Below are 1,153,433 nucleotides of genomic sequence, written 5' to 3' on the forward strand. Positions count from 1 at the left end.
TATTTTTTTGTCATTACATTAATATGTTTTCCATAGTGTGATGTATCTAGTCTCTTCTCAGTCTGATATGAAGATTGCAATAGACAAGAATGCAGTCTATACTTCCACAGATAGTTTTCTGCTACAGTATACTCAAAAGTGGAACATTTGAGTTTTTAACTCCCAAACAACTCACATTCTCTTTCCTGGCAAGCACAGTATTCTCAGAACAAGTCACATCACAGTCTCTTTGGCTGATTGTGGAAAAGCTGAACAGCATTCTAGGCATAGCTTAATTCACAGTTTCTCTGGCTGGTTTTGCAACAGATGAATAGCATTCTGAATCTGAACACAGCTTAACTCACAGTTTCTTTGACCGACTTGCTTAATCTAGGGCAGCTCCCAACAAGGTCTGCCCTTGTTCACCTTCCTCCTGTGGCTGAGTTTCACCTCTTTCCTTTCTCCTGAGTTTTTTTCACTTTTTCATTGGATGCATGTATCAGCAATTAAAACACAGAAGGAAAGAAACTCAAGCACAACCACCCCAGCAAGTCAGTGTTGCATTGCATGTTAGCGTTTGAAAGAACAAGCTGATCTTGATTGCTGTATATTTCCTTAGCTATCCATGCCTTCTTTTCTCATACTGGATCCTCTGTCTCCATAGGTTCCTCTTCTTCTATTGAGGCCATGGTTTCTGATTCTATGACTTTCAGCTGCATCTGTCCTATGCTGTGGGAAGAAGCTCCATTTCTTCCTCCTCTTTCCCTCTTATCCGAGCAGATACCTCAGGACCTGCTCCTGCCCTGTTTCTTGGGATCCCACCCCTAAGGCCCCATTGGATGTTCCACTCCAAGCTTGAGATCCTAAGGGGTGATACCCACTGAACTAGCTCCTTCCTCTTAAAGAGCCCTAACTTCTTGTTCTTGGCTTTCCTAGAAGTTGACAACCTATCATGCTTTCCTCTGCTCCTCATTCCTCTACGTGGGTCTACCTCATCACATAACTCCCCCTTTTTTGTCAACTTCTCTTTCCTTTATTCACCATACTCTCTTGGAAAGAAAGTCTGCAGTTACATATTCTTTCTCAGCACTATGCACTACCTGGAAGTTGTACTCTTGGAGAGCTAAATAACTACTGTGTCATTCTTGTATTACTATTTTTTATGAAATGTAACCAATTTAGGGGCAGATGATCCATTACTCGTAAAATTTCCTACTCCACAAATAGTATTTCAGACTCTCAACTGTCCACTTAATGGCTAAATACTGAATCTCCACAGTAGTATATTTTTGTTCATGTTTCAACAACTGTTGGCTCAAATATTTTATTTACTATTTTTTCCCATCATGAGCTTGACATAAAACAGCTCCCAAACCTATACTGGAAGTATCTGTAATATAAATTTCTTTTGGAAAACCACCACACTCCACTTTAATTGATTAGGTGCTTCTTTCCTTAATAATTCAGGGGGGCACCTCTCTCCGTAAACTGGGGAATTAATTTCTTATAGTACCCTAGTAGGCCTAAGAAAGTGTTTCTTACATGGACTCTTGGGCTGCGACAGGATGGAAGGACCCCACGAAGGAGTCCCCGGCTCTCTGCCATAGCAGGCGGACACTCCAACAAAGGCTGGGTCTAGACACGGGGCCTGACAGCTATTCTCTGAGTGGGCCAAGAGCCAGCAAGAGGTATTCCGAGTACAATCCAATGCGGGGCAGGCGGCAGGCAAGAGGAGTCCTAGGCACATGCCGAGTCAGGGCAGGCAGCAAGCAAGAATAATCCAAGGTACAATCCAATCCAGGGCAGGTGGCAGGAAAGAGGAGTCTGAGGCACAGTCCGAGTCAGGGCAGGCAGCAAGCAAGAATAATCCAGGCACAGTCCGACGAGATAAAAGGCAAACCGCAGGTAAATGCTTCAGACAGGGTACCTGAAGCTGAGGCCCCGAAGGCAAGTCAAGCTGCCCTTTAAATAGGGGCAGCTTGATGATATCCATCACCTGTGCTGCTGAGGTTTCCCGCTGTAAGAAAGGGGCTGCTGCGCGTGCACGTCTATGCTGCGGGATGGTGGTGTTCAGCGGTCGGTTGTGACACAGCGGTCTATGAGTGGTAACAGAAAGCCTACATTTGTTTCCTTGTTGTGGGCAATGGGTACTGTTCTATGGCCTTTATCTTTTCAGAGAAAGATCTGATTACTTCTCATTTGACAATAGGACCTAAATATCATGCTTCTCTTTGAGAAATCACACATTTTTTTGGGGTTAGTGGTTAGATTGCCTTTTCTCAAGGAGGCCAGTACTTTCTACTTTCTCTAAATGTGAAGCCCAATCTTCTGAAAAATATAACTTCGTCCATATATGCTGTCGCATACACTTGATGAGGGCATAACACCTCATCAACCATGCGTTGGAAGCTTGCAGCCACTCTGTGAAAGCTGAAAGGCATTATAGTAAACTAATACAACTCCTTTGAGGTGGAAAAAGTTGTCTTTTCTTTGGATGACTCTTGTAGAGGAATGTGCCAATAGCCCTTAGTCATGTCTAGCGTTGTAATGTATTGTGCCTTTCCTAGCTTCTCTAACAATTAATCTACTTGAGGCATGGAATCAGTGTCACAACAAGAGATAGTGTAAACTCATCAGAAATCAATGTAAAATCATCCACTACCATCTGCTGTGAGGACCAATACTACAGGACTGGACCTAACTTCAACATCTCCTCCATTTGCCTTATTATTTCTGCCATCTTCACCTCGAGAAGCCTGTAGGAATCTATCTCTCCTGGCTTAATTATTTTTTTATGATTTATGACTTTAGTTTTTGACAAGTATGGAAAGAACACATCTTGAGCCTTTAATAACATTTCCTTTACTTATCTTTGTTTTGATTGCAAATCCAGACTTGTTGCATCCGTCGGTCTCAGATGGCTTCGACCTCTTTGCCTCACCTTTCTCTCTGCTCTCCCCGCTAGCCTTCGGAAGATGGTTACTGCCGCGTCTGCTTGCCGCTCTCTCCGGCGTCCCCGGAACAGCTATGGCAAGGCTATCCACCATGTTTCTCCTAAGGGCCTCCTAGGGTGCGTGCATGCCATCCACATCTTTATCCACGTCATGGAGGGAACCTCGGGGGCGTCCCCTCGAGCGACGTCATGCCATCCGGGTATTTAGCCTGCCCTTCGTTTGCTAACAAATCGAGTTAGCAAGGATTGGATTTGCTTCCGGTCTGAGCTACTCTGCCGCTTCCATGCTGCCGCTGGAAGCTCTCTCTGCCCTTCAGGGTATTTCTCCTAACCTGGGTACCCACTCCTCGGGGGCCCTTTGCTTTCTTACAGGTGCCTATCTGGGATACCAGGTACTCGCTCCTCGAGGGCCTGCGCTCCCTGCCTTGGTGCCTGCAATCCAACTACTTCTGTCTGCTGGGATCTACATCTATACAGCTATCAACTTAGTGAGTGATCTAACCTTTACCAGTCTGTCTCATCTACAGCCTGCACTGGGAACTTGCAACCAGAACTCCCTATACTATTGTGTGCTGCTACATCTACCATTGAGAGACGGGTCTCCTCTGCCGAGGGTCCCTGGACTGCTACTACTGGATCACCTCACTACTGCCACCTCTGGTGGTACCATCCAGCTGTATAATAAAAGACAAATCTCTGTGTTTGCGTGTCTAGAGTCTAGCCTAGTACCGTAGTTCCTCACGGGGCTCTTCCCCGTGGGCATGGCCATCATCACAGTACCCAAGAATCCACTCCAACACCTCAAAACCATAACAAGACTATTGTGGACCATAGCTTTTTCTCTCATTTCTGATACCCATGGGCACAAATTCCCTATGTACTATCTGAGCTCTAATATTAATGTTTCTGTCTCCATTCAAGGCTTCAACATATTTATATGAAATGTTTGGAAGTGGCCTCATATTTATTCGATATGTGAAAAACCCCAGCTGCTCCTGTAATTCTACCAGTCTCTTCCCTACTGAACTACAAACATGCAAGCCAGACTGCCCTGGCTTCTAAATGATTGATGTTTCAAAGAGACTTTTCTGCATCCCAGTGCCCTTCACTGTCAGCTCCTGACAATGAGCTCCACAACCATGGAGACTCATATCTGTCATCAGTACTAGCCAGTCCGGTGGTGCTAGGGAAATTCCCTTCCTTAGATGATCCAGCTGTAGCTATCACTGCAGTCAAGAGGAGACCTCCATCAGCAGGTGGAGCCAAATCGAATACTCCAGAGACTGCAGGTTCCACCGAGACAACAGGGAGCGCTGAAGAGTTCTCATATGCACTCTCACCTATGGTACCACTTCCAGGGTTGCCGCCATTAAACCAAGTACCTGCAAATAGGACCATACGGTCAGGCGCAGAGTGTTCATCAATAGACGTAGCTGTGCCATCAAATTCTGAATACAAGCTTCTGGCAGGAAAACCTTGCCCTGCCTCATGTTGAATCGAACCCCAAGATATTCCAATGACTAAGCAGGCTGAAGACTGCTATTGGCCAGGTTCACCATCTAGATGAGCTCCTGCAACAGGGAGATCTCCTTTCGGGTCACCAGGTGGCTCTCTTCCAGTGACTTGGCTCAAATCAGCCAGTCATCCAGATACGGGTGTATTAGGATCCAATCCTTTCTCAATTCCACTGCAACTAGCACCATTATCTTGGAAAAGGTCCTGGGATCGGTGGCTAGACCAAAAGGCAGAGCCAGAAACTGATAATAGTGTCCCAGAACTGTGAACTGTAGAAAGCACTGCTGCTTTAGTCAAATTGGAATGTGAAGATTCGCTTCGGAAAATATGAAAGGCAGTGGTCAGAAATTCCCCCAACTGCACTGCCGTTATCACCAAGCACAAGGTCTCCATGCAAAAATGTGTCACGCGCAGATGACAGTTGACACCTTTGAGATCCAGGATGGGACGAAAAGATCCCTCTTTCTTGGGCACAACAAAATAAATTGAATATTGCCCCGTATTTTCTTGAGATGTGGGCACTGAAATCACAGCCCTCAGACAGAAGAGTCTTGCCAATATATCCTCCACTGCCTGTTTCTTCTGCAGGGAGTGGCAAAGAGAGACCATAAACACATCCTGAGGAATACTGTGAAACTCCAGTGCATATCCTTCTCCTATAACCTCCAGGAACCATTCATCCAACGTGATCTCGACCCACCTCTGATAGAAGAGAGAGAGGCATCCCCCTATCTCCTGTTCCCGGGGGTGGGTCAGCAAACCTTCATTGGGAGGCTCGGAAGGATTCACTTCCCGAGCCCGTGCCCCTTTTGGGCTGTCTGGGACGAAAGGACTGAGACCTACCAAAAGGCCAAGTCTATAGGGTCAAAATGCTTGGATCACCTAGCACAACCTCTCATGCTAAAGGAATGTGGTGTCTGCTTCTTATCCTCCAGTAATCGAGGAATTGGTGATTCACCCCACTTATTGGCCAGTTTCTCCAACTTGTTCCCAAACAAGAGCGAGCCTTTAATGGGCAATTTCGTGAGGTTAGTGTTGGAAGGTACATCAGCCGACAAATTCCTCAGCCATAACTGACGCCTGGCTGCTATTATTGAAGCCATCCTTCTGGTTGAGGTGCAGACCAAATCGCAGCCTGCATCTGCCAGCAGCTGCTGGCTCCATAACTGCCCTGGAATTCACCACTTGAGAGAGAAGTAAACAAAAGTGAGCCACCAGAGAAGAAGCCATTTGCAAAGTCATTGCCACTGCTTCAATTGCCTGCTTGATAGTTTCAATCCTTCTATCGTGTACATCCTTCAAGGCCACTCCTCCTTCTATGGGGATAGTCATCCACTTGGAGACTGCACATACAAGTGCATCCACCTTTGGAAAACATAAAATCTTTCTCACCACTGGATCCAGATGATACAGGCCTTCCAAAACCTGACCTCCTTTGAAATTAGCCTCTGTGACGCCCTTCTCAAGATCAATCAATTCTTGAATGACCTCCATCACAGGGAAAAAACAAGAGGCTTTATGCAGAGAAACCAAAATGGGATTTTTCTTTGACTCAGACATGGAAACTGCCCCAGGTACTCTCAGAATTTTCAAGGTCTGGGAAATCAGGGCCAGCAGTTCATATTTATGAAAGAACCGTATCATAGTCCTACACAGTTCTAATCCTGGAGGAATTTCACCATCCTCAAGAGAGTCAGGATCAACGTCATCATCCATGCCATCCGGATTTCTATCGGGTAGACCAGCTGCTGCTCTAGGAATACTCTGGCGCTTAACAGTAGGTCCCAGTAAGGTTTGCACCTGCGACTCTGCCCTGGGAGCATTGGACAAGGCTGAGGACTATACCTGAAGAAAGGATTGCAATCCTTGGAAAAAGTCTATCCATGAAAATTTAGAAGTATCCAGACCAGGAAGTTCCCATGGCATACTCACTGAGCTGTCTTCCCCTACTGAAGAACCAGTTAGGGGAGTTCCAAAATCAGGCACCACACCTGAAATGTCTTTACCCAGACCTACATCCGGCTGGGAAGAACCAGGCTTAGTGAAAGCAGAGGAAGATAATTCTCCCTGAGCCTCCAGACAGTGCTGGTTGAGATGCCTGAATATGACAGGCAATGCATAGAGAAAGGTGCTTAGGTTTCTTAGATATAATCACCATTAGACCAGCAGCATGCTGATCAGCAACCAGAGGCATGTGTCTAGCTGCTTTTTTTTTTTAAGACATCCAAAAAGTTCTAGGCATCCAAAAGTTCTAGATGTCCAAAACTTAAGTGGCCAACACCTAGGCATCTCACACCTAGGTGTCCTAATGACTAGGCATCTAAGACTTAGGTGTCCCTAGTGATAGGTGCCATAAAAATCTTAAGCGCACAGCAAAGCTCAAAATTGTGTGCACAGGTAAGGGGACGGCCACTTAAGGCACCACTTAACTTGGACACACAGACTACTAGGCCTGCCTAAGTGTCCAAAAACTGGATGCACAACTTGGATGCATAGTTAGACAAACATACCAAACTGACAATCCTACAGAGGGTAGCCTAAAGAAAGTGTGAGAAACACCGTTGAGACCCACCACGAAGCGTGCAGCGAAAAATTGTGTGAGCGGGGACTAGCCAACAGAGGCTGCTCAACCCGCCAGGCTTCCCATGTCCCTCGACCTCCCTCAGAGTGAGACAAATGTCGGAACGACACACTGAGCACGTGGACCAGGGGAAGGAGGAAGCTCTATACCAAAAAACCCTCTTTCTCTGCGTCTGAATTTTTTTTTTCAAAACTTTCCTGAGCTCAGCCTTACCTGGCTGAGTACAGAGGGTCTCCGGCAGGGAGGGAGGACATATGTCGTCACCGCCGCCCTCAACTTCCTGCACCCGCTGCCTTTCAGCTGCTTAACGGGTAAGTCCATGAAGGCTGAAAAACCAGTTACCAGACCAAGGGAATCATCTGAGGGACCACGGAAATCACCTCAGGAATTCTCAACTGGGGGAGGGATATTTGGTATCATCGGAGGAGAGCGAAAATTGTTCTTCATGGGTCCCTCCTGATGCAGCCCCTATGGCGAAACATGGCCGTGTTGGGGAACTGTACTTTTTGATACTCCTTTGAAGTTTATCATATAAAACTGTTGTCCTAAGAAAATCTTTACATTGTTTCTTTGTTCTACTTGGAACAGCATTATTGACTGTGCTTCACACTCTTCTTCCTGCTATGTGCTCGCTTGTGTGATTCATATTTACTCCACACTGACTCTTTGCAATTTGCCTGTTTCTCGAGGAGGTTTTGATGGCATCATCAGCTACAAAAGACGACTTCAGCTACATGGAAGAAGATTACCATGGTGTGCTATCTGAAGCTCCTTTCTTTTCAGACACCTTATCTACTGGTTCCCTACCTTCATGGTTTGATACTATTACAGTAGGCATCCCCCTATTTTACATTTGGCAGGTCTGGGCAATTAACTCTGTTGGTATGCACAGTTTATGGCATCTCTTTTAGTCTTTTATTCTCTTCTTTCTTTTTCCATTTTTCCTCGGCGCATCTTCTTATCTGTGTGACTGTCTTTTTATAGGTTAAACCAGATTCTTTACTTGATTATTTTTATTTATTATTTAGAAGATTTATATACCGATGAACGTTGGGAACATCTCATCGGTTTACATTAAAACAAAATTATAGCTAACCGAGCTTTACATAGAAATTGGAACCAAATGTAAAAAGAAACAGAACAGATAATTCATAACAAGATAACATCACATCAACACTTAACTTATAAACTTGATTCTTTTATGGTAGGCTCTTTACTTTCATGAGGTTTGTTACGTCCCTTGCTTACTTTTTCTCATATATGTTTTTTCTATTATTATTATTTTTTACAGTATGCTTTTGAATTTGCGAATTTATAAGCTATATGCGGTATGTTTAAGGCTTATATTTGTTACCATAGAATTTTTATTATTATGGCCTCTTAGTCTGTTTTTTACTTTGGGGGTTTTTTCACTATAATTTTTTCCACAGGATGCCTCCCAATTTGGAAAACTTGTAAACTAATACCTTTGATTTGGGTATGTGCTTTGTATCCAACATTGCTTATTGCCAACTGTAATATGTGCCGCTGTTCTTGTTTAGATTTTTGTCTTTTGTTTAGATAACAACCTTTGGAAATTGTTCTTCATGGGTTCCTCCCGACGGAGCCCCTAAGGCGAAACACAGCTGCATTGCGGGACTGTACTTTTTGATACTCCTTTGAAGTTTATCATATAAAACTGTTGTCCTGAGAAAATCTTTACATTGTTGTTACTTCATTCTACTTGGAACAGCATTATTGACTGGTTTCACACTCTTCTTCCTGCTATTTTAAACAATTGCACATCCCTAATGGATCCTCTGTCTCTGTAAACTCCTCTTCTTCTATTGAGGCCTTGGTTTTTGGTTTCAGTGCTTTCGGCTCCTCCGGTCCTATTTCTGTGGGGACAAACCCTATTTCTTCCTCCTCCTCTGTCGCTTTTATCTGAGCAGACTCCTCAGGACTGGCCTCTGCCCTCTTTCTTGGGATCCCGCCCCTAGGGCTGCTTTGGATATTCCACTCCGAACCTGAAATCCTATAGGGTGGTACCCATTGATCCTGCTTCTCCCTCTAAAGAGTGCAGACTTCTTGTTCTCGCCCAGACCTTATCCCAGCTCTTTCCTAGGGGTTAACAACCTGCCACTTTTTTCTCTGTCACTCATTCCTCTGTGGGGAGTTGGGTCTACCTCATCACAATCTATGGCATATAAATGCATGTAAAAATTAAAGAGATGCATGTGTGGGTTCATAAAAACTCCCAAAAAAGGTTGGGAAAGAAACCCTGCTGTAAAATGTTAAAGCATTCATCTGCCCCTAAGAGTGCTTTTCTCTCCCATCCTCTCATTTTTAACAGGAAAAGAATTCTGGCCTTAGGAAGTATAATAACAAAAGGACTTTTAAAAATATATATGGTCTTTAATTTTTCAAAATTCCCAGGCTTTGAGTTGTACTCCCATGAGTCCCGTCTACTGTCTCTTTTATATTTGGCTGATGGAAACGGACACTTCTGGTGAAATTGTGCTCACTGCATTATAAGATAATTTTCCCAATATGACAAACCCTTTTTTGTGATCGGAATAGTTAAGCATGGCATATGTTTATTCAACATATGGCCTAATTTGTTTTCTTAAAAAATGGTACATTGACCCTGCTTTGTATTCATTTTCATGGAGGTGGAGCTGGGGCCAGGTCCAGGGCTGCCCATTATAATGTGGGCTACTTGCCTACTTTCACTTGCTCCCCCACCCCTCTGGTGGGTTGGGCAGGGGCTGGGCAGCGGGAGGACGTTTATGGGAGCATGGTTTGTGTGCCATGGGTGGGGACTCTCCGCACTGGTGGTTCTTGCACTGTGGAGCATTGGGCTGGGGAGGCTGGGTCTATTGGATGGTATGAAAGAGGAAGTGCACTTTCATCCCTCCTCCTCTCACCACTGCTTTGTTTCTCCCTTCAACCCACTCCTTCCCTTTGTTTTCATGCCTTAAGTATTACATGCTCGTTTTGCTAGTTGCTTTGCAGGCGTGGGAGCGGGGTACCCGAGCTCTATGGCGCCATTCTGCTCAAGGATCTGTGCACATGGTTAAGATCAGGCATCGCCTCATCTGGGTCAGGGCTCCTTGCTGGGATGCAGTAGGAGCCTCGGATACTTGCGGCATCTCTGCCTTATACTTACAGGTCAGACGGCCTGGGGATGGCTTAACGGCCACGGCAGAGATGGATTGGTTACCGGGGTTAAGCAGATGTGCGGGGGAGTGGCGCAAGGCTGATGTTTCTGGTGTACTTTGAGCTCGGATACATTGTTGTCATAATAAAGCTGCAGCTTTCTTGTTCTCCAAAGAATGTGTCTGTGAGTGCTGTTATGAGCAATGCCAGTTGGGAAAGGTGGCGGGAGGCATGTGAAGGGAGGGCAAATAGTCCAGGACACACATATTGTGTTTTGCATTCTGTAAACATCTTTGCCTTACAAAAATAGCAATATTAGATCCCTTCTACTAAACGATTTTAATAACAAATTGAAAAAATGTTCTCACCCCGCCCCCCCCCCCCCCCCCCCCCCCCAAGATTTCAGTTAACCACTGATTGGGCTGAAAAAAGAGCGACTACAATAACAAACTGAAGAACAGCAGACACTGAATGCAGGAACAAGAGTATGTCTGTGTCACAGAGGGCTGGCATGACTCTATGTCTGGGTATATGAGAAAAATACATTTCTACAACACAAAGGAAAGTCTTTAAGGCCAGAACATGAGGTAATACAGAATTTCCCCACAGGTACACATAAAGGCAAAACCGAGCTATAAATAAAGCAGGAGATATTTGTTGTCGAATGCTCATGGGAAGATAGAAGTAGGAATGTGTGGGGCATGCTGGCCTGAAAAATCCAGAGGTAGTATAAACGTCTTTTCTACTGAAATCTTTTTACGGTAGTTTTAACCTCCCTAAATTCATAGTTAATTCAACTGCAGTTATGTGGAAGTGGAATATTTCCACATGCAAATCTGTCCCGATTAGAGTCATAGTTTATTCTGGATATGTACTAGAAGTTAGTGACCTCTCTGAGGGGTTAAAGACAAAATCAATGGACCTATGCATTATAACGTATGCAAAACATTCTTTTTACGTGCTTGCTAACATGCCACTTAATGTGTGATGCACTAAATCTTTTCAGGCACCCAATAAAAAATCAGAATAGTGCACACACGTTATGGCATTCACTATCACTAACACAAAATTCAAAGCATGCTTGCAAGTCATCCGAGTGCTAAATGGCATGTAGTTGCAACAGAAAATTGTGTGTACATGCTAAACAGAGCATGCTCAGACCTCGTTTTCTCATTGTTCCAACTTCATTCTTAAAAATTTTATAAACCAAAGCTTGGCACTCTTGGTGATTCTTCAGTGCTGCGGGGAGAAGCAAGAGAGCAACTGGACACCAGGAGAGGAACTTTAAGTACAGGCGTGAATTGCAGGAGAAGTAAAAAAAAAAAAAAAGGTATCTGCATGACTTGTGTTGTGTCTTATTCGCTGATATATTTTGCCTTTCATTTGTTTGCCCATTGTTCCAGGTCTGTAGGTGACAGGGTGAGTGAGTAAGTGAATGAGTGCCTGTCAGTCTTTTGTGAGAGAAAAGGTCAGAAAGGATGTGGGCTGGTGAGAGAATGACACACGAGAGATAAAAATGTGGATAAATGTAGAGGAAATGAGAGGGAGAGAAGCAGAAATGTCAGGAGAAGAGCGGAGGTGACAGTACAGAGGTGACAGGACAGAGGTGACAGGACAGAGGCCCAGCTACCTGGGAGGAGGTAGCTGTGTGTCTGGGTCAGAGGCAGAGCTCTCAGGCTAAGGGTGGCAGAGAGACTCCATACATAATTAAAATAAGCTTGTAGGGGCTGCAGCGTATATCTGTTGGTGCATATTGGCTATAGCACATGTGTTCTCAGGTAGATGTTTCCATGCACATCACTTCCCATGCATGTGCACAGCGCAGGAAGCCCAGACATTGACCATCACCCAATCCAGAGGAAGGGTCTGCTTTTGGCCATCTTACTATGAAAGGCAGTGGACAGTTAGCATGGCCAGAGGAAAGTGAAGGCGGCTGCTATTGGCTTATCTGCCAGTGGATAGAGCAAATACTGTAGCTATGGCCTTGCATTGTCCCATACGGGCTGGAGGAGGGATGCAGCAGCAGAGGTAGGAGGCGGCTAGATGGGAGTAGGTATGGGGAGGGAGTTATTTGATTGGGCTGGAGAAGGTGAGGAAAGTGTGCTGGAATTTGGGCTGGGGAGAACGGAGGAGAGTATGCTAGGGCTGGACTGGAAAGGGAGTTAGAACTACTTATAATGACTCCCTATAGACCAATTGATACGCATGATACAAAGTCTTCAATGCAAAATGCTATAAAGTGCAATGCTATATTATATGAAATACAATGCAATATTTCATAAAGTCCAATGTAAATTGTTACAAAGTGCAATATAAAATGTTACAAAGTTCAATCTAAAGTGTTACAATGTTCAATGTAAAACAAGAAGTCTACGTTATTAGACTCCTCTGTTACAATGTAAACCGGTGTGATATGTCCGATGAACATCGGTACAGAAAAACCAACAAATAAATAAATAAATACTGTTGCCAGATTTTCAGGTTGATCCAGTCCTGATTTACTCCACTGCATGCATTGACTTGTAGTCTAGCATTTCTTAGGGAATGCAGTTGGGAAATAAAAACTACAAGTTCCTGCATGCAGTGGGATAAATCCAGGCCTGGATAAAGCTATCCTGAAAATCTGGATCCAATTTTCAATCCTAATATGTATAGTGTGTGTGTGTGTGTGTGTGTGTGTGTGTGTGTGTGTGTGTGTAATCCCTCATCTGGTATTTATCTAGGAAGTCATGTGTTCCACTTGTCCCAGGGCTAAGTCCTTGCACCGTCCCAATAGCCCCAAAGTGTGGATTCTATGAAAGGGGGAAGGATAGACCTCCAGGACACAAAGCACAATGGGTGACTCTTGCTGTGAGTGCTGTATCAGGAGGTATAAGCTGGATAGATAGAGGTACCTGAATAAACAGGCTGGGCACTCTGGATAGGTGTTCCAACTTAAAACGTTACTGCAGAAAATCTTCAGATGAAATTATCTGGCACCATATACATTTATTCCTTCACATCCATATCTGGACTCTGATTTCCAAAACTTCTCTTCATCCATGCAAGAGTCCCTCAGTAATTGGAGTCCCAGGAATATCAAACCTTCCAGGACATTAGAAAAGTAAGAATTCCAAGTGGTCTCCCTAGAGGGCAGAATTCCCTTCTCAAAAATACTAGGAGGTCCATGTGTACTTCTGAAAATTTAACAGGAAAGTAAAAACTTTGGCAAAGTCACAGGGCCAAAATGGATATTTCTCCCTCCTTTTTCCTCCAATAGCAGTTACATAAAAAAGAATGCCTCTTTTCTGTATTGTGACTATTAACAACAGGGATGGGTAATCAGGAGAAGCGAAATAGGAAATGAAATGAAATTTCCAATTTCGTTTCAGGTCATTTTCAAAATAGAACAATTTAAATTCCGATGAAAATCTATTTAAAAAAAATCACTCGTCAGGCCTAGGCCTAAGCCTGAAGTCGGGGCCTCGCATAGGGAATAGGCTGAGACCAAAGCAGAGGCTCCAGCATACACCCAAGCACGATGCGGAGTCTTGGCCTAGGCCCCTGTCTGATTCTGGTGCCTCGGCCAAGAACTGGGCAAAGGTCTAGACCTAAGAACATTCCCAACCCCCACTTACCTTATCTTTGGGAATCTGATGCCATGTCCAGGCTGGGTCCCAATGCCTAGGCAAGAGCCTGGGCCCAAGCCCAATGATGGAACCCATTCTAAAGGCCGAGACTCAATGCCAGGGCCCAAGCCCAGACCTGATGCCATGGCCCGGTCTGGAGGTTGACCAGATGCCAGAGCCTCGCCCTAGGCCAGGGTTGAAGCCCAAGCCAATGACAGGGCCTGGTATGAATGCTAGGTCCTGATGCCTGGGCTAGGCCCAAGCCCAATTTCGTTTCAGGTCATTTTCAAAATAGAACAATTTAAATTCCGATGAAAATCTATTTTAAAAAAATCACTCGTCAGGCCTAGGCCTAAGCCTGAAGTCGGGGCCTCGCATAGGGAATAGGCTGAGACCAAAGCAGAGGCTCCATCATACACCCAAGCACGATGCGGAGTCTTGGCCTAGGCCCCTGTCTGATTCTGGTGCCTCGGCCAAGAACTGGGCAAAGGTCTAGACCTAAGAACATTCCCAACCCCCACTTACCTTATCTTTGGGAATCTGATGCCATGTCCAGGCTGGGTTCCAATGCCTAGGCAAGAGCCTGGGCCCAAGCCCAATGATGGAACCCATTCTAAAGGCCGAGACTCAATGCCAGGGCCCAAGCCCAGACCTGATGCCATGGCCCGGTCTGGAGGTTGACCAGATGCCAGAGCCTCGCCCTAGGCCAGGATTGAAGCCCAAGCCAATGACAGGGCCTGGTATGAATGCTAGGTCCTGATGCCTGGGCTAGGCCCAAGCCCAATGATGGTGCCTAATCTGAAGGCTGGGTCCCAACACATGGGCCTCAGCTCAAGCCCAGGTCTGACACTGGGGCCTGGTCTGGAGGCTGGGTCCCGATGCCTGGGTCTCAGACCAAGCCCAGGCCTGACACCGGGTCCCAGCCCAGATGCCAGGTCCCAACACATGGGCTTTGGCCTAGGCCAGGACCTGGTCCAGAGGCTGGGTCACAATGCCTGGCCTCAGTCCTGGCCCAGACAACACCAGGGCCTAGCCCGGAGGCTGTGTCCTGATGCCTAGACCTCAGTTCAAGCCTAGGCCCATGCCGGGGCTTTGGCCCAGGATCAGGTCCAAGCCTTGAAGGACCTCTTCTTTTTTGTCTTCAAATGGCATCATCATCTGGGGATGCGCCGGAGTAGATTAATTCTGGTGCTTCCTCCTCAACAGAGGGTGCCATTTTGATATACAGCAGTTCAATTAACTTCTGTACACCAAAGTGGCACCCTCCAGTGAGGATGATGCACCGGTGTCGTTTGAAAATAGAAGTAAGAAGATGAAGAGGACCATTGAGCCTAGGCCTGACCCTGGGTTTCCCCAGAGATTCTGAAATAAAGAATGCAAACTGAAGAAGCTTTTTTGGTTAACAAGTAGAATTTCTTTAAGTTGTTTCAGGAACCCTCTTGACAATAGTTTGAGTGACATATTCAACAGGTAAGTATACTTTTTCTTAACTGTTTATTTTTCACTGTTAACTATTTTCTTTTCCTTTTCCAGGTTTTTTTTAAAGAACTTCAAATATTAACTTTTCTATTTCTAATGCCTTGCAGGTGCAAGGATTCACCAACACAAAATACCAGATACTTTTGAGTTCAATAATTAATGCAAACCTCTTACCATGAATGTCCTTACACCAAAACATGGTTCTTTTCTCAAAAATATTCTCACTTTTGTGTCTTGCGGGTTTCCCTTCTTTCTCAGAAATCACCCAAGTAAATATAAATTACTTTTTATTATATTTTTATTAGTATTAAATCATATTACATGAAATAAAACATTGGAAACAATAACAATATAGGAAATGTATCCATACACTAAATGCAATATTCAAAACTGCATTCATTGAAAGAACCCATCAAAGAAGAACAAAAGAGAAAACAAATGGTATAAGAAAACAATAGGATACCATAATCTACTTATGAAATCCACACCTTAGGTCTAACAGCTAGTTAGTATTCCCAATTGTATCCACAATAAACCATTCAAGATGTGTAGGGTGAAGAAAAACAAATTTAGCCCCATTAAAAGGAAACTTCAAATAAAACAAAGCCCCCAACTCAACAACATGTTACCTCAGGTGCAAAAACATCTTTCTAAGTACCTGAGTTGGTCTGGGGAAGTCTGGGAAAACTTGCACTTTTTCTGCACAAAATAATTAATGTTTATGTTTAAAGTCTTGTCTCAAGACCAAATCTTTATCATCTATTTGTACAAAGGAAACCATTCGAGTTGCCTGGGTAGAGATGTTATCATTAGAGGAATACAAAATATTAGACGCATCTGCACTTTCAAATGAAGCTAAGAAATCCAATCTTCCTTTCTCCCCACTAGCAACTCTCTGAGCATCAGGTACATAATAATATTGAGATAACTGAAATACTTTCTCTTTAACAATTTGTAAAACATCATATACATATTTCTTATAATGTTAGACTGATGACAAAAACCTAGTTTTGGGGAACATTTTTGAACAATTAACATTTTCCAATGATTAAGTTTTATTATGTAACATGAGATTATCTTTGACACAAGTCACTTGAACTACCTGAAGAGTTGAAACTTGATCTCAAACAGATGAAATAACTGGCTCTACAACCCCCAGACATTGTTCTACCTCAGATACCTTTATTGAAGTTCCTAGGGAAATCTCACACAGCTGAGAGATTATCTGTATCAGTGTAGTCTTGGTGCGTATTACAATTTGCCAAATGTGTCAAAGGGAAATATTAGAAGTATCATTTAAAGTTTCTCCTACCTTGTCCATATCTCGAAAGACAGGGGTAGGCACTGCCACAGGAACATTACCTACTTCAGATGGTGTTCCATCTGCTAGATGTTGGACTCCCCGATTTGTATCATTGCGGTGAACCTGGCATATCTGGGGTCTGTTGGTCAAGACTTAGGGATATTTCAGAGCTTTCACCGCTCATGTCTCCCAGGGTAGAAGAAACCCGGTGAAATAAATGAGCATCCATTGGTCCTTGTGCAGGGCGCAAAGCAGTTGATGTAATAAAAGGCCCTCCCTTCCTTTTTTATCCATCAAATCCAGTTCAAAAATTGAAAGAGAGGGCGTGCCTCTTTGGTGAGTGGCTTTGATACACACCGGCGGCTGCACGCCACTGCTGCCCTGAAGTTAGAGGGGCCTTTCGACACCTCTTGATGACATAGGTAAGGTACCGGCCAGGAAGGGAATGCAGTAATTACCACTGTCACTCAGTTGGACCAGAATGGGGATTTCTTCTCAGTCTCTGACTGTGCACAGCTGCTATCCTGAAGTTATAGGGGCCTCTTGGCACCTCTTGATGATATAGATAAGACACCGGCCAGGAAGAGAATGCGGTAATTACCACTGTTGCTCAGCTGGACTAGAACGGGGCTTTCTCCTCAGTCTCCTGTAAGTATAAATTCTAATATTGAATACTCAATATGTGAAAACACTATATCCTTGCCAGTCTCCTGTAACTAATTGTGCAAACCAATTTTCAGTTTCCCTGAATATGTGATTCTGTGTTTTGTGCACAGTTTCTACATCATTGGCTTTCTCACCATAACTGAGAGTATGAATCTATCAACTGTTAACTCACCATCTGTACCATTCCCTTCTACTTTTGAATGTCAAGGTATTAGTACACCAATAATCACAAACAGTTAGTGACTTGGGCATTACAGTTGATACAACACTATATATGAAAGCACAGATAAATGCCATAGTACTGTCCTCGTTGTAAAAGTTGCATCTACTGCACCTCCTTAAACCCCGTATTGATACTATTTATTTATTTAATGCTTTTTTATGCCGGCATTCATGATACAGATCATATCATGCCGGTTTACAAGGAACCAAGGTTAAAACAGTAACAATAGCATTAACGTAACAGAGAAAGGCAAAAGTTACAATAAAACGAGGGTAATGGAACTTGGGGAAGAGGAAGCCAGAGCGAAAGAAACTCGTTGATTATAACAATTATTTACAGTGTACTGAATGAGTTCTGCTACGTACAAGCATTAGTTTTAAATGGCATAGATTGCTGCAACTCATTATATATAGGTTTACCAGCCTATTCAATTAAGGCTTTACAAATAGTGCAAAATTCAATGGCAAGGATAATATATGGAGCAAAATTACATGACTACATTACCCTATTTTGCGTTCTCTCCATTGGCTACCAGTATAAAGTAGCAAGTCTCATACATAAGCTCTTCTACAGTGATAACCCAGCAGGTCTCTTCTCAATCCTATGCCTCTATAGGCCATCAAAAGTACTTTGGTCAATGAATAAAATGCTTCTTGAAATACCCTCAGACTGGCCTATTTAACCACCACCAGGGCTAGGGCTTTGTTTGTTGCTGGTCTGTGAGTATTAAATTCTTTATCTAAAACACTACGCTCCATTAGTTGCATAAAAGATTTTAAGTAGCATTACAAATGTATCTGTTTTCTCAAGTTTATGAAGCACCAGCATGACTAGATTTATTAAGCACAGAGATTTATTTCTCAGCTTTCTGATATGATTGTTTGTTTTAATTGTTTGTTTTATTTATTATGTACGTGGTACCCTGTAATCCACTTTGAATGTAATGCAGAAATGTGGAATAGAAATCTTTTAAAATAAATAAATAAAATTTAGCAACAATGCATTGAGCATGCAATGGAGTGCACGCAAACTTTACTGTAAAAAATCTTCCAAAGCCAATCATCTTGCAAGTTTTCATGTAATCTTCAACATAAATTTAGGTGTCATTTTGGTCTCCGTTCTGCTCCTCCACAAGAGTATCCCTCAAGACGGCAGACAATAGGTAACACCTTTCCTTTTAGGTGGTGGAAGCTAGGCTCCTTAGTTGGGTACTGGAGTCTCTTGTTTTTCTCTGCTGTTTGAAGGGTCCTCTTTTATTTATTTTATTTATTTGTTTTTTTATACCGACATTCATTAAGGAATATCATATCGGTTTACATGGTAACTTGTGGGATAATTTGACAACGAGTCAAATATAGCTATTTACAGGTTGGTTAGGAAACTCAACCTGAAGCTGTTTTTCCAACACAAGATAGATCAGGAGGTGGACATGTTAATTGTTAAACCTAGATCGAAGTGGAATCCTCCAGGTCCAATGGACACATATGTTAGAACATTTTTAAATCTTGTGATGAAGGTCATTCAGGAATTGGAACAAAATTTTTTTTATGGGTATCATAATTTGACATCTAATCAAAGGGAGGTGCTAACAGCATTAGGGAAAATGGATCAGCTGATCATAAAAACTGTGGATAAAGGGGGAGCCATCGTGCTACAAGATCGGGTTAAATACAAAATGGCCATGTTAGAACATTTAGCACAGGAGGGCTAATATAGTGCCATAGAGCAACACCCTATGCAAGGTTTACAAGATCAAATTAAATGGTTGGTTGAAATGGCACCCTTCCTGACATCCATAGAAAAGGTTTTTTTGGTTAAAAAATATCCCTGTATACTAGTGATATATTCGGTCCCCAAAATACATAAAAGCCTCCAGGATCCACCGATTAGACCTATTGTTTCATTAAATGGGTCGGTATTAGAACCATTAGCAATTTTTGTTGATCAGTTTTTACAACCTTTGGTAGTACAGAAACCGTCACATTTAAAGGATACTATACATTTTTTGAATAAAATATCGCAGGTTCAGGTAGTGGAGGGGTGTACCATGTTAGTGACCATGGACATTCAATCATTATACACACAAATTCCACAACAAGCAGCGTTGGACATAGTAACCCAGGAAGTAGCCAAGTTGAGTGGTTCACAAAGAGTGCCAAAAGATTTTTTAATAACGTTAACAGAGATGGTTTTGTTTAACAATTATTTCATGTTCAAGGATATTGTTTATCATCAAGATCATGGAATCCCTATGGGATCTTCGTTGGCGCCATCGGTCGTCAACTTATATGTGGCTGACTTTGAACAGAAACTAGTCTATATGTCGGAGTGGATGATACATATTGAACAATGGTATAGGTATATAGATGACATATTCCTCATTTGGAGATGATCAGAGGAAGAGTTACAGCATTTTGTTGAATGGATCAATAGTTTGGACAGATATTTAAAGTTTTCATATCATTGCAGTCATGAACAGGTAGCATATTTAGATGTGCGGGTAACAGTTAATAACAACACTGTCATGACTAGGGTTAATAAAAAAGATGCAGATAGAAATAATTTATTAAAATATGAGAGCCATCACCCCACGGCTTTTAAAAGGGGTTTACTAGTTTCTCAATTTTTTCATATATGGCGAATCTGATCAACTATGACAGAATTTGAAAGACAAGCGGTGGCATTAAGTCAAAGATTTCTCTCCAGGGGATATCCAAAAAAGGCCATTAAACATGCTTATAAGCAAGCTAAATACAGTGATCATAGCTTATTGTTACAGTACAAAACACACAATGAACGGGATCGGGTGGCGTGTTTGTTACCACACAGTACATCCACAAGAGCGATCATTTCTTCAATTAAAAAGCATTGGCATGTGTTGGCTTTACATGGTATATTTCTGGAGGTACCTTTAATAGCCACCAGGAGGCAAAGAGGGTGTACACAGACGTGTGGATTGTGTACTGTTTGTGATTATACAATTGAAAGTACAACTTGGACGGATCCAATGACAGGGTATACAGTGAGGAGGAAGAACAATACCGATTGTTTAACCGATACAGTCATCTATGTCATAATATGCCCATTTCCCAAAGTGTACGTGGGTCGTACCAGAAGGGCAGTAAAACAGAGGATCATTGAACACTGCTCATGATTAAATACGTCAAATTTGACAGCACCAATAGTGGTGCATTGTATTAATTTTAAACATACATTTGGCCAGCTACAATGGACTGTGATAGAGCATATAGTGACAAGAGGATCAGCAAAATTAAATCATCGTGAACAGTTTTGGATTTACAAATTACAATCAGAACAACCTAGTGGCTTGAATGAGGAGCTTGATTGGATGTCTCTAATATGAATTATTAACTGTGATTGGTTCTTCGTGAATGCCCATGTGACTTTAAATTTCAATGGGGAGTGGTTTGGAGTTAGACCGCCATTAAGATGCTGGAAAGGAGACTTGCAGCACCTAAATTACACTGAAGAGGAGTAAATGGCAATATTATATGAACAACGGGTTGCAGTGAGATGGTAACCCCTGAAGAAGGACTTTATTCGAAACTTGTACAACTCAGGTTGAGCGATCCATTTAAGAACAAGTAGAGGAGGATGCCATAAATTTCATTTCTGTGTTTAAAGAACATCAGAACTTTCCTTTCTACCTGTTGTGAAAAGTTTGGCCTGCAGAAGAATGAGCTGTTTGAACCCTTTGATCTATTTGAAGTGCGAGATTTCGGAAAGGTCATCAATGCCTTATCAGTATTATCATGGACCCAGCTGGCATAGAGTAAAGGTATTATTCCATTTCCCACTGAGGAAGGTATCAGTGATGATGAAGTCTACAATGGATTGTCAGATCAAATTGATGAAACGGAAGAGGAAGATGATGACTTGTATGACTGTGTGGAGACTGATGGAAATGAAGGGGATGAGATCTATGAAAACCTGATGAAGACAGAAGTTGCTGTCCTACATCAGAAAATGAGAGAGTTAGACAAGAGGAACTGCTGTCTATAGGAGATCTGGCAAACTGAGCAGAAGTATACAAGTACTCTAGAATCCATCTCTCTGTACTTTATTAAACCACTTCAGCGGTTTTTAAAAATCCAGGATATGGAAAACATTTTTATCAACATTGAGGATATTCTGAATGTCCACCGATACTTCCTTGAAGATCTCAAGAATTTGATTTCTGTGAACAGCTCCCAGAACCTCTATCAGGTTTTCATCAAATACAAGGAGAGGATTAACGAAAATGGAGGTTTGTCAGGATTATTATGGGCTGCCCCCACTACCTGTAGCTTTTGGACCAGCACTACACCTGAATGTGGGAGAGATTGTTGAGCTCACGAAAGCAGAAGCAGAGCAGCACTGGTGGGAGGGCAGAAATACTTCCACAAATGAAGTTGGCTGTTTTCCATGTACCAAAGTAAAACCATACGTTAGTATTCCTTTACCAGATTTATCTCAGTACTCTTGGTATGCTGGACCGCTGGAGAGAAGAGAAGCTGAAGAAACTCTAAACAGTCGTTCTGATGGCACATTTCTAGTCAGGCAGAGGGTGAACAATGCAGAAGAATTATCAGTATGAAGTTTAATTTAGAAAGTAAGCACATCAAGATAACAACACTGGAAGGATTGTACTGCATCACAGAGAAAAAAGCCTTCAAGGGTCTTATCGAGCTGGTGGAATTTTATGAACATATTTCCTTGAAAGATTGCTTCAAATCATTGGCTACAGCACTGCTATTTTCCTTCAAAGAGCCAGAGAAAAGAACGATGTTCAAATCAGCAGAGGGTAGTGTGCGATGTTTTGGTTCAGCAAAAGCACGCTATGATTTCTGTGCACGGGATCAGACTGAACTTTCACTCAAGGAAGGTGATATTATAAAAATCCTGAACAAGAAGGGTCACCAAGGCTGGTGGAAAGAGAGGTGTATGGCAAGATTGGCTGGTTTCCTGCTAATTACGTAGAAGAGGACTATTCAGAATATTGCTGAATTAAGATGTGCTTTATGGGACAGTAGTAATGCCAAAGGAATATCCAATGTGTCCAGGGAAAGCTCTTCAAACAAGAGTAAATAAATCTACAGAAAGTTCACTATGTAAGACATCTGCTGATAAAGCTTTTTGAATGCATTTTCCCTGTAAAGACTCTAAAGGAACTGGAACAATGACATAGTAATACACATCAGTGTCTGAAAAAAAGTGGTGTGCTGAGAATGAAAGACAATGGTAACTTAAATTTTGAAACCAGTTTGGACTATACTGGAGGAGCTAAGTGGCCTGTCCTCTTAGTTTTCTATAGAATAAGTACAAATTTATAAAAAAACAAACGTGTTTTATATATTTAAGATGTATGCATAAACATGAGTTATGCATAAACTGATAGATGGGTTGAGCGATCCATTTAAGAATGAGTAGAGGAGGATGCCATAAACTTCAGTTAAGTAGTCGATCATTGGCGGTTGTTTGAATTTAAGGATGCTGTTGATGGCACAGCATGAGTACACAAATTAATTGAGGTTGCACATTCAAAATATTAAACAACAAATTGTATTGTTTGTGGCACAATTTGGATAACACAAGAGGAGAGGGGTTGGTATGTTTATGATTATACAAAAGGACGGCACAACCTGGATGGTTCCCGCTTAAATATTATATGAAACCACCACCTTTCTCTTCAAAAAATTGTATTCATACATAATTCTTACACAATTTACATAGAAATATATGTGACCACTGTAATGAAATTTGGAAAAATGATTGGTTGGGTTTACAGAGAAAAAAACCCCCAAGGCACCAATTAAAGGTCAAAGCAGCAAAAAGAGTGGCATCAACATTCAAAGCACAATGAGAGGTTTAGAGGCATAAAAGGAAAGTTTAGATGCTACCTTATTTTTTCAATTGTTAAGTTTCCTTAATTCCGCTCAGTTTTCCTTAAATTAAATCTCCTAGTGGATTACAGCTTAAAATTATGTTGATACTAAGTACTTATTTCTTAATGTTATGGAGATTGTTATCTGTATACGATTTATTAATGTATCTTTAATTTGTTTTCTTAATGTTATTGAAATATGGCATAAATAAAAATTTTTTTAAAAAAGCACAATGAGAGGTACAAAGCCATCCCTCAAGACTAGCAAAGTATAGAGTGTGGGGTATGAATGCAAGGAAGTGAGATAGCAAAAATCTCAAGGTACAAAATCTGGGTTTGGCAGCAATGCTGAGTTAAAGAAAGACTCCCATGTTGCAAGATAAGGGGTATAGCAGCAAGGCAAAATGGCATGGGAGATGTCTCTTTTTCTGCTGAAGCACTTGCCACTTGTCAGATTTAGTACAAGAGAATTATCTGTCATCAATATCATTTTTGTGACATAAGCTTTTATTACATACCCTACTTGAAATTGCTCTTGCTGCTGCACAGAATTGTGGGTTTCTTGTGAAATTTGCTCTCTGATTGAAACTTTTGTCACAATCAGACCATGGCAATGGTCTCTCATCATTTCCTGGTAATTTCTGGGGTTTGCTTTATTAAGAAAGCTTTTCCCATATTTTGTAGCTGAACATAGTCTCCTTCCTTTGTTGATTTCCTGGTGTTGCATTAATTCTCTTCCTCCTGAAACCTTTACCACATTCAGAATGTAAAAATATTTCTCCTGTGCATCTTTTCTCTCATACCTGTGTTTCTTCCTTCTGACTATTTTTGGAGCCAACACATCTCAGTATAAGCAAGAAAGAAGAAAGGTGGGAGAAGCAGCTAGGATCTTAGAGATGTACAACAAAACAGAGAGGTAGAGAACCAGATAAGAGATGGGTTGGGAGGAGAAACTTGTATTTTTTTTTATTTTTTTTCCTCAGGACAAAACACTCTAGTATAACCAACAAAGAAACAGGGTGGAAGAGCTAGGCTAGGATTGTAGAGGAGTCTAAAAAAATGTAGAATCAGAAAAGTGGGGTGGGGAAAAAATGTGTATTTTTTTTCTATTTTTCAATTTTTTTCTCTGGATAAAACACCCCAATATAGCCAACAAACAGTTTGGGAGAACTAGGCTGGGAGACAAACAGCAAACAACATGAAGGCACCAAAACCCCCATACCGGTACATGATAGGCATGTGGTAGCAAGACCCCTAAGGTAGTGCATCTGGGGCATGGCAGGTAAGCAGAGTAGTGGTAAGACTCCTAAGCTGGTGGTAAGACTCCTAAGCTGGTATATAAGGGGCATGGAAGATTAGTTGCTCTTATGAAATCTCCTTTTAGTTTTGTTCTTTGCCCTTCTACTTTCCCTAGATTTTTCCATTCAGCTAATGACTCCGTGAGGTACACCCCCATTTTAAGAAAGCTAGTTTTCCAGAAGTCTAGGATTCTCACCTTAGAATGAACCTTCATCTCTTGTGTCCTAATATTAAACCACACCATCTGGTGATCACTGGATCCCAGATGGTGTGGTTTCCCTACAACATCAGAAATACGGTCCTCGTTGTTAAGCACCAGGTCCAGTATTGCCCCTTCCTATGTGGGTTCTGTTACCAGTTGACAGAACAGTTCTCCTTGCAGAGAATCCAGGATCAACCTGCTTGTAGAGACACTAAGCAGAGAAATGTCCTAATCAACATTTGTTGCTAAAAAGTTCTGCTCCTTTGGACTCTAAATTCCTTTTCTATACTTTGACGCCTACAATATACATGAATATCCCTGATCAAAGTTATCTGGCTAACTGTAGCCAGATAACTTTAAATCTAATTGGCCAGATTTTAAATATGTCCGCTTAGGTCTAAATTTATCTGGCCATGTGTGGCCAAATAATGTTCCACTTAACCAGTTATCTTCAAAAGATATCCAGTTAAATGGTGCTCCTATAGTAGTAAAAAAAAAAAGTGGGCCTCCTGGCCCAATTCTCCCCCCTCCCCCTTCAATCATTAATCCTTCAAATCTAGGTTGCCAGAGAACACTCCCTCAAACCCTTCAATACAAAAAGACCCTGAATAATGCTGCTTGCCTTCTCTCCCGTTCCCCCTCTCTCCCTGGAGAATAAAAAAATATAGAATCCTTGGTTCCCCTTACTTGCCCAAGTTACTCACCCCCTGCTCCCCCCAAGTCCTCCACCCCCCCCCCCCTCACAACCAGTACATCAATGAGGGCTCTGTTCGCAGGCCAATTATACAGTAGGATGCGATCCTGGGCGTTTCCAGTGAGGCTCTGAACAGCCGCACTGGAATTGTAAGCTTCCAGCATAACTGATCAGCCACAATGAGTGTGGTGGTGATAGAGAAAAATGGACATAGATGGGGAGGGAAAGCGAGCTAGGGATAGTGGAAGATGGCGAGCACCTCAGATGCGAAGGGCATGTAATCTAGGAAGATGATGAGGAAGGAAGAGGATGAGAAATGGAGAACTATCTAAGAGAAAGAGGAGACAAAAAGAGGCGGAATGAGAAAAAGAGACCAGGCAGGATGAGGAGACAAGGAGGAAGAAAAGAAAGGAGAAGAGCAAGAGAGAGAAAGGAGAAAAAAGTATTAAAATATTTACTCTGAAAGAAACAAAGGAGGGAGAGAGAACTGATACAGAAAAGAAAAAAAGGACTCCAGAGAGAGAGAGAGAGAACAGAGACAATACCAGAGAAAGAGAGACATTGAAAACCAGCCAGAAAATCATGTCAGGCACCAAAGATTGAAAACTTGTCTGGTAGAGAATATTAATAATTCATCAGGGTAAAATATCCTGGGACTCAGTTCAAAGTCTGTGACCTGGATGTTGACTGGTTTTACTTTTTCTGGGGCATAATTAATTCTCCTGTGTGCAGAACATACCTGCCAGCCCTGAGGCTTTTGTACTGAGACTAAAAATACTGAGTGTTAAGAGAACTTAAAGAATATGTATTTAGGTCTATTTTGAGAGTAAATCACTACAATTTTCCATAGAAACAGTCCCACTGGATAAGGTCCCCCACTCCCCTCAAATGAACTGCTCGCTCTCCACTGGTACAACAGGGAATACCCACCAGAAATGGGGTAGCCTTACACCAACCTCACTACACCTGTAAATGGCATTCAGACATTCAAAGATCTTATTGGGAGAAAGAAAGAGGTCCCTGAAGGGCTCCATTTGACTCCACTGGGAGATTCAGGGGAGGTAAAAAAAGGGGGGAGGGGCAGCAAACTAGGACACTCGGCCTTTACCTCTTTCCTTGAATTGAATTGGTCTATGGGAATACCTCAGCAAATTTGATTTTTCTGCACATTCATTTTTGCTGGTTTAAACCTTCGATGCCTGTTAATTTTCCTTATTTTTTTATCCTTAAAATGGGATTGTGTATATTTAATTCAGTGAAATTCAGGCATATGAATGGGAGTAACTTTGTACATGGGTGGGGCACATAAAACAAAAGAGATGCCGATGCTGGTTTTGGAGCCTCATACCAATTTCTGTGGATTCAAATAAATCACAAAAACGAGATCAGGCAGAGGGTATAGTGGACCTGGTCCAGAAGCAAGGGATATATTTACTCATGCTGGACAGGGAAAGATATCAATTCCTCTCTTTCCCCTCTGTGATCATCTGACTGCATGCCTATAGCAAACTTCTTCACTCTTTTCTACCTTTGACTGACAAACTCAAACTTTCGGACCACCACCCTGGAACCAATGGCAGATCAACAATTACTTGGATCTTGTTGCAAGTTTTAATTTTGGCCCTCCACCCCCCCACCCACACACTCACAACCTCCACTCCCCCCTTCCTAATACCCAGTACTCTCACTCCAGACTCCTTTCTCCCGCGCCCAGTGCCATCATCCCACTGCCTCCAGCCAGGGCTCTCAACCCACATTCCCGCTCAGTGCTTTGTCTTCCTGCCCAGTGCTTTCACCACTCTTTCCAGCTGTCCAGAGCTCTCTTGTCTTCACTCCCAAGTGCTTTTACCTTTCTGCCCTCCACCCAGTGCTCTCCTCTCTTTTCCATTCTCCCCCAAGAATTCTCACACTTCTCCATCTATGGTTTTATCCATCTCTCCCTGCTTTCACCCTTCTCTCTGTCAGGCCGATACAGTAAAGCGCGGCCGCGGTTACCCTGTTTCTAACCTGCTTTGGACGCACAAGTTGGACGCATAAGGCGAAACCGCGTAAGGTGAACCTGCGTCTTTAACCTGCATATTTACCGCCTACCCTGACCCTGGCGTTAGTGTGGTGTTCAGTCAGCTTCCCGCTGCCTTGAGCGCATGCCCGGCTGAAGCCCAGCAGCAGTTCTCTAAATCTGAATCCGTTCTGTCGCGCTGCAGTTTATGCCACCACTCATTGGCTCTGGCCGAAGAGGCATGACTACTGGTTGAGTTGCCCGCAGCAAAGAAAAAAAAAGCACCACATGCCAGCAACAAAGAGGACTGCTAGAACTTAGCTGCCCAGTCCCAAACCAACCCAATCCACAGAAAAAAATGCTTCTCGCACAAGGGGGAAAAAAGTAACCCAACCTGGCACCGCCGTGCTTAACTTCAGAGTACTTCGGTTCTGTAGGGTTTAGTTTCTGTACGGAAGGAACGGACACCATTTCCAGGGGCTCCTCTGGCCTTCTCGTGGTTCTGGGCTCCTTGTCGCCGCTGACTTGTAGTGGGCACGAGCTCCTAACGCTGATAAGATGCTGCTGCGCTGGACCCGGCTGGCACGCCGCTTCCCGAGTGCGGCCTGCATTGCAGGTTAGAGGTTAATAACGATCATTCGTGCGGTGGGCCTTCCCGCTGCCTTGAGCGCCCGGCTGGACATCCAAGCCGCGACCTCGGACATCCAGCTTGGATGTCCAGCCAGGCGCTCAAGGCAGCGGGAAGGTCCATGAACGCACGCCGCAACCTGAGCGCCCGGCTGGACGTCCAAGGTCGCAGCATCCATTCATGGACCCTCCCGCTGCCTTGAGCGCCCGGCTGGACATCCAAGCCGTGACCTCGGACAACCGGACCAGCAGCATCAGCATGGGCTACGACCAGCGGCACGTCAGCCCCCCCTCCAGCTACTTGGACTCGCACTACGGGGCCCGGGGCAACCCTGAGGCTGACGGCACCGGCCCACCGCTGGCCAGTCCACGCTCCAGACTGTGCAGCCAGTCGACCACCTTGGGCAACTGCGGCAACCCCTGCGTGCTGGAGGACCCAGTCCCACCCGACTTCGGGGACGTGTGCCGGCAAAAGTCACCGCCCTGGCCGGAGCTGCCACTGCCGCCCGCCGCCCCCATCCTGACCGAGGATTGGCCACGCTGCACAAGTTCCAGCTCCCCTACCAGGTGACTCCGTGCAGGGAAAGTGGACCCAGCCAGGCGGAGAGGAGGTTGGAAGCCTTGACCCTGGAACTGGAGAAGGAACTGAAGCTGCACATGAAGAAAGAGTATTTCGGTGAGTAACTAGTGTGTGGTACTTGGTTCAGTGCGGACCGACGTTCATGGGCCTTCCCCCTGCCTTGAGTGCCCGGCTGGACGTCCAAGCTATGACCTCAGATGTCCAGCTTGGACATCCAGCCGGGCGCTCAAGGCAGTGGGGTCTTAAGGAAAGAACCATCCACTTACCTGGTGGAATGACATTTCAAATGACATTTGAAATGACAGGTACCAGCGCACCCTGGATACTGTATAGGCGCTGTATACCGCTGTATACAGTAAGATGGATTGCGCACGCCTACCGCTTCATTGACGCGGTAGGCGTCAATGAAGCGGTAGGCGTGCGCAATGGATTTGCGTTTGATTTGAATACTGAATCGAGCGGTATGTGAACCAAAATATGCGCGCAGCAAACGAGAGTGCGCCCAGCACGGCCGCACTCTTTCTTACGCATCCTTACTGTATCGGCCCATGTGTTTGCACATCCTGCCTCCCCTTCCTACCAGTTCTGTGCTTCCACCCTTCTCTCTGTGATCTCACACCCCATCCCTCTTCTCTCCCCCTACCAAATGCTCCCACATAGTGCTTTCCCCTTGCTCTTACCTCTTGCATATCTCCACTGGTGAATGGGAAGAATCCCTACCAGGCTCCTTCTTCTCTACCTCCTGCAGCTGATTCACTCATGCTCACAAGAACTAATCAGCTGCAGGAGGCAGGGTTACAGCAGCTAGTCAGATCTTCCTTTCCCTTCCAATTGCCAGCTGAGAAAACCTGAGAGGAGGTGGTGGGGGAGGGAACCTGGTCAGGGCTGAATTTCCTGCCTGCTCCTCTCTCCTACAGGAGGACCTTCATATGAGCCAGATCTGGTAGTGGGCCTCTTTCATTGCATGGACCTGGTGCAGCTGTCCTCCCTGCCCCCTTCCTCAATATCCTCACCCTTGCCTGGCACTAAGTAAGCAGCCTCACTCGAAGGGTATTTTCAAAAACAATAATTCTTATTCTTCTGGGGGTCACCAGCAGTCAATAGCAGAATGATAAAATCCACCAACATAGTTGAATCACAGGAATCGCATAACATAGTAACATAGTAATGACAATTGAAAAAGGCCAAATGGTCCATCCAGTCTGCACAGCAAGTTCCTTATGGTAATAATTGCTGCTCCATACAGGTTATCCTCATGTTTCCTTTAAGGTGCCGATTACCCCCAAGCCTTATATTAAAGGGTAGTAATATTTACAATTAAAATCAAGCAACTGTCAAACCCATAACAAAATTACTGCTAGCAACATATTTTACGGGGTGAGTGGCCTTTTTGATAATTCAGAAAATGCTGCTTGAATGTGCTTTGCTTTTGGACTTGGATGTAGAAACAGTCCTGTTCTTTTTCCCTAATGTCTGCGTATCAGTACCCCGGACCTTAAGAACTGGGTCCCAGAGTTGGCTGTCATCTGAATCCTATTCCCCTCCCCCCACATCCCCACCTCTGTGTGGAGATGTTGCGTCAAAATCATCAAGACTAATTCGTTAAGGGTAGTAATCAACATGCATTCATCAGAGATCAGCAGCACTGCAAAAACAAATATGCTTTTACATTTCTTCTTACTCTAATAGCATTTCTTCAACAGCTTTATCAGTTTCTTATGCAACATACATGGCTCAATCTTCAATCAATACTCATGGCATCTCACAGAATCTTCTCCCCAGCAGTGCAGTTCTCAATTCTTTTACATCCCTACAGGGACATCGTGGCCCATACGTTCCCCTAGATCAGTGATGGTGAACTCCAGTCCTCAGGTTCGCCATCACTGCCCTAGATTGCCACTGGGCACTACCTAGTGGTGGCATGCTGACTTCCATTGTAGTATGACCCTGGAGGTCTCTCCAGGAATCACTGTTCCAGAACTGGAATCAAAGCTCGTAGACTTTCAAAGAGCCCACTCCCACAATGAGCACAACTTAGATTTACTAAGCTGTAATAAAGTGATAATGCATGATAAATAGCATTTAATGCACAATAAATGCTGTTTATTGTGTGATATCACTATATCACAGCAATCTTACATATTTCCTAAACAAAATTCCACTTCTGTGGAAATTAGCTTTTTTGTATGCATTTTCATGCATAAAATTGCCCAATGCATGCAAAACAGCTAATGCATAGGCAATTCAATGCAAATAAAACAGCACGGCTTACTTAGGGAAACGACAGCACTATTATTTTAGCATGTCAGCAGGGTGTAGCAATTTTTTTCCTGGGGATAGCAGGATGCTAATGCACATCTCAATGTCCCAGAGAGGCCTGTTAAAGATACAGGCCTCAAAATATCTAACCCCAAAATACCTAAATACCAAATACCTAAATGTCCCTCTAGGGTCTTGATAGACCCCCACCCATCTCTTGAGGTGACCCCACAATTTAAAAAAATAAATAAATTTGAAAACACATGGCAATTCCCACCCCCAATACCCAAATTCCACCCTTATGGAAAAGATTCCCCCCTGACCCATTAATAAGCCCCCAGCCAGTAGTAATCTCCTATTCCTGTGAGCTGCTCCCCAATCCCCTTGTTCCTCCCCTTACATTAAATCAAATCCCTGGTAAATCTAGGGACCCCCTCCCCTCCTCACCCCAAAAAAGGTGATCTAGGCCTCTTCAAACCCTTTAACTTATAAAGACTAATTGGTGGTCCAGGGTGGCCCGGTGCACTTCCTAGTTTTGGGCCCAGTAAGGGCTATTTTCCATAATGGCACGATTGCCTTTGTCCCTATAATGTGGTGTCAACCGGGCCTGGGGCTAGTGGGAGCTCTGGACTCCACTGCTTCAACAATGATTTTTTTCATGCCATTGGGGGAGTCGGGGGGGGGGGGGGCCCTAGATCACCAGACCCTATTTTCAAAGTAAGGGGTGAGTGGACTCTAGAATTACTCTAGAATTACCTAACCAACAGACTCTACAAAATAAAAATAGACAATTGTGAATCCAAACCTATCCACCTATCCAGAGGCATCCCGCAAGGGTCCTCTCTCTCCTCTACTCTGTTCAATATTTACCTACTTCCCCTCTGCATACTCCTCTCCGACCTTCACCTCACCCACTTCATCTACGCGGATGACGTACAAATACTCTTCCCCATCACCGACTCCCTAGCCACCACCATGAAAAGATGGGAAAATGCCCTCTCATCTATAAACTACCTCCTCACCTCTCTCCACCTTGCCCTTAACACTTCTAAAACGGAGCTCCTCATTATCTCCCCCCACACCTTCACCCAGTGCACCCCTTTAGCAGGCACCTCCTTCGCTCTTCAAGCCCAAGAACTAGGTGTTACGATAGATAATCTCCTCAACCTACAGAAGTTCATTGGCACCACCATGAAGGAGCGTTTCTTTAAACTCAACGCGCTGAAAAAACTCAGACCCCTCCTCTACCTCGGCGACCTTCGTACTGTCCTGCAAGCCACGGTCATATCCAAAATAGACCACTGTAACTCCCTCCTTCTTGGTCTACCGAAAGCCACAATCAAACCCTTACAACTCTTACAAAACACAGCGGCAAGAATTCTCACAAATTCCCGAAAATGTGACCATATCACCCCTATACTCAAAGACCTACACTGGCTCCCCATTCAACAACACATAACTTACAAGTCTCTCACTATAATGCACAAAGCACTCCACAACGAAAACATGCACTGGATGAAAGATACTATCTGCTACCTTACCCCCACCAGACATACGAGATCTTCCCACAAAGTTATCCTCTACACCCTCCCCCCCTCTAAATATATTCACCTCAAATCTACAAAAGAGCGTGCCTTCTCAATTGCCGGCCCCTATGCCTGGAACTCCTTGCCACCGGAACATAGACTAGAGCAATGTGCATATAAGTTTAAATCAAAACTCAAAACATGGCTCTTTAAACAAGCCTACCCTTAAATTAATATGCGACGTCCCCCATTCTAATCCCCGCTGTCAAACTTTTCCCTACCCCACCAGAGTAATCATGGTAAATTTGCCCGTAGATAACATTTGTCCACACCTCGGGGTGACTCTCCAAGTAATTGTATAGCCCTGCTAACCTGTCCACACCTTGTATTAGATATGAGACATTGGCTCTCCTGTCTCTTCATAATGTTGGGAATCTTTATGATGTACATAAGTTTTCTTTGATGTTTCTAGCCTTAAGCTTTCGCTTCCCCGTGCAACTGTCTCTGCACTTCTCAGTTCTCTGTTAACCTGGTTCTTTGTAACTTCTCTCTTCCTGCTTTATTGTTTACCCTTGTTACATGTAAACCGGCATGATATCTCTGATGATGGTCGGTCAAGAAAAAACACAAATAAATAAATAAAATAATGTAAAGGGGAGACCAGGGGGTAAGGACAGCTTATAGGGATGTGTGGGCTTACCTATGGGGGAGACTTGTTTTGGCCAGGGGAGGGGAACTTTTCCAAAGGGGGAAGGATTTAGGTAGGGGGAGTGTTGCCATGCGACTCAAAGGGCTAATCTTTTTAAATTTTAGGGTCCACACTGCCTAGAAAGGTGGCAGAAGGTGGGTGGAGGTCTCACTAGAATACTGGGGGAACTTAGCCACTTTGCCAGGGGGGGGGGTTGAATATTGGCCTTGGGCCCTTTTCTCAAGATTAATGGGATCGGGGTATATCATCCTAGGAGCTGTGCAGGACTGCAAGGCAGGACACTGGACTGAACAAGGGCCTGTCTTCTGCCTAGCTAGACCTCTCCCCCACAGGTTGAGCCCTTGGGTTCTGGGTGCCAATAGGGATTTGCTGCGGCAGTACAACATGGAGAGTCCAGAAAGGCAGGAGCAAGGCAGAGGAGGCAGGATCAAGGCTGGACAAGGCAGGGTTTGGACAGGATGGTCGAGGCAAGACTTGGACTATGGATAGAAACAGGCTGGAGCAGGGCTGGACTAGATAATGAAGTTGGACTCTGAACAAGGACTGGAGCAGAGTGCAGGCAGAGGCAAGGCTACATACTGAGTATGGACTGGGCAAGACACAGCAAGGCAGGATACCCAACAGGGACTGGAACTAGATACAGACTGGGGCAAGACAGGGTATTGACAAGACAGGGAATGAATACCAGGAACAGGACTGGGCTGGGCGCAGCAAGACCAAACAGAGACAGGCATACCTGGGAGTTTATGATTTGTGGTCACCCTGAGATTGCTGTTGATTAGCAAAGGGTGGGGGGTGGGTGGGAAGGAATGGAAAAATATGCATCAGTTTTCTCTCTTCCACTGCCCCTCAACTAATTCACACTTTCTTTTTCTCCCACCCATCACCATCACCTGTCCCCCCCTCCTGAGATGCCCCAACATACTTCCCCTTCATCTCTTCCTGACCCCAGCACTCTTTGCTCCCACCCCCCTATAAGTCTCAGCTCCATGACTTATACATCCTCACTCTACCTTTAGCTGATTCCCAAGTCCTGGAAAGATAGTTACAGACTGAGTTTTGTGAGCATTGCAGCCCCTCTCCAATTTCTCTCCACATGCTGCTTGTAGTGTCTACTCTAGGCTCAACCCACTTCTCCTGTTCTCTGCAGGTTTACTGTGGAAGGGAAGTGACTGACTGGCCCTGAGATTTCTAGTGTTTCCCCTGAGACCCTGCAATTGATACAAATCCCCTGAGTCTCATGGTAAAATCCCGAGTGTTCCATGTATGGAGACAGGACTGGGCAAAACAGACCAAGACAGGACCGGAGAAGGACAAGGCAAGACAATACAGAATAAGGTACACAGAAGTCCGAAGGCAACAAGGCTGGAGGCATGTAGGCCACTAGGCCATAGGCCCGAAGGTCCCTAGGTATGGAAAGGCCTGGATAGGCCACAAAGCAGGATACAAGACAGGAGCAGGCCCAGGTAACATAAGGCCTGAGTAGACCACAGAGAAAAATACAAGGAGCAAGAAGGCCTGGAAGCCACAAGACAAGGTAAGGCCTAGATATACCACAAGGCAAGGAGCAAGGAACAAGAAGGCCCGGAGGCCACAAGGCTTATATGAAGGAAACAAGGGCCAGGTCAGAAAGCCAAGGGTGACTCCATGAAGAGGCCTGTTGGGTTTGGCAAGCAGGGTTAAATGGGTTTGGAGCTTGGGTGTGGTGCAAGCAGTGAGGAGGTTAAGCTCTCTGAGGACTCCTGGTAGAGAGGAGGCTGCACCACTGGCTGAGTCAGGTAGTCAGAGAGAAGATGGCCCACGTAGCTCAGAACAGAAATCAATAGAGGCCTCTGCTGGTGGGAAGGCATCATTGCAGGCAGATGCAAGGCACAGTGAGCCTGTGAAATAGGCGAAATCCTAACACCTTTAAAGCAATGTGGGCCACCGTTGTGTGCTTAGGCCCCATTATGTGGTACTATTTTTTATGGTGGGTTTCTCCTGTTATAAAAAATTTGTGCAGTGATACTGTTGCAGTATTTTGTTGGGGAGGGACAAAATAACATTAAAACACTCCCCCTCACAATATTTTGCACCTCCTGTGATAAAATATCATGGGTTGATAAATCTCCCCATTATATTGCAACAGGCCACCCTCCCTCTAAAGGTCTACTTTCACATATTTACTTTTAAGAAACATTCTGAGAAAAAAACAAACATTAATTCTGTAATAGGAAAATTCACACTTTAAGCAAAGGTAGAGGTTAAGTGACATAATTTGTAAGACTATATAAAGGCAAATAAATACCCAGTGGCTAGAACCAGGTTTTTGGGCCTGGGCCATATGGGAGAATTTATGTTTTCTTTTTGTAAAGAAACTATGGGGATCTCCATTTGTACATATCCCTACTGATAGGACCTATCAGTGAATTAGGAGTGGAACATACCATTTTGCCGCAGCACCCTCATTGAAAGTGTTACGAATCCGGAAGTGGACCCCTGTTCCGAGGTAAGGTTAGCAACACCAAAGAGGGAGTCAACCCTCTCTGGTCCCTACCGTCAGAGGGCAAGGCTTGAAGGTTCGCCCGTCGAGTAAAGACTTCACTCTGGAAGCTCGCGGTTCCCCCAGGAGGAGCCCGTAGGAACCCGGCCGCTGGGACTTAGGAGACTCCCTCAAGACTGAATATTGGTCTGGATGCTGGCGCCTCCAGCAGGTCAAGTCAGTCCAGGAGTAGAAGCCGAAGAGTGGTCGAAAGCCGTTCCGAGGGTCAAAGCCAGGAGAAGGGTCCGCAGCCAGTCCAAGGTCAAGCCAAGCGAAGAACGACAGCCGGTCCAAGGGTCGGAAGCCAAGAATCAGTCCAACAAGGAAGGAGAAGCGGGACAAAGACCAGGAACGGAGATCCGGAACACCAGCATGGAATCCTGAACCAGAAGCCTCAATACCAAGGCAAGGTCTGAGGAGCAGACCTTGCCTTAAATACCTAGAATGAGGGAGGAGTCTCAGGAGGGAGCCACGACCATTTCCTGTCGTAGCCCCAGGTGAGTACCTGGTCCCGGCCGTGGACCGCTGCGGCCGGCGGCCATGATAGTCTATTCTCTGTGGCTGGTTCCCCTAACCTTGCACAGAGTGGATTCCACTCCTGCACTGAGTGAGGTTAGGAATAGAGAAAATCACATTTTTCTGACTCATACTCAGTGGCTGGATTGTAGCATCTCTGTGTTTGGGGACTTTTGGAGTGTTTTGTGAAGGTTTGTTGCGGAAGGAAATTTTCTGCCCAATCTTCCTTCCCATAAGTAGGGAAAGGAAAGGATTTTGCTTTCCCTGCTGCATGAGTTTTGGGGGATTTTTCAGCACGAAAGATCCAGTATAAGTTCTGAGAAGAGGACATGTGGAGAAGAGAAGACAAACTGGAAACACCACACAGGAGTCTCTAGCCCGGGAGAACAGGATAGAGAGAAATGAAGTCAAGCAGTGAACCGCAGGTAGTTTTGGACAGGGAGAACTACCAGAGATAAGAGATTCCATTCCTCCCTAGGCAGCCTATTTTTTCCACCTCCTTTGAAGTAAGGACAAATACCAAGGGGCACATACACATACACAGATTTATTTTGGAATTAGAATCAAAACTACAAGACAGTGTGTTTGATGACATCTGATGACATTACACCAAGTATCACAGTAAATAAACCTTTTATTTCGAAAACATCCAATCCGAGTGTCCAATCTGATTTGTTTCGGGCACTTAAAACATCTCAAGAACTGAAGTACTGAGCTACTACCCACTAGAGAGACATTGTACAATGCCATGAGCCCTGGAGGTATATCCTCCCCTACATTCACAGAATCCGATCTGGGGTTTCAGTGAGACTTTGTCAGGACTCAGCCCCAGCACAGAGTGTGCCCTCGTCCATCCTAGCCAACACTTGAAGAGGGGCTATATTTTTAATCCCCTTTTCTTGCTGATCCCAGAACAAGAAAAGGGATCTCTCTATCATTTTAGCATGAACGTAAGAATATGATCTTAAAAAGCAGATTTGGACTTTTGTCACATCTCAGCCACCCCAACTGGGCTTGAATCAAGCTTTAGAGGGTAATTTTCAAACAGCTCACCTAAATTTGAGAGTAAAAACGCACATAAGTTCCCTTTGAAGATTTCTCAGTGATGTATTCCGTAGGCAGAGTTAGCAATCTGTAATGAAACCGCTATCTGATGGGAGGAGCAATCAGATAGGAGCTAGCAATCTGTTCGGTTCAGAGTTAACAGTCTGCTGAGGAGATAGCAATCTGTAATATTTAGGAGAGTTGTGGGTGGATCCTTGGCCCAGTGGCAGATGACCATGCCCCCGGGGAAGACCCCGAGAGGGACCACCAGTCAGGTTCAGACTATGGAGACAAACACACACTAGTTCTTTTATTAGACAGTATGCTGAACCACCAGAGGTGGCAGTAGTGAGCTGGAATGCCCGGCTGGGCTGCCGTCCCTCAGAAGCTGGAACAGCGATCCCTGGAGGCTGAGTTGTAGAGAAACTGAAATATAGTGAGTAGGCAGGGTAAGCAGAGTACATGTACCGAACCTGATGGTAACACTCACACAATGTCTCAAAGAAGCCCAGGAGCTGGAGAGTATAGGCCCTCGAGGAGTGAGTACCTGGTTCCAGGGAAAGCTCTGAGAGAGCGATGGTAACTCACAGATGTAGTAGGCAGTGCTGACTTCCAGGCAGAAGTGAATTCGAAGAAGTCCGGGAACAAGGGCCCTCGAGGAGCGAGTACCGGTTCCAGACTGCAATCTACAAAGTAAGAGAGAGAGCGAGGCCCCCGAGGAGCGGGTACTCCTGGTTAGTCCGAGGAGGCAGAGTAGCGTAGATAGAACGAATCCATATCCGTTGTCATTCCTTGCTAACTCGATGTGTTAGCAAATTCTAAGACCTTAAATATCCTTCGCGGGTGATGTCATCTTCGGGGGACGCCCCCGAGGTTCGCGCTATCACCGGTACTTCAGTTAGGGCCACGCCACGTACGCGCCCCTAGGCCTCCAGGAAACATGGCGGTTTGCAGCGTGGAGCCAATCCGGGGACGCCGGAGGACCTCGGCGGAGGAACGCCACGGCAGCCAATCTTCCCGCGGGCGAAGATGGAGGTGCCAAAGAGGTGAGGAGGGCAGAGAGAGGGCGTCGGGAACCGACGGACTCAGCATGTGTGTGTAAGTGCAAATCCCTCCACAAACTCTACCTCCAGGAACATCTCCACTCAGTCTGGGTGAATGAACGTGTAAACAGAACATACATATGGAAGTTTACACACGTATCGGGTGAGTAATTTTATAACAAGTCATTTTGGTGGTAAATCACTATTTTACCACCAAATGGTTTTTAAAATTACCCTCTTAATGTTTAAAACCCTGTTAAGCTATTCCATCAAAGGCAAAGATTATAGCAAGACCAGGTCACATTTTCAAGAAGGAATCTTGCCTGGCTTTTGGAGAAATCATGTAGACAGATTTAAAATATAAAAGTGATTACAAATCCTGTTGATATGAAGGGTACCATAGTTTAGTTTCAACTTTGCTCTGACGGAATAACCCTACATTCAATTTATAAACACTTCAGCCAGTGCACTTAAATTTACTGCAATATTTATTTTAACGCACTGGGGCACAGCAAGGAAAAAAAGTGGTTGTTTCTCATTTTCTTATCATGCCCAACTCAGAACTTTTAAAAGATCACTTAATATATCATAGCTGGCACTATTTATTCGAGTAAAGATTACAGTATGCATATATATTGTTCTTTAACACATTAGAGAGAACAAGTCCCAGAGGTTTTGGTCTTAACAAAATGTGAGACGCATTACTGATATATGTAAGTGATTTTACAATGTTAATGATAAGAAAAGAAGCAACAAGAACAAGATAAATTATAAATCTATCTTGAAAGACGGACACAAACACCCAAACTCCCAGATAAACAGCACTCAATTCTGCATTTTGATCTGTAAGAAATTAAAAATGGAGGGTATGTTACATATAGGGGCTGATTCATCAAGGTTTTTTCCCTTAGACACTGAATGAAAGAAAATCCTTAGTTGAACCAGGCACTGAATGCTACTTTACATACTATGGGTAGATTTGTAAATAAAACTTCTATTTCAGTCATAAGAACATAAAATATGCCATGTCGGATCAGACCAAGTTCTGTCAAGCCCAGCATCCTGGGCCAGTCTGGGTTACAAGAGATAAGCAATGGTTTTCCCAGGTCCACCTGGCTATTACTTATGGACTTCTTCCCCAGGAACTTGTCCAAACCTCTTTTAAACCCTGCTATGCTAGCTGCCTTGACCATATCCTCTGGCAACAGATTCCAGTTTGATTGAGCACGGAGTGAAAAAAAAAAACATTTTCTACAATTTTTCAAAATTTGCTGCTTGTTAGTTTAGGGGCAGATTTTCAGAGCCCTGCTCGCGTAAATCCGCCCAAAACCGAGCGGATTTACGCGAGCAGGGCCCTGCGCGCCGGTGAGCCTATTTTACATAGGCTCACCGGTGTGCGCAGAACCCCGGGACTCGCGTAAGTCCCGGGGTTTTCGGAGTGGGCGTGTCGGGGGGCGTGTCGGGGGCGGGGCCGGAGCATGCGGCGTTGCGGGGGCGTGTCGGCAGCGTTTTGGGGGCGGGTACGGGGGCGTGGCTACGGCCCGGGGCGGTCCGGGGGCATAGCCGCGCCCTCCGTACCCGCCCCCAGGTCGCGGCCCGGCGCACAGGAGTCCCGCTCGCGCGCGGGGATTTACGCCTCCCGGAGGGAGGCGTAAATCCCCCGACAAAGGTAGGATGGGGGTTTAGACAGGGCCGGGCGGGTGGGTTAGGTAGGGGAAGGGAGGGGAAGGTGAGGGGAGGGCAAAGGAAAGTTCCCTCCTAGGCCGCTTCGATTTCGGAGCGGCCTAGGAGGGAACGGGGGTAGGCTGCGCGGCTCGGCGCGCGCAGGCTATACGAAATCGATAGCCTTGCGCGCGCCGATCCAGGATTTTAGCCGATACGCGCGACTACGCGCGTATCTACTAAAATCCAGCGTACTTTTGTTTGCGCCTGGAGTGCAAACAAAAGTAGGCTATTCGCGCTCGTCTGAAAATCTACCCCTTAATGTAGTACCCCTTGTTTTAGTATTACTTGAAAGGGTAAATAACTATCCTTTACTTCAGAGGTTCTCAACCCTGTCCTCGGGGTACACATAGCCAGTCAGGTTTTCAGGATATCCACAATGAATATGCATGAGATAGATTTGCATTGTATGCATGTCTTTCTCATGCATATTCACTGTGGATATCCTGAAAACCTGACTGGCTAGATGTGTCCTGAGGACTGGGTTGAGAACTACTAGTTTGCTTACCTATTTCACTTCACTCATGATTTTACAAACCTCTATCGTATCTCCTCTCCATTGTCTGTTCTCTAAGCTGAAGAACCTTAACCTGTTTAACTTTTCCTTATAAATGAGTGTTCCACACCTTTTATTATTTTTGTCGCCCTTCTGTGTATTTTTTCTAGTTCTACTATGTCAGGGATGACCAACTCTGGTCCTTGAGAGCCACAAACAGGCCTGGTTTCCAGGATATCCACGATGAATATGCATGAGATAGGTTTGCACATAATGGAGGTAGTGCTTGCAAATCTATCTTAATGGGTGACCAGAAATGAATGCAATACTCAAGGTGCAATCGTAACATGGATCAATGTAGAGACATTATGATATTCTCTGTTTTATTCTCCATTCCTCTCAACCCCCCCCCCCCCCCCCCCCCCCCCCACACACACACACCTGAGTCCAGCATTTGTCAACTACCACTGAAGTCCATCTACTGGCTACCAACGCACCACCATCCATTTCCCTTATCTCTCTCTTCCCCCTTCCCTCCTGTCTGGAAGTTCTAGGCCTCATTCTTCCTCTTTGGTCTTTGGCCACTAGCGGGATGGATTCCACCAGAGCCTGTCTCCATTCCATTTCAGCTAATGGCAGGATCGGCCTCATCAGCAGCCTCAACCTTCTCTGCTCCACCTCGAACACTGGCGTTATGTGCTCTGACAGTGGCTTAGACTATCTCCCTTTTTCTTCAGCTGCCAACAGATTGAGCTCCACCAGTCATCCAGATAATCTCCCCTTCTCTTCTCAGGGACATTTCCCCACTGTTACAAAATAAAAAATGAAACACTAATGAAATTAAAATAAAATTGTGTTAGTGTTTCTTTCTGTGTCATTTTCAAATGACTCAAAATGAAGCATCTCCTTCCACTGATGTTTTCATGTCATTGGAAAATGAAAACACATCCCTAGCCTACATATGATTCAGAATGGAGGCTTCAGTGAGGTGAATAAAACCCAAATTAAGTGTGTGGATGAGTAATGCCCTTTGGGTGCTTCAGGAGCAGAGCAAAGAGCAGTAATGGAGTAAGTATCTTGTGGCTTTCCTTCCTGCTCATCCCAAAAATCTTTATTCAAGCTGTGATTTATATCTTTTTTGTCACCCCCCTGAATGTCTACTGAATAGACCTTTACAAGAGTTGTTACTTAGGAAACTGAATTTCTGCTGCTATTCACTCAAGAGAGAAGGAAAATTGTAGAGACTGAATCAATGCTTAGAATTTTGCAACATGAACACTGAGGAATCTAGTGATTAGGGCACACTATTGGGAACTGGAATGCTTTTGTTGTGCCTAACCCCAACTCTCTTTCTGACCTTAGAATCACTTTGTTTCTCTGAATCCATTGCCTTTAATGTAATTGGTTCTTAGTAAAATAGCAATGCTGGGTGGGGGTTTGCATATGTTTCCTATATAAGATCACCTGTATTGTGAAAGGTACTGTGAGTGGTAGTCCTCATGCCTACAGGAGGTTGCATGCTAAATATCTGAATAACAGGTACTACAGTATCTACATGCAAATTATTACTTCAAAACATGATTATAAAAAGCAAGGCATACATCTCTGACATTTTGAATAATAATCATGAGATGAGGAGAATTCTTCTAGCTTACAGAATTAGCTTGGGAGATGTTTATTTACAGGATGCTAACATTTTTCCTACCGTAGCACTCTAAAGGTTTTGTAAAAAAATATGATAGGTCCCTAATATGAGGAACATACAAAGTAAATTACAGAACATTGTGTCACCAAGATGATAGAATTCTACTTTCCTTTACGGAGGAAACTCTAAAAAAACACCAAGACATTAAATAAAAGTGGTGCATGTAATTAAAAATTGAGTGGAACTTTGCATTGCATTGCATTCCAATGAAGAATCCATCTTTTTAATATTAGCTGGGTTTTCAACTTTTGTCTTAGCCACTAAATGAGATGGAATTTATGACCTAGTAAAGTCAAGGGACCAGACTTTTTTCATTTATTGTGGGTAAGTTGGGAAGATGGCTTGGAAATCTCCCAGGAAACTCAAATTTAGCGACCAATCTTGTTCCCAAGCTGCACTGACCATGAGCTGCAGAAGAGCCGTATAGCGTGTGTACACAGAGAACAAAGCTTCTGCCCTCTTCCTAGCTGCCTTGCTGCCTGTGTTTAAGCAATGACTTCTGCGGGATCGTTCCAGCAGCACTTTGTCTATCCATTATACACAGGCTTTTGCTTATAGAATGTAATGGGAACATGGCCAAGGGACAGGAACATAATGGAATACTCCACTAAAGTGCCAAGATACTCTGTAATTGACTAGGAATGAAATATCTGCTCTGAGTTCTGTGTAGGTTTGTGTTGTCCTGCTATATATACATATATATATATATATCTCCAGTCTTGATTTTCAAGGCTGTCCCTTTGCGGTATTCTAATGAATCATTGCAAAGTCCATTTAATTCAGTCTCCTGAGGCCTCTGAAACACACCGAGTCCTGTATTTGCTGCTTATGTCATTTATAATGTAGTAAATTCCTTTTGTACGCTGACCGCTGGGACCTTGAAAAAAAAGGTGCATATATCCAAAACCACATGCAAACAGTACTGGCTTTATTAAGAAATGTGCGTATTTAGTTATGTGATACAATTCAGAGACATTTATTTTAGTTTTCATTCAGTAGATCATAAGCAGAGCAACTCAGGGGAGAAATCTGTCTCATAAATTAAAACAGAAGTACTATCTACTGCTGAAAATATGAACTTGCCTGTTTATTGGCTCCACTGTGTCCTCTTTTGATCTTCCTGTCTCCTTTCTTTTTTTTTGTCCTATTGCATTTCTTAAATTTAAATCTTAATAAAATAAAAATGTATATACCCTTTATTACAAAAAAAAATATATATATATATATGAAGCAATTGAAATTAACTGAAGCAAATCTACAAAAATCTCCAGGTTTTGCGATATGAGAACAGGATTGGAGGGGGGTGGGGGTGAGGATTGTGCCTATGACTGGACAGAAGAAGCTTGCATATGATAGGTTTAGAAAAAATTACAGAAAAAGGTCCCTAGTGTTCTGTTTGATGAAGCAAATTTGTGGCAGGGCATTTAAAATGCAGATGGGCATTTTGAACATGTTTTTATCTTTGTGGGAACCTGCTAGACTCAGCAGTAAAACAGTCAATAATATGAGTATGTGGGTGCTTTCATGGCCTACCACTCGTCTCACTTATGGCAATGGAGGACCTCAAATCATAGTGATAGTTCATTAGAAAGTGCCTGAAACCCAGGTGGGTTGGATGTGGGCCTCTACTAGGATGTACTGATGGGGAAACCCAGGCATCAGGGGAGGGGTAGTGCAGAGATTCGTTATTCTTACGGCTTGGGATGACCCAAGCCGTAAGAATAACGAATCTCTGACACAATAAAACTGTGACCTTCTTTACCCAAATGTGTGATTTGGTGTTGTTTATTATGTGACTAGGCAATACTACCAGGCTTTATTAGGGGTGTCAGGTGCATAACTAATTTAAATGTTAAAATCAAAGAAAAGTGAAAAAGATAAATATTGTTACATTTCCTCAACTAATTAACAGAAAGCATACTGAAAGTAAGAGAATCTCTCCAAAAACGACATTGACAGTCTTGGTGCCTGGCAGTGGTACAATTGACTTCTCCCATTGCCCAGCTCTAGAGAGCACTACCTACAGCTGTCCATGGAAGAAACAGCCACTTCGCTTAGTGGAGTAAGAAAGTGTTTAGAAAACAATGGAAAAAAATTGGGGCTGTTCCGGATCCGATTCACATCTTGAATTATTTTTCATGCGGCCCCGATCGGGGTTTTTTTTTATCGGCTGCGCCCGAGCCGATAAACAAAAAAACCACCCCGATCCTTCAAAACATCTCCCTTAGCTCCCCCCCCCCCCCCAAAAAAAATGTTTTAAATTACCTGGTGGTCCAGTGGTGGTCCCGGGAGCAATATGCTTTCTGTTAATGCCAATTAGGGCATGATACTGGCAGTATCACCATCATGGCAAGGCTGATTCACCCAGCAGCTTACCCAGAGTCCTGTGCATAGAGGCAGGACCAGTATGTCTTCTGGCAGCCTTGATGAGGAGAGGGTCGGTGCCTGGAAAGAACATTTTCCTCTGGCTTTCATTACTGCTCTCTCTTCAGAGCATGGGAACCCCCTGCTCCCCAACCTGAGGAAGGCTGGGCAGCCCCCATTTTCATTCTCAGCTGTGCCAAAACCCTCCTTTCCACTACAAAGCAGAGGATGAGCCCCTGTCCAGTACATGCAACCTGCAGCAATGTGAAGTGCCTGTCCCAATTAGAGGGATGGCTATCTGGTTGACCATATCAGTAGGATATGCTTCTGTCAAAGATTAAGCCATGTACATTTTAAGAATACATACAGAGAAATTACAAATGGCTCATTAAATCAGTTATGGTTATGGTTCTGTTACTTGAATAACTGTGGTAAATGTAGAGTTAATACATGCTGGTGAGTACAGGTCCCCAAGACATAGTGCAGGGAATTGCAAACAGCATAAAGGCATTAAGCCCCCCCCCCCAAGGCATAGAATACATGTAATCACAAACAGCATAAAGGCATTAAGCCCCCCCCCCCCCCCCCAAGGCATAGAATACATGTAATCACAAACAGTACAAAGGCATCAAAATCCCCATGATGTAGAGTGCATGTAATTGCAAACAACACAGGCATCAAAACCCCAGGCATAGAATGAATTTAATTGCAAACAGCCCAAAGGCATAACACACCCCCAAGGCCAAGAATGCATATAATCGAAAACAGCACAAATGCATGTAACTCTGCTCCCAAAGTGTAGAATATAGGGAATCACAAACAGCACAAAAGCATCACAACTCTGAAGGCATAAAGTACAGGGGAGTTATAAACAGCCCTGCCCTGCGTCTGCAGCGTTTACGTCGGTGCAGGCCACTGTCCGCGGTCCTGCACAGCTCCTGCTCTCTCCTAGGCGCGTGGCCGCGTCTTCTCTCAACATTTAAAGGGCCAGACACAGGAAGTGTCTTGGCCCCATTTTTGTGACTGTTTCCTGCTTCAGCCCTATAAAGGGCTGCTCCATCAGTTGTTCAGGGCCTTGCATCATGGTGTCTTCACTTTGGAGGCTCCTGCCTGCCAGAGCCTGTGTAAGGTCGTCTAATCTTCGTGGAGCTCCTCATCTCGTTCATTGTATCATGTCAAGTCTTTGTGCCTGAGATCCTCGTCCAGGTGTCCTGGTGTCTTGATCTTCTACGTCCTGGTGTTCCTGCCTTCCTGGATGTTCGTTCCTCTGTCCCATCTTCGCTCTCAAGCCTTCTGGTCCGGTAGGCCGGGGGGTCCCTCGGATGATGTGTGCCTGAGTGGACTAGCCTGCTGGTGGACGGTTGTCCTGTGCTCTTGAGTCGTCATGTCCTGGATCTTTCCTGCGCTGTCCCATTCTCCTCATGGTCCGTGACCAGCCTGCAAGGGCTGTGTAGGGTGCGCAGTGGGACAGGGTGGTCCGCGACTCAGTCCCGCGGGTGGCCTGAGTAGGGCGCCCTGAGAGACAGTGCCAATGTCCGCCTTCCTTGCTTCTCGTCTCGTCTGGATTCCAAGTTACTCGTTGGGTCTGCACTTCAGCGTCATGTTTCTGATGTCGTTGCATCAGACAGATCCTGGTCCGGGATGCATCAGACCACTGGTCCATGATGTCTTCGCATCAGCCTTGGTGTCAAGTCTTGTCTGTGATACCGTTGCATCGATCCTGGTGTCACGTCTTCATAGTCCTGGTGTCATGTCTTCAACCCTAATCTTCGTGCCATGTGATGCCGTCGCATCAACCCAAGTCTTCGTGCCATGTGATGCCGTCTTCAACCCAAGTCTTCGTGCCATGTGATGCCGTTGCATCAATCTTCTTGTCTTCGTGTCAAGGTCTGTCTGCCCTCAACCTCAGGCCAGGCCTGCTGCTCCATGCTGCTCGCAGCAGGTCTGAAAGGGCTCGGAATGGTCGGAGGACCATTCAACTTCCAACATCCTTGGATGTTGGCCTTGGGAGCTTGCCGGCCTGGCGGAGGGTAGACCATCAGCCATGCGGAGCCACTGTCAACCCTTGGCTCGGCCCTGAAGGTCTGGGTCCAGGCTGAGGCCCATGGGCACACTAAACCACCCACACGTAACACCAATCTTGTATATGCCTTAGAATGCATGCTCAATTATATATCTGTAGATTTGGGCATTTAAATCCCCCTTGCTGAGGTGTTCTCATAAATACTTCTATGGAATGGCTTTCATCCATTCGATAGAATGACTCTTATAATCTGATTTATCTATTTGAGCTCTTTTCTCTATAACCAAAGTGGTAACATTTGCAATATATAAAGCCATTTAGGTATTTCCATCATCTACCTATCAGCGATAAAGGTAGATTATGGCAAGATGTAAGAGAGTTTATCATATTTTTTAACAAGGGTCTCACATTAGCCTCATATATTTTCTCAATAGTTAATGGTATTCTTATACCTAAATATTTCATTTCCTTTAACACCCATCTTAAGGGAAAGTGACCTCCCCATTTGTCTTTTAGATTTCCAGTTATATCTAATGCCTCAGATATTGTCATGATTAATTTTAAGTCCCACAAATTCATCAAATTCTATCTGAATTTGCATTACTAGTGGTAATGCTTATCTTCGATTGGTGAGATAAACCAGAATATCATCCACAAATGCTGTGGTTTTAAAATTATGATCTCTCATCATATACCCCTGAATTGCCCCATTATAATCTATTTTCATTATTAATGGGTCCATTGAAAGTATGTATAACAAAGGTGACAGGGGACAACCCTGCCTTACCCTTCATTTTATAAGGATATCTAATTATTTATGCCCATTGGCCAGAATATGTGATACCAGAGAGATATAGAGGATGGAAATATATTTCAGAATGGGACCTTTGAACCTACATTTTTGCAACACTTACAACATATATGACCATATGACTCAATCAAAAGCTTTTTCTGAGTCAAAACCGATGGCCATAGTTGACAGTTTGTTATCTCTAGAAGGTATCATTGCAGTGATCAACTTAATTATATGAGTTCCTGCACACCTACCTTTCACAAACCTTATCTGGTTATTTGATATGATAGATAAAAGCCTCTTGCTCAAACCTATCTGCAATGATCTTAGTAAAAATTTTAAGATCACAATTTAATAAGGGTATTTGTCTGTAAGAATTTGGTAACAGTTGATCCTTTCCAGGTTTTACCAAGACTGTGATATAAGCTTTATTAAACTTTTTGGGAAGGAATCCTTCTGAATTGCATCAGTGAAAAGATTGCCCATTGGACCTACTATTTGATGACATAGCATTTTATAATAATCTGCATTAAACCCATTGGGCAGGATTTAAAACCTACACGCGTGGGGTACATTTGTGCGCAGTACCCGGCGTGCACAAATGTACACCCAATTTTATAACATGCGCACACAGCCACACGCATGTTATAAAATCCGGGGTCGGCATGTGCAATGGGGTGCACACTAGTGCATCTTACGTGCGCCGAGCCCTAGGGGAGCCCCGATGGCTTTCCCCGTTCCCTCCGCCCCCCACCTTCCCCCACCTTCCCCTCCATTTGCCTACCTAACCTGCCCCCCACCCCTATCTAAACCCCCCCTAACCTTTGTGAATAAGTTGCGCCTGCCTCTAGGCAGGCGTAGGTTGAGCTCGCCAGCCGAGTGCCGGCATGCGATCCCCCGGCACGGCCACTGTGCCAGAGGCCTGTGTCCCGCCCCAGCCCAACCACTTTCACAAAGCCCCAAGACATATGCGCGTCCCGGGGCTTATGCAAGATAGGCTCCGAGCACGCAGGAGCAGTTACGCGCGTAAATCCTCAGGATTTACGCGTGTATCCTTTGAATATCTGGCCCATTGAGTCCAGGGGCTTTATGAGCTTTTTCTGCCTTGATTGCATTGATTATTTCATGTGTTTGGATGGGCATATTAAGATAATCTAACTGTTCTTTAGTAATTTGGGGTACTAGCAAATCTTCAAAGAAATTAATCTCCTCCTTTTTCCCATCCTTCCTGTCTTCAGAGTAAAGATCCTCATAAAAGCCTTTTAGTACTTCACAAATGTCTTTGCTCTTGGAGACAGTCTTACCTTGCTTGTTCCATAAATTTTCATAAAAGTCTTCCCTCTCCACACTTTTACTATGGTAGCTAATAATTTCCCAGCTTTATTGACAAACCGAAAAAAAACTATGCTCTGAACACTGCAGCATCTTCTGTGCTCTCTGGTGCAAATGAATATTAAGGCTTTCAAGAGTCATTTTATATTCCTTCTTAATCATCCTATTTGCCTGCATAGCTAATTTTCTTTCTGCTATCTTTAGTTTTTCCTCTAGTTGTAATATGTTTTTCTGTAACTTTTTCCTTCCCGATTAAACCCCACGCATGACCACTTTGCTTGTTTCCCAAAATAATGCATAAGAGTCTTTGAACTGAATATTATTACATTTGAAATTTGCCCATTTTTCCTGATGATATGTTAGAAAATCTAAATCACCTACCAGGTGGCCTGGGAACCTCCAAATACGTTCACTCCTCTTCCTCTGACATGCATATATCTTTCCATATCATGGAGCGGACTGATATTTCAGTGGATTCTATGTCTGCTGTAATGATTTTAGAGAAAAAAACCTTGAGATTCTAAGATATAATCATAATCAGTCCTTGAGATGGAAATATGTGCATGAGATACATGTAAAAAATCCCTTACATCAGGATTAAGTACTTGCCAAACATCCTTCAAGTTTAATAGTTTTCATAAATATACTATTCCTTTATTATTTTCCCCTTATTAAATCTTTAGAACTAGAAGATTTATCTAAAGTGGAATCATGCACACAGTTGTAATCTCCAGCCATTATTAGAAGTCCCTTCATGTTTACCAACAAAATACCCATTAAACAGGTAAAGAAAGGATGACTATGGGCCTCATTTTCTAAAGTATGGCAGGCCTGCGGTACTTTAGAAAAATGCAGTAATGAGGGGAAGGGGGCCGAAACGGGGGGGGCGGTCCTGCGTTAGCCGGCAGCGATCGCACCTCTGTGGTGCGATCGCTGCCGGCATCATGCCCAATAACTACACCATAGAAGGTATAGTTATTGGGCGCAAAATAGGCAGCGAAAAGGCCCTTACCTTTTTGCTGTCTGCGCCGTCCTCGCAGAGTCGGCCCCGGTGACGCCCCGACTCATCCTCTTCCGGGGCCGACTCTGCCCCGATGAAGGTAGCGCAGGCATGAGCTACCTTCGCTAGCTATCGCAGGCTTGCGCTGTTAGCGCAAGCCTGCGATAGCCTTAGAAAATAAGGCCCTATATTTGTTATGACCATACAATTACAGTCAGTTAATTCTTTCCCATCAATTCTCCTAATTAAAATTATATAGCATGTATCAAGGTTGGATATGTATTTCACCATCTAAAAATGTATACACTTATTCATGAGTATAGCCACCCCTGCTTTTTTGCCTTTTGTTGGAGAAAAATAGCATTCCCTTATTAATCTTTTACTTCCAATCTCTGTTAAGTGGGTCTCTTGGATATAAGTAATAGCTGCTTTTTGCTTATGCAGGGCATGTAATATGTTTTTCTTTTAATAGGCGAGCCTAAACCATTCACATTCCAAGATATCACTCTAACTTTATCCATTGTCACTCCTAGTTAGCCTTTCAATTGGAAGATACTTTCTTAATGAGGGGAAAGGCTCCTAGTCTAGCCCTCCATCTTTCCTGGTTTTCCATGATCCAATATCAGAATTCTCATTGCTGCCTGAAAATAGTACCATATGTTTGACATTTATAAGTTTGAGAAGCATCCTTTCCTACCTCCCCGTCCCCTCACTCCCATCAGCTCCCATTCTCTCCTTTTCCTCTCCCTTTCTTCACTTCCCACCTCACACCCTCATTACTCCTCATGCATCTAACCAAACCCTCCCACCTTAGATTTTCCTCCCTCCCCTGTCCTTGTTTGAGAACTCTATTACCCAACTCATTCCTAAACACATAGTCCTCACATTCAAAATCACAAGTTGAGATCACGTCTAGATTGCATTTGGGTGCCATCCCCACAGACCTATCTCTTCCAGTATTTTAATTCCACTTACTTCAAAGCCAAGCTAGAACCTTTAGGTAACATATTTACCAATTTTTATGCATAAACACTAAACAGTACTTCTGGTTCAACTAATGTTCCTTGCATTTTCCTATGAACACTCTTACCAATTGGTGATATCACTACCCTCTATCCTATTATAATACTTCTTTGAAACTTTGGTGAGAATTTGTCAGACTCGAACAGTTTGCTATTATTAAGATTATTGTTCTGCTCTTATTTCACATCAGAAAAGACATCAACTCTCCTTGCTATTTGTTCAACTTAGCTTCCGGTTCTTCAACCAGGGATCCTTTTTCACAAAGTATTGTATGTGGCGGTTTTGTTGCTGAACTCCAGTAACTTCCTGAGAGACTATAAGATACCTCCAATGACTAAGGGAGTTGACAAAACAAAAAACAAACAAACAAACCCAAATGCATGCTTCTTTCCTGGATCTCCCTTAAATACTTGCAATGTTTATGTCCCTTTGCAGCCAGTTCTCCATAGATTCAAAAACTCAAGCTCTTAAGATAACTTGATAAGGATTCAGGATACCACTCTAACGTGTGTAATATGCAGTAATTTTTTCATATATTACTCCATGACAATTATTATTTGACTTATAAAGATACAGAATTCTGTGAAGTGCAACAGTCATCCTAACTGCACATTGCTATGATTGGACTGAATTAGAAAAGTTAATGGATATCAAACTCATTGATCCTCCTCCAGTTTCCAACGATCCACATCTCATTATTGCACTTGTTGTTACGAGCGCGCGCGGGCGCGGTCGTCGTAAGCGGGTGGTGGTGAGCCCTTGGGCCACAGCAGGACTCAAGGAGGAGCCCCAAGCCACACCGTGGGAGGTGAGCTGAGCAGGCATGGTGAGCCAGGCAGGCAGAAACAGAAGCAGGGAGTCCGACCCTCAGCCGGACCTGCATGCCCATGGTAGCCAACACGGGGAAGTTGACTAATGAACGGTCCTCCGACTGTTCCCGGCCCTTTCGGACCTGCCGCAGGGAACGGCAATGGGCAGCAGGCCGGACAGAGGCGAGGGCAGACAGAGTCCTTAAACAGAAGACATCAGATGGGGCAGAAGCAGGCTGAAGCAAGACGGAGACATCAGGACAAGGGCTGAAGCGAGACACAGGGAGGATCCAGGCGAGGAGGAACTCCGATGCTGGGATACTCACATCCGAAGCCCCCTCGGCTGGCAGAAGCTCAAGAGCCCGTGGGACGAATCCCTCCTGTTGGCCACTCCAGGGCCCAACAGGACAGAAGGCTCAGGAACCAGACGAGGACGTAGGTCAAGGCAGAGACAGGAAGACATCCGGGCAAGGGCTGAAGCAGATACTGTAGACAAGGCTGGACGGAAACATTGCACTGTCCATCAGGGCGCCCTACTCAGCCCACCCGTGGGACTGAGTTGCGGACCACCCTGTCCCAGACGCGCCCTACACAGCCCAGGAAGGCTGGTCACGGACCACGCTGAGAAGGAGGGTGCGGGGAAGACCCAGGCGAACAGGAACTCCGATGCTGGGATACTCACATCCGAAGTCCTTACGGCTGGCAGGAACAGGAGCATACATCTAGGCAGGGACACAGGACAGGAACCCATCAAGGCATAGGCGAAACCGGAGGACCTGGATCGGCAAGGTTACAGACGACTGTAGAGCCCGATCCGGAGGCCCTTTGCAAGTGAACACAAAGTCCTTAAATACTGGAGGTAGAAGGCAACTCCCTGGGAGGAGCTTGCCAGGACCGCCCACCGCTGGTCCTATAAGTCAGGTGGAGAGCTGCGGGCCAGCCCCTAGGAGAAGGGCGACGCCAAACAGGAAGTCCAAACGCTGGCAAGCAAGCCACAGGCACAGCTAGGCCTCTCAGGCCCTGGAGCAAGTCCCGGATGGAACACAGGCGAGGCCCAGGCTTCAGAGCGGCCTCCGGAGGAAGGTAAGAGACCTCCTGTAGCGCAGCAACAGGGGGGATCGCAACACTTGTGGAGGTTAGCAAAGCACTTTTGTGTGTTGAGAATCATGTTGGTATAAAATCACGTGTCCATATCAAAACTAATGCAGTAAATTGAAATTAAACAAATTCTTCAAATATGACATCAGGTACCAAGAAAATGTTTACCAAAAGCATTCAAACTTTTTCCCCTTCTTCTTCCCTCTCTCCCTTCCGCCTTCTCCTTCTCTTTTCCTGTTTCATAAAATTTGATATAGATTGCTGATTACTGGATTAGTAAATATCTCTTTAGTCGGTGTCTACAGTTCCATCTGCAACCTTCAACTTAAATAGATAATCTTTTGCTGCTAGCATCAATTCAAATATGTGGGTTTTCCTCTCGTGCCATAACTTTAATTTTGCAGGGTACAACATGGCAAAATGAATATTTCTATTTACCAGTTCCATGCATACAACAGTAAATGTGTGTCTCTGCTCTGACACCTTACTAGAAAAATCTTGAAAATGAGGATCTTGTGCTCTTTATAATGGATATCACTTTGTTTTCTTGAGGCTCCCTAGATCCTTTGCTTATGCATATAATTAAGAAACCGCACCAAAACTACTCAAGGGCTGTCTTTTGTTAAGATTTTAGTGCCTACTCTGTGAACTTTCCACAATTATTTGCCCAGATAGCTTTTGCATGTGTGAAACTTGCAGCAACCAGATTCTCCTCAGGAAAAGAGGCTGGTAAACCTACAAATCTAAGATTGTTTCTGCAGGAGCAATTTTCGAAGTCATTGAGATTCGCTTCTCCCTCTTCAGTAGCTTTTTGCAAATGATCCAGCATGCCCAACATCTTTAATGTGTTTTCTTTCAACACTGAGATTCTCCTTTCTGCTGTATTGATTCTCTTGCTGGCATTATCAGTCAAGATTTTAAGTTCGGTTATATTATTAATTACCTCAAACTTCTGTTCTAGAGCATTGACCACTGCCTGTGGCAGCATCACAAAGGTCACCTCATCCAGTGTAGTTTGACTGAAAAAGTCTCTCCTGGAGGCCAACTTCCCTTCTGCTAGTTTACCTCTGTTCTTATCCTTTTTTGGGATTTTGGAGGTCATTTCCTTGTCTTTTTTTACTACAAATATTTCCATAGACATCTCAAAAGGATACCTGCTTATTTTAAAGTGCATATGTCCAATCAGTCAAAATAAAAACTGATTGTAGGGATGGCTTCTGAAGCTCAGGCCACTGCATCTTCTGGAGCTCACTGTATCATGTGACCCTTTAAAATCTTTTTTTAAACTCTGATACAGTTTCTGAAAAGAAATCTTTCTCTACAAACTTCCAGAAGCAAATAGAGAATTTCTTGCAAATGCTCAGACCTTTCAGTGGGAGGACATCAGCATCACTTGATCCAGATGGCATTAAAAGGCTTCTTAAAAAGATGCTTCACTGTGATTTGTCCTCCATCCAGTCTCCTTGCCAACTTGTCCCACCTTGGATCCAAGGAGGCTATATTGTCATGCAGGCAATAGTAAGTTCCTATAGCTACTAGTTAGATCTTACACCTGTTGTTTGTGCTGAGTACAGTCATAGGCTTAAATGAGAAACAAACTAATGAGATAAATTTGTGTGTACCCTCCATTTATTTTGTGGGTTCGTGAATGAAATGAAAATGGACTCATTTATTGCATTTTACACATTCATTTCAAACAAATGCACATCCTTAATACTAAATTCCACTGCCACTCAGATAAACTTGCTCCAACTGCATCCCTGGTTAGAAGTCAGTTGGGCACACATTCTTCACTGGGGCTAATGGTTTTTCAACATTATACTCCTCTATAAATAGCCGGAGACCTACCGAATTCTCCATAGGAACGGGGAAGAATAACCTCCTGGGCCCTGTGTGTTAAATTACTGTCTCTATAGTAGGTGCCAGTAATCACTCTAGAAATAAGCTGATGCTCCAACACAACTTTACTGATGAATCAAATTAAACATGAAATATGGCATTCTATAAATGTCTCTTTCAGGAAACACCAAATAATCAAAGTCAATTTGGTATATCTATAAGTCTGTGATTTCAGTGATCCATGTCACCTTCCCAGCCAAAACTGTCCCTTCCTTTTCTTGACTGACTATGGGACCCCTCCCAGGAATGATAGATCCAATGGAATTAGCTTTCCCAAATTATAACCCAGTGTAGAAAATACCTTGTATCCAATGTTTGATATCAAATTTTCTGCTGCTCCTTTCCTCTCCTCCTTTCTTGTACCTGAGGGGTACACTTCCCTGATTCTCCTTTGAATACCTGGTTTTGGTTTCTGTAGTAGTGCCACTGATCACCTTTTGCCTGCTTCCTCTCGCCCCTTGGACTCTAGATGAGTATTCTCAGCTCTTTACAGATTTATGCCATATAAACTCTCGAACTGAGAGAACCAATTAAATGAGTTCCAAAAACTCCCATTAACCAAAAGGAAAAGAAGACTTGAAAAGATTTCTTTGCTAAAGCAAAATCCAAAACAGGAAAAGCAGTGTTTTCTTCACTTGGAAAGATGATAAACTAGCTCAGGTCCTGTTTTCACGTTGTTCCCAAAAGTGAAAACAGGACCTAACTAAAAATACTCTTCTCCCTTTTGTTTCCAATTCAAAATCTGCTATTCTTCTAGGTGTCTCTGTTCTTCATAGATATAGAAACAACCATTGCAGCAGTCTCACATGGGGTGCGGTGGCATAGATGATATTTTCTCTGCCCTGATCTAAATGCATAGCTTTTTTACAGGTCACACCTTATTAGAGAACCCAATGCGGCCTTACATATTATTACGTTATGAAAATGTTATCTTATGAAAAGACTTCGCTTACAATCACGTCCCTTCTGAACTTATAAATAGAGAATGCTGTTCTGGAATTTAAGAACAGTGAAATGAGATCTTGGCCTGGTTCACCTACTGCATCTTCAGAAGATACTGTAAATTTTCAGACTAATGAAATAACTGCTGCTGCAAAACCTCTCTTGCATTTATATGAGAGAGAATGCTTCTAATTCCCATAATTATCAATGATTTATTAATGAAAAATACAAAGACAAAACTTTAAAAAAAATTATTTTAAGTTAAAGTGGGGATTTAAATAAAATTAACTATTTAAAAATGTGCATATCGCAGTGTTATTTCAAATAAAAGTCCCTCTTTAGTATTTGTGTGTATTTATTCTTTCTCACCTCATACCATGGTTAAAGCAGCACATATTACAGAATTGGTGTACTACAAACTTTCTCCTTCTCAAATTCTTTCTGGTGACGTTTTTTACATTATTTTCAGTGAACCACAACATCATGGGAATCACTGCCTTAAGTAAACAGAAGTGTATGAGCTTTATTGAACTCAGGAAAAGGAGGCTTTGTTGTGATTGGATCAGATCACATGCAAAAACCAGGTCACATGAAGAAAAAAATATTTTTTTCACTTTTGCTTCAGTAGCAGGGAGCAAAAGAAGCTCAGACAGAGCTCTACAGTCAACAAACTAAAATGTGTCGATGGGTACCTAAGAAACTTTCAATGGTCCTTTGCCATTCTTTTTAGGATATTCACCTTCAGCGGAACTTTATGTACCTCTTCCATTTAGATACATGGCACAGTGGCCATCGAAGACCACAACTTTTTTCCCTCCTTTCACCTAAAGGGATTTCTGATTGTCAAAACAGACATTTCTCATCTCAGACCATACAAAACCCCTGCTGCTCTCTAGCCTAACTGGAAACGGTTATATATTACATTGCTAGATGTAATGTCCTGATGTCAGAAGGCCTGTATACAGAGAGGAACAACAATGAAGCATGACTTATTCATTGAACATAAGAAGTTGCCATACTGGGTCAGACCAAGGGTCCATCAAGTCCAGCATCCTGTTTCCAACAGTGGCCAATCCAAGTTACAAGTATTCAGCAAGTACCCAAACATTAAGTAGATCCCATGCTACTAATGCCAGTAATAGCACTGGCTATTCCCTAAGACAAATTGATTAATAGTAGTTAATGGACTTCTCCTCCAGGAACATATCCAAACCTTTTTTAAACCTAGCTACACAAACAGCCCTAACCACATCCTCTGGCAACAAATTCCAGAGCTTAATTGTGTGTTGAGTGAAAAGAATATTATCTGATTTGTTTTAAATGTGCTACTTGCTAACTTCATGGAGTGCCTCCTAGTCCTTCTATTATCCAAAAGAATAAATAACCAATTCATATTTATCCGTTCTAGTCCTCTCATGATTTTATAGATCTCTATTATATCCCAAATCAATTGTCTCTTCTCCAAGCTGAACAGCCCTAAAATCTTTAGCCTTTCCTCATAGGGGAGCAGTTCCATCCCCTTTATCATTTGGTCGCTCTTCTCTGTACCTTCTCCAGTGCAACTATTTCTTTTTTGAGATGCGGTGACCAGAATTGCACTCAAGGTACGGTCTTACCATTCAGCGATATAGAGGCATTAAGACATTTTCAGTTTTATTCATCATTCCCTTCCTAATAATTCCTAACATTGTTTGCTTTTTTGACCATCACAGCACACTGAGCCAATGATTTCAATATTATACTTCTGAAAATCCAAATACACTACATCTACCGGTTCACCTTTATTCATTTACGGGCGGATTTTAAAAGCCCTGCTCGCGTAAATCCGCCCGGATTTACGCGAGCAGGGCCCTCGCACGCTGGCGCACCTATTTTGCATAGGCCACTGGCGCGTGCAGAGCCCCGGGACGCGCGTAAGTCCCGGGGGATTTTTAAGGGGGCGTGTCGGGGGCGGGACAGAATGATGCGGCGTTTCGGGGGCGGGACGCGGTGTTTCGGGGGCGGAACCGGGGGCGTGGCGCCGGCCCGGGGGCGTGGTCCAGGCCTCCGGACCAGCCCCCGAGTCGGATGACGGCGTGCCAGCAGTCCGCTGGCGCACGTAGATTTACGTCTGCTTCTAGCAGGCGTAAATCGAAGGACAAAGGTAAGAGGGGGGTTTAGATAGGGCCGGGGGAGTGGGTTAGGTAGGGGAAGGGAGGGGAAGGTGAGGGGAGGGTGAAAGAAAGTTCCCTCCGAGGCCGCTCCGATTTCGGAGCGGCCTCGGAGGGAACGGAGGCAGGCTGCGCGGCTCGGCGCGCACAGGCTGCCCAAAATCGGCAGCCTTGCGTGCGCCGATCCAGGATTTTATAAGTTACGCGCGGCTATGCGCATATCTTATAAAATCCAGCTTTTGTTTGCGCTTTTTTAAAAAATCTACACCATGTTTATTAATCCCTTCAAAAAAATGTAGCAGATTTGTGAGGCAAGACTTCCGTTGGGTAAATCCATGCTGGCTGTATTCCATTACATCATGTCTTTCTATATGCTCTGAGATTTTGATCTTTAAAATAGTTTCCACTATTTTTTCAGGCACTGAAGTCAGGCTCACCAGTTTATAGTTTCCTGGATCTCCCCTGGAGCCCTTTTTAAATATTGGGATTACATTGTCCACACTCCAGTCTTCAGGTACAATAGACATTTTAATGATAGGTTACAAATTTTTACTAATAGATCTGAAATTTCATTTTTGAGTTCTTTTAGATTCCTGAAGTCAATCTGGCCTACTACATCTTCCAAGTTTACGGCGATTTAGTTCAGTTCATCTGAAACATCACTCTTGAAAACCATCTCCAGAACCTGTATCTCTCCAACATCCTCATTAGAAACATAGAAGAAAAGAATTCATTTAGCCTTACTGTGATGGCTTTATCTTCCCTAAGAGCCCCTTTAACCAACTCCCTCAAAAGGTTCCTGCTTCAGATATATTTTTAAAAGTTTTTATTATGAGTTTTTGCCTATACGGTCAACTTCAAATTCTTTCTTAGCCTGTCTTATCAATGTTTTACACTTAACTTGACAATGCTTAGGATTTTTCCTATTTTCTTCAGATGGATCCTTCTTCCAACTTTGAAGGATTTTTTTGGCTAAAATAGCCCTTTTCACCTAACCTTTTAACCATGTTGCTAATTATTTGGCCTTCCTTCCATCTTTCTTAATGCGAGGAATACATCTGTACTGCACTTCTAAGATTATATTTTTATACAATGTCCATGCTTATTATACACTTTTAACCTTTGCAAGCAGTGTAAACATTATAACATTGACATGCCTAACAAACATTGGGAGCATAATCCTAATAGAGGAGAGCGAAGAAGTTGTGATCACCTGGGACATTCCTATTCCAGGACATTCCTATTCCAGGAAGATCGATGTGCGAACACCAGATATTATGGTGAAGGAGAACATATCTCTATCAACATTGCTGATAGAGATGTCAGTACCCAGTGACTATTCTGTGGATTGTATGGAGAAAGCAAAGATCCTTAAGTATCAAGAGATACAATCAGAAACCAAGAAAATGTGGCAGAAAGAAACAGAAATAGTCCCAATTATACTGAGTGCCACTGGTCTGATTAAGAAGAATGTTCAAGTGCATCTTGATATGTTTCCTGTTAAGATTACACCCTATGAACTCCAGAAGGAGGCTCTCTTTGGTACAATACAAGTACTAAGAAGGGCATTAACAATAAACTTGTGATACTGAGACCATCCCAACATGCCATAGCCTATGAATAAGGTTCATTCATGTTAAGGTATGTGCAAAACAAGCCCATTTGGAGAAATTGCCCCATGACACTGCCATGTGAAAAACCATCTAAATTTGATAAATGTTTTAGTGCAAGCGGCATCCTATGATGCTATGGAATGATTCATGTGGAACTAAAACCTGACAGTGTAGTGGCTATTGAGAAGTGAACATAAACCTAAAGATGAGAGATTAAAAATTGCAGCATAGAACAGTAGACTACAGACAAACTTAGAAAAATCTGGTAAAATAGACAAATGCTGGCTATGATGTGCTGATGTCAGAAGGCCTGTATACAGAAAGGCATGGCTCATCCACTGTAAATAACATTGCTGAATCAGAAAAACATGAGTCACGAACCTTATAGGAATGAAGAGAATCAAGTTGTGTTATGGCCATGTGCTAGCTTTTAAAATTATATCTCCAACTCCGTTAACATTTTATTCATATATGTGTGAAGGTATTTGATAGGTTCATCATTTCCTACTGATGATCAGCACAGCAACAGTTCCACAATAGTAGGAGTGGCAGTATTGGTGCAGTTTTCGGAAACTCCCAACCTTAAATTCAGGAATAAATTAAGCATTAGGCGGGACAAGGCGGTCACCTAGGATAGTGTCAATGGGTGCTGCTGGAGTATGCAAGGGTGCCATTTTAAAATGTGAAAGGAGGGATGTGTTATTGCTCACCCCGCCAGGAGGGCGGAGTTAGCAATCTATTAGGTTCCAGCTCCTCTGGGAGGAGGAGTTAGCAAACTGTTGTGGCTCAACCTCCAAGGGGAGGAGTTGGCAGTCTGATATGGCTAACCCCGCCAGGAGGGCAGAGTTGGCAACCTGGTATGCGCTGGTTCCTGTAGAATGAAATAGCTAGCTCTCTGTTATAATTCTGCTTTGGAGTTGAGCAATCTGAGATAGATCCGCTAGGGAGTTAGCACTTAATATAATCTCTGTACTGAAGTAGCAATCTGTTATGGATCTGTTCCCTTGAAGAAGGAGTAACAATGATGATACTACATAGGCAGAATTAGTGAACTAATGTGGGTTGGCTCCCACAGAGTGGTAGATGATATAATGCCGCTCTATTAGTGAAAGGAATGAACACTTAGTAGAAATGGTGAATCCCTGGGCCGATGGCAGATGACAGCGCCCTCAAGAGGAGATACTGAGAGGAACCACCGGCTAGGCTGAAGTATTGAGACAAACACAGATAGTTCTTTATTAGACTGGAAGAAGAACCACCAGAGGTGGCAGTAGTGAGCTGATGTGCTCGACAGGGCTGAAGTCCTTCAGATACTGGAATAGCGATCTCTGAGTTGCTGAGCTGTAGAGAGAGACTATAGGTAGTGAGTAGACAGGGTATGTTGGATACATAACCAGTAGTGGATGATACACTCACAATGGTAGATGTCTGTAAGGTCCTCTTATGCAACAGAGAGTCTTCAGTATTCAGGAACAGGAGCCACAGGCGAGTACTGGTTCCGGTAAGCAGTCTGAAATAGTTACTCACAATAACTGTGTATGAGATGGCTTCTGGAATAGAAGAGAGTTGAGGAGAGTTGAGGAACATAGGCCCTCGTGGAGCAAGTACCAGTTCCTATCTGCAATCTGCAATAACTCACGATCTCCGTACCTGCGATAACATCTTAGACAGAAAGGAGTCTTTGGGATTAGGAGCGTAGGCCCTCGTGGAGCAAGTACCGGTTCCTATCTGAATAGAACTCACAGTGTTCACGTCTGCGATCGCTTCCAGGCAATAGGAGTCTTCTGAGTCTTCAGGAACATAGGCCCTCGTGGAGCAAGTACCAGATCCCATCCTGAATCTGAAATCAAGAACAGAGAGAGCGGGGACCCCGAGGAGCGGGTACCCCCTATGTAAGTTTGTAGAGGCAGAGCAGCGGAGAAAGATTCCTCCTTGCTAGCTCGATTCGTAGTTGCAAGCAAAGACCTTTTATGTTGGAAGCAGATGACGTCACTATGGGGGGACGCCCCTGAGGTTCGCACCGTTGCTGGTACAAGTCTGGAGCGCGCGCGCGTGCCCCTATGTCATCAGGAACATGGTGGATCCATAGTGTCAAGCCAGCACGGGGACTCCGGGACTCAGAGGCAGGGAGAACCTTTGTGGCAACTCCCGACCTCTCGGTCGGGAGTTGCCACAAAGGTAAAGAGGATGGAGCGAGGACAAGAATAGGCACGAACACAACAGGATGACAGTAGTTGCAAAACACTAGTTTTGTGCTATGAGAGAGAGAGAGAGAGAACACTGTACGAGGGAGACCATAACTCTATATATCTACCACTGTCAGAGGAGTACATTCAACTCAGGGTGGATTTGGGGGGGTGGGAGGGGGTGTTTTGTTGGTCTGTCTAGGGTGCTACAGACTCTTGTACCAGCCTTGAAACTAAGGACTTTCTCTGATCATATTCATTCTTTATTAGAATATTTATTAGACTTGCTCTGTGGCCTGATAGTCCTGAACAGTAAATTGAAAGTACATGGGGTTAGAAATAAGAATCCTATGCAGTTTAAATATTTTAATCAAAAGTTCCTATATTCAAGTTTCCTCTTGGGAAGTATCTATGCTTTAGAATCCATCACGTTACCTTACACAGCCAGGAAGATGATGCTGAAAAAGAGATAATAAGAGAAGAAGGAAATCGGGTAGGAGAAAGGTGCCCGAGCATCCATGGCAAAACCAGAACAAGGTGGTTGAGCAACCAGGGGGTGCCAGATCTAAGTTATCCAAGCAGTTAAGGAGTGCTAGAACCAAGTTGTCTGAGCAATCAAGGAGCACTGAAAAAAAGGAGCATAGGCAAATCAAAGATCACAAGAATGGATGAGTCTGAGCAGCCAAGGGGCATCAGGGAAAATGTGGCTGAGCAATCAAGGTAAACAAGAGCCAAGATGCACATTGAGAGCAACCAGAAAAGTAATGGGTGAGATAGCAGTGAATGATAAGTGTGCAACACAAAAAGATGAAAGCAGTGGAAGACAGGCTAGGAAGTGGAGTAAGGAGAAAAGTAAGCAGGAGATGGAAGAATTTAAAATTAAACTTTTATGGAAATGGATATTCATGTTGAGATCCAGAAGAGGGAAAGACCACTTTTTTTTTTTAATTTAAATTTTATATTCTGCTTTTCACATTTTTTCAGCACATCAAAGCAGATTACAATCAGGTACTGTAGATATTTCCCTATCCCCAGAGGGCTTACAATCTAAGGGGATTATTTTCCAAGCCGTGTTATGGGCTTTTTGCATGCATTAAGGCATTTTCACATGCGAAAAACACCTTAACGCATTGTGCGATGCTAATTTAGAAAAGGGGGTGGAGTTTGGGGTGGGATTTCTGGTCAAATGGGCTGGCTTTGCAATTTGCGAAGCCATATCACACAGTTTTAATGCGTCAAATAACTATACCTTTTTCATGTTACCCAGGTAGAGTCCATCAAGCTAGGTTGAGAGAACATTGTACAAATCTCATCTTTATGTGAGTTTCCTCACTCCAAAGGACATGAAATCTTCACAAGAGTGCACTGTTCTGTTCATACGTCTCACTCTGAATGTCAAACAGGCCCCTAACCCCTACACTAATACCTAAACCTCACCTCGAATACCTAGGTGGGCAGCCTATAGAGGTATAAATACCTAACTGCTATGAGGGTCTCTCTCTTTCTCTCTCATTGGGGCAAAGTGTGAAAATTTATTGCACTATGCGGTAATACCTATGTTGTGAAGTGCACTTTGCAATAAATAAGCTATTACCATAAAACTCACCCCTCTTCCTATTGCATGCAATAGTTTGATGAATCTAGCCCTAAGTGTTATGGTTAAGTGTGTTTTGGTGGATCCTTGGGTGCTGTGGAGATGACCACGCCCACGGTGAGGAGCCACAGCACTGGGCTCCTCACCCATGCACAAAACACAGTTAGTTCTTTATTAAACAGCTTGAAGGGAGCCACCAGAGGTGGCAGTAGTGAGGCAGTCTAGTAGTTGCAGTCTCAGAGACCTCGGCAGAGGGAGCCCTTCTCTCCATGATGACGTCAGGAGGTTCCGCAGCAGGTCTCCCAGCTAGGAGATACTGTGGATGAGATAGACTGAGAGTTAGAGTACTCACTAGGTGTTTGCTGTTGGTATGCGATTCCACCAGGTATGTTGAAGAAGATACAGGCACCAAGGCAGGGAGAGCAGGCCCTCGAGGAGCGAGTAGCTGTTCCCTGTAAGGTACCTGAAATAAAGCAAAGGGCCCCCGAGGAGCGGGTACCCAGGTTAGCAGTTACCCCGAAGGGCAGAGAGAGAGAGCTTCCAGCGGCAGCACGGAAGCGGCAGAGTAGCATAAACAAGAAGGAATTTGAGTCCTTGCTAACTCAATGAGCTAGCAAACTAGTGAAGGTAATATACCCGGATGGTATATTACCCTCGAGGTTCGCGCCAAGGGTGGTACAAAGACGTGGGTTGTGCGCGCGCGTGCACACGCACCCTGGTAGGTACCTAGGAGGAGCAAAGGCGGGAGGCTGCACTATAGCCATTCCAGGGACCCCGGAGAGGTCGGCTTGTAGACGTTGTGGTAGCCATCTTTCCTAGGTAAGCGGGAGGAGCCGTGAATAAGGTGAGGCAAATGGGGTGAAGCCGTCTAGTACCGACGGACACAACACTAAGGGGCGGATTTTAAAAGGGTTATGCGCGTAAGTTATAGGCGTAACCCTTAAACCCCCCCCCCTGCACACGCCGAGCCTATTTTGCATAGGCTCGGCGGCGCACACAAGCCCCGGGACGCGCGTATATGTCCTGGGGCTTGCAAAAATGGGTGGGACACGGGCGGGGCCGCGGTCCGGGGGCGTGGCGGCGGTCCGGGGCATGGCCAAGTGCCCCAACACAGCAGCCTGTGTCGGGGCCTGCCGCACCAGCAGTCAGGCAGCAGAGGTAGAGGCAGGCGTAACTCAACAAAATAAGATGGGGGGGGGGGGGATTTAGGTAGGGCTGGGGGGTGGGTTAGATAGGGGAAGGGAAGGAAAGGTGGGGGGAACAAAAAAAAAGTTTCTTCCAAGGCCGCTCCCCTAGGGCTTGGCACGCGCAAGGTGCACATGTGTGTTCGGAGCAGCCTTGGAGGGAATGGGGAAAGCCATCGGGCCTCCCCTAGGGCTCGGCACGCGCAAGGTGCACATTTAATGAGAATTAAAAGCATTTCTATAGAGAACTGGGGAAGAAAATCAGTACTGTTAAAACACCACCAACCAAAGATGAAATAGAAACATTTTGGAGTCATATACTGTTTATGAACATCCTGTAGAGAAGCAAAATGGCTACCCAGAATGCAAGAAACATGGAAAAGGTAAACATCAAAACCATGGAATAGCCTGAATTTACAACAATTGAGTTGGCAGCCAGGTTAAACAAGATCCTCAAATTGGGAGTTCCCTGGCTCTGATGGATTGGGTAGGGAGGAAAGAGTAGATAGCAGGGATTCCTAGAATCGGGGGAGGGAAAGTTTATGTCCTAAAAAATGTCTTGGACCTCTCCCCCAGCTATCCAGTGCTCTCTCCTCCCACTTCATGGCTTGACCACTACTTAGAACAGAAGCAGGCCCAGTGCTTCCCTAAGCAGTTGCCTTCCTGCCATTTGGTGCCTCTCTTCTGCCTATGCAGTTCACAGTTGTTTGTACAAAGCAATGCACCTTAGAAATTTATGAAACATCTCATGATTCATAAACAACTGATCTGAGCTGTGAACTGTATGGGCAGGAAAGATGCTGGCAGCAAGAAGACAGTAGGTTAGAGAAACACCGCTGGCTCCGTTTCCTGTTATCAGTTGAGATTGGGCCACCAGGAAAGGAAGAGGAGGAGGGGAGACACAAATGCAAATATCCCCCCCGGGCACTGGAAGTCCTTGATTCACCGCTGGAGGAAGATTCCTTGACCATTGGGGATGTGATGCCTAAGGAAGGAGGGGTGCCTTGCTGTGGCAGATTGCTATATGGGAGGGGTTGTCTTGCTAGGTGAGGAATGTCTTGCCATAGAGGATGCCTTGCCAGATGGTATACCTATGCAGGGGTAGGGGAAATACTTTGTGGGGGGATACTTATTGGGCGTGCTGCTGGTGCTTGGAGGAGGGTTATACTAGAGGGTCACTTTTTTTTTACCGGGCTCGGGGTAGAAGACATACCCCATGCTAACCAGTCCAAAGTGAAAAGAAACTTTATTAGTATAGTAAATTGTACTTGTTGCCAACAGCATACATTAATGTAAACCCTCCCCCCAGAGCCTGGGACCTCAACCACTGCAGAGACCAAGGGATATTGGGTTTCTAAGATGACATAGTATCGTATTATGACAGAGGTCTGCAAAGATATTTCCTGGGAGAATTTAACACTTACCCTCTCCCCTACCAGGTCTAGTAATTAAATGGGTAATCACACCTAGTCAATGTTGCTCCTGGAAGTAGGTAGGGGAAGCAGGATGTGAAATTTAAAAAATAATAATGTAATTGAAAGTAAAATTGTATATATTTTTTAGATGGCATTGCTGGCAAAATGGAATTAATATTAAGATATCTGAACAAGAATATAACCTCTAAAGGTAAGCAATCACATTTTGTTTATTCCCTTAGGGGTAGATTTTAAAAAACTGCGCATTCGCGTACTTTTGTTGGCGCACCAGTCGCAAACAAAAGTACGCTGGATTTTAGCAGATACGCGCGTAGGCGTGCGTATCTGCTAAAATCCAGGATCGGCGCGCGCAAGGCTGCCGATTTTGGGCAGCCAGCGCGCGCCGAGCCGCGCAGCCTGCCTCCGTTCCCTCCGAGGCCGCTCCGAAATTGGAGCGGCCTCGGAGGGAACTCGCTTTCGCCCTCCCCTCACCTTCCCCTCCCTTCCTCTACTTAACCCACCCACCCGGCCCTATCTAACCCCCCCCCCCCTACCTTTCTCCATGGATTTACACCTCCCGGAGGGAGGCGTAAATCCACGCGGGCCGCTGGCGCGCCGAGACGCAACCCCGGGCCCGCCCCCGAAACGCCACGTCCCGCCCCCGAAACGCCACGTCCCGCCCCCAAAACGCCACGTCGATCGGCCCCCGACACGTCTCCGACAAAAAACCCCGGGACTTACGCGAGTCCCGGGGCTCTTACGCGAGCAGTGCTTTTAAAATCCACCCCTCTATTAATCTTTTTCAGATTTCAAGTAAGGTTTGAAATATTAATATTTTTCTTTCCTTAAAAGGTACTTGGAGTTTCATAGGATCACAGTCTAACCAGTCAGTTACCCTATTGGCTCTTCACCCTTTTAATGACTATGTTACCAAAATTAAAGCTCCTTCTTTTCTTTTACAGGTCAACACATCTTTCTTTGAATCATGCCGTATGCATCATTAGGTAAGTCTATATGTTGTTCTCACCTGGATTTCTAGAAATAGTATATGTCTGACTGTATTATTCTGGCTGCAATATGTGTAATTCAGGTTTTGTATATCAACAACTCACAGCTGGTTGCTTGCATTCGTAGGGGACCTAAACATTTCCGGCACCTTCTTTTTTTAGAAGTCTGTCTTCTTTCTTCTTCCTACAATTCCTACTACCGTGGAATTCCAATCCTTTATTTGAATTCCTGGGTCCCACACAAACTAAATAAAAAAGGAATAACTACCTTGCATGACAAATCGTCCGCAAACATCCTGAACCTTGGTGTATTATCATCATCACTAACTAACTAATTAAACAAAATTAAACAGAAGTGTATCCTTAAATGCTGACCTCTCAATGTTCCCTGTTTTCAGGCCCTGTTTCCTTTCTTATTTTTCTTTATTTTAATCACATGTAATGTTCAAGTTTATTTCCAAATAAATAGATATTAATCTTCTCTGAAGAATCTTAAAGCAGGCTGCAACCGTCACTAGCAAGATCTATCAGGCAGGCAATGGCTGAAGATCCTAATCTGTCAGTGCTTGTAAATCAGCCTTTATTCTCACTTAAATTCAAGCACCCAAGTTCTCATTCCCTCCTCTTCTTCTTCTTCAGTGGGTTTTTTTAAACATTCAAGAATTTTTTTTTTTATCTCTTTTGTTTGGCATTACAAGAGAAGGGATCTCCACTGTTTTATTACCTGGAGCAAAAACATGACAGGTTTCATCCCCGAGGGGTTTCTAATTGTATTGGTTAAATAAAACTGTCACTGCTGTCAATTTGCCTTTTAGAAGATCCAGAATTAATTGTAATTTGGAATTAATTGTACTTTTCTATCACTCAAAATTATTTTAAAGCAGAAAGTAACTTCCACGATTCTGCTTACATTTTTTTTTACATTTAATTACCTCTATTTTTTTACTTTCCTGTCTTTTCATCAATAAGGCAAATTCTCTCTTATTTAACTCATTCATTCATACACCATATTCACTCAAACCAATGAAATTCAGTACCAGGGATAGTTCACTACTCATGAGCTTATAATTTTCTTTCACATTTCTTTTAAATTCTGCATTTGCACAATAACTAGTGACACAACTCTCAACTGCTTCCAATTTCTCTGCTTTCCCCCAATGAACTCTATTAACAGCTTTTGACCTGGGCTCTGGTCATTGCCTGTTTGCCAGCTCAAGCCTCTTCACCATGTCTCATGCTCAGAGCCCACATTTTGGTAGGCAAGCTGGATGATTGCCCAGGGAGCGGTGAGCTGGGGAGGATGTCCTGGACACTGCCAGCATCACCCATCTTGCTGCGGCCGAAGAGACTCTCAGCGTGGCTGTGGTAAGATAAAAGCGTCCTGGTGTAACTGCAGCTGATTCCATCCTGCCATGGCCGAAGAGAATTCTGCATGGGCCACGTGAGTGTGAGCAGATTCCACCTTGCCCCGGACCCCCAACTTACCTAAAAGAAGACTCTCTAGTAGTCGCGAGGTGGCCTGTAGTGCACCCTAGCTCCAAGCTGGTAGATACTATTTTCAAAATGGTGTCGACAGGCCCAGAGCTAGGAACCACTCCAGGGAGTCCAGACAATCAGGGAGTCTTCTCTTAAGTAAGGAGGGACTGGGAGGTATAAGGGGGTGTCAGGGGCAGGAAGGGGGCAACTAGACTACCAGGTAATGCTTTGTGTGTGTGAGAGAGTCCTCATGTTGGGAGGGGAGAGCACACCATCAGATGAAAGGGGGAGGTGCTTTTTGGCCAGGGTGCAATAGACAGGTTCATACTGGGGTGTTATTGGGACATACTGGGCTATTTTAGGGAGTTGGATTCCATGGTGGTGAAACCATATCCAAAATGACTCTCAAGGGCTTATGGGTATTCATGTCACAATGGTTGAGGAGGGGTAAAGAACAGAGGAGAAGGAGGAGGAGAAGGAGGAGGAGGAACCCCTAACAGAGAGTATACAAGACTAAGGTACACTTTTTAGATTTCTCATAAGAACATAAGAACATAAGAAATTGCCATGCTGGGTCAGACCAAGGGTCCATCAAGCCCAGCATCCTGTATCCAACAGAGGAAAAACCAGGCCACAAGAACCTGGCAATTACCCAAACACTAAGAAGATCCCATGCTACTGATGCATGGGCTATTCCCTAAGTAAAATTGATTAATAGCCATTAATGGACTTCTCCTCCAAGAACTTATCCAAACCTTTTTTGAACCCAGCTACACTAACTGCACTAACCACATCCTCTGGCAACAAATTCCAGAGCTTTATTGTGCGTTGAGTGAAAAATAATTTTCTCCGATTAGTCTTAAATGTGCTACTTGCTAACTTCATGGAATGCCCCCTAGTCCTTCTATTATTCGAAAGTGTAAATAACCGAGTCACATCTACTCGTTCAAGACCTCTCATGATCTTAAAGACCTCTATCATATCCCCCCTCAGCCGTCTCTTCTCCAAGCTGAAAAGTTCTAACCTCTTTAGATTTTCCTCATAGGGGAGCTGTTCCATTCCCCTTATATTGGTAGCCCTTCTCTGGACCTTCTCCATTGCAATTACATCTTTTTTGAGATGTGGTGACCAGAATTGTACACAGTATTCAAGGTGCGGTCTCACCATGGAGCGATACAGAGGCATTATGACATTTTACATTCTATTAACCAGTCCCTTCCTAATAATTCCTAACATTCTATTTGCTTTTTTGACTGCTGCAGCATACTGAGCCGACGATTTTATCCACTATGATGCCTAGATCTTTTTCCTGGGTGGTAGCTCCTAATATGGAACCTAACATCGTGTAACTACAGCAAGGGTTATTTTTCCCTATATGCAACACCTTGCACTTGTCCACATTAAATTTCATCTGCCATTTGGATGCCCAATCTTCCAGTCTTGCAAGGTCCTCCTGTAATGTACTACAGTTACAGTCTGCTTGTGATTTAACTACTCTGAATAATTTTGTATCATCCGCAAATTTGATACCCTCACTCGTCGTATTCCTTTCCAGATCATTTATATATATATTGAAAAGTACCCTGAGGCACTCCATTGTAGGGATGTGCAGAGCAAAATTTTATGTTCATATTTTTTATGTCCGAAAGGGGGTCCCACTTGCGGCCAATATGGACATAAAAAAAATCCAATGAGTTGGGTATATGTACATATGTGCAAAAAAAAAAATTAAACCCCCTCACCCTCCTTAATCCCCCCCCCAGACTTACCACAACTCCCTGGTGATCGAGCGAGGAGTGAGGACGTCATTTCTGCAATCCTTGGCGAGAAGCATGTGACGTCGGTGGCACGTCGAGTGACGCGGCGTCACGTGATTCCCGGCTCGTTCGCGCCTGACGGCTCTTTTGGCCAGCTTGAGGGGGTCAGGAGGCCCCCCCAAGCTGGCCAAAAGTTCTTTTTGGGCCGAACGAGCCGTCCGGCGCGAACGAGCCGGGAATCACGTGACGCCGGCGTCACTCGACGTGCCGCCGACGTCACATGCTTCTCGCCAAGGATTGCAGAAATGGCGTCCTCACTCCTCGCTCCATCACCAGGGAGTTGTGGTAAGTCGGGGGGGGGGGGGATTAAGGAGGGTGAGGGGGTTTATATTTTTATTTTGGCTCAACAATCGCGATTTCCCACATATCGAACATATCTATGTTCGATATGTGGGAAATCCGATCGTTTATGTCGAATCAATTTTTTAAGTAAAAAAAAAATATGAGTTGCGTTTTACTAATGCGGTCAATCCGAATGCACACCCCTACTCCATTGTTTACCCTTTTCCACTGAGAAAATTGACCATTTAATCATACTCTCTGTTTCCTGTCTTTTAACCAGTTTGTAATCCACGAAAGGACATCGCCTCCTATCCCATGACTTTTTAGTTTTCGTAGAAGCCTCTCATGAGGGACTTTGTCAGACACCTTCTGAAATTCCAAATACACTACATCTACCGGTTCACCTTTATCCACATGTTTATTAACCCCTTCAAAAAAATGAAGCAGATTTGTTAGGCAAGACTTCCCTTGGGTAAATCCATGTTGACTGTGTCCCATTAAATCATGTCTTTCTATATGAATTTACGATTTTGATCTTGAGAATAGTTTCCACTATTTTTCCCGGCACTGAAGTCAGGCTCACTGGTCTATAGTTACCCGGATCACCCCTGGAGCCTTTTTTAAATATTGGAGTTACATTGGCCACCCTCCAGTCTTCAGGTACAATGGATGATTTTAATGATAGGTTACAAATTTTAACTAATAGATCAGAAATTTCATTTTTTAGTTCCTTCAGAACCCTAGGATGCATATCATCCAGTCCAGGTGATTTGCTACTCTTTAGTTTGTCAATCTGGCCTACTACATCTTCCAGGTTCACAGTGATTTCGTTCAGCTGTTCTGACTCATCACCCCTGAAAACCATCTCTGGAACTGGTATCTCCCCAACATCCTCATTAGTAAACACGGAGGCAAAGAATTAATTTAGTCTTTCTGCAATGGCCTTATCTTCCCTAAGAGCCCTTTTAACCCCTCTGTCATCTAATGGTCCAACCGACTCCCTCACAGGTTTCTTGCTTTGGATATAGTTTAAAAAGTTTTTATTATGAGTTTTTGCCTCTATGGCCAACTTCATTTCAAATTCTCTCTTCGCCTGTCTTTACACTTACCTTGACAATGCTTATGTTTTATCCTATTTTCTTCAGATGGATCCTTCTTCCAATTTTTGAAGGATGTTTTTTTGGCTAAAATAGCCTCTTTCACCTCACCTTTTAACCATGACGGTAATTGTTTTGCCTTCCTTCCACCTTTCTTAATGTGTGGAATACATATGGACTGTGCCTCTAGGATTGTATTTTTAAACAATGTCCAAGCCTGTTGAACACTTTTAACCTTTGCAGCTGCACCTTTCAGTTATTTTCTATTTTCCTCATTTTATCAAAGTTTCCCTTTTTAAAATTTAGTGTTAGAGCTGCAGATTTACTTATTCTCCCCCTTCCAGTTATTAGTTTAAATTTGATCATGTTATGATCACTGTTGCCAAGTGGCCCCACCAGCGTTACTTCTCTCACCAAAAGGGCAAGTCATGTGCAGGTTCATATTAAGCAAGGAAACCATACTGTACCTATGCCAGCAGTTAGAGTATGAACTAATCCTTCCACCTACAGAGATCATACCTTGCCTATACATATCAAGGTCAGTACAGTCTTAGCATTTCTGGCCACCAGTATCTTCCAGTCACCTCTAGGGCTCATGGTTGGAATAAGCTAATCTGCTGCCTCCATGTGTACAAGCTAGTCTGCTACCTCTATGTGTACAGATCAGTTCCTGGCCGCCATTCTCAGTTAAACACATCAATATATAATATACTGCATCACTTTCCCTCGGAACAGACAGCAACAGTAAATAATGACTGACTTCTAACAATTTGTATATTTCCCCTCTGTCTTGGAGAGGCTTTTGATTGCACTCATATCCCTATAAGGGCACCAGGGGATGGCAAGGCCATCTACTGCAACTGTTTGGCCTTCCAGTCCCTCAATATGCAAGTGGTCTGTGATGCCAAGGGCATTATCTTGGACATCATGCCCAGATTTATTGGATCCAGTCAAGAGGCCTACATCCTCTTGCAATATGGAATTCATGACATTTCCAGGAAAGACACATCACCGGGGGCTGGCTTCTAGATAGGATACCACTTATCACTGCCATCACACAATTACTAACCTCTTCATTTGGTCTCCCTTATATCTAGCTGGACTTACCACACTGGCTCAGGAGGACTGCTCCAATCTCCCCCCTGCCCAATACTAAAAGATAGATAACTCTGCTCTCTTGGTGTTCGCCCCTACAGGTTCAAGAGGATATCCACTCAAAACCTGACTCATGATCCCACTAGCTAACCCACAGAATTCTGTGGAGGCTCACTACAACAGGGCCCACTGGCAGACCCATTGGCCAATTCAGAATGTGTTTCTACTGCCTGGATAGGTCTGAGGCTGTCTGATCTTTCTAGCCTGCTGCATGCTTCATAACCTGGCCAAACCCAGAGGCCTGCTTCATCTACAGGAACTACAAGATCATCTTGCTGAAGAGGAAGAGGAGGTACACAACCTGAATCAGGAGTTGCAGGAGAAACATTGCCAGGCTCAACAGCAGGCAATACAGGAAAGGAACACTCTGATACAAAGACATTTTTTATGGTGAAGTTGTATTTATTTACAGGATGTGCAAAGATGAATTAGAAGGTAAAAGGGCATTTATTTACATGGAGTGCTTAATGTGATACTAAACAAATTCAAAACTCTCTGGATTCCTTGGCCGGCTTTATCAGGGTGGGAAAAGGCTATAGTCTTGACTTGCCCAAGTCTTTTGCTCATCCACAGTGTAGTTCTATGGCAGCTTATGCTGCCATCAGAGGGCCCCAAACCTGGGAACAGTGTCTCATCAGTATAACTGCTGGAGGAGCCTGGAAGGCTCTGAGGTAACTGTGAGGGTTGGCTAGCAGCTGTGGTGGATTTATCCTGTGCCCTCAGAGAGAAGGGGGCATCTCTCTCTGATTGTGATAGGTGGAGTGGTGGTACTGATGATGATGCTGGCTGCAGATGGTGATGGCAAGAGTGGATGTTCAACTCTCTGGGTGATAGTGGTGGAGGAATACATGGAATGACTCAAGGAACAGGTGGTACTCTGGCCTGGGGAGGCACCATTCAGGGTGGATGTTCTTCCATGGTTGGTGGGGGCTGCATCCATGGAGGCAGCATGTAGTACACAGCTGGTGGGGGCTTTGGTTGGTGGGGGGGCATCCTTTTAAGCATCTCCCTCCACACAACTGTCTGAGCCTCCATCTGTTCTGTCTGTGTGAATGCCCCTTAGCTCCTGCCGCACACCCTGCATCTCTTCTTTTATGATATCCCTCAGGCCCTGCAGATCATGCCTGAGACCACTGATCCCCTTCACCATTCAAGTAAACGGGCCCATTAAGTGCTTCTCCACTGCAATGCCCTATATCTCCTCTTTCCTCATAGAGTTGGGCTGCTGTCCTCTAATCTAGCTGCATGCTGCAAAAGCTCTAGCACATGGGACTGAGTGAGGATATACTGGTTCTCCTCCTCCTCTCCCAGGGGTCTACACTGTTTTGCTGGCTGCTCTTCTTATGTACCCTCCTCTCCTCAATGTCATCTTCCAGGCTAGGAGTCCACTTGAAGGCCACTGAGTCCTAGGGTTTCAGGATCATCATCTGGCTGTTCCCTGAAAAAAGGAAGAGTGTGCATACTGTGAATATGCATGAGATAAATTTGCATGCAATGGAGGCAGTGCATGCAAATCTATCTCATGCATATTCACTATGGATATCCTGAAAACCTGACTGGCTGGGGGTCTTTCAGGACAGGTTTGGGAACCTCTATCCTATAGCATTCTAGGAATTGTAGCTTGTTCACCTTATTGTATTCCCATCTAAAAACAAGATTAATAGTCCCAGCATATTGTGTAGTAAAACTAGGACTGCATCCACTTGTCCAGAAATGATAAAGTCACTTGGCTAGCCAGCTCTTTAGTGCTCACCTTATCTAACTTGTGCACCATTTCCTATTTGTTTCCAATAACATATCTCTATGCAATATGTCCCCTAGTAAAATATCACATCCCCTTATTTACTACCTGTCTGTGGCAGTTTTTGGTCAGTGTACCCTCCATTGGGGTCTTTACTGAGTGCCTACATAAGGGCAGTATCTTCACAGAGGAGGCCCTAAGGAAAGCTGAAGAGAGGAGTTCCAGTAAAGGACTTCTAGGAAACATAGAAGAAAGAAAAAGGTTCTTTTTTTAAATGCATAGATATATTAATGAGCAGGAAACAACAAATGCTTCATGGCAAATATATCCATCTGGTTTTCCCCCTGTGCAGGAACCCTGGGAGGTTATAAGACCTTGGGTGGTCCAATGGCACTCTAGGTGTGACCATATTCCCAGGATCTTCACTGAATGTGGACCATTTATATATATCTATATGCATAGAACTACACATATTTATAGTCATAACCTACATACAAGCAAATTATATGGCATTCCTGTAGAAAATACTTACCTGAAGAGCCAATGGGGTTTTTTTTAATATATATACAAATACTCTATCTTCTGCTTATTAGCTGTCTTACTGACTGTTTAAAAATACAAAGTCTAACTTCTGTTTATTCGCTGCCTTACTGATTATTTAAAGCACAAACACACTAAATAATATTCCCCAATAGTTAACTTCACCCCAAAACTTTTAAAAAAGAAAATTTCCCAAGCAAAACTTACTGATTCCTTTTAGCCACCAGCAAGGTGATCCTCTCCTCTCAGTGCTCCCACTAGATTGTGGCTTACTGAGCTCTTCCCTTGCAATATATATTGTGTTTCTAAGGTAAATTAGTGCAAAACAATCCCTTTGGAGATTTACACTACAATTAGTTGTCCTGAGTGACTCACTGCTGTTCTGATTAACAAATGATGGCACCTAATCAAATCAATCACAGAATCTTAACACTTCAGGAAGTCAGCCAGACTGACTCACTGCTTTCTTGATTAACAAATGTTGATACCTAATCAAACCAAATCACACTACCTTAACACCTTTCCAAAGTGAGTAACATGTATAGAGACCCTTTGGTTCTCCACTAGATGGCCCTAGATCCCTGCCCTTGAGTTAGTCAGTCAAGAGGGAAATACCATCCCTATAGCCCCTACCCCTGAAGATGTCTGAGATGGTATAACCATTGTCCTGAAAGGGGGCTTAGCCTCGGGTAATGTGAGGCAAAATAGGTTTGGTTTTGGAACTGCTACAGTGTGATCTCTAAGTTTAGGCCCCCTGCCTAGATAAGGAAGGGAGAAACACTGCCCTGCCAAGTATTAGAGACTGGAGGGAAGAGAGTCCTAGAGAGATTTTTTTCCCTTTTGCTAAATTTTGTGAGAATTTGTGTTTGAGACCTGGGTCTTCTGCGCAGGGACAGCAGAAGCACTAGGCAAACTAAGCCTTGGCCTAGGGCACCGACCATTTGGGAGTGTGAGTCATTTGGGGACGCGAACAGCAGCAAAGAAGAGTGGAGGAGTGGAGATTGGACGGGCTGCGAACTGCACCCAATCTGCTCACGGCCCAGAAAACCACACACTTAGTTGGAGTCAAGGCCACCACTGAGAGGTGGCAGCGTGACCGAGAGGGAGGTGCCAGCACATTCGGGGAGGAGTAGGGCAACTGTGGGGGATGGGCGCAAGGCAGAAGATGCCTAGGGTGCCTTATCTCCTTGCACCGGTCCTGCTTCTGGGAGATTGAAAATTCCTTTCCAGAAGCACAGGAGGAAGCTGTTTAGCACTTTGTCAAGTTCAGGAGGAGAATGCAGTAATCATCAGAGGGAAGAGAGAATATTTTGGTTTGGTTGACTTGGGATGGAAGATTTTTTTCTGCTCCCTTCCTTACCCCAAACTGAAAATAAGAACTGTTTCCAGCAAAAGACCTTTCTTACAGGAAGGTCTGCCTGCAGATGGAGACAAATCTAAGGGAGAGAAGCGAAGAACATCTGGAGACCCCCAAAGGAGTTTCCACCCAGGGGACACAGGAAACAGATAGGATGAAGATCAGGAGTCCCTTTGGATCTCAGGTACTGTGGGAAAAGGGGGCATTCACCACTAGGAAAACCCCAGCCATCTTGGGACAATTATTTCTCCACCCCATGGAGGATAATCAAGTTCCAAGTCCCTGCCCTGAAGGAAACATTGACAGAGGTAGAGACCTTAAAAATCTATACTCCTGTATGGATAAGAAAACTGGATGTAACTGGTCACTTTATTATTTGTTCCTCTTAATTCTTTTAAAATCACCTGCTCACAGCCATATAAGTGTATATATGCTGCTGAATGTATTTGTTTGAAAGTTATCCTCATAGATGGGAAAAGAGAAATGACTCAGTTTCTGATATTATTCAGTATTGTCTCTAGTTATATTATGTTTCTGGACTTGATTCAAGCCACAACATATTTTACTACTACTATAGCTGCTGCTATATATCCCTAAGGATGATACAGTTTTCCCTGCTCAATTTTTTGTTGGAAGTCTTTTTATTCTGTCATGTTTGAGAAGTTTACATTTCTTGGATCCTTTCTGCTTTGTTTTGCACTGCAAAGGAGGAAAAAAATTCATTTCTGGTTTTCCATTATTATACTGTAAGCAAATTCTAATTTCTTGTGGTGTACCATTTTCATTTTTTGTCTGCAGGCTTTCTGTTTCAAATTTGTGAACACTTATGCCGTATTTTGTGTTGTTCTGTCAGTGTTTTGCATGTGTGACTGAGGTGAGGTATTCTGCTAGACTGTAACTTCTCTATCGTAGAGACATGTAGCAGTTTAGGCTTCCCAAGCCTGTCTAATAACGATCCCACAGCTGATTGGGTTTTCATGATATCCACAACGAACATGCAAGAGATAAATCTGTAGGTGTTGGAGACTGAGAATATGCAAATACATCTCATGCATATTCGTTGTGGATATCTTGAAAACCCAGCTGGCTAAAGGATCCTTAGGAAGTCCTGGTCTAGCTTGCTCTGTTTCCCAGTCTAGACTTTGTATTTGAATGGCTATTTGTATTCTAGGGCCCATTGTTAGATTTGCAATACTGCTTATTCATAGTTATGGCTGCTGGTGTTTGAAGTCTGGGAGTTAGTGCTATTATGGTATGTTAGGTATGCTACGTGGGTGCTGAGTTTGTTTTTTATAGGGTTTTATAATGATACAAAAAATGCCTAGTACTGAAAAAAATTGTTGTTGTAATTAAGGTGACCCCAAAAAATCAGGTGACCCCCAGGCAATTAATATCAGAAAAAAAGAGGTGCGTAACCAAAACCTTTTCATGTCCAAATGATGAATTGTCATAAATCAAATATATGGTATAGTCACACAGGAATCAAAAGGACAAACTACCTCTTCATCACAGTAATGCAAAATATACACAAGAAGAGGACCTATTCAACAAATAAATTCATTTATTCATATATACCAATAACCTATCTAACATTAAAATCTCTCTAACACACTCATCCATCACACATACACCCACATATAAAATCAATATTCATCATTAAACATGAAGTATACTGTATACAATGTATGTAATTTTATAATTGTACAATGTATGTAATATTTAAATCTGATTTTTTAATTTTTTTAATTTTTAAATATTTAATAATTTATATAAAGTGCTAATGCTGATCCTAAAAATCCAATTCATATAAAGAACTGATGTTAGTCCAAAAAGTCCAACAAAGATCTTCGTTTCGCCAGATTTATCTCAAAGGCTTCTTCAGGGATAGACTTAAACATCAAAGGACAACCACAATATATTCCCAAACAGTATTGTATTTCTTCCTAGTAAATCCTTTACATTTCTTCCTGATTTAATCCTTTCCAACAGATGTCTTTAATCGCGTCATCAACTTCATACAAATCTTCAGAAGTCTTCAACGGAATGCTTACGCGATCAATCACAATTATTCATACCAAGTTCCAACAGGGAATTCATCATCTTCAAAAATCTTCAGAAGTCTTCAGCAGAATGCTTACACGATCAATCACGATTATTCATACCAAGTCCCAATAGGGAATTCACCATCTTCAAAAATTCTTTAGCTGAATGATTGTACGATCAATTAATATATTTCATAGCACATCATTTCCCGGAAGGGATTCACCATCCGGAAGTGACATCTACTTCACGTTTGAAAAGAGCGTAATCAAACGTGAAGTAGATGTCACTTCAAACGTGAAGTAGATGTCATAGCCAGAAAAGGACAGCATGAAGTAGCAAAAATCAGCCAGAAAGCATTTTACAATGTTAAAGTGAAGGTTCAAAAGGACCTTAGAGGAAATAGAGCTAAATATACACATTAAATATCTTTGAAGCTTGGTGCCAAAGGTAAGTCAGGTGATAGGAAGGAACCAGTCAAGACAAAGCTGAATGGAGCATTTGCTAAAGTGAAGATACAGTAAAATACATAAAGTACAGTAGCCAATCACATAATAATTATAAGGTTATCAAAATATTTATAAAACTTTCTCTCCCTGATACTACTGTTTTTTTAATCACTTTAGACATCCATGTCCTTTATTCAAATATTCCCCAGGAACAAACCATTAATATTGTTCAATTCACTCTGTTATCATCCAGTCTGCTATGCAGCCTCTCTGCTAGTAGAGTCCACATGGAGCTACATCGACTCTTGTTCCTGGCATAATTTTCATGCATTCATGAGGCCTATTCAGTCCTGCTTCTTGCAACACCTGATGCCTTGTCATCTTGGCTCCCTGTTCGGCCCTGTTTTACCTTATCTTGCTCTTTAACCTCTGGGCCTCCCAGCTCTGCCTTGCCTAATCCTGTGGCCACTGAGCCTTCCTATGTCATGCTTCTTGCCTTGTGGCTTCCAGGCCTGCTATTACCCTAGACCTTGCTCTGTGGCCTATTCAGGCCTTACATTGCTTAGTGACTTTCAGACCTCCCCACCTTGCTGCCTTCGGGTTTCTGTGTTCTCTGTTCTGTGTTGTCCTAGTCTGCTCCTACCCTTGTCTGCCTTGTCTAAGTCCTGCCTTAGACAGCCTTGTTTATTCCTGTCCTTCTCTGGTCTTGTCTTGCCCTGCCCAGTATAGTCCCCAGTATCTTTGTCTCCAGCCCTGTATTGCCCTGGTATTCAGCCCTGTCTCCAGCCTTGTATTGCCTTGGTATCCAGCCCCTGTCTCCAGCCCTGTACTGTCTTGGTATCCAGCCCCCATCTCCAGCCCTGTACTGTCTTGGTATCCAGCCCTTGTCTCCAGTCCAGCACTGCCTCAGAATCCAGTCCTTGTCTCCAGTCCTGCACCACCCCCATGTTCCAGCCTGTGTCTCCAAGTTCCAGCCTGCACCTTGGTCCCAACTTCAGTCTAAATCCTGCCAGCTGCCAGAACCCAAGGGCAGGGCAGGTGACTGGTTCAGGTGGAAGATCTTCTCTGCCCTGCCTTGAAATCCTGTGCTGCCCCTGTGGGGGTTCCCCAGTCCCAGCCGAACCCTGAGTTGTGACACACTCTCTCTGCTCATTACAATTCCTCACGTATTCTGGTCTCCTTTTTGGATGAACTTACAGACCTTTTTGGATGAACTTACAGACCTGGCCTTTTTTAAACAAATTCAAAGGCACAACCATAGGCCTCCTATATTGCGTGCCTATACATATCTCACTTTGAATCTCAGCACCTTTACTCGTGAGTTTTTTGGCTTTATATACTTGTTTGATTTTGGTACACTGATAATGTTTTCATGATTTGAACCAATCCAATAGAAAACCTTTTTCATTTTTTACAATGGCTCAATTTCTGTGATTTCAATCTCCGGTTCTCACACACTATTCACCATTCTTCCATCTCCTTTCTGGATTTCTCTGTGCCCATTCACTACTTCCATACATCGCAAGCATATTGCAAAAAATATGATATTATTATATACAAGTAATCACTCTTGCTTTCTATGTAACAATATCTTGTCAGCCAATTTTTCCGGTTAAGAAGACTTTGATCCTCTTGCTCTGATTTTCTAAAACAAGCACAGAAAATGTCACAACAATTTCAAGATGCAGGCTACCTGCCCCAGGTCATTTGATCTGCATTTAAGTGCATTCTATATGTCAATAGAGACCTCCTTTTTCAACCCTCTAGCTCTCCTCCAGATGATAGAATTACATGTGTTCTTGTGTTTTCACACTTCTTGAAGATGGTCTCTGCCTGTGTTAAATGCTACCGGTATTGTCTTTCTCCTATTGCCATTTTTCAAGAAATTTCTTGCTTTGCTTTCAAATGTGGCCAAAATTTATGAGACAGTTTTGTCTCATCCAAATACAAATCTCCGTCCTTACATACCTCACTCCCCACTGACCACACACCTTGTGGTCATTGCAAAGCATGTGCACTTTCCCTGTCCCTCTCTGTTTTTATTCACCCAGTCACTCATTATAAATACCCCCTTTATTTCTCATCTTCTTGTACTTCTAGTGGTCTCATTTATATGATTGTTCTATGTAGGGAAAACACTGGGCATGCTCAAAACAAGAATATCAGAACTTGTAGTTATATTCGCTATAATCACCTTGAATCTCTCTTAGTGGAACATTGGGTGTCTGCCTTAATTCTATTCAAGACCTTTTTTTCTTTACTATTGAACTGTGTTCACCATCAGCCCGCAGCAGAGACTTCTCTTGGTTTCTCCTATAACGTGAACGATGGATTTATACTCTACAATCTCTTCATCCAGCTGGTCTAAACCAATAAATTGTTTGGGCTGTCTTTTTATAAATGTTCTGATAATCTTGCAACTCTTTATGTGATTGGCTATTGTTATTTATGTATCTTTAGCACATGCTCCATTCAGCTTTGTCCTGATTGGTTCCTTCCTATCACCTGACTTACCTTTAGCGTCAAGCTTCAAAAGTATTTAATGTGTAGATTTAGCTCTGTTTCCTCTTAAGGTCTTTTTGAGCCTTCGTTTTAATATCGCCAGATGCTTAATGGTTGACTTTTGGTAAGATGCTTCTTGCTGACCTTTTCTGTCTATGAATATTTTCAGTTAAAATCCTTGTTTTGTATATTGCTTATAGATGCAGTCCTCCCGGAAGCAGCAGTTGCAAAACACAGATTCCATGTCTGAGGACCAAATGTGTACTTCATTCTGTGATTAGCATTGGTTTTCAACATTAAAAGCTTTTATTTAATTTACGACAATTCATTGTTTGGACACTATAAATTTTTGGTTACACACCTCATTTTTTGCTTGTAAATGCATTTTAAAAAGCACTAAAAATGTGGCTTTTTAAACAAGCCTTCAGAGTATAAAGAGTCCTGGTCTTGAAGGGATTATGAAGGTCGGTTGAAAAACATTTAAATGTTTTGTAAGGCTCACCTTGTTTTAAGATTGTTTGGTTACACATGACTGTGTATGTTTTAGTGTAAGCATCCACGATCTGTGGAATGCGCAGCTAATAAATGATTTTAAATAAATACATGATGCTATTAAATAGCTTTAATAGTTTTCAGCTGGTATCTTGAGCTGTGTTTATAGAAAATGTAAAGAACATAAAAAATGCCATACTGGATCAAACCAAGGGTCCGAGTCCAGCATCATGCCTCTGATGATGATCAATCCAGATCCCTAGAAATTACTTGGCAGATCCCAAAGAGTAGATCCATTTCTTGTTCACCACTACCAGGGACAAATGATGACTTTTCCCAAGTCTATTTGGACTTTTATTCCAGGAACTTGTCCAAAACCCTTTTAAACTCAGCTATGCCAGATAATTTTACCATATCCTCCAGCAACAAATTCCACAGCTTGATTATGTTTTGAATGAAAAAAATTATTTTTCCAATTTGTTTTAAATCTGCTATCTGTTAGTTTCATGGAGTGTCCCATAGTCTTAGTACTATTTGAAAAAGTAAATAACCATTCCTTATTTATCTTTTCCATCCTGCTCATGATTTTATAAACCTCTATTACAGAGGTAATCAACTCTGGCCCTTGAGTGCCACAAACATGTCTGGTTTTCAGGATATCTATAATGAATATCCTGAGATATATGTGCAAGCTTCCATTGTATACAAATATGTTTCTTGCATATTCATTGAGGAAAGTCATCATTTACTAAAGTTGTCTACCCCTGCTCTATCATATCCCCTCTCAGTCATCTCTTCTCCAAGCTGAAGAGCTCTACCTAATCTTCTGTTTAGCCTTTGTTCATGAGAGTTGTTCCATCTCCTTGATCATTTTTGTTATCATTCGCTGAACCTTTTCTAGCTTCTTTATATCTTTCCTTTGGATGTGGTGAATACAACTGCACAAAATACTCAAGATGTAGTCACACCATAGATCTCTGCAGAGGCATTATGATATTCTCATACTTGTTCTCCATTCCTTCCCAAATAACTCCTAATGCTCTATTTGCTTTTTTTAACCACTGCTGCACACTAAGCTGAGGATGCTGGCATATTGTCCACAGTGACACGGCACCAAGATCATTTTCCTGGGTGGCTTTAGTTAATAGAACACTGAATTGTGTATTTGTAGTTAGAATTATTTTACCCTCATGCATCCATTTGAAAGTTGCGTCCGTCAGTCGCAGATGGCTGTGACTGCTCTGCCTCACCTCTTTTCTACCCTTTTTCTCCTCCCTGGGAAGGATGGCTGCCTCCAGTGCTGATTGCCGAAACCCTCGGTGTCTCCGACACAGCATGGGCATCCGCGTCCGCCATGCTTCTTCCTGAGGCCTCCTAGGCGCATGCGTGCACGCCACCTACGCTATTGAATACATTATGACGGGAACCTCGGGGGCGTCCTCACCGCATGATGTCAGTACCTCTGGGTATTTAAACCTACGCTCCGCTATAGCCCAACGAGTTAGCAAGGACTTCGGTTTTGCTACTCTAACTGCTTCTAAGCTGCTTGCTTGGATTCCTCTCTACCCTCTGGGGTAACTCGCTCTAACGGAAGCTCTGGGTACCCAATCTCAGGGGCCTCTCGCTTCTATTTGCCCTTCGAGGTTCAACTACCTAATTGGGGACACCCGCTCCTCAGGGATCCCATCTACTTTTTTCCAGGATCCTTTGGTGCTCCTAGGTACTCACTCCTCGAGGGCCTGTCCTGCTCAGGGTATCCTGCACCTCAGACCTCGGGTCCCTTTCTCCATTTTTCTACCAAGGAAGTTACTAGCACTGTCACTCTGTGAGTATCGCTACGCTTCAGCTCTCCTTATTCCACGCTCAGGTTCGGCTTATCCTGTGCTGCGGAACACTACCCAACCTTGCTATATCCGGGTGAGATCATCATCTATAGAGACTGTCTGAGCTTACTGTGATATTGCTGGCCTACAGTACTATCCCTTCCTTGAAGCAAGATTCAACTTACATCAGCAGTACAATAAAGCTTTCTTCCCTCAGTGTCTGCTTACTAGAGTCTAGCTTATCGCTGTGGTTCCCCACAGGGCCCCTCCCCATGGGAGGAGTCATTGCCACTTCGACCAAGAGTCCACAATATGCCACAAACCCAACATTGCACTTGTCTACATTATAGTTTATCTGCCATTTAGATGCCCAGCTCCCTAGTAGGGAGGGTCCTTCTGCGGTTCCTCACAGTCTGCTTGTATTTTAACTACTTTGAATATTTTTGTGTCATCTGCAAATTTGATTATCTCATTAGTTGCTCCCTTTTCCAGATTATTAATGAAGAAGTTAAGCAACACAGGTCCCAGGACAGATCCTTGAGGAACTTAACTACTTCTTTCCACTGGGAAAACTAACCATTTACTCTTATTCTTGTTTCCTATCCTTTAACCAGCTTCAGTCCACAATAGGACATTGTTTTTTATCCCATGACTTTTTAGTGTCCTGTGGAGTTCCTCATGTGGGGCTTATCAAACAACTTCTGAAAATCCAAATACACTATGTCAACTGGTTCACCTTAGTATAATGGGGTAGTGCAGGCGTTAATTTCTGAGCAGCCCAAAAAAAGCATACACGAAAAGCAGAAAATGATCCAAGGCCCCATGACCTGCATAGAGGGGAAAAGATCAGTCTCATCAAGGCCTTTAGGGTTTTCCTTGTGCACATGGGGGCTCTTCCAGCTCAACAGTACAGACAAACCAAGATAACCACATTGAACTCCCAGGCTATTGTTTAAAAACAAAATCTTTTAGTATAACTGATGGCAGGACCAACAAAATCCAAACATAGCACAATGCAGTGCACCAGTTCCACAACTCAGATCCAAAAGTGTCCAACAGATTAAACACACTCTCTTCCGCACTTCTCCACACTCCTTCCTGAATACAGATCAGATCCTTGGGACTGGTATCCCTTTCACCATGGGCCCCTTCCCAGTAGCTGAAATCTTTTTCTTTAAGGACTTCTTGTCTCTTCCTCCCTCTCTTGAGTCTCTGGCTGATTTTAATAAAATCAGGCTTTGACTCTGGTGGACTTTCCCAGCAAGATGCAACCAAAACAAAATTAGATTGATGTCAGGAAATACTTTAATTAAAGGTAAAATCCAGTGCCCGACTCGGGCTGAGTTTTGCCCATACAATGTGGGCTGCTTCAGGGCTATATATATAAGAGCAACGTGAGAAAGAAGATGACCATTCAAATAATGTTAATTCGTTCACTGTAGCTAGTAGTGCAGCCAGCTCCAGTCATTAGTTTAGGCAAAATAGCTCAGGCACAGTCTGTAAACCGATTAACATCTCAGCAAAAAGGAAGTATACTGTATATGTCCACCGCAGGAATCTTGTTTAAATTTACAGTACAAAACAGCACAAATGCACAAGTCGGCGTCTCAGCATACCGGAAGTGTATAAAGCTGTTTTTTACTGAAGCTGGACTACTAGTCAAGCACTGGTTTTTACCTTTAATTAAAGAATTTCCTGACACCAATCTAATTTTGTTTTGGTTGCATTGCTGCTACGTTGGATCGGCTTCCATGTTGCTTTCTGAGATTTTTCCAGCAAGATGCCTCTCCTCTGGCATCCCCCAGTACACTCATCCCCACCTTCCAGAGAATCCCTTCCTTCTCAGAGCTCTTCAGGATCTCATGTTCTTCAGGACCCTTTTCTCTTTCGCTCCTTTTAGACCCTCAGGGTCTTCATTTCTTCAATCCTTTTTTGTCAGTCTCTTCTAAACTTTCTCTGTGAAGAGATAAGCCCACATGGTGCCACTCTGTGAATAGGTAGCTCCACACGCATGTACTCAAGAGTCCAGATCTTGGGATCTTTAACGCCTTAGTACTCCCTCTTTCAATACTGGGTGCATGGGTTTATATTCTCTCCTAGAACCACTCCCAATGAGGAGTGGTGCTCCTCCTTATCAAACTGACACTATGCTGACATCACATGAAGGCAAGGTCTAGTGAAACCTCTGTTATTTTGAGGGCACTCAGACAAACTGAAGCCTCTGTTGCTATGCTATGCACTCCTTCTATGCTTTCTTGTACCAACATCTCTTTGTAGTATTTTCAGATTTTTTGGTATCCTTGTCTTTCACTCTTGAGGTAGGTCACAGGGGGATTATATATTATACATAATTCTATTTACAATAATAATATAGAATGGCTAAATGAATTGTTGCATCTATAACCCCAAGCAGAAACTTAAGTTCAGCAAATACAGGTCTTTTATAGGTCCCATCTATACAAGGTGTACGGTTGAGTGCAGTTAGAGATAGAGCTATTTCAGTGGCCGGTGCTAAGTTCTGGAACACCATGCCAATGAAACTAAGATTAGAATCAGACACCAAGGGGCAGATTTTCAAAGGGGTACGCATGTAAGATACACGCGTACCCCCGAAAACCTGCCCCAAGCTCCTCCTGCGCGCTGCGCCTATGTTGAATAGGCTCGGCGGCGCGCGGAGGCCCTGGGATGCGTGTAAGTCCCGGGGCTTTCCTGGGGGGCATGTTGGAGGCGTGTTGGGGGCGTGTCGTGGCGGCGCGTCATCTGCGGTCGGGGCCGCGGGCATGGTTCCAGCCCAGGGGCTTGGTCAAGGCCTCCGAAACTGCTCACAGGCCGGGAATCACGCGCCGGTGGCCGTCCCGGTGCGTGCAAGTTACGCCTGCCTCAGGCAGGCGTAACTTTACCAACAATGGTAGGGGGGGTTAGATAGGGCTGGAGGGGTGGGTTAGGGAGGGGAAGGGAGGGGAAGGTGCGGGGGAGTGGAAGGAAAGTTCCCTCCAAGGCCGCTCCGATTTCGGAGCGGCCTTGGAGGGAATGGAGGCAGGCTGTGCGGCTTGGCACGCGTAGGCTGCCAATTTTGCGCAGCCTTCCGCGCGCCAACCCCAGATTTTAAAAGATACGCGCGGCTATGCACATATCTATTAAAATCTGGCGTACTTTTGTTTGCGCCGGTCACGTAAACAAAAGTACGCGTGGGCGCAGTTTTTTAAAATCTACCCCCAAGAGTTTTAAAAAAGATCTAAAAACAAGGTTATTTGGAATTGCATTTCAGCTCCCACACAGGAAAATAGTCAAAGATCGATGGAACACAGTTTATGAACTCTTGGTTAATTTATTATGGGTTTTTTTTAGGTAGACTTGTAGTTTAGTTTTAATCTATGATTTAATTATTTGTTATGTATTTTGTTTTTTAACTTTATTGTAAACCGCCAAGTTTGTATCCCAGATTGACGGTATTTAAATAAATATTTTTTTATTATTATTATTATTATTATATGCCAATATTTAATTGCTTTCAAATTGTTTTTCTGTTATTACACATTTACATGTTGGGATTCTCGATTATCACTTTCTATATGTTGACTAGCACAATTCTGAGCTTGAACTTCCTGTGAATCTCTGAATATGCATCTAATTTGTTTTTAGACCATATGGTAGTTACTTCCTAAGCATTTCTTTATGACAATAAGTATTCTTTGTGTAAGGGTTGCTTCGATCCCTTACCAATAGCTTTGCCCTTGACCAGAGGGTTTTGCATTTTCTAAGACCATCTCTACTTTTTTTGCTCGGCCTGGGGTGCTGAAATTGGTCAAGCTCCTTCTATATAAGCTGACTTAAGCATGTTTAAGGTACAGGCTTTTTGGGAAGGAGAGGAGTAATTTTGATGGTTCCCCAATTTCAGGCCCTACAAGCCTGAACCAAAGGGATAGCACTTTGCCCTACTGTTTAGTTGTCTTCACAGACCTAGAGGAGGCACTGTCAAGTGGAGAAGAGGAGAGGATTTTTGTCTTTTAAGGAAATTGGATGTTTTGATCCACTCCCTGCCTGAGGGGGTTGGGCACAACATTTGCCCTGCTTCCAGTTAACAGTAGGGCCTGAGGTTATCCAAAGGTGGAAATTGTGCATTTGAGAGGATTTTTCTTTACCTGTTGGAAGGAGGGAATTGTTTTTCTGCCACCGTTTCCCTGTTTTGAAGAAGAGATTTTTTTCTACTCTCTCATCATTGGGAAGGGACAGTGTCTCAGAGGGATAAGATTTCAAAACGTTTGTGGGCCCTTGGAGATTTCAATATGCTTCATATCAAGGCAAATTTTGCTATTTTGAATTGGATCTTATTTTTTAAACTTCTACATTGGCTGAGTGAGGTTTGTAGGTCTTAAGATTCCTTTCTACCCAACACCAATAGCCCTGGTGGCTTGTCCTCCTCCCTGCCAGTAGAAGCCCAGCATCCAGCAGTCAATAGTCTGGTAAAGGAAAGAAAGCTTAGAGGTCCGGAAAGTTAAAGATTGGCCCTGGGACTTTGCGTGGCCACTGCGATCTGGTACAGCCGAAAAGGGCATTTCATTAGCAATATGTCATAACATTTCTGAAAACTGCCATCTTAATGCACTGTGTCCAGGAGCTTATTGTACAAATTTCAGCCAATATTTCATCAGCTCTTTATTTTTCTATTCTTTGGTTACAGAAATATTTACTTTTCCTAGGCCACCTTTATTACTGCTAAAAAGAACCTGTCTAAAAAGCAGCATGTCCTACGCATCTTTGAATAAACTGTTGTATATGGTAAAACACTCATCTGCCCACTGACTCTTGTGCCAAGCAAATATACATGCAGAGTGTGGCTCAAGAATTTAATGTTATTTTTGTTCCTAGTGGAACAAAAAAACATGCTGCTGGTACTCTTTTGGATATATTGCACTATAGCGCAATTCAAAGACATAAATTAGAGAGAATATATTTCTTGTAAAACCTTTGAAATGTTCTGAAGGAGCCTCAGCTGAAGGCAAAAGGACCTTTATCTTAGCTTTGAACTGAACATTCATTCCAGTCCTCAGCATGATTAAGATCTCACAGGCAACGTTTGTTTTTTGTGCTTTGGTTTATTGATATGATGGCATGCAGACAAGTTCATACATGAAGAAGATCCAAGAAATGATTTATCAAAGCTGGTTGCTAAAAATATACACTGAAATAGAAATCTAAATTAAGCTTCAAGGCTACGAAAAATATAGGTTTGATTTGTTGAACAACTTAAATATTGAGGGCACTAAATCCCCAACAAAAAAAAGGAAGTGGCAGATGTTTTCCAGTCAAAAACCTCAGAAAATCATTCCACTGGCTGCTGTACAGCATTTAACTAATTTACCATTAAAATGAATATAATTGTGAGCTTTAGCACAACTAAACAAACCTTGAATTTAGGGCCACATTTTTTGACTCTCTCCCATGACTAGATACAGAAATAATAATTGCCTTCTATCTAAAGCCTATTTTTATTTAGAGGGCAAAGGAGCTTCTGGTTCAGTCAGAATGTTTCTGATGTCCCTAATGCATCATAAAACCATCAGCACCTCCCCAGGACCTCCATAGCATTCCCAGGCCTGACAGCCTAAGAAGCAAAAGCCAGGCTTGGAAAGTGAACTCAAGACTCTGGCATGGCAAGGCACAGCTCTACCACCGATCCACTGGGCAAGCCCACAGAAAGCCTACTCGTAGTTTTTATCCTAACAGCATCCATCAAAAAGGATTTCCTTGTGAATCTGTATTCCACTTGCAACAATCTAAAATTTCATTTGCATGGCCAAATATCTAAATATTCCAGTCTAAAAAAATATCTTTGGAAAGTAGACAAATAGCTTTTCATTATCTGAGAGAAGTCTGTTTTAAACTTTTCATGAAAGTGTCAGTGTGTGGCCTCAGTGAGGAATCAAATTCAAAAGCAAGAGACTTTATTGGCATGACAATTTGTAGGTAGCACATAAAGAGGCCGATTTACTAAAATATAGTGGTGATTTTTGGCCAGGTTATTGACCTGAAACTTTTTGTTGTCCACCTGGAACTTTTTTGGAGTTGCTTCTTTTTCCTTGTTAGGGTAAACGTGGAAGGTGGAGGCTGCCAGTAGACTTGACTTGGTACCTTTTATTTCAGAAAATTACCCCTGCTAATGTGCATTACTTTTGCACAGTTACTACGGTTAACCACACAAAAATAACTTATGTGTTAAAACAGGTCATTTCACCTGATTCACGAAGCTTGTGATACGCAAAATGATTCCCCCCCCCCCCCCCCCCCCCTTCTAACTGGACTGATCAGCAGAAGTGAAAAAAAAAATTCCAGCTAGCAAGCAATGTGTTCAAGGGTGAGGGCTGCAGACCCTCTTCCCTCCCCTCTGCCACATCTCCACAAGTGTTCCACACACTGACGATACCCCTGACGCACCAGCAGAAATCCCTGCCTCCACCAGCTGCTACTGCTGACCCTCTCCCAGGCACATCACCACAAGCCAGGCATGCCCCAATGACCCATGCAACAACATCCCACAGTCCTCCATCTCGACCAGCAAGAGGATACCCATTTAGCTGCTGCCCACTCAGCCACTGCATTCCAGTTGGTGATGTTCAGGCTAATTCAACAATGTCAAAATGTTTCAGAAAGCAAAAAGGAAAAAGCCGAACGCCACCAAGGTGTGGGAACAATCAATATAAATTCGTTTATAAGAAGAACTTGGTATCAAGTAAATGAACGTGCTCAATATTGTAATCCACAGTCTCTTGCCCGCTATGGGCTGCAAGCTGTATCATGCGGAAGAACTTATTCATATCACTTATCAGTTCCGCCCTACCACCCCTTGACTCTATTAAAAGGTAAACCAAAAACTTGCATTACTAACAATCTTCAATAGCAAATCCTCAACAAGATTTTTAGAGGAAATATATCAAAATCACAAAAGAAAGGTAACCCCTACTAGGGGGTTTTAAGTTCCAAGGGCACACAAACTTATTTATTTTTTGGGGCATGAATCCGGCTAGCCATTCTCCCTTAACTTTGCTCTCTGTCTCAAGGGAGGAATCCTTTTTGTGGGGGGAAGCTCATGCTTCCTGGTGCGTCAGGGGTATCGTATGTGAATACTTGCTCTCTGAAAAATCTCTCAGTGACTGTTGCTTCACTATCGTTGGTGCTTACTCCATCGAGGATGTAGATTAAGACTCAGAGGCCTTTAGCCTTTGTCCTTTGTGCCGGGGGGGGGCAGCCTTCTCCGAAGGGTGCAAGGTTTCAGCAGGAGTCCCTTCTGAAAAAAGTCAGGATACATCTTGGCCATCAAAAATCTCACACAGAAGGATCTGTCACTGGTGCTTCCCTCACCTAGGGTACAGAGTGGGCTCACAGGTTTTCAGGCCTCTGGGTTGAAAGCCCTTTTGCCCCAAAGGGAATCTGGCAAAATTCAATCTCACTGCACCTAAATTCAGGACAACCTTCTGGCAGAGTTTGCACAGAGAGAAACCTCTTCAAAACTAAAGTTTAAGATAAGGCTGGGAGGCCTCATCATGGAATGGAAAAACTCCATCCTCTCTGCTCTGATGCTAACTCAAAATGACTCCACAGATTACTAAAATGGCTGCACTAAATGGAATGAGGCGTTCAATCCAAACCCTCCAGGTTGGGAGAGGCAGAAAGCGATGGAAGGTTCATAGATGTAAAGGTTCTAAGCAGGAACCTGGGGCTAACTCAAGGGCACACCACAGACGTTTTTTGAAAAAAATATATGTAACTTGCGATGGATTTGTTGACTATTTTAAGCACAAACTATGTCGCCATAAAAATCACCACGATTCTCCCGCTGTATTAGTTACCCAACATTAGCAATGTTTCTGCACTCTAGAAATCTTGTAGAGGATTTACTATTAAAAGAGGTCATTTACTAAAGGTTTTCTCCCATTCTATGTCTATGGGAACAAAGCTTAGTAAATGAGGCCCAAAGATTGTTAGTAATAAGTTATTGGTTTACCATTTAATAAAGAGTCATAGGGTGGTAGGGCAGAACTTGTAAATGATGTGAATAAGTGCTCTGCATGATACAGTCTGCAGCCCATAGTGGGCAAGCAACTGTGGATTACATTGTTGAGCATGTTCATTTACTCATACCAAGTTCTTCTTATAAATGATTTTACATTGATTGTTTCTATACCTTGGCGTCATTTAGCTGCTTTTTCTTTTTTGGTTTACTCCGATTGTTTTATTAGTAAGAAAATATTTAATAAAAGATTGCAAAATCAATCGATATAATAATATACAGACCTCATTATTTACAGAAAATTGATAGTACCCAATCATTAATTGAATGCCATATTTTCATTTAACCATTACTATTCATGCAATCCTAATTTTTGTATTTTCATAGATATAACCTAAAAGAAAAGCACAGGATACAAAACAATATTTTATTGCAATTCATTCCCAGATGAGAAGACACATGCTTACAGGCACATTATCATCCTCATCTCATTTTATGCTCCCCTGACAAGGAAAATCCTCAGATAAAACATATTTCAAGTTATCTAGTGGAAATTACACGAATATATCTTTGTCTTTGCTAGGAACTTACATTTTTTGGATCATGAATCATTTTCTGGAAAGCATACTTCTACCTCAATCTCTTTTCTTTTTATTTTAAAAAAAATCTGTGTAAAAAGGAAACTTGTATGACATACTGCAGAATATTTATATATAAAATGTATATCCCACTCATGTCCAAGTGCTCCAGGTGGGTTACAATATAAAACATATATAAAAGCATTTAGGATAATATATTCTCAGAAAAATGGAGAGAAAGATATTAAATAACCCATGGGGATGAAACCATCCAAATTCACAAGTTTTGCTCTTGCCACAAATAAAATTGTACATCTACATTTAGGATTATCAAAATATCACTGAACTGAGAGGCAAAATTAAGCAGTGCTTGCTAGACCAGAGCTCAGTTGATGTTGCGCTGGAGGTGGACCCTTGGCCTGGGATCGGACCCAGAGAGCGCCTGCCACCAGGAGGCAGAGCACACGAGGAGACAGAGGCTAGCTGGAGCTTCGCCAATAACAGTCCGGGGTTTTCGCAGGTTGAGCCCTTGGGTACCTGGACCGCCTGGACTTAGGTAGGCCTCAGATGGTCTCCCGGAGAGGTAGCGGAGGGGTATGCCCCCCATGAGCATGGGTGCGCGGCTGATGCAGAAAGGATGGACTAGACCCGAACTGGAAGCTCCGGAGACCTCAGGGAGGTAACAGTTCAGGAAGGTTCTCTGGGCGAGACAGGCAGCGCCTGCGATCTAGTCAGGTGGAAGCCATGGGTAGATTCCAAGCAGGTTGGTCTGTAGTCACAGTAGGCCAGAAGAGAGTGTCTGAGTGAAGCACAAGGGTCAGAGGCAGAGTATCAGTCCAGGAGTGGTCAGCCAAAGCAGGAGTCAATAGCAAAGTCAGTCCAAGCATAGTTAAGGCAAGCGAGGGTCAGTTCCAGGCGGCAGATGAAGAATGGTCAGGCAGGCAGAGGTCAGTTCCAGGCAGCAGTTGATATCTAAACTGTCAAAATGAACTTTTGTCAAAATGAACTTTTCTGCTTAGGGGTGTGCATTCATTTGTAACATATTGGCAATCCGCAACGTATAGGGCCATATTTGTTGTATTCGTTGCATTACGAACGTATCACGATTTCCCATGAATACAACAAATTTTCACCGAATTATTTGGCCGTCTAAAGGAGCAAATTTAAACAAAACCCCCACCCTCCTGACCCTCTCCCCAAGACTTGCCAAAACTCCCTGGTGGTCCAGCGGGGGTCCGGGAGCTATCTACTGAACTCACGCCGTCAGCTGCCGGTATTCAAAATGGCGCCGATAGCCTTTGCCCTTACTATGTCACAGGGGCTACCGGTGCCATTGGTCGGCCCCTGTCACATGGTAGGAGCAATGGACAGCCTGCACCATCTTGTGCTCCTACCATGTGACAGGGGCCGATCAATAGCACCGGTAGCCCCTGTGACATAGTAAGGGCAAAGGCTATTGGTGCCATTTTGATTACTGGCAGCCAATGGCCCGAGTGCAGGAGATCGCTCCCAGACCCCCACTGGACCACCAGGGTCTTTTGGAAAGTCTTGGGGGGGGGGTCATGAGGGTGGGGGGTTGTAGTTAATTAAATTTAAAGGGTTGGGATGGGGTTTTTTTTCCCCAACTTTAATAGAAAATGAATACTGAATGCAACTAATGGACGAATGGGGTTTTCCCCTATGAAAACGGATGCAACAGATTTGGGTCCCGGCGCAACGAATACCTAATAGCAATGTATCTTTAACCTCTGCACATCCCTAATGGCAGGTTGGTATGTGCCAGCAAGATCCCCATGGTGGTATAAGGGGTATGGCAGGTAGGTATGGGCCAGCAAGTCCTGGTACCATGTATACAATAAAAGAAAACCTATATCCTTGAGAAAAACAAAATTACAAAAATGTGAACATATTTCTCACTTGTATTGGACTATGGAAAACTTAATGAATTATTTTTCCAGCAACCTTCATATAGCACAGGGTCCTAGATATTAACCTGGTAACCCTTAAGAGCTAAAAGTTTCTTTGTGCTGTGAGTGTAATCATCGGTTGCTTTGGAAATGTCAACATAAAGTCTCATATAAGCTAGTAAAATACTTAGCTTGATGTTGACAGAGATGACTCTTCTCTGTAATGAAGGCCGCTTGTATGTGAAAGGCTGTTGTATTGATGCTGAATGTGAAGGACCCTTTAAGGTAATCCTTGTGCTTGCTATTGAATCGCCCGTGGAAGGCTGTTGAATTGATGCCATGTTAAAAGGTCCCTTTCAGGTATTCCTGATGCTTGTGTTGAATCGCCTGACTCTGCAGGGTTTCAGAGAGATCTCCATCTTCAGGGGTCCAGCCAGCTTATTTGTAAGAACAATTTATAAGTATGCCATATCAATATTTATGCAGCATTACGATGTGAAGCTTATTCCGTATAATGAATACATTTGAGAGTTAAAAAACAAACAAAAACAAAATCCATAGTCCTGTTTTGATGGGCACAAACGTGTTGGAAATAGATATTATAAGTTGACAACAAGTCTGGAAGGCTTACCGGGTCTTCATGCATGATCAGCACTGTTTCAAATTTGCTTCCTGACAGTGTAGGAGCTTGGATAGCGTCTGATGCGGTGCATGTACTCCTTCCGATGTGTCCAGTGTCCACTCTGTTGCAGATCTTAATGACATCCACAAACAGACAAACTTTACCTTCTATTTCGTCCGCTATGTCGCTCACATAGATATTGAACAAGACCAGTCCCAACACCGATACTTGCGGCACTCCGCTTAACACAGCTCTCTCTTCAGAGTAAGTTCCAGTTTGCAATCCAGGCCACCACCTTGGCACTCACTCCTAAGCTTCTCATTTTATTCACCAGCCTCCTGTGCGAGACCCTATCAAAAGCTTTGCTGAAATCCAAGTAGATGACATCGAGCGTTCTTCCTCGATCCAATTCCCTCGTCACCCAGTCAAAAAAGTTAATCAGATTTGTCTGACAGGATCTTCCCCTGGTGAATCCATGCTGCCTCTGGGCAAGCAATTCTCCCGACTGTAGGTAGTTCACTATTCTTTCTTTCAGCAGTGACTCCATTACTTTTCCTATCACTGAGGTGAGGCTAACCGGCCTGTAGTTTCCAGCCTCCTCTCTGCTCCCACTCTTGTGAAGCGGGACCACCACCACTCTTCTCCAATCACTTGGCCCCACTCCCGTTTCTAGGGATCTATTGAACAGGTCACACAGAGGACCCGCCAGCACATCTCTGAGCTCCCTCAGTATCCTGGGATGAACCTCATCAGGTCCCATGGCTTTGTCCACTTTCAGTTTCCCCAGCTCTTCCCACACATTCTCCACTGTAAACAGAGTTACATCTACTCCACTCCCCTCCAGTTTCTTGTTAACTAGCGACGGTCCTTCTCCTGGGTGCTCTTTAGTGAATACCGAACTGAAGTAGTCGTTTAATATTTCTGCCATTTCTTTGTCTCTATCTACACATCGATCCTTTTCACTTTTCAATTTCACATACCACTTGGAACTTCTCTCCTTTCTCTGATGTATCTGAAAAATGTTTTGTCACCTCTCTTTATGTCTTTGGCAATCCTTTCTTCTGCTTGACTTTTTGCTATCTTGATTACTTTCTTTTAGGGATGTAAATCGTTTTTGAACGATTAAAATTATCGTGAGATAATTTTAAAATCGTCCGAAATCGTTAGAGTGCACGATACAATACAAATGTCCCCTATTTATCATCAGGGGCATTTGTATTGTATCGTTAAATAGGGCATGGGAATTATTTGGGGGAGGGCGGGAAAACCGGAACACCAAAACAACCCCTAAACCCACCCCGACCCTTTAAAACCAATTCCTTACCCTCCCCCACCCTCTCGAACCCCCCCCCAAAATGTTAAATTACCTTGTGGTCCAGTGGGGGGGGGGGTCCCGGCGCGATCTCCCGCTCTCGGGCCATCGGCGCCATTTTGGCTGCCACTAATTAAAATGGCGCCGATGGCCCGATAAAAAAAAAAAACACCTGACCCTTTAAATCGACCCCCCCACCCTCCCGACCCTTTTTTTTTTAGGGAGGCACGCGCCGCTAAAAAAAAACAACCCACCCGACCCTTTAAATCGACTCCACCCTCCCAACCCCCCCAAAACCTTTTAAAATTACCTGGTGGTCTTGGGGGGCCTCGGGGGGAGATCCAGGGGGACCTCGGGGAGAGATTTTCCGTTCCCAGGCATCAGCTGTTCTAAAAAAAAATGGCGCCGATGCCCCTTTGCCCTTACCATGTGACAGGGTATCCGTGCCATTGGCCGGCCCCTATCACATGGTAGGAGCACTGGATGGCCGGCGCCATCTTTACTCATCAGCCCCTATTATACTATATTCTATAATAGGGGCTGATGAGTAAAGATGGCCGGCGCCATCTTTAAAGATGGCGCCGGCCATCCAGTGCTCCTACCATGTGACAGGGGCCGGCCAATGGCACGGATATCCTGTCACATGGTAAGGGCAAAGGGGCATCGCTGCCATTTTTTTTTTAGAACAGCTGATGCCTGGGAACGGGAAATCTCTCCCTGAGGCCCCCCTGGATCTCTCCTGTCCCCGAAGCCCCCTGAGGCCCCCCTGGACCACCAGGTAATTTTAAAAGGTTTTGGGGGGGTCGGGAGGGTGGGGTCGATTTAAAGGATCGGGTGGGTTGTTTTTTTTAGCGGCGCGGGCCTCCCTAAAAAAAAAAATTAGCGATGTGAATTTGAATCGGAAACAATTCCAATTCACATATCTTAATGATCAGATTCCCCCCCCCCCCCCCCCCCAGCCGAATCTGATCGTTAAGACGATCTGGCACACGATTCACATCTCTACTTTCTTTGTCTCCCTTAGTTCTACCAGCTATTTTTCTATGTGCTTCTCCCTTTGGGATCTTTTATATTTCTTGAATGCTGTTCTTTTAGCCTTTATTTTGTCAGCCACCTCCTTTGAGAACCAGATATGTTTCATTTTTCTTTTGCTTTTCTTTACTTTTCTAACATATAGATTAGTTGCCTTGATAATTGCTCCTTTTAGTTTGGTCCACTGTTGTTCCACATTTCTCTTGTTCTCCCAGCCTTCTAGTTCTACCTCCAGGTACTTCCCCATTTCATCAAAGTCCGTGTTTTTGAACTGCAAAACTTGGGTCTTTGTGTTTCTTTTCCATATCCTTTGTGTGATATGAAACCATACCGTTTGATGATCACTGGTGCTGAGGTGGGCACCCACCTGGACATCAGAGACATTATCTCCATTAGTGAGCACTAAGTCGAGTATTGCTCCTTCTCTTGTGGGTTCCATTACCATTTGTTTGAACAAAGCCCCTTGCAGGGCATCCACTATTTCTCTATTATTGTTAGATTCAGCAGAAGGGATTCTCCAGTCTACATCCGGCAGATTAAAGTCTCCAACGATCACCACTTCTCCCTTCTTTCCCATCTTTTGGATGTCTTCAACCAGATCTCTGTCATGCTCTTCCTTTTGATTTGGAGGCCTGTAAACCACTCCAATATAAATGGATGCCCATCATCTTTTTTTAGGTCAGCCCATAGTGCTTCTTCATTGCCCCATCTTCCTTGCAGCTCAGATGCTTGGATATTGTTTCTGACATAAAGAGCCACTCCTCTTTGTCTATATTAAACTTTACTTCCTGATTACTGTTTTTAAATGTTTCTGTTTATTTATGTGCAGATATCTTAAAGTTTCACTAATGCAGTTGTTTGGGGGAGGGGGGTGGATTGTGAATGCTGTTAGAGTGTGACTATTAGATGTACTCCAGAGGATGAGAAGTGATTGAGACTGAAGCTTAATATCAATGCTTGTGAGTGGAGACAGGAACTCAATTCTTGACCACGTCATCTTACTGGACTCTAGGCAGGCTCCACCTGTGGTGATTAGTAAAGCTTTCTTTGAGCTTTTCAGCTTATCAGAAACAGGGCAGAGGTGGTTGACTGCACAAAGTAGAAAATTAGACATTACTAGAATATATTTAGAATTTATGGTATCCTGTAGCTGTAATGGAAAATTTTGCTTAAGGTGGTGTTATCAGACATGCGGCTTTGCAATTAGTGCAAAAAAGGGAACTAGGTTAAAGGTGAAAGGAGGAGGATGTTTTAACTATGCTTTTCTGTGCAGATGGTAAAATATGCCAAAGTTGAAAGAAATGATTATGCTTGGAATAAAAATAGGTATTCTGATGTATGAGATATGTTGCTAAAATAAAAAAGTAGAAATGAAATTGCTACTGATTAAGCTGATCTAAAACTGCTGAGACAAGAAAATAATGATAGTGTTGAAATGTTATAAGAATCATGTTTTATGTTGCTTAGAATCAGAACTATGACAAGACCTGTCACTGTCATTGCTTCTCTGATGTGCATTCAGCAATAAAGGTAATTACTTACTACAGAAAACCTGGGTGTAACATTTAATCCATCCAAGTAAGGAGAAGGACCAAAGGCCTATTAACATTTGGAGATTTCCATACACCCACTATCCTGATTTTAATATATCAAAAATAAAAAACTGCCTTCTTCAACCCTAAGATATTCCACTAACTACCATGTTGCCCTCAGTGTATGTCTCATCAATTTATGTACCGAAACTACTAGCTTAATAAATCAAAGAATAATTAAGATTACCTTCTTCTAAATGCACTGAAAGAACTGTCATGTGTAGCAAATGAGACTTGTGACAAATGAAATGTGATATCTCCAACACTGATATTGTATTCACCATGCATTCACATAGTCAGTCAGTTTATTTAGGTCTCTTGGTTTATCATCAATTTATAAAACCACTGATCTTATTGTTCTTTAACTGCCTTTATTTAAGACAGTGTCACTGCACTTTGGATACTTTTAAATTGTTTACTATTTGTATCAGCCAACTTTTAATTTTCTCCTTTCTTCTTTTCTGAAATTTAGGAATTTATCTTGAGATCGCACTTAGCCCAAAGTTAGGACAAGTGTTACCACTTAATCAGTTCACTGTCACCATATCTAGTTTTATTATGACCAAACTGTTTCTCTAGATTATTATTATGATTATTATTATTATTATGGAATTCTTTCCTTGATGAGAAATCAGAAGTCTCTCTATGGGACAATAAACCAATTCTATAAGAAAGCATCTTAATCAAGCTTATACTTTATAAAGACTTGCTTCTATATTAGGAATTAGGATTTCTAAATTGTTGAAATCACATATCTTTCTATTTAAATTATCTTCCTTTTACTCAGTTCTTTCATCAGCTATTTAAGCTGATTATAATTTGCAGATCAACTGTCCTTTAACTTTCACTGACTAATTCACTTTTCTTACCTTATCAGGTTTTTATTAACAATAAACACTTTCAAATTCACATACTCAATCATAAATATGTGTTCTCTCACTGTTTTTATGTGTATGTGATTTTAAACCAGACCTCAGAGAAAGACAAGGGTGTAACACTCCTTCTCTGACCAGTTTCCAGTGCAGCTTCCCTCAATTCTAAACTGTTACTGACACTTTCTTCTACCAGAAATATTCTTAATTTAGTGATCTCATTAAAAAATAGTTCTTACCCTGGCCAAATTCCCTACTTAACACCCATTGACATACTTTTAGACTCTTTGTTACAAGTTATTCTAATGTGAAGAGATTTTTTAATAGCTTTAAAATGTTCCTCCAAAAAAGTTAATTAATTAATAATTATTGTACTATGACCTAAAGATGTATAATTACACTAGCCATCTAACATACTGTCTTTTGTAAACCTTCCATTTCCATGGTATCTCCCTAGCAATAGCTTCGAAATGTTGAGTATTTTGACTTTTCTGAGTTGACATACCTTTTTCAAGGTTCAGCACAGAAAACCCCAAAATAGATTCAACAATTGACTGGAATAGATCAAAAAATCACCCAAAAATTCCAGTCCTAAGATTGAAAACCACTCCAAATACACTCTTCCTCAATCAGAGACCACCAAAACATGTCCAATGTCATTCCAAATGGAGAAGGTACAGAGAAGGACTACCAAAATGACAAGGGGAATGGAACAGCTCCCCTATGAGGAAAGACTAAAGAGGTTAGGACTTTTCAGCTTGGAGAAGAGACGGCTGAGGCGGGATATGATAGATGTGTTTAAAATCATGAGAGGTCTAGAATGGGTAGATGTAAATCAGTTATTTACTCTTTCGGATAATAGAAAGACTAGGGGGCACTCCATGAAGTTAGCATGTGGCACATTTAAAACTAATCGGAGAAAGTTCTTTTTTACTCAACACACAATTAAACTCTAGAATTTGTTGCCAGAGGATGTGGTTAGTGCAGTTAGTATAGCTATGTTTAAAAAAGGATTGAATAAGTTCTTGGAGGAGAAGTCCATTACCTGCTATTAATTAAGTTGACTTAGAAAATAGCCACTGCTATTACTAGCAATGGTAACATGGAATAGACTTAGTTTTTGGGTACTTGCCAGGTTCTTATGGCCTGGATTGGCCACTGTTGGAAACAGGATGCTGGGCTTGATGGGCCCTTGGTCTGACCCAGTATGGCATGTTCTTATGTTCTTATGTTCTCAAGCACCTATAAAACCTACCTAAAATACCCCAAAACACAAATACCTATAATTTAACATTATACTACTTTAACCCCAAATTAAAGGTGAATAGGAGTTTTTAATAGCTTCTTAGATGTTCTGAAGTATTTAATGTACTTTTTGCCTCAAAAATCACTCGGTAAAAAAATGGGTCATTTTTCAGCCTTAAAATTTATATTTAACCCCAAATAATGGTTTGACTGTGGTCCTTAACTCCCTTTCACCTGTCCCCAGCCATCAATTTATTTACGTTTAATGAATTTTAAGCTTTTTTAACATTAGTACTGGGTCCAACAAAGAGCTTCCCAGGTGCTTACTCTTGGTAGGCAGCCTTTCCTAGGGCTTCCCACCAGAATCGGCATTTAAACATTTTATTTTTGTTGTTTTTTTTTGTCCTTTCTCTTTTAAAATTGGCCTTGGGACTGGAATTGTGGGCACTCACTGACATCCACAGGATTAGGCCTGCTCTTTTGTAAAGTGCCCGGGGCTTTCCCAAGGCCCCCAACACCTTGGCTGGCTTCCAATCTGCAGCAGCAGCTTCTCCAAGCTGTTCACGCCAGCCCCTTCCCCCTTGCTGCCATTCTTCCATTGCTGCAGAAAGTTCCTCAGGCTCCTGTGGCTCTCACAATCACACATAGCACAAACTGCTTCAGCAACACCATGATTCATCGGAGCACCATGGGAGAATGCTGCAACTTCCCCACAGTGACTCTATTACACAGTCAGGCTCTTTTTCTGGGCTTCCAAATCCCACAAATCAGGTAGCCACCTCAGCAGGTCCTGCAACACTAGGCCCCATGGCTCCACCATAGGCCTCCAGCCAGGATGCTCCTAGGAAATTTTATTAAATACTTTTTTTTACCCTATTCACATAGGGCTAGATTTAAAAAATGTATGCGCGTAAAAACCCGGGGTTTACATGCTTGGCCGGGCCTTATGCACACTGGGCCAATTTTCAAAGGGCCCGGCCATACACATGTTGTGACCGTAGGTTTGCGACGGCTTTGCCCCGCCTACCTTACTCTTCTTGCGGCTCCTCCCACTCACCTCGGACTACTGGCTGCCATGGCGTCTGTCTGTTGACCTCTCCAGCATCCCGGGACTGGCTTTGGTGCTGCTTCCCACCATGCTCCTCCAAGGTACCATAGGGTGTGCGCGTGTTCCCTGAGTCACTGCCTGCATCTACAACCCTTTCTACTTGGAAGACCTCACTAACAGTTTCCATCTGTGAGTATAACTACCATCTATTCCACAGTACTGCTTCCCTGGAACCAGGTACTCGCTCCTCGAGGGCCTGCCCTCTGTTCCAGTGCCAGACCTCTCGTCTAGTGGAACCGCTGTGTGAGTACATTACCACTGAGTCTTTCTACTCTAAGGGATCAGGTACTCACTCCTTGAGGGCCTGCTCTCCCTGTCTTGAAGCTTCTCCTGTTCTACCTAGCAATCTGTATGTTTCTCACTCTCAGTCTCTTTCCACTACAGCACCACTGTGGGATACTCGCCCTGCCAGGCTCAACATCTACTACTCACTACTGCCACCTCTGGTGGTTTCCAAAACTGTTTAAATAAAGATTCAATCTGTGTTTGTGTGTCCAGAGTCTAGCCTGACACCATGGTCCCTCACAGCTCTGCCCACCTCCCCCCCCCATGGGCATGGTCAGCTGCCACATTGTTCAAGAATCCACCCAAACATCAATAACCATAGCAGCGCGTAAACCTCTGGGTCATGTGTAAGTCCTGGTGCTAGCTAAAGGGGCAGTCCGGGGGGCAGGGCAGGGCTAGAGGCACCCAGCAAGGCAGCCATTTGCTGCTGTGCCAGGGGATCGTGTGCCAGCAGGGTGCCGGTGTGCACAATTTGCTCCTGTTCGGAAGCAGGAGCAAAAGGTAAGATAACAAATTTGGGGGGATTTAGAATAGGGATAGGGGGAGGGAAGTATAGGGGAAGGGGAAGGGAGGTTAGGCTAGGGAGTTGGAAAGTTTCTTCCCAGTCCGTTCCTTAATTCCCGAAATTTTATAACGGGGTCGATTTTCAAAAGGTACGCGCGCGCACATGGATGCGCAATTTTATAACATGCATGTGCTGGTGCACGCATGTTATAAAATTTTGGGTCAGCGTGCACAAGAGGGGGTAGACTATTGCAATTACATGCGGCGACGCATCGGGGCCTTCCCCAGTTCCCTCCCAGTCCACTCCAATTAAGGAGCCGACTGGGAGGGAACTTCCCAACCCCCTAGCCTAACCTCAAATGGCCGCTGTGCCAGGCACCTCTAGCCCTGCACCGCCATGCCCCCTGGACCTCCGCTTTGGCTAGCCCCGGGACTTACACACATCCCAGGGGTTTACGTGTGTGGCTGGCCTTTTTGAAAATTGGCCCAGTGCACATAAGGCCCGGCCACATGCATAAACCCCGGGTTTTTACCCGCGTACATTTTAAAAATCTGGCCCAACATGTGCGCACCAGCGCGCGCATGTTATACAATTGTGCCTCCATGTTTGCGCCCCGGGTAAGGCACACACATGGACGCGCGCACGTACCTTTTGAAAATCTACCCCACAGTCTTTAGATTTTTTCTTAATCTAGACCTGAACTAGAAATGGAGTGCCCTTTACTGCCTAAGATGCAATCTGAGAACCCCTATGTATACTATAGAAGACAGGAGAAAGAAGGGGGATATAATAGACACATTCTGACACCTTAAAGGTATCAATAATGTACAAGCAGAAAAAATCGTCATTATAAAAGAAATTCTAGGATAAGAGTTCATGATCTGAAGGTGTAAGCTCAGGAGTAAATTTAAGAAATATGTCTTTTCAAAAAGAATGGTGGTTGCATTCACAACTTCCCATTTATAGTGGTAGAAGCAAAAAAAAAGTAACAGAATTTAAGAAAGTATGGGATGAGCTCAGAAGATCATGCATTGTGAAGAAGTTTAGAGAAAGTCATAGATCATATGGGATCTGTAGCATTGCAAAAGGAAGTAATTTGGACAGACGAGATGGGTCTTACTATTCTAATGTACTGACAGATTCTCTGTTTTTATATTTGTATATATTCTAGTCCAAAACATATTGTTCTATTTAAAAGCCCTTACTGTAGAGAAACCTAAAGCATTCATCATCATTAAGAATCACATTATCTAGAACTTTGCAAAGTATGTATTAGAAATTATATGTAATATATTTGTAAATGATTCAAGTTATTCTGTGCATGTTTTCTGACAAAGTCACCAGCCAGATCCTTCTTTCCACATTCCTACTCTTTATTCCCACATTTTAATGCCTTGTGTTTCATATTAGTGAAGCATCAAGTTCATAAATACAGTGCAACATTTAGCATTTAATAGGAATACAGAGTTCACATACTGGGCAGCGTATGCCAAAATAATCAACCCTCTAAAGAACTTTGGCTGTCCTGGATGTCTGAACCACAGTATAGGTATTTCTTTACCATGTTTATTTGGCTGGCAGACAAGAAAGATGGCAGCAATCCAAATGCTCAAGCAATAAATGAGCTTTAAACCACTACACGCATGCTTATTGGTAAAGTGATCACCTAAATAAACCCAGACAGAAGAAAAAGTAGAAGACAAAGTAGTGTACAGCGATCGTTCTCTCTCAGCCCCTGGCTCAAAACCTGCAATAAAGGGGGCCTGTGCACCAAAGCTTTGTGTGCACGCTAAACTGGCCCCAGAAAAAATTAGCACAGATGCACATGGAAATAAAGAAACATCAGATGCTAACTAGGTTTTAGTGGTCATGCAGAAATATCATGGTATACTGTCCTTCACTTACTATTTAGCATGTGCTCTCTAAGGCCCAGACTTTAATACCTGCCTTGAACCCGGTGCTAATTTTTTTAGCTCATATGCTCCTTTCCAAGGTTCAGCTAACAGGATGCATTTTGGGATAATGATGGAGGAAATGGGGCTTTTAAAGGAAGGGATATTGTGGTAGACGTGGGAAAAGAGGAAGGGAAAGATGGAGGAAAGGGAGAGCATGAGAGAGGAGGAGGGAAGATCGGAGCATTTCCAAAGATGTTCTACATTTATTTAGACAAGAAAATGCATTGTCTAACCAAAGGGTCACTGATGACAACTGTTTTTCAAGAGTTCTATGTCCTGCAGGCATTGCTGCCAGCAGTGAGTGGTAAGATGGGACATTTCCCCCACCCCCACTGGAAGTTAATAACTGTTTTTGCAACTATTTCTATAACTTGGTTTAAGTACATCCATATTTCTTCCACCTCCCCCAGCCGCCTGTAATAATTTTCTGTGGGTGTTCATTCATTCCTGCATGGTCTCAGACAGTATGAACATGAACACACTGCAAGAGAGGTGTTGCAGTACTAGAAGACTGGAGGGTGTACAATGTAATGACAGTTTTTAAAAAGGGCTCCAGAGGTAATCTGGGAAACTATAGACTAGTGAGCCTGACATTGGTGTTGGGCAAAATAGTAGAAACTATTCTTAAAAACAAAATGACTGGCCATGTGGATAGAAGTGGCCTTATGAGGAACAGCCAACAGAGTTTTAACAAAGGGAAATCTTGCCTTACCAATCTGGTAAGAATTAGCTGGTCAATATAATGCATCTGGATTTTCAGAAGGCATTTGACAAAGTCCCTAATGAGAGACTCCTCAGGATGTCCTATTGTAGATTAGTAGCTGGTTAAAAGACAGGAAATAGAGAATAGGACTAAAGTTCAGGTTTTACAGTGGAGAAAAATCATGGAGTGCCCCAGGAACCTGTATTGGGACTGATGCTGGAAAAGGGAGTAATAGGGAGGTGATCAAATTTGCAGAGGACACAAAGTTATTCAAAGTTGTTAAAACATGAGTGGATGTGAAGAACTTCGGAATGGCATTTGCGAGACTAGAAAAGTGGGCATCTACATGGCAGATGAAATTTAATGTGAACAACTGAAAAGCGATGCATGTAGGATAAAAAATACTAAATGTCAGTCATCATGCTTGTGTTTCCTGCTATCTAGGCAAGTGTGGTGGAGAAGAGATGACTCCCTCTGTCTCTACTTGGAAAAAACCCAATGAATCAAACCTACAGAGTCAGGTCAAAGTATAGGAAACCCAGGTTAGGGGAAAACCACATTTACCAAGCTTCTTCAGACAAGCATAGATTGGTGATAAGCAGAGAGGAGTGAAGTCTGAGGAGTCTGGGTCCCAAGGAAACCACCTGATAGTTTGGGTATTGACCTAGATTGGGATGGAGCACCTCTGAGAGGAGCCGGTGCCGATGGAAGTGGAAGAGTTGATAGAAGTAGAAAAGACTCCGAATGTGGCAGGTATACCAGGGGAAGCAGCAGGAGATAGAATAGGAGTTCTCCCCATAGATTCTAGGGCTGCAAGTGTAAGTGCAAAACCCTGAGCTGCAACATTGCTAATAGTTCTTTTTAAATGGCTGCCTTGAGATTGAAATTCTGCAGAAGCAATGCTGCTTTCCTAGATTAAGTGCACTACATATGAGGATACAGAAATCTGAACTGCTATATTATTAGTAGTTTTATTTAAGCACTGCAGAAGCTGCACTTGCCTAGAATAAGTTTATTGACAGTGTGGATACAAAAACCTTGGTCTGCAACATTTTAACAGTTTTCTTTAATTGCTGCCCTGAGATTGAAAGTCTGCAGAAGTAGCTCTTGCCTAAATTAAGTGCATTGCCAGTGTGGATACAAAACCCTGAAGTGCAACACATTATTTTTAAATTGCTGCTGTGGGGATTTAAACTCTGCTGAAGCAGCCCTTGCTTACATGAAATGTATTGCAAGTGTACATAGAAAAACCCTGATCTCATCCTAACCCTCTGGGACTTTTGCTTCTGGTAGTACATGAGGGACCTATGTTTTAAAAGGGCCACCAGTTTGGACCCTCATGGATTGCTTGTGATCCAGGGAGCTTTCTTGACACAGAGACTGTTGCTGAATCTGTCCATGTACCATTTGCTGTAGGAAGACCTGATTTCAACAAAAAGTGACCACTGGACTGAATTTAAAATGACTGGAAAATCTCTTCCTTACAGCCAGAAGACCATGGAAGGTGAGACTTGGATGCATCCTATAATACATTAAGATGTACATCAGTTTAAAAACAAATGGTAATCTGAACCTGTCATGGGGTGCCAGGCTGGAGTCAGGATATACCTCCACAGGAGCGGTATAGGATTGCAAGGCTGGACAAGTGCTGGTCTTCTGCCTTGCCAACTCCCTCTTCCACAGGTTAAGTCCTTGGATTCTAGGGGCTAGTAGGGCTTGTTTCCTGGTGAACATCATGACCGGTCATGGCTGGGAGCTGGGCTAGTGCTGGGGCTTGGCAGGAGCTAGATAAAACAAGGCTGGAGGCTGAGCTGATACTGAGGACATGACTGAAACAGGTGACAAAGAAGGTTGAAAACTGGCTCTGCTGAGCCAGTAACAAGGGCAAGAACAGGTAAACAGACAAGGACCTGAACAGGGCAGCACAAGACAGAACAAAGACTGAACAAGGACATGACAGAACAGGACTGGACTGGACTAGATAAAGACATGACTGGACTAGATAGAACATGTAACAATGAACAGAGAAGCCCAACAGTGCACAAGGGTGGGTATGAGAACCTAGCAGGCTCAGAGGCCATAATGTAAGGCAGAGAGGCCCAGGGGGCCACAGAGTGAGGCAAGGAGGCCTGGGAGATCACTGAGCATGGCAAGGAAGGAAGCCAAGAGAGGCTATAAGGTAAGGTATGAGGCCTGGATAGGCTGAAAGGTGAGACAGGAGGCCAGGGTAGGCTGCAAGGCGAGACAGGAGGTTGGGATAGGCCACAAGACAAGACAAGGTACTGAGAAGTTGAAGAGGTCAAGAAGCTGAGGTGACTTGATGAAGAGGCATTGATGGGCTGGGCAAGCTGGCTTATGTAATGCAGGAACTGCTGAGTCAGGTGGTCAGTGAGGAGGTGGCTTGGATATCAGGGATCAGAGCTCTCTGGAGGCCTCTGCTGGTGAGGAGGCATCATAACAGGTAGAACCAGGGTATGGTGAGTACCCCTCCTTCAAGACTCTCTCTTGGGTCCCATTTACCATGGGGGCTGTGACTAGGAGTTTGGTTTGCAGGTACTGGTTTGCAGGTACTGGGTCAAGGTCTTTTTGAAACTGAGGTACAGTGGCCAAATCTCTTGGAGACTGGATTACTGGATCTGGGTTTCTTTGCAGCAATGGCCTTGCAATGAAAATTTAATGGCATGAAAGCATTGAAACCACTGTTTTTGTGGCTCACTGAAGTGCTGGAAAAATATGTCTTGAATGCTGAGGTAAGGGGCCAGGACCCACTGCTGCTGGATAATGTTGTTAGCATCTCTCTGGCATTAAAGGGTCTTGTGTCCTCCAGGGTGCAGAGATGCAGAATCAGGTTCTTTGGAGCATAGAAGTGCTGAATCAAGAGTTCTCTGGCCTTGAAGCATGGGACTAGATGCTCATAGGCATGGATGCAGTGAATTAATGTCCTTGGACAGCCAAAGGACTGGACCAGAATTTCTATGGTGCTGGGTGGTTGTGCTGGCATCTCTCTATGACTGGATGGTGAGTTCAGAGCTTCTCTGGAGCTGGAATGCTAACTCAGAGTCCTTCTGGATTGGGTTGGCTCATGGTTCCTTGAGATCTGGGTGGCTGAGCCCACATCTCTTGGGTGTTGGGCTACTGGCACAGAATCCCTCTGTGACTGGACCACTGGCTTAGGGCCCCCTCTGTGGTGGGATAGGGAGTCTCAGTTGCTGAGCTGCTAGCTCAGGATGTCTTGGTGACTAGGTAGTTGGAATAGCTTTTTCCTGGCACTGGATGTTGTTATTTAGACACTGGATGGCTGGGCCAGCATTATTCTGGCTAATTCGGTATTTCTTTGAGACTGGGTATCTGGAACAGCGCCTCCCTGGTGCTCACTGTCTGGATCAGTGCCTCCCTGGTGCTGGGTTAGAGGATTGGAGTCCCTTAGAGATAATGCTGGAGAGGTAGATTCCATCTGAAGCAAAGCGGTGCCCTCAGGCTCCTCTTAAAATGGATCAGCAGGCCTGTATCCCTTCTGAAGTGGAGTAGATGGAAAGAGCTTCTCCTGAGACCAAGGCACAGCTGAGACCAGTAGCACTTGAACTGGGGTAACTTTCCCCTCAGCCTGAAAAGGAAGAATATCATAAACAGACAGCTTTAAAAGTGTTCTTGCATCCGCTATAGGCTGAATAGAGGCACTGGACTTCTCTGGAGACAAGGCAGCAGATGTGGTTGGAACAGTAGGTTGGGATGGATTCAGTGCTCCTGGGTTATATTTGGTCTTTGAAAGCTGTTCACACAAGATAGATCCAGATTAAAGCAGACTTGAAAAAGGTACATATTACTGTCCTAGAGCTCAGCACTGCTCTCATTAAAGGTTGGCTGTTTGCATCTGGTGGCAGGTGAGTTCCACAAGTTGGCTTAATTAGCTCTTTCTGACCCAGAATTTCTGTAGACAGAGAGAGAGCAGAACCATTCAGTGCATTTCTTAGTTCCTGGTTAATCTAGGCCGGATTCAGTATGAAATTTTGCCTTTCCAGATAAGGGGCTTAACTTAATTGAACAAGTTGTTTCAGTATTCATTGTGCAGTTTGGTAAGAGCATTTTCTACAAGATAAAGTGACTTTGAGGGGGCAAGATGGCAGCATGATCTCACTATGGACTGGCTGTCTGTTTCTGTTGTCCATTTTGGAGATTTCCTTCTAAAATATGCCACCAAAAAGGAAGGGCAAAGTGAGATCTTATCCCTTGGAATCTTCCTTGAACCTCGGGTAGCATTTTATCTCTGAGTTCGTGGTGCTTGCGACAATGGAGGGGTACATCCCTGCTGCTGGAACTGATGGAGGAGAGTCAGTTTCAGCTGGGGAAGAGGTTTCCCTCAGCCCCTTCAATATCCATTCACCACCGGCCCAGTGCGAAGAGTGGGGCTGTAGCATTACTGACTGATGATGACATCAAATGCACTGCACTGAGAGGAGCTCCAGGGTTTGATGAGGCAAACACAGATTTTTCATCTGTGGGGGACACTGCAGAGATTTCTTCTTTGGAGCTTCCTGGGCCATCTGAGATAGCTGGTTGTGAGTCCCAGTCTCTTTTTCAAAATTTTATGGAAAGTTTGATCCCCCTAAACACACAGTGGGTTATGCTGGACTCACTATGGTCTTGCTTGAGTCAATTGTATGGTTAAACTTGATTATTTATCTATTTATTTATTTATTTATTTGAAGGTTTTTCTATACCGATGTTTGTTTAGTAACATCACACCGGTTTACATATAACTTGAGAATTAGCAACAGTGCTGTACAATTGTAAAAACATGATCAGTATAATTAACAGAAAAAAGGGGTAGGCGAACAAGAGTAGAAACAGCATAACAATGGAGAATATGTAAAACAAAGGCATATAATCAAGATAGGTAAAACAGGAAGGAACAAGTAGGGGAGAGTAATAACCAGTAAAATTAGAATAAGTAAATTATAAATTCAAGGTTATGATTATCAAATTTTGCAGACTTAAAGTGAGCGGTTACGACAAGTAAGGGGGTATAAAACTGGAAAAGGGCTGAATCCTGTGCAATGCAGGTAGCTTATTATTGGGCGATGTTTCAGTCGTTTGGAAACCCATATATCTGACTATGATACAAAGCAAAATCAGTTTCAAGAGGTTTCCTTGTTGGAGCAAGATATTTCTTCTATCAATTCAGTGCGAGCTATGGTTTTTAAGGAGTGAGGTATCCTTCAGAGGAGGGTGGAATTTGTTGAAAATAGACTATGCTACCTTGACTTAAGATTTCTTAATATCTCTAGGGTGGTTGGTGAACTTCCCAGAGTTACCTTAAGGAGATACTTTCTAGAGGTATTAAAGATCCCTCCACAAACTGTTCCCACTTTGAAAAAAAAGTTTATTTCTTGCTTTCAGGGAACTGGAAGAAGCAAGAAGAGACTTTAGATCTTTCAGATTTTCTAGAATCCTCTAATTATGAAGTATCTGAAAGAGCTATTTTATTGATAGCTTTCTTCTTGTAATCTGATCTTAGTTTTGTTATGAAGAGTTTCTTTATAAATGTCTTGTTAATGGGTTGTGTTAGGATTTTGCTTGACCTCTCTTGAGCCACTCAAAGAGGAAAGGTCTTCATGGCATTACCTGGCTTTAGGAGCAATCTTTAAACTAAGATATCCATGCGAATGCTAAGTTAAACTACATTACAAAAGATTCTTTTTTTTTCTTTGTTCTAGAACAATTGCAAGTGTTTGTTAATTCTAGGAAAATCTGTCATGGCTTCAAGTCCCGTAGCACCTTCAGCTAATTAGGCATCTAGTTTGTCTGTAGGATATCATGTTATAGTGGTTTCTTTCTTTTCTTTGTTATTTCTCTGTTTTCTCCATTCTTTGCTGCTCCAAAATATATTTTTGTGGACTAACAAGTTAACAATTTGTTTTCCTATGTGCTCTTATCCTGATTGTTTATTTCTCTCTCAGGTTTCTGTACAAAGTTTATTCTTTGTAAAACTTGAAAAATTAATAAATATAAAGTAAAAAACAAAGAATTAATTTGGCAAACTGTGGTTTTCAGAAGATCTGTGATTTTCAAAACCCCTGTGCTGGGAACTTCACTAGCAGCTTGCCTACATGCAGAGACCAATGTGATTGGCTTCAGAGAGGTATTCAGTATCCCACAATTACTGCAAGTCTCTGAAAAGTGGGAGGCAGTATTTAGACATTTTTTGCACCTCCATTTGGCTGGATTAAGGAGGTGGCAATATGCACATTCAGGTTTGGTTGGATGGTTCTGGAACTGACAGCCAGGGCAAACATGGTATAAGTCTGTGTAAGAAATGGCTTTCAGTGCAGCATCTGGAGCTAAATTTGCCTTCACAGAGGCAGAGTTTAAATTAATGTGGCAATTTGTGATTGCACTTTTCAAGGAGAAGGTGCTGATTGTTTGAAAGGCAGCTGGTTTGGGGGCCACATAGAGAAAAATGGGTCTCTGCAGAGCAGTTGTTTTCCAACTGACAATGGCTACATGCCCAGAAGGGAGGGGTTTCTGGGTTCAGTAGCTTACACAATCTACACATTGGTTCCAAAAATGGCCTCATATACTGGCAGATTTCCCATTTGCAATAAAACAAAACAGTTGCCTGACTGGAGCCCCACATAACTGGTCTGGATTCTGTAGCTAAATTCTCTCTAGCTGGTACAGCTTTTAAAGTCCTTTGGTTCAATTTGGCTATAGCAGGAAAACAGTCATGAGTAGAAAATTTTGTATGAGACTCACCAGGCCAGCCAGAGGTCCTGCACCCACTCCTGTGGGAAATGGCTGGCTTCTTTATTCTGTCATGAATTGCCAGGCTGAAGTCAGAATATACCCCCACAGGAGCAGTACAGGACTGCAGGGTAGAGTATAGGTCTTCTGCCTAGCCAACCCCCTTCCCCACAGGTTGAGCCCTTGGGTTTTGGGGCCAGTAGGACTTGTCTCCTGGTTAACTTCATGGCTAGTCACAGCTAGAAGCTGGGCTAGTGCTGGGGCTTGGCAGGAACTGGAAACAAATAAGACTGGAGGCTGAGCTGATACTGAGGGCATGGCAGGAGTTGGAGTCAGACAAAATTAGATACTGGCTCTGATTGGGGACTGGATACAGGCTCAGCCTGAGGATTAAATACATGCTCAGAGCAGTGCCAGGGCCAAGGACAAGGAGAGGGAAACAGACAAGAAACATGACAGGGTGGTGCAAGACAGAACACAGACTAGACAAAGACAAAGACAAGACAGGACTGGAACAAGGAGAGGATTACACTAGACAAGGACAGGACTGGAATAGACAGAACAAGTAACAATGGAAAGGGAAGCCCAACAGGGCACAAGGCTGGGTATGAGAACATAGCAGGCCTGAAGGCATTAAGGTAAGGCAGAGAGTCCCAGGGGGCCACAGAGTGGGGAAAGGAGGCCTGTGAGGTCACCGAACAAGGCAAGAGACCAAGAAATGTCACAATACAAGGCAAGAGGCAAAGAGAGACCACAAAGCAAGGCAAGAGGCCTTGGTAGGCTTGCAAGGCAAGACAGGAAGCCAGGGTAGGCTGCAAGGGAGACAGAGGCTGGGATAAGTCTCAAGGCAAGATAGGGTAGTAAGAAAGTGGCCAGGTTAAGGAGCAGATGTGACTTGATGAATAGATATCAATAGACTGGACAGGCTGATTTAAGTAATGTAGGAATTGCTGAGTCAGGTAGTCAGTGAGGAAGTGGCTCGGATTGGGAGCATAGCTTGCTGGAGACCTTTGCTGGTAGGAAGGCATCATAGCAAGTAGAACCATGGCATAGTGAGGCTGCACAGCAGGCAAAACCGTGACATAACCAAAGTGAGCATTTTTATTTTATTTCATTTTATCATGAAAACAATGCCTAATCCTGATGAAAAATGTGGAAATTATTGTATACTTTGTTTTTTAGAAACATCACACACTATTTTCAAATAATCTGGGAGATGGATTAAGCTGTGATAGGGCTCTAATGAGCATTAAACAGCATATACCGCACAATATCCATTATTTATCACATGATTTGTGAGATATTTTGCATGGCCCTGCATAGATTCCCTCCCCTATTACGTTGTAGAGCTCATTGATAGGAAAGTTCATGTTACTAATTTATCACAGCAGAAACTGGCCCGACATGGTAAATTAACCACACCTCCTTGGGAATCATTAAATCTAATATTTATTTATTTATTTTTTATTTTTATATACCGGAATTCCTGTATACAATACAAATCAATCCGGTTTACATGAAACAATAAGTTACCCTGGTCTGTGCGGACCGACCGGGGTTATTCCAAGGAACATTGAACATTGAACATTGAATATTGCAGCCTCAGGACCCTAATGTCTGCCCTGAGGGTCTCATGTTAGATTTAAAGGACTAATGCAAATTTTTTTTAAAAATGCCTGAAAAAAGAGAAAGCTGAGTGGGGATCAAGGTTGATCCCTAGCTCACCTCAGGGCCACCACTTGAAGAGAACCCCGACACCCAAAGGTTAAAAATAAAAATAAAGTAGCTCATACGGCGACAAACCCCACCCCTACTGCCCAACCCAGTCTTCAATGCATAAAGACTCTCAGGTAGGTCCAATCCCCGTACCTTGCTCCTATCATGTGATTGGGGAAAGTTCAGTTCAGTGCCATTTTGAAAAATGGTGCCAACTGGGCCTGGGGCTAGAGGACATCCTGGGCACTTTGCAGAATCCTGTTCAACTTTTTAAGGTTTCAGGGTGTGAGAGTGATCTCTGCTACACTTTTTCTATTTTCAGCCACAATTTTTTTAAGCAGTTGGCCCTTTATAGCTATGGCGGTCCCTTGAGGTTGGGGGCTGCCATCGTGCCTAAAGGGCTGCTAGCCACGTTGTTTTGTCTCGTGGTGTTTTGCTGCAAGACAAAACAATGTTTTTTTTGGGGGGAGGGACCCATTACTGCAGAGATAACCCCCCTGCAATAATGGAAGCCCTCGCACTAAAAAATATCATGGCTTAGCACATCTAGGCCAATGTGTGGTCATTCTTGAAAAACCCAACATTTGAATTAATAAATGGCCACAAAATGAAAAAATTAATAAAAAAAAAAGAAAACCCAAAATGAAAACAAACTGAAAAAAATTCTGGACACATCCCTATAGCTCATTATTGAGTGGTGTGTACAAAACTCACGTACGGTGCTTACAACATATGAGTAATTTTTTATTTTTATTCTTGCTACAGTAACACCAGAAGGATTGAATGAAGAAGTGGAATAGCATAGTGTATATTAATGGACACATGGTCTGCTATTGATTGAGGGGGTCAGAGTTCTTAACCTATCCTTAACCCTATGAATATTTCAATTTTATTGGTTCGTCATTAAGGAATTCATAAAATTACCCCTTTTCAATGTGCAAGCAATACCAGACAGAAGCACATTAATACCACCGAGAGGACTCATTCAAAACATGGAGCTATGTTGGGCATTACATAAGGCTTATTTGGATAAGTATTATGTGTCAGAACATTGATGCATCTGAGACTTTTAGATGCATTATGAAAAATATTGGGAAACCTCTAGATCAGCTATTCCTTCCTCTCACAACATGGTTTTTTTGGTTTTTTTTATGATGGTTGCACTACCTTAAGTATTGCAAGCATTATACAGAACATAAAAAACAAGACTGTTCGTAGCAAATACAACTTTACATATAGAAGGGTCACCAATTCCACTTCAAGATATACTGCAGTGTATATGCACATGGCACTGGTATAAAACAGGCTGGATGACTGGATCCTTTTCTGAAGCAACCTAAAAAAAACAGACATTAAACAAGAAGAGGAACGAAAAGTAATGGAAAAAGCTAGAAACAGTAAAACATATAAATAAATATTGAAATAGCAAAGGTTGAACAACAGAAGACTGAAGATAGCTGATGTAACACGAGACAGGACAGCTTCTATTAATTTGGCAAGACATTCTGCATACTCAAAAAAGTGCTTTTTCTTGCATAATACATGCAAACTACACTGTTTATGAAATTAAACTGATACACGTAAACTCTGTCCCACCCCCACCCAAAAAAAAAGAGTACCTGCCATAAAAGCATGCAAGACAGACACTAATAGCATATGAAAGCAATAGTTCAACAATCTATGTATATCCCTCACTCATTAAAAAAAGCCTCATATAATGGTATGTGATTGACCATCATACTAGGCATCATCAGAATGGCTTTTACCTTAAATCACCATTTGCCTTATATTTAATCTCAGGTCAAATGTTCTAATGTCCAGTTGCACAATGTGCAACACATTTTAAAAATATTTTTTGTTATGCAAATAAAATAAAATCTCATTGATGACACTTGTCTTTATATTGTCTTTCAAAATTAGTTCACCTTATCATCTGAAAACACTCATATAAACATTGGATGTCCTCATGCATGTAGACCTGGACTAGCCACTGTTAGAAACAATATACTAGGCTTGATGGTCCCTCGGTCTGACTCAGTTTCGCAAGTTCTTATATTCTTATGACATCTGTATGCAATGGCATAGCTGAAGGACTTGCATTCCCTAAGATCACTCTTTAGAATTGATTGTGGAGGTATGATCCATACTATTCTAATACTGTAGAAGAGATGCCTATTGCTTTTAATTAAACAATCAGAATGGATGCTGAAGTAATATCAAACAGTAGTAGAAAGGTGGACCCTGAATCAAATCTATGATGGAACATATCAGAACTGGTGGATAATAGTAATGTCTCATACTGTGAACAGCACAAAAACCAAATTGTAGGTCATCTAAAAGGTTATTGTTCTTAATGCAATCATGTAACTTTTTAAGTAGTTTTCTCTATTACTTTAGCCAGGAAAGGTAGGGATGAAATTGGGCAATAACTGCACAAGTTATGAGAGTTCAAATTAGCATTTTCTAAAGTAGGATGAATAGAAGCAGATAACCCTCAGTCAAGGAAGCATTAATTAGTTTGGCAATAAGGCCACATAAATCATCACACAAGGCCTTAAACAGTACACTAGAGCATGATTCAAAGGACAATGATTGTCCTTTAAATTAATAATAACTTGTGAAACTGTGGTTGTCAACTGAAACTTTTCTCAGTGGGGACCCTCATCTAGATGTTCAATATGTCAAATTTCAGTCATTAATAAAATTTGCAGCAAGCTGCTTGATTTTATCCTGGAAATAATGGGCAAATTCCTCACACCTGACAATTGAGCACTATAGTCTGTCATGATTAATGTTGAGGTATCAGAGAGAGATTTAACAATACGAAACAGCTCACATGGCTGCAAAGATGCCTACTGAATACAAGAAGAGAAATTGTTTTAACATTATCAACATCTATTTATAATTATGTTTATAAATATTGAGGTCAATAGCTGATTTAGATTTTTGCCAGTGGCATTTGGTGTGCCTATACTCATGAGGCAACATTGGTGAGTGTTAACACCTCATCAAACTTCAAAGATTTTCCCTGGTTAGGCTTTTCTTGAGGGCGTAATATTAAGAATATTGTGGTTCATTTGCAGCTACCAGAAGAGGAGCTAGTTGAACAAAGACCCATGTTGGGCCATCAAGCATGTAGTCATTGCTCCATGTGCAGTTCTGCTATGACAGGCACGGCATGAACACATCCGACCACAGGATGAATTATACCTTTGAGAAGTTCTACTGATTATTCATCTTCTGGTCTTTTCTATTTACTTCAGTGTTCCTGTGATTTAGTTTATTTAGGACGTACTAAAAGATCCATTCAAACAAGATTGATTGATATTCACAGAAGTTGTCTGCAAACTTCCAGATTGATGGTTCCTATAGTTTCACATTGTGTACAGGAACACCATTCGTTTCAAGATCTAATGTGGGTAGTGCTTGAACAAGTCCCTCCTAACAAGAAGGGAGATGATGTTCAGAAGATGTTGAATAAATGGGAGCAGTTCTGAATTTTTATCTTTGAAAACTGTGGCACCTAATGGGTTAAATGAATAGTTGCAATATGCAGATAGGAGATTTTAGTGGCAGATCTATATTCCACATTGTTTTAACCTGTTTATATTATAAATTGGTTTTCTGGATTAGATTTAAATTTTGTTTTGTGTGAGTCACTTCCTTTTCCTCTTAAGAACAGCATCTCTCCTCCATTTGCAGAAATTTCTAAAAAGAAAATCTGAGGATCATTACTTGTGAGCCTAAGCAGAAATAGAAGACCTCCTGATGCAGACCTTGATAAAGCATGGGTCTGTGTTAGGGGTGACCTTGATGGATTATTAGTATTGACCAGGATATGATAATCTGCCAAGATTTGTATTATTCTGTTCTTATGTAGTGTCTAATTAAACTTTTCTGCATATATTATTAAAAGCCTAGAACTGGTGATAGGTGGGATATACATTTTTTAAATAAATAATATACCAGGGTTCATCAAGATGAAAACCCCTCACAAGAGAAAGAAGTTTGAGCATGCTACCATTTAAGTGAAATCTAGCAGAAAATAAAAAGAGAAGATAATGCAGCTATGTAACTTGAGCCAAAAGCCCAGGAAATTGAAAAGATTACCAGAACCCTAAATGATCATTGAATAGATTAGTCAGAGATTCAGGTAGGGGATTTGCATGTCACAGCCCCTTAGACTACTGCTGGTAATTTTGCAGTGAAATATCACTAAACATCAAAGGTTTCAAATTCCTAAATTACAGAACTATGACTGGGAAAGGGATTTATGAGAGAAATGTACTAGAAAACAGTACTAGGAAGCAAACAGATTCTCACCCTGACTAACAAGGGTATTCAGACACTTAGGTACCCAGTTCCCAGACAGCAGAAGGGGATAGTCAGGCAGGATGGAGGGGCATGCAAATGGTCTCTTTCTGTGGCCCTGCCTGGGTCTTGGCCTTTTAACTGAAAGAAGGTGACCCATACAGGGTCAGACAACAGATAAAGCAAAAGCCAGGATGAGAGAAGGTAACTTATCCAGGCTGGTCATGAGCTTAGCGGAGCTAAAGTCACTGAAAACTGAGACTGTGGAGGGCCTGAACCACTGAATGCTAAACAGCCATGAACCTAGTAGAGCTGTAAAACCCAAACCAGGGAAAACCCTCCTACCCAGGGAGGAGAACTGAAGAACAGCAGGAGATCAAGCAGTCCCCTTTCAGTAAGGGGACCCCCAAGGGCAGATCTGGAGATGGAAGCCCCCCTTGAGCAAATGGACCACAGTGAAAGATCCAGAGCTGGAGTGGTTCCCCTTGTGCAAGATGGATCACAGCGGTAGACCCAGAGGTGAAGTGTAGTCCCCTAGGAGGGTGTGGACCAGAGTGGCAATCCAGGAGGCAGAGTTGGGTTCCCCAGAAGGGTGAGGATGCCAGCAGCAGTCCATGAGGAGGAGACAGGTCCCCCAGAAGGGCATGGACACCAGTGGCATTCTAGAAGGAGGATTTGATTCTCCCAGGAAGGTGTGGATCCCAGCTTCACTCCAGGAGGAGAAGTCAGATACCCCAGGAGGGCATGGACCCCAGTGGCAGTCCAGGACATGAAGTTGGGTCCCCCAGGAGGGTGTGGACCCCAGTGACAGTCCAGGAGGTAGACTCAGGCCCCCAGGAGGGTTTGAACCCTAGCAGGAGTCCAGGAGGAAGAATCATGTCCCACAGGATGACGTGAACCCCAGCAACAGTACAGGATGCAGAGTCGGGTTCACAGTAGCATGTGGACCCCAGTGACAGATGGCGAGGAGGTCTCTCAGAAGGAGACGATTTAGATCTTACAGACCACCCCAGGCCAACACTGCCCATCAGCCGCATCTTTTTACATGGGTGAGACTTGGGATAAAAGGGGGAAGATAATAATTGAGTAAGCAAGAATGCAAGAGGGCCCTTCTATTCTATTTGGTGGTATACTGTGGGGGCCAACAACCCCAAATTGCAAATATTAAATGTTCTTGCTATCTTGTAGAAATGTATATAGTTGTTAAGACTGAGACTATTAACCAAGAGTAGATAAGTATGTTGTTTAACATCCTATTAGCAATGTACATAGTCATGTAGAAATATATATACTTGTATAGTCTAATAAACCTGTATATATTTGTACATATTGCCAGCCTTGTTCACAGTCCCATGTGTTTTCCTGGGGTGAAGAGAGGCAATTCCCACCCAGTAACACTTTCTTCCCTAGATGGAGGCATCAGGCACCAAGAACATGAAGACCAACTGAGTCTGCCCTTAGAGGGTTCCTGCCAGGTCGGTCCCGGACCCAGGAACACCCCGCGAGATAAACAGTCAAGGGGGAGTTACAAAGGCATAGAAGCATGATGGCAGAAAAAGACCATATGGCCATCTCTCAATCCTTACTACTCTTTCAGAGATCCCCTATGCTTGTCCCATGCTTTCTTGATTTCAGATACTGTCCTCACCTCCACCACCTCCACCAGGAGGCTGTTTTACCCTTTTCTGTAAATAAATATTTCTCTAGGTTACTCGTCAGTCTACACCCTTTCACCCTTCTCTTATGATCCACTCATTCCAGAGCCTCTTTTCTTTTGGCAATGACCCACTTCCTGTGCATTGATACATCTGAGGTATATAAAAGTCTCTATCATATCACAGCAGTGTACAATTAAATCAATACAAATACAATGGGGTCCATATTCAAATACTACTTAGCCAGATACGTTGGACATACCTAGCTACATGGTGGCCGCATACATAGCCGGCTATATTTAAATATTGGCCCCAGTATAAATACAATCAGTACAATATAAACGCAATCAATACAATAAAAGTATTGTAACTCCCTACTTTGATGTTCAGGGCCAAATTGAGTGCAGGGGACACACTCAGAACCAGGGCTAAATCCCCATTCACAAACATCCATTCTTTCACCCTGGGGTGTGGATTCTTAAGTACGGGAGAGGCTAAAACACCAAGCCCCAAGGCATAGTCATTCTCTTTCTCTCTCTCTCACTCTTTTGAATGTACTCACTGTTTGCTGACCTTTGCTGAAGGGATCCCCTCCAACCCCTGATTACACTGGACACTTGAGTGGGTTGTTCCAAAATCAACCTTTACTGTAACAGAACTCTTCGATGTTAATTGGTTGGAAAGGTGACAAAAATGAAAAGAAGAGAACCTTCTCTATAACAGAGACTGTTTCTCTTCTCATGTAGAAAGGAAATTGGTGCCCTGAATGGATAGGAGTACAGATCCTCTTTTTTTCATGCCTCCTTCAGGCAGGGATGGATTTAGGATTTTGCCACCCCTAGGGACTTTTGGTGCTTACACCCCTCCACCTCCTGTAAGCATCTGTTACAGGGTTGCAGAGCACTGTTCTCTGCTGAATGAGATTTGGCAGTGCTGGAAGGCAGCAAATCCTAGCCAGCCTGCTGCCCCTAAAGATTTATTTCCCTAAGCATAGGCATAAAGGATGCGTATTGAGAAATCAAGCGCTGCCTCCTGGCAAGGGGAAAATCCTCACCAAAAGCAGGAATGGGAATCCATAAAAACACTTAAAAATAAAAGCCCAAAACTGCTCCAAACCTTGCCAGACTGGTTGGGTACTGAACCAGGGATCTGCCTCTGCGCCTCTCCTTGGTATCAGGCTCTGGGCTTGAAATTGGGAGTCACTCCACAGATTTTCCTTCTGCTCCAAACTCAACCAAAAAAATGCCATGCTGTCCTTAGCACCCTCCTGCAGTTCAGCAGGTGAGAGACACTGTCCTCAGCATCCTCAATGGAGGTGTTGATTTTAAATGTTATTCTCCCTTCCTTGCTCCTTATCCAAAGTCTGAGCTAGGGACATCTAGTGGAGACCTATGGGGGATTCTACAGTATAAACATGTCATACTACATTATCTTCACAATATAACACAAGTAGTAGGTACCCTATAATTGACCTTCCCATTACAAATGCAAGTGTGCAGTAGTTTTCTGTGTGAGACTGACTTTATTTTTCTTGCTGCCGGATTTTATTTTCGGTACTGGAGGGAGCACTAGTCCTTAGTGTGCGGCTGTAGATTTTGCTTCCTGCAATTAGTGACCAGTAAAGAACTTTATTTTTGGACAACATCTACTGTGTGGCTTGTGGTGTTTTGGTACTTTGCTGGGCTGGTTGCAGAAGAGCTTCAGGAGAGGGGAAAAAAAACCCTCTAGGAGTCTTGAAAGATTGACTCTTTCCCCTCTATGTGGGAAGAACCCTTGGGAGGCATGGGTACTGCTTCCTATTGAGCTCTGTAGCCCAGACAGAAATCAAGGCAAAAGTTACATTGTTGTTATTATTATTATTATTACTATTATTATTAAAACTTGATTACTCACCTACCATTGGAAACATTTATGTGAGGTACAATCTGAAAACGCATAACAGATTGAAACTAGTCATAAATGGATTAAGTTAGCCCAGGGGACTCCAAACTATAACCCACGGTCTGGATCTAGCCCACAGATCATATTTGTATGGCCCACAAAACTTTCATTGCCCACAGCATAAAGCAAAGTTTATTCTTTTTTTAATTTTTGGCCTACATGCAGAGGAGCCTGTGGCACAGTAAATGCTACAGTGCTGGTGGGGTTCCCATCCCCCACCAGCGGATAAAGAAGACCCACAGGGTAATGCTGGAAGTAGCTGCAGTGGTGGCGGAAAGTCCCCAACCCCCATCAGCTGGTGAGGATGGCCTGTGCGGCCTTGCTGGAAGTGATTATAGTGACGATGCAGTTCATATCCCCGCCAGCAGATGAAGAGGTCCTGCACAGAAGCACGGGAAGTTTCTGCAAAGCCAGTGGGGCTCCTAATCTCAACCAGCAGACAAGATGGACCCACGATGCAGTGCTGGAAGTGGATACAGTGCCAGCAGGAAATGTGAAAGGTGAGGGGAGGAGAGCAGCATGAGAGGTTGTGAAAGGGCTGTGAGGTGAAGGGAGGAGAGGGAAGTGGGTTGAGAGGAAAGAAGGGGAAAAAGGAGAGAAGGTGGGGGAAAATAGTGAGAAGAGGGAGGGGAAAATGGAGCAAAATTGCATGGGGAGGTGAGACTGGTAGAGTATGTGCCATAAACTCCTATCACCCTGATATTCACCCACTCCCCCAGGGGGAAGATGATGAGGAGGGGGAGACAGGTGGAAGAGTTTCCATGGATGTAGTAGGATTGCCACCTTCCTAGAAATATTACTGGTACATTAACATTATTTGCCATACTTTTGGGAACCCTGAAAACTTAAACTAAAACACACACTGATCTTAAAGGCTCTAGAACTGTCAGACTTCTTATAAACAGTAATGTTTTAAAGAGACAATGATTAAAACATACCTATTCATTGGGAATTCAATTCCAGAAACCCTTGAAACCCTCTTCCCTGGAGGAAGGAAAGAGTGTGCATGCTATCACTGGGACAAACTGCAGCAGGAAGAGACAATGTGACATAAGCCAACAGCCACCAGAAAAAGACTGAAAAGGTTATCAGAACCCTACCTTGAAGGTGATTAAATAACTATTGAAGAGATGAGTCAGAGTTTCAGGTTAGGGGATTTGCATGTGACAACTCCCTGACAACTATGGCTAACTTACAGTGAAATATCCTGTGATACCATGTGGGTCAGAATGGCCAGAGAACAGATGCAGACAAGGCTGTGATTGAATATTCAGGAACTTTATTAAGTCACAACAGAAAAACACTGTGCATATCTGCTCAGCTTACAAGGCAAGAAGCAATATAACAACTTATAGTCTCTTGCTCTGGGCTTTTCCTGTTTCCCAGGGGGCCTCCTATTCCCTCCTGGGCCTGGCTAGATATTTACCTTCCCAGAGTCATCCTCCCAATCCAGGATTCCCTGTTGTCTGGGGCTTAAGCTGGACTGGGCCAGATTTCTGGATCTGGTTCCTTAAGATATTTGGGGGGTTTCTTCTGTATACCCTTCCACATATCATTTCACAAACAAATGATGGCAAAGTCCTAAACTGTGGAACTTTGACTAAAAGAGAGATTTGGGTTAGAAATGTACTGAAAGACAGTCTTGTCAAACAAACAGATCCTCACCCTGAATGACAAGGGCATCAGAACTCTTGGGTACCTGGTCTGCAAAGCAAAAAAATCAAAAAAAGCCAGGCCGGGTTATGGAAAGAGAACAAGTACAAAAACGTCCATCCTGCCTTGGTCTCGGCCTTATGGCTGAGAAGCGGTAGTCCTTCCAAACTGGGTGAAAGTGAATAGCTGGGCATGGGCTTAGTTGAGTTTGAATCACTAAAAACTATAATCACTGGGAAATGGGCAAGCCATGAGCTTGAATGAGTTGTAAACCCAAGCAAAAGGAACCCCATCCACAGAGGAAGAAAGCCTCAGGACACTGACTGTGGGGAGGCAAGGTTGGGTCCCCTAGGAGGACATGGGCCCTGGCAGCTTATCAGGAGACAATATCAGGTCCCCCAGGGACAATGTGGACCTCAGTGGCAGATTGGGAGGTGGAGTTGGGTGCCCCAGGAGGGTATGAAACCCATTGCTGATCAGGACGTAACAGATCAAGAGGTAGAGCAGAATGGTAGCAGTAGTCTGGACACTGCAAACCTTCTCCTCCCCCCCTTTGACCAGCAGGACCCACTGGCCCAGTTGGATTTCTTCACATGGGTGAGATTTGGGATACAGTGGGAAGGAAAAAAAGGGGAAGGATAACTGTATTGGATCAAAGGGAATGCAAAGAGATTTGTTTCTTTTGTGTATCGTGGTATTTTGTGGGGATCAATGCCCCCAAATAGCTAAATGTGCCAGATGATATAGGTGTATAGCCTAAGACTATTACCCACAAGTAATTAAATGTGCTGTTTGATATCCTATAAAAATGTACAAAGTCATGTAGAAACATAAATAATAATATAGTCTAATAAAACTTGTTCATATTTGTAAATATTGCCAGCCCTGTGTTTAGTCTCATCTGTTTTTCAGATATTTCTGGGGTGAAGGGAGAGAAATCCTATCATCTAGTGCAATATTTCCCAGGTGGAGGCACCAGGTTCCACGCACACAAGATCGGTCCTGGACCCAGGAACACCTCCACAAGGTAATTGGGCACAGGGATGTTACATCCTGGTATACATTACAGGAAAGAGAGAAAAATAAGGGATTCCAGAATGAAATATATTTTAGAATATTAGAGGATGATATTCAAATGCCATTTAGATGGATAACTTAATAATTATCCATCTAAATGGCATATCTGGCTATATGCAACCCTTATCTGGCTAAATTCTAGCCATGTAACTAGTTATCCAGCTAGAATATAGCCAGGTAAATTGAGGGCATTCTGGGGGTGGGCAGGAGGCATTTCGGGGAGAAGTGGAGTTAGCCACATATGTTAACCAGCTAACTACGATATTTGGCATACTGCATGTTGGCCCTTTAATAATAACAATGAGGATTGTTTAGGGCCTGGCAGCATTCTTTACACCATATTTTATCTTGAGTGTTGCTGGCTAGCCTACATCTAACACAAAAGAAGGTTCTCAAATTTACATCTTTACATTGAGCATGGAGAAACATATGAGTCAATATTCGAAAGGTTTGTGCAGTTAAAATCAACTTTTAACCTTGTAAAATCAACTTTTAACCTTGTAAATCTAACCAGTAAAAATTAATTCCCCCTCCCAGCTAAAATCTGTGCACACAAAATTGCTGTACTTACAGATTTAGATGGTCAATAAAAGGCCCAGGTCGTAGTATATACAGGATGTTGTTTTTTTTAATTGAACTGATTAGCATGATATTCAGCACTAGCTGTGCCCGGCCACGCGTTGCAGTGGCAGAGTCAGGTTCTTTCCCCCCCCTCCCCCTTCCCCTTGCTCATTTACCTCAGTCACACATCGTCCTACCCCTTGGTCACTTTCCTCCCCTGTCCCCACTCCAGCTCTCTCCCCTCACACTCACCCCTCCCCCTTCGGTCACTAACCCCCCCTTCACTCCCCTGTCCCCACTCCAACTCTCACCCCTCACACTCACCTCTCCCCTCTGTGTCTCTCCACTGACACTCACTGCCCCCTTCATTCACCCTCCCCTCACTGTCACCTCTCCCCACCTACTCCCTACCCTTTTGTCAGTGACACCACACCCTCTCTCAATCTCCTTCCCTGATTCTGATCCCCTCCGGCTCGCAATGCCCTCCCAGCTGACCCCCCATCCCTCTCCCTCTTGTGTGGTTCTGCGTGGCCCGCTCCCGAAGGCGCGAGGTCAGCGAGGATCCCTCCCTGTCGTGCACGTGAGCCGTACCAGATCGCCGCCGCAGCTCCTCCCAGGTGTCGAATTTCAGCCGGCCGACACCACCACACCCAATATTGCCGCCGGTCCGCCGCTGCTGCTCCTCCCAGCGCCATGTTGGTCACGCTGTGCCCGACGTGCGCTCCCACCCGTGCATGCGCAGTACAGCAGCTTCATTTGCCCCACACACATGTAAAAACATGTTTTTTTCTGTAACCATGTGACATCTATGTAATCTAGATAGAGAAGAACCTTGCCGAAAGTGAAAGCAAGGTTGTGTCCAAATTTGAAAGCAATTGGTGCAGTAGCTGAGCCTGGTTAAGTTGAAAAAACAGAACAGAGCAGTAAAGGTTACAGTTTGAGGTTTTTTGTTTTGTTTTTTTTACCCCAATGAACAGCACCAGCAAAGAATAGTTTAAATATGCAAGCACACCTTCCTGGCGCCCCCCCCCCCCCTCCAACCTGGCGAAATAGAGCAACCCACGCTACAGCCCCCCTCTCGGGAGATGAGGAGAATGAGTGCCCCCCCTGTAAAAAACGCGCGGCAGAAAATAAGAACGGTCCCCCATCGTGCTCCTCCCCGGCTACCTGTGTAAACTGCCAGCCGGTGGCGAGGGTGTGTGCTAGGGTTTGTTCCGCCGGCTGACCTAGTAAGGGCAAATGTCCGCTAAGGATATGGCGCCGACGGGCTCTTGCCTTTACTATGTCACATGGTGTACCGACGTCATTGTTGTCTCCGTATAGCATAGTAAGGGCAAGGTCTGCCGGCGCCATTTATGTTGCTGGCATCCGACGGCCCTACTGAATGCGATGTGTCCTGGTCCGTTCCTGTGGTGCCAGTGGAGAAGCACGGACTTGTTTCAGATGTAGTGTGTGATCGGAGTGCAGTGCGTGGGTGGGTGGAAGAGGGTACTTTAATTTAAAATCGGAGGGTGTGTGAAATGCGTGACTTCCCAATGTAGAAGCCAGGAATTCGTGTTTTGGTGTGTTTTGGGAGGGTGGGTGAAGTAAGTGACATTGGTAGGCGTGTGGGTGGGGGGGTGTGGTGTGATGAGTGTGGATTTCTGTGTGTTATGAGGGAGTGTGAATGAAAGACAATAGCCCTGTGTGGGGGTGGGGGGTGGTGTGTGAGTGTGTGTGAAAGGTGTAAGAGGTTGCGCTTGTTTTGTGTAAGCAATTTTTAAACTTGTATTACCTGTCATAGGTGTGACCTATATGAAATGTAAGTGTATAAGATCCTTCCCGTATGGGAAGTGAATGTTGTGTGCAAATTTGAATGCATTCGGTTAAGCGGTTGGTGAGATTAGCGACGACGTACAAACTATTTAACATTTTTATTTATATAGATTAACTTTCATAACTTGGTCTGGCTAAGTACATTCACCCAAGTAGCTGGATTAAATCTGTTGTGTGGTAAGATTTATCCAGATATTCAGCCATACATTTAGCCAGTTATGTGTTTCTCCATATCCTAATAAAAATTTATGTATTTATTTATTTATTTATTTATTTAAGTGTTTTTATATACCGGGATACGTTGGGAACATCATCTCGGTTCACAGAAAACTAAAACTGCAACAGGCTTTACAGAGAACAAATAACAAAGTGAAAGTAAATAAGTAAACCGTGATAAGTTTGAACAAATAACACAACATGCTATATAGCTAACTGGTTATACAGAGAACGATAATTCAAAATAAGCATGAATATTTGGAGAAGATGGCAGGGAGAGCTTTTACAGGGATTATGTTGGGGCGGTTAAATTAAATGAGGGTAGCAAGGCATAATAGTAACAAATGTAATAGGAAATCAGACTTAAAAATAATGGAATATAGTTATCCAGGTATCTTTGGCTGTTTTGTAGCAGTTCAATGTTAGCCCACATAAAGGACATAAAATAAGCTGGAATTAGCTATAGAAATGGACTATGTTTTTGTTTTCATTATTTGTTTTATTGCTATGTTTTATTGTGTTTTTAACTTTTATAATTGTGAAATTTTTATCTGCATTGAACAGTTTAGATTCTGTGGAATAGAAAATGTTTTGAACAAATAAATAGATGCTGCCCTGACTGTAAAACCTCACTGCAGAATAAGTAAAGAGACTGTGCACGGGTGGAGGGTATGCTAGTCTGCTGCCAAAGTGGTTTAGAACTGCTTCTAAGTAGTAAAGTATTAAAAGATTGGCAGGTCTACTCATGTATTATAGGAGGTCAAAGCTTCTATAAACTTGCCATTGTGAAACAGAGAGCCCACAAAGCACAGGAAACATCTAATTGTATTCATTTGCAGCTTCTAGAAATGTACATCTGCCCAAATTCTGGGTGGATATTCTGTGGTTTCTATTTTCTGCAACTAACATTATGCTCACTGGATATGAAATTCCATTGCTATGCTGGAGAAAACAAAGGAAACTTGATACTTTTAAGAATATCCAAATCCTTTAGAGCAGGGGTGGCCGACTCCAGTCCTCAAGAGCCACAAACAGGCCTGGCTTTGAGGATATCCACAATGAATATGCATGAGATGGACTTGCATACCCTGAAAACAGTGCATGCAGATCTCTCTCATACATATTCATTGTGGATATCCTGAAAACCAGGCCTGTTTCTAGCTCATGAGGACTGGAGTTGGCCACCCCCTGCTTTAGAGGTTTATTGACTTTGAGAGATAATGTGATTCCTATCCTTTTCTTTTACCCCCATTGTATTTGAACTCTACCTGAAGAAAAAGCATGCATTGTCTACAGGCACACGGGCAATAGCACAGCCTGTCTTGTGGAGAGAAGAGGCAGTATGAAGCAGAAGGGAAACAAGCTGTTTGAGGAAGAAGAGAAGAAATTATATTGACTGAGTAGAGATAAGGGTGTCTTGCAGGAAAGGGAAGGTCTTTGGAAAAGTGGAAAAAAAATGTAGATGAAGATAGGTTGAAGAAGAAGAATCTATTTTGGGGAGGTGAAGGTTGTTGGTGGGTAGGGGGAGGGAAGGAGAGAATTAGAGGCTGCCATGAGAGAAAAAGGCAGTCTTGGGGCACAGAGGTAATGGGATTGTGTCTGGCACCAGAGACAATAAGTGAGTCTAAGAAGACGGGCCATGAATGATTATGTGAAATGCAGCAAGAGGATGTGAGGCAGCAATGCATGCTCAGGGGCAAAGGACATTGAGTATCTGGGGAAGAAGAACTGTGAGTGAATATTTTGGGGAAAGTGAGAGGGCCATATTCAAAAGGCTTTGTCTGGCTAAGTTCGCGACATAGCCAGACAATTCAATATCTCCTCTTGCTGACCAAATAAATTGTAGCTGGGTAAGTCATTACCCACTTAATACTTATCCAAATAAAAAAAGGCAGTGCAGAGGCACTGGGAGTGGGGAGTGGGGAGTGGGGAGTGGGGCATAGTCTGTGTTCCTGCATTCCTGCTTGTGGTTTGAGATCAGAAGGTACTGCCCATCTGTATATACCCTCTCTGAAATATCATAAATTGGTTTACACTAGGGCTCTTGGGCAGCCCCATTTTTTTGAAACTCCCTTCCTCTGAGCTCCGCCTTGAGAAAAATATGTTTCATAAAGCTTTGAAAGCTTAGTTCCTTCCTCATGCTTTTTTGTGATGATTTTTTTTTGCACTGTTTTGCCTTTTTCTGGTGTTCTAAAAAGAAAAGATTGTTAGCTTTTACTTAGTACTGAATCTTTAGCTGGGTAGATGTTTTATTTGTAAATTTTGATTGTTGTACATCGCCTAGAGTTTTTTGTTAGGTGAAATATTAAGTATGAATAATTAGACAAACTTAGCCAGGCCTTTTATTTAAATATATGGAGGCAGGGGAATCTAGGGCCTAGCTTTGTTAAATTATTTTGGGAGATTAGGGCCCTGCTTACCTGCAAGTGAATTTTTACTTAACCGGCTATGGGCCTTATTTTCTAAGGCTATCACACACTTGTGCTACCAGCGCAAGCGTGTGATAGCTGGAAAGCTTAGCACAGGCCTGCGCTAGCTGCAGGGCGGAGTCGGCCCCGGAAGAGGAGGAGTCAGGGCGTCACCGGGGCCGACTCCGTGAAGACGGCGCCGACAGTGAAAAGGTAAGGAGCCTTTTCGCTGCCTATTTCGCACCGAATAACTACACCTTTTATGGTGTCGTTATGCGGCGCGACACCGGCAGCGATTGCACCGCGGCGGTGTGATTGCTGCCGGCAAGCGCAGGACCGTCCCCCGCTTTGCCCTCCCCCCCGTTAGTGCCGGGATTCACTAAGCCTTGCGGCATTAGTGAATCCAGGCCTATGTGTTGAATATAGCCACTTAGGTTTAAAGGTTTTCTGATATATTCAGCAGCATGCATACACTTATTTAAATAACTTTGTCGCTCACTGGCCTATTGAATATGGACCTTTGAGTGTCTGGGGAGAAGAAGCAATAATTTCCTGGGGTAAAGGTAACATGTCTAGGGAGCAATGAGTGAATAGGAATGAGTAGGCCCATAAGTAAGCATTTGTACAGCATAACTTTTCTTTTATTAAACACTTAGCATTCAGTTCCCTCAGATATTATTCCTTCCTATGTATTATTCCATCTACATGCAGGCCTGGTAATACCAGATGTGTAAACCATGAAAGTGCATGGTGGGGTAGGAGGGGGGCAGACAGCAGAAGAGAGGGAGAGGTCCAGTGGGGCCCTATCCTGCCTATGGCAAAAGGTTAAAGAGGACACCAGTGCAGCCCATCCAACTGGTAGCTGAAGTCTGGTAGAAGCCCTGGGGATACTGGCAGAATTCATCCCAGTGGCAGCCAAAGACTTGAAGAAGCCTAGGGACCATCAGTGGCTGAAGAGAAGAAAGAGGCCTCCATAACCGGTAGAGTTCATCCTGCCATCAGTCAAAGAAAAAAGGGAGAGGCTCTGCATGTGTGACAATGAGTGTGTGAGAGAGAGGGTGTGTGTGTGTGTGTGTGTGTATGTGTATGTGTGTGAGAGAGAGAGAGAGAGAGAGAAAGAGAAAGAGAGCATATGTGAGTAATAGAGATTGCCTGTGTAAATCAGACAGAGAAAGGAAGACAGAGTTTGTGAGGGAGAGTGAGGAAAAGAGCATATGTGAGTCAGAGAGAGTATATGTGCTTGAGATAGAGGGAGTATACAGTACGTATGTAGAGAGAAAAGAAAAGAGTATGTGTAAGAGTGTGCATGTATGTGAGTGAGAAAGCGAGCAAGTTTGAGTGAGAGCATATGTGAGCAAGAGAGAGCATATGTGAGTGAGAGAAGAGGGGGAGAGTGTATGAATGAGAGAGTGAGTGTATGTGTGTGAGAATGTATGAGTGAGAAAGAGAGAGTGTGTGAGTAAACGTGTGTATTAGAGAGTGTGTGTATATGATAAGAGAACATTTGTGCCCCCCCCCCCTCAACTAATCCACAACAATTTCAGAGTGACTGGAAATCAAACGTCTAGGCAGGTGCATTCAGACAAAATCCAAAAGTGAGCAGAAGTCAGAATGAGCAGCAGTCAACAACAAAGTGCAGTTGTTGCTGAGGTGCTGGCTGTGGATGCAGAGAGTTTCCTTATATATCCAGGCAGTGATGATATCATCAGACAGTGACACAGGAAGTCTTGGATCCAAGGCCTATATAAAGACTCAGGAATTGCAACGTTGCTCCACTGGAAGCAGTGCAGTGCTGGGATCTATGTCAGAGGACCCTATGGTCCTAGAATATTGTTGAAGTGCTGGAAAGGTAGGGAGTATAACAATAACTCTCTAATGCTTGTCACAGATCTATTAAGTTAGTCCAATAAAAAGGGATCACCTGCAATTTGTTTGTTGACTCTTAATTCCACATATCCATGGCAATCACAATTCTTTATTCATTGATGCTTCAGAAATTTTAAAACAACAAACAAAGAGCCACTACACAATACTGTGTGCAATTACGCCAAAACCACAAAAGGTATCATCCAATGCTTCTATGCTCTTCACCAACTCTTCACCAACTTTATAAATAAATAGATGATTTTTTTATATTTTTATATATGTTTATATATTTTATCAGAACTGCATCAGGTCCCCCTGATGCTGTCATCAGCACCTTCCATCAGAGAGTATTGCAAGATTTGTGACAAGACTTCTCTATTTCACGTTCATTTTCTAATTTGACCAAGCAAGAAGCTTTAGCTTTTAAAGTGCTTCGACAGAATGAAGACCTTGTTATCAAGCCTGTGGATAAAGGGGGCAAGATAGTTGTGCTAGATCGTACACAATATACTATGGAATTTCAGTGACAACTTCAAAATCAACAATTTTACCGAGCACTCCCAAATAATCCCACAGAAATAATACATTTTGGAGAAATTGAAACAATAGTTAAAGAAGGCCTAGAGATAGGTTTCCTCACTCCCCATGAGGCTACTTTTTTACTACAGAAAACATTGGTAGTATTCTAAATATAATTTAAGGGAGCTTGATAGCCATATAATTTAGTATTTTTATTTTTATTTTTAAATATAGTATGTTTATTTTATTATACCATTTTTTGAGATTTATTGGGATCAATCTTTGCCACATGATCAGTATTACTCTCTAGTAAAAATTATCTGAATGTCTAAAAGTAAATGTATCTTAAATAATGATTTGTATTTTTTTCTAGTTATTTTATGTATTGCTGACATACCACAATTGTTTACTGGATGAAACTACATTATTGAGTTTCACTCATGACTTTGAAGTGTTCAAGGTAAATTATTCTTTGGTTTCTTAGAAGGATAAAGAAATGTTACCAGGCAATAGATTTTTTAAGTTGTAATGGAATATTAGTTTTTCATAAGGATTTAACAATTTTTATTTTTGGTATGTCATTTATTGATTTTATCTTGATCATTCATTTTTGTCACCATTTGAATATTAATAGCATTATTTTAGTTTTATTCAATATCTGAGATCTTTGAGATATCTAAAAAAGGTTTTTATTTATTTTTTGTAAAAACCTTTTAATATTTATAAGATCTTAATGATGTTGTTATTTGCTGTGTTTGTTGTTTTTAAGAAAGACAGACACTGATGATAAACTTGTATGATTGATTTTTGTCTGGTTCACTTGTAGCCCCTGAGGCAGCGGCTGTTGAGCTGCGAAACTCGGCCTGAGTCGGGCAGTGTAAGAACACGTCTCTGTTTTAATAAAATTGAAAAAGATTAAGGCATCTATTTTTGTGTTTTCCTGACGGCTATTATAGATCGCCTACCTCTTTGTTTTTTTGGACCATCCCTTCTTCCTTGTGGTGCAGGAATGCCACCAGCATGGACACCTGACCTTTGGCAGCAACCTTAGGCATGCACGTGCACCTCACCAAGGCTCTTAAAGGGGCCACAGTAGGAGAAATTCCCATGGTCCCCATCTTGACATCATCAATCAGGGAATATTTAAGCTTAGTCCCTGCTCTTCAGCCTTGCCTCTGCAACAGGTCATCTCCTCGGAGAAGCTGGTTGTCTGCCTTGCGATCCTGATCTTGTGTTCCTGCCTTTTGTTCCTGATCTGGTGTTTCCCAACCATGTGTTCCGCTTCCTTGCTTCAATTCCTCTGTTTGCTCCCCGTCATCCTCGTCCTGTCTCCCTTGGACTGATTTCTGGTCTTGACCCTTGTTCTCTGGATTCTGCTGCCTGCTGCCTGTCTCAACCCTTGGACTGTCCACTGGACTCGGCTGTCTGCTGCCTATCTCAACCCCTGGCTGGCTCACCAGACTCTGCTGTTTTCCCCTGCCTAGGGCCCAAATCAACACAGCTCCGTGATCCACCTTCCAACGACGAGGACCTGTGGGGTCTTTCTCTTCAGGTAGTGTCAACCTTGTCTCAGCTCAAGGGGTTCACCGACACTACAAAGGAGGATCCAAAACTCACCATGATCCCAAAGGAAGTTCAGGGTCACAAAGGCTAGGCGACTAAACACTACAGGACAGCCAGTTGAAGAAGGAAAGTCCTGGACTGAGTCTGAAGAGGGTACCACCATAGTTATCTCCACCTCAGCTGAAACTGGAACAATCGAAAATGTCAAACAAACTCCAATGACTCTCCCTGACCAGTTCCAGGCTTCAAGGCTGAACCCTATCAAATCGGGTCAAAATCCCACTGGTCCCATCCGAGATAGTTGTGCTGTTAGCATCATCATCAGGCGCGGCTACACCGGTAGAAGAAGAGAGCCGCTGCACCAGTAGAAGCCACAGATCCAGCGGACTTAAAGATGCCTCCACTGTGGACATCCACCGTGCTCCCTCACTGTGGGCAGCATCAGAGTCCTCAGCTCCTTCGAATAAAGTTGACCGGGTAGTAAAGCAGGTAATTGGCTTCTGGCTCAAAGGGAAGGACACACACACACACCTCTCTTCTGGCTCTTCTGGCTCAAAGGGAAGGACACATACACACACCTCTTCTGGCTCAAAGGGAAGGACACACACACACACCTCTCCCCAGGACCAGGGAAGTAGCAGAAAGAAAATGATGCATGACTTAGCAAATAGACCCCATAGAATGAAACCGCAAATGGTGCTTCTCAGTTTTCAAAAAAGCAAAGTGTGGCTAATGATGTTTTGTGTAACTGTAGTTGTGTTTCAGCAGCTGTGCGACTTATTCACTCCGGAAAATGGCACATGCTGCTACAATTGATACTCTGATGTTGAACCAGCAGGGTTCATATCAGCATTTATTTAAGAGACAATCAATTCTGTTTGATTTTGCTGATTTTACTGGCTAAGGTCTGATACTTCTGGAGTTATGGAGATGATGCTTTCATCTCAACAGCATGTGCTATAGTGCCAGGATCAGCAGACTCTTATCGGTGATGGAGAAAAGCTAGCTCTCCTCTGACCAGAAAATGCAAGCTACCTTCTGTCTAGGTCACAGTGGCAGGAGACATATGAGAAGACTTAGGGGAAAACAGCAGTAAGTAATTGTCTAGGCCATGTAAACAACTGCATACATCCTCACATTGGAAGTAATTGGAATAATAAGACTATTTTAGATCTTACTCGGAAGAAGTAAGTCAACAGTAGGAGGATGAAGCTGAAAGGAGAGCCTGAAGACTGGAAAAATGAAACAGAAAACCATAGCTTATGTATCCTTGATAATCTGATTTTCTTAATTCTTAATTCACCCTCACATCCTTTTGGCCATATCATTAATCTTCATAGACTTGAATGGCATCAACCTCTTAAGCAACAAAATATCTCCAGTACAGCTTTACAAAGTCACACAAATCTCACTCATTAATGATGCAGCAGCATGGTTTTCAAAATCTGCTTTATAATTATCAAGAACAGTTAAAAAAAAATCATTCCAGCATTGCCTTTTGTGTGAGAGAGATGCTGCTGCACCTTGAAAAAAAAATAAGAAAGGCCTTTCACCTTGGGGAACTAAGATTTCAGCTGTTTCAGAGATTAAAGGTGGCATCAGATGCTGTTCCAGTGCTCCACTAGAACAAAGTTCTCTTCAGGTAATGAAGGGCACTCCTGTTGTCTGCTTAAATTGCTAATCGTCTTAGGTTGAAGGCATTTTTCACAGTGGGAAACCACCGGTTACTGTAATGTAAACCACGTGAACAGCATCATTACAGAGGGTACCCTGGGGGATAGTTGCTTACCAACAGAGGAACTATTCCATGAGAGAGCTTGGTTGCTCTAGAAACAGCCATTGACAGGCACCCTATGTGCCAAGAAGCAGGGCTTGCACACTGTGCCGGGCTGCGCGCTCTTGGACTGAGGCCTGTGAGTTTGCTGTTCAAACAGATTACTTCATTTTGATAATAATGCTCTTTCTGAGAACCTGCCAGAAAATGCATGAAACAAAAGAAAAAAATCTCCTCCCAATTGTCACAGAAGTGTCAAAAATATAAAGAAGCTCTAGAAAGTAGTTAAGATGGATGGAAAAACAGGATCCAAAAAAAAACAGTTTGTCATCAGAAACTCAATTTAGTGCCTGTCTATGTGAAACAAAAGAAACACTTTACAATTATGGTCACCATGGTGGTAATTTTCCAAGGGCCTTCTATGTTTAAAACACTGTTGTACACTCAAAAGTGTCCTTCTTTAAAACTGTCTACTTGATATGCAGGTAAACCTATGTGCGTACGCCTTGTTCATTTGTAAGTTAACTGAGATTGAACGGAGATGTTACTAGGGGTGGAGTTGGGGAGGGGTCTGGATTTACATGAATACTTGCTAAAATTTGACAGTATGCATTTAAATGTTCAGGGAAACTTTGTGTGCCTCAACTAGCAGGTGTAACTTGTGCAGTGTAGATTTGGCAGGATAATTTTCAAAGCAAAATTATGTGCAAAGGTCTGCTTTGAAAACTGGTCTAACTTATGGGCTTATTTCCAACATAAAATTTCCTTCCCCATGAGATAACCGATCAGCTTCCTCTCTCACAAATGTCATTTGCTGCTCCTGAGAGTTGTACAAGGAGTGTTTTGAAAGCTTGCCTGTGATGTGCAAGATGTTTTGCACTGTTTTCTCTTATTAACCATTCTTCCTTCTGGTCTAGTTTAATTTGCTTGCATTATAATTATCCTGCAGTGTCTTGCAATTATGTATGCAATAAACCTCACATTAATTTAGCCTGGTGCCACATGAAATTCATCCATGGACATTCTTATTCCCTGACTTTGTTTCACTTCTAGTAGAATCATACACCTGGGTACTATGATTACAGTGACTGCTATTGATGTCAGAATTTATTTCTCCTTTCTCGAAGATATGTTTCCTGGTGGTGGTAAATTGGAAATAAAAACAATTCTTAATAATAGTACATATTGTTATCTTTAAATTACATGCAATAATACATGGAAGTCATGCAGCATAAAAAGTCCATTATCTAGGGGGAGGGAGCTAAGGTACAGTTCAGTGATTGAGAGTAAGGACTGAATAAGTATGCGGATTTATGTAGCAATGATTCCTATCATAAATCCCACCCCCATTTCCTTCAAGGAAGGTCACCTTCAGAGACTGCTGAGCCCTAAACCACGCATTACAGCATCTGGAACAAGTGTGGATTCATGCTGTGGGGAGCAGTTTTCACCTGTGGATTATGAAAAGAACATGTAATCTTCAGGCCAGGTAGTCCCAGATAGGGACCTGGGGCCACATTTCCATTCAGATATTCACTGCTCAGTTCTCAAAAAGGTGTCAAATTACTCTGAGTATCCAGAATTCCCTGAGCCAGGGGAAGATTAACCTCTAGGTCCTGATGCGTCACACTAATGATATCACAAAAGAATACTGCAGCAATAACTATCCTGGAAGCTGGTCTGGTTTCCATCTCAATTTTATTGATGGAATTGAAGAAAAGTTCTTTGTTTACAGTGCAATGGATCTACTTCTAACTCTTAAATAAATTTGTGACCTCAAACTTCCAGCAAATGTCTTAGTTATAACAGCCAGTTTCTTTAATATTTGAGCTCCTTGCCTCCTTCCCCTTTCCATTTGTAAAGCTATTTATAGGTTCTTCCCATTGTGAAATGATTAGTCATGTAGTCCCAGTTACTTAAATGAACAGCAAGTCCCCAATTCTTATATCTCTCCTGTAATCTTCCCTGTTCTCCTTCCTTCCCTGTGTAGTACTTGGATGGTACTATCCCACTTTTCTCCTCCTGTGAAGATTTTATTTAAGATGATGGTAGATGCATCTAGCTGGTGCCTCTGATCGTCTCCTCTCTCTTCCTAGCACTCCTTCTCCCAGGTAATAAATGTGAACCCATTGATGACTCTGATAATCTTACAGTTCTTTCTAGAACCTAGGGCACTCAGCAAACAGAAAATACTTAAACAAAAAGGAAAACCTAACAAGAGACAAGAAGGGTAGAAAAAAGCTTCCTTCTCTTATAACAAAAGATTTCCAAACCCATGGCTAAATAAGGGATAAATGCAGATTCTGTACAACAGAACTGGAAATGGTTACACGTCTTGTCACTGGGTGTCATGTGCAGATGTCAGAAAACCTGTATACAGAAAGGCATATGTAATCCACCTGGGTAAGGGACTACTTTTTTGCACAGTCACATTGATGTTCGAGGGTTTCGGGCTATTGGGTTTCCACTTAATTGGTTTTAGAAGAGAATAGTTCCCCAGATGTTACATTTAAACCCAGATCAATTCAGAATGAATACATTTTTTTTAATTTAAATGTTTTTATTGATTAAACACAACTAGACATATGTAATATAGAACAGGATGCTTTGGAGCCTGTTCTATATTACATATGCCTAGTTGTGCTTAAACAATCAATAGAATGAATATATTTTTTAAATGCAAAAGGACACTTCAAATAGAGAACAAAATGTATTTATGGGGTTACTGGGCTGGTAAAAAGATGAACTGAGCAGAGATACTAAGAGTCAATCTCCTCCAGAACATATATGGCAACAGTGTTTCGTATGTTTCTTAAACAATGCAATATATTTAATATTATTCAATTATGCCCTTCACCGGCTAAAACACATGGTAAAACTAAGTACTTTTCAGATACATTCTGAAACCGGTTTCCTTGTAAAAAAAAACCAAACAAAACAAAACAAAAAAACACTATCAGATAAGTATCTTTCCTAACATTTCTCTGTATTATTCTAATCTTGCTTCTATATCGTATCTTTAATTTTAAGAACTGATCCTTTGTGTTGTTTTATGTTCCAAGTGAATGCTTCTGAGAGAAGTAGAATTTAATCAAAAGGTAAACGAATTTTAAAAGCCCGATGTGAAGTCAAAACCAGGACATACGTGAATATGTTGGGCCAGCATGTGCCAAGCAGATTTTAAAAGCCATCCAAGTTCGTGTATTTCTCCCACCAGACGCACAAATGAAAAGTTCCAAAAAAGGGGCAGGGCATGGGCGTTCCTGGATTTCAACTTCAAATTAGCGTATAAATATTTACATGCACAAGGCACATATAAGTAATAAAATAAAGATTAATAGATTGGCAGGGTTTTAAGGGCTGGGGCTAACTTGGGAGAAAGGAGGCTATTAAACTATGCAGGATTTGAAAGTTCTATCCCTTATCTAGGCGAACTGAGAAAACTGGTAATGTCAGTGCACGTGCCTGTTAAAATCCTCCTACTTTTTATTTATTTATTTATTTAAAGTTTTTGTATACCGACATTCGTTAAGAAAACATCACATCGGTTTCCATGGAACAAAAAATTAGCCAACAGGGCTAATGAAACTGATAATAGAACTAGGAGGTGGGTAGGTGGTAGAAGCTTAAAATTGCACACACATGTGCGCACATGCTGGCTATTTTATAACATGCATGCATATATGCACATATGTTAAAAAATGGCTGCATCCATGGGCACAAGCCAATGAACACATGTGCGCCTGCATGTCTGTTTAAATGCTACCATCCCTGTATTCTTATATGAATTTTTGTATGCTTATGTTTCAATTTTTCTTATATGTGTATTTTCCTTTTTCTTTTCTATCCAATCTCTTTTTATGTTTGTCTCAAATATTTATCTGTGTACATCAGCTAAGTTAACTCTTTACTCCCCAGATGCTGTAGCTTGTGTGGGCAGCTTGATAATACTATTAGAAATCAATGGTTTTATAATACCCTGAAAACAAGAAGCTTTAGTAGATTGAGACTGTAGCTAGCTAGCATGGCTTGAAATTATAGACAAGAACCAATAACTCTTGACCATGTCATCTTATGAAGTCTCCTCCTAACCTAACTTTAATAAAATAGATACCCCCTCCCTCACACTGAGTTATCTTCCACCACCTAGAATGTAGCCCTCAGTGTGTCCTGCAGACTTAGGGGTCGATCGATTTTAAGACCCGCACATGTGCCTATATGTGTGTGTGTGTGTGTGTGGCTCCCGGCGCATGCACATGGATGCGCTGATTTTATAATGTCTGCGCGCCGGTATGCACGTTATAAAATCTGATGGCTGCGCACTAAAATCCATGGGGCACATGTGTGGGTGGTCCACAACTCATGCACACAGGGGGGGAATTTTATAACCTACGCTTGGCAATGCAATCAGGAGCCATTCGATGGATCAGTCTTTGATGAGATTAGTGCTGGAGAAACTGCTGGTTGGTGACTGAAGTTTAACGTATGAAGCAAGATGGTGAAGATTCTGTGGTTCGGCATTTGCCGGATGTAATATCTGTTTTCCTGCTTTGAGGTTGTGAGTATAGAATATTCTGAAACATTGGATTATTGTGATATAGGGAGTATATTAAGTATAATGATTGGTTTGCATTTTAGGAAAATAATTGTTTAAAATATCACGGTAGTCGGGGTTGGAGTGGAGCTCGCCGAAGTAGCTTTATGAGGTGTGTAGCTCACCTACTGGTGATATATCTGTGATTGATGATGGTATGAGATAATAGAGAATTGCTGTATTTTTTACAAATTCAGTGGAAGTGTCAATATGTTGTGTATGTGTTTTTAGTTGGCAATGGGAAATTGATTTAATGGGAGTTTTCGGACATACACTGGATCTTTTTTAATTTAGTAAGTATCCCTATGCTAAGTGTATATTTTGCCAGGGGTTTGTTTAAGTGATAGGTAGGGATTTATCAAAGGGTGTGTTAATCACATATATATATGTTTTAGGTGCTCGGCTGTGAATGGGAACATCCCATTCAAAAGACAGAGTTGGTTAAAGATTTCCCTTGAAGAAGCCCTAGTAGGGTGAAACAAGGCACCTTGTTGGGGTGAACATCATTGGAGTAAAGGAATGGAAACATCGAAGTAGATGGGATGGAGTCATTACATTAAATGTTTAATAGAGAGCGAGCAGTGATTATACAATCTTGTATTTCATGGGGATAGGTTTTATGAGGTATGAATGATGTGTGAATGTGTGATACATGGTATTATTGAGGTGAAGGGTTAGGATATGTCCATATGATATTATACATGTGAGTCATATAATGGATTGATTATATTGACATGTCCACTTCTTGTTTGATTGAAGATATTTTGTACCTTTTTGATAAAGTTGTGTACAATAGAAATGTATTATGTAGATAGGGAATAAGTGCAATATAATAATTAAAAAATTAAAAAATAAATGTATGCAAAACAGATTTTTGATTGTATGTATATGAAGTTCATACATATTGTACTGTATACAATGAATGCTATAGTTTAGAACCAGCTGGTTTTTATGGTTGTTGATTCCCATTACTGATGTGTTAGTTTAACAATTGGGGGATCTGAGATATTCTCTCATATATTCAAACATAGCCCTTTAGGTTTCTATGTTATCTGGCTACATGTTTATTCAGTAGGACATTTATATGGGACAAGATAGCTGGCTAAGTGTTGTCGGATAATTTGCCCACTAAACTGCCTAATGGATATTGGCTTCTCCGTTTATATGACATCTCCCTAGGATAGATTCAGAATGTTGTTTTTCTGCTCTATGAGCTGATGGACCTCTTCTTTTTTTTTTTTTTTTTTTTTTAGCAGTCTCAGCACCAAAATTTCAGAACAAACACAAATATATATCCACTGAAATAGAGTCCAAACCCATAACAAAAATCCCAGTCCAAAAACCCCAAACTGGTCCAAATCCACTCCATCTCCATCAAACATCACCACGTCCAGTGCGACTCAACTCCACAAATCCAGTCAGAAACACCTCAAAAACATTCATGCTCTTAATTAAAAAATTATAATATTTTAACTCAAAATGGAATTTCAAGAGCTCTTCAGATACTCACAACCATTTTCTAATTTTTCCTAAAGTGTTCTACCTCTTTTTGAGTCCTAAATGAGTTCCGTGAAAATCAGGTCAAATTACAGGTTTTAAAATCACTTTTGAGCCCAAATAGTGGTTTCATTCAGGTCATCACACTGCTCTCTCATGACCCCTACTATAAATTTATTTTAAATTTGTAGTTTTAAGTTGTTTTTCTACTCGATGGACTTGGGTTTGCCAACGTGCTTCCCAAATGTTAAAATTTTGTAGGGATCCTCTCCTAGGGCTCCACATCCGGATTGGGGCTTTTTGATTTTTTTTACTGTTTTAACTTTAACTTTTTTAATTTACCTCAGGCCAGAACCCGGGTGCCTGCTAACCTCATCAGGGATGTCAGCGGGACCTGGTCTGTACTTACTCATCACATCAGGATCTTTTCCAAGGCCCTCGATGCCTCAAAATGCATCCCATCCACAGTGGCAGCTTCCCCAAGGCTGCTGCCACTCCAACTGGCCTTTCCTCCTGTGGTACTACAGACTTTTTCACAGCCACAGCTCTACAGCTGACACAAGGCAGCAAAAACATCCATTCAGTCCAACCACACCTCCGTTACCGCCTCTCCTCTCTTGCCAGGGGGAGCTCTCCACACTCCTGCGGCTTCACTGATATATAGCCAGCAACTGCAAACAGCAGCTGCTTCCTCCAACTCTCCCCACATAGGGGTATATTTTAAAAGAGCTGCTCGAATTAAAAGGCCTTTATACGCAAGTATCTGGCTTGAGCGTGAGCAACTCATATTTTAAAACAGCCCAAATATGCGCTTGTATGCACATGCGCAAGCAAACCGATGCTTGGGAAAAAGGGGCGGAGTTAGGGCGTGTCGGGGTATTCCATGGCTAGGCCAACATTTATGCATGTAAATATGGATTTATATCCTACACCTGCAGTGCACATCAGACTGTTACCTGTGTTTATTTACTTTTGCTCTTGATTTATTTATTTATTTTTAAGGCTTTTATATACCGGAGTTCATGTACTAGTACATACCACTTCGGTTTACACAGAACCAATATTGGAAAATTACATCAAACAAGTGGGTATAAAACAACAAGGCTAACTTTGTAGGAACTTAGAACTTGAGGTAAAGGAGAGAACAGGACCAAGTGGTAACAGATCAATGTAAATAGCTAAATAATAAATACAAATTCTTACAATAAATACAAATGCTTACAGATTACAGATGTAAGTCTGAAGAAAACTCTTTTTAGGCCTAAAACCACTGAATGAAGGCTTTGGGTAAACTAGAGAGAATGCAGGATGAAGAATCAGAGGGGTCTGGTTGACCTAGAGATAGACTGGGCAAACTGGTGAACTAATTGGGCAAACTGGCTATTTCATGCACACGTTTTAAAATCTGCTTAGCTGCCTGCATTAAAGTAAAAAAAATTCCTATGGAAGATGCATGAATAAAGTTTGCTCATGTAATCACTTAGACACCAGGGGGTAGATTTTAAAAATTTGCGCGATCACGTACTTTTGTTCGCGCACCAGGCGCGAACAAAAGTACGCTGGATTTTATAAAATCCGGGGTCGGCACGCACAAGGGGGTGCACATTTGTGCAACCTGCGCACGCCGAGCCCAGCGGGCGCTGCCAGTTCCCTCCGAGGCCGCTCCGATTTCGGAGCGGCCTCGGAGGGAACTTTCCTTCGCCCTCCCCCCACCTTCCCCTCCCTTCCCCTACCTAACCCCCCCCCCCCCCCCCGACCATATCTAAACCCCCCCCACACACCTTTGTCGGCAAAGTTACGCCTGCTGAAAGCAGGCGTAACTTTGCGCTTGCCGGCTGGCAGCCCCGCTCCGTGTTCCGGTCCCGGGGGCTGGTCCAGAGGCCGCGGCCATGCCCCCGGAACACCCCCGGGCCAAAACCACGCCCGCGTCACCGCCCCCGAAACGCTGCGTCACGCGCGTTACCGCCCCCAAAACACCACACCCCCAACACGCCCCTTTTAGAAAGCCCCATGACTTACACGCGTCCCGGGGCTTTACACGCGCTGGCGGCCTATGCAAAATAGGTGCGCCGGCGCGCGAGTGCCCTGCGCGCGTAAATCCAGAAGGATTTACACGCGCAGGGCTTTTAAAATTCGCCCCCAGGTGCGCACACATATGTGCACCTGGTGTATTTTAAATAGTACGCACACGCTTGCGCAGACGATTTAAAATTCCTGCATATATGGGCACCCGCATGCTTGTTTTAAAGTTACTGTCATATTTTTTTATAAAACCGTGGCCATGCCTCCCGAGCTCCCAGGCTAACCACAGGTCTATCCACCAGCATCAGGCCTATAGCATGCCAGAAACTCCAAAAACCACACAACAGAGCACTGCACCTCCACTAGGCCAAGTAATTCATTTAATAATTTTTGTAACATATCTACTCATAATAAGGTGGCACAACTCATCCACTAGAAACTCTGTAAACATTATAACATCTCAGTACCAGAAAAGCACTGGGATCAAGACCCAGAAAAAATTGTAAAGAATGAAGAAGTTGTAATCTGGGACACTCCTATTCCAACTTATAAAAAACTCAATGCCAGAAAACTGGACATTGTATTGTAGAAAGTCTAAAGATTCTCTACCAGGAATATTTGGTGCTACCCATTTTAAGTGTGTGTGTGTGTGGGGGGGGGGGGGGACAGGAAAGAAGAGATGGATAGCTCTTCCAATGAAGGAGCCTGATAATGTGGTGCTTTTATTCTAAACTATCACCATCTTTTTTGTGTTGTTGAATGAGTTGACCCTACCAGGGGCAGTGTGAATCTTGCTGTTACCTGCTTTGTTTATTTTGGTTGAGAGAGGACTCTGAGGTTTTCTGAGGTTGAGACTGTGGGTTTGAAATGGAGACAGAGTACCTTTTCTCATTTGAGTATCATGTTCTTGGAGATCTTTTCTGTGCCTGAGGGGGAAGTTTCCAACTCTTCGCACCTTAGATCTTTGATTTCTTTAATTGAGTATGGCATATTCCCTTTTGATTTTTACCAAGTACACCAGGATCCAGGGACTCAGACATTTTTCCTTTTTTGTTTTCCATCAAGAGGAAGGGTGCCTTTCATGGAGAGAGGATCATAGGATCACCAGTATCTTCCAGGAAGGATAACACAGGAATTATCCATGGGAGGAGAAGAATAGGAGAGAAGGAGATTGTGTGGGCCCTTTCTGATGTTCACTATCATCTAATGGAGATAACAGGAGAAGAAGAGTAAATCTGGTATCTCTCAGGTACCACCAGCAGGAGGGATTAGAGGAAAGAAGAACTATAGGAGAAGTAGGCAAGTTGGAACTTTGTCATGGAACTAAATTACGGTGATTAAAGAGATTTTCCTTAACAATTGGGAGGGAGATAACCTCACCATCTGATTGGACAGGATAATCAATAAATTTGGATAATTGGCCCTTAATGAACAACAGAAGAAATTGAAGTGACCACAAGGGTTGCAAATTTATTAGAAAATTAACATTGAAATTTGTACATAAAGTTCTGAGAATTAACAAAGCTGTAAAGAATTTTTCCATGAACTACAAAATCCAATAGTATTTATGTATTTATTTAGACATTTTATATACCATCATTCCATGAATAAACCACAACTGTTTATATAGTGACATTCATAGTTATAACTCAACAAACAAACAAAGATTAGGGATGTGAATCTTTTTTGACGATTTAAAATATCGTCCGATATATTTTAAATCATCAAAAATCGTTAGGGCCACGATACAATACAAATTCCCCCGATTTATCGTCAAAAAATCGTAAATCGGGGGAAGGGGGAGGGCAGGAAAACCGGCACACTTAAACACCCTAAAACCCACCCCCGACCCTTTAAATTAAATCCCCCACCCTCCCGAACCCCCCCCCCCCAAATGCCTTAAATTACCTGGGGATCCAGCGGCAGTCCAGAACGGCCTCCTGCAATTGAATCGTGTTGTCTTCAGCCGGCGCCATTTTGCGCCGCCATTTTGCAAAATGGCGGCGCAAAATGGCAGCAGCCATAGACCAACACGATTTGACTGCAGGAGGTCGTTCCAGACCCCCGCTGGACTTTTGGCAAGTCTTGTGGGGGTCAGGAGGCCCCCCCAAGCTGGCCAAAAGTCCCTGGGGGTCCAGCGGGGGTCCGGGAGCGATCTCCTGCCGCGAATCGTTTTCCATACGGAAAATGGCGCCGGCAGGAGATCGACTGCAGGAGGTCATTCAGCGGCGGTCCGGAACCCCCGGACCGCCGCTGAACGCCGCTGAACGTATTAAGTAGGCGTATTAAGTTAGCATTAGTAGTAAATTTGAGAGACTGAAATTGTGCTCATCGTACTCTGGCTTATGAGTAAGGTTCATTTTTATCAAGGTGTGTGCAAAACAAACCCATTTGAAGACACTACTCCATTTGGACAGTCTGTAGCAACTTGGCAGTCTAATCCACATGGCCAGCGTGTCATGCATGGCTCAAACAGTACCACCCATATTACCATTCTCAGCAGCATCTCTGGCTGTCTTGCATTAGATTGATGACTGGATTCTAATTATACTGTCCTTGTTTAAAACCAACCTTATCCAAAGATAGTTGTGATTTAATGACTTTACCAATGCCCATTAACATCAGTCTCTCTATAGGCTTGTATGTTGCGGTCTGTGCCACTTCCCCTCTTTTTCTGGTGAATAGCGCCTACCTTCAGCTCAACAAACGCCGTGGGTTCCACCTTCCAGCCTCTGGGGCCGCGCATAGGCCCACGTGGCCTCCGCCATTTCCACGCTCTGATTCCTGCGGCCTCGCACGCCCGCGAGTGCGGACGTCTTGTGCGCCCAGACCCCGGAAGTCCGGCTCCGCCCGCACTGATGACGTCACCCGCCATCCTAATATAACCGGCGCTCAGAGTGTTCCTCTTCGTCTTGCAACGAGGTTCACTACAGTCTTGTAGCTCTGAGTTGCATTCCTTGCTTGCCTGCTTCCTGCCTGACTCCGGTTTGCCTGACTACGCCTTGCCTGATTCCTGCCTTGACCTCGGATTGCCTGACCATGCTTTGCCTGCCGCCTGCCTTGACCTCGGACTGCCAGACCACGCTTGCCTGCCGCCTGCCTTGACCTCGGACTACCAGACCCCGCTTCCTTGGCTACCTGCCTTGACTCCGATCCTCTGGAGCGTGCCCAGCCTGCTTCTGGTCCTGCGTCCAGGTTGGCCTACCCGAGTGCCTGCTTCGCCTTGCCTTGCCATTACTCCGGACCCTTCGCCAGGTATCCTGTACCCCTTCTGAGAGATAGAGTGTTCGCTGTTCTCCTAAGTCCCAAGGCATCGGAACCCTACGGGCTCCTCCTGGGGGGTTCCAGGCGTCCGGGTGAAGCTCTTGGTTTACACTCTAGTCTCCTGAACTATCTAGTCTCGGACTGCTGGCTTTCCTCTCTAGCACCCAAGTCCCAAGGCGCCAGAACCCTACGGGCTCCTCCTGGGGGGTTGCTAGGTGTCCGGGTGAAGAGCTTGTGCTAGTACTCCCAGGGGTACCTGCCTCATTGTTACTGGACTCTTGCTTCTCTGGGGCCCAAGTCCCAAGGTACCAGAACCCTACGGGCTCCTCCTGGGGGGTCTCGGGTGCCCGGGTGAAGAGCTTGTGCCTGTCCCTGTCGTCTGTGGATTATCTAGTTCTCTGTTGCTGGACTCTCTCACTGGGGCCCAAGTCCCAAGGTGCCAGAACCCTACGGGCTCCACCTGGGGGGTTCTGTGTACCCGGGTGAAGACCTTATTCAGACTCCTGCCGCTACGCCTCGCCCTCTGAGTCTTGGCTCCGCCTCCCAATCTGCTCCGCCCCTCGGGGTGGGTTGGCCCAAGGGTCCACTATTCAGCCGCAGAACCCAGCCGCAACATTGTATGAGATACGAAGGAAAGAAATGGGTTGGTAGCTTTTGCAGTCTTCTGTTAGTTTCCATGATTTGAGAATAGCTTGTGGCCTTTGCTTTTTACCAGATTTTTGGAATATCCATAACCTTTAATTTAAAATAATTTATAAACTGCTTTGCTGGCTAAAATAAGTTGTTGGAGTCAGCAGTTGAAATACTAAAGAAATCATCTCTTTGCTAATCACCGAAGGTGTGACATATTTTCTATGTGGATAATAATGTCCAAACCCGGAGCTGTTCCTGTTTACATATGCTTTTTTTTATTAACTGTTCCAACTCTTTATTTTAAAACAGAGACAATTGTGTCCATACTAAAAGTCTTACACTGCTCTAGTATCTCAGTCTTGATGGCACCGTTGAAAGTCATTTTATGATCTGCCAGGCTGTCCAACCAGAGGGAGGAAAGTCCCTCTTTATAACGGTCTCATTCCAATGGTGACACATAGCTTGGTCCAGAAGTTAGATAAGCTCTTTGCTGTTAGTGCCAGCCACCTGCTTATTGCTAGCAGATTTAAATTCCTCATAGAGCTTATTCGCCTTTGGTGATTATCCAGATACATATAGTTGGCATTGCAATATCCCTTAGCAATCATTTTTTCACAACTGCCTGGAGAAACTCAGAAAGGCTTTGATAGAAATTGTTTATGTTGGCTGGATGTATCAAATTCAGTTCCACCAAGCTTGTTTATAGATGTTGCTAATCCAGCCTGGAACATTTCCTTCCGATATGCTTTACTGGGATTTCCATTGACTGTTATTAGCATCCCAGGCCAGTGGGAAAAGGTGAGAAAAGATGGACAATGATGAGAGCTTTGGAATGTTTCTAGTATTCTTCATCCTGTTAGCATTGCAAGCAAATGAGCAAAAAAATAAGATGCTGAAAAATGTCTTGTACATCTGGTATTGTAAAACTTTGCACTTGCTCTGGGTCATAAATGTGTTTTGAATTAATAATTGTCAGGATAACTCTAATCAGGAATTGAAGAACAATAAAATCAATTACCTGGAAAGATAGGCAAGAAGAAGACCACTTTACCAAACACGGCTTATAAACATTAATCAGGACAGGCTAATTTACCATTATAGCTCGCTTTGCATCATTTGGACCAGATGTTGATATAATGACAACCAAAGTTTCCTCTCTAATGTACAATGGTATTCCATTCTGCTTGTGATAGAGATGAAATAGAGCAGTATAACCTGAGATTAAAAGTGTGCCATTAGGGAAATGCATCTCTTAGAAATAGAACTATAAATGCTTCAAGATCTGAGGCTCGATGAAAGAGACTATCCCCTTTCGCTGCTGATATACTTTTGTTATTGAAATATAACAGATTGAGAGCTGGCCCCAGTAGCAGAGAATGAGACAGTGGCCCTACAAATGTCCCTTTCTATGAATAGCTGGTTGTAGTCAGTTGGGAAAATCTGAGCTCTACTTTATTCTGTTGTAAGCTAGTCATTTATTTATTTTATTTATTTGAAATTTTTGTATACCGACATTCGTTAGGCAAACATCACATCGGTTTCCATGTAACATAAAACTGGCCAACAGGGCTTTACAATGAAACTGATAATGGAACTGGGTGGTGGTAAGAGAGGGGAAACAAAAAGGGAATTACTGTATAAAAAAAAATATAAGCGTAAAACATGATAATATATATATATAAGCAATAAAATTATATAAATTTTATAATAATATTATATAATAAAATTATATAATAAAATTATAAAATAAAATTATAGTCATAAAGGATGCCATAAGAAGGCCCACATAGGCTTAGAAATATGGAGGCCAATATTTAGTAGACCATTTAGAGGACAAGTTATCCGGCTACAGTTAGCCAGATAACTTGTCCAGTATATTCAGCGGGATAAATGTCCCACTGAATATACCTGTTTAAAGTTATCCAGTAAAATATAGCCTGATAACTTTAATCCTAATTGGCCAGTGATAGAATTTAGCTGGTTAGGCTAAATTTCTCCTGCACTCCCCGCTCCACGGGCAGTGCCTCTCTATTTCTTAATAAAGACTCTAATCTATAGCTATGTCTGACATCAACTGAGACCTCGCCTCCCGACGGTGAAGCTCACAGGGCTCCACCTTGTGGGCCATACCATCTCTCACCTCGGCACAGGGCCTACATACCTACAAATCCTAACACCTTCCTTTCCCCCTGTTAGCACCAACCCTTAAAACCCAACTGACTAGCCTAGAAATATTTATTTTACTACTTACACGCCATCCACAGCGGTAGTAAAGTTAAGTAGCAGGAAGCCTCGGCACATGCATGAATGTGTAAGTATTTATGTGAACCAACAATATATAGAATAGTGCAGAATAAAGTGAGAGTCCAATGATAGTTTTAGTATATTATTATAAAAGTTTTACTTGATATGGCAACTCCGCTATTTTTTAAATACACATCATAGTGTTACAGCGTCCCCCGACACGGATCCCGTGTTTTGCCTCAAGGCTGCGTCAGGAGGGACAGACAAAAGATTATCAAATCTGAAAATACAAACAAAGCTAAATAATGGTGTGGAACCACATACTGATGGGAAACCTATTTCACTGGTATAACAAAACATACACATACCTGAATAAATTTCAACGCTAGATGGCTGGGAGTGCACAGATACAATGTCAACGAAGTCCTTTAAATGCTGTAAAAATGGCGCAAAAACCCGCCAACCAATCAAGAGAGATCAGAAGCACGAAAGCTAAGACGTGAAAGAAAACTGAAAAAGACTACGTGAAAAAGGACCACTCAATCTGTTTGTTAAGGCCGTGTGGAGTTTGGAGACAGACACACACTAGTTCTTTTATTAAACTGTATAGTGAACCACCAGAGGTGGCAGTAGTGAGCTAGAAGAGCCCGGCTGGGCTGTAGTCCCTCAGGCACTGGAACAGCGATCCTAGGATGGCTGAGCTGTAGAGAAACTGAATATAGTGAGTAGACAGGATATGCAGAGTTCAGGAACAGAACCTGGATGGTAACACTCACATAATAGTCTCTTGAAGCAGCCCAGGAGCTGGAATGAAGTAGGTCCTCGAGGAGCGAGTACCTGGTTCCAGGGAAAGCTCTGAGAGAGAGATGGTAACTCACTGGTGTTGTAGGCAGCGGTGACTTCCTGGCAGAAGTAGTATTCGGTAGCAGGTCTGGGTACGTGGGCCCTCGAGGAGCGAGTACCAGTTCCAGACTGCGACCTGAAAAGCAAGAGAGAGAGCGAGGCCCCAAGGAGCGGGTACCCCTGGTAAAGTCTGAGGAGGCAGAGTAGCAAGGTATGCGGAGAGCAAATCCCATCCGCAGCGATACCTGGAGGAAGCTAGGTAAACGTAATGAAACCAAACCTTTGCTAACTTGATTAGCTAGCAAAACGAGAGACCTTAAGTATCCGGTGAAGATGACGTCATCTCAGGGGGACGCCCCTGAGGTTCGCGCCACAGCTGGTACTTGAGACGGGGCCGCGCCGCGCGTGCGCCCTTAGGGTTCAGGAGAACATGGCGGAAAGCAGCGTCCAGCCGGTCCAGGGACACCGGAGGAGAACGGCAGGATGACACCACGGCAGCCAACCTTCCATCAACCAAAGAGAGAGTCGCAAAAGAGGTAAGGTGAGCAGAGTGGAGATGTCGGGCAGCGACGGTCACAACAAGAAGATAAATGTTGAAGAGTGTCGCAGATAGAGCGGAGCCTTGGGGAACTCTGGTGTCAAGATTTATTTTCTTTGAGAAATATCGTGTGGACTCTCACTTTATTCTGCACTATTCTATATATTGTTGGTTTAACAAGTGCAGAACTCGATCTCCATTCTTTGTTTGGTAAGTATTTATGTGCACATATCTTGGCATTCCCCCAACATGCCCACGCCTGCTCCTTTTTCAGAATTTTTGATTTGCACACATAGCCGGAGATACATGCGTACTCAGGCGGCTTATAAAATCTGCTCAGCGTGCGCTGGCCCAACTTGTGTGCATATCTTCCAGCTTTGGCGTGCATAGGGCTTTTAAAATTCACCTTAATATGCGCAAAAAACATACATATGTTGTAAAATTGATGCTTCTTTAGATGCGAGCAGGCAAATGTGTGCACACGTGTGCTCGTGTGGCTGTTTAAAAGTTACCGTCTTACAGGTTCATTCAACAAACCACGTTAGGGCTTCAATGTGCGATAAAAGGGCTCTAACACGTAATAAACCTGTGAAATTTATCACTTCATGCATTAGTATGCAAATATGATAATGAGTATGCAAAAGCTAGAAAATTATGCCAATTAGGAGTTCCTACCACATTTTGCAGTGAAATCATGCACAATAATGTGGGTTTTAATGTGGGAAATAACACCTTTTTTTGTGGTAGAGGACCATAACATTTCTATCATGCAACAGCGGCTGTTATCATGGTTCACAGCTATTATCACAGCTATTATCGTTCACAATAAAATGAGGCCTTCTATCAGACATACCTACTAAGGCATCCTGAACCAATAAAAACACCTTTTCTTACCTGGCCTGTCTTCCTAAAGCTATTATGTTAGGGAGAAATTTACTTGTAGCAGGATACTGGCTGCTTCAGGCTGCTCAGCAGTGATAACAAGAACAAAAAGAACCACAACAACAGGCAAGGGAAGTTTCAAAGCCTTCCTAGGAAAGTCCCTGCACTGGAGCCAGAACCACTGGCCCTGCCTATAGAGCGTCTTGGCCTATGGCAGCGCTGGCTATGCAGGAGGGCACGGCGGCGATACAGAGAGCGTATCTTTCATCCATGAACCACATTTCTGGGCATGACAGAGGAACATGTGGTTAGCAGGCACCACCTCAGCTCTCAGGCTATCATGAAATTACATGAAGAACTCAGAGAGGATCTGGATCTGATAACAGAAAGGTCCCAGGCTATACTGGGCCTCACCAAACTTTTGTGCACCCTGCATTTCATGGCACCTGGCTCCTTCCAAATGATATTCAGGGTCATCGGGAGAATGTCCTCAAACCTTTTTTCCACTGTCTGCGCCAGTTTATAACAGCTGTTCGTGGCCGCATTACTTGGTACATAGCATTCCCTCATGAAATGCAGGACCTGATGGAATTGAAGAAAGGGTTTTATGCCATTGCCAGCTTTCCAAATGTTCTGAGAGCTATCGACTGCACTCCCACCTCATAAGGAGGAGATCTACCACAACAGAAAGTTCTTCCACTCCATCAACATGCAAGTGGTCTGAGGCACTCCAATGTGCATTCTCGACGTAGTCACCAGGTACCTGGGAGCTGTGCTTGATTCCTTTATACTTAGGCAATCGACCCTGTTTGAATTTTTTGAAGATGGCCTCTTTGGTGATGGTTGGCTTGTAGGTAAGAGAGATGCTTCTTTCTCTAGTTTCTCCCCAGCTAAGTGTTTCCAGCAAATGGCATTGACACATGAGGCTTTTGAGGATGTGTCAGCATAGGTGATCTAGCTGGCTTGTACAGTAAGGTTGACATGCCATCGAGGCAGGGCCTGGCTTTCTCTCTCCATGCTGGAAAGGCCTGCTAATGTTGTGTGCCCAAACAATACACTTGCTGCAAAGCTTTGTGTGTGACCAGGAACTAAACACTTTCTACTGGTTTACCTCAGGCAAGTGGCTTATCAAATCCTCCCATTTGGAGGTGTTGAAATGTTACTTGTACATGAAAACCTATTGGTGTCCACAGTGTAGGTACTTCCACGTCAGGTGTGCCCTGTTAATGATCTGTCAGTCAGGATCTCAGCAACAGTTTGTCTTGACCATCACACAGGTTAAAGAGAAGCTGGGGGCTGTGCATTTAGGCCCTATCAGGGTCACAGTGTCATATCAGACAAATGTGTATCTCTGGAGGACATGCTGCAGAACAGCCAGGGACATGCACAATCATACCACAAGATTGCAATCTTTTTACTATGACATTTGTGGCAGCTGTGTTGTACAGTTTCAGTGTTAGAGGAGTGCTAGAAATGGATACCGAGAGCTTGGTTGTGAATGACATGGACACATTGTGTGAACCCCAGAAGCATTTTCCCATTCAGGAAGATCTAACGCAACATAAGCAAGCATTAGAGCATTTATATTGTATCACAATAAAATATGGCATGGAATTAGGGCTTGCCAATAGTCTTTTAAGGTTCATATTAGGCTAGAGCCTAGCTTCTATTGACTGATAGCATGATGTGTTTGACAGCGAGATCACAAAATCAGGGTGGTGTAAATGATGCAGCCATTCTCTCTTTACAGCAGGAGATTTGGGATGCAGTTGCAGGGAGTGTCTTCTCACACCAGTCACTATTCCCAACATGCCGGTGGAGATGAGGTACAACGAGGCCTTATGTTCCAACCGTTGTGTCATAAAACCCACCATCAGAGTTCTCAAAAGTAGATTTTGCTGTTTGGACAAAAAGGAGGGAGCTTTAATATACTCCTCACTCAGAGTTGCTGAGATAGTGCTGCTCTGCTGTGTATTCCATAATCTGGCTCTATGGCATGATATAACAGTAGTCATTCCCAATCTATTCCAGGTTCCCCATGTCCCCCTGCAGAAGCCAGGGAGACCACACGCACTGACAGCCAGCTTCAGCAAAGCATCATACAACCCTACTTTGCCTATTAGTCATCATTTATTCCTTCCCCTTCCATGGAAGAGAACCCAGCAGAATGTTTTGAGATGGTCTCATCTCTATCTTTCTTTTTCTCACAGGTCCTCTGAGTGGATCAGTGTGTCACAGAAACCACTTAGGTCTAGGTAGGTCACCTAGTCATAATGGAGCACTAGGTGCAAGAGAGTGTAGTAGACAAAGTACACACTAAATAAGCCTAACAGCAATGAAATGTGGCTGGCCTAATCTTTTCATTGTGATTACCAGTCCAAAAGAGTAATGTCTCACCATAGCCTTTGTAAAGGACTGGCTACACAGTCTACAGAGCTTTCGGAAAGCACATGTTAAAGATAGTGTTATGCATGCCATCCACGGCAGACCCACGGCGCTGCCCCCTCACCTTCTTACACAGACTCCAGCTCCTGGTTCCTCCTCGCTAGCGGCAGTGGGCTGCTGGATCCGACTTCGGGCCGCCCCCAGTTCCTCCAGCTCTGCCATGGTCCCCAGTGTTACAGGTCAAGATGCCATTGCTCATCGGGCCTCTCCGCGTGTTCCGCGGAGAGACACCACTACCCACACTGTGCCCCTCCCTAGGTGCGCGCACATCGCTGATCCTTATGAAGACCCACCGCAGGAACCTGGCCGCAGCCCCGGATGATGACGTCAAACTCTTCAGTGTATTTAAGTTCATGCCTCGCTCCATAGTGTTGCCTTTGCAACAGGTCTCCTCGCTACTCGAGTACTCATTGCTGCTAGAGAATCCTCTCTACTCTTCGTTCCTGACCTTCGTTGTTCCCGGTTCCTGTTCTTCTTCATTCCTGCCCTATGTTTTGCACTGACTCTGCGGATATCGACTTTGCTTCACTTGACTACGCTTCAGCCGATCTCCAAACTCGGACCTCTGCTACGCCTGACTATGCTTCAGCCAATGTCCAGACCCGGACCTCTGCTAAACCTGACCACACTACTGTCTATCCCCAGACCCAGACCTCTGCTACGCCTGACTATGCTATTGACTTCTCTGTGATCAGACCATTGCCTTGATTGACTAAAGCTATTGACTTCTCCGTGATCAGAACTCAGCATTGCTTGCCATGACCTCCACTTTGCCACTGGCCCTGATCCAAACCTGTCATTGATGCCTTTCCTAGCCTAGTCCCTGGACGTGGACTTATTAGGTTTCGGCCTATCTTTGCTCAAGCACCCCCAGCTACTCTCCAATCCATTGGCGCCTGAGTTCCAGTACTGTACCCCGTCCAGGGTAGGACTACGTCACCTATCGTCTGCTGTCTCTGGGCTGAACCAACCTCTCTTGCTAACCAACCTCAAGGCCCACCTAAGTCCTGCTGGCCCCGGCACCCAAAGGCTCAACCCGAGGGGAACGAGGGCTGGTATAGGTGAAGCTCCAGTGGCTTCTGCCTTCAGCCCACTCCACCTGCCAATGGTGGGGTCCTGTAGGTCCTAACCTACGGGTTGCGTCAACTCCACCTTGGCCCAAGGGTCCACTTCCGACGCAACAGATAGTGGCAATCCCAAACCTTGCACAGGTGATTGAAAGCTAGCATATCTCACGACCATACATAGCTGGGCCCTGCTACACCTAGCTAAACAGTCAACTCTCATGTACAGATGTTGAGGCCTTGGCCCTTGACTGTCATGTTGGTTATGTTAGCTGCTCGGGGAGGTTGGACAAGGATGTAGGTATGACTCTCTGATGGCTGGATTGGGATGTTGTCATGCCTTCATACTTCAGAAAACACCTAGCCTATTACAAACAAACAATTTTTTATGCAAAAAACATTACTACAGCTCAAAAATTGAAAAATTTGCAAATAACCCAAGGACATTATTCACCATAGTTAAAGATCTCACCAATGATAAAACAGAGTCTCGCCTAATTTACCTGAAAATAAGTGCAACAAAATAGCACAGTTTTTTGAATGACAAAGTAACAAGTCTAAGAACCAAACTCCCAAATTCAATCAAACAAGAAATTAATATGCAAAAAAGAGACACCACTCCATGGTCCAGTTTTGATGAGGCAACAGAACTAGAAGTAGAATCCTTGCTGAAAAAGATAAATCCTGCCCCACATATAATTGACATCCTGCCCACTACTGACATTATTAACAAACATAGTTACCCCTACACTAACAAAGATCATAAACCTATCCCTAGAAGAAGGATACATGCTTGACACACTAAAAGGGGCAATCATCAAACCAATTCTGAAGAAAAAAAACAGTAACCCCCTTACTCTGAGCAACTACAGATCAGTATCAAACTTACCACTCATTGCAAAATTAATAGAAAAATCTGTACAAAAACAACTGGCTGAGCATTTAGATAACAATAATATACTATACCCCTCACAGCATGGATTTCTCAAACACTACAGCACCGAGACCCTGCTGCTCTCACAAATGATAACATTCTGAGAGGATTTGATAGTGGAAAACACTACATTCTGATGATGCTAGACCTTTCAGCAGCATTTGACACAGTAAATCATGACATACTTTTAAAAAGACTGGAACAAATAGACCTACAGGAAAAAAACTTTAGCCTGGTTCAAATCATACCTAAGTAACATAAATAACGTATTATCAGAAAAAGTAACATAAGTAACATAAATAACCTAAGTAACATAAATAACCTAAGTAACATAAATAACGTATTATCAGAAAAAGTAAATCTAAAAACAGGAGTACCACGGGGATCAGCTCTATCTGCAATCCTGTTTAATATTTATCTGCTGCCGCTATGCCACCTCCTGGCGGGCCTGGGAATCATACACTACATTTATGCAGATGACATTCAACTACTACTTCCCATTCAAGACTCAATAGAAAAAACACTAAAACTAGCAAACATGTACCTAGACATCACCAAACAGTTACTAAACCAAATGGAACTAGTCATCAACATAGAGAAAACTGAATTTTTACATTTAGAACGTAAAAACTTAACGATCATCCAAACCCCAATACTGCTGAATAATCAGAAGATAGAAGTAGCCAAAAAAGTACGGAACCTCGGTGTAATAATAGATACAGAACTCAGTCTCAAACCCCACATATCCTTAAAAGTCAAAGAAGGATACGCGAAACTTATGGTACTCAGGAAATTAAAACCTTTACTAACAATAACAAACTTCAGAATAGTCTTACAAACACTAATATTTGCTAGCACCAACTATTGTAATGCCCTTTTCCTAGGACTACCATACACAACAATAAGACCACTACAAATACTGCAAAACTCTGCCGCAAGGGTACTAACTGGTAAAAGAAAAAATGATCACATTACGGATACCTTATATAGCAGCAATGAAGACACATCAGGCAGGTTTCATGGCAGGCAGGAAAAAAGGGCTGAACACTCCCGTGGCTCCCCTTTTTATTGTACATCCATTCAAAAGCATACTATGTGTCATCACATCATTGGCTCCTCTCCATATAGCAACAGACGTATCACTACACTATTGGCTTGGCTCAGGGGGTGTGTACGGATCATTTCATTGGCTGCTGAATCCTATACCTCCTGTCTTTGTCCTGCCTCTGACTAGGGGCAACTAGCCCTTCTTTCAGGCAATCAGGGTTAATTATAAACCAGAGAAATACATGACAGTCAGGTATCCTCTCCTAGGCAGAGAGGCTTAAGCACAAGTGATGCTTTATTCAGTGCAAAGGCCAGGGAGAAGGGAAGTTAGTGTTAAACCCTGACATGGTCAGCCGGCAAAGCTCATAATTCCCACATCTCACCCTTTCTGTTTTTAATTAGGCAGCTCAATAAAGCTTTAGACCCTTACTGAAATCTGTTATGTCTTGGTATGGGCTGGAAATAGGGGAAGGGGGATATGGAGAGAAAAAGCTGAGTCGGCGTGTGTGCCAGCCGCCGCAGAGCTCCTGAATCTCCACATCACCCAGAGCTGGTGCAGCGTGGTGTGCCAACCGCTGCAGGGCTCAGGATTCCCTATTAAGCATCATACAAGACATCTTTGTATCTGGGCTGAGAGCAAGGTTTCAATATGGATATGAGGTTGGGTATGCACTGAATACAGCAGCACAGGCAAATAATTAAGACAATTATGGTCATTATAATAGAAAGCACCCTTTTGAGACCAGAAATATCAGGGAGCCAGGACCATAGCCAGTCCCATGGAGAAGTTGGTATTCCGCCTGAAAGTGGTGCATCAGCAACCATGGTTTCTATCTGCTCTATGGTAAGTGTGAGGTTTGCTTTATAAACTGATATGTACACACAGCAATGAGATTCAATTAATGCACAAACACCACCCTTTGAAACTAAAATGGTGTCTAAGGTATAGCGGTTCTGTAATGCTACCTCTCTAATCTGAGAAACTTCTGTTGTGAGTAGTTTTAATGCATGGACTGTCTGATTGAATAGGGCAGTCGTCCAGTTAGCTAGGATGTGTAAGTCCCTATAATTCATAGCTGTTCCCATTGGGGGAAACAGGCTTCTAGCTATCTGAGTTTCTGTATACTTTTCTATGGGATTATTGATCGCCTCTCTTTTGTTACGGAGTCTTGCTTTGGGTAAATTGGTGACTGCATAGTATGAGGGGAGGATGTAGCCTAGAGTGCATCTGTCTGTCCAATTGGGGGGAATTCACATATATGCTCTACGCCCACATAGCATCCAAATGTTCCCTAACAGATTAGTGGACATGTCATTGGTATTTTTAATTTGTGTTATCATTTGGGCTATATAACTACAAAGGGTAAATCCCTAGTCCCCTCTATACTCTCTGCACCTGCTTGGGTCTCCCACTGCCCATCCTGAAATCTGCCAATTGCACATATATGTGGTATAATTATGTAAGTGTTCAGTGATTAATACAAAGGTTCGGTTACAATATGGATATTTCCCACCTGAAGCCCCTTCCCATCCCCTGGATCATAGTCCCAACAAAGAGTGGCAGTCTCTTGAATACGGCTGCCGATGGGTATTATGGTATTACCAACTGGAGAAGTAATGAAAACACCTCTCTGTAAAGGATAATTAGTCCATACTGTAAGGTTAAATGGTACAGCATGCATCAGTCGATTCAACAGGTGTGAAAAGTTCTGTGCATCGAGGATGTACATGTTGTCCTGTCAGAGTCCTTGTTCTGAAATCGCCATAGCTGGAGAAATAAGGCAAAGGAGGAGGGTGCAGAACACAATTGTTAATGAGTTGGCATTCAGGCAAGAAAAGACGGCTAATAAGTTCTCTGGAGTTTTCTCAAGGCCTTGCTGTTCCAAGAGTTGTGCAGGTTGGTCGGATAGGGCCTTGATCTGTCCCCAGGTCATGTGGTGCTGCTTTTTGCGAGGAGTCCGGTCTCTGTCCTTCTGAGGGCTGTGGAGGCTCAGGGAGAAGTTGGGGATCGGGTCCTGTAGACCTGGACACCTTTCCATCTTTCCACGGCTTGATATAATGGCTTGGAACCCAAAGTGGACCTGTGGGAGCAATCAGAGAAGCATATCCTCGTTCCTATGTTAAGGGAACGGGACCGTACCAGACAGGGTTAAATATTCTATACAAAACTGATGGCTGTGGGTGACTAACCCTAGTCCCATAATGATTACCCATGGCTGTGGTCTTATTTGAATTTGATATGTTTAGATGATTTAATGTGAACAATACTTTGTTCAGCCAGTCCTTCTTAGTGGGAAGTCTTACACTGGCTTCCAATTGAATACAGAGTTCAATACAAAACACTTTGCACAATTCACAAATTGATTCATGATGAAAAAGCAGAATGGCTGAACACAGCCCTATGTGTTCATGTCCCACATAGAAACCTGAGATCTGCCAACAAAGCACTCCTAACCATTCCGTCCATTAAAACAGCCAGACTGACCCAAGTGAGAGATAGGGCTTTATCATTAGCTGGAGCAATACTATGGAAGTAGACTTCAGAGAGATTTCAAACTTTTCAAAAAGAGTTTAAAAACCTGGCTTTTCAAACAAACCTTTTATATTTGAAAATCAACATATTCCCATTAAATTTCATGCAAAAAACTTAGGAATGATTATAGATTCAAGATTATCTCTAACCAAGAACATTTCAGAAATAGCAAAAAAATAATTTTTCAAAATTCATATGTTGAAGAAACTTAAGCCATTATTACTTCCAAATGACTTTCGTCTCGTGACCCAAGCACTGATTCTTATTCTGTTAGATTATTGTAATTCTTTATACCTTGGCCTACCTCTATCTTCGATTCAACCGCTGCACCTTGTGCAGAATGCAACCGCTCGAATGTTATACAACGCACCACGCAGAGATCATATCACACCAATTCTGTACCATTTACACTGGCTTCCAATACCCTATCGAATATCATATAAAATTCTATCAATGATTCATAACTTATTACATAATCCTAATTCACTCTGGTTATGTTCTTTACTGAGAATCTATAAACCTAAGACAGCTTCGATCTATGGACAAATGCATTTTGGAAATCCCATCAATAAAATCTGCAAGCCTGACACTGACAAGAAAACGAGCTTTTTGAGTTGCAGGTCCTATATTATGGAACTCGATTCCGGAATATATTCGTCTAACAGTAAATCGTAATGAATTAAAAAAAGCATTGAAAACATATTTATTTAAACCCGCCTGTTACTAACTACCCGTTATTAAGACACTGTAATTATTTGTATTTTAAATGATGTAAGTGAACGATATTGTGTATGTTTTATTATGTAAATCGACAAGACGGATAGACTACTACCCCATGGTGCGGTATATAAAAACTTTTAAATAAATAAAAATAAATAAATAATGGAATATGAAATCTGGCAGCAGACCATCAGCACGCAGCACCCTGTATTGTGCATTATGTGTGTCTTTTAAAACAAAATATACATTATGATAGAGTTGTACACGTATCTAAGACTGATAAATGTAGAAAAGGACAAGATTTATATCACTATACAAATAGTATTTTTATGAAACTTTGTTACCGAAATTTAATGGCACTCCCTAGTGACAGTACTAATTTACACAAGTAACCAAAGATATATTTATGTGCCTCACTGTAAACCGTTGTGATGGAATACAACTGAAAGACGGTATAGAAAAATGTTTAAATAAATAAATAAATAAATAGAATAGTTGAAAGTCACCTCAGAAAATTAAAGTTCTGAGTATATTCAGTGATAACTACACTAGCACCCACATGTCACCTAACAAAAGGTTCACAGGCAAAGCTGTGTTAGAAGCTATTAGCAAGTAGATACAAGCTTGGCACAGACATCATTGATGGTTGATGATGAACAGTCTAGGAACATCCCTAAGTGCTGGACAGAACACATATGTGGGTCTGTGTGTGTCTGGGTGAGTGAAGTGCTGTGTTAGCCTCTGTCTATATCTGTGTCTGGTGGTGATGTAGGTCTAGTTTTCCCTTCCTTACCACAACAATGCATACACCAGAGCATTCACTGTGGGGCAGATTTTAAAAACTTGCGTGAGCTGAAAGCAGGCGTAACTTTGCGCGCGTCGGCCGGCTGCCCCGCTCCGTGGTCCGGTCCCGGGGGCTGTTCCAGAGGCCGCGGCCACGCCCCCGGGCCAAAACCACGCCCGCGTCGCCGCCCCCGAAACGCCGCACCCCGCCCCCTAAACGCCGCGTCATCCCGACACGCCCCCGACAGGAAGCCCCGGGACTTACGCGTGTCCCGGGGCTTTATGCACGCCAGTGGCCTATGCAAAATAGGCGCGCCGGCCCGTGCGGGCCTTTGAAAATCCGCCCCTGTGTGTACACACATTTAGCACACATTTGCTTTTCATACAAGCAAGCTTATGCTCCCACTCTTAACGAAGGATGCCTTAGATCTGTGAATGTGTAGGATGGTGAGGAAATGCCCTCATGCTTTGATACCTAATATTCCACCTTGGCCAGATACTGTTTATTCATTGAGTTGAGGGTGGTGTTGAAAATTGGCAGCATCTGAACTCATATATGCTTGGGTACTTTGCAAGATGAGTACATATCTGCCCTTAGTAGACAACCCCCCCCCCCCCACCCTTGATACCTGAGTATCTCCCACCCAGTACCTGGAGTGGGCCTATTTCTACTGGTATTTAGGGGGTTTTCCTGTTTGTAAGAGTTTCAGCTTCCAGAGAGGTTGTACTTTTTTGGGGGAGGGGGTTTTAATGATGTCCACTGAATTTGCAGATGCTGGGATGGAAGGAAGGGGGAGGAACCATGACGCCCTCATGGCAACTACTATCTGGTCCTACTGATAAATGGGTTAGGGGAGGGCTCTGTGCCACCATGTTGATGATAGCTGGGGCCAGGGGGAGTGCCTGGAGGCCTTGCAACACCACAATTAGAGGTTCTCCTTTTTGAGACAGATGACTACTTAAATACTTAACTGTAGAACCTATCCTGGTAACTAGACCTAGAGCCTGCCCCCAAGGCCCCTCACTTGAGGCTATCTTTGCCATATGTACACGCTGGCAGATGAGGCCTACAAAAATATCCACCCTATATAGCAGCATAAGTTATAGGTTATAGAATAGGTGGCAGTTTTCTCCAGCTAATTTTAAGGGACAGGTACTGCTACTAACTGGAGCCATATCACTTGCCCATTACACAACCTCATGATTATGCACTTCTGTATTCTTGCAGCCCACTCTAACACTATGTTAGCTGCTGTGTGACAACTGAGAAGTCTCTAAGATCATCCTTAGCTAACAGAGATCATCCTTAGCTAACAGAAATATCAGATCCACATCCAGGCCATGATAGGGGTGGCAGCAAGTCTGTTGAAGTCTGCCTTATCACAAGTAACATATAATAAAAAACTATACAATATTGTGCAATAACATTTATTATTGAACCAACAACTGTAAACATATACATCATTAAAATATTAAAACACTCATTCAAACATTCACAATCCTTAAGAACCAAACACCAATGACACAGTATATTTCTTACAATAAAGTGCAAATTCAATGTTTCATAGTTTTTGATAGAGAAACACTCTTCTTCATAAAGTTTCCAGTTATAATTAATTATAATTGTTTGTTGTATATTTTATGTTCTCCAACGGGTTGCAATCCGTGTGGTGCCAATTTCATGCACTCACACAATGCTGTTCACAACAATCCACTACTTCTAAATTTCTACCGGGGAAATTAGCCCTCTACTCCTCCATTCACATGTAATCTAGTCCAATAACGGATCCTTGTTTCGCCCTCAGCTGGGCTTCATCAGGGACAACTTTATAATCAATGCAGGATCACCTACATCTGTTTTAGTATGTAACCTCAAACGGTATATATCAAACCATATCTTTATATCGGTTATAATTACGGCATCTCCAAAGTAGCTTAACGCTCTCCCACATGTCCGTGGGAGAGCGTTAAGCTACTTTGGAGTGCCGTAATTATAACCGATATAAAGATATGGTTTGATATATACCGTTCTATCCTATATAACTCCCTAATTCTTCCTCAGTTGTCACACAGCAGCTGACATGGTGTTACAGCAGTCTGCAAGTAGATGATAAAAAATATTTTTTGAGACCTAAAAAGGCTTTGCTTTGGATTGCCTTTTAAGTGGAGTGAGGACACAAGTAAGTGGCCTAAGGTCATGTATTGTGGGGTGATTAGTGTCACTTTACCTTAACACCACACAAAATTTACATGTACACTATATAATTCTGGCTCTGAAACCTGCAGCTGTACATTTTTGCTCCCTAGAGATGAACTAGACCTAGGGCTTTATGCAATTGTCAAATGCTCTGACTGAATACTTATGTTGGGAATGTTGGGAATTATTAGAAAAGGAATGATGAATAAAACGGAAAATGTCATAATGCCTCTGTATCGCTCCATGGTGAGACCGCACCTTGAATACTGTGTACAATTCTGGTCACCGCATCTCAAAAAAGATATAATTGCGATGGAGAAGGTACAGAGAAGGGCTACCAAAATGATAAAGGGAATGGAACAACTCCCCTATGAGGAAAGACTAAAGAGGTTAGGACTTTTCAGCTTGGAGAAGAGACAACTGAGGGGGGATATGATAGAGGTGTTTAAAATCATGAGAGGTCTAGAATGGGTAGATGTGAATCGGTTATTTACCCTTTCGGATAGTAGAAAGACTAGGGGGCACTCCATGATGTTAGCATGGGGCACATTTAAAACTAATCAGAGAAAGTTCTTTTTTACTCAACGCACAATTAAACTCTGGAATTTGTTGCCAGAGAATGTGGTTCGTGCAGTTAGTATAGCTGTGTTTAAAAAAGGATTGGATAAGTTCTTGGAGGAGAAGTTCATTACCTGCTATTAAGTTCACTTAGAGAATAGCCACTGCCATTAGCAATGGTTACATGGAATAGACTTAGTTTTTGGGTACTTGCCAGGTTCTTGTGGCCTGGATTGACCACTGTTGGAAACAGGATGCTGGGCTTGATGGACCCTTGGTCTGACCCAGTATGGCATTTTCTTATGTTCTTATGTGATGAGAGCTTTTGGTGCTAGACCCAGAGAAAAGGCCCATTGTTTGCTTAGAAATGATAGATCTTTACAATAGAAGAGGCCAATGGTTTGTTAGAGCTGCACTATGATATTTGCATAGCTATACAACCAACAGAGTGATGACATAGCTACAGTGCCTCTAGCCAAGCATTTCTACACTTATTCCACCAGACAAGGTATGGAGGTGAACATTAGCTAGATAGTGCCCATCTCACATGCATGCCTATTTACCCAAGACTTAGCTAAGAGTATGCTCTCAGGAAAAGGCAACAGGAGCCAATTGTGAAGCTCCACAGTAAGGAGTTTGCTGTCTTCTTTGGGAGCATACTATGAGCTTTCTGTATACTGGTTAGGCCATATGGTCTTGCATGTGAGACATGTGCCTAGTTGGAATTACCAATGGCACAATAACATGCTCAGTCATGGCTCCCAAACCTTTTACCTACTGAACCTTTAAGACAAAAACCACACAATGAAATGACACAACCAGAAAGTTAAGTTTCAAACCATGTGACCACTTTATTAAACAATAGTAGTCAACAGAATCAAAGCATCTCAGCATCTTTGGTAATCACATTCTGCAAGGACAAGAGATCAAGTAGCACATGACATTGTAATTGAAATGACCAGCACATTTACAGGCAGATTTTAAATGCCCAGCGCTCGTAAATTCCGGTCTTTATGCACGTGGCCAGGCCTTTTGCATTCCGGGTGAATTTTCCAAGAGGCCCGGCCACTCACATAAATGCCAGAACATGGTCAAGTGCCGGGCCGATTGGAAGGGGTGGGCTGGGGGTGTATTCTGGGTGGGGAGGGGTGGGGGTAGGCCGGAACAGCAGCATTGATCGCTGTCCCAGCTGCTGGCATGTGCAACTTACTTCAGGTTGTGCCCTGAAGTAAGAGGAAGGGGAAGGGAAGTTAGGGTAGGGGGTATGGGGTAGGGAAGTTCCCTCCCAGTCCATTCCTTAATTGTAGCGGATCAGGAGGAAACTGGGGGAAGGCCGGGAAATTTGCTTAAGTCTATCCCCCTTTATGCATGCAGATTACAAAATCCAGCATGCATGTGTGCACAGCCCGCCGATTTTATAACATATGCGTGCCGGTGTGCGCATAGTATAAAATTGGCATGTCCATGTGCGCGCACTGGGTAGCATGTGCACATGGACGCGTGTGTGCTTCTTTAAAAATCTACCCCTTAGTATAGAACTGTATATGTCATGTTGTCTTTTGTATCTATGTATATAAAGTATTAGTATCTTATCCTTTTTCAAAATCCTGATTACAGCAAAGACCATAGAAAGTGGAAGTGGCAACCCAATAGCTACAGTATAGCTCTAAAGTTATAGCTGATACCAGCACAATTATGTAATGGCAAGTGAAGGCCCAGACAATCTATGTTAAAAAGTACACTCAAAGGGGGGACAGCTTAAGGACAACAGCAGCAGAGTTCAAGAAGAAGGCCCAGACAATCCATGTTGAAAGAATGCACTCAAAGTGGAGGACAATCTAAGAGCCACAGCTGCAAAGTTCGAGAACAAGGCCCAGACAGTCCATGTTGAAAGAGTGCACTCAAAGGGGGACAGCTAAGGGCTACAGCAGCAAAGTTCACGAAGAAGGCAGCAGGACCAGGACTGGAGAGCATAGCATGGAGGCAGCAGGACCAGGACTAGAGAGTGCAGCATGGAGGCAGCATGGAACTAGCAGCAGGATGAGAAGAGACACCAACATGGAGGCAATAACAGGGTGAGATGAGATGAGATCCAGCAGTAGAACCAGGAGATGAGATATGATAAGAAGAGACACCAGCAGGACCATGACTGGAGACCGCATCAAGGAGGCTGGCCTATGGCAGAGCATAGAGGAAGGCATAAGAAGTAGGCAGTAGGATAACAAATGATGACAATAGACCATCTTCATCAGCAAGCCAGCACAGCAACTCTGTAGTGAGTATTGGCCTGGCTTGTTTGGACAAGTCATCTTTGAGTGAAATTGGTTACCCTTTAAAAGGGTTACTAGTTAGGTAGGAGGATCCTCACACCCCTTTTCCTCACCTGGTAGTTTGGCTGGTTGGGGTTGGCATTTATTTGGAGGCCTACCCCTAGGCTATCCCAATAGCTGGGGACTACTGCATAGAGTTGATGCCTGGGAGGATGGGGATGGCACTGGTGCAGGCTCTGGCAATCTTTCAAATAGTTGTTTCACAGCAGATGTCAGGTTGTTGACAAAGGTGGCAATGGTGATAAGGCTCTTTGTTAGGGCAACTGTGTTCGCCTGCAAGGCACTGGTGGTCTTGTTGTGCACCTCCTCAAACGCATTAGCTCTGCCCGTATATGGTACAGTTGGAGGCCATGTCTCCTCTCGATGTGATCAAAGGTATCATGGACCTGCTGTTCCTCTGTTGATGCTGTTGATGCTGATGGCGCTGCAGGTGGAGGCTGAGGCACTGTTTGCGAGACAAAAACTGGCATGCCCGGGCTGGTGGCCTGATCAGTCTGTTTGTCAGATCTGGCTGGGAAATGGGTGTGCTAGAACAAGGTGGGGACTGGCCAGCTTGGACCCATGGAAAAAGGCTGGAGAAAGCAAGGTTCATGTCCAGTTGGAGGGGTGAGCCAAGGGATGCAAATAGCTGGTGTTCTTCTGTAGGCTGCTGTTAAAGCTGCTCTTCCTTTTCTTCTTCACTCCACTGTGTCTGAGTGTCCAATTAGAGAGTTGTAGTACAAGATGCTGCTGCTGCATTGCTGGTCTTGGGGGTCTCATGGCTTGGACCGGCAGTTTTCTGGCTGAGAGCTGAGGAAACAAAGAAGAAGACATAAGTTTAAATGCTAAGAAGTACACATGTAATGTTTAGCATAAGATATGTACTTTGCATCAGTCTAACAACGTGAGCATCTTATGCTAAAATAAGTATACATCTGAACAGAGTTGACATTTACAGGTGAGGTGAATTTACCGGCCCCAGCTCGCGTGGTGTCCAGGCCCATCCTCTCAAAGATGTCCTGTCCCAGCCATTTTATAAGGTGCTGCTCCATGGGGGTCAGGATGATCAGGCAAGGGGGCTCCTCCTCCCATCTGTCGCTGATACTTATTCCTGCTCTCCACCTTGGTCATGAGCTAGGCCTTTATATCGAGGTAGCGGTGGGCCACTTGCTCTCCAGTCCTCCTTATTCCACTGCGGCAGCATATGGCCTGGATAATAGTGTGCCGTGTCTGTCCCTTGGCTGCCCTGGATGTCTTTACGGCATGGTTCCTGAAGAGCATGCTGTAGATATTGAGGATCCTGACAATCAACATCTCGTTGTCCTCGATGCTGAACTTTAAGACCCTTAGATGAGTCCACCCTGTTGCCTGGCTACTGGATGCTTGGGTTACCACTTCCACTTCCGGAGAGATGTTGCTATCCTCACTTTCACTCCCACTCCCTGCTCCCCTCCCTTCCTCCACCCTCCTGCACCTGTCCTGTCAACTCCACTCCCCTCTGCCCTCTCTGTCTAACCCTAGCCTACCATCCTCCTCCTGCCACACTCGCCTGCCTATCATGTACCCCCTCCTGCCTCCTATCCCTTCCCTCATAGATGCAGGAAGCCTATATATATAAACAAAAGAATTAACACGCAAACAGTACCTGAGGTCCAGAGGGTCTCCAGCTGTTACACAATCCAGCTTCTGTCTTATGCCCAGTGCAAAGACTTCAGTTGGGGGTTTCCAGATGTCTTCCCAAACTCCTCACTCCTTTTCTCCTCTACAATCTGCTATTAGACCTTTCTGGATGAAAAGTCCCAGGCTGAGAAAATAGTTCTTCATGTTCTCCAACCTTTTGGCAAGGAAGGGTGGCTCTAAAACATTTTGTCTCAACTCAGGAATGTCATGAGGGCTGGGGTAAGGAAATACCTTCTCAGGTGCAAGGCAGGTCCCACAGGGCAGGAGCTAGATCTGTCTTCGACCTGGTCAGCCCCTTCCCCCGCAGGTTGAGCACTTGGGTTCTGGTGGCCAGTACGACTTGGGTATGCTAGCTGAATATCAAGGTTGAAAGCTGGGCAGGTCTGCTGCCTAGCCAGCCTCCTTCCTCGCAGGTTGAGACATTGGGTTCTGGGGCCAGCAGAGCTTAGCTGGACAGGCTGGATAAGCTGGTCAAGGCAAGGCAGACACAGGCTGGAGGTTGTGGACAGAGACAGACTGGAACAGACAATGAGTTAAGGACTGGGTATTGAAACAGGCGATAAACTGTGGACAGGATACTGGAATAGATAGGGAGCTGTGGACAAGATACTGGAACAGACAGGTTGCTGTGGACTGGATACTGAGGACTGAACAGGGCAGGGTATGATAAGACCAGACAGGGACAGAAATAAAAAGGCAGACTAGGGCAGGACTTAGACAAGGCAGACAAGGATAGGCCTAGACAAGAAAGCCCAAAGGCAGCAAGGATGAAGGCCCGAAGGGCATTAGGAAAGGTAAGGCCTGAGCAGGCCACAGAGCAGGACCTAGGATAATAGCAGGCCCAGAGGCCACAAGATAAGGTAAGGTCTAGATAGGCAACAAGACAAGGAGGAAGGAGCAAGAAGGCCTGGGCGCCACAAGGCAAGAGCAAGTTAAGAAAAGCCAGAACAGAGAGCCAAAGGTGACTCCATGAAACAGTGTCTAGGTTCTGATAAGGCAGAGACAAGGTGGAGCAGGCAGCAAGGAAGAGCCTGGCAAGGCTGGAGATAAAGCTAGCTGAGGAACCCTAGTGGAGAGGAGGCTGTACCATAGGTTGAGTCAGGTGGCCAGTGAGTAGATGGCTCCGGTAACTAGGAACAGAGCTCACTGGAGGCCTCTGCTGGTGGGGAGGTGTCACAACAGGTTAGATCAGGGCACGGTGAGGCTACATGGAAAGCAAAACTGTGAAAAAGAAAAATACCAAAAATAGAATTACTTACAAAGCCAGAAAAATGGTATAAATCTCTGTCAGCTTCTAATGGACCTGTCACCTCTGTCTCTCCTCTGACCAGGACTATGGGATACCCAGAGAGGAAAAATCAACTTCCAAAATAAACCTTCAGACCTTTTCAAAATCCATGATCTAGGCAGAATTTTCTAGGTATGGGGTTGCCTGGAGGGCCCAACCAAAACAACAGAGGACCACTAACAATGTGTTACTCTCTAACTCTAACAAAAAAATGCCACACCATTCCTTCTATTCCCCTTCCCTTACTCACACAGGAGCTCACCACTCCAGCAGTCCTCAAAGGGCTGCTGTTTAGAATGGTACTAACACCAAAATAGGACTAGGACCATCTAGTGGAGACCTAGATGGTCTCTACATTAGTTTTAAGCACAATTAAGTGTATAATAATTTAGTACCTAGGGAGCTCTATTTTTCACATGCTAAACCCTTTTACCATGTGATGAAGGCAATAGCACTCTAAGTATACATACTTCTGTTTGGTTTGCCAAAATATTGTCCTTCTGAGCTGTAAGCACTAAGCAGAGTAGTATTAGAGTGAGCTAAAATCCATTCAGGAAAATAGTTTAACTGCAGCGCCTAAAAATATATTTTAAAAAGTGGATAGGTTAAAAGTATCAATAAAAGTTATACTGCTTTGTCAAAAATATAATCTATGCTTCTTTGCTTCTCAATAGACATAGAAATACACACTGATCTTACTGGATTTAGCAAAGACAATTTACTAAATGAAAAGGATACGCTTAGAGAAAGTAGCATAATTTGAACACATTCATCAAGAGCTATCCATCTCAGAAGATAGATTGTGCCATCTGTCTCAACCTTCTGGCATTACAGTACTTAAAATGTAGAGGAGATATGTTTACTGTAATTAAGATATTAAAAAATTCAGAGTTCCTTTATCTTTCATTCTCAATAGAATATTAGATGCTAGAGTGCATAGGGAGAGTTATAACTACTCCTGGGGGAATCCTGTACACAAAAACTTAAAATTCTGAAAAATTCTGCCTACTTTATATTGGTCAAAATAACACAATATACATGACAGTCTTTAAGTAATTTAAAATGTAATACAGAAAAAAAGTTATTACTTAAAGATGCAGAGTTTTAAATATTTTGAGCAGAATTTCCCTAGAAGTTCACTGTAAGAGTGTCCCTTCCACCCTCTCTCCCTACTCTCCTGGCCAGTCTCCTTTCACTTTGCCCTCTCAGGCCCCAACTCCTCCACCTGCCACTATCTCTCCTCTCCCCCTCTAGGATCAATCCCTTCCACACTATCTCCACTCCCAGAATTTGGCCCCTTTCTCAGTAGTGCCCCTCACACAGGATCCCTCTGTCCCTCTCTCTCTCACACACACACAGGCTCCCTCTAGTGCACATACATACCCCCTCATACAGGCTCCCTCTCTCTCACACGCACACACACACAAACACCATCAAACAAACTCCCCCCTCTCTCACACACACATATATACACATACACACACACACACATACACACACACACACACATACACACAGCCTCATATAGACTCCCTCTCTCGCTCTCTCTCTCACACACATACATATACACACATAGGCTTCCTTTTTCTCTCACGCATACACCCTCATACAAGCTATGTCTTTTTCTCACATACCCCTGCACACTGGCTCCCTTTCTCACTCACACAAATACACATCCCTTTACACAGGCTCTTTCTGATACATACACACATCCCTTCACACAGGCTCTCTTTCTTACACATACACACACCCTCACGCAGGCTCCCTCTCTCACAAACAAGCATGCTCACATACACACAAGCCCTTTTCACATATACCAGCTACCCATCTCTCTCACGCATACACATTCCTTTACAATTTCCTCACATAGGCTCCCTCTCGCTGGAACCCACACCCACGTCTCTCTCACTTCCCAGGCTCGTGGTCTTATACACACACACACACACACACACACACACTCACTCTAACCGGGGTTTGCTCCTTCTTAACCATGAATGGCTTCCATTCGCAGTATGCCTGGGCATTCTTCATCTTCACTTTGAGCGGGATGGCTTCAGCTCGCAGTACACCGGGGGCCTGCTCCTTCTTCGCCGTGAGTGGGACGTCCTTCACTGATGGCACACCGGGGCATGCTCCTTCTTCGCCAAGAGCAGGACGGCCTTTGCTTGTGGCCCGCCAGGGCCTGCTTCATCTTTGCCGCGAGCAGGATGGGATCCCAAATTTCTGCAAAGCTGCACAGGAGGAGAATTCTATGCAAATGCTGTGCTTTGCAGTAGTGCAGAATTCCCCCAGGAGTAGGTATAACCAGTAGAAAGCAGGAAGTGATAATGCCTCCGTGCAGAACATTGCTGAAACCTCACCTAGAATATTGTATCTGGTTCTGGAGGTCATACTGCCAAAAGGATACAGATAGACTAAGAAAATACTGCAGGGTATACACCCAAAATCTAAAGAGATGAGATTTAGGGACCTAAGTACATATACCCCAGACAGAGGAGAGGAGAGACAGGGGATATCAGGGAGCCATTCACATACTTCAAAAGTGTTAATAATGCACAAGAAGCAAATCTTTCTTCAGATGAAAGAATGCTCTAAAACAGGAGGTAATGGTATGGGGCTTTAAGGAGGTAGACTCAAGCAACATCAGAAAATATTTCTTTACTGAAAGAGTAGAGGATGCATAGAATGGGCTCCCACAGAAGACTCTGGGGACAAAAAGAATAATGGAATTCAGTAAAGCCGGGGATAAGCACTGAGGAAATCTAGTTCAAATAAATGAGGGGAACGACAGAGATCCACTGAGGCCTATGGCAAGAATGAAATTGTACAGCTTAGATAGTCCTTATCTGCCATCACATTCTAGGAGATTGATTTTAAAAGCATAACTCACGCAAAAATACTCACATTCACACTTACGTGGGCCACATGAGACAACATTGATTTAAAAGCAGCGATTTGTATGCACATACCAAAAATAAGGAGGGAGGAAAGGGGTGTGGCATGGATGTTCTGGGGTGGGGCCAAACGTTACATGCAAAACTCAGTATTTTAAAACCAGAGTCTGCAGTTCACATTGGCTTGTTAGTCATGTAACTTTACTGCTGCTCTTGATGAAGAGCAAATCCATAGATCTTGCATTTTAGGACTTACAGGACAGAGTGAGGGGTCCAGGTCAACTGGGGGGCATGCAGGATGAAGAACCAGAGGGGTCTATTTGACCTCAAGATTGACTGGCAAACTGGTGGACTAATTGGAAAAACTGGGAATATGTCTCATAAGAACATAAGAAATTGCTATCCTGGATCAGACCAAGGGTCCATCAAGCCCAGCATCCTGTTTCCAACAGTGGCCAATCCAGGCCACAAGTACCTGGCAAGTACCCAAAAGCTAAATATTTCCCACACTACTGATGCTAGTAATAGCAGTGGCTATTTTCTAAGTCAACATGATTAATAGCAGATAATGGACTTATCCAAACCTTTTTTAAACCCAGCTACACTAACTGCACTAACCACATCCTCTGGCAACAAATTCCAGTTTAATTGTGCATTGAGTGAAAAAGAACTTTCTCCTATTAGGTTTAAATGTGCTACATTCTAGCTTCATGGAGTGTCCGGCCACACGCGTAAGATTTTGAAAATTTACCCCTAAGAATAGTAAAACAAATCAAAGAAAATTCTTTTTCACTTAACGCACAATTAAGCTCTGGAATTTATTGCCAGAGGATGCGGTTAAGGTTTTAAATACGTGTTATAGATATAGTGCATCCTCTGTTTAGGTTCTATGCCTTGTTTGCACTCACTTTTTTGGCTGGCCTCTGAAACATGGCCAGAAAAAGGCTTGGTCTTGGGCAATGACCTGCATATACAAGCGCACAAGCCAGTTGATATGACACCGATCGTGTCCTCAACCACAACCCTCCCCCCTCCCCCCTCCCCCATTTGGGTGCCATTAGCCACATACCCATAGGCAGAGATGGAATTGAGAAAGAAAAGTGTGTCTTACCTACGAGCCAAGTGTCACTGTACAGGCTGGCCTCAAAATTGTCAAAGAGGGACGATTACCTGAGTATAAAGGAATCGTGTCCTGCTCCCTGGTATCTGGCCACCATGTCCAGGATAAGAACGTAAGAATATGCCATACTGGATCAGACCAAGGGTCCATCAAGCCCAGCATCCCATCTCCAACAGTGGCCAATACCCAAAAACAAAGTATATCCCATGCTATTGATGCTAGTAATAGCAGCGGCTATTTTCCAAGTCAACTTGATTAATAGCAGGTAATGGACTTCTCCAAGAACTTATCAAAACCTTTTTTAAACCCAGCTACACTAACTGCACTAACCACATCCCCTGGCAATAAATTCCAGAGTTTAATTGTGCATTGAGTGAAAAAGAATTTTCTTCGATTAGTTTTAAATGTGCTACATGCTAACTTCATGGAGTGCCCCTAGTCCTTCTATTGTCCGAAAGAGTAAATAATCGATTTACATTTACCCATTCTAGATCTCTCATGATTTTAAACACCTCTATCATTTGCCCCCTCAGCCGTCTCTTCTCCAAGATGAACAGCCCTAACCTCTTTAGTCTTTCCTCATAGGGAAGCAGTTCCATCCCCTTTATAATTTTGGTTGCCATTCTGTGTACCATCTCCATCGCAAATATATCTTTCTTGAGAAGCAGCGACCAGAACTATACACAGTACTTAAGGTGCGGTCTCACCATGGAACAATACAGAGGCATTATGACATCCTCTGTTTTATTCACCATTCCCTTCCTAATAATTCCTAACATTCTGTTTGCTTTTTTGACTGCCACAGAACACTAAGCAGATGATTTCCAAGTATTATCCACTATGACGCCTAGATCTCTTTCCTGGGCAGTAGCTCCTAATATGGAACCTAACATCGTGTAACTACAGCATGGGTTATTTTTACGTATATGCATCATCTTGCACTTATCCACATTAAATTTCATCTGCCATTTGGATGCCCAATTTTCTAGTTTCACAAGGTTCTCCTGCAATTTATAACAATCATCTTGTGATTTAACTACTCTGAATAATTTTGTATCTGCAAATTTGCTTACCTCAGTCATTGTATTCCTTTCCAGATCATTTATAAATATATTGAAAAACACGGGTCCCAGTACAGATCCTTGAGGCACTCCACTGTATACCCTTTCTTGCGTCCGTCGGTCTCAGATGCTTCAACCTCTGTGCTTCACCTTTCTTCCTTCTCTCTCCTCAAGCCTTGGGAAGATGGCTGCTGCCGCGTCTTCATGCCGCTCTCTCCAGCGTCCCCAGAACGGCAACGGCGACGATGTTCACCATGTTTCTCCTGAGGGCCTCCTAGGTTGCGCGCGTGCTCACGCCACCCACGTCTTTAGCCACATCATGGCGGGAACCTCAGGGACGTCCCCTTCAAGTGACATCACGTCATCCTGGTATTTAGCCTGCCCTTCGTTTGCTAACAAGCTGAGTTAGCAAGGATCGTGAATGGATTGGAATGCCTCCGGTCTAAGCTACTCTGGCACTTCCTTGTTGCTGCTGGAAGCTCTCTCTGCTCTTCGAGGTAATTCATCACTAACCTGGGTTCCCGCTCCTCGGGGGCCCTTATGCTTTCTTTCAGGTACCTATCTGGGATATCGGGTACTCGCTCCTCGAGGGCCTGCTCTCCCTACCTTGGTGCCTACAATTCATCTACTTCTGCCTACCAGGATCTTCATCAATACAGCTATCTACTTCAGTGAGTAACTAACCTTGTCAGTCTGTCTCACCTTCAGCTTCAGCGCTGGGAGTCTGCATCGGGACTTCCTTTACTACCCTGCGCTGCCTACCATCTACTCGAACGTGGAACTGGTCTCCTCTGCTGAGGACCCCTGGACTACTTCTACTGGGTTATCTCACTGCTGCTGCTCCCTGGGCAGTACCACCAAGCTGTATAATAAATACAATTTCTCTGTGTCTGCGTGTATAGAGTCTAGCCTAGTACTGCAGTTCCTCATGGGGCTCCTCCCCGTGGGAGTGGCCATCACCGCAGTACCCAAGAATCCACTCCAACACCTCAAAACCATAACACCCTCTTCCACTGAGAAAATTGTCCATTTAATCCTACTCTCTGGTTCCTGTCGCGCAAGCATGTTTTAAAATCCACTTACCTGCACGCGTTAAAGCTGGAAAACTCTATGGAAGTTACAAGAAGTAGGTTTGCTTGCATAACCTCTTAAAATTAGGAGCATAGTTATGCACGATAGGTGTATTTCAAATTAGACGCACGCAAGTGCGCGCATGATTTAAAATTCTAGCATATCTCCACTCGCACACGGATACGCGTGTTATGTATGGGTGCACACACACACACCTGTTTTAAAATTGGCCTGTGTATTTCTAATAAAGAAGATATGGTATGTGCCTTCCTAAATGGAAATAAAGCTGTGAATGATGTTGTGACATCTGAGTACAAATTTTTAATCACTAGAATTGTTTTCATTGCACCTTGTTCTGTTCACCCTATGGGGTTGATACACCTTAAGTGGTTTGACCTTCCAGAAAGCAAACAGCAACCAAATATCAGGTTTTTCCAAATATCTATAGTTTGTAAATGGAAAATATTCGGCAGCAGCTCAATGTGTTTTGAAAAAAGTTACTTGGACAGGTCTGTAGAGAGATAATCGAAATTGTGCTGCACTCCTGCTCCCAAATGGCTTTTACATACCCAGGTAACTAACTTTTATGGACCTCTCTGTGGTCCAAATAGAAAAATTCCTGCTCAGAGCAGGAGTAAACCTTGGTGATCTCCGGTTTTCCCGCATGGCTCATGTTATTTTCTATGGGCGAATATTTTTTTTCTCAATTTTTCTTTTTCCTGCCACAGAAAATCAGGGGAGCAGTCCGTGCCTCCCTCTTTCCCTTTACTTTTTTCAATTTTGTTTGAAGAGAACTGGAGGGGGGGGGGGGAAGTGTCAGGAAAGAGTAAGCTCCCTTTATAAAAAGACAAAACAGCACTTTGCTGAATGCTAGTCTGAGAGGGACCAGGTAGAGGAGAGGGGTGGGCCCCTCGGCACAGCTGAAACACATCCTCTCCTCACGATTAACAGCAGCCTGTATAAAAGGAGGTGGTTCTTTCCTTTCCACCTCATCTAACTAATAAGGATAGACATTTGAGGCGAAGCTCAGTGGCTTTAAGGGTCTGATTCACTAAAGCTTTTTTCCATTCTGTTTCTTGCGGGGGGCGCAGGAGGCAAATGTACTGAACTGGGCCCTTAGGGTGCAGCTATTCTCTTATGCGCATTGCAGGAGACTCCGACTCCTCTGTGGCAGACCTTTTCACTCCAGCTCGGATTGAGAAGAGTTGACTGAGACTGGCTAAGTAGATGCAGGCTGTCCAGAGCTCTCGTTTTCCAGCTGGACAAGAAGTTGCCTGGACATATGGCCTCTTGCATAGGCCACCCTTACAGTTTCTCTGTGACGGTGATGATTGCTCTGTGTTGTTTGGCTCCTGGCTTCTTCCATGTGGTATCAGGAGACACAACAGAGAGTCAGTCCTCTTTTCCCCTGATGTGTCATCTGATTTCTGGAGGTCATATTTACTCACATGCCTGATTATATCCAGAAGGCTTGTGGTGAGTGGAATTAGAGGAAGGCAGAAAGAGGCTTCTGTTGCATTGCTCACTTCCTAATGTCATAAAGCTATCAAATGCACTCATGGGGGGTTGGTTCCATTAGCACTACCACCATCTGAAAAGCCAGACATGTTGTGACCATCTCCTATTGGTGACAGATATGGTGTCCAAGTTCCCTGGTTCTTGGTACAATGCCCATATATTAAGGTAGAACACCCTCTATGACTACATATGTGCTCGGGATCCAGGAAACAAAGTTCTACTGGGAAAGTGTTGAAAACATTAAAGATATCTGTGGTTCTAGTGATGTCATCATAGTTTCTAGCATTTATTATGTGGAAGTTTGTAGGTGATAATGGTTACCCACCTATTGCCCTGGATGCTAAATCTGTTTATCACTCTTCTGCCTCTGTAAAGCAGTACAACTATGCCAATAGGCATCACTTCTGTGGGTGTTTTGGGTGCTTGAGCACTTCCAATATTATCTTCTGTACTCTTGTAAATTGGGAGCTGAGAACCTTTTCAAATCTGTTTTCTCAGATTTGTCTGACTCTTAATTTAACAAGTTTTCCCGTATAGCATTATCTTTCACCCTTATTTTCTCTTTGTCAACTGCTTGCCCTGTTTTATTCAATCGGTATTGTTTTAAGTTTTGTTTACTATTATTTTATTTTATTTTTATTATTTGATTACTATTTGTGTCTGTTATTATTTGGATTATTTAATTGTTTATTTTTAATGATATGGTTTATTAATAGTTTTATGTATGTTCTTTTGTAAACTGTTCCGAACCTTGGAGACTGCAGTATATAAGCACTTTTTAAATAAAAACAAATAAATGCTGCAGGGCTGTCCGGGAGGGCAGTATAGAAGTGCTTCTGTTTTCTATACTGCTCCGGCTTTCCCCTGCAGCTTATTGATTAACTGTGTAATGTCTGACCATTGGGCTTTAGGGGAGGGTAGGCAAGAAGTGTCTGTGTCTACTATGATGCTACTTCCACCTTCCCATACAACCTATTGGCTGGCAGTGGATTGTCTGACCAATAGCAGAGAGCAGCAGTGTAGGACAGACAGGCTTCCTGAAGTGCACAGGAAATGGGAAAAGCAGTGCTGATAGAGAATCTTGTGGGCCGATACAGTAAAGTCCGCAGGAGAGCGGACGAACGCACGCTCTCCCGGTGCGTGCACTGGCCCCTCGCCGGTGCACACGATTCACTATGCAAATTAGGCGGCGCGGTAGAAACGGGGAAAAGGAGGCGCTAGGGACACTATTGCGTCCCTAGCGCCTCCTTTTTGACAGGAGCGGCGGCTGTCAGCGGGTTTGACCGCCAACGCTCAATTTTGCCGGTGTCGGTTCTCGAGCCCGCTGACAGCTACGGGCTCGGAAACCGGACGCCAGCAAAATTGAGCGTCCGGTTTTTGGCCCAACAACCGCGGGCCAAATTCAAAAATTTTTTTTTTTTTTTACTTTTTTTACTCTTTGGGACCTCCGACTTAATATCGCCATGATATTAAGTCAGAGGGTACACAGAAAAGCAGTTTTTACTGCTTTTCTGTGCACTTTCCTGGTGCTGGAAAAAATTAGCGCCGACCTTTGGGTCGGCGCTAATTTCTGAAAGTAAAGGGGTAGATTTTCAAAGGGGTACGCGCATAGGGGCGGATTTTCAGAGCCCTGCTCGCGTAAATCCGCCCAAAACCGGGCGGATTTACGCGAGCAGGGCCCTGCGCGCCGGTGAACCTATTTTATATAGGCTCACCGGCGCGCGCAGAACCCCGGGACTCGCGTAAGTCCCGGGATTTTCGGAGTGGGCGTGTCGGGAGGCGTGTCGGGGGCAGGGCCGGAGCGCGCGGCGTTGCGGGGGCGTGTCGGCAGCGTTTTGGGGGCGGGTACGGGGGCGTGGCTACAGCCCGGGGCGTGGCCGCACCCTCCGTACCCACCCCCAGGTCGCGGCCCGGCGCGCAGGAGGCCCGCTGGCGCGCGGACAAAGGTAGGATGGGGGTTTAGACAGGGCCGGGCGGGTGGGTTAGGTAGGGGAAGGGAGGGGAAGGTGAGGGGAGGGCAAAGGAAAGTTCCCTCCTAGGCCGCTCCGATTTCGGAGCGGCCTAGGAGGGAACGGGGGTAGGCTGCGCGGCTCGGCGCACGCAGGCTATACGAAATCGATAGCCTTGCGCGCGCCGATCCAGGAATTTAGCCGATACGCGCGACTACGCGCGTATCTACTAAAATCCAGCGTACTTTTGTTTGCGCCTGGAGCGCAAACAAAAGTAGGCTGTTCGCGCTCGTCTGAAAATCTACCCCATAGGATACGCGCGTACCCCCCAAAAACCTACCCCAACCCCCCCTCCGGCAGCCGTAAATCCGGTGATAAAGGTAGGGGGGGTTTAGATAGGGCCGGGGGGGGTGGGTTAGGTAGGAGAAGGGAGGGGAAGGTGAGGGGAGGGCGAAAGAAAGTTCCCTCCGAGACCGCTCCGAAATCGGAGCGGTCTCGGAGGGAACGGAGGCAGGCTGCGCGGCTCGGCGCGTGCAGGCTGCCCAAAATCGGCAGCCTTGCACGCGCCAATCCCGCGTACTCTTGTTCGCGCCTGGTGCGCGAACAAAAGTACGCGCTCGCACAAAATTATAAAATCTACCCCAAAATGTGCGGCTTGGCTGCACATTTTACTTTCTGTATCCCGCGCGCATATCTAACAGGGCCCTCAACATGCATTTGCATTTGCATTTGCATGTTGAGGGCGCTATTAGGTGCCGTGTGTTGAACACGCGTTTTCCTCCCCTTACTGAATAAGGGGTAAGGGAAAACGCGCATCCAATAGCAGGCTAACAGTGCGCTCCGTTGGAGCGCACTGTACTGTATCGGCCTGTTGGAGAGTGAAAGAGGGGATGAGAAGAGTGAGGAGGAGAGGGAATGCAGACTGAGAGATGGGAAGCTTGGTTATAAAAAGGAATACTGGCTGAGAGAGAGAATACCGCTGTGAGAGTCTGGGAGAGGAGCCTGGGAAAGGGAGAGTAGTCTCAGGCTGTGAGATTGAGAAGGGCTGGAAGCATGGTAGAGAGTGCTAAGAGAAGGGATATGACTGTGAGAAAGGGAAAATAGCCAAGAGAAGGGAAAAGGGGTACAAGCTAGAGAAAGGGCGTGGGCTGTAATAAGGAGCTGGGATGAGGTGAAGAGAATTTAAGAGGAAGAAAGAGATGGACTGGGAAAGGAGCTGTGTGGACAGGGGGAGGGGGGAGCTGATAGGGGAGGTATACCAAGAGAAGGGTTGTAGAAGAGAGGGCTATCATGGTGAAGGGAAGAGGCAAGAAGAGGTGAGATGGAAGTAGCAAGGGGTGGGGGGGGGGGGGGTGAGACCAGGAAGAGGTGGGAGAAGATAATGAATGGTGGAGAGACAGCTGGAGGATAGGAAGAGATATGCACATGGAGGAAAAATAACAAATGCTAAAGATATGAGAGGAAGACAAAAAAAATAAGCTTAAAAACAAAGGAATGAGGAGGCTATGTGCAAGCAGAAATAGAGGATAGATTCAAACTACAGATACATCAAAGATTGCTTTGAAACATGCGCATGTCCATATACGCAAAATTTTACTTTAGTATTTTATAACATGCACATTTCACATAAGTGCGTATTATAAATTATACATATGTTTGCTATGCAACATACCCAAGTGTGCAGGCCTAAGCGCGACTACATATGATGCATTGCAACCATTTGAATGCATTGAACATGTGCACTTTACCCACCTATTTTAAAAATATACGTGCATATAGGGGCGGATTTTAAAATGAGCGCGAATAGCCTACTTTTGTTTGCGCTCCAGCCGAGCCGCGCAGCCTACCCCCGTTCCCTCCGAGGCCGCTCCGTAATCGGAGCGGCCTCGGAGGGAACTTTCCTTTGCCCTCCCCTCACCTTCCCCTCCCTTCCCCTACCTAACCCACCCGCCCGGCCCTGTCTAAACCCCCCCCTTACCTTTGTCGGGGGATTTACGCCTCCCGGAGGGAGGCGTAAATCCCCGCGCGTCAGCGGGCCTCCTGCGCGCCGGGACGCGACCTGGGGGCGGGTCCGGAGGGTGCGGCCACGCCCCCGGGCCGCCCCGGGCCGTAGCCACGCCCCCGGGCCTGCCCCCGGAACGCTCCCGACACGCCCCGAAAACGCTGCGCGGTTCGGGCCCGCCCCCGACACGCCCCCCCCCACACGCCCCCTCCGAAAACCCAGGGACTTACGCGAGTCCCGGGGCTCTGCGCGCGCCGGTAGGCCTATGTAAAATAGGCTTCCCGGCGCGCAGGGCCCTGCTCGCGTAAATCCGCCCGGTTTTGGGCGGATTTACGCGAGCAGGGCTCTGAAAATCCGCCCCATAATGTATGTGCAAAAGTAAATGAGGACTTCCTCGCATAAGTCCTGATTTGCACTTGTAGCTCGGCCATAACATGTGCTTGTCAAGGAAATTACCAGTTTTACCAATTAATCCACCAGTTTGCCCAGCCCTTCTCCTGGCTATTGAGACCCTCCTGGTTTTTCAGCCTGAACTCCCCATAGTTTGCCAAGACCTGTTCCCCAATCAGTACTACACAAAAAACATGTTTATTATTAGTTTCGCTAGATAATTAGCAAGTGAAAAAATTCGTAAGTTGGAAAAGGTATGTGCATACATCTCTTTTAAAATAGCAAATTATGCATGTACATGTCTGCCATGCAGCTTTTTTTTCATGTGAAAGTGAATATACATGTGACCTACCCTTCGGTTTGCCACTAGATGGCCTTAGGTCCTTTATCATCAGGACTAGTACCAGTATTGGGATTTTCCATTCTTTTTCGATCTCTCCATTGAGCTGACTGTGATTGGTTAACCCAGAAGCATAAGGCAGACCTAGAGGTAGAGAGTGGTCATTTTGAGTTAGGATTTGAGTAGAAAGGAGCTAATTTTCGCCCCCCCCCCCTCCTTGCAGAGTTAGGCCCTCAAACCAACTTGGTGTTTTTCTTGTGTTTGAAAGAGTTTCCTCGTCAGAATACCCCCTGTCTGAGAGGGTCTTCCTCCCCTTTTGAAGAAAGAGAGGTTTTTGTAGATAGTGGTCAGCTTTTGGATAAGTTTTTCTTATTCTGGGGAACACCCTGTGTTTTGGAAAACAGCAACCCTCGCCCCGCCCCCCCAATCCTAAGAGCAAGGGCTGAAGACCTGTAAACAACCCCTCTACTCCTAGAGGAAGCAAGATCAGTGACAGCACTACCCAGCATGAGATCTTATGGATAGAGACATTTGGATGTTTTCCCCTTTTTATTAGTGAGGTTTTTTTTCCCCAACCTTCTGTACACTTGTGGAAGGAGATAGAGGTCAACTGAGGTTGTAACATCAAGCTTTGGGCCATTCCCAACCAGATCTCCACCCCAAATGGATCAGGACACAGGCTGTGGGCTTCAGACTGAACTTTGGACTCAGGTAGGATCTTTTCATGGCATGGGGCTCCCCCCTAGGGTTCCTCAATCTACTGAGCTGTTTGCACAGATGAGAAAGCAGTGGAAAGATCCCTCCCAGGAGCTGGAGAGAAGAATACATAGCAGAGAGACAATGTCAATGGTTCAGATGTACAGATCCATATGTGGAATGTTTGTGGGACAGTGATTGGCATTTTGCTAATAATCAGTAAACTATTTGAACACCCAGTCCGAGTCCAACCTGCGTGTCCCTGAAGATAATACATCATCAGAGAGATATCCACACATCAGCAGAGAGACTCCATCACCCAGGCCACAAAGGATTTCCTTTTCCCGCCCACAGAAAGAGCTCGGGAGGTGCAGAAAGAAGGGGAAAGATGGTGAGAGCAGCCCCGACTAACAAATATTTATTTATTTAAAAGCATTTGTTACCTGCCCTTCCTATATTCAGGGTGGGGGACAATAAAACACATATAGTACATGTAATAATTTTATGGCCCTAGGGGAAACAGCAACACCCCCCCCCCCCCGGTCAAAGGGTTATATACACATGTGCTTTTATAAAATATGGAATACATACATAATGGCTACCTTCCCACATATATGCTAATTTTTCTGCATGTAACGCTTTTAAAATTCACCTTAAAGGTTGGAAAATAGTTTAATCAAAGTTTGGTGAAGATTTCTGTGTTTCCTGGGCAGGGTTAAGGATGAGTGAGGCAGGTGTTCTGCCTTTTTCTTCTAGTCCTGCAGTCACCAGAGCAAATAAGATATTTTACTGGAAGGATGTGGAAGTGGGAGACTGTTGTGGTAGCATGCGATATCATAGACTCAAAATCTCTCTCTTAAAATTCAGCAGCTCCAGTACTGAGAGGGGCTGCAGTAAGAGCTTGAATTGCAGGGAAATTGAGGCGAACATTGTTCCTCTAGTTTGCAAAAGTAAATAAAACATTCCCGTGCTATGTACCACAGGAGGGCGCAGTTATCTCTGGGGCGTCCAAATTGAGAGGAGGAAATATCACCTGAGGTTGTGACCTTAGAGATGGGGGAGATACTGACTGCTGAAATGCTAGAGCTCATGAAATGCAGGTGATGGAGTGTCTTGTTTGGACTCTGCAGGAATGGGAGTGGCTCTGGCCTGGAATCTGTGAGTGCTGAAAGAAATCCTTCACAGGGTGGGGAGACAGGAGCAGTTTTAGAAATAAAAGTGCTTTGGCTTAGGAAATGGAGAGCAGGGAAGTGATCCAAGCCTATGGACATACCTGGGAACGCTCAGGATTTCACCAAGACTCTGGGAATTTGCATCAGTTGCAGGGTCTCAGGGGAAACACTAGAAATCTCAGGGCCTCTCTCTATACAGCTCAGCCACACCCCTTCCACAGTAAGCCTGCAGAGAACAGGAGAAGTGGGATGAGTCTGGAGCAGACCCTGCAAGCAGCGTGTGGGGAGAAACTGGAGAGGGGCTGCAACACACAAAACGCAGTCTGCAGCTGTGATTCCAGGACTTAGGACTCACTTAGTTAAGGGTAGATGGAGGGTGCCTGATTCATGGAGATGAGAGTTCTAGGAGGTGGGAGCAAAGAGAGTATTGGGGTCAGGGAGAGAGGAAGGCGAAGTATGCTGGAGTCAATCACTGGAGGTGGGAGGGGCAGGTGATAGAGTGGGTTGGGGAAAGAGAAAGTGTTGATTGATTAGGGGTGGGGTAGAAGAGAGAAAACTGATACATATTATTCCACTCCTTCCTCTGCCCCTGCACTCTGCTTATCGAAGGCAATCGAAGGATGACCACAACCGAAAAGTTCCCAGGTATGCCTATGGAGGAGAAGGAATCACAAATGGAAAGAGGTGCTGAACCTGCCAATGAAGAGAATCCTAATATGTTGATGAGGAGTGGGAATCAGTGAAGGGTTGGGTGAACCAAGCCTGTAGAGGAGGGCAGCTTGCTAAGGAGGGGTGAGGAGGAACCTGCTGGGTTGTGGAGTGAAGGGAAGAGGAACTAGGAGGGGAATAGAGAAGGACGGGTCAGTGGGAAATGGACAGCAGAGCAGGCTAAGGGGCTGTAGAGAATGAAACAGGAAGGGCAAATTAAACCCCCTTCCCCAAATGTAAATTCAAAAGGGGAAAAATTAAGAGTGCAGATGGTTTAAGGAGAGGAGGAAGAAAAAAGAAGAGTAGAAGAGAAAGAGGAGATTAGGATAATGAGAGAAAAAAGGAAGTTCAGAAAGAGTGGTTGTGATAGGTGAGGGTATTAGAAGTGGATGGGCTCTAGGGGGCGAATGGAGCAGGAGTGAAGTGACTGATGGGGCTGAGCTTGGGTTGAGAAGAAGAATGAGTGGTGGGACTTTGAGTCTTCCCTAGATTTTGTTTTGCAAGATGAGTCTTCCCCATGTGCACATTATCTGCTCCTCTACACATTTACAAAAAGCTGGTCAGTCACATTCATGACCCACTGTGTTCTGTTTTGTTTTTTTTTATTTTGCTGGGGGCACTGTAATTTGTGTTGACTTTAGCATCCTTATTTTAAAAGTTGGCTCCTATGCCCATGCCCATCGTAACATTAGGTCCCTGATCAAGCGCACCTTTGAGCTGCTGTAGAGCAAATTTCACTCTGTAGATCACACACTGGATGCTTCCTAACTCTTGCAAACAGTGAAAGTCAACAAGGTGATCATTGTGTGCTGCATGTTATACAACATATGCGCTTGGTCAGAGGAGGTAACTGTAGTGGCAGAAGAGATGGACACAGAGGAAGAAGCTGAAGATGGTGAAAGCACTGCTGCAGGTGCAGTTTGCCAGAGAGCTTGCATTAACCTCCAGAGCTTCGGCTAAGAGCTCTCTGGAAGGTGTATGTGTATATAAGTGTTGCTATGCCTTAGCTGATTGTTACACCTTTTATGATCAGGATAACTCTTTATCAAATATTACAGGGCTTCCCGAACCTGTTCTGGAGACCCCCACAGCTGGTCAGGTTTTCAGGATATCCAGGATATATTCAGGAGATAAATTTGCATACATTGGACCTCCAATGTATATTCATTGTAGCTATCCTGAAACCGGACCAGGTGTATGTTGTGTTTCAACTTAGATGACTCCTTATGGTCTACCTCTTGCCTTTAACCATACCTGTATATATGTTCCAACCTCATGTTTAGTGACTTTGATTCAATCATTTGTAATTTGGATTCTAATTTTAATTGTAATTTTGATTGAAATCTGCTTTCAGATGAATTTAGGGAAAGATGGAACATCAAATGTTTGTAAACTAATAAATAACGTACACATACTGTATATTGCTCGGAATTTTCTATCACACCAAACACAAAACATCCTCACTTAGAATTAATCACTCATAACATTGCTGTCATATGCAGCTCATTATAAAACATATCATGCAGAAACTTAGACCTCTTTCACAAAGAAAATGAAACTTTAATTTATAGGAAAAAAAGAGGAAAGAAAAAAATGTTAATCCTCAGTTGCTTCTTGCAAGGATGAGGGAATGGTGATGAGGGTGGGGTGGACTTTGGTTTCTCTGCCTTTTTCCCTTTGATTGCTGTGGGAAGGGTGGAAAGTGCTGGATGTTCCCTGCTTGGCTGCTTCTTCCTCCCCAACAGAATGTAATATGAAATGTAAATTTAGTACTTTCAGACAAAGGTCCTATAGTGCCTTTTGCAGATGTTTTGGTTTGCACATTTTTTTTCCTGCAGATTTTTCCCTGCCTAAAATTGCAGGAAATGAATGCCTTGGACAAAAGATGTACAATTTGAAAATTGGACAAACTGGCTAACAGGCTATTTGTACCTTTTTATGTCCAAAACAAATCTTGCCCTTGGCCTTTATAACAGTTAGCTATACTGTCTTGGAGATGGAGAATCATCAGAATACTCAGGACCTGCAGTTTATTTTTGTCAGGGGTATCCTTGCAGATTTTGGAGGTAGAAAGTAAAAAAGTCAAGGGTGAATTTTCAAAGGAATTACAGGCATAAAATTAGCATATATTAGCATAAGTAGCTTGCACTTGTGTACATGCTATTTTATAAACATCAAAAAATACACACATATTTTCGCTTTTGCATGCACATTTACTAGTACAAAAAAAAAGGGGGAGGTCAGTGCATTCCAGGATACAAATATGAGATGTATGTGTTTCTATTTTGTAAGAGACTTTCTCAGGTCATGTGGTAATTTGCACAATTTTCAATTTTACACTTGCACAATTGATATCAGATTGGTCTGTGGTCCAGCATTGGTTGGGTAGGAGGTCTGAGTGAACTGGGGGTTCAAGCTAAAAACCTAAGAGGGTCTCAATGACTTGGAGAAAGACTGGGTGAACTGGTGGAGGAATTGAAAAACTGTGATTTCAATTATGCACTCATGTTTTAAAATATATGGTCTTACACACAAAAATCGGGATTTTATTTTTGTGTGTATTTTTACATACAAGCTGTATTTTTGTCACATGCAAAATGTACACCCATATGTTTATAAAATAGGTAGGAAAAGTATGCACTTTCAATGCATCAAAATCTGTGCTTTCAATGTATTGCAGGTAATTGTGCATAACCATATGTATGCACATATGCTAGGGGCTAGACACGCATATTTTATAATCTGCACATACCTGATATGCTCAGGTTATAAAATACTGTAGTATATTTCTGTGCGACCATATGCACACATATATGGGCCATGCTGAGTTGTTTGAAATATATTTTCTCTTTGCTTCACTTCAGATGGCAATCCAAGGGATGTTTCCTAGGGTAGACCAGAAGCTCAATTTTCAGATATTCAGTTAGTCAAGAATGTCACAAGCTTTCTTTTAAATTATATGTTGAGCAAAAAAAAATGTACAGGAAATTAATCTGCTGTAATGAATAATTTGCTGGAAGTTTATGAACTCAGGGAGGCCCAATTGCGTCGCCGTGCGTAATCTTACAAAATCGGGTCCCCCTGCGCATGCCACCTGTACATGCATACGTGGATTATAAAATCTGGTGCGCATATGAGCGCAGCCATGCGATTTTATAACATGCATGTGCCAGCACGCACATGTTATAAAACTGGCACATCCATGTGTGTGTGCCGAGAAACAAGCATACATGGACACACATGCACACCTTTTAAAATCTACCCCTCAGTGATGAGTGTAGTGTGAAGTGCTTTGTATAGCAGATCCTGACAGGAAGGGAGCCTACAGATACTGGTCTTGTGTAGTAGATGTCACTAGGGGAGATGCCTGGGGGATACTGGCCTTGTGTTTCTCCACATCCACTGAAATAACCTGTAACAAATTTGGCACTGTGAGCAGGATGTCTGGATCCCAGGATTTCAGTGTTGTTAATGTTATGAGTGATTCCAGATTTTCCTCTTAGCCATCTGACCTTTTCCCCAGTGTCTCTTGTCTCTTGTTTCTTTTCCTTTAGCTGAGCTCTCCTTTTTCTTGAAAGTAACTATTTTTTTTTATGCTGATAAGGATTCTCTCTCTCTGTCTCAATGATACAGTATGAAAGTAATTTGTAAGTTCTGGCCAAAAGGGTTTTTTGCTCCTGGAGGTGAAGATGGGAAGTAATATTCATTGTCTTTTTTGTGTCAGTGTTTTGTTTTGTATTGCTTTGACAAACTGAGCTAAGCAGACCTTCAGGCTCAGTAACTCCCACTGGTAATGAGAAAATTATTGCTGGCTTTAGGCCATATTACTGTTTTTATTCATGTTTCTTTTTATTTCTACTTCTTCACAATGTTCATAAATTTTGTCTCATTAAGCTTTCTGAATAATCTGCAAATTTAAGACATACAACTACCACAAGGACACACTGACATTCTTGGTATTAAGTGGAGTACCACAGGCATTGGTTTTGGGTCCAGTTCTCTTCACTATCTTTGTGAGTGACATTGTGGAAGAGATAGAAGGTAAACTTTGCTATTAGCGGATAATAATACGTTTTTCAATAGGGTAGACATGCCTGAAGGTGCACAGAGAATGAAAAGTGACTTAAGAAAGCTTGAAGAGTGGTCAAAAATTTGGCAGCTAGAATTCAATGCCAAAAAGTGCAGAGTCATGCATCTGGGGTGTGGGAATCCAAAAGAAATGTATGTGATGGGGGTGAATGGCTAATGTGCACGGACTGGGAAGGGGACCTGGGGTAATAATGTCTGGTGATCTGAAGGCAGCAAAGCAATGTGACAAGTCAATAGCTAAAGCCAGAAGAATGCTGGACTGCATAGAGAGAGGAATAACTAGAAGGAAAAAGGAGGTGATAATCTCCCTTATACAGGTCCTTGTGTTCATTTCTGAGGCCCATATCTTAAAAAGAATAAGGAAAAGATGGAGGCGGTTCAGAGAAGGGTAACCAAAATGGTGTGGGGTCTGTATCAGAAGACTTATGAGGAGAGGCCGAAGGATCTAAATATGTATACCCTGGACAAGAGGAGGTGCAAGGGAGACATCATACAGACATTCAGATACCTGAAAGGTTTTAATGATGCACAATCTTTGAACATTTTCCATTGGAAAGGAAACTGTAGAACTAGGGGTCATGCCAAGGGGGACAACTCAGAACCAACATCATGAAATACTTCTTCACGGAAAGGGTGGTGGATGCCTGGAAAGCCCTCCCAGAAGAGGTGGTGAGGATGAAACAGTAAATCAATTCATAAGGGTATGGGATAAACACTGCTGAACCCTAAGGATGGTTGGAAATGAAGAAAAGGGTGCATGGGGGTAACCTGCACAGAGTGACAGTTACTACCTTTTACAGAAGCCATGGGAATTACTACCCTTAACCAGTCAGCCTTGATGCTTGTAACGCAACTGCAACATTGTTGTGTGCTTCAACAGTAGGGGAGAAAGGGTAATTGGATTCAGACAACAGAAACACTGGGCTTGACTTTTACGATCTGGGCAACTGAAATGCAGACATTAAGGATAAAACACAGAACTGTTTCTATGGCCAAGTCCAAAAGCAAAGCACATTCAAGCAGCATTGTCTGAATTATCATGAAGGCTCCTTACCCTGTATAAACGTTGCTAACAATAATTTTGTAATTGGTTTGACAGTTGTTTGGTTTGGATGGTAATTATTGCTACCCTTAGCATAAGGTTTGGGGGCAACCTGCATGGAGCGGCAGTTACTACCATGGGAAGCTTGCTGGGCAGACTGGATGGACCGTTTGGTCTTTTTCTGCTATCATTACTATGTTACTATGTTTCTATTACACTATGTTACTATGAGATTGCTTTTTTTGTTGTCATTCAAATGATGTGTATATGGGAAAGTATAGACTCGAGTTCTAGTTTGTCTTTCTGTCAGTTCTGTTTGATTTAGGGTTATAAAGATAAGAACTGTGTGTACTATTTCAACACTTGTCCAAATATACTTGTTAGCTTCACTTCTCAGTAATTTCTGTTGCAATAAAATGGGAAGAAGACTGCTCTTTCTCGATTCTGTCGGGGTGTGAGTGCCATCAAACAGAAGGTTCGCAATGTGGGGGAGGGGGAGAACTGGCTGAAGGTCATGTAAGACTGTCGTGTAACACTAATAGGTCAGCCCAGTAATTCTGGTGGACCACGGTGAGTAGGTCAACCCAGTAATTCCGGTGAATCCAATAAATCACAAACAGGCTGATTTAATATAAAGTGCGGGAGAGCTGGCGCTCCGTGTTGAGCACCCGCTCTCTCAACACGCGCCCAGGCACCTTTCCTGGGTGCGCGATTCTCTATTTAAATGAGGCCGGGCACTAATAAGGAGGCACTAGGGATAATAGCGCATACATAGCGCCTCCTTATTAGTGGAAGCGGCAATTGTCAGTGGGTCCGACAACCGATGCTTAATTTTACCAGCGTCGGTTTTCGAACCCGCTGATGGCCATGGGTTCAGAAAATGGACGCCGGCAAAACTGAGCGTCCATTTTCGAACCTGCAGACCAGCGGACAGATTTAAAAAAAAAAAAATTTTTTAATGTTTTGTTTTTTTGGGGGGGGGCCTCCGACTTAATAATGCTATGATATTAAGTTGGAGGGTGTACAGAAAAGCAGTTTTTTCTGCTTTTCTGTAACCTTCCTGGTGCTGTCTATGATTAACGCCTGCCTTTGGGCAGGCATTAATTTCTGAGAGTAAAATATGCAGATTGGCCACACATTTTACTTTCAGTACCCCGGGCAACAAACTAATAGGTTCATCAACATTTTCAAGGCACTGTTACCCCTTACAGTATACCCCAATGTGGGGGAGGGGTATACTGGGTAATAGACATGCGTCAAAAACGCGCGGTCAAACGGGTGCTAAACGGTCACTCGGTCGAGCTGACTGTACTAAATCGGCCTGAAAGTGTAAGTAAGGTGCATTCACACAAATACCAACAGGTGGGGTATACTTCCTCCTTCTGTGCAGAAGGACACCGATCGAACAGTAAAGCAAACCAACATGAGCTTGTTTGCTTTGGAAATGTACAAGCTAGGGAGAACAGCACCTTACACTGTGCTGTCAGTGAAAATTGGAAACAGCACCTTATACCGTCTTGAAGCAACTAAGCAGGAACAAAGCTAGAGATGCAAACCCCTTATGTTAAATGATAAGCAGCAAACGGTTGTTCATAAGATAAGTACCTATTGCTGGTCAATATGTGAATATATGTTTATTTGGCTTTGTTTCTTTTTAAGTATAATTCATAGTGGGGTAGATTTTAAAAAAGGGCGCCCTCGCGTACTTTTGTAGGCGCATCAGGCGCAAACAAAAGTACGCTGGATTTTAGTAGATACGCGCGGAGCCGCGCGTATCTGCTAAAATCCTGGATCGGCGCGCGCAAGGCTACCAATTTTGTGTAGCCGGCGCGCGCTGAGCCGCACAGCCTACCTCCGTTCCCTCCGAGGCCGCTCCGAAATCGGAGCGGCCTCGGAAGGAATTCGCTATCGCCCTCCCCTCACCTTCCCCTCCCTTCCTCTACCTAACCCACCCCCCCGGCCCTGTCTAAACCCCCCCCTACCTTTGTTGGGGGATTTACGCCTCCCGGAGGGAGAAGTAAATCCCCGCGCGCCAGCAGGGTGCTGGCGCGCCTAGACGAGACCCGGGGGCGGTTCCGGAGGGTGCGGCCACGCCCCTGGACCGCCCCTGGCCGAAACCACGCCCCCGGGCCCGCCCCAAAAATGCCGTGTCCCGCCCCGAAAATGCCGCGCCGATCGGCCCCGCCCCCGACACGCCCCCCTCGGAAAACCCCAGGACTTACGCGAGTCCCGGGGCTCTGCGCGCGCCGGCAGGCCTATGTAAAATAGGCGCACCGGCGCGCAAGGCCCTGCTCACGTAAATCCGGGCGGATTTACGCGAGCAGGGCTCTTAAAATCCGCCCCAGTCCATGCATAACTGCTAATTTTTACCTGGCAGATCAACTAATACTGACAGGCTAATTTTAAAAGGCGCGTGCATGCGCCCATAAATGGGTGTTTCATTGTGCAAGCGGAGATATGCTGCAATTTTATATCATGCGTGCACATACGCGCGTATTGTTTTAAATCGCCCTGCCGTGCGTATATGTGTGCGTAATCTCAAGAGGCAGCTGGAATAAATGTCTCGCCCATATTTCCGCTAGGTCTTTAGCAGCTTTTATCCGCTTATGCAGGCAGATTTTAAAACATGCTCGCGCAAGGGAAAAAACAGTTTTTCCAATTAGTCCACCATTTTGTCTAATTGATATTGAGGTCTTCAAAACCTCTCTGGTTCTTCATCTATAAGCCCACCCCCCACCCCCCTTGACCCCGAACCCTCATGCTGTGCTAAAACCCCTAAAACTTGAGGAATGTCAGGATGTCATGTCCGAGTGCATCCCCACAGAAGCGGTGCAGGACCACAGGACTAGACCGATGCCAGTCTTCTGCCTAATCAACCCCCTCCCCTGCAGGTTGAGCCCTTGGGCTCAACCTGCAGGGGAGGACTTATCTCTTGCTGAACATCATGATACTGATTGGAGTTATGGACCCAGTGAGGATTAGAGGCATGCTGGGACTGGAAGAGATACAGGGCAAGCTGGACTGGAATTGGTGCAGGACAGGGTAGATTGAAACTGGTGCTGGACAGACTAGACTGCAACTAGTGCAGGACAGGCTGGACTGGAACTAGTGCAAGACTGGTTGGATTGGAACTGGTGCGAGACAGGATGGGTTGGAACTGGTGCGAGACAGGATGGGTTGGAACTGGTGCAAGACAGGCTGGACTGGAGGCAGGGGCATGGCAGAAAAACAGGCAAGGAGTGAAATGGACTAGGCAAGGACATAACAGGGACAGAGCAAGACAAGCGTTGGACACTGCAGGACAAAAGGACGTGGCGAGCGGCCCTTTGACATGGATGATGGCCCCCAATTGCATGGGACTACCATTGCCTTAAAGGGCCGCTGGCCCAGAAAAAAAAATGCTCGGTCAACCGGGGAGCTTAAGTGGGGGTCAGTGCTGACCCCCATTTCAACCCGGAGCCACTGGTTGAGGTGGCCCAGAATTCCTCAAAATTGAAAAATATGTTTAAATTATGCATTCCCCACCCCGACCCCAAAGTCATACACTACCCGCCCCCAACTCCCCGATATCATGTACCCAGCCCCCAAAAAAGATTCAGCACCCATCCTCACTCCGCCTCCTCCAGAACCTCCCTACCTTAAAATGGGTCCTGCGTCGAGGCTGGATGCACCCTTGCACCCAGCCCAGTTGGCGCCATTTTCCAAAATGGTGCTGACTTAACCTTGCCCCAGCGTTGTATGATGTCAGGGGGGCCAGAGGGTGGGGGTGGTAAGGGTATGACTTCCGCCTGAAGTTCCCCCATTTCACCCAGTCATGTTTTCACTTTTAAGATGTTTACAATCACGCTAGGTATTGAGCGGGAGTAAATATACATGAGTACGGTGCCACATTTCCATACAAAAATTGCTTACAAAATAGCAACCTACTAGTGTAAATGTTGGCCCCTCCCTAGAACTTCCCAGGCCCTCCTCTTTTTTATGTATGCAAATGTATTCATGGACCCTGATTAACATATGGTATGTGGAGGTTTCTAAAATAGCATATACTCTTGTATTAAACTATTTTACACACATACGCACTATTTTTTATGCACACAACTTTGAAAATTCACCTTTGTGTGTGGTGAGAACATTCCAATGATGTAAAATAATATTTTGAACATCAAATATTTTGGCATGTATGGAAGCATACACCCTGCAAGTTATAGTGTTTTCTGTTGCATATGTAAGAGCAAATCCCAATTGGCATGCAGGGTTCTTTCACAAGTATGTTTTATTACCCTCCACAGGTAAACCCTCTGTATAAATCATTCTCTTATCTAAACAGCATGGTCTTGATATTCTGTTGTAGTGATACAAAGGTGGTGCAGTCTTAAAAACTGACCTATAATGATATTTTCCCTTAATCTACTCAGATGAAAACTAGTGAAATGAAATGGAGTATTACGATCTGTAGGATAATTGTAAAAGTGCCCTGTTCTTTTTGCAGCATAACATCCAAAAATGGTATAGTTTGCAAGTGACTTTGAATTGTGAACTGTAAATTCTTATCTAATGTGTTCAACCATGTTGTAAATCTATGAAACTGAGAATGAGAAACCGTCCATATGAAAAATATATCATCAATAAAATGTACCCACAGTCTTATGGTGTAAAAATTCAGACTCATAAACGAAGTGTTCTTCAAACCTACACACACACACACTTTCTCTGGGTTTTTCTTGATGAAGTTAAGTTAGCAAGACAATTATCTGACTAACTCCAATATTCAGCATTAGCTGGCTAACTTAAAGTTAGTTGGATAAAGTTACTTGGCTATCTTTATGATAGTCAAGTATATTCAATGGTGTGGCTGCACCACTGAATGTCTGATCAAAGTTAGCCGAATAAGTTTATCCGGTATATATATATATATATATACTCACACATGTATAGACACACACACATTCAACCTCACTCACTCACTCCACCTCACACATACCCATGCTCCACATACCCCTCAAACACCTATCCAACACACCTTATATTTACAGCTCAAATCCACAATCCTCAACACACTCCACATCTACACAAACATATAACCCCAAACACCACATATTTGCTCACTTCCACATGCTCACACAGTCACACAGCCCACATACTCCATGCACACACTTCCCCACATATCCAACGCAACCTCCCACATAACCTCATTCACCTGCCATCACCCACACCCGTACACACCCCACACAACACCACCATGTACCGCAACCCACTTGCCCCTTTATCCCCACACTCACACCCCCACAGCAACTCCATCCCTCCTAAACACAGACACATACACAAACACACACACATACACACACACACACACACACACACACAGGCTAAACACAGACACATACACAAACACACACAGACACATACACAGACACAGGCTAAACACAGACACATACACAAACACACACACATACACACACACACACACACAGGCTAATAGTGCCATAGTCTCAGAAGAGGATGCTGCTAATTGAAATGGAAATCAAAGGAAGCAGAAAAAAAAGTGGATTAAAAGAAGCATTTAAAGTCACTGTACTTTTAAAATAATATTAATATTTTCCTCTTAAAGTACATCTAGATAAACAACCTATTTGGCAAGCTTCGGCATGACACATAGTAAAATAGAGGTGATGTAAACTTTTGAAAACTGGAGCTAATGAGGAAAACACTAAATTGCTTTTCCAGTAACTATTAACAAGTTTAACTAATAGCCATTATTTACAGTTTTATGCTCATAAGAATGTATTCCATTAGCTGAGGTATTAGACCAGAAACAATGAATAGGCTATTGCTTTCTGAGGCCTTCTATAAACAATTCTAATAGCTAATATATCCCTACCCATTGTTCTTTTTAAAGTTTTAGCTCATGACTAATGTATAGCATAACTTACGTAGGAGGGAGTGGGCAAGTGTGTGTTCATATATTTTTATTGAATTCACAAGAATTTTTTTTAAATACAATTTCCATTTAGTGAACAAAAACATTAACTCCTCTGGGAGGAGATTACTTGTGCAACACGTTTTAGCTAATGATAAAGGATTACGATAACAGCATCTGGGATACATAACAATCTGTAGGTTTCCAGATTTCCTTAAATTTTCAATTATATTTTTCATCTGCAACAGCTTCATATTTGTCCAGATATAAGAACATAAGACTTGCTATACTGGGTCAGACCAAGGGTCCATCAAGCCCAGTATCCTGTTTCCAACAGTGGCCAATCAAAATAACATGTACCTGACAAGTAACCAAACATTAAATAGATCCCATGCTACTAATGCAGACAACAAGCAGTGGTTATTCCCTATTGATTAATAGCAGTTTATAGACTTATCCTCCAGGAACTTATCCAAACCTATTTTAAACCCAGCTACACTAATTCCCTTAACCACATCCTCTGGCAATGAATTCCAGAGCTTAATTGGGCGTTAAATGAAAAAGAATTTTCTTTGATTTGTTTTAAATGTGCTACTTACTATTCTTAGGGGTAAATTTTCAAAATGTTACGAGTGTGGCCGGGCACTCCATGAAGTTAGAAGGAAGCTCATTTAAAACTAATAGGAGAAAGTTCTTTTTCACTCAACGCACAATTAAACGCCGGAATTTGTTGCCAGGGGATGTGGTTAGTGGACCTGTCATGCAATATTTCCAATAGTAACATCAGATGCTGGGTTTAAAAAAGGTTTGGATAAGTTCTTGGAGGAGAAGTCCATTACCTGCTATTAATCAAGTTGACTTAGAAAATAGCCACTGCTATTACTAGCATCAGTAGCATGGGATATGATTTGTTTTTGGGTACTTATCAGGTACTTGTAGCGTGGACTGTCCACTGTTGGAGATGGGATGCTGGGCTTCATGAACCCTTGGTCTGACTCAGTATGGCATGTTCTTATGTTTTTACGTTCTTATCCTGGGCATGGTGGCCATATACCAGGGAGCAGGACACGATTCCTTTATACTCAGGTAATCAGCCCTCTATGACAATTTTGAGGCCAGCCTCTACAGTGACACTTGGCTCGTAGGTAAGACACACTTTTCTTTTTCAATTCCATCTCTGCCTATGGGTATGTGGCTAATGGCACCCAAATGGTAGTGGTGGGGGATGGGAGGGTTGTGGTGGAGAACACGATCGGTGTCATATCAACTGGCTTGTGCACTTGTATATGCAGATCATTGCCCAAGACCAGGCCTTTTTCTGGCCATGTTTCAGAGGCCAGCCAAAAAAGTGAGTGCAAACAAGGCATAGAACCTAAACAGAGGATGCACTATGGGGTAGATTTTATAAATTTACGCGCGCACGTACTTTTTTTGCGCACCAGGCACAAACAAAAGTACGCTGGATTTTACAAGATACGCGCGTAGCCGCACGTATCTTATAAAATCCGGGGTCGGCGCGCGCAAAGGGGTGCACATTTGGGCAACTTGCGCGCGCTGAGCCCTGCGCGCACTGCCCGTTCCCTCTGAGGCCGCTCCGTGCGCGCAGATTTACGCCTGCTTTCGGCAGGCGTAAATCTGGCAACAAAGGTAGGGGGGTGGGTTAGGTAGGGGAAGGGAGGGGAAGGGAGGGGAAGGTGCGGAGGGGTGGAAAGAAAGTTCCCTCCGAGGCCGCTCCGATTTCGGTGCGGCCTCGGAGGGAACAGGCAGCGCGCGCCGGGCTTGGCGCCCTCAAGTTGCACAAATGTGCACCCCCTTGCGCGCGCCGACCCCAGATTTTATAAGATACGCGCGGCTACGCGCGTATCTTATAAAATCCAGCGTACTTTTGTTCCCGCCTGGTGCGCGAACAAAAGTAAGTGCTCGCGCAAATTTATAAAATCTACCCCTTTGCCTGATAGGCCTCGCGTACCAATTCTCCTTCCAGGGGAGGTCAGCCCGAAGCATGCCGTCTGCTCCTCTACTCCTTATCCCTTTACTTTCTATAACTCCTTGGCTGAGTACGTCACCATGTAGCATACAAACACATATGGCTGCTAAGGATTTGTCTTGCCAATGGATCATAACAGTGTACTTGAAATAAAGTTTTCACTGTCAACATTACATGCTAGACATGTGGCCACCACCTGTTACTGACAGAAAATGAGGCATGTGTGGTATGACAGTCGGTGGCCTACCTAGCATGGTGTGGCCTGAGAGCCATCGCCAGCGCACCTCAGTCTCACCCTCACATGTGGATGCCACAGTGTCATAAGTGTACTGGTGGGCCACATGCTCCTGGATCCTGGAGAGTGACAGCTGTAGTAATGCAGTAAATGTTACATTACAGTGAAGGTGCAATGTGCATGGCAAAGTAAGAAGGGCACACTTAAATGTAGTACTGGCAGATAGCTATTGTTATACCCTCATTTGGAAATGCTTAAAGGTGTGCAGGTAAAGTAATACCTCTGTAATGGGTGTGCTTTATTTCACAAGGTCGTTCCCAGATCAATCTGACCACCAGTGCTTGAACAGTTAAACAGTGAGGTTACACTAGGGTTTAGAACTGCATACCACTTTGCAGCTTATGTATATCTAGCCATCGTCTAACTCCTATGCCCACGGGTATAAAGAGTCTTGATGTTGTTTCCATTACCTTTAGGGAGATGTCATGAAATGGCAGCATGTACATACTTCAAATTCAGGACAGGAGGCCACAATACTGCACATATCACACAGCTTTGGGATCATACCTTCCATTGCAGCCTGCCTGAAAGGGACTGTGCTACCAGTTACAGATTTTAGTATATGCACAACCACCTTCTAAGCTAGCATTTTGCTTTCTTAATGCATGGACCACTACATGCATGCACCCTAGTACTGCAAGCTGGGAAATGAATCAGAACACATGTGCAAAAGGTGAGGGTCTTGGCTGTCGTGGTATGTATGTAGGTGGCATTGGCTTCTTGGGAAACCTACGGGAGGCTGCATTTGCAGGTGAGTGAGGGCAGGAGAGTGCATCAGCTACTATCCAGCCTTCACTTGTACATTCCTGTGATCTCTGACATGTCACAGTGACAGTATACTTTAGAAGCACTGTTACTGCAGCCACATCTTTCCTCATCAAACGCTGACATTATACAGCCCAAAGGTTTACTTGCCTTTAACTGGCCCATCACCCTCCACTGTTTACCCTTTTCCACTAAGAAAATTGACCATTTAATCCTACTCTCTGTTTCCTGACTTTTAACCAGTTTGTAATCCACGAAAGGACATTGCCTCCTATCCCAAGACTTTTTCTTAGAAGCCTCTCATGAGGGACTTTGTCAAACGTCTTCTGAAAATCCAAATATACTACATCTACTGGTTCACCTTTATCCACATGTTTATTAACCCCTTCAAAAAAATGAAGCAGATTTGTTAGGCAAGACTGTGTTCCATTAGACCATGTCTTTCTATGTGCTCTACAATTTTGATCTTTAGAATATTTTCCACTATTTTTTCCAGCACAGAAGTCAGGCTCACTGATCTATAGTTTCCCAGATCGCCCCTGGAGCCCTTTTTAAATATTGGGGTTACATTGGCCACCCTCCAGTCTTCAGGTGCAATGGATGATTTTAATGATAGGTTACAAATTTTAACTAATAGATCAGAAATTTCATTTTTTAGTTCCTTCAGTACCCTAGGATGCATACCATCTGGTCCAGGTGATTTGCTACTCTTTAGTTTGTCAATCTGGCCTACTACATCTTCCAGGTTCACAGTGATTTCATTCAGTTCATCTGACTCATCACTCTTGAAAACTATCTCCGGAACTGGTATCTCTCCAACATCCTCATTAGTAAACACGGAAGCAAAGAATTAATTTAGGCTTTCTGCAATAGCCTTATCTTCTCTAAGAGCCCCTTTAACCCCTCAGTCATCTTGCTTCAGATATATTTAAAAATTATATTTATTATGAGTTTTCACCTCTATGTCCACCTTCATTTCAAATTCTCTCTTGAAATGTTAAAGTTCCTTGTATAACTTTTCTTTTTGTTAGTTTAATATGTATAAATTTATACTGAAGCATAGGGGGCTGACACCTAAACATATCCATAGGTGTTTCTGGCTCTCATTGTAGAGAACATGTTTTTTAAGGAAATCTATGTAATGGGAAAAAGAGAATAATCCATGAATATAATTGTTTCATATTTTATTTATTTATTTATATTCTTTTATATACCGAAGTATAGCTTAGTGCCTTCACCCCGGTTTACAGCGAAACAACAACAACATATGTCTCTTATTGTTTGTTTGGCTATATTGGTGTCTTTGAGGGGTGGTTTGAAAGGGAAATATAATGATCACAGAACTAAGAGCAAGTGTTATTTGTGTGTATAATTTGATAATATATGGGATGTCCTGAATGCAAGTTTCAAAATGTGTGGGGAGTCTGCTGCTCTTTCTGGGATAGCGCAGTTTCTCCCTGATATGTTAACTTTTATTCTTTCCAGCAAATCTGCCCTTTGATACTGATAAGTGACGTGGAACATTGCAGGTATGGGATCGCCAATTAAAAGAGAAAAAATGATATCCCATTAAATAGATTGAAAGGCAACTTCATTTTTTTTTTATAGGAATTGCATATGTTACCATCTAAGCATGCAAAATTAAGGAGACGGGGTATATCTCAAGTTTTTTCTGCTTGAGGTTCCACAAAACGCTGTGGTGTGGCTGTACTTATACTTAAGAATGTATCATTTTGTATGGAAAGCAGCCACTCGGATCTGGCAGGTCGCTATGTTTTGATCCAAGGTAAATTATTTGGCCAAATGGTTATACTGGCTTTGATAAGCGCTCCAAATCAATATAATCATCAATTTTTTGTTCAGTTGGTAATGGATGTATTGGCTATGGGCAATGTTCCTATCATTATGGGAGGTGTTTTAAATGGTATAGCTGATCCTAAATTAGATAAAAATGGGAAAGTGGTAATGGCATGTACCCATAATACAAAGGGAATGGGTTTTCTATGTAATACTACCATAGATAGTTGGTGGACTCTGAACCCAGGATCTAGAGAATTCACACATCATGCTAGAACTTATGACTCTTGGTCTCGAATTGATTATGTTGTGGTCTCTGAATCCTTATTCCCTAAGGTGGTGGATGCATCAATTGGCCATTTAATTATTTCTGAGCATAGTCCTGTTATCTGGTCATTATTCCCAACAAAATCACTTAAAGATTCCCTATCATGGAAAATGCCTCACTGGTTACTCACTGATATTGAGTTTAAATCTTTTTTGGAAAAGAAATGGCAGCTATTTGCTGAATCTAATGTGCAACATCTCTCAAACCCAATTTTATATTGGGAGACAGGAAAGGCAGTCATGAGGGGTGAAATTATTAGTTTTGTGGTGCATATAAAGAAAAAGATCAATAAGGGAATACTGGATTTGGAGAGGCAGTTGGCTTCTACTGGGGTAGTGGTGGATGATGATGGTTCTTGGTCTTCAGAAGTGAAATTGAAATATCAAGCTACACAAAAATTATGAAATGATTTGCTCCATAAGAGAGTTACTACCTCTCTTTTTGCCCTACAACATAAATTTTTTAGATTTGGTAAGTGTCCAGGACGTATGCTAGCAAATTTAATCAGGGCACAAGGGAGTTTCCGATTTGTTAATGGTTTACTGTTAATGTACTGGGCCGCATGAAATTGTGAACATATTTAGGAAGTTTTTCAAGGAACTTTACTCAGCAGAACAGGAAGATGATGTTGCGTGTAAACGATTTATGTCAACTGTACGATTGTCCACTTTGTCTGCCCAACAGCTGGAAAAGTTAAATTTACCTTTTTCAAAATCAGAAGTTATAACTGTGATTGCCCAATTTTAAATCTCCTGGGCCAGACAGGCTCAATGCCACATTTTATAAAACACTACAATCTCCTTTCAGTGATACACTCACAACTATCTTCTAGCATATGGTGAAAGGGAGTCAGATGCCCTCACACGATAAGGAAAGCTAGTGTTATAGTGTTACCAAAATCGGGACAAGATCCTTTATATCCCTCCTCATAGTGTCCAATTTCTTTGTTAAATTTGGATGTGAAGATTTATGCAAAATTGATATCCAACAGATTAAAATATATCATGCCCGATTTAATTTCTCTAGAACAATCTGGTTTTGTCTTTGGGAGGACTCCAAATATGAATATTCGTCAACTGTTATAAGCAATGGAGTCTAGTCTCCATTCTAAACTCATAGACCCATTAGTGGTCAGCTTTGATGCTGAAAAAGCATTCAACAGAGTGTCTTGGACATTTTTGCGTTAAATCCTGACCAAATGGGGCTTTGCGGGGCCTATCTTTGAGGTGATAAATATTTTATAATCTAGTCCAAAGGCATTTATAAATGTTAATGGTATAAACTCGCTTTCTTTTCCCCTGTCACGAGGTACAAGACAGGGTTGCCGCCTGTCCCCTGTTTATTTATACTGATCCTAGAGCCGCTTGTATGGAAACTAAAAGCAGATACTAGAGTGCAGGGGATGAATATAGATACAGAACCCTTGAAAATGTTATTATTCGCAGATGATATGCTGATGGCTCTGACTAAGGAACAAAGCTCCCTACCAATTGCACTACATATGATTTGGAAGCTTTTCGGGGCTATGATTAAATCTTGATAAATAAGAGGTACTGGATATTAGTGGTCACTTGCAACCACAATGGCCAAAGTTTCCTTTAACATGGGCTAATGCGTCCCTTCGCTACCTAGGTATTATTATTCATTCCAACCCTAGACAATGATACGCATGTAATGTTTATTTATTTATTTTTATTTATTTATTTAAAGGCTTTTATATACCGATGTTCATGTACTAGTACATATCGCGTCGGTTTACATAGAACCAAAGTTGGAAATTACATCGAACAAGTGGGTACAAATAACAAGGCTAACTTCGAATGAAATTATAGATAAAGCAAAAGAACAAGACTTCCAACTATTACAAATAACAGTCAACAAACTTAGATTTACATCAGACTTAGTAAGCATGAGTGCAGCATAACTTACATCTAACAAGGTGAAATCATGAGAATAAATTATAACATTAAATGGTTACGGCATCAGACATCTAGCGTATTGGAGTATGAAATGCGTGAATCTAGCCCTGTATCAAGGGTCGGGGGAGAGACCTTTAAGTGAAGGCTTTTGTGAAAAGCCAAGTTTTGAGCTTCTTTTTGAAAGTTCGACTACAAGTTTCTAGACGAAGGTCCATGGGGAGGGCATTCCAGTGAAAGGGACTGGCAGTCGAGAATGCACGTTTCTTGAGCAATGACTTGGCTGGAGGTGCATATAGGGTGCCTAAGTAGCTGGTTCTGATTGGTCTGGATGATGCGTGAAGATGAAGTGGGCAGTTTAGATCTAGCGAAGTTTGGGAATGAATGGTCTTGTGGGTTATGGTTAGAACTTTGAATATGATTCTAGATTTGATAGGGAGCCAGTGTAGGTTTTTTAGTATAGGTATGATGTGTTCTCCTCTACTAGAGTTGGTTAAAATCCTGGCAGCCGAGTTCTGTAACATTTGTAGTGGTTTGGTGGTAATAGCTGGAAGGCCAATTAGCAGAGAGTTGCAGTATTATGTATGTTATGCCTGTAATCAACGAATTTTGGCATAAGTTAGACTCGTGGTTGAACTTTCCTATATCGCTCATAGGGTGGATGGCTCTGATAAAAATGATATTGGTGCCAATTTCATATGGCCCCCAATACTTATGCGCCAGAAGGACCTATGCTTGATCCTTCAATTATTTACCAAATTCTTATGGAAAAACCATAAACCTAGAATTTCCTTATCTAAACTAATGGCCCAAAAGATGAAGGGGGATTAGGATATTCAAATTTGAAGTACAATAACATTGCCTGTAATTTGATATCTATGGGGGAATGGCTGGGGGGAACCAAGATCTTTTTGCTTGAATTTTGAGAAAAGCTTTGTTAAACCTCTTGATACTGGTTATATCTTACATGCAAGAAGGGCAGAATTACCGAATCACATAGTACATTCTCTGTTACTACAAACAAATAGAACTTCTTGCTGATCTCCTGAGGCAGCGATTCCAGCCCATTTAACCCAGTTTGTCCATTCTGCCCTTGCTTCTTCATTGAGTCATCTCAGCTCCTTGACTTGGCCATCCTTGCCTTGTGGCCTTCCTTGACCTCCTGCCTTGCCTTATGGCTTACCTTGGCCACCTATCTTGTGGCCTTCCAGGCCTTCCTGCCTTGCTCTGTGGCCTCTTGGGCCTTCTTGTCCTACCTTGTGGCCGTCAGGCCATCTAGGTTCATCTAGCCAGCCCTGTGCCTTGTTTGGGCCTTCCTGTTTAGTGTGGCTTGTCCTAGTTCAGTCCCTGTACAGTTCTTGTCTAGTTCTGTCTTGTCCTGCCTGTCCAGTCCAGCCCTTGTCATGTCTTGCCATGTTTCTCCAGCCCTCAGGCGGTGTCTTGTTCCAGCCTCCAGCTGGTGCATTATTGCACCTCCTAGCTGGTACCTTGTTCCAGTTCCAGCTAAGTCCTGCTGGCCACCAGAACCAAAGGGCTCAACTAGCGGGGGAGTCAGTAATGTGCAAAAACCTTTACAGAAGCATAAGCATCCACAGGACAGAGCAAAATATCTCCTGAGCCAGCCCAAATATTCTTTTGGCAGCACAAAGAAAAAAAAATATCTCAGGTTGAATCACCATACATTTGGTCATTTGAACAAGTCAGTAATTTTACAGAATAGAGGTTCAATAATCTGTGTTAAAAATTGTCCCTCTGTAATGTGAATTATCACCTAGTTTAATGCAGCTTACATTATAGTGAATGGAGCCTGTTCCCTAAAGTGCATTAATATGCATTATCATGTGTTAACGGAGACAACTTTTTAAAAATCATTGGAGGTGCTAAAATTAGTATAAATTCTTCTTCCTTGGATGGGGTTTACTCAATATTAGAGGTGCTCAGACAGCTGAGGAGGGATATGAAGCAAGTCTATAAAATCATGAGAGTACTAGAATGGGTTAATGTAAATCAGTTGTTTCCTCTTTCAGATAATACAATGCATGCCATGAAGTTAGCAAGTAGCATATTTAAAACAAATCAAAGAAAATGCTTTTTCACGCAACACATAATTAATCTCTGGAATTCGTTGCCAGAGGATGTGGTCAAGGCAGTTAGCTTGTCTAGGTTTTAAAAAGGTTTGGTCAAGTTTCTGGAGGATAAGTCCATAAACTACTATTAGTCAAGATGACTTAAGAAAAAGCCACTGCTTAGTACCGGCATTAGTAGTATGGGCTCTATTTAATGTTTGGGTACTTGCCAGGTACTTGTATCCTGAATTGGCCATTGTTGGAAACAGGGTGCTGGGTTTGATGGACTCTCGATCTGGGCTTGATGGGCTATGTTCTTGTGTTCAAGCACTTGTTATACCCACAGAGTTGGCACCTATGAATATGTGGTAAAACAGTAGCACATTTTAGTGAATAGCCTTATTGTGTTTAATTTAAAAGATTTCTAGTAATGTTATGGGAGTCTCAGTTTAGTGGATCCTTGGGCCGACCTGCTGGAGACTGGGAATAGATGGTCAATGTCTCTAATGAATAGCAGGCCAGGAGGCAGATGTTCAGGCAGGACATAGATGCTCTTCACCCTGGAAGCTGGTACTCCCCCGGGAGGAGCCTGTAGGAGCCCAACCGCTGGGACTTAGGTGGCTTCACCCTTGGAAGCCGAAGCTCCCCCGGGAGGAGCCCGTAAGGGCCCGGCCGCTGGGACTTAGGCGGATCGTAGATCAGGACAGGTAACTGGAACCAGACTAGGACAGTAGCAATACTGTAACTGGGTTTGGGTTCTGGAACCAGGCAGGAACTGTAGCAAGACTCGGGTACTGGAACCAGGCAGGAACTGTAGCAGGACTCGGGTATTGGAACCAGGCAGGCACTGTAGCAGGCAGGCAAGAACCAAGCAGGTACTGTAGCAGGAATGGAGCGACGATGCCAAGCGAGTCACTCCGGGGCACAGTGCAACAGGAAACCAGGAAGCTAACCCCTTGCAAGGCAAGGACTGGATGGCCGCAGCCGGCTTATCAAGGCCGCGGCGTCTGACGTCAGGAACTGGGCGGAGTCACCACTGGCAAGAAACGGGCTAGAAAGGCGCCCAAGTGGCGCGCGCGCACGCCTAGGAGCAGGGCGTCCTTGGGCACCTTCGCGGCGGTGCAGCCCCAGCAGGGATGCCACCAAACAGGCCGCAAGCCAGGGCTCCAGAGGCGGGAGCAGGTCCAGGAACAAGGAGGTAAGGGCCTGGTTGCAGTGCTCGTGGCCAGGACCGCAACAAGTAAACTGATAATTACATTTAAACTGTAAAGTCTAATTCTCTTTACCAATGTCCCCCTTGTATGAAGGTCTATCATCTCCATGTGCCTCAATCTACTCAGGTATAATTGGCCAGTAATCATAGATTTTTCTTTAACTTGAGAACCTAAATGCATATTTAAGGGAAAATGTTCCACAGTAAGGAAGTTTTCTATGTTACAGGGCCAAAACAGCATCAAGGAATCTTGTGAATCTTGCATTAATATCACAGTATTCTTTCTCAACAAATAGCTACAGTTATCTGTGTCCAAAACTTTCGATTTCCATTCATGTTATTTTTCAATTTACACACACAAATTTCCATTACAAAGAAAATTATCCATGTATGCTCCACAGCTATCGACAATATTGAATGCAACAATATGACATCCATTCTCACATCCAAGTTTATGTACTTGCGTATTTTTCTTGTGCTGCGTAACTTACATATGTAAATTGACCAGCATCGCAAAGTTATGAACATAAGTTGAAAAAGCACATAGATGGAAATTGGTAAGAGTATAAGCACCACAAGCATTTACAAATCAAAATAATTACCTTTTATTTAGTTGTCAAAGACAAAAGAGATATCAAAAAATTATCTCAAAGCCTTCAATGGGAAATAAGATTTGTATGTCATATATATATCCTTAATGAAAAGCAAAATAAAAAAATATATATATTATCCACCACTTGTAAACAGAAAAACCTCACCATGGATCCCAAAAGTTATAAAAATTGGAATTCAGAATAATGATAATAATCTCTTAAGGATATCAATGTCTTTTCTTGAGAAATCTCAGATTTTTAATTATAGCCTAAAAAAAGAGTATCCATTATGTTCCTTTTTAAACTTGCGTCCTATTTCTTCATAATATCAAGTGCAAATGTGAATTCAAACCAAACACTTATATTTTTCATAAGTTTGCAACTCATGCATTCAGATTCCATTGCAACTTAGCGTCCAGCAACATTCACAAACCCAACACAGATGTATTTCAGTGATCCTGTTGCCTGCTTCAAGGGTTTTGCATTAACACTGCTCTGTTGCTTTCCTATTTAATAAGAAATACATAGATTAGATCATGGGATACAATTGTTAGCTCAATTAGAAGGAATTTTGGAAAGTCAGGCTATACAACTCTCATAACGCACAATAAAGCTCTGGAATTTGTTGCCAGAGGATGTGGTTAGTGCAGTTAGTGTAGCTGGGTTCAAAAAAGGTTTGGATAAGTTCTTGGAGGAGAAGTCCATTAATGGCTATTAATCAATTTTACTTAGGGAATAGCCACTGTTATTAATTGCATCAGTAGCATGGGATCTTCTTAGTGTTTGGGTAATTGCCAGGTTCTTGTGGCCTGGTTTTGGCCTCTGTTGGAAACAGGATGCTGGGCTTGATGGACCCTTGGTCTGACCCAGCATGGCAATTTCTTATGTTCTTATGTTCTTATAAAATTTAAATAAGGTTCCAGGATTAGTTTATCAATTCCTGGCTAATGCTATGGGATCTCTACTATTACAGAGAATACAGGAACTTGGTTTAATGTATGCTAAGAACATAAGAAATTGCCATGCTGGGTCAGTCCAAGGGTCCATCAGGCCCAGCATCCTGTTTTCAAAAGATGCCAAACCAGGCCACAAGAACCTGGCAATTATCCAAACACTAAGAAGATCCCATTCTACTGATGCAATTAATAGCAGTGGCTATTTTCTAAGTCAACTTGATTAATAGTAGTTAATGGACTTCTCCTCCAAGAACTTATCCAAACCTTGTTTGAACCCAGCTACACTAATTGCACTAACCACATGCTCTGGCAACAAATTCCAGAGCTTAATTGTGCGTTGAGTGAAAAAGAATTTTCTCCGATTAGTCTTAAACGTGCTACTTGCTAACTTCATGGAATGCCCTCTAGTCCTTCTATTTTTTGAAAGTGTAAATAACCGATTCATATCTACTCGTTCAAGACCTCTCCTGATCTTAAAGACCTCTATCATATCCCCCCTCAGCCGTCTCTTCTCCAAGCTGAACAGCCCTAGCCTCTTCAGTTTTTCCTCATAGGGGAGCTGTCCATCCCCTTTATCATTTTGGTTGCCCTTCTCTGTACCTTCTCCATCGCAACTATATCTTTTTTGAGATGCAGCAACCAGAACTGTACACAGTATTCAAGGGGTGGTCTCACCATGGAGCGATACAGAGGCATTATGATATTTTCTGATTTATTAACCATTCCCATCCTAATAATTCCTAACATTCTGTTTGCTTTTTTGACTGCTGCAGCACCTTGCACTGTCCACATTAAATTTCATCTGCCATTTGGATGCCCAATATTCCAGTCTTGCAAGGTCATCCTGTAATGTATCACAATCCGCTTGTGATTTAACTACTCTGAATAATTTTGTATCATCCGCAAATTTGATAACCTCACTCATCTTATTCCTTTCCAGATCATTTTTATATATATATATATATATATATATATATATATATATATATATTGAAAAGCACCGGTCCAAGTACAGATCCATGAGGCACTCCATTGTTTACCCTTTTCCACTGAGAAAATTTGCCATTTAATCCTACTGTCTGTTTCCTGTCTTTTAACCAGTTTGTAATCCACCAAAGGACATCGCCTCCTATCCCATGACTTTTTAGTTTTCTTAGAAGCCTCTCATGAGGGACTTTGTCAAACGCCTTCTGAAAATCCAAATACACTACATCTACTGGTTCACCTTTATCCACATGTTTATTAACCCTTTCAAAAAAATTAAGCAGATTTGTTAGGCAAGACTTCCCTTGGGTAAATCCATGTTGGCTGTGTTCCATTAAACCATGTCTTTCTATATTCTTTACGATTTTGATCTTGAGAATAGTTTCCATTATTTTTCCTGGCACTGAAGTCAGGCTCACTGGTCTATAGTTACCTGGTCACCCCTGGAACCCTTTTTAAATATTGGGGTTTCATTGGCCACCCTCCAGTCTTCAGGTTCAATGGATGATTTTAATGATAGGTTACAAATTTTAACTAATAGATCAGAAATTTAATTTTTTAGTTCCTTCAGTACCCTAGGATGCATACCATCCGGTCCAGGTGATTTGCTACATCTTCCAGGTTCACAGTGATTTCGTTCAGTTCATCTGACTCATTACCCCTGAAAACCATCTCCAGAACTGGTATTTCCCCAACATCCTCATTAGTAAACTTGGAAGCAAAGAATTCATTTAGTCTTTCTGCAATGGCCTTATCTTCCCTAAGAGCCCCTTTACCCCTCGGTCATCTATGGTCCAACCGGCTCCCTCACAGGTTTCTTGCTTCAGATAGTGCCATGTCATGAAGGACACTAAGCCAATCCTGGTTTTACTCCATCTATAAATTTGAAGTCCTACTTTACTCAAAAAATTGGAATTAAAACCAGGATTGGCTCAGCCTCTCTCTCTCGATACAAAACTAATTGGTAACCTGGGTTTCATATTTTATGTAAAAGAGGTACTATCCACAACAATGTGTTTGCCAAAATTCCCCTATCCCCTACAGGCAAATAAACGCACACTCAATTTTATTTTTACTCTTGAAAAATGCCACATTATGACGGACTGTAACGCTTACAAAAGAGAATGTCAAAGTGTCTATCTAAATTACTTGAATAAGCCCTAAACATTTATCTTTTTATTTATATTCCACTTTTTGCACTTTTTTCAGTGCTTCAAAGTGGATTATATTCTGGAACTGTAGGTATTTCCCTATCCCCAGAGGGCTTACAATCTAAGGGCGTCATTTTCTAACTCTATCACACATGATAGCTAAATCAGGGTGGCGTCATTTTCTAACTCTATCACACATGATAGCTAAATCAGGGTGGCGTCATTTTCTAACTCTATCACACATGATAGCTAAATCGGGGTGGTGTCGGCACCGGAAGAGGAGGAGTCGGGGTGGCACTGGGGCGGTCACGGCGGAAACATTGCTGGCGGCGAAAAGGTAAGAACCCTTATCGCTGCCAGTAGCGTGCCCAATAGCACCACCTTTTACGATGGTGCTATTGGGTGCAAAAGCCAGCCCGCCCCCCACGATTCAAAGAGCTCTGCACCGTAGGAAAATCCAGGCCTAAGTTTGTACCTGAGGCAATGGAGGGAAAAGTGACTTGCCCAAGATCACAAGGAGTGACAGCAGGACTCAAACACTGGTCTCCTGGTTCGTAGCCCACTGCTCTAACCACTAGGATACTCCCTCCGCTCACCATTCACTAAACCTTCTCCATAATGCAGCTATTCATGAAAATCAATAATGACCAAGCATTTAATTTACACTGAAACAAAGTGCAGATGCATCCATGGTAGATTTGGGTAGAGGTGAGGAAAGTGTTAACCCCTGTGTTGCCATTTTTTCTCTCCAATCACTTATTTTATGACTTGATACTCTTTTCTGGTTTCCAAAAACCCTGTTAACTGTCTACAACTGCTGAATAAAGAGTAGTTACAGAAAGACATGAAAGCTACTAAAGATCATGCAGCAAGTATTAAAAGAATAAGGATGGCTTGGTAATACCACTAACCACTTAATGTCCCATTTAGGACATCTGGAAGCCAAATGTTGAGATGTTTGTGGCTATTCTCTCTCCACACCAAAGACCATTACTAACCTGTGAAGGGTTTAATAAGTGGTCATTGAAAGGAAGTGCCGGAGATTCCAAAGAATTTAATCAACATCAGCAGCACTCGAGATTTCAGTTCAAATTTGCCTGATGTTATAAATGAACCAAATAATTAGGCTAAGCCTCAGTGCAACAATTAAGTGTTATGACATTATAAGGAGCGTGAATAATGCACGCTATTTAAATTAAATGTGTGATTAGAAAGGAAGAGACAAAGTCAAGTGATAGTGACACAGGGCTATAAATAGTGCAATCATCTATTCCATTTGAAGTACTGTAATGCTATTGTGTATGCCTTGGGCTTAGGAGGCAAATGAAGTAGAGTACTTTAACACTGGCTGCTAATAAATGCAGTGCTATACATGTGTATTAATGGCTGATGTTAATGAGATGCAAATGAGACATGCATCACTATAGACAATAAAATAAGCATGTGAAAATATGCAAGTTAATCAAGAAAATATCCTAAAAACTTAACTCTCTCTGAAATGTAAAGTTTATGCCATTAATGCATCTGCATTACATTTTGTTCATTTTAATGTGCTTACTAATTCACTGCACTCACAGTTAATGAGCTTTTTTGTATGCTTTAGTATTTCAGTGCCTCATTAGCATAGAAGTTGCATTAACATTATCACAATATTTTTTACTGATTTAACAAATAACAGGCATAACTTTGGTCGCTATACTATTGCCAGCTCAATGTAGGCAAATTTTCAACCGCAACCTAGTTAGCAGATTGCAGATGAAAATGTGTTTAAATCAAGTCAGCCATACTGTATCCAGTAATCTCACTGCTGAGTCACATACTGAAAATTCAGCCCATGATGCATTCTGTAATCATACACCCAGCATAAACTGTGTTCAAATTAACAAAACTTGAACCCCATGAACAAATGTCTTTAAAAAAAATCTTCTCTCCAAAATGAATATGCATAAAAAATAACCCCATAAAAGGACCTCAACAAAGACCATATTTTGGCAGCTTTTTAGTAAACTTATATTAAAATTATTACCACTTTTCCAAATTACCAGAAGTCCCTAAAAGCAAATAGGAAAATGCTATTTCTTTAAGACTGACTCACCAGGTGACTACTGATACTCTTTGAGAGTGGATGTATAGCAGCACCCTAACAGAGACTGGGACGTGATCAAGAGAGAATGCTTCAAGTAACAGTAGTCAGCTGCCAATGTAGACCTCATGGGAAGGTAGGAAGAGGCGGGGGGTGGGGGGCAGTGCAGCCCAGAAGGAGCCAAGAAAAAAGATAGACTGAACAGGAAGAGAAAATGAGAATAGGGTTTCTAATCCAAAATGTTTTGTTTATGCATGAGCGAAAACAAAAAACAAAATGTGTGATCATGGTATGTTTGAAGGCAGTGAGGACAGTTTTAGGAAAAGATGATTAAAGGGGAAAGAGAACTAAGGAGTTATGTGGGAATGGGGTCAAAAGAACACATAGTGAGTTTGGAGAAGGAGAGAGATGATGGGCAGTTCCATCCTCTGTAGTTTCAGAAAAGGAAGAGAGGCTAGCAGGAGCCAGAGGAAGGGGAGAGGAACGATGTGGGGGAAAATGTGTGTGTGTGTGTGGGGTGGGGTGGCGTGGTTGAAATAGTCATAATTTGGGAAAAGAGTTAAGGGTAGAAGAGGAAGCATAGGCAATTTGAAGAGGGAATTGGGTGTGGCAAAGAAATAGTCAGAGTTGGAGGCAAGACCGTTTGTCAGAAGGACATGGTAGACTTGCTTGACAATTGAGATAGCAGACTGGAAGGGGGTCAACATAAATTTAAGAAGTATGAAATCAATGTGGGCATGGGGATTTTAGCCAGATTTGCTCTGAAGAGTGAACACAGGAATATAAGAAGTGAATTCTGGGGGTGAGTCCAGGCTTAGGTTTGGTGCACCTTACAGGACCGCCAAGGGGAGGGGCAAGAGTGTCTAAAGCAGAGGAGAATATAGTGTTTTAAGAAGCAATTGCCTCATCAATCTACTCAGACAATGTAGCAGAGCAGAAGAAGAGAGATGAGACAGTAATGGATAAGAAACAAGGACAGTAGTCTGGAGATTCCTGAAGCTGTAAGTGGTGACTGCAATAGACTGTGGGGGAAGATGATTAAATATAAAAGTTATTAAATGATGATATCAGAAGAGAAAAACTGAGATGAAGTCTGAAAAACATCAGTTAGAAGAAAAGATTTTGAATATTGGCAATACGGCCCGCGTGCAGGAGGTCGCTCCCGGACCCCCGCTGGACTTTTGGCAAGTCTTGTGGGGGTCAGGAGGCCCCCCCAAGCTGGCCAAAAGTCCCTGGGGGTCCAGAGGGGGTTCGGGAGCGATCTCCTGCACGCGTGACGTCGGGAGCCAGGAATCAAAATTCCAGCATCCAATTCCGGCATCCAATTTACATCTCTACATTTTACTGTATTCCAGCATATCATTACACTTCAAGTAGGTTTATGGGCAGCAAAGGTTTATGCAAGAAAGTTGAAACATTCCTGAATATATCATTTTGTCTAGTTTTAGAACATGTAATTTGTAACTGGATGCCTTATTGTTTGGGAAAATTATGAGTGGGCACTATGTTTATGCAGAAAAATCTGTCATAATGAATATTTTCTAAAATTGAACAATAATCATGCAGAGATAAACATTGTAGAAATTAATATCAGCCAGGGACCCAAAATCTAAGCTCAATAATAGTGTAAATACACGATATAATCTTATGTATAGCAGAACTCATACAAGGCATACATATTTCATGCTAATTAGCATAAGTATACCGCAGTATAATCATTGGTCATATAGTGTCCAGAATTTTTCAAGAATTTTCTTCTGCATACGTGAACATTAAAGCTCATTGGCATATTATGAGGTAAGTGACATTGCAAATTTTGCATAGCATTTCAAGTAAAGCACTTAGCTTTGTAGTTCCGAGGAGTAAGCAGAGACATGGAGGTGAGGACGTGCACGGAGGCAAGCCCGACACGGACCGTGTTTCGGCTTCAAAAGCCTTCTTCAAGGGCCAATAGTATCAACGTGTAGAGAGAATGACAACATCTTAAGCAGTAATATTTTTTCTCCTCGGAACTACAAAGCTAAGTGCTTTACTTGAAATGCTATGCAAAATTTGCAATGTCACTTACCTCATAATATGCCAATGAGCTTTAATGTTCACGTATGCAGAAGAAAATTCTTGAAAAATTCTGGACACTATATGACCAATGATTATACTGCGGTATACTTATGCTAATTAGCATGAAATATGTATGCCTTGTATGAGGTCTGCTATACATAAGATTATATCGTGTATTTACACTATTATTGAGCTTAGATTTTGGGTCCCTGGCTGATATTAATTTCTGCACTGCTGGGCAGCCACTCCCCCCCTTTAATTGGGTGCTATAGGACTGTTGTGATCATAAGAGATAAACATTGTGACATAAGGCCAGATGCACTAGAGCTTTTTGGGTTTTTTTTCCATTTTATGTCCATGAGAAAAATGATTAGTAAACTTGGGTCCAAAATGTTTATACTCATCTTTCTTGAACTGAAATCTGTGTGTAGTTTACTATATTCCATGATGATGATTCAGATCAAAGAAGATCACAGCTAACAAAACTTTGCATAAGAAAGCTGTGTCAGTCTCCTGTATGTCTTTGAAGATCCTTCAGAAATCATTGCTTTTTACAATAAATTCAGCTGACATATTTTAAAAAGGTCAGCTCTGAGAGTCTGTGACAGCTATTCTGATTTCCATGTCATTATGTAATAAGTCCTATGTATAACCCCTCCCACCCCTTTTCAAGGGGTTCACACTTCCAAGCACTGCTGAGCACTCACCAACTTGTTGCAATGTTAGGGACAAGGCTTCTGTGATGGGGGACATGCTTAATCTGAAGGACTTTCAATGGATCACTCTAAAAAATAAACAGTCTACACTCCAAGTGTTGACTGCAAGCATTTCAGAGAGCTACTGACAGAAAATGGAGGGACCTCACACACAGAAGCAAATCTCCTAGAGCAGGGGTGGGCAATTAATTTTCCCATGGGGCCGCATGAGAAATTGGAATGGTTTTAGAGGGCCGGACTAATATAATTAACTCAGTTCTCAATAGCCCTATTTATGAAAAGACAGCAGTTTACCACCAATGCATGTCCTCTAAGAAAACACAACAAATAAGACCGATACAAACGCTTACATGCTAGCAAAATATCTCATCTCGGTAACAGACACAGAACCAACCTAACATACTCCCAGGATCTGTAGTAATGCACATAAACTAATCTGCACACAGTTACACCTGTATTATGGAATACACTCAAACAGGAGCAACCCTAAAAGGCAACACTACAAATATTAAATCAGGTCCTAAAAACCAATACACCTCTTATTAGGAAAACAGGACTAGCAAGCACTATAGATCCCCACACAGAAATAATTGTAAAACTATACTAATAAGCAGAATAAATGTTTCAAAACAGCTATGAACAGAATAACATCCAACAATTAAAAACTCATAAAAACTATTAAACATTCTCCAAACACCAATAAAATATTTCAAAAAAGCAGACATCACACAATTAAAATGGCAGTCAAGAAAAATAAACTTAAAGCCACCTTTACTTACCCCCTCCAGCAGCTCTCCTACTCCCCTTCCCTGCAGGCCATGGCACACACCAGAAGCAGCAGTAGAAGCTAAGCTCTATACTTATGGTCCTCTTCCTTAGTGCCCATGTCTCTCACACACACACCATACCAGTCATGCCCCCATGACTAGTTTCTGTCTCTCACACACCAATCATCTCCCAAACAGTCTTTGGCACACACACACACTAGTCACCTTCCTGAACAGTTTCTCTCATGCCATACACACACACACACACACAGGCTTCCCACTCCCGTGTTCTACTTACATATATGGGCTTCTCACTCTCATAATCACTTTCTCTGTCTCTCTCTCTCTCTCTCACACACACACACACTCACTCACCAGTCTCTCACTCCCATGCTTGTTCTCTCCACATGCACAGGCTTCTCATTCCCATAATCACTTTCTTTCTCTCTCTCTCACACACACACACACACTCACCAGTCTCTCACTCCCATGTTCTCTTTCAGATATACAGGCTTCTCCCTCCCATGATGTGTCTCACACACACCCAGGTTTCTCACTCCCATGCTCACTCTTCACATGCACAGGCTTCTCATTCCCATAATCACTTTATTTCTCTCTCTCTCTCTCACACACACACACACACACACCAGTCACCTGATCTCACTCATGCATACACACACACACACAGGCTTCCCACTCCCAAGTTCTCTTTCAGATATACAGGCTTCTCCCTCCCATGCTGTCTCACACACACCCAGGTTTCTCACTCTCATGCTCACTCTCTTCACATGCACAGGCTTCTCATTCCCATAATCACTTTCTCTCTGTTACACATAGCGGTCTCTCTCATTTCCATGCTCACTCTCCACGTGCACAGGCTTCTCATTCCCTGAATCACATTCTCTCACATTCACACACACCAGTCTTTTTCTCTCACACACACCGTCACCTTACCAAGCAGTCTCTCTCTCTCATGCATGCACACTCACCCAGGTTTCTCACTCCCACAACACCAGGCTTCTTACGCTCATGCTTTCCCACATACCCAGACTTCTCACTTCCATGCTTTTTCTCTCACACACACACACATCAGTCACCTCCCTGACTAATGTCTCACACTCTCACATACACATCAGTCATCTCCCTGAGCAATCACTTTCATTGTCTCTCACATACACACACACATCAGCTCTCTGACCAGTCAATCACACACAGGCTGGCTGGCTGCTTCCCTCTCTTTCTCTTACTCACTTCCTCTCCCTCCCCCCCCCCCCCCCCCCCGCGAGCACAAATGGGAGCTGCAGCAGCCCCCGCAGGCCAAGAAAGAAGAATCCCATCGGCCGCGGGAGGCTCATGCTGCTGACTCCTTTCTCGATTACCGGCTGCTTCAATTGCTCGGGGACCGACGCTGCAGCCGACGCGGCACCGCTCCGTGTATCACTTCCTGTTCCGGGTCACAGGAGGGGGGGTGCAGGCGCGGGAAGAAGAAAAGGCCAGCCGCGGGTACCACAGAAAACACCGCTGCTGTTCCCATTGGGCTTGAACGTGCTGACAGCCCAGCGGCAACGGCAGCGGGAGAGACCGGGAGCGCGCGCCGCGGACTGGCAAAAAACTCCCGCGGACCGGTGGTTGGGGACCCCTGAAAAAGACCACGAAAGGCGGAACTGTGACATATGTAGGAAAGAAACTCGAGCAAAGGCACGCTGCCCGATTGGCCGGTGCTGGGCAAGGCTTGCCCAGCACCGGCCAATCGGACAGCGTGCCTTCGCTCGAGTCACTCCCTCCCCCCCACCTGACGCTGTAAAAAAACAGTTCATTCTCCGCTCCCTCGCTCCCCGATTGGCCGGCCAATCGGGGAGCGAGGGAGCGGAGAATGAACTGCTGCCTTCCCTCTGCAAGGGAAGGCAGCATGCCTCATTCTCCGTCTGCTCTCAGCAGTGGGCGGGCCGGTCACAGACCGTAGGCGGGCCGGATTCAGCCCGCGGGCCGCCCCTTGCCCAGGTCTGTCCTAGAGCATGCTTCGGCTTGCCCAATCAGAGCACACTTTTTTTTTTCTTTTTCCTAATACAACAAATGTTGATGTTTGTTTTACTCTACCACTACTGAGTGGCAGCATATCACATAAACATAACATAGAGAAGGATTTTAAGAAGGCTTTTGAGAAAGTGCCCCATGCAAGACTCATGAGAAAATTAAAAAGTCACAAAATAGTAGGCAATGTCCTACTATGGATTACAAACTGGTTAAAAGACAGAAAACAGAGAGTAGGACCAAATGCTCAGTTTCCTGAGAAAACTCAGTGCCTCAAGGATCTGAAATGGGTCCAGGGATTTTTAATATATTTATAAATGACCTGGAAAGGGGAACAATGAGTGAGGTGATCAAATTTGGAGCTGACACAAAACTATTTCAAGTTGTTAAATCATACGTGGATTGTGTAAAACTGCAGGAGGATCTTGTGAGATTGGAGGACTGAGCATTCAAATGGCAGATGAAATTTAATGTGGACAAGTGCAAAATGATGCACATGGAGAAAAGTAATCCACACTGCAGTTGCACGGTTAGGTTCCATATTAGGAGTTTCCACCCAAGAAAAGGATCTGGGCATCATAATGAACAATAGTTTGAAATCCTCATTTCAGTGCGTGGTGGTGGTCAAAAATAGAAAACAAAATGTTAGGAATCATTAGGAAAAGAATGGAGAATAAATCGGCAAATGCTTCTGTATCGCTTCCTGGTGAGGCCACATCTGGAGTAATCTGTGCAGTTCTGGTCGCTGCATATCAAAAAAGATATAGGTGCATTGGAAAAGGTACAGAGAAGGCTGACCAAAATGATAAAGAAGATGGAACAACTCCACTCTAAGGAAAGGCTAAAGAGACTGGAGCTGTTCAGCTTGAGAAGAAACAGCTGAGGGGGATATGATAGAGGTAGAGTGGAATGGGTAAATGTAGATTAGTTAATTACTCTTTCAAAAATACATATGAAGTTAGTAAGTTGTACATTCAAAACAAAACAGAGAAAATTATTTTTCATTCAATGCACAATTAAGCTCTGGAACTCATTACTGGAGGATGTGGTTAAGGAAGTTAACGAAGCTAGATTTAAAAAAGGTTTGAACAATTCCTGAAGGAGAAATCCTTAAATGTTTATTAACCAAGTAGACATAAAGGTTAATCTTTAAAGAAGTTACACATGCAAATGTAACATACTATTGTAGTAAGCCAATTTTAAAAAGCCATTTATGTTCGTAAAGTGCACTTACATGTGAATATCCTTTGGACAATTCAATGGCATATATTGTAGCAAATATCAAAAGCCTACTTACATGGGTAAAGTGCATTTACACGTGTAAAATCCAATTTTAAGCATATAAATGCTTTTTAAATTTACCCTCTTAGGCTCTAATTTTAAAAAGTATTTACTTCCTTAACATTTGTTTTTTGGGGAATAGCCATTACTTATCACTGCACAATAGCAGCATGGAATCTATTTACTGTTTGGGATCTTGCCAGGTGGTTGTGACCTGGATTGGCCAATGATGGAAACAGGGTACTGGACTTGATGGACCCTCAGTCTGATCCAGAATGGCAATTCATATGCTCTTATATACTGAACGCTGGTTCAGTATATGCAGCACACTGTAAATACAACATAATTATACAGCACATTGTAAATACAACATAATTACTGTGTTGCAGCACAGTATCCATAATTTTTAAATGGATTTGTTAGGAAGTTTAGCAGTAGACTTATAGAGCCCGATATTCAAAGTGGCTCAGCGCTATTTAGCCAAATAAGCAGGACTTACGCGGTTAAGTGGCAGCTGCTGAATATGCGCCAACATTCGGTGGCTGCTGCTTAGCTGTATAAGTCCCTTATACAGCTAAAAGATACATGCCCAGAAAGTAGACATGTACTGGGCAGATCGGGGCATAGCCGTTTAACTTATACGACTAACTACCGATATTCGGAGTTAGCCATATAAGTTTACATCTAAGTTTAGAAGCCCCACAGAGTGGTCTAAACTTAGCCGGGGAGACTTGTCCAGCGAAGTATGCACATTTACATGTATATTCAGCAGCTTTGCCATGCCACTGAATATAATTCGTAACTTAGCTAGATTTGTTCTAACCTGCTAAGTTACTTACACGGCCAGCTTTGAATATCTACCCCATAATAAACATGCAGCAAGAGAATTCTGATTGCAGTGGGAGGAAGATTCAGCTCATTTTGACATGCAAAATCAAGGCCCAAATCACTTTGAAGGAAGATTTAAAAATTCCTATTTCCCTTGTGCTTTATTATGAAAAGCCTCTTTGCTTGAACTTTATTATTAAATTCATTAGGCTAATCCAGAGAAATGATTTGATCCTGTCTGCCCCTTCTAGGCTGTCTTATTCCAGTAGGGAGTGTATTAGGATCCCAAAGAGTTTTCGGGGACTTCTACCAAAGGGCTGAGACTGCCAGTAGGAGAAGCAATACCTGAGGAATGGGAGGGTGTTCAGAGAGCTTGACCCAGGCCACTGCAAGGAGTGGGCAGGAAGAGTGACCACCCAGGGTGCAAAGCTGGGGGCACTACACCACTCTGTTGAGTCAATATGTGAGTCTGAGAGCACACAAGAGAAGGGGGACTGTTTTTATGCAGCAATCACCTTGCCTCCTCTTTATCTTTTCAACTGGACCCTCAAATAAGAACTGTACCTAGGAGGCACCTGGGCATTGTCATACCTGAGGTGCTAGTGTACCTGCTCCTGTGCGATAAAAGAGGTAGCCCCAGAGTTTTGGAATGGTGACCAGATAGTAGCACACAACTGGATGTCTCCAAGTGGGCTGAGTATAGAGGAGCCTTTTCTTATGCCGAGCAAAAGGTTCAATTCAGAACTCTCAGTAACAGGCCAGCGACTTAGCTCTGAATTCCTGGGAGAGAGGAGATGTCTATCCAGCAAATGCAGACCATATGATGCAGATGCAGATAGAGAGGTTAGAGGTGAAACTTGAAAACCACAAGGTGGATAAGGCCTATGTGGATGTGTGAGAAAATGTTCATATGTTTTTGCAGAAAGCTAAGAGGAAATTTCATTTTGAAATGGGATATTTCATTTTGAAATGGGATAGTTCCTCCTTTCTCAAGTTTATTGTAAACCGGCGTGATGTGCTCGCACGAACACCGGTATATTAAAAGCTGTTAAATAAATAAATAAAAATAAATAAAATAAATACATATTAGGAGATTGGTAATGGTAAAGATCATTTGAATAGTTTGTTGCAGCTGTCGGTCTCAGACGGCTTCAACCCTTGTGCCTCACCTTTTTCTCTGCTCTCCCTGCTAGCCTTGGGGAAGATGGCTACCGCCGCGTCTGCAAGCCGCATTCTCCAGCGTCCCCGGAATGGCTATGACAAAGCCTCACACCATGTTTATCCTAAGAGTCTCCTAGGATGCGCATGCGCGCGCGCACGCCACTCACGTCTTTATCCACGTCATGGCAGGAACCTTGGGGGCGTCCCCCTCGAGTGACATCACGCCATCCGGGTATTTAGCCTACGCTTGTTTGCTAGCTCATCGAATTAGCAAGGATTGGACTTGTCCGGTCTAAGCTACTCTGCCGCTTCCGTGCTGCTGCTGGAAGCTCTCTCTGCCCTTCGGGGTATTCATCTAACCTGGGTACCCGCTCCTCGGGGGCCCTTTGCTTTCTTTCAGGTGCCTTACGGGGATCAGGTACTCGCTCCTCGAGGGCCTGCTCTCCCTGCATCGGTGCCTGTTACCATCTACTTCTGCCTGGTGGAATCGTCAACATTACAGCTACCATCTAGTGAGTAATCTAACTCCCAGTCTACTCATCTACAGCTCTGCCGTGCTGGGAAACCTATACCTGGATATCCATCCCTATACCATCTTGGTGAGACGGGTCCCCTCGACCGAGGGTCCCTGGACTGCTATCTCTGGATCACCTCACTACTGCCACCTCTGGTGGTATACATCAGATATACAATAAAAGACAAAATTCTGTGTTTGTGCGTCCTGAGTCTAGCCCAGTACTGTGGCTCCCCACGGGGCTCCTCCCCGTGGGTGTGGTCATCTGCCACAGTACCCAAGAATCCACTCAACCACCTCAAAACCATAACATAGTTTCATTGGTTCTGTACTGCTTGAGCAAGGGCTGGGAGGGAAGGAGAGACTGACAGGAGGGATATGGCATACATGTGAGTCTGTGAGTCTGTATGAATGTTGGGTGGAAAGAGGAGAGTGGTAAAAAGAAAAGGAGGAGCAATAGTGATCATAATATGATCAAATTTGAATTAATGACTGAAAGGGGAAGAGTATTCAAATCCACGGCTCTAGTGCTAAACTTTCCAAAGGGAAACTATGATAAAATGAGAAAAATTGTTAGAAAAAAAACTGAAAGGAGCAGCTACAAAGGTAAAAAGTGTGCAAGAGGCATGGACATTGTTAAAAAATACCATCCTAGAAGCACAGTCCAGATGTATTCCACACATTAAGAAAGGTGGAAGGAAGGCAAAACGATTACCGGCATAGTTAAAAGGTGAGGTGAAAGAGGCTATTTTAGCCAAAAGATCTTCATTCAAAAACTGAAAGAAGGATCCAACAGAAGAAAATAGAATAAAGCATAAGTGTTGACAATTTAAATGTAAGACATTGATAAGACAGGCTAAGAGAGAATTTGAAAAGAAGTTGGCCGTTGTTATTGTTTGTAAGGTTTTCGATGGACCCTTGGACACTGTGGCTGCTGACCACGCCCACAGGGGGAGGTCCCGTGAGGGGCCACAGGTCAGGCTCAGCTTAGGACACACAACACAGATAGATCTTTTATTAATAGTATTGAGGAGCCACCAGAGGTGGCAGTAGTGAGCAGAGATGAAGCCCAGCTGGGCTTGTAGTCCCTCAGGGCTCTGGAACAGTGATCCCACAATGGCTGTGACAGCGGTTTCTCTCGGTAAGAATCATAGGAGCTGGACTAGAGGCAGGCCCTCAAAGAGTGAGTACCTGGTTCCAGGGAACAGCTCTGAGAGAGAAGTAGATAGTAACTCACTGATGGTGTAGGCAGAAGTGAAGTCCAGGCACCGAGTCTGGGAACATGGGCCCTCGAGGAGCAAGTACCGGTTCCAGACAGCAACCTGAAAGAGAAGAGAGAGGCCCCCGAGGAGCGGTTACCCCAAATAGAGTAAGTCCATTAATGGAGAGGCAGAGTAGCTAGATACAGAGAGAGAATCCCATCCATAAGGAGTTCACCAGTATGAATACCTGTTGCTAAATCGATTAGCTAGCAGTAGTGTAGGCCTTTTGTATCTGGGATGTGTGACGTCATCACAGGGGGACGCCCCTGAGGTTCGTGCCAAAGAAAGTATTTGAAGCAGGGCCACGCGGCGCACACGCCCTAAGGCAGCTGGACTGCATGGCGGGAGGCAGCGCCCAAGCCAGACCGGGGACGCCGGAAAGGACGGCAGGCAGACGCCGCGGCAGCCAAACGTCCGTCAACTGCGGGAGGAGTCACCAGAGAGGTAAGGAGGGCAGAGTGGAGACGTCGGGCAGCAACAGTCGTAACAGTACCCCCCTTCAAAGGGCGGTCTCCTATGTGGGTACCAGATTTAGGTTTTGAAGGATGGGCGAGATGAAATTGACGGAGCATCTCTTTATCAAGGATGTTAGCCTGAGGCTCCCAAGAGTTTTCTTCGGGGCCGAAACCCTCCCAAGAAAGGAGGCATTCAAGTGTTTTGCCTCATCTTAGGACATCAAGAATCTCTTCAACCTTGAATTCTAGGTCATCTTCTGCGTTGATGGCAGGTGGTTCCTGAGTTTTGGAAGAGAATTCACTGAGTATGAGAGGTTTCAAGAGTGAAACGTGAAAAGCGTTGTGGATGTTTAGTCCGGGTGGTAACTTCAAACTGTAGGTGATGTTGCCAAGACGTCAGAGGATTGGAAATGGTCCAATGAGGCAAGGAGCGAACCGAGTGGAGGGTAATTTCAGTCTGAGATGTTTGGTAGATTACCAGACTTTGTCACCGGGTTTGAAGACAGGCGCTTGAGAATGGTGAGCATGATAGAACTTCTTAGAGCGGTCACTCGCTTTAACTAGCATGTCTTTCGTCTGAGTCCACAGGTTATGGATTTCATCAGCAGTAGATTGAGCTGCTGGGGATGTCACTGAGAGCTTCAGTGGAAGTGGCGAGGTTGGAGAGCGTCAAAGGGTGTTGATCCAGTTGATGTTGCTGGATGAGAGTTGATGGTGAATTCAGCCCAAGGTAACAGTTTGGCCCAGTTATTCTGATGGCAACTCACATAGGCTCGAATGAACTGCTTTAAGGTTCTATTCATCCGTTCTGTTTGGCCGTTTGATTGCAGATGATAGGCTGAAGTGTAGTCTAGAGTGATGTCGAATAATTTGCACAAGGCCCTCCAGAATCTTGCCATGAATTGAGATCCTCGGTCTGAGACAATGTGTCTTGGTAGGCCGTGAAGGCGAAAAATGTGCGATATGAAGAGCTTCGCAAGCTCCAAGGCTGAAAGTAAGCCAGGCAGCACCACGAAATGGGCCATCTTGCTGAAGCGATCGACTGTTACCCAGATGGTATTCATTCCTCCAGAAGGGGGTAAATCGACTACAAAATCAGTAGCGATGTGTGACCAGGGCTGTTCCGGAACTGGCAGTGGTTGCAGTAATCCCCACGGTTGGCCAGAAGCAGGTTTGTGTTTGGCACAGTTGGTATAGGATGCCACATAGGATAGGGTATTCTTCTTGATAGTAGGCCACCAATAAAACTTCTGGATCTTGAGCAGGGTACGGTGTTGACCAGGATGGCCAGCCAGCTTGGAATCGTGTGCCCAAAAGATCACTTTCTTCCTGAGGTGTTTAGGCACGATGGTCTTACCAGCGGGCACAGAATGTGTAGTCACCAAGATAACTTTCTTCAGGTCAATTGTGTGCTGAGGTTCTTCAGGCAAATCCTCCAAGAGAAAGGAACGTGACAAGGCATCAGCTCTCGTATTTCTGTCTCCGGGGCGATATTTAAGTACAAAGTCGAAACAATTGAAAAATAAGGACCATCTAGCTTGCCTGTGGTTAAGACGTTGCGCATGGTGGAGATACTCTAGATTTTTGTGGTCCGTGAATACAGTTATTTGATGTTGAGCGTCTTCGAGCCAAGGCCGCCATTCCTTGAATGCAAGCTTTATTGCCAAGAGCTCTTTATTGCCGATCCCATAGTTCTTTGCCGGGGAGAAACATCGTGAGAAGAAAGAGCAGGGACGTAAGGCTTTAGAGTCTCCGGTCTGGCTCAATACAGCCCCCATGCCGACATCTGAAGTGTCAACTTCTACGATAAAGGGCTTGTTGGGGTCAGGATGATGCAAGCATGGTTCCATAGAAAAGGCAGTCTTTAGTTTCTCAAATGCGGAAATGGCCTCCGCAGACCATTTTGAAGCATTGGCACCCTTGCGGGTCATTGCGGTCAAGGGTACTGTTAAAGAAGAGTAGTTATTTATAAAGCTTCTTTAATAGTTGGTAAACCCCAGGGCCTTCAGGCTGGTAGGTTGGGACCAATTTTTGATACTCTTGAGTTTTTGAGGGTCCATCTGGAAGCCATCTTTAGACACGATATAGCCAAGAAAAGGCACTGAGTCTTTATGAAATTCGCACTTGGAGAGTTTGGCATAGAGCCGGTATTCACAGAGTCGGCATAGTACTTGCTTGACATCCTCTAGATGAATGGGAAAATCCTGGGAAAATATCAGGATATCATATAGGTACACCACAACACTCTTGTACGCAGGTCACGCAGGATGTCGTTCATCATGTTCTGAAATATAGCGGGTGCGTTGCACAGGCCAAAGGGCATAAATAATTACTCAAAATGGCCGTCTCGAGTGTTGAAGGCTGTTTTCCATTCATCACCTGTTGCTAACTAGATTAGCTAGCAGTAGTGTAGGCCTTTTGTATCCGGGATGCGTGACGTCATCACAGGGAGAAGCCCCTGAGGTTCGCGTCAAAGAAAGTATTTGAAGCAGGGCCGTGCGGCGCGCATGCCCTAAGGCAGCTGGACAGCATGGCGAGAGCCAGTGTCCAAGCCGAACTGGGGACGCCGGAAAGGACGGCAGGCAGACGCTGCGGCAGCCAAACATCCGTCAACCATGGGAGGAGTCGCCAGAGAGGTAAGGAGGGCGGAGTGGAGACGTCGGGCAGCGACTGTCGTAACAGCCGTAGAGCAAAATCTCACAGTAAAACCTTTTAAAAATATATCCAAAGCAGAAAGCCTGCAAGGGAATCAGTTGGCCTGCAAGGGAGTCATTTGTCCGTTAGATGATCAAGGGGTTAAAGGGGCACTTAGAGAAGATAAGGCCATCGTGGAAAGATTAAACAATTTCTTTGCTTCGGTGTTTACTGAAGAGGATGTTGGGGAGATACCCATTCCAGGGAAGGTTTTCATGGGTAATGATTCAGATGGACTGAACCAAATCAAGGTAAATCTAGAAGATGTGGTACCGTAGGCCTGATTGACAAACTGAAGAATAGTAAATCACCTGGACTGGATGGTATACACCCCAGGGTTCTGAAGGAACTAAAAAATGAAATTTCAGATCTATTAGTAAAACTTTGTAACCTATCATTAAAATCATCATTGTACCTGAAGATTGGAGGGTAGCTAATGTAACCCCAATATTTAAAAAGGGCTCCAGGGGTGATCCGGGAAACTACAGACCAGTTAGCTTGACTTCAGTCCCAGGAAAAATAGTGAAATGTGTTCTAAAGATCAAAATCACAGAACATATAGAAAGACATGGTTTAATGGAAAAAAAGTCAGCATAGCTTTACCCAAGCCAAGTCTTGCCTCACAAATCTGCTTCATTTTTTGAAGGGGTTAATAAACATGTAGATAAAGGTGAACCAGTAGATGTAGTGTATTTGAATTTTCAGATGGCATTTGACAAAGCTCCTCATGAGAGGCTTCTAGGAAAAGTAAAAAGTCATGGGATAGGTGGCAATGTTCTTTCGTGGATTGCAAACTGGTTAAAGGGCAGGAAACAGAGAGTAGGATTAAATGGATAAGTTTCTCAGTGGAGAGGCCAGGGCAGTAGAGTGTCTCAGGAATCTGTACTGTGACCCGTGCTTCTCAATATATTTATAAATGAACTGGAAAGAAATATGACGAGTGAGGTAATCAAATTTGCAGATGATACAAAATTATTCAGAGTAGTTAAATCACAAGCAGACTGTGATAAATTGCAGGAGGACCTTGTGAGACTGGAAAATTGGGCATCCAAATGGCAGGTGAAATTTAAGGTAGATAAGTGCAAGGTGATGCATATAGGGGAAAAAACCCATGCTGTAGTTACACGATGTTAGGTTACATATTAGGAGCTACCACACAGGAAAGAGATCTAGGCATCATAGTGGATAATACATTGAAATCGTCAGCTCAGTGTGCTGTGGCAGTCAAAAAAGCAAACAAAATGTTAGGAATTTCTAGGAAGGGAATGGTGAATAGAACGGAAAATGTCATAATGCCTCTGTATCGCTCCATGGGGAGACCGCACCTTGAATACTGTGTACTATTCTGGTCACCGCATCTCAAGAAAGATATAGTTGCGATGGAGAAGGTACACAGAAGAGCAACCAAAATCATAAATGGGATGGACTAGCTCCCCTATGAGAAAGGACTAAAGAGGTTAAGACTGTTCAGCTTGGAGAAGAAACGGCTGGGGGGGGGGGATATGATAGATGTCTTTAAAATCATGAGAGGTCTAGAACAGGTACCGTAAATGTGAATCAGTTATTTACTCATTTGGATAATAGAAGGACTAGGGGGCACTCCATGAAGTTAGCATGTAGCACATTTAAAACTAATTGGAGAAAGTTCTTTTTCACTCAATGCACAATTAAACTCTGGAATTTGTTGCCAGAGGATGTGGTTAGTGCAGTTAGTGTAGCTGGGTTTAAAAAAGGTTTGGATAAGTTCTTGGAGGAGAAGTCCATTACCTGCTATTAATCAAGTTGACTTAGAAAATAGCCACTACTATTACTAGTATCAGTAGCATGGATTGGTCACTGTTGGAAACAGGATGCTGGGCTTGATGGACCCTTGGTGTGACCCAGTATGGCATGTTCTTATGCACTAATGCCTGGACTGTTTTGTACATTGGACCTGTTTGGATTGCAACCTGTACATTTTGTTTGATAATGTGCATTTGTACTATCTTTTTCTTGCTATGTCTTTTGTTTCTTTTTTCATATGTACTGTTATTATGACTACTATGAAAATGTAGAATTTACATAGACTGCATTTTTCTTTCTGTATTAAATACCTGCAACTATTCTATTTATTTATTTATTTATTTATAACTTTTTTTATACCGAAGTTCAGGTAACAGAATTACTTATCACTCCGGTTTACATTATAACAAGTAGAAAACAATGACAACATATGTCAATAATTAATACAAACCATTGCTTTTCTAAGGCAATTTTATGTCCTCTGCAATTCTGTGTACAGGGTCCCTTTTAACATCTACAAGATACCTTAAATGGAACTCGCATACCCCTAGCCTGCCCAGCCCTGTAACTATTACAGGAAGAGGCTAAATTAACAATAATTTGGGCTGACTTGCTGCTGTAGAGTGCCATGTGGAAGACCTAGGTTCAGGTTTTGGCCCAGTACTTTGCTCCCCAAGCTGATCAGGGGATATTACAGAGGCAGCATTCTTAGCCCCTGGGGCAGGAATTCTTAGCCATTGCTCAGAAGCAACACCTAGTGGGCAGATGTAGGATCCACATCCAAAGGGCTCCGTGCTTTATGTATCCCTTGGCCAAGGGCTGTTGCTGCAGTGGCCAGGCTTATTTGGGAGGAGGATACCAAAATAGGATGGGAAAACTCCCGAATAGCTGCAAATAAAGGCTCATGGTGCCATATCCCAACAGAGACTGGTTTTGACTGAACTAGAAGCCCAAAGGAGCAGGAGCAAACTGCCAGACCTAAAAAAAAGATAGTAATGTGTTTCCATACAGCATTTTTCATCCAAAGTGCCATGCTTTGGGAAACTAGATGAAGCCAAGTCTGTGCTGAATGGTTGGCAACAGATCTAGTTCTGAGATTCATCACCAGCTTTAGAATGGCAGGGAGAACAAACAATATTATTTTCATGGCCTTACCAATTACAATTGTAAACAAGAGCAGAGGTTGTTGAAATGGCTTTCCTAAATGCAGAGCTGGGACTGGAACCAAGGGAGTCACAAATCTCAGTCATAAGTTCCAAATGCAATACTAACATGAAAAAACATGCAAAAATAGAGCAGTATAGATTGCCCATGAGTTATCAGCAGTTTAACTTGATGAATTAAATCACATGAATGCTTTATGAGCATTTATGCAAAGCACTAGTTTTGGTGAAGCCGAGGAAGCGGCAGAGTGCTTTGAGACCAGTGGGTTGAGTCCAGTCCTGAATACTTTTGGTCTTTTGTGGATCCATCTGGAATCCTCTGCTGGACACCACGTAGCCCAAACAGGGAACAGACTTCTGGTGGAAAGCACATTTTTCGAGCTTAGCATAAAGACGGTTATCACATAGTCTTTGCAGGACTCTGGCAACATAAGAACATAAGAAACATAAGAATATAAGAAATTGCCATGCTGGGTCAGACCAAGGGTCCATCAAGCCCAACATCCTGTTTCCAACAGAGGCCAAAACCAGGCCACAAGAACCTGGCAATTACCCAAACACTAAGAAGATCCCATGCTACTGATGCAATTAATAGCAGTGGCTATTCCCTAAGTAAAATTGATTAATAGCCATTAATGGACTTCTCCTCCAAGAACTTATCCAAACCTTTTTTGAACCCAGCTACACTACTGTACTAACCACATCCTCTGGCAACAAATTCCAGAGCTTTATTGTGCGTTGAGTGAAAAAGAATTTTCTCCGATTAGTCTTAAATGAGCTACTTGCTAACTTCATGGAATGCCCCCTAGTCCTTCTATTATTCGAAAGTGAAAATAACCGAGTCACATCTACTCGTTCAAGACCTCTCATGATCTTAAAGAACTCTATCATATCCCCCCTCAGCCGTCTCTTCTCCAAGCTGAACAGCCCTAACCTCTTCAGCCTTTCCTCATAGGGAAGCTGTTCCATCCCCTTTATCATTTTGGTTGCCCTTCTCTGTACCTTCTCCATCGCAACTATATCTTTTTTGAGATGCGGCGACCAGAATTGTACACAGTATTCAAGGTGTGGTCTCACCATGTAGCGATATAGAGGCATTATGACATTTTCCGTTCTATTAACCATTCCCTTCCTAATAATTCCTAACATTCTATTTGCTTTTTTGACTGCTGCAGCACACTGAGCTGACGATTTTAAAGTATTATCCACTATGACGCCTAGATCTTTTTCCTGGGTGGTAGCTCCTAATATGGAACCTAACATCGCCAGTGTATTTAAACCATCCAGCCTATGCTTCCTACAAGTTAGCAAGGACTTTCTTCCTGCTTATTCCAATCCTCGTGGAGATGCTTATTTCGCTACTCTGAACTCGCTCTTGTACTCCAGGACTTAGAGCGCCTTAGGTACCCGCTCCTCAGCGGCTTTGTCATGTTCTGGATATCCGCTCCTCGAAGGGCCTTCCTTCCTGGAGATTCCATCTCACCTTGTTTGGGATCCTGTCTGGTTCAGCCTTGTGAGTACTCCACTCATTTCTACCATCTTGAAGAAGGAACCGCTGGTGTACCCCATGCCTCGGGCCACTACCATGCATCTCAGCTACATTCATCTACACTTCGGAGTGAGTACCATCATCTACTTTGCTCTGCTGACCTCCTGCACCTCTCTGAACTACTACTTGCTGATTCTCGGAGCACCCTGTGCTGCGGGCCACTACCAGATCTACCCTGAGAGGTATGTCATCAGGAGATGACATACCTGGCGTACCCTGCTCTGCGGGCCACTACCAGGGATATTATCATTGAGCAACCCTACTACTCTGGACTGTGTCTTAACTTCACTTGGTGGGTATTACCCACGTTCCAGTCTAATAAAGTCTCTTACTTCTGTGTCTGTCTCAGCTGAGGCCACGCCTATTGTAGTGAGTCCCCACAAGGCTTCTCCCTGTGGGTGGAGTCAGCTCTCACTATGATCCAGGGTCCACAACTATAACGGATAATAACACAGTGAATGGTGAGACACACAAAATTGGCATCTCAGAGACCTGGTGGAAGGAGGATAACCATTGGGATAGTGCCTTATCAGTGTACAAATTATATTGCAATGATAGAGAGGATCAACTTGGTGGGAGTATGGCACTTTATATTCGGGAGGTTATAGAGTCCAACAGGATAAAAATCATACAAGAGACTAAATGCACAGTAGAATCTATATGGGTAACCCCTGTTTTTTAAGCACATGGCTCTTTGAAAATTTACTTCTACATGATCAAATTTGATCTAATGACTGGAAGGGGGACAATATGTAAATCTACAGCTCTAACACTAAATTTTCATGGATGACTTGTTTCTTTTTCTCCTTTTTACCTTTGTATGTACTCTGGATGTTGCTTTTCCTGTAGCATGCAATACTATGCTTAATATTTTCTTACTACATAGTGGGGTAGATTTTAAAAGGTGCGCACGCTAACCAATGCGCACACATGTACACCCGATTTTATGACTTGCGTGTGCAGGCACGCGCAAGTTATAAAATCGAGGGTCGGTGCGTGCAAGGGGCTATACAATTGTGCACCTTCCGCGTGCCGAGCCCGCACCAAGCCACACTGCCTTCTCCCATTCCCTACCCTCCCACCCCACCTTCCCTTCCCTTCCCCTACCTCCCCCGCCCTTTCCCCCTACCTTTTTCTTTTTTTTTTCTTGTTTTAAAACTTACTTCAGCCGACTGCTGGCGCGCGATCCCCCTCACAGCGGCAAATGGACATTATGCTGGCAGCCTTCAACCCCGCCCCTGCCCCGCCCCTACCCGCCCCACCCACGCCACGCCCGTTCCCGCCCCTTTAGTAAAGTCCCGGAACTTACACGCGTCCCGGGGCTTTACGCGCATCATCGAGCCTTTTGAAAATAGGCCTGGCACACATAAGCCCAATTACGCAAGTAACCCTTTGAAAATACAGCCCAGTATGTGTCTTTCACAGCAATTCTGAGGTGATGAAAGCTTAAGCATACAAAAAGCAGCTTGCTTTTCCTCTTAAATTTCAAAGAGGTTATCTAATCAACTGCTTTATACAAACGAAGTCTTTGTTCCACATCTCTGCACCACCAATGGTTAAAAACGTTTATCCTAAGAGTCTACTAAATGAATAATTTTGTGATTTGAAATATCCAGAAAGCACTGCCCCTCTGATCTCAGATTTTTAATTGGTCGATGGATCTTTAAAAGAATATTTTTACAAATAGGAGCGTCATGGCTAAGAGCATTATATATTAAGTTTAAAACTTTATTTTGAATTCTAGATTCAATCGGAAGCCAATGTAAGGATTTTAATACTGGAGAGATGTGTTCAAATTTTGAACACAAGAACATAAGAAATTGCCATGCTGGGTCAGACCAAGGGTCTATCAAGCCCAGCATCCTGTTTCCAACAAAGGCCAAATCAGGCCACAAGAACCTGGCAATTACCCAAACACTAAGAAGATCCCATGCTACCGATGCCATTAATATCAGTGGCTATTCCCTAAGTAAACGTGATTAATAGCCATTAATGGACTTCTCCTCCAAGAACTTATCCAAACCTTTTTTGAACCCAGCTACACTAACTGCAATAACCACATCCTCAGGCAACAAACTCCAGAGCTTCATTGTGCGTTGAGTGAAAAAGAATTTTCTCTGACTAGTCTTAAATGTGCTACTTGCTAACTTCATGGAATGCCCCCTAGTCCTTCTATTATTTGAAAGTGTAAATAACTGATTCACATCTACTCATTCAAGACCTCTCATGATCTTAAAGACCTCTATCATATCCCCCCTCAGCTGTCTCTTCTCCAAGCTAAACAGCCCTAACCTCTTCAGCCTTTCCTCATAGGGGAGCTGTTCCATCCCCTTTATCATTTTGGTTGCCCTTCTCTGTACCTTCTCCATCGCAACTATATCTTTTTTGAGATGCGGTGACCAGAATTGTACACAGAATTCAAGGTGCAGTCTCACCATGGAGCGATATAGAGGCATTATAACATTTTCTGTTTTATTAACCAGTCCCTTCTTAATAATTCTAATATTCTGTTTGCTTTTTTGACTGCTGCAGCACATTGAGCTGATGATTTTAAAGTATTATCCACTATGATACCTAGATCTTCTTCCTGGGTGGTAGCTCCTAATATGGAACCTAACATAGTGTAACTACAGCAAGGGTTATTTTTCCCTATATGCAACACCTTGCACTTGTCCTCATTAAATTTCATCTGCCATTTGGATGCCCAATCTTCCAGTCTTGCAATGTCCTCCTATAATGTATCACAATCCGCTTGTGATTTAACTACTCTGAATAATTTTGTATCATCTGCAGATTTGATAACCTCACTCGTCATAAACCCATTAGGTTTCTTGCAGCAGAATTCTGTATCATCTGCAAGGATCGCAGTATGTATTTATGCCACCCTAGGAATAAAGGTTACAATAATCCAAATTTGAAAAAATTAAAACTTGTAAAACCAGACGATAATTAGGAAAATCTGAACATGGTTTTAAATGTCTTAACATCCTAAGTTTCCAGAAAGAGGTCTTAACCAATGACTTGATATGTGGCATGAATAAAAGATTTGAATCAAATAGTACTCCAATGTTTCTATACCTTGAAAGCTAATAGAGTCATTTTTCAAATCGTATTAGGGCCTTATCACGGGCGTTAAATTGCACATCGTGAAATGGGAGGAGTAAATTAAACTGAGGGGGGCTTAGAGTAACACGTTATTGCGGGTTTTTACACTGCAAATAACTATACCTTTTTTCCTGGCATTATGCCCGAAGCAGGATTTGCGATGAGAGAGAGAGTGTCTTTAGGGAGGCAAACATATTAGTCAACTTTTTATACCACTGTAAGAAGGCAGCTAGTTACCTGGGGTGAGGTTTTGGTGGTAACCTAGGTTTTGGGGGGCAGTTTTACTTGCACAATCAGTGATACGAACACCACAGTAGACATCAGTGAAGATTTGATGTGATTTGGAGTGATGACAGGTACACAAAGATGAGATTTATACATTGTACTCTCGACCTAGCTTGATAGCAACTAGGTAGAGAGAGCATCAAACTAGGTCAAAAGTACATTGTACAAATCTCTTTTATTTATTGGGTTGTTTTTTTTTACTGCTGTCACACACTGGGCCATGGATTTCAAAGTATAGTCCACAATGATTCCACAATAATTCCTAATTCAGAACCCAGTATCATGTACCCATATTTTGGATTATTCTTTTTTCTTTGCATGTGTCCACATTAAATCTCATCTGCCATCTAGATGCTCAATCCTCCAGTCTCACAAGTTCCTTTTGCAATTCCTCACAACTGGTTGGTGATCTAACAAATCATCTGCAGATTTGATCATTTCGCTCATCACTCCCCTTTCCAGATCATTTATAAATATTTTAAAAACCACAGGTCCCAGTACAGATCCCTTGGGCACTCCACTATTTACCTTTCTCCACTGAGAGAAATGATCATTCTGTCCTATTTTCTGTTCCTATCCTTTAGCCAGTTTTAAAATATGTTTTAAAACCATACCCTGATCCTCTCAGAAAAGACCAAATTGTTCCATATACTGATAACATCTTTGCTGCTCAAAGCTTATTAAAACCACTGCCAAAAAATATACTGCAATATCTTCAGCTATGCTACAGCTTGTTCCATGATAATAGCATGATAGTTCAGCTTTAGCAAGCTGAAGACCATGCAATACACAGATTACCTTACTGACTGGAGTCACCTCATCAAAAGAGGGAGATATTGCTTGGCGCCAACGTTTCCTATTTGTAAGTTTCTGTAGGAAATAATGGAGACCATTAATTTCTACAGACTGTGTAAACCCCCTAGACATTCATAGTGCCAAGACTCACACTGAGGAATTGCTGCCAAGCAAGGGTAATCATCTACAATGCATGGACAGAGAAAGCACAGTATTTTTCCTTGGCTCTTCATACTAGTGGAAAAAAAATGTGGTTTATTTTCTCCTGCAATGTACGGTATCCCAGCAGTTTCTATTGGTAAGATCTTTGATAAAATTCTTCTAAAGCATCTGCTAGATTTCTGTTGCCATGGATGTTGAAAGCATGCTATGAAATTCAAAAAAATAATGTTTCTTTAATTCATTTTATATTCTACTATCCAGATATTCTGAGACCAATGGTCAGAATATCTGGCTTCCTACCTTAAGGACTTAGGTGCTTAGATCTAGCAAATTCAAAATGTTCTCTACCTGAACACTGAAATTTAGGCTCCCAAAAAGTGGGCGAGTCCAGGGGAGGGGTCTTGTCTGGGGAATGAAGTTAGGTACTTAGTCCTAGGCATCTAACTTAAGCATCTAAAGTTAGGTAAATGAATAACAGGCTTAAATATTGGAGCCTCAGGGGCAGATTTTAAAAGCCCTACACGCGCGCTGGGCCTATTTTCAAAAGGCTCGGCGGTGCACATAAAGCCCTGGGATGTGTGTAAGTCCCGGAGCTTGACAAAATGGGCGGGGCAGGGGCGGGGCGATCTGGGGGTGGGGCCAGAGGCCTCTGCAAGGCCACTGGGCCGGGGGATCGCGCGCCGGCAGTTATAAAATCGGGCGTACATTTGTGCGCGCTGGGTAGCATGCACAAATGTAGGCCGCGTGCGTAATCTGCCCCTCAGTTTTATAAGCCTAAAGTTAGGTACCAATATTCACAGAATTTAGGACCCTGAATTTTGAAAGGGACCAATTTTCAAAGGGTTTAGGCTCCTAACATCTGGAGATAGTCTACTAAATTAGCCTTTTTATAAGTACTAGTGCTGAGTTCCCAAATTCATGATCCTAGTTTTCCTACGATCCTAAATTTATAATCCTAAAAAGTGAGTAGCTAAGGGGCAGAGTTAGGATAGGAGAACAAAGTTAGGCACTTAGAGGTCAATTTTAAAAGCCCTACACGTGCCATAGTTGGGAGATATGCGCGTCTTTCGGGCCGGTGCAAGCCACGTGGATTGAAAAAGCAACTGAGTATGCGCATATCTCCCATTAGGAGCACAAATCAAAAAGTTCAAAAAAGAAGCTAGGCATGGGTGTGGTCTGGGCAGGCGTGGATGTGTTGGGGGAAGACCAAGGGATGTGTGTGTGTAAATACTTATGTGCACCAGCGCACGCCAGGGAGACCTACCACAAAACTTTACTTCTACTATGACTGGCATGTAAGTAAAAAATAAAAAATAAAAAAATCTCGGGGGGTTAATGGTCTAAGGCACGCAACCGGAGGGGGAGGAATTAGAAATAAACATGCAGCGACGCAACATGGCCTTCCCCAGTTCCCTCTCAGTCCCTACCCCTACCCCTAACCTTCCTCCCTTTTCCCCTCTCCTCCCCAACCCCTAAACAAATTCTACCTAGCCCCAATTTTTTTTATTTTTATACTTACTGTTCCTGGGGAGCAGAAGTAAACCCTGCACACTGCCATCCGGCCGGCACACGCTTCCCCGGGATAGCGTCTAATGGCACTGTCCTCGCCACCCAGCCCAGCCCCCGCTCCGCCCCTTTCTTTATGCCCAGCACTTCTGCGCGTAACAGGGGTTACATGCATAGCCAGGCCCTTTCCAAAATGTGTCCGATGCATGCAGGGCCTGGCCATACACGTAACCCCCAAAATGTACGACCACCAGCTTATGAAAATTAGGCCATTAAGGGTAGATTTTAAAACATGACATAAATGAACATATGATGCAGCGCGTCACAAGGGGCACGTATTTTGCAATGAGCTATGCAAAATATGCACATGTTTTGTAGGGATGTGAATCGTTTTTTGACGATTTAAAATATCGTCCGATATATTTTAAATCGTCAAAAATCATTAGAGGCGATATATAATAGGAATTCCCCCGATTTATCATCAAAAATCGTAAATCGGGGGAAGGGGGAGGGAGGGAAAACCGGCACACTAAAACAACCCTAAAACCCACCCCGACCCTTTAAAATAAATCCCCCACCCTCCCGAACCCCCCCAAAATGTCTTAAATTACCTGGGGTCCAGTGGGGGGTCCCGGTGTAATCTTCCACTCTCGGGCCACGGGTGCGTTGATAGAAATGGCGCTGGCGCTACCTTTGCCCTGTCATATGACAGGGCAAAGGTAGCGCCGGCACCATTTTGGTTCCTGTCCCCCAATGTCACGAGCGTAGGAGATCGCTCCCGGACCCCCGCTGGACCCCCAGGGACTTTTGGCCAGCTTGGGGGGGCCTCCTGACCCCCACAAGACTTGTGGGGGTCAGGAGGCCCCCACAAGTCTTGCCAAAAGTCCAGCGGGGGTCCGGGAATGACCTCCTGCACTCGAATCGTTTTGCCGTACGGCCGGCGTCATTTTGCAAAATGGCGCCGGCCATATGGACATATTGCCGTATTGCAAAATGGCGCCGGCCGTACGGCAACACGATTCGAGTGCAGGAGGTCGTTCCCGGACCCCCGCTGGACTTTTGGCAAGTCTTGTGGGGGTCAGGTGGCCCCCCAAGCTGGCCAAAAGTCCCTGGGGGTCCAGCGGGGGTCCGGGAACGACTTCCTGCACTCGAATCGTGTTGCCGTATGGCCGGCGCCATTTTGCAAAATGGTGCCGGCCATATGGCAATATGGCCATATGGCAGGTGCCATTTTGCAAAATGGCGCCGGCCGTACGGCAACACGATTCGAGTGCAGGCGGCAGGCAACAGTGTCAGAGTCCAGGCTTGGTCAAGGCAGGCGGCAGGCAACAGTGTCAGAGTCCAGGCTGGGTCAGAGCAGGAGGCAGGCAACAGTGTCAGAGTCCAGGCTGGGTCAGGGCAGGTGGCAGGCAACAGTGTCAGAGTTCAGGCTGGGTCAAGGTACCTAGTAGTAAGGCAGAGAGCCCGAAGGCCACACACACACACAGAAGGACAGCGAACCCGAATGCCTCACTCACACGGCAGAGCAAAGGGCCCGAAGGCCTCACTCACATGGCAGGGCAGAGGGCCCGAAGGCCACACACTCAGGGCAGGGCAGAGGGCCGGAAGGCCACACACATACGGCAGCCTGGGAGCCCGAAGGCCACACACTCACAGCAGGGCAGAGGGCCTGAAGGCCACACACACACACACGGCAAGGCAGAGAGCCTGAAGGCCCCACACAGCGTAAGACAAGGCAAAGCAGGTTAGAAGGCCCGAAGGCCACACACAGCGCAAGGCAAGGCGAAGCAGGGTAGAAGGCCCGAAGGCCACACACAGCGCAAGGCAAGGCGAAGCAGGGTAGAAGGCCCGAAGGCACACACAGCGCAAGGCAAGGCGAAGCAGGGTAGAAGGCCCGAAGGCCACACACAGCGCAAGGCAAGGCGAAGCAGGGTAGAAGGCCCGAAGGCCACACACAGCGCAAGGCAAGGCGAAGCAGGGTAGAAGGCCCGAAGGCCACACACAGCGCAAGGCAAGGCGAAGCAGGGGAGAAGGCCCGAAGGCCACACACAGCGCAAGGCAAGGCGAAGCAGGGTAGAAGGCCCGAAGGCCACACACAGCGCAAGGCAAGGTGAAGCAGGGTAGAAGGCCCGAAGGCCACACACAGCGCAAGGCAAGGCAAGGAAGGCTAGAGCAGGGAGCCCAGGCGAGCTTGATGCCGAAGCACCGAGGGAACTGCCAGGCAGGGATATAAAGGGAAGTCCAGAACATAGAGTGAACAAGGGAGATGGACTGGGCCCGTCAGGAGAGCCAGCTCTAGAAGGACCCCTGGTGGTGAGGCGGTTGCACAGCAGCCATAGCCGTAATACCTGAATCCAATAGAAAAATTACAAATTATCTTACTCCCTGCTTCTGATAAATTACTCAGAGAAAACTGCAGGATTTAAAATCATGCTGATTCTCCCCAGCTTTCCCAAATAATTGATCTTCTTCTTACTCAGTTTCTATGGAATGCCCTCTGCTCACTCCCACAGGGCACAAGTCAGTGAAACCCTTCAGTTTCAATATCATCAAGTTCTCCTTCTGTACTCTAGATCTTAGGTTTTGTTTCATTGGGGTGGGAACACTCTACAATCGGGATTCGTAATCCTTCTGAAAGCTACACCTTAACCAGGAGCTGGGCATTTGTTCTCTCTCCTGGACCTCCTGCAAACACTGTCTCATCAGCTCATGTAGCGTGTTCATCGACCATCGTTTCAGTTTTTATTTTTCCTAAGAATTTGATTGTTACAACAAGCACAAAAATGGGAGAAATCAGTGGAAAGACATGACATTTTTCGAGGTAAATATAATTTCTGTTTTTGTAGTAATAAACACTCATACATTTCCAGAAAAAATAAATAAGAGCTGAAAACAAAGGTCCCTAAGCATATTGTTTCTCAGCATACTCACACACACCAAGACTTCTCTCTCTCTCTCTCTCTCTCTCTCTCTCTCTACAGGTAAACTCAGTACTCCTTGCCTTCCTCACTAAAGACCTGATTCACTAAGGGGTAGCTCTTAAAAGCCCTGTGCGCGTAAATCCTCACGGATTTACGCGAGCAGGGCACTCACGCGCCGGTGCACCTATTTTGCATAGGCCGCCGGCGTGCGCAAAGCCCCGGGACGCGCATAAGTCCCAGGGCTTCGTAAAAGGGGCAGGAGGGGGCGTGTCCGGGGGCGTGTCGGCTGGCCGGGGGTGTGTCTGGGGGAGGTGTCCAGGGTCAGAGGGCGGTCCGAGGCGGGTCCAGGGACGTGGCGACGGTTCGGGGGCGGGCCGGGAGCAAAGATAGGGGGGGGGGTTTAGGTAGGGCTGGGGGGTGGGTTAGATAGGGGAAGGTGGGGGGATGCGGAAGGAAAGGGAATGGAGGCAGGCTGCGTGGCTACGTGCATATCTTATAAAATCCGGCGTACTTTTTAAAAAGGGGTTTTCCCCATAGACACAAAATGGGAGAAAAGTCTTAATGAATATGGCCCTAAAACTGTTTTCTGCCACCTACTGACAGAACCCACTGAGCACACCTTCCTCTCCACCCAGAGCATTCTCTGTAAAACAGAAAGTATCTTGAGCCCTTTTCTAAGTCATAGTACTCCATATTAGGGACAGAGAGTTTATCTAATACTTTATAACTAGTAAAATTGTATTTCATGGATGTTTTAAAGGTATAGATGTTATAGATGTTTTTTTTAGGTACAGACAGCACATCTGATCTTTATACATTTTTTTAATTTACTGACATTTTTAGTTGCAGATATACCAGACATTCAGACAATAGTTTTTAGCCATTTTGAAACAGGAAGGTAGTAAGACTATAACATTTCAGAATTTCTTTCTCTCTACATTTTATATTCTAGTGCTGAAAGTTGAATATTCCCTTTTAGGTAGGTAACTGTCTTTAAAAAACCAATTCCTTCATGTGTTTATATTTCTTAACAATCTTATCCATGCTGTTAATCTTCAAGTAGAACTGGGTCTTCACTCAAATAAAACTTTGTAGCAAAAGTGTCATAAAGGATTTAGCATCACATAAAAAATAGCACTGTTTATTTATTAAAGCTTAGTTAAGTTATAAACCCAAGACAAAGACACCAGCCTATAACCCCAAGTCTTAAACAAAAATCCACTTGAAATAAAGTAAAACAAAGGAATGTAGCATGGCAATAATATTTAAAATATCTCTTGAATGTTAAATAAGCAATGACTATATTTAGCAGTCTGTCAATCCATGGAAAATAGCAAAGTAATTTTCCAGTCTGCAGGTGCTAGGAAAAAACAGAGATGAGAGTATCTTTATGATAGGGCTGTGAACATATTTTAAAGACATGGGGTGGAATTTACTCAGTTTGAATTCATGACAAATAGCTATTCAGGAAGGCTGGGTGAGTAAAATAAAATACTGCTCAGTGGTTGAGCAGAGGTTGTGTTGGCTAAATGGAAGCAAACTGGGTTTTTATAATGACTGTATGATGAGGCTCTAAGCCATGGAATGAAGTATCCCTTCTCTGACATGCAAACTCACATGGGAAATACTGATAGAAAAAGGTAGGGAACAAATATTAAGAACATAAGAATATAAGAACATGCCATACTGGGTCAGACCAAGGGTCCATCAAGCCCAGCATCCTGTTTCCAACAGTGGCCAGTCCAGGCCATAAGAACCTGGCAAGTACCCAAAAACTAAGTCTATCCCATGCTACTGATGCTAGTAATAGCGGTGGTTATTATCTAAGTCAACTTAGTTAATAGCAGGTAATGGACTTCTCCTCCAAGAACCTATCCAATCCTTTTTTAAACACAGCTACACTAACTGCACTAACCATATCCTCTGGCAACAAATTCCAGAGTTTAATTGTGCGTTGATCCTGCATAGCCTATTATATCAGTGTAAAGCAAGAGTAAGAAGTAAAACGTGACTACCCACACCTCAGACATAAGCCTGCCTCATTTAGACCCCACCTGGTAGAAGGCCACACCTCAGTGATGTTGCTGGGGTGCCTTCCTTCCAACCAGATGGCATCATATTGGTGTATAGCCATATATTTTAACAACTGTACATCAATATGGTGCCGTCTAGTTGGGAGAAAGGCACCCCAGTGACATCACTGTTCCACCGGAGGCATCATTTTTCATCAACAGAAGAAAGAAGACCTGCGGAAGGCCTGGTCCTGGGTCTCCGGGCCCAGGCCTCAGGCAATGGGACCAGTCTCTACTGGAACCCGGCAACAGAACTTGGCTTCAGCTTGGCTCTGACATTAGGCCCAGGACTAGACCTCAGGTGTCATTTACAAGCATAATAGAAATGGCGCCGGTGCTACCTTTGCCCTGTAGCGCCGGCCGTATGGCCGTATTGCCGTATTGCAAAATGGCGCCGGCCATACGCCATACGGCCGGCTATTAACGCAGCCGTGGCCCGAGAGTGGAAGATCACACCAGGACCCCCCCACTGGACCCCAGGTAATTTAAAACATTTTGGGGGGGTTCGGGAGGGTGGGGGATTTATTTTAAAGGGTCGGGGTGGGTTTTAGGGTTGTTTTAGTGTGCCGGTTTTCCCGCCCTCCCCCGATTTACGATTTAAAAGATTTAAAAAAAAACAAAACCGCGACGATCAGATTCCCTCCCCCCCCAGCCAAAATCGATCGTTAAGACGATCGATCACACGATTCACATCTCTAGTGTACAATGGTGTGTCTTCAGAGCTGATCAGGTGTGCCACAGAAAAATCATTCCTGCCTGATGTTCAGGTCTAGACCATCACCTGAGCTCTGCTCTCAGCACCTGGCAGCAACAAGAGACAACAGCGGTGGCTTTCAAAATTGCAGGAGCTCCATTCTGAAAGCCTCTTCTTCTTCCTAGCTACAACATGAGCCCACGAATTTGGAAATTAATGAGCAGTATGCAGGGCATGAATAGCTGGGCCTGGGACCCACTTTGTGCCATGCACATGGCACCTCCTCCTCTTTCCCCTCCTGAGATCCCTCTGAGTCCCTGCAGCCTATCTTATCCGCAGGCTGAGTGAGGTAGGGAGAGCATGAGCTGAGCACTGGATGTGATTCATTTTGAAAGTTGGGAGCAGCAGCAGCAGTGGAAGAGGCCAGGCAGCCACAAGTGGCAACCAAGGTAACTAACTGTGCTGGCCTGCCCGTTTCACAGAAACGTCTCCTGCACTTGTATATAGAGGAAACTGGTCCATGAATATGGGTTCACATGTTTCTCCACCCCTTTTCTCCCTTTGTTTAAAAATTTGAAAGTTTAGCTGGCTGAGTCCACGGATAGTAGGCATAAATCTAGCCAGCTCTCCGTGTGCCACCAGATCCATCGATAATACTCCCTGCCCTCTGCAACTTGATCCATCTTTGATATCCTCCAGCTCCAGAACCACTGAAATCCTACATAGCTGATTATTTGTTCTCTCATGCACTCACCTCTAGGTATAGTATTTTATCTGAATTGTAAATTCTACAATAATACAGTGTATTACATTTCCATTTGTTTTGATTTTTTTTCTGAAAAAAAAAATTCTCTTGCAAATCAGCAAGTAGATTGATAATGAGAGCTAAGCAGGTTGTCCTGAGAATCTGGCTGTGCACTCTGTTGTGCTTCATCTGCTAGTGACTATTGATTTTGATTGCTGCTGTAACGTAGTGATTTTTACGCATTTTGTGGCACAAAAACTCTTCAGCAACTCTCCTATGCAAACTGCTCCCAAGGGCATTCTCAATCAAGAGAGCCCTCTGATGTCTACCCCTGATATTTAAATGTACAGGCATTTGTAGTCAGTTTTAGTGTGAGATTTGCATTTATGAGTGAGCATAAAATGGAATAGATAAATAAAGAGGTCTCAGAATTGCTGCTGAAGATGACTCCAAACCAGATCTAAATTGACAGCTTAAAATAACTGCTCTCCTCAAAACTCAAATGCTGAACATGCTATTTTTTTTTTTTTTGCATGCATTTCTTTTTCCAGCATACCCTGCCCTTGCAAGACTGATATAGTGAGCATATGGCAGTGATGGTGAACTCCAGTTCTCGAGGGCCACAAACAGGCCAGGTTTTCAGAATATCCACAATGAATATGCATGAGATAAATCTGCATACAATGGAGGCAGTGCATGCTAATCTTTCTAATGCATGTTCATTGTAGATATCCCGAAAACCTGGCCTGTTTTTGGCACACGAGGACTGGAGGTCGCCACCACTGGCATATGATATTATGTACAGGTAACCTCTGCAACATGACTATACATCACCTTATGAACTGGCCTTGGCTAAAGCTAGGTTCCTGAGTGCAGTTTTTAGATACTGGCACTGACTTATATACCGTTTGATCGTAAAAGAAAACCAGGTTTAAAAGTTCTAGGGGGCTGATATTCAAAGAAAGTTGAATGTCTGACATAGGCACCTAAAATTAGGTTAATTTTCAGCCAAACTAAGGTGCTTAAGTTTTGGGCTGAAAATGTGTCTAATTTTAGATGCATAAATTTTGACCTGCTATTTTCCACCTACATTTAGGCATCTAAATTAGGTGACTACTGCTGAAAATCAGTGCTAAGAGCCTACCTTAATTGATCAGACTTGACCCCTGCTTCTAGAGCCACCCACTTTTCAGGCATTGAATGAAAATAGCAAAATTTAGGTGCTCAGTAGGGGCAGATGTTAATTTGGGCAGGTCTAGGTGTCTAGATCTTTTGAATATGAGTCCCTATTTCTCTGGTATAAAATTGATCTACTAAGTGGTAACCTATACGCTAGCCATAGTATACCGGTACTAGTGAAAGTCAAGTGAACTTGGTTATATTGATTTCACTTTAGATGAGATGAAATATTGTAATTTGGAGTTGCAGGATAAAGGCACTATCTGCAAACTAAGTTTCAACAGACTGATACAATCAAGGATACCTTTCCCTATTTTTTTTTTTCAGATGACTTCTCTTTGGAAAAGAATCAAAAACTAGAAAAATCATCCTCATCCATACCCTGCGTAATACTCAGGTTACGGACGAAGTGGGGGGGTGGGTTTTTATCCTCCTCCTGAATATGATGTGAGAACTGGGATGTAAAATACCAGTTCTTAAATTCCCGGCTGCACCAGTACAGAATAATAAATCTCAGATGGTAAAGGTGGAAGGCGTGCTCATATTCCAAGCAAGGAAGCTTCATTTAGCTTCACACAAAGAGCTCCAGGGAGACAGGAGGGAGAGAATTCAAGAGCTGCAAACATGTGCTTTCATGGTTTGGCTAACACCTGTTATTTTGAAAACTGAGTAAATATGTCAGCAACATTTCCGAAAAGAATACTGACAGGAGACAACATCTGGACTCCACTCCTTTCACATACACATAACAAAGGGGAGCCTTTTTCTTAATTAAAAGGCTGTCTACCTTTGAACTAGGATGTTTTGGGGGTTTGTTTTGTTTTTTGGAAACCTTGAAGCAGAAAGTCATCGGGCTAATGAGTGGGAAAGCTATCCAGATAACTTTACCCAGATATCCAGCGGAACATACCTGATAAGCATTCTACTGAACATTCCTGGCCTAAATTTCCCAGATACAATACATTTAAAACTGTTCATTTTTCATCCATTCACTGGAATTGATAGCTTTGAATATCAACACTCACCAGCTAAAAGTTAGCCCCAGGAAGTCCCCCATTGCACCTCTTTTTATCTGGCTCAGTGTTGTGCAGGTAATGATTTCCCCCGAGACAAGGTTAAGCTGAGGAGCAGGGGGTGAAATTTCCACATCTCAGGTTTTAAAAATAGTTACCTGGGCAAACCCTTTGAAGATTGGGTTTTATGGGTGTAAGTGGCTTTGAGAATTACCCCCTAAATGCATGTCCCTAGCATTGAAACGTGCATCCCGCTTTCTGATTGGTAGGATGGATCAGAGGCAGGAACCAGAGTGTTAAGTGTGATTTTTGTCTCTCTCTGGGGAAAAAACTGCTTTTACACAGACATGGGAGCTCAGAAAGGCACGCAGCCCAGTGTCATCTGCCTGTCTCAGCATGCCTTCTGAAGGCATTATTGTTTACCCGGCAATTGAGCAAACCTATAAAGAAGGACGCATAACAATTGTAAGAGCTCAGTTGCATTGCACCATCCAATCACTTGAATATTTTCCAGTTCTTGCTACTTGTTCATAAATGTTCTGGAAGTATGAAGTGAGCCTGCTTTCATTAATCAAGTTGAATTAGGGCTTAGCTCTCTGTATCGCTGCACAGAGTGATATGCACAGGCCGATGATGCAGAAAGCTGAAATTCAGCACACAGTTCCCTAACGCACAAACTACTTTATTTTTTAATTCCCGATGAAGTGAGCTAATGTTGTGCTAATGCATCAGGAATTAAAATGTGCAAATATCCAGGGGAGGAGGAACATGCCTTAGGCTGGGGGATTCTCTATTTGCTTTTATGTTTGTGAGGGAAGGAGCCAGGAGTGTGGCAATGATGGAAAAGAAGTGCCTGAGCAGAGCAGCGGCAACAGGCACATGAAGCAGTCGCTGCTGTTACTGCCGCCATCACTGCCGTGCCGGTAAAAAAAAAAAAAATAGACAACAGAGTGAGAGCAGAGTGAGAGCAGAGTCTCCGACGAGGCTCCTGCTCTGTGCTAAAAGATAGTGCGGGGCCTGGTGTTGGTTGTAACGACTCCATTGGCACGGGGCTGCCACAACCAACACAAATCCCATGATCCTCCCGCCTGGCTTTACCGCGAGGCCGCTCTTTCTTTCTTGTTTCCCGCAGGGACCGAGGACCCTGTGGGCTTGTCGGCAGAGCTGCGCATCGATGAGCCTGTTGGCAGGGTGAAGCGGCCATGGATAGAGAGTTTTGAATGACAATTTGAACGACACAGCTGCATTCGACACAGTTGACCACAAAAAGCTAATAGCTAGTCTAACAAACATAGGGATCTCAGGCAAAACTCTTGACTGGTTCACTTCTTTTCTAAAAGACAGATACTTCAAAGTCTCCATAAACAACAACACATCAGATGCCATCCCCCTTGAAACAGGAGTACCACAAGGGTCCGCTCTTTCGGCCACACTCTTTAACATTTACCTACTTCCCCTATGCCAACTACTATCAAGCCTAGGAGTAATTTACTACATGTATGCTGATGACATACAACTCCTCATTCCAATTACATCAACCACCGAAGATGCACTGAGTCTAGCTGCCTCTCATCTCGTTTCAATCAAAAATATGCTAAATCACCTAAAACTATGTCTTAACATGAGCAAAACTGAATGCATACTAATAGAAAGAAAATACTCAGGATCCAAAACCAACCCATCCTTCATAATAGACAACATCCACATACAACTTAAAGACAACGTAAAAAACCTCGGTATTTGGATTGACAACGAGCTATCCTACAAAAAACACATCTCAACAAAAACTAAGGAAGGTTTCCACAAACTCAGAATACTTAAACACCTAAAACCGATGCTCCACTACCAAGATTTCAGAACAGTCCTTCAATCTCTTATCTTCACCAGCCTCGATTATTGCAATTCTCTCCTGATAGGTTTACTGAAGGTGACTTTAAAGCCACTCCAATTACTTCAGAACGCCGCAGCGAGAGTCCTTACCGGCAAAAAGAAATCTGAACACATCACACCCGTACTAAACAGTCTACACTGGCTTCCAGTTGAAAAAAGAATTGAGTTTAAAATGCTAACAGTCCTACACAATGCTATCCACAAAACAGATAACACTGCCTTTGACAATGTCATTCACATACATAGATCGCAACGTACAACTAGAACAACATGCAAAATACAACTAGAAATACCACCACTCACTTTAGCCAAGCTATCCACCACAAGGAACAGAGCCATATCCATCGCCGGCCCGAAATTATGGATCTCACTACCAGAGTACTTGAGCTCACAAAGCAATATTAAGTCATTTAAAAAAGAGCTCAAAACATGGATATTCGCCCAAACATTCAAAGATGGTATCGGTTAATCCTACACAACATAACATTACAGACCCAATGCATAACCTTGATCGGAAATGCAATGGAACTACTGAGACCAGGACTCTGAACACGTTGAAGCTATAAATTATTTGGTTGATCACAGTTACACCCTGTTATAATTGTTTGAAGTTCTTTTGCTTATTAATTGTGCTGAATTTTCACCTGTTTTAATTTCACTGTTAAATGTAATATGTTGTTGTACTTGTAAACCGGAGTGAAGGTCACCAACTATACTTCGGTATATAAAAAACTTTTAAATAAATAAATAAATACATAAATTTTTGCTGCTTCAAAATTTTGCCGCCTGAAGCGGCTGCCTCATTATGCAACCACCCCTGCTAAAGGTATGCCCTAAGGCACAGGTGGGTAAATTACAGCCTGCAGCCAGAACTGGCCCATCTACTCTTTGTTTGCGGCCTGCCCCCCTTGCATGTGTTTTATATTTTATCTCACCCACTACTGCTGCCGTCCTCTAGCAGCCAACCCGACATCATCAGTGATGGTCTGACAGAGGGCGCTTGTCATCGCATCCTTACTTGTCTTTGTTGATGACGTCAGGTAGGCTGCCAGAGGGCGGCAGCAGGGTATTGGCAGCATGGGGGGGGGGGGGGGGGGGAGTGGAAGGCATCAGTATCCTTAGCTTTCCTCTGTGCTTCTTCTTACCTTTAGACAGGGGCCACAATCTGCACTTGGGGTGGAAAACCACGGAGATAAGTGCAGTCAAGCTCTTCTACCATCATTGTTATCTCTCTTGGGCTCAGATTAGTAAGGTGGAATGCGTTTTTAGATTTAGTATGAAACTGATGGTTTTTTTGCTTTTCAAGAGGAGTGAGGTCTGGTGGCAGAGAGCCTGGAGAGCCCCTGCAACTTGTGGCATCCCTCTCAGCTGGCCCTCTGGTTTTAGGTCAACAGCTGCTAGCAATGTAGTAACAGGAGCACCTCTTTCCCTCTTCTTTTAAATTGGCATCTCAGTGGTGGGTGCATGCATTCCCCATGCTCTCTGTGTAATGTGCATTAGGAGCAGATTCCGTGTAAGTGCACACCAGAGGTTATATTGTTGGATGTGTTTCTATAAACTTGACATTTTCATTTTGTAAAGTCTGGCTCCACTCTTTGTGCCGCTTTGGTCCCGCATCTGTGCCTTGGGATATTTTTGCCACTGGTGGTGCTACTACCTTGTGGAACACCCCCCCCCCCCCCAACACACACACACACACACACACACACTCCCCTGGCTTGTGAAGCTCCAAGCACGATGCCCTCCACCAGTCTCTGGTACAGAGAAGAGCCAGTAATGGTGCCCCAGTTAAAAAAAGTTTGCCCATCCCTGTCCTAAGGGAAGTATAGAGAAGGCTGAGAACTACAGGCCGGTTAGTTTGGCCCCTGTGGAGTCCATTAATGGAATCACTGCTAAAACAGAGGATAGTGCAGTTTCTGTAATAATAATGGATTTCAAGATCCGATGCAGCATGGTTTTACCAGAGGTGTTTCTTGTCAGACAAACCTGATCAATTTCTTTGACTGGGAGACTAAAGAGTTGGATCAGGGAAGAATGCTAGATGTATTTTACTTGGATTTCAGTAAGGCCTTTGACATAGTTCTGCATAGGCATGTCATACACACATACATTTGCCCACATGATAGGCATGCAACTTTGAAAGAGGCCATTTCTGCATGTAAAACATTTTTTCCTGAAGAAGACCCTTTAAAAATTACCTTCTTAGTGCTGAATGTGAAGGTATCATTTATTTATTTATCTTGATGAATTGTTGTTTTGCTTTTTTTTTCCAATTATTGTTTATTTAATAATACAATGTATGTTATGATTATACTATGCCTGTACACTACTTTGGGCTTTTTTTGAATTAGTGATTTATAAATAAAACTAGATTGGTCAAACATAACTCTAATCAGCTATGAGGAATCATATATTTCTGCTGAGAAACAGAACACACTGCAAAGAGGAAAAGAGAAGGGAAACAGAAAGTGACATCACCCTAGTTAGAAGCATGCTCAATAATGTAAAGGGGACAGGATCTATGAAGACCAATGAGGCCATTTAAAGTGTGGTTTGAGAAAGAAGAAAAGGTCCTTGGGAAAACTGGAAAGGGGCAGTCGATGATCAAGATGTAGGTGAAGATGTAGTACGCCAGATTGACAAACTAAAGAGTAGCAAATCACCTGGACCGGATGGTATACATCCTAGGGTACTGAAGGAACTAAAACATGAAATTTCTGATCTATTAGTTAAAATTTGTAACCTATCATAAAATCATCCATTGTACCTGAAGACTGGAGGGTGGCCAATGTAACCCCAATATTTAAAAAAGGCTCCAGGGGCGATCCGGGTATAGACCAGTGAGCCTAACTTCAGTGCCGGGAAAAATAGTGGAAATTATTCTCAAGATCAAAATCGTAGAGCATATAGAAAGACATGATTTAATGGAACAAAGTCAACACGGATTTACCCAAGGGAAGTCTTGCCTAACAAATCTGCTTCATTTTTTTGAAGGGGTTAATAAACATGTGGATAAAGGTGAACCGGTATAGTGTATTTGGATTTTCAGAAGACATTTGACAAAGTCCCTCATGAGAGGGATAGGAGGCGAGGTCCTTTCGTGGATTACAAACTGGTTAAAAGACAGGAAACAGAGAGTAGGATTAAATGGTCAATTTTCTCAGTGGAAAAGGGTAAACAGTGGAGTGCCTCAGGGATCTGTACTTGGACCGGTGCTTTTCAATATATATATAAATGATCTGGAAAGGAATACGACGAGTGAGGTTATCAAATTTGCGGATGATACAAAATTATTCAGAGTAGTTAAATCACAAGCAGACTGTGATACATTACAGGAGGACCTTGCAAGACTGGAAGATTGGGCATCCAAATGGCAGATGAAATTTAATGTGGACAAGTGCAAGGTGTTGCATATAAGGAAAAATAACCCTTGCTGTAGTTACACGATGTTAGGTTCTATATTAGGAGCTACCACCCAGGAAAAAGATCTAGGCATCATAGTGGATAATACTTTAAAATCGTCAGATCAGTGTGCTGCAGCAGTCAAAAAAGCAAACAGAATGTTAGGAATTATTAGGAAGAGAATGGTTAATAAAACGGAAAATGTCATAATGCCTCTATATCGCTCCATGGTGAGACCACACCTTGAATTCTGTGTACAATTCTGGTCGCTACATCTCAAAAAAGATATAGTTGTGATGGAGAAGGTACAGAGAAGGGCAACCAAAATGATAAAGGGGATGGAACAGCTTCGCTATGAGGAAAGGCTGAAGAGGTTAGGGCTGTTCAGCTTGGAAAAGAGACGGCTGAGGGGGGATATGATAGAGGTCTTTAAGATCATGAGAGGTCTTGAATGAGTAGATGTGACTCGGTTATTTACACTTTCGAATAATAGAAGGACTAGGGGGCATTCCATGAAGTTAGCAAGTAGCACATTTAAGACTAATCGGAGAAAATTCTTTTTCACTCAACGCACAATAAAGCTCTGGAATTTGTTGCCAGAGGATGTGGTTAGTGCAGTTAGTGTAGCTGGGTTCAAAAAAGGTTTGGATAAGTTCTTGGAGGAGAAGTCCATTAACGGCTATTAATCAAGTTTACTTAGGGAATAGCCACTGCTATTAATTGCATCAGTAGCATGGGATCTTCTTAGTGTTTGGGTAATTGCCAGGTTCTTGTGGCCTGGTTTGGCCTCTGTTGGAAACAGGATGCTGAGCTTGATGGAACCTTGGTCTGACCCAGCATGGCAATTTCTTATGTTCTTAAAGAACTGCCAGATAGGGTCTGCCATTGAGACAAACAGCCAGAGAAAGAAAGACCGGTCGGAGGAAAGCCATGATAAGCTTAGAGCTACTGTTGTATCTGTGGACCCTTAGGCTGAGGCAGGTTCCCACCATCAGCAGGCAGACCGAGCAAAGCAGAGACCAGTCGAGACTTTCACCTACATCAGCCCACATTCCCCTAGAGTTGAGCCTTTGGATGTCGGGCCTGGCAGGCCTTAGGTGGGGCCTCTGCTGATGGCAGAAGAGAAGGTCCATAGTAGTTAGGATCATGGACAGGCAGCTGTCAGTCATAGCCGAAGTCCAGGCAATGGTCAGAGATAGGCAGAAATCAGTAGCATCCAGGATCCAGGCAGAGACCAAAACCAAGTATCCATCCAAGAGAAGAGAAGAGGGACAAATAAACAGGGCAGGCAGGTAAGGAAAAGAACACACGGGCAATGTGGATGAAAGAGTGTGGAAGAAGACAGGAATGCAGGAAGCAACACGCACCACTAGGAAGTGGTTGGACCTGTTGTTGAGGCAAGTTTCTTCCATGAGCTGCCCTTATATAGGGCTATGCCGATGATGTCATGTCTATGGGCTGCGGAGAATTTCCTGCCGCGGTCCCTTTAAATACCAGGAAGTGGTGCGCACGCGCGCCTAGGGGGAGGCGTGGCATGTGCTGGTGGCGGCATCCTGCTGACAGCATCCTGCTGCAACAGAAAGTGGGATCCCGCTGCGTGACTTGAACGACAGCATTCACCGTGTTGAGGAGAGACAAAGCTGGCTCAACCGAATGCAGCGCTTCACGGGAGTAGCCTGAGGACTGCCGAACACAACACGTACCACGTCAGGTGGTCACAATTTGCAAGAAGTCTGGGAATCCTACAGTTTGAGGTCTGGCTTAGTGGGAGGCAGGATATAATCTTAAAAAGAGGTATAATCTGTTACATGGTGTTCTTTATCTGCCTATATAAGAATGCCTGCTCTATATGTAGCGACCACTACAGTTTTAAAGAAGGAACTGTGTTATCCGTGAAGCAATAGACAAAGACATTGCTTCTGCCAATTTGCCTGGCTGCTTGTTTGTTTGGGCTATCTGGCAGCAGTCCAGGGCAGGGGATGCGTGATGTCCAATCACATAGGCTTCATTCAAAAGTCTGCCCTTGAAATGCCTCTGACCCAGCTCCTTTTTTACCTGTCTATGTCTGTGCAAGTTCAAATTTTAACCGTATAAAGGGGACACATTTTTAAATGGGTAGCCAAGAAAATCATTTGAATGGTAACCTCCCTTAATGAATTGTGCATTCATTTGCATACATGTAAATGCATGTTTAAGCATATATGAATGCCCATGTTGTTTAGTCAATTGGCCCCTTAGTAAAATCTGCCATTTTCAGAAGAACATAAAAAAGTGTAGATGTACATGAAATCTTAGACAGAAACAAATTCACAATCTATAGGCAGTTATTTATTATCATTATGAGAAGGCATAGCAAAGGTTTAAGAAGTGTCATGCTGAGTCAGAGCTGCGGTCCATTGAGCCCAGCTACTTCCTATAGTAGCCAGTCTGTGTCACAACTACCAGCAGATCCCCAAAGAGTAGAGCCTGTTCCTTGTTGCTCGCTCTCAGGCATAACCTGTGACATTCCCCAAATCCACCTGGCTAATAATTGCATATGGACTTTCTCCCAGGAATTTGTCCAAAATTCCTTTAAAGCCCATTACGCTAGATGCCTTGATAATGTCCTCCAGCAACAAAATCCACAGCTTGATTGTGCATTCACTGAAAATACTTCCTCCAGTTTGTTTTAAATTTTCTAACTGCTAGTTTTATGTCGTGTCTCCTAGTCCTAGAACGATTGAAAGGATCAATAAGTGTTCCCTATATATCATCCACCCCACTCGCGATTTTATAAACCTCTATCATATCCCCTCTCAGCTGTCTCTTCTCCAAACTGAAGAGCCATAAAATGTTCAGCATCACTTCAAAGGGAGTACTACCCATGTCATCGTTTTTGTTGTCTTCTCTGTACTTTTTCTAGTTCTTCTGTATCTTTCTTGAGATGTGTGACCAGAACTGCACACAGTACTCAAGGTATGGTCACACCATAGAGCTATACAGAGGCATTAAGATATTTTCTGTTTTATTCTCCATTTCCTTCTGAATAATTTCAACTATGCTGTTTGTTCTGTCTTCTGCAGCACACTGATCTGAGGTTTTCAGCACACACTGTAGATCTGATATAATGCGAGTCAATATAATGTGAGAGACTGATGAGCACGGACCGGGACAGAGACCTTGAGATGGTAGTGTCAGATGATCTGAAAGCGGCAAAGCAATATGATAAGGTGGTGGCTAAGGCCAGACGAATATTGGACCGCACTGAAAGAGGCATATCCAGCAGGAAAAAAAAGAAGTAAGTCTGAATTCATTTTTATTCAATGGTCATTCTCCAAATCCCGCCCCACTGCATTCTCTTTAAATAATACCACCTTTTCTTTTCAAACACAGTTAAAAAGTCTAGAAGTTTGGTTAGACTCTGATTCTTCCTTTCATTACCATATTAGTAGTACTGTGATTAGAACTGGGTTCTTCAAATTGTGTGGATATTTTATGTTCTAAAACATCTCCTAGACTATTTTACCTTCTACCTAATGGTTCCCTAATGTTTCCCTCCCTGGATTATTGCAGTGCAATCTATTTGGACCTGTCTACTTCCTTTCTCAGTCCTCTCTAGCATCTTCAAAATTCCATGACCAGGCTCACTGAAGGTAAAAAAACAAAGTGAGCACATCATCCTAGTGATATGCAAGCTTCAATGGTTGCCATTCCATTTTAAAATACATTTTGGAGTCCTAATAGCATAAAACCTGTTAAAAGCAGCATCATTTTCCTGTTCTAATGCATTACTGTGAATTTATCAACCCTCAAGATCTTTAAGATCTTCACAGTTAGGCTTCCTTGATGTTCCTTCTATTAAGCAAGCTCGCCTGACCAAGACCAGGGACTGTGCATTCTCCGTGGCAGCTCCCAGCCCTGGAACACTCTGCCTTTAATTATAAGGTAGGCTGACTGCACCAGAACTTTCAAAAGCTTGCTTAAGGCTTTTTTGTTAAAACAGGCATTTGTTTGAAAATTCAGGCAGAAACGTCCTACTTATTGCCTCAGTCATATTATCAGGAATATCTTTTGTTATTGCTTCTGTTTTGACTTTTAATTTTTTTTATTATGTGTGTATCATTTGTAAATCACCTAGTGTCTCGGCTTTGGTGATTAATGCATTTTCATTAAACTAAAATTAAAATAAACTAAGAGGCATTGCCTCTGTGCAGGTGGTTGGTGACACCTCACCTGGAGTACTGTGTTCAGTTCAGGAGATAGTATCATAAAAAACGATAGCAACAGGATTGAAGAGGTCCAAAGAAAAACAACCAAAATGGTGTGGGGTCTTCATCAAAAGCCATATGAGATGATACTGAAGGACCTAAATATGTATATCCTAGAGGAGAGAAGGGGCAAGGGAGGGATATGATACAAACATTCAAATAATTGAAAGGTATAATGGTGCATGGGAATTGAGCCTTTTCCAATGGAAAGAATGATATAGAAATAGGGGGTCATAATATGAAGCTCCAAGGGAGTAGACTCAGGAACAACAACAGGAAATATTTATTCATGGAAAGGGTGATGGATGCTTTGTAATGCCCTCCTGGTAGAGGTAGTTAAGATGAGAACTGTAATGGAATTCAAAACACAGAGGATCCCTAGTGACTAAAGAATGGAAATTAAGATAAGCATGGGGCAGCAGATACTACACTTAGAATAAAAATAAATAAGTTAAAAGAATAAAATACATAAATTAAGCTTGCTGGGCAGACTGGATGGCCCACTTGGGTCTTTTTCTGTTGTCATTTACTATGTGATCCCTTATAACGTGGTCAATGATTGGCTCCCAATTTGAAATCTGATAGATCATCACTTACCTGGATAAATCCCTACTTATCTGGCCAACTGGTGGTGAATATAAAATCAATATAACACGGGCTCATTTATAGTGTGGACCAAATATTTTGAAAACCATTGCCCACTTTATCAGGCCTACAGTGCATTGCTGACAAAGACTGCAAGATCCTTTCCCCGGGTAGGAACCCAGCATAGTGTACCTATAGTTTGGATTATTTTCCCTATGTGCTTTGTTCAACATGGGTAAAAACCAGCTCAAAATCTGTCAAGGAAGAAAAACAACATCAAAATCTGTCAAGGAAGAAATCTGTCAAGGAATCTGTCAACATCAAAAAATCTGTCAAGGAATCTGTCAACATCAAAATCTGTCAAGGAATCTGTCAACATCAAAATCTGTCAAGGAAGAAAAACAACATCAAAAGCCTTCCCGAACTCCACCTAACATGCACCACCAATAATTTCTCTGCTCAGAAGCTGTATATATTGGACTCCATATTTACATTGTATATTTGTATATAATTAACCCTCTCTATCTCTCTTTATTTCTTACAATCCCAGTTCATTAGCCCTTGTTAATTGTAACTGCTTCTTTTCATCACGTTTTATTATGTTTTTTGGTTGTATTCTTCGCACCCCTGTTTTCTGTAAACCGACATGATTTGAACGAGTTCATGAATGCCGGTATAAAAAAACCTTAAATAAATAAATAAATAAATAAATAAATAAATAAATCAGTGATTATTACTGGAAAAAAAAATTAAAGAGATTCAGTCCACGAAGGTGCTTAGGCCTTCCACTTTGGTAAATGTACGAATGGACAGGTGGACTGCTAGGTTTAAAAAAACAAATGTATCCTCCCTAGCATGGTTATACAATCTTAATGTTTCCATGGCAAAGCAATTCCAAACTCTGTTTAGTTATTCATTCATAATGGGGCCTCAAGCCATTTTCCACTTGGCAGCTATTGATATAAAAGCTGCCACCAGTGAGTGAGTGATCAGGTTTTCTTTCAGAAGCAAATGCCATCTACCAGCCAACTAAGTACGAAGACTTCTACAGAGAAAAGACTTCTTTAGGTGTACTCCTCTTAATTCTAACCCAGATTTTATTCCAGAAATGCTAAATTATGGAGTACAACCACCGCATACGTTACTATGTTCTTTCCATGCCACAATTCTTCCAACACATTTTCTCTTTACTAATTTTCATTTTAGTTAATCTCACTGAAGTTAGATGCCATCTCATAATAATTGTATGTGATTTCTAATAAAACAATGAAAATTGCTGCTTTTGTGGCCTTTTTCAAATCAAATTTGCTTTGTTGTTGCAACCTAAATCTTTCTCCTGTTTGGAGCAATAGTTAAGTCTAATCTCTTCTAGCAACTCCATACACTGATATATAAAGTGATATATAAAGTCCTTACTGGACTTTCTGTTGATCAGAATGCTTTCAAAAAACCTACTCTCTTCCATTTCATTTTCACTATATTTTATTTGTAATAAAGTGATACATCTGCAAGGAAGGGTAAAAATCTTTATCACTCAGTCGAAATTTCTCCTATAGCTCAGGAAACAAATTTGCTTGTTTCCCCTAAATAGTTGTCCCATGATTGCAAGTTCTCATTTCTCAGTTCTCCTGGAAGCAGTCCTGGGGAAAAAAGGAGATTTCTCCACAGTTGTGCTAGTGGGGAAACATTTTTAATGAAACTGTTTTTTTGACATAGACATTCCAGATTCTCAGTGGATGATTATCCCTACCTGTAGATTTGTCTGAATATCTGCAGACCAAACTTATCCAAAAATAACTCAGTGAACCTCTCACTTGCTCAGTCTTTACCCAAGATTTGATCTCTGCTTTTTGGGTACCAATCATAGCTGAGAAATGCCCCTGTTAAGCAACTAGTGCTCTCCAATCTACATCCAATAGATCAGCGCTTCCCAAAGCTGTCCTGGGGACCCCACAGCCAGTTGGATTTTCAAGATATCCACAATGAATATGCATGAGATAAATTTGCATATGATATTCATTGTGGATATCCTAAAAACCTGATTGGCTGTGTGATCCCCAGAACAGCTTTGGGAAGCCCTGCAATAGATTGAAATCTCCTGCTAACACCTATCCTGAACATCAGGGGTAGGCAACTCCAGTACTTGAGCACCACAAGCCTGACAGGTTTTCAGGATATCCACTTTGAATATGCATCAGATGCATTTGTATGCAATGGAGGCAGTACATGGAAATGTATCCGATGAATATTCAATGTGGATAACTTGAAAACCTGACTATCTTTTTGCTGATGATACCAAAATCTGTAACAGGGTGGACAACCAGGAAGGTGTGGAAAACATGAGGAGGGATCTAACAAAGCTCAAGGAATGATCTAAGGTCTGGCAGGTAAGATTTAATGCTAAAAAATGCAGAGTAATGCATTTAGGATACAAAAACCCAAGGGAAAGGTACAGTATTGGAGGTGAAATTCTTCTAAGCACAAAGGAAGAGCAGGATCTAGGGATAATTGTATCTGATGATCTTAAGGTGGCCAAACAGGTGAATAAAGCAAAGGTAAAAGTCTGAAAGATGCTTGGCTGCATAGGGATAGAAATGATCAGCAGAAAAGGGGAGGTGATATTGCCCCTGTATAGGTCCCTGGTGAGACCTCAACTGGAATACTATATATAATTCTGGAGACCACCTCTTCAAAAGAATATAAGCAGGATGGAATCGGTCCAGAGAGCAGCTACTAAAGTGGCCAGTGGTCTTCATTCTAAAGCATATGGGACTAGACTTAAAGATCTAAACATGTACACCCTGGAGAAAAGGTAAGATAGGGGAGATATGATAGAGACATTTAAAAATCTCAAAGGTTTCCATTCACAGGAGGTGAGCCTCTTTCAATGGAAAGGAGACTCTAGAACGAGAGGTCATGTGTTGAAGTTGAAAGGGGGTAGACTCAGGAGTATTCTTAGGAAATGTTTCTTTATAGAAAGGGTGGTGGATGCGTGGAACAGCCTCCCAGTAGAGGTGATGGAGACAAAAACAATGTCTGAATTCAAGAAAGCATGGGATAAATACAGGGAATCTCTAAGGAAGTGATGGGAATTATAATGCTAAATTTATTGGATGCATGGGCAGACTGAATGGGCCATATAGACTTTTTTTGTCATCATGTTTATATGTATCTATGTCTTTCAGCACTTGAGGACCAGAATTGCCTACCCTCTGCTCTAGGTTATACCTACATAGTGTTGCATCCATCAGTCGCAGACGGCTGCGACCGCTCTGCCTCACCTCTCTTCTACCCTTTTCCTCTTCCCTGGGAAGGACAGCTGCCTCCGGTTCTGATTGCCAAAACCCTCAGCGTCTCTGACACAGCATGAGCATCCCGGTCTGCCATGCTTCTTCGTGAGGCCTCATAGGTGCGCGCGCCCACGCCACTTACACTTTTGAATACGTCATGGCAGGAACCACGGGGGCGTCCCCACCACATGACATCAGTACCTCCGGGTATTTAAATCTCCGCTCTGCTATAGCCCAACGAGTTAGCAAGGACTTTGGTTTGCTACTCTGACCGCTTCTAAGCTGCTCGCTTGGATTCCTCTCTACCCTCCGGGGTAACTCGCTCATATGGAAGCTTCGGGGTTCAACTACCTAACCTAAGGACACCTGCTCCTCAGGGGTCCTATCTACTTTCTTCCAGGATCCCTTGGTGCTCCTAGATACTTGCTCCTTGAGGGCCTATCCTGCTCAGGGTATCCTGCACCTCAGACCTCGGGTCCCTCTCTCCATTCTTCTACCAAGGAAGTTACCAGCACTGCCACTGTGTGAGTATTTCTACGCTCCAGCTCTCCTTATTCCACCCTTCAGGTTCGGCTTATCCCATGCTGCAGAACACTACCCAACCTTGCTACATCCGGGTGAGGCCATCATCTATAGAGACTGTCTGAGATTTACTATGATATCGCTGGCCTACAGTACTATCCCTTCCTTGAAGCAAGATTCAACTTACATCAGCAGTACAATAAAGCTTTCTTTCCTCACTGTCTGCTTACTAGAGTCCAGCCTATCATTGTGGTTCCCCACGGGGCCCCTCCCCGTGGGAGGAATCATCGCCACTTCGACCAAGAGTCCACAATGTGTCACTAACCCAACACATAGATACTAACCACCATATGTTTTTTTTTAAGACCATCTACTGCTCCAAGCTCACTTTGTACATAATGAGGTTCATTTTGTACCTAATATGAAGCCTGATTTACTAAGCTTTTTCCCTATCATGACACAATGAGAAAAAAGCCTTAGTAAATCAGGCCCATACAGAGCTATTCCTTCCCCTTTTTTTAACATCTCCTGTCTTTTCTGAAAAGAGTATCTCCTAGTATGGCCATCTTTTAGACCTTTCTATCTGCTGAAATGCAGGTTTAATGAGCCACAGTTTTTAAACACTGGATCTTTATTCATCAGTGTTTTTTTTATTTATTATTTGGGAAATATATTTTAACATTTTTTTAAAGCCCAGAGCTCAGATGCCTTGCACCCATTGCTTATGTAAAAGTTCCATGTTCCAGACCAACAATCAGATTTGAAAGTCTACAAAATACAAATGGCACAAGAGCTACCTCCAGGTATTTCAGTCAGCATAAGTATATTAGAGAGTAGGGATGTGAATCGTTTTTGAACGATTAAAATTATCGTCCGATAATTTTAAAATCGTTCTAAACCGTTAGAGTACACGATACAATACAAATGCCCACGATTTATCGTCAGGAGCATTTACCTATCATCAGGAGCATTTACCTTGTCACAGGGAGCGACGGTCGCTCCCTGTGACAAGGTAAGGGCAAAGGTGATCGGCACCATACTGGCAGTCTATCGCCTTTGCCCTTACCTTGTCACAGGGAGCGACGGTCGCTCCCTGTGACAAGGTAAGGGCAAAGGCGATCGGCGCCATTTTGAAACCTCCAGCACCGGCACCGGCACGATTGAAGGGATGGCTCCTGGACCCCCCGCCAGACCACCAGGTACATCTAAAAGGTTTTTGGGGGGGTCGGGAGGGTGGGAGAAGCAAAGGGGTAATTTGAAAAGTGTCGGGGTGGGGGTTTTTTTTCGGGCCATCGGCGCCTTTTTATCAGTGGTAGCCAAAATGGCGCCGATGGCCCGAGAGCGGGAGATTGCGCCGGGGACACCCCCCCCCCCCCCCCCCACTGGACCACCAGGTAATTTAACATTTTTTTTGGGGGGGGGGGGCGGTCGGTGGGGTTTTGTTTATCTGCTCAGGCCTCACTACAAATTTAACAATGTGAATTGTAATCGGAATGATTCCAATTCACAATTTCTAACGATCCGATTTTTCCCTCCCACCATCCGAACCTGATCGTTAAGACGATCGGGCACACGATTCACATCTCTATTAGAGAGTGAGATCTAATGCTTTCTGCTCAGCTAATGGAGTAATGCTGTGTACCCCACTGTGCCTTTTTGCTTTCATTTCAATAAGGTGCTACTAATGTAAGATGATTCTGTACTATTTATACAACCCCTTATACTGTATTATACTTCAAATACTAACACTTTTTTTAACCTTCATGCATTGATTACCATATTTACTCTACTCAATAAACTCAAGAATCAACAATACAGCATACTTAAGAAACATTTTTTTCAGTTAAATTACCCAAACTATATACCAAAATATCTAGATTTACAATATTAGGATATATTACAAATAAATAATATATATCAAAATTGTCCCATGGTATAGCTGATTTATTTATTTACTTATTACAAGGATTTATTACTGGCTTTCCCTCCTTAGTATTCAGAGTGAGGTACAGGATTTCCAAATGGTTGCATCCAAATGATAGTAGCAATACAAGAAAGTATCATAGTTGGACAAGAGAAGAAGAGTCACAAGTTGAAGGGTGACAAGGGATAAGGAAATATATAATCACATAGCACAATATTATGGGGAAGAGACAGAGAATAGCTTATATCGTAATGGAGGTAATGCAGTGCATAATGTGCATATAATAGAATGCAATATATATATAATAAATTAGATTTATTGGCACAAGAATCTGAGACCTTACTTTTTCAGGACACACATTAAGGATTATGGGAAATGAGATTTAGAAAGTAGTTAGCTTAGGACTAGAAAATATTTGTCTCTTGTTTTATAGAACACATGCAATATACCAAAAAGGAAGCTTGTTTTTAGGCTTAAATGTTTTAGCCTAGAGGCTCCCATAAAGATAAAAGCATGCCCCTAAGAGAAAGCCACAATATTCTTCTTTCTTTCATCTCACACTTGCTGTACATGCTGGAATTATGGTTTACAGCACAGAGCAAAGTTATGGGAAATCTCACAGGAAAAGTAAAACAGCAAAATATAGTTTGCAGTGCAGATAGAGGCCAGGCAAAAACATACTGTATTGGAGGGGGAAAAGAAGGCTTTTTTCTTGATATTTTTGGAGAATATAACCATAAGGTGGACACAGGCAAAACAAATAGAGGAACTATTGAACCATGAAGCCAGATCAAGCAAAGCAGAGCGTTCTGTAGTTTGGTTTGGCAATCAGAAAAGGAATGCTCTGTAACCAAGTAGTTAGTTATGCAGCTTATCCGCCTTAAACATGTAACAATATTATATATGCTTAATGGCTGAAGTATCACAGCACAGAAAAAAAATGTAAGTGACTGTACAATATTATTCAACAGTAGATGAGAACTGGTTGTTGTAATTCCTACTGTATTTCTGTCTACATAAAATTGGAATCCTGCATTCTTGGGGGATCCATGAGAGCGAATCTTAGAACATTAGGGTGATCTTCCTAGCCTGCTCCTGATTTGGCATTGGAGGGCAAATAATGTGAATGGTTTATTGCAAAACAAGTGCATGGCCCTATGTACAGGATTAACCCTGTATTGGGTCACATAAAGCACAATAAAAGGTTTCCCAGCTGGAGTAACACAAAATATTGTATGTTAATATTTAAATATGGTAATGCACATGTAAAAGGGCAACAACGAGCTGCTTAACCGATCCTGTGGTATTTACTAACCTGCAATAAATAAAGTGATAAATATTGCAGATTCTGGTTTGCCCTCCCGTCCCCAAGACGTGGTGTTATTTCAGAAGGCCCAGCACAGTCACGGAGTACATCTCACTTTTCTCAATTAAGTGGAGGCAGCTAACAGTCTGGGTCTGCTGTTCTTAAAAGAGGAGAAAACTAGGCAAGAAGTAGAAACAGCCTAAGATGGAAATGGCCTAAGATGGAAATCTGTCTCCTGCTCTGGGCAGGCAAGATCAGAGGGAGGAAGAGGGATCTAGGACATGGAAGGAGACTCAGTCAACACAAATGAAGGCTTTTAAGAAAGAGGTTGTAAGAAGATATGAAGATGTGACAGTGTGTTTTGTTGTTGTTTTTTAAGTGGAGTTATGATCCACTGATGCCCTTCTTCCTTTTCCTCCCAGGTCATCCTCACCCTCATGAAGGGTTAGAGTGTGTAAGAGCACCTTGAACTGGGCAGGAAGTAAATGCAAGTCTTGACTTTCTTGATGTGTTTAGCTAGAAATGACTGGGCAAAATCACTTGCAGGTATTTAGTAAAGAAAGGGACACAGGTGAAGATTGTACAAAAATATTTTAAATTAAAGATGCAAAACGTTCATGTGCAGAGTTTATACAAATTGCTGCTTACTCCTATGAAGTATGAATTGCATATAATTGATAATTATTGTAAAAAGCTTTCACAGAAAGAAAACAGAGAAAGAGAAAATAGAAAAAGTCATTAACTGTTACACTGTATGAAAAATGAATACAGACATATACATTTACATTCAAGTGCTAGAAGAAGAGCTTTGAGGATAAAAAATCCAGAGAGATAAAGGACAAAAAGCATAATTTACTTAAAACATGAGGTAAAAGGTACACAGGGGAAAGAGGTAAATACTAGTGTCCCTCAGTAGGAAAGAGTTCAGCTTGTACAGGCACAGTGAAAAAACAAAAATGGGAAACATATTAACCAGTGCCCGCTGGGCCGGGTTCTCTTGCTGCTCAAATGGACTGCCTTCCCCTTGGCTCACCTCGTCCACCCCTGGTTCAGTGCCCTCACCTTCAAAGGGCACCTCTTGCGGATTGTGAATACAGTAAAAGGTGCTGGCTGTGATTTAGAGCTTTCATGCCCTATTATTTAGTGGTTGCCCTGCTCCTGTACCATGGTTTTAAATGATGCCAGACGATGCAATGATGCTGTCTTCAATTTAAGTTAATGATTAACCATGGTGCTCTGAAGCAGTTTTATGTCCCTTCTTAGCTGTCCTGCAATCCTATTCAAGACTTCGAAATTTCTCTGCAGGGTGACCTTCAGTCACTTCTGGCCTTCAGTGAAAGTCCTTTCAAAGATGGTGCACGATGGGGAGGAAATGGTAGATCATGTACTCAGTGAAGGTCCATCTAGGGAAAGGGTTTTAGGTACTGGAAAGATAGCTGAGGTTCTGGGGATCTGTGTGGAGCTCTATGAAGGATGGATTTTGGACTCCTCAGCTGAAATCTCCTGGAGCGGCTGCTGCTTCAGCTGCTCTGACTGGTCTTCCTCCTCCTCCAGATCAGATAGTGAGATGTGTGACTCACACTCCCTGTCTTTCCTCTACAATGGCAGTTCTACATCCATGGCATTCTGAGGAGCTTCCTCTTCCTTTTCAAGGCTCAGCACCACTTCCTCCTCTTAGTCTCCTCTAGCTCCAGAATATACTCAACTGGGACAAAGTGAGCTGCAGGTCCCTATGGCAGGCATGGCCAACTCTGGTCCTCAAAAAGCCACAAACAGATCTAGTTTTCATTAATTAATTTAAATTCAATTAATTAAAAAAAATTAAATAGTAAAAGATATGCAACCCTGTAGTGGTGTCATACTGTAGCTGGAAGTCATTGTATTGCTAGCCCGGGAAAGACCAAGGTTAGGGACGTTAACTTTCAAACCGACGCACAGGTGCACTTTGGCACATGTATGCCGGTACATGCCCAGATATGTGGCCATTGCACACATATGCACACACGTTATAAAATAGACAGGCCACACACATGTGTGCACAATTTTAAGTTTGTGCACATCCAGGCAGATAAATCGGGTTTCTGCTGCATAAGTCAGGATGTTTTAAAACTGGCGTGCATCCATGCCATAACCAGTTTTGCCAATTCATCCACCAGTTTGCCCAGTGTTGAGCTAGATCCTCAAAATTCCCATGGTTTAACGGCCTGCACTCCCCCCAGTTACCCCAGACCCTTTAAACCCCTCTGAAATCGATGGATTTTTTTTTTTTACAGTTACACCTCCTCCATAACAGTATAAGTCTTAATGCTGAGAATCTTCCAGCAGTGGATGGTTCACTAAGAGTTCAGAGGTGTTCTAGAGTGTTTTCTATGTGCTACTATTGGAGCCTTCTAGCAACGGAGATTCAAAGGGAGTTCAAGGTGTATATGTAATTTAATGGAGTAACAGAGTGGTTCTTCCCCCAAAAGGGATGGAAGAAAAAGTGAGAAGTATAAAACTGCCTCCCATGAGGAAAAGACTAGAGTTTTTGTGGAATTTTTGGAGTTGGTCTTAAGCTTTGGAGTTGGTCTGAAGATTTTGTGGAGCACTTGGATTGGAGTTGGTCTGAAGATTTGGTTTGTTAAAGGCCTGTGTAGTGTTGAACAGTGAAGAACTGGGAGGAAGGTAGGCCAACAAGGAAATGTTGTCATTACCGGTTCTTGGATAATCTTTAGAAGGAAAAGAAACCTTCTATGGATTGTCTGGAACCTGGCCCTGGGAATTCTGCTACTAGGAGAAAATGGAAGGATTTTATTGGATCCATCTACTGAAGTGTGAGCATAGTGTTCAAGATCAAGAGAGAGACTCTGTAACTTTTCACTAAGATTGTAGAGGATCTGGGGAAGAAAGTTCAGAGGGCTAACCTTGGGAGTGACTTACAGTGCTTGAGATCTGAATTCTGAAGATGTAACTCGGAGGAGTGCTGAATTTCTGTCTTTATTTATCTGGACTGTTTACTATTTTTTACAGTGGACTTTACTTTGTACTGACTGAAACCTGGTTAACTTCTTTCTGTATAGAGCACAATACTGGTGTGAACATTGCTTTATGGTTTATTTGTTTTTTAGATAACCTCGGCCAGTTTGGCCTTGCAGCTCTTGTCCCCATTCCATGGGACACAGAAAAACTTTTCTCCCACCCTGGTTGAGCAAAGCCAGTGTTCTCCACTGCCAAGAGAAGGGAGGGTGATATTTTCATGCCCTTCTATATAGCATCCTTGAAATTGGTAGAGTTGTAGGTGGCCTTTTTCACAAATTGGACTTTGCATTGAGCCATGAGCTTGCCCATCAGCACCCTATTTTCATTATGGGAGAGCTTCATGTTTGTAATCCCTGAATATAAGAACATTAGAAGTTGCCATACTGGATCAGACCAAGGGGCCATTATGCCCCAGCATCCTGTTTCCAACTGTGGCCAATCCAGGATACAAATTCCAGGGTACAAATAGATCCCATGTTACTAATGCCAGTAATAGCAGTGGCTATTCCCTAAATCAACTTGATTAATAGCAGTTTATGGACGTCTCCTCTAGGAACTTATCCAAACCTGATTTTTTACCTATGGTGACCAAGGCCTACCAACTTCAGGATCAAGATAATCTCTCCCTAACTGGTTTTTTCTTCTTCATTCCCCTCCTCCTTTTACTCCTGTTCTTTCTTCTGCTTCCTCAGTAACTTGTCCATGCTCACTCCCATTCTTTTGTCCTCCATGCTCCATCCTTGCCACTTGCTCAGCAGCACAGACCTGTAATACAGAAACAACCATGCTTACTTTCACAAGAAATAAGCCAATGGAATGGCAACTGAGAAGGAAAAGGACATACCACAAAATAGGCAAAATGGAGTAGAATATCTCATGTCTGAAATTCCTTTATCCAAAAAAATCCTATTATCTGAAAAAAAAATCATGGGCTTCAACTTCTATTATCTGCAAACTAATTGGCTTCATATGTTCCATTATCTGAAAACATTCCTAGAATGTAAAATTAATTTACCAAAAAACTCCCATTATCTGGAAAAATCCTTTGTTCAGAACAACTTTGGACCAACCATTTTGGACCACAAGTGCTCTACTGTATATTTACCAAATATTAGACTGTGAATGGGCTATATAGGAGAAAACCCCTGAACACCTTAAAGGACCGCTGCCAGAGATCTGGCCCGGTTTACCTTAAACCTGATTCAGCAAGGAATTCTGATCCTGGACAGAGGCCTCTGGGAAAGCAGTATAACTAGCCAGACTCAGGAGGGGAACAGGAGCCCCAGGACAGATAAGGAAGCCTAAGGAAAAAAAAATACAGCTTAACCGTAAGTTGTATGACTGCAATTGTTTTGATGAACCGCAAAAAATAACAGCACTGTTTTGTTTTTTCTGGTCCCTAAATAAAGAAGTTTATGAGAGATTAGCCAGAGTCCAGCCTGAAGCCTGTTCTCTAGCTACCCCAAAACCGATTACGGTGCCACATAGCCAAATCCTTCCATGCTTAGGTGAAGAGCTCCTCACAGCACTGATAAATTCTGCTTTGAAGAGGCCAAACTTTTATGCTTCTCTGTAGGATAGAGAGAATGGATTGATGCTGAGATTTTTTCACATTGAGCATGCTTGGATGAGACCTTGATATGCACATAAATTCTGCACTTGCAATAAATACCATGTCTTTTTTCAACCATGTGATATTTACCACATCTTATTTAATTTACTGTACCACTTTGTGCAACAATTGCCAAAATATTAGTATGATTTATTTTTTCCCTGCACTAACCTAGTACATACCACATCAACACTATGATTTCAGGACATGAGGCTGGCCAAATTTGTACATTATTTTTCTGCAATTAATACATCTAATCCTAGATGTGATTTCCACTATTTAAAATGACTCATCATTTTTCAAATAAGTACTGCAAAATGTCTTGTTTTTGGACTGTTTTGAACTCTTGAGCTGAAATATGTACCTACCATGTCAGAAAATTGGGAAGCGCAATTGCTCATAAAACACGATTGAGAAGCACATTTGTGGGAACATGAAAGGGATTTTTCCTGTGATAGCAGTATAAAACTCTTTAATACTGGTATATTAAGTTGGTCCTCTTTGAGTTGTCTGAGGTTTTTCCCTTTTATTCATTTACAAGTACATTTTCAATCACCGGCACGCATAAAAACTGCGATATATGCACGTGGCCGGGCCGCATGCACGCCGTGGGCATTTTAGAACACCCACGGCCATGCACGTATCTCTCGGTACACGTGGAAGAGCCAGCTGTGCAAAAAGGGGGAGGGCCAGGGCAGGGGCTGGCCGGGACAGGCCATTAGGCACTGTCCCAGTGAAGCACGTGCCAACAGGCAGCCGGTGCGCGCTACTTTTTATACTTACTTACTCAGGGGTGCAAGTAAGTATAATAACAAAAAAAAAGCTAGTTAGAAGGGTTTAGGGGTCGGCCTGGAGAGGGGAAAAGGGAGGCAAGGTAGGGTGGGGAGTTAAGGAAGTTCCCTCCCACTCCGCTTCTTTATTGGATATAAAATCAGGCGCACATGTGCTAGCGGGTCGCAGACATGTGCATGTTATAAACTCGGCTGGAGACCGCAGGCATGTGGGCGCTCGTGCGCATGTTTAAAAATCTACCTCTTATTTACTTTATGTAGTACCATTTGGATTGTGCGCTGTTTCTTAAATGAGTGGATCATTAACATTTTTTTTAAAGTTTACCCATGGTTTTGATTTTTTGTTGCTACTTTAACTTTGGGGAATCATTTTTGTTGGTGATGGTTTATTACATTTCAAAACAAAATGGACAAGGATGATGTGAATGGAATGATCCATCAAAAATGTCACAAGCAAAACCACAGCACTCCTTGGCAGAGTCAATATTGTAAATGTCATGCTTTTAGACGGGCGACTCCATGACCCAGTCAGATGGCTCAGGGGTATGACGGCAAACCTACATACAAGAGATCTGGGTTCAGTCTTTGGGCCAGTAAGGGATACTGGAGAGGCAGCAAATCACAGCCCCCAAGGGAGAGGGAATTCCTCTACTGGAGATGAACAGTCATACTCATTGGACGGATAGGGGTATGTGCAGAATGGGTTCCAAAAGGCTCTGTTTTTCTGTGGCCAAAGAGTAAGAACTGTCACTCCATTGACTGGGCTAGAAAGGAAGGGATCTAAAAAGGGGAAGAGAAACCCTGAATAGTTACAACTGAATGCCTAGTGTATCACACCTTCAGCAGAAACTGCTTCAGAGTGAGCAGAGTGGAATGGGTAAATGCAAATTGGTTTACTCTTTTAAGAATTATAAAGATTAGGGGACATTCAATGAAGTTACTTGGTAATACTCCCAATCAAGTTCAGAATCACTTACAAAATCCTTACCATCATTCACAAATCAATTCATAAGCTCATCCCACTGGAACTCAACATCCCTCTTCGACTACATATTCCCGATAGACCGGTGAGAACAGCTTACAGGAATACCCTACTTGCCCCAGCCATCAAATCCTCTCTAAACAAACGAACTCTATCCAAAGCAGGCCCCGAGCAATTGAAAAAAACGAACCTTTCTCCAGATGACCCTTCCAGCTATCGCCCGATCGCTAATCTCCCCTTCATTTCCAAAATTTTAGAAAAAATAGTTAATAAGCAACTTTCAGAGTACTTGGAAGACAACAACATATTATCATCCTATCAGTTCGGCTTCCGAAAAGCTCGTAGCACAGAATCTCTCCTAATCTCCTTAACAGACACTATTCTGCTAAATCTTGAAAAAAAACAACCCGGTCTACTCATTCTCCTCGATCTCTCAGCCGCATTTGATACCGTCAACCACCTAACGCTCCTAGATAGGCTATCTGACATTGGAATCAAAGGCACTGCTCTGAACTGGTTCAAGTCATTTCTAATCAACAGATTTTACAAGGTCAAAGTCAACAATAACGAATCATACCCCGTCCACTCTTCCTTGGGAGTCCCGCAAGGCTCATCCTTATCCCCAACCCTCTTCAACATTTATCTTTTACCTCTCTGCCAGCTCCTTTCCAAACTAAAACTAACCCACTATATCTACGCAGACGATGTACAAATATTTATCCCGGTGACCGAATCCTTGCAAAAATCACTAGATTTCTGGAACAGCTGCCTCCAAGCCATTAACAACCTGCTCACGAGCCTTAATTTGATCCTCAATTCCAGTAAAACCAAAATACTCCTCATCACCCAAGATGGCAGCCAGACAATAACTAACACACTCACTACAAGACAACCATCCTTCTCAAGTCAGAAACCTCGGAGTCATAATGGACAATCAACTCAACCTCAAAAGATTTATTAATAATACCACTAAAGAAGGCTTCTTTAAATTGCAAGTCCTAAAAAGGCTCAGACCGCTCCTACACTTCCAAGACTATTGTTCAGTTCTACAGACAATTACTTTCTCAAAAATCGACTACTACAATTCCCTTCTACTCGGACTCCCAGCTAACACCATAAAACCCCTACAAATGCTCCAAAACGCCACAGCCAGGATTCTTACCAAAACCAACAAAAGAGACCATATCACCCCCATATTGAGAAAACTACACTGGCTCCCAATCAAGTTCAGAATCACTTACAAAATCCTTACCATCATTCACAAATCAATTCATAAGCTCATCCCACTGGAACTCAACATCCCTCTTCGACTACATATTCCCGATAGACCGGTGAGAACAGCTTACAGGAATACCCTACTTGCCCCAGCCATCAAATCCTCTCTAAACAAACGAACTCTATCCAAAGCAGGCCCCGAGCAATGGAACTCGTTACCCCCTGAACTCCGACAGGAACAATGCCTGATCACCTTCAAAAAGAGACTCAAAACTTGGTTGTTCGAGCAAGCTTTTAATCTACGCCAATAATCTCCCACTATTCACGTCCTTCCATCTTTACAAAGGCTCTTTTCGGCTCCTTTCAGATTAAACCAATATTGTCATTCCAGATAGCATTCCTACTTGCAGCTTATCAATCCGCAGTTTGTCTTGTCTGAATCATGTTTAGCTTTTGTTTAGCTTGTTACATGTCTAGCTATTGTTTAGCCTGTCACACAAAAAATATCACACTATTTATTGTTTATGGTTTATGGTGATACCATTCTCCCAGTATTAGTTGTTCCCAAGTTAATATTCCTTGTTCAATGTAATAGCATTCTTACATGCCTGTTAAAGTTAAAATGTAAACCGAATTGATTTGTAACTTTGCTACATGAATTTCGGTATATAAAAATGCTAAATAAATAAATAATACTGTAAACACCCCTGGGCACAAAACTACAGTACTTCAAGCACTGTTGGTAGCCAGGAGGTCAGGCTATAGGGGTTTCCACTTTTAAAAATGTTATGGAACTAGTTTGAACACCCAGAGTATTTTCACTGTCAAAAAGTTAAAATAGAAAAAATTAACTTAAAGACAGCTCTATAATCAAATTAATAAAAATCGATGTGATGTTTTTTACTAAACGAATGTCGGAATAGAAAAATCTGCAAATAAATAAAATAAATAAATAATAGTTTTATTTTGCTGGCAAATGGATAACTTTTTTCAGGTTCTTCACTTCTGGAAACAAGTTGTTTCAACTGTCGCTACCCGACGTCTCCACTCCGCCCTCCTTACCTCTTTGGCGACTCCTCCCGCGGTTGATGGACATCTGGCTGCCACGGCGTCTGCCTGCCGTCCTCTCTGACGTCCCCAGTCCGGCTTGGGCGCTGCATCCCGCCATGTTGTTCAGCTGCCATAAGGTGTGCGCACCTTGCAGCCCTGCTTCTTATTTCTTCTTTGGCGTGAACCTCAGGGGCATCCCCCTGTGATGATGTCACGCATCCCGGATACAAAAGCCTACTCTGTTTGCTAGCTATTCGAGTTAGCAAGGGACTCCTTACGCACGGGATTCGCTCTCCGTACCTGGCTACTTTGCCTCTCCTTAATTGGACTTACTCTATCGGGGTACCTGCTCCTTGGGGCCTCTCTCTTTTCTTTCAGGTCGCTGTCTGGAACCGGTACTCACTCCTCGAGAGCCCATGTTCCCGGACTTGCTACCTGTGCTCACTTCTGCTTGGAAGAAACTGCTGCAAAACTTATGGTCCTCAGAAGATTGAAACCATTACTCACACCTGCCCACTTCAGAACAGTATTGCAAACACTCATCTTTTCTAGCACTGACTACTAGGGATGTGAATCGTTTTCCATATCGTCTTAACGATAGAAATCGTGTGGCAGGGCAAGAAAATCGTCTTAGGCACGATTTTTTAGTTAAAAAATCGTTAAAAATCGTTTTTTCCGATTAGTGCGCACTAACTCGAGTTAGTGCGCACTAACGGGAGTTAGTGCGCACTAACTGGGAGTTAGTGCGCACTAACTGAAAATGATACAATTTGACACTTTTCAGGTCAGTTAAGGTCAGTTTAGGAATGAATATGTATTCCTATTGGCTGCCCTCTTATTTATTCATGTTACCAAGTTTCCTACTGACAGTATATGGGGGATGGGAAATGGAAACAGTTGGTAGCTTGACAAAACAAGTAATGTGATCAGTCAATGTGACTAGAACTTGTGCCCTAACCCTGATACCAGGGGTATTGTGATCTTCCTGCACACAGTGCCCTATCCCTATTAATACCAGGAGTGTTGTGATCTTCCTGCACACAGTGCCCTATCCCTAATACCAGGGGTGTTGTGATCTTCTTGCACACATCCCGGTATCAGGGATAGGGCACTGCATGCAGGAAGATCACAACACTCCTGGTATTAATAGGGATAGGGCACTGCATGCAGGAAGATCACAACACTCCTGGTATTAATAGGGATAGGGCACTGCATGCAGGAAGATCACAACACTCCTGGTATTAATAGGGATAGGGCACTGCATGCAGGAAGATCACAACACCCCTGGTATCAGGGAATCAGGGATAGGGCACTGTGTGCAGGAAGATCACAATACCCCGGAGGAGTGAGGGTCAGGCAGCTCCCCCCTGTCTGTGAAGCCAGCCTCTCACTAGTAATGCAGGGAGGGAGCTGTCTCAGACTTCACCATCCTCCCCCCCCCCCTTACCCACACACCATTCACTAGCTGGGACATGGGGGAAGTCAGGAGTGAGGGTCAGGCAGCTCCCCCCTGTCTGTGAAGCCAGCCTCTCACTAGTAATGCAGGGAGGGAGCTGTCTCAGACTTCACCATCCACCCCCCCCCCTCACCCACACACCATTCACTAGCTGGGACATGGGGGAAGTCAGGAGTGAGGGACAGGCAGCTCCCCCCTGTCTGTGAAGCCAGCCTCTCACTAGTAATGCAGGGAGGGAGCTGTCTCAGACTTCACCATCCTCCCCCCCCCCTCACCCACACACCATTCACTAGCTGGGACATGGGGGAAGTCAGGAGTGAGGGTCAGGCAGCTCCCCCCTGTCTGTGAAGCCAGCCTCTCACTAGTAATGCAGGGAGGGAGCTGTCTCAGACTTCACCATCCTCCCCCCCCCCCTCACCCACACACCATTCACTAGCTGGGACATGGGGGAAGTCAGGAGTGAGGGTCAGGCAGCTCCCCCCTGTCTGCGAAGCCAGCCTCTCACTAGTAATGCAGGGAGGGAGCTGTCTCAGACTGGTATCAGGGTTAGGGCACTGTGTGTAGGAAGATCACAACACTCCTGGTATTAATAGGGATAGGGCACTGTAAGAGATGACTGTAGTAGATTGAATAAAGATCTGATGTTTCTGCTCTCCTCACACCAAACAAAAACAACACACAAGCAGAGAAGCCCTTCTTACAAAGCTGAGCTAGTGAGTTAAGTAGGAGGAAAAGTAAACATACTGGTGCCAGTGTGGCTACTTAAAAAATACACTTACCAACAATCAATTACATATATTTGAACTGTGTACAGTTCCAGCCAGGACCACCTTTCTAAAATGCACAGTGATTGGCAAATTCAACATGCACTAGCATTTCAGGTGCCTGCTAACAAAAATAATAAACAAACAAGTTCTAGTCACGTGAGTGCTGATCATTACATTACTTTTTTTGTCAAGCTTCCAACTGTTTCCATTTCACATCCCCCCAACCATATTGGTAACATCAATAGATAAGAGCACAGCCAGCCAATAGGAATACATACATACATATTCATTCCTAAGTGACCTTTACTGACCTGGGAAGTGTGAACACTTTGTTTCATTTTCTGTTGGTGTTCGTTAGTTTCCAGTTCCATTTCCCATCCCCCCAACCATCACCTCAGTGGTAACCTTGGTAACATCAATAGATAAGAAGGCAGCCAGCCAATAGGAACACATATTCATTCCTAACTGACCTTCAGTGACCTGGAAAGTGTTTATTTGTATCATTTTCAGTTAGTGCGCACTAAATCGAGTTAGTGCGCACTAACGGGGAGTTAGTGCGCACTAACTCGAGTTAGTGCGCACTAACACGATTTAACGATTTTTAACGATAAATCGTTAGAATTTCTATTGTATCGTGTTCTATAACGATTTAAGACGATATAAACATTATCGGACGATAATTTTAATCATTGAAAAACGATTCACATCCCTACTGACTACTGCAACGCACTCTTACTAGGACTCCCAAGCACATCGATAAGACCACTCCAGATACTTCAAAATACTGCAGCCAGAATATTAACGGGAAAAAAGAGGAGGGACCATATAACCGAAACTCTAGCAGACTTACATTGGTTACCCATCGAATTCAGGATAAAATACAAAGCCTTATGCACCATACACAAACTAATATATGATAAAGAAGCAGACTGGCTAAACACAGCCTTACGAGTACACGTTCCACAAAGAAACCTCCGCTCAGCAAGCAAAGCACTACTAACAATCCCTTCAGTAAAGTCAGCAAAATTAACCCAAGTGAGAGAAAGGGCTTTATCATTGGCTGGGCCCATACTATGGAACACGATGCCCCCCGAACTCAGATTACAGAATAATCTCAAAACTTTTAAGAAAAATCTAAAAACATGGCTCTTTAAAAAAGCCTTCACTATAGAGTGTGAGGGTAGAGAATGAAAGTACAGGGTAATGCAGATGAGAATGAATTTACTCAATCCTACATTTAAGAAGTAATATTTCAAAGCGATAGTAACTCAATAATATACCTGGACTTGACCAACATTACTCAAATAATGATTTTATTTATGAAATTGTAACCGAACTTTATTGGCACCTGTTAGAATGTACGATATCTACCTTAGTCTATGTGCCTATTTGTAAACCGTTGTGATGGTATATAACTTAGCAACGGTATAGAAAAGTTTTTAAATAAATAAATAAATAAATAAATAAATCAGTAAGTTACCATCTATATTCTCTCAGAGCTGTTCCCTGGAACCAGGTACTCGCTCCTTGAGGCCTGCCTCTATTCCAGCTTCTGTGTTACCCTCGGGGAGAAACTGCTGTGTGACTAATCTACCAACGAGACTCTATACCAGAACCCTGTGTATGCTCCACTGTACTCACTATCTCAGTTTCTCTCCACTACAGCACAGCTATTGAGGGATCGCTGTTCCAGTGTCCTGAGGGACTACAAGCCCAGCCGGGCTTCATCTCTACTCACTACAGCCACCTCTGGTGGCTTCTCAACTCTTTTTAATAAAAGATAATTCTGTGTTGTGTGTCCTAAAACTGAGCCTGACCTGTGGCCCCTCACGGGTCTTCCCCCCACCCCCCATGGGCGTGGTCATCTGCCACAGTGTCCAAGGGTCCACCCAAAGCCTTATAAACAATAACAGATTGCTAACTCCATGGATCCGGCCCAGCTCAATGCCCTGCAGGCCATTCCAGGCCTGGCCCTGTGCATTTCAGAACAGCAAGACGCATTGGAGAAACTCACTTCAGCGTTTCATCAGCTGTACACACACAAGACCCAAGGTGCTACTTCCAGTAATGAAGGTCAGTTACCTGAAGTAACTTTAAAGACTGCTGTACCGCTGGCTGCTCCGGTTCGTTTCTCGGGAGAGATTCAGAAGACCAGGGGCTTTCTAAACCAGTACTGCATGCACTTTGCATTGCAGCCTTCTCACTTCCCCACAGCTCTTGCCAAGACTATTTACATTCTATCTTATCTTGATGGAAGGGCCTTGTCTTGGGCCTCTACACTGTGGGAATGCAAGGATCCTATTTTGCAGGATATAGATGGATTTTTGGACTTATTCAAATCCGTTTTCGATGATCCTGTCCGAGTGACCGTTGCTGGTTCTGCTCTGGTAGACCTGAAGCAAGGCAACCCACCACTGGCTGATTTTGCGATAGAGTTTAAGACTCTTGCTACAGAACTCTGCTGGGACCCCAAATGCCTGAAAACTCTCTTCTTCAGAGGCCTGGATTCTCGCTTGAAAGACGAGCTGGCCGCTCGTGAAACACCTGACTCGCTGGATGAACTAGTGGCTTTGGCTACCAGGATCGACCATTGGCTTCATGATAAGGTGAAAGAACTCCGGCCTAATAGAGGACCAGGTCAGAAGTAGGCTAGTGCTAAACCTGCACCTCGGATGGTTCCAGTAATTCCTGCTGCCAGTGGAGATGAACTGATGCAACTTGGTCGCAGTCATTTGACTCAAAGAGAGAAGAATTCGGAAGAGGCATGGTTGGTGTATGTACTGTGGGCAGGCTGGTCACGATGTCCCAACATGCCCAATTCGTCTGGGAAATGGATGGGCCTAAGTCTTGCAGGAGGACTGTTCTTAGGCCTTACTACACCCTCTCCTCCGCTCTCTCTCCCAGTCTCCTTGAACTGCGGACCATCTGAGTTTCAAACTCTTGCCCTGGTGGATTCAGGGGCAGGAGGCAACTTTATTCTTCGACGCCTAGTGGAACATTTGAGGATTCCCCTCATCACTTTGAAGGTTCCACTTCTCCTATCTTCCATCCATGGGGAGCCCTTACAGAGTGATGTGACTTGCCAAACTGTACCGGTAACTATTCACACCGGAGCTCTCCATACCAAGTCAATTCCATTCTTTGTGTTAGAGAAGGCCATGCACCCCATCGTCCTGGAGTTACCCTGGTTGCAGTCACACCAACCCCAGTTTGACTGGGCATCCTTGGAACTCTCCCGTTGGGGCCCAGATTGTCATGGAAAGTGCCTTAAGGAGATTGCTCCTGTCATCTGCATGCTTACAACTCTAGTGATGTGGGGACTACCGCCCCAATACCCATCTTTCAGTGATGTGTTTTCCAAAGAAGCTGCTGACATTCTTCCTCCGCATAGGTCCTATGACTGTGCCATAAGACTGAAACCCAATACTGAACCTCCTAAAGGACATGTCTATCCGCTCTCAGTGATTGAGACCAAGGCGATGTCTGAATACATTGAGGAGAATTTACAGAAGGGGTTTATTAGACCATCGAAGTCTCCAGCCGGTGCAGGCTTCTTCTTTGTGGGGAAGAAGGACGGTACCTTACGTCCTTGTATCGATTACAGAGGTCTGAATGAGATCACGATTAAAGACAGCTACCTCCTGCCTTTAATCTCAGAGCTGTTTGACCGGCTTCAGGGGGCCAAAATATTCTCAAAACATGACCTGAAGGGGGCCTACAACTTAGTTCACATTCGCAGTGGCGACAAATGGAAAACAGCCTTCAACACTCGAGATGGCCATTTTGAGTACTTAGTAATGCCCTTCGCACCCGCTATATTTCAGAACATGATGAACGACATCTTGCAGGACCTGTTGTACAAGAGTGTCGTGGTATACCTGGATGATATCCTGATATTTTCTCAGGATCTGCCCACTCATCTAGAGGATGTCAAGCAAGTACTATGCTGACTCCGTGACCACCGGCTCTACTCCAAACTAACCAAGTGCGAATTTCATAAAGACGCCGTGCCTTTTCTTGGCTATATCGTGTCTAAAGATGGCTTCCAGATGGACCCTCAAAAGCTAGAGAGTATCAAAAATTGGTCCCAACCTACCAGCCTGAAGGCCCTGAGACGATTTTGGGGGTAAACAGTGGAGTGCCTCAGGGATCTGTATTTGGACCGCTGCTTTTTAAAATATATATATATATATATATATATATATATATATATAAATGATCTGGAAAGGAATACGACGAGTGAGGTTATCAAATTTGCGGATGATACAAAATTATTCAGAGTTGTTGCGGTTCTGGCCGCGAGCACCATGGCCAGGCCCTTACCTCTGGGATCCTGGACCTGCTCCCGCTTCCAGAGGCTTGGTTTGCGGCCTGGTTGGCGGCATCCCCGCTGGGGCTGCGCCGCTGTGAGCCCTCCCATGGATGCCCGGCTCCTAGGCGCGCGCACGTGTCACTTGGGCGCTTTTCTAGGCAGTTTCCCGCCAGTGGTGACTCCGCCCAACTCCTGACATCAGACACCGCGGCCTTGATAAGCCGGCCGCGGCCATCCAGTCTTTGCCTTGCAACGGGTTAGCCTCCTGGTTTCCTGTTGCGCTGTGCCCTGGAGTGACTCGCTTTGCTTCGTCGCTTCTTTCCTGCTACAGTACCTGCCTGGTTCCTGCCTGCTTGCTACAGTACCTGCTGGTTCCTGCCTGCCTGCTACAGTACCCGGAGCCTGCTACTGTTCCTGCCTGGTTCCAGTACCCGGTTCCAGTACCCGAATCCTGCTATAGTTCCTGCCTGGTTTCAGTACCCGAATCCTGCTACAGTTCCTGCCTGGTTCCAGTACCAGAACCCTGCTACAGTTCCTGCCTGGATCCAGTACCCGAATCCTGCTACAGTTCCTGCCTGGTTCCAGTACCCGAGTCTCACTACAGTTCCTGCTTGGTTCCAGAACCTGAACCCAGTTACAGTATTGCTACTGTCCTAGTTTGGTTCCAGTTACCTGTCCTGATCCACAACCCATCTAAGTCCCAGTGGCCAGGCCCCTACGGGCTCCTCCCGGGGGGGCTTCAGCTTCCAAGGGTGAAGTCACCTAAGTCCCAGCGGTTGGGCTCCTATGGGCTCCTCCCAGGGGAGCACCAGCTTCCAGGGTGAAGAGCATCTACATCCTGCCTGAACATCTGCCTCCCGGCCTGCTATTCACTAGAGACATTGACCACCTTTCCCAGTCTCCAGCAGGTCAGCCCAAGGGTCCACTAAACAGAGACTCCCATAACAAGAGTAGTTAAATCACAAGCAGACTGTGATACATTACAGGAGGACCTTGCAAGACTGGAAGATTGGGCATCCAAATGGCAGATGAAATTTAATGTGGACAAGTGCAAGGTTTTGCATGTAGGGAAAAATAACCCTTGCTGTAGTTGCATGATGTTAGGTTCCATATTGGATAATACTTTAAAATCGTCGGCTCAGTGTGCTGCAGCAGTCAAAAAAACAAATAGGAATTATTAGGAAGGGAATGGTTAATAGAACGGAAAATGTCATAATGCCTCTATTTCGCTCCTTGGTGAGACCGCACCTTGAATACTGTGTACAATTCTGGTCGCCGCATCTCAAAAAAGATATAGTTGCAATGGAGAAGGTACAGAGAAGGGCAACCAAAATGATAAAGGGGATGGAACAGCTCCCCTATGAGGAAAGGCTGAAGAGGTTAGGGCTGTTCAGCTTGGAGAAGAGACGGCTGAGGGGGGATATGATAGAGGTCTTTAAGATTATGAGAGGTCTTGAACGAGTAGATGTGACTCGGTTAATTACACTTTCGAATAATAGAAGGACTAGGGGGCATTCCATGAAGTTAGCAAGTAGCACATTTAAGACTAATTGGAGAAAATTCTTTTTCACTCAACGCACAATAAAGCTCTAGAATTTGTTGCCAGAGGATGTGGTTAGTGCAGTTAGTGTAGCTGAGTTCAAAAAAGGTTTGGATAAGTTCTTGGAGGAGAAGTCCAGAAACACTGAGATGGTCTAGCATTTCTATGGCCTTTCCTAAGGGTGGCTTAAGGAGGGGTTTTTTTGTTCTCTGAGAGCTAAACCAATCTTATTCTTAACCACCCTTAACATTGCCCATAAAAATGAATAGGGAAACCTAATTAAATAAGACCAGTAAAAACTCCACTCACACAGTTTCAAACCACATTAAATTCTCAGTTTAGCTTCCAACTAAATTCTACAGGTGTCCTGTGTATTTTCATGACCATATTATTTTTTTTTTTACTTTTTATTCATTTTCATCTAAATCAATTTAAACAAAAAATACAGATAGCAATTACAAAAAAACAATTAACCAAACATCTTGTAACATAATATTTTATCTATGCTTTTACTAAACCCATAATTGTGGGAGAGAAAACATAAATATCCATATTATGTAAAGATTCAATGAGAGAGATTTTACCTACTTTATTGGACATCAGTACTTATTCCTTCATTACTCTTATCTTGTAAGAACTTCTCCAAATGTAAGGGATCATTACAACTAAACTTGTTCCCTCGATACATTATAAGACAAAGGCACGGATATTTTAAAAAGAAACTTGCACCTATAGCAAGTAATCTGGTCTTTAAAAAAGGAAATGTCTTCTCTTCACAAGCGTGACTCGAGAGACATCATGAAACATTATTTTAAGCTGTGTTAAAGCCAATTATATTTATATTCTGCAAATTAAACATTTTTTTCCAAACCAAATGTCAAAACTATGTTTTTATAATCCCATCTAGCAACCACCACCACCAAACTCCACTTTCTGAAGTGTTTTTATCACTTTTTAATCTCAGAGACCCTCCGGGGAAAATGGGTGAAACAACTCTTAAAATTCACTTTTGACCCCTAATTCTAATTGTGGTCAGATTACTGTAACCCCTAAATAAGACTAACGTTGGCAAAGAAATTAACTTTTTTAAATTAAAGAAGTTTATTAAACTTATTGGTGCCAGGTTCGTCAGGGTGCTTCCTGAGTGCTGAAATTAAGGGGGGAGCCTCTCTCCATGTTGTGCAACAAAAACACGGCGTTTTTAAACCTTTTATTTATTTATTTATTTATTTATTTATTATTTAAAACAGTTTTACATACCTTTGCATGGACAAATCCATCTCAGCGGTTTACAATTAATCACAATGATAAAATAGGTGGAGAAATGGAAAAAAATACAATTATTATATTATAAATATAGATCTAAATATCTAAAATTATTAAAAACTATAAAATTACCAAAGTAAAGATAAACAGTAAAAGCAGTATTAGAAAAAGTTAAGTCACATTAGAATGTCTGGGCTCCTATGCTAATTTCTCGTCTGCATATGTTTGCTGAAACAGCCATGTTTTTAGTCCTTTCCGAAATTGTCTCTTTTCTGGCTGTAATCTCAGTTCTGGTGGCAATTTGTTCCAACATTTCGGACCTGCAATTGATATGGCACGCTCTCTTACTTCATATAAGTGGGCTGATCTGATATTCGGAATTGTGAGTAGACCCTTATTAGATAATCTTAGATCACGTTGCAGTACATGTAGTCTTATTGTGGTATTCAACCAATCTGTCATAGCTCCGTATAGAATTTTATGGATGATACATAATATTTTAAAGATTATTCTCTGTTCTGTTGGTAACCAGTGTAAACTCTTCAAGACTGGTGTTATATGGTCTCTCTTTCTTGTGCCTGTCAGTATACGTGCCGCAGTATTCTGCAAAATCTGCATGGCGTGGAGTGTAATTTTTGGTAGGCCAAGTAGCATCGAATTACAATAGTCTATTCCCATAAATATCATTGATTGTATTACCATTCTAAAATTGTCCTGCGATAGCAATGGTTTAAGAAGTCTGAACATCATTAATTTACCGAATCCTTCCTTAACTTTCTTAGAAATATGAGCTTAACAGTTAAATTCTGTATCTATATGTTATGGCTAATGGTGATTGGGTGGATCCTTGGACACTGTGGCAGCTGATCATGCCCACGGGGGGCAGTCCCATGAGGGACCATGGTGTCAGGCTAGACTCCGGACTGACAAACACAGATTTGAATCTTTTATTAGACAATTTAGGTGACCACCAGAGGTGGGAGTAGTGAGTAGTAGCTGTAGAGCCCGGCTGGGCGCATCTCACACAGAACGCTGGAACAGTGGATCCTCTGCAGGACAGTGCTGTAGTGGAAAGATACTGAGCGTTATGAGCACATAATAAGATTAACATTCAGAGTCCCAATGTAGAAATAGGAGAAGCTCTGAGACAGGGAGAGCAGGCCCTCGAGGAGCAAGTACCTGGTCCCTTAGAGCAGAGAGACTCGGTAGCATTGTACTCACTTAGCAGTAACAGAGATTCCACTAGACGAGGGGTCTGGCACCGGAGCAGAGAGCAGGCCCTCGAGGAGCGAGTACCTGATTCCAGTGAAGCAGTACTGTGGAGAGAGATGGTATCTGTACTCACTGATGGTAACTGTAAATTAGTTCTTCCAAGTAGAAGGGTAGAGGTTGCAGGCAGCGACACAGGGAACATGGGCCCTCGAGGAGCGAGTACTGGTTTTGGTTTGTGTGGATGCATCTGATGAAACTGAAGAAGCATCTCCTTATCCAGGATATTTGCCATCTGCTCCCAAGAATTTTCCTCGGGGCCGTAACCTTCCCAAGATAGAAGGTATTCCCAAGTTTTGCCATGTCTTCTTACATCCAGAATAGCTTCAACCTTATATTCAAGGTCTTCTTCTATGGAAATAGAAGTTGGTTCTAGAGAATTGGATGAGAACTCATTGAGAATGAGTGGCTTCAAAAGTGAAACGTGGAATGCGTTGTGGATTTTCAATCCAGGTGGTAGCTTCAGATTGTACGTAATGATGCCAAGACATTGGAGGATTGGAAACGGTCCAACTTAGCGTGGAGCAAATCGAGTAGAAGGTAACTTTAGTCTCAAGTGCTTAGTTGACAGCCAGACTTTGTCACCAGGTTGAAATACAGGCACTTGAGAATGATGAGCGTCGTATGATTTCTTTGCTCGTTTACCCGCTTTAGTCTGAGTCCATAATTGATGGATATCATCAGCAGTGGATTGAGCTGCTGGGGACGACACTGAGAGAGTCAGTGGAAGTGGCAGTGAAGGTAGTCGTCCATAAACCACTTCGAATGGTGTTGATCCAGTGGATGACGCTGGATGTGAGTTAATGGCGAATTCTGCCCATGGCAACAGTTCGGCCCAATTATTCTGATGGCAACTCACATAGGCACGAATGAACTGTTTTAGGGTCCTATTCATCCTCTCAGTTTGACCATTAGATTGAGGATGGTAGGCAGATATATAATCCAGTAAGATGTCAATTGGCTTGCACAAAGCCTTCCAGAATTTTGCCGTGAATTGAGATCCTCTATCTGAGACAATGTGCTTCGGTAGGCCATGTAGGCGAAAGATGTGTACGATGAAGAGCTTAGCAAGCTTCAAGGCTGAGGGTAAACCAGGCAGCACCATGAAATGGGCCATCTTACTGAAACGGTCAACCGTCACCCAGACAGTATTCATACCTCCAGAAAGAGGCAGATCAACTACAAAGTCTGTAGCAATATGAGTCCACAGCTCCTCTGGAACTGGCAGCAGTCGCAGCAATCCCCAGGGCTAGTCAGAAGTAGGCTTATGTTTAGCACAGTTGGAGCATAACTCTAAATAGGAGTACGTGTCCTCCTTGATTGTAGGCCACCAATAGTACTTCTGCAATTTCAGCAGGGTATGACATTGACCAGGATGTCCAGCCAGCTTGGAATCATGAGCCCAGTGTAGTAATTTCTTTCTGAGGTTCTTCGGTACAATCATTTTACCGGCAGGCACAGAATGGGTAGCCACCAAGATGACTTTCTTCGGGTCGATGATATGCTGAGGTTCTTCAGGAGCATCCTCAGAGAGGAAAGAGCGAGACAGGGTATCTGCTCTGGTATTCTTTTCTCTGGGACAGTATTTGAGCACGAAGTCAAAGCGATTGAAAAACAAGGACCATCTGGCTTGTCTGTGGTTAAGATGTTGCACATGACGGAGACACTCTAGATTCTTGTGGTCTGAGAATACGGTAATTTGATGTTGGGTGCCTTTGAGCCAAGGCCGCCATTTCTCGAAGGCCATCTTAATAGCCAGGAGCTCTTTATCTCCGATCCCATAGTTGTTCTCTGCAGGAGAAAAGCGCCGTGAGAAAAAGGAGCAGGGATGTGAGGCTTTCGAATCTCCAGTTTGGCTCAACATGGCCCCTACTCCAACATCTGAAGCGTCAACATCCACGATGAAGAGTCTGTTGGGGTCCGGGTGATGCAGACATGGCTCAGTGGAAAAGGCAGTCTTTAATTTCTCGAACACGGAAATGGCCTCCTCAGACCACTTTGAAGCGTTAGCCCCTTTCCGTGTCATAGCAGTTAAGGGCACTGTCAAAGAAGTCTCACTAATACTTGTTTGACATCTGCTAGATGAGTAGACATATATTGTGAAAAGATCAAGATGTCATCTAGGTAGAGAACGACACATTTGTACAGAAGTCCCACAGAATGTCGTTCATCATGTTCTGAAACACTGCAGGGGTGTTGCACAGGCCGAAGGGCATCACCAAATATTCAAAATGGCCATCTCGAGGGTTGAAAGCTGTTTTCCACTTGTCGCCTTCGCGAATGCGAACCAAGTTATAGGCTCCCTTCAGGTCAAGTTTTGAGAATATCTTGGCTCCTTGAAGTTGATCAAAAAGCTCCAAGATCAAAGGTAAGGGGTATCGGTCTTTAATCGTGATCTCGTTCAGACCTCGATAGTCAACACAAGGATGCAGTGTGCCGTCCTTCTTCCCCACGAAGAAGAAGCCTGCACCCGCAGGAGACTTAGATGGTCTAATGAAACCCCTTTTGCAAATTTTCCTCAATGTACTCAGACATGGCTTTGTTCTCCACCACCGACAGTGGGTAGACACATCCTTTAGGAGGTTCAGCATTAGGTTTCAGTCTTATGGCGCAGTCATAAGTTCTATATGGAGGAAGCATGTCAGCAGCTTCTTTGGAGAAAACATGAAATGATGCATACTGAGGTGGCAGTCCTGGCATCACTGGAGTTGTAGGCATACAGAGAATAGGAGTGACCTCCTTTAGGCATTTGCCATGGCATTCTGGGCCCCAGTGGGAGAGTTCCAATGTGACTCAAGTAATTGCGGCATATGCAGCTGCAACCAGGGTAACCTCAGAACGATAGGGTACATGGCCTTATCCAAAACAAAGAAGGAAATTAATTCCATAAGGACCGCTCCGGTGCGGAGGGATAGCGGTTCGGTACAACAGGTAACAGCATCCGGTAACGGCTCCCTGTGTATAGATGATAAGAGTAGTGATGTCTTCATAGCGGTGAGGGGAATCCTCAAATGTTCCACTAGACGTTGAAGAATAAAATTACCTCCTGCCCCTGAGTCCACCAGGGCAAGGGTCTGAAATTCCAGAGGTCCGCAGATCAGGGAGAGAGAGCGGAGGAGAGGGCGTAGTGATACCTAAGAAGAGTCCTCCCGCAGGACTTAGGCCCGTCCGTTTCCTGAGGGTGTGACTGGTGTGTGTGTGTGAGAGTCAGAAGAGACTGGTTTTGGTCCCTAAGGAAGAGGACCGTGAGGACAGCTTCAGCAGCTACTTCTGCTTCAGGTGTGGCCTGCAAAGGAAAGGAGTAGGAAAACTGTTGGAGAGGGTAAGTAAAGGTGTCTTTTTAAGTTCATTTTTCTTGATTAACTACCATTTTAATTATTGGTTAGTATGTGATGTGTCTGCTGTTTGAAATATTTTATTGGTGTTTGGTAAAGCTTTCAAAATTTGCATGAGTCTTTAATTATTGGATATTCTGTTCATCAGCTGTTTTGAAATTATTTTATTAGTATGATTTTACTATTATGATTAATGATTTATATATCTTGATTTTATTGATTGTTTCATGAGGAATGGTGACATTTTTGTTTTTCCATTGTTGCACTGTATAGAGTCTGGCATGATGCGTTTTACAGTTCAGTTTTGTCTGCACATTTCTATTTATACTTTATGTGGCTTTATTCTGTATTTGGTGAGGGTTTGTGTTCTGCATGCAAAAACTGAGATGAAGCATTCTTTTAATATGTGGTTTCCCTGTAGGGATATGTAGTAGCTTTAGCTTGGCCTGTTCTGTTTTCCTGATAGGAGGTGTATTGATATTTTAGATTCTGGTGTAATATTTGTGGTATTCTTTTTCATAGGTAGGGTTGTTATTCTTTGAGTGTTGGCAGATAGTACTGTGTTGATACGGGAGGACCATGCTGAAATATATCACGATAGGTATGATGGCATATGAATTCCAAGATGCAAAGTTTTCTTGTTGGCATCACAACAGTGCATGAAATTATCACAATAACTTATATATTAATTTTACCTCAGAATGTCACTTTTCATGTAAAATATGTGTTAAATGCATAATTTAAAATTGTGTATGGGGAGGTGGGGGTAGGGTGCCAGGCTGTAAGGTAAATTGCCTAGGGTGCCTAATACCCTTGCACCAGCCCTGTGCAAAGCAGCAATGCTCCACCCCACCCGGCATAGTTCATCATGTTTCAGGTCCTAGCACGCGTGTTAGACTCCTTGGTCCGTGTTTCAAGGCGGGTCAGGTGGACAGTACACCCCGATTGACAGTCGCGCCACATGCTGAGCCTCGTCTTGTCTTGCTTCCTTGTCTTTCACCTATCAAAACCAGAGCGACCTGACTACCTCCGCTCTGCCATCCTGTCTTGCACCTATCAACTTTCTGCCACTCTGCCTTGCTGTCATACTGTTGCTTCTGTCACTGCTCAACGCCCTCACTCCGCCATCTTTACCTCTGTGAACATTACCTTTATTTTTCCCTTATAATAAAGTCTCTACTTCTAGCTGCGTCCCACGCCACTGAGACTACGCCTGCTGATGGTGAGGCTCACGGCCTCCTCCCTGTGGGCAGAGACACCTCTCATTTCAGTCCAGGGTTCACATTCATAGTTTACTCCCCTAGCCCAGACCCATCTCCCAACACATCCACATTCAGAAATGCAAATTATAGCCATTTTATGAAAATATGGCAGCTATATATAACTTTTCTGCGTGGGGAAATTTTCAAATCCTTTGGTCTAGTCTGCTGACTCCTTAGTCAGCTGGACCATTCTGAAAATTGCAGTTTTCTCTCCCAACAGATTTATGCACCCCCCTCCCCGCATTCATTACAAAACCCTGACCATAGTACACACATCCATTCACGCCCATAACTCCGATTGACTTGACCTTCCCTTTAATGCCCCTCAGTCCACTCGTCCTATCAGATCCACCAACAAAGGCACTCTACTCCTACCCTCACTGAAAACAGCCCACCTCTCCTCCACCCGCGACCATGCCATCTCCATTGCCGGTCCGGCCCTCTGGAACTCCCTGCCCACTCACATGCGCCTTGAACCATGTGTGATCAAATTCAAAAAGAAACTAAAAACACAGCTGTTCAAACAAGCTTATCCAGAATAGAGCATCCTCAGTCGTATCTCCCATGCACTACCCCATGGTGATCACACTTTCCTTATATTAAGGAACTAACTAATTATGTTGGTTAACTATACTTGTTTTGTTTAATCTACTTGTTAACCTATGCTTGTTCCGTTCAATCTTATTTTCCACGCTACCCTTGGTTAACCCCTCTCCTAGTTCCATTTCCCTGTTAACATGTACTTTCCAGCCTTTTGTTCGAATGTAAACCAGTATGATGTCCCCACTAATACCGGTATATAAAAAGTTTCAAAATAAATAAATAAATAAATGTGCCTTTTGACTACAATTAAAAAGTATGTGCATTGTGAAAATAAGCACATATTTTTAGGTGGTTGAAAACACACTGGGGCAGATTCAGCCATTCTACCCGGGTAACCTCTATTTTTACCTGCATAAATGCTGAATAAGCCGTTGAAAATTTTACAGATTTTCGATAGCCCATGTTGTTTCCAATGTAACAAGCAGACTTATAGCACACATACATTGTAGGGCCACTGTCAAAGGGAAGCTGCTTCCCTTTGAAAATTATCAGGCAGAAAGTATATGCAGTAAAAGCAACCACATACTTTCCACCTGCTGTTGGTGCAGGCAGCCGATGAAGGCTGAAAAGACCATGCATGCACTGGAAAATGCCATGTACACATGCTGTGTTTTATCTCTGCCCTCAAGATGGCCACAGGAATGCCACGACATGTCTTATTTCTCTAGTTTTAAAAGGTCTGGTTTTCTCAAAGCTAGCAGTATCTCTTGACTCCAGAAGTTCAAACTTGTCTGGGGAAGGGCTGGGGAGCGGGAACGCTGCTGCATTCTCTGAATTTATCATGCAACGTAGGTTTGTTAGCCTTTGTTGTTTGACTGGATGATGATTGATGCTACCACAGAAACAGCTGGTGATATAAATAAACAGCTGGTAGCAGTATGAATCTGTGAATGCTGTGCCAAAAGCATTCTCACCACACATTAACAAAAACAGAAAAGTGGGGGGAGGGGGGAGGGGAAGAGTCTGAAATCCCATAAGGAAATGCTTTAACATTTTTAGCACTTTGCAGGACTTGTTTGCAATACTGTTGTTCATAGCAACCACAGACAGTAACTGTCTGCTGATTCAGTGCGGTTTAATTACAGAATATCCACTCATGTCTTCTTTGACAGTTGTGTGTCTTTTTTCCAGAATGTCTATATATTTCCATCTCTGGTCCCCAGGTCTGTCTTTTTCTTTTTCTAGCGCATTCTGAATCTTTGAAGCCCCTAGAAGAGGTTTCCTGCCAGGTTATTTTGTTCTCTCGCCATGTTATTAACGTGTTTTACAGTTCCACAGGTAATCTAAATTTTACACTCTGCTAGGTGACTAAAGTAAAATGCTGCATATTATTACATCTCATAAATTCTCAAAGAGAGGGTGGTTTAGGAGTGCCTTTAATACACACTAACCTTATATAAGAAAAAAAAAAAAGAAGAAGCATAAGGGGCCACACCCCTGAAAATATACAAAAATACATGGTTTTCCCCCACACACACACAATGATGATTATAAAAATCAAGAGAAATACTGTGAGGCATCACAAAAGAAGGCATACAATTGGTATAGAATGTTCAGGACTAACCTTTAATCATTAACCCCTTAACATTCACTGATATTTTGTGTTTGTGACCCCAATGTTGAGACACATAAAATAAAAAAAGGTTCCGATGCTTGTTTCGGAGCTGAGCACCAGCTTCTGTAGGTTAGCATCAAGAATGGTCAAGCAGATGGTGATGTGGAACTGGCCCTGAGGCAAGAGCAGTGTTTCTCATGTTGGACAGGGAAAGCAACACTAATACACTTCTTTCCTGTCTGTGACCCATCTGAATGCACCTCATTAAATACAAGTCCTTCAGGTGTCCATGGTTCCCCCTACATGGCCAGATGGCACTACCCAGGAGTCTACTTAGGCAATTCTGGAGACATAGCTTTGCAAGACATTGGCCAATTGGGTGTATTGGAGAGATGGAGAAAGCATGCAAGGAAATGATTGTGTGAAAGTGAATCAGAGATGATCAGGATGGCATGAAAGGGGATTACTAGGAGTGAAGGAAACAGGCTGGAGAGGATGGAAAAACATGAGATGGGGGAAGTGAAATGAAATGATTGGAGGGGGTGAAAGTAAGAGGGCATGATTGGGAAGATAGAGTGTGTAGGGATGAAAGAGAATGGGGAGTGGGAAGAGAGAGCCACATAAGAGCTGGTGGTTGGGGGAGAATAAAACTAGCTAGCATGAGACTGATGAGTGGAGCAACCCAGTGAGAGGGTGATGGAAGACTGAGAGGAGTAATGGAGGGGAGGTGAAGTATTGGGACAAGGTGAAAAAGGGTGAAAGAGAGGAACAAGAAGTAAAAAGAAGGGATTATTATTTTTGTAACTCACCATGAACATTTGATTGTTTGACAAGTAATAAATATGACAAAGTAAATAAATAAATCTAGTTATCGGTAAATAGAGAAGAGAGAAATGGGGAAAAAACAAAAAGATGAAAAGGGAAAGATCAATGTCAGAGACAGATGTAAGGAAGGAAGTGAAAAAGGCAGGAGGAGGGGCCGGATTAGGGAGAGCTTCCCTGCTCTAGTGTGCTCCAGTCTCACCCCTCCCTTTCTGATTTTTGCAATCTGCTGCTTGGGATGGAAGGGGCTGGACAGAGCAGAAAGAGTTGCTGTTCTCTGCAGGGTACTGGCCAATAGAGTAAGGGCACTAGTAGCCCTATATGGCATGACCAGGGCCAAACAGCACCAAAACTTGGTAATTGTCCATACTATGAAACATTCTGTGCCCTGTCATTTTAATTAGTTATTAGCACTATTATGAATTTATTCTTTTTTTCTCCTTTTGAGCACTTTTATCTATAATACCTTGGCAATATCTGTACAAATTTTGTTATGACAACAAAGTTTCCTGAATCTAAATCTGAGCAAAGTAGGGAAGCGTGAGGAGAGACAGAGAGAAAGAAAAGCATGCCTCTCTCTTTTAACCTCCTTCCCACACCAGCATTTTTCCCCTGCCATGAAGGTGACAGAGGCGGCACCAGCAGATAAAAGTGCTGCTGTCTTACGCCTCCTGTCAGCAGTAGGGAAGATGGGAAGGAGGGAGGATTCTGCTGCGACCCAACCCTGCAATTTTCCCAAACTCTAACCCCCCATACATGGCCTGTGTCTGAGTGCTAGCCCCCTTCTCGCTGGGAAAACAAAAAAAGCACTGGTTTTCAGCAGCCAATGTGGGAACACATTTTCATACCATATTTATGGACTATGCACACTCTTTTAAGTTTCCTCTTCTCAGCTCATCTTAACCAATCAATCACAGCTTACAGCATTCAAAATTTTAAAAATCTTGTCTTTCATCAGTCAATTAAAATGCTGTATGAGGAAGCAAGCATATTCCTCAAGTAAAGCAGTATCTTAGTTAATTTGCTTGCTATTCCAGACCAACATGGATGAATCAGTTTCTGTCTCAAGAAGAATACTCTTCCAATAGGCCCTCATTCTACATCTAATGTTTCGTTCCCGGTCGCACGGCTTGCGACCGGGTCCTTACCTTCAGCTCCAGGCCGGCAGCGCTGGGGGAGTCGCCTCTCGGGAGGCCCGCGACGAGGCACGCACCTTGCTGGGCCTGCTCAGGCCTTCTCGCAGCGGCGTCTCCACGAGGGAGACGCCGCCAAGTCCCTGAACATGACCCCTCCCCTTCGGGGCACGCGTGTGCGCGCGGGGAAGCCCAATTTAAAGGGTTTTCCTGCCAGACCGCGGCCCACCCCCAAAATGACGTCAAACGCCGGCTTGTATTTAAGCCGGCGTCTGCTTACAGGAAATTGCCTTGCAACAAGTTCCTCTTGCTGCAGAGCCTGGATCTCTGCTTCCAGTTCGGATCCCTGTCTCCTGTTCGGATCTCTGACTCCTGCTTGGACCCTTGTCTACAGCTTGGATCCTCTGCTCCCGTCTGGATCTCCAGTTCTGGATCTGGATTCTCGTGTCTGGACCTTCGGCCTGTTTCTTCGGTTCCTGACCTCTGCTTGCTCCTGACCTCGGTTCCTGCCGCCTGACTCGACCTCGGACCTTCCTGTCTCGTCTCGTCTTCAGTGATCTCCTAAGTCCCAGTGGCCCGGGACCCTACGAGCTCCTCTCGGGGGGCCCACGGGTCTCCAGGGTGAAGTTGTCGTCTTCTCATCAGTGATCACCTAAGTCCCAGCGGCCTGGGACCTCACGCGCTCCTCTCAGAGGGTCCGCAGGCTTCTAGGGCGAAGACTCATTTCCAAGCTCAGCTTGACACCGCCCACCGGCCTATTGGCTCGCAACGGAGAGCCCTCATCTACCATCCTTTCACTCTCCTAGGCCGGCCCAAGGGTCCACCACCTGACCGCAACATCTAATGCAGAGCCCCACTCAGCTGAAATGAGCTGAACATGAAAATTCAGTCACAGAACATCTTTGAGGCCTTGCGATTTTAGCATTTGGTAAGTGTAGAAATAACGTTTAACAAAGAAAAAAAATAAAGATAAAGTGATACCTTTGTATTGGACTAAATACTTTTCCTCAAGTCCCATGGAATGAGCAAAAGGGGACAGTGGCAGAAATACATGTGAATCATAAAATACATTGCAAAGGAGAAGAGAGAAGGGGAGTGGGTTAGATGTGTTAGAGTGATAAGAAGGTAACAGAGAGACAATGCAATTATTTCTGGTAGCCAGTTAAAAAAAAAAAAAACAAGTCTGTTAATTCCTTTTATGTTAATTCCAAAGTGCTTAATCATTGTAATCTAAAATATCTTATGTTTCTGGAGTGCTCTGACTTTTCTTTTCAGTATCCGGATCAGAAGGTTATTGATGCAGTGGTCTGGGCTCGAGAAATGCTCTGCTACAGAGGCGTTACCTTGCTCTTTTTTTGGTGATTTGTAATTTGTGTCTGTGTAAGTTTTTATTTTTGTCTCTAACATCTGTCTTATTTCACCAATGTAGCATCCCCATTCACATATTCTGCACTGAATAATATACAGTTTACTACATTACAGGAGGAGCATGAATAGAATCCCCTTATATTGAATGCCTTTCCCATGTAGGTAACTCAACATAAGAGGATCCTATTTTTTTGGTTTGTTTGCCTTTATTCTCATGCATTCAAATGGACTACCATGGCAACCACATGTAACCCCCATCTTCAGGGGGCTACTAATCACTGATAGAGCAATAAAATAATTGTACTTTGGGGCTAGAACCACTCTTGGCTAGCTGTTACCCCCTTCTCTTACCCCCAGGGCCTGGATCCTTTATTGGTAAGGGGAAAGATAGTTATTTCAGGGCTTGGAGTGCTAAGGCTGGCTCATGAATCTTTTATCCCTGGGAGAGGCATAACTTTTAGTGTTCAAACAAAAGTCTTTACTGATGGGTAATCAGGAGAAAATTGGCACAATTAAACTCAGTCCTCAGCACCCACAGAATATTCATTGATTTCAGTCTTTACTCCCTCTGTGCATGAGTCTCAGTTACCAGGGCCAGAGAAACATCTACCTTTCAGGACTTGGCTAAGTAGTGTCTCGCAAGTGGGCAGGGTACCCTTGGATGCGCATGATAACCCCTTCCAAAAACTGGAAAAAAGGTATAAATGCTGTCTCTATACAGAGAGGTCAAATACTCTCTCTCTCCCCGGGGTTGAAGACTCCAGAATGGGTGTCCTCAATAGTCTCAAATGGCTTTTCCTCACAGTTAGTTGTTAGTTCTTTTTCTTTTTCCTTACTGTATCAAATCCAGGATGGGAGGGATCCTTCTAGGAACAAGCAGCTCCAGATCTTCCTTAGTATGATAGGAAGAGAGTCAGCCAAAACTTCATCCCAGATCTTTTCAATAACATTCCTCTTCTCCAACTGAAGCAAACCATCAGAAGATCCTGGCATTGGGTCATCACCAGTTCTCTGTCCTCACTGAGGTGGAAAAAGGGTAGATTGTCCCTAGCCTGGGGCTCCCTAAAACAGGGATCCCCATGCCCTCCCTCCAGGCAGAGTGTTACGATCCTGCTTGCGGAGCCCATCCCGTGAGCAGGCCCTCACTCACCCTGCATGCCGCCTGTCCCCTGTTGATGCAGCCTATGCTGCCCTGGAATGCTGCTGCTGCTTCGCAGCCCGACGCCGCTGTCATGACAGGAGGGGCTGCCACGGTTCCCCTTTGCGGCTGGGAAGCCGCTGCTGCTCCTTTACCTTCGCAGCCCTAGTGCTGCTGACGGGATGCCTCATCTTCACAGCAGCAAGCTGCCACCGATTGCTCTGCTTCATGCAGCTGGTGCCACCGCCGATACCTTCACCTTCGTAGCAGGGTCACCGCCGATGCTGGCTTCCTCCTTCACTCCCTGGGCCCTGCATAGGCGCGCACACGCGCCTCACTTCTATATTTAAAGGGCCAGCAATAGGAAAAGCCCATGGCCCCACCAAATGACATCATCAGCCTGCTCCTTAGTCCAGCCCTATAAAAGGGCTCTCTTCCACTTCCTCGGGGCCTTCGTCTGGATTTCACAGTTGCCTGTACTCTTCTTCCAGTCAAGGTCCTCCGTGGTCTTCTCATGTCTTGATGGCTTCTTGTTTGATGTTCATGGTCTACTTCATCCTGATGTTCCTGGTCCTGTTCCTCGTTGGAGCTCCTTCTTTATCTCCTCTGTGTCCTGATGTTCCTTGTCCTGAGGTTCTGATCTTCTATGTCCAGAAGTTCCGATGTTCCATGTCCAGATGTTCCTGATGTTCCATGTTCCGGTCCTGATCCTGATGTCCTCGCCTCCGGTGCTTTGATCTGCTTCCAGGTTTCCTGCTTGTCCACCCTTCCTGACGTGCCACCATCGTGGTCCATGACCAGCTCATGGGGGGCTGTGTAGGGCACTTCATGGCACAAGGCCTGTCTTCACATCTGCAGCACAAGTCTCTGGAAGGCCCTGTTTTTAAAGCCAAGATCTGTTCCTGAATCCGAGTTTTGAGTTTTGAATCTTGAATCTTGAATCCTGTTCCCGGTCTTCGGAGTACCTTGTACCCACTTCTGTCCATGCCCAAGACTCAAGCCAGAACCTGCTCCGCTCCAGCGTGGTCTGTGTGTAGGGTGGTTATGTAGGGTGCGCTGTGTAGGGTGGCTGTGTAAGGTGCGCCTCAGTGCAGGTCTTTCCTGAATCTTCAACATGTTCCTGGTTCCAAGTCTTCACTTTCTCGCCTGGAGTCTGCTTCACTTTCGGCATTGTCCGCAACCAGCCATGGGCGGCTGTGTAGGGCACGCTGCGGTGCAGTACTCACCCTGTACTAGTGCCTGAACCTTGAATCCTCGCTTGAGTCTTCCAAGTATCCTGGATCCTAGTCCAAGTCTTTCAAGTATCCTGAAACTATGTCTGAGTCTTCCAAGTATCCTGAAACCTTGTCTGCATCTTCCAAGTTCCACGTATCCTTATCTGAGTCTTCCAAGTATTCTGAAACCTTGTCTCAGTCTTCCAAGTTTCACGTATCCTGGTCTGAGTCTTCCAAGCTCCACGAGTCTTCGTCTGAGTTTCCTAGTTTCTGAGTTTCATGTCTCATCTTGTTTCTGCCCTCAGCCTCCGTCTGGCCTCACACGCTCGTCGTTCCCAAGCGGCGGGTCCTGTTATGGCCGCCGGCCGCGGCGGGCCGCAACTGGGACCAGGTGTCATGGCCGCCGGTTGCGGCGGTCTGCGACCAGGGCCAAGAATTCACCCGAGGCGTCGGACCACCTCCGGGGATCCCACCGATGCAGGCAGGCCTCCGCTCTGATGCTTCGCGGCCGCTGCCGCTGCTGGGCCCAGCCACTTGTGTTCCCTCTTGGCCGGGCTGACTCCTCCCCCTCTGAGCTCCCTAGAGCCACGCGCGCTGCAGAGACCATTTATTTAAAGGGGCCACGACAGGAAATTTAAGTGGCTCCCCCTGTGAACTCTACCTTAAATAGCAGACCTGTTTAATGTTGGTACATTTAACACCTAAATGCCAAAGTGTGACCATAGAACAGGAGAGTTTGAAAGCCAGAGGGCATAGCCTTAGCAAAACATGTACATCATGGATTTTGAGGCCCACAGGTATTGCTGCTGCTTGTGTAAGCAAAATAGAACTCAGGAACAGTATCTTTTGTCAAGAGCACCTTTTAAAAAGGTCTCACCATCCCCAAGCCACGACAAGAAAGAGGAGGTAGCTTGCTTGTGACTGCTACAATCATTTTGCCTTGGCTTCTTGGCTTGTAGTTGGTGGTTCTGGTGCTCCATGATCCTGGCTTCTTGTTCCTGGTTCTGCTTCGCTCCCAGTTGGTTGGATTTCTTCAGGCTTTGACCCGTGGACTGGCTTCCGACCATTCTTCAGGCTTTGACCCGTGGACCGGCTTCCAACCATTCTTCAGGCTTTGACCCTTGGATCGGCTGCTGACCATTCTTCAGGCTTTGACCTTGGACCGGCTTCCGACCACTCTTCGAGCTTCAGCTCTTGGACTGACTTTTCGACCTGCTGGAGGCACCAGCTATCTGGATTATACGAACTGCAGGAGGCGCCTGCATCCAGAAATCCTCTCAGTTGCCAAGGGTTCACCTGAGTCCAGCCTCACCTTCCGATGGTAGGGACCCAAGAAGGGCTACCCTCTGGGATAGTGTCAACTCTACCTCGGACCAAGGGTCCACCCTCAGAATCACAACAGTAAGCCAAGGCCATGGACCTGGCAGAGGCTTCAGCCCTACCAGCCATTCCCGACTTGGCCCAGAAGATAATGGAACAACAGAGGATGTTGGAATCCATGGCAGCATCTATGAACTGACTCAACGCCCATCTGGATGTGGTGGTTGCAACCCACGCAAGTCCTCCACCAGCGCAAACACCACCGGCAATACTTGGCTACCCTCGGCTGGTAATTCCACTACCAGCTCCCCCACGTTATGCCAGGAACCTCGTCTAGCCTGGGATTTCTTGACCAATGCAGCATGCATTTACGTCTTCAAGCGACCCTCTTTCCAGATGACATAACTAAGATGACATATATATTGTCTTTACTGGAGGGCAAGGCTCTGGCTTGGGCTTCCCCGCTGTGGCAGCGTTTGGATCCGGTATTACAAAATTTCCCACAATTCTTGGAACTATTTCAGACAGTGTTTGAGGAACCCGGAAAACAAGCAGCTGCTGGTTCCGACCTTCTTCATCTCCGTCAAGGAGGACGCTCACTCTCGGATTACACTATCGAATTCAGAACTCTAGCCACTGAACTCCATTGGGAGGAAAGTGTTTTCTGGACTATATACCTGGAAGGACTGTCAGCTAGGATTAAGGATGAACTGGCAGCTCGGGAACTTCCATCCTCCTTAAATTCTCTCATTGAACTAGCCACCAGAACTGACCGCCGTCTACAGGAAAGGGTTTGTGAAGGCCTGGGTTCAAGAAGATGCATGGCAGTTCCTGTTACTTCACATTCATCCTTTTCGTCTTCTCGAGATCCTTCTACCACTGAGGGGATCACCGAGGAACCCATGCAGTTGGGTAGAGGCCCTCTCTCACCGGAAGAATGTCAAAGACGCCGGAAGGCTGGCCTTTGTCTATATTGTGGCGGGTCGGGTCATCACATTGTGGGCTGTCCTATACATCCGGGAAACTACAAAGCCTAGGCTCCACGTGGAGAGTAACCCTAGGTATCACTTCACCAGCTCCCCCATTCACCTTGCCTGTTACCCTTGTCGTCGGAGGACATAAATTTACCACACTGGCTTTAGTAGCTTCTGGGGCCGGTGGAGACTTTATCTTGCAAGAAGTGGTGGAACAACTCCATATTCCCACACATCCTTGCCTGAGGCCGTTGATTATCTCCTCTATCCACGGAGAGCCCTTGCCTGGAAGAATAACACACCACATGATACCTCTGGACTGTCACATTCCACCTAACCATACAGAACAAATCACTTTCTATATCCTCCAGAAAGCTATTCATCCAATGGTTCTTGGTATTCCTTGGCTGCAACGCCACAATCCGCAGTTTGATTGGACATCCTTAAAACTGGCTCATTGGAGCCCAGCATGCCATGAAACCTGCCTAAAAGGAATTACTCCCTCTAGTTGTTTCATCTGTACCTCTCTCCTGGAGAATTTGCCCTTTCAGTACAAACAATTTGCGGATGTTTTCTCCAAAAAGGCCGCAGATACCTTGCCTCCGCATCGAGATTTTGACTGTGCTATTAACTTGCTTCCTGGATCCACACCACCTCGGGATAGAGTCTATCCTTTGTCCACTTCTGAGACTCGTGCCATGTCCGAATATATCCAGGACAATCTTCAGAAGGGGTTTATCCGAAGATCCACATCCCCTGCCGAGGCTGGGATTTTTTTTGTCGGGAAAAAAGATGGAACTTTACGTCCTTGTATCGACTAACAAGGACTGAATGCTATTACTGTTAAGGATCGCTATCCATTGCCTCTTATTGCTGAACTATTTGATCGCCTACAGGGAGCCCAGGTATTCTCCAAATTGGATCTTTGAGGAGCATATAAACTGGTCAGGATTTGTGAGGGGGATGAGTGGAAGACGGCTTTTAACACCAGAAGGCCACTATGAATATCTTGTCATGCTGTTCGGACTAACCAATGCTCCTGCTGTTTTTCAGCACTTTGTTAATGAAATATTTAGAAACTTGCTCTATGTCTGTGTGGTAGTTTACCTAGACGATATTTTGATTTTTTTCCCGCGATTTACAGACACATCGTCAACATGTTTTTCAAGTTTTGCAATGTCTGAGAGAGCATCGACTCTATGCCAAACTAGAGAAATATATTTTTGAAAAAGAATCATTACCTTTTTTGGGATATATCATCTCTAAACAAGGATTTCAAATAGATTCCACTAAATTGAAATGCATCCAAGAATGGCCTCAGCCTAGTGGTCTACGTGCCCTCCAGTGATTCCTTGGATTCGCAAACTATTATCGTAGTTTTATCCAGAACTTTTCCAAGCTGGCTGCACCCCTTACTGCACTCACTCGTAAGGGGGCAAACATAAAGGTTGATGCCTCCACTGAAAGGGCAGGAGCTGTCCTGAGCCAGATTGATGTATCAGGGACGTCTCACCCATGCTCCTACTTCTCTAGAAAATTCTCTTCAGCTGAACGCAACTATTCCATTGGCGACAAGGAACTTCTAGCTATCAAGCTCGCATTCGAGGAGTGGCGACAGTGGTTGGAAAGAGCACAACACTGTATCACTGTTTTCACGGACCATAAGGACTTGGTTAACCTCCAACAAGCTCAACACTTGAATCCACGTCAGGCTCGCTGGGTGCTTTTTTTCACACATTTTGATTTCGAACTGTGATATCGACCAGCTAACAAGAACATCAAGGCTGATGCATTGTCTTGTTCTGTCTCCAATCAGGTCATTGAGGAGCCAATTCAAAACATTATTGACCCAGCTTGCATCATCCTCTCTGCAACCTTCACAGTCCCGCCTGGCAAAACTGTGGTGCCCAAGAGGCTTCATAATAAAATACTGAAATGGGGACACGATTCCCAATTGGCTGGACATCCAGGATGTATACGGATGCAAGCCCTTATCCAACAACATTATTGGTGGCCCAAGATGCGCAAGGACATTCGCACTTACATAGACTCGTGTCCGATCTGTGCTCAGCACAAGAGTCCTACAGGAAAAGCTTGGGGGCAATTACAACCGCTTCCAACTCCTACGAGACCATGGACTCACATCTTCACAGATTTTATTGTGGATCTTCCATCCTCTGAAGGACATACTGTGATATGGGTAGTAGTGGATTGATTTTTGAAAATGGCTCACTTCATCCCGCTACTCTCCCTCCCGTCTGCTCCCCGTCTGGCCCAGCTATTCATGTTGCACATCTTCCGCCTTCACGGAATATTTCAGCACATCATATCTGACCGTGGTCCACAATTCACGACTCGATATTGGCGGAGCCTCTGCACCAAGTTTCATATTGATCTGGACTTCACCACAGCATTTCACCCTCAGGCAAATGGTCAGGCGGAACTTACTAATCATATGTTGAAACAATTTTTACGCATGTATGTTAATACTCGTCAGTACGACTGGGCCGCACTGCTTTCCTGGGCAAAGTTCTCCCACAATTTTCATGCGGGGACCTCGACTGGGGCTTCATTTTTTCAAATTGTCTTCGGGCGACAACCCAGGCCACCTTTGCCTCTACCTCTGCTGGTTTCGTCCCCGGCGGCCTGGACCTCTGGAGGGACTCCCCGGCCAACGCGGCCTGGTCGGGCTCCTGCCGCTACATCCTCCCCGCGAGGGATACGCCGTCATCCTCTCATCACTGGCCATGCCCCTTAGGCATGCGCGCACGCAGGGGGCTCCGGATTTAAAGGGGCCAGCGCGGGAGAATAGGCCAAACCCCCTGGATGACATCAGACGCTGCAGGGTTATTTAAACCCTGCAGCTGGCCTAGAACCTAGCCTTGCAACGAGGTTTCTCAGTCTTCTGAGTCTCAAGTTGCTGCTGTAGTCCCCAGATTGCCTTCTCTGTCTTCTGGATTCGGACCCGGCTTGTCTCCTGACTTCTCTTCCGCTTTCGCCCTTGGCTTTGTTTTGGATCTCTGACTCCTGGCTTCAGACCCAACTTCGCTCTTGGACTCCGACTTTGGCTTCTTCATCATCTCAGATATCTGGTACTGGCTGCCTAGAGGATTCTCCTAAGTCCCAGTGGCTCGGGCTTTCACGGGCTCCTCCCGGGGGAGCCACGGGCTTCCGAGGGTGAAGACTCTTCAGCCACCTGGGCCCAGCTGTCCTTCATCCATCTCATCGGCTGCAGCCCGGATCCTTGGTCGCATAGGATCCCACCTAAGTCCAAGAGGTCCGGGTCTCTATGGGCTCCTCCTGGGGGGACCTCGGACTTCCAGTGGTGAAGCCTCATCCGAGTCTCTTCCGTGCCGCCTCCTGGCTGTGATGCTCGCTGTGGTCCTCCGCAGCATACCATCCACTGTTTCAGCCGGCCAAGGGTCCACGATCGTAACAGTTTGCAAGGCCATGGACCCGGCAGACCTTGCAGGCTTGAAAGCCATCCCAGGTATTGTCCAGAGGCTGCAACAGCAGCAGACCTGCCTCGACACCCTGATGGCGACAGTGCAGGGACTGGCCGATCGGGTTGGTGGAGCCACTGCTGCCAGTCCCTCGGTACCTGGAGCTGGGATGAACTCCAGGCCTACAGCACCCATACAGATGCCAGAACCTTCGTGGTTTTCAGGAGACGCAAAGCTTTGCCGAGGAATCCTGAACCAGTGTTATATTCAATTCAACCTCCTTCCACTTTGGTTTCCAACAGACCGGGTCAAGACAAGCTTCATTATCTCCCTACTGGATGGGAGACCCTTGGCGTGGGCCTTCAACCTCTGGGAGCGTCAGGACTCCCGTCTGGACAATCTGGTACAATTCGTCACTGCCTTTAGGCGAGTCTTCGATGAGTCCTCCCACAGATCTACGGCCACATCTGAACTGCTCCAGTTGCGTCAGAGTAACCGGCCTCTGGCCAAACACGCCGTAGACTTCCAGACTCTTTCCGCTGAATTGAACTGGGGGAGTGATAGCCTGCATGGTATCTTCTTGGAAAACCTCTCCCCAAAACTTCAGGACGAAGTGGCGGCCAGAGATCTCCCAGATGACTTAAACGACCTCATTGATCTGGCAGGCCGCGTGGACCGTCATATCCAACGCCGGTTCCGGGAGAGGAGGTCTGTTCACAGACCTGGGAGCTCCGGAACCACACCTTCCCAAAGCAGCCACTTCCCTTCTACCTCTTCGGGGGCGCAAGATCCCGAACCCATGCAGGTGGGCCGGGAGCCTATCTCTCCAGAAGAAAGGAGGAGACGTGGCTCCCTGGGCCTGTGCCTGTATTGCAGGGGCAAGGGCCATTTCCTTGCCCGATGTAGTGAGCATCCGAGAAATGCTCTGACCTAGGGACAGTCGGGGAGCTAACCCTAGGTCACACCACGTCTGCCTCCCCATTCCGGTGACCTTACTCCTTCCTGAAGGAGAGTTCGAGTCGCTGGCCTTGATTGATTCAGGAGCCGTGGGAAACTTTATTCTCAAAGACTTGGCCCAGCAACTCCAGATTGCAGTTCAACCCCAACAACCTCCACTCCGTGTGTCCTCTATTCAAGGGAGACTTTTTCTAGGGACCATCGATACTCGTACTAGGGCCTCTCATGCTACGCACTGGTATCTTGCATGTAGAGGAGATTACATTCCTCATCCTGGAGAAGTCTATGCACCCGATCATCCTGGGACTACCTTGGCTGCGGAAGCACTCTCCCATAATCTGTTGGGAAGCCCTCCAGGTGGCATCCTGGGGGCCTTCATGCTTCGGCTCTTGCTTGACAGCTGTTCCACAACCACAGATACCTCTCCTGACGACGTCATTGGCATTGCCGCCCCACTATCAGGACTACAGTGATGTCTTATCCAAGGAGAGAGAGCTGAGCTCCTCCCGGAGCACCACCCTTTTGACTGTGCCATCAACTTGCTCCCAGGTACCACGCCGCCACGAGGACAGGTCTACCCATTGTCCCTTCCTGAGACGCAAGCCATTTCTGCATATATCCGGAAGAACCTGGATCGAGGGTTCATTCGACCATCTAAGTCCCCGGGTGGAGCAGGCTTCTTCTTTGTGGCAAAGAAGGACGAGTCCCTCCGACCCTGCATAGACTACCGTGGCTTGAACAGCATTACCCGGCGGGATCAGTACCTGTTGCCCTTGATCCCAGAACTTCTGGACAGGCTACAAGGGGCCAAGGTGTTCACAAAACTGGATCTCTGAGGGTCGTACAACCTAGTAAGGATTCGTCCGGGCAACGAATGGAAAACCGCATTCAACACAAGGGATGGCCATTATGAATACCTAGTCATGCCCTTCGGTCTCTGCCACTGTCTTTGACGGTATCGTCCCCTGCAGTTCAATGTACGGCACGACAGTTGCGCCATCTATGGCGAACCACCCAGGAGAAACTTCTCCTGGCGACAGTCAAGGCAAAGAAACATGCAGACAAGTTAGCGTGGTTACCCAAAACAGGCTATAAAGAAAGCCTATAAACATGCTAAAAAAGAGAGGGAATCTTTATTGTCTTACAGACCAAAAAAAGATACTCCTGAATTAGTATGTGTTTTAAAACATACCACTGCCACATCCTTCATCTCAAAAACCATACGCCAACACTGGCATTTGATACAGTTACATGAGATATTTCAAAATCCACCGCTGATTGTCACATCCAGGGGTAGTAATCTGTGAGATAAATTGGTACATGCACATTCCATCAATAGAAAACTGATCGAGCAATCTGGACATCACAAATGCGGTCAGTGTGCCCATTGCAGTAACACCATAGAGGGACAAGGGTGGGAACATCCTACAACTAACTATAAGGTATATCGAAGGTGGTTTACTAACTGTGAATCCTCCCATGTTGTCTATGCCATTACCTGCCCGTGTCCCCTAGTATATATTGGTAGAACTACACGTTGTATGAAAATAAGGTTAAATGGACATAAATCTCGCATAAATACAGAATCTATTAAAGCTCCTATAGTAGCTCATTGTTTACAATTTCATCACACATTTGGTAACCTAAAATGGACAATAATAGATCTGCTACAAGAGGCACCAAGGGGTGGTGATCGAGTTTCTTTGTTAAATCGACGGGAGGCGTTCTGGATATTTACTTTGAAGACTCAGGTTCAACAGGGACTTAATGAAGAACTAGACTGGAATTCATTAATGTGAATCATGTCATCACGGTATAGCACATCCAGCAAATGATTGGTTATTTTGAACATAGGGGAGAGTCATTTAAATCCCCCCGCTAAGTTTGTAATAGCAGTGAGTGTTTGGAGAGCGGAAGACACACACCGGTAAAGATGATGGAATCATGTGAAGCATAATTGCTCAGATATTTAAAAAAAAAAATTTTGACTTGCAATTTAGAGTGTTGGGGAGGAATATCTTTAAGGAAGTTAACATCGGTCCAGAAAGACGCCAGCAGTAGCTTTATACAATGCTGCATTCTTGGGAAACCACAGTCTGATGACGGTTCAAAAAGACGCCACAGGAGAAAACTTCAACTCAAGATAAGTAATTCCGACTATTTATTAATACAGTGGACATCCCCTGAGGAAAGACCTGTCACGGTCAGAAACAAGGTCTTGTCGGGTGGATTATAAATTGTACAGGTTATAAGTCGGTATTGCGTTGGTGATATGGACATTAAACAGAAGAGTATTTTTGAATACAAATAAGATCATCTCACACTCTAACAAATTATCATATATGATCTTAAAATTCACAGCGCACATTTCATTCACATAAAAAAGATTCGTAAGGTCGGAGGCAGAAAGTTCATGATTAAAAAGTAATCATAGCATTACAAGCCAGTAATGCATTGAGAGTTTTATGAAATATTCCACTTCCCCCTTCAAAACTTTACTTAGTAAATTCCTTGTATCAAATGTATATCATTAATTAGAGGCTATTTTGCCCTTTAAAAATATCAAAAATAATATTTTAGAGGAATTCATTGGACAGTCTTCTATGTGCTGAAACATTCAACACACTCTGTCATCCTGGGGCTGCCCTGGCTCCAGGTCCATGGACCTCAGTTCGATTGGCATTCCCTACAGTTGTTAGAATGGGGTCCCAAATGCCAGAAGACCTGTCCTCGACAAGTATCCCCAGTGGTAACCATCATGACGTCTACCACCCGTACTGGGTTGTCTACCCAGTACGCCGAGTTTGAAGATGTCTTCTCGAAGCAGAAGGCAGACACGTTACCTCCACTGCGCAAACTGAATTGCCCTATAGAACTTCTGCCGGGCACGATGCCTCCCAACAGCAAAACCTACCCATTGTCTTGCCCAGAGACCCTCGCCATGTCCGAGTACATTAAAGAGAACCTAGAAAAAGGGTTCATCAGACCCTCCGACTCTCCCGCTAGAGCAGGCTTTTTCTTCATCAAGAAAAAAGACAGAGGACTACGTCCCTGTATTGATTATAGAAGGCTTAATGCCATCACCCAAAAAGACAGATACCCGTTACCCCTCATCAGCGAGATGTTTGATCACCTCCAAGGGGCTCGAATCTTTACCAAATTGGATCTGAGGGGTGCGTACAATTTGGTATGTATCCAACCAGAAAATATCTGGAAAACATCATTTAATACTAGGGATGGTCACTACGAGTACATTGTGATGCCCTTCGGCCTATTTAATGCCCCTGCTGTCTTTCAGCGTCTCATGAATTAAATCCTCTGAGATCTATATTCCTTTGTAGTCGTATACCTGGACGACATCCTGATCTTTTTGAAAGATCTAGAATCACATCGTGATCATATCAAGACCGTATTTCAATGCCTAAGAGAGAACCAACTCTATGCCAAGTTGGAAAAATGCATCTTCGAGTAGAACCGTCTGCCTTTCTTAGGGTATATCATCTCCGACAAAGGATTCTCCATGGATCTATAAAACTTCAAGATATCCGAGACTGGCCCCAGCCTGTTGGCCTCCGTGCTTTGCAACACTTCCTTGGCTTTACGAACTATTATAGAAGCTTTATTGTTTATTACTCTACCCTAGCCGCTCCGCTCACCGCCATGACAAAGAAAGGGGCTAACATCCGTTTGTGGACTCCCAAGGCACAAGCCGCCTTTCATACGCTAAAAGAAGCATGCTGCTTCTAGGGATGTGAATCGTTTTTTGACGATTTAAAATATCGTCCGATATATTTTAAATCGTCAAAAATCGTTAGGGCCACGATACAATACCAATTCCCCCGATTTATCGTTAAAAAATCGTAAATCAGGGGAAGGGGGAGGGCAGGAAAACTGGCACACTAAAACCCCCTAAAACCCACCCCCCCCCAAATGCTTTAAATTACCTGGGGATCCAGCGGTGGTCCAGAACGGTGGCGGTCCGGAACGGCCCCCTCAATTGAATCCTGTTGTCTTCAGCCGGCGCCATTTTGCAAAATGGCCACCGCAAAATGGCGGCGGCCATAGACCAAAACGATTCGACACAGGAGGTCGTTCCGGACCCCCGCTGGACTTTTGGCAAGTCTTGTGGGGGTCAGGAGGCCCCCCCAAGCTGGCCAAAAGTTCCTGGGAGTCCAGCGGGGTTCCGGGAGCGATTTCTTGCCGTGAATCGTTTTCCGTATGGAAAATGGCGCCGGCAGGAGATCGACTGCAGGAGGTCATTCAGCGGGGGTTCCGGACCGCCGCTGAACGACCTCCTGCATTCGATCTCCTGCCGGCGCCATTTTCCATACGGAAAACGATTCACGGCAAGAAATCGCTCCCGGAACCCCGCTGGACTCCCAGGAACTTTTGGCCAGCTTGGGGGGGCCTCCTGACCCCCACAAGACTTGCCAAAAGTCCAGCGGTGGTCCGGAACGACCTCCTGCATCGAATCGTTTTGGTCTATGGCCGCCGCCATTTTGCGGTGGCCATTTTGCAAAATGGCGCGGGCTGAAGACAACAGGATTCAATTGAGGGGGCCGTTCCGGACCGCCACCGTTCTGGACCACCGCTGGATCCCCAGGTAATTTAAAGCATTTGGGGGGGGGGTTCGGGAGGGTGGGGGATTTAATTTAAAGGGTCGGGGGTGGGTTTTAGGGGGTTTTAGTGTGCCGGCTCACGATTTTAACGATTTTCACGATAGTTTACACACCCAAACGGCAACAATACGATTCCCTCCCCCTCCCAGCCGAAATCGATCATTAAGACGATCGAGGACACGATTCACATCTCTATCTGCTTCAGACCTTGCCTACAACATCCGGACCCTAGACGCCCATTCATAGTAGAAGTTGATGCATCTGCTATTGGAGTGGGGGCGGTGTTAAGTCAGTTTTCTCCCAAGGGGCCATTGATCCCATGTTCATTCTACTCGCACAAGTTCTCGTCTACTGAACAGAACTATACAGTCGGAGATCGGGAACTCCTAGCGGTCAAATTGGCCCTCCAAGAGTGGCGCCCCTGGTTGGAAGGGGCGCAACACAAATTCACCATTTTCACCGATCATAAGAATCTTGAACACCTAAAAGAAGCACAACTCCTGAATCCAAGGCAAGCCCGATGGGCACTGTTCTTCAAGAGATTTAATTTTGAATTGCACTGTCGACCGGCCTCGAAAAACCTCTGCACAGATGTGCTCTCCAGATCCTTTGAACCCGAAGATATTCCCGATGTCCCAAGACATATCATTGATCCTACCTGTGTATCCCTCACAGTGACCAACACAGTCCCTGCTGGAAAGACCGTCATTTCATGTAGATTACGTGAATGAGTTCTCAAATGGGCCCATGACTCTAAGCTGGCTGGACATCTGGGCCGTACCAGAACCCTTGAGATGTTGCGGAGATTCTACTGGTGGTCCAGTATGATGCAAGACTCCCTCAACTACGTAGATTCATGCCCCATCTGTGCCCAACAGAAACCCCCATGGGGTCTCCTCCAACCACTTCCAACTCCCACTGAACCTTGGTCAAGTATATCCACGGATTTTATCACAGACCTTCCACCGTCACAGAACAATACCGTGATCTGGGTTATCATTGACCGTTTCTCTAAAATGGGTCACTTCATCCCCCTGTGAAGCCTTCCGTCGACCCCAGAGTTGGCTAAATTGTTTCTAAAACAATTCTTCCACCTCCATGGTCTCCAAAAAGAGATTATCTTAGACCAAGGACTACAGTTCGCTGCAATGTACTGGCACTCTTTATGTAAAAAGTTCAGCATCATCTTGAATTTTACGTTGGCCTATCACCCCCAGGCCAATGGCCAAGCAGAAAGAACCAGCCGGACCCTGAAGACATTCTTCCACTCATATGTGAACAACCAACAGGACAACTGGGCCGATCTGCTGCCTTGGGCAGAATTCTTGCATAATACCCACATTTCTGCTGGCACCGATGTATCGTCATTTTCCGTGGTGTTTGGTTGACAACCACGCTTACCGCTGCCAGTACCTCTCCCTGTTCCCTCTCCAGTCACTCAGTTTATGGCCCACACCATTCGTCAGGTGTGGAACCAAGTCAAGGAAGGCCTCATCCAGGCCGCCAAACGTTCCAAACGGACTTCAGATGCCCACAGACATCCCGCTCCACTCTTCCGTCCTGGCCAGAAAGTGTGGCTAAGCACTCATCATATAAGACTGCGACTCCCTTCACACTGCCTGGCACCGAAGTTCATCAGTCCATTCCCAGTCCTATGGAGAGTGGGAGAAGTGTCCTATCAATTACAACTGCCACATGCCATGGACATTCGTAACACCTTTCATGTTTCCCTACTGAAGTCTCTAGTCTTATCCTGGCCTTCTCGAAGAGATCCATCACCACCCCGGATCTCCACTGAACCTGATGCGATTCTTCAGGTAAGAGAAGTCCTCGATGTCCATTGGCGTCGAGGCAGATGGGAATACCTCTTATCCTGGGAGGATTATGGAGCCGATGAGAACTCATGGGAACCTTCCCACAATATCCTTGACAAGGACCTCCTTAGAACCTTCAACAGGGCTCCCCTGAAAACCTCGCCCGCTTAGAGGGAGGCCTAGAAGGGGGGGTACTGTTGCGCGCCCCATTCACGCTCGGCCCGCGCACAGGCCTGCTCACTTTTCCAACTCCACTGCAGGTCCCAGGTCGGCCTCTCCGGCAGCTGCTGCAAGCTCCTCCAAGCCTTGGTGTCCGCAACAGCGGTCGTCAGGCCTTCCTCAGCACACCAAGCCTCAAGGAGGGGCTTGGCATCCTCCGTGGCACTGGCCCTGCCCCTAGGTGTGCACGGATCGCCCGGTCCCTTATAGGGCCAGGGGCGGGTCCCAGCTCCATGGTGCGTCCTGATTGAACGTACTACTAAAGGAAGTGCCTGCCTGCACTTCCTTGCCTTGGCAATCGGGTCGACACCGTGTGTGTACTGAGTTTGCCTCCGTGTCTCATGGCCTGTTCCAATCTTGTTCCAGCCTTGTTCCAGCCTTGTTCCAACATCCTCGTGTTCCAGCCTTGTTCCAACATCCTCGTGTTCAGGCCTTGTTCCAGCATCCTTGTGTTCCAGCGTCCTCGTATTCCAGCATCTGTCTGTTCCTGCATTCCCCCAGGTAGTACCTCTTGGACTGACTCTCTGGTACTGACCTTTGCCTGTCTCCTTGACCACACTGATCACTGCCCGGATTCTGACCTTTGCCTGCCTCTTTGACCACACTGATCGCTGCCCGGATTCTGACCTTTGCCTATCTCCTTGACCATGTCTGACCTCTGGAACCTGATCCCTGCTTTGGCTGATTACTCTCGGACTGATCTTTGGAACTTGACCCCTGCTTTGGCTGACCTCTTTCGGACTGATCCTTGGAACTCGACCTCGGCTATCCTTGACCACGCCTCCTTGATTCTAGCCCTGCTCCTAGCCTTGTCATCGCAGACAGAGATTTGCACCTGCTTTCTCTGTGGGTACTTCTTCCATAGATAATAGCACAAGTAGAATCTTTTTTTCTTCCTCTAACCTAAACATGCCCCTGGGAATGCCTACTTTTTGCCTATCTAAAAGAACATGTATTGTTGATCCTCATGCAGAAGGGCTGGGTAATTTTCAGACAGCCAATTTAGCAGGGTAATTATTTGTTTACTCAGATAAGTGGTTTTACAGAATTGTCTTCCCTATATTCATGGGTTTTTTCCCAAAATCATTTGAACTTTATAGACTACAGTAACACCTCCAAACAGAGCAAAAGAGAAATTTGCTTTAAATATAATTTACTATGGCAAATCTGTTGTCAACACACATAGATGCTCTTGAAGACCAATTTAATTAAGATAAGTAGCAAAGGGAAGAGGCTAAAGAATTACTTCAACATTTCTATAAGAAGAAACGTCCTTGAAATGGTAACTGTTCACATGCTGAAGGTCGTTTGCAAAGTTACGCAAAGCTGTTCAGAACATTACCATGAACATGATGAAAGAAAGCAAGGCCAGAGCCCCAGAACAAGTCTGGAGGCAGGAAAGCTGACATGTGAACACAACACACCAGCACATTTCAATAAACATAAATCTTTATTTAAATCTGGCAAGAGACCAGTACTTTGATACAAGACAGTGCTCAGAAGAAGTTGTATGGTTTAAGGTCTAATCTATCAACAAATTTCAATGGAAGGATCATCTGGGTTTTCTCCTACAAGAGTTTCTCAGAGGGAGGGAGCATGCCCTCAGATGTAAAAAAGAAGCACTGCTCACTTAAAGAAACTTTCACCATAAGCACAGTTTAGTTTTTGAAGCAGCTTTCCGGAGCATCAGTACTTCTTTCAGAACAGAGAGAACCAAATCTCTGCAGTTCCTTCTGCAGTAGCACTGGAAACCTTTCCCAGATCATCCTGCTGTCAGGGTCCCTCTACTCTGTCTTTTGCTGCTAAAGGAAACAGTGAGCATATCATGGTTGTATTTTTTAGATGGTTCTTTTTCCATCACTGTTAACACACTGTGCCAGTATTTAAATTTTATAGAGTACTTTCTAGTTTGCAGTCCATTGCATATCTAAATATTTTAAAAGAGTTTCTGGCACATAAACCCTCCAGTCCCCTGAGGAGATTGTACTTTGATTATCATTAGAATCCTTTGAGTTTTAGTAGTTGTGTTGTATATGCATAAAAGTGGGGGAACATTTGCAGTATCTTTATTATTGTTTTCTGGCAAACATTTCTGGCAGTTTGATACTGACTCGTTGACATCAAATGCATTCTTTTTAATCATCATATTCTCAGGTCAGCATTGTTGGTTATCCAAAATCCAAAATATAATATCACAAATGTAACTGCCACAGTCGCAGAAAGAAAAATACCCCCAAAATCTGTCTCCTGAAGAAGTAAAAAAAACACTAAGTAATCATCAAGCCTTTCCTCCAGCTCTAACTGGAATGTTTCTTGGACTTGTGAAATTTTTTTCCTGAATTAAGAAAAACAAAGACTGCTTTTTCAGTTAAATACATGGGTGTCCTGTTTTCATCAGTATGTTTCACTCTTGCCAGTATTTTTGTGTACCTCTTATTTTACTGCACATGATGGCTCCAAACCAAAATATTTATATTGGTTTTTATCAGCGCATTATCTGATGAAAATGTCTTTATAGGCCCATCAGATTGAAATGTGGCCGCGCGTATCTTATAAAATCCGGGGTCGGCGCACGCAAGGGGGTGCACATTTGTGCAACCTGCACACGCCGAGCCCAGCGCGCGCTGCCTGTTCCCTCCGAGGCCGCTCCGATTTCGGAGCGGCCTTGGAGGGAACTTTCCTTCGCCCTCCCCCCACCTTCCCTTCCCTTCCCCTACCTAACCCACCCCCCGGCCCTATCTAACCCCACCGCTGGGGTTGGTCCGGAGGCCTCGACCACGCCCCCAGGCCGGTGCCATGCCCCTGGGCCCGCCCCCGCAACGCTGCGTCATTTAGACGTGCCCCCGACACGCCCCTTTTAGAAAGCCCCGGGACTTAAGCGCATCCCGGGGCTCTGCGTGTGCCGGCGGCCTATGCAAAATAGGCGCGCCGGTGCGCAAAGGCCCTGCGCGCGTAAATCCGGCCGGATTTACGCGCGCAGGGCATTTAAAATCCGCCCCATAGTATTCGCCACTATGCGCAGTTGATTGAAAGTTATCCTCCGTGGCCTCAATATTCAAAGCTGAACGACTATGTAAATTAGCCAGATATAAGTTATCCGGCTAGCCTGCTGAATATCTCTGTAGAAATTGCCAGTTAACTGGATAACTCAAATCCAGCTAAGTTTAAACCTGCTATTAAGCAAGTCTTATTTATCCATCTACAGTAGGTGGATAAGTCTGAATATCACCATTATCTGGCTAGGACAAACAATAAGTAACTCCTCCCCAATCCACTCATTATATATCCGGCTACCAACTCAAATATTTTAAATAAATAAACAAACATATAGCTGGCTAAGTGGCAAACATAGAATGTAGTCTAATATTCAGTGGCCACCATTTAGCCAGATAAGTTGCTGAATTTTGTCCTCCCTATGTCTAAACCAAGTGTGCATCTGGAATTTTTTCCAAGTAGCAATGACCCAGCTAATTATTTCCAAAGTTAGGTGTTAAACCTTCAGTTGCATTTTGATGGTGGTATTAAAAAATCTGGAATGATTTTAGCAGCTGAGACTAATGTATTTGAGAGCTGGTCAATATTTAGCAATGTCTCCCTTAGGCCTAGATTCATCATTCTGCTATAAATAAAGCAGAATGATGAGCCGCAGCCAGAAAAGGGGCAGGGGGTGGGGGCAATAGTGTGCAGCCAGCCGCACACTATCGTCCCCAGAGCGCCACAGGAAAAGGTGATATTATTTCCCACGGTGCTGCCAGCGTTAATGTGTAAAACATTATCACCCACAGCGCTACCAGGTCCTAACACTGCCCAAACCCCGGCCACACTCCTCCCTTCCCCTAATTAGCATTTTACCACCACAATGCAGCCAGTATTGCGTGTGGTAGGGCGTTATCGCGTGTGATAACGGCCTAACACATGTGATAATGGCCCATTGCACAATAAAGAATGACCCTGTTAGTGAGATCTGTTATTGGTAAATTACATGGAATCTATTCATTATTGTGCAACCCAGGCACCTTTCTGGGTTACCAGAAAGAACTGGGTGAGCCCTTAGTTCAGCTAGAGAAGTGCAGGCTTGTGTGAGTGGTCTGGAATGTCCGTCCCCCTGAGAGTCTTTTTTATCACAAGATTTATTTTGATCTGTATTACAGGCCATGTTATTTGGTCAGTTGGATTATTGTAATGCCCTGTATGTGAGCTTACTCAAAGTGCATATAAGGCATTGCAACTAGTTTAAAATTCTGCTGCAAGAATGCTTTTGGGAATTAGAACTTTTGAACATCTAACCTCCATTTTATCTGGCTTGCATTGACTGCCTGTAGAATGGTGTATGAAATTTAAATACTAATAATTATCCACAAACTATTGTATGAGGGTAGTTCATGAAATCTACTGTAGGTAGTATGATTAGATTATATATTCCTACCAAATTATTATGTTCACAGGGACACAGTTGCTCGCCACTCCCTCGTTGTGTGGGTATAAATTGAAAATCAAGCTTGCATGAGCTTTCTCTCTTATGCTGGTTCAACTTTATAGAACTCTCTTCCAATTGAGCTATAAGAGCAGGAAATAAAAACTTTTAGGAAGAAACTTAAAGCTTTTTATTTTAAGGAAACATGATTTTATAACTATTTTAATTTAGTTTTATGTTTTACATTTGTGTTTTAATGTGTTCCATTTTAATGTGTTTAGTATTGTTGTTTAAATATTTATCTTAAACTATTTATTATGAATGTCCTTTGTGATCCACCATGAACTAATATTAGGGAATGAGCAGATTATACATTTTTATAAATAAGTAAATAAATAGATAAATAATCTCCTTTAGGAGATTACTCCACATTATAGATGCAAAACAGTGAAAGGTCCTTTTCCTAGGTGATGTAGTTCAAATAGTATGCCATGATGGGAGAGCCAACAATTGTTCATCCTGCAGTCTCAATGAGTAAGCTAGAAAATACAACTAAAGCTGATCCCTAGAGCTTCATCCCATCAGGACTTGAGCTGCTATATTCTGAACCAACTGTAACCATCTAAAGATCTTATTGAGCATCCCACAAACTTGAAGTTACAGTAGTCCAGACATGATGTCATGTGGGCAGAGGTTAAGGTAGCCAAATTCGAAGCCTTAAGACTTCAGCTTGTTAATCAACCAAAGTTACCAAAAAGCAGTCATAAAGATCCTTGGAATATGAGATTGCAAATCAGACTACTCTCCAAGTCAATGTTTCCCAATCCTCTCCCAGAGGTATACCTAACCAGTCTGGGGTTTAGACTGCCCATAATGAATATGCATGAGATAGATTTGCATACATTGGAGACCCAGGGTGTACAAATCTACCTCAAACATATTCATTATGGCAATCCTGAAAACCCAACAGGTTAGGTGTTCCTCCAGAAGAAGGTTGGGAAACATTGCTCCAAGTAAATATCCAGATTCCTAACTTCCTTCTTTGACCTGGAAACATGGGAGTTGTAACATCACTGATAAGCAGAACTTCCAACTTACCTGAATTCAACTATAGGTGGTTCTCTACTGCCCATGGCCAGTGTTTCTAATAAGCAAACCAAGGGTGGCAAAATCCTGCCAGTGTGAGGTCTACAAGGATGCTTTACCAGAGTCAAAACTGACAAAGAAGGGAGCACAATCCTGGAGCCACTGCTGTGGGAAGGAGGGAGCGCTGTATTAGAGCACCTGCCAATGGATAAATTGGAGGGTGTATGAATAACTGAAGGTTTGCCTAAGGCACCAAATAGGCTTGCATCGGCCCTGCTACTGCCCCAATGCCAAATAGCTCCCAGGCCTGCATTAATATTCTCAAGGGCTGTCTTGGCATCTTCCCCCAGTGAAAAATAGAGTTGAACATCTTTGGCAGATTTATGAAAACCAATACCAAATTTCCTAATCTTACCCAGGAACTTGAAAAAAATGTTAAATAGCAACCACCTGTTGAACTCAGTCAGTTAAAAATGATGCAAACCATTTATGGACTGTGCTTGCCATGCCAAACTCTGCCAGTCTGTCCAAAATAATCTGATAATCAATCAAATCTAAGGCTGAAGAAAAGTCCAGCAGAGTCGTTATGACCTTCTTGGTCTCTTGCACAGATCAACTCTTTCATAAATTATAGCAACATGGTTTCAGTTCCATGGTGAGCCCTTAAGCCTGATCAGCATAGGTTCTGCAAGTTCAAATCACCTAGGTATTTCTGAAGTTGAGTCAACACTGCTATTTCAATAACTTTAGATTTAAAAAAAAAAAAAAAAAAAGCGCATTGGAAACAGGCTGGAAATTTCCCAGCACCTTTGAATTCAATGACAACTTTTAAAATAATGGATGGACTGCTGCATGATTCAAAAACCAGGGCAATAAGCCCTCAGAAGGAGAAGGATTAATCATCTGGGTTAACCATGGAGACAAACCATCTTTTGTCACTTTAATTAAGGAAAAAGAACTTGGATCAAAAACAGAAGACATGGGGTTAATTCTTGACATAATTTGAGAAACCTCAAAGCTAGTAGTAACTAACCGAAAAATGGTCCCTTGTAGGCAGCTCTAAAACTATCATGGAAGTAGGTTGTGAAAGCTCACTGTCAGCATGATGCACATCACATACTGCAACCGGCCCCTGCTTCTGGAGAGAAAGCTTCCAGAGAAATTGTTTTAGACCAGATCTGAAAAATTTTATTGTGAAGAAACAATGCAAGCTTATTACTCCAGATGAGGATCACTTCAGGAGACTGGCATAATCAACAGATTCTTCAATCTACATAAGTGGGCTGAAGTGGAATGGAAAACATAATAATATCTAAAATATGACTCTGTTCATAAATAGGCTTTTGCACCAACTGAGAAAGTCTAGAGGGTATATACAATCCATAAAGTAACAGGCATTGATTGCTAAAGGGTCTTCCACATGCAAACTGAAATCAGCCAATGCTAAAAGAAAATCAGCAGCCAATGTGGCCGAAGATAACACATCCTTAAGACTAGAAAGGGAAAAATGGGAACCCTGTAACGCAAACAGAAGGTCACCTTTGGTGGACCTGAATAATGGAGCAAAAGGCACTCACAACCCTCTGGCTGAGACAAGGATAGCTTACAATGGAATAGGGAGACCCAAAATACCAGTACCAACCCATCCCCGTGTTTCTTACTCCTATCCTGTTGTGAGACAGGGAGCCCAGGAGGGGTAAGGAGTTGAGGTAAAAGAATCATTCTTTTAAGCCAAGATTTAGTAATATATAATGTAGTCCTCTTCTCTTCCACACTGCTCACGGGTCCTGCTCACACACCAGCAGATGCAGCTTCTGCTAACAGCACTCTGTGAAAATCTACCAGTCTGCAGGTGGCTCAGAGGTCCTAATGATGGAATTAACTGCTTCCTACCAGCAAGTGTCAGTAGTTTCGCTGGCCAGCTTGTTTGCTCTTACCAGCTCTATGTTTCCCACTGCCGCCTGGGGCCATCATGTTTTCCTTGTTATATTGAGGACTTTGCCTGATTTCTTTACCAGAGTTTGGTACTTACTATACCACCTACGGTGATCCTGCTCCACCTTGGATCTAGCACCCTCATTGGATTTCCGTTGTTCCTGGTTCTAGCTCTGGTAATGATCTGCTTTCTCTGTCTCCAAATTGGACCTTCTCTATGAGTATTTGTTCAGATGGATTTTCCTCGTGGCTACATTTGGCTGTCTTAGGCCTGAATTTATTAAAATGTGATAGGTATCGCATGTGATAGCAAAAGGGGTGTATTTTATGCTAATAGATGTGCCAGACCTGTTGTATATTTTGCATACAACTACTGGGGGACCATTTTTAATAGTCTGGGGGAGAGAGAGAGAGAGAGTCCATCAAGCTAGGTGGAGAGAACATTGCACCAATCTCATCTTTGGGTGAGTTTCCTCTCTCTGAAGTTCATTAAATCTTCACAAGAGACCACTGTTCTGTTCGTACGTCTCACGCTGAATTTCAAAGTGGCCCCTAACCCCTTACACTAATACCTAAACCTCACCTCGAGTTATTGGTGGGCCTCCCATAGGGATATAAATACCTATCTAGGGAGCAGGCATTATGGCTAGGTTTTCTCTCTCTCTCTCTCCTTCCAATGTACTAAAATCACACAATAGGTCCATGCAATAGGAAGTCACAAACTGGTAAGCCCACTCCCACCCCTAAAAATGCCTTAGTGCATTTTGATAAATGACCTCATCACCACTCTGGTATTGTTCCTATGAGGCCAAAATCCTGATGGCTGTCAGCACCTGAAGGCTTGAGCCAAGGGAAAGGCAGCTGCTCCAGGCATAAGAGCACACCTTTCTTGCTCTAGTCATTGCCAGAACCATTTTTTTTCTGTACCTAGGGCAAATATTCAGAATTCCACCCCCGACTCACTAGTGGCTACTTCAGCACAGCACTGACTCCTTTGACAGCAAAGACACAGTTGCCCCTCTGGTGGTGGCATTTCAGGCAAAGCACCCCCTCTATCTCCCATCCTAGCCAGCATCCCAGCTTCCCATTCTCTGTGCCTTCATCCCTCTCTCTCTCACACTCTACTCCATTCCCTACATCCCCCTCCCACTCCCTGTCCTGCATCCCCTCTTTTTCTGCACCTCCCTCCCCACTTGGCCTGGGTACCCCTTTTTCTCTCCCCCCACTATTTATCCTGCATCTCCATTTCACCCCCACCCATGCCTTGCCCTGCATCCTGGTCTCCTCCATTGCTTGTCCACCCGCATCCCTTCTCTTTCTCTCCCACCCAGTCCTTTGCCAGTAGCTTTTCCTTCTGTATCACCTATCTCTTGCACAGCAGCATCAACCCCTCTTCTCTTCACACCCCCCCCCCCCCACGCAGAAGTAGCCAATTATCTCCCAACACTTGCCCAGCAGCCACCTGTCCCAACCATTTACTCAGCTACAGAAGCCCACTCTCCCCCCAATGCCCTTCCCAGCAGCAGGCCCCCTCTCTCTCTTTCTGCCCCCAAACTCCTTCCCAGCTGCAGACCCTACTATGACTCTCCTTTTACCACTACCCAGTGGCAGCCCCTTCCCCTCTGTCTCTTCCCTCCTAAGCTCCTCAGGCCGTAACTCTGGCTTGGCAGCAGCAATAGCTGCAGAAACATGAAATCAGCACAGGGCCTCAAGCCTTATTCATAGCAGTATCCTGAAACCATGAGTGGCTAATGGTCCCTAAGGACAGGTTTGGGAACCACTTCCCTTGGTCCTTCAGCCTTGTGCCTGCTCCCCAATACATTTTCAGTTCCACAGACCCCCACCTAAGATTTTGATAACTCAACAATCATTATGTCCCCACCATAACTATTCTCATAACAAGCCTGTAAAATCCCATAATTGGACATCTTAATTTTTAAATATTAAAAACTGTTTTGTTTAATAAAAATGTTTCAGAAATCATGTCAGTATCTGATGAATGCATCATCTGTGATTTTTGGAGATTGCAAAAAATGTATCAATTAAAAGAAATTTATCAATTCAATTTATCAATTAAAAGAAATTCATACTATATTGCTTGAAGGTAATCTCTGAAATGGCTTACTGGACCTAACTGGAATATTTTCCTCTTACTACTCACTATAGGAAAAATATTAAAATTATGTTCTCACTTCAATAAAAGTGTTACAAAGTCCCTCCATTACCAGGCACTTTGTGAAATAACGCAAACCTGCCATACCAAAACAGCATAAACTCCCAGAACTCAAACAGTGACAACCACTTATGAAAAGGTGACATTGCAAATATTTCACCTGACCCTAAAACACCATGACAGCTTCTAGTAGCAGAAAAACAGAAAAAGCTGGACTCCTTCAGCCTTAGTGAATCAGGCAGTAAGAGCTTTATATTTGGTAGTAGATTTAAAACAAATTGGAGAAAGTCTTTTTTCCATCAACGTACAGTTAAGCTGTGAAATTTGTAATTGAAGAATGTGGTCAATGCATCTAGCATAGCTGGATTTAAAAGAGATTTGGACAAGTTCATGGAAGAAAAGACCATAAATGTATATTAAGCCAGGTAGATTTGGGGGAAAGCCACTGCTTATCTCTGGGAGTCATCAATAAGGAATGGATCTACTCTTTGGGAAATGCTAGGTTCTTCGTAATGACCCAGATTGGCCACTGTTGAAGACAGTATCCAGGGATTGATGGACCTCTGGTCTAACCCATTAGACCCCTTTTTGAACCTTTGCATTGTACAACACGGTGGAGTTTGCCATCTTAAAATAATAATTCTTCTGATTTCAAATTATGTGTGGACATTGAATTTTTCTGCACATTCGTTTGTTTGATCTAACCCATTATAGCACATCTTAAGGTCTGAGATGGTATGAAATAGGGATGTGAATCGTTTTTTGACTGCTAGTCACACACATATATTGGTGGATAGCACTGCCTGTTAGGCAGTTGATTTGGATACTTACGGGACAAGTTCACACAACGGTGCGGAGAGGTTGTCATGAATTTGGCACGATAAGTAAAAAAAATTTTAAAACGATTAAAAAGTTAAAAATTGGTATATAAAATAAAAAGAGTACATTAGTGAAATTGGTAAATGAAGCTACTATTCTAGTGCCATTGCCATCATGAAAGAGGTTGTAGCCCTGTATAGGGCAAGAGCCTAAGCGATTGAGCACGCAGTCTGATACCAATTTCTGAGGGTGAAAAACAAACGGATGAAATGTTAAGACATAAGTAATCCTCACATATTGTGTATGTTTGATTGTATCGAGTGAGGATAGAAGCCCTTCAATTTTGTTATTTGGGTTTTCTTGCTTCAGTCCCAGCCTGGTTCCAGCTTCCGTACCTTGCCTCACTTCCAGCCTAGATACCTGCTTGACCCTGGTTCACCTTCTCAGTGTCCTTACTCGCCTAAGTCCCAGCGGCCGGACTCCTACGGGCTCATCCCGGGGGAGTCTCGGCTTCCAGGGTGAAGACACCTCTTCAGTTCTCCTAGCCCTAATCCCTCGACTCCCACAGGCTCCTCCTGGGGAGTACGGGCTCCCGGTGTGAAGGCCTCCCCCTTCACCCGGCCTGGTGTCTGCCTCCCGGCCTGCTCCCCCTCCTTCGGAGACAATAGTCCACCTTACCTTAGTCTCTGACAGGCCAGCCCAAGGGTCCACTAAACAGTTAAATCACAACAGTGCCAACATAGAACGGTAACAAATTTTAATAAGAGAAACTATGGGGTAGATTTTTAAAAAGTGCGCCTTCGCGTACTTTTGTTGGCGCACCAGGCGCCAACAAAAGTACGCTGGATTTTAGTAGATACGCTCGTAGGCGCGCGTATCTGCTAAAATCCAGGATCGGCGCACACAAGGCTGCCGATTTTGTGCAGCTGGCACGCGCCGAGCCGCGCAGCCTGCTTCCGTTCCCTCCAAGGCCGCTCCGAAATCGGAGCGGCCTCGGAGGGAACTCGCTTTCGCCCTCCCCTCACCTTCCCCTCCCTTCCTCTATCTAACCCAGCCCCCCGGCCCTATCTAAACCCCCCCTACCTTTGTCGGGGGATTTACGCCTCCTGGAGGGAGAAGTAAATTCCCGTGCGCCAGCGGGCCGCTGGCGCGCCGAGATGCGACCTGGGAGCGGTTCCGGAGGGCGCGACCATGCCCCCGGACCGCCCCGGGCCGAAACCACGCCCCCGGGCCCGCCCCCGAAACGCCACGTCCCGGCCCCAAAACACCACGCCGATCGGCCCCGCCCCCGACACGCCCCTGACACGCCCCCTCAAAAAACCCCGGGACTTACGCGAGTCCCGGGAGGCTCTGCGCGCGCCGGCAGGCCTATGGAAAATAGGCGCGCCGGCACGCAAGGCCCTGCTCGCGTAAATCCGGGCGGATTTACGCGAGCAGGGCTTTTAAAATCTGCTCCATTGTGTTAATTAGAGCTTATATGTCAGTTGTGAAACTGTTAAGTGATTCAAGTCTACTTTTAATATGCATTTGGAGATATAAATGAAAAAAAATTGACTGCTTGGTGCGTCCTTATCTATCGATTGTTTTCCTCATTCTCTTTGTCTTTGTAAAAGGCTTGTTTAAAAAGCCATGTTTTCAGATTAGTTTTAAATTGTTTCAGATTTCTCTATAGCCTTATTTTGAGTGGCATGGAGTTCCATAGAACAGGTCCAGCCAGTGACAGTGCTCTCTCCCTTACTTGAGTGAGACGTGCTGATTTAACAGAAGGAACAGTTAGTAGAGCTTTATTAGCGGATCTCAGGTTTCTGTGTGGTACATGTACGTGCAGTGCTGTGTTAAGCCAGTCGGCCTTCTTGTCATGAATTAGTTTATGAATTATACACAGTGCCTTATATTGAATTCTTTGTTCGATTGGGAGCCAGTGTAGTTCAGCAAGTGTTGTAATGTGGTCTCTTTTCTTTTTGCCTGTCAGAATTCTAGCAGTGAAATTTTGCAATATTTGTAGTGGCCTAATGGTAACTTGAGGAAGCCCTAATAGCAGAGAGTTACAGTAGTCTGTGCTTGCAAAAATCATTGCCTGTAGAACTGTATGAAAATTTTTTAGCGTTAGCAGAGATTTCAATCATCTAAGAACCATTAATTTGGCATAACCTTTTAATTTCTGTGAAATGTGTTGGGTCATATTTAGCTCAGGGTCGAATATTACCCCTATATTCCGTACTTTTATTGCTAACTCCATGGTTTGATTATTTTTTATTGCAATTGTAGGTTGTATAGGGTGTATATTTCTTTCATTCTAGATGTAAGAATTCAGTTTTGTCAATGTTTATTACCAGTTCCATTTGGTTTAGGAGCTGATCTTCATTATCCTCTGTGGCACTGGTTATCTGTTCTTTATGAAATGGAAAGAATATATTAAAAAAAATGTTCTTTTCTGCATGAATTTCCTGCATATAAATTGATTTGTCTTTTTCCTAGCATGTAATATCTCTGTATAGAAGGGGATGAGCTTGGCCAGAAATGGTTTAAATTTGCTGCTCAGTGAATTAAACCCAAGAAATATGAACTTGTGGTACATTTATATCCTATTACATATGTTTTATGATATTTATATTAAAAAATAGCAGGGTCTGCACATATACAGTGACTGTATCTTTACAATTAATTTTTGAGTTACTGTTGTACATACTATTCGGTAGTATAAACAGTTCTGGGGGTTCCAGCTATTCATCAGAAGGATATTCTTTAAAATAGTGCAGATTAAAGATTCCCTGTAAAACAGGTCTACAGATGTCAAGTATGTTCTGCGATAGACCACCCATAACAACATAGGTTTTACAGTAACAAAGAAATCTGCTATGAGAAGTGATACAATCACAGATTCTTGTATTTGTGTCTGGATTCTCTGCAGGGCAGCAGAATGCCTTTTTGGTTGAGGAGGCCAAGCAAACCAAATTTTACTCTCTTTCTCTATCCCACTCCCTCCCTCTCTTATTTCTCCTGCCCCATCCCCTCTCGCTGTCTTCCTCTACCTCTCCTTTCTCATCCCATCCCTCTCTTGTCCTGCCCCACCTTCCTTCCCGTCATCCATCTGGGGACCAATGACCTCAATAGAAATGGTATCCATGAAGTACAGAAAAATTTCCAAATCTAGGAAAGAAGATAAGACACATAGCAAAAACTATTGCATTTTCAGAAGTATTACCTGTTCATGGAAAGGGAAATGAGAAGCTATGCTATATAGATAATTTCAATTCCTGGCTCAAAACCTGGTGCAAGGAAAGTGGTTTTGGATACATTGGAGACTGGGGTCGAGTATGGAGCAATAAATGGCTATATGGTAAGAATTGTAGGGTGATATCTCCTGTTTTCCAATGATGCACCCAATTATGAATTATAATAGCCATGTACAGGCCAAATTCTGACAGGCCCCAGACACTGTTACAGCAAGAGAAGGAATTTTACCTGGGTGAACTTTAAACTGCATTGCATCAGTGGAAACATGAGGCCTTGTCCTAATAGAGTGAAGGATGCCTTATCAGATGTGCCTGTTTGTCAGTTCGTGTGCAAATAAAGAAACCAGACAGAAAAGACAATATGACTTAAGATCCTAAGCAAGTGTCAGGATCAAGCAAGCAAGCAGAGTGCAGAAGGTTATGAAGACCCCCACCTTTGTAAGGAAGAAGGGGGGCAGCCTGAGACAATGTTAACACTCTGACACACCGCTTGGCATATAGACATGGCAGTTCTCCTCCTGAAGGAATGGGAGAGGGGAAAAAGGACCTGCAATGCAGCAAGAGACCCTCCACGAGGTTAAGCATGAGCTTATCCATATTTATCAGCTGGGAAGCATAAGACGGGGGCAAGAAAGAAAAAAAGGGGGAAGGAAAGAAAGAAAAGAACGGACCCCCTTGTGAGAGAGACCCTGAAACCAAAAGGGAGCAGGGAGGCAAGCCACAGACCCCTGGAGGAAGAGAAGGCACAAACCCTGAACACAAACCCTGGGAGAAAACCCAGAGCACAAGAACCTGTGCCGAGGTGTCCCTGAAATCCAAAGGGGGGCCAGAGACAGACCAGCTCACCCTGCTATCAAGAAGGAGAAAGCCAGGTGTGGCCAGGTGATCGGAGAGAGGAGACCCTGGCTCAGGTGCGGGGAGTGGCATAGGGTCATAGATGAGGAAGGGTGAGAGCCAGCCCAGACAGCTGGCAAGCACCAGAGCCAGAAGCTAAGCCTCCTTCCTGCACAGCCTGCCCAGTCTGCCAGCACCAAGCCAGGAAACAAGCCTTTCCCCTGCACACCTTCCCCAGTTCGCCAGCCAGAACATGCTTCAGAGGTGAACAGAGGTATCGCCTGAAGTTGGAATCAGGGGTAAGTAAGTTAGCCACAAGTATTAATATCATAAGCAGGCTAAAGTTTATGGCATGTTTTATTACCACCCATGATGCAGAATTTTCTTTAGGGAAAACTGGTGCTTAGTGGCCAGGATGTTAGGGATAGAAATTGTTGTTATTTTCTAAATGAAAATAAAAGAAATAAAAGTCTATTTCTGAGGAGAATACATGTCTTTTCCCTGACTTAGGATCGCAAGTAAGGTGGAAAGGCAGCTGGCAGTGTCTTGTAACAGACAGAATCCTGTACCCTTAAACCTGTCTACAGAATGGCCTGCATTTGTCTGTAGTAGAAAGGAGGATGCTCAGTGAGAAATTCACATCACATATTATCAGAAATTTAAACTAAAGAATGGCGGTGGCAGGAAATGGCCAATCAAACTGGCATGTCATCCCCAAGCAATACAGGAAGTGGGAGGAGAAATTAACAAAATCAATCAGCTCAAAAAAGGAGAAAAGGTGACTAGGAAGTGCAACAAATCAAGGGAGAAAAATTAGAAAGCTATGACCACAAATGCTCATAGTTTGACCTACAGGCCCTAATTTTGGAGGCAGACTTGGACATTGCTGCTGCTATGGAGGTATGATTCATGGATTCTCAAGATTGGGATAGGGCCATACTGAGCTATAACTTATTATGGAAGGACAGAGAGACAGGAAAGGGGGAGAAGTAGCTCTTTATGTCAAAAACAATATCCAAGCAACTGAACTGCAAGGAATGTGGGGTAGAGAAGAAGCATTAGGGGCCGTCAAAAAAAAAAAAGATGATGGTGCATCCATTGTCACTGGAGTGGCTTACAGGCCTCCCACTCAAATGGAAGAACTTAGATAGAGATATGGTCAAAGACATCCAAAGAAGGGAAAAGTGTTGATGGTTGGAGATTTTAATCTGCTGGACGTAGACTAGAGAATCCCTTCTGCGCCATCTACCAGAAGTGGAAAGATAGTGGATGCCCTGCAAGGCGCTCTCTTCAAACAAATGATAATGGAACCCATAGGGAGGGAGCTATACTAGACCTAGTTCTCATTAATGGGGATAATGTCTCTAATGTCCAGGTGGGTGTCCACCTGAGCACCAGTGAACATCAAATGGTATGGTTTGATATCGCAAATAGGATACAGAGAAGTCACATGAAGACCCGAGTTTTGAATTTCAAAAATATAGACTTTGTCAAAATGGGGATGTACCTGGAGGTAAAATGAAAAGACTGGGAGAAAATGAGAGAGGTGGAACAACAGTGGGCCAAACTAAAAGGAGCAATTACAAAGATGACAAATCTATATGTTAGAAAAGTAAACAAAAGTAAAAGAAATAAGAAACTGATTTGGTTCTCAAAGGAGATAGCTAAAAATATAAAGGCAAAAAGAACAGCATTCAAGAAATATAAAGGATCCCAAAAAGAGGAACACAGGGAAGAATATCTGGTGAAACTGAGGAAGAAAGGATTGCCAAAGAAGTAAAGCGAGGTGACAAAACATTTTCATGTATATCAGAGAAAAGAGAACAGTTCAAAGTGGTATAATGAAATTGAATGGTGACAAAGATCAATGTTTGGAGAGAGGCAAAAAAATGGCTGAAATATTAAACAAATACTTCAGTTCGAGGTTCACTAAAGAAGAATCTGGAGAAGGACCATCACTAGTTGACAAGACTGTGGATGGGAGTGGAGTAGACACAAAACTATTTTTACAGAAGAGAATGTATGGGAAAAGCTAGGAAAACTGAAAGTGGACAAGGCCATGGGAGCCAGATGAGATACATCCCAGGATACTGAGGGAGCACAGAAATGTTCTGTCAGGTCCGTTGAAAGACCTGTTCAATAGATCCCTGGAAATGGGAATGGTGCCATGAGATTGGAGAACAGTAGTGGTTCCGCTTCACAAGAGTGGTAGCAGAGAGGAGGCTGGAAACTACAGGCCAGTTAGCCTCACCACAGTGGTGGGAAAATTAGTGGAGACTCTGCTGAAGGAAAGAATAGTGAACTATCTAGAAGTTGGTGGGTTGCTTGACCTGAGGCAGCATGGATTCACCAAGGGACGGTCCTGTCAGACAAATCTGATTGATTTTTTTGATTGGATGACTAGAGAACTGGATCAGGGGAAAGCGTTCAATGTGATTTACTTGGATTTTTGTAAAGCTTTTGATAACAGTCTCACATAGGATACTCGTGAACTAAATGAGAAGCTTGGGAGTGGGTGCCAAGGTAGTAGCATAGATTGCAAACTGGTTGACTGACAGGAGACAGCGTGTAATGATAAATGAAACTTTCTCTGAAGAAGTGGAGTGCCACAGGAATTGGTTTTGGCACCGGTTCTGTTCAATATTTTTGTGATTAACATTGCAGAAGGGATAGAATGTAAAGTTTGTCTATTTGCGAATGATACTAAGATCTGCAACAGAGTGGACACTGAAGGAGTAGAGAAAATGAAAAAAGATTTAAGAAAGCTTAAAGACTGGTCAAGGATTTGGCAGATGCCAAGAAGTGCAGAGTCATGCATCTGAGGTGCAGCACTCCAAAAGAACTATATGAGATGGGCAGTGAAAGACTAGTGCGCACAGACTGGGAAAGGGACCTTGGTGTGATAGTGTCTGGTGAACTGAAGGTAGCAAAGCAATGTGACAAGGCAATAGCTAAAGCCAGAAGAATGCTGGGCTGCATAGAGAGAGGAATAACCAGTAAGAAAAAAGAGATGCTAATGCCCTTGTACAGGTCCTTGGTGAGGCCTCACCTGGAGTACTGCATTCAATCAGTACTGATGCCCATATCACAAAAAGAATAAAGACAGGAAAGAGGCGGTCCAAAAAAGAGCGACCAAAATGGTGTGGGATCAGCATCGGAAGACTTATGCGGAGAGACTAAAGGACATGAATATGTATACCCTGGAAGAGAGGAGGTGCAGGGGAGATGTGATACAGATCTTCAGATATCTGAAAGCTTTTAATGATGCAGAATTGTCAAACCTTTTCCATTGGAAAGAAATCAGTACAACTAGGGGTCATGAAATGAAACTCCAGGGAGGACGACTCAGAACCAATGTCAGGAAATATGTCTTCACGGAAGTGAATGCTTGGAACGCCCTTCCGGAGGAAGTGGTGAAGATGAAAACAGGGAGGGAATTCAAAGGGGCATGGGATAAACTTTGTGGATCCCTAAAGGCTAGAGGATGGAATTAAAGAAAAGAATGCATGGGGGTAACTGGGGGTAACTTGCTGGTGTGGCAGTTGCTACCCTTAACAAATAAGCCTTGATACTGAATGCAACTCCATCATTGCTCTCTGCTTCAACAGCAGTGAGAAAAGGGGAATTGGATTCAGACAGTTTGGGAAACAAATAAACATGGGTTAACTTGCTGATGCGGCTTTTACTACCCTTAATCAATAAGCCTGATACTTTTGATGCAATTCCAACTCTCTGCTTCCACAGCAAGGGTTAAGGGAAATTGGATTCAAACAGCATCCAATTAGGGCCCTGACTTTTAATGATAGGCATGGGTGTAACCTGCACAGCGCATAAGAACATAAGAAATTGCCATACTGGGTCAGACCAAGGGTCCATCAAGCCCAGCATCCTGTTTCCAACAGAGGCCAAACCAGGCCACAAGAACCTGTCAATTACCCAAACACTAAGAAGATCCCATGCTACTGATGCAATTAATAGCAGTGGCTATTTGCTAAGTAAATTTGATTAATAGCTGTTAATGGACTTCTCCTCCAATAACTTATCCAAATCTTTTTTGAACCCAGCTACACTAACTGCACTAACCACATCCTCTGGCAACAAATTACAGAGCTTTATTGTGCGTTGTGTGAAAAAGAATTTTCTCCGATTCGTCTTAAATGTGCTACTTGCTAACTTCATGGAATGCCCCCTAGTCCTTCTATTATTCGAAAGTGTAAATAACCGATTCACATCTACTTGTTCAAGACCTCTCATAATCTTAAAGACTTCTATCATATCCCCCCCTCAGCCGTCTCTTCTCCAAACTGAACAGTCCTAACCTCTTCAGCCTTTCCTCATAGGGGAGCTGTTTCATCCCTTTATCATTTTGGTTGCCCTTCTCTGTACCTTCTCCATCACAACTATATCTTTTTTGAGATGCGGCAACTAGAATTGTACACAGTATTCAAGGTGTGGTCTCACCATGGAGCGATACAGAGGCATTATGACATTTTCCATTTTATTAACCATTCCCTTCCTAATAATTCCTAACATTCTGTTTGCTTTTTTGACTGCTGCAGCACACTGAGCAGACGATTTTAAAGTATTATCCACTATGATGCCTAGATCTTTTTCCTCCTAATATGGAACTTAACATCGTGTAACTACAGCAAGGGTTATTTTTCCCTATAAGCAACACCTTGCATATAGGGAAGCATAAGCTTTCTCAGCAGACTGGGAGGATCATTTGGTCCTTTTCTGCCATCATTTTTTTCTTTCTATGTTTCTAACTTTCTCTACCCATCTAGGATCTCCCTTCTCCACTGATCAGCGCCAAGAAGAGGAACATGGTGTGCTTGGTGGTGTTCCTCCTCTGCCGCCTGGCCTGACTACTGCTTTGAACCTTGCAGCTGCACAGAGTCCCATGCAGTTCAAAGCACTCAGGCCTAGAGCTGCAGAGGTAACTCATCACAACTCTTCTTTTCCTGCAGCTGAATAGTTGTTGCCTGTTGACCCAGCTTCAGATCTCCTGCAGCAATTTTGCAGGAAGGGCCAAATTTTGGTGGGGCCATGGACCCTGAAGTCACCCTCTTCCAACACCTATTATTCTCTGCATCACATATACGCCTGCATTTTAAATGCCCCCGCGCACATAAAATCTGGGCTTTACATGCGTGGCCGGGCCTTGCGCAGGCCAAGCAAATTTTCAAAGGGGCCTGGCCATACGCGTAAAGCCTGGTATGCGCACAAGTGCCGGGTTTCTTTGAAGTGGTGGGCTGGGGGGGGGTGGGGGCGAGGAGGGGAGGGCTGGGACACTTCCATTGTTCGCTGTCCCGAAGACTCGCACACCGGGAGCTGAAGTAAGTTACAAAACAAAGAAAATTACAAAAAAAAGGTAGGGTTTAGGGGATGGGGAGGAGAGGGGAAGAGGGAGTGAGTATGGGTAGGGGGGTAGGGAAGTTCCCTCCCACTCCGCTCCTTAATTGGAGTGGACTGGGAAAGAACTGGGGAAGGTCGGAATGCGTCGCTTCGCGGCAATAGCTAAAGTTCCACCCTCCCCCTTGCATGTGCCATCCGCACATACGTGCGGCCCATGCAGGTTATAAAATCTACCCCATAATGCTTTATTCTTTAATACTATTTTTACTACATCTTCAATCATTTCAATTGCATTACTCAGTAAATAAAAATGACTTATTTACAACCACTGAATTTATAATCAGGTAATCTCTTAACCATATAATTAGATTATTCAAAAATTGTGAGATGGACAGATTTCTAATCTTTAGGCCTCACTTCAAGAGAAGAGAAGGCAGGTTTTTGAAAGATGAACACTGTGTATTAGGCACAACATGTTTGACTCAATGATGTCTGCATTTTTACTAGCTTGGAGAAATATAAGGTTTGATCCACTTTGCTTTTAGAATAAACATAATCAGACAATGGAATAAACATACTGTCTTTTATTCTCAGGGGCTCCAGTGAGTTGTGGTCTGGGGCTTCTGAGTCACTCGGGTCTTTATGTTTCCCTATGCCTCAGCTTGTTCCTATAAAGTTGAATAATGGTCATACTTTGCTACTGCCTCTTTCTCCTCTATTAAAACTGTCCCTCGGATCAGATGCCATGATAGGAAGGCAGATTTTTCATTGCCAAGGTGAGGATAATGTTTCCTAAGTAATGTCATACTATTGCATGATTGTCTACTCTAAATGGTCAAGTTTTAAAGGACCCACAAAAGCCTCCAGTACCTGTATCTGGAAAGGTCCCTGTTTTTCCGAACTATCATTTCTCCTCATGTCTACAGAGACACTTATCAAATAATAACTGATAGAACTAATTCGTTGTCATCTTAAGGAGGCATCTTCCAAGTTACAAAAGCTCGCTTCTGCTGCTGATCAGGACTTTCCATTCCACTAGGACTGCTTTGTCTGGCTTACAATACACTAGAATACTGTGTTTTTCATATTTGTTTGAAAATGTGTTGGAGGGTTTTATAACTGTTGTCAGTTATGAGGTGACAGCCAATATGGAAAAATATAAGACGTCAGCTCTCAAACAGCCACGCGGGCGCGCATGTTCAAGCATATGCCGGCTTGCGCCCAGAGACGAGCCCATTTTATAAAAAATGCGCGTATGTGCGCATATGATATAAAATTGGCTGTACACACGTACATGTGTACACACTTTTATATGGATATGTGCATGTGCGCGCAAATGCTGGCTCTACTGTGTAAGTGGGGAAGATTTTATTTGATATGTGTGCTGACACAATCGCCCTTTTTCCCAGTTCGCTTCCAGTTCGCCCAGTTAACGGATGGGATTTCCTGACCTCCCCTGTTTTATGTAGCCTTCCTTTTACCCTTTTAACCCCGACTCTTAAAACCCCGCTGACTCGCCTAGTTTTTTTAATTTTAATACTTACATTCCATCCATGGACGAAGTAAAGTTATGCAATAGGGGAACCCGGTGCACTTGTGCGGGTAAGTACTCGCGCGCTTTTTTAAAATCTGCATGGTGCGTGCTGGCCCGAGACACGCGCATAACTCCCGGCTTTGGCACTCATAGGGCTTTTAAAATCGACCTTTAAGTGTTTACAAACATTTGACACTTTTGAAGTGGACTCCAGATGTTTTCTTAAAAAAACCTGTGGACTTCTAAGATGGGCTTTTCAATAACAGGCTTAGAGCTCTTCATCAGGGTGGACTTTTACTGAGCCGCTACTGGGCCACAGGGAAATTTTCCTGTTTCTCCTCCACTGTTTTGATCTAATGTTTCACCTGCAATAAAAAATTCTTAAATTTGCAATTACAGTATCAAAAGTCAAGACATATCTGCTTTAGGAAAAGCAGAGCAAGGAACTGCTAGGGATGGCCAGTGACTTTAGAGGCTGATTTTTCAGTCATTTTCACATAAGTGGCTGTTATAAAGCTGCCTGGGGTCCAGTGCAAATAAAATACACTCATGATCCGATTTCACTCGTATTTTTATGTGCTTTGCAGATAGACATTACCGGGGGTGGAGGGGGGAGGAGGTCTGCAGAGTTGGGATTTATGGATATACGTTTTTGTTTCAAAAGTAAGTGTTTAAGCTATCCCCTTGTGAAGAGTAGGTGTAACTTTGTGCAGATTATTTTGTGTGCAGTGAAGGGCAATTACCCTTGGTCATTTATCCTTCTCTCTTCCATTGCCTCAGCTGTAAATTTAGGGGTCTCATTTACTAAGAGCTTTCCCTATAGACACAGAAAGGGAGAAAAACCTTCGCAAATCAGGCTTAGACTGTAAGCCCTCTGGGGAAATACCTACCTGAATATAATTTATCTTGAAATGCAAATGAGCAGGCATGAGCTAAATAAAGCTAAATAAAGAAACAAGCATTTTCAAAGTGACATTTGTATGCATAAGGTCGCTTTGAAAATACCGGGTAAAGTCTGTGTGCAAAAGTTACTCAGACCTTACCCCAAACTGCAAAGTTATAAAAATTACCCTCCCTATGTCTTGCATGTCTCCCTGCCAGAGGAGGCAGACAAGCTGCAGAGCCACACCATGCAGATTAAACAGTGGTGCTGCCAAGCCTGCTGAAGAACAGAAACGCTAACTGAAAAACCTGAATTATAATACAACAGGAAATCTGAATGCCCATAAATCAGTACTTTGAATGTGTGTTTATAGGGGTATGTTGTTACCTAGCGTAAATTAATCTTGTAAACTCCGACCGACCTGCACACATTGCTACTGTATCTTGTTTCCAAAACTGAAAACCAGGGAAAGTTGCAAAGTACCACAGAGAATGTTGCTACGATGCTTGGGGCATGAAGGGTGTGTCAGCTTCTCACTGACTCACTCTATCCAAAACCTGGAGAGAAACGCGCCTGGGCTTCAGGGACAGCTTCAGCTGAGGATTTTAGCAACAGTGTTACAAAGAGCTTAAAAAAAAAAAAAAAAAAAGGGAATCAATGCAAATTAAACATGATGAGGCTACTGATCAAACCGCTTGTGGAGGTTGCAATCCTGTGGAAACTTTGTCTCTCAGGACTGCAAGCTCATTTTCAATGGGAAACTTCTCTTTAGAGTTCCCCTTTGAAATTTTAGCTGTCATGCGGAACAGGATTACAAATCACCCTCCAGCACACTTTTGAATCTGCACTGAAGCAGGAGGAAAAGCACGCACCGAAATTGATTATATAATCTCCCTGTACAATTGCCTTCCTGACCCCACCCACTTTCCCCCATAGATAAAAGATGCAAACATTGTCGCAGTGCTTATACTTTTTATATGCACCTAAGAAAGGCAGGAGCAATAATCAGCCCTTGATTTTGCACAGGATGTAAATTGCTCTGTGTGGGTCTGTGTGAGCCAGAACAGTTGCTTGGCCAAGTGGGGGGTCAGACCTTTAGCATCATTTCCAGGTCTGTTGCATAATTACCTGGCCCCCACCACAGGGTGGACTGCTGTTACAGGGGCAAGCCAAGGAGGGTTTACTCTTTGAGCCCTAAGGAAGCCGACCTTTCTTTTTCTGTCCTTTGGTTGTATTGCTAAAATGTGCATGATATAATGTACGGGGTGAGGATGCGAGGAGTATGCTAACATGCCATCAGCGTGATATGGAGAAGTGGGAGATATGAAGTTGGAAAAATCTACACTATCATATAATTAGATCAACTGCCCTGAAATAAGCTCATTAGTTTTATGTCCAATTAATTAGGCAGTCCTGAATATGAACAGTGGGCCAGGTTATGATGTGGATTCTTCTGCAGCATCAAGCACCCAGGGATTCAGCTGAGTCCCTGACTGACTTGTTAGCAGTTATCTCAGAGGTGGCACTGCTAGAGGTAGGTAGTCTAGGAAATTTTAATATTTAATTGAATACTTCCAACTCACTATCCTGGATTTCATGCTGGCTTTTACGCCAGTCATCAAGTGCTGGCCTACTTATCTGGTCCTACCCTCAATTTTATCTACTCAGTAAGGAATGGAAACAAGTTTGGCCCTGAGAAAATGCAGGTAACCTCTTTGTCTTGGTATGACTATTTTATGAAAAACAGGCCATATATATCCTTTTAACCCAGCTCACTAATTAACACAAAGTGATGAAGACATCTTTCTAATGCAAATCTTGATTGTTTATTTATTTAATAAATGTTCTACACACATGGATTTTCTTTCTCATTAGATATATATAAAAATGTTGTACTATTTCTCATTCATTCACATCCCATTCACACACCACACCCCGTTCACTACTCCAGTCCCAATCACATGCTTCCCATAAAACACTAGTATAAATACATTCTATAACAATATTCTTTTTCAAATATATTGTGCCTTTCAAATAAATTGCATTCAAAACTGTAATGAGTTTCACATTTGTTCTTAAACTCGAGCAATTCCTCCGATGTATTCTCCACTGGAAGTTGATGTAATAATGTTACATGATCCGATATCTACTGCTCAAAATTCCATGTATCTTTTCACTCTGCTTGGGTCAAATTAGTGCATCACAGCAAAAGATACATTTCATGCTTCTCCAAGTTATGTAATTTATAAATGGCTCAAGTTCCAAACATGTGAAAACCGCATTTGTAGACACATCCTACAGTTCTCAATCACGGGTATACTTTACTATATGCCCACCAATGAATTCTCCACCGGAAGTTGATATAAAGATGTCACATAATCCGGCAAATGCTGCTCAAAATTCCGTGTATCCTTTCACCCTGCTTGGGTAAAATTTGTGAATCACAACGAAAGACACACTTCATGATTCTCCAAGTTCCAAAAACATGAAAGCCGCATCAATGATCACATATTACAGTTCTCAATCACGGGTATAATTTACTATATGCCCGACGCCATGGTGTTTCGGTGGCCGTCCCGCCGCCTGCATCAGGGGATTCTTTTAACTTGAATATTGAACCCGGAACACAGCTTTTGGATTAACACCGGCTTGCTGATACTTGCAGATTTTTATAGGTGTCTTCCGACTGCCAATGTTGAAACAAAAGGACATTCGTTCAACATCTTGAACTATAACATTTCTACACACAGCATATCAAATTTTCATATTGTAATATTACTGCATTATACAAAGCAATACTATTATACATTTAAAAGACAAACACCCACCACACAAACTACCCAACTTACCCACAACCTCCATGCAATGCACGTCCTTTTGCAGCTGTGAGCTTTACCGCAAAAACTCCCAAGTTTAAAACCCCTCAAACCAGACTTCAAGACAAGAGATAGGTGATGCAGACATCATGTATTGAAGAGAGTTTAGATATGTATCTCATAATAGGTAACTGTTAGTGCTAAGAAAGACCACTCCCTGTTAAGATCTCTTCCGCTAAAAAGTCTACTAAATAGTGGTTTCATGTTGTGAAGAGTTTATTATAGCTGCCTGTTTGATGTTTAATTTTATGTATTTGGAAAGTATTTGTGTATTTGGAAAGTAGTTTATAGAGATGTGAATCGTGTCCTCGATCGTCTTAACGATCGATTTCGGCTGGGAGGGGGAGGGAATCGTATTGTTGCTGTTTGGGTGTTTAAAGTATCGTGAAAATCGTGAAAATCGTGAGCCGGCACACTAAAACCCCCTAAAACCCACCCCCGACCCTTTAAATTAAATCCCCCACCCTCCCGAACCCCCCCCCCAAATGCCTTAAATTACCTGGGGGTCCAGCGGCGGTCCGGAACGGCAGCAGTCCGGAAGGCCTCCTGCAATTGAATAGTGTTGTCTTCAGCCGGCGCCATTTTTCAAAATGGCGGCGCAAAATGGCGGCAGCCATAGACCAACATGATTCGACTGCAGGAGGTCATTCCGGACCCCCGCTCGACTTTTGGCAAGTCTTGTGGGGGTCAGGAGGCCCCCCCAAGCTGGCCAAAAGTCCCTGGGGGTCCAGCGGGGGTCCGGAAAACGATCTCCTGCCGTGAATCGTTTTCCGTACGGCGCCGGCAGGAGATCGACTGCAGGAGGTCGTTCAGTTTTAGTGTGCCGGTTTTCCTGCCCTCCCCCTTCCCCCGATTTACGATTTTTTGACGATAAATCGGGGGAATTGGTATTGTATCGTGGCCCTAACGATTTTTGACGATTTAAAATATATCGGACGATATTTTAAATCGTCAAAAAACGATTCACATCCCTAGTAGTTTATGAGTTTGAATTCATTTAGAAGGACCTTGCAAGACTTGGAGGTAGATATTCAGCCACTATCTAGCTGAGGTAGTTAGCTGGATAAATATATCCGACTAACTTGGCTGGGATATTCAGTGGTGCTGCCTTACCGCTGAATATACTCAGCTACCTAAAAGTCAGTCGGATAAATTTATTTGGTTAACTTCAGAGATGCTCAGCTTTGATGATCTTGCAATGCATGAGATCAGCATAACAAGCCTGCAAGCTTTGAAACTGGTCGCTCACAGTGCCAGCATAGTCTGAGTGAGAGGAATAGTGGGCGGCATTAGGATTTGCTGTGGGGGCCCAAGATGCCCAGCTTGGTGGTTCGGTTTAGGAACCTCCAGGAAGATGGAGATGAAAATTGCAGAACTGCAGAATATTGGGATAAGCCCTATGTGATATTATCCAAGGAAGATCTGGTGCTCTCTTACCCTATGGATTCCATAGTGTTAACCCAGTTGCAAATTTAATCGTTTTGCAAGTTGCAACAGGTATCAGAGAATGATTTAGAATACATTTCACACCGTTTTATTTACTGGGTGCTATGAAAATCTTTTTCCTTCACTTACTTACCATACTTCACCTTACCATAACTTCACTTACTTACCATACTTCACCTTACCATAACTGTGGTTCTCTTGGGAGATGAGAGATTTTTAGGTTGCTATTGATGTTCAGATACACTGTAATTTGGTTTATATGATGTGAAAAATAGTAGCAAACACATTTTTAAAAAATTAAATTACCTTTCTTAGGTGGTTCATTGGTTCCCCTAGTTTTATTTTAAAGGAAACGGGAATCCATATCAATATTAATGATGTACTAACTTCACCACTGGATCTGTAAATAAAAAAGAAAGGCCTTGTTTTCACAGAGCTATAAAAGGAGACATCTGTATGAAAACTGGATCTAAAAGACTGAAAAACTGCAATAAAAACAGTGTCAAATTGGCTTTTATCGTTTTAATTGCAAACTGACCAAAATGTAGCTTCATTGCATTCAGCTTTTCTGATTCATCAATGTTATTTAAGGGCAGAGGGGCCTCTAGAACCCCCAGAGACTCCCTTCTCATGGACTGAGGATGCTGCCACCCGTGCAGCATCCCCAGCTCTGGCCCACAGAAACCATGATTGGGCCCTGAGCCCACATCACATCTCTCTCCCACATGGCACTGTGCAGCAATGCCTCTGAGCCACCAGGCTAGGCTTAACGCCACACTAGTTAATAGCCAACCATATATGTCCCTCTGCTATAAGCTTACTCTAATGGGACATTTTGAATACTATTTACAATTATTTTTTCATTTTTAGGGATTTTATTGAATATGATTCAGTTGTTCTGTGAGGGGGTTGATATTTAAGCCAGGCAGCTAGCTAGGACCCAGATTCATCAAATCGCTGTAAATATAACAAAAATAGCATCCACAGAAAAAAGGGTGTGGTTAGGCTAATTAGCAGCCTGCTGCTGCATCACATAGGTAAATACCGCACGTGGTGTTGTGTCAGCGTGTTGCTATGCATCAGCATGTGGTGCATTGGGTCAGCATGTGGCACATCATTTTATCGGCTAATAAATTAGTGTGGTGTGTTATTTTTTCAGTTTATATATCCCGCCTTCCTGAAACTGCCTCTTTGAGGGGGTGTCAGAAGTTTGGAGAGAGGAGGTAGATAGGTGTTGTTGGTGGCTAGTTGGAGTTTTTTTTATAGTGATTACTGAGTGAGTTGTCTTGTTTTCTGTTGTCATAAGAACATAAGAAAATGCCATACTGGGTCAGACCAAGGGTCCATCAAGCCCAGCATCCTGTTTCCAACAGTGGCCAATCCAGGCCATAAGAACCTGGCAAGAACCCAAAAACTAAGTCTATTCCATGTTACCATAGCTAATGGCAGTGGCTATTCTCTAAGTGAACTTAATAGCAGGTAATGGACTTCTCCTCCAAGAACTTATCCAATCCTTTTTTAAACACAGCTATACTAACTGTTTCCCTTTGCCTTGGTCTTTTCTCTCCTTTGTTGGAATGAAAGGTTTTGTTTGTTAGTCCAGTTTGTCTGTCTTTTGGTGTGGAGGAGTGGTGGTAGAGGAGTGGATGAGTGAGGAGGAGTGGTGGTGGAGGAGTGAGGAAGAGTAGTGGTGGAGAAGTGAGGAGGAGTGGTGGTAGAGTGTGGAGAAGTGAGGAGTGAAGGAGTGTGTGTGGAGGAGTGAGGAGTGCAGGAGTATGTGTGGAGGAGGAGTGGAGGAGTGTTGGTGGTCAAGTGGTGTTTGGTGAGGATTGAGGAGGATGGAGCATGAGAGGCCTGGGGAGAGAGGAGAGGAGGGGGAAGAGGGAGGATATGATGTTGGAGGACAAGGGAAGGAGTGCTAGGGGAAGGAGGAGTAGGAGTAGGGACAGGGACAGGAGTAGTGACAGTCAGGAAAGAAGAGATAGGAGGAGGTGGGAGAGGGAAGGGGATAAGCAGACAGGATGCAGGGTGGAGGCAGGCAGGCTTGGGATAGACAGAAAGCAGAGGAGAAGGGAGTTGTCAGGGCAGGGGCAGGAAGGGGGGAGGAAGGGAGGGGAGAGGGGAGCGGGATGAAGAGTGAGGAAAGGGAGCACAACTTTCCGGAAGCGGAAGTGGCACCCCCTTCTGGTAGCCAAGCAGCAGGACATCCTTGTTTCATGGCAATCATGTTCAGTGTCCAGGATAATGAGATGGGCACTGCAGGGGTCCTGGAGCATTATGCCATGCTGTTCGGTAACCGTGCAGCCAAGACCTTGAAGGCAGCCAAGAGCTAGATCTGGTGCAACATAGCCGTGGGCATCTCCAGGCGCAGCGGAGTCCAATGAGGCAGGGAGCAGGTGGCCCACAGGTACCAGAATATCAAGGCGCAGCTGAAAGCCAAGGTGGTGGCCAGAAATAAATATAAATGGCAGACCGGAGGAGGAGCCCCTTGTCCCATTGTCCTCACCCCCATGGAGGAGCGCTTCGTGCAAAGGCTGGGACCGGATATCTTAGAGGGTATGGCTGAGCAGCTGGATACCACACGAGCCGCAGCCGGTAATTTCACCTCACCTGTAAATGGACAGACAGAAATGGGTGTACACATCATTTGGCATAAGATGCTCACAATGCTAAGAAGCAAAGTGCACTGATACCAAATGGAAAAGGATACTTGCTGCCATTGGTACTTATGTCTTAAGTTTTGTTTCCGCAGCTCTCACCCACGAAGCAGCCAGTCCCAGCCAGCAAACACCAGGGACCAGCAATGCAGCAGTCCTTTTCCACAGGCCTTCCTGATGGATGCCCAGACCCAGGTGAGAGAGGAGGAGGAGGAAGTGGAGCAGCAGCAGCCACAGGGTCAGGAGCCATTCCAGATGCTGCAACCCCTGGGTTTCACCCAGCCCACTCAATATGTCCCTCCACCTCTCTGGCTTCATGAAGGAAAAAAGCCTTGAGAGGGAGCCTATAGAATCATCACAACCTCAAGCCAGCACACCACAGCACCAGCCTGAAGCAACATGCTCTCGACAGGAGCAGCCCAGAAGCTCCATCATGCCACAATTGGAGGCCCAAAGCCTGCACTCCACACCACCATCACAGCACTGCCACCAGCACTGGCACCATCCCTGCCACCAACAGAGGAGTCCATGCACGAGCAGCTGGATCAGCTGGAAAGGAGTCATGGGGTACACCTCCGAAACATATGGGCAGTGCTAGTGCGCCGCAAGAGTGCTGTCAACAGGCAGAACCAGATCCTGAGAGATCAGACAGCCACAAACATGCAGAATATTATGACACTGGCCGCAGCAGTCAATAGCATGATGAACGTGCTGACGCAGATCCTGCAGAGGATGTCCGAGAAGCCATCCGAGTCTTCCCCATCATCATTGGAGTCCACACCCTGCAGCAGTCCCCAGGCTGACAGATGCCTGAGGGGTGGGCCCCCAAAAGAGATGCCCCCCCCCCCAAGTGGCAAGCCATGATGTGGCAAGGGGCCATAAAGGATCAAAGGTTGTGGCATTGAATGGCAAATTAGAAGAGTTGTACCAACATTCCTGGGTGGGCCCCTCTACAGACTTCCTGTGTCAGGAAGTCTGTAGAGGGGCCCACCCAGGACCTGAGGGTTCCTTGGAAAGGTGAGACTACCGGTGCACCCATCCAGTAGGGCATGCTCAACTTTCTAGATACAGTACTTTGAAATCGGATTTTGTATATGGTCTATGATCTGACCACATCTACTAGGTAAAAATCATGAGTCACCATTCAAACCTTTATTTATAGCTTAAATTTTTTAAACTTGAATTTTTCATTTTACAAGTAAAAATCACTTAACTTACAAAAGTCTTGGTTCTTCCAATAATAAATTGACTCATGATGATTGCAGACGTGGACAGATCAAAGACCATATACAATCTTTGAGTGAGTGTTAAGAGCATTCGTCTAGCAAGTCGGAGTTGTGGGTGTATATGGCTTTGGGTATAATATTAAGGGTTTTGTATAGGATACTAGAGGGGATAGGGAGCCAATGTAAATGGGATCTTCTTAGTGTTTGGATAATTGCCAGGTTCTTGTGGCCTGGTTTGGCCTCTGTTGGAAACAGGATGCTGGGCTTGATGGACCCTTGGTCTGACCCAGCATGGCAATTTCTTATGTTCTTATGTTCTTAAGTTAGATGGAAAAAGCCTGCTGGACCCATCTTCACTACTGAGTTCCTGTGCCGGCTAGATGGAAGAAGCCTGCTGGGCCCATCCTTACTACAGAGTTCCTGTGCCAGCACGCAAAAGGAATGGCCTACTGTCAGCCATTGTGGTCTAGCAGCCTAACTCTAAAGCCCTCCTTGATCCTCTGCCCATATTCTATCCTCCTTGATATAGCCTCCTCATGGTCCAGCTGCTGCATCTTCTCATCATGTCTCATCTCCTGCTCCTGATGCTGGTGTCTCATGTCATCTCAGCTCATGCTGCTGCTGCCTCCATGCTGCTGTGTCATCTCTTGGGCCTCCTGTCTCCATGCTGCTGTGTCTTCTCCTGGGCCTCCTGCATCCATGCTGCTGAGTTATATTCTGGTCACCCTGCCTCCATGCTGCTGTGTCTTCTCCTCGGCCTACTGCCTTCAAGCTGCTGTGTCATCTCCTGGGCCTCCTGCCTCCATGATGTGCTCTTTGGTCCTGGTCTTGCTGTCATCACTTGAACTCTACTGCCTTGGACCTTAGGCTATCCTCTTGAGTACACTCTTTCAATATGGACTGTCTGGGACCTTCACTTGAATTCTGCTGCCTTGCCCCTTAGACTGCCCCCTTGAGTGCACTCTTTCAACATGGAGTGTCTGGCCATCACATAGCAGGGCTGCTATCAGCTCCAAAATTAGAGCTGTACTGTAGCTATTGGGGGTGCCACTTCCGTTTCCATGGTCTTTGTTGTAATCATGATTGTGCCAAAAGGATAAGTGCTAAGAGGTAGATTTTCAAATAGCGCGAATTGGCCTACTTTTGCTGGCGCATCAGGCGCAAGCAAAAGTAAGCTGGATTTTAGTAGATACGCGCGGAGCCGCGCGTATCTGCTAAAAACCTGGATCGGCGCGCGCAAGGCTATTGATTTTGTGTAGCCGGCGTGCGCCGAGCCGCGCAGCCTACCCCCGTTCCCTCCGAGGCCGCTCCGAAATCGGAGCGGCCTCGGAGGGAACTTCCTTTTGCCCTCCCCTCACCTTCCCCTCCCTTCCCCTACCTAACCCACCCACCCAGCCCTGTCTAAGCCCCCCCCTTACCTTTGTCGGGGGATTTACGCCTCCCTCCGGGAGGCGTAAATCCCAGCGCGCCAGCGGGCCTCTTGCGCGCCGGGACGCGACCTGGGGGCGGGTACAGAGGGCACGGCCACGCCCCCGGACCGCCCCGGGCTGTAGCCACGCCCCCCGTACCCGCCCCCAAAATGCTGCCGACACGCCCCCTAAACGCCGCGACGACCGGGGCCACCCCCGACACGCCCCCCTCAGAGAACCCCGGGACTTACGCGAGTCCCGGGGCTCTGCGCGCGCCGGTAGGCCTATGTAAAATAGGCTCACCGGCGCGCAGGGCCCTGCTCGCCTAAATCCGCCCGGATTTGGGCGGATTTAGGCGAGCAGGGCTCTGAAAATCCGCCCCTAAGCCTATATATGTAATGATGCCATTTCAAACAATGTATGTATAGGTCTACACAGAATATGCTGTGCATATAATCTACAATGTTTTGTGCTATTTGCTATCGTAGCCTTGCAGAATGTGATTACCTAAGAGTTTGACTTAATTTAAAACAGTGGCCTACATGTCTTCTCTAATAAAGTGTTCACTGGTTTGAAAAATATACTTTCTGTTGGCTCCTTTCATTGTGTGGCTTTTTGTGTAAAGGGTTCACTAGGTACAAGGTTTGCCCTCTACATATCCTTCCATGCTACAATGTCACTTATCTAGCAGGCAAGACCATATGGACTAGGCCATACAACTGAATGCTCAGTGTATGCTCCTAAGGAAGACAGCAAGAGATAAAGTATACATTTATTACTGGGGACCTTCAGTATTGCCTCCTGTTGTCTTCTTCACACTGCATACTCTAAGCTAACTCCTGCTTACATGGGCCTGTTTGTGAGATGGACAGTAGCCTCCCTAGTTGTCACACAGCAGCTGATACTCTGTTCCAACTATCAGCAAGTAGAGGTCATATTTGTTTTTTTGTGAAAGGTACAAATGGTTAGGTACAGATAGCATGTGAGTCATGACACAAGTGAGGGGATCGAAGATCAAGTCTTGTATGCTGATGATTCTAACTTCTCCTTAATACCACACAAGCTCTACATGTACACAATATACTGTATTGGACAGCTAGCTACTGTCCATCTTACATACAGGCCCATGTAAGCAAGAGTTAGCTAAGAATATGCAGTGTGAAGAAGGCAACTTAGTTGGATAAGTAGCTCCTCCCCATTACACCCCCATCCTGTCCATCACTTAGCCAGAGAAGTAGTTATCCAGCTACGTGGTGAATGCTGAATAAGGCCGGATATTCAGATGTCACCACTTTGCTGGGTAATTAATTATCTGGCTAAGTGGTGCTGAATCTTAAACTTTATTACTGTCAGATAACTGTAAATTGTTTACACATATTATATGTACAGTATATTCTTCAAGTGTAAGAAAAACTGCCTTCACCAAAATTTTCCACTCAGTTTTCTTTCTGGTATAATGGGTAGAGAAACAGTGACACCAGGTGGCTTGTAAGATTAATCACAGCAGTGATAGGAATATTCCTTACAGATTCACTAGTTATTTCTAATTAATAATAAGCAAAATATTGTGGGAGCCGTGTTAGTCCACTTGAATCTTCGGAAATGAGGATCAACAAATAAAGTGAGACCTTTTTACTGTTCTAACTCAGTACTTCTGCAACGAGCTTTCATCAGAGCAGTAAGTGAAAATCAAAATTTAAAAGACCAGGTCTTCAAAAATTATTTTTGGTTCTAGATCTGGATTTAAATATCAAGTCTTCAAGCCTAATTATTATTTCTGAGGTAAAAAGCTAGAAACAAAAATAGGCTCTCTCTATACTTCCCAATATCTGAAATTTATTAAAGGGAAGAATTATATTTTAATAAATACATTGAAGAATATCACTATATGGAGTCTCAAAGCAACAATAATAGCATTTATATTTTACCAATTGTATTTACCTATTCATTAAGTGCTATACACTCTAACTCTCCCATCTTATTTTTAAAGCTTCTAGCCTTTTGTATAGTGACATTTCAAAGCATGTTTTTTGTTCGTATTAACAATCAGTTGAGAGAGGTATTTTGGAATCTTTCGACTCTGCTCATTACTTAACAACACCTGGGCCACATCTGCATTTATTGCAACCTCTCTATCAGGATACCCTAACTTCCCTGTTGTAATAGTATCCAGGGCAGGCGGAAGCACTAGGCGCCCTAGGCCCTGGGCCTAGGGCGCCAACCATTAGGGGGTGCGAGCGGCGGCAGCGAAGAGGAGTGGAGATTTAAATCTCCACTCCTCTTTGCCATTGCCGTTCACGAGAGGTAGGAGTCAGGGCTGCAATCAGGGGGTGAGGGGAGGGTGTTGGCGTGACAGGAGGGGGCAGTGCAAGGCAGAAGATGCCTAGGGCACCTAATCCCCTTGCACCAGCCCTGTTAGTATTCTTCAAAGATACCTCATTCTGAACAATTTACTCCTTAATTGGCTTTCCCCCATTAGTTAGTTTAAAAGTTGTTCTATTTCCTTTTTAAAGGTTAGTGCTAGCAGCCTAGTTCCACCCTAGTTAAGGTGGAGCCCATCCGTTCTGAAAAGGTTCCCTCCCACCTTCCTCAAAATGTTGCCCAGTTCCTAATAATTCTAAAGCCCTACGCATGAGTCTCTGGAGCTCTGCCTGCCTATGGGGCCTGCGCATGGAATGGGGAGCATTTCTGAGAATGCTACTCTGGAGGTTCCGGATTTCAATTTTCTACCTAAAATCCTATATCTGGCTTCCAGAACCTTCCTATTTCATTGGTGCCCACTTGTACCAAAAGAGCTGGCTCCTCCCCAGCACTATGTAAAATCCTATCTATTTGATAAGTGAGGTCCACAACCTTTGCACCAGGCAGGCAAGTTGGCAAGTGATCCTCATGTCCACCAGCCATCCAGCTATCTATATTTCTAATGATCAAATCACAAACTACAACAGTCTAGGGATGTGAATCGGGCTTCAGACGATATTTTCAAAATCGTCAGAAATCGGGGGCTCCCCCAAAACGATAGGAAAACCCCACCAAATTGTTCGTGGGGGTTCTCTTATCGTTTTGGGGGAAGGCAGAAAAACAGCACACAAAAATAACCCCTAAACCCACCCCGACCCATTAAAACTAATCCCTTAGCTTCCCCCACCCTCCCGACCCCCCCAAAAAAACTTTTTACAGGTACCTGGTGGTCCAGTGGGGGTCCTGGGAGCGATCTCCCGCTCCCGGGCTGCCAGCTGCCACTAATCAAAATGGCGCCGATGGCCCTTTGCCCTTACCATGTGACAGGGTATCCGGGCCATTGGCCGGCCCCTGTCACATGGAGGGAGCACTGGATGGCCAGCGCCATCTTTAAAAATGGCGCGGGCCATCCAGTGCTCCTACCACAAATGTGCACCCCCTTGCGCGCGCCGACCCCGGATTTTATAAGATATGCGCGTATCTTATAAAATCCAGCGTACTTTTGTTCACGCCTGGTGCATGAACAAAAGTACGCGCACGCGTAAATTTATAAAATCTACCCCAAAGATTGTAGAACTATTCTAAAATCATTAAAATGTAACAGTTTTAAGCCACTTTAAAATTTGCAACTTAAAATATCCATCTCTGTTTTTCTTTTAATGTCAACATTCAATCTAAAATCAGAGTCGATTAAAATACCAAGGTCCCTTACATTGCTCGAAGACTCAATCTGCATAAAATTGGTGTTAAAATGGAAGATTTTATTAAAAATGGATTTTCTACTTAACAGAATTAATTCTGTTTTTTGATTATTTAGGATCAGTTTCATGTGAGATAAGATTTGCCTAATGGCGTTTAAATAGATTTTGAGTTCCTTTAACGTGTCCTCGAGAGAATTGTTTATAGGGATTAAAAGTTGAACATCGTCTGCATAGATGTAATAGATAATACCAAGTTCAGATAATAATTTACAAAGCGGTAAAAGATAAATATTAAAAAGGGTAGCTCATAACGCAGACCCTTGAGGAACACAAGAATCAATATCTATTTTGTTAGAAAAGTAGTTTTGAAAAAGAACTTAGTAAGTTCTCTCAGAGAGGAACGATTCAAACCATTTATATACACTTCCAGTTATATCAATTTCACACAGTCTGTGCAGTAAAATTTGAAAGTCAACAGTATCAAAAGCAGCTTTTAAATCTAAAAACACAAGAATAAAAGAATCACCATTATCAAAACCTTGTAAAACCGTATCAGATAACGCTAAAAGCAATGATTCCGTGTTTAAATACTTTCTAAAACTAAATTGTGTTGGGTATAAAATGTTATGATTTTCTAAATGATCAGCTAATTGCTTTTGAACAACTTTTTCAAGTATTTTTGCCAGGAAAGGGAGGTTAGAAATGGGTCTAAGATTATTAAAGTCAGAAGTGTCTGTGCTATTCTGCTTTAAATATATTTATAAATGATCTAGAAAGGAATATGACGAGTGAGGTAATCAAATTTATTGAAAAGCACTCAGCAGTGCATGGTTCGGAGAAATGTATCCTTGAAGGATTCTAATGAAACAGGAGAGTTAGGGCATCCCAACAGAGAGGTTCCATTAAAAGCAAACATAGACCGTGTGCCTATATGTAAAAAATCACCAAAGCTAATGATTTCCGAATTATCCCAAACAACTGGAAAGCAGGTTGTTTAAACAAGCAAAAACCACACTTTGAAATGTCTGTATACCAATGCCAGACGTTTAAGAAGTAAGATGAGAGAGTTAGAGTGTAATTCAGGATTATGGATGCCAACCTTCATAATACGCAGACCACATCCAAATCACCATCAGGCCGATTCAGTAAAGTCCACGGGAGAGCAGTATTTAAATTAGGTCCGGCAGTAGAAACAGGCTAAAGGAGGTGCTAGGGACACTAGTGTGTCCCTAGCGCCTCCTTTTGGCCCGGAGTGGCGGCTGTCAGCGAGTTTGACAGCCGACGCTCAATTTTGCTGTCATCGGTTCTCGAGCCCGCTGACAGCTACGGGCTTGGAAACTGGACGCCGGCAAAATTGAGGGTCCGGTTTTCGACCCGACAGCCGCTGGTCGACTTCAATTTTTTTTTCTTTTTTTTAACTTTTTTTACCCTTCGGGACCTCCGACTTAATATCGCCATGATATTAAGTCAGAGGGTGCACAGAAAAGCAGTTTTTACTGCTTTTCTGTGCACTTTCCCGGTGCCCGAAGAAATTAGCGCCTACCTTTGGATAGGCGCTAATTTCTGATAGTAAAATGTGCGGCTTGGCTGCTCATTTTACTTACTGAGTTGCGCGGGCATACCTAATAGGGCCATCAACATGCATTTGCATGTTGAGGGCGCTATTAGGTTCGGCGGGTTGGACGCGCGTTTTCCGCCCCTTACTGAATAAGGGGTAAGGGGAAACGCGCGTCCATTGACAGGTTAACATCGGCCTGCATGTTTGTAAAAACTCATTCTAATTTTGATCATACAGTTCTTGTCTGGACTGTGTTGCTTCTTGGCTATCTGACCATCATCTACAAGTAAATCCTGCAAAGTCTGAAGCACTCTAGTTCTGCTCAGATCTCCTCTTCCTTTATTGACCCCTGTTATGGTAGAACTATTATTCCTCTGGGAGTAATTCTTGATCCACAACTCACTATGGTTCACCAAATCTCTTCTATAGTGCAGAATGCCTTCTTTTATCTTAGATATATCTGCCGTTTATGACCTCTTCTGGAGTTTCATGACTTGAAGACTCTAGTTCATGTGTTTATAACATCAAGAATTCTTCTTGCTGATTGCTGTGCATTCCTCTGCATGCATGTCTGCATCATCAGTTTCTTGCTCAGTGGCCCCTTCTTGCTCTCTTACCAGATGGAGCCACATGCTGCTGGTGAATCTTGCTTTTGATATTTCAGATCCAAGGCCTAGTTCATCCTATTTCTTTCATCAAAATATGCCACACTGCATATTTTAACTTTTTTTGTTTTGAGATCCAGGATTCAATAACCTTTAGTTCCTACAGCATATCCTAAAATGATTCAAAACTCACTCCTGCAATGCTTTTTCTTTGGGAATATATACATAAGCTTTGCAACCAAACACTCTCAGATGAGACAAATTAGGCTTGCACCCATTCCACAGCGCATAAGAGCTTTTATCTGCGTCCTTAGTTGGTAGGCGATTCTGTAAATAGGTGGCAATCTTTGTCGCTACACCCCGGAAATCTTCAGATAATCGAACAGTAGAAATCTAGTCATGTTTAGCAAGTTTTGGTTCTTTCTTTCTTTCTCCCTGTCTAATTTGTTCAGAACTGTAATTTATGTTTTTTTTCATGTTTTATGCCTTTTTCTCTTAGAAATTCCTCCATTGCTGCAGAATTCCTCTCCATTGTCAGTTCTAAATCTCATTTTTCTTGAAATTTATTTTCACCATAGGCACAGTAATTTTTAAACTTTACAAAAAACTCACTTTTATTTGATAACAGATAGGTAAGTGTACTTTGAATAGCTATCCACAAATGAAAATATCTCTTGCCACCCTTTGTTTTCACCACTAGAGGGCTACAAATGTCTGCATCAAGCAGATCCAACATTTGTTTGCTTCTCCATACCGCACAGGGAAGGATATCTATTTTGCCTTTCCTATTAAGCAACGCTCACAGAGCGTACTTTATGGGCCTGATTTTCAAAAGCATTTTCACGTTTAAAAATGGGTTTTACATGTGTAAATGCACTTTACCCATGTAAGTGGACTTTAAAAAATCGCTACGCCACCGAATTGGTCACAGGATTTACCTGCGTATATGCACTTTTCGCAAGTAAATGGCTTCTGAAAATTGCTACAATAGTAGTTACATTTGCACGGGTAACTCCTTTTGAAAATTACCCCCTATCATTTTTGCAGTTGCAGAAGTCAAGTCTATTTGCAATTCCCTCTCTTTTGATCCTGTTTAGGTATTCATAATTAAGATGCTCATGTCTCGGCCATAAATTGATCCCTCTGTTTCCATGTAAACAAGCCTGCACTTCTCAGCAGGCTGCAACATTTCATGTAAGTTTACACTCATCTTTCTTGCTATTATCAATATCTCCCCATCTCTCTCTACAATATGTTCATTGTTCCTGAGGTAGGTCTCATAGCCTCTGTCCATCACGAGGCTAAATAATTCACATCTAGTTCAGGGGGTCCAATAAGCATCCATAAACTTAACAGTTCTAAATTCTCCTTCATTAATCAAGCATATTACTTGGATCTGTTCCATTTTCCAGCCTGCAGGATGTCCCATAGGCAGTCCTACTCACCCCCAATGCCACAGATACCCCATCGGAGCTCACGCATGAGACCACTGCCACTGCTGCTCCTCCATAGGCATGCATGCTCACAACCTAGCTCCATTTAAAGGACTCACGGCAGGAAAAGGCACCCTTAGATGACATAACCAGCCGCTGTCCTACTTAAGGGCCCCCGGGAAGCTCCTTCCTTGCCCAGCAACAGGTCGCCTGCATCCAATGTTTAGTTTGAGTTGCTGCTTTGTAATTCTTGTATTCCTCATCCCTTGCCTGCCTCATCTCTCCAGCTTTGCCTGCCTCATCTCTCCAGCTTTGCCTGCCTCATCTTGTCCAGCCTTGCCTCCCTGCTGTGTCAGTCCTTTTCTTTGTCTCTAGCCTGCCCCTTGGACTGACTTCTGGATCTAATCCTAGCCTAAACTTTGACCATGCTTGTTCACTGCTTGCCCTTGACCCTTGGCTGGATACTAACCACTAGGGATGTGAATCATTTTTTGACGATTTAAAATATCGTCCGATATATTTTAAATCGTCAAAAATCGTTAGAACCACGATACAATAACAATTCCCCCGATTTATCGTCAAAAAATCGTAAATCGGGGGAAGGGGGAGGGCGGGAAAACCGGCACACTAAAACAACCCTAAAACCCACCCCGACCCTTTAAAATAAATCCCCCACCCTCCCGAACCCCCCAAAATGCCTTAAATTACCTGGGGTCCAGAGGGAGGGTCCCGGTGTGATCTTTTACTCTCGGGCCTCCGGTGCGTTGTAGAAATGGCACCGGCACTACCTTTGCCTTGTCATATGACAGGTCAAAGGTAGCGCCGGCGCCATTTTGTATTTTGTCCCCCGACGTCAGGAGCGTAGGAGATCGCTCCCGGACCCCCGCTGGACCCCCAGGGACTTTTGGCCAGCTTGGGGGGGCCTCCTGACCCCCACAAGACTTGCCAAAAGTCCAGCGGGGTTCCGGGAACGACTTCCTGCACACGAATCGTTTTTCCGTATGGAAAATGGCGCCGGCGTTATGGCATTAACGCACGAGATAACATGTTAACTCTATAATGCATGCAAAAAAACCTGTAATGCATAGTGCAAATGCAAATTTTTGGGAGGGGTAGGATCGGGGAGGTGTTTGGGTGGGATTTAGTTAAATGAGGGGCAATATTGCACCGTGCAATAGCATAACACATGCTATCGAACAGTTTTAACACCGGAAATAATTATACCTTTTTTCCTGATACATTTTTGGAATTGCATTTTGGCCATTTCTGGGCTTGGGGAGGGAGAAGGAAGTGGAGAAGGAAGTGGAGTAGAGTGGAGTAGAGAGAGAGAGCCTCTGGGGAGGTCTCACTGTGTGCACCTATTTATAGCTCTATAGGAGGGACACCTAATAGGGCGAGGTGAGGTGCTAGTGATGGTGGTTTAGGGTTTAGAGGCCAATTTCGCATGTAGAATGAGACGTACGAACAGCACTGTACACCTTGGTGAAGATTTGATGTCATTTGGAGTGAGGAAAGTTTCAAAAAGATGAAATTTTGTACTATGTTATCTCACTCTAGCTTGATGGTACCCTGTTAGAGTCCTATAACAGGGTACATGTGAAACTGGCCCCTAAACCCTAAACAATCACTAATACCGCACCTAGACCTATTAGATGGCCTTCCTATAGAGATATAAATATTTCCCTACTATGAGGGCCTTGTAGTCTCTCTCTCTCCCCCCCCCCCCCCCCAGTACAGGATGCGAAAATAGGGATTAGCGAACTGTGTGCTAAGTTTACTGCACCATGCAGTAATACTGATGTGAACCGGTAAGTTACCATGTGGTGCGGTAATTCAAAAGTTTCCATAAACACACCCCTTTTTGTTATCACGGGCATTATCAATGCATTAGTAACACTTTTTGCTGAATCTAGCTATAAGTTTGTACTTGAGGCAATGGAGGTTAAAGTGACTTGCCCCAAGTGACAAGAAGTGACAGTGGGAACCCTGGTCTCCTGGTTCATAGCCTGCTGCTCTAACCACTAGGCTACTTCTCCACTCCAATCCTAAACTGGCCCTGGACTTTACCCATGCCACTACCATAAAGACTCTCGCCTAAGATCTGCCAGCCACTGGAACCCAAGAGCTCAACCCAAGGTTAAAGGGGTTGGTATAGGTGAAGCTCCTGACCCATCTTTTGCTTGCATAGCTCCATCAGCTGTCAGTGAGGGCCTACGGGGCCTTCCCCATGGACTGAGTCAACCTCACCATAGCAACAAGCATCCACGAATCTTACAAACCTTTCCCTTTCTATGGGCTTCAACAGTTCTACCATCTGCTAAGCAATCCTCTGCTCTGAAGAATTTGTCTAAACAAGTAAAAGCACTTTCATTGCATGCATATTGATATTGAGTATTCTATGACATCAGCTCAAACTCCTTGTCTAATTACAAGCAATCTTAAGGAAAAGAAGAAAAGAAAACTTTTTACATTACCTTATTCTACATAACTGTAAATTAGTTTAAACAAAAATAAGAACCCTCCCTCCTTTTTTAAACTCTCAAGAGTTGATGTTCCCAACAGCACCACAGCTTCCTGCCCTGATCTGGGCCTCCATGGTGCCTAGCAGTCATTAGGGTTAAGTAAGGCGTCATCAGTGGACCAAGCTGCACCTTCCATGATGTCGGTCAACCTCCCTGTGTAACAACTCTGAACACTGTCATCTGCACCAGGATAGTCTCAGTAGGGGGCACCAAAGGAAATGCTCAAACCTTGTTCTGCATTTCACCATGATGGCAACAACAAAGAGTATAGCAATAAGAATCTGGGCAAGAGAATAACAAGGAGTTCCCAAATTTGCTTTCAACACAACACAGTCATCATGGAATCCAGTGTTTTATTCTTGTGAGTACTGAGTTCAAGATTTGTAGTTGTTTCATGGCTCAGTTTTTTTTCATGTTTTTATGCTTGCTTAGGTGGTAAAGATTGTTGCTGTTCATGGCATTTATTTTATTTTATGGATTGATATGCCTCATCTTGGACATTCTGATGGAAAGATGTATCAAAAATTGCTCCCATTATTGTTTAACTTATCAGGCTCATTATCAACAGTGTAGTTGTCAGGGTTAGCAGGCAACTGCGGCCTATGTTACAGTGCATCCCTTTGACAGGTTTTTAGGCAGTCAGTAACTGGAATTTGCCTTCACAGCCTGCTTTGGCACTGTTCATTTTCTGCAGGTCAATGCTGTCCAGTTGCCATCCGCTTAACCTGACTTTGTGCAGCCCCTTCAGCATGAATATTACATGGCTGAATTCTAGAACAAGGCCTGGGATAGAGCTGAAGGTCGTGATCACTGCTAAGGTCTAGGACAGTTAGTTCCTTCATGCCCATCAGTGCTTCAGTGAAGAAGAGCCAGCCATCGCTGGTCACATGGTTCCCCGCCAGGTCCAGCTGCTGCAGGCCTTTCAGGTGCTCCTTAAAAAATGTGGCTGGGAAATGAAAAGAAGGGAGTCGGGAATCAAAGGCAAGCAGTGAATGTTCTCTTATGTTCTACACCCAAACCCTGAATAAGAGTTATTCATATCAAAACAGTGTTAGACAAATTTTTCCTTTTGAAAGCAGTTTTTAGTTTTCCAATGGGGCCTACAATACTTTATTCCCATGGGACTTTGTATGAATGCTAGCTCGTTTTCAAAGGGAAACCCCCTCGCAGCATTTCCCTTTGCCGGCGTTTCCCTTTGCCAGTGTGCACAGCACAGGAATGTATGTACCAATGTACTTTGCAGCTGCATGGAAGCAGGTACAAAATACGCACATGAAAGTGTAAACAGAGATTTGAACATGAAATCTCCACAGGAAAACTTCACTCCCATGCCCCTAACTCTGCCCCTTTTTCACCCACATAGAGGAGGGAGAGCAATTTTCAAAATATATTTGTACATGTGTAAACACGTTTGCTCTTATAAAAAAAAACCCTTTGATTATTGCCTCCTTTTTTAATAACATGAATTTTGAGTCATCATATGTATATAACCCATAGTGCGTGCAACACATTCTTGATCCTCTTCTTTAAAGTCCTCCTTACTCTTTCTCTTCTGGCTCTCATGATTGAACGATCACCCACTGCTGCACCCTTTCTAATAGCACAGCCCCCCACAGCACCAGCAGTTTGCTGCAGTTTCCAGCATTTTTATGCCCATGTTTGTGTTTGACTGACTCCAGCATTCCCAGCCGCTGATAATCTGTTTAATTCACCTGCATCCCCAGCAAAATTAGCAGATCTCCAGCAAACTTCCTGCAACATCTACAGCCTGGCACTGGAAGCCCTTGAAAGGTATGTAATAGCATGCAGTGACAGCCATTGCTTGGGACAGAAAGAAAATTCTTGCTCCTTGCAATACAGCTTTCAATATGCCCACAGATTTCCTACAGAGCCCATGAATTGCAGTGACCTCTTGTAGCCAAGACAGTAGGGTAAAACTCTCCCCAGAGCTACCTCCTGCATTGTTCTTTTGCCCAACGGCCACATATGATCATAAGAGCAGTACTTTGACCCAGCTTTTCCCTCCAGAGCTATGAGTTCTACTTCAGCTGTGCACCCAGTCAGCAATATTATATACGTTCTACAAAATGAAAGTTTATTAAAACAATAACTGAATTCATTTTCTGCTCTTAGTTTGTTGCCCCACAGAGGTCCTAATGGATTTGACCCTGTCAAATGTCAGCAAGCAGTTGAGAACATAGCAGGAGTATAAAGACAGACACTATATTACTTTTTTAGGGTTTGCCAATGGAAATACATACACTAAACCTCTGTGCATACAGACTGGCAGAGATCCTGTTAACTGAAAACAAATATTTTTACTTGTAATTATGCATGAAATTGTTCAAAATGTTTTAATACTGGTTGCATACTTAGCAGCACTAAATAGGGGTAGTAACTCAAATTCATCAATTCATCAATTTGGTATAGCACTAAAAGAGATTGTAGTCCAATTTGCAGAAGAATGCTTACTTTGCTCAGGGGGCAATTTTCAAAACTGTGTGTGTGTCCCTGGGTACCTTTACCTATGGGTTTTGCACCAGTTCTCAAAGAGACAGAATGAGCACACCTTCTGTTTGAATATTGCCCAAGGAAAAAGAAGCCACAGGTTTGCACATGATTTAATTTTTATTTTATTTTTTTGCGGGTCCTTTTTCTGGCCAAAACAAGGCACGTTATTTTAAAAATGCAAAACCACGCACGTTGTTACCTCCCCTGGTCTAACTCCACCTTAGGAATGCCTCAGTGAAAATGCATGTGCTGTAAAACAACTTTTACCCACATACAAGGTGGCATTTTTCATAAAGCCCTTTTAGTAAGGAGCAATTCACAGGGGGAAATGGCTTTCTAAAATTGAAGAGTGGCGTGGGACACTGCCATTTAGGTGCAGAGCTGCCTGATTTGTAACAGATAAATCAAAAAAGGAAAACAGAAATTCTCCTGCCCTGTGAATAAAACAAAACCATTCTTTAAAGTGTAATGCTGGTGGACTTACAGATTTCTTCAATCTCAGTATCTGTCAGGTGCCAGTTCTTCAGCCCCAGTTTCACCAGCTGAGGCATCTTTGTTAGGTGATGGAGTAAGCTGCCTAGGCACAACCTCACTTCGTGTCCCCAAGGTAGCATCAGTACTGTCAAGTCTGTAAAGTTGTTCAGTCTGTCAACTAAAAAAGAGTCAACATGATTAACATGTGGCATCTCTAACTGAGAGTCTTTAAACTGAGAAATCCTCTTTCTTACCTAGCATTTGAACTGAATCTTTTCCTGACTCCTCCAAATTATTTTCAGAGGAATCAAGCACCCTCAGCTTTGGTATGTTTTTCACATTCTGTGCTGTGAAAATAAAATAAGAGCATTATCAGGATATGGATACAAAGTTGAGAGGCTGACAAACTTCAAAAAATTTGTGATCTCCATAAGTGAAAATGTGTGCACCTGTGTGGTAGTGTTGCAAATTCTTGAAGGTCTGTCTGACACTTGAATATTCTTTGTATCCTGAAAACCATTCACACTGACCACATGCTAAAGAATGTGGTTCTTGGGCAAAAGGGTTAGGACAAAGATCCAACTGTTGATTGGAGATGGCAAGGAATAGAAGAGCCTGGAGACCTGATTTTTAGATTAAGAGGGAGTGGGAAAGCCCTGTTTGTTTTGTGGAGGTACGGCAAGGTCTTCCCATGCTGAAAGGCCTTTTCACTTTGAGTTGATTTCTGAGGAAAAAGTTAATATACAGAGCATGGCAGCATTATCAAGGACCATGCTATTTTTAATGTGGCCATGGCAACACTACTACATTCTGCATATCATTAACTTAGTACTAGGGTGTTAGATCCAGATGTATCCTCTGTGTGTTATATTTACAAGGAGGGTGCATTGCACAACTGTTAGATACTGTTCTATTTTGTATGTTCCTGCAAAACTTTAATAAATATAATATTTAAAAAAAAAATTACCATAGATCATGCTATTTTTAATGTGGCATGGCAACACTACTACATTCTGCATATCATTAGCTTGGTACTAGGGTGATAGATCCAGATGTATCACAAATGTTAAAATTGTCAGCTAACTTATCAGGCTTGCCTTTAACACTGGTTAATATATAGAACATTTAATTTGATTAAGATTTTGTTAGAGCAATCAGGATTTAGAATCTGTTGCCTACTAATATCAGATGTGCATCATTATTGGTCATTTTGTTCCTGTCCTTCTTGGTCTCTGATCCTGCCACAAAGTTTAATCTAAAAATCAGATATATACCCACCTCCATCCTCAGAAATCTGCTTCCAAACTAAATCATTGGTCAGAGAGCATTTGTACCAGGAGAAAGTATATATACACAACCCAAATCCATACATTACATTTTTGGCTTAAAAAGGAACAGCTATGAACAACAACATTAATTGGTAAAACTGATGCTTGTACTTACCAAGTGTTCTCATAGCCTTCCCAGACAGGCAACAATCAACTAGTTTTAGTTCTCGAAGGTCTCTGGGTACAGCAGATATTGCTTCTATGATCTCATCCATTCCATTCCCGATATTGGTCAGATGAGACAAGTGTAGTACAATCAACTTCTTTAAATCCCTCAGGCCCTCAGCTGCAAATGGTTTGGAAAAAGCCTCAGGTTAATATTAACAATGTACAAAGTGGAAATGTTCCTTTTTCCCAAAGGCATAGCCAATGCTATTCAAAATGTGCCAGTTTATGAAAATCAAGATCTAGAATTTGTTGCTAGAGGATGTAGTGAGGGCAGTTAGTATAGCTGTGTTTAAAAAAGGTTTGGATAAGTTCTTGGAGGAGAAGTCCATTAACTGCTATTAATCAAGTTGACTTAGGGAATAGCCACTGCTATTACTGGCATCAGAAGCATGGGATCTATTTAATGTTTTGGGTATTTGCCAGGTGATTATAGCCTGGATTGGCCACTGTTGGAAACAGGATGCTGGGCTTGATGGACCTTTGGTCTGACCCAGTATGGCAATTTCTTTTGTTCTTATGTTCTTAAAATATTCACCATAGACGTGAACAAGAGAAATTCTGCCTGGAAGGCAGTAAATGCTGAGATTCACCATTTCTGCAGCCTTTTGCCATTGCTTTTAAAAAAGGCTGGTTTGTGAAGGTAGCAAAAAGATCAAGTTTTGTCATTTTCCATCTCTTGTACTAAAAGGTTTACTATTAAGTTCTGTGGGGTAAAAAAAAAAGAGTGCCATTTTTGTCACATTTTTCCACAAAGGTAGAAAGCCTAGTTTTTACCATTTCACCAATCATACGGACATTTTCACACATCTCTAAAAGAATATGCCTTTTACACCTCAATTCTGTCTTCATTTACCAAAAAAATACACACTGAAGCATTTATTACAATCTGATAATGATGAGAGTAGAAGCTGGTTTTGAAAAGATCTGGGGACCTATTTGGGTTACTTTCTCCACCATACAGGCAAGCTGCACAGGATCCCTACACCACACTCTTGTTCCTAGGGCTGCTGTATCCAGGGTTTTATTCTGTAGGTGGAAAGGGCCTATGGGTGACAGGGGACATGAACTATAATGAAAAAAAGGGGGAAATGCTGGAGACTGCTTATGACAGCTCCTCAATGAAAATAGAATGAAAAGAGTAAGAAGAGAAGACCCAGGAGAGATGTCATGAAGAAAGGAAGTTTAAGTTCTCTTTTTTTTTTAACCAGCCTCTTAGTGTACCCTTCTCTTTTACATTATTTCAAAGCTATTGACACTCTTTCCTACATTTGTCCTAAAATGCTTGCATTGAAAGGGCTTCCCTGGCAGTGCAATCAGAATTAGTCCCATTGTAGTTCTAGAACTTTCTTCTGTCAGTCCTCAGTGTGACTCTTTTACACCCCAGACATTTTTTTTAAAAAGCATCAAATAAAACTGAATCTGATTCTTAAATTACAGATCTACTCCTGATCCCCAGGCTATGCTATTTGGTATGAGGGTTATGACAGGCTGCCTCAGCTTTTGCGCTACTCCCTATAATGTCATTCTGGAATCTTTAGCTAAGATGGGCAGAGTTAGTTTACTAGAATTGTTTGAAGGTCTCTGAATTTGTTGAGTGTGCCAGCCACTGCAGGCCCGCGGCCAGGCCCTCTTACCCTCTTCTGCCTGATCCAGCATCTGGCTCCACTTCCCTTGCAGCTGTGGGCCACGTCTCCGTCCTCGGGCCATCCCCGGCTCTCCTGTCTCCATGGCTGACTCCTGTGCTCCGTGGCGGGCCTCTTCGAGTACTCCGCTGAGAGATACTGCCATCCCGCGCTTTGCCCCTCCCTGGGTACGCACATGCGCATCTCGGTTCTTTATAAAGGGACCACAGTGGGAATCCAACCCGCGGCCCCGGATGATGACGACACTGAGCTCCGGTATATATGACCGGGCTCAGCTCCTGTTAGTTGCCTTTGCTGGATGTGTACTTTGCTGGACGTGTACTTTGCTGGACGTGTATTTTGTTGCCTCCTTGGTGATTTCCTCGTGTTCCTGGTTGCTGTTCCTTCCTTGTTCCTGTTCCTGGTTTTGCCTTCTCCTGTTCCTGTGCTTTGTGCTACTCAGCTACTTTTACGAACTGATCTTCTCCTGAACCCGACCACTGCTTTGCCTGATTATGCCATTGATCTCCTGGACCCGACCACTGCTTTGCCTGACTACTTCATTGATCTTCTCCTAGTCCAGACCTCTGCTTTGCCTGACCATGCTACTGTTCATCTCCTGGATTCGACTTCTGCCTTGCCTTGCCACTGCTCCTTGATTACCGCCTGCCCTGACTTCAGCTTGTTCTATGACGCCTCTACAGTCTTAGTCCTGGACTTGGCCTTTCAGGCTTCGGCCTGCTCTTGCTCAGGCGCCCCCTATCTGACTCTTATTCCTATTGGCGCCCAGGTCTCCGGGACTCCGCCTCGTCCAGTACAGACTCTTTAGTTCTGCTGTTGCTGTCTCCTGGCTGACCTCATCATCATCTCATCAAAGACCCCGGATGGAGGCCCACCTAACTCCAGCCGGCCCCGGCACCCAAAAGCTCAACCAGCGGGGAACGAGGGCTGATATTGGCGAAGCTCTAGCCAGCCTCCATCAGTCAGCCAGCTTCGCCTGCCGACAGTGGGGACCCGTAGGGCCTCCCCTATAGGTAGCATCAACCCCACCTCAGCCCAAGGATCCACCTCCTGTGCAACAGTATTGGTACCAAGTTATCTTTAGAGTTAATTACTCAGATGTTTGAGATAGGTATCATTTCTAGAAATGTATTTAAGGAATAAGGATATGTATTATTCTGCACTGTGACTTTAATGAGGTATAGTATATGCCCCAATAATAAGAGTTTAGTATTATTAACATGATGTATTTATACTGTGTAGAGAACTTAAGAATTGTTTTGGTGTTTAGAACACATTATGTGAAGATGATTTTTAGCTTTCCCATTGGCTCTGCTGTTTCAATGACCAGAGCACACTAAGGGTAGAACGTATAAAAAGCAGAGGAAAACTGCCAGCGAAGGCAGAATTGGAGATATCTGAGGGATCAGCAGAGATACTAAATTTTTGAAGAACAGTGATGTATCTACCCCAAATGGGTACAAGTCATAGAAAGTGTAGGGTAGGGCTTCCAAACCTCCAGCTGGGGTCAAAAGTGCCTCAAAGGGCAATGCTCTTCAGATACCGCCAGCAGCAGTAGTAGTGGAAGTCAGCATAGGGCCTGTGAGCCATCACGCACTGACAGGTCCTGCAGTGGTCCCGCCCATGCATGAGTTTCCATAGTAACAGGAAGCCCTTCACGAGGAAGGACTGAGGTCTCTGCAGAGCCTGTGAGCTTGTACTGGCTCACAGATCCTGTGTTGACTTTCATACTAATGCTGCTGCCACTTGTAGATCATCATCAAGCTTGAGGTAAGCCATAAGGGAATGGTGGGCTGAGTGTGCAGAGGACAGTAGAGATTGATATTGCTCCTCTTTTCTCACCCACCACTGAACCTACCCAAGGGAACATGTTGCCATTGTCATCAGCCTGCCCTTTCTTTCCAGTTGTCATCCACTTTTGGCTTGGGGCTTAAGGAAAATGTTGCCACTGACCCTGGCCAAGGTGATGTTTGGAGGCAGGGTTGTTTGAAGGGATCAGATGCAGGAAGTGTTTGAGGGTTGGATCAGTGGGAGAGGGACTGGCTGTGGAAGGTAGGGGGGGGATGACAGAAAATCCTGGTGTATGCAAAAGAGGAGCTGGGGTTGAGAGGGTATCAACTGAGAATGTGAGAGAAGAGTTGGAGGCGAGGTTAAGAGGTGAGAGGGGATGAAAAATGAGATTAGAGGGAGGGGATGACAGAGGATTAATTAGGGGGTTATAAAAATGGCTTGGAGGTGAGGATGCTCAGCTGAGAAGATGCAAAAAAGGCTGGAGGAGGTGAGATAGAGGATGGGCTGGGAAGGCAAGAGTTGTTGGGGGTTATAAAATGGGAACAGCTGGAGGGATGGGGTTTGAGAGAAAGGATGATTGGGGAGGGTGGGGATTGAGCGAGGAGATCAATTAAAGTGCAGGGAGATGAGAATTGTGTGATTGTTGGAGATAAACCACACCCCTGCTAATATAGTTTGGTTGTCCTCTGGGGTCATGTACATTTTCAAGTGCTAAAATGGGGTCACATTAGCTATAAGTTTAGGAAGCCCTGGTATAGAGTGTACTTGACCCTAATGAAGTCAGGCTAACCTTGCTGGTGCTAGAATAGTTAGGATAGGATCTTTTTGACATTTTCAGCTTTGTGAGTAGAAATAAAGGTCAACAAATAAGCTGTAGGAGGGGAGTAGTAGCCTAGTGGCTAGAGCAGAGGGTGGAGAACCAGAGAAACCATGGTTGAGATCCCAATGCTGCTCCTTGGGCAAGACACATCAGTCTCCATTACCTTAGGTACAAACTTACCCCTAGATTCATCAAAATGCGATAATTTAACATGGATAATGCCCATGATAAGAAAAAGGGGTGTGTTTATGATAATTTTAGAATTACCGTACCATGTTAGCGCTTCACATAGGTAGTGTATCACGGGGTGCATTCAAGTTTTCACACCCCTCAATACTCTGCAGCTCCCAACTCATCAGAAGAACTCATGCAACTAGGGGGATCCCATCTCATTGAGGAGGAGAAACAAAGGTGGAGGAGGCTCAAATTCTGCCTTTACTGCACAGGTCAGGGGCATTTTGCCAGCCACTGCCGCAAAACATTGGGAAATTTCCAAGCCTAGGGTCGAACAGGCAACCCTAGGTTGACCTTCCTCCTCTCCACAGCTGGTAATGCCCTTTTGTTTCATCTCTGGAAATACCGTGGTTCAAACTGAGGAGTTCTTGGATTCTGGAGCTGGTGGAAATTTCATTGAGGAGTCTCTGGTCCACCAATATAATCTTCCCATGACCACCTTAGCCAAAACACTCAACATATCCTTAGTGTATGGTAAACTCTTACCCAGTTGCTTGACCATGGCCACCTCACTTCTTACAAGGCAGACAGGCTTCTTACACCAAGAAAGTATTTCATTTTATGTGTTACCCAGGGCTATTAACCCTGTCATCCTTGGACTGCCTTGACTCATGTGCTACAACCCCCCTATAAACTGGGGAACTTTATAAATTGACTGCTGGGGTCACTCCTGCTAAGAGCATTGCCTCTCTCAGGTCCTTCCACCAGTCACCATGGCTCAGACAACTTCTCCAGACCTACCAGGTCTCCCTCTCATTACACAACCTTTACTGATATATTCAGCAAACAGGCCAAGCCCCTACCACCACATCAGCCATAAAATTGTCCAATTGATTTGCTCCCAGGCAAAATGCCCCACAGAGGCCATGTCTACCCACTATCAGTCTCTGAGTCCGAAGCCATGACTTCCTACATCAGGAGAACTTAGAACGGGGTTTCATTTTCCTGTCCTTCTCACCAGCTGGAGCAGGATTCTTTTTTGTGGGGAAAAAGGATGGCTCGCCATGGCCATGTATTGACTACTGGGGTTTCAACACCATCATTCAGAAGAACTGCTACACCTTGTCTCTCATCACAGAGTTATTCAGCCATCTGCAGGGGGCATAAATCTTCAAGAAACTGGATCTCAGAAGGGCCTATAACCTAATTCGCATCCAGGAGGGCAATGAGTGGAATATGGCCTTTAAAATCCTAGTTGGCCAGTATGATTATTTGGTCATGCCCTTTGGCCTTTGAAACACCCCTGCTGTCTTCCAGCATTAGGTAAATGAGATCATCCAGGACCTCCTGTGTTCCCATGTAGTGGTATACTTGGACAACATTCTTATCTTTTCACATTCCCTGACAGCAGGTGCTACAAAGAATTTGGGAACACCACCTATATGCAAAACTTGAAAAGAGTTTATTCGAGCAAGAGAAGCTGCCATTCCTGGGTTATATAGTCTCCCAACACAAGCCACAAATGGAACTGGAGAAGATTAAGGCCATTCAGGATTTGCCGCAGCCTGTGGGAGTTAAGATTTTGCAATGCTTCCTTGGCTTTGCAAATTATTACTGCCAGTTTGTACACGGGTACTCCTTCTTGGCGGCTCCCCTTACTGCCCTTACCAGAAAAGGCGTAAACACCAGACAGACACTGGACAGATGAAGTCAGTCAAGCCTTCAATAGTTTCAAAAAGAAGTTTTTTCCGAGACCCTTGTTGCTGCCATCCAAACCCATTAAACCCTTCTTCAAGGAGGTAGATGCCTCTGCCCTTGGGGTAGGGGTTGTCCTCTCTCAACACAATGATCAAGGGACCCTGATGCCATGTTTTTTCTTTTCTAAAAAATTTACCCCGGCAGAAAAGAATTATACCATTGGGGACCGGGAGTACCTGGCCGTGAAGTTAGCATTGGAAGAATGGTGCCATTTATTGGAAGAAGATAGACACCCTATCATGTTCTACATGGACCAAAACAATTTGGACTACCTACCATAGGCCAGTGTTTGTCCTCTCAGCAGGCTAGATAATCATTGTTCTTCAATAGTTTCAAGCTCCAATATCGTCTGACAGAGAAGAATCAATAGGCCAATGCCCTATCTAGGTCTTTCAAGACAGAGGACTTCGTGGAGCCCCTTTGCCACATCATCGTCCCAATGAAGATTGTGATCGCAGCTACTTTGCTTGTCTCTCCAGAGAAAAGGTGGTCCCCAAATGATTGTCAGAAAGGGTGCTTAAATGGTCTCATGACTCCCGACTGGCTGGCCATCCTGCAGTCATCAGAACACTGGAATTACTGCTTCAACATTATTGGTGGCCATAAGTGAAGCAGGATGTGCAGCACTACATAGTCTTGTCCCACTTGCGCTATCCAGAAAAGCTCCCATGTTTGACCTTGCAGGCTGTTACAGCCATTACCAGCCCCCGAGAAACCCTGGACCTACCTAGCCACTGGCTTCGTCACTGACCTTCTTCTCTAATTTTAGTCTTCTCCAAGATGGTTCATTTCACAGCTCTTTCTGGACTTCCATCTGCACCAGAACTAGCCTGACTTTTTGTCCAACATATCTTCTGCCTGCATGGATTTCCCACTTATATTTTGTCTAATCCTAGGGTCCAGTTCATTGCCTGCTTCTGGATCATGTTTGGGATCATGTTAGACTTTACTTCTGCCTACCATCTGCAGAGCAATGGCCAGCAGAAAGGATCAACCAGGTCCATAAATGAACATCTGGATAACTGGGCCTCTCTTCTTCCCTAGGCAGAGTTATGCCACAACAACCATGTGGGAAGCTCTGCAGGATCATCACTATTGAGGTCATATTCAGCAGACACTCATGGATACCACTGCCTATCTCAGTGTCAATTCTATGTCCAGCCACTAATACCTTGGGCCAAAACCCTAAACACATGTGGTAGAAGACTTTATCAAGGTGACCCAGTAATTTAAAAAGAAAGACAAAAAGCATAGGCCAGCACTTCAACTCAAGCCAGGAGAGTTGGTTTGGCTCAGCACCTGCAACTTTCAGCTCAAGAACCCCTCCACTAAGTTTTCACTCTGCTTCATTGAGCCATTTCCCATCATTCGGCAGATTGGGACGGTAGCCTACCGGTGAAAGACTCCCACCATGATGTATTCCATGTCTCCCTTCTCAAACCTCGGCTTATGTCTTGGCCATCCATTCATCCTTCCAGACCAATAGAAGCAATATCCAAAAAAGATACTGAATTTGAGGTTCAAGAAATTCTTGACTCTAGGAGATGCCAAAATCATCTCCAGTACATCATTTCCTGGAAGGACTTTGGTCCAGAAGAAAACATGTAGGACCTGATTCCAATATCCAATCCCCCAGATTCATCAAGGAATTCCATCTATGCTTTCCCCAGAAGCCGAAGCCAATAGGTCTGGGGAGGGGCTTAGAGGGGGGGTAACTGTAACATTTGGCCAGTGATGGGATGGCCCCATGACTGACTGCACTCACCTCAGACCTGCATCTACTCCTCTTCGATGCCGCACCACTGTTTTGGACTTCCAACTGCATTGCGCCTATGGTGTCTGCGCACCAGCTCCCATCACCCTTGGACTAAAGCATGGTCTTCATGCCGCCAGCCCTGACCACTATCTCTACCGACTCTCTCTGTCTGCTGTTCGAGGGACTTTCAGCTACACGATGTTGGGTTCCATATTAGGTGCTACAACCCAAGAAAGAGATCTAGGTGTCATAGTGGATAACACATAGAAATCGTCGGTTCAGTGTGCTGCGGCAGTCAAAAAAGCAAACAGAATGTTGGGAATTATTAGAAAAGGAATGATGAATAAAACGGAAAATGTCATAATGCCTCTGTATCGCTCCATGGTGAGACCGCACCTTGAATACTGTGTACAATTCTGGTCGCCGCATCTCAAAAAAGATATAATTGCGATGGAGAAGGTACAGAGAAGGGCTACCAAAATGATAAGGGGAATGGAACAACTCCCCTATGAGGAAAGACTAAAGAGGTTAGGACTTTTCAGCTTGGAGAAGAGACGACTGAGGGGGGATATGATAGAGGTGTTTAAAATCATGAGAGGTCTAGAACGGGTAGATGTGAATCGGTTATTTACTCTTTCGGATAGTAGAAGGACCAGGGGACACTCCATGAAGTTAGCATGGGGCACATTTAAAACTAATCAGAGAAAGTTCTTTTTTACTCAACGCACAATTAAACTCTGGAATTTGTTGCCAGAGAATGTGGTTCGTGCAGTTAGTATAGCTGTGTTTAAAAAAGGATTGGATAAGTTCTTGGAGGAGAAGTCCATTACCTGCTATTAAGTTCACTTAGAGAATAGCCACTGCCATTAGCAATGGTTACATGGAATAGACTTAGTTTTTGGGTACTTGCCAGGTTCTTATGGCCTGGATTGGCCACTGTTGGAAACAGGATGCTGGGCTTGATGGACCCTTGGTCTGACCCAGCATGGCATTTTCTTATGTTCTTATGTTCTTATGTCCTGCTGGCTCCTGGAACCCAAAGGCTCAATCCGAGGGGAATGGAGCTGGAACAGGTGAAGCTCCAGATCCTGTCCCAGCAAGGGTGTGTCTGACAGCTGTCAGAGTGGGCCTAGTGGGTTTTCCTACTAGGCTGCATCAACCATACCACAGCCTAAGGGTTCATTGACCGTGACATAACTCCATAAGTTTTGACTTATCCAGCTAAATGGCAACACATATCCGGCTGATTAGTGCTGTGGCAACTTCAACAGCTCTAGTTAGATGGATAAGACTTATCTGGCTATATAAGATAACTAGATAAGTAAAAGAAAAGCACTACACAGGTAGATAAGTAAGATAGAGAATACCTAGCATTTGAAGACTTGTCCAGCTATCTTACTTATCAGCTATGTAGTGCTTTTTAAGACTTATTCAGATAAGTAGCTTTGCTGCCACATAGCCACATAAATGAAAACTAATCCAGATAAGTAGCAGACATCTGCTATATGCACATATTTATGCTCCTAATTTTAATCATTTACATGAGGAAATGTAACGCATGGGTTTTCCTTATCATGTGTTGGCTTTTACTTGTAAATTATTAAATTTTATAATATGCATGCGTGAAGAAAATTACCAGTTAAACCAATTAATCCACCAGTTTGCCTAGTCTATTTCTAGGTCATCAAGATATCCCTGGTTTTTCAGCCTGCACTCCCCCCAGTTTATCCAGTAAGTATTTGCCTATAAAGAATTAGATTTTGACTTATACCTGATAATGTAAATATGTGCAGGTAACATGTTCGCTTTTGCAGGTTTTAAAATAGCAGCTTATACATATAAATGTTGGCCCCATCCTGGTAGTACCTCCCCTGTGCCGAGATTGTGTTGCAATCTGTGGACCTTTAGGCCGAAGTGAGGTTAGCGCAACTCACAGGGAGCCATGCAGGTCCTCACTGTCAGCAGGCGAAGCTGGTCGGTGCAGAGGCCCAACTGCAATTTCACCCTACCAGTCCACATTCCCCGAATGTTGAGCCCTTAGGTGCCGGGGGCCGGCTGGACTTAGGTGCAGGCCTCTGGGTGGTGAACAATCTGACGTAGAGGAGGGAGACCAGCCAGGAGAAGATAATCTGTACAGACATGGGTCGAGCTGCCAGCAGACAGAAGAATCGAAGAGGAGGTTTGAGGTCGAGGCAGGTGGCAATCAGCAGAAATGAAGAGGAGGTCCGAAGTCAGGGCAGGGGGCAATCAGCAAGCCAAGAATCCACACAAAGATGTAGTCAAGAGGCAAGCCAACGTTCAGTGCCAGAGGAGTCAATCCCAAGGGAGGAAGGCTGGAAGAACAACTGAAGAAGGAAGACAAGGAACAAAGGCGAAACACAGGAACACCAAGGAAGCAGGACCAGGTACAACACAAGCAGATCAGACAATCCACACACCGTGGCAAACTGAAGCCCAAGAGCAGGACCTATTGCCGAGGCATCAGTAGAGAGGGAAGCAGGCCTTAAATAGAACCAGGCCTGTGATATCATTACAGGGTGCCGCGGGCAATTTCCCACCATGGGCTCTTTAAGAGAAGCCCGGTCACGCGCATCTAGGGACATTCAGCAGAGCGATGGCCCTGACATGACACATCTCCCTTCACGGCGGCCGGCTACATTCTTCTTTGCCAGCATCCCGCCATGACCTGGGAGGCGAGGTAAGAACGGCCAGCCACGGGACGGGACCATGGCTGGCCAAATACAACAGAGTGGACAATGTAGCTATTTTTTTCTTCTTCAGTCAGCCAGCCTATGTGCCCCCCTTCAAAATCATTCATGCCCCATCATTTGTGCACTCCTGCCTTATTACATTGGCCTCTAAAGTTGCATAATAACTTTCCGTTAGAAATGTTTTAAAGTCCCAAACTGAGGGTGAATCATTCCTACAATAATTAAGCCTTTGATTATTTTCATCGTCCTTTAGTTTTGTTCCAGATTTAATGTATCTAAACAGATGCATTCAGCAATCTATTATTTAAACTCTGAGCAGATATAGTTTGTGAGATATTGCACAAACAATACAAGCATTACCTAATTTTTTGGCATCCTCTTCATTCATCTTTATATTGTCAAACATCAGCTTTTCAATATTGACCAGGCTGCATATTCCATCAATAAGACCACCTGCAAATAAAATAAAACTCTGATTAAATTGTGATTAACCTTTCTCCACTGGCTTCTATATATGTGTAAACCCAGTCTTTTTCTCCGGCTGGTTTATAGTCCTCGTCTGCTTCTCCCTTTGGACTGCTTGGTACCTGGGTGAAAGTGAGTGACTGGCTGGTATTAAAGATTCTAGGAAGAAGACCGGTATCACATTGGTTCAACTCCCTGCAATTCCTGCTTTTAGCCATCTACCACACTCAGAAGGGAGTATTTCTCCTGAGCAGAAATCATCTAACCCTGCTTCTGATGAGGAGCATGCTGAATGATTTCACTTGAGGCTGACGGGGGAAATAAATCTAGACACACAACTATTGATATGCAAGAGTCATTCCCTTCTGTAGGTAACTGAAAGGGTCCATCCAATTTAAAAGAAGAATCACGACACTTTCCTGATTTATTTTTTGGGGTATGAATGTGACCAAAAGATTTTCAAATATTTTTAATTAATTTATTTAAACTAGAAAAAAAGAGACCATTCTTAGATTCACTAGGAGTCTCATTTATATGCTGTAAATGACCCAGTGAATCATTCCGGGAGTATGTCTCTTTCTATATTGATAACAGGTATGTTACTCTGTGCCTCTTTTCCAAAGACATCCCTTTTGGATAGCTTTTTTTGTTGCTCTCTGTGAAGACCAGCTCCTAGGTTTAACCCATGCACTTAGCAAGGGGGCAAGTGCAATAACATGTGAGTTAAATATTTTTTAACTCCCTATTATTTATTTATTCTCCCTATTATTTTTTTAAAAACCCTATTACAGATCTGTAAGTTAGCTTGAGTGCTCTGTAGCTTTTAAGTGCTTTATTTACAATGCAATCAAAATACACCAACATTCTTCAATTACATCATCACCCAGAAGTAGGACAGTTATCTTGAAGGAACTACCTTTCCCTTATACTCATGGTAGGAGAGCTTATGTTACAGGAGCTGTCTTCTCCTGGAGTCCCTGGGGCCTGTCTGTTCCCACTTGTGCTCAAACTCTTATCCTAGCTCTTAGAGTATTTCCCCTGAGGGCTGGCTTCCTTTTTGGACTCTCTTAAGGTGGACCAGGCTGAATGCCTGGTCCTCGCTCTGTTAAAGAGGGCTATTCTGCACTCCTTCACAAGTTCCCAGTGTTGAAATTTCCCTTAGACTGACATTAGCACCAGAAATTTTACTCCATCTCTGACCAGGAGTAAAATTTCCAGCACCAAGAAAATCTGAGTTAAGCCAGGGCACCCGTTTATATTGGGGGTAATAGTGAATGCCTTCATTTTCATGGGATTTCCATTGAAGAGCGCTAAGCAGGACATATAGTCTTACATGCACATTTTGTGTGCGCAAAACTCCTTGCTGCATCAGGAGCAACATTTGTGCCCATAAAATGTGCACACAACTGTGAGTAAAACAGTGCTCTGCTACACGCACCTTATTTCATCAACCCCTCTAGGATTAAAGCTGTCAAAGGTGAACATGCTTGCAACATGATGTTCATTGTGCCAATGCCTTTCTAAGAACTATGATTTCATCTGTTCTACTGCTTCACAATAAATTCACTCACTAGACTTGCCAAGGCTCCCCGCCCTGGATGGGACCCTCCTGCTTCAGCTGTTGTTGCTTGCACTCCTACCAGCAGGCAACAAATTCCTGCTGGTTAGGGAGCTGGTGCTGCATGACCACAGGGGATGTCAGGCAGACAATGCTTGTCTTCTATTTTACTGCTCCCACCTCCCCCTTGTAGCTTATTGACTAGCAAAGGAATGGGCTGTAGAGGAAGGAGGGAGCAGCAGCAGTGCAGGAGTGACACATTCCTGCCTTTTTTCTGCTCTATGGCACCAGTGATAGAACTCAAAGGGACTTAGAGTGCGGATGAGAAAGAGAAATGGGAACAAAGGCTTGGAGAGAGCTATGAAGTTAGATGAGAGTGGGCCAAGAGAGGTGCTGAAAGAGGAGAAGAGAAACTGGGAGAGGAGTTGATTGAAATACCAGAGGAATGAAACAGGACTGTGAATAAAAATACTGGCTGGAAGAGACAGGGACAGGGAGAAGAACTGGAAGAGGATACAAACTGGGGAGAGTCTATTTGCTGACTGAAAGCAGGAGAGGAACTGTGAAAGGGAAATGAGATGGAATAGAGGGAGAGGGGCTGAGAGAATACACAGTGTTACGTTTGCTGGTCGCAGCAGATCACCATGACCAGCTACACTCAACCCGACACCACTGCAGGCCCAGGAGATTCGCAGCAGAACCCACCATCATTGCACATTCCAGACACTGCTGACGCTCCTAGGCCATCACCTTCCCTTAGGGGCACATGCGTGCATTATCTAGGCCCCACAGCGAGGAAACACTGAGTGGCACCCTCCAATGATGTCAGGCCGACCGGCCTATTTAAGCAAGGGCCTTACAGCAGTACCTCTCATCAGCAACGGGACTCCTGCATCTACAGAACATGTTGCTCCTGTGTCTTGGTTTCTGATTCCTGTCTATGTTCCTGCTTCCTGTCTTGCCATATCCTGCCTTGCCTTACCCAGCCTTGCTTATTCCAGCTTTCCTTGTCCTGTCCATCTCATCCAGTGTCTTCTGTGTGTCTTCGTACAACCTTGGACTGATTTCAGGATTCTAACCTCTTATTTGGACCTGACCTTGAATGCTTACTGCCTGGATCTGACCACGATTGTCTGCTGCCTGGACCTGACCTCTTGCTTGCATCTGACCATGTCTGTCTGCTGCCTGCTCCAACCTTGGCCTACCTTTGACTCCTCAAGTCTGCTGCCTGCCCTGACCTCAGCATGCCTTCAGATTCTTGATTACCTGACCCAAGGGCTCAACCTGCAGGGGAGGCTGCTAGTATAGGTAAAGCTCCAATCTGTCCTCCTTCAGGGTGCATTCACCAGTTGTTGGCATAGGCCTTGTAGGTTCGTCTACAAGGTTGCGTCAACTATGCCACAGTAACAAGGGCTCACACCCATGCCACCCATCACACACAGGCTGTAAGCACTAGAGTTGATGCGAGAGGGGGAAAGGAGCTGAGGAAGAACAAGGGGACAGGGGCTGAGAGAGATGAAGAGAAACAGAGAAGCTGGAAGAAATGCACAGGCTGTGAGGTAAAAAAGGAGCTGAAAGGGAGAGTCTGGTTAGGAGAGATGCTGAGTGTCAAGGTTGTGAGCCATTGTGCTGTGGTGTGGTTGATGCTGCCTCACAGGTGAACCTGCTAGGTCCAAGCTGATAGCTGGTGGACACACCCTACTGGGACAGAAGATGGAGTTTCACCTGTACCAGCCCTGTTCCCTGCAGCTTGAGCTTTTGGGTTCCAGGGGCCAGCAGAACTTAAATGAGTGTCCCCTAAGGCAGTAGTGGGCAAACTATGGGCTCGGGCCAAATCCAACCTTATTAAGAATTTTCAGCTGACGCGTCTGTCCCATGCAAAGCCCCATTATTTGTGGCTCGCTGATGCTCTGACCTGCCTGCCCAAGTGGCTAATGTCATCATCAAAGGCCAAGTTTTGATGACCCACTTAAGCAGGCAGATCAGAGCATCGGCACCATTTAATATTACGCTGTTGGGGTTCCTACCCCTCGCCAGAGAAGAGAGCTCCCATTCAATGGCACGTTGGCAGTATTCCCACCCCCTGCCAGCAAGGAGAGTCTCCATTCAATGGTGCGCTGGTGGGCTTCCCTGCCTGCGAGGAGAGCTCCACACTGCTGTAGGTCCAGTGGAGGGGTGAGTAATATGGAGTCTAACTAAAAAAGGAAGGGATATGAGTAAGGGAATGAAAGAAGTGGTGAGAGTGAAGCATGGGAATGAAGGGGAAAATGGTGAAAGTGGGAGTGACATAGAGAAGGGACTTTAATGAGTGGGAGGGATAGGGTGAGTGACTGAAGGGGGAGGGAACTGAATGAGTGGGAGGGGAGGGTGAATGAGTGGGAAGGGGTGAGAATGAGAAACAGAAGAGGGTGAGTGACAGAGGGGAGAGAAGGGAACAAAAGGGAGTAAGTTAGTGACTGAGAGGAGAAGAAATATGAAGAGTGAATAGGAGGGAGGGAGTGATTGAGGGGAAGGGGTGAGTGACTGAGAAGGAAGGAGTGAGAATGAGGCAAGGTACAAGGGTGAGTGGAAGTGAGGGGGTGAGTGACAGAGGGAAGGTAAGGGGAATGCATGACAAAGGTGAGGGAAAGGGTGAATTACGGAGGGAAGAAAAGAGGGTTAGGGGTTGAGTGACAGAATGAAGGAGTTGAGTGTCTGAGAGGGAAAAAGATTGAATGATAGAGAGGGGTGAGTGAGAGGGAAGGAGATGAATGACTGAAAGGTGGGTAAGAGGAAAGGAGGAGAGAGGAAAGAAGAGGGGAGTACAAAGAAGAGAGGGTAGAAGGGTACATGAGTATGTGTGTTTTTGAATGAATGTGTATGTAAAAGAGAGAGAAAAGAGGATGTTCATGTGTTCTCTCTTCTCCTTCACCCTATTAATCCACTATAATATCAAAATGATTAGAAATAAATAGTTTCCAGGTATGGAAAGAGGGGAATTTTTTTTTATCCTTATTAGTTTTAATTATTGGGTGTTTGTTATGTCTGCTGTTTTTAAATATTTGATTGATTTTTGGGAAATGTTTAAATCTTTTTTATCCTTATTCTTAATTATTAGGTATTGTTCTGTTTGTCATCTATTTTGAAATATGCTTATTATTAGTATGGTTTCCTCACTGTTATGTGTTACGGTTCTGGCCGCAAGCACCGTGGCCAGTCCCTTACCTCCGAGCTCTTGGACCTGTTCCCGCTTCTGGAGGGCTGGTTTGCGGCCTGTTCGATGGCATCCCCGTGGGGGCCGCGCCGCCGGGAAGCCTCCCATGGACGTCCTGCTCCTAGGCGCACGAGCGTGCCACTCGGATGCTTTTCTAGGCCATTTCCCGCCAAGGATGACTCCGCCCAGTTCCTGACATCAGACGCTGCGGCCTTGATAAGCCGGCCTCGGACCATCAGTCTTTGCCTTGCAACGGGTTTACCTCCTGGTTCCCTGTTGTGTTGTGCCCCGGAGTGACCTGCCTTGCTACTCGCTCCGTTCCTGCTTGCCTGCTACAGTTCCTGCCTGGTTCCAGTACCCGAGTCTTGCTACAGTTCCTGCCTGGTTACAGTTCCCAAGTCCCGTTACAGTACTTACTACTGTCCTAGTCTGGTTCCAGTTCCCGGTCTTGATCCACTACCCGCCTAAGTCCCAGAGGCCGGGCCCCTACGGGCTCCTCCCGGGGAGGCTTCGGCTTCCAAGGGTGAAGCCGCCTAAGTCTCAGCAGCTGGGCTCCCACGGGCTCCTCCCAGGGGAGTACCAGCTTCCAGGGTGAAGAGCATGTCTACGTCCTGCCTGATCATCTGCCTCCCGGCCTGCCGTATACTAGAGACTTTGACCATCTTTCCCAGTCTCCTGCAGGTCGGCCCAACGGTCCACTAAACTGAGACTCCATAACAGTTATGATTGATTTATATTTCTTGATTTTGTTTTATGAGGAATGGTAATATTTCTGTTTTTGCATTATTGCACTGTATATAGTCTGATTTTTAGTGGTTTCCAGTCCAGTATTTTGTCTGCACCTTGCTATTTATACTTTATGGTCTGCATTGGTGACTGAGGTTAGGTGGTCTACTAGCTGGAAAAATGCATTGTTCCTGTTGGGTTGAAAGTTTTTCTAATTTTGGTAGAGGCTGAGGATCCATGATTGAAGGGGCTCCTTGGGTGCTAAAGATGATGGTGCTTAAGCCTGCTGGATACTGAAATGCCTGCTGCAAGTGGTGGGGATTTGATATCTGTGTTGTGGAGCTCCAAGGGGACCCCACCCTGCCCTGTCCCACCTTGCCCCCCTCTGGCCCTTGTTGAGTCGATATCTTGTACTGTGGCCCCCAGCACAAAAATGTTTGCCCACTTCTGCCCTAAGGAGTGGTCAGAGAGAGTCCAAGTATGGGCAATGGTCAGAGTAGGTAGCGAGGAAACGTTATCTGGGTCCAGGCTAAGCATCAGGGCAGGCGGCACTTCAGGAGCAAAGTCGGAATCCTAAGCAGAGGTCAGAACCAAAGAAGGCAAACAAGACAGGCAGAGACAAGATACCAGGGGACTAGGCAGAGCAGGACCGGCAAGGCAAGACAAAGGAAACAACACAAGGGCATGGGCAAGGTAAGGCAAAGCAACACAGCAAGAGTATGGAACAGCAAGACAAGGCACAAGGAATAGCAACACATACTGCTATTCCAGGGTTGCTGCAGGATTTAAATGACCCAGATAACCTGACGTCGAGGTGGTTTCTCACTGTGGGGCCCTTAAACCTGGTGAAGGCGCATGTGTGTGTGTGCACTTATATGCACACAGAGAAGCGGCAGTTTTTGTTCCATGAAGCATGGCGTCAAAGCGGGCCAGCAGCGTCCTGAGGTAAGTGCAGCCGGTTGCAGAGCTTCCCTGCAACCAGCCAAACATTAGACTGAGCAAGGCTGCATGTACTGTGAAGAGGAGCTAGAAGTTGGAGTGGGCTGTTGAAAGAGATGAACATGAACTGGGAGAGGAGCTGTGAGAGGGGGGACTTGAGTGGGATAAGAGTGAGAGAGCAGCTAGGAAAGAGAAGGTGGGAGGAAGAGGTTGAGTGAAGTGAAGAGAGCTGAGAGAAAAACAGTAGGAGAGGATCATTGAGGGAAGAGGCATGAAGGGGGAAGAGAGGGAAGGGGGCACATGGCAAGAGGGTGTGAGACAAGGAGGAGGTGAAAGAAGGTAACAAGCTATGGAGAGGGAAGAGACAGTCTGCAGACAGAAAGAGTACACATATGGAGGAAACTGAACGGAAATGCTAAAGAAATGAGAGGAAGACAAAAAAATGAAGAGACAGAAGAAACTAATGGAAGACCAAGAGAAAGCAGAGACAGCTGAGGGAAATCAAACTACAGGCAAAAAGGTTAAAAAATTGTTAAGTTTGGTGAAGATTTCCATGCTAGCTGAGTTGAGGGTTAGGGAGAGAAAAAGCAGCCAATATCTGTCCTTCTCCTCCAGTCCTTTGGTTACTGGAGTAAATACGAATTTTTTTTTCCCTTGGCAGCTTTGAGCCACTTTTTGAAATACCCTTTTTGCGTTCAGCCTAGATTACAAGGGATATGACACCAATGAAATTAATCTACTTAGATATTCTTTACAATAGCACCTATTCCATCACTTCACCTGCAGTCCAGTCCTGCATCTCCATAATCTTGGCAAAGATCTGGAATCTCCAGTGCTGTCCGGTCCTCCCAAAGAGAACCTGCTTTGCTGACCCACTGTCTGAGGAGTTTGGAAGATGCTGTTTTTCAGGAAAGTGGCAGCTTTTTGTCAGGACCTTGAATATAATTTTCACTATTAGTTGGGGAAAGATATTTACCCTTGCTTATTTTGCTGATATATAACCTGTTCTGTTTGTCTCTGACACAGATATTCTTGTAAGAATCTGTTTATGTATATATTATACAGAAAATATAAGTTTTCCTATTTCCAGTAAGCCAAAATCAGGTGTCATTATTTTCTTAGTGTGTTTGTGTGATCCAAACTATAAGGCAAAACCCTCAATCCTTCCATCCACTACAGCACCTTAAAGACTAACCAATTGATTGAGGCATGAGCTTTTGAGGACAGAGTCCACTTTGTCAGTTGCATGCGTCCTTAAGGTGGAGTTCTTTTTTCCCACTGATGGAGCTCAACATTGTTTTCATTTTGCTTTGTTTTTTCCTTTCCGTTTTGTTTCTTCATTTTTTTAATTTTGTTTGTTTCATGTTTTGTTTTAAATAAACATAAAGAAACAAAACAACAAACAAACATAAGAAATATCTGTGCACACCCTTAGGAGTAAATTTTCAAACCAATTATGTACAGAAAGATAGCATATCATTTTCAAAAGTCCATTTATGCATGTAAACTCTTTTTGAAAATTCAGCCCTATGGAGTGAATTTTCAAAGGACTTATGCATGTAAAAGTAGCGATTTTCAAAAGCCCAGTTTTATTTCCGTAAATCCTTTTGAAAATTACCTCCTTAGAGCCTGATTTTAAAAGCATTTACTCGAGTAAAATTGGGTTTTACTTGAGTAAATGAATTTTACTTATATAAGTGGGCTTTTGAAAATTGCTACAATATATGCTATTGAATTGTCCGTAGGATTCACTCATATAAGTGCACTTTACTTGAGTAAATGGCTTTTGAAAATTGCTACAATCGTAGTTACATTTAAACATGTAACTCCTTTTGAAAATTATCCCCTTAATATGTATTGATGGCACTGGTGACCTTCACAAGAATGAGAATACTCAGGATTTAAATTTCTGGAGTAAATGTGTTTTAAAAAAACATATTAACCCACACTTGAACTATCAGCAGAACCTGGTTCTGGATCAGAAATTCCAATTCACCCCCCATGATTACTCAGCCCTGGATATTTAAGACACTGAAGATATAAGTTATAAGTTACAACGATTTATTCTCTAAATGGTTTTGCAAAATGTTATTACTCCATTACCGACCAAGTTTTTACTCCCTGTTCGATGTATTTCTCCTGTGTTTGATGTAAACCGATGTGATATGACAGGACATGAACGTCGGTATAGAAAAAAAAGAATAAATATACAGTACCTTGGGGCCGCTCAGTTTGCAGATCCCTGATAGCTAAGGTTTTCAGCACTGTCATTGCTACAATCCTTAGTTCATCTTCTGAGCTCAGAGGCGTGCCTTCAACCTTCAGGTCTTGCATGTTCTTGCAGGACTCAAGAATTCCTGCCAGAGTCCCAGTGACACCTTCACTCCTTTTGAGGTGTAGCCTGAGCCTTTTAGCAGAGCAGCATATTTTACCAAGATATTTTATGTCTCTTTTGTCCAGTTTGGCAAAGTCTTGGAGCCTAACTTCTAAGGTCTGGAGAGTTTGGTTCCAGTCAAAAAATAAGGATACTGCTTTTTTAGGGATGTATGTCTTGACTTTGCTAGGGTCTGCATCCATACTGCTTTCTTTCCTGTCCTTACCTAAAGGAGTAAAAGGGTTTCCAAAGAAATCTAATTTAATAAGATTTAGTGCTGATAAACAATTAGGTAAATGCTGAAAAAATTCAAATAGTGGGGTGGATATCGCCTGGGTATTTATGTGCATGCTTTTACAAGAAAAGAACTGTTCAAATTCATCACTCAGTATAGATTTGGAAGCACTTTCATAAAAGAGTCCTATGCCGCACTCCACAAAAGAGTCCATGTTAGCTGCTCGAAAAATATTCTGAAGATCAGTGGTTCCTTCGTTCAAAGCGGAACCACTTAGATAAGGAGCTGGACCGCAGAGAGAGTCATTACCATGAACTTTGGTCAGGTACTTCACAACTATTCTTGTGGCATCTACAGAGGATCCACAAGTATACAAGAGCAGATTACAGTACTTGGTTGTAATCTCAGGAATGGAATCCATCCTTTTCAAGTAATCCATTCCTCTGGACTTCTCTTCTTTTTTACTAGATATCAGCAATTCAGAAAGTCTTCTGCCTGCTGTGTACTCCTGAAATGCTGTGTGAAAAAAACTGTAATCAGGCCTAAACCTTTGTGCAGTGTTTTTCTGTAATAGGCCTGCAGCCAGTAGGACCTCTTCGTTCATGCCAGAAAAGTCTTCCTCCCAAAACTTGAACCTGTGTTCAAAAACTCCATTAAGGGCTACGTCTCCACACTGTCTCATGCTCTGAGCAATGCAAGCATTTTCTATGGCTTCGGTTCTGTGCCTGTTTTTTCTCACCATCAAGTCATACAGTGCATGAAATAGCGCAGTCTGTGTGTTCAGAAAGATAGCACTGTCGCCCATCCGAATGGCGCAAGCGATCACCACAAACAATGGGGTCTTCATAATATTCTTCATGAATCTAGATTCCTCTAACTGAGATAGTAAATCTGTAGCCTTCTCTTGCAAGACATTTTTAATGAGCAGCTCAGCACTGTCTTCAGTTAAATCGGCTGTTTCGGCAATTAGTTGGCCAAACCGTCGTACATTTCCAATAGTTTCTGTTCTGGTACTTAAAATAATCATATTCCTGAACTTATGGTTTTCCTTAATCAAAGCTTCTATTTCAGTACAATTCTGGGGTTCAAATTCATCGTACCCATCCAAGAGGAAGAGTACTTTATGTCTTAACTTACGTATCTCTTGCATGAACTCTCTTTTGCTCCAGTTATATGAGTCCCCCATTAGTTGGTCAATCAGAGTTTCATATAGCCCATCTCTTGCACTGCCCAGGCTGATAAAAAAGACAAATTTGAACTTGGCTAAAGCAAAGCAATCTGTAGAGGCCCAAAGGGTGGCTATTCTCTTGAGAATAGTTGTTTTCCCTTTGCCAGCATCTCCTTCAATGATGCATGGGTTTTCTAATTCATTCAACAAAGCATCCAAAGTGAACAACCCTCTCCTGCGGTTGTGTGTATCCTTTTTCCAAAGCAATGGATCTGTAAAAGTGGTTTCTAAGTCAAAAAGTATGTCGATGCCAACTTTTTCACCCAATGGATAAAATTTCTGAAAGAATGGTGATCGGTATAGCTCTTTCAAGTCATCAACCAACATATCTAATTCTTCTTGTTTCACTTGCCCAATACCACCTATATGGAAAACAAAAGACAACATTATATGAAGATTAATAACACATATGCAGAAGAAATGTTTTTGGTTAGTCTTTATTTAAACTTGCTCTAGAAACATTTAAAATTGCTGCTTTCAGATTTAATAGTTAAATAAGGTGGAGAAATCTGCTTGGCAGAAATGGAAAACCTGAACTATGTCTGGGTAATTTTTGGTCTGCTTTTTTATTTCTTTATGAAACATCCTTTCTGGTATTGCATAACAGGTTTAACTAGTTGCAGGCAGTCTTATTGTCAAAGGTTGGAAATATCCATGCGTCTACAACCTGAAAGAGGCATTTATCAGTTCTGACCATGGATTTTGCAAGTTATCCAACTAAATCCATGTCCTATTTATTTATTATTAATTCAGTTCATACTTCTTCCAGCTATCTGTGACCCCCATTAATCTGTAGGTAGGAAAGGTTGTAGCTTGGATAGTGTTCACTGACAGTGTGAAAGATGTAGGATATTAGGTGAGAATGAATAGAATCTGGGTTTTATGCATTTAATTTATTGTATTTTGTACTGATGCTTCTTGTATCACTGAATGTGTATGATGGGCTGCACACTTCTTTGATTGATCTTGGTCAGAAGTGGTATAAAAATGTTTTAAATGAATAAATAATAATAATAATAATAATCATTCATTAACATGAATTGGAGAAGACAAATAAGCCAGAAAGAATAATCAACAATAAACTGTAGCTAGCCTTCTCCAAGCTCATTTTAGTAAACTAATAGAGCCAACATAATGTAAAAATGATTATGTTGATTCAGTTGTGTTTATTTTCTTTTTTTTTTTTTGTGGGGGGGAGGGCAATTTTCAATCTGTCTATATCAGGACAAAGACTATATGTACTTTTTAACAGTGGGCTTTGCATTGATTCTCAAAACAAAATTGCATGCATACATTTTCTTTTAAACTTGCTCTGGTACAAAGTATGCACGGTCATGTGCTCCTACTTTTTCTGCAGATAGAATTTTGCCAAAACAGTTCACATGCAACATACACATGTACATTCCCTCCTTGATCTAAACACACTCCTGGAATGCCTCCTCTCAATGCTGCTAAAATTACACATGTTGTAGAGCAATATGGAAACTTTTAGCTGCATTGAAGAAAGGTCAAACCTTCTCATCCACTGCAGCATTCACAGCAAGAACTTTTAGCGTTACCTTCTATTAGAAACATTCGTCTTGAGAGCTCTAAAGAATGTTTCTTTCTTATTTAACCCCATGCCTTTGGAACTCTTTATCACTTAATATTCGCCTTGAGAAAGAGTTCTTGAAATTGAGGAAGGCCCTTAAATCTCACCTGTTCTTACAAGCCTTCCTTCTTCATTCTAGTTTCACTTTTTTTAATGAAATTTTTCTCTATTTTATTGCACTATGTTGTTTTACCTATTTTGTTTTGTATTTCATTTAAATTTGTCTTGGTGCTATTATTTTATTCATTTAAACTGTGATTATGATTTTGTTACATTTTTGTTTTTTAATTTGATATGTTTTATGTCATATTTTTGCTAGTTGTTTCCTTACTAGTTTGTTTGAATTTTATTTGTAATGGCTTTGTTTTATCAATGTAATTAATTGTGATTAATCAAGTAATAATGAGCATAAACATAAAGGATTGCAACACACCCAATTAACGTATTACAAATTTAGATAATACTGAGAAAGGCTTATGAAGAATGACCTTAGTTTGCTTTCACATTAGGAGACACAGGAGAAAGATTTGTGGATTAAAAGTGGGAAAAAATATTTTAAGGCTATTATAGGAAAGCATATTTAGAAATTAAGCATCTGAACATTATTGAGTGAACTGATTTGTACCACAAAGTAATGTCAACCAAAGTCTTCCTCCTAAAGAACTGAACTCCATAAAAACATGAGATGGGCATCCTGCTGATAATGCCCTTAGCTTGGTTACATGCACCAGACAAATGTAACCAAGGTAATTACTTTGCCAGTAATAATTATATCTCCTCTGCAAAATGCTAAGTGGTTATTACATTTATGAAATATAATTGTTTTTAAATCCTATATGTTTAATCAGGTTTCAAATTTTTCATTATCATATACCAGCAAATTCATGACCATGAAATCTTAGTATTGATTGGTTGGTGATGTTCAGTCTCAATAGCTATTCTTTTTACTATTAAAACAGGTTCTTAAAAAAAATACTACATTGACTATGAAAAATATTATAAAAAATATTTGTTCATATTTGTTCAGCACTAACAATCCCTCCCTCCATACCATTGTAATAATTTAATATTTGTACTTTACATACTAGCTACTTACTAATGTCCTGAAAAAGAAAACGGTCATATTTCTCCAGGCAATTCACAAAAAGAGTGCAGGATTCTGAGCCTTTATTCAAAATCATATGAATAAGTTTTCTTGAAGCAGCTTGGCTTATGTTTTCATAAATGATTACATTCAATTCTTCACTTGATAGGACATTTTTTCCAAACAAGTCATCAACAATTTGGTTTACTGTAGGCTTCCCCATTCTTTTAACCAGCTCCACATAGGCATCTTTGATGAAATCCACTGAGGAAAAAAGAAAGCCCAGTTTACATTTATTGTAACCACACGTAAAGAGAATACATTTTTTAATATGGAGGAAAAATGATTAAAAACAGTAAATGGCACTATATAAAAAATTAGGATCCTAAAAGGGACTGCCAACTGCAGGAAGTACATATTGATTCATTGTACTGCTGGAAATCATTTCATGTTTTCCCCCATTTTCCATATAATCACTATTAATAAATGCCTCATCTGTGATTTACTTCTTATATTTTGTGCTATGTATTTTATTTTCCATTACAATACTGACAGTCTTCCTAGTACATTAATTTATCATAGGAGTATTCAAATTCCTAGTGCATAAGTACACATAAAATGTCTGAATTTCTAGCATCTTGATTGTTAGTGCATCATACGTATATGAAAGGGGCCCTAAAATAGGTCCATGTTGCTAGAAATTTGCCAGAGGTAAATGTTCAGGGATGTCGCTTAACATCACAATTGAGTTATTGTGATGAATCATTGTGACAGAGGTTTATTAAGGGGATTTGGTATATTCACTTAAGTGAGTGTTATGAGGAACAAACATAAGAGGGAGTTCCTTGGGGGTCAATATTAGATGATATTAAAAGCACAAATTGTTCTTCTTGCTGCAGATTTCTAAAAGATTTGGAGAAGGGAGCTCCACAAGGTACTAAGAGGGCAGCTGATCAGCTGGGTCCAGCAAAAGTCATAGGAGTTCAGTGAATCCTTACTGGGCTCATGGGTGGTGCCCATAGGCAGCCCAGGAGAGTTATGGCCCACAACAGCCTTGTGAAAATGTGATGGGAATTGAGAGAACAGTACTGATGGGACTTTGACTGAGATGAATTCTGTGAGTAGATGTGAATACTAGCACTCAGCTGATGTGAGGAAGAATGGGAGCTAATTTTTGTGCTATGATTCTCCAGTGGAGATGAGAATGAAGAATGTTTTGCTGTTGTTGTTGATGTTGCTGCTAATCAGTTTGATGATGACTTTGCAACCCTCACTAAATACTGTATCCCTGCCTCCCTTTTGAACATAAGAACATGCCATATTGGGTCAGACCAAGGGTCCATCAAGCCCAGCATCCTGTTTCCAACAGTGCCCAATCCAGGCCATAAGAACCTGGCAAGTTCCCAAAAACTAAGTCTATTCCATGTTACCATTGCTAGTAATAGTAGTGGCTATTCTCTAAGTGAACTTAATTAATAGCAGGTAATGGACTTCTCCTCCAATAACTTATCCAATCCTTTTTTAGCTACACTAACTGCACTAACCACATCCTCTGGCAACAAATTCCAGAGTTTAATTGTGCTTTGAGTGAAAAAGAACTTTCTCCAATTAGTTTTAAAACTGCCCCGTACTAACTTCATGGAGTGCCCCCTAGTCTTTCTATTATCTGAAAGAGTAAATAACTGATTCACATCTACCCATTCTAGACCTCTCATGATTTTAAACACCTCTATCATATCCCCCCTCAGTCGTCTCTTCTCCAAGCTGAAAAGTCCTAACTTCTTTAGTCTTTCCTCATAGGGGAGCTGTTCCATTCCCTTTTATGGGCCATTCCTCTCTTTAGGATGGGTCCTCTCTCTTTATATAAAGTTTGCCTGAGCATGCTCAGGTGGGGAATCATCTTAGATCCTCCAGGGTTGTAGGTTGAGAGGAAGGATATTGAGATGATGTTTGATAGGCCTCCCGGCTGACCACGGTAGTCTTTTGAGAGATTTTGAGAGCCTGGTATTTTTGAACAGTTCCTATAGAAGGGCTGTTTCCCTCTTCTCTGGAGTGCCAGTAAATCTGTCCTGTGACCAGTATACAATGATTTTAGATATACCTGGATTTTTTAAGATTAGCGGTGAACAGTTTAGAGCAGAGGGGTGTTTATTTTCTCCCTCTATCACTTACTAGTAAAAGAAGATAACTATTCAACGCTCTATAGGGAAGGAGTTTTGGACACCGATTCAGTGAAAGAAAACAGGGCTGGAAGAGTTCGCATGATGAACAAAGAGACTGTAACTTTTGTAATTATTACTTTTCTTTTGCTATTTTTGATTTTTGCAATATTGGCCTGGATCTTATTTTTTAAGCTAAAGTACATTCTTTTAATTGAACACCATCATTGCCTCCTCGTATTTTGGGTGCCTGCTCTACCAAGTGAACCCTGCTATAGTGAATATTTTGATCAGTGACTAAGAAGAAGTGGATGTACTGACTGTTTTGAAAAGTTCCACCACCACACTAAGGGCCAGATTTTCAAAGGGGTACGCGTGTAAGATACGCGCGTGCCCCCCAAAAACCTGGCCCAAACTCCCCCTGCATGCGCTGAGCCTATGTTGAGTAGGCTTGGCGGCGCGCACAAGCCCCGGGATGCGCGTAAGTCCCGGGGCTTTCCTGGGGGGCGTTTCGGGGCGTGTCGTGGGGGCGTGTTGCGGCGGCGCATCATCGGGGGGGTTCCGGGGGCTTGGCTGTGGCCTCCGGACCAGCCCCTGGACTGGACCATGACGCGCCTTGGGCAGGCATAACTTGTGCAACAAAGGTAGAGGGGGGGTTTACATAGGGCCGGGGGGGTGGGTTAGGGAGGGGAAGGTGCGGGGGGCTGGAAGGATCGTTCCCTCTGAGACCGCTCCGATTTCGGAGCGGTCTCAGAGGGAACAGAGGCAGGCTGCGCGGCTCGGCACATGCAGGCTGCCGATTTTGGGCAGCTTTGCGCTCGCAAACCCCGGATTTTAATGTATACACGTGGCTACGCGCATATCTATTGAAATCCCGCATACTTTTGTTCACGCCTGGCGGTGGATTTTAAAAGCCCTGCTCGCGTAAATCCGCCCGGATTTACACGAGCAGGGCCTTGCGCGCTGGCGCGCCTATATTCCATAGGCCTGCCGGCACGCGCAGAGCCCCGGGACTCGCGTAAGTCCCGGGGTTTTTTGTCGGGGACGTGTCGGGGGCGGGGCCGATCGACGCAGCGTTTTGGGGGCGGGACGCAGCGTTTCAGGGGCGGGCCCGGGGGCGTGGTTTCGGCCCGGGGCGGTCCAGGGGCGTGGCCGCGCCCTCCGGAACCGCCCCTGGGTTGCGTCTCGGCGCGCCAGCAGCCTGCTGGCGCGCGTGGATTTACGTCTCCCTCCGGGAGGCGTAAATCCGTGGACAAAGGTAGGGGGGGGTTTAGATAGGGCCGGGGGGGGTGGGTTAGGTAGAGGAAGGGAGGGGAAGGTGAGGGGAGGGCGAAAGAGAGTTCCCTCCGAGGCCGCTCCGATTTCGGAGCGGCCTCGGAGGGAACGGAGGCAGGCTGCGCGGCTCGGCGTGCACCGGCTGCCCAAAATTGGCAGCCTTGCGCGCGCCGATCCTGGATTTTAGAAGATACGCGCGGCTACGCGCGTATCTACTAAAATCCAGTGTACTTTTGTTTGCGACTGGTGCGCCAACAAAAGTACGCGAACACGCATTTTTTTAAAATCTACCCCCTGGTGCGTGAACAAAAATACGCGTGTGCGCAAGTTTATAAAATCTACTCCTAAGGGCCTAGACCTCCTCCCCACTGGTGAATCCTGGTATCCCAGGAGCTACTGGAGCAGTTTAATGGCAGAGAGAATCAGAGGTCCAGGGCATTGATAACCTCCTGGGAACTATGTGGCCCTCTCAAACTAGTCTACCAAATTGGGGGGTGCTACACAATACTGTTAGAGCCTGTGAACCCTGATTTAATCAGTGAATTTTACTGTTATTCATCACTGACTGCTGGAAACCCCATAAATAAAAGTTTTGTTTTGTTGAAAATTTCTTTATCCCAAGCTGTGGATTTAAGTGAGGCATCTCTCTGTTCATGGAAGGAGTAGGGGTGAAGTCAGAGGGGGTCACAGAGGGAAAAGAAGTGTGTTGTGGTGCTTTCCCTGTGCAGCTTGAGAAATACTGCCCTTTCCTTAGTGCCAGATCCACTACACCATCTACTTGACCAATTTTTTTTTTTGTGAACTTGGTGCTTAACTCATAAATGGTGTAACTACCTTCTCCCCAAGATCATAGGATCTTTAATGGGACACTGGCCCTGAGTGAAGGCTCCTCTCCCGTCCAGTACAAGTCATCCCCTCTCCCCAAAAATTATAAACTCCCTCTGGCAACTTAACCCCCTACTTAAACTCCCCCCTCCTCAGAAATCCTCTCTCCTTCCCTAAGAGATGCAGTGGCAATAGACCCGTCCCCTACTGATAACGCCACCCTCACCCCTAGCACAAATAAGTCCCCTTAATAATACATCCCCCAAACAATTCCTCTTCCAACCCAAGCCCCACACTTGTTCATAACCCTGCACGGGAGATTTGGGGGAGGGCTGCGGGTGGTGCTTAGACAGCTAAACATTAACATTGTTGATCTACGACGCTGTTATACTGCACAGTTCTACCTGTGAGACTGTTTCTATTGATGGGTATTCTGCTTTCAGTCCATGAAATTCAGGGCAAATACATGAACGTTAAAGATACATTTTTAAATGACTTACTTGTTCAAAGTGTTAAGGCTTCTAACGTCCAAACGGAATATCTGAAATGAGATTAAAATGGAGTAGTAATTCTACACTGTTTACTATAAGTTTTTTAAATAAATAAATACTGTGTTTAAATAAATAAATAAATAAATACTGTAGCTAATAAGCTACTTAAGGAAAAAGTGACAGATTTAGACAAAGAACTACTTTAAAAATAAATAATGGAGTAAGATCACCTTAAGGACCTCTTTTTATTACAGCTGAAGAAGGGCCAATCCAAAATCTAAGATCAGGAAAGCATGAGCCTAGGGATTTCTGATGCATTTAAACATAAGAACATAAGAAATTGCCATGTTGGGTCAGACCCAAGGGTCCATCAAGTCCAGCATCCTGTTTCCAACAGAGGCCAAACCAGGCCACAAGAACCTGGCAATTACCCAAACACTAAGAACCTGGCAATTACCCAAACACTAAGAAGATCCCATGCTACTGATGCAATTAATAGCAGTGGCTATTCCCTAACTAAACTTGATTAATAGCAGTTAATGGGCTTCTCCTCCAAGAACTTATCCAAACCTTTTTAGAACCCAGCTACACTAAATGCACTAACCACATCCTCTGGCAACAAATTCCAGAGCTTTATTGTGCATTGAGTGAAAAAGAATTTTCTCCGATTAGTCTTAAATGTGCTACTTGCTAACTTCATGGAATGCCCCTTAGTCCTTCTATTATTCACATCTACTCGTTCAAGACCTCTCATGATCTTAAAGACCTCTATCACATCCCCCATCAGCAGTCTCTTCTCCAAGCTGAACAGCCCTAACCTCTTCAGCCTTTCCTCATAGGGGAGCTGTTCCATCCCCTTTATTATTTTGGTTGCCCTTCTGTGTACCTTCTCCATTGCAACTGTATCTTTTTTGAGATGCGGTGACCAGAATTATACACAGAATTCAATGTGCGGTCTCACCATGGAGCGATATAGAGGCATTATGATATTTTCTGTTTTATTAACCATTCCCTTCCTAATAATTCCTAACATTCTGTTTGCTTTTTTGACTGCTGCAGCACACTGAGCCAACGATTTTAAAGTATTATCCACTGTGATGCCTAAATCTTTTTCCTGGGTGGTAGCTCCTAATATGGAACCTAACATCGTGTAACTTCAGCAAGGGTTATTTTTCCCTATATGCAACACCTTGCACTTGTCCACACTAAATTTCATCTGCCATTTGGATGCCCAATCTTCCAGTCTTGCAAGGTCCTTCTGTAATGTAACACAATCCACTTGTGATTTAACTACTCTGAATAATTGGGTATCATCCACAAATTTGATAACATCACTTGTCGTATTCCTTTCCAGATCATTTATATATATATATTGAAAAGCACCGGTCCAAGTACAGATCCCTGAGGCACTCCACTGTTTACCCTTTTCCACTGAGAAAATTGGTCATTTAATCCTACTTTGTTTCCTGTCTTTTAACCAATTTGTAATCCACGAAAGGACATCACCTCCTATCCCATGACTTTTTAGTTTTCTTAGAAGCCTCTCATGAGGGACTTTGTCAAACGCCTTCTGAAAATCCAAATACACTACATCTACTGGTTCACATTTATCCACATGTTTATTAACCCCTTCAAAAAAATGAAGCAGATTTGTTAGGCAAGACTTCCCTTGGGTAAATCCATGTTGACTGTGTTCCATTAAATCATGTCTTTCTATATGCTCTATGATTTTGATCTTGAGAATAGTTTCCACTCTTTTTCCCAGCACTGAAGTCAGGCTCAGTGGTCTATAGTTACCCGGATCGCCCCTGGAGCCTTTTTTAAATATTGGGGTTACATTGGCCCCCCTCCAGTCTTTAGGTAAAATGGATGATTTTAATGATAGGTAACAAATTTTAACTAATAGATCAGAAATTTCATTTTTTAGTTCCTTCAGTACCCTAGGATGCATACCATCTGGTCCAGGTGATTTGCCACTCTTTAGTTTGTCAATCTGGCCTACTACATCTTCCAGGTTCACAGTGATTTCGTTCAATTCATCTGACTCATCACCCCTGAAAACCATCTCCGGAACTGGTATCTCCCCAACATCCTCATTAGTAAACACGGAAGCAAAGAATTCATTTAGTCTTTCTGCAATGGCCTTATCTTCCCTAAGAGCCCCGTTAACCCCTCGGTCATCTAATGGTCCAACTGACTCCCTCCCAGGTTTCTTGCTTCGGATATATTTAAAAAAGCTTCTGATGCAGATTTCAGTTTGAGATTCATGTAATGAATGTGAATATTTTGGTGGCTGTATTTGCAGGTCTAATTCTTATTTAGAGGGTAATTTTTTAAAGGTGTTTCCCTAGGTAAAACAGCATGACTGAGAGCCAATTCCCTCAAATGCAGCTGAAAGGACATGCGGACTCCACAGCAAGGGGCATTTTTAGCTGCATTACAAAAAAAATAGATTTCCTGTAGTCATGTCTAGATCGGGGGAGGAAAATGTGCACTCACTATTTTGCCTCCCTCCCCCTACCTGCATGAATTAGACCACTTTAATGCTCACATGTGCATTTGATAATTTATTTATTTTTATTTATTTTATTTTATTTAACACTTTTATATACCGATATTCATGTAGAAAAATTACATATCACTTCGGTTTACAGTATAACAGTAACAAGCATGTAAGAATGCTTTACATTAAATAAGGGATAAAATAACTTGGAGCAATGGAACTGGGATCAGAGAAACGAATAAATAATAATCTCTGGCTCCACGAAAGAGCCTAACTGGCTAAAGATCTAAGTGCATAATGGATTAACTTAGGGCATCTCTGCAGCTGTTAGGTCGCTTCCCTCCCACCTGCCCTGCTTCTGTTATTCTATTGCAGTGTTATAAGGAATTTTCAATGAGAAACAATACAGACAGTTTCTCTTTGGAAATGTGTGTAAAATGCATGTGTTCAAAACATCCTTCCTCATTTAAACCTCCCCCTCCCCCCTGAGCTGTTTGAAAATTGTCCCTTTAAAGATAAAAGTCAATCAAAACCCAAGCATTCTGGACTTGATTAAAACTAATGTATTTGGAGGACTTACACACGCTGTTTGCCTCACTTTCAGTGCACCTACTCTACACTCATTTTCAAAGGGCAAAATTCCTCTTTGGTAAATAAAATAAGCACGCTTAAAGCACCCACAAATTGTACAGTCATGTGGGCAAATTCTCATGGTTTCTATATAAATCCAATACATCCACAATGTGATGATCTGAATGCACATACAGTTTCATCTGAGAAAAGAATTACTATCCCTGTGGGCTGATCTGAAGTCCCAGTTAGGGCAACCAACCAAGTTTCAAATGCTAACTTGAGGGACATTTTGAGACGTCTTAAAAACCCCACAGAAAAGGATCATAATAAATTAATTTGTCTGTAGCGGATGGATGTTTGGTAGGGGTACCTGAAAGCATGAAGAAATTGTTCTTATTTTTTTTTTCTTAATGTGTAACTGTCCCTATAAAGGGAGGACAGTTACCTTCCCTAGTTCAAGTGGTAGCCATGTAAAGGCCCCAATTCTAATTGCAAAACCTTTCCTATTCTCTGGGCTAGTGTACACTGGGAGGTAGATTTTAAAAGTGTTGTGCGTGGCAAAACTAGGAGATACACGCATGACTCAGACGTGCGGATTTTAAAAGGCCCGCAGCCATGTGCATATCTCCTGATATGCGTATAAAACATTTTTGGGGAAAAAAGGGCAGGGTGTGGACGTGGTCCGGCAGGACATGAGCATTCCTGATTTTCCCAATGACACCAGTGCGTAACTTTTAGGTGCACAAGCGCATGCCGGGGTCCCCACCACATAACTTTACATCTGCTATGGATGGCGTGTAAGTCATGTAACAAAAACAAAACGCTAGTTAGGGCGGTTTTAAGGGTCGGGGGTAATAGGGTGAAAGGGAGCAAGTTAGCAAAGGGGTTTAGGAAGTCCTCTCCTTTACTGGGGCGAACTGGGAGCAAACGGAAAAAGGCAAATTGCATTGCCGAAATACTTTCTAAAATTCCCCCTGCTCGTGCGCTCGTCAATATAAAATTGCGTGCACATGTACGCGTGTGTAGCTGATTTTATAACATGTGCGCATAAACGTGCGCATGTTATAAAATCGGCACGTCCATGTGCGCACACCGGCAAACATGGGCACGTGTGCACGCATGACACTTTGAAAGTTACAGTCTGGGATTGCAACAGATGCAGCACTCATAGACTTTTAGAGGGAGGGAACTTCCTGGCATGTTTAAACATTGGGAGGTCGACTGGGCCTTGTGCCCAGTCGACTAGTAATATGGTGCCAGGTTCCACTTGGGGAGCAGGTCCAGCGCGGATTGCTGGAAGGGGGTAATGGGGGGGGGTGGCCGATGCAAGCCGACAGTCTCCTGTTGGCTGGCCAGCCATTAGTTTAGAAATATGTGCTGGCCGTGTGCCATTGGTGGGTTAGGCGATGACGCATGGGTTGGGGCGTGGGTTTTAGCTGAGAGATGCCAGTTGGAGCAGTCGGCCGGCATCTCTGCAGCTGTTAGGTCGCTTCCCTCCCACCTGCCCTGCTTCTGTTATTATTCTATTGCAGTGTTATAAGGGATTTGTTCTGTCGCAGCTGAGGGAGGACTTTGTTATCAAGGCGGATGGCCCAAGTCACTTGGGTTCTAAGTTATTTAATTCATTGTTAAGCTTTGTTCCTGTTACAACTCAACTCTGGAAGACAACTGGGTGCAGTCGTTGATTATGGGCTCCTTGCTGGGAGGTGGCGGAGGTCACAAGTTTGTGGAAGACTTTGGAAAACCTAGCCGGGCAGTTAGTGCTGGCCATCTTGCTGGGTGGTGACGGATGGTTACTGGATATTAATTAATGCGATGTAAATGGCTTGGGCTCCTCCAGTGTTTTGTAATAAAAGTTGCGGCCCTGTTATTTCCAACTTGCTGTCAGTGTGTTAGTTGTAAAAGGGGGTGGATGCGAGCCAGTGAATGTCCTGGCTGCCTATATTACATGGTCAGCTTGCGTTCTTTTTGATTGGATTGTTTTTGTATTGTTTACATATGTTTTTATTGTAACCCGCCTAGTTTTACAGATAGGCAGGTTAAAAATATTTTTAATAAATTAAATACTGGTGACAATCTCAGCAATATCTTCTTGTGATGCAAAAATAATACAAAATCTCACCAACAGTAATAATTTAGACCTCCTAAGATAAGACAAAGACACTTTGTAATGAAAGAAAAGAACCGGGCTTGTGATGCTGCAAACTCAGTAGACAACCCTGATTAAAGCAATGACTTCTTGTGTCAAGCTCAAGCAGAAACATTGGTCTATGTACCTCAGCTGTAAAATTGCCACATTAATATCTGAGCTGTAGAAAGGTAGGGGAGATACCTGGCAAGTCCTGAATAAAGGTTCCCCTCTCCCCCCTACTACAGAAATATATGTATGCAGTAGGCAGGGCCAGATCTCCCATTAAGCACAGTAGACACATGTCTAGAGGCTAGAGGTGGTGTTCACCTGCAAATATGTGGGCATTCTCAGATCCTTTCTGCTGCAAACATAGAGTGCCGACTCCATCTGATGGCCCCGCTGTCTGACAGGAGGACTCTGCTGCTGAACTGATGGTGCAGCTGAGCATTGTATCAAATAGAGGATCACTTTGATGAAGCAGGCAACTTTAAATCGTAGCGGAAAAGAGTTGAGAGAGACCGCCTTTTTAGAGGACACCATTTCAAATCACACATGGGGGAACCACTTGGTCCTGGACCAGCCCTGACTAGAAGTTCATGAGATGTAAATCTGGCTTTGTAGTAAATATATCACATGCTATAAAAGCATGCAGTGTATGTGCTATATGCATACGTATATGTAATCTAAAAACACACGGTGTGTATGTGCTGCAGTAAAATCATACAGTATCGGGCGGATTTTAAAAGCCCTGCTCGCGTAAATCTGCCCGGATTTACGCGAGCAGGGCCTTGCGCGCCGGCGGCCTATTTTCCATAGGCCGCCGGCGCGCACAGAACCCCGGGACGCGCATATGTCCCGGGGTTTTTGGAAGGGGGCGTGTCGGGGGTGTCGGGGGGCGGGACCCGATGACGCGGCGTTTCGGGGGCGGGGCGCGGCGTTTTGGGGGCGGGACCGGGGCCGTGGTTTCGGCCCGGGGCGTTTCGGGGGCGTGGCCGCGCCCTCCGGAACCGCCCCCGGGTCGAGTCTCGGCGCGCCAGCAGCCCGCTGGCGTGCGTGGATTTACGTCTCCCTCCGGGAGGCGTAAATCCGTGGATAAAGGTAGGGGGGGTTTAGATAGGGCCGGGGGGGTGGGTTAGGTAGGGGAAGGGAGGGGAAGGTGAGGGGAGGGCGAAAGAAAGTTCCCTCCGAGGCCCCTCCAATTTCGGAGGGGCCTCGGAGGGAACGGAGACAGGCTGCGCGGCTCGGCGCGCGCCGGCTGCCCAAAATCGGCAGCCTTGCGTGCGCCGATCCAGGATTTTAGAAGATACGCGTGGCTACGCGCGTATCTTATAAAATCCAGCATACTTTTGTTTGCGCCTGGTGCGCAAACAAAAGTACGCGAACACGGTTTTTTTAAAAATCTACCCCTATATGTGTATCCTGCATGTGTAATCACTTGCAGTAAAAGCATGCACTGTGGGGTAGATTTTCCACATGGAAGCACCGATTTTCTACCATGCGCCCGTATGGTGGAAAATCTGTGGACTGTGCGCACATGCACATGGCGCACACGAGGCAGGGGATTTTCGCAATTTCCATGCAGCAATGCTCTCCAGTTCCCTCCCAGTCCGCCCCAATTAAGGAGTGGACTGGGAGGGAACTTCCTTACCCCCGTACCTAAACTCCCTTTCCCTTCCTCTCTCCTTCACACCCCCTAAACCCTACCCTCTTTTCTTTTTTTCTTCTTCTTTTGCAACATACTTCAGCTCCCAAGCTGAAGATAAGATATGCCATACTGGGTCAGGCCAAGGGTTCATCAAGCCCAGCATCCTCTTTCCAACACTGGCCAATCCAAGTCACAAGTTCCTGGCAAGTGCCCAAACATTAAATCAATCTCAAGTTACGATTCCTTATTGATTAATAGCAATTTATGGATTTTTCCTCTAGGAACTTATCTAAACCTTTTTTTAAATCCAGTTAAACTAACTGCTATAACCACATCCTCTGGCAATGAATTCCAGAGCTCGACTATGTGCTGACTGAAAAAGAATTTTCTTTGATTTGTTTTAAATGAGCTATGTGCTAACTTCATGGAGTGCACACTAGACCTATTATCTGAGAGAGTAAATAACCAAATTACATTAACTGTTCAAGTCCTTTCATGATTTTGTGGACCTCTATCATATCCCCCCCTTAGTTGTCTCTTCTCAGAACTGAACATCCCTAACCTCTTTAGCCTTTCCTCGTAGGGGAGCCGTTCCATGACCCTTATCATTTTGGTCGCCCTTCTCCAGAGCAATTATATCTTTTTTGAGATATGGGGCCCAGAATTGCACAGTATTCAAGGTGTGGTCTCACCATGGAGCGATACAGAGGCATTATGACATTTTCCATTTATTCACCACTCCCTTCCTAATAATCACTAACCTTCTGTTTGCTTTTTTGACCACCACAGCACACTGAGCCAACGATTTCAATGTATTATCCACTATGAAACCTAGATCTCTTCCCTGGGTGGTAACTCCTAAGATAGAACTTAGCATTGTGTAACTACAGAAAGGGTTATTTTTCCCTATATGCATCACCTTGCACTTGTCCACATTAAATTTCATATGCCATTTAGAATCCCAATCTTCCAGTCTCACAAGGTCTCCTGCAATTTTTCAAAATCCGGTTGAGATTTAACTACTCTGCATAATTTTGTGTCATCTGCAAATCTGATTATCTCTCTCATTGTACCCTTTTCCAGATCATTTATAAATATATTAAAAAGCACCAGTCCAAGTACAGATCCCTGAGGTACTTTACTGTACCTTTTCCACTGTGAAAACAAACCATTTAATCCTACTCTCTATTTCCTATCTTTTAACCAGTTTGCAATCCACAAAAGGACATCACCTCCTATCCCATGACTATTTAGTTTTCTTAGAAGCATCGCATGAGGGACTTTGTCGAATGCCTTCTGAAAATCCAAATACACCACATCTACCGGTTCATCTTTGTCCACATGTTTATTTACCCCTTCAAAAACATGTAGGAGATTTGTGAGGCAAGACTTCCCTTAGATAAATCCATGCTGGCTGTATCCCATTAAACCATGTCTATCTAAATGTTTTGTGATTTTATTCTTTATAACAGTTTTCACAATTTTTCATAGCACTGAAGTCAGGCTCACTGGTCTCTAGATTCTTGGTTCACCCTTGGAGCCCTTTTTAAATATTGGGGTTAAAATGGCTATCTTCCAATCTTCAGGTACAATTGATGATTTTAATGATAGGTTACAAATTGTAATAGGGCTGAAATTTCATTTTTTAGTTCTTTCAGAAACCTGGGGTGTATACCATCTGAAACAGGTGATTTACTACTCTTCAATTTTTCAATCTGGCCTACCACATCTTCCACATTCACCGTGATTTGGTTCAATTCATCTGAATCGGCACCCTTGAAAACAGTTTCTGGAATGGGTATCTCCAACATCCTCTTCAGTAAACACCAAAGCAAAGAATTTGTTTAGTCTTTCCATTATGGCTGTATTTTTCCTAAGAGCCCCTTTAACCTCTCAATCATCTAATGGTCCAACTGACTCCCTCGCAGGCTTTCTGCTTCGGATATATTTTTAAAAGTTTTTATTATGAGTTTTTGTCTGTGTGACCAAATTCTTTTCAAATTCTCTCTTAGCCTATCTTATCAATGTCTTACATTTAACTTGCCAATGCTTATGCTTTTTCCTATTTTCTTCTGATGGATCCTTCTTCCAAGTTTTGAATGAAGATCTTTTGGCTAAAACTGCCTCTTTCACTTCAGTTTTTAGCCATGCCGGGAATTGTTAGACCTTCCTTCCACCTTTTTTAATGCATGGAAAACATCTGGACTGTGCTTCTAAGATAGTATTTTTTAACAATGCCCACGCCTGTTGCGCACTCTTAACCTATGTAGCTGCACCTTTCAGTTTTTTTTTAACTATTATTCTTATTTTATCAAAGTTTCCCTTTTGAAGGTTTAATGCTAGAGCCATGGATTTACTTACTGCTCCCCCTTCCAGTCATTTGTTACGTCCACCGGTTGCGGCCACCCGCGGCCTGTGCAACTCACCTCATGTCATGTTTGGCCCTTTGTTCCGGGTGTTCTCGCGGCCACAACCAGCCACTGCCGCCACTTTCTGCCTAGCTTCCAGTACTCCATAAGGCGGCTGGAATGCCGTCGACCAACGTTCCAACCCTGGGCCTCCCTAAGCACGCACGCCATCAGTCCTCCTTTTAAAGGCCCTACGGCGGGAACTTCAGGCTCGTCCCCTACTGATGACATCAGTGGCCCGGGATAATTAAGGACTGCCTCTCTCCACGACTAACTGACTTGGCAACAAGTTCCTTGGTCCCTGCTCTAGTGCTTGCTCCAGTACTCCGGACCTGTTGTTCCTGCTCTATGGATTCCTGTTCTTCTCTTCGGGATCCTGCTTCTGCGCTCCGGCTCCTCAGGACCTGACTCAGCGCTTCTCCTGCACAGGACTCTGTCTCTGCGCTCCCACTCCTCGGGGCCTGGCTCAGCGCTTCTACATCTCAGGACCCTGTCTCTGAGCTCCCGCTCCTCAGGGCTTGGCTCAGCGCTTCTACATCTCGGGACACTGTCTCTACGTTCCCGCTCCTCGGGACCTGACTCAGCGCTTCTACATCACGAGACCCTGTAATTGCGCTTCCACCCCTCGGGGCCTGACTCAGTGCTTCTACATCGCGAGATCCTGTCTCTAAGCTCTTGCTCCTCAGGACCTGTCTTAGCGCTTCTACATCAAGGGACTCTGTCTCTGGACACCCGCTCCTCGGAGTATCCCTCAGCGCTTCGACATCACAGGATACTGCTACTGCGCTGTCACTCCTTGGACTTTGCCTCAGCGCTTCTACTCCACAAGAACCTGTTACTGCGGATTTGCTACACAGGGTCTGCTTCAACACTCTATCCTACAGGCTCCTGCTCCCACACTTCCTCTCACGGGCTCTGCCCCACGTGGTCCAGCTCTACTACCTCCAGAACTGCTGTAGCATCTCACCCCTCGGAGCCTTCTCTCTCTCTCTCCCCTCGAGGAACAATCTTCTGACAAGATGGTTGAGACGCCTGGTCCCGCTTGAATGGAAATCGACTCTTGCTAAAACATTTTTGATGTGCCCCTGATGAAGCTGAGTTAGCGAAACACCAGCCTGTGTAGGGCGATAAGAATGTTTGATTGCTAAGAGTCTGAGTCATCTTGATATCCGTGGATGGAGGACTATTTTAACTAAAATCTAAAAAAACAAAAACATTTTTTTGAAGTATTAAAGGATGATGAAGGTGGATGATTGAGAAGACCGGTTAGTGTCTATGATAAGGACATATAACGTCAGGCTTACTGACACCTTCTTAGGCTACAATTAAAAATACCTTGGTTTCCACATTTTTGCTATTAGGTAATTGAAATCTCCCATTATTACTGCACTATCAATTTGGTTAGCTTCCCTAATTTCTCTTAGCATTTCACTGTCTGTCTCATCATTTTGGGCAGGTAGATGGTAGTATATTCCTATCACTATACTCTTATTTATTTATTTATTTATTTATTTATTGGTTTTTATATACCGACAACCATTTGCACATCGTGTCGGTTTACAGATAACTTAAAACTTTTTGGCAGTGTCATTACATAGAACTTTTTGGCAGTGCCATTACATAGAACAGTAAACGATGCAAACAAGAGAAAAAACATGAACAAATGGAAACTGGATAACAACAGGAGCACATTGTAAAGATAATACAAGAAGCACATTGTGAGGATAATACATCGAGAAAAGTGTAAATAGCTCATGAGGTCATCAGGGAGAAAGTTATTGTGAGAAAAAGTCAACAGGGGCACATTGTAAAGAGTGATACAGGGAATGCATTATACACAGCTTAGAGGGTCATCAGGAAGATGGTTGTTGAGGGAAGGGTAGGCCTGTAGGAATAGCCAGGTTATTCCTGGCTATTCCTACAGGCCTACCCACACAAGGGATTTCTACCCATAAAAATTAGATTGTGCATTTAGTCTCTTGCAGGATCTTTATCCTGTTGGACTCTATGCCATGACGGTCATAAAGCGCCACCCTGCCACAACGTTGCTCCTATTACTGCAATATAATTTGTACCTTGGTGTAGCATTATCCCATTGATTATCCTCTTTACACCATTTCTCCGAGATGCCAATTAAGTCTATGTCATCATTCACTGCTATATGCTCTAACTCTCCCATTTTACTTCTTAGATTTCTGGCATTAGCATACAAACATTTCAAAGTGGTTTTTGTTTGTATTATCATTCTGCTTTTCACTTGTCAGGGATAAATTGGAATTTTTTAACTCAGGTGAGTTTTTAATTATAGGCACTTGAACAACTGTTGTTATTAGTGGAACCTCTCTGTTGCAATCCCCTAACTCTAATGCTTCATTAATGTCGAAGATACATCCCTCTGAACCATGCGCTGCTGAGTGACTGTCAGCTTTCCCCTATGATTTAGTTTAAAATCTGCTTTATCTCCTTTTTAAAAGTTAGTGCCTGCAGCCTGATTCCACCCTGGTTAAGGTGGTGCCCTTCCCTTCGGAAAGACTCCCCCTTCCCCAAAGGTTCCCCAGTTCCTTGCAAAACTGAATCCCTCTTCCTTGCACCATCGTCTGATCCACGCATTGAGACTCCGGAGCTCTGCTTGCCTCTGGCAATCTGCACATGGAACAGGGAGCATTTCAGAGAATGCTACCCTGAATGTTCTGGATTTCAGCCTTCTACCTAAGAGCCTAAATTTGGCATCCCGAACCTCACTCCCACATTTTCCTATGTTGTTGGTGCCCACATGAACAACAGCTGACTCCTACCTAGGTGACACATGAGGCCCACCACCTTCGCACCAGGTAGGCATGTTAACAGGTGAGCCTTATGCCCACCAGCCACCCAGCTGTCTACATTCCCAATAACTGAATCACCAACTATGACAGCCAACCTAACCCTTCCTTCCTGGGCAGTAGCCCTAGGAGACACATCGTCGGTGCGAGAACAGGTCTTTGCTACAGAATCATTTCCTGCTGCACCAGGTTGATGGTCTCTGACCAGAATACTTTCCTCCTCCAAGGCAGCACCAAGGCTGCCAGACTGAAGTTGGGACTTGGCTACTGTCTCCCTGAAAGTCTTGCCTATATACCTCTCTGTCCACCTCAGCTCCTCCAGGTCTGCCACTCTAACCTCCAGAGAGCGGACTCATTCTCTGAGAGACAGGAGCTCTTTGCACTGGGTGCACACATATAACCTCTCACCAGTGGGTAAAAAATCATACATGTGACACTCAATGCAAAAGACCAGAAGGCCCTCCTCTTGCTGTTGGACATCTTAATTTTGTTCAATTCCTAGTTAAGTTTAGGTAGCTATGGGAGTAGAAATGCGTACAATTAGGGTTCTTTAAATGTATTAGTGTATTCACTATTTATCTGGTAGTGACCTACAAGGGGATGATTAAACTCTTGATAAGGTGTGGGGAATTTCTGAATTTAAGTTAAAAGGCTGATTTTTTTTTTTTTTTTTGTGAAAGTGTCACGTGCCTATAAATTAAAGGATGAGCTAGGGATGAGTGGGAGGGAGGGAAAGACAAACACACAAACTCCTGATTTTTGCCTGCCCTCTGACTAGCTATTTAATACAAACACACTAACACACTAAAGAATATACCCCAATAGTTTATTTCTCCCCAAAACCTTTAAGCTCTAAAATGTCCCCAAGCAGTACTTACTGATTCTCCTCAGCCACTAACCAGCAAGGAGATCCTCTCCTCTCAGTGCTCCCACCAGTTATTAAGTCAAATTTGATAATGTTGTGATTACAATTACCAAGTGGTTCCAACACTGTTACCTCTCACACCAAATCCAGTTCCACTAAGGACTAGGTCTAAAATAGTTTCCCCTCTGGTTGTTCTTGTATCAACTGCTCCATGAAGCAGTCATTTATTTCATCTAAGAACTTTACTTCTATAGAATGTCCTGATGTAACATTTACCCAGTCAATACTGGGGTAATTGAAATCACCCATTATTATAATGCTGCTGATTTTGCTAGCTTCCCTAATTTCTTTTAGAATTTCATATTCTGTTAGTTCATTCTGGCCAGGTGGACAGTAATATACCCCATTAATATTTTATTCCCTTTTTCACCTGGAATTTCTATCCATAGAGATTCAACATGACATTTTGTTTCCTGCAGAACTTGTATCCTGTTTGAATCAATGCCCTCTTTAACATATATTGCCACCCCTCCACCAATTTGATTTATCCTATCATTTCGATATAATTTGTATCCTGGTATAACAGTGTCCCATTGGTTATCCTCTTCTCTCCAGGTCTCTGAGATGCCAATTATATCTACCGCTTCATCCAGTGCTATACACTGTTACTCTCCCATCTTATTTTTTGAGACTTCTAGCATTTGTATATAGATATTTCAAAGTATGCTAGAATTTGCCATGTAGGTGTTAATGCACTTATCTCCAGGCAAAGTGTGCTAGCACTTGCATAATGATTTCTGGTACTGTTGCATGTAACAAAACATTGAGTGAATTCCATCTTTCTTCAGTGCTAATTTCACTAGCCAAAAGTATTCACATATGCTCACATCCAACTTAATTTCCGCATTCAATTCACTTTATTTTTTTAAGAACAAGATAATTTACTTTTAAATTAAACAGTCAGACTGAGTCCTACCTGTCAATGAATAAACGGCAGCCAAAGTTCATATCCTTCTTTAAACTTCAGTGCAGGTTGCCTAGATGTGTTGCCCTGCCCTTAGGCAGGGGTTTATTTTGGGATCTTTAGGCTAGTACAATCCTTTAAAACAGCAGCAGTGTCAGAAGTGGAGGTATTCATTCTTTCCTGATAAACTGTCAGACAATGTTTCCTTTCAGCTTGGACACATTTTCACTTCCAGTTTAACTTGGTTTTAAAGTTTCCTGTACACACATACAATTAAACTTCCTGTTCCTGTTACAGCTGCATTTCAATATCTCCTCCCATCAGACCGTTTCAAGCTGTCAGCCTTTTCCTCAGCCTGTTTCTGAAATCTTACTGCTGTGGGCAGGGCAATGGTAATGGATATGGATAACCCACTGTACACATACTTTGTCTTATGTAATAACATTCATACATACATATATATCCAGGTGGTTTTTTTTTTAACTTTTTAAAACTTCTTTTGAATCCTAAGTACTTCTCTAAAATACACTGCTTACAGATTCTTTTTTTTTCATGTGCTTGTCTTGACTAGTTTGTAAGCTTCATGGAGCATGGACTGTCTGTTATGGATGTCTGTATAGTGCTGTGTATGTCTAGTAACACTTTAATTGTTTGAGCTTCTTTTGTCTCACAAATGTATAGACAATATTTTATACTGTTTGTACTGTTCAGAGTGTCAAAATTTAATAAAAATATATTACCAGAAAAAAAGATAAATAGTAGTAGTATTATATTTATTATATTTATATATTTACTTTCTTCCATTTTATACCACTTTTCCAGTAATAGCTCAAAGCGATTTACAGCAGTAAAATCATGAACAATCATAGGGCCTGATTTACTAAGGCTCTCCTCCCATTCTGTGTCTATGGGAAAAAATGCTTAGTAAATGAGGGCCATAGTAAGAAACATTTTAAAGGTGCACCCATAAAAATAACACCTCCAGTTTCTTCAGGGCAAGGCTGAAAGATCGGTAACTGGAGGCAAGATAAGAGATGGAGAGGCTACACTGACTACAGGTTCAGTGGCAGATTCGATTTAAGATGTTGTCTATTGTATTTAAATGCTTCAACCATTCCGGTCCCAAATAAATTATGAATTTGACACCTTATCTTTCCACTAGATCATTATGTTCATCACAGGAGGCATTGTTCCTCTACTTTCAATGGCCAAATTAGAGCCTGCTCATCAAACTGCCTTCGTTTGGTTTGCCCCAGCTTCTTGGAACTGACACCCCTGCTCTAGACAGATGTCAAGTAGAATAAACATAAGACCCTTGGGCCATTGAGGGGCCCACAAGGTTCTTTCATCTAGCCCACAGAAAACTGCTGAAAACTGGTACAGACAGTCTCAATGAAGTGAGGGATGAGTAGGGTACAGGTAATGTGCCAGCTGAAGGCTCTCCCATAGGAAGGCTGCAGCTGGAGTGCAGGAATATCTTGCTGGACCTCCCCCCTCTTCCATAAGAACAAGCCATACTGGATCAGACCAAGGGTCCATCAAGCCCAGTATCCTGTTTCCAACAGTGGCCAATCCAGGCCATAAGAACCTGGCAAGTACCCAAAAACTAAGTCTATTCCATGTTACTGTTGCTAGCAATAGCAGTGACTATTTTCTTAGTCAACTTAAATAATAACAGGTAATGGACTTCTCCTCCAAGAACTTATCCAATCCTTTTTTAAACACAGCTACACTAACTGCACTAACCACATCCTCTGGCAACAAATTCCAGAGTTTAATTGTGCGTTGAGTGAAAAAGAACTTTCTTCAATTAGTTTTAAATGTGCCACATGCTAACTTCATGGAGTGCCCCCCTAGTCTTTCTATTATCTGAAAGAGTAAATAACCAATTCACATCTATCTGTTCTAGACCTCTCATGATTTTAAACACCTCTATCATATCCCCCCTCAGCCATCTCTTCTCCAAACTGAAAAGTCCTAACCTCTTTAGTCTTTCCTCATAGGGGAGCTGTTCTATTCCCCTTATCATTTTTGGTAGCCCTTCTCCATCGCAACTATATCTTTTTTGAGATGTGGCGACCAGAATTGTACACAGTATTCAAGGTGCGGTCTCACTATGGAGCGATACAGAGGCGTTATGACATTTTCCGTTTTATTCACCATTCCCTTTCTAATAATTCCCAACATTCTGTTTGCTTTTTTTATTACTGCAGCATACTGAACCGACGATTTCAATGTGTTATCCACTATGTCGCCTAGGTCTCTTTCTTGGGTGGTAGCATCTATTATGGAACCTAACATTGTGTAACTATAGCATGGGTTATTTTTCCCTATATGCATCACCTTTGTTGTGTCCGTCGCTGTCCAACGTCTCTACTCCGCTCACTTACCTCATTGGCAACTCCCTTCGGGGGTTGATGGAAGGCTAGCTGCTGTGGCATCTCCTGGCCATCCTCCTCCGGCGTTCCCAGACCGGCTCAATGCTGCAAGATGCCATGTTGACCAGATGCCTAATGGCGCGTGCGCGCAGCCCGACTGATATACCAGCATTGGCGCGAACCTCAGGGGCGTCCCCCTGAGATGACGTCACCAGCTCCAGATACTTAAGTTCTCAGTTTTTGCTAACAAGACGAGTTAGCAAGGGATTGGTTTACCTAGCTTCCTTCTGGTCGCTGCGGATGGGATTCGCTCTCCGCAACCCTAGCTACTCTGCCTCCTCGAATTTCACTAGAGGTACCCGCTCCTTGGGGGCCTCGCTTTCTCTTTCTCTTTTCAGGTCGCAGTCCGGAACCGGTACTCGCTCCTCGAAGGCCCACGTCCCGGACTTGCTCCTGAATACCACTTCTGCTAAGAAGTCATCGCTACTTACAACAACAGTGAGTTTCCATCTATCTCTCAGAGCCTTCCCTGGGTCCAGGTACTCGCTCCTTGAGGGCCTAAGGTATACCATCTCCTGGGCTGCCTCAAGAGACTATTGTGTGAGTGTTACCATCAAGGACTTGTTCCAGAACAAAGGCCGAGTCTTCAGGTTTATTTAACCGAATAGAAGTGCTTGAGGATCAGTTGCGCCATAAGACTTCAGAAAATGAGGTACTGGCAAAATCTCATGGACAAGCCACACAAGGCCTACTAACCATACTGGCTTATAAAGAACAGGAGATCCAACAGTTACACGCTCTTTTACAACAGAAGAATGCTCAGAAGGATTCCGTGGTATCTTTTCCCGGTATCCAGGACTCTGTAGACTCCACATCAGGATTATTGGAGAAAACTTCCTCCTGGGGTATCACAGGAACATACAACTTGGATTCCTACGTCAGCGAACAGGATTGGATTACGGAGGATGAAGCGGATTGGATGACAGGTGACAACAACCCATCAGAGGGGGCCCTTGAAGAGGGGGTACTGTTACGCTGCTCAACCTCGGGTCCAGAGGTTGAGCATACTTACCCACTTCCGCGGGGAGCCGTCAGCTTCCAGGACACTGAGGACACCGGGCTTGTTGGCTCCAAGGCCTACCGAGAGGCTGAGGGGTCCTCATTTGCGGTAGGAACACCAACGCTGCCGAGGCCCCGCCCCCTGATGTCACTTGGATGCGCGCAGCGAGGACGTCCCTTCTTTTAAAGGGACCAGCGTGGAAATACCCGGGCCAGCCCCGGAGGTTACACACCCCTGCGAGGGTACTTAAACAACAGACTTTCTCTCAATCGGAGAGTTAGCAAAGATTGGTTTTCTGGTCTACGCTACTCTGCTGCTTCTTGTTCCCCTTGAAGCTTTCTCTCTCTCTTTCTGCCCTTCGGGGTAACTGTTAACCTGGGTACCCGCTCCTCAGGGGCCCTCTGATTTTTTTCAGGTGCCTTACAGGGAACAGGTACTTGCTCCTCGAGGGCCTGCTCTTCCTGCCTCGGTGCTCGTACCTTCTTCCTCCTCCCTGGTAGAGTTGCATGCCAACAGTGAACACCTAGTGAGTACTCTAACGTTCAGTCTATCTCATCCACAGTGTATCCTTGCTGGGAGATCTACTGCGGAACCTCCTTTCACCAACAAGGAGAGAAGGGCTCACTAGACCGAGATCCCTGAGACTGCAACTACAAGACTGTCTCACTACCACCATCTCTGGTGGTTCTCTTCAAGCTGTTTAATAAATCATTCTGTGTTTTGTGCATTACGAGCCCAGCCCAGTGCTGTGGCTCCTCACGGGGCTTCTCCCCATGAGCGTTATCACCCCCACAGCACCCTAGGATCCACCAAAACACCCTGAACCATAACAGAAATGCCTCTGGTCTAAGCTGCTCTGCCGCTTCCAGCTGCCACTGGATGTCCTCTCTGCCCTTCGGGGTATTCTCTCTTATAGGGTACCCGCTCCTCGGGGGCCCTTCTTCTATATTTCAGGTACCTATCCTGGGACATCGAATACTCGCTCCTCGAGGGCCTGCTCTCCCTAATCTGGTGCCTGCCACGGAACAACTTCTGCCTGACTGGAACTCTATCACAGCTTCAGCTGCAGTGAGTACTAACCCTCTCAGTCTGTCTTCTACTTCAGCGCTTTACTCTATATCCGGGACCTGTTCCTGATATGCCGTGCTGACTACCATCTACTGTGTGAGAGACTGCCCTCCTCTGCTGAGGAGATCTGGACTGCCTTCCTGGGCTACCTCCACAGCTGCCCGCTCCCTGGGCAGTGCCTTCAGCTGTATAATAAAGTCAACTTCTCTGTGTTATCGTGTCCCGAGTCTAGCCTAGTACTGCAGTTCCTCACGGGGCTCCTCCCTGTGGGCGTGGCCATCTCCGCAGTACCCAAGAATCCATTCCAACACCTCAAAACCATAACACTCTACATACTTTCACATCCCATTACTGCTTAGACCAGCAAACATCTCAAGATGCCAAGCTGGGACGAGCGGTCTTAGATACTTTATCTTCATAACTTTCAAATCAGCTGTCCACATTGGGTAAGTCATGCAAAAAAAAAAGGAGACTTAGCGTGACTGGGAGCTGGGAATTCCATGACAGCATAGCTAATTCAGCCCTGCTATCGACGGGAGAAAGCAAGTTTGCCTACCGTAGATAGCAGAATGAGTTAGCCGTGATGACCCGCCCACCTCCCTGGACAGCCTTCTTTACTGCTATAATACAGACTGAGGAGATTCTGCCTTCCTGTGCGGCAACACATACGCAACCGCACAGAGCTAAGCTCTGTATTAGCTTTGGAAAGCTCCGCCTCCGATACCTGACTGACAGTCCCATGACAGCATGGCTAATTCATCCTGCAATCTACAGAAACATCATTTACAGTAAACAAACTTGCTTTCTTCACTTCTTCTTTTGAATTAAGTACCCAAGTCTTGGTGAAAGACTAAGCTTTGCTGTGTGCTGGAACAAAAACATTATTCCTTTCTGAAATAACTGTGAGCAGTATGGAATTCTCTCTCTTCATTTAGCTGCTATTTGCACTGAAAAGTCTTGGAATAAACAGAATGCTCTCACCTTCTTATTCCAACTATTGCTCAATCTATAGGCTTGAAAAACTTTTTATTTTATCAGCATAATTTAAGATGCGCGCTAACACCAGTCTGAGTCTATTCACGGTTTCATTGTAAACTTCCAGCCTATATATATGCATTCAAATTTTCCCCCAGCTTGTCAGGTATGATTTGCTCACAGGGATGGTAACTTTGATACCGGCATGTGGGTACACATGTACACATATGCCAGCTTATGCCATAGGATGCGGTCATTATATAACATATGCGCGTATATGTATGTATGGTATTAAACAGGCTGAACATGCGCACAATTTTATATGGATGTGCATAAGTCTACACCTCTACAGCGTACATGTGGGAATTTTATAAGGGACGTGCGTCGATACCATTACTGGTTTTCCCAGTTAAGAGATAGGACTTCAACACTCCCTAGATTATTAGCCTCCCTTTCCCTCTGTTAGCCCCAACCCTTAAAATCCCAGTGACTAGCCTAGCTTTATGTTTTATTACTTACACACTATCCATAGCAGTCGTAAAGTTACACGGCATAGGACCCTGGCACATGCTTATGCGTGTAAATACTTAAGTGCATATTTCATGGTAAGTCATGGAATGCCCATATCCCGCCCATGCCCTGCCCCTTTTTTTGGGCTTTCTCACTTGTTTGCGTACCAGGAGAAACATGCTTACACGGGCAGCTTTTAAAATTTGTTCGGCACGCATTGGCCAGACATACTCACATTTATTTAACACTCAATAAATAAACATGCCAATAAAATGAAGATTATTTCTGCAGATTCTATATCCTTGATCATCAGTTTTGTTTTCTAGTATTTATTTCCTTCTTCAAAGCTCTTATCTATCTTTGTAAACTTTCAGCAGTTTCATCATGCTCAGCTTTTTTCCATTTATTTACAGATATTTTGTTATTGTATGATATTAGTGTTTCTCGAATCTCATTCACAGTCAAATGAAATTTCACCAACTTGTCCTCTCACACTGCTGCTATACATTTTGTCAAGTGTTTGGCAACTTCCTCTGACATTATTAGCAGAAGTTGTTCTGCCTCAGCTGCATTTTTGTTATCATTTCTATGTTTTTCTTCACTACAAAATTGTCCATAGACAGCTGGTCAATTTCATCCCCTTGCATCAATATTCAGGGTAAACTGGATCCCCGAAGTCCACTATTTCATATTGTTAGTACAGAGGATCAGGGAGCTCACACTGCACACTGATCCCCTCAGCCAGTCATCTCTAGATCCCACTAGAATCCTCCCTTGATCCCACATGTCAATTATTCTTTTTTCTGTCAGGTCAGAGAATATGCCTGCTGCAAGATAAGGCTGTGTGCCACTGTTTGCTGACTAATCTCATCAGATTACCAAAGAATCTGGCTTTGCCTCATTGTCCAGCCTGCACATTCTCCTCTACTGCCAATTCCTGACTCTGTGCTTTCCGCCTGGCTGTGCCCTGTGCTTGGAATAGTTTTCCGGAACTGGTGCGTCTTGCTCCCTTTCTTGCCATGTTTAAATCCCATCTAAAGACCCATCTTTCTAAAACCACTTTTAAATCTTATGCCTGATTGTCTGTGTTTAGTCTTAACTTTCTTTTCTTTTTAACCATTGTCTTGCTTTATGAAATACCCTAATGGGCTAATTTTCAGAAGCCCGTCCATGTAAAAATGGGTTACGTGCGTGACCAGGCCTTGCGCACAGCACGTGCTTTTTTAGAAGGACCCGGCCATGCGCATAACCTCCATTAAGCGCCAAAGTGCCGGGCCTCTCAAAGGGGCGGGCTGGAGGGGCAGGGTCTAGGCGGGGAGGGGTGGAACAGGGGGGGGGGGGCAGGCTGGGACAGTGCCATTTGACGAGGAAGCACGCCCTGGCAGCCGCTCGGCATGAGGAGATTACTTCTGCTCCCAAGGAGCAGTAAGTAATCTAACAAAAAAAAAGTAAGTAGTTAAGAAGGGGTTAGGGATCGGGGAGAAGAAGGGAAAGAGTAGGAAGGTTAGGTAGGGATATTGGGAACTGGGGAAGCCCTACGCCCATGGCCTTTTAAAATTCCCCCCCCCCCCCACCGCATGCGGAGGGGGCCATCCGCCCGCACATGCGCGATCGGATGTTAAAATCCGCCACACGTATGCGTACGGATATCGTATTTTATAACACGTGCACGCCGACGCACGTGTGTTATAAAATAGCTGCGTTCATGTGCGCACGCCGGGAACCATGTGCACATGAACGCGCGTGCATGTTTTAAAATCTAACCCTAAGTCTCTTGTCCTATATGTTTGTCTTATTAGATTGTAAACTCTATTAAGCAGGGACTGTCTTTTTCTATGTTTGTACAGCACTGTGTATGTTGTGTAGTGCTATAGAAATGCTAAACAGTAGTAATGGTAGATTGTTTGCATAGCTATGGAAATCAGTTCTTGATTTGTTCTTGGGATGATGAGATCATATTGACCTGATGCTGTAGTTCATCAGCATATGCAAACAATTTGCAACACCTGGCTAGTTGACCTACTAGACAGACCCTGCTGACCCCTAATTTTTAGATTACTACTGGCTCACTGCAGCCTCCAAAACAGAATCAGCAGAGCCCCTAACTTTACTCCTGGGGGAATTCTTCACTACCTTGGAGCTCAAAATTTGCGCATAATTCCCCTCCTGCACAGAATTTGGACCAGACCCTGGCATGCCATTAGCAGATCCATTCTGCTCACAGCGAAGATAGTGCAGGTCCCAGTGGCCCATCCTGCTCACAGCGAAGATGGAGCAGGTCCCAACGGCCACAAGCGAACCCATTCCACTTGCAGAAAAGATGTTATAGGCCCCAGTGTACCACAAGTGCAGCTCATGGGTGTGTATGCCAGACAGAGAGAGCCTATCTGAGGAGATTGTGAAGAAGTGTATATGTGTGAGACTGGGAGCCGGTGTGTGTGTAAAAGGGATTTTGCGTATGTGAGGGTGCTTGTTTGTTTGTGAGCCTGTGAAAAGTGTGTGTGTGTGTGTGTAAGAAAGAGATCCTGTGTGAAGGGATGTGTGTGAGAGAAAGAGGGAGCCTGTGAGTAGGGGGGTATGTGTGAGAGAGATGGATAACCTGTGTGAGGGTGTATGCTTGTGAGAGAATAGGAGCCTGTGTCTGTATGTGTGAGCAAGAGAGAGCGAGCCTATATGAGGGGGAGTGTGTGTGCAAGAGAGAGAGGGAGCTTGTATGTGTGAGAGAAACAGAGAGGGACAGAGGAAGCCTGTGTGAGGGACAGTATTGAAGAGAGAGGGGTCAAACTCTAGGGCCGATGCAATTATGTGTGCTGAAAGCGGACATTGACTTTTCAGCACCCGCTTTTTTAACGCACGCATGGCGCCTGCAAGGGAGGCGCCATGCAATATGGAAATTAGGGGGTCACGCTAGGAAGGAGGCGCTAGGGTCGATGCCTGTCTGCCAGTAATAAAAACGGCCGCCGACAGACAGGCAGGTTATGAAAACCGAGGCTGAGTTTACCGGCATTGGTCTTCATAACTCGGCAGCACTATCTCATTCACTCCATGTCGGACGTGCGTTAAATAGGCGTTAATCTCCCTATTGCATTAGGGAGTGGATTAGCGCCTATTTATCCCACATCTGACTGCAGGTTATACAGTGCGCTCAGCTGAGCACAATGTATTGCATCAGCCCCTCTGGGATTAGAGATGGAACGGAAGGGATTGAGCCCAGAGCGGGAGGGGAAAGATAGTTGAAGGCGGAGGAATCGGAGCCTGAGAAGGACAACGTGACAGAGGACTGGCCAGGGGAATAGGGAGAGAGGGTGGAAGGTACAGTCTTACAGTATTTCTACAGAAATTTTGCTCAAAATATTTAAAACTCCGCATTTTTAAGTAATAACTTTTTTCTGTTTTACATTTTAAATTACTTAAAGACTCTCATGTATATTGTGTTATTTTGACCAGTATAACTTATGAAAAATTTTGCAGAATTTTATATTTTTGGGTGCAGATTTCTCCCAGGAATATAACTTGTAGATTCTTACTATTTCTCTGCAGCCTACTGGACAAAACCAGTTGGCTTCCTCTGGCTACCTCTTGTTTTTTACCATGCTAGACCAGCAGAACTACAGCCCTTTTTCATTTCATCCTTACTCTTAAGTTGTAGCCTGTGGTACCAACCCCGCTACCTCCATGCTCTGCAGAGTCACTAGGTTGTGCTTCTGCTATCTGATTCACTTTTTTCCAACTAAGAATCCTCTATGGTTATCCCATGCCTCCTTGAAGACTGTTACTATTTTAGCACCCATCACCTGTTGTGGAAGGGCATTCCACGTATCCACTATCTTTACCATGAAAAATTATTTTCCCGTCGATAGCAGGGCTGAATTAGCTATGCTATTTGGGAGCGTGCACGCGACTGGGAGTAGGCAGAGTTTTCCTCAGTGAGTCACAGAGCTTTGACTCTATGCGACTGTGCGGTCATCTTCATGCGCGGTTCTCTACTTCTCCTTGGTCTCTTTTTTTCCGTGAACCGTTTCACACGTGGGGTTTTTCCTCTCACTACTTTTTAAACTTTTTTGTGAATTCTTGCAAGAATTTGCTACCGCGATGGCTCCAAAGCCATCTGGATTTAAATACTGCCAATGTGGGAAGGTTATGCCCATCACTGAAGGACATAACTATTGCTACATTTGTTTGGGGTCGGATCACGACCAAGCCTCATGCCGAGACTGTGGTCGAATGTCCCCCCCAGGCCCAGCATCAGCGCCCTGAAAAAATGGCGCGACTGAGGACGGGCTCGTACGCACCAACAACATCGACACACTCCTCGCTGGGACCGGCGAAGAAAGAAAAAAAAGTGTCGTCGAAGAGGGCCTCCTTCCTCGGCCCAAGAGACCCTCTCTGCGCCGATCCAGGCACCAGGCCCAGGTTTGACAAACCTACTGTGCCTCAAAAAAGAGCAGGGGTGCAGGCTCCGGTACCTCATCAGAACAAAGGAGCCCCACATGAGTCGATCAGGCCACAGTTACCTGTTCCCGATCGACCCTGCTCCTCGGTGTCGAAAGCATCAACACACGACATAACCGGACTACCCGAAGCCACCGACACACTCGACGCACGGCGCACCTTCGACACAACCGACTCCTTCGATGCATCCGACGCACGCTGCACAAAAACACTCGGCACATTCGACACACTTCATGCACTTGGCGCACACCTCAACGCATGTAACGCGTCGGTGCACACCTCGACGTGGATGACGTAACCAGGCCAGGAAGATCATCCACCACTTCCCAAAGAATCAGACAAGGCCAAACATACCCACAGAGCCCCATCTACTCACTCTGGTCGCTCCACCACACCTAAACATCCATGCAAAAGTTCTGATGTAGATGTGGAGCTCCTGTCTGACCCTGATTCTCTGCCTTCGAGGGATGCATCAGGTAGTGGAGGCTCCTTCTCGGATTTGTCTTCAGTATCTCGCAGCAAAAGATTATCTCCTCAGCTTTTGCTGAATAAGTGGAGATTTGTCTTCAGTATTTCGCAGCAAAAGATTATCTCCTCAGCTTTTGCTGAATAAGTGGAGATGGTCTGTGTCACCTCAGATCGATGGGTGCTCGACATAATCAAGGAAGGTTATCACCTGAACTTCTTGACTCTTCCATCCCTCCCCCATGTACCTCCCCTTCGAAGTACATCGACCCAATTATCATCCCTCAGGACAGAAATTACAAACCTACAGCTTCAGAGATCTGTTCAAACAGTCCCTCTTCAACAATAGAATCAGGGATTCTATTCCCAATATTTTCTCACTCCAAAGAGATTGGGGGGGGCTCCACCCCATCCTAGATTTACAAAACCTCAACCAACACATCCAGAAGGAAAAGTTCAAGATGACCTCTCTCAAGAACATCTTACCTCTCTTGCAGCCCAACGACTGGCTATGCTCTATCGACCTGAATGATGCGTACTCCCATATACCCATGCACCCCTCTTCGTGGCACTATCTTTGTTTTCGAATTCAGAACACGCACTATCAATACAAGGTTCTTCCCTTTTGCCTGTCTTCAGTCCCGAGCGTATTCATGAAATTTTTAGCGGTGGTGGTGGCTCATCTCAGGCAGCTATCGATCCAAATATTTCCTTATCTGGATGACTGGCTGCTAGTAGCATTGGATCAGATTATGCTACGAGCACATATGGTGCGCACAATCGTCTTCAAACACTAGGATTCCTAATAAATTACGAGAAATCACACCTACAACCTACGCAGATACTGCATTTCATAGGAGATCTCATAAATACAGTAGAGGAGAGAGTCTACCTTCCCCAGAATAGGATGCAAACGCTTTCCTGCCTAGCGCAGAAATTATGCAGCCAATCTCATGCATCAGTTCGCCAAGTACTTCAGCTACTGGGTCATATGGCGGCAGCAATCCATGTAGTTCCCCACATGAGATTACACATGCACCGATTACAATGGCGGTCTCAAAACTCAATATTCACAGTTCCTGCAGCCCCTCGCCTCCAGAATACATCTCACCAAACCAATGATAACAGACATTCAATGGTGGCTCTCTCCCACCAACCTATCCTCAGGAGCTCCCTTCCGGATGCCTCCTCATCAACTAACACTCATGACAGATGCCTCCAGAAAGGGTTGGAGAGTCCATCTCGCCGATCTCAAAATTCAGGGATTTTGGTCTCCCCAAGAATCCACATTCCAGATCAACCTACTGGAATTGCGTGCAATCTGGAGAGCAATTCAGACCTTCTCTTCTCAGGGCCGAGGAAAACAGTTCATGGTGTACACCGACAACCAAGTCGCCATGTTTTACATAAACAAAGAAGGAGGGTCCAGTCAATGGACACTCTGTCGAGAAGCACTTCAGATACTCCATTGGCGAGTGCAGCCAGGGTATCCTTCCAAGCTACTTATCTACCGGGTCTGGACAACATAATGGCAGATCGCCTGAGCAGGGTTTTTCACCCGCACGAATGGACTCTAAATCGAGATGTGGCCCTCACCATATTCCAACAGTGGGGCTTCCCAACAATTGACCTCTTTCCCATGGAAAGCAATCGGCAAACACAGGTCTTTTGCTCCATCTATCCCAGCAACCTTCGATATGCCCCAGATGCCTTCCTCATTCCTTGGACAGGGGGCTTACTAAACGCCTACCCTCTCATTCCACTAATTTCAAGGAAAATTCAGAAATGTATTCAAGATATAGTGGACATGATCCTCATAGCTCCAGCATGGCTGAGGCAACCATGGTAAGCATATCTCATGCAACTTTCCATATGCCTGCCGATTCCACTGGGAAACCATCCACAACTACTAACACAAGAAGGGGGCTCCCTCCTCCATCCTAAGATTCAATCCCTCCATCTGACGGCATGGAGATTGAAAGGCAAATATTGAAACACCTCGGCCTACCTTTCCAGGTAGAAGATATCCTTATCGCATCCAGGAAACCTTCTGTTACGATCTGCTCCTCCAGAGGGGAGGAGCTAGCAATCTGTTAGGATCTGCTATGCTGATGAGAGGAGCAAGCAGATGAGAGTTAACAGTCTGTTGTGCTCAGCTCCTGAAGTGGGAGGAGTGAGCACTCTAATGTAAATAGGTGAATCCTTGGACCGATGGCAGATGACAATGCCCCCAGGAGGATATCCTGAGAGGAACCACCGGCTAGGCTTGGGTATGGAGACAGACACAGATAGTTCTTTTATTAGACAGGTTAGTAGAACCACCAGAGGTGGCAGTGGTGAGCTGATGTGCCCGGCAGGGCTGAAGTCCCTCAGATACTGGAACTGCAATCCCAGGGTTGCTGAGCTGTAGAGAGACTATAGTGAGTAGACAGGTTATGCTGTATACATAGCCAGTAGTAGATGACACACTCACATAGATTCTTAAAGAGGCTCAGTAGCTGGAAGGAGTTAGGCCCTTGAGGAGTGAGTACCTGGTTCCAGGGAAAGCTCTGAGAGAGCGATGGTAACTCACAATTGTCTGTATCTGTAATGGCTTCCAGGCAGTAGAGAATCTTCAGTGTATTCAGGAACATGAGCCCTCAAGGCGAGTACTGGTTCCTATATGCAATCTGAAATAGTAACTCACAAATGTCTGTACCTGCGATAGCTTCTAGACAGTAGAGAATCTTCAGAGTGTTTAGGAACATGGGCCCTCGAGGAGTGAGTACCGGTTCCTATCTGTAATCTGAAATAGTAACTCACAATGTCTGTATCTGCGATCGCTTCCAGGCAATAGAGAGTCTTCTGAGTGTTCAGGAACATAGGCCCTCGAGGAGCAAATACCGGTTCCTGTCTGCAATCTGAAATCAAGAAAAGAGAGCGAGGTCCCCGAGGAGCGGGTACCCCTGGTAAATCTGAGGAGGCAGAGTAGCCTAGAGAGAAGTGGGTCCAAATGAATCCCCGCAATCAATCCTTGCTAACTCAAATTGTAAACACAACTGAAGACCTTTTATGTTGGAAGCGGATGACGTCAATACAGGGGGATGCCCCTGAGGTTCGCACCCTTGCTGGTACATACTTCGGAGTGCGCGTGCACGCCCTATGTCATCAGGAACATGGTGGATCTGCAATGTCTAGCCGGTCCGGGAACGCTGGGGAGAAGTGGCATGGAGATGCCACGGCAGCAAGCCGTCCATCCGACCCGGAGGGAGTCGCCACAGAGGTAGAGAGGGTGGAACGAGGGCGAAGAGCAGCCACGAGCACAACACCTTCAACCAGATGCAACTATGCTGGCAAATGGCATCGCTACGCAATGTGGTGCAAGCCAGGGAACCTAGATCCATTCTCCTCTACCACCATACAACTGCTGGAATACCTCCATACTCTTTACCAAGCTGGTCTGGCTACCACATCAGTTCGGGTACATATCAGTGCAATTGCAGCTTTCCATCATTCTCATAATGGCCTTCCCATTTCTAACCATCCATTGATCTCCAGATTCATGAGAGGCATGCTCCACCTCCGACCGCCAATGACAAAGCCACCTGTACCATAGGATCTGAAAATTATCCTGGAGCAGCTAATGAAGCCTCCCTTTGAACCTTTAGACACAAGTCACGTAAAATACCTGACCTGGAAGACATTATTCCTGGTGGCCATCATGACAGCTAGGAGAGTAAGTGATTTACAAGCCTTAGTTCACTACCCTACTTACTTGGAATTTTACCACGACAAGGTTACTCTTCATCCTCATCCCACCTTCCTTCCCAAGGTGGTCTCCTCTTTTCATCTCAATCAAACCATCACTCTACCCATCTTCATGCCAAAGCTTCATCACAATGAACGGGAAAGACTCCTCCACTCGCTGGACTGTAAACGAGCTCTAGCTTACTATAAACAAAGAGCTCAATCTCCTTCCAGGCCTTCTCAGCTCTTTCTTTCCTTTAATCCAAATGACCCTGGTCAACCAGTCTCTAAGAGAACCATCGCCAGTTGGTTATCACAATGCATTCAGTTCTGTTATAACAAACGATCAATCAAACTTGACAAGAGGCCTCAGGTGCACCAGATACGCGCCACCCCAGCATTAGTTGCCCACTTGAACATAGTTCCATTACTGGACATATGCAAAGCAGCAACTTGGTCTTCCATCCATACCTTCAATTCACACTATTGTCTACAACAGCAAGTGACCTCTGATTCAGCACTGGGCACAGCAGTCTTGTCAACCCTTCCAAACCGATGAGACTGTCTACTATTCTTAAGGGTTGGTGTCCTGATCTTCAAAGACATACCACATGGACACAACCCAGAAGCTTGGGACTCCCAGACAGCATGGCTAATTCAGCCCTGCTATCGACGGGAAAAAGCAAGTTTGCTTACCATAAACGGTGTTTTTGTAGATAGCAGGATGAATTAGCCATGCGATCCCTCCCTCCTCCCTAGACAGTCACACAACAGATACTTCCTTATTATCTCTCGCTTGGCTACAGAGGGATTAAGGAGAAGTAGAGAACCGCGCGGGGGGAAGATGACTGCGCAGCCGCATAGAGTCAAAGCTCTGTGACTCACTGAGGAAAACTCCGCCTACTCCCGGTCACGTGCTCACTCCCAGACAGCATGGCTAATTCATCCTGCTATCTACGGAAACACCTGTTTATGGTAAACAAACTTGCTTTTCCTGAAATGCTCCTTCACATTGTAGCCTATTGTTTTAGAATTTTCTTTCTATTGAAAAATATTGACATCTTGTTCATTATTTATACCTTACAGGTATTTGGATTTCTTTATCATATCTTCCTTGTCTCTCCTCTTCTCTAGGGTATACATATTTAGAACCTTTAGTCTCATTTCATTTGGTTGTTTCTGAAGGCCATTTTAATAGCTCTTCTCTGGACTGCCTCCACCCTGTCTATATCCTTCCAGAGGTAAGGCCCCCAAAAGTGGACACAGTTCTCCAGGCGAGATCTTACCAATGACATGTACAACAGTTGTATAAGTTGTACCTTTCCATATACATCCTAGCATCTCTGCCTTCTCACACTGTTTCACTACCTTGAAATCACTGGATATATTCATCTGAGGTCTCTTCTCTGCTTGTTAGGCATCAATCAGTATCTCACCATCTATCATGTACCACTCCCTCTGATTTCTGCACCACCACTAAATAATTCTGTATTTTAGTACTGAAACTCACAAATTTGACATGACTTTTAGAAAGTTTTGAAGACCAAAACATATAACCAAAAAAGTAAGAGAGAGCCACCATAGGGTGGTTTCATCTAAATAATTTGTTCAATAATAGTTAACATGTTAGACCAAAATGGAAAGAGTTTAACATAATGCATAAATGAATGTAATAAAGAACCATGATCAATCTGGCACTTAATGCAATCCAGAGATTCTGTTATACCCATTCTATAAGTTTGTACATTATCAATATAGCAGTGATATAATAACTTATATTGAAGCTCCTGATATTTGGAATCTAATGTAGATTAAAAAGCAACATCAAAGAAGGTCACCATATGTTTCAATGAAATGGGGAACCCAAGTGTACCAAGTGTGCTATTGAGGAACAAGCATCAGAAGGCAAAAAAATAAACATTGCAAAGTTATACCAATATGACAAAGAGTTTTTTCGCCTCCTGGGCATCCAGAAAATCTCCACCATAGAATCTGGAGAGAAAAGAGATGGGTAGCTAGATAGTAGTTCAATAATATAATGTCTAGCTTGCAAGTAGGCAAAAAAATGATTAGATGAAAGGGGATATTTTGTTTTTAATTGTTCAAAAGAGAAAAGAAAACTGAGATATATTTAGTAGACCTTTTGTTTGTGATTCCTTAAAAGCCTATATTGTAAACCCAGAGTAAAATTTGTATTACCTATTACAGATAAAAGTTCTGTATAATGCCATGATTTACCCCACCATTTGCAGAAATATCACTATGACAATGCAGGTGAAAATAATAGATGGTATTTCACTACTGGGGCAATAAAAGCATCTTTAGAATATAATAATCTAATAGGTGAATACAGACATACCGTAGACTCTATATACTTTGGAATATCAAATTTATACTTGCCAGTATGCCATTTCCAACAGAATCTCAGTTGGCAGGTATGTTATATAATTGAAAATCTGGCAAATTTAGTCCACCAAATATAGGTGGTCTGCTCAAAAGGGCATTTCAAATCCTAGCTTCTTTGCCTCTCCAAATAAATTGCCTTACTGCAGAATGGAGCTGAGATACATATTTTCTTAATAACCAACATGGCAGCATTTGGAATTTATAGAGAAGTTTAGGTAAAAGGGTCATCTTAAACAGTGCACAGCGATCAAAGAGAGATAATTGCTCCATATGGTCTTGAATATCCATTATTACCTTTTCATTATTTAGCTGATAAAGTTTTCTTTTCTGTAGGGAACTAAAATCCCCCCAATACTTTATATTGTTATCTCTCCATTGGAAAGGGAAGTGTCCATCCCCAAAACTTTTTATTGGCATAGCTTCTAAGATTTTTAAATTAATTTTTAGGCTCACAAACAATCCAAATTCTCAGAAATGTTCTAAGATAAGGGAGTGCAGTAATGTGATTATGAATAAATAACAGCATATCATCTGCAAATAGACATACTTTTATAACATTCTGTCTCATTTGGAACCCCTGTCTATCAATAGACCGATTCAATTTTAAAACTAAAGGTTCAACAGTGAAGATGTATAACAATGGAGATAAGGAACAACCTTGTCTAATATCACCCTATATTGTGAATCCTTCAGATATTTGCTCATGAATGTTTAATCTGGCTATTGGATTAGTAATATAATAATCTGATCCAGTTAATATAGGAGTCTTTAAAGCCATATTGGCGTAGAAGCCAAAACAAATAATTTCACTTTGCTCGGATGAATGTTTTTTCAATGACCAAACTAATAATCATACCAGGATTATTACATGGATTCTCAGACCACAAAGCCTCTAGTAATTTCCTGACATTGGCCATCTCATATTTCCCTCTCACAAACCTTGTTTGGGTCGGAGACAGCAAATATGCTACCGTATCACAAGATTTAAACAATTTGCTAAAATAGAGACCAAACTTTTTATGTCTACATTAAGTAATGAAATACAGTGATATGATCCTAAGAACATAAGAACATGCCATACTGGGTCAGACCAAGGGTCCATCAAGCCCAGCATCCTGTTTCCAACAGAGGCCAAACCAGGCCACAAGAACCTGGCAAATCAAGCCATAAGTTTGTATCTGAGGCAACAGAGGGTGAAGTGACTTGCCCAAGTTCACACAAAGCATTAATAGGATGTGAATCCTTGACATGATTTTTCAAATGTACTTGTCTATGTATTAATAATAAATGTATTTTAAATGAATGATTTATTGTGTGTATACAGTTAAAAATCCCCCCAGATGTGATGGGCTTACAACTGAAAGATCCAGGAACACAATCAACAGGGTTTTCATTGATAGACTTTACTGTGAAGGAGATTAAAGGATATCTGAATATAATTGAATATTTAAGACTCATGACAGTTACTTGCTATTAGTAACTTGAAGGATATTGTTTCATAGAAGAGATGTGATTGGACAACTAGAGGTCATGTGTTTTTCAGAAGCCTCATTTTAGAAGTGCCTGTTCCCATTATCATTTTTTTATAGATACAGGAGCATCATCCACAAAGACAAAGAGCATTCCAGCTATTGATTAATGGTTTTTAACCATTGTTTTTATTAGTTTGTTTTATTGTATTTTTATGTATGTTTTTAATTGTGAGCTATTGTAGGCAGCATATAAATCTCATAAATAAATCCACTATGAAAGAAGAAAAGTCTTGTCCTCTGAGACAGATGGAATAAATACCAAAACACAGCTGTGTTGGGGAAATAGGAGGAGAAAAACTGAAAAATGGAAAAATAGGAAGTAACAAGATTGCCATCTAGAAAACTCTACAGATATGTTGCAAGTGAGTATTTTTATTTCTTTATTTCTATACAAATGTTTTCATAATATCTTCAGAACTGAAGATCTGTGGCCCTTGACTTCCTGTGGTAACTCATGAGTAGATTTTGTTGCACATCTGCACATATTTGAATACAATTGTGCATGCTCACTTGTACCTTAAAAAATATATAATGGTTTAAAAATGTCCTTTTTAAAATAAAAAGAATTCCCCTGATGCTGTCTGAGTCATTTCTCTTTTCTAATTTATTTATTTTTCACTTTTTGTTCTTTAATTTCTTCCCCTTCCTTGCCTTTTACCCCATTCTATTAACAATTTCTTTCCTCCTAAAAAGTTTTTCCCTCAGCTATTTCTTCTCCCAGCCTCCCTTACATTTTTCACCATTTTTGTCATTCCTCCCCCTCCTTTTCCTCTTGCCTGTGACCCCTCCCCTCCATCATCCCATCCTTCCTAGTTTTTTCTCCTCGTCTTTCATTCCACTGCCCCTTCCATCATCTCATTCCTTTTCATCCCTCCCCCACCTCTATCCCTCATTTTCCTTTACACCATTCTTCTCCATCTCTAATCCCTTCTTCCCTTTCCTCTTCCACACTCTTACTATATCACATTTCCTGTACCACTGCATCTCTCCTTCCCTGTACAAAAGGTGCCTTTCACACTTCCACTGCTGCAGCTCCTGCAACCCCAAAATGCTGACAAGAACAATCTGCTGGCACCACTCAATGGCTGCTGGCAAGGCAGGAGTAGCAACCGGCAAATAGGATGCAACGGTCAGAGGTCCAGAGACAGCAGGCACCCAACAGCGTTTGGAGCATGATGGTGGCACATGCATAGAATGCAGCAGCCCGACAGGGCTAGGAGAAATAGAAACGCATGCCGACAGAGAGGCAGGGGATGCTAGATGCTGATGGCACTGGTACTAGCTGGAGGCAGAGCAGGATAGCTGCTTCATGTTACACTGTGGAGATCGGAAAATTCTTCAGCAGTTGCCATGGCCACAGGTTCATGGGAAAGCAGGGGTCCGTTGAGAGAGATGTTTCTTATACACAAGCAAGTTATAGGTTTCTGTGCCCAATAATAATCTTTTGCTCTTATTACAAAATCATTTTTTACAAATACAAAAATACATGACACCATTGAGGGATTAAAATTGTTTTTATTGTAATGAAATCTCTTCCTCCTGAAAATAATTTTCTTTGGTAATAAAAGCTAGTCAGTGAAGATATACAAAATCTCCCAAATGCCCCAAGTGAAATGGTAAGATTTAGATAACAAAGAAACCAATGTGACCCTTGGCATGCATCTTTAAATGTATATTATGAAATTCAGCACAATTTTCCCCCAAATTATTGAAATATGCTACTTTGTGAGTTGTAAAAATATAATATGCTTGGAGTAAAAATGATCTATTTTTGTCCGCCTGTGTGGATCTTTCCCCTTCAATGCATTTTGAATGAGTTCCTTTTTTGTTTCAAATAACAAATTCACTGTAATACTTTATGGATATTGTTAGCTGAAGCTAAATACCAACAGCATAGAAACCTACCATCCTAGTGTGGCACACTCAGTAATACACTCTAGTTACTTTAAATTGCTAATAATTTTACACTGACATTTACCTACGAATCTTGATACTCATTTTAAAAATCTGCTTTTGTCAAAGGGTTTGAAGAAGCAAACTCTGAATCAAATTTGTCTCACTGTGCAGAATGGGATTGACCCACTTACAGGTCACTCTCTCCATAAAGTGCCAAGGAAAAGGAGCAGTAATCCAGCGCACCGGGGACACCACCACGGCCGGTATAAGGAGGCATTCTTGAGATGCAATACTGGGCCTGCTCTGGCGGCAACTCTCGGCGTAGTTCCTCTGCAAGAATATAAGGCTGGAAAAGACAAAATGAACAAGGTTAATAGTGATTTTAAAGACGTCTTGGAACTGGCTGAATCAATAGTGCCACTCATTAAGGAGAAGATCAGCATTGGGATCCCTGATCTTCCCTTTCCCTGTGTCAAGCCAGGCTGAGAGCACTGGAATGGAAAAACTCACCAACCCACATAAGATGAGAATTTATAAGAGTTCTTCCACAGCTAACAATTGCTGTCTCCCTTCAGGCAACGGGAGTAAAATCTTTCCTAAACAGAGATGAGCCAACAAACCTGCAGCAACAGCGGAAACTGGCAAATTTTAGTCTTTTTGCCATCATGGAAAAAATTGCCAGACAAAAAAAAATCTATTTTGGTAGTTTTTCAGCAATATGATTTAATGCTAAAATTGTTGATATAGGAAGAAAATAAAAATTTGCCACAAAAATGGTCATGTAATGCTGTGGGTCATTGGTAAATCACTGCAGGTCTGCAAACTTCAACATTTTTCATGTGCCACGTGGTCCGCTCATCCATTAAATCTTATACGAGCAGATTTTAAATCGCCCGCGCGAGTAAAGTACGAGGGTTACGTGCGCAGCTGGGCCTTGCGCACGCCGCACACATTTTAGAAGGGGCCCAGCTGCGCACATAGCTCCTGATATGCGCAGAAGTGCCAGGCCGAAGAAAAGGGGAGGGGCAGGGCTTGAGGTGCCAGTACAGCGGCCATTTGCCGCTGTGCTGGGGAAGCGCACACTGGCACTCTGCCGGCGTGCGCAACCTGCTACTGCTCCTGTTGAGGAGAAAAAGGTAAAATTTTAAAAAACGGGTAGCTAGAATTGGGTTAGGGGGTGGGGAAGAAAGGGGAAGGAAAGTTAGGCTAGAGGGTAGGGAAGTTCCTTCCCAGTCCGCTCCTTAATTGAAGTGGACTGGGAGGTAACTGGGGAAGGCCGTGATGCGTCGCCATGCCAAAATTGCATTATTCCACCCCCTTGCACGCGCCGCCCTGGATTTTATAACATGCAGCGCGCCGGCATGCGCATGTTATAAAATTGCACATCCATGTGCGCGTGCATATGTTTAAAAATCTACTCCATAGTGAAAAGATTTGTGAATTTTGCAGACCATTCATGTTCTTACAGGCAAAGTGAAAATGGCATGTATCTTTGTTCCTAAGAGAGAGGGGGCAAACCTAGTGCAAACGTGAGGCAGGTAACCACTTAAATCGGGGAATCTTAGTTCATGGTTTATGGGCAAGAAGGATTTTTGGATTAATAGGACCAAAATTTAATGGGAAGCTGACTTCAGGGAAAGTGGTCACGGGTTTCATCAAAGTCTAGCTTCTTCTGTGTTATTTACAAGAAAAGGGATTGGTACGCTATTGAGGGGGGGGGGGGTGTAGAAACTCCTAACCATAAGATGCATCTTTGGCCTTTACTGTTTGGCACCTTTTTAAAGTGTCAATATTTTCTCCTCTTCAGATTTTTACTTTGTGTTTAAAAGCCATATAGCAGATTTGCTGCAGAGTGCCTCGCTGTGCATCCTTCTCTCAGATCATCCCTATCTAGCCCACCTAAGAAAGAAGGAAAGAGCACACAATTCCACTGATTTAAAAACAGATTCAGGTTCCTTATCTGTGTGCTTCCTAGAAAGTGATATGGAATTCCTTTTATGTTTATAGGAGGATTTAATAATAATTTTGAGTCCTTTATCTTGATGGGTTTTTGCTAGTTATTTCTGTATAAAGCAAATACTTTTCTCCCTTTACCTTAACTTCAGCTTGGTGACAGAGCTGCAAGTAAGCTTTAGTTTCTCTTTCTTCCCTTGAAATCTCACACTGATATTATTTACCAAAATAAAAACTATACAATAACCAGCACTGTATTTTTAGAGAAGAAGGGTTTCTACGATGTCTCGGCCTAAGCTTGCTGTTTAGGATGTAGTTACTCTGAGCAGAACTGGGTGACATCAGTGAGAAAGGATGAAAACATGCCAAACCCGTTGCCCCACGGGTTAAAGGTGAATTGCCACTCTGCAGTGGACACTGACCTTATCCACAGCTAAGATTCGGAAGGAGGCTATGACTTGTTCAGTGGTGTCAGTGTCGGCGGTCTCTCTGGTCATGAAGTCAATGAAGGATTGAAAGGAGACTGTTCCTGAGCCATTGGGATCCACCAGTGACATTATCCGAGCAAACTCCACCTCACCCTGGGGGAGTGTTTCAGGAAAAAAAAAGAGAGCGCAATCACAAAGTTATCCAAACATAAAACAGATGAACTAAAGGGTGCCTGCTACATCCCGCTGTTAATTCACAATTATTTGAAGTAAGGTTCCTTTTCCTTAAACTTTGGAATCTGATAAATCGGTGCGCTCAGTCCTGAGGAGGGAGGGAATATGGTTACTGCTACTATAGCAAGCCCTTAGCCAGTTGAAGGAGCAGAACTGAGTAAGACTTTCAGCCCTTCTATCTGGAGAGGTTGCTTGAGTCAACCAGGCATACCATATGGGTCAGGGGAATATTTTTTTTTTTTTTGTAATGTAAAGTTTTTATTCAGGGAATATTTTTAAAAAGAAAAGAGAGCTAAAAAGAAAATTTAAAACCTTACAGATAACTATGCAAATGTATTCCCTTTGTTTCTGTAAAAAAAAAAACTTAACTCCAATTCTTCTTCCATGCTAATATCTACACTGACTAATTGTATAATGACTGCAGTCATATTACAGGGTTGTTATGCAATGCAGTTTTGGGAGTTAGATTTTAGACTAATCCTGGGTTTTGAACTTCTATCCCAAAGCACTGTAGCCTTGCACCTTCTAATTGTAATCAGGATTACAGATGCCACAGTGCAACAAGAAGAAAATGTCAAGAGGTCCAAGATAAGAAACATAAGAATAATACCATCAGAGAGAAGGGCGAGGTCAAGAAATCAATAAGCTGGGCCAGCCTGGTACCTTACTGGAAGCACTGTACACTGTTATATAAGTAACCTGTCAGTTCCTGGACCCAGCTTCTTCTCCATGGACCAACTGGGGCCATGGATAATGTAGAGGTGGCATTCACGGCCCATGAAGGGGTGGGAGTTATGGTCAGATTTAAGGAATATGCATAGTGTGTGGACCTTGTCCAAGGACTGCTGCTGAGAAGACTCAGCTAGATGGGAGGAGAGAAATGGTTAATAATAGTGGCATAACCCCAGGAAGTTGCTAGGGAATGTTGTGCTATAGCCCACTATTAGGCAGCTCCAAATGAGCTGGAAACCCAAAGAAGAAGGCAAAATCTCTCAAGCTAAAACAAAAATAACAAAATTCAGATAAGTTGATATTTTGAGAGCCACAGGCCCACTGCTTCTTTGAAGTTTCCAGTGTGTACATTATTAAAACTGATAAATACAAATATATCTACTAAGAAATTATTTAAAAATGACTTCTTGCATATAAATGACTTATCCGGCTAAGTTACAAGGGATATTCTGTGGCATGGCTATGCCGCTGAATATCCATGGTCAAGGTGCTACTTAGCCGGATAAGTTAAATCCAGATAAATTAGACCAGCTCAATGGCTGGTCTGACTTATCCGAATAACTTAACTAAATAAGAGTGAATATCACTATTTATTCGGTTAAGTTAACAGGATAAGTAGCACCGCCCAGATCCAGTGGACCACTAGATAGCCAGATAAGTTCTATTTATCCAGCTATGGAGCGCTAAACGCACTTTCAGTATTAGGCCTATGGTGTTTTATTAACTTTAGCAGTGATAAGTTTAAAATTTCTACCCTAGCAATATACAAAGTCAATCTCATTAAGACTGCAATTTTCATACCAGATCATAACCCATTGATATGAGGCAAGCTCTGAAATCATCATGGTCCATCAGCCCATTTTTCTTCTATTGGCCCAAGAAATTACAAGGAAAGCAGAAAGGAGGTTTGAGGTGTCTAAGCCAGAGCGGTGAAAGGATATCGCCATTTCCATGAAGAGCCATCATAGAATTGTTTCCACACAATGGAGAGAATGCCCATTGGAGGTTATGGTGAAGAAGGTGGCCCATTGGAGCATCATTGGTTTCAAAAGGAAAGAAGCAGCAGCTGGCCCAGAGCGAATAAGACAAATAACAGAAAAGGAGTGGGTCAAGAACGAAAATTGACATACAGAAAGAGCACAAGAAACAGGAAAAAAAAAGCAAGGAGAAAAATTTAGTTATCTTTCCAGCAGTAATGAAAGGCTGCTGTGTTCTGATGCAACACATCTCTATACATTGCAGTGTTTCAAGTTTAATTAACTATAAATAAGCATGTTCCAAGTAACAGCATTAAAAAGCTTTTGCACTATTTGGCAGCTAAAACCTTACTAAATTCAACCATCTTGAAACCTTGATTCCACCTTAAAATGGATCTTAAAATGCCTTAAGAGTAGTGGTTCTCCATCCTTTGCTGGAGGTACACCTCACCGCTATGAAGGAGACAGATTTGCATATAATGGGTCATTAGTGTAGGCAGATTTATCTCATGCATATTCAATATGAATATCCTGAAAGCCAGATGGGATGAGGAGTGTCTTAAAGACAGAGTTCAGAATCAGTACCTTAGAGCACCACAAGCGTGAGTTACCATAAGCGAGAGGAGCAGTATGCTGAAAGTTACTAGCAATGACATGAAAGAGGCAGGAACAGGAAAGGTACAATTGTAAAACATGAAAATATGGTTCTTTTGGAATGATGGGATAGAAAAATTCTGAAAACAAATTCAGCTCTGCCTAATCTTGTAAATCAATGAAGGTCTCATGCCCAGAAGGAATGAGATGGTGGAAAATTCAGTAAAGTCCACAATTTAACATTTTGATATATTTTTACATCAGCTTTGAGAAGAAACAAACTGAATTTTACTTCTGTAAAACAGAACATCTCTTCTCATGAGAGCTGAATTGGCTAAACAACTGTGCAAGAGAATTCTATTGTAACAGAAGAAGCCATTTTGTATCCACTACCTGTAGGTCATTCCCAACCTGTCCAAGACTGATGAGGCAGGCTTTAAACTCCTCAGGCCGCAGCACTCCAGACTCATTCTAGTATTGCATCACGGATCATGCATGCAGAACGTGCAAGGAAAAACATGGTTAGAAACAGAACAACTCTGCAGAGTTACACAGCAAGCTGTGCATCATGCATCTCAAAATCACATCTACTAGGCGCCTAGTGCAGTGAAAAGAGACGTTTTCTTTTACAGGGATCCTTAGCTCGAGTTAATGAGGTTAAAAACACAGTTTAAGTAGCACTAGGAAAATGCACATTGGGGTGAGACTGTTTTTTGCCCAGCTCAGTTCTTTTCCTCAGATTTTAATCTTTCTATTTTTTTTTATTTGAATCTTTCTTTCTGTTCTTGCATCCTGATGTGCATGGTGCAGTCCTAATTTGGCTTTAGGCTTTGACCACAGCTCCTTTGATATGGTAGCGACCTGCTCATTTGTTTCTGGGAGAGCAGAGATGATGGCCCTCTACATGAAAGTAATGCAAACAGCTGCCTTGTGATCTCTCAGCCACAGGTGCTTCTGCCTTCTTATAACAGAACCAATTGTGTCTTCTCAGAGCAAATGTGACAATGAGGGCTTCTCGCTGCACCAATGGATATGAAAAATATTTTCAGCTGTGAAAGTTTGCAATAAGAAGCTGGAGTTGTAAAGCCCATAGATTAGGGATAGCAAGCTTCGGTCCTCAAGTACCTGAAACACAGGTCTAGTTTTCAGGTTTGCTGAAGTATACAAATTTGTCTAGCTCTCAAATCAAAATGTATGAAAATCCCATCTCCTGAATATTCATTGGGAAAATCCTGAAAGACAAGATCCTGTTTGTGGCACTCAAAAGGCCAGAGTGTGCCATCGCCACTGTAGGCACAATGCGGCAAAGCCGGGACTGGCTCAGCATGTCAGTGTTTCACTGGGCCAGATATTAACATTAAATGAGGTAGAAAATTAAAAAAGGGGGGGAGCACAGGGAACAAACCTTCTGCAGGTCATTTCATCACCTACCAAGCCCTAGAGGTTTGTGCATGGGCAACACTTTTATTTATTTATTTATTTATTTATTTATTTATGAACTTTTAATATACTGATGTTCGTGGAGCACATCACACCGGTTTACAGATAACTCGGAAAGGAGGAATTACAATGAACGAGGAGAGGGGAAAGGGGCAGATAAGAAAAAAGAGGGAAGAGGGGGTGGGCATAAGAAAAGAGGTATAAGAGAAAGGGCAGAAGGCGAGAAGAGAGAAGCAACCATGGTAACTTAGGTAACTTACAAAAATTATTAAACAAAGGTAACTTGAAACTTATAAAATAATAATTTTACATCACATCAGTTTAAAGACATCTTAGTGCAAGCAGAAAATGAGCAGGGGTGAAGGGGAATGCTGGGGGGATGGAGGCAAAAGGTCTAGGTTTGATTGGCATCAGGGTAGGCCTGTCTGAAAAGCCATGTCTTGATTCCTTTTTTGAAGGCGTGCAGGGAAGGTTCAAGACGTAGGTGGGTGGGGAGTGAATTCCAGAGGTTAGGTCCCGCAATAGTGAAGGCTCTTTCCCTGGTCGTGGTAAGGCGAGCAGTTTTGAGGGGTGGGGTATGTAGGGTGCCTGCAAGTACAGATCTCACAGGGCGCTTGGAGGAATGGAAGTGTGGCATAGTCTTGAGCCAGGCGGACTTGTTTTTGTGAAGCGCGTTGTGAAGGATGGTGAGGGTTTTATATTGGCAGCGGAACGGGATGGGTAGCCAGTGCAGATCCTTTAGTATAGGGGTGATGTGTTCTCTCTTACGAGTATTGGTGATGATTCGTGCCATAGCATTCTGAAGGGTTTGTAGGGGTTTGATGGTAGAGTATGGGAGGCCTATGAGCAGCGAGTTGCAGTAGTCTAATTTCGAAAGGATGGTTGTCTGCAAGACTAGGCGGAAGTCTTGGGCATGGAGAAGGGGCTTGAGCTTTTGGAGGATATGAAGTTTGTAGAAGCCTCCCTTTAGTAGAGCTTTAATGTGGGGTTTAAAGTTAAGGTGTTGGTCTAGAGTGATTCCCAGGTCTCTTACAAAGGGTGGTGGAGGGAGGGTTGTGGTAAGAGGGGATGAGGAATCTTGTTGATTGGTGAAGGTGAGGATTTCCGTTTTTGCTGCGTTAAGGGCTAGGTGGAGATTAGATAATAATGAGTTAATGGAGACAAGACAAGAATCCCAAAATTGAAGGGATTCTTTGAGGGTGTTTTGGATAGGGATGAAAATCTGCACGTCATCGGCGAATAGGAAGAAGTTAAGGCCTAGGTCAGAGAGGAGCTGGCAAAGAGGCAGGATTTATTATTCTTTTTTTTCTTTTCTATATTTTAGTGTGTGCTAAAATGCAAAATAAACAAAACATGGGGGTTGGGTTTTGTGGCATTTCGGACTGGAAATAGAAAATGAAAGCAATGTCTTTGGTATTTTCAAATGACTGCACATCCTTCACCATGCCCCCCCATCTTTCCATTTTAAGGGCAGAGTGTAGAGCTGGCAAGGTACTGACTTGGCCCCGGCCCTAAACATCCAATCCCATGAAAATGATCTCATGGGCATGGTTCAGATTATTTGCAGGCTCTCTGGAAGGACACTACGAGGAGCCGACTAAAGCTGCAATAAGTGCAAATCAGGAAGTAGGACACTGCATAGAATTTTTTTTTTCTTTTTCTTATTTTATATATAGATATAGATATAGATATAATTAAGTGCATAATATTACACAGGAATAGTGAGCCCGATAGTCAGAGAGCTCAACACCTGATTTAAGGTGCCTGATTTAAGACTATTAAAACTGCTGAATACAGGTCCCTAAATTAGGCTCCTATTTTAAATAGCTGAATGTGTCTAAATGGAATTTTAAGATATCTAAATTTTAGGCTCCTAAACTTAGGTGAGGTATTGACTCACTTTATTTAGGCACCCAGTGCTAGAAATCAGTATTGGGTTCCTGAATTTGTGCCCCCCACCCTGGCTCCACACCTGACCACCCCTTTTATGAACTGAGCCTGGGAACATTTTTTAATTTAAAAGTCTAGACACTTCACTATTAAAGTGAGATGCCTAGGACTATTGAATATCAGGCTCAGGATGACTTCATTCAAGCTACAGTCTTAGTTACTACTGTTTGCATTTCTACTTGTGATAGTGGAACGTCATCCTGCTGTGCTCACGAGCACTGGAAAACTGGCACCCCCTTCCCGGCCGTCACAGCCAAATGCACCAAAAATGATGTGCGAATGGCTGGGACTGCTTACGTGAGCCAGGAAAGCATTCAGAATACTTCTTGTATACCCAGCAGTGGTACTGTGGCACGTGCTAATACAACCCAATATACAATATTTGTATTTTTTTCTGTGATGTGTTCATTTCAGTTTTATAATTCAACAAAATGCTTTGGCATTTTCCAAAAGCAAACTGTGCATTTTTCAATTTGAAATGACAAATTTAATCAGATTAGCAGCCAGGAGTCAGCAAGTGACTGTGGTAGTTTCAACGTACACCGTCCACCTATGACATTATTTGGAATCATGCAGAAAAAATTGTTGGAAACAATGCCAGATTAGAATCAGCAGCTGGAGGGACATTTAACTGACTGCATCTCAAACAGTTTGGTCATGAGACAAATGTAGTACACAACTCAGTTCTGTTTTAAGAAAATGCATGTTTTTGGAAAGAAAAATATTGCTCTAGGCTGCCATGTTTTAAGAAGACGGTCTTTATTTTACTCCTTTGCTTACCCTATGCTGTGGCTAATCTGAATCTCTATCTACTTTCCTGGTTTACACTATATTTTGCTTTTCTGATTTGACCATTTCTCCATATCAAGTACCGCTTTTGTTACCTCCCGAAACAATGACAGTTCTTGGCCGCTTTTGACGATAAGCAAAAGCCATTCTTCCTGCCGCCAGCAATATAATATCAAAGGTATTTCACAGCAGGGAATTATAAACAGCCAAGATTTCAGCATTTCCTCTATTAATCACTGCAATAAGCAGAGTGTGCACCTGTACATGCAAGTTTTCATCAAATGCACAGTTTTATTAGTTCACATCTCGTCTGAATTTAGAAGTTATACGCGTATCTAAAATGCAAGCATAAAAATGGTCAAGGTCAGTGCACAATTTGGCCAATTGCTAGAGTCTCCATTTTGCTTGCTTGTGAACGCAGAGCCTATCCTGCCTGCAGTGCTGTCTCCTCATAAGTCTGCCATTTAGAAACGCCTCTTCCAGTTTAGGGCAGAATCACAGTAACGCACCATGGCGAAGAGGATAGAAAGCAGCCCCACCTCTTTCCACTTTAAATGAATTAAAAAAAAATAATAACAAGGCATCAGAAGAGGATTAAAATTCCTAAAGGACCTAAAATAGATGGTCACAACTTTTAATTTTATATTTTGAGTTTGTGACACCTCCTCTTAAAGAACACTCAACTCCATTATCACTATCTGTCTAACTTGGTTAACAGCAACACCAGTTGTATGTGGAGCTTTACAAGGTTAAATTTCAAAGCGATTTTCCTGGATAAATGGGCCTGATTGAAAACTGCTCTTTTGAGCCCAGCTAAGAGTGCACTTGCTATATACACATATAGACAACGTGGGGACCACGCTCATCCTGTCCGCTGGTCAGCCACGTCAAAGCAGATTACACTCAGGTACAGTAGGTTTTTCCCTGTTCTCAGAGGGCTTCCAATCTAAACAGCATTTACCGCATGTTAAATGTCTTAACACGCAGGATAATGCACAGTACTTCAAATGCCATGCGTTATCTTCCCCCTGAGAAACCCGATGCAACGTGGGTATTAAAATGAGCTGATCTGCAGGCACAGGCATGCAAACGTCTGCAAATCAGCTCATAAATCGGGAACTCCAATGCAAAGCAAATGGCGTGGCTTGCCTCAAAATTCGCAAGCTGCTTTTATTTGATGGAAAGTTAGCTACGTTTCAAGAGGTGCAGCCAACTTTCCCCGGGAGCACTGGGATGCTCACACATGTCCCGATACTCCTGGGCTCAGGCCATAGAGGGGAGGGTGGGGCCCTGGTTCTTCACCTCCCCCTCCTCGGAGTTGTAAAATTGATGGGGGTCTATTGAGACCCCCCCCCCCCCTTTTCCCACCCCATTGCTGCCCCTGAGGCAACCAAATGTTCCTGTGAAAGGGGCAAAGGAGCGCTTGACGCTGGCCAGGCAGGGTGTATGTGTGGGGTGGGGTGGGGGGCCTGAAGTATTTATTTTACAAAGGAGAGGGGTTTTGCATGGGGGCAGGGCTAACTTCCAGAAACTTTTTCAAAACATTTGGAACATTTGGCTATCTCAGGTATGAGAGCAGGGTTTCCATAGACCGCCCCCCCCCCCCCCACTGATTTTTACACCCTACTGCACAGCACCCAGAGCTGCACAGCTCCTTTAAAAGATGGTAGCCCTAGGATGTGGGGCTGCCATCATACAATGCTAGCTGGGGGTTACTTGGCTGTGGTATTTTACCACCAGGTTCACTAAGGTGGGATACTAAGTAGTGCTAGGACAGTGAATCCCGTGGTATTTTAGGTCCTTAAGTTTGTACCGGAAGCAATAGAGGGTAAAGTGATTTGCCCAAGATCATGAGGAATGCCAGCAGGATTTGAACGCTGGCTTCCCTGGTTCGTAACCCACTGCTCTAGCCATGAGGCTACTCCTCAACTCCGCACGCTTTGCATGAGCTTTGAAAGAGAAAGTACACGCATACTTTTCCTTTGAACCTTGCCATGGGACTTTTCCCTACTGTTTGTGCAGGTAAAGTTTGTAAGGGAAATACTGCATGTAACTGGAAATGCAATCTGCGTGTGCTATTTTCTGAACCAGCCCAAATCCTGCCTCCCCTAAAGACAGATAAAAGTATGTGTGATATGGAATACAGCATGTAATGTTAGCTGGACTGAGGGAGAGCAATTTTCTCTGTGCAAAATGGCGCCGGCGCTACCTTTGCCCTCACTATGTCATACGGGCGACGTCGGCCTGTATGACATAGTGAGGGCAAAGGTAGCGCCGGCGCCATTTTGAATATTGGCAATACGGCCCGCGTGCAGGAGGTCGCTCCCGGACCCCCGCTGGACTTTTGGCAAGTCTTGTGGGGGTCAGGAGGCCCCCCAAGCTGGCCAAAAGTCCCTGGGGGTCCAGCGGGGGTCCGAGAGCGATCTCCTGCACTCGTGACATCGGGAGCCAGGAACCAAAATGGCGCCGGCGCTACCTTTGCCCTGTCATATGATAAGGGCAAAGGGCCACCGGCGCCATTTCTATTAACGCAGCCGTGGCCAGAGAGCGGGAGATCGCGCCGGGACCTCCCCACTGGACCCCAGGTAATTTAAAACATTTTGGGGGGGTTCGGGAGGGTGGAGGATTTATTTTAAAGGGTCGGGGTGGGTTTTAGGGTTGTTTTGGTGTGCCGGTTTTCCCGCCCTCCCCCCTCCCCCGATAAAATGATTTTTTAACCAAAAAAACTAAGATGATCAGATTTCCCCCCCCCCAGCCAAAATCGATCGTTAAGACAATCGATCACATGATTCACATCCCTAATAATGAACATGCATTTAAGATAAAGAGCGAGTACTGTACCCTGTCAAAGTGATTAAATGATGCTCTGAACTCTTTTATTTGTTCCTGGGTGATACCCTTGGCATCTCTCGTGAGGATCTGAGTCTCAATCTCATTGATGGTTCTAGCAATGGTGGTCAGCATCAGTTCCCATCCAACACGGATGTGCTGTAGAAAGAAAAAGTAAGTAAATATCGAGTCTGTAGTCTAGTAGTGACAACATGAACTGTAACATTTGTTGGAGAATAGAACCACCATGTGGATTGTTTGGCTGAAAGAATAACAGATATTTAATAGATTTTGTTTTATACAAAAAATACCTTCCATAATTATTCTCTGGTTCTGACTGGAAGTGATGGGAACTAATAGCTACAACAGACCCTCACTGTGAAACTCTCCTTAGGGTCTTTGGAATTTAATATTAATATTTTCTAGTTAAACTAGAAATGTAATTATGCACACAAGTCAATTGAGCACTATCTCACACAAGGAGCATCTTATAGTAGAAGTGTTACATCATGTAGACCAATGTTTCTCAACCGGTGTGTCACGACACACCAGTGTATGTCGCCAAGCACACGCAGGTGTACCGCCACACTGCCCAGTCCCTCGCTGACCCAGCTGCTCCCCCTGCCCCAGCGAAATAGGAACTCTTCCTCCACCCGGGCTTAAAATGCTGATTGCATGGGTGGATCGCGGCAGGAGAGCTGGATACAGCGGCACCAGCATGGCCTCTTCTTCCTGCCCGCCCCCACCATGGCCCGGAAGAGTAAGTGGATGAGAGTCTGTATGTGTAGGTATGTGACTGTTTGTGGGAAAGAGGGTATGTATGTGTGTGATTGAGAGCCTATGTGTGATTGAGATCCTTCGTGTATGAGAGAGATAGCATGAATGTAAGTGTATGACTGAGAACCTGTATGTGTGAGAGAGATCATGTGTATGTATATTTAAGAGCCTGTGTGTATAAGTAAGAGAGAGAGCATGTGTCCGTGTGTGATTGAGAGCCAGTGTAGATGAGAGAGCATGTGAGTATGTGACCGAGAACCTGTTTGTAAGTGAGAGAGAGAGAAAGCACATGTTTTTAAGTGTGTGAACGAGAGTCTGTGTATGAGAGAAAGAGACAGCTTGTATTTAAGTGTGTGATTGAAAGCCTGTGTGTGTGTAAGTGTGGAAAGACAAGACAGCATGTGTGTAAATGTGTGATTAAGAAACTATATAAGTGAGAGAAAAAAAGCAGGTGTATATGTGTGTGATTGAAAGCCAATGTGAGAGAGAGAGAGAGCTTGTGAATGACAGAGAGAGGAGAAATTTGCAAGCAAACCATTCCTCCTCCTACAAATTCAAAACAATCTCGGGGCACCTGGGTATCAAACGTTCCCAGGTATGCAGAGCAAAGCCCTTTTTTATCCTTATTTTTATTATTGGGTCTTTGTATCTGCTATTTTGAAATATTTTACTGGTATCTAGACATTTTTATATGAATTTTTAATTATCAGATATTCCATTCATCAGCTATTTTGAAATCTGTTCTTTTTGTTAGTATGGTTTTACTGCTATTGATTTTATATTTCTTGATTTGTTTTGAGGACTGGTGAAATTTCTTTTTCCTTTGTTACACTGCAGACAGTCTCTCTGGCTTCTTGCCATTTCCAGTTCAGTTTTTGTCTGCATGTTTCTGTTTATGCTTTATGGTCTCTTTATTCTTTGTTAGGTGAAGGTCACCACATGTGATTCAGGTGAGGGTTTCTGCTGGCATGTAGTTTCTGTGTAGGACTCTATAGCAGCCTGGCTTGGTCTGTTTTCCTAATAGGAGGTGTATTGGTGTCTTAAGGTCTGGTGTAATATTTTCAGTATTGCCTTTTCTTAGGTAAGGTGGTTACTGTTTGAGTGCAGGAAATTGGTGCTGTTTTGGTATGGGATGTTTACTATTTATGCAATTTCTGTTCAAAAAGAGTACTTACCGTATCTTTCTCTTGTGTCATTCTTAACAATAAAAATAATACTGGATCTTTATTTTTTATTTTTGCCGTGAATTATAATGAGCAGCGTGTCACACATGTGAGGGTGGTCTGTCAGGTGTGTCACAATAGGAAAAAGGTTGAGAACCACTGATGAAGACTGTGATACTTTTTAAAGGATTAATAAAAAAAAAGACTCAAGGCTTTCTATATGCCCACAAATAAATGCACCAATTAAAACCATTGTTGGGAGGACAAGAATTTTGCACCATGCTTCACAGGCCTTGATTATTGTAACTCCCTTTACCTTGGAGTTACAATGTCTACTTTGCAGGCCTTACAAATGGCACAGAATGCTGCCACTCATTTGTTAACAGGTTAGAGCATCAGACAGACAACATATCACAGTAATACTGTACAATCTCCATTGGCTGCCATTCTCATGGTGAATTAAATATAAAACAGCTATGTTAATACAGAAACTGCTGGAAAATACTGATTCACTCTGGATTGGTGCCTTGCTTCAAATCTATAATCCTCCTCATGCACTGTGCTCATCACAGTTAAGGTTATTTGCAGTCCATTCCTTAAAGGCTGCACACTTGGATGAAACCTGGGAAAGAGCATTTTCCATCGCAGGCCCGGTCTATTAGAATAGCTTAACATCATGTACCAAGAATTTCAGGAAATTGTTAAAAACCCCAGGTATTCCAGTTGGTGTTTAAATCCGAGGGCCAACAACAGTTGTGAAATTTAGTGTGCACTAAAATAAAAATGAAATGAAAAATAATAAAACAACAACAGAATTTTTTTTTTTTCCGGCTACACATCCTTAATGCAGGACTAATTAGGTGTCTATATTTGATTGTATTTACACTTGCAGTGTAATGGAATGTATTTGATATTGATGCATGTAAAATGACATCAAGTTCTATCTTTGAAGACCTGGTGGAAGGGCGTATTTATCTTTGTATTATTTTGATTTTGTTCTGCCTTCGCAGTTATGTTTACATGTATATGTATTTATGCTTTCTTAACATGCTGCCACCTGGTGTCATTTGTAATGTTATTCAGCTCAAATTTTCTGCATGTTCCCCTTTTTTATTGGATATAGTTTAACCCATTATTTACCAGTGTCCTATTTAGAGGATAGCTTCTTAAAAAATTTAGGACATCATGGGTTACATGTTGCAAAGCTTCTGATTGGATCTGTTCCTGTTCTCTTGCTTCTTCCTATTGGTTTGTTGCCTCTTGGAGACTTTGGGAAACCCTACTTCCTGCTAAAGTTCAGTTTGGAACTGGCTCTTGACTTGCTTGCAAGCTCTCCAGAATTCTTCTACAGATGCTAGGAGATGCTATTTTCACCTTACTTCCTTGCCTTTCTTTGCATCTACTGCTCCACCACTGCTGTCTTCTGATGGTCTCAGCTTCCTCTATGGCTGCAGCCATCTGCTTTTTTGACTGAGCTATCAGAGTTTCTCATCACAGCTGTATAAGTTCCGCTGTCTGAGAAGTTATCTTCAATACCATGCCATCTGCAGTGAGTATCAAATTGTTTATCATTCAAAAAAAGGCGAATTTTCAAAGCTCTACACATGCCAAAGCCTGGAGATACGCACCGAAGTCGGGCCGGCTTTCGTCACGCGGATTTTAAAAAACGCGTATCTCCTGGTATGTGCACAAAGGGGCGGATTTTCAGCGCCCTGCTCGCCTAAATCCGCCCAAAACCGGGCGGATTTAGGCGAGCAGGGCCCTGCGCGCCGGTAAGCCTATTTTACATAGGCCTACCGGCGCGCGCAGACCCCGGGACTCGCGTACGTCCCGGGGTGTTCGGAGGGGGGCATGTCGGGGGCGTGTCGGGGGGCGGGCCCGGTCGACGCGGCGTTTCGGGGGCGTGTCGGCCGCGTTTTGGGGGCGGGTACGGGGCGTGGCTACGGCCCGGGGGCATGGCCGCGCCCTCCGTACCCGCCCCCAGGTCGCGGCCCGGCGCACAGCAGGCCCGCTGGCGCGCGGGGATTTACGTCTCCCTCCGGGAGGCGTAAATCCCCCGACAACGGTAAGGGGGGGGTGTAGACAGGGCCGGGTGGGTGGGTTAGGTAGGGGAAGGGAGGGTAAGGTGAGGGGAGGGCAAAGGAAAGTTCCCTCCGAGGCCGCTCCGATTTCGGAGCGGCCTTGGAGGGAACGGGGGGAGGCAGCGCGGCTCGGCGCGCGCAGGCTATACAAAATCGATAGCCTTGCGCGCGCCGATCCAGGATTTTAGTGGATACGCGCGGCTCCGCGCGTATCTACTAAAATCCAGCGTACTTTTGCTTGAGTCTGATGCGCAAGCAAAAGTAGGCTGTTCGCGCGCCTCTTAAAATCTACCCCAAAGTCTGGGTGGGGCATGGGTGTTCCTAGATTTCTCAATGAAATCTGCGTGTAAGTATTTAAGCGCATGCCGCAATTCCCTACCTCGTAATTTACTTCTGCTATGGATGGCGTGTAAGTCCTGAAATAAAAAAAACCTAGGCTCCTCAGCGGGGTTTTAAGAGTTGAGGCTAACAGGATAAAAGGTAGGCTATTTAACTCAGGGTGGTCAGGAAGTCTGATCCTTTACCTGAGCGAACTGGGAACAAACTGGGGAAACTGGTATTTGTGTCGCCGTGCGTATCTAATAAAATCCCCCCACTTACACTGTACAGGCGGCATTTGTGCCTGTGTGCGTACAGACCATTTTATATCATGTGCGCATATACACGTATATGTTTTTTAAATGGCCATGTCCATTGGCGCAAACTGGCATATACGTGTACATGTGCGCCCATGCAGCTGTATAAAAGTTACCATCCCCAAGTTTTGGTATTAAGATCTGAGTTTACTATGGCTTTGGAAGCTTAAAGCAAGGAAGAGGTTTAACTCTCTGTATAGTATCCCAAACTAGGACAATCGGGAGCTGAAGACAGAATGGTTTTAAGAATTTTTATGTTTGTTACTTTTGTTAACTGCTTTGAATTTGGTCTAAGCAGCATATACCATATTTTTCGCTCCATAAGACGCACTTTTTTTCCCCAAAAGACTTGCCAAAAGACCCTGGTGGTCCAGGGGGGGTCCCAGGAGCGATCTGCTCTTGGGCCGGTAGCTGCTAGTAATCAAAATGGCGCCAGCAGCCCTTTGCCCTTACTATGTGACAGGGGCTACCGGTGCCATTGGATGGCGCCAGCCGTCCATTGCTCCTACCATGTGACAGGGGTTTCCCAATGGCACCGGTAGCCCCTGTCACATAGTAAGGGCAAAGGGCTGCCGGTGCCATTTTGATTACTGGGAGCCGACGGCCCAAGAGCAGGAGATCGCTCCCGGGAGCCCCCTGGACCACCAGGGACTTTTGGCAAGTCTTGGGGGGGCCAAGAGGGTGGGGGGTTGTAGTTAAGTACATTTGAAGGGTTGAGGTGAGTTTTTTTTTCCACGAAAGAACGATAAAAGTTTTCTGATCCGGGGAGTGGACCGAAATGGCCCTCCCCAGACCCAAAAATGAAACGGGGACAAAAAAATTGTATGCATACCCCTAATTTCAGTTATGGGAGAAGTGCAGAATAGAGTAAAAGTCTACACAAGGATTTCAATATGATATTCTTTAAATCATTTTGAATATCATATTGAAATCTTTATGTGGACCTTTACTCTATTCTGCACTTCTCCCATAACTGTGTATTGTTTAAGTGCAGGATTTGCTCCCCTTTTCTGTTTTTGGATTACCCATAATTTGCTCCATAAGACGCACAGACCCCCGGGAACAAAGCCGGTTTAGCACACCATTTTATTTTATTTTTTTTTAATTTTCCCCCTCTGAAACCTAGGTGCGTCTTATGGTCAGGTGCATCATATGGAGCGAAAAATACGGTACATTTTTAAATAAATACATGTCATGTTACATGAGCTTTTAATTCAATCAGTGGTGATCCAAGAGGAAAACAGAAGCAGGAAATAAAACTCTGTAATTTCTAAAATCACAATTCATAAATAAAATGGGTTTGTTTCTATACTGTACCTCCATAGTATAATTTGTATGCTTGTTATCGAAAATGAGGGATTCTTGTATGAGTTGATGGTCTCCCTCCAGTTTATCTATATTGGGCTTATAATTAATTATGTCATGCTCTTGCTGCTTCAGTTGGTTCATCTGATCTTCTAGTGTCGCCATCAATCCAATTGAGCTACGGCCAATTTCCTGTAAAAAAAAAAAAAGTAGCAGAATTGGTAAACGATTTTATTCACAAATATGCCTGTAATTTTTTACTTTTAATTTGTCTTTACATGTCACTCTTTTCTCTTCTTGCAGTTGGTTGTCCATCCCTTTACACCCTATGTTTCAGGAGGTAAAAAACTATATAGTTGTAGCAGACCCTACGGTCACGCTGCCAGTAAGTCTTGCGTGTTAAGTGTCAGCTAGTTAGTGTAGGATGGTTTAGTGGGGAGGATCCATTCACATACAAACCCTCCTCCTGCGGTCTGGAATGGCCGTCCCCCTAGTGATGCTATATAGCAGCTCCCTTGCTTCAGCTTGAGAGGCAGTCCCAATTTGTTTGCACAAGTATAGGAGGTATATAGGAGTTTAGCATTTGTTATTTTACAGGCCCAGTCAGAGGAGTCAAGCAAAACCCTGCTTGGTGGTCCTGACCATGGTTGGGAGGGGTTTTTCCTTTCCAGTCCACTCCCTGGCTGGTCTGGATTTTTCCCTCTGGATACATTTTTTGGATTTTTACCTTTCAAGTGATAGGAACCTTACCGGAGCCTGTACATCTCTTGGGTCCATGGAATGGGCAACCCTGGGTCTAGGGCTGTGCAGGTTAGGGAAGACCTGCCCTCCATGAGGAAGGGGGTGCCAGTGACCTGCTGTAAGGATACACTCCGGTGTTATTCTCAGTTTTTGGAAGATTTGATTTTAAGATCCAGGAGGAAGTTCTAACTGCCCTTCCTTCCTGACTGAAGCACAGAGAGTCCTGCTTCAGGGGACCCTTCCCATCAAGGATCACAACAGCAAAGAACAAGGACTGCATCAGAAGCAAAGAAATATTGAAATCAACAAATTGTAAGTAAAAGGCCAAGCCAAAGATCTTTGAGGTCACCCATCTGGTGCTTTCAACCCCTGGGGAGAGAGGGAGAGAAAGTATCTCTCTGTGCAGGGGCAGAACCATTGTATCATTGTGAGCTGGAGGGGTGTCCTGCCCATGTAAAGGATGCCCTACCCACCTGGGGACTCTATTTTTCAAAAGCCTTGGAGGGCAGAAGTTCCCCTGGCCCTGGCAACTGATATTCCTGCACAGATTGAGGAAGGGGACTGTAAAGAACATATTATGTGGTGCTGTGCGTCAGTGTTGTGCCATTTTCATTCGTTTGCAACAGTAAAGATTTGTTTGGACACTAACACAGTGGCTCCGTTGACTTTGTTACCTCCAGTACCCAAAGGGACATACCCCTCCCCCTCCCCAGGGAAAATCATCATAAAGGTCATGAGGGGCTACACATAGTACTCGGTGCCTTGGGAATAATCTCCCCCCACCCCACCCCACCACCACCACCACCACCACCACCCTACTAAGAATCCAGGCCCTGAAAAGAAGAGTCATTGTTCAAGCTAGCCTGGGAAATTACCAACCCTGAAGAATAAAAACAAAAACTTTTATGCCCCACCCATGCAGGACAGGTACACCAGTGTGGGGTTAGATAAGTAGCCTCCATTTGTGAAAAGATCCTTGGAACCAGAAAAAAAAATGTTCTACTAAACAGAATGTTACTGCAATCATAGCTACTTTCTTGTGAAATGAACATGTTAAGTTTTTGGGAAGTCTTTTACCCCAGCAGAGTACTCTGATATCTGGGGGCAGATATTCAAATAAACCTGACCCCCTAAATTTAGACTCTAAATTAGGTTCTTCAGTTTTCAGCTGAAAATTTGCATACATTTTGGAGCCTAAAAGTCAGGTTCCTAAATGTAGGCCTGCTGTTTATTTACCTAGATTTACACTCCTAAATTAAGTGCCTAGTTCTGAAATCTGTGCTAAGCTCCTAACTTTGTTTCCCTGCCTTAACTCCACCCCCACAGCCACCCATCGTTTTAGGCTCCTAAATTTAAGAGCATAATGAAACTAGAATGGAGAAATTACTTACCTGATAATTTTGTTTTCCTTAGTGTAGACAGATGGACTCAGGACCAATGGGTAATGCTCCCCTGCCAGCAGATGGAGACGGAGTCAGATTTCAAAGCTGACATCATCCTATACATATACCCCTGCAGTGATCTCAGCTCTCCAGTATTCTCTTCAAAGGCCACTGTGGACGTACTAGTGAAAAGATTTGATTTAAAAATAGATAATCATAACTGTTCTCAACCAATCATAAACACTGAACCTCAGTAAGAATATAGGTGCCCTGATCTAGGAACTGGATGAAGGCTTATCCATAATCTCTTGGATTCGATATTCACTCCACAAGCGGATCCTTGGCACCATTCTTGGGCAGCCAAGGATGGGATACTGAGTCCATCTGTCTACAATAAAGAAAATGAAATTATCAGGTAAGTAATTTCTCCATTTCCTAGTATGTAGACAGATGGACTCAGGACCAATGGGATGTACAAAAGCTACTCCCGATCATGGCGGGAGGCTGCCCTTAGTACGGTTAATTCCGCCTTTGCAACAGCTGCGTCTTCTCGGGCCTGTATATCCAGGCGATAGAACCTGGAGAAGGTGTGCAAGGAGGACCAAGTCGCCACTTGGCAAATATCGACGGGGGACAGCAGTCTAAATTCTGCCCATGAGACTTCCTGAGCCCTAGTGAAATAAGCTTTAACCTGAGAAAGTAATGGCTTTCTTGCCTCCACATAGGCTCCCGTGACCACCTCCTTAATCCAGTGAGCTATGGTAGCCCGCGAAGCTGGTTTGCACCACTTCCTTCCACCATGAAGGACAAACAGGCGGTCCATCTTTCAGACCGATTCTGAAACTTCCAAATACCACACTAAAAGTCTACTCTCCTCCAAAGGACGGAGGAGGCGATATTCCTCCGTGTCCTTGAGTTATATAGGAATGGCAACGAAACGGACTGATTCAAATGAAACTCCGAAACTACCTTGGGCAAGATGGATGGAACGGTACAAAGCCGTAACACTCCTGGAGTCATCCGGAGGAACGGTTCCTGCCATGACAATGCCTGCAATTCAGAGATGCGAATCGCCGAGCAAATAGCCACCAGGAACACCATTTTCAAGGTTAATAAACACAAGTAAAGATTGCTCAGCAGTTGAAACGGGGCCCTGCCAATAATACCAATACTAGATTAAGATTCCACAAGGGAACTGGCAACTGTAGGGGAGCCCAAAGATGCTTCATTCCCTTCAGAAAACAGACCACATCCGGATGAGCCGACAGGGAGGCTCTGCTCACCTCACCCCTGGAACAGGAAAGAGCCTCCACTTTACCTTCAAGGAGTTAAGGGCCAAACCTTTATTCAAGCCTTCCTGTAAAAATTCCAAAAGCTCCTTGCACCATGCTTCAAATACTCTCCAGACTTGCACTTATGCTAGGGACATGGAGAACTTCTGAGTATGAAGTAAAGTGACGATTACCGACGCTGAATATCCTCACTTCATCAGGCAAGCCTTCTCAAGGGCCAGACTGTAAGATAGAAATGATTCAGATCCACACGAAGGACTACTCCCTGCTGTAGCAGGTCCCTGTGCACTGGAAAGCACAGGGGGGTCTCCACTAGGAGTCTCCAATGTCCTGGGTGAATCTGGAGCTACTAGTAGGACTAAACCCCTGTGGTGTCTGATTCTATGAATGACCCTGCCCAGCAGGGAGGGAAGGCGTAAAATAACTCTTCTTCCAGCCAGAGCTGAATGAGGGCGTCAATTCCTAGGAACCACGGATCTCTTCTGTGGCTGAAGAATCGGGGAACCTTCGTGTTATGAGATGCGGCCAGCAGGTCGATGGACGGGAGGCCCTAGCAATCTACCATCAGTTGAAAGGCTTTTTCCTACAACACTCACTCTCCTAGATCTAGACTCTCCCTGCTTAGAAAGTCTGCTCTGACGTTGTCTTTTCTTGCAATTGGGAGGCCAATATCATCTGTAGATGTATTTCCGCCCATTCTATAAGGAGGTCTATTTCCTGAGATGCTTTCTGGCTCTTTGTTCCTCCCTGGCAGTTGATGCAGGCTACCATCGTTGCATTGTCTGACATTACGCGGACTGCTTGACCCTGGAGTCTGTGACTGAATCATAAGCATGCCAGTCTTATTGCCCAGGCTTCCAGGCCATTGATGTTCCAGAGGGCTTCCTCCTCCGTCCAATGTCCCTGGGCTGTAAGTTCCTGACAATGAGCTCCCCAGCCCCGGAGACTCATGTCTGTTGTGAGAAAGAAGCAGGAGAGGACAGGGACACACCTCTCCTGCAACCACCAGTAGAGACGAGAGCAGACTCCCATCAGTAAGTGGAGCCAAATCAAATAGTCTTGAGACTGTGGGTTCCAACATAATAGTAGCGAAGTGAGCACATGTGTGCTCTCACCCATGGCACTACTTCCAAGGTTGCCACCATCAAACCGAGAACTTGGAGATAGCTCCATATCATTGGGTGTATTGTATTCATCAACTGACACATCAACTTCCATATCCAAGTGGTCGGAAGACCTTACCCTGCCTGGTATTGAACCAGACTCCCAGATACTCCAAGGACTGGGAAGGCTTGAGACTGCTCTTGTCCAGGTTTAGTACCCAATTGAGTTTCTGAAGAAAGGAAGTCATCCTGATAGTCACCCGAAGGCTCTCTTCCACAAACTAGGCTTGGATCAACCAGTCGTCCCAGTATGGGTATATCAGGATTACTTCTCTTCTAACGCTGCCGCCACAACCACCATAATCTTGGAGAATGTGATGGCTAGGCCAAAGGGCATTGCCGGAACTGATAATGGCACCCCAGTACCGCAAAGCATAGGAAGCGGTGTTCTTGACAGATTGGAATACATAGGTAGGCCTCCGGTAGATCCAGGGACGTTAGGTCCATGCGCTTTTCAGCTTTTCCTGTATGTGCTTTCAGAGTTGTGTGCAAAAGTACGCATTGATATTACACACACATCACGTGTGCAGAGCCATACCAACGCCATATGTAGGACTGTACTGCACTCACAGAAACGCACGCAAGATGGCACCAATGAGGCCGACCACACAGTGTGCCTAAAGCGGGGCCTATCTCACTGGGGGCTGCTCAACCAGCTCGGAGGCCCAATACCCTTTGCCCCCATGGGAGTGGGAACGACGTTGGCACGGAGCACCGAGCACGAGGTCAGAGGAAACCTACCAGAAATCCCTCCAATCATCTCTGGATCAGTAAATCTTCTCCCTTTTTTTTTTTTAAACATCTGGGCTCAGCGCTTATCGGCTGATTACAGAGACGGTCTCCGGCTGCAGGGGGAGAGGGCTTTGGCTGTCACCGCTGTGTTCAGCTTCCTGCACCAGCTGCCTTTCAGCTGCTTGAGCAGCAAAGTCCACGCCGGGAACTGGCTACCGGACCAAGGCACACCTCTAAGGGATCTCGGAAATCGCCTCAGGAATTCTCAACTGGGAGTAGGTCCTTTAGGTATCACGGCAGGTGAGCAGGGCTTAAATTTTCTTCAGTTTAGAATGTAGAATTTCTCCTTCCAAAAAGTACAGCAATCCCCGTAGGGAGAGGTACGTCCACCATCTACCGGAGATAGAAAAATACTAGAGGGCTGAGGTCACTGCAGGGGTATGTAAAGGGTAACATTAGCTTTGAAATCTGACTCCATCTGCATCTACTGGCAGGGCAGCATAACCCATTGGCCCTGAGTCCATCTGGCTACACGCTAGGAAAGCCTAAATTTAGGCACTCAGTCCTAGTCAATTTTCAAAAGGGCTAATTTAGGATCCTAAGTTCTTTGAAAATTGGCCCCCTAGAATTCCATTGAGTGTGTTCCACAGTATACATTTTAATTTGAGTCTTCCTTTTGAGGAGGGGCAGTTCTCGTTCTTCTACAATAAAAGCTCAGTCATGCTTCTGGAAAATTCTGAAAATAAATACTCCTCTGCTAACAGAATCAATACTGGGCATTCTATTTTGTAATTTCTTGCATTGTGAGAGTCATAAGCTGCAAATAATCTTTGTCCGATACCGTGATACTGTTCTGGAATATTCTATTATATTTCTCATGGCTCAATTGAACAATTACAATTTACCTCCATCTTAGTCTGGATCCAGGGCCCAATAACATTGGCCTGAGCAGCAAACTGGCGGCGCAGGCGCTCATTAGCATGTTGGCGAGCAAGCTCCTCTTGCAAGGACTGGTCTCTTGTAGGCACAAGCTTCTTCACCTGTCAGTAGAGAAAAGAAGCAATGGTTGAATATGAGATCAACAGCAGAAATTATTGTCTTGATGTATGCATTATACCAGTGACAGTGAAATGTACTGAGCTTGAGTATCATAAGGTTCCTAGAATGATCAGGCTGGTTGGTGCCAGTAGTGACATGGTTCCATTTTTAATTGGGATTGAAGTCTCCTGACTGTCCATAGAACTAGGAGAAGTGTCAAGAGTGCCCCACTAGGCATCGTGTGCTAAAAAAGTATCATCACTGAGCTATAATAGCTTAAACAAAACTCCAGCTATTGGAATTAAATAATAGTGAGAGTTTTGTTTAGACCATTATAGCTCACTGATGATACCCCTTTAGCATGGGTGCCCAATGCGGCAATTCTGACTTGGGGGAGAGAAGGGGAATTGGAGTCAGATGTCAGCCAATGCTGGGTCCTGACTTTTACTGTCCGGGATAGTGATACACCGACATTAAGGAAAACGTGCAGGACTGCTTCTCTTGCCAAGTCCAAAAGCAAAGCACGTTCAAACAACATTGTCTGGATTATCAATAAGGCTGCTAGCTCTGTAAAAATGTTGCTAGCAATAATTTTGTTATGGGTTTGACACTTGCTTGGTTTTGATTGTTAATATTACTACCCTGAACATACGGCTTGGGGATAACCTGCATGGAGCGACAGTTACCACCGTAAGAAACTTGCTGGGCAGACTAGATGGACCAGATGGTCTTTTTCATTGCTATGTTACTATGTTACCTCCTTCTCCAGTCTTGAATCCCAGTTATCTAGAAAATGATATAAGATGTTTGCTTATCCATGAAGTGATGAGCATGCAAAGGATTACTGAGTTATAAAGGACAATACACAGCTGGGTGGAAAACACTAATTTATACCAGATATTTAGTGGAATGGGTGCACCACTGAATATGCCCAGCTATCAGGAAGTTAGTCAGACAAGTTTATCCGGCTACCTTTAGGTGTGTTTACAGGCAATCCTAAAGTTACCCATAAACCAAACAATGTAACTCTGCCTTCAGGTTACCTGTCTAAGTTTTATCTGGCTAGCTACTTAGTCGGGTAACCCGGAGGCATTTAGCATGTGGAAAATGTGAAATCCCACCATTTATCTAAGTCGTGAACTTAGCTGGACAAATACTGAATATTGACCCCAGAGTTGCTGGGACATCCATAACTCTAATTTTTCTGATGTTTATATATCTATATTACAACCAGAACATTTAATTATTTTTTATAGAATATTTATATGCATTGCTTTTTCTTATGTCCTAATATATCCTTTTGTATATTTTCACACATTTTTAGAATAAAACCTGTGCCTATTTGATTATGGGCACACCCCGTTTTTAGCTATTTTCTTTCCCATACCTGTGCTACAGATGTTCGTGCTGCAGTTAGGCTTGACATATGGGTATGATACATGCATGGGGGGGGGGAGGGGTAATGAAAAGCAGCACAGCAGCACTCCAGATTACTTAGATTCAAGATAGTAGAAAGGATTTGCTTTCAGAAAATGTCAAATATTATATTTTCTCAAGAATGGACTAAAATAAACAGAAGGAAAGTCTTAACTGTTAAGTTTAACTAAAACAATTTTGTAATACTGTTCCTTGAAAAATGCTCATGGGGATATTACTGGGTAGCTAGGTGCTGCCCAGTAATAAAAATACCTTGCAGAATTTTTAAATCCCTGCAAGTTAGCTCATCGAAAATTATTCTTTAGCCGAAATGATTTGTTATTAGGCAGCTGGGAACATGAAAAGGATGCTCAAACATTGTACCTTTCCAAACGGGCACATCAACATACTATTTTTCATTTTCTTTATAGTGTACTTTCAGCACTTGCTTCTGCCATTCACAAATGAAAATATTCTTCATTAATGGAATCTGATTGTTCATTTACCTTATCCCATGTGTTCCGGATGTCATCCACGGTAAGCATGCTGTAAGGATTCTTTGCAATGATTCGGATGCTATAACTCTGAATAACCTTCTCAACCTCAGTATGTATTGCCAGGATGGCCTGTCTTTCACTGTCCGCCTGGGGCAAAGTGGCTTTAAATTGTTCATGGGCAGTGATTAAACTCTGGAGACACAAATGCAGTGATAAAGAGCATTAAAAATGTAAAAGGTGCTGTAAAAAAAAAGTGCTGTAAGGCGTGATCTTCCTCTTTTATTCTGAAAAATAACCAGCTGAATTACTTTGCCCTTTTACTCAACTCCCTATTTATCTGCTTTTAGCAACATAATACCAGTGCATTCAACTTAGAGTAACCCAAACATCCAAATGCATAATTCTTAAAGCCTAACATAGTCCTTCCTAGATGATTAGTAGGAGTGGAATCTACTGTATGAAAATGTTGCTCTGTCCTGCATTTATGAAAAAGGCAACCAGGGCTAAACCTGAAGCATCCTCTGCAAACAATATCTATTTTATGTCTTTACTTCAATCAAGCCTTTAGGACATGAACTGCGTGCCATTCCACAATGGCCTACGTTCTGCAAGTTGTACAGGTGTGCAAAAAAAACATTGTATACGGCAGTAAATCTCCACTAGACTTAAGTTCTCTTTTTTGGGTTTTTTTTCCCAGCTTGAGATACTCTGACATTTACTGAGAGAACAGAGGGTTCAGTGAGAGCAGTACAATTTAATACAGCCTCCTGCATCAACTCTGTATTACAGTTCTCACTGTAAACTAGCACATTGCATCAATGAACAACAACTACTGCAGCAATTGAAAATTTTTTATTTGCTGAAGACAAAATCCACTTCGGCAACCAGTTTTATACAAAATGACTGCTCTTGCTCTTCATTTCACATGCGTCCCAAGAGAGCTGAAAGCCCAACGCCCTCTACACCAGCGTTCTTCTAAGTCACTTCCATGGAAATACCATCTGCATCACTTACCTGGATTTCTTCTATGCTATGTACAATAAACATATCCTGTAAGTCCTCTATGGCGCTTTCCATCCAGTTGTTAAAAGGAGCAGCTCGCTTGGCAAATTCCAGATGGAGCTGGTCAATCGTCTCCAGCAACTTCTCCATTCTCTGCATGGGCGAACAACAAAAAAATGTGTTTTGTTTACAATATTTATGAGCTATTTTTCTGAGCGCATCCAATATGGCTTGTATGCTACATAGTAACAATCATTACAACAAAAAAAACAAAATACAAACTGTACAATATCAGTTATCCTGGTCCTGACAATAAATCTGAAAATAATTAAACAATAATCAAAGAATCAAAACCTATAATAACCCCATTTCCAACTGCGGATTACTGTATTAACCTAAAGTTCCATCGTAATCTTACTATCCATTTTGGCACTTAGGTTCGTGTACTGGATAAAAGATGAAATTAATGGCTATGTAATTATAACTCTGGGAAACATCCCAGCAAAAAATATATTACAACAGAGCTGGCCTGGTGGCTTAGTTGATAAGTGCTGTGCACAGCCATAGAGAAAGCCCCCAGCTCCATCCTGAATCAGCTGGGGCTCAGGACCCAACCCCAGGATGGGGGAAGGAAGGAGTCATAGTCATCACTCAATGGTGACACCTAGTGGCCAGATACAGAAAACTTCATGGTTCCTAGCATGGAATCATTACTCAATGACCAGACATGGAAGGGGGAGGAAGTGGGGGGAAATAATTTCACCTCTAATTTCAATTGACCTGGAAGTGCAAAGGAGCAGGAGGAAACTTCCAGGTCAAGAAATCAATATTAGAAATCACTTGAAGACACTACATATAAATGTAAAATATTATATATTAGCTGCAGCTACTCTTTCCAGTGCCATAGATAATGGCAGATTGTGTGTGTGTGTGGGGGGGGGGGGATTATGGGCAAAGCTAAACAATGATATAAATTCCACCCAAGCAGTATCCTTAGTGCAGGAGAGAGCGGTGCCAAAAAATAAGGGAGCCCACTCATACCCATTGCCCCATAACAAGAACATAAGAAATGCCATGTTGGGTCAGACCAAGGTCCATCAAACCCAGCATCCTGTTTCCAACAGTGGCCAGTCCAGGTGATAAATACCTGGCAGATCCCAGAAAGTAGATCTATTTCTTATTATTCACTCTCCTACTCTAATTCCCTAGTCTATCTGACTAATACTGTGTTATGGACTTTTCTTCCAGTTATTTGTCCAAACCTCTTTTAAACTCCACTATGCTAGTCACCTTGATCATATCCTCTGGCAACAGATTATCACACACAGTGTGGTGGGTGAAAAAATACTTTCTATGATTTGTTTTGAATTTGTTAGTTGTTAGTTTCATGGAGTGTCCCCTTGTTTTAGCATTATTTGAAAGCGTAAAAACCATCCTTTATTTACCCATTCTACCCCACTCCTGATTTTATGAACTTCTGTCATCTCCCCTCTCAGCCTGTTTTTCAGCTCCTGCTACATCTTCAATAAAAGATCTGTTTACTACCCCCTTCGATTCAGAGTCCCTCTCTGAAACCTTTGTTTGGGGACTTAGAATTTTAAACTTATGCCACTAGTGACGGAGCTACTTCACTAATTATTCATATATATAGTACAGTGTAGGGCTCAAGGCTCCGTTCATTCATCTCTGGCTTTCCTTTCACTTCTTTATAACTAAGAATCCTCTATACTTATACCTATGCTTTGTTGAATTCCAGTATTGTTTTTACTTCTACTACTTCCCCAAGTTGGCTATTCTATTCATGCTCCAACTTTACTGCGACAAATTTTTTCTAATGTTACCCCTGAGCCTCAATTCATAAATTCTTCTAGAACTTCCTTTCCACTGAAAAAGGTTTCTTTCATATGCCTTTTGAGGTATCTGAATGTCTGTATCATATGTCCTCTCTCTCTCTCTCTCCTCTTGTCTAAGGTATTCATATTTAGGTTCTAAGATCATTTTACAGGCTTACATAGCAATGACAGCAGAAAAGGACCAAATGGTCCATCCAGTCTGCCCAGCAAGCTTCTTATTGTAGTATCTGCCGCACCATGCAGGTTACCCTCATGCTTTTCAGTTCCCCCGACCATAAAAGTCAGGGCCCTCGTTACTTGTTGTCTGTACTCCAGGTAAGGCCTCATCAAGGACCTGTACATGGGCCTTAGCACCTCCTTTTTCTTACTGATTATTCCTCTCTCTATGCAGCCCAGCATTCTTCTGGCTTTAGCTATTGCCTTGTCATATTGCTTTGCCGCCTTCAGATTACCAGATTGTACCAAGATCCTTCTCTTAGTACGTGCACAACAGTCTTTTATCCCCACCCCCACCCCCATCCCTGTACTCCCATCACATACAGCTCTTTTGGATTACTGCACCCCAGATGTATGACTCTGCACTTCTTGGCATTGAATCCCAGCTGCCAAATCTTCAACCACTCTTTAAGCTTTCATTCTCTCTACATCTTCAGGCATGTCCAATCTGTGGCAGATCTTAGTATCATCCACAAATAAACAAACTTTAGATTCTATCCCTTCCACAATGTCATTCACAAAGATATTGAACGGAACCAGTCCCAATACCAATGCTTGTGGCACTCCACAAACACAGTTTTCTTTTCAGAGTAGATTCCATTTACTATTACCCGCTTTCTCCTGTCAGTCAACCAATTTGTAATCCACTCCACCACCTTGGCACCCACTCCCAAGCTTCTCATTTTATTCACAAGCCTCCTATGTGGGATCGTATCAAAATCTTTCCTGAAATCCAAGTAAATCACATCAAGCGCTCTTCCTCAATCCATTCTCTAGTCACCCAATCAAAAAAATTTCAAATTTGTCTGACAGGAATTCCCCTTGGTGAATCCATGCTGCCTTGGATCCAGCAACTTACTGGATTGTAGATAGTTCAGTCTCCTTTCTTTTAGCAGCATTTCCATTAATTTTCCCACCACCGAGGTGAGGCTAACCAGCCTGTAGTTTGCAGCCTTCTCTCTGCTACCTCTCTTGTGAAGAGGGACCACAATCGTGTTTCTCCAATCTCGCAGCACCACTCCTGAGAGGGACCACTGGCTAGGCTTGAGTATGGAGATAGACACAGATAGTTCTTTTATTAGACAGGTAGTAGAACTACCAGAGATGGCAGTAGTGAGCTGATATGCCCGGCAGGGCTGAAGTCCCTCAGAGGCTGGAACTGCGATCCCAGGGTTGCTGAGCTGTAAAGAGACTATAGATAGTGAATAGACAGGGTATGCTGTTTTATATATATATATATATATATATATAATAACTCACATAAGGTCTTGAGAAAGCTCAGTAGCTGGAAAGGGTTAGGCCCTCGAGGAGCGAGTACCTGGTTCCAGGGAAAGCTCTGAGAGAGCGTTGGTAACTCACAATAGTCTGTATCTGTAACAGTTTCTAGACAGAAGAGAATCTTCAGAGTGTGCAGGAACAAGGGCCCTTGAGGAGCGAGTACCGGTTCCTATCTGTAATCTGAAATAGTAACTCACATTGTCCGTATCTGCGATTGCTTCCAGGCAATAGAGAATCTTCAGAGTGTTTAGGAACATAGGCTCTCGAGGAGTGAGTTCCGGTTCCTATATGCCATCTGAAAATAATAACTCACAAATGTCTGTACCTGCGATAGCTTCTAGGCAGTGGAGAATCTTCAGAGTGTTCAGGAATATGGGCCCTCGAGGAGTGAGTACCGGTTCCTATCTGTAATCTGAAATAGTAACTCACAATGTCCGTATCTGCAATCGCTTCCAGACAATAGAGACTCTTCAAAGGGTTTAGGAACATGGGCGCTCGAGGAGTGAGTACCGGTTCCTATCAGTAATCTGAAATAGAGAAAAGAGAGCGAGGCCCCCGAGGAGCGGGTACCCCTGGTAAGTCCGAGGAGGCAGAGTTGCGTAGAGGGAAGCAGGTCCAAGGAATCCCCGCAATCAATCCTTCGGTTGCAGAGTTGCTTGGACAGCCGAAGCGAGTCCTTTCTAACTCAATCTGTTAGCAAAAGTAAAGACCTTTTATGTTGGAAGCGGATGATGTCAATACAGGGGGACGCCCCTGAAGTTCGCGCCCTTGCTGTTACATACTTCGGAGTGTGCGCGCGCCCTACGTCATCAGGAACATGGCGGATCTGCAGCATCGAGCCGGCCCGGGAATGCCGGGGAGAAGCGGCATGGAGACGCCGCAGCAGCAAGCCGTCCATCATGCCCGGAGGGAGTCGCCACACAGATAGAGAGGGTGGAGCGAGGGCGAAAGCAGCCGCGAACGCAACACCATCAAGCCCAGTATCCTGTTTCCAACAGTGGCCAATCTAGGCCATAAGAACCTAGCAACTACCCAAATACTAAGTCTATTCCATGTTACTGTTGCTAGTAATAGCAGTGGCTATTTTCTAAGTCAATTTAATCAATAGCAGGTAATGGACTTCTCCTCCAAGAACTTATCCAATCCTTTTTTAAACACAGCTATACTAACTGCACTAACCACATCCTCTGGCAACAAATTCCAGAGTTTAATTGTGCGTTGAGTGAAAAAGAACTTTCTCCGATTAGTTCTAAATGTGCCACATGCTAACTTCATGGAGTGCCCCCTAGTCTTTCTATTATCTGAAAGACTAAATAACCGATTCACATCTACCTGTTCTAGACCTCTCATGATTTTAAAGACCTCTATCATATCCCCCCTCAGCCATCTCTTCTCCAAGCTGAAAAGTCCTAACCTCTTTAGGCTTTCCTCATAGGGAAGCTGTTCCATTCCCCTTATCATTTTGGTCGCCCTTCTCTGTACCTTCTCCATCGTAAATATATCTTTTTTGAGATGCGGCGATCAGAATTGTACACAGTATTCAAGGTGCGGTCTCACCATGGAGAGATACAGAGGCATTATGACATTTTCCATTTTATTCACCATTCCCTTTCTAATAATTCCCAACATTCTGTTTGCTTTTTTGACTGCCGCAGCACACTGAACCGACGATTTCAAAGTGTTATCCACTATGACGCCTAGATCTCTTTCTTGGGTGGTAGCACCTAATATGGAACCTAACATTGTGTAACTATAGCATGGGTTATTTTTCCCTATATGCATCACCTTGCACTTATCCACATTAAATTTCATCTGCCATTTCGATGCCCAGTTTTCCAGACTTACAAGGTCTTCCTTCAATTTATCACAATCTGGTTGTATTTAACTACTCTGAACAATTTTGTATCATCTGCAAATTTGATTACCTCACTCATCATATTTTTTCCAGATCATTTATAAATATATTGAAAAGTAAGGGTCCCAATACAGATCCCTGAGGTACTCCACTGCCCACTCCCTTCCACTGAGAAAATTGTCCATTTAATCCTACTCTCTGTTTCCTGTCTTTTAGCCAGTTTGAATTCCACGAAAGGAGATCGCCACCTATCCAATGACTTTTTACTTTTCCTAGAACCCTCTCATGAGGAACTTTGTCAAACACCTTCTGAAAATCCAAGTACACTACATCTACCAGTTTACCTTTATCCACATGTTTATTAACTCCTTCAAAAAAGTGAAGCAGATTTGTGAGGCAAGACTTGCCTTGGGTAAAGCCATGCTGACTTTGTTCCGATGTCTTTCTATATGTTCTGTGATTTTGATATTTAGGACACTTTCCACTATTTTTCCTGGCACTAAAGTTAGGCTAACCGGTCAGTAGTTTCCCGGATCGCCCCTGGAGCCCTTTTTAAATATTGAGGTTACATTAGCTATCCTCCAGTCTTCGGGTACAATGGATGATTTTAATAATAGGTGGATCAGTGACTGGTATCAGACCGGTGGAGACCATCATGGACCCCCAACACCAATGGAAGACTGGTGCTCCTCGCCACGGGGTCACTTCGGGGGCATCACAGCATGAGCTGGTACATCCCCATGAATGGCACTGTGCATAGATGGGGATTGGTGCTAATGCTTCTTCAGCTTTCCTTGATGCTTGGACGGTCCTTCCCCGGTGCTGAGGAACCAGACATTCTCGGCCTGGAGGAGATCTATGGTGGTCGGTCTCCAGTGTCCCTATCCACTGATGGCACTGACGGAACCGGTGTCCATCGACGTGGCTCTGAGGTCCATCAATGTCAATGCCTCCAATGCCAAAGCCAGTGCCAATGGCTTAATCTTCCTCAGCCCAAAGAGCTGTTCTATCTTGTCGAGCCGAAGACGACATCCCTTTGGGGTCATTTATGTGCATAAGCAGCAACTCCGGATGTCATGCGATGCCCAGGCAGAAGACACATGTCTCATGGGGGTCCTTAATGGACATGGTCCTCAGGCACCGAAGGCATCAGCAAAAACAAGATGTCGCCATTATGTGATGAAAGAAAAATGTCTCAAAATCGATGGCAGCAGGCATCAATGGCCATCGGGCACCAAGGCACTGCCACTGTGGGGGAATCGACCGTGAAAGGAAACTTACCAGAAGCATTGAGAGCCCTGACTAGGAACATACAGGGAAGCACTAAGAAGGACCCGGCATCAAACACCACAAAGAAAACCCACAAAAAACGCAAGAAAGAGAAAAAAAGACACTTTTTTCATAAAGGCCAAAAAATCCAAAGTGAGCTCACTCAGACTGCAATGCTTGCAGCTGTGCAGAAAAAGAGATACTGGAGAGGGATCCTGCATGGATGAGAGGTATAGGGCATGCTGGGCATACTAAGTGTGCCCTGTCAAAGTTCTAGAAACTTTGACATAAGTTTTCTGTGTCGGGGCTCCATCTGATGATGTCACCCATGTGTGAGAACTACCATTCCTGCTTGTCCTCGGAGAATCTGAATGATTCTCAGTTGAGGAGACTGGGTGTCTCTAGATCACAGATTTTGTTCTACCAGAGCCCACTGTAATCCTTTTACTTCTGAATATTTGAGTCCTCTGTGGAAGTTGGTGATGATATTCTAGATGCTGTGAAGAGGATTTATTAAACCTAGATAATGCCTCTTTCAGGCTCTGCATCATTTTGATAGCCACTCTCTGAACTGCTTTACCTTTCTATATCAGTGGTATTCACTCCCAGCCTTTGAGGGCTGCCAACAGGTCAGGTTTTCAGGATATCCCTAATGAATAAGCATGACATAGATTTTCATGCCCTTGCCTCTATTGTATTAAAATGTATCTCATATATATTGAATAGGGATATCCTGAAAATCTGACTCATTGGTGGTTTTCGAAGGCTGGGAGTGAATACCATTGTTCTATATTCTTTCTGAGGTATGGCCTCCAAAACTGGACATAACATTCCAGATTAGGTCTCACCAATAATGTGTACAAAAGCATTATCCCTTCCTATATTCTACTGGTCATGCCCATCTCTCTGTATCCCCTAGAATTTATCTGAGTTTGGCCACTGCCTATTCACACTGTTTTGCTACCTTGAAATCATCAGTTATGATCACCCCAAGGTCAGACTCTTGATTGTTCCACCCCTCATCACAAATTGATCCCTTGGATTTGGACTCCAAATGCAAGACCCTTAACTTTTTTGCACTGAAGATTAGCTGCAAGTGCTTGACCACTCTTCAGGTTTTCTTAGATCACTCCTCATTTTTTCTACTCCATCAGAAATGTCCAGTCTGTGGAAAATCTTGGTGCTGTCTACAAAGACAATCCTCTCCTACCAACCCCTCTCCTATATCATGTCCAAAATATGGAACAAAATTGGCCCTAGAACCAATCCCTAAGGCATTCCACCAATAATCCTCTGAGCAAACGCCGTTTACCACTACACTCTGTTTCCTATTACTCGTCAACTACCTTGCAGCCCACCACTAGATTGTTCAGGTTACTTATAGACCCTCTTATGTGAAACAGTGTTACTATCTTTGCTAAAATCCAAGTATACCATATCCAGGGCACCAATCAAAAAAAAACAACTGATGAGGTCTGTATCATAAACTCCATTTGGCAAAAGAAACATGCTGCCTTGGATCCTGCAGCCTGCTGGATTCCAGATACGTTACTATCCTTTCCTTTAGCAGAGACCCCAGTAACTTACCCCCCTCACTGAGATCAGACTAACTGGCCTGCGGTTCCAACCTTCTCCCTATTGCCACTTTTATGAAGAAGGTTGACATCTGCCCTTCCCCCAGTCCTCCAGAATCAAAATACTGAGTTGAATAGAACTCATCTGGGGAGTTGCCAGAACCTTCTCTGAGCTTCCCTAATATCTTAGGGTGTTTTCCAGGGTTATAATTACATGGCCATTCATTTCTTTTTTTTTATCCAACAAACAAATAGAAAATATATCCCAAACAGATATCAGTAGCAGACAGCCAGTTAGAGTAGTCTTATTTTTAAAAAAAAAAATTAGAATATCCATCCCTAGGACTACAGGTCGAGTACAACTGAGGTAACTGGCAGTAATTTTTCACGGGAAACTTAATTTTATTCCACCTACCCACTCACCAGTTTTGCACTCAAACACATAAGCAGGTGCAGAGGTTTTAGTCACAGGGCCTTTTTAAACTGACTTTTACCTTTAAAAAATCCAAAGTTTTTAAATAAACACTATTATTCAGTTTTTATTGGTTTTCACCCTAAGTCTGCAATGTCCAATGTGCAGCATTTTATTTTTGCTCACAGAATTCGTGACTGGCCCAGGTTCCACTTCACCCCCAGTACCGAGTCATCCACTCAAACATCCCAGTGTGATCCTCGGTTCTTGTTTATCAGCACAGGAAGAAAGGCCGAGAGGCACGTCATGGCCACCAAAATAAACCCTGATATTTGCTCAGAAAAGTTATGTCATTTCCTGCACTGATTTTCTCCCTTTTTTATTGTTGCAATAAATAATTATAAATTCTAAAATAAAATAAACCCGAAATTGATTAGCTCTGTCTATTCATAGAGTTATATGGAGTAAAACTGCTAATTCATCGGGTTTCCATCATGCTGTTCTACAGTGTCCACCAGCTTTGAAGACAAAGCAGAGTAAATTGCTAGAACCAACTGGACCAGATTTGTAAGTTGCACTATAGCAGATTTACACCCACAGCAAATAGACTGCAGCTATGCAAAACGCTATCAGTTTCAGCAACCGCAGATCCTCAGTAAAGTCAGTAATAAAATATTTAAGATCCATTCGTACAGTGACAAACATATTTCTGAGCTGTTTGTTGATCTGTTTTACCTCCAGCACTTCTCTCCTTTTCTGAGTAAGCGTTCCCAGTCTGTCCCACTGATCACATATCTTCTGGCATCTGTCATTCACTCCAGCAGAATCAAAATAGTCCAGTTCACTGAGGAGCAGAAGGAAATGAAAGAAGAATCTAAGTCTAAGCACCAAGAGAGCCATGGAGGGACTTGTTTTCCATAATCTGGCCATAAAGCAAGGATCTGGTGATAAGGAGAGCCCTTTTTATTTGATGGAAGAAATTATATTGCTATAGGTGTTTGTCTACAGTTCACTAGTGGGAACAAGTAGCAAACACGTTCTCGCTGCCCCTGGATGGATTCTGCCCTAGAGATTGCACACCTGTCAAACTGGGTTTGATAGAGACTTTACTAATACATAAAAACTTAAAGAACAGCACTTACAAGGCACTTCTTGGGGTCCCCTTTCCCTCCCTTGCATGAGATCCATGCCACATGAATGGAAGAAATATTTTGGAAAATAAGTTTTTATTGATTTATATATATATGTATACACACACACACACAGTATATAGTGTATATATATTCATATTCATTTTTTCTAGTTCCACTGCAACTCAAAACATAGAAAAAGATATTTAACTTGTATTACCTTATTGTTCTTTTCAAGTTTGGAAGAATTAAAGTTACATAGAAAGTACAACCTAACCCTGTTGAATATTTAAGATGGCTCTCTGAACTCACACATGAAGATGATCCACAACGTTTCTAAGAAACCAGAAATTATACTGAAATCCAAGAGCCCCTGAGCATATGCACTAAAACTTGGACTAAAAAATATTTTGCATAAGTAAGCTAATGAATCAATGAGTACAGCTGAACAACATTTAATGGTCCATCGACTAAATTTTGGCTTGCACCTTAAAAAAAAACACCATTAGTCTTCAGAGAAGAGCAGGGACACTTTCTTCTGTGTTTCTGTACATCGCTGTGTGTATCTGGTAGTGCTATATGAATAAGATATCAAAAAGCAGTGGTAGAATCACTCACACACAGTGTGCATGATAGCCCAAAAAGCTTAGAGGCAGATTTTCAAAGGGTTACGCGTAATAATTGAAACAAGGTATGGGGGGGATTTAGGTAGGGCTGGGGGGTGGGTTAGATAGGGGAAGGTGGGGGGGAGAGAAGGGAACGGGGAAAGCCATCAGGGCTCCCCTAGGGCTCTGCACGCGCAAGGTGAACAAGTGTGCACCCCCTTGCGTGCGCCAACCCCGGATTTTATAACATGCTCGCGGCAGCGCGCACATGTTATAAAATCAGGTGTACTTTTGTGCACGCCGGGTAGTGCGCACAAATGTACCCCGCGCGCGCAGATTTTAAAATCTGCCCCTTAGCATGCATGTGATGGATTGTGACTTCCCCCATGCAAACCAGCCTGGAGTAAGAGGGATGTTTAGTATAGGGGATCCCATTCTTCCCCCTTAAGCTAAAAAGGGCTCAGGGGCCCCAATATTGCGCCCGACCCAATGCCTTGACCACCTCACATAGCCATTATGACAGGGACTTGGTAGTCCACCCTGATCCATCGCCTTAAGCACTTCCCATGAAGCCAGGACCTCCCTTAAGGTCTCCAGAATCCCCCACTTGAAGGCATCCTCCCCCCCACCTACCCCCTCTGACCACAGGCAAGCTTCTCAAAAAAGAGGATCCCATCAGAAAAACTCTCTTGTTTAATTTGTATATGAGAACATATACATATATGTATTACATTTTCTATTTTTTCTTCCATCATAATATCAGTATAGGGCATCACTCTCTCTTATGCATTAATACCACACAAAAATATTTTCTCATCACATAAATTATTAATACTCTCATGTCTACGACAAAAACACAAAAGAAAACAAAATAAAAGTCTTACTTTCAGTTCACGGAAACATACTAAGGGCAGTTTTGAAAGACATTTTACCCGGGCAAAATTCTCTGGATGAAAACTTCTTCTCAAATGCAGCTAAAAGTGTATGTGGGTTTCATAGCATGCACATTTTTAGCCGCAGGTGTGTTTGGGTCGGAGAGGAAAACAGCACACATGCTTTCGATATCCATAAGAATGTGCACTGTTTTGCCCCACATACAAATAGTAGGTGCAAATTACACACATATTTTTAGCATGCTCATTTTAAACATAAGACATAAGACTTGCCATACTATGTCAGATCAAAGGTTCATCAAGCCCAGGATCCTGTGGGCTATGATGGTCCCAGGGATAAGCAGTGAATTTCCCCAACCAATCTTAATAATTGTTTATGGACTTTTCCTCCAGGAACTTGTCCATACTTTTTTAAAGACAGCTACACTAATAGCTTTCACCATATCCGCTGGCAATGAATTCCGAAGCTTAATTATGCGTTGAGTAAGATACATTTTTCTCTTATTAGTTTTAAATGTATCACCTAATAACTTCATTGTATGTCCCCTAGTCTTTGTACACTTTGAAAGAGGAAACAACTGATTAACATTTATTTGTTCCATTCCACTCATTATTTTATAAACCTCTGTCATTTCTCACCTCAGCCGTCTCTTCTCCAAGCTGAAGAGTCCTAATCTCTTTAGCCTTTCTTCATAGGGGAATCGTTCCATCCTGAGGTTTAATTTCCCAAATAACTTCACAAGACAAAAATCTTTATTGCTACTAAGTAATCCAATGAAGTCCCTGAAAAATATTTTTTGTAACCAAGAGCCATTCTTTGGTTACCAGGAATCCCAGGGAAATAATACTAATGCAGTTAGTGAAGGAAATAATTAGGGGAGGATCCATTCATGTGCAGCCCCTCCCCACTGGACTTGAGTCCATCTGGCTACATGCTAGGAAATGGAGAAATTACTTACATGATAATTTTGTTTTCCTTAATGTAGACAGATGGACTCAGCATTCCTTCCTCGGCTGCCCAAGAACGGTGCCAATGATTCTCCTGTGGAGTGGATATCGATTCCAAGAGATTACAGGTAAGCCGTTATCCAGTCCCTAGATCAGGGCATCTATATTCTTACTGGAGTTCAGTGTTTATGATTGATTGAGTACAGTTACGGCTATCCATTTTTAATCGTATTTTAAATCAAGCTTTTTCAACAGTCTGTCCGCAGTGGCTTTTGAAGAGAATACTGAAGGCCTGAGGTCAGTGCAGGGGTGTATCTAGGGTGACATCAGCTTTGAAATCTGACTCCATCTCCATCTGCTGGCATGGGAGCATAACCCATTGGTCCTGAGTCCATCTGTCTACACTAAGAAAAACGAAATTATCAGGTAAGTAATTTCTTCAATATTTTTGTGTGGTGAACAGCCCCTGAAGCAGCTCCTTGTAAGTGGGTGAAACTCAGGCCAGAGTCAGGCAAGTACTGGACAATTTGTCTTCATAATAAAAACATTTTTTAAGGTCTTTTTGATCTATCTCTTTTTTGCTACCCTCACGGCTTTGATAGACCACCTTCCTTGTTGCTTTTTGGGTCCACGGTATAAAACTGTAACACTCCTGGAGTCAGCCGGAGGAATGGTTCCCAATGTGACAATGCCTGTAATCGCAGATGGTAACACCGGCTGTAGGGGAAAGAGAGATAATGGGTAGGGATGTGAATCGTGTGATCGATCATCTTAATGATCGATTTTGGCTGGGGGGGGGGAAAATCTGATCGTCATGGTTTTTTTTGTTAAAAAATCGTAAATCGGGGGAGGGGGGAAAACCGGCACACCAAAACAACCCTAAAACCCACCCCGACCCTTTAAAACAAATCCCCCACCCTCTCGAACCCCCCCAAAATGTTTTAAATTACCTGGGGTCCAGTGGGGGGGTCCCGGCGCGATCTCCCACTCTTGGGCCACGGCTGCGTTAATAGAAATGGCGCCGGTGGCCTTTTGCCGTTACCATATGACAGGGCAAAGGTAGCGCCGGCGCCATTTTGAATATTGGCAATACGGCCCGAGTGCAGGAGGTCGCTCCCGGACCCCCACTGGACTTTTGGCAAGTCTTGTGGGGGTCAGGAGGCCACCCCAAGTTGGCCAAAAGTCCCTGGGGGTCCAGCGGGGGTCCGGGAGCGATCTCCTGCACTCGTGACGTCGGGTGACAGGAACCAAAATGGCGCCGGCGCTACCTTTGCCCTGTCATATGGTAAGGGCAAAGGGCTACCGGCGCCATTTCTATTAACGCAGCCATGGCCCGAGAGTGGGAGATCGCGCCAAGACCCCCCCCCCCCCCCACTGGACCCCCAGGTAATTTAAAACATTTTGGGGGGGTTCGGGAGGGTGGGGGATTTGTTTTAAAGGGTCGGGGTGGGTTTTAGGGTTGTTTTGGTGTGCCGGTTTTCCCGCCCTCCCCCGATTTACGATTTTTGACGATAAATCGGGGGAATTGCTATTGTATCGCGACTCTAACGATTTTTGACGATTTAAAATATATCTGACGATTGTTTTAAATCGTCAAAAAACGATTCACATCCCTAGTAATGGGAAGCCTTATTAAAAACCCCATTGAGATAAAGAAACCAGCTGTAATTACAATGGAGTCCCTGTGGGATTTGATTGTGGGGATGACCAAGGCCTTTAATGAACAACCCCAGAAAACAGAAGAAATCTCCTTAAAAATGGACTCTATTGAGAATCAATGTAAACTGAGGGATGAGGAACAAACACGAGTCTTGTCGCAGGTTAAAAATGATTTGAAACAAGTATCTGATGCAAACATCCTTTTGTGTGAGAGATCAGGCAATTTCAATGCGCAGGCTGGAGTCGGTGGAGAACTACCTAAGACAACTTAAATCTGAGGGTTTTGAATTTCCCTAAGGTAGTTGGTGAAATACCACTAATAACTTTTAAAAGGTATTTGAAAGAAATACTAAAGATCCCAGAAGATCAGATACCAGCTGTTAAAAAGATCTTGTACCTACAACAAAGACAGAGCCAGATACAGATATCCCCAGTAGGGGATATAGGAGATTTTGATAATTTGTCTGAATATCTGGAGAGTTCTGGCCTTGAAGTCATGGAAAGAACTGTCCTTTTTGTTTCTTTATTTTCTGAATATGACAGAGCTCTAATTATGAAGTTTTATTTCAAAGCTATGAATGTTACTTATTTAGGAGGATTAATCTGTATATTTCCTGATTGGTCTAGGTTAACGCAATTGCGTAGGAAAGCTTTCTTACTTATGCGCCCAGAAGCTGTAGCAATGGGAGCAAATTTCCTATTACACTACCCTGCAAGGTGCGTAATAAAGTACTCTGGAAATACATTTGTATTTTATAATCCTGAGTAATTAAGGGAGTTCTTAAATGCTAGAAGGGTTGTCCCTGCAACCTAAAAAAGACCTGGACTGCGTAGTTAAAGTAAGATATGGGTATTTTCAGAAGAGCTTTGTTTAAAGTTTGATTTCTTAATTATACTCCTCTTTCTTTCCTTTTTCCTCCCCCCCCCCCCCAAATTATTTCTGGAAAGAATGAGAGTATAAATACTGCTTATAAGTATATAATGTAATTATTAATAGATTTCTTTTTTTGTAACTCTCTATTATTTCAAAGCAAAGGAATCTTTGTTTGTATAATAAAAACTGATAAAAAAAAAAAAATAGATGGAATAACGCCCTGTATTTTCCTGGGACGCAGGTACTGGTATTATCGCCTTCATCCTGAGGAGCCTTAAAAGAGTAGCCTCCACTGCCTGCTTCTTGTGCTGGCAGTGGCAAGGAGAAGTCATGAATATGTCCCGAAGAGTGCTGTGAAATTCCAGCACATATCTTTTTCGTAAGACCTCAAGTACCTATTTGTCTGAAGTGATCTCGACCACCTCTGGTAGAAAAAGGACAGTCGACCCCCTATCTCCTCGTTCGAAGGGGGGTTGGCAAAATTTCATTGGGGGGATTTGGGACAAACCTGAACCTGCCCCTCTCTTTGACTGTAGACTACGAAAGGACTGAGACCTCCTAAAGGAATGAGATCTATGAAATGTCAAGTTTCTGTAGGGGTGAAAGTGTTGGGAGCCCCTGGATCAAGCCCACATAGGCGAGGGGTGCTGTAACTGCTTTCTCTTATCTTCTGGTAGCCAGGGAACTGGAGATTTGCCCGATTTACTGGCCAACTTTTCCAATTTGCTTCCAAAAAGGAGTAATCCTTTAAATGGCACCTTTGTAAGATTTGCCTTGAAGGTGGCATCTGCTGACCAAATCCGCAGCCATAGCTGTCTTCTGGCTGCCACCACTGAGGCCATTCCTCTGGCCAAAGTACGAACTAGATCAGAGCCCATGTCAGCTAAACAGGTGGCAGCGGGTTCCATAACAGCTCTGAAATTCACCCCCAGGTCATCCACATCCTGAGAGAGGAGTAGGCACGAATGAGCTACCAGGGCACAATGAGAAGCAATCTGTAAGGTCATTGTTACTGTGTCAAAGGCTTGTTTAAGGATGGACTTCCTTTAAGGCCGCTCCTCCCTCCACTGGGATAGTTGTTCACTTAGAGATGGCAAAGACCAGCGCATCCACTTTAGGAAAACACAAGTGTTCCCTCACTGCCAGATCCAGTGGGTATAGAGCTTCTAACGCTCATCCCCCTCTAAAACTTGCTTCTGGGGCATTCCATTCCAGATCAATCAACTCCTGGAAGCCTTCTAGTACTGAAAAGTAGCAAGAGGCTTTCTGTAGGGAAATCAGAATGAGATTCTTGTTTGGTTCCATCACAGAGTCTGCCCCAGGAACTCCCAGCATCTTCAGGGTCAGGAAAACCAGGGCCGGAATTTTGTCTCTGGAAAAACTGTAACATGGTCTGATACGGTTCTAAATCAGGGGGAATTTCCCCATCTTCCAAGGAATCGGTATCCTCCTCTTCATCCATGCCATCTGGGTCCCTGTCAAAGATATCCTTGGTGAGGCGAGGCGTGCCTTGAGGTCTGCCAATAGGACTGGGAGAGGGAGGGCTTACCAGCTGAGGTTCCATCCAGAAAGTGGCAAGTGAGGTAGCAGACTGCACCTGTACTGAGGCTTGAAGGCCCTGGAAAATGGGTGGCAGCCTGGTCCATGCCTAGCCCAGACGGGTCCATGCCTAGCCCAGTGCCTCTGAATTTCCCTCTCCCATGGGGTAGGTGCCTCTGAATTTCCCTCTCCCATGGAAGACCCAGTCCCGGGGCTACTCAAATCCGGGGTACTTCCAGTTAAGGCTGTGGCTAACCCATCCTCTGAATGGGAGGAGTCGGGCTTAGCAAAGTCCGGGGAGGCCAGTGCTCCCTGGGCTTCCTGACAGTGCTGACATAAGTTGGAATCCAGGTCAGACTATGAAGCCCTAATACAACAAGCAGTGCACAGAGAAAGGCGTTTATGTTTTCTGGCTGCTGGAGCCATTGGCTGCGATAACTGTATGTTCTGTTGGCTCTCGCTTAAAATGTTTATGCACACAGATTTTGGGGGCCTAGGTGGGATGCGATGAGGCACACGCACAGCCCATGTACCCAGCTTTACCTATATTCTGCTCTTAGTAGGTTGTGTGTGTATGTACGTGCACGACGTTATGCACACAGCGCATGCAACTGCGTGTACTGACGTTCTATGGAGGACAATATGGCACACACAAAGATGTGCGCAAGATGGCACCGCCGCAGCCTACCACATAGTGTGCCAATGGGGGGCTGCTCAACCCTCTTGGAAGCTCACTTTCCCTTACCCCAACAGGATTGGGAACAATGTCGGTACAGCAAGCCAAGCAAGGAGACCGGAGGAAGTCTTACCGAAACCCTTCCAAATGTCTCTGAATCTGGAGTTAAATCTTCTCTCTTTTTTTTTTTTTACTTACCTAGGCTCAGCGCTTACCGGCTAAGTACAAAGACAGTCTCCGGCTGCAGGGGGAGAAGGCTTTGGCAGACATCTTCATGCTCAGCTTCTTGCACTCGCTGCTTTTCAGCTGCTTACGCAATAAAGTCCACGCTGGAAACCGGCTATTTGACCAAGACACACCTCTGAGGGATCTCGGAAATCACCTCAGGAATTCTCAACTGGGGGAGGGACCTTTAGGTATCACCACAGGAGAGCGGGGCTCAATGTGTTTCTCCAATTTAAATGTAGAATTTCATTTCTCCTTCCAGAAAGTACAGCAATCCCCATAGGGAGAGGTACGTCCACTATCTGCTGGAGATGGAGAAATACTGAAGGGCTGAGGTCACTGCAGGGGTGTATCTAGGGTGACATCATCTTTGAAATCTGACTCAGTCTTATTCTGCGGGCAGGGGAGCATAACCCATTGGTCCTAAGTCCATCTGGCTATACACTAAGAAAATAGTGTGTTTTCCTCTAAACCAAGAGATTATTCACTGCACAAAGCTTCAGGTCATTGCAGCTGAATTTATGGCTCTAAGAGTAGCATGCCCTTTATTACTGCACAAGCTTCTAGCAGCTCTGTTTTGAAGACCAGGGCAGCTGCTGGACAAAACAGCACTCTGGAACTGCGATTTTCACCCCCCTCCTTGCCTTTTGAACTAGTGTGCTCACATCCTGACTCAAAAGGGTGGAATGGAGCCTCCATCCCAATCCCCAAGGCAATTATCCTTCTTGGCCACGCTTGCAATGGCCTTGGTAATGACCTTACTGTGTCTTTATCCACAGTAACAAATTACATGTTGATTCCAGCCTGTTTCTAAGAGGAAAAACACAAATTGGTTTCAATTTATGTGAACCCCCACCCCCCTCCAAAGGCAACAGTCTGATAGTCTCTGTAGAATACTATATTATTCTAAAGTCCATTTGCAAAAATGAGGCCTTTAAGTTGCTGCAGTATGACTTTCGGGTCTTAACTGCCTCGTTTAGTGCTTAAAAATCACATTTGCCTCTTTCAGAGCTAAAGTTTCAATAATGTGCCTAACTTTAAAATTCCGTGCATGCTCTAAAGGCCGCACAAACCAAGTAAATTTTCAAATACAAGATACCCACTTAAACTGAAAGTCAGACTGCGCATCCACATGTACGGGCGTGCACATTTACACAATATGAACCTGGGATGTAAAACTGGACACATTACACGTTCAGCTCTGGAAAATGCAAGGTACGTAGATCTGTTACATGTCACTAGAACATCTCTCTTTTTTTAATGCAGCCAAATTTATGACGCATTAATGAAAGTATGCAAGTGTTTTCAGGCAACTTAAAATTCACTGAGCGGCATAGCGCTGATTTGCACTGGTTAACTCTTATTTTTAAATGATATATACAAAGAGACCACAAGTGAACATACAAATATGTCACTACAAACTTTCACATCCGCATTTTTAAACCTTGCTCAAATGTTAGCAAACAAGAAATATTTTAAAGGATCTTCATAACAGAATGCACAGGGTATAATCATTCCCTAAGATATCTTTGTCACTCAAAGTACATGACTATAATCAGAGGTCCCCAAAACCCTTTTTTATGTTACTTTTAACATTTAAAATCAAGGAAATAAATAAATACTTCTCTTTAGATTGCCCCAAACAGCACCATGTTTGGGGAATGAATTTCTTCATCAGAGGAATTTTTCAGCCACTGCCTTTGCTTCTTTCTTCTTTTGGACTGTTCTCATTCACTGGTGAAAATTATCAGTAGCCAATACGATTTTGTAGAGTAATAACGTGAACATCAGTGATTGGTCAAGCATTGATGATGGCTCCCTAAAATGTGTGTGTTTCCTTTAGTTTATAAGAACATGAAATTAATGTTATTTTTGTGTGGTTTTTTTTTTTTTTTACTTTGTTTTCTGGAGTGCGTTACCAACTAGTGTACAATTATGGATTTTGTTTTCTTGCCACCGGTTTTCAATAAAGACTATTATTTTTAAACAACAGTTTTAAAATGGCATGTGACTTTTTCTTGTGTGATTGAACAGGTGTAGAGAAGAGCCCCAGTGCAAAGAAATGACTGTCTTTACCATCCCCCTGTGCAGGAACCCCCAGAGGTCATGGTGCCTTGCGTGGTCCGAGGCCCCCTCCCTATGTGTCTCCATTATCAAGAGGTGATCAGGACACCGGCTACATCTAAAAAACACAATATCCAAGCCTCTTTAGTTGCTAATGCTCCCACATGGTTTATTTAACTTGGATTTAAAGTTCTATAAATTATGAAAAAAATTGCCGGACGGGAATTCCTTGGGTTTCTAAATGGTCTCAAACACAAGCTAAGAATACCGCACCACTAGTGGGAGTGCTCGTGCTACAGGGCCTGTCACAAAGGTAAGATCAAAACATGACACGCTTCAGCACACTCGTTCCTTTATCCAGATGCCATCAATCATTTGGCTTTTAACACCTCATAGCCTTTATGCTCTGGCTGGACTCAGCTGTCACGGCCAAAAAAAAGCAAAGCTGACATTAGAGTGCGAGCTGTACCAATGAAGGTCACACCAGGCAATTGTTATCCTCTAAAATAGCAACATTAGGAAGCCAGATGGAGTTCTGACTCTTAATGGGCCATGATGTCAGCCTCTCCAAGTTCTTGTTTCTCATTAAAGCATTTTAAAACTATCATTGCAATTGCAGCAGAATATACCCAAGCTTGTTATCAACTGAGGCCGACGCTGGCTCAGAGTAGCGGTATATTTCTTTTACTCACCAAGTTATAAATCATTAAACAAAATCTGTAACAGGGTAGATAGCCAATAAGGAGAGGAAAACATGAGGAGGGATCTAGTGAAGCTCGAGGAATGGTCTAAGGTTTGGCAGCTAAAATGTAATGCTAAAAAATGCAGAGTAATGCATTTAGGATACAAAAACCCAAGGGAAAGGTACAGTATTGGAGGTGAAATTCTTCTAAGCACAAAGGAAGACTGGGATCTGGGGGTAATTGTATCTGATGATCTTAAGGTGGCCAAACAGGTGGATAAAGCAACGGTAAAAGCCAGAAAGATGCTTGGCTGCATAGGGAAATGAATGGTCAGCAGAAAAAGGGAGGTAAGAACATTAGAAATTGCCATGCTGGGTCAGACCAAGGGTCCATCAAGCCCCTTATAGATCCCTGATGAGACCTCGCTTGGAATACTTTGTACAATTCTGGAGACTGCACCTTCAAAAGGATATAAACAGGATGGAGTCAGTCTAGAGGATGGTTAGTGGTCTTCATTCTAAAGCATATGGGGAATAGACTTAAAGATCTAAACATCTATACCCTAGAGGAAAGGCGAGATAGGGGAGATATGATAGAGGCATTCAAATATCTCAAAGGTTTCCATGCACAGGAGGTGAGCCTTTTCAATGGAAAAGAGGGTCTAGAACGAGGGTTCATGAGATGAGTTAAAAGAGGATAGACTCAGGAGTAATCTTAGGAAATATTTCTTTACAGAGAGGATGGTGGATGTGTGCAACAGCCTCCCTGTGGAAGTGGTGGAGACAAAAACATTATCTGAATTCAAGAAAGCATGGAGTAAAAGTAGGGGATCTCCAAGGGAGTGATGAGACTTATAATGCTAAATTGATTAGACAGATGGGGAGACTGGATGGGCCATACAGACTTTTTCTGCCATCATGTTTCTATGTTTCTAACAAACATTAGCTAACGTCTCCATTTGGGAGTCAATTTCAAAGGAGTTAGGAAACTAACTTGGGAAGTTGAATGCCTAAATCAGCCCCTTGAAAATATTTCCTGCGGCCAGGCACCTAGATTTAGTCAAATAATTACACATGGCATCTAAATATAGGGGGCTGAGACATGGACTCCCATGGGGATGGGTTAGGATAGGGCAGGGAATTTAGATGCCCAGTGCTGATTTCAGCACTAGCTGCCTAACTTAGAATGAAAATCTAACTTAGACTGAAAATCTAACTTAGACTGAAAATCTAGGCTGTTATCCCTCTTCACCATGATCCCTGCTCTCCTCCTCCCAGCATCCAATGTCTAGAAATAACTTGTTCTCGCCCCCTCCCCACAGTCCTAATCCTCCCTCCCTGGCTCCCACCTGGCAGCCGCATTCTCCATAAACTCTCTGCCACTTCTTCTCCAAATCCCCAGCAACTTACAATACTGTATCCATCCCATACAAGAGGAGGCATGCCCTTATTTCCTCCCTGCTTCAGTGATGAGTTGCTAATGATGCTGATGGGCTCTTTTTCTGTATGTTAAATTATCCTTACCCACTAATAATGACAATTACAAAAGAGAAACTGCCTGCTGGTTTGCAGCTGGTAAACAAGGGTATAAGTATGATTGTGATGGTGCGGACAATCTAATGCTGTGTCACAGAAATACAAAACAGAATGGGACATAAAGATGGTAAGGCCTATCTGGTCTGCCCTTTGTCCCTTCTTTTGGAATACTGCAGACCACTTGAATTCAAGCTTTACCCCACTACTTTGCAACTAAGAATCCTCTGTGCCCGTCCCATTCTCTTTTAAATTCTGACCCTATTTTAGCCTCCCACCTTTATTTGAAGGCTGTTCCACGCATCCACCACCCTTTCTGCAAACAAATATTCTTTATGTTACCCTACTTTACTCCACTTTCAATCTCATACTATAATGACTTGTTTGGGAATGCCCTGCCTTGAAAATCTGATCCAGGCCCAGAGTGTTCATCCCAAAATACTTTGGTCCATACACTTGTCATAGAAAGGCAGCCATACCAGGATCACACTGAACTGGGAGAGGAATCAAAAATGAGAACTGGCCCAGAATCGCGCAATGGCAAGGAGGAAGGCTTGCAAAACAGGTGTCATACACGTACAATTCTTCTGTCAATGGGTGATAAGGAGCAAAACTGATGATTCAGCCATCTACAGAGAATAAACTCCTTCCATGCAGTGCAGGGAACACATGCAGGCTGAAAACGTTAGCATGGATCCACTTCTAAAATTTTGAATTTCAGTTTTTTATTTTTGAGTGGGAGGGGGGAGAACTGTAATTGGCATCTTCCAAGTTTAACTTCGGTGTTGGTCAGCTCCTTATGATTTGCATCTATATCCCATCCCATTACTGTGTTTAGGTCAAAGCTAGGTAATATTGAAGATAAATGCCTAATTTGGTTCCTGTGAACTAAGTTTGCTGTTCACAAGCCACTTGCCTTCTTTTTTTTTTTTGCAGCTGATCCCTTCAACAGCCACCAGTGCACACCAGCAAGCTATAATAATAATAAAAAATATCTGCTGCACCATAAGCCAAAACAAATGAGCACCAGTAGCCCATTACTGCAACAGGTGTACAAGCCACACAGCTATGTTGCTCTCAAGCTTTGCAGTTCATTCCAGTATCGCAGAGGCTCTTGCAGCTTGCTGCTCAACTTCCAGATTCAAGAGACAATTCAATATCACACAAGTAGTGGGTGTAAAAGTGATGCAGCCTTATCAGCACAAAGACAACGTAACTAATATATCACTTCAAAATCACAACACCCTTCTCCACTCCCCCCACCCACCACCACCTCCACCGTTTTCCATTCCCTTCTTGTACATCACTTACTCAGTTTCTTCCTTTGAGGCTAACACCCTGCTTTTATAGCCCCTGGCCAAACTGGGCCATCCTGAACAGTCGGGGATGTCTGTTCAAGAGAGGATGTTATACCCCCGAGGTCCACTGTTTAGATGAACTGGCCCATGGCAAATGCACAGCTGTGTCCATTTTGGCTGGCACTTTCTAACCTACAGCAACGCAAGCCCAGTGACTACCCCATGGCCCATCCGAGACCCTGGCCATGGTGAAGATGCTCATGGGGCTCCCTTCATGAATCAGTTCAGGCCTTATTGTTATTACTAGACAGCTCACTCCTTTCTCAGAGCCCAGGGTAGGATAGGGCGAAATACCCGCCATAAGTGAGGACAGTGACCCTTTATTTGTCCTTGTTCACTTTCCATTGCTGCGACCAGAAGACATTATTCCTGCTTCTAAGATGTTATGGAATTAATTTAAAACTATGTTGTTTCCAATGTGATAGTGGACATCATGTGGCCAGTACAATCCTGCATGTTTCTGGCTAGTGAGACTAGACCATCACTGGGAGATGAGCTGGAAATTTCTCAAGTCACATGCCTCCAGAACTTGTTGATCACCTTGAAGGTGTCCATTCCTTGCTATATATGATGTGGAATTATCTTGGTCAAATGATCCTTGTCTCAGGGAATATTTCCCAGATCTGTACTATGTCCCACTTCATCTGAGTGACCAGGTCCTAGTTATGAACTGAGCAAACCTTATTGTGCTTGGCAGGACTTATGCTCACTTCACAGTGAGCAGGGTCGGTATTGGCTGGTTCCATTGTGCCCCCTCCTTCTTAGTCAAACAATCTTCACACCCACTGCAGCAAGGCAGAGATGCCCCATCCCCCTCTAGCTGCTAGTTAGAGACCTCTTCATGGCTCAGAAGATAAAGTAATGCCCACTCAGCCAAACCAGCCTTAGGGGGCCAAGCAAATAAAAGGAAAAGAGAGGAGAGTGAGGCAGCCAAAAAACAAGACTTCCTAATCTATCTGTTCTGTTTCTGGGTTAGGCAAAGCTAAATCCTGTTAAATGTACCCATTGTACTTGTCTGATTGTTTAGCAACATGAGGGTTAAAAGGTTGCTGTGCCCATATAAAAAAGTGCAAACTGAACTAATGTGGGGCCAAATCGATGCCACACTTTTTTTTTTTTTTTTAGGACTCCACAAATTGAAATGAGGACAGCAGGATGGTATTATAGTGAATGAGACAGAACAATCCATTTTGGGATGTTATCTGCAGAAATCTCACACACTGGCTACTAGGGATGTGAATCGTGTGCCCGATCATTTTAACGATCGGGTTCGGCTGGGGGGAGAAAAAAATCTGATCGGCATGATTTTTTTGGTAAAAAAATTGTTTTTCTGAATAGTGTGCACTAACGCGAGTTAGTGCGCACTATCAAAAATTGTTACTTAATGGTTTAAAAGTAACATTTGAGGAAATGTTCATTAGCTAGAGGTGCGGACTAAGCCGCGCATGCTTGGTGCTGTCCCCCGTGGCCATTTTGCTACCAGATATAGCACACACTAGCCAGAAAGAGAAAAAAGTGCCAGCGGGTTGCAGCAGTGACAGTGCCAGCAGTAGCCACTAGCCAGTAGCCAGTCTAGCCTCAGCCTGCTCTTTAAATTTAACCACTGTAAATATAATAAATTAATATAAAGTTTTTTGTTTAGTTTTTCTATAGTATGTTAATGTTTTGAAGCTCAGGTTGTAAGTTTCTTTATTAAAAGTTTTGTTTCACTAAAGTAGAATATAGAGTAGTACTTAATTTCATTTTATGTAAAGTTTCTTTAGTTTAATACACAAAGTACTTCATTTATTTTATTCTACTCTAGTGAAAAAAAAGTTTAGTTTAACACAGGAACTGCAAACGAGCACAGTGAATGGGGGGGGGGGGAAGAGGGATGTGAAGGGGGAGACAGCCCCTGCATTCACCAGCTCTGATTTTCTGAAGAGATCTGTCCTTCAGAGACCAGGGAGTGGGACTGCTTGGCCCTTCACCTCCCCCTTTCCCTTCCCTGTGTCAAGCTACCAACTGTTTCCATTTCCCATCCCCCATATATTAAACCATCACCTCAGTGGGAACCTTGGTAACATCAATAAATAAGAGGGCAGCCAATAGGAATACATATTCATTCCTCACTGACCTGAAAAGTGTCAAATTGTATCATTTTCTGTTAGTGTGCACTAACAATGGGTAGTGCGCACTAACTTCCTGTTAGCGTGCACTAACTCCTGTTAGTGCGCACTAAGACGATTAACGATTTTTTAACGATAAATTGGGGAAATTTCTATTGTTTCGCACTCTTTAATGATTAATGACGATATTAAAAATATCGGATGATAATTTAAATCGTTAAAAAACGATTCACATCCCTATTGGCTACTGGACACACTAACAACCTGGGGGCCCAGAACAAATAAACTGATAAGTCCTGTGGGTGGAGGACAGGTTATAGAGAAGGGCTAAATTTTTATTACAAAATGTGAACCACAAAGAGGGGAACTTTCAAACCTTTTCGTGTTACTGGATTTGCGCACATAAATGGATGTGTGGAGATTTATTGTAGAATTTTATAAACTGTGAACCCACGAGGCCTACGCTGGCAGCTGGCGAACATGCCCTGTGGCAGGACAGTCTGGAATGTCACCTTTAACCAGCTGCCTCCCCCGCAGGTTGAGCCCTTGGGTTTTGGTGGCTGGAAGGTCCCTCGGGCAGTGAAGATAACTAGAGTCCAGCAGCATACCAGGATGGGAGACCAGGTCAGGGCATGCAGCAGACACAGGCCAAGGTCAGGGCAGACAGATAGCAAGAGTGGTCAGGTTCAGGCAAGGGGGTCAGGCCCAGGTGGCAGGCAATTGAGGTCAGGTCCAAGAAAGAGGTCAATCTCCAGAGAGTCATGCCAGAGGTAGATGAAGACACACTGAAAACACTGAACAAGATGAATAGGACAAAGCAAGACTGGACAAGTCAAGGCTGAAGGGAAAAACTGGACAAGACAAGGCTGGAAAGCAATGCACAGGAACCAGGAACACAGACAGGAATCAGGAATCAACACGCAGGTGTAACATGCACTACTGCAAGAGTAGGAGACCCATTGCAGGGACCAAGACAGGGAGTGAGAGCGGGGTTTAAGTAGAGCAATCCTTGCTGATGTCATCGCTGGGCGCTGCAGGGCCATTTAAATATAACCTAGTAGCACTGTGCATGCCTATGGGTCAGCAGGTATGAGCAGGATGGTGATGGTGTGCGGGCAACATTGGAGCCGCATCGGAGAATGGGGCTTGAGTGCTGCCTTGGTGTTTCTTGCCACATATGGAGGGCTTTGCTGGAGTAGGAATGATGTTGGTTGTGGTGGGTCCCATGACCAGCGAACATAAATTTACAGTGCTGCCTTTTCATAGGTAGGGTTCTTAATGTTTGAGTGCTGTTCTGGTATGGGAGGGTTACTATATTGTAATAGTACTTTTGGCTTTCTGAGGGCCAAGCACACAACTAACGCAAATTATAATAGGCCTAATACCATATGGATTTCAAGTGTCTTCTTTTTACAGGATTTTTGGTTGGCACCAAAGCAGTGCATGTAAAAATAATAGAAATGTTGTGACATTTTTACATCAGAAGACTATGAAGATTCTTTTTTATGTAAAATCTGTTTTTATAAATACACAGGGGCGGATTTTAAGAGCCCTGCTCGCGTAAATCCGCCCGGATTTATGCGAGCAGGGCCCTGCGCGCCGGTGCGCCTATGTTCAATAGGCCTACCGGCGCACGCAGAGCCCCGGGACTCGCGTAATTCCCGGGGTTTTCCGAGGGGGGCGGGGCGGGGCCGATCGGCGCGGCGTTTTCGGGGCGGGACGCGGCATTTTGGGGGCGGGCCCAGGGGCGTGGTTTCGGCCAGGGGCAGTTCGGGGGCATGGCCTCGCCCTCCGGAACCGCCCCTGGGTTGCGTCTAGGTGCGCCAGCGGCCCGCTGGCGCGCGGGGATTTACTTCTCCCTCCGGGAGGCGTAAATCCCCCAACAAAGGTAGGGGGGGTTTAGACAGGGCCGGGGGGGTGGGTTAGGTAGAGGAAGGGAGGGGAAGGTGAGGGGAGGGCGATAGCGAATTCCCCCCGAGGCCGCTCCAATTTCGGAGTGGCCTCGGAGGGAATGGAGGTAGGCTGCGCAGCTTGGCGCGCGCCGGCTACACGAAATCGGTAGCCTTGCGCGCGCCGATCCAGGATTTTAGCGGATACGCGCGGCTACGCGCGTATCTACTAAAATCCCACGTACTTTTGTTGGCGCCTGGAGCGCCAACAAAAGTACGCCAACGCGCCGTTTTTGAAAATCTACCCCCTGCTTATCCTGGCAGAATTATCAAAATAATAATGGGAATTCCATTTAAACCCCAACACATGGAATAATCGTGGCATATTGGAAGGAGGTGAAAGGTAGATTTGGTATCAGCTTTTACCATCAGGGCTCTGTCTGAGAGAAGCATCACAATTGCCTTCATATTGCACCATGCAGAATATCTCTTCCCCTTTTGTTATCCCCCATTCTTCTCCTCCTCCTCAAATTCCCTTGCAAATAATGAAAATATGTCTATACATATTTTCATTATTTCAAAAAAATTGAAATAATTGTCCTTTCAAAAAAAAAAAATTTGGTCAGCTTGCTGGAAATATGCAATTTGTCAGGCAATTAAGTCAATCATCCATCATGTCACTCCTTGACATAATCCATTTACACAGTCAAGTAAACATCCCGCATGGGACTCAATGATAGAGCACACAACATTTTAATATACATATCTACAAGTTTCTTTTGAAAAATAAATATGCGGCATGGCATTTCTTCTCTTCACTCAGATTGCGAGTGTGAGAGAGTGAAATCCCAGCTCCTGGGGTCAAACATCTGACACCATCAATCAACTGCTAGTAGCAGTGCTGTAATCTCACTGGTAGCCACTAACAATGATAATACAAAGGCACGTGGCAAAGTCACATCATGTACATCCCCTAAGCAGACACCCACGAACTGCGTTCTTAAACTGTTCTTGCTTCAGCATGGAAGGCGGGAACAGAATGTTCAGCAAGGATCTTTCATGCTGCTGACAGGGAAGCATCTCAATGAAGGGCATGGTAGAGTAAGCACCTCACTACATTTCCAGGTTGTTTCTGAGACTGACAGATAGACAGCCTCTAGCTCAGAAGTTACTGCTTCGACCTTGATGAATCCTCCGAAAGCAGTCACTGCTTCTTGTACTAAAACCCTGGGTTCCCACAATCTTGATGCAGTAGGATTGGGGCAGTGGGTGGGAATGGGTATTACTGAAAAACCTTGTGCTGGAATCTGAAAGTCAGCCTGTTTACACACACAAGGTCACATCACCGAGCTTGGTAAGTGAATGGAAGGACAACTTTCCAAAGGATTTAATCAGGTAAATACTTAATTACCTGTCTAGATTTCCTGGTTGAAAACTGCTCCCCTCCATGCAGGTAAAGAACAATGTGATGTCCCAATGAGCATTAAAATGGGGCATGGATAGGATGGAGGGGGAAGCAAGCAGCACCCGATTTCATTTTCAAATCCACACATACTATTTTGCCTTGACCACAGAAAGGGTAGTTTCTTTTAGAAAATGAGCTGTAAGGCCTGTGGAACCATGCATTTCCGCGGGCTATAGGAAATTGGCCGTTTTATACCCTGAATCACTGGGAGCTGGCAGGAAGTCCCTAACAATGAGAAAGAAGTACTAGGCAAGATTACGTTACTAGAAGGCCATGACTTTTGCTTATGTTTCCCATGGAAGTCACAACTTTCCCCTGGGACAAGACTTCCTTCTATGCAACAAGAAAGCCTGGATGAAAGGTTACCTAGTGCTCAAGTCATCTTCGGCGAACTAAGCCATTCCTAGTTCTGCTCCTTGATGTGTAGGGACTTACGGATCTTCCTGCGCAAAACAGAACTAGAAGTTCATGGAGTCGAAGTTTAAAACCAGGATGGGGCTCCCCATACGAAAACCCAACCTAGACTATGTATTATCTGATATAGGACATGCTTGTTCCCTGAATATCGTTTACAGTTTATTATAAATACAATAAATAACTTTTTGTGCCATTACTGATTTCTAGAAGTACTTTCAATACAATCAAGGGATCAAGAATGGCAAATACATAATCCAATTTAAAAAAATGTATGCTAACCCTTAATCACTTAAACAGCATCTATTCTGCATACACTATAATAGAAATTAGAGGCCAACATTTGTCCAGTATGTTTTCTATGTAAAAAATGCAGCCTACCACTAACTAATATGGACAAAAATACAGGCTGTCACACCATGGATTCCTCCATGTTGGTTAGCGGCAGGGTGTATTTATTTTTTTACATAGTATTCTATTGTCACTCTGCAGTGGAGTTTTTCTATTTAGGTGTATTTTCAAGCCAGCTCTCATATTCTGTCCTGCAGATAACTTGGAAAGGTGAACAGAAACAAAAGATGGAGGGGAGAGGGGCGGTTTATTATTGAAAAGCCGTCCCTCAAAATGGGTATACTTGCAGGATCTAAACTTAGCTCTGAAAAGAAAAAGGCCTCAACAAGCAGGCACAGATAAAATACTTATGAAACTATCTATGGAATTCCTGTGTGGCACCTATGACACTATCAAATGCATGGGAAAGAGTTTATCGGTTAAATGTCAGCAGCTGTGTGCCTGTAAATGGAACATACTTCAGCTCCTGGGCGATGGCAGCGATCTGTTCTACCCTCTCCTGGTGGGCCGCCAAATCACTCTCGAATGCTTCATGTTTCCTCAGCATGGCACGCAGCTCAGTCAAAGAGGCAGACTCATAGTCCTTCTGCTGCAAAATCTGCTCTTTGCCTAGAAAAAAAAAATAGAAACCCCCATGTCTGAGAATCATGAATGAAAATTATGAATGAAAATTAAATTGGCAAGGTTACAATGTTTTAATTTAACCACAACAAACTTGGTTTGTTGGACATTTGATGTCCCTGGTTACATACATACCACCACCCAGGGCCTGGGATTTGTTCTAGCTATGGTTTAAGGCAGGGGTCAGGAACCTATGGCTCGGGAGCCAGATATGGCTCTTTTGATGGCTGCATCTGGCTCGCAGACAAATCTTTAATAAAAAAGTAAAAATCTAACAAAATCCCCCACCCTCCTGACCCCCCCCAAGACCTGCCAAAATTCCCTGGTGGTCCAGCGGGGGTCCGGGAGCGATCTCCTGGACTTGGGCTGTCGGCTGCCAGTAGTCAAAATGGCGCCGACGGCCCTTTGCTACTGCTGCCATTGGTCGACCCCAGTGACATAGTGAGGGCAAAGGGCCGTCGGCGCCATTTTGACTACTGGCAGCCGACAGCCCAAGTCCAGGAGATCGCTCCCGGACCCCCGCTGGACCACCAGGGACTTTTGGCAGGTCTTGGGGGGGGGGGGTTGTAGTAAATTAATTTTGGAGGTCTTTGGGGGGGGTGTCAGGAGGGTGGGGGGTTTTGTTAGATTTTTACTTTTTTATTAAAGATTTGTCTGAGCCCTGGACCCCCGCTGGATCACCAGGGACTTTTGGCAGGTCTTGGGGGGGGGGGGGTCAGGAGGGTGGGGGTTGTAGTAAATTAATTTGGTAGGTCTTGGGGGAGTCAGGAGGGTGGGGGGTTGTAGTTAGTATGGCTCTCACGGAATTACATTTTAAAATATGTGGCGTTCATGGCTCTCTCAGCCAAAAAGGTTCCCGACCCCTGGTTTAAGGTGATCTCCCCTGGCTCCTGGTTCACATCCCACTTCTACCACTGATGCTTCTTTTGACCTTGGGCAAGTCATATCATCCTCCATTGTTTCAAGTAAAGATAGGTTTTAAATCCTCGGGCAGTGAAATACCTACTGTATCTGAAAAACAACTTGCTTTCAACTTCAGTTTGGAAAGGTAAGTAAATCCAAAATTCAAATACAAAGAACTTCTGGTAGTGGCTTTCCATTTAAATCAAATGTGCACAGAAAATAATATGAGTGCCAGTTAACAGACAGGTCCATATTCAGAGGCACTTAGCCAATTATGGATGTTTACTAATCTCTTAACCCGTCATATATTATTTATATGTTGTTAATTCCGCTCTGCCTACTTCTGGCTACTATAGCCCCCAAGTTCAATGCCCTTGTTATATGTAACTTTGCTTGTTTCGGCCTTCTTGTTTGGTTACAATTGTTAATCCCCTAAGTTCCATGTAAACCGGCCTGATGTGAATTCTATTCATGAAGTCCGGTATAGAAATATATATTAAATAAATAAATAAATATAACTCATAAGATATCTAGCTAAATGCAGACTTTTGAATATTTTGGGCACTTATCTGGTTAAACTTTAGCTGGATCTCGTTATCTGGTTAACATTTAGCTAGATAATGTAGGAATGTTGCTGGGAGGTTAGTCAGATATATGGCTGATATGCAGAGTAGTCCTAAAGTTAACCAGATAAACCTGGCCGGCTCGCTTTGCAATCCAGTCCGCGAATTAATATTAACCTTTAAATGTTTAAAATAAAAATAGTAAAGATATTTATTTGAGTAATAGGGAGAGCCATATCCTCAATTTACTGTAACATTTCTGTTAATGAAGGGATACTGCTACCCTGGCTGTTCAAGGCGCCAGTTAGGGGCTAACACAAACTATTTGCAAACAGGCCCTTTGCATGAACCTCATTATTCCTTTTTGGACACACAAAGTTGCTCAGCTGACTTTGGTTTCTTATAAAAAAAAGACAGGGAAACATGATGTCAGCATAATTTAAGGGAAAGAATTCAAAAATGCTTGCCCAAACATCTAGCTCCATACTATCTCAAATGTATACTGCCTGAAAACCCAATTTACTGAGCTATTTTTCCATGGACACAGAATGGGAAAAAAGCCTTAATAAATCAGAACTCTGGGGTGAATACCATAAAGTCCTGGTGATTTGTTGCTTTTTAGACTATCAATTTGCTCTAATATCTCTTCCAACTTAACAGTGATTTGTTTCTGTTCATTTGACTCATCACCTTCAAAGAATGGTTTCCTGTGTGGGCATTTCCCCAACATCCTCTTTAGCGAAGACTGTAGCATGAATTCATTTAATTTTTTTGCAATGGCTTTGTCTTCTCTGAGCACCCCTTTTATCACCTGGTCATCTAGTGGCCTAAATGACTCCCTCACAAACGTCTTGCTTTTGATGTGTTTGTAAAAGTTTTTATTATTCATTTTTTGTGTCCCTCACTGCTGTGCTTGTGCATGTGTGCATGTAATATTCACTTTCTGTGCTTTGGGCATTGACATCTGTTTCATACAATGGCAGGACACGTGCTATTTGTGTTGTCTGTCATGTTGCTTGACTTTGTTTTTCTTAGTTATATTGTATATCTTTTTCTCTTCTGTGCATTCTATCTTTGTATTTTTTCCTTCATGTTTTTTAGTGTTAATTATAAGCCTCTTTTATCTCCGCTTCTTCCCACTTTGTTTCTTTTCCCCCGTTATTCAGAGCATGCAGTAGTCTCTCTAAAAGACCAGTATCCTGAAAACCAGGCATGCCACCAGTGGATGTATGCATGCATTCCCTGTGATTTATTCTGGAGGTGATATGTAGTTGTATATATTGCCTTCTTTAATTCTTTGCAACTATTTTCAGTGAGGCACCCTTAATGACTGTCCTGCTTTTTGTCTTTCAGCCTCACCCAATCATACTGATGCTCTGTCTCTGGGAGTAGCAGAAAATATCACCTGGAGGTAGAGGCAAGACCCTCACTCTCTCCCCACCTAGATGTTTTGGAAACCCAGTGCCCTCATTCCTGCCCATCCCCCAGGAAGGGAGAAAAATAATAATACTTTTTTGTAATAATCAATTTTCTTTTTAGTTGATATTTGGTGTCCTTTGAAGTTTTTCCTAGGCTGAGTGCTATCTACACATGAGTGATGAATCTGAGTGCAGACGTGAGGGTGCATGTGTACAATGTAGATCCCAATGAATACTTGTGAAAGCAATTGTGAAAAAAAATATGCATGGGGAAGTGGGCTGATGGAGTCATATGTGAACAGCGTGCAGAAATAGCATGTAGGGACAAGCAATGCCACTTTTCAGTGGATGAGTGCTGTGAGTTGCTGTGCTGGTCACAATACTGTTGCTTTTAAAAACGATAAAGAGTTCCAAGCAGAATGAACATTTTCCTTCAGATTATTTTTCCCAAATTCCATTCCGCTAGAATCGGACAGACTAAAAGGAAATAGTGTGGTATGGGCCTGATTCCTGTGGTTTTCTACAGAGGAAAAGAAAATGCAAAGGAGAACTTTTTTATCTGTTAATTTTCTTTCCATAAGTCCTGCTACATCAGCCAACCACAGAACAAGTGGGTTATGTTTCCCTACCAGCAGATAGAGGCAGAGCACACTGATTTCTTCTTTGACATCATCACCACTGTGTATAGGTGGTGCAACAAGAACAACCCAGTATTCTTATGACAGAGCACTGAAACACTACATCATTCAATTTAAGAGTTAAAATAATAAACTTCCAACATATGATAGGGAAAATCCTCATATCTCCAGCCGTCCTATCTAAGAAAAATCAACAGATAAAAAATAAGGAATGAAAGCACAGGACGAGTAACTACACAGAGAAAAGGAAGACCTGAACTCTTGAAATATATGGAAGCTAGATATCTGATCTGCACACACAGCACAACCCAAAGAGGCCTAACTTCCTGGAAGGGTCCAAGACTGGTGTAGCAGGGCTCATGAAAAGAAAATTAACAGGTACAAATTTCTCCTTCTATTTCATCCTGCTACACCAGTCCAGTCCAAACAGCTCCACTACTCAGGTAAGGAGGAAGTAGAGACCGGTTTGAGAACTCCAGCTCCATAAGCTATGCCTCTCTAGCAAAAAAGTCCAATCTGTGGTGCTTAACAAAAGAATGTAAGGATGACCATATAGTCGCCTTGCAAATATCCTCTGAAGTAACTGCAATCATTTATGCTCAGGAGGAAGGCTACATTCTCATAGAATGAGCTTGAATAATCTCAGGGGCTCTCTAGCAGTGGATCAAATACACTGAAGAGATTGTGTCCCTGATCCACCTAGATAAAGTAACTTTAGAGGCCACTTCCCCTTAGCACAGACCCCCAAAACAGCATGAACAACCTGTCCATCCCACAAAAGGAATTAGACTTGTGACTTGGATTGGCCACTGTTGGAAACACAATGCTACGCTTGATGGACCCTTGGCCTAACCCAGTATGTCATATCTTATGTTCTTATGTTCTAATTGCTTCAAGTTTGAACTTTGCTACTGTCCTGCAGAAGAAAACCAGTGATTGGATGCTCTTTCAAACTCCTTCCAGGCAGAGAATATTCCAAAGCCCTCTTACCACATAATAGATCCACCCAGGATAATTGCTGTAACAGCCATACCAGTTCCACCTGAGAAAAAGGTAGTGTCCAAGCACCTCTGTGAAAAGGTACTCCAATGGGCCCACAACTCACAGGTGACAGAACACCCCAGGATCACCCAAACTCAAGAACTTCTTTGCCACTACTGGTGGCCTCAGGTGAAGTCCGACATGAGGCATTTTGTAGAGTCCTGTGCCACCTGTGCCCAGCACAAGAGTTCACGGACCCAATCTTGTGGGCTATTACAGCCATTGTCAGCCCTGAGAAACCCTAGCCTCACCTGTCCACTGATTTTATCACAGATCTCCTTCTCTTCAATGACCACATCATAATATGGGTTGTGGTGGTTTGATTTTTAAAGATGGTTCATTTCATGTCACTCCCAGACTTGCCCTCCACCCAAGAGCAGGCTCATCTCATCATTCAGTGCATCTTCTGCCTTCATGGATGCCCTTCTCACATCCTTTCAGACCAAGGCACCCAATTCAAGGCTGATTCTAGAGGGGCCTCTGTAAGAAGTTTGGAATTACACTAGACTTTACTGCAGCCTACCATGCTCAGGGAATAGGCAAACTAAGAGAATTAATCAAGTCCTCAAGAACTTCCTAAGATCTTACGTCAATGAGAGACAAGATGACAGGGTTAATCTTCTTCCACGGGCAGAATTCTGCCACAGCAATCACATTGGCAGTTCTACGGGCTCTATGCCCTTTCAGATTGTGTATGGCAAACACCCACTGGTACCTTTCCTCATGCTACTTTCAGTGCCTTATCCAGTATTCAATCCAACAAATCAAGACCTGCTGAACCAATGGCAAAGGACCAACCTTCTGCTCACTCACGTAGCCAGTCATTTTAAAACACAGGCAGACAAAAAACAAAGAACAACCCCCCTCCCCGCCCAATTTACACCGAGGGATCTCATGTGGCTAAACACTCAGAACCTTTGAATCTTTGGAACACTCTACCTGAAGACCTGAGAACTCAACACAACATAAAAATCTTCAAAAAAGACATAAAAACTTTATTGTTTCGTAAATTCTTCATGGACCCCCAATCATCTGCACATACCAACTCTCAAATGAACTCACAACTATAATCTACAATCTAACATACTTCCCTCCTCATCCAACCTTATATTACTTCCTAGACTTGTTATGTTATGTTTATTCCTGTAATTGTTCACTCTGTTATGATATCTCAAAACTTCCATGAAAAATTGTTCACTATGTAAACCGTTATGATGGCTTTACCAAATAGCGGTATATAAAACTTATCAAATAAATAAATAAATAAATATTAGATTTGTGACCCAATTCATTGGGCCATTCCCCATCCTGTGACAGCTGGGACCTGTTACATACCAGATGAAGTTACCTCCCACACTTAAAATACACAATGTGTTCCACATCTTACTGCTAAAACCATTGATCCTCTCTTGGCCATCACGAAAACCACCTAAACCCACAGAAACAGTCCCAGAGTCTGACACCAACTATAAAGTACAAGAAGTTTTAAACTCCTGGAAACAGCAGATCAAACTGGAGTATTTAATATCCTAGAAGAATTATGGACCTGAAGATGACAAATGATCCAGCTTTGCATATAAACCTCAGCCACGCTCCCAAACGGTGCCTCAGCAATGGGTCTCCTGCATAGACTGCACTACTTGTTGCCTCAGCATCTCTCCAGCCTGTCTTGCATTATTGTACCCAGTCTGCCTTGCCTTGTCTTTCCAGCCTGCCCAGCCTTGCCCAGCTCCTTTCTCCTTGCTCCAGCTTTACCTCATACTGACCATTGGATCTGACCCTAGCCTAGATACTGACCATTTCTGCCTGCTGCCTGCCATTGACCTTAATCTGCCCCCCGACCATTTTTGTTTGCTTCCTGCCACTGATCCTAGCCTGGACACTGACCATTCTTGCCTGTTGCCTACTCCTGACTCTTGCCTTGACTTTGATTACTCTCCTTTGCTGCTTGCCCTGATCTAGCCCAATCCCAGACTCTCCATCTGCCAGACCCAGAGGGACTCTCACCAAAGTCCTGCCAGCACCCAGAAACCAAGGGCTCAAACTGTGGGGAAAGGGGCTGGTGTAGGTGAAGCTCCAGACCAGTCCCATCCCTGGGTTCATCTACCAGCAGTCAGTGTGGACCTAGGGGGCTCGCTCTCTAGGTTGTGCCAACCACCATACCATAGGGGTCTGTTTCCCTAACAGGAGCACCCTGAACTGCAAGTTCCTGAAGGATTCAAAAACATAGATAACTTCTTATCTTCCAGTTTGATGTGAATATGAAAATAGGTCTCCAAAAGATCTAGAGAAGATAGATACTCGCCTTGCCAAGGGGCCCCTAGCACCGAACAAAGTCTCCATCCTGAAATGAAAGATTCAAAGATTGGGGTTACTCCTTTAAAATCAAGGATGGGTCAGTAGATCCCATCCTTCTTGGGAACTACAAAGGAGACTTGAATACCAACCATGACCCATTTCCAAGAACAAAACTTGTTCCACAGCCTGTAACAGCTGGAGTCTCATAGTATTGTGAACTGCTTTTTAGTTGGTGACAGAAGAACAAGGCGATTCCATAAAGGACATGGGAACAGGAGTGATGAGCTCTAAGGAATAACTGAGACGGATAGCCTCCAGTATCCATTGAGGTTATTTGGGTTCACTCCTGGTAAAACTGCTGTAAGTGACCACTTACTGGAAGTAGCAAAGAGTGAACCCACTGCACTTCATTGGAAAGACTGATCAGTCCCAGAATCAGAATCAAGCCTTGGCTTTGGAAAACTTGTAAAGGACTAATCCTTACCCCTAGAACCATATGATCCATGAAAGGAATAAGTAGATAAAGGTTTTCCTGGCCTATACCACTGGAATCCAGAAACTGACTGCGACCTCTACCAGACTGATAGGAAGACTGAGGTTTATCCTCAGGGAGCCTCTGTGGCTTTAGATCCCCATGATTCTTCACTAGCTGCTCCAAATCTTCCCCAAACAGGAGCTTACCATTGAAGAAAAGCTTTACCAACTGAGACTTCAACCAGGAATCTGCTGACAGTGACGAAGCCAAAGAAGTCTCCTAGCCATGACAGCTGAAGCCACTGACTTAGAAGTATAGAGAAGATCAAACAGAGCATCCACTAAGAAGGCTGCAGCTGATTCCATCCTAATCACTTCCTCACTCTCCATGAGTTGTTGAATCCAGCATAAGAGCACTCTAACCACGAAACTGCAACAAATCGAAATCTGGACTGCCAAAGCTGTGAAAGTAAACAATTTTCCTATCTTGAGGATCTTTGAAGAAAATGCTACCCTCTATCAGGATACATCTGGTGACCTCTGTAACAAGGGCATCTAGCCATGGTGTCTGAATCAAGCATCTAAAGAAAGAGTATAGAATTTAAGAAGATTTTTCATCCCTTTGAGGCTACTTTCTGGGATCTCCCATTCCATGCACACCATGTTCTCCACTTCAGAGTGCAGGCAAAACACTCTAGTAAATTTGTGGACCTCCTTAACCATGGGATCCCAAATTGAAGCCACTTCAGCATTGAGATCTGCTATTCTGAAACAGGAAACTACTTGATCAAACAAAGCTACTATCTCTTTTCTTTGAAACATATGAATAACTGTATCATCTTCTCTCTCCAAGCTATAGATGTATAGCTGGCAAAATCCAGGTGATCCTCTTGTGTCTCCTCCAAGTTCAGAGATGAAGGGTCTGCTGCCTTTCTTTGGGTACTGCCTTGAACTTTCTTCCAGGCTGCTGTATGGCACAGAAAGCCTGATGTAGGAAGCAGAAAAATCCCCATAATTCTGTATCTGGCCCAAATGGGCCTGATTTAAGAGGTCCTCTGTAGGGCCCAGAATTGGGAAGGGGGGATTGCCATACTCCATGGTAGAGTCTATCCACATCTGCTGAAACACTGAGACACTCACAGGAGCCTGGCCCAAAATGCCAAGTGCTCCTGCCAGAACAGCTGCACCTGAAGTATTCTCTAATGTGAGCTTCAGCAGCAGATCATCGGAGAAAGATCTTCCCACAGTAGGAAGAGCAGTGGCTGGCATTCAAGAGACTGAAAAGCACTCCCCTGGAATCTCCCCCGAACACTCTCCTATAGCTGCAAGAGTCACCATGGTAACCCAATATTTCTATAGGCCACAGAGAAGCCCAGACCCAACACAGCTCCAAAAGACACAGTACCCTAGCCTCCTTCCTAGTGGACACTAACCCTGAAGGAAGAAAGGTGCACAAGCCAAATCATTCCCTGCCCAAATCTTTCCCTGCCTCCTCCAAGTCTCTTTTCTTTTAGTTTTTTGAGAAAAGACTGCCAGGCAGAGCAGGGGAGGAGGTTAGGGGGAAGAATGAGTGGGAGGATTTTCCCAGCCGTGCTTCATCGAACAAACATAGGTTCTCCTTTTTCCTTATTAGGAGATTCCTCCCATTCCTGGGTTCTACCAAGTCTAGTCTGGGACTCAGAACATTTCCAAGTCAGCTCACTCTCCTAGACGCAGCATAGGTCTGGTCCAATGCGGCATCAGTGCCTTCCATGAAATTGTGCTGCCCCGCCAGCCTTACCATTTGCTGGAGGCAGAGTATGCTGGGTTGATCCTGTGCTGCATCACCTATACATAGTGGTGATGAGATCATGGAAGAAACTGGTGTGTTCTGCCTTTACCTGCTGGAAGAGGGGGACATAACCCATCTGTTCGGACTGGACTGGTATAACAGGATAAAATGGAATGACATTTTCTCTCTCACAGGAAATACTAGGAGCTATACAGGCTAAAGGAACGCCAGTTGGACTCATGCCTACTCTGAGCTAGAGGGAAATAAAAATTATGTTTTGAAGTGGATGGAATAGCTATTTGGGAAAAGGAGTACAGGTGGAGTGGAGTCTAATAACAGCGAAAACAATTTTCAAAAGCCACTTAGACTAGTATGAGGCTGGCTGATCAAGTAGTTTCCTGTTTCAGAATAGCAGATCCCAAGACTGAAGAGGCTTCAGTTTGGAATCCCATTGTCAAGGAGGTCTGCAAATCTACCAGAGCTTTTTGCCTGATAGATATGCAGACCTCCCCCCCCATCTCCACTTCCCCCAGCTGTAAGTTTGCCCACTGGCTTATAATACATTGCGCTGGAAGATTAAATGGCGTGTAGTTTACGCTTCCAGTGCTACTACTCACAGTAGCAGTGTCAGCCTTACTTTAAATATAGTGAACTTGTCCACTAACTGGCTTACTCAGTGTTGGTCTCTCAATGTCTTAAGTTTATTACGGTACACATGAGCTAAATTTTACAAGTGCCTTCCCGCAGTGCAAAATTTGCACTGAAAAAATAGAAATTCCATTCATGGTTGCATGTTTTTGGTAATTTTGTAGCCTGAATGAAATATGCCACCCAAAGACTTATGAAAAGGTTTTAATGACATTCATTTGCCTATGCATTTGCCTGGCCAGCTGACACCTGACAAGATCTTGTCAGCATTTTTGCTGCATGAGTTTAATCCTCGCCTTTTCACTTACTTGACTGTTCCTTCCGTTGTTGGGGCATATGCATGTGACATATGCTAGAATAACACACAACATAGGGGAATAAAAGCACCATGATATAAGATATGTGGAACCAGTGATGTGAACAGGTCACACACGCTAGAACTATATTGTAGTGACAGGCACAGCATTTGAAACTTGGGATTGGATGGACTCTCCACTGTGAACCACAGATGAGTCTGCTGCTAAGTTATAAGCACCCACTGCCCTAAATAGACTGACAACAAAGAACTGTGAAAATGGGGTACTCTTGCATTGATAGCCTGTTCCAGTGAAAGTCTGGAGACACAAAATGGAACATTAATTGATTCAAGCCAGGTTCAGGTTTATATGGAAATGCCTCCAGATACAACATAGATACAATCTTTTCTAATGCAAATGGGTGCCAATTCCAACATCTCAGTGGGCCTATAAAACTCTGGACAGTTCTGCCCCATTTTGTTTCTGTTGAGTAATGAGATTACTATTAAGTCTTACCATGTGACCACGTTTCATGAGAGGACGCCTTCTGCCTAAATTTCTCAGCCAAGTGGTCCACTCGCTCAAGCCTTCTGATCTCATTCAGTAACCATTCCTCAAAACCTTTCTCAGACTGATCCAGTCTCTGCCAGGCACTTGCAATGTCCTACGAGGAAAAAGAAAGGCCCATGGAGGAGGATTAGACCTTTGCCAGTTATCCTTCAGGACACTCAATCTGAATTTGAAAATTGAAATATACTGTCCCTTATCAGGAATGAAATTGTAGCTGTATATTCCACAAGCACTGCTCCCTCTTAAGCTGTGTGTATGTGCACATAAATCGTGAATCCTATGCACACATGAAAACACAGGGCCGGATTTTAAAAGGGTTACGCGCATAACCCTTTTAAAAAAAACCCTGCGCACGCAAGCCCCGGGATGCGCGTAAGTCCCAGGGCTTACCTGAGGGGGGTGTCGTGAGTGACGCAGCGTTTCGGGGCGTGTTTCCAGCCCGGGGGCGTTTCGGGGACATGGCCGAGGCCTCCGAAACGGCTCCCGGGCCGGGGAATTGAGCACCAGCAGCCTGCCTCTGGCAGGCGTAACTTTTAAGATAAAGGTAGGGGGGGGTTTAGATAGGGCCGGGGGGGGGGGTTAGGTAGGGGAAGGGAGGGGAAGGTGCGGGGGGGGGTGAATGGAAAGTTCCCTCCGAGGCCGCTCCGATTTCGGAGCGGCCTCGGAGGGAACGGGCAGTGCGCGCAGGGCTCGGCACAGGGCTCAGCGCAGGGCTCAGCGCAGGGCTCGGCGCGCGCAAGTTGCACAAACATGCACCCCGTTGCGCGCGCCGACCCCGGATTTTATAAGATACGCGCGGCTATGCGCGTATCTTATAAAATCCAGCGTACTTTTGTTCGCGCCTGATGCGCGAACAAAAGTACACGCACGCGCTGTCTTTTAAAATATGCCCCTCAGTGCGCACAAGAAATCCTGATATTATTTGCATTATATTGGCTTATAGCGCAGGAATATGAACCCATCTTATAAAAATTTGCCCAAAGATCCTTTTTGTACACGTAGCCTTTCAAAAATTAGAAGGAACATTGTCCACAAGTAATTTAGAATCTGATGTTATTGTCCACGAGTAATTTAGAACCTGATATTGTACTCTATAGGTAGAAAACAATGTTAGCAATTAATTCTATGCATGTTTATTCTCATTCAGATTTTTTATGTTAAAAATGTGTGCTTATTAAACCAAAGGTAGTCAACGTAATTCCAAATAATCTATACAAACAAGCACCAGACTAGGAATGTAAAAATATATGTTGTAAAAATACTTCCCAATAGTGAATAAGTGAAGAGAGGTGGATGTCGAATAACACATTAAGGCCCAAATGCTTCAAGCTGTCGTGATGTTGGGACTATATCAAACATGTAACCTCTGTCTCTCTCTCTCTCTGTGTAAATCGAGCTGTTTTGCCTAAAAACAGTTCAACCATGTTCTCTATTAATCTCAATTTTTTTACACTGGTATATTAAGTGGAATATCATTAGAGATGATTTTATTGTGGATTTTTTTCTAGCAATTTTGTTGATAGGATAGTGTATTATTTTGGAAATGATATATATATATATATATATATATATATATATATATATATATATATATATATATATATAGCTTTTTGATCTGCTATTTGGTGGAATGTCTTTGGAGGTGTGATATTTTATGGAGCAGGATGTTTGTTATGTGATGTTGGTTTTACTATTTTATGTTATGCATTTTTGTGTTTTTGTAAACCACCTCAGTCTTCTTATTGGCTCAGGAAGGAGGTAAAGAAATTTTCATAAATAAATAGTACTAGGTATGGTAGATGGTGCTTTAGTTAGATTGATCGACATCACAAAATAAGATATTTCAAAATACAATAGAAAAATTCTCTGCTTTCACTTACCGAAACCATTTTGCCCTCCGATGGCATGAAGGCTGGCCTGTTGCTGATTCTGAGTTTTGTCTGCAGGGTGTTGAAGTTGATCTCCAGCTGACACTTCTCCTGGACTTTGGGAGGCTTGTGTTTGCGACGGTAGTCACGGAACTCCTCTAACTTTTTTTGCATAGCTTTCATGGTCTTCTCCGGAGTCCGGTTTTCCAGCCAAGGGATCGTTCGCCGAATCCATTCTAGAAGCTAATCCAAAGGCAGAATGAAAGCAGCGGAAGTAAACGACCAAGGAAAGCCAAGTCTGACTTCTTAGATGGCAATGACTGCTAATTCATGGCTGTTCTCTATAGCAGCATCAACACTTCTGCTATATGGGAGAGGACCCATATTGAAATAAGAAGATTGACTGATACAAGGTAAGGCTTATCTACAGCCTGAATAAGCACTGCTCTCTGTGTCCCACGCTTATAAAACTTGCACATTGGTCCTACCTAGAAATTCCCTTTGGCTGAGAAGAATCAATTGTTTAGCCTGTCACTAGGGTTCCCTAGAAAAGTCTGGTGCCAGTCTAGTGAGAAAAGGCTTGAAAAAAGGTGTAGCAACAGTGGCTGCACAGGGGAGAGGTCCACAAGGTTCTTTCTCCTGTGAGATTATACTCTTTATTTACTGGCACCAGAAGATTCCTAGTGAAGCTGGAACGGGAATGCTGTGAGTGGGAACTGCCTCCAATGGTTCTCATTTGTCCTGGCAGCTGTCCCAGATAAGCAACCTCATGGAATGGAATGCAACTTTCAGTAACTCTTTCCACAGCAATCCAGATTTCAGAATCTGAATTATCCACCTTCCCCAGCTCCCTGGCAGCAACTGAAGCTGCTGAACAGCAATTAGTCTTGGGCTGCTCGAGAGAGTTTACGACATTAGCTGGGAGCACAGAGTCAGTTGCAGTGAAGCCCTTCCAATTTATGGCTACAACAGGTAATCCATCTGCAAATTGGTAAGGCCATGGACTGATTATCTGGATTAATTCTAAGTAAATAAGTGATAAAGATTCGATTTTTATTTATTTATAACTTAACATAACCATACAAGAAAATAAACTGCTTTTCAGAAATAAATCGCAGACTCATCGCAGAATAATTACACAAGAAAACATAATAAACCAACAAGCTGCTAAACATGAATAATCCTGCATCATTTAGTCCACCATTACTGGAAGATAGTCTGTTCTATGGAGAAGAAAAAGGAAGAGAAACAGGACATAATCAGAAGGAAAACACATGGCACAAGCCATGACAGCTATGGCTCCCATTTCATGTGGGTTTCATGCAGGATATTGGACAGACCCCTCCAAGGTAGGAATGGGAATGAAAGAGGAGATTTTAATAAATATAAAGGCCGAGAGACCAGAGATGGACCAAGAGCATGAGAGGATTAGAACAGGTAAATGTGAATTGGTTGTTAACTCTTTCAGACAATACAAGGACTAGTTGCTCTCGCTCTCTCTCTCTCCTTCTCTCCTTATCACACTCACATAGGTATTATTGCAATAAACTGCCTATTACCATAAAAACCACCCCTTTTCCTATCACATGTGATATTTAGTGCATTTTGATAAATCCAGGCCTTAATTTGATATTAGGGATCCTATGCTTTCTTTTCTGTCTCCACCATCTCCACTGGGAGGCTGTTCTATGCCATCCACCACACTTCCCATGAAGAAATATTTTCTGATATTGCTCCTGAGTCTATCTCCTTAGATCCTCGTAATGTGACCTCTTATTATAGACATTTTTTTCCTTTCAAAAAAGGTTTGCTTCTTGTGCATTATTTATAACTGTAGCACTCCCCCTCAGGCTATAGATGTACCTGGCTGCCAAGGGAGCCCCCACCCACCCACACACACACACACACACACACACACACACACACACTTAGTCTTGTGAACATGAACAGAGAGGGTGGGGGTGGGGCTTTGCGGGTTACCATGTAGCTTCTGGAAGAAGATAAGTCCTGCACCTTCCACATACACTGAACACTACACAGCCCCTATTCTGTGATGTAGACCACTACTGGCAAGAATTACCACACACAGGAAAACAGTGAATTATTATTTACTAATGAACAAATAGCAGAATAAGAAACATTAGATGTGAGAATATAATATGGTAAAACCATATAACATAACACATGCATGACATCCAAAAACGCACATATATTGTAATTTTCTATATAGCAAGCATATGACAGTATTCTATACTGGAAATCTATGTCAATCAATACTCTAGAATGCAACTATATGGTAAAAGTTAATACAAATATCACTGCAACCACCTCGTACTGTATTTGTAGCAACCCATGAAACCAGTCCTCCCCTGCGTGCTCAGGAATCAATATCCCAAATCACAGTTCCAAGGTATGCATACCACTCTTTGGTTTACTTAGCGTGAGCCCTGTAGCCCTGTAGCCTAGTACAGATTACTCCAGCCAGTCCCGGGTGCTGGGGATTTGCTGTGTACATCTTCCCTCTCAGGATGCAGTCTCTCTCCTGCTGTAGAGTGTAATAGAGTACCCCATTTTCCCCCTGCTTGCATGTGCAGGACCAGGCTCATCTTAAATCTCACAGAGGGAGAGAGCTCTGTGGGCGGGACTTTACTGGGGCAGGAAAAGCCCTGAGGGTGGGACCAGCTGGAGAGCATAAGAGTGGAAGCCCAGCTGGGTTCAGGAGGCCCCCATGTCTCCAGGAGAGGCAGCTCCTGTAAATCTATCCTAACCAAACCAGAGGGAGTGAGTGTACACTGTCCAGAGGGAAGGCAGTCTACAAACCCTGTGTGTAAGTGAATACTGCTGAGGTAAGGCAGTCTGCATTCTGATAAAGTGCTGTGTAAGAAAAAAGTTACAATTATTTTGAAAAGGATGGAGTCCATGTGGCTTTGTGCCTCCAGTGGGAAACACTGCTTGGCTTTCCACCTAGGGAAAAAAACATTCACAGCTGCTGAGCTCTGGACAGCCTTGTTCCGAGCTCAGCAGCTCTGGACAAGGCTGCAACTCTTTGTCTCCAGTTGCAGCTAAGTACTGTCTTCTTTTCCTCCACAGTTCTGGCCTCTTTCACCTCCCTTCAGCTCTCTCATATTTCTCTCCAAGTCTGCCAACTCCATTCTGCTCAGCCAGATCAGTCTCTCAAAGGTTCACAATGTTCCAGGAGGGGGGAAAACACAACACACCTTTTTTTTCCTGGCTGTACATTGGCTGAACTATAAAAAGTCTTACTTCCTGAATCAGTAAGGGCTCTAAGTCACTGTAACCAGTCATGTGACCTCTAGTGTCAGCTTCACTTCCTCAGCATGAATGAGAAAAGAGGAGGGAATCTCTTTCTCTCTCTGTCTCTTGAAGTTTAACCCTGTAATTCCTGGTTCTAAAGAGATACCAGCTGTTGCAGTAACAAGTCTTTATCTTCACTTAAACAGTTCCCTTGAGTTTACTGTCTTTTTTTTTTTACAGCAAGGGACTGTCAGCAGATTGTGAGTGCATTCCTTTATTAAACCAATGAGGCTCAGTGTAGCAGTCCAGTAGTACTCATTGTCCAATGCCTGCTTAGTCCCCTCACCAATATAAGCCTATCAGGACAGGAACCTGAATTTTAGTACCCTGCCACATATTTTTCAAGTATTTGAATATCTCTAACATATCTCGCATCTTTCCTCTATGATATACATTTTGAGGCCCTTAAGTTGCATCTCATATGGATTTGATGTAGACCCTGTACCATTTTGGTACCCCCTTTCTGGACCATCTCCAGCCTGTCTATATCCTTTCAGAGGTACAGCCTCCAGAAATGGACACAATATTCTAGAGAAGATCTAACCAATGACCTGTATAGAGATATTATCACCTTTTCTTGGGACTTTGCCATCCTGACTGCCTTCAGCTTTACCAGCTATTCTTCCCTGTGCTCCTCTTTCTTAGATCCCTTGTACATTTTAAAGGCCATTTTTCCCCCTATTTTTCCAGCTACCTCTTTGGACAAATCAGATCGGTCTCTTTTTTTCTCTTACCTTTACTTACTTTCCTAACAAAGATTAGTTTGTTCTTACTATAATTCTTTTTAGTTTAGCCCATTGTAATTCACAATTTCCTACCCTGACAGCATTTCCATAAAGGTACCCTCACATTTTTAACAAAGTTTGTACTCCTGAAGTGTAGGACTTTGACCTTTTTATGACTTCCCCCTATCCCGCTTTGGCTCTTATATTAAACCATACCATTTGAGAATCACTGAAGTTCAGGTACCTACCTTTCTCAACATTAGAAACACTTTCTCTATTTGTGAGTACCAGGTTCAGTATTGTCCCTTCCCTCATAGGTTCTGCTACCACATGACTAAGCAGAGTTCTTGATGGAAGAATGATGGCACTACCTCTAACTGATTCTGTAGATGGCATGTTCCTATTCACATTGAGCAGATTCAAATCTCAAACCAGCAACACCACCAACCACTTTTCACTGCATTCGTAAGTATTTGACTAGATTGTTCTCCAATTCTCCTGTCCGTGCCAGAGGGCTATAGATCATTCCAGTGGAGTCGGACGTGCTCTCACTCCTTTGCAAGATGACCCGCAGCACCTTCTCCTTTCTCCATACCCACTGTATAACTGTTGCTTTAATGTTATTTTTAAAGTGTTACCAACTAGAAGTTTGCAGTGCTATAACAAGTTATATGTGGCAGGTATTGGCCCAGATACTGCTAGATAAATCCTGTGCTAAGTACCATTGATGGGTACTAACATAAAAACAAAGAAATTCCACTAGCAAGCTAAAGAAATATGTGCTATAGTACATGTACTGGACCGGACTGGTTGGGCCTTGCAATCGTAGAACTGTGATCTGTTTCAAATCAAATGTATCTGTAACACATGCATCTCATGGGAGGGAGGATAACTTTCTATCAATGAGATATACAATGAGAATTAATACAACAGATAATACTGATTGCTAAAATAGGGAAAGCAAAGTAGAAAACCTTTACTTCAAGAGCATTCACAAGGTCAAGGAGCCTAACTTAAGGAATTAGGCACCGCAGCAACCAATCTTCCCGCGGGTGAAGAGGGAGTTGCCAAAGAGATAAGGAGGGAGGAGAGAGGGCGTCTGGAACTGACGGACACAACACAGCATCCCCCGGGAGAGGAGTCCAGAGGTCACAGCAAGCGATCCAGGGATTGAACTCCACAGCCCCAGATTCTAGAGGCCTTGCACCCTTTGCAGTAGAAGAGGACCAGCCTTTCAATCCTTTAAGTGAAGATCAACTTAATGGTGGTTGAAGAGAATTAGTAAGTATTGCTTTGGGAAATCTTAGGACTTAAAAAAATTTGCAGATGTGAAATATTGGGATATATTCTTTAGAGTTTGTGCGTGTCTGACAAAATAAACAAGCCAGAGGTAGTTATTTCGATTATCTGTCTTTCCCTCCCACCCATCCCTAGTTCAACCCTTAATTTTTAGGCAAGAAACACTCATTAAAAATCAATCAGGCTCTTATCTAAATCATACTATTGCACCAGCCCTTATTGAGAGCTTAATCATCCCCCTGTAGGACTCTAGCAAAATAATTAGTGAATACACCTATAAATTAAAAGTACTCTAATTCCAATTCACTTAGGGGGTCATTCTTTAACGCTATTGCATGTGTGATAGCTAGTTCGGGGTGGAGACGGGGTGGAGTCAGCCCCGGAAGAGGAGGAGGAGGGGAATGGAACAGCTCCCCTGTGAGGAAAGACTAAAGAGGTTAGGACTTTTCAGTTTGGAGAAGAGACAGCTGAGGGGAGATATGATAGAGGTGTTTAAAATCATGAGAGGTCTAGAACGGGTAGATGTGAATCGGTGATTTACTCTTTCAGATAATAGAAAGACTAGGGGGCACTCCATGAAGTTAGCATGGGGCACATTTAAAACTAATCGGAGAAAGTTCTTTTTTACTCAATGCACAATTAAACTCTGGAATTTGTTGCCAGAGGATGCGGTTAGTGCAGTTAGTATAGCTGTGTTTAAAAAAGGATTGGATAAGTTCTTGGAGGAAAAGTCCATTACCTGCAATTAAGTTCACTTAGAAAATAGCCACTGCCATTAGCAACGGTAACGTGGAATAGACTTAGTTTTTGGGTACTTGCCAGGTTCTTATGGCCTGGATTGGCCACTGTTTGAATCAGGATGCTGGGCTTGATGGACCCTTGGTCTGACCCAGTATTGCATGTTCTTATGTTCTTAACTGCATAAATGAAAAACTTTGTTTATATTTAGGTACCTAAAATTTGGGCAGAGTCAAGGTCAGGTCAGAGGAATGAAATGAGGCTCTCAGCACCAGTGGCCAGAAGCGTCAGTAGTCAAAAGGAAGGTGAATAAATAGCAGGCCTGCATGTAGGCAGTTTGGTTTTAGACACGTTTGGCTTCACTGTCTTGTCCTGAAGTGACTGGGCTGGGAACAGCCTTTGGACAGAAAGCTTGGAAAGACTGACAAATCCCACAGCTCACATTCTAAACTTAATGCCTGACCTAACTACTAAATATGGGAACTGATAACAGGTCTCAGTGTGATCACCAAATCTGTCCAACATAGGGGTCCTAAGTGGTGATCTGTGCCTTAGTTTGAGGCTGGTGAGAGAAGGCTTTTGGCCCATGTGTAGTAAATGATGCATACGAGGATGTCGGTCACAAGTGACAAGACACCCCAGACTATGGGTCACTTCTAAGCAGATCATTACTTGGGGGAGGGGGGATAAGGAGTACCTCTTCAGGCTTAGAGATAAGTGAAAAATGCAGAATGGGAAATTTGAAAATTATTCAAAAAACAAAAGTTTACCTTTTTCTTATATTCACAGAAACATTTTTTCAAAATAGCTTGCTGCTAATAGTTTAGTTTTGCAAAATTCACAAGATGTTGCCACTGACTCTGCAATAATTGTGAAAGATCTGGTCATTTTTTGCTGGAACTTAAGAAAAGAAGGATATTTACCTTTTTGCACGTACTTAATGACCTTCTTCTCTGAAACCGGAGCTGCTGATGGGTGGGCAGGAAAGCAGGCTGCCAGCTTCTCAGCCGGCTGGTGTTAGTTTCACATAGGAAGATACCCCTTCCCTTCCCCTCCCTTCATCCTCTATTAGGCTGCTTATCCAGGACACTTATCACACCTGCAGGCAATGCTTTGGAAAACAAAGAGAGAGGCCTGGCTTTCCAGCTAAACAGAATCAGATGAGAGATAACTGCAAGATCCACCCATTTCCCCCCTTTTGTTTCAATACTGCAAACCCCAGGAAAGCTGGGTGCTTATATCAGGCTTTCCTGAATTCTGTTACTGATTTTGTCTCTGCCTACCTCCACTGGGAGACTGTTCTATGCACCCACCATCCTTTCTGTGGAGAAATATCTTTAGATTTTATATTCTGCTTTTCACACTTTTTTAGTGGTTCAAAGTGGATTACATTCAAGTACTGTAGGTATTTCCCTATCCCCCAGAGGGCTTACAATCTAACAGGCTCGCCTGATTTCTAAGAATGACCAGGACCATAGCAAGGGGGAATGCGGATGGGGCAGTGGCCAGGGCTTATTCTTTGAAAGTGACATAGTCAGAGTTGGCACAGACGGCATGCAGCAGGGGACCTGGCAAAAATGGGTAAGGAGCGCTGACTGCCGTGTCGGCACAGGGTGCGCCTAACCTAGCCAGGGCGCACAGAATGACACAAGTTCCTGCCATCTGTCACGTATTGATAAAATTCCAGTAAAGACAAGCTTCCTTTACCTCACTTGCCAGCCTTTCATATTCTTCCATCAGCTTCTCATTCTCTTGATTCACAGCAAGAACTTTACAAATTCGGTTAGCTGCTGTCTCTGCCTGTAAAACAAAGCGAATAATCGAAACACATTTTTTTCATAAGTATTTATGGTAAAAAAATAAAAATAGTAACATGGTAACGATGGCAGTAAAAGACCAAATGGTCCATCCAGTCTGCTCAGTAAGTTTAAAAAAAAGAAAAAGAAAAACACATCCATTCCAGAAAGATATGATTTATTGCTAAATTTCTTTATTTTAACATTTTTTTTTGGATGTAACATTTAGAGATAAAGGTCAAAAAGCTTAGTCAGGACTTGCATCCCTGCCTTTAAGACTCAAGGACCTAAACCTGAAAATTAAGGGACCAATTTTCAAAAAAGCTCAATGCCTAAATTAGGTATCACTACCTATATTTTAGGCACCTATATTTAGGGAGATTTTCAGATGAACCTAGGAGCCTACATTTTCAGCTGAAAATTCACTTAAATGTAGGTGCCTAAAACTCTGAGGCTTTAATTTAGACCTCTATTTCATTCCCCTAAATTAGGTACCTTGCCCTACTCCACCCTGCAGCCACCCACTAATTAGGCATCTAAGTGTAGGAGCTCTACCCCTGTCACTTTTCAAGGGGGATGATTTTGGTGCCCAACTCCCAAAAGTTAGGCACCTAAACTCTTTGAAACTTGAACCCTAAGGAGCCTAGCTAAGTAGGTGTGTCAGAGGCATTGTTTTCAATGAGGGTGCACAGATGTAAGTTTCAAAATGTAAGACACCTAAATGTAGTGTCATTTATGCATCCATTTCTGTACCATGTTGTAAACTGTGTAAGTAGGAAGGCATTTTGTCTGGGAAAATATATTTTTTTACATTTCTAGCATTACTTTGCACCCACGTTGCATAAAAATTGTATTATCTCATTGCACAGGCTTCCTAAGTATCCTATTAAATCCCACACAGCCTCTGATGTGCCTTTTGGATATTATGGGAAGGCCGATGATGAAAGCCATTTTGGCAGGTAAAACACCATGGCGGCTTTGATTATTTACTATCCTCAATGTGGGTAAAAATTACACACACATACAGGGTAATTTTCAAAGGAAAACGTGAATGTAACATACTATCATAGCAATTTTCAAAAGCCCAATTACCCGCATTAAAAGGTGAATATTAAAAGGCAGACGCATGCTGAAATCGGGAGATGGGCACGCATCTAGTACTAGCGCATGTCCACCCGATTTTATAAAGCAGGCAGATGTGTGCACAAGTGCTGATCTGCGAATATCTCGCATCGGAGAAAAAAGGAGCATGGTGTGGTCAGGGCATGAGCCTTCTGAGGTGGGGGCCAAGAGATGTGCACGCAAGTACTTATGTACCTGGATGCGCTCCCAGGGTTTAGTGCCACGTAACTTTACTTCTGCTATGGAGGAGGTGTAATTTAAAAAAAAAAAAAATCTTTACAACCATCTATGAAGCGTTTGAGGGGTCTGGGATAATAGTGGGGAGTGCAAGCTAAAGAACCGGGGGGTTTGGAGGACCTAGCTGAACACTGGGCGAACTGGTGGATGAACTGGTGAAAATGGTCCTCGGCTGGATGTGCACCTGTTTTAAAATTCAGACAGTTGTGCATCTGTAAGCCGACTTATGCTGTTGAGTGTGTGCACACAAGCTTAAAATTAGACGTGCAGATACACGCACCCAGGCTATTTTATAACATGCGCACATTATAAAATTGCATCCCTGGGGGCGTGCTAACACAAGTGTATGTGTGCGCCCATGTACCCATCTGAAAGTTACCATCCCTGGGCACTTGACATGGGTAAAACCTAAACTGACAATTCAATAACATATAATGTAGCAATTTTCAAAAGCCTTTGAAAAGTGAGTCCTTACAATGTATTTCATAGAAGAATCATTCACTTTATTAACTGATGCAGAACTTCAAAATCTTGGATAAAACAATCAGCTTATAGTAGGTAAATGTCCCCCGACACGGCGACCATGTTTGAGATGCTGCCAAAAGTTGTTTGAATGACATTTTATTGTCCCTCCCAATGCAGCCTTCACGGCGAAACATGGTCGCCGTATCAGGGGACATTTACCTACTATAAGCCAATTGTTTTATCCAAGACTTTGGAGTTCTGCATCAATTAATAAAATGAATGATTCTTCTATGAAAAACATTGTAAGGACTCACTTATAGTGTTCATGCTCTCCCTTTCGTGCTGTTACCCATGTTAAGTGCACTTAATGCAGGTAAATGGGCTTTTGAAAATTACTACAATACTATGTTACATTTACATTTCCTTTGAAAGTTACCCTGATTGCTCTATAATACAGGAAATTTGTCCTGCATTATTAACAGGCATTTTCAGAGGCAGAAGCAAGGGTAGGAAATGGTCTAACATAGGCAGTTTCCAACAGAAAAATGGCCCACAGAAAAAGCAGGCATAATTGTTTACAGGCAATTTTCAGAGGGGCTACAATGGAAACAAAAGTACCTATGGACCTTTACTTCCTTTACTGCAGAAAACTGTGAGTTAAAATTCCCCACAGGATTTGCAAGATTGCAAGTGGTTTATTTACTCCAAAATGTTTTATATTTTGTGTTTTGTTTACATTTGTATAATCATATATTTCTTGTGTATTTGTTTGCCCTTTCTGTACAATGAATAGTTTTGCTTTTATATTTTCAACCATATTAGGGTTAGTAAGAAATGCACCATTATTTTTTATAATGGTGATTTGTTGCTGTATTTATATGTTAAAATGGACTCATGATGAATAAAGTTTTCTTTTTTATATATACTAATTTCAGACTTCAGCTAATCTATTTATGCTTGAATTACTGATGAAGTGTGTTTGAGGTTTCTTTTAAAAAAATTAAACCAAGACACTTGAATGTTTTCAAATTCATCTTCACATACGCAGAACACATTTGAACACAGCAACCAAAGACACAGACAGCTGGTACCTGCTCTGCTCCAGCAAAAGCATGGTAGAAGCAGGAAACATAGGTCATGATAGCTCTCTCATCGGGTTTGGGAGAGTTCACAATATCTACAAGGGAGGAGAGAGAAAGGAGGGGTGGGGGGGGGACAGAAAAAACAGGATGATGAATAGTCAAAGGCATGAAAGAAGGACTGAGTGACTTCAGATTCTAAGTTTGTTTAGGAAGGTCCCAGCACCCCTGCTATAAATAATATCGAGCAGGAAGACAGGCACTGCAGAATATTTATCCCTTCGCTTGTTTAGAATGCAGTTCGGGGTGGTTAAGGACAGCCCTGTTAACTCAGCTGGTTTGGGGTAGACACAGACAGGTTCATGCCCATTCCCTGGTTGTTTTGTGGTTTGGTTTGTTGCCTTCTTGACTAGATATTACAAACATGGGTGCAGAGCGGTACACTAAAGCATGAAGGTATTCCTCGCAGGAGCAAGACACTGTGGTAACACCTGGTGGCTAAAAGAAAGAAAAGAGCTTTTAGGCACAGGCAAGAAATGCATGAAGCAATGCACTATTCCTTATCGAGAATGGCCCCTTTTGCCAGAAATAGTACAGAAAAAAGTCTGATAAAAGGAAAGAGAAAGGGAAAAATAAAAGTCAATCCGCCTTTTGCTTAGCCTCACCTTCTGAGCACCAGCAAATGCATGGTAGTAACAGGAAACATAAGTCATAATGGTTCGTTCGTCAGGTCTGTCTGTGTTTACTAAATCTGGGTAAAAAGAAGAAGGTTAACCGGCGACCGCTCAGGGATTCTAAGGACAACCTGCTTCAAGTCTGATTACACTATCTCAGTGCAGAAAAAGAATACTATAGCCAGCCAGAGTAGATTTTTTGTATCCTTTGTGCAAGTTTAAAGATGGTCATTGGGAAGAAAAGCCCATCCTAATGCACCAGAGGGCATCCAACAAATCAGAATGCTCTTCTGTCACTACATTCCATGCTCTCTTATGCAGTGCAGAGTGTTCTCTCATGCACACTGGGATGATGGTGGTCTCTCCCATCAAGGAATTTTGGCTTTCCTCTGAAGTAAAGGAAAATGCAGGAGATGCAGGTGAGAAACTTGATGGTGGCATGCGCTTACTGAAGAATTGCAACTGGTGTTTTCTATGGTATAATAAGCATCTTTTCACACAGCTGATGACAGGCAGACCCACTCTGCTTCCCTTGGCAGAAACCCAGTCAATATTGCACAACATTTCTCTCCATCCGTCACACACACACACACAAATGCTGAGAAGCTCCTAAGAGGCAGACCCGAAAGCTACAGGAAAATGTGTTCATTCCCCCACTGAAATGGAGAAAGAGAAAATATAGGAAGGGGAAAGTGGAAAGATGTCAGTACATTCAGTCACCAAAAGGAAGAAAATTCCTCCCAGATACAGGTGCCCTGCAAGTCTACTCACAACACATGCCAAGCCAGAAAGCTTGAAACATCTACCTAAACATTGGAAAGCAGGAAATAAATATTACATGTAAAAAAAACACACCAAAATTGATCTGATAGTACATGCATCATCATAAGGCACTAATACATTACTTGTTCCTTCTCTGGGATGTTAAGCATGAAAAAATATTACTGCAAAAGAACATAAAAACAACCACTGTGCACTATGACTTAACTTCTGTCAAATGTGGAGGTACGCAAAACAACTTATGTAAAGGAATAAACAGCCCGGAGACAGTGCTGAATATCTCAAGCCAGTGCACAAATACTTTTTGCAGTGAGACAAACTGCAGCAGACCAAATGCTTTCAGCTATGCTGCCATTTACACAACTCTGGAATTTTCCAAAACTGAGGCCTAGAATAAAGCCTTTAATATTCATTAAAAAAAAAAAGTCTTAAATTTATCAGGTAAAATGCAACCTTTGCAATGATATAAATAGTATAAAACATACAAAAGTCAGAGGGACGGTAAAGTTCTGTACCCGAGTGCCTTTATCCTAATAGCGTGCCTCCTCTACCAGAGTAAGAACGTTCTGCAAGTGTTATTCATGAAAGTTTGCTGCTTTATAAAGCGAGTTCATCAAAGCACACGTGTCACCGTCAGACAATATCATCAGGAAAAAAAAATAGATGAAGGACAATACAATATAATAAGACAAAACAGGGACATATGGAGAATCTGGAGGCAAAGACCTAGAGAGCAGATGGCTATTAAGAAAGTTCTTGAAGGAGAGAACAGTTTAAGGATAAGTAGACATCAGGTGGGGGACAATCTCAGAAGACAGCAGGAGTTAAAGCAGGCATCCCCAAACGTTTCAATAGAGGGGCTACACATGACATTTCAAATCACCAAGGGGGCCATAGAGATCCAACTTGGAGTTTCTTCCCCTCCCACCACATCTCCCCTTCCTTCTTCCTCTCCCACATTGCCCCTTCCTTCTTCCCCTTCCACTACCACATCACCAATACTGCCCTTCTCTCTTCCCCTCCCATAACCACCACCACCACCACTACTCTCCTTCCTTCTTAGCCTCCCTCCACATTTCCCCTTCTTTTTTTACCACCACCACTACCATCACCAGTACTAAATCTCCCCTTCTCTTTCTCTCTCTCTCCTTCTTCACTGTTCTTTTCTACTCCCCTCCCGCTTTACCTGTTTCTCTTGCCTTCCTTTCACCTTTCCTTCCCCTCCTTTTTCTCTTCCCCTGAGCATCCCCTTCATCATAGCATAGTGGGCTCAAGCTCAGGCTTCCTTTCACCTGCTGCTGGTCATGCTTGTGCCCGGCTCTCTCGCCCCGTCTCTTGGTCATTGCTCAAGCCCAGGCTCCTCTTCAGTGTTGCTGCCAATGCTCAGGCCCAGGCCTCTCCCCCACCTCTCCTCTGTCACTTGGACCCCAGCCTCTGTTCACATGTGGAGGCCGATTCCCAGGCCAGGATGTTTCCCACCACTTCTCCTCTATTGCTTGTGCCCAGACCTCTCTCCCCCCCACCTCTCTGCTGATGCTCAAGCCCATGACTGGCAACCCCTGTTGGCCTGGGGGATGGGGGAGCAGATAAAGCAGTCCCAGTTTCCCTCTCTCCCTTCAAGCGTCTTCCACCTCTTCTGTTGGTGGACTTGGGGAAAGCCTGCCAGCCTTTCTATCTTTGCCTCTGCCTGCGCATGGGTGAAAAAAAACACACATTTCATTTGTGGGCTAGATCAGACCGGGGGAAGGAAAAATACAGGGGGATGGAGAACGAGCTCTGCGGGCCGGGTCTGGCCCACAGGCTGTAGGTTGGGGACCCCTGAGTTAAGCAGACAGTGCAGCAGCAAGGAATAGGACTCTTCACCGTAATGAGCTAAATAGACAAGGAAGAATGGAGAAAGCAGAAAGGTATCTAACTTGAAATCAAGGTTTGTAGAGAACAGAGTAAGAAATGATGAAGCACAAAGAAAGCAGAAGCAAGAGCTGTTTAAAATAATCTATCAAACATACATTCAAGAAAGGTATACAGCATTGGTACAGCCATAGAACTGAACTTTAATGCAGTATCTGAAAGGAAGAACAGAGTAACAAAAAGCGAACAGAGAAATGTTCACCTGCAACATGTTAAAATTATCCAAACGTTCACTTACTGTCCAACTTTTGTACATTTTTCCCCATAATTATTTCACAGGGAAGCTTCACAGAATTGTTGGTGTTAAGTGGCCACTTCTCAATCCAAAGTTAGAATTTTTCTGTGGCTTTTCTTTCAGAATGTGTGTGTGAGAGAGAGAGAGAGCGAGAGAGAGAGAGAGTATGTGTGTGTGTATGTGTGTGTGTGAGAGTGAGAGAGAGAGAGTATGTGTGTGTGTATGTGTGTGTGTGAGAGTGAGAGAGAGAGAGAGTGTGTGTGTGAGTCACCAATTGTGAGACTCCCAGCAAGTTAGTCTCAGGCTTCTTACCTCTTTCGCTTTCTCAGCTTAATAATGGAAGTTTCTGCTCAGTTCATAGAATTTCCTTCTCAGTAAGGTGGATTATTTAAATGTTTAAATTCTTGTTATAAGACCAGTACAAAAACTATCCAAAACATGACCTTCTGAAGGAGGGGACCTATGTGGTCAGGAAAGCTGGTTATAATATCATCTCTAAATAATTCTTATTTTACTACAATAAAAGCCATCACAAATTGCAAAAAATCCAGCCTTCTCTGGAGTTAAAACTACAAGAGCTGCATTGCTTAACAAATATCATAAACTATTTCAATAACTTCAACTCCCTAAAAATGTCAACAGTAAAAAAATTAGTTCTAGATAACAGACTGTTTTTAAATATTCTTCTAATTTAGTTGGGGGGAAGGGGGTTCAAATTAATATTGCTTGTATTTCTTCATCCATAAAATGACCAAACACAGACAGAAAAAAATGAGGGTACAAACAAGGCAAATATGTCAATTGGATTAGTCAATAAAACTTTATATTCAAAAAAAAAAATGAGGGTACAAAATGAAATTCATTTTTTTTCAGAGAACGTTTCAGATTACGAAGGTTCAGGGACTGACGGTAAATTTAAAGAGGTGTCAAAGATCAAGAAATTGCTCAGAGCAGGTCTTCTGGTATGTAGAGCATAGGAATTGTCATACATTCTGTCCCAGTTTTGAAGATTTCGGATTTTAGCCTTCCGGGGACTGAGCAGAAACCACCCAGCTCATTGATGCCAGGTTTCTCATTGGTCACATCCCTACACCTGCTGTAGGTGAAAGTCATGGAGGGGGAGGGGTTACGGGATGTTAGTGCACTATGCAATGAAGGCTTCACCACAGAGCAGAGATCTCACCTTCTGCATCCAACATTTTTGGAATATCCAGGTGCTTTTCTGCAATCTCCATGGCAAGGTTTAAGTTTCCAACAGCATCATCCTGTACAAGTCAAAACAAAAATGTCACTACCTTATTGGAAAGCAAAACTAATAAGCTAACTACTGTATGATAGATTGTAATTTTTTGGTGGGAAGAGAGACTTTTGATCTTAAGAGATGGTTGTTTTATAATAATATATTGCTATGTTACAGAAGGGGAGACAGCTTTTGATAAATCGGGTATTAGACATCCCTTTTTTGCACCATACACTTCAGTCTAGTTAAACTTTACAGCCAGGACACTGATGCTCTATGGAAGGACAGGCTGAACACCAGTTGCCAGTGGTTTGACAATGAATTGCCCAGCCCAGAGGCTTGTGTGTTCGAAATGAAATGGTCAAGTGCCTCACCAGTAGATTTTGAAGGGGTAATTTTGTAACATTGCACATAAGTGACACTAATTTTCAAAGTGGATTCACGTTCATTTGAAAATTATCCCACCGAATCTGCCTGCACACAGTTCCACCTGTTGTTCACATTTTAAGTGAATACTTTTTCAAATCCAAAAGTATGCTCCCCGGGAACACCTCCCAACTGTGCTCCCAGGAACACCTCCGCTCAGTCTGGGTCAACTTACACATAAATAGGACGCTCACATGAGAAAAACAATTTTAAAAAACCAAAACATTTCTGAGGGCAAAACACTCTTATACCCATGGAAATGCTTCTGAAATTTACATTTAAAGGGGTCATTTTTAAAAAGGATGAACATGCATAAATCCTGTTTTTATAGGTGGAAATGCCCCCGAGGGGGGAGGAGAAGAGAGTTGAACATACTTTTATGCAAACTACAAAGAGGCGGTATGAGGGGTAGAGTTGGGGTGGGGACAGAACTAACACACGGGCTTTTGATTTTCCTGAGCAGGTGAAACATTGTTTTGCTCTGTTACACTGGAGTGCGCACCCGCAAATTTTCAAAGCGGAAATATGCGCAGAAATATACTTTGAAAATTCATCCTAGAAGTCTGTGGTAAAAAAGTACTGACAGACTGTAGCCTGTGTGGGCTATTTGGAAAGTCTCTCTAAAAGCAGAATCGTATATAAGATGTACAACCATGACATTTCAACTTTCTGTCTGCAAACTTTCAACAGTCCTTCTCACACACATCAGATTTGTTATCCTAATGAGAAGACTTTATCATTTTTCCAGAGAAACCCATACATTTATAGCCATTGTGCTTCTGATGACATTTTCTAATTTTCTTTCAGGGAAAGGTGGAAATTGGGTTACAATATTATTGAACAAGATGTCATTTTTCAGTCAGAAAATGTGTGCAGCTCTGGTCAACCCATCTCAAAAAAGATATAGCAGAATTAGAAAAGGTAGAGAGATGAGCAACAATAATGATAAAGGGGGATGGGACAAGCTCCCTTATGAAGAAAATCTTAATAGGTTAGAGCTCTTCGGCTTGGAAAAGAGGTGACTGAGAGGAGACATGATTGAGGTTTATAAAATCATGAGTGGAGTAGAACGGGTAGACCAGGAATGGTTGTTTACCCTTTCAGATAGTACTAGGACTAGGGAACACTGACACTCCATACAACTAGCAGTTAGCAGATTTAAAACAAATTGAAAAAAAGTGTTTTTTTTCACCCAGTGCAAAATTAAGCTGCAAAATTTGTTGCCAAATGGCAAATAGCATAACTGAGCTTTAAACGGGTTTGGACAAATTCCTGGAGGAAAAGTTAATAAAAAATCATTAGCCAGATAGACTTAGGGAAAGCCATAACTTATTCCTGGAACTGAGCAACAAGGAGTCAACCGCTAGGGATCTGTCAGGCACTTCCTAGTGATCTGGATTGGCCACTGTAGGAGGCAAGACGTTGGGCTCGATGGACCCTTCGTTTGACCCAGCCTGGCATATCTTATGTTCTTATCTGATAAATGTTATAGCTGTAACATAATCATAGCTTCATGTTGTGAACTGTCCAAGCACAGCTCAGTGTCAACAGACTGGCATCAGTGACCGTTTCTGTAAAGTTTAATGGTCTAAACTGTACATATGCTTCACTTTATAGCATGCGTTTCATACCATAACAGATACTTTGCAATATGCAGCATATGCCATTCTGAATTTTTTTCAACCACATTTCAGAAAAATCAGATCCTTGATTTTTAAGACAGAGCAAAAAATGCACTTTAAAATATTCATCTTAAACATTTTTAAGAACACTCTTTTGAACTCATCTACCTAAAAATGGTCTTGAAGGTTAAAACTAAAAAAGTTTTCGCATCATGGTAACATACCCTCAATACCTTAGATTTGCAAGTTCCTGTGAAATTTTAGGTGTAAAAGTTTTCTGCTCATTTGAAGTAAAAAAAAAACCCCAAAATAAAACGCTAAATACCTGTACCATTCTAGCACCTCAACGGGGTACCTCCATAGAGATTAATACTTTGCCATGTTCTGGTAGGCTGTCATTGCTACCAGCAATATAGAAATTCTATGGACACAGGCAGTTCTCCTCACTGCATATACTTGAAGAGTGGCAGTATCACCATGCACATGAATATCAATAGAAATGCTGATCTGAGGCATGGAAGACCGGTGAGTCTTGGTGTCCTGGTCTATAGTGATGCAAGGGTTTCCTAAAATTCTGGCTTTCGATGGTAAGGTGGGTGGATGCAGATAGTCCTAGGCATAGTCTCACTAAGGAAGCAGACACTTAATTTTCACTACTAGAATTCATAAATGATACATTATCACCATTATTATGTGGATACAATTGGCAACCAAGGTAGATTTTCACAGTGATATATTATTAGCAAGACCAACTGTTATCTTTAGAACAGATATTCCTATTAATGTTGTGTTGATAGGAAAATGAACAAGGATAATAAACACAACTAAAAATTGAGTGAAATTCAATACAAAAAATCTTCATTAGAGGGATTTTAGAGTTCTACTGTCAAAGGCAAGAAAATCTGAGTTATCGACACTCCAACAATTCTGCACCCTTTTTCACTGTCTATAGATTACAAGTTATTTTCTATGATATCCCAGAGACACAAAATGGGAAAACCCGTCAGCGCATCAGGTCGTTTCCAAATTAGGCAATACAACAGGAGCATCTTCAACTTGTGAATAGCACACTCACTTGCAAGCAAGATTTGGTTTACATTAATAAAAGCCTTTTTATAAAACTGCATCCAACACGGAGGTTGCGAGAACTTTTTCAGTCTTCAAGTAAAACCACAAGCTAAAAACAAGATACAAAACAAATCATGGGGTCCTATTTCCCCCAAATTTCCCCTTGGCATAGAAAGGGAACTTTTCTGCTGAATATAAGCAAACTCAGGACCAGAGAAGGACAAAGTCCATCGGTTCTAATTGTGCATTTTTTTAGCAGGTGCAATTTGTTTTCTAATTGTGTAAGCCCAGTACCAGATTCAGTCTGAAGAAACTTTATTGGCACGACTGTATATGCATTGTCAAATTTATGCTTGAGATAAGGGGTGGCCAACTCCAGTCCTCAAGAGCCACAAACAGGTCTGTTTTTTAGAGATATCCACAATGAATATGCATGGGATAAATCTGCATACTATGGAAGTAGTGGGGCAGATTTTAATACCTACGCGCAGGCGTAGATGTGCACGCAACCCGGCGCGCACAAATCTACGCCTGATTTTATAACATGCGCGCAGTTGCGTGCATGTTATAAAATCCAGGGTCGGCGCGCGCAAGGGGGTGCACACTTGTTCACCTTGCGTGCTGAGCCCTAGGGGAGCCCCGATGGCTTTCCCTGTTCCCTCCGAGGCCGCTCCAAAATCAGAGCGGCCTTGGAGGAACTTTCCTTCTCCCCCCACATTCCCCTCCCTTCCCCTACCTAACCCGCCCCCCCAGCCCTACCTAAACCCCCCCCCCAACCTTTATTATGCAAATTGAGCCTGCCTCCAGGCAGGCGTAGGTTGTACGCAGCGGCTGAGTGCCAGTGCGATCCCCCAGCCTATCGGCCCTTCGGAAGCCTCTGGCCACGCCCCTGCCCGCCCACTCCCCGCCCCTTTTTTCAAACCCCGGGACACATGCGCGTCCTGGGGCTTGCGCGTGTCGCCGGGCCTATGCAAAATAGGCTCGGCGCATGTAGGGCTTTTAAAATCTGCCCCAGTGTGTGCAGATCTCTCTCATGCATATTCATTGTGCACATCCTGAAAGCCAGGCCAGTTTGTGGCTCTCGAGGACTGGAGTTGGCCACCCCTGTTTAAACCAAATTTGTACTCTGAAAAAGGCTGTGCAGGAAAATGATCTGTGGCACTTCTACACATTTTTAATGTAATTTTCCTTTACAGTATGTGCTAAAACTTGCAGGTTAGTTTTTTTGGTGCAATCTTTAAACATGTCAAAGGCAAAATAACATATATGCACAAAGTGCTTAGAATTTTGCGAGTCCTGCAATTTTATTTTGCCCAATCCCTAAATCTGGCCTTTAGCTTATTTACATGCCAGGGTACTACCTTTTTAACATGTTATAATTAAGCAGATCTGGTCTATGCCTACAGATAAAAGCTAGTCTGAACACAAGTCAAACAGGTGACAAAAAGCACATGCAGGAGGAAAAACAGATTTCATGCCAAAAGCAAGAGCTATGGAGAGTTAATAACACACCACATCAAGAAAGCCAGCCAAGAATACCAAAGCAGAGCAGCATCTTTGTAAGATGTGTTTAGGACCACTAAAGATAACACACACCCTTCTAATTTATTTTTCCATTATCATTCGCAAAGCTTGAAAATAAAGCACAATTTTAGAAGTTACAAGAATGAAAGTAGTGTGTTAATGCATTTAGGTAACAGTGGGGAACATCCAGTCCTCGAGGGCCATAATCCTGTCAGATATCCCTAACAAGTATGCATGAGAGAGACTTGTATATGATAGAAACAGCCTGAAAATCTTTCATGCATATTTATTAGAGATAGCCTGGAAACCCGTATTGGTTTGCAGACCTCGAAACCTGAAGGTCTCCCAACCCTTATCTAGATCCTATTGGTTCTGGGAAACAATAACATGCATGTCAATGTTAGCTGAACTTACATTTTTGAAAACAGAATTTTCCTTCTGTGAGTGATTGTTTAAAAAAATAAGCAATTCCGAGTTTGAATAAAAATGGTCCCATTAATGTTCACACCGTCAGTCAATTTCTTACGCTGCTATGTGCAAGTTTGTCATTTATGTTATATGTAAGCACTGCTCAAATCTGTGGAGCCTTCTAAAGATTCCCCCCGAGGAAGGAAGATTCTGAAACAATGCACATGCTGGGAACAGTTCCAACAAGATAAGTGACTTTTGATTAATTTTGTTGTTCCTCAGCAAGGTTTCAACTAAGGATATTTTTGAGCATTCTAAGGTTTCACTTGCTTGGCACACCTAAGTCTTCTGCATTTGAGTCTCACACAGCATGTGGGTTTTTATAATTATATATTCAAAAGAATATATATCAAAAGAAAAAAACAGGAATGTTTTACATTGCGGGACCACTGATTAAATTTGATGGCTAGCAACTATAGGGCAAATTTTAAAAGCCCTAAGTGCGTACATTCCGGCATTTACAAGCATGGCTGGGCCTTGCATGCGCCGGGTGAATTTTCGAAGAGGCCCAGCCACAGGCATAAATGCCAGTATGGGCACACCTGCCGGGCCTCTTCAAAGGGGTGGGCTGGGGGGCGGGGTCTGGGCGGGAGCGGGCCGGGACAGCGCTGTCCCCAAAACTCGCGCGCCGCAACTTAGTACAGCTCCCGAGCTGAACTAAGTCATGCAACAAAAAAAATTTTAAAAGTTAGAGTTTAGGGGGTGGGGAGGAGAGGAGAGGAAAGGGGAAGGGGAAGGAAGATTATGTAGGGGGTAGAGAAGTTCCCTCCCAGTCTGCTCCTTAATTGGAGCGGACTGGGAGGAAACTGGGCAAGGCCTGGATGTGTCGCTGCGAAGAAATTGCAAAGGTCCCCGCCCTTGCGCAAGCCGCCTACACATACGTGCTCAGATTATAAAATCTGGCGTGCGTATGCGCAGGGCCCACGGATTTTCTAACATGTGCATGCCGGCGCACGCATGTTAGAAAATAGGAGTGTCCACGTGTGTGCGCACCGGGAAGTGCGCACATGTCCGAAAATCTACACCTATGTATTAGATTCAGAGCTTGTAGCAATGCAATTAGCCCATTCCTTTGACGGTCCCATATCTAATTTCCAAGTTTGACCATGGTGTGTGACTGAGAATTTTACAAGTTATTATATATATTGTAGACACTACATATTGTGGATATTAAATTTGTGGCATAATAACGCAAGAGAGGAGGCATTTTTTGTTTTCCCATTAATTTTCTGGCTTTTTCTATTTCAAACATATTTTTTTTTACTTTATTTAAACAATTGGTTCAACATTAGTCAAAATCATTTATAGAGAACAATATTCATGAGACTTAATGGACAGATTACATAATTACATCTAAAACCAAATTGGTTATTAGACCTTCTTGGGATCTTCCGTTTTGCAAGGGCTATTTTCATTTTTAAATATATACATTTTATGTGGCTTTGGGTATACTTACTATGTATATTTTAATTTTTGTGTACATTATATTGCATCTTTAAAGGAAGCATGCATTAATTTAATTCTTTCAGCATGTCTATATTACTTACAGGAATTCAATAAATTATAAACATGTAAAGGAGAAATTACTTACCTGATAATTTCATTTTCCTTAGTGTAGACAGATGGACTCAGGACTAATCCCTGCCAGCAGATGGAGACAGAATGAAATTTCAAAGCTGACGTCACCCTAGAAATACCCCTGCAGTGACCTCTGCCCTTCAGTATTCTCTTCAAAAGCCACTGTGGACATACTATTGAAACAAATTTGATTTAAAATATAATTAAAAATGAATAAGTGTAACTGTACTCAACCAATCATAAACACTGAACCCCAGTAAGAATATACATACCCTGATCTAGTGATTGGATGATGGCTTACCCATAATCCCTTGGAAGCGATATCCACTCCATGGGCGAATCATTGGCACCATTCTTGGGCAGCCATGGGCGGGATGCTGAGTCCATCTGTCTACACTAAGGAAAATGAAATTATCAGGTAAATAACTTCTCCATTTCCTAGCGTGTAGCCAGATGGACTCAGGACCAGTGGGATGAACAAAATCTACTTCCGATCAGGACGGGAGGCTGCCCACAGTCTGGTTAACACCATTCTTGCAAAGGCTGAATCTTCTCGGGCCTGTACATCCAGGCAATAGAACTTGGAGAAGGTGTGCAAGGAGGACTACGTCGCCGCTTGGCAGATATCAATGGGAGACAGCAGTCTAACTTCTGCCCATGAGACTACCTGAGCCCTGGTGGAATGAGCTTTAACCTGAGAAGGTAATGGCTTTCCTGCCTCCACATAGGTTCCCATGACCACCTCCTTAATCCAGTGAGCTATGGTAGCCCGAGAAGCTGGTTCGCCTTGCTTCCTTCCACCGTGAAGGACAAACAGGCGGTCCGTCTTTTGGACCGGTTCTGAAACTTCCAGATACCACTCAGAAAGTCTACTGACATTCAAATGATAGAGGAGGTGGTATTCTTCCGCATCCTTGTGTTTATCTAGGGATGTCAATAAAATGAACTGATTCAAATGAAACTCCGAAACTATCTTGGCAAGAAGGATAGAATGGTACCAAGCTGTAATACTCCTGGAGTCATCCAGAGGAATGGTTCCTGACACGACAATGCCTGTAGTTTAGAGATGTGATGTGTCAAGCATATAGCCACCAGGAACACTGTCCGGATGAGATGAAAGGCAGGTTCCGTTCACCTCGCCCCTGAAACAGAAGAGAGCTGCTACCTGGACCTTCAAGGAGTTAAGGGTCTAACCTTTATTCAAGCCATCCTGCAAAAATTCCAGAATTAGTGGAATTTTGACCTCCGAGGAGGGACACCGCGTTCCTCGCAATAGGCCTCACATACTCTCCAAACCCGCACATATGCTAGGGATGTAAAGAACTTCCATGCGCAGAGTAAGGTGGCAAATATTGCTGCAGATTATCCTCACTTCATCAGGTGAGCCCTATCAAGGGCCAGACCTTGAGACAGAATCAAATCAGATCCTCGTGATGGACCAGTTCCTGCTGTAGCAGGTCCCTATGCAGTGGTAGGCATAGGGAGGTCTCCACCAGGAGTCTCCGCATGTCTGCATACTATGGATACCTAGGCCAATCTGGAGCTACTAGTAGGACTAATCAAACAGTTACCAACAAGGGCCCTGAACTTGGTGGTCAGTGAAACAGATAAGTATGGGAAAATAAGTGTGGGAGCTTGCTGGGAAGACTGGATGGGCCGTTTGGTCTTTTTCTGCCATCATTTCTATGTTTCTTTGTATATTTCTATGTTAATCCGCTGTGGTGCTCGATTCTGCGAATGACCCTGCCTAGTAGGGGCCACAGAGGGAAGGCATATAGCAAATCTTCTTCTGGCCAGGTCTGAACAAGAGCGTTGAACCCCAGGGACCACTGATCTCTTCAGTGACTGATGATTCAGGGAACCTTCATATTGTGAGATGCGGCTAGCAGGTCGATGGACGGGAGACCCCAGCGATCTACTATCAGCTGAAAGGCTTTGGCCATCAACGCCCACTCTCCTGGATCCAGACTCTCCCTGCTTAGAAAGTCTGCTCTGACATTTCTTTTCCTGTAATGTGGGAGGTTGAGATCATCTATAGATGTATTTCTGCCCATTCCATAAGGAGATTTATCTCCTGTTACACTTGCTGGCTCTTGGTTCCACACTGGTGGTTGATGTAGGCTACCGTCATCGCGTTGTCCGACATTACATGGACTGCTGGACCCTGGAGTTTATGGCTGAATTGTAGACATGCCAATCTGGCTGCCCAGGCTTCCAGGAGGTTGATGTTCCAGAGGGCCTCTTCTTTGGTCCAACGTCCCTGGGCCGTCAGTTCCTAACACTGAGCTCCCCAGTCCTGGAGGCTCACGTCTGTTGTGAGGACCAGCCAGTTCAGAGAGGACAGGGGTACACCCCTGCTCAGATGAGCTTTCTGTAGCCACCACTGGAGCCGAGAGCATACTCCCATTGGAAAGTGGAGATGAATCAAATAATCTTGAGAAAGCAGGTTCCAACATGACAGCAGTAAGTGTTGAAGTGGTCACATGTGTGCCCTCGCCCACGGCACTACCTTCAGAGTTGTCGCCATCAAATCGAGAACTTGAAGGTAGCTCCACACCATTGGTTGCATCATGCTCATTAACTGACACACTTGGGACATCAACTTCCTTAACTGCATGGTAGTAAGGAAGACCTTGACCTGCTTGGTATCGAACCAGACTCCCAAATATTCCAAGGACTGGGAGGGCTTGAGACTGCTTTTGTCCAGGTTTACAACCCAACCGAGTTCCTGAAGCAAGCAAGTCACCCGGAAACTCTCTTCCACAGACTTGGCCCAGATCAACCAGTTGTCCAAGTACAGGTGCACCAGGATTCCCTCTTTTCTCAATGGTGCCGCTACGACCACCATAATCTTGGAAATTGTTCTGGGGGCGGTGGCTAGGCCAAAGAGCCGTGCCCAGAACTGAAAATGATGAACCGGTACCTCAAAACATAGGAAACATTGGTATTCCTCATGGATTGGAATATGTAGGTAGGCCTTGGATAGGTCCAGGGAGGTTCAGAACTCTTCCAATTGTATGGCCATTATCATGGAGTGTAGGGTTTCCAAGTGGAAACGATTCACTCGTAGATATCAGTTGACGCTCTTGAGGTCCAGGATGGGGCAAAAGGAACCTGCCTTCTTGGGTATGATGAAATAGATGGAATAATGCCCCATATTTTCCTGGAAACCGTAAGGTGTACTACACTGAGGGTAAATTTATACTATGGTTCTCTTATACCAAGTAGTTATGTCAACAAAAGAGAACTCACGAACTCACAAAATACAATCTCAAATGTATAATTTATTAATGAAATATATAAAATAGATCCTGTCTAGACAATAATTACTATCTAACCCAATCATTCATCCATACCTCAATCATATCACATTTACAACCATACCACACCTATAAAAACATCATGTTCATAATGTAAAAATCCCAACACCAATGTGTAACACTTATTTTTAAAGCACAATATCAAATATCTATTACAGTATCATCTGTTATAATTCTAATAACGTTTCACAATGTATAACAATGGCGATGTGATATATCTCTGTGTATGTTAGAACCTGGTATTCTCAAGTTCCAGCATTACCCACTATACTTTTCTGATTATTACAACCAAAAACGGTGACATCGTCCGTTGGACCTGCCCGACAAGGACTCCTTGTTTCGCCCGATTCATCTGGGCTTCATCAGGGATATTTTCGTCACTGTCGTCTCAAATGTAACCTATATTAAATACATCCATCAATATAGATAATAACCCACCATTGTGGGTTATTAAGGGTAACAATGGTGGGTTATTATCTATATTGATGGATGTATTTAATATAGGTTACATTTGAGACGACAGTGACGAAAATATCCCTGATGAAGCCCAGATGAATCGGGCGAAACAAGGAGTCCTTGTCGGGCAGGTCCAACTGACGATGTCACCGTTTTTGGTTGTAATAATCAGAAAAGTATAGTGGGTAATGCTGGAACTTGAGAATACCAGGTTCTAACATACACAGAGATATATCACATCGCCATTGTTATACATTGTGAAACGTTATTAGAATTATAACAGATGATACTGTAATAGATATTTGATATTGTGCTTTAAAAATAAGTGTTACACATTGGTGTTGGGATTTTTACATTATGAACATGATGTTTTTATAGGTGTGGTATGGTTGTAAATGTGATATGATTGAGATATGGATGAATGATTGGGTTAGATAGTAATTATTGTCTAGACAGGATCTATTTTATATATTTCATTAATAAATTATACATTTGAGATTGTATTTTGTGAGTTCGTGAGTTCTCTTTTGTTGACATAACCATATTTTCCTGGGGCACAGGTACTGGGATTATAGCCCTCATCCTGAGGAGCCTTAAAAGAGTAGGCTCTACTGCCTGCTTCTTTTGCTGGGAGTGGCAAGGAGACATCAATAATATGTCCCGATGAGTGCTGTAAAATTCCAGCGCATATCCTTCTCATATGACCTCCAGTACCCATTTGTCTGAAGCGATCTTGACCCACCTCTACTAGAAGAAAGTCGACCCCCCTTTCTCCTCGTACTGAGGGTCGATTGGTAAATTTTCATTGGGGGGTTCAGGACAAACCTGAACTTGAGCCTGCCTCTCTCTTGGGATGTCGACTATGAAAAGACTGAGACCTCCAAAAGGGCCAAGACCTCTGAAATGTCTAGTTTCTGTAGGGGAGAAAGCATTGGGAGCCCTTGGATTGACCCCTCATAGGTGATGGGTGCTGTATTTACTTTCTCTTATCTTCTGGTAGCCGGGGAACTGGAGACTCACCCCATTTACTGGCCAGCTTTTCCAATTCGCTTCCAAAAAGAAGTGATCCTTTAAAGGGTATCTTTGTAAGATTTGCCTTGCAGGTTACGTCTGCTGACCAATTCCACAGCCAAAGCTGTCTTCTGTCCGCCACTACTAAGGCCACTCCTCTGGCCGAAGTACAAAATAGATCCAAGCCCACGTCAGTTTAAAAGGCAGTGGTAGGTTCCATTACCGCTCTGGAATTCACCCTCCAAGTCATCCACCTCCTGAGAGAGGAAAGCGAGCTACCATGGCACAACAAGAAGCAATCTTTAAGGTCATCACTACTGCATCAAAGGCCTATTTAAGGATGGACTCTATCCGTCTATCATGTGCATCCTTTAAGGCTGCTCTTCCCTCCACTGGGATAGTTGTTCGCTTAGAGACAACACAGACCAGCACATCCTCTTTAGGGACACGCAAATGCTCTCTCTCTGCCAGACCCAATGGATATAGAGCTTCTAACCCTCATCCCCCTTTAAAATTTGCTTCTGGGGCATCCCATTCCTGTAGGGGCATCCCATTCCAGGAGGTATTGGGGTAGGTGCCGCTGAATTTCCCTCTCCTATGGATGACCCAGTCCCGGGGATATTCAAATCCAGGGTACTTCCAGTTAAGGCTGTGGCTAACCCATTCTCTGAATGGGAGGAGCCGGGCTTAGCAAAGTCCAGGGAGGCCAACTCTCTCTGAGCTTTCTCACAGTGCTGACATAAGTTGGAATCCAGGTCAGACTGTAAAGCCCTAATATGACAAGCAGCATAGAAAGAAAGGTGCTTATGTTTCTTGGCTGCCAGGGCCATTGGCGGCGATAACTGTGTGCTCTGTCGGCTCGCACTTAAAATTTTATGTGCACAGATTTCGGGAGCCAAGGCGGGGCACAGCAAAGTGCACACAGTCCGTGCACCTGGCTTTTCTTGTATTCTGCGCTTAGTAGGTTGTGCGCATATGTATACTCGCAATGTTAAGCGCACAGCCAACACACTGCGCATACCAACATTCTATGGAAGGTAATACGGCATGCAAGATAGCGCCAACACAGCCTAACACATGGTGTGCCGACCAAGTCTAAAGTGGGGCCTAGCCCACCAGGGGGCCACTCAACCTGCTTGGAAGCCCACTTCTCCTTACCCCAACCGGATCTGGAACGACGTCGGTATGGCACACCGAGCAAGGAGACTGGAGGAAGTCTTACCGAAACCCCTCCAAATGTCTCTGAATCGGGAGGTAAATCTTCTCTCTTTTTTTTTTTTTACTTAACTGGGCTCAGCCGGCTGAGTACAGAGACGGTCTCCGGTTGCAGGGGGAGAGGGCTTTGGCCATCACTGCCATGCTCGACTTCCTACACCTGCTGTGTTTCAGCTGCTTTAGCAGCAAAGTCCACGCCGGGAACCAACTACCAGACCAAGGCACACCTCTGAGGGATCTCGGAAATCGCCTCAGGAATTTCTCAACTGGGGGACAGACCTTTAGATATCACCGCAGGAGAATGGGGCTCTATTTTTTCTCCAATTTAAATGTAGAATTTCTCCTTCCAAAAAGTACGGCAATCCCCATAGGGAGAGGTATGTCCACCATCTGTGGAGACAGAGAAATACTAAAGGGCTGAGGTCACTGCAGGGGTGTATCTAGGGTGATATCAGCTTTGAAATCTGAGTTCGTCTCTATCTGCTGGCAGGGGAGCATAACCCATTGGTACTGAGTCCATCTGGCTACATGCTAGGAAACTGAAAATTGTATAGCTGAAGGGGTTTGTCCATTTTTTGCCATTAGGACAATGTCCCTGTCCCCTTACAACATGCAGAATGTGCCTTCAGCTGATCAGAGTGCCCTCATCATATAAAGGCCTCTCCAGATCTTGTCTGTGCAGATGTCAAGGAAGTGTCAGTGTGTTAGGGAGGGAGGAGTATCACTCCCCATTGAAAGGGGTGAAGTAGTGGCATAATAACCCCATGTGAAGTGGAAGGGTTAGGATATTTGAGAAATGGGATTCCAAGCTCTATGTTTAGAGCCAGTTCCGTTGGGTCTGTCTTTGTCCAAGAGGGTCCAGAGAAGTTGGGTGTAGGAGAATTCCAGGGTGGAGGTGCATGGAGTGCAGAAGAGAAAGAGAATTTTGAAGAGTTTGATGATCCAATAAGGTGGAGGTGCCAGGGTAAGGGCAACCTGCCTGGGAAAGTTCAGCAGAGTCAGAGTCTGATTCAGTTAAAATCAGCCTGAGATTCACAATAAAGTGGGAGGAACAGAAAAGGACATTGGAGAAAGATTACACCTTGCCCAACAGGAAGAATCCTCAGGGGAAGGGGGGTCCCAGTCCCAAAGAGCTGACCTGTTTGAGGGAGACTTGAAAACAGACTGTGATATTTTTTTGTACTGAAGATTCTGTTTTAGTGCTGTATATATATATATATATACGCATACACACACAGTACATTATAAACTTACTCTTGGCTAGTTTAGAAAGCTTTAGCTAGTGTCCCAGCTCTGATCATATTGAATGCGTGCTTCTATCTGTTAAAAATACGCAAACCACCAAGTGCCTCCACTTCTACTCCACAAATAAGTATATTTGACAAAATTAATTCACATAATCATGTACTGGCAATATTAGCATTACATATATTGTTAGTAGGGTCCTGCTTTTAAATCTTAGACCTTACTTCCCCCTACTTTCTACATTTTAACTATTTTTTGTATAGTAAAAGTTGCTGAAATGTTTTGTCCCATCTGTGTTATGACTACATTGTAAGCTCCATGGAGCAGGGACTATCTCATATATGTCTGTTCAGTGCCGCGCACATCTTGTAGATCTATAGAAATGATGAATAGTTACTATATAACTCCTTTCTAACAGGCTAAATGCTAACATGTTTGATAAAAAGAGTGCTCTGAATTATATTACTATATAAAAATTATTAGATTAACTTGGAGCTTGGTGAGATCTGAATTTGCTACAAGTGAAATTTGTTTGAAAGAAGAAGGATTATTACAGAGAGGCCCATCAGGTTGAGCACATTGAAAAAGGTTTTGCTCTGGTTTTTGCCAATGGAGGTTGGGGGGGGGGGGGACTTTTACATTATAAATCGTGTACTATATTCTTAAGGCAATAGAATGAAGCCATAGGCTTTGCCACCTCTCACTTTGATCTGAAGCTGGAATGTGCAAAGTTAGTAAAGAACGCTCATCCAGCATCACCCGCTAAAAATCATGCAAATGAAAAGGAGCACACCACCGCAGTGCAGCATGCAGGCAATCTCAAGGATGACCTTGTTTAACTTGGAGTAGTCAATAAGCTCGGGCCGATGTCTGTGGATAAGTGCACAAAGCCCAAGACCGTCTTTCCAGCTTCACAATAAACAAAGAAAAAAAAAACATGTTAAACACACTGCATTGTACAATTCTGACCAAAGGCTTTGCTTTGAGTCACTCCTGATGTTTGTCAGTGTGTGCGCAGCCTCTTGACAGTGACATCCGAAGACACATGCCCTTCCGAGTAAAACCCTTCTAGTTCCAACTACTAAATAAGGGAGCAGCTTGTAACATTGCACATGTAAGTGAACCAGCAAATATGCACATAGGTTACACCAATTTTCAAAGCTCTGGAAATTATCCTGGCAAAACTACACATGCACACACACACAATTAGATTAGACCAGCTATTTGGTGCATCTAATTTTGCTAAATTACGTGCTCTGCCCAGACTCCACCCACTGAAATGCCTCCCCCCATGTGCATAAAAATACATGTGCACAGTGTGATGAAAAGGAATTGATTTGTACAATGCAGCTAGCAGACACTGCACAGTACAAATCAACTCCTCATCACGTATAAGGTCAAAAATTCTTTAATGAGGTCAGTTTTACAATGGATACCTCTGAATGTGTCTGTAACAACTCCCCCATAGCCCCTGCCCACCAGCCAAAAACTCACCCTCAAAACAAGTGCCCCCTAACAATAGTCCATATATTGAATGTCAGGCTGAGCCTTATAAAGAGTCTCTCTCTCTCTGTCTCTCAATATGTGTGCAGGCATATACTTTTTAAAATGGTGCACATGCAGCCCTTTTAAAATCTACCCAAATGTGCCTGCACACATATGGTAGGAAGAAAGGACACATTAAAAGCATACTGCACCAACACAAAGCCACAGCATTAAATATTAAACCATCTCCTTTATGTTTTAATGGTATGTATACTAGCATGGGTGTGAGAGGAATTCTACACGTCACATCCAGAGGTCAGTCAACACATTTATTTATTTTACATTTAATAATTTATTGTTCATTTATATTTATTTGATTTATATTATATTTATTAATAGCATCTACACAATGCTCCAGGCAATGTCCAATCTTAAAACTATGAAAAACATCATACAATTTTAACAGATATCTAAATGAATAAACTTAATAAAAGTTATACATTTCAGCCCTTTCCATAAATCACATATAAATAACAAAATGTATAATAACAGTCCAAATTATAGCACCATCCCACACCGTGCAACTGATAACCTAAATCTCTTTCATCAATAATTGACCACACCCTACATTAAGATATATGGCATGCCACACAAAATGGTCAGGCTTTGTTCTCTTTAAGAAAACAGAGGTAGTCTTTTGGAGACAAATCTCCCTTGGGAAATCAGCTCAGTGGTTCTTAATCACCAGTCCATGGATTTGCAGCGGCCCCTGGCAGCATTGCTGCCTGTCCGTGGCTGCTGCATACACTGCACTGCACCCTGCACCGTAGCCAGAAAAGTCTACAACCTGCACCATAGCCCTAACCTCCATCCCCTGCCCTACAGACCTTTTTATTCCAGTTGGGGCTGATTCTGAGGCCCACTCTTTGGAAGGGGAGCAGCTGCAGCTGAATGTTTTATGCTATTACTAGCAACGGTAACATGGAATAGACTTGGTTTTTGGCTCCTTGCCAGGTTCTTATGGCCTGGATTGGCCACTGTTGGAGACAGGTTGCTGGGCTTGATGGACCCTTGGTCTGACCCAGTATGGCATGTTCTTATGAGCCAGCATGAGCTGAGTCAGCATCTGATCTCCTGTCATGCCCTGCTTCCCATACAGAAGCCAGCAGAGGACAGGGCCAACACAGCACCTGAGAATGGAGAAGATGCTAACTGAGTCTCATACCAGCTCATCAGCTCATGACCAGCTCCAACTGGAAACAAGTCTATAGGACATCCTAATGATGAGCTGGTGGCTGGTGATGGGCTGGGAGGGAGAGAGAGAAATATTTTTATTTTCTGAGGACAATACTGTTGGCTGACAGGGAAAGGGAAGACGGGGAGAGAGGGATTTTTTCTAAAAACAAATTTTCTTATATTGGCTAATAAACTTCTTAAAATGATACAGCATAGCTGCAGGATTGATCCATAAGATTAAAGAACAGGTGGAAGAGGCAGTTTATCTTCACCTGCTTTTTAGTTTTCTAGGGCCCCTTCCCCCTGTTCATCAACACTGCAACTGGTAATTTAAGAAAAAGCCAGTCTCTGGCATAGAGAAAACTGAGAAATACTGCTCTAGCTCTTGTCCTCGGTAAACAGACCTCCCTCGTTGAAGGGTTACACCAAAACTCATCTTGTGAAGAGCACAACCTAATATCAGTATGTAAGCAAACGAGCCATCTTACAAATAAATCAGGACCAAGACCATTCAGAGACACTATAATTATTTTTAACTTGACCCCACTACAGTACATTCCTCTTCATCCTGTGGCACACGTATGTAAAATATCACCCATCTGAATACATCCCCGTGGCAGAGGCATGCAACAATCTAGCAGAAACTTCAAGGAAGGCATCAGGCTGCCAGAAGCCTTCACCACATCCCATGTACAAAACAACCCACTTATTTCCAAAGCAGAGAACAATATGAAAATAGAAAAGATTTATTTTCTGGCAGGATGATAGGGAGGAAGCAATGAAAAGAAAAGTGTGAGGTCATCTCACCTGAGGTGGAAGTTCTGAATGTTAACGTTTCTGTAAGGAGCAGTCTTCCTCTGACACCAGAGCAGCAGTCCTTCTTTGGCAGAAGTCTCTGTTGAGGAAGAAAAAAAACAGAAGAGCAGAAAAAGTTTATGTTAATCTAACAATTTACACATGTGCAGAAAGAGAACGGAGGAGTATCCTCCCTCCTCTTATACCTCTGACCTTGGGCCTTATACCTCTCAAATGCTAGGCCTCAGCATGGAGATCATGTGTTTGGATTTCAGAGAGGAAGACGGCAGCACTGCGAGCTGATCAATTTTATGCAATTACACCAAAGCCGGCTGCAGCGCATCCCAACACGAGGGCGATGAGCACATGATTCAATGTCATTTGAAATGCCTGAATGGCTGTGTGTGGGTATTTGGTTGCACATATACCTTTTACATGCTGCTTGCTTGTTGCACATGATCATTTGAAAGGATGGCTGCTGAGCATGTTTCCTGTGTGCAAATCTTATCAACTATATTCTCACTACCCACCAATTGTCCAGTTTTTCCCATCCATGTTTTCCATGTCTTATTAGTAAAGGGGAAGGAGGCATATCCTGAATGGTAAGGCTCGCTTTCTTTTTCCTCTTTGTTACATAGTTGGATACAATGGGCTACAACTATGCTACTCTGTCATCTGTTCCAGCATCTATCTCGCTTTCTCATTTCAAATATTGCTGTTTTCTCCATTCATTTCTCAACTTTTTCACATTTTCTAAGGATGTGGTAGTTAGGATGTCCTTTGTTATCGTCAAAAAAACTTAAAAGTACCTAGCTCTTTATATTTCTCTTTTTTTTGGCAGCCTCCTACAAAATATTGTTTCTACAGCTAGAGAAGAGTTAAGATTGGGCCTACCCAGAATCAATAGCCACAGGATCTAGAATAAACCCAGACACATCCCATTTTATAACTGGAGTTCAGCAAGAAGGGTGTCACATTTTTTGTTTTAAATGTTCTTTCCTGTAAAGAGTCTGTTTATATTTTCTCTTCTATTATGTCAGATATCCTTTAATAGTATGCATACCAAACATAATATGAGTGCTAAACTGTCAGTTGTGGTGTTGTGTGTGCAATATATGCATACATAAACATGTGTGCTAAAGAAAGGTCTATATGTGGCAGTGCTATGAGGTATCATTGTAGATGAGTCATGCTTGCTAATGTTGCTCGGCACTTGTGATATTCTACAGTCTTGGAGATTCACAGTTCCATGGATGTCTGCTATGCGTGCTTCAGTTAACATTTTGATGTGTGAAAAAAATGTGCATGTATATAGAAAGTATGCAGAATAAAACCAAGTATAAGTGAATTGGCCAGCCCAGTGGCCTAGTTGTAGTGCTGGGCATTGCCTTGTGGAGGGACCTGGGTTTCATTCCCAGATTAGGTTTCAGCTCTAGTCAGCCTAAGCTAAGTATGTTGTGGAAGCAATGCTCAGAGCTGAGGAAGGGTGTGCCAGTCATTGGGGAATGGTGACACCATTTATATATTGAAATATGCAGTGAGTACAGATTCACCCATAGAAAGATACTTTTTTTTTTTGTTAGAACATTGACATTTCCAGGGAAAATAAAATAAAAACTGAAAACAAAAAGTCCCTAATCAAGGCAGTCATTGAGCCATCTTTTCTCTCATTATCTTAACAGCAAGCATGAAACAAAACAATTTCTGGCAGTCTGGTGAGGAATCATAAAGCCACAAAAGAAAGAAGTCAGGGTGTACAAATCCTGCCTCAAGAATCACAAACAGACCTGGTTTTCAGGATATCCACAATGAATGTGCTTGAGGTAGATCTGCATACAATCTACCTCAAGTATATTCATTGTGGATATCCTGAAAATCAGGCCTGTTTGTGACTCTTGAGGACCAGAGTTAGCCACCCCTGAAATAAGTGGAGAGACTTGTAAATGTATCAATGCAATGATGTTTACACAGGGTTCTGCTTTTTCATCTTAGAGTTGCTGCTTTTTCAACACTATCATTTAATTAAATGTTTTTATAAGACCTTCTTTATAGAAAAAAAAAACATTTAGCATCTATATGTTAGGTGAATAACTCAAAATGCAAAACATCTAAAGAGAAAATGGAATACTTGTTTTTGTTTAGACTCTCTCTTAATCCTGGATATTCCGCCTCAAAAGGACTCTATGCCTAGACAAAGCAGGAATTAATAGCACAGACAGCATGTCAAATGCCAGATGTCAACCCAATAGGTGAGAAAACAATAAAGGATAAAAAATTATCTTCTCTCACATACATGTAGTGTTACAATAGAGAGAATGCCTACACGTACAAATTTGTAATCAATTTTAAATTTGTATGCTATATATTTTGTTCATTTTTGTTAAGTGTAAGCATTCTCTCTATTGTAAATGCTAGAAGCCACCATTTCCTCACCTCCCACTGTCTCTTTATCTGGAAACATCAAGCCAGAGCTGCAATGTCACACCTATTTGCAGGCCGATGCCAGTGTCCTGTGTGCGCAATTCAGTAAACTAAAATATTTAAATTAGGGATGGTGGTAAAAAGAGGTGCTAGGGACACTAGCGCCTCTTTTCAGACAGGAGCAGCGGCTGTCAGCAGGTTTGACAGGCGACGTTCAATTTTGCCGGCGTTGGTTCTCGAGCCCGCTGACAGCCACGGGTTCAGAAACCGGACGCTGGCAAAAATGAGCATCCGGTTTTCAACCCGCGAGCCACGGGCCGATTTCACCTTTTTTTTTTTTTTACTTTTTTTAACTTTCGGGACCTCCGACTTAATATCGCCATGATATTAGGTCGGAGGGTGCACAGAAAAGCAGTTTTTACTGCTTTTCTGTGCACTTTCCCGGTGCCCGGAGAAATTAACGCCTACCTTTGGGTAGGCGCTAATTTCTGAAAGTAAAATGTGCGGCTTGGCTGCACATTTTGCTTTCTGAATCGCGCGGGAATACCTAATAGGGCCATCAACATGCATCTGCATGTTGCAGGCGCTATTAGGTTCGGGGGGGGGGGTTGGACGCGCGTTTTCGACACGCTATTACACCTTACTGAATAAGGGGTAAAGCTAGCGCGTCGAAACGCGCATCCAATCGCGGGTTAACAGTGCACTCCACCGGAGCGCACTGTACTGTATCGGCCTGATAGATAGGTCAGTTTGCCCAGGCTTTTTTCCCAAGGAGAAAACATGGTTAAAACCATGTAATTTATTTAGTTAAAATATTTATATTCTGCTTATAGTGACTCTGACATACCAATCGGATTCCAATTAAAACAAATAACAATATCATATAAACAAACACACAAAATGTGTGTTGGAACATCAATAATTTGGGACAGATTAAGAGCAGAAAGACTGTCAGTAAAAAATGTTGCAGCTGTCCTACAGGTTTACAGTCAACATGGGCATTATAATCACCAAGAATCAACAAATGCTCACATTACAAATGAAGTGTAATCAAATCAGCCAGAGCTAACATATTAGCACTCCCATGGCTAGGAGGGCGATATATCAGAGATAAGGCCAAGATCCAGTCTTTACCACAAGACTTTCACATCCTTGCACAATTTCATACTGTTGTGGGAGTGGACCCTTAGACCTAGGTGGAGGCTCTGAGTGGCTTGGTGCCATTGTGACCTCAGGGTCCATTGGGCTCTGCGCATGTGTAAGCATGCCAAGGGAGTGATATGGACGGTTGTGGCTATGTGGCCCAACAGCCTCAACATGTGACAAGCTGACACCTGCTGGCTCTGTTGAACCTCTGCTGCAATGGTCGCCAAGGCAATGGACCTCTGGTGAAGCAGAAAGGCCTTGGCCTGAGCCATGTCTAGCAGAGCTCCTGTGAAGTCCAATCAAAGTGATGGGCTGAGATGGGACTTTGGGCAGTTAAGGACAAACCCTAGTGACTCCAACACCTGAATAGTCAAGCCCTTGCCCTGATGGACCCTGCCCGAGACATGCTCTTGACCTGCAAATAGTCCAGACTCGAGAAGACATGCACTCCCAGTCTGCAAAGGAGTGCCGCCACCATGACCAGGCATTTTGTGAAGACCCGTGGGGTGAATGCAAGCCTGAACGGCAACACCCATAATGGTAATGTGTTTTCCTACCACGAACTGGAGAAACACCTACATCGAAATCTTCCCTGGTCACAGGAAGTATGTGTCCTTTAGGGTCGAGGGGGATCAAGATGCCCAGGGTAATCATCCTGAACTTTTCTTTTTTTTAGAAACTTGTTCAAGGCCTTCAGGTCTAGGATGGGACGGAGTCCTCCTTTTCTTTTTGGAATCAAGAAGTACCTGGAGAAGAATCCCTGTCCTCTTTGCCCTGGTGGTATGGACTCGACCACTCTAGCCATTAAGAAGGAGGAGAGGTCCATTGAAAGTACCTCCTGCTGGGTAAGGGCGACTGAATTATGCTCCCTGTGGCCCAGTAAAACCCCATTCACAGATTTGACTGAGTAGCCACCTAGAGCTTGGGAGCTCTTTGCTGCTTGGGACGGCCATGGGTGCTCTGATGGAGTTGACAGAAACAAGAAGGCAGAGGATAGTACTTCCTTTGGCAAAAGAAAGACTTCCTAGGCCCCTGTCTCAATGGCCTCCTGGAAAAGAAGGAAGGGTCCGAAGTACTGGCAGAGAGTTGCTGGAGTGAATCATGATGGTCCCGGAGTTGGGCCACAGCATCCCTCACCCTATCTCTGTAGATATTCTCTCCCATACATGGCATACCAGCGAGTCTTTCCTGTACCTCAAGTCAGAGGTCTGAGGCCCAAAGCCATGCCATTCTGTGGGCGCCGATTCTCACTGCATAGACTCTTGATGCCTTCTCGAAAACATTGTAGGTCGCACAGACCTCATGTTTCCTGCACTCCAGACCCTTGTGCACCAGAGACATGAGGACATCTTGCTGCTGTTGAGGCAGCTGCTCATCCATCTCCTGCACCTGCTTCCAGATGTCCCACAAATACTGGCTCATGTAGAGCTGATAGGCAGTGATGCAGGCAATAAGCATGGTGCCTTGGAACATCTTCCTTACAAGAGCGACCATTATTCTGTGGTCCTTCCCTGGGGGTGCTGAGGAATGGGTCCGAGAGCACTTGAATCTCTTGAGGGCAGATTCGACCACCACTGACTGGTGAGGCAGTCGACTCTTTTCGAATCTGGCAGCATTCTGGACGAGGTAAACTCCATTTGCCTTCTTATTAACGGGAGGCACTGTGAGGGAGCGTTCCCAAATCCTCATCAGCAACTCCTTAAGAATCTTATGTACCGGGACTGCCACAATCTCCTTAGGAGGCTCCATAAACTGAAGGATCTCAAGCATTTTGTGCCTGGCATCCTCCTCTGTCAAAAGCTGGAATGGAATGGCCTCTGCTATCACCCTCACAAACCCTGTGAAGATGAAGTCCTCAGGCAGAGACTTCCTTCACTCATCTGGAGGAGAAGGGTATAATTGGAGACCATCTGAGTCATCCCCCTAGGGCTCATAGGGACCCTCATCCTTACTATATGCCACAGGGGACGGGCCTATGTCTAGAGGTGCAAGCACTGGTGGAACTGGTTGGGGGACTACAGGCCTCCATGCCTTCACTGGCCCCAGTGGCGCTTCCTCCTCGGAGGAATCTACGATGACCACCATACTAGTAGGGGGAGGCCTCTGTGCCCCTCCAGGCACCAGTGCCATCCCAGGAACTGATGCCAGCTGGGTTGGTAATGCACTGATGAGCACATTTGAGCTCCTCCCCCTAAGTGGAACAAGGATACTCGGTGCCACAGGACCAAAGCTCTGCAGCGTCCACTCCACCACCAGCTGGACTCAGAACTTCAGCTCCTCCTCGAATGCTGCCAATGCCAACACCAACTGGGAGGAAGAAGGGGTGGACAAATCTTCCTTGGATCCGCGAAGGGGATCAGTGACTGGCATCAGGACCTGTGGAGACCATCACATATCCCAGCATCAAAGGATGATGGGCTTTCCTCACCACGGGGCTGCTTTGGGGGCACTGCAGCAAAATCCAGTGCATCCCCATGCCCAGAACCATGTAATGATGGGGACAAGTGCCAATGCTTCTAAGGCTTCCCTCGATGCTAGCTCAGTCCTTTCCCAGTGTCGAGATCGAAGATGAACCTGGCATCCTCAGCCCAGAGGAGATCAACAGCGGTCTGTCTCCAGCAGCTCTATCCATCTGTGACCCTTGTCAGAACCGACGGTCCCGCTGATGTCAATGGTGTGGTGCCTATTGCTGCGGCTCCAAGGTCTTTGATGCTGATACCGATGCCAATGGCTCGGACTTCCTTGACTGGAAGAGCTGATCCATCTTGTCAAGTCGAAGCTGACGTCCCTTCAGGTTAATCTGGGCGCACAAATGGCAATCACAGATGTTATGCGATGCCTCAGGCAGAAGATGCATACCTCATAAGGATCAGTGATAGACATGGTCCTCAGGAACTGATGGCATTGGCAAAAACCATACATGGCCATGATGAGGCGAAACAAAAGTGCTGAAAGTCAAATGATGGCGGCAGGCGTCAATGGTCGGCAGCCACCGAGGCACTGCTACCACAAGGGGAAATGACCGCAAAAGGAAACTTATCGAAACGCCAAAAATCCTGACTGGGGACACTATAGGAAGGCACCGAGAGGGATCTGGCGATGGGTCGAAATGAAAAAAATTGCAAAAAAACAAGATTTCCACAAGGCAAAAAGCCAAGTTTTGAGCTCAATTAAATCGCAAGGCTTACAACTCCACGGAAAAAGAGACTGAAGAGGAACCCTGCATGGATGCAAGGTATAGGGCATGCTGGGCATGCTCAGTGAACCTAATCAAAGTTATAGAAACTTTGACGTAAGTTTTCTGCATTGGGGGTGCCATCTGATGATGTCACCCATGTATGAGGACTACCATCCTGCTTGTCTTCGGAGAAACCTTGTTTGGGGACCCATTTAAAAGGACCCTTAATCGATACCTCATTAACCTTTAAGTAAGAAAGATAAACTAACACTGGGCAGGGCTGGGGAGGGGATAGCTTTAAAATAAGGCTTTATTAGGTAAATAGCATATTGATCATATCCTTGAAGAACAGGACTATTAAATTTCTCACCCACCCCCCATGAAATAAAAAAAAATCATAAAGCTCACCAACCAAATAACTAAAATTTGTGTGTCATAAACATCGCCCCTTGACCATTGTGCACTGGGTCCCAAGAAGAGACACACAAAGGGACAGGCCTTTTGGTGATAGCCCGCCAAGTGGTGGCCTGCCTGTATACTACTCTTAAATGTAAGTCCAGCTAATCAGGAAGGGACCCAGCAGCTCAGCAGCAGATTGGGACTGAAGATGCTGATGGCAGGACAGGCAAAGGGCGACATTAATATAAAAAAGTACTGTGCAAATAGCCTCCAAGCAGGCAGTGGATGCCTGCTTGGATGCAGGTCCATTACTGCTTTTGCTGTGCCAGGTAACAGGTTAAATTCATGTAACCTGCGGGCTACCCCTAAATGAAAGTCCAGGGATGACATCTAATGATGTCATGTAATCAGGGCGGGGCCCAGTAGCTCAGCAGTGGATCAGGACAATTCACAACAAAATTGGACCCTCACACATCAAAACTAGCTACTGCATAATATATATATCTCTGTCTCAATCCCAGTCATATAAATGTAATTAATCTTGAACAAAGATCAGATATTTTACAAGCATGCTGTACATATCTGAACAATCCCTTCATATATGTATGTGTTCACATCTGTGTTTGGTACTAAAGAGTCTCATGAACTGTAAAATCTATAAGTAAAAATCTTTACTCTCTGGTTTATGTCCCTCAGGTATGTTAATTTTGGAAAGCATCGTTTTAGAAAAAACACACAACGCAACATTTAAATGCCAATGAAATCGAAACTGAAGGATAGTTAATTTAATTTCTTAAAACTCTCATAATGGAGAAATTACTTACCTTATAATTTCGTTTTCCTTAGTGTAGACAGATGGACTCAGGACCAATGGGTATAGTGTAATCCTGATAGCAGTTGGAGACGGATCAGATTTCAATCTGACGTCAGCCCCAGTACATATACCCCTGCAGGAAGTGCAGCTCTTCAGTATTCTCCTTGAAAATCAATTGTGGATATATGTATGATTGACTAACTTGATTAACTTTATAACTTGTATAACTTGATTAACTTTTATAACTTGGTTAACTTAATTAACTTGAACTGGTTGAATTGGTTATAGCTGGAGACCGCCAGTGCCCTCAACCGAGAAACGTCGACACCCTGAAGGATGGGTGTTCTAGTTGGAGGAAAGCATGGCTTACCCGTGAATCTCTTGCTGTTGGTGATGTCCCTCGAGAATTCCATGAATAACGGCAGCCATGGGTGGGATGCCGAGTCCATTTGTCTACACTAAGGAAAACGAAATTATCAGGTAAGTAATTTCTCCATTTCCTAGCATGTAGCAGATGGACTCAGGATCAATGGGATGTATAAAAGCTACTCTCGAACCGTGTGGGAGGCTGCCCGTGACCCACTTAGTACTGCCCTTGCAAATGCTGTGTCCTCTCGATCCTGAACATCCAAGCGGTAAAACCTGGAGAAGGTGTGGATGGAGGACCATGTTGCCGCCCAACAGATCTCGGCGGGTGACAGCATCTTGGTTTCTGCCCAGGACACAGCCTGAGCTCTAGTAGAATGGGCCTTGACTTGTAAGGGTGGTGGCTTGCCTGCTTCTACGTAGGCTGCCTTGATGACTTTTTGATCCAGCGAGCTATGGTTGCTTGCGAGGCCGCTTTCCCTTGCTTCTTCCTGCTGTGAAGGACGAATAGATGTTCTGTCTTTTGTACAGATTCCGACCTTTCCAGGTATTGGACTAGGAGTCTGCCGATGTTGAGATGGTGTACACTGCAAGACTCTTCCGAATTCTTATGCTCATCTGGTGATGGTAGCGAGATGGTTTGTTGAAATGGAAGTGAGACACCACTTGGGGAGGAACGACGGAACTGTGCATAACTGGATGTTCCCGGGGTGAGTCTGAGGAATGGCTCCCGGCAGGACAGTACTTGTAGCTCGGAGATACAGCAGGCCGAACAGACTGCTACCAGGAAGGCTGTCTTCAATGTTAATAGTCAGAGAGACAGGCCGCCAAGAGGTCTGAAAGAGGCTCCTGCTAAGAAATCCAGGACCAGGTTGAGGTTCCAAAGAGGCACCAGCCACTTTAGGGGTGGTCGGATCTGCTTGACTCCTTTCCGAAAGCGGGAGACATCCGGGTGAGAGGCTATGCTCACTTTTGGTTCCGTAGCATGACAATGCGGCCACCTGTACCTTGATGGAGTTGAAAGACAATCCCTTCTGTAGCCCGTTCTGCAGGAATTCCAAAACTGCCGGAATTTTAACTGAGCATGGAACGATGTTGCGGTCCTCGCACCAGGCTTCGAATACTCTCCAAATCCTTATGTATGTTAAGGATGTGGAGAGCTTGCGTGCTCAGAGTAGGGTGTCAACTACTGCCCCCGAGTATCCGCTCTTCCTCAGGCAAGTCATCTCAATGGCCAGACCGTAAGAGAGAATCGAGCTGGATCCTTGTAGAGGATCGGTCCTTGTTGGAGCAGGTCTCTGTGTGGAGGTAGAGGGAACATAAGAACATAAGAAAATGCCATACTGGGTCAGACCAAGGGTCCATCAAGCCCAGCATCCTGTTTCCAACAGTGGCCAATCCAGGCCATAAGAACCTGGCAAGTACCCAAAAACTAAGTCTATTCCATGTAACCATTGCTAATGGCAGTGGCTATTCTCTAAGTGAACTTAATAGCAGGTAATGACAGGGAGGGGCTCCCTGTCAGCAGTCTTCGCATGTCTGCATACCATGGTCTTCTTGGCCAGTCTGGGGCCACTAGACGTACTGGTCCCCTGTGGTGTTCTATCTTGTGGATGATTGTGCCCAATAGGGGCCACGGCGGGAAAGCATATAACAGAGTCTCCTGTGGCCAGGTCTGTACCAGGGTATCGATTCCCTGGGACTGGGGTTCCCACCTGCAGCTGAAGAAGCTGTGCACTTGGGCGTTGGACTGGCTTGCCAGGAGGTCCATGGTTGGTATTCCCCAATGGTTTACTATCAATTGGAATGCTGTGGTTGACAGCCTCCATTCTCCTGGGTCTAGACTTTCTCTACTGAGGTAATCTGCAGCGACGTTGTCTTTCCCGACGATGTGGACGGTAGAGATCTCTTGAAGGTTCGCTTCCGCCCATGACATTAGGTGGTCTATTTCCAGAGACACCTGTTGGCTTCTGGTTCCTCTCTGGTGGTTGATGTAGGCCACTGTTGTGGCATTGTCTGACATTACTCTGACTGACTTGTCTCTGAGTCTGTGACTGAACTGTAGGCAGGCTAGTCTGACTGCCCGGGCCTCTAGGCAATTGATGTTCCACTGGCCTTGAGCGGTCAGCTCCTGGCAGTGTGTTCCCCATCCTCGTAGGCTGGTGTCCGTGGTGAGCAGGATCCAGAATGGTGAGGAAAGTCTCGCTCCCTGGCTCAGATGGTCTTCTTGTAGCCATCATCGTAGTTGGGTCCGGACTTTGTCCGGGAGCGGAAGGCATATGGTGTAGTTCTGGGACAGTGGATTCCATTGTGATAGTAGTGAGCGCTGTAGGGGTCTCATATGAGCTCTTGCCCATGGCACTACTTCCAGTGTGGATGCCATGAGGCCGAGGACCTGTAGGTAGTCCCATGCTGTGGGGCAAAGCTTACTCAACAGGGTTTGCAACTGGGTCATCAATTTCGATCTCCTTGTCGGTGTCAGGGTGACCTTGTCTTGTTTGGTGTCGAACTACACTCCCAAGTATTCTAAAGATTGGGAGGGCTGCAGACAGCTCTTGTTTGTGTTGACCACCCATCCAAGGCTCTCCAGTAGAGTTTTGACGCTGTTGGTTGCCTGGTGGCTGTCCTCTGGGGATTTTGCCCTGATCAGCCAATCGTCTAGATAAGGGTGTACGCAGATTCCTTCCTTCCTCAGTGTTGCTGCCACCACCACAATGATCTTGGTGAACGTCCGGAGTGCTATGGCTAACCCGAATGGTAGTGCCCGGAACTGGTAGTGATGGTCCAGGATCGTGAAGCGTAGAAAACGCTGATGCTCTTGATGGATCGGAATGTGTAGATAGGCTTCCGACAAATCCAGGGATGTAAGGAACGCTCCCGGTTTTATCGCCCTTATTACCGAGCTTAGGGTTTCCATGCAAAAGCGAGGAATCTTCAGGTGACAGTTGACTGACTTGAGGTCCAGGATGGGCCTGAACGTTCCTTCTTTCTTGGGAACGATAAAATAGATGGAATAATGTCCAGTATTTACTTGTTGTGGAGGCACCGGTGTTATAGCCTCTAAGGCTAGTAATCTGGTCAGTGTAGCTTCCACTGCCATCCTCTTGGAAGGGTCATGGCAGGGGGATTCCACAAACCTGTCCGGAGGGAGGTGGTGGAAATCCAGGTAATATCCCTCTCGAATGATGGCTAGGACCCACTTGTCCTTAGTTATCTCGACCCATCTTTGGTAGAATAGGGCAAGCCTGCCCCCTATGGCTTCCTCCTTTGAATGGGTTGGCTGATTTTCATTGTGGGGTGCGGCTGGGGCCTGGGCCTGAACTGGCTCCCCTTTTGTTGTGCTTGTTCCAAAAGGACTGGCTCTGGCCCGCAGAGCGGGCCACTTGATATGTGCTTCTATATGGGTTGAAGCACTGTGATCCTCTGCCCCTGGAAGTTCGGGGGAAGGGGCGCTGGTTTCTTTTATTCCTGTCCTCCAGTAGCCACAGCAGTGGGGACTTGCCCCATTTGTTGGCTAGTTTCTCTAGTTCGCTTACGAACAGGAGGGTTCCCTTGAAGGGCATCCTTGTGAGTCTCGTTTTGGAAGATGCGTCGGCCAACCAGTTTCAGAGCCAGAGTTGTCTTCTGGCTGCCATGGCGGATGACACTCCTCTAGCTGCTGTTCGCACCAGATCAGAAGTGGCATCCACGAGGAATGATACTGCTGGTTCCAGGGTTTCCCCAGGAGTGTTGTTCCTGGTCTGTGATAAGCAGGCGCGTGTCATCACGGCACAGCAGGCTGCGATCTGTAGAGACATAGCGGAGATGTCAAAGGACTGTTTGAGGATAGATTCCACATGTCTGTCTTGAGCATCCTTGAGTGCTGCTCCTCCCTCCACTGGAATAGTAGTGTGCTTCGAGACCGCCCAGACCATGGCATCCACTTTCGGACATGCCAGGAGATCTTTAGCGGCTGGGTCCAGAGGGTACATGGTTGCCAGAGCACACCCCCCTTTGAACATAATTTCCGGGGCATCCCATTCCAGGTCAATTAGTTGCTGGACGGCTTGTAATAGTGGGAAATGACGGGAGGTCGGACGGAGTGCCTCTAGTAGGGGGTTCGTCTTAGGTTTCCCTAAGGCACTTGTGCCCGGGATAGCAAGCTCTTTTAAGCTTTGTGGACCAGGTCTGGAAGCTTGTCCTTGGTGAAGAAGCGTCTCATGGTTCGTGGGGCTCTGTCCCCAGAGGAAGTTCCCCTTCCTCCAGGGGTTCTGAATCCTCATCCGAATTGTTTGTGTCCCCGAAGGTGGGGCTTCTGGGCAGTGGGATCACTTCCCTGGGCATAGAGGGTCCCGGAATGTTGAGGTCCTCTGGTGGAGCTTGTGGCCATATAGGAGGCCCCGGTTGCATGTGGACGAAGGTATGCAGACCTTTGAAGAATTCCACCCAGGAGATGCTGGGCCTAGACTAAGGGGCGCCGTGTCCCTGGGGAGCCCCGTTTGAGCGGGGGTCCCGCTGTGCAATGCTAGGTCCGGCATACTGTTCGAGAGGCTGGAACCTGGAGAGCCATGAGTTGGATCCCCTAGGGCCTCTTCGCACTGTATACACAGGGCAGTGGCCTCCTCATGCTGTGCAGCTCTAATGTGGCATGCCGGGCAAAGGCCCTGAGCCTTGAGTTTCTTTTACGGTGGTGCCATGGTTTGTGCGCATAAAATACAGTTCTGCACTCCGGTGTGTCGAAGTTGTGCGCGTAGGTTTGGTGCGCGCTCAGGGAGATGTGCGTGCTGTTGTGTTCACAGATCAAGTTGTGCGCCCGGCACAGTAAGCGTGTGGCTACAGGCGTCTGTGCACACGGTACTTGTACGCGCGACGTTGTGCACACAAGGTATTTGTGCGCACGGCTCGCTTATGTGCGCATGGATCGTGGCGGCAAACAGGGCGGCGAACAGATCAAAATGGTGATGGCGACCACGCGGACAATATGGCGACCACCTCGGAGGGTCTCCACGTGGAAGGACCCTCAGATATAACCAGGGTCTAGCCCTGCTAGGGCAGATCAACCCGGTGGCACTGGTCCCGGATGGTGACCTGTGCGACTCCTCGAGCTTCGGGGACCGGAGACTTTTAATTAGATTTCTACCTTACCTTGTCTTGACACTTCCCGGTCTCGTTCCGGGCGGTCTCCGGCTGTGGGGGCAGAGGGAAAATACCTTCACAGCCACGCTGGAGGTCGCACCCGCTGCCTCTCAGTCTCACCCGATGTCAAGGGCTAGGTCCCCGCCAAGGGTCGGCCGCCGGCCGAGGCTTACCTCCGAGGGATCGCGGAAATCACCTCGCGAATTCTCAACTGAGGGAGGGACCCAATGGGTATCACTGCAGGAGAGCAGGGCTCGTCTGTAGAGGTAAGATTTCTTCTTATTCTTTTGGTTTTCTTTGGTGAAATTACTCTAATGCTGTGCGAGCGTGCATAGAGTCCCTAACTGCTATGGAGACGGAAAATACTGAAGAGCTGCACTTCCTGCAGGGGTATATGTACTAGGGCTGACGTCAGATTGAAATCTGATCCGTCTCCAACTGCTGTCAGGAGTACACTATACTCATTGGCCCTGAGTCCATCTGCTACATGCTAGGAAATGATGTTTTTTTGCACTGAACTAGAGGAGGCAAATGGATGTCATACACGGGAAGAAAATGCACCGAAAACACTAACTGGTTTGGTACAGTAACTGATACATAATGTGTGAAATCTTGGAAATAGAGAACTGTAGGAACCTGCTAGGAAAGGAAAGAGTTTGGACATTTGAAATCTTAGCAGGTTATGATACCTTGACGAGAGAACAACAAAGATGGTGAAGAGTAAGTTTGTAAAATATAAAATTTTTTAAAAAGTTATCACAGCCTAGAGAGAATCCCATATTCTCCAGGACCAGTGTGGTTACTAGAAATTGGGCCAGTTGGGAAATACTGTGACAATGCACAAGATTCCTCTACAATGTTGCTGGTGACAGGGTTGACTGCTTCTGCCTGGCTTCATTTACTAGTCTGAAACTATGAAAACTCCTTGTGCACAATGTGCTGGATGATGAAAAGCAATCAAACAGATTGAATTAAAGCCACAAAATGATGAGAATGGCAGGAAAGGAACAGATCTTAGTTGTTACACATGGGGGAGCACAGTTTTCAAACCTGTGCAAGTTATGTACTTCTACCCGCAGATATTGCACCAGTTCTCCAAGTAGGAATATGCTCTGCCTTGACAAAGTGCCCTGGAAAAAAAAAGCACGTGCAGAGATTTGCTCCCACTTTTTCTTCAGGTAGTATTTTTGGCTCAAACAATGTGCATGGTTTTGCAAATGCATGCATGTAGTTGTCACTCCCAACCTAAGCCTACCTTGGGAGCACCTCCACAAAAAATGTGGCTAAAAAGGAGGCATACCATGGAAGAATGCACTTACTTATACCACCTCCAGGAAGGGCCATTTTCAAATAACCCTTTTTCTGGGGCAATTTTCAAAGCCATGGCCTTTAAAAAAAATTATCTGGGCAGAAAGGGGGGGCAGGGGAGTGCATGTAAAAGTACGAGCCAAAGTGATTTTGCACATGCCTTTTATGTGCACTATAAAGAGGAGTTCCAGGAGGCGGGGTTGAAGGCAGCAACACGACTTCATGCACCTTGTCAAATTTCAAAAGTCCGCACTTAAGCATGCATGCACAAAGTCAGACCTGCTCGAGAACAGCTGTAACCTGGCCCATATATCTTGGCACTGGTTCTGCACACACCCATGAATTTTCAAAGTGGATTTATTTGCAGAAATCCAATGAAAATTTAGGATAAAGCACCTGCAGATTTTAGCCGATGCGGACTGTTTGAAAAATTACCCTCCTGATATGCAAATTAAGGATATAAAAAATGTCATTGTTGAGTACTGCTCACTGGTTAAAAGTGAGGGCCAAACACAGGGCATGTAACCTAGTAGTATCCCAGAGCGATGACGCACATGAAGCGCATTTTTAGACAAGATCTTACCTTCCACTGAAATGTCTTGGATAGCAAAGCGAAGAATGATAGTCCAGATCATTCCCAAGGTCATTTTCACATTGCCATCAACAATTTCTAATATAAAAATGAGACAAAGTAAGCATGGGGCCTAGCCAATATATTCTTTCATATGCACCACTGTGTGTGTGTGCTGCATGGGACTTTACAACAGAAGCGGGGGCAAAGCACATTTACAGTGCTAATATAATCACCACTCAATATAAATAATCTTACAGCTGCAGATTCTGGGAAGGGTGGGGACTACTTGTGACCTTTGCTACCACCTTGCAGTACAACCAAATGTGCACTAGAGCACAAACACAAATTATAAAAAGTCACAATTGTGGTTCTGATTTTTACTCAGTTTCTAAAAAGATAAGAAATGTAAGTTTTGGAAAGTGTTGGGTGGTTAGTGAGTATGCACCAGCTTCTGATGCCATCACAACCAAAACTGGCTGCCTAGAGGGAAAAGGGGACTTGTCTAATTATCTGCATCAAGTCCAAGCAAAAAAATCAGAAGAAAAGAAATACAGTACCAAAGGCAGCCCCACACATCACACACACACACACACACACACACACACACACACACACACACACACACACACACATGAACTGTCTGGAAATCCAGACAGTTCATAATTCAGTATACAAGGGCTTCTGTTTTGACTGTCCTACAACTTCTATAGGCACACAAGTCCCTGAACAGGCAAGAGCTTAATTTCACCTCTGCAGTCTTGACTTCTAACACCTTTCATCTGACCCTAGGTTCCCTGGAAGCTAACCTATCATCAGATTACAAGCTTTTAGTCTGCATTAGCCTCCCTGGCAGCCAACTTCCTAATACCTCCCACACTGACAGCACCTTCCACTTGCCTGAAGCAAGGGGGACCTGTTTGTAATCTAAGCCTTCTTCAACTCTCCCCCCCCCCCCCCCCCCCCAATATATTAAATACTAGCCAGTCAGGGAGCAAGCAGAATAAGGGATCCCCAGTTTTCCACCTGTTTCAAAAAGGAAGAAATAATTTATTTTGGATGACTATTCTCTGTCTCTGAATGTTCTTATGCTGCTTTGTGTGTAGGGTGTGTGGAATGCATGTGGGTGGGTGTTAAACAGACGAGAAGCTTGGAGGTCAGATATATTACAAGATATGAACACTGGGCTGGAGACCGTACCTGAGAAAGCACAATCCCTTTGTGTCTATCCCTCATACATAACTGAATTCTACCAGTTTTAGATCTTACAGCCTCCAGTGGAACTTTGATCCTGGTGTCTCCCACCCTCTTGGTGAAAAAGATTTTGCTCAATTCCTTTATACGCTTCCCTCCCTTCAGCTTCATTTGATGATGCCTTGTCCTTGAGCTTTTCAAATGCATAGAAAATAAATGTACTCTCTCTCATACAACCGTGCACCAGAGCACAATATAAATTGGCAGGAGCCATGAATAGGCTCCCAGTCACGCAGATGTATAATCACCGTGCTCTGCAGTGCAAAGTCAAGTGACATTGTGCCATTATCAGACGTCCGTTAGAACAGTCAGTTCCTTTCAACACACAGAATACAAACCTTAGCAAAGAGATTGCACCCATACCTTCTGCACCAATAGATACGAGTTTCACGCCTTTGCTAGCAATAAAATCCAGGGCTTTGTTGACATTGGCAATCTTATGGAAACGCATCTTTCCTCGGTCTGGCTTTGGTAGTCTTTCGCCTGTGGGACAAAGAACTGGAATCATCAACTGTTACAAGTGTTGACAAGTTTCAGAGTATCTGTATGTTGACCGTTTTCTAAAAATGACACCATTGCTTTACTCGCGAGTGACAGGGGATGCCTAGAATGTTAATTTATAGAACTTAACAGCTGTCTGCATCGTACTCATAAGGTTATAAAGAAGTTGGATCTATGACCCACTGGTTTGGGATAAGAACCCCATCCTCACAAAATATTCTGCTTATCGATATACCAGTTAGAAATAAAGGTCAAACAAGTTCTAGGGCAGTGTTTCCCATACAGCATACCACTGCACACTGATGTGCCTTCAGACTTGATCAGATGTGCCACAGAGCAGTCACCATTACCCGATTCTCAGATCCAAGGCAGCACCTCTCAGCATCAAGAAACACTAGTGGTGGCTCTTAAATATATATAAGCTCCTTTCTGGGAACATGTGTAATCATGCATGCCTCTTTTTCCTAGCTACTATAGCATGAGATCCGGACTGTGATAATTAATGGGCAGCATGCAGGGCATACCTATCCTTACAGCCCCTCACTTATCACCAGGCTGTCTGAGATGGGGACAGAGTGCAAATCTAGCACTGAGATATGAACTCACTCCAAGTACTGGGGGAGCAGCAACAGTAAAGGAGCTCAGGCAGACATGCAGCAGCCAAGGTAACTACCGTAGTTTTGCTAACTGCCCACAACCACACTAACATCTCCCTGATCCTGCACTTGTATATAAAAGGGAGCTGATCCACTGTGTCAGGTTCATGTGTGTCTCCGCCCCTTCTCTGCCTTTGCTTTAACATTTGGAAGAGAGACTGATGGGAATTTCAGGGCTTCCCTAAGCTCTTCTTTTGACCATATGAGTCCCCTCTCTGCTTCTTGGAGGCTGGTAGGCCACACAACAATTTTGTTAATGTAGATATGCCTCAGGTTTGAAAAAGGTTGGGAAAGAAACACTGTTCTCAGTAATAATTTTTTATTGAACTAACTCAAATAAATTTGTGTCTGATTGGAGAGTTGGGCTGCCTTCATCAGGGCAATGCAGAATGAACTCAAGATTATAGTAATGAAACTGAAATCAGTCAGTCATTCTTGGATGAAACCTGCACTCATCTGATTTTATTCATGAAACTTTTCAATATTTTTAGTGACTTCTAATATGCACAAAAGTGTAGTTCTCTGCTTTTTACCATTTTTGAGACCATCTAACTCTCCATTAGATGGCCCTATTTCAATCCAGAAGTTAGTGAGACGGGAAAAGGGGTGTACCATTCTGAGCAGCACCTCCTATGAGGCTTGCTGGAGTAATGGAAGCTGGGGCTGTGGAATTCAATCCTTGGATCGCTCGCAGTGACCTCTGGACTCCTCTCCCAGGGGATGCTGGGAGCAGTATGCAGATGAGCCTTCCAGCCCAGCTTCTCAAGGCACTTCGTTCTATGTGGGATCCCGTGTCTTCGTCTTCTCCTGGTCTCTCGTCTCGTCAGCATCTGTGATCCAGATGTTCCTGATGTTCGTCCTTCAGATGTCTTCTCGTCTAGATGTCTCTTTTCTTCAGATGACTTTCCTTCTTCATGGCAATGCAAGTCTCCAAGAGGTTCCAGCTTTTATCTTCCTTATCCTGACTTTGTTGCCGAGGCATTCCCTCGAATATTCAACCCTGTCTGGATCCTCAGAGTCTTCAACTTGCCTCTACTCCATGAATGAACTCTATTCTCCATTCCGTTCCGGCATGGTGCTTGTTTGGCCTTGATTGGCTGTGCAGGGTGCGCTCAGTTCAGGCTTCGTCAGAGTCTTCACTTCATCTTCCTTTCATCCTGTGTGGGGAACCACCAGCATGGTCCGTGACCTGTCTTCAATGGCTGAGTAGGGAGTGTGATGTGTAGTACTGACTCAGCATTCTGCAAGCAACTCGAGTGGGGAACCACTAGCGTGGTCTGCGATCAGCCTAGCTGGCTGTGTAGGACACACTGCCTGCTTGGTCCGGGACCAGTCTGACTAGGTTGTGTAGGGCGCGTGATGTGCAGTACCGACTCAGTACTCTTCAAGCAACTCATGGCCTTCCTGAGTTTCTTTCTCTACATGACCAGAGTCTCATTTTACTCCACGTATCCAGAATCTCCTTTCTCTCGTCTTACTCCATGTATCCAGAATGTCGTTCCACTCCTCGTATCCAGAGTCTTGTCTCACTTCAAGTCTTCGTCTTCATTGATGTTTTCGTCCTTCAACCACTGTCTGTCCTGTCGCAGTCACTGCTCCGGTGCGGCAGATCTGAAAGAGCTTTCAAGTAGTCAGAGGACCACTCTCGAGACCAACACTGCGTTGTTTGGGTCTCTTTGCTGCGTACAGGTTCGACTGTGGCCAAGGTTCCAGCAACATCAGGCTACACTTGGACACTCTTCACCTGCCTCGGCGCTTGCCGGAGCTCCTCTGTGGCTGCATCGTGGCCCAAGGGTACACGAAATCACCAGAGATAGGTCCACTACCCGCGTTCCCACAACAATGAGGCTGGGTTTAAAAAAGGTTTGGCTAAGTTCTTGGAGGAGAAGTTCATTATTTTATTTATTTTATTTAAACATTTTTATATACCGGCATTAGTTGTGGACATCATGCCGGTTTACAGCAAAACTGGTTAAACTTGGAAATTACATTTTAACAGGGGAATCAAACTGGGAGGAGGGTAACAAGAAGTAGAAGAGAAGAGAAATAACGGTAACATTAACATTAACATGGTTCCTCAGTGTGAAGAGGAGAGAGGATAACAAAAATATGGTTCCTCAATATGAGGAAGAGAGAATAGACGCAAGGAGGTCTATTTTTGGAGACGGTGTAGGCTTTTTATTCTGGGTAGGCTTGTTTGAACAACCATGTTTTCAATTTCTTTTTGAAGTTGTTCATACACGGTTCGAGGCGAACTGCTATTAAGTTGTCTTAGAGAATAGCCACTGCTATTATTGGTATTGGTAGTATGGGATCTACTTAGTGATTGGGTACTTGCCAGGTACTTGTAGCCTGGATTGGCCACTGTTGGAAACAGGATGGCCACTGTTGGAAACAGGATGCTGGGCTTGATGGACCCTTGGTCTGACCTAGTATGGCAATTTCTTATGATCTTATGGGCCATGAGATCCTGACAGTGAGCTTCCCAGCCCCTCAGACTCGCATCTGTTGTGAGAACCAGCCAGTTCGGGGAGGACAGGGATATACCCCTGCTCAGATGAGCCTTCTGCAACTGCCACTGGAGGCGAGAGCAGACTCCCATTGGTAAGTGGAGGCGATTCAAATAGTCTTGAGACTGCAGGTTCCAATGTGACAGCAGCAAGCATTGAAGTGGGCGCCTGTGTGCTCTCACCCATGGCACTAATTCCAAGGTTGCTGCCATTAAACCGAGAACTTGGAGATAACTCCACATAGTTGTGTTCATCAACTGATGCACCTGGGACATCAACTTCCATATCCGTGTGGTCGGAAGGAAGACTTTGCCCTGCCTGGTGTCGAATCAGACTCCCAGATACTCTAAGGACTGGGAAGGCTTGAGACTGCTCTTGTGCAGATTTATTACCCAAATGAGTTCTTGAAGCAAGGAAGTCACTCTGATGGTCACCTGGAAGCTCTCTTCCACGAACTTGGCCTGGATCAACCAGTCGTCCAAGTACCGGTGTACCAGGATTCCTTCTCTTCTCACGACCACCATGATCTTGGAGAATGTTTCGGGGGCAGTGGCTAGCCCAAAGGGTATGCCTGGAACTGATAATGGCTCCCCAGTACCACAAAGCATAGGAAGCATTGGTGCTCTTCATGGACTGGAAAATGTAGGTAGGTCTTCGATAGATCCAGGGAGGTTAGGAACTCTCCCAGTTGTATGGCCATTATTACAGAGCGTAAGGTTTCCATGCAGAAATGACTCACTTGTAGGTGGCGGTTGACACTCTTGAGGTCCAGGATGGGGTGAAAAGAACCTTCCTTCTTGGGTATGATGAAATAGAATAACACCCCGTATTTTCCTGGGTATAGGTACTGGGATTACATCCCTCATCCTGAGGAGCCTTAAAAGAGTAGTCTCCATTGCCTGCATTTTGTTCTGGGAGTGGCAAGGAGACATCATGAATATGTCCCGAGGACTGCTCCGAAATTCCAGTGCATATCCTTCTCATATGACCTCCAGTACCCATTTGTCTGAAGTGATCTCGACCCACCGTTGGTAAAAGAGAGACAATCGACCCCCTATCTCCTCTTTCCGAAAATTAATCAGCCAAATTTCATTGGAAACATAAGAACATAAGAACATGCCATACTGGGTCAGACCAAGGGTCCATCAAGCCCAGCATCCTGTTTCCAACAGTGGCCAATCCAGGCCATAAGAACCTGGCAAGTACCCAAAAACGAAGTCTATTCCATGTTACCGTTGCTAGTAATAGCAGTGGCTATTTTCTAAGTCAACTTAATTAATAGCAGGTAATGAACTTCTCCTCCAAAACCTTATCCAATCTTTTTTTAAACACAGCTATACTAACTGCATTAACCACATCATCTGGCAACAAATTCCAGAGTTTAATTGTGCGTTGAGTAAAAAAGAACTTTCTCCGATTAGTTTTAAATGTGCCACATGCTAACTTCATGGAGTGCCCCCTAGTCTTTCTATTATCCGAAAGAGTAAAAAAACGATTCACATCTACCCGTTCTAGATCTCTCATGATTTTAAATACCTCTATCATATCCCCCCCCCCCCAGCCGTCTCTTCTCCAAGATGAAAAGTCCTAACCTCTTTAGTCTTTCCTCATAAGGGAGCTGTTCCATTCCCCTTATCATTTTGGTCGCCCTTCTCTGTACCTTCTCCATTGCAATTATATCTTTTTTGAGATGTGGCGACCAGAATTGTACACAGTATTCAAGGTGCGGTCTCACCATGGAGCGATACAGAGGCATTATGACATTTTCCATTTTATTCACCATTCCCTTTCTAATAATTCCCAACATTCTGTTTGCTTTTTAGACTGCCGCAGCACACTGAACCGACGATTTCAATGTGTTATCCACTATGACACCTAGATCTCTTTCTTGGGTTGTAGCACCTAATATGGAACCTAACATTGTGTAACTATAGCATGGGTTATTTTTCCCTATATGTATCACCTTGCACTTATCCACATTAAATTTTATCTGCCATTTTGATGCCCAATTTTCCAGTCTCACAAGGTCTTCCTGCAATTTATCACAATCTGCTTGTGATTTAACTACTCTGAACAATTTTGTATCATCTGCAAATGTGATTATCTCACTCGTCGTATTTCTTTCCAGATCATTTATAAATATATTGAAAAGTAAGGGTCCCAATACAGATCTCTGAGGCACTCCACTGCCCACTCCCTTCCACTGAGAAAATTGTCCATTTAATCCTACTCTCTGTTTCCTGTCTTTTAGCCAGTTTGCAATCCACGAAAGGACATCGCCACCTATCCCATGACTTTTTATTTTTCCTAGAAACCTCTCATGAAGTTTTCCTAGAAGCCTCTCATGAAGTTTGGGATGATCCTGTACCCGAACCTGTCCCTCTCTGGGGCTGCTGACTATGAATGGAACTGAGATCTCCCAAAGGGTCGAGACCTCTGAAATGTCAAGTTTCTGTAGGGGGCGGAAACGTTGGGAGCCCCTGGACCGGTCCCTCATAGACAATGGGCACTGCAGCTGCTTCCTCTTATCTTCCTGTAGCCAGGGGACAGGGGATTTGCGCCATTTACTGGCCAGTTTTTCCAATTTGTCCTTTAAAGGGCAACTTTGTAAGGTTAGCCTTGGAGGTTGCGTCGGCTGACCAATTCCACAACCATAGCTGTCTTCTGGCTGCTACCACTGAGGCCACTCCTCTGGTTGAAGTACAGACTAAATCGGAGCCCGTGTCTGCTAAAAAGGCAGCGGCGGGTTCCATAACCACTCTGGGATTCACCCCAGCAACATCCACCTCCTGTGAGAGAAGTAGGCATGAACAAGCTGCCAGGACACAATAAGAAGCAATCTGTAATGTCATTGCTACTGCATCAAAGGCTTGTTTAAGGATGGACTCCATCCTTCTATTGTATGAATCCTTTTAAGGCCGTTCCTCCCTCCACTGGGATAATTGTGTGCTTAGAGATGGCGCAGACTAGTGCATCCACTTTAGGGAAATGCAAACTCTCTCTCACTGCTGGGATCCAACAAGTATAGAGTCTCTACCATTCGGGCCCCCTTTAAAACTTGCTTCTGGGGCATCCCATTTCAGGTCAATCAGCTCCTGGATGGCTTCCAGTACTGGAAAGTAGCAAAAGGTTTTCCACAGGGAAATCAGAATGGGATTCTTCTTTGTTATCATCATAAAGTCCGCCCCAGGAACTCCCAGCATCTTCAGGGCCTGGGAAACCAGGGCCAGCAATTTGTCTTTATGAAAGAACCATAACATGGTTCGATACAGTTGCAACCCGGGGGAATTTCCCCTTCATCCAAGGGATCTGGATTCTCCTCTTCGTCTGTGCCATCAGGGTCCCTACTAGGGATTCCCTTGGTCAGGCGAGGCATGCCTCAAAGTCTGCCGATAGAAAGAGGAGAGGGAGAGGTTACCAGCTAGGGTTCCATTCGAACTGGAGCAAGTGAGGTAGTAGAATGCACCTGTTCAAAGGTTTGTAGCCCCTGGAAAAATTCCACCCAAGAATTCCACCGGGTCCATACATAGTCCAGGGGGAACTTGGGTGGATCCAGCTGGGTTTCCCTCTCCCACAGACGACCCAGACAAGGGGGTACTCAGGTCCGGAGTACTTCCAGTTAAGGCCATGACTAACCCATCATCTGAATGGGAGGAGCCAGGTTTAGCAAAGTCTGAGGAAGCCAAGTCTCCTTGGGCTTCCTCGCAGTGCTGATATAAGATGGAATTCAGGTCAGGCTGTGAAGCCCTAATATGAAAAGCAGTGCAGACAGCAAGCCGCTTAGGTTTCTTGGTTGCCGGCACCAATGGCAGTGGTAACTGTGAGTTTCAAGCGGTGAGGCGCACGCTCGGTCCATGCGCTCAGCTTTTCCTGTATACACTTACAACATTGTACGTATAAATACATGCTGATGTTACACACACAGCGCATGCACAGAGCCGACGCACTGCACGTACCAATGTCCTACATAGGGCCGAACTGCACTCACAGAAACGAGCGCAAGATGGCGCTGATGAGGCCGACCATGCGGTGTTCCTAAAGCGTGCCCTATCCCACTGGAGGCTGCTCAACCCGCTCGGATGCCCAATTCCCCTTTCCCCCACAGTAGCGGGAATGACGCTGGTACAGTGCGCTGAGCACAGAGACCGGAAGAAACCTACCGAAACTTCCTCCCTCCAATCATCTCTGGATCAGTAAATTTATTTATTTATTTATTTTTAACTTACCTGGACTCAGCACTTGCCAGCTGAGTACAGAGACGGTCTCCAGCTGCAGGGGGAGAGGGCTTTGGCCGTCACTGCCGCACTCGGCTTCCTGCACCTGCTGCCTTTCAGCTGCTTGAGCAGCAAAGTCCATGCCGGGATCCAGCTACCGGACCAAGGCACACCTCTGAAGGATCTCAGAAATCGCCTCAGGGATTCTCAACTGGGAGAGGGACCTTTAGGTATCACCGCAGAAGAGCAGGGCTTAATTTTTCTTCAATTTAGAATGTAGAATTTCTTATATTCCAAGAAGTCCAGCAATCCCCAGAGTTTACTACAGGAGTATGTATAGGATGACATCAGCTTTGAAATCTGACTCTGAGTCCATCTGGCTACACGCTAGAAAAAAATATCTTAAAAGCACCAGTCCCAGTAGAGATTCCTGGGGCTACCACTATTTACATTTTCAATGGAGAAAACTGTTTTCTATCTTTTAACCAGTTTGCAATCCACAATAGGACATTGCCTCCTATCCCATGACTTTTTAATTTTCTCAAGAGTCTCTCATGACTATGTATGTTACTATGTAATCCACACTGAGCAATTATATTAGATGATTAAGAAATTTAAGAATGTACAAATAAATAAAGAGCAACTTTGTCAAATATCTTATATATTTATTTAGCCATTTTATATACCGTTGTTCCAAATAAAGATCACAATGGTTTACAAAATGGCGTACATAATATACATTGACAATTACATTGACTTAATCAGGTCAATCATACACATTAAGACTGACATGTACTTGGAATAAGGTATTTAGATCAGAGGATAGGTTCTTAATGACATTGTCCTTGAGGGTGCATGCTCTGTGTTCAGGTGATTTTGAATTAGGTTATAGGCATTTTGAAATAAACATGTTTTTTGGTCATGTTTGAATTTCTTTGTTTCTGGGGTCAGTCTTAGATTCTCGGGTAGAGATTTCCATAGCATTGGGCCAGCTATTGAGAACATGCAGTCTCTTATTTTTGTTAGGTGAGTATTCTGTAATGATGGCACAGCTAGTAATCCTTTGTTTTGAGATCTCAATGATCTCTGTGGCCTGTATGATTGCAGAGCTACATCAACCAAACCAGAGTTGTTAGAATGGATGGTAGAGTCTATTACTGTTAAGACTTTGAGGTTGATGCAGGCTTGTACAGGTAGCCAATGAAGAGCTATCAGTGAATGTGATATGTGATCGAATTTCCTTGAATTGGTTAAGAGTCTAACTGTGGCATTTTGTAATAGCTGTAGTTTTTTTAGAAGACAATTGGGAACTCTGAGTAGAAGTGAGTTACAGTAGACTAAGTTTAAAAAGATGAGGATCTGTAGGACTGTGCGAAAGTCTGCATGAGTCAGCAATGATTTCAGTCTATGTAGTAAGCACAGTTTTGAATATCCTGATTTTGTTGCGCTAGAGGTGAACCCTTAGCCTGGTGCAGGATTGGTAGGCTCCCTGGTCGGACCCAGAGAGCGCCAGGAGGTGGAGCACAAGAGGAGACAGAGGCTAGTGGGAGCTTCACCAATAGCAACCCGGGGTTCCTTCAGGTTGAGCCCTTGGTTACCTGGGCCGCCTGATCTTAGGTGGGCCTCGCAGGATCCCTGAGAGATAAAGTTCAGGGGTATGCCCACCATGAACAAGGGTGTGCGGTCGATGTTCAGGTCAGGGAGTCCAGGAGTGTAGAGCGAGGATCAAGGCCAGAGTCAAGGATAGCATAGTCAGCCAAAGCAGGGGTCAGTACCATTGGTCAGTCTGTGGATAGTCAAACAGGCAGAGGTCAGGTTCCAGGCGGCGGTCAGGCGTGGTCGGTAAACAGGCAAAGGTCGGGTTCAGGCAGCGGTCAGGCATGGTCGAAGAATAGGCAGAGGTCGAGTTCAGGCAGCGGTCAGGCGTGGTCGAAAAACAGGCAGAGGTCGAGTTCAGGCAGTGGTCAGGCTAGGAAGTAGCCACTAGAATCTGGAAACAGTTTGAAGGGAGCCAAGGCAACTAAGGAGGGAACCAGTTGCAAAGGCAAGCTCTGGCTGTCAGAGCTTGCCTTAAATAGGGCTGTGAGGATGACGTCATCTGGGGAAGCCCGGCAGCCCTAGCACGCCGCGGCCCCTTTAAATCTCGGGGAGAGGTGCACGCTAGGGAAGTCCCCGATGAGAAGGGAACTTGGCGGCGTTGAATGGGGCACAAGATAGGGCCTGGAAGTGGGTGGTGACGGCGTCCCCACCGTGCCGCGCGGCCGAGGGAAGTCAACAGGGCCGTGGAGAGGAGGTAAGGGGAACCGGCCACGGAACCCATGGCCGGTCGCCATAACAGATTTGATTAATTTATTTACGTGCTTTTTCATTGTTAGGTTCTCATCAATCTGTATACCTAACTTCCATACTTGGTCAGAGGATGTAATGCTGAAGTTACCCATGTCAAGTGTTTGAGAAGTCACTGTAGATAGATTTCTTCTCAATAAAATGATTTCAGTTTTATTAGTGTTTAGAGTTAGTTTAAGTTTGGATAGTTCATGTTGTACAGCCTTTATTTGTATCGCTAGAGGTAATTTGCATTTTCAAAAGATTTAGTGCATGGTATATATTTATTTATTTATTTATTTTATATATAAAATATATACTATATTTTATATAGTATTGCATATTGTCAACGTATAGGTAGAAGGCGATTCCTAGATTGGTTAGACATTTACATAGAGGAACCATATAGTCGTTGAATAGAGGTGCTGAGAGAGCTGAACCCTGGGGACACCTGCATCAATTGGGATGATGTCGGACAAGTGGTTGCCAAGTTTGACTTGGAATGACCTTTTTGATAAGAATGAGGAGAACCACTTCATTACATTGCAGTCAATTCCAATTTTTCTCAACTGCTGGCATAGCAGGGTATGGTCAATGGTATCAAAGGCTGCTGTTAGGTCAAGTAGTACCAGGAAATATGGGGTCCGTTAAGGATACAAGCAAAGTCTCGGTTGAGCGATTTTTCCTGAATCCAAATTGGTTTGGATGTAGAATGTGTTGGTCATCTAGATAGTCTTCTAGTTGTGATATTACTGATTTCTCGAGAATGTTTGAAAGGGCAGGTTGGAAATTTGGTCTATAATTTTCCCAACTCATAGAACAGTTAAAACCTTTTCTAAAAAATAAGACTATCACTGCTTGTTTTGCCATTTCAGAGATTAAGCCTTTCGAGAGTGATTGATTGATTAAGGATGTGATTGTTGGGGTGATTGTGCTATTTATTAGTTTAAAGGAGCTAGCTGGAATGGGGTCAAGTGGGTGATTTGCAGGTTCTATTTTAGTGATGATTTGAGTGATTTGTAATTTAGATACTCTGTCGAAAGCAATCCATTTGGCTGGTTTGTATTTTTCTTCTTCTATGGTTGTGTGCAGGTAGAGAATTGAGATTTTAGTCTATATATTTTTTCTACCAAATGAGCGGCATATTTGTTGCAGGCATTCTTTGATGAGTGGTTGTTGCTGATGGGTCCTTGGTTAGGTTTTTAACGACACTGAAATGTAATTTAGAGTTAAACATCACCCCATGAATATGTTTGGCATGGTATTCTTTTTTTGCTTTTTTGATTAGCACCTGGAATTGAGAGAGGAGTGATCTGTATTTTCCAAGTGATTCTGAAGTCGGGTTTTTCCGCCAATGTTTTTCGGATTTTGTCAGTGATTGTTTAGAGCATCTTAATTCCTCGTTGTACCATGGTTTCTTTTGCTTAGAAGTATAGTGATCAAGTTGGATTGTTTTTGTTTGTATTGGGCTTAGTTCATCAGCTATATCTTTAACCATGATATCACATGCTTCAAATGAAGCGGAGGCGTTGGTGTGATTAAAATAAATAAGCTTATTTTTTAATGACTCTGCAAGTAGATCTGGCTCTATCTTTTTCCTGAAGGTGAATGTCTGGTTATTGTTTGTGTTTTGTTTAGTTTGGTTGAGGAAGGTTCTGTCTGCTTTTAGTAGTTAGTGATCAGACCAAGGCAGTAGAGTATGAGAGGTATTTATCATACAGTTGTTGCAATTGGCAAATATGAGACCTAGAATGTGACCTGCTTTATGTGTGGGTTTGGTTATGAATGGTGACCATCCCATTGCTTCCATCATTTCTAAGAAGATTTCACAGGCAGTTGATTTGGTTGATCTATCAACATGTAGATTAAAGTCACCTACTATGAGTGTGATCTCAAGTGAAGGAACCACTTTAGTGAATATTTCAATGAGTAGTGAGCAGCCTTTTTGAAGTGTTCCGGGGGGTGGGGGCAATAAACCATTCCAATATTTATTTATGGAGATTTATGTATTGCCACTTCATAGGGAGGTTAATTTCTGTTTTGTATGGAATAAATTTGAGCTCCTTTTTACTAATAATATCTTCTGAAAATGCAGATACACTATATCCATCGGATCACCAATATCCACATTTATTAGCTCCTTCAAAAAAAACATAGGAGATTGGTGTGGCAAGACTTCCCTTGGGTATATCCATCTTTGGTTGTCTTCTATTAAACCATGTCTATATATTCAGTAATTTTGTTCTTTAGAATAGTTTCTACCATTTTCCTCAGCACTGATGTTAGGCTCATGAGTTTATAGCTCCTGGATCACCCTTGGAGCCCTTTTTAAAGATTACATTGGACAACCTCCAATCTTCAGGTACAATAGATGATTTTAATGATAGGTTACAAATTACAAGTAATAGGTCTGCAATTTCATTTTTTAGTTCTTTTAGAATTCTGGGGTGTATACCATCTAGGCCAGGTGATTTGCTATTCTTTAGATTGTCAATTTGCCCTATTACATCTTCCGGGTTCACCACGATTCATTTCAGCTCCTCTGAATCATCACCATTAAATACCATTTCTGGCATGGGTATCTCCCCAACATCTTCCTCAGTAAACATCAAATTAAAGAATGCATTTAGTTTTTTCATGTAGTCTTGCATGAAAGTATATGTTCCTAACTGGAGGATATGATCCTTGGGACCATGGTAGTCGACCACTAGAAGGGCAAATTTGTGACTCAATAGGATTACTGAGTCATTCTCCCTATTCAAACAGGCCAGTTATAAGGATGGACCAGGAATGGGAAGTGACAGAATGATACCAGCAGGAAGAAAACTCACAAAAAGCCTGCAAGGTAATGCTCAGAAATAGTAATAGAATTTAAAACAAATTATGTTGTTTCTTAGGATAATTTAAATTGTGCTAAGTTTTGTTAGAGCTAAGAATCCTAGCTTGGCTCCTTGCTAAAATGTACATAGTTAACCCTCAGGCAGCACCACATTTTTTTGTTTATGATTTTATTTGCTGTATGTATTTTCTTCACAGTTTCTCCTGTTTTCTTAGAATAAGCCCACTTAAAGATATCTAAGGACTCCACAAGTTGGCCTGATATAAGTATATGTGTGTGTGTGCGTGTGTGTGTATAAACATATATATATATATAAACCGGTATGATCTGTATACTTTACAGGAATATCGGTATATAAGAATAAATAAATAAATATAGATAGATAGATACACACATACATTCAAACAGACAGATATACACAAATTTTGTTTATATGTATTTTCAATAAACAGAAAAAACTGAGACATAAAAACTCCAAAGTATACAAAGTCTTATGTTTTGAACATAGTGAAAAGAGACAATCACTTCTAAATTATCTAGGGGGAAAAAACATTTAGTTGGCCCTGGGTTGCCAGTCTACTGTGGAAGTCACTAATTCCACAGCCTTTAATGTAATGGAACTAGTGTACCAGAAAACCATACACAGATGGAGAATAGGTTGCTTTCGGTGTCACAGAAATGATCCCTGTAGCAAACAAGCAGCAACGCAGTGAGACTTTGCTCTAGGTACGCAGGCATGTCAATACACTTCCCAAATAGCAATCACTAGATCAGCCTAGCATTTAGATACCTTAGGATGCAGGACTGGCCTTAGGCTCAGCGGCAATCTGAGTGGCTGGGCCGCAGGCAGGAGGCTCCATGCTACCAAAAGATTAAATGAGAGGGAAGAGGAGTCCTCCACCTATCTCCAAACCCAGAGTGCTATGCTACCAACCTTTTAAAGCAGCAGAGACACTCCTATAACAGCAGTGCCCCTGTGTGACTGCATTGCTTGCACAGCCCTAAAAATGACCCTAAATGTATGTGCTATACTATAGGCCCTATGTTCATGCATGATCAGACAAGAGGAAACCTTTGATTTCAGAATTAAAACTATGCTGGAAGAGTAACATTAAAAAGATAGGTCTGTCCGGGCCAACCCTAATACCAAAATATACAGGAAATTTAGAAAAATTAAATTTTAATGTTACATATTAAACAAAGCTATTCTTATGTTAAAGTAATTTAAATTTTGTCCCCAATGAAACAGCATTCTTGAGACTCCAAATCAAACTGTTCAGCGCAATGTAGCACTGAAGAGTCAAGAGCCCTATCAAAGGCTAAAATTCAAAAGTGCAACATTGACTTGGGTCACCTGGCAACCTCTTGAAAGATAAGCTTTCACATACTTCAAATCTATAAGACAAACTAGTATAGTCTGGAAAAACCATTTATGATAATGGCATCAAATCACTCCAGAAGCTTCTTTTGCACACCAATAAACATGTCTGCAAGCCATCCAGTTTTACATCATACTGAATAATCCGCCCTTAACCTCTGGCTCAGTAAGGGACTTCTGTACAAATAACCGTAAAACACAGGAAATTTCTTAACAAACCTGAAATGACTTCCAGAAGAAGCATAAGTTTAAGGCCATTTCGGAAATCATCTTCAATGTTCTCAATCTGTGTGCCTGCCTTCCTGAGATGGGAGTTGCACCAGGCCGTAAATGTCTGTAAGAGCAAATAGGAGGGTTTTTAATTAGACAAATAAATTTGAGAAAGCTAGAATATGTTAACAAGAGGAAGCTGAGAGGAAGAGTGGGAGGATAAAGCAACTGAATGGGCAAGGAGGAGAAGCTGCCTAAGTTTTGACATCTGAATTGTGATAATTTAATTGCCTGAGACAGCCAATGCTGCAGATGCAGTATAAGCTAATATATATCTGACATGTCTAGGAAAAATTGCACCTTGCAACTGGCTGATTGGTTAGTTTCTCTAGAGGTTATTTGCATACCTGTAGAGGCACTAACTAATGGCAAGACATTAAATATATCTTATAAAACCCCAAACAGCTTATCAGTCACACACACAATATGTGTGTGTGACTGATAAGAAATTCTTCTGAAGGCCCAAAAGAAATAATATAATATATGAACTGTCAAGACTTGTGTGGTCTCAAAAGCACATCTGGTCCATCTCAAATCTGTATACATTAGAGACTAATATATGCTAATTCTCTCATGCATATTCATGTGGATATATCCTGAACATCCGATTGGCTGAGGGGTCACTAGGACAGGTTTGGGAAGCCCTCTGCTACAAAATATTTTCCTTTGCTCCTTTACAAGATATCTCAACCTACGGTTTCTCTGGTCGATATTCAAAAGTCATTTAGACAAATAACTTAAAAGTTATCTGTCTAAATGGTAAAACCGGCATATTCAGCTAATTATCTGGCCAAATTCATCCGGCTCGAATTTAGCCAGATAAGTGGGGGGCGTTCCAGGGGCAGGCAGGAAGCTTTCGAGGAAATTATCTGGCTAACGCTGAAGATAGGCGTTAATTCTGGTCGGGCCACAGACCTGTCCTAAAGATAGCCAGATATGTTTATCCAGTTATCTTTAAATTAGCCACGTATATTCAGCAGCTCAACGCACTGCTAAATATACCCTGCTAGTCAGCTAGATAAAATTATACGGCTAACAAATCTGAAAATCGACCCCACGGTGACTAATAGAAGGGCCTTGCGCCTTGCCAAATACATATGCGATGTGTAATGACTATTTATGTTCGATTTAGCTTGCGCTTTTTCATTGGTAGCTCAAAGCGAGTTACATTTAGGTACAATAGTTATTCCCTGTCCCCAGAGGGCTTACAATCTAAAGGCCTGATTTACTAAGGCTTTTTCCCATTCTGTATCTATAGGGAAAAATGCTTATTAAATGAATTCCTAAGTCTGTACCTGAGGCAATAGAGAGTGAAGTGACTTGGCCAAGGTCATAAGGAGCATCAGCATGCCATGTGTTATTGCTTATATACTACATACACAGAATAAATATATTCTGGCGACAGTGCAGTTTCAGTGTGACAGTTCTTATACCCTATTTCACAGGCCAGGATCATTACACCATCCTGCCAGCATCACAGTTAATCTACCAATGTGGTTCTAGACTTCCTCAAACCCATCCAATCTGAGTATTAAAAAAAAAAAAAAAAAACCCTTGCATAAAGGACAGCTGACATGTCTGAGTGCATTACAAAGTGAGCATTGGAATTCTACGTTTGACACCCCACTGCACGGTCAGCCTGGTTCTAAACACAAGGTCACCTCTGACGTTTATATCCACAGATAGATACAGATCTACTTATTCATAAACTAGACAGGAGCTGGAGACATGCTGAAAGTTAGTCTCAATCAGATCCGTACCATGAGAAACTGAAACTGCTTCAGATTTTATGGTCCAGCAAGGCACATCACACAGCAATATAAATACAAGGTGCCTAGCAGCGTCCTAACAGGATTTACTGTACCTTAATATTCAGTTACACAGTTTCAGGCATCTACTAATCTGTGGGCCATGATACCCTGCTGCCGGGCAGCTGAGCAGCCAGCAAACACCTTCTGTAGTCAGTCAGTACTCTCCTTTTAGGTTCCGCATATAATCCTGAAAATCTCAGGGGCATCCGTGACACCATGGATGGAGTCCATACAAAATCTCTGGTTACCACGTATTCATGTAGATTGCATTCAGGTTGTGATTCTTGCAAAAAGCAGGCATTGCTGTGATTTGGGGGATTTGTTGGTTTCCTGGTTTCTGACATTTGACAAGTATTGGCACCCCTGGACGCCAGTCCACAGATGTACTTGCATGTATCAGTCTGAACTACCTCGTAGAATTTAAGGTCTAACCCTGGCCATATTGATCTGCAAGAGGGGAGAGAGAGGTGACACTCAGTGAAGCACCTTACTCTGAAACTGGAGAACCAGGACAGAAGATCATATCCTGCACTTTCACTGGCTTTCACAATGACTGTCTACATGTCACTTTTGCTCGCGTGCCTCAGTTTACTCCATTATTAACTAGGGCATCCTCTTCCTTTGGAAGTCTTTCTGCAGTCCAGATTCCAGAAATGTGATGATACATGATCGCCCAGGAGGCAAACACAACGTTTAATCTCTGACATATTCGATTGCAGAGCCATTTGGGCTCCTTTTAGAATAGTGAAAACTAGACAGATTCACATGATTACCACCACTGGATGGCTTTATGAGCACGCTAGTCTCTGAAACACGCTGACCCATGGAAGGGGATCCACGACATAGAGTTAAAGCAGGTCCCATGGATATATTTAGGTGTAAAGTGCATAAAGCCGTTTAAAGGATGACAGCATGATTCAAGAATTAAAGCCAGACCTTTTTAATTATACACAATTGATGCTTGAGCATTTAACCTAAGGGGCTTTTGTATATTTTTTATACCGGAAAATTGGTTGACAATTAAGCATAAGAGATTTATTTATTTTAATATTCTTCTCTCTCCCTTCCCCCCCCCCCAAAAAAAAAAAAATTCTCAACTGTGAGGAGTAAGGGCAAACAAGTACAGACTCGAATCCTTTGCATTTTTTCATTATAATATGCATGAGCCTCATTTGCATATCCAAAAATAAAGGATAAGTTGCACTGCTGACATCAGAGGGCAGAGGAAGCCCACACAGCATGATCAAGCTGTGATTTCAATGTGAATTAAAAGCACTCAGCCACAATTTACCCACCATACTGCCTTATTTAAATATGCTCTAACACACCTCTGCACCACTTCTCCACAGGAAACAAAGCAAGATGTAGGAAAATTACAAGTGGACGACCAAAGAAGACTATGTAGATCTGGAAATCAAAACTAACAGTAATAATGAACTTTAAATATCTTATAAAAATTCATTTAGCAAATGACATGTGTTGTGTTTGGTGGTCTGCGGGCTCCTTCCACGAACTGCCACAGTTACCTTTCAGTTTGGTCCTCCCTGTCACTCCCCAAAGCCACCAAACTGCTCTTCCTTCCAGCGTGGCAGGAAGCTGCGCCTCAACAAGACAGGATGCCACTGACAGTGCTGGACTCCACTCCTTCTAGGGTGCACATACTTTGGTCCTTGTCTACATCTCCATCTCCAATTCTTATGGTCCCTCTTACTGTTCTCCAGTCCCAGCATTAGTGTCTGCAGGTCTTTGTTTCCTTTTCATGTCCTCGCCTGTTTGCCTGTCTTGATCCTTGCCTTCCTGTTCTGCCTTTCCGTCCTGCCTTGCCCTTCCGACGGATACCCAGTATTGATCATTGCCTCCTGATTCTTAGTCCCTCCTGAATGCCACCTGCCACTTACCATTGCCTGCTTCTTGGACCTTCCTGAATGCCTTTGACCTCAGCCTGCTTCGACTTTGCCTATACCACATCTGCTCTAGTCCAGCAACCTCAATGGACCTTTCAATCATCAGCAGAGGCCTCCACCTAAGACCTGCCAGCACTGGCACCCAACGGCTCAATCTAAGGGGAACGTGGGCTGGTAAAGGCGAAGCTCCAGTTGAGCCTCTGCCTCATCTGCCAACAGTGGGGACCTATAGGGCTCCTCTCTGCAGGTTGCCCCAACTCCATCTCGGTCCAAGGGTCCACGAGCCCTACAAAATGCTTATCTTCACATTACTTTGTCCTCACTACCACCATCTACCCATCAACTCATGGAGAGTAGGCACCATTTTTACAAACCAGACATGCCTATCATGCTCTTTGTCAATGATCTGTAGGGCACCACTCTTTCACTAGCATGCAGCCACTGCTTCATACATACTGTTTCAAAGAAGGTAAGGGAGAAGGACAGAAAAGGGTATATAGGAAAGGTAGCAAGATAAGAATGAGATAATACAACAAATGGAAAAACTCAATTACACAGATGTGTCTTTTTCATTCACACCATATAGCTCGTGCGATGGTTGCTGGAGGAAGAGCTGGAAGTCAAAGGAAGAGACATACTTTAGTTGTCCAACAAACAGACCAACAAGACCCAGATACAACCCCGACAAGACTAGCTGTAAAATGAATGCATTTCAATTTTTCATTTGTATTTCTTTTTGATCAGACTTAATAATGATTACCTTAGTTTACTCATGTCTGTTATTTCATGCATGAGCTCTGCTGTGCAATGCTGTGTATACTAGGGACCTTTGCTTTGTTTTTAATTTATTCTTCCACCGATTTCTTCAATTTTTGTTCCTGTTGTAATAAACACTGAGAAATTCACAGGAAGAATAAAATAAAAACTGAAAATGAAAGTTCCTATATATAGCAGATTGGATTAGAGAGCCAAGTTGTTACTGCAGAGGGGTGGGTGTGTGTGGGTGGGTGTGAGTGTGTGTGTGTGTGTGTGTTACTCCAGGGTGGTTTCTCAGTTTTCTCAGGAGATACATTTTGAGGGGAAAAAAAGAGAGCATCAAAATTGCTGCCACTGACAATAATGGGAGCTCCTCCACTGCAGCAGTGTTCCAGCCTGCAGATATTCCAACATCAAGCAGCAGTAAATAAATATAGGCCCAAGAGCTCCTGGAGAGAAATAAAGTGTGTGTGTGCGTGAGTGCATGTGCATGTGCAGACAGGCCCATAGGCAGAGAAGAGGGCGTTAATGGAGCATTTACAGTGGTTGCACCTGCACACTCCAAATGCATTTTTTTTTCAGCCTAGCACTCTCAAAAGTCTCCTTCATATCCCTTTTTATGACGGCTGCTATTCTGAAAGAGTTGAATACTGCTAGTCACTTTCTCAGCAACCAAAAGGCCAGGGTGTGAGTCAAGCCCTGTATGAAAGAAAATCATTAATTCCCATCCTGTTGTTTACCAGAACATGCATCGTCTCTCCTCTTTCACAGAAAAAGAAGTTGGAAAGCAACCATTTTTTTGTCCGATTCTAAGTATGGAATGAAATTCTAGACTACACTTCCCCAACATTTTATATGCCAGAGACCGCTACTGACCTTCCTTAAAGTACATGGACCAGTTGAAGCGCTGTTGAGTAGTGATGGAGGGGTCCCCCACAAAATTAAAGAGCGAGATGCCAGGATATGCTCCCTCCCCCACCAGGTCTTTCATCTCATGGATCTGCCCTGCAGCTGATCTGTGTCTTTTTTTTCATTATTATTTTAAAGTTGATCTTATTAAAAAAAAAAAAAAAACCCTCTCTCCCTATCTCCTCTCCCAGTAAGTCAACAGTATTGTCCTCAGAAAAAAACCCAAACCCTACCTCCTTCTCCCTCCCAGCCAGCCACCAGCTGATCACTGAAAAAAAAAAAGATAAGAACATAAGAACATGCCATACTGGGTCAGATCAAGGGTCCATCAAGTCCAGTATCCTGTTTCCAACAGTGGCCAATCCAGGCTACAGGTACCTGTTTAAGTACCCAAAAACTAAGTCTATCCCATGTTGCTGTTGCTAGTAATAGCAGTGGCTATTTTCTAAGTCAACTTAATTAATAGCAGGTAATGGACTTCTCCTCCAAGAACTTATCCAATCCTTTTTTAAACCCAGCCTCACTAACTGCACTAACCACATCCTCTGGCAACAAATTCCAGAGTTTAATTGTGAATTGAGTGAAAAAGAACTTTCTCAGATTAGTTTTAAATGTGCCACATGCTAACTTCATGGAGTGCCCCCTAATCCTTCTATTATCCGAAAGAGTAAATAACCGAGTCACATCTACCCGTTCTAGACCTCTCATGATTTTAAACACCTCTATCATATCCCCCCTCAGCCCTCTCTTTCCTTCCCCTATCAGGTCAGCAGCCAGCGCCTCATTAAAAAAAAAAAGAAGACATTCTTCCCTTTCTCTCCATTCCCCTTATCAGCCAGCAGTATTACTATAATTAATACCACTGCCCCCTGGATGTTTTTTTCCAGTTGAGGGCCAGTCTCCAAGTTTGTTCTTTGTAAGGGGAACAACTGCAGCTGAATGTTAATGAGCCTGCATGAGACTGGTCGGACTTATTCCGCTCTCAGTCCCTGTGATGGCTCTTTCCGCTCCTGGCTTCTGTACAGGAGGTGAGACCTGAGAGCAGAGCAGAGCAGATGCTGATGCGGGTTCCGAGATGGGCCTCAGGGCTGAGCCAACTGGGGAAAAAAAAAAGGTCTGCAGGGTGGGGCTGGCGAAGGGCAGGATAGGAGAAATCTCTGCTGGCTGTAGTGCAGGGTGCAGTGCAGTATGTGCAACATCAGGATAGGTCTTGCTCCCTCCTCATCCTTCCGCAATCACCGTCACTCCCTGGACAGGCAGAAACACTGAGCTAGAGGCTGTGAATGCATTACCTTTTATTTCTAGCTATCATCATCATCATCATCATCATCAACATTGAATGCGGTCTGCGATACAAAATGTGCACATTGTCTCTGTGTGCAGCTACCTCCTCATCTGCTCCATGTTTCTAGATTGTGACCAATTTTTTTAATGTCTAAACCCAGGCTGCTGACACTTATGTGGTGCTCAAAACAATGATGTAGGAGGGACATTATTTGCTGATCTTACCTGGTTCTCTGTTATCTGGTTTGCTATTAATTAAGTTGACTTAGAAAACAGCCACTGCTATTACTAGCAGCAGTAGCATAGGATAGACTGTGGGGCGGATTTTAAAAGAGTTACGCGTAACCCTTAAACCCCCCCCCCCCCCCCCCCGCGTGCGCAAGCCCCGGGACACGCATATGTCCCAGGGCTCGCAAAAATGGGCGGGGCCGTGGGCAGGACCGCGTGTCCGGGGGTGTGGCCGAGTGCCCCGACACAGCAGCCTGTGTTGGGGCCTGCCGCGCCGGCAGACATCCAGCGCACACAAGTTAAGGCAGGCGTAACTCAACAAAATAAGGTAGGGGGGATTTAGGTAGGGCTGGGGGATGGGTCAGATAGGGGAAGGGAGGGAAAGGTGGGGGGGGACAAAAAAAAAGTTTCCTCCAAGGCCGCTCCGATTTCCGAGCGGCCTTGGAGGGAACGGGGAAAGCTATCGGGCCTCCCCTAGGGCTTGGCGCGCGCAAGGTGCACATGTGTGCACCCCCTTGCCCTCGCCGACCCCGGATTTTATAACATGTGCGCGCGGCAGCGCACACATGTTATAAAATCGGGTGTACATTTGTGCGTGCCGGGTAGCTTTGTCCTTTGGCATGAGCTGGCATACGTGTGTATATGTACGCCCTTGCGGATGGTTTCAAAGTTACCGTCCCCGTGTGTACCTTAAGTCAACGGAGGGTAAAATGACTTGCCAAAGGTCACAAGTAGCAGCAGTGGGATTTGAAACCTGGTACGCAGCATTCTGCTCTAACCACTAAACAACTCCTTCACTCCTTCTCCCTTGCCTCCCACTTTTGTCCCCTGGGGATGTGGGAGGCCGGTGGATGGAGGGAGTCTGTGTGGGGAGCGCACTCTCTTAGGGCTGGTGCCCTAGATGAGCCTTATAGTCTTTCGTTCCCCCTTTCCTCCCCTCGCCACACAAAAACTATAATTTTTTTTCCATTTTTAAATTTATTAACCACTTCCCCAACCTAAAAAGTGAGATTTTATATGAAAACGGGACATTCAAAGTACAATCTGAACATGTATATTATATTTACTTGTACTGCAATAAAGACTCTTAATAATAGTAGTTTAACAGGCTTAATAAACAGCCTTTTTCATAGTAATTTCACATGGTATTAGGCCTATATTTTACTGTCTGTTTGATTTTACTTTGTTTGTACACTGCTTTGGAGTTTTGAATTTAAATTAGGAAGGTGGTTTATACATTCTATTAAATAAAATAAAATATATAAATGGTAAAGTGCACTGGCTGTGGACTTGGACCACAGAAAGCCAGGAATAAACTGATATAGTAAGCCTTCCATATCATAATTGCCAGCACTCAAACAGTAACAACTCTACCTATGAAAAAGCAATGCTGCCAATATTACACCAGGTCCTAAACACCAATACACCTCCTTTAGGAAAAGAGAACAAGCCAGGCTGTTGTAAATCCCTAAACATATAAACTACAGACTAACAGAATACCTCACCTCAGTCACACATGCAAACCCTCACCAAATACAGAATAAAGAACCCATAAAATATAAATAGAAAGGTGCAGGCAATAGCTGAACTGGAAATCACAAGAAGCCAAACTCTGTATGCAATGCAAACATTGAATATAAACAAGAAATATAAAACATTAACTATACCAATAAAAAGAATGTCTAATCAGCTGATGAATAGATCATCCAATAATTAAATATATATTGCAAAAATGTTTAAAAAATTACCAAACACCAATACATTATTTCAAAACAGCAGACACATCACATCCAATGATTAAAAGTGCTCTGAAGAGCCTGAAAAAGTAGAATACAAAGAAAATAAAGTATAAATAAATAAATAAAACCCAGTAAGAATACAAAAAATCTCCCACTCTCCATACCTGGGAACTTTAGATTTACAGTTACCCTGAGATTCTTGAAGATTGGAGGACAGTGCAAAATCTTTAACCTCTCACACACACCAACAGGCACTCTCACTCACATGCACACACAGGCATTCTCTCTCACACACACACCAACAGGCACTCACACACACCAACAGGCACTCTCACTGACACACAGGCACTCTCTGACACTCACAGGGACTCTCTGACACAGTCTCTCTGAAAGTCTCTCACTTTCATACACCCACTCACTCTCACATAGCCAGTCTCTCTCTCTCTCACACACACTGGATCTCCTCATCCAATTATAATTCATCTCCCTACAGCAACATCTGAATTCTCAAATTGCTTTGTTTGTAAGTAAAGCGTTACAGACACTTTACTTACAAAGTACAATATTCATCATACTAAAAACAGTACTGCAGTTTAAGTGAGCACAGCTGTAATAATGCTTAACTGCTCAGTCAAGGACTTCTGCGCTACTGTGTAATATTTTTCAATTCTACTTTCTAAAGAATAGCTGAGAGTCAGCACATTCTTCACCTCCTGACATAACAGGAGTGAGGCCAAGTGGAATGTTAGCTCATGCCATTTGTTAGCATGTATCAATATTTAAATGTACAATGTCCACTGTTTACTATATGTAATAAAAAATATTAAACAACTGAAATTTCAAAATGGTAAATGAAGCTGTGGGTAGGATGAATCTGATTTAAAGATTTATCAGCAATAGGATCAGGGTCAATAATGTAGTTATTTACTAAAACGTAATTCCCCGCTTCACATTACAAAACTTCAAATGGTTACATTTAGTAAAGATGTGAATTGGAACCGGAATCGGTTCGGTTCCGATTCAAATCTTATAATTTTTATCGTCCGGCCCGATTGTTTTTTTGTTTATCGGCTGCGCCCGATCCGATAAACAAAAAACCCACCCTGACTCTTTAAAACTGACCCCTTAGCCTCCCCCACCCTCCCGACCCTCCCAAAAATGTTTTAAAATTACCTGGTGGTCCAGTGGGGGTGCGGGGAGCAATCTCCCGCTCTCAGGCCGTTGGCTGCGCTAATAAAAATGGCGCCGATGGCCCTTTGCCCTTACCATGTAACAGGGTATCCGTGCTATTGGCCGGCCCCTGTCACATGGTAGGAGCACTGGATGGCCGGTGCCATCTTTAAAAATGGCACGGTCCCGGGGCTTCCACTGGACCACCAGGTGATTTTAAAACGTTTTGGGGGGGGGGGGGTTTGAGAGAGTGGGGGAAGATAAGGGATTAGTTTTAAAGGGTCGGGGTGGGTTTAGGGATGTTTTGGTGTGCCGGTTTTCCCGCCCTCCCCCCAAATAACTCCCGTTAGTGGACACAAACCCGATTAATGATTTTTCACGATAAATCGGGGGGATTTCTATTGTATCGCACTCTTTAACGATTTTTGATGATTTAAAAAATATCGGACAATATTTTAAATCGTCAAAAATGATTCACATCCCTAACATTTAGAACAGCAAAATGGTAACTAAAACGAGCGCGCGGGCGCCCATATACATGAGCACATAGGCACGTGGCCACATATGCTGACATCTCATATCCTGCGCACAAGTATGTGCATGTCATTAAACAGGCCTCGCGCATGAATATGTGCTCCTAATTTTAAGAATGAATACGCTGGGAACAGTCAGCATTTACACACACAAGTGAGGAAACTTTAAAACATGCACACATGAAGGAGATGGCCAGTTTGACCAGTTCATCCACCAGTTTGCCCAGTCTATATCTAGGTCATCAAGACCCCCCCCTGGTTCTTTGGCCTGCACTCCCCCCAGTTTACCCAGATCCTCAAGCACTTCATACGTGGTAAAAATAGTTTTACCCAGACTTCCATCTGATCAATAGCAGAAGTAAATTTGTGCAGAAATGAACTGGAAACGTGGAATATACTACACGTGCGCATATCTCTTGGCCCTGCACCAGATTTTGTACTGGGTTCTTTTGATGGATCGGCTGGGAGGGCTGATCAATCATTCATCATGTAGAAAAAAGGTGTGGCTAGTATAGTCGCACCTGTATGGGCGCATTGCTGAGATGTGGTGGGCACCTCACATGGTAGCAGTTGTGGTGCTGTTGGATGCCTGCAGGCTGGGTGGCCTGGGGGGGTGGGCATCTTGCAGGGGACACTGCAGATGCTCACCAGGCACTGAGTTAAAGTTTTTGATATTGTTACATATTGTGTAATAAACATGGCTCGGAACTCTCAGGATTTCACCCTGAGACTTGGGGATTTTGCATCAGTTGCAGGGTCTCAGGGGAAACACTAGAAATCTCAGTGCCTCTCTGTATACAGTTCAGCCACTCCCCTTCATCAGTAAGCTTGCAGAGAACAGAAGTGGAGTGAGTCTGCAGCAGACACTGCAAGCAACATGTGGGGAGAAAATGGAGAGAGGCTGCAACACACAAAACTCAGTCTGCAGCTGCACTTAGTTAAGGGTAGAATGTGGATGCATAAGTTATGGAGCTGTGACTTATAAGGGGTGGAAGTAAAGAGTGTGCTGGGGCAGGGAGAGAGGAAGGGAAAGTTTTTTTAGGATCACCTCTGGAGGGGGGACAGGTGATGATGGTGGATAGAAGAAAGAGAGAGAAAACTGTGGGGGTGGGGGTGGAAGAAAGAAAGCTGGGGGGGGGGAGAGTGGAAGAGAGAAAGTGATACACATTAGTCCATGCCTACCCCCTCCCCCACCACCACTGCCATCTGCTAATCAATGGCAATCTCAGGGTAACCACAACTCAAAGTTCGCAGGTATGGTAATAAAGCCTCGGCCTTTTGATTCCAACAGTTCTCTTATTGATTTGTTGATTGTGTGGAGTTCATTCAGTGTGAAAGGAGAAGGTGAGAGTGGTCCGGTAATACTGGACACCCATATTCTCGACCTATTTCAAATTTGAGTTCTATATCCAAGCTTATTGCTGCTGCAATTAAGAGTATTTGGAGACTTGTAACCTGTAGAATAAGGAGCAGTATGAATTTAGAAAGAGTCACAGAACTGTGAAACTTTGTTGTAATCCTTATTAAATGAGATTTACTGAATTTTGGAATGTAAGAAAACTGGCATCTTTGTCCAGCTTGATATATCATCAGCCTTTGACACTATTTCTGATTGAAATCAACCATTATTACTGCGTTGCTAATTTTGTCACCGTCCCTAATTTCTGGTCAATAAAACGGAAAATGTCATAATGCCTCTATATCGCTCTATGGTGAGACCGCACCCGGAAAACTGTGTACAATTCTGGAAGCCACATCTCAAAAAAGATATAGTTGCGATGGAGAAGGTACAGAGAAGGGCAACCAAAATGATAAGGGGAATGGAACAACTCCCCTATGAGGAAAGGCTGAAGAGGTTAGGGCTGTTCAGCTTGGAGAAGAGACGGCTGAGGGGGGATATGATAGAGGTCTTTAAGATCATGAGAGGTCTTGAACGAGTAGATGTGAATTGGTTATTTACACTTTCGAATAATAGAAGGACTAGGGGGCATTCCATGAAGTTAGCAAGTAAAACATTTAAGTCTAATCGGAGAAAATTCTTTTTCACTCAACGCACAATAAAGCTCTGGAATTTGTTGCCAGAGGATTTGGTTAATGCAGTTAGTGTAGCTGGGTTCAAAAAAGGTTTGGATAAATTCTTGGAGGAGAAGTCCATTAACGGCTATTAATCAAATTTACTTAGGGAATAGCCACTGCTATTAATTGCATCAGAAGCATGCGATCTTCTTAAAGTTTGGGTAATTGTCAGGTTCTTGTGACCTGGTTTGGCCTCTGTTGGAAACAGGATGCTGGGCTTGATGGACCCTTGATATGACCCAGCATGGCAATTTCTTATGTTCTTATTGTCTGTCTGTTCATTCTGGCCAGGTGGACGATGTACACCCCTATTGTTATTCTATTCCCCTTCTCACTTGGAATTTCTATCCATAAAGATCCTATAGCTCATTTTGTTTCCTACAGAACTATTATCCTGTTTGACTCTATTGTCTCTTTAGCATACAGCTCCACCCGTCCACCAATTTGATTCATCCTATAATTGTGATATACTTTGTACCCTGGTATGGCAGTGTCCCAGTGTTTATCCTCCTTCCACTTATGACAGTAATATATTGTCCCTGTTTGCATTCTTAGCTGCCAAACAAGGAAAGCTTCTAGCTATTTTTATCACAACTGCCTGGTGGCTCTTCAAAAGCCCCACTGCATTCCAGATGGCAAGTGGACAACATGTGATAATGCAATCTAACCAGCTCTAAACTTTGGCTGGTCTTTCTGGAACTAAAGACAGATAAGTATTTTTTATTTTCATTTCACTTCAGGGATGACCCTGAAATAAATAAAGCATTTTTTTGCCTGACTCAAAAATCAGATGTGTGAAAAAGCATCAAGAACCCTAACTTCCAGACATCAAAGGATGACATCATTCCAGCAAGCAGAATCCTTGCTATTTCACACTCGCCATTCACATTCCATTTCTACAGACTTCTGACTCATATTTCTTTGCTTAACAGTTCCACAAATATACATCAGGCAATGCTTCAGAGCATGACTGGGTCTTTGAGATTAAGATAATATCGTCCAACAGCACAATATCCAGCCAAATCTCTAATCTTAAGGGATTAAAATAGATCTGGCCGAAATCCAAAAGAATTTCTTTGCACTGCTGCTGAAGCACAGTAGAATATATGAGTGTCATTCTTTACACTAACACTATATCCCAAGGTTTCAAACAAAAGAGAAAAAAGTTATATAATTATTAACCAGTAGCTTTACTATAATAAGTACATAAGAATCTGCCATACTGGGTCAGACCGAGGGTCCATCATCCCAGCAAGTATCCTGTTTCCAACAGTGGCCAATTCAGGCTACAGGTACCTGGCAAGTACCCAAACAGTAAAAACATCCCTGCGCTATTGTGCAGTCATAAATAGCAGCTATTACTTAAGCCTATTTGGTTAATAACAGTTTATGGATTTAGCCTCCAGGACCTTCTCCAAACCTTTTTTAAACCCAGCTATGCTAATTGTATTAACCACATCCTCCAACAACGAATTTCAAAGCTTAATTGGGCATCAAGTGAAAAATAATTTTCTCCCATTTGTTTTGAATGTGCTACTAACTTCATGGAGTGTCCTCTAGTCTTTGTATTTTTTGAAAGAGTAAATGACTGATTTATATTTACCAGTTCTATTCTACCGTACTCATGATTTTTTAGACCTCTATCATATCCCCCTCAGACTAATTTTCTCCAAGCTAAACAGCCCTAACCTTTTTAGCCTCGCTTCATAGGGAAGCCACTCCATTCCCTTTATTATTTTCATCGCACTTCTCTGTACCTTTTCCAATGCAACTATATCTTTCTTGATATGTGGCAACCAGAACTGCACACAATACTCCAGGTGCAGCCTCTCTATGAAGCAATATAGAGGTATCATGACATTAGCTGTTTCATTTTCCATTCCTTTCCTAATAATTCCTAACATTCTGTTTGCTTTTTTTGACCATTGTTGCAACCTGAACTAAAGATTTCATAATATTGTCCACTATGTCACCCAGGTCCTTTTCCTAGAAGGTAACTCCTAATATGGAACCTAACATCATGTAGCTAAAATGTGGATTACTTTTCCCCATGTGCATCACTTTGCACTTGTCCAAATTAAATGTCATCTGCCATTTATACCCACCCAGACTTCCAGTCTTACAAGGTCCTCCTGCAATTTTTCAGAATCTGCTTCCTTTTTTAAAAACTCTGAATAATTGTGTCCTTTGCAGATTTGATCATCTCACTCATTGTTCCCTTTTCCAGACCATTTATAAATATATTAAAAAGCACAGGACCCACTACACATCCCCGAGGCACTCCATTGTTTACCCTTCTCCACTGAGAAAACTGACCATTATTCTCTCATTCCTCTTTTTTTTTTTGAGCACATAGGGAAAATAACCCTTGCTGTAGTAACACAATGTTAGGTTCCATATTAGGAACTACCACCCAGGAAAAAGATCTAGGCATCATAGTGGATAATACTTTAAAATCGTCAGCTCAGTGTGCTGCAGCAGTCAAAAAAGCAAACAAAATGTTAGGAATTATTAGGAAGGGAATGGTTAATAAAACAGAAAATGTCATAAAGCCTCTGTATCGCTCCATGGTGAGACCACACCTTGAATACTGTGTACAATTCTGGTCGCCGCTGCTCAAAAAAGATATAATTGCGATGGAGAAGGTACAGAGAAGGGCAACCAAAATGATAAAGGGGATGGAACAGCTCCCCTGTGAGGAAAGGCTGAAGAGGTTAGGGCTGATCAGCTTGGAGAAGAGACAGCTGAGGGGGGATATGATAGAGGTCTTTAAGATCATGAGAGGTCTTGAACGAGTAGATGTGAATCGGTTATTTACACTTTCGGATAATAGAAGGACTAGGGGGCATTCCATGAAGTTAGCAAGTAGTACATTTAAGACTAATTGGAGAAAATTCTTCTTCACTCAACACACAATTAAGCTCTGGAATTTGTTGCCAGAGAATGTGGTTAGTGCAGTTAGTGTAGCTGGGTTCAAAAAAGGTTTGAATAAGTTCTTGGAGGAGAAGTCCATTAACTGCTATTAATCACTTAGGGGTAGATTTTAAAAGAAGCGCGATCAGCCTACTTTTGCTTGCGCATCAGACTCAAGCAAAAGTACGCTGGATTTTAGTAGATACGCGCGGAGCCGCGCGTATCCACTAAAATCCCTGGATCGGCGCGCGCAAGGCTATTGATTTTGTATAGCCGGCGCGCGCCGAGCCGCGCTGCCTAACCCGTTCCCTCCAAGGCCGCTCCAAAATCGGAGCGGCCTCGGAGGGAACTTTCCTTTGCCCTCCCCTCACCTTCCCCTCCCTTCCCCTACCTAACCCACCCGCCCGGCCCTGTCTAAACCATCCCCTTACCTTTGTCGGGGGATTTACGCCTCCCGGAGGGAGACGTAAATCCCCGCGCGCCAGCGGGCCTCCTGCGCGCCGGGCCGCGACCTGGGGGCGGGTACGGAGGGCACGGCCATGCCCCCGGACCGCCCCGGGCCGTAGCCACGCCCCCGTACCCGCCCCCAAAACGCTCCCGACACGCCCCCGAAACGCCGCGACGACCGGGCCCGCCCCCCCGACACGCCCCCCTCCGAAAACCCCGGGACGTACGCGAGTCCCGGGGTCTGCGCGCGCCGGTAGGCCTATGTAAAATAGGCTTACCGGCGCGCAGGGCCCTGCTCGCGTAAATCCGGGCGGATTTACGCGAGCAGGGCTCTTAAAATCCGCCCCTGAGGGAATAGCCACTGCTATTAATTGCATCAGTCACGAGCAGCTCCGTGCCCATGAGATATTATTGAGGCGATGTCCCGATAAGTATGCAATAAAACATTAGTGGGACGGAAAAGCAGCAGGGGAGAAGGGATTTTAAGAAAAATTGAAAAATTATAAAAAGTAAAAGATGTTGGTGAATTAAATAAAAATTAAAAAAAGACTAATAGACGGAGGCACATAAGAGGATTACCATTAATTGGTTACCCTCATAGACTTACCTCCGTACAAGATCACCTAGCAATTAATCCCCTATACATTAATTGCATCAGTGGCATGGGATCTTCTTGGTGTTTGGGTACTTGCCAGGTTCTTGTGGCCTGGTTTGGCCTCTGTTGGAAACAGGATGCTGGGCTTGATGGACCCTTGGTCTGACCCAGCATGGCAATTTCTTATGTTCCTGAACCAATTGCTCCATGAAGCAGGCATTTATTCCATATAGGAACTTTATTTATAAACCGTAAGATACATGTGTAAATCAGGAACCGTGAGCACATTTGTGCATGTAAAATGGGCGGGCCAGGGGCATTCCTGGGAGGGGTCAACATTTATGCAAGTATATCACTTTTTTCCAGCCTGCCAAAGTGGCACACGTAAGTCTTTTACTTGCATATATTTACTCCTGCTCAATAGCTGGTGTAAGTGGTCGTAAATATTTTAAAAATGAAAAAATTACTAGGTAGGGGGTCTGGGTGAAATGGGGGGGTGGGGGACTTCAAGCTTAAGAGTCAGAGGGGCTTCATGAGCTACAAATGGACTGGGTGAACTGGTAGATTAATAGGTAAAACTGGTTATTTCATTGCCGCATGCACGTTAGAAAAATCCCCTTACTTACGCATTAGAAAGCCGATTTATGGGAATTAAATACATCTAAATAATGCGAGTAAACTGTATCCACATATCCCTTTAAACTTTGAGGTATAAATAGTAGTTATATCATTTACACTCACTTATTCGATTAAAGTCCAACTTATCCGGCTAAGTATCGCCTTTCTCCTTAGGTGTAAGGATTCCTTTATTCAATAATCAATCCAAGGGTGACAAAGTTAAAATATGCCCATAAATTATGCCCAACTCAGGCCAAGTTTCGCCCTATAGCGGGGCTGCGTCAGGGGCTTCCAATTAAAATATAATTCACAAAATAATAGTTCCACCCGATGCCTACATTTATTTGCGAATTACTTTTTGAAAAGGAGCAGCGCCAATCAGTGGCGGCCAAGAAAGAAAAAAAGAGAGGCCGCTGCCAGAGCCCAGGCTGGTGGTGGCCAAAGAAAGAGAGAGAAGGCTGCTCGAGGCAGGCGTAACTTTGAGCGCGCCGGGCCAGCTGCCACACTCCATGGTCCGGTCCGGGGGCTGGTCCAGAGGCCATGGCCACGCCCCTGGAACGCCCCCGGGCCGAAACCACGCCCGCAGCTCCACCCCGGATGACGCGCTGGCCGCATCACGCCCCCGACACGCCCCCCGATGACGTGCGGATCGAGACACGCCCCGACACGCCCCCCCAGGAAAGCCCCGGGACATACGCGCCGAGCCTATGCAAAATAGGCTCGGCGCGCGCAGGGGGGTTTTTTAAGGGTTACGCGCATAACTTATGAGCGTAAACCTTTTAAAATCCGGTCCTTAGGGTATAGTTTCTGTGTAGGGATATATATAACATCTTGGCTTGTTGTTTTCCTTTTAAGAGGTGTAGTGATGTTTTAAGGGCTTGGTGTAATATTTGCCTTTTCATGCGTAGGGTTGTTTCTGTTTGAGTGTTAGCAGTTAGTGCTGTTTTAGTATGTAAGGTTTACTATGTTGTAACTGTAATTTAATTTACTTATGGCTTTCTGAGGGCCAAGCCCACACCCAGCACATTACAATATCCCTAATACCATATGAGTTCCAATCTTTGTTACTTTTTTGCAGGGTTTTCTGGTTGGCACCATAGCAGTGCATGTAAAGATAGTATACCTGTTGTGATATATTTACTTCATAAGACTGTACTTTAAATGCCCTTTTTCATGCAATTCATAATTTGTAATTTTCTTTTTCTTAAACCCTGGAGGAAGCAAGCAGTGGGGATCTCTTCTGGTCACCCATCCCCAGAGTAAGTAGGCAGATCAGAGCCTAGGGAGCCATAAAAGCTGGTAAACTGTGTAGCACACAGTCAGTGAGCATGTGCTGGAGTGGGGGAGGCCCTGAAAAGTGGAGGCAAGCTACTTGCATCAAAAGGGAAGGGGTGAGGCTTCTATCTGAGGTGGCTGGCTGAGCTCTGAGAGGGACATATTGAGCACCCGTTTTCCTAAGGTGTGACCATCTGCATTCCCTGTGCACCCGAAGCAATATTTAAATGAGAGAGAAAGTGGAGCAGAGTGCAAAGAGCACACTAAGGAGAAATGCACATTTCTGACGCTTAAGTTTATTGCATCTGGCATACAGACGTCTAAATTGTGCATTCCTAGCAAAAGTGCATCGCTTACATGAAATGACAGCAATCTGCAATACGTGTTGTTTACCACAAGGAAAGCAATCGCCCAGTTTTTTAAGGTATCCTTTAAGCTATTCAGCATGCTCTGCACCATTACTCCCTATATATACATTTCAACCCTACCCTACAAGGGGCACATTTATCGCAACACAGATGACCAAATTTTATATATTTCTTATGAGTCCCTGATTGAGAGTAAACTTTATTCCACCTCCAGAGCTGGAGTTAATTTTCCGCCCAGTCTTTGAGTGCACTTTCCTGCATCAGGCAGTAATAGCTAATGTCTTCATTTACATGGAATTTAAATGCCATGGGTGCTATCCGATACACTTTGGTTAGGGCATGCGTTTTAGACTCATTAATCTCCTTGTTGCATTGGATGCTATTATTGCACCCTCAAAACGTGGGCTCAACAGCGAGTAAACCCGTGTGCTAGGCTGGGGGCACCTTACTGCATTGGCCTGTCAATTTGTTCTGAAAAATGTTGGAGATCGTTGTTCTCAATTCTGCCAGGCTCCAGGACACATGATGTACTTTTCAATGATTATCTCTGTGTGCTTTTGGGAGCTGTTAGAAAGTACGTGCCGCACAGAGCACAAATGAGTCAGATATCCCATGGGCCGGTTTTGAAAAAAAAAATCCCCCGAGCTGATATTTTCCTGCAGCCCTCCCTGGGAGCAGATAATGCAGACATGGAAGAAGAGCGAGGGGAAGCTCTGAAAAAGCCCCATCAGTCCTCCACCGTTGCTGCTCCCTGCATTCAGCAAGTCACATCCAGTGCTAGGCTCACGCTTTCCCTGTCTCACTCAACCTGGGGACTCAAAGGAGAAGGCTCAAGCAGGGGAAGATACGGCAGGGCAGGGTGCACTGTGTGTGCAGCACAGCGTGGGCCCCACTATTCAGGCCTTACGTGCTGCCTATTAATTACCATACTCTGGACTCAGGCTATAGTTAGGAAGGTGAGATATGATTATTACACATGAACTGAGAAAGGAGCTCCTTCAAATTTAACAGCCATGTAAAAAGCTGCAATTAATCAAGAAATAAACTAAGCTAAACTTTTGTTGCTGTGAGATGGTGAGAGCAGAGCCCAGATGGTGACTTTTCCGTCACACACCTGATCAGGTTTGAAGGCACACTGGTTGGGAAACCCTGATTTTAATAAGCACGGGGATGGTAACTTTTAAACAGCCGCGCGGGCACACACGCGCGCACGTTTTCCGGCTCGCGTCCAGAGGTGCGTCCGTTTTATAACACACGTGCGTATAGGCGCACGTTATAAAATAGCCTAGACAGGCGTACAATTTTAAAGGTTCGTGTGCATGTGCGCTTAAATGCCGCTTCTACCGTGGAAGTGGGGGGATTTTGTAAGGGATGCGTGCCAACACCATTCACCGTTTTCCAAGTTCATTCCCACTTCACCCACTTAAGGGGTAGGACTTCCAAACCACCCTAATTTAATAGCCACCCTTCTCCCCCGTTAGCCCTGACCCTTAGAGCCCTGCTGACTAGCCTAGATTTTTTTGTTTTAATACTTCTACGCCATCCATGACAGAAGTAAATTTACGTGGCAGGGGACCCCAGCAGGCGCAAGGACACGTATTTATGCGCACATTTCTTGGCCGGGCCATGACCTGCCCCCACCCCTTTTTCAAAACTTTTCATTTGTGCGCATAGCAGGAGATACGCGCGTACACAGGTGGCTTTTAAAATCCACTCACACTCCGGCCCGACTTGTGTGCATTTCTCTTGGCTTTGGTGCACGCAGGGCTTTTAAAATTCACCTTTTAGTGTTGCAGCTGATGTAATTCTCCTCGCCCCATAATCTCTTTCCTTTCACGTCTCCCCCCCACACACACTTCTCCATCTCCTTCCATCTCTCCCTTGTCACTCACCTCTGCCTCCTCTGCCTCCTCCGCCCCTTATCCCTCTTCATTGTCATCCTCACTCTGCTCCCTCCCCTCCCCAGCCTGACCCAAAAATCTCTCTGCTTCTTCCTGCCTCTCCTCAACCCTCCTCTCCCCTCTCTGCTTCTTCCTGCCTCTCCCTTCCCCAGCCCAATCCTAGCACTCCTCCCCCACCATAGGTGGGCCACTGCACTCTTTCCCCCTTCCTATCTCTCAGGGTGCTGTTAAGTCCGGCTCATAGCAAGCTTCACCCACCCCAGTAGCCTCCTCTATCCTCCAGTCCATGCAGGCCTGCAAGAATGTGTCCTGCTGGCCCAGAGGGCCAAGTTGCTGGGTCTCTGTCTGCTGCCTGTGGGCACAAAAGTGCCGAGCTGCTGTAACAACCTCATGTGTTCCAATGCTGTGCATGCACTATGGAGCCAAACAAACGTACACCAATATATATATATATATATATATATATATATATATATATATAGGAGATACCATACAGGAGCAATTGGGAGTCATCGATAAAGCTGCTTTTGGTTGCAAGCAATTTCTGCTTGGGCCAAAATCATGAATAAACTTTATGATACTACGGGACAGGAAGGAGCTGCAACAGGGCTTCCCAAACCTGTCCTGGTTACCCCATCGCCAGGCAGGTTTTCAAGATATCCAAAATGAATATGCACAACATAAGCTTGCATGCACTGAGTCTTCCATGCATGCAAATTTATCTCATGCATATTCAAGGTAGATAGCCTGTAAACCCAACTGGGTGCAGGGGTCACCAGGACAGGCGTGAGAAGCTTCGATATACGCAGTGAGGGGGGGGGGGGGGTAAAACCAGAACTGGATCAACCTGTCCTGAGAGGGCAAAAAAATAATAAAGTCAAACGGAGCCAGTTGGCAGCCCCTAGCTCCAAAAGCAAACTGATAGCACAAGATGAACTTTGTGAGCAGCAGCAGCTGGGAATTCAATGGGTCCAAAAACACAGCAGCTGACCTATAACAGCATATTTTGTAACCAGGAATAAAAGAAACTCGGGTGATGGATGGCTTTAGCCTTGCCATTTGGCAATGTGGCCTACAGTGTATTTTTTAAATTCATTTTTTATTTTACTGGGGAGTAAATATGCAGGAGACAGATGCTAGATGCTCAGCAGGTAGTCTTTATTGTTCAGGTTTTTAATAATTGAACAATTTGCCAGCAGTGATGTCTGGCTTGAAAATTAATTCTGCTTTTTGATATTAGCTGCTTCATCTGGTGGGGGGAGGGGGGAGGTTTGTTTACTATGCAGAGACACGGTTGCCTTGACGTGTCACAATATTTAATTTTACACTCTGGTATATAAACCCTTCCATGGACAGGATATACCGGTGTAGTGTGATGGTTTATAATGCAGGAAAAGTTTCTAACAGCAATCTTTAACTGTTGAGATTTAAAAATCTCAAGTTATTTTTGGCGCTTTTTAACCAGGGCTGAGAGCGCCAGAATGGTGATTCAATCTGTCTCATCTGTCTGGGGTCAGGATAACTTCCGTCAAGATGAATGAGCAGGTCCAAACTTGGAAAGAAGAAGGAGCCATAAGCCTGGCACCTAGTCTACTGCAATTGACCTGGATCCTGTAAGGATGAGATCATTTTCAACAGGGTCAAAGTTGAAAAGCACTAAAAACAAAAAAGATTCCAAGCATAAGCACAGTTTTGACTTCCTTCCGTGTTTGTTTTTTTGAGCCCAGCAGTTTCCCTCTGAAGTTAGCAAGCAGCACATTTAAGACTAATCGGAGAAAATTCTTTTTCACTAAACGTACAATAAAGCTCTGGAATTTGTTGCCAGAGGATGTGGTTAGTGCAGTTAGTGTATTTGGGTTCAAGAAAGGTTTGGAGAAGTTCTTGGAGAAGTCCATTAACGGCTATTAATCAAGTTTACTTAGGGAATAGCCACTGCTATTAATTGCATCAGTAGCATGGGATCTTCTTAGTGTTTGGATAATTGCCAGGTTCTTGTGGCCTGGTTTGGCCTCTTTTGGAAACAGGATGCTGGGCTTGATGGACACTTGGTCTGACCCAGCATGGCAATTTCTTATGTTCTTATATGTTTTTCCTAGGCACAAGAGGGGAACTCGCCATTTTCAAGGATGTAATGGCCGAAGACCCCATTCTGCAGAAGCGCTGCCTCCTCCACGGGACAGGCCTCCCTTGCTGTCAAGCGCCGCTCAGCCTGAGCAGCTGTGTCCCATTGGCCAGTAGCAGTTCGTCAGTGCTCCAAATGTTGCAGGCCCACTCCTGAGCCTTTGAGGGGACCAATAGTACACACAGGTCGCATGGGGTTTAGAAGAAAGTGCCACTGGGATAGAGGAGCCGTTCCTTTCAGCACAGCGCCCCTAGCCAGCTGCATACACTGCCAGGCCTGGAAGTCGGTTTTCAAAGGAATTAGCCAGCTAATCCTCTGCTGTAAGAAATTGTTCCCAATGGGCTGCTAAATTTAGCTACTTAAATTCAGAAAGTGGCTAAATTGAGCTTCTCAAAACATGGGTGGCTGCAGAGATGTTACCAGGGTAGGCTCAGGACTTTAGTCAGCAAGTGCTGGTGCTCAGTATTAGACAACTCAGTTTTAAGGGGCCAGTCCCAACCAATCATATGGCAGGACTTAAAACTAGACAGTCAAATTTGGCTGGTCAGATTTAGGAGAATTTTCAGCCACAAACTGTTGCAGCTGTTGACATGCTTTAGATCACCAGCTATGGTTGAGCTAGTGATTTTAGGCACTTAAGGGCCCACTGAAAATCAGCCCCTCAATCTCATAAAAAAAACAGTGGTAAACAATAAACCACTTTTTATATTACAAAACATTTTTGGGCTTTCCTTAATCTTTCCATCCCCAACCCCTGCTATGCGGCTTATCCATCCCAGCGGTGGTTGCACCACCTTCTGTCACCATGCTTCCAATGCCGTGCAGGTTTTCTAAGGATCTTTGCTGGTTTTCATTTCTTTCAACTTCCCTTTGGTTCAATTAAATGACTAGAGCGTTGCCAGTTTTTCTTAATCCACGGTCTATCTGCTGGGACTCTGCAATTTCTTATTGGGTATTGTAGCCACATCTGAATTACACCTGCAGCTTCTCAACTCACTTCTGTTTCTATGGAGCGGTGCAGGACAACCCAAGACAGCCTCCCAGCCACATGTGATGCTCATCGCAATCTCTGGTTCTCTCCTCCTCTTGCTAACTCGCTCACTGCTGCAGCCGACAGGGAGCAGAGCACACACGGGACAACTGCTCTATGCTATATTTCCTGCTACTGGCTCCTGCTCCCACTGACAGATGCTGCCAGCGCAAAGCCTAATCTTCATCCAGCCCCCATATCTGGGCTTTATCTGACCCCAGTCCACAGATCAACCAAAGCCCACCATCTTCACCCAGACATGCAACAGTTTTGCAAAACGTGATTACCCACAGGGATGCAGGTCTCATCTAACCTCTCAAGTTGTGCCACTGCCTTTTTGGGCTGCAATTGCTGCTCCATGTAGGGTTATCCCAGTGCTTCATTACCATCCTCTTGCCACTAGGGATTCTCTGTGTTTATCCCATGCCTTTTGAATTCTGTTACCGTTTTGTCTCCGCCACCTCTTACAGTTCAAGCAGAAGATAAAGGAAGTCTCTTTTCCTCTCCTCTCTCCAGAGGTAAGAGGAAATGGCAGGCCTTGGTGCTCCCATGTCTTTTTTAAAGAGGGCCACATTTCTGGCACTTATCGGAGCCAAGGGCCAGAGTCCCTCTTAGAACTCTGAGAGCGGGGGGGCGGTGGTAGTTACACTGGCAATTATACTCCACAATCAAGAGGACCAAGGCAGCAACCATAAAAAGAATAATTCAGCACAATTAACAAACAGAATAACATCAAATGAGATTGTCATGGATTAGCAGGCAGAGAGGAAAGGGGAGTTTGTTGCACCATAGGTGCTCTCTTTCTCTCAACCACACATACACACATGCTCTCTCTCACACAATGTGCTCTCACTCACTATCACACATTGCTCCTTCACCCACCCACATACAACCACACATGCACTCACTCTGGCTCCCTCACACACACACACACACACACACTCACTCTCACCGGCTCCCTCACACACACACCCCAGGCAAGTTCCCATTCTTTCTCATGCACATAGAGACCTCCAGGCAGGCTCCCATTCATTCTCACACACACACACAGACCCCCCAGGCAGACTTCTATTCATACTCTCTCTCTCTCTCTCTCTCACACACACACACACATACACAAATGGCAGCTTCTGAACCTGTCTTGCTCCTCCACTGCTGCTGTCACAGTCATCACCTGCCGGGGAGGAGCCAATCCATCATCCAGGCCACACAGTATTGAAATTTTGCAGGTGTAGTACTTCCTCCATATTGACCTCATGTACCCCAAGATCAGCACAGAGAGTGCTGCCCTCACGAGCTTTTAATATCACGAGGCCTGCACAAACTACGAGATGGGCTCAGTTCACTCGGTGATGCAGGTGCATAGTTTCTGCACCACTGGGCAAACTGAAGATATGGGCCTTGTCCTTTCTTCACCACCATTGGTATGGAGTTCAATGGCAACGCACAGGCCTCCCTATGGCTGGGAAATGCTCCTCCTCTTCCTGCCCTGCTGCTCCTCCACTTCCTGCTCCGCTGCTCCCTTTGAGGAGGGATGTCATCTCTGGCCACCAACATCCAGGTCAAAGTATTCAACAAAAGCTTGTGATGTCAGGCTATTATTGATGCTTTTGGTTTCATTGTTAAAAATTGGTATCGCTGAGATTGAGTATTGTTGTAAGCTATTTGATAGATATTTGTATGATAGCGGGTTGGAGATGATTACAAGAGGGGTAAGATGTGGGGGTAGTTATGAGTCTGTTACTCATTGAGATGGATATATAAAGGGAGAGTAATATAGTAGGTTAGGTGATGTGTAGGAGATGGCTAGAGTGGACGTCATTTCTGGAAGAACGTGAGTAACATGAACATGGCAGAGTTCTATGATGTATGTGTTTTGAGTAAAGCTTATGTTTAAATCTGTTTATAATGTGCTTTTTTGGTTTTTAGATAATTGATGGGTTCAGAAATTAATGAGATGAAGTATATTTGAGATCGGATATATTTGAGATATGGCGTTGTTATTAGAACATATGTATCGGGAGATGGAGTTATGAATAGCAGTTAATAAATAGAATAGATATACTGATTTTGAAGTATTCATAGTGAATGTGTTGGTAAGAGATAGTGATTGGGTATTTTATGTTTTAATAATTATAGGATGAGTTTTGAAAAGTGTTGCTGTAGTGGAGAATTTTCTACAAAATATCAGCCATTAGTCCCTGAAGAAGCCCTAGTAGGAGAGGGTGAAACAGAGATTTCTTTGTTGGACAACATAAGAGGGGAGGATGACGCTGATCTTTTTGAAATAACAATGAATTGATTTTGGGACATGATAAATTAGAAGTTTGTGTTATTTATAGTTATATGCTTGGGAAATTGAGGAGAGGACGACGCTGATCTTTTTGAGGAAATATTAATTCTAGGATATGATAATGAATACATTTTTGGCTACATATATTTATATGTTTAGGTAATGAAGTATATAAATTGTTAGATAAGAATACAAATGTATAATTGATTGTAATTTTTTAATTAGTGTGGTTGGATGAAAGAGTATGAATGTGATAGATTTTATCTGATTAGATAGGGATTTGTGTATTACATGAATAAATAATATTACATTTAAAATTGTATTTTCTCTGTGAGTAGTGTCACTCTATAAAGCTATTATTGATGGCATTGAAGGTGCCGGCAGGCCAGATCTAATGGGGAAAATTGAGGAAGAGGAGGGCCAGAAAAAATCTTTCATCAGGCCATGTTTGGCCTGCGGGCTGTAGTTTGCCCACTCCTGTTTAAGAACATAGCAGCATCAGAAGGGGGAAAAACTTGCTTCAGGGGAGCAAAGATATTCAGTTCAGCAGCTAAACCATTTACCATCTTTTGCTAAACTAAGTCATATTTCTTTAGCCAATGACTATGCTTGCCCTACAAATCCACCCATTTTATACCTTGAATAAACAATGCCCCAAGCTCTTGCAGAAACCAATAAATATTTTTGTATGATGCCTCTTTTGTTTGCGAGCCTCATCAGCACAGAGAGTGCAGAAGGTGCAAATAAAGAAGTGATGATGCCTCAATCCCCATCTGTCTTTAAAGTCAGCGATATTGAGGTATAATTTGTTAACGAGAAACACTCTTTGCAAATTAAACATTAAATGATGGAGTACATAACAGGAACGGAACCTGTTTTGGCTGGCGGGGGTTGGGGGAGGGAGAAAGTTTCAACAGTAGGTGTAAATAGTATGAAAAGAACTGATAAGCAGATAATGTTCTCCATGGGCAGAGGATAGCTCATGGCTACCTGCAACAAAACAAGTGATTATCAGAATAATTTGCTACAAATCTTATTAAATGGTAAACCTATTAGAATGAATACACCTATGCAGCTTGTTCTTCCTTCATCATATCCGGCACGCCTTTATGGCACACCCTAAGGAAAGCGATCCTATTTAGATGTGTTCACAGATGAGCAGGGGGGGCACACAGAACAAAAGAATCGACTGTAGATCCTATTCAAAATTCTACCTCCACAACTCTGGGATCTGTTGATATATAAGTTGCTATCTTACAGAGAACATGACATTTTGAAAGACATGAAGCCACTGCAGCTCTTCACCTCTACACCTGCCAAATCTCTTCCCACCTGGAAAAGCAGGAACCAGTAGAGGCAGCAGCAGCAGTGTAGGCGTCTTTGCCCAATCGACAACTAAGGCATCACCTGCTTTTCCCATCTTGTTCCACATTCCATTCCTTATCTATCTTATTTTAGCAAGCTTCCTCTGGATGGAGAGGGACACATTAATAAAACCAGTGAGGCAGAATTTCTGCTTTACCGTTCTGCTCTTTGGACTCTTTTTATGCCTGTCTTTAAAAACAAAACGAAGGCTGAATTTAACGTGAATGGCTGAGAAAGAGAACCCTATCAGGGCACTCTGAGATTCTGCTCATGGCTGAAGGACTTCATTGAGTGACACAGGTCAGAGCCGCTAAAGCAGAAAGAGTTTTCCATGTCTGGGGTTGGGGGGTCGTAGGTTCCTGGTGATCACTCCTGACCAATGTTGAAAGGAAAGCGTACAGGTGAGTGATAATTTCAGAAATTGGAAATGTATGCCTAAAGGGAAACAAAAAAAAATGCATTTTCAAAGGAATCCCTCAAAAATTACTCTTTTCTAACATGCAAATAGGTCCAGTCGGTTGCTTCCACCAGCTTTCCTTCTTCTTAGTGCGTTTCAGCTGGTTAACTATTGGTTTGTGAAATGAGAATCATAAAACTTGATGGCCACTTAACCAAAGTATTTTAGCGGCACTAAAATTATTTCCATGCTGGTTTTGAACATTTGCTTTCAAGCTGATGTGCAGTTAATTGGCATGTTCACCTTATTCTATAAAAAAAAAAAAAGCCAAATACAGAGTTCTATACTAACACTGTCAAGCTATTGCTTATTCCATCTCCTTTCCATCATATGAGTTATTAATGATGAAGAGCAAGTATTGTCTTTGGAGGGACATTAGCAACTCAAGATACTTCTGAGGGTTTTCTCTCAAAGTGGACAACAGCGAAAAAGTTGTTAGTTTATTTTTTTTTTCATTAATGTTTTGCACCCAATAAGTTCTCTTTCAGCTTTCTGATCCCATAATCCAAATTCATTATTTAAAAAATACATATCCTTAGTGTTGCCTGATATTAAATTGCACAAATCCATGAGCAGCTAACTTCTAACCTACTTTTCTGGATGTACAGTATGCTGTCAGTGACACCTGCGATGGATCCATAAGACTCTTGGCACCCAGAATGTCAACATGGATATTCTCTGTATCAAAACACGTGTCTGGTGATGGCCACTAACAAATCACCAGTAAGGCAGAGATGGCACTGTTCTATGTAGAAAAAGTAATGCACAGGGGTCGGCCCAGTTGTGTGCACTGCCATGTGGAAGGTCCCCAGTTCGATCCCCGAGTCTAGTCGGCCAGAGTGAGAAATTCAAATGCTACAGAGGCAGATATCTCAGCTCCCAGGGGAGAAGAGAGTCATAGTCATTGTTCATAGGTGACACCAGGTGGCCAGATTCAATGTCCATGACTACAGGGATCCAAAAAGAGCCTTGGTGCATGTACCCTGGCCCAGGATCATCACTGCAATGACAAGGCAAGGTGTGTTAGGGTTTGGGGGAATATAAAATATGTGGAAAGTCCCCTTGTTGTTGCGAATGACAGATCATGGTGCCAAATCACAGCCCTAGTTCCAAAGGAGCAGGAGGAAACTACCCAGTCAAAATAAAAGCAAAGCATTAAAGCCAGATATGAAGTCTTTAAGCTTTGCAGCAGTTTGTTCCATTAACATCATGTCAGGGCTCCCTTTAATTTAATTACACTTTATTTTTGTCACAACCTAGAAATTTATGCATAATAGGGGGGAGGAGTCAACATGACAGCTTGTGTGTAGTGTTTTTCAGCTCGTCCCGGATGATTTCCTCTTCTAGTTTGAATCTGCCATACTATGCCTCCTAAATGCAAGGGGAGTGCGGGTATTTCTCTCCGTACCCCCCTCCCCTCTGGGCAGTGCACGATCCCCGAATTCACTATTTACCCGATGTTGGAGGTTGCGGTCCCCCCGCTGATGGGTTCGGAAAAGGAGTTTTCTTTGTGATCTCCTGAGCTAAGAACTCCACAAGCGTTATCTTCATGCCTTCCTCCGGAACTGGCACTAATGGACCCGAGACTGGATACTATTGTGGTTATGTATGTTTGGTGGATCCTTGGGTGCTGTGGGGATGACCACGCCCATGGGGAGGAGCCCCATGAGGAACCACAGCACTGGGCTAGACTCGGACTACACACACACAAGCAAGTTCTTTTATTATACAGCTTTGTAGAAAGCCACCAGCGGTGGCAGTAGTGAAGCAGTTGGTAGTTGCAGACTCAGGGACCTCGGCAGAGGGAGCCCTTCTCTCCTGGATGATGCCAGGAGGTTCCGCAGCAGGTATTCCCCAAGGAGTTACTGTGGAAGAGAAAGACTGATGATTAAGGTACTCACTGGATGTTAGCTGTAGGTTAGAGATTCCACCAGGTATTGTAGGAGGTACAGGCACCGAAGCAGGGAGAGCATGCCCTCGAGGAGCGAGTACCTGTTCCCTGTAAGGCACCTGAAAGAAAACAGAGGGCCCCCAAGGAGCGGGTGCCCAAGTTAATAATACCCCCTGAAGGGCAGAGAGGAAGAGCTTCCTGCAGGTAGCACGGAAGCTGTAGAGTAGCGTAGACAGGAACGGATTCGAGTCCTTGCTAATTCGGAGAGCTAGCAAATTGATGAAGGTAAAATACCCGGATGGCGTGACGTCAGCATGAGGGAACGCCCTCAAGGTTCGCGCTAAGGGTGGTACAAAGACGTGGGTTGCGTGCACGCACGCGCACCCTAGTAGGTCCTGGGTGGAACAATGGCAGAAGTCAGCACCATAGCCGTTCTGGGGACGCCAGAGAGGTCGGCAGGGAGACGCAGTGGTAGCCATCTTTCCCAGGTGATCGGGAGGAGCCATAAACAAGGTGAGGCAAACGGGCGAAGCCGTCGAAGACCGATGAACGCAACAGTACCCCCCTTCAAAGGGCGTCCACACTGTTTCCTACAAGGTCTTAGTTTGTGAGGATGCAAGTGATGAAATTCCTGTAGCATCTCTTTATTGTTAGGTGTGTGTGTTTGTGGATCCTTGGGTGTTGCGGAGGTGATCACACCCACAGGGAGGAGCCCCTCGAAGAGCCACAACACTGGGCTAGACTCAGTAGACATACGAATGCAAGTTCTTTTATTAAACAGCTGAATGAGCCACCGGAGGTGGCAGTAGTGAGGTAGTAGATGGTTGCAGTCTCAGGATCCTCGGTAGGGGGAGCTCTACTCCGTTGGATGACGTCAGGAGGTCCCGCAGCAGGATTTCCCCGGAGAGCACTGCAGAGATAGAATAGGTTAGAATACTCACTACTAGCTTAGTTGTATTTAGCGATTGCACAGGTAGATGGTGAGGGTACTGAGATAGGGAGAGCAGGCCTTTGAGGCGCGAGTACCTGATCCCTGTAGGCACATGGATAGAACTGAGGGCCCCCGAAGAGCGGGTACCCTCGTAGCATACCCCGAAGGGTAAGGTGAGAGAACTTCCTGCAACAGCATGGAAGCAGCAGAGTAGCAAAGACAGGAACAGAATGGAAGTCAGGAATGTCCGCAGAGAGAGACGTCCTTCTCAGTCGAATCACTCCAGTCGAATCACTTCTCAGTCGAATCACTCCTATCCCATAGGAGTCCCTTGCTAACTCGATGAGCTAGCAAATACAAGAGCTAGATATACCGGAGTGGCGTGATGTCATCATGAGGGAATGCCCTCGAGGTTCGCGCCAAAGGTGGTATAAAGCTGCGGGTTGCGCACGTGCGTGCACCCTAGTAGGAGCCTGGGAGGAACAATGGTGGTAAGCTGCATCATAGCCGTTCTGGGGACGCCAGAGTGGGCGGCTGAGAGATGCCGCAGTAGCCATCTTTCCCAGGTAAGCGGGAGGAGCTGTGAATGAGGTGAGGCAAATGGGGCGAAGGCGTCGAAGACCGATGGACGCAATAGTACGCCCCTTCAAAGGGCATCCACGCTGTTTCCTACCATGTCTTGGCTTGTGAGGATGTAGGCGATGATAATCCTGTAGCATCTCTTTATCAAGCATATTGGTGATGGACGTCCAAGAATTTTCTTCAGGACCATATCCCTCCCATGACAGGAGGTATTCCCATGTTCTGCCTCGTTTTCTGACATCGAGAATGGAGTCTACTTTGTATTCGATGTCCTCTTCTGCATCTACAGGTGTGGTTTCTGGTACCTTATTGGAGAACTCACTAAGGATCAATGGCTTCAGTAGTGAGACGTGGAATGCGTTGTGAATCTTTAGAGTAGATGGTAGCTTCAGACTGTAAGTGAGATTGCCCAGACTTCGGAGGATGGGAAATGGTCCAATGAATCGTGGAGGAAAGCTAGCAGAGGGGAGTTTAAGTCTTAAGTGCTTGGTAGAAAGCCAGACTTTATCACCCGGCTTGAAGTCTGGAGCCTTGCGGTGATGGGCGTCGTATCCATTTTTAGCTCAAAGTCCTGCTTTAATAAGCATCTCTCTAGTCTGAATTCAAAGTTGTTGGATGTCTTTGGCAGTTGATTGTGCTGCCAGGGACGACACTGATAAAGGAAGTGGCAGTGGTGGTAGAGGTAGTTGTCCATAGACCACTTTGAATGGTGTTGCACCCGCCCATGGTTCTTCTGGCACTGGTAAGGGTTGGAGTAGACCCCATGGATGGCCTGGAGGTGTCTTTTGCTTAGCGCAATTAGCGCAGGAGGCGACGTAGGCAAAGGTATCCTCTTTCATGGTAGGCCACCAATAAAAGGTCTGGAGCTTGGATAATGTCCTATGTTGACCAGGGTGTCCTGAGAGCTTGGAGTCATGGGCCCAAGCCAGAAGCTTTTTCCGGAGGTTTTTGGGTACAATGATCTTTCCTGCTGGCACGGTTTGTATAGTTGCCAGGATGACCTTCGCAGGGTCAATAATGTGCTGTGGCTCTTCCGGTATGTCCTCGGAGAGAAAGGAACGTGAAAGAGCATCAGCCCTAATATTTCTGTCTCCAGGGCGATACTTGAGCACGAAGTTGAATCTGTTGAAAAACAGCGACCACCTTGCTTGTCTATGATTGAGGCACTGTGAATGGCGAAGGTACTCCAGGTTTTTATGGTCTGTGAAGACCGTTATTTGATGCTGTGCTCCCTCGAGCCAGGGGCGCCATTCTTTGAATGCTAACTTTATAGCCAGCAGCTCCTTATCTCCTATTGTGTAATTTTTCTCCGTGGGAGAGAAGCGGCGGGAGAAGAATGAGGTTGGTTGAGGAACTTTAGAGTCGCCGGCCTGGCTTAACACTGCCCCTACTCCCACGTCAGAGGCATCGACCTCTACGATAAAAGGCTTGGAGGGGTCAGGATGTCAAAGACACGGCTTGGTGGAAAAGGCATCCTTGAGCTTCTGAAAGGCAGCAATAGCTTCTGGAGATCAATTGGAGGCATTAGCCCCTCTTTTTTAGTCATAGCAGTAAGCAGCACTGTGAGTGAAGAGTAATTTTTAATAAAGGTCCTATAATAATTCGTGAAGTCTAGGAAGCATCTGAGGGCCTTAAACCCCGTGGGTTGTTCCCAATTCTTGATACTCTCCAGAATATACTCAGACATGGCTTGTTCTCAGCCACTGACAGGGGGTACACTCTGCCCCTGGGAGGTTCCATGTTGGGCTTCAGGTTGATAGCACAGTCATAAGGCCTGTGAGGTGGTAGTATATCGGCAGCTTCCTTCGAAAAGACATCTTGAAAAGATGCATATTGGGGCAGCAACCCCGACATCACTGGTGTTGTAGGCACACAGGTCACTGGAGTTATCTCTTTCAGGCATTTGCCATGGCAGTCCTGACCCCATTTTGACAGTTCCAGTGTAGCCCAATTAAATTGAGGCATGTGCTGCTGTAGCCAAGGTACCCCAGCACAATGGGGTGCATAGCCTTCTCTAGTACGTAGAAGGAGATGATCTCCAAATGGAGAGTGCCGGTACGGAGATGCACTGGTTCTGTGCATTGCGTTACTTCACCCGGTAAGGATTCTCCATAAATGGATGAAAGGAGTAGCGGAGGCTTCATAGTGGAAGTAGGAATCCGTAAATGCTCCACTAGATGCTGTAAAATGAAATTGCCCCAGCCCCTGAATCCACAAGAGCGAGTGTCTGATACTCCAAAGGTCCGCAGACCAGAGATACGGGTAGAGAGAGCGGAGGAGAAGGAGTGGTAAGACCTAAGAAGAGTCCTCCAGCAGGACTTATGTCTGCCAGTTTCCCGGACATAGGGCAGGCTTGGACAGCATGGCCAGCTTGTCCACAACAGAGATATCTAATATCAATTTGTGTACACCTAGTATAAGTGCTGCAAAAAGCTTTTATGCAATTTGAGAAACCGCATCAGCAAGCCTGACAACGGCCGTGAAAACACTTGCCGTTCGGACCTCTCGTCATTTGCGGTGTTGGTAATCCATGCGAGATGTGTTATTCAGAAAATTTTTGTATAAACATTATCTGTTCCCCTATAGAAAGTTCATGAGCCCGACAGCGGCCGGTGTTTCGCGATCGGTATCGCTTCTTCAGGAGTCAATTGCAATATCATGGAACAGATGCTATGTAAAAACAGAAATATAGCATGAAGGGAATGAAATTTTAAGAAGTACTTAACTGAGGTGTCACAGCACGCTAACCTTTATCCCGGACGATTCCGTCTCTCAAATCGGTAAATTCCAGCGGGACAGAGTAACGCTGAAAAGACCCACCCTTTAAAAAGCCCGCGATTTTGAGCACATAGTGACGTCAAAGCGTCATTAAAGAGTCGTTGCCGTAGCAACAAAAACGAGGGTATCCTTCACGTTGTATTAAGCGCGCATACACACGAGCAAAATTCACCCACAGGGACTGGTTATTTTTACCAAAACAGTCTGAGGAGACAGAAGTGCTCACTTGTGTTTTACCATTCTCATCAATGACTTCTGTCATGAAACGCATTATATTTCAAAATTGGCACCTACTACAGCTTCACGATGAATTTCAAGATATTCCACGGTTTGCCTTCACGAGAAATTCTAGTTTTAAAGACTTACTAGTTCATTCAGACACAAAGATCCCTCCACCCAGGGTTCAGATAGGGGCACACACTTCTTGTGGAGCATGCACAATATGCCATGTGATGATAGATACATCTTCCCTGTACTTTTCTAAAATCGACTTCACTTGGGTTTTAAGGCAGTTCACAACTTGCCGTTCCACAGGACTGATTTATTTAATACAATGCCCATGTAATCTTTGGTACATTGGAAAAAACTCAACGAGCCCTTAAAACCAGGCTTATAGAGCATCGATCCTGTATCTCCACAGGGAAATTGACTGCCCCATTAACATCTCACTGTCTTCAACATCATCATAATTTTGATGAATTAAAATCCGTGGTATTGGAGCAATTGACCCCTAGCTGGCGTGGAGGAGATTTCAATATGCAGTTATTACGCGCTGAACAATGCTGGATACACCGTTTGAACACAGTTGAGCCTCACGGCCTAAATTCAGCAATAGAATATCAAGTCTTCCTATAAACAAACAACATTGACCCAATTTAAACACATCTCCTGTCTTAACGAAACATCTTTGAATTTGCCGCGTCAATCCTGAATGACGTCATCATGTTTGATTTCTGTTTTCAGCTCCATCTCACAGCTGTTTTTGTTGCTACGGCAACGACTCTTTAATGACGCTTTGACGTCACTACGTGCTCAAAATCGCGGGCTTTTTAAAGGGTGGGTCTTTTCAGCGTTACTCTGTCCCGCTGGAATTTACCGATTTGAGAGACGGAATCGTCCGGGATAAAGGTTAGCGTGCTGTGACACCTCAGTTAAGTACTTCTTAAAATTTCATTCCCTTCATGCTATATTTCTGTTTTTACATAGCATCTGTTCCATGATATTGCAATTGACTCCTGAAGAAGCGATACCGATCGCGAAACACCGGCCGCTGTCGGGCTCATGAACTTTCTATAGGGGAACAGATAATGTTTATACAAAAATTTTCTGAATAACACATCTCGCATGGATTACCAACACCGCAAATGACGAGAGGTCCGAACGGCAAGTGTTTTCACGGCCGTTGTCAGGCTTGCTGATGCGGTTTCACAAATTGCATAAAAGCTTTTTGCAGCACTTATACTAGGTGTACACAAATTGATATTAGATATCTCAGTCTTTTTTTGTTGATGTTTACGGTGACAAGACTGTTGCTGGTTCGTTTGTTTGTCAGCTTGTCCACAATACATACACAGCCCTAGCTTCTTCTGCTTTCTTCTTTCTTTAGACGTCAGATGACTGCGGCCTAACTGCATCGGTTCTTCTTCGCTGGCTGCTGGGACCGGAGGAACAGACCGACGGTTGCAACATTTATCCAGGATATTAGACATTGGTGTCCAAGAGTTTTCTTCTGGGCTGTACCCCTCCCATGACAGGAGGTACTCTCATACTCTGCCTCATCTTCTTACATCGAGAACGGTGTCTACTTTGTATTCGATGTCTTCTTCTGCATTTACAGGTGTAGCCTCGGGTACTTGTTGGAGAAGCGAGCTGAAGGAAGTTTGAGTCTTAGGTGCTTGGTGGAAAGCCAGACTTTATCACCAGGTTTGAAGTCTGGAGCCTTACAGTGATGAGCATCATATCCTCTCTTGCTCGAAGTCCTGCTTTAGTAAGCATCTCTTTTGTCTGAGTCCAAAGTTGATGGATGTTCTTGGCAGTAGATTGAGCTGCCAGGGATGACACTGATAACGGAAGTGGCAATGATGATGGTGGTGGTAGTCATCCGTAGACCACTTCGAAAGGTGTTACTCCAGTGGATGTTGCTGGATGAGAATTTATGGCAAATTCTGCCCAGGGTAACAGTTCACTCCAATCTTTCTGGCGAGTGTTTACATAAGCACGAATGAACTGCTTTAAAGTCCAATTCATCCTTTCAGTTTGTCTGTTGGATTGCGGATGGTATGCGGATGTAAAATCAAGAGAAATATCGAACTTCTTACATAGTGCCTTCCAGAAGTTAGCTGTGAATTGGGCTCCACGATCGGAGACTATGTGCTTAGGAAGGCCATCTTCGAGAACCGGTCTACGGTTTCCCAAATGGTGTTGTTCCCTCTGGAGGATGGTAAATCTACCACAAAGTCTGTGGCAATATGTGTCCATGGTTCTTCTGGTACTGGCAAGGGTTGGAGTAGACCCCATGGACGACCCAGCGGTGTCTTCTGTTTAGCGCAGTTTGCGCAAGAAGCGACGTAGGCGAATTTATCTTCCTTCATGGTGGGCCACCAGTAATAGGGTTGAAGTTTAGACAGGGTTCTATGTTGACCAGGATGTCCGGAAAGTTTGGAGTCGTGGGTCCAAGCCAATAACTTTTTCCTGAGATTCTTGGGTACGATAGTCTTTCCTGCGGGCACAGATAGGGTAGCTGCCAATATGACCTTCTCAGGGTCAGTGATGTGTTGCTGTTCTTCAGGTATGTCCTCGGAGAGGAAAGAACGAGAGAGCGTCACTCTGATATTTTTATCTCTAGGGCGATACTTGAGCACAAAGTTGAATCTGTTGAAAAACAGTGACCATCTCGCTTGTCTATGATTCAGGCACTGTGCGTGGCGGAGGTACTCCAGGTTCTTTTGGTCTGTGAAGACCGTTATTTGATGTTGCGCTCCCTTGAGCCAAGGACGCCATTCCTTGAATGCCAATTTTATAGCTAGGAGTTCCTTATCTCCTATTCCGTAATTTTTCTCTGCAGGCGAGAAATGGTGGGAGAAAAATGAGCATGCTTGTAGAACTTTTGAATCACCAGCCTGGCTCAATTCGGCCCCTACGCCAACGTCTGAGGCATCGACCTCCACGATGAAAGGCTTGGAGGGGTCTGGATGTCGAAGGCACGGCTTACTAGAAAAGGCATCCTTTAATTTGTGGAATGCAGCTATCGCCTCTGGAGACCAATTAGCAGCACTGGCACTTTTCTTTGTCATAGCTGTAAGTGGTACTGTAAGTGAGGAATAGTTCTTAATAAAGGTCCTGTAGTAGTTGGTAAAACCTAAGAAGCATCTGAGAGCTTTCAATCCAGTGGGTTGTGCCCAGTTCTTGATACTCTCCAGCTTCTGAGGGTCCATTTGGAAGCCTTGTTTTGAGACGATGTAGCCTAGGAAAGGCACTGACTCTTTGTGAAACTCACATTTAGATAGCTTGGCGTAAAGGTGGTTCTCTCGGAGTCTCTGAAGTACTCTCTTGACATCCTCTTGATGAGTGGTCATGTCTTGCGAAAATATCAATACGTCGTCCAAGCAAATAATGACACATTTGTAGAGGAGATCCCTGAAAAGGTCATTCATGAGATTTTGAAAGTCAGCCGGGGCATTGCACAGTCCGAATGGCATCACTAGATATTCAAAGTGACCGTCCAGAGTGTTGAAGGCTGTCTTCCACTCACAACCAGCTCGACTGTGGAGTAAGTTGTAGGCTCCCTTCAGGTCCAGTTTGGTAAAGATTTGAGCTCCTTGTAACCTGTCAAATAGTTCTGCAATCAAAGGCAGTGGGTATCAATCTTTTATTATTTCGTTGAGGCCCCTGTAATCTATACATGGGTGTAAGGTACCGCCCTTTTTGCCCATGAAGAAAAAGCCTGCGCCAGCAGGGGACTTAAATGGTCATATGAAGCCCTTTTGGAGATTCTCCTGAATATATTCAGACATGGCCTTGTTTTCTGCCACAGACAGGGAGTACACTCTACCCTTGGGTAGCTCCGTATTAGGCTTCAGATTAATAGCGCAGTCATAAGGTCTGTGAGGCAGAAGTATATCCACAGCTTCTTTGGAGAAGACATCTTGAAAAGATGCATATTGAGGTGGCAACCCCGGCACCACTAGGGTAGTAGGCATACAGGGTAACGGAGCTACCTCCTCAGGCATTTATCATGGCAGTCTGGACCCCATCTTGACAGTTCCAATGTAGCCCAGTTGAATTGAGGCATATGCTGCTGCAGCCAAGGCAATCCCAGCACTATGGGGTGCATGGCCTTCTCTAAAACAAAGAAGGAGATAGTTTCAGAATGGATTGCGCCGGACTGCAGACACACTGGTTCGGTGCATAGCGTTACTTCACCCGGTAAGGGCTCTCCATGAATAGATGAAAGAAGTAGTGGAGTCTTCAAAGTAGAAGTAGGAATCCATAAATGCTCAACTAGTCGATGTAGAATAAAATTACCTCCTGCCCCGGAGTCCACAAGGGCAAGAGTCTGGTATTCTAAAGGTCCGCAGATCAAGGATACTGGAAGGGAGAGTGGAGGAGAAGGAGTGGTAAGACCTAAGAATAGTCCTCCCGCAAGACTTAGGTCTGCCAGTTTCCCGGACATATAGGGCAAACTTGGACAGCATGACCGGTTTGTCCACAGTACATACACAGCCCTAATTTTCTCCGCTTTCTTCTCTCTTTTGAGGTCAGATGGCTGCGGCCTAGCTGCATAGGTTCTTCTTCGCTGGCTGCTGGGACCGGAGGCACAGGCCTGGGAGTAGACTTGACTCGAACTTCACTCAGAAAGGGTCTCCTGGGAGTCTTGGTCTCCTGCACCTTATCGCGAAGTCAGCGATCAATCCTTGTTGCCAATTTCACTAGTTCAGCCAAGGTCTCAGGCATCTCGCAGGCAGCAAGTTCGTCTTTCAGATGAGAGTTCAGTCATTCACAGGTTATGACTAGGTCAATGTTATCATCTTTAATGCCTTTAAAAACAGATGTCCCTCAAGGGTCTTCCCTGTTTAATATATTTATTTGTCACCTCTCTGCAAGGTTTTAGCTAATTTGGATGTTGGTTATCATCTATATGCAGACAATATCCAATGTTTTTGTACCAGTTCCATTTTCCATATATTTTCATCTGCTCAGAGTTAGTATATGCCTCTGCTGTCAATAAACATCTAAAAGCATTTTTATTTAAGCCGCCCCAAAAACAATACTTTTAGATCAGTGATAGCTTGGAATGTCCTCATTGTACTGTTTGATGTTTTATTTTTATAGATGTTTCTTGTTTTATGAGTGTTTTACTTTGAACACTTCGTTATATTTGTTTTTGTATGTGTATTGTATATTTGGTTGCTCTCTGTTTTTATATTTTTTAAATGTTTTAGTATGTACACCGCTTAGAATGATGGATACAGCATTTTATAAATGTAAACATAAATAAAGAAACTGCAGCCCCCAAAATTGTAGTCAACTGCTAGTGCACTACCAGAGTCAGCACACTAGCAGCTAAACAGGGTAGAGTGGGGGGAGCACTATCCTATGCCTAGTGACTCCTCATCACCACATGAAGAACCCCACCCCAACAGTTCCTGCTCCCATGGGAGACCAACTGTGAACCACAGAACTGCCTACCTTTGTCCTGTCATATCACTGATCCACTTCAAAATGGTAGTCTCTTCACCTTGCACTTTGAACTGCATGGCAATATGTAGTTCAAAGTGGGAGGAGTCAAGACCGCCATTCTGAAGCAGATTGATGATGTAACAAGGCTGCTCTCCTCCCGCTGCCTCGTGAATCCTGAGTGGGGAGGGTGGGCCTGTGAGGAGAGAAGCGGGGCAGGGCTAGTCAGGGCAGGGCAATATGCACTAATGATGAACAGTAAGCATGCATGTTCAAAAGACTGTGCTCTCTTTAACGCAGCCCTCCAAGCACACATGCGCTCTGCACTTCTTTAGTTTTATATGCACATGCAGGCTAAATATGGGGATAGGGAGTGTGACAAAAAAAAGCACAACTAAAACCAGCATGGAGAATTTTAATGTGCTTTTCAATTCAGAGGCCCCTAAATTACTTAACAGGGGCAGTAGAAAATGATGCACAGGTTATGTTTTTTGCTGTAGCTGATGTCATAATAGAAGATGGTATTTATTTTCTAATGATGTCAGATAATGGATAGCATTAGCTAAGCTATAATGAGATCATCTCTTGAACTCTGCAAAAATGGAATGTGGAAAACAATATAGACAACTGAAGATAAATATCACAAAACAGTTACAAATAGGTAAATGAAAAGTACAAGTTATCTTTATCATATTTTCTATTGCGACTTTTAGTATCAGTGGGTTAGTGTCAATGATAATGCACCAAAATCCCACATCTAACAAATCTCTTATCCCTCTATCCTAAACTATGTCTCCTGTAGTTGTACTGTCCTGTGCTATATGAGCCAGCAGGCCTCCAAAAAGTAATTACAATCTTTTGCTTGTATTCAGAATGGCCAACTTCTACAAGATGTATGCTGCATATACTATATATTTTTTTTAAATCCCTGCAACAAAGACTTCAGCCGGGATTATTGCAGACAATAATACCCTATGAACTGGTGTTATAATTAGGCCCCGCATCCATTGTAATCCTACAGACGTCATCATCTCCTAGTAGCATCTGTTGACAGCTCTCATACCCTGCATATCACTGAAATGGCAGCAGTCTAGTGAGAACAGCCCACAAATAGAAACAATGCTGTTTTACTTCCAGCCTCTTCCAAGGCTGCCTCATAGAGCATTAATGCAGAGCGGTGCCAGGACTGTGCTGAGATCACCGCGATCAGAATAATATTACTAAGAGAAAAACCCAACTGCAGTCTTGCCCAACCCTCCCCCCCCCCAGTAAATACAGCAACTGGGAATGTACTTTCTGGAAATAATTCCAGCCCTCTAGAAAAAGAAAATATTTCAGTGTCCTCTGATCACTTCACTGCTGTTTGGCCATGTTTCCCCAGGATTAACGACAGCAGCCCGTTACTAGCCAAGGTATGGGAAACACTCTCCCTAGATGTTATTTTTGACTGCTTGTATCACTTTAACATTTTAAAACAATGCTCAGGCCGCACAGAGCGAATGGCAGCAAAGCCGAAGGGTATTTATTTTCCCAGGGCACAACTGCAATTCGAGGACTTTAGGACAGCGCTCAAAGTTATGAAAAGTGCGCTTATTCCAACGCAAATATTTTTTGCTCTCTCTGCCATAGTTCTCTAATAATAGTTTCCAAAATTAGAAATGTGATTTCTTTAAAAAAAAAAAATGGACACAATTAAAATATACCTTCTTATACTTTACTGATGAACTTTTTGGGGTTTTTTGGTTTTTTTTGCTTCTAATTAATCCTTCACACTGCTCAGTCAGATTATTGCAGAGGGGAAACAGAGTAGACATTTCCAATGGCAGAGCAAACTGGAGCTTCTGTGTGACTGTGGCATCCAGGGGTTGTGCTCCTAACTGGCCAAAATCAAGCATCTCCAGGGATGCAATATTCCTTAGCCTACGACTGATCAAAATAAGTAAAAGGTATAAAAGGAAAAAGCTATTCTATTTTGGATAACACTTCTAAGGATGTGGGTTCCGCCCCCTTGCTATCTGCCTGATGACCTACACTGGCAGACCCAAGGGCAACGGCTTCACTTCTACCCATTAGCTGTTTGCTGGATTCAGAGTCCATTACCAAGGGAGCTTCCATTCTGAAACAACACAAAAAGGGTAAAGAAAAAAAAAAGGAAATCTCCAGTTCTGCTGCCAATTTGAGCTCTCAGATACTCTTGGCACTTAATTCTGATGAACTAATTTAGACTGCTCAAAGGTGTGATACGCTGTTAGCAAATCAAGGAAACAAAACACAATCACTACCACTGGAAACACAAATCTTCAGGGGCCAGATGCACTAATGGGGTTTTCCCCATTTATGTCTGGGGGGGGGGGGACTGCTTAGTACACAGACCCCTTTTAAAGGCTGGAAACATCAAAGTAGGAGACGATGTAGTATGCCAACCTAGCTGACGTGAACATTTGAATATATTCTGTGGGACCAGCCCAGTGGCAATGCTACACACTACCATGCAGGAAAGTGAGGTTCAACTCCTAGTCCTGACATCTGTCTTCGTTCCAACAGGAAATGGGGACACTGAACAGATCGCACCACACCTATGGGAGGGATCTAGAGCTTACTCACACATTTAAGATTCTGAAGGGAAGCACATCTCAACCACAAGTACTGTCACTGCAATGACTGGATTATGGAGGGAGGAAAGATGGATAAAAAATAAAAAAACAAAAACAAAATAGCTGTGATGAACGCTCTTGGCACCATGGTTGTAGCTGGAGCAGATCCATCATGCAGAATCTTTGCCACCTAAGCCTTCCCTTAAACAAAACGTAATAAATAAAAGCATCCCATATGCTGCCCATATAGATCGCTTAAGGTCTGGGAAACTTAGTTAAACAATCAAAACATTCAGTTTACATACTGAGGTATCAATTTAACCACAGAGCACCTTTAGTGTTTCATGCTAATACTCCAAATCTAAAAACATTGCTTTGAAGTTCATATTTTTTGGCATAAATTTCAGTCATCTGTATTTATATCATAATGCGTGCATTTAACTGAAAGAGTGAATGCATTCACAGCTAGTTTTATTTACCTTATCTGCTTAACGCATTATAGTTATAAATAGCATACTTTACGCATTCAAAAACATCTGGTTGACATCTGCTATCTAGTAAATGTGCGGCAGTGAAGTATTAACGAGGATGAATTTAAAAGGACTCTCACTAGATGTGCAACGTACAGTAAGAGCAATCTGTAAACAAAATGTGCATTACCTGAGAAGCATCTCTGGATGCAGGCTGTACAATATAAAGGGAGAGGGATCTATGGGTTTGTACACACAGAGCGACTCCTAACTGACCTTCCTTTGCTGTTTCTCCCAGGCAGGGTCCAGCAGCAGGTCCCTGTCCCACTCGTCCTCTTGGATCATGTACTCATTCTCATCATAGGTGTAGTTGTACTGCACGTGGGTCTCCACTTGCTGCATGGCGGCGAGAAGGGGATGGGGTGGGGAGGTGTATAGCCAGTGATGCCCTTGTGGGAACGGTGGGTGAGCGCCTGTGCCCTCGCTCTCCGGAGAAGCTCCGAGCCCGGCGTGCGGCTGCTTATTATCCCTCCCCGGGCCTGCCTGACCACGCCTCCCTCTGGCTGGCAGGGAGGTCGGGGGGGGGGGGGGGGGGGTTCTCGTCGTGTCACTGACACTGCCTTAACTTGCACAAGTAAAGAAGCCTCCATAGGGGGCATGGGCCATGTAACCGAGGCTGCAGTCTGGGAATTTAGGCATGACCAGAGATGAGCTGGGAGGGCAGGAAGCTGGGGCAGCGCTAGCAGGTATCCTGGCCATTGTGGCAGTTTGAACTGGCTAATCCTCTGATGAGCGACAACAGGGGGTCCTTGGAGACCCAGACACAGCCAGGAAGGGGGAGGAGGCAGCACCTTTAGGGAGTGGGATAGCTTACAGAAGTAAGACAGGGAGGCAACAGAGGTTTTTACACTTGCCAGAGGGGATCCCTGGTTGTTTGATTTGGAACAAGGGCAACCCAGGCATTGCTTTTAAGCAACAAGGCATGCGGTTTTCTCTGTACGGTACCATCCAAGGGATCCGAAGGACAGTGTGCCAACCTGATCCTGAAAAAGGGAAACAGGAGAGGAAACTGGTCCACAGCGCAGCAGATGCATAGCAGCTGGATATCAGGTACATGGGGTGGCCTATAAAGTAATCCTCATTAAGAACTTTCTAACAGGACCTGTAAGAAAGTGAATTGTTATATATATATATGGAACTAGAGCAGCGCTGTATAGACCGGTGTGTTTACAGTTACCACATAAACTTACAATTTTAGCACATGGCAATAAAGCCAGTGGCGTGGTAAAGTCTGCGAGGTAATAAAGAAGCTGATAAAGTCAGAGCCTCAAGACAGCGAGGGAGAGAGAGCGATCAGAAGGCATGGCACAGGTCGGCGAGGGACCAGATAGAGATGCAGACAGATGAGAAGCTGCAGGGGACCTGAGAGAGATGCGGACAGAAGTTGGTGTGGATCGAGAGGACAGATGTTGAATGGTGTGGATCCAGAGATGCTGACATGACTCAGATCAGTGGGGATCGGAGAAGGCTGCGAGGAGGCAGGAACAGAGAATGTGAGCAAGGTATGTGCGTGCACACACACATGGGCTGGGAGGAGGGGATAAGAGAGGGATACTTCTAAAATGATTGTCATCTTATGAAAGAAAATGCTGCAAAGCCATGTTAACAGCCAAGTTTTATATATAATTTATATCAATTTGTTTAAGGTATGAGCAAAGATGTGTAGGTATTAGTAGTGAACTGTAGCTTGGAATGGACACTTGCAACTAATCAGAAGCAGTAAAGCAGATAATATCAATATATATCTAATATTGGGGCCGATGCAATACAGTGTGCTCACACGAGCGCAGTAGTTTAACCCGCTGTCGGACACAGGTTAAATAGGTGCTAATCCACCCCCTAATGCAATAGGGGGATTAGCGCCTATTTAACCCGTCCTATGCGAAGTGAATGAGAGTGCTCATCACATGCAAATGCATGAGAATGAGGCTATTGCTCATTCACTCTGTATTCAAAACAATAAATGTGCGTCTCAGGTGGAGCAGGTGTAAATAGCTGAGCGCACATAGAAGTACAGAAAAGCAGAAAAAACTGCTTTTCGGTATTTCTTCAATTAAAAAAAAAAGACAAAAAATACCTCGGCAGACTGCCGAGTTATGAAGATCGATGCTGGTAAACTTGGCGTCCGTTTTCATAACCGGCCATCTGCCAGTAATGAAAACGGACGCCGAGTTTACCGGCTTCGGTCTTCATAACCGGCAGCCGTCGCGGGGGTCGCAATTACGTTTTGCTAAACTTGCAGAGAAAGATGCTTTGATGTTAGATTATTATTTAAAAGGGAATGTAAGAAAACAAATATAGTTTTAAAGTTTCTGGAGGAGATTGATTTAATATATCCATAATCTTTCCATGAGTTAGCTTAATTTACGGCTGGTTTCCTGAAAAAAAAAATTGCATCTCTAAGGATCATAGATTAGGAGCAGGGTATTTTATTTACAGATGGGCTGATTCAGTAAAATTCACGGGAGAGCCGGCGCTCCAAGGCGAGCACCCACTCTCCTGAAATGCGCCCAGGCCACTCTCCTGGGCATGTGATTCTGTATTTAAATGAGGGCCTGCGGTAATGAGGCAGCAGCTGTCAGTGAGTTTGACAGCCGACGCTTAATTTTACTAGCATCGGTTGTCAAACCCGCTGACAGCCACGGGTTCGGAAAATGGACACCGGCAAAATTGAGTGTCTATCTTCCAACCTGCGGGCCGCGCCAGATTTTTAATTTTTTTTGTTTAGAATTTTAATTTTTTTTTATTTTTGGGGACTCCAACTTAATATCGCTATGATATTAAGTCAGAGGGTGTACAGAAAAGCAGTTTTTTCTGCTTTTCTGTATACTTTCCCGGTGCCGGCCGAAATTAACTCCTGCCTTTGGGCAGGCATTAATTTCTGAAAGTAAAATGTGCGACTTGGCTGCACATTTTACTTTCTGTATCGCGTGGGACTAACTTATAAGCTCATCAACATGCATTTGCATGTTGCGGGCGCTATTTGTTTTTGGGGGGTTGGACACATGTTTTCCTCTCACTATTACCCCTTACTGTATAAAGGGGTAAGATTAGCGCATGGAAAACGCGCATCTAGACGGGGCTAATGGTGCACTCAGCCTGACCATTATTTTGATCCCTCTGCACCTCTGTTCACGACAAATCATACTCAGACGTACCAGACGATCATGTTTTTCAGTTACAAAAGATGTGGAAAAAAGATTTCATGACAAAAACGAATTACGAGAAAAAATGGGACCAGCTGAACAGAGGCAGAGGAAGAGGTTGAGGGAGAGGCAGAGGGTTTTTTCACCCGTACTGAAGTCCAGTGACAACAGTAATCTCAATAGGGTGATTAATATTTCCAACAGAATTTTAAATGAAGACGAGATTTCTGTCTTAAACAAAGGCTTGTCATTTGTCCCAACCCCTGCATATAATGTTTTCAACACACGGATAGCTCTGTTTAAATTCATGAGGAAGTTAAAGATTATGGATATTTTTTCAAAGAATACATGTAATACACAAGATTTTTCAATAATTAAACCAAGTAGTAAGTGGATGCCTAATGGACCAACTAATCCTGTTATACATACTTTAAGCACTGGTGCTTAAAGATATAGAGGAAAAGGAAAATAAAATTAGGTTTAAGAACAATCTGTCTGCAAATGAAAAAATTGCTATAAAATCACTCAGCAGTGATAAAAATATAATCATCAAATCTGCAGATAAAGGAGGGGCAGTAGTGGTTCTTGACAAACAGAAGCATATTAAGGAGATTGAAAGACAACTTTCTGATGACAAATTTTAGAGCAAGTCAGCCATAGATCCGACATCGAAAGTTAAGAAGTCAATTGATAATTTACTTTCAATAGCAAGTGCCTCTGGCTATTTGACTAAAAAGGAGATAAGTTATCTCACGATGGATCATCCAGTGATGCCCACCATCTATGTTCTATCTAAGATACATAAGTCCTTAACAGGAACCTCTCTCTAAATTCATTGACCTCTTCCTTAAATCAATGGTCCCACTTATACCATCATATGTGCGGGACTCCTCGCACATAATTACTATGTTACAAGAATTACCTAAGCTTAGTAATAATATTATTTTAGTCACATTAGATGATGATGCATTATACACCAACATTCCACTAGAAGGAGCAATACAAATTATAGAAGAACAACTGCTTAACAGGAAGTTACATAAAAGAATACCTACGCAATTTATCATTGTTATTGCCACAATTGCTTTATGTAATAACTTTTTTGCCTTTAATAAGCAGTATTATATTCAGATGAAAGGTGTTGCCATGGGCTCCTTTACGGCACCTTCAATTGCCAATTTGTACATGGCCAAATTTGAGGAAGTACATCTGAACAACCATAAGTTTCAACAACAAATTGTGATTTGGAAGAAATACATAGATGATGTATTTATGATATGGTCAGGAGATGAAGAACAATTGCTTCTATTCAAAGATTGGCTCAATGATCTAGATAAAAATCTTAAATTCAACATGGTCTATGATTCAAGTAAAATTCCATTGTTAGATATATTGATCACACGTACTGAAGAAGGTTTTTTAACAGACATCTACAGGACGCCCACAGATACGAATAAGCTATTAAGGTATGACAGTTGCCACAGTAGACCGTTGGTTAAGAATCTACCTTATACACAATTCTTAAGACTTAAGAGACTCTGTACAGAAGATAAAACTTTCCGAGAAAGATCTGTAGAAATGAAAAAGAGGTTCATTGCACGTGGCTATCCTGAAACTTGTATTGATGGTGACTATAATCGGGCGGCTAATTGTAAACAATCTACGCTTTTAATTCCAAGAGCATAACCTAAAAATACAAAAATAGTCTGTCCCATTACATTCACAGATCTGACTAATGACATTAGTAAAATTCTAAAGAAGCACTGGCATATCTTACAGATTTTACCAGTATTTAAAGATAAAGGGGTGATGATTGCAAATAAGTGGGACAAAAAACTTAAGGATATTTTGTCACCATCTTCGTTACCAGTACAAAGACCTAGGGATATAAGACCAGCGGGCCACAGACCTTGCGGAAGATGTAGTGGGGTAGATTTTCAGAGGGTTACGCGTGTACGTTATGCGCGTAACCCCCGAAACCTACCCGAAACCTCCCCTGTACGCGCTGAGCCTATCTTGCATAGGCTTCTGGCGCGCGCAAAGCCCCGGCCAGCGCGTCATCTGGGGCGGGGCTGCGGGCATGGTTCCGGCCCAGGGGCATTCAGGGGGCATGGCCGCGGCCTCCGGACCAGCCCCCAGACCGGAACATGGCGCGCTGCAGCCGGCCCGACGTGCGCAAAGTTACGCCTGCCTCGAGCAGGCATAACTTGTTCAACAAAGGTAGAGGAGGTTAGATAGGGCTGGGGGGTGAGTTAGGTAGGGGAAGGGAGGGGAAGGTGGGGGGAGGCAGAAGGAAAGTTCCCTCCGAGGCCGCTCCGATTTCAGAGCGGCCTTGGAGGGAACGGAGGCAGGCTGCGCGGCTCGGCACGCACAGGCTGCCCATTTTGGGCAGCCTTGCGCGCGCCGAACCCGGATTTTAATGGATACATGCGTATCTATTGAAATCCTGCGTACTCTTGTTCCTGCCTGGTGTGATGTAGGTATGCACTGTCTTTCTGATACCTATTTGTGCTGTATTCCTGTATACCAGTGTTAGAAAAAGAATGCAGAGGACTCTGACTATGTGCTGGAATGCAGCCAGCCAACACCCCAGACCCATTAGCTGATTGGTCTAATACAGGGGTCAGGAACCTATGGCTCGGGAGCCAGATATGGCTCTTTTGATGGCTGCATCTGGCTCGCAGACAAATCTTTAATAAAAAAGTAAAAATCTAACAAAATCCCCCACCCTCCTGACGCCCCCCAAGACCTCCAAAATTAATTTACTACAACCCCCACCCTCCTGACCCCCCCAAGACCTGCCAAAAGTCCCTGGTGCTCCTCTCTCAAATACTTACAAACAAGTGTCTTACTACAGCCTGAGTCTACCAGGGCTTGGGTGGGAACTTCATCCACAAATTCCTTAAGTTCCTGATGCTGAATATCTACCAAATTACAGTTTTGAAGTTTTACAAAAGTGTTTTCCCACTCCTCTTCCAGCTTTTCATTTTCATTCTGGAGCCCAGCCAACAGCACCTGCTCCTTCTTGCGCTGTTCTGCTAGCTGGCGCTCCTACCCCATGTCCTCGGGCCATAGGCACGCTTAGTCCATATTGTCCTCTGCCTTACAGTAGGAACATGCTCTTAAGGGCTGGTTCCCTTTTTACTTTTATAACAAAAAAGCATTCTCTACTCATGTACATTACATTTCTTCAAAAATCCATATCACCACATCAGAGAAAAACTATTTATAATTATTACAGGACTATTCATAACACCCATGTATCATTTTAATTGAATCAGGCTTTATAATACTATTGTAATCATGAGTCCTCATATTTGTTTGAAAAGTTTTTTGAAACTGCAGATGAAAGTTCATAAAAATGAAATGCATTTCCCGTTATATAGGTTTAACACAATATTACATTTCATTTTCTTGACCCTCTATTTTGAATAATTTCTCTTTTTACTTTACCAGTTCCTCTCAAGTGCTCGTCCTAGTCTGCTTTTCCATATGGATCATGATCGTCCACAACCACATGTCCATTTCCCACACAAAGGGCACAGAAGGAGAAAGTATCTGTACCCTAATTATTGGGTTGTATGAGTTCCCCTGAGACGAGATGACTTCTCCATATGGATTTTAGTGTCTAGTGTCAGCTGTGTGACCATATTGCCATCCATCGCTGCGATTTAATCATATCACGAGTCCCTGGCCAAATGACCTCTCCTTCCACAGTTGAAGCAAGTGGGAAAGGCTGTGTTTTATGAGCTGGGTCCATACCCTGAGCTGTCTAGTCCTAAGGCCCATTGCTGCAGTCCTCCACTCGCATGTACGTGCAGATAAGCTACCTCTGTACATATATGCTAATTTTATGCACGTAACTCTTTTGAAAATTAACTCAATAGTCTATAAAAGGCAGCCGAGAACATTTACAGAGTGCCAGCACAACTGATTAGCACAAACACATAGCAAATACATTAAATATGAACTTACATATATGAAAAGGCCTCACTGTTGAATTATTTGCATTTATAGTGACTCAAGGCTGTGAATAAAGACATTTTGTCTTACTAGAAACTGCAGTGTAGTTTCCAAGCCTCTGTGTTTCTCTTTCCTTGTCACATGCACGAAGGTGCAGCAGGTACAGATCAGAGAGACATATACCATAGATATCTTCTCCTGGAATTCATTTAGGCAAGAAGAATCCAAGCAGTCGTGGACTCTGTTCAGTAAGTTTAAAAAAGTGGGGGTTTTTTCCATGCACCATGTTTCTGTGATAGATGTCCTTTTTTCCCTCCAAAATGTGACATGTGAGGTTAAGAAATACAAATCTACATGTGTTAAGGGAGATATTTGGGGTTAAATCACACCAATTACTAACTTAGGGCCTCATTTACTAAGCATTTTTCCTAAAGACCCAGAATGGAATAAAAGCTTTAACAAACCAAGCTCTTAGTAACAATATGACCTAACTGACAGGCCGATACAGTACAGTGTATATTGGTCAACCCCGCAATGTGTGACGCTGCCAACATTTCCAGATGGTGCTCTGCCCAGAACATCAATAGATCTACTTCGAGGGCTACGGGCCGACTTCCAGTTCCTCCCTACCGGTTGATATAGGCCATTGTCATTGCATTGTCTGACAGAACTTGGATCGCTCAATTGTGCAGAAGGGGGAGGAAACTCTCCAGAGCCAAGCAAACGGCATGTATCTCGAGACGATTGATCAACCAGGATGCCTCCTCCCCAGCTGGAGAGGCTGGCATCGGTCATCACCACCATCCACCGGGGTATTTCCAGATCCACACCGCATTCTAAGTGCTCCTGCACCAGCCACCATGAAAGACTGGACCAGGCAATGTCTGTAAGTGGCAACGGGAGATAGAACTCCTCCGAAAGCGGGTTCCAACGGGACAATAAAGCCGCTTGCAGAGGTCTCATATGCACAAAGGCCCACGGAACCAACTCCAAGGTCAATGCCATGGAACCAAGGACCTGCAAGTAATCCCAGACTCTGGGCACTGAGACTCGCAGCAGGGACTGCACTTGACCACGCAATTTAATGATTCTGTCCCCGGAAAGGAAGACTGTGCCCACTTGAGTGTCAAAACGGGCTCCCAAAACCTCCAGGACCTGGGAGGGGACAAGATTACTCTTGGTGAGATTGACCATCCAACCCAGGGACCACAGGCAATATAAAACCATCTCCACTGCTTACGAGCATAGGTCCGCCGACTTCGCCCGAATGAGCCAATCAACCAGACAGGGATGCACCAACACTCCCTCCTTCCTCAAGGATGCTGCCACCACCACCATCACCTTGTGAAAGTCTACGGAGCTGTGGCAAGGCCAAACGGCAGGGCACAAAACTGGAAATGTTGCCCGAGGATCATAAATCTGAGGAACCTCTGGTGGTTCTGCCGAATGCCAATGTGTAGATAGGCTTCTGTCAGGTCCAGGGATGCCAAGTATTCGCCCTTCCGCATGGCTGCAATGATCGACCAGAGCGTCTCCATGCAGAAATGAGGCACCTTGAGGGCTACATTGACTTTCAAATCCAGGATGGGTCGAAAAGTTCCTTCTTTCTTCGGGGACGACAAAGTAAATGGAATAACGTCCCTTTCCCCACTCTGCTTGAGGAATTGGTAAATAGCCCCCAGACTTTGGAGGCAACCCAGGGACTGGTAAATGACCAACTCTTTTGCTGGGGACCCGCAGGGGAGACACCAGAAAAAGGCTTCGGAGCGGGTGAGCAATTTCTAATGCACAGCCGTGTTCTATCACACTGAGACCCCACCGGTCTGACGTGATGTTGACCCACTCCTGGAGAAAGAGAGACAGCCGCCCCCCTATCACATGATCCATGAAGTGGGTCAGCCTTGATTCATTGAGCGGACTTGACCACAGTGGTGCCCTGTCTGGCCCCGTCAGGGGTCGTGCAATGTCCTTGGTAGGCTGGGGACCAAGACTGGAACCTCGCCGAGGCTTGTCTGTGACCTGTGTTCTGAGCTCTGCTCTGACGAAAACGCTGCTGCCCCCGAAATCGAGATTGGGTGGAGACGAAGGTTTTCTGCCCTTTCGGCCTGTTCTCTGGCAGCTTGTGGACCTTATTATCGCCCAAATTCTTGATCAGCTGCTCCAGGTCTTCCCCAAACAGGAGCATGCCCTTAAAAGGAAGAGCCCCCAACTGAGCTTTAGAAGAAACATCAGCTGACCAATTCCGCAGCCATAGAAGCCTTTGGGCTGACACTGCCAACACCATAGTGCACGATGAGATGCGAAGCAGGTCATAAAGCGCATCCGCGTCATATACCACTGTGGCCTCCAACCGCTCAGCTTGCTTGCTTTGCCTCCGAAGGAGCTAGGTCTTTGGCACTCTGAAACTGCTGCACCCAGTGCAGGCTCACCCTGAGCATATAACTGCTGCAAACTGCAGCACGAATCCCCAGGGCAGACACTTCAAAAATCCTCTTAAGGTAACCTTCCAATTTGCGATCCTGCAAATCCTTCAAAGCCACTGCCCTCGCTACAGGGATGATCGTCCGCTTGGTAACCGCGGAGACTGACGCGTCCACCTTAGGAATCCTAAGCAGCTCCAACACATCCTCAGGCAACGAATACAACTTGTCCATAGCCCTGCTGACCTTGAGGCCTGTCTCCGGGGAATCCCACTCCTGGAGCATCATCTGCTTCAGAATAACATGCAGGTGAAAAATTCTAGCAGAACCTCGCAAGCCCGCAAGGACAGGATCCACCATGGTGAGCATAGTTCAGAAGGGGAGTCCGCGATGCCCAGCTCCACGAGGACATGGGGAATCAAAGGTGCCAGCTCATCCCTCTGGAATAAGCGGACCACCTTAGGGTCGTCCCCCTCCACCGGAGGAATGTAGTCAGGCGCGGCGCCAATACTCGTTACATCCAGGGGTGAAGTGGGGTCCTCTGGCCCCTCCCCCTGGTCTGAATCCTCGGAAGAGGTCTCCCAGGTGGACTTCCGTACCAAAGGGGGCCAGGAAAGCCTGGTCCATCAGCAATACAAACTGTGGAGAAAATAGGGCAGGCCCCGTGGAAGTGCCCCACAAAAGTGTCAGGGTCCACATCAGGAGACTCCCCCAAGGCCCCCCGAGCTGCTACAGGGCTGGAATCGGCCAGGGAGAGGGCCAGAGGGAGATCCCCTCCCCCCAACATTCTTTCTTCCTTGGCATGAAAAGCGCCCAAAATGGCTGCTGTTCCCGCACTAAGCGGGAACTGGTCAGTCGGGGTCTCCAGCTCAGCGAGCAGCCTCCCGGCACTGCGCTGCTGTGAATCTGCCGCCGTGGACATGCCGGAAAAATCTTCCCCCCTGGGGAGGCATTGGCTACAAACACCTGACGAGGCCCAGCTGGAGAGTCAATCGCCGCAGCGCAAGCACCAACTCGTGCACGGCATGAATCAAGGGAACACTCGCGGGACAGTCGCCAGCAGCCATGGGAGGAGGGGGAGGGAGTCAGAAAAAAAGGATCCCCGCGTGAGCTCCCGAGTTCGAGTCTGCTCCTGCACTGCCTGCCGTGTGCCAAAAGAGAACAAAAATTCTTCCACACAGGCTTTTCCTTTTTTTTTTTTTACTTCAAAAACTGCAAATAAACTTTATCCAAAGCCCCAGAGAAGAGAAAGAATACTTCCCTGAAGATGCTGGCAGAGGCTGTAGAAAAGGAGTGTAGAAGTAGGGAGGGAGCTGGACCATCAGCTGTCACACCGTCGGCAGACTCAGGGACAAAGTTCGGGGTTCCCAAATGCCTACGACCAGGGAGGATGGTCCCACCAGGACCTCACTACCCCCTGGGAGACTCCAAAAAACCTGAAAATCTCTTTTTTTTTTTTGGCTTGGATCAGAACCTCAGGTTTGCACCACCTCCATCTGCTGGAGACATACTGAGGAGCAGCAGGTGGCACGCCAAGTTAAGGGGCGGTGCCTGAGAAACTTTCTCTGTCTCCATCTGCTGGAAGGGAGGCAAAACCCAGCAGTCTGGACTGATCCAGGTACGTACAGGGAAATAGTGGGTACTTTTTCCAGTGAAATTTCACACGCACACACATAACTATGCACAGAAGTGCTAATGCCTCCCCTACTCCACCCCCATACATGCCTGCACTTTCTGCCAGAAAAGTACCCCCATACTGGCGATACATTCACACTTTTACATGCAGCGACAGGAGGCAATTTTCAAAGTCCCCATTTCTGCGCATGGAACACTGTTTTACTGGCAGTAATGCCTTGGAAAGTTGCTCTCAGAATGGCCATAAATACTAATGAGACTGGTAGTCAAATTGTTTTTTTCCAGGAATTAGTATAGCACTACTAAAGGAAATATGAAGGTATGCTCCCGACTCCACAGCTTTTCTTTTCTTTCTCTTGTCACAAATATAAAGCCCTGTGAAGGAGAGAGCTCTGCCCATTGCAGGTTTCACAGCTTGACTCTTCCCTGTTTGAACTTGCTCAAATTCATTCCTGTTTGGGCAATAATTTGGAATGGGCCAGAAAGAAAGTAAACCAATCCAACCCTGAAAAAATGGAGAAATTACTTACCTGATAATTTCGTTTTCCTTAGTGTAGACAGATGGACTCAGGACCAATGGGTATAGTGTACTCCTGATAGCAGTTGGAGATGGATCAGATTTCAATCTGACGTCAGCCCTAGTACATATACCCCTGCAGGAAGTGCAGCTCTTCAGTATTCTCCTCGAAAAGCAATTGTGGATATATGTGTGGCTGAATAACTTGTATAACTTGATTAACTTTATAACTTGGTTAACTTGATTAACTTGAACTGGCTGAATTGGTTATAGCTGGAGACCGCCAGTGCCCTCAACCAAGAAACGTCGACACCCGGTAGAATGGGTGTCCTAATTGGAGGGAAAGCTTGGCTTACCCGTGAATAACTCGCTCTCAGGGATGTCGCCCGAGAATTCCATGAATGACGGCAGCCGTGGGTGGGATGCTGAGTCCATCTGTCTACACTAAGGAAAACAAAATTATCAGGTAAGTAATTTCTCCATTTCCTAGCGTGTAGCAGATGGACTCAGGACCAATGGGATGTATAAAAGCTACTCCCGAACCGGGTGGGAGGCTGCCCGTGACCCACTTAGTATTGCTCTTGCAAATGCCGTGTCCTCCCGAGCCTGAACATCCAGGCGGTAGAACCTGGAGAAGGTGTGGATGGAGGACCAAGTCGCTGCCCGACAGATCTCGGCGGGTGACAGCATCTTGGTTTCCGCCCAGGACACTCCCTGGGCTCTAGTGGAATGGGCTTTGACTTGCAAAGGCAGCGGCTTGCCTGCTTCTACGTAGGCCGCCTTGATAACTTCTTTGATCCAGCGGGCTATGGTTGCTCGCGAGGCCACTTCCCCTTGCTTCTTTCCGCTGTGAAGGACGAATAGATGGTCCGTCTTTCGTACAGATTCCGACCTTTCCAGGTATCGGACTAGGAGACTGCTGATGTTGAGGTGGCGCAGGCGGCGAGATTCTTCCGAATCCTTATGCTCATCTGGCGATGGTAGTGAGATGGTTTGGTTGAGATGGAAGTGAGAAACCACTTTGGGGAGGGAGGACGGGACCATGCGTAAATGGATGGTTCCCGGAGTGAGTCTGAGGAACGGCTCCCGGCAGGACAGTGCTTGTAGCTCGGAGATACGACGGGCCGAACAGACTGCCACCAGGAAGGTTGTTTTCAACGTTAATAGTCGGAAGGACAGGCCGCGGAGAGGTCTGAAGGAGGCTCCTGCTAAGAAGTCTAGAACCAGGTTGAGGTTCCATAGAGTAACCGGGCACTTTAGGGGTGGTCGGATCTGCTTGACTCCCTTCAGGAAGCAGGAGAGATCCAGGTGAGAGGCTAGGCTACCATCCACATGCTTGGTTCCGTAGCATGACAATGCAATCACCTGTACCTTGAGGGAGTCAAGAGACAATCCCTTCTGTTGACCGTTCTGTAGGAATTCCAAAATCGCAGGAATTTTGAGTAAGCATGGGATGATGTCGCGGTCCTCACACCAGGCTTCGAATACTCTCCAAATCCTTGTGTATGTTAGGGATGTGGAGAACTTGCGTGCTTGGAACAGGGTGTCAATTACTGCCCCCGAGTATCCGCTCTTCCTCAGGCGAGTCCTTTCAATGGCCAGGCCGTAAGAGAGAATCGAGCTGAGTCCTTGTGGAGGATCGGCCCTTGTGGAACAGATAATTTTGTGGCGGTAGCGGGAGAGGGCTCCCTGTCAGTAGCCTTTGCATGTCTGCATACAACTGCCTTCTTGGCCAGTCCGGGGCCACCAGAAGTTCTGGTCCCTTGTGGTGTTCTATCTTTTGGATGATTGGACCCAATAGGGGCCACAGTGGGAAAGTGTATAATAGAGTTTCCTGTGGCCAGGTCTGTACCAGGGCATGATTCCCTGGGACTGAGGTTCCCATCTGCGGCTGAAGAAGCTGGGCACTTGGGCGTTGGACCGGTTTGCCAAGAGGTCCATGGTTGGTGTTCCCCAATGGCTTACTATCAACTGGAATGCTGTGGTCGACAGTCTCCATTCTCCTGGGTCTAGACTTTCTCTGCTGAGGTAATCCGCAGTGACGTTGTCTTTCCCCGCGATGTGGACGGCCGAGATCTCTCGAAGGTTCGCTTCCGACCATGTCATTAGGGGGTCTATTTCCAGAGACACCTGTTGGCTTCTGGTTCCTCCCTGATGGCTGATGTAGGCCATTGTTGTGGCGTTGTCCGACATGACTCTGACTGATTTGTCTTGGAGTCTGTGACTGAAACGTAGGCAGGCTAGTCTGACTGCCCATGCTTCTAGGCGATTGATGTTCCATCACGACTCTTCTTTGTTCCATTGCCCCTGGGCGGTTAGCTCCTGGCAGTGTGCTCCCCATCCCCATAGGCTGGTGTCCGTGGTGAGCAGGGTCCAGGTCGGTGAGGACAGCCTCACTCCCTGGCTCAGATGGCCTTCTTGTAGCCACCATCGTAGTTGGGTATGAACTTTGTCCGGGAGCTGGAGATGAACGGTGTAGTTCTGGGACAGCGGGCTCCATCGTGACAGTAGAGAGCGCTGTAGGGGTCTCATGTGAGCTCTTGCCCATGGTACTACTTCCAAAGTGGATGCCATGAGGCTGAGGACTTGGAGGTAGTCCCATGCTGTGGGACAAAGCTCGCTCAACAGGGTTCGCAACTGGGTCAGCAGTTTTGATCTCCTTGTCGGTGTCAGGATGACCTTGTCTTGTTTGGTGTCGAACCGAACTCCCAGGTATTCTATGGATTGGGAGGGCTGCAAACAGCTCTTGTTTGTGTTGACCACCCACCCGAGGCTCTCCAGTAGAGTTTTGACTCTGTTGGTTGCCTGTTGACTTTCCTCTGGGGATTTTGCCCTGATCAGCCAATCATCCAGATACGGGTGTACGAGGATTCCTTCCTTCCTCAGTGTTGCTGCCACTACCACCATGATTTTGGTGAACGTCCGGGGTGCTGTGGCTAACCCGAATGGTAGTGCCCGGAACTGGTAGTGATGGTCCAGGATCATGAAGCGTAGAAAACGCTGATGCTCTTGATGGACCGGAATGTGCAGGTAGGCTTCCGACAGATCCAGGGATGTAAGGAATTGTCCCGGTTATATCGCCCTTATGACTGAGCGTAGGGTTTCCATGCAGAAGCAAGGAATCTTCAGGTGGCGGTTGACCGACTTGAGGTCCAGGATGGGCCAGAATGTTCCTTCTTTCTTGGGAACGATAAAATAGATGAAATAGTGTCCAGTATTTATTTGTTGTGAGGGCACCGGTGTTATAGCCTCTAAGGCGAGTAATATGGTCAGTGTAGCTTCCACTGCCATCCTCTTGGAGGGGTCGTGGCTGGGGGATTCCACAAACTTGTCCGGAGGGATGTGGTGGAAATCCAGATAATATTCCTCTCGAATGATGGCTAGGACCCACTTGTCTGAGGTTATCTCGACCCATCTTTGGTAGAATAGGGCAAGTCTTCCCCTATGGCTTCTTCCCTTGGACGGGTCGGCTGATTTTCATTGTGGGGTATGGCTGGGACCTGGCCCCGAGCCGGCTTCCCTTTTATTGCGCTTGTTTCGAAAGGACTGGCTCCTGCCTGCGGGGCAGCCACTTGATATGTACTTCTATATGGGTTGAAGCGCTGGATCCTCTGCCCCTAGGAGTTCGGGGGAAGGGTCACTGGTTTCTCTTATTCCTGTCCTCCGGTAGCCGCAGCAGTGGGGATTCACCCCATTTGTTGACTAGCTTCTGTTGTTTGCTTCCGAACAGGAGGGTTCCCTTGAATGGCATCCTTGTGAGTCTCGTTTTGGACGATGCGTCGGCCGACCAGCTTTGGAGCCAGAGTTGTCTTCTGGCTGCCATGGCGGATGACACGCCTCTAGCTGCAGTGCGCACTACATCAGAAGCAGCATCCGTGAGGAATGATACTGCTGGTTCCAGGGCTTCCCCGGGAGGGTTGTTCCTGGTCTGTGATAAGCAGGCATGTGTCACCATGGCACAGCAGGCCGTGATCTATAGAGACATAGTGGAGACGTCAAAAGACTGAGGATGGATTCCAGACGTCTGTCTTGGGCATCCTTTAGTGCTGCTCTTCCCTTGACTGGAATAGTAGTGCGCTTCGAGACCGCGCAGATCATGGCATCCACTTTCGGACATGCCAGGAGATCTTTGGCAGCGGGGTCCAGAGGGTACATGGCTGCCAGGATCCGCCCCCCTTTGAACATGATCTCCGGGGCTTCCCATTCCAAGTCAATTAGCTGCTGGACAGCTTATAACAGTGGGAAATGATGGGAGGTCTGATGGAGTCCCTCTAGGAGGGGGTTCGTCTTAGGTTCCAAGGTACTTGTGCCCGGGATAGCGAGCTCTTTCAGGCTGTGTGTGACTAGGTCTGGAAGCTCGTCTTTGGTGAAGAAATGCCTCATGGTTCGGTGGGGTTCGGTCCCTGGGGGGAGTTCCCCTTCCACTAGGAGTTCTGAATCGCCATCTGAGTTGTCCGTGTCCCCGAGGGTGGGGCTTCTGGGCGGTGGAGGCACTTCTCTGGGCATAGAGGGTCCCGGGATGTTGAGATCCTCTGGCGGAGGCTGTGGCCGTGTTATCAGAGGCCCCGGCTGCATGTGGATGAAGGTTTGCAGGCCTTTGAAGAATTCCACCCAGGAGATAGTTGCTGGGGCTAAATTAAGAGGCGCTGTGTCCCTGGGGAGCCCCTCTGGGGAACACAAGGTCCAGCGTACTGTTCAAGAAGCTGGATCCCGGCACCAGCTGGGAAGGACCTTGGGCTGAATACCCCAGGGCCTCCTCACACTGTATACACAGGGCTGTGGCCTCCTCATGCTGCGCAGCTCTGATGTGGCATGCTGGGCAAAGGCCCTGAGCCTTGAACTTCTTCTCTGGTGGTGCCATGGCTTGTGCGTGTAAAAAATACAGGGACGGGGCGGCCTAGTTATGCGCTTCAGTGCGTCGAGGTTGTGCGCGTAAGTTGCGTGCACGCTCAATAAGATGCGCGTGCCGCTGTGCGCACGGGCCAAACTTATGCGCCCGGCACAGTAGGTGTGTGGTTGTGCGCGTCGCTATGCGCACAGCATTTATGCGCGTGCCGATGTGCGCACAAGAGATTTGTGCGCACCGCTCGCCTCTGTGCACACGGGTCAGGACGGCGGACAGGGCGGCGAATAGGTCAAAATGGCGACGGCGACCACGCGGCCAGTATGACGACCACCTCGGAGGGTCTCCACCTGGGAGGACCCCCAAATCTGACTGGGGCCTAGCCCTGCTAGGGCTGATCAACCCGGTGGCACTGGCGCCGGCTGGCGACCTGTGCAACTCTTCGAACTTCGGAGACCGGAGACTTTAAAGACGTTTTCTACCTTACCTTGTCTCGGCGTTTCCCGGTCTCATACCGGGCTGTCTCCGGCTGCGGGGGGGGAGAGGGAAATACTTTCACCGCCACATTCGAAGTTGCACCCGCTGCCTCTCAGCCTCACCTGTTGCCAGTGGCTAAGTCCACACCGAGGGTCGGCTGCCGGACCGAGACCAACCTCCGAGGGATCGCGGAAATCACCTCGGGAATTCTCAACTGGGAGAGGGACCCAAGGGGTTTCTTTGGTAAATTACTCTAATGCTGTGCGAGCGTGCATAGAGTCCCGAACTGCTATGGAGACGGAAAATACTGAAGAGCTGCACTTCCTGCAGGGGTATATGTACTAGGGCTGACGTCAGATTGAAATCTGATCCGTCTCCAACTGCTATCAGTACACTATACCTATTGGTCCTGAGTCCATCTGCTACACGCTAGGAAAACATCCTAACTAGCTGTTATATAAGGCTGAAGGGGCTCTGTGAGGTGACATGTATATGGGAAATCACAGGCTATGTTGCCTACTATCAGAATAGTCATTGAGCAGATCTCTGTCAAACCAGGCATTCACCCACAGTACTTGAAAAAGAGGCATTGTGTGGCATCCAGTGGCAAAGGGTACAGTTTGGTGAAGCCTTGACAGCCATGAAGACTCACAGGGAATTCTCACTCTGTCAGGAAAATATCCTCTACTTCCAAATGAAAAGCTTTAGATGATGTAGACTCTTTTCAGACATCCTCAACTTAACAATCAGATGTACAAAAACATGATCAGCTGAGATATGAGAAATATACTTTTTTTTTTCAATAAAATAGGCAGATGCCAGCATCATTCTTACCCGCTGATGCCACCTCTCCTTCCTCTAAGGATTGACAAGTCTATATCAACGTTTTCTTCCAGGTCATAAAAAAACAGAGGCTACTCTCACCAGAGAGTCTCCTGTGGTAAACATCCCTATGGATAATTAGGCTCTTTTGCTACCGAATATCCAGAGGCTGAAGTGCCCAAGCAGAGCTCTGAGCTGTGGTGTCTGTAGCCCTCCCCCTTCATCAAGCCTGTGTAAAACACAGAAGGCCTGGCATAAAAATGAAAGAAAAAGCATTCTGGGGAGAAACCCCTAAGAGAGAAAGGGCAGGGGCCTGGCATAGTTTCTGGCCAGATTTCCCTCCTAGGGGAGAACATCAGAGCCCCCCCTCCCCAGGCTGCAAGGCCTCAGCTTGGGAGCAGAAAAGGGTGAGAATGACCCACAGGTCATTTCCAACGAAAATGGCTGCCTCCGAGGAAGAAATAAAACCAGACTCCAGCACTGGACTCAACTGCCACTGCACCTGGATCAGAGGACCTGATTGCAAACACTGCTGTATCTGTACTGCCAGGCTCGGGGGGCTTCGCAAGCTCCTCCAAAGAATTGCTGCTTCCAACGCAAACCAGTAGGAACCAGCAACATAACAGAAGCTCCAGCTCACAGACCCCCAATGCCAACCAATCTTCCACTACAAGGTGGTCAGAAGCTGCAGAGGAAGCCCTGAAGACAAAAAGGAAAATGACTTTGGTAGGCCCTGCTCCTACACCATGTTCCCACCAGCCATGGGAGACTCACTCTCTTCCGGTGTCTTCTCATCTTTCTCGCTTTTGTTTTTTTAAAGCTTTAATAAGTCAATGAGGGAGAAAGAAAAGGGGAGGGGGAGACAACTTCAAACAGAAGATCCTCCTGCCCCAAAAATAAGCTCCCACCTTCTAAGCTCTATCAAACCCTCTCTGGGGCTAACAGCCTTCCACAGCGCTCGCTTAACTGGAAGCACCAGAAGCCTAGCCCACAGTTCACTGCCACTAAAGTTGACAAATACAGCACTGCCCAAAACTTTTCCACCAGAATGGGCAAGGGCAGAAGTCTGTGAGTCAAGATCCTGCTGCACCAGACCAGTATGTCCTACCATCTGCTGGAGACAGATAATACTGGCTTTTTGCTGGAGCTGTACCTCAGTAACTATCAGCAATGATGTCACAGAAAAGGGTGTGTCCACTGTCTCCATCCACTATAAGAGGGAGAAAACCCACAGGTATAAAATCTCAGTTAGCAGAGGGAAAGACAACAGAGGAGACGGAGGAACTCCATAAAGAAACATAAGATGTGCCATGCTGGGTCAGACTATGGTCCATTGAAGCAAGCATCCTGTCTTGGACAATGGCCAGTCTGGGTCACAAGTACAATAGCTCAAAGCTATTATAAAGTATAATAAGTTCTTAGGTAGTCCTCAAGGAAGGGTTGGTATCTTTCTTGTCTAGATTCATTCACCCTCTATTGTTGAACAGGCCTGGATTTAAGTTTTCTATTGTGGGAGGCTTTGGTGCATGCATTGTTTGTAAATTTCATATTGAAACATGCTATGACCATTTATAGATTGCAATGCTTTGGTTTGTTGGTACATTTTATGTTTTTGAATGTTGGATTTATTGTACTTCTGTCTTTGGAAGTTTTTATATTGTACAACACTGAGAGCAATTTGGTGTTTAAGCATGTAGCAAATAAAATAAATAAAACTCTCCCCCTCTGACTCTTCCCTCCCAGAATCGTGTAGCTCGCTACTGAATTTCCAAATTTCTAGTCTAAAAACAAGCATTTTATCTTTAAAACAATCCACATTTCACCCAGTAGCTCTTTCACTGCCTTTAGTCCTATGTTTGTGAGCTGGCTGTGGGTAGGGAATTGGATGCTGAGAACGGGTGAGTGAATGGATAGTTGTGGGCGTTGAAGTTTGCTCATAGGTTTCCACACTTGTGCTATTCCAGCTATCTTTCTGAGCCAGGGATAAAATTAGCTTGTGCAGTGGTGATATGTTCTGCTTCTGACAGATTGTGATGACAGGTAACCAATTGTCCTTCAAGGCATTCTGACCACAAAGTTGGTTGTAGACAGGCAGTAGAAGCATTTCGTACCAGAATTTATCCCAGAGCACATTTCTGCTATACAGAGGTCTGAATGTTGAGAAAAGGAGATGCCTATAACTTTTATTGATCTCTTTTTCCTAGTGAAAGATGTAATGAATGGAAAGGTAGAAGAGCAGGAGCCAAGGAAGGAGGAGACAAGAATGAAGAGGAAAAAGCCAGAAGATTACTGGGAAATACAGCAAGTGGTAAATGAGGGAAAACTGAGAATTATTCACAATCAAACAGATATGTTATGGCAATGAGCTATTCATCTGGAAGCTGTTCAGTATTGTATGTTGTATTCCCAAACTCGCAGAAAGTGCTAAGGGGCCTGATAATGAGGCTCACCAGCAGGGAGGCGACCATATTCCTTTAACGAGAAGCTTCAGGACTATATAGAAACAGAACTTTTACAAATTACTGAAAACAGGATCTAAAGTCACAGCTTTTTGGATCCAGCTAAAATCTTCCATGCTAACAATCTTACTATAATGCTTCCATCCAAAAACAGTGTCCTTCCTGACCCAGGCTATGAGAGATGCCAAACTTTTCAGGATTGTTCTCAATATTTCTGTAAATATGCCTATAAGCAAACCACACTTACAAGGATAATTATACAAAACAAAAACCTTATCTTCTGTGTGCCAAAGGTGCAGACTAATCACCTTTTTGTTGCCTGAATAATGTTTGCATTTTTGGTGAGCTCTTGCTTTTGCAGATGGCAAAGGATGCCTTATGGCTGCAGTATTTATAATATTATGTTTGTTTTATTCAGTGGCTTTATTGATTTGCACTATCATACATGTTTTATTGTTCCCTGCCCTGATATTTTGGGAGAGAGTGAGATACAAATTCATTTAAATAAAGGGTTTTTCCCATTTTGAGTCTATGGAAAAGATGCTGAGTACATATGGTCCCAAGTCGCTGCATTTAAGAGGTAAAATCAGACCACAGACAGCCAGGGATTTCCTTCATGCCCTTGTCTGCTTATCTGACCTTCATAATAGCTTATTCCTGGTGCTACAGTTCGCTGTAGCTTCGGGTCACATTACTGGCATGGAGCCTTCTCCCGCTAGATTTGTAGAAAGTATTCTCCGACCAGAGACCTGCCTGAGGGGGAATATCAACTGCCTGAAAAGGAAATTCATGAGTAGGTGGACTTACCCTGCATATGCACTCCAGCTAGGAATGGTGGAATTCCTTTCTATGAGAAAGCACTGTAAAAATATAATGCTGTTTGATGCGTTTTAGAACCAAATTTTCACTGACCTGATGAAGATATCATAGCTCTGAAAACTAGTCACAAATATAGGAAAATTGGTTCTTACCTGCTAATTTTCATTCCGGTAGTACTATAGATCAGTCCAGACCAGTGGGTTATGCACTCTCACCAGCAGATGGAGGCAGAGAACAAAACTTCAAGGCACAGCTATATAACCCTAGTGCCAGTCAGTTTTTGTCTGAGCACAAGCAGTCTCCAAGAATGTTTTTCTCTCAAACTTTAATTCATTGATATTTTAAGAGAAAACTAACAGGAAAACGGAGAAGAGGGACAGAAACAAGGGAAAATTAGAATACATGTATACTAAGGAAAACTCTTCCCAAAAGACAAAATATCACTGCTATTTAAATAAACAGATATCATTCCTGCGTACTCCCCCCAACTACATCATTGACAGGATCTGGGAGATTTCCTCTATCTGAAAGCATAGAATTAATAATGAAACTAAGCCGAGAGGGGTCAAAGAAAAGAAAATTATTCCTCACCTGCTAATTTTCGTTCCTGTAGTACCAAGGATCAGTCCAGATGGAGTCAGAACAAAAGCTCGAGGGGAGGTCCTATATGACCTCACTCCTGGTGCTACAATCCTCAGTAACAAGACTTTCAAAGCCAAGAAGAGACGGAGGGATCAAGAAATACAACTGTGCAAAAAGTATAATTAACAATTGAACTGTACTAAACCACTGACAAAAGTGGAACTTGCAAACCAAACCGTAAACCCCGATCATCCCTTGGGACACCAGGGAATGTCAGAGGCAGAGACAGAAAAAGAGTAGAGCTGACGAGCAGAGGCGTTTCCCAAACAAAAATCCCCCCAAATAGTAGGGAGGGTGTCTGGACTGATCCTTGGTACTACAGGAACGAAAATTAGCAGGTGAGGAATAATTTTCTTTTCCCTGTACGTACCAGGATCAGTCCAGACGGTGGGATGTACAAAAGCTTCCCTACTACGGGTGGGCCGTGGAAAGCCCTGCTCGAATGACACTATCTCCGAAGGACCCGAACACGGGAGCACGGACGTCCAGACGATAGTGCTTGGAAAAGGTATGCAGTGACTTCCAGGTAGCCGCCCTACAGATCTCCTGCGCAGATACCGATATACTCTCCGCCCATGAGGCCGCTTGAGCCCTTACAGAATGAGCCTTAACCGTTAGCGGAGGTTGTCTACCGGCCGTCAGGTACGCTGAAACAATTGCACCCTTCAGCCAGCGGGCGATGGTGGCCTTGGAAGCCATACAACTCTTCCTAGGCCCTGACCAAAGAACAAACAAGTGGTCCGAGAGTCGAAAATCATTTGTAGATGCCAAGTATTGCATTAGGCATCTCTTGACATCCAAGGATCATAGTTGCCTAGAGTCCTCCGACGAGTAGGAAGGCAATTCAACCGACTGGTTGAGATGAAAAGACGAGACTACCTTTGGTAGAAACGAAGGCACCGTGCGTAAAGACACTCCGCAGTCCGTGAAACGCAGATAAGGCTCCCTACAGGATAGCGCCTGGAGTTCTGAAATGCGGCGCGCTGAAGTAATAGCCACCAGAAAAACAGACTTAAGCGTAAGATCCTTGATGGTGGCCATCCGCAAAGGCTCGAATGGCGGGTTCCCAAGTACCTTGAGTACCAGGTTAAGACTCCAAGAAGGACAGGGTGGTCTGGTCGGAGGCTTCAACTGCCGTACCCCCCTGAGGAAGCGGACAACATCCGGATGCGCCGAGAGCAGCGAGTCCTTACCATTGTGGAGAAGCGCTCCCAAGGCAGCCACCTGCACCCTCATGGAGTTGTACGCGAGGCCCATCTCCAGTCCCGACTGTAAGAAGTCGAGAATCTGCGCGACCCAAGCGCTACCCGGTCTAAGGGAGCGCGAGACGCACCACTCCTCAAAAACCTTCCACACCCTAACGTACGTAACCGAGGTGGACGTCTTTCGAGCCCGTAAGAGAGTGGAAATCACAGCCTCTGGGTATCCCCGACGCCTGAATCTACGCCTCTCAAAAGCCAGGCCGCAAGACAGAAGCGATCCGCCTGCTCTAAAAATATGGGCCCCTGCCTGAGAAGCCGCAGGAGGTGACCGAGGTGAATCGGCCCTTCGCGAGCGAGGTGTAGGAGATCCCCGAACCATGGACGACGAGGCCATTCCGGTGCCACCAGGATAACCGGACCTGGATGGGTCTCTATCCGCCGAAGCACCTTCCCCACCAAAGGCCACGGCGGGAAGACATACAGAAGAACCCGCTGCGGCCAAGGCAGGACCAGCGCATCGACCCCTTCTGCGCCGCGTTCCCTTCTGCGACTGAAGAAGCATGGTGCCTTTGCATTTGCTGCTGTGGCCATGAGGTCCATACGGGGCTTTCCCCAACGGTGTTCTATCAGGGTCATCGCGGCCCTGGAGAGCTCCCACTCCCCGGGATCCAGCCTCTGGCGGCTGAGAAAGTCCGCCTGCACATTGTCGACGCCTGCTATGTGAGAGGCCGATAAGCGGAGCAAGTTTAGCTCTGCCCAACGCATCAACTTCTCCGCCTCCCACGCCACGAGGCGACTCCTCGTGCCTCCCTGGTGACTGATGTAAGACACCGTTGTTGCATTGTCCGATAGGACCCGGACCGCCCTTTGACGAACCATTGGGAAGAAACCCTGCAGGGCTAGTCGGACTGCTCTGGTCTCCAGTCGATTGATGGACCACTTCCTTTGTTCCTCCGTCCATGTGCCTTGGATGGAGCTCAAGTGGCAGACCGCCCCCCATCCTGTGAGGCTGGTGTCCGTGGTGACCACTACCCAGTCCGGCGTTTCCAGGGACACTCCCCGTGCCAAATGCCGAGGATCTAACCACCAATGGAAACTGAGACGAGCCGCCGCCGGGATCGGCAGTACCGTTCAGTAATCCCCTGAAGCCGGCTTCCACCGGGACAGCAAGGCCCACTGGAGGGGCCGAAGATGAGCGAAGGCCCACGGAACCAGGTCGATTGTGGAAGTCATAGTCCCTAGCACCTGAAGATAGTCCCAGGCTGTGGGTTCCGGTAGGGATGAGAATCGCCGAATCCGCGCGCGCAACGCCTGCGCCCGCTCCGGCCGCAGAAATACCTTGCCCATCTTCGTGTTGAAGTGAGCCCCCAGAAAATTCAGCGTCTGCGAGGGTGTGAGATGACTCTTGTCGTAATTGATAATCCAGCCTAGCGACCGTAGGAGAAAAACCACCCGGTTCACGGCCTGCACCCCTGCTGTTGAGACTTCGCCCGAATAAGCCAGTCGTCCAGATATGGGTGAACTAAGATCCCTTCCCTGCGGAGAGCCGCCGCGACTACCACCATCACCTTCGTGAAGACGCGTGGTGCCGTGGCGAGGCCGAAGGGTAACGCCCGGAACTGGAAGTGTTGACCCAGAATCTTGAAGCATAGAAATTTCTGGTAATCCGGATGAATCGGGATATGAAGATATGCCTCCGTCAGGTCCAGTGATGCAAGGAACTCCCCCTGGTGAACCGCAGCCAGAACCGAGCGTAGGGTTTCCATGCGAAAACGTGGGACCCGTAGTGCTCTGTTGATGATCCTGTGGTCCAGAATGGGACGGAAACTGCCCTCCTTCTTTGGCACTACGAAATAGATTGAGTAATGACTTCGTCCCAGATCGGAGGCGGCCACCGGCCTTATTGCCCCTAAGGCTAGCAGCTGATCGAGGGTCTGACGAACAGCTCCTTGTTTGCGGGGAGACCCACATGGTGAAAAGAGGAACCTGTCCCTAGGAGCGTGGACAAAATCCAATGCGTAACCGCTCTTTAGGATGTCCAGGATCCACTGATCCGATGTGATGCGGACCGACCCCCCACCCTCGGGATCGGCTCGTGGGTCCGTCTGGCATCATTGCGATGGTTTAGTGGAAGAGTGAGGTCCAGCCGGCTCCTTGCCAGACCTACGCCCACGAAAGGACCGGTTCCAAGTCTGAGAGCGAGAGGAAGGATACCGAGGCGCTTGCTGCTGTCTGGTAGTCCGTGCCCGACGCTGGTTCCGAGTCCGGTTTCTAGAAAAGCTGAATGACCTGGTAGAGCGGGGCCTATCCTCCGGGAGTTTATGCACCGCATTCTCGTTGAGAGACTTTATAATTTGGTCCAAATCCTCCCCAAAGAGGAACTTGCCCTTGAAAGGCAGGGATCCTAGTCGCACCTTGGAAGAAGAATCCGCCGACCAGTTGCGGAGCCACAGAAGACGACGGGCCGCCACCGCCGCCACCATGGAGCGAGACAAGACTCGGAGAAGATCATATAGGGCATCCGCCCCATAAGCCAGTACTGACTCTAACCTGTCCGCCTGCTGAGCCTCGGTATCTGGGAGATCCTGCGAGGTGAGTAGTTGTTTGCTTTATGGAGCAATTGGTTCAGGAACTGACGAGAGAGGGAGCAATTTTAGATCTAATTCTCAGTTGAGCACAGGACTTGGTGAGAGAGGTAACGGTGGTGGGGCCGCTTGGCAATAGTGATCATAATATGATCAAATTTGATTTAATGACTGGAAAAGGAACAGTGTGCAAATCCAAGGCTCTCGTGCTAAACTTTCAAAAGGGAAACTTTGATAAAATGAGAAAAATTGTTAGAAAAAAACTGAAAGGAGCAGCTACAAAAGTAAAAAATGTCCAAGAGGCGTGGTCATTGTTAAAAAATACCATTCTAGAAGCACAGTCCAGATGTATTCCACACATTAAGAAAGGTGGAAAGAAGGCAAAACAATTACCGGCATGGTTAAAAGGGGAGGTGAAAGAAGCTATTTTAGCCAAAAGATCTTCATTCAAAAATTGGAAGAAGGATCCAACAGAAGAAAATAGGATAAAGCATAAACATTGGCAAGTTAAATGTAAGACATTGATAAGACAGGCTAAGAGAGAATTTGAAAAGAAGTTGGCTGTAGAGGCAAAAACTCACAGTGAAAACTTTTTTAAATATATCCGAAGCAGAAAGCCTGTGAGGGAGTCAGTTGGACCGTTAGATGATCGAGGGGTTAAAGGGGCACTTAGAGAAGATAAGGCCATCGCGGAAAGATTAAATGATTTCTTTGCTTCGGTGTTTACTGAAGAGGATGTTGGGGAGGTACCCGTAATGGAGAAGGTTTTCATGGGTAATGATTCAGATGGACTGAATCAAATCACGGTGAACCTAGAAGATGTGGTAGGCCTGATTGACAAACTGAAGAGTAGTAAATCACCTGGACCGGATGGTATACACCCCAGAGTTCTGAAGGAACTAAAAAATGAAATTTCAGACCTATTAGTAAAAATTTGTAACTTATCATTAAAATCATCCATTGTACCTGAAGACTGGAGGATAGCAAATGTAACCCCAATATTTAAAAAGGGCTCCAGGGGCGATCCGGGAAACTACAGACCGGTTAGCCTGACTTCAGTGCCAGGAAAAATAGTGGAAAGTGTTCTAAACATCAAAATCACAGAACATATAGAAAGACATGGTTTAATGGAACAAAGTCAGCATGGCTTTACCCAGGGCAAATCTTGCCTCACAAATCTGCTTCACTTTTTTGAAGGAGTTAATAAACATGTGGATAAAGGTGAACCGGTAGATATAGTATACTTGGATTTTCAGAAGGCGTTTGACAAAGTTCCTCATGAGAGGCTTCTAGGAAAAGTAAAAAGTCATGGGATAGGTGGCGATGTGCTTTCGTGGATTGCAAACTGGCTAAAAGACAGGAAACAGAGAGTAGGATTAAATGGGCAATTTTCTCAGTGGAAGGGAGTGGACAGTGGAGTGCCCCAGGGATCTGTATTGGGACCCTTACTGTTCAATATATTTATAAATGATCTGGAAAGAAATACGACGAGTGAGATAATCAACTTTGCAGATGACACAAAATTGTTCAGAGTAGTTAAATCACAAGCAGATTGTGATAAATTGCAGGAAGACCTTGTGAGACTGGAAAATTGGGCATCCAAATGGCAGATGAAATTTAATGTGGATAAGTGCAAGGTGATGCATATAGGGAAAAATAACCCATGCTATAATTACACGATGTTGGGTTCCATATTAGGTGCTACAACCCAAGAAAGAGATCTAGGTGTCATAGTGGATAACACATTGAAATCGTCGATTCAGTGTGCTGCGGCAGTCAAAAAAGCAAACAGAATGTTGGGAATTATTAGAAAAGGAATGATGAATAAAACGGAAAATGTCATAATGCCTCTGTATCGCTCCATGGTGAGACCGCCCCTTGAATACTGTGTACAATTCTGGTCGCCGCATCTCAAAAAAGATATAATTGCGATGGAGAAGGTACAGAGAAGGGCTACCAAAATGATAAGGGGAATGGAACAACTCCCCTATGAGGAAAGACTAAAGAGGTTAGGACTTTTCAGCTTGGAGAAGAGACGACTGAGGGGGGATATGATAAAGGTGTTTAAAATCATGAGAGGTCTAGAACGGGTATTATTATTATTATTATTTATTTCTTTTATATACCGACATTCAATCGAGATATCACATCGGTTTCCAGATAACCAAGGGAATAGGGCGTAGTCCGCCCTATTTTACAAAAAACAATTATAACATATTATAACAGTGGTACATGGAACAAAAGGTTATAGGATATAACAAAAGGTTATAGAAAATAACATATGTACATGAATGTGTTGTTGATAAAATAAAATTGGGATAAGGGACTTGTTGGGTAGGTAATTTAGGAATAGAGGTGGGGGGGATGAGGGAAGGGAGGGGGGAAGGTGGGGTGGGAGGAAGTAGCGGAGTGAGGGATTCAGGGGGGTGAGAAGACTTGAGTATGGGATGAGGTGGGTTGCGTTCGGGCAGGTTAAGGGTCGGGTGGGAAGGCTTTTAAAAACAGCCATGTTTTTAGGTGTTTTTTGAAGGTTTGCAGTGATGGTTCATTTCTGAGACAGGTGGGGAGGGTGTTCCATAGGGTGGGTCCCGCTATTGTTATGGCTCGTTTGCGGGTTGCGTTGAGGTGTGCAGATTTGAGATTGGGGATGGCTAGGAGGCCAGTGTTGGTGGATCTGAGGGTTCTTTGTGTGGGGTGTGGATGAATTGCATTGTTTAGCCAGTTCATTTTGTTGTTGTGTATTTTTTTGTGCATGAGGGTGAGTGTTTTGTAATGGATTCTTTGTGTGATGGGTAGCCAGTGGAGTTCTTTGAGGGTAGGTGTGATGTGGGAGGATTTTTTGTTGTTGGTGATGATTCTGGCGGCGGCATTTTGTAGAACTTGGAGGGGTCTGATGTGGATTTCTGGTAGGCCGATGAGAAGGGAGTTGCAGTAGTCGAGTTTTGAGAGGATAATTGATTGAAGGACTGTTCGGAAGTCGTGCGCTTGGAGAAGGGGTTTAAGTTTTTTCAGGGTTTGGAGTTTGAAGAATCCATCCTTAATTGTATTGGAGATGTGTCGTTGAAAGTTGAGTTGGCTGTCAATTGTTACTCCTAGGTTTCTTGTGGATGGAGTGAGTGAGATTTGTGAGATCTGTGGCACTCCCGTGTTGATTGAGGTTCCTGGGTGGTTGGAGGGGGTGCACTTGAGGGGATAAGAGGGACGGTCATCGTGGATGTGAAGGATTTCTGTTTTGGCTTGGTTGAGGCATAGTGATAGTTGGGATAGTAATTGGGACAGATTTGAGCTGAGGTTGTTCCATTTTTCCATGGTGAGTTGGATGGACTTGTTTATGGGGAGAAGTATTTGTATGTCGTCTGCATAGACGAAGTAGGTGAGGTTTGCATCTGAAAGGTATTTGCATAGTGGGAGGAGGTAAATGTTAAAGAGGGTTGAGGAAAGGGAAGAACCCTGTGGGACCCCATGTGTGAGGGGCACTTGAGAGGATTCGGATGAGTTTGTCTTGACGATGTAGGATCTGTTTGAGAGGTAGGATTTGAACCATTTGATTGTGGTGTCTTGAAGACCAATTTCTTTAAGTCTGGCGAGGAGTGTTCTGTGATTGATGGTGTCAAAGGCGGCTGATATGTCGAGGAGTATCAGGAGGAACGATTTGCCTTTGTCACGGCCTCTGAGGATGGTATCAGTAAGGGAGAGGAGGAGGGTTTCAGTGCTGAGGAATTTTCTGAAACCGTGCTGTGCTGGCTGAAGAACATTATGGGTTTCAAGGTGGTCTGTGAGTTGGTTGTTGACTGTTTTTTCTATGATTTTTGCTAGGAATGGGAGGTTAGAGACTGGTCTGTAGTTTGCTGGGTCTGATTTGTCGAGTTGAGTTTTTTTGATGATTGGTTTGATGATGGCATTTTTGAGTTTTTCTGGGAAGATTCCTTGTTCGAGGGATAAGTTGATGATGTAGGTTATTGGTTTGACAATGATCTCTCTGATGAGTTTTAGGGTTTTGACGGGGATGGGGTCTAATGGGTGGGATGCAGGGTTGGTTTTTTTGATGATGGGTTCGATTTCTGTAGAAGCAACAGGTGCGAATTGTGACCTATGTGGATGGGGGGGTGGATGGCAGTGGGGTCGTTGTGGGTTTGTGGAATCTTGGCAATAATGTTGTCGACTTTGTCCTTGAAGAATTGAGCTAGTTTTTCGCTGGAGATGTTGCTGGAGTTAGGCGTTGTGTCATTTTGGATGGGGTTGGTTAAATCTTTGACATAGGCGAAGAGGGTCCTTGGGTTAAATTGGTAATCATGAATTCTTGACGTGTAGAAATTGCGCTTTGCTGTGTTGAGATCTGTTGTATAGTTGTGTAGTAGCGTTCTGTATTTGTCTTTCAGGTTTGAGGTGGGGGTTCGTCTCCATTGTTTTTCAGTTTGTCTCAGTGTTCGCTTTGAGGTTTTCAGTTCTTGGGTGTACCATGGGGCTTTTTGCTTTGTAGATTGTTTGATTTCCTTTTTTATCGTGGGACATAATGTGTTGGCTATGTCTGCGTTGATGGATATCCAGGAGTTTGTGGCGGTGTTGGCGTCATTTAGGTTGATTGTTTTTAGTGCCTCCGGTAACAGTTCGGCGATATCTTCACTGGAGCATGGTTTGGTGAATTCGATGATTCGGTTGTCTGTTTTTTGTGGGTTTGATTGGAGTTGAAGCTTGGCTTGTATGAGGCTGTGGTCGGACCATGGGATGGGGGTTGTGGATGTGAATCGGTTATTTACTCTTTCGGATAGTAGAAAGACTAGGGGACACTCCATGAAGTTAGCATGGGGCACATTTAAAACTAATCGGAGAAAGTTCTTTTTTACTCAACGCACAATTAAACTCTGGAATTTGTTGCCAGAGAATGTGGTTCGTGCAGTTAGTATAGCTGTGTTTAAAAAAGGATTGGATAAGTTCTTGGAGGAGAAGTCCATTACCTGCTATTAAGTTCACTTAGAGAATAGCCACTGCCATTAGCAATGGTTACATGGAATAGACTTAGTGTTTGGGTACTTGCCAGGTTCTTATGGCCTGGATTGGCCACTGTTGGAAACAGGATGCTGGGCTTGATGGACCCTTGGTCTGACCCAGTATGGCATTTTCTTATGTTCTTATGTTGTACCCAACGCAGCCCTGCTCTCTGAGCTAGAGCAGTGCAAATCGCCGCTCGGACTCCAAGCACGGAAACCTCGAAGATCCTCTTTAGATAGACCTCCAGCTTCCTGTCCTGAAGGTCTTTCAAAGCAGTACCGCCCGTAACTGGGATGGTGGTACTCTTTGTTACTGCCGAGACAGTCGAATCCACCGTCGGGACCTTAAGTAATTCGAGGAAATCCATAGGGAGAGGATAGAGCTTGTCCATAGCCCTGCTGACCTTGAGAGAAGCCTCCGGAGCATCCCATTCTCTGGAAATCAACTGCAAGAAACTGGGATGGGTGGGAAAAGCCTTGGCCAGAGGCCGAAGCCCTGCCAGGAGGGGATCCCCCTTTCTCACCTTGGGATCCGAAGCAGACGGCTCCGGGGGAGGATCAATGTCCATCTCTTGAAGAATATATGGGATGAGCCCCTCCAACTTCTCCGCTTGAAATATCCGAAGGACCCGAGGGTCGTCGCCCTCCATCTGGGCCGACACGCTGGGATCCTCCCCGGTTGAATCCTGAGAGGGGTCCGCCTCAGAACTTATGTGGGCACCCCGTGACGGTCCCGCGGGAGCCCTGGAGGGTGTATGTGCTGCCCCTGACGGCTGTCCCAGTCCCAGCGCCGAAGGTCCCCCCAAAGAGACATCCAGTCGTGGCAGTTTAGCTGGTGTAGGGCCCAAGGGAGGTCCCAGGGGCTGACTGCTTTGCAGGAAGGCCCGGTGCATCAGCACCACAAACTCCGGCGAAAAAGCGGGGAGTCCCGGAGCAAAACCTCCCGGGACATTTCCAGTCGACTGTCTGCCCTCCTGCTCGGATCGGGGAGCCAACACGGGAGGAAGCGGCAACCGCGAGTCCCCTGCTTCACTCTCTGAATCGCTGGCCTCCTCGTCCGAAAACAAAATGGCCGCCGTTCCCGCGCTCAGCGGGAACGGGGCCTGACGCTGTTTAAAAGCGCTCTCCTCGCCGCAGCTTCCTGTGCCGTCCCCCACCTGCGCCGTGTCCTCCTCCGCCGGGAGACAGGAGGAACAGAGCCCCCTCCGACGAAAGTCGAGTCGCCTGCCGGGCGCATGATGCACAGACTGCTGCGCGCGGCATGCTGTCAGGGGAGGCAGGAACGAGCGCCGCGTCAGCGAACCAACCGACCCCCCTCTCCGGCGCTTCGCGCCCGCAGTACACACCGCCTCCCTGCGATTCGAAGCAGCCGCCGGGGAATGAGCCTCCCGGCAGCCAGCAACCCCGGGGAATGAGCTTCGCGGGGCCGCAGATCGCCGATGCCAAACGGGAGTGGCGGGGGGGGGGGAACGTAATCAGTGCCACTGATGGTCACCCCTTACAAGAAAACGTAGCCCTCCAGTGCCAGTCGCAATGGCAAGAGGGGAGAAGGTCCTGAAATGTAAGTGAGGAGACAAAAAGAACAACACTTACCCCCAAAACGGACCTCCAAAAGGAAGAGAACAGAGAAGGAGAGAGAAGCCTGATCGCAAGTCCCTCTCCTTATAGCCCAGCCACCCAAGGTAGCTGTCTCTTGACCTTGCCAGAGAAAAATTCTCGACCTATTCTTTTTCTTTTATTATTCTTTTTTTTTTCTTGATCCCTCAGAGACAGGAAAGGCCTAAAACCTAATAACCTGTGCTGGGGACTAGCCAGTCCCCTGCTCACATCTGCTGGAGTCAGAAGATACTGAGGATTGTAGCACCAGGAGTGAGGTCATATAGGACCTCCCCTCGAGCTTTTGTTCTGACTCCATCTGCTGGACGGGGGACATAACCCACCGTCTGGACTGATCCTGGTACGTACAGGGAAAACAAATATTTCAGAAGAAAAAAAATGTTTGCAAGGAAATCTCAACATAAATTGTGCTCCTAACTAAAGAACTTCATTTCGTATATTAAGAAATTTCTGTCTCTGCCTATTAGCCCTGGAAAGATCAGGGTAGATCCACACTTTAAACCCCATAAAATGAATTAGAGTACAATAAAAATACAGTCTAAACACAAAATCATGATCTTGTAATGTAGCAAAAGTAAAAAGAAATGTAACCTCTCACACTTTAAACTTTTTCAATACTTTATTTCAGCTTTTGTTCTTGATACTTGCAACAGAACTTTTCAGTGCTTAAAAAAAAAAAATTGAGAAAAAACTTGTCCTCCTCAACATGCTGGAAAAAAGAAAATGACTGCAAGTGACTTAATAAACTGTGTTTATGGTAAGGTTATGTCCCTCAAAAACAGGCATATGCTGTGCTATCGATACCTTGGCCCAGACCATGACCAGGCAAACTGCTATGCCTGCGCATAGATGTTCCTGCATTCTCAGTGCTCCAGGGCAAACAGGATTGAGGAACTGCATACATCTCTTCAGTCACAGTAGATTTTATTACCACAGTGCAGTCTCACTGAGAAGAGCTGAGCAGGAACTCCTCCAAAACTTTCCCATTATGAAATGTTTTAGCTGGCTGCGGTACAGCCTCGCGTCCGGCTGCACTTATCCAAGCACCACAGCCCAGGATGCCACCGATATGGTTGGGACTCTGCCATGTCGCTCCTCTCCTAGGTTTTCCTAGGTGTACGCACAATGTGCCACCTCATAAAGGTCTCGTTCTGGGAACCTCCATTGCCGGCACCCAGTGATGATGTCACACAGCTGGGGATTTTTTTTTTCAATTTTTTATTTATGAATTTTCAGTTTATACAGTCATAATTACCAAGACAGTAATAGCAGAACAAGAAAGAAACGTTTAAATAAGAAATATACATAATATAATTTTGAAATGCAATAAAAATAATTCTTGTTCCTCCTAACTACAGGAAAAATTATCCTCTGTGAAACATATTATGAGCAAAAATCAAATTGAAATCTTAACCTAACCAGAAAATGTTATGGGATTTCCATCAATCCATATTAACCGGCTGTTTTCCCCCCTAGAAAATTTCTAAGATGTTCTGGTTCTAGGAATGAGTAATTTTTCCCCTCGCTCTTGATGATACATCTACAGGGGTATTTTAATAAAAAGAATCCTCCTTTATCCACTACCTCTTTTCTAAGTAGTAGAAAACTCTATCTACGGAGCTGAGTAGCCCTTACCAAATCCGGGAAGATCCATATTTTTTGTCCATAAAAATTTTTTGATCTATTGCAAAAAAAAGATTTAAGTATAACATCCTTATCAGTAATAAAGGCAAACTGTAACAACAATGTGCCTCTATGTTTTATTTCCATCTTTCCTTGCGATGTTTGCAACAGATCAGAAATATTCATGGTTTCCTGATGTTCTTCAAAATTTTGTATTTGATCTAATTTTGTTGGAACTTTTTTCCTTATGCCTATGTAAAAAGCCCTTACTATAACTGGATGGTTAACCTCTGGAATATTTAGAATTTGCGTAATGTATTCTTTAAACAGTTCCCTTGGTCCCAATTGATATATAATGGGGAAAATTTATTACCCTTAGATTTAAGGCCCTTATATTGTTCTCCAAAAACTCAAATTTCCTTTGGAATTCTTCTTCCGTTTTAATTTGATGTTGTTGAATTTTCTCTATCTGCACACATCTCTTATCTAAATCTTTAATTTCTTTTTGTTGTTCCTCTACTTTCTCCAAATTGATATTTAAGGAATTCTTTATTTCCTTAACTTCTTCCATAATTTTTCCTATTGAACCGTCTAACTTTGGTATAAAATTCCATAGATTTTCTAAAGTAATGGTAGGAGGCTTTAATATCACTGATCTAACAGTATCCCGTTCTCTAGTTCCAACTAATTTCCCAATAGGAGTACTTTCCTTTTTGGGAGATAATAAAGAGATATCAATATCGGATTCTTCCAATGATTCGGCTAGGGCTGGTGCCATTTGTACTTCAGTCTCTGGGGATTTTACATCTTTCAATTCCTCATTTCCTTCCGGTGCAACCGAAGGGGAGCTCCCTTCGCTACCGGGTGGGGGCGGTGTCTCCGGTGCCCCCGGACTCAATGATGTTTCTAAGACCATGGAATTAGGGATTCACTCCACTCCCTCCTCCAATGCGGTCAGTCCATCAGGGTTTACAATTGGAGATCCTAGCCATTCTGATACACTTCGTTGCCCAGGATCAATATTTGGTAAATTTGAGGAAAGCATTAGTTTGGCCTTCCTTTTAGTGTGAGGCATACTTGAAAAGCAATTTCTCCATGCTTTTTAGTTTCTCAAAGTGGACCATAACAATTCAAACATTCAGAGAGATATCCTTAAGGAGAACAGGTAGGTGCAAGAAACACAATTATATCCTACCAGCTGAATAATGAGGAATAACGGAAACAGCTGAAAAGTCCATGCAAAGTCCGGGCTAAGCTAATCATCCACGCGCCCCTTAGGCGTGTGTGGCTTTGGCGGGGTGCCAGCGTCAGCTGCGCGCCGTAGTCATGCCCGTTCTTATTGGGCATGAGCCCCAGTTTTAACCTTGGCCCTCGACTATGCTTCTGGATCACCACCTGTCCTGCCCTCAGGCACAGACCTCAAAGCTGTTTGCTTCCTGCCTAACCTTGGCCTGCCACCCAACCTCACTTGACTGCTCCTTACAGGACCCTCACTTAAGTTCTACAGTTGCCTGGAACCCAAAGGCTCAACCTGCAGGGAATGAGGCTGATATAGGTGAAGTCCTAGACCTAGTCTTAGTAAAAGCATGGGCCTAGTGGGTCCGCCTGATAGGCTGCATCAACCACGGCAATCAATGGGCTCAAAATCCATGACAGACTGCTGAAGCTGTAAGCTCGGTGGACCCGCTCCAACCTCCCCCTGCAGCTCAGGTCATACTTGGTTTGCCTCGCTGAGCCAAGCAGCAACAGGAACAATTCAACCAAATAGCAGGGCTACTCAAGGGACTGGCTGTACTTATGGACACCATTCAAATTCATCTCCTGGCCACAGCGCCCATTGCACCTCTTCCACCTCCGGGACCTAGGCCACACCTGCAGCCTCCTCCCAGAGATTTAGTTAAACAGTGTTTAATGCACTTTGAGCTACAGGCTGTCAACTTCCCTTCTGATCGGACCAAGGTGACCTATATCCTCTCCCTCCTAGCTGGGTCACCCCTGGCATAGGCATCACCCTTATGGAAAAGAAATGACCCCTTCATAGGGAAACCATATGACTTTCTCAGGCAGTTCCAAAAAAATCTTTGACAAGCCAGATCGATTCTCTTTGGCAGCTATCAAATTGCTCAGGAATAAGCAAGGCACCAGAACAACTGGGAATTTCCTAGCATGTAGCCAGATGGACTCAGGACCAATGGGTAATGTGCTCTCCTGATAGCAGATGGGAGACGGAGTCAGATTTCAAAGTTGACGTCTGCCTACATATACCAGTGCAGCATGCTTAGCTCTTCAGTATTTCTGAAGAGCTAAGCATGAAAATTTACCTGTTAAGAAGAGAGCCCTGCTTCTCCTGCGGTGAAACCTAACGGTCCCTCCCACAGTCCAGACTTTCCTGAGATGACTCAGATATCCCTCAGAGGTAAGCCTTGGTCTGACTGCCGATTCCCGGCGTGGGCTTAGCCCCCAGACTGGCTGAAAGGCAGTGGGTGCAGATTCGAGCGAGGCGGTGAAGGTATTCCCCTCTCCCTTGCAGCTGGAGGCCACCCGGCACGCGACTGGTAAGCACCGAGACAAGGTAAGGTAGAAACCTTTACTTCTAAGTCTCCGGTCTCCAAGGCTCGAATAGCCGTACTGATCGTCCTCCGACGAGGTTTAAAATCGGGTTGAGCAGCCCTCCTTGGGCTAGGCCCCGATTTGGTGCGAGGGTCCACACACATGGAGACCATCCGGGGGGGTCGTCATCTTGCCGTCGGGGTCGTCGGTGCCATTTTCCCCCCTCAACCGACGGTACGCGCGGTGCAGGCCGGAGGCCCAAAGCGCCTAACTTGAGCGCGCCCATAAGGATACACTCTTAACTGCGGGTTGGGCGCACATAACTGTGCCGCACGCACAAAGCCCATTGCCCGCGCGCATAACTTCTGCGCATCCAATGCGTACAACTAAGCGCACCTGCGAGTATATCTTCACGCACGGACACGTTTTTAAACTCCACACGCGCACAAACAATGGCACTGCCATCCAAGAAAACCAAGGGACCCAGTACCCCGATTACCTGAAGACAGGAACAAAAGAACATATCAGCACTCCTCCCCTAGAAGAACCAAGGGTAGAGGATCGCAGCCTTTTAAACCTTACAAGAACACACAGTCTCAAGCACCTCGCCCTTCAGGAAGGTCTCATTCCTTTCGGAACAGGCACATTAAGAGAGGAGCAGGCTCAGGGGCAGGCTCCAGCCGTACCCCACAATGAGAAGATGCAGACCCATCCACAGGAAGAAGACATAGGGCAGACTTGCCCTCTTCTACCAAAGATGGGTCAAGACAACATTGGACAAGTGGGTCCTAACTATTCCATCTATTTTATTGTTCCCAAGAAAGAAGGAACGTTCCGGCCCATCCTGGACCTCAAGGCCGTCAACCATTACCTGAAGGTACCACACTTCCGCATGGAAACCCTATACTCCGTTATAATGGCGGTACAACCAGGAGAGTTCTTAACCTTCCTGGACCTATCCGAAGCTTACCTTCACATCCCGGTCCATCAGGACCATCAGCGCTTCCTGTGTTTTGCGATACTGGGCCATCATTATCAATTCCGAGCGCTACCCTTCGGACTAGCTACCGCCCCAGAACCTTCACCAAAATTATAGTGGTAGTGGCGGCAGCACTGAGGAAAGAAGGAGTCCTGGTACATTCTTATTTGGACGATTGGCTGATCAGGGCAAAGTCTCCGGAGAAGAGTCATCACGCGACCACCAGAGTCAAGAACCTACTACAAGAACTCGGGTGGGTCGTGTAACACAGACAAGAGCTGTCTTCAGTTCTCCCAGTCACTAGAATACCTGGGAGTCCGGTTCGATACCAAACAGAACAAGGTCTACCTTCCCCCTCCGAGGAGAAGGAAGCTGTTGGGCCAATTATAAAAACTGTTGACCTCGGTCCGCCCCAAGGTATGGGACTACCTTCAAGCAGAGGCGTAGCCATGGGTGGGCCTGGGTGGGCAGGTGCCCACCCAATTTAGACCCAGGCCCACCCAACTGACACCAGAACTGCAAGGCTGTCGCGGGATCCCATCCCCGCGACAGTGAAGAGGAGAACCCATGCTTGGCACGCCATTACGGCACACGTGGGGAAGCGGTCCTACAACCATATGGCCGACCGATCTTCCTGTTTGCGGGGGGAGCGGAAGCGCCGTGCACAGCTTCCACTTCCTCCCCCCATGCAGGAAGATCAGCTGGCCTCTCCTGCTATCTTCGGGCCGTATGGCCGACCGATCTTCCTGTTTTGGGGGGGGGGGGAGGAGAGCGGAAGCGCCGCGCACAGTTTCCGCTTCCTCTCCCCAGAGCAGGAAGATCAGCTGGCCTCTCCTGCTGCCACTGGCCTCCTGCGTACAGCCGACCGATCTTCCTGTTGGGGGGGGGGGGGGAGAAGAGCGGAAGCGCCGCGCACAGCTTCCGCTCCCCCCCCCACCCCCAGCAGGAAGATCGGTCGGCCGTATGGCTTGAAGATAGCAGGAGGCCAGTGGCAGCAGGAGAGGCCAGCTGATCTTCCTGCTCTGGGCGGAGGAAGCGGAAACTGTGTGCGGCGCTTCCGCTCTCCTCCCCCCCCCCAAACAGGAAGATCGGTCGGCCATACGGCCCGAAGATAGCAGGAGGCTAGTGGCAGCAGGAGAGGCCAGCTGATCTTCCTGCTTTGGGGGGAGGAAGCGGAAACTGTGCACAGGCTTGAATGTGTATGTGAGGATGAAAATGGGAGCCTTGTTGTGTGTGTGTGTGGGTGAAAATCGGACCCTGGGTGTGTATGGGAGTGAGAATGGAGTCTTGAATATGTGTGGGTGATAATGGAAGCTTGAATATGTGGGTGATAATGGAAGCTTGAATACGTGGGTGAGGTTGGAAGCTTGAATATGTGGGTGAGGTTGGAAGCTTGAATGTGTGGGTGAGGATGGAAGCTTGAATGTGTACATATATGGGTGAGAATGGGAGCCTGGGTTTGTGTGTGTGGGTGAGAATGGAAGCTTGAATATGTGGGTAAGAATGGGTGCTTGAAAGTGTGTATGTGTGGGTGAGAATGGGACCTTAAATGTGTGAGGATGGGACCTTATATGGGTGAGGATGGAAGCTTGAATGTGTGTATATATGGGTGAGAATGGGAGCCTGGGTTTGTGTGTGTGGGTGAGAATGGAAGCTTGAATATGTGGGTGAGGATGGAAGCTTGAATATGTGGGTGAGGATGGAAGCTTGAATGTGTATATATATGGGTGAGAATGGGAGCCTGGGTTTGTGTGTGTGGGTGAGAATGGAAGCTTGAATATGTGGGTAAGAATGGGTGCTTGAAAGTGTGTATGTGTGGGTGAGAATGGGACCTTAAATGTGTGTATGTGTGGGTGAGAATGGGAGAATGGGTTTGTGTGTGTGGATGAGAATGGGTGCCGGGACCAGACGTCTCAACCATCTTGTAAGAGAGACGTCTGGTCCCGTCTAAGAAGATATATGGCTCTCGCTAAATTTACTTCTACGTGCCCCTGAGGAAGCTTATCCAGCGAAACACCGGCCTGTGTAGGGCAATGCTAATGTTCAATTGCTAAAGAGTCATCTCTGTTAATATGGATGGAGGACTATTTTAATGTATTAGAAAAAGAAAAAAGAAAAAAGAAAAAATAGTATGCTGCATTAAAAAATGATGAAGGTGGATGATTGAAAAGACCGGTTAGTGTCTACTTAAAGTGACATATAACGTCAAGGCTTGCTGACACCTTCGTAGGCTATTATTTGACTATTAATTTGGGTTCCACATTTTTGGTTATTAGACTTCAATTACCCCAATATTGACTGGGTAAATGTATCATCGGGACACGCTAAAGAGATAACGTTCCTGGATGGAATAAATGATAGCTTTATGGAGCAATTGGTTCAGGAACCGACAAGAGAGGGAGCAATTTTAGATCTAATTCTCAGTGGAGCACAGGACTTGGTGAGAGAGGTAACGGTGGTGGGGCCGCTTGGCAATAGTGATCATAATATGATCAAATTTGATTTAATGACTGGAAGAGGAACAGTGTGCAAATCCACGGCTCTTGTGCTAAACTTTCAAAAGGGAAACTTTGATAAAATGAGAAAAATTGTTAGAAAAAACTGAAAGGAGCATACAAAAGTAAAAAATGTCCAAGAGGCGTGGTCATTGTTAAAAAATACCATTCTAGAAGCACAGTCCAGATGTATTCCACACATTAAGAAAGGTGGAAAGAAGGCAAAACGATTACCGGCATGGTTAAAAGGGGAGGTGAAAGAAGCTATTTTAGCCAAAAGATCTTCATTCAAAAATTGGAAGAAAGATCCAACAGAAGAAAATAGGATAAAGCATAAACGTTGGCAAGTTAAATGTAAGACATTGATAAGACAGGCTAAGAGAGAATTTGAAAAGAAGTTGGCCGTAGAGGCAAAAACTCACAGTAAAAACTTTTAAAAATATATCCGAAGCAGAAAGCCTGTGAGGGAGTCAGTTAGACCGTTAGATGATCGAGGGGTTAAAGGGGCACTTAGAGAAGATAAGGCCATCGCGGCAAGATTAAATGATTTCTTTGCTTCGGTGTTTACTGAAGAGGATGTTGGGGAGGTACCCATGATGGAGAAGGTTTTCATGGGTAATGATTCAGATGGACTGAATCAAATCACGGTGAACCTAGAAGATGTGGTAGACCTGATTGACAAACTGAAGAGTAGTAAATCACCTGGACCGGATGGTATACACCCCAGAGTTCTGAAGGAACTAAAAAATGAAATTTCAGACCTATTAGTAAAAATTTGTAACCTATCATTAAAATCAACCATTGTACCAGAAGACTGGAGGATAGCAAATGTAACCCCAATATTTAAAAAGGGCTCCAGGGGCGATCCGGGAAACTACAGACCGGTTAGCCTGACTTCAGTGCCAGGAAAAATAATGGAAAATGTTCTAAACATCAAAATCACAGAACATATAGAAAGACATGGTTTAATGGAAAAAAGTCAGCATGGCTTTACCCAAGGCAAGTCTTGCCTCACAAATCTGCTTCATTTTTTTGAAGGAGTTATTAAACATGTGGATAAAGGTGAACCGGTAGATGTAGTATACTTGGATTTTCAGAAGGCGTTTGACAAAGTTCCTCATGCGAGGCTTCTAGGAAAAGTAAAAAGTCATGGGATAGGTGGCGATGTCCTTTCGTGGATTGCAAACTGGCTAAAAGACAGGAAACAGAGAGTAGGATTAAATGGACAATTTTCTCAGTGGAAGGGAGTGGTCAGTGGAGTGCCTCAGGGATCTGTATTGGGACCCTTACTTTTTAATATATTTATAAATGATCTGGAAAGAAATACGACGAGTGAGATAATCAAATTTGCAGATGACACAAAATTGTTCAGAATAGTTAAATCACAAGCAGATTGTGATAAATTGCAGGAAGACCTTGTGAGACTGGAAAATTGGGCATCCAAATGGCAGATGAAATTTAATGTGGATACGTGCAAGGTGATGCATATAGGGAAAAATAACCCATGCTATAATTACACAATGTTGGGTTCCATATTAGGTGCTACAACCCAAGAAAGAGATCTAGGCGTCATAGTGGATAACACATTGAAATCGTCGGTTCAATGTGCTGCGGCAGTCAAAAACGCAAACAGAATGTTGGGAATTATTAGAAAGGGAATGGTGAACAAAACGGAAAATGTCATAATGCCTCTGTATTGCTCCATGGTGAGACCGCAACTTGAATACTGTGTACAATTCTGGTTGCCGCATCTCAAAAAAGATATAATTGCGATGGAGAAGGTACAGAGAAGGGCTACCAAAATGATAAGGGGAATGGAACAGCTCCCCTATGAGGAAAGACTAAAGAGGTTAGGACTTTTCAGCTTGGAGAAGAGACGGCTGAGGGGGGATATGATAGAGGTGTTTAAAATCATGAGAGGTCTAGAACGGGTAGATGTGAATAGGTTATTTACTCTTTCGGATAATAGAAAGACTAGGGGGCACTCCATGAAGTTAGCATGGGGCACATTTAAAACTAATCGGAGAAAGTTCTTTTTTACTCAACGCACAATTAAACTCTGGAATTTGTTGCCAGAGGATGTGGTTAGTGCAGTTAGTATAGCTGTGTTTAAAAAAAGATTGGATAAGTTCTTGGAGGAGAAGTCCATTACCTGCTATTAAGTTCACCTAGAGAATAGCCACTGCCATTAGCAACGGTAACATGGAATAGACTTAGTTTTTGGGTACTTGCCAGGTTCTTATGGCCTGGATTGGCCACTGTTGGAAACAGGATGCTGGGCTTGATGGACCCTTGGTCTGACCCAGTATGGCATATTCTTATGTTCTTATGTTCAATGGTGGCTACAGGAGGAACACCTAGGCAGAGGCGTAAACCCATCCCCACCGAACTGGATCTTGCTCACCACAGATGCGAGCTTGCGAGGGTGGGGACCCCACTGTCAGGAACTGATGGCCCAGGGACGATGGAACAAGGAAGAGGTGGGATGGAATATAAACCGCCTGGAAGCACGAGCGATCAGACTAGCCTGCCTACGATTCAGCCACAGACTCTGCAGCGAGTCTGTCAGAGTCATGTCAGACAACGCAACTACTGTTGCCTACATCAACTGCCAGGGAGGAACCAAGAGCCAGCAGGTGTCTCTGGAAATGGACCCCCGCAAGCAGTGGGCAGAAACAAATCTGCAAAGGTTTTCGCCTCCCACATCGCTGGAAAAGACAACATCTCAGTGGACTACCTCAGCAGAGAGAGACTAGATCCTGGGGAATGGTCACTGGCAGACACAGCCTTCCAACTGATAGTGAATCGATGGGGCCCCTCAGCCATGGACCTACTAGCAACGCATCACAATGCCTAAGACCCCAGATTTTTCAGCCGTAGACGAGAACCACAATCTCAGGGAATCAACGCTCTCGTCCAGAACTGGCTAGAGGAAGGCCTCCTGTACGCCTTCCCACTCTGGCCACTACTGGGCAGGTTCATCCACAGGATAGAGCACCACAGGGGACTAGTCCTACTAGTCGCCCCGGATTGGCCAAGACCATGGTATGCGGACATGCAAAGACTACTGGCAGGGAATCCTCTGCGTTTACCACCATACAGGAATCTTAGAAGAAGAAAGAAAATGCCATACTGGGTCAGACCAAGGGTCCATCAAGCCCAGCATCCTGTTTCCAACAGTGGCCAATCCAGGCCATAAGAACCTGGCAAGTACCCCAAAACTAAGTCTATTCCATGTAACCATTGCTAATGGCAGTGGCTATTCTCTAAGTGAACTTAATAGCAGGTAATGGACTTCTCCTCCAAGAACTTATCCAATCCTTTTTTAAACACAGCTATACTAACTGCACGAACCACATTCTCTGGCAACAAATTCCAGAGTTTAATTCTTCAACAGGGACCGATCTCCCATGAAGACCCGGCTCAATTCTCTCTTACGGTGTGGCCCTTGAGAGGACTAACCTAAAGAAGCGCGGCTACTCAAAAACCATGATTGACACCCTGCTCCAGGCACACAAGTTCTCCACATCTCTGTCTTACATACGAATCTGGAGAATATTCGAAGCCTGGTGTGAAGACCGCGGTCTCCTCCCGAGGACCGCCAAGATTCCCACGATCCTAGAATTCCTGCAGGACGGCATGAAGAAGGGGTTGTCTCTCAACTCCCTCAAGGTCCAAGTCGCAGCAATGGCCTGTTTCAGGTCTGAAGTGGATGGCATCACACTATCAACTCATCCTGATGTGTCCCGCTTCCTGAAAGGAGTTAAACAACTCCGACCACCACTAAAATGGCCAGTGCCTCTATGGAACCTCAACCTAGTACTAGACTTCCTAGCAGGAGAGTCCTTCAGACCAACAAGCGGCCTGTCTCTACGTCTCGACCTTAAAGACAGCTTTTTTGATCGCAATATGCTCAGCTAGGCACATCTCTGAACTTCAAGCACTATCCTGTCGGGAACGTTCCTCAGGTTCACCCCGGGCACCATACAGCTGCATATGGTACCATTCTTTCTACTGAAAGTGATTTCCCAGTTCCATATGAACCAAACCATATCCTTACCATCGCCAGATAAACACAGGGATTCGGAAGACTCACACCTTCTTCGCCACCTGAATGTTGGCAGAATCTTAGTCCGATACCTGAAAAGATCGGAACCCTTGCACAAAATGGATCACCTGTTCGTTCTTCACAGCGGGAAGAAACAAGGGGAAGCAGCATCTCGGGCGACCAAAGCCCGCTGGATCACAGAAATGATTAATGCAGCCTACACAGAGGCAAGAAAACCATTACCTCTACAGGACAAGGCACATTTTACAAGCGCCCAGGCAGTCTTCTGGGCTGAAACCAAGCTGCTGTCGCCAGCCGAGATCTGTCGGGAGGCGACATGGTCCTCCTTACACACCTTCTCCAGGTTTTACCGCCTGGATGAACCAGTTCAAAATTAATCAAGTATTAAGCAACATATATCCACACTGGCTTTTCGAAGAGAATACTGAAGAGCTAAGCATGCTGCATGGGTATATGCAGGCTGACGTCAGCTTTGAAATCTGACTCCGTCTCCCATCTGCTATCAGGAGAGCACAATACCCATTGGTCCTGAGTCCATCTGTCTACACTAAGGAAAAAGAAATTATCAGGCAAGTAATTTCTCCATTATACCATACATTTCTGGAATTCCAGTAGAACGAAGAAAGTTTGGTCACCATTTTCTGGCAGGGCCTTGCAGAGCAGATCAAGAAAGAACTTGAGGACCTCATCACGCTCGATATCCGTGTCAATATCCACTTTCAAGAGTGGGCCTGTGAAAAAGAGGCTTTGCAGGGACATTTCAAGCTGGCTCCCAAATTCCAGCATCCCTTAACCCCTACCAAGGGCATCATACCTTGCCTATGCAAGTCGGCAGGAATCGGTTCACTAAACAGGAGAAGCAGCACAAACAGCAAAATACAAAGAAACAAGCATAACTGGCAGTTCCAATTACAATACAGCACAACATTTCAAATGACAAAACTTTTTAGAAAGAGTATCTCTCCCACACTCATACCATTCACACACTATCCACGCAACACAACCCTACTAATAGCTGTTACATAACGGGCTTGGAAGGCCTTGTATTCTGTTACATAACGGCCTCGAAAGGCCTTGCATTCTGTTGAGAACGGGAGATGTTTAGTGTGCCCTTAGGCCTCAGCCCGACCCCAGACAAATCCAGGACCGAACCGAGGGTTGACGGTGTGTTCCAGCATGGCGGGACTACGGTCTTACCCTCTGCCAGGCCTGCAAGCTCCCAGCGCCAACAACATGATGATGTTGGTAAGGGAATGGTCCTCTGACCTTTCCAAGCCCTTTCGGACCTGCCGCATGGATCGGCATGGAGCAGCAGGCCGGCCTGAGGATAAGGGCAGACGGAGGCCTTGACACGAAGACATGACACCAAGGATGATGCAACGGCATCACAGACGAGGATTAGGCGAAGACATGACACCAGGACTGTTGAAGACATGACACCAGGGCTGATGCGAAGACATCACGGACAGGGGTCGATGCAACGGCATCACGGACCAATGGTCGATGTGACGACATCAGGAACAAGACGTTGAAGCGAAGACATGACACCAAGACTGATGCAACGGCATCAGGGACGAGACGAGGAACTTGACGAAGTCCAGACGAGACGAGAAGCTGGGAGGGCGAACATTGGCACTGTCTCTCAGAGCGCCCTACTCAGCCTACCTTCACAGGCAGACCCAATGGGCTGGTCGTGGACCACCCTGTCCCACTGCGCGCCCTACACAGCCTGAGGAGGCTGATCACGGACCAAGCGGAGAGCGGGACAAGCGCAGGGAAGAATCCAGTCAAGGTGGGACTCCGATGACAAAGCCGATGTCATCCGAAGCTCCACAAAGGCTGGCAGGACAAGACGGCTCGGGAGCACAGGACACCAGTCCTCCTGCAAGCCACTCCAACTTGGGAAAGACGTCATCCGAGGGACCAGGGCCGACAGGACCAGAAGGCTCAGGAGCGCTGAAGACACAGGAACAAGCAACCAAGGAACCTGGGACATCGGGAAGTGGAAGATCAAGACAAGACACCAGGACACCTGGACGGGGACCTCAGGCAATCGAGACGTGACATGACAATAAGACAAAACGAAGAGGAGCTCCACGAAGAAGACCTGACGGAGCTCTGGCAGGCAGGAGCCTCCAGAGTGAAGTAACTCTGATGCAAGGCGAAGACTGAAGTGATGGAGCAGCCCTTTTATAGGGCTGGAGCAGGAAGTCCAATCAAAGGTGGGGCTAGCCACACTTCCTGTGGCTGGCCCTTTAAATTCAATAGAGAGGCGCGGCCGCGCACCTAGAGGCAGGAAGCAGGGCTGTGCAGGACGTGGACAGCAGCCTGCACAGATTTTCAGACGCAGATGCAGGGCTGGGCCTGTGAAGCAGGCCCCAATGATGGCAGCGGCTCCAGCCGCTGCAGGAAGCCCCGAGGGCAGCTCCAGCCGCTAACTGAGCCCGGGGATGCGGCCTCCTGCCGCGAAGATGTAGAAAGTGTCGGCTTCCAGCCGCGAAGGGAGGCAAAGGTCCGCGGCTCACTGCGGAGACCCGAAGGGCGGCCTCCAGGCCGCGTGAGCAAAGCGAGACCGCGGCTCCAGCCGTGTTGAAGCCCTGACTCCGGCGGCACTGGCCCCGTCGGGCAGCAGAGAGGTGAGCAGTTCCTGCTCGCGGGGGGACCCGCAGGCAGGGTTCCCAACAATAGCAAAAAGAAAATAAAAAATATAAAAATGAAATCATTCATCTACCAAGACCAATCAAAAAGAATTCCCCATTTTAAGTACTAAAAGTATTCCCTCTGGGTGCACGTGTGTTGCACGAAATTTCATACCTTCTCAACAGTTCCAACACACGGGCCGATACAGTAAAAATCGCGGGAGCGCACCCGCTCTCCTGTGCGCGCGATTCAGTAAATTAATTTATTTAAATTAGGGCCCATGGTAAAAAGAGGCGCTAGGGACACTAGTGCGTCCCTAGCACCTCTTTTTGGACAGGAGCGGCTCTCAGCGGATTTGACAGCTGATGCTCATTTTTGCCAGCGTCGGTTCTGGAGCCCGCTGACAGCCACGGGTTCGGAAACTGGACGACGGCAAAATTGAGCGTCTGGTTTTCAACCCGTGAGCCGCGGGCTGATTTTAAATTTTATTTTTTTTACTTTTTTTCACTGTTTTAACTTTAAATTTTATTTTTTTTACTTTTTTTAACTTTTGGGACCTCCGATTTAATATCACCATGATATTAAGTGGAGGGTGCACAGAAAAGCTGCTTTTCTGTGCACTTCCCCGGCGCCGGCAGAAATTAACGCCTACCTTTGCCAACGGTCAATTTTGCCGGAGTCGGTTCTCAAACCTGCTGACAGCCATGGGTTCGGAAACCGGACGCCAGCAAAATTGAGCGTCCGGTTTTAACCCGCGAGCCGATTTCAAATTTTTTTTTTTAACTTTTGGGACCTCTGATTTAATATTGCCATGATATTACGTCGGAGGGTGCACAGAACAGCAGTTTTTACTGCTTTTCTGTGCACTTTCCCAGTGCCAAGAGAAATTAACGCCTACCTTTGGGTTGGCGCTAATTTCTGAAAGTAAAATGTGCGGCTTGGCTGCACATTTTACCTTCTGAATCGCACGGGCATAACTAATAGGGCCATCAACATGCATTTGCATGTTGCGGGCGCTATTAGTTTTGGGGGGGTTGGACGCGCGTTTTCGGGTAAAGCTAGCACATTTGGACGAGCGTTTTAGGCACGCTATTACCCCTTACTGACAGCTCAATACTGTAAAGTGCGGCTGCGGTTACCCTGCTCCTAACCTGCTTTCTACTCACTTTCCGGCCACGTTAGCCCTTCCTGCGATACACTATCCCCTTTAACCCATCCTTACCGCCTCTTTAAATCCCCAGGTAACCCCTTCCGCACGCGGCATGTATATCAGATGTAAACGAGCGAATTAGCTATTCCCTCCCATACAGTAACGCGCGCCCCGACTATCGCTATTTTACCCTGCCATTTTACCCCGCGTTTAACCTACTAAATTACCGCCTACCCCTACCCCTGCATAAGAGGCAAGGGTTAAGGGTAGACGGCAAACTTTCCCACAAAAGAAAACCTAAAAATGGGTATAAATACCTTGGATGTCACTTTCCAAATCCCCCATCTCCACGCGGGCGGGCAGGTGTGTGGTCATCGAGGCGGGAGCCGGCGGGCGGGCGTGCTGTCATCGAGGCAAGAGCCGGTGGGCGGGCGTGCTGTCATCGAGCCTGCGGGCGCGCGTTCATCCGGCGGGCTGTCATCGAGGCGGGAGCCGGCGGGCGGGCGTGCTGTCATTGAGGCGGGAGCCAACGGGCGGGTGGGCGCGCGTTCAACCAGGCGGCGGTGGGAGCCGGCGGGCGCGCGTTTGTCCAGGCGGCGGCGGTGGGAGCCGGCGGGCGCGCGTTTATCGAGGCAGCGGCGGTGGGAGCTGGCGGGCGCGCGTTCATCCAGGCGGCGGCGGCGGGAGCCGGCGGGCGGGCGTTCATCCAGGCTGCGGCGGTGGGAGCCGGCGGGCGGGCGTGCGTTCATCCAGGCGGAGGTAGCCGGCGGCGAAAGTGGCCTCCAGCAACCCCCGCCGGCAGTGAATGAATGTACGTCCGTGCAATTTCGGCGCTCAAGGCAGGGCATTAGAGGACGCCGATGTCACGTGCCGTGACGTCAAACGTCGTGATGTCATGCAGTGACATTCATTCACTGCCGGCGGGGGTTGCTGGAGGCCGCTTTCACCGCCGGCTCCTTCCGCCTGGATGAACGTGCGCCCGCCCGCCGGCTCCCGCCGCCGCCTGGATGAACGCGCTCCCGCCGCGCCTGGATGAACGCTCGCCCACCCGCCCGCCGGCTCCCACCTCGATGACAGCCCGCCGGCTACCGCTTCAATAAACTCGCTCCCGCCTCGAACGCGCGCCCCCCGGCTCCCGCCAGTAAGTTTACTTTTTTCACACTTTTGTTTTAATTTTCGCCTGCGCCTTGCTTCGGGAGGGGGGGGGAACCATCCACTTCCTGGTACCTGTCATTTCAAATGTCAGTTGAAATGACATTTGCAATGACAGGTACCAGCGCACCCAGGATACTGTATAGCCGCTGTATTAAGCGCCTATACAGTAAAATGGGTTGCGCAGGCCTAACCCTTCGCCTAACGCTTCGCAGACGCGGCTTGCATTTGCAAGCAATTTACAGGTCGATCCAGTAAAGTGTGCTCCGTCGGAGCGCACTGTCACCCTGCTCTGGACGCGTGTTTTCCCTTACCCCTTATTCAGTAAGGGGAGGAAAACACGCGGCCCACCCGCGGCACCTAATAGCGCCCTCAACATGCAAATGCATGTTGATGGCCCTATTAGGTATTCCCGAGCGATCCAGTAAGTAAAATGTGCAGCCAAGCCGCACATTTTACTCTAAGAAATTAGCGCCGCCCAAAGGTCGGCGCTAATTTCTTCCGGCGCCAGGGAAGTGCACAGAAAAGCAGTAAAAACTGCTTTTCTGTGCACCCTCCGACTTAATATCATAGCGATATTAAGTCGGAGGTCCCCAAAAGTAAAAAAAAAAAAAAAAAAAATTTTTGAATTCGGCCCGCGGCTGTCGGGCCGAAAACCGGACGCTCAATTTTGCCGGCGTCCGGTTTCCGAGCCCGTGGCTGTCAGCGGGCTCGAGAACCGACGCCGGCAAAATTGAGCGTCGGCTGTCAAACCCGCTGACAGCCGCCGCTCCAGGCCAAAAGGAGGCGCTAGGGACGCGCTAGTGTCCCTAGCGCCTCCTTTTCCTCGTTTGCACCGCGTTGCCTAATTTAAATACTGGATCGCACGCACCGGCAAGGGGCCGGTGCGCGCGCCGGGAGAGCGGGCGTTAGTCCGCTCTCCCACGGACTTTACTGGATCGGGCTGTTAAATACGAGTATCGAGCGGTATGTGAGCAGGACTGTGCGTGCGGGAACGAGGGTGCGCCCGGCACTGCCGCACTCTTTTTAACGCGGCCTTACAGTATGGACCTGTGAATAAGGGGTAAAGCTAGCGTGTCGAAAATTAGGATGGAGCGCATTGTACTGTATCGGCCTGACAGTAAGCTATTTCATTTCCATTTCTCAGTATCGAAAAATAGGCAAGTCCCTCCCCTTTGAATATAAGAGAATAACTTTTTTTAGCCATAAGCAAAGCAATAACAAAGGATTTGCAAGACTCCATCATTGGGAAACAAATTCAAATCAAGGAACCAGTCTTTAAGTAGAACGGACTACACACTCGAGCAGGTTGGTGGATCACCTGAGCGCCGTTGGCTGATTTGTAATGCTTTGCTTCCTGAGCTGCGCATGCGCCCCTGTTCAGCCTCACTTCCTATTCCAGCACGGAGCGGAAGTCAGAGGCCAAAGGAAAGGGGAGGAGACTAGCGTAGCAACTAGGCAAAAGGAAATGACGTTGTACCGGCAGCGCCAGGAGCCGGAAGGAGAAAACAAGGAGGAAATAAGCCTCGAGCACAGCACTGCAAGCGAACTAACTTCAGCAATGGTAGTATTCTAGGAGGGGGGAAGATCCGATCCAACCTGATCAGCCCAGCTATCGGCACAATTTTATTTACTGGCTTACTTCCCTGCAGTGCAGTGCATGGTTTGGCTTTCCACTAGCACGGCATCCAAAAAAAGGATTATTCATTGTTTCTGCTTTTCTTAAAGGGAAAGTTAACCTGCAGCTGCTGTAACCGTAAGTAATTTAGTTAAAAATAAAGTTTGACTTATAGAGCCAGTGCTTATACTTGTGGCGTGAGTGAGTTTAATCAAGGGATGCGCCAATTGAGAGGTGGGGAAGAATCAGCTGGGTGGGTGTTTGAGAGGAGACCAACTGAGGAGTTAATGCTGAGGCAGACAATGGGTGGTGGTATGCTTAAAATACTGAGGCAGTGGATGATCGTGGTATGCGTAAAATCTAAGAATCGGCAACATGAAAGATGTTGCGTGGGGAGGGTTTGAGGAGGATGATGGTGGGAAGGGGGAATGGGCTGTTATCCTCCCGCATTCTAAACATACCCACAGAAGCACTTTCTGTTAATGCAGCTAGAAGTACATGTGCTGTGGAACCCGGGTTTACTTCAAGTTGCATTTGGTGAAGGCAATTTTCAGTCACGTGGAGAGATTTTGGCATAGTTTGCCTTCCTTTTCACAGTCCTGAAATGATGCTTCTCTAGTTGTTTTCTTTCATGGAAAATTATGTAGCAGTGAGACAGTTCCATCTTTCTGTTGAGGTTATGTAGGGGCACCAATTTAGTTAGTCTCCTCCCTGATTATACCCTCCTCCTGTGTACAGAAACACATAAAGGCTGTTAATTTAAAGCCTGAATGAATGAACTCAAACATGTCCGGGGATCTGCAGTATACTACAATTTTGAAGTTCCCATTTGATAATTTTTTAGTGTTTGATCTGGCAACATTGGGTTGTAGCAGTGCCCATGGCATTTTTTAGATTACAATATCTTCCAAAAATTTTTCTGGTGCTATACTATCTAAGGAGAATGGCATTGCTAAAAATCTTGATCTGTCAGTTATTGAGACAGTTTGCTGAGATAAAAGTTTGTAAAGTCAAGTTTTAAGTTTGTTTGGTCTAAGTAAACATTTCTTATTTTTTGGCTATAATAAGAGTACTAAAACACTTATTATGCATTATTTATTAGAAATAAGTGATGTGTGAGAGGAAGGGGATGGGCACTATCAACAATTTTCACCCAGAGTGTCATTTGCCCTGAAAACAGCCACACAAATGGGAAAGTTTGTTTAAGCTAGGTATTAGACTGAGGGGGGCTCGCATGGCAGTGTTGGTGTGGGAGATATCACACAAGTTCAGGAAACATCTAGTTAAAATCTGAGTTAGGAGAGAACTACACAACTGGGTGATGTTCGACCTGCTATCCACGGAAACCACATGTTATAGATAAGCAACTTTGCTGATGAAGCTGCCCACTTACGTGATTGAATTAATTTATTTGTCCATGGAGAAAGGAGAGAGAGGCCGAGGGCCAGCTGCTCCAGTGCATCTCCTCGCCTGGTAGTAGGAGGTGATGCTCACTGATGCCATATGCCTCTGGCTATGCAACTGCTGTTTTCAGCTCTGTGCTTTTGGCATGGATGTTTGTGCATATGCCCATGTCACGCTGTGGCTGGATGGTATCATTTTGTGCCAGGATTTGATGTGAGAAAAAGGCCAGTGGTGCTGCAGGGAGATACTGCTTCATGCTGTGTGACTGGTGGGGGAGGACAAGAGAGGTGCAGGCATGTGGCCATCTTGTATTCTCTTCGATAATGGTTGAGGGATTTTCTTAGTGTGCACATGGTTTCAGGGGCTTCCTCAGACCAGCATTGCAGATTTGCCAGCTCTCAGCCCTGATTTCAGCTTCCTCCGTACAGTGCTGGTTAAGATTTTTGGAGTGAGAATGTGCAAAAACAATGATAGAAATAGTTACAAAAAAATTAGTAATTGAAATCTGGAGATGGACAATAATGATCCCTCCTGTCCTGCAGATGTGGTCCTGGATACTGTCCACCCTCTGCTCTTATTCTGCTTGGATGCACTCACTGGTGTATAAGCTAACAAAGCACTTCCAAGTTAATATAGAAACATAGACTATGATGGCAGTGCAATGCTATAGACCCTCATCTGATCTCTGGTTTTCACTTCCTGGTGCAGTGCCAAACACCCCAGCCAATCTTTGGCTTTTCCTTCACTTTTTTGCAATTAGGGCACTTCTGTGCAATTGTGTTAGTTTCCAGTAACAAAAGAATCACAATCTAGCTTAATTTGACAGACTATGATTGGTTATATTGACTGATATATATGACATATTTAACATGAACAATATTCTGCTCTTTTGGGAGTATTTGTCAGTGCTCCAGGTATATTCCAGGAATTCAGGGTTGCTGGTAAAATAATTTATAGCGACTACTATTAAACACTTTTTATATACAAGAAGTATGCAGCACTGAACAGATTCACATAAGAGTTTTTGCTATGTGGCACTTATAATCTAGTTCTAGTGAAGACAGACAAGACAAATCAGTGTTTGGAAAAAGACAGGGGTACAAATTTACAATCTCAAATGCAGGTTAATAGGTGGAGTTAAATTTAAGTTAGAGATCACATTACCTAATTAAGTAAATCTGAAAGAAGTTGAATATGTGCCCTAAAAGCAATCTGAGGGTCATTCATCAAAATGCGATACGGCGTTAATGCACGCGATATCATGTTAATGCCATAAAGCATGCAATAACATGATTTTCACGTGGCACGAATGCAAATTTTTTGAAGGTGTGGGATTAAGTAAAATGAGGGGCCATATCCCACCGTGTAATAACATAACGCATACTATTGCACGGTTTTAACACTGGAAATAACTTTACCTTTTTCCCTGGCGATAAACTGCAATGTGTCCGAACGGCCTTAACGCAAATTGCATTTCAGCCATTTCTGGGCTGGGAGAGGAGTGGAGCGGAGAGAAATAGAGCCTCTGGGGAGGCCTTTACAGTATTCAGCTACTTATAGGTCTATAGAAGGGCCAGTTAATAGCTCGAGGTGAGGTGTTGCTTGTGGTTTAGGGTTTAGGGGCCAGTTTTGCATGCAGAGTGAGAGTTTATAGAGTCCATCAAGCTAGAGTGAGAGAACTTTCTAGAAATCTCATCTTTGTGAGACTTTCCTCGCTCCAAATGATGTCAAATCTTCACCGAAGTGTCTAGCTGGCCCTCATAGAGAATTATAAATAGTTGAATACTAAGAAGACCTTATAAATAGTGTCTCGCTCTCTCTTTTGCATTTTTTAAATACTCAGCAGTACCTGGGGTTATAACTGTTCTTAAGTATGTGATGATCTGCCTTTTTATCAGCAAGATATGACTGGAGCTTACGAACTGAGGATGATGGTGAGATAGGAATAAATCGAATTAACTGCCAAAACCTTGGTATAATTTGTCTGACATCATTACAGTGCCTTGGAAGAGGAAAAATGAATAGTCACAGAATGGGATGGACAGTGTAAATAATTCTAGTTACCATGTTTGAGTTTCCTGAAGAGTTTTCTGTTTGGTGCAATCTTATTGATATGTTTATAGTGTGTTTTTTACATATATTAATGGGGTTTTTTTTGTTTCTTTTTACTAAAAGAATTACTTTGGTTACAAAAATGACTTCATTAGCACATCAGCTGAAGCGTCTCGCCCTCCCTCAGAATGACCCCAGTCTTTTGGTTCGAAGAGAAACCGCATCTCTGCTCTTTGATTGTAAAGAAGCGGCAAACATTGACAGAGACACTTTCTTTGCCATAGGTGAGCATGGCCTTGTCTGAGTGATGTTGCTTTATTACTATTTGCTGTTTTATTGACTTGCTACTCTAGTTCTTGAGGTCACCCTTTTTTTTTCAGGCAGTATTGTGGTGGGCTGATCTAGTGACAGCTCCTGTTGGCCTATAATAACGGAATGCTTAATATTAATTTGACACTACTTATAGAACCACTAAATAAAGTGAAACAATCACACTGATGTTAATCAAATCTCTTGAACACTTATACAGCTCAATTTAGGTATACTCAAGCAATAATTAATATGTCAAGGGAGGACATCATTCTTGGTGCCTGCCCTGAATTTTATGAGCTGGTGGCACCCTAGTAATCGTTTGTCTCCTACCTACTAAAACTGTCTGTATAGCTTTTTTGAAGTGAATTTTGAGAAGCCAGCTGGCTAAGTAACTTAAGGCTTCATTTACTAAGCATTGCTCCCATAGACACAAAGAGAGAAAAGTATTAGTAAATCAGGCACTTAGCTGGATAATACTTATCTGGCTAAGGCCTAGACCAGTGATGGCTAACCTATGACACGCCGAGATGTTTTTTCTGACACGCACAGCTTTTTGTGGACTATCGAGAAATTTATTTATTTTTTATCGGCTGCGCCGACCCTTTAAAATTAGTTTTTTAGTATCCCCCAATGCCCCCGGGCGCAGGGAGGCTCATGCAGCGCAGCGACAGGCAGATAGGCAGGGCCGTGGTGAGGCTCACGTCACCAAGGCCCAAAGAAAAAGATCGCGTTTAAACGTGCTGATGCTCCTCCTCCTTCCTGCCTGTGCAGACCCGGAAGTAAACATTGCCGGAGCCACGTGGGCAGGAAGGAGGAGAAGCATCAGTGCGTGCAGAAGAGGAGCAGCGCTTACGGGCTGCCACGAATCCCAAGTCGCAGCGGCCCGAGAAGAGGAAGAGGCCCGGTAGCAGGGCCGCCGAGCCTGAGAAGATCAGGGCCGCTGCAGAGCCCATCCTGCGGCGACCCGTGAAGAGGAGGCCCAGAGGTGAGAGAGAGGCTGGGGGACTGTAGAGGGTGTGTGTGCGCGTGTATGAGATGAGTTGAGAGATTGTGTGTGTGAGAGTGAGGACCTGAATGTTTGCAGAGACAGCATGTGAGAGCCTGTGTGTGTGAGAGACAGCATGTGACAGTGAGAGACTGTTTGTATGAATGATTGTATGAGAGAGCATGTGCCAGTGAGAGCCTGTGTATGAATGATTGTATGAGAGGGAGCATGTGCCAGTGAGAGCCTGTGTGTGTGAGAGAGAGAAATGCATGTGAGAATGAGAACCTGACTGTGTGTTTGAGGGAAGAAGATGGAGAGAAAAGAAACAGAAAAAAAGACAATATAAAAGGAATTGGCAAAAAGAAAGGGAAGGTGGAAAAAAAAAAGCCTGTGACCAACCAATTAGAAAACTAAGATCAGCCAGCAAAGATAAAAAAAAATATATAAATTACTTTTTAGTGATTGGCACATGTAATCTTTGGGAATGTGCAAGAGTAGCACTTTCTCTATGCGGATCTCACAATGTACGAGATCAGCATGGAGAACGTGGAAGCCCACGGGGCCTGCACAGAGGAGGCAGCAGAATGGGCTTCAGTGTCAGTAGCAGCAATCAGCACCTCCCCAATAGCCATGCGGCAGCAGTGACAGTGGCAGCAGAGGAATGAGAGAGGTTCTGAGGTTGCTGGCAAAAGAAAGAGAGAGGGGTCTGCCTTTAGTGTGTGCATGTGAATGAATGGGACTCTGCATGGGGGTGTATGGGTGTGAAATCATGGGTGCCTGCGTGAGAATGAATTGGTGCCTGCCTGGAGGATGGAGCGGGAGTGGTGTGAAAATGAATGGGAGCCTGCCTGGGGTTCAGTGTGTGTGTGTGTGTGTGTGTGTGAGAGAATGACTGGGAGCCTGCCTAGATGTGTGTGTTTGTGTGTATGTGAGGGAGCCAGTGAGTGTGAGAGCATGAGTGTGTATGAGAAAATCCAAGGAAGTAAGAGTTTGTGTGGGGGGGGGGGGGGTGTGTGTGTGAGGTGGGGGGGGGGGTGTTTTAATTGAAGATTTAGCCAATGAAATTCAGCAACAAAAAAGTCACTAAGCAGGTAAGGTAAAGAATTATTTGTTTTTGCTTTATTAATAAATACAGTACATATATTAAAATTATAACTCTTTGTTATTAATTAGAACTACAAATATCACCAAATTATGGAGTTTTCTAGAAGTGACACACCACCCGAGTTATGCTCGGTTTTTTTATGAATTTTGACACACTGAGCTCAAAAGGTTGGCCATCACTGGCCTAGACTTATGAAACTGCACTAAATATTGCATGCCATAGGAAAAGGGGCGTGTTTTATGGTAATAGCGAACATTGCGATAAATAGGTTATCTTAACTTTTCGCACTTAGCAGTAATACATATATAATTGCATTTCTCTATCTCTCTCCTTGTCCATCTACAAGGCCCTTGTAGTAGTTAGCTATTTATGCTACTATAGGAGGTCTACCTAGTAACTCAAGGTGAGGTTTAGGTAGTAGTGTAGGGCTTAGGGGCCACTTTTACATGCAGAGTGAGACATACGAACAGAACAGTGCACTCTTGTGAAGATTTGATGTCCTTCAGAGTGAGGAAACTCACACAAAGATGAAATTTGTACAATGTTCTCTCAGCCTACCATGATGGACTCTCTCTACCTGGGTAACATCGTGTATAAATTTGTCTCTTCAAATGTGGTCACATATGATCGGCCATACTCTGGGATCAAGGTGACCCCAGCGCAATTCCTTGTTTTTGAAGGTAGTTTTTATGATTAAATTGTTTTGACATACCACCTTTGCTAATTTAATATTGAAACCTGTAGATATTTTTCAAAAGAAGAGGCTTTATCAGTCATCATAACAACCAGCTGCATGTTTCTAAAGAATTTTATTTGCAAGACAAATGAAAAGCTTTATGGACAGTTATAGTAAGGAGGAGATAAATGATTAAAAAGGTAGCAATAGCACAAAAAATTCACTGCAGGAGCCAAAGATGATGATGATGATTTTCCCTTATGTATTATTGCCAGAGCATACTTAAAATGACCTGTGCATCTGCTAAAGTGATTTGATTAATACTAACCTGAGCCACTTTATAAATCATAAAGGGAATAATTTTGTTTAATGACTTGTTTGGAGTTTTTTTGCATTAGGCATGTTTGTAAGCATAAGAATACCTTATGCAAAATCTGACATAGGAATCGAAAACAGAAATACTTTTGGCATTTGTGGACTATATGCATAGCAAACAGTTGCAATGCAAATTTTCTTTCTCTTAGAACTTGTTTGCCTTCCAGTAGATGTCACAGGAGGAGAAAATCTGCATGCCCCACCCCAAACTCACTTCTCTTCTCTCTGGTGTAATTAGAGTCCGCTCCTGGCTCTCACTGCACAACTTTACCCTTTCTCACAGCTGGCCCCCCCCATCAATCTCTTCAGTTCCTGCTACCAGGCTGAAAGAGAAGAAATTACTCTGAATGCCTCTCCCGACTTTACCAGAAGAGGTGTTAAGGCCCTGCGAGTGCCCCTTTGGAAGCTCGTGTGTCGGTGAGCAGGTGCTCAGAGCACTTTCTGCTGCACAGCCTGGTGGGGTACAGAACCCAGCAGTAGGAGGATGAGGCAGGGCCACTGCAGGTAATGCAGTGCGACTGGCAGTTCTGCCTTGGTGCCGATCTGGGGAGGAGGCATGGGGACATGCAAGCCAGGTTTTCTTGGAATTAACATTCTTTCTGGAGCCCTTAATACAGCAGCTACTCAAGTCTTCATCGTTGCCTCAACCATTTTAGCACTGAGAAGTCTCCAAGAACTATGGTCCCATGTTGTTATGTTTTTGTTGTTTTTTTTGGGTTTTTTTTTTAACATTTAAAGTAGCTTTTCAAAATATATGCTTGGCAAAGGAGCCACACTGAAAGATCTGAAGAGAGTGACATACATGAGTATATAATCTCACCATGTCCTATTCACAGCAATTTAATAACTAAACTAAACCCGGGAATATCCAACAGGTTTCTGTTAACGGAGACAGTAACTTGTGGTGATGTAAACTTTCCCATAGGTGGAATGTTGTGCCTGCTTCCATCTTCTGTGATTGACTGACTGGAACACAGGGTTTATTTCCTGGTAAGGTCCTGCCTCACATTCCATTCTGTACTGATTTCTCTCTTAATCAGGATCTTTCTTTTGCCCTCTGCCCAAACCCTCTTGACATTCCTTCCTCATTTTGGTAATTTTTACATGAAAAAGGTAACTTGCCGTATTTATTTTAGTTTGACTGCTGCTCCTCTCTTGGTTGCCTTGAGAAATCCTCCCCTATCTGCCAGTGATTATCGCTGCTTAGCTCATACAGCGGCATTTCAAAAGCCAGCTGACCACCTTCGCAGATGGACTCTCCCAAGGCACAGAATGCCCATGACGCTATCTTTAACCAGTGACCTTTTAGAAGCATTGCATTATGGTCCAGGTTTCTTATTTCTTTTTCTCCATTTTCTTGCTATCACCAAAACACTCAGTTGACTGAGGGCTGGAAAGGACACCATTTCTGTGGCTTCAGCCTTCCTTTCCCTCTAACAGCAGGGTTCACCTTGACAGTGGGAAGCCTCCTGTGCTCAAGGGTTTTGGTTTCACAGCTTACTTATCTCTGGGTACCCAAAAAATGCTCATGCTCTCCAGTCTTGAGTCTATACTGGCTCCCTGTCTGTTGGCGCATTGAGTTCAAGATCCTTACACTACTCTTTTAAATCTGTTCATGGCTTACTGCCAGACTGTTTCCCAGAGTTGCCAAGGTATTGTTCCTCCCTGCTCCTTTTGATCCTCCTCTAGATATCTCCTTTAAATGGTACTTGGGAATAGATGTTTTGGGTTGTTGTGCTTACCCTATGGAATGAGCTTCCAGAGTCACTAAAGGCAGAGAAGGACTATTTACATTTTTTAGGACATTTCTGAAGGCTCATCTAGTCTCCAAGATATTCAACTTGTCACTTGAGGTGATAAGTTGACTTATCACTGGCTTTTGGAGAATGATTTTTAGATGGCTTATTCATGTCCCCAGTACTATTGATGCTCATTTTACTATTATATGTATGGTTGTTTGATTTATTTATAATTTGTGCTGTCTTGTTTTGAATTACTGTGAACATTTGTTTTTACTGTAAGCCACTGTATAGCCCGCTGTAGCTCATCAGCGGGCTATAAACTTTAAAAATAAATAAATGCTATAGGCTCAGACCTGGTTCTCCAGTGACAAGCTGCTGCAATGCATACATGGGTCTTAGCTAGAGCTGAAGCATTAGAGCTAACTTTTTTCTGTATCTGGGGAGATTGGACATGTGCATCATCATCGGAGGATTCTTTTGTTGGTCCACTGAAAGATCTGAAAAGAATTTAGGTTTCTCCAGGGCTAATACCGCTGTAAGAACTCTGCACTCCACTGGTAGCAAAAGAAAATCTTACAGTAAACGGGAGATGTGCTTTTCTCCCAGAACTAGCATGTTGTGGTTTAGACCAGTGTTTCTCCAACCAGTCCTGGAATTCCCCTTTGTCAGTCAGGTTTTCAGGATATCCACAATGAATGTGCTAGAGAGAGATTTGTGTATGCTGTCTGTATTACATTTGCAAATATCTCTCATGCACATTCATTAATAATATCCTGAAAACCAGACTAGCTGTTTTAGATGTTCATTTTTATTGTGTGAGTGTTGCTTTTGTCCTGGGAATGAGGAATTATTTTTCCTGCTCCTCTCTCCCGTGCTCTCTTCAGGATGCACCGGCCTGGAGGAACTGATGGGCATCGACCCCTCCTTCGAAACCTTTCAAGGCACACTCTTCAGCCATGCATCCAAAAGCCTGGAGCGCAGCGTGCAGACCAAAGCAGCAAACCAGCAACTGGATGAGAATATCGCCCTCTTCCTCACACGCCTCTCCCCTTACTTCATGTTGAAGCCAGCACAGAAATGCCTTGAATGGCTGATTCATAGGTAGGCCAGTAAATGGTATGCATAGTTGGGGTATTAAAACAAAGCATAGTTTTAATATTAGTGGGATGAAAGATGATGAATAAAATATTCCCTGTAAGTACCAGGATCAGTCCAGACTGTGGGTTATGCCTCCCTTTCAGCAGATGGAGACAGAGGAAAAACTTGAAGGGCACCCTCTCTTAACCTGGTGTGCCGCCTGCATCCCCTCAGTATTTCTCTGTCTCCAGCAGATGGAGGTGCAAATCCTGCAGTCTTGCCCTGTTCATGGGTTTAAGGCAATTCCCCCTTTAAAAAAAAAAAAAAGGCATCTCATCCTCCCAGCGGGGTAGGTAGGTCTTACGGGGCCATCCCCCCCCCTGGTAGCAGGTGAAGGAGCTGGGGTTGGTTACCTCGCGGGGCTCCAGGCAGGTAAGGCGCCGGAGTTAGACACCGGTGGTACGGTCCCTCTTCTCCCGCTGCTCAGCCCGATGGGAAAAAAAAAATGTAGATTTTGCCGAAAGCAGCCTGTCGCTTTTCTTTCTTCACCGACTGCTTGCTGCTTCGCTCCGGGTGCAGTTCAGGCGTGTTTAAGAGTTTTGAGGCTCCCTGCCGTTTCCCTCGCTGCCGCACGGTATTTTCTCTCCTCTCATGTTTGCAAACATGCTGCGGCCATCTTCCTGCACTGCCTGCGGGGGAGTCTTTGTCTAGACCAGGGATGGGCAATTCTAGTCCTCGAGGGCCTCAAACCGGTCGGGTTTTCAGGATATCACTAATGAATATGCACGAGAGAGATTTGCATGCACTTTGCCTCAGTTGCATGTAAATCGTTTTCATGCATATTCATTAGGGATATCCTGAACACCCGACCGGTTTGCAGCCCTCGAGGACCGGAATTGCCCACCCCTGGTCTAGACTCTCCTGGACAGGCCTTTGCTTGCGGTGCCTTTCAGGTGGGGAGGGCAGTTCTCTATTGCAGCTGGGAAGCATTCCTAAGCCCCGAGGTGCAGCTAAAAGTCCAGCACCTTGGGAGGCTCGGGCCGATCCGTTTCCCCTCAGTGTGGGAACGGTGGCCATTTTGAATACTCTGGCAGAGGCTCAAGCCAGAGCCATGGGAACAGGAGAGCTCCTGCCCGATCTTTCCCCGGTTTCTGCCAGTCCTGGGGATCAATCAGATCCAGACCAGGACGATTTTGATGATGTGCCCGATCCCCCGGCTTCTTGGGCTGAATGTCAGCTAGTTTTGCCACAGGAAATCTGTAGGGCAGCTACATGGAAAACACTTCATACATTTGCGTGCCACTACCGCTTAGATGTTCAGGCTCTAGATGTCTCTAATTTTGGCAGTGGAGTTCTTCGCGCGGGACTCTCAGCGTCCCACCCTGTCTAGGGAAGTTTTGGTACATCCCACAGTCTGGACTGATCTGGGTACTTACAGGGAAAAGAAAATTGGTTCTTGCCTGCTACTTTTCGTTCCTGTAGTACCACGGATCAGTCCAGACGCCCGCCCGGGATACGAGTTCTTTGAAGAGTCCGCGCTCATATTCCAGTTCTATTTCAGACAGCTAAAGAAGAAAGTTACAGGTTGCTTTCCTTTATAAGTTCTGCTGTTCTTAAATGTTAACTTTTGCTTGATTCATTAATTTGTGGTGTTTATTGCTTGGATAATCTTAATACTGAGGGGATGCAGGCAGCAAACCAGGTTAAGAGAGGGTGCCCTTCAAGTTTTTCTCTGTTTCCAACTGCTGGAAGGGAGGCATAACTCAGTCTAGACTGATCCGTGGTACTACAGGAACGAAAATTAGCAGGTAAGAACCAATTTTCTTATCATTCTTTTACTCTTCATCCTCCTCCTTTAACATATTCATAAATGGAGACCGGCAGTAACAAAGATAGGGACAAATTTTAAAACATACGCGTGGGTGTACATTTGTGTGCGCAACCCGGCGTGCACAAATGTATGCCCGATTTTATAACATGCGCGCGCAGCCGCGTGCATGTTATAAAATCAGGGGTCGGTACGCGCGAAAGGGGGTGCACACTAGTGCAAATTGCGCGCGCCAAGCCCTCTGAGAGCCCCGCTGGCTTTCCCCATTCCCTCTTCCCCCCTCCCCCCTCCACCGTACCTTTGTTTTAGAAGTTACGCCTGCCAGCCAAGTGGAAAATGGCTGCTGTGCCGGAGTCCTCGGCCACACCTCCCGTCCCGCCCCCTGCCTGCCCATTCAGAAAAGCCCCAGGACATGCGCGCATCCCAGGGCTTTACATGCGTCGCCAGGCATTTTGAAAATAGGCTCGGTGTGTGTAACTCCCCTACGCGTGTAAATCCTTGAAAATCTGCCCCAGATTGTATACCTCTTTCAAGGACCTAGTTATCTTCTCATAAACCATATCCTGGGCTTTTGCTATCCTTTCTAACTTCCAGGCATTGTTTTAACTCTCTATATGGAGGAATTTCTCATACCCTCATAGGTTTGTAAACAATTTATAAATTCTAGAGTGAAGACTCTTATAATAGATTCTAAAAGCAGGTCTCCAGTTGTAAGGCCTTAGAATGTTCCAGAATTTCTCAGCTCTCTTCCCAAAAGTACCTAAAATGGGAGACATATCTTGCTTTTTTCTCATTTGCAACATCTTCCTAATCCCTTTAACAAAATATTCTTTTTATTGTCTGAATTTCTAAAAAAGTTAAGTGTAGATGGAACATGAAATTTTGTTACATAGCTGCACAGTCATCCAAGGCATAGAAAGTGAAAATGAATATATAGTGAAAGGTAATTATGTCTATATACAACAGCTGGCCCACGTAATCCTCTGCACCTGTGAACTTTTTTTAATTGCGTTCTATTCCTTTTTTTCTTTTTTTTGGCAGGTTTCACATCCACTTGTACAATCAGGACAGTTTGGTTGGATGCGTCCTGCCATACCATGAGACTAGAGTTTTTGTAAGAGTTATCCAGCTTCTGAAAATTAATGACCCCACTCACAAGTGGAATTGGTTGGAGCCTATTCAGGTACTTCAGAGATATTTTAAACAATACAAAAGAATGAGGGAGTGTTTCTGGTTGTTTTCTGTGTGTGTATATCTGTCTCTCTCCACTGTATTTCAATCACTGTATATATATGAGTGTATATGTTTTTGTACATAAACACATTTTATACTTGATGACAACTTGGGGAAGAGCTGCTAGGCTGCCATGATATGGAGCTGACCACTACCGTTGAGGTGCATAGAGAGCGGGGTGAAAAAATTGAGCAAGAGTGCCTGGAAGAAGGGGAATTAGATTAAGTGGGGGAGAGGGAGAATGCTTGGAAGGAGAGAACAATGAAAACTGAAAACTAAAGACTAAATACATATATACACCAAAAGAAGAGAGCTAACAAATGTCTCTGGCTCTTTAAAATTTTTGGCTGGTGCTAGTTTTTGTTTTTTATATTTTTCTAGCCCTGCACATTCATATTATTCTTTGTGTGCACATGTGCATCACTTCCACCTTCTGGCTAGACCTTATTTGCTTCCATTTCTCTCGCCTTTCTTTAATACACCTAATAATATTTTGAATTCCCATCCTACTTTCATCTTTATCCTGTTCCTTTCTCTGTAATAAAGTCTGTTTTTTTTTTTTACCCTTTATATTTAAGAAGAGAATGTATCCTTGTCATCCGGTCAGACCAGTGGGGTATGTGTGCCAATCAGCAGATGGAGACAGAGATCAACAGGCTCACTGATATCACTCCTCATATAACTCCATGTTGACAACAACCTGCCAGTATTCTCTGTCTCCAGTAGATGGTGGGCAAGCATCCTATGCTGTTCATTACAGCCTGGTAGGTGGGTCAGGAAAAATTGACAGTGAGCTCCTGAGGTGAAAGACTGGTCTTCCCTCCTTCAGTTGAGCAGGGTCCTTGTCTAACAAAAAAGGACAGACACTTTGGCTCTGAGATAAGAGCCTTGTGATCCCTCCCCGACTGGTACTTGTCTTCAGTGCATCAAATGCGGGAACATCAATCCTCAATGCTTTTGACATAAGCCATCAGTATCATCAACACAGTGTGCCACAGACCTCCCTACACAGTTGAATGTGCAGCCAGGATTGTTGATGCGATACCCCTGCCATCGCCAATTACCAAAGAACGCTCACCATCTAAATTTATTGAAACAAAAACTACATCTCGAAACACAAGATCCTATTTTCTCTCTTGTTCCCCCTCATCTCTGATAGCCCTCCGACCCAGATATTGCAGAGTCTGAAGGATGTGCAAGATTCATTTCTAGTATTGGAAGATGATGTTACATCACCCACGCCTGGTCAGAAGGCCTGTCAGCCTCTCAACCAAGCAGAGAATTAGTGAAAGATTTCTTTATCTCTTTGGTATCAAAAGATAAGGAGGGTACATATCAATCTCTCCTTTCTAGGATATCTACTTTAATCCCACAACAAGGAGTTCCCAGTATTCCCAGTTCATATGGATACTCCATCAGAACCCTCAAGAGCTGGATCTATCTTACACCATTCATTTGCTGTGGATTCCAGCCAATCAAAAGTATACCTCTCCGTGGCAACCAAGGAACCCTCCTCAGTCATCTTATTAGGGTTCTGGATTAGTGTTCTCTCATCTCTAGGCTCTGAAGAAGGATTGACAGGAATCTCCTTGAATACCCCCCTCCAGAGCCTCTGGGACCACTGGAAGACCTTTCTTATCCTAGGTTTCTAGACAAGTTGGAGAAAAGCACTCAGAGCTTTTAAACTAGAACAAGGGGGAAAGCCGACAGTCACTCAGCAGTGCATGATTCGGAGAAATGTATCCTTGAAGGATACTAATGAAACAGGAGAGTTAGGGCAGCCCAACAGAGGTTCAATAAAAGCAAATGTAGTCCATGTGCCTATATGTAAAAAATCACCAAAGCTAATGATTTCCGAATTATCCCTAACAACTGAAAAGCAGGTTGTTAATACAAACAAAAAACACACTTTGAAATGTCTGTATGCCAATGCCAGAAGTCTAAGATGGGAGTTAGTGTATAGCGGCAAATGATGAGATTGATATAATTGGCATCACAGAGACTTGGTGGAAGGAGGATAACCAATGAGACAGTGCTATATCGGGGTACAAATTATATCGCAATGATAGGGTGGATCAACTTGGTGGGATGTGGCACTTTATGTCCAGGAGGGTATAGAGTCCAACAGGATAAAGATCATACAAGAGACTAAATCCTCAGTAGAATCTATATGGGTAGAAATCCCATGTGTGTTGGGTAAGAGTATAGTGATAAGAATATACTACTGTCCATCTGGACAAAATGGTCAGACAGATGATGAAATGCTAAGAGAAGTCAAGGAAGCTAACCCATTTGGCAGTGCAATAATAATGGGAGATTTCAATTACCCCAATATTGACTGGATAAATGTAACATCAGGACTTGCTAGAGACAAGTTCCTGGATGTAATAAATGACTGCTTCATGAAGCAATTGGTTAAGGAACCAACAAGAGGGAGCTATTTTAGATTTAATTCTTAGTGGAATGCAGGATTTGGTGAGAGAGGTAACTGTGGTGGGGCCACTTGGCAACAGTGATCATAACATGATCAAATTTAAACTAATAACTGGAAGGGGGACCATAAGTAAATCTGCAGCGCTAACACTAAACTTTCAAAAGGGAAACTTTTGATAAAATGTGGAAAATAGTTAGAAAAAAACTGAAAGCTGCAGCTGCAAAGGTTAAAAGTGTTCAACAGGCTTGGACACTGTTTAAAAATACAATCCAAGAGGCGCAGACCATATGTATTCCACACATTAAGCAAGGTGGAAGGAAGGAAAAACGATTACCATCATGGTTAAAAGGTGAGGTGAAAGAGGCTATTTTAGCCAAAATAAAGCTCTGGAATTTGTTGCCAGAGGATGTGGTTAGTGCAGTTAGTGTAGCTGGTTTCAAAAAAGGTTTGGATAAGTTCTTGGAGGAGAAATCCATTAACTGCTATTACGGTAAGTTTACTTAGGGAATAGCCACTGCTATTAATTGCATCAGTACTATGGGATCTTCTTAGTGTTTGGGTAATTGGCAGGTTCTTGTGGCCTGGCTTGGCCTCTGTTGGAACCAGGATGCTGGGCTTGATGGACTCTTGGTCTGACCTAGCATGGCAATTTCCTATGTTCTTATGTTAAATGTATGTAAGGACAAAGATCCTTGTGCAAACTTCCTGGTTCTCATCTAAATTCTGGAAACACCAGCAGGAAACTTCTATTTCCTGTGCCCCAGTGGCAAGGAAATTTTGATCTTAAGCATAGAGTACAGAAATCCCCAGGGTTTGGATTAGGGCAATTTCCCCATCAATCATTTGATGTAATTGGCTCTTTAAAACAGCAGAGAAAACAAGGATATATTCCCATACTCTACCGGGAAGAATCCCAGGCTGTTGAACTATTTTTTGTCAAAAAGGTGCTTAATGCATGTATTTCTGCTCTCCAGTTTTACATGGTTCAATTACTTGCATGATTGTATGTAAAAACTGAAACCTTTTTCTTCCGGTCAATGAAGACAGAATTGAATACTCAGCCACTATTAGATGCTGAAGAATGCATATGCCATCTTAATTGTTCCATCTACGAAGCATTTGATACAACTGCATATTCCTTGTCAAACTCCATTAGAACTGTTCGTATAGCTTGGTTGAGAGCCAGTAAACTATTCAAGCATGTCCATGAAAAGTTGGTGGACTTACCCTGCCTGGGTGATCATCTTTTCGGCTATAAATTCAGAAAACAGTAGTACTAATTAAGGAACAGCAGGTGGCAGTACAATCCCTCTCCATGGGACCAGAACAACAGTCTTCTGCAAGGCATACCTACTACACTTTTAAAAAAGACCATATTTCCAGAGAAGCCCCTTCTAACAATTCTAGCGATACCAGAAGCCAGCTCTACTTCCATAACAGCAACAACTTCTGCCTTGCACTCAACAGTGGGAATGTTGACCATCAAAACCAACACAGCAAGTCCAGCCCAAGCCTGGACCAAGTTTTTGACCACTTTTCAGACCTAGCAATTCTACTCTCTCCGATAGGGAAAATCCAAAACTCCTATCTGGAGAAGTGATGCAAGATCACCAAAGATCGCTGGGTTCATAGGATTGTGCAGTCTGGATACTGCTTGCATTTCTTCTAGCTACCCATGCTTCCTAATCGTTCAGCCTTCAATTTTGATCTGTCTCATGTGATACAACTTTGTCTGGAAATGAAGCTGCTCAAACAGCGAGCAATAGAACCGGTTCCTGCACATCACCATGACTGAGGGTTCTACTCCTTGTTACTTCCCTATTCCCAAGAAATCTGGAGGACTGAGACCCATGTTGTATTTAAGAAGCCTGAATTCTCTCCCTGCAATTCATCCCTTTATCCAGAAGAGGCAAAGTATATCCACTCTGAAGCTAAAGGATATTTATGTTCATATTCCCATCCATCCCTCCCACTGGTACTAATTACACTTTACAGTAAATTGTTCCCACTATCAGTACAAAGTGCCCCCTTTGGCCTACTAGCACAGAGGATCCACCAAATGCCTAGTTGTAGTAGCAGCTCATCTACATCATCTGGGCATCGGAGTCTTCCCTTTTCTGGACACTGGCTTTTGATATCCCCAGAAGGTGTATTAACCTAACTGCAAAAATCAATGACTTCTACAGTTGTTAGGTTTCCTGAGAATTTCAAGGAATCATCTCTAATTTCCTTTCAGAAAATAGAATTAATTTATCAGTGGATAGGTTCTCTACTGAAGAGAGCTTTTTTTTCCATCAGATTGAGTGTACATACTCAGTTCTCTAGTCCTACAGATTGCCGAACACAAATCAGTCCCCAGCAGGGCTGGCATTTAGGTAAGGCAAGCCAGTTGACCACCTTGGCACCATGATCTTAAGGAGGGTGCCCTGGGCAGCAGTGTGGCCACCTTGGATCCCATTCAGCCATAGCTAAAGAGAGTCTGTGTGGCCATAGATCCTATTCCACCACGGCCAAAGAGGGGCCTGCATGGCCACAACAGACAGCATCCTGGCATGGCCATGGCGGATCCCATCCTGCCATTTTGAAGAGGGCTGGAGGGGGGCACTCTTCACCCAGGGTGCCATTTGCTCAAGAGCCAGCTCTAGTCCCAAGCCAGGGAGGTGCTGGTTGTTCTCAACCACATGGCGGCTGCAATTCATGTAGTTATTACCCGCCTTCATATACAACTCCTGCAGTGAAGCCTTCATTTCTAATGGGACCAAACAACCAAGGTGGAAATCTCAACAGAAGTAAAGCAGGAGCTACGTTAATGGCTAGACCCCTTCATCCTTCAGGAAGGAGCATGACTATGTCTATCTCCTCACCAAATAATGTTGCAACAGATGCCTTCAAAGGAGGGTCCACGTGGGCTCTTTTCAATCTCAAAGAACATAGACATTCTGAATGAAAATTTCAGAACAATTTCCTTGAGTTGCAAGTGATCATGTACACTCTATCGACTTTCTTTCACCTCCTGAGAGAGAGCATTCTCATTAAAACAGACAACTAAATCTAACTGAACAAACAAGGGAGCACAGTCATGGGCTCTTTGCCAAGAAGCAATAAAGATATGGGAATGGGCGTGCAAACATAAAGTTGTCTTGCAAGCAACCTACTTTTGAGGAATCTCCCACACATTGGCAGATTGCTCATGTGGTGGAAAAGCTCTGCTTAGGCAATCTGTTCAGCAGTCGACAGCCAACAAACTATTGTCTATGGGGGTTTCCAGCAGTCAACATTTTTGCCTTGGAAAATTAGAAAATTTTGCTCCATTCTTCTCACCAAACTCAAATCAGATGCTATTCTGCTAGACTAGAATGCAGATCTTATGCATGCTTTTCTACAGAGTCTGCTCATAGCCAGAACAGTGCAAGAAGTATTTAAAGACCAGGCCTGTTAGATCCTCATAGCTCCAGCATGGCCCAGTCAAGCCTGGTTGGTGTATCTAGTTCAGCTCTCCATCCATTCTCCGATGACTCTTAAGTCAGACCCATCAAGAGGAGGGATACCTTTTTCATCTGAACATTCCCTTCCTCAATTTGATGGTTTGGAACAAATTGTCCTTACCCAAAGAAAATTGAGGACATAATAGTATCTGCCAGAAAACCATCAATTATAATTTTAAATGGAAAAGGTTCTCCACACGGTGACAACACAACAGCTTGGATCTGTTCACTTGCAAAACCAAAAAGTTATTGATTTGTTTGAATTCTTTCGATTCAGGTCTTGCCACCTCCAACAATAAGAGTATCATAGTGATTATTTCACAATACTGAAGTGGTCCATACCCATCCGAAATTTCTACCAAAGATTGTGCCCACTTTCCATATTTATCAAGCTATTGGGCTACCTACATTCTTCTCAAGGTCACATGCACATAAAGGCAAGAAAGTCCTTCATACTTTAGACTGTAAACAGGCCTAGGCTTATTACAAGAGAAGAACATAGCCTCATTGTTAGGCTTTGCAGTTATCCTAACAGACTAGGCATAACAGTAGCTAAACAAACATTGTCCAACTGGCTTGTGGTCTGCATTGTTCACCATTATAGGCTAGCAGACCTTTCAGATTACAGACGCCATCAAGCCTCATTGAGGTAGAGCCATGGCTGCATCAGTGGCTCATTTGCGAGCCTTACAACTTGAAGAATCTGCAAACTGCAACATGGTCATCGGTATATACTTTTGCATCCCATTTCCATCTGGACAATCTCTCGAAAAGTGACAGTAAATTTGGATGAGCAATTTTTGTGTAGCTTATTCACCCAGTAGTCTACTCTCCACAGTGAGAGCTGGGTTGCTTGTTTAGTAAATGCTCTGCTGCCACCCTCAGCTTGGGACTACCCACATGTAATGGCTAAATTAGCCCTTCTTATCGACTAAAAAGGAAGTTTGCCTGCTATAAATGTTTTTTCTGTAGATAGCAGGATTAGCAACACTAAATGCCCACCCGCCTCCCTGGAGAGTCGAGTACCTAGCTAAAATCAGCTCTCAAATTGACTGAGGAGCCTCACAAGGCAATCCCTGTGTGAGAATTCCTGCACATGCTCAGAACAAAAACTCCTCTAGCGAGGAAAGGTCTGGTGCCGCCAGATGATGCCACCCACATGTATTTGGCTAATTCATCACGCTATCTGTGGAAAATATAGTTTATGATAAGCAAATTTGCTTTTTCTCTTCATCCAGCCAAACCAGTTCAGATGCATAGGTTATGCTGGCTGGACTCAAGAAAAGGAAATTATCAGGTAAGAACAAATTTCTCCACTTAGGGAAGTCAAGCAAAAGGTTAAAACAATTTCCACTTGGCTTAGATTTACAAATAATTGAACCTTTGACAGTGAGACTTCCTGGAAGGATTTGATATCTTCAGATTTCTCACTTCAACCTCATCCATCTCAGATGAACCCAAAGAATGTGTAGCTAAATTCCCTCTCAAGGCATCAATTTTATCTATAAAATAATCAAAGAACATAAAGCCATTAGTATTGGGCCTCCCCCTGCTGTTACAGGCAGCTTAGACCCAGATTTTAATATATCCACAATAATAAAAAGAACTCTAGAGGAATTTCTTAGAGATGTTATCAACAAGTGAGTGACAATAATGCTGCACAGGTTTCCTGCCTTTCCGCTTAAGAGACTGGAGTTTAGCGGAAAACTAAGGTAAAAAAGTTTGAAAGAAATTTTTATTTTTTGAGGGGCAGCTTAAAGCTTTACTGGCCACAGAATACTAATGATCCGCTAAATATTGAGAATCTTGATGCTGATGAATAAATGATCCAGGTTTGCTATGAAATTTGAAGGGTGCAGATTAACTGTTTTGGGTTTTTTTTTTAACTTTGTATGAATTTAAAATTTCAATAAATAAAAAGAAAAGCCTTTGCACAGTAACATCGAGAGAGATAAATACAAATCAAAATAACACCAATCCACAAGTTAACTAAGAGAACCTTCTCTCTCTCAGAAATGATCAATTAGCAGAGAGGGGGCGAGGGAATCATAAAATGAGAAGAAATAAACAAGTACTATATTTAATACAGCAAAAATCATAATAAACATAGTACTATATTTAATACACCCCAAAATTATAATTCAGATACAACCCTAAGTAAACTTTGTGTTTGATACAGAATCTGCTGCTCTAGTACTCAAAAATTCCTGCAGTTGATCAGGAGCAAAGAAGATAAACGTATTAGTACCCACTTTAATGACACATTTAGAAGGATATCTTATAAGAAATGTTGCACCAAGAGCTAAAACTTCCAGACGCAATACTAAGAAACCTTTGCGTCGATCCTGTATTAGCTTGGCTAAGTCTAGATAAATCCTAACTAAGCCCCCCAAAAAGGAATCCTTTAAATTAAAAAAATTAGGTCTTCATTACAAAAGAAACATCTTGCTCATGAAAGAGAGAAACTAATAACGTAGATCGTTCAGTCACTTCAACATTAGAATTGTCCAAGAACATCAATAGATTCATAAGATCAACATTAGATTGAGGATGAACATCCAGATTAGGAAGTGGCTTAAAAGGAAGAAACAAGACTTTATTAATAGTGGGAATCTTCTCCACTGGAATCTTGAGAGCTTCAAGAAAATGTCTAAGCATTAAACAAGCATTTCGCCCATTACTTTGGGGAAATTTAAAAATCTCAAATTCAATCGCCTAGCTTGATTTTCCAAATATTCCGTCGTCCTAGAAAGATAATTCTCATGAATTATTGTAGCATTTACAGCGTTGATATCCTTAACATCTCTCCCCAAAGACTGCAAAGTCTGAGTGTTCCTGCAAGATTTTTTGATAATCTAACGCCACCATGTTCAGCTTCTGGGAGACAGCCTCAACTCATAAAGAATAAGCAGTGAAGGACCAAGACAGATTCACGATCAAATACCAGAAAAAATCTAGGGTAACCACTGCTTGTTTAATCAGTGGGGGAGCCCAAGGAACAGACTGCTCACCTTCCAGAACAGGATCAACCTCCAGCAAATTTGGATCCAGCAAAATCTCCATGGTAAAAACTACACACATGGTGACACTGGCCCCTTCTGTAGAGAACTGAGAATGCCATAATGGTGAAGAGCTCAACCCCGCTTCAGCAGAAATACTGGCAACACCCTCCGAGCAGGAAGCCATGATGATATCATCAGAACGCGCTCCTGCTGTATTGGTGTTCCTCTGGGCAAATGCAAGTAGTAGAAGCCGCAGGTCCAGCGGGCTGAGAGAGACATCCCCAGGCAAAAACAGAGCTCCTCTCTCTGTCTCACCAATGAGGCTCAAAGCCCACTAATCCAAGGTAGGAACGGTGTATTCTATGATGGATCCTCTGATCTATGGGGAGCGAGGGTTCAGAAGGGAAAAACCCTCACTTTCCCCTTCATATTGTGTGGCCTACTCTGAAGCAAAAAGGAAACAAGAAAGTAAGTGGAGAGCTTCAGAATACATGACTGCTCACGCCACCATTAGATTCCCCCAAGAAATTCAGATTACCTTTTGATATGTAATCTTTCTGTAAAGAACAGGTTGTGTGTGTGATCCCTTTGTGCTGTGGTGCAGAAGACGCTGCTTCGCAGGCGGGCCAACAAGGCCTATGCCGACAGCTGGAAAATGTGCTTTGATACAGGCCAGGTTATGGCATCACCTGAACCAGCCATCTCCCCCGCAGGTTGGGCCTTTGGGTTCCGGAGACCGGCAGGACTTAAGAGATTCAGGGAGCTAGGCAGGCTCCAGAGGCAATCCAATAGTCTGCCGGTGGAAGACGGGCAGTCCAAGTTTGAAGCTAGAGTCAGGTCCAGGCAGCAGGCATGGAGTATGTCTGAGTCCAAGGCTGTGGTCAAAACCGGAGATTCTGGCCAAGATAGACAAGACACAGGGGAAACAGACAGGACAACAGGACAAGGTCAAAGGGGGAAAGACTCTGAAGACAAGGATAAGACGAACGGACAGGACAAGGAGACAGACAGGGCAAGGCTGGAAGGCAAACTTCCCAGAAGTGGTCTTCTCGTTGTTCCCACAAGGGAGAAGCCCAGTTGAGAGCAGGACCATCCAACAAGGAAAGTATATTTTATCTTGATGCAGTCTGAAGAAAAATGAGCCACCTGTATCTTGAAGTGCATTTTATAGACATTGAGGAAACCTGTGCATCTTTTGGAGTTGCCCCTGTACTTAGGAGGTGGTGGAAGCTGCATCATGGATTCCATGATCCAAATGAGCACGGGTGAAAGGCTCACCGGAGCTGGGGCTGGAACTGAAGGCAGGTGTCCAACCATTGGTAAACCAGTCACATGATCAGGTTGCTGTTGGGTTTGTTGGATAAACCCATGCAGTAGACCAGCCAAAGAATTCACCTTGTCCTTTTGCTCCTGCACTTGGGCAGCCAATCCAGCAATGGCTAAAGTGGAAATGCGTTCGCCGAGCTCATGGTCCCTTAATGCGGCAGCACTAAGGGACCATGAGCTCGGCTTCATGTTTCTTGAAAATGGTATCATCTCCCTAGCTCCACCCTCATTTAATTTTTTATGATAATGCAAAAATCTTCTTATTTTTCTCAAGTCTTCATTATCTCTGTTCCCACATTGTTCATATCTGCTTTTTCTTTCCATTTCATGTTTATAATAGAAGCCAGATTTGTTCTTTTATATTCTTTGATCCCCATGCTCTTTTTTTTTTTTTTTCCAACTGCTGTAATTATACTGGATTATGCTGCTTACCTGCTTCAGTTGCTCAAAACTTCTGCCCACCACTCTCTCTTCTACTACCCTAACTGCAGCCATGTAAGCCCCATGTCATACAACTCTGTACTTGTTCCTAGTCAAGCAGTAGGCAACTGTTTTTAAATGTGGATGTATTGATGTCCTTATGTCTATAAAAGTATCCATGTCCTTCCTTCTCTGCCTTTCTGGTCTCATTACTGACCCTTTGGTTGGTGGCACCTTCTCATTATCCTGCTTTTGGTCTTCCTGCCCCTACTCACTTGAACAGAGAGAGTCCTCATGTTCCCTCTCCGCCACCCATTCTGAACACTCCGGCTCTTCATTTCTTCCAAAATTGCCCGTCCCAATCCTTAGTTTCTTCAGTTTTTTTTTTTTGCCTCATTTCTTGATTAACCTAAGCCTTTAGTACTGTTGCTATTATATCTATCTACAAGCATAGATAGACATACTTTCATTTTTTGTGAGGCATCCTGATTAAAGGCACCATGTAACTGCTGAAGATTGTGTATTGCTTATATATAAAAGTGTATGTACACAGATATGTATTGAATGTGTTTATGAATACATTCATTCATATATATATATTGCTTATCCTTCCATACCAGTTCAGACATGTGGGTTATGCCCTCCTGCCAGCAGATGGTAACAGAGCTACAAGTTTTCCATGACATCACTCACAGTACATGAACTTGTACAGCAAGTTGTCAGTATTTCTCTATTTCCAGCAGGTGCAGTGTTTTGAGGGATCATGGTTGACTATCCTTTGGAGGCCCTGTAGAACCCAAGGGGTGAGGAAGTAGACTCAGGTAGATCTAGGGTTTCTGAGACTGTGAAAGGCTTGAACCCTTTTGGCGATTGAAATTCTCCTCCTGGGATCTCAGCCTGGTGTTCAGGGCTCTAATTGGAGCTCCATTTGCACCTATCATATAGGTAATTCTCCAAGGATTTTCTTTGGAAACTATATTTCTGGTGGAAGTCCTTTCAGCAAGATATATCTTGGAGTTACAGGCCCTGTCTTGCATACATTGGAGCCCTAGTTTATGCAAATAGCTCATGCATATTCAATATGGTTATCCCAAAAACCCATCTGGCTGTGGGGTCCCCAGGACAGGTTGCTGGTCAGGAAGTCTTGATTTTAATTGCAATTTTCTACAAACAGTTCATTTTTTATACAACTGCATGTTTCATAACTAAGAAGCTTGTTGGTTTCAGAAGAAAAAGTAATGATCTCTCCTGTGCCCTTCTTCTTACCTAAGGAGGTCTTAAGCTTTCACCTTAACCAGTCAATTTCCTTACTGTTTTAGATTGAAAGAGTATAAGAATAGAAGTCTACATAAATTGGTTGTACATAGAACCATTTTGAGAGACATTTAAGTGGCTAATTCCTTTCCGAAGTCGGACAGACTCTTTGTTCTTGTTTAGTGGGCCTTGTAAGGGTGAGGTGGCTTCTAAGTCCTGTATTGCCAGATGAATTAATGAAGCTGTTGGCACAGCAGATATTGGCCAGGGGCTATCTGTTCCAGATGGGCTGAGGGAATATTCAGTGAGAATACAGGCAGCTTTGGGAGCTAAATCTAGTGTGGTCTCTCCAGAAGATATTGCAAGGTGGCGGCTTAGTCGAGCTTGCATTCCTTTACTAAGCATTGCCATTTGGGCTTTGGGGCGAGGATCTTGAGAGCATCCTGGACCTCTTCCTCCCACCCAATATGAGGGTAGTTTGGGTAAGTCCCACTTGTGTTGACTGGGTATGGCAGGATGATGAGAAATTTTATCTTACCTGATAATTTCCTTTCCTTGAGTCAGTCCAGAAGACTTGCAAGGCCGGTCTAGGCTGGCAAAAGTACAGCAATTACAGTAGTTTTGAGAAGAAAAGATCAGGTCCTGTTATATCATTCTTCAAACCTCTTCCCAAGAAGGAGGTAGTTAAGAGAAAATACCTTCTGAGTAACTTTTTTTTTTTTTTTTTTTTAAGAAATAAAATTATAAAAGTTTATTAGTCATTAGCTATTTTGTTGATTGCTCAGTTGATTAACTTTGGCAAAAGTATATGGACAAGATTTACTGCTGCACAAGCTCATGTGCTATAAGTAATGTCACGGAAAACTTATAGTTTTCTGCCTGCTGGTAGGGAGGTATAACTTATTTGTCTGGATGGATATAGCAGGAGTCAAGGAAAGGAAATTATCAGATAAGATAACATTTCGCCCTTGTGTACAAATATGAGAGTTGATTTAATAAGTCATTACTTTTGAATCTGCAGTGACTTCGCTAGGAAATAAGATTTTACATTTTGAGTGTGTTTACTTCACAATAGGCTTAAGTCTGCCTTTTGCCAACTTGACTGTTTGATTGTTGCCTTGCACAGAAGCCTGGTGTTCCCTTGGCACGGGGCACTTTGATTACACACTGCTACAAAGACCTGGGGTTCATGGACTTCATCTGCAATCTAGTGACTAAGGCTGTGAAGGTTAGTAACAGATTATTCTGGCACAGGGCTTCTCCAACCTATTCTGGTGAAACCACGGCCAGTAGAGTTTTCAGGATATCCACAATAAGTATGCCTGAGTTAAATTTGCATATATTGGAACCCCAGTTTATGATAATATCTCTTGCATATTCAATATGGATATCCTGAAAACCCGACTGGCTTGTGGGATCCCTAGTACATGTTGCTGGTCAGGAAGCCTTGATTTAAATTGTAGTATTCTACAAATGGTTCATTTTTTTTTGTGTAACTGTTTTCTTTATAACTAAGGTGTTATCTTTAGAAGATGCATGTCATTTTAAAGGTGTCATATATTTTGATGATTTTTTCAGCCGCATCAGAAAATGAAGTTATTTGGTTATTTTATTTATCAAACTGTTATTTATCATAACTGTCGCCAGTGCTGGATTCACACATCCTGTGTGACATACATAGGGACCTTTTATTTTTCAATTTTTATTTTATTTTGCATGGGAATGTCAGTATTAGAGCAAAAGATGTCAGTGGAAAAATGATTGTTCTCCTGTGTGTTATAATCAGTGGAATAGTAATTTTTGCACTGATTTATTTTTTGTTCTAACATTGAAATTTCCAAGCAAAATAAAAACAGAAAATGAGGGTCCCTAGACATACAGTATTTTCACATCTCCAGCTTACTTCAAGTGCCAAGGTATTATGACTAGTGCTATTATAGACGTGATGGTTAGCGGTATAGGAGTATTTGTGGAATATTTTTTACCACACTGTATTGGGAGGATGATGACCAACACCACGCAAAAGGCATTGCTTTTTATTTTCAATAAAGCATTGTGTATTGAATACTTTTCTTCAAAATACTTTTACTGTTTGAATCTGTGCACAGAAATCCACAGCATCTCTGGTGGTGAAGCACCAGAGATGCTTAACAGGAACCTCTAGAAAGACTGAGCTCTGGGTCCAGTGACTAAATTTGCTTTGTAGTCTTTACTGATCTACAGGGGACTCCCTGAGAATGTCATAAGATTGTACCCTGAACATAGCCCATGGCCAATAAAGCTTTTCTAGAAAGGTTATATGACTGATCAGAACAAGTATATAATTATTATTAGCATTATTACTGTTAATTTATACCACACTCTTCTCATAGAGACTCCAAATGGCTTTATAAGAACAGTTACATCACAGAATAAAGTTAAAAATTACACAAGCAAAATAAAATTACAAAGAAGTTAAACCCTACTGCAAAATGCAGTAATATTCTCCTATTAAGACATGACCAGAACAAAATCAACCCTAATTTCCCTTCCTTCTGTTTCCTACCCCCCTCCTTCCCTCAGAGGGGTTAGGATAAAACACTTCTACGTCCTCTTTCCTCCCTTGCCCCCACAGAGGGGATGGGACAGAACCTAAAGAAAATACAGCCCAGCCCAGGATTTCACTTATCAAGGTGCTAGAGCTGGGTGTGAGTTGTTTTCTTTTTTTTTTTGGTGGGCCTAGGACAGAGAATGAATGAACGGCGGGGTGGGAGGGGGAGGGGGCAGCATAGTAACGTTTTGCACAGAGCAGCAAAAAAGCTAAGCACCGGCCCTGTTTATAAGCCCCCTCTTTTTTTTTTTTTTTTTTTTTTTATTATGGTGCTTTTGATCTTTAACATATCTTGAATTAAATTTATCAATATGTAACTTTATTTTGTTAAAAACATTATCTTGGTCAAGCCTGGTGGCTCAGGGGCAGTATTATAGAAGGTCCCTAGTTTGATCCCCAAGTTGGTCTTTCACTCTCTGGATCGGCTAAAGATGCTGCGGAGGCATTGTTCACTGCACTCAAGGCAGGGAGTTGTGGTCATTGCTTAAGGGTGACACCTCACAGCCTGATTCAGGGCCTATGATTGCTGGGTTTTGGAGGGATTCCTATATTGTGCTGTGTCTAGTGTAGGTGTATCGTCATGCACGAAGACCTTTAGAAGAGCCTTAGATGTAATATAAAGACTGAAGCCAAGCAGAGTAGTATGATCTGGACATCTGTTCCATTTTGCCACTTTTTTTTTTGCTAACTCCTCTCAAGTTTTGCAGTTTTTGCTTATGTATTTTCTCTCTCTCTCTTAGGCTTTTGCAGAGAACTCTGGCAGTGTGCCACAGCTCAGGGTCCTTTTTTCTTTCTATGCCTCCACTGTTGTGGCTACCATGGATGCAGCAGAGAAGATCTTGGACCCTGTGGTTGCCAAATTGCTCCCCTATATCCAGAAGGTATTTAATGAATCACTTAACAAGCTCTAGGTAAAGTACAGAATAATCAGACAAAATATATAAAAATCACAAAATCTGTCATAGCTACCCAAAAACAATGCAGATAAAATACATAAAACTAATAAATGATAAATTAAAAAATAAGCACACAACCAACAAAATTAATCAAATAAATGTATACAAGAGACTAAATAAAAGCCTGAACAAAGAAATAAGCCTTTGTTAATGTGACCTGAGGCAGAAGAAGTTTTATGTTGCTATTAACAGTCAATGATCTTTTTCCTGCCCTCGCATTACTCATACCATCTTGGCCAACTTAGGAAAGTTCTCAAGCATATTAGCTGATACCTCGTTATGTGCAGAGAGCTTAATGTACCGTAAGCATCTCCAGGGCATTATATTAAAGGAGCTGCTAATAAGAGCAGCCAAAGTTGTGAGCGTATTTTCTCTGAGAAAGTCCAAACTCTTCGCATGCTGCTTTCTGTGGAAGTTCAGGAATTCCTGCCATCGCATTATCTGGCTTAAGAGAGCTACTGCCTCAACTGCAAGGTCACTCTGAGCACGAGATTGAGCTGTAGAGTAGCAGAATGCATTATCATGACAGACTTTTAAACAGTGAAGAGGTAAATACAGGACTTTGCATGTGGTTAGTGGTGTTAAATTACTTTAAAAAAAAAAAAATCATTCTGAAAAAGAAAAGCATTTCTTGCTGAAAGCTGGCCATTTCCTAGCGTGTAGCAGATGGACTCGGAATCAATGGGGTATAGTGTACCATGGAGACGGATCAGATTTCAATCTGACGTCAGCCCCTAGTACATATACCCCTGCAGGAAGTGCAGATCCTCAGTATTTTTCCGTCTCCATAGCAGTTAGGAGCTATCTGCACGCTCTCCGAGCGTTGGAACCAAATTTAAAGAAGAAAATTCTATTGAAGACGAGCCCCGCTCTCCTGCAGTGATACCCTCGGGTCCCTCCCCCAGTCGAGATTCCCGAGGTGATTTCCGCGATCCCTCTGAGGTGAGCCTCGGTCCAGCGGCCGAATCGCGGCGGGACCCAGCCCCCAAAGGATCGGGTGCGGCATAGAGGCAGCCTCGGTCCAGCGGCCGAATCGCGGTGGGACCCAGCCACCAAAGGATCGGGTGCGGCATAGAGGCAGCCTCGGTCCGGCGGCTGAATCGCAGCGAGGACTTACAGCCCCCGAGCGAGAGGAGTTCGGGCGCGGCTGAGAGGCAGCGGGTGCACCCTCAAAAGCGGCGGTGAAGGTAGTTGCCCTCTCCCCCCGCAGCCGGAGACCGCCTGGGTCGAGACCGGGAAGCGCCTAAGGTAAGGTAGAAATCTTTACTTGTGCCGGTCTCCGAGGATTGAGGACGAGCGCAGGCCATTGGCCAAAGCCAGTGCCACCGGGTTGATTTGCCCTAGCAGGGCCAGACCCCGGCATTTCCAAGGGCCTTCCCACGTGGAGACCCTCCGAGGTAGTCGCCATCTTGCCCGCATGGTCGCCGTCGCCATCTTGGCCTTATTCTCGACGTTCACATCGCTGCCCGGCCGAGCGCACAAAATTTACCTGTGCGCACAAACCTACTTCTGCGCGTAAGTTATACGCACAAGAACCCTTGGACGCATAAGTGGCGCGCACAAGTCCCGGTCGCACGGACTACACGCACTCGACTACCCGCGCGCGCATCCCGGGTTAAGGGCTCAGATACACGCACAAACCCCGGCTAAGCGCACAGATACGCGTGCACGCGGCCAGGTTCTCCGGAGCGAAACATGTACGCGCAGGCGACCTCGACACCTCCAATAACGGAAGTAAAATCCCTAGGCCTCTGCTCAGAATGCCACCTCAGGGCCGCCCAGAGCCAGGAAGCCGATGCCTTATGCGCCCAATGCGAGGAGGCCCTGGGAGATCCACCACAGGCTCAGGCTCGCCCAGGGCCGGGGACTAGCTCTTCAGGGGGCTCCCTGGAGCTAGCAACCCCCAGCGGGACTCCCTCTCAGCCGGAGGCTCCCAGGGAAGCAGCGCCACTCAATGTGGACCCCTCGTCTATTTCTTGGGTGGAACTCTTCAAGGGGATTCACGCCTTTGTCCGAATGCAAACGGATTCCCGGGTGGACCAACCACATACGTCGCAGGAGGACCCCTATGCTCCAGGCCCCTCAAGACCTAGGCATAGGCTTTTACCGCCAAGTAGTCCCACCTGCGGGGGTACGGACATCTCAGAAGAAGAAGTCGAACCCCTAGAAGAAGGAGAACTCCCCCCGGGGACAGAACCCCACCGAACCATGAGACGGTTCTTCACAAGGTAGGAGCTCCCGGATCTGGTCTTCCAATGCCTGGCGGAACTGGCGATTCCGGATTCAGAAACCCAGGGGGGATCCCGAGGAGAACCCATTTCTGGAAGGCCTTCGACAGACCTCCCGTCATTTCCCGCTCTTGCGAGCCGCTCAACAGCTAATTGACCTGGAATGGAACATACCAGAATCTGCCTTTAAAGGGGGGCGGGCCTTAGCCAGCTTGTACCCCCTGGATCCAGCAACCAAAGACATGCTCGCTTGCCCTAGAGTAGATGCCATGGTCTGCGCAGTCACCAAGCGCACCACCATTCCGGTAGAGGGAGGAGCAGCACTCAAGGACACGCATGAACAGTGGCTAGAAGCCATGCTTAAACAGTCATTTGACGTGGCCGCTATGTCTCTTCAGATTGCGGCCTGCTGCACCGTGGTGACACGTGCCTGCTTATCCCAGGCCAGGAACGGCACCCCGGGAGATATCCTGGACCCAGCGCTATCCTTTCTAACGGACGCGGCCTCAGACCTCGTACGCACAGCGGCCAGAGGAGTATCGGTGGTGGCGGCCAGGAGACAGCTCTGGCTCAGAAGCTGGTCGGCTGACCCATCTTCCAAAACACGCCTCACAAGGATGCCCTTCAAAGGAACACTTCTGTTCGGCAGCGATTTAGAAAAGATGGCGGGCAAATGGGGCGAATCCCCAGTACCGCGCCTTCTGGAAGATAAGTCAAGGAGAGCCCAGTGACAGCCTTCCAGGGCCTCCAGGGACAGAAGCTCGCAGCGCTTCAACCCATACAGGAGCAGCTAACAGGCGCCCCGCCCTCCGAGGAGAAACCAGTCCTTTCGGAACAAGCACAACAAGAGGGGAAACAGCTCGGGCTCAGGACCTGGCCACGCTCCGCAATGAGAATCAGCCGACCCATCCAAGGGAAGCCATAGGGGGCAGACTGGCCCTATTCTACCAAAGATGGGTCGAGAGAACTTCGGACAAGTGGGTCCTAGCCATCATCCAGGAAGGGTACTACCTGGACTTCATACGCACCCCCCCCCCCCCCCCCCCCCCGGACAAGTTTGTGGAGTCCCCCTGCCACGACCCCACCAAAAAGGCGGCAGTGGAAGTTGCACTGGCCAGGCTACTGAACCTCGAGGCCATAACTCCGGTACCTCCTCAGGAGATAAACTCTGGTCATTATTCCATATATTTTCTAGTTCCCAAGAAAGAGGGAATGTTCCGACCAATACTGGACCTCAAATCCGTAAACCGATACCTGAAGGTCCCCCGCTTCCGCATGGAAACCCTGAGATCCGTAATAAAGGCAATACAGCCGGGAGAGTTCCTCACCTCCCTGGACCTGTCAGAGGTGTACCTGCACATCCCAATTCATCAGGAACACCAGCGTTACCTACGTTTCAAGATCCTGGGCCATCACTACCAGTTCCGGGCCCTACCCTTCGGGCTAGCCACAGCACCACGGACATTCACCAAGGTGATAGTGGTAGTGGCGGCAATACTGCGGAAGGAAGGAGTCCTCGTACATCCTTACTTGGGCGACTGGCTGATCAGGGCAAAGTCACCAGAGGAAAGCATCCAATCAACCAACAGAGTCAAGTTGGTTTGACCAACAGAGTTGTCAAACCAACTTGACTCTGTTGGTCAAACCAACAAGTTGGTTTGAATTGGGAATGTTGATTACTAAGTTACTCTCTGCCTTACACATATTGTTAATTGTAAACTGGGTTGATGTGATTCCAGTCATGAAATTCAGTATAATAAAAATAATAAATAAATAAATAAAGTCTCTACTGGAGAGCCTCGGATGGGTGGTCAACACGAACAAAAGTTCCCTGCAGCCCTCACAATCGTTGGAGTACCTTGGACACCAAGGAAGACAAAGTCAGCCTGACTTCCACAAGGAGATCAAAACTGTGGAACTGGTTGCAATCCTTGATGAGCGACCCTCGCCCCACGGCATGGGATTACCTGCAGGCCCTAGGGCTGATGGCATCCACACTGGAAGTGGTCCCCTGGGCGAGGGCCCACATGAGGCCTCTACAACACTCACTGCTGTCCCGTTGGAACCCATGGTCGCACAACTACACCGTACGCCTAGCCCTCCCGGGCACAGTTCGGACCAAACTACACTGGTGGCTGCAGCCCAGCCACATGAACAGAGGCTCAAGACTATCATCCCCAACCTGGGCTCTGCTAACTACAGATGCCAGCCTACGGGGATGGGGAGCACACTGCGAGGAATTAACCGCCCAAGAGCAGTGGAACACAGAAGAGGCAGGATGGAACATCAATCGCCTAGAAGCGCGGGCAGTCAGACTCGCCTGCCTGCGGTTCGCCCAAAGACTCCGAGGCAAAGCGGTCAGGGTGATGTCCGACAACGCCACAACGGTTTCCTACATCAACAGACAAGGGGGAACCAGAAGCCAACAGGTGTCACTGGAGATAAACCCACTGATGGCATGGGCGGAAGCAAATCTACAGGAGATCTCCGCCGCCCACATCGCCAGGAAGGACAACATCGCGGCGGACTTCCTCAGCAGAGAAAGTCTAGACCCAGGAGAATGGAAGCTATCTCCCGCAGCATTCCGGATGATAGTAAACCGGTGGAGAACACTGGAAATGGACCTTCTGGCGAACAGAACCAACGCCCAAGTACCTAGATATTTCAGCCGCAAGCGGGATCCACAATCCCAAGGGATCAATGCCCTGGTGCAGGCCTGGCCACGGGGGACCCTACTATACGCCTTCCCGCCGTGGTCCCTCTTGGGCGCAATCATTCACAAGATACAGCTACACAAGGGGCTAGTTCTTCTGGTGGCCCCGCATTCGCCAAGAAGACCGTGGTACGCAGACATGAGAAGACTGCTGGCAGGGAACCCTCTACCCCTGCCCCCCCTCAGGGACCTGCTACAACAGGGTCCGATCTTCCACGAGGACCCAGCTCAATTCTCTCTTATGGTCTGGCCATTGAGAGGGCTCGCCTGAAGAAGAGCGGATACTCGGGGGCGGTAATAGACACCCTCCTCCGAGCACGCAAGTTCTCCACATCGTTAACATACATAAGGATCTGGAGAATATTTGAAGCCTGGTGTGAAGATCACGACATCAAGACATGTTCACTTAAAGTTCCCGTAATGCTGGAGTCCTTTCTGGAGTTCCTCCAGAAAGGACTGTCCCTCAACTCCATCAAGGTACAGGTGGCAGCACTGGCATGCTTCGGCACCAGGGGCGAGAGCGATAGCCTAGCCTCTCACCCGGATGTGTCACGTTTCCTGAAAGGAGTCAAACACATTCGTCCACCTCTGAAGTGGCCAGTACCTCTGTGGAATCTCAACCTCGTCTTGGACTTCCTATCGGGAACCACCTTCAGACCTCTTCGAGGGCTATCACTCCATCAGCTGACCCTGAAGATTGTCTTCCTACTGGCAGTTTGTTCAGCGCGATGCATATCTGAACTACAAGCGCTGTCTTGCCGTGAACCCTTTCTTAGGTTCACTCCGGGATCCATCCAGCTGTGCACGGTACCGTCATTCCTTCCCAAAGTGGTCTTCCACTTCCATCTGAACCAGACCATCTCGCTCCCGTCGGCGGGAGCCCTGAAGAATTCGGAAGAAGCCTGTAGTCTGCGTCACCTCAATGTTGGCAGAATCCTTTCCAGATACCTGGAAATGTCAGAACCTGTACGGAAGACGGACCACCTTTATGTCCTTCACAGCGGGAAAAGACTAGGGGAAGCAGCCTCGCAGGCAACCATAGCCCGATGGATCAAGGAAGTCATCAAGGCGGCCTACATAGAAGTAGGGAAACCTCCGCCTCTACAGATCAAGGCCCATTCGACCAGAGCCCAGGCAGCATCCTGGGCAGAAACAAGAATGATGTCACCCGCCGAGATTTGCAGGGCGGCAACATGGTCCTCCATCCATGCCTTCTCCAGATTCTACCGTCTGGATGTTCAGGCCCGGGAGGACACGGCATTTGCAAGGGCAATACTGAGTGGGTCACAGGCAGCCTCCCACCCATTTCGGAAGTAGCTTTTATACATCCCATTGGTTCTGAGTCCATCTGCTACACGCTAGGAAATGGAGAAATTACTTACCTGATAATTTCGTTTTCCTTAGTGTAGACAGATGGACTCAGCAGCCTGCCCTTGGCTGCCGTCACGCATGGTATTGCAAATGATTCAAGGGTAAGCCTCCTTTTCGTTTACCTAGGTCTCCACCCGGCTGGGTGTCGACGCTTTCTGTTTGAGCTCCCTGGAGGTCTCCAGCTATACTCAATCGACCAGTTCAAATTAATCCAGTTAATCAAGTTATAATGTTTATATAGTTACGAAGTTATACAAGTTAATCAAATTAACCAATCGGTCAGTCAAACATATATCCACAATGCTTTGCAAGGAAGAATACTGAGGATCTGCACTTCCTGCAGGGGTATATGTATTAGGGGCTGACGTCAGATTGAAATCTGATCCGTCTCCAACTGCTAGCACGAGTACACTATACCCATTGGTTCTGAGTCCATCTGTCTACACTAAGGAAAACGAAATTATCAGGTAAGTAATTTCTCCATTTTAGCTTATTACATAGAATTCAGGCATGCTGAGGTCAGTACGGGAGCCTATATGGGATACATAGAAACATAGAAATGAAGGCAGAAGAAGACCAAATGGCCCATCCAGTCTGCCCAGCAAGCTTTCACACTTTAAAAAATTTTTTTTCTCTCATACTTGTCTGTTACTCTTGGCCTTTAGTAACCTTTTGGTTCTATTTCCCTTCCACCCCCACCATTAATGTAACCTTTGGTTCTATTTCCCTTCCATCCCCGCCATTAATGTAACCTTTGGTTCTATTTCCCTTCCACCTCCGCCATTAATGTAGAGCAGTTCTGGAACTGCTTCTAAGTGAAGTATCTAACTTAATTGGTTAGGCGTGGTAACAGCCGCAATAAACAAGTTACTCCCACGCATATTTGTTTACCCTGCCTGTGCAATTCAGTCCTTGTTGGTTGTTATCTGAATATAAATCCACTTTTCTTCGTTCCCCCCTGCCGTTGAAGCAGAGAGCTACAATGGATATGCATTGAAAGTGAAGTATCAGGCTTGTTTGATTTGGGGTAGTAACTGCCGTAACAAGCAAGCTACTCCCCGCTTTTTTGTGAATGCAAATCCTTTTTTCCACATTTCCTCTTGCTGTTGACGCATAGAGCACTGTCGGAGTCGCATTAACCGTGTGTATGTCTATTGAATAAGGGTATTATCTCTAGCTGTCTTTCCCGCAAGCCACCCTCTCTTCCAACCAGCAAACCTGCTGGTTGGAAGGCATAACCCATGCATCTGGACTGTTCTAGCTGGACTCAAGGAAAGGAAATTCCCTGTACGTACCGGATCAGTCCAGACTCCTGGGTTATGCCTCCGCACCAGCAGATGGAGACAGAGCAAAACTTGTCAGGCTCTGCCATAAATACCAGGGTGCCACCCACAGCCTGCCAGTATTACTCTGTCTCCAGCAGATGGTTCAGATGCATCTCCCACAGCCTGGGTCGATTTATAAAATACAATTGAATTAGGAGTGAAGGGCTATTTAGTTAGCAGGTTTCATTGTTCATTTGATTAATTTTGGGGGGGGGGGAAAGGAGAAAATTCTTCATTTCAGGAGACGCCGTTGATTTGACTGGTCCTTTGCTCCCAGGGGGTTGTCAGGTCCTGAGGGGACCATCCCCCCTGGTCGAGCAGTTGCTGGGCCCAAGGGTCGAGGACCCTGCGGTGGTGTTGGCCCAGCCGGGGGTGATACCAGGGAGCCCGGCTCACTCACCCCAGCCGGACCGCTTCAGGACCCGACGAGGGACAGCTCCAGGTACAAAAAAAAAAATAGACGGAGCTCTTTTTCTTTTCAGTCGGGCGGTGGCTTTTCTCTTCTCAGCGGCGATCGTTCTTAGGTGCGAGTGTTTTTTTTTCTTGGGGCCGAGCATGCCACGCGGTGTGGCCTGCTTGGCTTGCGGCGTAGGTGGTGAGCGTCTCTCCCGGGACGCGCTTTGCTCGACCTGCATCCCGGGAGGCGAGGGGCTTCAGCTTCGGTTTGGGGGGGTGGTCGTGAGGTGACAGGCGTTTGCGATCGCCGGCTCCCCCCCCCCCAAGCAGTTTAAAAAAAAAAATCGCAGGAAACTCGGCCATTTTGTCCGCGGCTCCTATCGCGGCCCGCTCCCATCTGATCCCAGGGATTTCCACCCTCGCTCGCGGCCGTCCCCACGCTCTCTCTTGCCAGCGGGGGCATCAGGGGGAGGGCAGGAAGGGGGCACGGACACGGAGTCGGGATAAGTTACTTCCGTTTACTCTGGCTTTACACTGCTCATGCACGGGGCCTTTAAGGCCCACAATGCCCTCAAAAGACACTCATTCCCATCGGGGGGGGGGGGGTCCTGAGGGGACACTCCCCGCGGACATGTTCGCCCTCGGGGAGCTCAGAGGGCCGGTCCAAGGCAAATCGCCTGTTGAGAGTTCTCCTGCCCAGAGCGGACGCACAGCCCCCCCCCCCCCCCCCCCGACTCCTCGGATCAGAAAAGTCCTGAGGAGCCCTCTCTGCCCCCCGAGGGGGGCCGAGGGAGATGGCACGGTGCCGCAGGGAGCGGCAATGATCCGAGTGCAATTTGTCTTGTAGACGGAATGAACTGGCTCCGCTAATCCCAGCCATCCTGGAGGAGTTGGGGATCGCTACACCGCCTGAGGACCTCCCACCACATTTCTGGTTCGTTTCTTGGCAACAGACCTGCTCTTTCAGAATTGGGATACTCCTGATCTGGGGCTGTAGGTCACGAAGGCGATGGATAAGCCGTATCCCTTGCCAGAGGATGCTCTGGAGGTCCTGCAGGTACCAAAGGGGAATGCCGCCATCTCAGTGGTCACAAAGCGGACCACCAATACCGGTCACGGGAACCACGGATTTGAAGGACCTGCAGGATCACAGGTTGGCGATTCGGCTGAAGAAGATCTGCGAGGTCTCCGCTCTGAGGGCGTGGGCGGCCATTGGCAGTAATTTTGTGTTACGGGCTGGTCTTCGTTGGGTGCAACAACTGCTCGCCAACGAGGGGCTGTCCGAGGAAAAAGCCAGGCGGGCAGGTCACCTCGAGGGGGTCGTGGCTTATAGGGTGGATGCCCTGGATGACCTTCTCAGGACTTCGGCTCGCTCCATCAGCCAGGCGACTCTTGTGATTATGGAACTGGGCTATGGATGGAGCCTCCAAGTCACGTCTAGATTCCTTGCCCTTTAAGGGGAAGCTGCTCGTCTGGGAGGAATTGGACGACATGATACAATTGCTGGGCGAAAGGAAAGGGTACCGTCTCCCGGGGGACAGGCCACACTCCAAGGGGGCCTTATCCTCCAGATCCAGGTTTCGAGGAAACCGTAAGACTCGTGTCCTTTGCCTGGGCACCTCCTTTTTTTCCCCTTTCGTTCCGGAGGGGGCAGGCAGCTGTCCCAGTCCTTTTGAGGTGTCAACGCCGGAAGACGAGGGGTCAAAGTCGGCCCAATGATGTCCTGTCGGTCCCTCTCTCAGTACTGAAAGTAGGGGGCCGGCAGGCTCGCCTTACGAGGTATGGATCACAATTATGCCAGACCAGTGGATAAAACACGGCTACGCTTTAGATTTGCTCGCCTTCTCAGTCTGAGATCTTTCCTTCCCAGTGCGGTCACGCAGAAAAGTGACAGACGGTTCAGCAGACGTTGCTTCGTTTGTCGCATCCGGGGGCAATTTTTCCACTTCCCACCTCGGAGCAACGAAGAGGACACAGCTCCGTTTACTTCGTCGTTCCAAAGGAAGATGGGTCCTTCCGGCCCATACTAGATCTCAAGGAGGTCAACAACTGTCTCCGGTTCCCGTGCTTTCGCATGGAAACTTTGCCGCCGTGAGACCGGGGGAGTTCCTTGCTTAGCTGGATCTCACGGAAGCGTACTTGCACATCGGACTCCGAGAGGACCATCAGAGGTGCCCCAGGTTTCTATGTGATGGGACAGCACTATCAGTTTCAAGTGTTATTATGTGGTCTCGCGACGGCCCCAGAACATTCGCCAAGATCATGGTGGTAGTTGCAGCACAGTTATGCCGGGGGTGACTGTTAGTCCATCCGTATCTGGACGACTGGTTGATACGGGCGAAGTCCGAAGCCATTTGTCGTTTGGCGATACAGAGGATCCTGCAGCTGTTACGTTCCCTTGGCTGGGTAGTCAATACAGTCAAGGGTCACCTCGAGCCGCCTCAGTCTCTGGAGTTTTTGGGAGCTTTATTCGACACTCCAGGTGTTTCTCTCCGTCAAGCGCAGTCAAGTTGCAATGACAGGTCTGGTTTTCCGGCAGAATCGGTTTCTCATGGTTTGGGACTATTTAAATTTGATAGGTTCCATGGCTTCAACACTGGAATTGGTACCGTGGGCATTCGCACATATGCGGCCGTTATAATCGGCGTTGCTTTCCCGTTGGAGCCCGGTTGCCAAGTAGTTCCACCTACCGTTATCCCTACCAGAGGTGGCCCGCTCCAATCTGGATTGGGGGTGGCGCTCGGACACTCTCCTCTGAGGGGTCTTCCTTCCCGGCTGGGGAGCGGTCTGTCAGCAGAAATCCGTTTAGGGCCTCTGGTCTCCTCTCAAACCCGTTGGTCAATCCATCGTTTAGAGACCAGGGCGGTACGTTGGCTCTTCGAGCGTTTCTGCCCCTGGTCCAGGGAAAATCGGTCGGAGTCTTGTCCCACAATGCGGCAACAGTAGCCTATATCAATCATCAGGGAGGGACTCTGAGTCGCCCGCTGGCGTCGGAGGCTCGACTGGGGATCCAGTGGGCGGAATGTCACCCTCCCAGCATTGCCGCGTCTCACATAGCAGGGGTAGACAACGTTCAAGCAGATTTGTTTGAGGCTGCATCACCTCAATCCCGGAGAATGGCAACTAGCGGTCAGGGCGTTCCAACTCATATGCGACAGGTGAGGACAACCGGTCATGGATTTAATGGCGACTTCTCAGAATGCTAGGGCTCCACGCTTCTCCTCCCGCCACAGGATGGAGGGAGTGGACGCCTTAGCCTTACCCTGACCAACGTTGATTCTTCTGTAGGTTTTGACCAAGGATCAGTCCAGAGTCCCGCCCACTTCTGTTTTAGTTGGAGAGTCCGCTGTTCCTATCTTTTGCTCAAGTTTTTCCTTTTGGGCCTGGAAGTTTATTATACCAGTCTGTTTTCTGTCTTAGGGTCAGGTTCCTTGTTGGAGGTAGTGACCAGAGGGTCTCCCGGTTGAACTTCATGTATATAGTTAGTTTGCACCTGGGGATTATTCTGCTTTGACATTACGTAATACTGGCAGGCTGTGGGTGGCACCCTGGTATTTATGGCAGAGCCTGACAAGTTTTGTTCTGTCTCCATCTGCTGGTGCGGAGGCATAACCCAGGAGTCTGGACCTATCCTTGGTACTACAGGAACGAAAATTATCAGAGGTAAGACCTAATTTTTCTTTATCTTTTAAGAACTAATTTCTCCATATTCCCCTAATGGTCTGTACTTCAAATGAGGGGTGTGTTATGCTTTTTATAGAACACAAAAACTTGTTAATTTTTCATATATATAATATATGCATGTTTAATATTAATGGTTTAAAATGTGCCTTCATGTTGGCAAAATGGCTGTCGTAATTCTAGGAAGAAGGTGTTTTTGTGACCAGTAGCATCTGTGATCTTGTTTTTCTGGTATTTTTTTTTTTCCCCACAGGGTTTGAAGTCTTCATTGGTGGATTACAAGGCAGCTACATACATGATAATCTGCCAGTTGGCTGTGAAAGTGGTGATGGAGGCCTCTCTGGTGCAGTCCTTGACCTCCCAGATCAGCAGGACATTGACCAGAACACCCTCTCTGCTCCGTGAGGGACTGGGCTGCCTTGTTGTTCTCCTGCAGAGCCAGAAAACTGAAGGCCTGGGCAAAAAGTAGGTACCAGTAGGTTAAGAATCCTATCCTCAACAGGGAATGTGAATACCTACTGATTCTAGCATTTGCAGGACTCTCAGAAACTAATTATTTCTGTGTCAAGGGTAGCCTTCAAAAATTATTAGTGGTGTAGAGGTTACCAAATAGGATTGTGGTTCAGGAAAGGTCCTGGGCCATTTCAACTACTCTCTGCCACTACCTATGTCAGGAGCAGCAAAATGCCTTTTTGGTAGGGGTGGGGGGCAAGCAAATCAACCAAACTCCACCCTCAATTTTCACTGCCAATTTCTTACTTTACATTTTCAGTTCCCTGTACCGTACCAGGATCAGTCCAGGACACCTGGGTTGAGACTCCGCACCAGTAGATGGAGACAGAGCAAGATCTGTCGGACTTGGCTACATATAGCCACGTGCCTCACACAGCCCCTCAGTCTTACTCTGTCTCCAGTAGATGGTGCAGGTGCAGTCACAGCCTCTGGCTAGGCCTAGTAGTTAGGCTTAGGTTTCTTTAGTTTTTTTCTTGTAAGTTTGGAAAAAAAAAAAAAAAAAAAAGGAAGATAGTTTTGGCTGTTGGGGAACAGCAGCAGGAAGATCCTCCGGCTGTCCTGCCTCCCAGGGGGGTTTGAAGGTTCTGAGGGTACCATCCCCCCCTGGTAGAGGCCGCTGCTAGGGTCGAGGACCTGGCTTGCTAGTAGCAGCGTTGGGGGTGACACCGGGGAGCCCGGTTCACTCACCCCCGCAGGAGCTCAGGACCGAGGACAGCACCAAGTCAGTAGAAAAAAAAAAAGTTTCCTTTATTTTGTTGCGCCGGCTCTCCGTTCCTTTGCGGGCTCTCTTCGCAGGGGGGGGAGGGGCTGTTTCGGCGCGGGTGTTTATATTTAATTTAGTTAATTTTCTTTTTCTATTGACTCGCGGTCCCGCCGGATGCCGCGAGGGTCGGCCTGCCGCGCGCGTCGGGGTTTGTTCGGCGTGTGTGGCTGGCTGTGAGGGACCGTCCGGGGCCGGTAGGGAGGGCCGGTCCCGGGTGGCTCGTTCGCCGCCGCTTGCAGCGAAGGCTGCAGATGGGCCTGCAGATCTCTTCCCTGTCAGCGTGGGAGTGGCGGCCATTTTAGGGTCAGCCCGGGAAATTTTGCGGGAGGCCGTGGCAGATGGCGGCTTGCCTCCAATGCTTTCCCCGCAACGGGCACCCGCGGGGGGGGGGGGCCCTCCGGTGGGGGGCTGGCTCGCCGTGGAGGCCAGCGGAAGTGAGTTCTCGGAGTCGGACTCCTCGTTTTCCTCGGACTTTGCGCTTTTATTGCGCAAAGTCCTAAAGTACAAGAGCCACAAGTGTGGGAAGGAAAAATCTCGCGCCAAGGGATCAGGAGGAGGCTCCGGATCCCGGAAGAGAAAATCCGGAGCAGTTTCCAGAAGAACCCTCACACCCCCTAGGGAAAAGCGTCCCTTGAGAGGCGTGCCGCAGGACACGGATTCGGATTCCTCGTCGCAGGATGAGGGAGATTTGGCCGAAGAGCCCCCGGGGGGGGGGGGGTCGATGGTGCTACGGGGGACGGTTCCTCGCAGCCCGGTACTGGTAAAGGCGTGCAGGCCGTCGACGGCGATGACCCTAAGGTGGTCCGTCTATTTCGGAAGGACGAACTGGGCCCTCTTATACCGGCTATCCTCCAGGAGCTGGGGGTGGAAGCGCCTCCGGTGGTATATCGGCCTGACGCAAACATGGATCCGGTGCTCCTGGGTCTCACCGGACCAGCCGTGGCTTTCCCGTACCACTTTGCGGCGTCCGATATCTTGTTCCATGAGTGGGATACGCCAGAGCTGGGTCTGAAGGTCAGCAAGGCCATGGATAAGCTTTACCCACTGCCAGAGGATGCCCTGGAGCTTCTCCGGTTGCCGAGGGTGGATGCGGCAGTGTCAGCGGTGACGAAGAGGTCGACGATTAAGGTCACAGGGGCCACGGCCCTCAGGGACATACAAGACAGGAAGCTTGAGCTGCAGCTGAAGATGATTTTCGAGGTGTCGGCCTTGGGGGTCCAAGCGGCCATCTGTAGTAACTTCGCCATGAAGGGCGAGCCTGCGCTGGGCCCAGGTTCTCCAGGCCAATGCTGACCTCTCGCAGGGAGAAGCCACGCAAGCCGGCCGTCTGGAGGCAGCGATAGCTTGTAGCGCTGATGCCCTATATGACCTCCTTCGCACTTCAGCCAGATCCATGGTTTCGGCGGTTTCAGCGCGGCGTCTCCTCTGGCTCCGCAACTGGGCAGCGGATGGGTCGTCCAAGGCTCACCTCGGGGCGCTACTGTTCAAGGGCAAGTTGTTGTTCGGCAAGGAGTTGGATGATCTGATGTTGTCCCTCGGGGAAAACAGGGCCTTTAAGCTACCTGAAGATAGGTTTCGAACTCATTCTTCCTTCTCTAGTTAGGTCTAGGTTCCGGGGGAACAGGAAATCTCGGCCCCAGAGGTCCTCCGGTCCCTCCTACCGTGCGGGTTCCTCCCGATCCTCTTCCTGGTCGCAGTCCTTTCGGGGGAAACGGTTCGGTAGGCAAGGGGGGGCCCCGGGGGGGGTTCGGGGTCCAAGCCCTTCCACTGAAAGGCGGCCGGTCCATACCTCGCATCAGCTCCAGTCGCTCGTCCCAAACGTAGGAGCTCGGCTGGAATTGTTTTACGAGGAATGGGCCAAAATAACATCGGATTAGTGGGTCCTCAGCATGCTGGAGACAATACCCTTATTCAATAAACATATACATGCTTATTGTGACTCCAACATCGCTCTAAAGCTTCAACAGCAAGAGGAAACGTGGAAAAAAGGATTTGCACTCACAAAGAGGGGAGTAGCTGGCTTGTTACGGCGGTTACTACCCCAAACCAAATGTGCCTGATACTTCACTTTCGATGCATATCCAGCATGGCTCTGCTTCAATGGCAGGGGAGAAAAAAAAAAACCTGATACTTCACGCATATCCAGCATAGCTCCCTGCTACAACGGCAGGGGAGAAGAAAAACAACCAATAAGGGCTGTATAACATAGTCTGGGTAAAACAAGCATGGGTGTAGCTTGCTTATTGTGGTGGTTACTACCCCTACTACCCCTAACTAATCAAGCTAGATATTTCACTTGGATGCAGCTCCATCACTGCTCTCTACGTTAATGGTGGGGGTGGAAGGGAAATAGAACCAAGAGCTAAGAGAAACAGATAAGTATGAGAGAAAAAATGTGTGAAGCTTGCTGGGCAGACTGGATGGGCCGTTTGGTCTTCTTCTGCCGTCATTTCTATGTTTCTATATGTTTCTATAAGAAGAGGCTACGCGTTAGATTTTGCAAGGACGCCCACAGACAAGTTCCTGGTGTCCCCCTGCAAGTGTCCACGGAAGTGCGAAGCCGTGGAGGGTACTCTGCGGCGCCTGGAATGCTTGGGGGCAGTACTTCCCGTACCTCCCGACCAACGAGGCAAGGGCCGTTACTCCACTTATTTCATTGTACCAAAGAAGGACGGCACAGCACGGCCAATCTTGGATCTAAAAGGGGTAAACAGATGTCTTCGCATTCCCCGTTTCAAAATGGAGACGATTCGGTCCGTAATAGCCTCGGTCCGCCCGGGCGAGTTTCTAGCGTCCCTGGACCTCACGGAAGCGTACCTCCATATCTGCATTCAACCGTTTTATCAACGGTTCCTCAGGTTTTGCATTCTGGGCAGGCACTATCAATTCAGGGCCCTTCCCTTCGGTCTCGCCACGGCTCCCCGCACATTCACGAAGGTAATGGTAGTGGTAGCGGCTCAGCTCCGACGAGAGGGGTTTCTGGTGCACCCCTACTTAGACGATTGGCTGATTCGGGCCAAGTCCGAGAGTCGATGTCGGCAAACGATAGACAGGGTCCTCCATCTGTTGCGCTCCCTGGGCTGGGTGGTCAATCTCAACAAGAGTCATCTGGTCCCCACCCAGTCTTTGGAGTACCTGGGTGCCCATTTCGACACCAAGCAGGGCAAGGTGTTTCTTTCCAGGGAGCGGGTTTGCAAGCTGCAGAGTCAAGAGCACCGCTTGTCGCTTCAGCTCCCACTGGTTTGCGATTATCTGATGGTTTTGGGCTCTATGGCCTTATCGCTTGCTTTGGTGCCCTGGGCTTTCTCCCATCTGCATCCGTTGCAATCAGCATTGCTTTCCCGTTGGAAGCCAGTGTCGGAGGAGTTCCATCTACCACTGCCGCTCACGGCTCCAGCGAGAGTCAGTCTGCAGTGGTGGCTGGAAGTGGACCACTTAACGTGTGGAGTGTCTCTGCTCGTGCCCGACTGGACGGTGATCCCTACGGATGCCAGTCTCTACGGATGGGGAGCGGTTTGCCTGGGCAGGTCAGTGCAGGGCCGGTGGTCCTTGGCTCAATCTCAGTGGAATATCAATCGCCTGGAAACCAGGGTGGTAAGCCTGGCGCTGCGCTCCTTTCTTCCCCTGATTCGGGGACGGGCGGTCCGAGTGTTATCGGACAATGCTACCACCGTCGCCTACATCAATCGCTAGGGCGGGACAAGAAGTCCACAGGTGGCGGAGGAGGCGCAGCATTTGATGAGCTGGGCGGAGCGCCACCTCAGCAGCATCGCTGCGTCTCACATCGCCGGCGTCGGCAATGTTCAGGTGGACTTCCTAAGTCGTCATTACTTGGATCCCGGCGAATGGGAACTGGCGCAGGATGCCTTTCGTGTTATCAGCGAAAGGTGGGGGACGCCCCACATGGACCTGATGGCCACGTTCCAGAACATGAAGGCCCCACGATTTTACAGCCGAAGGTGGGAACGAGGGGCCGAGGGCGTCGATGCGTTGGTTCTTCCTTGGCCGATGGACGTGTTGCTGTATGTGTTCCCTCCGTGGCCGCTCATAGGCAAGGTGCTTCAGCGCATAGAGCTGCACTCGTCCACTGTGATTATGGTGGCGCCGGAGTGGCCGCAACGCCCATGGTTCGCGGATCTCGTCCAACTTTCGGTGAATGCTCCCCTTCGTCTTCAAGGGTTTCCGGGGCTCCTCCGTCAAGGCCCCGTTTGTTTGGAGGATGTGGATCACTTTTGTCTCGCGGCATGGCTTTTGAGAGGCAGCGTCTGAAGAGAAAAGGGTATTCGGATGCGGTGGTTTCCACGTTGCTGCGGGCCAGGAAGCAGTCCACCTCCTTGGCTTATGTCCGGGTCTGGGCGGTCTTTGACGACTGGTGTGTAGAGCGTAGCCTGGATCCTATCTCGGCTTCCGTTCCCGATATCCTAGCGTTTCTTCAGTCTGGCCTTGCTAAGGGTCTCTCGTGTAGTACGTTATGGGTTCAGGTGGCGGCACTGGGATGCCTGAGGGGCAAGGTACATGGGGTGTCTCTGGCGCTACACCCGGATATAGTGCGTTTTCTTAGAGGGGCTAAGCATTTGCGTCCCCCGTTGCGCCATCCTTGTCCATCCTGGAATCTCAACTGGGTACTTTCTGTCTTGTGCTCGTCGCCTTTTGAGCCCATCAAGCGGTCGACACTCAAGGATCTCATGTTGAAGACAGTGTTCCTCGTCGCGATCGCCTCGGCGAGGCGAGTATCGGAGTTACAGGCGTTGTCCTGTAGGGAACCGTTCCTGAGGATCTCTGATTCAGGGGTTTCCTTGCGGACGGTTCCTTCCTTTTTGCCAAAAGTTGTGTCGGCGTTTCATTTAAATCAATCGATTGATCTGCCTGCCTTCCCGGTTACAGACTTGTCTGATCTGAAATCCAGGGAACTGCGGAAGCTCGATGTGTGGAGGGTCCTCCTTCGCTACCTGGAAGTCACTAATCCTTTCAGGATTTCCGATCACCTCTTTGTTCTATTTTCAGGCCCGAAAAGAGGTGGGGCGGCTTCCCGGACTACAATCGCACGTTGGCTCAAGGAGGCCATTGGTTCGGCATATGTGGTACGGGGTAAGCCGGTGCCCGTGGGTCTTAGGGCTCACTCTACACGCTCGCACGCGACTTCGTGGGCGGAGTCCTCGCAGGTCTCGCCTCAAGAGATTTGCAGGGCGGCTACCTGGAAGTCGCTGCACACTTTCACCAGGCATTATTGGTTAGATGTTCAGGCCATGGATTCTGGGGGTTTTGGAGAGAGAGTTCTCCGAGCGGGACTCTCTGGTTCCCACCCTCGGTAATTTGGCTCTGGTACATCCCAGGTGTCCTGGACTGATCCTGGTACATACAGGGAAAGGAAAATTAGTTTCTTACCTGATAATTTTCGTTCCTGTAGTACCAAGGATCAGTCCAGGATCCCACCCGTGTTCTGAAGTAACGGAGAGTCCGCTCGCTATTTGATTGTTCACCTAATCTGATATGTAATTTCTGGTTTTCCTTGGTTTGCTTCTCCAGTTGAGGAGCCTGGTTCCCATTGGGGTTTTTGAATTGGGACCCTTTGGGGTTAGTTATTTAGCTTGTTCTACTTTGACATTACGTAAGACTGAGGGGCTGTGTGAGGCACGTGGCTATATGTAGCCAAGTCCGACAGATCTTGCTCTGTCTCCATCTACTGATGCGGAGTCACAACCCAGGTGTCCTGGACTGATCCTTGGTACTACAGGAACGAAAATTATCAGGTAAGAAACTAATTTTCCTTTAGTCATTCTATCTTGCATACATTGATTTATAAATCAGAGTATAATTATTCATTCTCAGACATTGTTTTCCTCTTTTCATCCCAGCTCCATCCACTCCCTTCCTTCTCTCTTATCAGACATTCTTTCCTTCTTCTAACCTCTTTTCCCTTCCTATTCTAATTCTCTTCCACTTCTGTCCCTTCTCCCCATCCCTCCAGGCAATCTCTCATCCCTTATGGCATTCTATCCTCTCCCTCCTTTGTCCAGGCATTCTTGTAGAAAGGGGAATGTGCCTCCGATGAAGATGGTGGTTCGTCCATGATAAGGCAGTTTCACAAAGATGTCTTCCCTGATTTCCCCACGAGTATTGAATCTTTATGAGGATAAGTTGGAGTAAGGTTCAGAATTCACAGATGATCCTATTATGACCAGTATAGAGAGGTTCGCAAATGCTTGCAGAGGTCAGTACAGGATCTAATAGGATTCCTCAGAAGCCAATTTCAAGGGGGATGCTCTTTAGCAAAGTTATATCCCCATATCTCTCAAGAGATGGAAAAACTTATTCTGCAGGAGAGGCAGGGGAATCCCCCTCCTCAACTATCACCGGCAGTTTCCTGTCCTGCAGAGAGGCACTTGCACTGAGGAGGAGTCTCTGTTCTGATAGAGGTCTTCTGCCGGTTTTAATTTGCTTATGCGCAAAACATGTTTAACGAGATGCTGGCTCTTGGCCCCAGTCTCCATGGATTCTTGGCCAGTCAAGATGCCTGAGAAGCTCTTCAGGCTGATGATTTTCAGTGCCGGATGTTAAATGGATCCAGGCCTAAATGTGCTGAAAGTGCAGGCAGGCTTAATTAGCCATGTGGTAGGCCACTGCAACAATTCTTTTTTCGCATACATAGGCATTTGCGCATTCTCACCACGTGGCGGGTGTATGTGCTGGGACCTGGGCGCATAAGGCTGCGGCCTAGATTTGAGCGTTTACATCTGTGACCTAGACTTGAGTGCATATTTGCACAGGTACTCGTGTGCATAAGACTGCAACCTGAACTTGACCGCGTATTTGTGCGGTCCTTGCTCAGCACGTCGTACCAGCTTCATTCCCGTTCCCAATGGGGTAAGGGGAAGTGGGCTGTTGAGCGGCCACTAGTGGACTAGGCCCCGCTTTAGGCTTGGTAGGCACACCGCGTGATAGGCTGCAGTGTGGTGCCATCTTGCGTGTGTTTTTGTGCGTCTTCTGTTGCCCATAATAGTGTTGGTATGGGTGGTGCATGCCAGTTCTGCGCACACGCTGTGTGCATAAAGCCGCACACAACTCTAGGCACAGAATTTAGGTAAAGCCAGGTGCATGGGCTGTGTTCACCTCGCCACAACCTGCGCAGACGCCCAAAATCTGTGCACACAAAATTTTTAAGCGCGAGCTGGCTGAACACGCAGCTACCGTCCCTAATGGCTCCGGCAGCAAAGAAACAAGTGCCATTCTGTCTGCGCTGCTTGTTCTGTTAGGGCTACACAGTCTGACCTAGATTCTTATCAATGTCAGCATTGTAAGGAGACCCAAGGAGAGTTGGCCTCCCTAGACTTTACTAAGCCTTGCTCCAACCGATCAGAGGATGGGTCAGCCACAACCTTAACCAGAAGTACTCCGGATCTAAGTAATCCCAGGTCTGTGTCTTCCATGGGAGAGGGAAATCTAGCAGCACCTTCCCCTATGAGGAAAGACTAAAGAGGTTAGGACTTTTCAGCTTGGAGAAGAGACGACTGAGGGGGGGGATATGATAGAGGTGTTTAAAATCATGAGAGGTCTAGAACGGGTAGATGTGAATCGGTTATTTACTCTTTCGGATAGTAGAAGGACTAGGGGACACTCCATGAAGTTAGCATGGGGCACATTTAAAACTAATCGGAGAAAGTTCTTTTTTACTCAACGCACAATTAAACTCTGGAATTTGTTGCCAGAGAATGTGGTTCGTGCAGTTAGTATAGCTGTGTTTAAAAAAGGATTGGATAAGTTCTTGGAGGAGAAGTCCATTACCTGCTATTAAGTTCACTTAGAGAATAGCCACTGCCATTAGCAATGGTTACATGGAATAGACTTAGTTTTTGGGTACTTGCCAGGTTCTTATGGCCTGGATTGGCCACTGTTGGAAACAGGATGCTGGGCTTGATGGACCCTTGGTCTGACCCAGTATGGCATTTTCTTATGTTCTTATGTTCTTAGTACTTCCTGGGCTAGGCATGAACCTGACTGTCTTCTCTTGGGTGGAATTTTGTCAAGGCTTTCAAGCCTTCATACAGGCGCAGTCTGCTTCACTTGCCCCTGTCTGGACAGAACCCAAGCCGGTAAGGCCTTTCTCTCCCAGCCCTATTGACAGGCCTTGAGACATACCTCGCCTCAGCAAGGGTATCTCTATCAGGGACCCACACAGCACGGACGAAGAAGGGGATCCAGATTCCTTGGAAGATGGGGAAATCCCACCGGGTTTAGAACCATATCAGACCATGTTATGTTTTTTCTATAGAGATGAATTGCTGGCCCTGGTTTCCCAGACCCTGAAGATGCTGGGAGTTCCTGGGGCGGACTCTGTGACGGAACCAAAGAAGAATCCCATTCTGCTTTCTCTACAGAAAGCCTCTTGCTATTTTCCAGTACTGGAAGCCATCCAGGAGTTAATTGACCTGGAATGGGACGTCCCTGAAGCGAGTTTTAAAGGTTGACGTGCATTAGAAGCTCTATACCCACTGGATCCGGTGGTGAGAGAACGTCTACATTTCCCTAAAGTGGATGCACTTCAGTGCACCGTTTCAAAGCGAACTACTATCCCGGTGGAGGGTGGAGCGACCTTGAAGGATGTGCATGGTAGACGAATGGAGTCAATCCTTAAACAAGCTTTGACACAATAACAATGACCTTACAGATTGCTTCTTGTTGTGCTCTGGTAGCTCGTTCATGCCTGCTCCTCTCTCAGGAGATGAATGACTCGGGCGAATTCCCGAGAGGTTATGGAACCCGCTGTGTCTTTTTAGTTGACGCGGGCTCTGACCTAGTCTGTACCTCAGCCAGAGGAGTGGCCTCAGTGGTAGTGGCCAGAAGACAGCTATGGCTGTGAAATTGATCAGCAGATGCACCCTCTAAGGCAAACCTCATAAAGATGCCCTTTAAGGATCACTCCTCTTCGGAAGCAACTTGGAAAAGCTGGCCAGTAAATGGAGTGAATCTCCAGTGCCCGGCAACCAGAAGATAAGAGAAAGCAATTACAGCGCCCCTTGCCCATGAGGGGACGATACAGAGGCTCTGAACACTTTCGGCCCTACAGAAACTCAACATTTCAGAGGTCTTGGCCCTTTGGTAGATCTCAGTCCTTTCAAAGTCGACAGCCCAAGAGAGGGATAGGTTCGGGTTCAGGCTTGTCCCGAACCCTCCAATAAAGGTTTGCCGACCCACTCTCAGAACAAGGAGATAGGGGGTTGACTGTCCCTCTTCAACCAGCGGTGGGTTGAGATCACTTCAGACAAATGGGTACTGGATGTCATACGAGAAGGATACATGCTGGAATTTCGCAGCACTTGGGACATGTTCATGGTGTCTCCTTGCCACTCCCAGCACAACAGCAGGCAATGGAGTCCACCTTAGTAAGGCTCCTCAGGTTGAAGGCTATAATTTCAGGACCAGTGCCCCAGGAAAATATGGGGCGTTATTCCACGTATTTCATTGTACCCAAGAAGGAACCCATCCTGGACCTCAAGAATGTCAACAGACATCTACGAGTAATTCATGGAAACTCTGCACTCCGTGATAATGGCCGTACTAGGAGAGTTCTTAACCACCTGGATCTTTCCGAGGTCTACCTTCATATTCCAATTATGGTGGTTGTAGCGGATGCACTGAGAAAAGAGGGAATCCTTGTGCACCTGTACTAAGGTGACTGGTTGATCTGGGCAAAGTCCATGGAAGAGAGTCTCTGGGAGACCAGCAGGGTGACTTTCCTGCTTTAGTAACTCGGTTGGGTCGTACACATGGACAAAAGCAGTCTCAAACCCTCCGAGTCCTTGGAATATCTGGGAGTGCAGTTTGACACCAAGCAGGGCAAGGTCTTCCTCCCGTCCATGAGGATAAGGAAGTTGATGTCCCAAGAATGTTGGTTGACGAAAATGATACGCCTGACTGTGTGGAGCTATCATCAGGTCCTCTGTTTGGCGTCAACCCTGGAGGTAGTACCATGGGTGAGGGCACACATGTGACTACTTCAATGCTCGTTGCTGTCTCAAGACTACTCTATTCGCCTCCACCTACCAATTGAAGTATGTTCTGTGCTCCAATGGTGGCTGTAGGATGCTCACCTGGGCAAGGGTGTAACCCTGTTCCCGCCAAGCTGGCTGATCCTCATGACAGACGTGAGCCCTCCGGGGCTGGGGAGCTCACTGTCAGGAACTGACGGCCCAGGGGCATTGGACCAAGGAAGAGGCACTCTGGAACATAAACCGCCTGGAAGCCCGAGCAGTGAGATTGGTGTGTCTACAATTCAGCCACATACGCCAGGGTCAAGCGGTCCACGTAATGTCGGACAACCCAACAACTGTAGCCTACATCAACTGCCGGGGGGAACCAAGGGTCACAGGAGATAGATCTCCTTATGGAATGGGTGGAAACACATCTACAGATGATCTCAGCCTCCTACTTCGCAGGAAAAGACAACATCAGAGCAGACGTTCTAAGCAGGGAGAGTCTGGATCCGGGAGAATGGGTGTTATTGGCCAAAGCCTTTCAGTTGGTGGTAGATCGATGGGGCCTCCTGTCCATCAACCTGCTGGCCGCATCTCACAATGCGATGGTTCCCTGATTCTTCAGTCGCAGAAGAGATCAGTGGTCCCTGCGGTTCAATGCCCTCATTCAGACCTGAACGGAAGAGGACGTGATATATGCCTTATTTCCATGGCCTCTGCTGGGACAGGGTCATTCGCAGAATTGAGCGCCACAGGGCATTAGTCCCACTAATAGCTCCAGATTAGCTCAAGCATCCGTGGTATGCTGACATGCGAAGACTCCTGGTGGAGGCCCCCCCCCCCTCCCTTTTTGTCCTTGCACTACACAGGGACCTGCTTCAGCAGGGACCAGTCCTTCTTGAGGATCCGACTCTATTCTGTCTTACGGTTTGGCCCTTGAGAGGACTTGCCTGATGAAGACTAGATATTCGGTGGCAGGAATTGCAATCTTACTCCACGCATGGGAGTTCTCTACATCCTTTGCTTATGTGCAGGTCTGGAGAGTATTTGAGGCCTGGTGCAAGGTACGCGGTGTTTCCCCTCGGATAGTCAAAATCCCACTAAATCTGGAATTTTTACAGGACGGCTTGAATAAAAGTTTGACCTTTAACTCCTTGAAGGTCCAGGTAGCGGCTTTTTCCTGTTTCAGAGGTGAGGTGAACGGAACCTGCCTGTCGGCTCATCCAGACATAGCCCATTTTCTGAGAGCGATAAAGTACCTCCGGCCACTCCTACGATGGCTGGTTCCCTTGTGGAATCTTAATCTAGTATTGGAGTTTTTGGTAGGGCCCTCCTTTTGGCGACTGCAAGGTCTTTTCTTGCGCTTATTAACCCTGAAAATGGTGTTCCTGATGGCTATATGCTCGGCTCGTCACATTTCTGAACTACAGGCATTGTTGTGTTGGGAGCCATTCTTCTGGATGACTCCAGGAGCAGGACAGCTTCGTACCGTTCCATCCTTCTTGCCCAAGGAGATCTCAGAATTTCATTTGAATCAGTCCATTTCGTTGCCATCCCTAGATAGACACATGGACACGGAAGAATGTCGCCTCCTCTGCCATTTAAACATCAGTAGGTTTTTGGTGCAGTATCTGGAAGTTTCAGAACCACTCTGCAAGACGGACTGCTTGTTTGTTCTTCACGGTGGAAGGAGGCAGGGTAAACCAGCTTCGTGGGCTACCATAGCTCGCTGGATCAGGGAGGTGGTCACGGGAGCCTGTGTAGAGGTAGGAAAGCCATTACCCTTTCAGGTTAAAGCTTATTTCACTACGGCTCAGGCAGTCTCCTGGGCAGAAGCTAGACTGCTGTCTCCTGTCGACATCTGCCGAGTGGCGACATGGTCCTCCTTACACACCTTCTCCAGGTTCTAGCGCTGGACATTCAGGCCCAAGAGGATGCAGCCTTTGCAAGGGCGCTGCTAACCGGACCGTGGGCAGCCCCCCATCCCGATCGGGAGTAGCTTTTGTACATCCCATTGGTCCTGAGTCCATCTGTCTTCATGCTAGGAAATGGAGAAATTACTTACCTAATAATTTTATTTTCCTTAGTGTAGACAGACTCAGTATCCCACCACAGCTGCTCAAGAACAGTGCCAAGGAATTGCCCATGAAATGAATATCAATTCCAAGAGATTGCAGGTAAGCAGTCGCCCAGTCCCTAGATCAGGGCATCTATAAACTTTCTGGGATTCAGCGTTTGTTTGATTACAGTTTGGTTATCCATTTTTAGTCAAGTTGGTTTTAATCACGTTTTTCAATAGTATGTTCACAATGACTTTTTGAAGAGAATACTGAAGGGCTGAGGTCACTGCAGGGGTGTATCTTGGGTGAAGTCAGCTTTGAAACCTGAGTCCATCTCCATCTGCTAGCAGGGGAGCATAACCCATTGGTCCTACGTTCATCTGTCTACACTAAGGAAAACGAAATTATCAGGTAAGTAATTTCTCCAATATTGGTGTTTTAGGGTGGGTATAATATTTGCAGTGTTGCTATTCGGATGCTGACAGTTAGTGCTGTTTTGGTATGGGAGATTATATTGTAATTGTAATTCAGTTTACTATTGGCTTTTGAAGGCTTCTGTTTGAAGTGACTGGTCTGAGCTATGAGAGGAGCTTCTGGCGGTGGAACTAGTGAGTTTCCTGGAAAATGGGGGTGTCGAAGGGGTAGGAATGGGATATGAAGGAGACTGCTGCAAGCTGCAGAAGGGCTGGCAGTAAGAAATAATTTTACATAATATGGCAGTGCTGCGTAGGGGGGGACTTGCTGAGTGAGCAAATGAGCAGCAGCACAACAGCAGAATGTCTGCGTGTGCATTTGGGGGAGAGTAAGTTGGCCTTTTCTTTCTGGGGTAGGAGGGGATTGACCCCCTACACACACTGCTCGTGAAAGGTATTGCTAATCCGTGAATTCTGGTTTTGTTGCTCTTGATTTGTGAAGGATTGACTACTTCTATATATAGGGTGACATCAGGAAGCCTATTGTTCTTTGTCTCCACCTGCTGGTTAAGGGGCATAACCCATGCATCTGGACTAGTCTGACTGGACTGAAGAAGAGGAAATTCAAGTAAAGACAAATTTCTCCTTTGTCTTTATAGGTTTCTGAGTAAACATATCAGAAAATCTTAATTGTATAGTCTTGCTGTTTCAGAAAGTAATGTTCCTCCATTTTATGCTACAAATATGGGCCCACTAAAATGTTGCCTGATCTCTGTATTAAATCATAGCCTCAGGCTCATGAGAGATTATTTTGGGGGAAGGGCGAGAGGAAGCATAAGTCTGGAAATGTGAATTCTCCCGGCTGTCTTTCTCCTGGTATCAGAGTGACATGGCTGAGCATAGTGAAACCCACTGAAGCATTTTCTGTGTTTTGTTGCCCTTTACAGGCCATTCCACCACCTATGTGACCTTCCAGACCTGGTCCCTCTACTGCAAGGAATGGCGGTGGCATATGACATCACAGCTCTCTTGCGGTACCTTCTGCCTGACCTCGCCCGAGCTGTCATTTACCATCCTGCTGGTATGTATCCAGGCATCCGCTGCCCAACACTTCATTAAAATTCAAATTTACTCTTCCTGGCTGGGCCTCTGCACTTCTTTTAAAAACAGGGAGGGGAGGCGAAAAGAGAGCCGAACCTGAAAACCAACATCTTCTGCATATCTTTGAACAGGGCTTTTAAAGTTTGTTAATGTTTACCCAGGAGGAACTGCACTGATGTGTAATACCCAGGTCCTGACACAAATTGTTCCAGAGTTGAAGCATTTGGGTACTAAGAGTGTTCTCTGCCAGTCAATGTCTGTACAGGTCTTCTGCGCAATAAATGAAGCCATTGACAGGCAATCATGCAGCACCTGATTTCCCCAGTCAATTTGCAAAGCTGAATAGTATTTGAAACTCTTTAACTATGTAGATTTTTGCACAGTTTTGAAGTTTTGTTTTTTTTTGTTTTTTGCTACAGTGACTAGGATTTTATAATTTCTAGAGTCCTCAATGAGACCACCTTTAACTTTTACTAATCAAAGACAGACAAAGGAGGCTTAGACATAGTCCATAAAAGGACAATTAAAAAAAAAAATATTTTATGCATTTCTGCACCTACAGAATAGCTTATATATCGGAATAAGCTCATCAGCACTTGATTCTGTTTTTACGGTAACTCCTATGTAAAGACAGTGTGGATCCCATTCCAGTTTCTGTGTGTTTGCAGACAAACTGCTGTCTCTTACATCTTGGGAGCGAGAACTGCTAAAAGCTTTTTGTTTTAATTCAAATCTTTATTGAATTTTTCACCATTAATAATACAGGTGTTCTGTCTGATACAGTCAAAGCATTTGTATGACGTAACCTCAACAGAGAAATCCTTGCGCTTAGAAACATGCAAGGAGCACTTATTGATAGACAATATCAGATGTAAGAGACAGGAGAAATCCTCCTTTCTACCTCCTTAATCATTTCTCTCAAATATGAAATAGATATATAGCAGTGCAAAGACCATAGTTCCAAAATAGTAGCACTAAAAGTGTTGTTTATTCACTCAGGATATACAGACACAGGGCCAATAATATGCTTCAGAATGTTCTCCAATCTAACAAACATTTTTTTTTGTTTTAAATGTACCTTTCTCTTCCTTTCTCCCTCCCTCCCTCCTATCCTACTTGCTCCATTTGAGAGGAGGGAGACTTTTATGTATTGTATGTGCCTGGGATAGTCTCTTTCCATGGACAAGCAGTAACAACATAGCCACAAAGTGGAGTAAAGTCATCTGATGGCGCAGAGTCAGAGCTTGCTTTCTCAGACTTAAGAATAAAACAAAATGGTCTTTCTGAACATGTGCTGGAGTTCCTGCCTTGCCACTTCACACAACTCAGTCTTTTATTTGTCTGTCTAGTGAATAGTCAGTGTTTTGCATTCTCAGCTTTTGCTGCGTATTTTTCGGTATTTTCAAAATTTTTTTACTTTTTTTTTTCTTCCTTTATTTCTTGTCTTGGGTAAAAATAAATAAAATAAAAATTTGGTTTCTCCAGTTTGTCAGAAAATCTTCCCAAGTGGGTAAAAGCCATGTAAACTCTCTATTAGATGCTACCTTATGATGGTCAGTTGGCACCTGCATGACCTTTGCTTGTCATGGGCCCTGACAATGATATGTCAGACTGCAGCCCCTGTGGTAGGATGTTACCGCAAGCCCCTTCATTAGAGAAATAAAATTAAAATTTGATATTTCTTCTCCTTCTCAGAGAGGAAGATTTATCCTAAATCACTATCCAGAAAGAACAGCAGTGAGCATTCACTCACTCATATTGAGAAGAGGCGCTGGAGAACTTCTCTGGCATAAATAGTGCCAAGGAAACACTGCGCCAAGGAAGCTTCTGTGCAAAGCATAGTGCAGTCGCAACCCACAGCACCATCATCTTTGGCGTGTCGGACATATGTCACTCAGTGCAGAAGTACATTATAACTAATTATATTTTATGGGCATAAGAGCTTTTTAATGGGCATAAGGTAAATTTTAAATCATGCAGCATTTACATTGGCTCTCAGTCAGTGAACTACAAGTATTGATAGATTATTCTCCTTACTCCCAGATCTTCAAGAATAGAAGGTATTAAAAACACATACAAACTTTTTGTCTAAAATTGATTCAAATGGAATTAAGATATTATCATGCTTCTAGTTTTTTTTTCTCAAACCTCATTCTTCACCAGCTGAACAGTCTCTACATACTCTAGACTGTAGAAAAGCTCTTCTGTTTCACTTAGAGCGAAAAAATCTTACACAAAATTATATCCATTATTTTTTTCATATGCCATCAAAAAAGGCTACCAGTCATTAAATAGATTCTGTCCAGATAGCTGTCTATGTATCTCTCAATACTTCATAATTGCTAGACGTCAGCTTCCACAAAATATAAAATCTCACCACATTAGAGCAGCTGCAACTTTAATGGCACATCTTAACTCTGCTTCCATATAGAAGATCTGCATGTAGCCAGATGGACTCAGTTCCAATGGGTTATGCTCCCCTGCCAGCAGATTTTATTTATTTATTTAAAGGCTTTTATATACCGGAGTTCATGCACTTGTGCATACTACTTCGGTTTACACAGAACAAGGAACAGAAAATTACATCAAACAGATTGAACAATTAAACAAATATACAATTACATCCAACAATTGGGTATAAATAACATGGCTAACTTAGTAGGAACTTAGAGTTTGAGGTAAAGGAGAGAAATAGTACCAAGTGGTAACAGAACAATGTTAATGGCTAAAAAATAAATATAAATAGTAAATACAAATTCTTATAATAAATACAGGTGTTTACAGATTACAGTCTTCATGAAAAGTTTACGTCTACTGAATAGGGTTAAGTAAATAAGAACTGGCAGTTATTTCTATAGGAGTGAAGACTTCAAAAACTGAGGTTACATCTGGATTAAGAGGTATTGGTGTAGCATGCTCAAATATTTAATGATTTGGAATTGTGAGACCAAGGATAAAATTAGGAGTTGTTTGATATGATTATAAAAGCGAGAATGATTCAAGTTCTGGGATGTGGTTCTGAGCTAGACCTTTAAGTGTAGGCTTTTGTAAAGAGCCAGGTCTTGAGTTTCTTTTTGAATGTTCGAGTACACGTTTCGAGGCGAATGTCCGTGGGGAGGGCATTCCAATGAAGGGGGCTGGCAGTCGAGAATGCACGTTTCTTGAGTGAGGACTTGGCTGAAGGTACGTGTAAGGTGTCTAAGTATCTGTTTCTGATTGGTCTTGAAGACTCGTGTAGGCGAAGTGGAAGGCTTAGATCTAGCGACGTTTGTGAATGGATGTTCTTGTGTGTTATAGTTAGCACTTTGAAAATGATTCTGGATCTGATGGGGAGCCAGTGTAAGTGTTTTAGTATGGGTGTTATGTGTTCACTTCTGCTGGTGTTAGTGAGAATCCTTGCGGCGGAGTTCTGCAACATTTGTAGAGGTTTTGTGGTTATGGTTGGAAGGTCTATAAGCAGAGAGTTGCAGTAATCGATCTTGGAAAATAGTATTGTTTGGAGGACTGTTCTGAAGTCCTGAAAATGCAGGAGAGGTTTCAGCTTTTTCAGAATATGTAGTTTATAATAGCATTCTTTCGTTGTGTTCTTGACAAATTCTTTGAGGTTCAGCCTTTTGTCTAAGGTGACCCCCAGGTCTCTTACTTGAGTGGAATTGATCATTGGTGGTGAGGTTAGGTTGTTGGTAGGCTGAAGGTTCTCATCTGGAGTGATAAGCAAAAGTTCTGTTTTTGACGTATTAAGTACTAGGTTAAGGCTAGATAGGAGTGAGTTTATGGACTGTAGACAATTGTTCCAGAAGTTGATGGTGCTGGAGATGGAGTCAGTGATTGGCAGCAGAATCTGAACATCGTCTGCGTATATGAAGTGTGTGACCTTAAGACTTGAGAGTAGATGACATAGGGGGAGAAGATAGATGTTAAAGAGGGTGGGGGAGAGAGAGGATCCTTGGGGAACTCCGAAAGAGGATTTGACCGGGAGGGAATCCTTGTTGCTGATTCTGACCTTGAAAGTCCTATTGTGTAGGAACGATCTGAACCATTCCAGGGCTGATCCTGAGATGCCTATGTCTGAGAGCCGGTCGATCAGGATAGAGTGTTTTACGATATCAAACGCAGCTGATAGGTCGAGGAGAATCAGGAGGTATGGGGTCTTTTTCTCCAGACCTACGAGGACTCTGTCAGTTAGAGAGGTTAGGAGGGATTCCGTACTAAGGGATTTGCGGAATCCGAATTGGGCTGTTGTGAGTATTTTATGCTCTTCTAGGTATTCAGATAACTGTTTGTTGACTATCCTCTCCATAAGTTTGGCTACAAATGGAAGGTTAGCTATGGGGCGAAAATTAGCTGGGTCTGTAGGATCTGTAGATGTAGACGGAGTCAGGTTGTAGACGGAGTCAGGTTTCAAAGCTGACGTCACCTAAGATACACCCCTGCAGTGACCTCGGTGCTTCAGTATCTCTCTGTCTCTTAGCAGATATGGTCGTGCTTTCTCTACCGGGATCGCTGTACCTTTTAGAAGAAGAAATTCTACCTTTAAATTGAAGAAAGATTGAGCCCTGCTCTCCTGCAGCGATACCTAAAGGTCCCTCCCCCAGTTGAGAATTCCTGAGGCGATTTCCAAGATCCCTCAGAGGTATGCATTGGTCCGGTAGTCGGTTCCTGGCGTGGACTTTGCTGCTGAAGCAGCTGAAAGGCAGCGGGTGCAGGAAACCAAGCATGGCAGTGACGGCCAGAGACCTTCTCTGTGTTCAGCCAGTAAGCGCTGAGCCCAGGTAAGTTTATATATAAAAAAAAAAAAAAAAAATTTCCCATGGGTGAATCTCCAGTGCCCCAGCTATCGGAGGATAAGAGAAAGCAGTCACAGCGCCCCTCACCTATGAGGGCTCGCTCCCGGGGCGTCCAGTGCTTTCAGTCCTACAGTAACTTGGCATTTCAGAAGCCTCAGTCCTTGGGGAGGTCTCAGTCCTTTCGGAGCCAACAGCCCAAGTGAGGGGCAGGTTCAGGTTTGGCCCAAATTCCCCAATGAAGTTTTGCCGACCCATCCACAGAACGAGGAGATAGGGGGTCAACTATCCCTCTTCTACCAGTAGTGGGTCGAGATCATATCGGACAATGAGTACTGGATGTCATACGAGAAGGATACACACTGGAATTTCGCCAGCACTCCTCGGGACATGTTCATGATGTCTCCTTGCCACTCCCAGCACAAGAAGCAGGCAGTGGAGTCTACCTTGGTAAAGCTCCTCAAACTGAGGGCTATAATTCCAGTACCTGTGCCCCATGAAAATACAGGGCGTTATTCCATCTATTTCATCGTACCAAAGAAGGGAGGGCTCCTTTTGCCCCATCCTGGACCTCAAGAATGTCAACCGACTCCTATGGGATTGGGTAATTGATTTCCGCATGGAAATTCTGCACTCCGTGATAATGGTCATACAACCGGGAGAGTTTTTAACCTCCCTGGACCTCTGAGGCCTACCTTCCTATTCAAATCCAGCAAGATGATCAGCATTTCCTATGCTCTGTAGTACTGGGCCACCATTATCAGTTCCATGCACTGCCTTTTTGCCTGGCCACTGCCCCCAGAACATTTTTCGATTATGGAGGTCATAGCGGCAGCACTGAGGAAAGAGGGAATCCTGGTGTACCCATATTTGGACGACTGGTTGATCCGGGTGAAGTCATGGAAAGAGAGTCTACGGGTGACCAGCAGGGTGATGTCCCTGCTTCAGGAGCTTTGTTGGGTCGTAAATATGGACAAAAGCAGCCTCAAGCCATCCTAGTCCTTGGAATATCTGAGAGTCCAGTTCGAGACCAAGCAAGGCAAGGTCTTCCTCTTGCCTTCGCGGATAAGGATGTTTATATCCCAAGTGCGTCGGTTGACGAACACAATACGCCCCAATGTGTGGAGCTATCTTCAGGTCCTCTGTTTGATGGCATCAACCGTGGAGGTAGTACCGTGGGCGAAGATACACATACGACTACTTCAACGCTCCCTGCTGACATGTTGGAACCCACTGGCTCAAGACTATTCGATTCACCTCCACCTATCGATGGAAGTATATTCTCTGCTCCAGTGGTGGCTGCAGGAAGCTCACCTGGGCAAAGGTGTAAACCTGTCCCCACCAAACTGGCTAGTCCTCACGACAGACATGAGTCTCCGGGGTTGGGGAGCTCACTGTCAGGAACTGACGGCCCAGGGGCGTTGGACCAAGGAAGAAGCACTCTGGAACATAAACTGCCTGTAAGCCCAGGCAGTCAGATTGCATGTCTACAGTTCAGCCACTTATTCCAGGTTCAGGCGGTTCACGTGATGTTGGACAACACAACAACGGTAGCCTACCTCAACTGCCAGGGAGGAACCAAGAACCAGCAAGTGTCTCTGGAGATAGATCTCCTTATGGATGGGCGGAATTGAATCTACAGATGACCTCTGCCTCCCACATCACAGAAAAGATAACGTCAAAGCAGACTTTCTAAGCAGGGAGAGTCTGGATCCAGGAGAATGGGCGTTGTCGGCCAGAGCTTTTCAGCTGCTGGTAGATCGCTGGGGCCTCCCATCCATCGACCTGCTGGCCGCATTTCACAATGCAAAGGTTTCCCGATTTTGCAGTTGCAGAAGAGATCAGCAGGCCCTGGGGATTGACGGCCTTGTTCAGAGCTGGCAGAAGAGGACTTACTATACGTCTTCCCTTTGTGGCCCCTGCTGGCCAGGGTCGTTCCCAGGATTGAATGCCACAGGGGACTTGTCCTTCTAATGGCTCTGGATTGGCCCAGCACCCATGGTATAAAGACATGAGGAGACTTCTGGTGGAGACCCCCCTGTACCTCCCACTGCACAGAGACCTGCTCCAGCAAAGTCCGGTCCTTCTTGAGGATCCAACTTGATTTTGTCTTATGGTTTGGCCCTTGAGAGGGCTCACCTCATGAAGCATGGATATTCAGTGGCAGTAATTACCACCTTACTCCACGTGTGGAAGTTCTCTACGTCCTTAACATGTGTGTGGGTCTGGAGAATATTTGAGGCCTGATGCAAGGAACACGGTGTTGCCCCTCGGACAGTCAAAATCCCTCTGGTTCTGGAATTTTTACAGGACGGCTTGAATAAAGGGTGGTTCCTTAACTCCTTGAAGGGCCAGGTAGTGGCTTTCTCCTGTTTCATAGGTGAGATGAATGGAATCTGCCTGTTGGCGCATCCAGACATGGCTCGTTTTCTAAAATGGGGAAAAGCACCTCCTGGCACCCCTACGGTGGCAGGTTCCCTTGTGGAATCTTAATCTAGTATTGGAGCTTTTGGCAGGGCCCTCCTTTCGGCTATTGCGCAGTCTGGCCTTATGCCTGTTAACACTGAAAAAAGTGTTCCTTGTGGAGATATGCTCGGCTCGTTGCATCTCTGAACTACAGGCATTGTTGTATCGGGAACCATTCCTCCAGATGACCCCAGGAGCGTTACAACTTCGTACCGTTCCATCCTTCTTGCCCAAGGTAGTCTTGGAGTTTCATGTGAATCGGTCCATTTCTTTGCCGTCCCTAGATAGGCACTAGGACACGGAAGAATACCGTGCGGTATCTGGAACTTTCAGAACCAGTGCACAAGATGGACCGTTTATTTGTTCTTCATGGGAGAAGGAGACAAGGCGAACCAGCTTTGCGGGCTACCATAGCTCGCTGGATCAAGGAGGTGGTCACGGGTGCTTATGTAGAGGCAGGAAAGCCATTACCCTTTCAGGTTAAAGTTCATTCCACTAGGGTTCAGGCCGTATCCTGAGCAGCTAAACTGCTGTCTCCCATTGACATCTGCCGAACAGCTATGTGGTCCTCCATGTACACCTTCTCCAGGTTCTGTCGCCTGGTTGTTCAGCCCCGAGAGAACGCAGCCTCCCGCCCCAATCGGGAGTAGCTTTTGTACATCCCGTTGGTCCTGAGTCGATCCAGCCACACGCTAGGAAATGGAGAAATTACTTTCCTGATAATTTCATTTTCCTTAGTGTAGTCAGATGGACTCAGCATCCTGCCCACGGCTGCCCAGGAATGGTGCAAAAGAATCATATGTGAAATGAATATCAATTCCAAGAGGTTATGGGTAAGTCGTCGCCCAATCTCTAGATCAGGGCATCTATAATCTTGCTGGGATTCAGCATTTGTTTGGTTGAGTACAGTTACGGTATCCGTTTTTAATCAAGTTTTAATCAAGTTTTTTCAATAGTATGTTCACAACGGCTTTTGAAGAGGATACTGAAGGCTGAGTCACTTTGGGGTGTATCTAATGTGACGTCAGCTTTGAAACCTGACTCCGTCTTCATCCGCTAGCAGGGGAGCATATAACCCATTGGTCCTGAGTCCATTTGTCTGCACTAAGAAAAATGAAATTATCAGGTAAGTAATTTCTCCATTAGATAGCAACTTCAACTTCCTGCTTTCTTCTGCTTTTGGTTTGCCAGATGACCAACTACAAAGATAATCTATTTCCTTGCAACTGTTAGGGAGTCCCCACTTATGTGTCTGTATTGTTATTGCTTGTTCTGTAACAGATGTCCTCCATGGACAGCAGAGCAAAGAGCCACACATTACCTCCCGTTTCCCGGTTCAGTTGAAGCCAGCTTGGAAAGGGACAATGAGATGCGCATGGTGATGGCAGCAGCGTGGGAACTCCTGAGTATGCCCAAACACAATTTATTTGTTTTTCTGAGCTTTGAGAGAGCATGCTCTGCCTCTGTGCCTTCAGATAACATCACTGCTACTTGTGTGGCTGTGTGTTCTGTCCATGATAAAAACATGTTACAGGTAAGAAAAATTTGCTTTGTTTTACCTCCTATCTCTGTGCAGGGGAGGCGACCTCAGAGGAGGTGGATAGTGATGTCTTCACGAGACAGCTGGAGGCCATTCTTACCTGCCTACCCCTGGAAAAAGACTTAGCCCGATTATTAGCCAGGTGATTGAATTTTTTTTCCTCTAGGCTTTTTTTTTTTTCTGGGATTTTGAGTAATTCCAGATGAATGAGCTCTAGAAGTGTACTGCTACCAACTGGCCTCAGAACAGATGAATTAAATAACACATGTAGGAAATGTTGTTTCTTTTTGACTTGCCTCTGCTGCTTTCAGACTGATCAGCATTTATTTATTTTATTTATTTATTTATTTATTTATTTAAAGCTTTTTTTATACCGGCATTCATGATAAAATCACATCATGCTGGTTTACAGGAAACAGGGGAGTGATAACATTGAACGAAAAACTGGTGTTTATAGGTAGATATAAAAAGTTACAATAAAACAAGGGAAAATTGAACTTGGGTGAGAAGAAGAGTAGCTGGAATAATTTAGGCAATAAGAATGAACAGAATAAATTAACTTATTTACAAAGTGTTACAATTAATTACATAGTGTTGATGGGAAATTTACAAGTGGTTGTGGTATGTCTGGAGAGAGTTATAAGAGTCCGTTGTGATCGTCAGATGTGATCAGGAAAGGCCTGCCTAAACAACCATGTCTTTAGTCTTTTTCTGAATGTTGGTAAGCAAGGTTCCTGTCTGAGGTCAGGGGGTATGGTATTCCATAATGATGGTCCAGCGGTGGAAAAGGCCCGTTCTCTGAATGTTTGATGGTGTGTAACTTTTGTTTGTGGAACGTGTAGGGATCCTTTGTATGCTTCTCTGATTGGTCTTGACGAGGAGTGTAGTCTGAGCGGGATTTGAAGATTGAGTGTGGCTTGTGAGTAGATAATTTTGTGGATGATGGTGATGGTCTTGTGGAAGATTCTAAAGTGAATTGGGAGCCAGTGTAATTTTTTGAGAATGGGGGAGATGTGATCTCTTCTTTTGGCGTTTGTTAAAATCCTGGCAGTAGCGTTTTGCAGCATCTGGAGTGGTTTTAAGGAAGAGGAAGGGAGACCAAGCAAGATAGAGTTACAGTAGTCTATCTTGGAGAAAATTATGGCTTGTAGGACTGTTCTGAAATCTTGAAAGTGAAGAAGTGGTTTTATTCTTTTCAATACTTGTAGTTTGTAGAAGCCGTCCTTGGTGGTACGGTTGATGAATGTTTTTAAATTTAAATGGTTATCAATTAAGACTCCTAGGTCCCTAACTTGGGAGACAAAGATGTTTGGTGGTGTGTTTAGTGTGGTGATGCTATTTTCCGGGGAAATGATGAGGAGTTCGGTTTTTGCAGAGTTTAAAATCAGGTTTAAACTGGAGAGGAGGAGGTTGATTTCTTGTCGACAGGATTCCCAGTATTTGAGGGTTTTTGTAATTGATTCTTTAATGGGGATCAATATTTGCACGTCGTCTGCATAAAGAAAGTGATTTAGTTGAAGGTTAGTTAGCAGTTGGCAAAGAGGAAGTAAGTAAATGTTGAAAAGGGTAGGGGAGAGGGAGGAGCCTTGAGGAACTCCTAGTGAAGAATTGCATCGAGTGGATTCTTTATTATTTATTTTGACTTTGTATCCTCTATTTGAAAGGAAGGTTTTGAACCAGGAGAGAGCTATTCCTGTTATTCCGATGTCCGCCAGTCGGTTAAGGAGGATAGAGTGATTGACGGTGTCAAACGCCGCAGACAAGTCTAGGAGGATTAGTAAAAAGGATTGTCCTTTATCCAGGCCCATGATGATATGGTCTGATAATGAAATGAGGAGAGATTCAGTACTTAATGCCTTGCGGAAACCGTATTGTGTAGGGGGCAGTATTTTATGATCTTCCAGGTAATCTGAGAGTTGTGAATTGACTAATTTTTCTATTATCTTGGCAATAAAAGGAAGATTGGAAATAGGGCGGAAGTTGTTGTTGTCGTTAGGGTCCAAATTTGGTTTCTTTAGAAGGGGTTTGATAGATGCAAGTTTTAGGGCTTCTGGGTAAATTCCTTGAACTAGCGAACAGTTTATAATATCGGCCAGGGTATTGGATATGGTGTCTGGTACTAGCAGGAGAAGTTTTGAAGGGATTTGGTCAGATGGATGGGAGGAAGGTTTCAATTTCTTTAAGAGAGAGTGGATCTCTGAAGCAGTAGTGGGTTCAAATGCTTCAAGAAATATGTTTTTGTTTGTTTGACAAGAAAGGTTGATCGAAGGAGGTGGGCCTGGAGGCAGCTGAGTTAAGAGGTTGGATATTTTATTTTGGAAGAAAAGCGCCAGATCATCTGCTTTGGATTGTGCTTGATCGCTGGGGATTGTTGGGGCGTTGGTTTGTGTTAGTTCGGATACGTATGAAAATAAAGCTTTAGGGTCGAATATAATGTTGTGTATCCTGTGGGCGTAGAAATCCCTTTTTGCTCTTAAGGTGGAGTTCCTGTAGTGGTGGAGCGCAAATTTGTATATGGATAGAGTGCTTGGACAAGGTGTTTTGCGCCATTCACTTTCTTTCTTTCTGAGGGATTGTTTAAGTTTTCGGAGGTCTTTGGTGAACCACGGTTGTCTTTTTAGGGCGTTGGGATTAAGTGTTTTTGATGAGATAGGACATAATTTATTTGCCACTGATTCTGTAATGTTGCTCCATGACAGTAAGGCAGTGTTGGGGTCTGTCAGGTTGATGTGTGGGAGTTCTTTAGACAATTGGCTGCTGAGGTCTTCCGAAGAGCAGGCTTTTCTGAAGAGAAAGGAGGATTGAGTAGGATGGGTTTTGCGGTTTTCAATCAGTTTGAAGGAGGTTGAAATTAATGAGTGATCCGACCAAGGGACCTGAGTGCATACAGTAGGGGATGAGTGTGTTATGCCAGCGTTTATGAACATAAGGTCTAGAGTATGACCTGCTTTGTGGGTAGGCTTATTGATGATCTGTTTGAAGCCCATAGATGACATTGAAGTGAGAAGAGCCTCACAGCTGGATGTAAGAATGGTATTGTTGACGTGGAGGTTGAAATCTCCTAGGATCATAGCAGGTGCGTCTAGATTCAAATATTTTGCGATGATTTCTACGATGGAGGAGGGATCTGATTCGAGAAGTCCTGGAGGGGCATAGACGAGGAGGATTTGGAATTGGTCTGTTTTGAAGAGGCCTATTTCTAGTTTAGAGTTGGATATTACTGGTAGCTGGGAGAATCTGAGCTCTTTTTTGGTTGCTAGAAGGAGGCCCCCGCCTCTTTTCTTTTGCCGTGGAAGGGAAAAGACGTCGTAGAGCTGGATGGGGAGTTGATTTATTAGCACTGAATCTGTAGGTTTAAACCACGTTTCTGTTATGGCACAGATGTCCGGTTTTGCGTCTAGGAGATAGTCATTGAGAATCAGTGTTTTCTTGGTGAGGGATTGCGCATTGAATAGTGTGAGAGAGAATAGAGCGAGGCCTAGGAGTTGCGTGATAGGTGAAATCATGATTGGGATAAGGGTCTTAGTGGTGCGAGGTTGGAGTATCGTTGTTTTTCTGGTGATGAGACTGTGATGAAGAATAGGGATTGGGATGCCAATAGACATTATGTTGTGCTGTGACCTTGTGATGTTGGGGAGGCTGGGTTGAATTCTTAGAGGCTAGATGGATGATTATAGGAGGCTAGGAGTGATGACTGCTGGAGACTGGATGACTGCTGGATGCTGATTGTGATGACTGCTGGATGCTGATTGTGATGACTGCTGGATGCTGAGAGTGATGACTGCTGGATGCTGATTGTGATGACTGCTGGATGCTGAGAGTGATGACTGCTGGATGCTGATTGTGATGACTGCTGGATGCTGAGAGTGATGACTGCTGGATGCTGATTGTGATGACTGCTGGATGCTGAGAGTGATGACTGCTGGATGCTGAGAGTGATGACTGCTGGAAGAATGGATGTGAAGAACAGTAGGGAGTCTAGGAGGGCTGGAGGTTTTTTTTGTGGGCAGCTGAAGTATTTACATGGCGTATGTTATTAGAACATATGAGTAGTGCTGGAGAACGTCTGCTGGCAGACTGAGATGGCCCTGGTGAACCCGCCTGGCCCTGGGGCACTCCAAGGGGCGCGCTAAGGGGCAGGCCCCTTAGTCGCGCTCCTTTGTGCGCGCGACGCCCGGCGCGCGACGCCGCTGGGAAGCGCGAAAGTTTAAAGGGCTCTAGCCGCGTGCTGATAGGCCGGCTGCCCTGGGGGCGCGGTTTCCGACTCACCGCTTAGTTTCTCTGCTTCGTCGTGGTTTTTTTCTATTTTTGCTTCCCTTCTGCCTTAAATTAATTGAAGTGGCGCTGCTTTCTTCTCTGCTCGGCTCACGCGGGGTGAGCGGGCTCTTGCCCCGAATGGGCCACGCCGATCGCGCGAGCCCCGACAGAGGTGAGGTGGTGGCTGAAGGCGGGTGGGCGCCGAAAAGGGAAGGCCGCTGGGAAGCGCGAAAGTTTAAAGGGCTCTAGCCGCGTGCTGATAGGCCGGCTGCCCTGGGGGCGCGGTTTCCGACTCACCGCTTAGTTTCTCTGCTTCGTCGTGGTTTTTTTCTATTTTTGCTTCCCTTCTGCCTTAAATTAATTGAAGTGGCGCTGCTTTCTTCTCTGCTCGGCTCACGCGGGGTGAGCGGGCTCTTGCCCCGAATGGGCCACCCTATCTCTCTGCTGTTGACAGAGGCTGAGATGCTGTAGGTCTTTGTGGAGGATGGATCATTTTCTAGTATAAGTGCCTCCTGCCCAGCACAGCCATTGTAATGACAATATACGGGCCTGTAGGAGAAGTGTGCCCTGGAGCCTGCCAGTAGATATCACAGTTGAGCCTCCTGCCGGTGGCTATGATCTGTCCACTGCTACATCCCAGCACCCTGCCTGCCATAGGAGTGGGAACCACATACACTAAGCTGTCAAATTAGCCCAACAAAGTCCTTGTTGAATTTATCTTTTTCAGTCTCCTTGACCCCATTTTTGGTAAAAGATCTTTGCACAATGTATGGTTTGAGATAATGTGTTTCCATGTTCAAAAGTATGTAGGACGGGCATGCTGTACAGGATGAACAGACTGTGGGACACAGTGAGAGGTGCTCCCTGTGGTGGCTGCTGATCCTGCTCAGGGCCCTGTGAGGCTGCGTTGCACCCTGCTGTGTAACAGCCTATGTTTCCTACTCCACTGAACTGCTGTTTCATTTCTTTTTGTCCCATTTGGTTAGTACATTCCTGGAGGAGTTCATCACCTATGGTACAGAGAATAGTGCCAGTTCTGAAGAAATGTCTGAACTGAAGAAAAGACTCCTTTCTCTCATCAGGCTTCTTGAGAGAAAGTAAGTTTTCCTCTGCTATGTGACCCTGCCACTGGGTGATCGGGTTTGACCAACTGCCCTATGGTTACAATATACTTAGAACAAGGAAGAGAATTCTAGAACAGTATTTTCACTCTTGTTATGGTGATTTTGAATACATGTCCTAATCCATGCATCAGTCATCTGTGCGTTTAGACCAAGGGGTGGGCAATCCCATTCCCTGAGTCATGAATTAATCTAGTTTCCATGATGCCTGCAGTGAATATTCATGAGATGTATTTACATACATTTGATTCAAGAACCTGGTACCTTGGCATATTTTGGCTACTCTGAAAAACAGACTTGTTTATAGTCCTAGAAGACCAGAATTGCCTACCTGTGCATTAGGGAGCTTCTTCCCAGACCTTGTGCAAGGTTAATACCGGCTATGAAGAAAAATTGGTTCTTACCTACTAATTTTCATTCCTGTAGTACCATAGATCAGTCCAGACTCCTGGGTTTTGTACATCCACCATCTGCTGGAGACAGAGAAATACTGAGGGACTGCAGGTGGCACACTGGGATATGTACAGTGCCAATTAAACTTTCTCTGTCTCCATCTGCTGGAAGGGAAACAAAACACAGGAGTCTGAACTGATCTGAGTATGTACAGGGAATGCGCAATAGGCTCCCTCAGCACATCAAGTCCCAGATCACGTAGAAAATAATGTAGCGGCTATTTTCTCTGTTCAGTCACAGTACATATAAACATTTTCAAGAAGATTTTTGGCTTGCTTGACTTCTCAAAAGGAAGATATCTCTAGCACTTGTGCTATTGTATGCTATAGCCATTATTAATCCCATACAGGTAGGCAATTCAAGACATGATCTGAAGAGACACATGTTTTTAGCTGTTTCATCTTTTTATTGGGCCTAATAAGGCACATCTGGCTGGAGATTTCAGTTTGTGCCTTTAAGGATGGAGCTGAGACCCTGTTTATGTTGGTTATTTAAGCTCATAGTAAAAACTGGAAGGCTTCAAACATTGTATACATCATTAGTCTGCAGGTATTCCCTGCCTGCCTTCGGTTTGTTTATAAGGTGCCAGAAGGAAAGAGGTTGGGCTATGATTTGCTCCTTTGGGCTTTTTTCCAAGGAGAAAGTAAACATGTAGAAAACAGCCATGTAATTAAAACAGTGGCCACAAGATGGTGCCACAGTATCAAATGTAAAGTTTCTTTGCGACAATATTTTCTAAGAGATCCATAATTAAAAACATTTAGCCGTCTAGCTCAGAAGTTAGCCAGCTAAATGAATATTTGGGCACTTATCAGGCTAAGTTCTAGCCAGCTAGTAAGATTGTCGATTAGAATTTACCTGACTCAGAAGTTGGCTCAGAAGGTTTATTGTTACCAGATGCCACTGAGTGTGGTGTGAGTCAACATTCCATTCCTGTACTGGTTCCATTGGTTTCTCCTTCTGAAGTTGGAATGGATATGATTAGTTCTACACCAATAGAGGAAGAAGAATTAGCATCTGTGTCTATATCAGACCCTGAAAGGGTTAAGTCTACCTACGGATGAAATTAATAGAGGGGAAAATGAAGAGCTGTTTGAACCAGCTGAAATTAAAGGACATTTGGAGAGTAGTTGTTAGAATGGAAGTTAATTTGAGTAAATCAATTGCTCAACTATCTGTTGTCTCAGAAGGAGCCACATTGAAATTAAAAGACCCAAATAAGCGTTTCAAATATCGAGAAACAAAATGTCATATTTTCAGAATTTGTCTACTATTGAGGTGACTTTGTCAACTAATATGAGAGACTGCTTGTATAAACATTCTCGAATGGAGTACTTTGAGAATACTACTAGGGCTAAAAATCATTTATTAAATTTTTCCAAAAACTAGATTGGTATCCCCCCTGGAATTGTTCAGAAAGTATATTAAGGAGATTTTGCAATAGGATATTACCTTGTCTAGATGCTTTTATGTTCTGGAAGCAAAGAAACAAGACAGTGGAGAGGACGGTTTAGGTATAATTACATCATTTAATAGTACTAATGTATCAGGTTATTTAAATGATTCTCAAGATGCAATCAGAACTAGAGCTACTTTAATCGTTACCTTCTTGGCTGAGTTAGAGAACTTATAATTCAGCAAAATTTTAAATTTAAAATGGAGAAGTTTTGTGGTGCAGTGATCCAAATATTTCCTGATATTTCACATGAAACACAGTTGCATAGAAAGATTAAGAAGGTTCAGTCCTTGGGGGGGGGGGGGGCGGGAACGGACAATTTTCTTGAAATTTCCCTGTAAATGTTTGATTACTTTACAGGGAAACAGATATCGTTGTTGATCCTTCTCATTTGGAAATTGTTATTAGAGACAAATCCATGGAGACTTCTGGTGTAAGCTAGGAAGTATTGATTATGAGGTTATATTAGTTTTGTTTAGCTGCAGGTCTTCATACTATTAAAATTTCCTTTTGTGGTTCTATTTCCTTAGACTCCTATAATGTGGACTTAGAAGGTTATGAGCTTATGATGATTTTGCTTTGTGTTGCACTGGAGGTGGACCCTTGGCCCGAGGTGGGGTTGATGCTACCCGCAGGGCAAGTCCTATGGGTCCCCACAGTCAGAAGGCGCAGCTGGCTGAACGACGGAGGCCAGCAGGAGCTTCGCCAATACCAGCCCTCATTCCCTGCAGGTTGAGCCCTTGGGTGCCGGGGCCGGCTGGTCTTAGGTGGGCTTCCGTCCGATGACGGATTCAGCTAGGGAGCAGCAGTGGTAGCAGGAAGACGAAGACAAGTCCAGACGAGGCAGAGATCCAGAGACCCAGGTGCCAATGGAATACGGGAGACAGGACAGGTGGCACCCAAGTAGTAGAAGGCCGAAGCCTGAGAGGCCAAGTCCAAGGTAGTACAGTAGGAGGCGTAGGAGAGCAGGCTGTGGTCGGGACAGGTGGCAAGACAAGGACAGGTGGTCAAACGAGCAAGGGTCAAACCAGAAGGCAGTCCGAACGTGGAAGGCAAGGATCAGGTACAAGAGCAGGAGCCAGAAACGTAGACAGGATCAGGAACAAGCAACAAGCACACAAAAAACGAAGAAACCTGTTGCCAAGGCAAGGAACCACTGGCTGGGCCTGGCCTTATGTACCGGAACCCAGTGATGATATCATCCGGGGCCGCGGGGTGGATTCCCGCCTCGGCCCCTTTAAAAACCAAGAAGGTGCATGTGCGTGTCTAGAGGGCGGCGTGGCGCTGAACGGCGGTATCTCCCTGTGAACCATGCGGGGAGGCCATGCCTGGGAACCAAGGAGTCCGCAGAGGAGCCAGGGATGGCAGAGGGGGCTGAGGTGTCCTCCATATCAGTGGAGAACGCCTAGGACTCCTGGGTTTATGGAGGATGGGCCTCCATGCCACGGGATTGCTTTGGTGGCGTCGGGGGTAAGTGGGCCTGGACATGGGCCTGCCGCGGGCAACACACGCAGCACTTTGAATTATTTTCCTTATTTGTAATGTTTTTTCCTGCTCATTATCCTTGACCTGGATGGTTGAATGCAATGTTTGTTGTTTGAAAACCAATAAAGAATAAATTGAAAAAAAAAAATAATTTAGCTGGCTAAGTTAGGGATGTTCCAGGGGTGTAACTGGGAGGAGTTGTTAGGCAGCCTACTCCAATATTCAGAGTTAGCAGGATAACTTAGCCGCTTGGTACACTCCCCCTCGCCATACCCCTGGCATCTTCTAAAGACGGAGGGGACAGTGACCGGTTCTCAATGGTCTTGCCGATTTTCAGGACATTGAGATCCTCCGCCTCCTCGATGCCGGGGAAAGACCAGGCCAAGCACCATTGGAGATCCCGCAAACAGACACTGGTTGCCATCTGGTTCCAGTGAGGGTACCGACAGCTGCCGTGCTGCCACCAAAGCAATCCCGTGGCATGGAGGCCCATCCTCCAATAAACCCAGGAGTCCTAGGCGTTCTCCACTGATATGGAGGACACCTCAGCCCCCTCCCTCAGTCCTGTCCTCACCAGACTGTCAGGAAGAGTTGTACCACAGTGTGCAGAGAGTGGTGCTCCGAGCTCTGTGGTGCTTTGAGCCACCCCTGCCACTGACCCCCATACCGGTGCTGGAGCCCTGCCCAAGGTTTGTTTTGTTTGTTTGTTTGTTTGTTTATTTATTGGCTTTTCTATACCAATGAACGTTGGGCACATCTCATCGGTTCACAGTGAACAAAAAGTATAGCTAAACAAGCTTTTCATAGAACAATGAACAGTGCGCATAAGGTAGAACAATAGAGGGGAGAGCAAATAAGATAATGGGGGGCAAAAACAATAGGGTCGAAATGAACATTGAACTGAACATGTTACCATAAATTAAAGTGGAAAAATAGTGATTAAATACATTTAGTTAAATAGTGGGATAAAATCACATCAGTTAGAGCAGCAGAGTTCCGGGGGAGAAGTAGGTAATCAAGAGTAGGCTTGTCTAAACAGGGAAGTTTTAAGGTTCTGCTTGACTTTTTATGGGCAGGGTTCTTGAACTGACTGACTTTCACATCAATCAGTCCATTGTCTTGCCTCCTTCTTTCCGAGGCCTCATTGCCATCCAGGGGAACGTGCTATTCATATGTTGGATTGAAAGAGGACTCTATTTGGAATGCACAGCAGTTTACAGGCAATTCACTCAGCTCTTTGTGTCTTTCGATAACAACAGGCTGGAGTTGCGATGGGTAAGCAGACTCTATCTAATTGGCTGGCGGATTGCATTTCCTTCTGCTATGCACAAGCGGGCCTTCGGCTTGGAGGCTGAATCAAAGCTCGCTCTGTGAGGGCCATGGTGGCATCGTAGTCCACCTGCAGGCAGTCCCCATTGCTGACATTGCCAGGCAGTGACATGGCGTTCCCTGCACACGTTTGTTGCCCTCTACTGTTTGGACAAGGATGGTGAGAAGACAGTGCCTTTGGCCAATCTATCCTCCACAGTCTCTTCTAGGTTTAAGAACATAAGAAATTGCCATGCTGGGTCAGACCAAGGGTCCGTCAAGCCCAGGATCCTGTCCAGCAGAGGCCAAACCAGGCCACAAGAACCTCTTCCTACCTTAGGCCCGTGATTGGGAACATAGCTGTCCCCCTGCTGACCAACAGCACCACAGTTGTTGTTGTGGCTGTTAGCATCTTGTTCTGTAACTGTTGGTCTTAGTTGTGCCAGGAACAGCCTGCAGCTTGGTATTCACCCATCTGTGAAGACTACCAACTTGCTTGTCCTAGGAGAAAGCGCAGTTGCTTACATGTAACAGGTGTTCTCATAGGACAGCAGGATGTTAGTCCTCAGGAAACCTGCCCACCATCCCGTGGAGTTGGGTCATCCTACGTTTTGTTGTTTTATTTTTTCGCTCGTATGTTTGCTATGTTTTGAGACTGAAGGGGGACCTCATGTGGACACGTGGATGGTGGCATGCTGGTCATGCTCAGTGTGCCAGTCAAAGCTTCTAGAAACTTTGACAACAGTTTTCCGTGCCGGGCTCCAACTGATGATGTCGCCCATCTGGAGGACTAACATCCTGCTGGCCTAGAACACCTGTTACAGGTAAGCAACTGCACTTTACAGCAGGAGTGAGCAAATGTTTAGAGCTGCAGGATGCCCCTCTCCCTTTTTCCATCCATGCAATTGGTTGGACTCCCTTAAGTTGTTACCTCTAGAAGTGGGAGAAACTGCATATGATTGAGAGCCACTTCGGACTCTACTCAGATGTTTTCTTTTTTCACAGAGATGTCTTGCTGAGTTTGTTGGCTCAGATCCTAAATACACTTAGGGGTAGATTTTCAAACCGCGCGATTTGGCCTACTTTTGCTGGCGCATCAGGCGCAAGCAAAAGTACGCTGGATTTTAGTAGATACGCGCGGAGCCGCGCGTATCCGCTAAAATCCGGGATCGGCGCGCGCAAGGCTATGGATTCTGTATAGCCGGCACGCGCCGAGCCGCGCAGCCTACCTCCGTTCCCTCCGAGGCCGCTCCGAAATCAGAGCGGCCTCGGAGGGAACTTTCTTCTGCCCTCCCCTTTCTTTTGCCCTCCCCTCACCTTCCCCTCCCTTCCCCTACCTAACCCACCCGCCCGGCCCTGTCTAAACCCCATCCTTACCTTTGTCGGGGGATTTACGCCTCCCAGAGGGAGGCGTAAATCCCCGCGCGCCAGCGAGCCGCTAGCGAGCCGGGACGCGACCTGGGGGCGGGTACGGAGGGCGCGGCCATGCCCCCAGACCGCCCTGGGCCGTAACCACGCCCCCGGACCCGCCCCCAAAACGCTGCCGACACGCCCTCTAAACGCCGCGACAACCGGGCCCGCCCCCGACACGCCCCCCTCGGAGAACCCCGGGACTTACGCGAGTCCCGGGGTCTGCGCGCGCCGGTGAGCCTATGTAAATAGGCTCACCGGCGCGCAGGGCCCTGCTCGCCTAAATCCGCCCGGATTTGGGCGGATTTAGGCGAGCAGGGCTCTTAAAATCCGCCCCTTAGTGTGGCCGGAGGTCAATTTTAAGCGTCCTGTTTCTTTCAGTCCCTATATCTAATTCAAGAGATATTGGATTTAAAGAAGATAAATGTGACTCTCAAGATTCCTCATTTCTGCATGGAAACTCCGAGGTCCAACTCTGAGGTCCATTATAGCTGTGGTACGCAAGAGAGAGTTCTTGGCATCTCTCGCCTTTTACAGAGGCATATCTGCACATAGCGATCAGGCCGGAGCACCAGAGATTCCTAAGGTTCGTGGTCCTAAGGGAACATTTTCGCTTTCGAGCCCTTCTCTTCGGATGGCGACGATTCCACATCCCTTCACCAAGGTGATGGTGGTGATGGGAGCTGCATTGCAAAAGGAGGGTGTGTTGATGCATTTGTATCTAGCCAACTGGCTTATTTGTGCAAAATCAGAGGACCTCTGTCAACAATCAGTACAAAAAGTGCCAATGTGCTTGAAATCTGTAGGATGTGTGGTGAACCTAGCAATGAGCCATTTAGTCCTCTTTCAAACTCTGGAGTATCTGAGCACTCAGTTCAACACGCTGGCAGAGAGAGTGTTTCTCACGGAGAGAGATTGCTGCAATTCCATAATCAGATTAGGCTTCTTTTAGAGCTTTCAGTTTCCAAGGACTGGGAATATTTACAGGTCCTAGGTTTTATGGCATTGACATTGGAATTAATGTATTGGACATTCATGCATAAGCAGCTTCTGCAGGGGGTCTCTTCTGTCCTGCTGGAATCCATTATTGGAAGAGTTTCATTTCCCTCTTCCATTAGAGGGGGAAGCCAGGGACAAATTTTGTGGTGGCTTACTCGCACCAGTCTCGAGCATGGTGTGGAACTGGAGGTTCTGAATTGGGTAAACGTCACCACCGATGGCAAGCCTTTGCAGATGGAGAGCAGTGTGGCAAGATCAGTGGGCTTCTGGCCAGTGGTCCAAACAGGAGGCCTCATGGTCTGTCAATTGGTTAGAGATGAAAGCAGGTTAGTAACTTACTCCACACCCAGGCAGCCTCAGCGCCGACAGCGCAACAAAAATCAAAGAGAAAAAAAAGTTTAAAAACGCTGCCAGAATTCAAAAACCGCGCCGAGAACCGAAGCCCCGCCCGGCGACCCAAGCCTCCAATCGGAGCCAGCCCAGAGGGGCTTTAAATCCTCTTCAGACCGGCGCCATCTCCTTTTCAGCGCTGCTGCCACCGTCGGGGAAAACTTGCGCGATCGGCGCCGAGCCCCGCCGGGGGAAGGTTAGTAACTTACTCCACACCCAGGTAGCCTCAGCGCCGACAGCGCAACAAAAATCAAAGAGAAAAAAAAGTTTAAAAACGCTGCCAGAATTCAAAAACCGCGCCGAGAACCGAAGCCCCGCCCGGCGACCCAAGCCTCCAATCGGAGCCAGCCCAGAGGGGCTTTAAATCCTCTTCAGACCGGCGCCGCGCGCCGAGCGTCGCGCATCGAAGAAGCACGACAAAGGGGCCTGCCCCTTTGTCTCGCCCCTTCGTCTCAGCCCCGAGGGAGCCCCTAGTCTACACCGCGATCTTCAGTTCCGGTTCCTACAACTCTATGCATCTTCAACAGCCTGCATAGTCAGCTCCTTCTTCATAACAGCGTCTCCAACTATAGTTTGAGTACAAACGTCTCAAAACAGCGGCATTATTCATCAAACCCTACCTACCCGCAAAGAACTCACCAAGCCATCCCCCAGACAGCTGCACCCAAGACTCCAACTACAGACCTGCGCAACCCCAGACCTCCAGCGCAAATCACTCCAGATTCACACTGAGAGCCAGAGTTGCCAGCAGATGCTACAGATGAACTCATATATCTTATAAAAAAGGGGACACTCTTCGAAATACAACTGCCCAGCATTTGCCCTGCATTCGTCTGACTTCATTCGCCCTGCATTCGTCTGACTTCATTCGTCTGACTTCATTCGCCCTGCATTCGTCTGTCTGCATTCCCACCAGCATTCGTCTGACTGCATTCCCACCAGCATTCGTCTGACTGCATTCCCACCAGCATTCGTCTGACTGCATTCCCACCAACATTCGTCTGACTGCATTGTGCAGACACTAAGGAAGCCCCAGAATAGAGCCCTTCAAACCTCCAGTCTTGACCATCGTTTTCATCTTTAATCAAAAATGACTCAACACAATACCAATTATATATAAAAGCAGGAGATTCACACCAAACAAACAAGCCGCCCCTTATGAACCACAAACTCGTCAAAAAAGGCTCTTACCAATCATGATTTCCCCGCTAAACCAACTCCTAGGCCTCACACTTTTCTCTGTTACCCTTTTGAATGCTCAATCTCTCTCAAAAAAAACTCACCTACTAAGTGACTATCTAGAGGAGGAAAAACCAGATCTATGTGCCATCACTGAATCATGGCTAAAACTAGAGGATGCAGCCCTGATCAATCAACTTCCTCTCCAAACATACGACATCTTTTCCATCCCTAGACCTAAGAAAAGAGGAGGTGGTTTGTTATTAGCATCAAAAAAATTTATAGGATTATCTCTTCTCACATCTATTGCCTCTCCTAAGCTTGAATTCGCCGTCTTCAAATCATCTCACTTACAACTAGGCCTCGTCTACGCTCCTCCAGGCCGTCTTGACTCCGACCCTTCCCCTTTAATAGAATATATAGCTCGTCACATCAACACGGACTCTCCAGCCATACTGCTTGGAGATTTCAACCTTCACGTAGATGCTAACCCTCGTTCCTCTAATTGTGAAACTTTTATCAACACTCTCAACTCCATGGGATTTTTTCAACTAATAAACGAATCAACTCATAAAGCTGGCCATACCCTAGACCTAATCTTTATAAATAAAGGTCTCTCCCTATCGGCTCCAGTAGTTTGCTTGCCAATCCCATGGTCTGATCACAAGCTAATCCGCTCATCCTTAGCAACCCACCTCCCAAGCACTACTACCTCATTAAAAACCTCGATTCAATTCAGAAAACTATGCAATCAGGAAACCCTTATCACACATCTATTGGAAGAACTAAAACACATAAACATCTCGGACGCTGACTCAGCCATCTCATCCTGGTCCTCTATAACCAAAAAAGTTGCAGATCAGACATGTCCTCTTATCTCCAAAACCATCAACTCTAACAAAGAAAAGAAAAAGCCATGGTATCCCCCGACCTTAGACATTTAAAGCGGGAACTTAGAAACAAAGAACTCATCTGGAGAAAAAACCCGACTTTAGAAAACAACTCAGCCTTCAAAACCATCATGCACCAATACAGGATCTCCATCCTACAGAAAAAAAAAGATTTCCACTCTCGAAAAATCCACCACTTCATCTATGATCCAAAAGCCCTTTTCTCCCTGGTCTCATCCCTCACTAAACCACCCACATTCATCATCCCAGATGAAAATCTGCAAGCAAAGCCGAAGAACTTGCTATCTTCTTCAAGGAGAAAATATCCAACCTACTTAAACCACTCCTTGATCAGAAAAAAACTTCCCCCCAACCTCCTCTCTCAACTTCCAATCCTCTTCAGACTTCAAGCCTTGAAGCCTTCGAGCCAGCATCCACTATAGAGATTGAAAATATTCTAAAAAAACTTAAACCTGCTTCCCACCCGCTTGATTCGATCCCTGCTAATATGCTCATTGCTGGCGCAAAAGCTATTGCTAAGCCCATTGCTCAAATCATTAATACCTCCCTTACACAGGGCTCAGTGCCAACCCCACTCAAACTCGCTATACTAAAACCCCTTCTAAAAAAGCCTAACCTCTCTCCGGAAAATCCAGCCAACTTTCGGCCAATAGCCAATCTCTCATTTATAGCTAAAATCCTAGAAAGATTAGTCAACCATCAACTTTGCGAATTCCTGGACGATAACAACATTCTCGCCACAACACAATTTGGATTCCGCAAATCCCGAAGCACTGAATCCCTTCTCATTTCTCTAACCGACAATATTCTCTTAAACCAAGAAAAAAAACACCCCTGCCTATTGATCCTCCTTGATCTCTCAGCAGCGTTTGACACTGTAAACCACAAGATCCTCTTAGACCGACTAGCAGAGATTGGTATTAAAAATTCAGTACTCAACTGGTTTAAATCCTTCCTACAAGACAGGTTCTATAAAGTTAAGATAAACAACTATGAATCTCAACCGATCAGTTCTATTCTTGGCGTCCCTCAAGGATCCTCTTTATCCCCGACCTTATTCAACATTTACCTGCTCCCACTCTGTAACCTACTCTTTAAGCTAAATCTAACCTACTACCTGTATGCGGACGACGTCCAAATACTTATTCCTATCACCAAATCCTTGCAAGAAACTCTTCACTTTTGGAATTCATGCTTCCTCTCCATATCAATCTCCTTGCTGATCTCTGTCTAGTTCTGAATACCAACAAAACGGAATACCTCCTAATCACCCAAGAAGGCAACTACCAACTCTCCAACACTCATCCTCCGGCACCACCTCCTCTATCTACCCAGGTCAGAAACCTTGGAGTCACTATGGATAACCTACTGAATTTCAAAAGTTTTATCAATAACACAGTGAAAGAATGCTTCTTCAAACTCCAGGTTCTAAAAAGACTCAGACCTTTATTGCACCCACAGGATTTCAGATCAGTTCTGCAAGCAATCATATTTTCTAAAATTGATTACTGCAACTCCCTTTTACTTGGACTCCCAGATATCTCCCTAAAACCGCTACAAATGCTCCAAAATGCCACTGCCAGGATCTTAACTAAAGCAAAAAAAAGAGACCACATAACACCAATATTAAAAAATCTCCATTGGCTCCCTATAAAATACAGAATCACCTACAAAACCCTTTCATCCATTCATAAATCCATTTACAAAGCCTCATACTTAGACCTCAGGATCCCATTCCAGCTACATACTTCCTCCCGTCCACTGAGATCTGCGCAAAAAGGCTCTCTGAAAACCCCTCCACTCAAAATTTCATCAAACAAAAGAGCCTTCTCCACTGCAGGTCCGACCCACTGGAACTCTCTACCATCAGATCTCAGGCTTAAACAATGCCCCCTCACTTTTAAAAAAAGACTTAAAACTTGGCTTTTCTCTCAAGCCTACGATTGAGTACTATTCACAAAGCCCTCCTCCAGATCTATGCAATATAATACCTCTTAGATCAACAACTAAAGAATTAATCTTCCAATCCCTCTTGTCCATTTTGCAGATACCTAATTCATAATTGATTTATTTTAATTCGCCTGTATATAACTTTTCTATTACTACTGTTGTTGTTTTATTGTTCATTGTTATTAGTATTTATTCAATTTTCTCCAAGTTCATTTTCCCGTTCCATGTAAGACACACTTGTTAAGTCACTCCAATGTTATATGTAAACCGAAGTGATTAGCAACATTGTTGCTAGAACTTCGGTATATAAAAAAAAAAGTTAAATAAATAAATAAATAAATTTCACATTTTTTGACTGTCTGCCAAGGTTACACAGCCATCCAGTACAGATCCTATCAGGCAATGTTATGATGGTGGCTTATATCAATAGTCAAGTCGGAACCAAGAATCAGGAAGTGGCTCAAGAGGCCTGGGTGTTGATTCTCTGGGCAGAACAGCACTTGAAGCGGCTGGCAGCATCTCACATCGCCGGAGTGAACAATGTTCACGTGTATTTTCTCAGTCTGAGAAAGATAGACCCTGGGGAATGGAGGCAGCGATGTCTCATTCATGGAAGGATGGGGCATATCCTGACCAAAGAGAAATCCAAGACGTTGTAGTTTTACAGCCACTGAACAGAGCATGGTTCGGAAGGAATCTGATCTCTGGTATTTCCATGGACTTGAGGGATTCTTCTTTACCTTCCCTCCTTGGCCTAACTGGCGAGGCAGGGATTTCAATGCACTTCTACTAAAGGCTGAACAGCGCTGGATTCATTGTTTAGATACTGTTCATCCTGCCGGATTAAACGCTGCACTCGAATTTAACATATTTTTATGATCGTTCTCCTATACTATCCGCCCGTCATTATAATTTTCCTGGTTTCCAAGGTAATACGACGCCCAGACGCCGTATGAGGTCGTCACGTTGCTAAAAGAGTGGGCTATTTAATTCAGGAGACTGGCCTGATGTGGTCTCTGTCCCGGAACTTTGAAAACTGAGACTCTGCGTCCTCAAGAAGAGGTTTGCTACACCAACAAAGCAAAGTGCTGCTATTATCTTTATTTTTGTTGCAATATGTCTGACAGCCTTATTTGTTTGTTTACAGAATCCTACTACAAATACATTATAACAATACTCTTGGGCACAATGTCCTGTTTTTTTGCCACATTGACTCCTGATGAAGCAACCTTGTCGTTGCGAAACACCGGCCACTGTCGAGTCAATTGTAAGATATTCATTCACGGGTACAGATGGACACGTTATATAAAATTATATATATAATTTAATATATAAAATTATATTATATATATAATTATATAATTATATATATTATATTATAATTATATTATAATTATATTATAATTATATTATAATTATATTATAATTATATTATAATTATAATTATATAATTATATAATATTATATATATAATTTAATATATAAAATTATATATATAAAATTATAGAGAACTCCTTATTTACATTGTACACTTGTATATAATTATCCTCCTCTATCTCTTTTATTTCTTATAATCCCAGTTCATGATCCCTTGTTAATTGTAACTGCTTCTCTTCTCCACGTTTAATTATGTTTTTGGTTATATTTCTGCACCCCTGTTTTCTGTAAACCGACATGATGAGAACGAGTTCTTGAATGCCGGTATAAAAAAACCTTAAATAAATAAATAAATAAATAAAATCACGTAATAAAACAAATATAAATATATTCTTTTATGAATCCTCTTTTTAAAAATGCACACTATATCACAACTACAATAAAACAGCAATAATCATAAGAACTTAAGATTTGCAATGGGTGCAGAGCAGAACTAGGATTGTTCATATTATAACCCGTAAACAAAAACAAAGCCAACAAACGATCCTGCATGCAAGATGCCAATAGTACAAAAGGAGTCTGCCAATCCGATGTACAAAATGCTCACCAACTCAAAAAATTATTTTAATGTGTGTATAAAAACTGCATCAGCAAGCCTGGCGACGTGCTTTGTATGATTCAAAGCCATCCAGTCATTTCAATCATTTGCAGTTATAGAGACTGTGAAGAATCAACAAAAAGTGCTTCCAACAATTTTTAGAGATTTTTTTTGAATAAATTGTTATTGGATCTGATGTTTCTGTGAAGTATTCTTTGTTTACCTTTTAATATGATATTGTTTATTTCTAAACTGCAGTACATATAAAATCTGGAACACAATGCCCCCAGAGATCAGACTACAAAGTGATCTCAAGGCATTCAAGAAAAGTTTAAAAACATTGCTTTTTAAACAAGCATTTTACAAAGAGACAGGAGAATAGAGAGAAATTACTCAGGAAAAGACAGAAAGGCACCGACACAGTACTTAGGACTTTACAGTAGATTAGTATAATGAACTCTACACAATAAGCATAACTATAATACTATGTGTGATAAAACTACCCGTGTATGTACCTTGGTACAATTGGTCATGAACTACTTCACTAAATGACTATGTCTAATGATTTATTGTAACTGAACCTTTGACGGCACCTGTTAGAATGTACTATAGTACACTTTTACCTACATTAAATATGCCGTTGCGATGGTATTTAACTTAGCAACGGTATAGAAAAGTTTATAAATAAAATAAATTAATACAGATCAATAAGCTATTTTTAATGTTGGTAAGTGCTTGAAACAAAATATTTTAGTGTCACTGATGATGCATGATGGCTGTTGCAGACTTCAAAGAAATTGTCAGGTGCATTCTAAGGTATTGGTAAGAGTACAACTAGTATGGCTCAAACCTATATGCCTACTGTCCACCCATGTTGACCTTGCCCCTCCCCAAAAAAAAAACAAACCAAAAAACTCAGTTCTGACTATGCAACTGTTGGAATCATTAATGTTCCTGACACCCCCCCACCCCAAATCCCTCCTCTCCTCTCCCCTTCCACTAAGAGGAAGCTGTAATGCACTGGCAGTCCCTCCTTTGAAGCAACTTTTCTCAGAACCTCTGGTGAGCCGCGGTTCAGTGCAGCAGCTTTTGTTTGTTTAGATGATGATTGACTTGCAATAGCCAGCATCCTCTTGGAGGCTTGATTATGCCCCTGTGTTTGCACACCTCTGTGTTATAGCATTGTTTATATACTAGTAAAACTGCTGGCTCGAAGGAAGCACTTTATCTGCAGATATCTCATGCATAATCACTGTGGCTATCCTGAAAATTCAACTGACTTGGGGGGGGCACACCATGAGGTTGGCATGTGGCACATTTTGAAGCTAGTCTGAGAGTTCTTTTTCACTCAACGCACAAACTCTGGAATTTGTTGCAGTTAGTGCAGTTAGTGTAGCTGGGTTTAAAAAAGGATTGGATAAGTTCTTGGAAGCGAAGTCCATTACCAGCTATTAATCAAGTTGACTTAGAAAATAGCCACTGCTATTATTAGCCTCAGTAGCATGGGATAGACTTAGTTTTTGGGTATTTGCCAGGTACTTATGGCCTGGATAGGCCACTGTAGGAAACAAGATGCTAAGCTTGATGGGCCCTTGGTCTGAGCCAGTATGGCATGTTCTTATGTTACAAATAATCCAAAAAAATAGTGCAGAATAAACTAAATGTCCACACAAGACTCGGTGATATTCATAAGTATTTACCCGGTTCGGCAACTCCACAGTTTCTGAATGATACAGTATTATGTTCAAGCGGGTCCCCCCGACACGGACCCTTGTTTCACCGTGAGGCTGCGTCGGGAGGGACAGAGATAACTTTATCAAATCTGTACTATTTTTTCGGATTATTTGTCTATTGCGTGCAGTTTTACTCCTTTTTTATTTTTTTGGATGTTCCTATGTTACTACAGGACCAACTAAAGCACAGCCATAGAGTAATGTCCCCTTAGTTCCTTCTCTGGGTTTGCTGTGTATTTTTATTTTGTAAAGAAAAGGGTTTCTTGTTCAGAGTGTACTTTGTTGCTGGTTTGCAGGTACCCAACAGCTCTGGATTTGGTTCTGGAGGAAGGTCTGAAGGCTGTCTCAGGTGGACCAGGGCACGAGCTCTTCCACCAGTTCCTCAGCCTTTCCACAAGCGGGGGAAAGTATCAGGTAGGCAAAGGTTGGGCAGTCGGTAACATAAACTGGCACAAGACAATGCTGCGCTCTCCTCTGGATCTCCTGGTGCTAGTTGAATACTTGCCACTGAGAGTCTTTATGCTGTGGTTGGTCCCAGTACTTATGTCATTGCTACCCCAGCCATACCAAGCAGGGCAGCATTCACACATAACCATGATGCTCACACCTGCCATGGCCAGTGCTAGCTGAGTGTCATATGGAAAAATAGCATTCATGTAGAGAATTTTATTTTATTTATTTATTTAACACTTTTTTATACCGACCTTCATAGTAATAACCATATCGGATCGGTTTACATTTAACAAGGGTATAACTGTAGCATAACTGAAGAAAATTAAACAAAAGGAGATGAATAAGGCAAGTTACATTCAACAAGGGTAAGGAACTTGGAAGCTTATATAGCTGGAAGGAAGTAAAGGTGGAAATAATTAAGAAATACAATGGAGGATACGGGTTAAAGCTTAAGAGTGCTTTAACCTAGAGGTGCCCTAGAATAAATGTGACATGACATAAAAGATGAAATGCAAGGTATAAACCAGACAACCGTCACAATTGTATTTCATTACTTGCAAAACGATTTGGTAGAGCATCATTTTTTATGTAGCACCAGTGGGGTATACAGCACTGTACAAGAGGTTTTGCATGATTGCACTGTCCCTTTCGTAAGAAATTTTGTAGTCTTTAAGTGTGATCACCTTAAGGCCAACTTTATATATTGATAGATATATATATTTAGATGCCAAATTGCAAGACAACCACTGCCCACAGTTTTCAGACTCAGATTCAGTCTTAACAGATCCAACCACCTGAGCTCAGACACCTCTGTAAAATCCAGCAGCAGTCACTTGACCCCCTCATGCTCACCTTTTTAAGGCACTTTAGGGAAGGAATACTGCAACCACAGAAAACATTTATACTGTGTATCCCAACAATGCTATGGAAACAGACTGAGTTGGCAGACAGCTCCCGATTCATATGGCTCCTAATCTTTCTTAGCCTCATGGTAGCATGGACCAGCTCCTGGCACTGCATGTGAATGGCTATAGTTGCCTGTGTTCCTGGTGCCCACATGATGGTGATGCAGCAAGTCAGAGCTAGTCTCGGGGAGGGCCGATGTGGGTACAGTTCCTTGGGGGTGGTGGCTGGGAGGATGCAGGAGGCAGAGGTGGGAGCAGAGGGCTATCCTGAGGGGAGGCAAACGGGGGCAACCACCATGGGCCCTGCACCACCATGGTAGCCACATCCCCAACATTATAAATTCAGCATTCCAGTGCTTTGCTTCAGCTAATTTTGTGCTGGGTCCCATACCCTCCAAAAGTCAGCCCTGGGTGAGAGGTTAGATTGCTGACTAAAATTAAAACAAATATTGTAGTAAAGCTACCAAAGTGCTACATCTGGTTGTGAATATTTTTGTTTTGTGGGTTTTTTCATAACTTTATTTGGTATAGAGGTAGCTGCTGACTCCCAGGAGTTGAACTGTGTCAGAGCATAAACAAGAGGGATTTAATTGGGTGGCAGTGATCAGATTTAGGCAAAACTGGTTTTCTGGGCATTCCTGCATGTGAGCCCTGCTCTGAATCTGGTGGGGGTTCGGCTTTCTCATCCATTGCTCAGTCGGTCGTTGTCAACATTCGTTCATTGCCTGACTCTGAGTATGTCTTTCAGTTCCTGGCTGAATCGGACACCTCCCTCCTCCTGAGCCTGAACCATCCTCGCCCTGCGATCAGGCGCTCGGCTGTCTGGCACCTGACAGAAATCATGCGGGCAGGCAAGGTAAGCATTCAGAGGTGGCTGCGTGCTAATCCCATTAGAACTTGGTCAGGGCAGCTGTATAAACACAGCCTATAATGGCAGATAAAGGCTATTGAATCTGCCCTTCCTGTTCATACCCAGATCAATCCAGACATGTGGGTTTATGCATCCCTACCAGCAGAATGGAGGCAGAGAACAAAAACTTTGATGCACTGCTACATAACCGAGAGTGCCACCTGCAGTCCCTCAGTATTTTTCTGTCTCCAGTAGATGATAGTGGTACAAACCTGTTGTCTTGTTAGTTTAAAAAAAAAAAAAAAAAGTAAAGTTAGTTTAGAGTAGGGAAAAGAGGATCCGGAACTCCCAGATGTGTTAGGACCCTTTGTGGGCCATCCTTCTGGTTGAGCAGGGGGTTAGATATCCCCGGCCAGTTTCAACCCTTGATTCCAGGGGGAGGAAAAGCCAGCGGTCCTGGTTCCCTCACTGCCCCTGAGGGCCTCTCACCAAAACCGGTCTGTAAAAGGGGGGGGGGAGGCACACAGAGACAGCAGCCATTGTAGCTCCATGTGGCAGGAGCCCTGCCTTGGATGTGGAGAGCAGGGATTCCCCTCCCCCACTTTCTCCTGTGGTTCAGGGATCGGATGGGGGTGGAGATGTGCCAGCAAATTCAGGAAAGGATTCAGTGACTGCAGAGCAGGTGACCTGTGGTGGCTTTTCTATGGATTTCGTTTTGCTGATGCATAAGGCTTATCTCACCAGGTTGGAGCTGGCGAATAAGCGGCCAGCCTCTCAGCCAGTCCGGGTTGGCCTTAAGAGGCCTCAGGTTGAGGTACCTCCGTGGAAGGGGGGAATTTTGCACCTGCTGGGTCTCGAGCATTCACTTGGTAATGATACCACCTCCGAGGATTCTGAGGGCGCTGATCCGATGGGCGAAAATCCGCAGGAGCCACAAGAGGACCAGGGCGCTGGTCAGGGCATGGATCCGGGGGCTGGGTCACTGGGGGACCCGGATACGGGCAAGGTCCCTTTGATGGAAGTGGATGATCCTAGGATTGTTAGGTTATTTTGCAAGGATGAATTGCAACCGCTTATCCCTCAGGTTCTGAGGGAACTGGGGATTAAGGTGACGCAGGAGGACTCTGACATGGAGGGGGTAAACCTGGTGTTGCAGGGTCTGCGTGGACCACAAAGGACATTCCCCTTGCCGAAGCAGGTGAAGTTGATTGACCAGGAGTGGGATTCCCCAGAAGCTGGATTGAAGGTAGCCAGGGCTATAGCCAGGTTGTACCCCCTGCCCGAGAGCATCTTGAAGATGTGGAAGCTGCCGAAGGTGGATGCAGCGGTATCGCCGGTGACAAAGAAGACTACCTTTCCGGTGGCAGGGTCGGTGGCTTTGAAGGATGTCCAGGATAGGAAGCTGTAAATCCTGTTGAAGAGGCTGTTTGAGGTCTCGACTCTGAGCCTGAGGACTACAGTCTAAGCCAGCCTTGTGCAAAGAGCTTGTTTGTGCTGGGTGCAGAAGGAGTCCGCCGGAGGTACCCCTGGGCTTCTGGCCAGGATGCTTGCCTGGAAGTGGGTGTGGCTTATGTGGCAGATGCCCTATATGATTTGCTTCACACTTCGGCTAGGAACATGGTGTCTGTGGTGGCCGCGCGTAGGCTTCTGTGGCTACACAATTGGTTGGCAGATATTTGATCGAAGGTACATCTTGCTAATCTCCCTTTTGAGGGGCAGTTATTGTTCAGTGAGGACTTGGAGAAGCTGATGATGCATCTGGCAGCCTTTAAGAGGAATAGGTTGCCCGAGGATAAGACGGGCACTAAAAAGACCTTTCCGTCTCGCTCACACTTCTGTGAGATGATGAGACTTCATGCCAGCAGATATTCGTCCAGTTTTTCACAGAAATAGGGTTCAGGACAGCAGCTATCCTTTTGGGGTACCCATAGACTGGCCGGAGAGGGTCCCAGACAGGGGACTGGAAGTGCCAAGCCCACCCAATGAAGGCAGGTTGGTCTACTCCTCCCTAGTGGCTGTCTGAGGAAGGTTGTTCCATTTTTATGAGGAATGGACCAGAATTACCTTGGATCAGTGGGTGCTGGAAGTAATAAGAGATGGCTACATATTAGAATTTTTCGACCCCCTCAAGGAGGCCTTCGTGGTGTCCCGTTGTGAAGCAGCGGTGCGGGATACTCTGCTACGCCTGCAGCGATTGGAAGTCATCCTCCCAGTGCCACTTGAGGAGCATAGTCAGGGAAGGTATTCTGTATACTTTGTGGTTTCCAAGAAGGAGAGCTCATTTCGGCCCATTCTGGATCTGCAAAGGGTCAATGCGAAATTGTGGGTCCCACGTTTTCAGATGGAAACATTGCAAACAGTCATTGCGGTGGCGCGCAAAGAGGAGTTCCTGTCATCTCTCGATCTGATGGAGGCATATCTCCATATTCCCATCAGAGCAGATCATCAGAGATTTCTGCGATTCACTGTGCTAGGAGAGCATTTTCAGTTTCAAGCCCTGCACTTTGGATTGGCTTCGGCACCAAGAATGTTCACAAAGGTGATGGTAGTAGTGGCGGCAGCCCTCAGAAGAGAGGGGATACTGGTTCATCCTTTTCTCGACAATTGGCTTATTAGGGCAAAGTCAGAAGCGGAGTGCTTTGTCTCCATTCGGCGAGTGATGGAGCGCCTGGAGTTCCTAGGCTGGGTGATAAACCGGACAAAGAGTCAGTTGGTCCTGTCTCAGTCCTTGGACTATCTGGATGCGAGATTGAACACCCTGGTGGACAAAGTGTTCCTTACCCCAGAAAGGATTTTCAAGTTGCAGTCACAAGTGGTTCATCTGAGGGACCTGCTGGATCACAAGGTCTGGGATTATTTGCAGGTACTAGGGCCAATGCTTCGCATAACAGCTTCTACACTAGATCTGGTGCTATGGGCTTTTGCGCACATTTTATTTATTTTATTTATTTTTATTTATTTATTTATTTCAAATTTTTATATACCGGCATTCGAGACAGCAGTCACATCATGCTGGTTCACATAAAACAGGGGTGCAAAGTAAACATAACTATAACAATGGTGCTGAAAAGGCAGTTACATATAACAGGGTGATAAGAACTTGGCTGAGAAGGAAGAGAAAGGACAGGATTAATTCACACAGGTAAACGATAGAAGATATGGTTAATCAAGATATGGTTAATCAAGGTGTAGTTGGAGATTAGTTGACCATGTTGGTGTCCGGGAAAGCTTGTAAGATGCGTCTGGCAGGACCTTAACCTGGTGAATCCGTGCTGTCTTGGATCAGCAACCCATCAGTCCATGTGCCTTCCACATCCATGCTTTCTTCATGTGCCCCTGGAAAGAATAACCAGTTCTAATTTCTTCTTGATCAGTACCATTTACATAGTCTTGGCTTACAAGTGAAGCAAAGCAAGCCTCGAAAGATGCCTCCAGTTCATCCACTAGCGTGCCGTTGGAGAGTTTGGACCCCGGTGGCGTGGTGAGAAGCCCGGAAGCTGTGTCACTTACATAAAGCTCTCCTATCCCGTTGGAATCCAATGTTGGAGGAGTTTCAAGTGCCATTGCCACTCCAGGAAGAGGCCAGGTCCAGTCTCTCGTGGTGGCTTTGTCAGTCCAGTTTGAAGAAGGGAGTGGATCTGGAGGTTCCAGACTGGGTGGTAGAGACCACGGATGCCAGTCTTAGCGGTTGGGGAGCAGAGTGTCAAGGATTGGTGGCCCAAGGACAGTGATCCCCAGTGAAAGTGTCCTGGTATATCAACCATCTGGAAACGAGGGCGGTGCAGAGGGCGCTGTTCTTTCTTCCTCAGATTTAGGGCCGGGCAGTATGTGTGTTCTTAGACAATGCAACGATGGTGGCCTATGTCAATCGGCAGGGCAGAAGGAAGAGTCGCTTGGTGGCTCAGGAGGTTCACGAGCTCTTTGCCTGGGCAGAGCTTCATCTAGTGACTCTAGCAGTGTCTCATGTAGCAGGCGTAGACCATGTGCAGGCGGATTATCTCAGCAGGCAACAACTAGACCCAGGAGAATGGGAGTTGTCGGCAGAAGCCTTTGTGCTTCGTTGGTGCAGGTGGGGCAAACCCCAGTTCGTTCTCATGACAACAAGGAAGCATGCCAAGGCAACCAAGTTTTTCAGCTGCCGAGGGGAATTCTACTCCACAGAGATAGATGCCATGATTCAGCCTTGGCTAGAGAGGCTGCTACTGTATGTCTTTCCTCTGTGGCCGCTTGTAGGAGGGGTGCTATGTCGCATCGAGCAGCATCAGGGTAGCATCGAAGTGGCTGTGATATCCATGGTTTGTGGATCTGGTGCAGCTGGTGGTGGACGAGCCTGTTTGCTTAAGCCATTTGAAGGGTCTGCTGCATCAGGGACCCATCTTATTGGAACTGGCAGATCACTTCTGTCTAGTGGCTTGGCTTTTGAAAGTTGACATTTTCGTTGAAGGGGTATTCCGAGCTGGTGATTACTACTCTGCTTCAGGCTAGGAGATCATCCACTTCTTTGGCATATAGCAGAGTTTGGAGAGTGTTTGAGGCATGGTGTGGGGCCCTTGACACTGATCGCTTGCAGGCAAATGTGGCCCAGATTTTGGCCTTTTTTGCAGGAGGGGCTGTCGAAAGGTTTGGCCTATAATTCTCTTAGAGTCTAGGTGGCAGCCTTAGGTTGTTTTAGATGAAGGCTCCAGGGACGACTGTTAGCGTCGCATCTGGATGTAGTGCGTTTTTTTTGAAAGGAACAAAGCATTTGCGCCTTCTAGTTTGAAGACTTTGTCCATCCTGGAATCTCAATTTGGTTTTGCGAATTTTGTTTGGCCCTCCTTTCAAGCCTTTACGCAGGGCTTCTTTGGAGGATCTTACGCTGAAGGCGTTGTTTCTGGTGGTGATTTGCTCAGTGAGACAGATTTCAGAGCTCCAAGCCTTATCGTGCAGGGAGCCCTTTTTGAGGATTTCCAATGATGGGATCTCGTTGCAGGTGGTTCCTTCCTTTTTGCCCAAGGTGGTGTCGGCCTTTTATCTTAGCCAGACTGTGGAGTTGCCAGGGTTTTTGTGTTTGACGCCCGATTTTCCTCATATGAGAGAACTTCATCTTTTGGATATGCATCGGGTTCTCCTAAAATATATCTCAAGGTGACTAATGAATTTAGGACCTTGGGCCACCTTTTTGTTTTAATTCAATGGATCAAGGAAGGGTGATAAGGAGACTAAGAGTACGATTTCTCGTTGGTTGAAGGAGGTGATTGTAGAGGCCAGCTGATCTCTGAGGGTTTGTAGGTGCACTCCACTAGGGCTCAGGCAGCCTCCTGGGCAGAGTGTCAGTTGGTGTCGTCTTAGATTTGTCAGGCAGCATTGTAGTCCTCTTTGCACAATTTCACTAAACATTACTGTTTGGATGTTAGGGCCCCAGAGGAGGGTGCCTTTGGGCAAAGTGTGCTGCGTGCAGGTCTTTCGAGATTCCATCTACTGTAAAGGGGCTTGGGTACATCCCACTTGTCTGGTCTGATCTGGTTAAGAACAGGAAAGGAAACTTTGGTTCTTACCTGCTAATTTTCATTCCTGGAATACCACAGATCAGTCCAGACTCCCAGCCCATTCTGATTATGATTATTTTTCGAAAGACCTCTCCTGATTCTGGATGCAACTGGTGATGCAGAGTTTAATTTTGTTCTGCAAAAGATAATTGTATATCGTTCTCGCAGCTTGGAGTTTAAAAAAAAGAAATGTTCTTTTTTGACCATAGTGCAGGAGTCATTTTGGTTGGGAGTTCCAACTTGTTCTCCCCAGCTCTTTTAGAGGAAGTTTGGCGTTACATGTCTTGGCTTGGGTACAGATCAATACTGAGGGACTGCAGGTGGCACTCTCAGTTATGTAGCAGTGGCTCAAAGTTTTTGTTCTCTGCTTCCATCTGCTGGTAGGGATGCATAAACCCCCCTGTCTGGACTGATCTGTGGTATTCCAGGAACGAAAATTAGCAGTTAAGAACAAATTTTCCTATATAGGCTTCCAGCTGCAGTACCACAGAAGTCACTCAACTTTGTTCTCTTCCTGGCAAATAAGGACCCTTTCTACTTTTCTCATCTTTTCTCAACTTTGGATACTGTTTATGTGCTCACCACCACTCTTGGGAAAGCTTTTACTCATATTCAGAACCCTTTCTTTGAAGAAATATTTCTTTGTTATTCCTCTGTCCACCCCCTTGCTTTAGAAGATCCTTTAAAATGAAAAATTCTTGCTGCTTGTGTAATATTTATATATTTCTTTTGGGGAGGTGGTAGAGGGGGCAGGGATTTCCTCCCACTTCTTCAGGCTTCCAGCTCATTTGGAGCCAGACTCTGTTGGGCTGCGGTGCCACAAGTCTTCGTTTCAAACTACCTGAGGATTTTTTTTCCCCCTGCTTTTAAATGTCCCTTCCCGACTTGCTTAGCCCAGCCATTGCAGCAAACGTCCTGGGCAGGATGGGAAGGGGGCCATGCATCGGGGCTTTCTCTGTAACCCTGCAATCACGGACCTCGTGTCTTGCCCCATCACGTGACAGTCTCTGTCACGTGATGCCAGAGACTGGCTCCCCACCACCACCACCATGGGTCGTGAATGTTGCCTCCGCATCATTCCTAGCTAATTCCAAGCTGAGGGAATGGATTCCTGGGCCTCTGCAGCATTTTCTACTGAGCCACCGGGCCTAGCTTACTATTTCTATCTTTGAGGTATTTGAATATCTCTGTTGTACCTCATTGCTCTTTCTCCTTTCCTGTAGTGTGTACATATTTAGGGCCTTAACTCTCTTTCCATAGGACTTGAGAGCCCAGGCCTGCATCGTTTTGGTAATCCTTTTCCGTCATGTGGTTTTAGAAAGCTCATGTTATATTGTGTTTTTCGTTGGAACAGGAGGGTTTTGATGAGTCCTTTGTTCGAGAAGCTCTTCTAACTCGTCTCCTGGATGAGGACATCGATGTTGTTCTGTCTGCACTCGGTGCCTTGGAGGTAAGCTGGAATCTGTGGGGAGCACTCGGCTAGATGTGAGCGAGCCTTATTAAAAAAAATAAATAAAATCTCTGAAAGAGCAGTGCTCAATTGGCTTTCTCCAGTGTGGCCCCTTCTGTCTTTCCAAAGTGAGAGTCTTATTTTATGCTGGAACAAATGGAGACATGGTAATGTCAGCTATATCTTCCCATCCCAGAAATCCTTGCTCTGCTGAAGAAACCTTTCTTGACGCATGCAAGGATTTACTGCATGCTGAGGTGGGAAATGTCTTCTCAGTGACACTTCTGAGATATCAGTAGAGGATAAGTAGTTCATCTTCAATTTCTACCCCCTACTCCCCAAAAGGAGCTGCTTGTTTGTAATCATGAAGATAGCCGGAGTTAGTAGGAATTGAGTTATGAATTGCATACTGAATGTAAATAACCACCTCTCTCTCCTTTTGAAGGTTTTTCATGAACAGATTAGCCCAGAAGACAGGGTTACGAGTCTGCTGAGCCTCTTTGAGAAAGTGGATCTCTCTGCTGATGGGAGATGGTATGTTCTGCACTGGAAGTATCCCATCCCTGCTGATTTCTCATGCTGGTCATGGAATCGTGGCCTGGAGACTGGCCTAAGGCCACCGTTGACATTTCTTGATGCACATCTTGCAAGGATGCAGCAATGGCTATTTGTGCTGGCATGTTCCACAAGCTCTCTTACATAGTGCTGTAATGTGACCAGCCAAACCAAACAAAAAAAAAAACAAACCCTCCTTGATTTTTAATATGGCATGCACCAGAAACTTTTTTCTTGATTCCTTGAGGTATTTTTTTCTGTGAGGCTTTAGTCTGTGTTTCTTTTTCGGCTCTGTAGATTTATAGATTAAAGGTCATGGGTCATCATGACCTATGCTGGCCTTGTACTCTGGGGTGCCATCAAACCACTCTCGATGCACAGCTGGGGCTTTTCACCCTGCAGAAACATCGATTTAGAGACCGGGCTTTTGCAAAGCCTTTGGGTGAGTCACACACCAGGATCAGCCTTTTATTGGAAACTATTACCTCAAGTAGTTGACATGTAGTTGACTATTACATCAAGTGGTGACATGATTCATGTAATCTTCCTTAACTGCATTTTATTCTGAGTAGAAGATTTTAAAAATATATACATACATATTTCACTACCTGATGCATACAAGAAGCTGCCAATATCCTTGTTAAAGATAAGTAAAAAAAAGAAAAACATCCCAACTCTTCCATACCTAGTTTTTCTCTCTGTGTATTGAAACATTACCGGGAAGTGACACAAACATCTGAGCATGTTTGTTCATACCACTAGATGTTAGTACATGCTTGTGTGACAAATGGAGGTGGGTCGTGCTGGTTCCATCTGTAGGAGAAGGAAGTCTGTTCCTAGACACAGCCAGCAGTACAGGTCAGTGCTAACTGACAATTTCGGTAGTGCAAGGAGCAAATTTTCCATTTTGATAGTCTCTACTTAATTCTTCAGACTTTGCCTAATGTGCCGCAAGGTTGTGATGTGTCAGCATTGCTAGTTTGATACTGTGACAAGCATTTTTTGCTTCCTCTAAAATAATAATTGCTTTCAAAGAATTTTAGAGTTTTGAACAAGATACATTTTGTGTCACACCTAGTCCCTTTGATTCTTGATGATTAACTGTGCGACTACACCATTCTGTGTGCTGGGTGCTACCTACATTTTTGTGTTTAATCTTTAAGGTACCATGTTCTGGAAAAAGTGACAGACATTCTGATGAAAGAGCAGGCCCTGGCAGAGGATGAGCAGCTGGCTAATCAAGCAGTGAGAAAGCTCTTGCCATTCTTGACCATCATCAATAATGATCTGAAATCTGCAGAGCAGAAAATGGCGATCTATCTGGCCAAGTCTGGATTTTGCTCCCTACATCCACTGCTGAAAGGCTGGCCAGAAGGTGAGGATTGGAGACCAAGGACACCTCTTTCTTAAAGAATAAGAAAGTGGTAGACATACAAATGTGACTCTTAATGTCTTTTCCCCTGCCCTTAGGATATACCATGAGAATCCCAAGCAGGTAGGAAGCTCTAAGCTATACCTTTTTATGAAGGATAAAAAATGTGTATATGTGTGCGTGTGTATGTATACATATGCTTTCATATATGCTCATTTAAGAAGATCATTAAAACTGCTACAGAATATTCTTTGAGTAACTGAGAGGCAACAGGACCTATACACCAGTTTCTTTCAGGGTATGAGAGGAGCTGGAAGCTGCTGAAAGGGAACGTGCATTCAGATGCTAGGAGGAGCATTTGATGGGTCTCGTTTTACTTCATCAGAAACCAGAAGGGAATTTTTGAAACAAGAATAAATGTCCTGGATAAATGTGCTTTTGACATAATTACTCTAGCTTAGTTATTTTAGAACTAAATTGCATTTGTATTTATTCATTAATTTATCTATTTATTTATCTGCCTCACAAATTTGCTTCATTTTTTTTGAAGGGATTAATAAACATGTAGATAAAGGTGACCCGGTAGATATGGTGTATTTGGATTTTCAGAAGGCGTTTGACAAAGTCTCTCATGAGAGGTTTCTAAGAAAAGTAAAAAGTCATGGGATAGGCGGCGATGTCTTTTTGTGGATTACAAACTGGTTAAAAGAAAGAAAATAGAGAGTAGGATTAAATGGTCAATTTTCACAGAGGGAAAAGGTGGACAGAGGAGTGCCTCAGGGATCTGTACTTGGAACGGTGCTTTTCATATATTTATAAATGTTCTGGAAAGGAATACGAGTGAGGTAATCAAATTTGCAGTTGATACAAAATTATTCAGAGCAGTTAAATTACAAGCAGATTGTGATACATTGCAGGAAGACCTTGCAAGACTGGAAGATTGGGCATCCAAATAGCAGGTGAAATTTAATGTGGACAGTGCAAGGTGATGCATATAAGGAAAAATAACTCTTGCTGTATTTACACAATATTAAGTTCTATCTTAGGAGGTGCCACCCAGGAAAGAGATCTAGGTGTTATAGTGGATAATGCATTGAAATCGTCAGCTCAGTGTGCTGCAGCAGTCAAGAAAAGCAAACAGAATGTTAGGAATTATTAGGAAGGGAAGGTGATTTCCTAGTGTGTAGCCAGATGGACCCAGGACCAATGGGTTTATGTTCCCGTGCCAGCAGATGGAGACTGAGTCAGGTTTCAAAGCTGACTTCACCCTAGATAACCCCTGTAGTGAACTCAGCCCTTCAGTATTTCTTTGTCTCCAGCAAATTCAGACATGCTTTCCCTATGGGAATTGTTGTACCTTTTCGAAGAAGAAATTCTACTTTTAAATTGGAGAAAAGATTGAGCCCCACTTTTCTGCAGTGCTACCTAAAGGTCCCTCCCCCAAATGAGAATTCCTGAGGTGATTTTACAAGATCCCTCAGAGGTGTGCCTTGGTCAGGTAGTCAGTTCCCAGCATGGAATTTGCTGCTCAAGCAGCTGAAAGGCAGCAGGTGCAGGAAGCCTGATGGTGTGGCGCTAACTCCAAGTTCTCTGTTCGATGGTGACAACCCTGGAGAAGTAGTGCCGTGGATGAAGGCACACATGACCACTTCAACGTTCACTACAGTCACGTTAGAACACACAGTCTCAAGATTATTTGATTCGCTTCACCTTACCGATGGGAGTATGCTGTTGGCTACAGGAAGCTCAACTGAGCAGGGGTGTACCCCTGACCTCTCCGAACTGGCTGGTCCTCACAACAGATGCAAGCCTTCAGGGCTGGGGAGTCACTGACAGGAACTGACGGCCCAGGGATATTGGACCGAGGAAGAGGCCCTCCTAGAACGGTGGTTCTCAACCTTTTTTTTCTATTGGGACACACTTGACAGAAAATGCTTACAGGCATGACACACTGAACACTTGAGTCAATGCAAACGTTTACTCTGCATCCAGAGGACCCCGACCCCGCTCTCCACTCCCCCCCCCCCCCCCTTTCCCCCCCCCCCCCTGTCACCAAACAATGGATACAGAGCTGAACTAGGATATTTCAAATACAACTCGCTATATAAAAAAGATATTCTGATTCTGGTGTTATCTCAATAACAAACACAAACTCCCTTACTACTAGGCACATTGTAAAATACAAAACCTGAAAAAAAAAAAAAACCTCTTAGCACATGCGTAGCAAACCTTCCATACCATTGCAACACTAATTAAAAACTTCCTATGAAAAGGCAGCAGTGCAGCACCAGTGCATGTCCTATTGATAATGAGAAAACACAAGAAAGAAGATTGATACAAATCCCTACCTACTAGTAAAATACCTCAGCTCAGTCACACATACAGATCCAACCTTCCCTAAATACAGAATAAAAGACCACAAATTACAAATGTGGAGACAAAAACTGGAATGGAAACCTCAAAATGCCACTCTGCATGCAGTGCAAAACCAGATAGCTAGAAACAGAAATACAGATAGAAAAAATGCACATTTCCAAAACTGACATATTATGGCTCTTGCCCCTGTCACTTCCCTTTCATGCCTCCATCATCCTTCACTTTTCCTAATTACTTCCTTTCAATCATCCACTCACACTCATATCCCTGCCCAGCATTCCTGACCTCCCACATCCTCTTCCCTGTGCTCCCTCTCTCCCCTGCTTGACTCTCCTTACCCCTTTCATCCATCTCCCTCCCTGCCCAGCTACCTCGACCCCTGTTTCCCACCCCTTCCTGCTCAGCAGCCCCCACACTCCCTCTCCATTCCACCGTCATCTTCCCCGCATCCCCAACCTCCTTTCCCCCACCTTCCAAGGGTGGGGGAAAGGAGGTTGGGGATGCGGACTCAGACTCAGCCGGGGAAGATAAAGTTTAAGAACATAAGAAAATGCCATACTGGGTCAGATCAAGGGTCCATCAAGCCCAGCATCCTGTTTCCAACAGTGGCCAATCCAGGCCATAAGAACTTGGCAAGTTTGTGTCCCATCAGGCCCAGAACAGCAGGAGCTGGCAATGTCTCACTCTGATCTGGGTGAAGGAGGAATCGGCCTCCCACTGGGCCAGAAAGAAAAAAAAAAAAAGGAAGTAAGAGTAGCCTCTCATCAGGCCCAATATAAGAGAAGTCAACCATCTCCCACCTGGGCTGATAAGGAGGCAGTCATCTGCTGGCCCTGCAACACACCTCCTAATACCTCACGACACACCTGTTGAGAACCACTGCTGTAGAACATCAACTGCCTGGAAGCCAAAATTGGTGTGTCTGCAGTTCAGCCACAGACTCCAGGGTCAAGTGGTCCGGGTAATGTCAGACAACGCAACGACTGTAGCATACATCAACCACCAGGGTGGAACCAAGAGCCAGCAAATGTCACAGGAGATAGATCTCCTTATGAAATGTGCGGAAATACATCTACAGATGATCTCAGCCTCCCACATAGCAGGAAAAGACAACATCAGAGCAGACCTTCTAAACAGGGAGAGTCTGGATCCAGGAGAGCGGTCATTGTCGGCCAAAGCCTTTCAGCTGATAGTAGATTGATGGGGTCTCCCATCCATTGACCTGCTGGCTGCATCTCACAATGCAAAGGTTCCCCGATTCTTCAGTCGCAGAAGAGATCAGTGGTCCCTGGGGATCGATGCTTTCGTTCAGACCTGTCCAGAAGAGTTGCTATATGCCTGCCCTCCGTGGCCCCTGCTGGGCAGAATTGAGCGCCACAGGGGATTAGTCCTACTAGTAGCTCCAGATTAGCCCAAGCGTCCATGGTATGTGGACATGTGGAGACTCCTGGTGGAGACCCCCCTCTGCCTCCCACTGCATAGGGACCTGCTAATGCAGGGACTGGTCATTCACAAGGATCTGACTCTCTTCTGTCTTATGGTCTGGCCCTTGAGAGGGCTCGCCTGATGAAGCGAGAATATTAGGCAGCAATAATTGCCACCTTACTCTTCGCATGGAAGAGGGGAGCATAAATCCATTGGTCCTGAGTCCATCTGTCTACACTAAGGAAAATGAAATTATCAGGTAAGTAATTTCTCCAATAAAACTGAAAATATCTTAATGCCTCTGTATCGCTCATGGTGAAACCACATCTTTAATACTTTGTACGATTCTGGTCATCTCACTGAAAAAAAGATATAGTTGCACTAGAGAAGATTCAGAGAAGGGCGACCAAAATGATAAAGGGGATGGAATGGCTTCTCTATGAGGAAAGGCTAAAGTGGTTAGGGCTGTTTAGCTTGGAGAAGAACTGTCTGAGGGGAAATATGATAGAGCTCTATAAAATCATGAGAGGTCAAGAAGGGGTAAATGTGAATTGGTTATTTACTCTTTCGGATAACAGAAGGACTAATGGGCACTCCATGAACTTAGCAAGTAGCACATTTAAAACTAATTGGAGAAAATTCTTTTTCACTCAACGCACAATTAAGCTCTGGAATGTGTTGCCAGAGGATGTGGTTAGAACAGTTAGTGTAGCTGGGTTTAAAAAAGGTTTGGATAAGTTCTTGGAGGTAAAGTTCATTAACTGCTATTAATCAGCATCGGTAGCATGGGATCTACTTAGTGTTTGGGTACTTGCCAGGTACTTATAGTTTGTATTGGCCACTGTTGGAAACAGGATGCTGGGCTTGATGGACCCTTGGTCTGACCCAGTATGGCAACTTCTTATGTTGTTTATTTAAAAATGTATATTCTCCCAGGACAAACAGGATGGTAGTCCTCACATGTGTGTGACATCATCAGGATGGAGCCCAATCATGGAAAACTTCTGTCAAAGTTTCTAGAACTTTGATTGGCACATTAAGCATGCCCAGCATGCCACCAACCCTGCATCCAGCAGGGGTCCCCCTTCAGTCTCTTTTTTTTCCATGCAGCAGTAGCCTCACGGATTCTGGAGCTCTGAGTTTACCTCACAACCTTTCCTCACGGAACTTAAACTTAAAAGTTCTGTAAAATTCCCCCATCTTGGGGTCCCCCTTCGACTACCGTTCCCTGTACGTACCTGGATCAGTCCAGACAGTGGGTTATGTCCCCAATCCAGCAGATGGAGTCAGCACAAGCTTTGAGGGGGCGTATCCATATATACTACTACCCCCTCTGCAGGAGTTCAGTATCTTCTGACTCCAGCAGATGCGAGTAGGGGAATCAGGCTTCCCCTCCTTTTCCTTTTTCTTCACTTTCTTGCTTGATTATGGCTTGTTGTTGTCTTTTTCTGTGGATCAAGTTTGTATCAAGTTTGTATTAAGTTAAAAAAAAAAAAAAAAAAAAAGGCAGAGTTCTTTCAACTTCTGGGGAGTGGCTTCTCTTCCTTGTCTCTTCTCTGCGGCCTTGCTGTTTATTTCTCATTGCAACCAGGGGTAAGTTTGTTTTTCCTTTGTAGTTTTTTCCTTCACAGCTCAGCCCCCGGTGCCCGCGAAAGCCGGTGGAGCCGGCCTCTTCGCTCTTTACTCCCTCACCCGCGGCCATTTTACAGCTCCTCATGGGCTGCTGAGCCATTTAGGGAAAGATGTCTGGGGCGGGTCGTGTGGCCGGGAAGGCCCCCCCCGCGGCACCCTCCTCTATTTTCGGACAGCGGACAGTGCGGGCCGACCGGGCCCCCCCGCAGCGGCGCTTTTGTGCGCGTGGCCCCCCCCCCCCCCCCCCGTGGCTTTTTCGTTTCTCCTACAGCGATCCCGATGCCGCGGCCGTCCCACTGTGCGGCCTGCGGAGACCCGGGGTCCCGGATTTCCCGGGAGGGCATCTGTGCACGATGCCTTCCCGGGGGGGAAGGTACCTCACAGTCCCTGACTGATTTCTCTTTTTTGCCCGGGCGGCGCGGGCCGGCCACTCCGCCATTTTTGGCGGGAACGGCGGCCATTTTACATTCTGAGCGCCCTGAGGCGCAGGCCACGAGGGAGAACGGATCCCTGGAGGACTCTACCAGCGGGGGTGTTCCCCCAATTTTGGTGCAGGAACCAAGCACCCAGAGCCAGGGAGCAGGAACCACGCCGCCCCCGAAGCACACCCGAGCAGGCCGGGGTTCTCTCCGGAGTTTATCCTGCTCATGCATACCGCTTATCTGCAGGGGCTTGGAAGCACCTGTGGGACCCCCCCCCCCCTCCTAAGATCCCTCGGATGTCGCCCTCGACGCCGGCCCCCCCCCCCGACCCTCCGGGAGTGGGGGCCTCCCGCCTTCCTACCTGGGTCTGGTCCGATCCACGCCCACGGCAGTGGGGGCGGTGCCAGACCCAGCGGGACATGGACTTGACCTCCCGGACGGGGGACAAGGGGACGGCACGCAGGAGGGGGATGATCCGCGTACCCTACGCCTCTTCCAGAGGGAAGAGCTGGACGACCTCATCCCACAGATCATCCAAGAATTAGATTTGGACCCGCCACCAGACCCGCCTGCCCCAGTAGCTCCCGCTGTCGTCACTTCTTCAAGGAAGGGAGATCCTGTCCTGGCGGCACTCCGGCCGAGGGCTCGGGCTTTTCCCATTCATGACTCGTTTTTACAACTTCTCACCAGGGAATGGGACACCCCGGAGGCCTCCCTGAAGAGCAGCCGGGCTATGGAAAAGCCGTACCCGCTCCCCGAAGATTTTCTGGACCTCATCAAGGTCCCAAAGGTGGACTCCGCAGTGTCGGCGGTCACGAAGAGGACGACTATCCCAGTGACGGGAGGTGCGGCGTTGCGGACACACAGGATCGTAAGTTGGAAGTTTTCCTTAAGCGGGTTTTCGAGGTCTCCGCTCTGGGTATGCGGGCGGTGATGTGCAGTTCGCTTGCCCAGCGGGCTAGTCTCCTTTGGGTGCAACAACTCCTCACGTCTCAGAACCTGCCGTCCGATGAGGCTGCCCAGGCAGATCGGCTAGAAGCCGCAGTGACGTATGGGGCGGACGCCTCGTACGACCTTTTTCGGGTCCTCGTAAGATCCATGGTTTCGGTAGTGGCAGCACGACGACTACTGTGGCTACGCAATTGGGCGGCTGATACGTCCTCTAAGACTAGTCTGGGCTCTCTTCCTTTCAGGGGCAAGTTCCTCTTCGGGGAGGATTTGGACCAGATCATCAAGTCCCTGGGGGAGAACGCTGTTCATCGGCTGCCGGAGGATAGGTTTCGACCATCCAGAGCATTTTCTTTTTCTCGGACCAGAGCCAGAGCGCAACGGCGCTACAGGGGATACAGACAGGCGGGCTCCCGGTCATCCGCCCCCAGGTCTCAGCCCTGGTCGCGCTCCTTTCGCGGGCGTCGGCCCGCACGCACTACTCCCGGAACCGGGAACCCCTATACCAAGTCTTCACAATGATGCCAGTCTCGCCCACTCCCCTGTCCCCAAGATTGGGGACCGACTAACGTATTTCTACGCGGAGTGGGCACGGATCACCTCGGACCAGTGGGTCCTGGATACCATAAAACACGGCTACGCATTGGAATTTGTCCGCCCCCCGCAGGGAAGGTTCATCTTTTCCCCCTGTGGCTTGGACCTCAAGAGAGGAGCGGTGCAGCTGACTCTGGACAGACTCCGGGAGATAGGCGCTATTGCGCCCGTGCCCTTCGGAGAGGTGGGCTCGGGCCACTATTCCATCTATTTCGTCGTACCAAAGAAGGACGGTTCCTTCCGGCCTATCCTAGACCTCAAGGAAGTCAACAAATCCCTTCGAGTCGTTCGGTTCCGCATGGAAATGCTCCGGTCAGTGATTGCGGCGGTGCATCGGGGGGAGTTCCTCGCCTCCCTGGACTTAACAGAGGCCTACCTGCACATTCCCATCCGCCCGGACCACCACCGTTTCCTTCATTTCAAAATTCTGGACCAGCATTTTCAGTTCACGGCTCTCCCGTTCGGATTGGCGACGGTGCCGCGCACCTTCACCAAGATCATGGTAGTCGTGGCGGCAGCTCTCCGGAAGGAGGGCATCCTGGTTCATCCTTATCTGGACGATTGGCTCCTCCGGGCTAAGTCATTCGATCATGGACGCTCAGCGGTGACTCGAGTAGTACGGTTTCTACATTCCCTGGGATGGGTAGTGAACTTCTCCAAGAGCTCCCTCATGCCCTCGCAACGCTTGGGTTTTTTTTTTTGGGGGCGACCTTCGACACCCTACTGGGCAAAGTTTTTCTGCGCCAGGACAAAATTCAATCCTTGCGGGATCACACACGACGGTTCTCTGCGTTACCAGAGCCCACCTCCTGGGACTACCTGCAACTCCTGGGAGTGATGGGGTCCACCATCGACCTTGTACCTTGGGCTTTCGCGCACCTCAGGACCTTACAGTGGGCGCTCCTCTCCCGTTGGAAACCAGTATCGCAGGACTACCAGATTATTCTCCCGCTCCCGCAGAATGCCAGGGACAGTCTGGGCTGGTGGTTGGATCCGCCGAACCTGGCCCGTGGCGTGTCCCTCGATCTGCCAAATTGGGTGGTGGTGACCACCGATGCCAGTCTAGCAGGCTGGGGTGCAGTCTGCGATCGAAGCGCCACGCAGGGGACGTGGTCCACGGTGGAGGCGAAATGGTCAATCAACCGTCTGGAAACCAGAGCGGTCCGGCTAGCTCTGCGACATTTCCTCCCGCTTCTTCGGAACCGGGAAGTCAGAATCCTATCTGACAACGCTACCACCGTGGCCTACATCAACCGACAAGGAGGCACGCGCAGCCCGCAGGTCGCGCTCGAGGCGGCGCTGCTGATGCAATGGGCGGAGTGTCATCTCGTCCGGCTAGCGGCCTCGCACATCGCCGGTGTGGACAACGTCCAGGCGGACTTCCTCAGTCGTCAACTGCTGGACCCCGGAGAGTGGTCTCTCTCCGACAAAGCGATGCAACTTCTCGTCCATCGGTGGGGGGCCCCCCCACTTGGATCTGATGGCGTCCGCTCTCAACGCCAAGGCTCCACGCTTCTTCAGTCGCCGGAGAGAGCGCGGCGCGGAGGGAGTGGATGCCCTGGTCCTCCCGTGGCCGCCACATCTTCTGCTCTACGCTTTTCCACCATGGCCCCTGGTGGGCAGGATGCTCCGCAGAATAGAAAGCCATCAGGGGACCGTGGTTTTCGTTGCCCCAGAATGGCCCAGGCTACCCTGGTTTGCGGACCTGCTACAGCTGGTGATCAGGCCAATCAGGCTGGGGCACCTCCCCCAGCTCCTACATCCGGGCCCGGTATTTTTCGAGCAGGCAGAACTCTTCTGTCTTGCGGCCTGGCTTTTGAGAGGCGCCGCCTCCGGCGTCGAGGCTACCCGGAGGCGGTAGTATCCACGCTATTGAGGGCACGAAAGACATCGACATCGGCAGCCTATGTTCGAGTCTGGAAGGTGTTCGAGCTGTGGTGTACCAGCCAGGCCACGAGACCCGCTAAGGCTTCTGTACCTCAGATCCTTCAGTTTCTACAGGCGGGGGTGGAAAAAGGGCTCGCCTATAATTCACTACGGGTTCAGGTGGTCGCCCTTGGTTCGCTGTTGAGCGATGGGGGCTCTCTTCTACAGTATCCTGACATTGCTCGTTTTCTCAAGGGTGTCAAGCATATGCGTCCTCCGTTACGGGACCCTTGTCCCTCCTGGAGTCTTAACCTTGTGCTTCGCTCCCTGTCGGGACCACCGTTCGAGCCGCTGCGCAGCGCAACGATAAAGGATCTCACTCTCCAGACTGTATTTCTTGTGACCATCTGTTCTGCTCGACGCATCTCGGAGCTGCAGGCTCTGTCGTGTAGAGAGCCCTATCTCCGTTTCTCCGACTCTGGAGTTTCGCTTCGCGCCGTTCCCTCCTTCCTTCCGAAGGTGGTTTCTGCATTCCAGGTGAACCAGACGGTGGAGTTGCCGTCCTTCTCTTCCTCAGAGCCGAAGTCTCTCCGTCTCTTGAATGTCAAGCGCACTCTGCGCCTCTATCTAGAGGCTACAAATGAGTTCTGGACCTCTGACCACCTCTTCGTACTCTGGGCCGGTCCTAAGAAGGGGTCTCAGGCCTCGAAGGCTACCATTGCCAGATGGCTGAAGGCCGGCATTGCTGCTTCCTACATTGGGGCGGGTCGGACTCCCCCACCCGGAATCGTAGCGCATTCTACACGTTCTCAGGCGGCTTCCTGGGCGGAGGTTCGCTCGGTATCCTCGCAGGAAATTTGTAGGGCAGCCACCTGGAAATCGTTACACACGTTCTCGAGGCACTATCGTCTGCACCTCGCCTCTTCGGTCTCTGGACACTTTGGCGAGCAGGTTCTCTGAGCAGGCCTCGCAGGACCCCACCCGATTTAGGGAAGCTTGGGTACATCCCACTGTCTGGACTGATCCAGGTACGTACAGGGAAAAGAAAATTATTACTTACCTGCTAATTTTCGTTCCTGTAGTACCATGGATCAGTCCAGACTCCCACCGCGTTTGGGTTCTTGATCCTGCTCAGCTCTGCGCTACTTCTTGCTCGCAGTGTTCTGTGTCTTCACAGTCGTTTCTTTTCGCTGTTTTTTTCACAGCTCCCTACAAGTTGGTAGGATGTTTGCAGTTACTTGTTGCGGTTACAATTGTTTTCATTATCTGTTTTCACAAACTTGATCCTTCGGGGGGTCTCTACTCTGGCTTTGATATACTCGATACTGAACTCCTGCAGAAGGGGGTAGTAGTATATATGGATACGCCCCCTCAAAGCTTGTGCTGACTCCATCTGCTGGATTGGGGACATAACCCACTGTCTGGACTGATCCATGGTACTACAGGAACGAAAATTAGCAGGTAAGTAATAATTTTCTTACATCCGTCGACGCCGGTAAGTTACCCCTCTTTTCTGGTTGGTTCCTGGCGGCATTTTTACATCGAGGCCCGACGGCCATCAACCGTGCGCCACCCAAAATTTTTGTCTAACACCATGGCCGCCGGGTTCCGCAAGTGCCCCGAGTGCCCGAGAACGATGTCCAATACGGACCCACACGATGTGTGCGTTCTCTGTTTGGGCCCTGTTCACAACGTCCAACAGTGCACTTCCTGTGCCCAAATGACACCAAAAGGCCGCAGGGCTCGGTTGGAGAAGATGGAACCTCCTCTTCAAAGTTTCTCCATCTGTCTCGGCCAAAGCTGTATTGAGTTGGAAGCCTTCCGCTTCATCGAATCTGTCGCCGCCTAAATCGCAGCGCCAGAAAGTCAACCATGATCTCCTGTCACCACCTTCTTCCTGCTCCAAGGCATCAACGACATCCTCATAGGTGCCAGAGAAGCAACGGACGGAACATCGTGAAAAGCGTAGTTATCGCCATCGGAGCACTTCCACCGATGCCGTTGCCGGTAGGCCATCGACATTGGCATAGATTGAACCGCCGGCCAAAAAGTCTTGGGGAGAAGTGGCCCCATCCCCTTCTGGACCCAGGACACCAAGGCGTTCCCAACCGATACCGGTGCTGGGAGCCGAGACTCCACTAATACATGTGGACCCTCTGGCAACGCCCTCTGATCCTCCTCCCCCGATAGCTGTGCCACCGATGCCAGCTTCTCAGGCGGAATTGGACAGGATAGTCCAAGAGGCAGTTCTCCAAGCTCTTCGTGGATTCCAGTCTCCACCGGCATCAGATCAGGCTGATGCCTGATCTGATGCCTACCATACTTGATCCACTTTTGGACCAACTGGATACATTAATCGGTGCACTGCCATCGACACCGCTTCCTACCGGGCCATTGGCACATGCTAAACCACCGACACTGATTCCATTGTCCTTGGATGAGGAATCAATTTTGCCGATGCCGGAGCCAACTCCAGGACCATCAGGCTTGTTACTGCCCCAGCGTCCTTCGAAAACACAAATCCCATCGATGCCATCACCGTCCTCGGTACCTGCATCGGTGCCACCAACAGATCCGGCTGGATTTGGACCTGTACCTCGTTCTGAAGATCCTCGAGGTACTGGTGATGCACCTTATGATCCCTGGTGGGATGATTCTTCAGAATCTGAGGACTCAAAAGAACTCCTCTCAGAACCTTCACCCGCAGAGGAATGCCGTTGCTCCCCCGCCTGAAGACCTGACATTTGCAAATTTCATTAAAGAAATGTCTATTCCCTTTAATTTGCAAACAGAAGAGGATGCCAGACACAAGATGCTGGAAGTATTGCAGTTTGATGCCTCTAAAGAAGTCATGGCAGTGCCAGTTCATGAGGTACTTCTAGATTTACTGCAACGCAACTGGGATCATCCTGGAACAGTTCCACCAGTAAATAGGAAAGCTGATGCCATTTATCTAGTCCAGTCAGCTCCTGGGTTTCAAAAAACACAACTGCCCCACCAATCTGTGGTCATGGAATCTGCTCAAAAGAAGTCCAAGCGATCCCGACATCATTCTTCAGCACCTCCAGGTAAAGAGCAAAAATCTTTAGACGCCTTTGGACGAAGAGTCTTCCACGGCTATATGCTCATAGCACGCATAGCAGCGTACCAACTCTATATTTATTTATTTACGATTTTTATATACCGATGTTCATTTCAAAAAGAGATATCACATCGGTTTACAATAAGGTACAATAGGTAATTCACTATCCCCTAAAAGGGCTTACAATCTAAAATTTTTGTACCATATATGACGCAATATTCCAGAAACCTCTGGAAAAAAGTCCAGGAGTACTCTTGAGTCTCCACCAGACGAATATCAAGAAGGATTCAATAAGATCCTTCTAAAATGATTTGATGCTAGTAAGCATGAAGTGAGAGCGGTATATGATATCTTCAATACTGCCTACAGGGTATCTGCAACTGGCATAAGTGCCAGACGCTGGGCATGGCTCAAGTCCTCTGACTTACGGCAAGAGGTACAAGAGAGGTTACGGGCCTTCCATGTGCAGAGGACAACTTTATTTGAAGCTGAGATCCAAGAAACAGTTGCACAATTAAAAGACCACCATGACACCTTGTGTCAGCTGTCTGCTGTCCCTAAGGATTTCCCATCCACCACCAAGAAATCTTTTAGACAGGATCCTAGACAGTTTTCCTACAAACCATGAAGGTATTATCCACCTCAATCCCGTACTCGTCAGACTAGACCTCCGCAAAGAGGTCAGTCTCGTTAAGCCAGAGCCCCAAAAACCCAACCAGCCCCACAGACTGGTCCAGCTTCCGGTTTTTGACTCTCTTCTAGGGAGCAGCAGTCAATTTTTTCCTGTCCTTACCATTCCGGTGGGAGGTCGTTTATGCCATTTTGCCAGCCTATGGCGCACTATCACAACATACCAATGGTACTAACTGTGGTCAGCCAGGGATACCGCCTGAACTTCCTCACTATACCACCGAACGTTTTACCACATCCGGTATCAAATCTAAACAGTCACTCCCCGCTTCTCGAGGCATAGCTCTCGTCCCTTCTGCATTCGAACGCTGTGGAACCAGTACCTCGACGGCAGTGGGGTCAAGGGTTCTACTCTCGGTATTTCCTAATCGCAAAAAACTCAGGCAGCATTCATCCTCTCTAGATCTTCAGGAGGCTTATGCCCACATTGCAATATACCCTCCTCATTGCAAATACCTCAGATTCACAGTAGGTCGCAATCATTTCCAATACCGAGCGCTACCATTCGGCCTCGCGTCAACTCTGCGGGTCTTTACAAAATGCCTGGCAGTAGTAGCAGCCTATTTGCGACAAAACAAAATCTCTACCCTTATTTAGACTATTGGCTCATCAGAGCTCGGTCACAAAAGGTAGCACTTCAATCGCTCCGTTTCACTGTCGACCTACTGCAATCCCTGGGGTTTCTAATAAACTATCCCAAGTTGAATCTGACTCCATCACACACAATATTGTTCATAGGAGCAGATCTAAACACCATCCAGGCAAAAGCGTTTCTTCCAAGGGACAGAGCACGTAAGTTATCGCACTTAGCCAAGTCAATGTACTCTCGCCGAACCACTACAGCTCGTCACCTGTTAACATTGCTGGGTCACATGGTGTCCACAATTCATGTAACTCCCATGGCCCACCTGGCCATGAGAGTGGCACAATGGACTTAAGTCCCAGTGGTCCCAAGCAAATCAAAACATGTCCCACATTGTCCACGTCACCAACCAGCTTTGCCTCTCTGTCTTGGTGGATACAGGAATCCAATCTACTGATAGGACTACCCTTTCAACATCCATAACCTCAGAGCCCATGTCAACAACCTCCAAACCCAGGGAACCTGGTCCATAGTGGAAGCAAAGCACCAGATAAACTTTCTGGAGCTACGAGCAATTCGCTATGCCCTCTTTGCGTTTCGGGATTGCCTTTCCAACAAAGTAATCCTGATCCAAACAGACAATCAGATAGCAATGTGGTACCTAAACAAACAAGGGGGCACGGGTTCTTACCTGCTATGCCAGGAGGCAGCGCAGATCTGGGCCTGGGCTCTATCCCATTCCATGCTATTGAGAGTGACCTATCTGGCAGGCGTGGACAATGTGATGGCAGACAACCTCAGCCAGACCTTTCACCCCCTAATTCCCACAGTAACCAAATATTTCACCAGTGGGGTCACCCGCACATAGACCTCTTTTTGTCAATACACAACCGCAGAGCGAGCAATTTCTACTCCCTGCATCGCAGCCAAAACACACCACCACAAGATGCCTTCACCCACTCATGGAGAACGGGTCTCCTCTACGCCTACCCTCCATTTCCACTCATCAGCAAGACTCTCGTAAAGTTACATCAGGACAGGGGCACAATAATTCTCATAGCCCCTCACTGGCCGTGCCAGCTTTGGTTCCCAATCCTGCGTGACCTGTCAGTCCAGCAGCCAATTCGCCTGGGCACAGAAACAACTCTGATAACACAGAACAACGGTCTGTTACGCCATCCCAACCTCCAGTCGCTATCTCTGACAGTCTGGATGTTGAAAGGCTGATTCTACAATCTTTCAACCTTTCTGACGTGTCCCAAGTCCTCGTGGCTTCACGAAAGCCTTCTACTAGATCTTATTGTTCCAAATGGAAGAGATTCTCATTGTGGTGCACTCCAAAACAAATAGATCCCTTTTCCTTTCCCACATCAAGGTTCGTAGACTATCTCTGGCATCTCTCGGAGTCTGGCTTACAAACCTCCTCCATCTGAGTACATATTAGCGCAATAGCCGCTTACCACAAAGGTGTAGGAAATGCCCAATTTCGGCACAACCACTTGTAGCTTACTTCATGAGAGGCTTGCTACAACTCAAACCTCCACTGTGTCCTCCAGTTCCAGTATGGGATCTTAATGTTGTCCTAGCACGACTCATAAAACCTCTTTTCGAGCCATTACATTCCTGTGAGCTTCGGCATCTCACTTGGAAGGTGATCTTTCTAGTGGCCATAACTTCAGCTCGCAGAGTCAGTGAGCTGCATGCACTGGTAACATACCCACCGTGTACCAGATTTCTTCACGACCATGTGGTACTCCGCACTCCCCCTAAATTCCTTCCAAAAGTGGTGTCTGAGTTCCACTTAAATCAGTCCATAACACTTCCTACCTTTTTTCCAAGACCTCACAACCAGGTGAACGAGCTCTCCATTCCTTGGACTGTAAGCGCGCTCTTGCCTTTTATTTAGATCTCACTGCAGTCCATAGGAAGTCCACCCAATTATTTGTCTCTTTCGATAAAACCAGATTGTATACTCTGGTAGGCAAACAAACTCTATCCACCTGGCTGGCAGATTGCATTTCTTTTTGCTATCATCAATCAGGACTTCCTCTACAGGAACGCGTAAAAGCACATTCGGTAAGGGCAATGGCAACGTCAGTGGCACATCTCCGCTCCGGACCTCTTGCTGACATATGCAGAGCTGCCACATGGAGTTCTCTCCATACATTTGCAACTCATTATTGTCTCGACAAAGCTGGCAGACAGGATTCTATCTTCGGCCAGTCGGTCCTGCGTAATTTGTTTCCAATCTAAATAACCCAACTCCTTCCTGCAATCCAGGGAGATAAGGCTGCCCTGCTAGCCAAAACTACCACAGTTGTTGTGCCTGTTGCACATAGGTGTTTTGGCATCATTATATTCGGGCATCCTGTAGCTTGCTAATCCACCCACATATGAGGACTACCATCCTGCTTGTCCTGGGAGAAAGCAGAGTTCCCTGTACGTACCGGATCAGTCCAGACACCTGGGTTGTGACTCCGCACCAGCAGGTGGAGACAGAGTAAAACTTGTCGGGCTCCCTACATATAGTAAGGTGCCACCCACAGCCCCTCAGTCTTTCTCTGTCTCCAGCAGATGGGGCAGGTCCACCCACAGTCTCTGGGATCCCTGGGGTTGGAGTTAGCCAGTCAGGGATAGATAGAAAAAAAAAAAAAAAAAGAGGATAGCGGATTCCCTTTTTTATTTTATTTCATAGTAAAAAAAAAAAAAAAAAAAGAAAATTGATTAGAAAGTTTGGCCAGGAAGCTCCCGGTGGAAGTGTCTCCCAGGGGGGTTGTCAGATCCTGAGGGGATCATCCTCCCCTGGTAGAGGCCGCTGCTGGGGTCGTGGACCCGGCCCCTCTGGCAGCAGCGTTGGGGGTGACACCGGGGAGCCCGGTTCACTCACCCCCAGTGGAGCCCGGAGGTTTTCAGCACCCTGGTCAGCGATCGAAGTTAAAAAAAAAAAAAAAAAAAAGTTTCTTTTATTTTTGCGCCGGCTCTCTCTCTCGCTCTCCCGCGCGACGGTTTCGTTCGGGGGGGGGGGGGGGGGCGTTTTTTTCCTTAGGGCGGCGGCGTTTTCGTTGGCTTAGTTCTCGGCCGGAATGCCCGTCGGGGCCGCCTGCCGCGCGTGCGGTTCCGCGCGCACGCGAGTCTCGAGGGACGGCATGTGCTCTAGTTGCCTCGCCGGAGGCGAGGGACCGTCCGGGGGCGATCGGGGGGGTCGGACCCGGGCGTCTCGTTTGCCGCCGCGCGTTGTTTCAGTTCAGGAGGGGGGGCCGGATCCGTTCCCGCTTAGCGCAGGAGCGGTGGCCATTTTGTCGTCCGTCCACGAGGCGACTAGGAGAGCCATGGAACATGACTCCCAGCCCCCTCTGCTCTCTCCCCAGCCTCGGGCCGCGTCGGGGGCGCCTCGGGGTGCCTCCGATGCGGCTGACTGGGGTTCGGGGGAGGGGCACTCGGACTCGGAGGAGTCCTTTTCGGAGGATTTTAATTTTTTATTAAAAAAGTTGGCGAAGTATCAGAGGGAGCGGCGCAGGCACGGGAAGGTGCCAGGAGATGCAGATGGACGGTCTCGCTCCCGGAAGAGGTCGGCCCGCCCTAGAGACATGTCGGTGCCCCCGAAGGACAAGCGGCTGGCGCGTGGCGCGCCCCAGGACGCGGATTCAGAATCCACTTCCTCGGAGGAGGAACGGTCGATCTCGGGGGCGCCTGGAGGGCCTGAGGGGCCCGATGAGCAAGGTCCAGCGCAGTCAGGCGCAGGCAAGGGCGCGCAGACGGGGGATGGTGACGACCCCAAGGTCGTCCGCCTGTTTAAGAGGGAGGAGCTTTCCCCTCTCATTCCAGCGATCCTCGATGAAATTGGAGTGGAGGCCCCGCCGGTGGAAACCCGTCAAGGGCCTAAGATGGATCCGGTACTCCTGGGACTCGCGGGTCCTACGGTGGCGTTCCCGTTCCATTTTTCTGCGTCCGACATTCTTTTCCGAGAATGGGACACCCCGGAGCTGGGCCTCAAGGTAAGTAAGGCCATGGATAAGCTATATCCTCTGCTGGAGGATGCTTTGGAGCTCCTGCGGCTCCCTCGCGTGGATGCCGCTGTGTCGGCGGTCACCAAAAGGTCGACCATTCCCGTCACAGGCGCTACGGCGCTGCGGGATGTCCAGGATCGGAAGCTGGAGGTGCAGCTCAAGAAGGTTTTCGAGGTGTCAGCCCTGGGAGCCAGGGCAGCTATTTGCAGCAATTTTGCGTTGCGGGCGGGGCTCCGCTGGGCCCAGACCTTACAAGCGAATGCGGGTCTCTCAGAAGGGGAGGCTGCTCAGGCGGACCTTCTGGAGGCAGTAATCGCTTACAGCGCTGATGCCATGCACGATTTGCTGCGCACCTCGGCCCGGGCCATGGTGTCTGCGGTTTCAGCGCGCCGTCTTCTCTGGCTCCGAAACTGGGCGGCAGACGGTACGTCTAAGGCTCATCTCGGCGCCTTGCCGTTTAAGGGGAAGTTGCTGTTTGGGAAGCAGCTGGATGATATCATGCAGTTCCTGAGTGAGAACAAGGCTTTTAAGCTACCGGAGGACAGACCACGTCCTAGACCCAATTTCTCTGCACGGAACCGTTTCCGAAACAACCGTCGCCAGAGGCCGCAGAGGTCAGCGGGGGCGGGCCAATCCTTCCGAGGAGGCGCTGCCAGGGCCTTGACCTGGCCTCAGTCCTTTCGGGGGAAGAGATTCAACAGGTCAGGGGGATCCTCGGCGGGATCCGGGGCCAAGTCGGCCCAATGATACGCGATTGGTTCGTTTCTCGGCGAGGGCTCAAGAGGCCGTTCCACTGGTGGGAGCGCGCCTCGAGCGTTTTTACGAGGAATGGACCAAAATCACTTCGGACCAGTGGGTGTTAGACGTGATAAGACACGGTTACGCGTTAGAATTTGCACGTCTACCCTGGGACAAGTTTCTCGTCTCCCCCTGCAAGGCCGTAGCCAAGAGAGCCGCCGTACGGGCAACCCTCCAGCGTCTGGAGGCTCTAGGCGCCATCACTACCGTTCCGCTGACGCAACGGGGCATGGGCAGGTACTCCATTTATTTCGTGGTTCCAAAGAAGGACGGAGCGTATCGTCCGATCCTCGATCTAAAGGGAGTAAACCGGTGCCTCCGTGTTCCCCGGTTCAAGATGGAAACCATTCGCTCGGTAGTGGCTGTGGTTCGCCCAGGCGAGTTCCTAGCGTCCCTGGATCTGACGGAGGCGTATCTCCACATAGGGATCCAGCCAGCCTACCATAAGTATTTGCGATTTTGCATCCTGGGCAAGCATTTCCAGTTCAGGGCTCTTCCCTTCGGTCTAGCCACGGCTCCACGCACATTCACCAAGGTTATGGTGGTGGTGGCTGCTCAGCTCCGACGGGAAGGGCTCTTCGTTCACCCTTACCTGGACGATTGGCTCATTCGGGCCAAATCCGAAATGGAGTGCCGACAAGCGGTGGCCAGGGTTCTGCAGCTCCTGCGGTCGCTTGGTTGGGTGGTCAATCTAGCCAAGAGTCACCTTCAGCCCACCCAGAGGTTGGATTATCTGGGGGCCTTGTTCGACACCAAGGAGGCCACGGTATCCCTGACTCAGGACAGGGTCCTCAAGCTTCAGGGACAGGTGAGGCGTTTGCTAGCCCTACGATGCCCTTTGGTCCGCGATTACCTGATGGTCTTGGGTTCCATGGCGTCGACACTCGCCTTGGTGCCCTGGGCTTTTGCTCATCTGCGACCGTTACAATCAGCGTTACTTTCCCGCTGGAGGCCGGTCTCGGAGGAGTTCCTGCGCCCGCTGCCTCTCACGGACTGCGCCAGGGCCAGCCTGCAGTGGTGGCTCTGCCCCAACCACCTGACGTGCGGCGTTTCTCTGATCCTGCCCAACTGGACGGTGGTCACGACGGATGCCAGTCTCTCGGGTTGGGGAGCGGTCTGTGGGGGGCGCTCGGTGCAGGGTCTCTGGTCAGCCCAGCAATCGCAGTGGCCCATCAATCGGTTGGAGACCAGGGCGGTGGCGCTGGCGTTGCAAGCTTTTCTGCCATGGATACGGGGCCGGGCGGTACGAGTCCTGTCGGACAACGCCACCACAGTAGCCTATATCAACCGTCAAGGCGGGACAAGGAGTCAGCAAGTGGCGGAGGAAGCGTCTCAGTTGATGTGCTGGGCGGAACGGCACCTCAGCAGCATTGCGGCGTCACACATCGCCGGCGTCGACAACGTACAAGCGGACTTCCTCAGCCGGCACCGGCTAGATCCAGGGGAGTGGGAGCTCCCGGAGGTAGCATATCGTCTCATCTGTGCCAGGTGGGGTCAGCCACGTCTGGATCTGATGGCCACCGCGCAAAACGCATAAGCTCCGAGGTTCTTCAGCCGTCGGAGGGAGCGGGGCGCGGAAGGGGTCGATGCACTCGTGCTTCCTTGGCCCACGGACGTGCTGCTCTACGTGTTTCCCCCGTGGCCTCTGATAGGCAAGGTGCTCCGACGGATCGAGCTACATCCGGCGGAGGTGATCTTGGTGGCGCCGGAGTGGCCACGGCGTCCGTGGTTCGCGGATCTACTGCGGTTGGCGGTGGAATCTCCGCTCCGTTTGCGGGGCGACGCAACCATTCTGCGGCAGGGACCCGTTTGTTTGGAGGACGCGGATCACTTTTGTCTCGCGGTTTGGCTTTTGAGAGGGCGCGTCTGAGGTCCAAGGGGTACTCCGAGGCAGTGATCACCACGTTGTTGAGGGCTAGAAAACAGTCCACGTCTTTGACCTATATGAGGGTCTGGACGGTCTTTGAGGACTGGTGTAGTGCTCACGAGGTGAACCCCATTCGGCCGGACGTGCCGGAGATTCTCTCTTTCCTTCAAGAGGGCCTCTCGAAGGGACTGTCCTGGAGTACCCTGAAAGTTCAAGTGGCAGCCCTTGGCTGCCTTCGAGGTAAGGTCCGGGGAGTGTCCTTGGCGGGCCATCCAGATGTGACACGGTTTCTGCGGGGGGCAAAGCATCTCCGTATGCCGGTCCGGAATCCGTGTCCCTCCTGGAACTTAAACTGCGTGCTTTCGGCTCTTTGTGGGTTGCCTTTTGAACCGGTCAAGCGTGCGACGTTGAAGGATTTAACATTGAAAACAGTGTTTCTGGTCGCTATTACGTCCGCGCGTCTGGTCTCGGAGTTACAAGCTCTTTCTTGTAGAGAACCGTTTTTGCGTTTTACAGAGACAGGTGTCTCTCTGCGGACTGTCCCCTCCTTTTTACCTAAGGTGGTGTCGTCTTTTCACTTAAATCAGTCAGTTGATCTTCCCGGTTTTTCGGCCATGGATCCTCAGGCCAGGGGATCGAGGGAACTGAGGAAACTTGATGTCCGTAGGATTCTACTTCGTTATCTGGAAGTTACGAATCCTTTCCGGGTTTCCGATCACTTGTTTGTTCTCTGGTCGGGGGTTCGTAGAGGATCGGCGGCTTCACGGGCCACGATTGCGCGTTGGCTCAAGGAGGCGATTGGTTCGGCGTATCTTCTGCAGGGCAAGTTGGCACCCAGGGAGCTTCGTGCCCATTCGACGCGGGCGCAGGCCACGTCTTGGGCCGAGGTTTCTAGTGTGTCCACACAGGAGATCTGGAGGGCGGCAACGTGGAAATCGTTGCACACTTTCACGAGACATTACAGGCTTGATGTCCAGGCGGCTGAGGCTCAGGGTTTTGGAGCGAGTGTTCTCCGAGCGGGACTCTCTGCTTCCCACCCTGGGTAAATTAGCTCTGGTACATCCCAGGTGTCTGGACTGATCCGGTACGTACAGGGAAAGGAAAATTAGTTCTTACCTGATAATTTTCGTTCCTGTAGTACACGGATCAGTCCAGACTCCCGCCCGTCTGTGTCTTGTAGTTTATGTCAGAAGAAAGAGAGAGAGTCTGCTCGGTTGCTTATTTGGCCATTGTAGTTTTGCAGTTTTGCACGTTGTGTTCATGGTTCTGAAGGTTTTCGGCTCCAGCTCAGGGGCTGTTGTGAATTGGCCTCATGTTTGGGGTTTTTTTCTAGTTAGCTAGTTTTGGCTTTATCTGGCTTTGACATTACGTGCGACTGAGGGGCTGTGGGTGGCACCTTACTATATGTAGGGAGCCCGACAAGTTTTACTCTGTCTCCACCTGCTGGTGCGGAGTCACAACCCAGGTGTCTGGACTGATCCGTGTACTACAGGAACGAAAATTATCAGGTAAGAACTAATTTTCCTTTGCTTACCTGTAACAAGTGTTCTCCCAGGACAGCAGGATGTTGGTCCTCACAAAACCCGCCCGCCACCCCACGGAGTTGGGTTCGCTTACACTTTCTTATTTTATTTTTCACTCGTACTTTTTACTACAAACGAGACTGAAGAGGGACCCCTGCTGGATACAGGATTGGTGGCATGCTGGGCATGTTCAGTATGCCAGTCAAAGTTCTAGAAACTTTGACAAGATTTCCGTGACTGGGCTCCATCCTGATGTCACCTACATGTGAGGACTAACATCCTGCTGTCCTGGGAGAACACCTGTTACAGGTAAGCTACTCTGCTTTCTGCCAAATCACCAGATAGCCATTCTTGGTGGATTATGATAAACATAAATAATAAAATAAACATACAATCAAGCAACACACACAGTAAAGTACCATCAAGAAATGTCTTTTCAATGGAAGTGCTGCTGATACAGTGTTCAGCCTTAGAAGCCTTCTCTGTGCCTTGTGTCTGATGTCCACATATTCTGTGTTTGGAGACAGCTCTTGAGAAGGTGCTGAAGAGCAGTAAGTCGGGGCTGCTGGATGTGATGAATGGGAGACTGATCCAGGTGCTGGCTGAAAACCTGACCTCGGCAGATCCCTCAGCCATTTCTCACATGGTACGTACCCTCATGCTGGGCTGGAATGCAGGGAATACTGTGAAATGGAGAGACTGCAATCGCTGGCCACCTGCCTTTGTGGGGTTAGTGTGTATGTGTGTGAGTGTGTTTCCTCAGCTTAGCGTGTCAGGTGTTTGGAGGAGTTGATGGCTACTAACTTGGCCCTTATTAAGCAGTTGTATGGAAAATTTCATGTTTGGCTAAGCCTATTTCTACAAAATCAGATGTGTTCTTGTACTGCCAAGGAAACACTGTCACTGCAGGGGATAGGAAACAGAAGCATCTGGTGGTGGGGTGGGGGGGGGGGAGGGTGGCTAGTAGGCAGGGGACAGGGAAAGACAGGCATATGTTGGCAAGGAGGATTGAATGGGGGAATGCCTTATGGTGGGGCTGACGTGCACAGCACATCTGTTGAGGACCCAGAGTGAATGTTTGACATGTGAGTGTTTTTACTCTGTCTTGAGGTGACTGATTTGCTGCATGTGGTCGAAGATGAGCAGACCAGCATGAGGCAGAAGGTGACCTTCCTCGTGGCCAGCAATGCACTTGTCCAAGGGTTTAGCAGTTCTCGACTTGGGGAGAACCATATGAAGGTCGCTCTGAGAATCTTCAGCCTTTTGAAGAGAAAACTGAGGAGCCTTATGGCCCATGGATCTGCAGAGGTAAGGATGATTCCTTAGGATGACCAAGATTTGTTAACAGAGCGGGAGAAGAAGGATGGGTTCAAGGGATACAGCAGACACATTAGGTAAAGAGAAAATAGGGTTGCCAGTTTTTCTGCCAAGTCCAGATTAATTTATTTCCCTGTAGTTCGTTTCATCTCTTCCCCCTCCCCCATATCCCCCAAATACATTTTGGTACCAATATACCGGAAGAGTGCCTGGTGCTGACAGTCAAAGCCGAGACCTGAAGCAGACAGTTGGTACAGATATTGATGTGGCCCTGGTTTTGCTGAGAAGCAGCCCTGGAAGGAACAAGATGTTGCTTTTGCAGGAATAGTGCACTCAGCAGCAGCTTTGCTTTCATTCATACATAGCAGACAGGCGCATGGCCATGGTGACCATAGTGAGTCTTTTCCCATTGCTCACAGCCGTATTGTCATTAAAATGTTTTATAAAAGCTGCATTTGGAGGTAGACGTTCAGTTAAGTTTTACATTCTGAAAAACTTTAAAAAACAAGTTGTCAAATAAGGTAAAGGATTCTAAATTTTTCAGTCCAAATAATAAAAACATTCTAATTCTTAGAAAAACAATATTGGATTAGTTTTCAATAGTGTGTTTTTACCCCTCTTCTTTTGAAGGTTGTGATTATATTTTTTGGTGCAGAGCAGGATCCACTGCAGGTTTATGCATGGGGTCTTCTCTTATCTCTGCTGCTCAGTATCCTGGGGTTATTGTATGTAGTACTTGCTGAAAACATTTATTCTTCTTCGTCCAGTAAAACCAGTCCAGACGAATGGGTTATGCTCACTGATCAACAGAGGGAGACAGAGATCAGCAGGTTCGCTAATGTTGCCTTTTACGTGCAGCCGTGCTGACCTCATCCTGCCAATATTCTGTCTCCAGCAGAGTGAACATCTCATCTTGTAGACTAAAGCCTGATTAGGCTGAATAGGAGAAAGTTTTGGGAGGCATCTTCTGAGGTTAAAGATCAACTCATGCTCCCTCTGTTGAGCAGTGCCCTAAGATAGAAAGAAAACATTTTTGAGCAGCTTCTGAGGTGAAAGCCTTGAGCTCCCTCCCTCAGTTGAGCAATACCTGTGCCAGGGAATTTCCAGTAGTATCCTGGTTGGGTACTAGATTGCCACCTATTCCCCCTTGCCACCACCCCTCCTCTTCCCCCCCCCCCCCCTTTTTTATGTGGGCTCTTCTTTAAGGATTTGGCTCTGAGCATAAAGTAAAAAAAAAAAAAAAGCCAAGAAACGGGGGCAGACTGGGAGACTTTACAATCAAAGGAGATTGGGCTGGGGTTCTACTTCCTGGCTGTGCTGGTGTCCTTATTTAATCCGGGGCACAGTGCCAGGGAATAACGGCGGAGGCTGCAGAGAATGGGAAGAAAACCATGCTCTGCAGCGGATGCGGAGTAAGGAAGTTGCAAGTGTGGGAGCGGCTAAACCAGTGATGGCCAATCTTTTGAGCTCAGTGTGTCAAAATTCATTAAAAAAAACCGAGCATAACTCGGGTGGTGTGTCACTTCTAGAAAAATCCATAATTTTGTGATATTTGTAGCTCTAATTAATAACAGTTATAATTTTAATATGTACTGTATTTATTAATAAAGCAAAAACAAATAATTCTTTACCTTACCTGCTTAGTGACTTTTTGTTGCTGAATTTCATTGGCTAAATCTTCAATTGAAGGTTGGTATTTCGTACACTTCAAGCCCAAGCAAGCGTTACAAACTTCATCTGTCAGTCGGTTTCTTTTATTGGCTCCCATTCATTTTCACACCACTCCCTCCCCATCCCCCAGGCATGCACACATTCATTCTCACACACACAGACCCCCAGGCGGGCACCCATGCATTCACACACATACACCCCCAGGCAGACTCCCATGCATACACATGCACACACTAAAGGCAGACCCCCTCTCTTTTGCCAGCAACCTCGGAACCTCTCTCATTCCTCTGCTGCCACTGTCACTGCTGCCGCATGGCTATTGGGGAGGTGCCGATTGCTGCTACTGACACTGAAGCCCATTCTGCTGCCTCCTCTGTGCAAGCCCCGTGGGCTTCCACTTTCTCCATGCTGATCTCGTACATTGTGAGATCCGTAGAGAAAGTGCTATTCTTGCACGTTCCCAAAGATTACATGTGCCAATCACTAAAAAGTAATTTTTTTTTTTTTTTTTGCCTTTGCTGTCTGATCTTAGTTTTCTAATTTGTTGGTCACAGGCTTTTTTTTTCCACCTTCCCTTTCTTATTTTTTTTTTGCCAATTCCTTTTATATTGTCTTTTTTTCTGTTTCTTTTCTCTCCATCAAACACAGTCAGGTTCTCATTCTCACATGCATCTCTCTTTCTCACACACACACAGGCTCTCACTGTCACATGCTCTTTCTCATACAGTCATTCATACACACAGTCTCTCACTGGCACATGCTGTCTGACTCTCACACACACAGGCTCTCTCTCACTCCCACATGCTATCTTGCTCAAGCACATGCTGTCTCTGCAAACATTCAGGTCCTCACTCTCAAACACAGTCTCTCAACTCATCTCATACATGCATACACACACACCCTCTACAGACCCCTCAGCCTCTCTCTCACCTCTGGGCCTCCTCTTCGCGGGTCGCCGCAGGATGGGCTCTGCAGTGGCCCTGATCTTCTTGGGCCGCAGCGGCCCTGCTATCGGGCCTCTTCCTCTTCTCGGGCCGCTGCGACTTTTAATTCACGGCGGCCCGTAAGCACAAGTGCTGCTCCTCTTCTGCACGCACTGATGCTTCTCCTCCTTCCTGCCCACGCGGCTCCGGCAACGTTTACTTCCTGGGCCGCACAGGCAGGAAGGAGGAGGAGCATCAGCGCGTTTAAATGCGATCTTTTTCTTCGGGCCATGGTGATGTGAGCCTCACCACGGCCCTGCCTATCACTGTGCCGCATGAGCCTCCCTGCGCATGGGGGGGTGGGGCTGGAGGGGTCCGGAGGGTGGGGGGATACTAAAAAAAAAAATTTTAAAGGGTCGGCGCAGCTGAAAAAAAAAAAGGCTCTGCACAGCCAATTTAAAAAAAAAAATAAAAATTCCTGATAGTCCATGAAACACTGCACGTGTCAGCAAAAGCATCTCGGCGTGTCACTTCTGACACGCGTGTCATAGGCTAGCCATCACTGGGCTAAACTGTGCCGTGACTGTTTGAAGGAGAGGTGAGAACAGCAGGGCAATGATATGGAGTCCCCAGGGAGAGTTCATTAGCAGAGCTAGTCAGGTAGCCTCTTCCCATCTCTGCACAGCTGTCAGAGGCAGGAATGGTGGCCATGTTTGCTCCACAGGGGAGTAAAGTGTGGGCCTCCTTCACTCCGTCTTGAAGGACAGGGGTTTGTGGATCTGTTTTGCCTGCAGCCCTTAAAGGGGCAATTTCTTCCTCAGCTATAGAGGCTTCTTCCTTAGCCTGGGCCTCAGCTTCAAAAGATTTTTTTTTTTTTATTGTTTACAGTAAGCTTTTTATATGGGACAGAGTTCAGGCCCAGGATCTGCTCCAGTTCTTTCAACTCCTTCAGGGTTAGCAGGAGGCTTGAGCAAAAAAAGGCCCAGATGAAAGGAAGAAGGGAAATTGTATGAAGAGAATTTTTCAGTTTTGGAAGATTCTCTCTGACTTTAAGAGACTACCACATGCTGGTAGAGAGAACTTCCTCTGGAGCAAGAAGATGATACAAATATGGTGCATCTCTTACGTTTTCATTTGTTATACAGTCTCTCCATGCTAAGATTTAGCCTGCTACACAGTCTTCCCTCCAAGGGTCCTCAGCAAGCCTCACCTATAGCCTTGTCAAGTATCTCCTTGCTGATTACACTACATCCAAGCTACTGCCCTATTTAATCCTGCCTTGTGAGTACCTCAGTATCTTTTCATGGAGGCACCCTTGGCTTTCTGACCTGGCCACTCTTAACCATAGTACCTTGTTCCTTGCTCTGTGGCCTCTGGGCCAGCTCTTGCCTTGCATCTTGTCTTGTGGCCTACTCAGGCCTTTCTTTGCTCCTTGGCCCCTGAGCCTGCTCTTACCTTGTGCATTACATTGTGGCCTACTCAGGCCTGTCCTCGCCTTATGGCGTACAGGCCTCCTGCCTCACTTAGTTTCCTCTGGGCCTTAAGCATAGCAACATACGGGTCTTCTGTCTTGCAGCCTTCAGCCTCTCTGTGTTCTCTGTTCTGTGATGTCCTTGCCTACTCCTTGTCTGATCCTGTTTGTCTGCCTTGTCCTCAGTATCCTGCCCCAGTCTGTGTTTGTATCCAGCCCTAGTCCTTGCTTATTATCCGGTCCCAGTCTGTGCTTGTATCCAACCTGAGGCTTCACTCAATTTCCTACTACTAGCCTGCTCCAGTATCCAGTCCTCTGCTTCCGACCTGTGTTTGCCTCCGTGTCTCCCTAGTCCTCCCCTTGGCATCAGCTCTGCCCAGTCTATATCCATTCCAGCCCGACCAATACCTGATCTGGTGCATCCTGCCTAGCATCTGTTCCAGCTCTGCCTGCCCTGTACCAGCTCCAATCCAGCCCTGCCCTACACTGGTATTCAGTTTCCATCCTCTGCCTGTCCTCCGTGTCCAGCCGGTCCTGCCTCGTCCAGCCTGCCTTACCTTGTAACGATGACATTGAGTTGGAGATGAGCCCTACCAGCCCCCAGAATCCAATGGCTTAACCTGCAGAAGATGGGGCTGGCTCGGCAGAAGACAAACCTAAGCCAGCCCAGCAGTCCTGCACTGCTTCTGAGGTGGTTCTCCCTGAGTCCAGCCTACACCTACATGACAGCATCTCTTCCATAAAGAGGAGCTGGCATCTTTAATCTCTCAGACTTGCACATGTTGCATATTAAATAGGATAAAAATTGAAGAGGCTTCCAGTTCAGCAGAGGAACCCATTATGGTCAATATTACTGCATAAAGCAGAAAAGGATGTGATTGACCTGGCGTTAGTGTCTTCAGAATCAAATTTTAAGGAAGTCGTTCACTGGCCAAGCTATATCCCTTGGTTCCTCAGGGGAGAGAGAGGTTTAGATTTCTGAAGGTGGATGCACTGGTTTGCTTAGTAGCTAAGAACATCAGAGTCCCAGTGGAAGGAGGTGCTATTCTTAAGGATGTGCAGGACAGAAAGATAAAATTGGCGTTAAAGCAAGTCTTCAAAGCTTCCAGCATTGTGCTGCAGAGAGTGGCTTGTAGTTGTATAGTGTTCCCTGTACGTACTCGGATCAGTCCAGACTCCTGGGTTTATTCATCCCTGCCACAGCAGATGGAGACAGAAAAAAAGCCTCGCTGACACTGCTTGATAAGCCCTGGTGCCACCTGCAGTAGATCAGTATTTCTCTGTCTCCAGCAGATGGCTGGTGCATAAACCTGCAAGTCTTTTGTTTAGCCTTTTTTAGTTTTTTTTTCTTTTTCGGGTGAGCCTTCCTCCCAGGGGGTTGGTTCCCTTTGAAAACCATTCTCTGTTCGGTTGAGGTGGAACAGCTGAGGTCCAAATTGTTCCGTTGTGTGTAAATCTGGTGGTCCAGATTCCTCCCCTTACGAGGCCGGTCTTGCAGCTTTCAGCCCCTTTTTACTTCTTCAGGGGTTTCTCTCCTTATTGTTTGGTGGCTGATCTGAGCTGGAAAGCTCCTTTCAGCTCTAGGAGAGGAACTTCCCTGCTATTTTTTAGTAAAGTTTAGACAAAAAAAAAAAAACCAACTTAAAAGAAAAAAGACAGAAGAATAGGACGGCTGAGTGGTAAGGCTCTGGGGGTGACTCCCCCCACCCCGATCGTGCAGGTTTTCTGTTTTGATTTTTTTTAACTTTCTTTTTGATCGGTGACTATGGTTCGTGGCTCGGTTTGCCGCACGTGTGGGCTGTCTCGGTTGGGCCGGCCTCTGCTCTGGCTGCATTTCGGGGGGGAAGGGGAGGAAGGGCCCTCCCTCCTACCAGGAGTCTCAAAATGGCACTTTGATAACTGCGCGGCTGCCACAGTCGGGCCGGTTTTGCATGCCCCTGCTGGCTTCAGGTCTGCCGGCTCCCTCGTGGCGAAGCGGCGGCCATTTTGGCGCCGATTCACACTCGCTGCCTTGTTTGGAGGGGAAGGGGATCTCCCTCCTTGGCTCTCCACAGTCCATCTGAGCCCCCTAGAGGAGCAGGGGCACTCAGGGCCCTGGGGGAGACCAGATTCCGATTTTAGCTCTGGGTTCCCGCCCCTTCTTCCCTGATTTTATTCTCCTGCTTCATCAAGCTTATCTTGTGTAGCAGGAAGGTCTAGGGTGCCCACAGTTGGCCCTGGCACCTCGGGGTCCGTGCCTTTAGCTTCCCAGGGCCGCATCAGGGTCTATGCGGTTGTGTGACTTGGGGGTCCCACGTTTGCCCAGCCCAGGGGGGGGGGCGGAGGGCTCAGAGGTCCCGGTCCCTCTGGCAGGGGCAGAGCGAGCGTCGGCAGCACAAGATCTGGGGTCCCCGGACTTCGATCAGGGAGATGACATCTGGACACCTTTGGTAGCGGAGGGTGATGACCCCAAGATTCTCCGTTTGTTCCGGAGGGAGGAGTTGGAGCCTCTGCTTCCTCAAGTTCTTGAGGAGCTGGGTTTGAAAGCTCCTCAGAAGGTTCCGGAGATGGATGTGGCAGACCCTGTCCTAGATAGCCTTAGGGCTTCTCATTCCATGTTTACTTATCATAGGTCTGTGCGGCAGTTGGTAGAACGTGAGTGGGATTCCCCAGACTCAGGCTTGAGGGTGGGTAGAGCGATGCCGGAGCAAACCTTGGAGCTTTTTGCGCTTCCGCAGGTTGATACGGCAGTTTCCGCGGTCACTAAGAAGACTACTATTCTGTTTGCAAGAGCCGCAGCTCTTAAGGATGTTCAGGATTGGAAGTTGGAGCTTCATCTCAAGAGGGTTTTTGAGGGGGTGGCCTTGGGGCTGTGGGCCGCCATTTGTTTGCGCTGGGTCCAGAGTTTGACAGCCCTGTGCCGCAAAAAGGAGGTTGGCGGTTGTCTCCCCCCGCCGCAGGAGGTGGTGCAGGTCCAGCGGCGGAAGCCGCAAAAGCAGCTGGGACCTGGCACGCGTGGCGGGGATGTCTCTCTGCGGCCACGTGGGTCCCGGTGGAGTTCCCGGCGTCGGTGAAAGAAGTGAGGGGGACCGGCTGGCACATGTAACACAGTTAAAGGTTAGGAAGTCTTCTAATTCCTTAGCATATGTAAGAATTTAGAGTTTCTGAACGGTGGTGTGCCAAAGGTGCTTCATCCATAGGAAGGCATTGGTGCCAGTTCTGAAATTTTTGCAAGAAGATCTTGCTAAGGGCTCGGTGCTTAATTCTTTGAAGGTGCAGGTTGCAGCTATTGCTTATATTGGGTAGGCGCTTGTCCTGTCATCCAGAAGTGTCACATTTTCTGAAAGGAGTCACGCATATTAGACTTCCAGTATGGATTCCCATTCCATCTTGGAATCTGAATTTGGTGTTGAATTTTTTTTTTTTTTAATCAGGTCTGCAGTTTGAACCTATTAGAAGAATTTCTTTGCAGTTGATTAATTTGAAGGCCGTATTTCTAATGGCTTTTGATCGGCCAGAAAGATAACTGAGTTGCAGAGAACCTTTTTTAATGTTCATGAGTGATGTGGTCAAGATTCGTATGTTGCCACTTTTTTCTTCCGAAAGTAGTTACGGCTTTCCACATCTACTTTCAGTCAGATTGCAGAAAGAAGTTTATTCTGCGATATTCGACAAAGCAGGTGAGTTCTTTAGAGAGCTGTAAATAATACTTCTGCTTTTCTAAATGTTTTTATTTCTAATTTAGTTATCGGAAGCCCTCTGGTTAAAAAAAAGAAAAAGGTTAAAATCAAATTAAGATGCAGAAATTACAGTTTTCTAAAGTTAGCTTGTTACAGGTAACATTGGCAGGCTGAGGACAGCACAGATGCATATAAAGGGTGATGTCAGCAAACCTGTTGATCTGTCTCCATCTACTGGTCGGTGATTATAACCCATTTGTCTGTTCTGACTGGACCCAAGCCCCAGGGACTGGAAAGTCTCATTCCGACCCTTGTTTAAATCCCCCTCCAGTACTGTCTCATCTTCCCCCCGTGGGCACCCTTCCTTCCTCTACATAAGCTCTAATGTATTTAGTTAGATTTCTATTCTTTATTCCGATCTCTACCTGGAGCGTTATGTGACCCCCGCACATACAGTTTTTTACTTGTTAAACTTATAATTATTTGAACATCTGCTGTCATCTTATCTCAGTTTTTCCCAACTTAACATAATTCCTTGTTTATTGCAATTTCTCTCTTCTCGTTACCGTTATTGCTATAATACCCCAGTTCCCTGTAAACCGATGTGATATGATACTTTTCATGAATGTTGGTATATAAAAGAGTTAAATAAGGTAAGAACTAATTTCTCAAATATATAGCCAGACTGTCAGAAAAACATCAGAAATGCCAAACTGCTTCACAACAAAGTCTGTCTGGCTTGCCTCTTTTCTCTAGTATCAGGTGCTTAGAGGATAAGAAATATGGCATGTGCATCCGCTCTCAGTCCCATCCACTTTCTCTGTCTTGGTTTAAGTATGTCTTGACCGTAGATTTGATAGCTTCTTGACATATCCTTTATAAACTTGACGAGTCTGTCTTTGAGTCCATTTATGTCATACGTTTCTACAATATATTTGGTTTTGTTATAAGCCCCCATTTATTATAGGGGCAGGTTGTGCTGTGAGGGGGATGTTGTAAGGTTAGTGCTGTATAACACTCCCATTCATTGCAGGAGACACCCACGGATTGGCTTATTAATGCAGTTCCTGAGGATCCACTGCCCAAGGAGCTCCTGACTGAATACGTCCTGCGGCTGACTGTCGGCCAGGGTGCGGAGACAGCGGAGGCAGCGTTGGTAGCCATTCTGCTGAGGGACTTTGTTGGTGCACTGACACCACCGGATTCTTTTACAAAGGGTGAGATCTTGTAAATGTCGCCATCACCACATTTCCTTTTCAGGGTAAAATTTCTCTGCCATCAGTGGGGGGAGACTGAGGGGAGGGATCAGAAACAAATGCATCTTCCCCTCCCAGCTAGATTTATAATATAACCCAAATCCTGAGAAGCATTAATGCTTGAATTCAGTTGTCATATTATTACCAAGAATGAAATGGAATAAAATACCAGCATCAGTCACCAGCCTGGTTTACAAGGTTTGAGGTAAAATTATTCACACAGGGATTTCACCATGCATTTATACGAAATATGTTTTTTCTAGTTAAAGCCATGATCTGAAGGCGATCTACCCTCAATGGGTGATAAATCTCTGTGACTCTGCCTTGCTTGTTATTTCTGTACATAATGGCTTCTGTCTTGCCGCCTTTTTATGATTGTGAAGACTGAAGAGAGTGGTGCTAGCTAGCCCCATATCAGCTTGTATATTTCTTCACTCTCTCTTCCAGTTTAATTTTTATTCTTAGGTCTCGTTTTTTGAAATAATTTATTTAATCGTACGCTTAAAGATGTTTCAGTGAACTACACTGCAAAGGGCAAGAGTTTGCTGAAGTAGAGAGAGAGAAAGCTATGGAGAATGCTGTGCTATATTTGGCAAAGCTTCAACGGAAAAATGTTTTTGTTTTGATTCTGGATTCAAATCAAGGAAGAGAAAGTTTCTCAGGTCTCCTAAATTGTAATCTTGGCTCTAGGACGTTCAGCTGAAGAAATCGGAGTGTCAATGAATTGAGTTTCAGCTTTGCTATTGCTGTGTATATTTTTGGCTTCTCTCATTTCTTTTCAGTGATCTTTCATGTCTATTGGAATGTGGATTTCTGTTTTCAGATTTGAGGAGTTTGTGTTGTGGGTATGTGCGGACTTGAAAGCACTGGGGAAAGAATGTGTAACAGATTTATAGGTAACTCAAGATAAATTTATCATGTTTATGTTCACTATGCAATCATATAATATATCTGCTAAGCTAGCACCATTTTTCACTGTCGTTTGCACAGGGTTAGCTTGCTTTACGAGGGAACACGTGCAGAGGGTAGGAGCGGGGTGTGTTATGGCACTGCTGATTTTCCAAACAGATAGGACTCCCTGATGGCATGTTACTTTTTATATTACACCAAGAGCAAACAATTGTCAATGTGAGATTTTATTTGACTGAAGCACGAGACAAACTTGTTTTTTGATTGATTGCGATGACTTTATAAAGACTTTGAATGGGTTTACACATTATGTTTTAGATTTTGTCCAGAGTAGCTTGCTTGATGATGATATTGAATCTTTTCCACCATATGATATGGTGTTATTTTTGGATATATAGTGTGTGCAGAAGAATTTGACATTAAATAGGTCTCTTAATTGGCTAGGGTTGCTTGAGTTTTCTCTGTTAGGTTTTGTTTGAGCGCATAACCCTCTAGCTTTGGAGGATTCCCCACCTGAGTTACCTTTTGTGTGCAGTATTGAAAGTAGTCTGTAGGGGTGATGCCAAAATCTCTTTAATTTGTTTAATTTCAGAGGTGACAGTGGTTGCATATAATAGGTGTGGTCTCCTGGTTACAGAGGTGGAGGTTTTTGTTTGGTTGGTGAAGTTATGGATTTGTTTGTGTATGACAAATAAGGAGGGGAAGAAATTTAAAAAAAAAATAAAATTAGTTTTATTTTGTGGATTGCATGCATCTCATGGGTGATGCAACCAGTTTCACAGAACAAATATGTCATAGTTTAGTCATATACTCTCTAGAAAGAATCCGTGCTTGTATAATAGCTGATGAAAAGGCTGCAGCTTAATATGGTTTTGCTTATTGTTAAAGGAGTTTCTTCCCCAGTCAAGAGGAAGTACCTATCCACAGGCTTCTTGGTCCAGGATGTGGCAGATACCCTTATCTAACCCTTCCAGTTTCAAAGAGATTGGACCTCAAATACAGGGTTCAACTCTCTCCAGATCATATCAAGATGCAATTACAGTATCAGTCTGAAGCAGAAGTCAGCTTTGAAGAAAGCAAAATGGTCCAAGACCCCTTGTAAAACTCCTTCTGGAAAAGATGCCAGAACACTGGACAGTATAGCAAAGAAAGATTTTCAGGGATCTATGCTATGTTCCAGAATAGCTGCTTATCAATTGTACATGGTTTAGTATATGAAACTACACTCGTCAACGATATCTTCTTCAGCACCCTGAACCAGTTTGCACTTCTAGTTCAAGATGCCGGAGTGTGTGGCAAATACTGTGTGTAGATTAATATTCTCCTGATTTTTGCCAGGATTTAGATTTATTAGAATATTGGAAAGAAGGTTGTGTGTCATATTTTTAAACAGTAGTCAATTTATGGTTTTATATACTATGTTAGTTTGTATTGTTCGGGAATTATGTATGCATTATGTAAACCGCTGGGATTGGTACATACTTGTGGTATATCAAATACAATAAGCCTAAACCTCTTAAGGTCCATTTATGATATCGGTGACACTTCAAGAATCTCGGCAGTATCTATCTGTGGTTGGATCATGGACATCCAAAGAAAATAATTCCACATCAGCCACCTGTTGCTGGGACAATCTTCAGTGTATAAATATATTCAACCAATGGCTCAAGAACAAAAATGTCTTGATACTATAAAGTTGCCATGTTCTCTATCAACAAACAAGGGGGAACAGGCTCATAGATATTGTCAAGAAGCATCCAAAAATCTCAAAAGCAATTTTTTTTTCTAGCTCTCTACCTTTCAGGAAGCTACTTGGTCCCTGCACAGCCAAGTAGCAAAGAACCTGTTTCACCATTGGATCCACTCCTCAAATAGATATATTTGCGTCTGCTCTGAACAACATAATGCCCATGTTTTACTTCAGGATGCAGGTTATTAGTGGATGCTTTCTTTCTTTTTTTATCCCAAATATATTTTATTGAACATTTTGTATAAACAAATTAACATAAAAACAACTAGGGACATAAAGATCCTACTATAGGGCAAAAACTCTACCACAGTAAGAAACTTAGATAATCAGTAACTAGCATGAAAAAGTAAACAAGATCAGATACAACCCAAATTTAAATCCTTCCCCCGAAAAATATAACAGAAACTTAAATAAAAGGAAAAAAAAAAAAAAGAAAAGATACACCTCTTTCACCATAGGAAATCCAAAACCACCCCCATTACCAACACCAAGAATCGCTCCAAAAAACAATGTCCAGAAGGAAAAAAAAAAAAAAAGAGCAGAAGGAATACATAAACACACAGCAAAGAGAGAACAAATTATCAAGAGAAACAATTAACTCCTGTGGTTTGGAGGAGGAATTCCAGTGCAGGCTATGAGATGCCATGCTGCCACTAACATGTGGGTTAGCAATGTAGGACATATATTAGAGTCAAGATAATGAGCCCTCGAGCGCTAAGAAGAGCAATGGCAGTATCCAAAGGTAGTTTCCTAGTGTGTAGTCAGAAGGACTCGGGACCCATGGGTTATGTGCTCCCCTGCCAGCAGATGGAGACGGAGTCAGGTTTCAAAGCTGACGTCACCCTAGATACACCCCTACAGTGACCTCCGCCAACCAGTATCTCTCAGTCTCCTAGCAGATGTGGATTGTGTCTCCTATCAGGAACACTATTCTTTAGATGAGGAAAATTTACCTTCAAATTTCTGCGGTGATACCTAAGGGGGTCCCTTCCCCAGTTGAGAAATCCTGAGGCGATTTCCAAGATCTCCCAGAGGTGTGCCTTGGTCCGGTAGCTGGTTCCCGGCATGGACTTTGCAGCTGAAAGGCAGCGGGTGCAGGAAGCCAAGTGCAGCAGTGACTGCCTAAGCCCTCTCCCCTCTGCAGCTGGAGACCATCTCTGTACTCAGCTGGTAAGTGCTAAGCCCAGGTAAGTAGAGAAGAACCCCTCTTATCCAAAGATGTGGAAGGGCTTTGGTAAGTCTCTTCTCCAGTCTCCTTTGCTTGACGCACCGTACCGACATCGTTCCCGACCCCGATAAGGCGAAGGAAGGGGGTTTCCAAGCAGGTTGAGCGGCCCCCCCAATGGGCTAGGCTCAGTGGGCACTCCATGTGACGGGCCGCGGCAGTGCCATCTTGCGCACGGTTTTGTTGCAGCGCCATTTTTCCCCCATTGTCCGTCGGCACGCGCAGTGCAGTCGAGCCCTTGTGCGCCTAACACGCGTACTCCTGCGCTCGTATCTACACGCACAACCGGCTGCTCAGATTTACACGTGCTGAGGCGGGCCTGTGCGAGCTCGAGAGGCACTATCCAGCTGAATGCACAAGCTGCAGAGTATTATGGCCCCGGCAGCAAAAAAGCTCAAACGATACTCTCTTTGTTTTGCCTGCCATATTAGGGCTGCGCAGCCTGACCTGGAATCCTTCCTGTGGCAGCATTGTGAGGAAGCCCAGGGAGGGCGGCACCGATCGTAGGTGTGCTACTGAAGTTGCCATGGCCCTCACAGAGAGTGTGCTTTAACACGGTCTTGGAATGGAGTGCCTGCTTGCTGATAGCAAAAGGATATGCAGTCTGCCAACCAGGAGGAGAGAGTCTGCTTACCAAAGGCTTCCCTAACTTGTTAGGGTGGAAAGAGACTAACAACTGAGTGTTTTCCTTGTGGGCAGCTGTACGGTCTAGGTAAGACGCTAGAGCCCGTTTACAGTCAAGGGTATGCAGAGCCTGTTCTCCTGGGTTGGCATTGGACCTGGGAAAAAAGGTAGGTAGTATCATGGATTGATTAAGATGAAAATCTGAAACTACCTTAGGTAAGAATTTAGGGTGAGTGTGGAGTACCGCCCGGTCCTGCAGACGTTTAGTGGAAGGCGGATAGGTAACTGGAGCCTGCAATTCACTAACTCTGCGAGCTGAAGTGATAGCCAAAAGGAAAATCACTTTCCATTAAAGATATTGAAGGTCACAGGAGTGAAGAGGCTCGAACGGTGGTTTCATGAGCCGACCCAAAACCAGATTAAGGTCCCAAGAAGGGACCGGAGAACGTAGTGGAGGCTTGATATGGAGCAAGCCCTTCAAAAAGCGTGTTACAAGGGCTTGTACTGATATAGGGGCATCCCTGCCACCTTTATGGAAGGCAGCTACCGCACTGACATGCATTCTGATGGAAGAAGTCTTTAGACCTGACTCAGATGCCAGAGATAGTCCAGAAACTTTGGGATTGGACAGGAAAAGGGGTCAAGGGACTGAGAAGAGCACCATGACGTGAACGGTTGGGATATCTGATTGTTTTGATCTGATATCTTATAGGTACTATTATGCCTATTAATGCTTAATTCTGTAATAGCCTCAATCGTTATGTTGACATCAACGTTAATATTTTGCTGCTATTGTCTTCATTGTTGTTATGTTTCAATATTTTGTTGAATAAAACTTTAAATAATAAAAAAAAAAGAGAGAGAGATGGGTGGAGTTGGAAAGTGGGATGAAGATGGAGAGTACAGGGGGGAGAGGGGCAGAGCTCAGTTTGCATCCTGGCGATTCAGGTGCAGGACAACTTTCTTCTTTATTATAGTTATTCCAGGAGCATTATCCAACCACCTTGAAAATATGCCTGTATTTTGAGATGGAAGACTTTAAACTCAGTATTGCATGATAGTTTAATTGTTAATACAAATAACTTAAACAAGATGAGGGTCAAAAAACACAGCTCTTTGCCTGGAAAAATAAATAGAGTATAATCTTTGCTTAAGTAGAATTGTTCTAAAACACTCCAATGCAAAAATTTTATGTCTACAGTAATAAATCTAATAGAGTGAGACAGATTTGGGATACTTATATAGTATCTGGTATTATCAAATTATTTATGGCACATTTTCAGTCATTATATATGGCTAATGATCATTGTTCTGTGGAAGAATAACTTTTTATGCACAATCGTAGATAGTTGTTATAAGAAGAGTAGTCCTCTGCCTTAAAAGTTTCTATTAATTTTTTTGTAACTTCAAAGGGCAGTTGCTTGCTTACCTTCAGGAAAATGTCCAGGCCCAGATGGATGATATGAAATTTATATTAAAAAAAAAAAAAAAAGTATGTCATAGACTTCTCCATCCTTCAGTTGTTTAAATATTTGTATCTGCCTCACTTTGGCTGGACATTTAACACATGCTACTATTAGACTACTGCACACACAATATTTCATTCATAAAGAATCAAAATGCTTGCAAAAATTTTGCAAATGAGATTAGATAACATATTGGAAGCATATTCCTTAAATAATACGTTGGAAGAACCAAATGCACCAGATGGATAAACATAATGTTTGAAGCAAGTATTGAACATGGTTCAGTGTAATGAATAGATACTAGTTAATTTATTCTACCTGCCATGAGAAGATTTTATATATTGCTGTTTTTTTCTATAAAACTGCAAACTATATTTATTTTAGGATTTTGTATTGGTTAAAATGCATTGCTTTAGGGAATTTTTCTTTTTATCTGTAATACCTTTGTGTCTACTGTAATAAATAGTTTCATATAAAAGGCAAAAAAACTAAAAAAAAAAAGGTAGAAAAAACAGTTGTCCCCTCTCCCCTGACTCAGAAAAATTTGACTACCCACAATTTCTAAATTTTTTTTCTACCTCTGATTATATTTTTGTAAAAAAAAATATATATATTAGCACCTGCTGCAGTGATCCAGTGATGGGTGTATTATTCTATATGAGGAAGCCATAGCCTGGTTTGCCCCCCCCCCCCCCCCCCTTGCTGTGCAACACTGGATGTAGATGGGAGGTGGTGATTGCCTGGGTTTGACCCCTTCTCTGCTGCACTTGCAGTGGATAAGAGGTGGTGTTTTCTTGGTTTGATCCCTTGCTCTGATGCTCTTGGTGTAGGTAAGAGGAACTGGAACCCTGAGATTCTGGATGAGGCAAGCAGGGATTACCTACTTCTGCTTGTGGACCTTTTTGAAGTCATAGTTTCTGGAGCTGATGAGGGGAACAATGTGGCTAACTTCAGGCAGTTGATGAGCATTTTGCTGAAGGTAATATTCTCTTCCACGCTTTTATTAACTCTGATGGATAGATGCTAGTGCTAAAATATTTCACCAATGCACACTTTCCTTCAGTACAGTAATTATTTAGTTTGGGGTAAAGGGGAGGTAGAAGTGGATGAAGCGGCAGTGGGAAAATAATGGAAACGAGGAAAAACAATAAACAGGGGAGTTGAGGGATGAATGGGACATACAAGTCATGTTCACTTCTAATTCAGGGTAGGCTATAATTTTCCATCTGCCTTTTTTTTTTTTAAGGTGCATCTAGAAGACCCTGCAGATCTGCTTGGCTTCCTCTCCATCCTATGGACATATAACTACAGCCTGTCAGATCCACTAGGCTGCACGGTGCCTGCCATCCTGCAGACTCGGGCGCTGTACATTGGCCAAGTAGTGCTGGCATCCCAGGCTCCAGCAAAGCGAAAGCAGCTGGCATCAGTCTCTTCGCCAGGTACTGGGACTTGGTGGTCAGGGCCACACATCTGTGTATCCTTTCATCAGAGAAATCTCCTGGGCATGCTTAGTGTAACATGGATTACATAAAATACTCCTGTTGGATCAACAGAACACACCTAATACTTACAATCCCACTCACACAAATAGCATCTGCTGCCATTTGGGACAAATTCCAGTTTGATTTTAGAAACTCAAAAGGAGCAAAATAAAACTGCTGGGGCAGAAAAGTTATTAATATAGATGCTGGAAGTTTTTTCCATTTTTAGAAGAAAAATGTGGAACAATTTTTTTTTAACATACTAAGTAGCTGCTGTTGGTAGTTTTTGGTATGTTTAATGCATTAAAACCCAACAGTGATGCTGCTTTTTGATTGTTTAATGTCGACAATCACAGAGGTCTGGTAAACATGGTTGTTCCAAACAGGTCACTACTTCTTGACTGAGAATGACCCTTATTATCAAACTCCAGTTCCTTACTCTCTCACCACTGATCGATTCCTATTTTTTGGATGCAGTGGTGATCTCTGTGCTGGCTAACCTGCAGAGTCCTGTACGGGAGGTGCGACGTGCTGCCATGGGCTGCCTGCAGTCTCTCAACCTGGTGAAGGAGTCTCCTTTCCACCCTGTCGTACAGAGTCTGCTGCAGACGACTGAGGAGATCATAGCAGATTCTGCCTACATCAGCCAGGTACTCTTGCTTTCATACATGCCACAGGATATGACTTTTAATAGCTTGTTCTATGATGGTTTACAGAGCATCAGGCACTCATGGAGGAGGTCTTGGGTACAGCAGCGACCTCAAGAATCTTTACTTCCTGAGTCTGACGCAGAGTAAGTTTGTCTAAAACACATTGCTCATAATTCCTGGGAGAGGTAAGAATATGATCACTCTATATTCCATTGATCTACCTCTCCCTTACACAGGGAAACTGCCATTTATTCTCCTTCCTGTTCCTGCAGAGGATCTTCCCCCATAGTACTTGACTAAGAATGAAGCTTCTCACTCTATACTTGTTTTTGATGATAGGCTTGGTTTCTTCATTAACCCTTCAGGTAATGTTGCACCCTTTGTTTTCTATATCAGGCATTGGGCAGTTTATTTGAGGACCTGCAAATATCAAGCAACCAGAAATCCAGCCAGAAATTATCAGAGGCTCTGCGGCAGCTGTTGGATTGTACGCAGGCTCCCAGATGTCCCTCCTATGTGGCAAGGGTCTTAATGAAAGCTCTCCAGGAGGTTAAGAGTGAGGTGTGTATGTAATAGAGCTTTCTGAGAAACTTGGGCAAACTTGAGAATTGTAGACGGGCTCTGAGGACCCAGCTACAGTCATGAGAAACGTCCTGCATTGGACTTGCAGTGATCTGGTAGAAGAACATTTATTTTATTATTTATGTTCTTTTTTGGCACTTCAAAGCGGATTGCATTCAGATACTGCAGGTATTTCATGCATTAAAATGCAGGTATGCTCATACCCATCCTTTCAGCAGGTCCACAAATGTCACTCCTACTTGAAATGCTCATCTCTCTGCTGGAGTAATGAAGAGGGCAGCATTGATAGCTGGCATGGACCAATTGCGTCCATGTAAGAACATAAGAAAATGCCATACTGGGTTAGACTAAGGGTCCATCAAGCCCAGCATCCTGCTTCCAACAGTGGCCAATCCAGGCCATAAGAACCTGGCAAGTACCCAAAAACTAAGTCTATTCCATGTATCATTATTAGTACACGTAAGTCCATGTCCATTTCTGTTGTGGTGCAGTATATCCATAAGAAAACTAGATTGATGTATACAGTACCAAGCATGCATTTCATTCTGTGGAGAAATTTGTGAGTTAGACTCTGATTAAACAGCAAGTCTGGAGTGGCTGGGCAGACCCAGATTTAAATACCTGAGCAGATTCTGTCCCAGTTCTATATTATGACCAGGGTTCGAGTCCCGCTGTCGCTCCTTGTGACCTTGGGCAAGTCACTTTACCCTCCATTGCCTCAGGTACAAAACTTAGATTGTAAGCCCTCTGGGGATAGGGAAATACCTACAATACCTGAATGTAAACCGATGTGATATCTCAGATCGAATGTCAGCATATAAAAATCATAAATAAATAAAGAGCCAGTGCTGGGCTGTAGGAAAGAAATAGACTTAACACTAAAATTATGAAGGAACCCAATCCATTTATTTTTATACATATTTGCCAAAAATGTCACTGTGCTTCCTGAAGTCCCCATTTGTAAGTCTCCTGGAAAGATGTGTAACCAAATGCAAGCTTTTTGAGAAGAGAGGAAGACATGTCCTAATCAGGGTTCATGGACAAGATTCAGATGCCTTTGCAGATTTTTTGAATTTTATAATAATAGCCTGTGCTCTGCCAGGGTACACACAGGTATGCGATGTAGTTAATATTGCATGGCTAGTTGCAACCCCGAGAAAACGATTTCACCACCTGCTTTCATCATTTGGAGGCCACATTGACAGGAGTCTGCCCCCTTGCATTCATGTAGTTATTACATGTTATAAGAAGCCCATTATAGCATGAACGTGACGTCTTATAATTTATTTAACTTTTTTTTTTTATACCGATATTCTTGTAATAGGTTACACATCACTTCGGTTTACATTGAAACGAAAACCAGAGCATAAGGTGTATGCATTACATTAAACAAGGAAGGACAAACTTGGAAATAAAACTGAAATTAACCAGGGAGAAATTCGAGAGCAATTAACCGGAGAGCTGGAAAAGATAAAGGTTTTAAAACAGGGTGCTTAAAACGAAAAGCATAGGGGCCAGGGAGTGGAGAGATAATTTAAGCTCGATTGCAAAAGGCGGGAGATGAAGACTAGCCAATGAAATAAATATAAGGGTTATGAGATTGGTATGGGTTGGGGGAAGTTTCTGCTATAGAAGTACTACAGGGTGAATATGAGGTTCTCCTAGGACAAGTAGGATGGTAGGTCCTCACAGGTGGGTGACATTATCAGATGGAGCCTGGCACAGAAAACTTTTGTGAAAGTTTCTAGAAACTTTGACTGGCACACTGAGCATGCCCAGCATGCCCCATGCGGAGTCCCTCTTCACTCTTTTTTTTTTTTTCCACGAAGTAGTTGCCTCGCGGTCCTGGAGCTCTGCTCTTCAGTTTTCCTTCAAAGTGTTCCTGGTCGTGTTTTGACTTTTTCTGCACTGGGTCCCTCTTCTCTGGTCGGTGCCCATCCAGCGGCATGGTAGGTGTCTGTTTTTTTTCCCCCTTCATTTATTTATTTAGATTTTTATATTCTGCTTTTCACACTTTTTTAAGCACTTCAGGTGCTGAAGGTATTTCCCTATCCCCAGAGGGCTCACAATCTAAGTTTGTACCTGAGGCAATGGAGGGTAAAGTGACTTGCCCAAGGTCACATGGAGCAACAGTGGGACTTGAACCCTGGTCACCTGGTTCATAACCCGCTGCACTAACCCCTAGGCTACTCCTCCACTCATTGTGTTCGATTCCTGGCGTGTTGCTCCTCTGTGGCCGCTGGCCATCGACTGCTCGCCGGCTATTTTTCATGGCGTTGTCCAGTTTTCGACAGTGCTTCCAGTGCCCGCAGACCATGTCTATTACTGATCCGCATGAGGTCTGTATCCTCTGCCTGGGGGTGTCGCACAACGTCCGCGGGTGGCATCTGTGCAATCAGGTGACCTCAAAGGCCATTGTGCCTGGCTTGATAAGATGGAAAAGATTTTTTGGCCCAAAAAGTCTGATCCATCTACTCTGGCGTAGGAGGCGTCGACACCTAGAGGCCGAGGGGAGCCGTTATATACGCCATCCCTTTCCACTCCCCTAATGGGCCCGTCCTGAGAGAGAGGAGCCGGAGTTAGGCCAACTCCGGTGTCGTCGCACTCCAAGATGTCGGGATCTTCAGCCTCCTCGGCACCAGGGAAAGACTGGGCCGAGCACCGCCGCAAACAGTTACCGGTCGCCGTTGACGCATGGCCCTGGGACTGGTGCGGCATCGGCGGCTGCCATGCTACCACCAAAGCGATCCTGTAGGGAAGAGGCATTGTTTTCTTATCAGACCTGGGAGTCCCAGGCGTTCCCCACCAATAATAGTGCTGTGCACTGAGCCTCCTTGGGGCTACCGAAGAAGCCCTGGTGTTGCCTTTTCCTCCTCCTCCTCCTTCCATCCTAACTTCACCGGGCTTTCAGGAGGAGTTGGACCACAGGGTTCAGATGGTGGTGCTCCAAGCCCTGCAGGGTATCAAACTGGCACCAGTCCCCATGCCAGTGCCGGAGCCTGCGCCGTCTCTCTTGGTGCCCCTGCTAGAGCATCTGGACATCCTTTTAGGCATCCTTCTGACGCAACCGGTGCCAAGAGGACCTTGGTTCCTCACCGGCCTCCAATTACCCCCCTCTGGAGCAATAGCCATTATTGAGTCCTTCGAGGAGGAAGACTTGCTGCGCCATCAGCACCTTCAGGGCTGCTAGGCCCGCAGCTAGAGTTTCCTGATCCCGTTCCTGGGCAGTCAGGGATCTAGGTGCCCTTAATTCCCTCGGGGCTGTCGATGCTCCCACTGCTCTCGATGCCCTCTGTGCCCAAACTGAGAGGCCTGGACAGGGACCATCCATGCCGGCCCCCAGGGGACCTTAGTGAGGAAAAGGCCCCATACGATTCCTGGGGAGACGATAGCTTGGAATCCTCTTCGGAAGACTCCGGAGATCTTCTTTCGGAGCATTCTCTGCTAGATGAGAGACATAGTTCTCCCCCGAGGGATCTTTCCTTTGCAGGCTTTGTCTGGGCTATGGTTGAAGCCATCCCTTTTCAGCTCTTCATGGAAGAGGACATCCGACACAAAATGCTGGAGGTCCTCCAGTTCATGGATGCTCCAAAGTAAATAGCAGGTGTCCCAGACCATGATATTTTTAAGGAACTTCTCAGGATCTGAGAACACCTTGTGTTTGTCCCTCCAGTTTTTCAGAAGGCAGATGCCATCTACCTGGTCCAAAAGGCATTGGGTTTTGAGAGGCACCATCTTCCACACCAATCTGTTGTGGTGGAGTCTGCCCTTAAAAAAGCCAAGCGCTCTCGCACCCTCACCTCTGCCCCTCCATGGAGAGAGCACAGGGCATTGGATGCTCTGAGTAGGAAGGCAAACGATACGGGCGAATCGCCTCCTACCAACTATATATGACCCAGTACATCCGGAACCTGTGGAAACAGATCCAGGAACTGTCCGAGCGCCTGACTCAACAGTAACAGGAAGTGTTCTCAATGATAGTCCAGCAGGGTCTGGAGGCAGGAAAACATGAGGTGAGGTCCACTTACAATGTTTTCGAAACAGCAGCAAGAGTGGCTGCAGCGGATATCTGTGTCCGCAGGATGGCCTGGCTCCATGCCTCAGACCTTCGGCCAGAGATCCAAGAAAAGCTGGCAGATCTACCCTGTATGGGTGAGAATCTCTTCGGGGATAAGGTCAAGGATGCGGTGGCCCAATTGAAGGACCACCATGAGATCCTTCAACATTTGTTGGCTAGTTCTTCCGACTCGTCAGCCTCAGTCAGAAAAATGTTCACAACAGAGCTCAAGGAAATCATTCTATCGCTAAAGGAAATACTATCCTCCTGCCTCACGGGCCCGCATAACCTGCGCTGATTCCAGAGACCATTCCCATCAGCAGCGCACCCCCAGGTCTCAGCCAGCCCCCCAGTAATGCCCCACCACAGAGTTTTGCCTGGGAGCGAGGGAGCATGAGTCAGATTGCTGTACCCCTCGACATCCTGCACTCCAGTTGGAGGCAGGCTGCATCATTTCGCATACTGCTGGCCCCATGTTATGTCAGACCAGTGGGTCCTGACCATCGTTTGCCGAGGGTATCGGCTGAACTTCATGGATGTCTCTGTGGACTCTCCCCCACGTCTATCGTGGGCTTTGTCTGCTTCTCAGGAAATACTTTTGACAGAGCTCTCTGCCCTTCTGATACCAAAGAGAACTGGGGGCCTACTCCCTATTCTCAGCCTGAGAGCTTTGAACAAATTCCTTCAAAGAGAAAGGTTCAAGATGGTTTCTTTGGGCACCCTGATCCTGCTCTTAAGAGGAGACTAGCTCTGCTCCCTTGACCTGAAAGATACTTACTAGGTCACAGGAAGTATCTTCGCTTAGTGGCGGGAAATTATCACTTCCAGTATCGAGTATTGCCATTCGGCCGTGTCAGCCCCTGGGGTCTTCATCAAGTACCTGATAGTGGTGGGGGAACACCTCCGACGTCACGGGGTGCACATCTTCCCCTACTTAGACGACTGGCTGGTCAAAAGTGCCACTCAGCAGGGGATGCTTCACTCCTTACGGCTGACCATCCAGGTGCTACAATCTCTGGAGTTTGTCATCAGTTACCCCAAGTCCTACCTTAGCCCATCGCCACACCTGGGCTTCATCAGGGCCAGACTGGTTATGGTTCAGGCCAAGGTGTTCCTGCCCTGCGATCTGGCGCTCGCCCTGTCATTGACATGCCTGGTCCGCAGCCATCAACAAGTTTTTGCTCATCTGCTGCTTTGTCTTTTGGGTCACATGGCTGCATCTGTCCATGTCACTTCTTTGGCCTGCCTGTGCATATGCAGGGTGCATTGGTCTCAGTGGCAGCAGGCATTTCAGGCTCTCGAGGCACTTGTCTGTGTCACACTGCATCTCCGGGTCTCCCTGTCCTGGTGGGAGGATCTATCCAACCTCGAGCAGGGGGTCCCTTTTCAGGCTTCCCTGCCTCAGGTGGTGCTTACCATGATGCCACTCCCCTCCTCTTCCACTGGTCATGAAGACTCTCTTGAAGCTCCAGCAGGACCAGAGGACCATGATTCTAGTGGCCCCTTATTGGCCCAGAGAGGTCTGGTTCCCATTCCTTCGGGACCTGTCAGTCAGAGAACCCATCCATCTGGGGACCTCTCCTGATCTGATCACACAGAGTCGGGGCAGACTGTGCCATCCAAACCTCCAAGTATTAGCCTTGACAGCCTGGATGTTAAGTGTCTAGTCCTGCAGCCCCTGAACCTCTCTGACATATTTCAGGTGTTGGTAGCTTCCAGTAAGCCTTCCACCAGGAAGTCTTATCTATTGAAGTGAAGGAGGTTCTCTATCTGGTGCGAGGGTCATGGCTTGAATCCCTTCACCTGCCCCACTCCAAAGTTGCTTGACTATCTGTGGCACCTCTCGGAGGCTGGGTTGAAAACCAACTCCGTCAGAGTACACCTGAGTGCCATCAGCACTTACCATCAGGGTGTGGATGGTATGACCATCTCTGTGCAACCTATTGTGGGGCGGTTTCTGTGGGGCCTCCTGTTGTCCTGGGACCTCAACATAGTATTGGCACGGTTTATGCATGACCGTTTGAGCTTTGAGCTCCTGCAATGTTAAGTTCATGACCTGGAAGGTTCTCTTCCTGGTGGCGATCACTTCGGCACGCATTGGTTACTATACACCCTACACGAAATTCTTTCATGATAGGGTGGTCCAGTGAACGCACCCTAAATTCCTGCCTAAGGTGATACTGATTTTCATCTTAATCAGTCCATCATTCTGCCACTTTTTTTCCGAGGCCTCATTCTCACCAGGGAGAACGGGCTCTGCACAGTTTGGACTGCAAGAGGGCTTTAGCTTTCTATCTCGAACGCACAGCAGGCCACAGACAGTCCTCGCAGCTCTTTATATCCTTTGACAGGAATAGGCTGGGCTTTGCAGTGGACAAGCAAACTGTCCAACTGGCTGCTGGATTTATCTCTTTCTGCTATGCGCAGGCGGGCCTTCAGCTTGAAGGCCACGTAAAGGCTCACTCTGTGAAAGCCATGGCGGCATCAGTTGCCCACTTGCGAGTGGTTCCCATTGCCGAAATCTGCAAAGCTGCAACATGGAGTTCCCTACACATGTTCGCTGCCCACTACTGCTTGGGCAAGGATGATCGACATGATAGTAATTTCGGCCAATCTGTCCTTCGCAACCTCTTCCAAGCTTAAACCCAACTCTCCCTGCCGAGAGCCCGTTGTTCGGGTTCAGGCTGTCTCCCTATGTTACCAACAGCACCTCAGTTATTTATGTGCCCGTTGGCACCCGGTTCGGTGCCTGTTGGTCATGTTTGTTTCTGGGAGCAACCTGTAGCTTGGTATTCACCCATCTGCGAAGACTACCATCCTGCTTGTCCTGTAATAGGTACCTGTAATAGGTATTCTCCTAGGACAGCAAGATATTAGTCCTCAGGAAACCCGCCCACCACCCTGCGGAGTTGGGTTCTCCTGCGTTTTGTTGTTTTATTTTTTCGCTCATGAATTCTATGTTATGAGACTGAAGAGGGAGCCTGCGGATAGTGGCATGCTGGGCATGCTCGGTGTGCCAGTCAAAGTTTATAGAAACTTTGACAAAAGTTTTCTTTGCCAGGCTCCATCTGATGATGTCTCTCATCTCTGAGGACTAAGAATGTGTTGTCCTAAGAGAACACCTGTTACAGGTAAGCAACTCTTTTTTCCCCTGTACATACCCAGATTAGTCCAGACTCCTGAGTTTTGCCTCCCTTCCAGCTGATGGAGACAGATAATGTTTCGCAGAAGCTGCCTCGTAACCTGGTGTTCCACCTGTAGTTCCTCAGTATTCTCTCTGTCTCTAGCAGATTGAGGTGGTGCAAAACCTGCCATTCTGTAATTGAATTTTTGAAGAAAAAAAATGAAAAGGATTTTTGGACAGTTTGAAAATTTCCTCCCAAGAGATTGGCAGATTCTGGTGGGGCCATCCCTCCTAGTAGTAGGATAAGATGAGCAGGAGTTGGAGACCCTAAATTGCTCTCTCTATCACTCCGAGGGTAAAAGCTGGTGGTTAAGTTCTCTCCCCTTCAGAAGGATCGATGGAAGCCTCTGCCACCCTTCTTTCAGGGAAGTGAGCTTTTTGTTCTTGTAGTAAAGTTTACAAAAAAAAGAAAGAGGAGAAGAAATGGTGCTGCTTTTTCTTTTGGCTCTCTCTGTTGCTGGTGGCAGACGGAGGTAAGCCTGTCAAGGGAAATCTGTCTTGTGACTCTCCCAATCCTGTCTCTGTCACAGTGTGTGCCGTGCGGTTGGGATCATACCAAGCCATGCCACGTGGGAGCCGCTGCTCTATGTGGAGAACACTGCTCGCGGCTCTCTAAGGCTGGCCAATGCTCCTGATGCCTCTCTGGTGGGGTGGGTACATCGTGGGGAACTACGGCAGCATTGTTAAAGCAGCGCGGGCCTGGCAGGTCGCCAGCTGCAATAGAGGAAGCGGCCAACCTGTTTCCACTAAGAGCGAGAACAGTGGCCATTTTGAAAACATTTGCAGCTTCTGATGAGAGAGCAGCAGGGGATGGGGATCTCCCGTCAGAGCTGTTGCCAGCAGATTCTAGCTTCGATGAGGCCCTGGAGGGGCAGTCAGGGAGAGATCCTGATCCCTTGGAGGGGGATTTTTATGGTCCCTCTCCCTTTTCTCCAGAGTTTGTCCTTTCAATGCACGAATCATATCTGTCCTGAAGGGCCAAGGGGTGCTGCTCCCCCAAGCACAGGCCTTCTGAGGGCCCGTCCTGAAAGAAGCCCAAGTTTTCGGAGGCTTCAGGGGGCCACAAGGATCCGAAAGGTTATAGGTCCAGCGGTGCAGAGGGCCATGGATGACTTTTCCTCCAAGGAGTCCGACCACATCTCCTCACAATGGTCCTCATAATGTTATCCCGCCCAAGAGTGGTCAGGATCCAGAGGGAAGAACCTGGGAAGGTTCCTTCCACGGAAGGGGACGATCCCAAGGTGGTTCGCCAGTTTCAAAGGGAGGAACTGGGTCCTATGATCCTGCATGTCCTGGTAGGGTTAGGGATAACTGTTCTACAGGAGCAGTCAGACCAGGACACAGTGAACCCGATCATGGCTGGCTTATGGGGCCCAGCCAGGACTTTCCCTTTTCATAGGATGGTCATGCAATTGGTGGTCAGGGAGTGGGACATTCCGGTGACTGGCCTTAAAGTTAGTAGAGCCATGGATAAGCTTTATCCCATGCCCAAAGATAGCTGGAGCTCTTGAGGGTGCCGAAGGTGGATGCTTCCATGTCGGCGGTTACAAAGAGGACCACCCTTCCAGTAGCTGACAAGGCCGCTCTGAAGGACTTGCAGGCCAGGAAGCTCAAGGTGCACCTCAAGAAGATTTTTGATGTTTCTGCTCTTGGTATCCGCCCTGCAGTGTGCAGCATTTTTATGCTTTGGGCTAGCTTGCAATGGGTGCAGCAGTTAGTTACAAGGTGCCCAGGATCTGTCACCCCAGGAATCTGAGTAGGCGGAATGCTTGGAGGCAGCGGTCACTTATGGGGCCGATGCTTTATATGATCTTATTCGCACTTCTTCCAGGGCAATGATGTCCCCTGCCTCGGCTAGGAGGCTCCCATGGTTACAAAACTGGTCAGCAGACATTTCGTCAAAGGCTCAGCTTGGGGTGCTGCCTTTTAAGGGCAAGTTTCTTTTTGGATAAGACTTAGAGCAGCTGATAAAGCATCTGGAAGATAAGGTGCACAAGCTACCAGAGGATAAGCCCAAAAGGCCCAAAGGATTTCTTTCAGTTCTATATGTTTTCTTAAGATGTATTGCTTTATCTGTATACAATTATAATATTTGTTATTTTGAAATGCATACATAAAAAATTAAAAAAAAAAAAGACTGGGCCATCTGACACATCTACTACATCAGGGCCCCATATTTTCAGATCAAGCAGATCGCTTTTGTCTAGCAGCTTGACTTTTGAGAGGAGACAATAAAGGAAGAAAGGATATTCTGAGGATGTGATTTCTACTCTTTTTCAGGCTCGAAAGACTTCTACTTCCTTGGCTTATGTCCAGGTTTGGAGGGTCTTTGAGTCTTGGTGTATGGAGCAAGGCTTTAATCCTCAGCAAGTGTCGGTGGGCGGATTCTAGCCTTCTTGCAGAGGGGCCTGACCAAAATCTTGTCCTTTAGTTCCCTGAGAGTACAGGTGTCGGCGCTGGGCTGTTTACGAGGCAAGATCCATGGGTCTACCCTTGCATTGCATCTGGATATGGTACATTTCTTCTGAGGGGGCGAAGCATTTGAGCCCCCCTGTTCATAAAGTGGCCCTTCTTGGAGCCTTAACTTGGTCCTCAAGGGCATGTCTGCAGCACCGTTTGAGTCTCTCAAAAGGGCCACCATAAAGGATCTCATTTTGAAGGTGGTTTTCTTGGTGGCGATTTGTTCAGCTAGACAGGTGTCAGAACTTCAAGCCTTGTCACTTAGAGAACTTTTTCTGAGAATTTCGGATTCTGGAGTGTCTTTGCGGATGGTTCCATCCTTTTGCCACGTATGGCCGGCGCCATTTTGTACGGCAAAACGATTCGAGTGCAGGAGGTCGTTCCCAGACCCCCGCTGGACTTTTGGCAAGTCTTGTGAGGGTCAGGAGACCCCCCAAGCTGGCCAAAAGTCCCTGGGGGTCCAGCGGGGGTCCGGGAGCGATCTCCTATGCTCCTGACGTCGGGGGACAAAAAACAAAATGGCGCTGGTGCTACCTTTGCCCTGTCATATGACAGGGCAAAGGTAGCGCCGGTGCCATTTCTACAACGCACCGGAGGCCCGAGAGTAAAAGATCACACCGGGACCCCCCCCCACTGGACCCCAGGTAATTTAAGGCATTTTGGGGGGGTTCGGGAGGGTGGGGGATTTATTTTAAAGGGTCGGGGTGGGTTTTAGGGTTGTTTTAGTGTGCCGGTTTTCCCGCCCTCCCCCTTCCCCCGATTTACGATTTTTGACGATAAATCGGGGGAATTCCTATTAAATATCGCCTCTAACGATTTTTGACGATTTAAAATATATCGGACGATATTTTAAATCGTCAAAAAACGATTCACATCCCTACTAACAGGATCTGATGTTAGTGTGCGTAGACTTGCTGTTAACCTCCTCTTGTGGGTTCCCATGATCCACCTCTTTCACCATTCGGAGTACAAATCCTACTGAGGTGGTATTGTGCGCACCCCCTAAATAGAGGAATATTATTTTGCTTCCTTGTTTCCTGCAGGCGGTGCTGTTGCAGTTACTACCTACAATAGGTGGGCTGCTGGAGAGGGTTGGGAAGGAGCCTGAAGCGATATTGAAGGATGAAGCTCTGCTACTGCATCTTCTACTGCGGAATTTCCACCCATGCTCAGCAGGGCTCCTGTGCAGGGAACCACATAGCCTACAGCTGTTCATCACAGCATTGCAGACAACAAAGGTGCTCCACCAGGGACTGCCAGCTATCCAGATCACAGCACTCAACCAAGTAAGTGCCACAGGAAAGAGTTGCCCAATGTTGCCAATGAAAGAAAATAAACAAATGCAAATGTTTACTTGTCAGAGGCATGGGTTCTAGTTACTCTTCCTTCAGACAAGTGACTTAAACAAGCTATGATGGGTAAGGGAGAGCCAGACTCCGTTTTTCCTCTCAAAATAGAAGGAAGGAAACATGCAGGAGACAGGGAAGCTGGGGGGCAGTGGCAGGAATGGTGTGATCAGTAATGGCAGGAAAGACTGAGTTTCCTAGACACTGATGTATTTCAGAATGTATGTGTGTATATACTGGTTTCAGTCTATCAGCACTCATGAATACCTCATGTGTGGAAAAACCCTGTGACACGGGCTGCGATGCAGTAACAGGTGGGTCAACAATATAGTTTCTCATGTAGTTTTATCATTTCAAATTAGTAGACTTTGAAAGGTAAGGTTTCCCGCTTATGATCTTGTGAGCTTTTGACCTCTCCTCACATTTCTGCTATCCTACAAAAGAATGAAGAACACCGAATTTACATAACAAGAATATAAGAATTGCCATACTGGGTCAGACACAGGGTTCATCAAGCCCAGTATCCTGTTTCCAACAATAGCCAATCCAGGTCACAAGTATCTAGCAAGATCCCAAACAGTAATTCCCTGTACGTACCCGGATCAGTACAGACAGTGGGTTGAGCCTCCTGTCCAGCAGATGGGGTCAGAGAAAAACTGAAAGGGCATACCATATAAGGACAGAACTCACCCTGCACCCCTCAGTATTTCTCTGGTTCCAGCAAATGCAGACGGATGAACCTGCGGTTCCCTTTTCTTAGTGATATTTCTTTATTTCTTCTTGCGAAGTCTTCTGTTTTCTCTCCGTTGGGTCAAGCAAGTATTTCTAAAACAAAAAATATATATATATTCAGGAACAATGAATTTTTTTTTCTGTGGACACAGTTCTGTCTCCAGGCTGTTGTAGAGATCTAGGGGGTTTTTTTCCCCTTGAGTAATTCAGCCAAGGCCTCTTTCCCGGTATACTAATTCCCTGCCTAGGGGTGATACTGGTGGTTCAGTCACTCCCCCTCTTTTGCATTGGTGACCCTGAGATGTGATTGTTCCTCGGGCCCTTTGCAGAGATGTTTTAATTCCTCTGCTGTGGCACAAACCCTTCAGCCTGTTTAGCTGTTTCTCAAAAAAAAAAAGAAGAAAAGGAGAGAGACAGCAGAATTTTTTACTTTCAGTGTAAATGTTGGAATAAGGCTGTTCTTCACGGCTCCGGGCCGTCTGGCAGGGAAAGCAGCAACTCGAGGCCGTTCAATCGGCTTCCCTGTTTCACAGCAATCAGGCTCAGCTGTTTCACACACAGCTGACTTCCCGATGCTGAGGTCAGCGTTTTGTCTTGCCTGTGGGGAGCCTGCCTCACGGTTCTCCCACAACAGGCTCTGCTTGCCCGGAGGGGAGGGACCCTCCGTGGCTCCTTTGAAGTCGACGACCCGAGGTCGGGTCGGCTTGCGTGTGTCCGGGCCTTCCTCTACACAAAAAACCACGGGAGCGGTGGCCATTTTGCGCCTGGACCTCTCAGCAGACTCGGCTCCTCAGGGGGGAGGGGAGCCGGATTTTTGTCGTTTACCGCCTGATTTTAAGCCCTATGGGATCTCCTGATGCTGATTCTGACCCTCCCCGATGGGGGCCCCCCCCCCCCCCCAGGGGTCCGGCAGAGCACATACTCCTTTTTCACCAGAATTTGTGCTTCTTTTACATAAGTCTTTTTTAGCAAGCTTGGAGGTGCAGGAGGATCCCACTCCGGGCCCTCCACGGCAAAAATCTTCAGTCGTGGAAGGAGTGGATGCCCTTGTACTTCCGTGGCCCCGTGACATTCTACTCTACATGTTTTCTCCCTGACCCCTAGTGGGCAAGGTCGTGCGAAGAATAGAGCCCCATTAAGGCTCTGTCATCCTTGTGGCTCCAGAGTGGCCTCGGAGGCCATGGTTCGCAGACCTGGTCAACTTGGTGGTGGACGGTCCGCTTCGTCTCAGTCACCTTCCAAATCTTCTGAGTCAAGGTCCTGTATTTTTCGACCAGGCGGCTCGCTTTTATCTAACGGCCTGATTTATGAAAGGAGGCAATTGAAAAAGAAGAGGTATCCGGACGCGGTCATTTCTATCCTTTTGAGGGTGTGTAAGACCTCTACGTCACTTACATATGTTAGGGTCTGGAAGGTTTCGATTCAATGTGTACTGGTTTGGGCATTACCCCGCGCCGTGCCTTTCTTGTTCATATACTCGCTTTCTTGCAGGAGGGGTTGAAGAAAGGTCTGGGGTACAGTTTTCTCAGGGTGCAGGTGGAAGCCCTGGGCTGTTTGCAGGGGAAAATTGATGGAATGTCCCTTGCTCATCCGGACGAGTCGCGTTTTCTGCGGGGTGCTAAGCACTTGATGCCCCCCAGTACGACCGGTGTGTCCTTCTTGGAGTCTGAATTTAATTCTTCGTGGGTTGTGCTGGCTTTCTTTTCAGCCCCTCAAACGGGCCACTTTGAAGGATCTAACGCTCAAATCAGTTTTCCTAGTGGCTATCTGCTCGGTGCATATCGGAGCTTCAAGCGCTGTCTTGTAGGGAACATTTTCTTAGGTTTACGGCTTCGGGGGTGTCTCTCAGAACGGTTCCGTCCTTTCTCCCGAAAGTAGTGTCTGCCTTCCACTTGAAACAGTCTGTGGAGTTGCCGGCTTTCCAGGATTTGGATTCTGGGTCTCCTTAGGATCGAGACTTGAGGTAGTTGGATGTCCGGGTTCTCCTTCGCTATTTGGAGGCTACTAATCACTTCAGGTTGTCGGATCATCTCTTTGTCCTTTGGAGCGGTCCTAAGAAAGAGCATAATGCATCCAAGGCTACCATTGTCTGTTGGTTGAAGGAAGCGATCACTTCAACGTATGTCTGTCATGGCCAGGCAGTACCAGATGGTTTAAAAGCTCATTCGGTCCGCTCTTAAGCTGCATCTTGGGCAGAGAATCAACTGGTCTCACTGCAGGAGATATGTAGAGTGGCGACTTGGAAGTCTTTGCACAGTTTTGCTAGGCATTATCGGTTAGACGTCCAGGCTCTGGATGCCAACTGTTTTGGCAGTAGTGTGCCTTGCACGGGACTCTCCAGGTCCCACCCCATGTAGGGCAGCTTGGGTACATCCCAGCAGTCTGGACTGATCCGGGTACGTACAGGGAAAGGAAAATTGGTTCTTACCTGCTAATTTTCGTTAACATAAGAAAATGCCATACTGGGTCAGACCAAGGGTCCATCAAGCCCAGCATCCTGCTTCCAACAGTGGCCAATCCAGGCCATAAGAACCTGGCAAGTACCCAAAAACTAAATCTATTCCATGTTACCATTGCTAATGGTAACATCCCGCCCAGAGATGAAGATTCGATAGAAAGGGAGAGTCCACTTGATGGTATTTGTTCTATCTGCAGATATTCGAATGTGAAGCAAACTATTCAAATACACGCAATTTGAGGAATTCAATTTCAGAGTGCTCATTTTATGTATAAAGTTCTTTGGTCACATTCCTTTTCCACAGTTTTTTGGTCTAACCATTGGATTAGGATGTGAGGTTGTTGGTTACACAGTTTGTTTTTTTTTAATCTGCTTTGATACTGTTTATACTGAAGGGATTGACACCCTCGTTCAGCCTTGCCCGACGAGACTTCTACTGTACATCTTTCCCCTGTGGCCTCTTGTAAGTCGAGTGTTATGATGTATCTAACAACATCCGGGAAGAGTGATTCTTGTGGCGCTGGAGTGGCCACGCTGTCCATGATTTGCGCATCTAGCAGGGCTAGCGGTACCTCACATGGCCGGAATGGACAATGTGCAAACAATTATCTCAGTAGGCAGCAGTTGGATCTGGGGGAATGGGAGTTGTTAGCAAAGGCCTTTGCTCTCATTCTGGACAGGTGAGGCAAGCCTCAATTGTATCTGATGGTATCTCGAGGAAATGCCAAGGCGGACAGGTATTTCAGTCACAGGAGGAAGTTTGACTCCAAAGGTATTGACTCCCTCATTCAGCCTTGCGTGACGAGACTTCTACTGTATGTGTTTCCCCCATGGCCTTTTGTAAGTCCAGTGTTATATTGTATCTAACAACATCCAGGAAGAATGATTCTCGTGGCGCTGGAGTGCTCGCACTGTCCATGGTTTGCGCATCTGGTTTAATTGGCAATACATGGTCCCATCTGATTAGGTCACCTGAAGGGGTTGCTGCATCAGAGGGCCAATCTTTTCAGAGTGGGTGGATCGCATTTGTCTAGCGGCTTGGCTTTTGAGAGCTGGTGTTTTTGCTTAAAAGACTATTCGGAGCCAGTGATTGCTACTTTGCTTCAGGCATGTAGGCCATCCACTTCTCTGGTGTATATCCAAGTGTAGAGAGTGTATGAGTCATGGTACTTGGAGAGAGACCTTGAGCCATTGCAGGTGAACGTTTATCAGGTCTTGACATTTTTGCAAGACGGCTTAGCAAAGGGATTGGCCTATAATTTGCTCCGAGTACAGGTAGCTGCCTTGGGCTGTTTTTGAGGGAAACTTCAGGGGAGGCTGTTGGCATCTCATCCGGACATCATGCATTTTCTTAAGAGAGTGAAGCACTTGTGCCTGCTGGTTTGTAGGATGTTTCCATTGAGGAACCTTAATCTAGTTCTTCAGGTGCTCTGTGGGTCTCCCTATCAACTGCTGAGAGAGGCATCTTTGAAGGATCTCATCTTGAAGGCAGTTATCTTGGTGGTGATTTGTTGGCTAGGCAGATTTCGGAGCTTCAGGTTCTGTTGTGCAGAGATCCTTTTCTACAGATTTCGGATGACTGGTATCGCTGCGTATGGCTCCTTCCTTTTTGTTAAAGGTCGTATCCTCGTTTCATCTCAGCCAGGCGGTAGAATTGCCGGCTTTTCCACACCTGACGTCAGATACGCCACATGCGAGAGAGTTTCACTTGGATGTTTGTTGGGCATTGTTGCGATATCTTAGATCTCCAATGACTTTGGAGGTCGGATCATCTTTTTGTTTTGTTCAGTGGAGCAAAGAGAGGATGTAAAGCTTCTAAGAGCACGATTGTGCATTGGTTGAAGGAAGCAATTTTTTCGGCCTATCTCAATCGGTTCCAGAGGGGTTGTAGGAACATTCTACTAGGGCGCAGATAACCTCCTGGGCAAAGTGTCAGCTGGTTTCTCTGCAGGAGATTTGTCGGGTGGCAACATGGTATTCCAGGAATGAAAATTAACAGGTAAGAACCAATTTTCCTTTAAAGCCTTCAGAGGCGTGAAATAGGACCATATAGAAGACCTGACTTAGACTTTGGAGCATCTATGAGCTTAGTTGACAGAGGAGATGGTATTTCCCTTGAGGAATCCATGCCTTCATTCTTCCACTAGAGGAGATTGGGTTGAAGGCATAACCCTTTTCTCGCAGAGGACAGCGATTGGCTCTGAATTGCTACAAGGGACACAGATATGAAAGTTCTCTTGCTGCTTTCTCAGATGAGATACTTTTCTTCCAGGGAGTTAAGCACACGTCCTCCGCTGTGGGAGGTCTTCTCAATTCGAACCTGAACTTAGTATTGAAGAGCTTTGGCCTCCCTTCCTCTCAAGCTTTGTAGGGAAGCATCTTTGTCTTGTTGAAGTCAGTGTCCTTTGGTAATTTTAAAGGAAAGGATATATCTGCCCCAGATAGTCTCCTTCTTCTGAAGATAGTGTTTCACTTCTGTTGGAATCAAGCTTTTCTCACTTATAATGGTGAGAAAGTCGTGTGATGTAGCCAGGTTATGAAAGGCCATTCTCAAGGCTGTTGTAGGTTACCTTTGAGATGTTTGCTGGTGACCAGTTCCTTTTGAATTTCAGATAGGTTTTGGTCTGTTGGTGTGTCCTGTTAAAACTTAGCAGTTTCTTGGCATCAATTTTAGGAGGAGTCAAGGAGATTAGCATCTACCACCAGCTCCCTCCAGCAAGAGTTTGCAGGTCACAGAGGGGGCAGCGAATGCACTCATTGAAGTCCCTGGAGTCCTCATAGGCAGTCAGAATCTGTCTTTCCAGCACTTTTTCCTCCATTGCATCCCTTCTCTAAGCACCTCCTCATGGGTTTGCAGGCTGGGAGAGGCTACAGCTTGGAATCAGGAATCCTAAGAGCTATTGGGGCTTCCTCTCACCAGGTCTGAGTGGAGATTGGGTACATCCCATTTGTATGGACTAGTCTGGCATGGACAATAAGAAAGGTGAAATTTATACTTAACCTGTTAATTTCCTTTCCTTTAGTCTTTACTTTTCTTTACTTTACTTTACTTTTCTTTACTTGATCTCTTGATTAACTGCAAAATCTTAAAGAAAATCATCAATGCAGTGTACATAAAAAGAAGCACAACATAAATATAATAAAAAAATATTTTAAATACATAATAAAATCTGACACACAATATGAATTCTGTAGAATACACCAAGCAAAGTAAAGCATAAAGAATATTCAGGATATAATTAAACAGTTATTAATAATAGCAATCTAGCTAATAAAAATAAAATAATAAAATCAATAAAATAGCATGCAATATTGAGGGCAGTGTAAGACCATTAACACCCTAAATAACAGGTCTACAATGTATAAACAGAAAAACTTTTAAGTATCAAAGCTTTAGTCCTGCCAGACCAGTCCAGAACCCACCCAGGGAAGCTATGGCAATCAAGGGTACTCAATCTGACAAATTCAGAAAACTAATAGCGAATACATTGTTGCCAGCTCTGAAGATAGTTGGTTTAATCGTGCCCTTGGCATAGGGGTTATCATCTTCCCAGATTATTGACCATGCGGTGAAGATTTTTTGGCTTCACCAGGTTGTTGGCTTGGAAACCAAACCAAAACAATTGCCTTTGATGATCTGAACTTTGACATAGGATACTGAAGAGCTGAAGGCTGCATCAGACACCGTCCCCCCCCTTGTAATTGGAGAGAAGTAAGCTTTGAGCTTTTGTTTTTCCTATCTCCATGTGTCTGGTCTGGTTTGGCAGGTGTAAAGGAAAGGAAATTAACAGGTAAATGTAAATTTCACCATTGTGCACCTCAAAAGCCATCTCTAACCACTGTTTCTCCCTTTATTCTAGAGAAGTCTTTTACTGATTATAGATAGTTTTCCCACCTCCCGTCTCCCCTCTGAATGCTGGTTTTTGTCTCTTGCAGATTACCAAACAGTTCTTCGCTGCCGTGACAGATGGAAGAGTTCAGCAGAAGCTGCTGGGAGTGCTGTTTGATTTACTGTTAAACTGCAAGAATCCCCTTTGTGCACAGACTGTGAGCAGTGTCTTTAAAGGGGTAAGCTGTAAGAGACACACACTCACTCACACTCACTCACACACACACTCACACACACTCTCTCACACTCTGAAAGTGATGCTGTCACATTCTTAGGGAAGATGAACCTGATCATCCCTGTGAAGCAGCGCACTCTGTATTGATGCTCCTCATTTAAGATACTCTTAAGCAGGTAACAACAATGAGAGCGATGTTTAGCTCTACTTAGCCAGATAAGTAGCGACTTATCTAGATAAGTGGTGGCCTCTGAATTTCCGGCTATGTTCAGTGTTCACACTTTACCAGATAAGTACTTATCCAACTAATTAGATAACCAGATATCTAATGGACAGAACATGGTGGAGCTACTTATCTATCTGTCATGACTAGGTAAGTGCCAACATTCAGACTTATCTGCCTACAGTAGAAGGATATTAGACCTGCTCAATAGCAGGTCTAAACTTAGCCAGATATGAGATATCCAGCTAAGTGATGATTTCTACAGGGATATTCAACAGCATAGCTGTGCTGTTAAATATCCCTTGTAAGTTAGCTAGATAAATTTTATCTGGCTAATTCACATAGTTGTCCAGCTTTGAATATTGAAGCCAATATTTTCTTGCAATACATAGTAATGAGTAGAAAACATTAAACTAGCTAACTACAAGAGCCAGAACTGACTGTGCCAGTTTGTCCAGTCATGCTCAAGCTTATTCAGTCATGAATTCAATGAAGGGCATTTTATTTTTGTATAAAATCTATTAGTAAAAACTTGATTTTTCTTTTCCTCCTTGTTAACCTAAATATATTTTCAGTATATGCTCTGTACTTCTAGATTTCAGTCAATGCTGAACAGATGAGCTTAGAGCTGGAGCCCCCAGAGAAGGCCAAAAGTCTTTCGACTGTCAGACAAACCAGAAGGCAAAGTCAGCAGCACAGGTGAGGTGCCTCCCTTTATGGTGACCATGGATTGTGTTCACATAGAAAATGTGTGCGCAATGTGTGTTTTTTAAGATGGCATGGTATTCAGCTGCATCACAAACCAGGCTCAGGCTGTGGCCTTGTTTTTGTTATCTCGCTAGAAAAGGTGGCCATTTGCATTCTTAGGGTTACTGGTTTCCTCCATATCCACTGTGAATAAATTATTTTATAAGTGTGTCTTAACAAATCCAGCATTTATGTTTCTTATAAAAGAACTTGTATGTATGGACTTTTAGGTCCCATTCCTCTAAGGCAAGCAAGGGACTACAAGTCCATAGATGCCATGGGGCAAAACCAGGCCTGGCTCAGTCTGTGTCGGATGATCTGGAACCATTTTGTAGCCCTACTCTTGTGGCCTGGTTTTATCAAATGTTTGCCTTTTTTTTTTTTTTTTCAATCCCGGTAGTATGTGGAATCCTTTGATAAATGAGAGCCTACTTCTCTGAAGAGAGAAATCTTTATGGAATAGAAAGAGGGAATTCTGTGAAATCTCAAGCATAGACAGGTCCAGTTGATGAAGACATTCGATGTGTGGGCTGCCTTGTGCTCAGCTAGTGCCAGGTCTGATTTTCCAGGTTTTCCAAAGGTCTTCTAAATTTTGTCTTTTGATATTTTATGGTGATTACTGTATTTTCTTGTCATTTCCTCCTAACGTTAGAAAGTATAGCTACATTATAACACAGTGCAGGGAGCTGGTTAATGTTTAGCATAGTTGTCCTCTACTTGTGTACATTCTCCAAAGTCATATTTTTTTCCATTGTTGAATACACTTCAGTACTTGTGAGCAGGCTTCAGCAAGATATAACATAGTAGATGATAGCAGAAAAGGGCCATTTAGTCCATCAAGTCTACCTAGTATCTGGTTCACATTGACATAGAGAGATCCCATCTGCAAGTCACAAAAGTTTGACTGCTTATAAGATATTCTTATTCAGGTCAGCTTTTGTTTTCTTCCTCTTTGGTTTTCCATTTTGAGCAGTTGAATATATGTTTGCACACCTAATCAAACACCCTTCATCCCCTCCCCCATCTCGCCCCTAAGCCCTGCAACAATCCAAGCCACCACTCATACCAGTTAGGCTGCCACCCAAGCATCCAGCTGCCTATATCCCCTTTGGACTTTCTGGACAATATCCAGCCCTCAAACTTCTGGCACAGACTTTGTTTTTGGGAATTGTGGCTTGCTGATACCAAACCAGCTCCTCCATAGTCTCCTGTGTCGTCAGGTTTATACAGCCTCTCAAGCCTTCCATATCTGATGCAATCATGTTAGCTTTCCTTCATTGCTTACAATCGTATAGCCTCTTAAAACTACAGAGGGACAGTTTGTTCGGTGACAAGGTAAAGGAAATGGTGGCTTTGATTAAGGTCATCAATCAAAAATTCACCAGTACTGCAAATATATGGGACAGACGCTTAAGGTAAATAATGACCTGTCATAATAGGCTTCATCTCATGTGCAACTTTGCAGGATGGTTAGCCTTATATTTAATCATCGGTCATGTATTAATTTTTTATTTTCATTTGCTTAGTGCGATTCGTGTAACTTAACTTAGTGTAGTCGCTGAAGCCATCAGTACGCCCGACATGGTTCCATGTTTCGAACGCTCCTCGTTCTTTGTCAAGGGCTAGTGTTCAGCGTCTGAGAGATAAAATCAATGTTCTCAGTAGCAATATCAAGAATACATAACAATCCATAAAGTATCCACAGGGCTATCCTTAAGTCTTAAGAAGCCGTAGGCAAGCACTTACTGTATTTGTAGTCCTTTAGGAATCAAAGATTCAAAGTTTCAATGATGGCGAATCTGTTTCATTTCCTGTACGGGCACCGGAACTGTGTCTTAATATATGCAGAGGTATCGTCATGATCACTCAATGACGTCATTCACATTAGGTTAATGTGTACCATTCGATAGCGAGGTTCAATCCGTTAGGATGCACTGAATTTAACTTGAAAATCCAAAATTGTTCTCTGTAATTGAGGTGGGATTTGCCACCTCTAGGATTCATATATACCATCTCTATTACTCGCCATTGGATATCTTGAAATGCATGGTGATGTTTAATACAGTGGGCCACAATAGGAGCTTCCCTTACTGGTAACAGGACCAACTTAGATTTGAGTTATAAAGTCCCTGAAAACAACTATTCTACATCCACTTTTTGGGCTTCCTGACCTGTTTCCCCAAGTCCAACTTGATTCCATCTCAAAGAACTCAGTTCATAGAGCCTAGGTGTACTTGCTTTAGGAGAAGATGTTTATTCCCATTGACAGAGCTGAATTGCTGATGGGCCTTGTAAAATCTTTTCTAAATCAAAACTGAGCATCAGCAAGGTTGGTCCTGGTTCCTCCTAAAGATGTCTTCACCAATGTTAGCTCATTTGGTCGTGTGTTGTCACTCGTGGGGCTGATTCTATGGAATTCCTCCCTAAACAGCTTCAGCTAACTTCTGATTTTTCAGTTTTAGAAGAGCTCTAAAGACATTTGTATTTAGACAGGCATTTGATTCTGTGACAGTCTTCTTTGTGCTTTCATTGTTGTAATCCTTCCTCTCCAGTGTCTTTATTTTGTCTCTCTTACTTTTATCAATTTGTAGTGTTGCACGTCTTTTGCTTTTATATTTTTACTCTGTGCGTGTTCAATTGTACCTCGCCTCAAACTGTGATAGAGAGCAACTTCCTAAAATAAATAAATAAACTCTGTGTAATCCCAGAGATGAGTATCCCTTCAAAGATGGATGAAACCGGAAGTTCTAAAGGTGGGTCGCTTGCTATGTTTCCCATCACATCTTGTGATCTTGTTTACTGATGCCCACCAAGAAGTGTGGAGCACACACCGTGACTGGGAGGACCCATATCTTATTGTCCCCAGCAGAAAGTCGTCTGTTAATCTTCTGGAACTACAAGCCAGTCATCCATTATGCTCTAAAGTATTTCTCTCACCTTTCAGGCAAGATAATATCGATCCACATGATCAAATAGGTGGCCATATTCTGTGTAAATAAGTATGGAAGCATGGGTTGGCCAAGCGTTTTCCACGCACTATTGCCCCTTACTGTATAAGGGGTAAAAATAGCGCATCAAAAAACGTGCAGCCAAACAGGGACGCACCATACTGAATCGGCCCGTTAGGAAAATTACAGCAAGAAGACTAAATTACCTTAAAGAAGATCGAACCCCGCTTTCCTGCGGTGATACCTAAGAGTCCCTTCCCCAGTTGAGAATTCCTGAGGTGACTTCTGATATCCCTCTGAGGTGTGCCTTGGTCGGATAGCCGGTTGCTGGCGTGGACTTAGCCCCCAGAGTGTCTGAAAGGCATCGGGTGCATAGCTGAACGCGGCGGTGAAGGTAAAACCCTCTCTCCCCCCCCCCCCCCCCCCCCCCCCCCCACACACACAGCTGGAGACGGTCCGGCACATGATCAGTAAGCGCCGAGACCAGGTAAGCAGAAAACTTTAAATTCAGGTCTCCAGAGCTCGGATTTCTGTACCGATTCCTCCTTTCTTCCGGTGAGGGAAAAAGGGAGCACCAATCGGGTTAAGCAGCCTTGGCTGGGCTAGGCCCCGATCCGGTGCAAGGGTCCACACAAGTGGAGACCCTCGGAAAGAGCCATCTTACGCACGGGGGCCATCAGCGCCATCTTCCCTTCTCAACCGGCAGTACGCGTGGGGCAGGCTGGACGGCCGATGCGCCTAACTTGTTTGTGTCCAATACAGACGCGCACAGCCATGCTTACAACTACACGCACGCATTGAAGCTCATTACCTGTGCGCCTAGGCATAGAGGCAATGGCACTGGCGTCCAAGAAGGCCAGAAGGCACTCTCTTTGAACAGCCTGCCACATAAAAGCCACGCAGCCTGAACTGGAGTCCTGCCTGTGTCAGCATTGTGAAGAAGCCCAGGGGGGACCAAAGCCTGGTCCCTCACTGTCTGAGGATGAGTCCGGAACTACTACATTCGATGGCTCCCCGGATCTATGCAACTCCGAGATGGCTTCTCCACAAGAGGGCACCTCAGGAGCCCCTACTCTGACTCCCCCTGGGATTAACATGGACCCAGGGACCTTCTCCTGGTTAGAATTTTTCCAAGTGCTGCAAGCCTTCGTTCGGGCGCAATCAGCCCCGGCTGCGTCCAGGGCTCAACCCCTGCTGGAAGCACAAGATCCTCCCAGCCCTACTTGGATGCCTCGAGACATGCCTTGCCTAACCAAGAATTTACCTGACAGGGACCCAGACACCACAGATGATGATAGCGGCTCCCTGGAAGAAGGAGAAATCCCTCCAGGCCTGGAACCATACCGAACCATGCTTCGCTTCTTCCACAGGGATGAATTACCAGCCCTTGTTTCCCAGACTCTGAAGGCTCTGGGTATTCCAGGCACAGACCTTTTGGTGGAACCAATGAAGAACCCCATCTTGGTGTCTCTTCGTAAAGCCTCATGCTACTTCCCAATGATGGAAGCCATCCAGGAACTGATTGCCCTGGAGTGGGATGCCCCGGAGACCAGCTTTAAAGGAGGTCAGGCCTTGGAAGCATTATACCCTGTGGAACCAGCGATCAAAGAACTCTTGCATTTTCCGAAAGTGGACACCATGGTCTGTGTCGTCTCAAAGCGAACAACCCTTCCCGTTGAGGGAGGGGCTGCATTGAAGGGTACACAGGATAGACAATTAGAATCCATTCTTAAGCAGTCCTTTGACGCAACAGCAATGATACTGCAGATTGCTTCCTGCTGCGCACTGGTGGCACATTCCTGCTTGCTCCTCTCTCGAGAGGCAAATAACTCCAGAACGTATGCTGATGAGACGATGGAACCTGCAGCAGCCTTCCTGACGGACGAAAGCTCAGATCTGGTGCGTACCTCAGCCAGAGGAGTAGCCTCGGTAGTGGCAGCCAGAAGACAACTATGGTTGCGGAATTGGTATGCTAACGCGACCTCTAAAGCGAATCTCACAAGAATGCCCTTTAAAGGATCTCTCTTATTCGGAAGCAAATTGGAGAAGTTAGCCAGCAAGTGGGGCAAATCTCAGTGCCTCGGCTTCCGGAAGACAGGGGTAAAAAATTCCAGCGCCCCTCCCCCAGAAGAACCAGGGGCAGAGGCTCGCAACGCTTTAGACCCTACAGGAACTCACAGTTCCAGGCACCCAGTCCCTCCAGAAGGTCCCAGCCCTTTCGGAACTGACAGACCAAGAGAGGATCAAGCCCGGGGGCAGGCTCCAGCCATGCTCCCTGATGAGGATGTGCCGACCCATCCATAGGAAGAGGAAATAGGGGGGGTCGACTTTCCCTCTTCCACCAAAGATGGGTCGAGATCACATCGGACAAATGGGTACTTAAACATCATTCGAGAAGGTTACTGTCTGGAGTTCCGCAGCATCCCTCAGGACAAATTTATGATGTCACGCTGCCACTCTCACACCAAGAGACTGGCAGTGGAAACCACTCTGACAAGATTAATCTGAAGGCAATAACTCCGGTTCCTACGCCCCAACAAAATATGGGATGCTATTCCATCTATTTTATTGCTCCCAAGAAGGAAGGATCATTCCGACCCATCTTGGATCTCAAGAATGTCAACCGTCATCTGCGGATACTACACTTCCGCATGGAGATTCTTTGCTCCATAATAATGGCAGAACAACCAGGAGAATTCCTAACCTCTCTGGACCTCTCCAAAGCCTATCTTCACATTTCAGTCCATCGAGATCAACAGCGTTTTCTACGCTTTGCAATACTGGGTCACCATTACCAGTTCCGAGGCCTACCCTTTGGCCTAGCAACTGCCCCAGAACATTCTCCAAAATTATGGTGGTCGTGGCGGCAACACTGAGAAAGGAAGGGATCTTGGTACACCCTTACCTGGATGACTGGCTGATCAGGGCAAAGTCTTCGAAAGAGAGCTGGCAGGTGACCAGCAGAGTCAAGAACCTACTGCAGGAGCTTGGTTGGGTCGTGAACACGGGCAAGAGCAGTCTGCAGCCCTCTCAGTCTCTAGAGTACCTGGGGGCCTGTTTTGACACTAAATAAAACAGTCTTTCTCCCTCCCCCGAGGAGAAGGAAGCTCTTGGAACAATTACAACGAATGATGACCAATGCATGCCCCAAGATATGGGACTTTCTTCAAGTCTTTGGCCTCATAGCATCAACCCTGGAGGTCGTCCCATGGGCAAGGGCCCAGATGCGACTGCTCCAGCGCTTCTTACTGTCACACTGGAACCCACTGTCCCAGGACTACTCAGTTTGCTTCCAACTACCAGCAGAGATACGTTCTCAGCTTCAGTGGTGGCTACAGGAAGACCATCTAAGCAGAGGAGTAAGCCTGTCCCCACCGAACTGGATCCTGCTCACCACAGATGTGAGCCTGCGAGGGTGGGGAAGCCCACTGTCAGCTTCTTCCTTGCTCCAGGGATAATGGAGCAAGGAAGAAGCAGGGTGGAACATAAACCGCCTGGAAGCTCCAGCTGTCAGACTAGCATGCCTGCGATTCAGCCACAGACTCCGGGGCAAAGCAATTTGAGTAATGTCTGATAATGCTACAACAGTTGCCTACATCAACCGCCAGGGAGGAACCAGGAGCCAGCAGGTATCTCTGGAGATAAATCCTCTCATGGCATGGGCGGAGATAAACCTACAAGGGATCTCTGCTTCCCACATCGCAGGAAAAGACAATGTCTCAGCAGACTTCCTCAGCAGAGAGATCCTGGGCCCCCGGGGAATGGACGCTGGGCCTCCCAGCCATGGACCTACTGGCCACCTATCTCAGTGCCCAAGTCCCCAGGTTCTTCAGCCGCAGATGAGAGCCACACTCCCAAGGGACCGATGCTCTAATCCAGACCTGGCCAGAGGAAGACTTACTGTATGCCTTCCCACCCCCCCCCCCCCCCCCCCATGGCCACTACTGGGCAAGGTCATCCGCAAGATAGAACACCACAGGGGACTAGTTCTACTAGTGACTCCGGATTGGCCACCCATGGTATGCAGACATGCAAAGACTCCTTGTGGGGAGCCCTCTGTGCCTACCTCCACACAGGGACCTTCACCAGCAGGGCCTGATTCTTCCCGAAGATCCATCTCAATTCTCTCTTATGGTCTGACCCTTGAGAGGACTCACCAGTTACTTGAAGCCCGTGATTGACACCCTGCTCCGAGCGCGCAAGTTCTCAACATCCCTGGATCTGGAGAATATTCGAAGCCTGTTGCAAGGACCACGAGATACTCCCACAGACGGCCAAGATCCCCATGATTCTGGAGTTTCTACAGGACGGTATGAAGAAGGGGTTGTCACTTAACTCCCTCGAGGTTCAAGTAGCCGCCCTCTCCTGCTTCAGAGCTGAAGTGAACGGTATCAGTCTATCAGCTCATCCAGATTTGACCCGTTTCCTAAAAGGGGTTAAGCAACTTCAGCCACCCCTAAAGTGGCCGGTGCCTATGGAACCTCAATCTGGTATTAGATTTCCTAGCGGGGGCTTCCTTCAGACCCCAACGCGCGGTCTGTCACTGCACCTCTTAACATTGAAGACTGTATTCCTGGTGGCAATATGTTCAGCTCGTTGCATCTCCGAACTATAGGCTGTATCCTGTCAGGAACCATTCCTTAGGTTCATCCCTGGAACCATTCAGCTGTGCACGTCCCCTCCTTCCTACTGAAAGTGTTTTCCTAGTTTCATTTGAACCAAGCCATCTCCCTACCATCTCCAGAGGAACATAAGGACTCGGAAGACTACCGCCTCCTTTGCCATCTAAATGTCAGCAGACTTTTGATGCGATACCTGGAACAATCGCAACAGGTACGCAAAACAGATCGCCTGTTTGTACTCCACAATGGGAAGAATCAAGGCGAAGCTGCTTCACGAGCGACCATAGCTCACTGGATTAAGGAAGTAATCAAGGCAGACTACATAGAGGCAGGAAAGCCCTTACCCTTACAGGTTAAGGCTCATTCTACTAGGGCCCAGGCAGGGCAGAAGCCAAACTGCTGTCACCTGCTGAGATCTGTCGAGCAGCGACGTGGTCCTCCCTACACACCTTCTCCAGATTCTACCGCCTATATGTCCAGGCTAGAGAAGACGCAGCCTTCGCAAGGGCAATATTAGCTGGACCACGGGCAGCCTCCCGCCCTATCTGGGAGTAGCTCTAGAAGGGGGAAAAGACCTGCAATGCGGCTTTTGTACATGCCACTGGTCCTGAGTCCATCTGGCTACACGCTACGAAATGGAGAAATTACTTACCTGATAATGCCGTTTTCCTTAGTGTAGCCAGATGGACTCAGCATCCCGCCCACGGCTGCCTCAGAAAAGGAGGACCCTGGAGAGCGGATGACGTCACCGCGCCGGACGGACAGCTGAATTCTGGCTGCTCACCTCCCGCTCCGTACATCGGCCAACATCGGCGTCCTTAAGCCCCGGTTCCCTCCCCAAAACGAGGAACGGCAACTGTAAGTGCTGCTATGGCAGCTAATAAGAAAAAACCGGACTTAAAACGCTTCTCTTTCGCCGCGGTAGCGGCTGAAATAGACCCGGAACGCGCGGATAAAATGGCGGACGGGGCGGACATGGCCACAGAAATGGAGGAGGAGGTGCTCCCGGGGCCCATAGAGAAGGGAGATGGTGATGCACCCTCCCGGGCTGAATTCTCCGCGTGGTTTGGGGCTCTCCGTGCGGACATGGCCCAGTACAAAAAAGATATGGAAGCAATCATGTCCGGCCTTAAATCAGAGGTCTCTGAGCTTGGCCACCGCGTGGAAACCGTGGAGGAGGGATTAGAGGAACAACAGACGCACAGTCTGTCCCTCAGTGAAGAACAGCAGAAACTCAGGGATACACAAGACGCTCTAGCAAGGCAAGTGGAGGATATGGAAAACAGGCTGAGAAGATCTAATTTACGATTTAGAGGTATTCCAGAGATTCCTGAAAATAATGATTGTATAAAGGTAGTCCAAGATATCTGCCTGACTTTACTCAGTGAGGAGCAAGCTACAGCGGAGGAGTCCTCTATTACTTTGGATAGAGCACATAGATCCTTGGGGACGCCCAGGAATAATCAGGCCAGGGATATCATCGCCTGTTTTCATAATTTTACTGTGAAGGAGAAGGTGATGAGTGCTGCCAGGAAACAGGGCTCCCTGCAGTGGCATGGGCACAAGATTGAAATTTTCCAGGACTTGGCATTCTCCACAATTCAAAAACGGAGAGAGTTCCGGGAAGTAGTGCAAGTACTGCGCGATCAGAATTTTCGCTATAGATGGCTGTTTCCTTTTGGACTGAGTTTTTCTATTAACGGCATCACCTCTAAAGTACAGAAGGTGTCGGAGGCAGAGGACATATTGCGAGCGGCAGGCTTCCTGACGGAAACACGGAGACCAACAAAAGCCGGTGCGCCAGAGGCACCCCACCTGAGAGAACCTCCAAAGTGGCAAAGAGTGCCTAAGGGCGGGAAAAGGCTGCGTAGGAACTCTGAGGACTCCAACGCGTCCAAAGGCCCAGGCTGAGGTGAAGGGACTCTGAGGTAGCAGTTCTTCACTCTGGACTTAAGTCATGCAAGGGGCCTAGGACACACTATGGTCACAAATCGGAGGAGCCCCGGACAGGTTTAGCTCCTTCATTATTACAGGTTGACAAGGACATCGCTGTTTTGCATGTGATTTCTGTGGGATAGGGCGGGAGGTGGGATAGGGCTTGCTCGGTGATGTCATCACTCTCCAAGGTTGAGGCCCACGCAGATAGTGGGTGCATTGGGGACCGGGGAGGGAAGGGAGGGGTATGGGAGGTGGGACCAGCTCGAAATTATGATTTCTGGACCCTTGATGGGTCTATAGTCGGATGGGGTGTTCTGAGGATTCTAAGTCGGGTCACTGATGGGAGGTGTGTCACAGTTTTTTTTTCAGTAAGGCTGGTGGAAGATTTGCTCTTACCCTATAACGCAGGTAGATAGATTGTTTAAAATTAATTTCTGTGAATACTAAAGGGTTAAATTCACCAATGAAAAGGAAAACGTTTTTTCAGGATATGAAACGCCTACATGCTGACATTGTATTTTGCCAGGAAACACACCTGCTCAAACGGTATGAGAAACTGCTGGTTTCCAGGGATTTCCCCCTCTTTTATCACGCAGCAGCATCTAAAAGTAGTAAATATTGCGGGGCGGGCGTTTTGTTCTCTCAGCGTATTACACCTGAGGTGGGCACCATCTTACGGGACGTGGAGGGGCGATACATAATGCTGAAAGTGAAGGTACATCACACTCAATACACGCTGGTTAATGTCTACGCACCCACAAATGATCAGGCAGACTTTTACGGGAAGCTTTCCAAGTTATTGGCCGAATGGTCGGAGGGCCATTTAATTGTCGGCGGGGATTTTAATATCACTAGAAACCCCTATCTGGACAATACAGGTCCCAGTCAAGGAGGGAGGCGACAAGGGAGGCAAGCCTTGAAGCATTTGATCGAGGACAGGGGTCTCACTGATATCTGGAGATTATTGAACCCCACGGCCAGGAACTATACTTTCTTTTCCAACCCACATCATTCTTATTCCAGGATTGACTACTTTCTAATTGATAAATCACTGGTGAGCCAGGTTCTAAACACAGATGTTGGCAATATCACCTGGTCTGACCATGCTCCGATATGGGTTACACTTCGCCAATCCGGGGGGGAGCAGGGGACTAGGTTCTGGCGTCTTAATGATCATTTACTTGATGATAAGGACTTTGTTGAAACTATCAATGAGGCCATCAGGGACTTCCTGGTTACGAATGATGATGGGGAGTTGGCCCCAGGTACACTTTGGGAGAGCCTAAAAGTGGTCCTGCGAGGTTTATTTATCTCACGGGCAGTGTTTGTTAAAAGGGATAGTGCAAAGAAGCGTTTACAGCTTTTGGAATCCATTGCTCATTTAGAATTACGCCATAAACAGGCTATGGAGCCCCAAGTTGCACAACAGTTAAAAGAGGCACGTAGAGCACTTCATGATTTGGAGGTGGGGAGGGTAGCTCACCAATTAGACCTACTCCGGCAGCAGCATTTTGAATACGGTAATAAGGCCAGTAAGCAATTGGCACGGAAACTAAAAGAAAAGGAGGCAGTCACACAAATTACGAAAATCCGAACCAAAGAGGGACAATACCTCCATTCCCAAGGGGAGATAGGACAGAGATTTAATGCCTTTTATCAAGAACTCTATGACTCCGACCAGGCAATAATGGCCTCAGAGATATCTAAGTATTTGGAAGGTGTCACCCTACCGGTATTGGCGGAGGCAGATAGACAGCGGCTCGACAGGGAGGTGACACAAATAGAAGTTTTACAGGTTATTAAGGAGCTTAAACTGGGAAAATCCCCTGGACTGGATGGGTATACTGGGAAGTTCTACAAAGTGTTCGGCCCCCTTTTGGTGACACCACTCATAAATATGTTTAACGATCTCAGGGACGCAGGGCGAATCTCCCAACAGGCTAATACTGCGGGCATTACTGTTCTGGCCAAACCTGGGAGAGATCACACTTTGTGTGGCTCCTACAGGCCGATATCGCTTATCAATGTCGACCTCAAGATATTGGCAAAAATCCTTGCCAGGAGACTGGGGCATGTTGCCCATATCCTGGTGGCTCCGGACCAGTCAGGGTTTATCCCTGGGAGGCTTGCTTCGGATAATGTGCGTCGAGTTGTTGAACTAATTGAACATGTCCAAACTCATGATATCCCAGCCACTCTCCTTTCAATAGATGCAGAGAAGGCGTTCGATAGGGTACACTGGCCCTTTTTATTCCAAGTATTGACTAAAATGGGGTTGGGAACGAATTTTCAGACCTGGGTATCTAAACTCTATGATCACCCACAGGCCCGCATCAAGATCAATGGCGCGTATTCCTCGCCATTCGAGGTCAAGAGGGGTACTAGACAGGGATGTCCCCTCTCGCCCCTTCTATTTGCCTTGACACTGGAACCCCTAGCAGAGACTATTAGAAGCTCGGCAAACATTACAGGCCTGTCAGTGGGAGGGTCTGAGTATAAGGTATCCCTCTTCGCTGACGATCTCCTTTTCACTGTCACTAACCCTGCCTCTTCCTTATTTGATTTAGCGCAAGAAATTAGAACTTTCGGGAGGGTGTCCGGGTTCAAGATGAACGAGGACAAATCTGAGTTACTCAATATCTCTATGTCTGAGACAGCCTATGTGCAGCTGGCGGCTCAATTACCTTTTCGGAAGGCTAAACAGTGGATAAAGTACCTAGGGGTTAAGATCAGCTCTGATTTACGACAACTATTTGATTTAAACTATACGCCTCTGCTCAACTCCCTACAACATAGTTTTGACCGATGGGATAGACTGAATTTATCCTGGTTGGGGCGCATTGCGGCTGTAAAAATGACGATTCTTCCCAAATTTTGCTATCTGTTCCAGACTCTGCCAGCCAAAGTTCCCCTCAAAGCCCTGACTCTTTGGCAGCGGAAGCTATTTAGATTTGTTTGGAAAAGGAGGCCCCCACGGGTGGCTAGATCAGTGTTATATAAAGATAAATTGCATGGGGGACTTAATTTTCCTAACCTGCGATGGTACTATGTGGCTCACCTATTGGCGGTGATAGTCAATTGGCATTGTCAGAATCAGTCCAAACCCTGGATTTTCATAGAGCAGGCGATAGCTCGGGCACCTCCTCTGCTCACTAGGGTCTGGGCCTCTCATACAACAAAGGGGGGTGGACTAACAACCTTTTCCAAGGTGGTGCTGCACACCTGGCGGTACTGGAAACGGCAGCTTGTGGGCGACCTTGTAGCGTACCCATATACCTCCTTTCTGCACAACCCAATGTTTCCCCCTGGGATGGACGAAGCGTTCATTAGACACTGGCAGAATAAGGGTCTCACAACTCTGGGACAATTATGGAAAGGAGGTAAACTTATACCTTTCAATGATTTGCAGGCTCAATACCACTTGGACCAGTCAGACCACTACACCTACCTGCAACTTTCCCATTTCTTCTCCACTTATAGACTAACAAGGTTGTTCGCTCGAGAACAACCGTTATTTATGACACTTTGTGGGAATGCTGATCGGGTCCGGAGACATGTCTCTAGGATTTATGCTCTGCTGAATGAGGGAACCCGTGGTAAATCCCTTCATCAAGTACACTGGGACTCTGATCTAGGCGGAGCCATGACGGGGAAGGCCTGGCAAATGTGCTACCTACGTATATCTAGATGCTCAGTCTCAGCGACCCTAAAAGAAAACGGCTATAAACTTCTTTATAGATGGTACTTAACACCGGACCGCTTGCATCGTATGTCCCTACGTCCCAGTGCCCATTGCTGGAGGTTGTGTGGTCAGGTGGGTACCTTCTTTCATATGTGGTGGGACTGTCCTTCAGTGGTACAGACATGGGCGAGCGTCCAGGATTTTATCCATAATACCTTAAAATTCCAGATCAGCCTTACTCCCCAGCTCTGCTTATTACAGGCTGACCAGGAGGAGGGACGCTCCTGGGAACGAGCATTGACAACGCAGGTAGTCCTTGCAACCAGATGTGAAATTGCGCTCTGGTGGAAGAAAGTTGAAACCCCATCTTTACGGGAGGTTTTGCATAGATTGGATAAGGTGTACCTTATGAGTCATCTCACAGCGCTTATACACGATCAGCTTCCTAAATTTCAGAAAGTTTGGGCACCATATGTGAAAGGGACACTCAAGGAATGATAACCTGGTAGCAATGTCAATGTGGTTGCGGTGGTTTCACCCCAAGGAACTACCTAATGCTGTACACTCAGTCCTTCTAGCTATGGCATCTTAGTTCACACCCCTCTTAAAAATTAGGCTTTTATGTATACTTCGAGGACAGGATTCGACCAGAATATATAGGACGAGCTGGATGGGGGGAGGGGGCGGGTGGGATGGGTAAGGGAGGGATGGGTTACCAATGCGGAAATGATTGTGAAGACGACATCAAAGTTCCAAGTTTTTTTTTTTTTAGTTTTTATTTATCAGTTAGTCAATGCCACCATGTTGTTGACAGATACTATGATGCTCCTGGTACATGACTATACCCCGCCATATAGTGACATAGCTGCACTCGCGATGCCAACATTGGGCCACTTAGTCATAGGCGGCTGAACGAATATCTGCAAGCGCTGAGCATCATTTAGGTATCGCATGCTTTTCTACAGGTTCTGTGACCTTCACTTTGCATTCTCTGGAGTGTATACTGTATGTCATTCTGTACATTATTATCTTCTGAATCATGGAGTGGTATTTTCACTTTGTCTGTTACTTGGTTTCTAATAAAATACAAATTTCAAAAAAAAAAAGAAAAGGAGGACCCCAGAAAACGAACCTCGAGACTAAACAAATACAGGTAAACCGTTGCCTACCCCTAGTTCAAGACATCCGCAGTTAGTGTGGTGTCGGCGTTTACTTAGTTGAGTGCACTGGCGGTCTCCAGTTTTTTTAAACTAGTTTAAGTTTAAGAAGTTTAATCAAGTTGTTTATGCAAAGATATATATCCACAATGGCTTTTCGAGGAGAATACTGAAGAGCTGAGGTCACTGCAGGGGTATATCTAGGGTGACGTCAGCTTTGAAATCTGACCTAGTCTCCCATCTGTTAGCAGAAGAGCACATAACCCTCTGGTCCTGAGTCCATCTGTCTACATTAAAGAAAACGAAATTATCAGGTAATTAATTATCCAATCTATAGTTTCAAGTGGAAGAGGTTCTCAACTTTGGTATAGGACCATTCAGCTGGATCCCTTTTCCTGTGTCCCAAGAGTCTTACTTCAATATCTGTTCATCCTCTTGTCCTCAGGCCTTAACACCTCTTCAGTTAAAAGACCATCATAGTGCCATGTGGCGTATCACCAGCAGGTGAACAGGGCTCCCATTTCCCTCCACCTGTTAGTATTGAAATTCATGAAAGGTTTGTGCATTCCAAGCCTCTGCTCAGTAAACCTCCTTTGGGTCCTCAAAATAGTCCCTGCTCAAATCACGAAACCTCCCTTTGAAACTCTTGAGTTGGTGGACTTGAAGTTTCTCACCTGAAAAATACTGTTTCCTGTTCCCATCACTTCAGCACAAAGAGTAAGAGAATTGCAGGCTCTGGTTTCATATTCATCATACCTGCAGTTCTTTCACAACAGGGTGCTTCTACTTGCCCTAAGTTCCTTCCATAGATGGTATCTGCATTCCTCATTAACCAAACTGTTGTACTGGCTACTTTCTTTCTCAGAGCCCTGGCCTACTAATTGAGAAAAACTCAGCCTCACTGAGCTCCTCAGCTGTTCGTGTCCTTTGATCCCCAGTTGCCAAAAAGCTCTAGTTGGCTAGTGGACAGTATCATTTACTACTGTCTGAGTTACAGATTACTGGCTCTGTCAAGGCTCATCAAGTGGGAGGCATGAAAACTTCAGTGGCTTATCTGAGGGCCCCTTCCATTGAAGATATATGCAAAGCTGCTATTTAGTCATTAGTTTATACTTTTTGCTCTACTCTTCTCTGGATGTCATGTCCCAAAGAGACAGTAACTTTGGACAAGAAGTTTTGAGCAGCTTGTTCACCCTGCCCACTTTCCACTTTCCACTGGTGGGGTCTGTATTGCTTGTTTTTAATAGTTGCTCCACAACACAGATCTCAGCTTGGGACTCTCCATACGTAATGGTTGATTCATGCTGGCTTGTCAATGGAGAAAGCAAGTTTGCTTACTTGTAGACAAGTTGTAGACAAGAGAAAAGTTGTAGACGAGAGAAAGCAAGTTTGCTTACTTGTAGACAAGGTTCTCTGTAGACCGGATAAATCGGCCATACTTAATATCCTCCCTTCCTCCTTGGAAAATTGACTACTTCATTAAAGTTTAAGCACTGGAAGAGACTGAGGGTCTCACAAGGCGCAGTGCTTGTGGGGACTCCTATGCATGCTCAGTAAAGCCTTTATGGAGCTCTGTTGATACCATCAGATAACATCATCCATGTGTAATGGCTGATTTTCATCCTGCTGTCTATATGTAAATAAGTTTAGGGGTGCAGGGACCTGTCTGCTGCAGGATACTCCCAGTTCACCTCCCACTTCACGATCCTAAGCTCAGGAAAAAGACAATGTGTTCTCCTCAGAAACAGACTTCTATTTATTAGATTTGGCAGGACTTAGCATTTAGAAGACAACAGCAATTCCTGTCTCTAACATCCTGGCCACTAAGCACCAGTTTTCCCTAAATACAGTTCTGTACCATGGGTGGTTACCAACATGCCATAAACCTTAGCCTGCTTAATATATTAATACTTATGGCTAACTTACTTACCCCTGGTCCCAAATTCAGGCTATTATCCCTCTGTTCACCTCTGAAGCAGATGCTGTTTGGAGGTCTGGGGAATGTGGGCAGGAGAGAAGGCTTGCTTCCTGGGTTTGGTACTGGCAGAGCTGGTGGCGGTCTGGGAAGGAGACTTGCTTTTGGCTCTGATACTTGCCAGGCTGTCTGGGCTTGCTCTCACCCCTCACTGTCTCAAACTCTGTGTCACTCTCAGCAACTGAACAGGACGTCTCCAGTCTCCTGGCCACTCCTAGTCTTCTCCCTCCTCGATAGCAGGGGGTGCTGGACTGCCTAGGGCTCCCCTTTCGCTCTTCTGGTTCCTTTACTTTCAGGGGTCCCTTCTCTGGATTCAGGGTTGCCTTCAGTGTTCACTCTTTCCGGTTCTCTCTCCCTCCTCTTTATTTGCCGCCCCCCCCACCCCCCCCGTCTTATACTTTTCATCTGATAAATATGCATTAGCTCATAATTAATCAAGTGGTGGGTGGAGGGTCTTTGCCGCATTGCAGGTCTTTTCCCCCTTCTAATTTTTTCGTCTGAAGTACTGCCACATCTGTATGCCAAGCTGTATGCCAGAGTGTTTTTCTCTGTCTCAGACTGCTCCCCCTTCTTCCAAGGGTGGGGGTCCTGGACTTGCTTGGCCGGTCCATGACTCCTGCTTTAGGGGCTTAGCTGCTGCATTGTCCCTCTGCCTTGATCCTATTTACACAGGCACTTACAAACAGCCAGATCTAGATAAAATATCCTTCAGTGTAAAGTTTTAAAGTTCATCTGGCCAAATTCTTTTTCACTCAACGCACAATTAAGCTCTGGAATTTGTTGCCAGAGGATGTGGTTAGTGCAGTTTAGTGTAGCTGGGTTCAAAAAAGGTTTGGATAAGTTCTTGGAGGAGAAGTACATTAATGGCTATAAATCAAGTTGACTTAGGGAATAGCCACTGCTATTAATTGCATCAGTAGCATGGGATCTTCTTGGTGTTTGGGTACTTGCCAGGTTCTTGTGGCCTGGTTTGGCCTCTGTTGGAAACAGGATGCTGGGCTTGATGGACCCTTGGTCTGACCCAGCATGGCAATTTCTTATGTTCTTGAGCTATGACAGTGCTTTTGGGGCCTGTCAGTGTTTGACTGCATACTTCTTTGGCTATTATGATTCATATTTGGTGCTTTCAGTGGTAAAACATGGGATATCTCCCTACAAATGGAGAACCCTCTTTACAGGTAAGCAAACTTGCTTTCTCCAATTTGTATAAATGGTATACGAAGAGTTAAAGTAAACGCTGGAGAGGAGGTTTTTAAGAATAGGTGATGTGGCTCTAATAACATGTATACAACTTATATTCTTCAACCTCATTTAAACAGAAGTAATAAAATAAACCAAAAAATGAGATTTTAGCAATAAGACCAAAAGGTGTAGAAGCAGTGCCAAGGAACCAGGAAGATTGATATTTTAAGGAATCTAGACTATGCTGCTGCTTTAAATAGCTAATGGTACAGTCTATTAGATTTTTTTCCTTTATGCCACAAAAAAAATCTGTTTACAGTTACTGCAGATCACTCATCCTTTGCTGAAGCGTGCCCATGATTGTGGGCCCTTTGGCCTTGCTCTTTGAATGATTGGTTGCAGTGATGAGCAATATGATGACTGCGCTTCTTCAGAGGGGTAAGAAGGGGGCAGTAATGTAACATTGATCCCAGTGATGATCTGTGCTCCTGATCCTAGTTGCTGATTCACACTAATTTCCACTTTACTGCAGGTTGATCTTCTTTACTAAATAAAAACAGAAACTCAAAATTTTCTCTTCTCATCCTGTAACCCAGAAAGCTGCAGGATCAGGAGGGTACTGCAGAGGGAGGCAGCGGTGTGAACTGGCAGCGCGTGACCCTTATTTTGGAACTACTACAACACAAGAAGAAGCTTCTGCACCCAGAGCTGCTTGTGCCCACCCTCTTCAACCTGCTGTCCAGGTAAATCACTCTTAGGAAGGAACATACAAGTACTTCATAGGGCAGACCCTGCCTGACCTTTTCCCCCTGCTAGCACTCACACTAGTACTGTCTGTTCACCTACATGCTAAATAGTGTCTCAATCCCCAGATTTTGGGGTATAGCTGCCCTGGAGGCCCTGTTGGGACTTCCTGATTGGTTGTTGTAGAAGTTTATTATTTATCAAATTAATATTCTACTTTTTCCATGGTTTATAAAACAAACACCAATTAAAATACAATATAAATAAACATAAAAGAGGGACCTGTTAAAAACACATCAGACTAAAAACAAAACACCAAAAATATCACACAGTATAGCCCTGAAACTTAATGGCAATCTGCTGCCAAAATAATGGGGACCTCCTCTATTCATTTCCTGTCAAAATTGTGCCTTCTGGCAGCCTAGTGTCTAATCACTGTGTTTCAGCATTACTCTGTATCATCTTAGTCAGCCCTCCCCAAATGTATTCAGAAAATCAAAAGTTTTTAGTGCTTCCCTAAATTGCTTGATTTTTGTTAGCAAGCTCTGGCAGTGCATTCCAGAAAGTTGGTCCTGCCACAGAGAAAGCACATTCACGTGCCTCAATTAAGTGAACAGTCCTTAAAGATGGTATCCCTTGGAGATATTTATTCCCTGATCACAATACATGTGACAGAACATAAGTTCAAATAGCACTTGGCTCATCCCTCCCACTAGGTGTCCAAGGGGCAGAAGCCAGGATTACCAGTTAGCTCCAGTTCTGCCAGATTGCTTGTCTTGGGATTTTTTCCTACCACATTGTATGAATGGACTTCTAGCTCTGATTTCCTTAAAAAAAAAAAAAAAAAAAAAAAAAAAATTCCATTTCATCCTGCTACACCAATCCAGATGAGTGGATTATGCCCCTATCAGCAGATGGAGGCAGAGAACACAGCTTTCTCATGTGACATTGCCACTACTTAGGTTTGGTACAGCCCAGAGCGAACCTGTTTTCTCTGCCTTCAGCAGATGGTAGGATGTTCTCATCTGATGCAGCAGTGATCTGTGGCACCCAGCTTTGGTTTGTCCACCTTGGTAGAGGTTTTTGGTGCAGGTTTGATTCAACCTGCAGCACAGGCTACTGGTCTCTACCAATTTTAGTAAGCCTGTTCTTAGACACACCTGGTCCCAGAGCAAGATTAGAGTGGGATTTTAGGCAGCGGGGTATGGCTTGTGCTGTGGTTCAAGCTGCTGGTCCTCGCCAGTTCAGCAAGCCCACTGATTGAAACTCTTGATGGAGTAGAGGGAGAGCCTTTAGGCTGTTCTCTCAAGATCCTTGTTTCTTCCACCTCGTACTCTTCCTTATGCTTCCTTCTTAGCAAAGAGTATTAAAAAAAAAAAAGAGTAAAAGAAACAGAATAAAGAGACACCGCAAAGCAGGAAGTTTGAGACAGCCTCTTCTGGGGGATTCAAGGCAGTACTCAACTGATTGCTTGTGCTGCTATCATGGCACAGAGCAGTCGGCCTAGAATGTAATTCAATACTTTTTCTTCTCCCCATCCCAGCCTTTTTTTTTTTTTTTTGCAGTTTGATTATTATTTTTATGTTTTGTTGCTGGTGTTGCGCTGGCGAGAGAAGGGGAGGTAAGAGCCAGGCCAAAGGGGGGGGGGGGGAGACGGACAGTGGCACCGTACTCCTACCGCCCCTGGCAAAGTGTGGCCAGCCAGCATCGATCTTCAGCTCCGTGTCCGGGCAGCTGATGGACGGCTTTCCCCAACAGCCGCGCAGCAGGAAATCCCGGCGGCCACATTCTCAGCTGACTGCTCTGTGCCACGATGATCGCAGCACAGGCAAACTGCTGAGTGTAGAGGGGCCCGGGAGAGCCTTGGGATGCAACTTCTGCAGCAGCATGCATGCATGGCCTTTTCTTCTTCCCGCGTGCTGGTAAACATCATGTCATCTTCCGGGCCACAGGAGCGGGAAGAAGAAAATGTCATGTTCCTGTTGCTGGCTTCCACAAACACTGATGTTGTTCCCCTTGGGGCTTGAATGTACTGATAGCCTGGGCAGGAACGGCAGCAGTGCTTGTCTCACTGAGGTGAAAGGGGGGAAGAGCAGCTCCATGGTGAGACCACAACTTGAATACTGTGTACAATTCTGGTCGCCGTATCTCAAAAAAGATATAATTGCGATGGAGAAGGTACAGAGAAGGGCTACTAAAATAAGGGGACTGGAACAGCTCCCCTATGAGGAAAGACTAAAGAGGTTAGGACTTTTCAGCTTGGAGAAGAGACGACTGAGGGGGGATATGATAGAGGTGTTTAAAATCATGAGAGGTCTAGAACGTGTAGATGTGAATAGGATATTTACTCTTTCGGATAATAGAAAGACTAGGGGGCACTCCATGAAGTTAGCATGGGGCACATTTAAAACTAATCGGAGAAAGTTCTTTTTTACTCAACGCACAAACTCTGGAATTTGTTGCCAGAAGATGTGGTTAGTGCAGTTAGTATAGCTGTGTTTAAAAAAAGGATTGGATAAGTTCTTGGAGGAGAAGTCCATTACCTGCTATTAAGTTCACCTAGAGATTAGCCACTGCCATTAGCAATGGTAACATGGAATAGACTTTAGTTTTGGGGCACTTGCCAGGTTCTTATGGCCTGGATTGGCCACTGTTGGAAACAGGATGCTGGGCTTGATGGACCTTTGGTCTGACCCAGTATGGGATATTCTTATGTTCTTATGCGCGACACACCGGTTGAGAACCGCTGCTCTAAAGAATCCTCAGGATAGACAGATTGAGCTTCCCTTGAAACATCTGTTTACTTCTGCAGCTTTAGTTTGGTTTTGTGGTTCTAGTGCTTCTGCACTGGATTCAGCAGTTTTTGGAAGGGGAAGAAGTGGCCAGGATGGAATAGGCAGCAGCCTTTCTGACTGATGCTTTGTATGGTCTGCTCTGGACTTCCTCCATTATCTGAGGGAGAAGGGGATTCTCCTCCGCAGCTATCCCCCGTCCATCCCGGGCCCCCCGATGTGCAGGGGCTTGCTGGGGGAGCAGGATCTTCAGGTCCCTTACCTCAGGGACCGGAGGGAGACCAGATCCCCAATTTGCCTCCGAATGCGCGTCCTTTTCCCCCAGATTTCATTCTCCTGTTGCACCAGGCTTACCTGGCGCCGCAGAAGGGGTAGGGGGGGATCTCCTGGAGGTTTTGCCCCTCAGAAGCAGGGTCTGCAGCTTCCCAATTCCGGGACGGGATCTGCGCAGCCGCGGGACTCAGGCATTCCCATCGGGCCTGGCTCCAGGGGGCTCGCAGGTCCCGGGGGCCCCGGCAGGTACGGTGTTGGGTTTTTCGGCACCGGATCCGGATCAGGGAGATGACACAGGAATGCCGTCGGTGCTTTAGCAAGCCGAGGTTTGACCCAGCTACTTCCTTGGGAGCCAGTCGTGTGTCTCAATGAAGCAAGTTGAGTCCACTCTTTATTTCATCTGGTAGATCACTTATAGTAGTTTTATTAGGATCATACCCGAATAACCTCAGATCAGTGGGTATTAGAGGTGATCCATCTTTGCCCAAAACTTTCATGGCATCTCCCTGTTCTTCAGTAGCCAAGCAAAGAGTGGTTCAGGGCATGCTGTTAAGACTTCATCTATTACAAAAGGTGGCCAGTTCCCCAAGCAGAAAGAAATCTCGGTTAGTATTCGATCTACTTTATCATTCCCAAGAAGGAAGATTCCTTCTGTCCCATTGACAAAGGGGATAAACAGCAATCTCAAAGTTTCTCATTTCAGTATGGAGAGTCTTCTCTCGGTCCCCGTGGCAGTTCGACCAGGAGAATTTCTGACGACATGAGCAGAGAAGCGCAGCATTTGATCTGTTAGATTTTGTTTTTTTATTTTAGAAGATGGTAGTGAGTCTTGGCACAGCTTTGAAAAGTCCCTCTGAAGCAGAAATAGTTTTTGAAACATGGTCCAATGTCGGGGCTCATACAAAAGGTTATGAAAACAAGATAAGATTAATGGTTATTTTTGTACAAATGTTTGAAACATGAAATAGTTATCAACTTTTTTGGATATGATAGTTCTCTCGGTTTCAAAATATTTTGACGTAGATTGACTTCAGCTAGTACATTATTTGGTGTCCTTTCTTTTTTTTTTTTTTGGACTGTTAATAACCTTATCTTATAACCATATTCCCTTCTCCTTAAAACCTTTTTTGGAGTCCATCCTTCTGCTGTTTGTGTTGTATTTACACACACTCATATGTTGCCCACATAAAGTACATCATTGCCTCGAGTGGTGAAAGCAGATAAGTAGGGTAAACTTTCCAAAACAAATACACACCCATATCTTTAGGACTAAAATTTTTAAAATGTATATTAGAACAAAGAAGGGGTCTCGGAATGGTTTTCTTTGCTGCTGACTGACCTGTCTGGAAACTATTTAGTCTTGCAGCTTTAGTGAAGCATTGACTGATTTTTCCTCCCCTTCCTTTCTCTGACTTTGTTCAGGTGCCTGGAGTCTGTGCCAGCAGAGCAGGGGAGTCTGGAGTACACCAAGCAGCTGATTCTCAGCTGTCTTCTCAACATCTGTCAGAAATTATCCCCCGACGGAAGCAAGATCCCGGCAGGTAAGAGCTGCCCTGAACAGCCACTGCAGGGGATGTGCAGTAATAGACTGTATTTTAGGCACATGTCTCAATTTTCTTCCTTTGGCAAAGAAATAGAAGAGGGTTACATAACACAGCTTTGTGGCTACCCAACGTGTTCTGCTATTTTTAGTGTTCCTAAACAGCATCAATTAGGAACCTAGTCACAGGAGACGTGGATGTCTGAGGCTGTGTTGTACAGAAAGCCCCAGAGGCCAGATGGGCTCAGACTGTCAGATGCAACCTGTAGAAGGAAGGAAGCCTTCAGATTTTGAGGCATGTCATACATAAGAACATAATAGATAATGGCGGAGAACTAGTCAACCCACCCAGTCTATCCAGTTGTCTTTCTCTGTTTCTCCACCACTTTGGCAACTAACCAGCACCCTTTCCCACCTGCCTTTCCCCACTCCCATCCCCATCTTTTACCCGGTCCCTCAACCATGTTCCTTCCACTGCCCTCTGGATCTGTTCCAGACATGTTTAAAATTCTGTTACAGTGCTGTCCTCCACCGTCTCTCCTGGTAGGCTATTCCAGGTCTTTTCATCTTCCTCTTTGGTTCTTATAAGTCCCATACCTTACCTGATATAAAGATACCTGCCATGTCTTCCCTCCAAACTTTGTGATAAACCTAATAGCTACCAAAAGCTAGTGAGGCTACTGTCCAAAACATTCTGCTGCCACGTGTTCGCTCAGTGATGTTAAGGTGCTGACCATGGCCACTCCATGCAGGTTGCCCCAGCCTTTTTGGAAACAACAGTGAAACCCGTACAGCTAACGTTATGGTTGTAACCATGGCTGCGCATATGGTCCAGACTCTTTGAAAGCCAGTGCAGCCATACTGTTGAAATTAGAAGTGTCACCATCTTGAAAGCCCGATACAGCTGTACTGCCACTCTGCTGAATGGCTTGTATTTCCCCCCTCTAAAGTTCTGTATTACTGAGCAAGCGCTCGGGTCCCCTCCCTCATTTCTTCTGATGTTACCACTCCCCTTTTCTTTCCACTGTGCTTTGTGTTTTTCCCAGTTATGTTTAAATTCTGTCCTCTCTTTGGTTGCTAATCCCTCTGGATAGTAAGGTATTCTAGGCATCTGCTACCCTCTCAGTAAAGAAGTCCTCTGACTCTTCCTCCCTGTGACTTCATATCATGATCCTTTGACCTTGAATTTCCTTTTTTGTGGAAAATTTCACCTTCCCAGACTTTATATTTTTTAACTTTTTATTTAACAAACAGCATGCAGTATGAAGTCAAATATATTTAAAACAGAGTATAATAATAATAAAGAGAAATCAGTCTGAAGGTACAAGTACCACACAGCAATAGCAGAAGTGAAAGCAAAGGTAAATGTCGACATTTAACTGACTTTTGCAAAACATCCTCATATAAAATCATATTTACATCTCTCCCCCAGCCAGCCCATACCTAACTTTCTCAATATCAGCAATGACCTTGGCACAATTATGCCAGTGCCCTAAACAAGGATTATATTTCCAGGTTTTAGCAATTGTAAACCAAGCTGCTAAGAATAATTGTGATACCAAAGCTCTGTATTTCAGCTGACTCCCCAAACCGTGCCACCTGCCCAAAAGCCCAAGAGCTTGTGCAAGGTGAAAGGGACAATCAATCATACCAGAAATCTTTTGAGTCACATTTTTCCAGAATTTATTAACCCCCGGGCAGTCCCATCACATTTGTAGGTAACAGCCAAGTTCACCACACCACTCCAGCAACCCGGATCAGCCCCAGCATATATATTTGCAAAATAAGAGTACAGTAGGTTTGTGCAGCAACTTAACCATTAACTCTACCCATCTAGCCCATATAGAGATCTTGTGGGTGGCAACTCAAAGTCTTACAATAAGACTTAAGTGTTAAGGAAACACAATGGAAGCCAATCCAATATGGCAGTGTAGCAACCAGAAGTAGAAAGATCGGTCCAATTTCTACATACTGTGATAATAAAGAATCTTTGCCTTTTACCGATCTGTTGTTTAAGCACATTTCTGTACCCAACCCAAACGTTGCTGAGAGAATACAATGATATAAGATAGAAATACTACGAGGCCCAAAGTCTGTGTCAGCAAATAGAGATTCTGTGCCATCTCAGCTTCTGTATAAGACCAGAGATATATCTGTAAGTTTCTTCAGCCCTTTCCGTAATTGAAAGTAAAGAATGATGATCCAGCCTCCAAATCAAAATCTTCTTTCAAAGCTTCACAAGATTTGAGTCCACTCTCATTGCACAGCTGAGTGATGAACACTAGACCCTTTCTGGCCCAGGTCTGGAAACCAGGAGTAAACTTACAACTCAAGACTGTGGGGTTCTGAAAGATTGGAGACAAGGGCAAAAACGTTTCACTCGATATATTAAGAAATCTAGTAACAAAGCGCCAGACCCCCAACTGTATGTACCAGTATTGGATTAATTCTGCCATCAGCCCAAATGTGTAGAGCAGAGAAAAGAGTGAAACAGTATAGAGTGTAATCCAGATTCCCTAGCCTGATTCCTCTCAATAAAGATTCAAGAAGAATCAAACCAAGATTTGAGACAGATCAGCCTAGCTGCCCGATAATCTCGCAGATTCGGGAGAGCCATGCTACCCCGGTTTTTGGGTTGCCATAAGGTACGTAATTTAATTTGATTGTTTATTTTGTCATATAAATTTTGCCATAATTCTATATAATTCTGTAAATACAGAAGCGGAATATTAATGGTACATGCTGAAATAGATATAATAAATGGGGCAAAATGTTAATTTTGAGCGAACTTATCCTACCAGGAGATTGTTAAATCACCCCCAATTCGATAGGTCAGATTTGATCTTACCTACTATAGAACTGTAATTACATAAGAACATGCCATACTGGGTTAGACCAAGGGTCCATCAAGCCCAGCATCCTGTCTCCAACAGTGGCCAATCCAGGCCACAAGAACCTGGCAAGTATCCAAAAACTAAGTCTATTCCATGTTACCGTTGCTAGTAATAGTAGTGGCTATTTTCTAAGTCAACTTAATTAATAGCAGGTAATGGACTTCTCCTCCAAGAACTTATCCAATCCTTTTTTAAACACAGCTATACTAACTGCACTAACCACATCTTCTGGCAACAAATTCCAGAGTTTAATTGTGCGTTGAGTAAAAAAGAACTTTCTCAGATTAGTTTTAAATGTGCCACATACTAACTTCATGGAGTGCCCCCTAGTCTTTCTATTATCCGAAAGAGTAAAAAACCGATTCACATCTACCCGTTCTAGACCTCTCATGATTATAAAGATTTTTATGTGTGGTATTAATCCAGATTCCAAAATATGTAAACTCATCACAAGCAACTCATGTTGGGAATTATTAGAAAGGGAATGGTGAATAAAATGGAAAATGTCATAATGCCTCTGTATCGCTCCATGGTGAGACTGCACCTTGAATACTGTGTACAATTCTGGTCGCCGCATCTCAAAAAAGATATAAGTGCGATGGAGAAGGTACAGAGAAGGGCTACCAAAATGATAAGGGGAATGGAACAACTCCCCTATGAGGAAAGACTAAAGAGGTTAGGACTTTTCAGCTTGGAGAAGAGACGGCTGAGGGGGGATATGATAGAGGTGTTTAAAATCATGAGAGGGACTAGCTCTGCTAGTGGCCCTGAATTGGCCAAGACACCCATGGTATGCAGACATGCAAAGACTCCTTGCAGGGAACCCTCTATGCCTACCTCCACACAAGGACCTTCTCCAGCAGGGCCCGTTTCTTCATGAAGATCCGTCTCGATTCTCTCTTACGGTCTGGCCCATGAGAGGACTCGCCTGAAAAAGTGCGGGTACTCGAAGGCCGTGATTGACACCCTGCTCCGCACGCGGAAGTTTTCAACGTCTCTGACATACATACGGATCTGGAGAATATTCGAAGCCTGGTGTGAGGACTGCAGGGGTTCCCTGCGGACGGCCAAGATTTCCCATGATTCTGGAATTTCTACAGGACAGTATGAAGAAAGAGTTGTGTCTCAACTCCCTCAAGGTTCAAGTAGCAGCCCTCTCCTGCTTCAGAGCTGAAGTGAGCGGAATCCATCTATCAGCGCATCCGGACTTGGTCTGTTTCCTAAAGTAGTGAAGCAACTTCAACCACCCCTAAAGTGACCGGTGCCCAATTTGGTCTTAGACTTCCTAGCGAAAACTTCCTTCAGACCAATGTGCAGTCTATCCCTACGCCTCTTAACATGAAGACTGTATTCCTGATGGCAATATGTTCTGCCCGTTGCATCTCTGAGATGCAGGCACTAGCCTGTCGGAAACCGTTCCTTAGGTTCACTCCTGGAATGATACAGCTTCACACCATTCCCTCCTTTCTACCAAAAGTGGTCTCCGAGTTTCATTTGAACCAAGCCATCTCCCTACCATCTCCGGAAGAACATAAGGACTCTGAAGACTACCCTCTCCTTTGAAATCTAAATGTCGACAGACTCTTGATGCGATACCTGGAACAATCACAACAGGTGCGCAAAATGGATCGCCTGTTTTTACTCCACAGCGGGAAGAATCAAGGCGAAGCTGCTTCACGAGCGACCACAGCTCACTGGATTAAGGAAGTAATCAAGGCAGCTTACATAGAGGTAGGAAAGCCCTTACCCTTACAGGTTAAGGCTCATTCTACTAGGGCCCAGGCAGTAACCTGGGCAGAAGCCAAACTGCTGTCACCCGCCGAGATCTGTCGAGCAGCGATGTGGTCCTCCCTACACACCTTCTCCAGATTCTACTGCCTGGATGTCCAGGCTAGAGAAGATGCAGCCTTCGCAAGGGTAGTATTAGCTGCACCACGGGCAGCCTCCCGCCCTGTCCGGGAGTAGCTTTGTACATCCCACTGGTCCTGAGTCCATCTGGCTACACGCTAGGAAATGGAGAAATTACTTACCTGATAATTTCATTTTCCTTAGTGTAGACAGATGGACTCAGCATCCCGCCCATGGCTGCCTACAGAAAAAAAAATAGGAGGACCTTGGAAAGAGAACCTCGAGATTGAACAGTTACGGGTAAGCCGTGGCCTACCTCTAGTTCAGGACACCCGCAGTTAGTCTGGTGTTGGCGTTAACTTGGTTGAGTGCACTGGCGGTCTCCAGTTTTTTTTTAATCAGTTTAATCAAGTTTGATCAGTTTTAATCAAGTTGTTACGCAAGATATATATCCACAATGACTTTTTGATGAGGATACTGAGGAGCTGAAGTCACTGCAGGGGTATATCTAGGGTGACGTCAGCTTTGAAATCTGACTCCATCCCATCTGCTAGCAGAAGAGCACATAACCCACTGGTCCTGAGTCCATCTGTCTACACTAAGGAAAACGAAATTATCAGGTAAGTAATTTCTCCATTCTGCGCATTTGTTACATTTGTATTATTTGTATTATTACATGCTATTTCTCTTACTGTAACTATATAAAGTTTTGTGCTTTGTTCAATTTATATAACTTCATGAAAATAAAGTTTAAAAAAAAAAATCAGTGGAGCCAAAGACCCATACCTTTGAAGATGTCTGTGAGCACGGGACCAGACATTGAAGGCTCCATCAAATACAAAAGGATGTCGTCAGGATAAAGGGAGATTTTATGTTCTACTCTACTTGCATACAAACCTGAGGATTGACAATAGTTGCAGCAAGCAGTTCAATGACAAGATCACGCAATAAGGGTGATAATGGACATCCCTGCAAAATACCTCGTAGTTTGTCAAAAAAAGGAGAGAGTGAGCCATTGATGAGCAAATATGCTCTCGGCTAAGCATATAACAGTTGATTCATGCAGTAAGCCTCCCAAGGAACCCAAATTGAACCAGTGTTTCAAATAAAAAAGTCAGTAAGTCTGTCAAAGACTTTGTCCACATCCAGAGAGGCAATCAACTCAGGGAGACCCCGTTTATTAACTATTTATAAAACATTAAATAGCCATCTAGTGTTAGTTGTAGATACCCTTTCTTTTAGAAAACCAATTTAGTCATTCTTGATTAATTCAGGCATACTACCTTCCAACTGAAGTTGAAGCACTTTTGCTAAAATTTTTATGTCCAAATTAATCAGAGATAGGACAATCTAAACTGTCTTTGCCCTTCTTATAAGTAAGGGATATAGTTGCGTCCATCTGGTTGAAAACTCCCTACCAAAAGAATTGAACAAGACCAAAAACAAGGGGGGGCAGTTTTCATCAGAAAAGTCCTATAGACGTCCACATAGAACCAATCAGGTCCTAGGCATTTACCCTGAGGAAGAGTAGCTACAGTAGTCTGGTTTGCAGAAAGAGTTATAGGAACAGAAATCTTTTCTATGAAAACTGAAGAGGCTTACTGAGGCAAGAAAAGATCTAATCTCCTCCAAACTAACATGCCCAGGTTCTGCATACAGAGCAGCAAAGTGATCAACAAAGGATTTTTCTATATCTGAAAAATTACAGGCTACTTGGCCCATCTTATTCCTAACTACCCTGGCCAAAAAGGCACTGGTCTTATTACCATGCTCATAGAATTTTAACCTGGTAAACTTAAGAGCCATCTCAATTGTTGACTACCTCTAAGGACTTTAATTCATTGTATACCTCCTCAAGGGCATGTAACGTGTTGACCAAGCAGTCAACCTTATGTTGCCTTTCCAAATCTTTGATTTTGGCCCCAAAAACTAACTGGCCCTTTTTTGTATGTAAATTGCTAGCATAGGCTATTATTTGACCCTAAGGTAAGCCTTAAAGGATTCCCAGTGCAACATAGGATCATAGTCAGATTTGGGATTGTTCCTATACATTCAGAAATGGCCCCTAATACCAACTCCTGAATGCCCCAGGAAAGAATTGTTCAGGCACCAAGTCCACACCCATGGCCAAACACCAGCAAAATCCAGAGATAGCCACATAGGATGATGGCCATCACTTTTACTAACCATAGAGATAAGGTCAAGGGAACAAAGAAAGAAGTCTATTCTACTATAGGGTTTGTCTGTGTGAATAGTAAATATAGTACCACCCCTGAGGGTAGCAATCCCTCCAGATATCTGTCAACTTGAACTTGTCCATTAAGTCCTTTAATCCATAGATTTGAGGAGCCATCTCCTTGGTAATGGAGGACCTGTCAGTTCGTGGATCTGGACACATTCCAATCACCCAATAAGCAAGGAGACAGGATTAATTGTTAATATTTTATCTCTAAGAGCAGGATAAAATTCACGGTGATTAGAACTGAGACCGTAAACATTAACTAAAAAGACTGAATTGAAAGTACAATTAAGAACCACAAATCTATCTGCAGGATCGAGAAAAGAGTGATTCATAATTATGAGAAAATTCTTATCAGTCAGCATACACACTCCCCTACTAAGGGATGAATTTTAAAAGCATTGCTCGCATTAAAAGACCTATATAGGGGAGTAACTCATATTTTAAAAGCCACAAGTTATGTGCGGACTTGCATGTGTATGAGCTAAGAAAAAAGGGGCGGAGTTGGGGCATCTCAAGGCATTCCAGGGCAGGACCAAGAGTTATGCGTTTAAATCCATATTTTAAATCTGGCAACCTTAGCACGTGGTGGGCTGTTAGCCGCGCATGTTTACTTTCGTTCTTGATGAGGTGTAAGTCTTCATAAATCTCTATTTAGGCCTAAATCAACTGGGTGAGGAGTCTGGATCAACTGGGGGGAGTGCAGGCTGAAGAACCAGAATTGTACGAAGCACAATAAATTTGCTCAGTCCAACCATAGTGTAACTTGTCATGTTCAGCTTTAGTGTGGTGGGTCCAGTGGCGTAGCCACGGGTGGGCCTGGGTGGGCAGGTGCCCACCCAACTTAGACCCAGGCCCACCCAACTGGCACCGGAACTGCAAGGCTGTCGCGGGATCCCATCCCCGCGACAGCGAACAAGAGAACCCACGCCTTGCGCGCCATCACGGCACACATGGGGAAGCGCTGCTGCGGCCGTATGGCCAACCGGTCTTTCTGTTTGGGGGGGGGGGGCGAGTGGAAGCGCCGCGCGCAGCTTCCGCTTCCTCCCCCCAATGCAGGAAGATCAGCTGGCCTCTCCTGCTGCCACCCGTTCTCCTGCTATCTTCGGGCCAAACGGCCCGCCGAACTTCCTGTTTGGGGGTGGGGGAGCGGAAGCGCCGCGCACAGCTTCCGCTTTCTCCCCCAAAGCAGGAAGATCAGCTGCCTCTCCTGCTGCCACCGGCCTCCTGCTATCTTCGGGCATCGGGCCGATCTTCCTGCTTGGGGGGGGGGAGGGAGGAAGCGGACGTTGTGCGCTGCGCTTCCACTCCCCCCCCCCCCCCCCCCCCGACAGGAAGTTCGGCGGGCTGTACGGCCCGACGCCCGAAGATAGCAGAAGTGGCAGCTGATCTTCCTGCTCTGGGGGAGAAAGCGGAAGCTGTGCACGTGCTTGAATGTGTATGTGTGGATGAGAATGGGAGTGTGTGTGGGTGAAAACTGGAGCCTGGGTGTGTATGTGGGTGAGAATGGAAGCTTGAATATGTGGGTGAATGGGAGCTCAAATGTGTGTATGTGTGGTTGAGAATGGGAGCCTGGGTTTGTGGGTGGGTGAGAATGGGAGCTTGAATGTGTGTATATATGGGTGAGAATGAGAGCCTGGGTTTGTGTGGGTGGGTGAGAATGGAAGCTTGAATATGTGGATAAGAATGGGTGCTTGTATGTGTGTATGTGTGGGTGAGAATAGGACCTTAAATGTGTATATGTATGGATGAGAATGGGAGCTTGAATATGTGTGGGTGAGACTGGGAGCATGGGTTTGTGGGTGAGAATGGGAGTCTGGGTTTATGTGTGTGGGTGAGAATGGGTGCCTGGATATGCGTCTGTGTGTGCATAAGAATATAAGCCTGGGGAGGGGTGAGAAAGTGAGAACTTGTATGTGTGTCTGCAGAGAATGTGAGCTTGTGGGGGGGGGGGGGAGAGCATATGAGAGTGACAGCTTGAGTGTGTTAGAGGGAGTCTGTGAGAGAAAGCGTGTATGTGTGTGTGTGTGTGTGTGTGTGTGTGTGTGTGTGTGGAAGGGAAGAAGACAGTAATAGAAGAAAGACACTGAAAAGGAATTAGGAAATGAGCTATAAGGGAAAAAATGGGAAAAAGAGACCAGGACCAACTGATTAGAAAAATACAAAGATCAGACAACAAAGGTAAAAATATATATCTATATTTTGAGATGTTAGCAATTTAAATATAAGCAACACAACCGCTCTCTCAAAATTTATGGACAGGTAGGAGCCGTGTATAAAATCGTAATAATAAGAAGGCTAAAGTACCACAAATCACCGTGAATTATGTTTGTATCATTAAGTAAACCTCATACTTAGGCGTAGATGTGAATGCTATGCTGCATAATTTGGCATTATTTATCAGTAAAAAAAACAACTAGTGGACCTGCATGCCTACAGCCCACCCATGTTAACCTTGTGCCCACCCAAAAAATCAATTCTGGCTACGCCACTGGGTGGGCCTCTTGAAGCAAAACTATTTGCGCTTTACTTCTGCAAGCAAATCTGAGAATACACTTTTGCTTAATGTGGGATGATATACTTTTCACATTAAGGGTTAAAGTATTAATTGGGTAGCCCATTAAAGTAACTCAAAACCCAAGGCAATCACATATCAAAAAGATATGAAACCCCTTCGAATTGCTGAGCAATAATAAATCAAAAGGAAAAGCAAAAAGCAATCCTCTAAATCTGACTGACTCTCCATAGTGGTCTTATAATAGCTAAACTTAGTATGCTTTTTATGTAACACCACAACCCTTCAAACAAACTTAACAGGAAACAATTTGGCAATAGCCCTAGTGATTTTGCATCCCTCCCACCTGAAAACTTGCTAGGAACATCCAGTGTAGCTTTGAAACAGTCAAGTGGGAAAACATTTGAGACCTAGAGGGATGGATGGTAAATTGTGGTATATTGACCCCTTAGTACTACCTCCCCCTGCAACCCCTCCCCCTCCCCCAGTAATAGCCAGATCAAAATAGAATAAATAAAATGCAAAATAACATAAGGGCAAAAAAAGTATAAGCAGCAAAACTGAACAAAAAATACCACTGCAGTGTACAGCCATAATATATGATAAGGTGAACATACAAGAAGCTATTGAAAAAAAAATACTTAACAGGGCAATTTCATAAAACGAACCAACAAATGTAAAGTCTGTGATAGATGTCTTTCAGCAGAGCAACGAATAATAACAGCAAGCTGCTGCACTCAAAAATAAAAGAAAGCCACTGTTTGAAGACCAAAATAAGAAAATAGCACACTGGCAGCTGTAGGCCAGCGAAATACATAAAACCAAAACCATGATAACAGCTTCTTTGAGAATAACCTAGATACTGATGAGAGCATTACAGCTTAGTTCAGAATCGCGTCAGACAGGAGATCCAATTGAATTAGTACTCTGACAGCAAAAGCACAATATACTGAAGCAACTGTCCATGGAATAATCATAGCAATAAAAAAAAGTTTAAAAAAAATCTTTAATGTCCAAAAAACTGAGGCACAACCATGAAACAATCTGCAAACTTTTGTTGCCTGAAAACTCAAGTCAGCCATTCCCACCATGAAGAATAAGCCACAGTAACACTAAACATGTGAAAATCAGACACTGCTGAGATGGAATCATTTTTCTTAATATTCTCCAACAGTTTTTCAACTGCTTTAACGTCTGAGCATAAGGTAGAAGTTCCATTAATAAATGACCTGAAACTTTGCCGGCAGATCAACGCATGCCGTATCCCCAAGCTTTGCAACTCTTTCTTAACCTTTCTGTATTCTTGTCTTCTCAGCTGAAGTCGATCAAAAAAATCCTGAAATATCATGATTTTGTTACCTTGATAGGTTAAATCATCTGCAATACGAGTCAGCGCTGAGTATCCTCTGCTTGTCAGAAAAGTTGGGCATTCTTATAATCACTGCACGCAGCCTGCCCCTAAACAGCTGGGGCAGGGGCCAGCGTACGATGTGCTCGATCATTTTTAATGATGCCATTCTTGCACTGCATTTCGAGCAGAGCTGGCACCCAAATTGTGAAGATGCAACAGGGTTCTTCCCTTCAACTTTCTCAGGAACCCTGAGAATTCCGATGATATTTCACTCAAACGATTTTAGAGGTCATCAATCTTATCAACAGTACTTTTATGAATTTTGACTAGTTTGTCTATTTTAGTTCTGGCAGCATTTAGAGAGTCCTCCAGAACAGATACCCTCAGCTCCATCTCATCCAGCCTGGAGGAATTATTGTGGACAGCTTCAACTAACTGAGCCACCTATTCAGTGTGAATCCAGGTTTTCTGTGAACTTTAGTGATGAAGTTTTCCAACAACCTTCAGATGTAATCGATACTTCCGTTGGTTTGGTTGCATCAAGCTCCTGCTCAGAAGCTTGGTCCTTGTCTACCGAGATTTTCTCAGAGATACTTTTGATAGCAGTTTTTTTGGCTTTAGAATTCTGATATGCCTACATTGCTGGGATTGATCACTTAGACATGTTCTTAGATAGTGACATTACATTATACTGTGGCAGAATAATTAGCCCAGAGAGCAAAAATAAATAAAGGCCTGGCGGGAGCATAGCTGCATGTCACCTCCTCAGCTCAGAGCATAACTGAAAGCCTACCTTCCCAAATTTTTATCGAAGCCCATCAGATATTTAGTTTTTTTGTTTAATTATAATTATTGGACTTTATTACCCACCATTTTGAATAGAAAATTCACCCAAGGGAGGAAATGACATTACAGATCGATATGGCCTCTTAATCGGGCTGTACCACATCAACTGGAAATACGTTTTAAAGTATGGGATTTCATTGTGCATACCTCTTTAGGCTTTAAAGATATTAGTGTCAGATATTAGTGGCCATGGCTATGCACAGAAAGGCGGCCAATATCAAAAGCTACTTTTCCTAGCGTGTAGCCAGATGGACTCAGTACCAATGGGTTATGGTCCCCTGCCAGCAGATGGAGACAGAGTCAGATTTCAAAGCTGACGTCACACTAGATACACCCCTGCAGTGATCTCAGCCCTTCAGTATTTCTCCGTCTCCAGCAGATGGTGGACGTACCTTCCCTACGAGGATTGCTATACTTTTTGAAAGGAGAAATTCTATATTTAAAGTGGAGAAAAATTTGAGCCCCGCTCTCCTGTGGTGATACCTAAAGGTCCCTCCTCCAGTTGAGAATTCCTGAGGCGATTTCAGAAATCCCTCAGAGGTGTACCTTGGTCCGGTAGCTGGTTCCTGGCGTAGACTTTGCTCCTGTTCCCGAGGCACCTGAAAAGCAAATTACTTTTCTCTCCCCATGGTTATTTCCCAGCTCCATACCCCTCACATACAGATTCCCTTAGTAGAATGTGTTGGGTTTTTTTTATTTGGATGATTCTGCTCTTTTGTGAAGCCCTGACTACAGCAGACTCCCTCAGCAACTGTTTTAGTAGTCCCAGAGTACACAGCTGCAGTACTCCACAGCGAGACATTATCATCATCCCCCAGCCGGAGAATCCAAGAGGAGGATTGGAGAAATAGTAGCTGTTTGCAAATGATGTTGTCTGGCCTCTTAGTCTTTTGAGCTTTCTTGTGATAGTAACTGCAGCCTGGGCTGGAGATTTGGCATAAAACACTATCTACAAAGATAAATTATATTTAAAATTATTTTTTCTCTTCAAAGCCAATTACTCAGAACATGGCCTTAATTTTGATAGAGCTCATTTTTTTTCTCTCCCTGGTAAGAGTGTGTATATACATATGTGCTTTAAAATCTGCAGTAATGAGGTTCTGTATTGCAAGAGTGCATTAGAGAGATGCTGTGAGACCTCTTTTTTTTTTTTTTTTTCCTTGACATAGATGTGCTGGATGAGGAGCGCTTCAGCGTGGAGCTTGTGGTGCAGTGCGTGCGAGGCTCAGACATGCCTCAGACCCATCACCATGCCCTGATGCTGCTCGGGTCCGCAGCCACCATCTTTCCTGTAAGCCTGGCATTTCACTTTTGACCGAGAAAGATTTGTGTTTCATTCGTCACCAGAACTTTTCTCAGAAGAAAGGAGTTTTGGGAGAAATAGGGAAGGAAGGTTGAACTTTGAGGGTCTATAGTGTATTGTCTATTAGTGTCCTTTCTATTAGTAGGTACCTGCCAGGTTGTTGTTTTTTTGTTTTTTTTTTGTTAGCTCACAATAACACCTTCAAATTTCCCCTTCCCTTCTTCTTGCCTAATAACTGTCCTGGCAACAATGGGAATGTATATATTTTTATTAAATTAAAATGTAATTTAAGAAATACTATTTATTTATTTAAAGATTTATATACCGACATTAGTGGGGAACATCATGCCGGTTTACATAATAACTGAGAGCAGATGAGAAAATTACAATAAATGGGGGGGGAAGGGGAGAGAATAGATAGAGGGCCAAAGGGGCCGAAAAAATGTGCAAACAATGCATAAAGGGTAAATAATACATGATACTAAATTATGTAGCAAATACGGGAACAAGATAAACAAGATAACAGTAATGTTCTGTACAGTAAACAAAGCAAATTTTTATACACGCTCGGTGGAAGAGGGAGGGAAGACTAAGTGGGGAATGAGCAAACATTGTTTTTTAAATAAATACATTTAGTGAAAAAATGTAATAAGTAGTTATTTAGAGGTTGATATTCAAAATCCAGAGGTGTTTCCAGGCGGAGCAGAGTTAGCCGCATATGTTAGGTGATGTTTGGAGTTAGCCATTTAACTTATGCAGCTGATTCTGGTTGTGCCAGAGGGCCATGTTAAAGTTGGCCGGATATACTTATCTGGCTAACTTTAAGATAACTGGGGATATTCAGTGGCGTAGCTGTGCTGAATATCGGACCCTTAATGCTTTTTTATAGAGGGCTTTTAGATTTTGTGTGCATAGGGGAAGGAGTTCCTTCCAATTCCTCAGCTCACAGCATAACTGAAAGTCTACCTTTTCCACATTTTTATCGAAGCCCATCAGATATTTAGTTCCAAGGGGGAGCAGCATTCAGACAGGGGAGTAAAAGTCATTGTTATAAACTGTCCAGAAAAATTGTATCTGATTTAGAAAAGACAAAAATTACATAGAAAACATAAGAATTACTTTCCAGCTCATTATTTATTTATGTATTTATTTATTGAGCCTTGTGTCTGATACAGTAATGACTTAGATGGCCTTGCGCTGATACTTTGCCAAGCTACCACTACTTGTCACCTTCAAAGAAGGGAGAGCTTGGAAGTGTTCAGCGACTCGAGGATTCTGGTCAGGTGGATTGAAATTCACGGCTGGTAATATTAGTAAGTGATCCTGCCAGCTTTCCTATATTGCAAATTCTCTGGGCCTTAATCCACCAGACATTAAGCAGCCATGGTAGGAAGCCATCTTGCCAAAGATGGGCACTGTCTGAGCATCAGAGAGCTCAGTGTGTGTATATGTGTGTTAGAGATGCTTGTATCCCTCAGAAATGCGTACTGCAGGCTCTTAAACGCTGAAAGCTAGTTTAGAAAAAAAAATGCTATTGGATCTCCTGCCTGGAATAGCCTGTGCCCTTGCATTACTCCCAATTTTCTTTGCTGTAATACTTGACCTGTTTCATAGGCAATCAGGGATTGTTGCTATGCTGTATCAATTTTCCTCCTAAACCCTGGGGGCTGGGTGAAACTTCTTCCAGTAATGGATGGCTGGGATCCGGAAGCTGGAACTGCACAGCCTTTATTGTCCTGTTTTTTCTTGGGGGGGGGGTTTCTCAAAGGACAAGGTCCTCCACAACATCATGCCCATCTTCACGTTCATGGGGGCGAACATCATGCGCCTGGACGACACGTACAGCTTCCGTGTCATCAGCAGGACTGTGCAGACTGTCATTCCTGCCCTTATTCAGGTAAGATTGAATCCCACAGAGGGAAGATCACAGATCGCTAGGAGCAGATAGATACCTTTAGAAGGGTTCCCCAGTGGTTGTGCTTTGTATTGGTCATGTGACATCCAGCTTTTGTTTTCCTTAAGTGGAGCACGGACAGGTGAAGTGATTGCTCGCTTCAAGCTAGGTCCTTTCACGTCTTGCCTGGGAAAATGTGTCTTAGGTTTATCTGCATCTCAAGAGAGAGAGAGGCCCAGCTGCAACAATGCATTTTTGTTCCATCCAAAAACCATTCAGCTAAAATAAGAACTCTGCTTCTGAAAGTGAACCTGACCAACTCCAGGGGAGGTGGGAAGTAGGAGTGCCCTGGTTTGCTCTGCTGCATGTGTACAAGTGTGGCTGTGCCATGTGCAGAAAATGAATCCCGTGGTAGGGAGTTAAAGGCATGAGGCTCCCTGACAGCCTGCCACTTGCACTCCAGTCCTGCAAGTCATCTTCACATCCTATTCTTTTATCATGTAGCAATCTGTAGATCAGCAAGCAAACATTTCTCAGATGAAGGGTTTTCTCCCCAAAGCAACCCCATTCGTCAGCACAGCTCAGCTTCCTTCTGGGATTTAGATAACTGATTGTAGCAAAAGCCTGTCTGTGAAATAATTCCCTCACTTATACCTGATCCAGTAAAGTAGTTGGCATAGTGAAATCAAGCAAAAAATACAAGTTTGACAGAGATGTGCAAAATCTCTGCTTCCTATCCTTTCCCGTCTAGGTAATGCCTATTCTAACTCTTTCCCCATCTAATTCTCCACAGGCAGACAATGGGATCTCTGCAGGCAACACCAACTACGTGGATGGAGTGGTTGGCAAGATCATCCACGTGTTTGTGGATGCCCTACCCCATGTCCCTGAGCACCGGCGTGTGCCCATCCTTGCACAGCTGGTGGGCACTGTGGGAGGGGAGCGCTTCCTCTGGGCCCTGCTAGTGCTACTCTTCGAACAGCATGTGACCCGGACGGTGACAGCAGTGAGCAATGGGGAAAAGGTCAGAGCAATGCAGAGAATGGGTCATCTCTATAGCTTTCCCCTTTACAAATTGTACTCAAAAGAAAGCATGGAGTAAAGAATGGCTTTTGGTCAGGGAGTAAATTCATTTTTAACGCATGCGTAGTATTAGGAGGTGGATGTCGAGAATAAATCCATTTGGCCTACTGGTTATCTTGTCATGTGCAAGAGCTTATTTTTCTCTTGCATTTTAAGAAAGGGAACTTTGTTGTCTCAAGAGCTCACATATATCATCCTCTTTGGCTGCTAATTCTTGTATTGGTTCAATAACAAAGACTCTAGCTATCTTGTACCTTAATATGTGTTCCTGTTTGTACTCCGGATCAGTCCAAATAAGTGGGTTTATGTATCCCTACCAGCAGATGGAGGCAGAGAACAAAACTTTGAGGCACTGCTACATAACAGAGAGTGCCACCTGCAGTCCCTTAGTATTTCTCTGTCTCCAGCAGATGGTAGAGGTGCAAGCCTGTAGTCTGGAGTTTAAAAAAAAAAAAAGGAATAATTAGGAAGAAGATTCCACTCCCCGAGGTGTTAGGTTCCTTTGTGGGCCATCCCTTGGGTGGAGCAGGGCAAGTAGGGGGTTGGTAACCCCTGTCTTGACTCAGCCCTCCTTGGCGGGGGTGGGGGGGTGATAGCCAGGGGTCCTGGTTCCTTCATACCCTCTGGGCCCTTCACTCCCTCGGGCTCTTCAGCATGTGGCCTCCAGAAGCAGGGAAGTAGTTCTGTTCCCTTTTCCTTTCTGCCCTTGCTAGAACAGGCATGTTTCTTTTAAGGAAAAAAAAAAAAAGGAGCAAGAGAAAGGGAAGTAGAGAGGCTGTGACAGGGCTGAAGCAGTGGGTAAGTTTCTTTTTTACTTCTGGGAGGCAGGCAGGAGGGAGCGGGTTGAAGTGCCTTCTTTCCTCATGGCCGGGTGCTGAGTAGTTCAGCACTGGACAGTGTCAGGGAGCGCTCACATCGGCAGTTCCTATTTTTAGGCCCAACAGCGGTGCACAAAGGTGAGTTTATGGAGTCGTTGGATTGTCAGAAGCTTATCTTCATATCTCCATTCAGACAGAACGCCAAAAGTTTCTGAGGTTCATGGTTCTGGGAGAACGTTTCCAGTTTCGAGCTCTTCCCTTTGGGTTGGCAATGGTACCATGCACGTTCACAAAGGTATTGGTGGTAGAGGCAGCAGCACTCAGGACAATTGGCTGATACGGGCAAAGTCAGAGGTGGAGTGTGGTCACTCAGTCCAACAGGTACTGCAACTTCTGGAGTTGTTGGGCTGAGTGACGAACCTCACATAGAGTCAGTTGAGGCCAGCCCAGGTGTTGGAGTATCTGGGAGCACGTTTCGATACCCGGCTGGGCAAGGTGTTTCTGACTAAGGAGAGAGTCCTCAAGTTACAGAGTCAGGTTCTTCGGCTACTGCACCTGTCGGTCCTCAGGGTCTGGGATTACTTTGCAGGCCTTTGGTTCCATGGCGCCTACGCTGGAATTAGTTCCATGGGCCTTTGTTCACATGCGTCCTCTGCAATGGGCTCTGTTATCCCTTTGGAGTCCGCTGTCGGAAGAATTTCAGCTTGCTTTACCATTACCAGAGGATGCCAGGTCCAGTCTTTCGTGGTGGCTGTCTCAGCGCAATCTGAAGAAAGGAGTGGATCTTTAAGTGCCCGACTGGGTACAGATGCCAGCTTCTCTGGCTGGGGGGTGATTTGCCAAGGGAAATCAGCCCAGGGTCAGTGGTCGCCGGAGAGGCGACTTGGTCTCTCAATCGGCTGGAAACCAGGGCAATGCGCAAAGCCTTGTTGGCATTTCTTTCACTCGTTTGGGACAAGTTAGTGTGAGTATTCGCAGACAATGTGACGACAGCGTACATCAATCGTCAGGGAGGTATGAAGAGTCGTCTAGTGGTGTTGGAGGCACAAGAGCTGTTCGTATGAGTGGAGAAATATCTGGTGAGATTATCTGCTTCTCATGTGCTGGGGCAGACAATGTGCAGGCAGACTTCCTCAGCAGACAGCATCTGGACCCAAGGGAGTGGGAGTTGTCAGTGGAAGCCTTTGCCTTGCTGCAGGCAAGGTGGGGCAGACCCATGGTAGACCTCATGGCAACTCCAACAAATGCAAAAACGGGTCGGTTTTTCAGTCGCAGGAGGGAGGTCGAATGTGTTTCCACTATGGCCTTTTGTAGGTTGAGTGCTGCGGTGCATCGAGCTACATCCGGGCAGGGTGATTCTGGTGGCATCCAAGTGGCCGCGTCGGCCGTGGTTTGTTGATCTTCTGCATAGCTCATCTCTCAGGGTTGCTACGGCAGGGACCCATACTTTCAGACCAGGAGGATCACTTCTGGCTTTGCTTGGCTTTTGAGAGACGGCGACTCTTAAAGGTTATTCGGAGCCTGTGATTGTGACTTTGCTTCAGGCGAGAAGACATTCCACTTCAATGGCTTATGTCCAGGTGTGGAGGGTTTTTGAATCTTGGTGTTTGCAGAACAAGGTGCGGCCTTTAAAGTAGATATTCTGCAGATCCTGGCCTTTTTCTAGAGCTGTTTGGCTAAGGTGTTGGCCTATAATTCCCTTTGGGTCCAGTTAGCAGCCTTGGTTTCTCTTTCATGGTAGAATTCAGGGAAGACCACTGGCGTCTCATCTGGATGTGATTCATTTATAAAAGGGGCAAAATATCTGCGTCTTCTGGTGCGGAAGATCTGTCTGGCATGGAATCTAAATTTGGTTCTTTGGGTACTGTGTGACCCTCCCTTTGAACCGATGCGGAGGGCGTCATCGAAGGATTTAACCCTGAAGACTGTTTTCCTGGTGGCCATCTATTCGGCTAGTTGAATTTCTGAGCTGCAAGCGTTGTCGTGTAGGGACCCTTTCCTGCGCTTTTCGGAGGATGGGGTTTCTTTACGTAAGGTTCCTTCCTTTTTGCCTAAGGTGGTGTCCTTTCATGATCTTCTTAGTCTTTGGGTAATTGCCAGGTTCTTGTGGCCTGGTTTGGCCTCTGTTGGAAACAGGATGCTGGGCTTGATGGACCCTTGGTCTGACCCAGCATGGCAATTTCTTATGTTCACCTTAATCAGGTTGTCAAGTTTCCGGTCTTTCCAAATTTGACAGCCTATATTCCGAAGGCTAGGAAGCTTCACTTATTGGATGTGCATCAAATTCTTTTGCGCTATCTCAAGGTGACAGATGCCTTTCGGAGATCTGATCATCTGCTTGTCCTGTTCAGTGAAGCAAAGAAAGGGAAATAAGGCTGCCAAGGGCAGTATTGCACAATGGTTAAAAGAAACAATAGCTTCGGCTTACATCTGTAAGAGCTGGTCGGTGCTGGAGGGGTTGAGATCACATTCTACTGGGTTGAGATCACATTCTACTAGGGCGCAGGTGACTTCGTGGGCAGAGTGTCAACTGCTTTCTCCACAGGAGATTTCTCTTGCGGCAACATGGTCTTCTCTTCACAATTTTACCAAACATTACCGCTTAAATGTGTGGGTCCCAGAAGAGGCAACGTTTGGGAAGAGTGTTGCTTGCGGGCCTTTCGAGTTCCCGCCAGAATAGAGGGGCTTAGGTACATCCCATTTGTCTAGGCTGATCCGGGGTATGAACAGGAAAGGAACATTAGTTCTTACCTGCTAATTTTCGTTCCTGAAGTACCACGGATCAGTCCAGAGACCCGTCCCCATCTTTCGAACGACTTCCTCACTTCTGAATGTTGCTGAGCTAATATGTGATATATTCAGAGTAATGAAAAGTATACTTGGTTTCAGATGTGCGTTCTGTCAGGTTAAGGGGGCCTAGTTTTTTCAGGGGGCTCCAACCATTAAGTATCTGTTCTCTCCAAGTTTACTGGGGTTTATTAAGGTAGACAGCTTGGCTTGAGTGCAGGTCAATGCTGAGGGACTGCAGGTAGCACACTCGATTATGTAGCAGTGCCTCAATGTTTTGTTCTCTGCCTCCATCTGCTGGTAGGGATGCATAAACCCACTTGTCTGGACTGATCTGTGGTATTTCAGGAATGAAAATTAGCAGGTAAGAACCAATTTTCTTTTCTGTGGCAGGTTTGGTGTACAAACTTTTGACATTAGCAAGAAAAGCGCCTGCTCTTTCTATTTAACTTTCTCCATTGAAAAAAATAAATCCAACCAAAAGCTTGGATAGCTTAGTCCATTTTTCTTATTCAAGTTATAGGCACCTTTTAAAGATATACCCCCATGCTTGTGATTTGTCTCTCTCCTCCCTCTTGCCAGGATGCCTTGTTGGAAAGGGACACAGAATTCTGGATCTCAGTCTGCTGTGAGTTTGGCATCGGGGATCAGCTCCAGAGCACCATTAAGATCCTGAAATATTTGACAAAGCTGCCACAGAATAAAGATGAAGGTAACCTGAAGTAAACCAGGTTAACAAAAAAAAAGGTCTCCCCTTTTTTATCCTGTAGTAATTGGAATGACTTTGTCTTCTCTCAGGCACAGACTTTTCACAGCAGTTAGTGGGATTCATTTTTGCTGCTCAGCCACTATAAGTATTTTTCTTTAATGTATGGTAAGAAAAGAAAACTTAATGTGCTTTTGGATTTTGTATTGATGGGTTTTGTATATATGGAGTAATAGTCTAATGGCTAGAGCAGCAGGCTGTGAACCTGGGAAACGAGTTAAGATCCCACCTACATCCCGCCATTGTCTTGGGTACAAACTTAGACTGTAAGCCATGTGGAGTTAAGGAAATACCTATAGTACCTAAAGACATAATATACATTTTTTTTAAATTGTGCATTTATAGTCCATGGTGAACAGAAGAAGTCGAGAGCACAGAAGGCAAAGCATGAAGACCTGGATGAGCACCTTTTTAATGTGGCATCGCACTCGGACAAACAGCTGCGCCACTTCAAGTTCCTGGCTGTCTCCTTCCTGGCCCAACTCCTCGCTTCTCGCAGTTTCGTGGGAAAGGTAAGGGAAGAACAACCAATTGAAATACGCAAGAGAGATTTCTTCTTCTTGCTTTTGATAGTTTTAGTGGAAGATGCTGGAACCAACGTATCCACAATACAGATGGCAATGCAAGCTTCCCCATACTGCTCTCCCTGCCAATATGCTTCGGTCTTGCTCTGGAAGGAGCATCTCTAAGGATGAGAGGATAAGTCAGTATGAGAAGTCTGCGTATTGCTTGTGGAAAATCTGACTATCCAACCCATGTCTTGCAACATCTGAACCTCCCTGTTAGTGATCAACATGCTTTCTTGTTCCAACTTTACCCTTATCAATTAATCGTCCAAGGGTGAACTAAAATTCCCTCTCTTCGCAGCGCCACTGCCACAACAACCATTACCTTGGAAAAGGTCTGAGGCACCATGGCCAATCCAAAAGGAAGGGCCTGAAATTGGAAGTGCTCCCCCAGCACCACGAAACAAAGGAATTGCTAATGTTCCTTATTGATCAGGATATGAAGATAAGTCTTCATAATGTCCAATGAGGTCTGAAATTCTCATTGCCAGAATGACTGAACTCGCAGTTTCCATCTTGAAGTAAAACACTCTAAGGAACTTGATGAGCTGCTTCAAATCCAAGGTGGGATGGAAGGCGTCCCTCTTCTTGGCGACCACAAAGTAAATCGAGTAATGACCCAGTACCCTATGCCACTTCAGCACTGGCACCAAAGCGCATTCCAGAGTCTATCTTACCACTTCCAGCTTTGCTGGTGAGTGACAAGGAGAAACCATAAAAGCATCTGAAACTAAGCTAAAGAATTTGAGAATGTAACTATACCAAATAACCTCCAGGACTCACTGATCCATTGTAATCTGGGCTCATCTCTGATGAAACCTTGACAGGCAACCACCTATCTCTTGCACCAGGGAATAGACCCCAAAATTTTCACTGGGAGGATCTAGAGGAGCCTGCCTCAGAGGACCCATCCTTACCTCCTCCCTTAAGGGCTAAAAGGACTGAAACCTACCAAACAATTGGGACTTCTGAGTGTTCAAGGAGTGACTCTACCTGCAACTTCTAGAGTCCCAAAAACTATTGTGAGTTTGAGAAGACTGAGAGGAACTTTTAGGCCTATCCTCTGGTAGCCTAGGCACCAAAGGATAGACCTAGTGCTCCCCTACCCTCAGAATGCCGCCGAACATAATAATTTCCATACTGGGTCAGACTGAGGATCCATCAGGCCCAGCATCCTGTTTCCAATAGTGGCCAATCCAGGTCACAAGTATCTTGCAAGTTCACAAACAACAATAATTCCTAACATTCTATTTGCTTTATTGACAGCTGCTGCATACTGAGCTAAGGATTTCAAAGTATTGTCCACTATGACACCCAGGTCGTTTTCCTGGGTGATAATTCCTAATAAGGAACCTAACATACTGTAACTACAGTATGGGTTACTTTTCCCTATTTGCATCACTTTGCCCTTGTTCACATTAAATTTTCTCTGCCATTTGGATGCTCATAAGGTCTCCTGCAATTTTTCACAATCCGCTTGTGATTTAACAAATTAGATTAATTTTGTGTCATCTGCAAATTTGATCACCTCGGTCATTGTTCCCCTTTCCATATCATTTATAAATACTTTAGAAAGCCCTAGTCCCAGTATAGATCCCTGAGAAACTTCACTATTTATCCTTCTCCACTGAGAAAACTGACCATTTAATCCTACTCTCTGTTTCCTATCTTTTAACCAGTTTGTAATCCACAATAGGACATTGCCTCTTCTCCCGTTACTTTCTAATTTTCTCAGGAGTCTCTAATGGGGCACTTTGTCAGACTCCTGGAAATCCAAATACACCATATCCACCAGCTCACCATTATCCACATGTTTAGTAACCCCGTCAAAAAAATGTAGCAGATTGGTGAGGCAAGATTTTCCTTGTATTAAATCCATGCTGGCTATGTCCTCTGTCTTTCTATATGTCTGTGATTTTGTTCTTTAGAATAGTTTCCATTATTTTACCTGGCACTGATGTCTGACATCAATTTATAGTTTTCTGGATCACCTCTTTTTAAAGATCGTAGTTACATTGGCCACCCTCCAGTCTTCGGCATTATTAATGATAGGTTACAAATTACTAGTGAAAGATCTGCAATTTCATGTTTCCTAGCGTGTAGCCAGATGGACTCAGGACCAATGGGTTATATGTTCCCCTGCTAGTAGATGAAGATGGAGTCAGGTTTCAAAGCTGACGTCACCTTAGATCAGGGGTCGGGAACCTTTTTTGCTGAGAGAGCCATGAACGCCACATATTTTAAAATGTAATTCCGTGAGAGCCATACTAACTACAACTCCCCACCCTCCTGACTCCCCCAAGACCTACCAAATTAATTTACTACAACCCCCTACTCTCCTGAAGCCCCCAAGACCTGCCAAATTAATTTACTACAATCCCCCATCCTCCTAAAACCCCCCCCCCCAAGACCTGCCAAAAGTCCCTGGTGGTCCAGCGGGGGTCCGGGAGCAATCTCCTGGACTTGGGCTGTCGGTAGTCCAAATGGCGCCGACGGCCCTTTGCCCTCACTATGTCACTGGGGTCGACCAATGGCGGTGGTAGCCCCTGTGACATAGTAAGGGCAAAGGGCCATCGATGCCATTTTGATTACTGGCAGCCGACTGCCCTTTGCCATTACTATGTCACAGGGGCTACCGCCGCCATTGGTCGACCCCAATGACATAGTGAGGGCAAAGGGCTTTCGGCGCCATTTTGACTATTGGCAGCCGACAGCCCAAGTCCAGGAGATCGCTCCCGGACCGCTCCTGGACCCCTGCTGGACCACCAGGGACTTTTGGCAGGTCTTGGGGGCGTCAGGAGGGTGGGGGTTGTAGTAAATTAATTTTGGAGGTCTTGGGGGGGCGTCAGGAGGGTGGGGGATTTTGTTAGATTTTTACTTTTTTATTAAAGATTTGTCTGCGAGCCAGATGCAGCCATCAAAAGAGCCATAGGTTCCTGACCCCTGCCTTAGATATACCCCTGCAGTGACCTTAGCCCTTCAGTATCTCTCTGTCTCCTAGCAGATGTGGATGTGCCTTCCCTATCGGAATTGCAGTACTCTTTAAAAGAGGAAATTTTACCCTTGAATTGGAGAAAAATTGAGCCCTGCTCTCCTGCGGTGATACTTAAAGGTCCCTCCCCCAGTTGAGAATTCCTGAGTCGATTTCCGAGATCCCTCATAGGTGTGCCTTGGTCTGGTAGCCCGTTCCCAGCGTGGACTTTCTGCTGAAGCAGCTGAAAAGCAGTAGGTGCCGGAAGCCGAGCGCAGTGGTGATGGCCAAAGCCCTCTCTCCCTGCAGCCGGAGACCGTCTCTGTACTCAGCCGGTAAGCACTGAGCCCAGATAAGTAAAAAAAAAAAAAAAAAAGAGAGAGGATTCCTTCCAATTTAGAGACATTGGAGGGGTTTCAGTAAAACTTCCTCCAGTCTCCTTGCTCAGTGCGCCATACTGACATCACGCCCATTCCGTTGCTGTAAATGGAAGTGGGCATCTGAGCCGGTTGAGCAGCCCCCCCACCCCAGTGGGCTAGGCCCCGCTTCAAGCTTAGTCAGCACATGGCATGGTAGGCTGCGTCGGCACCATCTTGCATGCGGTTTTGTGAGCTTTGCATTGCCCTCCATACAGCCTCAGTACACGCAGTGCGTGCCGGCTTTGTGCACACGCTGTGTGTGCGCATACGTACGCGGACGACTTCGTGTGCAATCTTCTTAGGCACAGAATTTCCGGGCGCTCTGGCTGTGTGCGCGCCTCACCGCAGCCCGCTTAGGTATGGACAAAATCTTCAAGTATACTTACTGTCCACCTGGTCAAGATGATGAGACGGACAGTGAAATGCTAAGAGAAATTAGGGAAGCTAACCAAATTGGTAGTGTGATAATAATAGGAGATTTCAATTACCCCAATATTGACTAGGTAAATGTATCATCGGGACATGCTAGAGAGGTTCCTGGATGGAATAAATGACAGTTTTATGGAGCAATTGGTTCAGAACCGACAAGAGAGGGAGTAAATTTAGATCTAATTCTCAGTGGAGAACAGGATTTGGTGAGAGGTAACAGTGGTGGGGCCGCTTGGCAATACTGGTCATAATAAGATCAAATATGAATTAATGACTGGAAGGGGGACAGTAAGCAAATCCACGGCTCTCGTGCTAAACTTTCAAAAGGGAAACTTTGATAAAATGAGAAAATAGAAAAAATCTGAAAGGAGCAGCTACAAAGGTAAAAAAGCGTGCAAGAGGCATGGTCATTGTAAAAAAAAAATACCATCCTAGAAGCACAGTCCAGATATATTGCACACATTAAGAAAAGTGGAAAGAAGGCAAAACGATTACTGGCATAGTTAAAAGGTGATATGAAAGAAGCTATTTTAACCAAAAGATCTTCATTCAGAAATTGGAAGAAGGATCCAACAGAAGAAAATAGGATAATGCATAAGCGTTGGCAAGTTAATTGTAAGACATTGATAAGACAGGCTAAGAGAGAATTTGAAAAGAAGTTGGCCATAAAGGCAGAAACTCACAGTAAAACCTTTTTAAAATATATCCGAAGCAGAAAGCCTGTGAGGGAGTCAGTTGGACCGTTAGATGATTGAGGGGTTAAAGGGGCACTTAGAGAAGATAAGGCCATCGCGGAAAGATTAAATGATTTCTTTGCTTCGGTGTTTGCTGAAGAGGATGTTGGGGGAGATTCCCATACCAGAGAAGGTTTTCATGGGTAATAATTCAGATGGACTGAACCAATCACGGTGAACCTAGAAGATGTGGTGGGCCTGATTGACAAACTGAAGAGTAGTAAATCACCTGGCCCGGATGGTATACACCCCAGGGTTCTGAAGGAACTAAAAAATTAAATTTTAGACCTATTGGTAAAAATTTGTAACCTATCATTAAAATCATACATTGTACCTGAAGTCTGGAGTGGGCTAATATAACCCCAGTATTTAAAAAGGGCTCCAGGGGCGATCCGGGAAATTACAGAACAGTTAGCCTGACTTCAGTGCCAGAATAAATAGTGGAAAGTGTTCTAAATATCAAAATCACAGAACATATAGAAATATATGGTTTAATGGATTCCGTCTCCATCTGCTAGCAGGAGAGCATATAACCCATTGGTCCTGAGTCCATCTGTTTACACTAAGGAAAACGAAATGATCAGGTAAGTAATTTCTCCATTTGCATTCTTTCAGATCTCTGGAATGTGTACCGTCTGGGCAATTTGCTACTCTAATTTGTCAGTCTGCAATTTGCTACTCTAGTTTATCAGTCTGCTCAATTACATCTTCCAGTTTCACTGTTGTTTGTTTTCGGCCAGCTTCTTTTCAAATTCTCTTTTGGCCCACCTTATCAATATTTTATATCTAACTTGCCAGTGCTTATGCTTTTTTCTATTTTCTTCAGATGGAAATGTTTTCCAATTTTTGAAAGAAGTTCTTTTGGCTAAAATAACCTTTCCCTGTACGTACCCGGATCAGTCCAGACACCTGGGTTGTGACTCCGCACCAGCAGATGGAGACAGAGCAAAACTCGACGGGCTCCCTACATATAGTAAGGTGCCACCCACAGCCCCTCAGTCTTTCTCTGTCTCCAGCAGATGGGGCAGGTCCACCCACAGTCTCTGGGATCCCTGAGAGTTTTTTTGTCCTGGAATAGTCAGTCAGGGATAGTTTAAAAAACAAAAAAACAAAAAACCAAAGCCTAGTTAAGATTATTAGTGGGAATTTTGGTTAATAATAAAAAAAAAAAAAAAAAAAAAAAAAAAGATAACAGAATCCTGAAGGAAGGGAAGTCTCCCGTCGGTGGAGCCTCCCAGGAGGGTTGGGAAGGTCCTGAGGGGACCATCCCCTCCTGGTCGAGGCCGCTGCTGAGGGTCGAGGACCCGGCCGGGCCTGGCAGCAGCGTCGGGGGTGACACCGGGGAACCCGGTTCACTCACCCCCGCTGGAGCAGAAGACTTCAGGACCTGGGCCAGCGGCTAAGTAAAAAAAAAAAAAAAAAGAAGTAGTTTTCGCGACTTTGTTTTTTTCGCCGCGCCGGCTCTCTCTCTCTTCCTCGCTTGGTCGGGGCGCTTCGCCGGGCGGGGGGGGGGGGACTTGAATCGTGAAGTTTTTTCTCTGCTCTGCTCGTTGTTGCGCCGGCTGGGAATGCCGAGGGGGGCGGCTTGCCGCGTGTGCGGGTATCCCGAGACGAGGTATGTGCGAACTGTGTCTTGGGGGGCGAGGGGTCGTCGGAGGTCGCTCAGGGGGCTCGATCTTGAGGAGCCCGTTCGCCGCCGCGCGCCGGAACGGCAGAGGCTGGAAGTTTTGATCCGTTCCCGCTCAGCGCGGGAACGGAAGCCATTTTAAATTCTGTGAGGGAGGCCACGAGGAAGGCGATTCAAGATGGCGGCCAGCCACCCTCGCTTTCGCCGCAGAATCGGACCTCGGGGGGTGAAGCCCCGAGGCCCCGTGGCTCAGAAAACCTTAGTGCAGATGAGTGCTCTTCGGGATCGGAGGAGTCTTTTTCTGCGGATTTTACTTTGTTGCTCAAGAAATTAGCTAAATACAAAAGATCCAAACAAAAGTCTGGAAAGACTTCAGGGGGCAGGGAGGGTCGCTCCTAGCCCCGGAAGAGGACCGCTCGGACCCGGGATACACCGGGTCCTCCTCGGGAGAAAAGGCCGTCGCGTGGTGATTCACAGGACTCGGACACTGCTTCCACCTCCTCCTCCGGGGAGGAGACGGCTTCAGGAGCCCCAGGAGGTCCTGAGGGGCCCGAGGACGAGGGGCCAGCCCAGCCGGGAGCCGGCAAAGGGCCGCAGGCGTCGGAAAGAGATGATCCCAACGTCGTCCGCCTGTTTCGAAGGGAAGAGCTATCTCCCCTTATCCCGGCTATCCTCGACGAGCTTGGGGTGGAAGCCCCACCGGTGGAGTCCCGCCAAGGGGCCAAAATGGATCCGTTGTTATTGGGCCTGGCTGGTCCTCCAGTGGCTTTTCCTTTTCACTTTTCGGCTTCCGATATCTTGTTTCGGGAATGGGATACCCCGGAATTGGGCCTGAAGATGAGTAAGGCCATGGACAAGCTGTATCCTCTACCAGAGGAAGTCTTGGAGCTGCTGCACCTCCCGCGGGTGGACGCGGCGGTGTCTGCAGTGACAAAGAGGTCCCACCATTCCAGTCACGGGTGCAACCGCGCTCAGGGATATCCAGGATAGGAAGCTGGGGGTACAATTAAAGAAGGTCTTCGAGGTGTCCGCTCTGGGAGTTAGAGCGGCCATATGTAGTAATTTTGCACTGCGAGCGGGGCTCCGTTGGGCCCAAACTCTCCAAGCGAATGCAGGCCTTTCCGCGGGGGAGGCATCGCAGGCGGATAATTTGGAAGCGGTGATAGCTTACAGCGCAGATGCGATGTACGATTTGCTGAGGACTTTGGCCAGGGCGATGGTGTCGGCGGTCTCGGCTCGCCGTCTCCTCTGGCTCCGTAACTGGGCTGCGGATGGGACGTCCAAGGCCCACTTGGGCTCTTTGCCTTTTAAGGGGAAGCTACTGTTTGGCAAACAGTTGGACGATCTGATGCAGTTCCTGAGCGAGAACAAGGCTTTTAAGTTACTGGAGGATAGGCCCAGACCTCGGTCATCCTTTTCCTCTTGAAGCCGTTTTCGGACCAACCGGCGCCAGAGGCCGCAGAGATCGACGGGGTCGGGCCAAGCCTACCGATCGGGCTCTGCTAGATCCTCCTCTTGGTCTCAGTCCTTTCGAGGGAAGAAGTTCAACAGAACAGGTGGACCCTTGTCGGGATCGGGGGCCAAGTCGGCCCAATGAAATGAGAAGGGTTCATTCCTCGTTACAGCCTCCAGAACTCGTACCAAACGTGGGGGCGAGGCTCACATTGTATTACGAGGAGTGGACCAAGATAACTTCAGACCAGTGGGTCCTCGGCGTGATAAGATGCAGTTACGCATTAGATTTTGTTCGGCTACCGGTGGACAAGTTCCTCGTATCTCCCTGCAAGGCCATCGTCAAGCGCGCCGCTGTAAGGACAACCCTCCGGCGCCTGGAAGACCTGGGCGCCATTACTCCCGTTCCGTCAAGACAACGGGGCACGGGAAGGTACTCCATTTACTTCGTGGTCCCAAAGAAAGACGGCGCGTTCCGGCCCATTCTCGACCTAAAAGGCGTCAACAGGTGCCTGCCCATTCCGCGTTTCATCCGGGCCAAATCCGAGGCAGAGTGTCAACAAGCGATTGCCAGGGTCCTGCAGCTCTTACGATCTCTCGGCTGGGTGGTCAACCTCTCCAAGAGTCACCTACAGCCTACTCAGAGGTTAGAGTACCTCGGAGCCCTGTTCGACACCGAGAGGGCCAGGGTGTCTCTGACTCAGGAGAGAGTGGACAAGCTCCAGCGACAGGTGCGACACCTTTTGTCCATGCGGTGCCCGTTGGTCTGCGATTACCTGATGGTCTTGGGTTCCATGGCGTCAAGGCTCGCCTTGGTCCCCTGGGTATTCGCTCATCTGCGACCGTTACAATCAGCATTACTTTCCCGCTGGAAGCCGGTATCAGAAGAGTTTCATCGGCCGCTGCCCCTCACAGTCCGTGCCAGGGCCAGCCTGCACTAGTGGCTCTCCACCGACCATCTAACGTGCGGTGTTTCTCTGCTCATGCCCACTTGGAGGGTGGTGACGACGGACACCAGTCTCTCTGGTTGGGGGGCAGTCTGTGGGGGCCGCTCGGTGCAAGGTCAGTGGTCGAGCCAGCAGTCGCTGTGGTCCATCAACCGGTTAGAAACCAGGGCGGTATCGTTGGCGTTACGAGCATTTCTCCCGTGGATACGGGGCCGGGCGGTCCGGATTCTGTCGGACAATGCGACCACAGTGGCCTATATCAATCGCCAGGGAGGAACAAGGAGCCAGCAAGTGGCGGAGGAGGCAAATCAGTTGATGTGCTGGGCGGAGCAGCACCTCAGCAGCATCGCGGCTTCCCATATCGCCGGAGTAGACAACATCCAAGCGGACTTCCTCAGCCGTCATCGGCTGGATCCGGGAGAATGGGAGTTACCGGAGGTAGCGTATCGTCTCATTTGTGCCAGGTGGGGACAGCCACACCTGGATCTAATGGCCACCGCTCAAAACTCAAAGTCTCCACGATTCTTCAGCCGTCGGAGGGAGCGGGGCGCAGAAGGAGTCGATGCACTGGTGCTTCCCTGGCCCACGGACGTGTTGCTGTATGTCTTCCCTCCGTGGCCCCTGATCGGCAAGATTTTACGGCGAATCGAGTTACATCCGGCGGAGGTGATCTTGGTGGCGCCGGAATGGCCAAGGCGCCCGTGGTTCGCGGACCTCATTCAGCTGGCGGCGGAGCCTCCGCTTCGGTTTCACGGAGACGCGACCATCCTTCGTCAAGGACCCGTCTGTTTGGAGGATGCGGATCACTTTTGTCTCGCGGCTTGGCTTTTGAAAGGGCGCGCTTGAGGGCTAAGGGGTACTCCGAGGCAGTGATCGCTACGTTGTTGAGAGCTAGAAAGCAGTCTACGTCCTTAACCTATATGCGGGTTTGGACAGTTTTCGAGGACTGGTGTAGTACTCACGAAGTAGACCCTATACGGCCAGCTGTGCCGTCGGTCCTCGCTTTCCTCCAAGAGGGCCTCTCGAAGGGGCTGTCCTGGAGTACCCTAAAGGTCCAAATAGCTGCGCTTGGTTGCCTTAGAGGTAAGGTCCAAGGAGTGTCCTTGTCTTGCCATCCGGATGTGAGGCGTTTTCTTCGTGGGGCTAAACATTTACGCCCACCGATACGAAATCCTTGTCCATCCTGGAATTTAAATTGCGTACTATCAGCTCTGTGTGGAGTCCCGTTTGAACCAATCAAGCGGGCGACACTGAAGGATCTTACCTTGAAGACGGTGTTTCTGGTCGCAATTACGTCCGCTCGTCGGGTCTCGGAACTACAGGCTCTGTCTTGTAGAGAACCATTTTTGCGGTTTTCGGAGGCCGGTGTTTCCCTGCGGACTGTTCCGTCCTTTTTGCCCAAGGTGGTGTCCTCTTTTCACTTGAATCAGTCTGTGGATCTCCCAGGGTTTACGGCCATGGATCAGATGGACAAGGGGTCGAAAGAGTTAAGGAAACTCGATGTTCGCAGGGTTCTAATTCGTTATCTGGAGGTTACGAATCCTTTCCGGGTTTCCGACCACCTGTTTGTTCTCTGCTCCGGGGCTCGCAGGGGGTCTGCGGCTTCGCGTGCCACAATTGCGCGTTGGCTCAAGGAGGCAATTGGTTCGGCGTATCTTCTGCAGGGCAAGGTGGCGCCTAGGGGACTTCGAGCTCATTCGACTCAGGCGCAAGCCACGTCTTGGGCTGAGGTTTCTCAGGTGTCCACGCAGAAAATCTGTAGAGCGGCAACGTGGAAGTCGTTGCATACTTTTACTAGGCATTACAGGCTTGATGTCCAGGCAGCTGAGTCTCAAGGGTTTGGAGCGAGTGTTCTCCGAGCGGGACTCTCTGCTTCCCACCCTCGGTAATTAGCTCTGGTACATCCCAGGTGTCCTGGACTGATCCGGGTACGTACAGGGAAAGGAAAATTAGTTCTTACCTGATAATTTTCGTTCCTGTAGTACCACGGATCAGTCCAGGCTCCCGCCCGTCTGTTCTGATTTGCGCTGAAGAGAGGGAGAGTCCGCTCGTTTTTATATTAGAATATCGTTTATTCCGGTTGCGAATACTGCATTTTTCGAATTTGGAACAAGGCCATTTTGCCTCTGGTTCTGATTATTCTGTTTTCAGCCAGGGGTGTGTTATGAATTGGCTTACGTTAAAGGAGTTCATAGTTAGTTAGTCGGGCATTTATTGCTTTGACATTACGTTCGACTGAGGGGCTGTGGGTGGCACCTTACTATATGTAGGGAGCCCGTCGAGTTTTGCTCTGTCTCCATCTGCTGGTGCGGAGTCACAACCCAGGTGTCTGGACTGATCCATGGTACTACAGGAACGAAAATTATCAGGTAAGAACTAATTTTCCTTTTCACCTCACCTTTTAACCATACCAGTATTCATTTGGCCTTCCTTCCACTTTTTTAATGTGTGGAATATGATTGTGACTTCAGTTGCACAAGTTAATTATCTGATGTTAAAGCATAGGGATAAATTTGATGATGCATGTACGTATACTACTTATAAAAATACTAACTTGTGCACATGCTTCTGAACCCTTGGAATGCTCCTAAAGAGCCCCTCCCCCCCCTTTTTTAAAATCTATTAATATTTATGTACGACATTGCTTGTATACTCTTGATATTTATAAAATGAGATATATGTGCTTTCATGCTAATTTTACACATGCAGTATCACGTAATTCTTTGAAATTTACCTTCTGATAAACATGCAGTGATCAAAATGTGTGTTTTGTGTCAGGTGGTGGAATGTGAGAACGCAGAAGAGCTGCAGGACATTGAGCAAAGGTAAACAGTTCACTTTTTGGCAGTCATGGTCTGCTTTAGAAAGTAGCCCATTTGCAGGTGAATCTGTTTTTCCCAGCGAACACTGCATGTCTACCTTCTACGAAAATTCTGTGAACTGATTTTAATTCATTGGAAAATGTAGAGTCCAGTTCTTGTGCTTTGGATGAAGGAACTCTGGATAGCAGCTTGAAGATTTATGCTTATGTCTTAGTGTCTCCAAGAAATTGCTGAATGGAGACAGCAAGGGAATCGCCATCGGTACCAGGGCTGTGCATGTTTTCACTATTCTGTTGTGGTTTCCTATACTTAAGGACTCCGCAGCTAAACTACACTTTTTCAACTGCTTTGACAAAATTGGGTCAGTTGTCCCACAGTACAGCAGACTGGCATAATCCTATTGCGTGATGTGCATAATAATTTGGAACCAGTCTGTTCTGTATCCCACATGGGATAATTCTGGTAGTGCCCTGTGTAGTTGGTTTTCTTAGAAGTTGCATTGTAAACTGAAAACCAGTTTTCTGCTCTAGATTGCTAGAAGAAGTACTTTGCTACCTAAAGACAGTTGCTGGCTCTGTAGAAAACAATGCTGATAAACCAACAGTGAAATTCTGGAAGGCTCTTCTCAACAAATCCTATGAACTGTTAGATAAGGTTAGTTTCTCTTTCTTTTCTGTGTTTTTTATACATTTAGCACTTATGAAAGATGTTGGATTAAGAGCACTGGAAACTGAAATTTTCCATTTATTCCCACAAATCAAGTGTAGCACAGTCAACGGCCCATACAGGCTTCCCCACATTGCCCTGCCAATATGGATCAACCCTGCTCCAGAGGAGGCCAGCCCAGTGGCAGATGATGTACATTGCCACGCTGAGGACCACTTGAGTTTGATTTCTGGACCAGCACTCTGCTTCCCGGGGACTTGAAGATGCTGCATTCACAGCCCCTAGGGTGGAGAGAATTTGAGTCATTATAAAACAGCAACACCAAGTGGCCAGACTTAGTTAGGATCCATATTAGCCATGTTCCAGAAATATCTGCAGTCTGGCCAAAGACTGTTGCTACAAGGACTGGGCTGGTTGGGTGGAAGATATAAAAACAGGAGGGTAAAAAATCCCTGGGGAGTTGCAAGTGAAGGCTCATGGCATCTTAGCCCAGTAGAGGTTGGATTCAATTGAGCTGGAAGGCTAACTGAGCAAGAGGATATTGGCCAAACGCAATAAATCCTGCTCTGGAGGGCTCACCTCTGAAGGTGAGAGTGATATAGTCTCCATGCCTGTACGGTCTGTAGCAGCCTCTGCCGAGATTATCACTAATTGGCACCACTGGTGGCAGTCTTGGCAAGTTGTGATGGTGGGTTTTATATAATGTGGGTACCTGTCCATTGCAAACATAGCTGAGATAGCCAACTCCAGTTGCTCATGACTTATGATCACTAATCTCAGCCATATTTGATTTTGTGACCTAGAGATGAAAGGCTTGTTACTTTTGTCAGTCCCCTGATCCCCTTCCAGTCCCTCAACATTAATTTTATTAACATGTTAGTGGAGGGGAGGGGGATTTTCATCTTAGTGTCTTCTAGCTGATTAGGTTTCACTATCATCGTACCCTCTGGCTGGCTGTCTATTGCTGCTCTCTACCAGTCTGCAGATAGGACTACACTATGGTGCTTGGAGCCCTCTTTAGGAGAGGGAAGGAAATGCTGAGTTCAGTATGGAAGGGCAAGTCTTCCACCTGATAGTGAGTCCTTATAGGAAGAAGAGAAAATGGAAAATTCCTGAACATACCCAGATCAGTCCAGACAAGTGGGTTTTGCCTCCCTACCAGCAGATGGAGTCAGAGAAACAAAACTTTGAGACACTGCTACATAACAGAGAGTGCCACCTGCAGTCCCCTCAGTATTTCTCTAACTCCAGCAGATGGTAGAGGTGCAACCCTGCAGAAAGAGAAATTGAAGAAGGAGAATTTTGGAGGAAGCTCCCTGAGGTGTTAGGCTCCTTGGTGGACCATCCCTCAAGTTGAGTCGGGCGTCTGGTTGTTGGGAACCCCTGCCTTGTGCTTACCCGACTCGTGCCGGTGGCCCTGAAAATTTGGGACTGGCTCCCTCAGGGCTTCAAGACCTCTGTCTGCAAGGCCACGGAATCAGGGAAGTATACATGTGTGTGTTTTTTGCCTTTTTGTCTTTGATTTTAAAGTTAAAAATGAAAAAGAAAGAAAGGAGCAGAAAGGCAAACAGCTGGTTGCTGGGGAGTGGAAGGTATGGCCATGAAGCAGCGAGGGCTGCAGCTCGGCAGACAGAAGGTAACTACTGGGCCAGTCCATGTGTCCCCCTGGGAGAGCAGCATTCGCAGCCAGGCTTGTAGCGGAGGAGTCACGACAGCGGTTGGTGCAGCTGTGTTTGCTTTCCTGCGCGTCTCTGGGAGCTGTGCTGAACCCAGAGAACAGCGGTCTTTTCCGTTGGTGCCCAGCTGATTTTTCTATATTGCGGGAAGTGGCGCAGCTTGGTTAAGGGAAAAAAAAATCGCCACTCGGGCGCACACCTTTTTAAGGCCGACGGTGTTTGCAGGCCGCAAGGCAGCCATCGGTGCGGGAGTACGTGGTATGGCGCCCAAACTGCGCAGAGAAGTATGGGCTGGAGTCTACATGCTTGAATTCTCGCTCCCTCTGTCCTGGTTGTACTTCGGAAGAGGATGGTTCCTCAGTGGGGGCGCACTGGGGAAAGCTGATTTCTCGCCCTCTGGGGGGTACATCGGTGTCAGTGGCCGAGGGGTCCGGGGGACCCTTTGAGACAGCTGGATCCACAGAGGACCACAGACAGGAGTCCTTTTTAACTAGGGAACCCAGAGATTCCTCTCCCCCACTTTCTCCTGTGGTTCAGGGGGGACTCTGAACAGGGGGGGAACTCCGATAACAGCCTGAAGCGGATGGCCCTTAGAGGTTTTCACTGAAATTTATCCTCTTGATGCATAAAGCCTTCCTGGTAAGGCACCGCACCGAAGAAGCCTAAGAAGGGTCACAGGTGGGTCCGTGGACCTACTGCATCGTCTGGGACTGCGTCGAGCGGAGTCGGAGGTGGACCCCAGGGATGGTAGGGATGCCATGGATGATCTGCAAGATGTCCCTTTGGACCACCAGGGGGTGATATTAGATGCTGACAAGCTGTGGCACCAAGTGTGGACCCGGATGTAGCTAAGCAGATGAAATATCGGAGGGGGCTGATCCTCGAGTTGTCAGTTTATTTAATAAGGTGGAACTATGCCCTCTTATTCCCCAGGTCTTGGAAGAGTTGGAGATTAAAGTGACTCAGGAGGAGTCGGATAGAGAAAGGGGTTAGTCCATTCCTGGATGGGCTGAGGGCCACCCCCCCCCCCCCCCCCGAGTCCGTTTCCCTTACCTAAGAAGATCAGGAAGTTGGGAAGTTATATCCCCTGATGAAGGAGACTTTGGAGCTACTGCGGGTACAGAAGGTGGATGCTGCGGTGTCGGCTGTCACTTAAAAGATGACCATCCCGGTGTGGGGTCTGCCATTTTGAAGGATGTTCAGGACCACAAGTTGGAGATTCACCTAAAGTGGATGTTTGAGGTCCCCATGCTGAGTCTTTGAGCTGCCATTTGTGCCAGCTTGATGCAGAGGACCTGTCTGTGTGGGGTGCAGAAAGCACAGGATCCTACTTCGATAGGAGAATGGTGCCCTGCAGTCAGCTCATTTAGAGGCTGGGGGGGGCTTATGTAGCCGATGCATTTTACGATTTGGTTTGCAAGTCAGCCAGAAGTATGGTCTCGGCAGTGGCGGCCTGCAGGCTTTTGTGGCTGCGCAATTGGTCAGCGGACATGTGGTCGAAAGTTCAGCTGTGCAATCTCCCTTTCAAAGGGAAGCTTCTCTTTGGGGAGGATTTGGATCAGCTGATGAAGATGTTGGGGGAATCTAAAGGGAACAGGCTGCCTGAGGATAAGCACGCTAGTAAGAAGGTGTTCCCTTCTCGAACCCGGTTCAGGGATTTTAGGAGATTTTGATCTGGTAGGACCACCTCCAATGCATCTGTGAAGCTGACAGGTAACTGCCGGCAATCCTTTTGTGGAGGCCATAGAGGCTCCAGGCATAGTGCCGGTCAAGGGGCCAGTGGTGGAAAGTCAACGCAAGGGAGCCAGGGTGTCCCGCTCCTGCATAGAAGCCATAGGGGGCAGCTTGTCCAGCTTTTTTGTGGAGTGGACCAGAATTACATCACACCATTGGGTGCTAGAGGTCATAAGAGATGGCTACGTTCTCAAATTTTTGTGCCCGGTTAGGAAGGCCTTTCTCGAGTTTCACGTGATCTCTTGCAGCAAGCGGGAGGCTGTGTGATGGACGTGTCAAAGGTTACTGGATCTACGTGCCATAGTGCCCATGCTGCGGGAGGTACAAGGGCAGAGCAGATACTCCATTTACTTCGTGGTTCCTAAGAAGGAAGGGTACCCTTTGTCCCATTTTCACCTACAGAAGTTGAACAGGGCCCTTTGGGTGCCATGTTTTTATATGGGAACACTGTGCACGGTTGTAGTGGAAGTCCGCAAAGGAGAGTTCCTGGCATCCCTGGACTTGACGGAGATGTATCTTCATATTCCGATTAGGATGGACCATCAGAAGTTTCTTCATTTCATAGTGCTGGGTCTGCATTTCCATTTTTTGGCCCTTTCTTTCGGACTGGCGACAATGCCACGAACCTTCACTAAAATGGTGGTGGTGGCTATTGCCCTATGCAAGGAAGGAGTTCTGGTTCATCCGTACCTGTATAATTGGCTCATTCGAGCATAGTTGGAGGAGGAGTGCAAGAGGTAGCTTCAGCAGTGATGAACATCTCGCAATCACTAGGTTGGGTCATAAATATGTCAAAGAGCCATCTGGTTCCAACCCAATCCTTGGAGTATCTGGAAGGGCTCTATTTGATACTAGGAAGAGCAGAGTGTTCTTGTCGGAAGACTGAGTGAGGAGGTTGAAGGCACAGGAGACACACCTGCTTCGTCTTATGTTGCCAACAGCTTGGGATTACTTTCAAGTGCTCTGTTCCATGGCATCCACGTTAGATTTGATTCCATGGTTGTTTGCACACATGAGACTTCTGCAGCTCGCTCTGTTGTCCAGGTAGGAGCCGTTGTCAGGATAGTATCATCTGCCGTTGCCCTGCTGCGAGAATCTAGGACTACTCTCTATTGGTGGCTGTCTCAGTGCAGTCTGATGAAAGGAATGGACCTGAAATCCCTGGCCTCAGTGGTGGTCACCACAGATAGTTAGTGTGTTTTCGGACAATGCGACAGTGGTGGCGTACATCAACTGTCTAGGTGGGACGAATAGTTGGGTGGTAGCTCTGGAGGCACAGTGTTCGTTTGTGTGGGAAGAGCACTATCTCAAGGGCATAGTGGCCTTGCATGTCGCAGGGGCGGAAAACGTACAGGCAGACCTCCTCAGCAGGCAGCAACTGGACCCAGGGTAATGGGAATTGTCCCATGAGGCTTGGAACCGCATTTGTGCCTGGTGGGGTGTTCCCCAGCTGGGCCTCATGGCGACACGGTTCAACACAAAGACAGAGAGGTTTCTCAATCACAGAAGAGAGGTCAATTCGGTGGGCCTGGATTGCTCTAGTGTGCCCTTGGGCATTGGCGATCCTGCTGTACGTGTTTCCTCCTTGGTCTCTGGTCAGTCGAATTCTGTGGCAAATAGAGGTGCATCCTGGTTCCGTGATATTGTTAGCATCCGAGTGGCCGCAGTGTCTGTGGTTTGCAGATCTGGTGCATCTGGCGGTGGTCAGATCCCTTTGGCTGGCTCATCTACCAAAGTTGCTGCATCAGGAACCCATATTTTCGGATCAAGATGATCACTTTTGTCTCATGGCTTGGATTTTGAGAGGTGGTGGCTGCACCTGGAAGGTTATTCGGAGCAGGTTATTTCCACGTTTCTCCAGGCTCATCGATCTCCCATTTTGGCGTATATTCAGGCAGGAGGGCATTTGGGTCTTGGTGACTTTAGAGACAGGTGCATCCCCTGTCAGCGGAGGTTCCTCTCATCTTGGAATTTGTGCAACAGTGCTTGTCTAAGGGTCTCGCCTATAGTTCCATTCGCATTCAGGTATCAGCTTTGGGCTCTCTTAGGGGCAAAAGGCGAGGGAGGTTCTTGGCCTCACGTCCGGACGTGGTTCAGTTTTTAAAAGAGGTCAAGCATTTGCAACTTATGGTCTGGAAGATATGCCCAATTTGGAGCCTTAATTTGGTCTTGCGAATTTTGTGTGGGGCTATGTTTGAGCCTTTGAAGAGAGCGACGCTGAAGGCTTCAACTTGGAAGGCAGTGTTCCTGCAGGCCTTCTGTTCAGCCATACAGGTTTTGGAGTTACAGGCTCTGTCTTGCAAGAATCCCTTTCTGCAGATTTCCCATGATGGGGTTTTCTTGCAGACAATCCCCTTTTTTTGCTTTCATGTTAATCAATTGGTAGACCTTCCAGCTTTTCCGTTGTGGTCTAAGGATTCCCCTAGGGGCAGGGAGCTGCATCTCTTGGATGTGAGGAGAGCTCTGTTGCGTTATCTGGAGCTGTTGAATAGTTCTAGCACTCTGATCACATTTTTGTCATGTGTGGGGCAGGAAGAAGGGAGAGAAGAAGGCCGTGCAAATAGCCACTTTCCTTTGGTTGAAAGTGGCTATTTGCACGGCCTATGTTTGTAAGAACCGTCAAGTTCCAGCGGGGCTGAAGGCGTACTCTACAAGATCGCTAGCCACTTCCTGGGCAGAATGTCAGTTGCTGTCGCCTCAGGAGATTTGTAGGGCTGCGGTGTGGTCCTCGTTGCATATGTTCACCAGACATTACCACATGGATGTGAGAGCACAGGAAGAAGCGTTCTTTGGTATGAGAGTGTTCTGCATGCGGGTCTTTCGGGTTCCCGCCCAGTCTAGGGGTGCTGTGGTACATCCCACTTGTCTGGACTGATCTGGGTATGTTCAGGAAAGGAAAATTGGTTCTTACCTGCTCATTTTCATTCCTGTAATACCACAGATAAGTCCAGAGATCCATCCCATCACTGCCAAAAGACTATGTTTTTTGTCAACTGGTGGTTCAAGTTGGTTGCCTTTCATGGTATTTGGGCAGTTGTTGATCATGGCTTGAGTTTTTCAGATTTAGTTTTTGGGAGTGTTTTGGGCCCCAGGTTTTGGGGGTTTCCAACCCTATAGTTTTCCCTGTTAGCCCAAGAAAGGGGTTTTGGGGTTACATCTTGACTTGGGTACAGGTCAATACTGAGGGGACTTGAGCAGTGCCTCAAAGTTTTGTTTCTCAGACTCCATCTGCTGGTAGGGAGGCAAAACCCACTTTTCTGGACTGATCTGTGGTATTACAGGATTGAAAATTAGCAGGTAAAAACCAATTGTCCTTTTGTTGTGGCCCAGCACTTTCTGCCAATAAAAATAAATGAAGGAGCATCCAAAAATTATAAGTGGTTTGTTTGTTTTTTTGAAAGGAGAATGAGTGACCACATATCCTAGTAATTGTTAAAACCAGATATTCATATTGCTTAGGAGCTACTGTCTTTGACAGTTTGCATTTTTTTTTGTCTGAGGGGCTTCTTTCTAGTATTGGTTAGATAGAAATCTGAATGGGTAAAAGCTTAGCAGAAATCCTGCGGCAGGAGTTGTGTCCCGTCCTTGGCAAGTTTTGCAGTAGTTTTTCCCTGGGTAAATCTCTCCATGATTGGGGGTGTCCTCTCCGCTGTAAGATGATGCCAGTAGAAGTCAGCAGTACCTTTCTTTCTTTTTTTTTTTTTTTTAATTGACCTCATCTTGCTATCAAATATTCATCTTTTTGCTTATTATGTTTCCAGGTGAATGCCTTGCTGCCTACGGAAAGATTTATCCCCGTGATTCGAGGGCTGATGGCCAGCCAGCTGCCCTTGGTGCGACGGAAAGCAATGGAGCTCCTGAACAATAAGCTGCAGCAGCACATGAAATGGCAGGAGGCACAAGTAAGTCGGGACACTGACATCCCCCTCCCCCTTCCCGTGCAGCAGGAGGGGGAATCCCCTCTCCCCCTCTGACTGCCTTCACCACGGTCATTTCTACTGGCAGCATTCCGATTTGTGCTAATTTAGCTATTTTTCTATGTCCTTCCGCCTCAGCTTGTATTTCTGAAGCGAGTGTTGTGTTACGTTTTTGCGCTTGGAGAGAGGAAACGGAGACTCATGAGGATTTTAGAAGAGGGTGGTATTTGAGACAGTTTCTGTCAGTATGTCTTTGCACAGCATTACTTCATATTTCATTAGCTATGTTTTAGTTTAGTTTGCCCTTAACCGGTGCCCTGGGAGTTGTCATTGAAACTGATTGTTGTGCTCAAATCCTCCTTCAGGACGCTGGCTGTTCCCACACTACAGTGCTCCACTGAACTATGCAAGAATTTCCCAATCCTCATATTCTTTGCCATAGCTTAATACTGACCAATAAAAAAATACTCCTTGAAAGATCTGTATGAAGTGCCAGCTTGGTTTTATAATGTGCTTCCTCACTGGTTAATTCATGTAAGCTATTTGGATAACTTTGAAAAATCACCAGCAATGGTGTTAGAATGCTGACCTTCAGCAATACAGATATAAGAACAGAGGCTGAACCATCAAGGCAATAGATACGAGCCCATATCTCAAAGTTTGCTTTCTGCATTCCATTTTGAAATTCTGTTCTTCCCTCCTTTTCAGATTCGGCTGCTGTTGGGACTAGTTGGGGAACTCTTGTCTATCGTGAGCCGTAAGGCAGACACGGAAGAGGAGGAGCAGGCCATCAACAGACAGACGGCACTCTTCAGCCTGAAACTGCTGTGCCGGTGCTTTGGTGCGGCAGAGCAGGAGGCGTTTGTGCCAGTGCTGAGCGTGGCTGTGGAGCTGATCTGTGCGGAAGGGCACGAGGACAGGAATGTGATGGGTAGCGCACTGCTCTGTGTAGCAGAGGTCACCAGTGTGCTGAAAGCGTTGGCAATTCCACAGCTTCCAAGGTAGCATGCCGCAGTCCCACTGCTCTCACGGAACTAGTTATCTTTTGTACCACCTTCCTCTACAGTGATCCCTATTCAAAAGGTGTGCTAAGGGCTGACAAATTAGTTTATTGTGAAGAGGGTTTGTTGTACAAGATGTACATTTGGGTAGGAGGGCATGGTGGGGCCTGATAACGTTACAAGCAACGTAGAGGGAGCACTCTGCATGACTTTTTCTGTATTTCCCATATAGATGACGATCAGGTGCAGTGATACAATACTAATGTTCTTTTCAAAACTGTCAGGAGAAAGACCACGTTAATGGCCTTGACGAAAGCTGCCCAGTAACACACATGCAGAGTGTGTTGCTCCTTCTGTCCCTGTATCTGATATTGTCAGACAAAGAATCCTGATGAAGTCCAGACGTTGAAATAATGACTGTTGGCTCATTTTTACAGAATATCTCAACTAAACTTGATCCAGAAATTTTCCAAAATTAAGTCTGCGTATCTACATTGCATGTGATATTATCTGAGACATTGGCTTTATTTCCACTGGCACCAAAATTTGTCCTACCCTCTGCTTCTTGGAGCCTCAATCCCTGAACATCGCGTTTTGAAAATTGACTTTACGAACCTGGGCTTCTTTCCTCCAAGACTGTCCCAAAGGATTAAATCGCTCTCTTCCCCCCCCCCCCCCCCCCCATTCCTCCCCATTTCTTATAATAACTTCTCTGCACAGAAATCAGGGTAAACAAATAAAAGCAACAATATATAATGTATATATGAGGTGATACCTTTTAATTGGACTCTCTTAATGCATTTCTTGACTAGCTTTCAAGAGCCTGATACTTTTTCTCAAGTCAGAATAGAATGACATTACCAGGAAACGGAATCATACGAGGTATTCCAATGATAAGGGGAAATGTGGGAAGAATGAGAGGTGGTTTTGATGGGTGAATATAAGATGACAGGTAGTAAAATTTTAATACTGATAATGTGATAAGAAACCCCTCGGTCTTTGAGTCCTTTTTTTTATCAGTTCAGAAGTGTCTGAGCATTTTAACTTCAAAAGTCTTGTGTTCTTGGATTATTTTAGATTTTCCTTTAATTTCCTGTTCCCTGTACGTACCAGGATCAGTCCAGGTCACCTGGGTTGTGACTCCGCACCAGTAGATGGAGACAGACTAAAACTTGTGGGCGGAGCCATATATGCCCCTGTGCCAGTCACAGCCCCTCAGTCTTACTCTGTCTCCAGTAGATGGTGCAGGTGAGGTCACAGCTCCTGCCTGCCCTGGTTCTGGTACTCCGTCAGGGTTGGTTCTTTTACTTGGTTTTAGGCCAGTTTAGGCTATAGTTGTTTTCTTTTGGGAATTTTGCATTGTAAATTGTCACTGACGTCCCGCCCGCCCTGCCTCCCAGGGGGTTTGAGAGGTCCTGAGGGGACTACCCTCCCCCGGTTGAGGCCGCTGCTAGGGTTGAGGACCCGGCTACGCGAGTAGCAGCGTCTGGGGTGACACCGGGGAGCCCGGTTCACTCACCCCTGCTGGATTAGGGCTCCAGGACGGTGGATAGTGACAGGTTTTTTTTTTGTAAAAAAAAAAAAAAAGAAAGTTGTTGATTTTGTTTCCGGCTCTGTTCCTTCGCGTCGCCGCTCCGTGTTGGCTCCGGGGGGGCGCTGATGGCGGGGGGAGGTCGGTCGCCTTAATCCTACCTGTTTATTCGCGTGGCTCTCCGTTTCGTCGCGTTTCGCCGGCATGCCTCGGGGCTGGGTCGTTTGCTCCCAGGAGGTTCCTAGGTCCTGAAGGGACCATTCCTCCTGGTAGGGCACTGGCTGGGCTACGGGTCGCGGATCCGGGGTTCGCTTACAGCCCAGCCGGGGGATACCGGGGAGCCCGGTTCTCTCGCCCCGGCCGGACCGCCGTACCGCTGCGAGGGACAGCTCAGTTTAAAAAAAAAAACAAAACAAAAAAAAAACGGTGCAGTTTTCTTTTCAGCGCGCCGGGTTCTCTGCTGCAGCGGTCGTTTCGGCGTTTCCCTCTTTCTCCCTTCTCTCTTTTTAATTTTGCGTTTTCGGCACGCTTCCGAGCAGGCCGCTTGGGTCGGCCTGCTCGACTTGCAACTCCAGCGCCGTGCGCCTCTAGCGAGCGCGGTTTCCTCAGGCGGCAAAAAGGGGGGGCACAGGATCGTCGGCCTGTCTTCAGGGGGTGCTTGTTCGGCGGCAGCCTCTCGCGTTTGCGGTCGGGGACCATCCGGCGGCCTTCCCCAAGCTGTTCCTGTCTGCCGCGGGAAAAGATTAAAAAAAAAAAAAAAACGCCGACCTCTCGCGCGAAATTGGCGGGAACGTCGGCCATCTTGGTGCCAGCGTCGAGCGCGACACCAAGCGGCAGGTCCCAGGATTTTCCCTTGTTCCGTTCCCCCCCTCCCCCCTCCCCCCCCAGCGGCCGACTCCGCGGTCTATTTACCATCGGAGGCGGTGGGGGGGGAGGGCTGGGGGAGAAACGCTCTTTGCCCCTGGTTTGCTTTTGGCCTGGCATGGGGCCTTTTCTGTCCCTGGTTTTCTTTTGGCCTGGCTTAGGGCCTTTACGGCCCGCAGAGCCCTCAAGCGACCTTCTGGCCAGGTGGGGGGGCCTGAGAGGCCCATCAGTTTGGACTGGACGCATATTCGGCCGCGGATCGCGGCAGCGCGATTCATAGCCAGATCGCCCGTTGGGGACCCTACCGCCTAGCTTGGGCACGGACCCTGCCTCTGACTCGTCGGATCCGGTATTTCCTAGGTGCCCTCCCCTCCTCCGAGGGGGGCTGGGGGAGAGGTCTACATCTGATTCGTCGGGTCCGGAGATTTCCAAGGCGTCCTCCCCCGCCTCCGAGGGGGGCTGAGGGGGATGGCGCGCCGCCGCAGGGGGGCGGCGAGGCAGACACAGGCTTCGGAAGGGGATCACTTGAGCTTGATCCGCCTCTTCATCAGGAAGTAGATGGCCCCTGATTCCCGCCATCCTGGAGGGGTTGGGCATCGCCACCCCGCTGGGGGTAGGCTCGGCTGGGCTTCCTTCCTTTTCACCTCTCTGGGTCAGCCCTGCCCTCTCGAGAACAGGATACTCCGGCGTTGCACCTTTAGGTCACGAACGCTTTGGGTAAGCTCTCTCCCTTGCCGGAGATCGAAGGATTTCCCTAGGGGAAATCGGGGTTTTTCCAACGGCCCGAGGATAAATTCAGGGCGCGGGATTCGTTTTCGGCCAGGTCCCGCTTTCGTGATCCCAGGACGTCACGTCCTCAAAGTCTCCTGGTCAGGCGTATAGGACTTCTTCCTCCCGGACCCCGCCATGGCGGCAGCAGTCCTTCGGGGGAAACGAGGGAGCCCCGGCGTGCGCAGGGGTCCTAAGCTTCGCAATGAAAGGGGGTCGGCCTCTCGCTCTCTCACCGCAGCCACAGCACGCCGTTCCCAACGTCGGGGCGCGGTGGATTTCAGTTGTCAAGAGATGGGCCGGTGTAACGTCAGACCAGTGGGTCCTCCACGTGATCAGACTCGGCTGCCTCCTCCGTTCCGGTCAACCACACGGCAGGGGCCGTTACTCCATTTACTTCGTCGCCCCAAGAAAGGCGGCACGGCCAGATCTATTCTGGATCTCGGTGGAGTGCACAGATGCCTTTGCGTTTCTCACTTCAACATGGAGTCGATTCGGTCGGTAATTGCTGCGGGGCAGCCCGGCGAGTTTTCTGACCTCCCTAGCTCTCGCGGAGGCGTATCTTCGCATAGGCATTCAGCTGTCGTTCCTGCACTTCGTCAGGTTCTGCGTTCTAGGACGGCATTGCCAGTTTCAAGCACTCCCGGTTGGTCTCGCGACGGCCCCCGTACGTTCACGAAGGTGATGGTCGCGGTGGCGGCGCGGCTGCGCCAGTAAGGTCTCCTGGTACATCCTTACCTGGACGATTGGTGGATTCGGGCGAAGCCCGAGGATCAATGTCGGTTGTCAGTTGGCCAGGGGCCTACACCTTGGCAGTCCCTAGGATGGGTGGTCAACTTCAACAAGAGTCATCGGACACCCTCGCAGACCTTGGAATATCTGGGAGCCGTTGTCGACACGTCGCAGGGCTAGGTGTTCCTGTCACACGAACGGAGATACGAGCTGCCAGCTCAAGTAAGGCGCTTCTTGTCTCTCAGCCGGCCGCGGGTCTGCGACTGCCTTACGGTCCTGGGCTCTATGGCTTCCACACTCGCGCTGGTTCCCTGGGCGTTCGCTCATCTGCGACCATTACAGTCGTCCTTACTATCTCGCTGGGCGCCGGTTTCCAAGGAGTTCCGCTTACCGCTTCCACTAGGGGGACACGCAAGGTCCAGCCTGCTCTGGTGGCTGGATTCCAGTCATCTGTCCTCTGGAGTGTCTCTTCTGGTGCCCAATTGGACGGTGGTGACCCCGGATGCCAGCCTCTCCGGTTGGGGTGCGGTCTGCCTAGGGAGCTCGGTCCAAGGCCTATGGTCAGTGTCGCAAGCCCAGTGGTCTATCAACAGACTAGAGACCAGAGCGGTCCGTCTGGCTCTGCAAGCCTCCCTACCGGTAGTGCGGGGAAAAGCGGTCCGAGTGTTGTCGGACAACGCGACCACCATGGCCTACATCAACCGCCGAGGCGGGACAAGGAGCCCACAGGTGGCGGAGGAAGCTCGGCGCTTAATGGTCTGGTCAGAGCTACATCTCGGCGACACAGCAGCCTCTCACATTGCAGGAGTCGACAACGTTCAGGCGGATTTTCTCAGCCGGCATCGCCTGGATTCTGGAGAGTGGGAGCGGGCGGACGAAGCTTTTCTTCTCATTTGCGAAACGTAGGGAGTGCCCCACATTGATCTGATAGCCACGTGGCACAACGTGAAGGCTCCGCGATTTTTCAGTCGGCGTCGAGAAAGGGGGGCAGAAGGCATCGATGCGCTGGCGCTTCCCTGGCCGACGGATGTTCTGCTGTACGTGTTTCCCCCGTGGCCGATGATCGGCAAGATTCGGCGGCGCATTGAGTTGCACCCAGCCAACGTGATCCTGGTGGCACCGGAGTGGCCGCGCCGGCCGTGGTTCGCAGACCTCCTCCAGCTCACAGTAGCGGCACCCCTTCAGCGCCAGGGAATGGCGGGTCTACTCCATCAGGGCCCCGTCTGTTTGGAGGATGCGGATCACTTCTGTCTCGCAGCATGGCTTTTGAGAGGAATCGGCTGAAGAGAAAAGGTTACTCAGATGCGGTGGTAGCCACGTTGCTACGTTCCAGGAAACAGTCGACGTCCCTGGCTTATGTCCGTGTCTGGGTAGTTTTTGAGGAATGGTGCGTGCAACGTGGGGTGGGCCCCACTACGGCTTCTGTCTCTGACATTCTGGCATTCCTCCAGACAGGTCTAGCCAAAGGTCTGGCTTGCAGTTCTCTATGGGTCCAAGTGGCAGCGATCGGTTGTTTGCAAGGTGAGATCCGTGGTACGTCCCTGGCTCTTCACCCGGTTATCTCCCGTTTACTTCGGGGAGCTAAGCACCTTCGTCCTCCATTGCGTCTCCCCTGTCTGGCTTGGAACCTCAATTGGGTTGAACCTTTGAAACACGTAACTATTAAGGACCTCACGTTGAAGACGGTGTTCTTGGTGGCGGTCGCTTCGGCACGGCGTGTTTCGGAGTTACAGGCCTTGTCCTGTAGGGAACCCTTCTTGCGCATTTCCGATTCCGGTGTTTCTTTGCGGACGGTTCCTTCCTTCCTGTCGAAAGTGGTGTCGGCCTTCCATGTAAATCAATCGGTTGAGCTGCCTGCTTTCGCGTTCGGGGAGCCCTCTGATCCAGAAGCGAGGGAATTGCGGACGCTTGACGTGCGGAGATCCCTCCTTCGCGGTCTGGAGGTCACTTATCCATTTCGGGTCACAGATCATCTGTTTGTTTGGTTCTCTGGTCCAAAGACAGGAGCTGCAGCGTCCCGCACGACGATTGTCCGTTGGCTCAAGGAGGCCATTGGTTCGGCGTACTTGGTGCGGGGAAAACCACTTCCCGTGGGTCTTCGGGCTCGCTCGACTCGCTCTCAAGCTGCGTCTTGGGCGGAGGCTTCTCAGGTGTCGCATCAGGAGATTTGCAGGGCGGCTACCTGGAAGTCGTGGCATACCTTTATCCGGCATTACCGGTTGGATGTCCGGGCTACCGATTCCGGGGATATGGAGAGATGGTACTCCGAGCGGGACTCTCTGCTTCCCACCCTCGGCAAGTTGGCTCTGGTACATCCCAGGTGTCCTGGACTGATCCTGGTACGTACAGGGAAAGGAAAATTAGTTTCTTACCTGATAATTTTCGTTCCTGTAGTACCAAGGATCAGTCCAGGATCCCGCCCGCAGTGCTGCGCTGAAGTAACGGAGAGTCCGCTCACTGTTCTGGGTTAATCTTGTCCGCTTGTTTCGCTCTCTCGGTTGGAGGGTCCGTTTCCAGAAGGGGTGTTTCTTTCCCCGTTCTATTAGCGGTTTATAGTTAGTTTTGGTTTTAGTTCTCTGGTTGTGTTTCTACTTTGACATTACGTATGACTGAGGGGCTGTGACTGGCACAGGGGCATATATGGCTCCGCCCACAAGTTTTAGTCTGTCTCCATCTACTGGTGCGGAGTCACAACCCAGGTGACCTGGACTGATCCTTGGTACTACAGGAACGAAAATTATCAGGTAAGAAACTAATTTTCCTTTCATAAAGTCGTTGATGTAGTGGTTTGCTTCCAAAAAGTGCTTCCCGACAAAGGCATCACTTTCATCTTCCCAGTGGTGTTTGATTTTCAGTCTGTGTGAATTTGACTCTTGCCTTTAATGTCTGGCCTGTCTCAGCAGTGTAGCATGCTTCTTCACATTTTCTTCAGTCAATAACACACACTACGTTAGAAGAGGAACATGAGTCAGATTCCCTTCTGTTAAATGTTTTTCTCACCACTAAATTCTGTTTTCCCTTTCAGGTTACCAAATCCTCCTTTCAGGGTTTTCTAAAATGTTTTGGGGGAAATGGGGCGCCTTTTCTCTGCCTTTAAGTCTCTGCTTCTTTCTGGTGTAAAGCATAATTTTGCACTTGAAATTAGAAATTCTCCTGTGGTCTTATAGCAGAAAGGATATTCCCATGCTGAACGTCCTGCTCCCTGTTCAAACTCCCACAAGTGGGGATTTTGTTGATGGGGTAGGGAGATGATCTGTCTAGTTGGCTAACAAAATCTCAACTACAGTTGACCCAATGATTTAAACTTTCAGAAGCAGTAGAAACGCAACTTCTGTGCTTTAAAAGAAGTAAGAAGGCCAGTTTGTGTTCTGCTGCTGCAGCAGCTGAGTAGTATAATATACAGTGCATTCACAAAGTATTCAAACCCCTTCACTTTTTTCACATTATCTTATGTTACAACCTTATTCTAAAATGACTATGCACTTTTCCCTAATCAGTCTACACACAATACCCCATAATAACAAAACGAAATCAGGTTTGTAGAAATTTGTGCAAATTAAAAAAAAAAAACCAAAAAAAAAATCCTGAAATGACACATTTACGTAAGTATTCAGAGCCTTTGCTATGACACTCAGAGTTGACCTCAGGTGCATGCTATTTCCATTGATCATCCTTGAGGTGTTTCTCCAACTTGATTGCAGTCCATCTGTAGTAAATGTAATTGATTGGACATGATTTGGATAGGCACACACCTGTCTCGATAAGGTCCCACAGTTGACAGTGTATGTCAAAGCAAAATCAATTGTCTGTAGACCTTGGGGATAGGATTGTGTTGAGGCACAAATCTGGGGAAGGGTACAAAAAAAAAATGCAGCATTGAAGGTCCCGAAGAACACAGTGGCCTCCTTCATTCTTAAATGGAAAAAGTTCAGAACCACCAGAACCTTTCCTAGAGCTGACCGCCTTCCCAAATTGAGCAATTGAGGGGAGAAGGGCCTTGGTCAAGGAGGTGACCAAGAACCCAGTGGTCAATCTGACAGACCTCCAGAGTTCTGCTTTGAAGATGGGAGAATCTTCTGGAAGGACAACCATCTCCGCAGCACTCAACCAAACAGGCCTTTATGATAGAGTGGCCAAACGGAAGCCGCCACTCAGTAAAAGGCACATGACAGCCCACATGGGAGTTTGCCAAAAGGCACTTAAAGGGCTCTCAGAGCATGAAAACCAAGATTCTTTGTTCTGATGAAATCAAAATTGAACTCTTTGGCCTGAATGCCAAGCATCCATGTCTGGAGGAAACCAGGCACTGCTCGTCACCTAGCAAATACCATCCCTATAGTGAAGCATGGTGGTGGCAGCATCATGCTGTAGAGATGTTTTGCAGCTGCAGGAACTGGGAGACCATTCAGAATTGAGGGAAAAATGAATGGAGTAAATTACAGAGAGATCCTTAATGAAAACCTGCTCCAGAGCGCTCTGGACCTCAGACTGGGGCGATGATTTGCCTTCCAGTAGGACAACAACCCTAAGCCCACAGCTAAGACATTGCAGGAGTAGCTTCGGCACAGGTCTGTGAATGTCCTTGAGTGGCCCAGCCAGAGCCTAGACTTGAACCCGATCGAACATCTCTGGAGAGACCTGAAAATAGTTGTGCATCGATGCTCCCCATCCAACCTGACAGAGCTTGAGAGGATCTGCAGTGAAGATTGGGAGAAAATCCCCAAATCCAGATATACCAAGATTGTAGCGATATACCCAAGAAGACTTGTGGCTGTAATCATTGCAAAAGATGCCTCAATAAAGTACTGGGTAAAGGGTCTGAATACTTACATAAAAGTGATATTTCAATTTTTTTTTTTTTATGAATTTGCATACATTTCTACAAACCTGATTTGTTTGTAGATTGAGGAGGGAAAAAAATGCATATTCATTTTAGAATAAGGCTATAACGTAACAATGTGGAAAAAGTGAAGGGATCTGAATATTTTCAGAATGCACAGTAATCCTACATATCCTGTCACTTTGTGCCCACTTGCAGTTCACACACAGATTGGGGCCAATACAGTACAGTGCGCTCCGGTTTGGACGCGCGTTTTCGATGCGCTAGCTTTACCCCTTATACAGTAAGGGGTAATAGCGCGTCGAAAACGCACGGCCAACCCCCCCCCAAAACTAATAGTGCCCGCAACATGTAAATGCATGTTGATGGCCCTATTAGTTATTCCCACGCGATACAGAAAGTAAAATGTGCAGCCAAGCCGCACATTTATTTTCAGAAATTAACGCATTCCAAAGGCTGGCGTTAATTTCGGCTGGCACCGGGAAAGTGTACAGAAAAGCAGTAAAAACTGCTTTTCTGTACACCCTCCGACTTAATATCATAGCAATATTAAGTTGGAGGCTCCAAAAGTAAAAAAAAAAAAAAAATTAAAAATCTGCCCGCGGCCCACGGGTTGGAAGACGGACGCTCAATTTAGCCGGTGTCCATTTTCCGAACCCGTGGCTGTCAGCGGGCTCGAGAACCAACGCCGGAAAAATTGAGCGTTGGCTGTCAAACCCGCTGACAGCTGCCGCTCCTGTCAAAAAGGAGGCACTAGGGACGCGCTAGTGTCCCTAGCACCTCTTTTTACCGCGGGCCCTCATTTGCATCTTCTTCCCCCCTGAATTGCGCGCACAGGAGAGTGGCCTGTGCGCGCGCCGGGAGAGCAGGCGAGCCACTCTACCGCGACTTTTACTGAATCGGCCTGATTGTTAGGGCTCTTCAGCTTGGAGAAAGGACTGTTGCGGGGAGATATGATAGAGGTCTAAAATAATGAGAGGAGTGGAACCCGTAAATACAAATCAGTTATTTACTCTTTCAAAAAGTACAAAGACTAGGGGACATGCAATGAAGTTACTAGATAATACATTTAAGATAATTAGGAGAAAATATTTTTTTACTCAACATATAATTGAATTCTGGAATTTGTTGCCGGAGGATGTGGTAAAAGCTGTTAGTGTAGCTAGGTTTAAAAAAGGTTTGGACAAGTTCCGGAAGGAAAAGTCCATAAACCATTATTGAGGTTGATTTAGCGAAATCCACTGCTTATCCCTAGGATGAGTGGCATGGAATCTATCAATCTTTTGGAGTTTTGCCAGGTATTGTGACTGGGATTGGCAACTGTTGGAGACAGGATATTAGACTTGATGGACCTTTGGCCTACTCAGTTTGGCAAATCTTATGTTCTTATCCTACTACTTACAATAATACACATGGGGGTAGATTTACAAAAACGGCGCGTTTGTGTACTTTTGTTGTCGCTCCAGACGCAAACAAAAGTACGCAGGATTTTAGTAGATACGCGCGTATCCGCTAAAATCCGGGATCGGCGCGCGCAAGGCTATCGATTCCATATAGCCGGCGCGCGCCGAGCCGCGCAGCCTACCTCCGTTCCCTCCGAGGCCGCTCCGAAATCAGAGCGGCCTCGGAGGGACCTTTCTTTTGCCCTCCCCTCACCTTCCCCTACCTAACCCACCCGCCCGGACCTGTCTAAACCCTCCCCCCTTACCTTTGTCGGGGGATTTACACCTCCCGGAGGGAGACGTAAATCCCCGCGCGCCAGCGGGCCGCTAGCGCGCCGGGACGCGACCTGGGGGCGGGTCCGGAGGGTGCGGCCACGCCCCCGGACCGTAACCACGCCCCCGGGGCCGCCCCCGAAACGCTCCCGACACGCCTCGAAAATGCCGCGCCGATCGGGCCCGCCCCTGACACGCCCCCCTCTGAAAACCCCGGGACTTAACGCGAGTCCCGGGGCTCTGCGCGCGCCGGTAGGCCTATGTAAGATAGGCGCACCGGCGCACAGGGCCCTGCTCGCCTAAATCCGCCCGGATTTAGGCGAGCAGGGCTCTTAAAATCCGCCCCATGGTGTTTTATATATTTAAGGGTATTCATGTATGTGACATTACAACAGGGTTCATAATTTCTGTGTTAGGAGTGCCTTGTTTACAAGTTAAAGGCACTCTGGTTCACATAATTATTCTTGAACAAATGAAAATAAAACATTTTTTTAGATCTTATTAAGTGGTAGAAGATATTACCATAAGATGTCTGAAATAATATAGGCAATATGAGGAATTTTCCTGTGATTAGGAAGTTTCCATTATGCATTGACTACTTCCTTATTTTCCATGCCAAATCAATCCAGACAAGTGGGTTATGTCCCCCTGCCAGCAGATGGAGGCAGAGAAAAAAAGTTCAAAGCTGACTTCATCCCCGCCCCCCCCCCCCCCCCCAATAGGGGTCTGGTGCTGCTTTCAGCTCTCCATTATTTCTCTGTCTCCAGTAGATGGTGCAGACATGTAGATTGGCGATACAAGTAGGCCGCTGCTGGGAAGGCTTTAGGCCCAGGTTTCCGGTGGAGCATAGTCCGTCTTGGGAACAGACTCAGTTGAGGTCTGAATTTCCACACAAGTAGGTCAAGCACAGGGTGCTCCCAGTTGCCTTTGTTCCCTTGGTGGGTCCAGCAGAAGGAACTACTGACAGTGCACTCTATTCTGGGAAGGCAGTAAAGCTTATTTTAAAAAAAAGGCTTGCAGCCCAGCCTTTGGCTCCGATAAGGAGCCACCCTTTGGAGAAGGCAGCCCAGATTATGGCAGTCAGTGTAATGCCATTAGCTGATGTGAACAAGCTGAGGGAATCTAGTAACCCTCAAGTATCCTGGTAAGTTTGGTTTGTTTGTTTGCATTTTATATTCCACCTTTCATAATACTTCAAAGTGGATTACATTCAGATAGTAAAGACACCTGTGAGTCAGATTTGGGCTAGGATGGAGTTCCCCTGCAGTAGCTAGCAACAGCTCACAAGGTCAACACTGTCCTCATATAGACTGTTTTGGGCTGACATTCTTAAGAGCCCAAAACTTAAGGACTGACAAAAGCAGCCTCTGTTCTACTAGCAGTCAGGTAGGGCAGCAATGCAAGTAGATTTTAGATCAGCCTGGCGAAGTTCCAAGACGAGCATGTTCTTTAGTTGAAAAATGAAAGCAGGAGCTCAGGAGTTTGGATATCCTTGTAGAATAATGACCTGTATCCAGTCTTCTGCATTTGTTTCTGCCAGGAGCCTGGGATTTCCCTAGACCAAGTTCTAAGTGTAAGTGGAAGTGCTTCTTCACCCACTCCAGTCAGACTATTCTTCCCTAGAAGATCCCTTCCATTCTCTTTTACAACCTTGACTGTTGAGAGAACCATGCTAAATAGTGAGAATACTTAGTGTCAGAGGTTACAGCCTTCAGTGGTGCGAAAGAGAACCATTAAGCAAACCTGACTTAGTTTGCAACCTCTGCAAGTTCACTTTATGGAGGAGACAATATTTCTCCAAGGACAAGCAAGATGGCAGTCCTCATACATGGGGTGACTTCATCGGATGGAGCCCGGCCTGGAACTTTGATCTGAAAGATTCTAGAACTTTCAAATATGTCCTACTGAGCATGTGCAGCTATAGTTATCACCCTGTCAACTAGGCAGATCTCCTCGATCTCTTTTTTTTTTCCACGGAACCATGTGGTAACTGTATTCAGCTTTGCTCTATCCTCAAAATTTTTGTTGTGATTTTTTTCTGGAGCTGCAGCTGTTTTTCTTTTCCTTATGGCAGTTTTTATTTTTGTTTTATTTTTTTTCTCTTCCTTTTAACTTTCTGCCAGCTGTATGGTAGGCCTTAGTCACTGTCAGCCTGGCAGAGACTAATTCTATTCCTTAATAAATAAGTACTGTATCTACTGTTTAGTTTCTGTGTCCTCTCTTTGTTTTGTCTGTTTTTGATACCTTTGTCTGGACAGAATGCAGTCTGTGTATGATCCATGTAGGCCACTGAGTTCTACCTAGGCAGGAGTTCCATGTTGTTTCACCAATCGATTGGCAACAATGGAGGTGTGGATAGTGAAGTGATAGAGGACTGCACCAATCCTGTGGGAGGAAGAGCAACTCCTTCCCCACATTCTAAGAAGTTAGTTGTCCACGGCCAGGAGCCATTGACATTGAGGCAGCAAACTAACGACACTAACCTCTAGTGTCAGGGTCGGGACCAAGACAGCCATCAAGTGCCATGGTCACCCTCGATGTCATTGGAGCCACCCTCCATGCCAGCGAAATGGTAGCTGCCCTTGCGGCCATTGAGGTGCAGGGCCGTCCTCTACGCCATCGAGGTTGGGGCCGCTCTCAAGCACCATGGAGGCTATCAGGTGGGTTTGCCAGTGATGCCATTCGTGGCAGCTCTCACTGCTGTCGAGCACCATCGCCGCCAGGAGGCACCAGGATTGCCATCAAGTGCCTGGTTGCCCTCAAGACCATTGATTATGCTTGGGTCGATGCCATTCCTCCAGTGCATCGAGATCTCATGGAGTCTGATTCAGCCTACAGCACCCGCCGACGCCTACAGCATAGAAGGCCCAGCCAAGACAATTGACAGTGTGCACAGCACTCAATAGTGCCTATAGTCGATGGCCCTTATGGTGTCGAGGATGGTCGCACACTTCGATGGCATCGAGAGCGCTCCTGCACCTCAATGGCATCCAGGGTATCCATGGTGCTCAATGGCAGTCCTGGTTCCAACGCAGTCCTGACATCAACGCATCAGACCATCAGCGCACTGGCACAAGTGTTCACAGGCAACTGTTTCTGGGCATAGCAAATAAGGTGCAGCAGCAATACTGCTTGCCTAGGCTCCTGCTCACCCTCTCTCACAAAGAGACTGCACTGCCATCACCAGCAAGCAGGAGGGGAGGTTATGTCTTAGCTTTGACTAGGATACTGAAGAGCTGAAGGCAGAAACCAGAGCCCTGTAGAGGGACTGAAGTCAGCTTTGACCCTTTTTTTTTATCTCTGTCTTCATCTGCTGGTAAGGGGAATATAACCCACTTGTCTGGAATAGCCTGGCAGCACTAAAGGAAAGGAAATTACAGATAAGTTTAAATTTCACTATAACCATCTTGCTTCATACGCAGTGTAACACAAAACCTTTGGCAATCAGGATTTTTAAAAATGTGGCTTCTGATTTTCATCAGCAATTGGCTACATGACCAAGCTTTATAGAGATTCCTGGGGGCCAGGGGTATGTGATTAGGTATAATAATTTGGTATTTCCCATTCTGTTCATCTTTTTGCATTTGTGTGTGTCTCTGTGCCTGCAGATTAATGCCTGCCATCCTTGGAGCTCTGAAGGTCAGAAAAGAGCTGGTTTTCAGTGAGATTTACCTCCTGAGTGCAGTGACGGCCCTGCAGAAAGTGCTGGAGACTCTGCCACACTTCCTCAGCCCCTATTTGCTGGACACTCTACTGCAGGTGAGTCAGCAACTTCCCTTCAGTTGGAGTGAAGCAAAAATAAAAATAAAACCAACATTAGCTCTTACAGAAGTTGAACCTTCCTCTCCCTGGGCTGTGGCTTGTGTGTTACTTGCAAGAAGAGTGAGAGGTATAGCAGGAGCAGAACTGAGAGCAAGCACCAAGCTGGAACTGCCTCACAAAAGACATTTTAAGTAGTCCACTGTGATGTCAAGGCAAGAGCAGCTTGGGAGTATGTCTGCATTAGGTATACTATAGCACTATTACGCATTTTTGAAGCAAAATAAGTTTTAAAAATGAAGTCATTACCCATGTGTGTGAGATTTCCTCGTTGGTACTTGCCTATTCTTGCCAGGTGTCTTGACGTCTGCTGGGCTTTCTCAGGGTGCCTGCACTCTGCTGGACCTAACCAGGAAGATTAGAGGCCAGTTAGGAGCACAAAATAGCCTGTTTCTTTCTAAAGGGTATACAGTATCTTATATACACACATACTTATTTTAACATTTACTTTCAACTTGCATGTAGTGCTAACTTCAGCCAGTAATCTTAAAATAGTTGTGGCCTTCTTCCAGTAAACCCAAGAAGAGGATTAAGTACGGTATCTGCATCAGTGACTGTGTGTTCAGGCAGGATACAGCCACAGAAAAGTCTTTTTTTTCCAAACTTCTCAGCCAGTTTCACACAACCAGCAGGGCTTAATAATAACAATGACATTTTGACATCAGATGGACCAATTTGAGGTGCTAAATATCAAACGCAGATCTTCTGAGGTGATGATCACACAGTTTACAAAACAGGTCACCCATGTAGGCTTTTCAGAGCCGATACCATTAAAGAGCCGTAGTGCCATGTTCTACAGAATCTAGAGACTGAATACCTTTACCAGAGTGCTCAAAATAAAGAGTGTAAAACTAATTCAGCCTGGACAGTTTTGTGGTCTGCATACGACAGAAAATAAAAGCAAAATGTCTGCATTAATACTTAGATGGAAGGGCTGCCCTTGACTGTCTACTTCACCTCGACATCCAGATTAAGCTGTTGGCCATACCCTGATACCTAAGTTGTGTTCATTCACATGTTCTGTATAGCACCAATCCTTTTTCCTACAGCCTGACTAGAAGCTGTCTTCTCCCCATTGGGCTGGAGACTGTTGTTCCCCAATCTAGTTGGACATTTCCACCAGGAACCACATCCCTGCTATATCAGAGCCCAAAATTTCCACATTGACTATCTTGTAAATCAACACCAATTTTTGGTACTTGAGTAATACCACAAAGTGGTTGCGGTGTTTTCTGCCAGATCACTGACCTGGAATCTTTTTGATCTTGCTTCCTTTTCTCCGTTGGAACTGAAGTAGAAGATGGACACTGTCGCTGACCCTGACCTGGTATCTTCTTTAGAAAATTACCATTGACTTTACTCCTGTAGTTGGTTCATAGGGTTTTGGTTAGTTTGTCTTTTATGTCCAGACAACTTGAAATGTTTTACACAATGCTGCTAGCCATTCACGTTGCAAAACATGACACGTTTCCATTTCCATCCTAGATTGCTTGTTTAGAAAAGATTGGGGTTGAAATGGGTCCTAAATCCCAACTTAATCTGCGGATAGTGTCTCTGAAGACTACACTGGCCACAAAGCTTCCTTCCAGAGTCCTTCTGCCAACCATCTCAAAGTGTTACCAGGAGTTGGTAACTAAGCATAAGGTGAGCTTACATGGGGATTTAGTATATCTGATTCACATATCCAAACAGGGCAAACATTCCAAAATTGTGTAGCTGCACGTGGATTGATTTAACACCTTTCAATCAAGGTTTCAGCATACTCTGTTGTGTAATACTTCATAGACATACATGCAACCATCTCTAGGGTGTGTGGCCCTGTAGTGTTTCCAGTGGGAATGATGTTACCATTCCCCAATTCCCAATTACAGTAGATTGAAGTGAGATACAAGGAGATTAAGTGATTTAGCAAGGGACACACAGAGGAGCAGCAGTAGTGGGGATAACTTGCACATAATTTCAACTGATCTTTAGCCAGCGTGGCACACTTCCTTTCTGATAGAAGGCTCATATCACAAACCCTTCCTTTTGAGGACTCGAGTTCATAGATTTTTTTTTACCTCTTTTGAGAAATTGTGTTCTCATGCCTAACAAACATAAAAAAGACTAACAAGTAAGTATCTCCATATACTTCCTCTCTTTCCACCACAAAGAAAAGCTTCTTATTTGAAATTACACAGAAAACACTGGTAGCTTGAGCTACTGTCATTCTTTGTTCTTTTGTTAGTGAGGTTCCACCTCACTCTTGCTAGAAATATCATGTATATAATGTTATACCTTTCAGTCAGGAGCCCTGTCAGGCTTCTTATTAGTTGGTCTACTAATGCTACTTATATATATATAGCACCACCTGATGTACAGAGCGCTGTCCAAAAAAAAAAAAAAACCCCACACATACACGGTCCCTTTTCAGAATTTAGTCTAATCAAGACAAATGTACAGGGAAAAGAGATGTGGGGAATTTCATTTATTAAGAAAATGGTCTCCCAAGGTTGGCTGGACCACTGCTGGTTCTCCCCCTGCAAAATCCCTTGGATTTGGGAAGGATTTTTTATGAGCTTATTACAACAAATATTGGCAGGCTGAGGCAAGCACAGGACACGATATAGGGGGACATGTGATTAATCAAATTAAGCTAACATTAGCAAACCTGTTTTGTTCTCTGCCTCCATCTGCTGGTAGAGAAGCATAATTTGCTTGTTCGGACTGGTCTGGTAAGACTCAGGGAAAGCAGATTAGCAGGTAGGACTAAATTTTCACCTTTCTCTTCAGCCAGCCAGATCAGTGCAGACACATGGGTTATACTTCCCAGCTGGCATATGGAGACAGAAAACAACTTGCTTGCTAACATCACTCCCTATAGGATCCCGTGCTGCACCCAGCCTATCAGTATTCTCTGTCTCCAGTATATGACAGGGAACATCCCATGCTGTGGCTGAGTCATGGTTTAGGCAGGGTGAAAAGGAATGTAGTGGCTGCTTTCAGACTGAGTAGTCCTGGGCCTCTCTCCCTTGGTTGAGCTGCTTCTGGGGTGACAGTCTAAGACTCCCTTCCCTGGTTGAACTATCCTGCCAGCCAAGGGGGGATTCCTTGGAAGAGGCTTCTTTCCATATCCTGTAAAATCCTTCCCACACCCTTCCTCTACCCTTGACTCCTGTTTGTTTCCCTGGAGCTAGGTTTTCCTCCCTCCTTAAAAAAAAATATATTAATAATTTAAAAAAAAAAAAAGAGGGTTATCTCCCTGTTCTGCTTTATTCTGCCCAATTGAATAAAGTTTAATTAAAAAAAAAGAGCTTTTGGGAGTTCAGAGGCTCCTTTTCTCCATTATCAGATCAGAGGCAGGAGTCCAGGTTATATTACCTTTTTTTGGCGGTGCGGGTAGTGTGAGAGGGAAAATGTCAGGTACTGTGGAACGTGGGAAAATAAGTTGTTCTCTGTGCCGCATGTTAGAGCGCAAGGGAGAGGGGAGAGAGCCTATGCCCACAGTGTGAGAGAGGCGATCGGCAGGAGAAGGCTCAACTGAAGGAATTTTTTTAACTTTGTGGGGGAGATGGGGTCCACTATAGCAGGGCCAACTGGTCAGTCAGTTCCAGCAGGCTTAATACCGCAGTGGGAATGGTGACCATTTTGGACCCATGAGAGGGAGCTAGTAGAGAGTATGGGCCACCTCCCTGTTGCCCATAGAGCTGGATGCTACTTTGAATCTTGCGGGGACAAATGGTGCAGCACATGCAAGGTCAGTGGGACCTCTGCCTACATTGTCAGACTCTGCTGCTTCTTGGTCTGTGCTTTCAGTGGCGTTTATAAAGTGCCTTCACCATGCTTTTGGTATGGAGAAAAGTGCAGCCCCTGCTGGCATCTCCAGTTTGCAGATACTTCCTTCCATGGGATATGTGGTCCCTCCGAAAAAGAAGAAAAGAAAGTGAACAATGGAAGAGCTGTCAGAGGGGAAAGTCTTCTGATTCTGAGATTTCCTTAGAGGCTTTTAAAGATTCACAGCCGCTTGAAAGCGAGGAGGACTTGGACAAAGGGGAGAATTCTCCCAGGGAAGACGCTGATTCTCCCCTACTATGTTTTTTTCATAAGGATGAATTGTCCAATTTGACATCTGTCCTTGAGTACCTTGCATGTCACAGAAGGGGGGGGGGGGTGTTGATCTAAATGAGGACCCTATCATGGAAGGTTTGTGAAAGCTTTTCCAAATATTTCCTGTTAAAATAGGTCCATTAAAGAACTAATCTCTGGAGGGTGGGTATCTCCTGAGGCTAGCTTTAAAGGGGACAAGTCCATGTCTAAGCTCTATCTCTGAAGATGCAAAAGCTGGAGAAACTTAAATGCGGATTCTGAAGGCATTGCGTGGGCAAAAATTAGCATAAATGCACATAGCTGCTATGTGAGTGTGCAAGTACGCATATATATTCACTTTCATGCACAAATATGTGTGTGTAAAAAAGGGGGCATTCTGGGGCGGGTCAATACGTGTGCGCATAAGATAATATTTTAAAAGACATGTAAGCGCGTACATTTCCCAACTTACTCGCTTGCTTTTACACCTGCTAATTATTGGCATAAGTGATGATAAATATATTTATTGTGTAGTCCTGACTGGCGGGGGCAGGTTTGGGTAAACTGGGAGGAGTTTAGGCTGAAGAACCAGGAGGGTCTCGATGGTCTGGTGAAGGACTGGCAAACTGATGGACTAATTGGAAAATTGGTAATTTCCTCCACGTGTGAATGTTATAAAATTGACCAAGTTACACATGCACATCAGGACTTGAGCAAATCCTCATTTACTTTAATGCGTAAATTCTATGCACATATATGTTTAAAATAGATGGGTAAAGTATGTGCGTTTAATGCATTGAAATATATGGTTTCAAAGCATCATATATATTCACACGTAGACCTACATGTTGTGCAGCATACATATACGTATTTTATAATATGTGAATATGTGAAATGTGCTTGTTATAAAATATTATAGTAAAATTGTGCGCGTCCATATACATGCATATATGGGTGTGGGAGCTCTTGCATGTTTCAAAATTATCCTCCCTGTGTTCCCAAGGTGGATCTGTTTGTTTGTGCTGTGACTCAGCAGACCACCATTCCGATCAAGGGAGCTACTTCCTTCAAGGATGCTCGGGCGAGACAGATTGAATCTGTCCTTAAAAATGCTTTGGAGCTTCTAGTTTTGCACTCCAGGTGACAGTCTGTAGCAATATTGTGGCTAGATCAGGTTTGCGTCTTTCTCAGCAGATATAGGAGGTGGCCTTGGAAGAAGAAGCCATAAAGAACACAGCTTGGGTGGAACCACAGTCAGCTTTTTTGGCTGATGCCTCCAATGATTTGGTACAGGCAACAGCATTGAGTATGGCTTCAACTTAAAGCAGCAGGGTGCTGCTTGTGGTTGAGTAACTGGTCCACAGACACTATTTCCAAGATTCAAATGATTAAGTTTCCCTTTAAAAGTAAGCTTCTCTTTGGAGAGAATCCGGAAAAGTTTGTGAAGGCCTTGGGGGAGTCCAAAACACCTAGGTTGCCAGAGGATAAATCCAGAAGGAGCTGCGAGATTCTTGGTCCCTAGAAGTTGTTTTTGATATTTGACGTGGGGAAGACCAAGAACATCATCCAGTCAGCAAAGATTTAGGCCCTACAGTAGATTTTAGTCCTTTTAATCCAGTAAAAGAGGTGGTAAGGAAGAAGGTTTGAGCAGTTGCACTAGCAATCAAAGTTCCCAATAAAGATTTGGGGACCCATCATGTGGTACAAGAAATAGATAGTTTGTCAGCCTTTTACTAGAAATGGGTCTGAATTAAATCAGATCAGTGGATTCTAGAGGTGATCAGGAAACACCATGCTCTGGAATTTTCCTGTCCTATTTCAGATGTGTTTATGGTGCCCCTTGTCATACCATTTTAACAGTAAAAGAGTACAAGAGAGACGACTTTTTTTTTTTTTTTTTTTTTTATTTATGCTTTTTAAACAAAATAGACAGCAATTACAGCTTGTCAATGATTGGGTCAAGAATTAACAAAAAAAAATGTAATGATCATATTGGTTAATAATACTTAAACACAATATATAGCCAATGAGAACATAAAAAACCCAATACATTCAATATAAAGTAATACACCCGTTATAAGGAAATTGGGAGATCCAGATACTTAATAGAGCATCAAAGAAGAAATAAAATTTCTAGAATTAGAAGGTTTAAAGAGCTTTCCTTTACCCTATCCCATGACCAAAGTAAACATGTTTATTTAGGAAGACTTGTATCAAGAAATTATTATACGTGACTACACATTTGCTGGGGTAATAAATAATTATATGGGCCCTGAGGTTTTTCACCTCCTGGCTCATCTGAAGAAAATGTTTTCTTCGTAGCTGTGTAGCTCTAGTTATATCAGGAAATATCCAGATTTTTTGAGCGAGATAGAGCTTATCTCTATTTCGAAGGAATTACCTTAGTATTTTATCTCTTTCCAAAGCAAGAAGAAATCTTATACAAAGAATCCCACGATATTCCACCTGTTCTTCCATAGTTTGCTCCAGAATGTCTGTAAGATTACTCACATTCTGTAGTTGGGAAACTCTATTTTGCCCATCATTATTATTCTTCTTATCAGATGTTACAAATACAATCTTAACTATAGGTGGAATGGTTTCTGGGGATAGTTGTACATTTTCCACCATAAACCTTTTAAATTGCTCAAATGGAGAAATGAGCTTTACACTTGGAAAGTTCAAAACTCTTAAGTTGAGGTATCTCGATTTATTTTCCATTTTTTCTATCTTTCTTCCATTTGCCATTTCACCTTGGATCAGTCCCACTTGAATTTTTTGCAGACAATAATCTTTTAAATTCATCTCTCTTGTACTACTATTTCTTTAATGTTCCTTCCACAAGAAAAAGCAAATCTGGGTTTATTACTAAAAATAGTGTGTATTCCCAGAAATGCCCAATGTTTTCTAGTAATTTGGCATATTTCAGGTTTAAGAACATAAGAAATTGCCATGCTGGGTCAGACCAAGGGTCCATCAAGCCCAGCATCCTGTTTCCAACAGAGGCCAAACCAGGCCACAAGAACCTGACAAGTACCCAGACACCAAGAAGATCCCATGGCACTGATGCCTGTAATAGCAGAGGCCATTCACCAAGTCAACTTGATTAATAGCAGTTAATGGACTTCTCCTCCAAGAACTTATCCAAACCTTTTTTGAACCCAGCTACACTAACTGCACTAACCACATCCCCTGGCAACAGATTTCAGAGCTTAATTGTGCATTGAGTGAAAAATAATTTTCTCCAATTAGTCTTAAATGTGCTACTTGCTAACTTCATGGAGGCCCCCTAGTCCTTCTATTATCCAAAAGTGTTAATAACCGATTCACATCTACTCATTCAAGACCTCTCATGATCTTAAAGACCTCTGTCGTCATATCCCTCCTCGGCCGTCTTTTCTCCAAGCTGAACAGCCCTAACCTCTTCAGCCTTTTCTCATAGGGGAGCTGTTCCATTCCTTTTATCATTTTGGTCGCCCTTCTCTGTACCTTCTCCATTACAACTATATCTTTTTTGAGATGCGGCGACCAGAATTGTACTCAGTATTCAAGGTGCGGTCTCACCATGGAGCGATACAGAGGCATTATGATATTTTCCGTTTTATTCACCGTTCTGCAAGATTGCTTTTTAAATTGTCTAGTCTCAGATGTAGAAACTGAATGACTGCAAACTTCTTTTGAGTGCTGCTAGATGGAAACTATCAAAACAGTGCAAATTCTTTTCAATGGGTTTCCAAAAATAGTGAGATTTAAAATATGATCCATACAAATAAATATTAAAATCTAGAAAAGAAATATGCTCTTGATGATAAACCAAAAAAAATTCAGTCACTGATGAAATTCTATTCTAATCCAAACAAAGAAAAAAAAATGTTGTCAGTGTATCTGTTCCAAGTCTAATAAAAAGATGGTACAATGAATTTATAAAATGTAATATGGAAATGTATTTATATAGCACAGATTTATTGATCATACAAATAAGCCCAATCCCATTAAAAAATCAATAAACCAATATATCCTTATCCCGACTAGGACCCTATTCCAACATGCCAGTTGTGGCATCCGTTCTCATAAATACTGCTCTTAAAAAAAATGCAAAACATAAATTGGCAATTTTGGGGGCCATGGTTGCACCTATAGCCATCCCTTAAATCTGTAAAAAGAATTCTCTGGTTGAACCCAAAGTAATTATAACAAAGGGCCAAGTGTGCTATCTTACGTACAAAATCAGTGTACCAACTTTTCTCGTTCGGACAGCTTCCAGTGCTTTATCTCGGGCTATGCATGTGTAAAGCAATTAGGTATCCATCACGGCCTTACATGTAATCGATTCAACATCTTAAGAAAAAAAAAATCAGCATGCCAGAAATGTCTCTGATGTATACTATGCCTTAGAGAAGAATGGCTTCAAAAATTGATCAACCAACATTGAAAGCGGTTCAAGTACTGAAACTTTTCCAGGTACTATTGGTCGCCCCAAAGGGTGCTGACTTTTAAAAGTGCATAAAACATTTTTTCCTGAAAACAGTTTAGCCGTTTTATCTCCTGATTCCCTTGCAGCTGCTGTTTAAGCTTTAATTAATTCAAGACTTCTCTTGTAGTACAGTTTATTTGGGCCTCCCTGTAAAGACATTAAAGCAGTTACAAATTTGCCAGAATTACTGTTAGTTTTAGGCACTTTGATCATATGAAGCCCTCTCGTCGTGATTAGCTATAAAGAACATAATTGAAAATTATGTCTTTGATATTTTGAGCCTTACATAGTAAAGAACCAGCCTACTGTTTTTCCTTTATTTCAGGTAAAATGATTAAATTTCAATAAAAATATAATAAAGAAAATAAAGAGCCAGGCTGCTCGGCCAGTTATTTATTTATTTAAGGATTTTTATATACCGGGGTCCGTAAGAAACATCACCTCGGTTTACATTCAAACATTAATTCAGCATAGAGCTTTACAATATAACATAATAACTGTATGAATATAAGACTAATTATAACTTTGTAAAAAAAAAAATAAATAAAGAAAATCAATATAAGTGTAGAAATATTCTGAAAGGTATATAATAGAACTCAGTTTATTGATAGAAGGCTTTTTTGAATAGCCAGGTTTTTAGGTTTTGTTTAAATTTTTTGTGGCAAAGTTCCTGGCGTAATTCAGAGGGCATAGTATTCCATATTGTGGATCCAGCAATGATGAAAGTACGTTCTTTTGTAGTCGAAAGTTTGGTCAAATTAGGCGCTGGGATCTTCAGTTTCGCTAGATGTTGGAATCTGGTAGGTCGGATTGATGTTTTGAATTGTAATTGATCATTGAACCATTGCATTTCTCTGTTGTGAACGGCTTTATGTATAAGAGTCATGGATTTATATACTATCCTTGAAGCCACAGATAGCCAGTGCAAAGACTGAAGTGCTGGAGTGATGTGCTCATGGCGTCTCGTGTCAGTGATGATGCGGGCAGCTGCATTTTGTAACATTTGCAAAGGCTGGATTGTTGTTTTAGGTAGTCCTAATAGCAATGCATTGCAGGAATCAATTTTTGATAGAATCGTTGCTTGCAAGACTGTACGGAAATCATACTGGTATAAAAGGGGTTTAATGCGTTTTAGTGTGTGTAGCTTAAAGAATCCATTTTTAATCGTATCAGCGATGAATTTTTTTGAAAGTAAGATTATCAATAATAACGCCAAGGCTACGTACTTGCTGAGACATTGTAGAGATGTGTTGTGAGAGGTTGGAGTTGTTCAGTATAGTATTATTTGGAGGTGATATAATCATAAGCTCAGTTTTATTGGTGTTGATAGCTAATTGGTTGTCCGTAAGAATTGATTTAATTTCTGATAATGCTGCATTCCAAAAGCTCAGGGCATTTGTAATTGAACTGGTAATAGGAATAATAATCTGTACGTCATCCGCATATATAAAATATTGAAGACCCAGTTGTCTCATCCATTGCGTCCAGAGTCTTACCTTACTGTCCTCAAAATTGGCCCTGCTTCTGTAATCACCATTAGAAATTGTAGACTTGAGAAGACACACACACAGGCATTTTCATTTGCTGATATAAAATGATGTAATTCTATATCTCTTGATTATTGACTTATTGACAACTCCTTGCTTTTTTGAATTCTCCTACAAAACTGCCTTTGCCTGAGTATTTTCTAGATTTCTTAAAAATTGCTAACGATGGTAGAAATGTATAAATTCTGCATTACCTTTGAGATTAGGGAGGGGAGAACCATTATACTTAATACCTGCTTTATGTTTTTAGCTCTTGATTAATGGCTTATTGCAACAGGATTGTGTGGATTTTTGTCCAGTCCCATAGATGTGCTGATAGGGTTGATATTGCATGTTTAGCACTAAATTAGCTTATGGATTCTGATTGCTATTGATTTTAGTATTCATAATTTGTTTTGATGGTCATTGTTTTAGATAGGATGATGACCCATTTAATTTTTAATTATGGTATTGTATTTGATTGATTAGGATTCATTTTAGTTATGTTGTTGGTTGCTGAATGTGTTTATGTATGTTTGTTGGTTTTTTTTTGTACTGAATCTTTTTTATGTATTTTTTTCTGAACTGATATTTTGGAATTTGGTGGGATAAAAGCTTAAATAATAATAAATGATGATTATCTGGGTATACATTCCTCTTTCTGTGGATGTGCTCTTCCACAGCACCGCCTGGGACACCTCATGGATGTTCTGAAGGAACACATTGGCAGCATGGAGAAGCAGCTGCTCGCCTCTCACCAGTCTGAACTAACGACCTTCTTCCTGAAAGCCCTGAACTTCAGAGCCGACCACCCACAGGTACAGCACCATTCAGCTGTAACAGATCATCGGTTCAGAAAGAGAGTCTGAGTGGGGATGCCATAAGAATGTAATAGCACTGAGGCAGAAGGGAAAATTAGAGTTGAGTTTCTGTTTAACAATGAGCAGTAATCTACTTCTGTGCAAATTCAAACCATAATATACATGAACACTAACAAATTGCTCACAAAAGAAAGGGATGTAGATTCAAAGGGTTTTAGGGAAGAGGGAGGAACAACCTCCGCCCACCCATCCCTCCACACGGAAGGCCTTGTATTTTTTTTGCAGTCTTTAGCAGGACTGCAAGCAGCGTTGTTTACAAGCCACTTTCTCAATTTTTCTAAGAAAGCCAGAACTGCAAGTCCATAGATGCAGTGGGATAAAACCAGGACTGACTTTGATGGCTTCCTTACTACTGAGGGGGGGCTAGTCATCTGATTTCCACAGGTCGCAGGTGTTCATTTTACACTCATCCAGTGAGCAGAAGTCGAGGTGTTCTGATATGTTGCTTTTGACATGTCTTCATTGCAGGATGATCTGGAAGAAGTTGGAATAACAGAGGGCCACATCATTGACTGTTTGATCACCATGGTCATGAAGCTTTCTGAAGTCACTTTCAGACCCTTCTTCTTCAGGGTAAACATTCTTGGTCTCCGGCTTTTGAATCGTGGCCCAGAGAAGTTTTTCAGTGGCTAGAACTGATTCTTTTCTAACTTCTTCCAGCTGTTTGACTGGTGCAAAACTGAGGACAGTTCAAAGGACAGACTGCTGACATTTTACCGTCTGGCTGATCGTGTCGCCGACAAACTGAAGGGGCTTTTCACACTCTTCGCTGGTCATCTGGTGAAGCCTTTTGCTGACCTTCTGAATCAGATCAACACCGTGAAAACTGGTGCGTTTCAGCATTTTTACCATGGGCAATATGAAAACAAAATGTTATGTCCTCAGCCTGAAAGGGTGTTTATTAATAACTATTACTTTTGATATCTTATTTGGCATTCTTTAATTCTCTCTCTGCCATACTCTCATCTAGGATTAGTTGCTTTAAACTTTGCTTCTGTAGACTCTTTAGCAGCAGTAACTAAGGGTACCCCTGACATTTTTAAGAGGAGGTTTTGCCAGTAGGAAGCAAAGTTGGTCAGGATCTTCTAAAGTTCAAAACAATTAAGCTATAGGAAGCTCTCCCTTAGCTGCTGTTGGAGCTTTTCAGCTTGGTTGAAGCCATGCACTTAAAGTGACCAGTAGTGATTATTCAGTGTGATGGACTGCAGAGCTTATTGTCAGGAGTTTAACAAGGAATTCTGATTCAATAACTAAATGTGTAGGGAAAGCACCAAATTGAGCATTTAAAAGTACCTGTATGTTGAGGCCAGGTCTTCTACCTAATACATATGGGTGTGGCTAGTTCAGGACTTCCAGCATATATCACTTCAGTAAACCTCTTAAACATCACTATCATGCTCCTTTCCTTTACCGTTTGAGCAGTTTATTTTTAGTCTAGCATGGAGACCTTCAGGAGAAAGCAGAATTTCTTGTCTATCTTTCCCACACATGAAGAGATTATAGCTGTTGCCTCCGGTCATGCTTATAGTCCTCCCCCCCCCCCCCCCCCCCCCCCCCCCCCCCCCCCCCAGCGTTCCTGCTAACATGTGCAAGGAACCTTCAACTCTTCTTCAAACCTGGCACAGCACTAGCCGTCTCACAATTTGAACTGTACAGCTCCTGTGGTAGTGCAGGACCACGTGCAGTTCAACTAGCAAGACAGCTGAATAAGCACCAGGAGGGTAGATGAGTCCAAGGTCCCCTATATAGGTTAGTAGCAACACTGGTCCCACCAACTTAGGCATCATCTCAGATCCGAGCAGAGGGTTCTACAGTTCTACATATTTATACAGTCAATAGGCAGCACCTGTTTTGTCAGTCAGTGCCTCAGGAAGATTCTTAAATATAGATGATGGTGCAGCAATGCTGAAAGACATCCTGTTTTTCAGGGTCCCCAGGAGACACCACTCTACAAGAAGAGAGAGATGTCTCCTGATGCCCAAAATACACTTAACCATTATGTAATTGAAAACTGTAAACCAAAATCAGATATGAGCAACACAAAATAATAAATGGACCAGAAAAATTATTTGTGAAACTTTTGCTCTCGCCTTTGGATGGAACTACAGTCTAGAGACAATCACTGTGTTTGTCCTGAGATTTCTTAACATGACTGCAGTGACATGCAATGCAGAACTACTCAAGGTTCCATCTCCCCTAGAAAGCACGTGGAAAATTATTTTAAAACCTGGCGAAAACGAACTGACCGTCTTCTGTTGCCTTTCAGTTGTGGTGTTAACGCTAGTGTGGTCATCCTAGTACGATCTCACCTCTCCTGTATTTGTTTTTGGTTCTGTATTCAGACAAAGCTTTCTATGACTCCAGGAATACAGAGAAGAGCTGCTTATTGTTGCTGTTTATCCTTGATTGTCTACACAAAATCTTCCTCTTTGACACCCAGCGTTTTGTAAGCAAGGAGAGGGCGGAAGCCTTAATGATGCCTTTGGTGGATCAGGTATGGTGTCCATGCAGAATAGCTTAATAAGGTATCAATTTTATTTTGCTGTATTTTCACAAGGATTTTCACTTCAGTTCAACTGAAACACGTGTCCTTACTCTACTGCAAAGTTTCTCGCTGTATAACTGTTTTTAAGCCCAGCTGCATTTGTGCTAATTAATGGCTGCTTCTGCATACTGGTACCACCCAGTCCTTAAGAGGCAGACTCACTACTGGCTGCCTCTGCTTTGTATTTTTGATTGGAGTGTTCATGGAACACATGTTTTTAGGGGGGGTTAGATGTAGGGCGAAAAGGAAGCAGTCACCAAGATGTCCATTGAGACAATATGCATAGTTGACTAAACAGATGAAAGTGGTGCATTTGTATCAAGAAGAGAAAAGCAGCATCATTTCTAGAGCAACATTTCAACTTCATTAACAAAAAATTAGCTACTTAACCATTCAAGGTGTAGCTGGGTAGGCACAATTGAAGAGTGTGATACACTCTTTGGAGGAAACTTATTAATTCTTATAACTGTGCCTTCTCCACCTGTTCTCTCTTAGATTATCTCCCACTTTTCTCCATAAACAGCAAGACTTATTGTCTTGCTGAGCAAGGACAAGCATTATTTTCCATTCTGCTTTTCTACCAGCAAGGGTTGTACCTATACCTGCAGCTGCCTACCTTCCCAAAGCTCAAGTGTATCACTTAGTCTGTGCAGCCAAGCCCTCCTGGATAGGCAACTCAAATTCAAGTTTCCTTAGCGTCCCTATCAGACCCATCCAAACTGGTGGATAATTTGCCCCACCACCCACCCCCTCCAGCAGATGTAGACAGAGAAAAACTTTCTAAGCTGACTTTTATTTCCGTGTATAGGCTGGAGCATGAAGACACTTAGCCAGTATTTCTCTGTCTCCAGCAGATGAAGCAGGCCCATGGGACAGAGGGGCCCAGTTTGAGGTTCCTCTTTCTTTGGGGGCTTCCAGCAATGTCGTTTTTGTTATTCTCCTCTCCCCTGTTGAAGAACCAGCCCAGAGAAGTGTTAGGTCTTTCTGTTATGATGCTGGGAGGGAGGGGGCTTTGGCCTTCACCGCAGCACTCAGCTTCTGCACCCACTGCCTTTCAGCTGCTTCTGCAGCTAAGTCCACGTCAGGAATTGGCTACTGAACCAAGGCGCACACCTCTGAGGGATCTCTGAAATCGCCTCAGGAATTCTCAACTGGGGGAGGGACCCTTAAGTATCACTACAGGAGAGCGGGGCTCGATCTTCCTTTAAATTGAAGGTAATAATTTTCTTTCTTTGTATTAGCACTGCAAACCCGCTAACACCATGCTAGTGTGGGAATAGCGTCCGCATCTAGTAGGAGACTGAGAGATACTGAAGAGCTGGGGTCACTACAAGGGTATATCTAGGGTGACGTCAGCTTTGAAATCTGTCTCCGTCTTCTCATCTCCTAGCAGAGGAACACACAAGGGATGCTCACGAAAGACGTTTAGAATCCATTCTGAAGCAAGCCTGCGACACGTCAGCAATATCACTGCTGTGCCCTGGTGGCTCGCTCCTGCTTGCTCCTCTCAAGAGAGGCAGATAGCTCTGGGGCGCACGCCGGAGAGGCGATTGAACCCACCATAGCCTTCCTGACAGATGCAAACTCACACCTAGTGCGTACCTTGGCCAGAGGAGTTGCCTCAGTGGTGGTGGCCAGAAGATAGCTATGATTGTGGAACTGATCGGCGGACGCAACCTCTAAGGTGAACCTCACAAAGATGCCCTTTAAGGGATCCCTCCTATTCGGAAGTGAGTTGGAGAAGCTAGCCAGTAAATGGGGTGAATCTCCAGTATCTCAATTACCGGAAGACAGGAAAAAAAGGTCTCAGCATCCCTCCCTTGAGAGCTGCATGAGGGGTCGGGCCAGGGGGTTCCCAGCACTTCTGGCCCTACAGAAACCCGTTGTTCCAGTCACCTCAGCCCTCGGGAAGGTCTCGGTCCTTTGGAACCAGCAACCCAAAAGAGGGACAGGTTCGGGTTCAGGCTCAACCCAAGCTTCCCAATAAAGTTGGGCTGACCCGTCCATGGGAAGAGGAGATAGGGGGTCGACTTTCTCTCTTCTGCCAGCGGTGGGTCGAGATCACTTTGGGCAAATGGGTACTAGACATCATACGAGAAGGCTACGCTCTGGAATTTAGCAACATCCCTCGAGACAGGTTCATGATATCCCCTTGCCACTCCCAGCTCAAGAAGGCAGTGGAATCTACACTGATAATGCTCCTCAATCTGAGGGCTATAACTCCGGAACCTACACCCCTATTTTATTGTGCCCAAGAAAGAGGGCTTATTCTGGCCCATCCTGGATCTCAAGAGCATCAACTGTCACCTGCGAATATTACACTTCTGCATGGAAACTCTCCGCTCCGTCATAATGGCAGTGCAACCGGGAGAGTCCTTAACCTCCCTGGACCTCTCCGAAGCCTACCTTCATATTCCAGTTAATCAAGACCACCAGCATTTTCTATGCTTTGCGGTACTGGGCCGCCATTACCAGTTCTGGGCATTACCCTTTGATCTGGCAACCGCCCCCAGAACATTCTCCAAAATTATGGTGGTCATGGCAGCAGCACTGAGGAAAGAAGGGATCCTGGTGCACCCCTACTTGGACAACTGGCTGATCTGGATGAAGTATTTGGAAGAGAGCCTCCAGGTGACCAGCAGGATCAGGTCCCTCCTACAGGAACTCGGTTGGGTCATGAACATGGACAAGAGCAGCCTCAAGCCCTCCCAGTCCTTAGAGTACCTGGGGGCCCGATTCGACACCAAGCAGAACAAGGTCTTCCTCCCTCCCCTGAGGAGGAGGAAACTGATGGATCAAGTACGCCGGTTGATGACCACAATGCCAAAACATTTTTGTCTATCTGACTAGCGAACTGAATAGTGCACTGTTGTGTGCTGGCTGGCTTACAGATTACATATTCTGTCAAGGCTCATCAAGTGAGAGCCATGGAGACTTCAGAGGCTCATCTCTGGACCACTTCTGTTGAAGACATTTGCAAAGCTGTTATTTGGTTGTCTGTTCACACTCTCTCATCTCACTACTGCCTAGAATAAGCAGTTCTACATAGTCTGTTTACCCCATAAATTCTCCACTAGTAAATTGCTTCACAATGCAAGCCTCAGCTTAAGGTTCCCCCTACAATATATTTGTGTATGCTTGTTAACTGAGAAAGCAAGTTTGCTTATCTGTAAACCATAGACAGCAGCATGAATCCATAGACAGCAGCATGAATCAGCCATACTTAATTACCCACCTGCCTCTCTGGAGGGTCTACTGTCTCACTAAAGCTTAAGCTTTGGAAGAGACTGAGAGGCTCACAAGGGAGTGTGCATATGCAGGAACTCCCTCACAGGCTTAATAAAACTTTTCTGAGATCTTAGAGCTGAGTCTATGTCTGTGCCGTCAGATGATGTCAGCTGATTCAACCCTGTTTAGAAATAAGCAAACTTGCTTTCCATGGAGTGTGATAGTGTTTGACATGCTTAGAAACATTGTCTCATATCAAGGTTTCTGATTTCTGGAATATATCACCATTTTCCAGCTGGAAAACCTGCTTGGAGGAGATGAGAAGTTCCAGGAGAGGGTGACAGGGCACCTGATCCCCTGCATAGCTCAGTTTTCTGTGGCCATGGCTGACGACTCCCTTTGGAAACCACTGAATTACCAGATTCTGCTGAAGATGAGGCACGCTTCACCCAAGGTTGGAAACTCATTATTACTGTCAGTGGGATAGCAACAGTTTTGGATCCCAGTGAACCTACATCCTCTAATTGCAAGCTAGAATTCCTTAGGCAGAAAGGTTCTCCTGGAGAATGTTTCATTGCATGTTTATAATGATAGTTGCCATGACATGTTCTCTTACAAACAGTAAAATTCTCTCTTTTTTTTTTTTTTCTTCTTTTTTTTTTTTTTTTTTTTTTTACAACAGATGTCATAGTATCAAACCATGTAGCATTACAGCATAGATACTTAGTGGTTTAACCATGGTACAAGTTAACCTGAAGTTAGTGGCTGAATGTGATATAGGTTAGAAAGCAAATCTCTTATTAATGGGAGAGAGAATTCTAGTAGCTGTATTGGTCCTGGACAAAACTGTAGCCTTTGTAAGTCGTTGACACCTTGTAAAGAAATAGCAAAAAATGTGTAGTACCTGAGCTTTCAAGACTTAAGAGGCCTCTTCAGAGGGTCTGCAAAGTTTAGGCACTATACTAGATAAAATCCATCAACTAAGCGAAAAATCTCAAAACAGGCAAGGATCACTTAGTGAATTATAAAAATACACGGCAAACTAGCTTCTTAAGATATTATATACAACATTTTAAAATTATCTGTAAGCAATTGTAGAAATGTTTTTTTGAACCAGCTTGAAAAGTTTTTTGGAAAAAACATTAACAGAGGAGCAGATTTTTCTCATATTCAATAACTGTCTATACATAAGACAGTGTTAGATATCATCATCACGTTCCCTTCCGACTGACCCTGCATTTTTAAATTTTTTATATTAAATGCAATTAAAAAATGAACATTTCGGTGTTCAGCGTATGCTTTTGTTGTAAATCTGACATCAGTTAGCAAATATTTATCAATCTGATGTCTGTTATCATATATTTTACTGAATGGAGCAAATACTGCACACTCAAAACAACATAAAGAGTCACAGAACATAATGGCCTTTTTTTGGGAATTCTTGGTCCCTTCCTCAGGGGTAGCTCCTTGTTTATTCATTCATTTTGAAAGTTTGAAATGAAGTCTTCAAGCAAACAGCATTTTCCACTGAGAGCTGTGTTTGACATCTGAAGTCACTATTATATGAAGGTGATTCTCACAAATAAATGTATCTATCTATTTATTTTATTTAACATGTTTTCCCTGTACGTACCAGGATCAGTCCAGACTGTTGGGTTGTGTCTCCCTTCCAGCAGGTGGAGTCAGAGAAAAAAGTTCAAGGCACCCTATGATAATCCAGTGTGCCACCTGCGATCCTCCAGTATTTCTCTGACTCCAGCAGGTGAAGGAAGACATACCCTGCAGTCCTGATCCTCTCTACAGCTGAGTGTTTTATCTCTATTTCAGTAAAGGGATCTATTAATCCCTGCTGAACATTGACTAGATCAACCTTTTGTGAGTAAAAAAAAAATTCTATGACAGATTTCTAATCCCTGTGTCTGCAAGCCTTGTTACCCGGAGGACCTTTGTTAATTCCCGGGTAGGCGGGATTTACCGGTGAGCCGGTCCCTCCCCCCTCATTCCAGAGACGATTAATTCCTCTGATGGGAGATAGATTACAGAGGCATTCCAGGGAGGTACATTCCCTTAAAGCAGTGGCTCCATTTTGTTTGTAAAAAAAAAAAAAAAACAAAGTTAAATAAGAAAGATTAACAAGCAAGGCCTGTTCCTCTCTCATTGCCGGCACAGGGGATAATTGTTTTCAGAGTTTTCAAACCTTTGCGATTTTGTCTCTCTCTCTCTCTCTGTCATGCCGCGGGGGTCCAGGTGTTCGTCGTGTGGGGAGCCAGTAGCGCGGCTTTCCAGGGATAGCCTCTGTTTTTGGTGCCTCCCCAGGGGCAAAGGGACTTCCAATCTGCCTGTTTCAGGCAGAAAACAGTCTCTGCCGTGTGCGCGCAGCTCCGGCAGAACTCACGTGGCTCCCCTGCATCAGTCTGCCCCGTCCCCGCTTAGCGCGGGAATGGTGGCCATTTTGAATTTATCCAGCGCCGATGATGCTCAGCCTCTGGGGGGAGGGGATCTTCCCCTGCCACTTCCCCTCCTAATTTGAGTCCCAAGCGCCCGATTTTGCAAGAATCGACAGCCCTGCCTCCTGCCTTACCTTGGGGGGGGGGGTCTTAAAGCACCAGCATCCCTTTTCCTCACAATTTATTTTATTATTGCATAAAGCATATTTAGAGGCAGAGGTGGATTTCAAGGGTCAACAACCACCACCAGCTAAGGTACCTAGATCTGCAGAAGGGCCTGTACCCTGTCTAGCTCCGGTCCCGTTCCCCCCACCAACTATCTCTCAGGATCCTGCTCCTCAAGACCCTCCCACGGTGGACACAGGGGACATGGCAGCCATGAGGTCGAGGATGCCGCTCTTGTAGAAGAGAATGACCATCAAGTGCTCCGGTTATTTCGCAGAGAAGAATTGGACCCACTCATACCTTATGTTCTGGAAGAACTAAGAACATAAGAATATGCCATACTGGGTCAGACCAAGGGTCCATCAAGCCCAGCATCCTGTTTCCAACAGTGACCAATCCAGGCCATAAGAACCTGGCAAGTACCCAAAAACTAAGTCTATTCCATGTTACCGTTGCTAATGGCAGTGGCTATTCTCTAGGTGAACTTAATAGCAGGTAATGGACTTCTCCTCCAAGAACTTATCCAATCCTTTTTTAAACACAGCTATACTAACTGCACTAACCACATCCTCTGGCAACAAATTCCAGAGTTTAATTGTGCGTTGAGTGAAAAAGAACTTTCTCCGATTAGTTTTAAATGTGCCCCATGCTAACTTCATGGAGTGCCCCCTAGTCTTTCTATTATCTGAAAGAGTAAATAGGCAATTCACATCTACCCGTTCTAGACCTCTCATGATTTTGTAGACCTCTATCATATCCCCCCTCAGCCGTCTCTTCTCCACGCTGAAAAGTCCTAACCTCTTTAGTCTTTCCTCATAGGGGAGCTGTTCCATTCCCCTTATCATTTTGGTAGCCCTTCTCTATACCTTCTCCATCGCAATTATATCTTTTTTGAGATGCGGCGACCAGAATTGTACACAGTATTCAAGGTGCGGTCTCACCATGGAGCGATACAGAGGCATTATGACATTTTCCGTTTTATTCACCATTCCCTTTCTAATAATTCCCAACATTCTGTTTGCTATTCCGGTACCGCAGCCAGTGGTGGATCCTTCCCCAGGGGATCCGGTTCTTGCAGGGTTCCACCTAAGGCCTTTCCATTTCATCTGAAGCTTCAACAGCTACTTACTCGGGAATGGGATGTGCCAGAGGCCAGCCTGAAGGTTAGTAGGGCCATGAAAAAGCTCTACCCGCTCCCGCAGGATTCCTTAGAGTTGCTAAAGATCCCTCAGGTGGACTCTGCCATCTCTGCGATCGCCAAGCACACAACCATTCCGGTGATGGGAGGCACTGCTCTGAAGGACCTCCAGGATAGGAAGCTCGAGGTTCTTCTCAAATGGATTTTTGAGGTTTCAGCTCTAGGTGTTAGGGCAGCAGTGTGCAGTAGTCTCATGCAGAGGGCTACCCTTCGGTGGATGCAGCAGTTGCTCACCTCTCTGGATCTTCCCTCGGCAGAGCTGGAACAGGCGAATCGTTTGGAATCAGCAGTGGCCTATACGGCTGATGCTTTATATGATCTCCTACGTACCTCCTCTCGCACGATGGCCTCTGCAGTTTCGGCTAGAAGGCTTCTTTGGCTCTGCCACTGGGCGGCTGATGCTATGTCAAAGTCACGACTGGGCTCCTTTCCATTTAAAGGAAACTTGTTATTTGGTGAGGAGCTGGAACATCTCATCAAAGACTTGGGGGATAATAAGGTTTACAAACTTCCAGAGGACAAGCCTCGTTCTTCTCACAATTTTGGGGCGTTTAGGGGACGTGTTCGGGGTCAACGACGTTTCCGGACGGGTAGGACCCCGGCTTTTGCTCCGTGACAACAGCCTTCGCAGTCCCAGGTTTGGGCTCATTCCTTTCATGGGAGACGGCTTCTCTGTACAGGAAACTCCCAAACCTTCGCTACTTCCCAGTCTCCTCAATGAAGGTGCGCCGGCCCGTTCCTCGGTTCCAGAGATCGGAGGATGTCTCTCTCTGTTTCACGAGGAGTGGGTCAAAATCACTTCGGATCAGTGGGTTCTAAATATCCTAGAACACGGTTACGCTTTGGATTTTGCTCGCCCGTTGCGGGACCTTTTCTTGGTGTCCCCTTGTGGGTCCCATCTAAAGCAACAGTTGATACTCCAGACTTTGAACCGGTTGAAGGACCTAGGGGCGATTGTTCAGGTCCCAGTGTCCGAGTATCGGACAGGTCAATACTCCATCTACTTCGTGGTTCCCAAGAAGGAAGGGTCCTTCCGTCCGATACTAGACTTAAAGATGGTTAACAGGACGCTTCGGGTTCCTCGTTTTCGCATGGAGACATTGAGGTCAGTCATTGCAGCCGTCCACAAAGGCGAATTTTTGGCCTCTTTGGACCTGACCGAAGCTTATCTACATACAGGAATCCAGGAGAGTCACCAGAGATTTCTCCGGTTCATGGTCTTGGGTGAACATTATCAGTTTCGAGTTCTCCCATTTGGTCTAGCGACGGCTCCTCAAGTGTTTACCATGGTGGTGGTGGCAGCAGCCCTCAGACTAGAAGAGATTCTGGTTCATCCCTATTTGGACGATTGGCTCATCCGGGCAAAGTCGGAAACTCTATGCAAAGTGATGGTTCAGGCAGTTTTACATAGTCTTCATGCCCTCGGTTGGGTAGTCAACTTCGACAAGAGTCATTTGGTGCCGTCCCAGGGCTTGCAGTTCCTGGGCGCACGTTTCAACACGGCTGTGGGCAAAGTTTTTCTCCCACAGGACAAGATGCTCAAGTTGATGTCTCAAGTGTGCCGCCTTATGGATCTCCCATTACCCACGGTGTGGGACTATTTGCAAGTTCTTGGTTCTATGGCATCTACTCTAGAGGTGGTCCCCTGGACCTTTGCACATCTGCGACCTTTACAGAGAGCGTTGCTTTCCCATTGGGACCCTGAGTCCGAGGAGTTCCATCTGCCTCTGCCCCTCATGGAGCCAGCCCGGTCCAGTCTCGAATGGTGGTTAGTCCCCGATCACTTACAGAAGGGAATGGACCTTGAAAATCCAGTCTTTTCGGCTCGGGAGCAGTCTGCCAGTCACAATCGGCTCAGGGACAGTGGACACCACAGCAGTCCAAGTGGTCCATCAATCACTTGGAGACAAGGGCAGTTCATCTGGCGTTATGCAGTTTTCTCCCACTGGTTCATCATCGGTCAGTAAGAGTTCTCTCCGACAATGCGACGACGGTGTACATCAACAGGCAAGGCAGTACGAAGAGTCGTCCGGTCGCCACAGAGGCAGACAAGTTGATGGTCTGGGCAGAAAGTCATCTGCTTCGTTTAGCGGCATCTCACATAGCCGGAGTGGACAACATTCAAGCAGACTTTCTCAGTCGCCAGCAGCTCGACCCCGGAGAGTGGGAGCTGTCCAGGGAGGCAATGAGACTCCTCACTCGTCGGTGGGGGACGCCCCGGCTAGACCTGATAACCACACGTATAAATGCAAAGGCGGTTTGTTTTTTCAGTCGACGGAGGGAGCACGGGGTGGAAGGGGTAGATGCCCTGGTCCTCCTCTATGTGTTTGCTCTGTGGCCTCTAGTGGGAAAAGTCTTGCGATGGATAGAGTCCCACAGGGATCCCGTGATTCTCGTGGCTCCGGAGTGGCCACGGAGACTGTGGTTTGCAGACCTCATCAACCTAGCGGTCGACGGCCCCTTACATCTCGGCCATCTTCCCAACCTGCTTCGATAGGGTCCAGTATTTTTCGATCTGGCGGCTCGCTTTTGTCTAGCGGCTTGGCTTATGAGAGGCGACAGCTGAGAAAGAAGGGTTACCCGGAGGCGGTTATTACCACTCTACTCAGCTCGAGAAAAACCTCTACCTCTCTTACTTATGTTCGAGTATGGAAAGTCTTCGATACTTGGTGTAGCGGATTGAACGTGTCTCAGTGCCGAGCCACTGTAGTTAACATTTTGGCATTCTTGCAGGAAGGTTTAAAGAAGGGACTCGCTTCCAGTTCACTCCACATTCAGGTAGCTGGGCTGTTTGCGTGGTACGGTTGATGTTACGTCTCTTGCAGCACATCCAGATGTGGCTCGTTTTTTGAAGGGGGCCAAACATTTGAATCCACCAATTCGAGCAATCCATCGTGGAGTTTGAATTTGGTTCTTCGTGGTCTCTGTGACCCTCCTTTTGAACCTCTTAAGTGTGCCACCTTGAAGGATTTAACCCTCAAGACGGTATTCCTCGTGACGATCTGTTCCGCTAGGCGTATATCGGAAATTCAGGCCTTGTCCTGCCGTGAACCATTCTTGCGCATCTCGGATTCAGGGATTTCGCTGCGGACAGTTCCCTCATTTCTGCCAAAGGTGGTTTCCGCGTTTCATGTCAACCAGTCAATAGAGCTGCAGGCGTTTCCGGATTTAGATCGGTCTTCTCCTCAGACTAGGCACTTACGGAGGCTTGATGTACACCGGGTGCTCCTGCAATACTTGGAGGTGACTAATGCCTTTCATCTCTCAGACCACCTTTTTTGTCTTATGGAGCGGTCCTAAGAAGGGCTGTAAGGCTTCTAAGGCTACCATTGCGCGATGATTGAAGGAAATCATCGCTTCGGCATACGTTTGTCATAGCAGACCAGTTCCTGATAGTCTGAAGGCTCATTCGCTTTGCTCTCAGGTGGCTTCATGGGCTGAGAGCCAATGTGTTTTGCCGCAGGAGATTTGCAGAGCGGCAACTTGGAAATCTTTGCACACTTTTGCTAAGCATTATCGTTTGGATGTTAGGGCTCCGAACGTAGAATCCTTCGGCAGCAGTGTGCTGCGGGTGGGACTCTCCGGATCCCACCCCATTTAGGGCAGCTTGGGTACATCCCAGCAGTCTGGACTGATCCTGGTACGTACAGGGAAAGGAAAATTGGTTCTTACCTGCTAATTTCCATTCCTGTAGTACCAAGGATCAGTCCAGACGCCCGCCCAGATACTCGTTCCGGAGAGTCCGCTTATTGGCTGCTTGTATTTCTTTCTTTGCAAGGTTTAGGAGACTCTGAAGATATCCTTTTTTTTTTTCTCTCCGTGATACTTTTTCCTGTATATAGTTTTATTAATCTTGATCTAGTCATTGATTGCCCTACTTCCATTCCATAATTTCTGCTTTGTTATTCAATATACTGGAGGATCGCAGGTGGCACACTGGGTTAGTTCTTTCATTCCCCCAGCCAGCTGAGGCTGAGATTGTTACAGATGCAGCATTTGCATCCCCTTTGGGGGGAGCAAGACGTTATTGCACAGTGGCAACACCTAATTGTCCCGAGGTAGGGCCTACAATTGAATGATGGATGTCCAGGAAAGGTGATAGATGCAATAAAAGTAGCATAATTTAAGAAGACGTGGGATAAGGGCTAGCCTGTTGGCTCGAAGGTAGTGCTGTAAACTACCATATGGAGGACCTGGGTTTAATTTCTGGGTCAGCTCTTTCATTTCCCTGGCCAGCCAGAACTGAGAATGCTGCAGAAGCAGCGTTTGCAGACCCTAGAGGGAGCAAGACATCATTGCAGAATCATGACACCTAGGGTCCAGATGTAGGGCCAATAGTTGCAGGGTTCGAAAAGGAGCTCTTATATTTAGCCTCTAGCTGACAACTGTCACTGTAGTGACTGAATTGGAAGAAGGATACAAAATTAAACCGTTATGATGGCGTTATTTTGACAATTTCGAATGACAATATATAAAACTCGTTAATAAATAAATAAAATAGAATTTTAAAAAACTCTGGATAGTTGCAAATGAAGACAAGACATCAAAGCGTAATGGAAGCCATCTCCAACTGAGATGAAAGCTTGAAAGAGGAGGAGGAAATTGCCAAGCTAAATGAAAAGGCATGGGATAACTATAGAGGGAAAACCAGAGACCAAGTGGAGTCTGTGGCTTTGCCTCAGGAAGTAAATGAGGCGGAACAGATGGGTCTTACACCCGTATTTGCCATTGTAGTCTGATATGCATAACATGATGTACATAGCAGAGAGGTTTTATGGCACTTCTTGGGCAATTGAGGGTCTACAAAGATGCAATACTTTTTCTGCATCATTAACAGCTGATCAGACATCTTTGTTTGTGGGCTTTAAATGTATTCAGAACTAGCAGTATAAGTTCTCTAGCCACCTGCTTACAAAGCTGTAGTTGAGGAGGTGTTCAGAATGCATTGTACTTAGGATAAAATTTCGTCATGGTTATGCAGAATTGATTCTGGAGGGTACATGTGCAATATTGGACTAAGTGAAAACACGGGGGCAAAATATTCCAGTTAGGAAAAATTCATAAATCCCTGATTAACACCGGGTGCGAGAATCACACGCTGAACCCAGTCTTTTGCATTTGTTTGAATCGGCACTAGTCTGTCTGAACTTTGTATCTTTCTCCTACCATTCTCTGCAGCTTTGAGTGGTTGGTTAGTTTTTAACCCTTATGATAGCATAATGATTTTTAGAAGAAAATATTTTAGTCTTGGCTTACTAAAGATTTATACTTTCATCCTGAACCTGTTGGAGAAATCTTTTGCGTAAATTAAGTCATGTGCAGAGTCATTGAATTGGAATCAGACGCAGGTGGCCCTATTTAATATAGATTTGGGTCAAGTACTTCCTCCCCCTGTCCCCTTTGACATATGGAGGTGTGAGGTAATTGGTAAAGATTCCCCTGTTGTGGGCCAGGGAAAGCAGTTTTTAAGAATGTATTATTTCTTTTAGTGTTTTACGCTTTAGATATATTTCTTTTGCCTGCTTGTTTTTGGGGTTGTTTTTTTTTCAAGAGATGTGCTTGATGCTTATGGGGTTTTTTTTGTTTGGGGTTTTTTTAATCTTTATAAATTATAATTAGGTCTTTTGCATTTCCTGTAAGTGTTGAAATCTGCTTAATCCATAAGTGGGAAGAAGTTGGTTTCATGCTCATAATGGCAGACCCTTAACACCCAAGTCCTGAGGTTCCCTCTTGAATAGACTTCAAAGGGAAACCTGACCTAACACCAGGATCATTGGTTAAAACAAAACTTTCATGATTTTTGTCAAAGCAGAGCTGTAGGACGATATGAAAAATTGATTTTCCCAATCTCTCCTCTGACTCCTTTTGTCTAAGATCAAGTATAGAATTGAACATGGGGGTTGAGCCATGAGCCGAGGACAATCCCTTCTTAGCCTTTTGGCTGAAATTGAAAAGATGTAGAATTTGGGAGGGAAGGTGGGGTCAGTACTCTGCGCCCTGGCCTATTTTGGAACATAATGATGATGTAACAGACCTGGTAATTCGGTATGTATTCTTAGATTCAACGGTTTGCCTTTCCCAAGAGGTCTAAGACGGATACAAAATATAAAACACATACAATACCTAATGTATATAAAAACTGACATGACAATACTTAAATATATAAAACCCATCAACATAATGTACTTTCAATAAATAAAATTAACAAAGCAGGAAGATTAAACTTCCTTTAAAAAAATAAAATAAAATAAAAGTGTAAAATGGGACAATATGATCAACACAGAGTAGAGTACATGTCATTGACATGCTTTTGTCCTTGTTTAGAATCTACTAGATATGGAACAGTTTGCAAGAATTAATTATTTTAAATTTGTCTTTAGGAGTTGCTCTTATGTCTAACAAGATATAAACTTAAAAAAAAATAATAGTGTGTCTGCAAGAAGTGTTTTTACTACCGCTGTAGTTTGTCTATTTTTAAACCATAGATTCTAACATAATTTTTTTTTTAATTCATTCGTTAGGTTCGTTTTGCTGCTTTAATTGCTTTAACCGAACTGGCAGGGAAACTGAGGGAGAACTACATGATCCTGCTACCAGAATCCATTCCTTTCCTGGCAGAGCTCATGGAAGGTAAAAACAGATACTTGTTCTCACGAGCCCTACATTGTATGGTCAGTTTGAACCAAAGTATGTAGCATTTATTCCTCTTGAAGGCTGGATTTACTGGGCACAATGTCCAATGCTGACAGTGAGCAAGTTCAGAATTGTTTGCCCACTACAATGAGACTTTAGAAGTAAAGGGGCTACTGAGAGCCCATCAGAACATATATACAGAACTTTTCTTGGCATAATATTCTGAGTCACCTTATAAGTGCTTTAAAAAGCATCAGTACATTCCTGTTCATGTCAGACAAGAGGGGTTTTGCATCCCTACCAGCAGATGGAAGCAGAGAACAAAATCTTTCCTGATGCTGCTACATAACCTAGAGTGCAACCTGAAGTCCCTTAGTATTTCTCTATCTCCAGCAGATGGTAATGGAGCAAATCCTACAGTCTGGAGAATTAAAAAAAAAGAAAATATAGGATTGTGCTCATTGAGGTGTTAGGCAACTTTGTTGGCCATCCCTTAGGTGGAGCAGGGCGAGCAGGGAGTTGGTATCCCTCATTTAGCTCAGCCTGAAGTCATCCAGGGGACTGAAAGCCAGTGGTTCTGGCTCCCTCCTTCACCTTGGACTGCTCTCACTGGACTTCTGGAGTCTAAATCAGCATCGGGAAAGATTTCCCTTTTCTTTTTTCTGGGGGTATTTTCACAAGCCTGTCTTCTTAAAAAAAAAAAAAAAAAAGGTAGTGCGGGTAAGATGATGACTATGAGATAGCCATGAGAGGAGAAGGAGAACGAATGGTCATGGCCCACTGGAAGCCTAGGTTGAGGGGGAGGAGCTTCAGTGTGGACTGTTGGCAGGCAGCTTCCCATCGAGTGTGAGGCATGTCTGGCTTAGTCGAGCGCGAAGTGCGCGTTTAATGGCGGCGTCCACAGGCCACGGCAAGTGCTGCAAGGCCAGTGGGGAGAAAAGAAAGCACCTAAATTTGAGCGCATGTTCCGGCGGGTTTGCGCATTATTTATTTATTTATTTGACGGTTTTTGTATACCGACATTCGTTAATAACTTCACATTGGTTTCCATGAAATAAAAATGCAGCATAAAGGCTTTACAATAAAACAGAATAAAGGCTTTACAATAAAACAGATTTAGAACTGGGGGGGAGATAATATGTAAAAGAAACTAGGGAGAGGGGGGATAAAGGGGAGGGGGAGGAATGGGAGCTAAGAACGGAGGGAGAAGGAGGTTTAAATGACTATGCTGAACATACATGGGGGGAGACAAGGGCTATGTACAATACATGGGGGGAGACAAGGGCTATGTACAATATTTGTGGGACACAGCAAGAGCTGCAGAGAGCAGTGTACATGTCTAAAGTGCCTCAGGAGGAGAAGCTTGGGGGCAGACATTTAGGCAGCGCAGCATAAAACTGTTATCCTATCCGCTGTGGAAGGCGATAGAGCTCGACTGAGAAACGCAGGAATGGCAGCCATTTTTTGTCACCGCAAGGCAATCAAAAGGCAGAATAGTGGAAATGGAAAGATTCTCCACCCCCTTTATCGCCAGTTGAGTATGATTTCCCTGCGGACCCAGAGAGGCAGTGATAAGGCTGGGGAGCCCATGAGGGAAGATTCCAGCAGATCGGCAGGAAGTTCCTCGGACTTTATCCTCTTAAGGCATAAAGTTTATTTAGCCAGAAAGGGGAAAAAAAGGCAAGCGCGCTCCTCCACTGGGGCTCCAGTGACAGGCTAATGTGAGCAAGCGAGAGACACAGGGAAGGTCAAGTGCTCGTTTCCATTTGCTAGACCTTCAAGTTCATTGGAGCGATGACACTGATGACGTGGATCTCTGTGAGGAGTTTGGGAGTCCAGATATACTGGCCCTGGAGGGAGCACTTTGGAGGCGACCAAGGTTAAGGTGATCAGGTTGTTCAGAAAGGATGAGTGTGGCCTTTGATCCCACATGTGCTGGAACAGTTGGGAGTTGAAATTTCTCAGCTGGGGTTCAACCATGAAGCTAGGGAAGGCCTGCAGGGACCATCCAAAGGCTTTCCATTTAATATAACAGTAAAGAAATTGGTTCTCTGGGAGTGGGATACTCCACAAGCCGGACTGAAGGTGGGGAGAACTATGGCTAAGCTCTATCACCTGCTGAAGGCTGATACTTCGGCCTCTGCAGTTAAAAAGAAAACCACCTGGGCAGAGCATTTGGCCATGCTGGAGGTGGCTCAGGATTGAAAGTTGGAGATCCATGTCAAAAGGATTTTCGAGTTTTGACCTTGGGGAAGCAGGTCTGGCTGCGGAGGGTCAGGAGCTTGCAGGCAAAAGGACAGGTTTCCTCAGCCTCCACTAAACAAATGGCATGCTTGGAGGCAGCCATGGCTTATATGGTGTACGCATCCTATGATCTGTTTTGGATGTCAGCTGGAATTATGGTATTGGTGGTATCGGCTAAACATTTTTCTCTGGCTATGCAATTGGTCAATGGATATCTGGTCCAAGTCCCATATCACAGATCTCCTCTTTAAGGGGAGATTAGTGTGCGGCTATGTGCTAGAATCACTCCTAAGCTTTGTGGGGAGGTCCAAAGGGTTAAAGTTGCCTGAAGATTAGCCGAAGAGAGCATATTGCTCCAGCACAGGGGATTTCTCATCTCAGAAGCAAGTATCAAGGGGCAGCAGTCTTTTTGGGGTCTGCGTAATTCCACCCAGGATAGCTCCAGTTAACGAGCCGGACACAGCAAGGCCTCACAATGAAGTGAGGCTGATCCACTCTTTTAAAACAAAATAAAAAATAAATAAAAAGGGAAGTTGTTACGAGGAATAGAGCAAGGTCTTTGGAACAATGGATGTGATAAGAGGCAGCTTCACCTTAGGTTTTGCTCGTCCGGTCCAAGAAGTCTCAGGAGTTCCCCTTGCATGTCTCGAGCAAAGAGAGATGTCATGCGCATCATGTTAGAAGCATTACAGCGGTTGGAGACGAGAATGCCTGTGCCTCCAGAGGATTGGGGGAAAGGTTGATATTCAATCTATTTTGGAGTGTCAAAGAAAGAAAACACTATCCAGCACACTTTGGATCTGAAGATGATTAATGAAGCTGAATATCTCGTTTTTGCATGGAAACATTAAAATCAATAAAAGAAGTGGTTCACGAAGGGAAGTTTCTGGCATATATTCATCAGGCCAGGATATCAGAAGCTTCTGTGGTTGTGGCATTTTTTAGTTCCAGGGGTTCCTCCATTCCAGTTGGCGACTACTTCTCAAACCGCAGCACTGCAAAGAGAAAGGTTCTTGGTACAGCTCCTCAAGGCAAAGTCAGAAGGCATCAGTCTTTGCAGCAGGTGATGCAGACGTTGTTGTCTTTAGTCTGGGTGATGAACCTAGCATAGAGCAGCCTTATGCCCTTCCAATTCCTGGAGTATCTAGGAGCAAGGTTCAATACCAGGTTGGGAAGAGTGTTCCTCGTGGCAGAGAGGGTGATGAAATTACAGGCTCAGCTCCATCGTCTATTGTGGCTTTGGTATCCAAAGTGTGGGGTTATTTACAAGTCTTGGGCACTATGGCTTTGTACTAGATTTAGTTCCATGGGCAGTCATACATATATGGTTTCTCCTGAAGGTTGCTTTGTCTTGCTGGAATTCACCCTCTGGCAATCCCTTGAAGTGGTGACAGGAGCTGAAATTCCTCAGAGTCCTTGCCTTTATGCTGGCTTTCTTGGGCCAATTTACAGCGAGAAGGGGTGTTGGGGATCCCGGATTGGGTAGTGGTAACAGACTCCAGCCTGACTGGTCGGTGGTCATCCATTCAAGAATTATGGTCTTTCAATTATGTGGTTTGAGTTTCATCGGATAATGCAGCAACACATGTTTGCTTGAGCAGAAATGCACTTGGCAGTACTGGCAGCATCCCATGTAATCGAGGTGGACAATGTGCAAGCAGACCATCTCAGCCGGCAGCAGTTAGACTCGAGAAAATGAGAATTATTACCAGAAGTAATGGAGCTAATTCAGGCTAGATGGGGAGTTCCTTGGGGATCTCATGGCGACAAGAAGAAATGTCAAGGCGAGCATTCAAGAAGGTAGCTTGGAAGGCATATACATGTTGGTTCTTCTGTTGCAGGTGTGAGTTCAGTTATATTCTAATGCTGCTGGAGTGGCCACATCAACAGTCTGGGTAAATATTGCAGTCAACAGTCCTCTGAGGTTAGGTCATCTTCAATGGCTGCTCTGACAGGTTCCAATCTTTTCAGATCGCTTTTGTCTCGTGACTTGGCCTTTGATAGGAGATGGTTGCGATTGAAGGAGTACTCAGAAGCAGTCATTGCTGCCTTACTTCAGGCCAGATGACCATTGACTGCCTTGGCTTATGTCGGGGTATGGAAGGTGTGTAAAGTATGGTGTGTTGAAGAAGGACTTGACCCGATGCAGGTGTTGGTCCTCAAAATTGAGCCTTTCTGTGGAAAGGACTTGTGAGAGGGTTGGTGCATAACTCTCTTCATATTCTGGTGGCAATCAGACTGTTTTTGTCAGGGTAAGGTGCTTGGAGTTTCTTTGGCCGATGTGGTTTTCTGATGGGCATTAAGCATTTATGATGACCTTTTAGGAGGGTATACCCTCTTAGACCCCCAATTTGGTGCTTCAGGCTCTGTAGTTCACCTTTTGAACCATTAAGGGGGATATTCCTGAAGGATCTTTCTCCGAATGTGGTGTTTTCTAGTGGCTATTTGTTCGGCTAGGCAAATTTCAGAACTTCAGGTTTTGTTGTGTAGGGAACCATTTCTTCAAATTTCAGAGAATGGGGTTTCCTGGAAGACTGTTTCATCATTTTAGTTGAAGGTCGTTTTTCGTCATTCTGAGTCATCCTTTGAACTTCCTACATTCTGGCATCTGGATGTGGCTGACCCTAAGACCTGCATTTGTTATATGGCCATCGGTGTTTACTTCGGTGTCTGAAGTTTTCCAATGGATTTTGAAAGTCTCATCACCTTTTTGTGCTCGTCAGTGGAACAAAAAAGGGGTGCAAGGCTTCAAAAGTTACAGTTGCACGGTGGCTGAAAGAGGTCATAGTTTTCGGTTAATATTTCAAAGGGAAGGGCACTTCCTGAATGAGCCAGAATGCAGGCAGTTTTTTTGGGGTGGAGTGTCAGTTGGTTTCTCCACAGGAAATCTGCCATGTGACAACTTTGTTGTCGCTTCACACTTTCCCCAGGTATTACCAAATAGATGCTTGGGTACCAGATGGAGAGCGTATGTTGCGAATTGGTCTTTCAGGTTCCTGTCCAGCTTAGGGGAGCTTTGTTACATCCCACTGGTTTGGACTGATCTGGAGTATGAATAGGAAAAGAAAATTGGTTCTTTCTTGCTAATTTATTTCCTGGAATATCACACATTAGTGCAGAGCACCACCCTATTGATGAAAGACTGATATCTCTGCTATAGGTGTGTGTATCATAGAGAAGTTTCAGGGGTTTCGATCCCTGCTGTGGACATAAGGGCTCTTGTTGAAGGGCTCAACCTTTATTCCCCTGCTCACATAGAGAAGGAAGTTAAGTTAGCTTTTGGATTTGTCTACATCTTGGCTTGGGTACAGGTCAATACCGAGGGACTGCAGGTGGCACTCTAGCTTATGTAGCAGTGTCAGAAAGGATTTTGTTCTCTGCCTCCATCTGCTTGTAGGGATGCAAAACCCCACTTGTCTGGACTGATCTATGGTATTCCAGAAACAAAGGCAAGAACCAATTTTCCTTTAGATTATAATTCTGTAATTTGAAGAGGTGACAGTACCAGCAGAGAGAAAGAGACCATGAGACCTATACTTACTAACACATGGAAATGGGCTTGAATACTAAACAGACTCTTAGGTAGGGTCTTGGAAGCAGACTCAGAGTTCCTTTGCTTCAAGACTGAAGTATGAGAATATCATCAGCTTTTGGGTCAGATGGATCGGAGCTATGTGATCTATACCAATCCTGAAGCAACCTGTAGTAGATATCCTAGATTTGTAGACTGCTCTCTTGGTTATTTTAGGGTCATGTTTGTTTCAAGATATAATGATCAGTTGTACTACAGATATGTTCTTGCTTCTCTGCTCTTAGTTATTCATGTGTGTATGAACTCTTTCATAAGGATGAAAGATAGCAAAGGCCTGTTGAAGATTAGCCAGGAAAAGATGACTAGGGTAGACAAATATCCAAACCAGGTTTCTTTAGCTTTGTCATTGCCTGATCCTCACACTTAAATAATATTGTTAAAAAAATTTTTTGGGGGGGGGTAGCAGTACTGAGATGCTAATACAGTTTAGTCTTATTTATATTGATGTATTTTATTTATTAATGTAGACATTTTATTGAATTCTGTAAATTGGCTGGAGATTAAAAAACTGGCTGTAGGTTGTGTACTTTGCCTAAGGAAGTTTCTGTGCATGCAGATAGATGTTAATTTCTTCTGGTTTTGTTGCAGATGAATGTGAAGAAGTGGAGCACCAATGTCAGAAGAGCATTCAGCAGCTGGAAGTTATATTAGGAGAGTCACTTCAGAGCTATTTCTGAGAAGAAAATAATTAAATATTTGCTTATATTTAAGCAGAACAGAATACCCAGGTTTTGGCCACAATTTGGACTGTTCATTTCTATAATAGGAATGGTGCTAGGAACTATTCAAGTTATACTGTGAGTTATATGAAATAACCAAGTTCTCACTCTTTTTATACATTGTACTTTCCCGTGTTCAAACCAACAGGCGCAAGTCGCAGATGGCAGAGGAGGAGGACATGGCCTGAGGAGTTGCCATTCTCCTCCTCCTGGCGCCTGATCAATGTGGGAGTGGGAATAGACTGGGGGCTACAGGAGGGAGTTACAAATGTGCTACCAAGACAGTATCTTCAACCTGTGGCTCTGGTCTCCTGAGGTAAATTCCACGGGGACAAACAAACTTGTTTTGGAAGGGATGGATTGTGCAGCCTTTCCCATAGCTGCAGAATTGCAGGAGACCAGCTTCCACTTGAAGGCAGTCATAGACACAGCCACCAATTTCAGTTAGAACTGTTTGTATTCATAGATACCATTGTGTAACAGAAAAATAAGTGAGGATAAAGTTGTGTGTAATACATTTATATATGTGTATTTAAAACGTTATCCTCTTCTGTTTTTCTCTAATAACACATACACACTTGGTAAGTATAGAATTTCATGGCGCACTTGGATGTGCTCTTGATTCTATCGTGTTTTATCATGGATTTTTCATGTACTACCAATGACCTGCACTTCTATGGCATTATCAGAATTGTAGGAAATCTCTCTGTGGAGCAGAAAGATAAATATTTTATTAATTGCAGTATTCAATTTGTAATCAATTTCTGACTGGACGTTTCTTCATTGAAAGGGATGGAATTTGGCTGATGGTTTTATCCAGCTGTGAGGAGGGGAAGTCTAGATTTTATTAAGGGACCTTTAACAGGAACCGGCCATAAAACTGTGGTGTGTTGTTCATTTTAAAGTTTGTCTTGTATTTGTAACCTTTGAGGCCTACTTTATCTTTATTCCCTGTTAATAATGAAGCTTGGATATCAGTAAAATGGTTGTTTTTAAAGTCTGTGTATGTGTCATGTTTGCTGATTAGATTATGATTGGGTTGGTTGGTATATTTTGCAAGAGTATATGCTGAATCTATGAACAGGCAAGCGAGTACTTACTATTAAGAGGTAATATGTATTATAGAAAATGTGCACCATACAATGTAAATAATTGCAGAATTGAATCTAGGATGTCATTCTTTGAAGAGCAGCAGCTGTAGTTATTGAATTGGGCTTCTGTCATATAATGCCTTAGTGCTTCTCCCAACACCCTCTCAGGATGAACCCTGTGGACATTCAGAGAGTCCTGTGAAGCACTCCCCCCCCCCCCCCCCCCCCCCCCCGTATTAGCAATCTCCTGCCAACCAACCAGATGTTGGCTCACTTTGGGGCCCATATCTAGCTTGCAAGCTATCCCTCGATAGTTTCTAGGGACATTGAGATCCCACACAATATAAGGGTCACACAGTTACTAGAAATGCACCTACCGCTAGGATGATCAATCAGTCACAGGACAGAGCTAACAAACTAACATTTATTATTACATAGTAAGAATAATGAATAGAAAAAAGAGGAAAATTGGTTCTTATCAGGTAATTTTTGTTCCTGTTGTACCACAGATCAGTCCAGACAAGTGGGTTTTGCATCCCTACCAGTAGATGGAGGCAACGAAATAAAAGTTTTTCAGGCACTGCTACTTAACCACCTGAAGTCCTTCACTATTGACCTGTACACTGCCAATGTAGAGCCAACAAAAATCTCAATCTCCCTCCTAGGGCAAACATGTAAAGATAGGTTGGAGCCCCCTGAACTGGAGCCCTCACATCCAAGGCCACAGAAAGCTAATTTTGTATGAATCCTAGAACCCAACTATATACGGCTGTAAATTATGCTGAAAATATTACTCACAATTATGCTGTCTCTCGGGAAAAAAATGAGGGGATGGGTCTCTGGACTGTGTGGCACTATAGGAATGAAAATTAGCATTTAAGAACCAAATTTCTTTTCCTGTTCATACCCCAGATCAGTCCAGACAAGTGGGATGTACCCAAGTTCCCCTACACTGGGGAAACACTCACCAAAGGTCACCTCCGGTGCTCTTACATCTAGACATTAATGCTTGGTGAAAGTGTGTAAAGACAACCAAGTGGCCACCCTATAAATCTCCTGTGGCGACATCAATTGACACTCCGCCCAAGAGGTTGTCTGCACTCTGGTTGAGTGCGCCCGCAACCCTAATGGAACAGATCAACCCTTACAAAGATAGGGCGAAAATATAGTCTCCTTTAACCAATGAGCTATGGTGGCTTTAGAAGCTTTGGTTTCTTTCCTTGCCTCACTGAACAGGACAAAAAGATGATCCAATTGTCGAAAGGGGATTCGTAACCTTAAGATAACGCAACAGTAGCCGCCGAATGTCCAGACAGTGAAGATCCTTTGCTAGCTGTCCTTCCCTTTCCAAACTCAGGAATGCAGGAAATTCCACCATCTGGTTAAAATGGAAAGTTGAAACCACCTTCGGTAGGAATGAGGGAATGGTCTGCAGAGAGACCCCATCATCCAAAATTCATAGAAACTGTTCTCTGCAGGACAAAGCCTGCAACTCCGAAATCCACCTGGCCAAGCAAATCGCTACCAGGAACACAGTCTTTAAGGTAAGGTTCTTCAACCATGCTTTCCACAATGGCTCAAACAGGGGACCACAAAGGCCCTGCAATACCAAGTTCAAATTCCACAAAGGACAAATCCTCTGAACTGGAGGTCGCAGATGCTTGATTCCCTTGAGAAAACACACGATATCCAGGTGAGTCACCAATGGTCTTCCTTGTACTTTCCATTGAAAGCATCCTAGGGCTGTTCCGGAGCCAGGGCTGCTTGCTCCAGGTCTCCGAGAAGAACTGGACTGGATGGTTCAGGAGGCCATCAACAAGGCGATGCAACAACTCCAGGTTCCTCCGGCACCGGTACCGATTGTGGAACTGACCACCGACCCTATTCCAGCAACGTTGGCACCGCTGCTCTCCAGGATGGAAGCGCTCATTGCCGTTTTTCCTCTGATGGACCCCGGGTCACCGATGGCTCCGGTGCCCTCCCCGCTTACTCTGTCATCGGGAGGAGAAACACCGTTCCGCATCCCTCCATCAGGAGTTCTGCCTCGGCCATCGATGCCGATACGTCCATCGCCACCGGTCCAACCATCGGTGCTGATACACCCGTCTGCGCCACCAAGCCATCCATCGATGCCCTCTATGCCTGCACTGGTGCCTTCGATGTCTTCATCTGTGCCTCCAATTATTCCTTCGATTCCTTCAGAGCCTAGACCAGGACCTTCGGGTATCCCACCACCCCATCCTCCTCTAGTTCCTAGAGGGGCAGGTGCTGATCCCTATGACACCTGGACTGATGATTCCTCCCCAGTCACTGATGATTTGCCTTCACCACCTTCACCCACTGAAAGTAGAAAGCGTTCTCCTCCAGAGGACCTTTCCTTTATAAATTTTGTGAAGGAAATGTCTGAATTGGTTCCCTTCCAATTACAGACTGAACAGGATGATAGACATCAGATGATGAAGTTGCTTCAATTCCTGGATGCTTCCAAAGAAATAACCTCCATCCCCTATCCACCAGGTTCTTCTGGATCTCCTCAAGAAGAATTGGAAACATCCTGGCTCCAGTCCACAGAAAAGCTGACACTACCTATTTAGTGCAGTCAGCTCTAGGTTTTCAGAAAACTCAATTGGATCACCAATCTGTAGTGGTAGAGTCTGCACAGAAAAGAGCAAAGAGATCAAAGCCTCACATTTCTTTTCCCCCTGGCAAGGAACAGAAGTTTCTAGATGCCATTGGTCGCCGTGTCTTCCAAGGATCAATGCTCATCTCCCGAATTGCCGCTTATCAGCTCTATATGACCCAATACATACAAGATTTCAAAGATTTCACAGATTCCCTGCCTCAGCAGTTTCAAGATCAGCTCCAAACCCTAGTAAACAAGGGTTTTGAGGCAGGCAAGCATGAGATTAGATCATCTTACGATATCTTTGACACTGCTACTAGGGTATCTGCAGCTGCTATTTCGGCAAGGAGATGGGCCTGGCTCAAGTCTTCCGACGTTCGCCCTGAGGTACAAGTCAGGTTATCCGACCTACCCTGTAGGAGATAATCTGTTTGGCGAACAAATTCAACGGACGGTGGCGAAACTTAAGGACCATCATGAGACCCTAAGACAGCTCTCTGATACTTTCTGACTACTTTTCTAAACAGCCCTTCCAAAAGGACTCTTAAGTCATTCTTCTGCCCAAAGAAGTCCTACCCGCCACCAACCAGATCAGATCCCGTAACACGAGACCTTTTCAAAAAGCACAGTCTCATCAGACACGGAAACAAAAACCGCAAGCAGCTCCTCAACCAGGTCCTGTTTCAGGTTTTTGACTTCTACCTAGAGAGCAGCAGCCAGCCACCATTGCCTCACATACCAGTGGGAGGTCAACTGTGCCATTTCAACAACATATGGCACTCAATCACCTCAGACCAATGGGTACTGGCAATCATTGCTCAGGGTTACCATCTGAACTTTCTCTCTGTGCCACCGGACTCCCCACCTCTGCCGACGTGGAGAACATCTGATCATTCCAACCTTCTGGATCAGGAGGTCTCCCTCATTCTCCAATCTAAGGCAATAGAACCTGTACCCCACTCTCAGCACGGCCTAGGATTCTATTCCCAGTACTTTCTAATCCCCAAAAAACCGGGAGGCGTTCGTCCTATTCTGGACCTACGGGCCCTCAACCAAGTACCTCCAGCGAGAGAAATTCAAAATGCTAACCTTAGGCTCACTTCTTCCTCTTCTACAAAGAGAAGACTGGCTCTGCTCTCTGGACCTCCAGGGCGCATACACTCATATTGCAAATACCTGAGGTTTCTAATAGGCCCCAAGCACTATCAATATCAATATTAACAAATGTTAAATGTATTTATAATGTTATTTATAATGTTATTTGTTATAATGTAAGCCGCCCATGTGGCGACAGTTTTATTTCACTGTACACCGGTGTGATATGTATTTTATACAGGAACGTCGGTTTATAAAAACTAAAAATAAATAAATAAATAAATATCAATACCGAGTGCTTCCATTCGGCCTAGCATCTGCCCCACGAGTCTTCACAAAATGCCTCGTAGTAGTTGCAGCCTTCCTCAGGACTCAAGGTGTTCACGTCTACCCCTACCTAGACGATTGGTTAATCAGGGCTCCCACTCAGCAAGTTGCTCTGTCGTCCCTCAATCTAACCTTACACACTCTTTCATTAGGATTTCTCGTCAACTACGACAAATCCTACTTCGTCCCATCTCAAACCTTGTCGTTTATTGGGGGCAGACTTGGACACCTTGCAGGCAAAGGCTTTTCTGCCTCAACAGTGAGCTCTCACTCTCGTGTCTCTTGCACACCAGCTGCAGTCTCAGCACTCCGCGACTGCACGCAACTTTCTCATACTCCTGGGACACATGGCGTCCTCAGTTCAGGTAACACCCAATGGCCTGTTTGGCCATGAGAGTCATGCAGTGGACTCTAAGGTCTCAATGGACTCCATTCAGTCCCTGTCGACCATTGTCCACGTAACCGACTCACTCTGTCAGTCGCTTGCCTGGTGGAAAAATCGGGTCAATCTCCTCCAAGGCTTGCCCTTTCAGGCTCCAGATCCTCAATTAACTTTCTCTACCGATGCTTCCAACCTCTCTGGGGAGCCCATGTGGCCAATCTGCAGACACAAGGATCTTGGTCTCCAGAGGAAGCCAAACACCAGATAAATTTCCTGGAGCTTCGAGCAATCAGATATGCTCTCAGGGCATTTCAGGATCGCCTCTCAAATCAAGTCATCCTGATCCAGACGGACAACCAGGTGGCCATGTGGTACATCAACAAGCAGAGAGGCACAGGCTCCTTCCTTCTGTGTCAGGAAGCTGCACAGATATGAGCAGAGGCCCTCTCCCACTCGATGTACCTCAGGTCCACCTACTTGCCGGGAGTGGACAATATGTTGGCAGACAAGCTGAGTTGCATCTTCCAACCGCACGAGTGGTCTCTCAACCCCTCAGTAGTGAACTCCATCTTCCAACAATGGGAATATCCTCAGATAGACCTCTTTACGTCTCCTCAAAACCGCAAAGTAAAGAACCTTTGCTCTCTCATTCGCAGCAAACACTCTCAGCCCAGAGATGCATTTTCCCTCTCCTGGGTAACCGGTCTACTTTATGCGTTCCCTCCACTTCCTCTTCTCTCAAAGACTCTCGTGAAGTTACGTCAGGACAAGGGAACCATGATCCTGATAGCACCTCACTGGCCACGCCAAGTGTGGTTTCCAATACTTCAGGATCATGGGAAAGGACCTGCATCTAATCACTCAAAACGATGGGTGCCTCCACCACCCCAGTCTTCAAGCCTTATCCCTGATGGCATGGATGTTGAAAGGTTTAATCCTTCAGCCACTTAACCTTTCTGACCCAGTTTCTCGTGTCCTGATTGCTTCGCGGAAGCCTTCCATGAGAAAATTTTACTCTTACAAATGGAACAGGTTTAAGTCATGTTGCTCTTCTCATCCCTTGACCCCTTTACCTGTCCAATCACAAAGTTTTTGGACTACCCTCTGGCATTTGTCAGAGTCAGGTCTAAAAACGTCTTCCATCAGAATGCATGGCAGTGCGGTAGCCGCCTTCCATAAAGGTGTCGGGGCTGTTCCCATATCAGTACAACCCCTTGTAACACGTTTTTTGAAGGGCTTGCTTCACCTCAAGCCTCCACTGTGTCCTCCGGCCCCTTCTTCGGACCTTAATCTGGTTTTGAGTCTGCTCATGAAACCACCATTCGAGCCTCTCCAATCCTGTGAACTGCACTATCTCACATGGAAAGTGATTTTCCTTCTGGCAATCACTTCGGCTTGCAGAGTTAGTGAATTACAGGCTCTTGTTATCTATCCGCCTTACACTAAACTTCTGCAGGACCGGGCAGTATTCCGCACTCACCCTAAATTCTTGCCTAAGGTAGTTTCGTACTTTCATCTCAATCAATCCATTATACTACCTATCTTTTTTCCCAGGCCCCATTCCAATCCAGGAGAATAGGCTCTGCATACCTTTGACTGTAAACGGGCTCTAGCATTCTACCTAGACCGTACAGCTTGCCCACAGGGAAAGCTCTCAATTGTTTCTCTTTCCATCCTAACAAGTTAGGGCAACCTGTGGGTAAGCAGACTCTCTCCTCTTGGTTGGCGGACTGCATATTCTTTTGCTATCAGCAAGCAGGCATTCCATTTCAAGACCATGTTAAAGCACACTCTGTGAGGGCCATGGCGACTTCAGTAGCACACCTACGATCAGTGCCGCTACCTGACATTTGCAGGGCTGCACCTGGAGTTCTCTCCACACCTTTTCAGCCCACTATTGCTCGGACAAAGCCGGAAGACAAGATTCCATCTTCGGCCAGTCTGTCCTTCGTAACCTATTTACAACATGATGTACCAACACCCTTCCGCCTGCCCGTTAGGGTTCAGGATGCCCTTGCCAAATTTTTATCCCAGTCCTAGTGCCTTGCACACCTGGGTACATTTGGTGCATTTCTCAGACATCCTCGGTTCGGTACTCACCCATATGTGAGGACTACATCCTGCTTGTCCTGTGAGAAAGCAAATGTTGCTTACCTGTAACAGGTGTTCTCACAAGACAGCAGGATGTTAGTCCTCACGAAACCCGCCCGCTGCCCCACGGTGTTGGGTTCATAACGTTTTCTTATTTTATTTTTCGGCACTGCTTGTAGCTTTTAAACAAGACTGAAGGGGGGGCCCCTGCTGCCTGCAGGGTTAGTGCCATGCTGGGCATGCCCAGTAGGGGCCAGTCAAAGTTCTGGAAACTTTGACAGAAGTGTTCTGTGATTGTGCTCCATCCTGTGATGTCACCCATATGTGAGGACTAACATCCTGCTGTCCTGTGAGAACACCTGTTACAGGTAAGCAACATTTGCTTACTCCTGCCAAGGTCCTTATCAAATCATACAAGGCATCTGCCACATATGCAATCCCAGCCTCTAACTGAGCCGCCATTTGAGCATCATCCTTGGAGTCTTCCGCTTTCTTCTGAGCCTTCTGCATCAGACTACCACAGATGGCCACACGGAGGCTCAAGGCCAAGACCTCAAACACCCTTTACAACTGGATCTCCAGCTTTCAATCCTTAAGTGCAGCTGAGCCCACAACCAGGATGGTTGTTTTCTTGGTGACTGCCGACACTGAGGCATCTACCTTGGGCAAAGTCGGGAGTTTTAAAACATCCTCAGTTAAGGGCTATAATCTCACCATCACCCTTGCCACTTTTGGTCCAGCTGCTGCAGCATTCCACTCCCGGTCTACCAATTTCTTCATCCTCTTAGGTAAAGGGAATGCCATAGGAGGATCCTGAAGACTGTCCAGAACCGAATCCACTCCATTATCCAAATCCTCATGCAGCACGTTCACTCCCAGCTCCTTCAGGATGTGAGGAATAAGCAGCTTCAACTCTTCTTTATGGAAAGATGGACCACTCTGATGAACTCTGCAATAGGGAACACCTCAGACAAATCCCCAGATTTGTCCCGGTTCCTTCTCAGCTCACAGTCAGCCAGTTCATCCCCCTAGTTAACCACAGGGTCTACATTTGCCCAATCCTCATCGAGATCGTCCAACCAGTCGTCTGAATCATCTGATTCCAAATCCTCAACTGGCTAATTGAGCCCCAGACAGTGGAGGAGGGTTCCCGAACACTTGACTGGAGACTTTTTCGTTTTCTTAGGATTGGGCTGCCCTTTTTGGTGTAGAAACCGTTTAGTCCCTTCACACCTTCTGGTCAAAAAGACTTTGTGCATGAGCAAAACAAACTCCGTGGAGAACTCTTCTCTTTCACTATCTTCCACCTCAGGAAACTTCAAAGTTTCCACCCTCGGATCTTCAGCCCTGGCTTGTATTGCCAGAGAAAGAGGAAAAGGGGAATCCTTGGCCTACCAAGCAGGTGCCTACATCATGTCCTGGGCAGTTTTCCTAATGCTCATGACAAAATCTTCTCTAGAGGCCCCCCTGTACAGGGCCCTGCAAATGGGTAGCCATCCTGTTGAAAGAAAGATCCAACAAGGGTCCCTCCACGCCCCCCCCCCCCCCCCCCATGGCACAGTCTGTATAATATGTAGCCGAGATAAGCCTTGATTGAATGCTGCCGCAGGCCCTGCAACTTATGGCGCATTCTAATGTCAGTGCAATGAGGGGGAGGGGGAAACATGTGGTGCAGTCTACCTCTCACCATGGCACAACTCCCAAACACGCAGCAGACCAAGTTCCCTCTGGGAAAATACTTAAACAGCACTCCCGCACTGAAATCCTCCTTCCCCTGACACAGTGGCCTGCGACTGTGGCTCCACTCTAAGCACCTGCGTCATCTCTAGCCTTCCTTCTTTTCTTTTCATATTTTTTTTTTAAGTTACAGGCAGCCCAGCCAACAAAACAATAAAAATAAAATTCTTCCCTGCTGACAGCTGAATCCTCGGGGAAGGAGCCTTCAGGACCCTTGGCTTTCCTAACCCTGGATGACAGGGATCACAAACACCCCCCCCCCCCCCCTTCATATGGCTCGACTTGAGGGATGGCCCACCTAGGAACCTATCACCTCTGGGAGCTCTTCTTTTTCACCTAAACCTAATTTAATCTACTTCTTTTTTCTTTTTTTAACTAGACATGCTGGTTTGCACCTCTACCATCTGCTGGAGCCACAGAAATACTGAGGGATTGCAGGTGGCACTCTCAGTTAAGTAGCAGTGCCTGAAAAGTGTTTAGTTTTCCTCCTCCATCTGCTGGTAGTGATACAAAGCCACTTGTCTGGACTGATCTGGGGTATGAACAGGAAATGTAATTTGCAAATGGGCAAAATAAGAATTCATACAGTTAATGCTAACTAGACAAGTTATACTGTACTTATCTAATGCCTGGGAAGATGCAGGAGAGGCTGTCCTCACAAGGATGTGTAGAGCTGGAACTGGGCCTTGGCACAGATATTTCTCTGCACTACCAGCCAAGACTGGCCAGTTTTAGCAACTTCAGGGCTAGTTTGCTGTGAACTGTGTCTAAAGGAACAATCAGGGCCCAAAATAGCTTTCTGACCAGTGGCACTGCAGGAAATTACAATCGTACAACTCAGCAAAGGAGACTGGGAAATATGCTGGCCAAGCCTCATCCTAAGTCCAGCAGGAATCCTAAGCCTCAATTTGAACTATTGTATTATAAAGATCAGAACACCACCTGCAGGCTAGCTTAAGGGAAATGAGTGCTCTCTGGAGAAAACATAAGTCCCAGGGCAAAGCAAAGAATCATAGTGCACCTGAAAACTCCTGTTTTATCACAGCATCATCTTGGTCTTTCAAAATGAAAAGAAATTCTTTCCATAGTACTCACCACCAGCTTGCATCATGGGCTAAGCCCTGCCTCATGGAAACAGGAGATTACTCTGCAAAGCAGTAACCTTGCAAGATTTATGTCACTCTAATCAGCATGCAGCTCTTCTTCTTGCCATTTTGTTCTGTTCATCTTGGGAGCAGGACTGCCCTTTTCACTATTTTCCACATCAATGTTACTAAAGCAATTAATGGAAGTGATCTGTATTCAGTTGACTTTTTTCATTTATTTAATCCTTTTTTACATTGTAGCAGATAGCTTTAAAAACTGTTCAAAAATCCAACCCAGGATTGCTTATTAGAGGTTGGATCCTGGATCACACCCTGACTGACTGACTAGGACTGTCCGTGCATAGATGTATTTTTAACATGGTAGACACTAAAGGTAAACTATATAGAAGAAAAAGCATATATATGCCACAAAAATCCATGTATTGCATATAGTATATAACATACAACCAAAAATTAGCAGTGATACTTATAACAAATTTAAAATTTACTTTTTACCTATCTTTAAACAATTTTTTCAAAAGTGACACTCTCTACATTTATAACATCATAGAAAGACCGAGGTAAATTTTAAGACCAGTGTGCGGGCGATTTTATAACATTCGCACGAATACTCTTGCATGTTATAAAATTGGCTATACGTATGTACATGTGCGCACGATTATATATTGATACGAGCATCTATGTGCAAATGGCGACTCAAGTGTGTAAATGGGGGAAATTTTAGTAGATACACACCCTGACGCAATTATCTGTTTCCCCAGTTCATTCCCAGTAAAAGAGAGGACTTCCTGAACCCCCTAGCTAACTTGCCTCCCTTTTACTCTTTCAGCCCCGATCCTTAAAACCCTGCTGCCTAGCCTAGTTTTTTTGGTTACATGACTTGCACGCCAGCCATAGCAGAAGTAAAGTTATGCAGTAGGATGACCACAGCACGTGCTTGTGTACGTAAATATTTACGCAGTGACTTCATTTTACAGACTCAGTCCGACCATGATCTGCTCACGCCTTGCCCCTTTTTGGATATTTGCAATTTGTGTGCATAGCGGAAGATACACGTGTACCCATGCAGGTTTTAAAATCTGCACAGCACAGGCCGGGTCAGGTAACGTGCTTATCTCCCAGTTTTGGCGCACAATGCTCCTCTTGGTTTGTTAATGCAGACCCTTGTAGGAACTCTAGTGTTATCCTTATTATTCAACATCTACCTAACCCCAATTTGCAAGAGCCTATCAAACTTATATGATGGTTTTCGAATTTATGTGGACGTCATACAATTTTTTATTAAGTTGAGTTCCACCTGGTCAGAAACAGTCAGTGACATTGGTATCTGCCTGTCTGCTATTAAACAGTAGTTGCATTTTAATAAATTTTCTTTGAATCTTTCCAAAACGGAATTAATGGTCGTAAAACGTTCTAATAGCATTGTTGTCCCTGCTAATCTAGTCCTAAACAACATTGTTTCCTATTTCACCCCATGTTAGAAGCTTGGGAGAATGATTAGACTCTGATTTATCATTTCATCAGCAGATTAAAAGTGTCATAAAGAATTTTTTTTTTTTTCAAATGGAGAACACCGAATGGCCAAAAGAACCTACTTAAGCCAAATGATTTCAAGTAAGTGGTCCAGGCATCAGTGCTCCCACTCATTGATTACTGTAATTCTTTATACCTTGGACTTCCTAAATTAATATTAAAACCACTTCAACTTCTTAATTCCACTGCATGTTTAATCACTGGAGCGAAACAATATGATCACGTCTCCCATTTTGTTGGCTTTCAAATGGCTTCCAGTCTGTTTGCGTAACTCATTATTACATATTTATCAACCAACAAGAAGCCTTAGATCTCAGGAAGGAGGCCTGTTGGAGTTTCCTTCAATAAAAACAGCTAGGCTAGCATTTACTAGAGAATGTTCTTTCTCTATAGCAGCACCCCTTTTATGGAATTCCATACCCATGTCCCTGAGGCTTGAGGAATGTTCAAAGAAATTTAGAGCTGACCTGAAGGTATACTTTATCTAGTAGAACCTTTACACAGTTTTTATTGCTTTGTGCGGTATGAGTTCCCATCCTCGTGTTCTGTTACTGTGGAGAATAGCTGGGCATAGTTTAACAGTTTTATAGGCTTTTACATTCTGCCAATTAATATTTTTGTTTTTGTTCAATTTTGACTTCATTCTTTTATGTTTAATTTATCACTTAGAGCTTTTACACAAAGTGATTCAGAAATTTTAATAAACAAGCAACTTAGGGTTTTTAAAATCAACCAGTACATGGATTCTTTGCTTTGGTGTTTACTGAGGAGGATGTTGGGGAAAATACCAATTCCGGAGACTGTTTTCAAGGGTGATGATTCAGATGAACTGACCCAAATCACAGTAAATCTGGAAGATATAATAGGCCAGATTGACAAGTTGAAGAGTAGCAACTCACCTTGACCAGATGGTATACATCCCAAGGTTTTGAAAGAACACAAAAATGAAATTTCAGACCTATTACAAGAATTTTGTAACCTATCATTAAAATCATCCGTTGTATCTGAAGACTAAAAGACAGTCAATACAATCCCAATATATAAAAAGGGCTCCAGAGGTGATCCAGGAAACTATAGACCGGTGAGGCTTTTAGTGCTGGGAAAAATTGTGGAAACTGTTATACTACACTTGATCATAGTGAAAAGGCATAAAGAATAAAATCACAGAATATAGAGATAGTCATGATCTAATGGGACAGAGCCAGCATGGATTAGGTCTTGCCTCACAAACCTGCTACATTTTTTTTTTTTTTTTTTTTTTTTTGAAGTGGTGAATAAGCATGTGGATAAAGGTGAACCAGTAGATATGGTGTATTTGGATTTTTCAGAAGATGTTTGACAAAGTCGCACATGAGAGGCTTCTCAGAAAACTAAAAAGTCATGGGATAAGAGGAAATGTCCTTTTGTGGATTGGAAACTGGTTAAAAGACAGGAAACAGAGTAGGATTAAATGGTCAGGGTTTTTTTTTTTGTAATGTAATTTTTATTGGTCAAGTTTTAACATAACAAGGTACATAAGGATGCATATGAACAACAATGTAAAAATCAGCAATGCATTAATGCAGGCTATGGTGAAAACAATTTGATGATAGCTAAATAAACATGGATGCTTATATTGAAGAACAAATAAAGTTTAAGTCGACTAAAGGGTTTTCATTAGTGAGTCTCGGAAGTGGCACTAGTTAGGGTACCCCTCCATTATATGTATGAGTGCCATACCTTATGAAAATGAGGTAAAGTATGATGTCTCTGGGCAGTAATCTTATACATGATGCTCATGGTAGCTAGTTTATGTAGCACAATGTCCATCGATGGCACCTTTGCCTGTTTCCAAGTTGCTGCCAGTATGCACCGTGCTCCCAGACACACTTGATGGATCAACAAGCTCTCACTCTGAGGAGCATCATTTGGGGCATTTAGTAGTGCTTGTGCCGGTGTCAACAAAATGGGTCTCTGCAGAATTTGTTATATAATATCTGAGACATCTTTCCAAAATCTCCTCACCTTAGGGTATTCCCTCCATATATGAATAAAAGTCCCTATGTGACCACAACCTTTCCAACATAGCTCAACAGGGCTAAGATGAGCTTTGTGTAATCTGTTTGGAGTAAAATGCTAACGGAACAGTATTTTATATCCATTTTCCGTAAGTAATGTGGAAATGGAGCCCCTTTTTGTACCCAAGAATATCTGATCCCACTCCTCATTAGGAAGTGACTTGCTTAGGTCTTTCTCCAAGGCTTGAGTGTAGTTAGGCCTACTGGGCAAGACTTTCTGTAAAAGGTTATATATCTTAGAAAGGCCTCCCTTAGAGCCTCATTTTCTAAAGTATTGCAGGCCTGCAATACTTTAGAAGATGAGGAGCGGGGGACGGGCCTGCGCTAGCCAGCAGTGATCGCACCGTTGCCGTGCGATCGCTGCCGGTTTCGCACCCAATAGAGCCACCATAGGAGGTGTAGCTATTGGGAGCGAAAGCGGATGCGAAAAGGGCCTTACCTTTTCGCTGTCCACGGCGTCGGCACAGAGTCGGCCCCGGTGACGCCCCGACTCCTCCTCTTCTGGGGCCTACTCTGCCCCCATCCTGGTATTGCACGCGATAAGGGACTTTTCGCGTGCGAGCGGCTTGGAAAATGAGGCCCTTAATCTGGTCTGCTAGGTCACACCACCCCTCGAACTGTGATCTCCCCGGTCCGAGCTCCTCTGCTATGCCTTCCTGCTGTACAAAGTGACAAATCTGTTGATATGGATATATTGCATAGGGTTGCAACTGATAAAGATCCTGAAGTTCGCCAAAAGGTACTGTCCAATCCGGTCCCCAAATTTGCCCCAAAGTGAATATTCACCCAAGTTTCCATTCTCGAAAAAGAGAAGAGTCCCAGCCCGAAGGGAATTTTACATTATAAAATAAGTACATATGGTGGAAGTATTTCCTTGAGCCTATTATTAAATGTTTCCACTGGGTCAAGTTAAGCGTGGCTGTAGGGTCAGAGGAAGTGCTCTCAGAGTCCTCCATGTCTCTCTGGGTTGCCAAATAAGGGTCTCAATGGCATGACTCCCAGCATTGCTTGTTCAATGGCAACCCACTGTGGAGTCTCTCCTCACTTATGCCACGATAGTATCACGCTAAGCTGTGCAGCAACATAATACCACTGAAGCCGGGGGACCCCCAATCCACCCCTCAATTTATGTCTATGGAGCTTGTTATGAGCCACCCTAGGGGGGTCTTTGTTTCCATATGAATGCAAATAGGCATTTCTGCCAATCTTTCAGCATTACCGTAGGAATATGTATTGGCAGAGACTGGAAAAGATTGTCCTCCTCAAATTTAACTATCATTTTTATCGTGGCAATTCTCCCTGTCTAGGTGATGGAGTAATTTGCCCAATTATCCAGGTCACAGAATATCTTTGCTACCAGGGGGGTATAATTTAGCTGAAATAAATTTTCTAGTTTGTTACCTACCAATACTCCCAAGTATTTTATGTTTTTCCTGGCCCATTTAAAAGGGAATTGTGTTTTCAACAGGACCGCCTGCTCTTGAGACAAAGAGATGTTAAGCATCTCCGATTTACCAAGATTAAGGCGGAAACCCGATACAGAAATGAACTCCAACATGTCCACCACGCCCACCAGAGATTGTCGTGGCTCTGACAAAGTAAATAACACGTTGTCCACAAATAAGGACATTTTATAATCTATGCCACCTACTTGTATGCCTGAGATAGTCGCTACCCCCCACTAATTCTAGCGATGAATGGCTCAAGAAACAGCACAAACAGCAGCGGAGATAGAGGGCAGCCTTGTCTTGTCCCCTATTAATAGAAAATGGATCGGAATAAACCTGTTCACTTTGACTCTAGCTTCTAGATTTTCATATAATTGGAACAGCCATTTTAGAAATTTAGGACCAAAATTCATTTTTTCCAAAGTTTTAAATAAAAAAGGCCAATGGACCATGTTGAAAGCTTTTTCTGCATTGACAGCAAGCAATACAGCTGGAGTATGTTGTTGTTTAGCCCACCACAATAGGGCTACAATTTTCCGGACGTCTGCAGCCTTCTTTCCTGGTATAAAACCCGCTTGGTCTGAGTGGGTCAATTTTGCCATAACCCTGTTGAGGCAGTTAGCTAGGATTGTAGCCAGGATTTTCAAGTCGATATTTATTAAAGATACGGGCCTGCAAGATCCACACTCCAAAGGGTCCCGGCCAAGTTTGGCCAGTATGGTGATCCCGGCCACGTTCGCTTCCAATGGAAGTGAGTCTCCCTCCTGCAGGGCATTGTACACCTCGGCTAAGTGGGGAGATACTTGGTCTTTAAATGTTTTGTAGAAAAAACCTGTGTACCCATCAAGTCCCGGGGCCTTATTCATCTTAAGCTCTTTTATGACTTGGTTAATCTCCATTGGGGTTATATTATTTTCAAAAAACTGTTTTTCTAGCTCCGTTAGCTGGGGTAATTCTATTTTATCAAGATAGGACTCAATCCTGGCTGCCTGTATATTTGAATCAGCGGCGTACAATATACCGTAGAATTGTTGAAATCTCTGCTGTATCTCCGCCGGCTGAGCCAGTATGGAACCATCCTCTGCCTTAATTCTGGTAATTTGATGCAATGCTATTTGCTTTTTTAATTTACGGTCTTACAACCTACTGGCTTTATTAGGAGGGGGGAGGAATAGCCTAGTGGTTAGAGTAGTAGGCTCCAAACCAGGAGTCCAGGGTTCAAGTCCTGCTGTCACTCCTTGTGACCTTGGACAAGTCACTTTACCCTCCATTGCCTCAGGTACAAAACTTAGATTGTAAGCCCTGTGGGGATAGGGAAATACCTACAATACCTGCATGTAAACCAATGTGATATCTCAATATCAGATCAAATGTCAGTATATAAATAAATAAAATTTTAAAAAAAAATTGCCCCACTGAAAATATTTTTGTTTCGCCAGCTATAATCAAAAGGCAATATCATTTGCCTGTAAGGCGTGTAGTGCATTTCTAGCTCTTTGCAGTTGGGCATAGAACTTTGTAGATAGGGACATTTTGTACCTTCACTCTAATAGAGATATTTCGAAGAGCAAAGCAGCAGCTTTCATCTGTTTCTCCTTTTTTTGATAAGAAGCTTGGGAAATGAATCTGTCCCTAAGGATCACTTTTAAGCATTCCCAAAATAATGGTTTAGACTGTGTCGCCTCCCCATTAAATTGTTATTATTCGTCTATTGCTGTTCACACCGTCTGACAGAAGGAACCATCCCCCAGCAGAGTATCATTTAATTTCCAATACCTTAACCCGTAGTTGGGAGTTTTCAATTGAATTGTTATCCAGATAGGGGCAAGGGCCAACCATGTGATTGGGCCTATGTTTGTCTCCTTGACTCTGAGACATATTATTTTATCCACCAGAAAAAAATCAATCCTAGAATAGGAATTATGTGGGTGGGAGAAAAATGTGTAATCCCTTTTTGTGGGGTTTCTATGCCACCAAACATCCTGTAAATCTCTCTCTCTCTAATAAGCGCCCTAAGGCGGGTGCGTCCCAACTTAGCCCCCAACTCTCCACCAGTGGAATTGTCAATACGGGGTTGAATAGTAATGTTGAAATCCCCAGTAATAATCGTATGACCCTCTTCGACATTATCCAATAGATGCCCCAGAGTATCCAGAAATCCTTGTTGGTCAGTATTTGGAGCATTTGCATTTAATGAAGTGTATTTCTCTCTATTTTCACTTGTAATAGGAGGTAACGCCCCAGTGGGTCTGCCATTGACTTTAGGACCTGACACTGTGAGGGGTATGCTCACCCCTGAATTACGCGCCTCTTTAGAGGCTTCAGGATGATGTTGGAGGGGAGAGAGGCCATCGCAGCAGCTGTTTATACCTGCTTTTCAGATGGGTTTCCTGAAGAAACAGAATATCAGCCCTTGAGTTTTGGGCCTCATTTCAGAGTGATTGCCTTTTCTGTGGGCTATTTAGACCCTTCACATTGAGGGACAATAACTTAATGGACATCATCTTGCTAGAAAAAATGTACGAATCAATCCATCCCCATCAAAAAACTTCATGCTGCAGACTCTATAGCTGAGTGCAAAACTCAAAATTATCCGTGTGCCACTTTATTCTTGTTGCCCTCTGGCGATGACTCTTTACTGGGCTAAAACACTTATTGTCATCCTGCATAACTATGTAAACTGGATGACCAGCATTTATACCCTTCCCCCCCCCCCCCCTTAACCCACTCCCCTCACCCTTGTTCCCTAGTAGCCCCGCAGCCCTGTGCCCGTGGCATATCTGCGCAAAAAGACTGGATCGCTTGTGGAGCCTGCCCCCTCCCTCCCTGAACCTAGCATGTATTTTAACAATTAACTTATAGAACATAAATTGAATCTCTGAAATGTTTAGTTATGTCCATATATAAACCACTCCTTAGAGTATGCATTCCAATCCTTGTACTTAGAAATCCAGGATCCATTCTAAGATGGGGATGTTCAACCCTTTCCTTTGGCCAGATCCTGGATTGTATCCTCATTGTTTCTGCGCAATCATTTGCCGCCATTGCAAATTCTCTACCATCTGGGGGTGTCCACTGGAACTGCTGAAGTAAATTGCTTTCCAGCTGTTGCTGTGTGGCTAGCCTGTTTTAAAATGGCTGCTGCCTCCTCTATATTCTTGGCCTTTGTTGTGATGCCTTGGATGGTCATGGCAATACTGAAGGGAAGGGCCAGAGGTAGCGGATCCCCTCTTTTCTCAAGACTGTTTTAATGACTTTAAAGTCCAATCTCCTTCTCAGGGTTAGAGGGGAGATACCTGCAAAGATCGTTATGGAGTGGAACTCCCATTCCCAGTTTGGTTGCTTTCTGGCAGCTAAGTAAATTTTTTCCTTCACAGAGTATCTGGAGAAGCATACAATAATATCCCTTGGTTTTCCATTAATCTTGAGACCCAGCGACCTGTGCGCCTGATCCAATTCCACATCTGATATGCCCGCAGGCTCTGCTGTATTATTATGTTGCTGCAATAAAAAATTTGGAAATGCAGCAAATTTAATGAGTCCCAAAACAACTTCAACGTTGTGAAAATTTTAAATCTTTATTGGCGGCAACTCCATTGCTTCAACAGAACACATATTTTAACCAAGGTCCCCCTGCATCGGGAGGGACGTATTTAAGGCGGAGTTCATATGCTTAGAAGCTACGCGTTTGAGGAAGTAAATTTAGCAAGGAGAGCCAACGTTGAAGTTGTTTTGGGACTCATTAAATTTGCTGCATTTCCTGACTCTACTGTAATTATTTGCTTGAAATGCAGCACCTTGCTCCAATTTTTGCTTTGCTGCAATAAAAAATGACATTTTTGTAGAGTCACCCTGCAGTCTGCATATTCCTCTGTTTCAGGTATTCCACGAAAGTGCAAATTACTGCGCCTGCTGCGGTTCTCCAAATCCAGTTTTGCCATAATATCTGCAGTTATTTGTGACTTGAGATACCGACTTCTGCAATGCTTCTATTTTCATAGCTTGTGCGTCAAGATTCCTTCCACTGTCTGCCATGTCCTCTTTAATATTTTCCATTGATGTGAGAAGTTCCAACTTATTTACCTTCATTTCCTTTCTCAGGTCGCTAAACCAGCAACGAAATTCATCTCTTGTAGGAAGGTCAGTAATATGAGCCATGGCTCCCCCTGTATTTATAAATGATCTGGAAAAGGCTACAACGAGTGAAGTGATCAAATTTACAGATGACAAAAAAATTATTCAGAATAGTTAAATCACAAGTGGATTGTGCTAAATTGCAGAAGGACCTTGGAGACTGGAAGATTGGGCTCCCAAATAGCAAATGAAATTTAATATGGACAAGTACAAGGTGATACATATAGGAAAAAATAACGGTGCTGTAGTTACATGAAGTTAGGTTCCATAGTAGGAGCTACCACCCCGCAAGGAGATCTAGGCATCATAATGGATAATAAATTGAAATAACTTGGTGTGCTGTGACGGTAAGAAAAAAAGCAAATAATGTTAGGAATTATTAGGAAGGAAATGGCAAATAAACTATGGATGTTATAATGGCTCTGTATCGCTCCATGGTGAAACCTTTCACCATGTTCATCACTCACATCGCCAAGGTTGTCTGAGAAGAAGTCCAAGTGGGAATGAAGAAAATGTATCTTCAATGTCATTTGTATGCCTGAAGCAGACTTTCAATCTGTTTGACATAGTCTGCTGCCTTATAGTTGCCTAGAAAGTTACAAATGACATTCTTGAAGGCTGTCCACGCAACACGTTCTGTACTTTGCAGATCATCATCAAAGTGGCTGTCCTTCATCACAGCTTGGATTTGAGGGCCAACGAAAACACCTTTTTTTTTTATCTTGGCGTCACTTATGTGTGGAAACAATTATTGTAACACAAAATTGGCCGTTTCTCAAAAACCTTACATGATGTACAAATTTCAAAGTAATATCTGCAAGGTGCAAGGCTACAGTATCCTCAGTTCTAACAAAGCACATGGCCACAACTTTCAGTTTGGAAAATTCCAAAACAATTTTTCAAAACTGCCTAATTTGGATTCTCTGTTTTGAACTCAAGTCAAAGAAGGAGTTCTTCTAGTTCATTCTACCATTGATAAAATCATCAAAAAAAAAATGGTGCTATTGAGAGAGGTTGGGATAAATCCTTTTCTATGTTGAACCGTCATAAAATTACCAAAGTTAGTAGCAGAAAAAGGAGTCAACCCACAGCAGTTTTTCTAAACTTATGTCATCTTTGAAAGCTAATTTAGATAAGAAGACAGACACTACTTTACCTTGTGAGTTAAATGGTACTAAGTTTCTATTTATCAGTTGCATCTTGCCAATCCCATGATTTATTAACTACAAAATATACAGAGTTAAAGGATTCTTTTAGGTATACAATTTGGACTAGTAACTATACTCTTCCTATAAATAAAACAGAATTCTTTTGGAACTACAACTTAATGAGTAATCTGAACTCATTACCCAGACTTGGCATACTTGTAGGAGATTAATAGGCAGTTTCATCTAGTCTATACCCTCAAAGAGGGTATTAACCATCCCCAGTGAAATCAGCTGATCCTTAAGAGCAGCAGATGATTCACCTTCTGGTCCACTACATCCTCTGATCAACTACGGACTATAAGACATCCTAGAGCAAGTGATTCTCCTAGAGGTACACCTACCCAGTTGAATTTTCAGAGTTGCCACAATGAATCTGCACAAGATAGATTTGCATACCCTGGGTCTCCAATGTATGCAAATGAAACTCATGCACATTTATTATGGATATCCTGAAAACCTGACTGGTTAGGTATGCTTCCAAGAGAGGGTTGGGAAACACTGTCCTAGAGCTGGGTCTGGATCTACCCCATGGCTTCACAAACCTGTCCTGGGGACTCCATAGCCAGTCAGGTTTTCAGGATATCCACAATGAATATGCATGAAAAGTTTGCATATACTGAGGCTCCATGATGAAAAATTTTATGCATATTCATTGTGGATATCCTGAAAACCCGATGGGCTGTGGGGTCCCCAGAGCAGGTTTGGAAAGCCCTGATCTCCCCCTACACAGGGTTACCAAACTTTTAAATAACAGACTCTCTTTCCCTTATCTGTTCCTCATCTCTCCAAGTCTGGCTCAAGAGTGGAAAAGCTGCTCTTTTTGTAGAGTCTGGGGCTTCCTCCTCTTTTCCATCACTCACCCCCTTCTCTTATATCTCCTATTCCCTCTCGTCTCCCCTATGTGCCCCAGCTCCCCCTTCCATGGTGCGGTTCTCTTCCTCATCTCACCTTGTCCCCCCTTCTTGACCATATCATTTCAGTTCTGCAGCTACGGGACAGAGAGAGAAAATAGTTATGAGCTTTTGCAGTGGCTCTGCCTCCTGCTTCAGCAATGCGGCACACACTGGGTAAGAGGAGCAGCTGTGGGGATCAAGAGCAGGTGCCCTCCTTTGCCATTGTGCTGCCTCCTGCCCCAGAGGTTCTTCATCTAGCTGTATAGAGAGGGATAGTAAGAAGCACTGGCATTGCATTCCCCCTTGAGCTATGCCGGATAAAAGAGCAGTATTTTAGGGTGCAAATGTTCTGTGGCTCCTGCTTATACTTCATGGCTCTGGGGCATGGCCCCTAGTGTGCATCTTAGCTAGTACGAAAGCATACATGTGTTTTTAGGACCACATCGGTTCTTTCTGCAGATGAATTGTTCTTATATTAGACCACAAAGAGGCATCACAACTTGCCAAAAAAAAAAATGCTCTAGGGCTAATATGGCAAGACATTTCTCTCATAGATTTAAGAAGCAAAAGACAAGGTGAACACTTGCTTGTGAAGACCTAGCAGGCAACACTGAAAATAAGTTTGTTGCAAAAGTCTTTTTTTTTTTTTTAATTTACCAGTGTTAACGAAATGCAGGAAAATCTGCAAACAGATAAGCCGATACAGTAAAAATCACGGGAGAGCAGGCGAGCGCACAGACCACTCTCCTGTGCGTGCGATTCAGTAAATAAAAATATTCAAATTAGGGCCCACGGTAAAAAGAGGCGCTAGGGACACTAGCGAGTCCCTAGTGCCTCTTTTTTTGACAGGAGCGGTGGCTGTCAGCGAGTTTGACAGCCGACGCTCAATTTTGCCAGCGTCGGTTCTCAAACCCGCTGACAGCCACGGGTTCGGAAACAGATTTAAAATTTTTTTTTTTTAATTTTTAATTATTTTTCACTTTTGGGACCTCAGACTTAATATCGCCATGATATTAAGTCGGAGGGTGCACAGAAAAGCAATTTTTACTGCTTTTCTGTGCACTTTCCCGGTGCCAAGAGAAATTAATGCCTACCTTTGGGTAGGCGCTAATTTCTGAAAGTAAAATGTGTGGCTTGGCTGCACATTTTACTTACTGAATTGCACGAGAATAACTAATAGGGCCATCAACATGCATTTGGGTGTTGCGGGTGCTATTAGTTTCAGGGGGGTTGGATGTGCGTTTTCGATGGGCTATTACCCCTTACTGAATAAGGGGTAATAGCCCGCTAGCTTTACCCCTTACTGAATAAGGGGTAAAGCTAGCGCATCAAAAACGTGCGTCCAAACGACGGTTAACAGTGCGCACTGTACTGTACTGTATCGGCCTGATACATGTTTGAATGTAGTGTTTTAAAAAAAAACAAACAATCAAATTTTTATTAATTTTGTTTTGATCATAACTCACCAATACAATGCTTGGAAGGATTGCTAAGCATACACACAATACACTTAAGCAAATTACCAAACATCTGCATATTTGTATTACAGGTCTGAAATACAAAGTTTATTGTAGACTTATGCTAGTTACAAGAAAAAAGTTTCAAGCTTTAACAGAAGGGAAAACTGGACACACAGCTGTGTGTTGGTCTTTACACACAAGAAAAGTGTGCATTTGCCAGTCGTGTTGGCCAATTTCTCATTTCTAAACAAAGTCCTGATGCATAATGACAATGCAGTAAAACAAAAAAGCCCAATTTGGACCCATAAGCCTCTATAAAAATGGAAGAAAAAAGATATAAATCTTGGAAACAGACATATTGCTCTTTGTGCACTAGCACACGTTGGTCCCTATGAACTAATGAGTGTTATTGTTAATGCGTGTGTAATATGCATGTTAATGGAAGCTAACACCCATGTGCTACGGGCATTCATGTGTTCAGCGTAAGTGTTAGCATTACTGCTGGTTACCTGATAGTAACACTAGTATGTGTGCAAAGTCATAATAATCAAAATTATGCCCTCAAGTACTAATGCTGACTGTACTAGCCAGTGTTAATACCCATGAAGGTTAACAGAGATGACTTAATGCAGAACTTTTAAGTACACCTCAGGTAGTTAAAAAGCTTGCATTAGGAGGTCAGCACCAAGTGGACTTCTCTGATTGAATTCCCACTCCCCCTCTCCCCCCACATGAGGAAAGGAACCTCCAGGCCTCTATCCCTATTACTCCCAGCACCCTGAAACTCCAAATTAGGCTTTTAAACCTGTGCTCCTTCACCTCCCTAAATAGGCCTCCCGAGCCTTCATCAGTTTATCTCCTACCAGCAGCAGCATCAAATTCAAAATGGTGCCACTGAGACTGATCCACCGTCCAAAGCACAAACCAGTTTTAAAGCAGGTTAGTACATAGACCCCTTAAGTGTCATGCCTGGATCAGACTGCATAATACCAGACACCTGAGCAAATTTGACAGACTAATTCAAGTTGCAGAAAAGTCAACTGTTACCATATGCTGATCGTAAAAGCACTGCAGGGTCAAGAATAAAAGAACATTAACAGTTCAATTCAAATCAAAAAGGATGGATGTGAAAGCCTGTCTCTAGGAGCCTTTTCTATACTGCATAAGCTGTTGGGGGTTAGCCTTCTGACAATAACATGCACGAAGGGCAACACCATGTCTGAGGATGATGGCTATGACCAGGAAAAAGCCAGGAAGCTCATTGTGGAATGTAATAAGATTTATACATTTTGTCAAATTATCCAGCATGCAGTATCTCAAGCTAGTATGTGAATTCCTACAGTAAAAGAGTTGGTTTAAAGGTTGGGTAACAATTTCAGCTAAGAAAAGGAGGTGTGCAGGCTAGAATGCAGAATGTGGCAGGCAGAAATCAGTGCTTATTGTTCTGCACAGCCAAGGGAGTGAGCCTGACTGATTTGCAGCTTCTGTTCCTTGCAGCATTATTTCTTAGCTAAGGAGCAGTATTCCTATCCTAGCCTCACAAGGACCCTTGAGTGTTGGCTTGTATGTGAGCATGAAGAGCTAAAAGATTAGACTAGGCCAGCCCTATAGCTCAAGTTGTAGTACTGGGAATCCAGATTCAGATCCCCTGTTCATCAGGGCAGTTAGGGGGCCTGGGAACAGTGCAGTGGTTGTGAAACAGGCCCCAGGAGGCAGAAGGGACAGCTGTTACTACCACTGCAGCTGAGGGGGTGCCCCAAAGAGACAGCCTTTTAGCCCTTTGACTTCCCACCTCCCTGGGAGATGAAACTTGGAGGACTACAAAAGGAAAAACGAAAAAAAAAATGGAATAGTTTTGGATAAGGAAGGCTAATCAATGTGTTAACATAAAGGTGAGCACACTATTTGAGCCTTTTCACTCATGAAAGCAGTTGCTCCCCCACTTCCCCAAGATGGATTACTATAAAAAAGATAAAAATACGCATGCATGTGTGCGCACATACATATGTAAAGAGCATTTACCAGGCGGCCACCCTGCCAACCAATTGCTCAAAGCTATTTTGTTTTTCTTCACGGCCACAGATGCACACACATGGGCACACAGAGGCAAAGAACCCGTACCCCACAAGGAGACAGAAATCCAACACCCAGTCAGGCACAGAGACACAGGCCTACCACACCTAGGCAAAAAACCCCACAGACATCAAACACAGAGACACACAGGCCCCACACCACAAAGGCAAGGGCTGGGAGATTTGTCAAACAAAACAGGTGCCAGCCAAAATTATTTAGGAACTGAGGAAAATTTTGCTCACCTTACCCAACTTTTTTTTTGCTTTTTTACTGTTTGCACTAATTTTTTCTAGTCGACTCATTTTTTTTTCATGTTTTGATTTGCTTAATTTTTTTTTTTTTACACTTTTTTGCCTTTATTCTCCTTTCCCTACTTTCTTCCTCTTTCTGGCCTCTTTGCCCATTCCCCTCCCCTACCTCACCACTTCTTTTCCACTAGCGGGCAACAGCTGTGATCTCGCTCCTTAGGTAGGGACTCGGCCACAGCAGGAACTCTTCCTGGGCTGAAGCCAGAGGGTGACAGGTCTTCCTGGGCTGTGGAACACTACAGTGGCTGCTCCCATGTTCAATTATGGCACGGAGTAAGTGGATCCCCCCCACACCAGGCCCGTCACTGCACAAGCAGCTCTTTTCCTTGGCACACACCACAGTCTGGCTGAACCCTCCCTCCTGAGTCTGCAGACACCAAGACTCAACATAGCCATCTTATTCTTCCTTATTGGGCAGCCAGTGTGCCCCACTTCAGGATTGTTCAAGACCTCCTGAGGGGGTCCACCTTCCAGTTTGCTCACCCCTGTGTTAGTACATCATTCAAAGAACTTGCATGCTAGCAAACATTAAGGTACATGTTACGATCTGATATCTCTTCTATGCAATCGTTTTTGACCATGCTAACATGCAGTCATTTCATTTGCTTAACTTGCATGGAAAAATAATTCTGCGTGTTGAGATCCATGATTATTACGGCAAACTGCAACAGAGGCAAGATGCTGAAAAATCATAGACTACTTAGTGTACATAAACAAAATGTGGATGGAAACGGATTTTACAAGATTATCTTGGATCCGCATTGTATCCCAGACCATAACGGTGTGCTCCGAGGGGCAAGAAATGTCAGCTAGTGTCCTGGAAGACATAGCCAGGTGTCTTCTAGGATATTCAGTCCTGGGGACAGACGGAAGAGAGCTGCTACTATTATAGTGACCACTGCCCCCCTCCTAGGAGAAGCACTGAAGTTAGGTCTCAGAGAAGAAATTACATCATCCCTCCTGGCCAGTGAGAGCATGTGTAGCATTATGGTAAGCCAGCTGGGGTAGAGGAAGAGACTATCAACAGTTCATTATTAAATCTCTTAGTAACTACAACATTTGTTTTAATTTGCTGAGTAAAATACAGCAAAACTTATCATGAAACTGCAAACGGAATAGTCATTGAAGCTTGTTAATTAAAACAGATATTGCTCTACAGGGAGTCTTTCCTTCCAGCTACCAGCTCCTCACATCCAGGAGTCGAATATCTCCACTGATCTGCAGCACGTTGATGTCGTTGAGGTTTTTAAACCTGTGTTTATAATCCAAAATGTGCACTCCGTTCACTGCGACCTTGTACTCATGAGTGTCACAATAGATTATCATCTGGAAGTAAAAACAGAAACGCAGCATTTAGTACCATCTGGGTCTTATTTAGCATTCAACAAGTTAGTCTTGGCACTGGTACAATCAATCCAAAAGGTTATTATACTATTATTATTTGATTGTTTTAAATCAACTGAAAGCATTAATTGCTCTTGGCTGAATTCTGCTAGGAGCTGAAGATGATTCATCAATTTATACAAAACACAAAAAAGGAGCAAAGAAAATGCACTCCAAATATTAAGTCATCAAACATCCAAGGAGATGCAAGCAGATTAATGAAGAAAGAAATTTCTTTAATTTCACATTCAAAACAGCAACTACATTGCTCATCTGTCAGACCAACACAGTTCTCAATAGGGTCCCCTGACACGGACCCTGTGTTTCGCCAAAACAGGCTGCGTCGGAAGGGACAGTAAATGGTGGAATTCTTAACAACTGAAATGAAAAAACAGGTTAACAATGTGAAGAGAGGGACCAAGAAAATAAAGATGGTGTACCATTCAGATATTTAGCCGATAAAACATACCTTATGTATGATGTTACATTCAAACAGTTAATGTAGCAAGGAGAGCAAGCAGTGAAAACAAACCCAGACATTTAAAGAGACTTCAGTTTAGGCGCGAAAGACATAGCCAATGAGAAAGCAACAACTCAGGGCAGCATTAACCAATCATGAGACAGTGACCAAAAGTATAATCTTGTTCAGAATGTCCTGATGAGAGCCAGTGAGACACTAGAGGGGCTGTGCCCCGACCAGTTCTAATATTTGAGCGATGTTCAATGATCCGGGAACGGATCGGGCGAGAAGTTTTGCCAACGAATAGCTTAAGGCAAGGGCACATAATCACATAGATCACTCCTTTTGTTTGGCATGTAGCAGAAAACTTTAAACGAAACTTAGCATGAGAAGTGGGATGTTCAAATATCGCTAAAGGTGAAGTATGAGAACAAACCAAGCAGTGTCCGCATGGCTGATGACCCAAAAACCTTACTGAATCTGTCGGTGTCAGATCACTTAAATGCAAGGACATTCTGAACAAGATTTGAAATTTTATGTAATTGATGTGTTGCCTCCCCCGCCTCGCGGCGGTAATTTTTCCAAAATATTGATCCGCAGGGGGCAGAAATAGATCAACAGATTAAATTGCCTTACACCTCATGGCCTTAATGAAATAGAATGGCAATACTTTTTTTAATCCGCTGGTTCTTGCCTTCTCGCCGTATACGTTTGGTCACTGTCTCATGATTGGTTAATGCTGCCCTGAGTTGTTGCTTTCTCATTGGCTATGTCTTTCGCGCCTAAACTGTAGTTTCTTTAAATGTCTGGGTTTGTTTTCACTGCTTGTTCTCCTTGCTATATTAACTGTTTGAATGTAACATGATACATAAGGTATGTTTTATCGGCTAAATATCTGAACAGTACACCATCTTTATTTTCTGCTGTTAGATTTTTTTAATTGTATGAAGGATCTTCCCTTATAGGTTACTCCCTCTCCTTAGATACCCATGTCGGTTATTTACACTTTCGAATAGTAGAAGGACTAGGGGGCATTCCATGAAGTTAGCAAGTAGCACATTTAAGACTAATCAGAGAAAATTCTTTTTCACTCCACGCGCAATAAAGCTCTGGAATTTAGTGCAGTTAGTGTAGCTGGGTTCAAAAAAGGTTTGGATAAGTTCTTGGAGGCGAAGTCCATTAATGGCTATTAATCAATTTTACTTAGGGAATAGCCCATGCATCAGTAGCATGGGATCTTCGTAGTGTTTGGGTAATTGCCAGGTTCTTGTGGCCTGGTTTTGGCCTCTGTTGGAAACAGGATGCTGGGCTTGATGCACCCTTGGTCTGACCCAGCATGGCAATTTCTTATGTTCTTATGTCTTAGATAATGTGTTGGTGAAATAATTAATTATTTTATGAGAACAGAGCAACTCAAATTAGGAAGAGATATATTTTTAAAAAAGAACAATATTGAAAAATCAAGTCTTTTCTAGATACAGATAGATAAAAAGATAACATGGTCTTACCATATAGGAGTTAATAGCCAGTCACATCTAGGTCTGCCATGAGTTAAAATGGCAGCCTCAAGTACCAAGTTTTCATTGTATTTATTGTTTTCATTTGTGGACAATTTATGGCCTATCATCTTAACAACACATGCACTCAGTCTTAACATCTCAGAGACACATGAACTTAGGATCGCATATAATAATCCAAGATTTTAGGTACTGAATTTATCATTAAGCTCTAGTGTGTATATTTTATTATAAACTGTGTAAAAGCCTCATAAGAGGAAGCAATAGAATTAAAGTTGGTTTATTTTTCAATATTTGTGTATTGTAATATGCTCTCATATATATAGAAGTATTCTTCGCTAAGAAGCACCTAATTTTAATAACTATTGCATAAATACTAAGTCATATACTCAGAGGATTTAGCTACACAGAGATTCATGATCTCAGATATAATGTTATAATACCTTACATCATAAATGTTTAGTTTAGCTAGCTGAGTGCCTGGCTTTGCCTTGCTATACAATTTTATTATTATATGCTAGAAAGAAGAGCTTATTGCTATATTAAAAGAAAACTTTATTTCCTTACATATTTTATGATAAACTCTTAATGGTTAAATACTGTATGCACTGGTCTATGAACTATACTTGCAGATTTAAAATGACTGGTGTCTTTTTATTTATTTTTTCTCGTCTGAACAATGTATCTAACTTGTGCATAAGTTCTGGAAGCTTTGCCAAAATAGACTATCTGCCTATTAATGCTGGGCTATCAGTTGTCAGTAAGAAACTCACCACTATTCATGTTAATGTAGTTAGGATTTAAACAGGAGCCCAGGATATCAGAGGTTATTGTTTTCATTTTCTGTTTTTTTTGTTTGTTTGGTTTTTTTTGGGGGGGGGGGGGGGGGGGTGTTAGAGGTAAGGGGCCCCTAGACACTGTCTGAGACCCAAAAGGGCCCATCCTACCATGTCTCAATGCTATTAGAGATTAGATGTCCACAAATGGGTTGCTTTTAAATAATTAAAAAAAAAAAAAAAAAGAGATTATTTTCTTGGCTCATTTCCTTCTTAAAGATTTCCCATTGACTTTGTTTTTTTTGATGGGGCCCAGATTCCAATTTTACTTTATCTTTTTGACCATATGTGAAAGCTGTGGTAAAGCTTTTTTTTTTTTTAAAACACTTTGATTATGGCGAGACCAGAAACCTCTTTTATGTGTCAAGGATTTGAAAACCGTCACTCATGCTTTGGTGATCTCCACACTCAATTATTGTAATTCACTCTGTCTAGGTTTACCACAAACAACTAGAGCATAATGCTCCAGTGACCACATTATTCCTGTTTTATTTAATCTGCACTGTCTCCCACTTTTTTGCAGGGTCAAATTAAAAAAATAAACAATTAAGTAAGTTAGCCGGATAAGACTTATCCGGCTAACTTACAAGGGATATTCAGCAGCATAGCTATGCTGTTGAATATCTCTGAATAAGTCGCTAGTTAGCCGATAAGTCTTATCCAGCTAATTTTAGACATGCTATTGAGCAGATCTAACTTATCCTGTTAACTAGATAAATCTGAATATCTACAATTATCCAGCTAAGATAGCCACCTGCACCCCTTGAATGATGGAATGGGATCTAACTAAGGCCGTAAATGGTTCTAAGGATAGGGCACAGGAGGGGTGATAGCGGGCAGTAGAAGTAGATGTCTTTCGCACCTGCAGGAGGGTGGAAATCACCGAATCAGGATAACCTTTCTTTCTCAATTGCCTCCTCTCATAAGCCAGGCCATTAGACAAAAGCAATCCGCTTGATCGAAAAATACTGGACCTTGATGAAGAAGATTCGGGAGACGACCGAGCCGGACCGGACCGTCCATCACTAAGTTGATCAAGATCTGCGAACCACGGCCGCCGGGGCCACTACAGGGCCACAAGAATGACCGACCCTGAGTGGGCCTCGATTCTTCGTAAGAACTTGCCCACCAACGGCCAGGGAAGAAAGACATAAAGCAGAATGTCGAGGGACCGTAGAAGGACCAGAGCGTCCACACCTTCCGCTCTGTGTTTCCACCGACGACTGAAGAACCGAGCCGCCTTCACATTGCTCTAAGTCGCCATCAAGTCCAGGCGAGGCACGCCACACTGACGAGTCACGAGGTGCATCGCCTCCTCGGAAAGTTCCCACTCTCCAGGATCTAGATGCTGGCGACTGAGAAAATCCGCTTGAACGTTGTCGACTCTGGCTATGTGCGAAGTCGCCAGGGGAAACAGATGGCGCTCCGCCCAAACCATTAGCCTGTCTGCCTCCGCGGCTACCGGACGACTTCTGGTACCTCCTTGACGATTGATATAAGCCACCGTTGTCGCACTGTCTGACAAAACTCGTACCGATCGATGGTGCACAAGGGGGAGGAAAGAGCACAACGCCAGACAGCCTCTGGTTTCCAAGCGATTTATGGACCATGACAGCTGACGACCCATCCATCATCCCTGTGCTGCCCACGATTGGCAAACTGCTCCCCAGCCGGAGAGGCTAGCGTCCGTCTTTACAATCACCCACTGAGGTTCCTCCAGGTCCATGCCGAACTGCAAGTGGGCCAGAATCAACCACCAATCAAGACTGGATCTGGCAGGTTCCAAGAGTGGTAGTGGGATCCGGAATTCTTCCGACTTCAGATCCCAATGAGAAAGTAATGCCCTCTGCAAAGGTCTCATATGAGCAAAAGCCCAAGGGACCCACTCCAGAACCAAGCACCTGCAAGTAATCCCAGACCCGGGGCATCGGTAGGAACAACAAGTGTCGTATCTGCGCCGTCAGCTTGTTGATCCGTTCCTGCATGAGAAAGACTTTGCTGACCGACATGTCGAACCGAGTGCCTAAGAAAGATAGTACCTGTGATGGAACCAACTGGCTCTAGGAAAAATTGACGACCTAACCAAGTGAAGACAGTGCAATACTGACTGAACCGCTGTCCTGCAAAGCTCCTCTGACTTTGCTCGAATGAGCCAATTGTCCAGGTAAGGATGAACCAAAATGCCCTCCTGCCTGAGGGCCGCTGACACCACCACCATCACTTTGGTGAAGATGCGGAGAGCCGTCGCCAGTCCGAACGGGAGCGCTTGGAACTGATAATGCTCACCCAAAAACATGAACCGGAGAAACCACCAATGATGCTCGCGGATCCCTAAGTGAAGATACACTTCCGTCAGGTCTAAAGAAGCCAAATATTCGCCAGAGAGGACGGCCACAATGACTGAGCGGAGAGTCTCCATGCGAAAACAAGGTACCTGAAGCGCCCTGTTCACCTTCTTTAGATCCAAAATCGGGCAGAAGGAGCCTTCCTTCTTGGGGACCACGAAATATATAGAGTATCTGCTGGTTCTGTACTCCTCCGGAGGAACCAGGACAATGGCTCCCAGGGCTTTCAACCGACCCAGGTTTTGAGTTACTGCTGTGCGCTTCGAGCGAGACCCGCAAGGCGACATCAAAAACAGGTCCCACAACGGGCGAGCAAAATCCAAAGCGTAACCGTGTTCGATAATGTTTAGAACCCACTGGTCTGACGTGATCTTGACCCATTCCTCGAAGAACAGAGAAAGGCAGTCGCCTATCACCGGAACAGAGGAGTGGGCCAGCACACCTTCATTGGGAAGACTTGCCCCCAGAAGATCCCTGAGGATCCCTGTTGCGGAGAGGCCTGTGGCCGCGAAAGGAATGAGCTCAAGCCTGAGACCTCGACAACGGCTGACGTGGAGGAAAGGAAGGAGCTCTGCCCTGTCGGAACCGGCGCTGGCCCTGAAACTGAGGGCAAGTTGAACCGAAGGTCCTAGAGGGTCTAGGCTTATCCTCCAGTAGGTTGTACAACTTGTTGTCCCCTAGGGATTTGATAAGGGCTTCCAGATCATCCCAAACCAAACATTTCCCTTTAAAAGGAAGATTGCCCAACTGGACTTTGGAGGAAACATCGGCGGACCAGTTGCAGAGCCACAGAAGTCTCCTAGCCAAGACTGCCGAAGCCATTGTGCGTGAGGAGGCCTGAAGAAGATCATACAAGGCATCCGTGGTGTAAGCCTCGATCTGCCTGCTCAGCTTCCGCCATAGGGAACTCCTGCGCGGTGAGCAACTGTTGTACCCATCTAAGGATCGCCCTTTGCATGAGGCTACCGCTGCCCTAATGCAAAGCGCCGAGACTTCAAAGATCCATTTAAGGAGGACCTCAAGCTTCCGATCCTGAAGGTCCTTAAGAGCAGCAGCCCCTGCCACCAGAATGGTTGTCCGCTTAGTAATGGCGGAGATGGCCGTGTCCATCTTAAGGACCTTAAGGACGTCCAAGGACTCTTCAGGTAGGGAGTAGAGCTTCTCCATAGTTCGCCCCACTCGAAGACTGGCCTCTGGAGCTTCCCACTCCCGGGTCATGAGTCGCAGTAGCATTGGGTGAAAAGGAAAAGTTTTACGGGGGGGTCCGAAGCCCGGAGAGGACTGGGTCCATCGTGGTAGGCTCTGAGCTCGGTTGTGGAGCCTCAATGCCTAGCTCTGTCAGCACATGAGGGATCAAAGGATCCAGCTCTTCCCTCCTAAACAATCTGAGGAACCGTGAAACATAAAGATCTGTATCACCTGGAGCGGTTTATGCGGTGGTTTCTGTGGAGAGGGAAAAGGGCGAGAACACCGCTTAGTTATCTAAAAATTAAATGGGGAAAGGGAGGCATGGGGGTCCCAGACCTCAGAGTGTATAGTGTGGCCAGCAATCTCTGGATAGTGCAGGATTGGGTACTGGGGAGCTCTGTATGGATGGATCTCGCAGCGGAACAAACTCTTTTGGCCCCGCTTGATTTACACTATGTATTGCAAATGGGCCCCCGACATTTGTCAGTTTCCAGAGACAGTGGTATGTTAGTGGCTCCCATACGACAAGCATGGTTGTCCCTTACTTGTTTTCTGGACATTCCACGACTCTGTGCATATCTGCTGCCACTAAAAGGAAATCCGGAGTTTCTGCCCGGTTCCCAGTCACTGGGGTTTAAACAATGGGCTCTGAAAGGGGTCACACAATCAGGCCATGTCCTGGATGCGCAGGATAAGCTGCTTCCGTGGCCAGAACTAAAAGACATTTACGGTCTGTCCGGAGTACAAATCTATTCGTATTCGCAACTTCAACACTATGTCAGATCCCTGCCTGCTGAGAGTGTGCAGGCTGCCATATTTCATAAGCTAGAAGTGTTCTTGTCCCTGGGTCGAAATCGTCCCCCCTCCCTCTCCAGTCATTATAAAAAACTGAGTGTGTGGAGTGGACAAGATCCCTGTCTACTGTTACAGAGCCGCTGAAAGAATGAACGCCACCTTCAATTAACTGGCAATATGATTAAAGCGGGATTCCACTCCTTGGTGGCTGTGACATCCAACCTATAATACCGCAAAATACAGTATAAATTCTTGTGGCGAGCTTATGTTTCCACCATGGCAGTCTGTCGCTCTCATTTAATACCCTCGTCAATGTATGGGAAATGTCATATACAGGAGGGGTTGCTGTCACACTTGTTTTGGGACTATAAATACATTAGGAACTTTTGGATACAGGTGCTACAGTACTTAAACGATCTGCTAGATATCTCTGTTCCACTCTCTCCACATGCCCTGTTGTTTGACTATCTCCCTCTCAAAGCCGTCCGGAATGTACACACTTGCCTACTTTTTCAGAAAGTGTGCTATGTGGGGAAAAAGCAGATTATACTACAGTGGAAGGAGCCGACTCCACCGTCCTTTTGGCAGTGGCGAAATCACTTTCATCACCTGCTACACATGGAATCCCTTACTTTGCGACTTTCTCCGATACACAAGCAGAACTTTCTGAAGATCTGGGAGCCCTACCTGCAATCCCTGCCGCACAGAGCTCGCAGCTTGATTGTCAACGATGTCTGATTTTCTCCACCTACTACTCGACGTGTCGGATGAGCTAACTGCTCTGTAGATTTCAGAACACTGATTATTGCCTTTGTTGTCTTGCACTTCTCGGAGGGGATGGGGAGGAAGGACATGAGGGGGAGGGACCTTTAGCTTCTGTCATGTTAGACTTTAACCCAGTGGGGATTGCAGAGTTCCTACCCACCAGGGGCATTGTAATTGTTTCTTTGAAATCAATAAAAACATTTATATACAGCAATCTGAGGACCCGCGGATCATCCCCCTCCACTGGGGCGGACCCATCAACGTCCCCATCTATATTCCCGAGGAGGGGGTTCTGCTAGAGAGGTTCCGGTGGATTGGAAGCTGGGGACCCTGATAAGCTCGCAGCTGCACAGCCCGTTCGCCCCCTGGAGGAATCTGGCCTCTCAGATAGCCTAGCCAACTTTGCTGGTGGGGGTTCCGCAGCCTGCAACTCAGCCTCAGCTTTTAAGAAAGCTTTGTGCATCAAAAGCACAAACCAAGAAGAAAAATGATGCTGCCCCTTTCAGAACCAGGAGGGGAAAGAGGCACTGCATTCCGCGGCCTGTCAGGGCTCAAATTCGGCGGAGAAAGCAGAGGAGGGATTTCCCCTCCCCCTGCATCCAGCTCTCCATCTGAGCTTGGTGGAGCAAAATGGCCGCCGTTCCCGCCCTAGACGGAAACGGCGCAGCCCGAGACCTGCGAGTGTGCAAATTCCTGTCTGCACCTCAGGATCGTGCTGACAACGCTCCGCTGCCTCTCCCCGATGGTCCTTCACCGCTGGGAAGGCACCTCGAACAAAGGCCATCACGGGAGAGCTGTACCACTGGCTCCCCGCAGGCGGAGCAAGAAGAACCCCGCAGCATCCCAGGTTGTGGTGCGATAGCAAGGGAGTGAAAATATGGCGAAAACGCCCCTCCGGAGCCCCGGGAACCTGCGCGCAAGTTATTTGTGTCAATTTCTTTTTTTTTTTTTAAGCAAAGTAGCAGTCAACCAGGAGAAACAAGATCAAAAAACATTCCTGGGACAACAGTAGCGTCACAGGAGGCACCCAAGGAATTAGCACATCTCTGGGTGCCAGGGGGAGGGACCAGCCCACTGGTAAATTCCCCTTACTCATCGGTAGAAGACTTGGCTCCGGGTAAGTTGGCTGACAGGACATCCAACCCCAGCCAAGCCTCTACCAAGGAGGAGCCTTGGGAGGATTGACCCTGCTCAACTCCAGAAAAAAAGTCTAACTACTATAAGTTTTTTGTTTTGTTTTTTTGAATAGCTTGATTTAGCCAAAGATCAACTCAATGAAGGCACAACACCTTCTGAAGAAATTCTCTGTCTTTTTTTTTTTTGTTTTGTTTTTAAAGATCAGGACCGCAGGTTCTGACACCCTCATCTGCGGGAGTCAGAGAAATACTGAAGGATCGCAGGTGGCACACCAGGTTAAGAGGGAGTGCCTTTCAGCTTTTTTTCTCTGATTCCATCTGCTGGAAGGGAGGCATAACCCAGTGGTCTGGACTGATCCAAGTACGTACAGGGAACTGCACTTTAAAAGTATCTGCACAGTGTGCTTCCTGCACTCTTCGACCCCCTTCAGATAAAAATTATTTCAACAAAGGATAATAGCGAATCTCAAAACAGCAGATGCACTTAACTGATGTACCATTTACTTTTACAAGGAGTCCCAGCAAGGTTGACCTTGTTGGACATGCTTCCTCAGTGACAAAGAGGCTGTTGGCACCTTAGACTAACCAATGCACAGATGCATCCAACAAAAGGGACTCTTATCCTTTCAAATTATGCCTCTCTAAATCTGTTAGGCTATAAGATGCCACCAGCTTCTGTCATTCTTGCTGCTGCAGACTAAAATGGCTACCCCCATGGAAGTTTCCTCAATGGATTTTCATTTGTAAAAATACAACATTATAAAGTACTGATGATGTGTGAATTCAAAATGTTTTACAAAAGATAACATCTTGTATGAGATATACTGCAAAAGAGTGAGGCATTGAGAGAACCCTTTGTCTCTCAGTCCTCTCACACAAACTTGTATAAGGTAAACTTTGCCTACTAGAAGTTTCTTTGTGTAAGATATCTTCTTCTGGTATAGCGTTTTGTAACCTATTGAACACTTTTAACAACCCACTACCAGTTTCTGTTGTCTTCTTCCATATTCTGCCATACAGCTGGTGTTTTTAATGAGTTTTTGTTGTTATTCTGATTACTGTACAGCACATTTGTTTTAATGAGCTTTTTAACATAGTTGAAACATAATACTGACTGACAGCAAATAAAAACTGTAAGGCCCATCTAGTTTGCCCAATTTCCTTTCTTTGTACCATGCCATGGACCACAGTTGATCTCTGGCTTCTCCCTCTCTTCTCAACTAGGGATCATCTGTGCTTAATCCAGACCTTTTTGAATTTGATGACTGTTTCTGCCCCCACCACTCCCACAGTTCCCACAGAGGAGAATACACAGCCAACAAACTGCTCACAGCCACACTTAGATGCTTCTAGCATTGCCTCTGGACATTTAAAGAAAAACAAGGGTAAGTCATTCTGTAGAGCCTGTGAATAAGGGGTCTCATTTTAATATCCCACTTAACTGCCCAAAACTTTAAACATGGATTTCATTTTTTTTTTCATTGTTCTAAACCTCCACTTCAGCTACAAGTTCCATCAGACTTCTACCACCAGATAATACTCACTGGATGCTGCTTCCAACTGGCAGAAGATTCATTTTCTAAAAAACTAAAATTTTAGAATTTCATTTAACACAATCATACCTCAAAGAACATTCCTGGGCTGAAGGGAAAATCTGGAAGGCTTCTTTCTTCATCTCCCCAGCTCTCGTAAAAATAAGAGTTCCTAACAAACACCTGAGGTCTCATTCGTGGGTTTAGATGCAGTGCAATGTCATTCGAACCACTAGGTTTTAGATCAATGCTGAAGCTATCAAAAATCAAAGAGAAAGAGTTCATTATAAATAATTATATATTGCATCCCTCTCAAACATGATAATAGACATAATAGAGTAACTTTGTAAAGAAAAATTAGAAGGCAATGCTTTTCATAATAGCCGCTAAAAGTTTAAGTGATCGTGTAGCTGTGTTTAATAGATATTAATTCCAATTCCACTAAAAGAAATCTGCTGAAAGTCCAGATGTGAATGCATTTACTTTGAAATCTACATGATTACACTAATTATGAATAATAAAATAAAGTCGTTTGTTCTATAAGGAATTTCAAAAGCATATGATAAATAGTAACGTTCATCCAATACCAATTCACTCTTGATCCATGAAATTCCCTAAGCAATGGAACTATCAGCTGCTTCCCCTAACCTGAATGAAGAGGTCTGGAAGGGATAATTTTCAAAGTGAAAAAGCGTGCATGTACGTTTCCTTTGAGAACTTCTGTAAAGTATGCAGATAGCTGCCTTAAAATCTATCGGTCTGATTTTAAAGCCCTATGCGCGCCTATACCGGGAAATATACACGTGGCTAGGTCACATGCGTGCCACGGATTTTCAAACGCTTGTGGCCACACGTGTATCTCCCAGTACGCGCCAAAGAATGGCGTGAGGTAAAAGGGGTGGACCAGGGGCAGATCAGGAAGGCACCATTAGGTGCTGTCCTGCTGAAGCGCGCGCCGGGATCTGACCGGCACACGCAACTTGCTGCTGCACGGCAGAGCGGGTAAGTTGGGAAACAAAAAAGTGTAAGTTAGTTAGGGGGGTTTTAGGAGTCGGGGTTAGTAGGGAAAAAGGCAGGCAGGGTAGTTAGGGGGTTTAGGAAGTTCCCTTATTGGAGCGCACTGGGAGGGAACTGGGAATAGGGCCTAGCGTGCTGCCGCACGCATATTAGAAACCCCCCCCCCCCCCCAATTACATACACAATTTGTCACTCATGTGTGCTGACATAAAATCAGGCGCTCATGTGCGTACAGGTAGTGGATTTTATAACATGTGCATGTTGACAAGTGCATGTTATAAAATTGCCGCATCCATGTGCGTGCGCCAGCAACCACACACACCTGGACTCCCGTGCGCAGGTTTTAAAATTTCCCTTTTAGTGGGCTGTTACAAAATTTCCCTTACTAGTTTCATGTTTTTTTTTTCTTTTAGCTCTATCGCATTTCCCAGTGCTCCTGGATTTACTGCTACCCGAGTGGTTCAGTTGAAGAGAGGACTTAGCAAATATTTTTTATTTTTATCACAGTGACCTATTTGATTCTGTTGTAATCCAGGCCTGTCCAATCGCTGTACCAAATCACAATTAATTAGTGGTAAGAAATGTATTCAAAAGCATTTAAATACATTTTAATTCATTAAATTATTAAACCTAGACTATTTAATTTACAGGCGAAGGACCAACCTTTTAACATACGTGGGAAACAAATTCCACACATAACAAACACACCATATAATTACATGAAAATTCTGTCAAACATTTTTTGTTAAATTTGATCAAGTCCCAAACAAATATCAGCATGTCCCATTCCTCAGAACCTTTAGAAAATTTTCCAAGATCAAAGAAAATCAAAGTAGTTCAGATAATTAATCTACACCAGGATCCTGGGGTAAGATATTTGCAGAATTTTTTGAAACTTGAGAAAATTGGCAGCGGTTTTTGGACTTCGAAGGAACAAGAACACAGAATCCAATCAAAGGGCACCATGTGCCATTCCCTATACCAGTCGCATTTCATTCACTCTGACTGCTGGAACCTGAAACATACTTCTTAGGTGTTATTTTGATACAATCAACACTTTAAAAACACACCTTGACCCTGCTGAAATCATTTCTTCATAGTCACCTGTTTGCATCTTTGTTCACTTCACCTTTGACAACAATTGTCCGGCCAGGACCAAGTGGATTACAAAGACGACCTATGTAAGGAATGACCTGAAATGACACACACACACACATATTTCAAGGTATTGTCTTCTATACATTTTTTATTTTTAAATCTGTGATGATCACAAATTATTATCCAACCTACCTCCCTCATAATGTTCAGAATTACATTATGGAATATATTAAATGATTTTAGAATAACTTAAACTTACCGCAAAAAATGAAATGTGTATCATTTAACAGTTATACGACATCAGTCTGAGACCAGTCTGAGGAGCTTTAACCTGTTACACAACACTGGAAAATTACAGTAATTCCAAAGGAAATTCCTGGAGTACACAACATTTCCAAAGGCATTCTTTGCATTACGCGTGTGTGCGTCTACATGTATTTTCACGCAGAAGTCTGATTTTCATTCTTGAGTCGAGCTTTGCCATCCTTCATTGCTCCAACCTGGTACTCACTATTCTGGTGCCAAGAAGCTGCCTAACCTGGCTGCCTCCTCCATCACCTGCATTAAAAGGTGAAGTTTCAAAAGTTGTGCACGTAAAAAATAGCACTTACATGTGTAAAATAGCATAAACGTGAGTATATGCTATTTTAAAACCTCTGCATACGTTCGTAAATCAGGGTCCGTGAATAAATTCACACATGTAAAAAAGGGGCGATCTGGGGCGAGGCCAACGTTTACACGATTAAGTTGTTATTTTATAAGCAATTTACACATGTAAATGTGGCACCTTACTCTGCTCAATATTAGGAGTAAGTGATCGTAAACATCTTAAAAATGACTGGGTGAGGGATTCTGGGTGAAATGGGGGGACTTCAGGCTGAAGAGGCAGGAGGTTCTTCGTGAGCTGCAGATGGACTAGGCTGATAGACTAATAATAAAACTAGTTATTTCATTATCGCAAGCATATTAGGAAATCCCCTAACCTATCAAGTACATTTCAAAAGCCCACCATGCATACAAAATGGAGCTTACACGCAAGGCCGGGCCTTGCGCGCACTGTGCGCATTTCACAAAGGGCCCGGCCAACGCGCATACACACCGAAGTGCCGGGCCGAAAGAAAGGGGTGGGCTGGAACAGCACCATTCGACATTGACCTGGGGAAGCGCGCGTCAGCAGCTGGTGAACGTGTGGAATCTACTGTTGCTCCAGAGGAGCAGCAAGGTAAAAAATAAAAAAAATTCTAAGAGTTAGGTAGGGGGTAGTAAGGATAATGTTAGAGATAGTAAAGTTCCAGTCTGTTTCTTAATAGGTTTTAAAATCCCCCTGAGCATGAGTCACAAGCCACCCGCATGCACGGTTTTTAAAATCCAGCGCACATGTGTGTGCAGTCATTGGATTTTATAACATGCAAGTGACGGCTCGCACATGTTATAAAATCGGCACGCGTGGGTCTTAAAATCGACCCTTAAGTGTGTAAAAGCTGACTTACCTGGGGGGAGGGTAAATGCATCTAATTTATGTGTGTAAAGTCTATTTGCGTATCCCTTTAAAACTGGAAGTAAAGATACCCATGTGGATCATTTGCTCTCAGTTATCTGGTTAAATTTGACTTATCCAATTAAGTAGTACCTTTGTCTCTACTTAGATGGCCAAGTTCAAGTTTATCTGACTAAATAGCAGCAAGGCATTACTTAGCCAGATAAATCTGAAAAGCACTACTGGTTTGTATAATCAGCACTTTTTAGACTTACCCGCGTAGAAAGATAACCAGACAAGTCTGGGAAAAAGCTCTACTTAGACGGATAACTCTTAAATTGCTACTTATCCAGCTATCTTAGGGGATCATTTTTCAAATCGCGATAGGCCGTTATCGCATCATGAGTTCAAAATTCAAATTAGGGAAAGGGGAGGAATTTGGCCGGACTTTAGGCGGGGTTAACAAATATTAGGGGCTTGTAGCGCTGTGGGCAATAATGTATCGCACATTAGTGCTCACATTAGCGCCAGAAATAGCTACAGCTATTTCATTGGCGCTACAGGAGCGATAGTGTCCAGCGGGGCCGCAACCACAGCAGGTGAAAATGCACTATCACTCCCCACCCCTTATTTCCCCGTGGATGATCATTTCGCTATTATATCAAAATGATAAATCTCCAGTGAGTTAGCCAGCTAAGTAGCAGGTTTATTTGACTTAGCAAGCTAAGTAGCGCTTTTTCAGACTTTTCCCTGGCTACCTTACTTAATGGAGAAATTACTTACCTGATAATTTCGTTTTCCTTAGTATAGACAGATGGACTCAGGACCAATGGGTATAGTGTACTCCTGATAGCAGTTGGAGACGGATCACATTTCAATCTGACATCACCTCTAGTAGATACACCCCTGCAGGAAGTGCAGCTCTTCAGTATTCTCCTCGAAAAGCATTGTGGATATATGTGTGACTGACTAATTTGATTAACTTGAATAACTTCATAACTTGGTTAAACTTCATAACTTGATTAACTTGATCGGGTTGAATTGGCTATAGCTGGAGACCGCCAGTCCCCTCAATCGGAAAGCGTCGACACCCAGTAGGATGGGTGTCCTAAGTGAAGGAAAGCATGGCTTACCCTAGAGTCATTCGAAAATTCCATGAGTAACGGAGGCCAAGGGTGGGATGCTGATTCCATCTGTCTACATTAAGGAAAACGAAATTATCAGGTAAGTAATTTCTCCATTTCCTAGCGTGTAGCAGATGGACTCAGGACCAATGGGATGTATAAAAGCTACTCTCAAACTGGGTGGGAGGCTGCCCGTGACCCACTTTGTAATGCCCTTGCGAATGCTGTGTCCTCCCGAGCCTGAACATCCAGGCGGTAGAACCTGGAGAAGGTGTGGATGGAGGACCATGTCGCCGCCCTGCAAATCTCGGTGGGTGACAACATTCTGCTTTCCGCCCAGGACACTGCCTGGGCTCTAGTAGAATGGGCCTTGACTTGTAGAGGCTGTGGCTTGCCTGCTTCTACGTAGGCCGCCTTGATAACTTCTTTGATCCAGCGGGCTATGGTTGCTCGCGAGGCTGCTTTCCCTTGTCTCTTCTCGCTATACAGGACGAATAGGTGGTCCGTTTTTCGTACAGGTTCCAACATTTCCAGGTATCTGGATAGGAGTCTGCCGATGTTGAGGTGGCGTAGACTTCGAGCTTCTTCCGAATTCTTAAACTCATCCGGTGATGGTAGCGAGATGGTTTGGTTGAGATGGAAGTGTGAAACCACTTTGGGAAGGAACGAAGGGACCGTGCGTAGCTGAATGGGTCCCAGGGTAAGCCTGAGGAATGGCTCATGGCAGGACAGTGCCTGTAGTTCTGAAATGCGGCAGGCTGAACAAACTGCCAGCAGGAATGCTGTCTTCAAAGTCAATAGTCAGAGAGACAGTCCGCGGAGAGGCCTGAAGGAGGCTCCTGCTAGGAAATCTAGGACCAGGTTGAGGTTCCAAAAAGGTACCGGCCACTTAGGAGTGGGCGGATGTGTTTGACTCCTTTCAGGAAGCGTGAAACGTCTGGGTGAGAGGCTATGCTGTCGCTCTCGCTCTTGGTGCCACAGCATGACAATGCGGCCACCTGTACCTTGATGGAGTTGAGGGACAATCCCTTCTGTAGTCCGTTCTGTAGGAATTCCAAATCACGGGAATTTTGACTGAGCATGGTATGATGTTGTGATTTTCGCACCAGGCTTCGAATACTCACCAAATCCTTATGTACGTTAAGGATGTGGAGAACTTGCGTGCTCAGAATAGGGTGTCTATTACAGCCCCCAAGTATCCGCTCTTTCTCAGGCGAGCCCTCTCAATGGCCAGGCCGTAAGAGAGAATGGAGTTGGGTCCTCGTGGAGGATCAGCCCTTGTTGGAGCAGGTCTCTGTGTGGAGGCAGCGGCAGGGGGGTCCCTGCCAGTAGTCGCCTCATGTCTGCGTACCACGGTCTTCTTGGCCAGTCCAGGGCCACCAGAAGTACTAGTCCCCTGTGTTGCTGTATCTTGTGAATGATTGCGCCCAACAGGGACCACGGCGGGAAGGTGTATAATAAGAGTCCCCTGTGGCCAGGTCTGTACCAGGACATCGATCCCCTGGGACTGAGGTTCCCGCCTGCAGCTGAAGTAACTGGGTACTTGGGCGTTGGACTGGTTTGCCAGAAGGTCCATGTCTGGTGTTCCCCACTGGTTCACAATCATTTGGAACGCTGCGGTCGACAGCTTCCATTCTCCTGGGTCTAGACTTTCTCTGCTGAGGTAATCCGCCGTGATGTTGTCTTTCCCGGCGATGTGGATGGCTGAGATCTCCTGGAGATTTACTTCCGCCCACGACATTAGGAGGTCTATTTCCAGAGACACCTGTTGGCTTCTGGTTCCCCCCTGACGGTTGATGTAGGCCACTGTTGTGGCATTGTCTGACATTACTCTGACCGCTTTGTCTCGGAGTCTGTGAATGAACCGTAGGCAGGCTAGTCTGACTGCCCACGCTTTTAGGCGGTTGATGTTCCATTCCGACTCTTCTGCATTCCACTATCCTTGGGCGGTTAGCTCCTCGCAGTGTGCTCCCCATCCTCGTAGGCTGGCGTCTGTGGTGAGCAGGGTCCAGGTTGGTGAAGATAGTCTTGTTCCCTGGCTCAGGTAGCTGGGTCCGAACTCTGCCCGGGAGTGGTAGGCGTACGGTGTAGTTCTGAGACAGTGGATTCCATCGCGATAGGAGTGAGCGCTGTAGGGGTCTCATGTGAGCTCCCCTCCAGTGTGGATGCCATCAGACCGAGGACTTGTAGGTAATCCCATGCTATGGGGCGGGGTTCGCTTAGCAGATTTGTAACAGGTTCCTCAGTTTTGATCTCCTTGTGGGAGTCAGGCTGACCTTGTCTTCTTTGGTGTCGAATCGGACTCCTAGATATTCTAGAGACTGTGAGGGCTGCAGACAACTCTTGTTTGTGTTGACCACCCATCCGAGGCTCTCCAGTAGAGTTTTGACTCTGTTGGTTGCCTGGTGACTTTCCTCTGGGGATTTCGCCCTGATCAGCCAATCGTCTACGTAAGGGTGTACGAGGATTCCTTCCTTCCTCAGTGTTGCCGCCACCACCACTATGATCTTGGTGAACGTCTGGGGTGCTGTGGCTAGCCCGAAGGGCAGTGCCCATAACTGGTAGTGACGGTCCAGGATTTTGAAGCGTAGGAAGCCCTGATGTTCCTGATGGATCGGGATGTGTAGGTAGGCTTCCGAAAGATCCAGGGATATGAGAAACTCTCCTGGTTGTATCGCCCTTATTACAGAGCATAGGGTTTCCATGCGGAAGCAGGGAATCCTCAGGTGGCAGTTGACCGACTTGAGGTCCAATTTGGGCCTGAATGTCCCCTCTTTCTTGGGGACGATAAAATTAATGGAATAATGCCCAGTATTTATTACTTGTGGAGGTTATGGGGTTATGGCCTCGAGGGCCAGTAGTCTGGCCAGTGTAGCTTCCACTGCCACCCTCTTGGAGGGGTTGTGGCAGGGGGATTCCACGAACTTTTCCGGAGGGGTTCGTAGGAAATCCAGGTAGTACCCCTCTCGAATGATGGTTAGGACCCACTTGTCCGAAGTTATCTCGACCCATCTGTGGTAGAATAGGGCTAGTCTGCCCCCTTTGGCTTCTTCCCTTGGACTGGTCGGCTGAATCTCATTGTTGGGTGCGGCTGGGGCCTGGACCCGAGCTGGTTCCCCTTTTATTGTGCTTGTTTGAAAAGGACTGGTTCCTGCCTGTAGGGCGGGGCACTTGATAAATATTTCTGTATGGATTGAAGTGCTGTGCACCTCTGCCCCTGGAGGATCGGGGGAAGGGTTGCTGGTTTCTCTTGCTTTTGTCCTCCGGTAGCCGCGGTTGTGGGGACTCGCCCCATTTCTCAGCCAGTTTCTCTAGTTCACTGCCGAACAGGAGGGATCCCTTGAAGGGCATCCTTGTGAGTCTCGATTTGGAAGACGCGTCAGCCGATCAGCTTCGGAGCCAGAGTTGTCTCCTGGCTGCCACAGCTGATGACACTCCTCCAGCTGCGGTGCATACCAGGTCGGAAGCAGCATCCGCGAGGAATGATACTGCTGGTTCCATGGCTTCCCCAGGAGTGTTGCTCCTGTTTGTGATAGGAAGGCACATGTCACAACAGTGCAGCAGGCCGCTATTTGTAGAGACATAGCGGTGACATCAAAGGACTGTTTAAGGATGGATTCCAGACGTCTGTTTTGCGCATCTTTGAGTGCTGCACCTCCCTCCACTGGGATAGTGGTGCGCTTCGAGACCGCACAGACCATAGCATCCACTCTTGGGCATGTCAGGAGGTCTTTGGCCGCTGGGTCCAGAGGGTACATGGCTGCCATAGCCCGTCCCCCTTTGAATGTGGACTCTGGAGCAGTCCATTCCAGGTCAATTAGTTGTTGAATGGCTTGTAACAGAGGGAAATGGTGGGAGGCCTGAAGGAGTCCCTCTAGCAGAAGATTTGTCTTAGGTTCCCCAGAGGCACTTGTGCCCGGAATCGCAAGTTCCTTCAGGCTGTTGGTGACCAGGTTTGGAAGCTCCTCCTTGGTGAAGAAACGTCTCATTGTCCGGTGAGGCTCTGTCCCCGGAGGGAGTTCCCCTTCCTCCAGGGGCTCTGATTCCTCCTCCGAGATGTCCGTGTCCGCATAAGTGGGGCTTCTGGATGGTGGGTTCATTACCCTGGGCCTAGCGGGGCCCAGAGCGTAGCGGTCCTCTGGTGGAGGCTGAGACCGTGATACCGGAGGCTCCGTCTGCATGTGAACGAAGGTGTGCAGGCCTTTGAAAAATTCCACCCAGGAGATAGACGCTGGGTCCAAGCTAAGAGGCGCTGTGTCCCTGGGGAGCCCCGTTTGGGGGAGTGTCCCACTGGGATTTGCTATGTCCAGGGTACTTATTGAAGAACTAGCACTCAGGCCCGGATGGGGCTGGCCCTGGGCTTGATCTCCCAGGGCCACCTCACTGGATACACAGGGCATCGGCCTCTTCGTGTTGTGCGGCTCTGATGTGGCATGCTGGGCAGAGACCCTGAGCCTTGAGCTCCTTTTCGGGTGGTGCCATAGGTATAGATGCGGAAATCTCTTGTGCGTCGGATATGTGCATGTGGACAGATGTGCGCACTGATGCGCGCACAAGTCATAGTTATGTGCCTGGCCTAGTACGCGTGAGTTGTGCGTGTAACTTGTGCATACAGCACTTAGGCGTGTAACGTTGTGCACACAAGAAATGTTGTGCGCACAACTCGCCCTATGCGCACGGATCGAGACGGCAGTCAGAGCGGCGAACAGGGCCAAAATGGCGACGGCGCCCACGCGGGCAATATGGCGACCACCTCGGAGGGTCCCCACGTGGGAGAGCCCGTGGCTCTAACCGGGGTCAAGCCCTGCTAGGGCGGACCAACCCGGTGGCACTGGTCCCGGCCGGTGACCTGTGCGACTCCTCGAGCTTCAGAGACCGGAGACTTTAAACAAGATTTCAACCTTATCTTGTCTCGGCGCTTCCCGGTTTCGATCCAGGCGGTCTCAGTCTGTGGTGGAAGAAGGCAAATACCTTCACCGCCACGCTCGTGGTTGCACCCGCTACCTCTCAGCCGTGCCCGAGCTCAGGGGCTAGGACCCTGCCAAGGATCGGCCGCCGGACCAAGGCTCACCTCCGAAGAACCACGGAAATCACCTCGGGAATTCTCAACTGGGGGAGGGACCAGAGGTTGTCACCGCAGGAGAGCGGGGCTCGCTGTTGAGGTAGGTTTTCTTCTTATTTTGGGTTTTCTCCGTTAAATTTTGCTCTAACGCTGTGAGAGCGTGCAGGTAGTCCCTAACTACTACGGAGACGGAAAATACTGAAGAGCTGCATTTCCTGCAGGGGTATATGTACTAGGGCTGACGTCAGATTGAAATCTGATCCGTCTCCAACTGGTATCAGGAGTACACTATACCCATTGGTCCTGAGTCCATCTGCTACATGCTAGGAAAGGCTGAATTTAAAAGGTAAATGCGCACCTATACTGGGAGTTACGCGCATGGACGGGACATGCACGCACCGCAGGGATTTTCGTATGCCCGCGGCCACATGCGTATCTCCCAGTATGTGAAGATGAAAGGCTTTCAGAAAAAGGGGCAGGCCGGAGGTGGTAATGTGGGCGGGCTGGGATAGCGCCATTAAAGCATTGTCCGCTGAAGTGCGCGCCAGAAACAACGGACCCGCAAATGTTGCTGCTGTTATGGACTGCGGGTTAAGTAGAAAAAAAAAAAAAATAGTGTAGGCAGGTTAGGTAGAGGTTTTAGGAAGTTGCTTCCCAGTCCGCTCATTTAGTAAGGAGACTGGAAGGGAATAGGGAATAGGGCCAATTGCATTGCCACACGCAGGTTGTAAAATCCTCCCCACTTACACACGTGATTCGGCACCCACGTGCACCAATATAAGATTGTGCGTGCAGGTAACGGATTTTATAACATGCGCTTGTCAACGCGTGCATGTCATAAAATCGTCGCATTCATGTGCACGCGCCGGTAACTGCGCACGGATTTGAAAGTTACCGTCTTAGCCGGGTAAATCTGAAAAGCAGTACTTTTCAGACTTATCTGGATAAGTGCTGCTACTTAGCCGGATAAGTGCAAACTTGCGTGGCACATGGTTTTTACATATACAAGCATGTTCGCATACATATGTATTCATATTTTATAACCTGTGCATATTGTATCCACGCAGATTATAAAATATTGTGCGCACCCAGCTTTGAAAGTTATCATCTAAGATAGCAAAGTCTTGGCCCTAGCACCATTAATTTTGCCTCTGCCTTTTCCAACTGATGCTAGGCTATGGTTTCCTATCACGCAAAGCTCACTGCAAGTCTTTCACTGGCCGAGATCAACAGCTTTAGTACTCGTGTTGGAGAAGGTGTGGACAAGAGGGCAGCTATATGTATATGTGATGGGACTACGGAGAAATACAAAACCTTTGGTCCCAGGTGTTAAAACTCATCTCAACCATATGCAGACAGAGCCTGACTTCAAACCCTTTTATTTGACTCTTTGGTCTGTGGTCTAATAGGTAATACATGAGGGGCTGAGGGAACTAACTAATCAACTTTTTCATGCAGCATGTCTGGCTATACACAAATGCAGAAGAACTCTCTTATGACTGCCTGCTGAGAAAGCAAAGTGGCAGGCTCTTAAAGAACCACTGGACAAGCACAATAATGTACGGTCTCCAATTTGAAATTGGCAAGGGAAGACAAACTGTTGATAACACTCCACGCCCATTTGGTATTTGCCAATTTACTGTCCATATTCAGGGTTTTCTGTTTTTAGGACAGAAGTCATACTGATTGTGCAGATAAGTTGTACACTGCTGTGGCTTGTTTAAATAAACAGATAAAAAAATAACCCAAAACAGCTTTAGCACTCAACAAAAACAGTGAACTATGCCCAACTCAACCTGCTTTCCAGCTCCATTTGTGTGGTTTAATTATGCCCTGTTGCAAAAGATTCTTTATCAATATTAAAAATATAAATAGAATTTGCCTTTAAGCTTCAGTCTATGTATCAATTTCATTTTTTACATCTGTGCACTGATAATGATCCTCTGTAAAGTTAGTGCTGCATGATGATTGGCATTATGTCATTGATTCAAAGAAACCTAAAGCCAACTGAGGTTCCCAGTGCCTAGCAAACTAATAAAATTACTTCTGATCTATTTGTGAATGTCAAGACTGAGAACTGAGGTTGTCTAAACCCAAACAAAGGAAAGGAGGCTAGATGAATAAATGCAAAAACACAGAGAATGAAGATTTAAAAAGGTATAAAATCTTGATAAGCATGATTTAAAAACAATAATGCATTCACTAATTATGATGCCCATTATTGTAATAGTCTGCTTCTAGGTTTAGTACAATCTACATTACGTTCCCTTCAATATGTCTCTTCAATTTGTACATGCTCCCTCTATGCAAACTCTTAACCGGCATAGGACTTACCTTCTCCATATATGCCGACGACATCCAAATCCTCTTACCCATCAATGAATCCATCTCCAAATCCTTCCAGCTCTGGGACAACCAACTCATCTCCATCAAACAACTCCTCAATCAAATGAAACTCTCACTAAATACCAACAAAACTGAACTACTAATCATAAGCCACAAACCTCTGTTTACTTCCCACAGTCTCCCCCCACCAAGTAAAATCCCCACTCACAAAAGAAGTCAGAAACCTAGGAGTCACTCTAGACAATGAGTTGAACCTAAAGAAATTCATAAACTCCACAATAAAAGACTGCTTTTACAAACTCCACGTGCTAAAAAAACTAAGACCCCCTGCTACACCATAACGACTTCAGAACAATCCTCCAGGCCCTCATCCTATCCAAAATTGACTACTGCAACTCCATACTTTTAGGACTCCCAGCTACCTCCCTAAAATCCCTCCAGATGCTACAAAACGCCACCGCCAGAATCCTCACTAACACTAGAAGAAATGAACACATCACCCCTATACTAAAAAACCTGCATTTGCTCCCTGTCAACCTCAGAATATGCTTCAAGAGCCTCACTGTTATCCACAAAACACTCTACAACCAAAACATAAACTGGTTCAATTCCTCACTGTGCTTTCAATCCCCACGAAAATCCACAAGATCTGCCAACAATGGCATCCTACCAATAACCTCTCCTAAACTCACCCACCTGTCCTCGACCTGGGAACGTGCACTTTCTCTTGCCAGATCCACCATTTGGAGCACAATGCCCCCCGACTTAAGGCTTGAACCCAATACACTAAATTAAAAAAAACAACCCTCAAACATGGCTCTTTAAGCAAGCCTACCAATAACCCGCCCACACCCCCTACACTGACTCCTAAACCCCTACCCCAGAAACACGATATCCCCTAAATCTCTGACCCAGTCCTACAATATGCTGATCTCTCCAGTTTCAACTATGATACGGGCCGATACAGTACCAACGTGCAAAAAAATGTGCGGCAGTGTCGGGCGCACATTTTGGTTCTCGATCCGCTCAATTCAGTATTCAAATTAGACGCAAATCCAAGTGGCACCAAAGGAGCGCCAAAAGTGCGCCTATGAAGCGGTAGGCATTCGCAATCGATTTTACTGTACAGGGCGGTATAGAGCGCCTATACAGTATCCAGGGTGCGCTGGATCCATACCTGTCATTTCTAATGTAATTTTGAAAATGTAGGAAATGTTATCGATCTGGAAATGTTACATTCCAAACTTTTCATCGATTTGGAAACTTATCCCATTTTCCCCCCTTTTGTGATATCATTGCCATGTCATAATCCTACCTTGGACGTGTATATAAGTCGCATCGCCAAGTAGCAAAAATCCCTTTGTATTTGGTTCGGGCCAGGACAGAGTGGTTACAGCGGTACCTTTGGATATCATTCAGAAGATCGGAAACGCTTTCAGCAGGTAAGTGGATGGTTCTTTCCAACAGACCACGCATGGACACTGGGACCACTGCCCTGAGCATCCGGACATCCTTGATCGGAGGCCCCGCTACCTTCCACGTCCGGGCGCTCAAGGCAGCGGCCATGGATGTTGGAAGTCAGCGGGCCCTCCGATCATGAACGTCCGGAAAGAGGCGGGAACGTCGGCCCCTACCTTCCATGTCCAGGCGCCTGGAAAGGCGCTCAAGGAAGCCTGGACGTCCAGAAATAGCTGCCTTCCAACATGGAAGGTAGCAGGACGTGGAAGGTAGCAGGGCCTCTGATCATGGACGTTCCCGCCTCTTTCCGGACGTCCATGATCGGAAGTCCCGCTGCCTTCCAACGTCCATGGCCGCTGCCTTGAGCGCCTTGAATGCCCGGACATGGAAGGTAGCGGGGCTTCCGATCATGGACATTCCCGCCTCTTTCCAGACATCCATGATCGGAGGTCCCGCTGCCTTCCAACGTCCATGGCTGCTACCTTGAGCGCCGGGTACTCCTGTTGGCTGTTGTCTCCAATAGGCCATCTAGAATTCACTCGCAGAGCATTTCTTAATCTCCTTCGCATCCATTGAAAAAAGATCGCCAATATATACATGTAGTCCATGACGCTGTCCGATGCTGTCCGTTGGATATTCACGACTGTCAAGAGCACAGCACCACACTAACGCCATGGTCAGGGTACGCGGTAAATATTGAGGGTAAAGATGCGGAAAATGTGCAGGTTAAAGACGCACTATTTTGGGCGCATTACTGTATTGAGGGGAATAGCTAATCAGCTCATTATACATCATTCAACACCATTAACATAGCATCTACATGCAGTGGGTGTCAATTTTTACGCGTCATTTTCAGCACGCGCTGAGGACACAGTAGAGCGTATACTGGATCGCGTGTCCGTCTTATGCGTCTAAAACGCACGTCCAAGTCGCGTAAAAAAGCACGCAAGCCAGCCCGCGCTTTACTGTATCGGCCCAATAGTTACTTGTTCCTTTTTGCTCTTCCTCTCTTTTTTCCCTCCACTTGCTCTCACCTCTAACTATTTAGCTATCCTAATTGTTAAGGCACAGTTACTCAATTTGTTAATATGTAATTTCATTTTCATTTTTCAACTGTTCTCTGTAAACTGATGTGATGTGCAAATGAATGTCGGTATATAAAAAGTTAAATAAATAAATAAATAAATAAATATGTACAAAATTCTGCAGTCAGAATTACTGCTGGGCTTCCATTAAGAGAGCGAATCACTCCTACTCTAATACAACTCCATTGGCTGCCTATAATCTGGAGGATTAAATTTTGGATTGCACTTTTTGTTTTTAAAGGGATTAATGGGCTTGTTTCTGATATATTTAATACAGATTTGAAACTATAAATCGACCCACTTCAGTCACTTTTAGAAGTCTCTTCAATTAGGAAAATTCGCCTTGATGAATCTCATGAGCAACTTTTCATGACACAGGGCCCAATTTTATGGAATATTTTACTCTTAAGAGATAAAAAAAGAAAGCTCAATAACAAAATTTAGAAAATTGATAAAATCTTTCTTTTTCAATCAAGCCTTTAATTTTTCCATTTCTTAGGGATAATCTTTATAATCATCGCAGATTGTAAAATGAAAGTGGTGTTAAATAGCAGAAATTTACCACTGTAGATGTCTAGGTAGCATTGAGTTTTATGATCCATATTTTTATTGGCTGATTATTTACGTTTGTATCAAATGTTAATTATTTGTTTTCTGTTTTAATTATGAATATTGTTATTGTAAACCACTTAAGAAATCTATAAGTAGTATATAAGTTTTATAAATAAATAAATAAATATCATCTTTCCTATATCTTCGCTGTATTGCTTCCATTTTGCATCTTGTTCCTATGTCTCCTTTCTATTTGGATATTATATTGTATTTTTTCACCATTTTGGGCATGGCAGTTTCCTCTTGCTCCTTTGCATTTCCAGCTCAACTGGAACTGAGGCTGGGACCTGGTGCTGAGCCTTAAGACAAAATGACCTGGGAAATTGTTACCTTATTTTATATCTCCTCCCAAGTCCACTAGCCCAGTTCTTGCAATCACAGTCCACAGACAAGAAGCCTCACAGAGCCAGACAGCAGATGTTTCACAACCTCGTTCTCAAAGAAGACCCACTCACAAAGCTTATGTTAATCCAAAGATTGTTTTCTTCAGCCAGTAGCTCACCAATGCTTTGTGCAATTTTCAGTGGCAAAGGCCCATGCTGTTAGTGACATCACAGTTCCTAACATCAGCCTAATGTGCACCGTCTACTTCCATTATAAGCAGACAGGCTATCAGCAAAGAACTGGAGGGCTGTGAAATTACATCGGTAAATTTATCTGTTTCTCTCTTGGTGGGGCTCTCTGGGTCCAGGCCGATGATTGGAGGAGATCTACAACAGTATCATGGTCCAGGAGACAAGTTTTACTGGGTCGTATTTAAGCACTGAATATTTCTCTTTGTAGGTCTCTCAGTTTGTGACATGGCAGCTATCTGACAAAGTGCGCTCTCATGTTGTGTTTTTCTGTTTTTCATGTTATGAGAGATTTCAAGTGCTATGGGTGTTGTGTGTCACAGAACAAACTGTTACATAATAAGTATCTTCTGCTGTCATCCATTGTGTATGTCATGTTTCCATTTTGGCCTTTGGGTGTGGTTCTTGTTACATACAAGTTAAAGGCACAGGCTGTTTGGGTGCTGCCTGTGCCACTGGGTGTGACTACAATCTGTCAAGTGCTTGCATTGTCTTTTCTTTGCATTACAGCTTTCCATTTCTAATCTATTGAATCTGTTCTTATTTCTACCTAGCATTTTAATGCTTTTCCTATTATTCTGCTAATTATTCAGGATGGACAGATCATGCAATTACCTATAAAGAAGTTTTGTTTTTTTTCCCCCATCTGAGGATCTCATGAACTAAGAGTCACATTAAGGTGTGCTGACTTTCTTGAAAGACAGCAAAACTTTCACAATATGTACAGTCTATGTAAAAAGAGTCACACACATACACTATGTATGTAAAACACAGTATACAATATTTTCAGGCTATGAAAGAGGAAAAGACGTTTCTTTTGAAACTCATGTTTTTGTAGATTATGAAAACACTCACCAAATGAGCTATCCTAAGATTCTCTCCCTGCAAAGAAGAAAAGAACAACACAGAATTTGAAACAATGGAATTCATCAAACCACTACACATGAGAAGGGAAAATAAGTGAACTTACAATTTCCTTATCCATTGTAACTGCCCCAAGAGAGAGAGGTTGCAAACCTTCTGAAGGCTGTAAAGAGGACATGTAGAGGATTAAGATACAGCAAGGCACTTTTGAACCTTATTTACTAAGGACTTTACCTTCATGGTGTAAAGAAAGCCATCTATATGATGTACGTGGGGAGATATGTTACTAATTAACAGGCCGATACAGTAAGGATGCGGTAGAAAAAGTGCAGCAGTGCCGGGCGCCTGCTCGTTTGCCACGCACACAGTTCGGATCACAAACCGCTCGCTAGTATATTTAAATAGCATGCAAATGCAAGCCACATCCAAGAAGCGTCCATGAAGCGCAATCCATTTTACTGTATAGAGCTCTATACAGCGCCTATACAGTATCCTGGGTGCGCTGGTACCTGTCATTTCAAATGTCATTTCAAATGACATTTGAAATGACAGGTACCAGGAAGTGGATCCCAACTTTAATCAAAAGAAAACCTAAGGCGAGCAAGGCGCAGGGTGAAAAGCGACTCGACATTGACGGGCGCCCAAGTCAGCGAAAGCGTATGAACGTACGCCGTGACGTCACGCAAGCCCGTTCATGCGCCTTTGCTGACGAGCGCCCGTGCACTATGGGCGTGAGTTCATCCATCTTCCCCGGCGGGGGCTGCTGGAAGCCGCTTTCGCCGCCGGCTGCCCCCGGGAGGCAGGGGAGCCGCGGTGCGTGCCTCCGGAGGAGGGCAGAGAGGACTGTAAGAAAAAGTAAGTTAACTTTTGTTACACTTTATTTACAATATTTTAATAGCATGTCGAGTCGCTTTTCGCCCTGCGCCTTGCTTCGCGAGGAGGGGAGAGAGGACTGGGGCTGCCCCAGAGACCGGCGGCCAGGGCAGGTGAGCGGGGGCTGGGGGAAAGTTTGCCGCCTACCCTTACCCCTGCCTCTAACGCAGGGGTAAGGGTAGGCGGTAATTTAGCAGGTTAAAGACGCAGCTAAACTGTAGGTTAAAAAGGTGATAGGCGGGGCGCACGTTACTTAATGGGAGGGAATAGCTAATCCGATCGTTTACATATCATATACATGCCGCGGGCGGAAAGGGTTACCCGTTGATTTAAAGAAGCGATAAGGATGGGTTAAAAGGGATAGTGAATCGCGGGTTAGACTTACGCAGCCAAATTGTGAGTACACAGCGGGTTAGAAACGGGGTAACTGCGGCCGCGCTTTACTGTATCGGCCCGTAAATAAGAAAATTAAAATTATCATTGCCACTCTTTTATAAATTTGAATATATATTGAATTTAGAATAACCTTATTTTTCATAACAAATAACCTTTCTGTCCACTTTGTATCAATGGGATTTTTTCAACTTATGTTAGTGTTAGATAATTTTATATGTGTCCATTTTATTATCCAAACTCAGATCCCCCATATTACAGCACTGAACACGATATCTTATGCCACAGGTTCAATCCTACATTTACTATTTCTACAGAAAAAAGCGGTCCTATTTCTAAGCTCATCTTCTTCTTTATACACTCTATATACACTCTATTCGTAACCAAGTCATTCTGTACATACTGTATATAGGCTATTTGCCATTTCTCTATACCCACATTTAATTATATTCAGCTGTTGCATTGTTTCTTATATTAAATATTTAATTAATTGTTATCTTGTTACAATGTAAAATAGGGCAGTTCTCGCCCTATTCAACCTGTTATCTGGAAACCGATGTGATATTTCGATCGAATGTCGGTATACAAAATAAATAAATAAATAAATAAATATACATACAGAAATAATCTCTAGGAAAACAAAATTTAAACAATGAATTGTATTTTTCAGTACTCATGTCATTTTCGAACATCCCAGTACCATACTAAACAGCAAACACAAAAGGATCTTAGTCAACCATACTCTCTTCATGTTATGAGTAGATAGCAAAACCCCTTCAAATTTGTTTTATCCAGAAACTGTATACTACACCAGACATGCAACGATTAATTCAGGAGGACAACAAACAGTCCTGCACTCCCACATAAATGAAGCTGGAACAGTGCCACAGGCAGGTGAAAAAGATCAGAAATGGCACACCATAAACATATAGGGGCCAATATTCAGCCACGGAGCAGCTAGTTAAGTTAGCTGGATATCCGGATAACTTAACAGGGATATTTAGCGATGTACCGTTGAATATACTTGGCTATCTTAAAGTTAGCCAGATAGGTATATCCGGCTAACTTTAGGACAGCCCTACGGCACAACCAGAGCAGGCTGCATGAGTTATACGGCTAACTCCACTCCTCCCTGAAATTTCTCTCGCCAGCCCCCAGAACACCTCCGACATATGCAGTTAGAATTTAGCTGCCTACGCCTTCCAATCACTGCTTTGATAATAAGACAAATAACTTTTCAGTTATCCATCTAAATGGGTTCTGAATATTGGCCTCATAAACTCTCTTTGTTATGGCTTTAATTTTGTTGGGAGTATAGTTTCCTCCTGCTCCACTGGGCTACCAGCTCAATTGAAATCTGCCAGTACTAGGGCTATGGTGCCATGAGACTTCCTTTGCAATTGCCTGGCATCTCCTGCCTTTCTTTAACCCTTTATCATCTAGCCCAGCCACTGCAGCAACAGTATTCAGCCAGTGCACTTATGTGCCCCATGAGTCTGGCCAGTAGGTGTCAGCATTGTCCAATGGCTTGAACACCCAAAAGCTGTGAATGCCGCCTCCATAGTATTCCCAGCAACAACTGGCCTCAGACGTAAAAGCCAAGTTCAGGAAATGAACGCCGGTTTCCTGCACGGCACTATCCCAGCCATTAGGACAGCCCCATTAAGCCTTAGGCACACAGCCTAGGGGCTCCAGGGGCAGCACCAGTGGAAGAGATTCAGTGGGAATTCTGCATGACAGTAACTCCTGGGATTAAAATCCTCAACTTAAGCTACACAAAATATATACAAGTAATCATGAAAATGCCTATAATTAACTCCTTATCATTTACACAACCATCAACAGAATAAGTTATCTAATAATGGGAAATCTGAGCTGCATTAGGAGATCACATTTTGCCTCTGCTGTTGTTGCAATTCATGTCAACCCCAAAGGTATTTAAATGCCTTTTCTTGTCTCACAATTGAGAAAGCATTCCAACCAATCAGAGGTGGTGATTGGCAGAAGATCTTACTGAAGGAAGAGAATGGATGGATTTTTTAATTAAATTGTGCTCATCTTGATAGAATTAATACATTAAATTCTCATTTGTTCTACTGAAGACTGTGCTGGTGCTCCATCAATCTGTCTGAAACCCGCTTCTCTCCTCCTTCCCCCCTCCCCCGCCACAAAAAAAATCTTGGATTTGCCAAAATCAAGTAAGTCCTTCAGGATCTATGTACATGTATGAAATCTTGCGCAGACTAATTTCTTTCCAGCCCAGGCTTTTAAATAATGGCTTCCTTAAAATGAAGAGCAGGATGCGCGTCTGCTCCCCACCCGTCTTAAGCCACAGGCGGTTTTGAGTACATGTCGGGAAACCTGGAAACTGTTCTGCAAGTTGGGAGGCATTCAGGGTACTCTCACCTCATGCATCACCATAGCGGGCCATGACTTGTTTCCCCCGGGGAAAACAGGGAGCTCTTTCGTTCGTTGGAACCGCCTGGGGCTCACCTACATTTTTGACCTCTATGAGGGAGTGACCGGGGATCTCCTTTCCTTTGCCTCCCTCAAACAGCGTTTCTCTCTGCCCGACACAGACCTTTACGCGTACCATCAAGTATTCCACTTCCTTAAGTCTAAAAAGGCCCTGCTCGCAGACACCCCGGCGGTTCGACGTCTCAGGGACATTGTTCAGGTGGGAAGGAGGGGAACACCGGCTATCTCTTATTACTATAAAGAAGCAACTCACCTGGCCGACCCGCACACTGTAGAATCCTGCTATGCGAAGTGGACACCGTGGGTTCTTTTTTCCCTCACCCTCTCTGAATTTAAACAATGCTTCATGGATTTAGCTGTACTATCAGATAATATTATATTGCGAGAGACACAGTACAAGTTTCTTTGGCACTGTTATATCACACCCCAACGGGCTTACCAAATGAACATTACTACATCCCCCCAATGCCCAAAATGCACAGCGGGTCCTGCCTCGTACTTTCACTGTTTTTGGGATTGTGGTGTGGTACTCCGATTCTGGCGCCAGGTGCGTACTACCTGCTCCGCTATCTTAAAAACCAAATTGCCACTCCATCCGCATCTTTGGCTGTTTGGGTCGGATGCTCCGGCTTTGGTGTCGCTTTCCGTTACCCGGAAACTTTTTGTGGCTAAAGCTGGTCTGGTGGGGAAGAGGATAATTTTGGCTGCCTGGCTTCAGACGAGCTCTCCCAGTTATGAAATGTGGTTCAGACGCCTGGTAAACTTATGTTCCATGGAACATGTCCTGCTGACAGCAACTACGCCAAAGAGGCTTGTACTTACCTCAAAAGTTTGGGCTGCCTTTACTGTTTATATAGGACCGCACACTGGCCGGGTGCCTGACCCCTGGCGCAAGGACACTGACGACGATCGAGTCGGTGCCGACCTGTAAGCATTGGTATTTGGTATTTGCTGTAAGCATAGCTCTCCTCATCGCCCTTTGGGGCGCCCCATGGGCCGGCGATGAATGGGGGGGGGGGGGGGGGGGGGGGGGTGGGAGGGGTACATTTGTTGGGCTAGTTATCTGGATTTCTGTTTGGCACTGTTGCTACCGTTGCCGTATGAGTTCTGTTTTATGCTGTTGTCCTTATAAAATGTTAATAAACATATTTTCAAAAAAAAAAAAAAAATGAAGAGCAATCTAACACAGTAAACCATCATTGTGGTTTCACATGTGAACAGCAGCAAATATGCATTTTGTCAATTTTTAGTTTATTTTATATGAATTGTATTTTGTTTTCATTTTATATGAAATTTGCTCTTATGATTTTGATTTGTATAAATATTTTATTTGTATTATAAACTGCTTTGATTGACATTGTTGCCAGAAGGTGGTCTAGAAGTAATTTTAAATAAATAAATAGATAAATAAATATTTATTAACTTACAATCATAGAAACAAACTCAATTGACCGTACTTTCACGTTGCCATATATTCCAAGTGTATCTACTTTCTCCAAGTTAATTCTGTGGTTGTACAGCAGTAGGTGTTTGTCCTTTACAGCAACCTAGAAAGAACACAACATTTTAGCTTTCTCTAGATTTCTTGCATTCAAACTTTTGTAAACAAAATACAGTCCTACCAAAGCATCTTCTCCCCCAAACACCAAATGGTTTCAGTCTAGGGTCTCGTTATCTCAATTCTTTGGATCCTTGGCCGAAGAATTGCTCTCCCAGTGTCAGCTACAGCCTGGCAGAAGGACATCACTGAAAAGGCTGCATCTCTTCAAGTTTTTCAGAGACAGATGACTGCAAAGTTTGCACACATTGGCAGGGGTTGCAGGAGAATCCTGGTGGTTCTACATGATCTGTCTCAAGAGCTAAGCGATAAAGAGCAAGGACGGAGGTCCGGCAGTGAAACATTTAAAAGTAGGAGACCGTATCTGAACCTTGATACCAAAAATAACCCCCCCAGCATAAATGCATCTGCGAAACGAGAGACATAAGCAACTCTCTTCTATAACTCACCTGGAACTTATCACTCAAGACAAGGAAAATTGCCTTAAATGGCTTCCCTTTTTCAAAAGGCATCTTATAGGTGATTTCTTCCCTGCCCCACTTCTCCTCTTGTAAAGTATTGCAAACGATGCAGCCCGAGCGTTTGAAGCGGGGATTGAAATGAAAGGCTACATCAGCACGAGGTGCCTTACTGTCTCCGCACTGAAAGTCCACTTGAAACCTAAACAATGGATTTAAAGAATAAACATTCAGCTCTTAGGCAAAAGCAGAGAGGTTCTTACCATTTATAAGAACATAAGAAATTGCCATACTGGGTCAGACCAAGGGTCCACCAAGCCCAGCATCCTGTTTCCAACAGTGGCCAATCCAGGCTACAAGTACCTGTCAAGTACCCAAACACTAAATAGATCCCATGCTATTGATGCCAGTAATAGCAGTGGCCTTTCCCTAAGTCAACTTGATTGACTTTTTATAAACCGAGCTACACTAACTGTACTAACCACATCCTCTGGCAACAACTTCCAGAGCTTAATGGAGAAATTACTTACCTGATGATTTAGTTTTCTCTTACTGTAGACAGATGGACTCAGGACCAATGGGTATAGTGTGCTCCTGATAGCACTTGGAAACGGAGTCAGATTTCAATCTGACTTCAGCACTACATATAGCCCTGCAGGAAGCTCTGCTCTTCAGTATTCTCCTCGAAAAGCAATTGTGGATATATGTGTGCTTGAATAACTTGATTAATTTGATTAACTTGAACTGGTTGACGTGAATTTTAGCTGGAGACCGCCAATGCACTCAACCGAGAAACGCCGACACCCGGTAACTATGGGTGTCCTAACTAGGGGTAAAGCATGGCTTACCCATGCTTGTCTTGCTCTCGGGGATTGTCACCCGAGGTTTCTGTATTATGAGGCATCCGTGGGGGGGATACTGAGTCCATCTGTCTACACTAAGGAAAACAAAATTATCAGGTAAGTAATTTCTCCATTTCCTCAGGACCAATGGGATGTACAAAAGCTACTCCCGAACCGGGTGGGAGGCTGCCCGTGGCCCACTTAGTACTGCCCTAGCGAATGCTGTGTCCTACGTGGCCTGAACGTCCAGGAGGTAGAACCTCGAGAAGGTGTGAATGGAGGACCACGTCGCTGCCCAACAGATCTCGGTGGGTGACAGCATCTTGGATTCTGCCCAGGACACTGCCTGGGCCCTTGTGGAATGGGCCTTGACTTGTAGAGGTGGAGGCTTGCCTGCCTCCTCGTAGGCCGCCTTGATTACTTTTTTGTTCCAGTGGGCTATGCTTCCCCTTGTTTCCCCTTGATTACTTTTTTGATCCAGTGGGCTATGCTTCCACTTGTTTCTTCCCGCTGTGAAGGACGAATAGGTGGTCTATCTTTCGTACGGATTCCGATCTTTCCAGGCAGCGGACTAGGAATCTGCTGACGTTAAGATGGCGTAGGCAGCGTGAGTCTTCCGTGTCCTTATTCTCATTTGGAGATGGCAGCGAGATGGTTTGGTTTAGATGGATTGAGAAACCACCTTTGGAAGGAAGGAGGGGACAGTGCGTAGCTGTATGGATCCCGGTATGAATCTGAGGAACGGTTCCCGGCAGGACAGCGCTTGAAGTTCGGAGATGCGATGGGCTGAACATATTGCCACTAGGAATGTAGTCTTCAAGGTCAGGAGCCGTAGGGACAGACTGTGTGTAGGTTTGAAGGAAGCTCCCGCTAGGAAGTCGAGTACTAGATTGAGATTCCATAGGGGTACCGGCCACTTTAGTGGTGGTCGGATTTGCTTGACCTCTCTCAGGAAGTGGTAGACGTCTGGATGGGAAGATAGACTGATGCTGTCCACTTTGGCTCTGAAGCAGGCCAGCGCAGCCAGTTGAACCTTGATGGAGTTGAGAGACAATCCCTTCTTCAGGCCGTCCTGCAGGAATTCCAGGATTATGGGAATTTTGACTGTCAGCGGATGGATGTCGCGGTCTTCACACCAGGCTTCGAATATTCTCCATATTCATATATAAGTTAAGGATGTGGAAAATTTGCGTGCTCAGAGCAAGGTGTCAATTACTGCCCTCGAGTATCCGCTCTTCTTCAGGCGAGTCCTCTCAATGACCAGACCGTAAGAGAGAATAGAGTTGGGTCTTTGTGGAGGATCGGTCCTTGCTGGAGCGGGTCCCTGTGTGGAGGTAGACACAGGGAGTTCCCCGCCAGAAGTCTTCGCATGTCTACATACCACGGCCTTCTTGGTCAGTCCGGGGCCACTAGAAGTACTAGCTCCCTGTGGTATTCTATCTTGCGGATGATCCTGCCCAGTAGTGGCCATGGAGGAAAGGCATACAGCAGGTATTCCTGTGGCCAGGTTTGGATGAGGACGCCGATCCCCTAGGATTGAGGGTCTCGTCTGTGACTGAAGAATTTGGGAACTTGGGCGTTGGACCGGGTTGCCAGAAGATCCATGACTGGTGTTCCAGCGGTTTACTATCAATTGGAAGGCTATGGTCGACAGTCTCCATTCCCCTGGGTCTAGATTCTCTCTGCTGAGGTAATCCACAGTGACGTTGTCTTTTGCCGCGATGTGGGCGGCCGAGATACCTTGCAGGTTTGCTTCCGCCCACGTCATTAGGGGGTCTATTTCCATGGGCACCTGTTGGCTTCTGGTTCCTCCCTGGTGGTTGATGTAGGCCAATGTTGTGGTGTTGTCCGACATGACTCTTACAGCTTCTCCTAGGAGTCTGTGACTGAACCGTAGGCAGGCTAGTCTGACTGCCTGGGCTTCCAGTCGATTGATGTTCCATCCCAACTCTTCCTTGTCCCATTGCCCCTGGGCCGTCAGTTCCTGACAGTGGGCTCCCCACCCTCACAAGCTCGCATCCGTGATGAGCAAGAGCCAGGTCGGTGGGGATAGTCTTACTCCCTTGCTCAGATGGTCTTCTTGTAGCCACCATAGGAGCTGGGTCTGAACCTCCGCCGGCAACTGGAGGCGGATGGTGTAGTCCTGGGACATCGAGTTCCATCGTGACAGTAGGGAACGTTGTAGTGGTCGCATGTGGGCCCTTGCCCATGGTACGATTTCTAGGGTTGATGTCATGAGTCCGAGGACTTGTAGGTAGTCCCATACAGTGGGGCGAGCACCGTTCAACAGTTTTCTCAACTGGTCCATCAATTTCCTTCTCCTTGTAGGGGGAAGAATGACCTTGTCCTGTTGGGTGTCGAACTGGTCTCCCAGGTATTCCACAGATTGGGAGAGCTGCAGACAGCTCTTGGTCGTGTTGACGACCCATCCAAGGTTCTCCAGGAGGTTATTGACTCTGATGGTCATCTGATGACTTTCCTATGGGGATTTTGCCCTGATCAGCCAATCGTCCAGATATGGGTGAACGAGCATTCTTTCTTTCCTCAGTGTCGCCGCCACTATGACCATGATTTTGGTGAACGTCCGAGGGGCTGTAGCTAGCCCGAAGGGTAGCGCTCGGAACTGGTAGTGATGGTCCAGGATCGCGAAGCGTACGAAGCGCTGATGATCATGATGGTCCGGGATATGCAGATAGGCTTCTGACAGGTCCAGGGAGGTCAGAAATTCTCCCGGCTGTACTGCCCTTATGACCGAGAGTAGGGTTTCCATGTGGAAGTGTGGTACCCTCAGGTAGCATTTGACCGACTTTAGGTCCAGTATGGGCCAGTACGTTCCCTTTTTCTTGGGGACGATAAAATAGATGGAATAGTGTCCAGTATTTTGCTGGTGTGTGGGCACCGGAATTATAGCCTTTAAGGCGAGCAATTTGGTTAGTGTGGTTTCCACTGCCATCCTCTTGGAAGGGGAATGGCAGGAAGATTTCACAAATTTGGAGGGATGCTGTGGAAGTCTAGAAAGTATTTCTCTTGAATGATGGTTAGGACCCACTTGTCCGACATTATCTCGACCCATCTTTGGTAGAATCGGGCAAGCCTGCCCCCTATGGCTTCTTCCTGTGGATGGGTCTGTTGATTCTCATTGTGGGGTGTGGCTGGGGCCTGGACCTGAACCAGCTCCCCTCTTGTTGTGTTTGTTCCGAAAGGACTGGCCCCTGCCTGCGGGGCGAGGTGCTTGATATGTATTCTTGTACGGTCTGAAACGCTGTGATCCTCTGATCCTGGATGTCCGGGGAGAGGAGCGTTGGCTTCTCTTGATCTTGTCCTCCAGTAACCGAGGTACTGGAGATTCGCCCCATTTGTTGGCTAACTTCTCCAGTTCGCTGCCAAACAGGAGGGTTCCTTTAAACAGCATTCTCGTGAGTTTCATCTTGGACATCGCGTCGGCTGACCAGCTTTGGAGCCAGAGTTGCCTTCTGGCTGCCACAATGGATGAGATTTCCCTGGCTAAAATGCACACCAGATCAGAGGTCGCATCCATGAGGAAGGATATTGCTGGGTCTAATGTTTCGACGGGCGTGGTTGTGTTCCTGGCCTGTGGCAAGCATGCGCGTGTCACCACGGAATAGCAGGCAGCGATCTGCAGTGACATAGCTGCTGCCTCAAATGACTGTTTATGGATGGACTCCTGACGTCTGTCTGGGGCATCCTTGAGTGCCGTTCCTCCTTCGACTGGAATGGTGGTGCGCTTTGTGGCTGCGCAGACCAAGGTGTCCACTTTGGGGAACCCCAGGAGATCTTTGGCTGACGGTTCCAGTGGGTTTAGGGCTTCTAGGGCCCATCCTCCCTTGAAACTGGCCTCCGGGGCATTTCATTCCAGGTCGATCAGCTGTTGTACGGCTTGCAGCAATGGGAAATGGCGTGAGGCCTGACGGAGCCCGACCAGAAGAGGGTTCATCTTTGGCTCCACTGAGGTGCTTGTGTCTGGGGCGGCCAGCTCCCTCAGACTCCCGGACACGAGGTCTGGTAGTTCGTCTTTGGAGAAGAAACGCATCATGGTTTGGTATGGTTCCGTTCCTGGAGGGATTTCCCCTTCCTCCAGGGAGTCTTGGTTTTCCTCCGAGGTGTCCGTGTCGCCTAAGGTTAGGCTTTTGTCCGGAGGAGGCACGTTTCTGGGAGGTCGAGAAAGGCCTGGGTGGTTTGGGTCCTCTAGTGGAGGCTGTGGCATCGGTGGTGCCGATTGCGCCTGGACAAAGGTTTGCAGACATTTAAAAAATTCCACCCAGGAAAAGGTTCCTGGGTCTACATTATGAAACTGGCCTCCGGGGCATTTCATTCCAGGTCGATCAGCTGTTGTACGGCTTGCAGCAATGGGAAATGGCTTGAGGCCACCCAGGAAATGGCGTAAGGCCACCCAGGAAAAGGTTCCTGGGTCTATATTGAACCCAGCGGCATTCCCCGAGGGCCCCGTTTGGAGGGCCGAACTGGAGATAGAGAGGTCTGGAGTGCTGTCAGTGGATCCAGATTCCTGTACTGGCTGGGGGGACACCTTGCCCTGGTTCTCCCAGAGTCGTCTTGCACTGTAGGCACAGGATAGTAGCCTCCATGCTGCACAGCTCTTATGTGGCAAGCTTGTGCTTTGGCTTTCTTGGCCAGTGGTGCCATGGTTTGTGCACAAGGGGCGTTCAAACCCGGTCTGTGCATTTATATACACGCGCCATCAGGCTTAGATATGCGCTCCGGGTGCGCCGAGGGTGTGCTTGCAGGCTGTGAAGATATGTGTGCAGGCCAGTTTGGGTGCTTACGGGGATGCGCGCCCGGTGCTGTTGAGCGTGGCGCTATGTGCCCGGCCCCCTCATGCGCATTATGGGGTAGATTTTCAAACCGCGCGAATTGGCATACTTTTGCTGGCGCATCAGGCACAAGCAAAAGTACGCGGGATTTTAGTAGATACGCGCGTAGCCACGCTCCCGGACCGCCCCGGGCCGCAACCACGCCCCCGGGCCCGCCCCCAAAACGCTGCCGACACGCCCCCAAAACGCCGCGCCGACCGGGCCCGCCCCTGACACGCCCCCCTCAGAAAACCCCGGGACTTACGCGAGTCCCGGGGCTCTGCGCGCGCCGGTAGGCCTATGTAAAATAGGCGCACCGGCGCGCAGGGCCCTGCTTGCCTAAATCTGCCCGGATTTAGGCGAGCAGGGCTCTTAAAATCCGCCCCATGTGCCCGGCTTGCTGCTGTGCGCACGGCTCAGTTAGGCGGACAGTACGGTGATCAAGGGGGGGAAATAGCGCTAGCGTCCACGCGATTAAGATGGCGACTCCCCCCCCACCACCACGGAGGGTCTCCATGTGGGAGGACCCTCAAGCCAGATCACGGTCTAGCCTGGAAGGGGCTGCTCAACCCGATGGGACAGACGCTGACGGGCGATCTGTGCAGCTATCTGAGCCTTGGAGACCGGAGACTTAAGAAAGTTTTCTACTTTACCTTGTCTCGGCACTTCCCGGTCTCATGGCGGGCGGTCTCCGGCTGCGGGGGGGGGGGATGGAAAATACCTTCACCCCCGCGCTCAGTCTTGCACTCGCTGCCTCTCAGCCACTCCCTCCTGAGGGCTAAGTCCATGCCGGAAACTGGCTGCCGGACCGAGGCTTGCCTCTGAGGGATCTCGGAAATCACCTCAGGAATTCTCGACTGGGGGATGGACCCTTATGTATCACCGCAGGAGAGCGGGGCTCGTCTTGTAGAGGTAAGATTTTGGAATTTTCTTTCTTCTTTGGGTTTGGATTTTCTAAAGCTGTGCAAGTGTGTGTACAGTCCCAAACTGCTATGGAGACGGGGAAATACTGAAGAGCAGAGCTTCCTGCAGGGGTATATGTAGGCTGACGTCAGATTGAAATCTGACTCCGTCTCCAACTGCTATCAGGAGCACACTATACCCATTGGTCCTGAATCCATCTGCTACACATTAGGAAATTGTGCATTGAGTGAAAAATAATTTTCTCCAATTTGTTTAAATGCTAACTTCATGGAGTGCCCTCTAGTCCTCCTATTAGCCAAAAGAGTAAATAACCGATCACATTTACCCATTCTAGACTACTCATGATTTTATAGACTTCTATCATATCTCCCCTCGCCGTCTCTTCTTCAAGCTGAACAGCCTTAACCTCTTTAGCCTTTCCTCATAGGGGAACCGCTCCATCCCTTTTATCATTTTGGTTGCCCTTCTCTGTACCAAAGAAGCAGAATAGAAAGGTGAAAGGCAAATGAAATAAACTAACAGGTAACATTTGCACAGAGAAGAAAAAGTTAAAGACCAATATCCTAGACACAACAAGGGCCTTTTGACTAGGTATGTTTTGTTGAAATCCATATGACAAATGGGAGTTTATTTTTACTTACATAAATGGTCTAGGGTGAAATTGAATTCTTCAGTATAATACAAACTATGCTGCAGGCTCTCGTGGACTCTCCCACTGTAATTTTGAGGGTTTTTTGTTAAATTCAAATTCCACGTATCTATGTAATGTCGGTATCCACACAATTGTATGCTTCATAACCAAATTCCCCATCCCAATTGGAGAATGAGGTTAGAGCATTCCTGTATGATCCAGCATTTGCTGATAAGGGGAGAGTACAGAGGCAAGCTTCCCTGAAGATACAGCCAAACTGAGATGACTTATACCAGTTATAAAAGCTTGGGGCCTGTTCTTTTTATAATAGTTTATGGAAAAGATGTAAGGTGTAATTAGTCAGTTTACCTATTCCTCAACCTCAGAAGACATACTTCCGCCACGTCCACATTAAAAAAAAAAACAAAAAGACTTCAGTCATGAAGGAATCTGCGGAGAAATGTACGAACAGCAGCCCCCTACCCTCACAAATAATGTTCAGATGGCGGACAGTTTATACCCTTTTTAAATGCTCTTTCATCCAATACACTTAATTAACAGTGACCAGCAGCAAGCTGAGAACATTCATGGTTTGTGATGAAGCCAACCATATACCTTTACTATCTTCTGCTTCAATAATGATCTCAAATCTCATTTCAAAATCATAATATTTAGGAAAAAAAATGCATGCTTAAGCAGCAGGAGCTCAAATAGCACACTACATTGTGCTTCTATACGATTTTTTAATATGTTGATAGCTATGAACTGTTATGCAGACCTGTAATCCTTTAGCCCACAACCTAGCTAAGAAAGTGAAGTGAGGCAGAAGTCAATTATTATACCTATCAGCATCCTGGGAAACGCTTCCATGGATCACCACCATCTCTCCAGCATTCAGACCTCCATGAATTGTTCCCACATAAGGGACCACCTAAGAAAAAAAAAAGAATCCATCCAAATTAAAACACAAATTGGGGTACATTTTAACAGAGAGCGCGCGCACGAACAAACGTACACTGGATTTTATAAGATACGCCCCCTGGCCACGCCCCCAACCGCCCCTTTTTGCAAGCCCTGGGACTTACGCATGTCCCAGGGCTTGTGTGCGCCGCCGAGCCTATGCAAAATAGGCTTGACACGCGCAGGGGGGGTTTTAAAAGGGTTACGCGCATACCTTATGCACGTAACTCTTTTAAAATCCGGCCCAAATTGTGTAAGAAAATGTAATCATTCACTTGATCTGATCAAAAACAGAAATGTTGGGCCTTTGAGGGTGCTTTTCTCACACAAAGGGCTCAAGTTGGCCAATTCCTGGATGTAGCATACTTTTAGTAGCATAATAATTTGGTCTGGAAAGAGATTTTTAAGTCTCACCAAGGAGAGTTCTACATATGATCACACACTGCTTGTGTCTCATATTTGATCTTGACCCCAAATCTAAATTTGTCAATCAGAAACACAGTTACAAGACAAAAAGAATACAAGATCTGTTATATTGGGTGAGACTAAAGGTTCATCTAGCCCAGCAACCTGTCTCCTGCAATAGCAAGCAGCAGGTGCATTTTTTATATTTGATAGAATTGCTTACAGAAACAGAAAAAGCATAAATAAGATTAGGAACAATTCCTTGAGCACAGTATTTTAATTTGTTAAAAAATAAAGACCACTGGCAGTGATTGTTCGATATGGATGTCAGGTCAAATACATTATTTATGTTCTCCAAAACTGGCTTCTAGTTGATATGAAAGTTAGTTTGATCAAGGACTGCCCTCATTCTTAGAAACGTCACTCCAGTGGTTTATACAGAAATCTTGTCATGATTCTAGACAAAATGACAGTGTTTCCAAACCCTCTCCTGGAGGCCCACTTATCCAGTCGGATTTTCAAGATTGCCACAATGAGTATGCATGAGATAAATTTGCATACACTGGAAGTATGCAAATCTCTCTCACAATCAATATGCATGAGAGAGATTTGCATACTTCCAGTGTATGCAAATGTATCTCATGCATACTCATTGTGGCAATCTTGAAAATCCAACTGGATAGTTGTGCCTCCAAGAGAGGGTTTGTAAACGTTGTCCTATGGTTTTAAACACCTGGTTCTGTGTTTCAAGAACTCTACAAAAATCTTTAGCCTGCTAAATATGGCGCAGAATTCATTTAAAAAAACAGACTGCAGCAAAATGGCAAATATATTTGCATAGGGCTTGATAAATTTGGCATGATGTACAATACAAACACACTTTACTTTGGTTATTTCCTCAATGCTGAGCCCTATGGGCCTTATTCAAAGATTTCTTCCGTAAGGGGGGAATATTACTTTCCAATTAAGGACCTTTGATACATAAGCCCTGTGAGTTTTAGAAGCAATTAAATTGTTTCTTCTTCATCTCTCAATGTGGCGCTAAAGAAATTCCCATATTGACATTTAGGGCCTGATTGCATAAGCTTTTTTCCCCATAGACACAGAATGGCAGAAAAGCCTTAGAAAACCAGACTTTTAATTGCAATCATGCAAGAACAAAATGTGGCAAAAATGTCAGTTCCCTGTACATACCTGGATCAGTCCAAACCATGGTTTATGCCTCCCTTCCAGCAAGTGGAGACCTCCTGCATCCCTTCAGTATTTCTGTCTCCAGCAGATGGAGGTGGTGCAAGCCCTGCAGTCTTGCCCTGTTTCTGGGGTTAGGCTATCCCTTAAATTGAACTAAAATTGAACTAGCTATACGTTCTGAATCAAGCAAGTTAAAAAAAAAAAAAGAGACAGTTCTTCAGCTGAGAGATGTTTTCTCTATCCTCCTGACCTAGAGGGTTATTAGATCCTGCGGGGTCATCCTCTCTGGTGGCAGGTTAAAGGAGCCATGGAGCTCCAGGCAGATAAGAAGCAGGATAAGTGATTACTGGTGGTCCAGTTCCTCTCTTACCCCGGACTGCTTTGGTTTAAAAAAATAAATAAATTCTTTTTTGGTCAGTTACGATCCAGGCCCCTGCCCATCGAAATCGCTGTGTTTTTGACGAATTTCGACGCTTTTTCGCATTCTTTGGGTCGTTTTTCTCCCCCTACGATGCTGCGGCCATCTTTGTGTGTAGCATGTGGTGAATCCACCGCACGGCTTTCTAGAGCTGGGATTTGCTCCCCATGCTTACCTAGTGGGGAAGGCAGCTCCTTTTCAGGGTCTGCAGCATTGCCCAAGCCTCGAGGGCCTTCCAAACGCCCTGCTCAGCGAGATTTCAGTGCTGATCCCTTTTCCCTCAGTGCAGGGACAGCAGCCATCTTAAGCACATGTGCAGCAGCTCAGGCTGATGCTATGGGGGAGGGGCTGTTTCTCGCCTGATTCTTTTTCTTTAGATTTTGTCCTCCTTATGCACAAAGTATTTTTGGCTTCCAGGTCTCCGCAAGCTGCTGCTTTGCCTGTGAGACCTGTGCAGGGATGGGCTCCCAAGGTAGCCAAGCGCACGAACGGACCCGCATCTTTACGGGTAGCCAAGTTAAAAGGTGCTGTGGCTTCAGATGGCTCTGCCACCCTGGTGGTGCCGGGACATGCGGCGGCTGATGCGGGGGGGCGGTTTGGATGAGGATCAGGGGAAACAGAATCCCCTGAATGGCGATGGCCCTAAGGTGGTCCGCCTGTTTCAGAGAGAGGAATTAGAGCCTGCAGTCCTGCAGTTATTTCAGAGCTCGGGGTGGAGCTCCTCCCGCTTCCTCCGCCACAGGACTTGGTGGACCGAGTCCTAGCGGGATTTCGAACGCAGTCCCGGGTTTTTCTGGTTCATGCCATGCTGCAGCAGCTGATGACCAGGGAGTAGGATGTTCCGGATGCTAGTCTGTGGGTTGGATGAGCCATGGATAAGCTTTATCCCTTAGTGGATGATTTTTTGGATCTATTGAGGTCTCCTAAGATGGACGGTTCGGTTTCGGTGGTTGCCAAAAGAACCTTGATCCTGGTAGTAAGCTCGACAGCTCTCAAGGGCCTGCAACACCGAAAGTTGGAAGTGCTGCTCAAACGCATTTTTGAGGTGTTGACCCTGGATATCCGGGTGACTGTGTGTAACAGTTATATGCTGCGTGCGAGCCTGCGCTGGGTACAGCAATTGCTCACGTCTTGGGATGACCTCTCTCCGGCGGAGTCTGAGCAGGTGCAGCATTTGGAAGCTGCAGTGGCATATGGGGCAGATGCACTACATGACCTAATCCGCACTTCTTCTCGTATTCTGTCATCGTCGGTGTTGGCAAGAAGGCTTTTGTGGCTCTGGAACTGGTCAGCTGATGTTTCCTACAAGGCCCAGCTTGCTACTATGCCGGTTAAAGGAGGTTTTTTGTTCGGGGAGGATCTGCAGCAGTTGATCACGTCCCTGGGGAGAACAAAGTTCACAAATTGCCAGAGGACAGACCAAAACCCTCCAGAGGTTTTCCTTCATCCTGCTCTCGTTTTCGGGGAGAGCGGAGATTTTGGAAGAACATGCAGCAAGCAGCTAGTCCATGGCAAGCAGTACTCAGGAACCAAGCCTGGTCTTCGACCTTTAGGGGGCGTAAAATCTTCTGAGAGGGTGGTGCCTCCTCCTCTCCCGCCTCCACAAATACACAATGAGATGGGGCCAGCCTATCCCTCGATCCCTCAAGTAGGAGGTCGCCTGTCCCGATTTTATGAGGTGTGGGCCAACATTACTTCCGATCAGTGGGTGCTACGTATAATCGAACGAGGTTACACTTTGGAATTTGCTTGGCCTCTAAGAAACTTCTACTTAATATCTCCTTGCGGCCCACAAGTCAAACGGCAGATTGTTCGTCAGACTCTCGAGCGCCTATTGGCTCTGGGAGCGGAGAAGCCGGTCTCCCCATGGCACTGGGAGAAAGGGAGGGTACTCCATTTACTTTGCAGTTCCAAAGAAAGAGGGGTCCTTCCGCCCAATTTTGGACCTCAAGACGGTAAACAAGTCTCTCAAGGTGCCACACTTTCGTATGGGGTCCCTGCGATCTGTCATTGCAGTGGTACGCAAGGGGGAATTCCTGGCCTCTCTTGATCTGATGGAGGCCTACTTGCACATTCCCATACGTGAAGATCATCAAAAGTGTCTTCGATTTATGATCCTGGGAATGCATTACCAATTCTATACTCTACCCTTTGGGCTCGCGACTGTGCCCCGGACGTTCACCAAGGTCATGGTGGTTGTAGCAGCGTTTCTCCGGAGGTAAGGCCTGCTTATTCACCCATGCCTGGACGATAGGCTTATCAGGGCAAAGTCCAGGGTTGGCTGTGTGGAGGCAGTCCTCAAGTTGACCACTCTTTTGGAAACCCTCGGTTGGGTCATCAATCAGGCCAAGAGCAACCTAGTTCCCTCTCAGTCATTGGAATTTCTGGGAGCTGGGTTCAACATGGCAGTCAGGAAAGTTTTTCTTCAAAAGGACCGGAGAAACAAACTGATGGACCAAGTTCAGCGATTGTTGGATCTTCCCTTGCCCAAGGCCTGGGACTACCTTCAGGTGCTCGGTTCGATGGCATCCACTCTGGAGGTGGTTCCTTGGGCTTTCCCTCATATGAGACCGTTACAACGAGCATTACTTTCCCATTGGGATCCCAAGTCGGAGAATTTTCAGTTCCTTCTACCACTCACCGATCACGCCAAGTCCAGTATTGGGTGGTGGCTTTGCCCGCACAACCTGTCTCGAGGAATGGATCTGGAGATTCCGAGATGGACAGTGGTGACTACGGAAGCCAGCCTCTCCGGCTGGGGATCTGTCTCCCAATATCATTCTGTGCTGGGCAATTGGTCCCTGGAGGAGTCCGGATGGTCGATCAATCGCCTAGAGAACAGAGCGGTTCGCTTGGCTTTGCAACACTTTCTTCCACACTTACGCCATCAGGCAATTTGCGTCCTCTCTGACAATAGTGGCCTATATCAATCATCAAGGAGGCACCAGAAGCCAAGCTGTAGCTGACTAGGCAGAACGGCTCATGGATTGGGCAGAGCAAAGTCTGGCAATAATAGCGGCCTCTCACATTTTATTTATTTATTTATTTATTTATTTATTTTATATACCGGCAACCGTTTGCACATCGTGCCGGTTTACAAGTAACTTATAACAAGGAATATATAGGCGAGGCCTTTACAAAGAACAATATGTAACACAGTAACAAAGCAGATAACTAAATAACTTGGGGAAGGAGGGATAGATACAACAAGGGGGGGTGGGGGAGGGAGAGAACAGATACATAAGGATAAGATATATACATGGATTTGAGGAGCAGATGGTATGTACACTGGTTATATATGGAGTTATATAAGTGCAGATAAAAACAGACACATTATTTTAAAGTAAGGGTTGAATGAAGTGTTTGAAGTTCTTAGAGGGAAAGGGGGTTAAGTGTAGGGTGGGCAACATACAAGCAGACGTTCTAAATTGCAGGCGCATAGATCCCAGAGTGGGAACTCTCGGACCAGGCAATGGATCTCATTTCTCGCAGATGGGGGGACTCCTCATCTGGACTTGATGGCAACGCGGGACAATGCCAAGGCTCCTCGCTTCTTCAGTCGCAGGAGACATCACGGCACAGAGGGGGTTGACACATTAGTGCTTCCCTGGCCAACCTCAGTTCTCCTGTATGTGTTCCCTCCTTGGCCTCTAGTGGACAAGGTGCTTCGCAGGATAGAGGTCCACCCTGGGAGGGTAATCCTGGTAGCTCCAGAGTGGCCCTGACATCCGTGGTTTGCGGATCTCATCAATCTGGCTGTGAACGGACCTCTGCGACTCGGACATCTTCCACATCTTCTCCGTCAAGGTCCTATATATTTCGACCAGGCAGCTCGCTTTTGTCTAGCGGCCTGGCTTTTGAAAGGAGGAGATTGAGAAAGAAAGGATATTCTGAGGCAGTTATCACTACATTGCTGCTAGCCAAAAAAGGCATCTACCTCTCTCTCTTACAGTAGAGTGCGGAGAGGGTTTGAGACATGGTGTCGGGAGCAAGAAATCCTTTCCAGACACGCTACGACTGTTCAGAAAAGTTTTTTGCAAAATGGTTTGGCCAAGGGCTTGTCCTTTAATTCCCTTTGGGTGCAGATAGCGGCCCTAGGCAATCTGGTTGGTAGCTCGGTGGCGTAACATCCTGATATGGTACGTTTCCTCAGAGGAGTAAGACATTTGAAGCCCCCCGTCCGTCTGATATGTCCGTCATGGAGTCTTAGTTTGGTTCTTCGTTGAGCCCCTTAAGTCAGTAACGTTGAACGACCTCACCCTGAAGACAGTGTTTTTTGTGGCCATGTGCTCAGCTCACAGAATTTCGGAGTTGGAAGCGCTTTCTTGTAGGGAACAGTCCTTGAGAATCTCTCACTCGGGGGTATCTCTTCAAACGGTACCGTCGTTCTTGCCCAAAGTGATATCTTCCTTTCATTTAAGCCAGTCGGTTGAGCTTCCAGCTTTTCCTGATTTAGCGAACACTGTACAACACGCTCGTGAGCTTCATAGGCTAGATGTTAGACGTGCTTTGCTGCGTTATTTGGAAGTCACAAATTCTTTACGACTCTATGATCATTTGTTTGTCCTTTGGAGTGGTCCCAAGAGAGGTCAAAAGGCTTCTAATACAACGATTGCTCGATGGTTGAAAGAAGCCATTTCGTCTGCATACCTTTGTAAAGGATGACCGATTCCTGAGGGTCTGAAGGCCCTATTCACTTTCAAGCAGCTTCTTGGGCCGAATGTCAGTTGGTATCACCTCAGGAGATCTGCAGAGCCACTAATTGGAAGACGCTCCATGCATTTGTTCGCCACTACCGTTTGGATGTTCAAGCGCCCGGAGATTTTGGCAGTGGCGTGCCGCGCGCGGTACTCACGAGGTCCCACCTGGTTTAGGGAAGCTTTGGTACATCCCATGGTTTGGACTGATCTGAGTATGTACAGAAAAAAGAAAATTGGTTCTTACCTGATAATTTTCATTCCTGTAGTACCACGGATCAGTCCAAACACCCGCCCAAAGACTAGGAGTGGGTAACAGGGAAATTTCTGCAGTCCGCGCACGCATGTTCCAGTTATGTTATTGCAGCATACTAAGAATGAAAGCTACAGTTTACATGTTTATATGTTCATGTTTACAGTTATGTTCTTGCTTGATTCATTGCTAGTCCTTTTCTGCTTTGATAATCTAAATACTGAAGGGATGCAGGAGGCACACCAGGTTAAGTGAGGGTGCCTTTCAAGTTTTCTGTCTCCACCTGCTGGAAGGGAGGCATAACCCATGGTTTGGACTGATCTGTGGTACTACAGGAATGAACATTATCAGGTAAGAACCAATTTTCTTTTCTGCACTGTTGGCTGTGACCTGCTTTGAACTTCTGCTGGATTGCCTGAAATAACTGCTCATCCAAGCAATTTGCGGACAAATATTTCTTTATCACATCTGTTGCTTCATAGACCATGACACAATTCAATACCCTTGAGGCACTAGGGTTATCGAGCGCTTAAATTCAGGAAGGCCAAAAATTCTATGCAGCAACCAAGACACCTTTCTCTGCTGTCTACTATCAAGCTGCCACAATTCCACCAGCAGGCCCATCCAGTCTTCTTATATGGAGAGCCCCATCTAGGTGGTAGCCTTCAATTTATCTTGGTCTGGTTTGGTTGGGCCCCTGCATCCTCATCCCTAAGAGAGAGACTAATCGGCTGGGTATTTCCAAGAGACCCACATGGGCCACTATTAGATACAGGATAATGGGATCAGTAGACCACTGGTCTAAACCACCATGACACCTCTTATGATCTTATGCTCTTTCTGAATAAGTTATTGATCAGCCTCACCTGGGCACACCAATTTTTATTTTTCTATTCAGCCAAACCCAACACAAGTTGTTCTAGGACACTTAATGAATTCTCTATTTGCAGATATTCTCGCCAACGCCACCATTTCCTTTACCTTAATTTCTTTCTGAATGCATAGTCACTCCCCTGTCACATGCGTCTCCCTTCTACTAATTTTGCAAGTGTCAATCTCTAAATAGCTTCCTTCACGGTATAATTATCACTCCTTTATCTACACAATGTTACTACTGTATCTATACTTAATCGGTATGTAATTTGTAATTGTAACTCAATTTTAACAATATTTCTATATGTTTTAGTCATTTAATCTGTTTGAAAGCACTGTGTTTATATTTGCAATTTAATCTAAACAATTTTTTTATATGTTTTATTTGTTTTAATGTGTTTGAAAGCCTCGGGTTCATTCCAAAACCCATAGAGAGTTACCTCATTATTGTTTTATGGAATCGCTTTGTTTAAACTGTTCTATGTAAACCAGAGCATTTTATACGCTCATTGACATTTCTGTTTCATGTAAACCGGATTGATTTGTATCCCTACAAGAATTTCGGTATAGAAAAATTCTAAATAAATAAATAGGAGGTAGATTCCAATGTAATATAACATAAATCCTTTGAAATCCATAAGTAACCATAAAAAAGATAACTCAATCAAACATGAAAGAAACTAAGGAAAGACCAAATGCTACAGGAATCATATCATTTATTTATTTTTAACTTTTATATACTGATGTTCCTACATAGGATACATATCACACCGGTTTACATAGGAACTAAACTGTCGCCATGGGGCGGGTACAAGGAACAAGTAGTACAATTGAATTATAATATAGTAAATAAAAACATAGGGCTATACATGATATCACTTCAAATAAATTTTTGGTGAACGCAATAATTACAGGAAAACTGGAGTAACTGATGGATAACGGGTAGAGCTAACACAAGCTAGCAGGCAAGTTAAAAGGAAAGAAAAAATAATGCATTAAGAACGACTAACTTATAGGTTCATTAAGGGACTAAGTAACTTCTACCTGCGTGTTGAGCAGCAGCTAGCTTACGGAAATAATGTAGTCCCTGGCTCACGGAGTAGTTAAAGAGCTAGGGGATATCCGGAATGCAGGTTTAGTTAAGAGGGCTCAGAGTCAATAAGCTAGTCTGTAGTTGGACATGACTAGGGGGGGCCTCAGTGAGAGATTATCTCTCCGAAGGCCTGGCTGAAAAGCCATGTTTTCAGTTTCTTTTTGAAAACCAGAGGGCAGGGTTCTTGGCGGAGGTCTGGAGGGAGCGAGTTCCAAAGGGGAGGACGAGCTCTAGAAAGGGCACACTTCCTTAATGCGGTTTTAGCAGGTGGAGGAGTGGTTTCAGTTTTCTTAGTACCTGCAGTTTGAAGAAGCATTCTTTGGTGGTGTTATTTACGAATTTTTTTTAGGTTAAGCTGGTTGTCAAGCAGAACACCTAGGTCTCTCACATGTGGTGAGTGATTAACTGATGTTTTGGTTAGTTGGGAAGAACTTGGGGAGTTGAGAAGAACGTTGTTGTTGTCATGAGCTATTAGAAGGATCTCTATCTTGTTGGTATTGAGGACGAGGTTGAGGCTGGTGAGAAGAAGGTTGATTGATTGAAGGCAGCTATTCCAATGGGACCATGTTTTGTGAAGAGACTCTGTGATAGGGATGAGAATCTGGATGTCGTCCGCATAGAGGTAGTGAGTTAGCTTTAGGTTAGAGAGTAAATGGCAGAGCGGGAGGAGGTAGATGTTGAATAGAGTGGGTGAGAGAGAAGATCCCTGGGAGACTCCCAGGTTGGATCTGACTGGATGCAATTCTTTATTGTTGATCCTCACCTTGAAGAACCTGACTTCAAGGAAGGATTTGAACCAATTGAGTGTCGTTCCCTTGATGCCAATGTCTGCAAGTCGCTGTAATAAGATAGTGTGGTTCACGGTGTCGAAAGCCACGGATAGATCCAGAAGAGTGAGTAAATATGGTTGTCCTTTTTCCAAATTTAGGAGGATGGTGTCCGAGAGAGAAGTTAGTAGTGATTCCGTGTTTAGCGCCTTGCAGAAGCCAAACTGTGTAGGGGCAAGAATATCATTTTCTTCCAGATATTCAGAAAGTTATTTGTTTACAATTTTTTCCATGAGTTTGGCGATCATCGGCAAATTTGCTATGGGGCGGAAGTTGGCTGGGTCTGATGGTGATAGGTTGGTTTTTTTTAATAGAGGTTTAAGCATTGCAAGTTTTAGTTGGTCTGGAACAAGCCCTTGAGCAAGGGAGCAGTTTATGACGTCTGCTATAGACTTAGCAATGATATTCAGAATGGTGAAGAGCAGGTTGGATGGTATGTGGTTTGACGGGTGTGAAGAGGGTTTAAGTTTCTTGAGAATGTTTTCTATTTCTGGTGAAGACGTAAACTCAAAGGAAACTAGTGATGCATTTCGTTGGGGACAGGTGGTGAGTGTGGGAGGGGGCTGAGGAATGGGCGCCGTGAAGGGCACGATAAGGATGGCAATTTTATTCTCAAAGTAGTTGGCTAATTCCTTGGCTTTACTGGTGGCTTGGTCATCTGGAATGAGAGGTGTAGACGGTTTGGTGAGGGCTGATACGTAAGAGAACAGAGCTTTGGAGTCAAAAATGAAGTGATAGATCTTTTTTGAGAAGAAATCTTTCTTTGTTCTGTGGATGGCATTACTGTAGGCATTTAGGAGGGATTTGTAGGCAGCTAGGGTTGTGGTGGAGGGGTTTTTATGCCATCTATGTTCTTTACTTCTTAGGTCTTGCTTGAGGGACTTCAATTCAGGTGTGAACCATGGTTTCCTGTTGTCCCGAGCAGGATGTAGTGTTTTAGTGATCGTTGGACAGGTTCGTTCGGCTACTTTGCTGGTGATGTTGATCCAGGATGAGGTCGCTGTATTGGCGTCAGAGAGGTCGAGTTGAACTAGTTCATTGCAGAGCTGCATGCTAAGGAGTTCTATGGAACAGGGTTTCCTGAATGTTACAGAGGTTTTAGGGAAGGCATGGGGAGGGTGTTCCTTAATCTCTAGGACCGTGGAGATGATCTGGTGGTCCGACCAGGGGACTGGAGAGCATATTGGGTTGGCAGATAGTGAGATGCCCTTGTTTATAAAAATGAGGTCTAAAGTGTGGCCCGCTTTGTGGGTCGGGCTGTTACAATTTGTCTGAATCCCATGTGGCTGAGTGCGGCGAGCAGAGTTTAGCAGTTTGAGGAATATGGCAGGGCGTCCACGTCAGGTTAAAGTCTCCCATCAGGATGGCTGGTTTGTCCGCATTGAAGTGTTTTGCGATGAATTCGATAACAGGAGAAGAGTCGGATTCTAGTATTCCTGGAGGTGCGTAAATTAAACCGATTTGAAGAAACTTTGATTTAAAGAAGGCTAATTCCAGATTGGCTGTAGCATTTGAGAGATGCAGAGTTAGGCCTAGCCCTTTTTTTGCAGCTAAGAGCAGCCCTCCTCCTCTTTATTTTGAGTCTGGGACTTGAGTCATAGTGGAAACTAAAAAGTATCCCCAACTTTTCAAGTCTGACTACTAAAAACAGGCTTATTTAGCGAGAAGAAATGTCTGGGTCCTCCTAAAAGCTAAAAAATCCAGCACTGCTCTGAAGGCCAGAGGTAGGTGTATTCCACATCGTGGGACCAATGAAAAAGAAAGAATGTGTACCTTGTAGGTTTTATTAATATTACCTCTCCCTTCCATCAGTTTCTTTCTGTTGCTTGGCTTTCCATCAAATCTCCACAGGACTATAATTCCCAGCGGCCACTTGTTCCTGCCCTTCTTTTTCTTAAAGCAGCAGTACTACCCTTTCTCCTCTAGCATTTTCTTGACAGTGCCCTCTCTCTCTCTCTAATTGGCTACTTTGTTCCCATCTCTACACTGTTTCCAGCTGCACAAGGTACTAACCTCATCACATTAGCATTCAGGATAATCACGAGACGTCTGACTACGCATTACTGAGCCAACACTTAGTAGCATTCTGTTTATATGACCGCGTTTATCCCGGGCCATTTTATTTAGCTTTTATGTTCTATTTCTGAGAAGCTCTGTTTATCTCCTGAGTACTCCTGGTCCCTACTGCTCCACTTTAGGGCCCAGCTGGCTGCTGCTCCTCCTGGCCCCTTACACTCTGCTTTCTGACCTGGATGCGGGCGCTGCTGCTACTTCCTGTCCTTCTTTCTGGCAGAAGGTGCCAGGTACCGGATTGTAGGCACTAAGGCGACCTGGCAACTGGGGTATTTCTCAGCTCTGCTGCAGCACAAACGGAAACCTGCTGCATCTGTGACAACCCAGGCCGGGTACGCAAGGGGGTGGGGGACGGCAGCAGTAACCACCGCAGCTCAGGTCATACAATGGACTAGGATTGTAAAGTGACCTGGTGATGGCAAAAGGAGCCCGCCCTGGACTGGAAAATGATGTGGCAGCAAAAGGGCCCTGTTTACAACTTTTGTTTGCGGGTTCTTTCTGTGATATCATTTTCTGATACTGTAAGAAATGTGGGGATTCAATTTGAGTCAGCATATACTTTTCACTCTCAGATGAAGGTGGCAGTGATATCTGGGTTTTTCAAATTAAGGAAACTAGAAAGAGTAAAGTATGACCTGGGTAAATGCAATTTCAGGTCAGTTATCCAATCCTTTGTGTTGATGACAATTGATTACTGCAATACACTACATATTGGTTTTGCCAGGCTGTCAGCTGAGAGCTATGCAAAAATATTATTCAATGTGGCAGTGAAATTGATTCTGGCTGCCCTCTTAGGGAACATATCTCCTCAGTGTTGCAAACTCTTCACTGGCTTCTGATGGAAGGGAGGATAAAGTTTAAGTTCTTGACGTTAGTGTTTCATGAAGATGACCCCACTGATCTGAAAATCCTACTTGATTGGTACCATCTGTCTTGCTCCCTGTGGTCTGCAAGTTCACAGCTGTTAACAGTACCCAGTATTACAGCTGTGCAACTAAGAGACTTGCACCCAGGCCTTCTCTAGAATAGTCCCTGTTTTGGGGAAGAAGCTTCCCTTGCCACGGGGGTCAGCTTTTTTGGAAACTGTTAAAGTCCCATTTGTTTCAAGAGGCTTTTCCAGCCCCAAGAGTAGACAATAAAGTTTTAAAATTTGTGTTCTTTTATTTTCTGTTGTGTGCTGTTTGTCAGTATGTTTTCTATTTATGCTTTTATTCTGTAATCTGCCTAGAACCGATGTTCTGGAAATAGGCAGAATATAAATTGTAAATAAATAGGGGAAGCGTAAAAAAATATTTAAAAAAAAAATCTGATCAAAAATAGAAACAAGAGAGTTAAAAAAAAAAATCTACATTTAAAAAAAAAATGTTCCCCCTGTACTCAAGAATTTTGGCTGATGCCTACGTTTTTGAACAATGTTTACACTCCAGCACTGTAGCATTCTTTTTTTTGGCAGATACTGAAACCATACCCATTCTAAGTAGTAAAAATTTGACTTAAAAAGTTAAGTAAAAGCCCTGTCACACTGACTGGAGAAATATAAATGATAAATACTAACATTGTGGTTCTAGACTTAGCTTATCAATTAAAGCAGTCCTTCAGTACAGCCAACTGAAAATCTGGCTTTGCTGAACACCAAAATCTAGCACTTAGCAATCAAAGTCTGAAGCCCTGATCTTGATATGTTTTCTTATTTTAAAGAAGCAAGTTTTTATCATCATAAATCACAGTGCTTCTTTGTTTTCAGTCACATTACAACTAAGGAGCAGAATATTTAATTTGCTTTGTTTATCATAAAACAAATGAAGCAGATTAAAACCATGCAGAAACAGAAATACAAAGGCATCTGATAAGCAAATATAAAAGTTCAATACAAATGATCATAAAGTATAAGACAGAAACAAAAATATAAAATAAAAGCAAAAATACAGAGGATAATATAAATGGACAGGAGTCATAAAATTAGATGAAATCAAAAACAAACATAAGTCACTAGTAAATAATTGATGGCCCACATATATCCCAAACAAGTACAGACAGCATGCAGAGACATGGCTTTGGGAATGCCTTCCAATATAGATTTGTAGAAGCAGATTATGAAGCAGGTATAGGTGAGATGTGTGTGGAAGGGGAGGGAGGGGTGGAATATCTGTGCATGCTATATAAATGGGTGACAGTGGGTGGTGAAGGTATGAGTATGTGGAGGGTATAGGACTATTTGTGTGTAGGGGGAATGGATGTGTGGATGTGTGTTTTGGGGTGGATAGAGGGTTGAATGGAGATGCTGTGCCTGTGTATTTATGGTGGTTATGGCTTTGGGTTTGTAGGTAGTGGATGAAGGCATGAGTGTCTTTGTGAATGGGGGTTTGGGGTAAATTGGTTGGGTGCATTCAGGTGTCTGGGGGGAGTATGGGTGTGTATGTATATGTGATAGGGATACAGTGGGCGTTTAGGCGTCAGGGAGTGTGTTAGAAGACAGGTGTATAGAAGGTTTGTGTGTGGAGGCGCAATGTGTGGCACGTTGTAGGGTGTGGGGGGTTTGGAAGTATAGCTGTGTATATAAAGGTGTGGGGAGGACAGGCAGTGAATTGAGAAGTTGCATCACTTATTTTTCCCATCTGTGTGGGAATGCTGGGAACAGATGTATGTTTGTTTGGAATGAGGCACGGGCAGCCTGCTAACCGTTTGGAGGCTCCTTTCTTTAAAAATACTGATCTAATGTTTCTGGATTTCAAATTCATCCAAGATATTTACATTTTTCTCCCTGCATACCAGATGTAAATTGCCATCCCTTTTTGGAGAATTATTTTATCTACAGACAGGTGCACAGTCATGGACCTCCTTGACATAATTGTTTCCCAACATTTGGTATATTGCAAAGCAGAAAACTTCGTCTTTAAAATAACCCCATGTGATACTTTGCTTATTAAGTGGAGGGCAAATATACCAACTTTGGTTGACTTCTCTCTTCTACCAGCCATCAAAAGAATTCCTAAGGCGACAGAGGATGCTAATCTACGGGAAAAGCAATATAAATTTCTACGTAGGGCATATCTACCTCCTGCTTGGTTACATGGACAAGGCTATTTACCTTCAGACCGTTGTAGTAAATGCCAAACTGAAAGGGGTTCTCTCGGTCATTGTTTTGGGGACTGTGTTTGCATTCAAGCGTTTTGGGGAAAGATTGCTAAGTTTCTCTCTTCATTGATAGGTCAATCAGAGGTACTCACACCAGAGGGGGTTCTATTTGATGTCGTCTTGGCCTTTTAAGTGAGAGGACAAGATAAGAGCCTCCTGCTATGGAAAGCCTGCCTTATTGTAAAAAAAAAAAAAAAAAGCCATACTACTACAATGGCCGGCATCCGATCCCCCTAGATTTTGGTTATGGAGAAATAAACTACATACTCTTATGCAAATGGAGAATCAAGCCACTTCATGCTCTTTAAATGTAAACAGACCTTTATTAATGTGTAGGGTGTTACGGTCCCAGTTGAGACAGTCGCGACTTGGCCCTCACCTCCTTGGTCCCGTTCCATCTCCGAGAGCCTGCGGCCTGTTTTGCGGCATCCCCACGGGGGGGACGCCGCCGAGAAACCCTTCCTGGATGCCGTCTCCTTAGGCACGTGCTTGGAGCCGCGCTTATGAAGGCCTTTTCCCGCCACTGAAGGCTCCGCCTTACCCCTGACGTCAGACGCTGCGGCCTATGTAAGGCCGCTGCGGAGCCCAGAACTTTGCCTTGCAACGGGGCTCCTTGCGGTTCCCAGTTGCTCCGAGCCCCGGAGTGTGCTATTGTGTTAGCAGCTGCGTTCCTGCCTAAGACTTGCTACGCTTCTGTGTCCAAGTCCTGTCTTTGCTCCTGCCTGGTTCCAGTACCTGTCCTGCTTCAGTCCCAGTTTGGATCCAGAACCTGTCCTGCCTCAGTTCCTGCTTGGTTCCAGTAACCTGTCCTGCTTCAGTTCCAGCTTGGATCCAGTACCTGTCCTGCTTCAGTTCCTGCTTGGTCCCAGTAACCTGTCTTGCTTCAGTCCCAGCTTGGATCCAGTACCTGTCCTGCCTCAGTTCCTGCCAGATTCCAGATCCCTGCCCGTCTGCTACAGCTCCAACCTCCGTGATCTCCTAAGTCCCAGCAGCCAGGCTCCTATGGGCTCCTCCCAGGGGAGCTCCGGCTTCCATGGTGAAGCCCCAAGCGGCTGGGCTCCTACAGGCTCCTCCCGGGAGAGTACCAGCTTCCTGGGTGAAGCTCACAGTCCATCGCCTGCCTGGTATCCGCCTCCTGGCCTGCCCTCAAGCAGAGACTATAGTCCATCTCTCTCCAGTCTCCCGCAGGCCGGCCCAAGGGTCCACTAAAACAGCTTATTCACAACATGGGGAGCCAACTTACAATGTCTTTCTCCCAGAGCCAGAAGTACTCTCATCAATTAACCGTAATTATACTGGTGCATTTACTATATAACTTGTTTCTGTACCTCAGCTATTCTTTATTCACCTTATATATTAGGAGTAGGGGGTGGGTATCAGGGTTTGAGCTCTTAGGGAGGGAAATAATACAAAATGGAAACTATTGTCATGGCTGTTGTGTTTTCTGTAGTTTGACATGCTTCAGAGTCATGTATGTTAAATGTTTTTGTCTTTATATTTAATAAACAGTTTTACATAAAACAATAAAAAAATAAGTATAAACTTTCGTAGAAATAGTCTCCCCTTCCAGCACTAAAACCTTTCAAGGAAAGTACGTTGACATAGCTCCACCTTGGCTTTTCCCTAAAGCATAATGAAACCTCCAGCAGAGAGGAATCTGCTCAGGAGCAGCGCTCCCAAGAGCGGGGGCTGAGCAGGAGACCGATGAGGCGGGATACAAAAATGTCACAGAAGAACACGAAAGGCTCTTCACAGACTGGGGATAAAATGTAAACCTGAGCTAAAAGCGGGCAGGGTAAGCAAAGTCCCAGTCCCTGCTGAGCCGAAGGTGCACTTTGGGACATAAGGAGGCATTGATATTCAGGACCAAGGCCGAGAAGAGCTTGGGAAACGAATGCAAATACCCCGGGTCTGGCATCAGCGGGTAACTGCCTAGCGGTGAGGAAGGCAGGCCCGGAGTGCGGCGGCGCTTCCCGTCGCAGGCTGTAAGGAAGGGGAAAGGCACCACCTCCTCCTCCTCCTCCTCCTCCTCCACCAGCCTTTGAAGGGCAAGGAGGCCCCGGCGCAGGCATTAGGAGCCCGAGCGAGGTTGTGACGCCATAACCCGCCGGGCTGACTTCCTGCTCAAGGCGAAACCGCAGAGCTCCTGTGCCTTCCCCCGTTGTACTCCTTACTGCCGGGATCGGGCGAGGGCCGCTGCTTCTACCGGTAACTTACCGGCTCCTTCACGCTCCATCGCACCCGTGCCGCCGCCATCCCTCCTCCTCCTCTCGCCCGGCCGCTTTCGCTTTCGTCCCTAGGGCTGGCCTGGGCGTGGCGATCAGCGCCGCGCAGGCAGCAGGGGCCGAGGGCTTTCGGTTCTGGAACTTAGGTTAAGCCCCGACCGCTACCAGTCATGTTTTCGGAGCTACTTCGTTTAATAATAGTGTTACGCCTTTGGACGGTACCAAATGTCATCATAGTAACAAAGTAATGACGACAAATAAAGACCGAGATGCCCAGCAATTTTTTTATTTTTTTGAGGGTTACCCCATGCAGAAATGTTAATTTTAGGTGTAACATAAGAGCATAAAATGTCATACTGGGGCAGACCAAGGGTCCATCAAGACCAGTATCCTATTTCCAACAGTGGTCAATCCAAGTCATAAGTACTTGGCAAGTACCCAAACATTAGATAAATCTCAATCTACTATTGCTTATTAATTACTGTACTAGTTTATGGAGGTTTCCTCTAGGAACTTATCTAAACCTTTTTTAAACCTAGTTACACTAACTGCTGTAACCACATCCTCTGGCAATGAATTCCAGAGTTTAACTATGGGCTGAGTGAAAAAGAATTTTCTTCAATTTGTTTCAAATAAGCTACTTGCTAACTTCATGGAGTGCCCCAGTCCTTCTATTATCTGAGAACAAATAACCAATTTACATTAACTTGTTCAAGTTCTTTCATGATTTTGTAGACTTGTATCGTATTCCCCATCAGTCGTCTCCTCTTCAAACTGAGCAGCCCCAACTTCTTTCGCCTTTCCTCATAGGGCATCCGTTCCATGTCCCTTATCATTTTGGTCACCCTTCTCCTCACTTTCTCCAGTGTAGCTCTATCCCTTTTGAAATGCAGTGACCAGAATTGCACACAGTATTCAAGATACGGTCTCACCACGCAGCGATACAGAAGCATTATGACATCCTCCGTTTTATTTGCCATTCCCTTTCTAATAATTCCTAACATTCTGTTCGCATTTTTGATTGCCACAGCACACTGAGCAGATGATTTCAATGTATTTTCCACTATGATGCCTATATCTCTTTCCTGGGTGGTAACTCCTAAGATAGAACCTAACGTTGTGAAAGTACAGCAAGGTTTAATCTTCCGGTCTCACAAGGCCCTCCTGCAGGTCATCACAATCTGCTTGAGGTTTAACCACTCTGCATAATTTTGTGTCATCCGCAAATTTGATCACCTCACTCGTACCCCTTTCCAGTTCATTTATAAATATATTAAAAAGCACGGGTCCAAGTACAGATCCCTGAGGCACTCCACTGTTTACTTTTTTCCACTGTGAAAACTGACCATTTAATCCTACTCTGTCTTTTAACCAGCTTGCAATCCACAAAAGGACATCACCTCCTATCCCATAACTTTTTAATTTTCTTAGAAGCCTCTCATGCGGGACTTTGTCAAACGCCTTCTGAAAATCCAAATACACCACATCTACCAGTTCACCTTTATCCACATGCTTATTCACCCCTTCAAAAAAATGTAGGAGATTTGTGAGGCAAGGCTTCCCTTGGGTAAATCCATGTTGGCTGTGCCCCATCAAACCATGTCTATCTAAATGTTTTGTGATTGTATTCTTTAGAACAGTTTCCATGATTTTTCCTGGCACTGAAGTCAGGCTCACTGGTCTATAGTCCCGATCACCCCTGAATCCCTTTTTAAATATTGGGGTTAATTTGGCCATTTTCCAATCTTCAGGTACATTGGAAGATTTTAATGAAAGGTTACAAATTAATTGAAATAGGTCTGAAATTTAATTTTTTAGTTCTTTCAGAACCCTGGGGTGTATACCATCCGGCCCAGAGTAAGGGACAATGGGTCTTACTGAATGGCTCCTTTCCTTTCAGCTGTTCTCTTAGGGGCGGATTTTAAAAGGGTTACGCGTGTAACCCTTAAAAAAAAAAAACCTGCGCGCGCCGAGCCTATTTTGCTTAGCTCGGCGGTGTGCGCAAGCCCCTGGACGCGCGTATGTCCCAGGGCTTGCAAAAATGGGCGGACCCGGGCGTGTCCGCGGGCGTGTCTGCGGTCCAGGGCGTGGCCAAGTGCCCCAACACAGCAGCCTTTGTCGGGGCCTGGCCAGCCAGTGCGCTCATGTTACGCCTGCCAACTCCATCGAACAAGATGGGAGGGGGATTTAGGTAGGGCCGGGGGGGGGGGTTAGATAGGGGAAGGGAGGGAAAGGTGGGGAGGATCCAAAAAAAAGTTCCCTCCGAGGCTGCTCCGATTTCGGAGCGGCCTTGGAGGGAACGGGGAAAGCCATCGGGGCTCCCCTTGGGCTCGGCCCGCACAAGGTGCACAAGTGTGCATCCCCTTGCGCGCGCCGACCCTGGATTTTATAACATGCACACGGCAGCGTGCGCATGTTATAAAATTGGGTGAACATTTGTGCACACCGGGTAGCATGCACAAATGTACCCCATGCTCGCAAAATTTAATATCGGCCCCTTAGTGTAATTTTATATATATAAGGCAGTCACTAAAGTGGACTCTTATTAGTGACTTCTGTGTCTCCAAGGCCACTGAGTAATGAGTTGGGACTTTTGTTTTCAGTTTTTATTTTATTTTTCCCAGGAATTTATCAGTGTTCATTGCACTAAGAACAAAACTATTTACCTGGGAAAATTGTAATTCTCCTAGAACAAGCAGGATGGTAGATCTCCAGCACAGAAAACTGATCGTGCCCAGCATGCCACTATCCTCGCGTCCACACAGGGTCCCGCTTCAATCTTTTTTTTTCCGCAAAGTATTTGCCTCGCGGTAGTGGAGCTCTGCTTTTTCATTCGTTTGTTTTCAAAGTTCTTCCATTGTTTTTTTTGGCGGTCTGTGCGCCGGGTCCTTCTTCCACTGGTCGGTGTCTTCCTGCAGTGTGGTAGGTTTGAAATTCTTCCCCTTGTTGCGGTCTGTTCCCGGCATGTTGCTTCTCGGAGGCCGCCGGCCATCAGCTGCTCGCTGGCTGTTTTTCATGGTATCGTCCGGTTTTCAACGATGCCCCCAGTGCCCACAGACTATGTCTATCACTGATCCGCATGAGGTTTGTAACATCTGCCTAGGGGTATTGCATGGCATCTGGATGTGCGCTCTCTATGATCAAATGATCCCCAAATACGTCACGCCCAGCTGGATAAGATGGAAAAAATTTTTGGGCTCAAAAAGTCTAACCCATGTACTCCAGCATCGGGGGCATCGACTCCGGGAAGCTGCTGGGAGCCGCTAAATGTGCCATCCCTCTCCTCCATCAGGACCTTCTCAAGAGAGAGGGGCCAGAGATAGGCCTTCTCCACTGTCTTTGCTTTCCAAGGCATCGGTATCTTCATCTTCCTCTGCACCGTGGAAAGACCGAGCCGAGCACCAAGGGAAGTCCCGCAAACATCGGCATCAGTCGCCATCCCTACACAGCACTGGGTCAGGTGCGGCTCTGGTGTTTGTTGTGCCAGCACCGAAGCAACCCCGTGGAGAAGAGGTCTCAGCCTCTGTTAGTCTCAGGAGTCCCAGGCATGCCCCATCAGTGTCTGTGCTGGGCACTGAGCCTCCTTGAGGCTCCGAGGAGTCTCTAGTGATGTCTTCTCCTCCTCAGTCCGTTCTTTCCTCAGCGGACTTTCAAGAGGAGTTGGATCGCAGGGTTCAGCTAGCGGTGAGGTATTGAGCCGCCATCGGCACCAGTTCTCTTTCTTGGCGCCCCTGCTCAAGCATCTAGATGTCCTTTTGGGTGTACTTCCGATGCAGCTGGTGCCCCAGCAGCCACCGATGCCCTCCTTCGGAGCAATTCCCATTATCTGGTCCTCCGAAGAGAAAGAATCATTGCGGCCAATGACACCTGCGGGGGCGCTAGTTCTGTTACTGCAATTCCCTGATTCCAGCCAGAGGCCATCGGAGATCGTAGTGTTGTTGGTGCCCAAACCAAGAAACCATCCACGTCAGCCCCCAGGGGACCTTAGCAAGGAGGAGTCCTCTTATGATCTATGGGAGGACGATTGCTCCGAGTCCTCTTCGGACAACTCATGTGACCACTCGGAACTGTCTCCACCTGATGAGAGGCATAGGTCTCCCCTGGAAGACCTTTTCTTTGCGGGCTTTATCCGGGCAATGCTGGAGGCCATGCCATTTCAGCTCCTCACTGAGGAGGATGTCTGGCACAAAATGTTAGAAGTCCTTCAGTTTGTGGATGCTCCAAAGGAAATAGTGGCGGTCCCAGTCCATGACATTTTCAAGGAGCTGCTACTAAGAATCTGGGAACACCCTGTGACCGTTCCTCCAGTCAATCAGAAAGTGGATGCCATTTATTTGGTACAATAAATGTTGGGGTTTGAGAGGTGACACCTCCCGCATCAGTCTGTGGTGGTAGAGTTCGCCCTCAAAAAAGCTAAATGCTTCCACACCTACACCTCTGCTCCTCCAGGCTGGGAGCATCAGATGTTGGATGCTCTGGGAAGGAAGGTCTACCAGGGTGCTATGCTCATTGCCCGCATTGCCTCCTACCAACTGTATATGACCCAGTACAACTGTAACTTGTGGAAGCACCTGCCTCAACAGCAGCAGGACACTTTTTCGGTGGTGGTACAGCAGGGTCTGGAGCCAGGTAAACATGAGGTGATATCCACCTATGATGTTTTTGAGACCGCGGCCAAGGTGGCCACAGTGGGCATTGGCACCTGAAGGATGGCCTGGTTCCGTGCCTCGGACCTCCAACCGGAGGTCCAAGAGAAGCTTGCAGATCTGCCATGCATGGGGGAGAATCTCTTTGGGGATAAGGTCAGGGATGCAGTGGCCCAGCTGAAGGACCACTATGAGACTCTTCAGCACCTTTCTACCAGTACCACTGACCCGCTGTCCTTAGAAAATCCTTGCAACAGGGCTCTAGGAATTCCTTCTGTCGCCAGAGGAAATATTTACCCCCCCTGCCTCGAGAGCATGCATACCACATGCGGCTTCCCGGAATCGTTCCAGGAAACAGAGGGCCCCGAGGACTCAACTAGCCCCCCCAGAAGAGCCCTGCTATGGGGTTTTGACTGGGAGTGAGGAGCATGACCAGACTGCCATACCCTTGGTGCCCTACCCTCCAGTTGGTGGCAGGCTGTGTCTTTTTGCGGAACACTGGCCCCTCGTTGCCTTGGACCAGTGGGTTCTCTCCAACACTAAGAGTACTGGCTAAACTTCAGGGATGTCCCTGCGGACTCTCCCCCATGTCCATCGTGGACATCGTCCGCTCATCAGGAGATACTTTCAACAGAGCTCTCCACCCTTCTAATAACCAGAGCAGTTAAGCCTGTTCCTCTGTGTCAGCGGAGACAGGGGTTTTACTATCTGTATTTACTGATACCAAAGAGAACAGGGGGCCTCTGCCCTATTTTCAATCTAAGAGCCTTGAACTAGTTTCTTCAAAGAGAAATGTTCAAGGCTTAAAAAATCTCTCCATCACTCTCCCTTCTCGATACAGCATTTATACCTGATTTTCCCTAGATATTAATTCTCCAGTGGGTTCGATATAGCATGCGGATACCTGCTAACATGTCTCATCAGAAAAAGGCAATGGATTTACAAAAGTACTCATATGATGCGAGTGGATCATGGTTTGCGGCCTTCATCGAGCTGATGGAAACGACAGATGGGGAGTGAACCGAGGCAGCCACAGATGCTGTCGATTTATTTATTTATTTAAAATTTTTATATACCGACATTCATCAATGATATCACATCGGTTCACAGTGTAACGCAAACAGACGCCTGGGGAGCGTTTTACATCGAACAATTATAACATGTTAACACGAGAGTAGTTGAGGGGGGGAGATATAAGGGGGAGTATAGCACTAAATATTATAAACAAGATTTGCAAATATATACATTATGTACATTATGAGGCGATAACATAAAATATAAAATTGGGCAGAATTTGAAATGAGATGGGGGGGTAAAAGGAGAGAGGTGGGGGGAGGGTAGCGCAATGGAGAGGGAAAGGGGAAATTAGGTGTATGCTTTAGTGAAAAGCCAGGTCTTAAGCTTCCGTTTGAAGGTTTTTAGGCATTCTTCTTGCTATCTGTTGATTCTGAGACAATGCCGGAGGAGAACCCACTCACAAAGCAGGATTTCCAAGCATGGTTTCAGGATTTAAAGAAATATCCGAACCCTCAAGGAAGAATTCAGAGAAACTTTGTCAAACTTGTGCATGGATATTATGGAGTTGGGAAAAAGAGTGGATGACAACAAGGTGCAAACAGAGGAAAACACTACTCATATAAAAAATCTTACATCTGATAAAAGCGAGCTGCAACAATCCCAGGAAGACCTTTCACTAAAACTAGAAGATCTGGAAAATCGCACACTCCAAAACAATCTGCGGATCAGGGGCCTACCAGAAAATGAGGCCTATATGAATGTATCATAGATGGCATGCAAGATCTGTGAGGCAGTGCTGAACAGATGAGGAAGAACATCACCATCCGATTATAATAGAACGAGCGCATAGAGCGCTGGGCATAGTACCCAGAAATTCACCAAGAGACATAGTTATGTGCATGCACAGTTTTTTGGTTAAAGAAGATGTTATGATAGCGGAAAGAAAGTTGGAACGTGGAGAGCTTTCCAAGATGGCAACCTGAACGGTTGTTACGTGAGGAGCTCCTGATACTTTTCTGCGTTACTCGTAACTCCCATGCCTCATACCAAACGGAAAGCCCTGGTGAGGGGTGGAGAGAGCTCCTCCACCCCTCTGGAACCATCTGAGCCCAGGATCGGAGCTTTTTTGCCGCTGTCCCTCCACTGACGCCAGAAGATCGGGTCATTGGGGAGCAAGCTCTGGAGCATGAGCTAGTCTCCCCGACCGAGACATCATTAAGCCCCGGATCACCTATAAGGCCCGCTCCACCAGGCTGCGATGAGGAACTGAGACTGCGGAGTGTTGTGAGCCCAACGGAGGTAATCCGGAGAGGGCCCGGAACACCCGAGCAAACTGGAATTTGGAAGGACTTACCATGCAGGAGCAAGATGACAAGGTAGAGCCCGAAGGAGCAGTGGGGGGAGACGAGCTGAACTCTGTTGCAAGGATAAGACCCGCGGGTCTTGGAAATGGCGATGGCCTTGCAGCAGGTTTGGGCAAAGAAGTAGCAACTGCTACCTGATTCTGAGATATCTCTTTTATCTGTTTGGAAAGCTCGCCAATCGTTGGAGAAAGCAATACTGGGTTTAACAAAAGAGGTCATTGAAGTAAAACAACAAGTTAAGAACAATGCTACTGAGATTATAATACAAAATAATGAAATGGAAAAACGAGTTACAGAAGTTGAGAAAGTTCAGTCAGCAATGGTCTTAAGTAACAGTGAAGTAAATAAAAAGCTTGAAAAGATCGAGAACACAGAACTTTAGATTCTTAAATTTTCAGCTATTTTTAGATTTCAGCTGTTTTTTCTTCAGCTCACGGCTCCTCTTCGCTGTGGATGCCGCGGCCAAATGCCTGCCTAGCCTGTGGGGAGCCCTTGTCGCGGGAGGGGCTCTGCTCTGTCTGTCTGTCTGCTTGCCGGGTGAGGAAGGCCCCTCCTCGACAGGGCAGGCAAATTTACCTCGTGGATGGAATCCCCCGCCCATGGCCAGGCCGTTCCTGGGTCGGCAAACCGCGGGAATGGCAGCCATCTTGGGGATTTCGGCAGCTCCTGATTCGGAGCTGCCTGGGGCTGGGGAGCAAAATTTGCAGAAGTTTCCCCCCCGATTTAAACCCCAAGCTCCCCAGGATGAAGTCCCTGACCCTCCCTTGCCTCCCCATCCACCCCCTCCTGGAAATCCAGGACCCGGTTTTCCTCTGATTTGGTTCTCCTCCTGCATAAATCATATTTCTCCGATTAGTTTTAAATGTGCCCCATGCTAACTTCATGGAGTGTCCCCTAGTCTTTCTACTATCCGAAAGAGTAAATAACCGATTCACATCTACCCGTTCTAGACCTCTCATGATTTTAAACACCTCTATCATATCCCCCCTCAGTCGTCTCTTCTCCAAGCTGAAAAGTCCTAACCTCTTTAGTCTTTCCTCATAGGGGAGTTGTTCCATTCCCCTTATCATTTTGGTAGCCCTTCTCTGTACCTTCTCCATCGCAATTATATCTTTTTTGAGGTGCGGCGACCAGAATTGTACGCAGTATTCAAGGTGCGGGCTCACCATGGAGCGATATAGAGGCATTATGACATTTTCCGTTTTATTCATCATTCCTTTTCTAATAATTCCCAACATTCTGTTTGCTTTTTTGACTGCCGCAGCATACTGAACTGACGATTTCAATGTGTTATCCACTATGACACCTAGATCTCTTTCTTGGGTTGTAGCACCTAATATGGAACCCAACATCGTGTAATTATAGCATGGGTTATTTTTCCCTATATGCATCACCTTGCACTTATCCACATTAAATTTCATCTGCCATTTGGATGCCCAATTTTCCAGTCTCACAAGGTCTTCCTGCAATTTATCACAATCTGCTTGTGATTTAACTACTCTGCACAATTTTGTGTCATCTGCAAATTTGATTATCTCACTCGTCGTATTTCTTTCCAGATCATTTATAAATATATTGAACAGTAAGGGTCCCAATACAGATCCCTGAGGCACTCCACTGTCCACTCCCTTCCACTGAGAAAATTGCCCATTTAATCCTACTCTCTGTTTCCTGTCTTAGCCAGTTTGCAATCCACGAAAGGACATCGCCACCTATCCCATGACTTTTTACTTTTCCTAGAAGCCTCTCATGAGGAACTTTGTCAAACGCCTTCTGAAAATCCAAGTATACTATGTCTACCGGTTCACCTTTATCCACATGTTTATTAACTCCTTCAAAAAAGTGAAACAGATTTGTGAGGCAAGACTTGCCCTGGGTAAAGCCATGCTGACTTTGTTCCATTAAACCATGTCTTTCTATATGTTCTGTGATTTTGATGTTTAGAACACTTTCCACTATTTTTCCTGGCACTGAAGTCAGGCTAACTGGTCTGTAGTTTCCCGGATCGCCCCTGGAGCCTCAGGTCTGGAATGCTTCCTGCCCTTAGCAGGTGGCACCCATAAGGCAGATTTACTAGCAGAATGTCTTTTGCTGGATTTCCTGGCCTTAAAGGCTTTGTGCAATAATCTAATAAAACCTGAGGAGAAAGAAGAGGAGGAAGAGCCGTCCGAATCGTCGTCGGGGGTCATCCCCCTGCGCATTAGGGTCAGTAAACTCATCCCCCCGGGCTGCTGAGTCCTTAAATAGAGACTTTCCACCTGCTGGGGCCAGCCGCTGAGGAGACAACGAGGGGGGGGAATCTCCTCCCTCGCTGCAATTCACGCCGGCGAGATGATAGGACTCGAGATGGTGCCCGTTTCTGCGCTCAGCGGGAGCGAGAGAGGAAAAGAAGGCTGCAGGTCTTCGAATGCCCCCGATGTCGAGCTGACCCGAACCACTACTCCGCCAACGGCAGCAGAGGTTCCCTCGCCCCCCCCGGAAGACAGGCCAAACATAGGCTGTCCCTGGAGAGCCAAACGCGGCATAACTTTGCAAGAAATGAAAGCAGAGAAAAATAAATTCAGCGAATAAAAACAAAAAAAAATGACGGCGCAGCGGCAACGAGGGAAGGGAGAGCCCAAATAGATTAACCCGATCGGTTCAGCGAAGTTTATTTATTTCTTTATTATTATTTTTTTTTTGTAAAACAACTTGCCCGGCCGCCTCTGGGTCCTGGTCCCTCTGGGGTGAGTGATCTGGGCTCCCTGCTATCACCCCAGGCGCTGCTGTATAGTTGCAATCGGGCTCTCGACCCCTAGCCGCAGCTGCCTCAAACACCAGGGGGGATGGTCCCCTCAGGACCTGGCAACCCTCTGGGAGGCTGAAGGATCTTAGCTTCTCCTCACAATTTCTTCTTTTTTTATTTTTAAATAGCTCTATTCCTATCTGCCTATTTCTTTTCTTTTTCAACTAAGTAATCAGTACCAATGTGAGTTTTGCACCTCCACCATCTGCTGGAGACAGACAAATACTGAAGGGCTGTGGGTGGCACCTTAGGATATATGACAGAGTCTGTCAAATCTCTGTCTCCATATGCTGGAGGGGAGGCAAAACCCAGGAGTCTGGACTGATCCGGGTATGTACGGGGAATAATCCCTAATTTAAGCCATTCCTGAACTCTCTTATCTAGTGCTGCTTCCCCTACAAAGGATTTGCACTGGGGTGATATTGAAGCTTTGACTGCCTCTAACCCATATGCCGGATCTTCTCTCATCATAGAGGGAAGTACCGGTACATCAACTGGCAAGAAGTAGACCGCATACGGGTCTTCTTCATCAAATAAACAAGCTACGTTTATGGTGCGAGATCCTTTGTAATAGGGGGAATAAATATCTATGGTTGCTAAGGGAGCTTGGGTCTGCTGTCCCGCAAACATATAGACCGATACAGTACAGTGCGCTCCGCCAGAGCCGGATCGCACTGCTAACCCGCGTTTGGACGCACGTTTTCGACGCGCTAGCTTTACCCCTTATTCATCGCTTGCGGTGACCACTGGGAGAGGAGTCCAGAGATCACCGCAAGCAATCCAGGGATTGACTTCCACAGCCCCAGCTTCCAGAGGCCCCGCACCATTTGCAGTAGAGGAGGACCAAAAGCACGCGCCATTAAAACCTTTCCATTAACTGAGGGAAGATTAATTTAACGGTGGTTAAAGAGGATTGGTAAGTATAGCTTTCAGAAAAGTTTGGTGAAAGTTGAAATTAAGGGATATATTCTTTAGCGTTTGTGTGTGTCTGAGGTAATAAGCAAGCCAGAGATAGTTAATTCTAGTGTCTGTCTTTCCCACCCACTCAACCCTTGATTTTTAGGCACAAGACATTTTCTCATTAAAAATCAATCAGGGTCTTATCTAAATCATACTATTGTACCAGCCCTTATTAAAAGTTTAATCATCCCCTTGTAGTACACTAGCTGATTAATAACTAAATTCACCTGTAAATTTAAAGAACTCTCATTCCAGGACTTCCAGTGATGACGTCACCGATACGGAGGTCAGGAGACTGAGCTCCGCAACCTACCCTCTGAATTCCTCCATTAAACTCTCACAACGCCAGTGAGTTTGCGGCGATTTTGCAGGAGAGGGACTCTGAAGGGCTTGCGCCCACACTGGCGATCCCGCGGGGAGCCACTAATGTCTGTGTCTTGCGGCAGGCGCGAAGCGCAGCTAAGTGAGGCGACACATGGCCAAGATGGCGGCTCTCATGTAAAACAGAGACAGCGAAAATATCAAAACATCGCGGTTCTTTAAATGGGAAACTGGCGCTTTGGACAACTTCGGCCGGGAAGATTTTTACTAGCTCACCCCTGATGATTTAATGTGGGACAGCAAGAAACGGGAAGAAGCCGCAGGAGCAGCGCAGAGGCAGGCATGGCAGAGCGGGGCTAAGATGGCGGCTGCAGAGGAGAATTCCTGCCTTCATTAAAAGTGCATACTCTGGAATGCTGAGGGGGGACGTGATCTCTCTGGGTATGAAGCCCCAATCTTAGTGTCCTGCGGCTCCCTGAGGTTGTTTTTTTTTTGTTTTTCTCTTCTCTCTCTCTTTTAATTCACGGGTCTGAGAATACTCTGGGACACCTGGAGCCGTGATATCGGCATTCGATGGCTGCCCGTGAGGGGAAAAAAGATAAGGAAAAGGAGCGTGAGAAGGCCAGACAGCCCGACCTTCCCCTGGAAGACGCGGTGATCATGACAGAAGGTGGTTCTTTGTCGCAGAGCTCCCTGGCGGACCTGACGGCGGCAGTCTTGGCTGCGATAACGCCGGAATTCAAAAAGGTATCAGATCAGCTGCAGGAACTAAACACTGGTATGACAGCGATTGATCGTAGATTCTCGGAGTTGGAAGAGAGGGTGTCTGAAAATCAAGATGGCCTACAGGTGGCGCAGACGACAATTGCAGGTCTCCAAGCCACCTTGGATAAGCAAGCAATTAAGATAGATGATCTAGAAAACAGATCAAGGAGGGCGATTTATCAGGCTGGTGGGATTGCTAGAGAGCTTGCCAGAGCACACACTTCCTGGGTTCCTTGAAGGGTGGCTTCCTAAAGTGTTGTCCCTCACGGAATTATCAGACCCGCTCAGGGTAGAAAGAGCCCACCGTCTTGGTCCTAAGCATGCCGATGATGCGAAACCCTGAGTGATCATTGCGAAGATTTTGAACTATTCACACAAAAGTGGCAATCTTGCAAGCTATCAGTCAGGGTTCTAAGCCTACATACGAAAATCGTCCTGTTTTAATTTTCCAAGATTTCTCGGCCACTGTCTCCCAACAGCATTGAGCCTTGGCTCCCTACTGTACACAGTTGTTTGATAGAGGTATTCGAGCGGTGTTAGTCTATCCTGCGAAAATGCAAGTCCAGACCGCGGATGGTGTCCGTTGGTTTACTGAAGTCAAGGCTGCTCAACAATATATTCAGTCTCTACCAGCTACCGGCGATGTCACTACATGAGATAAATCGAAGATGTTATACCTTGCGATTGGCTACAAGGTCATTGGCCTGGACTCAGGGATCCTTTGTTGGTTACAGGCGGATGCTTCACTAGGGAGTTCTTCCCTTTCCAGTTTTTTTTCTTCTTTAGACTGTTTTCTAACGTTTGGTTGGAATTACACGGATGTTTCCATATAAATACCATCCGGGAGCTCCACGATTGGTTCCTGGAGTCCTTAGTGGCCTGCAGGAGGTGGCACTTCTCTTGTTGGATTCTGGACACAGCTCGCAATATCTAAATTGAAGAAACCACTGTTTGGTGTCCAGTTGGTCGAAGTATCAGGGGAGGAGCTGATCCTTGTGGTTCCTCCTCTTACTGGAAAGGGACACTGATAGTTTGGTATTGGAAGGATTATTTCTCTGTACCCGCATTACCACATGTTTGTTCTTTGATTTACATTGTTCCATCTCCTGAGCTTTAACATGGCTGGTTAATGTGTTTTTCTTTGTGCTACATCCCATCATCTACTCACATCAATTTGTGGATTGGAGGAGGGGCTGAGCTTGGTCTCTTAGTGCTCCCTACCTGATATTTTGATGACAGGTGCTGGAGAGTGGTTATTGTGGGAACGGGAGAGGGGGGTGGGAGGATGGGGGACTGGGGGGGATAAGGGGGGATATTTGCTTGGGGGTAGGGGAAGGGGGAAGAGATCTCATGTCACATTTCCTGATCATTTCCAATATATCGATTGTGTTATCCAGATTTAGCACCATGGGGAGTGGGTCCAGCTGGGAGGCCCACTCACTTCCATAAAGGTATGCATGGAGTTTACAATAGAAGAGTCTCAATGCTCTACTGAACAGTCGTAACACCTTTTTCTTGGAATGTGAACGGAATTAACTCGCCAATTAAGCGATATAAGATTTTGCAGGCACTCAATAGGAAGTCCGCAGGCATTGCTTTCCTACAGGAGACTCATCTCTCTGATCTTGAACATGGAAAGTTATGCCAGCGATGGGTGGGCTCGGTATATTTCTCCTCCACCAGTACTAAATCATCTGGGGTGGCCATTCTGATAAGGAAACCCTTCCCGATTCAGATAGTGAAGGAATTCAAAGATCCGGCAGGTAGATATTTAATCTTAGTGGCAGAATATAATAAAACACCTCTTATTTTTTGTAATATCTATGCCCCAAATGTGTATCAAGCATCCTTTTTTGAAGGTATACATGCCTTACTTCTACCATACCTAGACGATATGGTGATCGTGGGGGGAGATTTTAATGCGGTCAAGGATCCCTCTTGTGATCGCTCTCTGGCTAAATCTAAGGGGGGGGGGGCTGAGCAAAGGTATACATCTCCTGGAGTCTACACTCCATCTTGCGGATGCTTGGCGCACTTTACATCCTCTTGAACGGGAATTCACCCATGTATCGCTTGCCCATGCTACCCATACCCGGCTTGACTATTTTCTTGTTAGCACACATAGTTTTTATAAGATCCTTGGGGCGGGCATTGATGACGTGTTGATCTCCGATCACACTCCCATATGGCTGGAACCCTCCAACTCATTGCCGAGACAAGAGGTCTTTCAGTGGAAATATCCATATTTTCTGGCGGAGGATGAATTCTTTCAAAAACCTTTGAGGGAGAAGTGGGCAACCTTTGCTGAATTAAATAGTCAACACCAGGATAATCCGATATTGTTCTGGAATACAGCCAAGGTGGTGCTTCGGGGGGACATCCTTTCCTATGTAGCCCATAAGAAGAATTAGTTGGATAAGCAGCTTTTCACTTTAGGTGCCCAACTTCAGAGGGCTAAAAGGGATTTATTGCAATGTCATTCCACTCAGCACAGGGAACAGTTTTTGACAATACAAACAGCTATTAATGATTTGATTCATCAACGCACTAAGAAAAGCTTTCTTTATTACAAATTTAGCAAATGTTGCTTATCTGTAACAGGTGTTTTCACAGGACAGCAGGATGTTAGTCCTCACATATGGGTGACATCATCAGGATGGAGCCCAATCACGGAAAACTTCTGTCAAAGTTTCCAGAACTTTGACTGGCCCCTACTGGGCATACCCAGCATGGCACTAACCCTGCAGCCAGCAGGGGTCCCCCTTCAGTCTTATTTGAAAGCTACAGGTAGTGCCAAAAAATAAAATAACAAAACGTTACGAACCCAACACCGCGGGGTGGCGGGCGGGTTTTAATGAGGACTAACATCCTGCTGTCCTGTGAGAACATCTGTTACAGGTAAGCAACATTTGCTTTCTCACAGGACAAGCAGGATGGTAGTCCTCACATATGGGTGAGTACGGAGCTGAGGATGTCCGAACATGCACCAAATGTACCCAACGGTGTGCAACAAGCACAACAACTGGGATGGAATTTGGGAGAGGGCATCCTGAACCCCACCGGGCAGGCGGAAGGGTGTAGGTACGTCACATTGGAAATAAGTTACGGAAGACAGACTGGCCGAAGATGGAATCTTGTCTTCCGGCTTTGTCCAAGCAATAGTGGGCTGCAAAGATGTGGAGAGAACTCCAGGTGGCAGCCCTGCAAATGTCAGGAAGCGGCACCGATCGTAGGTGTGCTACTGAAGTCGCCATGGCCCTCACAGAGTGTGCTTCAACACGGTCTTGAAAAGGAATGCCTGCTTGCTGATAGCAAAAAGATATGCATTCCGCCAACCAGGAGGAGAGGGTCTGCTTACCCACAGGTTGCCCTAATTTGTTGGGATGGAAAGAGACGAATAACTGAGTACTCTGCCTGTGGGCAACTGTACGGTCTAGGTAGAACTCTAGAGCCCGTTTACAGTCAAGGGTATGCAGAGCCTGTTCCCCTGGATTGGAATGGGGCCTGGGAAAAAAGGTAGGTAGTATGATGGATTGATTAATGTGAAACTCTGAAACTACCTTAGGTAAAAACTTAGGGTGAGTGCGGAGTACCGCCCGGTCCTGCAGGAGTTTAGTGTAAGGTGGATAGGTAACTAGGGCCTGTAACTTACTAACCCTGCGAGCTGAAGTGATAGCCAAAAGGAAAACCACTTTCCATGTGAGATATTTTAAGTCACAGGGTGAAGAGGCTCGAATGGCGGTTTCATGAGCTGACCGAGAACCAGATTAAGGTCCCAAGAAGGGGCCGGAGGACGTAAAGGTGGCTTGATATGGAGCAAGCTCTTAAAAAAACGTGTTACGAGGGGTTGTACTGAAATAGGGACATCCCCGACATCTTTATGGAAGGCAGCTATCGCACTGACATGCATTCTGATGGAAGAGATCTTTAGACCTGACTCCGACAAATGCCAGAGATAGTCCAAAAACGGTGGTATTGGACAGGAAAAGGGGTCAAGGGACTGTGAAGTGCACCATGATGTGTACCTTTTCCATTTATAGGAATAAGATTTTCTTGTGGAAGGCTTCCGTGAAGCAATCAGGACACAAGAAACTGGATCTGAAAGGTTAAGTGGTTGAAGGATTAACCTTTCAACATCCATGCCATCAGAGACGGGCCTGAAGATTGGGATGGCGTAGGCATCAGTCATTTTGAGTGATCAGATGCGGGTCCGTTCCCAAGGGAATGTGCCTGTGGATGGAGAGATCCTGAAGTATGGGAAACCACACTTGGCGTGGCCAGTGAGGTGCTATCAGGATCATGGTTCCCTTGTCCTGACGTAGCTTCACGAGAGTCTTCGAAAGAGGAAGTGGAGGGAATGCATAGAGCAGACCGGTTGCCCACAAGAGGGAGAATGCATCTCTGGGCTGGGAGCGCTCGCTCCGAATAAGGGAACAGTAATTGTTGACTTTGTGGTTCTGAGGGGACGCAAAGAGGTCTGTCTGAGGGTATCCCCATTGTCGGAAGATGGAATTCACTACCGAGGGGTTGAAAGACCACTCTTGTGGCTGGAAGACGCGACTCAGTCTGTCTGCCAAGACATTGTCCACTCCCGGCAAGTAGGTGGCCCTGAGGTACATCGAGTGAGAGAGTGCTTCCGCCCAGTTCTGCACAGCTTCCTGACACAGAATGAAGGAGCGTGTGCCTCCCTGTTTGATGATGTACCACATGGCCACCTGGTTGTCCATCTGAATCAGGATGACGTGATTTGAAAGGCGTTCCTGAAAAGCCCTGAGAGCATAGCGCATTGTTCGAAGTTCTAGGAAGTTTATTTGATGTTTGGCTTCCCCAGGTGACCAAGACCCTTGAGTCTGTAGATTGTCCACATGGGCTCCCCACCCGAGGTTGGAAGCATCAGTGGTGAGAATGAGTTGAGGATCTGGCACTTGAAAGGGCAGTCCCTGGAGGAGATTGGTCTGATCTTTCCACAAGGCAAGAGACAGACGGAGTGAGTTTGTGATGTGGACAATGGTCGACAAAGGCTGAACAGCCTGAACCCATTGTGACCGCAGAGACCAATGCATAAGTCTCATGGCCAGGCGGGCCATTGGTGTAACATGGACTGAGGACGCCATGTGTCCCAGCAGGATGAGGAATTGTCGAGCTATCGCTGTATGTTGAGACTGCAACTGATGAGCGAGGGACACTAGTGTCAGCGCTCATTGTCGAGGTAGAAAGGCTTTTGCCTGCAAAGTGTCCAAGTCTGCCCCAATGAACGACAAGGTTTGAGATGGGATTAAATAGGATTTCCCGTAATTGATGAGAAATCCGAACAAAATTAGAGTGTGTAGGGTCAAATCGAGGGACGACCGAGCAGCTTGCTGGGTTGGAGCCCTGATTAACCAGTCGTCCAGATAGGGTTATATGTGAACACCTTCTTTCCTGAGGAAAGCTGCGACAACTACGAGGCATTTGGTAGAGACTCGTGGTACAGACGCTAGGCCTAACGGAAGCACTCGGTATTGATAGTGCTTGGGGCCTACTAGAAACCTGAGGTATTTGCGATGAGTAGGGGTTATCGCAATATGTGTGTATGCGTCCTGGAGGTCCAGAGAGCAGAGCCAGTCTCCTCTTTGTAGAAGAGGTAGAAGCGAGCCCAAGGTTACCATCTTGAACTTTTCCCACTGGAGGTACTTGTTGAGAGCACGTAGGTCCAGAATGGGACAAACTCCCCCGGATTTTTTGGGGATCAGAAAGCACCAGGAATAGAAGCCTAGGCCTTGCTGCGAGAGTGGGACCTGTTCTATTGCCCTTAACTGGAGAAGTAGGGAAACCTCTTGATCCAAAAGGATAGAATGGTCGGATGTCCCCCACGTCCGCAGAGGTGGGGAGTCCCGGTGGCAGAGTGAGAAAGTTTAGGTGATAACCCTGAGCAATGATTGCTAGCACCTATTGGTCGGTTTTAATTGATTGCCACATGCTGTGAAAGTGGCATAATCGACCTCCTACTGGTATGCTTGGCAGAGGAATCAGGCTGCTGCTCTCCAAGTGGAAGTAAAAAACCTGAAGCAGGCCCCGGCTGGGGAGCTGCTTGTGGTTTTTGCTTTCGGGCTTGGTGAGGCTGAGGCTTTTGATAAGGTCTCGTAGTTCGGGACCTTGCTGGTGGAGGATAGGCCTTCCTTGGATGGAAGAACGACTTCTTAGAGTCCTTCCTGAAGGGCTGTCTTGAGGAGAAGTCGGAAGGTATCGATGAAAGCTGTTTAAGGGTCTCATGATGGTCCTTTAATTCAGCCACCATTCGTTGGATCTGTGCACCGAACAGATTGTCTCCTACACATGGTAGGTCAGATAGCCGGTCTTGTACTTCTGGGCGAAGGTCAGAAGATTTGAGCCAGGCCCATCGTCTTGCCGAAATAGCAGCTGCAGACACTCTAGTAGAGGTGTCAAAGATATCATAAGATGTTCTTTTCTCATGTTTTCCTGCCTCAAACCCTTGTTTACCAGGGTTTGAAGCTGGTCTTGGAATTGTTCAGGCAGGGTTTCAGAGAAGTCTTGTATCTGCTTGAAGATGACCCTATTATATTGGGTCATATACAGCTGGTAAGCAGCAATTCGGGAGATGAGCATGGCCCCTTGGAACACTTGTCGCCCAGTATTGTCTAGGAACTTTTGTTCCTTAACAGGTGGGGTAGAAGAGTGAGGCTTCGACCTTTTTGCCTTCTTTTGGGCCGACTCTACCACAAATGAGTGGTGGTCGAGTTGAGATTTTTGAAAGCCAGGGACTGACTGCACTAAATAGGTAGTGTCCACCTTTCAGTGAACTGGAGCAATGGATCCAGGGTTTTCCCAGTTCTTTTTGAGGAGATCAAGAAGAACTTGATAAATGGGAATAGAAGTGATCACTTTAGGGGCATCCAGGAATTGGAGCAACTCCATCATCTGGTGCCTATCATCCTGTTCAGTTTGAAGTTGAAAAGGGACCAACTCAGACATTTCCTTCACAAAATTAATGAAAGAAAGGTCCTCTGGAGGAGAACGCTTTCTACTTTCAGCAGGAGAAGCTGGTGAAGGTAAGTCATCGGTGTCTGTGGAAGTATCATTACCCCAGGTGTCATAAGGATCAGCAGACTGACCTGTAGGACGAGAAGGAGATTGGACACTGGAAGGCCCCGGGCGAGGCTCCGAGAAATTCGGAGGAATCACCGGCGGCACCGAGGATGGTGTGGAAGGCATCGGTGCAGGCATCAAAGGCATCGATGGCGCCAATGGACGTATCGGCACTGATGGATGAATCGGTGGCAAGGGACGGATTGGCATCGATGGCTGCGGCAGAACTCCCGATGGAGGAATGCAAAACGGTGTTTCTCCTCCCGATGACCCGGTCAACGGGGAAGGCACCGGAGCCATCGGAGACCCGGGAACCACCAGTGGAAGGGCGGTCATAAGCGCCTCCATCCGGGATATCAGCGGTGCCAGCACTACCGCAATCGGGTCGGTGACCGGTTCCATACTCGGTGCCGATGTCGGTGCCGGAGAAACCTGGAGCCGTTGCATCGCCTTGTCGATGGCCTCCTGAACTAGCCAGTCCAGTTCTTCTCGGAGACCTGGAGCAAGCATCCCCGGCTCCGGAACAGAAGAGGGAGGCAGAGGCACAGTCAGAGGGACCACCTTTACAGGCGGAATCGCGACTCCCAAACCCCGTCGGGTGAGGGTGGCCTCGGTGACCCGGTCGCAGGAATGGTCGGTGCCTTTCCTGGACGGGGCTTCTTCAACGGTGGCTCGACGGTGGCAAGGTCAATGGTTTCTCTCCCTCGACGGTCCGAGTCCTACGATGTCGATGGCAATGTTTTTCCCTGCGATCCCCTCGATCCTGAGGGGGAGTAGCGGGCGTCGATGGCCATGAAGACGTCGATAGTGGATGGTCACCGGACAGTGGGCGATGCTGGCGCAATGTCAACGGTGCCGGTTCCAATGACATCGATGCGATGGACGGCGTTGGGGTCTGAGCACGGAAGAGGAGTTCCATCTTCTCCATTCTGGCTTTGCGACCTTTTGGTGTCATGAGGGCACATTTGGTGCAAGTCAGGACATCATGCTCACGGCCTAAACACATTACACAGACTCCATGGGGGTCTGTGATAGACATGGTGCGAGTACAGTCTGGGCACCGATGGAATCCCCGACGCCATGGCCACCGAAAAAAATCAAGCCGCGGTACGTTCGACAGCCAGTAGGCTGCGGGGGCCAAACTCAACAGTAATCAACAGAAGACGGTCAAAAACTTACTGGAGTACCGCGGCCTGAGAAAAGTTAGAGGAGGGACCCTGTGGAGCAATTTAAGTTTATTTAATTCCGTGAGGAAAATTCCTGTCAGGAATCTCTTCAGAGCTCCTAAACCACGAGGCTACTGCTGCGCGGAAAAAAGAAGACTGAAGGGGGACCCCTGCTGGCTGCAGGGTAACTTTGACAGAAGTTTTCCGTGATTGGGCTCCATCCTGATGATGTCACCCATATGTGAGGACTACCATCCTGCTTGTCCTGTGAGAAAAATTATTCCAATATGGTCAAAAGTCTGGTAAATTGATGTCTCGCTTAATTAAGTCAGCCCATGGGCCTAGTCACACACATGTTATTAAGAATAAGCAGCAGCAGCTGGTCACATCTCATGACGGTATAATGCATGCATTTCATGAATACTATTCCCAGCTTTATCGGACAGAGGGTTGGGATGCCTCCAAATGGGAGGAATTTGGAGATAAGATTCACATCCCCTCTTTGTCGTTGGAGTTCTCTCGCTATCTGAATGAGCCCATATTTGAAGAGGAAGTCACTCGGGTGATACACAATATGCATAAACTGAAAGCCCCAGGGCCAAATGGATATAGTTCTGAATTTTATAAGTGCCTAATGGACCCCCTTTCTAAGCTTCTTCCTTCAGTTTACAACTCATTAATCCAGCAGGGCACCTTTCCTGATGGGGGTAATCAAGCGCATGTGGTTTTTATTCCCAAGCCTGGGAAAGATCCCCTATTGCCGGCCTCGTATTGACCCATTTCCTTGTTGAATGTGGACAATAAAATATTAGCTAAAGTTTTGGCAGATCGCCTGAGCAATGTTTTGCCTTCACTGATCCAACCTGACCAAAGTAGGCTGTGTTAAACAAAGGAATGGTTTTCGGGAATATCAGACAAGTAGCCATTGCAATGGACTTATGTAACCGGATTGCCGACCCCTACTGGGTGGTCAGCTTGGAAGCAGAGAAGACCTTCGACAGGGTGGAATGGGGTTATATGTTCCATGTTTTATAATTAATGGGGTTTGGGGGTCTCTTTTATCAAGCCATTCAATTACTATACAGCAATCCTGATGCGCGTATTCGAATCAATGGGGGAATAACTTCTTCCTTTGGGGGGGAAAGAGGGACTAGGCAGGGCTGCCCGCTTTCCCCACTTCTTTTTTTACTTACCTTGGAGCCACTTTTGCGTACCATACAAGCCACTAGTGCCATTCGGGGCATTCAATTTCAATGGGAAGAGCGGAAGGTGATTTTTCAAGTATGCGGCTTTCGCGGACAATGTGCTGCTCTTTCTCACATCCCCTCGCAGGTCACTGATGGCCCTTCTTGCTCTTTTCCAAATATATGAGACACTCTCTGGCCTGCGAGTTAATTGGGATAAGTCGGAGGCGCTGGCATCCTCCGATGTACTTCGGGAGCAGTGGGGAGAACCTTTCCCCTTGCAGTGGGCTAAGGGTTCTATTAAATATTTGGGAATTAATCTCTCACGTAATGTGCGGGACATTTATAATCTTAATGTGACCCCCTTGTTCCAAGCCACACAGGCCAGATTGACAACATGGCGAGATTTGCCGCTCTCGGTCAGTGGCCGGATCAATTTGTTTAAAATGGTGTTGTTACCCAAGTGGCTTTATTTATTTCAAAACTATCTGCTTTTGTTGTATTCTCGGGATCTGATCCGTCTTGACAGACTGTTGCGGACGTATATTTGGAAGGGGAAAAAAGCGAGAATACCGCTGAAGGGGCTGCAGTTACCATGGGTCAAAGGCGGCATGGGGGTATTTAGATTTTATGGGATGGCGGCAAATCTCCGATTGATTAGGGGGTGGATTTTGGAGAAATCCTCCTTTGTCAATCTGCTGGCTGAGTATACTCTGATTTCTCTGGTGGCCCTGAGCTATGTCCTGATGTGTCCGAGGGGGAAGCTTCCTCCACTGCTCAGGAAACATCCACTCATACAGCCTCTTCGGAATACCTGGGCTCAGCTTACTAAGTTTTTGGGAATTCCAAGTGTATGTCCCTATTTACTCCCAGTAAAGGGTAATTTAGATTTCTCCCCGGGCTCTAATAATGCCTGTTTTCAGACTTGGAGGTGACAGGGTATTTCCTATTTGGTCATGTTTTGGATGCGGAAGGTTCCACTATCTTTTGTGGAGTTATAAGAACTCTATGGGTTACCAGGGACTCATCTGTGTGGTTATTTGCAAATTACCCATTACATCAAGTCACTGGGGTTGCCTGGCCAATATTTGGCAGCGTTTAAAGCATTAGAGAATTTTTTTCAAATGGCTCTTACTAAGGTGCCCACCCTCTCCATGTACTACCGACGGTTAGTTAAGGGTCTTCCTGCAGATTCCAGACGTCTCGCGGTGGAGCGTTGGAACCAGGACGGGGCCTTTTTGCTAACCTCCACTGTTTTTTCCTTCAGTGTTAGAAGTGTGATTCCAATCACTGGGAACATGTATTTTAGAGAAATGCATCTCAACTTTTTGCAAAGGGCATATATTTCTCCCCATATTGCATATAAAGCTGGAATTGGCTCCACAGCAACCTGTGTGCACTGCCAGGGGTTGGTAGGGAATCTATCCCATGTATTTTGGAGCTGCTCTACGATTCAAGGTTACTGGCAACAAATTGCACGTAATATGTCCTTCCTAATAGGAGTACAACTCCCTAACTCCCCTTATTTATGGCTGTTTCACTGTATCACTCGTCACATGGTTTCTGATGCAGGCCAACGTGTCCTTCTAAAAAAGGCTGGCTTGGTAGGGAAAAAAGTCATACTACTGCATTGGCGGGAAGTGGAACCGCCTTTGTTCTGGGGTTGGAGAACTCATTTTCATCAGTTAATGCTAATGGACAATATACTATCCAGAAACTCACCGAAACATGGCCGTTTCTTTTTGGAGACTTGGGAACCATATTTACAAGCCCTCCCACATAAAGCCCGGAGTTTGATTCTCAATGGTTAAGATTTTTTTAATTGGGATAACTGTTTGGGACTTTGATGTAGATCTCTGAGGGGGGGAGGAAATATCATTGAGCAAGGAATGCAGTGGATCTTTGTCCTACGTGAGGAGTATATGAAACCTATAGGGGCACAGGAACCATGCACCTTGGGTTTTAGAGATTCCATATTGGTCATAGTTTGTTAGAGGGATGGATCGGGATTACTGTATTTAAAATGAAGTGATCACCTTTTTGGCTTCATCGCTTTCTGTATTTTGCCAAAGTTGTATCAGTTTCTATGTTCTTATGTACCGTTTCTAATTTTGTGCTGCTATTAAGTGTATCACTAAATAAAATGTTTTGAACATAAAGTACTCTCATTCCAACTACCTTAGTATCCTAAACTTAACTAGGAACTCAATAAAACTAAGATGAAGGCAGCAGTCCAGCAGCAAGAGTGGGGCTTTCCAGTCTTATGCATTGAGTGTCACATGTATGATTTTTTACCTGCCGGTGAGAGATTGTATATGTGCACTCGGTGCAAAGGGCTTCTGGTTCTCAGGGAACAAATCCAATCTCTGGAGGCTAGAGTAGCAGACTTGGAGGAGCTGAGGGAGACAGAGAGGTACATTGATGAGACCTTCAGGGACATAGTAGCCAAGTCCCAAATCCAGTCTGGCAGCCCCAGTGCTGCCTTGTATCAGAAAGGTCTCCCAGTAGGAGAACATCACCCTGGTGTAGCAGGAAGTGATCCTGTAGCAAGGACCTGCTCTCCAGGTGATATATTGTCCTCTTGCACTGAGGACAAGTCTCCCAGGGCTACTGCCCAGGAGGGAAGGGTTAGGCCGGCCATCATAGCTGGTGATTCGATTATTAGAAACGTAGATAGCAGGGTGGCTGGTGGACATGAGGCCCGCCTTGTAACTTGCCTGCCTGATGCGAAGGTGGCAGACCTCACGCGTCACCTAGATAGGATTATACACAGTGCTGGGGAGGAGCCGGCTGTCGTGGTACATGTGGGCACCAACGACATAGGAAAATATGGGAGAGAGGTTCTGGAAGCCAAATTTAGGATTTTAGGTAGTAGGAAGCTGAAATCCAGAACCTCCAGGGTGGCATTCTCTGAAATGCTTCCTGTTCCACATGCTGGTCCCCAGAGGCAGGCAGAGCTCCAGAGTTTCAATGCGTGGATGAGACGATGGTGCAGGGAAGAGGGATTCAGCTTTGTAAGGAACTGGGGAAACTTTTGGGGAAAGGGGAGACTTCTCCGAAAATATGGGCGCCACTTTAACCAGAGTGGAACCAAGCTGCTGGCACTAACTTTCAAAAAGGAGATAGTACAGCTTTTAAACTAGAACAAGGGGGAAAGCAGACAGTCACTCAGCAGTGCATGGTTCGGAGAAATGTATCCTTGAAGGATACTAATGAAACAGGAGAGTTAGGGCATCCCAACAGAGAGGTTCCATTAAAAGCAAACATAGTCCATATGCCTATATGTAAAAAAACACCAAAGCTAATGATTTCCGAATTATCCCAAACAACTGAAAAGCAGGTTGTTAAAACAAACAAAAACCACACTTTGAAATGTCTGTATGCCAATGCCAGAAGTCTAAGAAGTAAGATGGGAGAGTTAGAGTGTATAGCAGCAAATGATGAGATTGACATAATTGGCATCACAGAGACTTGGTGGAAGGAGGATAATCAATGAGACAGTGCTATATCAGGGTACAAATTATATCGCAATGATAGAGAGGATCAACTTGATGGGGGTGTGGCACTTTATGTCCGGGAGGGTATAGAGTCCAACAGGATAAAGATCATACAAGAGACTAAATGCTCAGTAGAATCTATATGGGTAGAAATCCCATGTGTGTTGAGTAAGAGTATAGTGATAGGAGAATAATACCGTCCACCTGGACAAAATGGTCAGACAGATGATGAAATGCTAAGAGAAATCAGGGAAGCAAACCAATTTGGCAGTGCAATAATAAAGGGAGATTTCAATTACCCCAGTATTGACTGGGTAAATGTAACATCAGGACTTGCTAGAGACATAAAGTTCCTGGATGTAATAAATGATTGCTTCATGGAGCAATTGGTTCAGGAACCAACAAGAGAGGGAGCTATTTTAGATTTAATTCTTAGTGGAACGCAGGATTTGGTGAGAGAGGTAACGGTGGCAGAGCCTCTTGGCAAAAGTGATCATAACATGAACAAATTTAAACTAATAACTGGAAGGGGGACAATAAGTAAATCTGCAGCTCTAAAACTAAATTTTCAAAAGGGAAACTGATAAAATCAGGAAAATAGTCAGAAAAAAACTGAAAGGTGCAGCTGCAAAGGTTAAAAGTGTTCAACAGGCTTGGACATTGTTTAAAAATACAATCCTAGAGGCGCAGTCCATATGTGTTCCACACATTAAGAAAGGTGGAAGGAAGGCAAAACGATTACCGTTATGGTTAAAAGGTGAGGTGAAAGAGGCTATTTTAGCCAAAAAAACAACCTTCAAAAATTGGAAGAAGGATCCATCTGAAGAAAATAGGATAAAACATAAGCATTGTCAAGTTAAGTGTAAAACATTGATAAGACAGGCGAAGAGAGAATTTGAAATGAAGTTGGCCATAGTGACAAAAACTCATAATAAAAACTTTTTTAAATATATCCAAAGCAATGGTCCAACCGACTCCCTGTGAGGGAGTCGGTTGGACCATTAGATGACCGAGGGGTTAAAGGGGCTCTTAAGGAAGATAAGGCCATTGCAGAAAGACTAAATGAATTCTTTGCCTCCGTGTTTACTAATGAGAATGCTGGGGAGATACCAGTTCCGGAGATGGTTTTCAGGGGTGATGAATCAGACGAATTGAACAAAATCACTGTGAACCTGGAAGATGTAGTAGGTCAGATTGTCAAACTAAAGAGTAGCAAATCACCTGGACCGGATGGTATGCATCTAGGGTACTGAAGGAACTAAAAAATGAAATTTCTGATCTGTTAGTTAAAATTTGTAACTTATCATTAAAATCATCCATTGTACCTGAAGACTGGAGGGTGGCCATGTAACCCCAATATTTAAAAAAGGCTCCAGGGGCGATTCAGATAACTATAGACCAGTAAGCCTGACTTCAGTGCCGAGAAAAATAGTGGAAACGTTTCTCAAGATCAAAATCGTAGAGCATATAGAAAGACATGATTTATTGGAACACAGTCAACATGGATTTACCCAAGGGAAGTCTTGCCTAACAAATCTGCTTCATTTTTTTGAAGGGGTTAATAAACATTTGGATAAAGGTGAACCGGTAGATGTTGTGTATTTGGATTTTCAGAAGGCGTTAGACAAAGTCCCTCATGAGAGGCTTCTACAAAAACTAAAAAGTCATGGGATAGGAGGCGATGTCCTTTCGTGCATTACAAACTGGTTAAAAGACAGGAAACAGAGAGTAGGATTAAATGGTCAGTTTTGTCAGTGGAAAAGGGTAAACAGTGGAGTGCCTCAGGGATCTGTACTTGGACCGGTGCTTTTCAATATATATATTAATGATCTGGAAAGGAATATGATGAGTGAGATTATCAAATTTGCACACGATACAAAATTATTCATAGTAGTTAAATCACAAGCAGACTGTGATACATTACAGGAGAACCTTGCAAGACTGGGAGATTGGGCATCCAAATGGCAGATGAAATTTAATGTGGACAAGTGCAAGGTGTTGCATATAGGGAAAAATAACCCTTGCTGTAGTTACACTGTTAGGTTCCATATTAGGAGCTACCACCCAGGAAAAAGATCTAGGCATCATAGTGGATAATACTTTAAAATTGTCGGCTCAGTGTGCTGCAGCAGTCAAAAAAAGCAAACAGAATGTTAGGAATTATTAGGAAGGAAATGGTTAATAGAACGGAAAATGTCATAATGCCTCTATATCGCTCCAAAGGGGATGGAACAACTCCCCTATGAGGAAAGGCTGAAGAGGTTAGGGCTGTACAGCTTGGAGAAGAGACAGCTGAGGGGGGATATGATAGAGGGCATTCCATGAAGTTAGTAAGTAGCACATTTAAGACTAATCAAAGAAAATTCTTTTTCACTCAATGCACAATAAAGCTCTGGAATTTGTTGCCAGAGGATGTGGTTAGTGCAGTTAGTGTAGCTGGGTTCAAAATAGGTTTGGATAAGTTCTTGGAGGAGAAGTCCATTAACGGCTATTAATCAAGTTTACTTAGGGAATAGCCACTGCTATTAATTGCATCAGTAGCATGGGATCTTCTTAGTGTTTGGGTAATTGCCAGGTTCTTGTGGCCTGGTTTGGCCTTTGTTGGAAACAGGATGCTGGGCTTGATGGACCCTTGGTCTGACCAGCATGGCAATTTCTTATGTTCTTATGTACAGAGGTCCAGTACCAAGTTTAATCAGAACAAATTTAAGTTTATTATGGCATATAAAAGTAATCAGGATACCTCTGGAAGGCCCAGAGTGAGAGCTCCATCTTTTTCAAAGCTCTCCCTGTGTGTATTAGCGTTTGTCAGTAAGTGCTGGATTTATAGGTAAAACATACAATGATTCCTGATAGGACTCCATACATTTGAGTATCAGGTACCACCTGTCCTGTGTCAAAATCAGGCAAACTGTGTCTAAGATGCCCTGATCCCCCCTCCCACCTTGAGATCCAATTAAGTTTAGATAAGACCCACGTGTCTGCTGTGTACTGTCAATCTTCTGTTAGTTCTTTGTTCTGTCAGTCTTTCAGTCTCTTGATCAGACTCTTAATCTCAGGGAGATCTCCAGGACTCTCTGATTTCACTGGGGCCCCTCAGTCGAGACGATATTCTTGTGAGAAGTGGCCTAGTCCATATGTTCTTTGTGACCTCATGACCCTCCATCATATTTGCAGAGCTCTTAATTCATTCCAGATGTTTTCCTAAAGCCTATTCCAGCTCGGGTCAGTCTGAGTTCCTTCATAACCAGAGTCTGTTTCCCAGAATCCTCTTGGATTAGGCCAAGCTGCAATCTCTGGGTTGATTTCAGACTTCAGGCACACATATCTCATTTCCCTCTTCTGCCACTTTCAAATGGCAAGAGTGGCACACCAAAGCATCAGAGAGGATGACAGGTTTATGCAGACAGTCTAGGGCAAATAGGCCTATAGGTGTATTCTAGCAACTAACCTTTGGTTTGCATTGGGTGTGTCAGGCACGTGTCCCTCTAGATCCCTAAATTAGGTACGTGATACTCACAGATTCAAGCAGTTTTCAGATAGCAAATAGCAGCATTAAGGCTGTAGTTACAACGAAAGTCAGTCATACTTGCAGTTCAATGACAGAGCTAACTAGATTATCATAATATTAGTCTTAAGCTCTAATTTACATTACATAAGCATAGAACAACAGTGTGAAAAAACTAAACTGGCAGAAGAAAGAAATCATTCTTAAAGGGTACAGAGAAAGTATTAAGAGGCAGTCCGTTGTAGTGGCCAAGGAAGAAAAGGAAAAACAACATAAAAAAAAACCATAAGACATGTTCTGGTCATAGGTAGGAATAGGAATAGTTGCATATCCCTGTGACAGAAAGCCTCATTTAGAATGGGTGAATCTCTGCAAGGAGGACAATCTCATAATAAACACAAAGGCCACACTACCAGGAACCATTTATGAGAGGGTGTAAACAAACTCTAGGTAAAAACCTATTAGGTAGTGTAATAGGAAGAAATGTTCAAAAATGGTTACAGGGAAATCAGAGTAGAAAGGGAATTGGATATTGAGATATTAAAGACCAGTGAAGTGATTACCATAAATGCAGGCTGCAGAAGAAAGAATAAGACAAATGAAACTTGTGCAGAGGCACCAACAGTAAGGCAAGCAAGAGAATGCTAGAAATAGCTTACAGCAAACATAGCAGCATATATTTAACATATGCTGGTGTGGCAAATATCCCTCTTGAACCTTGAATTATCACTGAAACTACAAAATTCACAATAAGAAAAGGAAGATCCAGAGAAAAAAACAGATGGTCAAAGAATAAGGAATTCAAAAAAACATTTGATCCACACTGAGACATATCTCACTCTAAAAAGGGCAAGCATTGGGATAGGGTATTTGAGTAGTGTGATCAAACCAGCTTTCATAGTCAGAGGTAAAGAAAGACATATTACATAATCATTTAGCTGATTCAGCAACAAAATGCATATAAGTATTAGAAGTTATAAGACTGGAAAATGCTACAAAACTTGGAATGTACAAACTAATAAAAATGGCATCACTTCAATGTAATTAACTGAAGAACCTAAGCAATGGCAGTTGCAGATAGATACATAACATGATATTAACTAGGTATATCATAAAGAATAATTTTAGTGGCAATCAGTTATCACATATCAGAAGCCTCAGAGAACAAAAGACACCAGATTCTAGGTAAAGCCACTCCCACACAACAAAAGATCAGGTATAAATTGTAAGCATTTCAGTCCATATAATGCAGATGCATCACTTCTTCTGTGGCAAAGGATGATTTCTGAAATCAGTGCGTATACAGTTCACTCAGGGTGCATTTTCCTGACATGAAGCAGAGCCTTTTAACTCATTATTAAGTGAGATACATATGGAACGGATTAAAGCCTAATATAAAAGCAGAAGAAATCAAATTAATCAATAAGAAAATACCATCATTTCATGAACTCCCTGCATCTAATCTGCATAATATTCCCACATTATTTCAAAGCAGTATGCAATAGTCCAAACCAGAAACAACTTAAGTACTCAGACATTACATAAAAACATATATTTCACTGAACTGACTACATAAATCCATGTATTCATTCATTCTTCAGTTGCAACGACCCACAAGTAACACATAACAGACAACAGTTGACAGATATTTGAGTTCAAACATTAGACCAAAAAAAAAAAAAGTACTTGACAAATTTTAAAAATAATTGGATTAATCTAAAAATAAAACAAAAATCAGGATTAGAATAGATCTATTTAAAAATGAAAAGGAATCAAAACCTATAATCTTCATCTCCCATGGGACAGAGAAGGATCTGTTTTGTTTTTTCACCCTGAAAAGAAATCTAGCATAAACACAATTAATAATGATTAAAAAATTAAATTTAAAAGTGACATTGCAGCATTCTGATATACCTTAATTCAGCAAACAACAGTCATACAGCTACTTTCTTGTCTCTATCGTTATGAGCTGCTTCCATTTACAGATCTAAAACCACCTTCTTTCCATCCTTGTTCTATGAACTCCTAACTCAATTCCTAAAAGTGAAACCTGGAACAGACAACTTTGTACTTTGTTAGAATTTATTTATTTTAACAAGTCATTGCTGGCACATGAATAGATAATAGACATTACTGCTAGCCATCCTGTTGCTAAAACTGCAAATGTTGCTGTGCACCATCCCACAATCTATTTTCTCCTGTATTTTAAGTCCTGCCTTAATTCTGACACTGTCTAAATGTCCCACAATACTGACATTCCAATACCTGTGTTCCCACCAGAGTAAAAACCCAACACCTTCCCTTCTTCTAGCTCCTCACCATCCCTCTTCCAGAATTTCTATCATCATTAGGATATAACTTAAGTTCTTTCATTAACAAATACTTCAGCATGGGTTTCATGCCTATAAGTGCTTTCTTTTCTTTACTGACTTCTGTTTAATGAAATAACTCATACCTTTAATTGATTTACCTCTCTGACACATTTAGCTCACCACATTCCATCCCCTAACTTACCAAAACCATAAAAACGATTTACTGTATCCAAATTAATTTACAGTATCCAAATTCTGACAACAGAAAGCTCAGCAAGTCATTTTAAAAGCAAACATACAGTGGGGTTTTCTTTTTTTTTTCAAATGCAACTGATGCACAGTTTTTTTTCTCTACTCAAACAAAGAAATCCCAAAGGAGGGGGTAACTAGGGCCCCTCAGTCAAGACAATATTCTTGTGAGATGTGGCCTAGTCTATATGTTCTTTGTGACCTCATGACCCTCCATCATATTTGCAAAGCTAATTCATTCCAAATGTTTTCCCAAAGCCTATTCAAGCTCAGGTCAGTCTGAGTTCATTCATAACTGGAGTCTGTTTCCCAGAATCCTCTTGGCTTAGGCCAAGCTGCAATCTCTGAGTTGATTTCAGACTTCAGACACACATATCTCATTGCGCCCGCAACATGCAAATGCATGTTGATGGCCCTATTAGTTAATCCCATGCGATTCAGTAAGTAAAATGTGCAACCAAGCCGTACATTTTACTTTCAGAAATTAGCGCCTACCAAAGGTAGGTGTTAATTTCTGCCGGCACCGGGAAAGTGCACAGAAAAGCAGTATAAACTGCTTTTCTATACACCCTCTGACTTAATATCGTGGCGATATTAAGTCGGAGGTCCCAAAAGTTAAAAATAAAATAATAAAATAAATATATATATATTAAAGTCAGCCCGCGGATTGAAAACTGGACGCTCAATTTTGCCGGTGTCAGGTTTCCGAACCTGTGGCTGTCAGCCGGTTTGAGAACCGATGCCGGCAAAATTGAGCATCGGCTGTGAAACTCGCTGACAGCCACTGCTCCTGTCAAAAAAAGAGGCGCTAGGGAAGCGCTAGTGCCCCTAGCGCTTCTTTTTACCGGGGTCCCTCATTTGAATTTTTTTACTGAATCGCGCGCACAGGAGAGTGGCCTGTGCGCATGCCGGGAGAACAGGTACTCGCCCGCTCTTCTGTGACTTTTACTGAATCGGCCTGATAGTAATTGTTATGTTTTGTTGTAAATATTGTATAGTATCCCATTCTCCTGTCAGTAATCTAATGGTAGTTCCTTTATCTACCATCCCCACATGAAGTTTACCCCGTTCCTTATTCTGGATCCAGAGAGGGTTGAGTTTTGGGGCCAGGACTGCCATGGTGTGTGGCTCGCTTGGCCAATTTTCTCGGGGTAGGTGTGGGAGGGCGGTCAGCTTTAGCTATAGCTCCAAATATCCCTGGGGGTCTTTCTGGTGCTGGATATCGTGTAGGTGGAGTCCCTCTATTTTCCCTTATAGGGTATCGGGAAGACCACCCAGTACCTGGAAAGGTTCTCTGTGGAGAAGATGGGTATTCCAGTCTAGGTTCCCTGAAATTCCTATTCTCCCTATGATTCCTTTGCTGGGAGGATGGGTTTCTGAAATTAAAGCTTACCCTTCGGGTGTGCTTATCAGGTTGAGACCTCTGGCTGTCCTTTCCTCTGTCTTTATGTTTATCCGGCCCCTGGTGCGCTGGTTTGAATGGCTTCCCTGAGATTAAGGGTTTTCCTGCTGCCTTTTTTGCCTGTTGGATCAGAAATGGAAATCATTAGTTCCTTTCAGCAGGAGCCAAAGTGCTCAGTCGGTTACTAAGAAAAATGCGGATAGAGGTTTCAGGCATAATGTCTTTCAGAATTTCCCATACCTGGTCAAAATTTTCTAAGGTCACTAACATTCCTAATGAGTAGGCAGCGGATATCCCATACTTATGTCATATTTTTTGTAATAAGTCTCCTAGATTAGTAGTCAAAGGTTTTACCATTTATTGCTTGATATCACCAGGCATAATGTTCACCAGGAGTCACAAGTGGACTGGGTGGAACTAAATTTTGAGGCATTAGGGTTGCAATTATATAGTGTCTGGTGCGTCCATCGACCTGATGCTACTAACTGGGCAGCCAGTCACAGGGCACGGACAAGAAGCCTCTCAGAGCCAGACAGCAGATGTTTCACAACCTCATTCTCAAAGATCCATTCACAAACTTATGTTAATCCAAAGATTGTTTTCTTCAGCCAGTCAGCTCACCAATGCTTTGTGCAATTTTCAGTGGCAAAGGTCCATGCTGTTAGTGACATCACAGTTACTAACATCAGCCTAATGTGAATCCTCTGCTTCCATTATAAGCAGACAGGCTATCAGCAAAGAACTGGAGGGCTGTGAAATTAAATCAGTAAATTCACCTGTGTCAGTGAAAGCCAAGATGAGGTCTGTTCCTATCCTATCTTTCATAAGACCTTCCAGCCATTAGGGAAGGAGTTTATTATTTTAGAGATGAGGGTTCCCCAATAGAGTTGTTTAGCGAAATAAGTCAGTCTGAATGTATGAAAATAACAGTCTCTTTATTCAGATAACAGTTATAATCTTTTAAAGCATGTGATTAGCTCATGAAGCATCTTAGTTCTTGTTACAAACGAGGAGGTGGACCCTTGGTCCGAGGTAGAGTTAGCGCTACCTAGGAGAGAATCAACCCTCTTAGGTCCCTAGCATCGGAAGGCAAGGCCAGATCAGAAGTTGAATGAGTACTTTGCCACTGGAAGCTCGTGGTTCCCCCAGGAGGAGCCCGTCGGGACCCGGGCCGCTTGGACTTAGGAGAATGACTGAAGACTGAAGATAGGTCTGGATGCAGGCGCCTCCTGAAGGTCGTGGGTTCCAGACAGCTGGCGCCTCCAGCAGGTCGTACGACAGTCAAGGAGTGGAGGATGAAGAATGGTCAAAAAGCCGGTCCAATGGTCCAAGTCAGGTGAAGGGTCGGAAGCCAGTCCAGGAGCAAGCCAGGAGAATGGTCAGAAGCCGGTCCAGGGTCAAGCCAGGAGAGTGTTCGGAAGCCGGTCCAGGGTCAAGCCAGGAGAATGATCGGAAGCTGGTCCAAGAGTCCATCAGAAGAATCAGTCCAATGAGGGAGGAGAGCAGAAGCAGGACGGAAGAACAGGAACATGACCAGGAAGAGGGAACCAGGAACTCGGAGCTCAGGAACCAACCAGACTAGAAGCCTCAATACCAAGGCAAGGTCTGATGAGCAGACCTTGCCTTAAATACCTGAGCCGAGGGAGGAGTCCCAGGAAGGAGCCACGACAACTTCCTCTCGTGGCCCCTTTAAATTTAATCTTCAGCCACGCACGTAGGGGAGGAGACAGCCAGACAGTGGCAGGACCCATGTGGCCGGGCTCAGCAGCAGCTGCAGCTGTGCAGAGAGCATCTGAGGGGGCTGCCTGCTCCAGCAGGAGCCCTGGAGGCGGCCTGACGCCGCAGGTAGGCACGTGGCCCCAGTCGTGGACCACCACAGCCGACGGCCATGACAGTGGGGGTGTCTGAGGTGGTCTGCCGCCTAGGATGAGAGACCGGCCCCGGTTGCGGAACGCCGCAGCCGGCGGCGTAACAGTTCTCAAATCTTATCTTAATCAAACAGTACATAGCTATAAGTGTAAGTATAGTAACGATAGTTACTGAATTTATAGCAATTCGATAAATATCTACTAAAGACATTTTTCTTGTAAAATAAATTCTTTCTAATACATGTCTTACTAATACTAGCTAGGATTAATTGTACTAGCTAGGGTTCTCTTATGCAGAAAATAACTATGATCAAATGCTTACCAATATCATGAAGCGGTTAGCCCTTTAATGTTTGTCTTGTGGTCAGTCAAGATTGATCTCGCTCATCTCCCTTGTACTGTCATTATCAGGGGTTTAAATAGACAGGTTGGGACTAAATAGGTGAGGGCTAGTCTGGTTTTCTGAGGTCAGATAGTCTGTACATTTGACCGCAAAGACACAGGTGGTAGAAGCTGGAAAGTATACCATATTTGGCCCATAGGAAGGCAAACCATATTAGGCCCTTAGGAAGTACAAAAGTACGAGAAGTACAAAAGTATTCCTTATGCTTCAATACTTGATACACTGACTACATTCTATATGCATGGCTGCAAAGAAACACTTTTTCTAACACATTTTCTGACACTCTTTAGCATACTTGGTGAGGCTCTCTGGGTCCAGGCCGATGATTGGAGGAGATCCACAACAGCATCATGGTCCAGGAGACAAGTTTTACTGGGTTGTGTTTAAGCACTGAATATTCCTCTTTGTAGGTCTCTCATTTTGTAACACGGCAGCTATCTGACAAAAGTGCGCTCTCATGCTGTGTTTCTGTTTTTCATGTTATGAGAGATATCAAGTGCTGTGGGTGTTGTGTGTCACAGAACAAACTGTTACATAATGAATATCTTCTGCTGTCATCCATTGTGTATGTCATGTTTCCATTTTGGCCTTTGGATGTGGTTCTTTGTTACATGCAAGAGAAAGGCACAGGCTGTTTGTGTGCTGCCTGTGCCACTGGGTGTGACTACAATCTGTCAAGTGCTTGCATTGTCTTTTCTTTGCATTATAGCTTTCCATTTCTAATCTACTGAATCTGTTATTATTTCTACCTAGCGTTTTAATGTTTTCCTTATTATTCTGCTTATTATCCAGTATGGACAGATCATGCAATTACCTATAAAGAAGTTTTGGGGTTTTTCTCCCATCTGAGGATCTCATGAACTAAGAGTCACATTAGGTTGTGCTGACTTTCTTGAAAGAGGGCAAAACTTTCACAATATGTACAGTCTATGTAAAAAGAGTCACATACATACACTATATATGTAAAACATAGTATACATTATTTTCAGGCTATAAAAGAAGAAAGGAAAATTGGTTCTTACCTGCTAATTTTCGTTCCTGTAGTACCACGGATCAGTCCAGACCGTGGGTTGAGCCTCCTGTCCAGCAAGTGGAGACAGACCAAAACTGTGAGGGTATCCTATATCAGGACAGAGCCTACCCTATACCCCTTCAGTATAAAGTACTTTCAAAGCAGATATAACTTCCCAAAGATCAAGTAAGCAATAAGAAAAAACTAACAAATTGAACAAGTGAACAAGGATTCTGTATGAAATAAAACGCTCTTGCATACAATTTTATTTTCATCTGTTAGATGCTTCCGGTGCCTTTAGTAATAGTAGACAACAAATCAAATAATTGAAAAAACCTGTAGAAAAAGAATATTCGAGCGAACGTATCAGATCTAGTACGGGCGGGTGTCTGGACTGATCCGTGGTACTACAGGAACAAATATTAGCTGGTAAGAACCAATTTTCCTTTCCATGTATGTACCCGGATCAGTCCAGACCATGGGATGTACCAAAGCTTCCTTAAACAGGGTGGGACCGAGATAGTCCAACTCGAAGAACCTGCCGCCCAAAGGAGCCAAAAACTGGAGCCTGCACATCCAGACGGTAATGACGAGCAAACGTATGCAGGGATTTCCAAGTAGCTGCCCTACATTTTCCTGCGGAGAGACCGATTGACTGTCCACCCAAGAAGTAGCCTGAGACTGTAAGGAATGAGCTTTTAAGCCTTCCAGCACGGGTCGACCCTTACAGATGTAAGCCGACGCAATGGCCTCCTTTAGCCAACTCGCGATAGTGGCCTTGGAAGCCTTATTACCTTTATTTGGCCCACTCCACAGAACAAACAAGTGGTCAGAGACCCAGAACTCATCTGTAACCTGAAGGTAATTCAGCAAGACCCGTTTCACATCGAGGCGCCGCAGATCACCCCCAGCTGTATTTGCTACTTCTAACGATGAAAAAGTCGGAAGTTCCACGGACTGATTGACATGAAAAGAAGACATGACCTTTGGCAAGAAAGAGAGTACCGTCTTAAGGGATACCCCTGAATCCGAGAAACGTAGAAAAGGCTCTCTGCTCGATAACGCTTGGAGCTCTGAGATTCTTCTGGCTGAACAAATGGACACCAAGAAGATGGTTTTGAGAGTCAAATCCTTGAGCATAGCCCTCCTTAATGGCTCAAAAGGAGCTTCGCAGAGAACCCAGAGAACCAAGTTAAGACTCCACGAGGGACAAGTAACCCGGACCGGAGGATTCAAGTGCTTGGTTCCCTTGAGGAAACGGACTACATCCGGATGAGCCGCCACTGAATAACTGTCAATGGTGCCTAAGAGGGAACCGAGAGCGGAGACCTGCACTCGCAAGGAACTGAACGACAACCCCTTGGCGAGACCGTTCTGGAGAAAAGAAAGGACCTGGGAAACTGGAGCCTTACAAGCTGAGATACCCGAGGCGACACACGCATTTTCAAAAACCTTCCATACTCGGACATAAGCAAGCGAGGTAGTCTGCTTCCTGGCCCGCAATAGAGTGGATATAACATTTTCCTTATATCCCTTTCTTTCTCAATCTCCGCCATTCAAAAGCCAGGCCGCTGGACAGAAGCGATCCACCTGATCGAAAAAATATGGGACCCTGCCGAAGAAGATCAGAAAGATGACAGAGGCATAGGGGATCGTCCGTGGCTAGATTCACGAGGTCCGCAAATCGCGGTTTGCGAGGCCATTCCAGAGCCACTAGAATGACAGGCCCGCATTGAAGCTCGATTCTTTGGAGTACTTTGCCCACTAACGGCCAGGGAGGGAACATGTACAGAAGAATGTCGCGGGGCCAGGGAAGGACTAGGGCATCCTTCCCTTCTACGCAATGTTCCCGCTGTGGCTGAAGAACAGAGGAGCTTTCACATTGGTTATGGTGGCCATCAGATCCAAGATGGGGGACCCCACTTTCGGATGATCAGGTTCATCGCTGCATCTGACAATTCCCACTCACCTAGGTCTAACTTCTGGCGACTGAGAAAATCCGCTTGAACATTCTCCTTCCCCGCAATATGGGACGCCGCTAAGCGCTCTACGTGACGTTCCACCCATGCGAAGAGCCCTGCTGGCTTCCAGAGCGACTAGGCGACTCCTGGTGCCCCCTTATCGACTGATGTGGTGGAATTGTCCAACAGGACCCGCATTGCCTTGTGGAGTAGGGGAAGGAAGGCCTTGAGAGCCAGTCGGACCACTCGAGCTTCCAGTCGATTGATGTGCCAGCGAGATTGGGTCGGAGACCAATATCCCTGAGCAGACTGGGTCTGGCATACAGCTGCCCAGCCGGAGAGGCTGGCATCCGCTGTTAACATGATCCACTGCGGTGTCAGAAGGGACATCCCCTTCTGAAGATGGGCAGGCGATAGCCACCACTGCAGTTCTGCGATGGTAGACTCGGAGAGCGGCAGGAGCATCTGAAACTGTTCAGATACCAATTTCCAGCGGGATAGCAAGGCTTTCTGTAACAGACGCATATGTGCAAAAGCCCAGGGGACCAGATCGATAGTGGAGGCCATGGACCTCAGAACCTGGAGACAATCCCAGGCCGTTGGCAGGGGAAAAGATTAAAAATTGCGCACTTGACCCCTGAGTTTGAGTGATCGGTCCTCCAGAAGAAACACCCTGCCTACTCGAGTGTCAAATCGTGCCCCCAGGAATTCCAATGTCTGGGAGGGTTGAAGCTTGCTCCTGGGAAAGTTGATGACCCACCTCAGAGAGATCAGAAACGACAGGACCTTGCTGACTGCCAGCTGGCAAAGAGACTTTGATTTGGCCCTGATGAGCCAATCTTCCAGGTAAGGATGGACTAGGACTCCGTCTCGACGCAGGGTGGCTGCCACTACCACCATTACCTTGGTGAAAGTGCATGGCACCGTGGCAAGACCAAAGGGGAGTGCTCAAAACTGAAAATGTTGGCCCAGTATCTCGAATCGAAGATACCGCTGGTAATCGCAGTGAATCAGGATGTGTAAGTAGGCCTCTGTCAGATCGAGTGAGGCCAAGAATTCTCCAGATCGAACTGCCGCTATCACTGCCCTCAAGGTTTCCATCTGAAAATGGGGAACCTTGAGAGCCCGGTTGATGCGCCTGAGATCCAAAACTGCACAAAAGGAGCCCTCCTTTTTTGGGCATGACGAAGTAAATGGAATATTGGCCAGACCCTTGTTCTTCCACTGGGACTGGGACTATGGCCCCCAGATCCAGAAGCCTGCGCAGGGTTTGTTCGACCGCAGGCCTCTTTCGACTTCCGCAGGGGGAGACCAGGTGAAGATCTGGTAGGTCTCGAGCAAATTCTAATGCGTAGCCTTTTTCTATCACCTCTAGAACCCACTGGTCTGTCATTATGGTGGCCCATTCCCCGAGAAACTGGGACAGTCGTCCAACTAAGTCTCAAATGGAGGAATGAGCCAGCCCCATCTCATTGAGAGGAGGACTTGTGACCGAGTGTTGCTGGCTACTATCCCTGAAAGGCCGATGTCTCCGAAAGGAATGAGGCCAGGATTGAGATCGGGATGCATTACCCCTCAGGAACAAGACCCTTGCCCTGGTGGAAAAACGGCATTGCCCCCAAAATCTGAGAGAGGGTAAGAAGGACTTAAGACTGTTTCGGACGGTCCTCCGGCAACTTATGAACCTTATTTTCTCCCAGGGATTTGATAAGTTGCTCTAGGTCCACACCAAAAATCAACTGGCCCTTGAAGGGAAGGGTTCCCAACTGCGCTTTGGAAGAGGCGTCCGCAGACCAATTTCTCAGCCAGAGGAGGCGCCTGGCCGAGACCGCGAAGACCATTGCCTTGGCTTGCACTCACAGAAGATCATACAGGACGTCCACCCCATACGCAATCGCTCCCTCCAAGGGATCCGCCTGCTCCGCCTCTGCTGATGGGAGGTCTTGGGTGCTGAGTAATTGTTGAACCCACCTGAGGCTTGCCCGTTGCATGAGACTGCCGCAGATTGTCGCCCAAACTCCCAAGAACAGGACCTCAAATATGCGTTTGAGTTAAAATTCCAACTTGCAGTCCTGGACATCCTTTAGAGCCATAGCGCCAACCACTGGGATGGTGATGTGTTTGGTAACTGCCGTGACAGAGGAATCTACCTTGGGCATCTTAAGTAGATTCAAGCAGTCCTCAGGAAGGGGGCAGAGCTTGTCCATAGCCCTCCCCACTAGGAGTCCCGCCTCAGGGGACTCCCATTCCCTAAGGCGCATCAGCTTATGCATAGGGTGAAAAGGAAAAGTACATGGAAGAGCCCTAAGTCCCGCCAGGACCAGGTCCATATTGGCAGGAATTGTGGCCGTAACCATATCCGCCGGGGGCAGCTCAATTCCCAGTTCCTGCAAAATGAAGGGAATGAGCATCTCTAGTTCCTCCTTTTGAAATAAACGTAGGACCCGAGGATTGTTCCCCTCGAGGTGGGGGGGGAGGGGGTTAGGAAGCAGCGGGTCAACATCCGGATCTGGAATAGGGACCGGCGGCGGGACCCCCAGGACCAACCTAACCAAGCCCTGGCCATCTGGCGCCTTCGGAGGTTGCCAAGGAGAAATTTGCGTTTTATTTTGGGGGGGGGGGGGGTCCAGGAATGGATCTTCCTCCTGCTGTAAGCTGGCTAAATAGGACTTGTGCATAAGAAGCACAAACTCCGCGAGAAACAAGACTTACACTTCCTGGAGGGGGTGGAGTAGGAGGGAGGGGTAGGAAAAGGTCAGGCACCCCCTCCGGGGTATGAGGGAGGCTCAAATCCAGAGAAGAAACTAAAAAAATCGGGCTTACCTTTCTCATGCACATCCGATTCTGCATTTGAGCCTGCTTCCAAGATGGCCACCGTTCCTGCAGTTTTCCGGGCCAGGAACGGCCTGGCCATGTGGCGGGGAACTCGCCCCCTAGTCGCTGTGGGCGAGGGGTCCGATGAGGGACCATTCCCACCCGGTAGGTACCCTGAACAGAGGCCTCCGCGGGAAAAACGTGTGGCAGACTCTCTACATGCTTTACTGGCGCTGAAACGGGGCATCAGCAATGAAGAAAAAAAAATCGCTAAAAAAGTAAAAACAGCTGAGCTGTGAGGGCTGAAGTCGGTCAGCGGAGGCAGCGATGAACTCTGCACGCTGCCGGAGCTGTCCACAATTCTTAAAAAGTAACAAATACAAGTAACAAATACAGCCCTGCTTGTACCCTTTTTTTTTTTTTTAAACTGCTCAGCTAAGCCAGGGGAAAAACACTCCCTGAGAGGGTACTGCTTTACAGTGGACAGCTAGATAATGGGAGAGGGACTGGACCACCAGTATCACCCCAGATGGTCACCGGGAAAAAGGGGCCTACGATGGGCAAGCCTCCCCCCTAGGTTCCTAGCAGAGCGAAGAGACCGAAATGTCTCTGTGAGGAAAAAAAGGGAGAAAACTTTCAAAGTCCTCTTTTTTTTTTTTTTTTAAACAATAACTTAATACTTGCTTGATCCAGATCAAAAGTAAAGTAAAATCCCCTCAGGGAAACTAAGGGAAGAAGAAGAAGGGGAACCGTAGGTTCAGCTGCCTGCACCTGCTGGAGACAGACGAATACTGAAGGGGTAGGGTAGGCTCTGTCCTGACTAAGTATATCCTCACAGTTTTGGTCTGTCTCCACCTGCTGGACAGGAGGCTCAACCCATGGTCTGGACTGATCCAGGTACGTACAGGGAAAAGACGTTTCTTTTGAAACTCATGTTTTTGTAGATTATGAAAACACTTACCAAAGGAGCTATCCTAGAATTCTCTCCCTGCAAAGAAGAAAAGAACAACACAGAATCTGAAACAATGGAATACATTAAACCACTACACATGAGAAGGGAAAATAAGTGTACTTATAATTTTCTCATTCTTTGTAACTGCCCCAAGACAGAGAGGTTACAAACCTTCTGAAGGCTGTAAAGAGGACATGTAGATGATTAAGATACAGTATTTACAATTAGATATTCTGTGGCAGTATCAGGAAGGCACTTCTGACACTTATTTACTAAGGACTTTACCTCCATGGTGTAAAGAGGTTCATCTATATGATGTACGTGGGGAGATATGTTATAATTAAATAAGAAAATTAAAATTATTATTGCCACTCTTTTATAAATTTGAATATATATTGAATTTAGAATAACCTTATTTTTCATAACAAATACCCTTTCTGTCCACTTTGTATCAATGGGATTTTTTCAACTTACTTTAGTGTTAGATAATTTTATATGTATCCATTTTATTATCCAAATTCAGATTTCCCATGTCACAGCATAGAACACAATATCTTATGCCACAGGTTCAATCCTACATTTACCATTTCTACAGAAAGAAGCGGTCCTATTTCTAAGCTCATCTTCTTCTTTATACAGAAATAATCTCTAGGAAAACAAAATGTAACCAATGAATTGTGTTTCTCGGTACTCATGTCATTTTCGACCATCCCAGTACCATACTACACAGCAAACACAAAAGGATCTTAGTCACCATACTCTCTTCATGTTATGAGTAGATAGCAAAACCCCTTCAGACTTGCTTTATCCAGAAACTGTATACTACACCAGACATGCAAAGATTAATTCAGGAGGACAACAAACAGTCCTGCACTCCCACATAAATGAAGCTGGAACAGTGCCACAGGCAGGTGAAAAAGATCAGAAATGGCACACCATAAACATATAGGGGCTGATATTCAGCCACAGAGCAGCTAGTTAATTTAGCTGGATATCCAGCTAACTTTAGGAAAGTCCTACAGCATGACCAGAGCTAGGCGCATGAATTATATGGCTAACTCTGTTCCTCCCTGAAATTTCTCTCGCCAGCCCCCAGAAAACCCCCAACTTATGCGATTAGAATTTAGCTGCCTACGCCTTCTAATCACTGCTTTGACAATAAGACAAATAACTTTTCCGTTATCCATCTAAATGGCTTCTGAATATTGGCCTCATAAACTCTCTTTGTTATGGCTATAATTTTGTTGGGAGTATAGTTTCCTCCTGCTCCTCTGGGCTACCAGCTCAATTGAAATCTGCCAGTACTAGGGCTATGGTGCCATGAGACTTCCTTTGCAATTGCCTGGCATCTCCTGCCCATCTTTAACCCTTTATCATCTAGCCCAGCCACTGCAGCAACAGTATTCAGCCAGGGCACTTATGTGCCCCATGAGTCTGGCCAGTAGGTGTCAGCATTGTCCAATGGCTTGAACACCCAAAAGCTGTGAATGCCGCCTCCACAGTATTCCCAGCAACAACTGGCCTCAGACGCAAAAGCCAAGTTCAGGAAATGAACGCCAGTTTCCTGCACGGCACTATCCCAGCCATTAGGACAGCCCCATTAAGCCTTAGGCACACAGCCTAGGGGCTCCAGGGGCAGCACCAGTGGAAGAGATTCAGTGGGTATTCTCCATGACAGTAACTCCTGGGATGAAAATCCTCAACTTAAGCTACACAAACATATACAAGTAATCATGAAAATGCCTATAATTAACTCCTTATCATTTACTCAACCATCAACAGAATAAGTTATTTAATAATGGGAAATCTGAGCTGCATTAGGAGATCACACTTTGCCTCTGCTGTGACTGCAATTCATGTCAACCCAAAAGGTATTTAAATGCCTTTTCTTTTCTCACAATTGAGAAAGCATTCCAGCCAATCAGAGGTGGTGATTGGCAGAAGATCTTACTAAAGTAAGAGAATGGATGGATTTTTTAATTAAATTGTGCTCATCTTGATAGAATTAATAAATTAAATTCTCATTTGTTTTACTGAAGACTGTGCTGGTGCTCCATCAAACTGTTTGAAACCCGCTTCTCTCCTCCCCACCCCCCCCCCCCACCCCCACACAAAAAAATCTTAGATTTGCCAAAATCAAGTAAGTTCTTCAAGGTCTATGTACATGTATGAAATCTTGCACAGACTAATTTCTTTCTAGCCCAGGCTTTTAAATAATGGCTTCCTTAAAATGAAGAGCAATCTAACACAGTAAACGATCATTGTGGTTTCACATGTGAACGGCAGCAAATATGCATTTTGTCCATTTTTAGTTTATTTTATATGAATTGTATTTTGTTTTCATTTTATGTGAAATTTGCTCATATTTTTGATTTGTATAAATATTTTATTTGTATTATAAACTGCTTTGATTGGCATTGTTGCCAGAAGGTGGCCTAGAAGTGATTTTAAATAAATAAATAGATAATTAAATATTTATTAACTTACAGTCATAGAAACAAACTCAATTGACTGTACTTTCACGTTGCCATATATTCCAAGTGTATCTACTTTCTCCAGGTTAATTCTGTGGTTGTACAGCAGTAGGTGTTTGTCATTTACAGCAACCTAGAAAGAGTACAACATTTCAGCTTTCTCCAGATTTCTTGCACTCTATCTTTTGTAAATAAATTCAGCCCTACCAAAGCATCTTCTCCCCCAAACACCAAATGCTTTCAGTCTAGGGTCTCGTTATCTCAATGCTTAGGATTCTTGGCCTAAGAATTGTTCTCCAAGCATCAGCTACAGCCTGGCGGAAGGACATCTCTGAAAAGTCTGCATCTTTTCAAGTTTTCCAGAGATAGGTGACTGCAAGGTTTGCACACATTGGCAGGGGTTGCAGGAGAATCCTGGTGGTTCTACATGATCTGTCTCAACAGCTACGCAATAAAGAGCAAGGACGGTATCTGAATCTTGATACCAAAAATTAAACCCCCAGCATAAATGCATCTGCGAAACGAGAGACATAGGCAACTTCCTTCCTCTCTCCTCTATAACTCACCTGGAAATTATCACTGAAGACAAAGAAAATTGCCTTAAATGGCTTCCCTTTTTCAAAAGGCATCTCGTAAGTGATTTCTTCCGTGCCCCACTTTCCCCCTGCTAAAGTATTGCAAACGATGCATTCCGAGGGATTGAAGCGGGGATTGAAATGAAAGGGTATATTACAACAAGGTGTGTTACTGCCTCCGCACTGAAAGTCCACTTCAAACCTAAACAATGGATTTAAAGCATAAACATTCAGCTCTTAGACAAAAGCAGAGAGGTTCTTAACATTTATAAGAACATAAGAAATTGCCATACTGGGTCAGACCAAGTGTCCATCAAGCCCAGGATCATGTTTCCAACAGTGGCCAATCCAAATCACAAGTACCTGGCAAATACCCAAACACTAAGTAGATCCCATTCTACTGATGCAATTAATAGCAGTGGCTATTCCCTAAGTCAACTTGATTAATAGCAGTTAATGGACTTCTCCTCCAAGAACTTATCCAAACCTTTTATAAACCCAGCTACACTAACTGTACTAACCACATCCTCTGGCATCAAATTCCAGAGCTTAATTGTTCATTGAGTGAAAAAGAATTTTCTCCAATATGTTTTAAATGAGCTACTTGCTAACTTCATGGAATGCCCTCTAGTCCTCCTATTATCCAAAAGAGTAAATAACCAATCATATTTACCCAATCTAGACTACTCATGATTTTATAGACCTCTATCATATCCACCCTCAGCCGTCTCTTCTCCAAGCTGAACAGCCCTAACCTCTTTAGCTGTTCCATCCCCTTTATCATTTTGGTTGCCCTTCTCTGTACCAAAGAAGTAGAACAGAAAGGTGAAAGGCAAATGAAATAAACTAATAGGTAACATTTGCACTGAGAAGAAAAGGTTAAAGACCAATATCCTAGACACAACAAGGGCCTTTTGACTAGGTATGTTTTGTTCACATCCATATGACAAATAGCAAAATTGCTTACCTTGTAACAGGTGATATCCCAGGACAGCAGGATGTAGTCCTCACATATGGGTGACATCGGTAATGGAGCCCTATCACGGAAAACTTTCTGTCAAAGTTTCTAAAAAGCTTTGACTGACACTGGCACACTGAGTGCGCTGAGCATGCCCAGCATGCTATGATCCCTGCGTCCACAGGGGTCTCCCTTCAGTCTCGTTTGTAGCATTATGCGTAAGCGAAAATATAAAAGAAAATAATAAAACGCATCGGACCCAACTCCGCGGGGTGGCGGGTGGGTTCTGTGAGGACTACATCCTGCTGTCCTGGGATAACACCTATTACAAGGTAAGCAATTTTGCTTTATCCCAGGACAAGCAGGATGCTAGTCCTCACATATGGGTGATTAGCAAGCTAGAGGCTGAGTCATTTTGTAGTGAAGCAACAGTGAAGAATTGTTGGTGAAAATGAGGCAGCCGAAGATCACAGCAGGTTGGATGTAGAAGGAGTTGGGAATATATTGGAAACAAATTCTGTAACACAGATTGTCTAAAGGCCGAATCTTGTCATTCTTCTTTGCCCAAGCAATAAAGAGCTGCAAAGGTGTGAAGGGAACTCCATGTTGCAACTTTACATATGGTAATAATGGGCACTGAACGATAGTGTACTACTGATGTAGACATAGCTGTTACTACGTGAGCTGTTATTCGTCCTTGGAGTGGAACATTTGCTTTTTCATAACAGAATTCGATATAGTCTGCTAGTCAGTCGGAGAGAGTCCGTCTTACTACCGCGACTCTTGGTTCATTTTATGTGAAAAGAAACAAAGAGTTGGTTCGATGTCCTATGGACTGCCGTGCGGATCAGGTAAAAAGCTAGTGCACGTTTTCAGTCTAAGGTGTATAAGACCCTTTCTCCCTGGCTAGAGAGAGGTCTTGAAAAGAAAGTAGGCAAGACTATTGACTGATTAAGTGAAAATCTGTTACTACTTTTGGTAGGGATTTGGGGTGAGTGCAAAGGACTACTCTGTCATGCAGGAACCTTATGTAGGGTGAGTATGTAATGAGAGGTTGCAACTCACTGACCCTCGTAGCCGATGTAATGGCTACTAGAAAATACTTGTTATGTAAGAAATTTCTTGACACAGGAATGTATTACACTTAGGTCCGATTTAATGACCAGTGGTTGAATGGGAGGCTTAAGGTGAAGTAAGCCTCTCATAAACCGACATACTAGGGGTTACGCTGTTATTGGCGTATCCCCTATTTCCTTGTGTTATGCCACTATGGCATTTAAGTGTACCCTTACAGAGGATGTCTGGAGACCAGAATCCGAAAGGTGATATAGGTAATCTAGTACAGAAGGAGTGGGGCAAGAAAAAAGGTGAAAACCTGTTTGTGTGCACCACTTGGTAAATCTAGTCCACTAAAAGTGGTAAGGATTACATGCGGAAGGCTTTCATGAAGCTACGAAAACTTTAGAGACTTGTGTTGAAAGATTAAGTTGTTGCAGAATTTCAACATTCAAGCTGTCAGGGCAAGAGTTGTTAGGTTGGGATGATGCAACTTGTCCTAATTCCGAGTTACGAGGGTGGGCGCTATGCCCAGGGGAATTGGTCTCTGATCGAGAGGTCAAGGAATATGGGAAACCATACTTGTTGAAGCCAGTATAGGGCAAAGAAGACTATTGTTCCTCTGTCCTGTTGTAGGTTCACGAGAGTTTTGGCTATGAAGTATGGGAAGCATACTGGACTCGGGCAGGACGTGGGCCTGAGGAACAGTGAACTCTGTCCCGGTTCAGCATGATAAGAGTGCTGGCTATGAGAGGTAGCGGAATATACACATTTAGGAGGCCCTTGATGGAAGAAAGGCGTCAATGGGAATGCAGTGGAACCATGTGTAGGTAGTAGAATCTGTGCACCGTATGGTTCGATTCGGAAGCAGAGGGCAAGTTTGGTTGACCTCCGCTCTAGAAGATTTCTCTCGCTACACATGTCCATGACCATTCGAGAGGATGGACCTATCTGGAGAAGGTCTGCTAGTGCATTCAGTAAGTGTCTGAGATCAGTGGCCCGAGGATGCATAAAGTGAGCAAGGGCTAAGGATAAAGCTGTGCAGCTTCATTGCAGAGCAACTAGGATGTTGTGTATGCTTGTATGTTGGAAAGCACATTGTCCCTATGCTGTCTGTCTGTATGCACAAAGAATTGTTGCAGAGGCAGTATTAGAAGGCATAAGGGTATAACTCATGGTACAAGATCCAGGAAGTTTATGCGGAACTGCTTGGAGCGGTATAGACGCATATTGGGTTGAGAAGATTTGTGGTCAAACTTACAACCTGAAGTAAATGCGAGCATGAGCAGGATTAGACTAGGATTTTGGTTCTAAATCCGTGATATAGAGAGGGACGAAAGCGATTAAATAGCTTAGACCCACTGATAACGGAATTTCACTGAATCTAACTCATAGCAGCTTTGGTCTATAAGGAAAGTGCATAGTGAATAAACCTCAGAGCCCGATAATGTAACATTTTTTGGGGGGGCTAAGGTTATAGAATATGCGCGCAGGGACATGTAGGAATGTATTAAAATGTCTGTGCGGATGCTGGACAGGAAGGTCATTGTGACTATGGTGTCCAGAAGTGTAGAAGGGAATTATAGCAGTGATAGTAATCCCAGATAATGGACTGCCTGTGGTTATGCAGCTGTCCATGCAAGGAAAGAATGAATGATGTTGGACTCCGTAGAGAAACAGCAGTCACCGATATTGAGTCAATGAAATACCCCAGTTGCGAAGCTGGTGCCATCGACAGAGCTTGGAATTGTAATAATGTTGATTCACCATGAGGCACATAGAAAGAATAGAGATAATGTACTTACTGTGTTTTGGAAACATGGTAACGAGAGATACCATTTTACCTGTGCCTTCTGAAGAAAGTTGGCATTTCTGAAGTCCAGGATGGGCGGAGAGTAACTACTTTCTGTTGAAAGAAAGAATAATGTAATTTAAACTCCCCAACCCCCCTCTTCCCCCCTCTGCGCTTTGAAGCATGTAGGGGAGTGTACCGGAACCTTGGTACAAGGTGGGGGTGGCTGCTCTGATATCCAGCCAGTTGGAAAACTGGGAGGTGTCCAACTGGAGGGGTTGATGTAATCTGGATATCATGTAACTTCCCACGGGAGTGAGAGCGGTAAAGTCTTACCCGCATTTCTGAGTGCTGTACAAGGAGACATCGAGACTTAAATCAGGCTTCAAGATGGACTTGTAGTTGAGGCAGCATGTGCTGGATCTCGTGTTTAGCAGAACGGCGAATGCACCTGGAACTTTGGTACTGAAACAGGAACCAAAAGCTAGAGTATTAATCAGTACAGAGCCATGTTGCTGAAAAAGGGAGGAAGCCCTGATGCAAAAAGAAAGAGAGATTCTCCTGGTATTGTGGCTGACATAGCTGGCATAGCGATATGTGACACTAATACAGTTCTTGGAAAGTACATGACCTAGAACTTTTCTAACCATGTGGCCAGAATTATAGAACACATCTCAATGGGAATGCCGCAGAAGCGGGTACTTACCATCCGACGTGAACCGCCGAAGGACGAGCCGGTGAAGATTGCTGGCTCCGTGGATTTCCAGAGTCCGCTAGGGTTAGCCTGTGGATGTCAACGTCCGTCTCAACTCTGATACCTGGTATGGTGGCGCAGGTATAGAGGAGACAAGGCTGGGCGTGGCTGGAGCTTAGACCGTAATGAGCGGAGGGCCAGAATCCCATACCGATGTCGGTGGGGCACGCCTGGGAACAGGGGAGCCGATTAACGAACTCATGAACCCAACCATTGTCGCAGCGGCTCGATGTCTCTTGACGCCAGTGCAGAATTCTGCGGACCTCGATTCGGTGTTTCTGGAGCAGGAAGGGCTGCCAAAACTGCACGGAACAGTGCCGATGGCAGTGGTGATGTTGCTTGGCCGGAGCATCGTCCAGCATCGAGAAGGATAGCAGCAATGTGTTGGATGGCTTCGGTGGCGGATGGTCATCGTGTCGGTGACGAATGCCACGGTGCTCGACCTGATCATTCCCCAGCGCCGAGATGGCGATCGATGACGGACTGTCAGCATGCCTGCTCTGCTCCTGATACTGGGCTTTAATAAGGACCCAAAGCATGGAGCACTGTGTTCAGGCGAGGGCATTATGTGGCGGTGTTATGCCGGCATTGATGTCGATGGCGGCCAAAGTGGCCTCGAGAGTAACGTAAAAATGTATATGAAAAACGTTGATGACTCGTCCAACAATGTTGACAGTGATGGAGCACTGACGACATCGGCGTAGCTATCTATGGGAACGATGTGGCATCGAATAATTGAAAAACATCGCTGGTTTCGGAAAAAATGATACTGGCATTAACGGAGTCAATGACCGCATCCATAAAAACCTTGAAGATGCCGATGGGAACGACGTGGGTGTCGAGATCATCGATGTATGGCGGCGTGCGCCGACAATATCTGTGGTATGGCCACGGGCATCGACGGTATCAATTGGATCGACTCGGGCAACAATGATGTCCATGGCATTCATGCCACAGACATGGGCACCAATGGAATCGATGTTGGCATGGATTTCATCGATGGAATGGACATTGGCATAAGTGGATTCCACTCTGGCATCAATGCCATGCATATAAATGGCATTGGCATCGATGGCCATGCATGTAAATGGCATTGGCGTCGATGGCATCCATAAATTAAAGGATGGCATCGATGGAAATGACCCCAACAGCGATGGAAGTGCCCTGGGTAGTGGTGGCATCGACCCGAGTATGGATGGCAGCGACGAGACAAGGTGTTGGTCGATGGCATCCATCCGGGCAACGCTAGCACCGATAAAAGCTAAGGAAATAAATCAGTGCCATGTATAAAACATAGATGGCATTGATAGAAACGATGTAGGGAGGATGGCATCAGGGTACCGCAGGGGGAGGGGTACCTGTGGTATCTAAAAACGCAGGATGGCCTGAAGGGGGTACAGACGGTAGCGATGGGGTATCTACTGCGCGAAGGTACCGAGGAAAATAAAGGACCTGAATCTACAGGGGCCCTGGCGGCACCGATAACCGTGGAAGTCCCTGTCCCACTTGCGCTAATAGCCAAGCAGAGTGTCACAGAGGGACACTGCAGGCTATGTGTGACTAACTGAAAAATAGGGAGAGGGAAGGTTGCAGTCGGTTGGCAGCCAGAAAGGTGACAGGAACCGACTGAAAAAACATGGCATAGTACTCACCGAACGTCGAATTAAACCAACGCGGAGGGAAACCCGTGCAGGGAAAAGTGTTTGTGAAGTAAAAATGTAAATCTTTCCATGAGGAAAAAAGTATTAGAATTTCTCACAGAGCTCCTAATTGCTAGGCTTACTGCAGAGCGGAAAAAAGAAGACTGAAGAGAGACCTCTGTGGACGCAGGGATCATAGCATGCTGGGCATGCTCAGTGCATTCACTGTGCCAGTGTCAGTCAAAGCTTTTTAGAAACTTTGACAGAAAGATTTCTGTGATAGGGCTCCATTACCGATGTCACCCATATGTGAGGACTAGCATCCTGCTTGTCCTGGGATTATGGAGTTTATTTTTACATACACAAATGGTCTAAGGTGAAACTGAATTCTTCAGTATAATACAAACTAAGCTGCAGGCTCTTGTGGACTCTCCCACTATAATTTTCAGGGTTTTTTGTTAAATTCAAATTCCATGTATCTATTTAATGTCGGTATCCACACAATTGTATGCTTCATAACCAAACTCCCCATCCCAATTAGAGAATGAGGTTAGAGCATTCCTGTATGATCCAGCATTTGCTGATAAGGGGAGAGTGCAGAGGCAAGCTTCCCTGAAGATACATCCAAACTGAGATGACTTACACCAGTTGTAAAAGCTTGGGGCCTGTTCTTGTTATAATAGTTTATGGAAAAGATGTAAGGTGTAATTAGTCAGTTTACCTATTCCTCAACCTCAGAAGACATACTTCCACCATATCCACATTAAAAAAAAAAACCTCAGTCATGAAGGAATCTGTGGAGAAATGTACAAACAGCAGCCCTCTACCCTGAATAATGTTCAGATGGAGGACAGTTTATAATGTTCAGATGGAGGACAGTTTATACCCTTTTTAAATGCTCTTTCATCCAATACACTTAATTAAAAGTGGCCTACAGCAAGCTGAGAACGTTCATGGTTTGTGATGAAGCCAACCATATACCTTTACTATCTTCTGCTTCAATAATGATCTCAAATCTCATTTCAAAATCATAACATTTAGGAAAAATATACATGCTTAAGCAGCAGGAGCTCAAATAGCACACTACATTGTGCTTCTATATGATTTTTTGATATGTTGATAGCTATGAACTGTTATGCAGACCTGTAATCCTTTAGCCCACAACCTGGCTAAACAAAGTGAAGTGTGGCAGAAGTCAATTATCATACTTATCAGCATCCTGGGAAACGCTTCCATGGATCACCACCATCTCTCCAGCATTCAGACCTCCATGAATTGTTTCCACATAAGGGACCACCTATGGAAAAAAAAAAATCCATCCAAATTAAAAAATAAATTGTGTAAGAATATATAATCAATCACTTGCTGTCCCTTTGGGCTGTACAAGGAGTGGCTGTCAAAAGAACTTCAAATGATTATAGCTCCAGTTAGTAGTGATTTGATCAAAAACAGAAATGTTGGGCCTTTGAGGGTGCTTTTCTCACACAAAGAGCATAAGTTGGCCAATTACATGGATAGCTATGAAGCTTTCCTGGATATAGCATACTTTTAGTAGCATAATAGTTTGGTCTGGAAAGGGATTTTTAAGTTTCACCAAGGAGACTTCTACATATGATCACAAACTGCAGGTGTCACATATTTGATCTTGACCCCAAATCTAAATCTGTCAATCAGAAACACAGTTACAAAACAAAAGAGTATAAGATCTGTTATATTGGGTGAGACTAAAGGTTCATCTAGCCCAGCAACCTGTCTCCTGCAATGGCAAGCAGCAGGTGCATTTTTTTATATTTGATAGAATTGCTTACAGAAACAGGTAGAGCATGAATAAGATTAGGAACAGTTCCTTGAGCACAGTATTTTAATTTGTTAAAAAATGAAGACCATTGGCAGTGATTGTTCAATATGGATGTCAGGGCAAATACATTATTTATGTTCTCCAAAACTGGCTGCTAGTTGATATGAAAGTCAGTTTGATCAAGGTCTGCCCTCATTCTTAGAAAAGACACTCCAGTGGTTTATATAGGAAATCTTGTCATGATTCTTGACAAAATGACAGTGTTTCCAAACCCTCTCCTGGAGGCCCACCTATCCAGTCGGATTTTCAAGGTTGCCACTATGAGTAAGCATGAGATAAATTTGCATACACTGGAGTATGCAAATCTCGCTCATACATATTGATTGGGAGAGAGATTTGCATACTTACAGTATATGCAAATTTATCTCATGCATGCTCATTGTGGCAATCTTGAAAATCCGACTGGATAGGTGGGCCTCCAGGAGAGGGTTTGTAAACGTTGTCCTATGGTTTTAAACACCTGGTTTTGTGTTTCAAGAACTCTACCAAGAATCTTTAGCCTGCTAAATATGGCACAGAATTCATTTAAATAAACAAACTGCAGCAAAATGGCAGGGCTTGATAAATTTGGCATGATGTACAATACAAAGACACTTTACCTTGGTTACTTTCTCAATGCTGAGCCCTATGGGCCTTATTCAAAGATTTCTTCCATAAGGGGGGAAAAGTACTTTCCAATTAAGGACCTTTAATACATAAGCCCTGCGATTTTTAGAAGCAATTAAATTGTTTCTTCTTCATCTCTCAATGTGGCGCTAAAGAAATTCCCATATTGATTCCCTAAGCGTTTTTCCTCATAGACACAGAATGGCAGAAACGCCTTAGATTAGAAACCAGGCTTTTACTTGCAATCATGCAAGAATAAAATGTGGCAAAAAGGAAAATTGGTTCTTACCTGCTAATTTTCATTCCAGTAGTACCACGGATCAGTCCAGACTGTGGGTTGAGTCTCCTGTCCAGCAGATGGAGACAGACCAAAACTGAAAGGGTATCCTATATCAGGACACAGTGTACCCTGCAACCCTTCAGTATAACCATTATCAAAGCAGATAACTATAAAGATAACCAGTAGAAGATCAAGCAAGGAACAAGAGAACTAAGAAAATTGAACAATTGAAACATTGAATGGACTCTGTATGTGATTGCTCTTGCATAGATATCCATTGTCATCAAATAGATGCTTCCGGTGCCTCCAACTATAATCACAAATGAAGGAATCATGCATCCTGCAAAGGAGAAAAACTTTGAGCGGATGGATGGAAAAACAGACGGGAGGGTGTCTGGATTGATCCGTGGTACTACAGGAAAGAAAATTAGCAGGTAAGAACTAATTTTCCTTTCCCTGTACGTACCAGGATCAGTCCAGACCAGGGGATGTACCAAAGCTTCCCTACATAGGGTGGGAACGAGACAGTCCTGCTCGAAGCACCTGCCGACCGAAGGAACCAAACACTGGCGCCTGTACATCAAGGCAGTAATGCCGAGTAAATGTATGCAGGGATTTCCACGTAGCTACCCTGCATATCTCCTGCGGAGAGACCGATTGACTCTCCGCCCAAGAAGTAGCCTGAGAACGCCAGGAATGAGCCTTTTGGCCTTCCTGGACTGTTCGGCCTTGACAGATATAGGCCAAAGTAATCGCGCAATCGTAGCCTTAGAAGCCTTGTTGCCCCTATTTGGGCCACTCCACAGGAAAAAAAGGTGATCTGAGACCCAGAAGTTATTCGTAACCTGAAGATAACGCAGTGAAACGCGTTTTACATCAAGGCGGTGAAGATCATCCCCAGTCGTACTCGCTATATCTTCAGGAGAAAACACGGGAAGCTCCACCGACTGACTGACATGAAAGGAAGAAACAACCTTCGGCAAGAAAGAAGGTACAGTTTTGAGAGAAACCGCTGAATCAGAAAACCGTAGGAAGCGTTCCCTGCAAGACAACGCTTGAATCTCCGACACCCTTCTCGCGGAGCAAATAGAAACCAGGAAAATGGTCTTGAGCATAAATCCTTAAGAGTAGATGGTGGAGAGGTTCAAAGGGTGGCTTGCAGAGAGCCAGAAGGACTAAGTTAAGACTCCACGAAGGACAAGTAGTACGGATAGGCGGATTTAAATGTTTGGCGCCCTTGAGGAAACTAAAGACATCCAGATGAGCCGCTACCGCGTAACCATCAACACTGCCTAAGAGGGAGTTGGGAACTGCTTGCCTATGCGGCGAGAAGACCGCCCCTGGGTCGCCGTCCTGATCGCTGCTGTGGAGGGACCCTCCCCACACGGCAGGCACCTGATACAAAGCCCATCGCGGGAGAACCGTGAGGCAAGCTCCCCGCAGGCTAAGCAGAGATGAGATCGTGGCATGATTGACAGGAAGGAGCCACTGCGAGGCAGGGGAAACAGCTGAGCTGTGCAGCCCTGAGAATCGAGTGCAGGCGCACAAACCCTGCTCGCTCTCTTCTCTGACTGAAGCAGAGCTAAAATAAGCTGCCGATTACTAGAAACTTAGTGTGTGTGTATGTATGTATGTATGTATGTATGTATATATATATATATATATATATATATATATATATATATACACACACAAACTTTTTTTTTTAAAGATTGCAGGGGAATGAACATCCCTGTCAGCACAGCCGGGGAATTAACTGTCCTAGGGCAAGGCAGCTATACAGGGGGGAGTGACTGGACCATCAGTATCGCCCCAAACACACAGGTCACTGGGAAAGGAGCTTAGACTGAATAAATCAAGGGGCAAGCCCCCCTAGGCCCCCCAAGAGCGAGGAGACAGAGCTGTCACCTGAAATAAACAGAGTTCCTTCAAACTTTTTTTTTCTTTTTCAAATTTGCAAAGAAGATTAATACTTGATCTTGTCAAAGAGAGAAAGAAAAAACCCCAGAGGGTAAAGTCAAAGTAATAAGGAAAGGGAACTGCAAAGTGAGCTGCCTGCATCTGCTGGAGACAGACAAATACTGAAGGGCTGCAGGGTAGGCTCTATCCTGATAAGGGATACCCTTTCAGTTTTGGTCTGTCGCCATCTGCTGGACAGGAGGCTCAACCCACGATCTGGACTGATCCGGGTACGTACAGGGAAATCTCAGTTCTGCACTGTTGGCTGTGACCTGCTTTGAACTTCTGGCGGATTGCCTGAAATAACTGCTCATCCAAGCAACTTGCAGCAACTATTTCGTTATCATATCTATTGCTTCCTATTGCCTTGAGGCACCAGGGTTATTCTAGACATGTACATTGAGCTTTTAAATTCAGGAAGGCCAAAAATGTTATTCAGCAGCCAAGATACCTTTCTCTCGTGTCTACTATCAAGCTGCCACAATTCCACCAGCAGGCCCATACAGCCTTCTTATATGGAGAGCCCCATCTAGATGGTAGTCTTCAACTTATCTTGGTCCAGTTCGGTTGGACCCCTGCATTCCTGGCATCCTCCTCCCTAAGAGAGAGACTAATCGGCTGGGTATTTCCAAGAGACCCAGATGGGCCACTATTACAGGATAATGGGCCCAGTAGACCACTGGTCTGAACCACCATGGCACCTCTTATGATCTTATGCTCTTTCTGAATAAGTTACTAATCAGCCTCACCTGGGCACACCAATTTTTTATTTTTCTATTCTGCCAAACCCAACACAAGTTGTTCTAGGAGGTAGATTCCAATGTAATATAGCATAAATCAATTGAAATCCATAAGTAACCACAAAAAAGATAACTCAAAACAATCAAACATGAAAGAAACCAAGGAAAGACCAAATGCTACAGGAATCAAATCATAATGGAAACTAAAAAATATCCCCAGCTTTTCAAGTTTGACTAATAAAGACAGGCTTAATTAGCAAGAAATGTCTGGGTCCTCCTAAAAGCTAAAACATCCAGCACTGCTCTGAAGGCCAGAGGTAGGTGTATTCCACATCATGGGGCCAACGAAAAAGAAAGAATGCGTACCTTGTAGGTTTTATTAATATTACCTCTCCCATCAGTTTCTTTCTGTTGCCTGGCTCTCCGTCAAATCTCCACAGGCCTACCTGTTCCTGCCCTTCTTTTTCTTAAAGCAGCAGTACTACCCTTTCTCCTCTAGCGTTTTCTTGACAGTGCCCTCTCTCTCTCTCTCTCTCTCTACTTGGCTACTTTCCTCCCATCTCTACACTGTTTCCAGCTGGACAAGGTACTAACCTCATCACATCAGCATTCAGGATAATCACGAGACATCTGACTATGCATTATTGAGCCAACACTTGGTGGCATTCTGTTTATATGACTGTGTTTATCCCGGGCCATTTTATTTAGCTTTTTTGTTCTATTTCTGAGAAGCTCTGTTTATCTCCTGAGTACTCCTGGTCCCTGCTGCTCCACTTTAGGGCCCAGCTGGCTGCTGCCTCTCCTGGCCCCTTACACTCCGCTTTCTGACCTGGATGCGGGCGCTGCTGCTGCTTCCTGTCCTTCTGTTATGGTTATGAGGTGTTGGAGTGGATTCTTGGGTACTGCGGTGATGGCCACTCCCACGGAGAAGAGCCCCGTGAGGAACCGCAGTACTAGGCTAGACTCTATACACGCAGACACAGAGAAGTTGCATTTATTGTACAGGTCGATGGTACTGCCCGGTGAGCGGGCAGCAGTGAAGGTAACCCAATGAAGTAATCCAGGGGTCCTCAGCAGAGGAGACCAGTCTCACACTCGAGTAGGTGATAAGCAGCGCAGCGTAGCAGGGACAGGTCCCGGATGTAGACACAGAGCGCTGAAGCTGAGACAGACTGAAAGGGTTAGTACTCACTGAAGCAGAAAGCTGTATTTTTGAAGGTCCTGACAGGCAGAAGTTGTTCAGTGGCAGGCACCAGGTTAGGGAGAGCAGGCCTTCAAGGAGCGAGTACCCAGTATCCCAAGATAGGTACCTGAAATAGAGCAGAAGGGCCCCTGAGGAGCGGGTACCCAGGTTAGTGAAGAAATGCCCCGATGGGCAGAGAGAGCTTCCTGCGGCGGCTGGGAAGCGGCAGAGCAGCTTAGACCAGAGGCAATCCAATCCTTGCTAACTCAGTTTGTTAGCAAACAAAGGGCTGGCTAAATACCAGGATGTGATGACATCACTCGGAGGGGACGCGCCCGAGGTTTCCGCCATGACGTGGATGGCATGCGCGCACACTAGGAGGCCCTCAGGAAAATCATAGCGAACACCGTCGCCGCTGCCGATCCGGGGACACTGGAGAGAGCGGCATGAAGGCTTGAGAAGGAAGAAAGGTGAGGCACAGAGGTCGAAGCCGTCTGAGACCGATGGACGCAACATCTTCTTTCTGGCAGAAGGTGCCAGGTACCGGATTGTAGGCACTAAGGCGACCTGGCAACAGGTGTTTTTCTCAGCTCTGCTGCAGCACAAACGGAAACCTGCTGCATCTGTGACAACCCAGGCCGGGTAGGCAAGGGAGTGGGGGACGGCAGCAGTAACCACCACAGCTCGGGTCATACAATGGACTAGGATTGTAAAGTGATCTGGCGATGGCAAAAGGGGCCCGCCCTGGACTGGAAAATGATGTGGCAGCAAAAGGGCCCTGTTTACAACTTTTGTTTGTGGGTTCTGTAATCTCATTTTCTGATACTGTAAGAAATGTGGGGTTTCAATTTGATTCAGCATATACTTTTCACCTTCAGGTGAAGATGGTAGTGAGATCTGTGTTTTTCAAATTAAGGAAACTAGAAAGAGTAAAGTATGACCTGGATAAATGCAATTTCAGGTCAGTTATCCAATCCTTTGTGTTGATGACAATTGATTACTGCAATACACTACATATTGGTTTTGCCAGGCTGTCAGCTGAGAGCTATGCAAAAATATTATTCAATACGGCAGTGAGACTGATTTCTGGCTGCCCTCTTAGGGAACATATCTCCTCAGTGTTGCAAACTCTTCACTGGCATTTGATTGAAAGGAGGATAATATTTAAGATCTTAACTTTAGTGTTTCATGAAGATGACTCCATTGATCTGAAAATCCTACTTGATTGGTATCATCTGTCTCGCTCCTTGTGGTCTGCAAGTTCACAGCTGTTAACACTACCCAGTAATTCAGCTGTGCAACTAAGAGACTTGTACCCAGGCCTTTATTTATTTATTTATTTATTTATTTATTATATGCCGGTATTCTTTTAGATATTGTTGTGTTCCACACCCGTGGCCGTCCACGAGCGCGGCCCCTACCTCCACTGCGGTGGCGACCCGCCGCGGTAACTCCCGACTATCACCCCCGGCCGGTGCCAGTCGCTCCGGGGCTGGTTCGCAGTCTGACCGCCAGAAGGGGAGCCATTCCTGCTCCTCCCTCGCGGCGTTCTCCTGGCTTTCTTCCCCGGAGGAAATCCAAGATGGCCGCCACCATCTTAGGCGTGCGAGGCCGCGCCCCCTGGCCGGATTTAAAGGGACCTGATCCCTTTAATGACACTCACCTGCTGCCAATGATCCAGAGCAGGGGAAGTATTTAAGGCAGCTTCCTCTGCTCATTCCTTGACTTGGCAACATCTCCTGTGAGTGTTGTTTGAGTCTGCTCGCTTCGGTGAGTTCCAGCGTCTTGATTCTTGTTCCGTCTTGGTGTTCCTGGTTCTGGACTTCGGATTGGCAAGCAGTGATTTTCTGGCGTCTGACTTCGGATTGGCAAGCGGTGATTCTCTGGTGTATGACTTCGAACTGGCAAGTGGTGATCCTTCGGTGTGTGACCTCGGACTGGTAAGCAACGACCCTCTGGCACTGACCTCAGACTTCCTCCTGACCATCGTCTCCAAGGGCCCGCCTAAGTCCCAGCGGCCAGGGTCCCTACGGGCTCCTCCTGTGGGGACCGCGGGCTTCCAGGGTGAAGCTCCAGTCGGCCCTTGCACCGTACGTCCGACCTGTCACGGGTCCATCTAAGTCCCAGCGGTCTGGGTCCCTACGGGCTCCTCCTGAGGGGACCGCAGACTTCCAGTGGCGAAGACTGTTCCTCTGCTCGTCTTGTCGTTCGCCTCCGCAGTCGCCTTTGTCTCCAGTGCCCAGGGCCAACTGGTCTCGTCTTCTGCTCTGCCTCGCCATCCGATGTGAGAGCCTACGGATCTTCCACAAGGTACACCATCCTCACATCGGCCCAAGTGTTCACAAGCCTGAGCATAACAGATTGCCAAGTCCATGGACCCGGCAGAGGCATCTGCCTGCCAGGCCATTCTGGGAATGGCCCAGCACCTAAAGGATCAGCAACAGACCCTCGATGCCTTGGTCTCTGCTGTGCAGGGCCTGACCCAACGCCTCGAGGCATTAGGACCCATGAACCCTACACGCTGCCGTCTCCACCTGGGGCTCAAGGAGGCCGCCCTACTCAGCCGCATGCCGTCCAGGCCTCTAGGGGCGACCTGGGGCAAAGGATTCCCACTCAACTCCCGGCACCCTCTAGATACGCCGGAGATGCGAAGTTGTGTCGAGGATTCCTCAGCCAGTGCCAGGTCCGTTTTTCCTTGCTGCCTGCGCAGTTTCCCAGCGATCTGGTCAAAACCAGCTACATCATGTCCCTACTCGACGGAAAGCCCCTGATCTGGGTCTCTCATCTGTGAGAAAGAAGGGACCCTGTCTTTGAAAATTTGTCTCCGTTCCTATCCGCTTTGACAGATATTTGATGAGCCAATCCGTAAACCCACTGCCGTTTCGGAATTGTTTCGGTTGCGACAGGGAACTCGGACAGTGGCCGAATATGCAACAGAATTCCGCACTCTAGCCACAGAGCTAAATTGGAGAGAGGATTGTCTCCATGGGATCTTCATGGAAGGGCTATCCTCACGCCTACAAAATGAACTAGCCGCGAAGGAACTGCCGGACGACCTCAATGGCATGATAGAATTAGCCAATCGAGTGGATCGTCGTATGCGATTTTGCCTTCCAGAGGTAAAGGCAGCAAGAAGGCCCTCGCCCTTCCCCAGGAGCGCTTCTGCCGTTCTGCAAGCCCCTGCCGAGGAACCCATGGAGTTGGGTCGCGGGAGAGTCTCCCCGCAGGAGCACCGACGGCGAATGAGGGTGGGACTGTTTTTACTGCGGAGCAGCGGGCTATCAGATTGCTGTTTGCCCGACGAGGCCGGGGAAACTCTCGGGCCTAGGACCGGAAGGAGGTCTCTTCCTGGGTCGTACCTCTCCTGCACCTCCACTAATACTGCCAGTCGCGTTAACCGCGGCAGATGGGGAATTCCACACGCAGGCCCTGGTGGACTCCGGTGCCGGCGGTAATTTTGTCATGAGAAGTCTGCTAGAACACCTAAAGATTCCCCAAGTTCCGCTGTCTCATCCCTTGGTCATCTCCTCTATCCAAGGGAAACCTCTACCAGAACGGGTGACACACACCACTATTCCTGTCCAGCTGAGGGCTGGGATCCTGCATCAAGAGCAGATGTCGTTCTATGTCTTGGAGTACTCCATCCATCCGATCGTCCTAGGTCTTCCCTGGCACCAGGAACATGAGCCCCAGTTCGACTGGAAGACCTTGTAGCTGGCTCACTGGGGGCCGAATTGCCACGGCAACTGTCTCCACTCTGTGGTTCCGGTATCCTGCCCCATAGCTTCCACCAGTCTTCCAGGCTTGCCAGCTCCATATGCCTCATATGCGGATGTGTTCTCGAAACAAAAGGCCGAAATACTTCCACCGCATCGATCCTTCGATTGTGCCATCAATCTTCTCCCAGGGACTGAGCCTCCTCGAAGATGGACATATGCCCTCTCCCCGGCTGAGACGCAGGCCATGAAAGAATATATCGAGGAAAACCTGGAGAGAGGATTCATCCAGAAATCAAAGTCCCTAGCAGGGGCTGGGTTCTTCTTCGTCGCAAAGAAGGACGGAAGCCTGTGCCCTTGCATTGATTACAGGGGCCTGAATGCCATAACAGTCAAGGACCGTTACCCTCTGCCCCTCATCTCCGAGCTCTTCGACCGGCTGCAAGGCGCTAAGATCTTCACGAAGTTGGACCTCTGAGGGGCTTACAATTTGATCCGCATCAAGCAAGGTGACGAGTGGAAGACGGCCTTCAATACCCGAGACGGCCACTACGAGTATCTAGTGATGCCGTTCGGGCTCTTTAATGCTCCCGCAGTGTTCCAGTGCACCATGAACGGAATTCTCCTCGACCTCCTGTATCAGTGCGTGGTCGTATACTTAGACGACATCCTGATATTCTCGGACACCCTGACTGCCTACCGCCAGCACGTCATCCAAGTTCTGCAACGCCTCCGAGAAAATCAGTTATACGCAAAACTGGAAAAATGTCTTTTTGAGAAGGAGTCCCTTCCCTTCCTGGGGTATATCATATCCAGTGAAGGGTTCCGTATGGACCCGCAGAAGCTGAAGGCTATTCGGGAATGGCCCCAGCCATCCGGGTTAAAGGCACTCCAGTGATTCTTGGGGTTCGCAAACTATTACCGCTCATTCATCCCACACTATGCGTCCATAGTGGCCCCGATGACAGCCCTGACTCAGAAAGGCGTGGACCCCAAGAAGTGGCCTCCGGGTGTGGAGACCGCCTTTCGACGCCTCAAGGAAGCGTTCCTGCAACAACTGTGCCTTCGGCATCCAGATCCGCATCAGCCGTTCATCATTGAGGTAGATGCCTCATCAGAAGGCGTGGGCACCGTCCTGAGCCAGACTTCTGACAGCCATAAACTACGTCCGTGTGCCTTCCTCTCTCGCCAGTTTTCCCCGGCGGAGTGAAACTACGCCATAGGCGACAAAGAACTCTTGGCGATCAAGGTCACTCTCGAAAAATGGCGTCCCTGGCTTGAGGGGGCGCAGCACCAATTTACGGTCTACACGGACCATAAAAATCTTGAATACTTGCACCGGGCACAACTGCTCAACCCCCGGCAGGCACGCTGGGCTTTGTTTTTTACCTGGTTTAATTTTGTCCTCAGATACAGACCGGCAGGGAAGAATGTCAAAGCTGATGCCCTATCACGGGTCTTCGATTCGACAGAAGGGTCTGAGGAACCACAGCACATCATTGAGCCGTCCCGTATTCTCCTGTCTGCAACCACGGTCATCCCTCCCGGGAAAACTCTGGTTCCGCTGCCTTTGCGGAAGCAAGTGTTAGCATGGGCTCACAACTCCCATTGTTCCGGTCACCCAGGGCAATCCCAGATGCTCCAGGTCCTACGCCGGTACTACTGGTGGCCAAAGGTTAATAAGGATGTCCGGGCATATGTGGAATCCTGTCAGACCTGTGCCCGCCACAAGTGGATCTCTGGTGCGACCCCAGGCTCACTGCAGCCACTACCTGCGCCCGCAGAACCTTGGACTCACATGGCAACCGACTTTGTGGTCGACCTGCCGTCATCTAGTGGCAACACGGTCATTTGGGTGGTCGTTGACCGGTTTAGTAAAATGGCACATTTCGTGCCACTCCCAGGGTTGCCATCTGCTCCTCAGCTGGCCCAGCTGTTCGTGCAGCATATCTTTCGGCTGCATGGCCCTTCCTCGAAGCATCCTTTCAGACAGGGGGTCTCAGTTTACTGCCCGGTTTTGGAGGGCCCTCTGTCAAAAGTTTGACGTTACCCTAGACTATACGTCGGCATACCATCCCCAGTCTAATGGTCTTGCGGAGAAGACAAACCAAATGCTGAAACAATTTCTCCGACTCTACGTCAATCAGAAACAGGATGATTGGTCCAGCCTGCTACCCTGGGCAGATTTCGCGCTTAATTCTCACGTCTCCACAGCTACAGGATCCTTGCCGTTTCAAATAGTATATGGGAAGCAGCCACGTCCGCCGCTGCCAGTTCCCATCTCAGTCACGTCCCCAGTAGCTTAACCCTCGGCTGACTAATTACACCGCCTGTGGATCTCTACACGACGTGCACTGGTCCAGGCCAGCCAAGTTGCTAAAAGGTACGCAGATCAGAGAAGAAGGCCTTACCCTCCATTCAGGCCAGGCCAGAAGGTATGGCTAAGTACGCAGTTCATCCGCCTGAAACTGCCATCTGCGTGACTGGCCCCACGTTTTATTGGTCCGTTTCCTATCATTCGTCAGGTTGGTGCTGTTTCGTATCAGCTTCGTCTGCCACCTTCCCACAAGATCCACAACACGTTCCATGTGTCCCTCCTGAAGCCCTTGGTGTTGTCATGGCCCTCCAGCACGCCTCCGACTCCCCAACCTATTGCCTCCGAGGACAACCTCACCTATCAAGTCCACGAGGTCTTGGACATAAGAAAGCATGGGAAGAAATGGGAGTACCTGCTCGCATGGGAGGGGTTCGGCCCCGAGTAAAACACCTGGGAGCCATTGGCCAACATCCTGGACTGGGGATTGCTTGAGCGTTTCCACAAAGACCACCCGTCTAAGCCCAGGCCTCCGGGAAGGCGCCATAAAGAGGGGGGTACTGTTGTGTTCCGCGCCCGTGGCCGTCCACGAGCGCGACCCCCTACCTCCACCGCGGTGGCAACCCACTGCGGTAACTCCCGACTATCGCCCCGGGCCGGTGCCAGTCGCTCCGGGCTGGATTGCAGTCTGACCGCCGGGAGGGGAGCCGTTCCTGCTCCTCCCTCGCGGCGTTCTCCTGGCTTTCCTCCCCGGAGGAAATCCAAGATGGCTCCTGCCATCTTAGGCGTGAGGCTGCGCCCCCTGGCCGGATTTAAAGGACCTGATCCCTTTAGTTTTTGGGTACTTGCCAGGTTCTTATGGCCTGGATTGGCCACTGTTGGAAACAGGATGCTGGGCTTGATGGACCCTTGGTCTGACCCAGTATGGCATTTTCTTATGTTCTTATGTTCTTTAATGACACTCACCTGCTGCCAATGATCCAGAGCAGGGGAAGTATTTAAGGCAGCTTCCTCTGCTCATTCCTCGACTTGGCAACGTCTCCTGTGAGTGTTGTTAGAGTCTGCTCGCTTCAGTGAGTTCCAGCGTCTTGATTCTTGTTCCGTCTTGGTGTTCCTGGTTTCTGACTTCGAATTGGCAAGCGGTGATTCTCTGGCGTCTGACTTCGGACTGGCAAGCGGTGATTCTCTGGTGTATGACTTCGGACTGGCAAGTGGTGATCCTTTGGTGTGTGACCTCGGACTGGTAAGCGACAACCCTCTGGCACTGACCTCGGACTTACTCCTGACCATCGTCTCCAAGGGCCCGCCTAAGTCCCAGCGGCCCGGGATCCTACGGGCTCCTCCTGGGGGGACCGCGGGCTTCCAGGGTGAAGCTCCAGTCAGCCCTTGCACCGTATGTCCCACCTGTCATGGGTCCACCTAAGTCCCAGCGGTCTGTGTCCCTACTGGCTCCTCTTGGGGGACCGCAGACTTCCAGTGGCGAAGACTGTTCCTCTGCTCGTTTCGTTGTTCGCCTCCGCAGTCGCCTTTGTCTCCAGTGCCGAGAGCGAACTGGTCCCTTCTGCTCTGCTTCGCCACTCGACGTGAGAGCCTACAGATCTTCCGCAAGGTACACCATCCTCACATCGGCCCAAGGGTTCACAAGCCTGAGCATAACACATATAACTTATAACAAGAGAGAAAGTACATAGAACAGGGGGAGTGAACTAGGAGGGGGAATAGCGGGTCTTCAGATAATAACAAGGCAACAAGTATTTACAGTATTTACAGTTGGCAGCACCTGTTTTTTGCTGGCATCAGGGTGATGAAAGGGGTGAGAGGGAAGGGAGGGCGTGGAAGGGTGGGGGAGGTAGGGGAGGGCTAGAGCGGGAGAGATTCTTGGTACGGTTACGGTGGACAAAGCGGCTATTCTGGGAAAGCTTGTTTAAAAAGCCATGTTTTTAGTTTTTTTTTAAATTTTTGCATACATATTTCAAGATGAAGGTCCGGAGGCATTGAATTCCAGTGGGTAAGTCCTGCTATAGAGAAGGGTCGCTCTTTTGTGGATATCAGTTTACAGATCCTGTGTGGGGGGATGTGTAGAGTGTCTTTATATGCTGCACTGGTGGAGCGCGTGGGGACGTGTAGGCAAAGGGAATTATCGAGCCAGTTCATATTGTCATTATGAATGGTTTTATGTATAGTAGAAAGTGTCTTGTAGAGTATATGGGCGGGAATTGGGAGCCAGTGTAGTTCCTTAAGGATCGGGGTAATGTGATCTGATTTGCGAGAGTTGGTTAGAATTCTGGCTGCTGCAGTTTGAAGGATTTGTAAAGGTTTGATGGAGGAGGCGAGGAGGCCAAGGAGTAAGAAGTTGCAGTAGTCAATTTTTGTGAGGATCGTGACTTGAAGGACAGTGCGAAAATCATTAAAAGTGGAGGAGGGGTTTTAGTTTTTTAAGTACATGTAGTTTGAAAAAGGAGTCTTTTATGGTGGCATTGATACATTTTTTAAAGTTCAGTCGGATATCTATGATAACTCCAAGGCTTTGTGCGTGTTGAAGGAAGGAGGTAGTAGTTGAGGGGAGTTCTTGTCAGAAGGGTGTATGGAGAAGTTGTGTTGAGAGATATTGATGAGTTCAGTTTTTGTTGTGCTCAGGGCAAGATGGAGGTTGGTGAGGAGGAGGTTTATTGCGCTAAGGCAGTTTTTCCAGATTTTGATAGATTGTTAGGGATTCCTTGATGGGAATGAGAATCTGGACATCGTCCACATAGATGAAGTATGGGAGGCTGAGTTCTGTGAGGAGCTGGCAGAGGGGAAGGAGGTAAATGTTTAATAGGGTGGAGGATAGGGAGGACCCTTGAGGGACGCCTTCAGTTAGTAGTTTGGGAGAGGACTCTTGAGTTTCCAATTTTAACTATGTAATGTCTGTTCGCCAGATATGAGGTGAACCAATGAAGGGCTGTGCCCGTGATACCAATTTCTGAGAGGCGGGTGATTAGGATGTCATGGTTAATGGTATCAAAGGCAGTGGAGATGTCAAGTACAGCTAGGATGTAGGATTGACCATGATCTGTTCCTTTGAGGATGGTGTCTGTCAGGGTGAGTTGTAGGGTTTTCCGTGTTAAAGAATTTACGGAAACCGAATTGACTCGGTGAAAGAATGTTGTGAGTTTCTAAGTAGGTTGAGACTGTGGTATTAACAACATTTTCCTTGATTTTAGCGAGGAGGGGGAGGTTGGAGATGGGTCGGTAGTTAGATAGGTCTGAGGGGTCAAGATTGGGGTTTTTTTAGTATGGGTTTGACCACAGCCAGTTTTAATGTGTCAGAGACTAGGTCAGTGGTGAGGAAGCAATTATTTGCGTTATGGGTTTGGCGATGGTGTTGGGGATGTTTAGTAGGGTTTTAGTGGGTAGTATATAGTAGGGATGTGATGAGGGCTTGAGCTTTTTTAAAAGCGTTTCGATTTCTAGAGCTGAGGTAGTGTCTAGCGTGTCCATTGTTGCATTGTATCGGTATAGTAAAAGAAGTTAAATAAATAAAATAAATAAATTGTGTTTGATGCAGAGAGAGGATGCTGGGGGTGGGATGGGGGAGCGAAGCATGAGATTCGCTATTTTGTTGTGGAAGAATAGAGCAAGTTTTTCGCATTTATGTTTGGATTCCTCATCGGTAGTGGGGGGGGGGGGTGCTATTTTGGTAAGCTCAGTGATGTATGCGAATAGGCCCTTGGGATTAAATTGGTAGTCATGAATTTTTGCTGCATAGTGGTTGCACTTGGTCTTAAGGATAGTAATTCTGTATGTGTGTAAGGAGGATCTGTAGACGGCAAGTAGGATGGGAGAAGGATTCTTGCGCCATTTTTTTTTATACAGTAAAGTCGGAGGGTGTATAGAAAAGCAGTTTTTCTGTACACTTTCCTGGTGCTAGCTGAAATTAACTCCTGCCTTTGCAGGTATTAATTTCTGAAAATAAAATATGCGGCTTGGCTGCATATTTTACTTTCGGTATCGCGCGGGACTAACTACTAGGCTCATCAACATGCATTTGCATGTTGCGGGCGCTATTAATTTCGGGGGGGTTGGACGCACATTTTCCACGCGCTATTACCTCTTACTGTATAAGGGGTAAAAATAGAGAGTGGAAAACGCGCGTCCAAATGGAGGCTAATGATGCGCTTGGCCTGAGCGCACTTTGCTGTATCCGCCCGAAAGTCTGAAGCCCTGATCTTGATATGTTTTTTTATTTTAAAAAAGCAAGTTTTTATCATCATAAATCACAGTGCTTATTTGTTTTCAGTCACATTACAGCTAAGGAGCAGAATATTTAATTTGCTTTGTTTATTATAAAACAAATGAAGCAGATTAAAACCATGCAAAAACATAAAAACAGAGGCATCTGATAAGCAAATATAAAAGTTCGATACAAATGATCATAAAGTATATGACAAACAAAAATATAAAATAAAAGCAAAAATTCAGAGGATAATATAAACGGACAAGAGTCATAAAATTAGATGAAATCAAAAACAAACATAAGTCACTAGTAAATAATTGATGGCCCACATATATCCCAAACAAGTATAGAAAGCATGCAGAGACATGGCTTTGGGAATGCCTTCCAATATAGATTTGTAGAAGGAGATTATGAAGCAGGTATAGGTGAGATGTGTGTGGAAGGGGGGGGGGGGTGGAATATCTGTGCGCCCTACATAGATGGGTGACAGTGGGTGGTGAAGGTATGAGTATGTGGAGGGTATAGGGCTATTTCTGTGTATGGGGAATGGATGCGTAGATGTGTGTTTTGGGGTGAATAGAGGATTGTGTTGAGATGTTGTGCCTGTGTTTTTTGGTGGTTATGGCTTTGGGTTTGTAGATAGTAGATGAAAGCATGAGTGCCAGTCTTTGTGAATGGGGGTTTTGGGTAAATTGGTTGGGTGCATTCAGGTGTCTGGGGGGAGTATGGGTATGTATGTATATATGGTAGGGATACAGTGGTTGCATAGGTGTCAGGGAGTATGTTAAAAGACAGATGTATAGGATGTGAATGAAGAGAAGAGGCATGGGGGTGGCTTGCGGGAATGACCTATATATATGACTGTAATACTCATGTTTTTGTTTTTATTATTATGTATGTTTATTATGTATATCGCCTAGGCCTTTTAGTGTTAGGCGATTAATAAATTTTTTAAATGAAATGAAATGAAATGAAATGACGGCTACTACCTGGTGATTAATACCCTTATTCAATAAACATACACACAGTTTGTTGTTATTTGTTATAGTTGTGGGTGGATCCTTGGGCCGGTGGCAGATGACCACGCCCACGGGGGAAGATCCCGAGAGGGACCACCAGTCAGGCTCAGGTTGAGAGACAGACACACACAAGTTCTTTTATTAAACTATTTTATAGAACCACCAGAGGTGGCAGTAGTGAGCTGGAAGAGCCTGGCTAGGCTGTAGTCCCTCAGGCACTGGAATAGCGATCCCAGGATGGCTGAGCTGTAGAGAAACTGAGATAGTGAGTAGGCAGAATATGCAGAGTTCAGGAACAGAACCTTGATGGTAACCCTCACACAATAGTCTCTAAGAACAGCCCAGGAGCTGGAATGAAGTAAGCCCTCGAGGAGCGAGTACCTGGTTCCAGGGAAAGCTCTGAGAGAGAGATGGTAACTCACTGGTGTTGTAGGCAGCGGTGACTTCCTGGCAGAAGTTATATTCGGTAGCAGGTCCGGGAACGTGAGCCCTCGAGGAGCGAGTACCAGTTCCAGACTGCGACCTGAAAAGTAAGAGAGAGAGCGAGGCCCCCGAGGAGCGGGTACCCCTGGTAAAGTCGAGGAGGCAGAGCAGAAAGATAAGCGGAGAGCGAATCCCATCCGCAGCGATACCTGGAGGTAGCTAGGTAGGAAAACCTTTGCTAACTCGATTAGCTAGCAAAACATGAGACCTTAAATATCTGGTGATGATGATGTCATCTCAGGGGAACGCCCCTGAGATCTTGCGCCACAGCTGGTACTTGAGTCGGGGCTGCGCCACGTACGCGCCCTTAGGCCTCAGGAGAACATGGCGGAAGGCAGCCTCTAGCCGGTCCGGGAACGTCGGAGGAGGTTGGAAAGATGACGCCGCAGCAGCCAAACTTCCATCAACCAAAGGGGGAGTTGCCAAAGAGGTAAGGTGGGCGGAATGGAGACGTCGGGCAGCGACGGTCGCAACACGGTTAATGCGACTCCAACATTGCTCTATGCTTCAACAGCAAGAGGAAATGTGGGAAAAAGGATTTGCATTCACAAATAAGCCTGATACTTCACTTTCAATGCATATCCAAGTAGCTCTCTGCTTCAATGGCAGGGAGGAATGAGGATAAGAGGATTTACGTTCAGACAACTACCAACAAGGACTGAATTGCATAGTCTGGATAAACAAATAAGTGTGTGAATAGCTTGCTTGTTGCGGCGGTTACTATCCTGAACCAATCAAGCCTGATACTTCTCTTTGAATACATATACAGCGCAGCTCACTGCTTCAACGGCAGGTGGGAATGAAAAAACGGGATTTATATTTAGACAACAATCAACAAGGACTAAATTGCACAGGCTGGGTAAACAAGTAAGCGTGGGAATAGCTTGCTTATTTTGGTAGTTACTACCCCTAACCAATTAGGCTTGATACTTCACTGTGATGCAGCTCCAGCACTGCTCTCTCCATCAATGGCGGGGTGGAAGGAAATTAGAACCAGAGTTATTAATAAGGGCCCTGACCTCAGCAATCAGAGTAACAGATAAGTATGAGAAAAATAAGTGTGAAAGCTTGCTGGGCAGACTGGGTGGGCGTTTGGTCTTCTTCTGCCGTCATTTCTGTGTTTCTATGTTATAGGTTTGGGTGTGGAGGTGCAATGTGTGGGATGTTGTGGGGTGTGGGGGTTTTGGAGGTATAGCTGATTATATAAAGGTGTGGGGAAGATAGGCAGTGAATTGAGAAGTTGCATCACTTACTTTTCCCATCTGTGTGGGAATGTTGGGAGCAGATGTATGTTTGTTTGGAATGAGGCACGGGCAGCCTGCTAACAGTTTGGAGGCTCCTTTCTTTAAAAATACTGATCTAATGTTTCTGGATTTCAAATTCATCCAAGATATTTACATTTTTCTCCCTGCATACCAGATGTAAATTGTCATCCCTTTTTGGAGAATTATTGTACCTACAGACAGGTGCAGTCATGGACCCCTTGACATAATTTTTTCCCGTTGATAGCAGGGCTGAATTAGCCATGCTGTCATGGGATCTATCAATCAGGTCTGGGAGGCGGAGCTTGTCAAAGCAGAGATTAGATTTTTGCTCTCTGCGTCTGCACGTCTGTTCCCGCGCAGGAAAGTAACGGAATCTCCTCAGTCTGTTCTTTCCGTGCGTGGGATCGCACGCAGAGCTGATTTCTCCTCAGCATTATTTTTATTTTTTCTAAAATGGCAACAAAATCGGGGTTTAAACCCTGTACTTGTGGCAAGGTAATGTCGGTCACGGATGGCCTTGACCGATGTTACTGATGCCTGGGGCCAGATCACAGTCATCAAGATTGTGAATTTTGTTGCAAAATGTCCCCGAGAGCACTAAAACAGCGAGCTTACCGGCTGCGGGAACTTTTTGCTTCATCAGAGCCATCGGAAGCTCATTCGTCACCTCGCCCCTCGATATCAACGACTCCAGTACAAAAACGTGCTTCATCGTGTGATCCTCAGTCCTCCAGGTTTAGAGGTAAGGAATTGACGCGCCGACATAGGCCACCGGATTCGACAGAACCGATAGAGCTAGAAGCACCGGCGCGAGAGACAACGGCGCCAAAAACTTCTGAGCCTAAGATGACTTCTGCCCCTAAGACACTGTCGGCGCATACAATTCCTGCGCCCAAAACATTATTGGCGCACAAAGCTCATACACGCATGGCACCGAAGACATCTGCACCGACGACACTTCCGCACACAGCGCCGAAAACATACGCGTACAAGTCCAGATCTGTGCATAAGTCGACATCTGCGCATATGGCACCGACAACATTGGCGCACATGGCGCCAGAGCATGGAGCACTGGAAAGCTCGACGCCTCTTCAACATATGACGACAAACAAATTTACGACACCACATGATACACCACAATCAGCTAGACGTCACTCAAAACACCCATCTCATCCAATCCAACATGGGTTAAAACGACGACGAGCGTCATCAGCAATATCTTATTCCACCTCTCCATCTGTAACCCCAATTCGCTCGGGTACTTCTCGCTCTTTGAGTTCTACTTCTACAGGTTTGACAACAAAACGTAGAAAACGATCACCGTCTTCACATAGAAGCCACACAGAATCGTCGTCACACCATTATCATAGACATTCACATCACTCGCATCACAAAAAGTTGTCGAAGACGAGTGGAACATGGGACGTAAGCCATTCTACATCTATGTTGTCTCATACACGAGGTGCAAGTACCTTATCTCATAAAGAGATAACACAAGTCACTTCCTCTAATGCTTCTACATCCTCAGAGATTTAAATGGAAATAGTGCACGAAAAGAAGGGGAAAGGCTATAATGTTTCAAGTACTTTAACTCAAAAACCTCCAATGCAAACTACAGCATGTGACTTACAAGCACCGACTGGTCGTTCAGCAATGCCCCCTCGTACAAAAGAGGCATTTTTTCAATTGTCCCAATCGTTAGCAGGGTTTTATGAAACTCTTTAATCATCCTTCAAGATGTCTAATGATACCTCTGTCAGTTCCCCGGAACATAAGACACATACCAATAGAGAACCGTCGGTGGAGCCTTCGGCATCCCCAACAATAAAGCGACCAACTTCACCAATTCAGAGGCAGGATACACCTCTCTATTCCCCTTCTCCACAAACGTCCCCATCATCATCTAAGGGATTCCCATCGGACCCGCAGGAACAACCGCAGGAACCTTATTCCCCTCCAGAAGACCTTACATATCCCAAATTTTTAGAAAAATTGGGTGCAATATTACATCTAGAGGTCCAAAAAGAGAGACCCTAGATCAGAAATCTTTGGTCTCCTAAAAATTTTTGACGCTCCAGGAGAACCAACATCTCTTCCACCACAAGATCTCTTACATACAGTCTTACAGAAATCGTGGGAAACACCTTACGCTCTGTCAGCAGTTTTAAGAAAAACAGATATAAAATTTCATATGAGAAAAACAACACCTTACTCCATACCACAATTACCGCATGCTTCAATTTTGGTAGAGTCGGCGATGCAAAGATTCAAGAAATCAAAGTCACATACCTTATATCCACCGGGCAAAGATAACAGATATTTAGATGAGTTTGGCAGGAAAATATACCACAACTCAACATTGAATGCCCGCATTATGCACCATCAATTCTACATGGTACAATACCTATATGAGTGCATACAAGCTACAAAAGGTATGCTTTCCTCAACAGCGGATCAGATACCTCCGCCTCTTCATGACATGGAGGAGTGTTCTCGACACCTTCTGAGGTCAATATATGAGGCATACGAAACATCTTCCAGGGCGTCTGCAACAGCTATTGCAGCCCGAAGGCTAGCATGGTTACGCTCCAGTACGATACGGGAAGGTTTACACGAGAAACTAACGAACCTCCCGTGTACAGGAGACAACCTGTTTGGAGAACGATTTTAAGACACAGTCAGCAAATTAAAAGAGGAAGCTCTAGCAGTCCAATCCTTAACATCACAACCTCATTACTTGACCATGCGTCGTTATGTGGGATCTACTCATAGACAAACCTATGCCCGTAGGCCTTACAGGTCTTATCAATCCTTTCGTACACAGGCGTATCTATCTTATCAGCGCCCTCAACCGCAACAACACAACACAACTCAACGTAGGGGTAAGCCATGTAACCAAAGACAGTAGACACAAGAACCAACTGCTGCAGTAAAATCAACGCCATCTTTTTAATAATCCAGCCACCACCACTACATCAAGCACCACCTGGCAGAATTCATTCTTGCCTGGCAACCTGGGAGAGAATAACAACTGATCAATGAGTTTTAGACATAGTACGTCACGGTTATCAACTCCAATTCGCCACAAAACCCATACTACCTCACTTTTCCACTCTAAAGAGTCAAAGTTTCCAACCACAACTGGGGGAGGAAATTGCGTTGCTTCGCAAACAGCAGGCCATTCGACGGATTTCCCCAAAAACCCAAAGGCAGGATTTTATTCCCCATACTTCCTCATACCCAAAATGTCGGGTGGCCTTTGCCCCATATTAGATCTATGGGAATTAAACAAATTCCTGACCAAAGAAAAATTCAAGATGGTATCCTTGAAATCAATCCTACCTCTGATTCAACCCAACGACTGGATGTGTTCCAACAACCTAAAGGATGCTTACACACATATTCCAATCCATCCATCCTCATGGCGATACCTGTGCTTCCGCTACAAGCATCATCACTACCAGTACAAAGCTCTTCCCTTTGGACTATCGGCTGCACCCAGGGTTTTCACCAAATGTATGGTTGTGGTGGTGGTTCATCTCAGACAACAAGGGATAACAATCTTTCCATATCTGGACGATTGGCTAATAATTGCCTCTTTTTCTCTAAACCACATGCAAATGATAGGGAAAATTTACTGCATACACTAGATTGCAAAAGAGCTTTAGCATACTACAAAGACAGAACAAACTTGGACTCCCGAGTTTCTCAACTCTTTGTCTCTTTTGACCCAAAGGCACCTGGTCTACCAGTAGCTAAACGCACCAACTCCAGCTGGATAGCACAATGCATCACGTTCTGCTACCACAAGCAAAAAACTACAGCTAAATTCTGTTCCTAATGCTAACCAAGTCAGAGTAGTGGCGGCCTCCTTGGCACACCTAAAGAATGTACAGCCCATAGACATTTGTAAGGCAGCTACATGGTCATCGCTCCATACCTTCACATCGCACTACTGCCTTGATCAACAAGCAGCCACGGATGCGAAGATAGGGCACGCAATCCTGCAATCTCTATCCTCCTCTTCACGGTGACTGCCACACTATTAATGATCACGTACAAACATATATATCATAAACAACGTGATCGAGAGCTTGGGACTCCCATGACAGCATGGCTAATTCAGCCCTGCTATCAACGGGAAAAAGCAAGTTTGCTTACCGTAAACGGTGTTTCCGTAGATAGCAGGATGAATTAGCCATGCTGACCCACCCTCCTCCCTGGCAGTCGCCGATTCTTCGACTACATTACAGTTTAATCACAGATTGAGGAGATTCCGTTACTTTCCTGCGCGGGAACACACGCACAGACGCAGAGAGCAAAAATCTAATCTCTGCTTTGACAAGTTCCGCCTCCCGGACCTGATTGACATATCCCAAACAATAGATAAATCTCAAGCTACTATTGCTTATTAATTATTGTAATAGCAGTTTATGGAGTTTTCCTCTAGGAACTTATCAAAACCTTTTTTAAACCTGGTTACACTAACTGCTGTAACCATATCCTCTGGCAATGAATTCCACAGTTTAACTATGAGCTGAGTGAAAAAGAATTTTCTTCAATTTGTTTTAAATAAGTTACTTGCTAACTTCGTGGAGTGCTCCCTAGTCCTTCTATAATCTGAGAGAGTAAATAACCGATTTACATTAACTTGTTCAAGTCCTTTTTGTTGCGCTGGAGGTGGACCCTTGGCCTGGTGCAGGATTGGTACGCCCCTCTGGTCGAAACCAGAGAGAGTCTGCCACCAGGAGGCGGAGCACAGGAGGAAACAGAGGCTAGCTGGAGCTTCACCAATAATAATCTGGGGTTTCCGCAGGTTGAGCCCTTGGGTACCCGGACCACCTGGACTTAGGTGGGTCTCTGGTGGTCTCCCGGAGAGGTAGCGAAGAGGTGTGCCCACCATGAGCAAGGGTGCGCAGCAGATGCAAAGTGGATGCGCTAGACTAGAACCGGAAGTTACGGAGACCTCAGGGAGGTAACAGTTCAAGGAGATCCTCCGGGCTGAACAGGCAGCGCCTGTAGGTCTAGCTAAGTGGAAGCCACGGTTGGATTCCAGGCAGGTAGGCGCAATGGTAACAGGAGGCCAGAATAGAGTGTCTTAGTGAAGCGCAAGGGTCAATGCCAGAGTCCAGGAGAGGTCAGCCAAAGCAAGGGTCTAAACCAGAATCAGTCCGAGCATAGTCAAGGCAAGCGAGGGTCGGTTCCAGGCGGCAGGCAGTAGAATGGTCAGGCAGGCAGTGGTCAGTTCCAGGCAGCAGGCAGTAGAATGGTCAGGTAGGCTGTGGTCAGTTCCAGGCAGCAGGCAATAGGATGGTCAGGCAGGCAGAGGTCAGATCCAAGAGTCAGTCCAGATAGGTACTACCTGGGAAGGATACAGGAACACAGGGACGCTGGAATAGGAGACACTGGAACACAAAGGCAAACTCACTACACCAATGGTGTCACCCCGATTGCCAAGGTGAGGCTCTGGGGGAAGAACCTCGCCTTATATATGTCATCTCTAGGCGCTGCAGACCGAGTTCCCACGCTGGGCCCTTTAAAGGGATGCACGGCCCACGCACATGCACCTAGGGGTGGGGCTGATGCCATGGAGGACGCAGAGCCCTGGCATGAGGAACGCCAAGAGCTGGAAGGCCCCGATGAGCCTGGGGATGCCTGGGAACACCGCGGGCGATGGGAGCTAGCTGCGGATGCCAAAGAGGGGGAGCCGGAGCTGGTGGATGGAAATGTGAGGTGAGCGGGGCCGCACCGCAGCTGGGACGCGCAACAGTACCCCCCCTACTAGGCTTCCCCCTTACCGGCCTGGGCTTCTCAGGATGGTTCTGGTGGAATCTTTGAATTAGATCTTTATCGAAGATATTTTGAGAGGGCTCCCAGGAGTTTTCTTCTGGGCCGAAACCCTCCCATGACAGGAGGTACTCCCAATGGCTCAGACGATGACGAACATCGAGGACCTCTTTAACCTGTAAGGCGTTCTCAGATTCTGGTGTATGCTGAGTGGGAGTAGGAGGCCTTCGGGAAGGCCAGGAGAGTACCAACAATTTCAACAATGACATGGGGAATGTGTTGTGGATTCCCATGGAGGCAGGGAGTTGCAGTTGATAGGTGACTGCTCCAATATGTCGAAGAATAGGGAACGGTCCAATGAATCTGGGGGGCTAACCGTTTAGACGGTAGTTGTAATCGAATATGTTTAGTGCTGAGCCAGACCTTCTGACCAGGCCGGAACAGTGGTGCGGGCTGATGATGGAAGTCCATAAGTGTTTGGCTCGTTCTGCTGCTTGACTTAGTCTCTCCTTTACTTGATTCCACAGTCTGCGTATAGTTTGTGCTGTAGACTGGGCTGCAGGTGAAGGTACACTGAGTGGGACTGGTAGAGGTAGACATGTTGGCGACCAAAGACACCCGTAAAAGGTGAGACTTCAGTGGCAGAGACAATGTGAGAATTATGGGATAGTTCTGCCCATGGCAGGAGGTCAGCCCAGTTATCTTGCTGGTCGTTGACATATGATCATAGAAACGACTTTAAGGAGTGATTTGTTCTTTCGGCTTGGCCGTTTGCTTGCGGATGATAGGATGAGGTTAAGTTTAGGTAATATTGAACTTCTTACACAGGGATTTCTAATATTTGGCAGCAAATTGTGGACCCCCGATTAGAGACAATTTCCTGTGGTAGTCCATGCAGGCGAAATACGTTGGCTAGGAAGAGTTTAACTAATTCTGGAGCTGAAGGGAGACCAGGTAGTGGGACAAAGTGAGCCATTTTTGAGAAGTGGTCAATAATGACCCATATCACCTTATTCCCTTTTAAAGGAGGCAGGTCTACAATAAAATCAGTGGAGAGACTTGACCAGGGTTCGGTGGATGCAGGAAGAGGTTGCAGGAGGCCCCCATGGGTGGCCAGTCAGAGGCTTTTGTTGCGCACAAATTGGGCAGGAGTCCACGTACTCGCGGGAGTCCTTTAACATACTAGGCCACCAATAGTGCCTTCGAAGCACCTCGAGAGTCCGGGCTCGGCCGGGGTGACCGGCCGGTTTAGAGTCATAAGCCCAGCGGAGCACACGCTCTCGGAGATGGCGGGGGACCACTGTCTTCCCGGCTGGTACTGTGGTGGTGACAGCAATAGCTATACAAGTTGGATCGATGATGTGCCTAGGAGTCTCAGGTGTATCTTCTGGCTTGACGGAGCGAGAGTGCGCATCTACCTAAAGGTTTTTAGTTGCCGGGCAATAGCGGAGTTCAAAGTTGAAGCGTTCAAAGAACAGGGCCCAGCATCCTTGTCTGGGGTTAAGTAATTGGGCCTCCTTTAGGTGTTCTACATTCTTGTGGTTACTGAATATAGTGAACTTGTGTTGTGCCCCTTCCAGCCAAGTGTGCCATTCCTGGAGAGCTAGCTTCATGGCTAAAAGTTCACGGTCCCCTATAGCAATGGTCCCCAACCCTGTCCTGGGGGCCCACCAGCCAGTCGGGTTTTCAGGATATCCACAATGAATATGCATGAGAGAAAATTTACATGCACTGCCTCCATAACATGCAGATTTTCTCTCATGCATATTCATTGTGGATATCCTGGAAACCCGACTGGCTGGTGGGCCCCCAGGACAGGATTGGGGACTACTGCCCTATAGTATAATTTTGTTCAGTGGAGGAAAATTTGTGTAAGTAGAAGGAGCATGGTACTAAGGTTCCTTTAGTGGAATATTGGCTCAGGACTGCTCCTGCTCCGATGGCGGATGCATCGCCTTCGACAATGAAGGGACAATTAGAGTCTGGATGACGTAGACAAGGGCCGGAATAGAAGGCTTCCTTCAAGGCGTGGCATGCTGACTGGGCCTTGGGACTCCACACTCGGAGGTCACATCCCTTCTTAGTCATGGCTGTAAGTGGAGCGGCTAGAGAGGAGTAGTTAGCGCTAAACATTTCGATAGTAGTTTGTAAACCCAAGGAATCTTTGCAGGGCGCGGAGCCCCACTGGTTGCGGCCAATCTCGAATACCCTGGAGTTTATCAGGGTCCATGGTGAAGTGTTGCGTTCGTGGACCCTTGAGCCAGCTGTAACAGATGGTGACACACTGTGGGAAGGCCCACAGTGGAGGTTGCAACCGGTAGGCGGCCTGAGGCAGGAGACCAGAAGGATCTTCACCACTGGAAGCCAGAGATCCCCCCAGGAGGAGCCCGTGAGGATCCGAGCTGCTTGGAGTTACAAAGGTCTTCTGTTGGCAGCAACTGAAGAGACGTCCTGGAGTGAGGATGAAGAAGCTGCCAGGAGGCCGACTGGAAATTCACCACTGGAAACCCGAGATCCCCCCGGGAGGAGCCCGTAAGGACCCTAGCCACTTGAACTTAGGTGAGGCCTCCTGGATGAGAGCGTAGGAGACAGAGGTTCGGACTGAAGCCAAGGATTAAGCTGGAGTCAGAAGCCAGGGACAAGCCGAAGTCATTAGCCAGGAACAAGCCCAAGTCAGAAGCCAGGAACAAGCCAACTACAGGACTGCAACTAGAAACTCAGGAGCGAGTGAACCTCATTGCAAGGCAGGGCCTGAATGGAGATGCAGGGTTTAAATACCCTGAAGGCGTCTGAGTCATCCTGGGGCGGTGCTTGCTTTTCCTGCGCTGGCCCCTTTAAGAAGAGAGCCTCTGCGTGCGTCTAAGGGGCGGGGACAGCCCCGGAGTGTCTGTGGCGTTTCCCTCGGTCAGGGAGCGCTGCAGAGACAGGCCATGCAGGCCCGTACCAGCCGGAAGAATGCCGCAGCGGCCCGGACCGTCCCCGAGGTAGGAGGGGGGACCGGGGCACGGCCTGGGAACGCAACATGAAGCCATGGTTGGAAATGATGCAGCCCAAAAATGGAAGACTGGGTTGTTCAAAGATACACTTTTCTAATTTTGCATAGAGATGATGGTCTCTGAGACACTGGAGGACGGTTTGGATGTGGGAACGGTGGGACTTTAAATCTTTAGAGAATATTAGTATGTCGTCCAGATATATCACGATGAAGGAGTATAGCAGGTCCCAAAAGATCTTGTTCATTAAGCGCTGAAATACAGCAAGGGCATTGCACAGCCCGAAGGCAATTACAACGTACTAGTAGTGGCTGTCTCTTGTGTTGAAGGCGGTCTTCCATATGTCTTCTGGTTGGATTCGTACAAGGTTGTATGCCCCTCGGAGGTCCAATTTCGTGAAGATTTGTGCACCCTGCAGACGATCAAATAGCTCGCTAATAAGTGGCAGTGGATAACGATCCTTACGAGTTACTGCATTCAACCATCGGTAATCGATGCAGGGTCTTAAGCTTCTATCTTTCTTCTATACGAAGAAGAACCCGGCTGCTGCCGGGGAATTAGAGAGTCTGATGAATCCTTTATCTAAATTCTCTGTGATGTACACCGACATGGCTTGTTTTTCCAGAAGTGAAAGGGGATAAGTTCTGCCCTTGGGAGGCATGGTTCCAGGTAGTAGTTCGATAGGACAATTAAATTCGCAAAGTGGCGGCAGGACATCAGTGTTGACCTTGGAGAATACGTCCTTGAAATCCGAGTATTGAGTAGGCAATCCAGGAAGGGTTGCAGTGTTGAGAATGGTCATGGCGGGAGACACTTGTCGTAGACAGCGGTTTTGACATTGAGGGCCCCACTGGGTTAGTTGCAACGATTGCCAATCAAAGTGGGGTGATTGCAAATGGAGCCAGGGCAGACCGAAGATCACAGGATGCGTGGTTCTTTTCAGAATAAGAAGAGATATCTCTTCATCATGGAGAGTTCCAACGGTGAGGTGAATAGTCTTGGTATGATGAGTGATGCGACCGGGGAGATACTCCTCCTGGATGAAGGCGATGTGAAGTGGTACTTCTAGTGGTTGGACCTGTATCTGCAGAAGTTTGACAATATCTTCCATGATAAAGTTTCCACTCACCCCAGTGTCTATGAGAGCAGTGGTGGCAAATGAGCGTATCTCCCCTAGGAGGGAGATAGAGAGCAATAGTTGAGGGCCAAAAACAGTAGTGCCCAAGCTCGGGACCCCTGCCGGGCTCAGGCTTTGGAGTTTCCCGGACGTACGGGGCAAGTCTGAAGAAGGTGTCCAGAACCACCGCAATATAAGCAGAGGCCTGCTTTCCTGCGTCGGAGACATTCCTCTGGAGTCAAACAGCCGCGATTGATTTGCATGGGCTCTTCGGGTGGCTGAGGAGACGGTAAGGCCTTCAATTTATTTATTTATTTATTTGCTTTTATATGCCGACATTCATTGGGGTATATCACATTGGTTTACAAGTTAACACGGAGAACAGTAAGACTAAGGTGTGTTATTATTATTACATTGTAACAGGAGTAACTCAACAATTAATATAATTACATTTTAACAGTGGGCAACATTGAAAAGGGAGTAACTCAACAACTAAAATAATTATATTTTAACAGTAGGTAACTCAGGCGTTGATACATAGTATAACTAAGTACATAGGGAGGGGAACAGGGTGGAGCTTAGTTGTGGTACGCGGGTGTATGATGGAGCTGGATAGAATTGGAAGGATTGCATTGTATCATAAGATTGGGTTTAACATATGGGCTGGTAGGCTTTTAGGAATAACCAGGTTTTTAGATTCTTTTTGAAAAACTATGTGGAGGGTTCCAATCTGAGTTGTGCTGGAAATGTGTTCCACAATGAGGAGCCAGCTATTGATATGGCACGTTCTCTGGTTGTGGTGAGGTGTGCTTGTTTTGCAGAGGGTATGTTTAGCAGGCCTTGGATCTGAGGTTTCTTTGGGAGTCATGGAGATGGAGGACGTCTTTTAGTCATTCCGTATTATTATTGTAGATGGATTTGTGAAGAAGGGTTAGGGCTTTATACTGAATTCTGTGGGTTATGGGGAGCCAATGAAGGTCTTTGAGGATGGGTGTGATGTGGGAGGATCGATTGCTGTTCATTAGGGATCTTGCTGCTGCATTTTGGAGTAGTTGAAGGGGTTTGAGCGAGGATGAAGGAAGCCCGATGAGGAGGGAGTTGCAGTAGTCCAGGTTAGAGAATAAGAGGGATTGGAGTACTGTCCTGTAGTCTTGATTGAAGAGGAGGGGCTTGAGTTTCTTGAGGACTTGTAGCTTGAAGAAGCCCTCTTTTATTGTTGCGTTGATATGTTTTTTTAGGTTGAGTTCAGATGATTGGTTGAGTGGGCGTGGGGTCTTGTGTGTTCTTTGTGAGGTGATTGTTTATTATGTATAGTATTTTTGGTTTTTTGTGATTGAGTGTGAGGGATAGTTGAGAAAGGAGGTTTTTTATTTGGGCTGAGTAGGATTCCCACAGAAGTAGGGTGCGTTGTATGTTTTCTGTCATGGGGAGTAGTATCTGGACATCATCGGCATTGACGAAGTACTGGAGGTTGAGGCTGGAGAGGTGTTTGCAGAGGGGAAACTCAATGGTGAAGTTACTGCCTTCAATGGTGGCGTTACTGCCCATGATGGTCGTGGAACAGGAGCTCGGAGGGCCTTTACCTCCTGATGATGTTTCAGAGACGGTAATCAATTCTACCGATCAGAGAGATCAAGTCCTCCAGAAAAACGGGGATCTCATGAGCGGACAGTTCATCCTTGAGGGCTGGAGACAGGCCTTAAAGGTAGAGTGCCCTTAAGCAGTCTTCTTGCCAACCTAACTCAGTGGCTAATGTTCTGAATGCTACGGTGTACTCAGCAAGCAGGTGCGAGCCTTGATGGAGGTGGAGTAGGTGGTGGCCAGCGACCGCTTGCTGGCCTGGGTCCTTGAAGGTACGTCGGAAGATGGAGATGAACTGAGGGAGCTGGTGAAGGATGGCATTAGAATGCTCCCAAAGTGGGGAAGCCCATGCCAGGGCATTCCCCTCAAGGTGTGACAGGATAAATGTGATCTTAGTTGCTTCGTCAGGAACCAGCGAGGGTTGCAGTGAAAACTGCATATAGCATTGGTTTATGAAGCCTCGACAAAGATGCGGATCTCCATTAAAATAGGGTGGAGTTGGAAGGGCCAACGGTGCCCGTAAGGGTAAGGTCTCGGCAATACCCCCTGAGTTGGCCAAGATAGATTCTTCCAACTGTGTACGTATCCCCTCCACCGAAGAAGCTAATGCTTCCAAGATCCGTTGTTACTCTCGGACACAATTAGCCAGACAAGGGATGGCCTGAAATGCAGGAGACTCTGCCGAGTCCATGGCCTTGGCAACCTGTTGCGCTAGAGGTGGACTCTTGGCCTGGTGCAGGATTGGTACGGCCCTCTGGTCAGACCAAGAGAGCGCCTGCCACCAGGAGGCGGAGCACAGGAGGAGACAGAGGCTAGCTGGAACTTCACCAATAACAGTCCGGGGTTTCCGCAGGTTGAGCCCTTGGGTACCCGGACCACCTGGACTTAGGTGGGCCTCTGGTGTTCTCCCGGAGAGGTAGCGAAGAGATGTGTCCAACATGAGCAAGGGTGTGCGGCAGAAGCAAAGTGGATGCGCTAGACTAGAACCAGAAGCTCTGGAGACCTCAGGAAAGTAACAGTTCAAGGAGGTTCTCCAGGCTGGACAGGCAGCACCTGTAGGTCTAGCTAAGTGGAAGCCACAGTTGGATTCCAGGCAGGTAGGCCCAATGGTAACAGGAGGCCAGAAGAGAGTGTCCGAGTGAAGCGCACGGGTCAATGCCAGAGTATCAGTCCAAGAGAGGTTAGCCAAAGCAAGGGTCTAAACCAGAATCAGTCCGAGCATAATCAAGGCAAGCGAGGTTCAGTTCCAGGCGGCAGGCAGTAGAATGGTCAGGCAGGCAATGGTCAGTTCCAGGCAGCAAGCAATAGGATGGTCAGGCAGGCAGAGGTCAGTACCAAGAGTCAGTACAGATAGGTACTACCTGGGAAGGATACAGGAACACACGGAAGCTGGAACAGGAGACGCTGGAACAGGAAACACTGGAACAGAAGACACTGGAACATGAAGGCAAACTCACTACACCAACGGTGTTGACCCGATTGCCAAGGCGAGGCTCTGGGGGAAGAGCCTCGCCTTATATACCAGGGCTATGTGATGTCATCTCCGGGCGCCGCAGACCAAGTTCCCGTGCTGGGCCGCACCCACACACCTAGGGCGGGGCCAACGCCATGGAGGACGCCAAGCCCGTCGTGAGGAACGCTGAGAGCTGGAAGGCCAAGATGGGCCTGGGGATGCCTGAGAACGCTGAGAGGAGAGGATCACCTTGCTGGTGGCTGAAAGGAATCAGTAAGTTTTTGCTTGGGACATTGTCTTTCTTAATAGTATTGGGGCAAAGTTAACTATTTGGGAATATTATTTAGTGTGTGTGTGTATTTGTGCTTTTAATAGTCAGTAAGACAGTGAATAAACAAGTTAGACTGTATTTTTAAACAGTCAGTCAATAAGGCAGCTAGAAAGCAGTAGGTAGTGTGTTTATTTTTAAAAAGTCTGTAAGGCGGCTAGTAAGCAGAACTGAGTGTTTGTATTTAAAAAAACAACAACAACAAAAAAAAGTAGCCAGGAGCAGTGTATACCTAAGTAAAAAGGTTGAAAAGTTCAGTCCAGTTACTCACCTATGAAAGGTGTTGAGGTAGTGTGACTTGGTTTGAATAGGTACTAACAATGGTTAATCAAGAGAGCAGTGAGTCACTCTGGCTGACTAACTGAAGTTAGACTGTATTTCCCAACCCTCCCACCCCTCAAAAACACACCCCTATAGCTCATCCTTTAATTTATAGGCAGGTGCCACTTTCATGAAAAAACCCCAACAACAAAAACTTTATTGAGAATTTGATCAGACCCCTGAAGGCCACTACCAGACATATAGTGAATTCACTAATACATTTGAAGGACGTTAGACACATTCCTACTCCCATAGCAACCTAAAGCTTAACTAGGAACTGATTAAAATTGAGATGAAGGCAGCAGTCCAGCAGCAATAGCGGGGCTTCCAAGTCTTTTGCATCGAGTGTCACATGTATGAATTTTTACCCACCAATGAGAAGTTGTACATGTGCATGCGATGCAAAGAGCTCCTGGCTCTCAGAGAACGAGTCCGATCTCTGGAGGCTAGAGTGGCAGACCTGGAGGAGCTGAGGCAGACAGAGAGGTATATAGATGAGATCTTCAGGGACATAGTAGCCAAGTCCCAACTTCAGACGGGCAGCCCTGGTGCTGCCTTGGAGGAAGAAGGTCTCATGATTGGAGAGCATCAACCTGGTGTAGCAGGAAAGGATCCTCTAGCAAGGACATGCTCTCCAGGTGATGCACTATCCTTTCGTACCGAGGATATCTCCCCAAGGCCTACTGCCCAGGGGGGAAGGGTTAGGTCGGCTGTCATAGTTGGTGATTCGATTATTAGGAATGTAGACAGCTGGGTGGCTGGTGGGCGTGAGGATCGCCTGGTAACATGCCTACCTTGGGCGAAGGTGGCGGACATCACGCGTACCTAGATAGGATTTTAGACAGTGCTGGGGAGGAGCCAGATGTCGTGGTACATGTGAGCACCAACGACATAGGAAAATGTGGGAGGGAGGTTCTGGAAGTCAAATATAGACTCTTAGGTAGAAAACTTAAATCCAGAACCTCCAGGGTAGCGCTCTCTGAAATGCTCCCTGTTCCACGTGCAGGTCACCAGAGGCAGGCAGAGCTCCGGAGTCTCAGTGCGTGGATGAGACGATGGTGCAAGGAAGAGGGATTCAGTTTTGTTAGGAACTGGGGAACCTTTTGGGGAAGGGGGAGTCTCTTCTGAAGGGAAGGGCTCCACTTTAACCAGGGTGGAACCAGACTGCTGGCGCTAACCTTTAAATAGGAGATATAGCAGCTTTTAAACTAGAACAAAGGGGAAAGCCGACAGTCGCTCAGCAGCGCATGGTTCAGAGAGAGGTATCTTCAAAGAATACTAATGATGCATTAGAATTAGGGCATCCAGACAGTGAGGTTCAAATAATAAGAAAAGTAGTCCAAGTGCCTGTAACTAAAAACTCACCTGAGCTAAAAAATTCTAACTTATCCCTATCAATTAAAAAGCAGAATGAAAATACAAACAAAAAACAAACTTTGAAATGTTTGTATGCTAATGCCAGAAGTCTAAGAAGTAAGATGGGAGAATTAGAATGTATAGCAGTGAATGATGACATAGACTTAATTGGCATCTCAGAAACATGGTGGAAGGAGGACAACCAATGGGACAGTGCTATACCGGGGTACAAATTATATCGCAATGATAGAGAGGAGCACCCGGGAGGCGGTGTGGCGCTTTATGTCCGGGATGGCATAGAGTCCCACAGGATAAACATCCTGCATGAGACTAAATGCACAATTGAATCTTTATGGGTAGAAATCCCCTGTGTGTCGGGGAAGACTATAGTGATAGGAGTATACTACCGTCCACCTGGTCAAGATGGTGAGACTGACAGTGAAATGCTAAGAGAAATTAGGGAAGCTAACCAAATTGGTAGTGCGGTAATAATGTGAGACTTCATTTACCACAGAGTACAGATAGTGCAGGTGAATGTTCAATCCTGACAAAATATTCCAAAAGTCATATAAAGCAAAAAATGTTTTATTCTTTCAATATGGCAACTCCACAAATTTATGCAGGCATCAGCTTAATGGCGACCCCCGACACGGTCCCGTGTTTCGCCGCGGGCTGCATCGGGGGGGATCGCCAACCCAGGAATTCGCCAACCCAGGAATTCGCTCCCGTTACTTCGCTCCCGTTACTTTCTGAATGCTTTGATCAGCTTTTGTGTGAATTCCTGGGTTGGCGATCCCCCCCGATGCAGCCCGCGGCGAAACACGGGACCGTGTCGGGGGACGCCATTAAGCTGATGCCTGCATAAATTTGTGGAGTTGCCATATTGAAAGAATAAAACATTTTTTGCTTTATATGACTTTTGGAATATTTTGTCAGGATTGAACATTCACCTGCACTATCTGTACTCTGTGATATCGCTTAAGGTGCAGTACTTGCTCATTGTGGTTTCTTAGACTTCATTTACCCCAATATTGACTGGGTAAATGTATCATCGGGACACAATACAGAGATAAAGTTCCTGGATGGAATAAATGACATCTTTATGGAGCAATTGGTTCAGGAACCGACGAGAGAGGGAGCAGTTTTAGACCTAATTCTCAGTGGAGCACAGGATTTGGTGAGAGAGGTAACTGTGGTGGGGCCGCTTGGCAATAGTGATCATAATATGATCAAATTTGAATTAATGACTGGAAGGGGGACAGTATGCAAATTCACAGCTCTCGTGCTAAACTTTCAAAAGGGAAACTTTGATAAAATGAGAAAAATAGTTAGAAAAAAACTAAAAGGAGCAGCTACAAAAGTAAAAAGTGTGCAAGAGGCGTGGTCATTGTTAAAATATACCATCCTAGAAGCATAATCCAGATGTATTCCACACATTAAGAAAGGTGGAAAGCAGGCAAAACGATTACAGGCATGGTTAAAAGGGGAGGTGAAAGAAGCTATTTTAGCCAAAAGATCTTCATTCAAAAATTGGAAGAAGGATCCAACAGAAGAAAATAGGATAAAGCATAAGCGTTGGCAAGTTAAATATAAGACATTGATAAGACAGGCTAAGAGAGAATTTGAAAAGAAGTTGGCCATAGAGGCAAAAACTCACAGTAAAAACATTTTAAAATATATCCTAAGTAGAAAGCCTGTGAGGGAGTCAATTGGACCGTTAGATGATCGAGGGGTTAAAGGGGCACTTAAAGAAGATAAGGCTGTCGTGGAAAGATTAAATGATTTCCTTCCTTCAGTGTTTACTGAAGAGGATGTTGGGGGAGGTACCCATACTGGAAAAGGTTTTCATGGGTAATGATTCAGATGGACTGAACCAAATCACGGTGAACCTAGAAGATGTGGTAGAACTGATTGATAAACTGAAGAGTAGTAAATCACCTGGACCGAATGGCATGCACCCCAGAGTTCTGAAGGAACTAAAAAATGAAATTTCAGACCTATTAGTAAAAATGTGTAACTTATCATTAAAATCATCCATTGTACCTGAAGATTGGATTATAGCTAATGTAACCCCCATATTTAAAAAGGGCTCCAGGGGAGATCCAGGAAATTACAGACCGGTTAGCCTGACTTCAGTGCCAGGAAAAATAGTGGAAAGTGTTCTAAACATCAAAATCACAGAACATATAGAAAGACATGGTTTAATGGAACAAAGTCAGCATGGCTTTACCCAAAGCAAGTCTTGCCTCACAAATCTGCTTCACGTTTTTGAAGGAGTTAATAAACATGTGGATAAAGGTGAACTGGTAGATGTAGTGTACTTGGATTTTCAGAAGGTATTTGACAAAGTTCCTCATGAGAGGCTTCTAGGAAAAGTAAAAAGTCATGGGATAGGTAGCGATGTCCTTTCGTGGATTACAAACTGGCTAAAAGACAAGAAACAGAGAGTAGGATTAAATGGACAATTTTCTCAGTGGAAGGGAGTGGGCAGTGGAGTGCCTCAGGGATCTGTACTTGGACCGGAGCTTTTCAATATATATATCAATGATCTGGAAAGGAATACGACGAGTGACGTTATCAAATTTGCGGATGATACAAAATTATTCAGAGTAGTTAAATCACAAGCAGACTGTGATACATTACAGGAGGACCTTGCAAGACTGGAAGATTGGGCATCCAAATGGCAGATGAAATTTAATGTGGACAAGTGCAAGGTGTTGCATATAGGGAAAAATAACCCTTGCTGTAGTTACACGATGTTAGGTTCCATATTAGGAGCTACCACCCAAGAAAGAGATCTAGGTGTCATAGTAGTTAATACATTCAAATCGTCGGCTCAGTGTGCTGCAGCAGTCAAAAAAGCAAATAGAATGTTAGGAATTATTAGGAAGGGAATGGTTAATAAAACGGAAAATGTCATAATGCCTCTATATCGCTCCATGGTGAGACCACACCTTGAATACTGTGTACAATTCTGGTCGCCGTATCTCAAAAAAGATATAGTTGCAATGGAGAAGGTACAGAGAAGGGCAACCAAAATGATAAAGGGGATGGAACAGCTCCCCTATGAGGAAAGGCTGAAGAGTTTAGGGCTTTTCAGCTTGGAGAAGAGACGGCTGAGGGGGGATATAATAGAGGTCTTTAAGATCATGAGAGGTCTTGAACGAGTAGATGTGACTCGGTTATTTACACTTTCGAATAATAGAAGGACTAGGGGGCATTCCATGAAGTTAGCAAGTAGCACATTTAAGACTAATCGGAGAAAATTCTTTTTCACTCAACGCACAATAAAGCTCTGGAATTTGTTGCCAGAGGATGTGGTTAGTGCAGTTAGTGTAGCTGGGTTCAAAAAAGGTTTGGATAAGTTCTTGGAAGAGAAGTCCATTAACGGCTATTAATCAAGTTTACTTAGGGAATAGCCACTGCTATTAATTGCATCAGTAGCATGGGATCTTCTAGGTGTTTGAGTAATTGCCAGGTTCTTGTGGCCTGGTTTGGCCTCTGTTGGAAACAGGATGCTGGGCTTGATGGACCCTTGGTCTGACCCAGCATGGCAATTTCTTATGTTCTTATTGTTATAAATTGATTTGTGTAGGAGGGTAATAGTTTTATATTCTATCCGTTTTTCGACAGGCAACCAGTGAAGGTCTTTTAGAATGGGGGTGATGTGATCTGTCTTTTTATGACCTGTAAGTAGTCTAGCTGCGGTGTTCTGTAATATTTGAAGGGGATGGGTGGTAGATTTGGGTAGCCTATGAGCAATGAGTTGCAGTAATCGAAGCTAGTGAAAATTAGGGATTGTAGTATGGTTCTGAATTTGGGTTGATTTAGGAGAGGTTTTAGGTGTTTCAGAATTAGTAGTTTATGGAAATCATCTTTGATTTTCATGGCTATGTGTTTTTTGAAGTTTAGTTTTGGATTAATCCATATACTAAGATCTTTCACATTTTCTCTTAGCTTGATGATGTTGTTTTCAATTTGAATAATGTTATTAGGGTGGTTTGTTGATTTTTTTCTTTCTAGCAGTATGCATTCATTCTTGTCCATGTTAAGGTAGAGACTCATTTGATCTAGGAGTTCTTTTACATCATTGAGGTAGGTGGCTGAGAGTTTCAGTGTGTTATCTAATGCAGTGGTTCTCAACCTTTTTTTTTGGTTGGGACACACCTGACAAATGGTTTTCATATGCGTGACACACTGAACACTTGCCCATCACAGGGCTAAATGTAAACATATACTCTGCCGCCTCCTCCCCCCCCCCCCCCCCCCATCATCCCCAAACAATGGATGCAAAGCAGAACTAAGATATTTCAAATACAACTCGCTATATAAAAAAGATATTCTGATTCTGGTGGTATCTCAGTAAAAGACACCCAAACTCCCTTAGTACCAGGCACATTGTAAAATACAAAACCTGAAAGAAAAAAAAAAAACACTCAGCACATGTGTAGCAAACCTTCCATGCCATTGCAACATTAATTCCAAGAATTCTCTATGAAAAGGAAGCAGTGTAGCAGCAATGAATGTCCTATTGAGAATGAGAAAGCACAGCAAAGAAGACTGATACAAATCCCTACCTACTAGTAAAATACCTCACCTCACACATACAGATCCGACCTTTACCAAATACAGAATAAAAGACCACAAATTACAAATAAATGGAATGGAAACCTCAAAAAGCTACTCTGCATGCACTGCAAAACTGGAGAGCTGGAAAAAGAAATAAATTTCCTCCTACACAAAGCAAAGAACAAAGAGAGAAGAAATGTACATTCCCCAAACTGACATATTATGACTCGCGCATGCCATCACTCCCCCTCCATCATCCTTCACTTTTCCCAATTACTTCCTTTGAATCATCCACTCACACTCACATCCCTGCCCAGCATTCCGGACTCCCCACATCCTCTTCCCTGTGCTCCCTCTCTCTCTCCTGCTTGACTCTCTCTATTCCTTTCATCCCATCTCCCTGCCTGTCCAGCTACCCCAACCCCGTTTCCCACCCCTTCCTGCTCAGGAGTCCCCACACTCCCTCTCCGTTCCACCTTCATCTTCCCAGCATCCCCAACCTCCTTTCCCCCACCCTCCACAGGGTGAAGAGATCATCAGCAGCATCACTCCCAGACTCAGCAGGGGAAGATAAAGTTTGCACCCCATCAGGCCCAGAACAACAGGAGCTGGCAATGTCTCACTCTGATCTGGGTGAAGGAGGAAACAGCCTCCCACTGGCCCACAAAGAAGAGAAGGAAGTGAGAGGAGCCTCCCATCAGGTGCAATGTAAGAGAAGTCAACCAACTCCCGCCCGGGCTGATTAGACAGCAGCCTGTGACACACCTCCCAGGACCTCCCGACACACCTGTTGAGAACCACTGATCTAATGTATTTGTCACCGGGATGATTAGTTGTATGTCGTCGGCATACATAAAGTAGGTAATGCCGAGACTCATGAGCAGCTGGCATAATGGTAGGAGATATATATTGAAAAGTGTGGCTGATAGAGCTGATCCCTGTGGCACTCCTGTTTCTAGTGGCATTGGTTCTGATATAGAGTTATTAATGTTTACCTGAAAAGATCTGTTCCGGAGGAATGATGTGAACCATTTTAGAGTTGTATAGTTTAGGCCTATTTCAGCTAATCTGCATATTAGGGTTTTATGTTCGACAGAGTCGAAGGCTGCGGAAAGATCTAGTAAAATGAGAATGTATCGCTGGTCATTATCGAAGCCTCTGATGATCGAGTCTGATAGAGTGAAATTTTACAAAGTTTTGAATTTTTTTTCTGTAGTATTCCCGTTTGCTTTTGTTTATCATGCTTTTGTAATATGCTAGGTATATGTGGTAGTTTACTAGTCTTAGTGGGCTTTTTTATTTTTTTGCGCCATTCTTTTTTTCTAAGGGTTAATTTCAGTTGTTTATTATACCATGGGTTAGAATTTTTTCTTTTGTTATTTATCTATTTAGTTCTTTCTGGGTTTATAGTGTTAGAGTTTTCTAATGTTATTTGAAGCCATGATTGGGAGGCGTTATTGATGTTTGAAAGGTCAATGTTCTTTAATTGTTTCTCGAGTTCTTGTTGGAGTAAATCTAGTGAAAACGGAGGTCTGTAGTTGAAGTGGTTGGGATTGATGTTTTTTGGATTATTTGAGTCAATTACAGTCTGACAGTGTAGAAGATAGTGGTCGGACCAAGGCTTCCCTTAGGTAAATCCATATTGGCTGTGTCCAATCAAACCATGACTATCTAAATGTTTTGTGATTTTATTCTTTATAACAGTTTCCATGATTTTTCCTGGCACTGAAGTCAGGCTCACTGGTCTATAGTCCTGGATCACCCCTGAATCCCTTTTTAAATATAGGGATTACATTGGCCATCTTCCAGTCTTCAGGTACATCGGATGATTTTAATGATAGGTTACAAATTAATTGAAATAGGTCTGAAATTTCATTTTTTAGATCTTTCAGAACCCTGGGGTGTATACCATCCAGTCCAGAGTAAGGGCAAAGGGTCTTACTGAATGACTCCTTTCCTCTTAGCTGTTATCTTACTGTAATTTTATATATATAAGGGGGTCACTAAAGTGGGCCCTTATTAGTGATTTCTGTGTCTCCGAGGCCACTGAGTAATTAGTAGGGACCTTTGTTTTCAGTTTTTATTTTATTTTTCCCAGGAATTTATCAGTGTTCATTGCAATAAGAACAAAAGTATTTACCTGGGAAAATTGTAATTCTCCTAGGACAAGGAGGATGGGAGTCCTCATATGTGGGTGACATCGTCAGATGGAGCCAGGCACAGAAAAACTTTGTCTGGCACACTGATCATGCCCAGCATGCCACTATCTATGTGTCCACACGGGGTCCCGCTTCAGTCTCTTTTTTTCCGCAAAGTATTTGCCTCGCAGTAGTGGAGCTCTGCTCTTTCATTCGTTTGTTTTCAAAGATCTTCCATTGTCTTTTTCAAAGGTCTGTGTGCTGGGTCCCTCTTCCACTGGTTCATGTCTTCCTGGCTGTTTTTCATGCTGTTGTCCAGTTTTCGACAATGCCCCCAGTGCCCACAGACCATGACTATGTATCGCATGACATTCGGGTGTGCACTCTCTATGATCAAATGACCCCCAAATATGTCGAGCCCAGCTGGATAAGATGGAAAAACTTTGGGCTCAAAATGTCTAACGCATCTACTCCAGCATCGGGGACATCGACTCCGAAAGGCTGCGCAGAGCTGCTAAATGCACCATCCCTCTCCTCCATCGGGACCCTCTCAAGAGAGAGGGGCCAGATACAGGCCTTCTCCGATGTCTTCGCTTTCCAAGGCATTGGTATCTTTGTCTTCCTCTGCACCAGAGAAAGACCGGCCCGAGCACCAAGGGAAGTCTCGCAAACACTGGTCGCCATCCCTACCCAGCACCGGGTCAAGTGCAGCTCCGGTGTCTATTGTGCCAGCACCAAAGCAACCCCGTGGAGAGGAGGTCTCGGCCTCTATTAGTCTCAGGAGACCCAGGCATTCCCCACCGGTGTCGGTGATGGGCACTGGGCCTCCTCGGGGATCCGAGGAGTTTCTAGTGACACCTCCTCCTCCTCAGTCCATTATTTCCTCAGCGGACTTTCAAGAGGAGTTGGATCGCAGAGTTTAGCTAGCTAAAATCCCTGCGGGGTATTGAGCCGCCTTGGAGATAGAAACACCAGAGCAGATGCTCTGTCACGCTCGTTTCATTCGGAGGATATGCCCGATGAGCCACAGCACATAATTGACCCGAAGAAAATCCTCTTGGCATCCACCCAGTCTGTACCCACTGGGAAAACTATCGTTCCAAAGAGACTAAGGAAGAAAGTGCTCATTTGGGCGCATGATTCTAAGCTAGCTGGCCATCCTGGCCAACGCCATACCCTGCTCAAGATACAGGAGCTGTATTGGTGGCCTACTATCAAAAAGGATACCTATTCCTACATGGCATCCTGCACCAATTGTGCTAAGAAGAAACCTGCTTCTGGACAACATGGGGTCAGATGCAACCTTTGCCAGTTCCAGATTGGCCCTGGACGCACATCACTACTGACTTTGTAGTTGATTTACCTACGTCCAGAGGAATGAATACCATCTGGGTGACTGTGGATCGATTTAGCAAGATGGCACACTTCGTGACGCTCCCTGGCATACCTTCAGCCTTGGAGCATGCAAAGATCTTCATAAAGCACATATTCCGCCTCCATGGCCTACCTTCACACATCATATCTGACCGTGGGTCTCAATTCACGGCACGATTCTGGAAGGCCTTGTGCAAGTTGTTCGACATTACTCTAGACTGCACTTCAGCCTACCATCCGCAATCCAATGGCCAGACGGAACGGATGAAATCGTACAATGAAGCAGTTTATTCTAGCCTATGTCATGTCACGACAGAACAACTGGGCCGAATTGCTTCCATGGGCTGAATTCACCATTAACTCTCATCCAGCAACATCTACTGGATTGTCACCATTTGAAGTGCTTTATGGATGTTCCCCAACACCACCACTTCCATTGAAACTGTCAGTGACGTCCCCAGCAGCCCAATCCACTGCTGATGATATCCATAATTTGTGGGTTCAGACAAAGGATATGCTAATCAAAGCGAGTGACCGTGCTAAGAAGTACTACGATGCGTATCACTCGCAAGCTCCAGTCTTCAAGCCAGGAGAGAAGGTCTGGTTGTCAACCAAGCACCTCAGTCTTAAACTACCCTCCTCTCGGTTTGCTCCTAGCTACGTGGGACCATTCCCAGTCCTTCAAAGTATTGGCAATGTCACCTACAGTCTGAAGCTACCATCTGGGCTCAACATTCATAACGCTTTCCACGTTTCACTTCTGAAACCACTCATTCTCAGCGAATTTTCTTCCAAATCTCAAGATCCACCTGTCATCAATGCAGAAGACGACTTAGAATTTAAAGTCGAAGAGGTCCTGGATGTTCGTAAAAGAGGCAATACTTTTGAATACCTTCTGAAGTAGGAAGGTTTCAGCCCCGAAGAAAACTCTTGAGAACCTCAGACCAATATTCTGGACAAAGAGATGCTTCATCAGTTCCACCTCGCGCATCCTTCTAAACCCAAGCCTGGTACCCGCAGAGGTAATCGCCCTTTCAAGGGGGATACTGTTGCGACCGTCACTGCCCGATGTCTCCACTATGCCCCACCTTACCGCTTTGGCGACACCCTCTTTGCCTGTTGGAAGTTTGGCTGCCGCGGCATCCTCTTGCCGTCCTCCTCCGGCACCCCGCTGAGGTGACATCATCCCCACCGGATATTTAAGGTCTCTGAAAATGCTAACGAATCGAGTTAGCAAGGGTTACTCTACCGAAGCTACTCTGCCTCCTCGGACTTATCAGGGGTACCCGATCCTCGGGGGCCTCGCTTTCTCTTTTGCCTTTCAGATCGCAGTCTGGAACCGGCACTCGCTCCTCGAGGGCCCTCGTTCCCGGACTTGCTACTGAAGACCACTTCTGCCAGGAAGTCATCGCTGCCAAAAACATCAGTGAGTTACTTCTCTCTTTCAGAACGTTCCCTGGAACCTGGTACTCGCTCCTCGAGGGCCTACTCCATTCCAGCTCCTGGGCTGCTTCCAAGAGACTTTTGTGTGAGTGTTACCATCAAGGTTCTGTTCCTGAACTCTGCATACCCTGCCTACTCACTATATTCAGTTTCTCTACAGCTCAGCTATCCAAGATCGCTGTTCCAGTATCTGAGGGACTACAGCCCAGCCGGGCACTCCAGCTCACTACTGCCACCTCTGGTGGTTCGATATAGTGTTTAATAAAAGAACTAGTGTGTGTCTGTCTCCATACTCTGAGCCTGACCGGTGGTCCCTCTCGGGATCATCCCCCTGGGGCGTGGTCATCTGCTACCGGCCCAAGGATCCACCCACAACTACCTCAAACACTAACACTAAGACAGACAGAGAGGTCTATAGATGAGACCTTCAGGAATATAGTAGCCAAATCCCAACTTCAGACTGGCAGCCCTGGTGCTGCCTTGGAGGAAGAAGGTCTCATGATCGGAGAGCATCAACCCGGTGCAGCAGAAAAGGATCCTGTAGCAAGGACCTGCTCTCCAGGAGGTGCATTGACCTTTCGCACCAAGGATGTGTCACCAAGGCCTTCTGCCCAGGAGGGAAGGTTAGGTCGGCCGTCATAGTTGGTGATTCGATTATTAGGAATGTAGACAGCTGGGTGGCTGGAGGATCACCTGGTAACATGCCTACCTGTGCGAAGATGGCAGACCTCATGCATCACCTAGATAGGATTTTAGACAGTGCTGGGGAGGAGCCAGCTGTCGTGGTACATGTGGGCACCAATGACAGGAAAATGTGGGAGGGAGGTTCTGGAAGCCAAATTTAAGCTCTTAGATAAGAAACTTAAATCCAGAACCTCCAGGGTAGCATTCTCTGAAATTCTCCCTGTTCCACGTGCAGGTTCCCAGAAGCAGGCAGAGCTCTGGAGTCTCAATGCATGGATGAGATGATGGTGCAAGGAAGATGGATTCAGTTTTGTAAGGAACGGGGAAACTTTTTGAGGAAGGGGGAGTCTCTTCCAAAGGGAATGGCTCCATCTTAATCAAGGTGGAACCAGACTGCTGGCGCTAACCTTTAGAAAGGAGATAGAGTAGCTTTTAAACTAGAACAAAGGAAATAGCCGACAGTTGCTCAGCAGCGCATGGTTTGGAAGGAGGTATCTTCAAAGGATACTAATGATGCATTAGAATTAGCGCATTCCAACAGTGAGGTTTCAATAATAAGAAAAGTAGTACAAGTGCCTGTAACTAAAAACTCACCTGAGGTAAAAAATTCTAACTTATCCCTATCAATTAAAAAGCAGAATGAAAATACAAACAAAAAACAAACTTTGAAATGTTTGTATGCTAATGCCAGAAGTCTAAAAAGTAAGATAGGAGAATTAAAATGTATAGCAGTGAATTTATTTATTTATTTTAAGCGTTTTATATACTGGGATACGTCTATGTCATCTATGAATGATGACATAGATTTAATAGGCATCTCAGAGACATGGTGGAAGGAGGATATCCAATGGGACAGTGCTATACCGGGGTACAAATTATATCACAATGAAAGAGAGGAGCATCCGGGAGGCGGTGTGGCGCTTTATGTCCGGGATGGCATAGAGTTCAACAGGATAAACATCCTGCATGAGACTAAATGCACAATCGAATCTTTATGGGTAGAAATCCCTTGTGTGTTGGGGAAGACTATAGTTAGTGATAGGAGTACACTACCGTCCACCTGGTCAAGATGATGAGAGGGACAGTGAAATGCTAAGAGAAATTAGGGAAGCTAACCGGTAATAATGGGAAATTTCAATTACCCCAATACTGACTGGGTAAATGTATCATCGGGACATGCTAGAGAGATAAAGTTTCTGCATGGAAGAAATGACAGCTTTATGGAGCAATTGATTCAGGAACCGACAAGTGAGGAAGCAATTTTAGATCTAATTCTCAGTGGAGCACAGGATTTGGTGAGAGAGGTAACGGTGGTAGGGCCGCTTGGCAATAGCGATCATAGTATGATCAAATTTGAATTAATGACTGGAAGGGGGACAGTAAGCAAATACACGGCTCTCATGCTAAACTTTCAAAAGGGAACATAAGAAATTGCCATGCTGGGTCAGACCAAGGGTCTATCGAGCCCAGCATTCTGTTTCCAATAGAGGCCAAACCAGGCCACATGAACCTGGCAATTACCCAAACACTAAGAAGATCCCATGCTACTGATGCAATTAATAGCAGTGGCTATTCCCTAAGTAAACCTGATTAATAGCCGTTAATGGACTACTCCTTCAAGAACTTATCCAAACCTTTTTTGAACCCAGCTACACTAACCACATCCTCTGGCAACAAATTCCAGAGCTTTATTGTGCGTTGAGTGAAAAAGAATTTTCTCCGATTAGTCTTAAATGTGCTACTTGCTAACTTCATGGAATGCCCCCTAGTCCTTCTATTATTCGAAAGTGTAAATAACTGATTCACATCTACTCGTTCAAGACCTGTCATGATCTTTAAGACCTCTATCATATCCCCCCTCAGCCATCTCTTCTCCAAGCTGAACATTCTTAACCTCTTTGATAAAATGAGCGAAATAGAAAAAAACTGAAAGGAACAGCTACAAAGGTAAAAAGTGTGCAAGAGGCGTGGTCACTGTTAAAAAAAATACCATCCTAGAAGCACAGTCCAGATGTATTCCACACATTAAGAAATGTGGAAAGAAGGCAAAACGATCACCGGCATGGTTAAAAGGGGAGGTAAAAGAAGCTATTTTAGCCAAAAGATCTTCATTTAAAATTGGAAGAAGGATCCAACAGAAGAAAATAGGATAATGCATAAGCGTTGGGAAGTTAAATGTAAGACATTGATAAGATAGTAAGAGAGAATTTGAAAAGAAATTGGCTGTAGAGGCAAAAACTCACAGTAAAAACATTTTAAATATATCCGAAGCAGAAAGCCTGTGAGGGAGTCAGTTGGACTGTTAGATGATTGTTACGCTCTCCTCCTCCAGAGGGGAGGAGTTAGCAATCTGTTATCGGTCACCCGCCGGGAGGGTGGAGTTAGCAATCTGTTCTGCTTTTCTCCTGAAAGGGACAGGACTAGCAATCTGTCATGATCTGCTTCTCCAGAGGGGAGGAGTTAGCTATCTGTAGATCTGTTAGTGAACTGCTGTTAGATGCTCCCGTAAGGAAAGGAGGTAGCAATCTGTTATGGATCAACTCTCTCAGGGAAGAGGAGTTGGCAATCTGTTCAATAATACTCTTCTGAGGAAAGGAGCTAAAAATAGGTATATAGTACTTCGCTACTGAGATAGCAATCTATCATGCCTCCGCTACGGAGTAGCAATCTGTTATATATAGGCTGGTGGCAAGTCCCAAGAAAGAGGAGTTAGCTATCTATATAATACTGCCGTGAGCGGTGTTAGTGGTCAGTAGTGGTTGGCTCCCACAGAGTGATAGTAGTGAAAGGAATGACCACTTGGAGGAAATGGTGAATCCCTGGGCCAGTGACAGATGACAGCGCCCCCAGGGGGAGATCCTGAGAGGAATCACCGGCTAGGCTAGAATATGAAATAAACACAAATAGTTCTTTATTAGACCGGAAGTTGGACCACCAGTGGTGGCAGTAGTGAGTCTATGTGTTCAGCAAGGCTGAAGTCCTTCTGATACTGGAATATAATCTCTGGATTGCTGAACTGTAGAGAGAGACTAAAAGTAGTGCTTAGACAGGGTATACTGGATACAAGATGGTACACTCACAATAGTAGATGTCTGCAATGGTCTCTATACCACAGAGAGTCTTCAGTACATTCAGGAACAGGAGCCGTAGGCGAGCACTGGTTCCAAATAACAGTCTGTAATAAGAACTCACAATAGCTGTATATGAAATGGCTTCTAGAGTAGAAGAGAGTCTGTAAAGGATTCTAGGAACATGGGCCCTTGTGGAGAGAGTACCGGTTCCTATCTGCAATCTTGCCAATGTAACTCCCGATCTCCGAATATGCGATAACGTCTTGGACGGAAGGGAGTCTTCAGAGCTATAGGAATGTAGGCCCTAGTGGAGCAAGTACCGATTCCTATGTACAACAGAATTCACTGTGTTCACGTCCGCGATCGCTTCCAGGCAATGAGGAGTCTTCTGAGTATTCTGGCATTCTGAAATCAAGAAGAGAGAGTGGAACCCCCGTGGAGCGGGTACTCCTGGTAAGTTTGAAAAGGCCGAGCAGTGGAGAAGGATTCCCCTCGCTGATGCGGATCGTTGTTGCAAGTATTGTGGACTGCTGAAGCAAGTCCTGTTGGAGTTCCTTGCTAACTCGTTAGAGGTTAGCAAACAAAGACCTTTTAAAGTGCAAATGGATGAGGTCACTACAGGGGGACGCCCCCGAGGTTTGTGCCCTTGCTGGTACAAAGTATGGAGCTCGCGTGCCCCCTTATGTCATCGGAAACATGGCTGATCCGTAGCGTCAAGCCAGCCCGGGGACACTGGGACCAGGCGGCAGGGAGAAGCCGCGGCTGCAACTGTCCATCAGAGCCGAAGGGAGTCGCTTCCAAGGTAGAGAGGATGGAGCGAGGGGCGAGAAGAGGCACGAAAGCAACAATGATTGAGGGGTTAAAGGGGCAATTAGAGAAGATAAGGCCATCGCGGAAAGATTAAATGATTTTTTTGCTTCAGTGTTTACTAAAGAGGATGTTGGGGAGATACCCGTTATCAGAGAAGGTATCAGATGGACTGAACCAAATCACGGTGAACCTAGAAGATGTGGTAGGCCTGATTGACAAACTGAAGAATAGTAAATCACCTGGACCGGATGGTATATACCCCAGGGTTCTGAAGGAAATAAAACATGAAATTTCAGACCTATTAGTAAAAATGTGTAACCTGTCATTAAAATCATCCATTGTACCTGAGGACTGGAGGATAGCTAATGTAACCCCAATATTTAAAAAGGGCTCCAGGGGTGATCCGGGAAACTACACACCGGTTAGCCTGACTTCAGTGCCAGGAAAAATAGTGGAAAGTGTTCTAAATATCAAAATCACAGAACATATAGAAAGGCATGGTTTAATGGAACAAAGTCAGCATGGTTTTTCCCAAGGCAAGTCTTGCCTCACAAATCTGCTTCACTTTTTTGAAGGAGTTAATAAACATGTAGATTAAGGTGATCCGGTAGATGTAGTATATTTGGATTTTCAGAAGGTGTTTGACAAATTTCCTCTTGAGAGGCTTCTAGTAAAAGTAAAAAGTCATGGGATAGGTGTTGATGTCCTTTTGTGGATTACAAGCTGGCTAAAAGACAGGAAACAGAGAGTAGGATTAAATGGACAATTTTCTCAGTGGAAAGGAGTGGGCAGTGGAGTGTCTCAGGGATCTGTATTGGGACCTATGCTTTTCAATATATTTATAAATGATCTGGAATGAAATACAACAAGTGAGGTAATCAAATTTGCAGATGATACAAAATTGTTCAGAGTAGTTAAATCACAAGCAAATTGTGATAAATTGCAGGAAGATCTTCTGAGACTGGAAAATAGGGCATCCAAATGGCAGATGAAATTTAATGTGGATAAGTGCAAGGTGATGCATATAGGGTAAAGTAACCCATGCTATAGTTACACAATGTTAGGTTCCATATTAGGAACTACCACCCAAGAAAAAGATCTAGGCGTCAAAGTGGATAACACATTGAAATCATCGGTTCAGTGTGTTGCGGCAGTCACAAAAACAAACAGAATGTTGGGAATTATTAGAAAGGGAATGGTGAATAAAACGGAAAATGTCATAATGCCTCTGTATCGCTCCATGGTGAGACCGCATCTTCAATATTGTGTATAATTCTGGTCGCTGCATCTCAAAAAAGATATAGTTACGATGGAGAAGGTACAGAGAAGGGCGACCAAAATGATAAATGGAATGGAACAGCTTCCCTACGAGGAAAGACTAAAGAGGATGGGACTTTTCAGCTTGAAGAAGAGACGGCTGAGGGGAGCTATGATAGAGGTGTTTAAAATCATGAGAGGTCTAGAACAGGTTAATGTGAGTCAGTTATTTACTCTTTCGGATAATAGAAAGACTAGGGGGCACTCCATGAAGTTAGCATATGGCACACTTAAAACTAATCGGAGAAAGTTCTTTTTCACGCAACACACAATTAAACTCTGGAATTTGTTGCCAGAGGATGTGGTTAGTGCAGTTAGTGTAGCTGGGTTTAAAAAAGGATTGGATAAGTTCTTGGAGGAGAAGTCCATTACCAGCTACTAATTAAGTTGATTTAGAAAATAGCCACTACTATTACTAGCAACAGTAGCATGGAATATACTTAGTTTTTGGGTACTTGCCAGGTTCTTATGGCCTGGAGTGGCCACTGTTGGAAACAGGATGCTGGGCTTGATGGACCCTTGGTCTGACCCAGTATGGCATGTTCTTATGTTCTTATCTGGTCCTCCCAAGAGAAAGAATCATTGCAGCCAATGACACCCACAGGGACACTAGTTCCGTGACTGCAATTCCTCAATTCCAGCCCAGGGACGTCGGGGGTCGCGGTGCTGTCAGCACCGCGACCCCCGACCCTCCATGTCGGACCCCAGGGGACCTTAGCAAGAAGGAGTCCTCTTGTGATCTGTGGGGGGATGATAGCTCCGAGTCCTCTTCGGACAACTCAGGTGACCTCTCGGAACTGTCTCCACCTGATGAGAGGTATAGGTCCCCCCTGGAAGACCTTTTCTTTGCGGGGTTTGTCCAGGCGATGGTGGAGGCCATGCAATTTCAGCTCCTCACTGAGTAGGATGTCCAGCAGAAATTGCTAGAAGGTCTTTAGTTTGTGGATGCCCCAAAGGAAATAGTGGCGGTCCCAGTCCATGACATTCTCAAGGAGCTGCTACTAAGGATCTGGGAACACCCTGAGACCGTTCCTCCAGTCAATCAGAAGGTAGATGCCATTTATTTGGAACAAGTGTTGGGGTTTGAGAGGTGACATAGTCTGGACTCACTGAGCAGATTTGTCCAAATTTTTAAGCATTTTAAACATAGTCAAACTGCAAAAACGGAACTTCAAAGAGGCTTAACAACGGCCGAAGTTTCGCTTGAAAAGCTTCATCAGGAGCCTGTCTTGTCAATATTCTAGCCAGACAAAGATGTCTCCATTAGCTATGCAGCGCAACCAACCTTATGAAAGGAAAAAATATATATAAGTAAATGTATATTAAAACACTTAGTTTTCTTGGTAGTCACGAATGCTGAATCCTTACTCGGGACTGCGATGTCTCCTATTTGTTTCCAACGCCAAGCAGAGACCGATAGAAAACACAACCTCTGTTTAAATCAGGCAGGCTATTGGATCATGTGAACCAATAGAAACAAGTCTATACAGGAATGACATCATCTCGGGATGATTCCAACAACTTCAAAGGAACACCTGTAGATCTAAACTCACATTTAGTCCTAAGGGATGTACAGTGCGTAAACGATGTATCCACCGTTGTTCAGATCGAAGTAATAGAAGATTAAGATCTCTCTCACGCCAGCCAGGGTGAATATGCTCTAGGATGCATACACGCAAATCAGCAAACGTATGTGAAAATTAATTGCAATGATTAACCAATGGAGCAGTGATACGGTTATTAGCAAGACAGGAATGATGTTCTATCAGTCTAGTTTGGAGGGAACGTTTAGTTTTTCCCACATAAAATTTGTCACAGGGACATTTAATGATATAAACCACCCCTGTTGTCATGCATGATATTGAAGCCTGCAAAGAAACCGTCTCATTTACAGGTCAATACAGTAAAGTGCGGCCACGGTTACCCTGCTTCTAACCCGCTTTCTACTCACTTTTCGGCAGCGTTAGTCCAACCCACAATACACTATCCCCTTTAACCCATTCTTACCGCCTCTTTAAATCACCGGGTAACCTCTTCTGCCCGTGGCATGTATATTAGATGTAAACGATCAAATTAGCTATTCCCTCCCATACAGTAACGCGCGCCTACCCTTACCCCTGCATTAGAGGCAGGGGTAAGGGTAGGCGGCAAACTTTCCCCCAGCCCTCGCTCATCTGCCCTGGCCGCGTCCATGGGTGCCGGTCTCCAGGGCAGCCCAGTCCTCTCTACCCTCCTCCAGAAGCAACGAAAGCGGAAAAATCGAAAAAGCGAAAAAAAAAAAAGTAGCAACGAAGCGACTTACTTTCTTGCAGCCCTCCTCTGGAGACGGACCGCGGCTCCCCTGCCTCCTGGAGGCAGCTGCCGGCGAAGATGGATGCCTGCAAGGGCGAAAGCGGCCCCTATGCGTGCAATTTGGCCGCTCAAGGAGTGATGTCACGACGTTTGGCGTCACAGTACGTGACGTCACGTCTTGAGCAGCCAAACTGCACGCACAGGGGCCTCTTTCACCCGTGCAGGCATCCATCTTCGCTGGCGGGGCCGCTTTCGCCGGCTGCCCCCCCGGGAGGCAGGGGAGCCACGGTCCATCTCCAGTGGAGGGCTGCAGGAAAAGTAAGTCGCTTCGTTGCTTTACACTTTACATGTCGTTTCACCAGTCCTCTCTCCCCCCTCCCTGCGCCTTGCTTCGGGAGGAGGGGAGAGAGGACTGGCAATCCCGAGCGTAGGAGAACCGTCCACTTCCTGGTACCTGTCATTTCAAATGGCACTGCACAAACAGTAAAATGGCACTGCTCTATACAGTAAAATGGGTTGGGCGGGCCTAACGCTTCACGCGTGCTTCTTGGATGCGGCTTGCATTTGCAAGCTATTTAAATACAGTATCGAGCGGTAGGTGAGCCGGACTGTGCGTGCGGCAAACGCGGGTGCGTCCGGCACTAACGCAGCTCTTCCTACCGCTCCTTACTGTATCGGCCCGTTAATGTTGGGAAAAAAAGTGAAGACACATTCATCATGACCGGGCAGACAGAACAATTACCGCATGCTTTATGTGAACCAAATTCAGTAAATGCAATGTGCGGAGTAGAGTCTGTAAACACCAATTGGTCCCTTAAATTTGATCCACGGGTGTTTGTGCAGTGAGGCAGCTGAGCAAACTCATTATATGCTTGTACAACGTGCCAATTCTGAAAAATGAGATTCCGCATTGTGAAGGCCATAGGAGAAAATGGGAGAACAAATGTTGTAATGTCTGTATCATCTGTATTATCCGATCGAGGTAAAACCAACCACTTGCGATGTGCAGTTTTTTCCTGCATGTATGCTCGTTTAACACATCGGGCTGGATAGCCACGGTCTGAAAATCTGTTGCTAAGAAGTTTAGACTGATGTTTATATTCGCTTATAGTCGAAAACAGTCTGCGAATTCTAAAAAACTGACTTGTAGAGAGATTTTCTTTGAAATGCCGTGGATGAGCACTCATAAAATGAAGTAAAGTATTGCTGATTACAAGTTTTCTATACAAGGTGGTCATAAATCCATCAGTCACTTTGACAACAAGAATATCAAGAAATGTAATCTGACAAGATTGAAAATTAGCTGTGAATTTCAAATGAATGTTTCATGAATTTACCCAAGCAAAAAAGACATCAAATTCTTGTTTGGTGCCTTGCCACAAAATCAAAATGTCGTTATTTATTTATTTATTTTTAATTTTTATAGACCGAAGTTCTTGTAGGAACTACAAATCAATCCGGTTTACATACAACTTTTAAATGCCCAAAAAGAGTAGTGGGCTTTACATAGAACAGTTGAACAATAAAACAGGTAACAATAGAACTAACAATAAATTATGGAACAAATAGAATAGATAACCAATTAAACATAGTAATGTAGTAATAAATATTATATAGAAAAAAATATATATATATAAAAGAGACAGAGTAAATGGAGTGTGAGTAAAGTATAAATACAAAGATGAAAGAGCTCAAAAATTAAGGTACAGTTGAAAAAAATTGTAATAGGAAAAAACAGTGAGATAACCCATGATTTGGGTTAAAAGACTTGATTAGGTAGCATTAGATATCTGGGAAGGCTTGACGGAAAAGCCATGTTTTTAGCTTTTTTTTGAACTCCTGATGACTTGGTTCTAGTCTTAGATCTGGGGGGAGCGCATTCCATTGGTGGGGGCCTCCTGAAGATAGTGCTCTTTTGCTCAGTGATGATTTTACCTGAGGGGCTTGCAATGTGCCTTTGTATGCGCTTCTAATTGGTCTGGATGAAGTATGAGGTTGGAGTTGGGTGCTTAATATGATCGGAGCAAGATTGTATGTTGCTTTGTGAATAATTGTGAGCACTTTATAGAGGATCCTGTGGTTAATAGGAAGCCAATGTAGGTTACGAAGGATTGGAGTGATGTGATCTCTTTTATTAGAGTTTGTAAGTATTCTGGCAGCGGCGTTTTGAACCATTTGTAAGGGTTTGATGGTATTTGAGGGTAGACCGAGAAGGAGGGAGTTGCAATAATCGAGCTTAGATAGTATGATGGATTGAAGTACTAGCCGGTATTGAAGTACATAGCGGTACCAAGATATGTTGAGTGAACGGATGTTCGCAATCAATCCAGGTTTGCTCAGAATGGCCCATATATAAATGGACTTGGCCATAAATAAATTGGCCAAGTCCGGGGCCATGGTGGCCCCCATTGCAGTCCCACTTACTTGCTGAAAAAAGCATTGTTCAAATGCAAAAAAATTCTTTAAGTGCAAGGTTCAAAACGGAAGAGAAAAAAATCAGATGGTATGCGATGCGAACGAGGCCGTAAATCAAAAAATCTTGTAGCAATATCAATGGCCTCATCTTGAGGGATGCAAATATAAAGGGATTCGACATCCAAGGTCACCAAAGACAAATGTTCCGTGCCACAATGTATGTTTTCTAAGATAGTGATCATCTGCTGTGAATCTTTGACATAAGATGGTAACTTTGACACAAAAGGAGCTAGGAAAAAATCAACAAATTGTGACAGAGGCTCAAGGAGAGATCCTCTGTCGATCACTATAGGTCTTCAAGGTGGATTAGAAATGTCCTTGTGTATCTTAGGCAAGATATAAAATAATGGTACCATGGGTTGTCGTCTAATCAGAAAAGAAACTTCCTTGTCGGTGAGAAAACCCTCTTGATTTGCTCTCAAAACAATTTGTTCAATTTCTCTTTGGATCTCAGCATAGGATGACAGGAAAGGGAAAGGTAAAATCGAGTATCTTGCAATTGTCGTTCAACTTCATTGGTGTACTGGGAATGATCCATGATTACAATTTTGCCTCCTTTATCAGCAGGCTTAATGATCACATCAGAATTGTCCCGCAATTCCTTAATGGCTGTAATTTCATCTTTGATAAGATTAGAAAAATGATGGCTGGTAGTAAACTGACTCTGAAGTTGACGGAGTACCACCTGATGGAAGGCACTAATCACTGGGTCTGGGGCACCCGGGGGCCACCAAGTGGATTTGTTCTTGAGAATGGAAGTATCCAATGTAGGAGGTTGGTCCATAAAAATGAAATCATCTATTGGTGTGCTAACGTTTTTTGAGTGTGCGCGAGCATTGTGGGAGGGCGAGATAGGAGCGTTCTAGCTCTTTGATAAGCATTGAGAACGGAGTGGACCTGATGGAGGATTGGTTGGTGAAAAGAGGACCTGATAGAGCCTGTTGTATCCCTGTTAGAAGCCTATAAAAGTGGACCTGATAGAGAACTGTTTGGTGGAAAAGAGGACTTGATAGAGACCCTTGGTTGGGTTTGTATTTCCGGAAGTAGCCTAATAAGAGTTCCGGTCTGTCGCCATTTTTACAAATATCGGCGGATCTGAGGGCAGACTCCTTTCTAGAAGGCTGTGCACAAAAATAACCGTTCGATAAACGCTGATGATAGAATCGTGAAGGAAGAAATGCCCGGTTTGGATTTAGATGATCTTGGTTGTTCCCCTGAAGCAGGACTTCTATCCGAAACATGGCCATGTCGGGACTTTGGACTTCTTTTCAGTGATAAGTATTGTTTCTATCAAGTAGATTTTTTGCCATGAACGAAGAGGATTATATATCAGCGTTTTTGTGATTTTTTAAGAAAAATTATAAAATACACAAAAAGTCAAAAAAAGTTATTGAGAATAGATGAATTTAATAAAAAGTAAAGTAAAGTGACCCCTTGATATTATTGAGTCTGAGGTAATTCTGACTCGAGTTTGAAGGGTCCAAAGTTTTCTCGGTAGGGAGGTGCGTTGAATAATTTTGACTAGTATACTTGATTCTGTTTACTTTGTAGAATATTGACAATCAGGCTCCTGATGAAGCTTTTCAAGCGAAACTTCGGCCGTTGTTGAGCCTCTTTGAAGTTCCGTTTTGCAGTATGACTATGTTTAAAATGCTTAAAAATTTGGACAAATCTGCTCAGTGAGTCCAAACTATGTTTTGAAACATCAATATACAGTTGCACAGAGTGCCCCGAGTCAGGCCGAATTTCGGTGCTGGTTTGGGGAAATTAAGGGTGCTATGACAGGACTCCAGCAGAATATCCAAGATTTAAGGTCAGAAATTGCAGGAGATCTGGCTGCGCTGGGGAGCAGGGTGGAAGAGACAGAGGCTCGGCTGGAATACCAGGCCTCAGTATTATCCAACTGTCAGATAGCCCAGGACAAGCTTCTACAAGCCAACAATGATTTGCAAACCAGGTTGGAGGACCTCGAGAACAGGTCTCGCAGGACAAACCTAAGATTTAGGGGGATCCCTGAGACGGCGTAGTTTTTGGACTGTAAGCAGGTCGTAATCAACGTATGTGGGCAGATTCTGGGCTCGCCGGCTATTGATTCTGCAGCTCCAGTAGCAGTAAAGCTGGAACGGGCCCACAGAGCCTTAGGGGCACCACGACCTAACAGGCCCAGAGACGTTGTAGTGTGTTTCCACAGCTATGCACAGAAGGAGGAAATTGCTCTGAAGGCCCTCAGGGAGGGCCCAGTAGTGTGGAAAGGCAATAAAATAGAGGTATACCAAGATTTAGCCCCATCTACTCTATGCAAGAGGAGAGAATTTCGTGATATTGTAACTATGTTCCACACTGCGTTACAGATGGCTGTTCACCTTTGGCTTAAGTTTTACCATAGCAGGAGTTGCATCATGGATCAATTCACAGTAAGAAGCAAGGGATGTCCTGCAAGCCGCTGGCATGAACATTAACACTCCTGGCAGCGACAGGCAGGGGAGGCCCCGCAGCGAGATGCCCAGATGGCAACACGTGGAGAAGGGGGGCAAGAGGCTTCACCGACAGTGTAGTGGATCTCTACAACTCGGTGATCGTCCTGGATGAACTGATAGCGGATGTTTGTTTCCAGAATTCTTACATGGGATCTTCCCCAGGTTCCTGCCACACCAGAGGACTTAAACTGGTTTTGTATAATAAATGCTATATCTGGTTATAAGGGCCTAATTTTATTGTATTTCTAATGTTATGTTGACATGACTGCAGGGGAGGGGGGTGAGGCGGGGCAGGCTTAATGAGAAGATGCACACACTTCTCCAAAATGAGGCCAACCGGGGTCACATGTGGGCCTCAGTAAGGTTTATTAGAGGGGGAAGGGGAGGGGCGACAGGGGGAGGGGAGACAGTAGTTTGGCTGCTCAGAGATACATTACCACACATAGGGGTTCTGGTGGACAAAGTTTGCTTTACTCTAATATTCAAGGGCCCAGAACCTGTACTGCTTTCTCTCCGACCCAAAGGCAGGGTTATGTATAATGTCAATTAATACAAAGGGGCTGAACTCACCCTATAAGAGGAAACTATTATTTCAAGAAACAAAGAAGGGGCGAGCAAATGTCCTTTTCTGTCAGGAGACATATCTGCTTAACCATACAGAACACTTGCTACAGGACAAATTTTTCTCCCAGCAATACCTAGCCTCAGCTTCCATCAAACGGAAATATTGTGGGGTGGGTATTCTGTTCGCATGAACGTTGGTGATTGACGTCCAAGATAGCAGGTGTGACTCTAATGGGAGATACATTGCGTTAAAAATAATGGTGGGTACAAATTTGTTCATTCTTATTAACATTTATGGCCCCAACATAGATCAGGGCAGGTTCCTAAACACCATTTCTACATTGTGTGAGTTGTGGACCGAAGGGCACGTGAAAGTGGAAGGCGATTTTAATCTGACTAGGTATCCTTTCTTGGACAATTCAGGGGATGGGGGCATGGGTCTCCAGGCACAGAGGCGGGCTCTAAACACTTGATCTCCGAGAGGGGACTAGAAAATATCTGGCGGCTACGACAACCTACTCAGCATGACTATACCTATTACTCTCATGCCCACTGCTCATATGCTCGCATAGATATGTATCTTGTAGATAAAGAGCTAGTGCACCTAACGATAGACTCCAGTATAGGGCTTATTACATGGTCCAGGATCACTCCCCAATTTGCTTTGAAATTACACTACCTAATAAAATGGCTGGTAATCTTTATGGGAGGTTAAATGCTAGTCTCTTAACTGACAGGTCTTTTGTCGATGCATTATCAGATGATATTAGAGAATACCTGACATTCAATAGCCTGGAGGGCATCTCTCCCAGTACTGTATGGGACTGTTTAGAAGCGGTAATCAGAGGTAAATTGATATCAAGGGCCAGCTTTCTTAAAAAGGAAAGAGCCGCCAGTCGTGATCATCTCATTCACCGCATTGCCCGACTATCCCTATCCCTTAGACCCTAGTATATTTGAAGCCCTCCTATCTGCTAAAAAGGAGCTTCAAGCTCTAGATCTTGATAAGATGGCCTTTCAGATGGATCTGATTAAACAACAACACTTTGAATTTAGTAACAAGGCTGGGTGTCTTTTAGCCAGATGCTTAAAAGAACAGGTAGCACAATCACACATTACTAAGATACAAGATGTCTCAAGGGATCTTTTGCTTACAGCTGAAGAAATTAGCGCATGCTTTACAGCCTTTTATACTGATTTATATGCTCCCGGCACGGCGGTGGAGACTATTACTATAGATGACAGGTGTTGAACTTGTCTGGCAGGTGTTGAACTTCCTTCCCTATCTGACGAAGCCCAACAATTTCTAAATGCAGAAATCATTCACACTGAATTATAGAAGGCAATTCAAGAGCTTAAGGTGGGTAAATCCCCAAGGCTTGATGGGTATACAGCCAAATTTTACAAGATGTTCCAAGCGGTGGTGATACCATCCCTGCTCGCTATGTTTAATGCTTTGATTGGGGAGGGCTCACTTTCCCCAGAATCGAACCTAGCCGGCATCACAATACTGGCCAAGAGTGGCAGGGACCCTATCCTATGTGGATCATACCGTCCCATATCCCTAATAAATATCGACCTTAAGCTTTTGGCCAAGATCCTGGCTACCAGGCTCGCCATGGTGGCACCATCCCTAATACACAAAGATCAGTCTGGCTTTGTTCCGGGTAGATTGGCCTTGGATAATGTGAGGAGAGTTTTGGAGGTGATGTGACAAGCGAAGCAGGTACGTACCCCTATGGTGCTATTAGCTGTTGATGCAGAGAAAGCTTTTGACAGAGTACATTAGCCGTACCTGTTTAAAGTTTTAGATAAATTTAACCTGGGCCCTAACTTTATTAAATGATCTCCTGGTTCGGCAGGATAGCAATAATTAAGATGAATATACTGCCCCGGCTCGGTTCTCTTTTCCAAACCCTTCCCATACAAGTGCCCAATGCTACGCTGACCCTATGGCAACGTAAGCTACTTAGATTTATCTGGAAAAGGAGACCACACAGGGTAGCCCGGTCCACTCTATTACAGGAGAAGCTACGTGGCGGCTTACAGGTACCAAATCGAATTTGGTACTTCGGTGCTTCCCAACTGAATGCATTCCTTACTTCACATTTTGAGGGCACACTGAAACCATGGGTGAGAGTAGGATCACCTCTTGACGGCACACCTCCCCTTCATGTAAGGACATGGCAGTGAGGGTGTAGGGACAACAAAGATCTCTCCCCCTTCACACAACTCTTGTTTCAAGTCTGGGACAAGTGGAAAGATAGATTAGTGGGCCATAAGCAAGTATATTATCGCACTTCTTTTCAATACGACAAGTCTTTCCCTCCGGACTATGAATATGGTATTTTTACTCGATGGAAGTCCCATGGTCTTTACAAATGGGAACAATTATGGGATGGTCAACGCCCTTTACCCTTCTCAGATTTATAATGTCTTTTCTAGCTACAAGATACAGACATCTATGCTTACAATCAAATTTTGCATTTCTTCAGTACGGCCCATATAGGACCAGAACTTCGTAAGGGTAAATCCCTCTTTGAAAATGTATGCTCTCAAAACAAGAGAGTCTCCAACCCAATCACTAAAATTCTCACTCTTATCAAGGGTACGTTTCAAGGCAAGGCGACCTTTCAACATGCGTGGGAGCGTGACTTAGGGGAAGTACTGGCTGACGAGACCTGGGACCAAATCTTCCATGCTATTAGTCGGGATTCAGTCTCTACTTCCATTAAAGAAAATGGATATAAAGTGTTATACAGGTTGCATCTAACCCCAGATAAATTATGCAAAATGTATGGGGGTACTGATAGTTCTTGCTGGAAGGGGTGTGGGCAGATTGGGACATTCGTGCACCTGTGGTGGGAGTGTCCAAGGGTACAACAGTTGTGGGAGGTGATTAGGGATTTTATCTCTGATCTAATGAGTGTAGTTGTCCCCACTGATCCCAAAAAATACCTTTTGCATGCTCCTCTCGACGTAGGTACGGCCTATACACAACGCTAGTTATATCAGGTTTTTTCTGCTGTTAAATGTAAATTAGCTTCTGGTGGCGAAAAACTGAAGTTCCTTCTTTAAATCACTTTCGCTCTCATTTGGAAAAGGTGTTTTACATGGAGAAGTTGACAGCAATTCGGGGAGATAGATTACATAACTTTGAACATGTATGGCAGCCCTATATTGGCTGGAGAAATTCCAACTTTAGCTGAAATATTAATCTATCAGGCTGCTCTGGAGCGATGTTTCATAGAGGACTTCTTGGCCCAGGGCTCCACCGTTCCTATTTTGATTGACTTCCATGCCCTTACTGCTTCTCTTTGTAATCCTGATAGCACTTGGTTCCAGAAGCAAAATTATAATGTACATCTTAGGGAGGTCTTAGTAGTGGGATAACATTAGCTGGGGATGGGTAGGGTTGGGGGGGGGGGGGAGAAAATTAATAATCACAGAACAACAAGGTAAACAACATTTATTTTCCTTTTTGAAGAGTAAGCCATAAATGGAAGCCAATAGAATTGTTACGATTTATTTTCATGTTATATTATTTTCCTTTTGTAACCACAACCGTATGCAATTTGAAGAGCTTCTCTATCAATGTATGTTAAGTTTTCCACGTTGCTGTATAAAAAGACTACGATTGACGATATACTATGGTTGCTCTGACTGTTATATTCTAAACTGTGTTGTTAAATAAAACAAATTACAAAAAAAAGGAGAACACTGCTAACTCTGTAGCAATTCAGGGCTATTTAGAGGGGGTGGATCTGCCAGTATTACTGAAAACGGCTCAAGAGATGTTAGGACATCCTATTTCGATTACTGAAGTTTAAAGGGCTATTAAAGATCTAAAACCAGGCGAGGCTCCAAGCAGGGATGTATTTTCCCCTTTATTTTATAAATCGTTTGTAGGGGTATTGAATATGTTCAATGCTATTTGGGGGGGGGGGGGGGGGAACGACTGCTTCCCTTTGGGAATCTTGTGGGGATAACAGTATTGCTTAAGCCTGGGAAAGATGTGACAATTTGTGGGTCCTACCGCCCCATCTCTTTGATCAATATAGATCTTAAGCTATTGGCAACAATATTGGCGAATCGTTTAAGATCTGCGATTGGCCCCCTAATTAAGGCGGATCAAGCGGGTTTTATGCCAGGGAGGACCATATCTGATAACATAAGAAAGATTCTAGATCTAATATCTATGGTACAACATAAGCATACTCCATCTCTGTTTTTGAAGATAGATGCAGAAAAAGCATTTGACAGAGTGCACTGGCCTTTTCTATTTGCAGTGATGGATAAGATGGGGGTAGGTGGCAACTTCTTGGGATGGATGCAAAAACTATATCGGGAACCTCTGGCTTGCCTGAAAATCAATAACAGCTATACATGCTCCTTTCCTATATGCAGGCGGACAAGACAAGGGTGTCCGCTTTCCCCCACTACTTTTTGCTCTTAGTGTGGAACCACTGGCAGAAAGGATTCGCAAGTCCTAGGGAATTGTGGGAAATACCTATAGGTTTGGAGCAGTATAAGATTTCACTATATGCAGATGATATTTTCTCTCTCACTAATCCTGACATATCCCTTGTAGAGGTGACCAGAGAATTGGAAAGCTTCAGGAAGGTATCTGGTTTTCTAGTAAATATGGATAAATCTGAGATTTTGCCTATCTGTATCCCATCGGACCAGTGCTCTTACTGCAACGTATATACCCATTTAGATGGACGCAGGGCCCTATTCAGTATCTAGGGGTAAATATAGTGCTAGAATCTAAGGAACTGTTCAAAGTTAATTACGACCCCCTGATACATTCTCTTCACTCCGACTTAAAAAAGTAGGAGAGGCTTCAATTTTCATGGATGGGTAGAATAGCAGTGATTAAGATGAAGTTTCTCCCAAGGCTTATCTGTTCCAGGTATTGTCGTGTATTGTTCCTGACACATGCCTAAAGGTTTTACAAAAAAAGGTTTTTTCATTCATATGGAAATGCCGCCCCCCAGGGGTAGCTAGAAGGGTCCTCTATCAAAATAAAGCAGCAGGTGATCTTAGTGTACCTAATATTACAAACTATTATATTACTTTTCAATTGCAGACAGTAGTGGCGTTTCATCTATCTTCGAATAAAAAACAATGGAAAGACATAGCGCAAAACTTACTGCGTCCTACCCCACTTACTACTTTGTTCTGGGGAAGAAAGACGTTTAATATCAAGGACGTAAACATTCTCCCTTCCATGCGATGTACTCTCTACCTATGGTTGAAGTGGCGGGGAAAGTTGGTAGGAAAAGAGAGGTACTTTTTTCCCTCTCTGATCAGGGATTTGGAGGGATTTCCGATGGGATGGGAATATGACCTCTTTAAGAAATGGGAATCTAGTGATCTCAAGACAATCAAGTGTGGTCCGTGGGCCGGGTAGTCCCTTTCACAGAACTCCAAAATACATACAGTTTTATCTCCAAGGACTTTTTAGCATATGCCCAATTGTGATACTTTCTAAATTCTGAGGAAGTCAAGCGGGACCTTCTAAAAGGAGTCTCCTTTTTTGAAGGCCTGTGTGCCCTATCTCAAAAACCATCTAAATTGATTTCCAAACTATATAAAACTCTCTGTGAGGAGGATCCCTATTCAGACCCCCTTCTTTTTTTTTTTTTTGCAAAATCATTTTCATTGTGAAGACAAGCATTTCCACTAGCACTGCAACATATTCAAAAACAATAGCAACAAGAGAACAAACAGTACAGTAGTGACGCTGGCCTCCTGTTTAGTAACAATACCCACCCCAGTAAGCAACCAGAACCTCCACCACTCCCAACTCATTCAAACTTCACAAACCAAACACACCACATACACCCCATTCAGACAACCACCTCACCTTCCAACCTCATTCGCGCCCCCCCCCCCACCCCCACCCAAGAGCCCTACAAGCATTTAGGGAAAGAGAAACCCTGATCAAGAGAATTTAGTAGCAAGGCTACTCAGGAGTTACTCGCCCCGGGAGAGTTGATGTACCAAGTTTCAATATATCCTGCTGTAAGCAATTGAGTCTGGAAATCCAAGGTGAGAGAAGAGTAATAGCAAGCCCAGCAATCTACATATCGCTTATCCCTAGGCTGAGGAGACTTGGGAAAATCCATGCGTTCCAGCAAAAGCATGTCCATCATGCGATGGTGCCAGGCCACAAGTGAGGGTGTACTCGCAGGCTCAATCCACTCAGCAAGTATTGTTCGGCAAGCTAGTAGAAAAGCAGTCCTGCCAAAGCGATCCTGTGCCCCCGTACATTTCACCAGGAGCGCCTGCGGTCCTGCCAATAGGAGCACAGCAGACAATCGTAAAGGTAGCTGAATACATTTATTGACACAGGCCAGTATATTTTTCCAGAAAGTCTCCAGGGAAGAGCAGAGAATCAGCCGATCAACATGGTACCCTCTATTGTGGAACTCAACAAAAACCAGAGTAAGAATAATAGCTATTTTTTGCTTGACTGTATCGGCAACTTATATAATATTTGAATTAGCCAACACACTTCCAACTTGCTCCAAAATTATAGACGCACTCCGTGTAGCTGATGTTTAACTGTTATATGTGTATGACCGTCATAATAGGCATCATCGTTTTGGCTTTCGCGGATTTCAACTCTGCCTTGTTTTTAATCATATGGTCATTTCAGTTCATGAATGAAAAATTGTTCATTTTTTTTCAACAACGTTTTTTTATGCACGTAAAATATTTCTCTTAAAATTTATATGTGTGCCTTAAATATGCACTTAACTTATTTTTTCATTCCGTCAGTCTTCTTGATTGTCTTGCTTCAATTTGCAAGTGACTCGATGACCCAACACTGAACAGTGTTTCGGACTGCTGCCAACATTTTCCCAGTCCTTTCTCAAGGGTGAATATTTCTGCGTCAAAAAAAATTGCATTTACTTCATATTACGTGATTATTTTTTAGTACTTGCCATGATTAAAATGGACTACAGCCTATCCAACAGTATAACCGGTATCTTTGTGTACTTACTTCGTTCTTTTAATTCATTTTTTCTCCATCTGAACAATGGCGACCTGGCGTTTTTTTGCTCTTCAACATCCGGCACCCAACCGGAACCGTCATTTAAGGCTGCCCTTAATGGGTTCCACCCACTCTATTAATCCAATCCCTACCTTTACTCGAGACGTCATTGATTCATATTAAGGAATACCACTCAATGGAAGCATTTAAACCACTAGGGCTGACGGTGTTGAGCCTAAATATCCACTGTTGTTCCTTGAAATTTAATATTTTGTTAATATCTCCCCCACGCGGATGTGCATCGACTTTTTCCAAAATTCTCCAACGTAAGTCTCCAAATCCATGGTTTTGTTCTTTGCAATGTACTACCAGGGGAGCTGTAATTTTTTCCGTTGTAATGCAGCTTTTATGTTCCGTCAATCTAGTACGGATCATTCTTTTGGTTCTACCTACATAATATAATTTGCACAGACATTCAATCAAATATATAACTTGAGTGGACTTACAGTCAGTGTACACACGCAACACATGTTTGTACCCATTCACACTTGTCCATATTTCTCCTGTGATTACTTGTTTGCACATCATACATCCTATGCATGGCCAACTTCCATGTGGTAAATTTTGTTCATCCAGTTGCGGTTCAAGTAAAAATGACTGAATGATGCTGTCACCTATATTCCGACCGCGGCTGTAAGCCACTATCGGACGGTCTTCAAATACTGATGCATGTGGTCTTAACACAGTCCAATGTTGATGAATGGATGCTGCTATTGCTCCAGCTTTATTAGAAAACGGAATGGAACAGACCAACGGGGGGTTATTGTCTTTTTGTTTATCCAATAACAACCAGCATTGCGCTACATTTGTAGCTCTTTTCCAAGCTTTCTTAATATAATAACTTGGATATCCTCTATTTAGTAGCCTTTTTGCTAGAATCTCTGCTTCTGCTTGGAATAAACTTTTTGCACTACATATGCGTTTTAACCGCAAGAACTGTCCTATTGGCAGATTTTTCTTTAAGTGATGTGGATGAAAACTGGAAAAGTGCAGAAGGGTATTGGTTTCACACGATTTGCGAAACAAAGTCGTTGTAACTTTGTTAGCTGATTTTTCAATGTGTATATCTAAAAAATCTATATGTGAATTATGAAATTCAATAGTAAACTTCAAGTTATTATCAAGTGAATTAATCCATTGATGAAACAATAATAACTGATCTACGCTTCCGTGCCACAGAAAGAAAATGTCATCTATGTAACGAGTGTATTGGGAAATATTTGCAAATTGCACTGCTTCATATAGAAATACATTTTCGAAATTGGCTACATATAGATTAGCTAAACTGGGGGCCATAGTGGCCCCCATAGCAGTTCCATGTATCTGTTTGTACCATTGTTGTTGAAAAAGGAAGAAATTTTCACATAACGCCAATTTCGCAAGATTCATCAGAAATTCCGTAGAGATTCTGTGTGGGCGTTCACGCTGATTTAAAGTTTTTTCTACTATTTGAAGAGCTTCAAATTGTGGTATGGAAGTGTACAAGGACTGTATGTCCTTGTACACTTATACTGTTGGATAGGCTGTAGTCCATTTTAATCATGGCAAGTACTAAAAAATAATCACGTAATATGAAGTAAATGCAATTTTTTTTGACGCAGAAATATTCACCCTTGAGAAAGGACTGGGAAAATGTTGGCAGCAGTCCGAAACACTGTTCAGTGTTGGGTCATCGAGTCACTTGCAAATTGAAGCAAGACAATCAAGAAGACTGACGGAATGAAAAAATAAGTTAAGTGCATATTTAAGGTACACATATAAATTTTAAGAGAAATATTTTACGTGCATAAAAAAACGTTGTTGAAAAAAAATGAACAATTTTTCATTCATGAACTGAAATGACCATATGATTAAAAACAAGGCAGAGTTGAAATCCGCGAAAGCCAAAACGATGATGCCTATTATGACGGTCATACACATATAACAGTTAAACATCAGCTACACGGAGTGCGTCTATAATTTTGGAGCAAGTTGGAAGTGTGTTGGCTAATTCAAATATTACCCTCTATTGTGGAACATTTAATACATAGTGGAGAGGAGAGATGACCCATTCGAAAACGGCGCACATTGTCACAAATAGTATGATGGATAATCCGAAATTGCAGGTCACGCAACCCGCAGTCCTTCAGTCGTTTATGTAGAGAAGTGAAGCATGTAGTAAGGAAGGGAACTGTAACATCCTTTGCACAAAACGGCGCCCAGTAGTGGGCCAGAAGATCAAGATGAGGATTCAATCGCGTGTTTGAAATCAATCTACTCCATCCCTGTATAGAATTATGTAAGTACGCACACTCAGTGTTTTAGCAAAAGCAGTTTCGCGTGCATACTCCTCTGTCTGCCAGCGAAAAGCCTGCAAGTAGTGGCGAGCTTGTAGGTAGGCAAAGAAAAACTTACAGGGTAACTTGTAATTCTCAACCATAGTTGTATATTGTAACACTTGAGGGACGTCTTCTTCAAAGTAATGAAAGGCATGCCTAAGTCCACAGCGAGCCCAAGTTTTGAAGATGCCACTGGTGATAATACCTGGCTGAAAATCACAGTTACCCACCAGCGAGGTAAACAATGAGAACAAGCCAGGCAATCTATACAGCCGACGGAGCCACCGCCAGGCCTTTCGGCATGGATAAAAAAAACATTTGGGAATATCGAGAGATTGTACCTTGGCCGCAGGAACTTGGACCACATAGAGAGGAGACCAGGGCCAAGTTATACGATTTAACATCCCTTCTTCACAGTAAGTATATTCATCAAGAGTCCATTCCCCAATAAAACGCATCTGACAAGCAACATTGTAAGCACGGAAATCAGGCAGGCCCAATCCACTCCGAGCCTTCGGGTGTACCAGTGTTTGATAGGCAATCTGTGCACGCTTACCCGCCCATATAAATTGGGTCAACCCCCTCTGCAATTTATTTAGATCATAAACCTTAAGCCAAAGGGGAAGCATGTGTAACTTGTATAGCAATTTAGGAACAATCATCATTTTAACTAGAGCACAACGCCCTGAAAAATTGAGGGGAAGAGACTGCCAGGCCTGCAACTGCCGCCCTAAGGATGCCAAGGTTTCACATATGTTACTCATAAAGCTTATCCAATTCTCTGGGGATCCATACTCCTAAATATTTTAATTTCCCAGGTGCCCATTTGAAGGGGAAGGAGCCAGGCCACGTCTGTGGAAGCCATGAATGTAGGGCCAATGCTTCTGACTTGGAAAAATGAATGCGAAGGCCCGCTATATCCCAAAACTGTGTAAAAATAGAGAGTATTACGGGCACACTCTGCCGGGGTCGTTCGACAAAGAGCAGAATGTCATCCACAAACAAAGCAAGTTTAACGGGATGTCCACTCAAACTGATTCCCCAAATCCTTTGTCCCGTCGTAACTTCTCAGCTAATGGCTCTATTGCCAGTACAAATAGTAGGGGGGAAAGTGGGCACCCTTGCCGAACCCCACATTGCAGAGGGAAGGAGACCGATAAACCTCCGTTAATAAGAATTTTGGCACTAGGATTGCTGTACAGAACTTGTAGCCACGTAACAAAGTCCCCAGTTATCCCATATTGCTGAAGCACCCAAAACATATAGTCCCAGGATAAGGAGTCAAAAGCCTTTTCGGCATCCAAACTTAGAATAAGAGCTTCCTCCTGGGGATAATAATTTAGGGCAGCAATGAGCCGTCTCACATTTTGCACCCCTTGACGATGAGAAACAAAGCCAGTCTGATCTGAGTGCACCAAGGTGGGCAAGATAATGCTGAGCCGAGCTGCCAAAACTGCTGCAAGAATTTTGATGTCCACATTTATTAGAGATATGGGCCGGTAAGATCCCACCTCTTGTAAATCCCTCCCTTGTTTTGGCAATAAAATGATAGTGGAACAATTTTCAAACGGTGGGAGGTTCTTACTCTGAAGGAGAAAGTTATAATATGAAGTTAAACTAGTCAATAATGGGAACTTTAGGATTTTGTAAAACTTCTTACTTAGCCCATCCGGACCAGCTGCCTTGCCCTTTTTCAGTTTCTGTATGATAGCAAAAATTTCAGAGTCCACAATGGGGGCATTTAATGTATGAAGGGTGTCTCCAGGCAGGTTTGGCCAATTTAGATGTTGAAAATAAGCTTCCGACTGCAATCGAGGGAAGGGTTTAGATGCATATAGCAACTTGTAATACTTTACAAAACTCGCTTCAATATTATGTGGATCAGTATGATAGGTACCCTCACTACCCTTGACCCCTGCAATGACTTGGTTTTTCAAGGTCTGGTTAAGTTCGGGAGAAGCCTACCCGGAACATTCCCATGTTTAAATAATTGATATTTAAAATATCTTAAGGATTTTGACGCTCTCTGATGCAGAGCATTGTTTAAGGCATTCCATATCTGGTCAGCCTCTTGCTTGTTGGCTGGAGTTGAGTCGCAAGCAAATTTAACCTGCGTTCGCTTTAACTCCGTAGTAAGACGCAGAATTTCTGCATTTCTCAGCTTGTTACGCGTGTCAACGTAAGCAATAATTTTCCCCCTCATTACTGCTTTTCCAGTGAGCCAAAGCGTGTGCGGGTCAATGCCGGGTGTATTATTGAATTGAATATACTCGTCCCATCCCTCTTTAAGGTACTCCGCGCACATCAGAGTCTAAATCTGGAGGCATTCTCCAAGAAAAAGCTGCAGGAAAGGACCTACCCAAATTTAAAGTAACAGAGACAGGGGCATGATCAGAAATTGAAATAGGCCCGATAGTGGCGTCTGAGACGCGAGAAAAAAAACGCTTGGGCACCAAAATATAATCCAACCTTGAATAAGAGCTATGAGGATGGGAAAAAAAATGTGAAATCCTGTTCCCCCGGGTGTAGAGTCCTCCAAACATCTATTAAATTGAGTTCATTACAGAGAAAATTAACGCCTTGATGCATGTCATTACTGCTCGCAGCTCTAGGGGGCTTACAATCAATTTGCTTATCCATGACCGAATTGAAGTCACCTCCCAAAATGAGGGCGCAATCAGGTAATTTTGTTAAAATACTCACCAAATGAGTGAAATAATCATGGGAATAGACGTTTGGAGCATAGGCATTAAAAAAAGCTATTCTTTGATGGCAGAGTGTCCCCACCACAATGACCTTCCACATCCTGTAACACCTCATCCAGCTGAAATGGTACCTGTTTGTGCAGAAGTATTGCTACTCCCCTCTGTCACGAAGAATACGAGGATGAGTAGCAGCTCCCAACCCACTCCCGCTTCAATTTGTTATGTTCCAACTCCGTCAAGTGAGTCTCCTGTAAAAAGACCACCTGTGATTTGGAACGCTGAAACATGGATAGCAATTTTTTCCTTTTGATTGGAGAATGTATGCCATCCACATTCAGAGCTGTTATCTTACCCGATACCATGTCAGCGGTTTAAAGGGAACATAATAACAGCAGATAGCACAGAAATGACAATGACAGTGGAGGGACTGAGCGCCCCCCAGCCTGGGCGCCCCACCTCCCACGTCCGAGACAATAGAAAATCTTTCCAGACAAATTTAAGGAACCGAAAGGGCTCCTGGGCGAATCTTTGAACCCTCCCCTCTAACCTGTTTCCCACACATCTACACACACACACACACACGGTCTGCATCCATACCCACACATACTCCATGCATACAGTTCTCATCCAACCCCATAACCTTTGCTCCACAAGAGGCACGAAATACCCATCTGCCCCATAGGGCCATGGGCTTCCCTCTGTCCCCCCCCCCCCCCCCCCCCCAAGCCTTCGCCGCCACCATCCCCTTCCTTATACTTAAGGCACTATAGCTGGTGACAATGAAACAGAAACTTTGAAGTTTACTAAACCGCTGAACTGCCCCTCAAAGAACAGTGAACTGTAATAAAAAAAAAACTGTGAGGAGACGAGAATTGTACCCTTAATTAGGGGCCCAAAGTCAGTCATAGGGTAACTACAGTGAATTGAAAAACAATGTATTTTGCAAATGCATAACCAGCAGGCTCACACTGCTAGGAATTTGAAAACCTGACTTGCTGGCGAATTTCAGTCCAACAGAGCTGCGTCATTCAAATAGCATTGACTTGTTCCAGCGAGGATATAAAAGAATTGGCTTCCTCCTTTTTAGAGAAAAACAGGGTAGTACCATTGTGCTGCACTCGGAGTTTGGCAGGAAAAAGTAGTGCAAACTGGATCCCCCTTTTATGTAACTCTGTGCATTCAGGAGACATAGCTTTACGCTGTGCTGAGACCGCTGCGGAGAAATCATGAAACAGCATGATCCGGTGGCCCTGATATTCCCTACCCCTGTGCTGCCGAAAGGCTTTCATAAGTTGAATTTTGTGGGACCAGTTTAAAATTCTGGCCATCACAGGCCAAGACTTGCTAGTCGCTTCCCTGGTCAGCCCCATTCTGTGTACCCTTTCGCAGCGCAAGCAACCAGAAATCAAAGTCAGACCCACCTAAGCCGGCAGCCAGACTTCAATAAGATCATACAATTCTTGGTCTGACACGGATTCTGGAAGGCCAATTATTTTGATATTGTTACGCCGGTTCCTATTCTCTTGATCCTCTAAACGGTCCAGCAGCGAGGAGTTTTGCATGGTTAGGTCTTGTACTTGCCTTTCCACAATATGTAGCCGGTCTTCCTGATCAGATACTCTATGCTCCGCCTCGTCCAGCCTTTTAGCCTACCCCTCTACTGCATTCTTTATTTCCTCCATGGAGGATTGAATTTTTAACAGCCTGGCATCCAGCACTTCAGCAACCCTAGCAGATATTTTTAAGAGGGCTGTCTCAAAGACCTCTGCCACCGGAGCTGTGCTGTCTCCTGCGATGACGGCAGCCATCTTGGCCACACTATGCCTTTTCTTCTGGGGAGTCCGCGCCGATCTTTGGCGCATATCAAGTCGCAGAGTGCTCGTTTTGGTCCCCAGCCGCGGCGAATCGACAGCCCCACACTTCCTCTATCACCACCAAGCGCCAGACAGGCAAAAGAAAAACAGTCTGAGGAAGGATGACGGCCGATTTGAGCAGAGGTGCTCCGGAGCAAACTCACCAGGGGAACAAGGTAGGCCGCACCAATCTCGGGCTCACTGCGAGTCTCTGAATGCTCGTTTTTTCGCCAAACTGTGGCAAAATAACATCCCTCGACGTCCTGCACTACATCCAGCCAAGATAAAATGTTTTTTTCTAATTTTAAGGGAAGGATGGCGGCCGATTCGGGGGGGGGGGGGGGGGAGGGCCCGGAGCCAGAGCTCACAGTGCTGTTGACCCCAGTGACGTCATCCAGGAAGTCTCAGATCCCCTTCTTAAGGCATGGGAAAGAGATATGGAGATGAGTCTAGATAAAGCTCAATGGGACGATTGTTTTTATGGCTTGGGGAAATATTCTATGTCCACATCTATGATAGAAAACGGATACAAAATGCTATTTAGGTGGTATTTATGCCCTGACAAGCTAGTTAGATGGTACCCCTCTGTTTCTGATAAATGCTGGAAGAAATGCAACTCGGTGGCTAATTTCTATTATATATGGTGGGATTGTCCAGTAATACATAAATTTTGGACAGCGGTATGGTGGCTAACCACAGAAATTTTAGATTTAGAGGTGCCACTAACCCCTGAGATTTGGCTGTTGGGGCTGGTCGAAGGCATTGGGCAGTCAATACCATGCAAATTTGTAAGATATGTGGCAACTGCAGGACGTTTGATAGTGACAGCCTGGTGGAGACGCTGTGAGGCTCCTCCCAGATATTTGGTAGTGATTAAACTTTTGGGAATTTAGGGAATGGAAAAGATTGCAGCATTCAAATATGATACTGTAACCAAACATGAATCCATTTGGTTTCCCTTTGAACAATGGGTGAAAGCACATCCCAACTCTGTGACATCCAATAGGGGCTAAATAACTAAGTTCAGACCAATATGAGAAACATCCGAATGAATGCATAATTGATATGTGGGACTGGACATGTACATTTCTACTGCTGTGTAAATGTATATGCAATAAGGGGAAGGGAGGGAACAGGATAGGATACAAGGTAAAGTTTGTCTTTTTGCACATGATATTAAGATCTGCAACAGAGTGGACACGCCGGAAGGAGTGGAGAGAATGAGATGGGATTTAAAGAAGCTGGAAGAGTGGTCAAAGATATGGCAGCTGAGATTCAATGCCAACAAGTGCAGAGTCATGAATATGGGGTGTGGAAATCTGAAAGAACTCTATTTGATGGGGGGGTGGAGGTGAAGGGCTGATGTGCACGGGGCAAGGGAGAGACATTTGGGTAATAATGTCTAACAATCTAAAGTCAGTGAAACAATGTGACAAGGCGATAGTTAAAGCCAGAAGAATGCTGGGCTGCATAGAGAGAGGAATATCTAGTAAGAGAAAGTAAGTGATGATCCCATTGTACAGGGCCTTGGTGAGGCCTCACCTGGAGTACTGTGTTCAGTACTGGTGACCGTATCTCCAAAGGGACAGTGACAGGATGGAGGCGGTCCAGAGAAGGGCAACCAAAAAGGTGGATAGTCTTCATCGAATGACTTATGAGAAGAGACTGAAGAACCTAAATATGAATACCCTGGAGGAGAGGAGGAGCAGAAGTGATATGATACAAACTTTCAGAAACTTGAAAGGTTTTAATGATCCATGGTCAACAACAAACCTTTTCCATTGGAAAAAAAAACAGTAGAACTAGGGGTCATGATTTGAAACTCCAGGGAGGAAGACACAGAACCAATGTCAGGAAGTATTTCTTCACGGAGAGGGTGGTGAAGACTAAAACTGTGAAGGATTTCAAAGGGCCATGGGATAAACACTGTGGATCCATAAAGGCTAGAGGATGGGAATGAAGAGAAGAGCCATGGGGGTAGCTTGCTGAAATGGAGGCTACTACCTGGTGATTACTACCCTTACTCAATAAGCCTTCGCACGGTTAATGCAACTCCAACATTGCTTTCTGCTTCAACGGCAAGGGAAAATGTGGAAAAGAGGATCTGCATTCAGACAACAACCAGCAAGGACTGAACTTCAGTCTGGGTAAACAAATAAGCGTGGGGGTATCTTGCTTATTACGGCGGTTATTACCCTAAACCAATTAAGCCTGATACATCACTTTGAATGCATATACAGCATTGCTTTCTGCTTCAATGGCAGAGAGAAATGTGGAAAAGAGGATTTGCATTCAGGCAACAACCAGCAAGGACTGAACTTCAGTCTGGGTAAACAAATAAGCATGGGGGTAGCTTGCTTATTACGGCGGTTATTACCCTAAACCAATTAAGCCTGATACATCACTTTCAATGCATATACAACATTGCTCTCTGCTTCAATGGCAGGGATAAATGTGGAAAAGAGGATTTACATTCAGACAACATCCAACAAGGCATTGAATCTGTGCAGTCTGGGTAAACAAGCATAGAGGTAACTTGCTTGATGTGGCGGTTACTACCTTTAGCCATTAAGCCTTATGCTCACCTTTGATGCAACTCCAACATTACTCTCTGCATCAATGGCAGGGGATGACAGGAAATTGAATCAAACAGTTACCAAGAAGGGCCCTGAACTTGGTGGTTGGAGAAACAGATAAGTATGGGAAAATAAGTGTGGGAGCTTGCTGGCCAGACTGGATGGGCTGACAGGTCTTTTTCTGCCGTTGTTTCTATGTAGGAGGAATGGGGGATAATAACAAGGCAAATCAAGAGAGGGTTTTGTGGACATGAAATAAGCAACAGATTTATTGCCGTATTTTGAAAAGTGGTGTTTGTCATTACTTTCTCAATAAAACGTTATTTACAAAAAAAAAAAGAGAGAAAAGTTCAAGATGGTCTCTTTGGGTACCCTGATACTATTCCTGCAAAAAGGAGACTGATTGTGCTCCCTCGACTTAAAAGATGCCTACATCCACATCGAGATCTTTCCTGCTCACAGGAAGTATCTCCAATTTGTTATGGGCAAGGATCACTTCTAGTACAGAGTGCTGCCATTCGGCCTTGCGTCAGCCCCTCAGGTTTTCACCAATTGCCTGCCAGTTGTGGGGATGCACCTCCGCTGTCAGGGGATACACGTGCTCCCCTACATCAACTGGTTAAGAGTGCCATCAGGAGGTTGTGTTATGTACGCTCAATCTGACCATTGCGGTTTTGCTGTCTCTGGGGTTTGTTATCAATTACCCTAAGTCCCATCTCATCCCAATGCCACACCTGGGATTCATCAGGGCCAGACTGGACACAGTGCAATAAAGGGCATTTCTGCCCCATGATCGAGCACTTGCCCTGTTGTCCCTTGCAAGTTTGGTCCGCTGACGCCAGCAGGTTTTGGCTCGCCTCCCTACATACATAGCCCTGAACGTAGGCGGTGATGTCTCTCCTTCGAGGAGAGGTGGCTGCAACCCATCTGCATAGGTTCCTCCTCATCGATATCTTGCGGAGCAGCGGTCTTTGTGGAAGGTGCTGGGTGGATGCGGGGAGTACCAGTAGCCACCTTCTTGGAACCTCTAGTGAGCGTTCACGGAGATGGTGGTCAAGGCGGCCTGCGAGATCCACGAGAGCATCCAGAGTGTCAGGAAGTTCTCGAGCTGCTAGCTCATCTTTAATGCGTGGACTCAACCCTTCAAGGAAAATAGCACGTAGGCAGCCCAAATCCCAGTGCAGCTGTAACGCAAGGATCCTAAACTCGATGACATATTCGGTAAGGGATCTGGAACCTTGATACAGGTGCAGTAGTGTGGAACCGGTGAAAGCCTTGCAAGCGGGGTCGTCAAAGATGGAGCGGAAAAAGGCGAGGAAGCCTGGCAGATCTTGGAGGCCTGGCAGATCTTGGAGGATCAGGTCCACTCGTTCCCACAAGGGTGATGCCCATGCCAATGCCCGTTCTTCTAGCAGGGATAGTATGTTGTCTTGGTAGCTATGTCAGGGAAGTATGTGGGTTGTAAGGAAAAGTGTATGTTGCACTGATTCAAGAAGCCCCTACAGGACAAGGGGGTCACCTGAAAAACAAAGAGGTGCCAGCAGGGGCACAGGGGGCCGAAACAGACGTCTGTGGAGTGGAGCTCAATTTGGCAGACGTCGAGGCAGTGTCCAGGCGGTTATTTAAAATATTTATGGCGTTAGCCAAGTTCTCCAAAACTTTCTGCTGATCTGAAATTCGCTGGGCCAGGCCAGGGATGGCCTGGATAGCCGAGAGCTGTGCCAGGTCCATCGACTTGGCAATCTGTTAGGATATGTCAGTATGTGGGCCCTTTGGCCGAGGTGAGAGGTGGTACCACCCAGGGGAGGAGCCCTGTTGAGCCTCACCATCGGGAGGCGGAGCCTTGGCTGCGGGATGATATACAGCAGAAGTTATGTATGGAGAAAGAGAGGGTAACCCCAGAAGGCGGGCCACGGAGCGCCAGTGCAAGCTGACGTCAGAATCAGCTGAAGACTAGTGTCAGGCAATAGTTGCGGTACTACCCGAGGAGCGGGGGTGCGGGGAAGTAGTTACAGTCTCTGTAGTACACAACAGGGTTCCTCGGTAGGAGGTCACGGTAGTGGTCTGCAGAGCGGGGTACACCGGCGAGGGTTCCTCTCAGTGTTATCACAACGCTGGTCCGTAGAGAGGGTAGGCCCGGAGGTGGCTCCTCACGGCAATGGTCCGCAGAGCGGGGTACACTGGAGAGGGATTCCATGTAGATAACACACACAGCGTGGTACTCACATCGACTGGAGACAAGTAGAAATTCTGTAGAAGGCCTCAGGGGCGAGGCAGGCAGGAATCCTGGTGAAAAGCCCTCCGAGGAGCAGATAGCCATGAGACGAGGAAGGACCCCGAGGAGTGGGTACCCGATAGTCTCACACCACGGAAGCAGGAAGAAACAACGCTGAAGTGAGAGTAGGTAGGAACAGAAAGTAAACTTGTTGCCAAGTCACCAGCTGTCTGGACTGGCGAGCTTAAATATTGGAGTTAAATAACGTCATCTGATGGGGACACCCCTGAGGATCCTGCCATGACGTGGGATAAAGCAGGTCGGAGAGCGCACGTGCGCGCCTAGGGAACCTGGAGGTCAAGATGGCGGTCGGCAGCGTCCATGCTGCACAGGTAGGCCCGGGAACGGAGGCTGGAAGGCCTGTGGTAGCTGGCAGAAGCCGCAAGTTCGCCCATCAGAGCCAAAGTAGTAAAAGGCGAGGTGAGTAGTAGCAGTCATCTGCGGCCGCGGAGCGTAATAGCTCGATCACAAAATTTAGAAAATTGATAAAATCTTTCTTTTTCAATCAAGCCTTTAATTTTCCCATTTCTTAGGGATAATCTTTATAATCATCGCAGATTGTAAAATGAAAGTGGTGTTAAATAGCAGAAATTTACTGCTGCAGATGTCTAGGTAGCATTGAGTTTTTATGATCCATATTTTATTGGCTAATTATTTATGATTGTATCAAATGAAAATTGTTTTGTTTTAATTATGAATATTGTTATTGTAAACCACTTAAGAAATCTAAAAGTGGTATATATGTTTTATAAATAAATAAACAAATAAATAAATAAATAAATATAAACTTTCCTATATCTTCGCTCTATTGCTTCCTTTTTGCATCTTGTTCCTATGTCTCCTTTTTGGATATTGTATTGTATTTTTTCACCATTTTGGGCGTGGCAGTTTCCACTTGCTCCTTTGCATTTCCAGCTCAACTGGAACTGAGGCTGGGACCTGGTGCTATGAGCCTTAAGACAAAATGACCTGGGAAATTGTTACCTTATTTTATATCTCCTCCCAATTCCACTAGCCAGTCACCTTGGTGACAACTGGGTCAACTGCTTCTTGCAACCACAGTCCACAGACAAGAAGCCTCTCAGAGCCAGAGAGCAGATGTTTCACAACCTTGTTCTCAAAGAAGACCCACTCACAAAGCTTATTTTCTTCAGCCAGTCAGCTCACCAATGCTTTGTGCAATTTTCAGTGGCAAAGGCCCATGCTGTTAGTGACATCACAGTTCCTAACATCAGCCTAATGTGCACCCTCTGCTTCCATTATAAGCAGACAGCCTATCAGCAAAGAACTGGAGGGCTGTGAAATTACATCGGTAAATTCACCTGTTTCTCTTTAGCATACTTGGCGGGGCTCTCTGGGTCCAGGTCGATGATTGGAGGAGATCTGCAACTGCATCATGGTCCAGGAGACAAGTTTCACTGGGTCGTGTTTAAGCATTGAATATTCCTCTTTGTAGGTCTCTCAGTTTGTGACATGGCAGCTATCTGACAAAGTGCGCTTTCATGTTGTGTTTCTGTGTTTTTTATGATATGAGAGATTTCAAGTGCTGTGGATGTTGTGTGTCATAGAACAAACTGTTACATAATAAATATCTTCTGCTGTCATCCATTGTGTATGTCATTTATTTATTCAGGCCTTCAACTTACAGTAATACTTTAACTTATTTTCACGATATTTTACTGTTTACTAAGCACAAAGCTCATGTTTAGTTTTTGTACAAATTGCAATGTCTTAATTTTTATTGTGTATGTATTCTAACTATGTAATCCGCTTAGATGGATAGTTTTTCTACCCCTTGTGCGGTATATAAAAAATTTTAAATAAATAAATAAAATATTTCCACTTTGGCCTTTGGGTGTGGTTCCTGTTACATGCAAGAGAAAAGCATATGCTGTTTGGGTGCTGCCTGTGCCACTGGGTGTGGCTACAATCTGTCAAGTGCTTGCATTGTCCTTTCTTTGCATTACAGCTTTCCATTTCTAATCTATTGTAATGTGTTGTTATTTCTACCTAGCGTTTTAATGCTTTCCCTATTATTCTGCTGATTATCCAGTATGGTTTTTTCCCCCATCTGAGGATCTCATGAACTAAGAGTCACATTAGGGTGTGCTGACTTCCTTGAAGATGGCAAATTTTTCACAATATGTACAGTCTATGTAAAAAGAGTCACACACATACACTATGCATGTAAAACACAGTATACAATATTTTCAGGTTATGAAAGAGGAAAAGACGTTTCTTTTGAAACTCATGTTTTTGTTGATTATGAAAACACTCACCAAATGAACTATCCTACGATTCTTTCCCTGCAAAGTAGAAAAGAACAACACAGAATTTGAAACAAACCACTACACATGAGAAGGGAAAATAAGTGAACTTACAATTTCCTCATTCTTTGTAACTGCCCCAAGAGAGAGAGGTTGCAAACCTTCTGAAGGCTGTAAAGTGGACATGTAGAGGATAAAGATACAGTATTTACAATTAGATATTCTGCAGCAGTATCAGGAAGGCACTTTTGACCATTTATTTACTAAGGACTTTACCTCCATGGTGTAAAGAGAGCCATCTATATGATGTACGTGGGGAGATAATTTACTAATTAAATAAGAAAATTAAAATTATCATTGCCACTCTTTTATAAATTTGAATATATATTGAATTTAGAATAACCTTATTTTTCATAACAAATACCCTTTCTGTCCACTTTGTATCAATGGGATTTTTTCAACTTATTTTAGTGTAAGATAATTTTATATGTATCCATTTTATTATCCAAAATCAGATCACCCATGTCACAGCATAGAACACGATATCTTACGCCACAGGTTCAATCCTACATTTACCATTTCTACAGAAAGAATCGGTCCTATTTCTAAGCTCATCTACTTCTTTATACAGAAATAATCTCTAGGAAAACTTAACTAATGATTTGTGTTTCTCGGTACTCATGTCATGTTCGAACATCCCAGTACCATACTAAATACAGTGCCACAGGCAGGTGAAAAAGATCAGAAATGGCACACCATAAACATATAGGGGCTGATATTCAGCCACGGAGCAGTTAGTTAAGTTAGCTGGATATCCAGATAACTTAACAGGGATATTTAGCGACGTACCGCTGAATATACTTGGCTATCTTAAAGTTAGCCAGATAGGTATATCAGGCTAAATTTAGGATAGCCCTACAGCACAACCAGAGCTAGCTGCATGAGTTATACGGCTAACTCCGCTCCTCCCTGAAATTTCTCTCGCCAGCCCCCAGAACACCTCCGATTTATACGGTTAGAATTTAGCTGCCTACGCCTTCTAATCACTGCTTTGACAATAAGACAAATAACTTTTCAGTTATCCATCTAAATGGCTTCTGGATATTGGCCTCATAAACTCTCTTTGTTATGGCTTTAATTTTGTTGGGAGTATAGTTTCCTCCTGCTCCACTGGGCTACCAGCTCAATTGAAATCTGCCAGTACTAGGGCTATGGTGCCATGAGACTTCCTTTGCAATTGCCTGGCATCTCCTGCCCATCTTTAACCCTTTATCATCTAGCCCAGCCACTGCAGCAACAGTATTCAGCCAGTGCACTTATGTGCCCCATGAGTCTGGCCAGTAGGTGTCAGTATTGTCCAATGGCTTGAACACCCAAAAGCTGTGAATGCCGCCTCCATAGTATTCCCAGCAACAACTGGCCTCAGACGCAAAAGTCAAGTTCAGGAAATAAACGCCAGTTTTCTGCACGGCACTATCCCAGCCATTAGGACAGCCCCATTAAGCATTAGGCACACAGCCTAGGGGCTCCAGGGGCAGCACCAGTGGAAGAGATTCAGTGGGCATTCTCCATGACAGTAACTCCTGGGATTAAAATCCTCAACTTAAGCTACACAAAATATATACAAGTATTCATGAAAATGCCTATAAATAACTCCTTATCATTTACACAACCATCAACAGAATGGCAGGCCGATTCAGTAAAAACGCAGGAGAGTGGACGAACGCCCGCTCTCCCGGCGCGCGCACCGGCCACTTGCTGGTGCGCGCGATACAGTATGCAAATGAGGTGGTGCGGTAGAAACAGGCAAAAGGAGGCGCTAGGGACACTAGCGCATCCCTAGCGCCTCCTTTTAGCCCGGAGCGGCGGCTGTCAGCGGGTTTGACAGCCGCCGCTCAATTTTGCTGGCGTCGGTCCTAAAGCCCGCTGACAGCCATGGGCTCGGAAACCGGACGCCGGCAAAATTGAGCGTCCGGTTTTCGGCCCAACAGCCACCGGCCCATTTTGGAGCGCACTGTACTGTATCGGCCTGTAAGTTATTTAATAATGGGAAATCTGAGCTGCATTAGGAGATCACATTTTGCCTCTGCTGTGGCTGCAATTCATGTCAACCCAAAAGGTATTTAAATGCCTTTTCTTTTCTCACAATTGAGAAAGCATTCCGACCAACCAAGGTGGTGATTGGCAGACGTTATTACTAAAGGAAGAGAATGGATGGATTTTTTTAATTGATAGAATTAATACATTAAATTCTCATTTGTTCTACTGAAGACTGTGCTGGTGCTCCATCAATCTGTCTGAAACCCGCTTCTCTCCTCCTCCCCCCCACTCCCACAAAAAAATCTTAGATTTGCCAAAATCAAGTAAGTCCTTCAGGATCTATGTACATGTATGTAATCTTGCACAGACTAATTTCTTTCTAGTCCAGGCTTTTAAATGATGGCTTCCTTAAAATGAAGAGCAATCTAACACAGTAAACCACCACTGTGGTTTTACATGTCAATGGCAGCAAATATGCATTTTGTCCATTTTTAGTTTATTTGATATGAATTGTATTTTGTGTTCATTTTATGTGAAATTTGCTATTATGATTTTGATTTTTATAAATATTTTATTTGTATTATAAACTGCTTTGATTGGCATTGTTGCCAGAAGGTGGTCTAGAAGTGATTTTAAATAAATAAATAAATATTTATTAACTTACAGTAAGAGAAAGACACTCAATTGACCGTAGTTTCACATTGCCATATACTGCAATTTCATTTACTTTCTCCAAGTTAATTCTGTGGTTGTACTGCAGTAGGTGTTTGTCATTTACAGCAACCTAGAAAGAGCAGAACATTTCAGCTTTCTCTAGACTTCTTGCACTCGATCTTTTGTAAATAAATTCAGCCCTACCAAAGCATCTTCTTCCCCAAACACCGAATGGTTTTAGTCTAGGGTCTCGTTATCTCAAAGCATCAGCTACAGCCTGGCAGAAGGATATCAGGGAAAAGGCTGCATCTTTTCAAGTTTTTCAGAGACAGGTGACTGCAAGGTTTGCACACATTGGCAGGGGCTGCAGGAGAATCCTGGTGGTTCTACATGATCTGTCTCAACAGCTAAGCAATAAAGAGCAAAGACGGAGGTCCGGCAGTGAAACATTTAAAAGTAGGAGACCGTATCTGAACTTGATACCAAAAATAAACCCCCCAGCATAAATGCATCTGCGAAACGAGAGACATGGGCAACTTCCTTCCTCTCTCCTTTATAACTCACCTGGAAATTATCACTGAAGACAAGGAAAATTGCCTTAAATAGTTTCCCTTTTTCAAAAGGCATCTTGTAAGTGATTTCTTCCCTGCCCCACTTCTCCTCTTGTAAAGTATTGCAAACGATGCAGCCCGAGCGTTTGAAGCGGGGATTGAAATGAAAGGCTACATCATCATAAGATTCCGACTTTCTGTCTCTGCACGTAAAGTTCACGTGAAACCTAAACAATGGATTTAAAGAATAAACGTTCAGCTCTTAGGCAAAAGCAGAGAGGTTCTTAACATTTATAAGAACATAAGAAATTGCCATACTGGGCCAGACCAAAGGTCCATCAAGCCCAGCATCCTGTTTCCAACAGTGGCTAATCCAGGCTACAAGTACCTGTCACGTACCCAAATACTAAATAGATCCCATGCTATTGATGCCAGTAAAGCAGTGGCTATTTCCTAAGTCAACTTGATTGACTTTTTATAAACCCAGCTACACTAACTGTACTAACCACATCCTCTGGCAACAACTTCCAGAGCTTAATGGAGATATTACTTACCCGATAATTTTGTTTTCCTTAATGTAGACAGATGGACTCAGGACCAATGGGTATAGTGTGCTCCTGATAGCAGTTGGAGATGGAGTCAGGTTTCAATCTGACATCAGCACTACATATACCCCTGCAGGAAGCTCTGCTCTTCAGTATTCTCCTCGAAAAGCAATTGTGGATATATGTGTGCTTGAATAACTAGATTAATTTGATTAACTTGAACTGGTTGACGTGAATTTTAGCTGGAGATCGCCAGTGCACTCAACTGAGAAACGCCGACACCCGGTAACTATGGGTAAAGCGTGGCTTGCCCATGCTTGTCTTGCTCTCGGGGATTGTCACCAGAGGTTTTTACATTATGAGGCAGCCGTGGGCGGGATACTGAGTCCATCTGTCTACACTAAGGAAAACGAAATTATCAGGTAAGTAATTTCTCCATTTCCTAGTGTGTAGCCGATGGACTCAGGACCAATGGGATGTACAAAAGCTACTCCCGAACCAGGTGGGAGGCTGCCCGTGGCCCACTTAGTACTGCCCTAGCGAATGCTGTGTCCTCCCTGGCCTGAACATCCAGGCGGTACAACCTCGAGAAGGTGTGAATGGAGGACCACGTCGCCGCCCGACAGATCTCGGCAGATGACAGCATCTTGGTTTCTGCCCAGGTGGAGGCTTGCCTGCCTCTACGTAGGCTGCCTTGATTACTTCTTTGATCCAACCGGCTATGGTTGCCCGTGAGGCTGCTTCCCCTTGTTTCTTCCCGTTGTGAAGGACGAATAGGTGGTCTGTCTTTCGTACGGATTCCGATCTTTCCAGATAGCGGACTAGGAGTCTGCCGACATTAAGATGGCATAGGCAGCGTAAGTCTTCAGAGTCCTTATTCTCATCTGGAGATGTCAGCGAGATGGTTTGGTTTAGATGGAAATGAGAAACCACCTTTGGAAGGAAGGAGGGGACAGTATGTAGCTGTATGGATCCCGGTGTGAATCTGAGGAACGATTCCCGGCAGGATAGCGCTTGAAGTTCGGAGATGCGACAGGCTGAACATATTGCCACTAGGAATGCAGTCTTCAAGGTCAGGAGCCGTAGGGACAGACCGCGTGTAGGTTTGAAGGAAGCTCCCACTAGGAAGTCGAGTACTAGATTGAGATTCCATAGGGGTACTGGCCACTTCAGTGGTGGTCAGATTTCCTTGACCCCTCTCAGGAAGCGGGAGACTTGTGGATGGGAAGATAGACTGATGCCGTCCACTTTGGCTCTGAAGCAGGCCAGCGTAGCCAGTTGAACCTTGATGGAGTTGAGAGACAACCCCTTCTTCAGGCCGACCTGCAGGAATTCCAGGATCATGGGAATTTTGACTGCCCATGGAAGGATGTCGCAGTCTTCACACCAGGCTTCGAATATTCTCCATATTCGTATACAATTTAAGGATGTGGAAAACTTGCGTGCTCGGAGCAAGGTGTCAATTACTGCCTTCAAGTATCCACTCTTCTTCAGGCGAGTCCTCTCAATGGCCAGACCGTAAGAGAGAATCGAGTTGGGTCTTCATGGAGGATCAGTCCTTGCTGGAGCGAGTCCCTGTGTGGAGCTAGACACAGGGGGTTCCCCGCCAGAAGTCTTCGCATGTCTGCATACCACGGCCTTCTTGGCCAGTCTGGGGCCACTAGAAGTACTAGCCCCCTGTGGTGTTCTATCTTGCAGATGATCCTGCCCAGTAGTGGCCTTGGAGGAAAGGCGTACAGCAAGTCTTCCTGTGGCCAGGTTTGGATGAGGGTGTCGATCCCCTGGGATTGAGGGTCTCGTCTGCAACTGAAGAATTTGGGAACTTGGGCGTTGGACCGGGTTGCCAGAAGATCCATGGCTGGTGTTCACAGCGGTTTACTATCAATTGGAAGGCTGTGGTCGACAGTCTCCATTCCCCTGGGTCTAGACTCTCTCTGCTGAGGTAATCTGCAGTGACGTTGTCTTTTCCCGCGATGTGGGCGGACGAGATCCCTTGCAGGTTTGCTTCCGCCTACGTCATTAGGGGGTCTATCTCCATGGGCACCTGTTGGCTTCTGGTTCCTCCCTGGTGGTTGATGTAGACCATGTGGCATTGTCCGACAAGACTCTGACAGCTTCTCTTTGGAGTCTGTGACTGAACCCTAGGCAGGCTAGTCTGATTGCCCGAGCTTCCAGTCGGTTGATGTTCCATCCCAACTCTTCCTTGTCCCATTGCCCCTGGGCCGTAAGTTCCTGACAGTGGGCTCCCCACCCTCGCAGGCTTGCATCCGTGGTCAGCAAGAGCCAGGTCGGAGGGGATAGTCTTACTCCCTTGCTCAGATGGTCTTCTTGTAGCCACCATAGGAGCTGGGACCGAACCTCCGCTGGCAACTGGAGGCAGACGATGTAGTCCTGGGACATCGGGTTCCATCGTGACATTAGGGAATGTTGTAGTGGTCGCATGTGAGCCCTTGCCCATGGTATGACTTCTAGGGTTAATGTCATGAGTCCGAGGACTTGTAAGTAGACCCATACTGTGGGGCAAGCACCGTTTTACAGTTTTCTCAACTGGTCCATCAATTTCCTTCTCCGTGTGGGGGGGGGGGGGGGGGGGGGGGGGGAGAATAACCTTGTCCTGTTGGGTGTCGAACCAGACTCCCAGGTATTCCAGAGATTGGGAGAGCTGCAGACAGCTCTTGGTTGTGTTGACGACCCATCCAAGGTTCTCCAGGAGTTTCTTGACTCTGGTGGTCATCTGATGACTTTCCTCTGGGGATTTTGCCCTGATCAGCCAATCATCCACATATGGGTGAACGAGGATTCCTTCTTTCCTCAGTGTCGCCGCCACTATGACCATGATTTTGGTGAAAGTCCGAGGGGCTGTAGCTAGCTCGAAGGGTAGCGCTCAGAACTGGTAGTGATGGTCCAGGATTGCGAAGCGTAGGAAGCGCTGATGATCGGGATGGACCAGGATGTGCAGTTAGGCTTCTGACAGGTCCAGGGAGGTCAGAAATTCTCCCAGCTGTACTGTCCTTATGACAGTTTCCATGCGGAAGTGTGGTACTCTCAGGTAGCGGTTGACCGACTTGAGGTCCAGTATGAGCCAGTACGTTCCCTTTTTCTTGGGGACGATAAAATAGATGGAATAGTGTCCAGTATTTCGCTGGTGCGTGGGCACCAGTGTTATAGCCTTTAAAGCGAGCAATTTGGTTAGTGTGGTTTCCACTGCTATCCTCTTGGAGGGGGAATGGCAGGAAGATTTCACAAATTTGTCTGGAGGGATGCTGTGGAAGTCCAGAAAGTATCCCTCTTGAATTATGGTTAGCACCCACTTGTCCGACGTTATTTCGACCCATCTTTGGTAGGATCGGGCAAGCCTGCCCCCTATGGCTTCTTCATGTGAATGGGTCTGTTGATTCTCATTGTGGGGTGCGGCTGGGGTCTGGACCTGAACCGGCTCCCCTCTTGTTGTGTTTGTTCCGAAAGGACTGGCCCCTGCCTGCAGGGCGAGGTGCTTGGTATGTATTCTTGTACGGTCTGAAACGCTGTGATTTTATGACCCTGGATGTCCGGGGAGAGGGGCATTGGCTTCTCTTGATCTTGTCCTCCGGTAACCGAGGTACTGGAGATTCGCCCCATTTGTCGGCTAACTTCTCCAGTTCGCTGCCGAACAGGAGGATTCCTTTAAACGGCATTCTCGTGAGTTTCGTCTTGGACATCGCGTCGGCTGACCAGCTTTGGAGCCAGAGTTGCCTTCTGGCTGCCACAATGGATGAGATTCTTCTGGTTGAAGTGCGCACCAGATCGGAGGTCGCATCCGTGAGGAAAGATATTGCTGGTTCTAATGTTTCGATGGGCATGGTTGTGTTCCTGGCCTGTGGCAAGCATGTGCGTGTCACCACGGCACAGCAGGCAGCGATCTGCAGTGACATAGCTGCTGCCTCAAATGACTGTTTAAGGATGGACTCCTGATGTCTGTCTTGGGCATCCTTGAGTGCCATTCCTCCTTCAACTGGAATGGTGATGTGCTTTGTGACTGCGCAGACTATGGCGTCCACTTTGGGAAACCCGAGGAGATCTTTGGCTGAGGGTTCCAGTGGGTATAGGGTTTCTAGCCCATCCTCCCTTGAAACTGGCCTCCGGGGCATTCCATTCCAGGTCGATCAGCTGTTGTACGGCTTGCAGCAATGGGAAATGGCGCGAGACCTGACAGAGCCAGACTAGAAGAGGGTTCATCTTTGGCTCTGTGTGTTTATATGCGCGCCAGGAGGCTTAGATATGCGCTCCGGGTGCACTGAGGTTGTGGGTGCAGGCTGTGAAGATATGCGTGCAGGCCGTCTGTGCGCTTACGGGGATGCGCACGTCGCTCTGCGCGCAGCCGAACTTGTGCGCCCAGTGCTGTTGAGCGTGGCGTTATGCGCCTGGCCCTCTCGTGCGCCTCGTTGTGCACACGGCACCTATGCGCACACTGCTGTGCGCACAAATATGTTATGTGCCCGGCTCGCTGCTGTGCGCACAGCTCAGTTAGGCGGACAGTATGGCGATCAAGGGGGGGAAATGGCGCCGGCGACCATGCGATTATGATGGTGCCTCCCCCCCCCAGTAGGGTCTCCACGTGGGAGGACCCTCGAGCCGGATCAGGGTCTAGCCTGGAAGGGGCTGCTCGATCTGATGGAACAGACGACGACGGGCGATCTGTGCAGCTATCTGAGCCTCGGAGACCTAAGAAACTTTTCTACCTTACCTTGTCTCGGCGCTTCCCGGTCTCGTGCCGGGTGGTCTCCGGCTGCGGGAGGAGAGGGAAAATACCTTCACCCCCGCGCTCGATCTTGCACCCGCTGCCTCTCAGCCACTCCCTCCTGGGGCCTAAGTCCACACCGGAAACCGGCTGCCGGACAGAGGCTTACCTCTGAGGGATCTCGGAAATCACCTCAGGAATTCTCGACTGGGGGAGGGACCCTTAGGTATCATCGCAGGAGAGCGGGGCTCGTCTTGTAGAGGTAAGATTTTGGAATTTTCTTTCTTCTTTGGGTCTGGATTTTCTAATGCTGTGCAAGCATGTGTAGAGTCCCAAACTGCTATGGAGATGGAGAAATACTGAAGAGCAGAGCTTCTTGCAGGGGTATATGTACAGCTGATGTCAGATTGAAATCTGACTTTGTCTCCAACTGCTATCAGGAGCATACTAAACCCATTGGTCCTGAGTCCATATGCTACATGCTAGGAAATTGAGCATTGAGTGAAAAAGAATTTTCTCCAATTTGTTTTAAATGAGATACTTGCTAACTTCATGGAGTGCCCTCTAGTCCTCCTATTATCCAAAAGAATAAATAACTGATCACATTTACCCATTCTAGACTACTCATGATTTTATAGACCTCTATCATATTCCCCCTCAGCCGTCTCTTCTCCAAGCTGAACAGACTTAACCTCTTTAGCTTTTCCTCATAGGGGAACCATTCCATCCCTTTTATCATTTCGGTTGCCCTTCTCTCTACCAAAGAAGCAGAATAGAAAGGTGAAAGGCAAATAAAATAAACTAATAGGTATCATTTGCACAGAGAAGAAAAAGTTAAAGACCAATATCCTAGACACAACAAGGGCCTTTTGATTAGGTATGTTTTGTTCAAATCCATATGACAAATGGAGTTTATTTTTACTTACACAAATGATCTACTATGAAACTGAATTCTTCAGTATAATACAAACTATGCTGCAGGCTCTCATGGACTCTCCCACTGTAATTTTGAGGGTTTTTTGTTAAATTCAAATTCCATGTATCTATGTAATGTCGGTATCCACACAATTGTATGCTTCATAACCAAACTCCCCATCCCAATTAGAGAATGAGGTTAGAGCATTCCTGTATGATCCAGCATTTGCTGATAAGGGGAGAGTGCAGAGGCAAGCTTCCCTGAAGAGACATCCAAACTGAGATGACTTACACCAGTTGTAAAAGCTTGGGGCCTGTTCTTGTTATAATAGTTTATGGAAAAATTGCAAGGTGTAATTAGTCAGTTTACCTATTCCTCAACCTCAGAAGACATACTTCCACCATATCCACAAAAAAAAAACAAAAGAGAGAGACCTCGGTCATGAAGGAATCTGCGGAGAAATGTATGAACAGAAGCCCCCTACCCTCACAAATAATGTTCAGATGGAGGACAGTTTATACCCTTTTTAAATGCTCTTTCATCCAATACACTTAATTAAAAGTGGCCTACAGCAAGCTGAGAACATTCATGGTTTGTGATGAAGCCAACCATATACCTTTACTATCTTCTGCTTCAATAATGATCTCAAATCTCATTTCAAAATCATAATATTTAGGAAAAAATACATGCTTAAGCAGCAGGAGCTCAAATAGCACACTACATTGTGCTTCTATATGATTTTTTAATATGTTGATAGCTATGAACTGTTATGCAGACCTGTAATCCTTTAGCCCACAACCTGGCTAAACAAAGTGAAGTGTGGCAGAAGTCAATTAATATACCTATCAGCATCCTGGGAAACGCTTCCATGCATCACCAACATCTCTCCAGCATATAGACCGTCAGCAAGTAATTGCTGAAAAGGGACCACCTATGAAAAAAAAGAATCCATCCAAATTAAAAAATAAATTGTGTAAGAAAATGTAATCAATCACTTGCTGTCCCTTTGAGCTGTACAAGATGTGGCTGTCAAAAGAACTTCAAATGATTATAGCTCCAGTTAGAAGTGATCTGATCAAAAACAGAAATGTTGGGCCTTTGAGGGTGCTTTTCTCACACAAAGGGCTCAAGTAGGCCAATTCCTGGATGTAGCATACTTTTAGTAGCATAATAGTTTGGTCTGGAAAGGAATGTTTAAGTCTCACCAAGGAGACTTCTACATATGATCACACACTGCTTGTGTCACATATTTGATCTTGACCCCAAATCTAAATCTGTCAATCAGAAACACAGTTACAAGATATTAAGAGTATAAGATCTGTTATATTGGGTGAGACTAAAGGTTCATCTTGCCCAGCAACCTGTCTCCTGCAATAGCAAGCAGCAGGTGCATATTTGATAGAATTGCTTACAGAAACAGGTAAAGCATAAATAAGATTAGGAACTGTTCCTTGAGCACAGTATTTTAATTTGTTAAAAAATGAAGACCATTGGCAGTGATTGTTCAATATGGATGTCAGGGCAAATACATTATTTATGTTCTCCAAAACTGGCTTCTAGTTGATATGAAAGTCAGTTTGATCAAAGTCTGCCCTCATTTAGGCCGATACAGTACAGTGCGCTCCGTTGGAGCGCACTGTACTGTTAACTTGCCCTTGGACGCTCGTTTTCCCTTACCCTTATTCAGTAAGGGGAGGAAAACATGCGTCCAACCCGCGGCACCAAATAGCGCCCTCAACATGCAAATGCATGTTGATGGGCCTATTAGGTATGCCCGCGCAATTCACTAAGTAAAATGTGCAACCAAGCCGCACATTTTACTTCAAGAAATTAGCGCTTACCCAAAGGTAGGCACTAGTTTCTGCCAGCACCGGGAAAGTGCACAGAAAAGCAGTAAAAACTGCTTTTCTGTGCACCCTCCGACTTAATATCATGGCGATATTAAGTCGGAGGTCCTGAAAGGTAAAAAAAAGTTAAAAAAAAAAAGAAAAAAAATTGGAAGTCGGCCGGCGGCTGTCAGCGGGCTCGAGAACCAACGCCGGCAAAATTGAGCATCGGCTGTCAAACCCGCTGACAGCCGCCGCTCTGGGCTAAAAGGAGGCGCTAGGGACGCGCTAGTGTCCCTAGCGCCTCCTTTTCCCCATTTCTGCCGCACCACCTAATTTGAATACTGAATCGTGCGCACCGGGAGAGCGGCGTTCGTCCGCTCTCCCGCGGACTTTACTGAATTGGCCTGATTCTTAGAAAAGACACTCCAGTGGTTTATACAGAAATCTTAACATGATTCTTGACAAAATGACAGTGTTTCCAAACCCTCTCCTGGAGGCACATCTATGCAGTCGGATTTTCAAGATTCCCACAATGAGTATGCATGCAATAAATTTGCATACACTGGAAGTATGCAAATCTCTCTCATGCATATTGATTGTGAGAGAGATTTGCATACTTCCAGTGTATGCAAATTTATCTCAAGAAACAAAGCGGAAGCCGATCCAAGATGGCTGATAGCAATAAACACGAAGAAATGGATCGGAAAATAGGACTTTATTGATCTTGCCCGACTCTAAGAACATAAGAACATAAGAAAATGCCATACTGGGTCAGACCAAGGGTCCATCAAGCCCAGCATCCTGTTTCCAACAGTGGCCAATCCAGGCCATAAGAACCTGGCAAGTACCCAAAAACTAAGTCTATTCCATGTAACCATTGCTAATGGCAGTGGCTATTCTCTAAGTGAACTTAATAGCAGGTAATGGACTTCTCCTCCAAGAACTTATCCAATCCTTTTTTAAACACAGCTATACTAACTGCACGAACCACATTCTCTGGCAACAAATTCCAGAGTTTAATTGTGCGTTGAGTAAAAAAGAACTTTCTCCGATTAGTTTTAAATGTGCCCCATGCTAACTTCATGGAGTGTCCCCTAGTCCTTCTACTATCCGAAAGAGTAAATAACCGATTCACATCTACCCGTTCTAGACCTCTCATGATTTTAAACACCTCTATCATATCCCCCCTCAGTCGTCTCTTCTCCAAGCTGAAAAGTTCTAACCTCTTTAGTCTTTCCTCATAGGGGAGTTGTTCCATTCCCCTTATCATTTTGGTAGCCCTTCTCTGTACCTTCTCCATCGCAATTATATCTTTTTTGAGATGTGGCGACCAGAATTGTACACAGTATTCAAGGTGCGGTCTCACCATGGAGCGATACAGAGGCATTATGACATTTTCCGTTTTATTCATCATTCCTTTTCTAATAATTCCCAACATTCTGTTTGCTTTTTTGACTGCCGCAGCACACTGAACCGACGATTTCAATGTGTTATCCACTATGACACCTAGATCTCTTTCTTGGGTTGTAGCACCTAATATGGAACCCAACATCGTGTAATTATAGCATGGGTTATTTTTCCCTATATGCATCACCTTGCACTTATCCACATTAAATTTCATCTGCCATTTGGATGCCCAATTTTCCAGTCTCACAAGGTCTTCCTGCAATTTATCACAATCTGCTTGTGATTTAACTACTCTGCACAATTTTGTGTCATCTGCAAATTTGATTATCTCACTCGTCGTATTTCTTTCCAGATCATTTATAAATATATTGAACAGTAAGGGTCCTAATACAGATCCCTGAGGCACTCCACTGTCCACTCCCTTCCACTGAGAAAATTGCCCATTTAATCCTACTCTCTGTTTTCTGTCTTTTAGCCAGTTTGCAATCCACGAAAGGACATCGCCACCTATCCCATGACTTTTTACTTTTCCTAGAAGCCTCTCATGAGGAACTTTGTCAAACGCCTTCTGAAAATCCAAGTATACTATATCTACCGGTTCACCTTTATCCACATGTTTATTAACTCCTTCAAAAAAGTGAAGCAGATTTGTGAGGCAAGACTTGCCCTGGGTAAAGCCATGCTGACTTTGTTCCATTAAACCATGTCTTTCTATATGTTCTGTGATTTTGATGTTTAGAACACTTTCCACTATTTTTCCTGGCACTGAAGTCAGGCTAACCGGTGTGTAGTTTCCCGGATCGCCCCTGGAGCCCTTTTTAAATATTGGGGTTACATTTGCTATCCTCCAGTCTTCAGGTACAATGGATGATTTTAATGATAAGTTACAAATTTTTACTAATAGGTCTGAAATTTCATTTTTTAGTTCCTTCAGAACTCTGGGGTGTATACCATCCGGTCCAGGTGATTTACTACTCTTCAGTTTGTCAATCAGGCCTACCACATCTTCTAGGTTCACCGTGATTTGATTCAGTCCATCTGAATCATTACCCATGAAAACCTTCTCCATTACGAGTTTCGCTCTTCTCAGAGCTGCCTAAGGGGCTTAACAGCCACATCAATTGGCTCTTCCATGAGCAAACTTTTTTTTATCTGATAATATCATAGTCTCATATGCTGTAATTATGTATGAGGAGAATATTCATTGGTTGAAAACAACTATTGTAGTATTTATTTCAACAATCAATCCGTATGCACTCCTTAGTCAGCGGCAAGACTAGAAAAAGAATGACGCATCAAGCCTTTAAAACACACTGCTGCACACCGCAGGCTAAGCAGAGATGAGAATGCGGCATGATTGACAGGAAGGAGCTCCTGCGAGGCAGGGGAAACAGCTGAGCTGTGCTGCCCTGAGAATCGAGTGCAGGCTCGCTCCCTTCTCTGACTGAAGCAGAGGTAAAATACGCTGGCGATTACTAGAAACTTAGTGAGTATGTATATATATATATATATATATATATATATACACTTTTTTTTTTTTTTTTTAAGATTGCAGGGGAATGAACTTCCCTGTCAGCATAGCCGTGGAATTAAGCGTCCCAGGGCCAAAGCAGCTATACAGGGGGAGTGACTGGACCATCAGTATCGCCCCAAACACACAGGTCACTGGGAAAGAGCCTAGGCTGAATAACTCAAGGGGCAAGCCCCTCTAGGCCCCCCAAGAGCGAGGAGACAGAGCTGTCACCTGAAATAAACAGAGTTCCTTCAAACTTCTATTTTTTTTTTCAAATTTGCAAAGAAGATTAATACTTGCTTGATCTTGTCAAAGAGAGAAAGAAAAAACCCCAGAGGGTAAAGTCAAAGTAATAAGGAAAGGGAACTGCAAAGTGAGCTGCCTGCATCTGCTGGAGACAAATACTGAAGGGCTGCAGGGTAGGCTCTGTCCTGATACAGGACACCCTTTCAGTTTTGGTCTGTCTCCATCTGCTGGACATGAGGCTCAACCCACGGTCTGGACTGATCGGGGTACGTACAGGGAAATGTCAGTTCTGCACGGTTGGCTGTGACCTGCTTTGAACTTCTGGCGGATTGCCTGAAATAACTGCTCAATCAAGCAACTTGTGGCAACTATTTCTTTATCATATCTATTGCTTCATATTGCCTTGTGGCACCAGAATTATTCTAGACATGTACATCGAGCTCTTAAATTCAGGAAGGCTGTCTACTATCAAGCTGCCACAATTCCACCAGCAGGCCCATACAGCCTTCTTATATGGAGAGCCCCATCTAGATGGTAGTCTTCAACTTATCTTGGTCCAGATCGGTTGGGCCCCTGCAGCCTCCTTCCTAAGAGAGAGGCTAATCGGCTGGGTATTTCCAAGAGACCCAGATGGGCCACTATTAGATAAGGATAATGGGCTCAGGAGACCACTGGTCTGAACCACCATGGCACCTCTTATGATCTTATGCTCTTTCTGAATAAGTTATTGATCAGCCTCACCTGGGCACACCAATGTTTTATTTTTCTATTCTGCCAAACCCAACACAAGTTGTTCTAGGAGGTAGATTCCAATGTAATATAGCATAAATCAATTGAAATCCATAAAGTAACCATAAAAAAGATAACTCAAAACAATCAAACATGAAAGAAACCAAGGAAAGACCAAACGCTACAGGAATCAAATCATAATGGAAACTAAAAAATATCCCCAGCTTTTCAAGCTTGACTAATAAAGACAGGCTTAATGAGCAAGAACAAATGTCTGGGTCCTCCTAAAAGCTAAAACATCCAGCACTGCTCTGATGCCAGAGGTAGGTGTATTCCACATCATGGGGCCAACGAAAAAGAAAGAACGCGTACCTTGTAGGTTTTATTAATATTACCTCTCCCTTCTATCAGTTTCTTTCTGTTGCTTGGCTTTCCATCAAATCTCCACAGGACTACAATTCCCAGCTGCCACTTGTTCATGCCCTTTTTTTTCTTAAAGCAGCAGTACTACCCTTTCTCCTCTAGGGTTTTCTTGACAGTGCCCTCTCTCTCTCTAATTGGCTACTTTCCTCCCATCTCTACACTGTTTCCAGCTGGACAAGGTAATAACCTCATCACATTAGCATTCAGGATAATCACGAGACGTCTGACTATGCATTATTGAACCAACACTTGGTGGCATTCTGTTAATATGACCGTGTTTATCCCGGGCCATTTTATTTAGCTTTTTTGTTCTATTTCTGAGAAGCTCTGTTCATCTCCTGAGTACTCCTGGTCCCTGCTGCTCCACTTTAGGGCCCAGCTGGCTGCTGCTTCTCCTGGCCCCTTACACTCTGCTTTCTGACCTGGATGCGGCCACTGCTGCTACTTCCAGTCCTTCTTTCTGGCAGAAGGTGCCAGGTACCGGATTGTAGGCACTAAGGCGACCTGGCAACAGGTGTTTTTCTCAGCTCTGCTGCAGCACAAAAGGAAACCTGCTGCATCTGTGATAACCCAGGCCGGGTAGGCAAGGGGGTGGGGGACGGCAGCAGTAACCACCGCAGCTCAGGTCATACAATGGACTAGGATCGTAAAGTGACCTGGTGATGGCGAAAGGGGCCCACCCTGGACTGGAAAATGATGTGGCAGCAAAAGGGCCCTCTTTACAACTTTTGTTTGCGGGTTCTTTCTGTGATCTCATTTTCTGATACTGCAAGAAATGTGGGGGTCTCAATTTGACTCAGCATATACTTTTCACTCTCAGATGAAGGTGGCAGTAAGATCTGGTGTTTTCAAATTAAGGAAACTCGAAAGAGTAAAGTATGACCTGGATAAATGCAATTTCAGGTCAGTTATCCAATCCTTTGTGTTGATGACAATTGATTACTGCAATATACTACATATTGGTTTTGCCAGGCTGTCAGCTGAGAGCTATGCAAAAATATTATTCAATGCGGCAGTGAGATTGATTTCTGGCTGCCCTCTTAGGGAACATATCTCCTCAGTGTTGCAAACTCTTCACTGGCTTCTGATGGAAAGGAGGATAATGTTTAAAGATCTTGACCTTAGTGTTTCATGAAGATGACCCCACTGATCTGAAAATCCTACTTGATTGGTATCATCTGTCTTGCTCCCTGTGGTCTGCAAGTTCACAGCTGTTAACACTACCCAGTATTACAGCTGTGCAACTAAGAGACTTGCACCCAGGCCTTCTCTAGAATAGTCCCTGTTTTGGGGAAGAAGCTTCCCTTGACACTGGGTCAGCTGTAGGATTATAAGCTTTTTTGGAAACTGTTAAAGTCCCATTTGGTTCAAGAGGCTTTTCCAGCCCCAAGAGTAGACAATGAAGTTTTAAAATTTGTATTCTTTTATTTTCTGTTGTGTGCTGTTTGTCAGTATGTTTACTATTTATGCTTTTTTTCTGTAATCTGCCTAGAACCGATGCTCTGGAAATAGGCAGAATATAAATTGTAAATAAATAAGGGAAGAGTAAAAAAATATTTTAAAGAAAATCTGATCAAAAATAGAAACAAGAGAGTTAAAAAAAAATCTACATATAAAAAAAATGTTCCCCCTGTACTCAAGAATTTTGGCTGGTGCCTATGTTTTTGAACAATGTTTACACTCCAGCACTGTAGCATTCTTTGTTTTGGCAGATACTGAAACCATACCCATTCTAAGTAGTAAAAATTTGACTTAAAAAGTTAAATAAAACCCTGCCACACTGACTGGAGAAATATAAATGATAAACACTAACACTGTGGTTCTATACTTAGCTTGTCAATTAAAACAGCCCCTCAGTACAGCCAACTCAAAAACTGGTGTTTAGCTGAACACCAAAATCTAGCACTTAGCAATCAAACTCTGAAGCCCTGATTTTGATATGTTTTCTTCTTTTAAAAAAGCAAGTTTTTATCATCATAAATCACAGTGCTTCTTTGTTTTCAGTCACATTACAACTAAGAATATTTAATTTGCTTTATCATAAAACAAATGAAGCAGATTAAAACCATGCAAAAACATAAAAACAGAGACATTTGATAAGCAAATATAAAAGTTCAATACAAATGATCATAAAGTATAAGACAGAAACAAAAATATAAAATAAAAGCAAAAATACAGAAGATAATATAAACAGACAGGAGTCATAAAATTAGATGAAATAAAAAACAAATATAAGTCACTAGTAAAATAATTGATGGCCCACATATATCCCAAACAAGAACAGAAAGCATGCAGAGACATGGCTTTGGGAATGCCTTCCAATATAGATTTGTGGAAGCAGATTATGAAGCAGGTATAGGTGAGATGTGTGTGGAAATGGAGGGGGGGGGGTGGAATATCTGTGTGTGCCACATAGATGGGTGACAGTGGGTGGTGAAGGTATGAGTATGTGGAGGGTATAGGGCTATTTGTGTGTAGGGGAATGGATGCATAGATGTGTGTTTTGGGGTAGATAGAGGGTTGTGTGGAGATGTTGTACCTGTGTTTTTTGGTGGTTAAGGCTTTGAGTTTGTAGGTAGTGGATGAAGGCATAAGTGTCTTTGTGAATGGGGGTTTGGGGTAAATTGGTTGGGTGCATTCAGGTGTCTGGGGGGAGTATGGATGTATATGTGGTAAAGATACAGTGGGCTTATAGGCATCAGGGAGTGTGTTAGAAGACAGGTGTATAGTAGGTTTGTGTGTGGAGGCGCAATGGGTGGCACGTTGTGGGGGTTTTGGAGGTATAGCTGCATATAAAGGTGTGGGGAGGACAAGCAGTGAATTGAGAAGTTGCATCATTTATTTTTCCCATTTATGTGGGAATGCAGGGAGCAGATGTATGTTTGTTTGGAATGAGGCATGGGTAGCCTGCTAACAGTTTGGAGGCTCCTTTCTTTGAAAATACTGATCTAATGTTTCTGGATTTCAAATTCATCCAAGATATTTACGTTTTTCTCCCTGCATACCAGATGTAAATTGCCATCCCCTTTTGGAGAATTATTTTACCTACAGACAGGTGCACAGTCATGGACCTCCTTGATATAATTTTTTCCCAACATTTGGTATATTGCAAAGCAGAAAACTTCGTCTTTAAAATAACCCCATGTGATACTTTGCTTATTAAGTGGAGGGCAAATATACCAACTTTGGCTGACTTCTCTCTTCTTTTTTTTTTTTTTTAATTTTTTATTTATCAAAAATTTTTTAATTATAACATACAAGAAAAACATCTTGATTAAGAAAAGTATCTAATACAAAAAACAAATAATTATTATCAGCTATAACACAAGTTAATTATCAGTATACTCTAGTCCATAATGATAAGGAATCAATTTATATATAATCCTTTCACTTTTTTCAATTAACTTAATATAATTGCCTTACGTACAGTCTATTCTTTACTTGGGCTCACTGTCTCAATGGTATCTATTTGAAGTCTTTCTCCAAAACCAGCCACATTTGTCTTATCAGTCAATAAATTTTTCAATTGAGAGGGGATATAAAAGATATAAGAATTACCTTTATATCCTATACAACACTTACACGGATACTTAAGAAAAAAGGTACCTCCTATTTGGAGAACCTTCATTTTTAACAAAAGAAATTCTCTCCTCTTTTTTTGTGTACTTTTGGAATAGTCTGGGTATACCCTAATAAGTAAATTCAAAAATTTCTCTAATCTATGCTTGAAAAAAAGTCGGAATACCCAGTCTCTATCCGTCTCAAAGACAAATGTGACTAACAGTGTGGTCTACCGTACCAATTCACTATCAGAAGTTTCCAACAATTTGGATACGTCTGAAATTCCTTCTAATACGTCCATTACCTGTACTTCATCTCGATCTAACTTTTGTTCTATCTTTTTATACATTGGAATATAATTACTCTTTGCTACAGGTGGTATTGCATTTTCTGGTATCTTATAAATTTCCAATAGGTATCTTTTAAATATGTCTTTAGGTAAGACATGAGGTAACATTGGAAAATTAATAAATCTCAAGTTTCTTTTTCTATTAATATTTTCTAAATTTTCCAATTTTGTCTGTAATATCTGATTTTATTTTATTACAGAATTTTGAACCCCCTTAGAAATCTCCAGATCTTTCTTAATGTTTTCTAAATCCTCTGATTCTTTAACTTTACATAATTCCAATTCAAATATTTTTCCTTGTATAGTATTTACTTTATCTACAATAGGATTAACTTGAACTATCATAGAGTTTTGCAAGGTCACTATTGCATCCATTATAGCTTCCAATGTGACCACGTCTGGTCTATTTATTTGAGGTACTGATAATTTCGGTAAGAAGTCAGAATCAGTCAATTTTGGTTTTGGTTGTGACTTCCCTTGTACCATTTCCAGTGAGGTGGTCTGTCCGTCTAGGACTTCCGTCCGGTTGCTTTTTTCAGACAATTCCAAGGCATTGGAGCCTGCTTGGGATTCCTCTAATACTGCAACTTTGGCAGGAAGGTCCTCCCCAACCAATCCTTGGGCTCTGGAAATAGCCGGATTCACAGGTGGTTCCCTTTGGATCGGGGATAATGATAGTGATAGGTCTATAGGGGAAACCCCTGGTATTAACTCTGGGGCTTTATCCCCTTGTGCCTCATCCGATCGCAGTGTACGTTGGACATGAGTATCCATAGGGCCCTTAACATAGGAACCAGGGGTAGAAGCAGATTCCACTCTTTCCTTGGCCCTTCTTTTCCTGACAGAATGAGGCATATTAGTTAAATTTTTGGGCCAATCAGGTACTCAAAATATAATACAAACTAGTTGATTCCTTAGTGGAGGAGATAGAAGATTTAGAGGTTTACTTACAGTTCAGGAACATTATACCTCTCCAATCCTCCAATTCCGAACAAAGCCAAACTAAGCTGTGCGCCCCTTTGGAGCGCGCGGCTTAGGAGACGCGCCGGCGGCGACCAGCGCCGCAGGAAGGCCGATTTTATGGGCCTCGGCGTCTCTCAATGACGTCACTGGTGGGCGTGTCCGGCAGCATCGTCAGGGCCAGGGAGCCTCACCGCCGTAGTTTCGGGGCCGGGCTCACCCTCACCTCGAAAAACAGTTCCAGACTAATTGGCCTCTCTCTCCTTCTCCCGACTTCTCTCTTCTATCAGTCATCAAAAGAATTCCTGAGGTGACAGAGGATGCTAATCTACAGGAAATGCAATATAAATTTCTATGTAGGGCATATCTACCTCCTGCTTGGTTACATGGACAAGGCTATTTACCTTCAGATCGTTGTAGTAAATGCCAAACTGAAAGGGGTTCTCTGGGTCATTGTTTTTGGGATTGCGTTTGCATTCAAGCTTTTTGGGGAAAAATTGCTAAGTTTCTCTCTTCATTAATAGGTCAATCAGAGGTACCTCACACCAGAGGGGGCTCTATTTGATATCATCTTGGCCTTTTAGGTGCGAGGACAAGATAAGTGCCTCCTCCTACGGAAGGCCTGCTTTATTGTAAAAAAAAAAAAAAAAGCCATACTGTTACAATGGCCGGCATCCGATCCCCTAGTTTTTTGTTATGGAGAAATAAACTACATATTCTTATGCAAATGGAGAATCAAACTAAAAGCCATACTGTTACAATGGCCGGCATCTGATCCCCCTAGTTTTTTGTTATAGAGAAATAAACTACATATTCTTATGCAAATGGAGAATCAAACTACTTCAGTATCTTTTAAATATAAACAGACATTTATTAATGTGTTGGGAGCCAGAAGTGCTCTCATCAATTAACCGTAATTATACTGGTGCATTTATTATATAACTTGTTTCCCTACCTCAGCTATTTCTTATTCACCTTATATATTAGGAGTAAGGGGTGGGTATCTGGGTTTGAGCTCTTAGGGAGGGAAATAATACAAAATGGAAACTATTGTCATAGCTCTTGTGTTTTCTGTAGTTTGACATGCTTCAGAGTCATGTGTGTTAAATATTTTTGTCTTAATTATTTAATAAACATTTTTATTTATTTTAACATTTTTATATACCGATAAACGTTTGCACATGGTATCGGTTTACAAGCAACAAAGTGGAAGTGCCAGAGAAACGGGCATATTCTTTCCATAGAACATAAAACTGTAAAAATAGTAACAGTAACGGAAAAATTATAAATACAGTTAATAACAGTAACAAATTGTAATAATAATTTTACATAAAACAACAAAAAAATAAGTATAAAATATCGTAGAAATATAGTCTCCCTTTCCAGCACTAAAACCTTTCAAGGAAAGTGCGTTCACATAGCTCCACCTTGGCTTTTTCCTTAAAGCATAATAAAACCTCCAGCAGAGAGGAATCTGCTCAGGAGCAGCGCTCCCAAGAGCGGGGGCTGAGCAGGAGACAAAAATGTCACAGAAGAACACGAAAGGCTCTTCACAGACTGGGGATAAAATGTAAACCTGAGCTAAAAGCGGGCAGGGTAAGCAAAGTCCCAGTCCCTGCTGAGCCGAAGGTGCACTTTGGGACATAAGGAGGCATTGATATTCAGGACCAAGGCTGAGAAGAGCTTGGGAAACGAATGCAAATACCCCGGGTCTGGCATCAGCGGGTAACTGCCTAGCGGTGAGGAAGGCAGGCCCAGAGTGCGGCGGCGCTTCCCGTCGCAGGCTGTAAGGAAGGGGAAAGGCACCACCTCCTCCTCCTCCTCCTCCTCCTCCACCAGCCTTTGAAGGGCAAGGAGGCCCCGGCGCAGGCATTAGGAGCCCGAGCGAGGTTGTGACGCCATAACCCGCCGGGCTGACTTCCTGCTCAAGGCGAAACCGCAGAGCTCCTGTGCCTTCCCCCGTTGTACTCCTTACTGCCGGGATCGGGCGAGGGCCGCTGCTTCTACCGGTAACTTACCGGCTCCTTCACGCTCCATCGCAGCACTATCGCCGCCATCCCTCCTCCTCCTCCTCTCGCCCGGCCGCTTTCGTCCCTAGGGCTGGCCTGGGCGTGGCGATCAGCGCCGCGCAGGCAGCAGGGGCCGAGGGCTTTCGGTTCTGGAACTTAGGTTAAGCCCCGACCGCTGCCAGTCATCTTTTCAGAGCTACTTCGTTTAATAATAGTGTTACGCCTTTGGACGGTACCAAATGGTAGTAATGACAACAAATAAAAACCAAGATGCCAGCAATTTTGCAGGTTGCCCCATGCAGAAATGTTAACTTTAGGTGTAAGATAAGATATGCCATACTGGGGCACACCAAGGGTCCATCAAGCCCAGTATCCTATTTCCAACAGTGGCCAATCCAAGTCATAAGTACCTGACAAATACCCAAACATTAGATAAATCTCAAGCTACTATTGCTTTTTAATTACTGACAGGCCGATAGAGATCCCAATAGTTAAAAATAATCAAAAATTAAAAAAAAAAAATATTAAAATCGGCCTGCGGTTCGCAGGTTGAAAACCGGACACTTAATTTTGCCGGCGTCCAGTTTCCAAACCCGTGGCTGTCAGCGGGTTTGAAAAGGATGCCAGCAAAATTGAGCGTCTGCTGTCAAATTCGCTGACAGCCGACGCTCCTGCCCAAAAAGAGGCGCTAGGGACACGCTAATGTCCCTAGTGCCTCTTTTGACCGCGGGCCCTAATTTGAATAATTTTATTTACTAAATTGCGCACACAGGAGAATGGCCTGGGAGCGCCCACGATTTTTACTGTATCGGCCTGTGTTATAGCAATTTATGGCGTTTTCCTCAAGGAACTTACCCAATCCTTTTTTAAACCTAGTTACACTAACTGCTATAACCACATCCCCCCTCAGTCATCTCCTCTTGAAACTGAACAGCCCCAACTTCTTTTGCCTTGTGGTCGCCCTTCTCTGCACTTTCTCCAGTGTAACCATATCCCTTTTGAAATGCGGTGACCAGAATTGCACACAGTATTGAAGATGTGGTCTCACCATGGAGGGATACAGAGGCATTATGACATCCTCTGTTTTTATTTGCCATTCCCTTCCTAATAATTCCTAACATTCTGTTCGCATTTTTGATCGCCACACCACACTGAGCCAAAGATTTCAATGTATTATCCACTGTGATGCCTATATCTCTTTCCTGGGTGGTAACTCCTAAGATAGAACCTAACATTGTGTAACTACAAGAAGGGTTATTTTTCCTATATGCATCACTTTGCACTTAAATTTCATCTGCCATTTGGAAGCTCAATCTTCCTGCCTCACAAGGTCTTCCTTGTGAGGCTGGAAGATTGAGTGAGATAATCAAATTTGCAGATGACACAAAATTGTTCAGATTAGTTAAATCACAAGCAGATTGTGATAAATTGCAGGAAGACCTTGTGAGACTGGAAAATTGGGCATCCAAATGGCAGATGAAATTTAATGTGGATAAGTGCAAGGTGATGCATATAGGGAAAAATAACCCATGCTATAATTACACAATGTTGGGTTCCATATTAGGTGCTACAACCCAAGAAAGAGATCTAGGTGTCATAGTGGATAACACATTGAAATCGTTGTTTCAGTGTGCTGCGGCAGTCAAAAAAGCAAACAGAATGTTGGGAATGATTAGAAAGGGAATGGTGAATAAAACGGAAAATGTCATAATGCCTCTGTATCGCTCCATGGTGAGACCGCACCTTGAATACTGCGTACAATTCTGGTCGCCGCATCTCAAAAAAGATATAATTGCGATGGAGAAGGTACAAAGAAGGGCTACCAAAATGATAAGGGGAATGGAACAACTCCCCTATGAGGAAAGACTAAAGAGGTTAGGACTTTTCAGCTTGGAGAAGAGACAACTGAGGGGGGATATGATAGAGGTGTTTAAAATCATGAGAGGTCTAGAATGGGTAGATGTGAATCGGTTATTTACTCTTTCGGATAGTAGAAAGACTAGGGGGCACTCCATGAAGTTAGCATGGGGCACATTTAAAACTAATCGGAGAAAGTTCTTTTTTACTCAACGCACAATTAAACTCTGGAATTTGTTGCCAGAGAATGCGGTTAGTACAGTTAGTATAGCTGTGTTTAAAAAAGGATTGGATAAGTACTTGGAGGAGAAGTCCATTACCTGCTATTAAGTTCACTTAGAGAATAGCCACTGCCATTAGCAATGGTTACATGGAATAGACTTAGTTTTTGGGTACTTGCCAGGTTCTTATGGCCTGGATTTGCCACTGTTGGAAACAGGATGCTGGGCTTGATGGACCTTTGGTCTGACCCAGTATGGCATTTTCTTATGTTCTTATGTTCCTGTATTTCATCACAATCTGCTTGAGATTTAACCACTCTGCATAATTTTCTGTCATCCGCAAATTTGATCACCTCACTCGTCATACCCCTTTCCAGTTCATTTATAAATATGTTAAAAAGCACCGGTCCAAGTACAGATCCCTGAGGCACTCCACTGATTACCTATCTCCACTGTGAAAACAGACCATTTAATCCTATTCTCTGTTTCCTGTCTTTTAATCAGCTTGCAATGCACAAAAGGACATTGCCTCCTATCCCATGACTTTTTAGTTTTCTTAGAGGCCTCTCATGTGGGACTTTGTCAAAAACCTTCTGAAAATCCAAATACACCGCATCTACCAGTTCACCTTTGTCCCCATGCTTATTCACCCCTTCAAAAAAAATGTAGGAGATTTGTGAGGCAAGGCTTCCCTTGGGTAAATCCATGTTGGCTGTGCCCCATCAAACCATGTCTATCTAAATATTTTGGGATTTTATTCTTTATAACAGTTTCCATGATTTTTCCTGACACTGAAGTCAGGCTCACTGGTCTATAGTCCCGATCACCCCTGAATCCCTTTTTAAATATAGGGGTTACATTAGCCATCTTCCAATCTTCAGGTACATTGCATGATTTTAATGATAGGTTACAAATTAATTGAAATAGGTCTGAAATTTCATTTTTTAGTTCTTTCAGAACCCTGGGGTGTATACCATCCGGTCCAGAGTAAGGGACAATGGGTCTTACTGAATGGCTCCTTTCCTTTCAGCTGTCCTCTTAGTATAATTTTATATATATAAGGGGGTCACTGAAGTGGGCCTTTATTAGTGACTTCTGTGTCTCCGAGGCCACTGAGTAATGAGTTTTCAGTTTTTATTTTATTTTTCCCAGGAATTTATCAGTGTTCATTGCAATAAGAACAAAACTATTTACCTGGGAAAATTGTAATTCTCCTAGGACAAGGAGGATGGTAGTCTTCACATCTGGGTGACATCATCAGATGGAGCCCAGCACAGAAAACATCTGATCATGCCCAGCATGCCACTATATACGCATCCTCACAGGATCCCGCTTCAGTCTCTTTTTTTCCACAAAGTATTTGCCTTGCGATAGTGGAGCTCTGCTTTTTCATTCGTTTGTTTTCAAAGTTCTTCTATTTTCTTTTTCAGCGGTCTGTGCGCCGGGTCCCTCTTCCACCGGTTGATGTCATCCTGCGATGCGGTCAGTTGAAATTCATCCTTTTGTTGCGGTCTATTCCCGGCATGTCGCTTTCTGGAGGCCGCCAGCCATCGACCACTCGCTGGCTGTTTTTCATGGCGTTGTCCAGTTTTCGACAATGCCCCCAGTGCCCACAGACCATGTCTATCGCTGATCCAGATAAGGTTTGTATCCTCTGCTTAGTGGTATCGCATGATGTCCGGCTATGCGCTCTCTTTGATCAAATGACCTCCAAATATGTCGCGCCCAGCTGGATAAGATGGAAAAATTTTTTGGGCTCAAAAAGGCTAACGCATCTACTCCAGCATCAGGGGCATCGACTCCGGGAGGCTGCGCGGAGCCTCTAGATGCGCCGTCCCTCTCCTCCATTGGGACCCTCTCTTGAGAGGGGCCGGAGATAGGCCTTCTCTGGTGTCTTCACATTTGAAGGCATCGGTATCTTCGTCTTCCTCTGCACTGGAGAAAGACTGGCCGAGCACCAAGGGAAGTCCCGCAAACATTGGCACCGGTCACCATCCCTACACAGCACCAGGTCAGGTGCGGCTCCGGTGTCTGTTGTGCCAGCACCGAAGCAATCCCGTGGAGAGGAGGTCTCGGCCTCTATTAGTCTCAGGAGTCCCAGGCATTCCCCACCAGTGTCGGTGCTGGTCACTGAGCCTCCTTGGGGCTCAGAGGAGTCTCTAGTGACTCCTCCTCAGTCCGTTCTTACCTCAGCGGACTTTCAAGAGGAGTTGGATTGCAGAGTTTAGCTAGCTATAAGCCCTGCGGGGTATTGCGCCGCCATCAGCACCAGTTCTCTCTCTTGGCGCCCCTGCTCGAGGTCTAGAAATCCTTTTGGGTGTACGTCCTACACAGCTGGTGCCCCAGCAGCCACCGATGCCCTCCTCCAGAGCAATTCCCATTATCTGGTCCTCCGAAGGGAAAGAATCGTTGCGGCCAGTGACACCCACAGGGGCGCTAATTCCATGACTGCAATTCCCCAATTCCAGCCCGGGACCATCGGGGGCCGTGGTGTTGTCTGTGCCCAAACCGAGAGGCTTGGCCAAGGACCCTCCGCATCGGCCCCTAAGGGACCTTAGCAAGGAGGAGTCCTCTTATGATCTGTGGGGGGACGATAGCTCCGAGTCCTCTTCGGACAACTCAGGTGACCTCTCGGAACTGTCTCCACCTGATGAGAGGCATAGGTCCCCCCTGGAAGATCTTTCTTTGTGGGCTTTGTCCAGGCGATGCTGGAGGCCATGCCGTTTCAGCTCCTCACTGAGGAGGATGTCCGGCACAAAATGCTAGAATTTCTTTAGTTTGTGGATGCCCCAAAGGAAATAGTGGTGGTCCCAATCCATGACATTTTCAAGGAGCTGCTACTAAGGATCTGGGAAGACCCTGTGACCATTTCTCCAGTCAATCAGAAGATAGATGCCATTTATTTGGTACAACAAGTGTTGGGGTTTGAGAGGTGACACCTCCCGCATCAATCTGTTGGTAGAGTCCGCCTTCAAAAAAGCCAAGTGCTTCCACACCTACACCTCTGCTCCTCCAGGCCGGGAGCATCAGTTGTTGGACGCTCTGGGGAGGAAGGTCTACCAGGGCTCTCTGCTCATCGCCCGCATTGCCTCCTACCAACTGTATATGATCCAGTGCAACCGGAACTTGAAGCAAGTCCAGGAACTGTAGGAGCACCTGCCTCAACAGCAGCAGGATGCTTTTTCGGTGGTTGTACAGCAGGGTCTGGAGGCAGGTAAACACAACGTGATATCCACCTATGATGTTTTTTGAGGTGGCGGCCAAGGTGGCCACAGCGGGCATTGGCGCCTGAACGATGGCCTGGTTCTGTGCCTTGGACCTCCAACCAGATGTCCACAAAAAGCTTGTAGATCTGTCGTGCATGGGAGAGAATCTCTTTGGGGATAAGGCCAGGGATGCGGTGGCCCAACTAAAGGACCACCATGAGACCCTTCAGCATCTTTCTACCAGTACCTCTGACCTGCTGTCCACAGAAAATCCTTGCAAGAGGGCTCTAGGAAGTTCTTCTGTCACCAGAGGAAATATTACCCTCCTGCCTCGAGAGCACACATACCACATGCAGCATCCCAGGGTCAATCCAGGACACAGAGGGCCCCGAGGATTCATCCAGCCCTCCAGCAGAGCCCTGCTATGGGGTTTTGACTGGGAGTGAGGAGCATGACCAGACTGCCATACCCTTGGCGCCCTACCTTCCAGTTGGTGGCAGGCTGTGTCTTTTTGCGGAACATTGGCCCCTCGTTGCCTTGGACCAGTGGGTTCTCTCCATCACCAAGTGTACTGACTAAACTTCAGAGATGTCCCTGCGGACTCTCCCCCATGTCCATTATGGGCCTCGTCCACTCATCAGGAGATACTTTCAGCAGAGCTCTCCACCCTTCTAATGACCAGAGCAGTCGAGCCTGTTCCTCTGAATCAGCAGGGACGGGGATTTTACTATCGGTATTTTCTGATACCAAAGAGAACAGGGGGCCTCTGCCCTATTCTCGACCTAAGAGCCTTCAACACGTTTCTTCAAAGAGAAATGTTCAAGGCTTAAAAAATCTCTCCTTCATTCTCCCTCTTCAATACAGCGTTTATACCTGATTTTCCCTATATATTAATTCTCCAGGGAGTTCGATATAGCATATGGACACCTGCTAACATGTCTCAGCGGAAAAAGGCGGTGGATTTACAAAAGTACTCATACGATGCGAGTGGATCACGGTTTGCGGCCTTCTTCGAGCTCATGGAAACGGCAGATGGGGAGCGAACCGAGGCAACCACAGATTCAGAGACAATGCCGGAGGAGAACCTGCTCACAAAGCAAGATTTCCAAGCATGGTTTCAGGATTTAAAAAAAGATATCCGAACCCTCAAGAATTCAGAAAAACTTTGTCAAACTTGTGCTTGGATATTATGGATTGGGAAAAAGAGTGGATGATGATAAGATGCAAACAGAGGAAAACGCTACTCATATAAAAAATCTTACATCTGAACAAAACGAGCTGCGATGATCCCAGGAAGACCTTTCA

The 1,153,433-nt window shown here is 45.0% G+C and overlaps 4 protein-coding genes, 1 long non-coding RNA gene and 1 pseudogene across 16 annotated transcripts; 2 read left to right on the forward strand and 4 right to left on the reverse strand.

Moving 5' to 3' along the window:
• The first annotated feature begins 21,081 nt into the window (after positions 1-21,081).
• On the forward strand, positions 21,082-22,491 carry LOC115088705 (annotated as a pseudogene).
• Positions 22,492-347,656: 325,165 nt separating this feature from the next.
• NLRC4 (NLR family CARD domain containing 4) lies at positions 347,657-395,250 on the reverse strand. Its single transcript, XM_029593809.1, has 9 exons — positions 395,017-395,250; positions 381,103-381,143; positions 376,356-376,607; positions 372,048-374,030; positions 363,311-363,403; positions 352,245-352,415; positions 351,056-351,148; positions 350,812-350,979; positions 347,657-348,762 (listed from the first exon to the last, which is right to left on the reverse strand). Coding segments are annotated over exons 2-9 (3,012 nt in total). The 5' UTR covers positions 381,104-381,143; positions 395,017-395,250; the 3' UTR covers positions 347,657-348,511.
• A 19,821-nt stretch (positions 395,251-415,071) lies between these two features.
• ACTN2 (actinin alpha 2) lies at positions 415,072-592,151 on the reverse strand. 2 transcript variants are annotated; one of them, XM_029593817.1, is made up of 22 exons: positions 591,924-592,151; positions 548,881-548,995; positions 534,602-534,721; positions 532,997-533,083; positions 517,679-517,766; positions 514,981-515,059; positions 500,161-500,242; positions 495,390-495,475; positions 492,386-492,478; positions 484,614-484,844; positions 482,680-482,827; positions 471,951-472,101; positions 451,815-451,923; positions 442,635-442,775; positions 441,630-441,812; positions 439,575-439,709; positions 433,372-433,551; positions 427,411-427,557; positions 420,784-420,861; positions 419,621-419,686; positions 417,848-418,006; positions 415,072-415,818 (listed from the first exon to the last, which is right to left on the reverse strand). In XM_029593817.1, exons 1-22 carry the CDS (start codon positions 592,047-592,049, stop codon positions 415,660-415,662), a joined length of 2,763 nt encoding a protein of 920 aa, XP_029449677.1. In that variant the 5' UTR covers positions 592,050-592,151; the 3' UTR covers positions 415,072-415,659. The 2 variants fall into 2 exon arrangements, with proteins under 2 accessions (XP_029449677.1, XP_029449676.1); XM_029593816.1 differs by lacking the exon at positions 420,784-420,861.
• A 132-nt stretch (positions 592,152-592,283) lies between these two features.
• HEATR1 (HEAT repeat containing 1) lies at positions 592,284-909,612 on the forward strand. Of its 6 annotated transcripts, XM_029593812.1 has the most exons (47): positions 592,284-592,757; positions 592,906-593,209; positions 611,735-611,838; positions 645,698-645,858; positions 651,654-651,870; positions 654,716-654,857; positions 667,955-668,056; positions 670,159-670,299; positions 682,342-682,553; positions 696,756-696,889; positions 705,736-705,841; positions 710,943-711,053; positions 726,623-726,740; positions 728,433-728,540; positions 735,417-735,512; positions 735,958-736,046; positions 737,231-737,442; positions 759,780-759,898; positions 760,363-760,560; positions 769,327-769,510; positions 776,354-776,502; positions 776,770-776,962; positions 777,482-777,654; positions 778,051-778,215; positions 788,981-789,223; positions 796,410-796,541; positions 797,356-797,459; positions 815,608-815,754; positions 820,243-820,361; positions 833,223-833,344; positions 835,125-835,253; positions 836,044-836,274; positions 840,521-840,650; positions 841,050-841,216; positions 852,628-852,674; positions 853,202-853,325; positions 860,509-860,649; positions 861,373-861,665; positions 875,724-875,874; positions 877,420-877,578; positions 886,683-886,817; positions 887,349-887,453; positions 887,541-887,709; positions 889,223-889,374; positions 892,949-893,107; positions 902,985-903,093; positions 909,521-909,612. In XM_029593812.1, the coding sequence occupies exons 4-47, from the start codon at positions 645,717-645,719 to the stop codon at positions 909,607-909,609; spliced, it is 6,468 nt and encodes a 2,155-aa protein (XP_029449672.1). In that variant the 5' UTR covers positions 592,284-592,757; positions 592,906-593,209; positions 611,735-611,838; positions 645,698-645,716; the 3' UTR covers positions 909,610-909,612. The 6 variants fall into 6 exon arrangements, with proteins under 6 accessions (XP_029449672.1, XP_029449670.1, XP_029449673.1 ...); XM_029593810.1 differs by having other exon boundaries at positions 592,284-593,209; XM_029593813.1 differs by having other exon boundaries at positions 592,284-593,200.
• Positions 909,613-932,768: 23,156 nt separating this feature from the next.
• LGALS8 (galectin 8) lies at positions 932,769-1,146,991 on the reverse strand. 6 transcript variants are annotated; one of them, XM_029593819.1, is made up of 19 exons: positions 1,146,854-1,146,991; positions 1,134,661-1,134,749; positions 1,127,654-1,127,867; positions 1,127,100-1,127,219; positions 1,124,510-1,124,566; positions 1,124,408-1,124,434; positions 1,046,755-1,046,843; positions 1,039,338-1,039,548; positions 1,038,785-1,038,904; positions 1,036,307-1,036,333; positions 1,027,279-1,027,407; positions 977,718-977,806; positions 969,641-969,851; positions 969,061-969,180; positions 963,996-964,052; positions 963,881-963,907; positions 949,296-949,384; positions 947,265-947,430; positions 932,769-936,543 (listed from the first exon to the last, which is right to left on the reverse strand). In XM_029593819.1, the coding sequence occupies exons 1-19, from the start codon at positions 1,146,890-1,146,892 to the stop codon at positions 936,394-936,396; spliced, it is 2,031 nt and encodes a 676-aa protein (XP_029449679.1). In that variant the 5' UTR covers positions 1,146,893-1,146,991; the 3' UTR covers positions 932,769-936,393. The 6 variants fall into 6 exon arrangements, with proteins under 6 accessions (XP_029449679.1, XP_029449682.1, XP_029449680.1 ...); XM_029593822.1 differs by lacking the exon at positions 1,146,854-1,146,991 and adding an exon at positions 1,144,827-1,144,845; XM_029593820.1 differs by lacking the exon at positions 1,124,408-1,124,434 and having other exon boundaries at positions 1,146,854-1,146,990.
• On the reverse strand, positions 1,022,507-1,026,390 carry LOC115087095. The gene is made up of 2 exons (XR_003855431.1): positions 1,025,239-1,026,390; positions 1,022,507-1,024,713 (listed from the first exon to the last, which is right to left on the reverse strand). It is a non-coding gene; the product is annotated as an uncharacterized LOC115087095 (long non-coding RNA).
• Positions 1,146,992-1,153,433: the final 6,442 nt, after the last annotated feature.

The sequence above is a fragment of the Rhinatrema bivittatum genome, chromosome 3, assembly GCF_901001135.1.
Source record: "Rhinatrema bivittatum chromosome 3, aRhiBiv1.1, whole genome shotgun sequence".
Taxonomy (NCBI): Eukaryota; Metazoa; Chordata; class Amphibia; order Gymnophiona; family Rhinatrematidae; genus Rhinatrema; species Rhinatrema bivittatum.

What these genes read in the sequence shown, in the direction of transcription:
- NLRC4 (XM_029593809.1), bottom strand. An exon ending in GCAAACTGAGCGGCCCCAAG is followed by an intron (nt 363,404 to 372,047) that starts GTACTGTATATT and finishes TTTTATTTGCAG; the next exon opens with GTGGTCTTATTGATGGAATA. An exon ending in AGATTCAGTTCAAATGCTAG is followed by an intron (nt 350,980 to 351,055) that starts GTAAGAAAGAGG and finishes ACTCTTTTTTAG; the next exon opens with TTGACAGACTGAACAACTTT.
- ACTN2 (XM_029593817.1), bottom strand. Translation starts at nt 592,049, where the DNA reads ATGCAGCAAGTGGAGACCCACGTGCAGTACAACTACACCTATGATGAG. An exon ending in AAAAATGTTGGATGCAGAAG is followed by an intron (nt 495,476 to 500,160) that starts GTGAGATCTCTG and finishes CCTCCCTTGTAG; the next exon opens with ATATTGTGAACTCTCCCAAA. An exon ending in CATTTAATCACTTTGACAGG is followed by an intron (nt 420,862 to 427,410) that starts GTACAGTACTCG and finishes ATGCAATACTAG; the next exon opens with AATGAGTCTGGAGTGCTGCG.
- HEATR1 (XM_029593810.1), top strand. Translation starts at nt 645,717, where the DNA reads ATGACTTCATTAGCACATCAGCTGAAGCGTCTCGCCCTCCCTCAGAAT. An exon ending in CGGAAGCAAGATCCCGGCAG is followed by an intron (nt 820,362 to 833,222) that starts GTAAGAGCTGCC and finishes TCCTTGACATAG; the next exon opens with ATGTGCTGGATGAGGAGCGC. An exon ending in GATCAACACCGTGAAAACTG is followed by an intron (nt 887,710 to 889,222) that starts GTGCGTTTCAGC and finishes TTCTGTATTCAG; the next exon opens with ACAAAGCTTTCTATGACTCC.
- LGALS8 (XM_029593819.1), bottom strand. Translation starts at nt 1,146,892, where the DNA reads ATGGCGGCGATAGTGCTGCGATGGAGCGTGAAGGAGCCG. An exon ending in TTACAAAGAATGAGGAAATT is followed by an intron (nt 1,124,435 to 1,124,509) that starts GTAAGTTCACTT and finishes TCTACTTTGCAG; the next exon opens with GGAAAGAATCGTAGGATAGT. An exon ending in TCTTCAGTGATAATTTCCAG is followed by an intron (nt 1,038,905 to 1,039,337) that starts GTGAGTTATAGA and finishes TACTCTTTCTAG; the next exon opens with GTTGCTGTAAATGACAAACA.